The sequence below is a fragment of the Papio anubis genome, chromosome 10, assembly GCF_008728515.1.
Source record: "Papio anubis isolate 15944 chromosome 10, Panubis1.0, whole genome shotgun sequence".
Taxonomy (NCBI): Eukaryota; Metazoa; Chordata; class Mammalia; order Primates; family Cercopithecidae; genus Papio; species Papio anubis.
In genome coordinates this window covers 98,419,328-99,572,760 of record NC_044985.1, presented here as the reverse complement: position 1 = coordinate 99,572,760, position 1,153,433 = coordinate 98,419,328, and the positions used below count along the sequence as shown (strand labels likewise).

At 38.6% G+C, this 1,153,433-nt stretch overlaps 4 protein-coding genes, 6 long non-coding RNA genes and 2 pseudogenes across 45 annotated transcripts; 5 read left to right on the top strand and 7 right to left on the bottom strand.

The window, feature by feature from the left end:
- The first annotated feature begins 21,133 nt into the window (after positions 1-21,133).
- Positions 21,134-73,984, top strand: LOC110740940. Its single transcript, XR_002516266.2, has 3 exons — positions 21,134-23,921; positions 26,576-26,666; positions 71,917-73,984. It is a non-coding gene; the product is annotated as an uncharacterized LOC110740940 (long non-coding RNA).
- Positions 73,985-154,520: 80,536 nt separating this feature from the next.
- On the top strand, positions 154,521-164,217 carry LOC110740939. The gene is made up of 3 exons (XR_002516265.2): positions 154,521-156,371; positions 157,728-157,803; positions 159,346-164,217. It is a non-coding gene; the product is annotated as an uncharacterized LOC110740939 (long non-coding RNA).
- Positions 164,218-290,030: 125,813 nt separating this feature from the next.
- On the bottom strand, positions 290,031-327,921 carry LOC103876502. Its single transcript, XR_001893771.2, has 3 exons — positions 326,316-327,921; positions 323,417-323,509; positions 290,031-292,285 (listed from the first exon to the last, which is right to left on the bottom strand). It is a non-coding gene; the product is annotated as an uncharacterized LOC103876502 (long non-coding RNA).
- A 16,125-nt stretch (positions 327,922-344,046) lies between these two features.
- Positions 344,047-419,686, top strand: FN1 (fibronectin 1). 30 transcript variants are annotated; one of them, XM_009183005.4, is made up of 47 exons: positions 344,047-344,563; positions 345,400-345,528; positions 346,776-346,913; positions 348,275-348,406; positions 349,374-349,511; positions 352,192-352,350; positions 354,609-354,800; positions 355,573-355,752; positions 356,372-356,548; positions 357,670-357,822; positions 359,358-359,486; positions 360,762-360,905; positions 364,972-365,093; positions 369,958-370,138; positions 370,333-370,509; positions 371,632-371,760; positions 371,861-371,950; positions 372,741-372,935; positions 373,567-373,839; positions 375,419-375,685; positions 381,016-381,110; positions 382,518-382,686; positions 383,142-383,228; positions 385,651-385,842; positions 387,233-387,505; positions 388,597-388,779; positions 392,215-392,304; positions 393,552-393,821; positions 395,524-395,640; positions 396,315-396,479; positions 397,017-397,172; positions 398,154-398,267; positions 399,405-399,674; positions 401,158-401,345; positions 402,213-402,300; positions 404,112-404,288; positions 405,085-405,174; positions 405,409-405,588; positions 407,009-407,098; positions 408,110-408,301; positions 408,395-408,501; positions 409,961-410,099; positions 412,400-412,564; positions 414,807-414,932; positions 415,453-415,559; positions 418,478-418,588; positions 418,921-419,686. In XM_009183005.4, exons 1-47 carry the CDS (start codon positions 344,416-344,418, stop codon positions 418,990-418,992), a joined length of 7,266 nt encoding a protein of 2,421 aa, XP_009181269.2. In that variant the 5' UTR covers positions 344,047-344,415; the 3' UTR covers positions 418,993-419,686. The 30 variants fall into 30 exon arrangements, with proteins under 30 accessions (XP_009181269.2, XP_017802399.1, XP_017802408.1 ...); XM_017946910.3 differs by having other exon boundaries at positions 408,035-408,301; XM_017946919.3 differs by lacking the exon at positions 387,233-387,505.
- Positions 419,687-430,162: 10,476 nt separating this feature from the next.
- ATIC (5-aminoimidazole-4-carboxamide ribonucleotide formyltransferase/IMP cyclohydrolase) lies at positions 430,163-468,361 on the bottom strand. Its single transcript, XM_021923962.2, has 16 exons — positions 468,024-468,361; positions 467,574-467,700; positions 461,974-462,050; positions 460,474-460,540; positions 455,832-455,920; positions 454,718-454,869; positions 453,884-454,040; positions 448,088-448,213; positions 447,145-447,252; positions 445,935-446,020; positions 444,825-444,914; positions 442,049-442,177; positions 436,120-436,212; positions 434,044-434,226; positions 431,706-431,861; positions 430,163-431,429 (listed from the first exon to the last, which is right to left on the bottom strand). The coding sequence occupies exons 1-16, from the start codon at positions 468,040-468,042 to the stop codon at positions 431,310-431,312; spliced, it is 1,779 nt and encodes a 592-aa protein (XP_021779654.2). The 5' UTR covers positions 468,043-468,361; the 3' UTR covers positions 430,163-431,309.
- Positions 468,362-475,610: 7,249 nt separating this feature from the next.
- Positions 475,611-475,740, bottom strand: LOC116269346 (annotated as a pseudogene).
- Positions 475,741-533,924: 58,184 nt separating this feature from the next.
- Positions 533,925-841,706, top strand: ABCA12 (ATP binding cassette subfamily A member 12). Its single transcript, XM_021923961.2, has 54 exons — positions 533,925-534,355; positions 629,659-630,071; positions 656,175-656,268; positions 708,361-708,514; positions 717,958-718,049; positions 720,032-720,129; positions 722,792-722,977; positions 726,997-727,175; positions 734,828-734,940; positions 739,450-739,525; positions 744,067-744,185; positions 745,231-745,337; positions 751,157-751,413; positions 751,505-751,617; positions 753,137-753,261; positions 756,677-756,850; positions 760,192-760,356; positions 760,674-760,884; positions 761,852-761,991; positions 764,478-764,597; positions 768,343-768,433; positions 770,886-771,065; positions 771,598-771,913; positions 774,869-774,983; positions 781,571-781,900; positions 782,985-783,054; positions 783,143-783,277; positions 785,107-785,253; positions 786,174-786,360; positions 789,191-789,409; positions 790,663-790,859; positions 792,320-792,480; positions 793,862-794,098; positions 794,442-794,592; positions 796,867-797,119; positions 798,034-798,120; positions 798,878-798,971; positions 802,507-802,634; positions 804,094-804,181; positions 806,295-806,400; positions 814,786-814,840; positions 815,414-815,591; positions 817,089-817,204; positions 818,516-818,675; positions 819,777-820,030; positions 822,797-823,001; positions 824,646-824,755; positions 825,058-825,199; positions 826,243-826,377; positions 828,693-828,796; positions 830,871-830,963; positions 836,288-836,393; positions 839,675-839,812; positions 841,201-841,706. Exons 2-54 carry the CDS (start codon positions 630,003-630,005, stop codon positions 841,306-841,308), a joined length of 7,788 nt encoding a protein of 2,595 aa, XP_021779653.2. The 5' UTR covers positions 533,925-534,355; positions 629,659-630,002; the 3' UTR covers positions 841,309-841,706.
- On the bottom strand, positions 698,277-736,407 carry LOC103876499. The gene is made up of 3 exons (XR_002516264.2): positions 736,143-736,407; positions 728,468-728,534; positions 698,277-698,501 (listed from the first exon to the last, which is right to left on the bottom strand). It is a non-coding gene; the product is annotated as an uncharacterized LOC103876499 (long non-coding RNA).
- On the bottom strand, positions 811,167-966,889 carry LOC103876500. Of its 3 annotated transcripts, XR_004176636.1 has the most exons (6): positions 824,985-825,063; positions 817,147-817,209; positions 816,420-816,505; positions 814,755-814,903; positions 813,642-813,707; positions 811,167-811,419 (listed from the first exon to the last, which is right to left on the bottom strand). It is a non-coding gene; the product is annotated as an uncharacterized LOC103876500 (long non-coding RNA). The 3 variants fall into 3 exon arrangements; XR_001893559.2 differs by lacking the exons at positions 816,420-816,505; positions 817,147-817,209; positions 824,985-825,063 and adding exons at positions 936,556-936,672; positions 966,655-966,889; XR_004176637.1 differs by lacking the exon at positions 816,420-816,505.
- LOC108581406 lies at positions 903,454-904,643 on the bottom strand. The gene is made up of 2 exons (XR_001893558.3): positions 903,880-904,643; positions 903,454-903,803 (listed from the first exon to the last, which is right to left on the bottom strand). It is a non-coding gene; the product is annotated as an uncharacterized LOC108581406 (long non-coding RNA).
- A 470-nt stretch (positions 966,890-967,359) lies between the features above and the next one.
- BARD1 (BRCA1 associated RING domain 1) lies at positions 967,360-1,051,787 on the top strand. 5 transcript variants are annotated; one of them, XM_003907914.5, is made up of 11 exons: positions 967,360-967,664; positions 979,230-979,286; positions 984,180-984,328; positions 999,120-1,000,069; positions 1,011,798-1,011,878; positions 1,013,463-1,013,635; positions 1,027,627-1,027,735; positions 1,032,803-1,032,935; positions 1,033,492-1,033,584; positions 1,047,913-1,048,010; positions 1,049,403-1,051,787. In XM_003907914.5, the coding sequence occupies exons 1-11, from the start codon at positions 967,507-967,509 to the stop codon at positions 1,049,733-1,049,735; spliced, it is 2,334 nt and encodes a 777-aa protein (XP_003907963.4). In that variant the 5' UTR covers positions 967,360-967,506; the 3' UTR covers positions 1,049,736-1,051,787. The 5 variants fall into 5 exon arrangements, with proteins under 5 accessions (XP_003907963.4, XP_017802391.2, XP_009181262.3 ...); XM_009182998.4 differs by lacking the exon at positions 967,360-967,664 and adding an exon at positions 977,437-977,983; XM_009183000.4 differs by lacking the exon at positions 967,360-967,664 and adding an exon at positions 977,437-977,993.
- A 26,538-nt stretch (positions 1,051,788-1,078,325) lies between these two features.
- Positions 1,078,326-1,126,987, bottom strand: LOC101002633 (annotated as a pseudogene).
- Positions 1,126,988-1,153,433: the final 26,446 nt, after the last annotated feature.

Sequence of the window (1,153,433 nt, the reverse complement as noted above, 5' to 3'; positions counted from 1 at the left end):
GTGTCTAGTTTTATAGCCCACACACATGTTTAAGCTGTATTGCTTTTAAAAGGAACTTAAACATTATTTTGATTTAAAAGTTATATTTTGGGGGAAAAGTCTAGGAATAAAGAGACCATAACAATATAATGCCATGAAGTTACAACCTTATGGTGGTGTTTCCTCTGGGCATGTGAAATAAAGTTTGATTTATTGAAATGATTTTTTTAAACCATACTCTTAATTCACTGCACATTTAGGCCTTATATTTTGCTTAATTCTTATACTTGAGATCTAGCCCAAATGCCATATGTGTGCTTGTATGTATATCTCACTTTATAGGGAGGGCTCTTCCATTTTAAACTCAGAGAGGGTAAAAAGCAGAAGATAACCTTTGAAGAAGAGACATAACATTACCCACCAAATGCCAGAATTTCTAAAGGAAGTTGGATCTGTTGAAAGGAGCCTCCATGTTCCTAAGATGGGTTGGTTGAGGCCATGGAGGTCTTTGGTTTTATATTCTTGGTCTCGCCTTTTAAAGAGGAAGTGCAGCTCCTATGAAGCAATGGCCTGACATTGGTAGGGTTGAGGTTCACGACTTGTTCAGCCTGTGGACCCTGAGATGACCTTGCATTAGTCATGTGTCTGTGGGCCAGCACCTCATCTCATGCCCCGTGGGAGGGTGGTGCCCTTTGTGAGGTTCATGTTTGGATGAATTACTAACCACAGTGAAGCAGCCTCTTGAATTAGGCTTCTGGATTATGGAGCAAAATAAAAAAATGTGTCCTTCTCTCACATGTTTTTGCATCAGCCCTGCTTGCCTGCGTGTGCTGCTTTTATTTCCTCAGCTGTGGGGCAAAGGATCTATAGCTCTTGTTTAGCATTTAAATACAGAAGGCATTGAGAGGGTAAGTCCTCAAGCATACAAAGCCCTAAAGAACATTGCCATTCTTGTGCTCTTAGATGTGCACGAATCTTTCAAGACACTTTTCATTTTCATATTCATTGTGAATGATGACGTTTGTAATTTATTTTGTTGAATTGTGAATATATTTTTTCATGTATTGGGCTGAAACACACAACATTGCTGATGTTTGACCACTTTCCACTTATAAAAATAGCAATTTCATTTGGTTCCCTCTAGGGGAAGTGAAGAGAAAAATCGGCCCAGTCTCCTTTCCCTTTAATGAATCTTTATTATCCTGCTGGTGCAGATTGCCTGACTCTCCAACTATAAATCGGGAGGGAGGAGGGCTAGCCTTGGAGTTGTTGACTGGGTTGTCATAGCTGGCCTGGGCTCTGGAGTGAGGATGGTCAGTGTTGGGCACAATTAATTCATCCATAGAAGGAAAAAGATGTTGAGCAAAATATCTCAATGAAGTAATGGATTCAAATGGTGTCAGGAACATCTAAACAGCACAGCAATTGCTTCTACATCAAATGTGACATTTGGCATTGAGGGTAAGTTTACAGAGCCAGAGCTAAACTCAGGTCAGGATTTAACACTGTGTTAAACCATTTTGACATGTGGCTTATATTTGTTGATGAGACCAACTGCATTTGACCTGCTAAACATTAGGAGAATGAAAATACGAGAAAAACATAGATCCTTATGGGAAAAGATGCAAGTAGAATTATTTTCACTGAGTGGAAGATGGAGATGGAGGTGGGGGTCTGAGGATAGAAAAGAAAGTGAAAATATGAAAGTAAGAGAAGAGTGAGGATAATTGCCAAGGAATTTAGCACCGCAAAAGGTCAGTGTGTTCTTGGGCAATGCTAGTGGCTATGGCAGGAGGTAAGCATGATTAGAGGTGCTGTGTCCTTTCCACAGCACGCTTCCAAGTTCAGTGAAGACTCTAATCAAATGCCTGGTCTACCAGAAGTAGGAAATTGGGTGACGTTAGGTAGAAAAATATTTTATAGGTTTGTGACAAATTGTCATACCTCTAAATCCAATTCATAGCTGATATATATATATATACACAATCTTACACAAACATCAACCTAACAAAGCATCGATCCACATATATCCACATTTCCTTTCATGTGGACTTAGTTTTTCTTAACCCTCAATCAGGTTTTAGTATTGCCTGTAAACAGATGTCTTGCTGAATGTGAGAGCGGTTTCTAAAAAGAAGATACAGCCCCATTTCTGGTCTGTACCTTTCCGCAGCTTATATATATTTTTAAATAAACCTAGGGTTACTGGTTTTGATTGGCCTATTTCCGCTGAATATTACTCAAGGAGGAATATTATTATTGGAAAGAACCTGACATGTACTGGTTGTGGAATGGAGGAATGAGCATTCTGAACAAATAGTTAACTTCTAATAGTTAACCGTTTTCGTTGTAAAAGTCAAGATAAGATACACTCAGCAAGCTTGTGAATTTTGAACGCTGGGAAGCCCTGGATTCCTGCAGAGTCATTGTGAGGTTTGCCTTTATTGGCTTCTGTTTCCCATGCAAGGGACAATTGTATAAACTCCCTCTCCCTGCACCCACCTCCCTCCCATGTTGGTTTAATCCTTGGGCTGTTTCCTGCCTGCCCCCCTGGGAAATGCTGGTAAGAATTTCTTGAGATAGAACTTCCAGGGTCTTTATCTAGTTCCTCTCCCAGGCCAACCATTGGAACTTTCCTTTTGGATATGTCTCATTTGTGCAGCAAGTTTAACAGAGTGTGATATGCAAGTTCTAACAGGCAATGAGGTATAATGGAGCATCCAAGACTGACACCAGTGTACTGGCTTTTTAAAACCTTAGGCACAAAACCTCAATTCAAAAGAGGAAAAATCTAAAGGTAGAAAGACTGCTTTTGGTCAGGGGGTTAAGTTAGATTCCTCAAGTCTCACTGTACAGGCAAGTTTTCATTGTTGTTTAGGGCTGTAGAATAAATCTTATTGTGCCCAATATGGAAAACCGAACAAAATGTTAAAGGGGAGTGCTGTGGCTTAGAGTCTCACCCACTCTGCTCTTTTCATTTCTTCTACTTTCCTGGGAAACCTTGAAAGATTTCACAGAGCCCTTGGGGTTGTACAGAGCACCAGGGTGGAAAATTGGTTGGGCCAATATTCTCAAATATAGTAAATCTGATGATTTTTATTAAGACCCACATGATGATGTAGATTTGCAGAGAGAGCAGATGATAAGATAAATAAGATAAGAGGCATGAGTAACGGGCCTGGTTCAATACACTCTCCGGTAGCCTAGAAAGCTTTCTGACTTCTAAATATGTTGAACACATGTACAAATGGTTTATGAATGTAGGTTTTCTGAGAAAGATAAGTAAATAAAAAGAAACAGTACCAGGCTTGGGTCATTTTTGCCTCAGGAGGAAGAGGCTATTTGTTCATCCATGGAAAAAAGGGCCAATGAGCTGCAATTTTCAGCCTAAACGCTCTTAAAGATGGCTGGTCAACTTTATGTCAGATGCAGAGTTCCTTCTCCTCCAAAAACTCATCATTGATTTAGGAGATAAGACATAGACAGATTAAGTAGTTGACTGTCAATACACGGCAATCCAAGGTAAACACTTACGGGAGTGACAGAGGTACCTGCTGCTGAAAAGGTACTTGAGTGTTGAAATAGTCAAGGAAGCTTTTCTGATGAAAACATCCTATGACCAGAAGTGGTTAGAGAGGGTTCGTGTGCTAACTATATTCTCTCTGTGAGGATTAGCCTAGGTGGTTAGAGGATACAAGTGGAGATAAGAAATCTTGGCCCTCTGGCGAGGACTTTTGTGCACAGGAGAAATAAAACAATCAGGCTTCATGTGTGGACTGGAAGCCATTGGAACAGTCACGTCGCATGGTAATCAGGAACCTCAAAGGACAGTTGTCTACGGTCTGCCAGCAGCAGTGGTTCATGGGTGATTCTTCTAGGGCTGATCATTAACGTGACTCAGCCTTGTTGTGAATGCTCATTTCCATCTGCAGCTCACTTTTTAGAGATTGGCTAGTCTTGGTGAGGAGCCCATTCTGGCCTAGTCAGTTGTGGACAAGTGGACAGATTCACAGAGTAAGGCATAGAAATATGGATGTCTGTGTTGCGGTGGCTCCATGTCTGTAATCCCAGCACTTTGGGAGCCCGAGGAGGGCAGATCACAAGGTCAGGAGTTAGAGACCAGCCTGACCAACATGGTGAAACCTCATCTCTACTAAAAATACAAAAATTAGCTGGGCGTGGTGGTGCACACCTGTAATCCCAGCTACTCAGGAGGCTGAGGCAGGAGAATCGCTTGAACCCAGGAGGTGGGATTTGCAGTGAGCCGAGATCATGCCACTGCACTCCAGCTTGGGTGACAGAGCTGAGCAAGACTCCATCTCAAAAAAAAAAAAAAAAAAAAAAAACCAAAGAAAGAAAGAAATTTGGATGTCTGCAACTCTTAAGGCTACTTCCTTCCTTGGGGGACTGTGGCAGGGACCCCTTTAACAGTGCCTGAGATTGTGGCACTGGCTTCCCATTCAGGCAGTATCCATTGCGGAAGACGTGTTGTACCCCAAAGATCTACCTTATACTGCACACATTTGGATCAGGAAGCACTCACTAATTAATTCTGTCTTACTTTTCATATTTGTTTTTTAGAGTCCTTTTTGTCAGAAATGCATATGCAAACACAATGCAAACATGTATCAATGCCATTTCTATATGATTGTCAGGATTTATTATATAAAAGGATTGACTTTACTGATATTCTAATAGAATAAATCGGCCTGTCTTGCATTCTTCAAAGATCTCCTAAAGGTAGCAACAAATGATGGGATCATTATTAAACTAAGATGAAGGTGTTGGAAGGGCCTTGGAGAAACATGAGCATAATACTACTAGGAGAACTGTAAGTTCTTAAAAATGATCAAGACCCTCAAAGTCATCTTGCCCCGAACTAGGGAGAGTCTGTAAAAATCATCCGCTGCTATCGTGAAGCTTGACAGGGAGGCTGAGACTGTGCAAGCTCTCTCGGACAGAAATTTATGGGACAAATCTGAGCTTTTATTGGGAAAAGAGAGTGAGAAGAGCCTTTTACTAAAGAGAATCTTGTCGCAGAAGATGGTCCATGGGACTTTGTGGCTAAGGAGAGGTTACTTTTAATATACAATAGTGACAAGGAAAATAAGAGGAGGTGGCAGACACAATTCCATGCTTTTGACCCTTCAGTATTAGCTATTCTGAACTTTGTTCCTTTAACATCTTAATTTCTTGTCAACATTGCCCCGCCACCCCCCGCCGCTCCTCTCAAATCGCTCCCTTCTTTAATTACCTTGTATTTTTAATTTCTTTCATATTGTCTTTGCCTCCTGCTATATTTCCTAATATAAGTGTTTTAATTGCTTTGAAATAATTCTAAGACTAAGGCATTTTAGGAATCAACGTATTCTTTTCGTGTGTGTGTGTGTCTTCAGTTCTTTTTTCTCCTCCTTCACATCCAATGCAATTGTTCCTAAATTGTGTTATTTTTACTCGAAGTGGCCTTTATTTGTGACACTGTGGGTTTAGCATAACACAATCTTCATCCTCTTTGTTTTGTAATTTTTCTTTTTCAAAGTATTTCCAGTTGTTATTTCAGTCTACTATTGTATAAACTGTCTTGTTTTATTTTCACAGATATCGTTTAGGGAAGTAGAAAGGTGTGGTAGAGAATTCGAGTTCTGTGCTTTTTATGCTTGCTCTCATTTAGTTTTCCCAATAACTGTATGAGGTAGGTATTCTTGTTCCTGTTGTACAGATGAGGAAACTGAGCCCGAGAAGGTTTAGTACCTTTTCCAGTTGCACACAGTTTGATAAGTGTCTTAGTCAGCTTAGGCTGCCGTAACAAAATACCAGAGACTAGGTCCTTAAACAACATACATTTATTTTGTTGCAGTTCTGGAGGCTGGAAGTCTGAGAACATGAAGGCAGCATGATGAAGTTCTGTGAGGGCTCCCTTCCTGCCTTGCAGACAGCTGCCTTCTTGCTGTGTCCTCATATAGCAGAGAGAGAGAGCAAGAGAGAGAAAAACAGAGAGAGAGAGAGAGAGAGCACAAAAGAGAGAGAAAGAGAGGTGAGGTGGGAGGTGTTGCTGAGATGCTGTGCTTATATGTGATAGAAAGTCTCCCTGCTGATAAAAAGGTGGAAGAGGTAAGCGCTCTTGGACATATTTCCAGGGGGTGAAAACACACATTAGGATTCCATGAGGGGTCTGCATTCAAGGAGGTAAGGAGGAGGCTATGGGGACTGGCTCTCAGGACACAGAGTGGAAAGACACTGGTTGCCGTATTGGTCTCTAGGAGTGAGGCATTGGGATGTGGATCTAAATTGCTACATCCAGAGATGAGCTCTGGGATTGCCTTCAGGGTCATTCTACCTTTGTCTTGAAGAGTAGTGTATGTTCACAGCCAAATTGCTCTGTAGTTCATAAAGGTCCAGTCCTTTAGGATCCAAGAATTCCAACAGCCTTCCTTCATTTCGTCTCATCTTGATCCCTTTCAGTTCAAACTGGCAGTGTTTCTGCTGGGGTGGCGATTAGGTTCATGGTTCACACCCAGCTTAATCTCCTTAACAAATGGTTGCTTGGTCACATCCTTAGTGTTCTTTTCAGAGCAAGCTTTCTTACTTTTTGCAATACAGATAGGCTGAGAAGTTCTTGTTCCTTTTTGCTTACAATTCCATCTTCAATTTATCTTGCTGTTCTCACATTTTACTATAAGCAGTTGGAAGAAAGTTGCACTTTCAACACTTTGCTTAGCAATCTCCTCAGCTAGATGTCCAATTGCATCATTGGCAAGTTTTGCTTTCCATAAAACACTAAAAAACAATTCAGCCAAATTCATTGCCACTTTGTAACAAGGATATTCTTTTATGCATTGTCCAATTATTTGCTCCTTATTTCTGTCTAAGACCTCACCAGAATGACCTTTACCTTCCATATTTCTATTAACATTCTATTCACAATTACTTACATATTCTCCAAGATGGAAGCTTTCTCTACAGCTTTCATCTTTTTTTTTCTTGTGCCATCACCAGAATTGCCTTTAACAGTCCCTTCATAGCAGTCTTGCTTCTAGTGTGTATCTCAAAACTCTTCCAACCTCCTCTACCCATTACTTAATTACAAAATCTCTTCCACATTTTTAGGTATTTGTTACAGTGGTACCCCACTTTTTGGTACCAAATCTGTATTAGTCTGAGTTTTCCAGAAAAACAGAGATATCTATAGATATCTCCTCCATTGGTTCTTTTTTGTGCATGTATATAAAATAAAGAATTGGCTCATATGATTAGGGGTCAGAGAACTTCATGATCTGCAGCTGGAAAACAGGTGACTCAAAAGAGCCAGTGGTATGGTTCCAGCTTGAGTCTGAGTCCAAAGACAGGAGAATACCTATGTCCCAGCTCAAAGACAGGTAGAGAGGCACTCTGATCCAATTGAGATAACACACAAAATCAGTCCTCACAATAAGTGATGGAGTCTGGATACAAAATTCAAAGCCTGTGATTTAATTATTGTGCTCTACTGGCTCCCCATAGAACTACTATTTATGGGCTACTTACTATGTACCAGACAATTTTAGATACATTTTCTTATAAGATTTCTAACAATCTATGAGATTTAAAGAGCCATATAACTTACTAGCTGTGTGACTGTCTAGTTAGTGTGCCTGAGCCATACTTACCTTGTGTGTAACATTAGAATAATAACACTTGTTTCACGTCTGACTAACAGTTATTGTGAAGAGTTCATGAGAGAATGCATATGAAAATAATTATTGAACCATGACGTGTGATGTAACGGTATGCATTGCAAATGTGGAAATGTTATTTACTCCATTAGTTAGACAACTTTCCAAATGAGAAATCCTGGAAACAAAGAGGTAGATGTAAATTTAGCCAATATTTATCAAATATCCACTGTGTGCCAGATACTCTCCTCAGCACTTGCTAGAGTGATCTGCTCAAGATCTCTTGCTTTATTAGAGCAGATCTGGAATTATAATTGGTGTGTTGGCTCCAGATTGATGAACGAGTACTTGTCCCAAAAGTGAGAACTGAGCTGAAGACTTGTTGCAGACAGAGTTGCTGCTGAGTTGACCAGTGAAATTTATTTCTTGCTGACTTTCCCTTCTTTATTTTTGTGTTTTGCTGAGCTTTTCCCCAGTCTTGCATTATAATAGGCTTTTCCAATATAATAGATCATATCCAGATTTTTTCAGCTCCTTTAGAAAATTCCTGTGATAGAGTCCTGTACCTGGAGCTTTTTGCTATTCATTTCTTGCTTTACTTTTTAAGCTAAGGGAAAACAGAAGCAAGGTGTTTGGTTTGAAAGCATTCATGGCTTGACCATGCTGGTTCTGCAGGTGCCCACATGCCACACATATGTTTTCTTGAGCACACAGCTTCACTCAAAGCAGGTTCAGGCCACCCGTTTTTCACCTGCTGGTGTGTTCTCTGTTGGAAGGAGGACTGTCTCTTGTCCTCTCTCTCAGATAATGAGGCAGGATGCCCCAGGACACTAGACAAGGACAGGGGGGCGTTGGATTATCCTCCCTCTTCTGCCCCTAGCTCCCACTGGGCCTTCAGATGGGGAAAGTTCATTACCTTGTGTCAGACTGAATGATGTTTCAAAGACTGCAGGCTGTAGTTTCTGAGTGGAGATGTATTTGAGATAATGAGGAACAGACTTCTATATGAGAAATGAAGCTTTTTGTAGCTGGCCTCTGAGGCTTCTGCCCAAAAAACTCAAGGCTGAGCTAATCGTAATGAGTTTTTAAAAGTTATATTCAGGTAACAATGTAAAAAAATGGAAATATTATTTTAGCAAAAAAGCAATGTTTAGAATAGAGGTAAATGATTTCATTGATTAACCCAAAGCTATTAACCAATAACACAAATATACATTTTTATTGTAGACATGTATTGCCAAGCTACAGAAAATCCATGACTTCCCTAGAGGGAAAATTAGCATTTGTTTTATTTATATTAAAAATAATCATATTTAAGATTATTTTGCAGGTGGTACATGCGTGTGTCATGTGGTTTAATCTATTTATTTATCTCAAGTTATGGAAAAGTCTATAGCTTAGGTGAAATGTGGTTTCAATCAGTCTTCATCTGTTTTTCAGATGCCTTATTCATTTGAATGAATAAGAGAAGAAAAGATGAAAATAATAATAAAAATAATGGAAATGATAATAGCAATAATAATATTTGTTTAGTGCTTTGCAAAGGTCACTCACAAAATTTATCTCTTTTAAACTCTAAAGCTCTTAAGAGGGAGTTTTTGACCTGTGAGTCAAGACAAGCATCATTATTGCTATTTCTTTGATAAATGAGCGCAGTACCACTATAACACAGTTAAGGGAAATATTTTTCTTCTTATAGCCATATTAAAAGCTCACGGTGAAACCTTTTAAAATTAATAAACTGAGTAGGATTTTATTCCTAGAACATAACGGTCTCTGGAAAACACTACCCTGGTTGGCATCACATAGAGTAGGAGAAAGGTATTTAGCGCTAAAGCTAAGTAAAATGTCTGACACATGGTTGTTGCTCAATACATGTCCATTCTTCTCCTTGCCTGGACATGACTATGTCATTACTGCTGAGCACTGTGCTGGATTATCTTGAGGATACAAGTGAGCTTAGGACATGCCTCCTGTCCTCATGTTGTGTATAATCTAACTGGGAAGGCAGAGCATGGCCATCTCTGAATCAATCACTGTGGCCAGTACTGCCTGAGTCATGGGTGTGTGTATGTGGGATAAGCCCAGCCTAACCACATACATTGGGTTACAGTGGGAGCAGTTCTCCGAAGTAAAATCAAAGTGTCATTTCCAGATGAAGGGTGAATGAATGATGGGCTACAGATGTCCAACTCAGGTGCATCTTCTGACATCCATGGAGTTAAGAAATCCCAGAAATCCCTGCTATCCAAAGCCCTGCCTCTTACTGTCAACTCTCCTCTTTCCCAGGCAATCCTGCCAGCTCTAGTTGCAAAATGGAATGCATTTCCCCATATAAACAGATTTATAAATGCTGGCTAAGCATAGCTAATATGGTACTATTGGTAGTACATATTTCAAATACATTAACTTTAAAGTGCCTTTTGTGGGAAGTTTTGAGGATTTAACCATAATTTATAATACAGTGAATATGAGAAAATGTGTGCTGAGAAACTAAACACTCAAACCAACAGACAAACTCTCTAAACATGAATTGGAGTTGTATGAGCACAATTGACTGCTAAGTTGTGCAGTAGAATTTGGAAGGGCTGAGACCATTCAGAGAAAGGAGCGTTCCATAGGAGCGCTCTGAGTCTGGGGAAGGGTTAGAGAGCCTTATACTATCCATCCATCTTGATGGCAGCAAAATCTGTCTTGGGTTCCCCAGATATTATCTCATGGGATGAGGGTGACCTGGGTCTTGTGTCTCAGGGCAGCTGGTCTGGGGCTCACCTTTGGGTTCCCTCGTTACCCGATATATGCTGCTCTCAACACTTCATTCTTGCTTGAAAACAAGAGAGGAGTATGTACATATTTTAATCAAGAGTATTTTAAATATTTGTTTAAAATGTTTTAAACATAAAAATACAAGAAAAAACAAAAATGTTTTGCAAAAAGCGTAAATGGGAAAGTCTTTCTGTCCCCTCCACTCCCTCCTATCGCATTCCCTTAAGTGAGGTGTTGGTATGGTTTGGCTGTGTCCCCACCCACATCTCACGTGGAATTGTACTACTCCCCACATGTCAAGGGCAGGACCAGGTGGAGAAAATTGAATCATGAACGTGGTTTCCCCAATACTGTTCTTGCGGTAGTGAATAAGTCTCACAAGATCTGATGATTTTATAAATGGGAGTTCCCCTGCACAAGGTCTCTTGCCTGCCGTCATGTAAGATGTCCCTTTGCTCTTCCTTCACCTTCTGCCATAATGTGAGGCCTCCCCAGCCATGTGGAACTCTTTCTTTTGACTGAGTGCAGTGACTCACGCCTGCAATCCCAGCACTTTGGGAGGCCGAGGGGGGTGGATCAGCTGAGGTTGGGAGTTCGAGACCAGCCTGACCAACATGGAGAAACCCCATCTCTACTAAAAATACAAAATTAGCCAGGTGTGGTGGTGCATGCCTGTAATCCCAGCTACTCAGGAGGCTAAGGCAGGAGAATTGCTTGAACCTGGGAGGTGGAGATTGCAGTGAGCCGAGATCGCACCATTGCACTCCATCCTGGGCAACAAGAGTAGAACTCCATCTCAAAAAAAAAAAAAAAAAAAAAAAAAAAAAAAAGGACCCCAGAGAACTCTCTCATTGTCTTTGCACCATGGAAGGATACAACAAGAAGACAGCAACCTGAATACTGGAGGCAGGACCTCACCAGAACCGAACCATCCCTGCATGCTGATCTCAGACCTCCAACCTTTAGAACTGTGAGAAATAAATTTTTGTCTTTTCTAAGCCACCAAGACTAGACTATGATACTTTGTTATAGCAGCTTGAACTGACAAAGATACCCTTTACTTTGAAGATCATTGTTTCTTATTTCAAAGCCTACATTAACTAAACCCGTTATGGTTTACAGCATGCATCTTTAACTTATTGTAGCCCATTTAAAATAATATTATACTACTTTAGCTAAGAAATTTGCAATAACATACTTTCATTTTCTCTCTTTCTAAATGTTTTGCTATTTTACTATACTTCTACATATATTATAAAACCCACTGTAAAAAAACCCACGATATATATTTGCTTTACATACCCATCTTTTGAATAACCTAAAAAGCTAATCATTTGAAGACACTAACAAATTAATACATGTTTTATATTTTTTCCATTTCCAGCCATCTTCATTCTTTTTTGTTGATTCCAGTTTCCATTTCAAATTGAGGGAGGTGCCTGAAGCCTTGGTGGGTCTCATGCATGCATAGGGGGATGTTTGCAGAAAAGCAACCAGAAGTTTCACATCCCTGGGTGGGAGCTGTTGCAGAAATGCTGAGAGAAGGTGGACTGGAAGAGGCCTGGAGTCTAGACTGGAAAGCCATAGAATGCAGAGACATTGAAATGGGAGATTATAGCTGTGACCTGAGCTTTAGTAGTGGGTGTCTATTTATTATATAATAAAGAATTTGTCTAGTCTTTTTCTCTGGTTCCCAGGGAGAACTTCTAAACCCTTGGCATTTCCTGAGTGAGAGTATCTTTTTTTCATTCATGATGGCCCCTGATAGTTTATGCTAATGAGGTGACTTGGGATAGGGGCAGGCCAGAAAGATCAACCATGTGGTTAGAAGGTTGAGCCACAGGATATCAGCCTACCTTCCCAACCTCTGCACAGGGAAGGAGGCTAGAGGTTGAGTTCAATCATGTGGCCATGATTCAATTAATCTTTTCTACATAATAAAATTCCAGGCCAGGCTTGGTAGCTCACGCCTGTAATCCCAGCACTTTGGGAGGCTGAGACAGGAGGATCACTTGAGCCCAGGAGTTTGAGACCAGCCTGGGCAACATAGCAAGACCCTGTCTCTACAAAATATATATATAGATATTTTAAATTAGCCAGGTGTGGTGGTACACACCTGTAGTCCCAACTACTCAGGAGGCTGAAGCAAGAGGATTGTTTGACCTTGAGAGGTTGAGGCTGCAGTGAGCTATGATCACACCACTGCACTCAAGCCTGAACAACAGAGCAAGACCCTGCCTCAAAAAAAAAAATTCCAATAAGAACTCTGGACACAAAAACTCAGTGGAGCTTCCTGATTGGTGAGCACATTGATTTTCTAGAAGGGTGACATGTAATTCTATGGGGAGAGTGCACAGAAGTTCTATGTTTGGGACCACCTCCTTTCCCTCGACCTCTCCTTATGAGTCTCTTCATTTGACAGGCCCTGATTTGTATCCTTTATAATCAAACTGTAATTGTAAGTAGAACACTTTCCCTGAGTTCTGCAAGTTGTTCTGTAAGTCATTCTAGTGAATTATCAAACCTAAGGGAGGTCATGGAGACCACCTGGATTTGTAGCCAGTTGAAGTGCTAGTGGCCTGAGGATCCCCAAACTTGTGACTGGCATCTGAAGTGGGGCAGTTTTGCTTTAGATTGTGCCCTAAAATCTGAGAAATCTGGCACTAACTGCAGTGATTAGCATCAGAATGAATTGTAGTGCAGAACCATCCCATAACCAAAAGGACTTGTGGGATTAGCCACACTGTAGGATGCAACGTAATACAGTATAGCTAGGACCATATCAGACCAGCCACCTTGTAAGAAGTCGTCAATATCATCCCCAGGTGATTCAGAGGAAGGCCCTGTGACCCGAGGCCCCTCTTACCTCTATCACATCCAGATGCCATATTGAGAGGGAGGAGGGGGAAGGAAGTCTGCTTGTAAAGGCAGAAATAGCTTCACTAAAGTGTTTGAACTTTGAAGGGACTGCAAACTTACGTGCTTTAAATTAGAGGAGACTGTGGTTTTAAAAAAATTCTTAAAAACATTTTTTAATCAACAAGTTTGTACCTCTGAATCATCAAGACTGGGAGCTTGAGAATAGTAGATTACTATAGAAATGAAAGAGCACTGCCTTTTCTCCACCCCTGCTGCCAACACTACCCCCCAAACATTTGTGTTGTAGTGACTAAAATTGGAATCTACTATATATAGCTTCTTTGAATGTTCTCTTACATTTCTCCTGGAGTTCTCTTTTTTGGTTCAGAAGTATCTTGCCCATATCAACAGACCCACATTTTCCTTTCCAGTTGTCAAATTATATATATCAGGTGGGCTGGAACAGATTCAGGTAGTTTCCACAAAGCAGATGGACTATATACCAGTGATTCATTGGTTTCCATGGGTGTCGGCCCAGCTTGTGTTTTGGGCCTCTGGTCCAGTGCTTGGTTACTGTGGGAGTCTCTATGGCTTACAAGATTTGCTTAATCACTTACTGGTTATAGTAGGTTCTGGGAAGGAAGGAAATAATGGATAAGATTCTAGTTGAGCTTTTTTTTTTTTTTTTTTTTTTTTTTTAAATAGCTCCCCTTTGCCACCCCAGTTGACTTCTGAATTTAATAGGAAGACAGAAAAATAACTAACTGTAACAGAATTTTAAAATTGCTGTAATAAAGTACTGCTAGTAAGGAATAAGTCATGGGTTCAGTCAGTTATTTTGTGCATTCTTAGGCCCCCTCTGTCTCTGATTAGGTGTCTTGAAAATGTCAGATGCTGGTGACAAGTGCAGAAGAGGAGGTCACAGACTGAAATGTCTGCAGGGTCAGGTAATAATAACAAATGAAATGGGCTGGTGTCGATTGGAGCAAACTGGGCAAATGATCCCTGTGTTGCCAGATTTTCTAATTTTTAAAGAGAAGCTAGAAATTTGTTATTTTTTAGAAAGCAAATGATGCCAATATTTAAATGTTGGCATAAGAACATAAACAAATACAAATCACTATGCAGGACAAATAATACCTCCTGGCTGGCCACATTGGGCTAACCATACACTGTTTGCAACTGTCTATATAAATGGAGTGGCTCAATGCAAATCCACATGTACAAACAATGAGAAAACCACACTGATTTACATTTGAAGTTTATCTCTGAGCAGAGCTCTTCCTTTTTATTTTCCAGCTTGGGATCTTGTCGCTTGATGATAATTATTGATTAATATTCTTTCAACATGTCCCATAGTTGCCATTCTCCATGCTTTCTGCAGACTTCCCTCTTTGTGGACTGTCCATCCCTCCTCACTTCCACCTGGTCCACAAGGATTAAACATTGTCCCATCTATTTCTGCTTTGTTTCTCTCTATGTCTCATATTCTACCTTGTGCTATGGCTCATATTTCTCTCCTCTGTTTTGGCATCACTCAATGTAACATCCTCTGTAAACATTCTTCTAAATTAGATGAGAGTCCAAATCTTGTATAGGGCTCACATCTTCCATTATCTTCTCTTTATTCCCCTTAATTAAACCCAAGGGATTGTATTCTAGAGAAATTGTGGTATTCTGTCCCATTCCTTCTCTCTGCCTCTTCTTTCCATACCTGTATATGTATACTTAAAAAAAAATACAGTCACATATATCCTGCCAATAATCACTAGCAAGTTCTGTTTTACTGTAGTTTTAATTAGCTTTTTGGCCTTTAAACCATACGTCCACTTGTCAGCAACAGATTGGATTATTAGTTTTATTCTCATGAAATTGTTTAGTTAAAACTCATTTTTTTATTATGTGCATTATGAGATATGCATCTAGAATATTCATAAATGATTTTACTTTTCATTATTGCTGGACTTTTTGTCCCTATGTCTACATTAGTGCTTAGGTTTGCCAATTTCCTTTGATTTGGAGGAGATAATTCATAATAAATGCTAAAAAATTGAATCTAGTTCTAACTACACCAGCCATATCTACTGTGATTCATTTTTTCTTACCTTTTCAGTAGCTTTTGAGAGTTTCCTATGGATTTTACAGTACAGCTCTGAAAATTAGTGTAGAGTGATGAAATCTAAAGGCACAGGCGATGGTGCAGAGATGTGAAGCCCTGAGAGGCCTGTCTGAGCCAATGGTCCCAGCCTGTGCCCACTAAGGACTGGCTCTCTCTTCTTCAGTTTTCTCTGGGCTCATCTGAGTGGGACCTCTAGAGATCCTTTGTGTGATTATATGGCTAAAAGGAGGTGGACTTGGCCAGTAGATCACATGAATGGGCCAACTCATTGTCTGAGAGGTAGTGTTCATTGTGCAAAACTCTAAAGTATTTCCTTTCACTTAGATGAGTTGGAACCAATCATTTCAGATGAAACTGGCCATGGCCATAAAAGTTATTGTCAAGCTGCAGAATAAAAACAAATTTGCATCTCAGAATATTGTTCCTACTAAGGATGGAGACAGCACCTAATATTTGACTTATCCTACTTAGTACCTGTTGGTTTTGCCATTTTGGTTAACCTTTCTATGAGGGATGTTGGCTTCTCAGAATAGACTATGACTTTTCATTGGTAGGAAAATGTGTAGATATCTCAGACAACAGAACTTGGTGTTGGCAGTATTAATGCTTACATTTATTTCTCCTGCTTCTCCTTCCAAAAAAGAATGGCAGTATATGTTTTTTAAAGGGGACGTGGTAAATCACAAGTAAATATGATCTTAAAAATATCTCAGCACCACCACACCTGACATACAGGCACATATCTCACATTTACTGCCTAACTTCAGTTTTTTCTTAGATTAAGTCCCAAATATCACTTCCTTCAACAAGAATTTATAGGTTCAAGTCTCTCTGCTCTATTTTCATATTGCATACCTAATTTTTCCTATTAAAACATTTATGACACTTTAATTATTTCTTTTATGGCCTATATCCCTAACTGAATTGAAATTTCTAAGAGTAGGCACTATGTGTGTTTTGTTTATTGTAGTATTCTTAGCACCTGGCACAACTGATCTATGCTTTATTAGTCTGTTTTCACTGCTATAGAGGAATACCTGAGACTGGGTAATTTATAAAGAAAAGATGTTTAATTGGCTCACAGTTCTCCAGGCTGTACAAGAAGCATGGCACCGACATCTGCAGAGCTTCTGGTGAGGCCTCATGGAGCTGTTATTCATGGTGGAAGGTGAAGGGGAGCAGGCATGTCACATATTGACAGGGAGCAAGAGAAAGAGATGGGGGAGATCCCAGACTCTTTTAAACAATGGGATCTTGTGTGAACTCATAGAGTGAGAACTAACTCATTACCTCAGAGTCGGCACCAAGTCATTCATGAATGATCCACCACCTGGTTACCATGATTCAAACACCTCTCACTAGGCCCACTTCCAACACTGGAGGTCAAATTTTAACATGAGATTTGGCAGAAACAAAATATCCAAACCATGTCGTATGCCTTCAACAAATATGTTCTGGAAAAATACTTGTCAAAGAAATAAATAGATATTCTCCATTTACAAATATATCCATGATTCTTGATACTAAATTATTAACCCATTTATGGTACTAATCTAAATGGCATTATGTCTACATTTTTATACATATGCACAAACTTAGGCTTGTGTGTGTTTGTATATATACCTAGTTTAGTACTGTAACTCATCAAATTTAAGATAGTATTAATTACGTAACACACTATTATCTTATCTACCATTAAGAGAAAACAATCCTACCAATTACAGTGTGACCCAATGTTTCTTTATTTTTATAAAAATAACCTCAGGTAAGTAATAACTCATTTTAAAATTTATTGAATTTAGTTTTTTTCAGTGACATTAGGAAATGCTCCAACTGAAGATTAAAACCAAATACAGGTACTGGTAAGCAATGAGGTAATTAAAAAAATTTAAGCCCAAATAATTTTAAACCTTGTTGTGTATACATTACTAATTAAGATATATAAGAAAATAATTTTTCCTACAATGAGTTTTTAAAAAATTGTAATGCATTTTTTGCCTTCTTCATGAATATACAAAAACAATATAGTTGCCATTTCAAATATAGTCATTTTCTTATTTCATGATGAAAACCTTGACCTTTTGTATTTCTGAGATCCAATCTAATTTTGTACTTTAATTGTATATTGTGAAGTGTTCTCTTCTGCTTCCTGGTTTTATTAATTCATTTGCATTGTTATAAAGAAATAGCTAACACTGGGTAATTTATGAAGAAAAGAGGTTTATTTTGGCTCATGGTTTTGCAGGCTGTACAGGAAGCATGGTGCTGGCAGCTGCTCCTGGTGGGGGCCTTAGGGAACTTTCAATCATGGCAGAAGGTGAAGGGGAGCCAGCATGTCACATGGTGAGGGAAGGAGCAAGAGAGAGGAGGAGGTGCCAGACTCCTTTAAACAACCAGCTCTCATGTGAACTGAATGAGAACTCACTTATTACTATGGGAAGTCACCATGCCACTTACGATCCACTCCCATGACCCAAACACCTCCACCTAGGCTCTACCTCCAGTGCTGAAGATCACATTTCAACATGTGGTTTGGAGGGGACAGATATCCTAACCATATCACTGGTATTCCCCAGAATAAATGCAAAGTGGTACTAAGTATTTTCCTCTAATTATTTTCACAAAACTCTTAAAGGAGGAATTTTGGTTTTGGGGGAGAGAATCAAATGCCTAGAATGCCTTGGGTGGCCGTTGGCAGGAGACATGAAAATATGAAAGTGGAGAGGAAGAGGGAGAAGGAGAGGGAGAATGAAGGGAGAGGGGCAAAAGAAAGACAAAGAAAAGGAACAGAAAATAAAGATCATTAAGTATTGGCTTCTTTTATCTTCCCTCACACAAAGATATTTCCAATGCAGCAGTGATGTAATATAATGAAGTCTAGGCATAGTTTAGAATTTTAAAATATTGTACAAAAATATATTGTTAAGAAATCCATGTTTTGGGTATTGCAACTGAATTGTTCTCTTAATGCTTCTTCTTGATCGATCATATGGTTTGCTGCAGTTACTCGTTCTAAGAAAAGTCTTTTCTTCATTTGAATCACAGGTTTCCTTCCTGTTTAGTGAGTAACTTAATATTTCCATTTTGGGTATCTATTTAGGCATCTCAAACTTATTATACCCAATTCCTTATTTCTACTCTCCCCCTCAGCAACCTGCTTGTCCTGCCATCTTACCTATCCAGTGAATGGCAACTCCACGCTTAGATGAAAATGCTGGGTAGTCCTTGACTCCTCTGGTTCATTTCACATCCAATCTATCTTGATGGTTCTATCTTAGAAATATATCCAGAACCTGTCCACTTTTTACCATACCAGTGACACCAGCCAAATCCAAGTTTACCTGGGCCACTGCAGTGGCCGCAGGAGGTCTCCTGATTTCCACACTTGCCTTCATCCCACCCGCTCTCTCTCTCTCTCTCTCTCTCTCTTTCTTTTTTTTCTCTGAGACAAGAGTCTCGCTCTGTCACCCAGGCTGGAGTGCAGTGGCATGATCTTGGCTCACTGCAACCTCTGCCTCCTGGGCTCAAGCAATTCTCCCACCTCAGCCTCCCAAGTAGCTGAGATTACAGGCGCCCAGCTATATACACCCGCTCTCAACACCTAAGTCAGGTTGTGTTACTCCTCTACTCAGAAAGAGCCTCCAATGGTTCCCTTCTCACTGACCATGACTTACAAGACTCCTCATGGTCTGGCCTTGTTACATCTGTGATCTCTTTTGCTATTCTCTCCCTCACTGACTGCTCATGTCCTACTGGTTCCCTTGCTGCTCTTTGAAGAAGCTCAGGACCCAGTGAGGCCTTCTCTGGCTACTCTTTTTAATTTTTGCAATACCACCTAGTATTCTCTATCCCTGTTTTCTGCAAAAGTATATAGCTAAATTATTTATTTTGTTTATGTCTGTCTTCCCCAACTAGAATATAAATTTCACAAGGGCAAGAATTTTGTCTGTTTTGTTCACATAGCAATACGGGGCACACAGTGCGTGTTCAATAAATGTGCTGTTATTGCTGCTTCCTCTGTGCTAGGCATTGCTCTAGCCACACAGAGCTGAGGGTGGCAAGATGAGAAAGGGAGGGGGGTCATATGAGCAGATGACAGTGTTTTACAGACAAGCTGACATTTGAGCCAAGTGCGAATTTGTTAGGAGGAAAGACAATGCACTCCACTTAGAGGAAGCCATGCCTGTAATAGCATGAAAGTATAAAAACAACTCCAATTCAGAATGCACTGTTCATTCATTCATTCATTTATAGCATCTACTATGTTTTACTCACTACCCTAGGCATTGGGGGAAAGGAATAAAGAAGAGCAACAAAAAGTCTCTGCCCTTAAGAAGCTTTTGAGCAGCAGTTAAACAAGGACGAAAATACATAATGCCATTTTGTGATAAGGTCTATGAAAGAAATAAGCAATGTGACATTAACAGCCACAAGCAGATGAAATGTGAGAGTTACATTAAATAGGTGGTCAAAGAAGGTGTCTTTGTGGCAGTGATCTCTGACTTAAGACCTGAAGGAGAAGGCACTAGCCACACAAAGATGCAGGGAGGGTGTGGTCTGGGTAAGAGGACAGTAAGTACAAAGTCCCTGAGGAATCCAGATGGAGGCCAAAGATACTCCAGTCCAGTGGGTCATGAGTGGGTAAGACCACGTTACATAGGTACACTGGGCCAGATCCTGGAGAATTTTACAGATCATGAGTAGTAGACCGTGTTTTGCTATCCGGTCCAACTCCCAGAGCACCACTTTTTGGAATGGAGCACTCCTTTTCCCAGCTGCCAAGAGCGTGGGCAATGCCAGTTTGAAGCTGAAGTCTCACTGGGAATTGCCCTTGGCTGAAGAGATCCTGGTGGTGGTCCAAGGTCACACTTGTTTTCCAGAGGGCAGCCCAGGAATGACTGGCAATGCTAAGATACAAAGACTGGGCTCCTTTTGATTCAATTAAGGATGACGCTGCATAGTCACGCAGGTTCCCAAGCTCTGTGGGACTGGTGGCGGCTTTTGCTGCAGCTGTTTCCTTCTCTGTCCAATCCTGCCTCCTTCATGCCCTCCACAGGAGTTGACCCTGAGAGCACTCCCTGATTAATCTCCTATATTCTGACCTTCATCTCAGGATCTGCTTCTTGGAAAAATTGAACTGCAACACCATGGTTTATGTTTTATATACAAACTGAATCCGAATAAAGCTTTATGCAGAAGGGTGACATCTGATTTGCAATTTAGGAAGAGGACCCTGGTTCCTGATTGAAGAATGGATTATAACTGGGCAAGGGTGGAGGCCCTCCTATAACTTTCAAAAGCTGTGATGGGTTCAAGGGGAGATATGTTTTTTCCACTTTGAGCTGTTTCTCAGGATATTACGTGCTATGTTGTTTATGCTGGCTGGAAGGATATGCAAGTCCAGCCCTAACACTGGAGAAAAGATTGTTCAAAAGCAGAAGACTATGATTTCACTCATCGGTCCGGGCAGGACTGTGAATGTCTTAGATGAACTGCTCTCTAAGACTAGATAAGTGGATGTTGAAGAATGTTCTAATATCGGGCCACTGTTTTTTTTTTGTTTTTGTTTTTAGATGGAGTTTCACTGTTTAGCCCAAGCTGGAGTGCAATGGTGCGATCTTGGCTCACTGCCATCTCCATCTCCCAGGTTCAAGTGATTCTCCTGCCTCAGCATCCCAAATAGCTGGGATTACAGACCTGTGCCACCATGCCTGGCTAGTTTTGTATTTTTTAAGTAGAGACAAGGTTTCTGACCATGTTGGCCAGGTTGGTCTTGAACTCCTTACCTCAGGTGATTTACCCACCCAGGCCTCCCAAAGTGCTGGGATGACAGGCATGAGCCACTCACCCAGTCTGTTTTAATGTTATTGTTCTATTGGGTCTGGGGGAAACCATAAAAGTGGTTGAGAAGGGTGGACATTCCCACTACTAATCATATGTGAAAGGAAGCGATTTCTGGATAAGGAAATGGGGCCCCCCATAGCAGGTCTAAGACCAAGGAAGCGAGTTGGGCTTCCTCAAGGCAGTTCACAACCCAGAGGGTTGCAGCCAGCCTGAGGGCAACTTAACCCAATTTTCCTCCTATCCGCTGAAGCCACAGGGAAAGAAGGCCCTGACCCATGCAGTCAAGACAGGTCAACATCCTAAGCAGAGAACAAAGGTAGAAAAGGGAGGAGAGTGAATGTGGAGAGGCCAATGATGCATGCAGATGAAAGTTTGTCTGTGTCAAAATTCACGTTTCTCATAGATGACGGGTTGATGGGTGCAGCAAACCACCATGACACGTGTATACCTATGTAACAAACCTGCATGTTCTGCATGTGTACCCCAGAACTTAAAGTATAATAAAAAATATTTTTGAAAAAGAAATTCATGTTTCTCGAACTTTAACGTGCATAAAAATTACCTGAATGTTTTGTTAAAATGCAGACTGTTTAGGAATACTGGGATGGGACCTGAGATTTCGAATTGCTCTCCAACTCCCAGGTGATGCTGAGGCTGCTGCTGCATGAACCACATTTGGAGCTGCAAGGTTACTATTCCCTCCTGTTATCTCAGGACCTTAAATGAAGTGTTGTCCCAAAAGTTACAGCCTGGCTTCATCTGTGTCAAGGAAATATCTCTTATACACTAGACACGCAAGGAAAAGGGAGGGAGTGCCTTCATTCCACTTTTCCCTTCCCTCCTCAACCAAGAGTGGCATGGAAATAGCAGCATTAGCCACAGACAGGTCGCAGTTCTAGAAGAGTAAATGGCAACTGGCATTTGGCCTAAGTGGCCAGTGGACAGAGTGGAGATTGATGGTCTGAGTCTGTGGAAGCAGAGATTAACTGACTCAGGAAAGCACATGAAATACCACCACCTTTGAGGATTCCTGGGGAAGGGGACTGTGGCCCAGCTAATTTGATAAATGGAGTCTTGAAGTTGTTGTAAATAATAGGAAAGTGACCTTCCTTATTTATGTTTGCAAGCTAGGGAAAACTGGACTTACAGGGAATGAATCAAGTTGGATAGTTGAAGCTCAAAAACCATTGCAAAATACCTTTGTGCTTAGCTTTATGGCTGCTTCACTGTGAATAGCTGCCTTTCACAGTTGTTTGTATTTAGTCCATGATATTGAGAACAGACAATCCTAAATGGGAGAGGACCTGTCCAACAGAATCCTATGGATCCATGAATCAAAAAAGCGCAAAAATACGTTTTTGACTGCAAGCAGGGTGCCTCAGCTTTTGCTACATGGTATTCTTACAAAAGTCATTGAAAGCAGAGGAATGGTAAGGAATGAATCATCTTTTCATCTCCTGCTGTGGTGTAACCAGTACTTACCTTCTTCCACCCACTGGCGTTCCTGAATTGGTAAGGCAAAATGTTAACAAGTTGACTTTGAGATGGATGAATCAGCGGGGAAACTGTTGAATGAGCGAATCAATGAAAAGTGAAATATAGGGGTTTGTCAGCACCATCCAGGCAGCAGATGGATGGAATTTAAGAGGGGATGGCAGTGAGGACCGCCTGCACATTTTTCTTTTTCTCAGTATTAATAATTGAGAGTAGCTTAATCTTCAAGTTCCCTCTCCAAGAGCTACATCAAGTGGGGAGTACTTTTTAACTTTCTCATCTGTAGAAACAATGATTTTAATCAAAGTATTCAGAGTTAAATTCTGTAGGCCCTAAGCCCTGGACAGTGATGAAGGCCATGGTCTATCAGGAAAGGTAGGAGTTGGCTGGATTAGGGGTAGGGAATTCTACACGAAAGGTACAAATGTGAATGCAAATGTTACTACTGATCGCAAATGCTTACACAGCATTTGTTATGTGCCAAGCACTCTTCTAAGGGCTGTACATGAGCAAGCCCAGGGTCAAAGCCACATCCTCCCAGGAGCTTTGAAGGTCCCCAAATGCAAAGGCGGCAGGGGTGAAGAATGGAGAAACTTGATTTACAGTATTTTTATTTTCTTTTCTGCGTATTCTGGCAACGTACCTCACTAATCACATAGAGGTTAAATTGAAAACAAATGAGTTTATGCAGTCCACATTCAGTAAAGGTAGACTGCAAAAGGAAGAAGGGAAAAGTTTTTATTTCTTTTGTGGAGCTTGGTGACAAATTCTTTTGAGCCTTACACTAACTCCATGATGTAGTCTGATATGATCCTCTCTATTCTACAATTGCTTCCACTCCCTCTCCCTTCCCCTCAACCAGTTTCTTCAAGCACAGCTGAAATCTAGGAATGAACATGCTGATACGCCTAATCCTGGGCCCTCGTGGGAATATTCATTAAGAATAACCTTACCCTTTGCCAACTGCTAGATAAATCAGTTTCATCAGTTGGTGCACACTGGAGCCAGATAACTTCTAAAGACCTTTGCAAATCTGTTTCAGAATGCGTGACCCATTCTATCCTTCCTCTCATAGAAACGCCAACTCATCCATGCCCTCTGTGCGGTCTCAGCCTGCTGAAATCACCTGCACCCCATGGGAACTGTAGCTGTATCTTCAGTCCTGGGAGCCTCCGCATGCCCTGTCACAGGAGTAAATGAGGAGTAAGGTGAGGGAGAGCACTAAAGAGAGGATAACTAATCAGTCAATCTATTATCAATTTTGACCAAGCCTCTCCGGTTGTGCTTAGCTCCTCTGAAGTTAGGAGACATGAAGAAGGTGAATTTTTAGTTTTCATTTTGATTATTTTAGAAAATACTGAGCAAAATGGCAAGCACATCCTGGTGACCTTTGGGAGCTCTTTCTACGTGGAGGGGCCCAGGGGCAGCAGTGTCTGAGGACTGTTAGGTGGAACCTACAATTCTGCCTACGTCCGCCTACATCTGATCTATATATTTAGTAATGATTCTGAGTCAGGAAGTTAGGAAAGTTTTCATGCACTTCATTTTTATCTGTAGTTGGCTAAGTTTGTGAGTTGCTATGAGGAAATAAACAAACAAAAGCAGCTCTCCCTCTCCTCTGCCGCCACGCACCACTCCATGCAGGACAAGGGCTCCAGGCTGATGACGGTGGCTCTGTCTCCCTGACTTACTTCATCCTCTCCTACAGCCCTTTCTGCTTGGAAGCTCAGGGGCTGAGCAGAGGCCCCAGGGTTGTGTCACTGTGGAGAAGAAGGCTGTGAGATTGCAGTGTTAGCACTGATTCCCTGTCCCCGCACCCTGGGCTGCCTTGTTCTTGACCCCTGCCTGCAGCCTTAGCCCTGTTCCAGACTCTGGGTCCAGACCTGACCTTTGTCAGAAAACTGAGGTGTCCAGCAGCATGGGCCACACACTGGTGAGCTGCCCTGCTCTGACCTCGTGCTCCAGTTCTGGTAACTGGGCTTCAGTTTTGACCTGTGATCCCACTGGGTAGTGTTTTGTCACCCTGAACTTGTGTCCCTGCCCTGAGTTTCAGTTTATCTAAGCCTGAGGTCATTCCTCTGAACTTTAGCTCCTTAGCTAAACTCTGCTCATACCTGTCCCCTATTTTGACCATCTGCTGGGCAGCCTGTTTAATGCTTTCTCCTTGGTGCTCAGCTGCTGGTCCGTCATGGCTCTGCTTCCCTGAGGTTAACTCTCCCCAAATTTTGACCTTTGGGATCTACTCTGATTATTTGGTAACTGTACCTCTATTTTACTGAGAATTCTCCAGGGTTACCCCTGAATGACCTTGCCTTTGGAGATTTCTTTAAAAAAAAAAAAAAAAAAGTTGACTGCCGCTGCTATGTGTTAATTGAGATTGAGATTCATTTGATTAAAGGGGGAGAAACAGACTTTGTCCAGTTTAAGTCAAAAGAAAAATTTATTGAGAAGACCTGAGTTTGAAAACCAAACCTCAGCAGGGTAAGAAGTAGGGAGGCTCCACAGACCTTAACTGTGGGAATATCTGGACTTTCCCTTTAGGATGCTCTGTGGCTCAGCTCCAGGACCCTCAGGGGCCGGTCCTCTGAACGCAGATGTCCACATTTCCAGGAGAGACAATATGATTAGCTCAGCTTCATTTAGGCATTCAGCCCTGAAGAAAGTAGCCCTGGCTCATGTCACCAAGTAAAGACATGACCTCTGGAACTCACCTCAGTGAATCAGGGCAAGTCCCTGGGAGGGGGCCAGGGATGTGAACTGAGAAGTTCACTCCAAGAGTCACACCAGACGTGCTCATGCTGGCCTCATATGACACGCCTCTCCTAGCATGCCAGCCCAGCATGACCTTAGTTCCCTCCAGCACAGCTGAAGCATTTTTAAAGGCCCTCACAGAAGGCTAGATTTTTTAACAAAAGCATCAAGTAAAAGAGGAACATAAAATGAGAAATACGCTTTGTGAAGTAAGATGTGTTAGTCTTCAGCTTGAGATATCTTGCCGGATGCTTTCTTAACCTTCTTTGGAGCTGGGTTTGTGTGTCCAAAGCCTTCTTTAAGCTTTGCTCCCAAGCCAGCTGAACCAACTCAAAGTTCAGAGGGAGATAGAAAGAAAGGCTAGGAGTTCTGTCCTATCTGGCTAAAACCTGCCTTCAGGGTGCCATTTTCCCTGCCTCCTCCACAGATAAGTGTGACACTGGAACTAGCCTCTCTTTTCAGGAGTAAACCTCTTCCCTTTCTACAGGAGTATGGTCTGGCCTGATGTTCTCAAAAAAATACTCTCTCAGGGCTGGGTGGGGCAGCTCACATCTGTAATCAAAGCACTCTGGGAGGATGAGGCGGGAAGATTGCTTGAGCCTAGGCGTTTGAGACCAGTCTGGGCAACATATGGAGATCCTGGCTCTACAAAAGTAAAAAAATATTAACTAGATGTAGTGGCATGTGCCTGTAGTCCCAGCCACTTGGGAGGCTAAGGTGGGAGGATTGTGTGAGCTCAGGAGTTCAAGGCTGCAGTGAGCTGTGATTGCACCATTTCATTCCAGTCTGGATGATAGAGCTAGACTCTGTCTCCGAAAATAAAAATAAAAACTAAAGCTCTATGCAGCCATTGAAAACATATTTTTTATATATGTGCTTTCAGTCCTGGTCATCTTAATGTGGCTTATTGCCATGACTACTTCGTTACAATCTGATTTAGAGTCAACACACACTGACTACATGTGGGCGATCTGCCAGGTTCCATAGGTAGGCATTTATACCTGTGTTACTTAATTCATTATTTAACACAAGTCACATAAAATTCTCTTGGGAAAAGTGTGGTCACCAAATCTGTTTGGTTAACACGGACTCATCTGCCTTTCTTTTGTAGGCCCAGAATACTCAGTACCTCTTAATGACCCTCAGACGATGTAGGAAGGAGATTGGTTCACCTTTTAACCCAGAATTTCTCACGTTTAATGGTTAGTGTAATCCTTTTCTGTCTAGTTATATTTTTGCTGAACTGGCTTTCAATGGAACACTTTTAAGGCAATGAGAATTTAATTTAATGTTCCCAGCATTTGTATGAAGAAGGTGCCGTTAGTCTCATTTCATGGATGGGAAGACAGAGCCCCCCGACCTCAGTGTCCTCGTACAGCTTGACCAAGTTCATTGGGTGGCTCTGTGGAGCTCTGATCTAGGTCCTCTGAGTCCAAATCTATGCCTTTTTCTGCTGTGTCTGGATCTCCACCAGCTTTGAGACTTGCCAAATTCTGCTATGTGCCAGATCTGCATGCTGATTATGGTTCATGCTTTTGTTTCACCATGAAACCCCAGGTTTGGGTTGTAAATCCCTAACCAGTCAGAGAGAAAGCACGAAAAGGTGACCTCCCTGGGTAACTTCCAAGGCCACATACAAACTCCTCTTCTGTTTCCTCTCCTGCTGCCAACTCCACACACCTCCAATTGTCTCCATTCTTCATTCTAACTTGGCAGGCGATGCACTACAGTAGGCCTGTTTCTAATATGGTACCTCACACCTCCTGGTACCCCACAACATGTGTCAGCTTCCTCTCCCCTTGAGTGTTGACTAGACCAAGTAACCCACTTCTAACAAATAGACTATGGCAAACGTGTTGGGCTGTCCCCTCCAAGGTTAGATTAGGTACTAGGCAGGAACTTCCAGAGAAACAGAATATGTAATATACGGCATTCAATTATAGAGGTTGGCAAGTCTCAAGATCCCCAAGCTCTGCAGGTGGAGTCTACAAGCTGGAGACCCAGAAGCTGATGGTGTAGCTTTCATCCAAATGCTAGCAGGCTCGAGACCCTGGAAGAGCCAGTGTTTCAGTGTGAGACCAAATGAAGGAAACAGCTGATATCCCATTACAAAGGCAGTCAGGCAGGAGGAGCTCCTTCTTGGTTGAGTGAGGGTCAGTCCTTTTCTTCTATTCAAGTTCTCAACTGATTGGGTAAGGTCCATCCATGTTGAGGAGGGCAATCTGCTCTACTCAGCCTACTAATTTCAATGTTCATTTCATCCTCACAGAGACACCCAGCATAATGCTTAACCAAATATCTGGGTGACCAAGTAAGCTGACACACAAAATTAGCCATCACAGGTTTCAAAAATCTTCTGTGACTTCTTCTGTCTTGCTCCCACTCTCTCTGGTCCTCTCTGCTTCCTTGCTCTGCTGAAGCAAGCTGCCAGGTTGTGGGCTGTCCTATAGAGAGCCCCACATAGCAAGGAACTGAGGTAGCTTCCAGGCAACAGCCAGCAAGGAGCAGAGACCCTGAGTCCAACAGCTGGTGAGGAACTTCGTCCTACTAATAGCCATGTGAGTGAGTTTGGAGGCAAGTTTCTTTCCTGTCTGTTGAGCCTTGAGATGACTGCGACCCTGGTTGACATCTTAATTATAACCTGTTGGATCCTAAAGCAGGGAACCCAGCTAAGCCATGTCCGGATTCCTGGTCTATAGAAACCATGAGATAATAAATGTTATTTTAACACATTTCATTTTGGGGTGATTTTTTTTCAGCCCTAGGTAACGAACACATCTCCAAACTTTTACTAGAAAGGATACCCTCATAGCTGAACAAATTCTACCTATGACATTTAGACAGTACAGTTTAGGGAAGAATACTTACTGAAAAAAGTGAGACAAGTTCACAGGAAACTGAAACACAACTTTTCGGAATATTCCGTATCGGCTATCTTGCAATGTGCCCTTTCTTTCTCCACCCACCACTTCCCCAGAGTCATGGTACCTTTTGCTTGTGCCCTGCCCAATCCCACACAGCATAAATCAGTCAGCATCAAACCAGCATATCTAGAGACACAGTCTATGATTCTTTGTTGGAAATGAGGTGATAATTGATTTGTTTCTGTCTTCAAGGACTATAATAGGTGAAGTGAATGTGGCTTTTTTGTTACCTTTGTGAATCTTGATTACAAAATTATACTTTTCTGCAATCACACAAAGGAGTAGAGCATAAGTTTGGCGCTATGGACACCCGTTTTTTCATGGACCCCTTACCCAAATGTCCTGGAGCCTCTGTTTCTTTGTTTCTTCATCTGTAAATTGAAGTAATGAGTCCTCATAGGATTTATGGGAGTATGAGATACTGTATCAAAAGGATTAAATGAGATTACATGTATAGCAAAGGGCTTGTGCATAGTAATTCGTTTAAAAAAGAAAGTTGTGGCCAGGTGCAGTGGCTCATGTCTATAATCCCAGCACTTTGAGGAGCCAAGGCAGGAGGATCCCTTGAGCTCAGGAGTTCTAGGTTACTGTGAGCTATGATCATGCCACTGCGCTGCAGCGTGGATGACAGAGCAAGACCTTATCTCTGAAAAAAATTAAAAAGTAGCACAATAGCAGAGAATGAGTCTACCTTAATCTTTAGATACAGAAATAAAAATGTTGTAGCTTAAAAATTTGCTGGTAAAAAAACATTGATGGCCAAAGTCAATGATTTGCTCTAAGTAATTAGAGTTAGAAAGATTGCATTACTTATAAAAGTGAAGTCAAAGATCAAGAGACAAATATAGTAGAGAACAGTGGGTCAGCAGCTGGGCTAAACCTCAGGTCCCAAGAACCTGGGTGGCTTAAGCAGTTCTCTAAAACTGTATTGTAGCATTGTAGTTTCTGCCTGGGGCACTGCTTGTTCAATGGGTGAAACATTGCTTTGCAAGCAAATTTCCTTTGCCAGTAAGTGTAAGCTCAGGCCCCAGTCTATATAATGCGAAAGGTTGAGGCCTGGGGGCACTCTCTGTGAATGAGTATTTTATTTAGGTCTGTTTACCCATTGGTATTGTAGCACATCAATATTGCTGGGCTGAGATACTGGGATGCCCCTTTAGGGAAAGAATGTGCACAAGATACAATAATATGGAGCGTCTGCCATGTGCCAGGCACTAGAGGACACACACAGCATATTGAGACTTCCTATGGTTGCAATGCAAAGTATCCAGGATCCCCACGGTTATTGCACACTGTAGGGTCCAGCATCTGAGTACCTCTGCTGTAAAAAGCAGATTTGTCATTTTTTGCACTCTCCACTTCCAGGTTGTTGTTGTTGCCATGTTAGGGGTCCCCTTCATCTGCTCACAAGTTCAAAGAAGCAGACAAAGCCTAAGGTGACTCCATTGGCAATAGCTCTGCAGACACTGAGGAGGGGAGGAGGTGCTTCCAGGGGAAGGAAGGCCAAATGGTTGACTATGAAAAGTCCTCACAAGGTTGTTTAAGGTTAATTCTTGCAAGCACAAAAATAAAATATGAGGATACATAGAAAAGATCAGACTTGCAGAGACATTTGCATAATTAAGTTTGCGTGCAGCTAATAGAAAAACAGGCTACTAGTTTATTAACCTATGGGACAGGATGCATTCCAAGAGACCAGAGTATTTGCATCTCAGTTCCTGATGGTTTCCACCACCACCATTACTTTCTCTATATCAAGACACCTGGGAAGCCAGGTGAGTATATCTAATATTCATTGGGTAATGAGACTATCTGGAGTAAGATTTCATCCAGACCATGGGGAGACCTTATGAAATACTCTTGCCTCTAAGCTGAGTATACCTCTCTAAGGGCAAGCACACCTCAGTGCCCTGATTCAGGATTTCTGGTTTTTGGGTGCACTGGCCTCCTGGTCAGTGAACAATATTGTATGCAGATCTTTGTATGAGTTTTGTACATATGTCTTCATATATATCTTTGTATGTCCAACTTAGTTGGACACACATTGCTAAGTTTGCTTCTTAGTACCTGGGTTTTCTTTTCTTTTTTTTTTTTGAGACAGAGTCTCGCTCTGCTGCCCAGGCTGGAGTGCAGTGGCCAGATCTCAGCTCACTGCAAGCTCCGCCTCCCAGGTTCACACCATTCTCCTGTCTCAGCCTCCCAAGTAGCTGGGACTACAGGCGCCCGCCACCTCGCCTGGCTAGTTTTTTTGTATTTTTTAGTAGAGAAGGGATTTCACCGTGTTAGCCAGGATGGTCTCGATCTCCTGACCTCGTGATCCGCCATCTCGGCCTCCCAGTACCTGGGTTTTCTATGTTGCCATTGCCTTTCTGTTTACTCATTCTTTCTTTGGAAGGATTAGCCATAGTGGTGTCTACTCATAATAGTAACTTAAATAGTTTAAGAAGGTGCTTGAAAGGAGTCAAGCCGAATCATTCCAGATTTCATGGTGATGTTGCGAAGAAGAGAAGAGGAGGTGCAGCCTTTTGGGGAAGTACTTATTGTTAGAAATAGAAAGATGAGACAGAGATTTTGCTATTACCTCAGGAAGCAGAACCCTTTTCTAAGGAAGTGCCCCAGAATTTGCAGGGCTTTTCTCCCTCAGTAGGGAGGCAAAGAGTAGCAGCCTGTTCTTTGCCACTGCCCTTCTGATGTCTCCTGGATCAATATGGAGTTGCAATTCTCCCTAGGGGAGAATGCCACACACCAGTGGCATTATGAATAAGCATCAAGATGACAGTGAATATGTGGGAGTGGTGGGCAAGAAGAAAAGGGGCCCTTGTTCTGTTTTCTTGAGCTACATAATCCTTGAGGTTTATGATATGTAGATATGGTTGAGGGAGTATAGGCAAAAGTAGAGAAGGGTTGAATGGGAAAATGATTGTAGCTGGATTCTCTACCAACTGGCAGGTATGGGGTGAGCCAATTACATATTGATTTAGAAAATGAAGGAACGTGATATTTCTTGTACCTGAGTGCCAAGGAGATTTCTTCTGAGGATCTTTGCTGTTAATGCCCAAGACCCACTTGGGTCGATGCAGGAGGTTTGTGTACAGCTGTGCCTATTTGCTAGACTACTAGTCTACTAGGACTGTACGTTAGCTCTTTAAGCCCTCTTCCTCCTCCCACTAGCTCATCTCCAATATGAGCCAGATCATGTCCCATTGCATTCCCCTACCTTTAAGGGAAAAGGAAAAAGCCGGTAGATACTACCTATGGAATGCCCATTGGTTTTTCTTTAAGGTGGTAGTTCTCAACTCTGGCTGCAAGTTAGAATCACTTGGGAAGATTTTGGAAAAAATGAATATGCTCAGGCCCAACCTGTAGCCAATGAATCAGAATCTCCAGAGGTGGAATCCAAGTGTGAAAGTTTTTTTTGAAAGTTCTCTATATAATTTTAACATATAGCCAGTGACAGTGGCTGATCTGGGACCCCAAAGTAGAGCATAGTAATGTAATTCAGAACTGGAGGCTTTGCTAGGATAGTTAAATATCACTAAGCTGAGAAACAGACTCTCTTTTAAAGTCTTGATATTATAATAACATTCTAAGAACATGATGCATGGATACAGTCACTTAACCCTTCAGAGGAAAGGCCAGCTGATGAGTGAAGGGCTTGAGTGTGACTTTCACCAGGGAAAGTGCTGGAAGTTTGGAGCCTTTTGGAATGTGCTTACTGCTTGAGATAATGTCTGAAGGCTGAGACCGATATGAATTATTTAGACCTTTAGGGAGATTCTTTACAATGGAATCCATTTTTCTTATCTTTTCTTTGCATAGTCAGACTGAAATGGTCAAACCTCTGGAGTGAAACTGACTTTACCAACAGCAGCAAAGAGAAAGTTCTGATGTTCACTACCGTGTTGCTGATGAAACCTAAAATTGATTGAGATGCGCCTTGGGAGGTCTCAAGGAAACTTAAATCCTGTTGCTATAAAGTGTTATAATAATTTCCTTTGTATGTTATATTCATGAGATGTGTGATATGCGTTTAATGAGAACTCAGACAAGAGAGTAGAAGCTTGGTCTCTTTAAAGCACTGTAGAGTAAAGATTCAGAGGTTGTATTGCAAGTTCACATTTTCTTTTTTTCTTGGGAGGTTTTGGCTTTCTGGCACAAAGAAGTGTCAGGTCTAAGAGGTTATCTGTTTTTGGTGTGACTGAAGTGACCATACGTCCTGATTTGCCCCAAAGGGTTTCAGTTTATACCTGTTGTCTTAATCATCGGTAGCCCACCTTTTCACTTTCTAAAGTGTCCTGGTTTAGATGATAAATCACATGGTCACCTTTGTCATCCTATAGTGTACCTCTGGACTGGGAAGAAGAGACCTGTGTTCTAGCACGATTTCTTCCACTAACTAGCTCAACAAAGGGGTATTTAACCCAGGGATCCAGGGACTACCCTCCTGGCCAGTGAACAACATTGCATGCTTTTGTATGAATTTTGTATATATGTCTTCATATATATCTTTGTATGTATATTTTTTTCTGGGGAGAGTTTTTGTAGCTGTCATCATATTTTCAAGGGGTTTTATGACCCCCAAATGGTAAGGAACCACATTGGATGAACTCTGCAGACTTATTAATCTCCAGAATTCTGTGCTTCTGTGGTTATGATGCTTCTAAAATAGAACTTGGGAGTCAGTTAAAATATTGTTTGAGAATATCTCCACAGTGAGAACTGTATCATAATTGATTTTCCTTGTACCAAACAAATAAATGGAATCTTATTTTTAGGGACAGGCAGCCCACACACTGCAGTGATGAAAGAACTCTCCAACGAGGCAGACAGGAACCCTGCAGTTGGGAATACAGAGCCTTCTCCTATGGGAAGACCACAGGAAAAGGAAATACCCAAGGGGGAGGAATGGGTCTTTGTGAAGTAAGGATGATTTACAAGTCAACCAAAGAAATGTCTTGGCTTTCTTATCTAAGACTGATAGAAAAGAGAATGGAAGATAAGTAAGGAAGTAATTATATTATAGACCAAAAGAAGGGACAGTGAGCTAGGAGTCTGCAGATGTTTTCAGTTCTGCCATTAAACTAGAGCATGACCTTGGGCAGATCAGTTTCCTCTACTGCAAAACCAGAATCAAACTCTGTGATCTTTAATTGTCATGACTCAGATCTCTGCACTTGCTTATTTCAGCTCATTTCTCCCCTTTTAGTGACCTTGATGAAATTTTTCTGTGCCTCTTTTTATTTTTTCAGAATCAATCCATTTGCCAAAGTCCTTGCTATACTGCATTTTTTTCATAAAGGATACCTCATTGAGAACATTTTATATTTTAAATACACCTATTTATTGTAGAGAGAAAATCTGCTTTGAAATTATGGCCAGAATTTTCCTAGTGCATTCTTTTGAAGAATGTAGCCCTTCAGCAAGAAAACCTAGAGGTTGTTTTTTGGTTTAGAGTGACCACTAAAACGATGAAATAGCTATAAACAGTAAAGTGATTTGAGTAAAACTGTTCAGAGGATCAGACTGGAGCCTGGGAAGTCCTAGAGGCCTAGCTCTGGTGGTAACAGGGAACATTTGGTACTAACACAAAATTCTGTTCGAATTTTTCATCAAGTAACTCATGGGTGATGATGAAGAATTTGCTATTTACCTTGTTTGCATTGTTGAACAACTCTCATTCACAATTTCTGCTATAATATTTAGATTCAGGGACAACTCAAGGCACAACAGTAATAACTCTTTGTCAGGCAGCATTATCCGGTAGACTGGCTCAGTGGTCTCTGGAGTGAGGTGTGAGCACCTCGGGGGAGGTGCAAGGTGATCCATTGGATCATGGGGAAAATGTTAAAGTCTTATTTAAACTTCTATTAGGTGTGCTATCAAGCATGTTTAGGGGATCCCCAGGCTAAGTCATTGTTTAATCTTTGTGAGGTGTTTGTCTTGGGAGATACATCTATACAATGTGCTGTTGCTATAGTGGGTGCTAAGATTTCAACCCTGTAAGAGCCATGGGCTCTGGAGAATGTGAACTGGGACATTTCTAATGTGATGAGGATTGACAGATTGTGTCTGATACCATGTGCTAACAGCCTGAAGATACTGAGAAAAAGGACTACACAAAATGAATGACCAATGGACAGTGGATTTGATACATCATCCCTTGATAGTGACTTTTGAGGTGAAAGTCACACAGTTCAGCCATCTGAGGATTCTGGCAGGCATCACTATAATCATCACCCCTTACCCCTAAAAGAACTCATGTTTTTCCTTCTCTGTTTTCTTTTATCAAGTGGCAGGTAAAACAAAATATCAAGTTGATTATAGCTCTAGTATCACTTATGTCAGTGTCATTCAAAATAATAAAGAATGAGGGGGAGAAATGAACAAACCCTTATGAGGAAAAAAAACTGAATCCAATAAAAAGATAGTATCCAAGCTAACTTTTAATCCTTGGCTGAGGCTAGTGGCTTCATTAGAATAATGTGGGAAAATTTTAAAAAATGCTAATGCCTGAGACCCACCCCCAGAGATTTCCACCAGAGATCCTAGTTTAATTGTCTGGAGTGGAGCCTGGCATCAACTTAACCTCCCATGTCTTGCTGGTTCAAAGACCTGCTGGGAATGTCCTGCCATCAGTTGATTTCTGTAATAAACATTAAACATGCTGGCTCTCTTTCTCTCAGACTCTTAGGAGTAACCATGCTTTTCCCAACCCATTAAATATTCATGCCCTCGAGAATTGACAAAAGTAGGAGCTGGTACCTATATAACATAAAAGCTACATTAGAGAAAGTAAGAAACTTGTCATTTGATAGAAGAAATATTGGTCATTCTATCATAAATTATTTACTCTTATGCTGTTCCTTTAAAGACATACTTCCTGATTTAAAACCCCCCTCTCTCTTTTTCATATTCAAGTGTGTACATTAATTTCTTCCTGGTCTATCTGGTGGTACAACTCTGTAAAGAAAAATGTTGAAAAATCATGTAATGTTAAAAGAACTCTAGGAAGGGAAAAAAAAAAAAAAAAAAGAATTGGTTACCTCAATTCATTCACCATTTTTTCAAGGGAAATGAATATTCAGATTTCCCTTTTAAGTTATTAGTTGTTTTGAGGCTGATGTATCTAAGGTTGCTCAGCCATTCTTCTCAAATTGGAATCTAACTCATCCATTGTTTGGGTGTAATTCCCCTTTGTGGTACAGACGCTTTCCTGTTGAATCCCTTCTGATGACATATGGAGCCACAGGAAATTTAGGGAACAAAAATGGTTTCTACATAAAACAAGAGTATACACTTTTGGGGAGATTCCTCTTTTTGGTTTATTCTTGGCACTTTGAAGTGTAAAAAAGAGGGAAGTTAAAAGTACGACAATTGGCATAAATACACATGGATGAAGGAAGAAATCTGATTACACTCCAACTCTTTCCACTCTTACGTATAACCTGTGTATCCCTGGGGTCAGTCAGGAAAAGAGAGTATGAGAATAGTAGTTAAATAAAGCAAATTTAATATGGGAAACTAGTAAAAAACAATGCATATTAGTCTGTTCTTGCATTGCTATAAAGAATCACCTGCGACTGGGTAATTTGCAAAGAAAAGAGGTTTGATTGGCTCATGGTTCTGCAGGCTGTAGAGATAGCATGACTGGAGAGGCCTCAAGAAAGTTACAACCATGGCGGAAGGCAAAGGGGAAGCTGGCACATCCTACATGCCTGGAGCAGGAGGAAGAGAGAGCAGGGAGAGGTGTTGCATACCTTTAAACACCAGATCTCATGAGAACTCACTCACTATCATGAGAGCAGCAAGGGGGAAATTCCCCCCTGCCCCCGCCCATGATCCAAACACCTCCCACTAGGCCCCTCGTCCAACACTAGGGATTATAATTCGACATGAAATTTGGGCAGGGACACAAATCCAAACCACATCACAATGGTATTGGAAGAGAGGAAGAAACCAAACAGGGAATGCACGGTCAAAACAGAGGTTAGTGGCAGCAGCAGATCAGTACCAAGGTATCTGGGGAGGAGATAGTGTGAGCAGAGGCAGGAAACCAGGGCTTCTGGATGCAGTCAGTAACCATGGCGAAAGCTGCCTTCGGGAGCCAGGTGGGATCAGGGAGGGAGGAGCTTCTTTGCTAGACCAGAACCAGAAAAGGGAGGGAGCAAATATCCTGACTTTCCTTTCCCCAAACCTCCAATACATCTCTAAGTGCTTACCATTGCCTGAATCTAACAGGAAGCCAGTTGTTTCTAACTGCAATACAATTTTAGCAAAACAATACTAATTGTGACATTAAATTAATCTTGTTAATTTGAACTGCATTGGTTTGGTAGTTTTGTTTCTAATTTGTAAATTTGTTTTGGTATTATAGTTGTTTAGCATAATGAGTTTATATCTAGTTTTACATTTGTATGTATTTTTAAGTAACATTCTAATGAAAGTAATTTGTCAACATTAGGGGCTCAGGAGAATATTTTTCCTCCAAAAAGAGGGTGTACGTTACTCAAGTTTGACAATAATGACATAAAATTCTGATAGCAGGAATCACCAGGACTTAATTGGGAGAACTGGGAAAGAGAATCTGAGGATTGCCTAAGACTTGAGTCACAGAGGATAGGGAGTTCTCAGTTTTGCTTAGGATGACTATTTTAAAGACATACTTCAAAAAGGGAGGATGTTTACTAAAACTCCAACTCATAGGCAGATTTTGCTTTTTTATCAGAAGTATGTAATAAAATATTTTAAGTGGGGTCAATATAAATGTTGTCAACCATGAGGCTTGCCCCCAAAGTTGATTTTCTACGTGGGTGATCTTTGCAATATGTTCTTTTTAAAAATGACCAGCTTTGCAGCCTTTCTGGTCACCAGCAGGAGGTATTTTTGACAGACTTGAAGGTGACCCTAGAGGCCGGACTGGGAACATCTGACCTTTAGCCTCTAGTACAATAGGACATAGAGATTAAGGAAAATCAGTTGCCCCATATTGGATGAAGCCATGTGTTCACTGATAGAAGCATTTTGTCTAAATTCCTGTCTATCCCATATGGAAATCAAATACAAAACAAATATTTACCATTCCTCCAATGATTGAGATACAAATAACATTTATATAAAGCAGAATAAGTAGCTTCATTTTTAAAGTTATAATAATTATAAACTGTTTAAAGTATACAGAAAATAATATAATAGCATTTTTATATATAGCATCCAGCTTTAAAAACTATGTTTTATGATATTCATTTCAGACCTCTCCCTCTCTTTCTTAAAAAAATATTTCAGATATAACCCAAGCTGTTTGTTATTGACCATTTCTTTAAAATTTAATTTTCCATTAGAATTATTCTTTGACTCATGATTTTGGAAATTAAAAATTTTTCGGATGCCTGGGATCTTTTGGGCTGTGTTTTGGTTTGATGTTGGTCAGAGAATACAGTTCATGTGATACTAGTTCTCTGATATTTCTTGAGATTTGATTTGTTGCCTTGGTAACTTTTGTACTTTTATTTGTGCTTGAAAATCAATATTTATAATCAAATTGTTGGGATAAGATTCCATATATTTCCATTAGCTTAATCATATTCATTGCATTGTTCAAATTATCTATATACTTATTAATTTTTTATTTCTTTGATATATCAATTTCTGAGAAAGAGACATTAAAATATTCCACTGTGGATATGTATTTGTCAATTTCTCCTTGTATTTAAATTTTTGTTTTGTATGTTTTGGAGCTGTAATGTTGTGGGGGAAAAAAGGCATAGGATTATGCTATTTTCCTGGAGAATTTTCTTTTTAATTTTAGGTAATAGCCTTTATTATTCCTCAAAATACTTGAAGTCTGTTTTGTCTACTATGTATGTCAATATACAAGCTTTCATTTGTTTATAATTTGCCTGGTATTCAGATGTTCCTTGACTTACAGTGGGGTTACATTCTGAGAAACCCATCGTAAGTTGAGAACATCATGTCAAAAATGTATTTAATATACCTAACATAATGAACATCATTGCTTAGCCTAGTCTACCTTAAACATGCTCAGAACACTTACCTTACTGTACAGTTTAGCAAAATTATCTAATGCAAAGCCTATTTTATGGTAAAGTATTGAATATCTCATGTAACTTATTACATACTATACTGAAAGTGAAAAACAAAATGGTTGCATGAGTACTTGAAGTACAGTTTCTACTAAATGGAGTGCCTAATGAATATGTATTGCTTTCACACCATAGTAAAGTCAAACAATCATAAGTTGAACCATTGTAACTCAGGGACCATCTATATATATATTTTCATTTTTTCTGCCTTTCAGTGTCATTGTGTTCTAGGTAGATCTCCTATAAGAAGCATTCACCTGGATTCTTATTTTGTCTGTTTATTTTTAATCTAATCAGAGAGGCTCTTTGGTTTAGTAGATAGTTAGTTGTATTGTTCCCCAATAACCTATGGGGAAAAAATATATATATATAAAATATATCTTATGTTTTTATTTCCTTTTCTCTCCTTTCTTTGAGTTGATCAAATTTTTATGTTTTTTAATACTGATTTAGAAGTTTTACATTCTTTTGCAGTCTATTTTTTTTAGTGATTACCTGTACACTTTTGACACACATACTTGACTTACACAGTGTAAAGTGAATCCTTCTGAACAAGAAAAAGACCTTAGTATGTTTTGACTGTAAGCAGTCATATTTTTCACACTGACATTTCAGCTCTACCTTAAACTCTTCAAATGAAATATTAGAAGTTTTTTACATTCAATGTATATTTTTATTTTTATTTACACATTTTTTTTTTTTTTTTTTTTAATGAGGTCTCACTCAGTTGCCCAGGCTGGAGTGCTGGAGTGCAGTGACTCAATTATAGCTCACTGCAGCCTTAAACTTCTGGGCTACAGTAGTCTTGCCTCAGCTTCCAAAGTAGCTGGGACTATAGGCGCACACCACCATGCCCGAACATACTTACCAACTTTTTTGTTTAATAGTCTTTTTGTTGCCATTCTTTCTTCAATTTAATTTCCTTTTATCTTATCAGGGCCTGTGTTTGGTATTTCTTATTCTTTGTTGATTTCAACATTTATTTTTACTTTGCTTTCATTCTTGAATGACAGCTTAGCTTGATAAAGGATTCTAGGTTGAAATTATTTTCCCTCAGCACTTGAAGATATGATTTCATTTTCCTCTGGCCTCTCTTGTTGCTTTTGAGAAGTCTGCTGTAAGTCCAATTATTCCATTTTTTATTTTCCACTGATCTTAAGATATTCTCTTTTTGATGCTACACAGTTTTGCTTTGATGCATTTAAGTGCAGATTTATTTCTATTTTTCTCTTTTTGGCCTCTTTGCACACCCTCTTCGATGTGAGGATTTGTGTCAATTCCAGACATCACCTCTTTGAATTTTCTTTATTTTCTATATGAACCTTTCTAGAAATCCTATTAAATAGATGTATCTTGGACCTTTCACTTGAAGGAAGCTAAAATATTTCACCCCCCAAATACAATTCTTTTATATATTTCACGATGGCTGTGCAGAAGGACTGGAACTATAAGACTAGCTGAAAAGCTGTCTTTTGTAGAGAGATTTGCTTCTGTAGAGAAAATCTGCATTGACAAAGCCAGGCTTTCTCTGAGGCTCTTCCTTGGCCAATTTAGGAAAAATTAACTGAGAGTTTGACACCTTTAAGGGCCTAAAAGAAACATTTACTACCTATTCTCTCTGAGGGCTGCCACCTGTGAGGTTTCCTCTATGTAAGAAGACCACCTTTACTACCAGCTTCCTCTCTATTCCTCCTGTAACCTGGTCTTGCCGTCATAACCTGATTTACCATCAAAACCTGTTTTGGGCCATTCTCTGAGCCCCTGTTATTTCTGTAACCTCAAGATGGTATAAAAGCATCAAGCATCTTGCTTTTCAGATCTCTGTACGTCTCCTGTGCATGCTAATACACTTGTATACCTTTCTCCGATTAACCTGCCTTTTGGCAGTGTTAGAGCGCTTTTAGAATTTATCTAGCAGGCAAATAAAATAAAATAAAATAAAATAAAATAAAAAATCTGCCTTTTTCTAGTTGATTTTTCAGCAAAACTTCTAAAGGGAAGTTTTCTCTTGGCTCCTATGCACACCATCTTTCATTTTGCTTACTTTCCACCTTTTATGTTTTTTACATTTAAAAAAGTCTCTGCATGCTACATTCAAAGTAATATGCTAGGATTTTTCTTCCAGTTAGCTAATTTTCTCTTCAGAGTCCAATCTGTTATTTAACCAATCCATTAATTTTTCAGATTCTATCTTTTATTTGCAGATTTCCATTTGGTTCTTTTAAAAATTGTGTGTGTTCTTTTGTCATAATGTCTTATTCTTTCATTATGAATTTTATTCCTTCTTTGATCTCTTTAATCATTTTAATATTTCTTTTATACTAGCTTGCAGATAATACAAAATTATTTGAAACTGGGCATGGTGGCAGGTACCTGTACTCTAAGCTACTTGGATGCTGAGGCGGGATGATCCCTTGGGCTCAGGAAGTCAAGGCTGCAGTGGGCTATGGTCGCACCACTGTACCTACAGCCTGGGCGACCAAGTGAGACTCCATCTCTAAAAATATAATACAAATAAAATAAATAAAATAATTTGGAAATGATATCTGCTTTTCTATGGCAGAGACCTTTGGATCCTGAGAGAGCTTTGGATCCTCACTCATATTGGATCTTTACCTTATATATTAAAAAAAAAATTATAACCTGATCTTTGGCAAATTTTTTTTCCTCTGTGGTAATCCCCGTGGCATTTCCTGTGGAATATCCTTCTAGAGATATTTTGGACTTTCTTCTTCAAGGAGCCCTGGGCAACCAGCCCAGGAGCAACGTCTATATCAGCCTCAAACTGGGGAAATCCCATATCACAAGGAAAGTGCAAATTCAGCCTCTGAGCCTAGGATTGGCGTGGGCTTGGGGCTTCATTTTCTCGTGGGAAACTTTCCTTTCCCACCCTGCTCTTAGGGCTGAGACAAGCCTCATTGCTGTTTCCCTGGTGGGTAGGTAGACTTTGTACAGTTCCTTTATACTGAGCTTGTAGCGCTGTAGGACTCCAGCTTGATGTAGAGGTCTTAGCCGCCACTGTCCTCTTTGCATGGCCCACCCTTGTATCTTGTCTTAGTATAGGTATTAGAGCCTATTTCCAAGCATCATCTGGGCCCCTCTGCTCCTCCCATCCCAGGGTCACTGCTGCATCCATTTGGACATCCTCTGCCTTTCTGGAACCTGGTCATTTCCATATTCTTGGAATTCGTCATTATTTCTCATGGGCATTTAAAAAAGAATTCTTTTTTAATCCTGTTTTACTCAGCATTTCTAGATATTTGTAGCTGAAGTCATTCTACATTAACTTGGTTGGACATGTTGACAGAACTCCTTTTTTTCTATGGAAAAATGCAACATATTTTATGTACTATAGGTTTTTTATTTAACAGCTACGTAAGTTTATATAGAGAGTTGAGATGTATTTACACAGTGCTCAACTGTGTAATTAAGTAACTTACACGAAAAATATCTGCTTAATAGAATGTTTGGTACCAAAGACCTAAAGTCTTTTTTTAATTAGCCTTTTTCCTTTTAAGCTTTTAAAAACTTATTTTAAAAATATTCTGTATTCTGTGGACATATTTAAATTATCTCACTAGCATGTGACTATAGACTTAAAGGAGAAAAATTCCTAATGGTTAGATAACACTCATATTGCTATGTATGGAGGGATAAGTAAATTGTTGAGTATGTAAAATGTATCACATGGAAACACCAACTAACCAACGGGTGTGTATTGTAAAATTCCCTCCACAAACAGATTTTAGAAGTTGCTACTGACCTCTTCAGAACAAAAAGGGTCAGGGAAAGGCTAGATCAGGAGAAAGACAAAACTCTCAACTGTATCACACTGGTATAGTGAGTTAGGACTAATCACAGGCAGAGCACCCTCAGGTTAGGGGTTAGAATGGCTATTCCTCATCTTCTGGCTACTCGGTATTCATTCTACCTTCTTACCCTTTTTTTTTTTTTTTTTTTCCCCCCGAGACAGGGTCCCGCTCTGTTGCTCAGAGCTCAAGTGATCCTTTTGTCTCAGTCTCCTGAGCAGCTAAGACTACGGGCATGTGTCACCATGTTCGGCTATTTTTTTTTTTTGTTTTTATTTATTCTAGAGATAGGGTCTTGTTATGTTGCCCCGGCTGGTCTGAAATTCCTGGCCTCAATGGATCCTTTCACCTTGGCTTCCCAAAGTGCTGAGATTACTGGCATGAACCACTATACCCAACCCATTCTACCCTCTTTGATAAAAGCACCAATTTCCTTTGAGGAAACCATTCTCCACGAACCTGTGTTGCTTTCATGGGACTATAATTGAAGGTGCGTGATTGTCTGTGGATACTTGTTCCAGATTGGTCCTTTTATCCTGGGAATTTGAAGCTTGAGCTGAGTGAAAAAGATCAGAAAAATGATCAAAGAGGCACTTTCTATCAGTTCTGTCTGGATTCCAAGAGCTGCCCTTTTTTTCTGCGTTGGGGGAGGCACAGAGTTTTTTGAACTCTATTTCCAGCTTTATCTTTTATTTAGTTGTCTAGAGGCCACTCCTTAATTTGGACTTTATGTTTTATGCACACACTATCTTTCTCTGATAATATTTGTACAAGAATTTCTGTTTCAGCTTAAGCCAGCCAGAATCAGTCTCTGTTCCTGGCCATCAAACAGCCCTTGGGGTACTTTTCTTTACACACAAAATATATTTCTGATGAAAATAGCTTTTGATAAATTGTCATTTTAAAACTCACTATTTAATGATTGCCGTTCTAACTGGTGTGAGATGGTATCTCATTGTGGTTTTGATTTGCATTTCTCTGATGCCCAGTGATGATGAGCATTTTTTCATGTGTCTGTTGGCTGCATAAATGTCTTCTTTTGAGAAGTGTCTGTTCATATCCTTTGCCCACTTTTTGATGGGGTTGTCGGGAAACAACAGGTGCTGGAGAGGATGTGGAGAAATAGGAACACTTTTACACTGTTGGTGGGACTGTAAACTAGTTCAACCATTGTGGAAGACAGTGTGGCGATTCCTCAAGGATCTAGAACTAGAAATACCATTTGACCCAGCCATCACATTACTGGATATACACCCAAAGGATTATAAATCATGCTGCTATAAAGACACATGCACATGTATGTTTATTGTGGCACTATTCACAATAGCAAAGACTTGGAACCAACACAAAGGGCCATCAATGACAGACTGGATTAAGAAAATGTGGCACATATACACCATGGAATACTATGCAGCCATAAAAAATACTATGCAGCCTTTGTAGGGACATGGATGAAGCTGGAAACCATCATTCTCAGCAAACTATTGCAAGAACAGAAAACCAAACACCACATGTTCTCACTCATAAGTGGGAACTGAACAATGTGAACACTTGGACTCAGGAAGGGGAACATCACACACCAGGGCCTGTCATGGGTTGGGGGGCGGGGGGAGGGATAGCATTAGGAGATATGCCTAATGTAAAAGACCAGTTAATGGGTACAGCACACCAACATGGCACATGTATACATATGTAACAAACCTGCATGTTGTGCACATGTACCCTAGAACTTAATGTATATATATATTTAAAAAACTCACTATTTAAGTGAAAACAATGGTGAAATAAGCATAAAACAATCGCCTTTGTCCATTTTGGAAATCAGTTATTTTTACATTTTAAGTTCTCTTCAAGTGAGTTTTACCTGAATTATGCTTTTATTTATTTATTTATTTACTGAGGTGGAGCCTCACTCTGTCACCCAGGCTGGAATGCAGGGGTGCAATCTCAGCTTACTGCAACCTTTGCCTCCCGGGTTCAAGCAATTTTCGTGCCTCAGCCTCTTGAGTAGCTGGGATTACAAGCAAGTTCCATTATGCCCCGCAAATTTTTGTATTTTTAGTAGAGAGGGTTTCACCAAGTTGGCCAGGCTGGTCTCCCACACCTGGCCTCAGGTTATCTACCCGCTTTGGCCCCCAAAGTTCTGGGATTATAGGTGTGAGCCTGGCCTGATTGTGCTTTAATGAATATAGTTAATTATGCCGTGGCTGTGACATAATTTGACTTGGGGTCTCTCTAACCCTGTATAGTCAATTATGGTATGCATATGAGGCTCCACTGTGTGTACAAAGCAAAGATATTATCTTATTATTAAGCTTGTACGGACAAGACTTAATAGGAGTTGTGTGCAGGCTGGTCAAGTACCTCTTGTGGCCACATATTTGCTGAGTGGAAATAGTAGATTTGGCTTAAGTTCCCCTTTTTTTGAACTTTCATAATTAAGAAAGGACTCTCAGTGTTTTATCATTTTGAAATTGCAATGTGTAATAGGAACTAATGAATCACTTTGCCATTATGAAAACCAAAGTAAAATTAGAATGTTGTTTTGCAAAAGCACATTGGCAGGTGTTCTGCTCAGAGTTGTGTAAGTTGTTCTATGTGTGGCAGTTCCATGAGCCTTCAAATATATCTACACCCTGACTTCAGGCCTCTGTAGTTTGGATCAGCGTGTTCTCCCTGTTGAAGTGCCTCCTCCACTGAGACTTTGTCTGCTCAAGTTCTGCTCATCTCCTAAGGCCAACCCAAACATTACCTTCCCCTGAAACCTTGCTGAATTTCACCCAGCAGAATTAGTCATTCCATCATTTGATCCTTTCTTCATCCCATTGGAGATCCTATTGCCTCATCTAATAGATTGTAAGCATGTCGGAGAAGTGGGAGAGAGCATTGGCTCAATGCTTTATGCAGACTCAATACCTGTACTTGAATTAGTTTATCTCCTTAGGTACTGAATACCCTCCTTCCTCACCGAACAGAAAACTCCTTTAATACATTTCTCAGATGCTCTAATACATGCAGTATTGTCAAGAGACCACAATTATCTGCAGAAGAACTTCAATAATGCACATGGTAGAAACCAACGTATCCCCGTTGCCTTATTTATTTGTTTCAATGTAAATGCTACTAAATTCTTCACACTTTGAATATGTGGAATTGGGGAGATTCAGCAATGCTTTTTAGGGACTAATCCCTTTTACTGAGGAAAAGGAATGTCAGTTTACCAATCAGATAGGAGAGAGATGTTTTGTTAGTTTTCTTTTTTCCTGACTTAAAACCACATCTGTGCTAATTTGGAGTTAGCCATGCTCCTGCTCATCCCTTGGTAAATAGGAGTTTGAACAGTGGCCTTCAGTGGCCCTGTGGCTCACATGATCCCATCTAGAGAACACTCCTTAATTTGGACTTTAAGTTTTATGCACACACTATCCTTCTCTGGCTACCACACTCTTTGTATTTCTGTCTGCTCAGGATGTTCTACCTTTAATTCTTTGCCCAGCCAAATTCTGCTCATCCTTTGAGACCCTACTACTACTCCACCACTAACTTTAAAAAATACTTTAAGTGCCTTTTAATAGTCAGGGAGACAAGGCAGATAAGAACCATGCCATTGAAGAGTTTACATCCCAGTAAGGGAGACAGATAAACAAGTAAAAATAAGTCAGTTAATCATCAACTGTGGCAGATTTTCTGAAATAAAGGCACAGTGCAGTATGACAGCGTCCCTGGGAGCAGGGTTTTTCAGGAAGGTTATATTGAAAGGCCTCTCAGAGGAGGTGACATTGGAGGTTAGTCCCAAAAGGGAAGGTTTCGTTGATCCTTCTAACTATGTTCAGCACCCCTTCTTGGTGCTTTTATTATCTCTTTTGTTTCTTAACACATCACATTGTAAAGCACATCTGTGTATTGCGGGGGTGCCTGGTAAATGTTTAACAAAAAGCCCAAATTTACAGTGTTTGCCAATTTCTATGGTATAAATACTCTTACTCTCACCATGGCTGATTTCAAGCTACTAACTTGATGTCAGTGAAGTGGAATTGAGAAGAGATGCAGAGAATTGGCTCTTGGGAGCCAATGAGAGTCAGCTTGAGCCAGCTCCAGCATGTCTCTGTGCCTGTCTCTCCCACCAGGCTCTTTACTCTCTTGGGGTAGTAGTAAATATTTAATGACTCAATGAATTGACCCATGTACAGGTACCTACTCAATCGAAATCCATTGTTTTTAGTGTTATTATTATTAACTATGGGCTCCAAAGATGACCCATGAAAGGGAATACGAGTTATGTAACTATTATATGTGCTTTTTGAAATTCAATGATAAAAATATTTGTGAAGACATCATTTGATACAATATTGATTCTTCTCATAAATCAAAGGTTTGAATGAATTAGGAAAGGAAAGAAAAAAGATTTATCTTTACAAGTATACCACATACATCAGTATCAAGGCAAATAATACGTAGGAAAATAAAAATAAATTTAGAAAGGTTATGCATTCTACTCCAACAAAGGAAATCAAAGCTGTATTTCAGACCTTGTGATGAGCAAAAAAATTTGGCTGTAACCTAACCATCATTGTTTCTAAACAAAATGTGGGGGACATGATTTTATTTTCTTATTTTAAGGCATACCTTAATATGCTTTATGTAGAACCTAAAACATATCCTTATACATAAAACACATGAAAACATAAGTTAGTGAGTTTTGATGATTCTTTATCTTAGTGGTTATTTCCACAGACTTTGACACAGAAAAATGGTAGAAGAAAGACTTTTAAAATACATATCTAAGAAAGATTAAAATGTTTACCATGTCCTTCCTTCCTTCCTTCCATCCATTTTCCATTCCATTCATTCTTCCATTTCATTCCTTTCCCTTCCCCTCCCTCCCTCCCTCCCTCCCTCCCTCCCTCCCTCCCCTCCCTCCCTCCCTCCCTCCCTCCCTCCCTCCCTCCCTCCCTCCTTCCTTCCTTCCTTCCTTCCTTCCTTCCTTCCCTTCCTTCCTTCCTTCCTTCCTTCCTTCCTTCCTTCTTTCTCCTTCCTCCCTCCCACCCTCTCCCCTCCTTTCTTTCTTTTTTTTTTTTTTTTTGCTTTTTTTTCTTCCTTCTTGTGGTAGAATGAATAAATGACCCTGAGGATGTTTATGTCCTAATGCCTGAAACCTGCAAATATGTTACCCTCCAAAGTAAAAAAAGAATTTTGTAGATGTGATTAAATAAAGGTCTTGAGATGTGGAGATTATCTTGCATTATCAGGTGGACTAATGTAATCATAGGATTCTCATAAGAGCAGGCAGGAGAGTCAGAAGATAGGGAGAAGATGTAAGAGCAGAGGCAGAGGTCAGAGAGGAGAAAAGATGCTACTCTGCTGGTTTTGAAGTTGGAGGAAGGGGCCAGGGGAATATGGGCAGCACCTTGTAACTTAACAAGGTGAAGGAATAGGTTCTCCCATGGAATCTCCAAGAAGAAGAAATGCAGCCTTATATATGGATTTTGGAATTCTGACCTCTAGGACTGTATATAATAAATGCATGTTCATTTGAGGCACTAATGTTGTGGAAATATGTTAAAGCGGCAATGGGAACAATCCCATGAAAAAGTGGGCTAAGTACATGAATAGACAATTCTCAAAATGTCCAACAAACATGAAAAAATGCTCAACATCACTAATGATCAGGGAAAAGCAAATTAAAACCACAATGAGATACCACTTATTCCTGCAAGAATGACCATAATCAAAAAATCAAAAAACAGTAGATGTTGGCATGGATGTGGCTATCAGGGAACATTTCAACACTGCTATGGGGAATGTAAACTAGTGCAGGTGTTACGGAAAACACTGTGGAGATTTTTTAAAGAACTAAAAGTAGAACTCCCGTTTGATCCAGCAACCCTACTACTGGGTGTCTACCCAGAGGAAAAGAAGTCATGATTTGAAAAACATACTTGCACACACATGTTTATAGCTGCACAATTCATAATTGCAAAATGGTTGCTAATCCAGATGCCCGTCAATCAACAAGTGGAGAAAGAAACTATGGCATATATATACAATGGAATATGACATAGCCATAACAAGGAATGAATTAACAGTATTTGCAATGACCTGGATGAGATTGGAAACTATTATTCTAAATAAAGTAACTCAGGAATGGAAAACCAAACATTGTATGTTCTCACTGACATGTGGAGCTAAGCCATGAGGACACAAAGGCATAAGAATTATATGATGGACTTTGGGAACTTGGGAGGAAGAGTGAGAGAGGGGCAAGGGATAAATGACAACATATATGGTGCAGTATATACTGCTTGGGTGATGGGCGCACCAGGATCTCACAAATTACCACTAAAGAACTCACTCATGTAACCAAATACCACCTGTACCCCAATAACTTATGGAAAAAAAATAAAGCAGCAATAAAAAACTAATGCACTTTCTTCCTTTCCTTTTTTTTTTTTTTGTTTTGTTTTCTATTTTTTTAAGAGGTAGTAGAGCACGGTTGTCCCGTCTTTAGGCTTTCCTGGTCTACACTGGAAGAAGAAGAATCGCTTTGGGCTGCACCTAAAATACACTTACACTAACGATAGCTAATAAGCTAAAATTGAAAAATCACACACACACAAATCTCATGTTTTAAGAAAGTGCTAATTTTAGCAAATTTTGGAAAGCTTTTCAAAGTATAAGAGAAAGGAAGAGGTGTTAATAATTCTACTACTCTTCTAGGCTCTATTACAGGTAATATTTGGACATATTTCTATCTAGATTATTCTATTTTTAAAGAAATGGCTGAGGTAATATTGTGTATATAGTTTCACATCCTGGTTTTTTTTTTTTTTCCACAAAAGTAAGTGTATATCACAAGAAATTTCCCAAAACACCATAATGTGGCAATGACTAATGTTGGGTATTCAGCAGTTTTAAATTCTGTTTTTTTTTTTTTGAGACAGAGTTTCACTCTTGTTGCCCAGGCTGGAGTGGTGCAATGGTGCAATCTCGGCTTATCACAACCTCTGCCTCCTGGGTTCAAGAGATTCTTCTGCCTCAGCCTCCCCAAGTAGCTTGGATTACAGGCATGCACCACCATGTCTGGCTAGTTTTGTATTTTTAGTAGAGACAGGGTTTCTCCATGTTGGTCAGGCTGGTCTCAAACTCCCGACCTCAGGTGATCTGCCCTCCTTGGCCTCCCAAAGTGCTGGGATTACAGGCCTGAGCCATAGCACCCTGCCAGTTTTAAATTCTTATCATAAATAATAATGAAATGCATATTTTTTGCATAATTCTTTGTGCATACTGTGGTAAAATAAACGACCTAAAATTTACCATTGTGACCATTTGAAACTGTTCAATTCCGTGGCGTTAAGTATATTCACAATGTTATGCAACTATCACCACTATCCAGTTCTGGAACCGTGCGTAAATCTGCCTGAATTTCACACCATTTCTGCATAATAAATTCACAGAGAGTAGAGTATTGCATTAAAGGAAAAAAATGCATATTTTAAAGTACATCCAGAAAGATGGTACTCATTTGCTTTTCTGAGCATAAGAACATCGGTTATAACATTCTAGTTGGTCCTCATTTACACTATCGTTCAAAATATCTTTGCTAATTTATGAGTAAAAAATAAGATTTTATATTTTATTTTGTTTGCATTGGATTATTATGAGGCTGAACATTTTCCAGCATGTTAATTAACTATTCTATTTTCCCATGTGAATTGTCCGTATGCCACCATGGGTTATGAGAAGGTGAAGTCACTACCCTGCTGTCTGCCCCACCTTCCCAATTCAACTAGAGGACTCTATTCTTATCTGCTTTTTATCTTAGTTTCTGTGAAGGATTTTATTGGAAGAAAGGATCCCTTGGCTAATAAATGTTTGAAAACGACAAATCTGGACTACTGGTTTTCAAATATGTGTGTGTAAGTAATACCTGAGAAGTGTGTTAAAAATACAGATTTCCTAAGACCTATCTCAGAAGTCTCAGAAGCCAGGGGATTTGCATGTTAATCTGGAGGTAGGTTATCTCTTGCAGACTGTTCAAAATCCACATTTTGAGAAACACTGCCGTATCTTGTTTCCCATAGACTAGGACTCACAAGATGATTCTAAATCCAAGAGGATCTTGAGTGGGTTAAATAAAACCAATGTGGTGTTAAATAAAATGGAATCACATAAAATGAGAGATTTTCCTTTGCCTTCTCTTTCAGTCCTTGTGAATAGATTAAGAGAAGTCTCAGTTTGATGTGAGTGCATCTTTAACAACTTTCTAGCACATATTAACCTCCCTTTCAACAAAAACAAAAACAAGCCTTAGGCTCAGAGCTTTTAGCAGGTAATAGTATCCGGTTAAATTTTAATGGCATTATTTTTTATTCGGTTTATTTGTACGGTTACTTTTTAATTATGAAAAGTTATATTACAATTTTAATTATGGTAGTGATATTAAGATATTAGGAAATAACAGTAGAAGTATTTTGGGTAAAAATAGTGAAGGTTGTAATCAAATGAATCAAGTCAATGAATCACTGGTTTGGAACATGAGCTGCTATACAGAAAGAGCCGATCTAAATCCAGAGCTGGGGTGAGGGTGGTTTGGAAGATCCTTTGAAAGGGGACAGAAGTGGAGGTGGCTAAGGAGCTTTGGAAACAGCATTGGACGCTGTGTTCTCGGTGAAGGGACAAAGAGGAACACTTCTTCATAATTTTCACCTTGTGGCTCATACTGCCAGCCGATTTAACAGGGGTGATGTACTTTGCTGTTTGTTTCTTTAGATGATTCAGGTTAAAACAGAAGAACTTATGTCTACCTTCAGCGACACATACGTGATTCTTTGCAGGACTAAAGAGTACTAGCCCTGGCCAGCTGGCAGCCCAGGATTTAGCAGAAGGTTACAGATGCTGCCGTGAGAAGTTACAGATAGTTTCCCTTAGCCTCTTTTCTAATGCCATGTAAGTTAAAAAAACAAAAAAAAAATCACTGACTCACTATGCCATGTAAGGCAAAAGGAAGACTCTAAGGGAGCGTGTAATGGATTCCCTTTTAAAGCATGGTAGAGACTGAATTATTATTGACTAAGAAAGTTTCAGGCAAAAAAAAAAAAAAAAAAAAGTATCCAAATATTATGAATTTGAAAAAGCTGATTCTGTTTTTTTTTTAAATTTTTATTTTTAAAAAAATGTTTGTTTTACTTTAAGTTCTGGGATACATGTGCAGAACGTGCAGGTTTGTTACATAGGTATACATGTGCCATGGTTGTTTCCTGCATCTATCAACCCGTCATCTAGGTTTTGAGCCCCGCATGCATTAGGTATTTGTCCTAATGCTCTCCCTCCCCTTGCCCCCCATCCCTGACAGGCCCCAGTGTGTGATGTTCCCCTCCCTGTGTCCATGTGTTCTCATTGTTCAGCTCCCACTTATGAGAGAACATGCAGTGTTTGGTTTTCTGTTCCTGTGTTAGTTTGCTGAGAAAAATGACTTCTGGCTTCATCCATGTCCCTGCAAAGGATATGAACTCATTCTTTTTCATGGCTGCATAGTATTCCATGGTGTATATGTGCCCCCCCCTTTTTTTTTTTTTAAGATGGAATCTTGCTCTGTTGCCCAGGCTGGAGTGCAGTGGCACAATCTCTGCTTGGCTCACTGCAAGCTCCGCCTCCCGGGTTCACACCATTCTCCTGCCTCAGCCTCCCGAGTAGCTGGGACTACAGGTGCTCCCACCATGCCCAGCTAATTTTTTGTATTTTTAGTAGAGATGGGGTTTCACCGTGTTAGCCAGGATGGCCTCAATCTCCTGACCTCGTGATCTGCCTGCCTCGGCCTCCCAAAGTGCTGGGATTACAGGTGTGAGCCACCGCACCTGGCCAATGTGCCACATTTTCTTTATCCAGTCATTCACTGATGGGCATTTGGGTTGGTTCCAAGTGTTAGCTAGTGTGTGTGTGTGTGTGTGTGTGTGTGTGTGTGTGTGTGTGTATGTGTGTGTATATATATATATATGTGTGTATATATATATATATATATATATGTAGTTTGTTGTTGTTTTTTTCAGATGGAGTATCACTCTTGTTGCCCAGGCTGGAGTGCAGTGGCGTGATCTCAGCTCACTGCAACCTCCACCTCCCAGGTTCAAGTGATTCTCCTGCCTCAGCCTTGCGAGTAGCTGGGATTAGAGGCATGCCCCACCAAGCCCGGTTAATTTTGTATTTTTAGTAGAGACAGGGTTTCACCATGTTGGTCAGGCTGGTCTCGAACCCCTGACCTCAGGTTATCCACCCCCCGCTTGGCCTCCCAAAGTGCTGGGATTACATATGTGAGTCACCATACCCAGCCAAAGAAACTGATTCTAAACCAACAACCATGGTGTTTTCTGATAGACTGTTTAGCATCCATATAAGAAGTGTTATTTGTAATGCTAACGGTTTTCCTTTCACAACAATCATTTATCTTACTGGCTGTAAGATAGGGTAAACTGTAATTTACCCTATTATCTAATTTACTGAACAGATCTTGTTTTTAAAAATGTTAAATCATGTTTTTGGAATAAAAATTGTAAATGAAGAATGCTTGTCACCACATGTTAATAATGGAAGTATTCTATTATTTTTAATTTTATGTATGTATAGACAAGAGCTATATGGGAAATAACTATTATAGACCCATTATAATTTCATCATTTATAACCAGGGTTGGTAGTAAAGCAACAGAAATATATCTTCAATGCAAACTTGCTCCCAGCATCTCTTTCCTTTCATCGTTGACCATATTGCGTCCTGGACAGGAAGAAGACATCCTCAACCCACCACCCCTTTCCCTCCAATGTGGGCTGAGTGTTGGGTCAACTGATAGGCAGTGCAGACCCTTCATTTTGCTTTGTTGGTGCCTTGGAGGCATGTGAGGGCACAGTCTCAAATTCCAGAGACCTTGCCTTCAGGATTTGAGGTGGGGGAAGATGTGAAAGAAGACCTTTAGCCACTCAGTGTTATCAAAAGTGATCACCAAAGAACTTTCTGTGTCTGGCATTGTGTTGGGACATCCATCAACAGTACTGAATGGTCTTTTTTAGTGGACAAATATTCACACCTTGGTAAAAGCAGTATACACCCGGTGGAAAACTCCTATTCGTGGCATGGCAGAATTGTAAACATTTCCTCTTTTGCCAAATTTGTATTAATCTGGTGCTACAGATGATTCAGGTTAAAACAGAAGAACTTATATCTACCTTCAGCGACACATACGTGATTCTTCGCAGGACTAAAGAGTATAGGCCTTGCCAGCTGGCAGCCCAGGATTTAGCAGAAGGTTAAAGATGCTGCCGTGAGAAGTTACAGACTTCTCACGGTCTTCCATCTGAGGGGCCCCAAAACTTTCAGAAGTAGGAATCCTGTGGCATCTGCTAATGGTGATTGGAAGAAAGAGTAGAGGTGACAGTATCCATGGGTGCAGTACCAGAACTATTATGAAATGCTTCCAGCTGCGATTTCAGAGGAATCTCCCCCTGAACCCCTGCACGTGGTTCTCCTATTTCAGTCACTGTTCTAGCTATGACTCTGCTTAGACAAGATGAAGTTGATGGATTCATTAGAAAGTTTCCACTGAACTTGTCTGGTGTAATTTCTCTTTCCTCAAGGGCATGGACACAGCTTTGGTTCTCCTTCCTGCACTCACTTGTCTGCTGCTCCCATTCTTCCCATGAGGGCATAGATTACCTAGCAGGTGAAGGCACCGTACACTATTTGATTTTTAATAGGAGAAACCCTCCAGTCAGAGATAAATCTTACTTGGAGTCTAGGTGGCTGTAAGTCTGAAGTGTCAGTATGGCATTTCAGCACTTTCAGTAGGAGTTACCAAGGGCCAAATAAATCACAGAACCAGCTTTTGAGGTACTGCATTTGGCTGGAAATAGAATGTGAGGAGATGATTCTGCTCTATTATACCAGAGGCCACGTTTATTCTGAAGTAGCCATAGCCGGGTGAGGGTGGCCTTCTGGAGGAGTAAGGTTTGAGAGAACTATGTTGGAAGTCATTAAGAGAAAGAGCTTATTTCCCAGCTGCTTCCTGCTCAGAAGCAAGGGCTCTGGTGGTTGGTACAAGATAAAGCCAAGCATGGAGTTTCTTCTCTTGATAATCTAGATTGACCCAAAACAACTGGGTCTATAAAGAACCCAGATTATGTCATGTGCCAATATGTCATACACCGGAATGTGTATCTCATGATTCAATAATTTCTGTGTTGTGTATGCAATTGTGATGTGCATGTCAATTCTCATCTTTCTTAGGTAATGTCTGGTAGTGCAGAGTCTTTACTGTCCTTGGAGGATAAGATGCATCATGTAAGGTGGCAGTCTGCTAAGATTGCTACTTTAAGGAAGAGGTGCTGTTGCAAAAGAAACGTTGAAGTTAAAAACAACTAATGATCAATTGATTGGGCTTGGACACAGACTCTAGCACTTGAGTACCTTACACTTTTTAACTTGCACTCCAGCTTTGATCAGGCTTTTCCTGTGATTGTACAACTAGGAAATAATAATTCTCTTGGCTTTGCTCTTGGTTGACATTTGGGAAATGGCTGCCCTTTAGAACTTGGCTCTGATCTCTTCGGTATTTGCCTGATGTCTTGAGACTCCATTCTTCTGAGCTCCTGGTGTCTTAGATTCTCCCTGAAGTTAAGAACGCTATCAATCCTCCAAACCTGCCTCTTATACTGTGACAACTGATAATATACTAAATTCAAATGAAAATCTTAGGCAAGACCCTTTGGGGTCTCCTAGTCTTCATATGAAACTGTATTTTTATCAGTATAATAAATATAATTTTCAAAAGTTACATAAATTCTACCAGTTTCAAAGTAAAAGGGGTAAAGATGCTTTGCATCATGTTTCTAAGGTTTCTTAGGATTTTCATATAAAAAGCACTTTTTACTTCCTGGTCAGCCAAGAACTCCAACTGATTTCAGCTGCTGTTATTTGGTGTGTGAAAAAAAAAAATTCCAAAGAATTTTGTTATCAGTAATGCTACGCAACCCGGCATAACACACTTGACAATATCAAAAGGGATGCTATCATATAAATGTAACAGGGAGCAGAATGCAGTTCTGTTTCATGATTTGGCCAGAAAAAACAAATTACCTTGAGTGACCCAAGGCAACCTGACTTCATTAGACCCCTGGCCCTTATACACATTATAATTCTGCCCCACTAAGGAGATTATAAAAGAAAGGTTTTCATGGCTCTCAGAAAGGAGATCCTCTCCTTTTCAATTACATCTGATTTATGAACTGTTTAAGCTCTTTCCCAAAGTCTTCTTTCACAGCCTCTCACTTGTCTGATAAACACTGCACAAAAATTCTGCTGGTTTGCAAAATCCGACTCTTACGTGTCTGAAGTCCCCTTTCGGATCCTGGGAGGAAGGAACATTGAAGTCTCCAAAGAGATGCTGGTGACAAATGTCTACTGCATTTCCTGATGGCAGAGAACAAAAGTGAGACGTGAAAGAGAAAATATACACGCAGTGGAATCCTCTCTCCTTCAGCTCCTTTGGAGCCAAGTGCTGAGCTGTCTGATTTTTATACCCCTACCCCCTCAGCCTTTCTCCCTCTCACGCTGTGGTCTGTTCTCCACAAATATCTCCTTTTTGGTTTCAAACCAGATGGAATTATCGAAAACAAACTGTAAGTTCCCAGGCACACAACTTTCTCACAGCCAGGAAGGGAGTGGGTGACAGGACGTGGATTACTCTCTCCATCCCCAGCCCCCTCCACCTTCTTTTCAAAAGCAAATTCTTTAAAAAATATAGAGAGAGCATAACTCAGCAGTCATTTGGCAATGGGTGAGCATGGTTATCTTTCAAAATAATAATGACGCCAAACTTTATAGAAAAAGGAAACTGTTCTCTTTGTTCCAAAAACCCTACAATGTAGATAAATATCTCTCAAGGCATAAATACAAAGACATTTTTAGAACTGGCCCATTTGCTAGTCTAGACTTATAGGAAAGCATCATAAAACTGTTATTTTTCAATGGGTCAAATTCTCTTCCAGTGCAACTCTATCTTCCCCAGAACTGAAAAGAATCCCAGTTTTAGAAAGAATTTGGCAGCCCTAGGCCAGTTCTTTTCTTATTTATCTACTATAGATCTTGATCCACATCATATGAACAAGAGTTTTGAAGGTTTTTTTGTGTGTGTGCTTTATTTTTTAACAAGGGAAGCATCTTCTACCTGAGCTCCTCAAGATGACTTCTCAGACTCTACTGAGTGTGAGATGGTTTGCGTGTCTGGCTGGAAGGCAGGTTTGCTCCTACTGGACCTAATGTCTTGGTCCTATGAGAGAGTTTTGTGGGCCTCTTTGCCTCCTGCTCAAGGCACCAGTGAATATCATTTGCAGAATTAGGGTGTTGGCTCGAAAAAGACATAGTGTATTATCCCATAGAAAGTATGAGAGCATCTGGGAATTATGAGGGCATTTATGAGTAACATCTCTGGTAGACACATGAGATCAGCCTTCTTCCCGCTCACCACCACTGAAGATCTGGGGGCGGATGGGCAGAGGTGAGGTGGTGTGGCATGGCAGCTGGAATACAAGTGGAAATAGCCAACTTGGCCATACTAAAGCCCTATTTGCCATCTATGTGTGAGGCCGTTCCAGCATTCGGTGTCCAAGGACACCTAGTCCTGGCCTCGCTTGCCTTCCAATTTTTAAGGGGGAAAGGCTTCATGTACTTATTTATGCAAAACGAAAAAAAAAAGAAAACCTTGAGTATCAAGTAATTGTTGAGCAAGCAACACAGTGATAAAATTTTAAAATATACAAATCAGGACTATATGGCATCAATTTTGCTAGAATGATCCATGAACTTTATATCAAGGAGCAAAATCTTGGATATTGTGCATTAGTTTTACTATGATATCTTTCAATTCAGAAGAGGACAAAGTTTTTATGTAGTTCCCTGCATCAGTGATGGAAGTGTTGAGTTTTCATGGTTTTTGAAGAAAGTAGAAGTTAAATCACTTCTTTTGACTGTCCAAGGTGGTGCATTTTATGGAAGAAGAAGAAGGCCCTATGCTGGGAGCCGTACATTTTGCTATGGCCTCTGTCAGTAACTGAGAGTGGTGATATGGAACCCCCCTGCCTGTCTGGGCCTCAGTCATTCTTTCTGCAAGGAAAGACTAATGGAGTTGACATTTACTGCCCTCACTGAGGTCCCTTAAAGTGTGATGACACTCTGGGCATGGAGTGGGTTTTAGTAAGAGTGATGTGATTCACCTGCCCTCTGAATTCACATGCAAGGTGTGAGCAGAAGTAGGGGCAATGGAGTGTGTGTGTGTGTGTGTGTGTGTGCGCGCGCGCTTAGAGCTAAAAGTTGTGGCCAAGGACAGTTGAGCTGCTGCAAGTTTCATTTTATTATCTTCAGTAGAAACCTCCTATTGCCAAACCTTTGAAGAGGTAGTTAAGGCTTTTTCTAAGACACAGACAAATGTTCCTCTTAGTTATCATGATAGATTTTTGACCAGGAGAGCCACTCTCAGAGACATGTGATGATTGCCCTTTGGTGATGTGTCTCCATTAAGGGATAAGAGGTGGTATTGATGCTGAAGTGATCTGGTGGAGAAATGGCCTGAGACAGAGATTGCAAACTACATAACAACCCAACATAATGACTCTGATCAACCCACAGGGGCTGTTGATGAGCATTCTGCAGGTAAACACAGACTAGCTCCAGAGAGAAGTGTCGTAATCAACTTGTAATGCCTGTCTCAGGTGTGACAGGGCAAGTGGTGCCCTTGTGCCATGCTGTTGTCAGTGGCACCATGGAACATACCAGACACAACACAATCAGATGGATCTTGCTTCTAATTAGATCCACCCTGGCAAAGTTGTGTGAGTTTGAGCAAATGACATAACCTCTCTAAGTTCAATGTCCTTCTCAAGAAATGGGGATGCCTTCCTTGTGGAATTATTGTGAGACTGAAGCAAGATAATGCATGCTTGCTCTTATTCTTATAATTGTGGCTAGTAAAAGGTAACTAGTGTCAAGTGAGAAAGCCTTGGATTAGAGATATGGTTCAGGCACATTTGTCATGAATGTGAGGAGACTTATTGGAGACATCAAGTCATGGAGGGCTTCAATTCAGACAATATAAGGCGAGATGATCATATCCCCCAAACAGGGTCAAAGTCATGTGAATAGGAGGCATACACATTCTTCAGATGGCGTTAATGACATAATCTTCATTAGGAAATGACTCCTTATGGTTATGAACTGTGCATAATTGTAGGTTTGGTGGGAGAAATCCAACCCCATCCTGGGGCATTGCCCCCTGTTACTGTCTCTTTCATCTGCAGAACCAGAGCTCACTCTTTTTTTTTTTTTGACAAAGTCTCACTCTGTTACCCAGGCTGGAGTGCAGTGGCACAATCTTGGCTCACTGCAACCTCCACCTCTTGGATTCAAGTGATTCTCCTGCCTCAGCCTTCTGAGTATCTGAGATTATAGACACCCACCACCACGCCCCGCTAATTTTTTGGTATTTTTAGTAGAGATGGTGTTTAACCATGTTGGCCAGGCTGGTCTTGAACTCCTGACCTCAGGTAATCTGCCCACCTCAGCTTCCCAAAGTGCTGGGATTACAGGTGTGAGCCACTGCACCTGTACCCACTCTCCTTTTGAGTCTAGATCCCATTCTTCTCTATGAGCAGACACAAAAGCTACTGACTTTCAGCCTGAGCCTCCAGAATTTGAAATATACAGGAAAGGAACCAGCAACTGGGCATCCAGGGAAAGGGTGATAGAATCAGAAAGACTAAATGAGGCAGAGCTGTAAAGGCAAAGAAGATGTAGAAAGAATGAAAGGGGAGAGTTAGGATGTTGGGAGAGGACCGGAGGGCTGTCTTCTTGGGATGTAGAGTGCTCCAGTTGCATCTCCCTATTCCTTGATAGCCTTGGAACAGTTTCCTGAAGGCTAGAAACCTCACCAGGGTTTAGTGCATCATCTGTTCAGGGAAGGTGGGGAAGTGCTAGTCAGAAATGGTGGTGGGGAAACCGGTTCCCTGTCCATCCAAAGGACTTTGAAAAGCACCATCACTGTGAACCACCAGGCAACCTGGAGCCTCAATTTCTGTTTACCTACCCAGCTGCAGAGAAGAGTACAAAACAGTAAGGCTGGTCCTCTATGAGGTCAGATATAAAACATTACATGGGATAGAGAAAAAGGACTTGTTTAGTTAGGTTTCTTTAACATTATTATCATCATTATTTCCAGACTAAGGTGACCTCTCTATGGCCAAAGGGACACACTGAATTGTGGATCATCTCTCTGGAGTTCCCTTGATACACAAATGATGCTCAGTGGGGACATCTGAATGTATGCTTGAGGACATCAGAATTTCTCATTATCCATTTTATGGTTTCACCCATAAAGATTCTCCCCTTAGGACTGAGTGAGGGCAGATGCTTTCTTGGTTTCCAGAAAAGGATAAAGGCTTCTCGTGGACCTTATAACCAGTAATAATAGTTATCTATATACTCAGGAAAATGACTAGGTGATGTCAAAGTGTACGTTAACTATGTAACTCCCCATGTCTGTTTTCCCCAGCCTATTTCTCTGTAGTTCTCAGTAAAACCCTAGAAAAGAATTTACAGAGGATGGGTAAGGGGTATGGATGGTACAGAAGAAAGTGGGGGAACCTGGAGACCTAGCCCAAATTAAGGCTATCTAGGATGAAGGAAAAATCATGACAGAAGGCTTATAAGATGGAAGGATGGTAAGGTCCTTGTGTCCCATGGAAAAAGAACAATGAGTGCCACCTTGGGCCAGAGAAGATGTCTAAACTGGGGACCCACAGTGATCACTCAGAAGTTTGACATCCCCCTCTCATATCTGCAAAGGACACCGTTTGTAAAAATTTCCCAGCGCAGACTCACCCCAGCGATCATACACAAGGAGTAGCCAGTCTTCTAAGTTTCCACTTTCTATTCCTGTCCTAACTGACCAATCTCTTTTGTAGCTGTTGTTTGAAAGGACTTTCAGTTGCACAACTGTCTGCACATGTTGTAATTTGAACATAAACAGTGAAAATCTTTGGAGTGCTTCCCTTTCAGATGTTCGTGGTTGACAAATATCTTTTCAACTAATGTTTTCCCAGCTAAAATATAGTGAACTATTTAGTTTAACACTAATCCAAAGTAAGAAGGGGCTTCTCCTCCTTTTGGTTTTCCTTTCCTCCATCTCCTCCTCCTCCTCCTCCTCCTCCTCTTCTTCTTCCTCCTCCTCCTTTTTCTTTCTCTGCCTCTCTCCTTTGATCTATGAGATGGTTGGTTGGCTTATCATGGCAGTGTGACATTAAATTTTTTTTCTCTTTGCAAATCCATTTTGAGCAAATCCTATGATAGGGATAGAGAGATCACATTTAGAAAAGCTTCCTAAAATCTTAAAGCCTTCATTTAGTAAATATGACAAGCACTGTAATTTATAGATGGGATTATAACATTCTAACCTCTATTTGGGCTCTGCTTTCCCAACTCTCAGGGGTAATGAGATGATGAATAAGTTAATATTTGTTCAAGGATTTGAAGCAAAGCAATGTCTTAAATGCTTATGTATTTTGACCTCAAATTGCACTCCTACAGAATTCCCTGTAAGTAAGAAAAAGGAAGGAGCCAGTCGCAGAAATGACACAAAGCAACTATTTGTGCTGCTCTCAAACCTCCAGAACTCAGTAGAGGAGCAGGAGAAGTGCTTACATTTCACAATCCTTGTTCCACTGATTCTTGCTGGACCTAAGTGAAGGGGCAGCATTGATAGATCTCTCCTCAGTGACTTCTAGTACTTTCTGAGTGAAAAAGTACTTCTAGTACTTTCTGAGTGAAAAAGTACTTCTAGTACTTTCTTTACCCCAACACCCAGAGCCTTCCTAATATCCAGTGGCTGTGACCCTTCACCAGCATTGTTCAGCGTGGTGTGCTTCCTCCCAGGTTTAGACCCTAGTGCCAAAAATTTCTGTCTTTTGTCTTTAGAGCCCAGACAGATGACTGAGCAGCTACTCTGCAAATGCAGTTTGACCCAGCGGGTTAATCACTGCTCCTATCTCAGGAAAGCTTTTTCAACAGTCATTACAGTAAGGAGAACAAATGCAAATACCAGAACAATAAAAACAGTAATAATGGTGTCAGTCATCAAGTCCTGACCATGGGTAAAGATCTGTGTAAAGTTCAGATATTATCTAATCAATCCTCACAGCAGTCCTGCGAGTGGGAATTATTATTATTCTCATATTACATGTCGGGAAGACAGGCTCAGGGAGGTTCACTCATTTGCCTAAAGTCACACAGCTAGGAAGCAGCTGAGTCAGGATACACACCACCAAGCCTCAGGCTTTCTAGGCTATGAGCTCAAGACTTGTAGGTGGCCCTCTCACCCCAAAAACCTTATACATGCCTTGCAAATAGAAGGGGATAAATAAATGTTTATTATCCAAATTGAATAGAATTATTTTCTATGTGATTTAGGGAAGTCTCAACCTTCCGAGGCAAACATTTTACGTTTAACAGACAAGAAAAGAGTGACTATTGTTTGTATTTTAAGTCTTATAGCTGGATGAAGGGGAAGGTAGGGAGCTGAGGAGTTTCTCACTCATCAACTGAGAATTACTGAACATCGTTTTTTTTCCCCCCTTCTGGCCTTTGAAGTCAGATCACATAAACAAGTACCTGACTGCATGAAAGGCTGTATCTGCTTGACAAATGTCTGAGAAAATCTTAACAGCACCAACTAAGTGATCAAGCATTTACTAAGCACACAGACTTAGGCAGAAACATGGATCTTGTCTTCTAGGAATTTGTAATCTGACAGAAACAAAGCAGGACCTCAGAGAACTTCCCGTGTCTGGTTTCATGTCAAGCACGCCCTTGGTCAGTACATGGGGAAACTCTGGAAGTGAATTCTAAGGGGACTTAGGGCTCCTTGATGATAGTTTTAGGAGATGTGAGTTTCTGCTTCACTAGGTGAATTTCCCATTTCCCACTATGTCAAGAATGTGAGGCAATTCCAAAGGAATGTGATATTGTAATACATCTAGCAGGAAACCCACACAGACAGTTCCTTTTCCTTCTGGAGTTAGAAGATGAAATGAAAAGCGGAAATAGCCACACTGCAAGGCCCATAGCTGTGCTTTTACAAGCAAAGTCTGATTCATAATATTGACTTGGTGTAATCTCACAGTATATGGACATGTCTCTAGGGTCTGTGTTTAACAAGCTCTCTCCCCACCAAGCCCACCTTAACTCTACTCTTTATCTCCCGGGGACCTCCTCAAAATCAGTTCAATGAAAATAACTTTTGGGCAACATGGCCAAGCCCTGTCTCTATAAAAAAAAAATAAAACAAACTAGCTGGGTGTGGTGATGTGCACCTGTAGTCTTAACAACTAGGGAGGCTGCGGTGGGAGGACGGCTTGAATCCCGGGAGGTCAGTCAAGGCTGCAGAGAGCCATGATCATGCCACTGCACTCCAGCCTGGGCAACAGAACAAGGCCTTGTCTAAAAAAAAAAAAAAAAAAAAAAAAAAAGGAAAGAAAAACTTTTCAGCTGTAGAGATCCTTTATTCCCACTGCTGCCAGGGAAAGCTCCCCACAGCAGGAAGCCCAGAAGACCTCTTGTTTGTGATTCTTTCTCTGTAGCACATGGATGCACTTCAAAATTCACAACAAGGTAGACCATGGGGCTGCTTAACTCAACTTTGCAGGCACTCTATATGTTGGTCAGAGACTGAGTACCATTCACTTCTTGTGTCCTTCCTCAGACCAGACACAAAGTGAACTAAAGGAAGATTCATAAAACTGTTTTGCTTAAAGATTGAGTAGACACCATGGAGCAATGCAGATCAGGGCTGGGAATTTTGATTGCATCTGATTAACTTGTCCCTTATACCACACTGAGGAGGGCCATGCAGCTTGAAGGGTTCTGAATGCATCTTATTTCTGACTTTTCCCTCTTCCCACCCTTCATCTTATAGTTCTGTGTCCCACCCCTCTCTCCCCCTCACCTCCCTCCCATTTTCCAATGTGAAGGAAATTATTTCTTTTGGTTTATAAAACTCTACACTTCAGATTTGGGGCAAAAGTTAGTTGGCTCTACCTTGGTTTTGCTAATTCCAAAGGGCTGGTGGATGAGCTGAGATCTCCTGGTGGGGTGAAGGAAGAAGGCAGCTCGATGTTTGCATCAGTGTGGTGGAAAATTTAGGATTCATCTGATTTCCTAATGAAATCATTGTAATTAGGGAAGACACTAATTGGATTAGACACAGAATAGGCAGGGGAGTATATTAAGCAGTGAGGTGAGAAAGATGGGCTGGAGCCATATCCCAGAATAACTTGTCCTCATAGATCCTGTACTTTTCTTCCTGTAAGAATCCATTGACTTTTTGTATTTTGGGTTTTGTTTTACTAACGAGGTAGTGATATGATTGACATATGATGGAGAATAATCACACTGGTTGCCATATGCAGGATGGTTCGGAGAGGAGAGAAATGAGTAAAAATGTCCAAATAGAAGGGCCAGAACGGAGTAAGCAGTAGAGAGAAGGAAAGAAAGGAAAGGAGATCAGAAATGTAACCCATTGTCCAACTCAGGTGTTGATTCAACACACACTTACTAAGAGATGATTATGCTAGGTGCTGCATACTGTGCAAAGTACCTGAAAATTAGATTATGAGGACTTGGCGTGGAGTAGAAGTTCAAATGAGAAGCTGAAGATGATTTAGTTTCGAGTCTCAAAGTATCAAAAGGAGGTGACAACATTATTCATGAGTGGAACATAAGAAAAATAAGAAACCTGAAAAATAGGATTTACACATCTTATTCTACTATGGCTTTTCTGTATACAATGCCTTAAATTTTTTTTTTTTTAAATCATGTTCCTCTCTTCACAAAAAAAAAAAAAAGAACAAAAAATGGGGCCAGAGAAGATTCCCTATTGTTTACTTTCGATTTGGCCTTGAAGATCCCATGTTCTGGCTCCAACCTACTTTTCCCATTCTACCTATTTTTCTCTACTGCCCTACCAGAATCCTTTATTCCAGCCAGGCAAATCTATTTATCCTTTCCTGACATAAACATCATGCTTTTGTATATAGTGATTCTTTACCTAAAAGTAATCCACCCTGAAATCCTACATTAGAGGATTAATAATATTAATATTTTGGAAAATTATTTAATATTTTGGAAAACCTGTTATAGTCTGAATATTGGTTCAAAATTTATATGTTGAAGCCTAACTTCCAGTGCAACAGTATTAAAGAGATGGAGTCTTTAGGAGGTGATTAGGTCATGAGCTCAAGAATGGGATGAGTGCACTTATCAAAGAAGCTCAGTGGAACTTGTTCACCCTTTCTGTTGTGTGAGGTCACAGCAAGAAGGCGCCATCTATAAAGTAGATAATGACTCCTCACCAGACACCAAATCTACTAGTGCCTTGATTTTAGACTTCCAAGCCTTCAGAACTGTGGGTAATAAATTTCTGTTTGTTTGTTTATTTATTTATTTATAGAGAGGTCTTGCTTTGTTGCCCAGGCGGGAGTGCAATGGCACAATCACAGCTCACTGCAGCCTCGAACTCCTGGGCTCAAGCGATCCTCCTGCCTTTATCTCCCAAACTGTTGGGATTACACGTGTGAGCCACCGTGTCAGGCCAAATTTATGTTCTTTGGGTTTGGAGTCTGAGTCTGGTCCTGCTACTATAATAAAATATTTGAGAACAGGAACAGACTAAAACAGACCCTAAAGCCTGTGCCTTGCCTGATCATTCCAACCTCAAAGGTGGCTCCCTCCTTTATAGGTGCCTTATTTCCTCCAATGGCCTTGTGTCTTATGGAAAGATCATGCCTGCTTAATATGTCTGTGGTTCTCAGGATCCCTAGCACAGTACCGAATGTTCCATAGTCCCTCAAGTGTTCATCGGTTTCCTAACTGGGGTGAGTTTGTAAGACTTTACATGCTCCACCATGTTGCAGCAGAGACAGCTGGGATGGAGTTCCCCTTCCTTTTGGAGTTTGACTCTTCAGATTCCTTTGGATGCAGTGATACTTTATGGGTGTATATAACTCTGACTTTGCAAATCACCTCCAGAAACAGCACTGTGTTTATCAGCAATCACGCAATACACGTTCCTCAGATAAGGACATAGCTCATTTCCTGCTTTAGTGTTTAAAGATACAGTTCATTGGTTGCTGGTATTAACTTTTAAAAGAAAGAGAATTAAGCACTTTTCTCCAAACACACTGGACAAACTTGAGAATATATGAATTTCGCATGTTTCCTGTCCTTCAGCCCCATATTCTAAATGTGATATCTGCTAATAAAAGTATTCAATGTTCACAAAGAAAAATGGTGTCTTAGATTACCTCAAACAATGAATAATCATGCTTATACAATTAATTGATACCTGAGAGATTTGAGAAAAACATGTCCTTCTAAACATAAATTTCAGAATTAATTGCAACTGAGCAGAAAACCCACAGTAACTTTTAATTTTAAATGTTGTAATTGGGTGCCTAGTGCTGAGAAGAAAATTGGTTTGTGGCTTTCAGGGAAATCAGAGTATATTACATATTTAAAATTTTTTAAGCTCCAAGAAGACTGTTTTTATAAAAACAGATAATGTATTGATTTGTGTTTAGTTGTTAAAATGAAATAGAATTGAATAAACCTCAGATAGCCTGAATACCTTGAAATAGTCAAGATATTTATGTATATTACATTTATAACTACAATGTTTTTATGTATAAATGCTTTACATAAAGGTATGTGTGTGTGTGTATGTGTGTGTGTAATTGTGTTGATGTGTATTTATTATCTGATTTGAACATATTATATACCAAGTAGCTGCCTGGCATCAGGGATGCACAAATTATGTATTCATAAACCACATGTCAGAATTGCCTTAGACATAGACAAGATTGAACTGAACTTTATTTTGCTATTTGTGGGACATCCAATGACTTTGGGGGTGACAAACATCAAATTGAAGATGGGGGTTATATCTAGAGTGGAGTGGGAGGGAAACAATATTGAAGAAACACAGGGAGCTTCAAATACATTGATAATGCATTTCTTAGGCTGGCTGGTGTGTCTACCTGGAAATTTATGGTATTTATCCTTTTTTCTTTTTTACATGACTTAAATGCTTTTTAATAAAACTTTTAAATGCCCAATTCCTTCTTCAGAATTTTTTGTGAATTCGTAGGTGACTTATGCTTTTGTGCTTACCTCTGATTCCAACATTCTGCTTCTACTGTATGTGTGCTATGTGAGAAAACTTTCCACCAAGCTGACTGATTGGTTGTCTTCCCTCCACAGTGGCTCAGTGGAGACATGAAATTCAGCCCTTTTCCTTGGTTTAAACACATGCTGATCCCACAAATGCAGTAGTCTTAAAATTTGCAGATACAGAAGCATTTATGTCTTAAGAATGAAAGCAACTTAAAATTCGCTGCTGCCGCTCAGAAAGAGCTTCTGGCCATTCTACCTCTGGGGATATTATCACCAGCACTCCCGGCCTAGGCAGCATCCTGAACTTTCCCACCCTATGTTGGCTCCATTTCATCTTCCTCACTCTTTCCCTTCCAAGCTGCCTTCAAGAACTCCAAATTCTTTTTGCTCTATTATTGAAGAACAATTTTGGTCTTTCCCCTCTCGATTCCCGACACCACATTATAGGCATAGAGTAAATATTTGTTGAAGATGAATACACCTCAGTTCCTGGCCCACTTGCTCATGTCCAAAACCCACCAATCTGCTCAAAGTTTCTGTTACATAAATAGCAAAGGCCTGGAAGAAGTCCTGATGTTTCTTTTTATAGGTGCTAAACCCTTCAGGAGGAATTGCAGTGTCGAGTAGTAATTTTTCATTTTTTCATAGGTTGAGGCCCCAACCTCCAGAACCTCAGGCTGTGACTATATTTGGAGATTGGGCCTTTGAAGAGGTGATTAAGTTAAAATGAAGACATGAGGGTGGGCCCTAATCCAATCTGACTGGTGTCCAAGAAGAGGAGATTAGGATATACAGAGAAATACCAGGAGTGTGCAGAGACACAGAGTAAAGACCATGTGAGGTCACAGCAAGAGAAAAGCCATCTGCAAGCCAAGGGGAGAAGCATCAGAGGAATCCAATACTATGGGTACCTAGGTCTTGGACTTCCAGATTCCAGAATTGTGAGACAGTAAATTTCTCTAGTGTAAGCCATTTAGTCTGCTGCATTTGTTATGGCAGCCTGAGCTAAGACACAAAGTCTTAGGTTAGGAGAACAGGATAGAGTTACAAAGAGAACAGTAGTCTTTGGTAAACCAAATGGCACATCATTCTTTGAGAAAGTGCAATTTTAAAGTTAAGATTTTAAAAAGAGGAAGTTAATCCTGGATGACTAAAATCCACTTAATCAGATTATTTGATGGGATAGGGCAGTGGAGCAAGATTTAAAACCAGAGTAGGTAACAATTTTGGTGAGAAAAAAAACAGGCTGCAATAAAATTTTTTAAAGTATGCATTCAAACTATTTGGTATGCATTTGTACATAACAATTTTAGAATTTTCTCTGACAATGCTTGGACGCTTGGCATAAAATATTGTAGAACTGGAATCGGGGAAATTGTTATCGATGGAAAATGGAGGGATATAAAAGATATCCCTACTGAAAAGACTGACTCTGGCTTCCATTTGGCAGAAGGCAATTTAAGTGAGAAGGAGGCCAATAGTGTGAGAGAGAGAATCAGAACTGAGACATTGAAGGTAAAGATGAGGCCAAAGAGGAATTTTGGTCAATGAGACAAAATTCACTGAAGAAGACAATAAGGTGATTACAGAGAAAATACATTGAACTTGAAATCTGGTTGAGGTTTTGGGTATTATCTTAGTTTTACTTCTATTTGTCATGTTAACTGAAAGGATTTGGATAGGTATAAATCCAAACAACAGACTTAAAATCGGGTTGAAGTTTTTGGGTATTATCTTAGTTTTACTTCTACTTGTCATGTTAAGTGAAAGGATTTGGATAGGTATAAACCCAGTCCAATCCTTCTCCACCCAACTGATTTAATAATCAGTTGGTAGCCATATGGTAATTAAATTGTGAACACTCAAAGTGGAAGGTAATCTGACATGATAGCTATTCTCCTTTTTGTCTTGGTTTGATCCAGAATTTGGTATCAGAATTTGCTTTATTTAAAAAATTGTGCTTTAATTATTATAGTCAGCTGCATTAATAAGACTTCCAAAGTTTTAAAAATAGGAGAAAAGTTATGAGATAATCTTAACTAATATGAAAATTTTGAAACATTATCCAGAGCATGTAAGTTTCCACTGATATAAGGGAAATGTCACCGGCAAAAGTAATTTTTCCATTCTAAAAATACTGATGGAGGGCCATGTGTAAGACATTGTGCTGGGTCCTGTGGGGACAAAATAGGAAAAGTCCTGCCCTCAAGTTCTCACATGCGGAAATATGAGGAACAGATACCTATGAGACAGGTGGCTCATGCCTGTAATCCCAGCACTTTGGGAGGCTGAGGTGGGTGGATCACCTGAGGTCAGGAGTTTGAGACCAGCCTGACTAACATGACGAAACCCCGTCTCTACTAAAAATAGAAAAATTAGCCGGGAGTGGTGGTGGGTGCCTGTAGTCTCAACTATTCAGGAGGCTGAGGCTGGAGAATTGCTTGAACTCGGGAGGCAGAGGTTACAGTGATCTGAGATCACTCCATTGCACTCCAGCCTGGGCGACAGAGCGAGAATCTGTCTCAAAAAAGAAAGAAAGGAAGGAAGGGGGGGAGGGAGGGAGGGAGGGAGGGAGGGAGGGAGGGAGGGAAAGAAAGAAAGAAAAGAAAGAAAAGAAAGAAAGAAGAAAGAAAGAAAGAGAAAGAAAGAAAGAGAAAGGAAGGAAGGGAAGGAAGGAAGGAAGGAAGGAAGGAAGGAAGGAAGGAAGGAAGGAATTTTAATAAGCTCCCAGCTACCACTCAACCATAGTTGATTGGTCCATGAATGATCACATGATCCAAACGAGACCAGATTCCTTTTCTTGAGAATTTTGGCTACATGATGTAAAACTGGGATGCAGGTTGTGTACCTTGGAGAGAAAGCTGTTCCGCACTGAGAAAATTATGTTAACAAAGAGAAAGAATCACAGATGAGATAGAGAGGATTTGGTAGTGTGTATATCCCCAGTTTCCAGGAATTTGAGAGCTGTCTGCTTCTTGCCATTCTAGTGGCTTAGTCAACTTTTTCTTTTCTTTTGTATCTTTTCTTTTTTTCCTCTTTCTTTCTTTCTTTCTTTCTTTCTTTCTTTCTTTCTTTCTTTCTTTCTTTCTTTCTTTCTTTCCTTTTCTTTCTTTCTTTCTCTTTCTTTCTTTCTTTGTTTCTTTCTTTCTTTCTTTCTTTGTTTTTGTTTTTTTTTTTTTGACACAGGGTCTTGTTCTGTCACCCAGGCTGGAGTGCAATGGTGTGATCTCAGCTCACTGCAGCCTTAACTTCACTGGCTGAACCTCCCACCTCAGACTCTTGAGTAGCTGGGACTACAGGTGTGTGCCACCATGCCCAGATAATTAAAAAAAATTATTTCCAGAGATGATGTCTCACTATGTTGCCCAGGTTGGTCTCCAGCTCCAGGGCTCAAGGAATCCTTCTGCCTCAGCTTCCCAAAGTGCTAGAATTATAGGCATGGGCCCCCCACCTGGCCTAGTCAACCCTTCATCAGATTATAACTCAGACTTCTTCCTTTAATTTTCATTTTAAGACTTAAGCTGATTTGAGTTGTATTCTATCACTTGCATGCAAGAAACTTCTAATAAATATAGTGAAATAAGATATATACTAAAAATGTTTATAGCCCAACATCTGCTATAAAATAGGCCCCTAATTCTGTAGAGCTTCAAAGGAGAGGTAGATGGTACCTGGGTTATTAAGGGTTATCAAGAAAGGATTTGACACAACAGCAACATGTAGTTTCCCCCCGCCCCCTTATTCAACATCAGAAACATCTGGCAGTGTCTGTCTTTCCTTTTTCCTTTGTTCAAGATGCCAAGAGTTTGACTTGTTTTCCACTTCTCATTAGAGCTGATGTCATCCTATCTTGTCCTTTGGAGTTGTCCTGTCTGGTTTCAGGATAGGACACAGTCTTGCTCCTGTCTCTCTGCCTTATTGCCCCCAAAGAATAAAGCACAGCAAACACCCTTTTGCTCTGTTTTCTTCTACGAGTTTATGAGCTACTAAAGAAAACAGAGAGTAGTAAACTGGCAACATGGAAAGTGCTGTGCCAGGTGTCTCCTGTTCTCCAGATGCTCTCTCTACCCTTCTCCACCCAGCTCTCTGCTTGGGAGGATAACCTATATGGAGCACGTTAATGGGTTTGCTTACTCTTTGGCTTCTGGTTGGATTTTTTAATGAGAAGAGAATGAGGTCAGCCTATTTATTCCTGTGGCTTCTCCCTTACAGTATCCCTAAGGGTGAATGCTTCCCTTGGCTGAGGTTCACAGCTCCTCTTGACAGGAGGGATGGATAAATCATGACCCATGAACCAAATCCAGCCCACCATGTTTTGCATGGCCTGTCAGCTACATACATTTTTAAGTGGTTAAAAAATTGTTTTATTTATTTTACTTATTTGTTTATTTTTATTTTTGAGACGGAGTCTCGCTCTGTCTCCCAGGCTGTAGTGCAGTGGCGCAATCTCGGCTCACTGCAACCTCCGCCTCACATGGTGCATGAAAATTGCATCAAATTCCAATTCCAATATCTGTAAATAAAGTTTACACTCACACATTTACGTATTGTCTATGGCTGCCTTTGTGTTACCATGGCAGAGCTGAGCAGTTGAGAGGGAAACAAAGCCTGCAAAGACTGAAATATTTACTCTCTTGCCCTTTACAGAAAAAGTTTGCTGACTCCTGCTCTATGACTCTCCTTCCAGTTCTAGTAATGTTGCCTCCATCCCTTTCTCTTCTCTTGAAGTGTGTGTGGGATTGGAGAGAATTGTGAAAGCCCTGGAGTATTGAACTGTATTCTGTGTTTTCCCCACTCTCTGCTCATATCTTTTTTTTTTTGTTTTTGAGATGGAGTCTTGCTCAGTTGCCAGACTGGAGTGCTGTGGCGTGATCTTGGCTCACTGTAACCTCTGCCTCCCGAGTTCAAGCGATTCTCCTGCCTCAGTCTCCTGAGTAGCTGGGACTAGAGGCACACGCCACCACACCCAGCAAATTTTTGTATTTTTAGTAGAGACAGGGTTTCACCATGCTGGTCAGGATGGTCTTGATCTCTTGACCTTGTGATCTGCCCACCTCAGCCTCCTAAAGTGCTGGGATTACAGGCGTGAGTCACCGCGCCCGGCCTCTGCTCGTATCTTTTAAAATACAGTTGTCCCTTTATGAAACTCTTTTCAGATTATCCTAATTTGAGTATGCCGTCTGTTTGTGGCTGAGACCCTGACTGATACACTTTACAAAGACAGGACCTTGAAAGGACAGGAGTTATGGTGTCTATTTAGTCGGTAGCTGGGCGCTTAGTTGGATTTCAGTTCTCATTTTTATTGCAAATGGTAGAAGTCATGGAACTTCTCCTTTAAAGTCATTTTTTTTTCTTTCCCAGAAAGGCCACATGGAAAGCAATGCTCCTTTTCTTCACTGGATGTGATCATTTTTGCACAAGAGATTACTGAATCATCTTGCAAGAACATAAGACTTGCCAGCCTGCCAAAATAAGACTTGCTCTACTGAGGATGGCAGAGCAAGGAAAGGAGGAAGCACCCAGGTCCTTGACAAGGTCAGCTAGTCGCTGATTCATCTTTGCCTTCTTGTTATAGGAAATAACAAATTGCCATTTCTTTAGCCATTTCTAGTGCAGTCTTCTGTTAACTTCGGTAGAAAGTATCCTAACAGACTCTAATCTATAATTCATCCTTGTCTTCTTTCCTGAGGTGTATAGGCATTTTTATACAGTAATTATGACACAGTTGAATGGTGGTTGAGAGATCTTTTCTCCTTCTCCTCCAGGAATACCTCTGCTCTATGTCATGAAGGAATGGCATGATCCCTTGCACTCTTATGCCTTTAAGATTTAGTTCATTGAACTTTGGAACTGAAAATGGTCTTACAGGGAATCTTGTCCTGGGCTTCGTAAGCTGAGCTCCTAAGAGTCATCACAGTGGCCCACTGCAGTGGGAGAGAGCAGGGCCCAGCAGATCTCCTCAGCCAGAGGAGTGTGTGTATTGTCCTTACTTTTTGGAGGATTTTATAGTAGCTGATTAAAGTCTTTTTCAAACAATTCCAACATCTGTGTCATTTTAGAATTGATGTCTGTTGACTGTCCTTTTCCCATGTAAATTGAGATTTTTTTTTGGTTTTTCATAGACCATGTAATTTTGAATTGTATCCTTGGAATTTTAAATATTATGTTCTTAGGCCCTGGGTCTTATTTGAATCCTATAAAGAATGTCAATATTTTTGTTTTAGCAGACAATCAGCCTGGTTAAATTCAGGCTGCAAGTTTCTGCCACCCTTTTGTTGGTATGGCTTCAATGTTAGTTCTATTTGCAAAGTATTTTGAAACTTCCCTAGTTAACGTAGTTTTAAAAATTCTTTTAAGCATATGGCTAAGCTGACAAGAAAATAAGGAAGTCTTTAAAAGTAAAAAAAGCAAGAAGTCATGAATCTAAAGAGATAAGCAATGGCAATCCTTGGTATTCTACAGATTTCAGTGGGCCAATTTTGGGGAGGAATGAGGCAACCAAGACCGATTGTTCACACTAGGGAGAAGTCAGATTGGAAAGTTTTCTCTTCTTACATAAGACCACTGATCCCCAAAGAACACCTTTAGTTAAAGGATGAACTAAAACACAAGAGAACAACAATGAAAAAAAGCAAAAACCAAAATATAGAAACTTGTACTAATGAAAACAGGAAGTCTCTTCTGAAAATTCCTAATAGTCTCTTAAATAGATTTGTGTGCAGAATTCACACTATATGCGTGGTCCTCAACCCCAGCTTTAAAGTGGTTTCATATTGGTACTGCCTTAAGGAGGAAGCAAATACAAATCTCTGGAAAAGTTTGCTTAAAACCCAATTCTTAAATCCTACAGACAAAGTTCTAATGAACACAAACTTATAAGGAAGATATTGATTTACTTCAGAATTGGAAGTTAAATATGCATGCTCAGTTGTATAGAGTAACCAGTAAGAGAATATAAATAGAATGTATAACTGCAAAATGAGCAGAGAGGAAATTTTTTAATGTAGGGAAAAATAATTTCAAAAGGTGGCAAGAAAGGAGAGAGAGAGAAAAAGGAATACAGGAAATATGAAGAAAATAAAACATATGAGAAAAAAGTGTTAAAAATTAATCCTAATTTATTACTACTCAACAAATAATATAAATGGGCTACATTTTCCAATTAAAAGATAAAAATTATTACATTGGAATAAAATTCCAGCTATATTCATTTACAAGAGGTGTACCTAAAACATAAGAACACAATAAGATGGAAAGTAAAAGAATATCAAAAGACCATTATGGTAGTTGTAAAATACATCTGCAAATTATTTGACACTTTCCCTTTCAAAGGTAGCATCTAGGGGCAGGCACCAGGGCTCATGCCTGTAATCCCAGCACTTTGGGAGCCTGGGGCAGGTGATCGCTTGAGCCCTGAAGTTTGAGATCAACCTGGGCAACATGGTGAAATCTCTTCTCTACAAAACATAAAAAAATTAGCCAGATGTGGTGGCACATGCCTGTAGTTACAGCTATTCAGGAGGCTGAGGTGGGAGGATCACTTGAGCCTGAGAGGTCGAGGCTGCAGTGAGCTGTGATTGCACCACTGTGCTTCAGCCTGGGCAACAGAACAAGACCCTGTCTTAAAGAAAAAAGAAAAAAAAGAGTAGCATCTAGTTTCTCTCCCCTTAAGTCTGACCATTCTAACAAAAAGTGGTAGAACTGGTAAAGTGATACTATGAAAAAGGTATTCCACTTGACTGTCTGTTTTGGATCACTTGCCTAAAGGAATCTAACTACCATGTCATGAGAACACTCAAGCAGCTTGTGGAAAGGCCACTGAAACCTCTTGCCAACAACTAGCACCAACTTGCCAGTCATGTGAGTGAGTCATGTTGAAAGCACATGCTCTGGCTCTAATCAGGCATTCAAATGACTATTCTCAGCCAACACCTTAACTCCAACCTCAAGGTGGAACTGCCCAGCTAAGTCTCTCCAGACTTGCTAACTCACAGTATCTGAGAGGATAATAAATGTGAATTATCGTTTTGAGCGACTACTTGTTAAGGACAATTTGTTATGTATCAATAAGTAATGAATATATTAGACAAATACTATAAATATGTAACAGGTATAACTATATAATTATCAGACAAAATAATATTACTGCAAATAAATAGTGTTACCATATAATGATAAGAGATTTTGGTTCACATGAAAGAAACTTATATGCACTGAATAATAATAACTTCAAGATATATAAAGCAAAAATTTACAGAACTATAAGGAGAAATTTTAAAATCTGTTGTGGTGGAAGATTTTACCATGCCTCCATCCACAATTCATATATCAAAGAACAAAAAGACCAAAAGATACAGAAGATTTGAAAACACAATTAATATACTTGATTTAATAAGCACTCCACCCAACAACTGGGAGAATACTCACTCTTTTTAAGCATGCATGAAATAGTTACACACATCTGACCATATAACAGAATCAAGCAAATCTGTACATTTTAGATAATTGTTATCATAAAATCTATATGGGAATACTGAAGAATATGTAGTAATACAATACCTTTGTATGGAAGGGGAGAAATATATATCACTGAAAAGAGAGAAATAGGGCAATAGAGCTATAGAGGCAGAGAGAGAGAGAGAGAGACAGAAAGAAAGGGACACAGAAAGAGAGAAATAGAGAGAGAGAGGGAGAGAGAGAGAGATGGAGGATGCACAAACTAGCTCTACAAATTAGGCAAAAATCTGCATGGCATCATTTGAGAAGTACACACATCTAATAAATGTTTTGATAAACAGCTATTCCATTCACCTGGCCCATGATTAAAAGCTTTCCCACGTATTTCCTCTTTAGCACTAAAAGCATTTGTTAAAATGTCAGTGTTATCTAGGAGAATTAACCCACAGGGATATCAGCCTTTAGACTCATTTCTTTTCTGGGTTTTTCTTTTCTTTCTTTCTTTTTTTTTTTAATCTTTCTAACTAGGCCTTTGGCAAGACCTTGAGGGACTGACTATATGGGGGAATAAAGAGAGAATGCCTTTGGGAGGCCGAGGTGGGGGGATCACGAGGTCAAGAGATCAAGACCATCCTGGCCAACATGGTGAAATTCTGTCTCCACTAAAAATACAAAAATTAGCTGAGTGTGGTGGTGTGCGCCTGTGATCCCAGCTACTTGGGAGGCTAAGGCAGGAGAATCACTTGAATCTGAGAGGCGGAGGTTGCAGTGAGCCGAGATCGTGTCACTGCACTCCAGCCTGGCAGCAGAGTGAGACTCCATCTAAAAAAAAAGAAAAGAGTGAGAGAATGCTTTAGATGAGACAAAGAAGAGACAATTGGCAAAGGTCCAAGACATGGGATATTACCAAAGCAGAATGCAGTTTTGCAAAAAGGGCAGTAGACATCATGTGGGTAGGAGGATACAGAGAGACAGAGAGAGACGCAGCACATTTTGGTGTCTGCATGTCCCCACCTCCCTGGCAACCCAATCCTAACTAAGTCTGAAGCTGTGTAAGTAGCCTCATCTATATGAAGAAGCAGAATGGCTGAATAGCAGGTTTCTCCTCTAATCACCAGCGAGCCTGCCCAGTCCCCATGGATGGATTTAACTGCGTCCCTTCTCCTGCTCCTGCTAAGATAAAGTCTTCCCTGAACTACGACTTTTTCGGTAGACTTTTCCCTTCTTCACTCTTGCCAGGTCCCTGGAGCTATAACTTGTTGCTTATTCTCCGTTCATTGACTTGGGGTTTAGTCCCAATTCGGAGGTTGTGTTCCAGATTGACGCTATCTTTTATTGGCCCCATGTTTTTCAGGACACCTTAGTGAGTTTAGTTTGGATTGCTGATCACCATACTTGGAAGGGAGTCCCAGAGTTCAGTAAATTCCCCCAGCCTTGGTCTATTTGTTCTAACTTTCCCAGTTTCCATCATGGCCATTGTTGAGACTTTATGAAACTTTGCAGCTTGTCCACCTGTATTTTTTTTTTTTTAAGAAAAGAAGGAAATGACGAATTTTCCTCTTTTAATTTTACCATGTAAAGGCCAAATAATCACAAGGCCCCATGTGGCTAACTCTCAAATCAATGTAACAATAAAAATAATATTGTCAAGTGAGCAAAAGGAAATAAAAATAATTTTAGTAGAATTCACACCTCTTTAAGGTCACTAAGAATTTGATTCACACTCCACAGCGACCCTTCTTTAAAAGACCTTTTTCATTTCCTCCGTTCTTTTTCTTTTACATTCCATACTACTTCTGAGCTTTCTGTTTTCCTTTGTGAATAAAATGACTTTCTACTTCACTGATAAAGGTAACTGTGGGGGCGTTTCCACTTCCACCACTATCACCACAGCCAGATATTCAGGACGTACAGAGCCCCCAGTCCTCCGGCACTCAGCAATCCCGTGTCTTCACAGAAAGAAGGCTGTGCTGCATCTGTGGAAGGAGAGTCCTCCCTCTGACGGATGTTCTCTTCAGAAATTCCTCCATGACCCTGTCAGCAAGCACTAGCATTTTTTTGTTCACATTTGTTGTAAACTAGTAACCCTAGGCAAACATTAATGTAAAACAACAATGTTTCAAGTTATGGGAAGCAGGCTGCCATGGAGGGCATCTGGGATTTGCAGTGACTTTGAGCAGGGAAAGTTCTGGAAGGAGGCAAAGCAATACATCCATCAAACCCATGAATGTCCTTAACAGAAACAGGCCACAAATATTCAACAAGAGTCGAAGAGAAGTACAAATAAGAAGACTGGAATTCATAGTCCAAAACAAGGATGAGTCTATGATAGAGATCCAAATGGATATATCCATGCTAAACCCATTTACCTCAAATATCCATATGGTATATCCATGCTAAACCCAGTTAGCTGAAAAATACAAAACTTTTTTTTACATTAGAAAGATATTATATAATTTAGGCCTGAAAAGTTGCAGTAAGAGAAGAAGTCAATGTGTTTAAAGCCAGCTCCTTGTCCTGCCTCCTCATCAGTCTTCTTTATCTGTAACCGCCTTTTTTTTTTTTTTTTTTTTAATGATGCATCCTTCTTCTCAGTTTATAAAAATGCCCAAGTCTCTTTCATCTTAAGAAAAATATCCTTTGGCTCTCTTCCTTCTATTAAAGTGATGCTTCTTTAAGAGTAGTTTATAATCTTTCTTTAAAAAATTAATATTACTCTTTTCTTTTGAGACAGATACTCAACTCAATGAGCGAACTCAGCTCACTACAACCTCAGCCTCTTGAGTTCAAGCGATTCTCATGCCTCAGCCTCCCAAGTAGCTGGGATTGCAGGTGTGCACCATCACACCTGGCTAATTTTTGTATTTTTACTAGAGATGGAGTTTCACCACGTTGGCCAGGCTGGTCTCAAACTCCTGACCTCATGTGATCCACCCGCCTTGGCCTCCCAAAGGGCTAGGATAAAAGGCATAAGCCACCGTGTCTGGCCTTAAAAATTAATATAATTTTAGGCCAGGCACGGTGGCTCACGCCTGTAATCCCAGCCCTTTGGGAGGCTGAGGCGGGTGGATCACAAGGTCAGGAGATAGAGACCGCAGTGAAACCCCGTCTCTACTAAAAATACAAAAAATTAGCCGGGCGCGGTGGTGGGTGCCTGTAGTCCCAGCTACTCGGGAGGCTGAGGCAGGAGAATGGCGTGAACCCGGGAGGTGGAGCTTGCAGTGAGCCGAGATCGCGCCACTGCACTCCAGCCTGGGCAACAGAGCGAGACTCCGTCTAAAAAAAAAAAAAAAAATATATATATATATAAATATAAGTTTAATTGAAAAATCACAATTGTATACATACATGGGGTACAATGTGATGTTTTGATACATGTAAGCAATGTGAAATGATTAGATCAGGCTAATTAAAATACCATCATCTCATCTTTTTTTTGTGGTGAAACATTTGAAATTTACTTAGTTATTAGTTATTCTGAAATATACTATACATTATTACTGACTCTACAATAAATCTCAAAATTATTTCTCCTATCGATCTGAAACTTTGTACCATTTGACTGACAACTCTCCATTCCCTCCCTCTTCCCCTGCCATCCCCAGCTCTGGTAATCACCATTCTACTCTCTACTTCCAAGGTCAACTTTTTTAGATGCCACATGTAAGTGAGAACATGTGGTATTTGTTTTTCTGTGCCTGACTTATTTTACTCAGCACAAATCCCCCCAGGTTCATCCATGTTGTCACAAATGAAAGGATTTTTTTTCAAGGCTGGGTAGTATTCTACTGTGTATGTATCCACTCATCAGTTGATGAACATCGAGGTTGAGTCCAAAACTTGGCTATTGTGAATAGTGTTGCAATGGACATAGAAGTGAAGATATCCCTTCAACATACCAATTTCAACTCTTTTGGATATATACCCAGAAATAGGATTGCTGAATCAATAGATTGCTGGATCTATTTTTAGTCTTTTGGGGAACCTATATACTATTTTTCACAATGGCTGTAACTAATTTATATTCCACCAACAGCATCCAACACTTTCCTTTTCTCCACATCCTCATCAATGCTAATAGTTCTTCTTTTTGATAAAAGTCATTCTAACAAGTGTGAGGTAATATCTCATTGTGGTTTTAATTTACATTTTTAGTGTTCACTATTCACTCCTCCATTCATTGCAGCTTTTTGCAGCTTTGCAAAATTCACCAGGGAAATCCTTATCATTTGGCACCATGGACCCAACTTACTATTCATCTTATAGGGCCCCTCACTTTGATTTATTTGACTTGTCAACTACTTTGTCCTTCGTGGTACCCTACTCCCTAGATGTCCATGATATTGCCACCTCTCTCAATCTTTCCAGCTTGGTCTCCTCTGTGGATTTTCCTTTCTTTGCCCATATCGATGATCTGAAGTTCCCCTCCTAGAGTTGCTGCTTATATTATGCTATTATTCTTTCCCTGGCTATCTTCTCTGGCCCAGGGAAAGATAGGCCACTTTCCCTGGCCTATCTTCTCCATACTTAGGTTAACTACTATCTCCCTATATTTGTCAGAGTGATCTCTTAAAAATATGAGTTTGAAATTATTTCCCTGCTGCTTAATCTCATCATTCATTTCTTGCTAAGTACAGGAAAGGTTGAAATTCCTTAACAGGACTTATAAGGTCCTCTTTGCTCTTGAAGCAAGCTGTTTTATTTTTTTTCTTTGAATGTTTGTTCAGTGAGTGAATGGATGACTCACAAATCTGTGGCTCTGGCCCTGAACTTTTCCTTGAATTTTAAATTTGCAGACCCAGAGGTTGCCAAACAGCTCCAGTTGAATGTTTCACAGCCCCTGCCGCTTCAAACCCACAATACTCCAAACTGAATTTATCTCAGCCCCACCTGCTCCTTTTTTTATATTATCCAAGTTACCACCATCAGAGAAACCTGACAATTATTCTTTACATTTGCTCATTCCCTCTATTCACTGTGTCATACTGATTCACCTTCCAAATGCTCCTTCAATTTGTTCCCACCTTTCAGCACCATCATTTATATCCTTGTCTTTTTTCTTTTTTTTTTTTTTTTTTTGTTTTTGTTTTTGAGACGGAGTCTCGCTCTGTCGCCCAGGCTGGAGTGCAGTGGCCGGATCTCAGCTCACTGCAAGCTCCGCCTCCCGGGTTCACGCCATTCTCCGGCCTCAGCCTCCCGAGTAGCTGGGACTACAGGCGCCCGCCACCTCGCCCGGCTAGTTTTTTGTATTTCTTAATAGAGACGGGGTTTCACCGTGTTAGCCAGGATGGTCTCGATCTCCTGACCTCGTGATCCGCCCGTCTCGGCCTCCCAAAGTGCTGGGATTACAGGCTTGAGCCACCGCGCCCGGCCTCCTTGTCTTTTTTCACCTAAACTATTGCAATAGTCCCCAGCTGACTGCCTTAATTCCAGTCTTGCCTTCCCCCAACTTCACATCCTCCGTGCTATCATCAAAGGAATTTATCTAAAAATCTTTAAATTTCCTCATTTAAAAATCTTTCAGCAGCCTCTTATACCTTGAATAAAATGCAAGCTTCATTGCACAACATAAAAGTCATCTACAATCTGACTCTTCTTTATAAATCCAAACTCATCTATTTTCTGCCTCAAAGCTCAATAACACACAATGGCTTGTGATTCTCTGGACATACCATACTGCTTCATAGGCTGGAATATTTGCTCATGTTATTCCCTGTTCTGGGCCTGACTTCTACCTCTTCTTCATCTATTGAACTAGATACAATCTTGTCCTGCAAGATTTGTATTGGGAGCTGCACCTTTATCAGGAAGCCGTCTCTGATCATCTAGGTATGGCTAGGTGTTCATATTTATTATGTTCCAGAAGGCAGAATGCCTAAGTGGTTGATGTTCAAACTGTTTAGGTGCTTGGCCCAGAATCACAGCTTGCCAGCTATACAACTTTGGGCAAGTTACATAATTAATCTCTCTCTGCCTCAGAAAGTACTCCATAAATGTTAGCTACCACAATTACAATATTATCACTAGTAGCCTTGCTTTCTAGTGTAAATGCACAGCCCACCTCATGTACCAGGAATATCTGAGAAGAGTTTAGGAGGACTTTACTCCTCTGGATTGATTACTGTCTTCAAAAGCAACAAAGAATTATTTGAATGAAGAAGCAATGTGAACTACTCTTCTCATTCTGGCAAATGCCTTCTTAGCTAAGTTTTCTGAGGGCTAGGGGGAGGTGGGTGCATGGATTCATTCTTCCTTCCTTTTTACATTATTTTCCTTCAGTGTGTTTATCCATGGGAAAGCTGGTGATGTCATATGTTTATGTGACCTGAAATGTTACTCACCCTATATAACATTATTTTTTGGGCTTTTAATTTAAAATGACCAGAAGAACAAGTTAAAACACAGAACTATTCTATGCCAAGACCAAAGACTTTAAAAATATCTATCCAATAGTGATATAAATTTGATTTGTTTTAGCAATTTAATTCTAGGTAATTCTTTTTTTTTTTTTTCCTGAAGTGTTTTTCCATCTTCCATGTTTCAAATTCTCCACAAAATAAATTCTTCAGTAGAAATGACTGAAACAAACCTGAGGCTTTATGTGCAAGCCATAAGAAAGCCAGAACCATTGGCAATAGGATCCAGAAACTAAAACACCCATTCTGTCCTTGTATCCTGCCCTTGCCAGTATAAAATTAGTGTGCAGAGAGTATTTTCCAGATCCTTTTTCTTTTTTTCAGATCCAGTTTAATGACCCAAATTACAAGATTTGGATAACTTTCTTTGGCTGCTCTTTTCAGAATATAGTTGACTTCACCATTAGGCAACATCTCCTGATATTTAAACTAATTGTTTTGTTTTGTCAGCTTCATCTCACTTTTCTGGGTCACATTGTACTGATTTAATTCTAACTAGATATTTGAGCTCTTAAGTTTGAAAACTCCTCAATCACAGTATATGCCCATGTATAAACTCTCTTGTTTTAAGTCTGATGGTACTATGTTAAATCATGACAATTTGACATGTTTGGGAATGGGCGGCTTTGGATAGCTGGCCCTTTTAGCATAAATCTTTCTGCATTTGTATGTTTATGTCACACATTTTGTGTAACAGTCATTCTACAGTGTGGTAGGTACATGCTACCCTAACTCATTTTTTTTAATTGCGATAAAATTCACATAACACAGAATTAACCATATTAAAATGTACAATTCAGTGGCATTCAATACGTTCATGATGTTGCACAATCATCACCTGTATCTAGTTCCAAAACATATTCATCACCCCCAAAGCCATTAGCCAGTCATGGTCATTCTCCTCTCCCCTCTGCCCCTGGCACCCTCTAATCTGCTTTCTGTTTGTTTGGGTTTATCTGTTCTGGATATTGCATGCTGCTCTATCATCATCATCTCAAACAGTACAAACACCTTATTTCTGGTTAGTGCTATGCAGATTTCTAGGATTTTCCTGTGGATCACCTCATTCTTCATGAGTATTTGAGATATTACTGTTAACTAGATAAATCCATTTTCTAATTCTCTATTAGAAAGGTGAGTTCAGGGCCGGGCACGGTGGCTCATGCCTGTAATCCCAGCACTTTGGGAGGCCAAGGCGGGCAGATTGCGAGGTCAGGAGACAAGGCCATCTTGGTCAACATGGTGAAACCGTTTATCTACTAAAATATAAAAAATTAGCCAGGCATGGTGGCACGTGCCTGTAATCCCAGCTACTTGGGAGGCTGAGGCAGGGGAATCAATTGAACCCAGGAGGCAGAGGTTGCAGTGAGCCAAGATTGCACCACTGCACTCCAGCCTGGGCAACAGAGCAAGATCCATCAAAAAATAAAAGGACAAGGTTGCAGTGAGCCAAGATTGCACCACTGCACTCTAGCCTGGGCGACAGAGCAAGACTCCATCTCAAAAAAAAAAAAAAGGCGAGTTCAGATTTTATTACCTTGGTTGTTAAAGATCTGATTTCTTAAAAAATATCATTTATGCATCTACAAAAACAGAGGTCCAGACATTTTGGTTAACTTATCAGGTTAATCTGTGCCTTTCTCTGCACGTCCCTGTGATCAATAGATGTTTGAGATTTTCAGTTGTTTGAAGAGGCAGGTGTGTCTATTGATTGTATCTATGCAGCTTGACTCAACATTCCATCAAAAGAATGCCAACCGCTGTGTATTGACTAGGTATGTTGACACTGATTCTTCATTCTACCAAGGCCAAGTGAATCTTGGAGTAAAGATTTTTTTTTTAAATTAATGGAAGAATGATATGCAGACACTTCTAGTTGTCATTCTGTGGTTCTCCTTTTCTATATATTATGTAACTCATGATTTTTTAGCTGATTACAGCGACCGCCTTAAATATTCTATTTGCCAGCCTTCTTTCCAGCTGATTGTGGCCAATTACTAAGTTCTAATCACTCTGTCCAATGAGATGCCTATGAAAGCATCCTATTCAACTTATGAAAGTATCTTTACAGGGAAGAACATGCCCCTTTTTGGTTCTTTGTTCTTCTAGCTGGAAGGTGGACCCTGTATCTAGAGCCCCAGCAGCCATTTTGAATATGAAGCCATCTTTGGAATGGGAAGCTGGGTTCCCAGTTAGAAGGAGTTTTGATCCCCGACACCCAGAGCTACATACCACCTCTAGACTTTCATATGACAAGGATATGTTTTAATCCTGTGTAAGTGACTATGTTGAGTTTTCTGTCATGTGTAGCCAAACCTAGTCTTAACTAATACAGTTCCCAATATAAGCATATTCCACTGAAACCTTGAAGTCTTTCTCACATTCCATCTGGATTTGCCCCATTCTCTAAGGAAAGGATCTTATTATACAAGAATGTTGTCATACAGTGCACTCAATGTCCATCCATCCTTTGAAGATATTCCTATTTCCATTAAAAAATCTTTGTGTCTTAGTAGTACTAGTATTAATCTTATTTTCCAGAAGTAGGATCCTAGAGAAAAGAGTGATACAATTTCAAAAAGACCCCAGAAGTTATCCAATCTCATTGCCAATCTGAGGATGTTAAACCTTGGTATCTTACATGAAAGCTGTGGAACTAGTATTGTTTCAAAAATTCTTCCATCTCTATTGTCACTGCCATTAAAATCATTCACAAAGTAATTAGATGTCAGGATAGTTTGTTTTTTAAAGTGGCATGGGTATCTCGACATGGAACAAAAACTCTGAAAAGAAGAAAATGACATTATTGTAATTAATGCAGTTTTTAAGACTAATTGTGTTTTAAGACAGATATTTCAAAGCACAAAGCATAATGGGAGAATGTGTTAAAAGTTAATAGGTTGTGAACACTGATCTTGAGTCCCTCTGGACTTTTAACCACTTATGTGATTTTTGAAAGCCATTAAAAGTACAGTATTAAATAGAAGTTATCATTTTCCTCATGCTTCCAAATAAAACAGAAGGCAGAACTAACTGAAATTGAATGTAATGGAAGAGTTGAATGAAACTGAATGAAAGATCAGCAGCTTGGGAGGACGAGGCAGGAGGATCCCTTGAACTCAGGAGTTTGGGACCAGCCTGGGCAACACAGAGAGGCCTTGTCTCTACAAAGAAATCAAAAAATTAGGCAGGTGACTCTTCACAATAGCAAAGACTTGGAACCAACCCAAACATCCATCAATGACAGACTGGATTAAGAAAGTGTGGTACATAAACACCACAGAATACTATGCAGCCATAAAAAAGGATGAGTTTGTGTCCTTTGTAGGGACATGGATGCAGCTAAAAACCATCATTCTCAGCAAACTATTGCAAGAACAGAAAACCAAACACCGCATGTTCTCACTCATAGGTAGGAACTGAACAATGAGAACACCTGGACACAGGAAGGGGAACATCACACCCTGGGGCCTGTCGTGGGGTGGGGATGGGGGGAGGGATAGCATTAGGAGATATACCTAATGCAAATGACGAGTTGATGGGTGCAGCACACCAACATGGCACATGTATACATATGTAACAAATCTGCACGTTGTGCACATGTACCCTAGAACTTAAAGTATAATAATAATAAAAATGATTTAAAAAAATTAGCCAGATGAAGTGGTGCATGTCTGTAGTCCCAGTTACTCAGGAAGCTGAGGCAGGAGGATCATTTGAACCTGGGAGGTCGAAGCTGCCACGATGGTCATGCCACTACACTCCAGCCTAGGTGATAGAGTGAGACCCTTTCTCAAAAAGAAAAAATAAGGAAAGAAAGAGCAGCTGAATTGATTCCCAACTTCATCTTCATCTTGGTACTAACAGTCATAAAAGCTTAGAAGAAACATACATAGCCAAGCCACTCATTAGAAAGGCAATGAAAATTGTCTTCCTTTCTGATAAAAGTTTCATGCAATTATTTCACTGTGAGAATAGTTTCATATTTCATTATTCTATAAACAAGCCAACTCCCTCAATTTGTTACGTACGAGGATGGGTTATGCACACATACACATACACACACATACTCACGCACACTCATACACACACATATTATGTTATATGTAATATAAATATATTTACATGAGTATTCATAGCTTCTGTCTTTTCTAAGTGATAGAGATTGTGTATTTCTTTACTTAATGGGCCCATGAGACTGTCTTATGAGTTTGGGAATCATAGCTGGATAGACATAGAAAGGACAACTACCATTGGCAGTGCGTGCCTGTAATCCCAACTAGTTGGGAGGCTGAGGCAAGAGAATCACTTGAACCTAGGAGGCAGAGGTTGCAGTGAGCCAAGATTGCACCACTGCACTCCAGCATGGATGGCAGAGCGAGACTCTGTTTCAAAGAAAAAAAAGAGAGAGAGAAGAAAACACCTTATGAGGTTGGGAATCATACCTGGATAGACATCAAAAGAACAGACAACTACTGTGAGAAGAAAACAAATACATTGGTAAGGTGGAAGGGATGAGAGAAATTGAAAATACAAGTACTGTGTTGGCGACTGAGTTCTAGGCGAGATTCAAAGGACAGGAACTGCTGGGGGACACAGCTACATATGGGTGGCAGTGCTAGTGGCAAATGGACAAAAGAGGTTTCTAGTCCACATTATAAACATAATTTTCCTCCTGGAATTTTTAAGGAAAGTGAAAGAAAAATTTACATTGTTTTTAGTTACTCTTGGAGGTTAGGCTGATGTTTTCTGAATGTAACACTGAGTTTGGACTGGACTATTTAATACATTTTAATGTATACATTTCTATTTGCCTCAAGTATGTATTGGTGATCTTTTGGGATCAGAGTTACATTTTGCTGGTTATAATTAAATCCGAGCTCTACTTCCTCCTCCTCAATTTTCAAAAACCAAACTGCCGAGTTAGCTTTATCGACACCAACCTGAGCACTAGGGAGATTGATTTAAACTATCTTGTAGTAATGAGAAGAAAATGTGAATTTTTGTCAAAAGGAATAAAAATAGATGAGTAAGATAATAATGGAGGTCCTGTCTAACAAAGACCTGGAGATAAATAAATACTAAAAGCAATTTTCATGAACAAAATGAATGGACATTTCTGGTTCCTTTTTATCTTTTCCTCTTTTTCTCCCTCCAACAAAATCCATTTCAGAAGTGAGCATTGAAAGGAGTGGTTGATCTTTAAGTTAGCCCACATGTTTTATGTAACAAAACACAGGCCATCAACCATCTAATGGGATTTTCGTTAATCTTTTAAAGCAAATGCTTTTTAGAGAAAGCTTCTAGATTTCAGTTACTGTGTGTTAGCTAAAAAAACTGGCAATTGCTGTAGCGTACAGGAAGAGAGGACCTGGTCTCCAGTTAAGTGATAGAGAATTCTTGTACAATTAAGTATCTTTCTCTCTTTTTTCTTCCCTCATTTTTCTTTCTCTTTTTCTTCCTTCCCTCCTGTTTTTTCTTCCTTTCTCTCTCCCTTCTTTTCCCTTTTGTTTTCTTGTTTCAACTTTTCCCCACAAATTGTAACTAAATTATCGTATCAGAAATTAGATTTTTTTAAAAAAGAAATAGATGCTGTTTGAATCTCTGGGCAATGTTTGGACAATGCCATTGATAGAGAAAATCTGCTTTAGACTTATGCTTTAAATTTTTGAATATTCTAGAGTCATTGTCAAGGGCAGTTTTGACTCTGTCCCCTCATTCTCCCAGAGGACATTTGACTATGTCTGAGGACATATTGGGTTGTCATGACTGAAATGGGGAGATGCTCCTGGCACCTGCTGAGTAGAGGCTGCTAAACATCTGCAATGCACAGAAAAGCACCCCCATAACAAAAAGTTATTCAGCCCAAAATGCCAGTGGTGCTCAGGTTACAAAACTGTTGGCTGGGTGTGGTGGCTCACGCCTGTAACCCCAGCACTTTGGGAGGCCGAGGCGGGCAGGTCACCTGAGGTTGGGAGTCTGAGACCAGTCTGACCAACATGGTTTGAAACCCTGTCTCTACTAAAAATACAAAAATTTCTGGGCGTGGTGGTGCATGCCTGTAATCCCAGCTACCCAGGAGGCTGAGGCAGGAGAATCGTTTGAATCTGGGAGGCGGAGGTTGCGGTGAGCCAAGATGGCGCCACTGCAACAAGAGTGAAACTCCGTCTAAAAACAAAAAACAAAAACAAGCAAAGAAAAAACGAAGAAGGAACTGTTTCAGAGATTTCTTTAAGTATTCCTGGATCTTCACTTTAGGCACAGAAGTTACAAAGTGCATTAGGAAGTTTAAATAAACATGATAGCTAACATCATGTTATATATGTTATATATATAACTGCAGGCATTGTTCTAATACTTGCTATACTGCAGGCATTGTTCTAATACTTGCAATTCTCATAATACTTCTATGCAGTAGAAACAAGTAGCTCCATTTTACGGATGAGAAAACTGAAAAAAGAAAACTTAAGTAACTGGCCAAAGAACATGTAGGTATTAAGAATTGTAGCCTTGATTCTTGATTCTTGAAGAAGCACAGAGAGATGGGTTTGGAGCGTAGAGTTTGTTTGAATTGCCACCTCTACTTCCGAAATTCATTGACTCATGTGAACAAAATTACCTTTTTATCCATTGTATTTGTGGAAATATTCAAAGTTATATACTTTGGTGTTAATGTTGAACACACAATTTAGTGATGCATAATACTTGTGGATAATTTAGGCTACAGAAAAATATCACTGCAAATGTTTTTTCCAAACCCTGAAATATTCGACGTGAAAGATGGAAATGATTATGAATTATGAATTCTTCTCTGTCGTTACAGTTAATAGTTTCTATATTTATACTAAAGCCACATGCATTCTTACTGCTCTCATTAACTTTAAGACTTATGGAGAAAAAAACCCTCAAGTTGGAGGGACGATTTCTTGTTTTCGTTATTTCCCTCTAAGAGGCCAACAGGATTATTGCTCAGTGGTTGTGTGGGCAGCTTAGGTCGTAGGGCAAGGTCCCACATAGGGAAAGACAGCCCATTATTTTTGGCCCAGTGTCTAAGACTATGGATCTTGAAGAGTTCAACATAAGAAAAACATCATTCAGGGTGTTTTCAGGGAAACAGACCAAGCAGAGGGATATAGGCCTTGTTCTCAGAAAGACTGCTTTGACTGTTTTGATGTTTCCAAGTTGAGTCTGTTATTTTCCTGTGTGATTTTCCTTGGAAAAAAGAAATGGAGATGGAGATGGAGAAGTTGGATAAGTGGATGAGCAATTGACAAATAGATGGGATGTTAATGCCACAAAAACAAATCTGGTTGTAATTAATTCCTGAGAATTCTAGAAAGCACTACAGCTATCATCCATATGAAACTCTGGACTAAAAGCTCTGACACCAGATGCTCCTCTGTTTCCTTTTAAAAAAGTCAACTCACATTTCTCTGAGTCTCTTTGATTCATTTCGGCTGAAGAAGACCCAGAATTTGATATAAAACAAAGACACTTGTCCCTGAATCAGCACTATGAAACCTGAATAAATACAAAAGACAGCTGATTCACTTTCTCTCAGTCACATTTTTTTAAAAGTAAAATCCAACTGATGTGTTCTTCCACCCAAAGGTGTCATATTCAATCCTTAAACTAAAAGGTGAAAAATGTAATTCACAACCCATCAGCTTTCTAAATCACAACCCCACCACTCCACATGGACATAAAAACTGATAAAAGCCTACAACTGTCTGCAGATGTTTAACTTCATTGTATTCAGGTTAGTCATTTGCCAACAAAGTCAGATTGTCCACATTGCTATCTGCTTCCAATTCCCTGCCCTGCCACAGTATCTCTTACGTTCTGTTAGGAAAAGCAGTAAAGATGTCTCCCTGACACTAGGAGGGTGAACATGATTGCCTGAGAGCCAACTATCACTAGCTTAACCTCAGCAAGGATTACAATGCACTTCACTCAGTTCATCTCTCTCTCTCCCTTTTAACTGAATTGTTAACACGTTCCTGTTTCTAGTGTTGGGCCTCAGAAACTGATACCCTAAAATATGGCCCTTTGACATGCTGAACTGAAGGAGCCTCAAGGTCTCCCTGACCTTCTCCCCTTCCTATCTCCCAAAGCACAGGATAAATTTGTTCTCTGAAGTTTCCTTATCTGCCGAAAGTCTGGACCCACCAAAGAAGAAAACAATTACCTTAGGTTTTCCCTGAGTTTCCATTAACTCATCTCCTATCACAGGAAGGAAGACTGAAATCTGTCAACACACCTGGACAGACTTTTGTCACAAACCATTGTCCACTCTGCAGGCCCAACAGACTTTGTCCCAGGCCATTGTATGTTCTTCAAGCCCAGTGAATTCCCCTAAAAATTGTTTTCTGTTCCCATAAAGTCACCTATACGTCTCCATTTCCCTTTCCCCTAAGATGTAGGGTATGTAAACACCTCTACCCCACGGGGTATGAGGCAATCACTCTGTGTTTCTCCCTCGTGGATGCTAGTAATTTGTATGCCATTTCTCCTACTAATCTGCCTTTTGCCAGCTGATTTTCAGTGAACCTTCAGAGAGTGGAAGGGAAGTTCTCCTTTGGCCCCTATGCTACGCATATTGAAAAATTGCAGTGAATTCGACGAGTCATTATTCCAGAGCACTAAACTCATCTAACCTGGAGGGCATGGAGTGGTAAATAAAGAACTTGAAAGAGGAAAAAGAAATCACACTAACATATCTGGTGTTCGTTAATTTAAGGAACCATTGAACAGCGTGAACAGTATCATTCTTATCATCACTTCTATTTGTAGGTGTCATAGGCAACTCTGTAGGTAAATCACACTAACATATCTGGTGTTCGAAGGAACCATTGAACAGCATGAACTGTATCATTCTTATCATCACCTCTTTTGTAGGTGTCATAGGCAACTCTGTAGGTAAGTTTCTCTAATCACGTAAAAAGGAAATTGAGCTATATTTGTGTTTTATGCATTAACCTTTTGTAAAGTTTATATATGACCCCACCCATTTCTTTTAAACAAGAGTTAACTCACCTCACAAATAAACTTTTTTCTTGTGCCTAAAATTTTCTTAAAAGTACACAAGATATTGAATAATATTGAGTGGTTAGAATAGTAACGCCATTGTGCTGAGAAAGAGAAGAATGGCAGAGGGTGGGGTGATGCTAAAGGAGAGTTTACTGATTTTTTAATATTTAGAGCTTTTAAACTAAAGACAGATTTTTAAAGTTTGCAAATCGATTTGAAATGCGTTTAATAAGAAGCCCTTTGAACATACGTGATGGTTTGGTTGTTCAGCTGGGATCTGGAAAAGCTTCTTCCCATTCCTGACAGTCCAGATAACAGGTTTGCCTGGATTCTGCACATCCCATTCTGCTCTCCCTGACAGGCCACAGAAAGGTCTAACTCAGAGCTGGGTTTACCTGATCAGTTCTGAGATTGTCAGGGTGTACCTGGCGAAGGCTAGGGGGTTTCCCACAAAGCTGGGACTTGTCTTCTACCCACGAATGATTTAACTGATTCCCACATGACCTTCTTCCCCTCTATAAAAAGGAAGACAGAGGAAGCAAAAGGGCAAGGTTTTAGATCACCTCATGGAGCAGCGACTTTTATATGTCTTGTTGATTATTGTTATATCCTCAGTAGCAAGGTCAGTGCCTAGTACACCACAGGCACGTCATACAAATTTGTTAAATAAAATCAATGTAATCCTTACAATAATACTGGGAGAAATGAATTAACCCCAACTTACTAAGGAAGTTCCAGTGAGTGGAAAAAATGGGATTTGAAAGTAGGCCTAGATCTTTCTACTACATTACATGTCTTATTGGAAACGCCTCCTCATCCCCCACTAAATTCAAATTATTTCAAGAGACCTATTGAATACAGAGTTTTCCTTTTCTTTTTTTGTTTTTTGTTTTGTTTTGTTTTGTTTTGAGACAGAGTCTTGCTCTGTTGCCCAGGCTAGAATGCAGTGGTGCAATCTCCACTCATTGCAACCTCCACCTCCCAGGTTCAAGTGATTCTCATGCCTCAACCTCCCAAGTACCTGGGATTATAGGCATCCACCACCGCACCCCACTAATTTTTGTATTTTTAGTAGAGATGGGGTTTCACCATGTTGGCCAGGCTGGTCTCAAACTCCTGACCTCGTGATCCACCCACCTCGGCCTCCCAAGGTGCTGGGATTACAGGCATAAGCCACCACACCCGGCCAATTGAATATAGTTTTTCTATGCCACAGATTAAGTGATCTTTGGGTAAAATGTGCAGATAATCCACCGCAGGCTAAAGTGGCCAACCAAATAACCTGGGTTTTAATAGACACTTTAGAAAGCCTCCTGCTTAACTTCCCACCCGATGAGGAAGCAAATGTATATTAGGACTTTACACAATGCCTGGCACACAGTTAAGTGCTTAAGAAATATTCATTCTTCACAATGCAAGGAGCTCATGGTAGACTGTGGTCTCAGCCTTGGCCAGAGCACTTTCACTTACTATGTTACAACTTTATATGGTGTTCTATCCTAAGAAGGAATAGTTCTCCCTTGAAATGTAAACACCATGAAATCAGGGACTTTGTTCTATTCAATAATGTATTCCTAGTGCTAGAGGAGGATCTTCAACATGGCAGATGCTGAAAAAAGTCTGTATTTTAAATGTATAAATAAATGAATAAACCATTGTTGGAAAGTTGTTAAAAATAGTACCTTATAAGAAACAATAGTTCTTAAGAAATGGATTGGGAATTCAGAGGAAGAGCTGGTACCCGAGCATGGCAGGTGGTCCCTAGAGGAGTCATTTGAAGTCATGTGGTAGATGAATGGTTCCCAATCTGTGGTCTGGATCCTCTGGGAGAGTAGCGTTGGTCTGGCCCAAATGACATGTGTAGGATAAGCTTATACCTACACAAAATTTATGGACAGTGTAAGGAAAGGTAAGCCAATGTTGGAAATACACCAATCACATTTTGAAAAGATAAGATGGTTTGTGGTGTCCCTCCTCTTCCTCTGTTTCTCACTCCCACTCTACAGAAATCCTTGATTTGTAGTCAATCAATCCTTATCTCTGCAGCATGAATTTGTACAAAATCAGGTCATCAAGGAATCCAGAACATGAAAATTAAGAAGAAAATTGTATGCCAACTAACCTTATGCCCAGATGGGGGATAATATTTTTGGCAGCTAATTCTTACATGAGAAAACAAAAATGGAGAAGTAGAAAAAAATGTAATACCTTTGATTTTTTAAAAAGAGATAAAATAGCTTTGTGTTATCTCCTATAACCTTTATAAATCCTTCACTGGGTGCAAGCTTCCTACCGAATCTCTGACAAACATGTCATATAACACAAAACCACCAGGTTTCATGACGAAAGAAGAAAAGCATCCAGTGCACTCCAAGCCCACCCCCACCTTGATACTACTTGTTCACAAAAGATGGGTTGTGGTTCTTGGGTATTTGTTGATCAAAGTTCCAGTCATGCTGACCGAAAGGGTGTTCTGTTTTCAAAGTGATTATTGAGCCACTTTAAAAACACTTTAACTTGTGGGTTTGCCTCATTCTATTTGAGTCCAGATTTCACAATAATGTAATGAAGCAAGCCCTGTGGTACTGCCTGTGTCATCTTAATTTATCAGGAAACCACAACCTTGCACATCTTTTCCAAGTGCCTTTTTTTTTTTTTTGGTTTGTTTGTCCACCATAGCCATGTTCAGAGCTGTTTGCACTCTTCCTGGTTTGGTGCTTGGCCTGGGTTCCAGGGTTGAAGAGCCACTGCATCAACTTGACAAGGTTCTGAGTCTCCCTTGGCACCTTTAGAACTGCCTGCTCTCTGTTTCTGCTGTCAGGTTTCAGGCACTCTTGTGCTCTTTGAGTAATCAAGGTTTTATTGTAAAAACCCATTCAGATCCCCAAAGAGCTGTGAAATATTTGTTTCACTTTTCTCTCAGCTTCAATGGGTATTTTATGTGAACTGTAAACTTGGGAAACATAAAAAGAAAAAATTAAAAAGAAATATGTAGACTCGGTAAGAATCAGAAAAAAAAACAAAAGCCCACGAACAATGTTACGGTGAGTACACTATGAATATAGAATGCATTTAGCGAATTTGATATGTTCTTTACATTTCTTTATGATTTGTTCCTGTTGGGATGACTGAACATTTATTTAAACTTTAGATATGATTTTCACATTATTTTAAGCACTTGACTGCTTTACTTTTAGAATTTTTTAACCAACTTGAAAAAGTACTTAGTTATACTAAAAGTGTATTTTAAAAGGTATCAGTTGTTTCTTTTAGGAACATCCATTTCTTTTTATCTCTACTTTTATTCTTTTTTTAATCAATTTTTATTTTAAGTTCTGGGGTACATGTGAGGGATGTGCAGGTTTGTTACACAGGTAAACGCATGCCATGGTGGTTTGCTGCACAGATCAACCCATCCCCTAGGTATTAAGCCCAGCATCCCTTAGCTGTTCTTCCTGATGCTCTCCCTCCCCTGCCCCCACCATCAGACCCCAGTGTGTGTTGTTCCCCTCCTAGGTGTCCATGTGTTCTCATCGAGGAACATCAACTTCTAAAATTTTTCAGAATATTTATAGCCCACAAAGTGTCAAGGACCTGAATTTCCATTCATGATTTTATAATAATTACATTTTAAAAATAATTTTAAAATGCTATAATTCTAGATATTTAATATTTCTGATGTACTTTATAAAATTGAATTCAGAAATTTACAGATTCTTCTTCTTATCTAATTTCTATTAATGATGAAATAATCAAATTACCCACATTGTAATTGGGAAACATAAAAACACTAAGGATGTAAATGATACCTACCATACACAACATTTTAAAGAACAATTGTTAAGCATGTATTGCGACAGAAGGAAACCCAGACTGAGTTACAGAAGATGGGAGTCTTCTGTGTGATCCCAGGAAAGTCACCTGACCTCTCTGAACTTGAATCATTCATATTATTTCAATTTTTGCCATACCTGCATAAACATATTTTTTTTTTTAAAATCAACTCTGGGAAACACCCAGCTAGATGACTTTGTTGTATTATTTTTCAAATAATTTCTTTAATTGACAAAAAATTGTATCTATATGTGGTATACAAATGATGTTTTGAGAGAGAGAGAGATAGTATAATGAATAAATCAAGTTAATTAACATATGCATCACCTCATATACTTATTTTTCTGAGGTAAGAACATTGAAAATATACTCTCTTAGCAACTTTTCAAGTATGCAAGTACTTTTCAAGTTCTAGAGGTCTGCTGTACAGACCTGCTGTTTACCCCTGGTAAACACGTTATACTTTCTGCTTTTATGTATCCTACTTTTTAGATTCCACATATAAATGATATCATTCAGCCCTTGTCTTTCTGTGCCCAGTTTATTTCACTTAGCACAGTGTCTTTCAAGTTTACATGTTGTCACAAATAACAGGTTTCCTTCTTTTTCAAGGCTGAGTAATATTCCATTATGTCTAAATACATTTTCTTTCTTTTTTTTAAAAAAAGGGCATATCATTTTCTTTTAATTTTTAATTTTTGTGAGTACATAGTAGGTGTATTTATTTATGGGGTATATGAGATATTTTGATACAGGCATGCAATGCGTAGTAATCACATCAGGGTAAATGGAGTATCCATTACCTCAAGCCTTTGTGTTATAAACAATCTAATTATACTCTTTTAGTTATTTTAAAATGTACAACTAAATTATTTTTTACTATAGTCACCCTGTTGTGCTATCAAATACTAGGTCTTATTCATTCTTATTTAAATACCACATTTTTCTTTATCCATTCATTTGTTGATGGACACTTAGGTTGATACCAAATCTTAGCTGTTGTGAATAGCTCTGCAATGAACATGGAAGAGCAGGTATCTCTTTGATATACTGATTTCATTTCCTTTGGATATATATAATCAGAAATGGAATTGATGGATCATATGGTAGTTCTAATTTTAATTTTTTGAGGAACCCTAATACAGGTTTTAATAATAGCTGTACTAATTTACATTCCCACCAGCAATATACAGCGTTTCCCTTTTTTTCATATTTTCACCAGCACTTGCTATCTTTCATCATTTTGATAATAGCCATTCTAACAGATGTGAGATAATAGCTCATTGTGTTTTAATTTGCATTTTTCTGATCACCAGTGATGTTGAGCATTTTTTCATATACCTGTTGGCCATTGTATGTCTTCTTTTGAGAAATGTCTATTCAGTTTTTTTGGGGGGCTGCTAGATGAACTTTAATGTTCATACTTATTTTATATATATCCAAAGAAAGTCAGCCATGAAGATGGGCACCCAACTCTATAAATCTTTGGTTTTCCTCTTTTTAAAATCATTTTCTATGAAGTTGTGGGGTAGATATAATGAAGCAGCAGTTCTTTTTTCCAGTTTTGATCTGACTAGGTAAACAATCCACTCTTGCATAATCAAAAAACATTTTTTTCACAACATTTATCTCACACTCAGAGGAGATATAAGTGACTAAATGAAACAAGTTATAGACCAAAGGGAAAATATTTCTTCTTTTGTCTATTCAGAAAAGCCATATATTTTTTAGCTAACCAATTTCTTTCTCAGAGTTCATATTAGTTCATATTAAATCCATGCTGGGTTTAATCTTACTTAGCTTGTAAGTGTGGTTCTTCATCCCTCTCTTTTCTTGACGTTACTTGTGGCTCACAGCACTTAAAGTTCCTTAGGATGTCTTAAATTCTTGAGATTTCTGGACACCTTTTTTGATGTTTGAAATCGAAATGTTGACTTATTTCTGTGAAGAGGGAAAGCAGTCACTGCAAGTCATCTATCTATCTATCTGTCTATCGATACATATCTATATATACACATATATTTAAAAAATAAATCTGGAAGTTGCCAAAGGAAGTTATGAGAATGTTGAAAAGCGAGAGAAACACCCTGCAGAAAACCTAAATTTCAAAAAGGCAGGGATAAGGAAACCTCAGACATTCCAGAAGTTTTACATGACACCCAACAGTTTTTTATATTTTTATTTTGACCAACCCATCTGCTATTTTGAGGTATTAATTTTTTTTTTTTTTTTTTTTTTTTGGGCAATGCTGTTGACATACTGTCTTTCATATACATTTACAGCTTTTACCCTTTTTGGAAACATGTTCCTTCTAATTTCCCTTAAAACTTGAGTCACTGGATGGAGGTAGAGCAGGATAGGAGAGGGGAGGAGATGGGAACGGAAAGGGTGCTATTGATGAAGTGCTGCGGCAGAGCCAACGAAAGTCAGCCATGGAGACGGGGGCCTGGTTTTGCTGATGATCCACTTCACCAGCAGGAAGGCTCTACTGCTTGGGGTTTTCTGATGGAAAGAAGTGAAGTTACCTGTTTTTCTAGTGATGGATTTATCATTAGTTATACACACTTTTTTTTTTTTTTTTTTCTGGGCCTTTTTGGGAGCAAAAGGGTTTGCTCCGAACATGCCCCTTGCTCAATTGTTAGTAAAATAATCTTTCTACAGTTGAGTTTAATGGCTGTTTTAGGAGTGGAAAAAGAAAGAAGTGGTACTATCAAGACATTGCATAAACAAAGGTTATTATACAGAGAGACAGAGAGAGAGAGAGAGAGAGAGAGAGAGAGAGAGAGCATCAGAGAATGGAGCCCACCTTAGGGCTAACAATTAAATTAGAGTGGGATCTTGACATGAATATTTTTTAAAACTCCTAAGATGATTTAATGTGTAACTAGGCTTGTGAACCATAGATAGAAAATTGAGACTGATACTTAGCTGTTTTTATTTTCATTTTAACCATAGTTATTATAGATTTTTAAATAAGTTGAGTGTTATGCCAATGTTCTTTTAAATATTTTTAACCTGTTCTGCCAATAGACAACAGGCTATAATGGCTTTATCTATTTAGAGCATTATTTTTTAAAAAGAGATATAAGGCCAGGTGTGGTGACTCACACCTGTGATGCCAGCACTTTGGGAGGCTGAGGCAGGAGGATCACTTGAGGCCAGGAGTTTGAAACTAGCCTGGGCAACATAGGGAGACTCTGACTCTGCAAAAAATAATATTAAAAAAAATTAGGCATGATGGTGCACACTAGTAGACCTAGCTATTTGGGAAGCTAAGGAGGATCATTTGAGGCCAGGAGTTTGAGGTTACTGTGAGCTCTAATTGTGCCACTATATTCTAGCCTGGGTAATGGAGTGAGACCTCGTCTTTACAGAGAGAGAGAAAGAGAGAGAGAGAGAGAGAGAGAGAGAGATCAATAAACAACCCTGAGCTACTCCATCTTCTAATTCTGTCATATCTTATGCACTATTTTCTTCTTCCAAATGAGGTTAGCATTCTGGGATCATAATATCTAAGAGAAATACAGACCTCTGGAGAGAGATGTATTATAAAGAAATTGAAAATTTTATTTTATATCCTGGGTAAAATTAATTAATTAACTTGAAGTATGGTTACATTCCTTACTTGAAGAAGGGTATCTCTCCTATGGAAAGGTAAAATTTAATAATAAAATATAGGAAAAGTAAATCTTGAAATTCAGAAATAAGACAAGGATGCCTGTTATCAAAGCTTCCATTACACATTGTTCAGAGGCCATAGTCATTAGAGGAAGGCAAGAAAAACTAGTTATAAGTAATCGAAAGAAAGAAATAAAACTACCAGTGCTCATATACCAAAAATCCACAAAGATCTACTGACAAATTATTAGAATTAATTGCAGAAGACAACATGATTGAAGGATATAATATCAAAATTTAAAAAAACCCACATTGCTATCCTTTGTACTAGTGGCAAAGAGTGAACATTTAGTTTTTTTAAATGGCATTTACTATAGCTTTAAAAATCCCAAAACCTTAGGAACAAACCTAACACAAGTTGGGCTAGAAATTTATAAATAAACTTACAAAACTCTATTTAAAAGCAATTACAAACACTTCAGTAAATAGAGATTTAAAAAACATTTATGGGAACACACCATATTATATACATGTTGTATTTTCCCAAATCAATCTACAAATTCAACCACTCCATTTAAAAATTCTGTAGAGAGTATGTGATAACCCAATTTAAAAATACATATAAAAATAACAAATGTATAAGTGAAGAAGAAGCATATTAGAGGGACTTGCAATAACATAACTGAAAATTTATTATACAATTCCAACAATTAAATAGAAGAGACAAATACATGAATAGAATAGAGTAGAATTAAATGACAGGGGTGGCATTGCTGACTAGTGGTAAAGAATATGCAATGCAATGTATGATACTAGAACAATTGGTTGTCTATGTGAAACAAAAGAGAATTGAATATTTTCTACGCATAGAATTCAATTGAAAGTAGATTAAATGCAATAAAACAAAGCTTTAAAATTTATATTAAATGCAAAAAACAAAGCTGTAAAATTTCTAGAGGGAAATATTAGAGAATATGTTTATAACTCAAGAATTTTTAAAGAAAACATAAAAAACTCAAAGAAAACAAAATGGATAATATAAAGAATTTAAATTTTTGTACATTGAAAGACTGTATAAATAAAAGATAAAGACAATCCACAGACTTTGAAGGTGTATTTGCAATGCATATAATTCACAAAAAATTAGTGTCCAGAATATATGAAGAACTTCTACCTTCAATAAGGAAAAAAAATTTAAAAGAACGTCAACAGGTAATTCACTGAAAAGGAAAGTCAAATAGACGATAAACGCACAAAAATATTCTCAGCTTACTAAAAATCAGAAAAATACAAATGAGATGCTACTTCACGCATCTGCCACATTCGATGATACAAAATGTGGCAGGTAGGTGAAGTAATGGACACTCCTTATCTGCTGGAAGGAACATAATTGGTTCATCCACTGAAAAGAAATGTGACGCTATCTACCAAAATAAAAGATGCGTATTTTTTATGGCCCAGCAATTTTATTCTGAAATTCTCATGTATTCACACTACACACGCATACACACACACACACACACGAAGATTTATATAGGGTTGTCTGCAATAGGAAAATTTTTTAACAACCCAAATTCCTTCCAGAGGAAAAAGAAAAGATATTTAGCAGTTACAATGAAAAAAATGACAGCAATAATTTTTATCCCAGGGGGTGGGGGATGATTTTACTTTCCCCAAAGGACAATTGGCAATGTCTAGAGACATTTTTGGTTGTTACTACTCGGGGGGATTGGGCAGGAAGTATTACTGCCACCTCGTGATCGTGCAGGTGGAGGCCAAGGTTGCTATTAAATTTCCTATGATACACAGGACTCTTCACAACAAAGAAGTATCTGATCCAAAATATCAATAATGCTAAGGTTGAGAACCCCTGAATTAGAGCTACAATCAACGTGCATTAATATGATAAAGTGAAGATTATTTATTAATTTTTTTCTGTGATAAATTATGCTTTTGGCATTGTACTTAAGGACATCTCACCTAACTCAAAGTCTCTTGTATTTCTTTTAAACATTTTAGTTTTATATTTTACCATTTCATTTTGTTCAAAATATTTACTAATTTCCATTGAGACTTCCATTTTGATGCATATGATATTCAGGAATTTTACAGATATCTTTCTGTTTTATTTCTAGTTTACTTTGGTTGTAGTCAGATAACATAATTTAAATGATTTAAAATTTTTCAAATTTTAAAGTTTTTTTTTTTTTTTTTACAGAGGTCCAGGATATGGTTTATCTTAAAGAGTAATTTATTTATAAAACATATATATATCTTATATGTCTTGCTATTGTTGGGTAGAGTGATTGGTTAAATGTGATTCAGGTCAAGTTGGTCAATAGTGTTGGGTCTTCCATAAATCTATATTTACTAATTTTATTTCTATAAAATGTTCTATTGACTACTGAGTTGAAGTCTCCAACTATAATTGTGGGTGTGCTGATTTCTCCTTACAATTCTATCCACTTTTGTTTTATGTATTTTGAAGCTCTATTTGTAGGTACATGCACATTTAGGGCCAATATCTTCTTAGTGAGTTAGCCATTTTGTCATTATTTTATATTCCTCCTTATCTCTAGAAATATTCCTTATTCTATAGTTTACTTTGATATTAACATAGCTCCTCCAGCTTTCTTTTGATTAACATTCACATTGTATATCCTTTTCTATCCTTTTACTTTTAACTTATATTTGTATCATTATGCTAAAAATGGGTTTCTGATAGACAGCATATAGCTTGGTCTTTTTTTTTTTTTTTTTTTCTTTTTGAGACAGAGTCTCACTCTGTCACCCAGGCTGGAGTGCAGTGGCACGATCTCTGCTCACTGCAAGCTCCACCTCCTGGGTTCACGCCATTCTCCTGCCTCAGCCTCCCAAGTAGCTGGGAGTACAGGCATCCACCACCATGCCTTGCTAATTTGTTGTATTTTTAGTAGAGACGGGGTTTCGCTGTGTTAGCCAGGATGGTCTTGATCTCCTGACCTCATGATCCACCTGCCTCGGCCTCCCAAAGTGCTGGGATTACAGGTGTGAGCCACCGCGCCCCGCTGGTCTTTTTTTTATCCAATAAGATAATTTGTGCCTTTTAACTGGTGTTTAAACCATTTACATTTAATGTATTTATTGATATGGTTGAATGGAAGTCTAATCTATGATTATTTGTGTTTTGCTTATCCTCTCTGTTTTCTTCTGTTTCCTCCTTCCTGACTTCTTTTGGATTACATGAATATTTTTCAGTACTCAATTCCAATTTATTAACTGGTCTTTTGACTATATCACTGTGTTACTTTTCAATGGTTCAGTGGTTGTTCAAAGAATTACAATATACAGACCTAACTTTTCAAAGTCTATTTAGAATTAATATTTTACCACTTCAAGTAAAATGTAGAAACCTTGCAAGCATATTGAGTTCTTTAATCTCCCTTCTTTATGTTATAGTTTTCATATATCTTACATATACATACATTGAGAACCCTGCAAAATAATGTTATAATTTTTGTTTTCAAAATCATATATGTTTAAATATGCAAAAGCAGAAAATTAGTCTATTTCTCAAGATATTTACCATTTATGATGCTTTTATTTCATTTGTGAAGTTTCAGGGTTCCCTCTGTTATCACTTTTCTCCAGCTTGAAAAGCTTCCTGAAGCATTTTTTAAAACATGCCTGCTGATAATGAAGTCTCCTAGTTTTCCTTCATCTGAGAAGGCTTTTATTTTGCCTTTATTCCTGAACGATAATTTCAGAATTTTCAGTCCTTTTTTTCTGACACTTTAAAAATGTTGTTATACTCTCCTCTGCCCTCTAAAATGTCTAATAAGAAATCAACCATCTCTCAAATTGTTTTTCTCCATATGTAATGCGTCATGTTCTCCCTTTCTGGTGGCTTTCACATTTTTTTCTTTATCTTCAGTTCCCAAAAGTTTAAATTTGATGTATCTGGATATGGTTTTCTATGAGTTTATCTTGTTTGGGGTTTGCTGGGCTTCTTGAATCTGTGAATGTATGGCTTTCACCATATTTGGGAAGTTTCTAGTAATTGTTTATGCAATATTTTTCTTCACTAATACATTTCTCTTTTCTAATTATGACTCTAGTGACACAAACATTAGATATTTTCCCCAATGGTTCCTGAGGCTGTATTTATTTTATAAAGCTTTTTGCTCTCTGTTCTTGGAAAATTTGGAGGAAGTGAATAATTTTTGTTGACTTACCTGCTAATCCACTGACTCCTCCATCATCCCCATTATGTTACTGAGCCTGTCCAGTGAATTATTTCAGATATTATTGTTTTCAAATTCTATACTTTTTATTTGTTTCCTTTTTTATGCATACAAATAAATGTTTGGAAAAATACAAAAAAGTTTCCATACATTTATTTAGTGTTCACTTTTACTTTTTGGAGATAGTTAAAATAGTTGCTTAAAGTCTTTGTTTAAAACTTCTGTTTCTGAGATCATGGATACTACTATATTTTGGAAATTTTTCTAAATCTCTCTGTTTTTTTAAAATTTTATTTTAGAGACAAGGTCTCTCTCTGTCACTCAGGCTGCAGTGCAGTAGTGCAATCATAGCTCACCGCAGCCTGGAAATCCTGTGCTCAAGCGATTGTCCCGCCTTAGCCTCCCACATAGCTGGGACTATAGGTGCATGCCACCATGCCCAGCTATTTTTAAAATTTTTTGTAGAGATAGGGTCTTGCTTTATTGCCTAGGCTGACCTGGAACTCCTAGCCTCAAGCAATTCTCCTGCCTTGGCTGCTCAAAACATGAGATTACGGGCGTGAGGCACCGTGTCTGGCTGGTTCACTTCTTTGTTAAACAGCTAGTGTCTGAAAAAATTATTTCATTATGACATTCTTGGACATTCTGGAGTCAGTGATGTCCAGTAAAAAGACAGAGTTATAGTCAGGACTTCTATACAGTTCCCAAGTTATGTAGTCAGTTGTTCATTTGTTTTTCCATACTGGGAAAACCACAGCAGAATATCAGCTGTGTAGTCCACTATACCAGGAAACCCCATGATAGAAATCTTTATCTTCACTTTTTTCTTGCTATTCATTTCTTGGCTCTGAATATTTACGACCCACCTGTAGTTATCTCCCCTTCTCTCAGTTCCTCTCAACCTTCTGCTCTCATTCCTCAGTAGTTTCATCAGTAGATTCTGTGTTTGGGCCAGCTGTACTCAAAATGACTATTGGCATCAGCATCGCCTGGAAGCTTGTTAGAAATGCAAATTCTCAGGTACTCCCCCATAGCTACTGAATCAGAAACTCTGGGGGTGGGGCTCTGGAATCATCTTCAACAAGATTTCTCCATTATCATTTTGTGCACTAAAGTTTGAGAATCACTAGTCTAGAAATTCATTAAGCTCATTTGACTGGTTGGGGGAAAACTGGGGAGGAGGTAAAATTTAGCAATTGAAGGAGGGGCCAGAGTTGATGTCAACTGACAGAGAGGAGGGTGATGAGACACGACAACTCTCAAACAACAAGGAATGGGTATGGCAGGCACTGAAAAGCCAATGCAGCTGGTGAAGTGTGGGCCTAACATTGGCTGTGAGATCTTTTAATGATGTCAGATGGTATGCACATAGGGCAAAGGAACATATTTGTGCAGATTATTTCAGGAAGTTACATAAGTATGTGCATGATCAATTTCACATTGTTTTTGTAGAGTAAGAAAGGAGTATTTTTTTCTGCATCTTATTGATAAATAGGAAAAATCTCTTAAGTGACCTGATCAAAGTGACACAGTAGCAGCGGAAGTTGAAACTCTAGTTAGAGTTGGAGCCTATCACACCGTTCTGTAACTTCAGTAACTGATAGGTGAGGCTAGACAACCCCTACTGTGAGTAATTTATCACCAACACTAATAACTCAAAAGACTGGGTAATATAATAGTGCTGTATTCATCTGGTAATACCTCCCTTGTCACCAAACTCAGAAACGATGACCCAGCAAATGGTAGTTGCAGAAACTGATTACTTGTTCAGATGATATGAGTCCTGGGGGAGGTGAGTCTTCAAAACCTCCCTTTATGCATTCAGCACTTTTAGAAGTGCCTATTTTTTAGGAACAAAAGTTTTACTGTTTTCAGATACTGGTTCACAGTAAAATTGAAAATGCCATTGTTAATCAATCCTAAATCCCTATAGAAATCTTGCCACAAACTTTGGAGTGATTTGTCATTCACATTTTCAACAGGCAGAACAGACTTTGGCCCAAGGTGCTTAGGTGTAGCCTTGTTTATATAATAATTAAGCCTAAGATTTGAGTGTCAGCGTTGATAGGTAGTGTTAAGGTGGAGATAACAGAGTTTCTAAAGCCAAATTTTGCTGTTGAATGCAGCCTAATTTATCTTATTTTAATAGCTCCATTCATTTTTCTTTGGGAACCTTTCCATTTGGTTTTCTAATCATGATTTGCTGTGATTTGCAAGCTTAAAAGGCCTAAAAGTGAAAAGACTAAAAGAGATGGATTTGGAGATCTTGAGGTAGAGTTTCCCTAAAGCTGTTTACATGGCTGCACAGTTATCATCCCAGATGTCAGAAATGAGAAAGCACCTCTTGCCATAGGAGATGGAAAAGGAGAAAAGGGACTGAAGAGAGGAGTTGAGGCAAGTTCCTTTGATAGGTCCCATGACTGATGTGGAGTGGATCAGGGAGTCTTTTTTCCAGAAGCGTAAGCAATAGGATATCCCATCATCTCCATGGTGGGATTATGGAAAGCCAGGCATATGGGCTGGCTATTCTGGAAGATGCTCTCTGTGTGCTCTAGACCATAGCCAATGCTTTGATTAAAACAGGAGAACAACATCCAGACCTGGAGAAAGAGCTGGTCCTGCTAGGGAGGCAAGCTGTCTCCAAAGCTCCAGGTAGGATGGATGGTCAGAACTGAGAAGGGAGACTTGGGTGAGAGCTCAAGGCTAATGGCAAGGCAGGGGGAGCTCTGCGTTTTGGTGACAATGACCAGGACTTGGGAGTAAAGTGCCATCCCAGGGAGGCCAACCTGAAGCCATCAGATTCTGACTGTATTCAGATAAGGATCTTAGATTCAGAACCTCCCTTTTGTGTCAAACAACTCACTTTTTTTCTTTCCTAGAGTCTGTCTCTCTCTCTCTCCCTCTCTCTCTCATGCCAGATTTACCTACTACTGAGTATGGAGAATAGAACCAGTCTGTGTTTCATTCCTTCAGGCAGACGATTTGCAAGCCCTTGCCATATTTCCACCCCCGCCAGCTTACTCAGGTCTTCTGTTACGCACTGGGCCTTGTATAATCCTCCAGTGTCTATGTACAGCCTGGACAACTCTTTTCTGTGCTGTGTGAGTGCAGCCCGCCCTTGCCACCCTCCCCAGTTTCCAGAAAAAAAGAACAGACAGATGAATGGAGGGTCAGGCACCCCAAAGCTGGCACTAGGAAGTCTCAATACCATGTCACTTTCTGCCTTTGAATTTACCTTGTGTGCATCTCTACCCGGGAAAATATGTCATTTTATGCTTTATGTTAACCAGGTGGTAGAAGATTGTGTGTATGTTGCGGGGAAATTCTTCCTAATTTTTCACTCCTGCTGCCTTCATGGCCAAACCCTATTATTCTGTTGTGGCTGACTAGTGCAGGATTCTGGAGTAATAAATAATTTGTTTCAGTCCCTCTTATATTTTCTGACAAATTCTCTATCAGGTTTTGCTACCCCTGTTAAGGCGTTAATCTGAAGTGTCGCCTGCTGACGCTAGCAACTGTTGGTATAACCTGTTACTGCTTACAGGAAAATCCAAGAGAAAAGACATTAGATTCAAAGGCTTCCCCTCCAATTTCTTTTTGTATCGCCAGTGCCAAAGCAGCTTATAGCATAACTTGGCTGCAAAGAAGAAGTGCAGAGACCAGATTTCATTATCATTAAATAAAAAGAGCCATCTGGGAAATCTTGGTGTCCTTAGCAAGCCGTCATTGACTCCTCTCCAACCTTCTCTTTCAAAGCCAAGGCTTCCTTGGTATTGTTATCATGTGTAAAAACAGCTGGTTTTCCTCCTATGAGGATGCTGTGTGTGCCAAGCACAGAGAGAGCTCAGAAGGCAGCCATGTACCAGGCTGCCTCGCAGTGGGGGTGTGCTGGACAGTTATCAGGTGTTTCATCACATTCCTATGCAGTCCTCAAAGAAGTTTTGGAAGCATTTTCATCCACTGGGGCATGATAATGAGGAAGGGAGTTCTCCTGGCCTGTAGCGCATATCTCCTCAAATTCATCATCACCATCAAAAGGTTTTCATTTACACCTTTATGCATCTAGTGCTTTGGAGTAACTGTGCAAGTGGAAAACACTGGGGGTAAAACACTTTTTGGGTGTGAGAACCAGAGAATTTCCTTGGTTTGCATTGTTTTCTGTATCCCTTTAATGCTGCAACTTGGATAGTTACATGCCTGAAAGGGGGTTACATAGTCCCAGAAATTAAGTTACCAGATGTGATTTTAAAGTATAATATAAAAATGACCTGACATCAGCATTACATCTATGGCAGGAATGCTGTCAGAGAACGCTATGTTAGAAACACTCTCCTTAAATGTGTTTCTCTGTAACTAGTCACTAAAATTGGCAGTGATTTCCTGTGCAATGTAGGATTTCTCTGTTTCGCCTTTAATCTCTAAAATCGGTTTCTAAAATAATGTCACTTGTGGGTGAATGTGGGCCGCCGCTGTAGAATTAAATACCCTTCTGTTTCCTTTCAGGGAATCGGCAAGACAATCACCTAGGAACACTGGACCAAATCTCCCTGGAGTTGAGATTTATTAGGGCAGCTCCCTGTGGAGCCAGCAAATCTCAGATCTCTGGCAAATGGACCATGTGCAGACTGAGAAATGTCACCATCGCATGTTCACACATTCACAGAAGCTCTGTCTGATTATCATTTAAGTCTTTTGGGATGAGCCTTTCTTTCCAATGCTAGTAGGTCAGATTGCCCTTATGAACTATGATATTGAGAGCCTTTAAAAATTAGTCTTTAGGAGTCCTGAAATGCTCCTTTCTCTTATAGCATGCCTCAGTTACTTCTTTTGTTTCCTTTTGTCCAGCGACTTACATTGAAACCCACAGTAATTTTTGTGGAAATTACAGTGTCTTCTAAGCCGATGGGAACAACTGTTTTTTCTCTGCTTCCCCACTGCTCAGAAATCAGAGAGAGCTCAGTTCTCCGTGTTTTTGTTTTCTTCTGGAAACTTATGTAATTGAATTAAGAAAGGTTTCAGAGGCAATAGATGATAGAAGCGACTTTACGCAGAGAGAAAATGAAAGGTTAAGGTGAGGAGGAAAACTCTATGAGAGTGAAAATAGAACTATCTGGAATTATATCACATGACGTGCCCCTTTCACTGAGTGATCTTTGGCACTTAAGTAAAAATAAAATGACAGGTTGAGCATTGTTGTCCACTATGTTAGGTTTTCCTAACCCTGACATATTTCCATTATCAGTTTTTCAAAGTGTCAGAAACTCTCCAGAATAGACTGCAGGATGCCTTTCTTTTTCTTCAAAGATACAGTGTGGAAAATGTGGGTTTAAGGTAATGAGAATTTCTGTTGGAATGCAAATATATCATCTATGAAGAATAATCTCTTAAACCATTGTTACCCTAGAAAACAATAGTGTATCAGATTGCATTACTTAGCTAACAGAATTCTAGGAGAATGGGATGAAGGAAAGGTCAACTTTGAAGAATGTTCAGTGTTCAGTTTATGATGGGTTGACTTGATAGACTGTTATTTTGGACAGGTGAAAGAGAATAAGGGTGATCCTTGGGAAGAGAAGCAAGAAGGGGAAAGGAGAATATACTGAAGATACTTATTTACTAAAAATTTTGCTGAGAGCTTTCTCTTGTCATTTTAGGTGAATGTACTAATGGAAGTCTTAAATCATTCAGCATAGGAAAAACCTGAAAATAGAGAACTAACAGTACAAATTTCATTTTGCTCAACTGGTTGTGCATTTATTCTAAATTAAAAATAGACAGACAGGGCCATCCTTGACTCCTGACCCAGTGAATTGTGTTAGACAATCAGCAGAGACATGAGGGCCTACTTTTCTATTCAAAACTAAGGAGGATTTTGGAAACAATCTCCTTCTTGTGAATAGAGCAAATAATTTAACTCCTAAGCATCCATCTAAAGCAACAGTAGCTTTCAGTGGTTAGTTGATAGACTTACACTTATGAGATAAAGCCAATGTGATGATGTCTGTGATTGTTTGTTGTTCTAATTTAAAGGTTACATGCTTTTGGCATTTCAGTATTTGTCCACAGTCTACAAAATTCTTTACAGGGAATCTTCAGAGAAAAGGACAGAGGAGAGGTGAAAACAAAAAAAAGATCAATTTTCGCATGTTATCATCAGGTTTGGTGGCAAAGAATTTTTTTGTTTGTTTGTTTTTTGTTTTTTTTTTTTAAGAATGTTAAAAAATCTCAGCAAAACTGTAATTTGGGATAAACAGCAGATTCAATTTAATCATGTTTTCTCTTTCCCCAATAGGAGAGATAATGAAGGGTTGGCTGTTGACATTAGTCAATAGACAACACTTATTATTTCTGTGCAGTGAAGTGTTTCATGAGGAAATGCTGAATAGGTAGACAAAGAAAATGAAATATCCTTTGATGAAGAGACTAAAACAATACAATCAACAGTAGAAACTGATAAGTTTAAGAACAATCTTCCCACCAAAATCAATAAAAAAGGACTGTGTAGTATTTTATTTTTTTAATAATTTGTCTAGATCATCTGGTTAAGTCTGAAGTTATGAAAACACTGTACCTAGAAAGTGATTCTTTTTTGTTATAAATGGTAGCTATACAGTGGTTGAGATACTATGGACGATGGGAATTTTGTAGTAGGCAAGAAAGATGAGAACACTATTAGTCCTAAGAATTGTAGAACTTGTTGCAAGCATGCAATCTTTCAACAAATTCATTGAAAATATTTCAATGAAATCCATACAAAACTCATAAGATGTGTCAACTTGAAAAGTTTCATTGTCAGATTGGTTTTAGATGTCTGACTTAACTGTAAATTGAAAGAGAATCTTGTTAATTGTACTGTATCTCACCAGACAGACAAAAGCAAAATATGTCATAATGTAATTGAGGCCTCATTTCTTTCATCCAGGAACTTTGGACTTCCATTTTTTTAATGTTGAAATTGAAATGACTTTCATTAATTTTGTGTGCCTTATAATAATACCATCCAACCCTCACTTAGAAACTGAGACACTTCCAACTTAAAAGCAACATTTAGGCAAATGGTGGAGCAACATTTTTGGGGACTCAAGTATTTAAAGGTACTCTCTTACAATTCTTCAGTGTCTCCTCATAGTAAACATGCAGCTAATTTCCTGTTCTCTCCCAAGTGTAAAATATTAGTCACTCACTTAGCTGTTCCCTTTGGACCAGAGGACCCGTCTCATTTAGATGAGTCATTCCGTGAGGCTCTGAAGCAAGTTGGTGGTGAAAGAAACTATTCTAAAAGGGATTTTGTCAGCATGGTTTGCACAGCTAATTGATGATGGCAAATCTTAGTACGTTAAGGAAGCAGATACTTGAGTAAAGTGAGCAAAATGGGGCTTTCAAATCTACTGTGTTCAAAATATTTTTCCAACACACTTCCTATCATTACTTTTTTTTTTTTTAAAGACATCATTAAAATTCTGTATAGAAATAAAACACTTTCTGATTTTTGACTTGACTCTCCGATATAATCTAAAACATCTAGAATATCATGGTACATTTAACATAAGTAAGTCTTGCCGGACCTATGGCTAAAGAGCCAGGCCCATCCATCCATGAATATTTTATGGCAAATTTTACTATAGAATTAAGATACTTAAAAGAAAAGCAATAATACAAATGTGTGGGCAGAAGATCCTCCTAACTCAGTGTAAAATAGTGATAACATGGAATATCCTAAAATAGGATAACATGAGAAAAGAGAGGGTTTGCTTCCAAGAATTCTCTCTCTCTCTCTCTCTCTCTCTCACACACATACACACACACACACACACACACACACAATGGATTAAATAGGACCAGAATAGGAGAACTTACTTTTTCCAAAGTATGAGAATCCTTCAATTTCCTCAAGTTCTTTCCCTCTATAACAGTCTCTTTCAGACTGTTTTCCTTCTGCAATAGTTCCCTTTAGTAGCCTCTCTACAGTACTGATGCAGACAATCTGATGGCTAAGTAAGGTTGGTCTTTGGTGTTCCCATTCCTATCCTCATTAGCACTGTATTTTCCAGTTTGGCACCATCTTTTCCAGGCTTTCTTGCTGTCTCCACTGATAAGACTTCTTTGTTTATTTGTTGCCTTCTTTCAACCCTGACATCTTCACCTCAAGCAGCATTTTGCCCTTCTAACTTCCACCAAAGATGATCTGTTCTGTGCATTGTCTCAAAGTCTTGATGGGTGACTGAGTCAAAGATATACACTTAATGAATTGTTGGTGCTAAGATTTTAAAAGACAGGTCACAGTGTGTTTCCATGCTTCTAATTGAAAAGGCCAGTTTGAGCCAATATTCTTTAATCCAAAGGATTGGCTCTAATTGTATTTGAAAGGCTCATGGTAGACAGATCTGTAGGTGAATGGGTCTTTGTTTCCTTAAAACATGTCTTCTAGGTGACTATCTACCTCACTTGTCTCAGGCAGGCTCTCCTCCTCTCACCTAGTCCCGTACCTCACATGAAACCCTGCTAGAATGTTTGGAATACATCTTCAATGCTGGGGGTGGACTCCCCTCTGGTTCTCTATGATAGGAACTCTATTCTGGGGTTTCTCAAGAAGCATGACTCAGTGCTAACTGTAACTTTTTTTTTTTTTTTTTTTGCCAGAGTTTCGCTCTGTTGCCCAGGCTGGGGTATAGTGGTGTGATCTTGGCTCACTCTCGCTGCAACCTTCACTTCCTGGGTTCAAGCAATTCTCCTGCCCGAGTCCCCCAAGTAGCTGGGATTACAGGCATAAGCCACCATGCCTGGCTAATTTTTGTAATTTTAATGGAGACAGGGTTTCGCCATGTTGGCCAGGCTGATCTCGAACTCCTGACCTCAGGTGATCCGCCCACCTCAGCCTCCCAAAGTGCTGGGATTACAGGCGTAAGCCCGGCTGATTCAGTGCTAACTCTAAGTAGAGGCCATTGTTGACTCTGTAAAATTGGTAGACACTTAAGGCAGTTGCTATTTTTTCCCCTTGACTCAAGTGTTTTACTCTTCCTTTTGTGTTGTTTCACAGTGAAAGCATCATCAGAAGCAGTTAAAGTGACAAATATTGGGTTAACCAGACAGTTTCACGATACATCTCTCCTTTTCCCTTTTTATAGTAGACACCTTTCAGAGTGTGAAGTTGCCATCCACAGAATAGATGGTCTTTTAAAATCTTGGAGAGAAACATCCTTCAACTGCTTTTGAGGGGAATAAACATGACACAGAAAAAGAAAATCTGGGAATGCCTTTTTCTAATGCATTTGACTGGCTGGCTGTCTGACTTCCAAAACAGTTGGAGCTATAAAATGTTAAATTTGGCTTAAGGAAGTCCTCAGTGAGAAATACTACCCCAAGTTTTGAAGAGGAAAAAAAAAGTTAAAACATGTATTAAAAGTTAATAGTGGCAAAATTTACAAGTCTGGGCATGTAGAGATTCAACACTTTCAATCTGCTAACTTGCCAAGGCATAATTTACCCACACAGTTCATAAACACATTTAGATTCTCAGAAAGAAACACGTGGTCTTCTTGAGATTGATAGAAGATGTACATATCAATTCCTTCCCTTCAGGGAGTTTGCAATCCAGGAGGGGGAAAAAACCATATACATAATTTGTAAGTGGATGTTAGTGAAAGAGAGTGGACAAATATTGAGGGGCTTAGTTAGGAAGGATGCCTTACATGTTGGGACTTCTTGTATTTAGAGGTGGGTATCCGAATTATTACTTTAACTCTGGGAAGGATTTGGCACCTATACTGAAAGAGCTGACAGCTGTTTCCATGGCTTGAGCTGTTTAGAAAGCTTTAGGCTCTTAGAGCCTATGGATTAATGTAGAAGAATAAGGCTGAAGTGGGTGTTATGAGCGTGGGTTGAAGGAGATGCAGAGAATGTACAGGTCAAGGACACAGCAGTTGGTAACTTACACCCAACTGGAGACAAAAGATCTGACTTTGTTCACGCGAGAGTTTAGAGGCATTTGAAGAGAATGAGGAACTTCTTCCCCTATTACTAAAACAATGTATATTTATTGTAAAAAGCTTGGGAACTCTAAAAAAAGCAAAAATTATAATAAAAATTGCTTCTAATCTCCCCACTCAACACAGCCACTGTTAATATGTTCATATAGATCTCATATCTTTTTTCTGCCTATAATTACCTCATTTGTCTTTAATAAGAATGGCATAATTCCTATTAAATATACTTTTTGAGCCTGCTCCTTTCATTTCATGATATATCCTCAATATCTGGAAAGAGACTTCTGGAAAAGAGCTATTTAAGATTGGCTGAAGTAGAGAAGGGACTGGAGAGAGGGACGTCAGTAACAAAGGAACAGAAAATCAAAGACTTATTAAAGGGTCCTCAGTCCATGGGGAATATAACTGTCATTGGTGAACCTCATTCATTTAAAAGCCTTTAATAGATCAAAGTTCTGGAGGCTGGTAAAAGAATTCAGAATCAAAGACCTGGTTTAGGTCCCAGGTCCTTCCCTTACAAGCTAAGTCCCCTCAACAAATTCCTAAACATCTCTGGGCCTTAGATTCAAGAAAATTAACTGGGCATTTGATCACAGGTCAGAATCCTCGATGCTTTCATACACATATTCGGATTATCCTAGCAATAACCTTGCTGGGGAGGGTCTGTTGACTGCATTCTGTAGGTTAGTAACTAGAAGCTCCTAAAGGTTAATTTTCTCAACAAATGGCAGAGCTGACACCCAAACCTGGTTACAGGTCTCTTCCCACAGCCTGCTGGCACTTGTGTCATCCCTTGTACAGAAAACAGGGCTAAGATTACATATCCTCCCCACCTCACAGTGTGTTGTAAGATACAAGGCCTATTGTATATAACACTTTTTGTAAACTGTTAAGCACAGAAGACAAACTTTAGCTATCTCAAACAAATCTCATTTCAAACCATCCACTGGAATGCATATTTTGATCTTGAATCGACCCTTCAGACATAGTGCCTTGTGTATTCCCAGAAAGGTGCATTTAGGTTATCTGAGTATGAGCTTCATCTGACACAATAGTTTCTCCTATTTCATTTCTCCTGTTTTTCGCAAAGGCACTACATTGCTACCCAGTAAAAGCCAGTGTCAGTCTGCATACTGATGGCAGACCTAAAATCTCAGCAAGTTATGACACAGAGCCTGCTGCCATGTGGACAGAATAAACCACATTCCACACCATGTCCAGACACTTTGAAGACATGATTTTTAAAAGATCATTTTAGATAAATAAAACTTGAGCTAGCAAGAGAGGCTCTTTCCAGATGTCCACCCACGAAACCCCAGGTGCAAGTGAATCAGCAGACGGTGTCCTCTCATCCGAGACAGTGCAGGATCCATGTGTCCACAGGCAGCCAGGCAGTGGCTGAGCTCGCAGCCATGCTTCCTTCAGATGTGGCCGCGTTGGGGCTGATTCAGGAAGAAACACTGCCTCTTACTGAGTCACGAGCCCATCCTGGAACTTCTCTGGGCTTTGCTTGGATGACTTGCCTGGCGTCCATGGTCCAGACCTTCCCCAGCAGGCAGCAGAGTCCAATGTGGCAGAACAGGTAGTCTGCCAGGGGTGATGGTGGGTGATAGTGGGAGGGTACATTACTTTTCAAAAGATTCAGTCAATTCAGAAGGTTTTGGAGAAAAATTTAAAATTCATCAGACTTGCTCCAAAGCAGATACAAATCTGAAGAAGATTTATTAAAGGCCCTTCATCTCTATTTGAACCTGATACCTTTCCTTGGGCAGGATAGTGACTTAGAAAGTGAGAGCCAGGCTCATTCATGCTGGGTGATTATTTTATTCTCATGAAATTTTTCTTGAAAATTTGATGTATACTTACTGACTCCCAATCTATTGAACCTGCCCACTAATTAAGGTCAATCAGTCTTTTGGTGAATATTTAGTGAGTTTTTCAATGTCAGATAATGTGGTAATCATTGGCACACAGTAAATAAGAGATATAGACCCTGCCTTCATGTAGAGGAGAAGTATTGTTTAAGTTTTCAATCGCTATGTCACAAATTACCTCAATCTTAGTGGCTTACACCAATCCACCTTTATGATCTCACAGTTCTGTAGGACAGAAATCTGGACATGGCCTAACTGGGTCCTCGGGCCAGGGCCTGGGGAGAATGAGAACAGGCAGTGACCAGGATTGCTGTCTCATTGGAGGCATTGAGTTTTCCTCCAAACTAGGGAGTTTGACGAACTTCCTTGAAGAGAACTTTGCTTGCTGGCAGAAATTCTCCTTACAGCTGTAAAACTCATGCCAACTTGCTTTTAAAGGCTAGCAGGAGAGTGTCTCTGACTTCAGGGAACATCTAGGCCCCCCTTTAAAGGATCACCTGATTAGGTCAGGTCCACCAAAGATAATATCCTTTTGGTTAACTCAAGGTAAACTGATTAGGAGCCTTAATTACATCTGCAAAATCCTTAATCACAGGAGTGACATTCCATCCTATTTACAGGTCTTACCCGTCAAAGGGAGGGCATTGATTATACAGCACTTGTATAGCAGGGGATGGGAATCTTACGAGCCATCTTAGAATTCTACCACAGATATTTAAAAAGTTATTACAAAAAAATTACTAAACAATTAGAACTGTGCAAAACTTTATGAAGGAGAATTATAGGATTCCACAGATACTATCTGAGAGGTTGAGGGAGACTTTCTGAGACCAATGAGCTTGCACTAGCAAGCTGCTAGGATGAGAATGGGGACGGGGAGAGGAGAGAAGCAGAGCAAGTGAGATAACATAAAGGGAGTTAACTGATGTAGCCCTAAAATGAATCAAAGTGAAATCATGCCCTGGCCTGCGCTATTGTACCCAAATATTTAATTTCTGAAAGTAAAGTTGTGCATTTTCCATGTGAAAGGAAGCAAGCAACAGTTCTAAAGGTCTCCCCTTTCGACTTCCTTTGCTGGAGACCTTAGGGGTATCTGTCTATTTATAGAAGAGTCTGAGCTTCTCCCATAACAGGGAAATGAGGGCAACAAAAGGCTAATTTTGTTAGCTCCTCATTGGATGAGAGCTACCCAGTTCCAAAAGGAGGTAGAATTGGGTGGCTCTCACCCATATTTTGCAAGCTGGCAAAAATATCCATAAGTGTGAGATGTTGGGTGGTTCCATTACTCACAACATCAAATTAGAAAATTTAAGCATCATTTTTCCATTTGTCTTTGAACACTAACACAGCCCTTTGGTCAGAGTAAATGGAGAAAAGACATTTTTTTAAAAAAGCATTCAAGCTGGAAATCGGAATGTTCTTGTCAGCACTTTGAGAAAACTAACAGATGGGGAACTTCATGCCCACCGCTTAATAAATATGTGCTGATTTTGGCAAAGACTTGTGACATCCCACAGGGTTTCTGATCTACCCCTTTCCCTCTCATCCCAGCAGCCAAATTCAACTCGGTTGCCAAAATGGGAAACAAAACACGTGAGTGTCTAAAATGTATGCCAAATTTAAAAATGGAGAGAGTTTTCATTTGATCAAATTATAGGTCTCTTTCTCACCAAATTCCCTTTTTGTACTTTAGCATAAGTTTTAATTAAATGTCTTCTATTGGAAATACTCCGGAATGATGAGTTGGAATGCAAATGTTTGAAATCTGAAATACAAAAAGTACAGCCACTAACCAGCTTTACCAGCAACTTCAATGGAATAGAAACATACTGTAGAGTTCATTAAATTCCCCTTCCTCTTGAATAAACATTACATTTTAAAGGCTGTAGTTTAAACCTATTATAGATACACATGTCACTATCTGGAAGAATACATTAAATAGATGAATCACCTTTACCAAGTGACTCCCATATAAAGAAAGACTTCTAGACTGGGAGAAAGATAAAACGAACCTGGAATAATAAAATATTTTTTTCTTTCTCCTTGTGTTTCATAATATTTCTTTTCTCTTTTGCTGTTTAGCCCAGAACTTTACTTCCCACTGTCTGCTTCTTAAACTCATGAGATGGAAACAAGCAGGATCTCAGGAACAGCTGAGGACGGCCTGCCTTCTTCTAGTTGTGTTCTCAATGACTAATTCATAAACACAAGGTTGTGAGTCACCCCCAAATTCCTTAAGACCCTGATGACCATGTTAGGTAGGCAAGAGGAAAGACTCTGAGACCCAGTTCAAATGCAGAAGGTGGTTCTGCCATTTAGCAGCTATTCTGACATTATTTTATTTATTCTTTATTTATTTGTTTATTTTTCTGACTTTTTTAAAACACAGTTTATAACAGGCGCTGTTTCCTCCTGTTGACATTTCAGGCACGCTGTTGTTCTTTCTTCTGTCAATGGATCCCAATTGTTTTTGTAACTCACCTGACTATAACAGTTTCATAACAGTTTCTTGGGTTTGTTGTCAGCATTTTCTCCCAGAGTTTCTGATTTAAGAATTAGGTCCACAAATCTGTATTTTTAACAAACTTACCTGAGAGATTCTAATCATGAGGCCAATATGAGAAACATTCTACAAGGGCACATTCAATTGAGCAAATTTCCATCCTTTTATTCCCCAACAACAGGGAAACTGTAAAGAGGAAAAGATTTCGAACAGGGAAACTTATGGCCCAACAGTAAATTTAGAAGTAGGGAGTACCACCTGCTTGCTTTGTCTGATGGGCATCCCTGAATCACAAACCTTTGAACCAGCTCATCTTCCAGTATAATTCACTTTCAAACTATGGAATAACCTTCTGAAAACATCTCTGTTCATTCATTCATCCATTCATTCATTTGACATTTATTGAACATCTGCTATGAGCCAGGCACTGTTCTTGGCACAAAGAATAGAGTGGTGAACACAGATCTGGTCCCTACCCTTAAGGGGGCTGAAATTTAGTCTTTTTTCAAATCATAGTCCTCATATATAGCCAACCAAAATATCATATGTCCTTTTGGATAATACCCTGCAAAGCATAATGTGAAATCACAAATGTACACAAGTCGCCTCTCTCAGACATTGGTTGAATGCTTACTATGCATCAGATTCTACTGTAGATATCTGGGATACATTGATGAGCACATCAGCCAAAGCTCTCTGCCCTCATGGATCTGACAGTCTAGATGGTGTGAGACACTAAGCAATAAACCTAACAAACTACATAATGCATTATAAGGTGTTGGTACTGCAAAAGAAACAAATTCAAGCAAGAAAACATCAGTTGAGCATGCGGGAAGGGTAGTCATGGCAAGGTTCATTGTTAAGGTGAGATTTCAACAGAAACTCAAGGAAGGTGAAATATTTTGCCCCCTGGGGTCTGAGAGAATAGCATGTGAGGCAGAGCAAACTGCTGGAAGAAAGGCCCTAAGCAGGGAGAATGCTTGGAGTATTTGAGGAGCAGAAAGAGGGGGGACATGGAAGTAACAAGGGCAGGGCTAGGGTGAGGTCAGTCAGGGCCTTGTAGCTGTTTTGAGTGAAATAGGGTGGGGAGGCATTTCAAGGTTTCAAGCAAAGGGTAACATGATGTGACATGTTGTAAGAGGGTCACTACGGTCACTGTGTTGAGCAGTCTGTAAAGGGGCAAGTATGAAGAATTCCAGATACACACTTTGGATGGCATTTGGCAGTATCTAGATCTAGGAAAGCTAAAGATGTACACACCCTAGAACCCAGCAATTTGAGGCACCAAGAGAGAACCTTCTCAATGTATGCAAGGATATATGTAAGGATGTTCACTGTGGCACTGTTAGCAGTAACAAAAATAAAAATCCACATAGCCTGAATGTCCATCAACAGGAGAATGATTCAAGAAATTGTGGCTCACTTATACCATGGAACACTACCCAGTAATTAAAAGGAATGAACTAGAGTTACATTATCAAGGTGAATACATTCACCAGATATAAAAACAGAGCAAAATCAAGTTGCAGAAGGATAAACACAATATGATGTCAAGTTTAAAATATCCCAAATAGGCTGTGTGGTGTTTTATAGCCAGTGGCTCACACCTGTAATCCAAGCTTTGGGAGGCCTAGGTGGGAGGATCACTTGAAGCCATGAGTTCAAGACCAGACTGGGCAACATGACAAGACCCTGTCTCTACAAAAAATAAAAATGATTAGTCTGGTGTGGTGTTGCGAGCTTTTAGTCCCAGCTACTGGAGAGGGTGAGTGAGGCAGGAGGATCCATTGAGCCCAGGATTTCAAGTCTGCAGTGAGTTATGACTGCACCATTGCATTCCAACCTGGGTGACAGAGAGAGAGATCTTGTCTCTAAAAAACTGACATAAAATACCATGATATTACTTTCTGTGTTATGGCTATGTATATATTTAGTTTAAAAACTTAAAATGTCAAATGAAGAATACCCATTTCATTATAATTATACCTGGAGGGGGAGAGAGGAAAAGAGTTTGGGGAAGGATATAAAAATAATTCCAATGCAGTGTGTTAATTTTCTCTCTCTCTCTCTCTCTCACATGCCATTAAAAATACCCAAATGAAACTCTGCAAAATATTAAAACATTGAAGTTTCCATGTTTTTATGGAAATAAAATCAATAAAATAAATAACATACAAAATTATTTCTTTAAAATAAATAACAGAAAAGAGAAGTAATTCTATATTGCAATATATCTGGCAATTTTTAAGTTGATTTCTATCTCCATTTCTGAAATAGCACACATAATACTTATATATTTCATGAAGTTTTGTTTGCTGGCATTTACAATCAAAACTGTAAACATCTTATGTTGGGGCTCAGGACATAATACCCCAAAGCATGGTGCTTTGACATGTTGAATACTGAACTGAAGGAGATTGGAAAGGCCTTAGACACAAGGCCTTTCTGTCCCTCATCCACCCTCCTGTTTCTTGCCCAAATTCTCCTCAAAGGGAGTCACAGAAGCGAGAATTCCTTTCCCCTAAGGCACATCACAGAAACTAGAAATCTTCCCCAAAGCAAGTCATAAAACCCAGCAAGGTCACTCTTTTCCTTCTCCCTTCTCCCTTAAAGACCCTCATTCCAGAGGGGTTCTGTCAGACCCAGGAGGAAGAAATGCTACACAGAGAGGCCAAGAAGAAGCTGAACAGGCAGGCCTTGCTGGGTTAGACCATATCCTCTGTCCAATCACATTTCTACGGGACTGTCCATCAAACCTAAGCATAAACATGAATAGTTTTCTCTGTATCTTTAGATCTTCATCCTGAAGCTCCCATGTTACATAAAACTTTTTAATTAAATAAATTTGTTATCCTTTTCTCTTGTTAAGCTGTTTTATGTTACAGGAGACTGACCACTACCCTTATGAAGGGTGAAGAAGGTGGCGCACCTTTCCACCCCTGCATTTGTAGATATTCTTTTTAAAATCTTTCTGCCTACTACTTTCTAACTTTTTTTTTTTTTAACATTTAACAACCTTTATATTGTTGATAGTGCATACTACACGTCTGAGTTAAAAACAATCCTTGCCGATGTTATTGTTTGACTGCGGCAGCAACTTCTTTCAACCAGGATCCCTAAGTTCATGAACTTGTGTTCACTCGTGGGGACTGGCACTTAATGGCACCAGTTCTACATGCCCAGGTGACTTTCTTCCTCTGCCGTTTGCAAAAGCTGGCTGTATGGTTTAGGAGCCTTGACTATTATTTGGATAGTTGTAATGTTATTCACAGAAGAGCAACCTGAGCAAATGGTATTTTATCAAGTGACAAGTATGTTTGCTATAATGTATTGAAGACAATTTTCCCTCCTCTCTGTCTCTCTTTTTATCCTGCTTTTGTGTAAGAGACTTCTTTTAAAGCAAGTGTTTTCCTATTGGAGCATGTTATGGCCAAGAGCCCAGAAGAGGTGGATTTAGTGCACTGAAGTTCTGTTTTCAATTATCTAGAATCCACGAAACCACAGGGTTAGGTTTTAGAGGGGCCAATTTAAACGTTTGCCTTTCCAATGTAAATGTATAAAATATAAACTATTCAGCAGTACTGGGGTCTTTCTCAGTGACATGGGTCCTCTCTCTCTAGCAGAGTGCCTACTACACAGGCTTATCACAAAAACAGGCTTATAGAGTCTTCATTAATCAGTCTGCAAACTGACTAGACACCAGGATGTGCAACTCATTTTTTTCTAAGCTATCATCCACCACACATATTCAATTTAATATATTTCATTATGCTAATTTTTTAAAGAAGATGATATTTTTATTAGTTCAGCACATTTTCCTAAGACAAGGAAAACCTCTTACTGTTACCAATGCTTTATTAGATTGTTATGTAAGAATTATATAACATTTTAATGTAGGAAAGTGACTTGAGATCATATGACACAGAAAAAAGGAGGGGTAGAGACAATGGAAAGCAGAGAGAGGAAAAGCAGAAAGAAAAAAAAAAGGAAAAACTCTATGGCTTGCAGAGCACTGATGAAAGCAGTAATGTGTGGATCTTATGTTGGGCCCCACCCATGTTGGAAGCTCATGAAGTTGGTTTTGACAGCATTAGAACATGCTTCTGAAAAGTTGACTTAGCTTTTTTATTTGCAAAAATGTCCAGTGTTGGCTTATAGTTTTATATTGTCTCTCTTCCTTCTACCCACCCCTCTCTCCCTGCCCAAATTTATGAACGTCTATTTCAGGCCAGCCTACTGGTAAGCTGCATGAAAGTCACAACATTCTTTCGCAGGTTTCTCTTGCATTAGAAAGAACAAGTAGTTTGAGTCACAGGTCATTTAAATCACCAGTATGTCTTAGAGCATCCATTTCCTCAAGTGTAATGGAGATGATGATAATACTTATCCTATTGACCTCAGAGTGTTTCTTAGAGAAGCCAGTGGTTATATGAAATTGTCTGTAAATGCTACTGTGATATTCACATTGTCAGTTATATTACTATATTACAACAATTAATAATGAAACAATGACTGAAACCTCATTTATTTCAATTAGCATTGCAATATGTGGTCCTGTGTTGCTCTGTCCAATATGGTAGCCACTAGCCAATGTGGCTATTGAAATTAAAATGATCTTAAATTAATATTAAATGATATAAAAGACAATACCACAGTCACACTAGCTACATTTTAAGTGTTAATAACTACATGTGTCTAGTGGCTACTTTATCAGACAACATAAATATTAGAACATTGCCATCAATGCAGAAAGTTCTACTGAACAGCACTGGTCTGAAGTTTTAAGGGATGGACTTTCAATCTGCTGAAATACAGTACTATATACAAATAACTTTCCTAACTAGTAGTCTGTACCTGTGCATTAAAGGGGATTCAAATTATTTTTACCAAGTTTGAAACTCAGCTGTGGTTCATGTAAGAGCAATCAAGAGCTCATATAATTATTTTTTTTAAAAGTCAGTTTTCCCTTAGCCCAATGCAACAAATACTGAAGTAATAAAATGTTTTATACACCATAAACTGTTATTCTCTAGCTTTGTTCAGTGGAAACTCATTTAAATCTAATTTACTGTGACTTGGAATTTAAAACTTAGGATGAGATTAATGAGTTACTTTTGGTTACGTCATCTTCATGAGTCGTCCAGTGGAGCCTACACTGAAGTCACTCAGGACAGGTCAGCTTTATTCCCTTGTTGGCATAATGGAATGCTTGCTCTTTCCAAGTAACTTACCATATAACATAACAGATAGATCACATGAGGCTTGCAGCTGGCATTTCTCACCCACTGCCTTGGCCAGCTAGCATGACTGTTTGGATGGAGTGTTTTATGTAGCACAGGATGCCTAAAGGAGAATTTAAGAAGAACCAATGGGAATCAGACTCAGGTCATAAGGCTGATATGCAGAGATAGTCTCCTTTGCCTCATACTTATGTGCTGTTTAATACTTCCTTATTATCTGTTTAGATTATAAGTATATGAGGCGTCAGACATTTGTGAACGTTGTTTCAGGTTACAAATTAGTGTCTTTGGTAACAACGCATGCTTTTATGTTTCCTACATTTATCTATCTATCTATCTATCTATCTATCTATCTATCTATCTATCTATCTATCTATCTATCTATCTATCTGTCTATCTATCTATCTATCTAAAATCCGTAAATACCAGTGCAAGATTTCCGACCTTTATGCTTTGACCCTATAACAGAAAACTGACTTTTACCAGAAGGGAGACTCGGATAATGTCTGTATGCATTTGTTGACCTCATGCTAGAGGTCCCGCTCCATTGAGTCTATGATCTGAGAGAGCAGTGAGGGTTGAGCAGAATACTGGGTTCAGAAGGTGGAATACAAAAGGGACTTGATGTTGACTTGGAACAGGAGGTCCTGCTCTTAAAGGGACCAGGGAACCGAAGAATTTAATCAGGTGGCTTCAGGAGACATTTGAGCTAAAGAGGATATGCTGGAGAAACACAAGTAAGTGGGTATTATTACAGAAGACTCTGCCTCATGAGCGAGGAAGAGGAAATGATGTGAGGAGATCGATGCAGCCTACGATGATGGTCTTGGCTATTACCTTTTGCAAAAGAAGAAAGAAGTATGAGAAAGATATGGACAAAGCAGAGGAATCTGGTAGAATTCCATAAAAACCCGAGATGATCATTTCACTGGTGGAAAGAGAAGCCAGCACCAGAGAAGGAAATTTGAGGTTGGCAAATCTTGAGGCCAAAGAAGAGAACTAGAAAGAAGTAATTTCGGAAAACTGACTAATACCAATGAGAGTTTGCACTCTGAATATTGATGAGAAAAGGCCAGAGGTTAAAATCAGGGATAATTTCAGTTCTCTCATTCTTTCTTTCCCTTCCCTTCCTTTTCCTTTCCCACCATCCTTTCCCTCCTTCGTTTGCTCCTCCCTCTCTCTCCCCCTCCCTTTCTTCCTTCCTTCTTTCCTCCCTCCCTCCCTCCCTCCCTCCCTGCCTTCCTTTCCTGCCTTCCTTCCTCCTTTCTTTCAGCTTTCCCTCTTTCCTTCCTTTCTTTATGTATTTAGATCTACTGAATATTATGCATCATGGAGACATAATGATGTGAAAGCCATGAGAAGGAATAATACAAACACTCCAACGTTCAGCTAGTAGAATAGCAGTTTTACTCCGCTAGCCGGTTAGACCTCAAAGATTGTTGACTAAGTCAACAAGGGAAGGAAAGAAAATGTCATGAGAAAAGAAACACAGATTCATATTTTTTGCAGTTCTGTTCATCAGCAAAGGACTAAAAATATATTCTAAGTTCTGTGTAAATAGTTAACAATTGATTTAGTTCCCAGGTTGACCAGATTTAAAGAAAGAATAAAAATCAACTTTCTAAAAAAAAAAAAATACACCAGACCTCCTAAGGGGTCACTTAAGTATTTTTGTTTTGAAGGAAAGGCTCAATAGAGATGAATTTCTCCTAGTTAATAAGACACCTTGACCCACAAAGAAAATTTTAATGAAGGCAAAATTAAAACCACTCTGTCATAAAGAATACTACAAACATTTAATGAAGTGTTATCTTGACAAATGTTATAAAGATTTGAGTATTCACTAAAAAAAGCTGGGTATATTCAATTATATATATACATTTCTTAAATAATTTTGGTTTTAAAGAAGCTGTGATGGTGATGTGAAATATCAAAAAATTATTAAGATTGTAGGATATATCTTGCTTGAAGGTAGAGTTTCTGAGATGCTCCTTTTAATAACAGAGCATGAAGTATTTTAAACACTGAGAAAAGTTCCAAGAATATTATAATGAACACTAAAGTAACCACAACCTAGATTATCCTTTTAAAAATAAAATGTGGCACAGTATGGAGATTTCTTAAAGAACTAAAAGTAGATCTACCATTGGATCCAGCAAAATCCACTACTGGGTACCTACCCAAAGGAAAAGAAGTCATTATATCAAAAAGACACCTGCACACATATGTTTATCACAGCACAATTTACAAATGCAAAGATACAGAACCAACAGCAACCTAAGTACCATCAACCCTTGAATGGATGAAGAAAATATAATGTCGTGTATAAAAAACTGCATGTGAAATAGTGCTCCTGGTACAATGCCTTTTGTATAAAGTTCAAAAGCACATAAAATGAAACTTAATATATGTGTATGTGTGTATATATAAGACAAAAAGCACATAAACCAAATATATATAATATATAACAAAAACATAAAACAAAACATATATACATTATATATGTATATATTAAGTTTTATGTATGTAATATATGTATACATAACATATACAATTTTATGTACATGTGCATACATTTATATATATATGTATATATACACACACAATGGAATACTACTCAGCCATTAAAAAGAATGAAATAATGTCTTTAGCAGCAATTTGGATGGAGCTGGAGGCCATTTTTCTAAGGGAAGTAACTCAGAAAGAGAAAACCAAAAATAATACGTTCTCACTTCTAAGTGAGAGCTAAGCTATGCGTATGCAAAGGCATACAGCATGGTATAATGGACATTGGAGACTCAGAAGGGGAAGGATGAGAGGTGAGTGAGGGATTTAAAAACTGCATGTTAGGTACAATGTATACTACTGGGGTAATGGGTGTACTAAAATCTCAGGCTTCCCCACTCTACAATTCATCCATGTAACTAAAAACCACTTTTATCCTAAAAACTATTGAAATAAAAAATACATAAAATAAAAATAAATAAAACATGGCAGATACAGTTGAAGCCCCTTCATCATCCTTACTGGTTCCATTTCTCTCTCTTCCTCCTTAGAGACAATTCTGTCCTGACATTGAATATCCTTCATTTGTATCTTTATATTTTTACCACACATTTTTTTAACCTATAAACAATATTAAGTTTTGTTTTATGTGCTTTTGAACTTTATACAAAAAGTATTGAACCAGGAGCACTATTAAACACGCAGTTTTTTTTTTCATACACAACATTTTATTTTCTTTAAGCTTGACATCTATGTATCATCTCTAGTTCATTTGTTTTAATTCTAAATCCTATCTCCTTTTGTGTAAATCGACAACTCCTTCAACAACAGATACTTACTGAGCATTGTTGTAGGTACTTAGGATACAGCAATAATCAAAACGAAGATCCCTCTCCTGGAGGAACTTACATTTCAGTGAGGGAATTTAAGACAATTTTTACAATTAACCTAATAAGCAAATTGTATAGCATGTTAGATGTTGTAAATTGCCATAAGAAAATACAGGGCTGATTACTATAGTTTGGGGTGTAGAGGGTGGGATGAGAAAAAGTTGCAATTCTCAACAAAGAAGTTCAACATGGGCCTTGTATGTTTTGTCTGGGACCATGTTTATTGGTAGAGGTGAGAGCAGGCATTGTTTTTGTTTTATTTCTGAGTTTTGTGAAATGCCCCTGAAGTTTCACCTTTATGTATGTTAGCTATAATTTTTAGATAACTCCATTTCTTAAATAAAGGACATGTTTCTTTGTTCTTTGTTTGCTGAGCATTTTTAATTTTTTTTTTTTTTTTTGAGACGGAGTCTTGCTCTGTCGCCCAGGCTGGAGTGCAGTGGCCGGATCTCAGCTCACTGCAAGCTCTGCCTCCCAGGTTCACGCCATTCTCCTGCCTCAGCCTCCCGAGTAGCTGGGACTACAGGCGCCCGCCACCTCGCCCGGCTAGTTTTTTGTATTTTTTAGTAGAGACGGGGTTTCACCGTGTTCGCCAGGATGGTCTCGATCTCCTGACCTCATGATCCGCCCGTCTCGGCCTCCCAAAGTGCTGGGATTACAGGCTTGAGCCACCGCGCCCGGCCTGCTGAGCATTTTTTAAAAAATTATAAACAAGTTCTTAATGTTACCAAATCATTTTTCCCCTCCAATTGAGATAATCACAAAATGTCTTTCCTTTCCTTCAATCTGTTACTATAGTTGATACATACCTAGAGTTTCAGATATTAAGCTATTTTATCACTTCTGGAATAAACTTCCCTTTGTCATAATGATATTTTAAAATACCCTGATGAATTTATTCTGCAAGTGCTGGGATTACAGGCTTGAGCCACCGCGCCCGGCCTAGATCTTTTTTTTTCTTTTGAGACAAAGTCTCGCTCTGTCGCCCAGGCTGGAGTGCAGTGGCATAATCTTGGCTCACTGCTACCTCCAGCCCCCGGCTCAAGTGCCTCAGCCTCCCAAGTAGCTGGGATTACAGACATGTGTCACCATGCCCGGCTAATTTTTGTGTTTTTAGTAGAGACGGGGTTTCACCATGTTCATCAGGCTGATCTCGAACTCCTGACCTCAAGTGATCTCCCTGCCTTGGCCTGGCAAAGTGCTAGGATTACAGGCATGAGCCCCCACGACCAGCCAACTTAAAAATCTATGCTTATGTGTGAGATTGTTCTATAGATTTTGTGTGTGTATGCTGTTTGTGGTCAGTTTTTTTGCTTTTGTTTTTGTTTTGTTTTGTTTGAGATGGAGTTTTGCTCTTGTTGCCCAGGCTGAAGTGCAATGGTGTGATCTCGGCTTACTGCAACCTCCGCCTCCTGGGTTCAAGCAATTCTCTTGCCTCAGCCTCCCAAGTAGCTGGGAGTGCACCACTACACCCAGCTATTTTTGTATTTTTTGTAAAGATGAGGTTTCACCATATTGGCCAGGCTGGTGTCAAACTCCTGACCTCATGATACACCCACCTCGGCTTCCCAAAGTGCTGGGATTACAGGCATGAGCCACCACGCCCGGCCTGTGGTCAGTTTTTACGTGAAAGTCATTAAAGACAAAATGAGTTGGGTAGTTTCTCGCAGGAATTATCTGTTTATTAAAGGTCTTGGAAAACTTCCCTCCAAAACAACCTGGGCCTTGTTTCTTTTGATATGGATGAAGGAAAAAATTTGGGTTATTGGTTTGACTTTTGTTCAATAGAGTATTAATTTCCTAGGGCTGCTGTGACAAAGCACCACAAATTAGGCAGTTCAGCACAACAGATGGTTCTTATCTTACAGTTCTAGAGACCGCAAGTCTGAAATCAAGGTGTGGGCAGGTCCATGTGTTCTCTGAAGTCTCTAGAGAGAATCCTGCCTTGCTCTTCTAGCTTCTGCATCTGCCAGCATCCTTCAGGATCCTTGGCCTGTAGCTGCATCACTCCAGCTGCACGGCTGTCTTCTCCCTGCATGTCTTCACACAGTTTTTGCTCTGTGCATGTCTGCCCTCTGTTTCCCCTTTTTATAAGGACACCAGTCATATAATTAGGGCCCACATTAATAATCTGATTACCTCGAAAAGACTTCATTTCCAAATAAGGTTACATCCTGGGGTACTGGGGATTCATATTTCAATATATCTTTTTGGGGGAACACAATTCAACCCATAGCAAATAGGGAAATAGTTACTTCTTTTTTATTTGTTTATTTTTTATTTTTTTGAGACTGAATCTAGCTCTGTCACCCAGGCTAGAGTGAAGTGGCATGATCTTGGCTCACTGCAACCTCTGCCTCCTGGTTTCAAGTGATTCTCTTGTCTCAGCCTCCTGTGTAGCAGGGATTACAGGTATGAAGCACCACACCCAATTAATTTTTGTGTTTTTAGTAGAGACGGGGTTTCACCCTGTTGGCCAGGCCGATCTCGAACTCCCGGCCTCAGGTGATCCACCTGCCTTGGCCTCCCAAAGTGCTGGGATTACAAGTGTAAGCCACCACGCCCAGCTAATTTTTGTATTTTTAATAGAGACGGGGGTTTCACTATATTGGCCAGGCTGGTCTTGAACTCCTGACCTCAGGCGATCCTCCCACCTTGGTGTCCCGAAGTGCTGGGATTACAGACATGAACAACTACACCCAGTCGCAAGTGGTTACTTTATTCTTATTTTCTACTTCCTCTTTACTCAATTTAATGGTTTATACTTCTCTGGAAATTGGTTCTTTTCATCTAAGTTTCCACATTATTGGCATAAAATTGTAATTTTTAAAATCTTGAATTCAAATATTAGACTTTATTTGTTTTTCCTTTGGTTTTTGTTGATTGATCTTGCCAGAAGTGTGTTTAATTTGTCTTCTCAAATAATCTTCTTTAGATATTCTTAATTTCCTTTAGTATTTCTTGATTCTCTTGTCTTTTTCTTTAGAAAAGAAATACTTATCAAAATGGCTTTATTTTGGTAGAAATGATTTACAATAAACTACACATGTTTAAGGTGTACAGTTGGATAAGTTTTGATATATGTATTTGTGAACCTATGAAATCATCACCACAATCAAGATAACAAACTTACTCATCACTCCCAAAAGTTGCTCCCTGATCTTTGGTAATTCTTTCCTGCTGTTCCCTGCTCCACCCTCCCAGGCAGCCACTGATCTGCCTTTGGTCATTTAGAATACTATAAATTGAATCGTATTAATGTTTACTGTTTTTGTCTAGCAGATTTCAAACAGTACAATAAATGTGAGATTAATCATGTTGAATCTCCATGTCTTTGACTTCTCTTTCATAATTTTAATCTACTTGTTCCTTCATGCTTTATTCCTGGTGAATTCCTCAAGACAACCTTCCATTTCACAAAATTGTCACGTGTGTAGACCTATTTGTCCATCTATTAGCTGTTTTAAATCTTAACTAGGTTTTTCATTTTAAAGATTTCTAGTTGGCTCTTTTCTCATCTACCTATTATTGTTTTATTTCTGCCTGTTTGGTTTCATTATTTCTTGTTATTTTTTATTTTTTACCCATAATTTATCACTCTGAAGAGTCTAAGCATATGCATTTTCAGATCTTTTAATCATTTCTCCACTATTTTAATTTTACCTGAATTGAATTAATCTCCTAATAGTTGATGTTGTTGGCTATCTTTCTCAGAATTTTATTTCTTTCCGTATATTAGCACTTTGGTTTGCAAACTCTTCTCATATTACCAATTCTTCCTCTTCTTTTCCCACTCCTAACATCCTCTTCCTGTTTAGGAGTTTAGTACCTGCTTTCAAATGGTCATTTAAGACCTTTTAATCCAGAACCAGTTAAAGGAACGTTGGCAAGTCAGTTACCCAGCCAGTGGGTGGCTCACTTCAATTTGTTTGTTAGGTTGCATTTGTGTGTATGCAAAAGGGAATTTGAAGGCATAATCTTAAAATGCTATATTGACTGAACTGATTTTTTTGTCAAATAAGTGGCCACTTTGAAGATAACTCTTTTGGAGAGATAATGATATAATTATTTTCAGAATCAAGTTAATATTAGAATTTCTAAAATAAATTATTTCTAGAATTCTATGAAAGTAATTTTCTTTTGCTCATGAAGTGTCTCCAGAGACTTTCATATTTTCATTTGCCTCTGTAAGAACAAGATTTCCAATTTCAGTCTTGGTAATTTTGTTTTATAAACCATGGACAAGAGGCCTTATCTATTTCAAGACAGACAATACTGAAACTCATGATATCCAGAAATGTGTAGGGCCTAGTGAGAAGGTCAATTACAAGCATGTCTATGTCCACCAGAAATCTATTCGCTGTGAGAATTTCCACTGGAGGATCGCCTGGGCAGGCAAAAGGTTGCTGGGTATTTCTTATTTCTCTAGAATTGTCCTGGAATTAAAGCCAACATGTGACAAACATCACAACGGAGCTCTGAAATGGGAGCAGTACGCACCCAGGGCTATCTGGGGGTGCGGAACAGGGTGGTGGAATTCTCTGTAAGAGAGGAGGGGCAGGCCTGTTTTAATCCAAGTGCTTCCTTGGAAAAGCAGGTTGCCTGGAATCTAGTACCGTGTCCCTGACTGGGGCATTTTTCATTGATTCCACAACTGGAAAACTCCCAGGTATGGGCTTGGGGCCACTGAAATGAACAATTGCACTTAAAGTTTGACTGAGCTTGCCCAGTGATAATTCCTTCCAGACAAGAAAAGTCATATGAAGACTGCTTGCTAAACCATCCCAAACTAGGTCCAAAGAAATATGGAAATTTAATTTTTGAACGTTTTCATCTGAATTAAAACCTCTTGGGTGATACATTGGAAAACAACATTTCTTTACAGTGAAAACGTGTTTGTGAGCCCCTCTATATACAAAGTTCAACTTTAGGGCAAAGAGAAAAAGACATGATATAATCGGGTCAAATTATTGGATACAGAGAAGAGTTCCTTGGTTTGGACCTCATCTGTTACATGAAATAGATATTAGATCTTTTATACTGCCAGTGCCATTTTAATCACAGCAATTCTTTATTCTAAGTGTTTTCACCTTGAAGATCTCTCCCTATGGTTTCTCATTTGTTTAGATATTGTTATGTAAGACACACAATAACATCAGTGAAGGCAAGGTTGACTCCAATTCAAAGGATTCAAAACTAAATAAATGAAACACTAAATATAGAGGTAGTTTTCTAAATTCCTGGGTAAAGAGAAGTAGGGGTGAGAGGGAAAGAGGTAGAGCCGGGATCCCTCCAAATTACAGTTTAGATGACAAAGAGATGAACATGGAGATTCTACGTTTCGTCTCTTTTCTTATTTTCTTTTCATTTAATTGAACCTTTGTAAATCTCAAAACTCACTCTTCAAAACTAACATTCATGTTTGCTGGGTATGACCTGCATACATTTTTGACAACTTTTGAACCACATGAAAAAATCAAAGCTTTCATTTAAAAATCAAGATTTTTTAACTTCTTATAAAAAAAATCAGATCTAGTAGGCCAGGCATGGTGGCTCACACCTGTAACCCCAGCACTTTGGGAGGCCGAGGCAGGTGGATCAACTGAGGTCAGCAGTTCGATACCAACCTGGCCAACATGGTGAAACCCCATCTCTACTAAAAATACAAAAATTAGCTGGGCATGGTGATGAGCACCTGTAATCCCAGCTACTCGAGAGGCTGAGGCACGAGAATCACTTGAACCTGGGAGGCAGAGGTTGCAGTGAGCCAAGACTTGCCATTACACTCCAGCCCAGGCAACAAGAGTGAAACTCTGCTTACAAAAAAAAAAAAAAGAAAAAGAAAAAGAAAAAGAAAAAAAAATTCAGATCTAGCTGTCTTGGGTCCATCATTCATCAAGTCAACAACTAGTGGCCTTTAGGTAATGGAAGAAGTGCTCCACTTAGCCACAGTTCTGACCTTGCTTGCTTCCCTTGCTATATTAACAGCTGGGTCCTTCAGGCATTTTGCACTGGTAATTCCTCGTGTAAAACATATTATTTTCTGTGTTCTTGTTTGTTAATTCAATAAATGTTAATTGAGAATCTCTGTTCTGAGAGCTGAGGGTACAGCAGCAAACAAATAGATAAGTTCCCTGCCCTCACAGTGCTTACATTCTAGTAAGGAGGGTCAAATAATAACAAATAAAATATATTAGATGATGTTAGATGAAAAGTGTCATGAAGACAAATAAAGCATGATGTGCCAGACATTCCTACATCCACTTGGACACGTAGGAGGATGACACTTCCCTGTCCACGTGTAGTTTAGTGTGACTTTGGCTAATGAAATGTAAGTGGAAGTGATCTGTGTCATCTTTGGGTGGAAATCTTTACTTCCTGGCCTTGACTGTCCACCACACTTTCACTTGCTGTGGAAAGTGTATTGGTTTATACTGATGAGGATTTATGAAGGAGGACTGCCTAGGAGAGTTGCTTAACTTTCAGCAGATTTTTCATAGTGATAAACTTTTTTTTTAAGCCACCAAGATTTGAGGATTAGCTATTATGGCACTATAACACAGATTATTCTGACTGGAAGCACAGTGAGGAGTCAGAAGTGATGGGAATGGGGTGCTGAAATTGTAGATAGAGAGGTCTAGGAATTCCTCTCTGAAGAGGCAATGTTTGAGAGGAAACTTGATTGAAGCAAATGGATGAGCTCATGGACTGTGTAGAGTAAGACCATTCCAGGTGGAGGAAACAGTACAGAGCTGTGTACATTCTTAGAATATCCACTTGGAAACTCAATGATTTTCAGGTTTTACTCTTCTCGCCAAGGTTTTATTAAAATGAACATACTATAGTAAATGGGATAGTCAGTAATTTGTATTGCTAGCATTTTGTTCTCCACCTAGAATTTTGTATTAGCTTTCACCTACTTTCTAACTGATTTCAGCCCATGATTGGAACTGTGGAATCCATCAACACATTCATGTCGATTCTCAGCAGCAGCAAAGGCCAGACGGCTTTCATTGGTGTGTTCAGATCTGAGCTTATTCCCAAAGAAAAAAAAAGGCAGAATAACACACTCTGTTTTATTTTGTTTCCATTGGCCTGTCATGACTCTGTTTTAGAGAAACATATAAAATATATCAACTCAAAGACAGACAACTTAATGTGTTCTTCAGCCATGAAAATTGTCTTGGCTGTACACAATTACTTTTCTCTCAGTGTGTCATACCAATATTACAATGATACTACGAATAGGCACTCTGTTTCCTTTTTTGTCAGTGCCATTCAGCTACTCAATTTATAATAATTCAAATTCTAGTTTTTTATTGAAACACATAAAAGCAAGTGTTTTTTATGTTCTATTATGCAACTCACTGTGATAAACTATGATTCCGCATCCTTTAGTCACCAAATTAAATATGAACTAATGATCATAATGATTAAGATAAAATGGGCAAATCCTTTTTAGCCTCCTCTTTCTATTATTTACTATTTTCTTCATTCCTGAAAACACCAGAATATAATCATTTCTTGATTTTACGTTTTTTAGTGTATAATTTGCATTCTTGGAGCCCAGAAACTGTCTTCTACAAACTTTTCTTCGTAGTACTATGTAAACGTACACAGGAAATGTTCAGAAAACATCAGCCAAATAGAATTTGGGAATTCCTTCACTGACTAGATATTGATGTTTGATTCTGTCCTGCTTTGTACTCAATGGATATTTCGGGGTTTCCATTTTGGAAAACTATTTGGAAAATTGCAAGCCATGAGAAAAGCCTCTAAGCTACTCCAGGAGCACTGAGGACTCTTCATGGGTTCTTACTGTTAAAGAGTTTAACCCCTCAAGTCACTCCATTTTTACTATATGCCTTGAACTACAAGATGTGTTAAGATTTATAGGATAAGGTTCTCATCTCTAAAAACTCATGGTCTTGGTGGAGAAGCAGTATTTACACACATGGAGCAAGTTGAGAGTGCTTGAATGTGGAGTATAAGGTGTGTGATACTGACAAGAATTTCTATTGAAGATCAGGAAGAGGAGGAGCAAATGAGGATGGAGACGGACTTTGCAGAATGGAAGAGAGGCAAAGACATGATTAGAAACAATCTACATAATGAGGAGTCACTTTTGGGGTAAGGAAATGACATGAAGTTACCTTTCTCTTAACGTTTGCTTAACTCTTACACAATTACATAGATTTAAATCTTAAACTGGACCAGAAAAGGGGCAAAGTTAAGAACCTTTTGAGTTGCTTTATTTCTTGTTAGTGGTCAAAAAATGAAAATAGCTCTAAATAGGGAAAAAGAGGGAGTGAAGCAGGCAAGATGTTAAAATAGCATAAACATGTGAAGGAGATGGAGAAAATGTGGACCTATACATGCTTATCAATAATGTTTCACCCAAGAGAGTAAAGCAGGGATTCAAGGGAATGATGAAGATAAGTAGATCTGCCTGGATAGCTTTTCCATATGTAAAATAAGAATACTATGATCTCATTGTCTTATATTTAGATTTCATCCTAGAATGTTAAACAATATTTTGTGAAGCAGAGTACACTAAAATGAATAGCATAAGTTAGCGCTAACTTATTTTAGTGTTATAATACTACAGACTAAAATAAAGGTTGCACTTTTTCTTCCCCCCTTGTCACATGGTCCGGAGGTTCACTTGACTATACGAGAGTTTAAAAATAAAGCAAATTCTCAGGCTGAGGCTAAGATTCCAATAAAGACAGTATTATTTAAATTAGGTCACTTAAACTAGTTTTCTTCTAACTTTTCACTGATATTGGAAATAGTAAGGAAGTTGAAGTTTTCAAAAGTGAGGGGATATACAGAGAGAGGGGGAAAAGAAGGAGAGTGAAGTATCTGGAGGGCACCAGAGTAGGACACTGGGCAGTGGGAGGGCACGGGTCACCTCTGGTAATTGGTCCCCAAATGTGGGAAAGTGTTTAAGAATGGGGCATGAAAATGAAAAAATATATATATCTTTATCTACGTCACAATTCTATTTATAATAGGACTGACTTCAGAACAGTTAGAAGAAGGGTTAATAAATGAAAACTTGAGTATGAGGTAGGCATAAGGCAAATCCCTCCAGTGGTATCTGTCACAGCTTAATGCATAAGTGGTCTCTCTATTGGATAACTGCCAGGGGAGGGAGAAAGGGAGAGAGGGACAGGTAAATTGGAAAGGCTGGTCCCTTGGTTCTTCCTACTAGTCTTATCATTTTTCTGGGTACATAGTGGTGGATTCAGAGCATCATAAAATCCAGGAACATAGAGAAGGAAGGGTAAGTGGTAATATGGGCAGCAACTAGGCAACAACTAAAGAATAGTCAGAAACCAGCCTGTCAGTCTGCAGAGCAAAGCAGGTAGGCTTTTGTCTGGCTTGAAGCTCAGAGGCTGCTGGCTTTTGGCCCTACTCCTTTGCTCAGAGATGGGAGGGTGGACCAAAAGACTTTGTGACAAACTATTTTACAAATCTCCTACTCTTCTATAGTTTACATATATTTCTCTTGATAACAGCGTGAATATATTAAATTTTTTTTCAATAAATCATGTAGCAAATGGTGAAAACAAGTCACACAAAAACCGTAAATTTTTGAGAACAGAGATTGGAATTTGTATAGGAGAGACCCATACTTTGAATTGCTTGCCATCCGTCTCCACCTATATGATCTCATCTACACTTCAGACCTGGTAATACCATAAGTAAACTCACCATTTTCTTCCCATGGTAGTCCTGTCTACAAAGTTCCCTGTTTCTTTAATGATAATACCAACTTTATCAGCCAACCCCCCCCAAAATGGAAGTGCTGTTTAACATCACTTTTATTTTCCCTGTACCACTTCCAATCAGTTTCCAAGTCCCATGGGATCTTCCTCAATACATCTAATATGCTGCTCCTTCTCATCTGTCCTGTGTCATGCTACTGTATGACTCTTCTAAAGGAATAGTTTAAATTGTGTCACTTTGCTGCCCACTTCTTTGTTCAAAAATTTGCCAAGATTCTCCATTGACCATTAGCTCATTTACACTTTCTTCCTTATTTTTACATGGTATTTAATGACAAACACAGGAATTATTTTTTCCACCAAACTAATATTATTGCCATATTTCCAAAAATATTGTAAACCTCAAAATATATTTTTATTTTCCTTTAAACATTTGACTCTTGACAAATTTAAGAAAAAAAGAAAAGTAGTCCTTTATATTTACCCATACTTCAAATATTTTCATCTCCTTATATCTTCCTGTAGATCCAATTCCAACCTAGTATTATCCTTCTTCAATCTTAATATCTTTCTTTAGCACTTCTTGTAGTGTTGGTTTGCTTATGAAAAATTTTCCAGGGTTTTGTTCATGAAAATATGTCTATTGCACCCTTATTTTTGAAAGATACTTTATTGATAATAGGCTTTAAAGATAACTTTTTATTGTCCTCTGTCTTCCATTATTTTCTGATGAAAAGTCAGCTGATTTTCTTGCCTTCATTCCCTTGTATATATGTCTCTTTTCCTTCCTCTAACTTCTTTGAATTTTTTTTTAACTTTGTTGTGCTTAGTTGCATGTCTTGCTGTAGTTCACTGAACTTCTTGGATTTATGGGTAGCTGTTTGTGATCAAACTTGGAAAAAATATTGTCCCACATTTCTTCAAATACTTGTTCTATCCTAGTCTTCTCTTTTCTTTCTTGTACAGCAAATACGCGCTTTTATACCATGCAATACTGTCCCACGAGTCGCTGAAGCTTTGTTATTTTGCAAATTTTTTTCATTTTATGCTTCAGATTGAATGATCGTATTGACCTGTCTGCAAGTTCAGTGATCTGTTTTGTCACGTCCAGTCTACTGTTAATCACATGCAATGAATTTTTAATGTATGATATTGTATTTTCTTTAGTTCTAGGATTTCTGTTTTGTCCTTTCTATGGTTTTTATACCTCTCCTGAAATTTTCATCTTTTCACCCATTATATTATTTTTTCATGTAGTTCCCTTAGCATATTTCTAACACTTTCAATTCTTTTTCATCTAATTTCAATGACTTCATCATCTGTGAGTGTATTTTGACTAATTATACTTTGATTCTAGATAATATTTTCTTGTTGACTATTATGCTTAGTAAGTTTTAATTATATACTGAACATTGTGGTTGAAACATTGTAGAGATATGAATTCTGTCATCTTCCTCTGCAAAGGAGTTTTGTTCCAGTAAGGAGTTAAATTAATGGCATATTATCTTGAACCAATGTTGGTTTGTCCTTCAGTCCTAGGGTGAATTTCTTAGTCCTAGAACATAGTTTTTACTCCTAAGACATGACTTTTCTGGTTTTTATTGAAAGTTTAAAATTTTTACCAAGTCCCTTTAACCTCAGACTCTGTCTCTCCTGCATTGGGCAGCTGCTAAAATATTTCTTAGATCTTCAGCATTTTAAGAGCTGTTTTTCCTGCTAAGTTTCCTGGAGTCTCACCTCTCATATGCATAGTTCAGCAGTCAGTCAAGGATTAAGTGAAGTTTAAATGCAGATTTTGGAGTTTCCTTTCTATGACTCTTTTTTCTCTGAGATTTTTTTCCCTTAATTTCCAGCCACTATAGCAGTCCCAACTATGTTCTGACTTCTATAATAAGGGTGTGGTTTTACTTCTAGCTCAGTGGGGCTAAGGACTGACCCCATAAGAAAGTCAAGGGTGGATCTTGCCCCTTATGGGTCCTTTTTTAAGGATCAAATCATCTCCATTTTGGCCTGCTTTTGACTACTTTTTAGCATCTTCAAACAATTGTTTTTAATATTTGCTTAGAGTTTATCATTGTTTTCTTTGGGAATGTTAGTCCAATATTAGATACTCTGCAATTATAGGACTCCAGAACCTCTCTATTGGCTATGAATGAATTCTAAAGCATTAGCCTGGCTTTCTGGATCTTTCAAGAATAGTCGTGATGGTTAATTTTATGTGTCAACTTGACTGAGCTAAGGGATGCCCAGATAGCTGGTAAAACATTATTTCTGAGTGCACCTGAGGGTGTTGCTGGAAGAGATCAGCATTTGAATCAGTAGGTAGAATAAAGATGACAGCTGTCATCAGCATAGGCAGTCCTCAACCAATCCACTGAGGGCCCGAATAGAACAAAAAGGTGAAGAAAGAGCAAACTTGCTCTGTCTGCTTGAGCTGAGACGTCCATCTCCTCCTGCCTTCAGAAATTAGTGCTCCTGGTTCTTGAGCCTTTGGAATTAAACTGAGACTTACACCATTGGCTTCCCTGGCTCTCAGGCCTTCAGCTTTGGACTGGAACTACAGTATCAGCTTTCCTGGGCCTTTCGCTTACAGACAGAAGATAGTGGGAGTCTTCAGCTTTCATAATAGCTTGAGCCAGTTCCTTATAATAAATCTCTTTTGGTATATCTCTCTGTTTTTCCTATTGATTCTGTTTCTCTGGTGAACCCTTACTAATACAGTCCCCAGTCTTTCTTTTTAACTTTATCTTCTATTTCTCTCTTCATTCATACTTAATTCCTGTTTATTTGATGTACTCAACGTTCCTCCAAACTTTGTATCCGTGTCTTTGCTTATCTTTTCCCCTCATCTCTTCTATCTCAGCATGTCTGAAGTCTATTATTAGATTGTTTATGAAATAACAACACCCTTCTTCCTCTTGTATGATAGACTCAGGAGACAAGCACAGGTTATATGCTCACTTTATTATTGATAAAGTTAACGAAGAAAGAGGCATTAAGGATTTTTTTTATTGCATAACAAAAGATAGATCAAATCAAAGGGTCATGCAGAAAGACTCGTACTCCAAAGGGTCAAGCAGGAGAAAATAGAATGGGCTAAGCCAAGCATGCTCAGTTTCTGCTCTTGAACTCATTATTTAACTCTCTGTGGAAAGTGAAATGAGTGGGGAGAGTGGTCAGAAGTGTTATTCCAGCTGAAGTTCTTCCACATGGCAACATGAAGAAAGGAGAATAAACATTCCACCCAACACTGCCAAATATTAACCAGGATCCGATTTTCAGTCATCTTTTTGCAAATTCTTCCCTGTCCCCTTCTACCTGGATGTAATCTCTCCTTGCTGCAAATGCTCATTTTACTTTACTTAAACTTTTCTTTATTCTATTTTGTAAGTATAATAATTTACTTTTCTCACTGTCCCCCTTCCTCTTTTCTAAGATCTCCTAAAAATTAGATACTATATATTATTATTCATACTTTAATATCCTCAACTATTAACATAGTAATGGAAAAATGGCAAACCCTCAAACAGTATTTGTAGAATGAGAAATGAGTAAATAAAATGACCCATGAGGAAAAAAAAATGGGGGCCAAGATAGTGGACTAGAAGCAGCTCATACATGCCACTTTCATGGAGAAGAAACAAATGGGCTAGTGAACACCGATCCTGCAAGCTGATCATCTAAGAAATTATGTTGGGATCTATCAAGGCAGCAGGCGGACACAGAGAGCAGAGATGAGAGAAGCTGGGCACTAGACTGTCTGGGTTCAGCAAGGAGCTAGGAGAATCTGTTAAAACTGGGAAAGACTGAGTAAGTGAGAGCCCCTTGGGAGATTCACACTTTCCACAGGGACCTGTGAAAGACTCAGAATGGAAGAAAACTCCTGAACCCCTCCGCCATGCTTCTAAGCTAAGACAGAGAGTTGCATGTGCAACTCAAGAGTTCAAGGGGACCTCTACAAGCCTTGAGCCCTGGAGCAGACCAGCACTGCTATCACAGCCCCAGTAGAGGCCATATAGTTGTGGTACCTGGGAGCAATAAAATTGCTCCGCCTCCTTCACCAGATGGTGCTTGGTGCCAGCTTCTGATTCAGTGACCCTGCTATGGCCTGAACTTGGCCAGCAGCTGCAGTCTCCTGTTGTCCCAGAAAGCACCCAGATGGCAGGGTCAGCAACTCCACCCACCCCCACCACTGGTAACCAGGTGGGCAATTCCTTCTAGAGCTTCCAGATCAACAGTCTCACATCTGTCTGAACTTAGCTGGTGGACACAGCCTTCTGCTGTTCCAAGTAATACCTGGATGGCAGGATGGGAGACTCCGCTCAACCCCACCTCTCATGAGAGGCAGGGTACATCTGCTAGAGCTTCCAGCCCAGCAGTTTTACTTATGTCTGAATTTGCCAAGGGGTGAGGCCTCCTGTTGTCCCAGAAACAAGCAGACAGCAAGGCAGGAAACTTCACTGACTCCTGTCTCTCATAGCCAGACTGGCCATACCCACTAGAGCTTTTAGTCCAGCAGTCCTGCTTCTACTTGAACTCTGCAGGCAGGTGCAACCTCACGTTTCCCACAGTAAGCACTCAAACAGCAAATTAGGGCCAATCTGGCAAGGATGCAACCTATCAATTGTGACCCCTGCCTGAGGGAACCCCATGGACCAGAAAACCCAACAAAAGAAATGCAGGCATGAAGAAAATAATTAGAAGGGTTCCTCCAAGATCCAGGAGCAGACTAGAACCAAATCCAGTCACTTGAACCTTATACCATAATCAAACCCCCAAAGGTATCAAAGATAAAGCAAAACGAAAACAACAAACAAAACAAACAAACAAACAAAAAAACCAAAAGGACAGGAACTTCAAAGATTGAAGGAGCATCAGCTCACATAGATGTGAAAGAACCAGTTCAGTAACTCTGGCAACCCAAAAAATCAGAGTGTCCTCTTACCTCCTTACAACCAAACAACCCCAGCAATGGCTCCTAATCAGGCTGAAATGGCTGAAATATCAGAAATAGAATTCAAAATATGGATAAGAATGAAGATCATTTACATTCAGAAGAAAGTTGAAACCCAATCCAAGGAATCTAAGGAATACAATAAAATGATACAGGAGATAAAAGATGAAATGACCATTTTAAAGAAGAACCAAACTGAAGTGATAGAGCTGAAAAACTCACCTCTAGAATTTCATAATAAAATCACAAATATTAACAGCAGAATCAACCAAGCTGAGGAAAGAATCTCAGAGCTGAAGATGAATTCTCTGAAAAAACTCAGGCAGACAAAAATAAAGAAAAATCAATAAAGAAGAATGAACAAAACCTCTTAAAAAAAAAATAAATAAAATAGAAATATGGGTTTATGTAGATACCAAATTTATGACTCATAAGCCTCCCTGAAAGAGAGGGAGAGAAAGGAAGCAACTTGGAGAACATATTTGAAGATATCATTCACAAGAATTTACCCAATCTTGCTAGAGAGGCCAACATTCAAATCCAGGAAATGCAGAGAATCCTTGTGAGATAATATACAAGATAACAATCCCCAAGACACAGGTATCAGATTATCTATGGTCAAAATGAAAGAAAAAAATGTTCAAGGCAGCTGGAAAGAAAGGTGCAGGGCACCTACAAAGAGAGCCCCCCCCCCCCGGGCTAACAGCAGACCATTCAGCAGAAACCCTACAAGCCAGAAGAGATTGGGGGCTTATCTTTGGCATTCCTAAAGAAAATACATTTTCACTAAGAATTTCATTTTTAGCCAAACTAATCTTCATAAATAAAGAAGAAATAAGATCCTTTCCAGAAAAACAAATGCTAAGGGAATTTGTTACTACCAGGCCTGTCTTACAACAGGTCCTTGAGGGAGTGCTAAATATGGAAAGAAAAGACTGTTACCAACCAACACAAAAACACACTGAAGTACATAGACCATTGATGCTATAAAACAACCACACAATCAAGTTTGCATAATAACCAGTTAACTACAAAATGACAGTACCAAACCTGCACATATCAATATTAACCTTGAATGTAAATGGGTTAAATGCCACAATTAAAAGGCACAGAGGGGCAAGTTCGATAAAGAAACAAGACCCAACTATATGTTGTCTACAAGAGATCCATCTCACATGCAGTGCACTCATAGGCTCAAAGTAAAGGGATGGAGAAAAATCCACCAAGCAAAGGGAAAACAGAACAAAGTAAGGATTGCTATTCTAATTTCAGACAAAACAGACTTTAAACCAACAACAATAAAAAGACAAAGAAGGACATTACATAATGGTAAGAGTTCAATTCAACAAGAAGATTTAACTATCTTAAAAATATGTACAAGGGCGGATCCAAGATGGCCGAATAGGAACAGCTCCAGGCTACAGCTCCCAGCATGAGCAATGCAGAAGACAGGTGATTTCTGCATTTCCAACTGAGGTACTGGGTTCATCTCACTGGGGCTTGTTGAACAATGGGTGCAGGCCAGTGGGTGCAGCCCACCAAGCATGAGCCGAAGCAGAGCGAGGCATCGCCTCACCCGGGAAGCACAAGGAGTCAGGGAATTCCTTTTCCTAGCCAAGGGAAGCTGTGACAGATGGTACCTGGAAAATTGGGTCACTCCCACCCTAATACTGTGCTTTTCCAACAGTCTTAGCAAATGGCATACCAGAAGATTACATCCTGCACCTGGTTCAGAGGGTCCCACACCCATGGAGCCTGGCTCATTGCTAGCACAGCAGTCTGAGATTGAGCTGCAAGGCAGCAACGAGGCTGAGGGAGGGGCACCTGCCATTGCTGAGGCTTGAGTAGGTAAACAAAGCAGCTGGGAAGCTCAAACTGGGTGGAGCCCACTGCAGCTCAAGGAGGCCTGCCTGCCTCTGTAGACTCCACCTCTGGGGGCAGGGCATAGCTGAACAAAAGGCAGGAGAAGCCTCTGCAGACTTAAATGTCCCTGTCTGACAGCTTTGAAGAGAGTAGTGGTTCTCCCAGCGTGGAGTTTGAGATCTGAAAATGGACAGACTGCCTCCTCAAGTGGGTCCTTGACCCCTGAGAAGCCTAACTGGGAGGCAAGCCCCAGCAGAGGGAGACTGACACCTCACACGGCCGGGTACCCCTCTGAGACGAAGCTTCCAGAGGAACAATCAGGCAGCAACATTTGCTGTTCAGGAATATTCGCTGTTTTGCAACCTCCGCTGCTGATACCCAGGCGAACAGGGTTTGGAGTGGACCTCCAGCAAACTCCAACAGACCTGCAGCTGAGGGTCCTGACTGGTAGAAGGAAAAGTGACAAACAGAAAGGACATCCACACCAAAACCCCATCTGTATGTCAGCATCACCAAAGACCAAAGGTAGATAAAACCACAAAGATGGGGAAAAAACAGAGCAGAAAAGCTGAAAATTCTAAAAATCAGAGCGCCTCTCCCCCTCCAAAGGAATGCAGCTCCTCGCCAGCAATGAAACAAAGCTGCATGGAGAATGACTTTGATGAATTGAGAGAAGAAGGCTTCAGACGATCAAACTTCTCCAACCTAAAGGAGGAAGTTTGAACCCATTGCAAAGAAGCTAAAAACCTTGAAAAAAGATTAGATGAATGGCTAACTAGAATAACCAGTGTCGAGAAGTCCTTAAATGACCTGATGGTGTTGAAAATCATGGCATGAGGATTATGTGATGAATGCACAAGCTTCAGTAGCCAGTTCAATCAACTAGAAGAAAGGGTATCACTGATTGAAGATTAAATGAATGAAATGAAGCGAGAAGAGAAGTTTAGAGAAAAAAGAGGAAAAAGAAACAAACAAAGCCTTCAAAAAATATGGGACTATGTGAAAAGACCAAATCTACGTCTGATTGGTGTGCCTGAAACTGACAGGAAGAATGGAACCGAGTTGGAAAACACTCTGCAGGATATTATCGAAGAGAACTTCCCCAACCTAGCAAGGCAGGCCAACATTCAAATTCAGGAATTACAGAGAATGCCACAAAGATGCTCCTCGAGAAGAGCAACTCTAAGTCACATAATTCTCAGATTCACCAAAGATGAAATGAAGGAAAAAATGTTAAGGGCAGCTAGAGAGAAAGGTCGGGTTACCCAGAAAGGGAAGCCCATCAGACTAACAGCAGATCTTGCAGCAGAAACTCTACAAGTCAGAAGAAAGTGGGGACCAATATTCAACATTCTTAAAGAAAAGAATTTTCAACCTAGAATTTTATATCCAGCCAAACTAAGCTTCATAAGTGAAGGAGAAATAAAATCCTTTACAGACAAGCAAATGCTGAGAGATTTTGTTACCACCAGGCCTGCCCTACTAGAGCTCCTGAAGGAAGCACTAAACATGGAAAGGAACAACTGGTACCAGCCACTGCAAAAACATGCCAAATTGTAAAGATCATCGGTGCCAGGAAGAAACTGCATCAACTAATGAGCAAAATAACCAGCTAACATCATAATGACAGGATCAAATTCACACATAACAATATTAACCTTAAGTGTAAACCGGCTAAATGCTGCAATTAAAAGACACAGACTGGCAAATTGGATAAAGAGTCAAGACCCATCAGTGTGCTGTATTCAGGAGACCCAACTCACATGCAGAGACACACATAGGCTCAAAATAAAGGGATGGAGGAAGATCTAACAAGCAAATGGAAAACAAGAAAAAGGCAGAGGTTAAAATCCTAGTCTCTGATAAAACAGATTTTTAACCAACAAGGATCAAAAGAGACAAGACCATTACAAAATGGTAAAGGGATCAATTCAACAAGAAGAGCTAACTCTCCTAGATATATGTGTACCCAATACAGGAGCACCCAGATTCATAAAGCATGTCCTTAGAGACTTACAAAGAGACTTAGACTCCCACACAATAATAATGGGAGACTTTAACATCCCACTGTCAACATTAGACAGATCAATGAAACAGAAAGTTAAAAAGGATATCCAGGAATTGAACTCAGCTCTGCACCAAGCAGACCTAGTAGACATCTACAGAACTCTCCACCCCAAATCAACGGAATGTACATTCTTCTCAGCACCACATCACTCTTATTCCAAAATTGACCACATAGTTGGAAGAAAAGCACTCCTCAGCAAATGTAAAAGAACAGAAATTATAATAAAGTGTCTCTCAGACCATAGTGCAATCAAACTAGAACTCAGGATTAAGAAACTCAGTCAAAACCGCTCAACTACATGGAAACTGAACAACCTGCTACTGAATGACATGAAGGTAGAAATAAAGATATTCTTTGAAACCAATGAGAACCAAGATGCAACATACCAGAATCTCTGGGACACATTTAAAGCAGTGTGTAGAGGGAAATTTATAGCACTAAAATGCCCACAAGAGAAAGCAGGAAGGATCTAAAATCGACACCCTAACATCACAATTAAAAGAACTAGAGAAGCAAGAGCAAACACATTCAAAACCTAGCAGAAGGCAAGAAATAACTAAGATCAGAGCAGAACTGAAGGAGATAGAGACACAAAAAACCCTTCAAAAAAATCAATGAATCCAGGAGCTGGTTTTTTGAAAAGATCAACAAAATTGATAGACCACTAGCAAGACTAATAAAGAAGAAAAGAGAAAATACTCAAACAGATGCAATAAAAAATGATAAAGGGCATATCACCACCGATCCCAATTTGGTGGTGGAAATACAAACTACCGTCAGAGAATACTGTAAACACCTCTACACAAATAAACCAGAAAATCTAGAAGAAATTGATAAATTCCTGGACACATACACCCTCCCAAGACTAAACCAGGAAGAAGTTGAATCCCTGAATAGACGAATAACAGGCTCTGAAATTGAGGCAAGAATTAGTAGCCTACCAACCAAAAAAAGTCCAGGACCAGATGGATTCACAGCCAAATTCTACCAGAGGTACAAGGAGGAGCTGGTACCATGCCTTCTGAAACTATTCCAATCAATAGAAAAAGAGGGAATCCTCCCTAACTCATTTTGTGAGGCCAGCATTATCCAGATACTAAAGCCTGGCAGAGACACAACAAAGAAAGAGAATTTTAGACCAATATCCCTGATGAACATCGTTGCAAAAATCCTCAATAAAATACTGGCAAACCAAATCCAGCAGCACATCAAAAGGCTTATCCACCAATATCAAGTGGGCTTCATCCCTGGGATGCAAGGCTGGTTCAACATACGCAAATCAATAAACATAATCCAGCATACAAACAGAACCAAAGACAAAAACCACATGATTATCTCAATAGGTACAGAAGAGGCCTTTGATAACATTCAACAGCCTTCATGCTAAAAACTCTCAATAAATTAGGTATTGATGGGACTTATTTCAAAATAGTAAGAGCTATTTATGACAAAACCACAGCCAATATCACACTGAATGGGCAAAAACTGAAAGCATTCCCTTTGAAAACTGGCACAAGACAGGGATGACTTCTCTCACCATTCCTATTCAACATAGTGTTGGAAGTTCTGGCCAGGGCGATCAGGCAAGAGAAAGAAATAAAGGAAAAGAGGAAAATTAGGAAAAGAGGAAGTCAAATTGTCCCTGTTTGCAGATGACATGATTGTATATTTAGAAAACCCCATCGTCTCAGCCCAAAATCTCCTTAAACTGATAAGCAACTTCAGCAAAGTCTCAGGATACAAAATCTATGTGCAAAAATCACAAACATTCTTAGTACACCAATAACAGACAGAGAGTCAAATCATGACTGAATTCCCATTCACAATTGCTTCAAAGAGAATAAAATACCTAGGAATACAACTTACAAGGGATGTGAAGGATGTCTTCAAAGAGAACTACAAACCGCTGCTCAATGAAATAAAAGAGGACACAAACAAATGGAAGAATATTCCATGCTCATGGATAGGAAGAATCAATATTGTGAAAATGGCCATACTGCCCAAGGTCATTTATAGATTCAATGCCATCCCCATCAAGCTACCAATGAGTTTCTTCACAGAATTGGAAAAAACTACTTTAAAGTTCATATGGAACCAAAAAACAGCCCACATTGCCAAGACAATCCTAAGCCAAAAGAACAAAACTGGAGGCATCACGCTACCTGACTTCAAACTATACTACAAGGCCACAGTAACCAAAATAGCATGGTACTGGTACCAAAACAGAGATACAGACCAATGGAACAGAACAGAGCCCTCAGAAATAATACCACATGTCTACAACCATTTGATCTTTGACAAACCTGACAAAAACAAGAAATGGGGAAAGAATTCCCTATTTAATAAATGGTGCTGGGAAAACTGGCTAGCCATAAGTAGAAAGCTGAAACTGGATCCCTTCCTTACACCTTATACAAAAATTAATTCAAGATGGATTAAAGACTTAAAAGTTAGACCTAAAACCATTAAAACCCTAGAAGAAAACCTAGGCAATACCATTCAGGACATAGGCATGGACAAACACTTCATAACTAAAACACCAAAAGCAATGGCAACAAAAGCCAAAATTGACAAATGGGATCTAATTAAACTAAAGAGCTTCTGCACAGCAAAAGAAACTACCATCAGAGTGAACAGGTAACCTACAGAATGGGAGAAAATTTTTGCAATCTACTTATCTGACAAAGGGCAAATATCCAGAATCTACAAAGAACTCAAACAAATTTACAAGAAAAAAATAAACAGCCCCATCAAAAAGTGGGCAAAGAATATGAACAGACACTTCTCAAAAGAAGACATTTATGCAGCCAACAGACACATGAAAAAATGCTCATCGTCAATGGCCATCAGAGAAATGCAAATCAAAACCAATGAGATACCACCTCACACCAGTTAGAATGGTGATCATTAAAAAGTCAGGAAACAACAGGTGCTGGAGAGGATGTGGAGAAATAGGAACACTTTTACACTGTTGGTGGGACTGTAAAGTACAGTGGAAGACAGTGTGGCGATTCCTCAAGGATCTAGAACTGGAAATACCATTTGACCCAGCCATCCCATTACTAGGTATATACCCAAAAGATTATAAATCATGCTGCTGTAAAGACACATACACACATATGTTTATTGCAGCACTATTCACAATAGCAAAGACTTAGAACCAACCCAAATGTCCATCAATGATAGACTTGATTAAGAGAATGTGGCACATATACACCATGGAATACTATGCAGCCATAAAAAAGGATAAGTTCATGTCCTTTGTAGGGATATTGATGAAGCTGGAAACCATCATTTTCAGCAAACTATCGCAAGGACAAAAACCCAAACACTGCATGTTCTCACTCATAGGTGGGAATCAACAATGAGAACACTTGGACACAGGAAGGGGAACATCACACACTGGGGCCTGTCTTGGGGTGGGGGGAGCGGGGAGGGATAGCATTAGGAGATATACCTAATATAAATGACAAGTTAATGGGTGCAGCACACCAACATGGCACATGCATACATATGTAACAAACCTGCAATTGTGAACATGTACCCTAGAACTTAAAGTATATTTATGTAAAAAAAAATGTACACCCAACACAGGAGCATCCAGATTCATAAAGAAAGTTCCTTATACATATGCAAAAAGACTTAGACAGCCACACAATAACATGGGAGAAGACAACACCGCACTGATAGTCTTAGATCACTGAAGCAGAAAACTAACAAAGATATTTGGGACCTGAACTCTGCCTTTGACCAAATGGGCCTAATGGACATCTACAGAACTCTCCACTCAAAAACAACAGAATATACATTCTCATCTGCACATATCACATAATCTAAAATCAATCATACAATCAGCCATAAAAATTCTCAGCAAATTCAGAAAAACTGTAATCATATCAAACGCATTCTTGGACCACAGCACAGTAAAAATAGAAATCAAAACTAAGAAATTCACTCAAAACCATCCAATTACATGGAAATTAAACAACCTGGTCCTGAACGACATTTGGGTAAACAATGAAATTAAGGCAGAAATCAAGAAATTATTTGGAACTAATGAGAACAAGCAAACAACATACCAGAATCTCTGGGACACAGCTAAAGCAGTGTTAAGCAGGAAGTTTATAGTGCTAAACACCCACATATAAAAGTTAGAAAGATCTCAAATTAACAACCTAACATCATCCCCAGCAGAACTAGAGAAACAAGAGCAAAACAACCCCAAAGCTAGCAGAAGACAAGAAATAACAAAAATCACAGCTGAACTGAAGGAAACTGGGACACACACAGAAAACATATAAAAAATCAAGGAATCAAACAATTGGTTTTTTGAAAGAATAAATAGAATTGATAGACCATTAGCTAGACTAGTAAAGAAAAGAGGGAGATAATCCAAATAAACACAATTAGAAAGACAAAGAGCACTTTACCATCAACCCCATAGGAATACGAAAAACCCTCAGAGACTACTACAAACGCCTCTGTGCACACAAACTAGAAAATCTAGAAGAAATTGAAAAATTCCTGGAAACATACAACCTCCCAAGACTAAACCAGGAAGAAATTGAATCACTGAACAGATCAATCACAAGTTCTGAAGTTGAATCAGTAATAAAAATCTTACCAACCAGAAAAAGGAATTCACAGCTGAATTCTACTAGATGTATAAAGAAGAGTTGGTACCATTCCTACTAAGACTTTTCCAAAAAATTGAAGAGGAAGGACTCCTCTCCAACTATGAGGCCAGCATCATAATGATACCAAAACCTGCCAGAGACAACAACAACAACAATCTTCAGGCCAATATCTTTGATGAACATAGATGCAAAAGTCCTCGACAAATACTAACAAGTTGAATCCAGCAACACATCAAAAAGCTAACCCACCATGATCAAGTAGGCTTTATCCCTGAGATACAAGCTTGGTTCAACATAGGCAAATCAATAAATGTGATTCACCACATAAACAGAACTGAAAACAAAAACCACATGATCATGACCATGATTCAGAAAAGACTTTCAACAAAATTTAACATCACTTCATGTTAAAAACCCTCAACAAACTAGGCATTGAAGGCATCTTATTCCAAAATAATAAGAGCCATCTATGACAAACCCACAGGCAACATCATACTGGGCCTGTGATGTTGGCCCAGTGTGAATGGCAAATACTGGAAACACTGTCCTTGAGAACCAGAACAAGACAAGGATGCTCACTCTCACCACTCCTATTCAACATAGTACTGTAAGCCCTAGACAAAGCAAGCAGGCAAGAGAAAGAAAGAAAACACATCCAAACAAGAAGAGAGGAAGACAAACTATCTTTGTTTGCGTATAATATGATTCTATAGCTAGAAAATTTCATAGTCTCTTCCCTAAAGCTCCCAGGTCTGATTAAAAAAAAAAAAAAAAAAAAAACTTCAGCAAAATTTCAGAACACAAAATCAATGTATACAAATCAGTAGCATTTCTATACACAAACAACATCCAAGCTGAGAGCCAAATCAAGAATGCTATCCCATTCACAATAGTCACAAAAAGAATAAAATACCTAAGAATACAGCTAAGCAGGGAAGTGAAAAATCTCTACAGTGAGAATTATAAAACATTGTTCCAAGAAATCAGAAATGACACAAACAAATGGGAATACACTCCATGTTCACGGATAGGAAGAATCAATCATGTTAAAATGGCCACATTCCCCAAAGCAATTTACAGATTCAATGCTATTCCTATCAAACTATCAGTGACATTCTTCACAGAATTAGAAAAAACTATTTTAAAATTCATATAGAGAACCAAAAAGAGCTTGAAAAGCCAAGGTAATTCTAAGCAAAAAGAACGAAGCTGGAAGCATCAAGTTACCCAACTTTAAACTATGCTACAGAGCTATAGTAATCGAAACAGCATAGTACTGGTAGAAATATAGACACATAGACCAATGAAACAGAATAGAAATCCCAGAAATAAAGTCACACACCTACAACCAACTGATCTTTGACAAAGTTGACACAAACAAGCAATGGGGAAAGGACTCCCTAGTCAATAAATGGTGCTGTGATAACTGGCTAGCCATATGCAGAAGATGGAAACTGGATCCCTTCCTTACACCATATACAATAATCAATTCAAAGTGGATTAAAGACTTAAATGTAAAACCTAAAACTATAAAACCCTGGAAGATAACCTAGGAAATACCATTCAGGACATAGGCCATGACAAAGATTTCATAACAAAGACACTGAAAGCAATTGCAACAAAAACAAATACTGATGAATGGAAAGTAATTAAACTAAGAGCTCCTGCACAGCAAAAGAAACTATCAGCAGAGTAAACAGACAACGTATAGAATGGGAGAAAATATTTGCAAACTGCATCTGATAAAGGTCTAATATCCAGTATCTATAAGGAACTTAAAGAAATTAATTAGCAAAAAACAAACAACCCCATTAAAAAGTGGGCAAAGGATATGAATAAACACTTTTCAAAAGAAAACATACATGTGGACAAAAAGCTTATGAAAAAATGCCTCAATATCAATGATCATTAGAGAAATGCAAATCAACACCACAATGAGATACCATCTCATACCAGTCAAAATGGCCATTATTAAAAAGCCAAAAATAACTCTGCAAGATTGTAGAGTAAAGGGAATGCTTGTGCACTGCTGGTGAGAATGTAAATTAGTTCACCCATTGTGGAAAGCAGTGTAGTGATTTCTCAAAGAACTAATAACAGAAGTATTATTTGACCCAGCAATCCTATTATTGGGTATATAACCAAATGAATAGAAATTATTCTACCATAAAGATACACGCATGCATATGTTCATCACAGCACTTTTTGCAATAGCAAAGTCATGGAATAAACTCCCATCAACAATAGACTGGATAAATAAAATGTGATAAAGGTTGGTGCAAAAGTAATTTTGATTGTTGCCATTTGACAGTAATAGCAGAAACTGCATTTACTTTTGCACCAACCTAATACATATACTCCACAGAATACTACACAGCCATAAAAAAGAACAAGATTATATCCTTTGCAGCAACGTGTATGGAGCTGGAGTCCGTAATTCTAAGCAAACTAATGCAGAAACAGAAAACCAAATGCTGCATATTCTCACTTATAAATGAGAGCTAAACACTGAGTACACATGGACACAAAGAAGAGAACAACAGAGACCAAGGCTTATTTGAGGGTGGCGGGTGGGAGGAGAGAGAGGATTCAAAAACTACCTATTAGGTACTATGCTTATTACCTGGCTGATGAAATAATCTGTACACCAAACCCTCAAGACATGCAATTAACCTAAATAACAAACCTGTTCATATACTCCAGAACCTAAAATAAAACAAAATCTTCCATTCACTGAAATAAAACAGCGCATGTTTAATTGTTTAAAAAAAAAAAAATATATATATATATATATGGCCTATCTCAAATAAATTCAAGCACAGAATGATTGAATAGTTTTGACAAGAGTAAGCAAAGCCACCATGGGAATTACAGAATACATTTTTGTTGAAAATAGCTAATTGCTTCTCACTGGAGAAGGTGTTAACGACATTACCAGCATTCTGATGTTGTGCACAACCATCATCTTCTAATCTACAAGGCAAGAGTCTGCTCTAGGAGGTGTGCTTAGAACGGAATTCAAGGGACATCTGAGAGCACCTCCTTGGAGCCTCAGACCAGCCTCTCTAGAGGTTTTAAACATCTTAAATTACATAAGAAATTAGAATCAGGAAAGTGAATGAATTAAAAGGGGGAATTGGAATTCCTCTGGAAGATTAATTTGAGACTCTTTCTTGACTACGTTTTGTCAAACTCTTAGTTTAAGAAATAACTATTCTTTACATTTATCCTTAGGCACTATCAAAGAGCATACTGGGAGAAGACTTTTAAATTAAAAAGTAATTTTTATATTTTTCTCCCGACAGAATTATTCCATACTGCGTGCCTGTTAAATATTTTTAGAAATTTTAAATACTAGATATGATTCTTCTTTTTGTACTTAAATCAGGGAAGTATTCTGGTCCAAAGACTCACAACTTATTTTTCTTTTTGTATTATAAAATCACATATACAGATTAACAAAATAAGAAAATAATACTTTCTAATCACACCACCAACAATAGCCACTGTTAATATTTTGATATAGCTTTTTTCTTTTTTCTACATGGCCATATGTGTATCTATCTATCTATCTATCTATCTAAGTATCTATCTATCTACAAATTCAGAAAAATTATAGAACATGCTCTTTGTTTAATTAACTTTCTATTTTATATTAGTTTAAGATTTATACTTAAAACTTAAATTTTTTAAGTTGTAAAGATAGTGGAGACTTCCCATATAGACCACATTGTTATAGTATACGTTATTACTAACTGAAGTCAATGCTTTATTCATATTTCTTTACTTTTCACCCTATATTCCTTTTCTGTTCGAGAATCCAATCCCGCTACCACATTACATTGAATAATTGTGTGTCTTTAGGCTGCTTAGATTACAACAGTTTCTCAGACTTCCTTGTTGTTGATGACTTTGACAATTTTGAATAATAATGGTTGGTTGTTTTGTAGAATGTGCCTCATTTGGGATGTTTGTTTTTTTCTCACGATTATGCTGGGGTTATGAATAGTGGGGAGGAGAACCCCAGAAATGCCATTATCATCCCAACATATCAAGGATACGTACTATCAGCATGACTTATTACTGTAGATGTCAACCTCGATCATCTGGCTGAGGTAGCTTGTCAGTTCTCTCCGCAATGAAGTTACCTTTTCATACTGTGCTTTTTGGAAGGAAGTCACTGCATGGAGCCCACTGTTAAGAAATAGGAGTTACGTTCTACCCCTTAAAGTGGGGGAGTATCTACATAAATTATTTGGACTTCTTCTTGATAGATAATTTATCTATTTTTATTCTCTCTCACTTATATATTTAATCACTTATTTGTAACAATGTTAACTCATATTTATTCAATATGGTGGGTTATAATCCAACATTGTTATTTATCTTTTTGTTCAAATTGTCCCAGGTTTGTCCATTGGGAGCTCTTCAGTTGGCTGCTATATCCCTTTCCCATGCTCCATTGTTGTGGGTTTTCTTTAGCAAGTTTTGCTTTCTGGCACTTACAAGATGTTTTGGACTTACATTCTCTCTGCCTGACCTGAAATCAGCCATTTCTCCAAGGAGCTCTGGATTCTTTTATTGGAGAATGGTATTAGAAACCAATATCTGGGCACTGAGTGGGCTCATTGGTACTTGAATTTGTTGCTTTGAGACACTCTCAGCTAACAGAGCAAGAAAACATGTATATGGTGTACACTAACTGGTGTATGCAAACGTGTCTATGATTATTTCTTCCTATATATTCATTTGTATCTATATTAAACTAAATATGAGTTCATGCTGATATCTCCAACTCTTATCCAGTACATGAATCATTCTAGACTTATTTTCTTGGTTCTCTGTAAACTCCTACTCCATTAGTGAGAAACCTAGTTTCCACCATCTGCCATTTATTTACTTAATTGTTCAATTCTAGTATGCATGTATGGTGGTTTCAGAATTGTTAACTCCTACTCTCATGGGAAATAATTTTACCAATTAGAGTACAGTGCTTATGTACAGCTTTACTTTCCACTCATTCAAAAAAGTTATTTAGTTTGGCACTTTTACCCCCACTCTCTTCAGTGAGGTCATTTTATACATTTCTAATGGAAATTCCTTTGTCATAGTCTGCATTCCATCCTGGGATCCTCTGGTCTCCTAAATGACCTTTGAAAATTCACATGCTTTAAGTTTCACTCTTTGTGCTATCAAGTTCTATAGATTTTGACAAACGCAGTGTTAGGTATCTACCATTGCAATATGGTATGCAGAAGAGTTTCACCACCCAAAAAATAACTTCCCATGCTTCACCTATTCGACCATCTCTCTTCTAAACCCCTGGCAACCATAGATCTGTTTGACGTCTCTGTAGGTTTTTTTTGTTTGTATTTGTTTTTCCCCAGAATGTCATAAAAATTGGATCATACAGTATGCAAACTTTTCAGATTGGCTTATTTCACTTTTAAATATGCATTTAAGATTTATCCATATTTTTGCATGACTTGATAGCTCATTCCTTTTTATTGTTAAATATTATTCCATTATATGTATGTGTCACAATTTATTGATCCATTCACCTATTAAAAAGCATATTAGCTGCTTCTAGAAAATTATAAATAAAGCTGCCACAAATATTTTTGGATGTGGATTTTTCATGTGCATGCACATATTGTGCACAAGCACATATATCTTCAGATCAATTGGGTAAATAATTGAGAGCCTAACTGTTGGATCACATGGTAAGACTGTTTTGCTTTACTGCTAAGCTGTCTTCTAAAGTGCCTATATCATTCTGCACTCCCACCAGCAATGAATGAGAGTTCCTGTTGCTTAGCTTCCTTGCCAGCGATTTGTATTATCGGTGCTTTGGATTTTAGCTATTCGAATAGATGTGTACTGGCATCACATTGTTGTATTAATTTGCATCTCACTAGTCACAAATGATGTTAAGTATCTTGTCATATGTTTATTTTCCATCAGTATTTTTTTTGTGATGTATCTGTTTAAATCTTTTGCTCATTTTAAAATTGGATTTTAGTTTCTTAAGGAGTTTTAAGACATTTTTTGTATTTTGGATACAAGTTCTTTATCCAATATATGATTTACCATATTTTGTCTTTTTACCCTCTTTGTAGTGTCTTTCATGGCATGACTCTCAATTTGCTTTTTTTTTTTTTTCTGAGGAATGTTATTACATTTTTCATATTATTCTATAAAATCACTTTTTAAGGACTGCAAATTGTTCTATTATAGGACTGTACCATACAATATGTTACTGTTGGACAAATATTTATATGGCTTCCTGTTTTTCCTTTCAGGAAGAAAACAAAACAGTGATGGACATGCTTGTAACTAAATATTCTCTTAAGTGTTCACTGAAAATAAAATTCTTTAAGTGAAAATTCTGTATCCAAAGGTATCACCTTTTAAAGACTTTTGCTAGGACAAATTCTCTGTTTCCTTGATCTGCCATGCTTATGAATTATTCCATTCCCTCTTTAGGTCAGAGTCAGAGGTAGGCCACAAGTGCATTTTGAAGTATCAGATGCTTTGATACCTTACTGTGTTAAACACACATAAAGCTGAGACATCAGAAGTATTCGGCCTCAAGTGAAAGCTGGATTCTAACCTTTATAAGAGTGACACCTCCCCATTTGTTTCAGTTTGCACTCTAAACCTTAATTTAGGCCTCATGTCTTCTAGAAAACCTGTATACCAATCCTATACACAGTGAAGGTGTGTAATGAGGCAAACTGGATGCTGTATGTCCAGTTACTCAGATTGCAGAGTTATCTAGGGTTCTGGGGAAACTGGTAGCGGCCCCCTGGTGCCACCATTGCCTTCCTTCCTGTCTCAACCTGGGTTAATGTCCCTCCACTGCATTCCTGTGCCATTTGATCTTGGACTTATTTTTTTTTTAACTTTTTTTTTTTTTATTATACTTCAAGTTCTGAGGTACATGTGCACAACGTGCAGGTTTGTTACATAGGTATACATGTGCCATGTTGGTGTGCTGCACCCATCAACTGTCATTTACATTAGGTATTTCTCCTAATGCTATCCCTCCCCCAGCCCTTTTTAATGTTTCTGCCTCTATGAGATTTTGAATATCTTAAACTGAGCTACCTAAAAATGTCATTTTAAAAAATTTTAAATAGATAATCAATGAAAACAAATGTTTTTGAAAATTCTACCACATTGCCTGTTCCAAAACAGGGATGGGCATCTCTCTCCTGGAGTAAAAGAATCACCCAGGTTTCCTCTCTGTTTCTATGCACCCAGTGTAGTCTGTAAATTCCTACCCAGACCAAGCAATGGAGAGAGTGAGCGGTAGCAGGCACTGGACTCACTGGACTAGTGCTTACTTTAGCCTTGTAGACTTGGGTTTGTGCTGCCAGATGCTGCTGCTAACCTTTGGCTTACAGTAGTTTTGACGAATATGGAGGCTGTTAGTCAAAGCAACTCTGTCTCCCTAAGAATGTGTTGCGATACATTTAATTCAGAGCTGCATCAGTTGCAACAGATCTTGTGCTTTAACAAGTACCTTGGATCTTTGAGAGAATAAACTAGTCATGGCTTTACAGGCCTTTTAGGGAAAGCTACTGCTGCGCTCCGTGCTCTTTGGTTCTTGGGAATGCACAGCAGTGCTGGATGCCAAGAATATAAACAGCCAGAACAATATGTTCAGTATTTAGGAAATACAGCTGGATCTAGCAAATGTATATGACAGATTGACTCTGTGGCCAGAGAAATTTCCTCTGCACATTTTACCCACTTAAGTAACGTTAAACTGAAAGTCCTAGCATGACATGATTTTGAATATATGCTAATTAAAGGGCATGTCTATTCACTTTATTTGTGTCTCCTGTGTCTTTCTCTAGAGTTATTTTAAGGCAGAGTATCACATTGCATCAAAACAGCTCCGTCTCCTGCCACTCCACGTGCAATGCCATGAACTTAAATAAATTGCTGGTAAGAGGACGCAAATGCTGTGACCAGGCAAGTAAGTGTTGTCAAAGTGTTATAAAACTACCCTGAACTTTTGGATCCAGAGTACTTTCCTTCCTTTCCCTTCCCTTGTCCTCTCTTTTCTTTGAGTATAAGTGGTCACAGGAACACACTTCCAAAGCTTGAACTTAGAACTTTCATCTGGGAAGTTTGTTTGGACAGCATTCAAACATAAGTGATAAAAATATACAAAGGCTGGTCAGGCACAGTGGCTCACGCCTGTAATCCCAGCACTTTGGGAGGCCAGGGCAGGCAGATCATGAGGTCAGGAGTTTGAGATCAGCCTCGCCAATATGGTGAAACCCCGTCTCTGCTAAAAATACAAAAAATTAGTGGGGCATGGTGGCAGGCACCTGTAGTCCCAGCTGCTTGGGAGGCTGAGGCAGGAGAATCACTTGAACCTGGGAGGCGAAGGTTGCAGTGAGCTGAGATCACACCACTGCACTTCAGCCTGGGTGACAGAGCAAGACTCCATCTCCAAAAACAAACAAACAAACAAAAAGCAAAAAAAGAATACACAAAGGCTATTTATGAATTTTTTAAATTTGAATTCAAGGGAAGTATTGTAGCTACTCTTAAAAGTTTTCACTTAAGAAAATGTTCTCATCTTCATTTTCCCTCATTCATCCTGAGGCCTTCATCCCTCCCATAGCAAGAGAATATAAAAGAAGTGGGACAGAAAGAGTGAAGAGGGCATGCTAACAAAGATTGTTTTCCATTTTCCTCCGTATCTGGCAGCCTCTGTTACTACTGGGAGAGAGAGGAAGCGAATCAAAAGTGGAATGAATTTGTGCTGTTTTTAGAGCCTGCTCTTTCCCACACCCTTTATATACCTCACCTTACTTAATTCCATGACGACATAGTGAAGTCTATATTTTTATTCCGCTATTACAGGCACGTATATTAAAGGGCTCAGAGAGTCAGTAGCTTGCTCAGAGTCACAGAGCTATAGCTCGTATTGGAGCCCAGAGCTGTGTGATTGCACAGAGCCTATTACGTGGTCCCTACCTACATTATGCTGAGTCCTTTTGCCTGCAATTAGGTTGAACGGCTGTCAAGTCAGCTGAAAACTGTGGTTATGGCTATAGGCCATAATCACAGGCAAGCAATAAGGAGGCAGCATCTTTTGGGAGCTGAATTTGCAAAATCCTATGAAGTCATGGCAACTGTGGCCCTGAAGACAAGGCCCAGGTAGTACCCAGGCAGATTCAGAGAGAGCTGATGGAGAATAGGTGTGAGTCTCCTACCTGGCCATTACTGTTTGGGTAGAACTTCCCTTCTCCCTTCTTCTGAAAACAAAAAACAAACAAACAAAAAAACTTGAACTCCACTCAGGTTTTTTCTATTGCAGCTGCTGCAAACCAATGGGCTTTGGGGAACTGTGCTTCCCTTCAGAAAGGAAAGCGTATTTGAGGATGAAAAGGAAGGTAAGAAAGAGGGATTTAGGTGCAAGGAAATTTACATCATCTTTAGATGAAGGAGGGCTTGAAGGAAACGTCCCAGCATGTAAAAGAAAAATGATAAATTAAGACTAATTTTTAAAAAAGTATCTATGTACATTTTTTCACAGGCATTGCTAAATCCCGTGTTTTAAAAATTAATTTTTCCCTCATATTAGCAATGTCACAATAGTCACTATCACTGGAATGACACTGTATCATGCAAGGGGGTGGCAGAGGAAAGCACAGGCAGTGATGGATATACAGATCAACGTAATGTGATGTGGCATCCCTTCTCAACTGCAAATACAATTACCTTCAGGGTAACAGAACAGCCAAACTGCTTCAGTAAATTACTAGGATATTGCCTTGCTGCTCTAAATCCTGAGTCTGTTTTCTGGGTTTCTATATGTTTGTGGAGAAATGAATTTCCAGTTAAATCTTTGTTATTCTCTCCCTAGAGCCAAAAATTGTGGGTGGGGCAAAGACTTATATTCAAAACAAATTTTACTCCTCGATGCTATCGCTATCTTTCTTCCAAGGTCTCTTTGTCAAAGTACCATTAATCTATGCAGGCCACTGCATTGATCCTACATTATCGATTCATTAACCACCATTTATGGAATACCTCCAATGCATCAGTCACTGTGCTAGACATTAGGGATATAGAGACAAACAACACACTCCATGCCCTCCAGGAGCCCATGTTTAGTAGAGAAGAAGGACAACTGAACAAATAGTCACTATATAAAAGTTCAATGGTCAAGGGTTATACAAAGTATGATAAGCACATCTGGTTTGTATGAGTATCTTCCAGACGGGGAAAATTTCTTACATTTTCTGTTGCAAAACAAATTTCCCCTGTTTTTTTAAAAAAATAAGTTGGCACCATTCAACTCGTCAATCCAAAATTAACTGGTCTCTAAGTTATTGATGCCCTGCAGCTAGAAAGTCTTTAATTTTATTACTGAAATCTACTGCAACATAGCCAAGTCTAATATAATACAACCCAAAGGGGAAATATCACATTTATCTAGATATGCAATTGAAAAAATTCTGTATACTTAGAAACTATGATATTTTCACTGCATAACAATTTGGGGAAATCACATCAGGCCACATATTTAGAAGGTATCCTATGGCAACCATGAGAAGTTGCTTTGGTCTCACATAGCTGAACATAAAAATGACTCCTTGCTTATCAGATGCCTGGAAGAAGAAGGGGCAGCAAAAGTTATATCTCCTTTGGATTATTAAATTAAGCTCCTCTCTGGGCCTCCATGAGCTCTTGTGAAGCAAGAAAATGCATGTCCTACTCTTGGTCCCATGGATGTAGTAGATGTTCTTCATGCTTGATTTTTTTCTTTTTTATGGCATGTGTCTTGCTCATACTTAGGGGCTTGTGGTTCAGTGGAGACCACACTGGACTGGACTGAACAGACAACTGAAGAGCTCTCTCTACCTTTCAGCATCTCTGTCTGCCTTTCTGACTACCTAAAAAGTACTACAACCTTTGACTCTGTTTCTAAGGTGGATTTTTCCTACTCATGCTTCCTAGCGACTTGGTGAGGATTTGTTGAATCATGGGACATTTGAGCTTGCCAAGGTAAGGCTTCATTGTGGCTTTGTGTGGCCCTTCTGGGATCACTGATGTGCCTGGGCCAGGTTCATTTGTATTTGAAGGAGGGAGGAGTTGGTTTGGAGGCACAGTCTAAGAGGAGAGAAGAAGTGGAGGGTGAAGATGAGGGCACAGCAACTGGTCTCTTTATGGCATCTCATACAGAGTTGGCACCTTGGCAATTAGGATATTGGGGACCAAAAGCTGATGCACCACTTTAACAAGATTCTTTGTAAATGTAGGGCAGGTTGGAGGTCAGAAACACAGGCAGGACTTCCAAAGGCTGTGGGCACTGTTCCTGTGAGGCTCAAGTGACAAGGTGGGAGACAGGATTGGGTGGAGGGCACAGTTCTTCCATGTTGAAGAACTCTCTAACATCCTGAAGACTGCCTACCTTAAGACCAACCCAGCAATGCTGGGTGCTTTCTTGGTAGACTGCTTGGAGAGGCAGCCGTGAGGAGTCTTTGTGGTCCATGGACAACTGGGGACTGGAACATGAGGAAGTTGGGTGGTTACAACTGTAATTATTAGACCAATCTGTGGCCCCCATGATACCCACCTGAAAGAATTCTTGCCCAGCTCTGTGCCTCCTACCTCAGATGTGGCACCCAGAATGGCACCAAACACACCTAGTGAGGTTTGGAACAAGAGTAAGCTAGCTTCTCTGCTATGTTTTCAGTAGCCTTCCTGATAACACCCAGCATTTGTTGAGCTTCTTTAGCTTCAGCACATGTTTCCACCAGTGTCCCCCAACAGAGAGGATGACTATGTCACTGAAGAAGTGGAGCAGCTGAAAATAGACTCAGCTCTTGGCCCCTGTAGAGACTGCGAGACTCTGTGCACACCGTGACAGTCGGGGCTTCTGAGCACTGTGCTGTTCAGCTCTATTGCGCAACCTGCCACACCCTGTTACTGTAAATGGAACACCGGCTGTGAGTTGGTCAAAGCCTTGCCATGACAAGGCCACTTGCATGGGACTCTAAATTAAAAAAAAAAAAAAAAAAAAAAAAGGTCTCTCTTATTGACTGAAAAACTGGTTCTCTTTTTCATATTTCTCACTGTCTGGAGCTGAATTATTAACAGGCAAAAATTAGGTGGGGCTTCATTGATATTCTCATGAGCTTTTACAACAAGATCGGAAAGTGTGCCTCGGTGAATTGCCTTTTGTTAGCAGTGTGGAGATGCAGGCAAAAATGAGCAGTGTGGTTTGTGTTTGCAGCTGCCCCTCCCCTCTCTTCAGCGTCTCTCCTTCCCGGCTGCAAGGTGCGTCTTTAATGCGCCACACTGACAAGGCATTTCAGTCATGCAGTTAATTAATATCATTCCGAGGCTCAATGTGACAGTTCCTTCAGACTCATAAATCAGAAACCACTAACAAACGTCATTCCTTTTCTGATCTCTTTCTCTTTCTTTTTAATATGTTGATTTACTTTCAGTATGCGTAACCAAAAAAGAAAGAAACAAACCAATAAAAATACTGATGAAAATGCCGGGTGCCATGACTTGAATGCATTTTAGACTTTCCAAGCCAGCAATGCAACAGCCAGGAAAACAGCAAAGAAAAAAAAATCACCCTTGCCTTTCAGGGAATGAACATGGGAGGAAAACAAAACATCAGACAGTGTTCTATCTTTTAGAGACTATGAGTCAATCCCTGGGGGCTGTATCAAGACAGACCCAGTTACCTGGAGAATACAAAAAATGGCCTGGCCAAAGTTCAAACACTAGAGTGACCAAACAAAAGGATTCCCAGGGAGGAAGAGGCACTAATCAAAGCTCTGACAGCACCCAGCCCTGATGAAAAATGACTGTGGAGAATTCCCATTAAGGATATTTGAAACCACAGTTCTTATCTTTCCCTCCTTCCCCTTTTCTCAGCTGGGGACATGCAGTCTATCTTTTCCCTCCAATCTTATCCATGTCCCGGAGACAGACTGTTCACTTAGGTCAAATCTGGTCAGGGTGGAGGGGTCAGGTTACGGCTTCCAGCTGATGAAAAAACTGTAGCTTCAAAGTTGCCTGGTTTGCCAGTTCTCTCAAAAAGATCCACACCCAGTAAAAATAATTCTTAAATTTACCCTACTGATGGGAGCACCTGGAGAAAAGGATTTTTTTTAAGCCTGTATATCAAGTTTGATAAAAGCCAATTATTAGCAGCCTGGAAGAATGCTTTACAAGATCTTGAAGAAAGATTGATTTAAAGAAAATAGTGGAATATTTTTTCATTAATTCATAGCCACAATAGCCCTATTCTTAGAGAGTTTTCTTTTCACAGCCATACTGATTTTTCAAACACTAATTTCCTCTTCCTGGTTCTGCTCCTTGTGGAATTTATTAAAGAAAAGAAGAGTAGAGTCTTCTACTTATTGCATGGTTGCCAGATAAAGTATCTAAATATAAAAATTAAGAAATTGCTTAGATTACATAGACACAGGCACTTATATTTTAAAAGGTAATGGTTAAAAAGAGAAATTTATCAGTTACATTCGTGGGAATGAACATTAAGCATTCATCAAAAAGATTTTCAGAAATAACTGAGAGTAAGGGGAAATAAGAATATAAAATTAAAAAGTATTTCTCAGAAAAGCATAGCACAGCATGTCTCTACTAGAAGGAAGCAAAATAAAATGTTATATATTTTAAATCAAGAAAGTTATCAAAATGTCTAAATCCCTGCCCTAAATCACTGAAATGATCATGTGCATCCATTCATTCTCCCTCAATGGAGAACAGTTGCATATACATAGGTTCTTTAAAAGGCTTTGGTGAGGATGGATATGGTAACATTGTGTCAGAGGTGTGTGAACCAGAGCACCTCCATCTTGGATAGGGGCTGGGTGAAATAAGGCTGAAACCTGCTAGGCTGCATTCTCAGACGGTGAAGGCACTGTAAGTCACAGAATGAGATAGAAGGTCAGCACAAGATACAGGTCATAAAGACCTTGCTGATAACACAGCTTGCAGTAAAGAAGCTGGCCAAAACCCACCAAAGCCAGGATGGCGAGAACAGTGACCTCTGGTCGTCCTCTGCTATACTCCCACCAGCGCCATCACAGTTTACAGATGCCCTGGCATCATGAGGAAGTCACCCTATATGGTCTAAAAAGGGGAGGCAGTAATAATCCACCCCCCGTTTAGCATATCATCACAAAATAACCACAAAAATGGGCAACCAGCAGCCCTCAAGGGTTATTCTTTTATTTTTCTACTTTGTTAATAAACTTGCTTTCACTTTACTCTACAGACTTGTCCTGAATTCTTTCTTGGATGAGATCCAAGAACCCTCTCTTGGGGTCTGGATTGGGACCTTTTTCCTGTAACAATTGGGTGGACTAGGTTATGCTGCAATAACAAACAACCCCAAAGTCTTGGTGACTTAAACCACAAAGATTATTTTTTGCTCCTGTTACATGTCAATCAAGATTCAGCAGGGCTGTTTTGTTCATCATGCTTGAAGAATCCAGGCTGATGCCAATGCTGGCTCAAGAGAGACCTGGGGAGTCTCTTCCCAGACCTGGGAAGATCATGATCTTCTTCTCAGAAGCGGGAAGGGACACAGACCAGTTCCATTCACACTTCATGAACCAAGTCATGGCCAATCCTAAATATCAGAGTGTGGAAAGTGCAGTCCAACTTGAGGAATATCTTATGGAGCAGGCAATATTGATGTCTCTCTGGAATGTTTGCATTGGTTCTTTTTCATCCGTGATTTGACTTTCTTCTAGCAGGTGTTGGCCTGTTTACAGACGCCAATAAAATGCTCCTTTGAATGTAACTTCTTCCTTCTGGAATTCCAGGCATCTTGCTATCTGTGGAAATCTCTTGGACTAATAACAGGGTATTGACAATGGATTTCAATGCATAATGCCTAAAGGCAGGTGCAAATTTGAAATTCCCAAGTCCTTGTTTGTTCTGGAAGTCAAGCCTCTTGCAAAGTTAAATGATTTCAGTTTTTTCTCTTCCTGTTTTTTTCCTGTTTCTTTCCTCTAATCATCTTTATCTCCCAGACCTTGTTCCATGGCCCCTGTTTTACTGACTAAAACAGAACTTGGTCAGAACTTTTAAAACATATTCTCCAAGGCTTCCAGCATACCATTTCTGCCATATTTTCAAGATCAATTGTGGATGACCATAATAGAGCCAGACTCTGGTGCCAATGTGCAGAGGAAAGAGTTTATAAATATTTACATAGAAAAATGATTGACACTTTTTTTTTGTCAAAATGAAATTCAAGATGACAACTACACCCTTCCTTTTAAACAGAAGGTGCATGAGGTTTAGGAGAAAGCAATGAGGAATGAAATTCATAGAACTTGCTGGCTTTTACTCTTCCTTAAAAATAAGAGAATTAAAAAGAGAAATTTAGGCTTTTTATCAGGCCAATTCAGATATGTTTTTGAGACATGATATAATAGTAAATCACAGTATAACATTTACAATAACAGGCTCTTGAAAATAATTGCTATTGTAAAAGCGATACATTTATTGTTGATAATTAGGAAAATAATGAAAGGTGTAAAGGAAAAAAGAATCAGCCATAATCTTAGACTCTAGAAATAATAATTGCAAGCATTTGGTGTTATCCTCCCAGTATTTTCCTTGTGTCTGCAGTTTTTCTATGCAATTAAAAAATATACTGCAAAGGGTATAACTATCGGTCCACAAATTCAGACATACTTGAAACAATAATTTCCTTCATTTTTTTAAGGCTCAAGTTGGTTTCTTTCTTTCTTCTTTTTCTTCCCCCCTTTTTTAGAGGCAGGGTCTTTCTCTGTCGCCCAGGCTAGAGCACAGTGGCATGATCACAGCTCACTGCAGCCTCAAACTTCTGGGTTTAAACAATCCTCCTGTCCCAGCCTCCTGTGTAGCTAGGACTACAGGTCCATGCTGCCATGCCAGGCCAATTTTTTAATTTTTATTTTTGTAGGGATAGGGTCTCATTATGTTACCCAGACTGGTCTCAAACTCGTGGTCTCAACTGACCCTCCCTCTCTGGCCTCCCAAAGTGCTAGGATTACAGGCATGAGCCATCATGCCCCATACAGATTAGTTTCTATTTTAAGTCCTCACTTTGCCTGGGAACTGAAATTTAATGTTGGTCAATGTGAGACAACTTCCTTCTTTCTAGAGGTTTGTCTAAATTGACAGGGGGTGGGGTGATGGAGGCCCAAGACACAGGAAGGAATGTGCTACATCCTTGAACAATGATTTACAAATTTATCTGCAAAGTTTCTTCTTCCTGTTTGAATTTTTTTCTTTAGTTCGAAAGCCTCTGCCTAGGAAATAAGGTCACAGGACCAACCAAACTCTAGCTCTCTTATTAACAAACTCGCAATTTATTCTGTCCTAAATCCAGTGGTACCTTTTTTTTCAAGTACAAGAACATGCTAGTTATCTACCTATTACCTTTCTGCTTGAAATCCACCCTCCCCGTGCTGTGCTCTGAGATTCTGGAAACCTTATTTTCCAGGCTCCTTTGCTGGCTGACGTTCTGCTAATTCTGCAGCTGGTTGCAGCAGAGGAGGATGGACAGCAGAAGGAAGGGAAAAGTGGTTTCCTTCCCGATTATTGCCAGTCCTGTCAGGGTTACCCAAGACTGGCAATTTGTTCCACCAGCAGCAATGCCTTCGGACTTCTGCCTCAGTGTTTTCAAGAAGTCCCGGTGTTACAGGAAAGGGGTCCTGATTCAGACCCCAACAGAGGGTTTTTGGATTTTGCACAAGAAAGAATTCAGGGCAAGTCCATAGACTAAAGTGAAAGCAAGTTTGTTGGGAAAGTAAAGGAATAAAAGAATGACTACTCCAAAGAGCAGCCCTGAGAGGGCTGCTGGTTGCCTATTTTTATGGTTATTTCTTGATGATATGCTAAATAAGGGGTGGATTATTCATGCCTCCCCCTTTTAGACCATGTAGGGTAACTTCCTGACATTGCCATGGCATTTGTAAACTGTCATGGTGCTGGTGGGAGTGTAGCAGTGAGGATGAACTCTCGTGGCCATTTTGGTTTTGGTGGGTTTTAGCTGACTTCGTTACTGCAACCTGTTTTATCAGCAAGGCCTTTATGACCTGTATCTTTTGCTGACCTCCTATCTCATCTTGTGCTTTAGAATGCCTTAACTGTCGGGGAATGCCGCCCAGTAGGTCTCAGCTTCATTTTACCCAGCCCCTACTCAAGATGGAGTTGTTCCGCTTCAAATGCCTCCGACACTAGCACCCACCACATCAGGGACCCTCAGAAGAGAAGAGCCATCAATGGCTGGGCGAGGCCGCAGGAGCACCACCTCCAGGAGGTCCTCTGCTGTAGCTTCTAGCGTCTACTAAGCCCCTGCTTTCCCCCATTGCTATCCCTCCCCACGAGCCGTCTATTGGAAGCTTCATATTATTTCCTCCAGATTATTCCCTCAAAGCCTGCTTTTGCTCTTTTAGCCTTCCGACACCTACAGAGTTTCTAGGTGTTTAATTTCCATAATTAAACCCACTCTGTTGAAATACCTAGTGAGATTTAGAATTTCCTCAAGAGACCCGACTGACACTTGGAGGCGGGATTCTTCTTTCTCTTAATGTTGATGTTTTTCCTCAGAGGAAATCCCTCCATCAGTGATGTTTGCATCCCAGGCATCTGGCCTGAGCTCGTGAAAGGATTCACGCAGGTGAAAACACAAAAACTAGTGACTCATCCGCGATCTCTGTTTCCTGCCCAGTCTCATAATGCTCTTCTCCTGCCATTATAAACACAGAACTGGGCTACGTGCCTGAATGGAGGAGGGGAGGCGGTGATAGAAAAAGGGGGAAATAATTACTATCACAAAAGTGCAATATAATTACCGTACTTTATATAAATATTGCATTTTAGAATTTTTTCACAAGCATCCTTATATTCCCTTTCTCTGCTAAGCCCTGCCCAAATTGCAGATTGATGGACAACATAAATATTATTGTTGTTGTAAGTCAGTAAGTTTTGGAGTAACTTTTTCTTTTTTTTTTTTCGAGACAGGATCTTGCTCTTCTCTCAGGCTGGAGTGCAGGCGTGTGAATACGGCTCACTGCAGTCTCAACCTCCTGGTCTCAAGTGATTCTCCCTTTTTGGCCTCCCAAACAGCTGGGACCACAGGCATGTGCCACCACACCTGGCTAATTTTTTAATTTTTTGTAGAGATGGGGTCTTGCCACATCACCCAGGCTGGTGGTGAGCTCCTGGGCTCAAGCAATTCTCCCACCTTGGCCTTTCAAAGTGCTGGGACTATAGATATCAGCCACCACACTCAGCCTGGAGTAAATTTTTACACACCTACATTGTCTAGTACCGACCCTGTCATATGTGTGTGTGTGTGTCTGTGTGATATGTTTATAAAAATAAATAACTTGCATTATTCTGACATGTCTTGGTTTTCAAACGTTAGAAGAATCTTGGTCATCCAGAAAGCTTGCTGTAGCTGCCCAGCATTTGCCTCCTCCACGAAGAAGGACCAAAATAACAAGTAGACAATCACATGCCAAATAAAATGTCTAAGGGAGAGCACTGAAACTCAGCAAAAACGTTACGAAGACCCTCTGAGGTGCAGAAACTCAGGAAAGCAAAGCAGCCAGCCAGGATCAGCTCAGAGCCAAGAGGGCCCCTGCTTGAGGAGGAAAGGTAAGCAGGAGATGCCCCGCAGGCAACATTCCCACCACAAATGCCTGCAAGCCTAGCTGTAGGAGAGCAGTGTTGAGTCCAGTATAGGAGCTGCCTGGAGTCTCTGCGACCACATTGCTCCAGAGAGACCACTGGGTCCCTCCTTAGTCCCTGGGACCAAGCTGCTGCAGCACAGTGCCATTTTGAGTACAGAGCCACTGCCAGAATGCTTCCTGTCTTGGGGCCCAGGAACCCCTGCATGTCCTCATCACTGGAGCCCCAATATCATTCCATCACACCCACACACAAGGCTGCAGGGCCATGACTGCAGTTGGACCCAGTGGTGCAGCTGTGAACCTAGCGCCTGAGCCCGCATAGTGCATAGAACTCCAGGAACAGGTGGTCCAGCAAAGTGGGAAGGCTGCCTCTAAGGTAAAGAAAGCAAAGGGGCATGGTCCTCAGAGTCTGAGAGCTGACAGCCAGGGACCTGCTGCTGCCTGCAACCCTGCCCACTCCAGCAGCAGAGCCACAACACACCTGCATGTCACCGCATACCCTAGGGGGCAGAGGGCTGGCTCTCCTGAGGCTCACTGTAGCTAGCCTCCCCACCTACTGCAGCAGCAGAGCCACTGCATGCCCACCACCAAGGATCCTGAGGACCAGGCCACCCGAGGCTTGCTGATGATGGCTAATCCACCAACTCCAGTGATGAAGCTACCATGTGCCCCTACCCAAAGGCCCAAGGACTGGCCTGTTTGGGGCCCAACATCACCGCCAGCAACCTTGCCTCCTTCAGCAGCAAAGCCTTCATGCACCACCCCAAATGCCTGAGATCAGCTCTTCTGAGTCCCGCCACCACCAGTGACTCTAAAAACTGTGAGCTCAAAGAAGTAGAGAGAAGAATACAGTTACTAGAGGCTGGGAAGGATGAGGAAGACAGGACTGGGAGGATGAATAGGGAGAGGTTGGTTAACAAACACAAAATTACAACTAGATAAGAAGAAAAGTTCTAGTGTTCTAAAGCACTGTAGGATGACTACAGTTAACACTAACTTATTGTATGTTTCCAAATAGCTAGAAGAAACTATTTTGGATGTTCCCAGCACAAAGAAATGATAAAAGCTTGAGGTGATGGGTATGTTAATTACCCTGATTTGGTCATTACACATTCTATACATGTATGGAAATATCATTCTGTACCCCATAAATATGTATAATTTTTATGTGTCAATTAAAAATAACAAAAAAGGATCTACATTAACATGGCTTCAAATTAGACTTGAGAAACTTTTGAAAAACATTTATTATATTTAATACATACAGAGCTCCAAAATCTGCAGCTCATTTATCGGAGGGCACATAACTTTGTTGGATGTATTGTTAAATGCAAGTTACAAGTTTCTCTTCTTCTAGATTATCAAGCATTTGAACTCCCCACTCCTCATTAAAGTTGATTTAAACATAGAGACTTATACAGGTTATATGGGATTTAGTTCCATGGTTGCTTGAGCCAAAAGAAAGTCAAGATGGATGATCTGTGTTAACTCTGTGCATCCATTTGTGTATTTATGAAGCTGAGAAGCAACTCTGAAATTTTATGTGCCCTTTAAAAGATAGACTCTTCTGAGAGAAGCATATCCTGCCTCCATAAATACTGCACCAAAAGCTTATGCATCATCTAATAACAATAATAAATATTTCCAGGTCAAAAACAACCACAAGTTTGCAATTGATTTTGACCATTATTTCACACTGAATAACTGCAGGATGCAAGAAAGCCAGAATAATGATGTAGACCAACATGCAAAGACAATTTGCAGTCAATTTGAATAGCCTATTTTCCCTCCAAATGGCGGCAAAGACAGGATTTTAGGTACTCTAAGGCTGAAGTACTTAAAATAAAAGATAGGTTTGATGGGGAAGACAGGTTAGAATAAAATTAATTTAGAAATATTGCAAGTGATCCTAAATACAGTACCCAAATGAATAAACAGTATATTTTCAAAACATTTTAACAGTTGTATGAGGAGTAAAAATAACTATAAATAAAGATAACTCAAGAATTCTATAAGCAAGCACACACATGAAATTCATTTTATAAGAGGAAAGCTAACTCCATTTCTCTTGAAATATGGAATAGCTTCTTGAAGCAATTCTAAACGCTAATCTGCTGGAATGATGGCTTCACTGCACAAGAATTCTGCTCAGTTCCTTGGAAGTCTCCTTGAAGAAGTCAGTCTGAGAATGGGGAAATTCCATTATTGGTCAGAAGAATTCTTTGGTCACTATTGGAAGTGGGTTCAGTTTAGGGTGACTGTTGATCAACAGGGTTCATGGGTTTGCTAAAACTCATTTCAGGCAAGCTTTGGAAGTGCAGTTCGCTTGGTGCTTATGGGGTTAAAAACAGGATAGAGGGAATTTCACATTATTGGAGAGCCTGAAAGGGAACTGATTCCCACAAGATACTCATACAAGATCAACCCCAGCGCCTTTTCTGGTTTAGCATTTCTCTGGGCTATAAAGGTAGAAGAAAAGGCCCTGCATGGGCCCACTCTACCTGTGCTTTGAGGTTTTAGATAATCTTATTAAATTGTAGCAATCTTAAACAGAACTACAAGGTTGCTTTTAAAACCAGATCTCAGATTTCTTTGAGCTAACAAATGGTAAAATGTATCTTTGGTATTAGAGTGAGATAAAGGTAGTTATAACTTTTTTTCTTTTTTACTTATTTTATGTTAACGTATGCAACAAAGGGTACAAATTGTAGGTACACAGCTCATTGAATTTTTATGTCTGCACATGCCCATGAAACCAACACCCAGAGTAAGAATAGGGATAATTTTCTCCTCCCCTGAAAATTCCCTTGTGCCTTTTCCTCATCAGTACCTCCAAAGGTAACCACTATTTTGATTTCCATTACCATAAATGAGTTATACTTGTTTTTGAAAAGATTATTTGAAATGTGTAATGTAAGTATTGGCAGTTATTTATCTTACAGAAGTATCACTGAGAAGTCATTTCTTCTCTTCTTCATTTATTCATTTGTTCCAAACACTGTCTAGTACCAACATTGTCCACCTGGCATTGAGAATACAATATTGAAAAAAGAGTCACTGCCTGCCCTCAGGAAAAAATCATCATATTTGAAAGAATACACACAAGTAAACAGGCAGTTATGGCAAAGTGTGGTAAAAGCTGCAAAATAGGGAAGTGTCAGATGCCAAGAGAAAATGGTGTATGACATAGACTTGGGTGGTCAGTAGTGGTTTCTGGAATGAATGACATTTAGACTGAAACTGGAAGGATATGAGTAAGGGCTAATCGGACCAAGATGAAGAGATACAAAGCAGAAGGAACGGTAGGAACAAATGCTCAGAGGCAAAAGAAAGCTTTGAATATTTGAGGAACTGAAAAGCAAAACAACAAAATAGCCATCCCTTGACTACACAAGCGAAATGGGGTCAGATCCTGAAGGACTTTGCAGATCATTTTTCTGCTTGCAGACTTTGTACTTGACTTTAAGGGCCACGGAGAGCCACTGAAGCATTTTCAGCAAGGGACTGTCATCATCAGATTGGTATTTGTTTTGAAGTAGCACGTGTAAGAGAAAATGACAATATGGATGAATAAAGAGTTTGAAAAACAACTTTGCTTTGATACTTTTGTTTAGGATGAAATATCTGAGATAGCACCCCCCCATCAGCCATTTTTAATGGCACTACTATTTGAGCAGAAGTTGCAAGAACATTTGCAACAGATAAGCTTTTTCTGTAGAACATAAAGCAGGGATGCTTGAATGATGTGTTACTTGAATTCCATTTTAGTAGGAAGCCGTCCATAATAGGAGCAAGTTGAGGAATATGCCTAATGTTTACAGTGGCACATGTAGGGTTTGCATCTGCCTTCAATGTTCCTATAATATGAATCCTCCACTGCAGAAAATTCCTTCTGGAATTTTCTATTTTATGTGTTAAACTTTATCAAAATCTTTTCCTGATGTTTATATTTCTGTGATAATCATTATTAAACTGAAAAATGAAGATGAAAAGTCTCAAAACCGTCTTCACTGACTCTCTAGTTTCCATGTCCCCTTCTTTGAAACCTGTACTTTAATTAATGGTCTGGATAATTCTTTCAAACATCTGCCCTGTTTGTCTACTGCTTGAGTACCCAAATGGATGTCTAAGCTGATGCGATTAACTAGATAGTCAACGAATTCCCACTCTACCATGTCACGTAGACACAGTTTAAGTAAAGTGACTGCATGCTTTGCCTTCTTCATTGTGATAAATTGAAATTCAATGTTTTCATCAATATCACTTTTATTTCCCTCTTTCTTACTTGAATGGAATCCATTTTTAAGCTTTTTGATTTTTTTGTCTTATTAAAAAAAAGCACATAACATTCCTTCACAATAGTATTGTTATTCAACTTTTTGTCATGGTTGAAATATTAGTGCAATACTGAAGTGTCTATAAACCAGATTTATTTATTACCACACTGACAAAAGTACAACTAACAAACAGTTGGTAGGTAGATAACATTAGAAAAATCCATGCTATGAAAGGGAATTTTAGTATGAATTCATCAAAGTAACTAGTAATTTTTACCAGACTAGTGACATATACGCCTCTCTCTCTAACTTGATTATAAACCCTTGGAGGGCAAGTGTTATGGGGGAGTTGTGTTCCTCCAAAATTCATATGTTGAAGTCCTAACCTCTAGTACCTCAGAATATGACCTTATTTGGAAATAGGGTCTTTGCAGGCTGGGTGTCATGGCTCATGCCTGCAACCCCAGAGCACTTTGGGAGGCTGAGATGGGTAAATCACTTGAGGTCAGGAGTTCGAGACCAGCCTGGCCAACATGGTATAACCCCGTCTCTACTAAAAATACAAAAAATATTAGCCAGGCCTGGTGGCGTGCACCTGTAATCCCAGCTACTCAGAAGGCTGAGGCAGGAGAATCGCTTGAACCCAGGAAGTAGAGGTTGCAGTGAGCTAAGATCACACCATTGCACTCCAGCCCAGATGACAGAGTGAGACTCCATCTCAAAAAAAAAAAAAAAAGTGGAAATAGGCTCATTGCAGATATAATTAGTTGAGTTAAGATGAGGTCATACTGGAATAGGGTGGGCCCTAAATCTAATATGATTGGTGTCCTTAAAAAATAAAGGAGGGGAGTCTGAACATATGCAGGTACACAGGGAGAATGCTGCATGAAGCTTGGTGTTATGCTGCCACAAGCCAAGGGACTACCAGAAGCTAGGAGATGGGTCTGGAACAAATTCTTCCCTAGTGCCTTCAGAGGCAGCATGGCCATGTCAACACCTGGATTTTGGACTTCTGGTCCCCAGAACTGTTACACAATATATTTCTGTTGTTCTAAGCCACCCAGTTTGTGGTAGTTTGTTATGGCAGCCCTAGAAAATGAATACAGCAAAGATTACAGCTCACTCATTTTGTATGACCTACAGAGGCCCATGAATGTTGGCTGAATTCAAATTGCAACTATAGACCCCAGCTACTTGGGAATGTGCTAGGATTGATTTCCAACTGCTTGCACCTAGAGCAGACAGGCACATGATCACAGCATCCATCCACTCCCTACCCCACCTCCACCCTGAAAAAGGATGACAAAGAAGCTTCTTGATGTACCAGAAGGGACCCTCAGCCAGATGAGGCTGAAGCATCCACAGCAGCATGCTTCACAAGGATACTCAGGCCTAGAAATCTCACCACCCTCAAATCTGCTCCTCTTCTCCAGTTCTTGTAGACATGTGTGAGGGTCAGACAACTTCTTTACCTGCATTCAAGGAATTTCTCCTAAGTGTATCTTTCACTCAATCATACTGTAGCCCATCATGACTCATGAGCATAAGTTAATGAAGCTTGAGTAAGTGAACCTCCACTTTGATTGAAGGAGGAGTAGACTAGCAGCGAATGGCCTGGGAATATACTAGAGACAACTACATAGCACTAGCTTTCACCGTTTGTTTTTATTTCCACTGTATATGACACAGGCATGGCTTAGATTAGCTCTGACTCAGCTGTGCACCCCAAAGAATAAGTCATTGTCTTATCTATCCCTACATTGAAGTTGCCACTTGGTTAAAGTTTTAAAGTTGGTAGTTTGTTCAAATATCTATATATATATTTGAAGATATATATGTGTGTGTATATATATTCATATGTTCCTTGAACATATATGTTTATATATGTGCATGTATTTTGAGTGTGTGACATCAAGTGTGTGAAGCACACAAATCTTAAGTCTTCAGCTCAAAGACTTTTTATGTATAGATACACTTGTGTCATGACCCAGATCATCAAGATCTAGAACATTTCCAGCACTCCAGAAGATTCTCCTGTGTTCCTCCCTAGGCCTTTGCAAGTATAATATTTAATAAACTTCAAATTCCTTTCTCGTAACCCTGCTGACAAAAAAAAAGTTTTCTGTACTAAAGTTCTATGGCAGTTCACACAGAATGTAGAATCTGGCTCAAAGCTTACTCTGCTGCCTTTGTATTGTCTGCAAAGAGCAGAGCTTGCAAACTGGCTGCCTGTGGGTAAAATCTGCTCTACATATGGTTTGTTTGAACTGAAATATGTCTTTAAAAAATGAGCCAAAATTTTAGGTTTAAGGTATTTTACATGATAACCGAAATTCAGAGGGAGGAGAGGTCCTTCTCTTTAAAGATAGGAAAATGTCTTACATCCTCTCTCTCAGAAAAAAATCACCTGGAGCTGAGTAGTAATTGCCTGATTAAAATGGGTAGAGTCAAGGAGCTCTACCTCTCTCCACCATGTATGCAATGTCTGCATGAGCACGCCTGCCTGCTGCCCTCGTGTGTGTATATTACCTGCTTGGTCCTTGGGCCAGCCACAGCTAGACAAGATGGGAAATGTAAAGCAGACTTTTAACAGGAGACTGTTTATTCCCTGCAAAGGGAAAAGTTACCTTCAGTACTCCCAACATATTTGAAGGGAAAACAGAAAATAGAGCTGGATTTTAAATTAATACACCATTTTGTGTAACTTTGCAGTGATTTGCTTTCTGAACTTGCCTATTTTATTAGGGTTCTCTTAGAGGGACAGGACGAATAGGATGTGTGTGTGTGTGTTATATAACTCCCATATATAACATATGTAAACTCCTATTCATACATATGTACACACACACACATACATATATATATGGGAGTTTATTAAGTATTAACTTACACGATCACAAGGTCCCACAATAGGCTGTCTATAAGCTGAGGAGCAAGGAGAGCCAGTCTGAGTCCCAAAACTGAAGAACCTGGAGTTCGTTGTTTGAGGACAGGAAGCATTCAGCATGGGGGAAAGATGTAGCCTGGGAGGTTAAGCTCGTCTCTCCTTTTCATGTTTTTCTGCCTGCTTTATATTTGCTGGCAGCTGATGAGATTGTGCCCATTAGATTAAGGGTGGATCTGCCTTCCCCAGCCCACTGACTCAAATGTTAATCTCTTTTGGCAACACCCTCACAGACACAACCAGGATCAATATTTTGTATCCCTCAATCCACTCAAGTTAACACTAAATATTAACCATCACACCTATTACTTATTATATAGCATTTTAAGTAGCTTTACATGGACACTTTTGCATGCATGCATGCACAACACACACACACACACACCCCAATATTAATGTCTAACATCTGGATACTGGCTGATGTTTAATTTTTAATGTAACCATTATGCTGGAAGGCATTCATTTGTGGTATAACCACAGCTTCAATTCTGGTGTTATATCTTTTCTACTTAACTAGTTCCATTAGATGGAACTTTCTAACTGAAGAGTGAATTAACTCATCTTTCATGGCCCTTTATATTGCAAGGTGAACTTGAATCATCTTATTAGATTCATGTTAGACATATGCTTAGTGTTGAACATTCTCTCTACATATATATGAAAATCTTTATGAATGGCATTTGAAAGTAGGACATAACCATTGTCTCATAAAAACCTAGGCACTTCTAAGTCTCATTATAAAAGTTCCTCATCTAAAAACAGTATAAAAAAGAATTGCCATTTTAAAGGAAAGCTACATGAAATGTAGGTTTTGAATGAAGAGTTCCTTGACTTTGCTTTTCTTCTGAGCAACGCTTCTCCTTTTATGTTTTGCACAACCTCATAACAATTTTTCTTACAATCTTCTAGACTGTAATATCACTACTTTCCATTTTTCATACAAGGTAAGTACCCATACCATCAATATATCTTAACATCAAGGGCTTGTGAGCAGTTTCTTTCTGATATGTCAAATTATTTGTAACCCACTTCAGAGTGATCAGAGATGGTTAACTGGTAAAACTGATTAATAGAGATAAAATCATAGCAGCAGAAAAAAAAAACATCGAGGAAATATTTATTTAGGATTTATTTAACTGTATTTGGAATAGTCATTTCACACATACATATAAACACATGTGCACACCCCACAGCGGTTTTACTTTTAAAGTCTATATGAAAGGTCTTATGTTATTTTACTATATCCTGAAAAATACTTGCTAAGTCAATTTATAAGTACAACCATTGTTATTCAAACTCTTGAGTTACTACATGTTAAGATGACTTTATTTATTTATTTGCTTAGAGATGGAGTCTTGCTCTGTCACCCAGGCTGGAGAGCAGTGATCTTGGCTCACTGTAAGGTCCACCTCCCAGGTTCATGCTATTCTACTGCCTCAGCCTCCCATGTAGCTGGGATTACAGGAATGCAGCACCATGCCCAGCTAATTTTTATATTTTTAGTAGACATAGGGTTTCACCATGTTGGCTAGGCTAGTCATGAACTCCTGACCTCAAGTAATCTGCCTGCCTCAGCCTTCCAAAATGCTGGGATTATAGGTGTGAGCTACCACGCCTGGCCAAATGACATTTTTTTGAAAATGAAATTTTTAATAGTGCTATTAAATGTGATTTTGATCCTATTAATTATCTAGGTTTAGGGAGGGGAAGGTCCAGGTTTAGAGGAAGACAAGGCAATTAGTGGGATGCATGCAAGGCCTTTAAGCCATAGACCCTAGAGGTAGATTTATTTATTATGGCACAGTCAAGCCAATGGGTACATGCCCTTGAAATTATGTCAGAACTCTTGAACACATCAATCTGACCTCAATTTTTCTTTCCACCCTAGTATGAATTTCACAGTAAGAACATCCTTCCACCCCTCTAGCCTCCTTCCGTATTCTCCACTCCTCTTTACAGCAACCACCTCCAGTAAGTTGTCGACACCAGCTGTTGCAACTTCTCTTTCCCTCTTCAACCCACTTCTGTTGGACCATCATCCTGGCCCACTCAATGAAACAGTTCTCAAATTCTCTGATGCAAAAGCCAATGATGAGGTATTGCTGCCATTCCCTTGTGGAATTACTTTTCTTGACTTCCATCCACCACACTCTTCTAGTGTTTGTTCCTCCTACTGCAACGGCCTTTCCTTCTTAGTGTCTTTTGATGAATTCTCCTCCTGTTCTGAACCTCCAAACAGAACAAGGCTTAGTCTTCAGACTTTGAGTCAGATCCTTTGATACCCTGCCCCATGTCCCCAGATCCACTTCTCTGCTTCTCTGCCTAAAAGTTTCCTCCAGCTCCTTTGGAGCCTCAAAGTAGCAGGGACTTAAGACCCTCAGGACCATCCTTCAACTGTTGAATTTAGGAATAAGTGGATAAACACTGAGAGTTCTTATCTCTTGGCAGGACAATTCTCCAGGGTGCTCTACACAGTTCCTTAGAGGGTCCCCAGTGGAACTGAACTCAAGTTTCTCTAAGTAGTAACTGGTTTATCAATGCCCCCTGTATTCCTTTTATTGGTTTGCTTCCTTTCCTTGTTTTACTTTCCCTCTTCCTCACCTGTGTTTCCCACCACTCAGTTAAATTAAAGTCATTCAATACCTTGTCTTAGGATTGTTTTAGGAGAACTCAGAGAACTGAGATAGAACTTTTAGTGAACGGTGACTCCTTTGGTGATTGGAAGTTTCTAGTCCTGATTCTTTAAATTTTGATGTACTTTGACAACTCCCAACAAGCCAGGTCCTGTCTCATGAAACTGAGACTAGCATTTCTGACCTCCAGCCAGACATGTTTACTTGGATATCTGATAGGCAGCTCAAACTTAAACTCTTTTCTTCTTCTAAATGTGCCTCTCCCTTATCTTCCTAGTCCTAGTAAATAGTGCTCCGTCTTTCAAGTGGCTCAGGTCAAACTTGGGAGACACCCTTAACTTCTACGCCTCTCTGATATCACACATCCAATCTCTCAAAGCATCTCTACTTTCTCAATATATCATGAAACTGACTGTTTTTTTTTAAAAAAAATCTCTTTCACCACTATTGTCCTGGCCCCACCACCGTCATTTGTCACCTGTGTTATTCATTACAGCAGCCTCCTAACTGCTCTACTGGCTTCCATACTACATAGTCCCCTACAGTTTGCTCAGGACATAGCAGCCAGGATGATCCTGTTGAAACCGTGTCATACTGTGTGACTCTTCGCTAAAAACCCTGCAGAAACTGCCCATTCCACACCTGCAATAGTAGCTAAAAACCTTATGATGGCCTACAAGACCCTCCATCACCTGGGCTCCTCATGCCTCTGACTTCACCACCTACCATTTTCCCTCCTGCTGTTTCAACCACACTGACCCCTTGTTTTACCTTGAACTCAACAAGCACACTCACATTTCACATCCAGTGAGGGTATTATTTCACAAAACCTTCGTTTCAGCCATGATGTGTGTGCCTGGGTGTGTTGGGGTCTACATTACATGTATTTCTTCCTTTGAGTCATGCTTTTAAAAACATTTGAAAGATAGTAGCTTAAATATTCATCTGAATCATGTTGCCCTCGCTGATGAAGGATTGAAAGCTCCATTCATTTATGCATTCCATATTCTCTGTAGTAATCTTTGTAGTATGTGTAATACTGTTGCACACCAAAAACCAAAAGAACAAAACATAATGTAAGTTTTTCAACTCCCAAGACATGAGGTTGTAATTAGGCTGTTTAGACTAAGGGGCACAGCCAACTTCCTTTGGAGGTCTTTATTTATTGGGTAAAGGGACTTTACAGAGGATTTTCTCAAAATTGCGTAAAAATTTAAGTTAGCATCTTTTATCACTGAGAAAGTAGGTATGTACTGATATTGGCACATGGCCATTTAGAGAACCAGTAGCACAAATTAGTTGAAGACATTTAAGAGAAAATGACTTTCCTAATTAGAAAAAACATAAAAACTCAAGTAGTACTTAAAACTTTCCACTTTGATCATCATCCTGAGATAACTTTATTTTCTCCATGTACTTTCATCTAATCCACTCTCAGAATTTACTTGTGATTTTTATAATGGTATCCTTACAAATTGCACAATAAGAAAGTGATCAGAAAAATCCCGTCCAGAAAATGGAAAAGAAAGTAATGATTTGAACAGTGTTAGAAGGGAGCTTGAGCCTAGATGTTGGATGTGGGTTGAGTATAACAGGAAAAAAAAAATGCTGCAAGAAATCAGAATGAGAGCAGACATCAGAAGTTGAAGTAGGAAGAAAAGGAAGTGATTAAATATTCTGCAGGATAATTTTGGTACCATCTTGGAATTCAGTTGATATAAATAAATATGAGAGCCTTCAGTAATTATTATTATCATCATTACTGTACTCTTCCAGGAAATTATAGCTTATTTAGTTCTTTATTCTTCATATTAATGAAGTGAAGTTTCATGACAACCCACTAAGAAAATAAAAATGAAAATAATAAATCAGCCTGCGGTTCTTAAAAGCTTAATGAAATCCAAACACTTCCCAATGGAAGATGACTCAGTGACACAGAATTGGCAGTAGTTTGGAGTTAGATCATTGGTTTTTATTGGAATATTTCCGATTTGAAGGAGGCATCCGTAGAACCTTCCTTCCTCTCATAGTCTGCTTGGATTTATTTAAAGAGACCTGGATTTGAGTCATCAACTGGAAAAATACAGTAGAAATATCCCTTAATTGCTTAACTACATTTTTCCAATGGGTGTTAAATTATGGTAGTTTGAATGTAAAAATACAGACTAGCCCCATTCAAACAGCTTTTTTGGGCATTAATAAAAAGGGGGATGAACAGCCCACCTATCTCAAACCTCTGTAAGGGGTGCACAACAAGATTTGTAATTATGACTTTGCCATCCCCAGAGTTGGGTGAAGAAAATGTTACCTTTGAGTACAAGCTCATTTTATCCCCTTGTCCTGACTGTTCTTTAGGAAATGAAAGCTTTGAAAATGGGCTGCTAGTGCTTCTACATCTGGAAATATCTTCAAATGGGCAACACCTTGTCTGTTTGAGGGGATTTTTCTCTGTTAGCTGGCCCATTAGTGAGTCAGAAATAACTCTGGCTCTATGTAGGTGGTGGACCTACTATACTTTGCTTTTGCAACCCGAATACAGCTATTTTAGCATATTGAGCTAGATGTACCTTATACCAATTCTCCCCCTAAAAATAATGTTTAAAAAGACTTTCTTTTTCAAGAACTTAGAATATGTCATAAATGATCTTGTTTAAGCTGTACAACAACCTTGTGAATGCCAATTTATCCATTCAACACTTTCTATTAATACTAGACAGGCACTGTCTAAACACTCAGAATATGGTGATGAGCAAGACAGCTAGAGCCCCTCAAAGAACTCACGTTTCTGTAAGATGGATATGCAAATTGCAGTTAAACCTTATTTAATTGTTTAATAAATAAACAAATATTATAAACTGTGGCAAGTGTTATAAGACAGAAAATAATAGGGGAGGTTAGTAAGGTCCCCTCTCAAAAGATAATGGTTAAGTTGATCCAAAAGATAAGGAACTCCTCATGAAGCCCATGGGTGAGAGGGGAAGAGCCTTCCCAGCTTGATGGTGAAGCTTTGCAAATGTCCTGAGGTGGAAAAGAACTCAGTATATTTAAGGAGCCTAAAGAAGACCTGTTCAGTTTTAGTAAAAATAGCAAAGGGAGAAGTGTTACAAGATGAAACACTATTTTTATTTTTGGCAAGTAGTCTGGCACTTATTGATAGATTGGTATATTAGTCAGTGTTCTCCAGAGAAAGAGAACAAATAGGAGATGATAGATAGATAGATATAGATAGATAGATAGATAGATAGATAGATAGATAGATAGATAGATAGACAGACAGACAGACAGACAGACAGACAGACTAGAAGGGATATATTACGGAAATTGGCTCATGTAATTATGGAGACTGAGAAGTCCCATGACAGGCTATCTGCACACTGGCGAACCAGGAGAGCCAGTAGCAGAGCTCAGTCTAAGCCAGAAGACATAAGACCCAGGGGAGCTGATGTTATAACTCTTAGTCTGGGGCCAAAGACCTGACAATCTGGGTGAACTGCTGTTCCAGAGTCCAAAGGTCAGAGAACCTGGAGTCCTGATGTCCAAGGGCAAAAGAAGATGGGTGTTCCAGTTTCAGAAGAAAGAGAGAATTCACCTTTTCTCTGCCTTTTTGTTTTATCTGAGCCCTCAACGAATTGAATGGTACTTATTCACACTGGGTGAGGGCAGGTCTTTCTTACCCAATCCACTGACTCAAATGCCAATCTCTCCCAGAAACACCCTCACAGATACACCCAGAAATAATGCTTTACCAGCTCTCTGGGTATCCCTTAACCCAGTCAAGCTGACAAGTAAAATTAACCATCACAAGTAGGGAATGGAAGTTCAGATAAATTAAGCAGTATCCTCAAGACTGAGTAACTAGTAATACCTCAAGGCTCCTAAACCAGCTCTGTTTGATTCCAACATATTTTCTACAAAGCTATAACTAGTTATAGCTTTTTAGAGTATATGGCCTAGTTTGGCATTACTTAAAATCAAAACTCACCCAGCAGTGATCCCTGTCAGCAAAATGCAGCTTCCTCATTGCTACCCTGCAGAAGTGCCAACGGCCTCCTTTTTGAGTGAGCTGCCCGAAAAGACTGTCTACCACACGAAGCAGGATGTAAGCAATCTGTGTTTTCAGTGAGGCTGAAGATATTACGGTATAAAATTTTGCACTTCACAGTCCAAACTCATCAAGTGTGTGATGTGATCATTAGGGAATATTAAGTCATTCCTGGGTAGACCTTCAGTAATTATTGAGTGGTACTATTTTCCTATTTATTAATGAAAATTATGTGTGTGTATGATCATATGTGTATATCTGTAAATACACACAAAAACACCATCCAATATTATCTTTGTTTTGAATCACAAACACACAATGCATCTTTAAAAAGATACATTCAATCGTAAAAAAGTTTAAAAATAAGATATTAAATTCCAATTTATTTAATTTTTTAATCAAAGATCTATTTCTGTTTGCTAAAGGTAGGGAGTCTAAGTATTAAGCCAATCACTTTATAGATGTTAATTTATTAAATATTCTCAATAATTCTATGCTGTGACATTTAGAATGTCTGTTTTACAGGTGAAGAAACAGGCTCAGTGGGGTTCAGTCCCCTGTTCCACCTCACAGAGCTAGGCAGGATCAGAATTCAAGTCTCCTTTGCACCACCCTCTGCTGATTTCCCCAAGACTTTTACAAATTATTCTTTGGGAGGCCAAGGCAGGCAGATCACAAGGTCAGGAGATTTGAGACCATCCTGGCTAACATGGTGAAACCCTGTCTCTACTAAAAATACAAAAAATTAGGCGGGTGTGGTGGTGGGCGCCTGTAGTCCCAGCTACTGGGGAGGCTGAGGCAGGAGAATGGCGTGAACCCGGGAGGCGGAGCTTGCAGTGAGTTGAGATTGGGCCACTGCACTCCAGCCTGGGTGACAGAGTGAGACTCTGTCTCAAAAAAAAAAAAATTGTTTCCCTCTTTTAGGGGAACTATTACACTGATGATGCATATTTACACTCCCATATTTCAAAGTTATTTCGTCTCTGGCTCGTGTCTTATGAATTATAAATATTTCTGAGAACTATTTTCAGAATGAAGGAAGAAGTCATTTGGGTCTTTTATCTAAACTTTCACCCTCCCTTAGAAATTAATTGCCTGGGATGTGCCAACTTTCCTTCTTCTACCAGCTGCAAGACGTGAAAATGTCTCTTACTCAATGCTTTTTTAGTGGAAGAAGGGAGAACGGTGGCAAACTAGCATTCCCCTTTCAGTTGAATCATTTGAACCACATGTACCGATATGTGACTTTGATTCCTCCATCAGAAATACAACACATTTCATTATATTTCATGACGACAGCACTGAAAACAATAATAAGAGTTTCCTCTTTCTGGCTGTTTATCTGTAACTGGCATTTTGTATAGCGTGTTTAAGAAAGAAGAATGTTTAAGAAGGAAAAGACTAGAAAAGTTATTTTATAATTTATCAATATACAAAGCTGACATCTCAAATTTTACAACAATTACCAAAAAAAGGCATGCTGTTACTGAATTGTCAGAAGTATTTGTGTGTGTGTGTGTGTGTAGGCCACCACTTGAACTCTAAGATCAGAGGTTTCCTTGTAGATTAAAAGAAATCCAAGGATCAGAAAGAAGAGATGTAGTTTTTATACTCTGTTCACAGTCAAGATATGCATGAGATTGGTCATATTTGAATATTAGTGTTTTGAGTTAAGCAGTACTACTAGACTTGGCATTGTTGGCCTAGACTAATTGGGATATAATCTAAAAATAGATGTTCTATGGTGGCATTTTGCTCTCTTCCAGTAACATATTTTAGGAAGAAGTTCATATTTAGCTTACTCAACTTCTGTCCATCCACCAGGAGATAGATCCTCTCAGAGACCTATGTCCTTCCAGCTGTGCCATTGAAGTAAGAGCTGGGGTGGAGAATTTAGCAACATGACTTGGGCAAAACTAGTGTTTGTAACTGACCACCAGGCTTCCAACAAGTGGTCATGGGAAAGAACCTTATGAATGGAAAGAACAAGGGGGGCAAGTTTCACTAAAGGTGAACCCAAATACAGGCTGCTCGATATTTAAATAAAGAGGAGTGGACTTCTCCAATGAAAGTAATGCAAAACCAAAGACCAGATGTTTTAATTTTAAAAACAGGGCTGGGGAAAGATAAATAAGCTTTGGTACCATTGTGGAGAGAAGCCATATATAATATGGGCTGTGGCTGACTGAGAAAAGGGATACCCAGCTGAATATCCCAGGGTAGAGCAGAGTGTAATGGTGTCATTAGGTCCCTTGAGTTATTGGGAAGAAAACCTATGTTTAGAGCCAAATCCCCATAGCTTTATGGCAATAATGGATAGAGAGAATTACAGACATTTATATTTGAGAGGGGTCTTGCCCTGTCATCTCTTTTATCTCTTTTATAGTATCCCAATAGGTGAACACACAATTTTTCCTTCAGAGGGGTCAGAAATTATGTTCATCCCTCACAAGGCAGCCCTTTCTTGGCCATACAGTTGTAGTTGGTAGAATGCTTTTCACTAGTCTGAGTAAAAATATACATATCCATTGTTAATAGTATTGATGACTGAAATCAGAAAGCAAAAATTTATGTATACTTCTATAAAATATGATAGCTACTCTAATATTTGAATATGTTTATCACATCTTTAGTCTTTGCTTCTCCAAATGTTATTCAAACATTCCTCATCTGACATGCTTCCTATTTCACAGTCTCTTTTGCCATCCCTTGAATGTTCTCTAATTTGTTAGTATTGCCTTGATGCCTTCACACTCAGAATTGAACACTGTATTCTAGCTAAGCCAAAGGATAGAAGAGGCAGGGGATGCTCAAGGCTGTGTTTTCCTTTCGTATCTTATTAGAGGGAATGTCAGAGTTAACTACACCAAATCTGGACCTTATGTCTAAAAGTGTAGGTTGTTCAACAATTCAATTAGTTTTAGATCCCTGTGACTAGTGATAGGGCCACAACACAGAGGGCAACGCTCAAGACCTTGAAGGAAATAGAAATATTTCACCCCAAAATATACTTCTTTACATATTTCGAGATGGCTCTTCAGAGCACCTGCAAACAGAAGTAGCCCTGCAAAGCTGTCTTTTGTAGGGGTGTGGAGGGAGGGCAGAGGGGTCGGTTTGCATCTGTAGAGAATCTGTATTGATGCAGCCAGGCTATCTCTGAGAGCTTCCCTTGTCCAGATCTAGGAAAGATTAACAGAGTTTGACACCTTTAAAGGTCTGAAAAAAGCATTTACCATCTAGTCTCTCTAAAGGCTGCTGCCTGTGAGGTTTCATCTACATATGAAGAGACTTCAAAAAGTTCTTGGAAAAATGGACTTCAAAGATAAAAATTAAAAGTGTAAACTTTCTTACTCAACATAAGCTGCATCAAGGTTAAGACACTTGCAAGCAATGATACCAGCCATTTAGCCCATTCCTAAAGAACTGAAGATTCTGGGAATTTAACCATGTCAATGGAGTTCTTTTTATGTTATTAACTGAAGAAAAATTGACACCGTTTGCAGGTTTTTTAAAGATAAGGAAACAAAAAGATCTCAGAAGTAGCCAAACTGGGACTGTAAGGTGGATGCCTAATAATTTCTGATCAAAACTCTCATAAAAATGCACTTGTTTGATGAGAGGAATAAGCAGGAGCATCGTTGTGGAGAAGGACTCTCTGGTGAAGCTTTCCGAGGCATTTTTCTGCTAATGCTTTGCCTTATTTTCTCAAACACTCTCATAATAAGCAGATGTTATTGTTATTTGGCTCTCCAGAAAGTCAACAAACAAACTGCCTTGAGCATCCCAAAAGACCATTGCCATGGCCTTTGCCCTTGACCAGTCCAGTCGTGCTTTGACTGGGCCACTTCTACTTTAGTAGCCATTGCTTTGCTTCTGCTTTGTCTTCTAGATGGTCCTGGTAAAGCCATTTCCGTCTGCTGTTACAATTCTTCGAAGAAATGCTTCAGGTTCTTGATCCCACTTGTTTAAGATTTCCACTGAAGGCTGGGTGTGGTGACTCACGCCTGTAATCCTAGCACTTTGGGAGCCTGAGGTGGGTGGATCACTTGAGGTCAGGAGCTCGAGACCAGCCTGGCCAACATGGTGAAACCCCGTCTCTACTAAAATTACAGAAGTTAACCTGGCATGGTGTCGCACACCTGTAGTACCAGCTACTCGGGAGACAGAGGCAGGAGAATCCCTCGAACCGCAGAGGCAGAGGCCGCAATGAGCCAAGATCACACCACTGCACTCCAGCCTGGGCAACAAAGCAAGACTCAGTCTCAAAAATATAAATATATTTCCATCAAAATCTCTGCTCTTGTCTACAGTTAATCTGGGTGTAATGATTTTGGCACCCACTGAGAGGAAAGTTTGCTGAACTCTAAGTCAGAATTGTGTAAGCAGGATCAATTGAGATGCCTGTGGTGTTGGCTATTGTTTGTGTTGTGTTAACACAACACAAACTTAGAGCACAAACAACATTAATTTTCTTCGCTTAGGGCACAAACAAGATTAATTTTTTCCTTGTAAATTGATGTTGATCGTCTGCTTTTGGCTTCATCTTCAACATCATCTCATCCCTTTTTAAAATGAGTTATCCATTTGTAAACTGTTGATTTCTTAGGGGCATTATCTCTATAAACTTGTTGTACAGAATCAATGATTTCACTATTCTTCCACCAAAGCATCACCATGAATTTGTTGTTTGTTCTTTCTTCAATTTCAGCAGAATTCATGTTGCTCTAATAAAGGCTCCTTTCAAACTGATTCTTTATTCTTCTTAGTGCCTCAAACTAGAGCCTGTTCAGTCAGACATGTTATAACAAGTTAGCATGAGTTTACTTTGGCGCAAAAAAGATTAAAACCCATCTAAAGTGTTTTCATAATACACATTTTTCACGAACTTTTTGGAGACCGCTCATAACAAGACTACTTTGCTAGCCAGGCCTCCTCTTCTCTCCCTCCTATAACCTGTCTTGCCACTGTAACATGATAACCTGATTTTGGCCATGCTCTGAGCCCTCAATATTTCTGTAACCTCAAGATGATATATAAGCTTCTGTACCCCAATGAGGGACTGGGATAATCACTTTGTGGTTCTCCCCGTGCACATTAATATATGTACATATCTTTTCTCCTATCAATCTGCCTTTAGTCAGTTGATTTTCCAGCAAACCTTCAGAGGGTAAAGGGGGAGTTTTTTCCTTGGCCCTAGTACCTCACTCCTGGATTCTTAAAAAGTTACCAGGTAACTATGGTGGAATGATGGAGTTATTAGATAGAGATGAAAATAATGTTCTGGCTATTCTATAATCTTATTTAGAATACAAATTTTGTCCCCATAGTAATTTCTAATAACAGCCTTTTATATTACCTGTTTTGTAACTTTATGAATTAAAATAATTCTTCTTGATTTGTATATAGAAACACGTATGTGTGTGTGTATGTGTGTGTGATAGACAAATGTACACAGTCACTGTTTCTTAAAAATGGGGGTATGTTCTGAGGAATTGAGTACATGAGTGGATGCACAAAACAGAAGAACAAAGAAAATGCAGTAAAAGCTATATTCATGTTAAAAGAGAAAGCTGAGATTTTTATGCAATTTAAATATAATATAGTCCATGCATCATATATATATCAAAAGAATGAGAAAATGAAATATAGTGGGACTACTTTTCACACCAAAAACATTTAGATATATAATTATCAAACAAAAAATAAAATTTTGAAGAAAGCATCTTCAGAAACTCTATAATTAATCTATCCACCTGTCTATAGTCATCTCTTGCTATCCACAGAGGATTGCTTCCAAGATCCCATTTAGATACCAAAATTGCAGATGCTTAAGTCTCTTAGCCCTCCATATCCAAAGGTTCTGCGTTCTGAGATTCAGGCAACTATGGACTATATTTTCAATCTGCAGTTAGTTGAATCATTGGAAACAAAACCACAAATACAGAGGGCCAACTGTGCATGTATATAAATGCATGTGTTTGCATATGTATGTATAGTGTATATATGTGTATGTGTGTGTATGTGTGTGTCATACACATATATACACAGTCATATGTTTCTCAAAAATGGGGATACCTTCTGAGGAATTGAGTACACAAGTGGATGCACAAAACAGAAGAACAAAGAAAATGCAGTAAAAGCTATATTCATGTCAAAAGAGAAAGTTTAGATTTTATGCAATTTAAATATAATATAGTCCATGCATCATTTAACAATGATCATATGTCCTGAGAAATGCATTGTTAGGTAATTTTGTCCTTGTGCAAACATCATAGAGTGTACTTACATAAACCTAGATTGTACAGCCTACTACACACCTAGGTTATATGGTATAGCCTATTGCTCCTAGACTACAAACCCATTGCTCTTAGGTTACAAACTTGCAAAGAATATTACTGTGCTGAATGCTATAGGCAATTGCAACATAATTTGTATATCTAACATATCTAAACCTAGAAAAGGTACAGTATAAATATGGAATAAAACATAAAATATGTTATACCCATGTAAGGCATGTATCATGAATGGAGCTTCCAAAACTGGAAGTTGCTCTGGGTGAGTCAGTGAGTGAGTGGTGAGTGAATGTGAAGGCCTAGGACATTACTATACACTACTGTAGACTTTATGAATACTGTACACTTAGGCTACAGTAAATTTATTAAAAATATTTTTCTCTCTTCAGTAATAAATTAACCTTAGCTTACTACAACTTTTTTACTTTATAAACTTTTTAGATGTTTTTTAACTTTTTGCGTCTTTTGTGATAACATTTAGCTGAAAACACAAACACATTGTACAACTGTACAAAAATATTTTCTTTGTTTATATCCTTATTCTATATGCTTTTCCCTCTTTTTATTTTTTATTTTATTTTATTTTATTTATTTATTTTTTTGAGACGGAGTCTCGCTCTGTCGCCCAGACTGGAGTGCAGTGGCACGATTTTGGCTCACTGCAACCTCTGCCTCCTGAGTTCAAGTGATTCTCCTGCCTCAGCCTCTTGAGTAGCTGGGACTACAGGCATCTGCCACCATGCCCAACTAATTTTTGTCTTTTTAGTAGAGACTAACAGGGGTTTCACCTGTTAGCCAGGATGATCTCGATCTCTTGACCTCCTGATCCGCCCACCTTGGCCTCCCAAAGTTCTGGGATTACAGGCGTGAGCCACCACACCTGGCCGCTTTTTCCTCTTTTTAATTGTTAATTTAAAAATCTTTTTAGAGACAGGGTCTTGCTTTGTTGTCCAGGCTAGAGTGTGGTGGCATGATCATAGCTCACTGTAACCCTGAGCCCAAGTGATCCTCTCTCCTCAGCTCCTAAGAAGCTGGGACTACAGGTGTCCACCACCATGCCCAGCTAAGTTTTAAAATTTTTTGTAGAGGTGGAGTCTTGTGTTGCCCTGGCTGGTCATGAACTTCTGGCCTCAGGTGATCCTCCGGCCTTGGCCTCCCCAGGTGTTGAGATTATAAGCATGAGCCACCATGTCTGGTCTCTACAAGCTTTTTCTATTTAAAAAAGCTTTCATTTTTACTTTTTAAAACTTTTGTATTAAAAACTAAGGCACAAACACACACATTAGTCTAGGCCTACACAGGATCAGGATTATCAAAATCACTGTATTCCCCCTCCACATTTTGTCTTACCAGAAGGTCTTCAGGGGCAATAACATGTATGGAACTGTCATCTATTTTCCTCTTTTTTTTTTTTTTTTGATAGAGTTTCGCTCCTGTTGCTGAGGCTGGAGTGCAATGGCACAATCTTGCCTCACTGCAACCTCCGCCGCCTCCCAGCTTCAGGCGATTCTCCTGCCTCAGCCTCCCGAATAGCTGGGTTTACAGACACCAGCCACCATGCCTGGTTATTTTATTTTATTTTTTATTTTTTGTATTTTTAGTAGAGACAAGATTTCACCATGTCGGTCAGGCTGGTCTTGAACGCCTGACCTCAGGTTATCCACCCACCTCGCCTCCCAAAGTGCTGGGATTATAGGTGTGAGCCACTGCACCTGGCCAGAACTGTCATCTTCTGTGACAAAAATGCCTTCTTCTGGAAGAACCTGTCTGAGGCTGTTTTACAGTTAACTTAAAAAATATATGTATAACCAGAAGGGGTACACTTTAAAATAATAATAATAAGTATAGTATACTCTAGTAAATCTATAAACCGGTAATATAGTTATTTATTATCATTATCAAGTATTATGGACTGTACATAATTGTAGGTCCTTTTCTTTTTTTGGAACAAAATTTCACTCTGTCACCCAGATTGGAGTACAGTGGTGCCATCTTGGCTCACTGCAACCTCTGCCTTCCAGGTTCAAGCGATTCTCCTGCCTCAACCTTCTGAGTAGCTGGGACTACAGGCATCCGCCACCACACCTGGCTAATTTTTCTATTTTTAGTAGAGACAGGGTTTTGCCATGTTGGCCAGGCTGGTCTCGAACCCCTGACCTCAAGTCATCTGCCCGCCTCAGCCTCCCAAAGTGCTGGGATTACAGGCATGAAACACCACACCTGGCCCCCCTGTCCTCTACTTTTATGTGATTGGTAGCACTGTAGGTTTGCTTCCACCAGCATTACCACAATCACATAAGTAATATTTTTCACTACAACATTATGATGGCTACAGCATCACTAGGCAATAAGAATTTTTCAGCTCCATTATAATCTTATGGGACCACTGTCGTACATGTTGTCTGTCATTGACCAAAATGTTGTTATGCAACGCATGACTGTACATATATATATATTTTTTTTTTTCTGTTTCTTATTAGGAACACTTAGGCTTTGTTATATCTTGCCCAGGAATAATAGTAAAAAACCTATTAGTTACATAAGCTTCTTGCTAAATTATTACATGGTGTTATCAAGGGACTTCCAGGGGCTGTGTAAAGGTCACCCCCAACATATAGAGGAACTAATGCAGATTACCATGTGACTATCAACCACCAAATCTAGGCAAGCCTCCAATTCCCAATACTTGTGTAATTAATTTTTGAAACTAAGTGTTCCTATTTATCCCAGGCTGCCTTCGTTTTGTTTATTTCAATCTAGTTTTCTGGTCTCTGAAGAGTATTTTGAATTTTAACTCTATTACATTGATTGAGTATTGAATACCTGTCTTATGATTTGAATTCTCTGAACGTTTAATAAACGCTTGTCCTCATTCAAATGGAAACAGAATAGCGTCAAAGACAATGTCTTAGAGCTCTCTTTCAGGCTGATACAGGTGCACAGCTCCTCACTTCGTGTTGTGCAGGCTACAGTTAACCTCAATGATACTTGAAGATCTGGCAAGAAAGTTGCCTTGCTCCTAAGTCACCTGAGTGTTGACTTATAGTTCCTTAAGTCTCCCATTTACTTAGAACAAAATACGTTTCAATGGTCAACTAATTTTCAACAAGAGTGGCAAGATAATTCATGGAGAAAGAACTGTCTTTTCAATAAATGGTGCTGAGACAACTGGAGATTCACATGCAAAAGAACAGAGTTTTCACTCTCACACTGCCCACCCCCCCCAAAAAAAAATTAACCCAAAATAGATCAGAGACTTGAATATAAGGGTTAAATCTATAAAATTCTCAGAAGGAAACACAGGTGTCAGTCTTTGTGACTTTTGGTTAAACAATGAATACTTACACACACAAAAATACAAAAACAAGTGAACTGTTTTTTTTAAATTGAACTTTGTCAAAATTAAAAACTTTTGTGCCACAAAGGACCCTATCAAGCAGGTGAAAAGATGACACACAGAGGAAAGAAATTTTTTTCAAAGCATAATGCAAAAAAAAAAAAAAAAAAAAAAAAAAAAGTACTGATAGTGCTGATACATGCTACTACTTGGATGAACTTTGAAAATAGTATTCTGAGTAAAAAAAACCAGTCACAAAAGACCACATGTTAGGTTGGTGCAAGAGTAATTGTAGTTGTTGCAATTACTAATTGCACCTAATATTTTATAGTTCTATTTAATTTAAATGTCCAGAATAGCCAAATCTATACAGACAGAAGGTAGATTAGTAGTTTCCTGGGCTCATGGGGAAGGAAGAATGGGATATGACTATTAAATTGGTACAAAGTTTCTTTTATGAATGATAAAAATGTCCTAAAATGGACAGTGGTGATAACCACACAACTCCATGAATATATTAAACAACATGGAGTTGCATACTTTAACAAGTTAAATTATATGGTATAAGACTTGTATCTCAATATACAGTTATATTTTGCAATCTGGAACAGTGTTTGTTCAGTGAGGAAAAATATAGATTGATTGGGTTACTTAGCTATGTAATCCCTGAAAGTCTCAATTTTCAAAGAAGAGATTTAAAAGGTTGAATTCCAGAAGCCATTGATCAGCATCCTTTCTATAATTCCAGAATAGAGAGTTTACATACATTTCAGAAAAAAATGTGGTACACATTAAAAGCCAGTGTGGGTCCATGTTATATCAATGCCATTTCCCTTTTGACAGATTTGGGAGATTGGAAGAGTAATGTAGACATAATGCATTTTGACTTCAACACATAGGATTCTATAATGTTAAAAATATTTTAAAGATGAAATTTTTCTGCTTGAAGAACATCTCAGTCTAGATAATACATTCATAAATACTGAAAAAGAGTCATGGACTCTGCCTAATCTGGAGAAATTGTTATGGTTTCCCTAATTAACTAGAATATGTGTGGCCTACAAAAAGCTGATGCGAGACTTGGATTGACGTAGGTGTAAGACTTACATCTTTACCAGACGTCACCTTTGTTTCTGAAGTCATTTAGTAGGTGACATCACTAATAATGAACAACATTAAAACAGAACATAAATCTGCCTATAATAGGCCATATGCAGCTGTTATCAAAACCACAGTCCCAGAAATCAGCTTCAAGAGAAAGAGTATTATCAGAGTTTTTACCTGAATGTTTTCCTCTTACTCTCTTTCTGTCTCTGATACTGCAGTATGCATTGAGCGTGAACAACAAAAAAAAGCAAAAACAAAAGCCAAATGAACAAAATCCCAAGTATAGACTATTACAACTCTCAGCCATAGAGAACAGTGGGTCCTGTAGTGAGGTGCTGGAACTGGCTTATCCTGGCTCGCAAGAGCCACTTCTACTCATGTTTTCCCCACCCTGTGTTCAGTGAAATCATTTTGGTAGCTTGGAGGTATCTATGGTGGGAAGATTTACACCGCAAAAATCGGCAAATTCTACAAATTTGGTCTTTGTTGCCCCTGGAGAGTCAGTTGTTAAACATTTACCAGGACACCCCTGGCAAGTCTTTCAGAGGTGGCTGACTAAGGATACACAGAGCAACAGATGACATATGGTCTCTGAATGTAAACAGCATGCAAGTCATGGCACAAAGACACCAAATGAGAGCTGTAGTAATAATACATGCCACTTTAAGCAACACCCATATTCATGAGGAGAACACCGGCTTAGAGTCAAGATTAAAAGAAATGTACCCATATTTTTAATTAAACAATAACAACATCCAAGTTATATGCAAGCTATGTATTTGGGTGAAGTAGCTTGTCTTTTGATGTATAATTACAGCAACCATTGCATTTGTTAAATGTTTGAAATTCCTTAATTTCCTAGAAACAACTCTGCACGGTCATAAAATTCAAGAATTCGTTTGCCTTAATTCTTCAGGTTTTCTCCTTTGCCTCTGACTCACAGTGGCAGGCAGAACACTGTGTAGCTAATAAGAGAACTTTCCTTATAAATCCTAAGTACATAAATGAAACAATGTTTGGGTTAATAAAAATAATTAGAATAGACATGTAAAGTGTATGTTACTCAAAATAGATTCTTGAGAAGACTGAAAGTAGATTTAGCTGGGCACGTGCTTATACCTATGTACACTGTGACCAAGAATTCCAATGGAAAAGCCAACATCAGTAGAATTGGATTTTGTCTCCCCAAACCCAAAGTCAGAAACAGCATGATCTGCTCTCTCTGAACAAACAGCATCCGAAGCCTTCTCTCCTAGAAAGGCAACATCTGTTTTAAGAAATCCTTTGAAGGAAAAACATACAAACATGTGGGAATGGCATGGTATATACACTCCCTTGCTTAAAGAGTTGCCAGAGGAAGCAGGGAATCAAACCCCCAAGACAGAGGCTACTCAGTTATTTTGGCCAAGGCAGCACCAATTCCAGCCTCTCTGATGTTTAACACATCAAGAAAATGGAGGGAAATAAGGCTATGGCTGGAATCAATCTTGCCAGTTTCCTGGCATGATATCAAAGGTTGCTTAGTTGTACCTTTGCATATGAAAAATTAAAATTTGGGGGGAAAATTGAGGGAAAGGATTCAAAAGTTCACTTGAATCGTCCATGCAAAAATCTGTCCTCACAAGTGAACAAGAAGAAAGTTTATCAGGTCTAACATTGCATCAAATCTTCTAAGCCAGGGGTTCTCAACCTAGGGTCCTTGGATATAATTCAGAGAGTCTGTGAATTTGGAATTTAAAAAGAAACATCTTTATTTTCCCTAACCTCAGATGAAATTACCATTTCCTTCCATTATGAATGTAAGTGACAAACCACAGTGACTGTTACTGTGATTCATTGGGAATAGAAATCACAGATTTTTTTTTTCTTATTATTATACTTTAATAATAAAGGGTACATGTGCACAACGTGCAGGTTTGTTACATATGTATACATGTGCCATGTTGGTGTGCTGCACCCATTAAGTCATTATTCACATTAGGTATATCTCCTAATGCTATCCCTCCCCCATCTCCCCACACCAAGAGAGGCCACGATGTGTGATGTTCCCCTTCCTGTGTCCAAGTGTTCTCATTGTTCAATTCCCACCTATGAGTGAGAACATGTGGTGTTTGGTTGTCTGTCCTTGCGATAGATTTTTATATCACATTGCAATAGTTGCAGATATCTTCAAATACAATTTATCTTCATCACTACTTTGAAATTATCATAGTTTTTAAACTTCCCACCATGCCTTATTAGTTAAGTATTAATAAAGTACATACACTATGTAAAAAACATTGGTGCTTTGATGTTTTGAAAACTATATTTCAGTGTAATTGGCTTTCTTTATGGTTGTCATTCTGTGTGTTTTATTTTATATTTATTTGTTTATTTAAGACACGGTCTCTCACTCTGTCACCCAGACTGGAGTGCAGTGGCATAATCTTGGCTCACTGCAATCTCTGCCTCGTGGGCTCAAGTGATCCTCCCGCCTCAGCTCCCAAGTAGCCAGGATTACAGGTGTAAGCAACTATGCCCAGCTAATTTTTCTGTAGAGATGGGATTTCACCATGTTGCCCAGGCTGGTCTTTTTTTTTTTTTTTTTTTTTTTGAGACGGAGTCTTGCTCTGTCCCCCTGGCTGGAGTGCAGTGGCGCGATCTCGGCTCACTGCAAGCTCCGCCAGGCTGGTCTTAAACTTCTGAGTTCAAGCAATCCACCCGCCTCTGCCTCCCAAAATGCTAGGAGTACAGGCCTGAGCCACTGCTCCCAGCCTGTTTTATTTTAATCTTTAAAAAATATCTTTATGAAAAGAGGTTCATAGGCTCCTCTAGATGGTGCAGAAGTTAAGAACCACTGTAAACAGAAGTGAGGACCCCTGGGGCTATAAGTCTTTCCTGAAGGTAAGGTCGTCCTTCCCCATATTAAAAGGGAGAAAAAAGCAAGAGTCTTGCCATACCCAGTTTCAGTTATAATCTCATTTAAAGGCTGAAGATAAAGGTTATCTATACAATACTTTCACTCTTAAAAAGAAAGGAAAAATGAAATAAAAATAGCAACAATCTAAATCCTCAAGGAAGTGAATGGGTAAAGGAATAGAAAGACCATTTTAAAGTGTGACACCTTTCCTTTTAGGACTGATCAGATAATACCAGGTTATGGAGTGCATGCCGGAGGTGGAACCAGGGATATGAATTATCTGAGGCCAGAACTGTGAGTAGGAAGCCAGGACAGCCCTGTGGCTTGTTGACTTTACTATTACTGTACCTTCTTGTGTGATCCTGAACAACTGACACAACCTCACGTGATTTAGCTTTTCCATTTTCTTGGCCCTGTATTCTATTCAGCTGGCTGTGCAGAAGTCCCAAGATAAACAGCTTGCTGAAAGAGAGACAGCACAGATGATTTTATAAAGGAAAGACAATGCCAAGGATCTGCTTCCAGGCCATCAATGACGGCTCCACTCCTTGCTTCAGTCCCACCCTTAGTCCTACATTTATTCCTGGTTTCACTCCAGTTCAATTTTCCATTTGTTGTTGGTCCACTGTCTACAGCAGTCAGAGAACTTAGCTCTACCTCAAAAAGCCATCCCATGTGTCGCACTAAAGGAGGAATGTTTGTCTTCGCTGTCCTCATTGTCCTTACAACATTGCTTTCCTCACTGGGACCTTCATTTTCTTCCTAATAACCCATAACTGCCCGCCCCCTGCCCCCATGAAACCATCCATTTACACTGGCGTGCAGCTGTGTTTTGAAACCTGAAAAATGCCAGAACCTTCTTTAAAATAGTTCTCACTTCCCCCAAAACGGATGCCTTACAATTGCCAATTACCAGTGCAAAAGAGTTCTGAGTTTATAATTAATAAAAATATTGTATTATCACAGGGACAAAAATACAAAGTTATATGAAGAATATACAAGAGAATTCACGTGGGTCTGCAGACTTCTGTTTGAGAAACACCAGTATACAGCTTTAAGTGTTGTCTTTCAACGATTATTTGAATTTTGACAAAGATTAAAGTTGTAAGCAAACAGAATGAAGCTTAGATAATGGGATTTTGCCATTAGGAAGTGAGTAGGAAGAAGCAGTGATGAACTAAAGTTCTTCTAAACAATTCCAGAATTACATGTTAATTACCGATGTGTCTAAGGCTGGTCTTGCTGAACTTCCTGATTGAAGCAACGCAAGGTAACTTTTAAAGTAAGCCTACCATATTGAATTGAAAGAGACCAGAGGCCTCCTTAGCTACCCCAAGATCGTAACAATTACAGTATCTGTTCCCTCAAGAGCAAATTTAGGGTAGTCAGCAAGATTCCTGTTGTGCCAATCTGGCACTTACATTATTTTTAAAGATAATTTTCAGGTTATCTGTGAAATCTTTGGGAATAACTTCTGAAATTATTGACCAGAAACCAACCATCTTATCCACTGTTCACATTTTAAAAATTGGCTTGGAAATTCTTCCTGGAATAATCCTGGTCATCACATTTTCCGCCATGCATTTCAGCAGGAATAAAGTGGTTTTTCTATAAGCTTGCTTCCCATACATTTACATTTTTTTTCCATTTTCAGGCATAAAACCATTTTTCTCCGTGAAACTCTTTGTATTAACTGGATTTCCCCCTGTAGGCAGAGGAAAATGTAAGGCTAAGCACAAGCGGTAAAGCCTTCGATGGAGAGTAAAGAGAAGAAAGGAAGGCCACAATCAGAGAAACAGGAGTTGTGAAGATAACACTTCCGGGACCATCATACTCACTTCTGAACATGTTTCTGCCTGGCTGTCTGGGATCCACACTAATCTACCGACTATGTACGTGGGATTGGTGTACTTATTTACACCCAGCTATACTTCTCAAACCTTGCCCACCCTCCTATTTTATGATGAAAATAAAGCTTTTCGCATGGAGGTAACTAAAACTATCAGGCAGGCAGGCAGGCCAAAGCCAATTTATTTATCCCACTCAACAGATGGACATAAACCAACAGGTACTGGAAAGAGACCATTGCTTCTACAGCAGCCCTGCATGACTTTTAAGATCCTGAGTTGTACCTCCTATCACAAGCCAGGGCAAAGGAGGGGCTGGCTCCCAAGGTTCTGCTGGAAAGTAGCCAGCCAGGCCTCAGCCCTGCTGCCATCAAGCAGCTGGGGCTCCTGGGTGGTCAGCCAGCAGTGCCTGCCCACTGTGAAGCTAGGCAAGGCACAGGTAAATGTGGTCTCAAACAGTAATAAGTCATAGATGGGTGAGCTCTCATTGCTGAAAAATCCACTATCTCTCTTGGGATTAGAATGAAGTTGATATCAGAGTTTGGGCATCAACTGGCATATGATCACATTTTTGGAACTATTTATCCTTGCTTACCAGAATCACTTCACTTTTAAAATCCAGTGATTTTGGATCCCAAAGGAATGTATGTGTGTTCTGCACAAATTTGGGTTCTCAAATGTCTTGAATTCCATCAACTCCTTCCAAAATGTAATAACTTATATTCATACATTTTTTTTTCCTGCAAGTACCTGAAAGGTAAAACATTTTTTCTAACCACGAATTCTTTACTTGTAAATAGCATGTTTAATGGGCACTTAAATCTACCTATTTGGCCATCATTCAGATTCATTGCTTTTTACACATCAAAACAGAATCCGGTGAGAGTCATAACATCAAAGAAACCTTTACACTTGTAAGTGTTGTAGGCTTAAATTAAGTTGTGCCCAAAGGTAAACGAATTTGAACCCGTGAAGCTTTACTTGAGAAGAAAGTAAAATCTCATATTTTTTTTTCTTGGTTCAGTGAACTGTTTATTTTCTTCAATTAAAGTGCATTCTACCCCCCTTTACCCCTTTCTCAAGTATGTTGCCAAACACATCCTAATAGTAAATCTATTAATCTATAAATTATGTACAAATACAAATGTTGATATAAATATTCAAATAAATATAAATAATATAATAAATCTTCATTTACCTATCACCCAGCTTCAACAATTGACAATGCGCCGCCATTGTTTGGTCCATGCCCAGTAACTCCATTTTTTTTCTCAGTATTTAGAGCAAATCTCAGGCACCATCCTGTTTTTCCCATCAGGATAGATGTATCTCTCACTATTAAGAACTTCTTTTTTCAAAACATAATCACAATACTAGCAATATGTTCAACAAAAAGAACAATAATTCCTTAAAATCATTTAATGTTTAGTCTATGTTAATTTTTCTTTTATTGTTTCAAATATGTCTTCTATTGATTTATTTTCATAGGATCTAAACAAGGACCACATATCTCCTAGAGTCTTATCTATAATAATTTCCCCTTCTTTTATTTTACTTTGCCCATGCTGTTAAAAGGTAAACTAAGGCACAGAATAATTTTAAGGAGTATATTTGAACAAACAACAATTCATAAATAAGGCAGCTTCAAACTGTAAGTGCTTTGGGGTCTTCCATGAGGGGACACAAGAGAAAGGCTTTTATAGGGTGAACACAGAAATAAAGCAAATAAAATATTCGATTATAACAAATATGTGATTGGTTGCAGTTATACAGCTGCCTTATTTGGTCTGTCCTACTAGAAAGCCCCTAGTTATATGTTAGTGTATGGCTTCTGGTTGATTAGCCTTAAGTTTCATTTTTCTTTAATACTGGTATTTACAAGAAATAATCCAAGTTACATCTTGCTTATATTTGTAAATCAAGCAAGGTTAAGCTCACTTATGAGGCCTAACTGGCTTTGTCTGCTTGGAGATTCTTCAGGCCTGGACTCATTTTAATTTACTTTAGCAATGCCATTTATTTGTTTAAACGAAAGGGGGAGTGGGATGGAGAGAGCTGTTTGTCCTGTAGGATTTCCCCACATTCCGTAGGGTTCTATCTGATTGTGTCCTTATGGAGTCATTTAAAATGTTCCCATATCCCCTCTATTTTATGTAAACTGGTAATTAGATCTAGTGATTTAATAAAATGCACATTCAGTTTTAAAGGTTGTACTCTATACTTCCTATTGTATTACATCAGAAGGGGCAGAATGTCTGATTATCCCACTTACAATAATGTTAAGACTGATGAGTTAGTTCCAGTGTCATCCTGATCCATCCTTTATTAAATGTCCCATCAACCTTTCACCTAATGGTTTTAAGAACCCTGAATAATCATTGCCTCAATCCATTATTTCATTAGGAGTTGCAAAATGATGATTGTCTAATTTTATTACTTCTTCTGCATTTGTTGGCTGAAATTCTTCTGAAAAAATTTGTTTTTATCAACTATTTAGTTATCTTGAAATATAGTGTGTGTGTACAGGAGAGACAAGCTAAATACTTATTTTTTTACCTTTTATTTTGATATTTTCAGAATTAGTTGGTGTTCTAGCAACCTTCAATGGCTAATGTTTCATTTCGTTTTGTTTATATCATTAAAAACGAGATTTAAAAACATTTAAGAAATTGTAGTCATTATCTTTATAATGTTCAAATTGCCCCAACTTTGGCCAGTGGAAATGCTTCAGATTGCATCCTACATTGTTTCGGTACAACTCTGTCATCTTTAGTAGCTTTCCTGGCTTCTGTCACATGAAGCAGGATTGAGAATATATTTCCAGGCCCAGACTTAGAATTAGCCATATTTCTAAAAAGCTCTGAATTCTTTGAGTAGAAAAGAGTTTATAAAGAGCACAATATGAGTACAAGGCATTTATTGCTACTGAATTGTCACTCTTTTAGAACTTTTAAGTGTGCAGGGCAAGGAAATCGGAAATGTGTATTTTTAGAAAAAAATTAGTTCACAGTGATAATTCGGATTCAAATTGGACATTATAAGATTTATACTTAAAGCATTTATTTTCTATTTATATATTTTTCACCTGTGCTGAGTGACACTTTTTTGTTTATTTACTTTATCATACATACCAATGTTAGCATTCAAAATGACATACCAGTGTTATTGTTAGCAATAGGACTACATGACACACTCCTTTTGCCCTTAGATATATCCCACTGAGAAGGAAAAGCTGTATTTTCAAGTCACTTGAAATATTACATATCTGTATAGTTATCTCACCAACTTGACATAAAATTCAGTCTGTTTCTATTTGTTTTTTATTTATAAAAATTGTTCTTTTTCTTTGTTTAATTTCATAAAATATTTACATAATTTCAAATCCAAAGCTATGACATACTACAATATATCATATTACCATGAGACTCTATATCCAAAAACATCTAGATCCCCTATTTTTTCTTTTCCTAGCAGCAAGCATATTTGTTAGTTTTCAGCTTATCCTTACATTGCTTTTTTGAAATCATAAGAAAAGACACATTTTTATACCTCTTTTCTAATACAAAAGGTAGAACTGTGGTGTGAATGTTTGTATCCCCCCCCCAAATTCATAGGTTGAAACCTAATCTCCAATGTGATGGTATTAAGGGGTAGAGCCTTTGGGAGGTGATTAGGTCATGAAGGCTCCACTCTCATAATTAGGATTAACGTCTTTCTAAAATAGACCTGAGGTAACTTGTTTGCCACTTCTACCATGTGAGAGCACAGAGAGAAAATGCTATCCAATGGACCCTCACCAGACACCAAATCTACTGGCACCTTGACTTTGGACTTTGGACTTATCAGCCTACAGAACTGTGGCAAATACATTTTCTTTTGTTTATAAGCCACCCGTTTATGGTACTTTTGTTACAGCAGCCCAAATGGACTAAGACAGGTAGAACTCTATGCATTTATCTGCACCTTGCTTTCTTAACTTAAACATCCTGGAAAATGCGCTATGGAAGCATGTAGAGATCTTTCTCATTCCTTTTTACATCTGCAAAGGACTCTATTGTATAAACGTACAAAAGTTTATTCAACTAGTACCCTATGAACTGAACATTTGGATTGCTTCTAGGTTTTTGCTCTTATAAACTCTTCTCCTTATCCATACTTCATTTCATATTTTTGCAGTGTACCTTTGGGATACTTTCCTAGAAGTAAGAATGATGGATCAAATAATAGAAAAATATAATTTTTCTAGTTATTATTAAACTTCTGTCAATAAGGCTTGTGCCATTTTGCATTCTCCCCAGCAATGTATGGGAGTGTCTTTTTTCCTATAGCCATCAATGGAATATTTTGTCAAACTTTTGACTTTTTGCTCAATCCCTTATGTGAGAAATGATATATCTGTGTATTTTTATTTGTATTTCTCTTACTATGAACAAAGTTTACCATCCTTTATGTGTTTTGGGGTCATTTTCATTTCTTTATCTGTGGAGGGTGTGCTCATACATTTTCCTCACTTTCAATCAAGTAGTTGGTATTTTTTCCCTTTGAAACTTAAGTGTTATTAATATGTCAGGGGTATTAAACCTTGGTCTGATAGAAGTTGTAAACATTATTTTTACAATCTGTCATTTGTTTTCTTATTTTACCAGTGGTATTTTTAGCCAAATTTTTTTAATGCAGTCAAATTTACCAGTAATTTCTTATTATGTGTTTTTTAAGTCATCATTATAAAAAGTTACTAAAGGATTCATCCGTCTTCTGAGATTTGTAGGAATTTATTTTTTACATTTAGATTGCAATTTATTTGGAATTTATCATTAGTATGATGTGAGGAACGAGCCCAATTTTATCTTTTAGATTCAGTTATTCAGTAATCCGTCAAAATTTTGCTCTTTTTCCCATTTATTTGAAAGGTTACTTTTGTCATTTAGTCTTATATACCAAATACAATCAAATACTAAATTTCCATATGTAATCAGGTGTGTTTCTAGATTTCTATCCTGTTCCAATGGTATATCTGACTAATTTGAATTTTATTTCTCTGTTCTCAAACCTCCTTTTCTGTTTCAGTTGCTAAAGATTCACAATTTCTTTTAAGGTAGGAAGTATGAAAACAAAACAAAATGAAATAAAATAAGAGGCCATAACCATTCTCATGCTAAATAATTGCTCCATCAATACAAACCTTACTACTAAAAGCAACAGTGATTTTTTTTTTTCTTTTTTTTTAGATGGAGTCTCGCTCTGTTGCCCAGGCTGGAATGCAGTGGTACAATCTCAGCTCACTGCAACCTCTGCCTCCTGGGTTCAAACAATTCTTGTGCCTCATCCTGCCAAGTATCTGGGATTATAGGTGTGTACCACCATGCCCGCCTAATTTTTGTATTTTTAGTAGAGATGGCATTCACCATGTTGGCCAGGTTGGTCTTGAACTCCCGACCTCAGGTGATCCTCCCACCATGGCCTCCCAAAGTGCTGGGATTACAGGCATGAGCCACCATATCTGGCCAGCAATAGTGATTTTTCAGCATGGAATGATCCTAATTCAAAACCTCAGAACTATCACTAAACTATGCTAGTCATGGGATCGTCTCATACATAAATAAGGGCCCAGGAAAATAAATTAAGAGTCAATCAAAATTACTTTTCACAACACAATTATTTCAGATATAAAAGTATCCATTGATTTCTGCTTATTTTTATCAAATTTGACCTTCTATTAAGGCTGTTCACAAGCAATATCACCAAAGCTATTTTTAAAATTTTGTTTGCCACTTAAAATTCATCCAATAGCTCTAACTAATCCCTACTGGAAAAACTGTCTCAATTTTCCTCAAAAATCTTCATGCTTTATCCAGACAGTAAAAAACTTGCTCTGTAAAAATCAATACATCAAGGCAACACACTCACCTCATTTATTCTCTTTCTACTATAAGGATTTGTAAGTTCTGAGAATTTTAAGTTTATATGTTTTGGAGTTGCTATGTGATACGATTAGTGTTTTCAAGAGAAACACTAGTGTACTCAAAGAAACAGAGAGGCAGGATGGAGTCTGCGTGGTTTTTTTTAACATTATGTGAAACCAAGTTTAAGATAATGATTTTAAACAGTATTGTTAGAGTGCCCAGAGCTAGGCTTTTTTTTTTTTTCCATTTTGTTTTAATTAAAACAACTCACTCATTTAAAATGGACAAGAAGTTCTTAGATGAGCATTTATAGAGGATTTCTTTCTATAATTTTCAGATGTTTTTGGATGAACTGTCCTATAACTAGGCATATTACCCACATCGATAAGAACAGATCTTGACAATCTTGTATGTAACTGAGAGGCAAAAAGGAATACTTTCAGGCAGCAGTCATGATTTTTTCCTTGACTGCTAACATCTGCTTGCTAAATCCTACACACATCCCCAGAGTGTTGGGGTTTGTAAACATTACTTGATGATGACACCCTGAATATTACGAAAATGTGTCTCTCAATCCACACCCAAAACCCTCCAAAGAACGTTTCATATTTTCAGACTGTGGTCAGCAGGCTTTTGGGGGATGATGTGCAGTTTGTTAACTGAAAGTTAAATAGATTCTTTATTAAAAATGAATTCCTGGGCTAAGCTTGCAGGAAACACGATGGCCATAAGCCACTAGGTCAATGTTGAAATAAAATGCTATAGAAATAAAGGTTGCTTTATCTCCTGATAAGAATTCCTCCAAATTATAAGAATGTATTATTTATGGAAATAAGCATATAAATAGCCAGACAGGTTTTATGTGGCTCTTACAGACCTCAAGACTTCAAACCACTTTTAGAAGTCAAAAATAAAATTGTAACATTTCTGCCAATTCTCTACATTCAGGTAGCATTCCTTCTTCTTTTTAACAACACAGAATATACAGTTTGATATGAGAAAATACAACACTTCTAAAGAAGTAAAATTTAAATGCAGAATGAGCATCTGAAAAAAATTATTAGTTTGACAGATTCAGTACTTTTCTGCTAGCTGAAATTAATAGAATTGCAAGGAGCAGAGGATATTTGACAGGAAAAGAAATCCCACTCAACCCCAAAAGAGCCTTTCTCTGTAATCAAATACAAAGCCACTGGGATTCTTGAGAATGTGCTATGTGCATAGTGAGCATTCTGAACATAAATTTATGGGTGGACATACTCCCAAATCAAGTAACAAACAAAACTATGAGGCAAATTTCTATCGAAAGGAAGAAACAATGAAAAGAGAAGAGAGAAAAGAGGAGAAAAATGTGAAATTGTCATAAAAAGAAGTATTGGGCACAGTGACTCACGCCTGTAATCCCAGCACTTTGGGAGGCCAAGGCAGGTGGATCACCTGAGGTCGGAAGTTCGAGACCAGCCTGACCAACATGGAGAAATCTTGTCTCTACTAAAAATACAAAATTTGCCGGGCATGGTGGCATGTGCCTGTAATCCCAGCTATTCGGGAGGCTGAGGCAGGAGAATCACTTGAACCCGGGAGGCAGAGGTCGCGGTGAGCTGAGATCACGCCATTGAACTCCAGCCTGGGCAACAAGAGTGATACTCGGTGTCAAAAAAAAAAAAAAAAAAAAAGAGGAAAAAAGTATCATATATTTATCCCTTTGTTATCTGAGTCTCCTTACTTTGTATATGGTCACTAAGGAAGAAGGACATCATGAAAGACTTTGGGAAACTTAACCAACATTTGGATGCAGCCTTTGAGAAGAAAAGTACAGGAAATTTTGACACATTTAAATGAAAATGATAATAAATTTTCCTGATTCTTATGCATTCTCTAATTAACAATTTCCTGCTTTTCTGATAATTAAACTCATCAAATGATATAAATTAATCAGAGTACTAAGTCAAATTGCCTTAAATTATCACATATTCTCCAAAAAAAATTGTTTTTATTTTTGCCCAACCAAAATTAAGCTCATTGAAACTAAAAATGCAGTTATTTTAAGGAACAGCTCTTCCAGATACATACTTTAAAAAAAATACTTAGTGAGGTCTGCTGAAGTATAAAGCAGCCCTTTACAATATAAACTCCATATGAGCAAAGGCATTATTTTGTTTACTGCTGTATCACCGGCATCCAGAACAGTACTCAATAAATCCAAAACAGCCGGGCACATTGGCTCACGCCTGTAATTTCAGCACTTTGGGAGACTGAGGTGGGAGGATCACCTGAGGTCAGGAGTTAAAGACCAGCCTGGTCAACATGGTGAAAACCCATCTCTACTAAAACTACAAAAATTAGCCGGGCATGATGGCGGGTGCCTGTAATTCCAGCTACTCGGGAGGCTGAGATTAGAGAATCACTTGAACCCAGGAGCCAGAGGTTGCAGTGAGCCAAGATCCTGCCATTGCACTCCAGCCTGGGTGATAGAGTGAGATTCCATCTCAAACAAAAAATAAATAAAAATAAATAAGTAAATCCAAAACATTTGTGGCAATCCTCCTGTGCACAAAAGTAATAAAGAACAAAATAATACACTTTTTCCCCAATACGATTTAATTAATTCTTATAATTAGGAAAAAAAGTAGTTTTTATTGGCTGGAAGAAATTAAAATGAAATTTAAGAATTCAGGAGTGATGTTTGTTAAGTACTACCTGATAGCTTAATTAAACTACTGAATATTAGTTCTGAATACTGAATGAAACTACTTTGGCAGGTAGTGTGTGACATGGTAAGTCTGGGCCTTCTATTACTGCTGTTTGACTGCAGATCAGAGCCAGCTTTCTGGGCATGATGTAACCTGTGTAATTGTATAAGGCTTCATGCTTAGAAGGACCCCATGATTGGTTCAATACTCTATTGTCAACGTTTTGAATTTCTTCCTTATGAACATTTTTACTTAGCTATGTTGCATTTTTATATTGTATTGGGCCTGGAAATTATGTAGTCACTCCTTCTGCATTGTTTCTGTAATGGTTGAGTCAGCAGAAGAAGGATGCTGCATGCATGACTAGTAGTCCAACACATAGAAGACAGGTTATAAATGATTAAATGAGAGCTTGTATACTTCAAAAAGTTCAACAAAAGAAGTGCCAAATAATATCAACCTATTTCATTTCTTTCATTTATTTATTTATTTATTTATTTATTTATTTATTTATTTATTTTTTGAGACAGAGGTTTTGCTCTTGTTGCCCAAGCTAGAGTGCAATGGCGTGATCTCAGCTCAGTGCAACCTCTGCCTCCTGGGTTCAGGTGATTCTTCCTGCCCAGCCTCCCAAGTAGCTGGGATTACAGGTGCCCGCCACCATGCCCGGCTAATTTTGTATTTTTAGTAGAGATGGGGTTTCACCATATGGTCAGGCTGGTCTTGAACTCCTGACCTCAGGTGTTCCACCCACCTTGGCCTCCCAAATGGCTGGAATTGCAGGCCTGAGCCACCACGCCGGCCTGTCTCATTTCTTTAGATTTCCATCATTCCCTTCCCTCAAAAAATATATCTATGAACTTGAGCTATCACTCTGCATTCATCACCTTTGCCTTTTTAGCCGTCATAATCATTATTGAATTCCAAAGTGCCAGCATTCTCTTAAGGAGAGCAAGTTTTCTTTTTGCAGCTCTCAGAAATCATTCACCCACCCCTCTAAACTTTCTTAAAAGATCCTCATTTTACTTGGTAGGTCACTCTTTGTAATGCAGAAATCACAGTACTCAAGAGAACTGTAAAGTCAGCTTCTTTAAAAAAATGAAAGTCGCATACTGGGGATTTACAAGTCTCTGAAGTCTGAAGGTGTAGTGGGACTCTAATGTAATGTAGATATTTCAGACACACTGCCAACACTTGTATTATACTTCCTGCATGGTTCACGGAAAATGTTCTTTAATCCATTAAGACATGCCATTTGCCATGACTTGAGTTCTTTATAGTTTTACCAATGAAGGGATACTACTACTTCTTATATTTAAATCTTAGAGACATTTACAATGCAATAGTTTGGTGTTAAATACGCATCTTTACTCTTCTGTCACAAGGTGTAAGTTTGGACTAATCTATTTGCATTTGTAGCAAAAGAGCATATGGCATAGCTAAACTCACTATATTGGGTCATGAATATATTTTGAACAAATTATAAATAATGTTCAATATCATCATTTACATGATGTGTTTGCAAACACAAAACCATCTCAGAAAGAAGAAAAACCATAAGACTGTCCCAAAAAGTGTATTAATTTAAAACTAGAGCAAGATACGTTTGGAAAAAGTAGATTTCAGAAGCAATTTCATTGAATCCATAAACATGCCTTGAGTTTGGGTTTGGTTGCTTTGGAACAGACATTTTCTCTCTGCTCCAGTTGGAGATCTTCACTTTCATTAAGTGGTTTCCTTGATCACAAACTTGTCATAAATCTTTATTGCTTATTACAACTCCTGCAAATTGAGAGATTTTTATCAATCTGGGAATTTTATCAATGCCCAATACTGTGCTAGGGACTTTATATATATACCACTTTATCTAACTCTTATAACATTCTAGAGAACCCTGGTCAGTTCCAACCTCTGACTCATACTTCTGTGCAGCTTCTGTAATTAAACTTCAACCATGCTATTTCTCTATTCTTATTTTCCCATTTCTCTAGTTTGTGTTCTCCAACTCACCTCAACAAATCAGAAGGAGCTCTATCTTCAGCAACTACATTCCCACCTCTCTGTCTTTGTCCAAGTGTCACCCAGTCTGGAAGGCCCTCTTTCCTCGCTCTTACCCAATTTACCCAATGTCTCCTCTTTCTTCAACTCCTAGTTTAAGTCTTTCTTCTTTTATGAATATTATTCATACTCATCTTCTGACTATAAATTTCTGGTATAAAACTCTATAGGAGAGAGTGAGTGTGTGGTAGGCAGATTAATAACATGAATAGAGAAAAAAAGGTATAGGAGAGTTCAGCAGTTGAGGGAAGAATGAATGGTTTGATGAGGCTAGAATATAAAATACAGGTTGAGAAGTGGAGGAGAAGCAGGTCAGAAGAATAGTTTGAATCAGATTATTAAGCCTGTAAGCATATAATTCCAATTGTAAGCAGTGGAAGCACTGAAAGACTTTATAACGAATGGTTGAGGGGGATCCTATTAGATTTGTGCTTTAGACACTTCACTCTGTTTACCTAAACAGGTAGAGGATGGATTGAATGGCAAAGAGGCAGCAATGACAGTCTGGATGGAAAAGGGAAGGAAAAATATCAGGAAAGGGCATTGGCTAAGTCAAAGTTTAGCTAAGAGACAGCAGGGACAGTGGCCATGTGAGCTAGGCAGAAGGAACAGCAAGTGCAAATGCTTTGCAACAGGAATGTGCTCGACATATTGAAAGATCATTAAGGAATCCAGTGTGACGGAATCATTGAAAATGAATGGGCGACTGACAGGAGATGAGGACAGAGAGATCAGAGAGCTGGAGCCAAATACACAGACCAGATAAGCTTCTGTAAGGATTTTAGATTTTTCTCCTATGTGTTTGAGAAAGTCATTAGAGGGTTTTGAGCCATGGTTTGAGTTGTTCATATATAAGTTTCTAGAAACATCACTTGTACTACCATGCAGAGAAGTTGCTACAGGCAAGGTGAGTAGGGAGACCATTTGTGCTACGGTAGTATTCCAGAAGAAACATGACATTTGGTGGCTTGGACAAGGGTGGAGTGGTGGAGGTTGTAGGAAGCCCAAGCAGACAATACTTAATGAGATAGTAGATATGAAGTGTCAGAACAAAAGAGGAGGTGGCTGGGCGTGGTGGCTTGTGCCTGTAATCGCAGCACTTGGGGAGGCCAAGGTGGGCAGATCACCTGAGGTCAGGAGTTCAAGACCAGCCTGTCCAACATGGTGAAACCCTCTCTCTACTAAAAATATAAAAATTAGCCAGGCGCGGTGGCAGGCGCCTGTAATCCCAGCTACTCGGGAGGCTGAGGCAGGAGGATCACTTGAACCTGGGAGGTAGAGGTTGCAGTGAGCTGAGATTGCGCCATTGCACTCCAGCCTGGGGGACAAGAGCAAAATTTCATCTCAAAAAAAAAAAAAAAAAAAAAAAAAAGGAAAGAAAAGAGAAGAAAAAAGAGGAGGCAAGGATGGCCTTAGGAGTGAGCAATTTTCATTGACAGTGGAGGCTATGATGAAACACAGAAGTCAGTGTGAAGGCATGACATGAGATGTACCTTGAACTAGTGGTTGCTTAGTAACTGCTGGATTAAAAAAAAGTGAATGAATGAATGATTAAATGAATTAATAAGAGCTGTGAACCGGCTCTCAACTCTAATGCCTCATACTATTGAGTGAATGAATAAATGAATAAAAGCACCCAAATCTTTCTTCAGGTGGGGATCATAGTAATTTCTTTTCCCTGCCTGAAGTTTTCTGAGCATCCCATATGCCCTGCTCCTTGAAGCAGCAGCCAAAACCCCCTTCCCTCACTGACTTGTGCAGAACCTGTGATGATTTTCTCCAATTTGCCATACTCTACTCTAGAATTTGGCCTTGAAATATTAGTTCCTTCTGGAGAGCCCTATATTCTAACCAGAATAAGCTGTGTTGTCAAGCTGTTTTTATCTTAATTTTTTAAAAAAACTAAACGGGTACAAATGTATGAAATGAAAGGTCATATTTTAGCTTTGTATTTAAGGTTTACACATGAATTTCAGTGGAAAATAGTTTCTTAAAAGTTATAGAAAGAGGCTTTTGTTACAAGTTTAAACTGCACTGTTTTTTCAACAGAAGATGAGAGCTCTGTATTGTAGCTCTGTATTGTATCCAGCTGTGCAAGTTTTCAACAGCTGGAATTACAATAAGTTTCATTCTATGAAAATGAGCTCATTACTATTTTGTTTGTGCTGTTGCTCAATAAATCCATGAAGTGCTTCTCCAGGCTTGAGGAAAACTTCATGAAATTGTATAAAGGATTCTTAAAACAAAATTTTTGTTTGGCAATGTTAAAATCAGAATATCTACTCCCACCCCCCCTTATTTTGAAGTCAGTTCTCAAAGCTGAGCAAATTATACATGCTATTGTACATATATATGCTAAAGGAGTACTCAATCAAATTTAGTATATTACATACATAACATTAAAATGAACATTTAAATAAATATTATATTATAAATCAATATGTATTACAAAAGAAAAAACATAAAGCTTAATAATCATCATCATAATAGCTATATTTTTCATCACAGTAGTTGTATTTTTAAACTTGCCAGACACTGTTATACATATACATTACCTCATTCTTTAAAACATGCATTTTAAATCATGTAGAAAAGTGAAAAGTAATACAATTAGTTGTAGTTGTACTTGCTTTCACTTTCACTCTCATGGTAATAGTTCTATGATGAGATCAAATCCCACCCTTAGGATTTATCTCATTATGTCTTTAGAGTAAGTTTTCTTAGCACCAAAATTAAAATAAAGTAACTTAAAGATGTAAAGCTACTGAGAGGGGGAAGAGAAATCCTGGTATTAAAAATGTATCAGAATCGGGAACAAGGAATGAAAAAAATCAATTTTTGGTGTAAAGTTTAATACATTGCAATATTTTTAGTTGAACATTTGAGTCACTTTATGAAATATGAGGAAATAAAAGAATTTACTAAGTCTTACAATTGAAAACTTTTTAAATTTGACCACTTTTAGGTCAAAATATTTTCAATGTGCCATTTTTCTATTCCTTTTATCTGAATTTCCAAAAGACTGAAGGGAGAGACAGCTGATCCATAATTAAAACAATAATGGCTGTGAAATTAAGCTTCTAAACTATTTTTAGTGTGAACTTCCCTCTGTGAGAACCATAGAAAATCACGAACAACACAGTTTGATTCTGATCAGCTGGGATTGTTCCAATCAGTTCAAACTTCAGTGCCTTTGACCAAAGTCCAGAGATTCCATTCACTACTAAATCAGTGAATCCCTCTTTAGCAGATCTGTTCACCTGAGGATGTAACATTTAAATGAATGCCACTTTTGTAAATGCCACTTAAGAGGATCCTTCTAAAAGCCACGGTGAGATGCCACACTAGCCTTCTTGTTCGATTTTTCCCAAGGCTGATTTCCTTAGAGGGCAGGGAAGAGGGCTATCTGTCCTTAAAACCAAAGAGATTCCTGGGGTTTTATTCCCAACCTCTACCTCTGACCACATTCAACCTGTAAATTTCCTCTGTGCAAGATTTCACTACTCAGAAAAATGTCTTTACTTATGTGTGTCTTGAAGAGGATAAAGTCCCTCTGTGGTCGGACAGCACCTTAGGATGTGTGAAAGCATGAGATTCAAACAATTTTGAGCACTGTGACTGAGTGGCCAGCTCTGTCCCCGAAGAAAGGAATTATTAATGTTACATTTTAGTTCCATTTGTATGTTACAAGAGTGACTCCCATTCTGAAATTGTTTTTCTGATTCCAATACCTGGATGCTCTGTGATTCAAAGAAGAAATCTTACTATCATCTCATTTTACTCTTGGTTTATTAAAACATCTTCTCTGCTTTTGGTGAGAAGAAGTAAAATTTAGAGAAAGAAGGACATAAGAATGCTGAGTGGTAAGGACAGGACGTACTGTTGTTACATTGCCTCTGCTGATAATTCCAAATGCGTTAGAGGAGGTAGAAGAAATCCTGACCCTGAAAGCCCTTATTGTACAGCTGCACTAGTTTAGATTATGATAATATAGCAGAAGTTTCCTGCTAACCACCACCTGCTGAGATTACAGCTTGATAATCAAACAATATCTTTCATTTGGCCTGTATGCAGCCATTTAAAGAAAAAAAATACAGAAAAACCCGTTAGTCTTTAATTTAAAGGACATAATCTATTTGCAATTTGAAACACATTCACTTTTCAAAATAGTGCATGGTCTTCTTGGCAAACTTGGAATACTAAATCAGCTTCAAAAAATACGCAGAGACACCAGATTCTCAGCTAATGGTTTGCAGCTCTCATCTTTATTCCCTGAATTCGTTTTATAACTTGCTAGGAGACCTCTTAATGTATGAAATCTCCAAGATACGGGGAAGAAGCCCATAACACCATTCCAAAAACAAAACTCAATTTGTCACGAACAACTAGTAATTATTAATTAAACACATTTGTTGGGAATGTATCATGTGCCATGAACTCTGCTAAGCATTTGAAATATAGATGTAGTCAAACAAATGCAATCATAGCTGTCACAGAGTCTAAGGTCGAATGGGGGACAATACATAATAACCAATGAACTGTTAGTGTGTTTTGTGTAGTGATGAAGACATATAGGGACAATAGGAAAGCACAATGGGCTAGGAGACCTAACCTAGCAAAGGGTTGGGGAAAGTAACTGTCCCTAAGGACTTCGCTGAAGACAGAACTCTTAAGTAGGAGCTGAGATCCAAGTTAGTCAAGAAAAAGGGTTGAAAGATCAAGAGGGTTACAGGATGATGCTGGAAACAAAGAAAAATGCTCTGGGAAACTATGGAAGAGATTAAAGGGAGAATAGGATATTACATTATTGTATATATGCACACACATATACACACACATACATATGTACACACACATACATACATATATACACAATACATATGTGTGTGTAAATATGTACATATGTAAAGATCACATAGCAGGGGAAAATACTGGAGGAGAATGAAGTTGATTAGAAATGGAAAATTTAGTGAGGCAGCCATTGCAGGAGTTTCAATAAAATGATGGCCGGGTGCGGTGGCCCACACCTGTAATCCCAGCACTTTGGGAGGCTGAGGCGGGAGGATCATGAGGTCAGGAGTTCAAGACCAGCCTGGCTAAGATGGTGAAACCCCATCTCCACTAAAAATACAAAAAATTAGCCAGGCATGGTGGCGCATGCCTGTAGTCCCAGCTACTCGGGAGGCTGAGGCAGAGAATTGCTTGAACCTGGGAGGTGGAAGTTGCAGTGAGGCAACATCATATCACTGCATTCCACCCTGGGCGACAGAGCGAGACTCCATCTCAAAAAACAAAACAAACAAACAACAAAAGCAAAAGCACTCATGGCTTAGGCTAGATGCATAAAATTTCATTCCAAGACATATATAGGAAGGTCTAATTTTTTTTCTGAGATAAATTAGAGCTTGCGGTCATTGAAGACTGCAAGGAGACAAATACCAACCTGCAAGCAAAGTCATGCCTCTTGAAAGTTGGGGTGTTAGGAAAAACTTTGCCTGTTTTTTGGGTTGAGCTGAAGCTGACACTGTTGTTAACCACCCTAGCAAAAGAAGAGGAACTTGCTATCTTGACAGAAATTGCAACCAACATTTTTGATTAAAGAAAGCTGCATTTATTTTGATTGAACAAGTTTTTGTTTTATTTCAGTCTTGCCTTTGATCTGACTCCTGTCAGAACCTTTCTTTCACAAGAGGCTTTGAATGTTACAGGAGGCAACCTCTGTAATTTAAGACAAAGTGGTCTAGTTTGGGCTAGTAATTACTTCAGAGTGGGTTTCAAAAAGAGGGATAAGCCTATGGTAAATGCTCCACGGCCAGCTCCTTCCTTTCCTGCCTGGCTGTCCATTCCTACCCTATGTTTAAGTCAAAGCTATAGACGGTCAAAATTATTCATAGATATTAAACAAGCCCATTAAAATACCAGACCTGTGAGAGATTTTTAGCTGTTTTTTCTACTGTATATTCCAGAATCTAGCCACTCAATAAATAGTCATTGAAAATTTTTAAAACAAACACTGACTAAAAATATTGACAAAATCCCAAATACATTACCTTTTATTCAACATCTAGGGCTTACTAAACTAAGTACTTTCTCTTTGTCCTGGTATTCCAGTTCTCTGTAGGACAGTCTCACTATATGTTTCTTTCACTCTAGCCTATCTATATCATTCCTGACTTCTTCACAAAATAATTTTGGTTTTCTGTTTGCAGATCTTTTCTTTTTTTTTTTCTTTTTGAGATGGAGTCTCACTCTGACCCCCAGGCTGGGGTGCAGTGGAGCGATTTTGGCTCACTGCAACCTCCTTCTCGAGGATTCAAGCGATTCTCCTGCCTCAGCCTCTCAAGTAGCTGGGATTACAGGTGCCTGGCACCGCGCCTGGCTAATTTTTGTATTTTTGGTAGAGACGGGCTTTCACCATCTTGGCCAGACTGGTCTTGAACTCCTGACCTTGTGATCCACCCACCTTGGCCTCCCAAAGTGCTGGAATTACAGGCGTGAGCCACCGTGGCTGGCCAGATCTTTTCTTATTTTGTTCCCTCGGCATGGAATTGTGCTTTTCATCTCCTTGCCCATACTCCCCAGCTCTAGCTGTCAGTATGGTATCCACCCTTTTAGTACCATCTCAAAGACTAGCTCTTTCAGGAAGCATTTCCAACAAGCTTCTCACCAAATCTAGATATACTCACTCCTCCCTTAAAAGCCCAAGGACCTTTGTCTTTCATTGAGCCTCCTTTAACTTGCCTTTTATGAAATTATTTATGTGCTTTTTCTGTCCTGTGATATAATTCAGTATTTGCTAAGGAAAACCAAATCTCTGTAGGTACTTCAAATAGAGAGAAATGTAATAGAGGAAATGTTATTTATGTGATGAAAGAGATGACAAAACAAATAGGTTTATGAGACAAATAAGAGATTAGCAATAGTAGAAAGCCGTTCTTATACTTGGTGCTGGTGGGACAATGAAAGAAAGTGGCATTGCCAGAATCCAGAAAGTCACTGTCTATCATGAGCTATAGCAACAGAGGAGATGCAGCTGCAGCTAAAATTGCCACCCAATCGCACCCAGGTTTTTTCTGCTCCTCCAGGTCTCCAATGCTTTCCATTCCACCTGGAAGCATTCAACCTGGTAGCCAAATCTATCTGAAAACCAGTAGACAAGAGAGCCTAGGAAATGTAGCTCCCTGCATTACAGAGAAGAGTGGGGACAAGGTGGGAAGTGAATATGAGGACAAACAGGCAAATAACCAATTCACTATCTTTTCATGAAAATGAAAAAGCTGCTCGATCATAGAGACACCTGGCTAAGACGCTTCAACACCCAGCACAGTATCTTACACAAAATATTGGTTAAATTGTATTAATATATTCTGAGTCTTATAAGAAGACTATCACTCTGTACAAAGATGAAAATAAGAATTTACACATGAGGTGTCATTTAACCAGGACTTCTTCTTTCATGTCCACTAACCATCAAAATAATGTTTAAAGCACATGAAGCCTGTTTTTAAATTATTATTATTATATATTATGAGGTACATGTACAGAATGTGCAGGTTTGTTACATAGTTATACATGTGCCATGGTGGTTTGCTGCACCATCAACCCGTCATCTACATTAGGTATTTCTCCTAATGCTATCCCTCCTCTAGCCCCTAACTGCCTGATAGGCCCTGGTGTGTGATGCCCCCCGCCCCGTGTCCATGTGTTCTCATTGTTCAACTCCTACTTATGAGTGAGAACATGAGGTATTTGGTTTTCTGTTCTTGTGTTAGTTTGCTGAAAATGGCCTTTGCAGGGACATAGATGAAGCTGGAAGCCTGTGTTTTAGAAGCAAATGTCATTATAAATTTGGCACTTCACCTCTCCTAAGTTCTGCCTTTCTCTTTTTCTTCTGAGACATTCCTAGATTTTTTTATTCAACAAAGCAGAGGTCCTAGATCTTGTGTGGGTGTGAAAATCCCATGAGAATCTGATAAAACTGTCAATTATTTGCATGGGGGTAGGGGTGGGGGTGATATATATTTGCATATATGCTCAATGTTGCATACATGCTCAATGTTGCCTACGATTTCTTTCATCACTGAGGCTGGCGTGCAGTGACACGATCTCGGTTCACTGTATTACATACAATTTCTGAGTGTTCGCATAGCCCAAAGCCTGCCCATTAGTCTTCTACTAATCTGTTCACAGACAGTTGGAAGCCTTGATATTCAACTTTTTAATAAAATACAATTTATAAAATAGCATACAATATATAGCTGATGAGCTATCTCTTTCCTTAGTGGAGTGGCCTCGAGGTAAACCAAATGGATTAGTGCAGCCTGAAAAGGCATAGTCCAGAGCCGTGGTTCTCAGTTGAGGGTGAATTTTCCCTTCAAGAGACATTTCACAATGTCTGGAGACAATTTTTATTTTTGCAACTGGAGTGCAGGTGTGCTACCAGCTTCTACTGGGTAAAAGCCATGGATGTTGCTAAATATACCACAATGCATAGATATATGCCATAACATATAATTATCCAATCGCAAAGTGCTGATGTTAAATACCCTGTTCTAGAGCAGGAGCAATCCTATTTTAGCTTCCACTGGGTTCAAAGAGATTATGCTAATTTACAATACAAGATACACCTTTCATTCCTCTAAGAAGCTATGATGCTCCAAAAAACAGGCACTTAGATATTGCTGACATGTTTAGTTAATCAGATTTTATCTATATCTCTGAATTCTAAGAGTCTTAATCTTTTATGTGAACCCTACCACTATACTTTTATGTCTAGTTTATAGCCTATTAGATGGTGAAAAATAATCTCCTATTAAACTTAAATAAACCACTCCCTAGTCCAGGAAATCTGTCATTCAGGAAAAAAATATATTAAATAACATTAAAAGGTATATCAAATCTCAACAATACAAAGATTAAGAATATGAACTCAGAGCTGAGTGTGGTGATGCATGCTTATGTTCCAGCTTCTTGGGTGGCTGAGGCAGGAGGACCACTTGAGTTCAAGACCAGCCTGGGCAACAGAAACCCCCATCTCGAAAAAAAGAATGTGAACTCCAACTACAAGTCTGCATTATCCAGTTAAGTGTCATACAAACCCCAAAGTAAATACTCCCTGACCTCAGTCCACTCTACTGTAATTCCATAGAGATTTGGATGATTTTCCAAAGCTATGGCAAGGTAGGGTCCTTCTATGGGCTAGACCCAGGAAACCTATTCTGGCCTCCTATTTTGGAATAAGGTTTACACTTCAGTATGTAACTAGGATGATCGTTCTAGGGCAGTATTTTTCCACATTGATGGTGCATTCAATGCACAGCCTCTACCGCAGACCTACTGAATCAGAATCTCCAAGAGTGAGACCTGCATATCAAATGAAGAACCACCATTCTAGGGACAATAATCTTCCTAAATCCCATGGGAGATCTTGTCCAGCAAAGATCCTGGACTTCAACAGAGCTTCACTTCTAGGGAAAGCCAAGAGACAGGAATCCCTCCATACTCTATCAGAATTCTCAAACTTTGGAATATGCCTTGAAGATCTCAGAAACTCTAGAGCTGACCATGGACCTGCCGTCACATTCCAAGACCTATTCAGGGATCTAAGGTCATATTCCAAGGGAAGAAGCCAAACACTCAGTTGTGGCTAATAATGCCATCATCATCTCCTCAGTTGCCAGGCTTTGAACCTTGGCAGTGTAGTTCACTTCTGCTTCTCCTTTGTCTCTCAAATTTCTTTACTGGCCAAAGGTTGCCTACTCTTTCTCCAAAGTCTCTCTCAAATGTGCTCCTCTCTCTATTACCACTACCAAGCCTCAGGATTTCATTGCTTCCTTCTTGAAATATTGCAAAAGCCTCTGCCATATCTCCTTGCCTCCAGCCTAACTCTGCCTCAATCCATGGCCCATGAACACTGCTGCCAAAGTCATTGTCCTGACATGTGACTTTGATCGATGCTCTCCCTTGCCCAAAATTATTTCAATAATTCCCCTGGATTGTAGAAGAAAGCCCACATCTTTCAGCTTAGCACTGTCTAAAACATTGATATCTGGCCTGGTTATACCTTTTCTTTTTCTCACTATTTCTGTGCCAACACCTTGCATTCCCACCAGTTCTTACAAGTTTCTAGCTTTGTGTTTTACTAATGTGTCCTCCATATGAAATGCCCAACTTCAAATATCTTTAATGCCCTCATTTTCCAAATGTCCCCTTTTTCATGAAACCTGACTTCATCCTGCAGTCAAAAATACCCACTCTCCTTTGGAACATCCAGTGCACTTCGTGTGTCTCACCAACGGTGCTTTCACAATCTTTCCTGTGTTATAACAACCCATGCATCTTCTTTATGGCAGATTCATCTTGCTATCCTCTGCAGAGCTTACTCAGAATAGTGTGTTCTACAAAGTAGATGTTCCTTCCATTTGGTGGAATGAAGGCTGCAAGTAAAATTTTGCTGCAAGACATCAACAACATTTTCATACTTAATCTACTGAGCTCATTTATTTTGGGTCATGAGATTTGGAAGAATAAAGTTTTACGATAACTGGAAATCAATTTGAAAACAACCATGAAGAATGTAGCATGTTGCATGGACAGTAGAACATTTCTTTTACATTATCCATTCTGATGGTTAGTTTCATGTGTTAACTTGGCTAGGCCAAGTTCAATTAATTCAACCAATTTGATTATTCGATCCAACATTAACCTAGGTGTTGCAGTAAAGGTATTTTGTAGATGTGGTTAACATGCATAATCAGTTGGCTTTAAGAGATTACCCTCTATATCAATCTGAACCTGATTCAATCACTTGAAAAGTTTTAATTTTTAAAATTTTTATAGATTCAGGGTATACACGTGCATGTTTGTTACATAGACATATTGCATAATGGTGAGATTAGGGCTTCTAGTGTACTCATCACTTGAACAATGGATGTTGCACCCAATAGGTAATTGAAAAGATTTAAGAGCAGAGCTGAGGCTTGCTTCCCTGAAGAAAAAGAAATTTCACCTGCGGACTTCAGCCTCAACTCATGCCACAAAGTACCTTTTGCCCTTCCTGACAGTCTGCTCTATGGATTTTGGACTTGCTTGACCAGTCTTCACAGTTGTGTAAGTCAATTATTTGCAACAAATCTCTCTGTCTCCACACACACACAGACAGACACACACAAATATGATTTCCATTTCTATGTGAAACCCTGATACAACCATTGTGAAAATTCCCACCCCCAATTTTAGAAAGAACAGTTGCATGTATACATGTTTGTTTGTATGTATGTGTGTGTGTGTATTATATATTTCATATATATAATACACACATATATATACATATACACATACACATAGTGGAAATTAAAACAGTAACCTTTTTGCCTGAAAGAGATACAAGTTTAAAAAATTATAATAATGTTTAATACTATTGACAGTACTAAGTGATAGCCTGTATATAAATGCTAATGTAAATTGATGCACCCTTTCTGAAGATGAATTTGGCTAAGGGGTCTCAGGTTCTTTCATCTAAGAATCTCTTGTGGACACAAAGATTTGTGTACAAGTATCTGCAGTTCAATGTTATCTGCAATAAAAGTTGTAAGTCACTTAAATGTAAAATAATAAGAACATAGTTTCCTCCTTAAAACGTTATGCATGCTTATGCAGATATGAAAAGTCTCAGAAAATTAGGGATATGAGAAAATACTCAAAACATGTTCAGTTAATGCATTATAAAATTGTATATTGTATCTCAAGTTTCAACCAGAGAAGCAGATCTAATATATATACCAAGAAATTTATCTTAGAGAAATGGGTTACATGATTATAAGTCTGAAATCCACAGGACAAGCTCTCAGGAAAGGACAGTTACAAAGCCCTCTCAGTATTTTTTTTGGAAGCCTCAGCCCTACTTTTAAAGCTTTCTAATTGATTAAGTCAGGCCACCCAGATAATCCAGGGTAATCTCTCATACTTAAAATTAATTAGAGACTTTCATTTACATTTGCAAAATCCCTTCCCAGAAATACCAGGTAGTGTTTGCATAAGTGAAGCCTGTAGCCTAGCCAAGTTGACATATCCGAAAAGCCATCGTATATATACATGATCCCAGTTTTGTAAAAAATCAATATAAAAATTTAACAAATCTGTAAAAGAAGGCCAGGGAGAAATACCTGAATATGGTAAAAATGTTTATGTAAAAAGATTATGACAGATTTTGTCTATTGTATGATCCTCCATTTCTCAAAAATTTTAAACAAATACATACAACATTGTGATTTTAGTCTGAAAAATATAGATTTTTAAAAATGTCAACAAACTAAATAATACTCAAGGACATAAAAGCAAATAATAAATTGTCACTTATTGTGTTAACCAGTACCTCGGTATAAAACCTGCTATCAGCCAAATGAAGCATGAGATTAAAAAGCATCATTAATCAACTCATGAGCAATGAATCTCAAAACTTGCGAAGCCTCACCTGACTCAGGACATGTCTAATCATGGGTTTCTTGTTGGTTCTGACAAAAAGGGACACAGGAGGGCGCTGGGGCGAGGGGTCAGTTTGATTCCCTGGAAGGAGACATCTCTCACATGATTGATCCCTTACTGACTTGGCACATGAAAATTTCCAGATAATTTGGTCTTCAGGTGCCTAACTTTTGATATTTTCACAAATTTTAGTTTAGTACCCTGAAATTATCGTGTGTGGGGGGAGTGCAGTGAATAAGAGAAAAACAGATTTCTCTATAGTGTAAACAAGATGTTTTTCTCATAACATAATCTGCTTTCACACAAATTGACTTCAATTCCACTGTGAATTTAGATTATAAAAAGTGAGAACTGGAAGAGATTTTAGACCAACCCTCTTTTGACAGATGAAGAAGCTGAGGGCATGAGAGGTGAGGTGACTTGTTCAAGATCACCCTGATGGGCAGGGAAAATGACAGGACTGTCATCAGGCCCCCTTTCATACCAGTACTGTGTGAATTCTACTATGTCACCCTGCCTTTTTATCTGCAATCTGTTTGGATCAGGAAAAGTAATTGCCTCCTTAACATGTAATAGGAACTAGAGAAAACACTATTGAACTTAATCATTCTCTTTAGATGTATTTATTTCTCTGTGTTCACTCAATAATATTTGAAACTGCACTGTCAAACTCTGTAGCCACAAATGTTTACTCAAAATATGTCTAGTCTGAGTAACTACATTTTAAAAATTTAATTTAATTAAAAAATTTTTAAATGAATACTTGATTCAGTTATTAAACACTTTTAAGTTTGGAACAATGTGTACATGTGAACCTACTTTTCCATCTATTCATTTTATGAAATCTAAATAAGGGTCAAATATATCTAATGACAGTTGAGATGTACTGTAAACATAAAATATGCACAGGGATTTGGAGACATAGCACAGAAAAAAAAAGAACATAAGATACCTTAATATAAATTTTTATATGATTACATATTGAAATAATATTTTAGATATATTGCATTATACAAAATATGCTTAGTTAACCTTTTTCTTTTTACTGTTTTCCAATGTGACTATTAAAAAATTTGAAGTTATATACATTACGTTTTTACTGGATAGCATTGATATAAGACCAATTTTTTTTCAAATTTGTAATAAAGTTTCTATATTAGTTCATTCTCATGCTGCTAATAAAGATATAACTGAGATTGGGCAGTTTATAAAGAAAAAGAGGTTTAATGGACTAACACTTCCACATGGCTGGGGAGCCTCACAAACATTGAGGAAGGCAAAGGAGGAGCAAAGGCATGTCTTACATGGCAGCACGCAAGAGAAGAATGAGTGTCCAGCAAAGAGGGAAGCCCCTTACAAAACCATCAGGTCTCAGATCTCATGAGAACGAACTCACTATCACAAGAACAGGATGAGGGAAACCGCCCCCATGATTCAATTATCTCCACCTGGTCCCTCCCACAATAGGTGGGTATTATGGAAACTACAATTCAAGATGAGATTTGGGTAGGAACACAGCCAAACCATATCAATTTCTCTAAATATCTCTTTTGTGTTTTTAATTACATGGAGGCACATATGAACAAACTTCCACTCCTTGTTACTCTGGATCTTTCTATGTTATTCTCTGTGCAAGAGACACATCAATCAGAAATCAACACCTGGAATTTGGGATGCTGGCTTTGTAATTTACTCCTGGTAAAACAGACACTGATAGGATACTTTAGGGATTTGAAAGTAAAAAGGTATTGAAGGAAATCATTGGTATCCAGGGGATATATATAGATGCCCTTTATCACGCTCCATTGAAATCCCTGATGTAAACCCTAAAGGTGTATTTTAAATAACACTTGAGCCCCAGATATCATTTCATTAATGAAGATTTTGGAGCACTGAGGCTCAAAACGTGGCTCCCACACGACTTTCCCCTTGAATAGCATATACCTTAGCTCCGCCTTCCCATTTTAGCTCGATAACTGCATCAAACTTCAGACAGTGAACTGCTATGACATTCCTTAACATAATTTCATTCAGGTCTCATAATTGGAAACATTGTTTATGTTCTTTGTTCATGACATCTTAAATATATGGTGCGTCCCTCCCAATTGGCAGCCAAATGTTTCTTATAACGGGCTCCTAACATGTTATCCCATGGGTGTACCATAAACTTCATTTTAGATACTCTTGAGGAAGGTTTGAGTACGTCCTTTTCTTTTTTTGTGCTCAAATATCCTTTGGGCATCTTTTGTGAGTTAAACTGCAAATTTGTATTCCCTAAAATCCATATTCTGAAGTCCTAACATCTAGTATCTCAGAATGTGACTGCATTTGAAGATAGAGCCTTTAAAGAGGTAGTTCAGGTAAAATGAGGTCCTATGGCCCTACTCTAAAATGATGGTGCTCTTACAGAAAAGGAAATTAGGGCAGAGACATGTACATGCACAGAGGAAACACCATATAAGGATACAGCAAAGGACAGCCCAAGACTAAGGAGAAAGGCCTCAGAAGAAACAACCCTGCACACCTTGATCTTGGACTTTCAGCCTCTGGAATTGGGAAAAAATAAATGCCTGTTGTTTAAGCCACCTGATCCATGGTGTTTTGTTATGGCAGCCCTAGCAAACTAATACAGCATCCATCTCAGTGGGCCTTGACCAGTATCCCTTCCCTAGTCACTGCTGAATGACTTTCATGTTGGATGTCATTTTTCTCGTCCTTAAAAGGACTTGTTTCTCCCACTTGCCTTAAGGTATTACTCCCCTGCTGCTCTTCGGCGTCCTCCAATGTGCAGTTCCTATGTGCCTCATAGTCCATCTTTTAAAGTCAGATCATTCCATACCTTCTCTTCAAATTTGATGAAAATCTCTCTAGCCATTTTTTAGTGAGGTGTTAACAAACAAACAGAAAAACAATGAAATTTATAGAGATTATGCTTAGATTCTAACAATCAGTCCTAGGGCTGCTATAGACTGAATGTCCATAGACCTCCAAAATTTTTACTTTGGGACCTAATCCCAATTTGATGGTATTTGGAGGTGGGACTTATAAGAAGCGATTAAGGTCTTAAGGGTGGAGCCATCATGAATGAGATTTGTGCTCTTTTATAAAGAGACCCCAGGGAGCTCATCTGCCCCTTCCATACAGTGAGAAGACGCCCTTCTGTGAACCAGGCAGTAGCTCCTCACCGGACTCCAAATCTGCCTCGTTCTTGGACTTCCCAGCCTCCAAACTGTGAGAAATAAATTTCTGTAATTTATAAGCCACTCAATTTGTGGTATTTTATTAGAGTACCCTGCACAGACTAAGACAGAGCATTTGGGAAGCAGTGAATGAGGTAGAAAGAGCAAGGCCTACGCAGAATTGTTGATCCAGTTTGGAATTTGGCCGCGTACTCACACAGTGGCCTTGGGGAAGCTTGGTAACCCTCCTGAGCCTCTGTTGCCTCATCTTTAAATTAGGCTTGCTAGTTTCTTCCTCACTGGGTTACTTCAAGAATTAAATGAGGCCGGGCATGGTGGCTTACACATGTAATCCCAGCACTTTGGGAGGCTGAGGCAGGCGGATCACGAGATCAGGAGATCAAGACCATCCTGGCTAACACAGTGAAACCCCATCTCTACTAAAAATACAAAACCAAAATTAGCCAGGCGTGGTGGGACTTATACCTGTAGTCCCAGCTACTTGGGAAGCTGAGGCGGAAGAATTGCTTGAACCTGGGAGGCAGAGCTTGCAGTGAGCCAAGATTGTGCCACTGCGCTCCAGCCTGGGCAACAGAGAAAGACTCCGTCTCCAAAAAAAAAGAAGAATTAAATGAGATAGCACATGCAAGGTTCATGGCAGATAGTACTGCATAATAAATACTGACTCCCTTGCCTCTAAGGGGATGAAGGTTTCTTTGAAATATGCCTACAGATCTTTTTAAAAAACAATAACAACAACAAAAGTGTTTTATGGTTAAATAAGGAGGAGGAACAACATCTGTTTCTGGTGTCCTTTGGCGAAAGAACATTCATTTATATTCTAGGGCAGTAGTGATGTAGCCCTAATTCTGCAGACACTTGAATGCAGTTAGTAGAAATGCATCATCATTTAGCCTCTCTGGAAGGGAGGGGGTTCCTGGTGAGCTCTTTTAATAAGGGTCTCAGTGCAACCGTTCCTGAATTCTGATTTCACTTTACCACATGACTGAGCTCTGGAAGACTTTTTACTGCTTTTTTCTTTTTCCTGATGCAAAATAATAATGGCAATGCTTGTTTCACTAAGAAAATATTGTAACTAGAATACTCATTTATACATTTACACACACACACACACACTCATCTATCATGAAGTACCTATTGCAATGAGAAATTTGCCCCTTTTAGGTTAGGTTCAGCTCAACAGACACACGGGCACTAGCTGTATGCAAGATACTCGCATGACCCTGAGTGGATACGAGACAAGTAGATAAATTAGACCCAGTCTTTGCCCTCAAGCCCTGGCCACAATACTATTCTTAGAAATGAAATTTGAGGCCAGGCGTGGTGGCTCACACCTGTAGTCCCAGCACTTTGGGAGGCCAACGCGGGCAGATCATGAGGTCAGGAGATTGAGACCATCCTGGCTAACACGGTGAAACCCCATCTCTATTGAAAATACAAAAAAATTAGCTGGGTGTGGTGGCGCCTGTAGTCCCAACTACTTGGGAGGCTGAGGCAGGAGAATGGCGTGAACCTGGGAGGCGGAGCTTGCAGTGAGCTGAGATCGTGCCACAGAACTCCAGCCCGGGCAACAGAGCGAGACTCCGTCTCAAAAAAAAAAAAAAAAAAAGAAAAGAAAAGAAAAAAAGAAAAAGAAAAAGGAAATGAAATCTGAACACCCCATCTCCATGATTTTAAAGTTCTTAGAAAGATACTGGGTGAACGTTGAGTAGTGTAGAACAGCTGCTTGCCCTCCCATCTTTTCTCTAATTAACAGCTGCTGCCAAGATTGCTTAGTCCTCTCCATTTGGGAACCCACCCAGGTCATGGAAATGGTCCCTCATTCAATTGCATTATCCTCACTCAGCACTGGGCTCCCTGCTGGTGGGACAAAGCCCAAGTGTGAGGCCCCTGATGCTGTGCTGCTAAATTGAAGAGGTCTGTTTCTAATCCACACACTTCTCACGAAAGAAAATAAATGACTCTATCCAGATGTTTTCAACAGTAACACATCAGCCAGGTGATACTCCACCAACACAAGTGACAGGAACATCAACTTCATTTATGTATTTTTTCCAACAACTTTTCCAGAACTCAAAGGAAACACATGTCTCCTAACGGCACAATGCAATTAAAATATAATCTGTTAAATGTCAGTGTTTTACATTTCCTTCCGTAAGGCATCAGACTAGAAAAAAATATTTTATAAGGAACATTTATTGAGGGTGTAACTAGGCGCTGGGGGTGATCTAGAATGACATGAAAGGATTACTGTACTTGAATTGGTGAGAATTAATTTGGACACTTGTATTATTCAGCTCAGGCTGCCATTATGAAATGCCACAGACTAGGTGGTTTGAGCAACAAAAATTTATTTTTTCACAGTTCCAGAGGCTGAAAGTCTGAGATCGAGATCAAGGTGGTTGCAGGTTGGTTTTTTCTGACGCCTCTCTCCTGGCCTTACAGATGGCCACCTACTTGCTGTGTCCTCATATGGCCTCCTTCCAGTCTGTATTTGTATCCTAATCCCCTCTTCTTGTAAGTACACCAGTCATACTGGAATATGGCCAACTCATATGACCTCGTTTCACCTCAATTACCTCTTGAAAGACCCTTTCTTCAAATAAGTCCGCACCCTCAGGTACCAGGGCTTAAGACTTCAACATATGTATTTAGGGGTCAGGGGGACACAATTAAGCCAACAATAGACACCCATGGGCAGATCTTTGGATTCACCTAGTCAGTGGTATCATTGTTTTAATCTGACATTCTGTGCTGCTTTTACCCCTTGTTTCACGATCATTCAGGTTGACTGTAAGGAACTTCAGGGTGCCAATGATCACACTCTGCTGATTCTGGTAATATAGGTAGAACCACAATCAGACTGCAGTTCTGACTCCTTCCACACTCCCTCATATCCCTTTCTTAGACATAATAGATGTTTGAGAAGGCAGCAGAGATTCTCCATAAAGAAGGAACAGATGAAGGTGGAAGAACAAGGTTTTGCTTTGATAATATATATCAATGGCAGCTGCATTCTACAGAATAAAGACCAAAGAAGAAAATGTAAAATTTTTCTATGTACACTCCTGATCATTTCAATTTTAGAAACTTTGGAAGCATTTGGTTAAAATGTAGTCATTTTTGTTGTGTATCTCATAAGCACAACCTGGTATCACGTGGTAGGAAAACTCAGCACCTGGCAGGGGAAGGGCCTCTTCGCTTCTTGTGCGTATGCAAGGACCCTGAGACCCATCTCTCTTTGGAACCAGAAGGGACCTGAGAGCTCACCCTAGCCAACCTATTTAATTCTACAGGTAAGGAAGCTGAAGGCCCTGGAGGGGAAGCCTGCCCAAGGTCATAAGTGTTAACACAATGAAGACTGCAATTTGGACTCACAACTCCCACTTCAGTGCTCTTCTCACCACATCATATTGCCTCTTGATCTGTGATGTTCTGGTCTGGATGGCTCTGTTTCTGGAGGTGTTTGCTGTCAAATTACTAGCACACTGTTCTTGTTCTACGTACATATATAAAATAGCTCAATTACATGTATTATAAAATAACTCAATTACATATAGTATAAATAATATTAATATATACACACTATCCTCGTTATATTTTCTAAATATTAGAATATATACAGTATAATATATGTATTTATAATAACACAACAATATAATTATATTGTGTATATATGGTATTAAACATAGAGTCCCGCTATTTTGCCAGGCTCTGCCCATGTCAGGGGCAGCCAGTCTGTACAATGTCCTCTCTGGCTACCCATTAACTCTCCATCACTCACTCCCACCAACCCTTGTGCAGGATGATCACACAGTGTTTCCCTGGTAGCCCTAAGAAAACCACGCATGGCTCTATCATCAAGGTCTTTCCTTGACTACAGTGCATTGCATCTATTCTGTTTGTTTGCCTGTTTCTTCAGTTTCTAAGGATAATCTGGTCCCTAACTAATTGCCTGCACTTAAACCCCTTGAACACAGTGTGTTTCCCTGGTGTTTCTATATTTCTCTGGGCTTCTGAGCAGTGCTTTGTCCTGAGACTCTTTCTTCCAATATAGACTGTCCTGTGACCCTACTGTGACACGATAATCCAAAGGGAGGCAATCTTTAATCAACCAGTACAGTACATGGGAGGAAGCCAAGGCTTTCTGCCTGAAGACACGTCTTTACATTCTTTAATTCTGAATACATTTTTCAAGCAAAAATGAAAAATGATACACCTCAGTTTTAGGTTTTCATACTAGCTAATTTTATTTCTTCTTTTTTTCATTTGTAACATTATCCCAGTTCCTCCCAACCCTATGGCCCTAACCCAACAATTACCCTCTGGATTCTCTATCCTTTGGTTTCAGCCAATAACCAAGTACAGGAGAGGCAGCTGAGAACTGAACATAAAATCATCAGATCGCTACAACACACAGTCACTGCCAGATACAAATACCTTAATGAATTCATGGTTTATTGCTTAAAAACTCAGCTAGTTTCAATCTTGTGTTTGACATACACATTATTTCCTCATAGCCATACCAAAAGCTGAATTTGGCTTTAATTCAAGCTATGCTATACTGAAACATTAGAATCTTGAAGCTACCTTCCAGAAGATCTAAATGTGGGCATGGATTTGGGGCAGACTTACTTCAATGAGTCCTGGTATGGGAGTCAATCTAAATTTCTCATGAAAACCACGCAGACATTTGTTTGGGTCATTTATCAGGAAGTGAATCTTTGGCACAAAAAAGATATTCTGAGAATAAGAAATTCAAATGGCTAATAACAATATATCTCACCCTAAAGCTCTCCAGTAAGGCTTTCGTACTTTCCCACTGATGAAATATGGCAACGTTCGGGCTTGCACTTGGAGCTAGCAGGCTGAGCAGAGAATAAGTGCCACTTGCTGGGATACACTCAGTTTAGGTCATTTGCTTTGCTCTTCATCGCCTATCTGTAAAAGGCTGTGGATTATACCCCACTGATTTGAAGTTAAGTCTATGGACTTTATCTACCATGAAAAGCCTAAGTTTTAATACAAGGAGAGATATTTAGTACAGTAAAAACGCAATGCAAAGTAAACCTGATTCACCTATGAAAATGCATTCCTTTGGATATTTTTCTTAACATTATGCAACCCCAGTTATATTTGCCTACAAATTACCAAGTAACCATAGAGGTGATGTCTTATGGTGATTGAGAGAGTGCTGTTTATAGGCAGACTACCTGCAGGAAGTCCTGCCACTTATGTGCTTATCTAACTTCTCTGTGGTTCAGATTTCTCATCTGTAAAATGGAGATAATACCTTCTTTTTTGTGGGTGTGAGGATTGATGAAGTGAATACATGAATAGTGTTTAGAATATGGTATTAGAGCAGGTACCGTGGCTTACCTGGTACACAGTAAGCACTATACATACACAAACTTAACTGATATAATTAATCTACTGGATAGTCTACATCTGAGCTTTAATGAACCATATTAGTATCTTATTATTTTCTTATGCATTAATGTGAAATTATATATAGACTACACATGGGCTGAAATTAATTACAGATTTTTTTTTTTTTTTTGAGATGGAGTCTCACTCTGTTGCCCAGGCTGGAGTGCAGTGGTATGATCTCAGCTCACTGCAACATCCACCTCCTAGGGTTCAAGCAATTCTCCTGCCTCATCCTCTCAAGTAGCTAGGATTACAGGCACCTGCCACCACACCTAATTTTTGTATTTTTAATAGAGACGAGGTTTTACCATGTTGGTCAGGCTGGTCTCCAATTCCTGACCCCAGCTGATCCACCCGTCATGGCCTCCCAAAGTGCTGGGATTACAGGCATGAGCCACCGTGACCAGTCAATTTATAGATTAAAATAATGTATCATGTTCTAATATTCTACATCTGGCCTTCCCAATGATATACGACATATTTTTAAAGTTTCAGAAATGATGTGAGGTGGCATTATTGGGGTTCTAGCAGTTACAGAGTTGGGCAGAGGAAGGTAGAGTCAAGGGAAATAAAAGAAATTAAGGACAGCATTTGTCAGTAGCTACCAACTATCTCCAGGGGTCTATTTGTACAGTCACCTCACACTGCACCTCCACGGGTTCTAGGGTACAGCAACCTTCTCAAATACGGGCTTCATGAAGCCAGTCACTGCAAAGGAAGTTCCATGGGGAGACAGGGGCTAACAATATTGAATAAAATACCAACATTTTGAAAACTACATTTAGGAATGGCCTTGATTCATAAAATTAGAGAAACCGCATACTGCATATTTATTATTTTTAAGTCTATCCCAGAGGGGAATCAAATCAAAGAGGACTTGTTTTTATTAAATAAAATCCTAGAATTTGCTGCTAATCAAGGCCTTTAAAAACAGTCACAGGATTGAAGGTTCAACTTAAACAACTTCTTTCTTTTTCTGTTTTTGCATTTGCTTCACCAAGCACTTGCATTTCGAACCTCTCAAACAGATCAAATCAAAAAGAGGATTTTAAAAATTAGCTCTCCTGCTTCACAGTTTTTACAGAAAGCACAGTTATAATTACTTTTCCAAAGTGGATTTGGTGCTGAATATACTGAGGGTATAAGGACTATATCGCTGAAATTTTTATAAACAGAATGTTAAGTAGATACTGTGTAGTAATCAATTAAAAGCTAACTTTTCAGGTGGAAAGAAGATAATTGGCCTCTTCAAAATATTAAATCATTTCAATAAATAACTGTTTAAATTAAAGATCTGAGTTGTGAATTCAGAAAGCCAAATATCTGCATATTTAACATCATGTTGATTAAACACCTTAAAATTAACACACATTTCATTTTTCATTTAGAAGTATATCATCCTCTATGCAACACCCTCCTCAGATGCCTAACCAGTGTTCTATTCTTCTTCTTGGAGTTAGCTAATTACTAGAGTTTGAGCATTGGAATATTTCTGTGCTACAATCTTTTCATCCATAAAACAATTATCTCTGTTCCCTATTTTATATAATAAATAGTAAAGGTTACACATTGCTTTGAACTGTTCAAATGGAAACAATTTCCTAAATACATGATTGTTATCATAGAACATTAGAACCAAGAGGCACAATCAGTCAAGGTCCTGTTGGTGTTTGCAGATCATTTATCCAACTTCACCTTTGTGCTCTGGTTTTTTCTCTACAGGCATCCTCTGTATTCATGGGGGATTGGTTCTAGGATACCCATGGATACCAAAATCCATAGGTGCTCAATTTCCTTATATAAAATGGCAAAGTATTTGCATATAACCTACACACATCTTCTCATACACTTTAAATAATCTCTAGATTACTTAAAATACCTAATATGATATAAATGCTATGTATACTTGTTATACTGTATTGCTTAGGGAATAATGACAAAGAAAAAAGTCTATACATGTTCAGTACAGATACAACCATCCTTTTTTTCCTGAATATTTTCAGTCCAAGATTGGTTGAATCCATAGACATAGAACCTACATACACGAAAGGTGGACTGTATATTATTTCTAAACATTCTGGGACAAAAAATTATTGTTCTTTATATTTACATTTATATTTATATATTTATTTTCTAAGGATGCTAGAATATGATACTGGAAGGATGTGGGTGGGCAAGCTTGGAGGAGTTCAGACTAGGTTAAATAATTCTGCATTTAAAAGGAAGAGATCAGGAACTATGGTAAAAAGCTAAAAAGATTTCCAAAACCATACCTGGCAAAGGACAGAGAGGAGAAAGAAGATTTTGGGAAAATATGGCCAGTTTAGTAACAAAATACAGTGGAGAATGAAATGTAAGCACCTCCTATTATTTTCCATACAAATATTGAGTGAAATCATCCTGCTAAAATGGTAGGGTCAGAGTGGAGTCTTCATAGTGAATGTGAAGATGTGTTGAGTTGGTACCCTGGTCAAAACAGATGATGCACAGAGGGACTGCTACATATGGACTACAGTATAACACCTCTGAAGCCAAGTATTGACCTGGTATCATACAGGAAGGATCTGGTTCTCAGAAAGGCTAAGTGATGCTCTCAAGGTCAACTTTGATAAGGCAGTAGAGTTGGGATTTGAATCAAAGTCTCTCTAGCTTCAAGGTCCATGTACTTTTGCTGATTATTCCTCACACATTGAGAGGCACTGTCTTCTAGACTGAGCACTTAAGGCTAACTCATCTTCTGCTTCCCAAATCCTAATAGTACCCAGCACATGGGCAGTGTTGATTAAAGCATCTGTCACTGGTTGTAGGCGCACTGATTATGGCTGCACTAGACTGTGAACTCCCTGAGGGAAGGCTGCCTGCTCTTCTGCTTTTTAAAATTTTTAAATTTTTAATTATTATGGATACATAATAGTTGTACATATTTATGGGGTACTTGTGATGTTTTGATACAAGCACACAGTGTGTGATGATCAAATCAGTGTAATTGACGTATCCATCACCTCAAGCATGTACCATTCCTTTGCATTAGGTACAGTCTCATTCTACCCTTTTAGTTATTTTGAAATGCACAACAAATTATTGTTAACTATAGTTGCCCTATTGTGCTGCCACACAGTAGATCTTATTCCTTCTCTCTAGCTGCATTTTTGTATACCCATTAACCATCTCCTCTTTATCCCATTCTCCCCACTATCCTTTCCAGCCTCTGGTAACCATCATTCTACTCTCTATCTCCATGAGTTCAATTTTTGTTTTAGTTCCCACATATGAGTGATGATGTGTGATATTTGTCTTTGTGTGCCTGGCTTGTTTCATTTAACACACTGTCCTCCAGTTCCATTCATGTCGTCGCAAAGAACAAGAGTTCATTCTTTTCTGACTAATATTCCATTGTGTATATGTACCAAAATTTTCTTTATGCATTCATCTGTTGATGGACACTTAGGGTAATTCCAAATCTTGGTTATTGTGCAGAGTGCTGCAATAAACAGGGGAGTGCAGATATCTCTTCAATATGCTGATTTGCTTTCTTTTGGATACATGCCCAACAGTAGGATTGCTGGATCATATGATAGCTGTGTTTTCAGTGTTTTGAGGAACCTCTACACAGTTCTCTATAGTGGCTGTACTAATTAACATTTCCACCAAGAGTGTATAAGGGTTCCCCTTTCTCCTCAGGCCTCACCAGCATCTACTATTGCCTATCTTTTTGATAACAGTCATTTTAACTGGAGTGAGATGATATTTCATTGTAGTTTTGATTTGCGTTTCTTTAATGATTAGTGATATTGAGTATATTTTATATACCTGTTGACTATTTGTATGTCGTCTTTTGAGAAGTCTCTATTTAGATATTTTGCCCATTTTTAAATTGGATTATTTGGGTTTTTCCTATTGAGTTGTTTGAGCTCCTTATATATTCTTATCAGAGGTGTTTGAACCAGAGCGACTCCATTGTGAGTGGGGGCTGGGACAATGAGGCCGGGATTTGCTGGGCTGCATTTCCAGAAAGAAAGGTATTCCTGGCCTCTAGATGTTTATGGTTAAGGGTACAGATTGATAATGTTTACTAAACGGACCAAGTCTTGGGAATGTCCTAACATCCTGATATCTTGAGAACAAAGACATTCCTAATTTTGCTTTAAAGAGAATAATATTGATTCTTGCAAAATATAGTAATTTAAAAAATTAATCCTTTATCACAAACTCTTGTAGCAGAACACATCTCCCCATAATCTTTTTTTTATCCTGTATATAAACAAGCATTATACCTAGGGTGGACGCGTTTCTCCTCTAACTTTCAGGAATGCCCTACTCTGTCTATGGTGTAGCTGTGCTTTCACCACTTTACTTTCTTAATAAACTTGCTTTTGCTTCATTCTGTGGACTCACCCTGAATTCTTTCTTGCATGAGATCCAAGAACCCTCTCTTGGTGTCTGAATCAGGACACCTTTCCTGTAACATTCTGAATATTAGTATCTTGTCATGCAGGTAGTTTGCAAATATTTTCTCCCATGCTGTGGGTTGTCTCTTTGCTTTGTTGATCATTTCCTTTGCTGTGTAGAAGCTTTTTAGCTTGATGGAATCCCATTTTCCAGTGTTTGCTTTAGTTGCCTGTGCTTTGTGAGGTCTTACTCAAGAAATCTTTGCCCAGACCAGTGTTCTAGAATGTTTCCTCCATGTTTTCTTCTGGTAGTTTCATAGTTTCCAGGCTTACATTTAAGTCTAATCTTTCCACTGCATTCCCAGCACCTAGCCAGGACCTGAGATGCCAAGACAATGTTTAAAGAATGAGTTGTTGGATCATCAGTATCTAGCCTATAAAGTCTTCTAATTCTTAAATCACTTTTTGTAATCTTCATGAAAATTGCGCCTCTAGATCAAAATGTGAGCTTTTGCTGGAGGCCTTGCGGACTCTAATACTGGGCTCTTTCATTTGATTGCATGATTCATTTTAAAGAAAATGTTTCTGATTTCAGTCCGTGGTTTAGAGCCTTACATGTTATCTCATCACAGATGTGTAGAACACAGATACCATTTCCAGCATTGTGCAACACAGCAGGGCATGAGTAGCATACTGGCAATGGGCTTGCCTAGGAGGAAGGCATGTAATGTAACCCTGCAGAATTTAAATTTAAGAGCTAGTTTTGTTTACCCTTGCAGAGTTCATGAAATGCATGCTGTCATATTGATTCCTCCACTCTCATATTACCGTGTACACTTACCAAAGATTTAATTTCATAATTATTTGTGTGATGCAGGGATGAATGTCTATATCCCCCTACAAGACCATCAGCTGCCTGACTAAGCTGTTAGTGGTTGGCTGTTCTGTTCACCATTGCATCCCTATGGCCTAGCATGGGTTTAAGTGCTCAATAAATATTGTTGAACGAATGAAATGAATGTCTGCATTCCAAAGTAGGCAGGGTCTCTTTCAAAGAAGAGCATGAAGGCAGAAATTTTTAACTTTCCTCCACAAATAGTCCTACACCATCAGAATCAGAATCACTTGGGTTGCTTGATAAACAACAGTCTTGGGCTCTGAATCAGAGCCTTTAGGGAGTGTGGGCCAGCAATCTACCCTTTTAACACATACTCCAGGGGACTCTTAAGCACACTAGAATTTGAAAACCCACTGCTACCCAGTTCTTTTATTTAATAGCATTTATGCTTCAAGGGAAGTGTACATTTTAAATCTGCAACTTAGAGTCCCAAGTGTTATTTGGTGCCCACAATTCGAAGGCAAATGCCGTCAGAGAAAGACAAGACTTCGCTCAACGCTGAATGCATTGTAGACTTGGTTTCACAGCGTATTACTTCTATTCATCTATTCTACTTTAAGATAGCATGAGTTCTAACAAAAAGCTATGCTTGAGATTCTAGAATTCTCAGTCTTTGGGGAAAGACATGGAATTCTTCTCATCATTCACGCAGCACCTGGGACAAATTGTTCAGTGCCGAGTGTGTGTGTTTGATGTGAAAAGCACATCTCTAATTAATCATTGCGTTCCCAGCTGGAACACTTTCCCCAGAATTGCTGCAAGCATGACTGAAGGACCATTCTCACCTGTTTTCCAGGCATATCGGATTCATTTAAATGGCCTACTAATTTTGTCTATTAGCTTCTTTTTCTAATTTGGTGCATTTGTTTATTTTTGTCAGATTGTGAACTAGACACTTCACAATCAGGTAGCTGTAAAAGGCAAAATGTTGACTCATTTTGTTAGACATCTGGAGGGGGGAAAGTGTTTCATTTATTGAATTTGAATTATGAAAGATGGGTTTTTTAAAAAAATAACCATATTGCTTATAATTTGTGCTCCCGAAAATGCTGGTTATTAGCCAAACCAAGTCAAGTAACACCTTGTTCCCACTTGCTAGCAGTGAATTTCCAGCATGGACGGCTTTTTAGAAAGTAAACTCAATGAAGGATTCCATTCCCATTTACTTGTTTTGCTATATTTCAGCAGCATGTCTGTTTTTGTTTTTGTCTTTTTGAAAAGGTTGTTTTCATCCATCATACTTTCCCTCATTTAAAGGCTAAAATAATTTTTGTCCTTCTCAAATCCTAAAGGAAGCAATTGATTCCAATTGCGTAGGAGAACTCTACATTTTAATGAATTTTTTATCTTAGAGTAACATGTTGTGTTATGTATTTCAAAAGCAGTGGCAAAAAATGAACCTCAAAGCCACATTCATCCAAATGTCTATTGTACTTAGAGAAGGCTTAAATGTTACTATTTATCTCCACATTTAAAAAAATTACAGTATAACCTTCTGTAAAATTTATAGTTTTAAACTATGTCTTACCAATATCTGTCAAGCCCACTGGAATTTTCTAAAAGTCTCCCTTGAGGAAATGATTCTGAGGACTCTTACAAGAGCTTTCTTTGTAGGAGACACAGCCTTGATGGAACTGCATACTTTTCTAGCCCCACGAATGCTTGGCATGAGAAAATCTCCTTTTTTCCAGAAGTATATACACGGAATGAGTGCCAGTCTTAGCTAACACTTTTCTGAAAGTGTGGACAGAGTCTTAGTTATATTAGCACATCTCTGCCTCCCAATCAGGTGTCAAACTTGGCAAAAAGAGCTTTACAAGTATGAAGATAGCTGTTAGAGCTAAATTACCAAGTACCAGTTGGTAGTCATCATCTAAATCGAAGAAAATGCCTGTAGGTGGTTTGTTAATTCAGCTTAGAGAGAATGAAATGATTGGGTCAAATGTCACTTCTTTTCTAATACAACAAAGGAAAAGTACTTAGAATTTGTGTTACAGTATGAAAAAGGAAAGGCCCTTACAAATATCTAAATGCTTATTCAAAGGTAAGAACACGACCTTAACACGTTGAGATGATAACAGACTCAAACTAGCACTTCACTGCTGTATACAAACCCACAATGAATCAACCAGTTCATCATATTGTCATCTACAGGCAATACAATGTATATGCTATCACTTTACCCCCCCCCCAAAAAAAAACAAACAAACAAAAACAAACTCTTACCCTGTTCTCTGGCCCAATCTTCATTCTTGGTGGAAACTTGCTAGACCAGAGGTTCTCAAAATGTGAGCCCTGTACTAGCGGCATCAGCAGCTCCTGGAAACTTGTTAGAAATACAAAATCTCAGGTCCTACTCTAGACCTACTGAACCAGAAATTCTGGAGTAAAGCTTAGCAGCTTGTTTTAATCAAGACCACCAGGTGATTCTGATGTTTGCCAAAGTTGAAGAACGGCAGTGCTGGACAGTACTGCATGTATTGCTCTCACCTGGATAACAATTTGCTTCATTTGCTTTTAGGATTTTCTCATTCTGTAAGTAGCTTCAGGGGTGGGGCCCACTCCCCAGCCATCTAGAGGGTCTCACAGTCCAATCACTTTTGGATCTTAAAGGTTGCAAAATGTAAACGTTCTGCTATTTCTCTCTACTTCCTTGGTTTCTACGCAAGATTTTGATGACATGTAGGTGCTTTGCTGAGCTCAAAGACTCCACACATTCCATATTTTATAACTAGCTCTGATAATTGCCCTCCTTCAATTCAAAATAATGTTATTATCTTCTTTTCAGTAACATAGATTGACATTCCTATTATGGTCTCTAAACTTTCTCTTATTATCCCTCCCATTGATTTCATTAAATAATTATTTACAACAGTGTTTCTCAATTTGGGCATCATACTGTAATCACCTAGAGGAGTTTTGTTTTTTTTTTAAGTCCAGTGACTGAAAGGTATGCCAGAGTAACTAATTACGAATGTCTGGAGATGGAATCCAGGCATCAGTATTTTTTTTCTCATTTAGAGCTCCTAATTGATTGCAATGTGTAGCCAGGGTTCAGAATATTTATATTTGTGTGTGTGTGTGTGTGTGTGTGTACGTGTGTGTGGGTGTGTGTGTATGCATCCTATTTTAACATCTTTATTAAGCTTGGGAATTCAGTCAAGGGTCTGGTTACATAAACACCTGTGCATCAAATACTCTTTTTTAATCCACTAAACACATACAAAAATGTATATACTCACCCAGGCAAAGAAAATGACTAAACAAAATGTTTCTTTTCTTGGAATTCAACATTGACAAAAGTTGACGATGCCTTATCTTGATGATGGTGGTTTGCTGAACATACGATTTTTTTTTAGTAAAGGTCAGTATTAAAAGAAGAGAAATAAAAACATGTCCATAGAAACACAATTTTATAGTCTCATATATTTGCAACTTGTTTCTGATGCAGATTAGCTTCAAAGGAGGGTCTCCAAAAGCTGAGTGCTATCATGTAAAATTTCCTTCCGAAGAAGGTAAAAGAAAGCTTATATGAGAATAGATTCTCAAACTTGAAATAGAAAGCAACAGTTGTTCATCTGAGGTTGACATATCTACTTTCCAACACTTCTACTGAGGCTTCTGTCACCTTTAAGATGCATTTTTAAAATACATAATAAAAAAGAGCTTTCCTTCTTAATGCATTTACACTGCATAAAATCATGGGTAATCATGCCCAGAGGAACTGAAATATACAAAACACAGAAGCTCTTCAACCTTAATCACACCATGCAGAGAATAACAGGCAAACAGAAGCAAAGTTATGTTTTCCACAGAAAAGCAAATCTGACTCCTGTGGATTTGTATTAGGAAACTGATACATTCAAAAGAAATAAGGGAACACAAAGCATTTTTATAGAATTACAATATGTGTGCTTATCAAGCATATAGAATATACTTATGATTATACAACCTGTTTGTGGTACAAAGATGAAATATTAAGAATCCCAAAGTCACTCACTTTACACCTTAATTTAATTGTCTAGTTCAGGGGTCAGCGAGCATTTTCTGTAGAAAAGGCAGATAGTGAATATTTTCTGCTCTGTAGATCATACAATCTTTGTTAATACTACATAACTCTGCCATTGTGGCACAAAAGCAGCCACTAAACAGATGAGTGAGGTTGTGTTCTAATAAAAAAAACTATTTTTATTAGTACAGAAAATAGTAGCTGGCCAGAGTTGGCTCACATTGGAGTGTTTACTGACCCTTGGCCTAGAGCATCATTTCTATGAGTGACCAAGACAACTCACATGACTTAGAAGTGCTTGGCTCTACCCTCCCTTACACGATGGTGTGGTCTAGATCTCTGTCAGCAGCCCTCGAATCTCCACACACCATTCCCTCTTCCAGTAATCTCATCTATGTGAGAATGTATGCTGATGGCTCTAAATCATGTTCTCTACAAACAGTCTCTTGAGAGCTGGGCTATTTTCCTATAGGTGCACACATAGAGCCAAATGCCTCCTCTGTGCACCCACTGAGATGATCTATAGGCAACTTAAACTTGGCACTAAAACAAGCCACTCTCTTTCCCATAATGCCTACTCCTCCTTTTGGACTTTCTGTGTAAAGAATGACACTCCCATCCACCTAGTGATCCATACTGAAGATCCATTGGCATATGGCAACCCATATGCCAATCGCTAGGTTAAATATGGCACTACTATACTATGGACTACTACACAGCCTCAAAAGCCATGAATGACAGCTACATACAACAACATGCATAGATCTCAAAAACACTGTGTTGAGTGCAAAAACTAAGAAACTGAACACATTCTATGATGTTATACTATATGTGTAATTTAAAATGCATCATAAAAACAACACTGCATTTTTTTTCCAAAAACATTTAAGGATTTATAAACCAAACACACTAAAGTAGGGGCCTTTGGAGTAAGATAAGAACAATGGAGTAGAGATTAGGGAAAAAAGAAAAATGATAATACCAACAAAATAAGGGAAGAAACTTGACAGGTTGATGACAACAGTAAGCCATCATGATTAACTCAAATCTGCATGTAAAAAAAAAAAATCTTTAAGTAGAAAAGCTGTAGTATAGGCTGCAAATCATATGTGCCATCAAAATAGGTAAAGTGAATGACTACATTGCTGATGTTATAATGTTTAAAAAGTTTAATAAAGTTGAGCTTATATAATAACACAATTTTAACTACTTTGATCTTAATGATATTTTTCAGTTGCGTAGCATAAACCTGTTCATCACATTAATAACTAAATTATTTTACCACAAATAACGTTTTCTAGAGTTTACCAAAATGGCCTGGTGTCATCCAGCTTCAGGATGTGAATGTCTTTAAATCTACTACTGTAAGGAGCTGCCCAGATGCAGCAGGAAATGTCAAAAAGCAGCACCACATCTGACAACACGTTATTCAACCAGACAGACGCTATGACATCATTGTATAAGGTTTATAACAGATCTATCACATAGAAGTTTATAAGCAGAAATTAAAGAGGGTTGTCAACTTTAATTTAGAAAATTGCTGCATGAGCAAAATATAGATGTGTTGGACCAAAACATTGTTAGAAAAAAAAATGCAGATACATTGCTTTTATTTTGCACAAGGATAATTGAAAGTAAAAATACTGCCAGTCATTAAGGGGAGCATACGCTAACCGAGAAATGATTAAACTGGCCAATCTCTAATGTGTATCTTGGTGAAATTTTTGTACACTCTGTTAAGTAACACAAACCCTTGAAAACTACAGTTTGGTACTGAGGCTTTCTGATTAAAGCTGAATATACTGGATGCGAGAACAAGTCACAACTTTTATTGATTCAAACATGAAAAACAAGAATGGGTTTTGTTTTATTTTATTTGGCTTTAGAAATATGGTATGGGCCTTTTAATTGGTTACTCAACTTTTGACTTTTTTCCCATTGGTTCCAGTGGTATCATTTAGAGAGAGTTCTGAAGGTAGATTTTTCCCCTAGCCCTTCAAAATCACTTTAATTCTATTTCTGTCAAACCGATAAGCATATGCAAACCCAACATCAGGACCATTCTTGGGAAAAACTACATGTGAACAAAGGTCCCTTCAGGGCCTCTATACCCGCACTCCTTTCTTATTCTCTTCTTGACTCTCTGGTCCCACCCAACTGCCACACAAGGTCCTCATGTTCGGTGATATGATTTGGCTATGTCCCCACCCAAATCTCACTTTGAATTGTAATAATCCCCACGTGTCTAGGGCAGGGCCAGGTAGAGATAATTGAATCATGGGGGTGGTTCCCCCATACTGTTCTTGTGGTAGAAAATAAGTCACACAAGATCTGATGGTTTAAAAATGGGAGTTCTCCTGTGTAACCTCTGTTGCCAGCCTCCATGTAAGACATATCTTTGCTTCTCCTTTGCCTTCCACCATGATTGTGAGGCCTCCCCAGCCAGGTGGAACTGGTGAGTCCATTAAACCTCTTTCCTTTCTAAATTACCCAGTCTTAGGTATGTATTTATTTGCAGTGTGAGAACAGACATTATAATATATTCAGTTCCTCACCGCTGCCAGCTTTTTCTAAGCCTCTGTCCTTTCTTTCATTCAGAATACTCCTGTGTTCTGTATCAGGAGACAGTGTGTGCAAAAGTACTTTACGAACTACAAGTCACTTTACAAGGACCTTTGCAGTTTGTACAGCCTCAAGGAGGCCAAAACAGATGCTTATTTTAAAATAACCAACAATGTAATTTGAAGAGGTAAGTATGAATTAACATATTGATAATGGATAATGGTCTGGACTTGGCAGTGATGATAACACGTCTTTATTACTTACCTTTCCTAGCCATGTCTGAATTTTCATGGAAGTCAGGATGCTCTAATCCTAAGAAATTTAAAGATGTCAAATGGTAAAATTCCAGACCCTGTGCAGGTATAAAGGATACTTTTGGCTGGGAGGGATGGAGGAGGGTGGAGATCATCCAGGAAACACCATCCAAGGTAGCCACATGCCACACGATGCTGGCTGCCATTCGGCCTAGCCCAGGTTCTATAAATATTGGCCTGGCATTCGAGAAAAAGTCCAAAAATAAATGATGACTATATAAATTCTAATTTTGAGTGTGTTGACAAGTTTCTTTACTCTATATCCTATACTGAACAGTCAATACTTCCTTTTAAGTCCTTGTCTTGTCAAACTTATAATATGGGGTTTTGCTATTAGAAATAATCTCAGTAGATGTGAATGATATTACAATGGCTGTTTTAAGCAATCTGAGCATATATTTTACATCTTTTACTGAATTTGCTACTGTTATTTTAGATATTTTGATTGTTGTTATTTAATAATGATTCTAAAAGTATTCATGTTTTGAAATCTCATTGGAAATGGCAAGCTATGAATGACTGGCCTTCATCCAAACTTTTGGAGCAATCACATACTGACTCACTGGGGTCTTGTTACATCCAGTCTGGATTTCAAACTACACATTCAAGCCAGTTTCTTCAATCTACAGTGTTATGTTACCATATTTGGGCAAGGACTGGAGTGGTTCTAATATAAGCTTCTAGAAAAGTGAAAAGTTGAAGCAAAACTTTTTTTTCTTTATACAAAGTTAAATCACCATGTTTTGGATGCCACACATGAAATAAACAAGTTAATTTTAATGTCCTCATATATTAGAGTTAAGAGACTTAAAAAAAAAAAAAAAAACTGATGATGTTAAAATCTATATGTTGCCTTCCCCCAACCCCATCCCTCATTGTTGTTCTTAGGAGAAGTGACCCAAGATCTGCACTGGGTCTTAGGTGAAGATGGACATCCTTTTGCTTAAATTGAGTTAATGGTGGAAATAATTCTGTCTCTGTGTTGTATACCCTATTAATATCTGAGTCGTAACTCTTAGGATAGACATATAGGCTCAATGTTAATTTGGCTCTTTCAGGAAACACATGAGGCACAGAAGTTGAGTATCTTTTATGCCCATGGCTTAGGCATATACTCCTGGAACCTCCTCTGATATGATTTTAGTATCAGAATTTTCTTTGTCAATTATGTAACAAATATTTATTGAGTCCTTTCTATGTGCCAGGTATGTAAATGGCTGTTGGAGATACAGTGGAAAACAGATAAGTATCATCCCTACCCTCATGGAGCTTATAGTATAGAGACAGAGACTAACAGTAAACATTAAAGAAATAATTAAATAAATATCTACTTAACATTAAATAAACAAATAATTACATAAATATTTATTTAATTACAATTACAAAATGGTTATAAAAGTAGGGGAAATAAAATACTAGTAGAGTGCATAGAAGAGGAATGTAGTTTGGTTTGGGGGATCAGGAAAGAAATTAAGTTTAAACTGAAGGCCATTGGGTGGTAAGTGATGGAAAATGGGAAAGTGGGGCTGGCGATGTTGGCAAGTGTCAGATATTAAGGGCTTCACAGATGATGTTCACGATTTGGGTCTTTATCTCAAGACCAATTTAGAAACAATGAAGGGCTTTAAGGAGGAGGCATGACCAGATTGTTATTTTGTGATCACTCTGGCCACTATGTAAGATTATAAATTTGAAGAAGCCAAAGATGACGCAGGAGACCAGTGAATATGTTAATGCAATAGACCAGACAGAAGATAAAGGTGGCTGGGACTCGGGGATGATAAAGAGAAATGGGTGGTGTGAAGTGTATTTATTCATAGAACTTATTTGGGGGTGGAGAGGAGGTAAGTGAGAAGAAAGCACAAAGATGACTCTGGCTCCCAAGTTTATGAAATAAGCAACAGCATGAAAAGAGTTCTCTTTCTTGAGCTTTGATGGGAACTCGGTTGGAGGGGAATAGGGAAAGTTAATTCTGATGTTGAATGTTTGCATTTTGAAACGTATCTTAAACAGCGAGAAGAGAGGTAGGAAGCCTAGGCTTCAAAATAATGGATGAGGAATTCACAAAAAACTCTGGGCTAGGGAGTCCCATTTGGGAGTCACTCATTTGAGCACTTTGGACCTATGCCATGGAATTAAAGTGCTCATTTTGTCTTCCACTGTCCCAGCAAAATATATTCGGTGAGTGAAGTTCTCCATCTGTAGATGAAAATATGGATCACTACCACCATCGTAAGATATCTTTGTGCTTTTCTAGACATAAAAGATGTTTGAAACTGACTTCTCTGGGTACTGTCATGGATTCTTTCAAGAGCACTCATTACTGGGAACTTCCTATCCCTGAGTTGTCACTTCCTTCTTCTGCAACCCCTTTAGAGCCTAGCAGACCACCTCCATGTAGTCCTTTTGGCCTGGATCTAAAACATGTCCATGCTGATTCTCTCCTGTGAATTGCCATGGGTATCTTAGTCAGCTCAGGCTTCCTTGACACAAAAACCATAGACTGGGTGGTTTACTCAAGTGAAATTTATTTTCTCACAGTTCCAGAGACTGTGTGAGATCAGGTGTCAGCACAGTTGGGTTCTAGTGAGGACTTGTCTCCCTTGCTGGATGATTGGTTTCTCTCTGTGTCCTCACATGACAACATGACAGAGAAAGAGAGGGAGGGAGAGAGAGAGAGAGAGATTTCTCTTCTTTACAAGACCACAGTCCTATTGGATTAAGGGCCCACTCTTATGACTTCATTTAACCTTGCATCCTACAGATCCTATCTCCAGCCACACTAGGAATTAGGGCTTCAACATATTAATTTGGGGGGACTACCAATTCAGACCACAGCAATGGGAAACACTCATACAGCCATTTCCTAAACAAACTAATCACCGTCTCTCCTTTACTCCTGACAGCGGAGCAGCCACTGGCCCTTCATTACATTTCCAAGTGATTTCAGGCACCTGCCTATTGTGTTCCCCAATTCACATACACACAGCAAAAATTTATTAAATGCAAAACTATACAATGTTTTTCAGTCACAAAAATAATATTGTACAAGTAAATACAAATACGGTATCATTTTTACTAATCTATTAACAATAATTTAAAAAATTTAAAAATATCTGTTGTTGATGAGGTTATGCAGAATGAGGCATTTTTGGAACTTTTTGGGGACCTATAAATTGATAAAAATTTTTATTAAGCAATTAGGTGATATTTATGAAAATATTGAATTGACATACCTTCAGCCCAGTTCTCAGAATTTAACCTCTAGCAATACTTGTTCATATATGCAAAGGCATACACAGAAGAAAACTTGCACTTTACTGTTACTTGTAATAGGAAAGAAAGACAGACAGAGGAGGGAGGGAGGGATGGAGGGAAGGAGGAAGGAAGGAAGGAAGGAAGGAAGGAAGGAAGGAAGGAAGGAAGGAAGGAAGGAAGGGGAAAAGGAAATCATTTATAGCAGTCAGAATTCTGACAGGAAACAATCAACTCAGTTCAAGTTCATAAAGTGACTAATTTATGAGGTGTTAGCATGGATAAGGGTGGTGGTGTTCTGGTGCACAATTCTTCCCATCGTTATATTTGGTGACCTTAAGTTGGTATCTTGAAATCAGAAACTGCAAAAGTATTTATACCCACAGAAATTGCGAGATCCTAAACATTTACTGGTTATAGGACTTTGTAAGAGACAGTAAGTCATGCAGATTAGCAACAGCTGGAAGCCATCACCACCTCTAGGCAAAGAAAGGAACTATGTTAACAGAACCAGAGTGGAGGCATGGTGAAGGAATTATATTTAGAACAGCTCTGTCACTTCCAGAAAATGCAGCTCAGTGAGGAAGGAAATGGAAGAAATATCATGACCTCTTTCCCCAAACCCCAAATCCACCATGCTTTCTGTTGGCTAAACCCTACCGGAGGCCAAGGTTCAGCATCCTAGAGCATAAAGAACTATAGGTTAAAGCAGAGAATAAGCTGTGAAGCAGGCAAGCAGACAATAACCAGCATGCTATTCAATATCCATCAAGGAGGAATGAGTTATACACACTGTAGGACATTCATTAAAATGAATTATCATGCATACATGAAAATGAATGACACAGATCTGTGAAGGTTTCTTTGTATCATTATGAAGAGATAAAAAGTAAGTAAAAAGTAAGTTACAAAATGTATGAGTTTTTAATTCTATTTTTGTAAAAACTATATAAATACATACACTTTTTTTCAGAAGTCAGATAAAATATCTAGAAAAATATATATGCCAAACTCTTTTTTTTTTTTTTTTTTTTTAGATGGAGTTTCACCTTGTTGCACAGGCTGGAGTGCAGTGGTGCAATCTTGGCTCACCGCAACCCCCGCCTCCCAGGTTCAAGCTATTCTCCTGCCTCAGCCTCCCAAGTAGCTGGGTTTACAGGCATGCACCACCACACCTGGCTAATTTTGTATTTTTAGTAGAGATGGGGTTTCTCCATGTTGGTCAGGCTGGTCTCGAACTCCCAACCTCAGGTGATCCGCCTACCTCGGCCTCCCAAAGTGCTGGGATTACAAGCCTGAGCCACCACTCCCAGCCCTTGCCAAACTCTTAAAGTGATTAGTTTTAGAGCATGGGATTGATCAAAGAGGACTTGCACTTTCTACTTTCGATTTCTAATGTGTTTGATTTTATAAACATCTATTATCTTTATCACTTTTTAAAACAACAACGTTGTCTGTGTCTTTTTTTTCCTCTTAAAGCATAATGACACCAGGATTGGCAATGCTTTCATATGCGTCATCTAAAATGAAGAATTATTTTTCCCCTTCAGCTATGTCCCCTGAGGATTCTTCTAATCGTTCTGTGGAATGTGGAGATGTCTGTGCATTACGTGACTATCTGAAAATCAGTGATTTCAGGTAGTCATTGAGGGAATTATCAACTGAGGGGTGTGCATCAACTCACGTAAAGACATTCTATAGGACTCGAGAGCAAATTTTCGATGAAGTGGCAGAGGTATTTTTAGCACTGTACCTAAAATTAAAGCATCATGAACTGTAGGAATTGGTAAATTCTGAAGCTCCACTATAGGTTTTTACGTATTGTCTTTGCTTCCATTTAGCCAAAATAGAGAAATACAATGATAATTATTGATATTTCAATAACCCATCCCCAGTATTTTTGGGTAATGTGTTCAGAAAATAAAGCATTTTGAAAAATGAATCCCAAAACACAAAATTATTTTACTAGCTGAAACTAATAAAGCTTTTATTCCTGATATTGAGTGCATATAAATAATTCCAGTTAGGGCTCTTTTTTGGCAAGGTTTGATTTTTTTCTATAGGCAAGAAGGGCCATGTAATGTTTATTAGATATATGAACAAAAATAATCAGTGTTTTCAAAGCCAACAATGCTTCTGAACTTGAATATATTTAGATTTCTGGGATGGCTGAATTATAACCAACATGGAAAAGAAAACATCACTAAACATTCTTTTGACCAAAATACACACTCCACCCTTCAGCCACTTCCTCATGCAAGCTATTTGCCTGACTTTGTCTGCTTGTTAACTAGTCATCATAGCTAATTAGAGGACTCCAGATCTAGTTTGCCCACACTTATCAATGAAACATTGTTAATAGATTCTAGGAGCAGCTATGATAATTTTATCATCACCTCATCATATGTAAGCATCATGAAAATGAAATATTTTCTCTAGAGATTTATTACTGAAATGTTACATAATGCAAAGCAACCATCAAACACATTTACTGGATAAATCAGTTCAAATGAAAAATAACAGCTACTATTAACATTAACAGAAATTGAACAAAATGTGGCTTAAAAAGAGTATAAAATCCCTCATTTTTTCTAATTTAAAATTTAAAAGTTTAGTAAAATACATATAACATTTACTATCTTAACCATTTTTAAGTGTACAGTTCTGTAGCATTAAGTACATTCATATTGTGCAATCATCATCACCATCCATCTCCAGGATTCCTTTCCTCTTATAAGACTGCAGTAACTCTTCATTCCTCTCTCCATGTAGTCCCTGGCAGCCACATTCTACTTCCTATCTCTGTAATCTTTGTCTACTCTCGGTACCTCATATAAGTGGAAACACACAGTATTTTTCTTTTTAATGACTGGCTTATTTTACATACATTTTGCATGCCCTTTCATCTAGTCTATGGATACTTGGGTTGCTTCCATCTTTTAGCTATTTTGAATAATGTTTGTTCTCACACTGCTGTCAAGAACTACCTGAAACTGAGTGATTTATAAAGCAAAGAGGTTTATTTGACTCATAGTTCTGCAGGCTGCACAGGAAGCATAGTTGGAGAAGCCTCAGGAAACTTACAATCATGGTGGAAGAGTGAAGGGGAAGCAAGCACCTTCTTCACATGCAGAGCAGGAGGAAGAGACAGAGCAAAGGGGAAGAGCTACACACTTTAAAACAACCAGATCTCATGAGAACTCACTCACTATCACAAGAGCAGCAAGGGGGAAATCCACCCTCATGATCCAGTCACCTCCCATCAGATTCCTCCCCCAACACCGGGGATTACAATTCAACGTGAGATTTGAGTGGAAACACACAGCCAAACCATATCATTCCACCCTTGGCCTCTCCCAAATCTCAGGTCCTTCTCACATTTCAAAACCAATCATGCCTTTCCAATAGTCCCCCAAAGTCTTAACGTATTCCAGCATTAACTCAAAAGTCCAGGTCCAAAATCTCATCTGAAACAAGGTAAGTCCTTTCTGCCCATGAGTCTGTAACACCAAAAACAAGTTAGTTGTGTCCAAGATACAATGGGGGTACAAACAATGGGTAAATGCTCCCATTTCATAAGGGAGAAATTGGCCAAAACAAAGAGGCTACAGGTACCATGCCAGTCCAAAACCCAGCAGGAAAGTCATTAATCCTTAAAGCTCAAAAATAATCTCCTTTGACTCTATGTCTCACATCCAAGCCACACTGATGCAAGCAAGGGGTGGACTCCCAAGGCCTTGGGCAGCTTTGCCCCTGTGGCTCTGCAGGGTACAGCCCCCAAGGCTGCTTTCATAGGCTGATGTTGAGTGCCTGTAGCTTTTCCAGGTGCACGGTGCAAACTGTTGGTGGATCTACCATCCTCGGATCTGAAGGATGGTGGCCCTCTTCTCACAGCTACACTAGGCAGTGCCTCAGTTGGAACTGTGTGGGGGCTACAACCCCACATTTCCCCTCTGCATTGCCCTGGTAGAAGTTCTCCATGAGGCTTCAGCCCCTGCATCAGACTTCTGCCTGAACATCCAGGTGTTTCTATACATCCTCTGAAATCTAGGCAGAGGCTCCCAAACCTCAACTCTTGCCTTCTGGGCACCTGAGAGATCAACACCACATGGAAGCCACCAAGGCCTGGGGCTTGCACCCACTGAAGGAATGACCCAAGTTGTACCTTGGCCCCTTTTAGCCATGGCTGGAGCTGGTGTGACTGGGATGCAGGACACCATGTCCTGAGCTGCACAAAGTAGCAGGGCCCTGGCCCTGGCTCACAAAACCATTTTTCCCTCCTAGGCCTCCAGGCGTGTGATGGGAAGGGCTGCTGTGAAGGTCTCTGAAATGCCCTGGAGGGACTTTGTCTTGGCTATTAACATTCAGCTCCTCTTTACTTATGCAAATTTCTGCAACCAGCTTGAATTTCTCCTCAGAAAATGTTTTTTTCTTTTCTGCCACATAGTCAGGCTACAAATTTTTAAACATTTATGCTCTGCTTCTCTTTAAAACATTATCTTTGCTTATGCAAATGAGCATACGCTTTTAGAAGCAGCCAGGTCACTTCTTGAATGATTTTCTGCTTAGAAATTTCTTCCACCAGGTACCCTAAATCATCTCCCTCAAGTTCAAAGTTTCGAAGATCCTGAGCAGGGGTACAATGCTTCCAGTCTCTTTCCTAACACATAGCAAGAGTGACCTTGGTTCCAGTTCCCAATAAGTTTCTCATCTCTGTCTGAGACCACCTCAGCCTGGACTTCATTGTCCATATTACTATCAGCATTTTAGTGAAAACCATTCAAGTCTCTAGGAAGTTCCAAACCTTCCCTCATCTTTCTGTCTTCTTCTTAACCTCCCAAATTTTTCCAACCTCTGCCCATTACCCAGACCCAAAGTCACTTTCACATTCTCAGATATCTTTATAGCAATGCCCCATTTCTCTGGTACCAATTTTCTGTATCGGTTTAGTCTCACACTGCTATAAAAAACTACATGAGACTGGGTAGTATATGAAGAAAAGAGGTTTAATTGATTCACAGTTCCTCAGGTTGTACAGCAAGCATAGCTGGGGAGTCTTCAGGAAACTTTCAATCATGGCAAAAGAGAGAACGGGAAGTAAGCACCTTCTTCAAATGGTGGAGTGGGAGAAAGTGAGAGAGCAAAGGGGAAGTGTTACACATGTGTAAACAACCAGATCTTGCAACAGCTCACTCACCATCAGGAGAACAGCAAGCAGGAAATCTGCTCCATATCATCTAATCATCTCCCACCGGCTCCCTCCCGCAACACTGGGGATTACAATTCAACATGAGATTTGGGTGGGGACACAGAGCCAAACCTATCACAAAATCTCTTCCAGAGATATTTCAAGATCCTGCTTTCAATTCCATTTTGAGATATTTCAATTGAATTTCAAGATATTTCAAGGCTCTGCTTTCAATTATTTGGAGTATATACTTAGAAGTAGAATTGATGAATGATATAGTAATTTTACTTTAAAATTTTTGAGGGACAATGATACTTTTTTCCATAGTGGACATGCCATTTTACATTCTCAGCATCAGTGCAGAAGGGTTTCAGTTTCTCCACATCCTCACCAACACTTGTTATTTTTTGTTTTTGTTTTTACTTACAATAGCCATCCTAAATGTGAGGTGAGATGTCATTGTAGTTTTCATTTGCATTTTCCTAAAGATTACTGAGTCTGACCATTTTTCACAAGCTTATTGGCCATTTGTACAACTTCTTTGGAGAAGTGTCTTTTTAAGTCCTTTGCTGCTTTTGAATCAGGGTGTTTATTGTAATTGTTGAGAATTTTAGAATTCCCTATATATTCTGGATATTAATCTTTTATCAGATATATAATAAAATGTCCCCATTTCATGCTAGTGGCAATAAAAACATTAAGTCATAAAAAAAGAGTGAGAATGATTTCACCAGTCAAGTGACTCCTAAAAATTTCTAGTTTTAGCTTAAAGTCAAATAGAATGTCAATACAAACATCTCTTAAGGCCTGACATTAGTTAAGACAGGAAGATCTTAACTGCTTATTGGAAGGTAAGGGAAAGGGCAATGTGAATGGGGAAAGACGAGTGGCCACAGGAAGGCATATTTATGTAAAAATATTTTTTTTAAAAAAACTACCTGTCACATAGTTTAAAAATCTAGTAAGTGCTCAGGCTGATGGTTTTAATGTTCATAATAGATCCAAGAGATGCAATTGTGATATTCCATCCTTATACCTCCTGGTAGAATTGCGTGTTATCTACTTACTTAATATTTTAATGTTCTAATCTAGGCTTTTTTCATGAATCATTATATTAAATCAGTGCTCTTAATAAAATTATCAGGGCCTCTGTTTATAGAACCCAACTGGTGGAACTTATCAGAATCCACTAACCAAGAAAGGAAAACAGAAGTTCTTTTCTTTAAAATGAGGCAGTGGTATTTACAAAATGGCTTGAGAGCAGTGTTGTCAACCCCTGAAATTATTCTGGACTAGATTAAATGCTTTGCAAGATATTCTTCAGGTTAAGAAAGAGATAAGGGTCATTTCTTTGATTTCTTTGAGTGACAGGGAAGTTTGTCTAACAACATAACTTGTCAAGGAATAATTCTCACTCTAAATATTTTTCATGCAGAATGGTGACTCACAGATCTGGGATCGGGGAAAAGGAAAAAATTGTGAGAAACTAAACAGACGTCACCTTTTTCATATTTTTGAGCTTGACTGGTAAGCCTGACACATCTTCCTAGCGGGGTAGTTGATTCCATGAAAGATACTTTTGTTTTATGAATCTAAAGGGGAGAAGAATTAAATGCCTATCTTATCTCTTCATGAAGAGAATAATAATTACTATATCTAAAAATATGAATCACCATAGCATATCTCTATGACTTTCATAAGAAAATGCACGTTTAGAATTGTGATCATTTCTCTTAAAACTCAAGTTTCACACAATCATCTATGGAGGTTTGTACATATCCAAGTCATTTCTGTCTTTCCAGTTGCAAAGGCTGAAAAAGGTTATCTGGAGATTCTACTCCATTTCTCTTGGGACACAGTCCAAGACAGTAGTCCTTAGTTGGTGAAAACACACTGATTCCAAGTGACTTATAGGTAAGTGATGCTCTATTAGGCCCTAAAACTGATTTTTCCCAGTAAACTTAAGGTAGAAAAGCATTTCTCACGATGCTGCACTTTCCCTCCTTTTTTTCTGCAGTGCCGAGATAGGCATTCTGTCTTCACCCACTCCTGCAAATTCACATTCGCACACTCTGTTTATCTCAACTCACTCTATGCACCTCTAAGTCATCAATCAGATGGGCAACCACAGAATTAACCTCTTGATTTTTAAAAACAAAGTTTGTTGAACCTAAATGTCCAACAAAAAGGATTCGTTTTAAAATCCTGGTACATTCTAACAAGGCAATGCCTTTCAATCATTTAAAATAATGCTGAGTGGACTATTTAATGATGTGGAAATACGGAAAAAGGTCCATAAACTATTGTGAAGTAGGGGGAAAGGCAGTTATCAAATGGTGTGCATAGAAAGTAATTATAAATACACACACAGTTACAAATGTCTGGAATGTTGTAGCAAATTAATGGTGATTTTTCTCTTGCATAAATAGATTTTTAATTATTTCAGCTCTACTTGTACTTATTTTCTCATTTAGGAACCAAGATTTCACATGGCACTTCGAGGACAGGATTATTAATAGCCTTTGTATCTGCCTCATGGTAAAGCTTTCTCTTTGACTCCTTTGTATAGTTGCTTTTCCTTCAGAAAGACCATCCCATTTACTCATCATGCAGTGAGTAAGCATAAGCAATCAAAATACAAGTATTATAAATATTATAATTAGAGCCTCCTCCTCCCAGTTCGACCCTCCCTAGCAAACATACCTCTCGCTAGCAAACACATTGTTTATATATTACCCTGATATTCAGAAAGAATTGGAACTGTGTCTGTAACCAGAATCTCCAAGGAGAACTAAGATGTACTGGGCACCTAACATAATAACATAATATATTTCTAGTGTTTTATATGTAGGATAAGTGGTCACAGATTTTAAGTTATGTGCTCAAGGTCACCCAATTAAGTGACAAAATGCCAATTCAAATCCAAATCTGATTAATTGAAAAATTATTTGCCTTTCCTCCAGCACGGAGTAAAGTCCCTAAAATATTTCTTGAGCACCTACTTTATATCAGACACTATCTATATAGATGCACTTATTCCTTAAGATAACCTTGATAGATAGTTATTGTTATCACCAATTTACAAATGGGGAAACTGGTGTTCAGAGAGTTTTAACAACTTTTCCAAGATTACACTAGTGCTGCAAGCTGTACTCAGATTCATCTACAGTCAGGTTACACACAAGGGCATTTGAATCTATGGTGGACCACAAATATGATGGTGGTCTCGCTTGATTATAATGAAGGTGTCTTATATACCACTTGTTAATCTTTTATGCCATATTTTTACTTCAGCTTTTCTATGTTTAGATACACAAATACTTCCCATTATGTTACAATTGCCCACAGTATTCAATACAGTAACATACTATGCACGCTTGTAGCCTGGGAGTGATAGGCTATACCATACAGCCTAGGTGTGTAGTAGCCTATACCATCTAGGTTTATGTAAACACACATTACAATGTTTGCATAGTGATAAAATCGCCTAACAACAGCAATCACTTGGAACATAGCCCCATTGTTAAGCAACTCCTGACTGTATTTCAAAACTGAGCTTTTCCTACTACACCACTGTATTAGTTTGCTAGTGTTGCCGTAACAAAATACCACAGACAGGGTGTTTAAGCAACAGAAATTATTTTTATAGTTCTGGAGGCTGGCAGCCCAAGATCAAGGTGTGAGCAGGTTTAATTTCTCCCAAGCCCCGCTGCCTTAACTTGCAGGTGGCCACACTCTCATTGCATCCTCACCTGGCCTTTTCTCTGTGCCCATGCATCCCTGGTGTCTCTTCGTGTATCCAAATTCCCTCTTCTAATGAGGACAGCAGTTAGATCCGATTAGTGCCCACCATGTAACAACTACCCTACAAGGTCATGATACAGATCTTTTACAGACTTTCTTCAGTTCAGGTTTTTACCTGTTTCAAGGACTGTAAGCTTCTCAATCTATATGTGTGCATAATTCCAACATGTTTTCCACACTACATATAAAAGTTTAGAAATATCCACATTGCAGAAAAGGTAGGAGGACTAGAATATTAGCAGCAGAGTATACAACTGTGTACAAAAGGAATTAAATACACCCACCTTTCTTACAGTTTATGGTTTATTGTTCAGGCTTCTGAAAACAATGTAGAAACACAAGGGCTGAACCTGGCCCTGTATTTCAAAAAACTCAGTCAAGTCCCAGAATTAGGTTGGGATGATGCCTTAGGGAGGTTTATGGTCCCCAGACATACCACCTCCTCACATCCTGTGGAGGGAAATATGGCTGAATGAGTCAGCAGCTCAGCTGGGAATTGACACAGGACTTCTGAAATGGTATGTTCAACATGGAAAAATGAGGATAATCCCCCACGATCATTTTCACCCTGAATCAGTATTGATTCTAAAGATGATTCATTCAAGATAAAGCCAAATCCTCCACCTACATACTTTTTGAGCCATTAGGAAAAAAAAACTTATATATAAAAATATATATACTTTTAGGGCATTTCTCTTTTCATACTTTTGGCAAATATAGAAAGAATGCAAGAACTTTGACTCAAATGTTGTAGATAATAGAAATGGATAGATTAGATAGATAGACATGTACATACACAGACACACACAGATACCACAAAGCATGGTAAAAATCTAGTTGATAATCAAGGCTTTCAGATAGTATAGACACACATTTAAGAAATTTTCTTTGAAAGCTAAACTATCTACACTGGTAAACTTCATAAGACATTTTTCCATTCTGTTTTCCTTTTTGCTGTGTAGACTTGATCTAAGCTATCAATTACTAACAGTCTTCTAAAATCAAGAGGAATGTGAACAAAATTATGTAGCTAACAAAAAGATTAGCGTGTTTTTTGTTTGTTTTTGTCCTAATGGTCTAAATTGTTTTACTAAACTGGTTTATTGTAGAATGTTTGTTAATACAATAAAAATTAATCCAAAAGGATTTGGAAAAGATTTCAGGAAACAAGTCCAACTTGAAGCAATGTGGCTAGATAACCCAAATAGTTGATGTCATTCTTCACCCTTTACTTAAGAAAAACTTCCTTTGGTTAAGTATGTAACCTCATGCCAACACATCATTATTTTCAGTCATGCACTGATCTAGTTTCCAATGTAAACACGGCAGCCACTTTCTTTCTGTGGAACCAGGGACATAATGGGAGGGTTTTAGCTTTGGTTCATTCACACATTTCAGAGTCTCCACATTCTCCTGTGTATGTGTTTTGGAGTTTTGGGTTTTTTGTTGTTGTTGTTTTCATTTTTGTTTTTGAGATGGAGTCTCTCTCTGTACAGTGGCATGATCTCGGCTCACTGCAACCTCCACCTCCGGGGTTCAAGCAATTTCTCCTGCCTCACCCTTGCCAATTGCTGAGATTACAGGCACACATCACCACGCCCAGCTAATTTTTGTATTTTCAGTAGAGATGGGATTTCACCATGTTGACCAGGCTGGTCTCAAACTCCTGACCTCTCATGATCTGCCCGCCTTGGCCTTCCAAAGTGCTGGGACTGCAGGTGTAAGCCACCATGCCCGGCCAGTGTATATGTGTTTTTGATTCCTGTTTCAAGGAATAAGATTGATAAAGAACCCCATGGTAGCTTAATATTGCCAACAACCTACCAGCTAATAAGCTGGTTCATGAGAACACTCGAACAGGACACCCTAGCCAGCCAGAGCGTGGATTCTTTGTCCACTGCACAACCATAATTGTGGTTACAAAAACTTGGAGAGAAGAGGCTTCCAGCCAGGTCATCAGTATCAACAAATTACGTGATTAGCATGACTGCCTGGATTATAAACATCTAGCTGTAGTGATAAATCATATTTTTTCCCTGAATCAAGAATTCCATGACATAGTTTCTCAGGTTTCCTTGACTTTGGAAAATTTATGGGACAGGTTGTATGGGGGAGAAGTAAATATGTAGCAGGTGTTACCTCAAATTTGAAAATACCTACATACCTCTTTGGGACTAGAACAAAGGTAATGCACAAAACAGCAGCATATAAGAATTATGTTAAGACGGAAAATTTTGAAGTTTGTCATTTGCATCTTCAGCCTCCTCTGTCTGCTCCTCCATCCTCGTTCACCATTCTTTAGGCTCCAGGGCCTTACCTTTTTAGAACTCTTTTCCCACCATTTTTGAAGTCCAAAGCCTATTCCTTCTCACTGAGGAACTGATGAAACCCTTGGCAGGGTGAGGTCAAGGCAGGGCAGCGGTTTGACTCCAATTCAGCTCATCATCTTGCAAAGGTCATTCCAGGCCTGTGGCATCTTTTGATTTCTTCTGCATCCCATGCTAATCCATGGAAGAATAATCACTTTCCTGGCCAGCAGCAGACATGTTACAGACATGAATTCTCAGTCTGGAACCAGCTGTTCAAATTTCAGACATAAACATTCAACATTTCATCAAACGTGTTTCTATAAGTACCAGTTGCCTCCGCCCAACCCCCCATCCATTTGTTACTTCACATATCCTTGCAAAAGTGGAAGGTATCACAATCTTCTCATCTGTAAAAATGCTTTCTTTATCTTGTCTGATGTGCCTGAAGGAGTCTTACAAGCCTGTCTAACCCATGGTGGGGAGAGAATAACTTCTAGACCGAAATATTCCCTAAAATGGTCTCTCTCCAGCTGTTCCCTAGCAATGTTTGGGTGTGCTGTTTTTCTAAGGGGTTGCTGTTTAACTGATTCTTGTCCACAGTGTACTCTGCTCGATTACTAGGCTCTAGTTTTACTTGGTTCGAAAAGATAAACCCTGCTTTAAATATTTTTAGGAAACTCAGCCAGCCCCTTTCCTTCACTCATGTCTTTTCCCTCTCATCCCATTGTCCTAAAGAGCTTGAAATACAAAGCCCATCTGAGTTCTGTACCCTGTGTCCATTTTCTGTGCCACCAACCTTAGCCTCTTTCTTTTTGTTTTGGAGACAGAGTCTTGCTCTATCCCCCAGTGGTGCCATTTTGGCTCACACTGCAGCTTCCGCCTCCTGGGTTCAAGTAATTCTCATGCCTCAGCCTCCCGAGTAGCTGGGATTACAGGCACCCACTAACACGCCCAGATAATTTTTGTATTTTTAGTAGAGACAGGGGTTTGCCATGTTGGCCAGGCTGGTCTTGATCTCCTGACTGCGGATGATCTGCCCACCTCAGCCTCCCAAAGCTTACCCTGTGTCTTACCTTCCTACGTCTCTTCAGTCAGCAAAAATGGCCATGACATCTTTCCCCTCAAGCAATCTGCAACCACAGGGTTTAAGTTCTGAAAACTTGGAATCATGGTTGAAATAAGAAGTAGATTGGCTGGTAGGACACACAAATAGAGCACAGAACTAGTCATTTGTAGAAGATGAGTAAAGAGGAGGCAACAGAATCTTATCGTAGGGTCCAGAATCTATGTGAATGTGGGTAAGTGTGATGACAACACAGGTAACTTACTTGTCTATAAAAATAGGGAAAGCTATTAACATTAATATTAATTATAAATAATGAATAAGTGGGAATAAAAAGCTTAATTTTTTTATTTGGCCTAGTCAGTACTAATTGTATCTGTTACGTTAGAATTTTCAGCATGTTTAATATTAATTAAGTGAACACTCTCCTTCCTAAAACCTTCTTGGCAAATCCTACTGTTCTGTATTTCTTCTATCTCACCTGCTTGGTCTAATTTTGTAGCTCTTCCTCTCTCAGCCTATAAATGCTGGGATTTCTTAGGATTCCCTTCTGATCCCTCTTCCCTCTGTGTTATAAAACCCTAGATGATATTTTCTATTTACATGAATTTAAATAAAATTTATATGTTGACAATTCCTAAATTTTTAACTCCAGTCCAGACTTTGCTTTTGAGTTTCAAACTTGAATATCTAACTGCCTACTGTTATCTCCAGTTGGATAACTCATCCAAAGTGGAACTTTATTTTTTTGAGATGGAGTCTCACTCTGTCATCCAGTCTGGAGCGCAGTCACATGATATCAGCTCACTGCAACTTCCGCCTCCAAGGTTCAAGTGATTCTCCTGTCTCAGCCTCTGGAGTAGCTGGGATTACAGGTGCCTGCCACCACACCTGGCTAATTTTTGTATTTTTAGTAGAGACAGGGTTTCACCATATTGGCCAGGCTGGTGTCAAACTCCTGACCTTAAGTGACCCACCCACCTTAGCCTCCCAGAATGTTGGGATTACAGGTGTGAGGCACTGCGCCTGACCTCAAAATGAAACTCTTGATTACCCCCATGCCCACTCCCACAGGCCTGAACTTCACTCAGTAGTTTCTATCTTAGGAAATGACACTGTCATTTTCTGTTCAATTACTAAAGTCAGAAACCTGGGAGTCATCTGAGTAAGTACCAATGATTCTACCTACAAAATATATCTTTGTTCATCATTTTCCACCTGGATTACTACAATATTCACCTAATCTGCATACCTATTTATTCATTTGGAGGCTCCCTCGAATTCATTCTTTACATAGTCTCTAGGGTGATTGTCTTAGTATGTTTTGTGCTGCTATAACATAATACCTGAGACTGGATAATTTATAAAGAACAGAAATTTATTTTCTCACAGTTCCAGAGAATGGGGCGTCCAAGATCAAGGCACCAGTGTCTTGTTCGGGCCTTCTTGCTGCATCATCTTATGGTGGAAGGTGAAGGACAAAGAGAGAGCAAGAGGGGGCCAAACTCACACTTTCATGTGGAACCCACTCAAATGATAACAAACCCACTCCTGCAATTATGTCATTAATCCATTCCTGAGAGCAGTGCCCCCACGACTCAAACACCTTCCATTAGGCCCCACGTCCCAACACTGCCACATTGGGAATCAAGTTTCCGACACATAAAGTTTGAAGAACACATGCAAACCATAGCAATGATTGTTATTTTTTATTTTGTTTTTTAGACAAAGTCTCACTCTGTTGCCCAGGCTGGAGTGCAGTGGAGCAATCTCGCCTCACTGCAACTTTTGCCTTGCAGGTTCAAGTGATTCTCATGTCTCAGCCTCCCAAGTAGCTGGGATTACAGGTATGTGCCACCACGTCTGGTTAATTTCTGCATTTTTTGTAAAGATGGGGTTTCAGCATGTTGGCCAAGCTTGTCTCAAACTTCTGATTTCAAGCCATCCTCTCGCCTCAGCCTCCCAAAGTGTTGGGACTAGAGGCGTGAGCCATTGCGCCCAGCGCAATGATTATTTTTAAACAAAGATGATCTCACATTACTCTCTTGATTAAAAACCTTTTCATGACTTCCATTGCATCAGAATAAATTCCAAACATTTTCCCATATCATACAAATCCCCCATGGCCAGGCCCCTCCCACGTCCCTTGCTGCAGCTCCCTCCCTCACCTAACTCCAGTCACATCAACTCCTGTCATTACTGGTTGCCAGGAAGAAGTCATATGGCTGGCTCCTTCTTATCATTTGAGTCTCAGTTTTAATGTCATTTGTTTTAGTTCTTTGTTTACTGTTTGTTTCACCCACTGAGATGCAGCGGTTAGGGATCCTAAATGTCCTATTACTTGTATTCTCCTTGACTATCAGGGTGCACGACACACGGTAAGTATTCAATAAATGCTTATTAAATGGATCAATTAATAAATAAAATAATGAGTGTCAAAATTATTTACAATATATGGAAAAATAGAATATATGTATAGCAATAGTGAAAACCAAAAATGGTTAATGTTAACGTTAACAGGTAATTATGTCTACCTATATTTAGCCCAAGTATAACTACCTTTAATTTTCAGCATGCAAGAGAAACATCGTTAATTTTACCTAGTCACAATAGAACACTCTATATACATATGACATACATATGCTTAGTATTCATGTCTTTTTTGGGGAGTGAGGAGGGCAGGATTCCACCCTGTCGCCCAGGCTGGAGGGCAGTGGTGTGATCACAGCTCACTGCAGCCTCAGTCTCCCCAGGCTCAGGTGATCCTCTCACCTCAGGCTCCCAAGTAGCTGAGACTAAAGGTGTGTGCCATCACATCAGGTTAATTTTTGTATTTTTTGTAGAAACAGGGTTTTGCCATGTTGCCCAGGCTGGTATCGAACTCCTGGGCTCAAGAGATCCACCCACTTTGGCATCCCAGAGTGCTGAATTGATAGGCATGAGCCACTGCCCAGCCTGTATTCATGTATTATAGTCTAACTCTCACAGTTAGTCAATCATGTGTATAGCTCCCAATTCTTAAAAACACAAGGAAGACTAATTTTATTTGGGAGAGTTTTAGATGATTTCGGTAAATATGTGCATTTGAAAAAAAACTTACACTCTTATTGACCTAATATCTGTACAGATTAAATGCCTAAGCAGAAGTATTTATTAGTGTGTAAATATTACAGCTGGTTAGGCTGGGGATGGTTATAAGTGATCATATCATTCATTTCTTGATACCAATTATTTCCTCATACTTCCGTTTTTCATTCTTTGTTTTGCATAAACTGTATATTTGGGCCCAGTAGTCCTATGCCGAAAGTAACCATGTTGAATTTCGTCCTTGTTTCTGTGTACTGAAGGACCTCAGCATGAAACAAAGAATGGATTGTTTATAAATCTTTATTGGCTGGATGCTAAAATAGCAGCTGCAAGCAGTTAAGTGTTAGGAGAGTTTCTTCCCCACCCCTCCCTTTGGTCATTTAAAACCTCCTCTGATTAACCTACAAACAGTCCAGTTGATGGAGATTTGGAACATTCTCTAAATCTTATTTTGACTAATTTCAATTTCTACAAAAGTATGCAACACTTGTCTAAGTTTGCTTGAGTGGTATATTTTAGATTTTCTTTATGACTTTTTTTAACTTGATAGGTGCGTGTAGACCAAAAGATGATGCATTGATGCATGATTATAAAAGGCAAGACTTTTTACTGTTCTCTGTCTGGGAGAGTCTTTTAAAAAGCCAATCCAAAATGGCTTCTAATGTAAAGCTTCAGAGACATGAAAAGCTTCATATTACGCACTCCAGACAAGAATAAAAATGGACTCTACTCCTCCAAAATGAAATTTTCACTGGGGAATATTCTACCATAACCTCTACAAGCATGAATTAGCAGGCCTAGTCACTCATGGTATTAACCTTTTCCACTGGAATAGAATTTCTAACTAGCTTTTGAGTTAATATAATGTTTACTGGGTGTGCACATGATAAAAACCTGAACAGTAAAATTGGTTGCATTGAATTGAACTGAATAAAATTACGAGCCACAGTACGTTAGATTTGGGCCATCATAAAGACTTATTAAGAATGGTTAGGATAACCACAAGTCTTACTCTTTATCCTAGCTTGAGTCCTAAATGAAAATACTTCGTGCACAAAGATGCTTCCAAATATGTATCTGAAGAAATAATTGTGACTACCAAGAAAACCAGATAGAGTAATATTCAAAGGGTCCCAAATAAGACATACATACACACAGTAATGAGTTATGTATATTTCCCTTTTCAATGCTTTTTTGGGATGAAGAAGGGGAATTTGACAGCCGTGCTTAATTTCTTTTCATAAACAGTAGCATGCTGGAGCTGGACAGAATGGCCCTCGACATTCATTAATCCAGACCACATTTTCCCGGTAAAGAGAAAAAAACAGGAAATTAAAATGAATTATCAAGTGAGGCACATCTGCCTAGCAGAGGTGTTTGGTTTAAATCTCCTGAGCCCTGGCTCAGTGTCTTCTCAGTTACACCATGCTTTTGCTTGCCAAGTTTTCTGACCGAAGAAAGATATTCAAAGAGGAACTTGGAAAGAAAACAGCAAAGCAAATTGCCACATGGGTGAATAAGAAGAGTTTCTCATATGTCTTCTAGGTTTTCTTGATGGGGGTTCTGTGAGAGTGGTGAGCCCTGATGCCCAAGGCTTCCACTGCATGCAATGTATTAACTCCCACTACCACACAGCTATCCTGGCACTAGCTAAGTACCACCCATGGAAGAACTGGGAGAATCGTCGTTCAAATCATTTCCTGTGTTCTGTGGTTCAGGTGAAGGATGCCAGATGAGAAAGATGAAATCCTCTAACTTGGAAAACAGATTAGCAGTAGGCAGAGAATGGCAACCAGAGATAGAAGATTTTAAAAATTAAGGGAAAGGTTTGGTGTAGGGAGGCAAGGTGAGATCATGGGCTTTGTATCAACCCAGCTGTGCTACTTACTGTCTATGCCACATGAGAAAGTGACTTAGCTTCTATAAATCTAATCTTCTTCATCTGTGAAATAGAAGTAATGTAGCCTACTTCCTAATATCTGTGTAAAGATCAAATAGGATAACATACATGAAGCGCTCGGTCCAATTGAGATACTTCATACATATTTGAAGGTGAGAAAATTTGACTAGATGGAATGAACACATGGTCTTTCGACTTAGATCAATTTGGGTTCACACCCTGATTGAGTGATCAGGAAGTGCCCAGGACATTGTAGAAGTTCGGTAAATGGTCAATCTCTTCCCCTTCTTCTCCTGAGTTCACCTCTTTCTATCAACTTGTTAATATACACCCATGGTTCTCAAACCACAGTGTGCACCAGAATCACCCAGAGGGCTTGGTAAAATGGGTTGTTGGACCTCATTCCCAGAGTTTCTGATTCAGTGGATCTGGGGTGGAGCTCAAAACTTTGCATTTCTAACAAGTGCTCAGGTGGTACTGAAGTTGTCTGTGACCACACTTTGGTGTTAATACAGATATAGAACAATTACTTTGGTTGCCGGAGGAATATGGTCTTAAGCTCCTTGAGCCCCTTTCTGGTTTCTGATGGAAGGCCCTATTAAAATTCATAATCAGCTGGGGCATCTAAATTTACTGACACTAAGAGTGACAACGTGCCTGATTTCCATTTTCAATTCTACATTGTCTTTAGTTTTCTGTTCCTCTGCCTACTGCTTTAAACTACATAGCTCCGTGTGAAGTCAAAAAGAACCATTACATTACTAGGTCAATGCTTGTTGAACCAGACAATGCATCTCAAGTGAAAATCTCAGCAACATATTTTCTAGTTCTATAATTTTCTCAGATTTCTCATTATTCCCTTTTACAGGTGAAAACTCAGGGTAATCAATTAAAAACCATAAATCAAATACTGTGATCCAAATGCTGTCTAACTGATTCACAGTTCGGGACACATAAATATAGCACATTTATATAGGGTCAAACTTATACACAGGCAGGTAGTTGCTGCTTGTATCAGAGATCAAACACTGGTGTTTTAATGCCAGCCATGGGACATGTCTCCTTTGTTTAATCTAAGGCTTTTCTTGTTTGATGCCTGCAGGGGACGGGGTGTTTAAGTCCTCCCAGAATTCATATGTTGAAGCCCTTACCTTCATGTGACTGTATTTGGAGATGGGGCTTCTAAGGAAGTAATTAAGATGAAATGAGGTCATAATGGCGGGGCCCCGATCTGACAAGACTAGTATCCTTATAAGAAGAGACGCCAGGGAACTCTCTCTCCTCCCCATGTGCACACACCGAGCCAAGGAGGTGTGAGTATACAGCAATAAAGCAGCTGTCTGCAAGCCAGGAGAAGAGCTCTCGCCAAAAACAGACCGTGCTGGCACCCTGATCTTGGACTTCCCGCCCCTAGAACTGAGGAAAAATAAATCTCTGCTGTTTAAGCCCCCCAGTCTATGGTATTTTGTTATGGCAGCCCAAGAAGACTAATATAATGCCTGCACACTATTGGCCCAGAGTGTTTTTGAAAACTCTGAGTCAGTAATTGTGCTGGATATCTTCCATTTGCTCCTGCAGATCCACTCTCTACCATCCTCCCTCCTCCATCTATCCTAATTTGGGAATTTCATCTGTTTTCTATTTTTATAAACCTGATAATATAATTGTCAGTATTTTAAAAATTGAGAGAGTTTACATGAAAATAAATCTAGATGGTCAGAGTCTCATGAGAAATTGTGAGACCCGACAACATAGGCAATAATAAATTGGTACTTCCCTTTAGACTGGGCGTTAGCTCTCAAGCTGGCCATAGCTCCAACTTGGCAGGCTTTACTCAATTACTTTACCAGGCTGGCTTCTCTGGCCATCTGAGAATATTGTCCCTGTTCCTCCTGAGATATGAAGAACTAAATAGGCCAGATGCTTGGAAATCCCTTCTACTGAATGCTGTAGGTGTTCCGGGTAACAGTTCACACTGCAACTTTTTATGGAGCATTACCTTCAGTCCTTGGGCGATTGAAGTCACTTTGCTTGGAAGTGCCTAAGAATTTGCTAACTGCCCAAGGCAAGACCAGCAGCAATGCATTCTAAGATGGACCCCCACATCCTGGAAGGAGCAATCACTTATCCTGACCAGAAATGATGTGTTTTCTAGAGATGAGTTCACCTTTACTGCTTTTACAGTGCCTCAGCCAGCCCCACTGTCTGGTTCACCACTGACTTAGTACCCTGCATAACATTACTTTGGGTCAAGAGACCCACTTTTTGGCAAAAAAAGATGTAACTATGGGCACATGACCAAGCAATCTACTGGTTATACCAATACCACACCATCCAGAAGCTACTGGCACGACAAATAATTAGAATGACCTCTTAAAGACACAGCTTTGAAGATAAGGAGCAATTGTTTAGGATGCCACACTGAATTTTTACCAATGGCTATTTTATTGGTCTTATGTCCCCAGTAGTTAGACTTTGGATCTACTACCCAAGGGCTAGAACTAGAAATGACCCCACTCACCGTCACCTCCAGTAAAAGTCACACTCACCTAAAGCTTTGGCTGCCACCTGGTCACTTCTCACATTAGAAGATCAGTAGGCAAAGAAAGGAGTTCCCACACTGGCAGGAGAACTTGACCCTGACCATTATAAGGAGATAGGACTGCTGGTACATAATGGGGGCAAGCAGGAATTTGTACAGCATTTTGATGGACATGGGCCATCTTTTGTTACTCTCAGGGCTTAATTTTCTTTGGCTAGCCACCAGGACCATGACTACACAAAGGCGTAGTAGAAGCTCAAGACATGCAGGAAGGAGGTTCTGGGTCTTCTATAGATTTCTCCTGCATAAGGATCCTCATTTCAGGCTCTTTTTCTAGGTTGTACTAAGACAACCTTCTACCCCAAATTATTGTCCCTATCCCTGATATTATATTATTAATAAAACTTCTGCTCTCTAGGCAGGTCACCAGCAGACTGTGGGTTACATGAATCAAGAATGGGTGGTAAAGGAGGGTGATGATGAACATTCATTAGAGTCCACGAACCAGTTGTAGCATTGAGTACTCTAGCCCATTCCACACGCACCCTTCTTTCAAGTTTTCCCAGAGGTCAAAGCTGTAATAGGTTGGAGTGAGAAACAAATAGAATTGAACAACACAGAGAATGGACTGTCGTAGATTTTGCTAATGCCCCATTCACATCCCAGTATCCCTTTTACCGGTTGCGGTGATGCTGCCACTGATGGGTCACACTTGGAACCTTCCCTAAGATTTGCCCTTGGATTATGGGAGCAGCCTCCTGAGAAGTACCTGAAAGCGACATCCTCACATTTCTGGACATCCCAGAGCCAGCAACTGAATGGCATGGAGATAGAGACTGCGGAGTGCAGTCTAGAGCTCCTTTCTGGGTCAGGAGGAGGCTAAACCTGAAAGCACTTCTGTATTAGCATTCTCTAGAGGGATAGAACTCATATATATATATGAGTTCATTAAGTATTAACTCACATGACCACAGGGTCCCAAATAGGCTGTCTGCATGTCTGCAGGCTGAGGAGCAAGGAGAGCCAGTCCAAGTTCCAAAACTGAAGAACTTGGAGTCTGATGTTTGAGGGCAGGAAGCATCCATAACGGGAGAAAGATGCAGGCTGGGAGGTTAGGCTAGTCTCTTTTTTCACATTTTTCTGCCTGCTTATATTCTAGCCATGCAGGCAGCTGATTAGATGGTGCCCACCCATATTAAGGGTGGATCTGCCTTCCCCAGTCAAATGTTAATCTCCTTTGGCAACACCCTCACAGACACACCCAGGATCAATACTTTGTATCCTTCAATCTCATCAAGTTGACACTTAGTATTAATCATCACAACATCCTTGCTTAGTATTCCCCCTTCCTTGTCCTCCTTCCTTCACTCCCTTACAGATGTCTCCTGAGAGCATGGCCTTCGTAAATCCCTTGCTCAAGGATCCCCACCTCAGGCTCTACCCTAAATTATTGTCCCTTTAGGCCAGGTGCATGGCTCACACCTGTAAGCCTAGCATTTTGGGAGGCCAAGGAGGACCAATCACTTGAGGCCAGGAGTTCAAGACCAGCCTGGCCAACATGGTGAAACCCTGTCTCTACAAAAAATACAAAAATTAGCCAGGTATGGTGGTGCGTGCCTATAATCCCAGCTACTTAGGAGGCTGAGGCAGGAGAATGACTTGAACCTGGGAGGCGGAGGTTGCAGTGAGCCGAGATTGCACCACTACACTCCAGCCTGGGTGACAGAGCAAGACTTTGTCTCAAAAAAAAAAAATTATTATTCATTTCTCTGATACTAATTAAAACTTTCCATCTCTCAACTAATACTGTAAGGAGGTTCATGCCAGTTTTCTGAGAGTATGATCTTATAGACATCTGCTGGAAAGACTGACCCTTTAGTGCCAGTGAGGTTGCTGCCCTTGAGCCCTGAGACACCTGCATGTTCTGAAGGCCCCATGAGTTCTAGAAATCTGGAGGAACAGCGTTATTTCTAATGCTAGCAAAGTGAAGAAGACGGTGAGACTAATTATCAAGGGGCCTGAGCGTATTCTAAATAAATACCAAAGAACTGAGGCAGATGTGTTTTAAATTATTTAAATCACTTCTTACATTTGCCACTTCATGTTGCTTATGTGGATCTGAAATAAGAACCTTTTGAAATTTATGGTAATGTTATTTGTATAATGAGTGTTTTTTCAGAACCGAAAAGACCTGAAGACTATGAGTTTAATTATCAAAGAAGAGTTTTCCAAGTAATAACTATTCATATAACTTTTCTGTGTCAGCTGATAAATAACTTTCAAATTACGACTTTTTTCTCTTGTCTTCACTTTTATACCTTCACCATATCCCAAATCTTAATCATTTCATAGAATGAGAGAAAACTCTGGAATACAGGGAGAAGTTCTTTTCTTAAATTTATCCTGTTATGCTTGTGCTTGTGCTTGGAACTGTTGGGACAGATGGAGATGACTTCTTCTGCCATTACAAATGGCTTTGTACAAACACAGAGCACACAGCAAGGAAAACAGTGGGGCATATGATGAAAAGAGAGAGAAAAATTCTAATGCTGAACATGAAGTTTCATTTTATTGGTAATAAAAGTAATAGGTGTTGGTGTTTTTCTCCACAACAGTGCCCAAACTACTTAGTTTTTTATATTAGGCTGACTTATTTTCCTCTAACATTTCCTCCAGAAAAAATGCAAATATCCCAAAAGTGCTCCTACTTTTTCTTAAAACCATAACACATTACTTGGAAAATAAAGATGGTCAATGTCTAATATTCACTGTTTTGAAAAATTTTGTAAATGGTGTTTTAAAAACTATAAAATTCCTTTGAGACAGAGGGAGGAGGAGGGGAAATATTTCTTTAAAATTTAGTTGAAAGCAGTAGGTATGTTTTCTCTGAAAAATTTTGTTTTCATTTTAAGGATTTTTCTCAGTTAAATCATGGTACTCCTCAGTTTTGTAAGTTTTATTTTATTTTGTTGGCCTTGAAAGTATTGTTCAATTTGGTTGTTGTATAATATGATTTCTCAAACTGCCTTTCTCTGTGTGATTTTATCGAGCCTCAGATCTTTTATTAAGTTCCTTCTCTCTTTCTCTTCCTCTTCCTCTTCTTCTTCCCCTTCCCTTCCCTCTACTCCTCTACCCTTCATGAACATTTCTGACTGAATGCGATGTGAAGCTGAGCAAAGGATTCACATGTTCTGGGGGAAGAGTCAGCCACCGTGGCCCAGAGCAAAGTGCTGAAGCCCAAGATGATGAGGACAAAACACGCACAGCCACCCAGGGCGGGTGACGGACACGCACAGCCACCCATGGAGGGTGAGAGAAACGCACAGCCACCCAGGGCGGGTGACGGACATGCACAGCCACCCAGGGCGGGTGAGGGACACGCACTGCCGCCCACGGCGGGTGACGGAAATGCACAGCCACCCAGGGCTGGTGACTGACACGGACAGCCACCCACGGCCGGTGACAGACACGCACAGCCACTCATAGTAGGTAATGGACACCTACACCCATAGCAGGTGATGAACGTGTACAGTCACTCAAAGTGGATTTTGGACACACACAGCCACTCATTGTGGGTGATGAACCCTGGATGGGATGAGGACCACCTGTGCACATCAAGCAATATTAGTTAACTAATTTTGATGGTCACCCTGCAGTTATATAAGAGAATGCTTTTGTTGGTAAGAAATACATTGTAAGGGCTGGGTGCAATGGCTCATGCATGTAATCCCAGCACTTTGGGAAGCCAAGTCTGGCAGATCTCTTGAGGTCAGGAGTTCAAGACCAGCCTGGCAAACACGGTTAAACCCCATCTCTACTAAAAATTAAAAAATTAGCTGGGTGTGGTGGCGGGTGCCTATAATCTCAGCTACTTGGTAGGCCAAGGCAGGAGAATCACTTGAACTGGAGGCTGCAGTGAGCCGAGATCGGGCCACTGCACTACAGCCTGGGTGGCACAGCAAGACTCCATTTCAAAAAAAAAAAAAAAAAAAAAGAAGAAGTACACTATAAGGTTTAGGATGGGACAGAAAATCCTGCCACCAACTTATTCCAAAATGATGTTTAAAAAAAAAAAAAGTGTTCTTTGTAGTGTACTTACAATTTTTCCTTAAATTCAAGATGGCCCTAAAGCCAGAAAATTTTTAAAAATTTATCTCTCATGAATTTTCATACAAAAGAAAATTTAATTTTATAATTTAATTTATAATAATAACTAGAACACTCTGATTAAATTTCAAAAACAATTTTTTAGGATGCCTTTTGACATATCCTGAATTGACTCACTTCTCTCTCACCCCTTCTGTTACTGCTTCACTCCCAGCCAGAGCCTCTCACCAGTGTGTTTTGCGGACTCCTGCTATTGAATGTGGACCTATTACCTTCACCTGTGTCGGCCTGGGATCCAGTTTCCACACAGCAACCTGAGTGATCTCTGAAAAATACAAGCCATGGCCGGGCGCGGTGGCTCAAGCCTGTAATCCCAGCACTTTGGGAGGCCGAGACGGGCGGATCACGAGGTCGGGAGATCGAGACCATCCTGGCTAACACGGTGAAACCCCTTCTCTACTAAAAAAAAATACAAAAAACTAGCCGGGCGAGGTGGCGGGCGCCTGTAGTCCCAGCTACTGGGGAGGCTGAGGCAGGAGAATGGCGTAAACCCGGGAGGCGGAGCTTGCAGTGAGCTGAGATCCGGCCACTGCACTCCAGCCTGGGCGACAGAGCGAGACTCCATCTCAAAAAAAAAAAAAAAAAAGAAAAAAAGAAAAATACAAGCCAGATCTCACACTTCTCTGCTAGTAAAACTCCTCTGGTCTCCTACAATCTAGAACAAAATCTGAACTCCTTACTGCGGACTGAGGGTCCCTCTCTGGATGTCAGGATGGTCTCCCTGCTCTCATCCCCCGAGTACTCTGCCTCTCATTCACGGCCGGTTCCTGGGACCTGGCTCACTCTGCCAGCCAACTGACTCTCTTCTCTGTACCGAGGTCTCAGTTCAAGCCCCACCTCTAAAAGGCCATCTCAGATTTCCCAATCCAAAGTAGCTCTTTCTGCCCCCGTTTTTAGTCTTTAGCTTATTTAAGTTTTCTCCACAGAATTTATGAACCACTGAGATTACTGTCTTTATTTGCTTGTTTCCCTAAGGAGTCAGAGACTTCACTTTCCGGTTCACTGTTATATTTCAATGCCTAAAACTGAACCAGGTTCTCGTGGTGAATGAATGAATGAATGAATGAATGAATGAATGAATGAATGAAAAAAGTGTAGGTCGAGAATACAGGTTCTATGGGAAGGACCAAATAAATACATTTTCAGTTCAGAAAATAAAATTTAAAAATGAAGAAAAGGAATAGCCAAAATTAATAATAAGTCAGAAAAGGTAATTCAAATAACTTTATAATGCAGTACTCTGACAATATACTGTCAGTAAGATATAGTCTAAAAATAAAACAAATGCAAAGAAATCTTGACCTAAGTAGGTTTTCATTGGTAATGATATTGGTGTTAACAAACTATTTTGTGTATAATAAAGCAATTAATAAATAAATTTAAATTATAGGAAAAGGAAGTTACAAATATGAAATGAGAGGAAGTGAAAAAAGCCCTGTGATACCATATAAACTTTTAATTTAATGTGATAGAAATAATAACACTCATGAACTTATATTTCTGTTTCTATTCATATGTATTTTAGGCCCTTTCAAATGGCCTAAAAACAATAACAGCCCTAACTGTACACCCAAAAATGGTTAAGGTAGTAAATTCTATGTTGTATTTTTTCACCATAATAAATAAGTAGGAAAACAAAATAAATCAAAACAATGAAAATCCTTTTTCAGTGAATACACGAGTGCCCAGATCTTTAGTTTCTAAATGTCATTCCTGATTAAAAGGCACCAAAGCTTTTTGAGAAATGAATGATTCCAGGTCAAAGGCAGGAAATGTACAAAAAAAATATTGAGGAAAAAAAGTAAAGAAATGCTCAAACACTAAAGAATATGTTTCAAATGAACACACAGGCTGGCTTGGAAGTTTTCACTGGGTAAATTTGGTGCAATTTAAACATCAAAGAAAGAGCAAAAAGGTACCTTCATAATAGAGAGATCCTGTGGTTAGCCAGACAAGTTTAGATTGTTTTTTAACAGGAAATAATGGGAATTACCCTCACCACTCCCCCAACTGTGGCCACCATATCTACCTTGTCCAGGCTCTAACACTGAGTGCCGGTCATTCTTAGTCTCCAAACAGTGTAGATGCTCTCCTCACCTGGACCTCCATATTGGGCCAACTACTGCATGGACATCCTTTTGACTCAGCTCAAGCTTCAATACCTGACTCTAGGCCATCATTCCCCAAGAAAATGTCAGGCAGGAACACCCCATGGAGGACTCATACACACATATATATATACCTAAATAGAAAGATAACATGACAAAATATTAACATTCAGTGAATTTAGGCAAAAGATGAGCAGGTGCTCATTGTACTATTCTTTTCTTTTTTATTATCATTGTACTTAAGTTCTAGGATACATGTGCAGAACATGCAGGTTTGTTACATAGGTATACACGTGCCATGGTGGTTTGCTCACCCATCAACCCATTATCTACATTAGGTATTTCTCTTAATGCTATCCCTCCCCTTGCCTTCCACCCCCCCGACAGGCCCCAGTGTGTGATGTTCCCCTTGCTGTGCCCATATGTTCTCATTGCTCAACTCCCACTTATGAGTGAGAACATCTGGTGTTTGATTTTCTGTTCCTGTGATAGTTTGCTGAGAATGATGGTTTCCAGCTTCATCCATGTTCCTGCAAAGAACATGAACTCATTCTTTTTTATGGCTGCATAGTATTCCATGGTGTATATGTGCCACATTTTCTTTATCCAGTTTGTCATTGATGGGCACTTGGGTTGGTTCTGAGTCTTTGCTATTGTGAATAGTGCTGCAATAAACATGCATGTGCACATATATTTATTGCTTCACTCTTACACTGTACTATTCTTTCAACTTTTCTTTTTTCTTTTCTTTTTTTTTTTGAGGTGGAGTCTTGCTCTGCCACCCAGATTGGAGTGCAGTGGCATGATCTCGGCTCACTGCAACCTCCACCTCCCAGGATCAAGCAATTCTCCTGCCTTAGCCTCCCGAAGAGCTGGGATTACAGGTGCCCGCCACCACACACAGCTAATTCTATGGGTTTGAATTCTAAAAAAAAAAAAACAAAAAAACAAAAAAACAGATGCTCCTCAACTTATGATGAGGTTACATCCTGATAAATCCATTGGAAGTTGAAAAAAATCTTAAGTCAAAAATCCATTTAATACACCTAACCTACCAAAACATCATAGCTTAGCCTTAAACATACTCAGAACAACTATGTTATTAGCCTACAGTTGGGCAAAATCATCTAACACGAAGCCTATTTCATAATAAGATGTTGAATATCTTATGTAATTTATTGAATGCTATACTGAAAGTGAAAACTGAATGGTTGTATGGGTACTTGACCTACAGTTTCTACCAAATGCTTTCGTACCACTGTAAAGTCAAAAGAATCATTAAGTTGAACCATCATAGGTCGCGAACCACCTGTGGTTGGAGTAGAGACAAGTAACATCAACAAAAGACTACAGACTCTGGAGTCAGACCGCCTGGGTTCAATTTCAGGCTCTAAATTCCAGCTATGTGATCAACATTTCTTGATCTGCTTGCTTATCTGGGAAAAGAAGGTAATAACAAACCTGTCTCATAGAATTTTTCCTAAGGATTAAATGCAAAAATCCGTGTTAAACACACAGCATGTATAGTAAATACTCAATAAATGTTCTGCTGATTATTATTGTTACACTAGAACCTGTGTTAGCTCTTCACAGAATAAGGCTTCTAGCTGATCATTAGATGGTACACATTTATAAAAATATATATTTTAAATTTTCTGCTTCTTCTCTTTTATATCAGTTTAAGAAAATTTGCACCTGCCTGAAAAAAAGCAAATTAGAAATCCTTGTTTCAGAAACCCAAGTTTTGTTCTTTTTTGTAAATTGACTCTGCTTTTCCAAACCATGAAAATGACAGAGCTGCTAGCGCATTTACCCACATATGGCTGCCCCATAATAGTTGTACAAGAAATGTGAAAGAACGAAAGAATAAAATAATGAACAGATGAATAAACTGGTCCTGGAAGTCAGGCTGCCAGACTACACTCCCCAAATCTGCAGGAGTTATGAGCCTCTGCTTTGCTTTCTAGATATCTGTGTCAGCTGCCACTCCCATGTGATGGCCACATTTGGGGCTATTGTAGACTCTTTTGTATCCTCCATATGCCCGCCCTGTACCCTAATTTCAGAGTAGCTTCTCTACTTTTTCTGTGGGCTCTGAATGGTTCTTTTAATCTATATTCAAGCAGAGTAACAGGCATGAGGAATGTCTGATATAAAAGGTGCCAAAAACACACACCAGGCAAAAAAAAACTTCTCTTCCAGCAGCCTGGATGGGGGTTTCTAGCTGGAGAATACGCAGTTGTGTTAGGGCATCTTAGTAGACCACCAGTGGTATCTGGAAGAAGGAGCCTCCAAAGCCTCTATCACTCATTAGCAGGTTTACACAATTCATTGAACAGATTGAATAGTTTAACAGATTACTCTGTTAATTAGATTTTGGGAGAACGGGGCAGTTACGTGTTGGCAGAGCAAACAGAGAAAATCAAATTCTGGGGTATGGAACATTTACCCAAAAGAAATACAGCTCTGGCAGCCAAGCCAAAAGGTAGGGCTCTGAGCAATAAGAAGATCATGCGCTGAGTGGGATGAACTGATGGAATGAGAGATGTGGGTGCAAGACACAAGCCTCTCACCCTCTATCCTAGAGCGGGTCATGCATATTTCAGGAGAGCACACAGATCAAAGGCCTCTCACCTACTCTTGTTCTCATTTCACATGCCATATCAAAATGTTTTTTCAAGCACTCTGATGGGAAATTAATTTAAAAAAAAGAAAAAAGAGTAAAAAGTATGTAATGGAGATTTTCCTTCTTTCCTTCTCAAAGTGTCCGTAGTCTTTTGGAATTGCCTAAACCAAAATCTTTTGCCATTCACCAGATGGATGCAAGAAACTGACTTATGAAAAGGCTGACAGATGACCACTGAGTTTAAAGCACCCTGACACCAAAGTGATCAAAGTCAAGAAAATAGAAAGACATTTTCACTGAAAGGGAGAAAAATCCGCACCAAAAACACATGTGGCTGAATCACATCCAATGAACAGCCTCTGCAGATTGTATTCTTTGACTTTAAAAATATTCAGTGTTTGTGATTTTTTTAAAGTTTGCTTTATCATAGAATTCTTTAATATTCAATCTAGGAATCAGCAGAACTAGAGTGCTTAGTAATTTACTATAAGGAAAGACCAAATAATGTTTGACAGTAACAAAAAAAGAAAAAGAGGAACTTCCTATAACTGAATATTCCTGAAGACGGCTCACCTCCTGCAAACTCAATGAAAGGGCAGTATACCAATGCAATTGCTGCTATGATTTATACTCAACTTCATAACTTTTGCAAATCTAAGGAACTGGTGATATAGGCAATATAAAATAGCAGATAAGCTAAAAATTAGGCTGCAACACATTTTTTTGTTTTATACTTGATGTTGGTGAGGTAGACAATCAATAATACCCAATAATTCAAAACCGATCAAAATGTGAGCAGGAAGGGTGCATACCTGGAAAACACCTATTTTGGATCAGACAGAACTAAATACAAATTATTTATTTTTTTTGCCACAACTAGCTACACAGCAAGTTACTAAGTATCTCCAAGCCTCAGTTTCCACAACTCTAAATGGGAATTGCACTATTTCATTCTCAGATTAAAGAGATAACGTATATTAATCAGCAGATTGAGTCTGTGAGTAGCACATGGTCACTATTATTCCAAAAAGAGTCACCCTGGCCCTTTCCTTGGACCCTGTGCTTGAGGTTCAGCCCCTTAATGTACCTGTTCCATAAGGTGAGCAGCATCTGGCCTTGGATTTTCACAGACCCACAGCCTTACAACACTCTCTCTTTTTCATCCCACTTTCTATCATACTCACAATCTCTTTTCGTATATCAGTGACACATAAGAACTAAGGATGTAATAATTCTGAGGGGTTTGAAGTTTAAAATACTACAAAGATTTTATTTTCAGAAACAGAGTTTAAAGAAGAGGCAAACAATTCCTTGCTGCTTTCTTTTCTCTACCTGCATTCTCTCAGACTTGAGTTACATTAAAAATCCAGCTGTAGGCATCAGAAATCAAAAGCATTTTTACACAAAAGCACCCCCTTCAGGCTCCTAGTTCCTGCTACTGCCATTTCTTTTGGGTAAACATTCCACACTCCAGAATTTGATTTGCTCTCTTTGCCTTGCCAACACTCTGCACTGTTTTCTCAGAATCTAGTTAACGAAGTAATCTGCTAAACTATTCAATCTGTTCAGTGAATTGTGTAAACCTGCTAATGAGTGATAGAGGTTTTTGGGGGCTCCTTCGTCCAGATACCACCGGTAGTCTACTAAAATTCCTTAACACAACTGAATATTCTCTAGCTAGAAGCCCTACCCAGGCTGCTCGAAGAGAAGTTTTTGTTTGTTTGTTTGTTTTTTGCCTAGTTAGTGTTTCTGGCAATTTTTTTTTTTTTTTTTTTTTTTTTTTTTTTTTTAGACAGAGTCTCACTCTGTCTCCCAGGCTGCAGTGCAGTGGCGGGATCTCGGCTCACTGCAACCTCCACCTCCCGGGTTCACACCATTCTCCTGCCTCAGCCTCCTGAGTAGCTGGGACTACAGGCACCTGCCACCACGCCCAGCTAATTTTTTGTATTTTTAGTAGAGGCAGGGTTTCACCATGTTAGCCAGGATGGTCTCGATCTCCTGACTTCATGATCCACCCCCCTCAGCCTCCCAAAGTGTACCTTTTACATCATAAATTCCTCATGCCTGTTACTCTGCCTGAATACTGATTGAAAGAACCATTCAGAGCCCACAGAAAAAGTAAAAATAAAAAGAAGCAAGGTTTGCTGACTCAGTGAGAGTCTGAAAGGTACCTTGGACTTGGCCCTTCCCACCTCTTTGTCCTTATCTACTCCCCACCTCCTCCTGAAAGCTGCCAGATTGTGACTGTATTTTTGAACCTAGTTCTTCTGAAATTCTTGTGCAATGCTTTTATTACTTTATTCTGCTCTTGCAATTTCCTCTCATATTCTTTCAAAACCTTTTCTTATGAAATTGTCTTATTCACCCAATTGTAGCCAGACTACCCTCCTAGAACACAGAACTCCCATTCTTTCCTATTTTGTATTTTATCTAAAGCGAAGTCAAATTCAGAACCACTTCTATTTCTAAATTTTGATTATACATTAGTATGTCTTGTAACATTCCCTATTTGGCTCATCCAACCCATTTTTTCTTCCATTAATTGATACAGATCTGAATTGGGAAGTGGTCTTCTAGTGGACTTTCCCTAAGTACAAAATATTTATTCCAGCCACAGAGGTTTGCATTGCTTTACATCTTGCCTTCAGTATTTATGTCCTCTGTTGGTGAGAAAGTCTGAAAATTTCCTAATGTTCTTGTGAGTTAAGGACACCTCAAGAGCTATTTCAATAAGGTGATTTTCCTACTCCACATTTGCTTAACATCATGCATGCAATCTAGTATCCTATTTAAGAAGATATTGTCTGTAGATGAGATAGAAGGCAGGAAACAAATTGACTTACTAAATCTTCAGGCAGTAAACAAAGACTTCTTGTCTGAGCTCTTTACCACAAACACAAATAACCCTAAACCCTCATATCCATGTTAATAAATCCGAAGCACACCTTCTGTCCAACACAGACAATGCCTGTCTTTTCCTAGTCCTTGGAAACAACTATGTAATTACATGTGTAATTCTCACCAAGTTATTACCCTTTGCCTTATCAGAAAATGTTTTCTGCTGTGTCATCTGGTTTAGTCGGTGTGTTTTTCTTGGACGGTTTCTGTTTCTGTGTCTCCTGTACCCCCAGAAGACTCACTCTTGGAGTCAGCACATGATATTTTCTCCCAAGTGCAGAGGAAGGGCTCTGTGGCCCCCGCAGAAGAACCACAGCTGTGGCTCTGTGACTTACGGGTGGCGAAGAACTTGAAGGGAGAACACTCAGCTCCCACTGGCTATTCTGGGATGTTTGAACGACTCAATAACTATTATTCATTAAAAAGTAGGTTCCTGCTGCACTTCCATCCAGAGAAATCCACAAGGTGCCCATGTGAGAGGTAATTTGGTTACAAATCATACCTGCTTTGCAAAGCACCTACCCTTATGGCTTTCAATTTAAGGACCTATTGGAAACCAATGTTCCATTTTGTTCCATCTATGGGCATATTAGTGAATACGACAGGCCTCTCCTAAATGACCTTTATTCAGACCCCTTGTTCAAACCTACTTTCAGCTCCTGTATGGTGACAGCCTATTTCTTTGAGGCTTCCCAGGATCTCCTAAAGTGATTCTTATCGTATGCCACGTAATCCAAATTCTAAATCAGATCTTCCTAAACAATATCTTCCAAATTTTGTGGAAGTCTATCTAAGAATTTTCACATGATACCCACAAATAGGAAACTAATTTTATTTAAAAGCAAAAGTTTGTGGGCCTAAAAGTGTTTTTCTAGCGGCATGGCCTCCTCCACAGGAAGGGGAAGGGAACAGACCTTTAATCCACCAGATAGAGCACTACCTGCTTTCTATAATTATCCCTACATTTTCTCACAGTAGCCTTATGGATTCTACTGTTAGTCCCATTTTGCAAATAAGACATGAAGGCTCAGAGAAATTAACTAGATCAAGTGGCTGGGCTCAGATTTCACCTGGTTCTAATGCTGATGCCGCCTCTATGAGACATGCTCCTTTCAAGGAAGGTGCTTCCCCATCCTTTGGAACAACTCCATCTAGAACAGAAAAAGAAAAAGGCAAACAAATTCATCCTAAATTGAGAGGGAGGGCAAAGCTGTCATCCTCCCAAGCTCAAGAGAACTAATGTAGTAATAAATAGTTTTTAGTGCAATATAAAAAATAGATTGTAAAGTACAAATAAGTTAATGATTCTGTTTAAATAATAGAATAGAATGTGATCACCAAACACACAAACATTTATCACAGTCACTTTTTTATGAGAGCTCTACAAAGAAATTTTAAATGATCATTATGCACATCTGCTCCCCATCTGTAGCCTCTCTGTCTGCAACTTTATGGCTGGTGGCAACAGTGAAATTACACCATCCCTCTTCATTGTAAGGCAAATCTAAGAGGCCTCCCCACTGACCGTGATGTTAGGGAAAAGAATGAAGGGAAAATGAGTGTCTGGGCATGGCATGGGGGCCTAGGGCAGTCTGTAGAAGACAAAGTTGTGAAGCCAGAGAGAAAGTACCTATTATTTCAGTTGGCTGAGACATCCTAGGTAACAGAGCTACAGACATTTTCTAGGATAAATAAATGTATAGATTGTGATGTTAAGACTCCTGGTCAGAAGGCCCTTCCACCTGTGTAAACTATTCTATCTGTAATTGATCTGTTCCATGGTCATTTTTGTTTTGTTTTGTTTTGCTTTGCTTTTTTGAGACAGTCTCGCTTTGTCCCCCAGGCTAGAGTGCATTGACGCCATCTCAGCTCATTGCAACATCCACCTCCTGGGTTCAAGCAATTCTGCTGCCTCAGCCTCCTGAGTAGCTGGGATTACAGGTATGCACCACCACACCTGGCTAATTTTTGTATTTTTAGTAGAGACAGAGTTTCACCATGTTGGCCTGTCTGGTTTCAAACTTCTAGCCTCAGGTGATCCGCATGCCTCGGCCTCCCAAAGCGCTGGGATTACTGGTGTGAGCCACTGCACCTAGCCTATTTTTGTTATTGTTGCTGTTTTTTTACTTTACTCTCCCAAATATGAGATGATAATTACTACTGTGTTTATTCAGATTGAACAGTGAGTTAAAGAACAATCAGGCCACATAATTAGATATGGATCCAACCCAAAGAATATGGTAAAATACTTCTTTGCTATTTCCCTATGACTGTTAACTCTATATTATATGTTTCACATGAAAGACATAAATGTATATTTGCAAATCAATATAAAATATGCCCTATGTGGTAGGCAAAATAATGGCCCCCAAAGATGTCTGTATCCTAATGCTCAGAGCCTATGAATATGTTAGGTTACTTGGCAAAAGTAAATGATAGTTACAGATGGAATTAATGTTGCTCATTAGGTGACCTAAAGATGAGATTTTCCAGTTGGGCCCAATGTAATCAGAAGGGTCTTTATAAGAGAAAAAGAAAGGCAGAAAGGGAAGAGTTAAAGTAACGCCATGTGAGAAAGACTCAACTGACAATTGGTGGTTTTGAAGGTGGAGGAGACCATGAAATTCAGGCAGCCTCTAGAAGCCAGAAAAGGAAAGAAAACAGATTCTTTCTAGAGCCTCCAAAAGGTAACACATCCCTATTGACACCTTGATTTTAGACCAACGAGACTCATTTCAGATTTCTGACCTCCAGAACTATAAGATAATAGGTTGGTGGTGGTGTAAGCAACTAGGTTTGTGGTCATTTGTTGCAGCAGTCATAGCAAATCAATATACTCAATATTCTGAAGCAAAATGTTAGTATAAAATTATGAATAAATTGACAAATAAAAATGCTTACATTTTAGACATTGACAAAAATATCACTAATTCCCAAAGGAAGTTTAAGTGCCTTTAGGTTCCACTAAAGTTATTGTTTATTTGTGTGCTTGTTTTAAGGGAGAGAGGTAGGGGTAAGTAAAGCGGGAATGTAAAGTGTTGATAAATGTTGAATGATGGGTGATGAGAGTTCATTACACCATCCTATCTGCTTTTCTGAATGTTGGTAAATGTCCACAATAAAGTTTTAAAACATTTTTCATTCCCCCCAATTAAATAACTTTCAAAAGTGACCATCTAAGCAAAGCCACTATATTAAATAAACACTGTATGTCTTTTTCTTTTTTCTTTTGTGAGATGAAGTCTTCCTCTGTCACCAGGCTGGAGTGCAGCAGTGCAATCTCAGCTCACTGCAAGCTTTGCCTCCCAGGTTCAAGAGATTCTCCTGCTTCAGCCTCCCGAGTAGCTAGGACCACAGGTGCACACCACCACACCCAGCTAGTTATTGTATTTTTAGTAGAGACAGGGTTTCACCATGTTGGCCAGGATAGTCTCGATCTCCTGACCTTGTGATCTGCCTGCCTCAGCCTCCTGAAGTGCTGAGGTTACAGGCATGAGTCACCACATCCGGCCTGTATGTCTTTTTTCTAAAATAAAATGTGAAAGACAAAAATCGAAACCTTTCTTTTTATGACTTAATCTGAAGGCCTCTGGTATTAATATATTTCCACCAGAAATTATTAAACCATGTTTTCATAGTAGATGATTTGTTTGCTGCCTAAATTTGAAAAGCAAAGCTGTTTGTGCCTACTCATAGAGAATTATGTGTATATTTGTAGTTCCACTCAGCACAAAGAAATGCTTCTAGTGATTAGAGTGGAAGTGAAAACAGAATACAATGTATTTGTATGATAAAAAACAAAACACTAAAATGTTTACGCCTAAAGTCTCCGTGGAACCCACATCTCATGTCTTAGTTTCACTTATTTAATGGAAAGTAGATTATAGATCCCTATGAATTTTGCTAACATTAGGTGAAAATTGATTTTACCCCTAAAATCATGTGATGCATTCTATTAGAGTTTAAAATGCAGATGAATCATGAGACTATGTTTCTATGATGCTAGCACTACAAAAAGTAGAAATTTGCCAAAGAATTCAATGAGTTTTATTTCTTCAATGATGTAACCAAATAACCAATATCACCAGTTGATCTTTATAAGAGTACGACTACGACATTCAACAAGTTTTCCTTATATATGATGTATGCAGTGTGAGCATTTGACCTCTGATGTTCTTACATGGCTGAAGGAAAACACTTGAGGAATACTTAAAGTATATTTGTTCACTGCAAGGAGTTTTGCATAGCAGCATATCTACTTGGGGATGACCAGAAGAATTAAGCTCAGTCCAGTTTCTTCAATTCTTTCGTATAAGTTTCATTTTCCAACCCTCTCATCAACATTCACAGTCTCTTCTGAATCTTTCCCAAATGTTAAGAGTTCTCTTAAGATGTGGAACTCCAAGCTGGAAAGTACATTCTTGTAAAAATTTGACCAGTGATGAGTAAGATCAAGTACCATCTATTTATTCATCTGTCTATTTAAAGTTAAGTGATCACGGAGGGTCTCCCAGCATAGACCATAGATGTTAGGTGTATTTTGGTGCAGCATGAACATCAAAAGGGGAAAGCATGTCTGTTTTTGCTTTAAGCTCTTGGTTTCAGCAAGACCACACCTAAAGGAGTTCTTAAGGCATATCTACAATCAAATAACAGACAATGTCTTTTCTAAATCAAAGACAAATAAACACTCTGCCAACTCTGAATCATTACCTTTGAGATCTCTTGTTTTTACATGGTTAAATGTTAATTATCAAATTCCACCGGCATGTGTGGGTGACTCATTAGAGTCTTCTTATTCATGCATCTTTTGGCAGACTTAAAATCAGGAAAATTTCTTTATGAAAACATACCAGTTTTATATGTTTTGTTTCATGAAAGAAGCCAAGCTGTCTAACTACACCTAGTGAAATTTTTCATATTCTTTGGTAGAAATCCTGTTGCATTTCTTCTTAAAATTCTCTACCCATTGCTCAGATTCTCACCCCCTTTGAATTGTCCTTTCATTCACTTTATTCTTTCCTTTGTATCTCTTTATTTTCTCTATTATGTTTCTTTCCCTCTCGTACATTCTATGTAATTTGGACATACATCAACTATAAATAGAATAGAAAAGAACTTATTAGAAATGTAGAAGTGAGCTTGGGGAAGAGGAGATTTAATTAAGGATTGAAGCGTCACCCCTGTTCACATCTGAAAACATCAAATAGGAACAGTGGTATTAGGTACATGTAACTTCCAACTTGTGAATCAATCGAGAAGAAAGGAAATAAAGTTATTGAATGATCAAAAAGATGTCATAGCACCTCAGACTCAAACTTTCAACAGTTCAAAATTTGAAAAGCTTTTTTTTTCCCAACATGAGTTGTGAGTTGTATTTCATCAAAAATAAAGTTTGGAATAAAGCAGTCCATTTTTTTAAAGCCTGGGGGGAAAAATCTAGACTCTCTACTTCAAAAAGAAGCTATATTTATCAGTATGGCTACATCACGAATGAAGCCCAAGAGTTAGAGGAATGGAGCGAGTCAGCCTCACATCGACAAGCAGCCGCAGGCAGGCACATTCACAGCCAACCTGCTTGGCAAATTGGTGTTTGAAAATACGATGTTTCGAGCATAGGAAGTCTGCAGGCGGAGTGTTTGTGGTGTTATCAGACAAAAATCTCTGTGTACCTGGACTTGGCATCTGCATCTTCTCAAACCCCAGGCTTCACACTGAGTTACGTCAACATGTGACTCAGAAGAGGCGGAAAGGGAAAAACAGGGCACAAAGAAGGCAACATAGGGGAGAAAAGAGCAAATAAAAACACAGGCCAAAGTAAGCCAGCCTAGTTCTGAAGAGAACTGTGAATACTTTTTTTTTAACGAAAGGTAAAAAGGAAAGCTGAGTTTACATTTTCTAATGACTAGAGCTATCTTCTCAAGGGAATATGGAGAAAATAAGAAAATGCATACCTTTTTTTAGACAAAGTCTCACTCTGTCACCCAGACTGGAGTGCAATGGCACGATTTTGGCTCACTGCAACCTCTTACTCCCAGGCTCCAGCGATTCTCATGCCTCACCCTCCTGAGTAGCTAGGACTACAGGCGTGAGCCACCACACCTGGCTAATTTTTGTATTTTTAGTAGAGACGGGGTTTCATCATGTTGGCCAGGCTGGTCTTGAACTCCTGACCTCAAATGATCCACTTGATTCTAAAGGAGGATTAATACTGCCCTTTAACCTAAAACATGGCTAAAAAAAAAAAAAAAGGTGCCAGTTATTCCTATCCCAGTCTCTCAGCTCCAACAGGGACTCATGTTAGCTTTCCTGAACAGTTTATAAATCTATCTCCTGCATTGTTATTAGAAAATGGTGCTATGAGCAGATCAGAGACTTTTTTGGAGTAAATGATTGGATATTGGTCTCCCACACAACTTGCATCTCACTGAGAAGCAGTAGCCTCAAATAGTGGGCATTGATACTCACCTCAAATATCATGTGGTTAATTCTAGTCCCAAAAAGCACTTTCTCACTTAAAATGAACATACTTGTATTACTGAAAAATGCCTTTATAAAACAGGAATCTTTTATTTCTCTCACTGCATGGTCAAAATTATCAACCACCAAGCAATGTTGATAGAAAAGAAAAAAACTTAGTTTCCTTTCCATTATACAATAGCAATTATATTTCAGTAAAAGTGCAGTTAATTCTGTTTGCTTTTTAGTGCCACTGCTAAATAAAGGCTATGAGACTGCTGGTCAGGGACTAAATCTAAAGTAACTTTTTCACAGAGTGCATAACTTAACTTGTGTGCACTCAATAAAGTCATCAGCATAACTAGTGAGCAAATCCCGGAGTCTCCTAGATGAAGGAGGGAGTCGTCGAAATACCTAGAAAATTTTATCTATTTCATAACCAGACAGTTTAGAAAATCCAATGTTCTTGACTTTAATATAATGTGGAGTGGGTGATCCAATAATCCCAAACACATATAATATTATCCTATGTCCAGAATCTCCGGCTTCTGCAGACACAACCAACTACAGAAATATGTGAATGTAGATAGCAAATATGCAAGACTGGGCAGGGATGGAGAGCTGGCCAATTGCATTCGGTTAGGCAGGATTGACTTAAGCATCTAACCAAGAGTTTAGAATTCAAATAGGAAATTAACAAGACATTTTGAGAAGTCCTTTTCTCCTATTATCATTAAATGTTCATATTTTTCATGTTCTTTTATATATTTTATATAAGATTCCTAAATATTTCACGTTTCCAGTGACATTTTGTACTGAGAAGAAAAAAGGGTAATGAAATGTTAATGATTGTGAAATGCTAATAACCCATGGTTGGTATAGATTAGCAATCTGTATTTCTCAATCTGGTAAACTGAGAAGGGCAAAAAAAAAAAAAAAGAGACTTTCCTAATTTTAACTGGAGTAGTATAGAATAAATGAATTGTTAATCTAATATCCAATTTCTTCTTTAGGACTTTTGTTCTAGACATATTTTCCTTCAACAATCTGGGACTGAAGGATACTTGTGAACTACTGTGAAAGCAGGTTCTAATAAGTGTAGAAAGATCATGCTTCGGTCAGCAGGAGGCTTTTTATCCCCAAATACATTGAGGGTAATGGGCTGGCTATGGCTGTTAGAGTCTTTCTGAGACTTTCTGGTTGCAAGGTGTGTTGTTTTGAGAAGTTATTACCTTGTGTTAGACCTGCTAATTTTAGCTTGATTTTTTAAAAAATTGATATGCCACAGTTTTTTCAGCCCCTGAGAATAAGAGGTTTGAGGCGGATGTGTGCATACAAGGGAAAGCAACCATCTGTCAGCGTAGGTGTATCCTCAAATACTATGAAATACTAAGCAAAAGAATGTTACTTCCACTCAGCAGTCTGAGCAGGATCAGGATCTGGGGGCCAGTGGTTCAGGCACGGCGGGCTGCAGGTCCGGAGCCCTGCCCTGTAGGGAGGCAGTTGAGGCCCGGCGAGAACTCCAGCCCAGTGCCGGCGGGCCGGTACTGCTTGGGGACCCGGTTCACTCACTGCAGCTGCTGGCCCGGGTGCTAAGCCCCTCACTGCCCTGGGCCGGCAGCACCGGCCGTCCACTCCAAGTGCAGGGTCAGCTGAGCCCAAGCTGCCCGCTCCTGCCAGACCTCGTGCTGGTCTGTGGGCGCCCCGCGCAGCCCCGGTTCCTGCCCGCGCCTCTCCCTCCACACCTCCCCACAAGCAGAGGGAGCCGCCTCTGGCCTCGGCCAGCCCAGAGAGGGGCTCCCACAGTGCCGTGGCGAGCTGAGGGCTCCTCCAGCGCCACCAGAGTGGACGCCAAGGCAGAGGAGGCGCCGCAAGTGAGGGCTGCTAGCTTGTTGCCACCTCTCAATGTGACATATAATGTTGAGTATCTTGTCATATACTTATTTGTCATCTGTATATCTTCTCTTGTGAGGCATCTGGTCATATCTTTTACCCACTTTTTAACGGGACTGTTTGCTTTCTCACTGTTGAGTTTTAAGAATTATTTATATATTTTGTATATCAAACCATTATCAGATATGTGTTTTGCAAATATTTTCTCCCAGTCTGTGGCTCATCTTTTCATTCTTTTAACAGGCAAACTTTTTAGTGCAATCTTCCCCAATGTGGCTGTTCTAGAGCAAATAGGAAGAATTTTTGTCACTGTACTGACTCTCTGATATACATATCGAAAAAGACTTTCATTCATCATGTAGCAAATAAAAATAGAGAACAAACAATAGAGTTACACTGTGTAGTTCCTGGGTCACTGTAGATTTTTAATCAATGTTTCTCACATAGGAGATTGGGTTGAAGGAAGGAAGGAAGGAAGGAAGGGAAGGAGGGAGGGAGGGAAGGAGGGAGGAAGGGAGGGAAGAAGGAAGGAAGAAAAAAAGAAAAAGAAAGAAAGAAATATTGCCAGTACCCTGACAGTCTGGGCAACAAGATTTTTAATACTATCCAGAACATATGCTGGCCTTAAGACATTGAAGGAAAGGGCTGAAGAAAGTGGCTAATGTAGGTCTCCAGCATCCTCTCTCTCTACTTATTGTCTGTCCACAACCAGGAAGACTGCTGATGTGATCAACAATAAAGACAATTTGGGAGCAATAAACTATAGAAAGGGTGCCGACAGGAAAGAGTTTGAAGTCCACCAATCTGGATCTCAGACATCTCCACCTCTCGTCTCTTCCTACTAAAAATATAATTTAAAGTTAGATTTACAACACCTTATTTTATTAAAAACATTTGATGAATGTGGAGATAATCAATGTACTTCTCCATGTTATTTACATATTTTAATATCATTAACTGAATGAAAAGGCTGTTCAAACTGCATTGAATTTCTTTTTGTGGTGTTAATGATGAAATCTTACAACAGCAACTCTTGCTTGAACCAAATTTAACCTTTTGAATGTCCAAGGAAATACTTTCGACTGTGTAAACTTACATGGTGGAAATTAAAGGAGTGCCCTCTTTTAAAACTTTGAGGGCTTCTAGGTGTACATTTTTCTCTTGTAATACGTAGTTACTGAGGAAAAATTGGAAGATGCAGAAAAAAGAATTGGTAATTATTAGATTTCCTGTTAAAGATGAGGAAGACAATGCTAGTGCTGTCAATACTCAAGTTCCTTTTCTTTCTGTTGGAAATGTAGTTCCCAATATTTTGCAGTTAGTTGGGTTCATGTGACTGAGCTCTGCCCAGTGGTATGTGGATGGAAGTGATGTGTCTCAATTCCAGGCCATGCCACTGAAACCTCCTTCCTTCACTTGCCCAATGAATACATAAAGTAAGTCAGTCTTTAAAAGAAGGAAGGAGACCAGGTCCTCAGATAATTACATGAAGAGCCACCTTCCAACCTTGCATTGTACTGTGACATGAACAAGAAATTAAACCTTTAGTGTCAAGCCACAGAGACTCAGAGGTTGTTTATTAAGCAGGTATTCAACCCTGACTAATAGAATCACAAACATTTCAGTATATTTCTTTTCAGTCTCTTTTCTAGATACATATTGAATACAGTAATGGTCATATTGAAAGTATGTCTTTGTATTCAAATTTTTTATTTAATACTATATCATAAGGTTTGTCTCTCATTGAAAACTCTACATGTACATTTTAATCACTGTTTATTATTCTATGGTATGAATATAATTTAAAAAACTAAAAAACTGTTTGGATTATTAAATTCCATTCAAATTTTTTACTATACATGATAAACCATGTTTATATATAAATATATTTTCTTTAAGTTGATTTTCAAAAATAAAATCACTGGATCAAAAGGTGTAAGTATTTTAAGTATCAACTCAGATATATACTGACAGACTACACTCCCCAAAGATACTAAAATTTGCATTTCCATTGTAAGTGCTATGAAATGCTTGTCTTACCACGTCTTCACCAGTACAAAGAATTATCACAATAAGTTTTAACTGAAGTTTTTATTCTTAAAATGAAATATCATGCCTTTGAAAGCAGGCTTCACAGACCCTAAGGAAAGTGAGCTGGTCCTATAGTTTATCTACTTCTTGAGAAATGGAGCCACAGATTCACTGTGTTGGCAAATTCCAGGATGTGAAGGGCCAAATCTTCAAAGATAGGAAATCACTTCAATAGCATAAGTTGTTCAAAATCTATTAGAATGAGGGCAAAGGACTGGGAGGTAATATTAGAATAGGGCCCTGAAGAATAAATTGGAAGCCTGCCATTCAGACAGGAGGACAGAAGACATTACAGTTGGAGCACTATATACACACACATAGGCATAGCTGAGAGGCCATATGTGGAAGAAAACAAGCCCATCTGTGTTTTCAGAGCATGTATGATGGCATAGAAGCTAAGATGGACAAGAAGCAGTCACCTGTGCAGGACCAGGCATACCAGGCTGAGAAGTCTGGAATTTGTTGTATAACTAATGGAAGACAGATGTGCTCATAACTCGGTTCGTTCTTCAGAAATTGAAATGACTTTATACCACGTTCAGGCCACTTTATAGGTATTATAAATTACTACAGGTAAGAGATGTCATGTTGAACTTGAGAGTCAGCATTAAGTCACTTATGTGGCAGAGCTGAAATGTAAACCTAGGTCTTATTGGCTTCAAGGGCTGTGATCTTCTCATTGTACCATGTTGCCTTCTGTGCTGTGATGATGTGAAGGATATATTGGAAAAGAGAGAGGCAATGAAACAACTTAGGAGGCCATTACAAAGTTCAGAAAAAAAGATAATAAAATTCCTAACTACCTGTCTCTAGGATAAAGTAGTGTTGCAAAGGCCAAGATTATAGTAAAGAGATTTGCAAGAAAAAGGTATTGGAGTTAACCTTGCAGGTCACTGATTGGTTTCTCAAGACACTTCCAACAGAGAGGTTAAAGGGTGGGAGTAGAGGGCTGGGAGCCAGACTGCTTTACTGCTTACAGAGTAAATGGGAAGTGAACTGTAGAAATGGTCTAAAAGTATGATTGAGACCATTCAGTGATATTTTCTCCAAGCTCTTTCACTCCACCGCTATGACCACTAATCATAATTCTTCAAGATTATAATGATAACACAACTGATACTAGAAGTTACGTTGTGGGCTATAAAATACATTTCCATTGGTCATAAAAATACCTTGGAGGGGAGTTACTATCCCAAAACATGAGGAATTAATTTCCCAGGTATTCAAAACCATGGAAATATCCTAGCTTCAACAAGATGGCAATAAATTTCCAGAGACATTGGGAAAAATTGCACTAAAAAGTCTGCCTGTTAAGAGAATGAAAAGACGAGCCACAGACTGAGAGAAAATATTTGCAAAACACACATCTGATAATGGTTTGATATATAAAATATGTAAAGAACTCTTAACAGTAAGAAATCAAACAGTTCCATTAAAAAGTGGGTAAAAGATGACCAGACACCCCACAAGAGAAGATATACAGATGGCAAATAAGTAAATGACAAGATACTCAACATTATATGTCACATTAGGGAATCACAGATTAAAACAACAATGTGGTGCCACTGTACACCTATTAGAATGGCTAAAATCCAAGACATTGATAACACCAAAGGCTGGCCAGGATGTGGAACGACAGCAATCTCGTTCATTGCTGATGGGGATGCAAGATAATACAGTCACTTTTGAAGACACTTTAGCAATTTCTTACAAAATTAAACATTCTCTTACAATGTGGTATATACTCAAATGAGCCAAAGACTTATATCTACATAAAAACCTGCACACAAATGCTTATAACAGCTTTATTCATAATTGCCAAAACCTGGAAGCAAACAAGATGTCTTACAACAGGTTAATGGGTAAACAAACGTGATACATCCATGCAATGGTATTCCATATCACTGAATGGTATTCGGTGATAAAAAGAAGTAAATTATCAAAACCTGAAAATACATGGAGGAAACTTAAATGCATATTTCTAAGTGGAAGAAGCCAATCTAAAAACGTCACATACTGTGTGATTCTAACTATATGACATTCTGGAAAAGGAAAAAAATTGCAGACAGTAGAGCTATTATTGTCAGGGGTTCAACATAGCAGGATGAGGAGGTAGGGGATGGGATTTTGGGGGGCTGTGAAACTATTTTCTATAATACTGTAATAGTGAATACCTATCATCACATATTTGTCAAAACTCATAGAATGTACACACATAGAGTGAATCCCAATATAAACTATAGACTTTACTTGATAATAATGTATCAATATTGGCTCATCCATTCTAATAAATGTGCCACACTAATGCAAGATGTTAATACTAGGGGAAACTGAAGTGTGGGGAATGGGGTAGAGTGAGGGGGTATATGTAAGTTCTCTGTACTTTTGGTTTAATTTTTCTGTAAACCTAAAACTGCAGGAAAAAAAAAAAGCCTGTATCATTCTATCTACATCCAGCTATTGCAGCAATTTGCTCCAAGTCAGAAATAAGCTTTTTATTTTAAGGAAAAAATACATAGGAGATATTTGAGCTTCTAGTCAACTAAGGTACCATTGAATAAATTATGCATGCTAAGGACTAAGCTAATCATACTGTGACTGATGCTTTTGTTAAAACTCTGTAGAGACTATAGAAAGACTCTGAAGAAAGCCCTTGAGAAATCCCCAAATGTGGTATTTAGAGTTAATAAACTTCTCACTATCCTTACCTAGGATAAGGTCTTCACAAAGATTAGCTTGTCTATGCCTAAAAATATCTGATCATTAATGGCATGATTGTAGATAACCAAAGCATCATCCATGATCCTGAAACAGTTTTAGTGATATTATTTAGAATTTCTATTACCCCTACAATCCTAGAATTTTCTAGCATTCTAATGTTTTCTTTCAGAGATATTAATAAGGATTCTACAAGTGTGTATCAGGCAGAGTCCAGTCAGAAAACAGAAATAAGTCTATGTTTTCAATAGAAGGACCTTAATACAGAAAATGTATTAACTAGATGTTACAGAAGTTCTAAAGCCCGAGCCCAATGCGGAGTGGAACCATTTCCATCTGCCCAATGCGGGCTGGAGCCACAGAGGAGACACATCTGTTAGAGATACTGACCAAAGTGGAGACAGAGAGTTAGTGTATCTTCTCCCCTCCGTCTGCCCTCCAGTGTCTCACTTGTGCCTTCTATTGGTCAGAGTGATCCAGAAGTCAGCTTGCAAGGGAAACAGGGAAGTGTTGCTCTCCCATTACTGAGAAGGGCAGAGACTGGATCTGACACCAAAACTGAGAAGTGACTGACAAAAGGTGCTCATACTTCAACAATATGTTCATTATGGCATCCATAAAAACGCTGAATTCACAGAAAAACTCAGAAATAAAGAGAGAAGATAAATCATGTCTTCACAAAGTTTCTCATAACTGCTGACAATGGTAAAATACTAATGTCTTTTCAAGGAAGGAAAAAAAGTTGACAGTCTCATGAAAGTAGAATATAGTGGGCATCCAAATGATGAGGGAAGTTTTGGAATGAGAACTTCCACTGGCACCTTCTTGGGTTTCTCTATCTCTGCTATCAGCATTTAGCCAACTGAGATACATATGTGCAACACCGGATATGATCTAAAGTTAAGGAAAACTAAACTATCTTGGGGCTCTGCACTTCCTACTATTTTTCTGCCTCAAAAATCTGCCATTGTCAGGTTACTTCACATTTTACTGGAAAAACCATTCAATGGAGCTGATCTCAGCATAATGTTACTTTTTGGGATGTTATATGGTCATTCGTTTCTCAGTCAAAATGAATTCCTTATGTTGAGAATAAACCACATTTTTTTCTGAGTTTAGGGTTTTTATTTTTAAAAATCAGTTGTATTTCTATAAATTAGCAGCAAACAATTAAAATGGACTTTTGTTTTGTTTTGTTTTAACTTTTTATTTCAAGTGTACATGTGCAAGTTTGTTATATAGGTAAAACTGTGTCATGGGAGTTTGTTGTACAATTATTTTGTCCTCCAGGTATTAAGTCTAGTACTCATTAGTTATTTTTCCTGATTGTTTCCCTCCTTCCACCCTCCACCCTCCAACAGGCCCCAGTGTATGTCGCTCCCCTCTATGTGTCCACATGTTCTCACCATTTAACTCTCACTTATAAGTGAGAACATGTGGGTTTTTTTGGTTTTCTGGTCCTGCATTAGTTTGCTCAATATAATGGCCTCCAGCTCCTCCCATGTTCCTGCAAAGGACATGATCTCATCCCTTTTTATGGCTGCATAGTATTCCATGGTGTATACGTACCACATTTTCTTTATCCAGTCGATCTTTGATGGGCATTCAGGGAGAATAAACCACAATTTCTTACCATTTATTCTTAAACTTATGGGAAGGGAGCTATACATAGTTAGAAAAATAATGATGGCTAGCTCTGAAACATTAAGTGCTTCAAGAATATCATCTATAGCCTGAATTCCTTTTGAAGTCAGGAGTATCTCACCTACATTCTCAATTTTCACAACTACAATACAAGCCTTGTTTGAAACTGTTTTTGCAAGGCTTTCTCATTATCTCACTATGCAGCATTGAAGCCACACACTCACTGGTCATGATGTGCTCTCTACTTGCCGAGGGTGAAATTAAAAGAATAGTGTCTAATGTTGGTATTCAGAGCTATTACAGGAGATTCCTAGAGAGATCGAGCCACTTCTAGAGAAAATGTCAATATTACAGAATGTGCTTGGAGCATATCTTTTCCTGGCCGAAGAAGCTGAATAATTAACTTCCCAGAACCCTAAAATACTCCATAATGGCAAAAGAGGGGACAATTTTGAGTTATTCACAATACTCTATAGTTCACTTACAAAATAATAATAATAGGTAACAATTCTGAGCACTTATTGCAAAGCAAGCACTTTTGTATGCTCTGTGCATGTATCAATTTCTTTCTGCCTACAACTCTTATCATTTTCGTTTTGTAAATGAGTGAACTGAGGCAAAGAAAGACTACATACCTCCACCTAGAATCATGACACCAGTGTCAGAGACAGAATTTGAACCCAGACAGTCTGGCTCCAGAGTCTATACTATTAAACACTCTACTCTCTACCTTTTTTTCTTTTAAGAAGTATATTTTACATTGTCTGGGCCACTTTATCATGGTACTTTCAGAGAATATTTGCATAAAAGCTTTGATTCAAAGTTTTGTCTACTGAACTGCAATTGATTCAGATGTTACCATAGTATATTACATGGCTGCATATGAGCCTCCTGCTGGTCTATAAAGATTATGTTTGCCCAATAATCCATATGAATTTCTTGGGATCACATCCAGGGAAGAACTACGCTATTGACATGGAGTCCTTAAAACACCTGGAATTAACCCCAAATATAAACTTTTCAGCCACATCAGCTAGTCACACCATATAGATGCTGTAAACAACTTATGTTAATAAAGTTTAAGAGTTTTGTTGACAGGAATCTTTGAAAGGTGCCAACATTTTAAAAAGCCATGCTGAAATGGTGACACTGACCTCTAAGTTAACTGTAGTATTTCTCTGAGGAGTTGGCCGACATGCCTTGGCGGTTTTCTCCATCTCATCCTGTGATTCTTAGGTCAACGACAGGAGTCATCCTGCTGAGTTAAAAACGGGGAAATAACTCCACACTTGCCATAACCGTGTGCTTCCAGCCTACTTAAGAACTTGAGCAATACCTATGAACACAACTTAGTTACTGCTCTGCCCGTCCCTACCGCTTACTTACCCACATCTCAAAAGTCATTTTTGTTCCAATTATGGAGATAGATCATTCTTGTTTCATAATAAGTAAACAAGAGTGGCAATGTCTATCATGTCGCTAGCCGTAAAAGTGTTCCTCCAAGAACAGAACCAAGTTAAGCATTTTAATGCAAGCCAATTAATTTTTTTTCTAGCTCTGGAGACTCACAAAAACCATAGAGCAGTAATTCTCTGGTCTCTTTCTGTTCTGAAGTGATCTCTCTTGTTTCCATTCCCAAGGTGATCACAGAAGGGAACTCTACACTTAACAAATGGGGAAATGAGTTAAGTATGCCAGGAATTGCTATGATTCAGCATTGGTTTTTGAGATCCAGTGGAGCTCCTATTACACGAGCAAGGTAATTTTTACAGTGTTAAAGAACTATCTTGTTGAATGCCATTCCTGTTATCTATGGCTACATAATAAATGACTCCAAGATTTAGAGACTTAGAACAATGACATTTATTTTGCTCATGAATCGCAATTTAGATGGAGTTCGGTGAGGATAGCTCATCTTTGCTCTACTTGACATCAGCTGGGTTGACTCAAAGGCTGGGATTTGGAATCATCTGAAGACTCATTCATTTGCAAAAATGATAGTTGCTGCTGGCTGTCAGTCATGCAATTAGCTGGGGCTTTTAGATGTGTATGTGGCCTTTTCATGTGTCCCAGACTTCCTCATAACATGGTGGCTGACTCCAAAGGGGCAAGTGCACTGAGCGAAAAAGAAAGAGCCAGATAGAAATTATATGTCCCTTTATGTCCTAGTCTCATAAGTCATGCAATGTCACATTCATCACATTCGATTGCTTGAGGCAGTTAGAAAGCTCCACCCAGTTTCAAGGGGAGAAAAGAGACCCCACAGCTCAATGCAGGCATATTGATGCAACACTGTAACAAGAGCATGTGGAATGAGATATATATTGGTGCAACAAGCTTTAGAAAGTACAGCCACAGGCTGGGCTCGGTGGCTCACATCTGTAATGTCAGCATTTTGGGATGCTGAGGTGGGTGGATCACTTGAGGTCAGGAGTTCGAGACCAGCCTGGCCAACATGGTGAAACCCTGTCTCTACTAAAAATACAAAAATTAGCTGGGCGTGGTGGCATGTGCCTGTAGTCCCAGCTACTCAGGAGGTTGAGGCAGGAGAATCACTTGAACCCGGGAGGCGGAGATTGCAAGAACGTGCCACTACACTCCAGCCTGAGCAACAATGTGAGACTCTGTCTCAAAGAAAGAAAGAAAGAAAGAGAGAGAGAGAGAAAGAAAGGAAGGAAGGAAGGAAGGAAGGAAGGAAGGAAGGAAGGAAGGAAGGAAGGAAGGAAGGAAGGAAAAGAAAGAAAGGAAGGAAAGAAAGAAAGAAAAGAAAAGAAAAGAAAAGAAAAGAAAAGAAAAGAAAAGAAAAGAAAAGAAAAGACAGCCACAATGGCCTACTTGTTTCTTTGCACATTTTTTAGAGGGTTGAAACAGAGAAATATCACTCTTAGAGTGGGATGCCATAATTACCACCTCTGTTTCTTTGAGTATGCCCACGAAACTATTTTTTTTGCTCTTTTCTGGTTTTAAAGAGGTTTTTTTCTCTCGCTCTAACATTGGTAAAACTACATATAAGGCATATGAAAGACTTTAGGACATCTGAATGACAAAGTTATGTGTTTTATAGACAGTAACCTTTTTATGTTTACAGTCTTCAGATTAATTTTTGTTAATGAACAAATGAGGAAATGTAAACAGTATGTAAACTAAACTTTAATATTTATGATTAATACTTTAATTTATTAAATTACAATGATTATTAAATTAATAATTTAATACTATGATTATGTAATATTAGATTACAAATTTTATTACAAAACACTTGCTGAATACCTATGCTTTCTTGTTTAAAATACTGGTATTTGTATTTTTGACTCATATCTGTGGGATGTTGTAAACATTATCAAGGTATTAAGTGCAATATGTTTGCAATGCTAAAAACAGTAACTATGCAACTAGAGATAATTATTTTATTATCTTTCAATTTGTAATAACAAATCACAGATGTTATCATAGTCAGCATTCGTCTGCAATCCACACAACTGAGATGCTTTTGCAATATTCAGTGAATTGTCAGTATACTCCTGAAGAGGACAGGAGCCAGAACAATATTTCAAATCAATACTCTGTTCATTTGAAGACAGAATGATTATGAAACTTTCATGCCTTTTGTAAGCAATTTGCTTCAGTCTAGATTATGCTAATTGTACTATCATATTCTATCAAATATTCTGAATTAAGGGGAAAAATTATGGTCTGTCTTAGATCAGATCTCTGTGACTAAGACAATGGTAAAGATAGTTGAAGAAATCAATTGCTCAACCTTTAATTCAGAGATTACTTGTAAAAGAAAAAAGAATTGTGTCAAAGGAAGGGGGGTATTGATTCTAATACCTAATCAGAGTGTCCTAAAAAAAATAAGGAAAGATGAAACCATCTCGGATTTATGAGCAAAATTCTGTATAACTGCTGACAATGGTAAAATTTTTATAATATTTTTAAGTTGGCAGTTTTATTTTAAAAAGGGGGGGAACCAAGAAGGGAAAATTTGCTGTATTTTTTTTTAATTGGTGAAACTATCTTGTTTCAAAGGAGACATGCTCTGAACAGTGTTGGCAAGAACCAAAGGGATTTTGTTGTTATTGTTTTTGTGGAGGTTGTTTTGTTTTCTTTTTGCTTTGTGTGTCTGTACTTTCAGAAATTCCCTGGTAACTGAATTATAAAGACTATTTTTCAAACCTGATAGATTTGAGGCAAATTGTTTGTGAAAGTGTTGTAAAAAAAGGACTTGAATAAGGTCATATTTATAATTAATAGCTATGAATTAAAGTGGTTGGGAATAATACAAATTACTTTCAGCCAAACTAAATATGTTAGCAAGTCAAGAAAATTTTCTCAAATAAGTGCCTGATTTTGCAGGAAAAGGTGAAAACATGAACAACTGAAGGGCTCAATTACTACCGATTAACGCAAAACAAATAGCACAGCTGACATAACCATTATCCACTCACATACATGCACATATTAGTAATGAGACTTCTGTTAATAGACACATGTAAGTCACTTTTATTCTTTTACCATTGTATGTGGTATATGGAGGAAGAGAAAGAAGAGAAGGAGGAGAAGAAGGGAAATGGGAGGGCATAATATAATTTTAGGACTCCATGTTTTAAATATTATTTTAATTCCATCTATTTCTTCCTGAAAGTGAAGCTGTGTTTCCGGAAACCCCTCCACCTAAGATGACAGTGCTTAGGCAAATAGAAGAAAATGGCTATGGGGTTTGAAGAAAGAAGAAAAGAAGGATAAGGAAGAATGGGGAAGAAGGAAGATATAGGAGAATCAGCAGTGAGATGAAGGAAGGTCAAAAAGAAAGAAGGGAGAGAGAATTAGGTAACAAAGAGGCACAGGAAGAAAAGAAAGAAAAACGGCTCAGCAAAAAATGAGAATAATGGAAACCAGGCACTGGTACACAATAGCTCCCAGACCAAATCCAGCTCATTGCCTGTTTTCGCACAGCTGAGCTAACAGTGTTTTTTTACATTTTTAAACAATTGAAAAAAACAAAAGAGGAACAATATCTTGTAACATGTAAAAATTGTATGACATTTAAACTTGTATATATAAATAAAGGTTTATTGGCATGCATCCATGCCCATCAGTTATATATTGTCTACGCTTAATTTTGTGCTACAACAGCAAAACAGGGTAGTTGTGACAGAAAGAGTATGGTTCTCAAAGACTGAAATATTTATTATCTGGTCCTTACAGAAAAGGTTTGCCAACACCTGGAGTGATCTATAAATATTTATTAAATAGCAACTCAGCACCATTCTCTATGGAGGATACGAAAGAAAAGAGAAAGTCATGAATACATGGCTCCTATTTTTGTAGACTTATAGTCTAGTTGCGAAAGGAAAAACTAATAACAGTTGTTCTTCATAGTTGATTGCTAGGAACTACGAAAATGGCAATAATATATGGTTTGTTTCTTCCTCATTCTTGCTGAACTTGATACCTCATAAATGGTCATAATATTAGAACCCTGGCATCCACAGAACAATTGCATCCTTCATACCACTATTTTATACTCTTAACCTCTAGTTTAAGGCTATCGTCCCCATCTCCAAGAAACATACAAAATACCACAAATAAAGGCTTGATCTTGAATGGATAATCCGGCCAAACCAGTCTCTCAGTGAGACAATTCCTAAAGGAGAGGAAGGCTTTGGTGGAAGATGTAGACAAAGGCCTGAGAATTGAACATGACCCTTCATATCACACTGCTGATTCAAAGGGGATGATATGGGATAGTTACTCTTATTTATCTAAAATAGAAAGAAAATTCCCTAATGCTTTGTTTGCAGTAAATTTCTCCCTCCCTAAATTAAGCTTGCCACCTCTCCACTGCCCACAAGCACCCCCTGCCTAGCCTGGAGGGATGGGAGAGCAGAGAGACCACTCACTCCTTTTTAGTGTGTTCTTCAAAAGCGACACTTTTTCAACCCTCTTTAAGGCTGTACCACCCAATATGGTAGCCACTGACCATATGTGGCTACTGAGCATGTGATATGTGGCTAGTCCAAATTGATTAATCAGAAAATACACATCACGTGTCTAAGATTTAGTATGAAAAACAAAATGCAAAATATCTAATTTTTTTCTAGAATTTTGATTTCATGCTGAACTATTTTGAATATATTAGGTTAGATAAAATATTTTGTTAAAATAAATTTATTTCTTTTTACTTTTTAAAATGTGACTACTATGAAATCTTAAATGACCTATGCCATCTGCATTCTATTTCAACCGGACAGAACTGCTTTTTTTTTTTTTTTTTTTTTTGAGATGGAGTCTCATTCTGTCGCCCAGGCTGGAGTGCAGTGGCACAATCTCAGCTCACTGTAACCTCTGCCTCCTGGGTTCAAGCGATTCTCCTGCCTTAGCCTCCCAAGTAACTGGGACTACAGGAGTATGCTGCCACACCTGGCTAATTTTTTGTATTTTAGTAGAGTCGGAGTTCACCATGCTGCCCAGGCTGGTCACGAGCTCCTGAGCTCAGGCAATCTGCCCGCCTTGGCCTCCCAAAGTGCTGGGATTACAGGTGTGAGCCACCGTGCCCGTCCCAGAGCTGCTTTAACAGGCTGACTTAACGGTCAGTGTTAAAGAGGTAGCTGTGTGGCTCATTTCCTTACCTCCTTCAAGTCTTGGCTCAAATGTCACCTGCTCAATAAGGTCACTTGATAAATTGTAACTTCTCAAATTCCTGTCTCCCTTTCCCAGCTCTATTTCTTTTGAGCCAACACTTACCATCTTCTAGCCCACTATATAGTCTAATTATTTATTATATTTATTGCTTATGGTCTATTTCCCTGCCCCTCACTCCCTATAAGGTAGAAATAGTTTATCTATTTTTTTCTCACGGATGTATCCGCAGCACCCAGAGTGGCATCTGGTACTTGGTAGGCATCTTCTGGATGAATGGTGAAAGAAGCAGTGTAAAATACTCAATGGAAACCTCAATGGTCAGTATATGAGGCTTTTAGGGAAGTTTTAGGGAGAGTTTTCAAAGGATTGAACTTTCTAAAAGATTCTCTCCTGCAAACCTCCCTCTGGTTCACACTCTCCTATCCCCAGGCCTCTGTCGCTGATGTTGAAACCTAGCTGTACTCCAAGTGCTATTTCTCAGCCAACTGATAGACTTAGGGTTTGGGGTGCTAGAAATCATATGTAGATGCTGGAGGGATATTACTAGCCTCCCCCTTGAGAATGAATTGATGTGCAGTATTTTAATAAAATCCTGCTATGCAACATACATGCATGTCCTAATCAAACTGGATAAAGTGCATATGACAAAGTGAGATTTGTTCATTCATTTCTAGGTTACACTGGATGCCACTACCAACAGAAGCTCTTTTTTTTTTTTTTTTTTTTTTTTTTGAGACGGAGTCTCGCTGTGTCGCCCAGGCTGGAGTGCAGTGGCGCGATCTCGGCTCACTGCAAGCTCCGCCTCCTGGGTTCACACCATTCTCCCGCCTCAGCCTCCGAGTAGCTGGGACTACAGGCGCCCGCCACCTCGCCCGGCTATTTTTTTTGTATTTTTTTTTTTTTAGTAGAGACGGGGTTTCACCATGTTAGCCAGGATGGTCTCGATCTCCTGACCTCGTGATCCACCCGCCTCGGCCTCCCAAAGTGCTGGGATTACAGGCTTGAGCCACCGCGCCCGGCCAGAAGCTCTTAAAACATGGTATGTAAAACATATCTAAGTGCTGACGTTAATGGCATCAAATACTTAATAATGCAAACCATCATATAGGTATTAACAACACCCCAATATTTTTATTTCAGAGGAATAAAAATCAACATGGCTCTGAAAATGGTCCTTATCCTTCAGAAGTTCTTAACCTTATCCAAAGTATGTCCAATTCCTTACTCTTCAAATTTCTTCTTAAGTTTTAACACATTAAGTTGTACCCACCCCATATCTAAATGAAGATTGCTCACATCTAGACATAATTATTGTAGTAGGTGCTCATTTCTTGTATCAAGTTTTCCAATATCCATTCTACTTTTGTTCTTATTACTAGGAAGAGAAATGGTCTCATTTTGGCACAGTCTTGAACATTAAACTTACCACTGAGGTCTCAATACAAACCTTACTTTGAAGTAGAACTGACAGACTCCTATCATGTGACTTTAGGTTGCACTTGTTGCTTCGTAATGTCTTTCTAATAAAACTCCCTGTCTTTATGGGTGATATTTTCACCATTAGAGAGTCGTTCTTTTGTTTATGCTGTGTAATCTGGGATAAGTCATTTTTATCTTCAGAAGTCAGTACTCCGTGGTGTGCTACACATGATTAAGGCATTAGTAGACCTTTGTGCCTTAACATAGGTTAGTATGTCAAATTGCTTTCCTAGTTAACAATTAATTGACATCGGTGTTCAAAAGAATGAGGCATAGGAGACAAAAAGTTTATGAGAAGTTCAGGAGATGAGAGAGAGCATTATATCTAGACTACTGGACTTAATCTGAGGTAGAGATGATTCCATGGAGAAGGGAAATTACAGGTTTTAGTCAGACACGAGGAAACTGGGGACCAGAAGAAGGGAGAGTCAATTAGGATGATCAATGGAGTTGAAAGGGAAGGAATTGCCCAGGAATTTCAGGCAGGGCTCTGTGGCTCCCTATTCTCTCTCCCTTATCATAAACATTGCCCAAAATGCCTAATTTATTTAAATGACTGCCTTACCCAAGGATCTAAAAACAAAACAGAAGGCACACTTACACTGGAAAATTTGAGGTGAGTTTAATTAAAACCACTTTTTACAAAGGAATGTGTGGGGTTTAGAAGAAGCAAGAAGGCATGGTACAGTACCTTGAGGGTATCAACAGAAGGGAGCTGCTGGCCGGGCACGGTGGCTCAAGCCTGTAATCCCAGCACTTTGGGAGGCCGAGACGGGCGGATCACGAGGTCAGGAGATCAAGACCATCCTGGCTAACACGGTGAAACCCCGTCTGCACTAAAAAATACAAAAAAACTAGCCGGGCGTGGTGGCGGGCGCCTGTAGTCCCAGCTACTCGGGAGGCTGACGCAGGAGAATAGCGTGAACCCGGGAGGCGGAGCTTGCAGTGAGCCGAGATCGCGCCACTGCACTCCAGCCTGGGTGACAGAGCGAGACTCCATCTCAAACAAAAAACAAACAAACAACAAAAAAGGGAGCTGCTGCCAGTCCTAGGGCTGGAAACATACAGGTAGGAGAGAATAGGCCCAGACAGCAGGCTGGACGAGGGGTTCCCTGGCAGGGGCTGTGGCCTTTGGTAGAGGACCAAAGCCAATCCTCAGCGACTTGACAGACAGGCAGGTGGGATAGTAAACACCCGGACCTCGCACTCCTCTGAGCCTTCGACTTCCTGCAGGGAGAAACCTTTGCTGGAAAAACCCAACCATTGAACAGGAAACCCAATGGCAAGGGAGCCTCACCTATTTTCAACAAGAAAAGCGAGAGGATCTGTTTCTGCCACCTTTTTATAGAACATTATATTTTAATAAACTTTTTTTCAGTTCAAAGTGAGTAATACCGCATCCTCTTCATTATTCGTCAAAGCTTCAGACTAAGAGGGAATTTGTACAGGTGCTAAACTCTGGGCTTAACATAATGCATCATAGTGGAGACAAAAGAGTACAAATTTAAAGTGCCCCTAGCTTATAACAGATTTTAATTAGTTGCTGCAACTGTATTCAATCAACTGTACCCAAGCAACTGAACTAAACTATTCCTAAGCAAAAGCCAAAAGAATAAAAATTAAAATGACAGGCCCATGAAAAATTCATTTGTGGTGCTGGAAACATTTGCCTTGGTATCACAATCTTGAGTTACTAGAAATTTTGTACATGGGAACAGATAGGACACACACACACACACACATCTATAGCCAACAAATGAATTGAAACATCGTAGCAACAGTTCATAATTATGTAAAAAAAAAAAAAAAAAAAGAGGGGTGAACAATACTCCTGCCTTGTTCAGAGGGATGAACACTTGGAATGCCATCCCTATGACATAACCCACAAGTGATCAAGTATTGACCTGAGATTTCAGGTTAAGTGGAAGGTAGGATGTATCTCCAGAGTTGTGCTTTCTATAACCAGTAACAAAAAACAATTATATAGAACTTAAAATTCCTAAATATTAAAAATGTCCACCTTGCACATGAAAGAAAAAGAATCACTGTTTCAAAGTTCCAACTCCGAGTTTCACTACTTTTCCAATTATAATTTCAACATTTTCTGTATAACAAATACAGAAATTAGTTAACACTTCACAGAAAATTTATTGTTGTTTGGAGTTCGGGGGTTTTTATTTGCTTTTGATGGGGAAAGAGGGCCTTTGCCTATTTTAGCAAATACTTTTTTAAACCAATAAACCTGTAATGGGAAGAACAAAGTCAAGGCACTGATAGATGATGAATATGATATTTTCAAAAGGGCTTTGCTTTCATTTCTGGAGTGGAGAAAAGAAAGTGAGATCAGCCCTTCAAAAGTTCACAGACATTTACTGCAATTGCTGTCTTTGAAGCCAATGTTGAAGACACCAGAAGCTTTGGAACTGGTATGTTTTGACCACTGGTATTCTAACCATCTAGTATAGGAGCTAATGGGTCCCTGTATCTCTATTTGCCTTGGCTTAATGATGTCAAGGATAAGCTAGAAATATTTTGATGCACTCAATAGTTATTGTTTTCCCAAATCCAACATTCTCACTGGAGAATAATAACTAGATATTAATTGAAGATTTTAGAATTTACTTTTTAAAAAAAATTGAATGTTTTAGAATTGCAACTTTCTACCAGTGATTATTTACATCCAAGATAGTGTTTCTTCTGTATGCTCTGGGATGACTATGTGAGTTGTTCCAACCAGTGTCCATCCTGACTGTGAGTACCCATGATATACAAGTTATCACATGTAGAATATTATACCAATGTTAGGTTAAATGACAAAACCACATACCATCCTCAACAGACTCTAAATACAAAGCTTATGGGCCATGGGAAATATAGCCCTCTTCATATCTCCCCCAACTCCATACCACATTTTATAAAATGATCCAATATTTTTGATATCTAATAATTAATTTTTCTATTATTTTTCTCTTTCAAAAATTACTTTTTACACTTACACTAGATTTTATAACTATATTAACAATTATGTAGACATTAAAAATGTTTTCCAATCTTCATATCACCCAGAATCCCTTTAGTTCTTAATCTTCCCCTTTTCAACTTTTTATTTCCTTATGTTGATTTATTTCTTGGTAGGATAAAGAAATGCAGAAAGAGTGCCTGGCTTTTGTACAAGAGAGGGATCCTGGTTTTGGATGCCTGAAACTTATACAATTTTAGGGGTTACATTTAAGAAAAAAATAAACAACTATAATGACTTAGTTTACTGTATATAAATCATACTTTGATTTAAAAATTAGGTATGAATATGAATTTGCATTTAAAAGGAGAAAGAACAACAAATACAATCTTTTTAAATATTTATTTTAATTTCTTTTTTTCTAATTTTTAAAATACTTTCTTTCTTTTTTTTATTTTTTGTTTCTGAAACTTTCAAGTTCTAAGAGCACTAGGCCCTTGTGAGGGATATTCAATTGAGTCCTTGAACCTGAAAACCTCAAGAGTATCCCTCCCAAATACAAGATATGATGTGTCAATGGACTGTGGAGAAGGAGTATGAGCTTTGGATTTTATTTTTATTTTATTTTTGAAGAGATGAGGTTTCACCATGTTACCCAGTCTGGTCTCAAATTCCTGAGCTCAAGAGATCCACTTGCCTTGGCCTCCCAAGGTCCTGGGATTACATGCATGAGCCACCATACGTGGCCAACACAATCTTAAAATATGAGAAAATATGACAAAACTCAGAAAGTCCAGAAAAATAATATAGTATTTATCTTAATTAATTGTCTGGTATACTTCTGCAATATTATACATATTTTTCTACATTTTTTGTTGCATATTTTTAATCACCTCTCCAAATGACAAAAATTTTGTAATGCCTTTATCTATACAGAGATGTGTAAGAGAATTTCTATAGCTTAGTGATCAAAATGTGTTTTCTATTATTGACAGTACCAAAAACTACTTTTCATTTCACCCCTTGTTATTGATAATGAAACATAATTCTTTTGGATCCTTGTCATATTTTGGAAAAGCACTATATAGTTTCTTTCATAGAGGGTGGAATATTTGGAATATTTGAAATAGTTAGAGACTCACTTCAGCTTTGTACATGTCAAACTCTGCTTCTTCTCCATCACCTACTCACCTCTGGTGCTGGAGTTCTCCCCGTGGCAATACAGTGTCTGTCTCTGCAGCTGTATGTCAGGATACCTTTAACTTTCCATTTAAAGAATCTCCTTTTCTCTGAAATTCAGACATTTTATGTTTATGACTATGTGTGGAATGTGTTTGTTAATGTGCCTGGCATTTTCTTAGCCCTTCTGGTATGAAGACCACATCTTCAGTGACTCAGATCTGTTTCTGTTGTCTTCTAAAAGTCTTCATGCATAAACTGAACTACCCAGATCTCTCGTTCACGTCTGTTGTCTCTTCTCATCATATTGATTCCTTTATTTTTATTTTAATGCTGGGAGAATTCCAAGTTGTCTTCCAATTCGCTGATTTTATTTCTGCCTCTTAAATCTGCAATTTACTGCTTCCATCACATTTTTAAAATAACATATTTTCACCTCTAGGAAGCGTTTCCTGACCTCACACCTTGATCTAAATCAAATATCCTCACAATATTCAGTGATAAAATGAACTACCTATTTTTTAAGTTTTCTTCTGTTTCTTTGAATAGCTAATTCATTAATGAATTATATAAATAGGCAATTCATTTTATTACTGAAGAATAAAATGAATTGCCTATTTATATAATTACTGAAGAATAAAATGAATGACCTATTTTTTAAAGTTTTCTTCATTGTCTGTTTGATAGGGGATTTTGTCAGAGATGATTTAAATCCCTGCACAAGTCTTTCAGGGTGAAAAAGGGGAGGGTGGGGTAAAACTTAAGTTGCTGTGTAGTTGTTGTAGTTGCTTTGTTCCGTCGTTTTAGAGGACCAGACTTCTTCAACAGAGAGTGAGTATGACATTCTGAGCAATCAGTCTTCTCCTTGGTAGGTTGTGGCAACCTCTCAGCCTGCCACCTGTAACTGGCAAGGCTATCTTTGTTGGGGGTCAGCTGTGACGGGGCCCTCTTTCTCTGTTGAATGTACCATCCCAGCAAAGTGCCAGATTGAAATGAAAGCCATTTTCTCTTGCTTTGTGTGTCACAAATATAAGCATCTCTAGAGCCTTAGCTTATCTTTCTGAGTTGCTTAACAATTTTATTAATAAACTTGCTAGTATTAAAACATGTTTGCACTTTGAGATGAAACGCTACTTGGCCATAGCATTATTACTTAGCAAAATACTAAAAACAATTCTATTATCATTTTCAAAAATTTGCATCATATTCACAACTGAAATTGGCTCCTGCTTGATTTTTTTCCAACTCCCTTTGTTAGGCTTTGATATCCAGAGATATGACAGTTTCATAAAATGAATTGCTATACTTTCCATCTCTTCCTGCATTGAAGAATATTTTAAATAGAACAGAAATTACCCATTTCTTTGTTAAGCATTAAGAACGCATCCATAACATTGTTTCAGTCTAGTGTCTTTTTGGAAAGTAATCTTTCTGAGAAACAATATTTACTTTAAGAAAAACATATCCCTTTATGTTCATTTTGTGTGAAAAAATAAAAATACATCATCAAAAAGATTATAAAATCATTGAAATCAAATTCCAGGATGTATATTAACTTTTTGCCTTATTAACTATTTTGGTGTATAATTTTTTGGTATTGATCTTCCTATTATTGCCAACCCTCACTCCCACCTTCCTGCCATCCACACACACAATGTATTCATTTTGCTATTATTTCATTTGTTTTCTTGCTCTCTTTCTTTAAGCTTTGCAATGTATTGTGAAAATCCTTTCATGCAATACATGTTTCTAATCATATCATTTTAATGGCTGCCATTTTATGGTGATGAGGCACTTTATTTAATCAATTGTGGAAGATGAGCTTTTAGACCTTTTAATCCTCTTTTATAATCACTGTCTCACAAGAACACCTTTTCTCATAATGGTCCTCTCCTTTTGACAGCTGGGGCTTCTCACTTATCTATCCTGCCATTCACCTCTATTTACCCACCCCTGCAAAAGCAGATAGAGGTGTATCTATGTGGTTAAAATGCTTTCATCAGAAATTGCAAGTCTACCTCTTCAAATCTTTGATGAAAACAAAAACAAGAAAACAGACAAAGGAAAGCATTTTCACTGCTTTCTTAGGCTGGTGGCCCATGAACTTGGGGAGTAAGAAGGAACTCCAACTTCAAACCAAAGGCCATCACACCCAAGTGTACCTCTCTTTGGGGAATTCCTTGCCTCCTCTGTTGTGGCATCCAGCTAGCTGGGGCAGCACTTCCCTTTCCTACCTGGCATAACTGCCTCATTTAGGATTCAGCAAAGGAAGCCCTGGCTGTTTGCCTAGGAATGACCAACTACATAAAGTGTGAGCTCAAATAATTTAAGAGCCATGGCAGCAATCACGCTCTATGTGAGCCATGACCAGTGTCACAGAAATTTGCACCTCAAAGACCTCCCAAAGCCCAACCTTTCCTCCAGCTCCCTCTCTGGGGTAGAAGGTGCTTCTACCTACTTCTCTGACTAGCTTCTTCTTGTGCAGAAAACTATTGGTCGTCTTGTCTGTCACTCAACTTCTTCTATCTGCATATATCCTCCACGAATTCCACTCAGTTTGAACACGTGGATATCACTCTGTCGTGGTTTCAGCGATACTAAAAAGTGTCTCCTGCATTTTCATGGTTATTTGGGAAAGAGGAGGATTAAAACATATGTGCTCAAATTGTCACCTTGAACCAGAAGCATTGTTTTTTTTTTTTTTTCTGTAAAAAGGGCTAAAATGATATGCTTTACCTAAGAAGTTATTTTCTGAAAAATAAGGATTTTCTACTTAGAAAATGTTTCCTTTACATCTTAAATGTAGAAGAAAATGTAATTTATTCCTATATTTTCTCCATTGCCTCTTGGAATTCATCAAACAGCAACAAGCTCTGACACTTGGCACCCTAAAAGTAAGAAGGAAGATACTCACTAGACTAAAAGCTCAAGATAATTAGAGACTGTGGTCTTTGTATCCCTACCACCTTGCACAAAATAGTGGCTTGATAAATATCCTTAAGCTAATTTAAGAGATACCTGTGCAGACAACTGCTTATTTAGCACTGGGTAACATGCAGAGTTCATGACAAACCCACAAGCCTTGGAGCAGAATGACCACATAGCACATAGCGCTACTTACAAACTTTATGTATTAGTTCATTCTAACGCTGCTAATAAAAATATACCCAAGACAGTAATTTATACATGAAAGAGGTTTAATTGACTCACAGTTCCACATGGCTGGGAAGGCCTCACAATCATGGTGGAAGATGATGGGGGAGTAAAGTCACATCTTATATGGCATCAGGCAAGAGAACTTGTTCAGGGGAACTCCCACATATAAAACCGTCAGATCTTGTGAGACTTATTCACTACCACGAGAACAGTATGGGAAAAACCTGCCCCCATGATTCAACTACCTCCAGCTGGGTCCTTTCCAAAACACGTGGGGATTGTGGGAACTACAATTCAAGATGAGATTTGGGTGGGGACACAGCCAAACCGTATCACTTTCCAAAGAAGAGAGGAAACATAACACTCGTCAATTGCATAGGCAGAAAGTAGAATACCATAAACCCAGCCTGTGACTCAGGGTCATAATAATAAAATACATCATGGCAGATTTCATAAAAATTAGAACGTAGCACATTTGGTAATTTCCTCTATTTGCAATGGAGAAAAGACTATGTGGTACCAGGGAGACAGGGAGGAAGGGAGGGAGTTATTCTGAGATGATTTACTTCCTCTAATCTATCAGAAACATATTTGGAATTCTCACTAGAAGACTTGAGATCCTTAGATTTGGAGTTGTGTGACTTCAGGAAATTGATATTTGGCCAGAAATTTAAAGATTGCTTTTTTTTTGTATTAGGTAAGGACATAATTTCTGAATTTACTAATGCTTTTGAAACGCAAGTCTCTCCTTAAAAATCTTAAATGTAAACTATTTTTTCTATTTTAAAAAATTTCAAATGTGGGAGCGAGCTTTGTAAATGAAACTGCTATCATCATCTATATCAATTTTGTGTAAAGGAATTCCTTATCATAATGAAGAAAAGGTCATTTTTACCAAAAGAGTTTTTAAAAAACTGTTCAGAAAAAGGCTAGGTGTGGTGGCTCACACCGGTAATCCCAGCACTTTACAAGGCTGAGGTGGGTGGATCACTTGAGGTTAAGAGTTCAAGACCAGCCTGGCCAACATGGCAAAACCTCATCACTACTAAAAATACAAAAATTAGCCAAGCATGATGGTACACACCTGTAATCCTAGCTACTTGGGAGGCTGAGGAATGAGAATTGCTTGAACCCAGGAGACGGAGGTTGCGATGAGCAGAGATTGTGCCACTACACTCCAGCCTGGGTGATACAGCGAGACTCCATCTCAATAAATAAATTAATTAATTAAAAGTAAAAATTAAAAACAGTTCAAAAAAAACTAAGAATGATATAAGGTGGTAAAAATTTTAAAGACAAATACATGCTTCCATTGGCAAATACTTATTGAAGGTCTAGTATATGGTAGATTCTGTTATAGACATTGGGGGTTAGAAACAAACACAAAATCCCTTGCCTTCTTGGAGCTGACATTCTAGTGGGTAGAGACAGAAAACAAACATAAAACATAACACATGAGAAAATATTTAGTATGTGATACAGTGCTAAGTACTATGGAGAAAACTAAACAGATGAGGGGGATGGGGAGTACAGAGGTAGGGAGTTGTGTTAATTTCTATATTAGTTTATATTAGTTCTATATTAGTTTTTATTGGTACTATGACCAAGTACCCTAAACTTGGCTTAAAATAACACAGATTTATCTTCTTACAGTTCTGCAGGTCAGAAGTACTAAAAAGGTTTCACTGGACTAAACATCAAAGTGTCAGCAGGACTGCGTTCCTTCTGAAAGCTCTAGGGGAGAATCCGTTTCCTTGCCTTTTCCAGCTTCCAGAGGCTGCCCGTGTTCCTTGGCTCATGGTCCCCCTCCAATGATCACATCAGTCCCACATCTGCTTCTGATATCGCCTCTCCTCTGATCCTCACCCTTTGCCCTCCCTTTTATAAGAATCTTAGTGATGACATTGGACTCATCTGGACAATTCAGAATACTCACCAATCGCAAGACTCTTAACCTAATCACATCTGCCATGTCCCTTTTGCCATGTAACAAAACATATTCATCCACCACACCTAGCCTTTTTCTGAACAGTTTTGTAAAAACTCTTTTGGTCAAAACGACCTTTTCTTCCATATGATAAGGAATTCCTTTATACAAAGTTGATGTTGATGATGATAGCAGTTTCATTTATAAAGCTCACTCCCACATTTTAAATGATTTAAAATAGAAAAAATAGTTTTCATTTAAGATTTTTAAAATGAGACTTGCTTTTCAAAAGCATTAGTAAATTCAGAAATTATATCTTTACTTAAGATACATTATTCTGTCTATCATAGGCGAAGATTGCAATTTTACTTATGGTGACTATGAGTGAGTGTACTGAGAAGGTAACATTTGAATAAAGATGAAGGAAGTGAAGAAAAAGAGGGATCAAGAGGAAACAGCAATTAAGAGTTTTCCAGTATGAAAAGAAAAACAGGAATCTTAAACAAGACTTGCTGACTGGGGCTGTTGTTGCCACTCTGCAAACTGTGCAAGAAGACAGCAGTGTCTCAAATGCCACTCTCCGGGAATGGAGAGAGTGGGCAGAAATGGATGTTTCTCCCAAATTATGGTAAATACAAAGTGCCAACATGAACTTCTTACTTTCTGAGAATCTTCTTCTATTTGAATAGCAGTTTATAGGCCATGGAGTCCAGGCAACTAGCACTGGGGGAGGCCAGGCGCAGTGGCCCAAGCCTATAGTCCCAGCATTTTGGGAGGCTGAAGCAGGAGGATTGCTTGAGCCCAGGAGTTCACAACAAGCTTGGACAACACAGAAAGACCCCATTTTATTATTATTGTTTTTTTTTTTTTTTTTTGAGGAGCTTTGCTCTTGCCACCCAGGCTGGAGTGCAATGGCACAATCTCAGCTCACTTAATCTCCACCTCCCAGGTTCAAGCAATTCTTCTGCCTCAGCCTCCCATCACACCCTGCTAATTTTTGTGTTTTTAGTAGAGACCATGTTGGCCAGGCTGGTCTCAAACTCCTGACCTCAGGCAATCCACCCACCTCGGCCTCCCAAAGTGCTGGGATTACAGGTGTGAGCCACCGCACCAGGCTGTGAGACCCCATTTGTAAACAAAAGATTAGTAGATTAAAGAAACAAAAAGATTTTCATCTACTATCCTTTCTTCAAACACCTTCATATGTCTGTAATGCTTTTTGGCAGCATAAAATACTCAGTTCTTGATATATAATTTTGTTAAGGATGGCTGCTTTAGAAGGTTGGGTATTAACTTGTTTTCTCAAAATGATGAGTGTGACGCCAGTGCTATAGAAATCTGTGTGTCCTATTAACTCTCTGGGTTCTTTAGAAAGTGAGAGATTTGGTGTGGAACTAGTATAATTTCTGAGGTCCAGAAAGAACCAGCCCCTACCCTCTTTCAACATACCCACAGCCCCACGCACTGAGACTGAGCTACTGCATAGTACATTTTGGAGAATGGCTTCTGAACTTTAATTTTAACATCAGACATTTGGACTTTGACCTTTCCTTGCACAAGAATGGTGACATTTATTTATAGAATATAATATTCTCTAGACTTTAATATCTGTGGTTTATAATTTAAAAGGAAGCTTTTTTATGGGCTTTATAATTTCTTCCCAGGACTTTGATCATTAAAAAACTGTTATGGTTACATTTGGGGGATCTCTAAATTGTTGGAATGTACGACTGAAATTTCTATGCATTTCATTAGTGGAGTGTTTTATGATTTCATTTGACCTCTGAAAGACTATAATGGATGACCCAGGATATCAGGTGGGATGGAAAAGAGAATAGGAAGTGAATATTCAGTCTTTGATACAAACTGACTTTGAAGTTGGTTGAATTAATGTCCAGGCATAACTTGGTTTTTTTGGGGTTTTTTTGTTTGTTTGTTTGTTTTTGAGATGGCGTTTTGCTCTTATTGCCCAGGCTGGAGTGCAATGGCGTGATCTCAGCTCACCACAACCTCCGCCTCCTGGGTTCAAGCAGTTCTCCTGCCTCAACCTCCTGAGTAGCTGGAATTACAGGCACGTGCCACCAGGCCCAGCTAATTTTGTATTTTTAGTAGAGATGGGGTTTCTCCATGTTGGTCAGGCTGGTCTTGAACTCACAATCTCAGGTGATACAGCGGCCTTGGCCTCCCAAAGTGCTGGGATTACAGGCGTGACCCACTGCACCCAGCCCATAACTTGTTTTATTATGCATTGTTTTATTGTACTTCACAGATATCGCAATTTTTACAAATTGCAGGTTTGTGGCAACCCTGCATTGAACAAATCTATTGACACTATTTTTCAACAGTATGTGCTCACTTTTTGTCTTTGTGTCACATTTTGGCAATTCTCATAATATTTTAAACTTTATCACTATTGTTATGTCTCTTATGGTGATCTGTGATCAGTGATCTTGATGTTACTATTCACTATCCTAACTTTTTGGGAGCAACACAAACTGTGACCATATAAGATGGAGGAGAACTTCATCAATAAATGTTGTGTGTTCTGACTGCGCCACTGACCAGTTGTTTGTTTGTTTCTCTCTCTCTCTCTCCCCCCACCCTCTCTCACTCTCTCTCTCTCCCCCGCCCCCTCTCTCTCTTCTTTGGCCTTCCCATTCCCTGAGACACAACAATATTGAAATCAAGCCAAGTTATAATCCTACAATGGCCTCTAAGCATTCAAGTGAAGAAAGAGTTACACATCTCCCACTTCAAATCAAAAGCTACAAATGATTAAGCTTGGTGAGGAAGGAATGAAAAAAGCCAAGATAAGCTGAATGCTAGGCCTCCTATGTCAGTTATCCAGGTTGTAAAAGCAATGGAAAAGTTACTGAAGGACATGAAAAATGCTACTCCAGTGAACACACGAATTATAAGAAAGCAAAACTGCTTTCTTGCCGATATAAAGTTTTAGTCATCTAGATAGATCAAACTGGCTACAACATTCCCACAAGCCAAACCCTAATCCAGAGTAGGGCCTAATTCTCTTCAATTCTATGAAAGCTGAGAGAGGTGAAGCAGCTGCAGAAGAAAAACTTGGAAGCTAGCAGAGGTTGGTTCATGAGGTTTAAGGAAAGAAGCCATCTGCATTTCATAAAAGTGCAAGATGAAGCGGCAAGTGCTGATGTAGAAGCTGCAGCACATTATCCAGAAAAAAATCTATAGCTAAGATAATTGATAAAAGTTGCTGCAGTAGACCTGGTGCAGTGGCTCACACCTGTAACCCCAGCTCTTTGGGAGGCCGAGGTGGGCGGATCACCTGAGATCAGGAATTCGACACCAGCCTGGCCAACATAGCAAAACCCCATCTCTACTAAAAATACAAAAATTAGCTGGGCATGGCTGCATGCGCCTGTAGTCCCAGCTACTCAGGAGGCTGAGGCAAGAGAATCACTTGAACCCGGGAGGCAGAAGTTGCAGTGAGCCGAGATGGCGCCACTGCACTCTAGCCTGGGTCACAGAGTAAGACTCTGTCTCACAAAAAAAAAAAAAAAAAAAAAAGTTGCTGCAGTAAACCACAGATTTTCCATGTAGATGAAGTAGTCTTTTACTGGAAGAAGATGCCATTGAAGACCTTCATAGCTAGAAAGGAGAAATCAATGCCTGGCTTCAAAGCTATAAAGGGCAGGCTGACTCTCTTGTTAGGCGCTAATGCAACTGATTTCTTAAGTTGAAGCCAATGCTCATTTACTACTCTGAAAATCCTAGGGCCCTTAAGAATTATGTTAAATCTACTCTGCTTGTAGGACAACAAGGCCTGGGTGACAGCACATCTGTTTACAGCATGGCATGGTTTACTGATTATTTTAAGTGCACTGTTGAGAACTACTGCTCAAAGCAAAGGGTTTTTTTTTTTTTTTTCAAAATACTACTGCTCATTAACCATGCACCTCATCACCCAAGAGCTCTAGTGATGTACAAGGAGATGAATGTTATTGTCATGCTTGCTAACACAGCATTCATTCTACAGCAAATGGATCAAGGACTAAGTTTGACTTTCAAGGTTTTTTTGTTTGTTTGTTTTTGTTTGTTTGTTTTGTTTTTTGAGATGGAGTCTCACTCTGTTGCCCAGGCTGGAGTGCAGTGGCATGATCTCAGCTCACTGCAGCCTTCGCCTTACAGGCTCAAGCGATTGTCCTGCCTCAGCCTCCCAAGTAGCTGGGACTACAGGCACAGGCCACCACTCCTGGCTAATTTTTTGTATTTTTAGTAGAGACAGTGTTTCACCATGTTAGCCAGGATAGTCTTGATCTCCTGACCTCGTGATCCGCCTGCCTCAGCCTCCCAAAGTGCTGGGATTACAGGCATGAGCCACGGCACCCAGTCTCAAGTCTTATGGTTTAAGAAATACATTTGGTAAGGCTATAGTTGCCATGATAATGATTCCTCTGATGGATCTGGGCAAAGTACATTGAAAACCTGGAAAGTTTTTACCATTCCAGATGCCATTAAGAACATTCATGATTCATGGGAGGAGATCAAATTTTCAACATTAACAGAAGTTTGGAAGAAATTTATTCTAATTTTCATGGATGACTTTGAGGGGTCCAAAGCTTCAGTGAAGGAAGCCACTGCAGATATGGTAGAAATAGCTAGAGAACTAGAATTAGAAGTGGATCTTGAAGATGTAACTGGATTGCTGCAATCTCTTAATCAAACTTTAATAGATGAGGAGTTGCTTCTTATGGAAGAGCAAAGAAAGTGGTTTCTTGAAATGGAATCTACACCTTGTGAAGATGCTGTGAATATGCTGAAATGACAACTTAATTAGACTATTTCATAGACATAGCTTATAAAACAGTGGTAGAGTTTGAGAGGATTTATTCCAATTTTCAAAGAAGTTCTACTGTGGGTAAAATGCTTTCAAACAGCATCACATGCTACAGAGAAAACTTTTGTGAAAGGAAAAGTCAATTGATGTGGCAAACTTCATTGATGTCTTATTCTAAGAAACTTCAGCAACTACCGCCTTGATCAGTCGGCAGTCGTCAACACGGAGGCAAGACCCTCCATCAGCTAAAATGTTACAACTTGTTAAAGGCTCAGATGATCATTGTTGGCATTTATTAACAAGAAGATTTTTTTTTTTTTTGAGACGGAGTCTCCCTCTGTCGCCCAGGCTGGAGTGCAGTGGCGCCATCTCAGCTCACTGCAACCTCCACCTCCCGGTTTCAAGCGATTCTCCTGTGTCAGCCTCCTGAGTAGCTGGGATTACAGGCGCACAGCACCACACCTGGCTAATTTTTGTATTTTTAGTAGAGACGGGGTTTCACTGTGTTGGTCAGGCTGGTCTTGAACTCCTGACCTCGTGATCCGCCCACCTCGGCCTCCCAAAGTGCTGGGATCACAGGCGTAAGCCACTGCACTTGGCCGCAATAAGGCATTTTTAATTAAGGTATATACATTGTTTCTTTAGACAGAATGCTATTGCACACTTAATAGATTACAGTATAGTAGAAATATCGTTTTTGTATGCACTAATAAACCAGAAAGTTTGTGCAACTTGCTGTATTGCAATATTTGCTTTATTAGGGTCATCTAGAATTAAACCCACAATATCTCTGAATTGTGCCTGTTTTGCTCTGACCCACTTCAGAGCTCTGGGTGACCACTGAAGATTGAGAGGGATCCTCAATGAAGTGGATTTCACTATTGGGAGTGGCCCTATAAACGAGGGAATAGAACTGTCCTTGGAGGGAGGCAGCCACATTTCTGGCTGCTCATGGGTTTAATAGTTAATTCAGTGGGTTAAGAAACAAAAAGAGCCAGGAGATCCTAGGTCAGAACTTTCTCCACATTCATGACATCTCCAGCCTTGCTAGATGCAACAGCTCTGGCCTTTCTCAACCCCTCCTCCCAGTCCTCAAGGAAGAATGACTTATCTAATTGGTAAATTTGAAAAGAATAAATAGGGCATGTTCACTAGGCCAGCTTGCTCACAGAGGCCCCTTTGGGAGACCCAGCCCAGGACTGAGTAGAAAGTCTGCCTGGTTATATGGCTCATATTAGGAAGTCCATCTGAGGCCAATTGACATCTAATGCCAACTTTATCAGTAATTAGGGTGGTATTTGGGCTCCTTATTACTTTTCTTGTTTCTCAATGGTTCCAAATCTAGGCAGCAAAAACAGATGCTGTTTACTGAGTCTCTGAAAGAGTGCATCAGTGGAGAAAGAGGCATTCTTCCCTCTGCTGAATTAGTAGAATAAAAGCCTGGAACTGCTGCTAGACATCTTATCACTGTATATTTGTGCATGGGAGGAGTCCTGCCTGAAAACAAGCCAATGCAGAGAAGGCAGGGCCAGGAGTATTGAAAAGAGCCCAAGTTCTGATGACACATATTAAACATCTACATGCAGCTGTGTCTGATGCCTGTGAACTTTTCAATTATAGGAGCCAACATCTTCACTCATTTGCTCAGGCCAGTTAGATTTTGGATGCTTGCAATTGAAAGAGACTTGACCAGTATTGTTTAGGGATGGACTAATTTTTTGAACCTCAGCCACAGAAACATCTGGCTTTTTAATTTGTTTCTCAATTAGATAAAATGTAAGTTAAAAATGTTGTAAACCACTGGCATGAGCTTATAACTTTAGTTGCCTGGTTCAGAAAAAGTTAGTAGCTCCTCCCAGCCCCACTACCTTTAGAGATGCTCTTGTCAGACACCTGGAGGGGGCAGATGGATGGGTGTGACTGAGGAATAGAATGTTACTTTCCCAAATAAGAGAAGTGCTGCTTGGTAGATAACTACATCATGTTATCTCTTGTTTCTGAGCTTTCAATAGCGAGTTAATTTTCTTCGCACTTGAGTACATATTTGATTTAAAAATCTCTTATGACAGTAACTTCAGTAGCTCATATTTGAAATTTTAGAAAAAGTGGCACTTCTTTTGGGGAGGAGGTTAGTGAGAACTGAAAGAAATGTGAGAGAAGAATTAATTATGCTTCCTTGAAGGAGGCATCAGAAGAAAAGTTACATTAATGAAAAATTAACAGCATTAAGGTTTTCAAACTGATTTCATGTGTGTCTCATTAACATGGGTAGGAGTACAAACGTGCCTGTCAACATCAAAGAATTTCCTGAAGACTTCCTTATCAAGGTTCAATTGCACATTGAGACAATTGCTCTAGGGCCAAAGAAAATCATGTGGAACGGCAAAGGGTGGGAATTCTTCCAGGAATGAAGATGAGATGCCACTAAGATGAGAGCTAAGATGAGAGCCACTGGTCATCTCTCTGAAACAGGATACCCAGGATGTATATAATTTGATGATCACAAGGGATGAAGACAATAGGGTTTAAGAGGGCAACAGGAAATCTAAACACAGACAACTCACTTAACTGTGAAATTGGTTGCTTAATGGTTGGTATGTCTAGACCGAATCCACACGTAACCAAGCATAGGAACAGGAAGACGTTCCAAAAACTAGGGGTGAGAAATAGGTGACGCTTCTGCCTGAATTTATGAAAAGAAACCATATGTAAATTAGATAACTCCCAGAGTTCATAATTTTTATGCATCTTCGTAGGTTTGCTTTTCTCTTTTTCATTCTTATAGAAGTCCACTGAAGTCTTTAGGCTACTTACGCATTGATGAAACGACCTCTGAAACTTACTTTCAAAACAGAATGGCTTCACTTCATTCATTTTAGTAAAACCTTTTCATGATATTTTTCCAAGTGAATATGGGTAGTAACATTTTGTATAGGGATGCTACCATCTTTATCTCAACATGGACAAAATGGAAAATTAATCTGCTGAAGTAATACAAGTTGAGAAAAAATTTACCTTTAATTCTTTATTAAAGTAGCTGGAAAAAAACTGAGCTAAAACAGAAAAGAAGTCAAATAAAATGACATCATTTACCCTAGGAAGACAGTCTAGCTAATTTGTGTCCAATTCATACATATATCAACTGTTATCTGTTTTAAATATTAAATTTAAAAATTAGGTTTCCAATGTATACAGAAAAAAGCCTCTCACTGACTATACAAAGATGATAAAAAGTAAGGTACCATTTTAACCTTATGTCTCGTATATGTAACTCGATATATCATAATAAATATTTCTCCAATAAAGTTCACACATAATGCTTCCATTGTAATTTTTTCTATACAATCCATAATTATTATTATTATTATTCTTTGAGATGAAATCTCCCTCTGTCACCCAGACTGGAGTGCAGTGGTGCGATTTCGGCTCACTGCAACCTCTGCCTCCCAGGTTCAAGCAATTCTCCTGCCTCAGCCTCCCAAGTAGCTGGGATTACAGGTGCCCACCACCACGTCCAGCTAATTTTTGTATTTTTAGGAGAGACGGGGTTTCACCATGTTGGTCAGGCTGGTCTTGAACTCCTGACCTCAGGTGATCCACCTGCCTCGGCCTCCCAAAATGCTGGGATTGCAGGCGTGAGCCACCACACCCGGACACAATCCATAATTTTTACAAATTTCATTCTTAATTACAATGAATATGATCTATTTTTAAAGCAACACTTTATATTTCTTTCCCTCCTGAAGTAAATCCATGTATATTCTTTCAACAGGTCACAAAGGTCTTCCAGACCAGATAGCTCAACATACTCCCAGCAGGGATGCAGTATGGTAAATTCTGTTCCTTTTGCTTTGTTTATTTACTCATGTAACAGATTAAATCTTGTCTAAATCAGTGTTATCTTCAATGTTGCTTCTGCATTATTGCATTTGTTAGGGTTCTTTCATTGCAAGCAACAGAAACCAACCAGGGCTATGGACCAAAAAAAGGAACGTATTGAAAGAATATCAGGGTTTGCTAGAATCAATATGACTCTAGAGAACTGGGCTTGGGGTTATACTCTTCTCTGAGCCCCAGACCTTAGCAGCTACAGTTGGGTTTCTTTCTTTCTTTCTCTTTTTTTTTTGAGATGATGTCTCCCTCTGTGGCCCAGGCTGGAGTGCAGTGGCGCGATCTTGGCTCACTGCAAGCTCCGCCTCCCGGGTTCACACCATTCTTCTGCCTCAGCCTCCTGAGTAGCTGGGACTACAGGTGCCCACCACCAAGTCTGGTTAATTTTTTGTACTTTTAGTAGAGACGGGGTTTCACCGTTTTAGCCAGGATGGTCTCGATCTCCTGACCTAGTGATCCGCTGCCTCAGCCTCCCAAAGTGCTGAGATTATAGGCATGAGCCACCGCGCCTGGCCCCTACAAGTGGATTTCTTAAAGGCATCTCAAGATCTCGTCCTCCTCTTGTCAAACTTCTCTCCTGCTTAAAAATTTTCCATGGCTCTCCATTGCTCTTAATATAGTCAAGAACTTAGGCTCAGAAAGGCCTATCTGACTGTATTAATCTGTTCTCACACTTTCTTTAAAGAACTTTCCAAGACTGGGTAATTTATAAAGAAAAGAGGTTTAATTGACTCACAGTTCCACATGGCTGGGAGGCCTCAGGAAACTAACAATCATGACAGAAGGAGAAGTAGGCACAACTTATATAGCAGCAGGCGACAGAGAGAGACCATGTGAAGGAGGAACTGTCACACACTTATAAAATCATCAGATCTCATCTGAACTTATTCACTTTCACGAGAACTGCATGGGGGAAACCGGCCCCATGATCCAGTCACCACCCACCAACTTTCTCCCTCGATACGTGGGGTTTATGGGGATTATAATTTGAGATAAGATTTGCGTGAGAACACAGTCAGACCCCATCACTAACCTTCAATGATCTTGAATGTGTTGCCTGCACTAACTTCTCCTTTCCCAACTTATGCTCAGCACCCAACCCCTTCCAATCAGACCTCTGTCTAACTCGTCAGCATCCTCTCATGCCAAGTTCTCTCGACCAGTAAGCTAGAGCTTCCTAACTGCTTTGACAAAGCCCACAGCACTTCTGTAAGCTGATCACAAAGATGCCAAACTATTGAACTGTTTGATATGGCCAGAAGCAGAGGCAGGTTCATTGATGCTTATATGCAGTGAGGTGAAAAATACCAGGATGTGAGCTCCAGTCCAGTCATGCTGATCTCCTTCATGTCCACAGTGCATCAGCCTCTCCTCTGCATCCAGGCTTCTATCCATGATGTTCCCACTGCCAAGAATACTATGCTCAACTCCTCACCCAGCTTATCCTTTGAGATTCAAGTTTTGCACCAACTCTTCTAGGAGATCTTCATCAACTTCTCATATTTGGTTAGCACACCCTATCATTCAGACCCACAGAACTCTTTACTCCATCTTTTGAAATATCTGTGGCACTAGAAGTTATTTTCATGAATGTCTGACTCCCCCCACTATATACCCAGTGGAGCCGGGTCTCGGTCTGGTTCACTGCTACATTTCCAGCCACAAGAAGAATGTGGGCAGATAAACATTCAATAAATTGTTGGTGCTGAGTGATTGTTGGCAATCATGATTCTCTAGATATAAATAAGTAAAAATAATAGCAATCATTATCTTATATGTGTAGACTCTTTTAAAATTGTTTTTGTAATTAGAATCCTTTCTTATCTGGAAATACAGAAAGTGAAACACTGTAAACAGAAATTAACAATACACCTAAAGTGGCACATCCCATTAGTGGGAGATCAGTAATGAGAACTCAGGTTCTCTGCCTTGCTGCTCTGTTAATTAGAAGTTTGGGAAAGCTTTGGGCAGGTGTCTGACTTTCTAAGTCTGAAATCCTATAGAGAAGCTAGAATTCCTTTTCAGAAAATACGCATGACTGCCACAGTCATAGACAGGCTTTTAGTTAGCATGAGATATTGTCTGACCCATTACAGCAGCATAATCACACTCATAACACTTTCTGCTGATTCGCCTGAAATTTCAAGCATTAGGAGATTTGGTTATAAAAATTTTTTTATTATCTGTCATCTATCAATTTTGTGTTTTGATTTTAAAAATGCAACCAAAAAGATAACAGGAAAAGCACTGAAAATATCCCATTGTTATAGTTATTCAAAGAAATTTTTTACAATTTTATAAAATTGCTAGCTCTCTACTTGGGTTTTTCTCTAATGATTCCACACAATTCACAGAGCAGCTGAAAAGAAGGAAAAGGGCTTCTGGTAAGAAATATAAGAAGGCAAATGCAGCAACCATGTGCAATTCTGATTTCTTTTCAATACACCATGTGACATTTCTGATTATAAATTGATGGCAGACCCATACTGGTATGAAAAATTTACTATTGTGTAATGCAGACATGTTATTCATAACAATGTACCAGATGGAAAATGTGAGCATTTTTTTTTTTTTTTTTCTGAGACGGAGTCTTGCTCTGTTGCCCAGGCTGGAGTGCAGTGGCCGGATCTCAGCTCACTGCAAGCTCCGCCTCCCGGGTTTACGCCATTCTCCTGCCTCAGCCTCCCGAGTAGCTGGGACTACAGGCGCCCGCCACCTCGCCCGGCTAGTTTTTTGTATTTTTAGTAGAGACGGGGTTTCACCGTGTTAGCCAGGATGGTCTCGATCTCCTGACCTTGTGATCCGCCCGTCTCGGCCTCCCAAAGTGCTGGGATTACAGGCTTGAGCCACCGCGCCCGGCCTAAATATGAGCATTTTAAATGGAAAGCGAGTTATTTGCTCTTTTCTATCTTGTATAAATCTTCAAAGCATAAATTAAAAGCAGAAGAGCGCCTTGTACAGTTTCAAGATCTAAAAACCTCTAGCATTCTCCGTAAATTTCTCAGCAGTGTGAAGGACAGTGTGTTCAGCTAGCCAGACAGACACTCTTATCTGTTCTCTAGTGTTGTTGTTCCACTCTGGGATGACTGGGTTAAAGAAAAATGTACCCTGAAATGAGTATTTCCAACTCTAAATATGCAACACAAACCTTGAGGCCAGACAGGGTTTATTTTAGTTTCTGTTCACGGTGCTGTGTGTGCTGCTTCATGTTGAAAGTTTTCTCATTCAGAAAATATTTCAATCTTTCATGGTTTTGCAATGACTATATAAAAGAGGACTCAATGCACAGAGAAATAATCTCTTAGATAGTCACTTGAAATGTATTTATTTTCATTTTGTATTGCCTGAATAATTTATGTGTTATATTTTGCTACTTATACAGATGAGGAACTTAAAAGGCAATTTTTTAGAGCTAGGGAAGTTTTTTTTTTTCTTCCATAAACATCAAGCTAGTACCCAGAATGTCCCTCATAAGCAACATAATAAAATAAAAGATGAATATTTAATACATAAGGAGAAATAGAAAAATTCACACTTACATTATTGCCATACACCTCAATGAATAAAAGAACTACAAAGCGTGAAACCGAAATGTCAAAATGACAAAACCTCTAAAAGGGAAATATCTCCATTGGCCAAGAATCTATAAATTATTTCTACCCTTAAATACCAGCATGGGAAACCACAGAGCATACGTTAAACTCAGAAAATAGGAAACAACGCTTCTGTGACAAGGACAATGTGGCATATCAAGTGCTTACACTGCCCTGCCACTTCCTACTTCAATCCATCCCATATGGAACTGCCAGAAGAGCCTTCTGCAATTCTGGACATGTTGCTCCCTGGGTTGAAAATATTCAAAGGCTTCTTCTTATCTACAGAATACTTAAAAACCCTCTAAGTCTTTAGTTTGGGGCTTGAAATATTTATAAAGTTATATTATGACAAAGATTTTCTTCAAAATAATCTGGGAGACAGAAGAGAAGGAGGGAGGAAGTAGTGTCATAGTTGGAATATAATGGGTCATGAGTTGATCATTGTAGAAAATGGGTGGTAACCACATGGCGTTCATCATTCAACTTTCCCTACTTTTATGTGTTTATAAAGTTAAAAACAAAACAACAACCCTTCACCTTAACATTCAAAACCTTCTATAATTTGGACTTAATAATTTACCTTTCAAGTTTACAGTCAACCCCTCAAGCACCTAAAGTCACATCCAAATTCATTGTCAAAATTTTGTCCCTGAGCATATCTTTTCTTGACTCAGAGCCTTTGTTCCAGCCATTTTTCCTTCCTGGAATGTATGTGTCACCCAGCTTCGATTATTGGTCTACATTTTCAGAGTCTGAGTTTTCTCCTCTTTAAAATGATGGGTACGGGCCAGGTACGGTGGCTTATGCCTGTAATCCCAGCACTTTGGGGAGCCAAGGTGAGTGGATCGCTAGAGGTCAGGAGTCGAGACCAGCCTGACCAACACAGTGAAAACCCATCTCTACTAAAAATACAAAAATTAGTCAGGCATGGTGGCATGTGCCTGTAATCTTGGGAGGCTGAGTCAGGAGAATCCCTTGAATCCAGGAGGTGGAGGTTGCAGTGAGCCGAGATAGCACAACTGCACTCCCGCCTGGGCAACAGAGCACACTCAGTCTCAAAAAAATAAAAATAAAAATAAAATGACAGGTATGGACTAGAAAATTTCCAAGGTCTCTTCCAGCTTGAAATTACTGAACGAGGCTTGACACTCACTCCTAAAGACAAAGATCTACTTAGGAATAAAGTCTGTGGAACGCAGGACTCAACTAGCTACAGTCTGAGCTGGAACTGATGTCACCTGTAATATCAAGTTGTTTGGGGGATTTCAATAAAATTATATTCTCCTCCCCCACCTTTTAAAAAATATTTCACTATTACTAACTTCTTTGAAACTTTTCATCTCAAATGAAAGCTGGCCTAATAATCTGTAAGGTTCACTTAGCAATACATTTCTGTTGCTGTGGAGATGGGATGCCTTAGGGAGAGAGGTACTTTGAGACTGAGACTAGGTCATTAAGGACTGGTTGTAGGAATTTGGCAAAACAGTGTGAGATTGTGAAGTGTGAAAATGAAAAACGGGTTCTCCATGTACCATATGAGCACTAGTTCTCTTATTTCAAATGACTTAGAGTGAACATTTTTGTTGCTTAGATTTTCATTATTAATTGTTAATTAAAATTACTTGAGTGATTAAAAACTCTTGGCAGCCACTGAATGTAACAAAAGAGCAAAAATTGTTTAATAGATTATTTAAATCTATTTAAATTGTTTTAAGTTATTATTCAAAATAAATAAATATTCTTATTGTCTGATTATAAAAGTCACACACATTTGAACCAAATGGCTTTGGTTATGTATCTCTGTTCCTCTTCCATGATCACTATCCCCCCTCACCCACCCACCAAAGTACAACAGGTGTTTCTGTGCTCTGTGAGCCTGTCTGATTGGATCAAAGGGTAGAGATTCTATCAGGGTTCTATAGCTGGGATTCAAATTGATTAATCAATCTGAGTGTTTAAAGTGGGAATGTTAAATTGGAGGCTCTGTGAGCTGACTGTTAGAACTCTTGGTTGACAATGACAGAAATGCAAGCTCAAGTGTGCTTAAAGAAAATATAATAACTTGCTGGCTCAATAACTTAGAAGTCCAGAAGCATGATATGTACAATGCAGCACGGTATAGATGCTCAAATGACATCTTCAGGGCTGAGCCCCTCCACCTCAGATCTCACTTTTCTTTGGGGTGCCTTCATTCTCAGGAAGGCTCTTCCCACACAGAGGCAGAGTAATCACCAGTAGCATCACACCTATATTCTACCATTTTAGCAATTCCAAACGGAAGTGTGATTATTAATTAATTCTTTAAAAATTCTCAGGAAGGGTCTCCATTGGCCTAGTTTGGACTGCAAGCCCAGCCACGAACCAATAGTAAAGGCTGTTGGTAATCAGTCACTGCAATGCTCTGATTACTGGGACCTGAATCAAAATCCTACCCAGAGATCAGCTGGACCTGAAAAGCATGCACTGAAAGTGGAGAATGATGGGTCTTTAGAGGAAAATCGAGGTGTTTTCTCTTATCACAGGGTCACGTATTAGAAAAAGAGATCATAATATTAGGTTGGTGTGAAAGTGATCGCAATTGTTGTCATTATATTCAATGTAATATACTCAATGGCAAAACTGTGATTACTTTCACATCAACCTAATACTTAGTTAATTGACTATTAATTCACTGATCAACTGAGGGACTACCTAGGGCCAACTTTGGAACAGCCCCTTCTTGGAGAGAAGATATATAATCAGAAAGCTGCTAGCAGAATGGACTGACTGACTGGCTGCAGACTTGGGCTTTTTATGATCTAAGTGGCTATGGTGCTTTCCCATTCAATTGATTGACTGTCGAGCCTTATTCGTTGGTCATTGTTTATCTTTGCTTGGATTATGCTAGGAGAGAATGACCAAGGCACTTGGACCAATCAAATGATGAAGGAAAAGCATATTTAGGGCTCCTACCTGGTCTGCTGTATATTTAAACATGGCTTACCCAATTCCTGGCCAGGCGCGGTGGTTCATGACTGTAATTTCAGCACTTTGGGAAGCCGAGGTGGGAAGATCACTTGAGGTCAGGAGTTCAAGACCAGCCTGGCCAACATGGTGAAACACTGCCTCTACTAAAAATACAAAAATTAGCCAGGTGACGTAGCAGGCACCTGTAATCCCAGCTACTAGGGAGGCTGAAATAGTAGAATTACTTAAACTCGAAAGGCAGAAGCTGCAGTGAGTCCAGATCATGCCACTGCACTCCAGCCTGGGCGACAGAGCGAGACTCCATTAAAAAAAAAAAAAGTCCTGGAGTAAGTCTCAGGCATCAGGAATAAGCCTATTTATCAAATATAGCATAGTAACCTGTTGATCCAGCCTGCCTTGTCAGTTAATTTTCTCATTACTTACCTTTGAAGAAAATATATTATACATATTTGGTGTTTGCCAACAGGCAGAAAATGTGGTTCCATTTACTGTCCAAATAAGCAGAGGTAATCAGTTTCTCATTTCTACAAAATGCAAACCTTTTATTGGTAAATTTGTTACAATTTAGAAAGGATACATTGCCCCTCTTCATGCTTACAAAAATTCAGTTAACCTCAATCCAACTTAAGCCTCACCTCCTTTATAAATCCTTCCTTGATCACTCTGCCTACAACAATTTTCTTTCACTTCTTTTTTTATCTCACCTTTTCTTCTCTCATTTTCTTTTTCTGCAATAATAATACTAAATGTTACTCTTTGAGCAATTATTATGTGCCAGGCACTCTGTTAAATATTTGTTAAGAATGATCTCTTTAAAATCCAACAAACAAGGTAGGTTATTAAAGACGATGCTTGTTTTGCAGAAGCACGGAGAAGCTAAAAAGTTTTGTTCAGTGTCACCTAATTTAGTGATAGAGCATGACTTTGAACCCAGATAGTCTGATTCTCAAGCCCACGCCCTTAGCCACTTTGCTACACAACCTCTCACCGCACTTTTGATTATGTTATGTTATGTGGCAAAAGGGATTTTGCAGATGTAATTAAGGTTATTAATTAGTTGACTTTGTGTTAATTAAAAGCAGATTATCTGGTGGGGCTAATCAAATCACACAAACCTTTTAAAAGCAAAGAGCTTTCTCAGACTGGTGACACGAAATGTCAGAGAGATTCAAAGCACAAGGCCACTGCTACCTGAAGATGGAGGGGAACACGTGCAAGGACTGGAGAGCTGCTTCTAGTTTGTGAGAACAACCCCTGGCAACAACCACCAGGAACTGAATTCTGCCAACAATCCATCTGAGTTTGGAGGCAGACTCTTCTCCAGAGCTTTCAGGTAAGAGCTCAGCCTTGATTTCAGCCTCATGAGACCCTAAGCGAACCCAGTCAAGCCCACCCAGACTTCTGACCTACTGAACTATGAGATAATAAATGAGTGTTTTTTTAAGGGGCTAGATTTGTGGTCATAGATTTGTGCGTTAGTGGAGAACTAACACAAGGCCAGACACAGTGACTCACACCTATAATCCCAGCACTTTGGGAGGCTGAGGAGGGTGGATCACCTGAGGTCAGGAGTTTGAGACCAGCCTGGCCAACATGGTGAACCCTTATCTCTACCAAAACTACAAAAATTAACCGGACATGGTGGCAGAGGTCTAGCCAACATGGCAAAACCCCATCGCTACTAAAAGTACAAGAATTAGCTGGGCATGGTGGTGTGTGCCTGTAATCCCAGCTATTCAGGAGGCTGAAACAGGAGAATCACTTGAACCCGGGAAGCAGAGGTTGCAGTGAGTGCCACCGCACTCTAGCCTGGGTGACAGAGTGAGACTCTCTCTCAAAAAAAGAAAACTAACGTACACTTTTTTAAAATTAGGCGAACCATATGAACTTGTCAATATTGACTGTTGTGACCTACAGAAATAATTACTTCATTTGACTCAATCTAACATTATTTGAGGATGATCAAGCTAATATTATTTGCTGATGGGTTCTTAAAGACTTGACATTTCAGGAAGACAAAAACTAAAGGTTTATAATTTTACTCATCCCCATGTTCTTTACTTCCCAAAATGCACACACCAAAAAAAGTATACATGTTGACAATTTCTCAGTTCTATGACAGAGAAAATGTCCTCCACTGCCTACCAATTGTGAAGACATTACAGTTTGTGTCTTTTCTCCAATGTGATCTTAAAATGTTTGAGATCAGAAACCATATTTTTGTTTCCAGCACAATGTTTGTTACATTAATAAAGCTTCAGGTTTACCAATGTTGGCACTTTGAAATGCAGAGTTAGTGATTCAGTTATGCAGAGTAACATCGGAGAATTTGCATTAGCATAACCACTAGAGAGAAAAGACGTTTTTCATTTCAGACCCTAGATTGAGACTTTAAAACCCTTTATTTTCAAACTAAAAGAAGAAGTAAGGAGCACTGAAAGTTCCCGTGTGCAGAAACAGGACTCAGAGGTGATGACCGAGGTGAAAATTGAACAGGTCATCCTTCTAAAACAGCCCATGAGGGCATCCTGAGAACAAAGGACAATGCAATCTTCATTGTTATAAACTCTTAATTATCCAAAAGGCCAGCAATTGTGCTTTTTTTAACAGAGCTTAAAATACATATATTTTTATGTACCTTTTACGTATTGGTCAAAAGACACAAAAGATTAATTCAGTACAAGGTGCAATGTTTGATCCCATGGAAAGAGTTCTGAGACAAGAGTCAAGACCAAACAGCTCCTCCTAGTTGTCATTGAGGGCATGACATTTACTATCAAATATTAAGGAAATTTTCTGAAGTGTGACTCTGAGATGGAATAAGAAAACTAGTCATGTATCCTGATCATTGTTGCCTCAAGGTCTGTATATCAACTTTGCTCCATTCATAGAGATAATAAGCAGCTGTGGTTAACTGATGAATGATTGCCAGGTCACTAGAACCCATCCACTTGGGAACTCCTCAGGACTGTGCTTCCAAATTAATACGGTCCATTCTTTGGGAAACTTTTGTTCAGTGTTTTCCTTCTAAACTTTAGAATCAGTCAAATAAATTTACCAACAAAATTTTAGTAATATACAAGTACTATTTACAGAGTGATGTACAGAATCTATTTTCAGAACTAACAAAGGAATACTAGCAGTAAAAAAGATCCTGCAAGGATCTTTTTAAAAATCTGCTTAGAAAATAGATATGGTTCAACACCTTAATTTGTAAAAATTTATTTCAAATGGTCTCGTTCAATAGCCCATTTTAAATGTTCTTTGTTCTTTTCTATTATTGTAAGCAGAGGCATGCTGTGTACGCTTAGTGTAGTCTATTAACTAACATAAAAGAAAAAAATTATGAAAAGGTTTTCATCATTGCATGATTCTGTTGCTCTTATAGAATACAAGTATTAGAATTGGAAGACATCTTGGAAGACATGCAGTACAATACAAGCATGAGTGACTCCCCTTCAAGTATCATCCCCAAGTAATTTTATGTTTTTTGTTTAACTATGGCAGCCCATTTCCATCTTAGATAGCTCTTACCATTAGGAAGTTCATCTTTATGGTGAAATAAAATCCTACCTCCCTGTAATTTTTATCTTTAGTTACGAAAGTCAAACTGTACTTAAGATGTGGCTATTTTGTTCTTATCTTGCTAGTTATAATTTAATTACCAGTCTTTAAGCACTGTGAAAATTCTAACATTCTCCTTCTATCAAACTACATTCTGCATTGTTCAGCAATTTGTATCTCCATAGAAACAATTCCTACACATAGAATTGTAATTCCCAGTGGCATAATTGTAAACATTTTCTCAGATAACTTCAAAGCCATTTCTGAAATTTCTTCTAAAACATTCACATGAACTCAGATTGTGAAAATGAGTTATACCTCCTTTGAAGTCCAGTTGTTTTTTAATTCCTCCAAATATAAATATTAAAACTAACATGTCAAAGTAAGCAATAGTAGTATTAAGACAGTTAATACTGAAGGTAAATGTTAAACTCATGCTACTTTCTTTGCAAAGAGCATCTGCAAATTTAAAACCAAGAGTGGTTTAATTATAGATAAATCTACTTGAAAAGTTACATTAAATGGTTTTACATGACATATCTTGGCATTTTATACTTTTTTAATTTTCAAAAGTTTATTTATAGAGAACACAGCTATTAGTGATGATGATTCTAGGTTTAGAGGGAACACCTTTTCCCAGTTCCTGGTGATTTTCCATAAGCATAGTCTTGGTGCTTCTCTGGGCCAATTTTCCCAATTTGTTTCTCCTCTGGAGAAGTGAAGTGACTCACTGGCTTTGTAAATTTGGGGAAAATATCCAGACCAGACTGATCAACTCTGCTCTCCTTTTCTCTCCTGGGTAGAGAGGCTGCTCACTGCGATATTTGCTGCTCCTCTGTTTGTCCATGCAGTTGGCTTTACTGGAACAGCAACGTGCCCTGTGTGGGCCACTTCTGGCCAGCAGGGCCTGGAGAGGACGGATGAGACTCCCTAACTCTGGGTACACTACGCAGGCCTCCTTCACTCTCTTCCTGAGCCACTTCCTTCACCTTAGCCCCCATCAGTTCTCTATGTGGAATTCAGGCAGGAAAGAGATGAGCTGTTTAATGAGCGCTCCTCTCACCCCTAGGGACCCTCAAAATGGGAAATCATGAAGTACAGGAACAAAGATCTTTTAATTACTTAAACAGAGGAGAGAAACAAAGCTTTTATTCTTACTAGTGGTCAGGTATGAACTCTTCATTTCTTCTGTTAGAAACAAAAGCAAATTTAGGATATAAATCTATATTCCTTGCTAAGATGTGTGCTCCAATATTCTGAGTATATGCAAAATGTGCACATGAATGTTTAAGAAGTACGCATATATCATTATTTTGCATTTGGGCATTTTTAGGTGAAGTTGAAAAAATATAATGGACAAAAGCTTTTTTACAGTTATGTAATTTTTGAACCCAAGGAATAAGAATTAATCTAATCCAACACATTTGTTTTATAAATAGGGAAACTGAGGAACAAAGATTTCAGTATAATCAAGTTCACATAGATATATACTGACAGAACAGGAACTGGAATGTCAATTATATAAAAATTGTAACTGATAAATATCATACCACCCAAAGCCACCAATGCCACTCTATAGACAACTGTCAAGCATCTTTGCAATATACTAATGATGTGAATAGACCAGATATAATTTTATTTAGCTTTTAAAATGAGAGTAATTAAGTGACTAAATTATACAAATATGTACCTTTTCTATAATCATAAGGCAAATCCATAATAAATTAATAAATAACCTAATTTCTATTAGTGCTTACTATGCCACCAGATTTCACATATTCAACTTTTAACAGAATTTAACTTTTAACAGAATTTTAAAAGAATTTTTCTCCTTGAAATAACAAGGCAACTTAGACTAGGCTGTACTACTACAGATTCCTGATCATACTCCTGGGTAGCTAAAAATCAAAATAGTTAATGCAAGAATTATATATATTATGTGTAACAGTTAACTTTCTAAGACAGTTCCTTTTTGTTGTCAATATTAATGACATCTCAGAATGTGAGTTTTAGGCAGTCTTCAGCCAGCAATTTCATCTTACTAAAAACTGAGCAAGCTTTTCACAACATACTCATTTTTGTCTTGAACAATAAATAGTACTCCCCATATTCACTCACATTGTTTTATGCACTATGAGGTCATTTGAACCTCACGGGCTTCTTTCACATCAGCAATTCCAACAGAAGAGATTTCTTTGAATTTTGCTGCTTAGGCAGAAGTCCAATATTGAGGCAATAGACAAGAAAACATAAAAATGAATCATGAAAGCTGACGTGTCATTTGGGAGAATGGCAAAGAAGAATACAGCATCACAAATCAAAACAGATTGAGAGTCTAAAATCAGTGATTGAGAAAACCTTTCTAGGTGGCTGAAAGCTGACTTACCCCAAGAATTGTCACCTCTGGCATGTAGAAGTCTCATCATCTAACCTTTCAAGAGGGATTTATTGAACATTTGTCATGTGCCCAACTTGGTGTTCCATGCTCGAAAGAATACAAAAGAAATCAAAATATTATCCCTGCTCTTAGGAGGTTTATTCTTTAATTGGGATGAGAAAATCAGATACCTGAAATAACTAGACTAATTACAACAAAATCTCTTAAGCAACTTCCATTCAACCCACTTCCCAACTGTGCTCTGCTTTCCCTCCGTAAAATGTACTGATGACGTCCAAGGTATACTCAAACCTCATGATTCCACCCTACCAGGTCACTGCTCTTGTGCTGTTATAATTCGATTTATATGTTTAACAGAAGTCAGTTGTTGGGTACCTAACTGTTTATTGCCATTGTAATGGATTTGATAATTATGTAATTAAGTTAAGCTTTTTTTACCTTTTGTATTTTTCTGTTTTGCATTGCTATAAATAAATACTTGAGGCTGGGCAATTTGTTAAGAAAAGAGGTTTATTTGGCTCACAGTTCTGCAGGCTGTACAAGCATGGCAATATACAGCATCTGCTTGGCTTCTGGAGTGGCCTTAGGAAGCTTTTACTGATGGCAGAAGGTGAAGGGGGAGCAGGTATGTCACAGGGAGAGAGAAAGGGGGAAAGAGAGAGAAGGGAGGAAGTGCCAGACTCCTTTTAACAACCAGCTCTCCCAAGAGCTAATAAAGTGAGAACTCACTCGTGACCATGAGGAAAGCACCAGGCTACTGATGAGGGATCTGACCTATTACCCAAACAACTCCACTAGACCACACCTCCAACATTGGTGACATGGTTTGGCTGTGTCCCCACCCAAATCTCATCTTGAATTGTAGGTCCCATTATCCCTACATGTCATGGGAGGGACCAAGTGCGAGGTAATTGAATCATGGAGGTGGGTTTTCCTGTGCTGTTCTTGTGATAGTGAGTGAGTCTCATGAGATCTGGTGGTTTTATAAACAGCAGTTCCCCTGTACATGCTCTCTTGCCTGCCGCCATGTAAAATGTGCCTTTGCTCCTCCTTCCCTTCCTTCATGACTGTGAGGTCTTCCCAGCCATTAAATCTATTTTTCTTTATAAATTTTCCAGTCTCAGATATTTCTTCATAGCAGTATGATAATAGACTAATACAATTGGGGATCACATTTCAACATGAGATTTGGAGGAGGTAAATATCCAAACCATATTATCTTTAAAATCAAAATGTTAAAAGAGAGCAATTCCTAAGAAAACCAATTTGAATTACTTTGGAAAAACTCAATAAAATTGAGATATTTAAAATATTGCTATTAATTAAGTTTGGGCAAGACAACTATAAAAGATTGGAGAAAATAGTATAAGAATCTGGAAGGAAATTCCACTCAGATGGTCTACACCAGCAGTCAGCAAACATTTTCCTAAATGAACACAGTAAATATTTTCAGTTTTGTAGTCAATATGGTCCCTGTCACAACTGCTCAACTGTGCCACTGTAGCACAAAAGTAGCCAGGGACAATACATTTTTAAAAATAGATGTGGTTACATATTTTTTCACTTCATTTATGAACACTGAAGTTTGAATTTCATATAGCATTCTTATGTCATAAAGTATTATTTTTAATTTTTTCAACTGCATAAATTCTAAAAATCATTCTTAGCTTACAGGCTGCACAAAAACAAAGGATAGGCTGGATTTGGCCCCTAGGTTTGTTGACTCCTAGGTTAAGTTACATATCTTAAAGAACAGAGAAATTTGGAATTACTGCCTCAAAAGGCAAATGCATTCTGTTTTTAGTGTTCATTCAATTTTATTAAATGTGAGACATTATGCTAGTCTCCTTGGGCTGCCATAACAAATACCACAAACTAGGGGGCTTAAATAATGGAAATTTATTTTCTCACAGTTCTGGAGGCTGGAAGTCCAAGATCAAGGTCTGGCAGGGTTTGTTTCTGGTGCAGGCTCTTTTCCTGTTATATTCCTTTTCCTCTGTGCTTGCCTGGGGTCAGGAAGGCATACAGGGTTGGGGAGATGTCTCTGGTGCCTCTTCTAATAAGGATGCTAATCTTAAGGATCGGGGTCTTGATCTCTGAATACATGTATAGATCACTATTCTTGTTTCCTTCTCACAATATCTTCTCTTTCTACAGTCATGATTTTAGATTTTAGTTTGTTTTAATTTTCACTTTCTTCTATTTTTTTTTTTGCATTGCCTCTTATTCTTTTCTATAGTTTTGTATTCTATAAATTCACTTTAAACTTTTGTGTTGGAGGCTTTTCTCAAAGGTTTGGTGACTGATCCTTTGACATCCATTCATGTTTAGAATCGGGACACTAAAGATCTGATTGGAAACTGCGCAGAGAGGTGGAGCTTAGTGACTGATTGGCAACACCGTAAGTGATGGGGTTGGGATCTGGCTATTTCACTGCAGGAATCCCCAGTGTCAGATCTACAGATTATTGTCTCCAAAGAGACAAAGTCCAGAGAGCACATTTTCAATCCGCCACATGGAGAGTAAGCAAGTATACCTCCACTTAACTCGCCTTTTTTTTTTAGCCCTGTGCTTCACCACTATCACCCTCCCTGCCACTGAGTTTGGGGTTTTTCTGGTTCAATCTATCCACACAGCAAATTTCCTGAGTCCTACTTGGTTAAGGTGGGGGAGGGGTGGATCAGTCCATGGCTGGGTAGAATAGGGGCAGGAGTAAAGAGGGTGTCCAGTTATTCTTTCTTTTTTTTTTTTTTTTTTGAGACGGAGTCTCGCTCTGCCGCCCAGGCTGGAGTACAGTGGCCGGATCTCAGCTCACTGCAAGCTCCGCCTCCTGGGTTCACGCCATTCTCCTGCCTCAGCCTCCGAGTAGCTGGGACTACAGGCGCCCGCCACCGCGCCCGGCTAGTTTTTTGTATTTTTTAGTAGATACGGGGTTTCACCGTGTTAGCCAGGATGGTCTCGATCTCCTGACCTCGTGATCCACCCGTCTCGGCCTCCCAAAGTGCTGGGATTACAGGCTTGAGCCACCGCGCCCGGCCTTTGGGTGTCCAGTTATTCTTTCTGCAGAGACTTTCAAACACCTCTCAGTTCCACTTTCCTTCCCTCCATTTAGAGGTACCTGATGCCTCCCATGATTGAGGCTTTCTGGGTTTCTTGAATGCCAATCAGCTTCCTTTTTTTTGGCTTGCTGGCATTAATTCTGTGACCTTAGTTATTATTTCTCCACCTGTGTTCCTTTTTCCAAAATGTTGTTGTCTCTCATCTACTGTCTCCTTTCTTATTCTCTTTATTCTTGTGTGTTTAAATTGTTTTCATCTGTGAACTATAGGTGTGATTTCAGGAGGGTGTAGAGAAAATGCATGTGTTCAGTCTACCGTGTCTTAGGTTCATGCATTTTAAATATTGCCAAAATGTCCTTTTAAAAGATTATCTCAATTTTCACTCCTAAAATCTGTGCACATGTATACCTTTTTCCAACTGACACACTTACCAATAGTGTACAAAAATCAACCTTTTTATCTCTGTCAATTGGCTAGTACATTTTACATTCCGTAAAAGTAGAGCCTACATCTTATCTATCAAAGTCTCCTACACACAATGATTGACACAAAAACATCTGTAAGAAAGAGCAAGCATCAACAAATTCAGCCCTTCAGTTAACCAGGCATTTGCCTTTGGGCATATTATGTCATGCCTCTGGAGTTCTATCTATGAACCTAAATTTATCACTCATTCTCTTGTTATCATTAATATTCCAGGTGCTTGGATTCATTTGCTAAGGTTGTAATACAAAGTACCATAGAATGGAGGCCTTAAACCACAGAAATGTATTGTCTTACAGTTCTCGAAACTAGAAGTCCAAAATCAAGATGTCAGCAGGGTGGGCTCCTTCTGAAGGTTGTAAGAAAGAATCCATTCCATGCCTCTCCTCTAGCTTCTGGTGGTTTGTGGGAAATCTTTGTTTCCCCTTGGCTTGTAGATGCCTCACCCTGATCTTTATCTTCATCTTTCCTGGCATTCTCCCTGTCTGGGTGTCTGTTTCCCCTTGTTATACGACAGCAGTCACATTGGATTGGGATCCACCCTGATGTACGTGTTTTAACTTGATGACCTCTTTAAAGATCCTATTTCCAACTCGGGTTACATTCTGGAAGACTAGGGGTCCAGACTGAATTTGGGAGGGACATCATTCAAACCATAACAGTCCTCTTAGCAGGTGCTCAAGAATATTTAACGGAAGACTTGAATTTATTATTTACAAACAAATGGTAAAATATTATGGGAGTTTAGCATAGAAGCTAAAATTCTGCGTGGAGTTTATGGAAAGCTACGAAAGAGAGGAAACTTGAAAGTAGAATTGCAAATACCAGGGCAAAGCTAATAAACAAATCACACGCAGTCAGCAGGAACAGGGCAGCTAAACAACTAGGCATGTAAGGAAGGTAGTGCGTCATACTGGTTACTATGAAAGCTGGGCTGCTGTAACAAAGCTGCTTAGTAACACAGGGGTTTCTGCAATCAAGGAGGATGTCTATTTCTCATGCAACAGTCTCAAAGTGAACGGCTCATGTCAATAGTCAAGGTCTGCTCTTCACGGTAATTCAGGTTCCAAACTTTTCCAAGACATTTTGATCAGCTACATGGTTAGAAGCTGGGTGTCTTCTGTGTTGTGTATTTCAGCTAGTGGGAATGAACAAGGGAATCTGGAGGAGGGATGTTAATAAATTAAGGCCCAGAACCAGAGCTGGGATAGATCACCACTTCTCACATTCCACTGATGAAGAACTATTTCTATTGCCATGCGTAACTACAAGGGAGACTGTGAAATTTAGCCTAATTGTGTACGATGGGACTAACTGTGAAAGAAGAGAATGGATCTGTGTGGACAACTAGCAGTCTCCACCACACAACTTAAAAAACTTCAAATGGTAGAAAGAAAAAAAAAATCTTTCCAGAAGGAATTAATTTAGTGCCTACAATCAAAGACTTTACAGTACTGTTGGGGAAAAAAGAATCAATATAAAATTTTTGAAAGCGCTATAATAATATCCTGGTCTGTGTGGGAAAAAAAAAGTATAGGTAAAGTCAAAATGAGGAGAAGAAAAATACCAGATTGGGCCATAATAATTAGAAAAGGCTCATGATCATTAATGTTGCCACTAAACATCATCATCTTTCTGTTGGTTTTCTCACTTTTACACAGAGGTAACAATCATCACCAGTGACAACTTCTCACAGAACATAATTTATATCACCTTATTTACATACTAATTACATCAAATGATAATAGATCTCATAATTATCTACCAATTAAGTTAAGAACTATTTAATTCAACACGTTAAAAAGCCATGGTTTTAGCATTTATTTCCTGCGATGTCTTTTACCCCATGAGTTTGAGATTAAACTTTCCTTCAATTTTACTCTTTGATATCCTGTTCCAAAAAAATAAAATTTATTTCCAAAGCTCAGACTGATAGAAAAGGATTGAATGCTATATACCCTAAAAGGAAATATTAAAACAATAGTAAAAAAATATATGTAATAAGTGGAGAGAGGTGGTGTAAAAAAAAGAAAAGATAAAGTGATGTAATAGAAAATTGTCAAAATTATGTCAGTACTTATCAAATTGTATACAGGTATGTGGGGCGGATTATATGGCAATTAGATCTCAATAAACCTGTTTTAAAAATCTGAAGGGAACATTTCAGAGAAAATTGTATGGACATGTTATTCAATTTTTTAAATCTTGAGTAATTGCCCTCTTAATTACCTATATAATTACCTCCTATATAGGAGAACAACCAGAACCACAATTTGCTAAGATATTTTAACTGTTTGTCTAAGTTGTAACTTTAAGCAACATTAATTGGTCCGCCATTAAAACTCAAATTTGAAAGAGAACCATAGACAATTAAAAAACAAAAATGTTCGTTAGTGAAGGAAAATACCTTCTAATTTAATACGCTGTGTCCTTAAGTTGAAAAACTCAGTTCCCCAGAGAAGTTTTAAAAATATCAGTGCAAACTTGGTATTCTAATTGTAATTCCATAGTATATTTACTTTATATTGTTCCTCAAAACTGAAATGTGTTTACAATTTGGGTCTATAAATATTTATATTATTTTGCTTTAAAACTTAATTGGACAAAGAAAATGGGAAGATTAACTTAATGTGTAAGTTGGTAAAGTATCAGGAATCTTTCAAGAATTTATTGTCTGCCAGTTGTGGTGGCTCACGTCTGTAATCCCAGCACTTTGAGAGGCTGAGCTGGGTGGGTCACTTGAGGCCAGGAGTTCAACCCCAACTCTACCAAAAAAAAAAAAAAAGGATTTATTGTCAACTGACAAAAATGTGACCATTTTGCTGTAAAAACAGAGGATAAATTATCAAATATCTTTAAGATGAGCTGTAGTGAAATACTGCTCATATATAAGTAACAAAAACATTATAATCACTTTTAAATTCAAACAAGCCAAAATTAATGGATTCTCTAGGTTCTGAAAAATAAGTAATGTAAGTTGAGGCCAGGCACAGTGGCTCACGCCTGTAATCCCGGCACTTTTGGAGACCAAGGCGGGCAGATCACTTAGGTCAAGAGTTCGAGACCAGCCTGGCCAACATGGTGAAACCCATCTCTACTAAAAATACAAAAATTATCTGGGCATGGGGAGTGGGCACCTGTAATCCCAGCTACTGGGGAGGCTGAGACAGGAGAATTGCTTGAGCCCGGGAGGCGGAGGCTGCAGTGAGCTGAGATCATGCCACTGCACTCCAGCCTGGGTGATAGAGCAAGACTCAGTCTCAACAACAACAGTAATAAGAAGAAATGTAAGTAGAAAAACCTATAGAATACTATCAGTTTCAATGCATTTCAGAAACAGTTGTGTTCCCTAGTATCACACGGTATTCTATGAATAAAGATATGACAGATTTTTGTTTGGTTTTGATGGAAAGTCTCTATGAGGCATAAGTGATACTAGTCTACCAGGTCTGTCCAAGGTTTTGTTTCTAGAGAAGGAATTTGTCTACACTAATATTGTGAACACCTAGGAATTTACCACATGCTGAAGTAGAGCAGATCTGAATAAGCTTTCCTTGACTTTGCATGCTCTCAGCTAGATTATTTCAGTACCTAAAATGAATTTAAAGGCAAAACTTGCATTTTTACATGTGTGAAAAATATATAAAAACCTTTAGCTTTTACATTTATTGCATTTGTAGATTGAAGGAGCACTTTAAAAGATGAATCTCTTTCTGATGTGCCCCTGATCTCAACTTCTTTGCGTGAACAAAATTACTTGGACAAAATCAAATTATTTCCAAGACAGTTAAGAAGTCAAGACATGACCATGCGTGGTGGCTCACACATGTAATCCCAACACTTTGGGAGGCCAAGGCGGGAGGATCACTCAAGCCCAGGAGTTTGAGACCAGCCTGTGCAACATGGCGAAACCCCATCTCTACAAAAAATACCAAAATTTTGCCAGGCATGGTGGTGTACATGTCCCGCCTACTCAGGAGCCTGAGGTAGGAAGATTATAGTCCCACTTACTCAGGAGCCTGAGGTAGGAGGATTGCCTGAGCCTGAGAGGTGGACTTTGCAGTGAGCCAAGATCTTGCCACTGTACTACAATCTGGGCAACAAAGTGAGACCCTGTCTAAAATACCATAAATTTAAATATAAAATTCTGGTTTCTTTTCTCCATCATTGTATGATCACTATGTCATTTGCTCCTATCATCTGAGCATTTTACTTTGGGAAAGATACACTGTTAAAAGGGCAGGCATTCAGTAGAGAGAGAAAAAAATAAGACCATGCAAGTCATGGGAAATACAAAGAAATCACAGCATGATTAATACTAGTTGCTAAGGTTGTAAAAGAATTCATGTGTCCTAAGTCTATTCTGCTATAATTTAAGGCTTAAAACTATGGGGTAGGCTGCTCATGTCTTCATTGGATGGTTAGAATCTGGATCGTCGCTGGGCACGGTGACTCATGCTTGTAATCTCAGCACCTTGGGAGGCCGAGGCGGGTGGATCACCTGAGGTCAGGTGTTCAAGACCAGCCTGATCAATATGGTGAAACCTTGTCTCTATTAAAAATACAAAAATTAGCTGGGCTTGGTGGTGCATACCTGTAAGGCTGAGGCAGGAGAATTGCTTGAACCCAGGAGGTGGAAATTGCAGTGAGCCGAGATTGCACCATTGCACTCCAGCCTGGGCAACAAGAGTGAAACTTCATCTAAAAAAAAAAAAAAAGAAAGAGTCTGGATCACCAGGGTTTTAGCAGAAAATGGAATTAAAGTGATTTCCACTGGGAGAGTTTGGTGAAAGCACTGTTAGTTACCCCAGTGTGGGCATGACCAAGGGATAAAGAAGGGATGCTGAGGTTCCCAGGGACTAGCAATGTAGGCAGTTTGTCACTCCTAGGGCTGCCATCATAGGGAAGGAGCTGGTGACAGCTGGAGCCTCGGGGGACCACAGCCTGGGGGGGACTGCTGTTCTAGAGCAATATTTCTCCCTTTTTCTTTTTATGTGTTAATACCCTACCCTACACAACCCTCCAGGAAAGAAATGAAATTTAAAGTCTAAGTAATATGATAAATTCATGACCTGGCGTGGTGGCTCATGCCTGTAATCCCAGTTCTTTGGGAGGCTGAGGTGGGCGGATCACCTGAGGTCAGGAGTTCGAGACCAGCCTGGCCAACATGGTTAAACCCTGTCTCTACTAAAAATACAAAAATTAGCCCAGTGTGGTAGCTCATGTCTGTAGTCCCAGCAATTTGGGAGGCTGAGGCAGGTGAATCGCTTGAACCCGGGAGGCAGAGGTTGCAGTGAGCCAAAACCATGCCCCTGCACTCCAGCCTGGGTGACAGAGCAAGACTCTATCAAAAAAATAAATAAATAAAAATAAAAAATAAATTCACAACTAAGAAATAACATTTTTATTAGGTAGGATTGAAGTTTTTTTAACCATTCCCCTTCTACCCCAAGAACCCACTTTCACCCTCTTGGGGCAATGTTGCCCCATTGAGAATGCCAGTCCTGGGGAAAGGGAGCTGCCACCAGGACCCTGGCACTGAAGCTAGAAGCAAGGAGGAAGTGGGGAGGAACAACTCTCACCTTTCATCCTCTGTCCTCCAGCAAACAGAGGAACCAGCCCTGCAGTTCACAGGGTCAGGCCCAGGGCCCAGAAGCAAGGCAGAACAATCTGGAGGAAGATAAGAAGTAACCACCAGAGAATGTTTCTAACTTTCTTTTAACATATAGGGCAAAGTCTCTTTGGGGAAAGCCATGTATGTCTTGGGTAAGAGCAAGAATTTTGTGTCAGGAGGACCTTGGTTTCAATTTCAGCTCTGTCCCTGTCTTACAGCATAAGATCTAGGACCATCTTTCAGCTCTGAACTTCAGAGAGTAAAATGGCATTTTAATAACTACTTCTGGCAGTTGCTTTGAAGATAAAATAAAATAGCATATGAAGAGCACTTAGCACTGTGCCTGGCTGGACAGCCACTGAATGTGAATCTCAGAGTGTTTGTCATCTGCCCTTCTTTCCTTCCATTCATTCATTTGACATTTGCCAAGCACTTATCCAAGGGTGCCTGGTACCTAATGCTGGGCATAGAGAGGAAACAAGACAGAGCCTCTGCCCCCAGCAAACTTCCAGCCCAGTGGAGAGTCAATGGTAACAATCTTCCACACTTGATTTAAAATGCTAAAACACAGCCAGGCTGTTGGAAGGAAACTGGTTCCCAGAAGAATGGCCTTGGCTACAACAGAAGAAAATTGGTAGCATGTCAGTTAGCAGAGTCCTGGGTGACATCTTTTGATAAATCAATCTCATGTGAAAGAAGTCACCCACAAAATTGTTTAGCCAATTGTCTTGTCCATACATTTGTTTCTGAAGGAGACCATTATGTAATCACTTGACTAATTACCTGATATTGACAGTGACACAACCTGATGCCACAATTTCTACAAGGCTGGTGAGTCAGAAAACTTCATTCTTTGTCAATTATCAACAAACTTCTCAGACATTATACTCATAAGAGCTGCCTGCAGGGCACTTTATTTTTCCTTTTCACATCTGTACTTAACAAGTAACATTTTTGCACATTGCTTTTCTAAGCTTTATGTCCTCATCGGTAAGAATGAGAAGATGATAGTGCTTACCTTAAAAGTTTGTTGATGGTTAGATGAAAAAATGCATATGAAACACTTAGTACTGGATCTGGTTTAGAGTGTTTAATAAAATCCAGCTATTTAATTATTTCCATTTAGGTGCTGAAATCTTTGTGATTTCGTGACTACTTAAATGTGCATGCATGTAAGCAGTGCCTTAGTTTTTAATGTTTAAAATAGTAATGATTTTAAATGTCCATTTTATCTCAGTAAAATGGTCATACTTAATGAAAGAATATATCAAATTTATCTAGAAAATGGTTTAATATGAATTTACAATTACAAGTATATTGGCATTTTTACAATTCGGTTCAATATATTCTTAATTTATTTTAACTAATTAATTCACTAATTAGACAGGTAGGCATAAATACTGACTGCTTATGTCACAATAGTCTATTGTTGGCATAAATTGTTATTTATTAGATAATGTTTGTGGTTATTTTTAAGCATTTGACTCAACTAACTTTTGTGATTAGTTGCATATGAGATGTTTAAAATATGCTAATGTAAAAAGAATAGAAAATAATTTAAATATGGCAAATCTTCTAATTTTTTTTTAATTCAGCCTTTCAACGACAACAAAAACTCTTTAATGCCAGCAACATGAAATAACACACAAAATTAAAATTTTTCCAAGAGGCTGCTGCCTTGCTTGGAAAGATGAAATGTTCTCCAAGACAGTTTTGGTTCCATGTTCCAGCTACATAGTAGTCAGTTCCCATTTTACTGGATAAGTTAAACGCCTTTGCCATGCCCGTTGGGAGTTACATCACTCTAATGAGAAAAGAATATTCCTGTTAAGAAGAAAAAGCATAGATTAAAGCTTTTAAAAAGTGCTGATTAAAAAACAAAGTCACTTAAACTATAAACAAAATGCCTATTAAGCAAAAACTGGTTAGTTTTCATGGCATCATTTAAAGCCCTTATCCACTATTTTCTCCCTGGTTGCAGGCACCCTGTCAATTCTTGACAAACTTTTCAGACATTCTACTCATGAGGGCTGCCCGCAGGGAAGTTTATTTTTAACTTCTCACACCTGTGGTTAATGAGTAACATTTTTGTAAACTTTGCCATTTTCAAGGAAGAAGGGAAGCATTTTATGCCAAAAAAAAAAAAAAAAATTCAAAATAAGAAAAAAAACTACTCTAATCTCCCTCTTTCTCTAATTTTTATCTACCTCTAATCTACTTATAGAAGAAGATGAAATGAAAGTTCGAACTCTCCATAGTCAGTGGTCTCCTCTCGAGCAGAACTGAAAGAGATTAATAACAGGAGAAAAGTGAAAGGGTTTCAGGAAAAACAGCCCATCAATTAAATGTTACATCTAAATGTAACATTTTTAAATGTAACATATAAATGTGACATATTTAAATGTAACCTTTAACATTTAACATTTCAATGTTAAATGTTAAATTTTTGAGACAGGATCTTGCTCTGTCACCTAGGCTGGGTCTGGAGTGCAGTGGTGTGATCATGGCTCACTGCAGCTTTGACCATTCGATCTTCTGGGCTCAAGTCATCCCCCAAGACTCAAGTCAGACTCCTGAGTAGCTGGGACAAGAGGCGCCTGTCACCAAATCTGGTTATTATTATTATTATTGAGACTGTCTCACTATATTGCCGAGGCTGGACTTGAACTCCTGGGCTTAAGTGACCCTCCCACACTGGCCTCCCAAAGTGCTGGGATTACAGACATGAATCACCACACCTGGCCTGTTTTTAGTTCAGTCCTTCTAAATGACTGGATGTGATCAATTCTTTTGTGTGCTTAATCAAATGTTTCCATCGCTAATCTTCAAAATAAATGAAATCAATTTAATTCAGATTTCCATAATTGCTCATGCTTCTCCTTAACTTTCTCCTTAACTTTCTGGAATAATAAAATTTCCCAATACCATGGCCCCCCGCCACCCGCACCCTCCCCTTCCTGAAAATATATGTGCTTCTTTTTGTTACAAAAAGTTTAAGTTGTCTGAGGCTCTGGGAAAATTCTATCACTATGGCAAGTCCAAGAAGAAACAAGGCACAGTCCTAAATGAAGATCTGTTTTGTCTCTACCACATATATGCCCTCACACAAATAGCAGGTTTCAGAAGGAGTTACTGGTGTAGAAGAAATCCACTACTATATTCACGGCAAACTTCCTCTTAGAAAAATGAAGAAATGAGGACGCCTTGTGTATGTTGCTGCTACTTAAGAGCAAATCCTTGAAACCAAAATCAGGAGATGGTTAGGAGTAAAAAAGAGCAAATACTAACTTTTAAAATCAACTTTTGAAAAAAAAAACTTTATTGAAGCATAATTTACATACCGTAAAATTCACTCATTTTAAGTGTATAATCCCTAGAATTCTGAAACTTTTACTAAACTGTACAGTCATCACTGCAATGTAGTTTTAGAACACAAATTTCCATCACCTCAATTAGATTCCCTGTGCCCTTTTACAGTTCATTCCTGTTCCCAGCCCATGAACTTGGGTACCCGTGAATCTACTTTGTCTCTATTGATTTCCCTTTTGTCACATTTCCCTCTCTGAGTACAGTTTTAAAAAAGAAAGAGAGAGAGAGAGAGAGAGAGAGAGAGAGAGAAAGAAAGAAAGAAAGAAAGAGAAAGAAAGAAAGAGAAAGAAAGAAAGAAAGAAAGAAAAAGAAAGAAAGAAAGAAAGAAAGAAAGAAAGAAAGAAAGAAAGAAAGAAAGAAAGAAAGAAAGAAAGAAAAGAAAGAAATCCAAGAGCATTTCCTACCAATAGAAGAATACAACTTACTGAGGAAGAACCACCTTGATAAAATAGAATTCTTAAGGAAGTCCAAAGATCCTGGACACCACACACATTGGTTGAATTAGAGTCAGAATAGTCTTTAAGATTTAATTATCTCTCCAGTTAGAGATAACAGACTTAGAGTTGCAAGGGATCTTGATAATTAAAGAATACTGTAGTAAGCCCTGTTATCGTAACTAAGAAAAGCCTCTGTCTCTAAAGTTTAAAAAAAAAAAGGCAAAAAAAAAAAAAAAAAAAAACCTTTCAAGTAAAAGAGTAAACTCCGAAGCATTTCTATAAAAATCAGTCCGATGTTATTATTTTTTTCTTATGAGACAGATATATCCTGTTTCCTTAAATAAATTAGGTATCTATGGGATTGAAATACAAAAGTTTCTTCCAAAATGTAAGGTGAGCTTTCCACTTCAAGCTCCACTATGCATATTATTCTAGTGTATTTTCAGTACAGTAAATATATCAAACTATCATGGTTTTGGTTGAGAAAACACTTTTCTAATCACTTATTTCCTTTCCCCAGAATCAATGGATTTTAAGAAAGCTTTAGCTACAGGTTTATCTTGCTTACATCCGGATTTCCAGGTATCCCTCTGGAAGAAACACTCAGCTTCCCAGAAATTTACCAAGCATTTTACAAGGAGCTCTTTTATATTTGAAAGAGAAAACTGTTTTGTCAAGCGATGAGAAATTCAAAAAAAAAAAAAAAAAAATACTTTAACCCAGACAGAATTCTAAATTTGGGGAAATCCATGGCACTCTTTCAACTTGGAGTGTGGGTCACCAAGATTCCTCAAGAGGTTTTTTTACACTATTTGTAGGAACCTGATATTTGCTGGGTGTTTTGCTTTGTTTTGGTTTGGTTTTAAATCCTTGCATGAATAAAAACAAATGCTAATTTTGTGTCTTTAATGTGTCCGGCATTTTATAGAACACAGAGTTCTAATTACTCTTGTGGCAATTACTGAAGGTGAAACTTTTGGAGAAAACAGGTACCTAGCCGAAATAAATATATTTTATTAGTAGCTTCATGTCCTCTCAAAGTAAATGGAACCTCTGAAATCCTAAGGCAAGGAGAAGGTAAAGCATTCAGTTTGGGTCTCTCTGGATCTACTGTGGAAGCGGTGGACTCCTCCTTCTGAAGATCTTTAAAAGCAATTGTGCTTGCGTTTGTCTGAAAAAAAGGACTGATGTGATGAGTTGCTAAATGAGAGACTTTTTAGACTCCCTTTCCACTCTGGGTTTAGAGTTCGAGACGGGGGAATCTTAAAGCACTTTCCACACTCTTGGAGTAAATAACAATTGAAATGGGAAAAATCTGGCGGCGGGGGATGGAGGGGGCATTCTGTAATGGAACGTGTCAGCAAAAAGAAAATGGCAAATAAATGCGAGAAAGGGACCGAAGGAGGGCAAGACAGTACACAGGGTGCCCCCCACCCACCCGGCTTTTAATGATTCGAGCAAAAAAATCTCTGCTTTGTGTGTCACTGGCGCGGTGAACGTGGGAAAGGACACGAAGACCTTTCGCTCCCCACAGCTGGTCCAACTTTCCAATTTTCAGGTTGTTCACAGTGATTTCACTTTCAGTGGAAACGGGCGTCCCATCCCCAGGAAAGAAAGGCTTTCCTGCGTTTGTGAAAAAGCAAACTGTTACTTTGTCCTTGCAAAGGAAAACTTCATTCTCTGAACTTCTCCGGGATCTGCAAAGCGCCCCGCGGAACTCCCGGTACTTAGTAGAAGCTCATTCAAGGTCTCTGTTCCCCTTCGCTCCCCGTTCGTCCCCTGGCCCTTTCTCAGAGCCAGACAGGCGCAGAGCTGAGAAGGGAAGTCCGAACAGGGAGCTGTGAAGACAAAATAAGGGAGTCCCGAGTCAGTGCCCTCTAGTCCAAAGAAAGCGAGCAGGGTGGGGGGAAAGGCAGCCCCGCCCTGGGACTGAAAAGTCTGGATTCTTACAGCTGCAAGGTGGTGGATATTTTATGGGGTTTCTTCCCCACAAAATACACTCCTAAAAGCAGAGATTTCCACCCCCCACCCCGACCAGAGGTGACGCAATGTCCTCAAACACCACCACCACCCCCAATAAAAAAGAAAAGGGAAGGGGGAGCGTCTTGCAACCCCTTCGCTTCACACAAGTCCAGCCACTCCCTTTCCTCCCAGCCGCTTCCCATCCCTGCCCCCATCCCCTAAAAAGTTTGACGACCGCAAAGGAAACCGAAAAAAAAGTTGTCTTGCCCCAGTCCTGGCGGGCCATCAGCATCTCTTTTGTTCGCTGCGAACCCACAGTCCCCCGTGACGTCACCCGGAGCCCGGGCCAATCGGCGCGCGGTCGGCGGCCGCGGGCGGGGCGGGGACAGCCCAGCGGGTCTCTCCTCCCCCGCGCCCCAGGCCTCCAGCGGGGCGGGAGGGGACCGTCCCATATAAGCCCCGGCTCCCGGGGCTCGGACGCCCGCGCCGGCTGTGCTGCACAGGGGGAGGAGAGGGAAGGAACCCCAGGCGCGAGCGGGGAGAGGGGACCTGCAGCCACAACTTCTCTGGTCCTCTGCATCCCCTCTGTTCCTCCACCCGTCCCCTTCCCACCCTCTGGCCCCCACCTTATTGGAGGCGTCAACCCCCGGGAGGCATTGGAAGGGATTTTTCCCGCAGGTTGCGAAGGGAAGCAAACTTGGTGGCAACTTGCCTCCCGGTGAGGGCGTCTCTTCCCCACCGTCTCAACATGCTCAGGGGGCCGGGGCCCGGGCTGCTGCTGCTGGCCGTCCTGTGCCTGGGGACAGCGGTGCCCTCCACGGGAGCCTCGAAGAGCAAGAGGCAGGCTCAGCAAATGATTCAGCCCCAGTCTCCGGTGGCTGTCAGTCAAAGCAAGCGTGAGTACTGACCGCGGGCTGAAACAGGCTGCCTCAGGGATGGGACCCTAAAGCCGACCAAAGTTGGGGCTGAAGTTTTGTGCGCGCGCGTGTGTGCGAGTGTGTGCGCGCTTTACTGAGAGAAACCAGCTGTGCACACAAAAGGATCCGAGTTTTGAGCAGGCTGCTTCTGAGGGCCTGAGATGATAAGATCATGCATTGGAGGACGGGGACTCTGCGACCTACCCGTGTTCTAATAAATTCTGCACGTTCAGATAGATTGTCCTTCTAGGAATTAACCAAAACTTGCTTTTAAAGAGAAAAATGATGCATGTCTATAAATTTTCCGTCCAGGGTTAGTGTGGTCCTTACTGCTACTTATTTCCTTCTGTTAAATAATTGGTCAAATATTTTCAACATGGGGGTGGAAAGGGGGTATTGAAATAGCTGTCTTGTTTGTAACTGACTTGGAAGAGATGTAATTGGTTCCAACCTCTTTAGGGCCGCTCAGGATACTTCACCAAGAACAGAGGTTGGAATTCTTTCCATTTTTCAAAGACACACCCTCCTTTTGCTTGGAGAAACCTGCTTAAAGTTGTCCTTTTTTACTATTACTCCAAAAGAATAGTTAAGTTCCTTGCAAGTTTTAAAAATGTGATTTCAATTGTCTGCCTTCCAAAATGTTTCCAACTTTTTTATGTAGACCCCTGGCCAGATGCAAATGACATCATTGTATATAACTTTTAGCAAAGTTGAAAGGAAAAAAAAATACCTAAATATTCACATGAAGAAAATTCCATAATTTTGGGAAAAGGAGGAATGGAAATGTAGTAACGTTTTCCTTCAATTATTTGCAGCCGGTTGTTATGACAATGGAAAACACTATCAGATAAATCAACAGTGGGAGCGGACCTACCTGGGCAATGCCTTGATTTGTACTTGTTATGGAGGAAGCCGAGGTTTTAACTGCGAGAGTAAACCTGAAGGTAAGTGACCACAAGCCCCATAGTTAGTATCTTTTAATACATGAAGTGGTAATTGTTAAACTTTGCATTCGTAAGTAAAAATACATACACCATTTTTCTAATAGAATTACCTGTCATTTCCTCTGAATAAACGTTTAAAAACTGCTTGTGTTTGCTTTTCACATGCTTTTACCTTTAAAACAAAGAAACGAATCTTTCCCAAATTAGTTCCTAGAGTCTTGTTTTTGCTTTACTCTCCCAGTTTTTGATGAGAAAATCAAAGATTTTGTGTGTCCTCTGATCAAAAAAAAAAATTGCTTATAAAATTTTAATTTATTAGAAAGCAGTCTCAAATCTTAAACTGTTAGTTTATGAGCCAGAAAACACTTTGGGGACCTATATTATAAAATAATTTGTCAGCGGCAGTTAACACAAAACCACTAGCCACTTCAAAGTTCTCATTCCTTTGGGACCATTGACATATTTCTTATAAATTATAGCAACTCTGTCAGAGAAGCACTCATGAGGGGAAAATGGAAATCATAGGATTAATAAATGTTAAGGCCTGGTGGGAGGTGGGGATCTTCGAATTGTTTCTTTGTTTTTGTTTTTTGTTTTGTTTTGTTTTTGAGACAGAGTCTTGCTCTGTCACCAGGCTGGAGTGCAGTAGCATGATCTCAGCTCACTGCAACCTCTGCCTCCTGGGTTCAAGCAATTCTCCTGCCTCAGCCTCCTAAGTAGCTGGGATTACAGGCGCACACCACCACATCCAGCTAATTTTCGTATTTTTAGTAGGGACAGGGTTTCCCCATGTTGGTCAGGGTGGTCTCGAATTCCCGACCTCAGGTGATCTACCCGCCTTGGCCTCCCAAAGTACTAGGATAACAGGCTTGAGCCACTGTGCCCAGCCAGTTGTTTGCTTTTTATGTGAACCTTGGTTTGACTTCCTGAGTCAGAGATTGGGATCTGAAACCCTTCACAAATCTAGCTCTGTCATAAGTTAGTACTTCATATGGCCTTTTTCTAAGAGCCTGAGATTTCTTTACAATATGAATAATTTACAGAAAATTTGAGAATTTGTCAAGGTCAGAAACCATGGCCTTATTAGAGCCTAGGATAAAAATCTGTATCTCTCACTTCATTTTATTCTTTGAGTTGTACCATGTTACTTGTGGAACAGAAAAGTGGGTTTTCCTTTAGAGGGGATTAGTGAACTAGAAAAACTTGTACCTAAGTGAGGCTCACGTGGACTTTCCTTTTCCCCTCAGCTGAAGAGACTTGCTTTGACAAGTACACTGGGAACACTTACCGAGTGGGTGACACTTATGAGCGTCCTAAAGACTCCATGATCTGGGACTGTACCTGCATCGGGGCTGGGCGAGGGAGAATAAGCTGCACCATAGCAAGTAAGGAAGACATTGTGTAAAATGACGCCAAAATACCAAATATGAATGTCTCTGTTACCATCACTGTCATTTTCTGTTATCCATGACTGGATATTCCTAACTTTGGGATTTGGCCCTGGTGACCAGGTACTCTTAAGTGGTCACCCAACTGGTTCCCGTGTTTCTTAAAGACGGGTATGAGCACAGATGGAGTCAGTGTTTGATGTGTGTGCATTTATGAGTGTGTGTGCATTTATGAGTGTGTGTGTTTGTGTACATAGTAGAACCAAGAGACCTCTTGGGTTCCATTTCAATAAGACATGCTTAGGGGAGTTGCCCATTTTAAATCACCTGGACATCTTCAAGCTAGACAAATCATGAGACTTTTCTGCCGTGACTAGGAAGGTGTTCATGAAGAATGAACAAGCCATGTGTTGTGTGATCTTCTTGTTTGCAATGCAGAGACCTCTTACACCTCACAGAAACAGTCTGGTTTCTTGGTGACCAGTAGGTTGTACCCAGGAAGCAGATGTCCCTATTCCAAGGGATAATACTAAATTATTAACCCAATCGTGTTTGCTAAGGAACTTTGGGAACCGGGTTGATTCTCATCAACTCCAGTTTAGCTAAGGCACTCTTTCCAGTATGATTCACTGAGTTACCAATAGATTCTATTAACATAGTATTTAAGTTTTTAGATCCATTCTTTAAATATAAGTCATCTTAAAGGCTTCTATTCAAAAGTGTTCCGTGTGAATAGGCCCAGTCAAGTTACCCCATACTTCATGTTAGGCTTTATCCAACTTTATAGGCAAATCGCAAGAGGCAAGGGTCCATAGTGTTTAGTCTAGTTCAGCATTTGAATGTGCCATTGGACTTAACACCTTAGAAAACTACCAGGATTTCCACACTTTATGTGTATGTGTCTGTTTGCTTTCCCCCAAAATGACATTTCTATCCTAGGGTAAAATACAGGCTCTCCATGCTCCTAAAACCTGGAGTGCTATGCCTGCTGTGGCCTTTTCACTGAATTAGTCTCAGTCTTAGCCTGCTGTATGTGAGTGAAGACCAAGCCTCCCAGCCTTTCTTTTCTGCTTAGGACCCAATTTCCTGTGATCTCTCTGGGAAAGCAGGATTTTTGACCTCTTCCTTGCCATCCAGATTTCTCTGTAGTTTTCCATTGTGTTCTAAACAAGACACTTAATTGAATTGACTCCAAGTGACCAGACCTGTTAATGTTTCCCCTGTCTCTGATGGGAAAGCTGTTGTCTGTGTCTCTACTTTAGCCAACCTAAGTACCTACCATGGGTGGAACATGAGACCAAAAAAAAGAGAAAAATTGGTTCTGCCTTCTCCTAACATTTGTGTTGTATCTTCAACAGACCGCTGCCATGAAGGGGGTCAGTCCTACAAGATTGGTGACACCTGGAGGAGACCACATGAGACTGGTGGTTACATGTTAGAGTGTGTGTGTCTTGGTAATGGAAAAGGAGAATGGACCTGCAAGCCCATAGGTGTGTGAGTCTCAGGGCTGAGCCAGAGCTGGGATGCTTAGTTCTAATGTGGGGTTAGACCAGAATCACATCTATGTAGGTCATAGACCTGAATTCCAATGAAAACCAATAAAGAAATGGGAATTTTATTTGAAATAATGAATTATTATATAATCCACAGTCTTCTTACAGGAATCAGATCAAAAAGTACTGACTGCACATAGAAGTCTTAACTTTGCTTCAAAAGCATAGAGATTTAGAATGAAGTCATTTCTTTTACCTAAAAGCTGATCTCAGATTCCTCTTTGGTCAAGATATAATTTATTTAAAAGAAAAAAATGACACTTTGGACACATTTCTGTATGGAATGTCCTGAACTGAAACATGAAATAGTGTGTGCTTGTCACACTCTGGTCATTTCTTTTCAAATTAAAACTTGTTGAGTTTCTTTGGGTCTCAGTCCTCAGTTGAATTCTGTAAGTATAAGCCTGAAAGTTTCTGGCTATAAATTTTACTCTGTTTATTTATCTTGTAATTTAGAGATTCTTGTCTTGTTTTGTATTGTTGTGCTTTCCAACATTTTAAAATAGCTTTTTTTTTTGTCATTGTATTTAGGCCACTCAAAATTCATAATTGGTCATTTATCATTGGAATTTTGCATATGTAGTCTCCCACAGACTAGTTATACACATAGATCCTTGCTACTGGAAATGCTGGTGGGAAGTTTGGGGCTCTCTGAAAATATGTAGTCCATGTACTTATTAGGAGAATGGAATTTCTGCCTGCCAACTCAGCTGGAGCTTTCTTTTGCCTTGGCTACTTACTGTGTGCTTAGATGCTGGGTGTGTCATTCTTTCTGAACAGAGTGCCACTTAAAAAAAATGTGGCTGAATTTTTGCTTACACACTACACTTTAAATTATAGGGAGCTTGCACAATTCAAAATAACCATTTTTTTTTTCCTGTTTTTCTTCCAAATTTCCCTACAGCTGAGAAATGTTTTGATCATGCTGCTGGGACTTCCTATGTGGTTGGAGAAACCTGGGAGAAGCCCTACCAAGGCTGGATGATGGTAGATTGTACTTGCCTGGGAGAAGGCAGTGGACGCATCACTTGCACCTCTAGAAGTATGTTTTACATCCTTATGTTAAAGTCCAGGTATTGTTTTCTGGACTCCTAGAGAGACGGGTAATACTATGTCACTTAGAACCTATCCAGTATACCAGCATGCTTTGGTAACTTCTGGATGTCAAGAAAACTTTCATAACCAACTTACTCTGCATCTTCAGAGAAGACTACATAAATAGAAAAACATACCACTTCAATAAGGTTCAATCTCAGCTCACTGCCACTGACAAAGAGTTGAACAAAAGGTTTAGGTTTCCTTCTATGTTTGAAATTTAAATAAGGCACATTCATAGGCTAAATTGATAAAATTAAAAAGAATTTATCCCATACATTAAATGATCTACTCTGGAGTTAAGGATAGTATCTCTGACCCAATGCATTTTATTAGCGCTATAAAGAAACTGGGCCCTGGCATCTTTACTGCTCCTTCTAAGATTGTCTTGGGGTCTTAATTGTTGCCTTTCAGTTTCAAGGCTCCTTTTTTGATATTTTACACTAATAACAACTAGAGAGTTTGTTGAAGTAAAACAGCCATTAACTGCTGGTGGTGTAAATAAGTTTAAAATCAAATCCAAATAATTTGAACCTATTTTATTTATCTGGCTGAAAACATTTAACTATCTTAACATAGCCATCATCCAAATTCAAATTCTTTGCTAACAAAAAATAGGTCTCTCATGAAAAATGGTAACAATTTTGACCAAAACTTTCCCAGAAACTTGCTGGTTTATTAGCTATTTTGCATTTAAAATGTTACTGTGATCATCAGACTTCCGGGATCTTTGTGGCAATATTTTAGCTTAAGACAAATTAGATGTCTGACTCAAACCTTATCTATTATTTAGAACTCTTTAAATAGCAAGTTGGGAAAAGTTTCGGAAAGAGAAGTCATTTATTCCAGAAAATTTTATAAGCACTTACTTTGTTCAAGGTGTTATAGGGGTGCAGATATGAACTGAACATTAGCTCAGCCTTCGAAGAGCACTTAGGGGGTCAGGGAGATGAGAAAGTCTTACACATATTTATCATCTGCAAAACACAATATTAAAAGTTTCAACAGAACTACTGAAAGTAGCACTATGGAGGTTCAGGGGATGATAATATTTTCAGCGGGGGAGTTGGGAAAAAGCTCTAATCAGTAATTATACCTTCACGCAAACTTCTGTTCTTGTGGGAGATGAATGTGAGTGTGTATTTGTTTGAACCTACATCCACTGTTAATTTTTTGTGTCTAACCCAGTAGTTGCAACAATATCTGATTCACAAAGAAATCAGATCCTCTATACTCACATCATGGTACAGAGCAAATCTGGATTATAATTTAAATAATCTATTTACCAGATAAATGAACACATAGACTAATGGTCATTTAGTTACAAATTATCATTTTATGTTGATCCCACTCTTCCATTGGAGGGCTAACACTGAATAATTTGGGGCTATTTTGCTAGTGATTTTTAAATACTGTAGGTGTTGGAGTATAGGGGAGGGGAAAATAACATTTTAGTAAAAGAAATTGTGCATCCTCTAAATTTTTTACATAACAAATGAAGAAAGAGATACTACCATCTTTTTATAGCTTCTTTGTAGCCATTGGTGAAGACCCTTTAAGACCTGCTTGCCTCCCCATTGTTTTAAGTTTTTTTTGTTTGCTTATTTGTTTGTTTGTTTGTTTGTTTTGAGACAGAGTCTCGCCCTGTCGCCCAGGCTGGAGGGCAGTGGCGTGATCTCGGCTCATTGCAACCTCCACCTCCTGGGTTCAAGCGATTCTCCTGCCTCAGCTTCCCGCATAGTTGGGATTACAGGGGCCCGCCACTATACCCGGCTAATTTTTTTTGTATTTTTAGTAGAGACGGGGGTTTCACCATGTTGCCCAGGCTGGTCTCCAACTCCTAACTGCAAATGATCCACCCTCCTAAAGTACTAGGATTGCAGGCATGAGCCACGGCACTCAGCCTGTTTATAGTTTTCTAAAGCAAGTTCCCTATTGAAAGGCAGGCCATCCCAGCACTTTGGGAGGCCGAGACAGGCGGATCACGAGGTCAGGAGATCGAGACCATCCTGGCTAACACGGTGAAACGCCGTCTCTTTTAAAAAACACAAAAAACTAGCCGGGCGAGGTGGTGGGCGCCTGTAGTCCCAGCTACTCAGGAGGCTGAAGCAGGAGAATGGCCTAAACCCAGGAGGCGAAGCTTGCAGTGAGCTGAGATCCGGCCACTGCAACCCAGCCTGGGTGACAGAGCAAGACTCCGTCTCAAAAAAAAAAAAAAAAAAAAAAAAAGAAAGGCAGGCCATAGACAGTGATGACTAGGAAAAGTCCTGGAAAAGCCTGAGAAGGAAAAAGATGAAATATAATGCCAGAGAATGAAGTTAGCCAAAGGAATGGTGTGAAAACAATGAATGAATGAATGAATGAATGAATGAATGAACGAATGAATGAATGAATATGTTATTTGACAGAGAGATGAAACTAGACTAAACCATTCAGCTCCCTTTCCATTGTAACAAATATAATTTCATCTTTCAGAAGTGTAATACCTTGCAGCACTAGAGCTGAATATGAACCTATTAGCAAAAATAGATTACCAGGCATAGATAGCATTCCTTTTTTAAGTTTGAACTGACCACTTGCCACTCTTGACCTGATATATGTATTTATGTGCTTCCTTTGTGACACAGATAGATGCAACGATCAGGACACAAGGACGTCCTATAGAATTGGAGACACCTGGAGCAAGAAGGATAATCGAGGAAACCTGCTCCAGTGCATCTGCACAGGCAACGGCCGAGGAGAGTGGAAGTGTGAGAGGCACACCACTGTGCAGACCACATCGAGCGGTGAGGCACAGGACGAGCAGGGGCGGGAAATGGGGAAGCAGGTCAAGAAATATTTCCACAAATCCGTCTTTCCTTTGACATGCCATTTGAGGATAATTTGCAGGGTTTCCGTGAATAACCTAAGATCATTTAACACATTATGGGTTGTTAAAACTTTTTTTAATGTCAGGTTTTAACTTTTTGAGAAATAAATGAAAATGATGCAAATAAATCTTAGGGGGAAAAAAGCCAGATTTATCTCCAAAAGATAAAACTGAGTTTTAAAGAATCCTATCATCATAAAATCTACCATGGATAGATCACACACACACACACACACACACGCACGCACACGTATTTTGAATATCCAAAGTTCATTTGAAAGGAAATGAGAGTTATAATTAATTATATGACTAGTTGGTTCTTCCCTAGGAAAGAACAAAAAAAGTACATTTGGGTTTTCTGTTGTTTTTTGTTTGTTTGTTTGTTTGTTTTTGAATGAAATATACTTCCCTGTTCTGACATTGAGCTCTTTTTGTAGTGGAAACCATCCTTCATATGTGGTTTCTATGCTCTGGCAAACTTTGTTACATTTTATAAAGTAATGCACAATCATTTTCTTCATGTATTGGCATTTGAAATTTTAGAAATTCAGAGAGGACCTGGAGATGGCCATGAAAGACATGATATCCAAGCACTCTTTTTAAAAAAACAAGTTTTAATCATTTTTGGCATAAGAACAAGATTTTTACATCATAAATGTTTCATAAAAATCTGAAGAGAGAAATATAGCCAACATGAATGTGCACTCCTCTCATTATTTTTAATACGTTTTGATCAACTTTTTACTATATGATGTGCCAGTATCGTTATATAGTGTCTCAGCCATCCTTCAGTTAAAAATATTAATTGTTCTAATTTTTCTTCTTTTGATGAGTTTTTGTCTTGCTTTGGGCACTTACGAAGGTGAACAAGATTAGATTTGATATCTTTGAGTTATTTGATTATCATTAATAAAATTGCTACTGACCAAAAAAAGTTATAAATGTCAATCTACCAAAATAGATTAAAAGAGTAGGTGGGAATTAAATGGGGATAAATACTCAGTAAATGTTAGCTATTTTTATGAATATTGCCAATACTGAAAAGACTCCATTGTTCAAAAAAGTTTGAAAAGCACTGGGTTAAACAAAATGGAACCTGCTCTGCAGAATTTGTATGTTCCTTTACATCATACTCTCTATGGTGGCGTGTAGGGGATGGGCGCCATGTCTCCCTAGTACGTTTGACCTTGGGATTCTTTGCCTGTGAACATCTTTGGGTTCTAGTGTTCAGCAGCACTTAGGGAGGCACTGAATTCAGTGTACCTTTGGTCTAGCATCAACCCTGATTCTGTTCTGCGGTGGGCCCTGGCCTCCAAGAGAACAGATATCTAAAAGTTGAAAGAAAAGATCGACACATCCTGTTGTATTGTTCTGAAAGGAAAGCTGTCTTAAGAGGATCGATTGGTTTTAGAAAAAGCACAACAGAATCGCAATAATACTGAGGAGAAATAAAATGTGGAAGGTGGAGGTGACCTCCAGAGACTCCAGGACAGCTGCCGAAGGCACCCTCTAATGAGCTCAGTTGCACAGAAAAGCGAGGAGATGTTCAAGGTATCTGCTGTATGGAGTGGCAGGATGATGTCTGTGATTTAGAAATATAATCCTGGCCAGGTGTGGTGGCTCATGCCTATAATCCCAGCACTTTGGAAGGCCGAGGCGGGTGGATCACCTGAGGTCAGGAGTTCAAGACCAACCTGGCCAACATGGCAAAACCCCATCTCTACTAAAAATACAAAAAAAGGTCAGCCGGGCATGATGGAATGTGCCTGTAATTCCAGCTACTCAGGAGGCTGAGGCAGGAGAATCGCTTAAACCCAGGAGGCAGAGGTTGCAGTGAGCCGAGATCACACCACTGCACTCCAGCCTAGGCAACAGAGTGAGACTCCATCTCAAAAATAACCCCACAAAACAAAAAACAAACAAACAGAAATATAATCCCAGTAGCCCCAATTGAGCTGGAGGATGGAGACCATTTGGTAGACACTTGTGGATTATTTCCTAGACTAAATACAAAAGCAACTGCTGAATAAGGGACATTTTTTTTTTCCAGTCCCAGGCCAGTAACGACATGGATTTCAGAGTGATCTCTGTGAGATCCTAAAGATCCTGACTGTAGAAAGTAGTGAATTGTCTTCTCTCACCCAGTTTCATGACCTTCCCTTCTCATGCTGTTAGGATCTGGCCCCTTCACCGATGTTCGTGAAGCTGTTTACCAACCGCAGCCTCACCCCCAGCCTGCCCCCTATGGCCACTGTGTCACAGACAGTGGTGTGGTCTACTCTGTGGGGATGCAGTGGCTGAAGACACAAGGAAATAAGCAAATGCTTTGCATGTGCCTGGGCAATGGAGTCAGCTGCCAAGAGACAGGTATGCATTATCTTTTTGAAGAATAGGACTGATGACTTTATTATTTAGTTTTTGAAGGACAATACATTCATTCAATGTGAAACAATAAAACAAACAAGAGAAGCTTATAATCTTTACCACCCTGTGATAACAATCAGGGTTGGCATTTGAAACATTTTCTTCCAACCTTTTTAATTTATGTATTTTCTTTCTGGCGATGGGCATCATGGGTAAAGATTGTATTATCTTTATTTGTCTAAAGTGTTGTTACAAGAGAGCTGCTTTCTGAATGACCATCAAAATTTTATATTCTAAATCTCAATTTTCAGCAACTTTGTGATGTAAACATCTTCCAATAACCTAATATATGTATTCTGGGCTACAAATGTGGTAGTAACTATGGCAATAAAAATTGGTACACAATTCTCCCCCAGAATAGCCTTATATATTAATTTTTATGGCATAGATATAGCCATAAATATTATCCCAACATCCTTAAGAAGCATCCTTAATTGACCTGTATAAATATAGCTTTACAAATAGAGAAACTGAGGCATGGCAGCAGAAGTGGTCATGAAGGATATCAGCAGAAGAACTCAGGTGTCATTCTATCCACAGTAGACGTGGATTCCTGAGTAATGCATTTAGACTGAAATTAACGATGATCATCTGTACTCATACCTTCTTCCTTTGAGGGCACAAGCTCAGTATCTCATTGAAGCCATAAATAAGCAGCTGCTAGTGGGAGATAAAGCATCTCTGTTTACTGACACTCCTTTGATTATGATTGTAGCTGTAACCCAGACTTATGGTGGCAACTCAAATGGAGAGCCATGTGTCTTACCATTCACCTACAATGGCAGGACATTCTACTCCTGCACCACAGAAGGGCGACAGGACGGACATCTTTGGTGCAGCACAACTTCGAATTATGAGCAGGACCAGAAATATTCTTTCTGCACAGACCATACTGGTGAGTGTCCCAAGGGGGAGCCACAGAAGTGAAAAAAAAAAACTCACTTGCATGCCCTATTTTTATTTGCCAGCATTCTAGCCATTTATTTTGAGGCTGCCCAAGGAGCATCGCTTGTGTTAAGTTTGGACTCAAGAGATAACGGAGCTCACATAACAGCTGAGGATTCTTCTGTCTTCCCCAGTACTGTTGGGAAATGACACCAAGGGAATAGCCTTCCAGTTCATTTGATTTAACACATTGGGATTATGATGTGATTAAAGATACTTGTATTTTGGAATCAGTAGATGATCCCACAGAGCTGAGGAATACACAGGATGAATATTTTAATGCCTTAGCTTATTTTCCAGTTAAAACAATGTTTTATTCAAACCTATCATTTAATCTTTTGTGGGGGGTGCTGGGGAAATGACAGTGAAAATGGGATTTAAATCTGTTTTGAAGGTGAAGGTAAACATTATAAGAAGCTTAGAACTATATTATCAGATATTTTTTATTCTGAAATAGACTCTCTGAGAATTAGCTGCAGAAACTTGGTTCTCTCAGACCAGTAATTCTGTGTACATTGGAAAGCTCAGCGGTAATCTTTTCCTTCCTTGTTGTGTATTGTTCCTGGCAGTTTTGGTTCAGACTCGAGGAGGAAATTCCAATGGTGCCTTGTGCCACTTCCCCTTCCTATACAACAACCACAATTACACTGATTGCACTTCTGAGGGCAGAAGGGACAACATGAAGTGGTGTGGGACCACACAGAACTATGATGCTGACCAGAAGTTTGGATTCTGCCCCATGGCTGGTAAGATGAAGCCCTTGTGGGTTGTCTTGTTTGACAACTATTTAGGGAATAGAGACTAAAGACTAGTGTCCAGTTTACTCCTATTTCATTCATTAAGACAATTTTGAGAAAACAGAAAACTTTCTGTGAAATGTGTGTGTGTGTGTGTGTGTGTATGTGTGTGATGTTACATCATATACATAAGGATTGGGAAGAATAATTAGATAATTATTTATATAATTTTTAAACCTCATTGACATGATTTAATGTCAAAATATAATTACTTATTTCTAAGTCTGGAAATATGAATTTACACAGGTTTGTCTTTGTAAAGAGCACACAACTGAGTAGCTTACAACATTTAATATATATATGATGGCTTTAGTCACAGAGCTACAACATTGACACATGGTTGTGGTTTGATGGCATAAGCTCTAGCACTTATTAAAGAGTGCCAAAGTGACTAAAACTCAGTGTTTTCTAACAGGTAGGGAATCTCGCTTTTTTTTTTTTTTTTTTTTTTTAAGGTTTCCAGTTTGTATAGATGGCGAACAAATGGAAACCAATATCTTTTACTTGTTTTCAGATTTCAAGAACCCCATAGATACCCCTTGATTTTCCAGTTGTAGAACCAAGAGCTTGTGCAGTAGGCACTGTCAAGAGTGACTATGAGACAAAGAAACTGCTTACACTTTTATTTCTTTATTTCAACAAAAGAAAATGTTGAGTTTAGAAGAAAAAACCACTTTTGCTTGAAATTCTATATCCAAACACATAGTTTTTATTTGATCCAGAATAAATTGGAACTGGGAAAAGTTATGAAGCAGTAGTTAAATCCAGGCTTCTAGAACAGCATGAACCCTTTGTGTGAATGTGTAGGTATTATCTTAGTTTAACATCCCCTAACCCTTCCTGTAACTATTTTCTATGACATACTTCATGTTTGGACTATGTTTTCTGCCTCCAGGGCTCAAAAATTCTACCCCTTCACCTGACAGCACTTAGATTTCTTGGATGCACACAAAGCTTCTTCCCCAGTGAGAATTCTTGGGATGACCAAACTGAACGGATCCTATTGCACACATACCTGTTTAGACCTTGTGATCATTTATCAAGTGCCTTTCTCATCCATTTCCAAACAGCCCATGAGGAAATCTGCACAACCAATGAAGGGGTCATGTACCGCATTGGAGATCAGTGGGATAAGCAGCATGACATGGGCCACATGATGAGGTGCACGTGTGTTGGGAACGGTCGTGGGGAATGGACATGCATTGCCTACTCGCAGCTTCGAGGTACGCTGGCTGATTAATGAAAACATTTGAGATGGCAAAAGGTACAGAGAGGGAGACATTTTTTTAATGAAAACTTGCACTTTGCCACAAGCAGGGGAAGAAATACTCAATGCCACTTCATTCATTAGTCTACCATGCTTGGTAAGATAAGCCTTTCAGGCAGCCTGCTAAGACAAGCTGGCATAGCAATGCTAATGTTCTGAAACATTCCTAGGATGTAAGTACTTAGGCTGAGCCAAAAAGATGACTTCAAAAGTAAGAATGAAACATTTGATCCATTCAGCTTTAGGCTATGCCACTGGATTCATGTCTAGAAAAGATAGGATAATTTCTGTAAAGAAATGAAGACCTTGTTATTCTAAAATCAGATCCTTGCAGATCTAAATTTCAGGAAACAAATACATAGGGGACTAACTTTCCTTGTTCAGATTAGTTTTTCTCGTTTGCACCCAGCTGTATAATATGAGGAAGTATTGACTTATTTAAAGTGTTTTAGTTTTCCATTTCTTTGATTTGAAAAGTAATAGTTAGGGAGAACTCTGAGCTATTAACAATCTGTATGGCTAGTGTGTAGATATTGGTCTGAATTTGTTCTCCTTTTGTGGTGTCCAGTGGGTAACACCATCCAGGAGTAATAATTACATGTGGTGTTGCAGAGCTGAAAGAGACCTTAATAACACATACAGACCTCGCTCTATAGATCAAGAAGCTGAGACCCAAAAAGGAAAAAGTAATTTTCTCAGGATCTCTCAAAGAGTGAGCAACAGAGTTGGCCTAATTTATTTTAGCAATATGAATACTGTGGACATTTTATTTCCCAAATATATATATCTCCACCCCTTTCCCCTATTCCATAGACCAGACCACTACATCATGCTGGGTGTTAGATAAATATGTTTAATCTTCTTCTTATTTATCCTAACAAGCAGATATTTAAAGGAAATTACCAACTAAGCAAGAAATTTTCAGAAAGTAAGATGTATATTTGTTCAAATATTGGCTTTTCACAGGAAAGTGTATTTTACTACTTTTTTTTTTTTTTGAGACGGAGTCTCGCTCTGTCGCCCAGGCTGGAATGCAGTGGCGTGATCTTACTCCCAGCTCCGTCTCCCAGGTTCATGCCATTCTCTGTAGTAGCTGGGACTATGGGTGCCCGCCACCACGCCCGGCTAGTATTTTTAGTAGAGAAGGGTTTCACCGTGTTAGCCAGGATGGTCTCCATCTCCTGACCTCATGATCCGCCCACCTCGGCCTCCCAAAGTGCTGGGATTACAGGCGTGAGCCACTGTGCCCGGCCATATCCTTTACTTGAGCATGCTGTAACCTCTGCAACAGTTACAGATTTTGGAGAGAAAAAAAAATTTTTTGGCAAAAATTGTATTAAAAAGGTTATTCTATGCTTGTAGAAAAGTTATTTTAGTGGAAGGTGTTGATAATTAAGCAGAAGTAGCTGTGTGCTTTGAGAAGCATACCTTTTTTCTTTCATCAATGGAACTTTAAAAAGTTTCTCACTCACCCACCTATTTCCTCAACAGATCAGTGCATTGTTGATGACATCACTTACAATGTGAATGACACATTCCACAAGCGTCATGAAGAGGGACACATGCTGAACTGTACATGCTTCGGTCAGGGTCGGGGCAGATGGAAGTGTGATCCCGTCGGTGAGTAGCCCCATTTCCCTAGATGAGTTTGCACAGGGAGAATGGTGAGCAAGTTTCAGATGAGAAAAGCTATGTGAAATCACGTGACTGAAGTTGGCTCCAGACTTTAATCAGTTGCTTGCAAAGAGCTTTGTAAAGTCTTCTCTCTAATATTGAACCAAAATATCTTGATATTGGTAGTCATCTGGTTTTTGCTGAATTTGATGACAAATTTAGGCTTATTTTAATTGAATGGAATTTATTCTTTGGTTTAGAATCATAAAGATAATTCATGCTATGAAAAGTATTGTTTCCTTTTTTTTTTTTTTTTTTTTTTTTTTTGAGAGAGAGAGTTTTGCTCTTGTTGCCCAGGCTGGAGTGCAATGGCAGTCTTGGCTGACTGCAACCTCCGCTTCCTGGATTCAAGCAATTCTCCTGCCTCAGCCTCCCGAGTAGCTGGGATTACAGGCATGCGCCACCAGGCCCAGCTAATTTTGTATTTTTAGTAGAGATGGGGTTTCTCCATGTTGGTCAGGCTGCTCTCAAACTCTCTTCCTTACCAGCTGTGCAACAGCATGAGCAAAGGGTTGTACCAGTAAATATCGCCCACCAAAATACTCTAGGATTTTTTTGGCTGCCCTTCAAAATAGAACTAAGCAAAGAGTGAAGGCTGAGCCTTAAAAGAGCTGTGTTACCAGCACGACAAAGTTTAAGGTAATCCATTACTATTTTTTTTACCAAAAGAGACTGGTTGCTAACTAAGAAAACAAACTGATATCATCAGTTCGTTTAGCGTGAGATTGCGAGAACTGAGAGAGAAGCCTGAGAGGTTTTCTTAGAAGCTGCTCAGCAAGTACTCATAGTTAAAGTCTAGCTCTGTCATTTAAATGTCAAATTAGTTTCTTTAAATTTTGAAGAAGGAAAATGAAATTATTGCAGATTTTTTTCTTGCCGTTCAAATGTTAAGCCAGTTACATTAATATGGGTAAAATAATATCTAATATTTAATATTAATATGTAGATTATCAATATACACTGAAATCCAAATCTTTACATTTTTATTTAGAAATATTACCCTTTAGAAAACTATTCCTCCTAATAGGTACTTTTTAAAATTATTATTACAAATTGTCCTGTAAGGTAAAGAATGTGAACAAAATACTTTTTTGACTGCATATATGTGTAAGGACAGTTGCAAATTTCTATTCAAACTAAATGTATGCTCTAGCACCCTGAAATTAAATTCATAGTTTTAAGTCTTCAAGGCTGTTTATCTTTTCTTTGCGTGTATTTTAGACCAATGCCAGGATTCAGAGACTGGGACATTTTATCAAATTGGAGATTCATGGGAGAAGTATGTGCATGGTGTCAGATACCAGTGCTACTGCTATGGCCGTGGCATTGGGGAGTGGCATTGCCAACCTTTACAGACCTATCCAAGTAAGTAGCTCTATTACTGCAAGTTGAGAACTGCCAATTGGGTTATAACAACAGGGCAGTGATTATTAATGATCTCATGCCTAAGTTGGGGGTCTCCCCTCTTTCCCACCCTTTTCTCCTATTATTATCTAATAATTGAATTTTTCATTAAAATAACTTTTCTCTCTTCCTCTGTCAAGTAAAAGGTAGAGAAGGCTATGAAGATGTGCCTGTCTATAATTTTACTTCTTAACACTGTAAAATATGCCATTAGGTTAAGACACTCTGGCTGATTTCATCTTATATCCATACATGGAAATAAAAACCACCAAGTGAGTTATGCTGGGAGTAAAGGTTTGGGGTTTTATATTATGATTCTTAACAGAGAAGCTGTGTAGAGAGATGGCATGAAATGCAACCTAGGGTACGTGTTCATTCAACATGTCATCTAAGCTCCCTTTGTATCAAACTTCTCATTTATTTGATCAATTGCAGCCAGGAACACAGTATGTTGGGCCAAGGGTTGAGTAACTTGGTCAACTCTCTGCCCACACAGTTCAAACACCCTCAAATGTTTATTGCTGAGTTTTTCCAGGTCACAAAGACATCATACCTAGCTGTAGGTGTAATTAATTCATTTGGGGGAAAAATTGCATTTAAATATTCACTGAGTGATTACAATAAAACATGTTACTAAATGATGAAAGGCTAATTAACAGACATCAGTTATTTGAGCAACTGCTGAGGTACAAAATCTCCAAAGTCTTCACTAATGTTTGACTTAAAATATGGCCTACATTCAGAAATAAAAAAGAGTTTCAGGGTGTCAGAATCTGCATGCGACAGAAATTAAGATTAAATTAACTCTGTAATAAGAGATTCACTGTGACAGAGAACAAGCTATGGGAACAACTTGGCCAAAGGTAGTGTTAGCCAAGCCTCACTCCTCCATTTCCTCATCTGTAATATGGGGAGATTGTAGCTGATTACCTTTAAAGTTCCATCCTAAGTACTAAACACCCAGATGGACCTTTTCTGGGAACTTGGAAGATTCTGCTTTTCCCAACCCTCAGACACTGTCAGTGCTGGGGAAGGTGACTTTGCTTTTGAAGGCTTATAGCACAGATTGATCAACCTCCTAAGTTGTATTTCTTGGAGGATTTGGGTGTAGGAATCACTTAATGTTTTGTAACTTAATATATGCTTGCTGGAAGCATTTAGGTGGACATGTTAGAGATAAAATCCGTAAAGGAAGGAATCCTTGAGTTATTGGAGTTTTACATGTTGACCTTACTCCTACTCTTTAAAAAGGAGAACAGCAAGAGCCCACTGAGCACAGAGGCGATTTTGGAGGGAAGAGATTGGCATTTGACCTCAGATACGCTCTTTGGTGCTTATCTGTATCTCTGGTTTGCTCAGTGGCCTAGCATGTAGGGCTTTAAGAGTGTGGTGAGAATAAAGGAACAACAGATTACCAATAGATTGTCTCTGAGTTCTGCCCTGTTTGTTCCTCCTACAGAGAACTTGGTAGAGTTGTTCAAACTAGCAAAAGATAAGAGACATTTGGTTTGTCAATAAGCAACTAGAAAAGCACAGATCTCAGCAAAATAAATAGAGAAAAAAAGGACTGAGTCGAAAAATCATAAATGTTTAACTTCTCCAAGGACACTACTATTGGAAATTACTCAGTTAGACTTTATTTTAAACTAATTTTAAAAGTGTAGACATTATACTATCTCCTTTTTTTGGTATCATCTCAACCATTTTATTGTTAGTTTATTCATATTGAATAAGAGAGGGAGTAAAGATTTCACAATGGCAATAGCTAGTATATGCCAATTAAGTTAACTTAAAAAGTTATACCAACTACCAGTAGCAAAAGGATTGTCAAAAATTTAAATCTAATAATGTAAAAGATGTCATAATTTTTACCTTTTCTGTCTTCAAAGGTACGTAATATAAGCTAGAGTAATTATATGTAGTATAAGCTAGTATAGAGGAATTTAATTGATCTAAGAAATAACTGTCACAGTCTCTTTACTTCCTGAACAAAAACATGCTAAATTCCATTGCTGTTCAGTCCATTTCCTTTAAAGGTGGGCTATGGCACAAGGCTAAATTTTAAAACATAGAATTTCAGACCAGTGCTTGAAATCTTATGAAAGCAAAAGGGACCCGTAGTTTTGTTCCACTTTGGTTGGGGTAAAAACCATTGCAGTACCCTTTTTCCTTCCTTTCCCTGCCCGTTTTTATCCTCCTCCTTGTGTCCTTGTGGATGTAGAAATATGATTAGGCTTAGAGGTGAACAGTAAAGGTCATTTATGTTGCTTTTTTAAAACTTAGTAGACATTTAACCATTATAAGCTTTTCCCCCCTCAAAATCGTGATTGACAAAACTAAATAAACTGTGTATCAGATGTCTCTTTATAGAGGAAATTGTAGACGGATTTCTTTAAAGGATCAATATTTAAATAACCCTATGCCAATTATCATAAATAATTAAGGACATGATATTCCTAGCTTTCCTGATCTACATGGAAGTACGTTAAATAGTCACATCTCCAAAATTTTTCTTGAATAGTTGTCTTTAAAAATGTGTTTCCCTTTGTAGGGATCTTCATAAACAGAAGGGGCAATTCAAACAGGGACATGGAATTGACTTAGGCCAATTGATTAAAACAAACATCCTATGTGTTCTGTGAAATGCATACAACTTTAAAATGAAAAACTGATAATTTTATGCATTCTGGTATTTTGGTATTCATGTGGCTTGGAAATATGTGCATTAAATGGAATTACGATTCAAAGTATTTGTTAATCTTCAACCAACCTGGAATTGTTACTGGTGTGGAAGTGAGCATATTGTTCTAGAATTTCTGAATCTACATGGATATCCAAGTTATATGTTTTTTTCTGCTACAGAAAGCTTTGTTTTCAAAGAGAATTTAACAGCTTAGATAATAAAGCTTGAAAATCAATGTAGTTTTTCCTAGAAGCTTTCAGAAAACTTAAATCTGTTAATAATCTGGTGAAGTGCTTTATTACACATGCAAAATTTTGCTCTGTTTGACAGAGTGTCAGTTAAAAATTCTTGAAAGGGTTATTATAAGACATGATTTTTATTTCTAGTAATTTAAACATTGACTGACATCATAAAGATAATGTTTTAAGAAAAGATAGTTTTCTGTTCTGCAAGCATAAATTTTCTAGCTATTTCATTATTATCTTAAATGGAGTTAACACTATTTAGAAATTGATGCTACTTCCCTTATTTTCCTGTTTTTTTTAGACAAAAGAACCAAAAACATACTTTAAATTTTGTTAGCAGTGATATACATCAAGATGTAGAAATACGGAATTTAGTATATACTTCATAAAGTCATTTATGTTGATAACTGATTTTGGAAAAAAATAAGTTTAATCACTTAATAATTTTATGGATCAATGGTGTGATTTGGGAATACACTTCTTGAATAAAAATAAAACGAGATGTTTTTTCCAAACTGATAGATTGCTTAGACTGATGAGAAATAAAACTAGGTCTTTAATTATTACCTTTGCCTATTTGTCTAAGATTCTACCCCCATTTAGAAATGTGTTTGTTTTACATCATCTCATATGGCCTTTGGAATGTTGTTTCCTTCTTAGGTAGTAGATTCATTCTTGATGAAAACCTTCCAAAATTAGAATTTGCTTTAAAAGAGGCTCAATACAATAAGTAAATGAAGTTTGCATTCTGTATTACATTATTTTTATAGGATCGTTTCACAATTTTCTCACAATTCTTACTTTGATAATAGAGAAAATAAAAGCAAGCCAAGAGACATTTTTTTAAAAATGTATTTTATTTGCTATAAACAACTACGATTTGCATTTCTCATATGAAGAACAGTAATTATCAGCTAAAAATGGATTTGCTGCATTGATTTTCAACGTAAATATTTAAAAGATTAACTAATCCCAAATAATTTTACTATACTCACATTTAACGACAAGCAAAGCTGTTTTTAATGATGACTGTCCATGTACACAGTTTTAAGTTGGAGTGAATATCTAAGATAATTAAATGTTACATTTTCATTTCCAGGCTCAAGTGGTCCTGTCGAAGTATTTATCACTGAGACTCCGAGTCAGCCCAACTCTCACCCCATCCAGTGGAATGCACCACAGCCATCTCACATTTCCAAGTACATTCTCAGGTGGAGGCCTGTGAGTATCCCACCCAGAAACCTTGGATACTGAGTCTCCTGACCTTATCAAATTCTGATGGTTTCTTTTTTTCCCAGCTTTTGAGTCAATAAGTCTGATTAACTATGCCTATAGCCTTTATTATATTTGCTTAGTGAACAAACAATATGTGCTCAATTAAATTGACTTGTAGACTGAGGGGATTTTGGTTTTGGTTTTGGGTTTTATTTTTTATTTTTTTTGCAGTGGGACGGGGGTGGCTGGTATTTGGAAGAATTTAGCTCTTTATGTTAGAGAAATCTTTTTTGTAAGGACTTAGAACTGATAATGCTTAAAATTGTTCTTGGCCAATGTGGGAAGAGAATCTAAGGTTTTTATATGTCTTGCAACCTCATCAAAGGAAAATTACTGGTGTCATTTTCATAATTTGAAAAAAAAATAGCCAAATTAATATATTTCTTTTTTGATTCACTTTTAAAGTGATCATTTTTAAAATTTTACTTTTGATCTACTGAATTTATTTAGATAGAAGGAAAAGAGATGATGGGAGGGAAGTTTAGATGAAGGATGACAGTTGGTTTATTTAAACAGTAGCCCTGTGATTTCCTAATGAGAAGTGACTAGAAATTGAAGAAACCAAATAAGGAGAATATTGGTCTATTTAGTTTTAGTTTCTCTTACTCTCTAAACCCTGCCCTGTTTAACTCCAAAGTTCATGGCTCATAATTTGAGAAACACTGTTTTAAACATAGAAGAAAAAAATGTCCATTTTAAATCATAGCTATTGAATTCCACAATTAAAAACAAACAAAATTTGACCAACCCAGGCAGTTAAATTTAAACTCTTCGGGAAAAATTTAAACTGTTAAAATTATTCTTTTTCTAAATTCCTAAAGCAGAGGGACAGAATTTTTCAGATTTAAAAGAGCCTCCTAGGTGCCCAGAAAAATTAGCAGAAAGAACCACGTTTAGACACATCTTTGATGTGTCAGAGTTCCAAGGATAAAAAGAAACTTTTAAAGTCTTCCATACTCAGCTAGGTTATCAATCAAATATGAGGGCACATTAATATTTTCAGACAGATTTTTGGTAGTTTATTTTCCATACATCCTTTTCCTTAAGAGTATTTGTAGATACACTCCAGAAAAACAAGAGTGAAATAAGAAGAAAGTTGTGGGGTCCAGCAAACAGTGCTTCCAAATCAGACCCCTGATAGTGGTGGAAAACTTTGCAATGTAATAACTGCATAGCTGGCTTAGAGGGCAACCAATACAGATGGAACAGAAAGATGAGGATGGGATTGAGGGATGAGGGATTGAGGTCTCCAAGAATAAAGAGAGATTTCACAGAAAAAGTAGGCTTGGGGATAATTAATCACAGGGGCAAATAATGCAGTTAAATAATAACATGACAATCAGGTGGAGGAATGTATAATAAACCCAAATGTGGCCGGGTGCAGTGGCTCACACCTGTAATCCTAGCACTTTGGGAGGCCAAGGAAGGCAGATTACCTGAGGTCAGGAGGTTGAGACCAGCTTGGCCAACATGGCGAAACGCCATCTCTACTAAAAATACAAAAATTAGCCAGGCATGGGGGCACATGCCTATAGTCCCAGCTCCTTAGGAGCTGAGGCAGGAGAATCGCATGAACCCAGGAGGCAAAGGTCGCAGGGAGTTGAGCTGAGATCACGCCATTGCACTCTAGCCTGGGCAACAGAGCGAGAGAGTCTTTCTCAAAAAAACCCCAAATGTGGCCAGGCGCGGTGGCTCACGCCTGTAATCCCAGCACTTTGGGAGGCCGAGGCGGGCGGATCACGAGGTCAGGAGATGGAGATCATCCTGGCTAACATGGTGAAACCCCGTCTCTACTAACAATACAAAAAATTGTGGCGGGAGCCTGTAGTCCCAGCTACTCTGGAGGCTGAGGCAGGAGAATGGCGTGAACCCGGGAGGCGGAGGTTGCAGCGAGCCGAGATAGCGCCAATGCACTCCAGCCTGGGCGACAGAGCAAGACTCTGCCTCAAAAAAAAAAAACCCCGAATGTATTATAAGGCAATAATTCCTATATAAAGCAAACTAAAATGCAGCAATATTAAGGTATAAAAACAAAGAGAGGAAAAATTCCATTGAACCTTGATTCTGGAAACTTTGATCCACCCAGCAGTCATGATGTTAGACTCATTAAAAAGAATATATTTCTAATGCTTGATACGATCAGTCTATAGATGCATCATGGAAACTTGGTTGCACAAAAACAAAATAAAAAGTAAACATTTACATGAAAAAATGGTAGATATGGAAGGTGGAGAAGAGAGGAGGTGATAGCTTTATCTTTCAAAATAGAGAATCAAGAGAGATGGTACCAAAAGCTGATGAAGTCAAAAAAAAAAAAAAAAGGTACTTAATACTTTAAATTACAAATATAAACACAAGAAGAACAAATATAATGATACAAATGTCAGACCCTGCGAATGTCCACGATTCTGGAAGGAAAAGGGTGGTATTATTGAGCTAAATCCTCAACTTTGTCTGGGCACGGTGGCTCACATGTATAATCCCAGCACTTTAGGAGGCTGAAGCCAGTGGATTACTTGAGCCCAGGAGCTTGAGACTAGCCTGAGCAACATGCCCATACCCCAGCTCTACAAAAATATATAAAAATTAGCAGGGGAAGGTGGCATGCACCTGTAGTCCCAGCTACTTGGGAGGCTGAGGCGGGAGGCTCGTTTGAGCTTGAGAGGCGGAAGTTGCAGTGTGCCAAGATGGCACCACTGCACTCCAGCTTGGGAGACAGAGCAAGACCCTGTGTCCACATAAATAAATATATAAATAAATCCTCAAGTCTCATAGTAAAGAGTCTGTAAATATGACTTCTTGTTGACAAATGAAAAAAATAGAGGTGTAAGCATGTTGTCTACATGGCGGCAAGACCAGAAGAATAGAAAATGGAAACAGATTCTGTTAGAGAGGGGAATCGTGTCTTTCTCATTAGCTCAGTATAGTCTCCCTAGAGTCTAGAATGGTTCAGCACCTGGCACACTGCTTAACAAATGGTGAATGAAAAAAAAAAAAAGTCATCCTTTTTCTTCTTTCACCCTATGTCCATAATCTGGCCATTTGCAGAAGTTGATATCCAGTGATCTAAGTCAACAGCGTCAGTGCATCTAACACGTTCTAGTCTCTCGTCTTCTTATTACATCACTAATTTTATTTACTTTAAAATTAAGGATATCCAAAGTATTATGTGAGACCATTGCAGTGGGAGACACTTAAAAGGAGATATAAAATGTATGTTGAATTGAAAAGTCTTCAAAGAGCAGCAGTGACACATTTTTTGAGATTTTTAACAACTACATAAATTCAGGGATTTTTTTAATGGATGCCGCCTGAGACTTTATTTTCTGTTATTTTCTTCTAATAACTAACCAAACAAGCTCACATTGAAAAATGATTTATTACTAAATTTGAGCTAATTGCAGTGACTGATTTCAAATTTTTTCCACAGTGTATTTGAGTTAAAATTTCACTGTGAAGAGTACTACGATCACTCTCGCTTATTCCAGAAATATAAATGGACACTTGAGTATTTGAATTATTGAGGAACTGGTTGACTGGGTAATTTTAAAAAATCACTGGGCATAAAAAACATATTTTGACTTATATTAGTTTAGAATATTTACACTTGAAAGTGTCTCATCTTGTCTGAAGTAAGGGTGTTTCTTTCATACACATTTTATTGCACTGAGTTTTGTGACCCATGGCATATTAATGAAGCTGAACAGGATGTGAAATATAAACTGGGAGCAAAAGATTAAATAAACCAAAATTGCATTTTTTCTGCAGTCTTGTCCAAAATTGGGTAACCACTTCTGATGGGGTAGCTCCAATCCAAGAATGAGTCACAAAACCAGACTTTTTGAATCTGGTATGTGATGGCCCCAGGAACTGAGTCACAAAGCAACATTCTGCCTTTGTTTTTTCAGGGCAAGAAACTTGAATCGTATCCCACTGAGTTAAAAGATAGAATATATGGCATTGGCATTTCTGTACTTCAGAGAGTAATGTTATCTGTTACAAGAACAAAAAATAAATAGGAGAGGCAAAGCTTAGGTTAATCATATTATGTTACTGATATAACATAATTAACTTGGTAAAAGTGAAGGTGTGGGCCGGGTGTGGTGGCTCACACCTGTAATCCCAGCGCTTTGGGAGTCCGAGGTGGGCGGATCACCTGAGGTCAGGAGTTCGAGACCAGTCTGACCAACATGGAGAAACCCCATCTCTACTAAAAATATAAAATTAGCCGGGTGTGGTGGCACACACCTGTAATCCCAGCTACTTGGGAGGCTGAGGCAGGAGAATCGCTTGAACCCGGGAGGTAGAGGTTGCGTTGAGCTGAGATTGCACCATTGCACTGTAGCCTGGGCAACAAGAGTGAAACCCTGTCTCAAAAAAAAAAAAAAAAAGGGAAGGTGCCCAGTGTCTGCAACTATGTCACCCCGGACATATCACATATCACTCTGTTTCTCCATCTGTAAAATGGGAGCAACAATGCCATTGCCTCACCATCAGAAGGATATGGAGACTAAATGGGAGAATGTAGGTAAATAGCACAGAGAATGGGTATTAGTAAGTAAACTGCAGCAGTTTGTTGATGTTAACAGTAGTTAGCATTATATGTTAACTATGTTAACAATAGTTAGCATTATATCTAACTATACCTAACTATATAACCATTGGGAATCCAGTTTTCCATGATGTTCCTCTGGAATGGAGCTGCCTAAGTCCTGCCTATGTCATTCTTCTCTGAAGATTACTGAACATCATCTTCAAATGTTCATCCTTGTAAACACTTGTGTGTGTGTGTGTTTATTTAAATTTTCAGAAAAATTCTGTAGGCCGTTGGAAGGAAGCTACCATACCAGGCCACTTAAACTCCTACACCATCAAAGGCCTGAAGCCTGGTGTGGTATACGAGGGCCAGCTCATCAGCATCCAGCAGTACGGCCACCGAGAAGTGACTCGCTTTGACTTCACCACCACCAGCACCAGCACACCTGTGACCAGTACGTACACAACCACCCTCACGCCTCCTGTGCCCAAGGTTCCTGGAGCTGGGCTCTCCTGAGGAAGTGCTTTCCTTCTCAATTCATATTCTTCCATGAGGGGCACCAACATTTTTAAAAATGATGTTGGCAGCAAGGACGATACATTTTCTAGAAGGCTGAAGGCTGACTTTCCCCTTTCTGTGACTCTCTAGGCAACACCGTGACAGGAGAGACAACTCCCCTTTCTCCCCTTGTGGCCACTTCTGAATCTGTCACTGAAATCACAGCCAGCAGCTTTGTGGTCTCCTGGGTCTCAGCTTCCGACACCGTGTCGGGATTCCGGGTGGAATATGAGCTGAGTGAGGAGGGAGATGAGCCACAGTATCTGGGTAAGCTCAATATGTCGCTCAAGACAGGTTTGGGGCAGCTGCTGGAAACCTCTCACTGGGAGGGGCCTCTAGGCAGGTGGTATCTGTGGTCTGGAACTGGCTGACAGCTCAGACTGAACAAACCAGCCTCCGGCATGAGGAAGGAAAGGACTGAGTCTTTCTAGGAAGTGGCCGGGTTTTTCCCAAGCCACCCTCACATGTTCCTGGTCCCTGATGCCAGCTGCATCATGTGCCTACCTGGGCACAAGTGTCTACAGCAAAAGCTGTTTTCTTGGTGGAATTAACTACCAGGACTGCAGCTGACAATGTTAGCATAGTATCGTCACTCATACTTTTCAAATAGTTATGGTGAGGGGCCTTTAAAAAACTTTATCGGCACACTGAAGTGTGTGCCAATCGTAAGCACTGAGTTCAGTGAATTTGAATTCTTATAAAGTGAACACACCACAAGACCAGCCCCCGGATCAAGAAAAAGAATATCTGTCTATCCCGACCACATCATCTTCCACCAATAATCACTACCCTGACTTCTTACTGCAGAGAGCTATTTTTAAAAATTTGGCATTAGATTACAAAAATTACACATCTTTAGAGAAAAAGTTGGAAAAATGAAAGGAAGGAGGAAGAGGAGAAAGGAGAAAGACAAGGAGTGGGGTTTTCCCATAGTACATTAATAATCACTGATTACGCGGGGTGCAGTGGCTCACTCCTATAATCCCAGCACTTTGGGAAGCCGAGGCTGGTGGATCACTTGAGGCCAGGAGTTTGAGATCAGCCTGGTCAACATGGTGAAACTCCGTCTCTAATAAAAATACAAAAAAAATTAGCCAGGTGTTGTGGTGTGCACCTGTAATCCCAGCTACTCAGGAGGCTGAGGCAGAAGAATTGCTTGAACCCGAAAGGTGGAGGATGCAGTGAGCCGAGATTGCACCACTGCACTCCAGCCTGGGCAATGCAGCAAGACTCTGTAAAAATAATAATCACTGATTATCTATTAGCACATTACCTTCAGTCATTTTTCCCTATGAATATATAGTTCTTAAAATATCCTTCTTATAAGCTGTAGAGTCATTTGAGGGACTAGTTTGCTCCGATTAGTTACCTTGTCTTTTCGTTTCAAAGATCTTCCAAGCACAGCCACTTCCGTGAACATCCCTGACCTGCTTCCTGGCCGAAAATACATTGTAAATGTCTATGAGATATCTGAGGATGGGGAGCAGAGTTTGATCCTGTCTACTTCACAAACAACAGGTACCTGTGTGCTACATAGTGTTAAAAGAATCTTTTTCTGTAAAACACAGGCCTGTAGGAGCACTTCCTGACTGTTTGCCCCACTTTCTTTCTTTCTTAGCGCCCGATGCCCCTCCTGACCCAACTGTGGACCAAGTTGATGACACCTCAATTGTTGTTCGCTGGAGCAGACCCCAGGCTCCCATCACAGGTCAGCTGAGCCTCCCGCTCTTTGGCTGCTATGTTAATCTTAATGACATCAACAGGGAGGGCGCAGATTCTGACTGTGGATCTGCATATCACTTTAAATCTCTAATATAATTTATGGGAGAGAGGTGTGTGTGTGTGTGTGTGTTTGTGTGTGTGTGTGTGTCGGGGGGAGTTATTTTCTATGGCACATTTCCCCTCGAAACCATTTTACCAACTCCCTTATACACATACACCACAACATACACACAACCTGTAAAGCCAGCTCATTGGCTTATTAAAGCAAGTGTTCCCAGGGTTGAAGAGGTGTAATTTTCCTGAAAACCTTGCTCTAAGACTTATCCTTAAGGAGAAAGCTGAGCTGCCTTCTTAGCTCATTAGGTGATTCAACTGCCTCATCACTGAAGTTCCAAAAAGACACACACAGTGCTAGACAACTCTGCTCAGGCTGGTTCATTAATTGCTTCCCTCATCTGGAGCTCAAAGAGGAAAAATCAGCTTAACATGAATATTTTCACCTAATGGCATCTCTAATTGACATTTATTAAGGATCTCAGGTCTTCAAGGATGACATTTATTATTAACAAGGTTTGCATGACTGTTCTTATTTTATCTTCGTGCTGAGTAGTCATTATTATAAGAAGTGGCAATATTAAAAGAGTCAAAAAGAATCACTGGCTCTTCACTAATCAAGCAAGATGCTAAGGAATATTCGAAAAGGGAGGATTTATGGTGTTTCTAAGCCTCGGTCTCAAAGAAAACAGTGCATCTTACTTTTGCTGATCCATCTGCAGGGTACAGAATAGTCTATTCACCGTCAGTAGAAGGCAGCAGCACAGAACTCAACCTTCCTGAAACTGCAAACTCCGTCACCCTCAGTGACTTGCAACCTGGCGTTCAGTATAACATCACTATCTTTGCTGTGGAAGAAAATCAAGAAAGTACACCTGTTTTCATTCAACAAGAAACCACTGGCACCCCACGTTCAGGTAACTTTTTTAAGAAGACACTTCCTATGTTATGTTATCAAGATTTTTCCTGAGGGGGGGTGGTTTTGTCTCTGTCAATAGTTCCCACATTCAAATAATCTTATGTAATAGTTTTTCCCTAAACTTCTGATGTTTAGCTGAAATGTCATAAGTAACTTACCAAAGCTGGCTACTGGCCTTTCTTATTAAAAACCAATATCATAACGTCCGTCTACAAATTTTCTCCCAGAAGCTCAAGGGTCATTTCATCTTTGATTCTTAAGTATTATAAAATGATTCAGTAAAACAAAAACCATTACATTATTTTCTGCAGTTATTTCAAAGGTTTTTGTTTGTTTTGTTTTGTTTTGTTTTTTAGTATCTTTTCTTATAACCCTCTCCCCTCACCATCATATGACACTTCATATGCTGGTAACTCATTTATTACCTAACTATTTTAGACAAAAGGTTCAAATGTCATAATTTAAGCACTATGACTGGGCCATGAAAATATGATCTGATTAAGAGACAAAACTTAGCAAAACTCTCGAATGAGAGGCTCAGTGAACTGCCTATCATATCCGAGAAACTGGCTTCTTAAAAATAATCTTCAGCAGAAAATGTGAATGACTGGTTGACTCTTGTCTGTTAGATACAGTGCCCTCTCCCAGGGACCTGCAGTTTGTGGAAGTGACAGACGTGAAGGTCACCATCATGTGGACACCGCCTGAGAGTGCAGTGACCGGCTACCGCGTGGATGTGATCCCCGTCAACCTGCCTGGGGAGCACGGGCAGAGGCTGCCCATCAGCAGGAACACCTTCGCAGAAGTCACCGGGCTGTCCCCTGGGGTCACCTATTACTTCAAAGTCTTTGCCGTGAACCACGGGAGGGAGAGCAAGCCTCTGACTGCCGAACAGACAACCAGTATGTCTTTTCCTATCTTTACCTCCCCTCCAAATTCTCCACCCTCACTTCCAGCCCATGAGGAAGTGCAGCAAACCATTGACTCAGAGGTGTATGGCTTAGAGAGAGGGAAATACCCAGCCGGCAAGGGAATGCACAGTGAACACAAAGCACATTACACTTGAAAACAAAACTCAAACAAGCTCCATGAGGCTAAGTGGTAACCCATTTCTAAAATACATGTATCAGCTGAAGGGTACTAAGAGGGAGAACTGAAGAGAATCTAATTTGAGTGCATTTTTCCTGTAACTAAATATATCTAGATCAAAGTTAAAATGCAGGATCGTAACACAGCAGAATTCATTTAAGAATAGCAATTGCCAAGTATCTAGTATTACTAGCCACCAGCTTATCTGCTCAGTTTTTACAAGCATTATTCTCATATTTACTCTCTGTTTTGACCTTAGGAAGGAAGGTCTTATTATTATTATTATTATTTATTTTTTATTTTTTTGAGATGGAGTCTCACTCTGTCGCCAGGGCTGGACTGTAGTGGCGCAGTCTCAGCTCACTGCAACCTCCACCTCCTAGGTTCAAGCAATTCTCTTGCCTCAGCCTCCCAAGTAGCTGGGACTACAGGCATGCGCTACCATGCCCTGCTAATTTTTGTATTTTTAGTAGAAACAGGTTTCACTATGTTGGCCAGGCTGGTCTCAAACTCCTGACCTCAAGTGATCCACCCACCTTGGCCTCCCAAAGTGCTAGGATTACAGGCATGAGCCATCGTGCCCAGCTGGAAGGTCTTACTAGTATCCATATTGACTACATAAAGAAACTGAGGCTTTAAAAAAATTCTGGAACTTGTAGGGTCACAGAGATAGGAATGGATAGAGCTGGCTCTATAACGTATGTCCAAAGCCCATGCTCTGAATTATTATACTTGACTGCCTCTTAAATATTTCCTCTATTTGAAATGTAATTTAAATTTCGGTGGGAAAACTGCTGGTTATTATTCTTAAGAATAAACTCCACAACTTATGTGATTCTGATAGTGCAAACTCACCAGTATCCTACCATGAATCTGAGGATATGTTATCATTACTGTAATTACTGTCTAATCTGAACCATGTGAAAATAACTTTTATTTCTCTAGCAGGGACTCTTCACAGAATATTGCTTCTGACCCATAGAGAGCTTCTTCTTGCTGTCATTTTAGGAGGCATATCCCTTTTTCCTTAATCTGTTTGGCTCAGAGCAACCTGTGAAGTTCAGAAGTGTTTGTTTTGCCTTTTTAAAAATACCATTGCTTTAATGTAACTATAATTTCTGAGAGTGATGGGAAGGTCATGCTGGAACATTAGACTTCCCGAAGGATCACAGTCAAGCAAAATGGTTCCACAATTTCTCATGACTGGCAGAGTTTTGGCAAAGTTCTATGTAGCACTCAATCTCTTACTGGCTCAGTTTTTCCAGGGTTCTGACTTTCACATAGTTGCAACCTTGAGGAGAGAAAACTTAGACATTCAATCAAGCTTCAGGACTTGAGTTATGATCATTACTGATCTAAATATTTCTTGGCATGTTTCATCTTTTTTCCTAGAACTGGACGCTCCCACTAACCTCCAGTTTGTCAATGAAACGGATTCTACTGTCCTGGTGAGATGGACTCCACCTCGGGCCCGGATAACAGGATACCGACTGACTGTGGGCCTGACCCGAAGAGGCCAGCCCAGGCAGTACAATGTGGGTCCCTCTGTCTCGAAGTACCCACTGAGGAATCTGCAGCCTGGATCTGAGTACACCGTATCCCTTGTGGCCATAAAGGGCAACCAAGAGAGCCCCAAAGCCACTGGAGTCTTTACCACACGTAAGCCGAAAATTAAATGCCTTTTCTTAACTATATTTACATTCTCTATTCTTCATGCTTTACAAAAAAACAAAACAACCCCCCCCCCAAAAAAAAAACATTAAAAAGTTAGTATATAATTTAAATCAGTGATACTAAAAATGTGCTCCGTAGACTGGCTGCTGGCCCGTTAATTGTTTGCTGCTAGTCTGCAACAAGAAGAAGAGTTGTGCCAGAATGTAAATCACAAAGCACACTGCTTAGCAGAGCTGAGAATTTTTCTGAAGCCAGATTTTCTTGAAGGAAGCAGTGCGTTAATTCGCATACATTGCCAAGCTCTTTTTCCTCTAGAGCCAGCACTTTGAGTAACATGGGTTTAAAGCACTCTGTTACTACAAAAATTAAATTCTATTACATTAAATGAATTTACCAAATACTAGTTAAGGCAAGAAAAAATTAGCACCTATGTCTATATTCTATTACTTTGGGCACTGAATAGTAACTATGAATGCAGAATAAAAATATCTACAGGTTGAATGGGAACCAACTAATTGAACATGAAGCCAGGGAAATGATTTCTTTATGAGTGTTGGCTGCAGAAGATTAAAGTACTTTTGCAGACATAATCGCTTTTTTCTTAAATTACTCTTGAAATTCCTCAGAGGAGGAAAATACTAACAATAATTTTTGGCCACGTCTGTCCTTTTGCTCAACATTTTAAAGGAAGTGGTCTTAAATCTCCCACATATCTACATCACAATAAAGACCTCTATTCACAAACTGATTTCTATTAAATACATTTCCATTTACATTACAGAGAATTATGAGACTCCTTATTTCTGGCTGAACATTATTTGTTATTTTCTTTTTTTTTTTTTTTGAGACGGAGTCTCGCTCTGTCGCCCAGGCTAGAGTGCAGTGGCCGGATCTCAGCTCACTGCAAGCTCCGCCTCCCGGGTTTACGCCATTCTCCTGCCTCAGCCTCCGAAGTAGCTGGGATTACAGGCGCCCACCACCTCGCCCGGCTAGTTTTTTGTATTTTTTAGTAGAGACGGGGTTTCACCGGGTTAGCCAGGATGGTCTCGATCTCCTGACCTTGTGATCCGCCCGTCTCGGCCTCCCAAAGTGCTGGGATTACAGGCTTGAGCCACTGCGCCCGGTCTTATTTGTTATTTTCAACTTGACGTTTTGAATTATAGAAGCACCTAACATAAGCACTTTTTTTAGCATATATTGTAACCATGGACTAGTTTGCAATTTTCTAAGAGCCTTCAACAAATGTTACTCTTCGACTAATTTAAAAGTATGGATGTTAAAAAGCATTCAAAAAGTCAATAGAAGCCTAGTTTGTAAATAACTACGGAATTGATTTCCCAAAGAAAATATAAACTTTTCCCCATAAAAATACATACTTTAAGGAAAACTTACTTCCATTTAAATTTACTGTATGAAATTTGGCCCATGAAGGCTTTTTCCTAAATAATAGTTAATCGTAAGCAAGTAAAATTCACTTTTAATTTGCAAATAAGCTTACCTGAAAATTTGGCTAAAATTTTACACGGTTCTAAGATAGTCTAAGATCTACTCTCATGAAATTAATGTCTTTATATTTCTTGTAAATATTCATTTCTTATAAATGTCCTTCAGTGAATTAGAATGGAGATTTCAGTGAAGGTGCCCTTTCAGTAGATGTTGTCTTTTACTAAAATGTAGAATTCTATAGTTGTCTTGTTCATTCCTTAACATAAGGCATATTTTATGTAGTTTCTTTGGTTGAACACAGTGCTGAAGAAAGAAAAAGCATTTTTAATGATGCTAACAATAATTAAGGGAAGGTGGTGGGTCAAGATATTTCAAGTACTTCTGAAGACTTTGATATATTGGATATATTATTTTATGCTTTGCATAATAGATTCATATAAAATATAATTATTTTAATTGAAGTACTAATAGCCAAAAGTAATTTTATTAGATAAAGGTTAACATAGTGTCTGGAACATTGTATGCTTTCAAAAAATACTTGGTGAATAGATGATTGAGAAAGGAATAATAACAAAAACAGTTCAACGAAGCTTATATTTAAATAAACTAATGTAAGCAGGGTATTCTACAACTCCATTCGAACTTTAAGTACTCCTTAAGGTTGTAAACATCCTCAAGGCTTGCATGGTTTTGAAATTACTAAGTTTCTGTAACTTTTTTACTGTCTTACTAAGCTGAATTCTGGGAGTAACTTTTCTGAGTTTTATAACTTGTGCTAAATTCTTAAGAGCGAATGTGAGAAAAGTTACGGGAAAAAGCTGTTTCTGGGGAAAATTCAGCTTACTCCTGTATTGATAGGGCAAATTTTATTTCTTTAACAGCTGGGCTTTCTTCCCTAACAAGACCTGCCAGAACCCATAGCTCACACTCAGAATCACATCCTTTGTTTGACATCGTTTGTGGGTTTGTGGTTTGGTGATTTTCCCATAATGGCCTTCCCAGGCAGAGAGCATCATCTTAAACTTGGGAAGACTCTAGCTGGCTGGCTCAAGCAATAGAAAATACCTAGTCTTAAAGCCCAGGACAGTTGAGGCAAATATAATTTGTAAAAAAGTTGTGGTTTTCACAGATGTTCAGTGAAAGAAACTGACTGTTCTCTGAATTGCTTTTCGTGGGCCATTAAAAAATGGTCACATAGGGCTGTCATGGCATTTTGGCAGAGTCAGCAGCAGCCAAGTGGTGTATAATTTCAGAAGTACTAAAAGGCATCGGGGTCACCCATCCCAGTCATGTTCCCCCAACCCCCACCAAACACCATCAAAATAATAACATACATAGATGAAACAGCCCACTAAACCAGTAGTACCTCAATTCAGCCATTAGAGCTATCATTACGAAGTGGTCCACACATATATTTGGCTTTTTCTCACACAATATTTTTAAAATAAAAAAATGGCTCCTTAGAATCCAGACTGAAAAAGAAATGCGAGAATTGCGATGTTGATTCTAAATTCCCACATGGCAAAGAAAAAAAAATTGACTGGAGTTGAGTTGAGACTGGAGTCTGAACACTTTTTAATCCCTGTTTGTATAACTCTGGAGACTAATTCTTTGTCTTGCCAGCCATTCATAATTTAGTATAAATACATTCGGAGGTTTTTTTCCCAATGGGAACAAAATTTGATTGAGATGCAAAGAGAGGAAGAATTGTGGAGATATCAAACATGTGACCAGGGCTACTCACACACTTGATACCCTTGAACTTAACTTACCCAACTCAAAATATCTGGCCTTCTGTGACTTTACCTTTCTAAATTTATAATAAGATTTGTGAGGTTGTTAGAAAGCTCTATCTTAACTTCATATATACATTCTTTCCTTCCTTCCTTCCTTCCTTCCTTCCTTCCTTCCTTCCTTCCTTCCTTTCCTTCCTTCCGTCCTTTCTTCCTTCTTTCTTTTCTTTCTCTTTCTTTCTCTCTCTCTCTCTCTTTCTTTCATTTTTGGTGCTAAAACCCAAAACAAATCTTTTATTTAAAAAGAAGATTTTTTTTTTTTAAATTTTTTTTTTATTTTTGGCCAGGTGCGATGGCTCATGCCTGTAATTCCAGCACTTTGGGAGGCCGAGGTGGGCAGATCACCTGAGGTCAGGAGTTTGAGACTGGCCTGGCCAACATAGTGAAACCCCGTCTCTACTAAAAATACAAAAATTAGCTGGGTGTGGTGGCAGGCACCTATAGTCCCAGCTATGGGAGTCTGAGGCAGGAGAATCACTTGAACCCAGGAGACCGAGGTCACAGTGAGATGAGATTGTGCCACTGTACTCTAGCCTGGGTGACAGAGCAAGAGTCCATCTCAAAAAATAAAAATAAAAATTTGTTTAAGTAATATTTTATTTTATTTTATTTTATTTTATTTATTTATTTATTTATTTATTTATTTATTTATTTATTTATTTTGAGATGGAGTCTTGCTCTCTCGCCCTGGCTGGAGTGCAGTGGTGTGATCTTGGCTCACTGCAACCTCTGTCTCCCAGGTTCAAGTGATTCTCCTGCCTCAGCCTCCCAAGCAGCTAGGATTACAGGCATCTACCACCATACCTGGCTACTTTTTATATTTTTAGTACAGATGAGGTTTCGCCATGTTGGCCAGGCTGGTCTTGAGCTCCTGGCCTCAAGTGATCCACCCACATCAGCCTCCCAAAGTGCTGGGATAACAGGCATGAGCCACTGTACCCAGCCAAAGTAATATTTTCGATAAGAAAAAGAACAGTGATGTCAAGATGCTAGAAAATGCAAAACAAACTTGTTATAATTCCTGATTCTGGTGATAAAATACTAAATTTTTACAGTGTTATTATTCTGAATAAATAATCACATATTTAAAGTACAAATCTTTAGACTTCAAAGTGCATCCATGGTGGCAGATTTTATTTAACTTTTATATAGCATGTTTTATTGCAACCAAAAATAGTTGACCATTATTGTGGAATAATTCAGCATAAAGCTTTTTTTCCTTTTTTTTTTTTCTTTTTTTGAGACGGAATCTCATTCTGTCACCCAGGCTGGAGTGCAATGGCATGATCTCGGCTCACTGCAACCTCTACCTCCAGGGTTCAAGCGATTCTTGTGTCTCAGCCTCCCCAGCAGCTGGGACTACAGGCACGAGCCACCATGACCGGCTAATTTTTCATATTTTTAGTAGAGACAGGGTTTCACCATGTTGGCGAGGCTGGTCTCGAACTCCTGACCTCAAATGATCCGCCCACCTCAGCCTCCCAGAGTGCTGGGATTACAGGCATGAGCCACCAATCCCTGCCCAGCATAAAACTGTTTTTAGATCACCATCTATAATTTACCATTGTTCTTAAATTAATGATTAAGAAACAATACGATAATCAGTTTGTGGTAGCCAGTTGTACATTTTATAAGGGATTTTACACTGACGATATAGGGAAATTTATTGTTATAAAACTCAAATCCCAACAATGATGGAAAGACATGAATTAGATTATATAATTTCATTGAAAAGACTGCCTTAGCGAATATTTAACCCCTTGTTACTCAGGTATAATTCACGGGCCAACAGAATCGGTATTATCTGTGTTTGTCAGAAATGCGAACTCCCTAGTTCTTTGTTAGACCTCCAGAAACAGAATCTGCATTTTAGCCAGACCCAGATGATGTGTGTGGCACATTAAAGATTGAGAAGCCTGATCCTCTCCCAATTCTCACCCAATGAAAAAATATGTTACATTCTTTATCCACTGCTTGGTTAAACTGAGGTTCTCTATAAAGATACTTGTTATCTCTATTCTATGAAATCATCTGTGATTTTGAGTTTTGAAAATGTGCATTGATTCTCTCTCACAGTGCAGCCTGGGAGCTCCATTCCACCTTACAACACCGAGGTGACCGAGACCACCATTGTGATCACATGGACACCTGCTCCAAGAATTGGTTTTAAGGTAAACTGCCCATGTTCCTAATCTCTGTGATACAGCCCTGAGCTGTCCTTGTGTTTCCCATGTAGTGGAAACAGGGTGCTCAGGAGTCAGGAGACCTGGGTTTTGTCACCTGCTTCTGTTCATACATCTTTGACTACATTGTCAGGGCCTAACAATCCTTCCCTGCCTACCTCACTGAATTGTTCCAAGAATGGATGGAGGCTATGAAAGTGCTTTTCTAAGGATAAAACATTAGCACGAACTGCTGCTTGTTGTTATCTTATTTTCTCTATCCTTTCCCGCAGGGAACTACATTTCAAAAAAACATAGGAAAACTTTATTTGATGTGTCATTCTAAATGGGTGTGAACAAGTTCACAAAAGCCAATTTAGGGAGATCAATTAAACTCAGAGTCACTTAAAAATCGCATTTTCATCCAATCAGTTTCATCTCCAACTGTTCAAAGCACTGCGGGTAAATCTCTTAATAGAAGTTAAGATTAAGGTTTCCCTGTGGATATCTGGATTCATCTTCTTTAAAGTAATGATATTAGGGAAGTGATGAATACAAATGAATATGTTTAAAAGAATTCCATTCTTTGGCATTTAGTGTGAAGACAGAAATATTTGTTATCGCTGGAAATCATGACTCAATCCCCTTGATTGTTTAAAAAAATACACCAAAGATAAAGTATATGAATGGCCATACTTATGATTATGCTACTCAAATATAGAGGAACTTTTTGAAGATTGCCAGTATACCTTTTGAATTCCCTGAATGTCATGCTGACTTTCAGAAGCCTTATGGTGTGTGAAGGATCTCTTTAGAGTTGGACACTATTTGATAGCACAGTGTTACCTGAGTTTTTGAAAAAGGATCTTAAAAGGATTTTAAATTATGGGCATAGTTATTCTAATTCTTCTCTTGTAATGTATCATCCTGCAGTTGAAGCTATGAACATAGCTCTTCAAAAGGTGTGTTTTTGCAATACAGTTGCTACAGGGGCTAGTGCCTTTATATGGCAACTAAAAGGTGAATTGAATGTGAATAACTCGTTAAAGGGAGAGCTCAAACATTCCTTCCAGCACACACCCAGAAAAATAGAAACAAAATACCATGTGGCCCACAGTCCCTGGGTATGTCTGGTTTGTAACAAGAGATTCTTTATCAAGCAAAACAGTATGTAATGACATTTCTCTGGAACCTTCCATAACAATCCACCTTAATGCAGTTTGGAAGATACCTTCCCCACCTTGGGGAATTTCCAGCTAAAGTATATAAAAGAGTCCCCAAATCATTTCCTAATAAAAGTACATTGTGCAGTTTCTGAAGAGTTTACGCCATTTAAAGCATAATCACAACCTCACAGCAGTAACAGGCCTCTGGAAATATTCGTCCTTGGTGTTTATTTTGCTTTCCTTCCTCTAGCTGGGTGTACGACCAAGCCAGGGAGGAGAGGCACCACGAGAAGTGACTTCAGACTCAGGAAGCATCGTTGTGTCTGGCTTGACTCCAGGAGTGGAATATGTCTACACCATCCAAGTCCTGAGAGATGGACAGGAAAGAGATGCGCCAATTGTAAACAAAGTGGTGACACGTAAGAAGAACTCTTTTTCCCTTTTCTATTAGTTTTTAAAACTGTTCCACTTTTTGAAAAAATCTAGTGTCAATATCACTTTTTACTTATGAGAATGGCACAGGGGAGATATCTTATCCTTACTTAAATTATTAATGCTATTCCTGAATTTGGAGTAGCAGGTTCAATTCATGCTTTATATTTTATGGCATCAGAAATGTTCCTTCCATGTCAAGAATATTTATGAACAGGCGAGATGAAAATAATTTCAATAGTATTGCAAAATCATTAACCATAAAAAAAGTCTTTGTCAGATAACTGCTGCTGTCCATCATGTTTTCATAACGTAACCTATATTTATATGGGAGGGAGGGAGGCAAGAAGCGTGGAAGAGAGGGAGGTAGGGAAGGAGGAAAGATTACACAGGTCAAGAGCTTTGTGTCAGCTTTAACTTTTAAAATTTTCTTTCTCCATAGCATTGTCTCCACCAACAAACTTGCATCTGGAGACAAACCCTGACACTGGAGTGCTCACAGTCTCCTGGGAGAGGAGTACCACCCCAGGTAAGTTTGGGATGGATCACAGGGCAAGTATACACCATACCTTCCCAAGACAAAGATTTTAGAAACTGTTTCTTTCAGACAAAGAAAGGATTCAAATTACAAATGCTCAGCTCTCCATACAGACTATAGCAGTACATGACGTACATCATGGGGCAGCCTGCAGGATGCTTTAATCCACGTTGACTTCAATCACAGGAAACAGAACAATCTTACACTAGTCTAGGGGGACAAGGCAGATCCTCACACAGCTGTAGGGCTGAAGAAAAGCGCTGTGGAAGGTGCCTTTTGCTGAGTGCATTAAAAATTGCCAAACAAATGGCTGAAGTCATATTACGTAATTTCCCTTTTGTGAGTTGTTACAGAGCCTAAGTTTATTATTCCCTGAAGTTTTATGAATGTTTTGTCATGAGTTGCACCACAAATATTTAAGGGTGATGAAAGGCAGAAATACCTTCGTTTTACAGAATAAGAAAACTGAGACTTAGAAAAAATTGGCCTACTCATAGTCACACATTTTAAATGTTACAAAACTGGGATTGTAACTTAAGTTTGTAGACTCCTTCTCACACCCAACATCACATATTTGGAATGTAATTTTTTAAAATTATATTCTATGCAAACTGAAAAATTTGATTAAGGGGTTTCTTGACCATTTTTAAAGCTTTAAATGAAGCATTTGTCTAAATTCCTTATTCATATATATTTGAAAATTATTTACAAAATGCTAAAATGTATAAAGATAGCTGTAATAATAGTCAAATAGCACGATGTACTATGGCAATAACAGGAAATTTTAGATATTCATTACTTTGGCCAAAACCACATGGAAGTCTCACAAAACTTATGGAGAAAAATCTTAAACAAAAATAGAAGTTCCAATTAATGTTGATTGCATTCTAACCTCCTATATTTGTTAATTTAAGGGATATGTTTAGTTTATTCCTTAGCTATTTCTAATTTCACTGTTAAATTATTGTGAAATTTTTGTTAGAAAAAAAAGTACTGTATAGTTCTTATCTTTGCCAGGGCACAGAGCTAAGGCTATCATCTCTAAGTCTGATTAATGTATGCAACCACACAGAAAAAAACTAGCTCAGAATATCTCTTTTAATCTCTCTCTGAAGTAGAATGATTTTGGTAAAGTTTTCATTATCTGCGGAAACATCGTTTAAGCCAAAGCTATACAATTTCCAGCTGAGTTGCTCACAATCTGAAACTTTCAGTTGGCAAGCTTCACGCTTGTTAGCAGCAGGATCATTCATACCTTGTCTCAATGACCCAGCCCACACATTTGGATGATCACTAGCAAGTGTAATGATCTCAATATTTATTTCTCATTCAGTTGGGTTTCCTTGTATTTGCCACATTAGTGTTTACCCTGTTCCTAATGGCAAATGAAATTCTGTCATCTCCTTGCCTTTTATAAAGTTTAATATACTTTCTCATTTTATTTTTAATCTGGCCCTACAGCTCTCTAGTCCTCACTGTTTTTATTTGAATATCTCTCATCCCCCTCAACTCTTTTACTGCCCAATTTCTATGATTCCTGAAGACTTCAACAATCAATACTCTTTTTTTTTTTTTTTTTTTTTTTTTGAGACAGAGTCTCGCTCTGTCACCCAGGCTTGGAGTGCAGTGGTGCCATCTCGACTCACTGCAACCTATGCCTCCTGGGCTCAAGCGACTGTTGTGACTCAGCCTTCCGAGTAGCTGGGACCACAGACATGCCCCACCACGTCCAGCTAATTTTTGTATTTTTAGTAGAGATGGGGTTTTACCATGTTGACCAGGCTGGTGTTGAACTCCCAACCTTAGGTGATCTGCCTGCCTCAACCTCCCAATCAATACTCTTTATAGAATAAGTATCACTACTTTTGTTTTTCGCCTTTTCTCCTTTCTTGGTTCTCTTCCTATAAATCCCATAGTCTCAGACCTTTTAAATTAGGAGAGCTCTCTGAGGAATGTGCTTAAGGTTGAGAGCGATTCCATACTAGGCAGGTAGAAAGGAATATTCCTCAGCTGTCTTCAAATGATTCATTAAGGAAAAGCAGGGTACAGTGGTAGGACCATGGGATTTGGAAATGAAAGCTTTTGGGAATCACTCCCCTGGTTCAAAATTTCCTTTAAAGTGAGGATCTTGGCGGAGGTTGAAGTGAGCCAAGATCGTGCCGCTGCACTCCAGCCTGGGTGATAGAGGGAGACTGTGTCTCAAAAAATAAAAACAAAAAATAAAATAAAGTGAGGATCTTAGTACTGCCTGAAAGGATTGTTGCAAGCATTGAAAGACAGTGACAGTGGAGTCCTCAGCAAATGCCAAGTCCTTCTGCATTCCGCTCTGTGAGTCCGTCATTGGAGTCTAGTTAAATATGCTCTGGCTCACAGATGCTCTGTGCAATAACTTCCTCTTTTCTTTTTCCTCCAGACATTACTGGTTATAGAATTACCACAACCCCTACAAACGGCCAGCAGGGATATTCTTTGGAAGAAGTGGTCCATGCTGATCAGAGCTCCTGCACTTTTGATAACCTGAGTCCCGGCCTGGAGTACAATGTCAGTGTTTACACTGTCAAGGATGACAAGGAAAGTGTCCCTATCTCTGATACCATCATCCCAGGTAATAGAAAAATAAGCTGCTATCCTGAGAGTGGCACTTCCAATAAGAGTGGGGATTAGCACCTTAATCCCTAGACGGTTAAGGGTGTCAAATATAGTTGGGATTTAATTCCGATCTCCCAGCTGCACTCTCCAAAACCAAGAAGTCAAAGCAGCGATTTGGACAAATGCTTGCTGTTAACACCGCTTTACTGTCTGTGCTTCACTGGGATGCTGTGTGTTGCAGCGAGTATGTAATGGAGTGGCAGCCACGGCTTTAACTCTGTAATGTCCGCTCACATGGAAGTATGACTAAAACACTGTCACGTGTCTGTACTCAGTACTGACAGGCTCAAAGTAATATGGTAAATGCATCCCATCAGTACATTTCTGCCTGATTTTACAGTCCGTATCAATTTCCAACAGCTGCCTATAAAATAGTTTTGTCCTCATATGTGAGCACGGAAACAGCATTTGGTTGACACGTCCAGTTTTTCATCTTGCAGTTTCAAATCCTTCTTTTTAAAAATTGGATTAAAAAAAAAAGAAGTAAAAGCCACACCTTCAGGGTGTTCTTTGTTGTGGCTTGAAAGACAACATTGTAAAGGCCTGTCTAAGGATAGGCTTGTTTGTCCATTGGGTTATAACAGAATGAAAGCATTGGACAGTTGTGTCCCCCTTTGGACTCTTCAGAAGAATGCTTTTACTAACGCTAATTACATATGTTGATTATAAATGAACTAAAATAGTGGCAATGGCCTTGACCTTAAGCCTCTTTCCTAAGCCTCAATGTGCTTTTGAATGGCACATTTCACACCATACATTCATAATGCATTAGCATTATGGCCATGATATTGTCATGAGTTTTGTATGGGAGAAAAAATATCAATTTATCACCTAATTATTATTATTTTTTAACCTTCTTCATGCAAGCTTATTTTCTACTAAAACAGTTTTGGAATTATTAAATAATACTGATACTTACTTCATACACTTATTTCAGATACTTATTAAACATTGCTGATGCTTACTTCAGATACTATGTCTAGGCTCTAAGAATGGTTTTGACATCCTAAACAGGCATATGATTTTTAGGAATCTGAACAGTTCAAATTGTACCCTTTAAGGACATTTTCAAAATGCAAAAACAAAAACAAAAACAAAACAAAACAAACAAAAAAAATCCCTAAAAGAATATTGTAACCTGTTTTATTCTTCCAGGGAAGCAAACTGTTCATGATGCTTAGGAAGTCTTTTCAGAGAATTTAAAACAGATTGCATATTACCATCATTGCTTTAACATTCCATCAATGTTACTACTGGTAACCTGATATACACTGCTTTATTTTTTCCTCTTTTTTTGCCTCTATTTTCCTTTTGCCCCCCACCCCCTTTGCTTTGTAACTCAATAGAGGTGCCCCAACTCACTGACCTAAGCTTTGTTGATATAACCGATTCAAGCATCGGCCTGAGGTGGACCCCGCTAAACTCTTCCACCATTATTGGGTACCGCATCACAGTAGTTGCGGCAGGAGAAGGTATCCCTATTTTTGAAGATTTTGTGGACTCCTCAGTAGGATACTACACAGTCACAGGGCTGGAGCCGGGCATTGACTATGATATCAGCGTTATCACTCTCATTAATGGCGGCGAGAGTGCCCCTACTACACTGACACAACAAACGGGTGAATTTCGAAAACTTCTGTGTTTGAGACATAGATGGTGTTGCATGCTGCCACCAGTTACTCTGGTTAAATATGGATGTTTTAAGGGGGAAGTCAGCAATTGGCCAAAGATTAAGACAGGGTGGACTATGGGGATAAGGAATCAAATGCATCTGCTAAACATATGCAAGTATTTTTCAGTACACTCTCATTTAAACCACAAGTAGATATAGAGCTAGAAAAATTCAGATGTCTGTTCTGTTAAATATAAAATAGCAAATGTTCATTCAATTTGGAGACCTAGAATTTTTCTTCTTAAATACCAAACACGAATACCAAATTGTATAAGCACCGATTAATTATAAGAAATATATCTCCAAAATGTACCATCATGCTCTTCCTTCTACCCTTTGATAAACTCTACCATGTTCCTTCTTTGTAGCTAAAAACCCATCAAAATTTAAGGTAGAGTGTTTTGAGGTAGGAGAAAAGTAAATTTGGGAGCATTCTAGGTTTCGTTGCTGTCACTAGGTAAAGAAACACCTCTTTAACCACAGTCTGGGGACATGCATGCAACATTTTAAAGGTTCTCTGCTGTGCATGGGAAAAGAAACATGCTGAGAACCAATTTGCATGAACACTTTTCACTTGTAAGTAGAATTCACTGAATGGACTTGTAGCTCTAGACATCTCACATGGGGGGAAGTTTAGGACCCTCTTGTCTTTTTGTCTGTGTGCATGTATCTTTGTAAAGTACCGCTATGTTTCTCTTTGCTGTGTGGCGACTTAAGCCTCTTCAGCCTGGGATAAAATAATCTGCAGTGGTATTAATAATGTACATAAAGTCAACATATTTGAAAGTAGATTAAAATTATTTTTTAAAATATATCGATGATGGCAAAAAGGTTAAAGGGGGCCTAACAGTACTGTGTGTAGTGTTTTATTTTTAACAGTAGTACACTATGACTTAAAATAGATTTAGATTAGACTGTTTGCATGATTATGATTCTGTTTCCTTTATGCATGAAATATTGGTTTTACCTTTCCAGCTACTTCGTTAGCTTTAATTTAAAAATTATATTAAATGAGTCTTCCTTCTTGTTCGAAACCAGCTGTTCCTCCTCCCACTGACCTGCGATTCACCAACATTGGTCCAGACACCATGCGTGTCACCTGGGCTCCACCCCCATCCATTGATTTGACCAACTTCCTGGTGCGTTACTCACCTGTGAAAAATGAGGAAGATGTTGCAGAGTTGTCAATTTCTCCTTCAGACAATGCAGTGGTCTTAACAAGTAAGCAGTCGAATGTATCTGTTCCATAAATATTAACCCAGAGCATAGCAAATGAATTCTGAGTTCTCAAGTAGGAGCAGCTAAAAGCAAGACAGCTGCAACCAAGCTACAAACTAAACTCCAAATTCAATGTACAGCTCCATAAATTTGAAAGCTGTAATGTTTGTTGCTATCTTAATATACTTTTGATATCTACAGCTTTTAAAAAAATCATAGTGGAAAAACACCAGCAGGAAAGTTCCATGACTTTAAACAAACTCCGCTTCCAAATAAGCAGATAAAAATAAGTGAATATCAAGAGAAATTACATGACTAAATGTAAATCTTTAGAGAAAAAAATGAGAACTGAAAATAGTGTCATTATGCGTGCTTTATTCTCATTTTTATAAAAAAAGTGTCAGTAGTTGATTTAGGATTTGAATACTTAGAAAAGTGACTGATTGCTTGGGCTAGATTAGGATGTTGTTTTGAAGAGAGTCAGAAGTTTAATTTGTACTTCAAAAAGAATCTGTTAGAAGGATTTCTCAGAAGGCTGAGAGCTCAGGAAAAAAAAAAAACCTAACATTAAATAAACAACAACAATTTATGGAAATTGTCTCTTTCTAGTCCCAACCATTATAGAATAGACATCTTTTGTTAAAGAATCAAACAGTAGGCTGCAAGATGGTGCTGTGTTTCACATAAACAGTGCTTTTTATTATTTTCACTGTAATAGTCAAATATATAACAACAGCAAAAGATTCTACATAAGGGAAAAATAGCTTACATTTAGGTACATTAACAAATATTAGTCTGAAAACATCTTCTACCTTTCAAACATAATTTAGACAATGAAACACAAAGAAGAGCAGCTTGACGTGACCATAATCTTGGTTTCTTACTTTGTGGCTGAGGGCAAGAATATCTTTATTTGGCATATCCACCACCCCAGGGCTATTGCTTCTGTTCTAGAGCAGCCTGGAATCACTAATTACAGCATCACCCAGTATACAAGCCCCTGTATCACAATGTCTGCCCCTTAGCCATAGACCTGTCACATGTTAATCATGTGTTCTAAGACCTTATTATAATCCTAATGCTACAAATGACCTCAAGGTAGCCTCTCTCCCTCCTGGCAAAGTCATTATTATCCTCTTTTAAAGATGAAGCAAGCCAGGTGCAGTGGCTCTTGCCTGTATAATCCCAGCACTTTGGGAGGCTGAGGTGGGCCAATTGCTTGAACCCAGGAGTTCGAGACCAGCCTGGGCAACACAGTGAGACCACGTCTCTAAAAAAAATACAAAAATTAGCCGGGCATGGTCATGCACACCTGTGGTCTCAGCTACGTCGGAAGTTGAGATAGGAAGGTCACCTGAGCCTGGGGAGGTTGAGGTTGCAGCAAGCCATGATCATGCCACTGCACTCCAACCTGGGTGACAAAGTGAGACCCTGTCTCAAAAAGAAAAAATAAACAAACACGAAGCAGTTGAGGTCCCCAGTGGTTAAGTAAATTGCCACTGGCCAGCTAGTAAGGTGGAAATGGAATCCAAGCATCTGGTCCTCCAGTCTGGCACTTTTCCAAACTTTGCAGGAGGCTTTACAGAAACGCTGAAGGGCAAATGGTGTGCAGGGGAATGAGGGTTTAGTGAGTAGGAGTTCCAAGTTTAGAAGCCTCACTCTCTGTACCTTTTAGATATACAAATACTTACCATATGTTACAATTCCTCTAGTATTCAGTACAGTAACATGCTGCACAGGCTAGTAGCCTAGGAGCAGTAGGCTAGACCATATAGCTTATAGCTTAGGTGTGTCATAGGCTCTACCATCTAGACCATATAGCTTATAGCTTAGGTGTGTTGTAGGCTCTGCCATCTAGACCATATAGCTTATAGCTTAGGTGTGTCATAGGCTCTACCATCTAGACCATATAGCTTATAGCTTAGGTGTGTCGTAGGCTCTGCCATCTAGACCATATAGCTTATAGCTTAGGTGTGTCGTAGGCTCTACCATCTAGGTGTTTTTTGTTTTTTTTTTTTTTGAGACGGAGTCTCCCTCTGTTGCCCAGTACAATGGCACGATTTTGGCTCACTGCAACCTCCAACTCCCAGGCTCAAGGGATTTGCCTCAGCCTCCCGAGTAACTGGGATTACAGGCATGAGCCACCAGGTCCGGCTAATTTTTTTGTATTTTTAGTAGAGGTGGGGTTTCACCATGTTGGCCAGGCTGGTTTTGAACTCCTGACCTCAAGTGATCCACCCTCCTTGGCCTCCCAAAGTGCTGGGATTACAAGCCCATCTAGGTTTGTATAGGTACACTCTATGATGCTTACACAATAAAATCACCAAATCACACACTTATCAAAATGTATCTCTATCATTAAGCTATGCATGATTGTGTATCAAAATGGAAGAAGAGGCCGGGCACAGTGGCTCACGCCTGTAATCCCAGCACTTGGAGAGGCCAAGGCGGGCAGATCACGAGGTCAAGATTTCTAGTCCAAGCCTCGCCAACACAGTGAAGGCCTGTCTCTATTACAAATACAAAACTTAGCCAGGCATGGTGGCAGGCACCTGTAATCCCAGCTACTCCGGAGTCTGAGGCAGGAGAATCACTTGAACCCACGAGGCAGAGGTTTCAGTGAGCCAAGATCACACCACTGCACTCCAGCCTGGGCAACACAGTGAAAGTCTGTCTCAAAAAAAAAAAAAAAAAAAGGAAGAAGAGACTCACGGATGTATATTTAATTTTTAAAAAACTATTCTGCTCTCATTTTAATATGGCAGAACCGATTGCTTTCTCTTGAAGTGTGGCTTTTTTCCAGTAAAGGTTAATTGCTAAGACCACCAGTGCTGGCCTGGGTCAATCCCTGTATGATCCTGGGCAAGTAAATTAAAGAAGATAACTTCTCTGTGCCTCAGTATTTTTTGTTGTTATTGTTTTTTGGTTTTTTGTCATTTACAAAATGGAGATAATTGTAAATCAAATTTTTAGAGGTGATAGGTTTGCTCATTTCTTGAATGCGGTGATGGTCTCCCAAGTCACACATATGTAAAAACCCATCAAATCACTTTAAACATATGCAGTACATTGTATGGCAAGAAAATTGCTTTTAAAAGTAGCAAACTACCTCTCAGGGTTGTTGTGAGGCATCAATGGCAATCCATAGCACCACAGCCAGGATTATCATGCGCCCTCCAGAGACATACCCTCAGGTGGATGCGAGAAATATCCAGTTGTTGCAGCAACTTTGTCCCACTTGAAATCCAGCTGAGTCATCTAATTACAGACCTTCGCCAGGTCTGTTCAGTGAACACTTTGCCTTAGTGTTCACTTAAGTGTAAGTAGGATTTAGGACTGGACATTTGGACATTTCATCAGTTGAAACAGTCCTGGGCGCGCTTTGGTTTCTCACGCTTTCAAGCACAGTTTTAAAATAAGCCCCACTTGCCCTTTCAGATCTCCTGCCTGGTACAGAATATGTAGTGAGTGTCTCCAGTGTCTACGAACAACACGAGAGCACACCTCTTAGAGGAAGACAGAAAACAGGTGAGTGGTGTTGGCAGTATGACTATCCAGTCATACTGGATAAAGTCAAAAGTATGACTTTTGCCTACCAATGCTGTATAACAAATGAAATACATCTCCATTTTTTGTGGTCGTGGTGTGTGCACTTTTGTCATCACAGTATGACTTTACCACTGGTCTGAAAAACTAAAAGATACCTTACTCAACAATCACCTAGACTTTCAGTCACTAACAAATTAATCCAGAAATTTGTTGTCTGTCCTTTTAAAAAACATTTCCTAAGAAGATCTTTGTTATTTAGATTTAGTGGACATTCCTTTTCATTAGGTGGCTCTGTCTAATGGCTGACCCAACACTCATTGTCATCTATTTTTCTTCCTTTACTAATCCAGCAAGTTTACTTTTTACTTAATAAAATATGAATTTACTAGAAGGAAGTTGAACTGAACCTCATAAATATTATGTACTTAAATATGAATGCTTCTTTTAATTTTTTCTTTAAAAAGATACAGTTTAGTGTATTAATTAATTTATTTATAGTCTACTTGCTTCCAAAAAGGACTTACGATATCTTAGTTTGGTTTCTTATTGAATAGAACTAGTAAATGCTGTAACTAAAACAGAAATTTGCTGGAAGTCCCAGAGACTAAGTGGTTTAAATTTACAACAAACTCTGAATTTTTGTGCATTTTTCAAAAATGTCAATTCATGAGGAATTATCAGCATTGTAATTTGTCTGGGATAATGTCTTTAGTTTCAGAAAGTTTTGTGTTTGGCATCATTACCACTCTGTTGACATATAAATTCCCTCTTGAGCTTAGGAGGCTTCTCTGAGAGTCAAACATTTACCTTGAGAGTGGGCAGATCTTGCTTTACTTGGAAGGATACACTTACAGGATAGAAACATAGAATACTTAAACACTGAAGAATTTGAAAATGTCAATTCTCAGAAGATCTTGAACACTTATCTCCAAATGTAACACAGAAACCTACTGTAATAACCCCTAAAAATTGCTTGAATTACTTAGCAAAAGAAAAAAATGAGTGCTTGAGCTGGCTATTTTGAAGTGAGTCAATTTAAGATTTTAAAATTCATATATAGCTTAGAATCAGTACATCTTGCTCTGAGGTTTATGGCAACTCACGGTATTGATGAGACAGGAATGAAATGTTGGATGTACGTTAATTTCCCCTACACCTTTTTCACTTCCTAAACTGGTGGTATCTTTTCTTCTTTTTTCTCTTCCTCCCCTGGGTGGGAACAACAGGTCTTGATTCCCCAACTGGCATTGACTTTTCTGATATTACCGCCAACTCTTTTACTGTGCACTGGATTGCTCCTCGAGCCACCATCACTGGCTACAGGATCCGCCATCACCCTGAGCACGTTAGCGGGAGACCTCGAGAAGATCGGGTGCCCCCCTCTCGGAATTCCATCACCCTCACCAACCTCACTCCAGGCACAGAGTATGTGGTCAGCATCGTTGCTCTTAATGGCAGAGAGGAAAGTCCCTTATTGATTGGCCAACAATCAACAGGTAACTTGTTTTCTGGTCTGCAAAGAAACTCAGAAGACTTTCCTACCCAGTTGGTAGATTCTGTAAAGTAGCTTGCTGTTTTCTGTCATCAGCTCTTTAAAAAAAAAAAAAAAAAAAAGATCACTGTCATGGGACACGGAGAGGAAAGGGAGAGAATGTGTGGAGAAACACCTCTCTTAGAATATGGTAAAGAAGTCCGGGCATGGTAGCAGTAAAGAAGATCATTTTTTTCCTCTCAAGAAATTTCTCACTTGATTTGGGCATTTATGCATTTCTAATAACACAAGTTTTATTGAAAATGTAGAAAATTGGCCAGATGTGGTGGCTCACGCCTGTAATCTCAGCACTTTGGGAGGCCGAGGTGGGCAGATCACTTGAGGTCAGAAGTTCAAGACCAGCCTGGCCAACACAGTGAAACCCCATCTGTACTAAATATACAAAAATTAGCAAGGTGTGGTGGCATGTACCTGTAATTCCCGCTACTCGGGAGGCTGAGGCAGGAGAATCTTTGAACCCGGGAGGCAAAGGTTGCAGTGAGCTGAGATCAAGCCATTGCACTCCAGCCTGGGTGACAGAGCAAGACCTTGTCTCAAAAAAAAAAAAAAAAAAAGGGGGGGGGGGGCCAGGTGCAATGGCTCACGCTTCTGATCCTAGCACTGTGGGAGGCCAAGGCGGGTGGATCACGAGGTCATGAGATCGGGACCATCCTGGCCAACATGGTGAAACCCTGTCTCTACTAAAAATACAAAAATTAACTGGGCGTGGTCGCATGCGCCTGTAGTCCCAGCTGCTTCGGAGGCTGAGGCAGGAGAATCACTTGAACCCAGGAGGCGAAGGTTGCAGTAAGCCAAGATTGTTCCACTGCTCTCCATCTTGGCAACAGAGCAAGAATCTGTCTCAAAAAAAAAAAAAAAAAATGTAGAAAACTGAACACTTTTTCAAAGTACCTTTAAAAATATAATTTTAGGGTAACAGTGTCATTGTTCTTAGCAGATAGAGGCTGAAGTACTTAGGGGAATAGTAGCATCATACCTGTATTTTAGTCTCAAGTTGTCAAGCCAGAGACAAATACTTAAGGGAAGGGTATATAGGTGTTCATTGTATTACTTTTTTTTTTCTTCTTTTCCTGAGATGGAGTCTTGCTCTGTCACCCAAGCTGGAGTGCAATGGCGGGATCTCGGCTCACTGCAACCTCTGCCTCCTGGGCTCAAGCAATTCTCCTGCCTCAGTCTCCCAAGTAGCTGGGATTACAGGCGCCCACCACCACGTCCGGCTAATTTTTTTATTTTTAGTAGAGGTGGGATTCCACCATGTTGGCCAGACTGGTTTTGAACTCCTGACCTCAAATGATCTGCCCGCCTCGGCCTCCCAAAGTGCTGGGATTACAGGTGTGAGCCACCACACCCGGCCTTGTATTACATTTTTTTTAACTTTTCTGTAGTTTTGAAATTTTTCCAAACACAATGTTGAGGGAAAAAAATTCTTCCCTAAATTTGAAATAATCATTTTATCACAATTTGAATGGGCTCTGTAACCCCTTATCTTGAATTCGTCATAATATTAAATTCTGCTAATTACACATATTATTTACATTACTGTATGAAGGAATCATTAAGACAATTATTTGGAAAATAAACAAAGAATAAATCTGAGTATTGTTTGAAAATTACGGATGTGAAAAGTTTCCCGTTTTTTTTTCTAGTTTCTGATGTTCCAAGGGACCTGGAAGTTGTTGCTGCGACCCCTACCAGCTTGCTGATCAGCTGGGATGCTCCTGCTGTCACTGTGAGATATTACAGGATCACTTATGGAGAAACAGGTACGGCAGTAAAATGCTATTTTACACTCTGATTAAATCAGACTGTTGTGGATAACCTGAAAGCCCAACAGTGAACAAAGAATTAAAGAAATGTTGGCAAGTCCATTCAATGGAGCCCTGGTTTTTTCCAAGAAAATATGGAAGATATAGATGATATAATTTGTTCTAAAAGCCAAATAAAAAGTTGTTTATATAATACAACTAGAGGGGGAACAGCAGAGTGGAGGAAATAAAAGGATTGTAAATTCACAGACATATTATCGGTGGTGGAAATAAGTGATTTTTATTTTTTCTTCTCTTTACTTTTCTATATTTTCCAAATTTTATTTAACAGGAATTTATTCCGTTAAAATTTTTAAAAAGGACACAGTGCGTGCTATCCTCGGTTGAGGGCTTACCTTCTTCCCACTTTTAATGCTACTCTACTAGTCAGTGGCATTTTAAAGCTGAAATGTTAAAATAGCGCTAACTGTAATTTTCTCTCAATGTTTATACACTTACCAAGGTTTGCTACGTGCATAAGTACCTCTTTCTGTTCAAGAGAGTGCTCTTTAAAAGGGAATAAGCAAGAAGATGTGATTTACGTGCTGCTATAAATGTGGTAATTCAATTAATCAGTAATACCCAAGTAGCTCTAAGCCCCTCACACTCTGAACTAACCCCTTTTCATACAGGAGGAAATAGCCCTGTCCAGGAGTTCACTGTGCCTGGGAGCAAGTCTACAGCTACCATCAGTGGCCTTAAACCTGGAGTCGATTATACCATCACTGTGTATGCTGTCACTGGCCGTGGAGACAGCCCCGCAAGCAGCAAGCCAATTTCCATTAATTACCGAACAGGTACAAACTTCTACTCTGGGGTGACACCAGCTTATTTATTCAGATAGTTTTTTACAATGTTCTCCCAAGGTATTTTTCTCATTGTGGAATAGATTTTCCTTTTTAATGAGACAACAAACTGCAGCTAACACCTGCAGCTAACAGAGTTTTGAGCCAGATAAAGAAGGAAGCACCCCAAGGGCAGGAAGTTTTGTCAGTTTTGTTGATATATTCCACATGTCTGCAATAAGACGGGCATGGAGAGTGTTCAACAAATATTTGTTGGAAAAGAATGGATGAGTTGATAAAGTAGGATGACAGGTATCTGCTTGTGGAATGTAGCTTCTTTGTGGATGAAGCAGCCATCTCAAAAATAGGAAATGGTATTGAGATGCCTGCCCCATCCCTCTAAAAGCTCTCTCTGTGTTCTTTCAAGAAGAAATACCTTTCTCATGTAAGAGATCATTCGAACATATAGCAGACCTAGAGAGGAGGGCTTGCCCAATCTTTTCTCCAAGGACTGGGGCTTCACCGGTTTCTCCCTGCTTTTATATGTAGAAATTGACAAACCATCACAGATGCAAGTGACCGATGTTCAGGACAACAGCATTAGTGTCAAGTGGCTGCCTTCAAGTTCCCCTGTTACTGGTTACAGAGTAACCACCACTCCCAAAAATGGACCAGGACCAACAAAAACTAAAACTGCAGGTCCAGGTAAGAATCATCTGCATCTTGGCCGAGCGTGGTGGCTCATGCCTGTAATCCCAACACTTTGGGAGGCTGATGCGGGCAGATCACTTGAGGTCAGGAGTTCAAGACCAGCCTGGCCAACATGGCGAAACCCCATCTCTACTAAAAATACAAAAAATTAGCTGGGCATGGTGGCTCCTGCCTGTAATCCCCGCTACTCAGGAGGCTGAGGCAGAATGGCTTGAACCCTGGAGGCAGAGGTTGCAGTGAACCGAGATAGCACCACTGCACTCCAGCCTGGGAAACAGAGTGAGAGACTCCATCTCAGGAAAAAAAAGAATAATCTGCATCTCATATACAACAGGATAGATGGGGTAGCATCTAATATTCTTTTTTATGTAAATGGCTACCTTGTTGTGAGTACTATGTAATTCTTGTCCTATGTCATCATTTTCCCCATTCATGAATTCAGGGCTCAAGATCGTTATCAACCCTCTTCACAGTAGAAGTCTTAAGTGCATTTCTGTTTTAACATGGATAGTTCTATTTAGTGATATGGGCATCTTAAATTATTAGATTCACCCTTCTGGTTTTATCATTCACATTAAAAAGAGAAATGGCCTAACTGACTTTTTCAGATCCTTTTAGCTATGTTGTCTTTGTTTTTAAATAGAATACTTGTGAAATTAGGATCTTAAGGCAATTTATTAAAGTCAAGTTAATTTTCATTTTTTCTGAGAGCAGTATCACTAATTGTTGGGGGCATCATATTAAGTTTTAGAACTTATCCTTGAGTGTGACTTCACTCCCATATGGTAATTTGTATTAGCAATGAACAGGTTTGTCCAAGAGGAAATCAAAGTCTGACTCCTCCATATTTTTGTTACAATTCTGCAAAAAAAAATTCTAGACCACCATATGTTCACTACCAAACTCTAGAAGCCACCTGGAGGACTTTATAGTGGATGACGTGGGTATCGTATTTGCTTTTCACTCCCTTTGCAGATCAAACAGAAATGACTATTGAAGGCTTGCAGCCCACAGTGGAGTATGTGGTTAGTGTCTTTGCTCAGAATCCAAGTGGAGAGAGTCAGCCTCTGGTTCAGACTGCAGTAACCAGTACGTAACCACTGCTTGGTTTCCATTTTCAAAGTCGAATTTTGTTCTTGGGTGTCTGAATGCCCGCCACATGTCTTTTGCAATTACATATAGGGAAAGTCAACTTGTTGGTTAGTTTATGTCTTGAGCTGAGCCCTTTACGAACATCTTTTTTCCTTCTCAGTGCCAAGCAAGGAATTTATAGAGAAAGAAGTTGTGAAACTACCATAGTTAGTTGCTGTGCTTTGAATTTCTTTTGCTCAAATGGCCTCAGCGAAATCTTATTTGCCTATAGCAAATCTACAAAAAATTTTCCTAGACCGTCTTTTCTACAACTGGATGGTAAAGCTGATTGAAGTGTGCCTCATGTAGCTGTTATGTTTGGGGCATTTGAAGGACTACGGCTGGACCAGAGTGTACTATAAATGCTTAATAGAGACGAGAAAAGAAGAGTGTAAGAACAATTATAGGGCCAGGCGCAGTGGCTCATGCCTGTAATCCCAGCATTTTGGGAGGCCGAGGCAGGAGGATCACGAGGTCAGGAGTTCAAGACCAGCCTGACCAACATGGTGAAACCCCGTCTCTACTAAAAATACAAAAATTAGCCAGGCGTGGTGGCACGTGCTTGTAATCCCAGCTACTAGGAGGCTGAGGCAGGATAATTGCTTGGACCTGGGAGGCAGAAGTTGCAGTGAGCTGAGATCATGCCACTACACCCCAGCCTGGATGATAGAGGGAGACTCCATCTCAAAAAAAAAAAAAAAAGAACAATTATAACAATTTGAATCTGACGTTGCAAATCAGCTTTACTACTTCCAAGGTATAGAAAATCCAGGTCTATGAGACTAACATCACATTGTAAAATCAAATGGTAGTAGAATATCTTTAAATTAATATAAATACATTGCCATTGTGGGGACGTTTTGCAGGGTATCTGCTTATCTCACATACACCTATGTTTTAATAAGTGATGCAACATTGCATATTTTCTAAACCAAGAAAGATTAAGCAAGTGTTTAAGTGATTTTCCATTTGACAGTGGGTTAATTGGACTTCGTCAAAGAAAATGGTATCTGCAAAACTGCTTTGCATGTTATAAAAATGCTTATTTCACAACTTGCTTTTCACATAACCTCTTACCATTAATTTGCCTAACAGACATTGATCGCCCTAAAGGACTGGCATTCACTGATGTGGATGTCGATTCCATCAAAATTGCTTGGGAAAGCCCACAGGGGCAAGTTTCCAGGTACAGGGTGACCTACTCGAGCCCTGAGGATGGAATCCATGAGCTATTCCCTGCACCTGATGGTGAAGAAGACACTGCAGAGCTGCAAGGCCTCAGACCGGGTTCTGAGTACACAGTCAGTGTGGTTGCCTTGCACGATGATATGGAGAGCCAGCCCCTGATTGGAACCCAGTCCACAGGTATATGGTTAATTGCACCACCAGGTGCCCATGGGAGCAGCGGCTTTATGCCCTGCTGAATGAATTATACTTCACTGGGCTATTGATTCCCGTGTAAGGGTGAAAAAAATTATTAGGAAAGATCCTCTTTAAAGAGGAATGGTAAGAAACAATAAAACCGAGGTGATATTTAAGTAAACAAGTCTGATAAAAAGAAATTTTGGAGTATCTTGGCTTATAAACAAGACCATAAAACGAGACGTTTGAAGAGGATACTAAAATTGTGGATTATTTCCTAAGCTCTGACTCCCTGTGATTACCCTCACTATGTATAAAGGAAAGAAGTTTGGCATCATACAGCTTACTTATAAAAAGGAACCCAAACTGGGGCATTTCATAGCAGCATGATTCTGAGCACACATGGGTAAGACCTTTCTTCTCTGGTTAGATGTCATGCGCTGGTGTATAATTAGCTTAAATGATTGTGATTCAGACACATAGGAAACAATCAATAGGGCAATTGCTTTCCATAATACTTTAGCTCTTGTGCTTTATTTCTGAAGCAGAGTAGAATGCTAAAGATGTATCCTAGTGACAGCATAAACCCTAGAGGTGACAGTCTGTATTATTGCTTTTCGCTTCTCTTTTCTGCTTCTGTTGGGAGCCAATTTTCTTCTTATGCCGCATTACAGAGAGAACATCAAATTTAGCAGCCATATCTGTCATAGGGTCCAAATAAAGAGACAATAAAAACATTATTCTCTCTTTTTTGGATGGAATACTGTGTGAAATGGTTATCCATACAAAGATACTTTATGTAGAAAAAGGAGGCCGGGTGCAGTGGCTCACACATGTAATCCCAGTGCTTTGGGAGGCCAAGGTGGGAGCATTGCTTGAGGCCAGGAGTTCGTGATCAGCCTGGGCAATGAAGTGAGACCCATCTCTACAAAAAATATGAAAAAATTAGCCAGGTGTGGTGACACATGCCTGTAGTCCCAGCTAGTCAAGAGGGTGAGGTACAGGATCGCTTGAGCCTATGAGTTCAAGGCTGCGATGAGCTATGACAGCTCCACTGCACTGCAGCCTGGATGACAGAGCAAGACCCTGTTTCTAAATTAATTAAAAATTTTAAGAAAGAAAAAGGGCTACTGCTTATTTTTCCATACAAAGGGAAAATAAATCATAATGGTCAATAAGGCAATATAACTTTTTTTTTTAAGGGAAAGCAAAAAAACTTCTAAAACCTAAAATCTCTTAGAGTTCTGGCATTTATCCAAATGTTTTCAGTGATTCTGAGAATTGGTGGATATAAAACACATTTCTCAGCAAACACTTTCTTCATTTTACATCCCTTATTGTACTTTCTCGTACTGAATCTTTGCTTGACCAGGGAACCCACACCTAACCCAACAAGAACAATCCATTCTACTTCTTGGAACCCACTTTATTTTCCTTTTTCCCCATTTCCTATAAGATAACCTCTAACCAATGACAATCCCGACAGCTATTCCTGCACCAACTGACCTGAAGTTCACTCAGGTCACACCAACGAGCCTGAGCGCCCAGTGGACACCACCCAATGTTCAGCTCACTGGATATCGAGTACGGGTGACCCCCAAGGAGAAGACCGGACCAATGAAAGAAATCAACCTTGCTCCTGACAGCTCATCCGTGGTTGTATCAGGACTTATGGTAAGACGTGACCTTTGTTCATTGGAATACAGATGGAGACCATGTCTAATACAGTTTCTAAGGTGGTGAAAATATAATGTAATAATAAATCTAACTATTCTTTTCCTGTGCATCAAATACTCTTATTGTAACTTCATATCAACAGAATTCCTTTATGTTGACCTAAGTTTTCCAGGTAACCATTGGGACAGAATTTTATAAACAGCTTTGGATTTTGTTTAGCTCTTTTAGATGTATTGTGCTTATTTTAAAAGGTTGTGGGGGACAATTTACATATCCGTTGCTTGAATGCATAAATCGACTTAGTTATGCATTTTCTGAGCTCTGTTATCTTGGTAAAGAATATTTTACAGTTTGTACCAGTTTACCTTGACCCTACCCTCATTAAAACATTTTAAAAACCTTCCAGACATACATGCAGAAAACTGCTAGGAACCTAGGGGGTTGATGTAGCTCTTAACGTAAGGTCAATTTCAGGGGAAACTACAGAAAGGTTGTTCAGAGACAAAATGGAACATTCTTTTTGCCTCTCTATGATAAGGAAAAAATTATGATTTGCACCTGTCAGATCATAAAAAAGAAAAATATGCTAATACCCACTTTCCTCATTTTTTTACCAGCTTAGTTTAAGTATGTAATCTATGGCTTACTTAAGCTTAACCGCTAAGGGCATTTTAAAATTGATAAATTAAATACGTTGATCACCTGCACTGTAGGAATGAAATCAAGGAATTTACAAGGTTGTGAGTTTTGCTAGTTTGTTTATTTTTTATTTTCTAATCATTGTATTTACCTAATGCTGTAGTGAAACTCCCTGGGTTTCAGTTCATGACACTGCTAACGCTCACCATGCCCTTATTTCTCTAGGTGGCCACCAAATATGAAGTGAGTGTCTATGCTCTTAAGGACACTTTGACAAGCAGACCAGCTCAGGGAGTTGTCACCACTCTAGAGAGTAAGCAATAAAATCTCTTCATATCGACAAACCTTCTGTATAGACCAAAATTAAAGAATGGTAAATCAGCAGGGTTCAGTGGCTCATGCCTAAAATCCTAGCACTTTGGGAAGCTGAGGTGGGAGCATCACTTGAGGCCAGGAGTTTCAGACCAACCTGGGCAATATAGTAAGGCCCTGTCTCTTAAAATAAATAAATAAATAAATTAAAAAAAATGCTTTTTAAGCTATATATGTTAACAGTGGAATGAGTCCTAATTTGAAAATCAATTTGATTGTCTTTTTGACGCATGACTGTCATCTTTTATACTCCTTCAGAAAGGGGTCTACTGACCCATAAAATGGAATCACTTCATCAGCTTACAATGTTGATGTTATGGACTAGGACTGACATCTAGTTTATGCTCTACTTGTTAGAATTTGTTTTCATAGAGCTAAGCTTGGGGAGACCCCACTGGCTTCTGCTATATCTTAACAATGCACATTAGGCCATTCTTGCATTACTATAAAGAAATACCTGAGACTGGGTAATTTCTTTTTTTATTTTCTTTTTTTTTTGAGACAGAGTCTCGCTCTGTCGCCCAGGCTGGAGTGCAGTGGCCGGATCTCAGCTCACTGCAAGCTCTGCCTCCCATGTTCACGCCATTCTCCTGCCTCAGCCTCCCAAGTAGCTGGGACTACAGGCACCCGCCACCTTGCCCGGCTAGCTTTTTGTATTTTTTAGTAGAGACGGGGTTTCACCGGGTTAGCCAGGATGGTCTCGATCTCCTGACCTTGTGATCCGCCCGTCTTGGCCTCCCAAAGTGCTGAGATTACAGGTTTGAGCCACCACGCCCGGCCGAGACTGGGTAATTTCTAAAGAAAAGAGGCTTAACTGGCTCACAGGTCTGCAGGCTTTACAGGAAGCATGGTGCTGGTATCTTGGTTTCTAGGGAGGCCTTGGGAAGCTTGCAATCATCATGGAAGGCCAAGGGGGAGCAGGCACATCACATGGTTGTGGCAAAAGCAAAATCGAGAGAGGGAGAGAGAGTTGTAGGGGACAACTCCACAGATTTAAATGACCCAATCTCTTGATAACTCACTGTCATAAAGAGAGCACCAAGCCACAAGAGATGTGCCCCCATGATCCAAACACCTCTCACCAGGCCCCACCTCCAGCATTGGGGATTACAACTCAACAGAGATTTGGACAGGAGCAAATATCCAAATTATATCACAGCACAGTAACCATTAGACCAAAATCAGGCTTAGATTCTAGTCTTCTGTTATATAAATAACTTGATATATGCCTTTTCAAAAGTCAGGTAAAGTGTCAAAGTTTCATCGTTTATCAAAGAAGGATGGCATTTTACCTGTTGAGAGAAAAGACAAAATACTTGCAGTAATATTAGACACACACGGACATACACACACTCTCTCTCTCACACACACATACACACACACACACACACACAATTGTTAGCTGGCCATGTTATAACTCCTACCACACATTTTTACATTATAATGCATTAATGATTTTAATATTTATTGAAATATTGGTAGATACTAAAAAGCCAGCCCCAGGAACCACTGGTAGTATCCATAAAGCTTTTCAGTTCTTCAAAATAAAGTGTATGAGAGGTAGATTTTTCATATTTTCTAATTGCAGTTGACCTTTCTCTCTGAATGCCAAAGGAGATAATCTACACATTACTAGTTATATATTTCTTGAAATGGATGAATTTGATATATACCAAGGAAACATTTTAAAATACCAAAACTTTACAAGGATGAGCCAAGTAGATACTAATCTCTAGTTATGCTCCTGTGCAGATGTCAGCCCACCAAGAAGGGCTCGTGTGACAGATGCTACTGAGACCACCATCACCATTAGCTGGAGAACCAAGACCGAGACGATCACTGGCTTCCAAGTTGATGCTGTTCCAGCCAATGGCCAGACTCCAATCCAGAGAACCATCAAGCCAGATGTCAGAAGCTACACCATCACAGGTCAGGGAACTCATTGTGCTAACCACATTTGTTAAAAAATATCCACAATGTAAACTGACTTATTAATTGCTCTAAGACTGACACTGATAAATTTTATTTTCAGTGTTATCATAACCCAGTTTTAGAACGTTATTTTCATGCTATGATCAGAAATTGTTTTGTCTTTTGAATGCCTGATTTTGTGTAATATTTGTCATGGAAATGACATAAGTTTCATTCAACAAGTTTGATCTTTCATCATTGTGCCCTTTCTTATTTAAAAAATTATAACACAAAGTTTAAAACTAAAAGAAATAAAAAACAGTGATGTATAGATCTTAGCATTAGTATAGATTAAAAAGCATAGTTAATATAAAAGTAAATGATACTACTTAATAAAGGTCAAAGTGGTAACCAAAGAATATTCAATATCTGAGGTCTTTTTCAGTTTTTTAAAATTGTGATTCCAAGGCTCAGCTATTGATCATCTGATTACTATAAAGAGAAAACCTCAATAAATGGCCGCCCCTCATTCTGCAATGAATGTTGCCTCTTGCAATATAGCAATATAGCATTTTTGCATTCCAGAATTTACTTTAGCCAGTGTCCTTATCTGCATCAGTGATTCACTTTCAAGATACATTTCTTGTTAACAGTTACATCCATACCATGCTCTACTTTACTGTTCAAATGTGGACCACTTTGATAGTCTATATAAATATGGGATGATAGAGAAACCCAGAAAAACTGCAGGCGAGCTTGAGAATTCTCCTAGTAAAGCAAGAACTGGTAAAAATCATCTCTTCTCAAATCCCAGGTTTACAACCAGGCACTGACTACAAGATCTACCTGTACACCCTGAACGACAATGCCCGGAGCTCCCCTGTGGTCATCGACGCCTCCACTGGTAACTATACCTTCTACTGAGGAAATGCCACTGACTTGTATGCAGTCAGTCTCATGAACTCAAAAAACAAAAGTGAGGCGGATATTTTTGTATTATAGATTCCCGAGAATCCTCTTTCTGGTTTACAGTATTCTCGGATTCTTTTAAGTGTGTTAGAAGGGCTAGGGAGAAAAGTGTGGGAGTAATTTTCTTGGTTATTTGCCTTCTTAGAGACTTAATTTTCTTTTCTTTCAGCCATTGATGCACCATCCAACCTGCGTTTCCTGGCCACCACACCCAATTCCTTGCTGGTATCGTGGCAGCCGCCACGTGCCAGGATCACCGGCTACATCATCAAGTATGAGAAGCCTGGGTCTTCTCCCAGAGAAGTGGTCCCTCGGCCCCGCCCTGGTGTCACAGAGGCTACTATTACTGGTATTGCTGCTTCCATGCTGTCATTTTCCTTCTTACTACCTAGGGCACATGAAGTCCTTAGCAAACGCCCGCTGCGTCTTTGATACTGTGTCATGAGAATGCAAAACCCTGTTCCTGATAACCTCAAAAAGCATTCTCAGAAGGCATGAGTGAAGGAAAATGCAATTTCAAGACTGTCCTAAATGGCATGACTAGACTCATGTTTTCCTTTTGTTGCAAGTTTGCCAGATACCTGTCAATTCAGTCCTGGAGAAAGATATTTTTCAAAGCAAACTAGCTGATAGTGATTCTGTCATTACACTCAGATCTCTATAGATATGGCATTCTTGCAGGACTTGCCAGAGTACCACCTGCCATTGACCACTATCAGAGGATAGGTCTTGAGGCACAGCAATCCCAACCACCCACATCAGAAAGAATGCCTGGAATGGCGAATAAAAGTTGATTACCTTGGTGGGAAAGACTATAAGTCTCTAGTATTATTTTTGCCCAAGAGATGAAATTTTTAAACTATGTGTATTAGTCTGTTTTCACACTGCTATAAAGGGGTTTAATTGACTCACATTTCTGCATGGCTGAGGAGGCCTCAGAAAATGTACAATCATGGTGGAAGGGAAAGCAGGTATGTCTTACATGGCAGCAGGAGAGAGAAGCACAAAGGAGGAACTTCCAGATACTTACAAAACTATCAGATCTTGTGAGAACTCACTATCATGAGAACAGCCTGGGGGAACCACCCCCATGATCCAATCACCTCCTCTCCTCAATACATGGGGATTACAATTCCAGATGAGATCTGGATGCAGATACAGAGCCAAACCATATCAGTCTGTATAGAGTATCACCTAGACTTTAAAATTCCCATAGAACATACAGACATTAGAAGGACACACTGCCTTTTTAAAACTCGGGAGAACAGGAAAATAGAAGCAGATATGAGAGGAATTGAACTAGACACTTCCCACAGAGGCTGTACAAAGATTGGCCAATCTCTCTTACCCTTCACTTGCCTTGAGTTTTGCTTTTCATTGATCTGCCACTGAGGACCACCTGGTTATTAGGTCTAAGTAGATTCATGTATATAATCTGCAGGACTGGTGGTATATGATGCTGATAGATTTTCTTAAATTCAAAAAGGCAAATAAGACCACATGGTAAAAGAATACCCTGGAAAAGGTACCCAAAAAGTGTCTATTCAGGTGTCAGATATGACAGTCAGACAAGTACTTTGCGATGTGCACTTTATATGCAGGATATTTAGGTGTTTATGGAGGAAAAGTGAAGTTGATTTTACCTTCAAGAGGCCAACAGCCAGCTGGAGAGGAAGTGCCTCCTCCCAGTAGCATCTGCTGGTGAGACCGACTTCCACTTGACTAGCTGAGCCCATTGACATAATGTGATGGTTCTATTCTCCCTTCAGGCCTGGAACCGGGAACCGAATATACAATTTATGTCATTGCCCTGAAGAATAATCAGAAGAGCGAGCCCCTGATTGGAAGGAAAAAGACAGGTAAGAGTACCTTGCAGGTAACAAGGAGAAAGTTAGGACAAAACTAATAACAGATGAGCAATCTTGCAATATGAAAAGGTTCTCCGTGTTTTGATGCATTTCTTGTGATTTTTTTTCTAACAGCATAGTGTATATATTGTATTCTGTAATAGTAGGAATAATTTAACATGCACTGCAGAGTTTGGTTTTATTTTTTTTCTTTACTACAGCCACTCAATATAAAGCCTTGTTATTCGCCTTTTAAAAATTCAAACAAGATGCTAAAATGTAAAACCAAGTTGCTATCATTGCTCTTCTTTTGTACCTTCTGTTGAATTTTAAAATGTTTCCTTTTTTAAAGGAGGAAGAGAAACCTCTCACATTTATCTTTATTTATTGTTTGGTTTCTACAACTTCGAGCTAAATAATGTCTTGCTTTTGCACCCAGTTTTAATTTCAAGAAAATGCTGTCATGATAGGAAAATTTAAAAAATGAATGTGTGTTTTATCTATTTTTACCATTTCAAACCATGAAAAACTGTTGAGCCAAACCTCTGTAATTCTCATACTGAAGACACTGATATGATTAGTCTGGATTCTACTTCCTACAACTTGCTTCTCAAATTTAAAAAAGAAAGAAAGAGAATGCGCATTTCGGTTCCATCAGGTTTAATTTGAGCAGAGGCAGCTTCTAAGGGGCCCAGCGGTTTAAAGCTATGTGTATGATAAATTCATACTAACACTTTTTTCTTTCTAAACTATAAAGAAACCTTTGAGAAAAATCCTAAAGATTTCTTTCTGGAAAAAGTGTTTCGTGATCTCAGAACTGCTCATTTTCGGAGGGCTTTTTATCACATTGGTGAACATTCATTGTTGCCTGAATAGATGATTATTATTGCTGCTGCTTCTTGGAGCTTAATGCGCTTTGCTTTTTTGGCTCTAACCTCTCTTGGCTAGACGAGCTTCCCCAACTGGTAACCCTTCCACACCCCAATCTTCATGGACCAGAGATCTTGGATGTTCCTTCCACAGTTCAAAAGACCCCTTTCATCACCCACCCTGGGTATGACACTGGAAATGGTATTCAGCTTCCTGGCACTTCTGGTCAGCAACCCACTGTTGGGCAACAAATGATCTTTGAGGAACATGGTTTTAGGCGGACCACACCTCCCACAACAGCCACCCCCATAAGGCATAGGCCAAGACCATACCCGCCGAATGTAGGTGAGGAGATTCAAATTGGTCACATCCCCAGGGAAGACGTAGACTATCACCTCTACCCACATGGGCTGGGACTCAATCCAAATGCCTCTACAGGACAAGAAGCTCTCTCTCAGACAACCATCTCATGGGCCCCATTCCAGGACACTTCTGAGTACATCATTTCATGTCATCCTGTTGGCACTGACGAAGAGCCCTTACAGGTAATTAATTTTTCTCTTCACTTCTCATGGAGCAGCACAGAAAGGAGTAAGTTAGGTAACTGAAGTGACCAGCCCTCAGATAAAAAGTGGCTTCATGGCTGGGTGCAGTGGCTCACCCAGCATTTGGGGAGGCCAAGGCAGGTGGATCACTTGAGGTCAGGAGTTCAAGACCAGCCTGGCCAACGTGGTGAAACCCCGTCTTTTGAAGGGGAAAAAAAAAAAAAAGTGGCTTTCCTTCTAGAACCTCTTAGAAGATGGCACATTTAAGCCTTTTTTTTTTTTTTTTTTTTTTTTAAATCCCGACATGGCTCTACTTTGGAGGATATACCAGAGAGACACTAGCTTTTATTTCATAGAGAAAATGAAACTATTTCTATTATTCTCACACATTTGAGGTTCCTTTTTGCGTAAGGACAAAGAGATGATTCTAGAAAAGAAAGAAAAACATTCTACCTGAATCTCCATTTGTGTGCATCAGTCTACAACACTACCTTTGTGATTTGTCCTTGAAGAACCCCACTATCTACAATATGTCTATAGAAAAAAAACAGGCTAAGCTGTGCATAGCAGCTGATAAGTGATTGATTCTCTAAAACGTACATTCTTTGTGTTGACAGTATCAATTTTTTTTTTTCCCCGAGACAGAGTCTTGCTCTGTTGCCCAGGCTGAAGTGCAGTGGCGTGATCTTGGCTCACTGCAACCTCTACCTCCCTGGTTCAAGCGATTCTCCTCCTTCAGCCTCCCAAATAGCTGAGATTCAGGCACGTGCCACCACACACAGCTCATTTTTCTATTTTTAGTAGAGACGGGGTTTCACGATGTTGGCCAGGATGGTGTCAATCTCCTGACCTCGTAATCCACCCACCTTGGCCTCCCAAAGTACTGGGACTACAAGCATGAGCCACCCACTGTACCCGGCCCACTGACAGTATCAATTTTTATTATGTTGTTATTTTTCGAAAGTGGTAGAATTTAAAAACTGACAACACTGGAGGAAATTTATGAGCTTAGAAACACAGGTTTGAGGATTTGCCCAACTGTTTTAAGGACCCCACACTGGGGTCAGGTATCTCCTGGAGTAGCATGACTGTGTCTCCCATATAGTGCAGTGTCCAGGTTTTATGTCAAGCAAACATGGCCAGAGCTTCCAGAGGGCTTATGCAGACCGGCAACTGAAGCAAGATCAAGGGCAGGCCGTCTCTAGTATTGTCGAGGGCTCCTGCTAACTACGGACCACATAGGTAGATTGTTGGCAGGAAAATCTGGCAGGAATGTTAGCCCCTATCCTTGTTCCATTTCTCTCCTCCGCTGGTTAGGACCACTATACCCTCCTTTTTTTTTTTGTTTATTGTCTTCCTTTGCTTTGTTTAAACAGTGAGGGTTATTGGTAAGAGGAGAGCCCATGTCATTCCTCACTATAATGCTTTTTCTCTGCTTTGGATGTACCGATAATTGCAGTTCAGGGTTCCTGGAACTTCTACCAGTGCCACTCTGACAGGCCTCACCAGAGGTGCCACCTACAACATCATAGTGGAGGCACTGAAAGACCAGCAGAGGCATAAGGTTCGGGAAGAGGTTGTTACCGTGGGCAACTCTGGTATGTAAACACGTATTATTAAGACACAGGCTCCCCTCTGCTCTACACCAGAGATGGGCTTTTCTGTTGACTGTACCTTTGCTGCCATTGTCTTTTTATCTTTGGGAAATAATGCAACACATCAACATGAAATAAATGAGCAACTTTGTATTAAATTAATCTCTCCCTCACCTCCTGCCATATCCTGTTGTCTTCACAAAATGCATACGTAATTGACAGACTGTCAAATGGTGATATGATTATAGATCTGGAAGGGACTTCAAATATTATTTAGTACAACACTCTGAGTCCTTACTTGTGAGTATCTGAGTTGATATAGGGCACAGGTTTCCTGATGTCTTTCCCCAGACCCTCTCCATCTCACCATGCTGCTGTCCTCTTGAGTGATTCTTAAATACTGAAATGATTACCTATAAAGAAAATACCCCTTCTGCAGACATGGGGACAGTTGGCTTTTGCTCCTGATATAAAATGCTACCACCATTGTGCATTTCTGTCTGCAGAGAATGTTATTCCAATGTTAATTCATTTTTCCAATGTTATTTCCATTTTTCCCAACGTTATTTCCATTTTTTTCCTGACTATATAGGTCAAAAGCTTCTATAGAGGTTAAAAGATCATTGACTCTTCTCTGTAGCACCTGGGAAATCCTTTTAAATCAATAGTGTGCCACCTGGCTTCTCAATTTGAAGCAGCTGAAGATCCACCAAGGCACATGAGATAGGAGATAATCAAAACCGTGAATCCCGAATCTTCCAACAGGAGGGTTCTCTACTCCACACCAACAGAGAGTGCTAAGTCCTGTTTTTGCCAAGTGACAGATTTTATTCCTAAGGCCAGTTGCTTAATTTTAGTCTCTTCCCTCATCTAATAGAAGACTGTGCTGTTTTACATGTATAAATTCCTGTGAATTAAGCAGTTGAGCATTTGGCTGGAGAGAAGTTGGGAGGAGATTAATTTGTGTTTGTTGTATTACATAGCCACAGTAATGCTTATCTTTGCCTTTTGTGATTTTACTAGCAGAATGCCACGTGAACAGAATTTTCAAGAGGAAAAAGGTCTTCGTACTTTTCTAAGTCATTTAAAAAAAAAAAAAAAGATTCCATCTCTTTAACTTTAGTTAGGATGGAATTTTAACTCCTGGCTCTTTTGAGTATAGAAACCCCTAGGAACAATTTAAGTTCCTTCCATTTTTCTTTTAAACTCCTTATTCCCAGCAGCAGAATGGGAGAACATTCTAACCAGGTTCTCCCAGCTTTGAGACGTCTCAGACTTACTAGCTCTCCAAAACACTATTTTCTTCAAGGGTGATGCCTTTTAAAAATTAGGCACTTCAAATATCTACTGCTTTTGAGCTGTTGAGTTTTGCACTGTAAAAAGAAAAATACACGGTGGGACTTTAAGTCAAAGTAAATTAGTTTATTTAATTTTTAGGGAATAATTTGAAGCATGCTTTGTTTGCATAGATTTTTTTTAAAATAAGCTTTTCCAAATCATGAAGAGATAAGATCTTAGGTAACATGAAGACACTCCCTTACTCATTCCTAAATCATCTGTATTCCAAGGGCTTTTTCTTGTTTGGAACCGTTGACCTCACTGATAAAGCGGTCTCACCACTATAATAACAGTGTCCAAAATCTAGGTATTCTGCACTATTATGCAAAAATTACAATAATAAAATTGAAAATTACATTATAATGGTATATTAAAATGCTAAGACTTTTGCATTATAAGCAAAAGACAACTTTAATAATTATTCTTTATTTAGTGAACACTTTCTCAGTCTTGGAAAAGGGTCAATGTTTTGAATTCATGACCTTATATCATCTTCGCAAGATTCCCCAGGAGGTATAGATATTTTTATTATTCTCCTAGTATTGCAGATGAGGGAAGCAAGGCAGAGCAATGTTAAATAGCTAGCCCAAGGTCACTCAGGTACCAGTGGAGAGGCATCACTAGTCTTTGCATCCCACTAAAGTTCTCAACTAGCTTAAACTGCCTCAAGATCTGTTCCACGTTCTATAAAGTAGTTTTAGCAGAAATGGCAATTATTTTAGAAACAAAGGGAAAAATAAAAGATGGGCTTCTTGTCAGATGCCTGTGACAGGTGTCCACTGACTACATGTAAGCATGGTTTTTTAGAGCAGTTAATGCCTTGACAGAACAGATGAATGCCTCTTAATCCTCCTAAAATTTTTGTTTTAGATTAAGTCATTGTATACAATCATTCAGTTTTCTTCTTATGGTCCAAATCGATTAATAAGATGTCTCTTTTTGCTTTTTCCTCCTTTTCTTCATAGTCAATGAAGGCTTGAACCAACCTACGGATGACTCATGCTTTGACCCCTACACGGTTTCCCATTACGCCGTTGGAGATGAGTGGGAACGAATGTCTGAATCAGGCTTTAAACTGTTGTGCCACTGCTTAGGCTTTGGAAGTGGTCATTTCAGATGTGATTCATCTAGTGAGTAGTTGCTTTGTCCATCCACTTGCGTGTTCGTCTCCTCAGTTCCATGCATGCACTCATGTGCCAAGGAAGCATGTTTGGAAGACACAGGTTCTTCCAAACATGAAGCAAACAAGGGAATACTGTTTGACTTGAAGTAATATTTTGCATCATAGAAAAATGATGGGAAATTTTACTTGGTGGACATTGCTTCATTTCAAGGGTTGTATGCCAACACAACCATTAATTAAACATAAGGTTATGGTGCTAATTTGATTTTTGAAATTTTCTGTGAAAACAAATCGATAAAGTTAAAGGCTTTTGGAACCAGGTCTAATTAAGAGTATTAGAAACACAGAAAAACTTCAAATCTCTTTTAATCTTTAGTGTTGAGTGAAATCAGAGGTGGACATTTAGACTCAAAAACACTGTCTCCTTCAGCATAAACCAAACATGCACATATCATAGTACACATGCACACACTTTTGCCTCACACACATAGCCCAGGTAGCTTGAATGTTGCTAGAAATATAAAAGAAAAAACAGATAATCTGCTTTTAGATCATTAAAAATCAACTTGAATTGATAAATGTTTGATTTTTAAATTCTAATAGGTTTTAATTTTTCAAACTTTTTAAGTTAAAATGTGCCTAGGAAATATCTATTATGCTTTGAGATTTAGGATTAGAATTTATAAACCTTTCATTTATTCTTTATGTTTACGAGATGTGATTATTATTGGCAATTGGTTCATTTTTATAGATGTTGACCATTACGCCTATAAATAAGCCACCTATAGACATACAGAAATCATGTCCCATGGGATTGGAATATAGGACTTGGTAAAAAAAGGATTTTCAAAGTATTTTACTTAGCTTGTATACTTGAAATCATTTAATACAGACTGAAATTTTAGAGCCAGCTGTTTTCAATATAGACTTCCATATTTGACCATCTGAAAATGAAAAACAGTAAAAACATCATATGCTGTTTAGGAGTTGGAAATTTTAATATTTGACTTCAAGTAGGTAGTTTTTAACTCCTGAAATCGAACTACATTTAAGTTTGTACGTTTATTACCTGTTTAAGCACTTAGGTGCAATTGTGGGAGCAGAGCTGTCAAGTTCATTTATGTGACTCTTTGGCTAAACTTACATAATCTTTGTTTTGATGTCATAGTTGTCTAATTATTTTACTTTGTAACTTAAGGCAGGCTGAAGTGTTGATAAAATGGAAGAAGTAGTATATTGTTATATAAGCTTCTGAGGTGTGTTTTGTTGTATAAGCCCTGGAGGTTAAAAAGTTATCTCTTATGTATAGTAGTTAAAGACATATAACTGTGACTTTTAGATATTCCACAGAACCAGTCTTATTTGATGTGGATAATAACCAATAATTTAGCATTTTGTTTGTTTTTGTTTTGTTTTATCCAGGTTCTTTTTTTTTTACTCTTCCCACGTACCTGAAACAGGTGGTGGCATGTAGAGATCAGCTGATCCTTGTTTTATGGTTAATTGAACTATTTCGTATCCAGGGTTTCTGCAAATCCAAAAGTGATTTTTCATCTAGGATCTATTCCTAACAGTCTACTCCAATCCCACTTTAGTTTTCCACAATTTTAAATCTTAATAGTGAGAATTCAAATGACAGTCATTTCATTTGACTATTCTTATGTCATGATTGTGGCAGAATAAATTGGATCTTAAAAATGTCCTAGAAAATGGTAAATGATAAAGAAATAATATTTTAAAAGTCAACCAAAGAAATGGCCCATTGGACAGGCATGGTGGCTCACACCTGTAATCGCAGCACTTTGGGAGGCTAAGGTGGGCGGATCACCTGAGCTCAGGAGTTTGAGACCAGCCTACCCAACATGGTGAAACCCCATCTCTACTAAAAATACAAAAAAAAAAAAAAAATAGCATGGTGGGGAGTGCCTGTAATCCTAGCTATTCGGGAGGCTGAGGCAGGAGAATTGCATGAACCCAGGAGATGGAGGTTGCAGAGAGCCGAGATTGCACCACTTCATTACAGCCTGGGTGACAGAGCAAGACTTTGTCTCAAAAATATATATATATATAAATTAAATAAATAAAAATAATCAAATAAAATGGCCCATTATAGGGGTTTTTATCTTTAACTTGCTGTTTCTTCCAGATCGTGCTTCTGAAGACCCTGTGACATGTCCCAGTTCACCCACTGTCTTGTGAGTCAGAATATACAAATAACTTTTTGGTCCTGACTTTCCCCACCCCTACAGGATGGTGCCATGACAATGGTGTGAACTACAAGATTGGAGAGAAGTGGGACCGTCAGGGAGAAAATGGCCAGATGATGAGCTGCACGTGTCTTGGGAATGGAAAAGGAGAATTCAAGTGTGACCCTCGTACGTCATCACAGATCATTTTTAGTTGCCTTATTAAGCGTTCCCACTTTCATTATCAGGCTGTAACTCTCATTCACAGAAATGATCGGAGACTTTAGGTCTCCTTCAAGAGTGAACAGTGGGTTTCTTAGTCTTTTGATTTGGGAAAGTGAAGACAAGCTTCAAAAATGAGTCATGATTTAATGTTATTACAGGACACTTTAGCACTTTTCCAACATGAGTATTTTGACCATTATCTGCAGTAAAATGCTAGAAAGCAGCTTTATTAGTCTGTAGATTCAACTTGTAAAATATGATTTCCATCTTCCCATTGGAGCCTTTCCAGTATATTAAGTCTAATTTTTGGAAATGCCACCCTAAGATCTGTATAGCAGTACTTCTCTTATGGATGATTCACATAAATATATGGAATTTGCACTGTGATGATACAAATTTAGGACAGAAATAGAACCCACCCCTAGATCAAGTCTGCAGTATTATTCTCAGCTTACACGTGCATCTGTCTTGTGTCTACATGCAGATGAGGCAACGTGTTATGATGATGGGAAGACGTACCACGTAGGAGAACAGTGGCAGAAGGAATATCTCGGTGCCATTTGCTCCTGCACATGCTTTGGAGGCCAGCGGGTAAGACCACATGTGCCAGGCTCCCTACAAGCTAGCTAAGATAAAGGGTGGGCTCCTGCGAGGATGTGTCGTACACACAGGAGGGGCAGAGACCCTTCGGAAGTATTAAAATACCATGTTTCTTGCTGGCATACAGCTGCTGACACAGCGCTCTAGAGTAGCTCTATGTCTACCTTACATGCCATTCATTCTTTCTAATAATAGTAATTTCTACTATTACTATTTCTAGTAATAGTAATTTCTAGTACTAGAAAGAATGAATGGCATGAATTACTATTTCTAGTAATAGAAAGAATGAATGGCATGTAGAGTACCAAAAACATGAGTCCTGAGTCATTCTTAATAGCAATACCTGTCATTTATACTATGCTAGAATCATTTTCCTAAGCTCCCTGGCATCTCAGAGATATCATTTACACTGAAAAAAAGTGAAGCAGAGATACTAGTCAAATTAATTAGTGGTGAGCAGAATGTGTTTCATTTCAGCCAGTTCTCCCCATCCTGGGCAGCCTGAGACCATCCCCTCCCCCGCTACTCTCAGGCTGCTTCTATTTTTCAGCAACTAAAGTGTTAAGTGCAGTGTAGCTCTAGGCCTCCAGCTCCATTCTGATGGACTGGTGTCCCCATGGCAACGTTGTTAAATATTTTGAATAATATCTCAGATGTAAGAAAATGCCACTCTTTCACCCTCTCTCTTGATTCAGAACAGATCCGTGTTACAGGTCTAGCACTGTGCTAAGTAATACAGGAAAAACAGAGGAAATGGGAAATGGTCTTGGCTCTTAATGATATAGTTGAAGATGTTAAATTAGCATACATTTCGAAGTCAAGCTAATTAAGTTCTAAGTGGGTCTGACAAATACAGTTCTGGGTAGGCTGAAATTAGCAAGAAAGAGAAGCATGAACTGACTGAGGTTTACGATGCCTAAGGTTTAGTTGAGAGGGTAGAAAGCAGAGAGACAGAAAGCACACCCCCTGGGATTGAAAGGAGCTGGCCCAGGTGGGCTTTGCTGAGCCAACCCTCTGCCTGCTGTCTTCTGGTAAGAAATTAGATGGGAAGAAGTGGCTTATGGAGGGCCTTGGCAGCCCATTGTTTAAACCAGTACTTCTCAACCATTTCTAAAATATGCCCAGTATAACAAAAAATAATATGCCTTTCTCTAATATGATTTGAAATTTCAAAACAAAATGACGCGTAACTCAAATAAAAGCAATGGAACGTGACAGCTCTTTGTTTTCAGTGAAGACGTGCCCTCCCAGCAACTCCCCAAATCCTGGTAGGTGAGGGGCGTGCTTCACACTCGAGGGTGAGACTCACTGGTGAATGCATTTGGCATTAACCAATTACAGGTATCCAAGATGCAAAGAAACATGATGGAAAATAGTCTTTGGGAAAATTAATCTTTAGGAAAATTAATCTGGCAGCAAGGGCGTTCAGGGGCCTGTCTTGACCCCACCAGGGGCAGCCCATGGAAACTACTCTGATCTTGTTTCACCCCCAGTGATTACATGGGGAGGGAGGTGCTCCCAATTCTGGAGGAGAATTGGAGATTGGAATTTAGATTGAATTCAGTATCTCTCTCTGTCTCTCTCTCTCTCTCCCATTAACACTTATAACGACTGTGATCGTATGATCTTAGAATTCAGTCACTCTGGTTTTAAAAATGTGTGATGGAGAGTGAATTTGCTGGGAAGTTGATTTTGGTCTCACTTCAGCATCTTCTCATTATTTATGCACATGAAACCTTTCATGTGTGAGGCTTATTCCATTCTCAAGTAAAGTGCTAAATGAAACATAACACAGGAGTGGAAACGGTTACTTTCTCATATGAAAGGAAGATTCAATGACTCTGTAAGGAGGCAGTCACTGGTATTGTGTTAGGTATTAAGGGGCATATGCGCTTACACAGAGAAATATGTCCAAAATATTTAAATTCTAATATAAAAAAGAAAGTGATTGTATTATTTAGGGCTGCATTTTAGTTGTAAGAAAAAAAGTTCAACTCAAGTTAAGCAAAAATGGTCCACAGAATGGAAAAGTCCCAGGACCCACCGGCTTCAGGGGCTGCTCCAGCAATGGCGCCCGGAGTCCCTCTTGCTCCTCGTGCCTTCCCATGCACTGGCGCCATGCTTCAGAGGGGTCTCTGCAGATGGTGTCATTGATGACTGACCTCCGTGAGCTCCAGTCTTACCCCCTCCCAGCTTAAGAACAGTAGTAAAAGAGAACATGTATGTCCTCCCATTTCCAACAAAAACCTCAGGGAGGAGCCTCACTGGCTCAGCTTGGTCCCGTTTCCATCTCCCATGCCATCTCTGGCCGGACGAAAGGCTACCATGTCTCTGCCTAGGCAAGTTTAAGAAGGGAGTGGCAAAGTGGTGCATTAGAAAGAACATGGCCGGGGTCACCCCACCTCCTAGGCAGCAGCCCCAACTCCACCAGTGGTCCACTGTATGACTGCCCTGCTCCCTCTAAGCAAAGTCACTCCTCTTCTCTGGGTCTTTGTTTCCTTACCTATAAAATGACAATGTTTGTTCATGTGATCTCAAGTCCCTTTTAAAATCGCTACGATTCTATGAAAACCTTTTCTATCATCTAGTGCAGAGAACTTGTTGAGGAAGTTGGGATTGGAATGAGCCTCAGCAGATGGGTAAGGTTTGAATAGGAGGAGAAGAGAGGACATTTCAGGGGAAAAGAAACAACACAGAGAGACAGATACAGGTATAAGATATGGTAATAAGCCAAAATGTATTCTAAGAATTATAAATGCATGAAATCATCATCAAAGTTTCCTTAGTGATTAACTGCTTATATTTGGCCAGTGCATAAGCTGTGAAATTTTTCTTTAACTCAAACACTAAATTACGATGTCCTCAGGTTATCATAAACCCCATTTGACTTCATGCCTCTACTCTCTCAGGGCTGGCGCTGTGACAACTGCCGCAGACCTGGGGGTGAACCCAGTCCCGAAGGCACTACTGGTCAGTCCTACAACCAGTATTCTCAGAGATACCATCAAAGAACAAACACTGTAAGTGCATTGGCGCCACGAGTGTGTTCCCTCATACTAGACAGTCCTTTCTACAGGTATCTTCCTTCAGAATGAACCAAATATTTTAATTTTTAAAAAAAACTCATAAATGACTTAAGTGAAACACTGTATTCCATAATACAGTTTAAGTTATCATTTATTTAACTCTTGAACGTCTCCTATTGCCCAGTATGCTGCTAGGTTCTTGAAACTAGGAAGAAATATTATCCTATTTATAAGCAGCTGTCATGAGTCCCCACCTCCCCGCATTTTTTTTTTCTGTACACTTTACAGTATTTGCCACTAATTTTTTTTCCCTTCTTTTTTAACAGAATGTTAATTGCCCAATTGAGTGCTTCATGCCTTTAGATGTACAGGCTGACAGAGAAGATTCCCGAGAGTAAATCTTTCCAACCCAGAGGAACAAGCGTGTCTCTCTGCCAAGATCCATCTAAACTGGAGTGATGTTAGCAGACCCATCTTAGAGTTCTTGTTTCTTTCTTAAGCCCTTTGCTCTGGAGGAAGTGCTCCAGCTTCAGCTCAACTCACAGCTTCTCCAAGCATCACCCTGGGAGTGTCCTGAGAGTTTTCTCGTAAATGAGGGCTGCACATTGCCTGTTCTGCTTCAAAGTATTCAATACCGCTCAGTATTTTAAATGAAGTGATTCTAACTTGTGATTTGGTGTGGGATCAATAGGAAAGCATATGCAGCCAACCAAGATGCAACATGTATTGAAATGATATGACCAAAATTTTAAGTAGGAAAGTCACCCAAACACTTCTGCTTTCACCTAAGTGTCTGGCCCGCGATACTGTAGGAACAAGCATGACCTTGTTACTGTGATATTTTAAATATCCACAGTACTCACTTTTTCCAAATGATCCTAGTAATTGCCTAGAAATCTTTCTCTTACCTGTTATTTATCAATTTTTCCCAGTATTTTTATACGGAAAAAATTGTATTGAAAACACTTAGTATGCAGTTGATAAGAGGAATTTGGTATAACTATGGTTGGTGATTATTTTTTATACTGTATGTGCCAAAGCTTTACTACTGTGGAAAGACAACTGTTTTAATAAAAGATTTACATTCCACAACGTGAAGTTCATCTATTTGACATAAGACACTTTGCGGGGAAATAATTATTGTCAATGTTCTTTTTCAATTCAGCAAACATTTGAAAATCTATGATGTGCAAGTCTCTCTAATTGTTGATTTCAGTACAAGATTTTCTAAGTCAGTTGCTACAAAAACGGATTCGTTTTTGTCACTTCCATCTCTGCACTAATGGAGACAGCCTTATACTTTCTGCTTTAATAAGTTTAAGTGAACCCAAATATTTATTAAAATTGCTAGTTTGGGCCGGGCACGGTGGCTCAAGCCTGTAATCCCAGCACTTTGGGAGGCCAAGACGGGCGGATCATGAGGTCAGGAGATCGAGACCATCCTGGCTAACACGGTGAAACCCCGTCTCTAGTAAAAAAATACAAAAAAATAGCCGGGCAAGGTGGCAAGCGTCTGTAGTCCCAGCTACTCGGAGGCTGAGGCAAGAGAATGGCGTAAACCCGGAAGGCGGAGCTTGCAGTGAGCCGAGATCCGGCCACTGCACTCCAGGCTGGGCGACAGAGCGAGACTCCGTCTCAAAAAAAAAAAAAAAAAAAAAAAAAAATTGCTAGTTTGCTCTTCAGAAGTATAATCGAAATAATCTTTAGTTACTCTTTTCTAACCATTATAATTCTTTCCTTCCTCCACCTTTCCTTCCTTTACTGAATAAACCTCTGTTCAAAGAGATTGCCTGCAAGGAAAATAAAAATGACTAAGATATTAAAAGTATTTGAATAGTATAATATAGAGTTTTATCTTAGGGAAACCCCATAGTATGATAACCTCAATCTAACATATCTTACTTTGGATCAGCTGACACTTTTGCATGGCTTGATAAACTCCCAGCCAAACAGTTTGTTTACTCCTGATCTGTAAAGGTCATTTCTTTTTCAATTTAACATTGAGGAAACAAACTTTGGGATTAAATTTAACATTCAGGCCAGGCGCAGTGGCTCACACCTGTAATCCCAGCACTTTGGGAGGCTGAGGCAGGTGCATCACCTGAGGTCAGGAGTTTGAGAACAGCCTGGCCAACATGGTGAAACTCAGTCTCTATTTAAAATACAAATATTGCCAGGCGTGGTGGTGGGTGCCTTTGGTCCCAGCTACTCGGGAGGCTGAGGTAGGAGAATGGCTTGAACCCAGGAGGCGGAAGTTGCAGTGAGCCGAGATTGTGCCATTGAACTCCAGCATGGGGGACAGAGGAAGACTCCATGTCAAAAAACACAAATAAATAAATAAATAAATAAATAAATAAATAAATAAATGTGACATTCAGAATAGTAAATAGTGCCACTGCAAATAGTTAATTGTTAATTAGTAAAAAATTAGTAGTTCATAATAAACAAGACATGCAAAGCACTTTTTAAATACACTATTGTACAATGAAAGAAGGTATTTCAATAAATACCTGGCAAAGAATATTAAAACTAAATACAGAAAGATACTTCCTCATGTTCATTTGAAAAAAAAAAAAAACTAACTCACATTTGAACTGATTTACAGTTTACAAAATGCTTTGACATTTAGCCATCTCATTTAGGAGAGGTTTTAGAGCTTAATTTTACAGGGAATGAAGCTCAGATGAGGGTTCCTTAGCAAAATACAGACCCAGACCCCGGACTTCTGTTTAACATTACTGATCTTTCAGCTTTATCAGCCCAGTAGTCACCAAGAGAGCTACTCTGTATGTTTTTTAGAAACCACAGAAAGTACAAAATAAAGGTGACAGTAAATGACTGTCTCACATATGTGGGTCATCACTGCACCCTGGAGAGAGAATGTTGTCTCAATACCAATCTATACACTGTGGGAAGGGACAACCCCCTGAGATACATGTGCTGCAGAAAGTAAGCTGGTGCCTCCATATTCATAGGTGAGCTGGTAAAGCAGGCCCTTCATCTGAATCTTGCTTAAAGGCCTTGGTATCTAAAAATATAAGGAAAGAGCAGCTATGGTTTGAGACTGATGATGCTTCAAACCACTTGCCTAACTACAAACCTAAAAATATTTACCTTAAAATGCAGTGTAAGGGCCAGGAATGGTGGTTCACACCTGTAATCCCAGTACTCTGAGAGGCCGAGGTGGGAGGATTGCTTGAGCTCAGGAGTTCGAGGCCAGCCTAAGCAACATAGTGAGACCCCTGTCTCTACAAAAAAAATAAAAAATTAGCCAGGCATGGTGGCAACATGTCTGTGGTCCCCATAAGTTGGGAGGCTGAGACAGGAGAATCATTTGAACCCAGGAGGCGGAGGTTGCAGTGAGCCAAGATTGTGCTATTGCACTCCAGCGAGACTTCATCTCAAAATTAAAAATTAAAAAAAATGCAGTTTAAGTTGGACTGTATTAACTAAATGGATAGCAAGCCCCTTTACTTTTATGTTGAAATGTAAAAAACCTCAAGTTTCACACTTAAGGTCAGGAAAAATGCCACCCTTTCCAAAATGTCTGTTGGATTCTCCTTACATTCAATTTATGAATTAAACGAATAGCAAATTAAACACATTTACATGGCCTTTTCTTTTAGCATCACAGTACAAGAATGGTAAAACTTTCGTACTATTTCTCAGCAAATAGTATAGTATAGAGTTTTGTCTTAGGGAAACCCCATGGTATGATAACCCCAATCTAACGCGTCTTACTTTGTGTCAGCTGACACTTTTAGCATGGCTTGATAAGTTCCCAGCTAAACAGTTTGTTTACTCCTGATCTCAAACAGGAGAATCAACTATTTCCAAAGATGTTTTGCCGTTTTTATTGATTCAGGTTATTGCTTCCCCTGAGCATTATTTTAAGCAGGCAACACTGAAAAGGCATTGCTAAAAGAAAAATCTATTTTTAGGCAAGAAATTGACAATTCAAGAAAAATTAGGTAAAACTAGTAAATATTAATCAGACTTTAAAAAAGAAATATCGTTTTAAAGTTTTACATTGCCTTGCTACACTTGATTTGTAATAAAATGTATTATGTTTTATATTGTTTTCAGCTCTAATAACCTAAGTGAATTATGCAAATAAGTCTGTATAATAATATCGCTATACACCTGTAGGGCACCCTTTCTATGGAGGTGAATAAAGAAATGATCAGGGGGAAATTACAAGTATCGGAACTGACTTTTCTATTTAATTATATTTCCATTGAAACTTCTATTCCATTTCTAGTGGTATGAAACTCATTAAAGTGATTAAGAAACATCACATCAGCACATTTAAGTGCTGAAATTGCTTCCTATTTAGTAAGTTCCCATTTCTGTGGTAGGGAATGTGGCAGGTTACAATTAAAAAATCCCATTTTCGAAGGAGACAATTCAACTATTAAGAAAAGAAAAAAAAAAAGACCACTGTTGGGACTTCCCATGTTTGGAAACATTTAAAGATTACCATTAAGGCTGATAAAGCAGAAGAAACACAAAGATGACCTTGCAGAAACTAAAAGTTTTTTCAAGAATATATGGCACTTATACTTGAAATGCACATTGTTTTCATTATCACATCGTTTTACTCCATATCCTCATTAAAGATTCCATTTGAATTGCAAATAGAAACCTATATAAATTACAAATGAAGAAAATATGTAATAAAAAAGCAAGAGAAACGGGGCTTCAGCTGAAAGTCCCAAATGGGAAATTCCTTTTTTAACATTCCTCAGTAGAGTCAGGTATGAGATATTAAAGCGTGTTTTACATTTCCTTGAATTCCTTTTTACTTACTCTTTAGAGACATACAGGTTTTAACAATCTCAGGAGCCAAATTTACCTCTAAAATAGCTCATGTGGGGCCCCCAAAGGACTGAAATTAGCATTGGTTGAAGCCGTACAAGGCAGTCAGCCCCGAGTGATGGACTGGGGCTGGCGTCAACTGCCCTGAAGCTACCCACCACAGCAGGCTCCCTTAGGCAAAAATTCGTCAAAGGCCAAGGAGTCTCCCACTGAGCCCTTTGCAACTTGGTACTTTGTAAATGGCCATTTCATTCTAGAATGAAGCACTGCCTTTGCCAGAATGCTGGACAGGACTTTACAATGAAACCTGTCTATCTCTGTAATGCAGCTTCAGATGTAAGATGCTGAGCCAAGTGCTGGAAAGCTATTTTTGACTCAAAAATATATGGCAATGGTGGAGGAACTGGAACCCTCATTCATTGTTGGTGGAAATGTAAAACGGTGTGGCTGCTGTGGGAAACAGCCTGGCAGCTCTTCAAAATGTTAAACAGTCACCATACGACTTCACAGTTCCATTCCTAGACATATACTCAAGAGAACAGAAAACATATGTTCACACAAAAATTTGCACACAGATGTTCATAGCAGCATCACTCATAATAGCCAAAACATGGAAACAATCCAATGTCCATCGATCAACAAAATGTGGTATATCCATATAATGAAATAATTGACCATAAAAGGAATGTACATGCTACAACATAAACCTTCAAAATATTATGCTAAGTTGAAGCCAGACACAAAAGAGCACATACTGTGTGATCCCATTTATGCAAAATGTCCAGAATAGGCAAATCTATAGAAATAAAAGGTAGATTTCTGAATGCCAGGGGCTGGGGCGAAGGGGAAATGGACAGTGATGGCTAAGACTTACCTTTTGGAGTGATGAAAACTTTATGGAACAGATAATGGTGATTGTTGCACAATTGTGTGAATATACTGAAAACCGCTGAACAATAAACTTTGAAATGGTTAAGATGGTGAATTTTACATTATGTAAATCTTAAGAAATGCCACTTTAGTTGCAGAAAATCTAATTTTGCTCCTTCATGAGGAAGAGATGTGGGGTAAGAGTAGATGAAGGTTGAAAGAACTCAGAAACTTTGTGGCTACCAATTTGGAAACTGAAACAAACTTATCCATAAATAGACTTATTATTTTTCATAGTAATTTCCATAGGTTATCTTCCACTAGTTCCTATGCTTCCATATACACAAAAGCATTATGAGAAGAATAATTAGCATCTTTTTGAAACAGTATTTATCATGACTCAGGTGGTATTTTAAGTGCCCGCAATATTTTATCTCATTTGCTCTTCAGAGCAACTCTAAGAGGTCAGTATTGTTCTCATTTCATTCTACAAATAGAAATTGAGGGAAAGGCAAAGTGAATCACTAAATATCACATAGTTTGTAAGTAGCAGAAGTGGGACTTGAACCTGATAGACTATGTGCTTTTAGCCAGAAGCTACTCAGCCTTTTGGAGGAGTGAATCCATCCCCATTTTACAGAAGAATCGAACTCCAAGATGGTTAAGCTATGTGCCCAAGATTGCCCACCTACTGACTGGCAAAACAAAGTAGTCATTGTCCTAAGAGGCACAAAGACAATTTCCTTGAGGGAAAGATGGAGTCGTGATCAAGGACAGGAATGTGGGGGCCTTCTAGCAAAATCTCCTTCTTGACCTGGTTGGTGGTGACACAGGTGTTTGCTTAAAAATTATACTTTAAATGGTACAAATTTCATGCACTTTTCTATATGCATACTTCATTACAATTTTTTTTTAAAGATAAATTTGTGCCTGGCACAGTGTTTGGCAAAAATAAGGTATAAAAATGTCCAAGAATGGAAGGCACTGCGAGCTTAAAGGCCTGCAGGGTTCTGTGCTCTGAGGAAGGGACATAGGCTGGGCTTTATTTAGAAAGGTGGCCTGGAGAAAAGCAGGTGTCAAAGGGCAAGGCAATGGGAGGAAGAGTAGAGGATCCCTTTCATGGACTGTTTTTTCCCTATGCCCAGGGAATCCCCCAATAGAAATAGAAATACACTTGGTATTGGTCAGGGCATTGTTACATCATGGATCTTCTGTCCTTCAGTACCATGGAAACAACAGACATAAGATCATTATGCATACCAGTGAAACTCCAGTCTTGGAGTAGATACATATGTTAATGGGGTTCCAGCTCCAGACCCTCCCAAAGTGCTCAACTTCTTTGGTTACTGGTTACGTCCACCAACATTAACTTGAGTACATATAAAGGAAAACACCACCTCACAGAGCAAAATATGAGGAACCCAGGAGTGAGCTTGTGTGTGAGGGGTGGCACTTTCGCTTAAGGCAGGACACCGCTTTTTTTCGCAAAACGCAGGGAAGTGAGACAGTAAAATGAGAAAGAAGCTGTTGACAGCCCTAAACTGAGTCGTTTTCTAGAGTGAAGAATGGTTGTTTTTGCTGCTTGGGTGCTCCTCCCCAGGGTTCTTTCAAACCTGTCCTTCCTGAACCCCTTGGGGCTGGCGAGGAGTGCATCAGTTGATCTGTCTCAAGCACGTGCTGCTGGGTAGCCGGTGTTAGGGAAAATGAGCTCACAGGCCAACATATCACAACACTTGAGTAAACAGATTTTAAAAGAACAGTAACATACTAGATTACAGATTCTAACAGAAGTAGAAATAGTCAAAGCTAGAAAGATGATACCAACAATTGGAAAAGAAAACCAGAAATATTTGAAGTGAAAAATATAACTCCTGAAATAAAGAGATCAATAGACAGGACACACAGCAGAATGGATACACTGTAAGAATTCATGAGTAAATTAGAAGACCAGACTAAAGAAATCTGGAGAGACGAATAAAAGAAAATGAAATATAAAATATAAAAGAAAGGCTAAGAGATACAGAATTGCTTAGAAATACTAACATTTGGATAAAACACCACAGAGAGAAGAAATGGGAGAGGAAATATTAGCACAAATAACAGGAATAAGTTTCCTAGAATGAAAAACCCAGAGTGCCAACAAAGGGAAATACGAGTAACACCCACACCTAGACACATTATAGAAGCTTGAAAATACCCAGGAAAAAATTAAAGTTTCCTGAGAAAGCATGGTGGCTCACACCTGTAATCCCAGCACTTTGGGAGGCTGAGGCGGGTAAATCACCTGAAGTCAGGAGTTCAAGACCGGTATGGGCAACATGGTGAAACCCCCATCTCCACTAAAAACACAAAAATTGGCCGGTGTGGTGGTGCACACCCGTGGTCCCAGCTATTCGAGAGGCTGAGGCATGAAAATTGCTTCAACCACGGAGGCAGAGGCTGTGGTGAGCGGAGATCACACCACTGCACTCCAGCCTGCCATGGTCAACAGCGAACGACTCTGTCTCAAAAAAAAAAGTTTCCTGAGAAGGAACAAGAACCAGATTGACATCAGATTTTAAATACAACAATGAATACAAGAAAAAAACGAACAGTGTTTTTAAAGTATTACAGAATTTAAAACCGAGAATTTTAAGCATAGCCAAAATGAATTCAAATATACAAGCATGATAAAAATATCCTTAGTTGGCCGGGTGCAGTGGCTCATGCCTATAATCCCAGCACTCTGGAAGGCCAAGGCAGGCAGATCACCTGAGGTCAGGAGTTCGAGACCAGCCTGGCTAACATTGTGAAACCCCATCTCTACTAAAAGTACAAAAATTAGCTGGGTGTGGTGGCGTGCACCTATAATCCCAGCTTCTTGAGAGGCTGGTGCAGGAGAATCGATTGAACCTGGGAGGTGGAGGTTGCACTGAGCCGAGAGCACACCATTGTACTCCACCCTGGGCCACATGAGTGAAAATCTGTCTCAAAAAAAAAAAAAAAAAAACCTTACACATATAAGGTCTCAGAAGCTTCACCACACAGACACTGCACACAGTTAACACAAGAGGAGAAACTGTAGGCACTGCAATAGATACACGTAGTGAAGGTAAATAGAAACCTTAGTCTGGTCTTAAAAAAAAAGGCTAAGTGAAAATGTAACCTCAAGTCCAGGAATCAACAGGAGTTTGGAATGGGGTGGGGAAGGGGTGATGGGGGAGAAGAAAGGAATTAAAAGGGGGTCAAACTTTATAGGATAGTAAAAATAGACCTCAAATATTATCAGTAATTGAATACAAATGGGCTGAGTGCAAAGGGAAAGGTTGACAAAATGCATTAAAGAAAACTCAGAACCAAAATCAATAATAACCTTAAACATGTGTCCATGTTTTTAGCCTCAAATATGTATGAAGTGAATACATATAAATCTGCAGGAAGAAATTGGAAAACTCATCCTCATGGAGGGAAGTTTCAAAACCTTTTTCTAAATTCTCAATAAATCAGACTAAAAAAATTTACATTAACTACAGCTATCAATGTGTAACAAAGGAGCAGAGGCACAAACTAAACGACATCACAGGAATGCAATGGCACAGTACAGTATGTGGGAAACTATGGGATCAAAAATCTTCAGTCAATCGACTGCAAGAAAAAAATCTAAAAAGGAGAAACCAGTTGTTGAAGACACTTGAGATATGCCAATCAAATGCAATGGATGTACCAGGCTTGGGTAGCACAATCAAAAAACTGAAAAAAAAAAAAAAAAAAAAAAAAAAAAATTAGCCATTGGGTGAGATCTAAAGGTGATTGGGTATTTAATATTCAAAACTACTTATCCTTTTAGTACGATACTTGAATGTGGTTATATACTTTTTAAAATAGGCTTTTTATTTTGTAAGAGTTTAATTTATTTTTTAATTTTTCTTGAGACGGAGTCTTGCTCTGTCGCCCAGGCTGAAGTGCAGTGGAGCGATCTCATCTCACTGCAAGCTCCGCCTCCCGGGTTCACAATTCTCCTGCCTCAGCCTCGCAAGTAGGTGGGACTACAGGCGCGTGCCACCACACCTGGCTAATTTTTGTATTTCTTTTTTTCTTTTTCTTTGAGACGAAGTCTCGCTCTGTCATCCAGGCTGGAGTGCAGTGGCGCCATCTCAGCTCACTACTGCAAGCTCCGCCTGCCGGGTTCACGCCATTCTCCTGCCTCAGCCTCCCGAGTAGCTGGGACTACAGGCGCCCGCCACCATGCCTGGCTAATTTTTTTTGTATTTTTTAGTAGAGATAGGGTGTCACCATGTTAGCCAGGATGGTCTCGATCTCCTGACCTCGTGATCCGCCCACCTCGGCCTCCCAAAGTGCTGGGACCACAGGCGTGAGCCACCCCGCCTGGCCAATTTTTGTATCCTTAGTAGAGACGGGGTTTCACTATGTTGGCCAGGATGGTCTTGAACTCCTGACCTCAGGTGATCCGCCCACCTTGGCGTCCCAAAGTGCTGGGATTACAGGCGTGAGCCACCACGCCCAGCCTATTTTCTAAGTTTTATGTTTACAGAAAAAATTGTGAGGATACATCACACCTAATTTCCCCTTTTATTAGTATTTCACATTAGCATGGTACATTTATTACAATGAGTGAACCAATATTGATACATATTAACTAACCACTTTAGGTTTTCTTAGTTTTTACCTAATGTCCTTTTTCTGTTCCAGGATGCTATCCAGGACACCACACTGTATTTAGTCATCACGTCTCCTTAGGCCCTTCTAAGCATGACAATTTCTCATGCTTCTCTTCTTTTTGATGATCTTGACAGTAGGAAGGTATTTTGTAAAGTCCTTCAGCTAGGTTATATCTGATGTTTTTCTCATGATTAAGCTGAGAGTACAGGGTCTTGGAAAGAAGACCAAAAAGGTAAAGTGCCATTCTCCCATTTTGAGGTATTTCCTAGCAACATGACATTATCGATGTTGACCTTGATCATCTGGCTGAGAAAGTGTCAGTTTTCTCCACTGTAGTTACTATTTTATTCCCATTTCTATACTCTCCTCTTTGCAAGCAAGTCACTGTGTACAGGCCACACTTAAGGACTGGGAGTTATGCCCATCTTAAAGGTGGAGTGTTGATGTAAATTACTTAGAATTCTTCTGCATGGGAGTTGTATTTTCTCCATTTATTTATTCTTCATTTATGTGAAGAATACTACAAACACGAGCCACCACGTCCAGCTAATTAAAATTTTCTTTTTTAGAGATGAGGATGTTGCTGTGTTGCCCAGGCTGGTCTTGAATTCCTGGCCTCAAGCGATCCTCTCAAAGTGCTAGGATTATAGACGGCAGACACAGTGCCCAGCCTGTTCCCATTATCATACCCTTAATGTTAACCTTTGGTCAAGCCAAAGAACCATCAAAAAGACAATGCACACTTAATTTATAAGCCAAAATCTGTATTAGCTATTCACTGCTACATAATTATCCCAGAACTTTGTGGCTTACGATAGCATGCATCTCTCTGTATCTCTGGGTCAGGAATTCAAGAGCTCTTTTTGGCAGTTCTGGCTCAGGTCTCTGAAGAGGTTGAAGCCAGATGTTGCCTGGGAGTGGAGCTGGAGGATCCACCTCTGAGGTGGCTCACTCATATGGCTGGCAGCAAGTGTAAGCAAGATGGCTTCTCTCCTTGTGGAGGGCTGCTTAAATCTTACAACGTGGCCTTGGCTTATCCCAGAGGAAGTAATCCAAAAAACCAAGGTTAAAAGTTGCAATGCATTAGGACCTAGCCTCAAAAGTCATATTTTTTCTGCAGTGTTTTACTGATCACACAAGTCAGCCTTGTTTCAATGTGGGCAGGTACTATGCAGGGGCTGGAAGACTAGCTGATGCAGAAATAAATTAGAAACATGACCATTAAGAAAAAAACTTCAGAAATTTTTATTTAGCAAGCGGGGGTAGGTTAAAGACTTGGGAAGAGGGTAGGACTCATCAGTCAAGGTGAACAATGGCAAAGGGTTTTAGTTGAACACAGGTGCAATGCACAGGAATGGTCAGAAGCACACAGGCAGGACACACAGATGCACAGGGCTGTCCTGACGAAGGAAGGCACTGCCCTCCCACTGTGCCCACTGCAGTGATAAGCCTGTAACTGGAATATTGGGTACAATTTCTGAGCACTGAACACTGACGACATTTTTATGTAGCTCCAGAGAGTGAATCTACGGCTGCCGAAATTCTGGGAAACATTTCACTTAGCACCAAGAAAAAGATGCATTCGATTATCCATACAGGGTGTCAGCAAGACTTACTAATCCCCTCTAAGGTTCCAGTTCACAGGTGCCAATCTGCTGTGTTTGAAAAGTAGACAACCAAGCTTCTCAGAAGTGTGATTAAAAATCAATGGCATGAGGGCCGGGCGCAGTGGCTCACCCCTGTAATCCCAGCACTTTGGGAGGCCGAGGCAGGTGGATCACGAGGTCAGGAGTTCAAGACCAGCCTAACCAACATGGTGAAACCCTGTCTCTACTAAAAATACAAAAATTAGCCAGGCATGGCGGTGCATGCCTGTAATCCTAGCTACTTGGGAGGCTAAGGCAGAAGAATCACTTAAATCTGGGAGGCGGAGGTTACAGTGAGCTGAGATCACGTCACTGACTAGCCTGGGCAACAGAGCGAGACTCCATCTCAAAAAAATACATTAAAAAAAAAAAAAACAGCATGAGAAGACTCCCCTAGGAGGAAACATGGAGCTTTAAGACACTTGTGCCATGTCCTCTGGCTGCTCAGTTCGTCTGGTTCCCGTGAATGTTTATGTTTCACACAGGCAGTGCTGTGGGACGGGCTGAGCTCCGGCAGGCGGGGGTGCTCTGGAATTCCTCATTTACGTGTCATGTGTCAGTTGAAAGAGCCTGTATCTTTCACATAAAACACAACTACCAAAAACTATGGATCCAGTGATTAAGAGGTGCTGTTTTATTTTTTTAAAAAGTTATTCTCATAAAGTTTCAGGCGCGACTGTTCACCTACACATAAGCAAGCCAAAAAGCAGCGTGTGGTAAAATCAGTGGTGGAAGAGCCGAAGGTTCGTGTGAGCGAGGATGATTCCCAGTTCGTCGCAGGCTTCAATCACAACTTTGTCAGCAGCAGAACCGGCGGGAGCCGCAATGTACGCCACACCACTCTGGGGGAATTGATTTTCAAAACGCAACTTTATGCAAAAACCTGCAAAACTCAAAATCCCCCTCTAAAAAGCATATGCTAACAAAGATCCACTCAAACAGGCAGAATAACAACAGATTTGGGCTCTCCATCCACCCAATGGGTAAGCCAAATGGTTCTCTGAATATTACCGATCTGTATCACTTTACCACACCTTTAAAAAATCAAAAGCAGGATTTCTGAAACAGTTTCTACATAATGCTCAACTCTAGGCAAACGCACCCAATTCCATACTTACCCTTTTAGCTCTGTCTACATTATCTCTGAAAGGGAAGAAGGCATCAGAGCTGATAGAAACTTCAGTCAGTTTCTCAACCCATTCCTTCTTCTCTGCCTCAGTGAGTAACTCAGGGACTTCCTCAAACAATGCCTTCCACTTGATCAAATCTTCATCCTATGTGGGGAGAGAGAAAGGAAGAAGCTTAGTCTGACATTGTCTTTAGTCCCATCTGGTGCAAAGCACCAATGCCAGAAAGCACCTGGGCATTTTTCCTAGACTTCTTTTCATTATTATTATTTATTTATTTATTTATTTTAGACGGAGTCTTGCACTGTCACCAGGCTGGAGTGCAATGGCACGATCTCGGCTACCTGCAACCTCTACCTCCCAGGTTCAAGCAATTCTCCTGCCTCAGCCTCCCAAATACCTGGCACTACAAGAGCATACCACCACACCCAGCTAATTTTTGTATTTTTGTAGACAGAGTTTCACCACGTTGGCCAGGAGGGTCTCAAACTCTTGACCTTGTGACCCGCCCACCTCGGCCTCCCCAAGTGCTGGGATTACAGGCATGAGCCACCGCGCCTGGCCAGAACTTCTTAACTGTAAATAATGACCATTATTTACATGGAAGTTCACATATCTAGAATCTCTCTGATGCTTTTAGAAACATTTTCATTAAGGAAAAAAAGTGATTCTAAGTTTACCAAATAAAGATAATACCATTTTACTTTCTAAATCAGTTTATCCCAAGTATATATATATTTTTTCCATTTTTGGCTAAGCTACTTACATAAAAATACACTGTTTTAAAAATCTCTAATTTAAATTTACTTCGTATCTACTACTTTATGTCTATTAATTAGACTACTGTCTAATTTAGATCTACTGCTTTGATAGTACTATAGCAAAGAAGGCAAATAAAAAATTGTATTCCAAAGGTTTTCAGTTTTCAAATAAAACCCCTCCATATCCAATCTAGGAAAGAGATGAGGATGAATGTTCTATAACTACGTTTATACAAAAATTATTTTAAATCTAAAATCAGTTGTAGACAAAACACAATTCATATTTGCTATGGTTTGAGTGTGTGTATCTCCTCCAAAATTCATGTTGAAACTTAATCCTCAATGCAACAGTATTAAAAAGTAAGGCCTTTAGAAGGTTATTAGGCGATGAGAGTGGGGCCCTCATGAATGGATTATGGACTTATAAAAGGGCTTCAGAGGAAGTTTGCCCCTTCTGTGAAGTAAGGACACGGTGTCTGTCCTCTCCAGAGAGGGCTGTGCCATCTTGGAAGCAGAGGGTAGGCCTCCCCAGACTCTCAGCCCACTAGTACCTTGATCTGGGACTTCACAGCCTCCAGAACTATGAAAAATAAATATCTATGGTTTATAAGTTACCCAGCCTGCAGTATTGTGTCATAGCAGCACAAACAGACTAAGACAGTTAATCATATTTTACAAGGTGCTTCTATCTTGGGTGATGTTTTAGCTTTGATGTACTTTTACTCTTGTTCACTTCCAGGACTCTTCCAGGACTAGTAGCAGGGGTTGACTGATAATATCAAACAGAAAAATCCAAGTATCAAAGTTAAAAAAAAAAAAAAGATATTTTAAGTACTTCAGTTATATTCTGCAGCCTCATTCTTCAATGACACTTATGTTGATTCCTGCTCCTGAATAAAAAACTGAGGGTAGTCAATTGGCTCTTCAGAAGACCATCTACTATTTGATTAGCAGGCTTCTGTTTTCCATCTAGCATTTTGTTAGGCACGCAGTATGTCCAGAAACTGGGCTAGATCTTTTCTTCTGGCAGGCTACCTACCTAACGTTTGTGATTGTCATGTTCCCACATACCTTCTTCAAACAGAAGAACATGAAATGTAACAAAATATATCACGTTATTAATGGCGCATGTAGAAAATGTGGTGGGAGAAGACTCTACAGTTACCTGCCGTCAAGCAATTTGTATTTAATGTTGAATATAGACCCGTCAGACAGCAAGTACCATGCCTGACACGATGGCAGACACCTCGACGTAGGTGAAAAGCAGTCCTTGTCATCAAAAGCTTATAAACAACAGGGAAAGTACAATATACAAACCTACACCAAGGCTGCAACTTAAATAGACAGAGGTCTGTGGCTTCAGAAAGGGGTCAAAAACAATGAAGAAAGTTACATGAGACAGAAGAAAATGAGAAATGTGTAAGAAGTTTCAATGCTCAATTTTAGACAACATAGAATTTCAAGGAAAGTATCTTTTTCTCTGTGTAGTGATGAAGCTAAAATCTGTTACACATAAAGGGGTGAACTGAATATTAATACAGCCCAGAACCCAATGACAAGTCTTTCACCTCGCCAATGGTTCCAGTCACATATTGATCGATGGCATTGGAGATTTCTGCTCTCTTCACTCCTGTTTTAAACTTCATCAAAAGCACTTGTGGATGGTGTCTAAGCCACCAATAGTTTGCCTTATCTCCTGCAAGTCGAGTGCAGTGTATACGAGACTGCTGTCCTGCTCCAATGCCGATAACCTGAGGAACACAGACATTAAAGTGAACACCTCTTCCAACAACACTTTCTTCTCAAAAGGATCTTTTGTGCACATTCTCTAAAACCTATTTATTAGTTTTGTGGAGGAACGTATCAGGCCAAGAGAAATATAAATAATTTTTAAGTCATTAAAAGGGGGGGTAATAAGAGGTTTATAACTACTATTTATAGCTCTTCAGTGATATGTGACATGACTATTAATATTCTACAATTCAATAAAATTGATGGCTTGAGGCCAAAAAAAAAAAAAAAAAAAAAAAAGAGTTAAAATTAATGACCAATGCTGGGCACACTGGCTCATGCCCGTAATCCCAGCACTTTGGGAGGCCAGGACAGAAGGATCGCTTGAGCCCAGGAGACCAGCCTGGGCAAGATGGCAACATCTCATCTCTATAAAAAATAAAAATAAAAAAATAGCTGGGGGTGGTGGCGCACACCTGTAGTCCCAGCTACTCAGGAGGCTGAAGTGGGAGGATCGTTTGAGCCCAGGAGTCCAAGGCTACAGTGAGCTATGATCATGTCACTGTACTTTGGCCTGGGCAACGGAGCAAGACCTTATCTCTATAATTAACTAATAAATAAAACCAATGACCACAAAAATAACTATGGTTATTTGAAAGTCTTTGCCCCAGTGTATAAATTACAGTTAAAATATCAACTCTCAGAAATTGAGATAAGGATCTGACGCGGGTAGCTAAAAGTAGAAACAATTCCACCAGGTACAAATGTTCTTCCTTCCTTCCTCTATTTCTATGGGTTGAATTCTAAGCACCAAGGACTTAAATGCACAGGTGTGTTTTCTGGTTTTAGTTCCTACAATGAACAGCCCCTCAGCTGTCTGCCCAACAGTCCATCTCTCTCTGAGCACAGCTGCTGGCAACCCTGCCCACAGCTACAAGAGAACAAAAGAGACCGCAAACACCTGTGCAGCCGCCTCCACCTGGACATCAGGAAAGAAGGACTCACTCTACATGGACTTACAGAACTTCCTAGAACCTGACGTCAGTAGACACAATGTCCCAGGAGTTTGTTACTACAGAGATTGGCAATCTTGGGTCTTCCAGGCCATAGGCTAATTCATATCCATCTGCCTCCCCATCACGTGTGGGCCAAATAATTTAACAAATGCCAAAGAGATAAGCTCAGGACACCATGTGAAGAAAAGGCTAGCAGAGACCTCAGAGATGAATCAGTTCGATCTTGTATTTTGAGGCTTGGGACACTAGGAAAGAAGTTCAATATCTTGCTTAACATTACACAGTGAGAAATGTTCAGTATTTTATTGCAGCAGCGGTCACATACTGTGAAATTTGTGAAAACTGGTCAAACTGTACATTTAAAAAGGTGAATTCTACTGTATACAAATTATGCCTCAATAAACGTGATTTCTTAAAGAACAGGTTAACTCCTAGTCTAGCAGTCTTTCTACTCAGCAGATTCTTGATAAGACAATGTAAAAAATAATGTGAAAATACCCTGCAGGCTGCAAAAATATAGGCCGGCAGGTGGCAGTACCATAACTTACCTCCTCTTCCCTGGAAATACTACCAATGGGGGAAAAGAAGAGTAAATAATCCAGTTTTGTAACAGCTATTAGAGTCTCACTAATCCAAAACGTGCCAACCTACTCCAGGCAAGAAGCGGCACAACTAATTTGAGTACCTGGTTCCAAGTACCTGGTGCCAAAGATATTTTCTGATCATCATTAGTTTTAACAGCCCACCAGGGTACTGAGGAAAACACTAACAAACCCAAAAGAGAAACACTTGGCAAGTATTCCCTTTTAGGCTGTCCAATATCTAAGGCAGACGGATGCTTAAATATAATTTCGTAAAACAACAGTCCCCTGAAGGCAAGTCCAACAGCCCATTTACCTGCCCATTCTTGGCGTAGCACACGGAGTTAGACTGAGTGTACTTGACAGCAATGGTGGCTACGATGAGGTCTCGGACGGCTGACTCTGGCAACTGAAACACATACACAATGGTAAATCGCATGGGGCCTTTTAAACTCATTTAATTTTAAGCTTCTTTTTTTAAATGTTATTTTTTGTGTTTTTTTGGAATCAGAATCTCACTCTGTCTCCCAGACACAATGGGACATCTCCAACGGCACTATCTTGGCTCACTGCAACCTCCACCTCCCGGGTTCAGGAGATTCTCACACTTCAATTACAGATGCACACTACCATGCCTGGCTAATTTTTGTATTTTTAGTAGAGATGGGGTTTCACCATGTTGGCCAGGCTGGTCTCGAACTCCTGAGCTCAAGTCATCTACTTGTCTCAGCCTCCCAGAGAGCCAGGATTACAACAGGTGTGAGCCACCACGCCCGGCCAACTTTAAGCTTCTTAGTTCTATTTAATGTAAAAGACCTACGACATAGTTATACCTCTCAAATGACAGAGGGAAATTCACTGTTCCTGCTACACACTACCACAATTTACTTAAATATTTAACACATTTGTGGTGGAACTTAGCACAATGCATCCATAGAAACAAACTAATGTTATTTTGCAGCAATTGTGGATTCAATCTTTTTATATCACACAAGGTAAGAACTACCATACCCATTCCAAAACTGACAAACAATATTTTCTTGACCAGAGTACTTTTAACGATCTGGAGACATGGTAAAATTTATGTTCAGAACCAATGCAGAGAACTGTTTCATAGACATCACAAATCATTATGATGCACACGGACAGCCAAGACTGTTTGGAAAAATCAAATTAGGATCATTTTCTCTTTTGTTGAGAATAACTTAAGTAGAAACCGTTCAAAAACCATTAGGAGTTACCGGACCAAACAGAACAACAAGAGTAACACCGAAAAATATCACTATCTTTAGTATAAAGCATGAATACAAATGGAAAAGAAGGATGACAGTCCACCTCTGTATGCTAAGGGGACAGAGAATATTCACTGCAGCCAATGGATAAGTTGATAAATTTGACTTCAGTAAAATTAAGAACTTTTACTCTGTAAAAGATTCCTCGTTAAAGCGGATGAAAAGACAAGCTACAGACTAGGAGAAAATTATTAACAAACCTCATATCCAACAACAAACTAGCCCCTAAAACACAAAAACACTTTAAAAACTTAGTAACAGGCCAGGCACAGTGGCTCACGCCTGTAATCCTAGCACCTCGGGAGGCCAAGGCAGGTGGACCACCTGAGGTCAGGAGTTCCAGGCCAGCCTGGCCAACATGGTGAAACCCCGTCTCTACTAAAAATATAAAAATTAGCCAGGTGTGGTGGCGCATTCCTGTAATCCCAGCTACTCAGGAGGCTGAGGTAGGAGAATCACTTGAACCTGGGAGGTGGAGGCTGCAGTGAAACAAGATCGTGCCACTGTACTCCAGTCTAGGTGACTGAGCGAGACTTCATCTCAAAACAAAACAAAACAACTCAGTTAAGTCAAAAACTTAATTAGAAAATGAGCAAAAGACATAGAGACATTTCACCAAAAAGGATACACAGGTAGCAAATAAGTACACAAAAAAATGTTCAACATCATGAGCCATTACGCAAATTAAAATCAGTGAGATATTGATACACACGTATCAGAATGTCTTTAAAAAACAAAACAAAACAAAAGGTGGCAATACCAAAAGCTAGCAAGGATGCAGAGACACTGGATCACTCATCCACTGCTGGGGGGAATACAAAATGGTACAAGCCACTCTAGCAAACAATTCAGCAGTTTCTTAGTAAACATGCAACTACCATACCACAAAGCAATTAACAACCCTGGGCATTTATCAAAGAGAAATAAAAACTTACGTTTAGGCTGGGCACAGTGGCTCACGCCTGTAATCCCAACACTTTGGGAGGCCAAGGCAGGTGGATCACCTGAGTTAGGAGTTCAAGATCAGCCTGAACAACATGGTGAAACCCCGTCTTTACTGAAAATACAAAGATTAGCCAGGTGTGGTGGTGCATGCCTGTAATCCCAGCTACTTGGGAGGCTGAGGCAGGAGAATCACTTGAACCAGGGAGGCAGAGATTGCAGTGAGCCAAGATCATGCCATTGCACTCCAGCCTGGGCAACAGAGTTAGAACCTGTTTCCCCAAAAAACAAAAACAAAAACAAAACCTTATGTTCACAAACAAAAAAAACTGTGTATGAATGCACGATGAATGAAAATTATAAAAAGGAAAAACAGATTTGTGGTTGCCCAAGGGTAAGGAGGGGGTGGAAGCAGTATCAAGTGAGCCTGGCTACAGAAGAACATGAGGGATCACTGCAGTGTTGGAAATGTCCTGTATCTTTATGTTTTTTAATTTTTTTTTATGTTTTGAGACGGAGTCTCGCTCTATCGCCCAGGTTGGAGTACAGTGGTGTGATCTGGGCTCACTGCAAGCTCCGCCTCCAGGGCTCACACCATTCTCCCGCCTCAGCCTTCCAAGTAGCTGGGACTATAGGTGCCCACCACCAGGCCGGCTAATTTTTTGTATTTTTAGTAGAGACGGGGTTTCCCCATCCACGTTAGCCAGGATGGTCTCCATCATCTGACCTCGTGATCCACCCATCTCGGCCTCCCAAAGTGCTGGGATTACAGACGTAAGCCACCGCACCCGGCCAGAAAGTGTCCTGTATCTTCAACTGTTATCAATGTCAATGGCATGGTTGTGGAATTGTACTGTAGTGTGACAAATGCTAGCATTAGGAGAAATAGGGTAACGGTTACATGGGAACTCTTACAACTGCATGTGAACCTACAACTTTCACCTCAAAATTAAAAGTTGAATTTAAAAAAGCTATTAGGATTTCTTAAGAATTTACTCTAAGGTATTATTATTGTTACATATCTTTTATCTTTATCTGCTATTTGAGTCACTAACTATAAATCTGATTCCTTTGGTTCCCAGAAAACTTATCAGCAAAAGCCAGCTTCATAGATGTCTAGACCTCCAAAGATAATCTTGGTGATGTAGTTTGGCTGTGTCCCCACCTAAATGTCACCCTGAATTATAATATCCCCACGTGTCCACAGGTGGGACTAGGTGGAGGTAACTGGATCATGGAGGCAGTTTCCCCCGTGCAGTTCTCGTGATAATGAGTGAGTCTCATGAGATCTGACAGTAAGCGTATGGCATTTCTCTTGCTTCCACTCATTCCCTCTCCTGCCGCCCTGTGAAGAGGTGCCTTCTGCCACGATTGTACAATTCCTGAGGCCTCCCCAACCGTGTGGAACTGTGAGTCAATTAAACCTCTTTTCTTTATAAATTACCCAGTCTCAGGAATTTCTTCACAGCAGCATGATAAAAACTAATATACTTGACCACCTGGGTTGGGATCAAGGAATACGAGAAATGCCAGTGGACTGCGAGTAAGGGAATCCAGTCTTAGAAACATGCTACAAATAGTTAAAACAATTAAAGCACTATTCAAGAAAAATGGGAGAAGAGGAAACAATTCAAACATGTTCAGTATTAATAAATATTCTGTCCACCTGTCTGGTTCTCTCAGGACTGAAATGGTTCCAGACTAATAATTCTGAGGCTGGAATGTTAACAAAAATCCACTTAAAAAGACAGGGGTAAAATAGAAAGGAGAATAAAGCTATCATTCTCTCATCCTTAAGTTTCCAAATTTCTACTAAGAATTCACATGAAGCAAGGAGAGAGTTTAGATAAACGATTAAGATCACACCCACCACCCTTGTAAAAAAATATCCAGAGGCACAAAACCTATCAAGATCGCTAAATTATTAATGAATCCAATATCTACAAACCTTAGGAAAAAAGACTTTCAATAGGCAGGCACAATTCTCAACATGGTACCATGGAATCTAGGTCAATATCCATTCGGTATTTTTCAAAGTACATGAACCAACCAGAGTGGATTCCAAAGGGCTGAAAGATATTTCTATGTATGCCTACATGTTTCTTTACGTCAGGACACCATTAATTGTCAAAGACAGAAATAAAAGAATAGACACTAAATCAACAAACAAAAAAAGATGTGTTAATCATCGTATGCTTATCAACAGACAGAACTCTCTGGATAAAGATTTTAAGGTTCATTTCCAGCAATTCTACTGAAAAGGCCTCAGGAGTCCGACCTGGGAGCAAGCCCCCCATCTTCTTCTGTTACAGCAAATAGCTTGCTAAGAGACCAATCCTCTTTTAGTAACAAACAAAAAAGCTGGGCAGAGAGGATAGACAGCAAGTACTAACAGGCAAAGATCACAGAGAAAATGGAAGCAGGAAGAAATGGGCCTGACAGTCTGCTTTTCTCCTCAAGGTATTTTCCAAGTGGCATGCAATAAACTGAAAGGTAAACTGGCTGAGCACAACTTTTGGCAGTCTTAGAGGACTAAGGGACAAAAGCCGAGTTCAGCGTACAGCAGTAGATATTTAGAGAGCAGGAGTGAACCATAAACAGACCAGTCCTCACAAAGACTGAAGGCTAAACTCCTATCAGCTCAACAATTCCTCACAGAATGAAGATATCTCCTACACCTTATCTGCCTAACCGAAGCACAAGTCAACACCGGAGAAAAAAATAACACCATCCAGCCCTCCAAATATCGCTACAGTTTTTTCATACCCAGTGCCTAGCACTCAATAAAAAAATTCCAGGCTATCAGCCAGACAGACCAGAGAGCAATGGAATGATTCCTTCAAAGTACTGAAAAACAAGCACAGCCTACTTTAGACCTAGGAAAAACATCCTTTGAACTTAAGGCCCAGTTAAGATACTCCAGAAAATAAATGTCAGCTTGTCCATTCTTTATTGTACAACTCTGGGCAAATTTCTTAACTGTCCTCTATGGTACAATTTTGTGATCTTCATAACAGACACAATGGTAGTCAGCCCTAAAGAGTGATCTAAGTGTTAAATGAGATAATATATCCAAAACACAAAAATCACCATTATTATCCTAGGAACATGTACCTACTACAAGATAACAAAGGGCACAAGTCCAAAAACTTGTCTATATAAAAACACTGATCATAGCACTGAAAATGTAAGCAATCTAATTATCCATCGTAAGATCCACGTTGCAGTGAGCTATGATCGCACCACTGCACTCCAGCCTGGGCAACAGAGCGAGACCCAGTCTCTTAAAACAAAAATAATAAAAGTAAAAATAAGAAAAACATCCATCATAGTACATCTACACATGGACTGATTGCCATATGGACTTTCAGATAAAGATATGAATACTTACGCATTTATTTTTGAGACAGGGTATTGTTCTGTCACCCAGACTGGAGTGCAGTGGCACAAACACGGCTCACTGCAGCCTCAATCTCCCAGGCTCATTCAATCCTCCCACCTCAGCCTCTCGAGTAGCTGGGCCTATGGGTGCAGATACCACGCCAGGCTAATTTTTGTACTTTTTCTAGAGACAGGGTTTCACCACATTGGCTAGGCTGGTCTTGAACTCCTGAGCTCAAGAGATCTGCCCCTTGGCCTACAAAAGTGTTGGGATTACAGATGTCAGCTACCGCACCCAGCATCTGTATTTATTGATACAAAAACACATTTGTAGCCTAATCTAGTACATGGAAAAAAGGCAAGTTACAGGAGACAGATTATGGAACACATGATCCCATTTATGTACGATTGAAGCTACATAGCTCTCTATGTACATATGCACAGAAGCATCTAACATGGCCTTTGATTCATTTCTTAAACTCCAAAGCTTATTTGATGACTCAAAGATGAGACAGCTGTGTGCATATAAAGCAGTTCTAAATCCAGATCTTAATAAATGTAAAGCTCATAAGTATTGAAAATAGACCAACTGAAGTTACTAGCAGTCAGTTCAGATACTTCCCAACTTACATCTTTATTCTTGGTAACAACATTGCTAAATAATGACTTGTCGACGACACCATTATTTCTCTTCTGGCTTAAATGAAGACCGAAGAGAGTTCGAACTTCATTTTCATCTGGTTTGTAAGACTGGTCCATCTAAAATACAAATTGTAACAGTTAAAGGTGAACTATCTACTTCCCTGAAATTTTCATTTACTTTATGTACAAAAGATTTCATTATAAGTAAAGTTACATGCATGTTTCTAATTCTGTTACACATTTTTCTAATTTTCTAATTTTTCTCACACACCAAATGATGTGTTAAATTGTTCTGACATGATACAATACAATAGCCAGGCACTAATATTTTTTCCAAAGTCTTTTATAGGTTTTACTACCCAATAGCATTTTATAGATTTTACAACCTATATACAACATGTTAAAAACCAATGATTCCAGTGAGTGTGTTTTTGGCTAAGTTACTATGTGTATGGTTCTTTTGGAAGGTCGGCAGATAAAACAGATGTGCTAATTAAATAAGCCGTGACACAAACATTAAATTCTAATTTTCCTTTCTAAAAATCTGTTACAAAATACCCAGCTAACCCATGAATTAAAAGCTAAAAGTGAGAAAACAGGATTTGTAACCCGGGTCTTTGTTATTTGGAAGGAATCCGTATGAGTTACTGTCATCTTCCTCTCCCAAATTTTGAACCAAAAAAACATTGAGGTATGTGGAACAATGTGTAACACTACTCTCTCCCTGGATTTTTTTTTAAACTTGACACTATTTCTTCTTTATGCTTTGGATGATCTTTGATTTAGAAAGCACTGACATCTATAATTTATAAGCAAGACCCCATACATACTAGTTCTGCTTAATCTACATTTTCTTGAATTCTAAAATGTTCCTTTGTATTACGCATGACAAAATTTCTAAAGTTGATATGCTCTCCTATTAACTGATGCTAGGAGAAACTTATCATAAGTCAGGTAGAGGGATAAGTTGTCTCATGCTTATCATCATGTATCCAATGTGCAAACTAAGCCAAATACTCAAATAAGTAAAATAGCAATGAAGTCCTCATATTCCTTTGACACTCTCCAACATGGTACTATCAGGTGTTAAAGAGATCAAGACAATGATTCAGGTTTTGGAAAATATTTTCCATGATGCTACAAGAAAATGCTAATAGTTGTTAAGTACATAATACTCTTAGTAACAACAACAACAAAAAAACTTGATTAAGAAACTGGAGGCCAGGCGTGATGGCTCACGCCTGTAATCCCAACACTTTGGGAGACCAAGGCGGGTGGATCCCTTGAGGTCAGGAGCTCGGGACCAGCCTGACCAACATGGTGAAACCCGGTCTCTACTAAAAATACAAAAATCAGCCAGGCCTGGTAGTGCATGCCTGTAGTCCCAGGTACTCAGGAGGCTGAGGCAGGAGAATTGCTTGAACCCAGGAGGCAGAGGTTGCAGTGAGCTAAGATAGCGCCACTGTACTCTAGCCTGGGCAACAGACTGTCAAGTGGCTAAAAAAAAAATATGTGTCTTGAATGTGGTATTTTCTTCTTTCCTTGAATAGCTGACATGGAATCTATTGTGAACTATAAAATTATTGGTATCTTACAATCAAAGGAATATACTTAATAACTTTCCTTATATGGAATTAGGATTCCACAGAGTTCTGATATCAAATACTATGTGAAAAGCAGCATTAGGAATTTTTACTTTAAATTGAAATAACTCTTCGCTTTATCAATGCATAATCTTAGACCATGAGTTAGTTTCCCAATACAGAAGAGCTCATAGAAATCAGTTAAAAAAAAAAAAAAAACACACACAACACCTCAACAGCTTGGTAGAAAAATCAAAGAATATGGAAAGACAGTTCATAAAAAGAATAAAAACATTCAAACATGAAAAGATGCTTATACCACACACAATGTTAAAACTACATTGAGATGCCATTTTCTAATTGCAGAGACTTTTTAAAAGTATAAAACCACAATGCTGGCAAAAGTGTTGGGAAACAGGCATCCTTATATATTTCAGTTAGGACAATGAATTTGCCTACAACATCTGAAAGGGGCAGTATCAATCAGACTTATCAATACACATATAGCTTGTTTTAAAGCCTTAATTTCACCCTTAGGACTTTTCTAGGTCATTCACTGAGGGGGTATTTGTAGCAGCTAAAGATTGGTGACTGTCTAGGTAAGTTAAAATACAGAGATACAGGACAAACTTCCAAGAAGGTGAAGCAGGGTGCACTTGTGTCAATGGGAAAATAGAAAAAGAAATGCACATGCAAACATTTGCTGAATATACAGACTATTTCAGGAAAGATAAGCCAGAAATTTAAAATATTAGTTATTTTTCCAAAAGGTAACAGAAGGATGGACAGACTTTCCATTAAATATTGTTATTATTATATGTTAGAGACATGGTCTTACTACACTACCAAGGCTGGAGTGCAGTCGTTATTCACAGGCATCACGGTACCACAATACAGCCTCCAATTCCTGGCCTCAAGCCATCCTCCCACATCAGCCTCTCAAGTGGCTGAAACTACAGGCATGAGCCCTTTCAACGAGCAAAAAGTTAAAATTGAGGGTAAGAAAGCTACCCTCATCTCAAATCCCCAAGTTAATAGTATTTTTTTTTAATGCAGGATTAGGGGAAAAGGATGATAAGGATAAACTAGAAGGGTATGCGTATAAAGGAAAGATTAAACAAGGGGGGAAGAGACACAGAATAAAAGTGCAAATTATTGCTTCAAACATGAATTGCACTCACCTGAAGGACACAGTAATTTCCATTTTTCTTTTTGGAAAGTATTGTCAAAGCTTCTTCTTCATATCCTGGGGCAATTATACCATCAGATACCTGCAAAAATATTAAATTTTAATTTCTATTTTTAAAAATCAGAGAACACCTCTTAAAAAAATCTAGCAGCAATTATCAGTCTTAAATAATGTGGCAGCATATTCTGGTTTCTGCCTCCAACAGACAATGCTAATGCTATACTTGAAAAAGAGAAATCTATGTCAGAATACGGCTTTCTGTGTCGCAGATTCTAACTTTCTGTCCTTTCCAAGTTTTTGTTCGTTTCAGTTTAAACTAAGAAAATATGAGTGATGTGCTCTAACGCACGTACCTCAGGAGGAAATATTTCTTCAGGGAGTGTTTTGAATGAACAAGAGCACATTCTAGTCCTGACTCTGCTAATACATGGTTAAATGACCTCTTCCGGCAGGCGTTTTCCTTAACAGCAAGACCAGATTAAATCAGAGATTCAACATGACGAAAGGTACAAACGCCATAGCCGTCCTGTAACCTGTAACTCAGGGATGGCAGTAGCCATGGAAAGAATCCTAAAGCAACAAAATACTGCCAAGCCACATGCTCCTTCAGCCTTCACTTCTATTTTTTTCCCTTTCTGAGCTATTCAACCTTTTTTCCTTTTCTTCCTGTCTTCCTACTACCATCAGTACCCCCACCTGTCTGGAATACTTGTTTGGTATTTAACTGATGGAGTAAGTTTATTAATGTAGTTTCTATTTTTTTCCCATTGTACAATAAGATTCATTATCGCATCACCACCTAAGATTACAACTTCTGCTCTTCAGAAACAATAACTTTGGCATAAAGACAACAAAAGAATTTAAAATAAATATATAAGTTAAAAACCTTATTGTAACAGCCAAATGTCCATTTGAAACAACAATTCACTACATTTCAAAATTAACAATTTAAGATTCATGTTCTATTTAAAATATGAACATTAAATGATAAACTTAACTAATTTAAAGATATAAATATTATAGTATGGTTTCAGTGAACAATATGAACAAATAAAGCGTTATTCAATTACACACAGATTAAGATACATGAATATCCACTAACTTCTCTGGAAATAATTTTTGCAGTTGGTACATCACAAACATCGGACAATGCAACAAAATCACCAAATGAGGACATCCTATCAGCCCCTGTAAATAAAATTAAAATGAGGTATTTATCACAAAGTATCCTGACATAGAAAAATAAAATTCTCCACTGTCATAGAAAATTCATTTCTCTAAAGCTAACTTTACTGTTTACATAAGATTTTAACAGATCGATAAGTCATTTAACTGAAGTAACCAGTAAGAAAGTGTTGTTTAATTTTACCCTCTAGAGTGACACTCAGAAAACTTTTTCTGTGAAGGACCAGTTAATATATATACCATATTCACAAAAACAGGTAGCAGGCTGGATTCAGCTGAAGTTGCTGACCGCTGCTGTAGATGATAAACTATGATAATAGTTTCTCAAGAACTTTCACAAATATTAAATATTCACAGGTTATTAAATTCAACAAGTAAATGTCTCTGATAAAACATGACTCTAACCAAATTTAGTAAAGTTAGAAGAGCCATACATCACGCCTGTAACCCCAGCACTTTGGGAGGCTGAGGCAGGTAAATCACCTGAGGTCAGGAGGCTCGAGACCAGCCTGGCCAACATGGTGAAATCACGTCTCTACTAAAAATACAAAAAAATTAGCCAGGCGTGGTGGCATGCACCTGTAATCCCAGCTACTCGGGATGCTGAGGCAGGAGAATTGCTTGAACCCAGGAGGCGGAGGTTGCAGTGAGCCAAGATCGTGCCACTGCACTCCAGCCTGGGAAACAGAGCAAGAATCGGTCTCAAAAAAAAAAAAAAAAAATAGCTTTTTATAATTTCAATTTTGGTCACATAGTAAACAATAACAAACACATTCGATAGCCTAAATTAGCAAAATTACATTCACCAAATTCCAATTGTGTTTCCATTTATTATATTAAAATACTAACATACTTTTATAAACAAATGTCTTTTGAGACACTCATATAATCACTCTTAAATATTAGTAAAACATTGGAAATCCTATAATGAAAGGGTATTTTACTTTAATCAAACTATATTACATAAAATAACTACATATTTATATAGAGATAGAAGTCCTTAATTTCATCTATATATTACATAGAATATCTATATATTTTTTCTTTATTCTATCCTTTTTATTCTATTCGGGATAAAACATTGCTTTTTCTTTCTCCTCCAAATCAAAAAGCCCTATGAGTCTGACCTCTTGCTCTTGCATATGCTGTTGAAATGGGTGTGAGGGTTTTATAGAGATCATAGACCATGCAGACTTTGGCCTCATCTTCACTGAGTGGAATTCCAACAGCAGCACCTGGTTAGAAAATAGTAAAATCATAAACCCAGAAAGCTAAAGTTACTACCTGTCAACACCTAAATCAGGACATTTTTCTTAACATCCAGTCTATATAGCATATTTTCTAGTGCCTATGCTAAACTAAACAGAAATCTATTTAGCCAGATAATTAAACACTAAAAATATGGTTGTGGGAGCACTGTGAGGGAAATCTCCTCTCTGCCCTCTGAAACCACAGAGCCACTGAAGCCTGACAGTACCCAGCGTGTAGGTGAAGCTGGTTTACTTCATTACTGTCTCTTTCTCTGTTCTGCTTGATATCACTTTGATATCACACATCATTTATTTCTTCCCCACTCACATCGCTTTAACATCCAATAAACATCTGAGAACAAATCATGTGCTGGACTGTCAGCAAGATGTGGTGTACAGACAGCTCGATTGCAGAAATAATGATTTAAACACAGAAGCAAAGTATCTCATACAATGACTACAAGAAGTTTCAGATAAACAGTCCTAAGAACTTCTTCTTTATGTTTACTCCATTACATTTTCAAAGATGTGGGAAAAGACTTAGTCTACTGCATTAGGATATTTCACTTTTATTTTCTAAACTTTTATGGTTCCACCCCGCAAATTCCTGCCTCATTTTCCTATCTGACAATATTACACAATTTTCTGTGTGTGTGTGTTTATCAGATTTTAGATTGTTACATTGATGCTGTTATCAACAGATGACTTTCAGATTTCATAGAATGTCTATATTCACATTAGAACTTGTTAATATTCAAAAAAATTTAAGAAGAAATGCCTTTTGAACAATTCTGGAACGTTCCAGAGCGCAGAGCTTTACCTGCTGGACTGACATGTTTGAAAGAGGCAGCGGCTGGAATACCTAACGCCTCCTTGAGTTCCTTCACCAGTTGCCAGGCGTTCAAAGCGTCGCACAAGTTTATAAATCCAGGGGCTCCATTTAGAACTGAATGTAAAAATATACATGCACATTACTAAGCAGGATCAGTGAGGTCAGATGTATGCACACTTCTCAAAAAATAACATGACTAAACAAATGTTTTAAGTATAATTAAAAGCCAAAGAGATATACACAAGCATAAAATCTTGATGATAAAGAACAAAGCAACTGAGCCTGAGCCCATCTGTAAAAAAAAAAAAAAAAATGCACATGTACATGAACACACACACACACACACACACACACACACACACGACTGGAGGACCAGAACCATCCCTAAATAAAGATTTAGGGATGGGAGAAACTATGACAAGACTAGTGATCAGTCAGGAATTCATGTAAATACAGAACTAAGACTAAACAATTGAGGTAATTACAGAGACGGTACAAAATTTAAGTCATAAACCCTATAGATTTAAGAAATTATATTACAAGCTAAAGCAACAGCTGTGGGTGGAAGAAGAAGAGAAGAAATAATGTGGTTTTTTTCCTTCTTTGATGGCAAACTCAGCAGACTCTGCCTAAAGCGGAACTGTAGTTAAAAGGAGACTGCAACTTCAGAGTTTTCCATTACCTAGTGTCTTACCATTGGCAGATTTTTTTTAGGAGCTAGTATCTCCTGTGAATAAACATAAGAAGTTCAGCACACAGAAAGAAATGGTGGGCCAGTACTAATTAAAAACAAAATGAACCGGGTACAATGGCTCATGCCTATAACCCCAGCACTTTGGGAGGCCGAGATGGGCAGATTACGAGGTCAGGAGTTCAAGACCAGCCTGGCCAACACGGTGAAACCCCGTCTCTACTAAAAATACAAAAATTAGCTGGGTTTGGTGGCAGGCGCCTGTAATCCTAGCAACTCAGGAGGCTGAGGCAGGAGAATCGCTTGAACCTGGGAGGCAGAGGTTGTAGTGAGCCAAAATGACGCCATTGCACTCCAGCATGGGCAACAAGAGCAAGACTCCGTCTCAAAAAAAAAAAAAAAGTATACTTTCATGTCCTTCATGGGTTAAGATAGTTTTTAAAGACCTTCCCAAGTATTTACTAGTTTTTAAAGACCCTGCCAAATGTTTACTGAATGCCTACTACGATGTTAAGCACTGTTCTAGGTATTCAGGATACATCAGTGAAAAAAACCGTCCCTGCAACCCTCTTAAAAAAAAAGTCACTGTCCCTACGGAGCTTACTGGGAGGCAAATAAAAAATAGGCAATAAATAGTATACAGTAAAAGAAAATATTAGGTATTTATCAAAATGAGTTGAAAACTTGCACACAAACAATTATAGCAATTTTGTTCATAAACTACCAAAACTGTCCTTTTTAGTAGTTTTGGAAGTGTTGATGCCCTTCAATATGTCCATGGATAAAATGTGGTGCATTCACACACAATGAAATATTACTCAGCATTAAGCTACCAAGCCACAAAAAGACATGGAAGAAACTTAATGCATGTTGTTCAGTGAAAGTGTCTAAAGGGCTCCATACTGTATGATCCCAACTATTTGACATTCTGGAAATGGGTACAGAGTCAGTAAAAATAGCTGGGCATGGTGGCGCATGCCTGTAATCCCAGCACCTTAAGAGGCCAAGGCAGGAGGATTGCTTGAGTCCCAGGAGATCAAGACCAGCTCAGACAACATAGCAAGACTCCATTCAAAAAACAAAAAAAAGAAAAGAGAAAAAGATGACAGTGGTTGCAAAGGGTTGGGGAGAAGGGAAAGAGGGGATGAGGAGGAGCACAAGGGAGTTTTAGGGCATTGAAACGATTGTGCGTGATACTGTAATGGGGGATACATACCACTACGCATTTTTCCAAATACAGAGAATGTACAACACAAAGAACGAATGTTAAACTATGAACCTTCCTTAATAATGATGAAATCAAAATCAGTTCATCAAATGTAACAAATGAACCACACTAATGCATGATGTCAATAGGAGAAACTACGGGGAAGAGGGGGTATATGGAAATTCCCTATAATCACTGTGTATTTTCTGTAAACCTGTTAACTACTCTAAAAAAATAAAGCCCATTTTAAAAAGAACTTGAAAAAATAATTCCCCCAACCAAAAATCAAGTCAAATAAAATCACTGTCCTCATGAAATTTACGGGAGAGGCACAGAAGAAACAAACTAGGCAATAAATAGTAAACAATAAAAGTAAAATATCCCCTAAGGCATACAACACGCATAATAAAACAAAACACCATATGTATGACTACCCCATCGCCCTCCCACTCATCATAGATGGTTTAGGCTAAGGTTGGTAAGTGGGAGAAAACTTTTGGTTTCTGAAACATCTCATAGTTAAGAGTATCTGGATGGGTGTGGTGGCTCATGCCTGTAATCCCAACACTTTGGGAGGCCAAGGCGGGTGGATCACCTGAGGTTGGGAGTTTTAGACTGGCCTGGCCAACATGGTGAAACTCCGTCTCTACTAAAAATACACAAATTAGCTAGGCGTGGTGGTACATGCCTGTAATCCTAACTACTCAGGAGGCTGAGGCAGGAGAATCGCTTGAACCTGGGAGGCAGAGTTTGTGGTGAGCCGAGATCACGCCACCGCACTCCAGCCTGGGCAACAGAGCAAGACTCTGCCTCAAAATAAACAAGAGTATCTGGTTCCCCTTCAAATATCAAATTTTCAAAGACATTAATAACTGAAATAGAAAGTGCAACAGAGAAATGATGAAAGTTGCTTAATCTAGTAAATAGCTGAAATAAATAGGAATCTTCGTGTTTCCAAACATAAGCAAACCAGTCATTAAAATCTCAGACACATACACACACTCATACAACCCCATCTTTGTTCTTGCTTCAATTTTGTTTTAGATACAAACACAACTGTACACTTTGTAATAACATCGCTGCCAAATACTCAAACCATATGAAAAGGCAAACTGCCTTTTCTGTTGTGGAAATAAGTCCATGATGGGGAGAAACCCTGGGAATCTCACACAAGAAACGCTTATTTATGTGTCCAGGGCCACCTCTGCCATGTTTACCACAAATAATACTTTAAACTTCAAAAGAAACACACACACAGTCTAAGGAACAATGAAGGCTTTTATATAGTCCAGTGAAAACGCTTTGGAAAATGAAAAGTGTAAGAACTGACAGTACATAGGGATTTTTTTTTTGCCTTAGAATCTTAATGGAGAATATAAACTATAAGCAGGAAATAGCTCAGATATAACAGCAGACAAATCAGTTTCAAGAAGTCCTAGAAGGAAAAATTTGTGCAAAATGTCAGGTTTCTAATTGTTCATTCCATAAACATTTAGGGAATGTGCCAAGCAGTCTTCTAAACCCTGGGAATTCAGCAACAAACAAAAACAGATGCAGCTTCTGCTCTCAGAAGCTGACATCCTGGCCGGGTGCTGTGGCTCATGCCTGTAATCCCAGCATTTTGGGAGGCCGAGGCAGGCAGATCACCTGAGGTCAGGAGCTCAGGACCAGCCGGCCAACATGGTGAAACCCTATCTCTACTAAAATACAAAAATAGCCGGTTGTGGTGGCAGGCGCCTGTATTCCCAGCTATTCGGGAGGCTAAGGCAGGAGAATCATTTGAACCTGGGAGGCGGAGTTTGCGGTAAGCCAAGACAGCACCACTGAGCTCCAGTCTGGGCAAAAAGAGTGAAACTTCATCTCAAAAAAAAAAGAAGCTGCCATCCTAATGGGGAACGACAACTTGAACGGAATAAACAGAAACACGTGCAGCAAAACAGGGTGACGGGATGAAAGCATCATGGGCGGCTACTTTGGTCTGAGTGGTCAGGGAAGGCTTCTCTGAGGAGGTGAGGACTGAATAACAAGAAACCAGGATCATGAAGGGCAGAGGGAAGAATTCTGGGTGAAGGGGACAAGGAGCCAGAGGCACTGGAGTGGAAGGAGCTGGGCCCACTGGAGGCACAGGGCAGAGGGGCTAGGAGCCAGGGCAGGGAGAGCTGCAGAGGGGGCAGACAGGTGGCAGGCAGGCAGCACAGGGTTTGTGAGGCAGGGCAAGGTGCTTAAGAAAAGCCAAGGAATGGTTTTCAGTAGGGTCTCACATCATCCGATTTCCATTTTTAAAAGATTACTGTGCTGTGAGGACTTGGGAAGTGTTAGTGTCAAAATGTATCTGAGGCCAGGTGTGGTGGCTCACACCTGTAATATCCCAGCACTCTGGGAGGCTGAGGCGGGCAGATTACTTGAGGTCAGGAGTCTGAGACCAGCCTGGCCAACATGGTGAAATCCCGTCTGTACTAAAAATAGAAAAACTAGCCAGGCATGGTGGTGCGCACCTGTAATCCCAGCTACTCAGGAGGCTGAGGCAGGAGTATCGCTTGAACCAGAGATTGCACCACTGCACTCCAGCCTGGGTGATAGAGCGAGACTCCATCATCTTAATTTAAAAAAGAAAAAAAATCTATCTGAGGCAGAACAATAGAATGCAGCAAACATGAAGACTATTTCAGATTCTCCTCCCACCTGGCATGCTGCTCCCCTCCCCATTGCTCTCTCAGCTGGTGACAGAGAAAGGAAGCCCAGGCTGCATCCCCCCAGCAAATGCTGACCGCCCCAGGCAGGAAGGAGGCTGCCCTTGCTCTCAGCCAAGGCCAGCTACCCCAGCAGTGCTTGGGATTCCAAGGCCTCCATGCCTGGGACTCTCACCTCTGTCCCTGCCCCCACTCTCCCTTGTACCAGAGCAGGACAGGCTCTCACAGCCTACCTTTGGAACAGAACAGGCCACAAATTTAAAAACTCTTTCTAAACTCTACAAACCCATGGGAAGTCCTACTTTCTCTGTTCAAAGAAACCTCTTTAACATTGTTAGTTCTTAACATCACATTTCTCCTTTGGCCTACTTCAATTGGGCTTCTAGCTTCAACATTCCAAGGAAACTGCTTCTTACAACATTTGCAAAACAAACAGTCCCTTTTCTGTTCTCAAATGCACAACTGCTCTGTGCCAGACCATCAACACATTTAGGTCTCCAAAACAATTCAAATTCCTGAGAACTTGATGGTTTATGTTACTTCATCAAATACTGGGTCCTTCCTGGAGGAGAGGCTACATCCTAATGCCAGAGCAGAAGCCAGCATCCAGTATTGCAGCTATCCCTCTCCGCAAATGGCTCCTTGGAAGCCAACCTGCCAGTGGTCATCAGGCTCCTTACATACCCAGCACCAACCCCCAGGACTGGCTCACCACAAAGCAGACCTTGGAGAATAGTCAGACTTCTTCCAGAGGCTGCAATTTCTTCAGTAATGTCTGGGGAAACCCAAAGGGCTTAGAAAACTTGCTCCTCAAGAGTCAGCAACAGGAATTTCACAAGTTTTCTTCTGCTGGTTCCTCCACAGTATACCTACCAAGCCTTTACCCCAAAGCTCATTCTTGACCCTCTTCTCTATAAAATCCAGGCCATCCCATCCTGTCTCCTGTCTTCAAAAACATCTACCCGGCGGAGACATTCCAATCTCCATCTCCACATGACACCTTTTCAGAACTCCGGACTACTCAACTTCTGTGCTCTCCAGTCCAAATGGCATCTCCAACCAGATGGTTATCACATGGCTACAAGAGGCATTATGGAATGTATCATCTTCTGAATGTGAACCACATCAGATGCAATACAGAGAAACACACACTCTCCAGACACAGCAAACCATGCCACAGAACGCTCAGGCTTTACCTGTGATGGGAAGCTTGGGCTTCAGTGTGTACAGCTGGGCAGGGGTCTGATGAGGGTTCATTCCATAGCGCAAGGGCATCTGAGATATGCCTTTGCTGTACTGTCTCCTGAAATAATCTGAAATTGCTTCATCATATTGTGCCGTATGAGTGAATGCCTACAAAAAGCGTAAGTTTTGTGAGACGCTAGCAGCACTTTCCAAAGCGGGGACAAGATGGTTTTCTAGGTCCACGGCAAACAAGATCTCCTCACCATTCAGTGCTATGTGGTGGCTGCATGATATGATGACACCATGAATGACACCAAAGCAATGAATGGCCCAACAAATTACCCCTTTCCAAATCTCTTTCAATCTTTTTTTTTTTTTTTGAGACAAAGTCTCACTCTGCCACCCAGGCTAGAGTGCAGTGGTGTGATCTCGGCTCACTGCAACTTCTGCCTCCTGGGTTCAAGCGATTCTCCTGCCTCAGTCTCCCGAGTAGTTGGGATTACAAGCATACACCACCACACTCAGCTGATTTTTGTATTTTTAGTAGAGACGGGGTTTCACCACGTTGGCCAGGCTGGTCTCAAACACCTGATCTCAGGTGATCCGCCAGCCTTGGCCTCCCAAAGTGCTGGGATTACAGGTGTGAACCACCGTGCCGGCCCTCTTTCAATCTTTGTGACAGAATACCTCTGTAATAGCTGGTCTCTCAATTTTTAACAAAAGGACAGCAACCCCACGCAGAGCTTTGGTAGGCGATGCAATCTACCAAGAATTGAATACTGACTGGTCTGGCAAACGCTGCACTCCATGGATATAACTCACAATATCATGAAAGTGCATCCTACCTTCAAAGCTAACTGGCGTCTAGTCTCCAAGGAGGTGTCCTTACTCTCGGAGCTCTGCATCTCCGTGGACACCGCCACATAGTCCTCTGGTTCACACACTACTGTCACTCGAGCATGGTTTTTGGCTGCAGCTCTCAGTAAGGTTACTCCACCTTTGAAGAACAAAAGACATATTGATTTTTGTATGTCCCTATCAGCTTATGAACCTCTTTGAAATAAAGTCATTGTGCATGTACTTCCATTTTAATTCTTGACTTAAAAATCAGGAAAATAAGCTGGGCACGGTGGCTCACACCTGGAATCCTAGCACTTTGGGAGGCTGAGGCAGATGGATCACCTGAGGTCAGGAGTTCGAGACCAGCCTGGCCAACATGGCAAAACCCTGTCTCTACTAAAAATAAAAAAAAAATTAGCTGGGTTTGGTGGTGTGCGCTTGTAATTCCAGCTACTCAGGAGGCTGAGGCAGGATAATCACTTGAGCCTGGGAGGCAGAGGTTGCAGTGAGCCGAAATTGCACCACTGCACTCCAGCCTGGGGGGCAAAGCAAGACTCCGTCTCAAAAAAGAGAAAAAAAATCAGGAAAATTACCCAGATGAATCTCTGCACACAAAAAATAGCTTAGAAAATACAAATGAGGCCGGGTGCAGTGGCTCATGCCTGTAATCCCAGCACTTTGGGAGGCCAAGGCAGGCGGATCACAAGGTCAGGAGATAGAGACCATCCTGGCTAACACGGTGAAACCCCATCTCTACTAAACAAACTACAAAAAATTAGCCGGGCATGCTGGCGGACGCCTATAGTTCCAGCTACTCGGGGGACTGAGGCAGGAGAATGGCGTGAACCCGGGAGGCGGAGCTTGCAGTGAGCCGAAATCGTGCCACTGCACTCCAGCCTGGGCAACAGAGCCAGACTCCGTCTCAAAAAAAAAAAAAAAAAAAAAAGAAAATATAAATGAAAAAAGAAAATATAAATGAATTATAGTAATCCCAAAACACAATCCAGAAGCAGTTATTTTCTTTCTATTTCCTCAGTAATGAAAGTCAAAATGAAATCTCACTAAAATTTAAATAATTCTCTCCTCTCTCAGTCTTCTAAAATGGTTTTTCTGACTTACCAATGTCAATTTGCTCCACAGCCTCCTCAACAGTTACACCTGGAGAAGCCACTGTCTTCACAAAGGGATAGAGATTGCAGGCAACAACTCTAAAACAAAGACGAATCTGGCGTCATTAAAAACTCCACTCATGTGGTTTACAGCTATCTAGGAAAAAAACAAGTCAGTACCATTAACGTTACCAAAAGCCATACAGAACTAAAATATAAACTGTGAGCCTGACATTTTGGAGTTCTAACGAGTGTGTTAAAAAGTCAGGGTGTCCTGCTGGGGTCGAGCAGAGGGAATTTAGTCAGCAGGTGCTGTCCGGATCTGGATACACAGTACTCCCTCCACGTCACACTGCAACGCTGCTGCTTGCGTAACCTTAGCTACCCGGAACCACCAAGCCATCAAACATTTATAAAACATTTTAATAAAAGGATAAAGTACAAAATTACAGACAACATCCGCATTTTGGAATGCGATCACTATTATTCAGAACATTAGAATTTAGATTCTTTTTCCAATGGATTGGTACAATGATGAAAAATATCAGAGCATTCTAAGGGTGAAACATTTGTTTTGCCTTCAGAGAGGTCATAAAAATGATGGTAACAGGAATGCCAAAAGAATAATTTAAAATACAGAAGTAATCTAAAATTAACAATCAGTGAAGTACAGCTTCACTCCTAGGCCTGTAGTGCGAGGAGCTCTGGGGGCAGGCTCCCTAGCGAAACGAGCCTAACTTGAAAACTAATTAAAAACAAAAAACAAAACACAGAAGAACAGAAGAGAAAGGGAAACACTTTGCAGCTCATCTTTATTAAGTCTACTGCCCTCCTACTAAAACCAGACAAATGGCACAAGAAAACTAGAGACCAGTATCTCTTAGGTACGTACCTTCACACAAAAACCCTCAACAAAACACTAACAAACTGCATCTAGAAAAATCAAAAAACCACCTGATCATCTCAATAGATGTACAAAAAGGATTTGACAAAATTCAACAGCTATTCATATAAAAATACTCAACTAATTAAAAATAGAAGGGAACTTACTGAACATGACAAAGTGTAAGAAAAATCCACAGCTAACATCATACTTGATGGTGAATGACTAAATACTTTTCCCCTAAACTCAGAAATAAGGTAAGAGGCCGAGCCAGTGGCTCACACATGTAATCCCAGCACTTTGGGAGGCCAAGCCAGGCGGATCACCCGAGGTCAGAAGTCTGAGACCAGCCTAGTCAATATGGTAAAACCCCGTCTCTACTAAAAATACAAAAATTAGTCGGGCAAGGTGGCACACACTTGTAATCCCAGCACTTTGAGAGGCTGAGGAGAGCAGATCACCTGAGGTTGGGAGTTCAAGACCAGCCTGACCAACATGGAGAAACCCAGTCTCTACTAACAATACAAAATTAGCTGGGCAAGGTGGCACATGCCTGTAATCCCAGTTACTTGGGAGGCTGAAGCAGGAGAATCACTTGAACCCGGGAGGCGGAGGTCAGTGAGCCAAGATCACACAATTGTACTCCAACTCGGGTGACAAGAGCAAAACTCCGTCTTAAAGAAAAGGAACAAAACAATAACGTCCATTCTTACCACTTCTACTGAACACTGTACTAGAAGTTCTAGCCAGGGCAATTAGCAAAGAAAAGAAAATAAAAGGCATCAGGACTGGAAAGAAAGCAGTGAAGTTATCTCTATTTGCAGATGATATCATCTAGTATACCGAAAATCCCAAATTCACAAAAATAACCTCTTAGCACTAATAAATGAGTTCAGCAAAGCCGCAGGATATATGAACAATATACAAAATTCGATTGTATTAAAATATACATTGGCAATGAATGAGAAAAAAATTAACAAAAAATTCTACTTCACAAGACAATGTTAAAAGAAATTAAAGACAATCTAAATGAATAGAAAGACACCCCAGGTTCACGGACTGGAAAATTTAATATTCTTAGGATGGCAACATTTCCCAAATTGATCTACAGATTCAACACAATCCCTATGAAAATTCCAACTGCGTTGTTTTGCAGAAATGGACAAGCTGATTCTAAAAATCATGTGGAAATACAAGGGACCCCGAAGAGTCAAAGCCATTCTTGAATAAGAAAAAGGAAGTTGGAGGACTCACACTTGCTGATTTCAAAATTTATTACCAACCTGTAGTAATAGTGTAGTACTGGCATAACAATAGGCACGCAGACCAAGGGTGCCAAGACCATTCGATTGGGCAAAGAACAGTCTTTTCAACAAACGATGCTGAGACAACTGGACAGCCACAAACAAAGTAAGACTTCTATTTCATGTCTGTATATAAAAATTAACTTAAAATGAAACAAAGACTAACACTATAATAACTAACACTAAAATAACTCTTAAAAGAAATGTACATAGGCTGGGTGCAGTGGCTCATGCTTGTAATTCCAGCACTTTGGGAGGCCGAGGCGGGTAGATCACCTGAGGTCAGGAGTTCGAGACCAGCCTGGTCAACATGGAGAAACCCCGTCTCTACTAAAAACACAAAACAATTAGCTGGGCGTTGTAGCAGGCACCTGTAATCCCAGCTACTTGAGAGGCTGAGGCATAAGAATCGCTTGAACTTAGGAGGCAGAAGTTGCAGTGAGCCAAGATCACACCATTGTACTCCAGCCTGGGCAACAAGAGCGAAACTCCATCTCAAAAAAAAAAAAAAAAAAAAGGAAGAAAGAAAAAAAGAAAATATACACAAAAATCTTCATCACTGAGGATTAGACAATAGTTTCTTAGATATGACACCATTAACGCAAGCAACAAAAAAATAAATTCAACATCATCAAAATTAAAAACGTCTGTGGGCTGGGCATGGTGGCTCACACCTGTAATCCCAGCACTTTGGGAGGCCAAGATGGGTGGATCACCTGAGGTCAGGAGTTCAAGACCAGCCTGGGATGTGGCAATTAATATGGTTTGGGATGTGTGTCGTCTCCAAATCTCATTTTGAAATGTGATCCCCAATGTTGGAGGTGTGGCCTGGTGGGAGGTGACTGGGTCACAAGGGCAGATCCCTTATGAATGGCTTGGTGCCCTCCCCATAATGCGTCCTCACTCTGAGTTCATGTAGAGCTGGTTGTTTAAAAGAGCCGGGAAGGTCAGGCGTGGTGGCTCACACCTAATTCCAGCACTTCGGGAGGCCGAGGTGGGTGGATCATTTGAGGTCAGGAGTTCTGAGACCAGCCTGACCAACATGGTGAAACCCCATCTCTACTAAAAATAGTAAAAATGAACTGGGCGTGGTGACAAATGCCTATAATCTCAGCTACTCAGGAGGCTGAGGCAGGAGAATCACTTGAATGCGAGAGGCAGAGGTTGCAGTGAGCCAAGGTCGTGCCACTGAACTCCAACCTGAGCAACAGAGCGAGACCCTGTCTCAAAATAAAATTAAATTAAATTAAGAATAAAATTTAAAAAGTAAGAGAGCCAGGCAATTCCTCCTCTCCCTCTCTCTTGCTTCTCCTCTCATGTGATATGCCAGCTCCCCCTCTGCCTTCCACTGTGACTGTAAGCTTCCTGAAGCCCTTATCAGAAGCTGACGCTGGCAACATGCTTCTTGTACCGTCTGTAGAACCATGAGGCAAAATAAACCTATTTTTATAAATTACCCAGCTTGGCCGGGCGCGGTGGCTCAAGCCTGTAATCCCAGCACTTTGGGAGGCCGAGATGGGCGGATCATGAGGTCAGGAGATCGAGACCATCCTGGCTAACACGGTGAAACCCCGTCTCTACTAAAAAAATACAAAAAACTAGCCGGGCGAGGTGGCGGGCGCCTGTAGTCCCAGCTACTCGGGAGGCTGAGGCAGGAGAATGGCGGGAACCTGGGAGGCGGAGCTTGCAGTGAGCTGAGATCTGGCCACTGTACTCCAGCCTGGGCGACAGAGCGAGACTCTGTCTCAAAAAAAATAAAAAAATAAAAAATAAAATAAAATAAAATAAAATAAAATAAAATAAAATAAATTACCCAGCTTCTAGTATTCCTTTATAGCAATGCAGAATAGACTAACACAGTAATGGTTGCACAACTTCTGTGAACCACTGATTTGTACATTTTAAATTGGTGAGTTGTATGGTATGTGGATTAGATCTCAATAAAGCTGTTATGTATATTTAAGAGAAACAGCCAGTATCTTTATGCAAATAACTCAGTTAGTTGTGCAAGTTGATAATCCCTAATAGGAAAACCTGAAATCTGAAACGCTCCAAAATCTGAAATGCTCCAGAACCTGAAACTTTTTGCATGTCAACACGACACTCGGAGGAAATACTCACTGGGGCATTTCGGATTTCTGAGGGATGCTCAACTGATATGTTATCGCAAATATTCCAAAATCTGAAGAAATCTGAAATCCAAGACACTTCTGGGTCCCAAGCATTTCAGATAGGGGATACTCAACCTATACATACTAAGATTTAGATTCTAACTTCCTAAAAACTTTAAGTATGTATTTTGGTTATATAAATCCAGCCAAACCAAAATGCTTACACACATACAAAGTCACACAGAAGGCAGGCAGTAAAGATTTATAGTGAGTAAGAAAAACCAGGGATACCAGGTTTGGCACAGTCTTTGTCATCGGTCATAATGTGTTAAAAGTTCAATTTCAGGTTTTTACCTTATAAGATTGAAATCAAGTCTGGTCATGTCAGCATTATCTTCTGGGATATTACGAGCCAGGATTCCTAATTTAACAAAGTTAAACGAAGTATCAGGTTCAAAAAACAAGTAAGATTAAGGACTTTCTTTCAACATAGTGTCTTCAAATTAAATCCTCTTGATTGAAAACAAAATTTTTTTTTTTTTTTGAGATGGTCTCGCTCTATCACCCAGGCTGGATTGCAGTGGCGTAATCACAACTCACTATAGCCCTAACCTCCAGGGCTCAAGCAATCCTCCTACCTCAGCCTCCCAAGTAGCTGGGACTACAGGCATGCACCATCACACCCAGCTGGTCTTTTTAATTTTTTAAAGAGAAGGGGGGTGTTGCCGTGTTGCCCAGGGTGATCTTACAAACTCCTGGGCTCAAGCAATTCTCCTGTCTCAGCTCTCAAAGTGCTAGGACTACAGGCAAGAGCCACCATGCCCAGTATAATATTCTTAAAGAATATCAAACATATAGTTGAGGAGTTATCAAACAAAAAAATCAGGATTAACAGATATATTTGGCTGGCCACAGTGGCTCATGCCTGTAATACCAGCACTTTGGGAGGCTAAGGTGGGGGATTGCTTGAGCCCAGGAGTTCAAGATCAGCCTGGGCAACAAGGTGAGACCCCTTCTCTATAAAAAATACAAGAATTAGTTGGTCGTGGTGGCATATGCCTCTAGTCCCAGCTACTTGGGAGACTGAGGTGGGAGAACTGCTTGAGCCTGGGAGGCAGGCAGAGGCTATAGCGAGCCGTGATCGCACCACTGCACTCCAGCCTGGGCAAGAGCGGGACCCTGTCTCAGAAAAAAAAAAAAAAAGAAAAAAAAAAAGGATACATTTAAAAATCTTTTCTTCAGTTCTTGATCCCCTTTTCTTGAGCAATAAAATATAAAAAAGGTAAACGGAATTTTACAAAACTGTTGCTAGTTCCAGAATAGTCTATGCGTTCCTGTAAGTCAATGGATGTCTGATGATTTGTAGCCATCCAGCTTTATTCACCAAATTGTACCACAACTGACAAACTAGGATATCGGTTTCTTGTCACTTTGGTTTATATATAGTTCATTCTCAGGTGAATGAACAAATGTAAAGCACTTTGAAAAAACATTCTTTTGCAAGTCGGTTACATTGTGATGCTTCATTCTAAGTTTGAACTATTTTAAAAGTCTTTTCATACTATGAAATCTAAATATCTTCAGCCACTCGAGCAGGAAATACCAGCCTCTAAATTAGGCATCAGGTGAGGACTAATAGCAAGCAGAGGAAAACAATCTGAATTCATCAAGTAGTAAGACAAGCCGTTTTTAAACCAGTTCTAACATATTATGAAATTTGCCAGCAACTTCGTAACATTAACTTTATATGTAAATTTCTCTTGAGCCTTTTTCCTCCTTTATTTTAGGACGTTATCAACTAAAATATTCCTGGAAACCACTGACTGTTATACACTAAAGATACCAACCACTTACCAGCATGGACTGCAGGATGCAAAGTTTTCACACGTCCCCCCAACATTTCGGGAAATCCCGTCAACTCGGAGACATCTCTGAAAAACAGATAAACAGAATAGTACTACTAGTGTGGCTGAACTGTTATTTTACAGTATTCAAAGCATCTACTGTTTTCATTTCAAGAGATTTTGAGCGTGAATTCAACAAGAAAATTCTGATTTTTTAAGTCTTTCACTATACTTGATTTCTTAAGTAAAATTCTATTTACTTTTTTAAAAAAAAGGTTATTTAATATATTTCCTAACTGTTGTGTATGTTCAGGGATAATTGGTAACTATTACAGCATTGGTTTTATAATTTTCAGAGAATTTAGAAACTGAATCATAAGCCACACTCATTAAATATTACTAAGAAATACAACTGAGAAGTTGGCAGTATGTAACAAAAAGCATTAAAAATATCCTTGGCCGGGCACAGTGGCTCATGTCTGTAAACCCAGTATTTTGGAAGGCCGAGGCAGATGGATCACCTGAGTTGGGGAGTTCAAGGCCAGCCTGGCCAACATGATGAAACCCCATCTCTACTAAAAAAATACAAAAAATTAGCCAAGCGTGGTGGCTGGAACCTATAATCCCAGCTACTCTGGAGGCTGAGGCAGGAGAATCACTTTAACCCAGGAGATGCAGGTTGCAGTGAACCGAGATCATGCCACTGCACTCCGGCCTAGGCGACAGAGCAAGGCTCCAATCTCAAAAAACAACAACAACAACACATGAAGATAGCATATCAAGTGAGTGAAGAATAAAAGACTGTTTAATAAAGTGGTGTTGGTATTGGAATAACTGGTTAAAACCACACAAAAATACATTCCTTATGAATCAAAGGTTTAAGCATTTAAAAAATCATGTATGTAGCAAAATTAAATATGTATAATATTCTTTGCAATTATTAAACAAAAGATTGAGAGGTCTGATTACAGAAATGTCAAATAAAAAGTTTCACATGGGGAAAAACAGTAAACTAGAAAAAATAATCACACAATGTGACAAAGGGTCAAGTGAAGGACTGTATTTAAATATTAATTTATATCACCAAGCTGACCCCTAGAAAGTTGTAACCATGAACACTCTGGCAGACTTTATAAGTTGTAATGGTGTGTAGAAATGTCCACAATATATAAGAAAAAATAAAGCAGGGGCTGGATGGAGTGGCTCACACCTGTAATCCCAGCACTTTGGGAGGCCAAGGCAGATGGATCACCTGAGGTCAGGAGTTCGAGACCAGCCTGGCCAACATGGTGAAACCCAACCTCTACTAAAAATACAAAATTAGGCAGGCATGGTGGTGCACGCCTGTAATCCCATCTACTCGGGAGGCTGAGGCAGGAAAATCGCTTGAACCCAGGAGGCGGAGGTTGCAGTGAGCCAAGATCACGCCACTGCATTTCAACCTGGGCAACAACAGCGAAACTCCATCTCAAAAAATAAATAAATAAACAAACATAAATAAAGCAGTAAGCAAAACTGCATCTATCTTCTGTGTAAGCTATGAAATAAAGTGCATGCTTATAAAAATGCTAGAAGAAAAATATATTAACACGTTAAGAATTACAATCCATTTTTACTACCTTCTTTATAGTTTTCCACACTTTTGAATTTTCTACAACCAACATACATAGCTTTTTTTGAGATGGGATCTCACTATGTTGCCCAGACTGGAGTACAGTGGTTATTCACAGGTACAACTATAGTGCATGGCCACCTAGAACTCCTGGGCTTAAGTAATCCTCCAAGTAGCTGAGACTATAATAAACACTTTAAAGCAGCAAGTTCTGCCAGTAAGATATGGAATTTCCTGGGTAGATACTCCTATTAAGGGGAGCCATTTGCAAAAGACTGGTGTTTGACCAATGACACACACAGTTCCAACATCCACAAACTGGTGACATAAATGTTTTCAAATTCAAAATTTCTTTTCCTGGGGTTCAGGAAATAAAATCCATTTCCTCCAAACGAAGACAGTCACTTAAAACTTAGAGAAGGTGGATTTATTTCTAGAATTAAACATTTGGGGTAATTAAAAAGCTTGCTACTCCTTTGAACTGAAGAATTTACACATAATGGCTGTAGTCTTGGGAAATAATTCTATGTATGCTCACTGCTGTATACTCACTAATTAAAATCCAATTAAAATCCATCAGTTTGCCTCATGGCGAGGTAATGGTTAACTTCCTGGGATAAAATGATTGTAGATAACAATACCCAAAAATATGCTCAGAAGCAGCCTCAGAACCAAGATCTTTTTTTTTTTTTTTTTTTTTGAGACAGTGTTTATTTCTGTCACCCAGGCTGGAGTGTAGTGATGGAATCTCAGCTCACTGCAACCTCCACCTCCCGGGTTCAAGCAATTCTCCTGCCTCAGCCTCCTGAGTAGCTGGGATTACAGGTGTGCACCACCACACCTGACTGATTTTTTTTCTGTATTTTTAGCAGAGATGGGGTTTCACCATGTTGGCCAGGCTGGGCTCAAACTCCTGACCTCAGATGATCCGCCAGCCTCAGCCTCCCAAAGTGCTGGGATTACAGGCATGAGCCACTGCGCCCAGCCAGAACCAAGATCTTGTCCAGGCATCATGGCTCACACCTGTAATCCCAGCACTTAGGGAGGCCAAGGCAGGCATAATTGCTTAAGCCCAGAAGTTCAAGGCCCGGGGGACAACATGGTGAAACCATCTCTATTAAAAATACAAAAATTAGTCAGGCATGCTGGTGTGCACCTGTAGTCCCAGCTACTCAGGAGGCTGAAGTAGAAGGATTGCCTGAGCCTGGGAGTTCGAGGCTACAATGAGCCATGATTGTGCCACTGCACTCCAGCCTGGGCAACAGAGCAAGACTCTCTCAAAAACAAACAAACAAACAAAATCTAACTTTCTCCTGTCCTCTTGCCTCTCACCCTTCATTCTTCCCTGAAGTCACAGAAACCAGAACTTCTCTTCCCCAGGGCAGGTTACAGAAACTAGAACCCCTTTTCCTAAAGCCAGTCATAAGAATTAAACTTATGACTCTAACTTACCCCTGGCTTTCTGTCTAGGAGCTGGCCATAAAGAAATCCTCTTATCTCCTTGCCCAGTAGTAGGACAGGAGACCCTGTTGGAGGGCAGGGTGGAGAAGGAATTTTAGAAATGCCAAGAAGAATCTGGACAAACAGTCTTTCCTGGCTTTCTCCACCTCAGTCTACTAGCATACAGCATATCCTTGCTGTCCAATCATACTTCTACCTTTCTGTGCATTCGCTGTTGAACCTAAACATAAAAATGGATGGTTTTCCCTCTATCTCTGGGTCTTCATTCTGAAGGCTCTCATGTCATGTAAAACTTTGTTAAATAAATTTGTTATGCTTTTCTCTTATAACCTATCTTCTCTTATAGAAATATTGGTCATGACACCTTTCCACCCCTACAAAATCTTGGCCTCGGGTGTGGTGGCTCACACCTGTAATCCCAGCAGGCCAAGGCAGGCGGATCACTTGAGGTCAGGAGTTCGATATCAACCTGGCCAACATGGTGAAACCCCGTCTCTATCAAAAATACAAAAAAATTAGCCAGGCATGGTGGCGGGCACCTGTAATCCCAGCTACTTGCGAGGCTGAGGCAGGAGAACTGCTTGAACCCGGGAGGCAGGGGTTGCAGTGAGCTGAGACAGTGCCATTGCACTCCAGCCTGAGCAACAAGAGCGAAACTCCATCTCAAAAAAAAAAAAAAACTTGGCCTCTTACTAGCTGTGTAATCTCAAGCAAAGTTACTTCTACGTTGTGCTTAGTTTCCTTACCTATAAAATGGGGATAACAGTACCTACACTAAAAAGTTGTTACAAGGACTATAAGAGTTTATATATGTAAAATACCACTGCAACTGAATAAAATACCACTGCAACTGAATGTGGCCTTTGTTGCAGAAAAAAACAAATGCTCCAAGTTGTTTACACTTCATTCAATGAACTTCGCTGTGCTAGGTTCTAAATAAATCACTCATGGTGAACTTCTTATCCTTTCATAGAAGAGAAACACATTTACATTTCCAGTTTTGAAAAAAGATATGACCATAATGAAGATAAGCGAGAAGTGGGTAGAGGTACAGAAATAAGAAATCAGTTGATAGGTACCTGAAGTGGGTGACAGATACAGGACACAAGGGATCATTATACTTTTCTACTTTTGTGTCTGAAATGTTTCCATAATACGAAGTTTGGTGGGAAAAAAAAAGAGACTACAGATGAGGATTTTGCTTAAAGAAGGTTCCATTACCATAGGAGGACCCAGTTTGGCCCAACGGAAAGAACGCAGGTCTGGACTTCGAATTCTCATTCGGTTCCTGATGAGCAAAGAGCCAACTTGCCTGCCATGATTCTCACAGGTTTCCCATGAAAACCACAGCGACAAGACACAAAAAGACATCGGATAATATAAAGTATGTGTTTGTTAACAAAGTAAGGCATGCTTACCATCTTGTTAAATTTAGGGAAGCTGTGTACTGCTCACATAGCTGAGAACTGCACAAAGAAAAGGTAGTAACCTACCTCTACATGGATCTAGAAACCAAGAAGCAAATTTTCCACATGACAACAAAAAGCAGACAGGCATCTTTCACCTCTTTCATTCTAAAATATGTTTCAGGGGTGGGCATCTCGTTCCTCCGAACTCTCACTGTCGTTTATTAAATAGCTATCCTACAGTCTTTTCCATTTTCTACCTTTCAGTAGACTTACTCCCTCTCCTGCCAGAATGCCAGTCCTTGACGTCAGGAACGGCATCCTGCTTAATCATTTTTAAGTCCCTTCTTTCCACGGCCTAGTCAGCTAATGAAGGGCTTGTGAACGTGGGAATGAATGGTTTGCACCTTCATATGGTTACCGGAGATTCTCAGGGAAGGGAGGTAGATTGGAATCTTCATGATGTCAAGTTTTACTAACTCACCGAAGTAACTGAAGTTTTCCTGGAATAACAAGTGGCCCACCTAAGTTAATCTGTTTAAGGAAGTGGCTAAGACTAGGGTCCTAAAATCAGGAACAGCACGGGTTCCAATCCTAGTTCTCCCTTACTCAACTCTTTAAACTTGTGCAGAAGTTGTTAAATCTCTCCAGTGTGTTGTCCAGGGTCTTTCTCTGTCACCCAGGATGGAGTGCAATGGTGCAATCTCGGCTCACCACAACCTCTGCCTCCCAGGTTCAAGCGATTCTCCTGCCTCAGCCTCCCTAGTAGCTGCGATTACAGGCGTGTCCCACCACACCGGCTAATTTCTGTATTTCAAATAGAGAAGGGGTTTCACCATGTTGGCCAGGCTGATTTCGAACTCCTGACCCTAAGTGATCCGCCCACCTCGGCCTCCCAAAGTGCTGGGATTACAAGCCTCAGCCAACGCGCCCGCTGTCCAAGGTCTTAAAAGTTAGTAAATCTCTCTGAGCCTCATTTTTGTCTTCCATAAAGTGGGGAAGTATTGCACCAACCTCACAGCGCTACTGGGAGGAGTAAGTAAGGCATTTATTTAGCACCTGGTGCCTAGAATACAATACTTCCTGGTTAATGTGATCACACTCCTTTCTGATGAACTAGCTGTGCCTTACCTGACTGCCAGACCAGCATCCCTGAGAGCTTTTGCAGTCCCTCCGGAAGCGACCAGATTCAAACCAAGAGAGGTCAGGTTTCTTGCAAATTCCACAAGGCCGGTTTTGTCAGAGACACTAAATAAGGCTGAAAGAGAAGGCATTTTTTTCTCATGACTCGCAGCACTTTGCACTGTGGTCTGCAAGGCCTTGAGAGGGTCTGGGGGAGGAGACTCTCGAATCGCAAGGCCAGCACCTGGACCCAGCGTTCGCAGGCCTGGCCCAGGCCTCCTCAGGTCCTACACCCGCGACCTGCTCTAAGGCGCGCCACACGCAGGCTGGGGCCCAGCTGGGGAGCCGGGACGCTGGCTTTCGGGCCGCAGCGCCGCCCCTGCGTGCCGGGTCCCGCCGCCGCCGCCGATGGCGGGAGCTTGGGGGGCCACGAACCGCGCCGCTCCGCTAGGTCCTCACCGAGCTGGCCAGGGGCCATGGCTGCAGGAAGTGGGTTCGGGGCGAGCTGGAGGCAACAGCGGCGGCACCACGTGCGAAGGGAGGAGGGAGAACTGGAGGTGCGGCTCAGGAAGCGGGTGGGCGGAGCTGTCTCCGGGCTTGTCACGTGGCCCGTCGGCCAGGTTCCGCGCTCTGCTCTGCTCAGTTTCAAACGCAAGATCCGCGCCCCGGGGCGGAAGGGAACGGCCGGGTGGGGCGGGGCTCTGCCTGGCGCGCCTGGGCGCGGTGCTTGGGCTGGAAGGGGTCCTGCCTGCGAGCCCAAAGTCCAGGCTTGGGAGCCGCGATCTACCCACGCCCCCAAAGTGAGGCCACCCCACGGCCTCTGGGGCAAACGCCTGTTATTCTAGGAAGCCTGTCCCCAGAGGCTGGAATGTACATAAAAGTGCCAAAGCACCCATGCTGAAAACAAACTAAACAAAAGGAATAGTTCATATAGCGGCAAAGCTGGAAAGTATCTGGACAGTTATTTACCATCCTCCGTTTTGTTTGTTGCTGTTTGTTGGTTTTTGTTTGTTTGTTTTGTTTTGTTTTGAGATGGAGTTTCGCTCTTGTTGCCCTGGCTGGAGTGCGATGGCGCGATCTCGGCTATGTCACATGCAACCTGCAACCTCAGCCTCCCGGATTTAAGAGCTTCTCCTGCCTTAGCCTCTCGAGTAGTTGGAATTATAGGTAGGCGCCACGGTGCCTGGCTAATTTTTGTATTTTTAGTAGACATGGGGTTTCGCCATGTTGGCCAAGCTGGTCTCAAACTCCTGACCTCAGGTGATCCGCCTGCCTCAGCCTCCCAAAGTGCTGGAATTACAGGCGTGAGCCACCACGCCTAGCCTGTTTTTTGTTTGTTTGTTTGCTTGCTTGCTTGTTTCTTTGTTTTGAGACAGTGTCTGGCTCTGTCTCCCAGACTGGAGTGCAGTGGCACGATCTTGGCTCACTGCAACCTCTACCTCCTGGGTTCAAGCGATTCTCCTGCCTCAGCCTCCCAAGTATCTGGCCCTACAGGCACTCACCACCACGCCTGGCTAATTTTTGTATTTTTAGTAGAGATGGGGTTTTGCCATTTTGGCTAGACTGGTCTCGAACTCCTGACCTTAGGTGATCCACCCGCCTTGGCCTCTCAAAGTGCTGGGATTGCAGGCGGAAGCCACCACGCCCAGCCTAGAATCAATTTTTTGACCTCCAAATATGGTTTTAACCCTTAGCTCTGAACACTTCTCACATTCCTACGAGGAATATATTAAGATTATCACAGTGTCTTCAGTGTGTGTGCCAACTTTGAATTTAAAAAGGAAATTTCCTTGGCCAGTCACCATTAGGTTTTTACAGGAAATTGAAAGCAGGGAAAGGAGAAAACAATGCTGACATTTATTGATAAGGGGAAATAAACAGTTGCTTAGGCATCAGGCATTTGTCTGTTATGTGAATTACAAATACTTATTCGATTCAATACCTTTTTATTGAGCCTTTTCTGCCTGGATGGCAGAAATACGGTGTCAGAAGACAGAGATAAATATCACCTAAGCACTGTCCTCGAGGAGCTCATGATGGAATGAAAATGTAGACACATGATGTATAACTAAAAAATATTAATAGAAGCCGGGCGCGGTGGCTCAGCTTGTAATCCCAGCACTTTGGGAGGTGGAGGCGGGCGGATCATGAGGTCAGGAGATCGAAACCATCCTGGCTAACACAGTGAAACCCCGTTTCTACTAAAAACACAAAAAATTAGCCGGACGTGGTGGCAGGCGCCTGTAGTTCCAGCTACTCAGGAGGCTGAGGCAGGAGAATGGCAGGAACCCGGGAGGCAGAGTTTGCAGTGAGCCGAGATCGCGCCACTGCACTCCAGCCTGGGTGACAGAGCCAGACTCTGTCTCAAAAAAAAAAAAAAAAAAAATTAGCCAGTCGTGATGGTGGGCGCCTGTGGTCCCAGCTACTCTGGAGGCTGAGGCAGGAGAATGGGGTGAACACAGGAGTCGGAGTTTGCAGTGAGTCGAGATCGCGCCACTGCACTCCCGTCTGGGCAACAGAACGAGACTTTGTCTCAAAAAAAAAAAAAATTAATTAATAGAGAAAACATGGCACTAAACTGATTTTGTAGAGCTTCTTTCATTACAGACTCTTTCATTTACAGATGTTTATTCTGGGGCCTGATGCGGTGTCTCATGCCTGTAATCCCAGTGCTTTGGGAGGCAGAGATAGGAGAATCACTTGAGGGCAGGAGTTTGAGGCCAGCCTGGGCAACATAGTGCATGCCTGCAGTCCTAACTGCTTGAGAGGCTGAGGTGGGAGTTTGAGGTTACAGTGAGCTATGATTGCAGGGCTGCATTTCAGCCTGGGCTACAGAGTAAGACTCTGTCTCTTAAAATTTTTTTAAAAACAATAGGCTGGGAGTGGTGGCTCATGTCTGTAATCCCAGCACTTTGGCAGGCTGAAGCAGGTGGATCACTTAAGGTTAGGAGTTCAAGACCAGCCTGGCCAACAGGTGAAACTCCGTCTCTAATAAAATACAAAAAGTAGGTCGGGCACAGTGGCTCACACCTGTAATCCTAACACTTTGGGAGGCCAAGGCAGTTGGATTGCCTGAGCTCAGGAGTTCAAGACCATCCTAGGCAACATAGTGAAACACCGTCTCTACTAAAAACATACAAAAAATTAGCTGGGCATGGTGGCGGTGCCTGTAAACCCAGCTACTCAAGAGGCTGAGGTGGGAGAATCGCTTGAACTGGGAGGCAGAGGTTGCCATGAGCCGAGATAGTGCCTCTGCACTCAAGCCTGCACCTACAGAACGAGACTCTGTCTCAAAAAATAAAAATAAAGATATTTACTTTGATTAATTCTCTCATAGTTTTAGAATCCCGACTTGATAGGACTTAATATGTTAATGACAAAAAGAGTAAATGAGTTTTTTACTAGCTTTGTGATCCTGGCCAAGTCCCTCCATCTTTTGGGGACCTTTGTTGCTTTACCTGTAATATGGACATAGTATTTTTTCTGCAATCTTCATCATATTTTAAGAAGCAAATTTAAGTACAGGTAGTCTACTGAAAGTACAAACTGCAAAGAGACTAATAAGAGTAAAATAGAGGTGTAATCTCCTTCTCGGTTCCCTTGCTAATCAGGTATCTTCCGGGGGACCAAAGTATGTCTTCAAAGATCTAGTCACCAACAAGCTAGTGTTTTAGAAAAGGGAGATGTTCTCATAAAGATGAGAATGCATCTTTCACCAATGGTTTATTGCAGAATTATTGTTTCAGAAAGACAGAAAGTGTGTGTATACACTATAATTATTACATTTTCATTTCTTTTCTTCTTACTTCACATACCTCCCAAAGGAAACTTGAAGACCCTGAAATCATATTAATATACCTTAAAATATTTAATGTACATGAATTGTTTCAGTTCTTTGGAGGTGTTATAATCTGGTTTTGCCCCTATGTTGTTTGTTTCTTGTGTAAACTCATCACTTTCTCTGAAAAACCTCCATCTCCCTTCCAAATCTTGGATCTCCTATTGGACTCTAAGGATTAATAAAGCTGCGCCATCTTGGGCTGACTTGCTCCAAGGGTTTGTCCACTCAAGTGGATGTAGTTTGTCATATAAAGTGATTCCCAGGAGCTTGGTACAAAATTCCTCTCTATTGTGGTTCAGAAGATTAAACTAATTTATGACCTATTATGAAATTCTAACATTTTTCTTGAAGGTCCTGGAAGTGTTTGGAAATATAAAGCTGACAATAATACAGAGAATGAATTGGAATAGCAGGAAGTAGAGAAACTGGTTAGGAAGGTTTTGCATCCACTCATACATAAGAAGGTGGAAAAGAGGTGATCTATGTGAGACAACTCAAAATAGATACAATTAGCAGGATGTAGGGATCAATTAGACATAGGAAATATTAGAAAAAAATAAGGATGACTCCATCATTTCTTGCTTTGTCATACGAGTAGCTGCTGAGGCAATACCCAAAATATAAAAATGTATGTAAGAGAAAGAACAGTTGTGGCATGTGTTTATTTTAATTTAAGGTCAGTGTCAGCGGTTCGGTAAATATGTTTGCGTTTCTAAACATTGATTTTAAAGTCTAGATAATTGGTGGACACGGTTAAAATCATACAGCAAATTGTTGGCAATACAAATGAAATTCAGGAATAAAAGTGAGGTTAGAGATAAATAAATGTGGAAAGTTAATGAAATTCAAGTAGTAGTTGAAGCCTAGAAGAAGATAAGCTTACTTAATTAGGTCTAACAGATAACCTGAGCGAGAAAAAATGCAAAAGAAAGAAAATTCATTCAGGAAGGCATTTAATGTTTTTCGGTTTTTCGAGACCAAGTCTTGCTCTATCACCCAGGCTAGCGTGCAGTGACGCGATCTTGGCTCACTGCAACCTCTGCCTCCTGGGTTCAAGCATTTCTCCTGCCAAGTAGCTGGGATTACAAGTACATGCCACCACGCCTGGCTAATTTTTATAGTTTTAGTAGAGACAGGGTTTCACCATGTTGGCAAGGCTGGTCTTGAACTCCTGACCTCAAGCAATCTGCCCATCTCGGCCTCCCAAAGTACGAGTATTACAGGCATAAGACACTGCAGCCGGCAGATGAGGAGACACTTTATCCTTTTGGATAAAATAGAGCAGAGAAGAGAGACAGGGCAGAGGTAGCTGTACCTTTAAGAAGGCTTGTCAGAGAATTTCGTACTGACAAGGTACATTTGAGTGAGGACTGGAGGGCTGGGTGGGGAATAACAAGCCACAGGGTATTTGAAGGAGAAAGTTCCAGGCAGTGGGAACAGCAAGTGCAAAGGCCGTGCATAGGGAGTGTGGCTGTAGTGTCTAAGGAATGTCAGGAAGGGCAGTATGGTAGCAACAGAGGGAACTTCACTAGGAGAAGGAGGACACAGTGTCAGCCATCAGGTTGGATAAGGCTGTATGGGCACATCGTAAAGACTTTGGCTTTTATTCTGAATGAGAAAGGAAGCCCTTGGAGAGTTTTGAGAAGGAGTGACATCTAATTTACCTCTTTCACACACTCACTCTGGTTGTATGAGAGCAAGGGTGGAAGGAGGGGGATCCCTACGAAAGCTCTTGCAGTAATCCAGGACCTTGAAACTAGGTGAAACATGAGGGTGGCATGGCCCAGAGTGGCAGCAGTGGACGTTGGAGGAAGTAAGTAAATGCCAGATATATTTTGAAGGAAGACCAATAAGATCTGTTGACAAATTGGATGCCAAGTGTGAGAGGAAGAGAAGGAGCATTGACGACCACTTGTACAACCGGAAGAATAAAGTTGACATCAGCTGAAAATGGGAAGGATACAAATGTAGTAGCCCTGGGGGGAAGACAGAGTTAAGTATAGGACACTGGATACCTATGATACTGTGTGTCAAATACTGCCAGTAGGTCAAGTCTAATGAGGACTGAGCGTGACCATTAGATGTTGGATTATCCTGACAAGGACACATTTGGGGAAGTGGTACAGACGAGGATCTGGCTGGAGTAGGTTCAAGAGAGAATGAGGGGGCTAAGCATGGTGGCTCACACCTGTAATCCCAGCACTTTGGGAGGCTGAGGTGGGCGGATCATTGAGGTCAGGAGTTTGAGATCATCCTGGCCAATATGGTGAAACCCGTCTCTACTAAAAATGCAAAAATTAGCTGGGTGTGGTGGGGTGTGCCTGTAATCCCAGCTACTTGGGAGACTGAGGAATGAGAATCACTTGCATCTGGGAGACTGAGGTTGCAGTGAGCCGTTGCACTCCAGCCTGGGCAACAGAGTAAGACTCCATCTCAGAAAAAAAAAAAAAAGAGAGACAGAATGAGGGAAGGAATTGGAGATTTGAAATAGAGATGACACTTTTAAGGAGTTTTGCTCTTAAACAGGGTTTGTCAACCTCAGCAGTATAGACATTTTGGAGCAGATAATGCTTTGTTGTGTGTGGCGGGGGATGGGGGGGTGCATCGTGCACATTTGAGTATGTTTAGCAGCATCCAAGGCTTCTACCACTAGATACCAGTAGCACCCCACTCCAGTTGTGACAACCGGAAATGTCTTCCGACGTTACCAAATGTCTCCTGTGGGAAAAACTGCCCCCAGATGAGAACCGCTACTCTAAAAGGAGAGTAGAGGAGTAGCATGGTAGCTGGTGGTGCAAGTGGGTCCAGGGAGCTTATTGATATTTTGGTTTTGTTTTTTTGACATAGGGTCTCACTCTGTTGCCCAGGCTGGAGTACAGTGGTGCTATCACAGCTCACTGCAGCTTTGACCCCTCGGACTCAAGATCCTCCTGCCTCAGCTTAGCAAGTAGTTGGAACTACAGATGCAGGCCATCACATCTGGCTAATTTTTGTAAAGACTAGGTCTCACTGTGTTACTCTGGGCTTAAGTGAGCCTCCTGCTTCTGGCCTCCCAAAATGTTTGGAAAACAGGTGTAAGCCACCACACTCAGCCTTGTTTTTTCTTAATCTGAAAGAATAAATACTCACATTTGTATGTCTATAACACTGACTGATTCAGTAGGGAAGAGGGAAATGTGATAATGCAAGAGAAATGCAAGTCTTATTGTAGAGGGATCTACCTAGGGACTGTCAGCGGGGAGGGAAAAACTTCTTCAAGGAAATAATTTTTTCTTTTTTTTAGACAAAGTTTCACTCTGTTGCCCAGGCTGGATGCGGTGGCGCGATCTCAGCTCACTGCAACCTCTGCCTGCCGGGTTCAAGCGATTCTCCCACAGACGTACACCATCACACCCAGCTAATTTTTGTACTTTTAGTAGAGACAGGGTTTATCCATGTTGGCCAGGCTGGTCTTGAACTCCTGGCCTCAAGTGATCCACCCACCTCAGCCTCCCAAAGTGCTGGGATTACAGGCATGAGCCACAGCCCCCAGCCTCTGCCTCTTATTCTAGATTACTTATGTCAACCACTTAACTCCAGTCTCTATCATATCTCACACTTGGCTGAATAGCCACCATCAGCATTAATAGTTGTTATAGCTTTCTCAGCATCTGGACTCCTACTACCAATGTTTCTACAAATAAAATGTCAGAATGAATCCAAGAACAAATAGATCTTATGTTACCTCTCTCTCTAAAGGCTTTCTTGATTGCTGTATCCTCCATGTGGTGGATTGATTCTTTCCCCTTTTTTGATCCAGGAGCTTATTTAATTGTAACACCTGTATCATTGAATTTCACTCATTTGTCTGTTTCCTTTCTTCCTTTCTTTATTTTTTAAATGTTAGACAGGTAATGTGCTGATGTCCTGATGTTGTAACAAGGTTGTTTTTTGTTTGTTTGTTGTTGTTTTTGAGATAGAGACTTGCTATGTTGGCCAGGCTGGAGTGCAGTGACACAATCTCGGCCCACTGCAACCTCAGTCTCCTGGGTTCAAGAGATTCTTGTGCCTCAGCCTCCCAAATAGCTGGGATTGTGGGTGCAGGCCACCATGGCTAGCTAATGTTTGTATTTTTAGTAGAGACGGGTTTTGCCATGTTGGCCAGGCTGGTCTTGAACTGTTGGCCTCAAGAAATCCACCCATCTTGGCCTCCCAAAGTGCTGGGATTACAGATGTGAGCCACCATTGTAACAGGGTTTGAGGAAGGTACTTCTCACAGAAGCATCTGAAAACCCAAAGCAAAGTTTTCAAAGCATTTGAAAACCCAAACATCATGCTTATGAACTGCAAAAGGATCACACTTATTTCTTTACAAGCTGTCTGCCCCTTCATGCTGAACCCCTCTAGTGGGCAGGGACTACATTTTATTTCTCTGTGCTTATCTGAGTGCCTAATACAATAACTAGTAGATAACACACTAACTATAGACACTTAAAAGATCTATCTCTACTACTCTCTACTCTTAGTCTCCATCACCTCCAATTTATGGACACAGATATTCATTCACAGAGATCTGGGGACCTGGTTCACAGTCTTTGTGTTCTACCTCAACTCTTACGTTATTTTGGTAAGGTCAATATCCCCATCAATGGCTCATTGAATATCCTTGCGTTTCAATTTTCTGATTCCAAGAATGTGTGGGTGTTAATTCCTTAGAACTATCCTTGAGAAAGTCCTACAATTATGTTATTATAATTAGAGTTTCAATATGAGTTTTTACCTATTAATGACATTAAAACCAAATAAAAATATATTGTTTTAGGTGAACCATAATTTATTGTCCAAACCAGAACAAATTTTACAATCTCTGCCTCTTAGTTTGATTGTTTAGTCCATTTACATTTAATGGTTTTTGTTGGTGGTGGTGGTGTTCTGAGACAGGATCTTACTCTGTCACTCAGGCTAGACTGCAGTGGCACAGTCATAACTTACTGCACACTTGAATTCCTAGGCTTAAGCAATCCTCCCACCTCAACCTAGCTAATTTTTAAATTTTTTATTCTTTGTAGAGACAAGGTCTTGGTATGTTGACCAGGCTAATTCTCAAACTCCTGAGCTCAAGCAGTCCTCCCACCTCAGCCTTCCAAAGGGCTGGAATTACAGGCAGGAGCCACTGTACCTGGCCCACATTTAATGTTATTATTGTTATATTTAATTATGCCATTTTGCTATTTGTTTTCTATATGTCTAACTTGTTTTGTTCCTCTGTTTCTTCTTTACTGTCTTTTTTTGTATTAGGTGGATATTTTGGGAAAACTTTTCCTATCTCTTAGAAAGAAGCTTAAGCAATGCCTTTTCCTCTATGGATATGTTTATAGTAACCGTCACAGCCATCCTTTGACTATTTTTGTATTTTTAGTAGAGACGGGTTTAGTAGAGACCTCAAGAGAGAGAATCTTGAGGTTTAAGAAAGAAGAGAAGAGCCTGGGGTTTTTTATCCCATTATGAAGGCTTTGAATTAACCAAATATCGGGCCATCCTACTTTCAAACATTATTATTTGAGTAAGCAATGTCATTTTTGTGGAAGGCAGTTGATTTGAAATCTATAGAAGTAACTTAAAACACCCTAAAAGATTTTTAAAAGTAGATGAATATACTTGTTTCAGAAACACACTAGCAAAGGATAGCATGGACCTGCACCTAATACAATGTGTTGCTGACCATTGAACTAACTAACTATCTAGACCTGCACTGTAGTATAGTATCCATGAGCCACGTGTGATTATTGAGCACTTTGAAACGTGGCTAACCTGAATTGAGAAGTTCTGTAAGTATAAAACAAATACCACATTCTGAAGACTTAGAAAAGAACAGTAATAATATAAAATATTTCTAATAATTTAATTGATTACATGTTAAAGTGACAATATTTAGCATATATGGGGTTAAAAGTAATATATTAATAAAAGTAATTAATTTTTTTCTCTTTAGTTTTTAAATGTGGCTACTAGAACATTTAATATTACATGTGTTGCCTGGGTGTGGTGGCTCATGCCTGTAATCCCAGTACTTTGGGAAGCAGAGCGGGGTGGATCACCTGAGGTCAGGAGTTCAAGACCAGCCTGGTCAACGTGGTAAAACCCCCATCTATATTAAAAATACAAAAATTATCCGGGCATGGTGGCACATGCCTGTAATCCCAGCTACTCGGGAGGCTGAGACAGGAGAATCACTTGAACCCAGAAGGTGGAGGTTGCAGTGAGCTGAGATGGTGCCACTGCACTCCAGCCTGGGCGACAGAGTAGATTCTGTCTCAAATAAATAAATAATAAAATGAAATTACATATGTCATCCCCATTATATTTCTAGTGGACACCACTGGTCTAGATGAAATCTAAGAATTGTCTGTCAGTTGCTAACTGAGATAACGCATAGAATTTCTTGAAAAGGTTTACATTAACACTTTTTAAATATTATTTATACAGCACGATTCAACTATAAGTTACAAATTTGGGAATTATCTGAAATTAGAAAAGTGGTAACCAATATATACTTGGTTTTGCCAGAATTCATTAAAAAAATCCAGAGACTTAGAACTGATTATGTAGAATCTAGCTTGCATAAATTCAGGATTTTGGTACCAGACCCTTATAGATGTATTCTTCATGTCTTACTCCAGTGTCTAAATTATTAAGTAATGTAAAGCGATCTTTAGATCAGAAGTGTAAGTTCCTTTGATTCTAAAATCCTAGATTTTGAGTTCTCTGATTGGCTATGTTTCTAATAACAAGAAAAGCTAAATTAAAACTTTATTTTAAAAGTGTAATTTGGCTGGGCACAGTGGCTCACGCCTGTAATCCCAGCACTTTGGGAGGGTGAGGTGGGTGGATTACCTAAGGTCAAGAGTTCGAGACCAGCCTGCCCAACATGGTGAAACCCCATCCCTACTAAAAATAAAAATTAGCCGGACATGGTGACAGGCACCTGTAATCCCAGCTACTTGGGAGGCTGAGGCAGGAGAATCGCTTGAACCTGGGAGGTGGAGGTTGCAGTGAACCGAGATTGTGCCACTGCACTCCAGCTTGGGCAACAGAGGGAGACTCCGTCTCAAAAAAAAAAAAGAAAAAAAGTGTCATTTAAAAAACCCCCAAAGAATAAAAGTATAATTAACATTAGAAAAAAGTAGAACAGGGCCTGTGTTATGGGCTACATTGTGTCCCTCCAAATTCACATGCTGAATACTAACCCCCAGTACTATGTGGAGAGATAATGTGACAATATTTAGAGATAGGAACTTTAAAGAGATACTTAAGTTTAAATGAGGTCATGAGGGTGGGCCCTAATTCAAAATGACTGGTGTCCTTATGAGAAAAGGGAGAGCCATTGGGGATGTGCCCCCACAGGGGAAAGGTTATGTGAGGACACAGCAGGGAAGGCAGCCATCTGCTAGCCAAGGAGAGAGAAGCCAGAAGACACTAAAGCTTCCTTCATTTTGAAATTCTAGCCTCCAGAACTGTGAGAAAATCACTTCTCTGGTTTAAGCCATTCAGTATATAGTATTATATTATGGCAGCCCTAGTAAACTATGGCGGCCCCAGTAAAGCCTTAGTAACCTCCAACCTGATACAGACTATCATGCTTGAGGGCTGAAAAGTGATCGCCACATGAAAGTGTTGTTTTATCTTGGGGTTGCTTGCCAATATGTCGATTTTGTAATTTTCAAAGTAAAATAATTGAATATATACACAGATTTTAAAAGTATATATCATGGCTGAATACCAGGGAAAGTAAATTTTCATATTTTAAGGATTTTCAAAAAACCTCATTTGCATTAAGTTTTAAGGAAAATAATTTGTATGGATTTATTTATACAACTTTACTCAATAAAATATACTGATGTCTAGCAATGTATATATGCCCATTACAAATGTATAGCTATGACAATGTTCATTATAAATACATAGCTAACAGTTACATATCACTACTACATGCCACGCACTGTTCTCTACACTTTACACAAATGAATTCATTTAATCAGATGTACTTCCTTAGAATTTATTTATAAAAAATAAAACCTTTAATAATGCATCATATTTTCAGAACTTGGAACCACTATCCTAAGCATTTCAAAAGAAAAGTTCAGTCTACAAGGTTAAACTAAAATCTTCAATCTAATATCTGGAAAAGCTCCATATAAAAATCAATAGCAAAAGAAAAATATTTTGGATCACTTGGAACAATAAGAGCATGATAAAATACTTGGATGTTTTCTTGGGGCAGGAAATGTGTCACCCTTCAGGAGTAAGAAGGAAGACTCCATATGCTCAATTATAAGATGAAACACAGTTGTCATCTGTCATATGTCTTCTTTCCTTTAAACAGTCTAGTTTAGGATTAAGATTAAATATCAGACTGAAGAGACCACACATTGCATCTATTTGTTATCAAACCTGGATGTCAGAAGACCTTTCAAGCAGAAGCAAAACTTGGGAATAACATCAGTATAATTTATTATCACATTTTTTATCGTTAAATGTTAAAGGATGTCAACCATAAATAAATACAAATTTTAAGTTCAAGTATTGTGAAACCCCTAACATAATTTTATGCTTTTAAAAAATATATATATTTTTCTTTTATTTCCCCTCATTAAATAAAACATAATTTACTTTGGCTCTTTAATGCTAGGTTTTCTTTTCTTTCTTTTTTTTTTTTTTTTTTTTTTGAGACAGAGTTTCGCTCTCGTTGCCCAGGCTGAAGTGCAAAGGTGCGATCTTGGCTCACCAAAACCTCCGCCTCCTGGGTTCAAGTGATTCTCCTGCCTCAGCCTCCCGAGTAGCTGGGATTACAGGCATGCACCACCACACCTGGATAGTTTTGTATTTTTAATAGAGACGGAGTTTCTCCATGTTGGTCAGGCTGCTCGCAAACTCCCAAACTCAGTTGATCCACCCACCTCAGCCTCCCAAAGCGCTGGGATTACAGGCCTGAGCCACTGCGCACGGCCAATGCCAGGTTTTCAATCAGCATTTAAGAATGTGTTCATTTGCTTTTGGAGTTGATTCAGCATGAATATGAATAGCAGATGGATATGAATAGCAGGAGAGTACAGGGGCAAGGACTGGGTTCTTAAATCAACATAATAAAGAATAAACAGGAGGGGTGCCATGGCTCAGGCCTATAATCCTAGTACTTTGAGAAGCTGAGGTGGGAGGATCCCTTGAGCCCAAGAGTTCAAGACCAGCCTGGGCAACATGGTGAGACCCTGTCCGTTAGGAAAAAAAAATTACCTGGGCTTGGTGGGTACACGCCTGTAATCCCAGTTTCTCAGGTGGCTGAGGTGGGGACATTGCTTGAACCCAGGTTGAGGTTGCAGTAAGCCACTGCACTTCAGCCTGGACTACAGAGCAAGACCCTATCTAAAAAAAAAAGAGAGAGAGAGAAAGAGAGTAAACATGATTCTTGCCCTCAGGAAAAACTTTTGTGTTGACTAAAGGGAAAGGAATCTACAAATAGCTACATTTAAATAAACATTTTTTATTTAAAAAATGTTTATTTAAATGTAGCTATTTGTAGATTCCTTTCCCTTTAGTCAACACAAAAGTTTTTCCTGAGGGCAAGAATCATGTTTACTCTCTTTCTCTCTCTCTCTTTTTTTTTTTGAGACGGAGTCTCGCTCTGTCGCCCAGGCTGGATTGCAGTGGCCCGATCTCGGCTCACTGCAAGCTCCGCCTCCCGGGTTCACGCCATTCTCCTGCCTCAGCCTCCGGAGTAGCTGGGACTACAGGCGCCCGCCACCACGCCCGGCTAGTTTTTTGTATCTTTTAGTAGAGACGGGGTTTCATCGTGTTAGCCAGGATGGTCTCGATCGCCTGACCTCGTGATCCGCCCGTCTCGGCCTCCCAAAGTGCTGGGATTACAGGCTTGAGCCACCGCGCCCGGCCTCAAAGTGTCCATAGCACAAATTCATTTATAGATTTGCTCCTTCTCACAAAAACTTTATGTTTGCAAAGATGTTAAAGACAAGGCAATGAAATGCAGGCAAGGAGGGCATTGAGGACGTATAGGCTTAACAAGGGTGGAGAAATGGAGAAGGTTAAGAAAGTGCAAACACAGAAGAACACTTCAACCTTTCCCTGCTTAGATTATTCTCCACGTATTCTTCTTTTTTTTTTTTTTTTTTTTTTTTTGAGGCGGAGTCTTCACTCTGTCGCCCAGGCTGGAGTGTGCAATGGCACCATCTCAGCTCACTGCAAGCTCCGCCTCCCGGGTTCGCGCCATTCTCCTGCCTCAGCCTCCCCAGTAGCTGGGACTACAGGCGCCCACCACCGCGCCCAGCTAATTTTTTGTATTTTAGTAGAGACGGGGTTTCACCGTGTTAGCCAGGATGGTCTCGATCTCCTGACCTCGTGATCCGCCCACCTCGGCCTCCCAAAGTGCAGGGATTACAGGCGTGAGCCACCGCGCCCGGCCTTCTCCACGTATTCTTTATGCAATGTGTACATGCAGTTGTTCCACACAAAATATTAAGCATATCCACAGAGAAGCATCTCCAAAAAGGGTAATGAAGGAGGTTGATTTATTTCTAGGAGCTGTGCTCCCAGAAGAACACACCACCACTAGGGAGTGGCAAAGGTTGTTCCCTGGGGCATCAGTAGCAACTCAGAATTTCAAAGACAAGGACAACCAACTACATTTGCACAATGACTTCCAGTTAATGAAGTGCTCTTATCAATCATTTTCATTACAACTCAAAGATGGACATTCTCTTCCTACTCCTATTTTTGAGATGCAGAAAATGAAGACCTGAAGAAGCTCTAAGGTCATAGTACCACGAAATGGTAGAGTTGAAACTGCCTTTTCTTACTCTGAAGTCTGATGCTTGGGCTAATTAGGTACAGAGAACTAATGATTAAAAGACACCCTCCTGGGCTGGGCACGGTGGCTCATGCCCATAATCTCAGCATTTTGGGAGACCAAGGCAGGAGGATCACTTCAGTTCAGGAGATCAAGACCAGCCTGGCAAATGTGGCGAAACCCCACGTCTACTAAAAATATAAAAATTGGCTGGAAGTGGTGGCACATGCCTGTAATCTCAGCTATTTGGGAGGCTGAGGCATGAGAATACTTTAACCCGGAAGGTGGAGGTTGCAGTGAGCCCAGGTCGCACCACTGCACTCCAGCCTGCGTAACAGAGCCACACTGTGTTACTAAATAAACAAATAAATAAAAGACACCCTCCTGGAGCATAAATTTCAGCCTGGAAAGGAGCAACCACTGAATTTTGGAATTCTAATGTGTGCCATTGCTTTTCTATCTTTGTTGTTGCTGAGAATAGGTATTCTGTTCTTATTTTTGAGGAGACGTATAACATTCCACATTAAGGTGCATTCTAATTTTAGAAAATTGAAATATAAAAAATAAAAAATGTGCTAAAACTTCAGAATAGAGTATCTATAAACCATTCAAATATCCTTTTTTAGCGTGTGTTGACAATCTTTTGGAGAAAGCAGCACAGCGGGACAGTGGGTCTATGCTCTTGTCATTCTTGGCCTCGTGTCTTCCTAATGCTCCCTCTTTTTGGTTCTTACCGAAATGTGTTCATTTTGATCTCATTGCCCTAAGGCCAATACTCATTCGAAATTTCTTTTTTTTTTTTTTTTTTGAGACGGAGTCTTGCTCTGTGCCCCAGGCTGGAGTGCAGTGGCGCGATCTCGGCTCACTGCAAGCTCCGCCCCCCCCGGGTTCACGCCATTCTCCTGCCTCAGCCTCCCAAGTAGCTGGGACTACAGGCACCCGCCACCTCGCCCGGCTAATTTTTTGTATTTTTTAGTAGAGACGGGGTTTCACCGTGTTAGCCAGGATGGTCTCGATCTCCTGACCTCGTGATCCGCCCGTCTCGGCCTCCCAAAGTGCTGGGATTACAGGCTTGAGCCACCGCGCCCGGCCATTCATTCGAAATTTCAAAGTGATGCTTGTCAGATCAGTCCTGATTCATTAGCAAAGCTAGGGTAGAATCCTTTCATTTCCTTCCCTTCTCAAAAGTACTTATTCCTTTTAAAAAGGCAATGCCCATTTTTAGATCAGGTCATAGTGCTAGTTGGTATCAAAAGAGAAGATATTTTGGTGGAGGTGGACTTTGCAACACCTTTCAACGATGCTATGGGGGTGGATATGTTCTCCACCCTTATTGTGTTGCATCCTTACGCCTACCTCTTTTTTGCCTTACATATTTTTCCCTCTGCCAGTGATGATCAGGAAATTCTAGTAAGTAGGAATTATGATTGATTTGATAGCCAGGGTTTTTGAAGGGCTGAGAAACCATGGGCTAATATTGAAATGAAATTAGATTAGATCATCTGAAAAGTTCATTCATTCAGCAAATATTTATACAATACCTACCATGTGTCTTGCACATAGATTGGTTCTGGGAACATTAAGGTAAATAAGTAGTTTTCACAAAAAAAAAAAAAAAAAAAAAAGCTTTCCAATGATACCTGCCAAGATCCAGACAGTGCCAACATTGAACGCAAAATGGCTGTCAGTAGCTTAGCAGAAGTCCTTTCTCCCAGCTTCCTTATTGAAGGAAGTATTAGTGAAACAACCTTTTAGCAAATATTGCATTGTCAGTTCTCTCTCTCTCTTTTTCCCCCCCCCCAATATGGAGACTTGCTCTGTCGCCCAGGCTAAAGTGCAGTGGCATGATCTCTGCTCACTGCAACCTCTGTCTCCCGGATTCAAGCAATTCTCCTGTCTCAGCCTCCTGAGTAGCTGGGATTACAGGTGCGTGCCACCATGCCCAGCTAATTTTTTTTTTTTAGTAGAGATGGGGTTTCACCATGTTGGCCAGGCTGGTCTCGAGCTCCTGACCTCATGATCTACCCACCTCGGCCTCCCAAAGTGCTGGGATTACAGGTATGAGCTACCGCGCCCCACCATATTATCAATTATCTTCATGGTACACTGGGAGTTATTGTGCAGTGAAACATGGAAATTGAAAAAACTAAATTTGTGGGAGCTAGCCTCCAAAATAGTCCCCAATAATACTCGTCTTCCATCTTCTCACCTTTGGGTGGTTCTATCTCATATTGTAGCAGGGTTGGTTGGTGGGCCCCGTAACATTCTGTGAAAATGACAGGGCAGCTTCCATCTCAGGCTGTCACTTGCTTTCCCTCTCTCTTGGATCACTGGCTCAGGAGAAGCCAGTTGTCATTTTATGAACAGCCCTCTGAAGAAGCCCGAGTAGCCAGCAACTGGTTTCCAGCCAATAGCCAGCAAGGACGTGAGGCTGGCCAACAGCCATGTGGATGAGCTGGGAAGGAAATTCCCCAGCCCTGTTCAATCCTGCAGAAGACTGCACCCTCAGCTAACAGTGAGACGCAACCTCATGAGAGGCCCCCAGCCAGAACCAGCCAGGTAAACCACTCCTGGACTTGGAACCCACAGAAATAGATAATCAACGTTTGTGGTTTTAAGCTTCTGAACTTGAGAGTACTTTGTTATAAAGCTAATATAGGTTTGAAATGAAATGTGTTCAGAGGAGTTGGACTCTGAATACACGGAAGTTGCAGGGCCCATAGGCATTCATACAATTATACATGCTTTATTTACAGCCCAAACTGACTAAAGTTAGTCTATGTAGTTTTAATGGTGGATCTAAAATAGGTGTTAGACTTAAACATAATTTGGTAGCAGGAGAGGCAAAACCTATTTTCTATTTTCTCTCCTTAATTTCTGGCCTATTTTCTACTTTCTATTTTCTATTTTGTCTAATCCATGTTTCTTATAATTTATTGATGAAATTGATGAACTTAATACTAATTAGGGGCATAGTGTTCTAACTCTAGTTGCATAAGTGAGGACTTTATAACATTGAATAAAATGTAATTAATAACCTAATAAAGGAAAACATTTTAGAAATACTTTAATTTACTTTGCTTATATTTTTCTTTTTACATATGCATAAGAGTATATGAATTTTTAAAAATCTATGTCCAAATAAGTCATAGATAAATAAGAAAATATCAATCATATTTCAAATGGCTGCTTTTTCTTTCTTAGCAATGCAAAAAATAATGGTGCATATTACAATCAATGGCATCTTTGATTGGATGTGGAAATTCAATTTTGTGTGGTAAGTACCATGCTAGAATGATTTATGAAGGGTCATTTAGCTCTAAATATCTATTACTGCTGGAGGTCCTCAATGTTATCAGTCTAGGGAAACAAGCACATAGAAAAAAGTGGAGAAATGCTGTTGCCAAGCAGCCTGAGTTGAAAGGATGGCTAAACATTGGGGTCTAGAATTTAATCCTTACCTTTGTAGCTTCACTTGTCAACAGAGGTGATGTGGATGTGTGTGTGTGTGTGATGGGGGAATTTGGAAGAGATGTGTTGATTCCCAACACTTAGTTCTATTCCCTCAAGAATGCCTCCCACAGCCATTACATCTAGTTGATGGGACCTATATTCAACCACTGCTTCTGTGAAATACCTTAAAGTCACCCTAAACATCTTTCTGTCATACCCCATGTCTAATCTGTCAGCAAATCTCATCAACTCTACCTTTAGCAGGTATATAGACTCTGGCCACTATGTACTGCCATCAACCTGGCCAAGTAATTGGCATCTCCCTCCTGGGTTATTGCAAGGCCTCTTAAATGGCTTTTTCCCTTCCCTTCCCTTCCCTTCCCTTCCCTTCCCTTCCCTTCCCTTCCCTTCCCTTCCCTCCCCTCCCCTCCCCTCCCCTCCCCTCCCCTTCCTTCCCTTTCCTTCCCTTCCTTCCCTCCTTCCTTCTTTCTTTCTTTCTTTTTCTTTCTTTTCTTTTTTTTTCAAGATGGAGTTTTGCTCTTGTTGCCCAGGCTGGAGTGCAATGGTGCGTTCTAGGCTCATCACAACCTCCGCCTCTTGGGTTCAAGCGATTCTCCTGCCTCAGCCTCCCTAGTAGCTGGGATTATAGGCATGCACCACCATGCCCGGCTAATTTTCTATTTCCAGTAGAGACGGGATTTCTCCATGTTGGTCAGGCTAGTGTCTAACTCCCCACCTCAGGTGGTCCGCCTGCCTCGGGCTCCCAAAGTGCTGGGATTACAGGCGTGAGCCACTGTGCCCAGCCTGGCTTTTCTATTTCTATCCTTACTCACTATAGTCTTTTTGAAGCAGAGAAGCCAGTGTGATCCTTTTAAAAACATATTCCATCATAATACACTCTGCTCTAAAACTTTCCAGTGGCTTCCCCTCTCATTCTCAGTAAAGCCAAAGTACTTGTATTGATAATAACCTACAGAACTGATGCCCTCTGGTCCCTCGCTGCCCTCTTCTATGATTCACCATCTTGTTGGCCCCACTGCCACCATAGTAGACTCTCTGCTGCCTGCACAGCCTGGCCATGCTTTCTCCTTCAGGGCTGACTCCCTCACCAACTTCACATGTTTCCTCGCTGTCAACTTTTCAGAGAGGCTGTCCTCTACTACACTTTTCACTCATTCCGTATATATTTATTGAGTTATTGAGTACTCTGTGCTGTGCAATATTCTAGAAACTTAGGGATAAACAAATATTCCTGTCCTCGTGGAGCAAGTGGAGACAGATAATAGGCATCATCATAAGGAGAAAAGAAAAAGTAGAGCACATTATGGAGGACCAGAAGTAATGCTTTTATTATTATTAAGACGGATGAAGTCTCTCTTAATTGCCCAGGCTGGAGTGCAGTGGCGTGATCTTGGCTCACTGCAACCCCGCCTCCCAGGTTCAAGCGATTCTTCCACCTCAGCCTCCCAAGTTGCTGGGATTGCAGGCACTCGCCACTATGCCTAGCTAATTTTTGTATTTTTAGGAGAGACGGGGTTTCACCATGTTGGCCAGGCTGGTCTCGAACCCCTGACCTCAAATGATTCACCCACCTTGGCCTCCCAAAGTGCTGGTATTACAGGCGTGAGACACCGCACAAGTAAAGGTTTTTGATATGAATCTGGTTGGCTGGGCGCGGTGGCTCACGCCTGTAATCCCAGCACTTTGGGAGGCTGAGGAGGGTGGATCACGAAGTCAGGAGATTGAGATCATCCTGGCTAACACGGTGAAACCCCAACTGTACTAAAAATACAAACAATTAGCTGGGCCTGGTGGCGGGCGCCTGTAGTCCCAGCTACTCAGGAGGCTGAGGCAGGAGAATGGCGTGAACCCAAGAGGCGGAGCTTGCAGTGAGCGGAGATCGCGCCACCGCACTCCAGCCTGAGAGCGAGACTCCATCTCAAAAAAAAAAAAAAAAAAAAATCTGGTTATCAGGGGACCTCATTAAGATGATATTTAAAGAAAGACTTGAAGGAGAAGAGAGTTAGTTATTAAAGTATTTGCAAAACCGCTTCACATTCTCCTGCATTTTCTTTCCCTTCCTTGCACAATTTCCTCTATATAAAGCCTTATCACCATCTAATATACTCTAAATTTTATATGTGAGGTGATTTTAACTTATTATATCTTCTCCAATAAAATAACAGAGTTGAACATTCTGTTACATGTTGAATCTGCTTTGATGATATTGAAGGAAGAACTAGGAAGAGAATTACTGGACTGGAATTTCAATCCTCTTCTAGTACCCAAGCAGCTAAATACAAAAGGATTCCCAACATGCTGTAGTGGAGAGGATGCAGAACTAGGTTCCTGGGTTCTAGATTGTATCTAGAGATGAAAAAAGGGCATAATGTTAATAATCACTGGGGAAGTGGCTCAAGCCAGAAAGATTCCAGTACATAAACTGTTCGCAGCAATCCTTCAGACTTCCCACTTGAAATTAACAGCAGCAGACCTGGCAATGGCTTTTGACCAGTGGGTTCCACTGTAGGGAGTATGATGATAATTTCCATTTTACAAAGAGATGAAAAGATGGAAATGAAACCCAGAGGTGACCTTATCTGAGACAACCCAGCCAGTAACCCAGCAACCCAGCCAGATCCAGGATATGACCTGAGGCCTGTCCATTGCTAGAGTTTGTGCTCTTTCTGCTACAACATATGCTTTTCCAGGATGGGAGCAATGGAAGGTTCCCTAAGCTCCTATTAAAGCTGCTTCTGCTGAGCTGTTGTGCATTTTTCTGGCCGGGTTTGGATTTCATGTTTCTCTGACTGAACACAAAGCGACTGGGAAGCCCAGTGTTTGGCAATAAGCACAATGGGGGAGGGTGCTGTGTGTCTACAGGAGCGCAATGTGTTTTCGTAACCTCATGGAGGGAATGCCCTGGTAGGTTGCCTGTCCTGTGGAAACCAATGAGCATGGTAACTTGGGAAAATTACTTATTGCACGATAGTTGTAATGTACACATTTGGAGTGTAGGTTTTCAAGGGGCATTGTTCAATTCACACAGAGTGTGTTTATCCTGTGGGTGTATTTTTGGTGAAGTTTGGCAACACATGTTTTAAAATGCAGTATTCCTATTGTTTTCGAAAACAAATTACTGAAATTATCCCTTGACAAAATCTTCTTGGGGATATGCAAATATCTACCATGAAAGCATGTAGCAAGCATGAATTTAAAAATAGACATTCTGGAATCTGAGTCTAGTTATAGAAAGAAGAAATAAAAAAATAAAAATCATGGAAGCACTGCAAAAAAAATAGAATAAAAGAAAAACATTAGTATTTTGCTTCGTGTATCACACAGAAGCACATATCATGAGTGAGAAAATTGCCTGATACATGCACAAAGCCTCCGAGAGAAGCTTCTCTCATTCGAATGTGTATAAAATGTTGCTTGAAAAAATATGATCTCTTTAAGACAGAATAGACTTTGACAAAAAACAAGTACCAAGTACACTTTAGGGAAGCTACTGCTTTTGGTATAAAATCCTGTTGTACGTAGTGTAGGAAATTAAACAATAAAAATACTTGATAAGAGATAGGAATATTTCTGTTTCAAGAAAGAATTCAGTCTCTCCCTCATGTCTCCCTTTTGTCAGATAAAACAGAAAAACCAGTTTTTTCCTTACGTAAAGATACTAAGGAAGGTAGTCCTTAGATAGTGAGAGGACAGTACATTTTTTTTAGTCACCTAAAGCCTATGGCAAAGAAATAAGGGCTATAGGAGTTTTAATACCCTTTAGACTGATTTGATGACAGGGAATCCACAATCTCTGGATAAGACAAATAAGTCAGAGTGAGTTAAAAAGAAGCCTGAGGGTAGGTCAGTGTCAGATAAAGCTACAATTTATAACAAGTGACAGAGCACAATTTTTCTATACAAGAGAAGATCTAGCTTAACTGATATTAATAATATTTTGGTGAATTGTTTTTCAAATTTTATTTACTTATTTTATACCACAAGTATATACAATGTTTATTTGTCAATTATACTTTCCTAAAGATGAGTAAAAACAAAAAGCACAATTTAAGATTTATAGGCCAGGCACAGTGGCTCACACCTGTAATCCCAGCACTTTGAGAGGCTGAGGTGGGCGGACAACCTGAGGTTAGGAGTAAGGTCAGTGAGCCGAGATCATGCCAGTGCAGTCTAGCGTGGGCAACAGAGCAAGACTTCATCAGAAAGAGAAAGAAGGAAAGAAAGAAAGAAAAGAAGAAAGAAAATAAAGAGAGAAAGAGTGAAAAAAAGAAAGGAAAGAAAGAAAGAAAGAGAGAGAGAGAGAGAAAGAAAGAAAGAAAGAAAGAAAGAAAGAAAGAAAGAAAGAAAGAGAAAGCAAAGTTGAAGAACAAAGGAAGGAAAGAAAGATGGACTCTGTGCTCACACCCACCTAAAAACTACACAGTGACTGCCCATTCTGGTCACTTCTGGTCTGGTGCTTTCTCCAGACACTTGTATGGCTAATTCACTTGCTTTCTTTAAATGGCACTTTCTTGGCAATGTCTGCTCTGACCATCCTATTTCTGGTTTTTTTTGTTTGTTTCTTTGTTTGTTTTGAGATGGAGTCTTGTTCTGTCTTCCAGGCTGGAGTGCAGTAGCATGATCTCAGCTCACTGCAACCTCCGCCTCTCAGGTTCAAGCAGTTCTCTTGCCTCAGCCTCCCAAGTAGCTGGAATTACAGGCATTCGCCACCATGCCCGGCTAATTTTGTGTTTTTAGTAGAGGCAGGGTTTCGCCATGTTGGCCAGGCTGGGCTCTAACTCCTGACCTCAGGTGATCCACCCCCACCCTTTTGGCCTCCCAAAGTGCTGGGATTACTGCCGTGAGCCACTGCGCCAGGCCTGATCATCTGATTTTAAATTTTCCCACACCTCTGATTCCTTGTATCCTGATGAATGGATTATTAACACTAAAGCATTATATGAAATTTGATGATGAACATTCTTATCTTTCATTCATTTTTTTAAAAAGGATAAAAAGCACAAGAAAGGAATCATTGGTTATCATCAGCTCCAGGTTTAACATTTTTCCGTAGCTGCCATACTATGATAAAGAATGTGATCAACCTCTGAACTTTGGGATATACAACTGCAGTTCCTTTGGGGCCAGTGGATTTGTGCTACTTCATCGAGATTCTCTGACTTCATCAGGTTGCTCTTATGACTAATGACACAGCATGAATTTGCAAGACTGGCTTGATCATTTGGGGATCAGATCCAAGGCTTTGGCCTCATTAGCACAGTAACTAACAAGCTGAGTTAATTGGTCACACACCACAGTAACTACAAAATTCTTATTTACAGTACACCAAAAGATAAAGTCTTGAAGTATATTTGTGACAAGCACAATATTTTGTTTAATTTACATTTAAAAAATAAAGCAAATATAAACAGAACATTGCATCATGCTTTCAGGTTTACAATACTGAACAATTTCCTAAAGGAATGTTTTGCATTGTTTTTGAATCCAAAACTGCTTTTTTGATAAACATAAAATTCTCCTGCTCCTACTGAAAATCATTGCTATCACCTACATATTCCCACCAGCTACAGTAAATTTATGAAGCTTATTCATGGCAGTCAAATTTAAAATATTATAATATTAAGTTTGCTTCTTCAAACTACAAATATACTTCCTGAAACGTTTTCTTCTTGCCTTTCTCCTTTTTCCCACTCAATCTGTAACCAACCAGGCTAAAAATGGAAAGCATATGTCCTTTGATATGATTTTCTACAAGTTATGCAGGCATTAATGTATGATTTCAAAATATAAGTGTAATTTGTATACAAGATGTTAGCATGAATCGAACTTTTATTTAACCAGGAGATTAACAAAACCAGTGCAAGTGAGAATATCAGACTGATATATATGGTAAGTAAAATAAATAAAAACAGAAATTAGATTGTTAAATTATTTGCAAATCTAATTAATGTTTCTACATGGCAATAAACCATAACCTTCAGAGTTAGTTTCTCTTTTGGACAGACATTCTAAGTATATGTCTGTCTCTCCTTCTTTGAGAAGTGAAAAGTTGAAGAATAAAGAAAGGAAAGAAAGATGGACTCTTCTTTCTTTCAAATAATTTGCAATTATCAGTTTCTCCAAGTAAAACATCCAACTTTACGGACTTCAGACCCTAATTGGTAGTGAATAGAGATAGTTCCGAGGTGAATTTATTTTCATAATATTTAAAAATAACAGAATCATTTTTTTGCCTTTTCTAAAAATTTCTGGTAATTTTTCTTTCTTTTTTTTTTTTGAGATGGAGTCTCGCTCTGTTGCCCAGGCTGAAGTGCAATGGCACAATCTCAGCTCACTACAACCTCTGCCTCCTGGGTTCAAGCAATTCTTCAGCCTCAGGCTCCCAAGTAGCTGAGATTACGGGCACCCGCCACCACGCCCAGCTAATTTTATATTTTTAGTAGAGATGAGGTTTCTCCATGTTGGTCAGGCTGGTCTCAAACTCCTGACCTCAGGTGATCCACCTGCCCCAGCCTCCCAAAGTGCTGGGATTACAGGCATGACCCACTGTGCCCGGCCTGGTAATTTTTCTTTTTTTTTTTTCTTTTTTTTTTTTTTTTGAGACGGAGTCTGGCTCTGTCGCCCAGGCTGGAGTGCGGTGGCCGGATCTCAGCTCACTGCAAGCTCCGCCTCCCGGGTTCACGCCATTCTCCTGCCTCAGCCTCCCGAGTAGCTGGGACCACAGGCGCCCGCCACTTCGCCCGGCTAGTTTTTTGTATTTTTTAGTAGAGACGGGGTTTCACCGTGTTAGCCAGGATGGTCTCGATCTCCTGACCTCGTGATCCGCCCGTCTCGGCCTCCCAAAGTGCTGGGATTACAGGCTTGAGCCACCGCGCCCGGCCGGTAATTTTTCTTAATACAAGTTATAAAAATGTGAATATATACTGTGAAGTGGTAAATGGTGAAGTGGTGGGGTTTTCTTCGCTAAGCTTTTACACTTGTTTATGTCATCAAACTCCCTTTCCCTATACATGGATCTCCTAAGATTACTTTTTCATAGAATATTAAGGAAATGGGTTTATTCTACACCATCTCCTAGGTAATCCCCATGAGCGTTGGCTTTCTTGGCTTTGTGCTCTTCCCTATCTCGTGTTGTTCTGCTTTGGGACTGATCACTGCTTTTTTGGATGCTAACAATACTTACCTATTCTGGAAAGGAGGCTTCTCACGATTGGATGCAGAGGAAGCAACATCCAACCACATTTCCCTTTGTTACTCCATCCTTTAATTCCATGTCCTTCCCACACTAGACTGTACAGATGTATCTGATTCACCTATTATGCTGCGAGTAAATAGAATTATGACATGCAAAAACTAATAAGCTGCATGCTACATGTCATTATTCCCATTGCGCAAAGGGAGAGCTCCCAAAAGTTAGAACCTTTGAGAAGAATTCCCTTTGTGGATAAAACTCAGTTTCTTTCCTTGATCTCCTGCTCTCAATCTTGCATTTCTCAGTAATTGCTTTCTTACTCATACCCACACTGAGCCTCGAATTCCCTTTTGGGAAAATCACTTCCCTATTCACAGGGATATGTCTGATCTTCCTCTAGACATAATAATTCACAGCATGACATTTCTGAAAATCTGAGTTACTGAAGATAGAATATCATCCCTGAGGGCTTCCACATGGTGGTGTAAGATGAACACTAGACTCCAAGTCAAATCTCCTTGATTCTGTCTTTCCCACCCCTGCTCCAATGTTAAATGGCAATATACTCTCTCATTAGAAACTTCCAACTCTCAAATCCAATACTTACATAGACATTTATATTCCCCCCCAAGCAAAGGTACTTTTCAGAGAGGAAGAGAAACTTTTACCTAGATACAACATAATTTTCCCAGGTCCCCTGCTCACGTGTATGTGATACTTTACATTTATTACCCTGAGTGGTCATTGATAACCCTTCGTTATTCCTCTAACCCGGGCCTTTTTCAAGCACTGTTGAGCCATCTGCCCTTGGTCAGTACCCTTTAACACTGAAGGATCGGGTTGAACTTTGAAATCTCCACGTTTCTGAGAACAAAATGCAGCATCTCCATTTCCCCATCTTTAAGCAGAGGGAGGAGCCATGAAGGGATTTCTTTTTTCTTTTCTTTTCTTTTTTTTTCCATGTCCAAGTTTCATCTCCTCTCTTCCCAGGGGGAGTCCTTCCAGTTAAACTTACTCTATTTGGCAAGAAAAGGGCAGAAAGTTCTTAAGCATAGTTTCTGGTTGAATTGTGTTCCCCCCAAAGATTCTTGAGGTCCTAATCCCCAGTACCCATGAATGTGACTTTATTTAAAAATAAGGTGTTTGCAGATGTAATCAAATTAAGACGAAGTCATACTGAATTACAGAGGGCCAGAATCCAGTATGACTGGTGTCCTTATAAGAAGGGGAGAAGAGACACTAAGACACACACACACACACACACACACACACACACACACACACACACACACACAAACAAAGCCACGTGAAGGCAGAGGTGCAGAATGGAATTATGTTGCCATCAAGCCAAGGCACATCTGAGACTACAATAGGGTGTAGGAGGCAAGGAAAGATCCTTCTCAAGGTGCATCAAAGGCTGGATACTGTGGCCAGCACCTTGATTTTGTGCTTCTGCCCTGCAGACTATGAAGGAATAAAATACTGTTGTTTTAAGCCAGCCCCAGTTTGTGATACTTTTTCACAGCAACCCTGGGAAACTAATACAAGCATTGTCATCATTCTAGGTACCACTAATGACCTGCTATGTGACAATCACTTGATTGATTTGTTCATTATATGAGAGTGTAGGTTTTGGAGTCAGAATTCCTGGGTTTAAATCCTGGCTCATAAAAGCTAGCTCTGTGGGCCAGGCACAGTGACTCATGCCTGTAATCCCAGCACGTTAGGAGGCCAAGGCGGGTGAATCACCTGGGGTCAGGAGTTCGAGACCAGCCTGGCCAACATGGCAAAACCCCGTCTCTACTAAAAATACAAAAATTAGCTGGGCGTGGTGGTGTATGCCTGTAGTCCCAGCAACTCAAGAGGGTGAGGCAGGAGAGTCACTTGACTGGTAAAGGGGAAGTTGCAGTGAGCTGAGATCACACCACTGCACTCTAGCTTGGGTGACACAGCGAGACTCTGTTTCAAAACAAAAACGAAAACAAAAACAAAAACTAACTAACATAAAAAACTACGTGTGTGACCTAGGGCAAGTTATATAACTGTTACCTATTATTTCTATTATTTTGTCAAATCATTAGAATAGTCCTGAAAGTTGATATTAATATCCCCACTCTTTTTTTTTTTTTTTTTTTTTTTTTTTTTGAGACAAGATCTTGCTCTGTCACTGAGGTTGGAGTGCAGTGGTGCACCCATAGCTCATTGGAACCTCAAACTCCTGGGCTCAAGTGATCCTCCCACCTTGGCCTCCCAAAGTGCTGGGATTATAGGTGTGAGCCAGCGTTCCTGGCCTAATATCCCCACTTGAGAGAAGAGTCTTCTGAGACATAGAGAAGTTCACCATTTGCCCATGGAAATACAATTAGTAAGTGGAACAGTTGGATTTTTTTTTTTTAAACCCTCCAACTTCTGGACTCAAGTAATCGTCATGCCTCAGCCTCCTGAGTAGCTAAGACCACAGTTGTGGGCCACCACACCCAGCTAACAGCTGTTTTAAAAATATGTTTTAATTATTTTGAAAGAGTTTCAAATTTTCAGAAGAAATACAAGAAAAACACAATAAACTCTCACATACCCTTCACTCAAACTCCCCAGTTGTTTCGGCATGATCAAATTGGCATGATCTTGGCTCACTGCAACCTTTGCCTCCTGGATTCAAGCGATTCTCGTGCCTCAGCCTCACAAGTAGCTGGACTACAGGCACACACCACCATGCCTGGCTAATTTTTGTATTTTTAGTAGAGACAGCATTTCCCTACATTGGCCAGGCTGGTCTCGAACTCCTGACCTCTGGTGGTCCACCTACCTTGGCCTCCCAAAGTGCTGGGATTACAGGCGTCACAGGCATGAGCCACTGTACCCAACCTGTTTGGGTTTTGTTTGTGTGTGTGTCACAGGGTCTCACTGTGTTGCTCAGGCTGGTCTCAAACTCCTGGACTCAAGTGATCCTCCTGCCTTAGCCTCCCAAGTAGCTGAGATTACAGGTGCATGCCACTGCATCTGGCAATTGTGTTTTTTTAAAAAACCATATTTGCTTCATCATTGGAGCTCTCTCTCTCTATATATATATACACACACACATACACACACACATATATACAAATACATACATATATATTCATTCCATATATGTATCATATACACTATATATTCATATATAACACATATTTTATATTTTTACCTCTAAGCCATTTAAGAATTACAAACTTGTGCCCTATTACCTTTTGATAATTCAGTATGTAACTTCTAACAACAAGAGCACTCTCCCACCTAATGAGAGTTCAACCATGTCAATGAGAAAATTGGGGTTTATACCTTACCATGTTGGATGTTTTTTTTTAGTAAACTTTTTATCTGAGAATAACATACATACAGACAAGTGTACAAATCATAAGTATACATCTGGAGGAATATCCAGCAAGTGAACACACTTGCATAACCAGCAGACAAATGAGGAAATAGATTATTATCAACACCCCAAAGCTCCCCACCCTATGTCCCATCTTAGTTGCTTCCTCCTCCTCTTCAAAGGTAACCATTATCCTGATTTCCATCACCATAAATTAGTGTGGCCTGCTTTTGAACTTTATATGAATGGAATTACGTACTATGTACCCACCCCCCTTTTTGTTTTCTAGACAGCGTTTTGCTCTTGTTGCCCAGGCTGGAGTGCAATGGCACCATCTCAGCTCACTGCAACCTTGCCTCCTGGGTTCAAGCCATTCTCTTGCCTCAGCCTCCCGAGTAGCTGGAATTACAGGCATGCACCACCACGCCTGGCTAATTTTGTATTTTTAGTAGAGATGGGGTTTCTCCATGTTGGTCAGGCTGGTCTCAAACTCCCGAACTCAGGTGATCCACCCACCTCAGCCTCCTAAAGTGCTGGGATTACAGGCATGAGCCATCAGGCCCAGCCTAGTTGTTGTTTTAATTTGAATTACCCTATGGCTAATGAGGTTGAGTATCCTTTTATATACTTAAATACTACTTGAATATCCTCTTTTGGGATGTGCTTGTGAAGTACTAGATTTTAAATATCCTTACCTGACCCCAAAGTTGATTTTTTAAATTTATTACTCTAAATTCTTCATATACATCATGAAATAAATAGAGATATGGACTAGTTGAGTACTCTAATAACAATGCGGTAATTGTACCAGCATAGGTTTAGTTATCTATCGCTGCACAGAACAAATTACTCCAAAACTTACTGGCCTCAAACAATAATAAATATGTATGATGGCATAAATTTCCTGAAGGTGAAGAATTTGGAGGCACCTTAGTTAGGTCATTCTGGCTCAGGATCACTCATGAGGTTAACAGTCACGATGCCAGCTGGGACACTTGAGAGGGGCTAGAAGACTTGCGTCAAGATGAGTGATTCACATGGCTGCTAAGTTGATGCTGACTATTGGCAGGGGGCCTCAGCTTCTTACCACATGGCCCTCTCCACAGAGCTGCTTGATTGTCCTCACAACACGGTGGTTGGCATCCACCAGAGTCAGTGACTCAAGAGAGAGCAAGGTAGCAGCTGCAACGCATTTTATGACCTAGCCTTGGAGGACACACCACATCATTTTCCCAGTATCCCATTGGCTACACAGGTTAGCCTTACTGAATATGGGAAGGAAACTACACAAGGGCCATCTTGGGGATTAGCTGCTACAATTGTCATTATAAACTTTACCGCCCAAGCTCTTTTAAAAATGTAAATAGAGGGAAAATTACACTTTTTAAAAATTCTGTTTTTTGAGACAGTCTCAATCAGTCTGTCGCCCAGGCTAGAGTGCAGTGGCACAATCCCAGCTCACTGAAACCTCCACTTTGCGGGTTCGAGCAATTCACCTGCCTCAGCCTCCCAATTAGCTGGGATTACAGGCGCATGCCACCGTGCCTGGCTAATTTTTGGATTTTTAGTAGAGATAAGGTTTAACCATGTTGGCCAGGCTGGTCTTGAACTCCTAACCTCAAGTGATCTGCCTGCCTCAGCCTCCCAAAGTGCTGAGATTATAGGTGTGAGCCACTGCGCCCAGCTTAAAAATTCTTTACCAAAAAGAATGAGCTTGAAGAAAGATTATCATTTAATACATGTGTATTCCATTGAAATACATTCTCTGGTTTTGGCTATCAATATTTTTGTACATTTTTTGGGTGCACATATGTATACAGTTCTGTTGGGTTTATTACTAGGAATAATAAATTCCTAGTTTATTCCTAGGAATATTTATTAGTTTATTCCTACTTTATTCCTATAAATTCCCAGTTTATTACTAGGAATAATGGAAAATGTAATTAATTGATTTTAGGATCAACAACTTGTATTGCTTACCAGGGTTCAGATGTTTTTGAAAGTAAATGGATTTGGATAATTATCATAGTTTGTTTTACCCCTTTCTGTATATAAGGAGTGACTTCTCATATATACTTATAAGACTATTGATTAGAACTTCAGAAGTCATGTATTTCAGATTGTAAAAATGGTTGCATATGTTGTTTTAGTCTGCTTGGGCTGCCATAACAAAATACTGTAGACTAGGTGCCTAAAACAACAGAAATTTGTTTTCTCACAGTTCTGAAAGCTGGAAGTCTGAGAACAGGATGCCAACTTTATTGAGTTTTGGTAAGGGCTCTCTTCCTGGCTTGCAGACAGCCACCTCCTTGCTGTGCCCCACATTGGCCTTTCCTTGGTGTACATATATGAAGAGAGTAAGAACTCTTTCCTCTCTCTTTCTTTCTTTCTTTTATTTTTAAATTATACTTTAAGTTCTAGGGTACATGTGCACAACATGCAGGTTTGTTACATAGGTATACATGTGCCATGTTGGTTTACTGCACCCATCAACTCGTCATTTACATTAGGTATTTCTCCTAATACTATCTCTTCCCCAGCCCCCCACCTCGTGACAGGCCTCAGTGTGTGATGTTCCCTGCCCTGTGTCCAAGAGTTCTCATTGTTCAATTCCCACCTATGAGTGAGAACATGCGGTGTTTGGTTTTCAGTCTTCGTGATAGTTTGCTGAGAATAATGGTTTCCAGCTTCATCTGTGTCCCTGCAAAGAACATGAATTCATCCTTTTTTATGGCTGCATGGTATTCCATGGTGTATATGTGCCACATTTTCCTAATCCAGTCTATCACTGATGGACATTTGGGTTGCTTCCAAGTCTTTGCTATTGTGAATAGTGCTGCAGTAAGCATACGTATGTATGTGTCTTTATAGTAGCATGATTTATAATCCTTTGGGTATATACCCAGTAATGGGATTGCTGGGTCAAATATTTCTAGATCTAGATTCTTGAGGAATCGCCACACTGTCTTCCACAATGGTCGAACTAATTTACTCTCCCACCACCAGTGTAAAAGCGTTCCTGTTTCTCCACATCCTCTCCAGAATCTGTTGTTTCCTGACTTTTTAATGATCGCCATTCTAACTGATGTGTGATGTAGCTCATTGTGGTTTGGTTTGCATTTCTCTGATGACAGTGATGATGAGCATTTTTTCATGTGTCTGTTGGCAGCATACAGGTCTTCTTTTGAGAAGTGTCTGTTCATAGCCTTTACCCACTTTTTGATGGGGTTGTTTGTTTTTTTTCTTGTAAATTTGTTTAAGTTCTTTGTATTCTGGATATTAGCCCTTTGTCAGATGGGTAGATTGCAAAATTTTTCTCCCATTCTGTAGGTTGCATGATGGTAGTTTCTTTTGCTGTGCGGAAGCTCTTTGGTTTAATTAGATTCCATTTGTCTATTTTGGCTTTTGTTGCCATTGTTTTTGGTGTTTTAGTCATGAAGTCCTTGCCCATGCCTATGTCCTGCATGGTATTGCCTAGGTTTTCTTCTAGGTTTTTATGGTTTTGGGTCTAACATTTAAGTCTTTAATCCATCTTGAATTAAGATGTAAGGAAGGGATCCAGTTTCAGTTTTCTATTTATGGCTAGCCAGTTTTCCCAGCACCATTTATTAAATAGGGAATCCTTTCCCCATTTCTTGTTTTTGTCAGGTTTGTCAAAGATCAGATGGTTGTAGGTGTGCGGTGTTATTTCTGAGGCCTCTGTTCTGTCCATTGGTCTATCTCTCTGTTTTGGTACTAGTACTGTGCTGTTTTGGTTATTGTAGTCTTGTAGTATAGTTTGAAGTCAGGTAACGTGATGCCTCCAGCTTTGTTCTTTTTGCTTAGGATTGTCTTGGCAATGTGGGCTCTTTTTTGGTTCCAGATGAAATTTAAAGTAGTTTTTTCCAATTCTGTGAAGAAAGTCATTGGTAGCTTGATGGGGATTGCATTGAATCTGTAAATTACCTTGGGCAGTATGGCCATTTTCACGATATTGATTCTTCCTATCCATGAGCATGGAATGTTCTTCCATTTGTTTGTGTCCTCTTTTATTTCATTGAGCAGTGGTTTGTAGTTCTTGTTGAAGAGGTCTTTGCATCCCTTGTAAGTTGGATTCCTGGATATTTTATTCTCTTTGTAGCAATTGTGAATGGGAATTCACTCATGATTTGGCTCTCTGTTTGTCTGTTATTGATGTATAGGAATGCTTGTGATTTTTGCCTGTTAATTTTGTATCCTGAGACTTTGCTGAAGTTGCTTTTCAGCTTGAGGAGATTTTGGGCTGAGATGACGGGGATTTCTAAGCATACAATCATGTCATCTGTAAACAGGGACAATTTGACTTCCTCTTTTACTAATTGAATACCCTTTATTTCTTTCTCTTGCCTGATTGCCCTGGTCAGAACTTCCAACACTATGTTGAATAGGAGTGGTGAGAGAGGGCATCCTTGTCTTGTGCCGGAAAGGTAATGCTTCCAGTTTTTGCCCGTTCAGTATGATATTGGCTGTGGGTTTGTCATAAACAGCTCTTATTATTTTGAGATACGTTCCATCAATACCTAGTATATTGAGAATTTTTAGCAGGAAGGGCTACTGATTTTTGTCAAAGGCCTTTTCTGCATCTATTGAGATAATCCTGTGTTTTTTGTTGTTGGTTCTGTTTATGTGATGGATTATGTTTATTGATTTGTGTATGTTGAACCAGACTTGCATCCCAGGGATAAAACCAACTTGATCGTGGTGGATAAGCTTTTTGATGTGCTGCTGGATTTGGTTTGCCAGTGTTTTATTGAGGATTTTTGCACTGATGTTCATCAGGGATATTGGTCTAAAATTCTCTTTTTTTGTTGTGTCTCTGCCAGGCTTTGGTATCAGGATGATGCTGGCCTCATAAAATGAGTTAGGGAGGATTCCCTCTTTTTCTATTGATTGGAATAGTTTCAGAAGGAATGGTACCATCTCCTCTTTGTACCTCTGGTAGAATTTGGCTGTGAATCCATCTGGTCCTGGACTTCTTTTGGTTGGTAGGTTATTAATCATTGCCTCAATATTACAGCCTGTTATTGGTCTATTCAGAGATTCAACTTCTTCCTGGTTTAGTCTTGTGAGGGTGTCTGTGTCCAGGAATTTATCCATTTCTTCCGAATTTTCTAGTTTATTTCTGTAGAGGTGTTTATAGTATTCTCTGATGGTAGTTTGTATTTCTGTGGGATTTGTGGTGATATCCCCTTTATCATTTTTTAATTGCATCTATTTGATTCTTCTCTCTTTTCTTCTTTATTTAGTCTTGCTAGCGGTCTATCAATTTTGTTGATCTTTTAAAAAAACCAGCTCCTGGATTCATTGATTTTTTTGAAGGGTTTTTTATGTCCCTATCTCCTTCAGTTCTGCTCTGATCTTAGTTATTTCTTGCCTTCTGCTAGCTTTTGAATGTGTTTGCTCTTGCTTCTCTAGTTCTTTTAATTGTGATGTTAGGGTGTTGATTTTAGATCTTTCCTGCTTTCTCTTGTAAGCAGTTAGTGCTATAAATTACTCTCTAAACACTGCTTCCAATATGTCCCAGAGAGTCTGGTACATTGTATCTTTGTTCTCATTGGTTTCAAAGAACATCTTTATTTCTGCCTTCATTTTGTTATTTACCCAGTAGCCATTCAGTGGCAGTTGTTCAGTTTCCATGTAGTTGTGCAGTTTGAGTGAGTTTCTTAATCCTGAGTTCTAATTTGATTGCACTGTGGTCTGAGAGACAGTTAGTTGTGATTTCTGTTCTTTTACATTTGCCGAGGAGTGCTTTACTTCCAACTCTGTGGCCAATTTTAAAATAAGTGCGATGTGGTGCTGAGAAGAATGTATATTCTGTTGATTTCAGATGAAGAGTTCTGTAGATGTCTATTAGATCAGCTTGGTGCAGAGCTGAGTTCAAGTCCTGGATATCCTTGTTAACCTTCTGTCTCGTTGATCTGTCCAGTGTTGACAGTGGGGTGTTAAGTCTCTCATTATTATTGTGTGGGAGTCTAAGTCTCTTTGTAAGTCTCTAAGGACTTGCTTTATGAATCTGGGTGTTCCTGTATTGTGTGCATATATATTTAGGATAGTTAGCTCTTCTTGTTGAATTGATCTCTTTACCATTATGTAATGCCCTTGTCTCTTTTGATCTTTGTTGGTTTAAAGTCTGTTTTATCAGAGACTAGAATTGCAACCCCTGCTTTGTTTTGCTTTCCATTTGCTTGGTAGATATTCCTCCATCCCTTTATTTTGAGCCTATGTGTGTCTCTGCATGTGAGATGGGTCTCCTGAATACAGCACACCGATGGGTCTTGATTCTTTATCCAATTTACCAGTCTATGCCTTTTAATTGGGGGATTTAGCCTGTTTACATTTAAGTTTAATATTGTTATGTGTGAATTTGATCCTGTCATATGATGTTAGCTGGTTATTTTGCCCATTAATTGATACAGTTTTCTTCATAGCATCGATGGTGTTTACAGTTTGGCATGTTTTTGCAGTGGATGGTACCAGCTGTTCCTTTCCATGTTTAGTGCTTCCTTCAGGAGCTCTTGTAAGGCAGGCCTGGTGGTGACAAAATCTCTCAGCATTTGCTTGCCTGTAAAGGATTTTATTTCTCCTTCATTTATGAAGCTTAGTTTGGCTGGATATGAAATTCTGGGTTGAAAATTCTTTTCTTTAAGAATGTTGAATATTGGCCCCAACTCTCTTCTGGCTTGTAAGGTTTCTGCTGAGAGATCTGCTGTTAGTCTGATGGGCTTCCCTTTGTGGGTAAGCCAAGCTTTCTCTCTGGCTGCCCTTAACATTTTTTCCTTCATTTCAACCTTGGTGAATCTGACAATTATGGGTCTTCAGGCTGCTCTTCTCAAGAATTATCTTTGTGGTGTTCTCTGTAATTCCTGAATTTGAATGTTGGCCTGCCTTGCTAGGTTGGGGAAGTTCTCCTGGATAATATTCTGACAAGTGGTCTCCAACTTGGTTCCATTCTCCCCATCACTTTCAGGTACACCAATCAAATGTAGATTTGGTCTTTTCACATAGTGCCATATTTCTTTTCTTTCTTTTTTTTTTTTTTTTTTTTTTTTTTTTGTTGAGACGGAGTCTCACTCTGTCACCCAGGCTGGAATGCAGTGGCACGATCTCGGCTCACTGCAAGCTCTGACTCCCAGGTTCATGCTATTCTCCTGCTGGAGCCTCTGAGTAGCTGGGACTACAGGTGCCCGCCACCATGCCTAGCTAATTTTTTGTATATTTTTTAGTAGAGACGGGCTTTCACTGTGTTGGCCAAGATGGTCTCGATCTGCTGACCTCATGATCCACCTGTCTTGGCCTCCCAAAGTGGTGGGATTACAGGTGTGAGCCACTGTGCCTGGCCTCATAGTCCCATATTTCTTGGAGGCTTTGTTTGCTTCTTTTTACTCTTTTTTCTCTTGTCTTGTCTTCTTGCTTTATTAATTTGATATTCAATCACTGATATCCTTTCTTCCACTTGATCAAATCAGCTATTGAAGCTTGTGCATGCATCACAAAGTTCTCATGCCATGGTTTGCAGCTCCATCAGGTCATTTAAGGTCTTCTCTACACTTTTTATTCTAGTTAGCCGTTTGTCTAACCTTTTTTCAAGGTTTTTAGCTTCCTTGCAATGGGTTAGAACATCCTCCTTTAGCTGGGAGAAATTTGTTATTACCGACCTTCTGAAACCTACTTCTGTCAACTCGTCGAAGTCATTCTCTGTCCAGCTTTGTTCTGTTGCTGGTGAGGAGCTGCAATCCTTTAGAGGAGAAGAGGTGCTCTGGTTTTTAGAATATTCAGCTTTTCTCCTCTGGTTTCTCCCCATCTTTGTGGTTTTCTCTACCTTTGGTCTTTGATGTTGGTGACCTACAGATGGGGTTTTGGTGTGGTTGTCCTTTTTGTTGATGTTGATGCTATTCCTTTCTGTTTGTTAGTTTTCCTTCTAACAGTCAGGTCCCTCAGCTGCAGGTCTGTTGCAGTTTCCTGGAATTCCACTCCAGACCCTGTTTGCCTGGGTATCACCAGCAGAGGCTGCAGAACAGCAAATATTGCAGAACAGCAAATATTGCTGCCTTATCCTTCCTCAGGAAGCTTCATCCCAGAGGGGCACCCACCTATATGAGCTGTCTGTCAGCCCCTACTGGGAGGTTTCTCCCAGTTAGGCTTCACAGGGTTCAGGGACCCACTTGAGGACACAGTCTGTCCATTCTCAGAGCTCAAACACCATGCTGGGAGAACCACTGCTCTCTTCAGGGCTGTCAGACAGGGACATTTAAGTCTGCAGAAGTTTCTGCTGCCTTTTGCTCAGCTATGCCCTGCCCACAGAGATGCAGTCTATAGAGGCAGTAGGCCTTGCTGAGCTGGGATAGGCTCCACCCAGTTCGAGCTTCCTGGCCACTTTGTTTACCTACTCAAGTCTCAGCAATGGCGGACACCCTTCCCTCCACCAGGCTGCAGTCTCACAGGTCGATCTCAGACTGCTGTGCTAGCATTGAGCAAGGATCCATGGGCATGGGACCCACTGAGCCGGGCATGGGACCCGCTGAACCAGGCATAGGAGGAAATCTCCTGGTCTGCCGGTTGCTAAGACCATGGGAAAAGCACAGTATTTGGGCAGGAGTATATCATTTTTCCAGGTACAGTCTGTCATGGCTTCCCTTGGCTAGCAAAGGGAAATCCCCTGACTCCTTGCACCTCCCGGGTTAGGTGACGCCCTGCCCTGCTTTGACTCACCCTCCATGGGCCGCACCCACTGTCCAACCAGTCCCAATGAGATGAACCAGGTACCTCAGCTGCAAATGCAGAAATCTCCCATCTTCTGCATCAATCACGCTAGGAGCTGCAGACTGGAGCTGTTCCCATTTGGCCATCTCGGAATGGACCTCCACTCTCTTTCTCTTCTTACAAAGCTATCAGTTCTATGGGATTAGAAGCCTACCCTTATGACCTCATTTAGCCTTAATTACCATCTAAAAACTCTGTCTCTAAATACAGTCATATAAGGGGTTAGGGCTTTGACATAGGGATTTTGAAGGGACATGATTCAGTCCACAGCACACATAAGTATGTCTCAGGTTCTCCTCTCCTCTCTTTTCCTCTCTGTCATCTTTGATGATATAACAAACAAACAGATTTGTGAATATGAAAGTATTTTTCAGTATAGTTATCACCTCTACAGAAGACTGGCCATCAGCAGCTACTTTTCTAGGTTAGTTGTGGGGTAACAGATGAACAAAGGGGAAAAGGTCAAAATTGATGGTGAACCTGGGCAGGTCAGAGCAATGCATACTAAAGGTTTAATATCTTGGAAGACATGTGCAAAGTGTTTTCTTCTTTCCTTCCATCCCTCCCTCCCTCCTTCCTTCCTTCCCTTTCCTTCCTCCTTTTCTCCCTCCCTTTTTCCCTCCTTCCTTTCCTCCCTCCCTCCTTCCTTCCTTCCTTTCTATCTTTTACCAAGTGAACCAGTCATCTTTCAAATTTTAACACATCTGAGGAATATGAATAATTCCAAGTCAAGTAGACAGTCACAAAATGTTTTTGCACTGTGGTCTGAGAGATAGTTGTGATTTCTGTTCTTTTACATTTGCTGAGGAGTGCTTTACTTCCAATTATGTGCAATTTTAAAATAAGTGTGATGTGGTGCTGAGAATGTATATTCTGTTGATTTCAGGTGGAGAGTTCTGTAGATGTCTATCAGATCAGCTTGGTGCAGAGCTGAGTTCAAGTCCTGGATATCCTTGCTAAGCTTCTGTCTCATTGATCTGTCTAATATGGACAGTGGGGTATTAAAGTCTCTCATTATTATTGTGTGGGAGTCTAAGTCTTTTTGTGGGTCTCTAAGAACTTGCTTTATGAATCTGGGTGCTCCTGTATTGGGTGCATATATATTTAGGATAGTTAGCTCCATTATTTAAATCCAGTAACTTTTCCATGTTGTCTTATTATGTTGGTGCAAAAGTAATTGTGGGTTTTGCCATAACTTTCAATGTCAAAAACCGCAATTACTTTTGCACCAACCTAATTGTTTACTTACAGAAATCTAACAGAGTCATTATTCAATAGTTTCTCTTGGTCAAACTGAAAGCTGAAAAATAGAACTCTATGTCTATTTCAAGTCTTCTTGGCATTTGTTTAAATTAATAATTTTATAAAACTAGACCAAAGCTGTATGATCTAAGATATTCATCGTAGTATTGAAATAATTAACATTTACTGAGAAAAGTCAGACACTGTGATGCACTCTTTTATACGCATAATCTTTATTTACTATAACAACAACCCTATAAAGTAACTTGTATTATAATCCCAATTTTTATAGATGAGAAAATTGCACTTTATAGAGAATACGTAACTTGACTAAAGTCACATAGCTAATAAGTGGTAGAACCAGCCGGGACTTTTGTTTGCTTGTTTGTTTTTGGGACAGGGTCTTGCTCTGTGGCCCAGGCTGAAGTACAGTGGCACAATCTCTGCTCACTGCAAATCCACCTCCTAGGTTCAAGCGATTCTCCTGCCTCAACCTCCTGAGTAGCTGCGGTTATAGGCACATGCCACCACGCCCGGCTAATTTTTTTGTATTTTTAGTAGCGACAAGATTTCACCTTGTTGATCAGGCTGGTCTCAAACCCCTGAACTCAAGTGATCCACCTGCCTCAGCGTCCCAAAGTACTGGCATTACAGGCGTGAGTCACTACACCTGGCCCAGGACTTTATATACATATATATGTATATATGTATGTATATATATACACATATGTACAGTCAAGCAATAGTAGTACTATATATTTTTCTTGGTGACTATATATACACATATATACATATAAATATATATACATATATATATGCATATATACATACACACACACACACACACACATATATATATTTTTTTGAGACAAAGACTCTCTCTGTCTCCTAGGCTGGAGTGTGGTGGTGCGATCTCAGCTCACTGCAACCTCCGCATCCCGGGTTCAAACAGTTCTCATGCCTCAGCTTCCCGAGTAGCTAGGACTACAGGCGCGCACTACCACACCCAGAGTTTTTGTATTTTTAACAGAGACGGGGTTTCGCCATGTTGACCAGGCTGGTCTCAAACTCCGGTCCTCAAGTGACCCACCCACCTTGGCCTCCCAAAGTGTTGGGATTATAGGTGTGAGCCACTGTGCCCAGCCCCAGCCAGGACTTTAGAGTCAACAAGCCAAGCCTTTCTGACTGTAAAGCTCTTCCTAACCTCTAGAAAAAGTAAATATTCAACAGCAGAAAACTCATCCCATCTATTATAACTTCAATATAACAGAATATTATGCAGTCATTGCAAATTATGTTCTTGGTTAATTTTTATTGACTGGAAAATGCTTATAATTTAATAATAAATAAAAGAGTAATCAGGGTGCTGTGGCTCATGCCTGTCATCCCAGCACTTTGGGAGGCCAAGGTGACAGATAACTTGAGTCCAGGAGTTCAAGACCAGCCTGGGCAACATGGTGAAGCTCCATCTCTACAAAAGATAAACAAAATTAGCCGGGCATGGTGGCACATGCCTGAAGTCCCAGCTATTCTGGAAGGTGAGGTGGAAGGATCACCTGAGTCTGGGAGATGGAGGGTGCAGTGAGCCATGATCATGCCACTGAACTCCAGCCTGGGCGACAGAGCGAGACCCTGTCTCAAAAGCAAACAAACAAAAAAATAAGATTCACATTAATGCATACATTATTATTCTCAGCTATGTAGAAATATAAACATATATGGGCCAGGTGAGGTGGCTCATGCCTGTAATCCCAACACTTTGGGAGGCTGAGGCAGGTGGATCACGGGGTCAGGAGATCGAGACCATCCTGGCTAACATGGTGAAACCTCGCCTCTACTAAAAATACAAACAATTAGCCAGGCATGATGGTGGGTGCCTGTAGTCCCAGCTACTCAGGAGACTGAAGAAGGAGAATGGCATGAACCCGGGAGGCAGAGCTTGCAGTGAGCTGAGATTGTGCCACTGCACCTCAGCCTGGGCAACGGAGCGAGACTCCATCTCAAAAAAAAAAAAAAGAAATATAAACATATATGAATACCCATAGAAAAAATGGGAAATGGTATATACAAATATTAGGAATGCTTATCTTTAAATGTGATATGACTATGAATGATTTTGCTTTCCTATTACATATTTCTGTATTGAACATGTATTACTTTTATAATCAGGGAAAAGGTAACAGAAATAATACTTATAATATGAGGGAGGAAATATGAAGACTTGGTTTTTATGATTAGAGGAATAAGTCCATTTAATAACTTCTGTATCCACGAACAAGGTGCAAAACATTCAATTTGCGATCCGTTTCTGACATGATGGCTATCAGATACTCAGATACAAAGTAGTATTCTCTTGCTTGCTGAATTCTCTTATTCTTTCTGCCTTAGATAAAGTAGAAAGTGTTTGTTTCTCATTGGGAAGTTGGCATTTGAATGAGACTGCCGCTTTTCTCAGCTTAAAAAAGATAAAAGGAGTTATCAAGCAATGTTTTCTTTCACCTAAGGATGTTGGTCCCACTCCAACAATTGGAATTGATTGAACTCCTGTGCTTGCAAATTTAAAAGCCTTTTACACAGGGGATCTACTCACTCGGAATTTTACAAATCAATGGATGGACTCAAAACAAAAACCCATTACAGGGCACCTCAATGTTTATCTGTTTGGCGAGGTAAACACTTGTAAACAAGCACTTTCAACTGCGAGAGCTTCGGTAATAACACTATGAGATCTGTATTGGATGTTAAAAATTTACATAGAACTATAAAGATAGGACAAACCTAAAGGAGAAAATTGCTTTTTTAAAATTAGCTTTTCTGATCCATATTCTTAATTACATTGTATTTCATTTATCTAGACCACAGCCACTTCTCTTGACTTTTGCCTTGATAGCATTTTTATTATTGCTTATGGAATGTAGTATCGCTTGAAACAAGTATGCCATTGGTATTTGATTAAATAGTACTGCTTCCTGAAAGCCTGGAAACCTTGAATCAGGCAAAAGAAATGATATTAAATAGCCTTATGTCTGATGAACATAATAACTGCTAATTAATTTGTTATTTAGCCCTGAAATTGTCAAATCTAAATCTGGTGTGTTTTTTTTGTTTTTTGTTTTTTTTTGAGACAGGGTAGCGCTCTGTCACCCATGCTGAAGGGTAGTAGCTCAATCATAGCTTACTGCGGCTTCAAACTTCCAGTATCAAGCAATCCTCTCACGTCAACCTTCTGAGTAGCTGGGACTACGTGTGTGTGTGTATGACAGGGGACAGAGTCTCTGTCTCCCAGGCTGGAATACAGTGGTGTGATCTTGGCTCACTGGAACCTCCGTCTCCCGGGTTCGAGCAATTCTCCTGCCTCAGCCTCCTGAGTAGCTGGGATTACAGGTGTGCGCCACCATGCTCGGTTACTATTTTGTATTTTTGGTAGATGATGGGATTTCACCGTGTTGGCTAGGCTGGACTCAAACTCCTGACCTCAAATGATCTACCCGCCTCAGCCTCCCAAAGTGCTGGGATTACAGGTGTGAGCCACCACTCCCGGCCCAAATCTAAATCTTGACATTAAATTTAGACTTCAATGTTTCATTGAGATTAGTCAGACTCGAAATAAACTTTTAAACTGATCATATCCAGGTAAAATCAGTTCTTTTGTCTAAAAAAATCAGTTTTTACATTTCAACCAATAGACCAAAGGGTCTTAACCTCTAGATCAGTGCTTGACAAATTACTGATGGATCAGTCCCCCACAACACACACACACAATTTGTTGCAGATCAATACTTTGATAAAACTGAAGAAGCAGAACAGCAGAAAATGAAAAAGTCATGCAAAACAGAAACACATTTATGAATTACTAGTTTCAACAGATATACAACTATTGTCAAACTTTTCTAAATGTTTTAAATCCTTACTCTCATTTTCTGTGCTTTACATGCCATGAACCAATAACAAACAATTCTCAGACCCACACAGATCACAGGCCACATTGTGAGTAGCGCTACTGTCGGCTCCTCTGCTCACCTTGATGTCCCATATGTTGCTGTTTGTCTTTGGCTGAGAATCTAATTAGGGAATGGAATGAGGCTGACTTCATCATCTTCACCTGCGACTCCCCTTGAGTAGGTTTGCAGATTGTAATTATACCCGTGTGGCCTCAAGATGCCTCACCTGAAGGGTCCTGAGGCAACTGCCATATTTATAAACACCGAGGCGAGTTCTCAGGGTTCAGCTGCCCGTGGTTTTGGGTGATGACTCCTCTGGGCAAATGTCAAGGGCCTCCGTGATATCCAGCTGAACCAGAGGGAAATGTCCCCAAATGTTTTACTCATATAAAGTGAAATAGCTAGTAGTTCCTGCACCGCGTGTGATGACTAGAATCATAACAATGGAGTTTTAAAAATATGTTAGAACCAACTATAACTGCTGACACTGAGTTTTGTTCGAACTCTATTTCTAAGTCTTTTCTCCCCTCCTCATTGGTTGATTCCAACACCACAGGGAATGGAGGCTGCCCACAGCCAGAGTCTTTAGGGAAAGGATAGAGTCTGACTGCTTGGTCTTTCCTATCAGCAGAAGGCAACACTGGCTGCTGTGCTGTTCTGGGCATAGTTAGCATGGTGATTGCTTTGAGAGATGGAGAACTGGCATTTCTGTAGCTGTTGCGTCTTCTCTCACACCAGCTGAACAACAGTTCTTAAAATGTGGCCCAGAGAGACTCCTACAAGCATTTCAGGAGATCTGCAAGGTAAAAAATCTTTTCGTAGTGGTGCTAATGTTATTTGCTTTTTTCACTCCCATTCTTTCATGAATGGGGTTTTCAGTGGCTCCATCAAGTGTAATATCATTGTTCCGATGCTTAATGGAATGTGTGCTTCTGTACTCTTCGTGTACTCTTGTAATACCAATCTTAATTTCAAATGTGATAAATATTGACAGATATAGCCTGCGTAAAAACAGCTGTTCAGAGTCTTTAATACTTTTTAAGAGTATAAAGGGGTTTCGAGACCAAAAAGTATGAAAATCACTGCTGGAGAAGAGTAAATGTAGTTAATTGTGTTTACAGTGAAATGTAGAGGCAATTTGGCCTAGGAGATTTTTCTTTTTATAGCGTCCAATATGCTATAGTAGTTGGGGCCAGGCTGTGGCAAGGAAACAGATTCTCCTCTGTAGTGCCCAGAGGAAACAGCCTTGCCCAAGATGCTGAAGGACTTCTGACCTTCAGAAATAGAATAAATCTGTGTTGTTTCAAGCCTTGAAGACTTGGTAATTTGTTACAGCCACAGTAGGATATGAATACAGGCCACACGCTCACACCTGTAATCCCAGCACTTTGGGAGGCCAAGGCAGGCAGATCACCTGAGGGTCAGGAGTTCGAGACCAGCCTGGCCAACATGGTGAAACCCTGTCTCTACTAAAAGTAAAATTTTTAAAAAGCCAGGTGTGGTGGCAGACACCTGTAATCCCAGCTACTTGGGAGGCTGAGGCAGGAGAATCTCTTGAACCAGGGAGGCGGAGTTGGCAGTGAGCCACGACCATGTCATTGCCCTCCAGCCTGGGCAACAGAGTGAGACACAATCTCAAAAAAAAAAAAAAAAGTAGGATACCAATACAGATCTGTTTCAGAGAAAACTCTGAGCACCTGCTAGGCGCCAGGCCATGAGCAAGATTACATAGTCAGGGCTTACAAACACTAGGATTCAAATTCAGGTTCACCTGCATTCAGAGACCAAAATCCTTATCATGAATCTGTTTTTTTTTTTTTTTTATTCCAAAAAAAAAAGTTCTACTATGGTAAAAGTGGTGCTACAAACTTTTGATTTTCTCTAAGGACAATTCTAGAAGTTCAGTGCATGATCCATATTGTCATAGATCATGAATATTGCTTAGGTCCTGATGGCACCTTGATCGTATGCCCTTACTTGACTACGAACAATCTGGTTGATATGGATAGCACTGTGGGTACTTTACAGCCACTGAGTGTATTCACCTGAGCTAAAGAAAGGAGGTATTTCCCCCATGTTACTCCATGTATTCCTAACTAGGAATCAACTCTCAGGTTAGCTGCAGTGTATTCATTTACCTCTGAAAATGAAACGTGTGAATAGTTAAATATCAAGCTCTACCTTATAAGAAGGAAATTCTAAAGCGAATTCTTATTCAATATGGGTAAGAGAAGATTATTTGCTTTTTAAAAATTTGGTGATGAAACATGCTGGTTTTCTAATCTAAAGGTGAGTAGTAGTATATCAATATTCAACACCAGTTGATTTGTAGGAGTATTTTTAAGGCAACATTGGCTTGAAAGCAATTAGGATGGATGGAATTTGCTTTGGAAGGTAGCTTAAATGTAAGCAAGGCATAAAAATCGCTTAAATATCCAAATATTCAGAGATGTAATTCAGAGGTTTCGGAAACATCATGTATTTGGAGAAACCATGTTGATAGTTCTGCGCCGTGAGATGGTGATTCATACGAGATGTCTCTACATTTCACCTTAATCCTTCCACCCGTTCTACGCTGTTCCAAGAGTATATGCCAGTCATTTCTGAACTGATATTAGGCCAGGACTCAGGATCACCAAATCCCTAAAAAACCACTTATAGTCACAACCATGTCTACTAGGTTCCCCATAAGAGACACAATACATGCCTTGATGATGAGGCCTGGCCTGTGCACACTATTTGGGTTTGGTGCCAAAATCCTATTTGGAATTCCCAGACCTGGTGAATTGTGCTGGACTACACAGGGCTTAAAACATTCCTATGTGTCTTTTGTCAAAGGCCTAAATGAAGTTCCTCCAGATCTCACTCTAGTGGAAAAAAAAAAAAAAAAAAAAAAAGGAGAGAGAGAGACATCCAAAGAAAAAAAGAATATGGGTAGGATGGTTCCCCAGCCCCAAAACCTAGACACTCTATGCCAGGCCAGGCCTTCCTGTGGCAATAGGAAGTGGGGTGTGGGTGGTTGGTGAGAAAAGGCCGTTGGAGGAGTTCATTACTAGGTGGAAAGCAGGCCTGTCTTAATTGCTAGAGCCGCAGATGGTGGAGACATCATTTTAATAAGACAAGTCCAAAACGACAGGGTCTCTAAAATCCCTAATCCAACTGGAGAGCATAGCCAGAGAATAAGCTTTTGCCTCCTTTTCTTACCATGACATTGAAAGTTCTGCCTTCTGCCCCGACTCTGTGGCCCAGTAAAGATCCTCAGAAATTAATGTTGCTCCTCCTTAGGTGTCGAGGACAGGGAGGACTGGAGCTTTGATCTGACCCCATAGGCCAGCAGTGTATATTACCCCATAGTTAGCTAATGTTATGGTCATAATTTACCTCCTCAGGCCTGTCTGGGATCTGTCAGTTTTATCAATGGGGAGGTGAAACAGAAGCTGATCCTCTTCCCTACCAGCCTTCCAGATTGCCTGGGCTGCCTCATTCCTCCAGCATTCCATTTCAATCAAGGCAGGCACAAGACCTGCCGCTTTGCATTCTGATGGGACGAGCCTGACCAGTAGCATCTGAGCACTCCGGGATGCTATGCAGCAGAGTGCAGCTACAAGCTTGAATCAATTAAGCGGCGATTAGGTTCAGACTCTCAAACAATGACATAGCCGGCTTCACACTGACTTTGCTATACATAAAATCCCCCGAAAGAATAATACCTTATCCAAACTTTCATTATATCTGCTAGTAGAATGAATATGGATCGATAATAAATTTTGTTCCAATATAACATTAGTTTCAGAAGAATTTTCTCCTTTTCTTCTTTCCCTATCAAGAAATCAAATTATGGCCATAAAAATAAAGGGTTTTCTGCTTGAGGACTCTGAAGAGAGCAATGGTTTGCTTTTTAATATTAATATTTTAGCTTGTATTTGAAAAGAAGCTTGGGTGATTTTATACAAGAGAGAATTAAATATGTTTCTGAGAACATGAACTTACATTTGGATGTTTTGGAAAAATAACCTTTTTAAAATGACAATGGAATTAGATCATATAATAATTTCAGGTTTTTGAATGAAACCTTTTAAAATTGGGGTATATACCGACTTTATAGATAAGAATGGAAAATAAAATAATGAAAATTCATTATTTATCTGCCACCAAGGTTTATTAAAATAATATGCCATATATGCTTGAATAGTTTCTGAATAAATGATGCAGTATAAGCATAACTGAGGCCACCTTCATTTTTCCCCATCTCATTACCCTTTCTTACTCTGAGGGGTGGTAACTATCATGAATTCAATATGCATCATTTCATAGTTTGCATATTTTTAGTATATATACATAGAAACGATACAGTATTTTTTGCATACAGTCATTCTGTACATATCCTTCTCCAATGTGATTTTTAAACTCACCATTTCAGACAGGATTTTTAACGTATGGAACCTGGGATGTGTAGAGGTATATAAAACCCCCAGCCTTTAATTTGGGATGCAAGGCCTTCAGGTGCTACATGAACCTCTGAAATTATAGGTACATGCACTTTTTTTTGAGATGGAGTCTCACTCTGTCGCCCAGGCTGGAGTGCAGTGGTATGATCTCAGCTCACTGCAACCTCTGCCTCCTGGGTTCAAGGGATTCTGCTGCCTCAGCCTCCCGAGTAGGTGGGACTACAGGCATGCACCACCATGCCCGGGTAATTTTTGTATTTTTAGTAGAGACAGGGTTTCACCATGTTGGTCAGGCTGGTCTCGAACTCCTGACCTCATGATCTGCCTGCCCCATCCTCCCAAAGTGCTGGGATTACAGGTGGCACATTTTTTTTTTTTCTGAGAAGAAAATCCACAGCTTTTATAAAATTCTCAAGTCCATCTTTGACCCTAAAAGAAAAGAACCACGAGATGGAATCTTTCTTCAAAATGTTGAGATTTCATTAATGTACAAAGTTGTATTTCTAACCATGATGTATGCTTTTTCTTTATTGTATTCTGTGTTTTTTTTTAAGTCTCTAGCATTATAAAAAATTGATTATTCTGTTGATTGGCCGATTTTTTTTCCCCCTCTCTTTTCTTCAAACGTGCTGGCTGGTAGAATGGGAGGTGGCCAGCACGTTTTCAAGGCCGGGAATGACTTAATAAAACTGTAGACACCACACTGACCGCTAGAGGGCACTGGCACAACTGCAAAGAATGTCTTTTTTTTGGAGTGTAGAATTATAAATGCCAGAGGAGCCGCTTACAAGATCTTCACATATTTATTTATCTCTGTTTACAGATTTCTTCATCGAGCTTTTAATATGTCTTAAAACGTTCATGTTCAAGTTATTTTAATGTTATCAGACTCATAAAACAAATTTAAAGCAAGCCTAAAATAAATGAAATACACTACAGCAGATTCTTGCTCCTTATCTAGTTATTGTTAAATGTTTAAGACATCAACTGCTGGTCAATTGATATCTTTATTAATAAAAATAGTTAACATGATTTAAGAGTTAACATAGAAAAAGGCTTTTCATTTAAGACTTCACTAAAAAATGCTTTGTCATCGTTTATGCAACGGTTGTACATATTCACTCTTTGGGACTGTTTCATGCTTTTCTTTTCCCAATTAAGAAAAAGGCTGCAGGCATTTTGCTATGCTGCTGGGACTCTGGCAGAAAGCAGTTGTTTCACGGGAGACCCCTCCCACCCCCAACTTGCTTTTCTGTGTCTACTGAGAGAGCTAAAGTAGAAAGGGATCAATTTTCTTTCTCCTAAATGAAAACTACTTAAGGGCTTTTTATATGCTAACTGCCAATTGCCAATTAAGTACCAAAAAAAAAAAAAAAAAAACAAGGCAACCTAAGCCAGTGTTTTAATACCAGCACATTAAAATAACTCATATTTATAAAGCACTTTACAATTTACAAGGAGTGTTTACCTACAAGTCTGACAATAATTCCTTGATAGAAGAAAGTTAGTAAATGGTTATTTCCAATTTATGGACTAAAAAACCAATGCTTCTAAAGTATTTCATGATGTGGACTCCTTATGACTTTGGCTGCCACTGGGTTATGTTAAGAAGTGGCAGAGTAGAGACTTCTCTGGTGCTTTTCTGATTTCTAGTCTCCTATGAGTCTTTTCTACTCCTTTTTCCATTTTCTTCTTTACTCGTTTTGAATAAATTTCTTTTGGGGGCTTAATCTATAGTGTGGGTCTTTTAAAATATTATTTAATCAATTTTCTTTATTTTGTTCTATATTTTATTCCCCTAAATTTTAGTTGTCTTTTTCTTTTCTTTTCTTTTTTTTTTTTGAGATGGAGTCTCGCTCTGTCAGGCTGGAGTGCAGTGGCGTAATAACCTCTGCCACCTGGGCTCAAGCAATTCTCCCGCCTCAGCCTCCCAAGTAGCTGGGATTACAGGCAGACGCCACCATGCCTGGCTAATTTTTGCGCTGTTAATAGAGACGGGGTTTCACCATATTGGTCAGGCTCGTCTCAAACTCCTGACCCTCAGGTGATCGGCTCACCTCGGCCTCCCAAAGCGCTGGGATTACAGTCATGAGCCACCACACCTGGCCTAGTTCTGTCTTAACCATGATTTTGATACAGTCTCAGGATTGCCAAGTGAGTATGTAGCTATTTGTTAATTTATTTGTTCTATTGAACAAAATAAGGATTCCCCATCTACACGGAGCTTACATTCTAGAGAAGGGAGGAGGACACATAATAAACAATAAAGAAGGAAATTATATTATGTGGTAGAAGGTAAGTACCAGCAGAAAGAAAGAGGAAAAGAAAGGCAGAAAGGAAAAGAAAGAAAGAGAAGGAAAGAAAGAAAGGAAATATAGAAAAGAAAGAGAAAAAGAGGAAAAAAAAAGAGAAAGAAAGAAAAAGGAAAGAAAAAAGCAGAAAAGAAAAGAGAGAGAGAAAAACAGAGCAGGATAAGGAATGGGGTGGGGGTTGCAGTTTTAACTAGGCGGGCCTTCTACCAGGAGGAGGCAGGGGAGCAGTTAGAACACTGGTCCTCAGGTCAGAGGGAAGCTAGAGTGGAGAGGACCAGGGAGGAGGAGGCCAGGATGACTGGGGTGGAGGCCATGGAGGGGGAAAATACCAGGACAGGCAGTCAGAGAGGTGCCATGTGAGGGCAGCCCATGAAGAGACCTCATGGGCTTCTGTGAGGACTTTGGTTTTTACTGAGCTAAAGGGATGGCCAGAGTGGAAGGACACTATTAGAGCAAATATTTTATCAGGATCACTGTGGTTGCTTTGCAGAGAATGGACTGTGTATGTGAGTAGGGGGAGAGGTAAGTGTCAAGGAAGACAAGTAGTTAGTAATTACAGCAATCCAGAGGAAGAGGGATGGCACTCAGGCCAGGGTACTGGAGAGGTGGGAAGCCGGCTGCTTCTCAATACACTTGTCAGGTGGAGCCAGCTCAATTGCTTGATGGATTGAACGTGTGGTGTGAGAGAAAGACAAGGGGTAATTATGGCTTCCAAGCTTTGGGCCTGAGCAACTGAAATGATGGCATTGCTCGAAACTGAGAAGGAGAAGGCTGTGAGTGGAGTGGCTAGGGGGAGTGGGGGGCAGACCAGGAGTTTGGATTTTTTTTTTTTTTTGAGATGGAATCTTGCTCTGTTGCCCAGGCTGGAGTGCAGTGGCACAATCTCGGCTAGTCACTGCAACTTCCGCCTTCTGGGTTCAAGAGATTCTCCTGCCTCATCTTCCCGAGTAACTGGGATTACAGGTGCCTGCCACCATGCCCGACTTTTTGTAGTTTTAGTAGAGATGGGGTTTCACCATCCTGGCCAGGCTGGTCTTGAACTCACGACCTCAGGCAATTTTTTCTGACTTTTTCTCACACAGGGCACTTTATAAAAACATATTTTAAAATACTTATTCTTGACATTTTGGAAGAAACTTGGGGAATTTTCACCCAGAAAATACAATCCTTTTACATTTAAAATTCATAGGAAGACAGTTGTAATATATACAAGAAAATCCTTGTAGGGCAGCTTTGCAAAACTTACCAAAATCTTAACTTTTGTATGTCAACTTTGATCCAACAATTCTACAACTAGAAATTTACCCTAAAAAAATCAATTACAGAGAAAAGAATTAAAGTATATTTGTTACCTAAAAAAATTGGAAACAACCTAAATAAATGTTGTTATATCAAGAAAATGGGCCAGGCACAGTGGCTCAGGCCTGTAATCCCAGCACTATGGGAGGCTGAAGCAGGTGGATCACATGAGGTCAGGAGTTTGAGACCAGCCTGGCCAACATGGTGAAACCCTGTCTCTACTAAAAAAATACAAAAAATTAGCCAGGCTTGGTGGCAGGTGCCTGTAATCCCAGCTGCTTGGGAGGCCAAGGCAGCAAAATTGCTTGAACCTGGAAGGCGGAGGTTGCAGTGAGCTGAGATCATGCCATTGTACTCCAGCCTGGGCAACAAGAGTGAAACTCTGTCTCAAAAAAAAAAAAAAAAAAAGGACGGTTGCACAACTGAAAAGTGATGCAACACAACATTTAATGACATGGAAGGGTATCAACTGCATAGCTAAGTGGGAGAGGAAAGCAGGTTGATAAGCAGTATGTATGATGTCACCCCATTTTTATTATAAATTATATCTATAAATCGAGGAATAACTGGGGGTCCACATGCTTTTTCTGTGAAGAGCCAGATAGTAAATATTTTAGACTTTATATAGTTTCTATTACAACTACTCAGCTTAGTTGTAGTGCAAAAATAATCGCCCACAGTATGGGCATAGCTGAATTTAGCCCCTGGGGTACATAGTAGTTTGTAGACCCCTGCTCTATCACTGCAAACATTGATTATCTCTGGGAGTTATAATTCTAGATTTAACATGCTCTGTTTTTGCTTCTCCACAAGGTCGTAGATCATTTAAAAATTTCTTATAAAAGTACAAGGTTTGATGAAATTATAATAAAGCATTTTATTATATTTTTTATATTATTAAGATAGAGCTATTGTTAGTAATTCAATCAGAATAGGATTAGGTCACATAAATATTATAAAATGTTTATCAGAAGAATATATTAAAATAAAGGCAACTCTTGATTCCTTGGATACCGAGCATATTCTTTTATAGCCTAGTTATGATGTTTTATTTTCTATGCAATATGTGCTCAAAAATATTATTTTAATAGTAGCTTCAGAAAAATATAATTAGAAATTAAGAAGTTTGGTAGGACAAATAGACCTTGCATTTAAAATAATTTTCTAAAGACTTCTAGATTTTGAAGTGTCTGCAGCATTCTTTGTCTCACTGGAAGAGAGAACAGGTCAATTAATTGTATAACTCAAATATCTGCTGGAGATCTTAGGCCTTCCAGCCTGTCAGTGGTGTACTGGTAAATGTTTAACAACCAGCACTGGTGGGGGATGGCGAGGAGGGAAAACTCAGATTTATAGCATTTGCCAATTTCTGTGGTGTAAATATTCCCAACCCTGGGTGACTTCAGGTTGCCAATGGGACTTGCAAAATTTCTGAACATTTATCCATCTCCTCTTGTGAGCCAATGTGAGGTAGCTCCAGCTCACCACTGGGTCTAGTTAAAATGAGTTGAGCCCTCACTCCACCTACTGTAAAAACTCTAGGTCCTACTCATCCACCATCAACCCTCTCCTCCCTCAATCTTTCTAGGAAGTCCTGAGTTCTTCCATTCTCCTGGCAGGTCTATGCTGCTACCTGCCTTTTGAGGGTTTATCAGCTCTTAACAATCCCGCATGGCTGCTGTCCACTGCTCTGTGGGCCTCATCTCCTACTCCTGCCTTACAGGAGCTATTGTGGGTAACTGAATTTTCCTCACTCTCACTTCTATACCATCAACACAACTCCACTTGAAAATACTATCTAAACCATGGGTAACACTGTTCTATCCATCTCCATCTATAAGCCTCCCTCAAGTCACTGTCATCTCTTTTCTGGGTGGTTGCAGTGGACTCCTAACTGACTTTCTGCATCCACTCCTGCTCATTCCCACACAGCAACCAGAGTCATATATATATATATATATATATTTTATTATTATACTTTAAGTTCTAGGGTACATGTGCACAACGTGCAAATTTGTTACATATATATACATGTGCCATGTTGGTGTGCTGTACCTATTAACTCGTCATTTACATTAGGTATATCTCCTAATGCTATCCCTCCCTCTCCCCGCCTCCCCACAATAGGTCCCAGTGTGTGATGCTCCCCTTCCTGTGTCCAAGTGATCTCGTTGTTCAATTCCCACCTGTGAGTGAGAACATGCGGTGTTTGGTTTCTGTTCTTGTGATAGTTTGCTGAGAATGACGGTTTCCAGTTGCGTCCATGTCCCTACAAAGGACACAAACTCATCCTTTTTTATGGCTGCATAGTATTCCATGGTGTATATGTGCCACATTTTCTTAATCCAGTCTGTCACTGATGGACATTTGGGTTGATTCCAAGTCTTTGCTATTGTGAATAGTGCCGCAATAAACATACATGTGCATGTGTCTTTGTAGCAGCATGATTTATAATCCTTTGGGTAAATACCCAGTAATGGGATGGCTGGGGCGAATGGTATTTCTAGTTCTAGATCCTTGAGGAATCACCACACTGTTTTCCACAATAGTTGAACTAGTTTACAGTCCCACCAACAGTGTAAAAGTGTTCCTGTTTTTCCACATCCTCTCCAGCACCTGTTGTTTCCTGACTTTTTAATGACTGCCATTCTAACTGGTGTGAGATGTTATCTCATTGTGGTTTTGATTTGCATTTCTCTGATGGAGAGTGATGATGAGCATTTTTTCATATGTATGTTGGCCATATGAATGTCTTGTTTTGAGAAGTGTCTGTTCATATCCTTTACCTACTTTTTGATGGGGTTGTTTGTTTTTTTCTTGTGAATTTGTTTAAGTTCTTTGTAGGTTCTGGATATTAGCCCTTTGTCAGATGAGTAGATTGTAAAAATTTTCTCCCATTCTGTAGGTTGCCTATTCACTCTGATGGTAGTTTCTTTTGCTGTGCAGAAGCTCTTTAGTTTAATTAGATCCCATTTGTCAATTTTGGCTTTTGTTGCTGTTGCTTTTGGTGTTTTAGACATGAAGCCCATGCCTCTGTCCTGAATGGTATTACCTAGGTTTTCTTCTAGGGTTTTTATGGTTTTAGGTCTAACATTTAAGTCCCTAATCCATCTTGAATTAATTTTCATATAAAGAGTAAGGAAAGGATCCAGTTTCAGCTTTCTACTTATGGCTAGCCAATTTTCCCAGCACCATTTATTAAATAGGGAATCCTTTCCCATTTCTTGTTTTTGTCAGGTTTGTCAAAGATCAAATGGCTGTAGATTGTGGTATTATTTCTGAGGGCTCTGTTTTGTTCCATTGGTCTATATCTCTGTTTTGGTACCAGTACCATGCTGTTTTGGTTACTGTAGCCTTGTAGTATAGTTTGAAGTCAGGTAGCATGATGCCTCTAGCTTTGTTCTTTTGGCTTAGGATTGTCTTGGCAATGTGGGCTCTTTTTTGGTTCCATATGAACTTTAAAGCAGTATTTTCCAATTCTGTGAAGAAAGTCATTGGTAACTTAATGGATATGTCAATGAATCTATAAATTACCTTGGGCAGTATGGCCATTTTCACAATATTGATTCTTGCTATCCATGAGCATGGTATGTTCTTCCATTTGTTTGTGTCCTCTTTTATTTCACTGAGCAGTGGTTTGTAGTTCTCCTTGAAGAGGTCCTTTACATCCCTTGTAAGTTGCATTTCTAGGTATTTTATTCTCTTTGAAGCAATTGTGAATGGGAGTTCATTCATGATTTGGCTTTCTGTTTGTCTGTTAATGGTGTATAAGAATGTTTGTGATTTTTGCACATTGATTTTGTATCCTGAGACTTTGCTGAAGTTGCTAACCAGCTTAAGGAGATTTTGGGCTGAGAAGATGGGGTTTTCTAAATATATAATCATGTGATCTGCAAACAGGGACAATTTGACTTCTTCTCTTCCTAACCGAATACCCTTTATTTCTTTCTCTTGCCTGATTGCCCTAGCCGGAACTTCCAACACTATGTTGAATAGAGGTGGTGAGAGAGGGCATCCCTGTCTTGTGCCAGTTTTCAAAGGGAATGCTTCCAGTTTTTGCCCATTCAGTATGATATTGGCTGTGAGTTTGTCATAAATAGCTCTTATTATTTTGAGATACGTTCCATCAATACCGAATTTATTGAGAGTTTTTAGCATGAAGGGCTGTTGAATTTTGTCAAAGGCCTTTTCTGTATCTATTGAGATAATCATGTGGTTTTTGTCTTTGGTTCTGTTTATATGCTGGATTACGTTTATTGATTTGCGTATATTGAACCAGCCTTGCATCCCAGGGATGAAGCCCACTTGATCATAGTGGATAAGCTTTTTGATGTGCTGCTGGATTCAGTTTGCCAGTATTTTATTGAGGATTTTTGCACTGATGTTCATCAGGGATATTGGTCTAAAATTCTCTCTTTTTGTTGTGTCTCTGCCAGGCTTTGGTATCAGGGTGATGTTGCCCTCGTAAAATGAGTTAGAGAAGATTCCCTCTTTTTCTATTGATTGGAATAGTTTCAGAAGGAATGGTACCAGCTCCTCCTTGTACCTCTGGTAGAATTCAGCTGTGAATCCGTCTGGTCCTGGACTTTTTTTGGTTGGTAGGCTATTAATTATTGCCTCAATTTCAGAGCCTGCTATGGGTCTATTCAGGGATTCAACTTCTTCCTGGTTTGGTCTTGGGAGAGTGTAAGTGTCCAGGAAATTATCCATTTCTTCTAGGTTTTCCAGTTTATTTGCATAGAGGTGTTTATAGTATTCTTGATGGTAGTTTGTATTTCTGTGGTGTTAGTGGTGATATCCCCTTTATCATTTTTTATTGCGTCTATTTGATTCTTCTCTCTTTTCTTCTTTATTAGTCTTGCTAGTGGTCTATCAATTTTGTTGATCTTTTAAAAAAACCAGCTCCTGGATTCATTGATTTTTTGGAGGGTTTTTTGTGTGTCTATCTCCTTCACTTCTGCTTTGATCTTAGTTATTTGTTGCCTTCTGCTAGCTTTTGAATGTGTTTGCTCTTGCTTCTCTAGTTCTTTTAATTGTGATGTTAGGGTGTCAATTTTAGATCATTCCTGCTTTCTCTTGTGGGCATTTAGTGCTATAAATTTCCCTCTACACACTGCTTTAAATGTGTCCCAGAGATTCTGGTATGTTGTATCTTTGTTCTCATTGGTTTCAAAGAACATCTTTATTTCTGCCTTCATTTCGTTATGTACCCAGTAGTCATTCAGGAGCAGGTTGTTCAGTTTCCATGTAGTTAAGTGGTTTTGATTGAGTTTCTTATTGTCCTGAGTTCTAGTTTGATTGCACTGTGGTCTGAGAGACAGTTTGTTATAATTTCTGTTCTTTTACATTTGCTGAGGAGTGCTTTACTTCCAACTATGTGGTCAATTTTGGAATAAGTGTGATGTGGTGCTGAGAAGAATGTATATTCTGTTGATTTGGGGTGGAGAGTTCTGTAGATGTCTATTAGGTCTGCTTGGTGCAGAGTTGAGTTCAATTCCTGGATATCCTTGTTAACTTTCTGTCTCATTGACAGTAGGGTGTTAAAGTCTCCCATTATTATTGAATGGGAGTCTAAGTCTCTTTGTAAGTCTCTAAGGACTTGCTTTATGAATCTGGGTGCTCCTGTATTGACTGCATATATATTTAGAATAGCTCTTCCTGATGAATTGATCCCTTTACCATTATGTGATGGCCTTCTTTGTCTCTTGATCTTTGATGATTTAAAGTTTGTTTTATCAGAGACTGGGATTGCAACCCCTGCTTTTTTAGTTTTCCATTTGCTTGGTAGATCTTCCTCCATCCCTTTATTTTGAGCCTCTGTGTGTCTCTGCATGTGAGATGGGTCTCCTGAATACAGCAAACTGATGGGTCTTGACTCTTTTTTTTTTTTTTTTTTTTGAGACAGAGTCTCGCTCTGTCGCCCAGGCTGGAGTGCAGTGGCTGGATCTCAGTTCACTGCAAGCTCCGCCTCCCAGGTTTACACTATTCTCCTGCCTCACCCTCCCGAGTAGCTGGGACTACAGGTGCCCGCCACCTCACCCGGCTAGTTTTTTGTATTTTTAGTAGAGACAGGGTTTCACCGTGTTAGCCAGGATGGTCTCGATCTCCTGACCTTGTGATCCGCCCGTCTTGGCCTCCCAAAGTGCTGGGATTACAGGCTTGAGCCACCGCGCCCGGCAGGTCTTGACTCTTTATCCAATTTTTCAGTCTGTGTCTTTTAATTGGACCATTTAGTCCATTTACATTTGAGGTTAATAATCGTTATGTGTGAACTTGATCCTGTCATTATGATATTAGCTGGTTATTTTGCTCGCTAGTTGATGCAGTTTCTTCCTAGCATCAATGGACTTTACATTTTGACATGTTTTTGCAGTGGCTGGTACTGGTTGTTCCTTTCCATGTTTAGTGCTTCCTTCAGGATCTCTTGTAGGGCAGGCCTGGTGGTGACAAAATCTCTAAGCATTTGCTTGTCTGTAAAGGATTTTATTTCTTCTTCACTTATGAAACTTAGTTTGGCTGGATATGAAATTCTGGGTTTAAAATTCTTTAAGAGTGTTGAATATTGGCCCCCACTGTCCTCTGGCTTGTAGAGTTTCTGCTGAGAGATCTGCTGTTAGTCTGATGGGCTTCCCTTTGTGGGTAAGCCAAGCTTTCTCTCTGGCTGCCCTTAACATTTTTTCCTTCATTTCAACTTTGGTGAATCTGACAATTATGTGTCTTGGAGTTGCTCTTCTCGAGGAGTATCTTTGTGGCGTTCTCTGTATTTCCTGAATTTGAATGTTGGCCTGCCTTACTAGGTTGGGGAAGTTCTCCTGGATGATATCCTGCAGAGTGTTTTCCAACTTGGTTCCAGTTTCCCCGTCACTTTCAGGCACACCAATCAGACGTAGATTTGGTCTTTTCACATAATCCCATATTTCTTGGAGGCTTTGTTCATTTTTTACTCTTTTTTCTCTACACATCTCTTGTCGCTTCATTTCATTCATTTGATCTTCAATCACTGATACTCTTTCTTCCAGTTGATCGAGTCGGTTACTGAAGTTTGCACATTTGTCACGTAGTTCTTGTGTCATGGTTTTCATCTCTATCAGTTCTTTTAAGGTCTTCTCTGCATTGATTATTCTAGTTATCCATTCATCCATTCTTTTTTCAAGGTTTTTTGTTTCTTTGCGCTGGGTACATAGTTCCTCCTTTAGCTCTGAGAAGTTTTATCAGCTGAAGCCTTCTTCTCTCAACTCATCAAAGTCATTCTCTGTCCAGCTTTGTTCCATTGCTGGCAATGAGCTGCATTCCTTTGGAGGGGGAGATGTGCTCTGATTTTTTGAATTTCCAGCTTTTCTGCACTGCTTTTTCGCCATCTTTGTGGTTTTCTCTGCCTTTGGGTCTTTGTTGATAGTGACGTACTGATGGGATTTTGGTGTGGGTGTCCTTTCTGTTTGTTAGTTTTCCTTCTAACAGTCAGGACCCTCAGCTGCAGGTCTGTTGGAGTTTGCTTGAAGTCTACTCCAGACCCTGTTTGCCTGGGTATCAGCAGCAGAGGCTGCAGAAGATTGAATATTGCTGAATAGCAAGTGTTGCTGTCTGATTCTTGCTCTGGAAGCTTCGTCTCAGAGGTGTACCCCGCTGTGTGAGGTGTGAGGTGTCAGTCTGTGCCTAGTGGGGGATGTCTCTCAGTTAGGCTACTCAGGGGTCAGGGACCCACTTGAGCAGGCAGTCTGTCCGTTCTCAGATCTCAGCCTCCATGCTGGGAGAACCACTGTTCTCTTCAAAGCTGTCAGACAGGAACTTTTACATCTGCACAGGTTTCTGCTGCTTTTTGTTTAGCTATGCCTTGTCCCCAGAGGTGGAGTCTACAGAGGCAGGCAGGTCTCCTTGAGCTGTGGTGGGCTCCACCCAATTCAAGCTTCCCAGCGGCTTTGTTTACCTACTTAAGCCTCAGCAATGGTGGGCGCCCCTTCCCCAGCCTCACTGCCACCTTGCAGTTAGATCTCAGACTGCTGTGTTAGCAATGAGGGAGGCTCCGTGGGCATGGTACCCTCCGGGCCAGGTGTGGGATATAATCTCCTGGTATGCCATTTGCTAAGACCCTTGGTAAAGCGCAGTATTAGGGTGGGAGTTACCCGATTTTCCAGGTGCTGTGTGTCTCAATTTCCCTTGGCTAGGAAAAGGAATTCCCTTCCCCCTTGCACTTCCCAGGTGAGGTGATGCCTCGCCCTGCTTCAGCTCTCACTGGTTGTGCTGCACTAGCAGACCAGCATCGACTGACTGATACGCCCCAATGAAATGAACCTGATACCTCAGTTGAAAATGCAGAAATAACCTGTCTTCTGTGTCGCTCACGCTGGGAGCTGGAGGCTGGAGCTGTTCCTATTCAGCCATCTTGGGCGCCCCCTCCTAGAGTCATATTTTAAAAATTAAAGTATAATGTCTATATGTGCCAAGCACCAAAAAGGAGAAAGTATTTGAATCAAGGCAAAAATCTCTTCCTATCAAGTTGTTCAACTGTCAGTACTTAGTTATGAGATGTGTATCAAAATACCTCATGTTAAAATTTTTACATGAATGTGTGTCCCTTGGTTTAATTGAAATTCTATTCTGTATGCAATTATCAGTGTTAAGAGGCAGAGGTGGGGTTTGAATTTACATCTTTGTGAGCAAAGAATCTATGCTCTTGACTATCAGGACTCTGAGTTAGAGTAGTGGCCCAAGCAACAAGAAGGTATTGGAATCTCGTTGACCTGATCTAGTGCTAGTCATCAAGGAGTTCAGGATGGCTTTGGTGGGATGAAGCACAGGAAGTGGGATGAGTCACACTTTCAGGCCAACGATGGCTGTCTTTGGGACCATCTGAGTGCCTATTGGGGTTGGGGTGTGATAAGTGGCTTCCAGAAACCCATGCTATAACTCAGCAGTAGAAATGTGGTTCTCCTCCCAACCTCCGATTACCCTTCACTGTTTCAACTAGCCCATTAAGGGCTGACCTTATCCACCTGGGGATGGCACTGGAGAAGTTGAGAGGATAGTGACAAGCCCCCATTGGTAGGACACAACCTTGGGAGGGTTTGCCTGGCTACAGGGCTGTGACCAGCTTCTGCCTGAGACTGGTTAGGTCTCTGACCACATAGTTCAGGAGATTTTCATCAGCATCAGCCTCTCCCGCTCCAGGCTGCTGCCCTGTCTATGTTTCCATTTGCATACACTGTAGGGCGGGGTATGGAATCATGCGCATTATTAAAATGGAATGTTCATAGTAAGACTACAGGGCATTGAGCTGTGCTATCTTAGTATTTCAATTTTATTATTAAGGAAGGAATAACTCATTGACAATATTGTTTCCTGTCTATAACTCATTAGGTCTGTCAACAGCAAAATTCTTAATGGACTTGAGCTATGTGAACCATATGTGTTATTCTTTGCTTTCTTACCCTTGGGGCCATTTGGAATGAAAGATTCTCAGGAAATGGACAACATATTGTCAAGTTTGAAAGCATATGGAGCTAAACAGGATTCTAGTGAAGGCTCATGGTCTTATAATCCAATATTTATAAGCAATTAAAGTTCACCAAAGTCTGTAAACACATACTGCAGCTGTGAATCAAATTAGTGCCTTGACCTACCCAATTAGACAAAGAAAACGTCAATATAATAATTAGGCAGCCAATTTCCATCTTAGAATTAATGTAAATAGGGATTATGCCTTAAAAACAAACACCATATTTTTCAAACTAGGAGAAAATTCCTGTGCTAAAAGATACAACATCCCAGGTTAGAGAGAATACCTTCATGTTTGATTAGTGAACTGACAAGGAGAATTGTTTTTTGGTCACTCAGCAAAATTTTCCTTTTGATTTCAATTAGTCTCTCTCTCCTTTTACATGGATTGACTGTCCATAGAGTGAAAAGTCATTGCAGCCGGGTGCGGTGGCCCACACCTGTAATTCCAGAATTTTGAGAGGCCGAGGCAGGCGGATCATGAAGTCAGAAGTTCAAGACCAGCCTGGCCAGCATGGTGAAACCCCGTCTCTACTAAACATACAGAAAATTAGCCGGGCATGGTGGCACATACCTGTAGCCCTAGCTACTTGGGAGGCTGAGGCAGGAGAATTGCTTGAACCTGGCAGGTGAAGGTTGCAGTGAGCCAAGATTTCGCCACTGCACTCCAGCCTGGGTGACAGAGCAAGACTCCGTCTCAGAAGAAAGAAAAAAAAAAAGTCATTGCTTTGTCAGTTCAGGTTTAAAGAGCAAAGAGTTTCAAGTCTTCCAATAGGCCATTGCTGAATTCTTTAGTAATTTCAAACCATATCCAAATTTCAAACTGGTATAAGTAACAGCCAGTCATCTGTTAGTAAGAGAATGATATTTCAGAGCTAGGGAGAGATCTTCTATTGTGATGGGTTGAATAAAATTATACAAATACTCAATTCTTGTCTTTGATTTCCTATTCTCATTATTTCCTCTCTGCTTCCCCTATTCACTGGTCAGAGTTTCTGATTGCTGAAACCATACATTTAAGAAATTGAAGGCAAAGGAGTACAGAGTAAGGAAGAATTATCATAAGTTGTCCATTTTCAATTACAAGGATATTTTGGGGGTCTTCTCTAGATGGAAAGAGGGCTCCTATTAAAATTCTTTTCTTTAAGTAGCAACTAAAACATGTTAAAAACAGGTGAATTTTTGAAAATGTTCTGCTATGAAAGCAGGGCAACAGAAGTGTTTTGGTCAATTTTCATAATAGTATTTTATGTCTGTATATCCAAAATCTCACACGGACTGTGAAATAAGTTGGTCTGATTATTTTGATTCTCTTCAGTCGGGTCATTAATAGATTTGTGGGATATTTTACTAGCAGCCTGTGGCATAGTCCTGACATCTTCATTATTTATCCTTGGGATTTAAGGATCACTTTATATTATATTATTTTTTTCCCCAGAGTGTACCTGGTGTTCTACAGATAACTTGAAAGACAAAATTTTTTTTTCAGATATTCATATAGCAAGTGTTAAATATGCTATCAACATCTTAGATAAATCTCTACCAGAGAGGGGCTCAGAATATAATACATCTTGTAGTGTGGAGACTTTATAAATGTTTGAAGATGATTCCAGAAGTAAGCTCTTAAATTCAAAATGTTGTAATTTATCCTTTCAGACTTGATGTATTTCCTTAAGCATTCAGGAAAGGTAAAGGCAAATTATTTGCATCCTCACCTTGCTTTTCATAGAGAACTTACTTGTTTCAGGAAGTCAGTCTTGAGTATTACACTTTTGTAACTTGAATTTTTTGTACTGAAGGCATCTGTTTATATCTCTCATTCATCAAAAGATCACTGAGATTATTAGCTACAGCTTGTTTATAGTTTTTGATTACAGGTCAATTCATATATTGAATAAAAATATATGTCTTATATTGACAGAGAGGGTAAAACACCCGTTCTGTCATTAGCTTTAAACCATTGGATTTCTGCAAATTATATTTTCTAGGAGTTTGCAGTTTCTGTTTGAAACAGAAGAATGAACCAATAACAATTCTTTTCTTTTTTTCTGGTTGTTAATTGAACATTGAATAACAGTAAATTTATTCAATATCATATGCTAGTTATAGTTGGTCAACGTTATGCTTTATTTATATTTTCCGTTTAAGTAAAATTTGTAGAAATTCAAAGGGCATTGAATTTAATGTTTCGTATAAGTCAAAATGTAGTGCATTAGGCTGGGCGCAGTGGCTCACACCTGTAATCCCAGCGCTTTGGGAGGCTGAAGTGGTTAGATCATTTGAGGTCAGGAGTTCGAGACCATCCTGGCCAACATGGTGAAACCCTGTCTCTACTAAAAATACAAAAATTAGTCAGGTGTGGTGGTACACTCCTGTAATCCCAGCTACTCAAGAGGCTGAGGCAGGAGAATCGCCTGTACCTGGGAGGCAGAGATTGCAGTGAGCTGAGATTGCAGCACTGCACTCCAGCCTGGGCAATAGAGTGAGACTCAGTCTCAAAAAACAACAAAAAAAGTAGTGCATTAATGTTCAGTTAATATATTCAATTTCCCCCACTAATCCATTCTCTTTTTTCCTTTTCTTCTTCACGCTCATATATTTGCTTAATATCTAAAGTATTTTATTCAAAGTTGAGTACAACATCCCTTTGTTCCCAAGGAGCTCACAGCTCAGTGTGGGAGCTGAAAATATAATCATTTAATGACGTCTGAACTTTCCTTGGTAGAGACATGTTACCTATTATTCATTTGTACACAGTTTTCTTCCATTGTTTTTGCTGTTTTGAAAGCTATTTTTGTGATTTATTTGATGTTAATTGCCTCAATCACCTCTTTAAAAGATACAATTACTTTTGTTTTCTTTCAGTCTCCTAGCAACTTCTCAGTTCTTGAAGACCTTACAAAGATAATTCAGGCTGTGGTGAATTCATTAACAAATTCCCTTTATAATTTAGGATTCTTGTCAGACCTGCCAATGTGTACAGAGCATATTCAAATGAGCATTTCCTCTAACCTGCTTGTAAGACAAAAACAAACAATGAACTCCTATTCTTTAATATTCTTTATTTACCTTGGAAAGATTCATGCTTGTTTTCTTTAAAATGAGAGTTTTGTATTTTTCTCAGCCATCTGAGACTATAATTGCTTCAGAATTCTCATATATTAATAAGCATGTAGTATTCTAAAGGAATGTAATCCTTGAAAAGCTCATTTATTTCCCTAAAACTTATTGAACTGACATCAATTTTTAGTGGTAATTCTCTGTGAAAATAATTGATACTCAAAAGTATCATTGAGGTTATCTTTTTGCTATTGATTTTTCCAGAAGTTAAATTTCTTGCAAAAGTTTGCTTGTCAACCACCATATACTTGTGCTTTCAGGACACAACTGAAATAGTAATCATTTGAATGTTTAAACCTCCTTTTATACCTATGAATATAAATGCTCAATATTACTGAACATTTATCACTAGATTTAAAAAATATTTTTTCTTTTTATTATACGTCATAAGAAATTATTATTTCAATTTCTTTAGCTGTCTTGGTCACTAATATCCAACTTTGTTTTTTTTTATTTGAATTTTTATTTTGAAACAACTTCAATCTTACTGAAAATTTTTGAGAGTAGTACAATGAACTCTATACTTTTTACCTAGATTCACTCTTTTTTTTTTTTTTCATTTACTTTATTTCCTAATTTATGCCCTTCCCCCTCCCCTCCCCCCTCCCTTCCTTCTTTCCTTTTTTTCTTCCTTTCCTTTTCTTTTTCTTTTCTTTTTTCTTTCTTTCCTCTCTCTGTGTATTCATACACATAAATGTATTAATATGGATATTTTCATAGAGGTATACATTTTTTTCCTGAGTCATTTGAGAGTAGGTCACAGACAATATGCTCTTTTGCCCTTTTATACCTTAGTGTGCATTTCCTAGAAATAAGCTTTCTCTTACATAATCACAGCATAATGACCAAAATCAGGAAATTTAACAATATTATTATCTAATCCACAAATATTTTCAAATGTTGCAGTTTCACTAATTGCCTCAATAATGGTCTTTATAGAGTTTTCTCCCTGTGAAGGATCTGATCCGGGAACACATGTTATGTTTAGTCGTTGTAGCTCTTTATTCTCCTTCAGTGTGGAACAGCATCTTCACCTTTCCCTGTCTAAATGACGTTAATGGTTTTGAAGAATACTGGCTAGTGATTTTGTAGGTTGTCCCTCAGTTTGGATTAGTTTGAAATTTCCTTGTGCGTAGATGTAGGTTACGCATTTTCGGGAGAACACCACAGAGGTTTTGTCCTCCGTGCATCGTATCAGAATGTCCCTTTGTAATTTATATCACATTGTGGTTTATAACTGATATATGGGGAGATCCTTTGAGACTATTGTAAATATCCTCTTTCTCATGAAAGATTCTTCATCCACTGGTTTTAACATCCATTGATGACTCTTGCCTGAATCAATTGTTACTACAATGATTGTTTAAAAGGTGACTCTTTGTATCCTTTATTCTTTCTACATTACAATGTGAGGAAGAGCTTTCTCTTCTCCTCCATTTATTCATTCACTCATTTACTTATATTACCAAGATTCTTATTTTAATTATTTGAGTCAGATGCTATTACTTTCATTATTTAAATTGACGCTCAAATTGTCTTAGATTTGATTAGTGGGAGCTCCTCTCTGACTTTGTTTTGGTATCCTCATTTTTTTTCTTTAAATGATGCATAGATAAATGAGTTTTCTTTGTTTATATGAATTTACTACCTGAATCACCAAGGTGCTATCTTAATAAACTCATAAGACAGTAGTGTTATATAAAAGTCTAATTTCCAAAAAGTTAAACATGACTCATCTAGAACCATGGTGAGTGTATGTTAAGTAATTATTTAATTAATGAGGGAACTATTAGAATGGTCAATTTGATTAAAAGGAGAATTTTAGAGTCTGAATATTTATGGATAATAAAAGACAGACTGCTTAAATAAGATTGCACAGTTAGATATAAAACTGGTTAATGTGCTACATAGCAGTAAATCTATTACCATTTGTATTATCCTTGAATCGAAATCTGTAATTTCCATGATTCTGGGCATTGTCCATTATAAAACAGTAAAACAAAGTTACATTCTCCTAGAGCTTTAAATGATTCTTGGGTGGGTCTGTTACACAGTGCTTCATATTACATTGCCAGGATATATAGTATCCTTTGCCTTACTTCCACAATTTGGATAATTTTTCTTATTACTGCAAAGTTATATTTCTCTTAATATGCAGACTTTTTGAATTCTATTCTTCAATTTTAATAGAAAATCTAAAACTTCATTGGTGTCTTTTGTGCTTCCTCCAAAATCTGCCTCCCAAGTAGCTGGGACTACAGGCGCCCGACACCACGCCTGGCTAATTTTTGTATTTTTAGTATAGACGGGGTTTCACCGTGTTAACCGGGATGGTCTCGATCTCCCGACCTGGTGATCCGCCTGCCTCGGCCTCCCAAAGTGCTGGGATTACAGGCGTGAGCCACCGCATCGGGCCAGAAATTGCCAGGTTTTCTATTTTCCTTATGTTTCTCATTATTAATTCATTTATGTAGCCCTGCATTCATTTAACCATTTATTCATTTATTTAAAACACTTATTGTAAAAAATATATCATGTAAAATTTACCATCTTAACCATTTATAAGTGTATAGTTCAGTAATATTAAGCATGTTCACATTGTTGTACAATCAATCTCCTGACCTTTTTCATCTTATGAAACTGAAATTCTATATGCATTGAAAAGTAACTACCCATTTTCTCATCAACCAGTCTCTGGAAACCTCCATTCTACTTTCTGTTTCTGTGAATTTGACTACTCTAGATTCCTTAGATAGGTAGAATCATACAGTATTTGGCTTTTTGTGACTGACATTTCACTTTGCATAATGTTCTTAAGGCTCATCCATGTAGTAACGTGTTAGAACAGCCTTCTATTTTATGGCTAAATAATATTCCATTGTTTGTATATACTATATTTTGTTTAGCCATTCAACTGTTGATGGACACGTGGGTTGTTTTCACCTCTTGGCTATTGTGAATAGTGCTGCTGTAAATGTGGGTGTACAAATATCTTTTCAAGGCCCTACTTTCAATTCTTTTGTATATATGCCTAGAAGTGAAATTGCTGGATCATATGGTAATTCTATTTTTAATTTTGGGGGACCTGCTATACAGTTTTCCATAGCAGCTGTACCATTTTACGTTCTCACTAATGGTGTACAAGATTTCTAATTTTTCCACATCACCATCAATACTTTGTTGTTTTTTTTTTTTATAGTAGCCATCCTAATGGGTATGAGGTAATACCTCATTGTAGTTTTGATTTTCCTAATAATCAGTGATGTTGAACATCTTTTCATATGCTTGTTGGCTCTTGTGTATCATCTCTGGTTATTCACCCATTTTTTAATCATTCATTGTGTACCTGTTAAAGCCCTAGACCTTGAACTAATTGCTAGAGAAGCAAAGAATAAGTTTCCTGACTTCAAGAAGTTTATCACCACCTTGGGACACCAACCTGTAAACACGTGTTTGAAACAAAGTGGTAAGTGCCCTGAGAAAGGTGAGAACAAAATGCTTTCTGGTCATTCATCTTAACTTGTATCTGTAGTGTTTTTTTCTTTGAGGTTTCTTAGTATGGTTGGTCACGTACACCTTATTCCTTCAGAGATAATTTAGAAGTCTACTCCTTCAGCCACTGATACCTACTTTTTATTATTCACTCGCTATTGCCATTTAATTGAATTGCCTTAGGTTCCTGATTGACCATAGTAAAGTGGATAGACTCTGAAACTTATTTCAGTCATTACACAACAGTTTGTGGCTTGTCATGATGCTCAGGACCTGACATACTGCCTAATTACCAAGTTGTTTTCTCTATAGGAGTTTCTTATCTTTTAAATAATTTAGAAGGCCCGCTGGACAGTGGCTCAAGCCTGTAATCCCAGCACTTTGGGAAGCCTGAGGTGGGTGAATCACCTGAGGTCAGGAGTTCAAGACCAGCCTGGCCAACATGGTGAAACCCCGTCTCTACTAAAAACACAAAAAAATTAGCCAGGTGGTAGGAGCCTGTAATTCTAGGTACTTGGAAGGCTGAGGCAGGCAAATCGCTTGAACCCAGGAGGCGGAGGCTACAGTGAGCCGAGATCACACCATTGCACTCCAGCGTGGGCAAAAAGAGCAAAACTCCATCTAAAAAAAAAAAAAAAATTTAGAAGGCCAATATTCTGTCTCTCAATAATTGCTCTGTACTTCCTGCAGTGAAATTACGGCTTCCACACCACACTGCATTGTTTTCTCTGGTTCTTCTTTTAGTTGTGGAGTCAGAAAGAGTCTGGAGAAGGAGAAAGATAGAGGGATATGAGAGGAGTCTGTTACAAGACCCAAGTTCCTATACTTACTAATGGTCACTGGTTTTTTGTTTGTTTTGTTTTTTGTTTGTTTGGTTTTTGTTGTTGTTGTTTGTTTGTTTTTTAGGCAGAGTCTTGCTCTGTCACCCAGGCTGGAAGGCTGGAGTTCAGTGGTGCAATCTGGACTCACTGCAATCTCTGCCTCTGGGGTTCAAGCAATTCTCCTGCCTCAGCTTCCCGAGTAGCTGGGATTACCAACGTGAGCCATCTCACCTGGCTAATTTTTGTATTTTTAGTAGAGACAGGGTTTCACCATGTTGGCCAGGCTGGTCTTGAACTCCTGGCCTCAAGTGATCCACTGGCCTTGGCCTCCCAAAGTGCTGGGATTACAGGTGTGAGCCACAATGCCCGACCCTTGATTTATTTTTTTAAAAGTTTCCTTAAAATTTCAGGTTTACGTGGAGCCAGACATTGTTCTTAAAAGTGTTAGCAATCAAACTACTTGGTCCAAACACAAACCTGATACGTTTATGCTATGATAATAGAAATCCATTAATGTTTTCTCCGGAAATTGCTAAAATAGTGGTAGAATCAGACTTATGTAAAATATTGACTAACAAGGATGCAGAACATATCTTGCCCTGAATATGATAAATGAATCAATGCAAACTCATATTTAGCCACCAATCATTCATTTACTATTGACTTAATTCCTCAAGTTCCTTAGCTTTATGTATGTCAGTCTGTAGTAATTTGGTATTTCTTACAAAAAAAAAAAAATCAATTTGTTGCTCCAGTCTTCTGGAATAGGTAAAAATGGCACATTTACTCAAATATATAAAAATAGTTCCAGTTATGGCCTGTTGTTTTACTTTCATCCTGAGACAACACCTTCTGAGGAGAATAATACAATCTTATTTAAATATTCTTTTAAAGCTGGACAAGAATAGATATCAAAAGTCACTCCTGGTTATTACTGACAGTTGAATATGACTTCCACTCTAAAACTTGAACAAATTGTGACTTAAAATGTCTATTTGGGATATTTAGGGATTTGCTGTTCACTCTGTTTCCTGAGATATATATGCTGAGGTTTTCTCTGTATACTACAGCAAATAAAACAGAATGTACTTAATAGAATTTTGTTATGCTCCTGGCAGTCTGTAGCATTATAGCACAATATTATCAAAGTTTGTTCTTTGTCTTGTAGCATCTCAATACCTTGGAGCTTTTAATAAGTCAAATTTTCTTTAAAATAGGCAAATGCCTTAAAAAGATAGAAATTTCCAAAACGAACCCAAGAAGAAACAAAATGTAAATAGCCCTATAATTATAGACAACTGATATGTAAAACTCTATACTAAAGCTATGAAACTTTGCTAAAGAAATTTTTAATAATCTAAAAAAAGAAAAATATTTGCCATCATAATTTGGAAGTCTCAATATTATTAAGATGGCAGTTCTCCCCATGTTGATTTAATGTAACACCAATAAAAATCCTGGCAGGATATTTTTAAAAGAAATTGATAAAATTTATTCTAAAACCTATATGAAAATGTAAGGAGCTCAGAATAGTCAAAACAATTTTGAAACTGAAGGTCTTAGAGTACTTGATTTCAAGCCTTGCTGTAAAGCTAGTCTCAACCCAGTTTGGAACAGATAGAGAAATTCAGAAATCATTGGACATATGTGGTTCAACTGATTTTCAACAGAGATTCTAGAGTACTTCAATGGTGGTAAAACAATTTGATATGTGTGTGGAAAAAACTAAACCTCAATTCTTACTTGATATCATACCAAAAACTAACTTAAAATAGACCTAAAAGTAAGAGCTAAACTATAAAATTTGTAGAAGAAAACAGGGAAAAATAAATATAAGATAAATAATTCTAACATTCATTGGGTTAGGCAAAGATTTTTCAAAAGGACAGAAAATACAAACCATAAAAGAAATGCAAATTTGGCCAGGCACAGTGGCTCATGCCTGTAATCCCAGCACTTTGGGAGTCCAAGGTGGGCAGATTACGAGGTCAGGAGTTCAACACCAGCCTGGCCGACACAGTGAAACCAGGTCTCTACTAAAAATACAAATATTAGCTGGGCATGGTGGTATGCACCTGTAGTCCCAGCTACTTGGGAGGTTGAGGCAGGAGAATCACTTGAACCTGGGAGACAGATGTTGCATTGAGCCGAGATTGCACAACTGCATACCAGCTTGGGTGACAGAATGAGACTTCGTCTCAAAAAAAAAAAATAAAGAAAAAAAGAAATGCAAGTTCACAAGCCTGATTCCATACCTACTTAATCATAACCACTGCTTGGTGAAACTCAGGAATTTGTGTTAACAGGCTTTCCAAGTGATTTTTTTGCATGCTACAGTTTGAGATGTACCAGAATAAGTGTAAAAACATATTAACATGTGAGTGTTCTAATCTTGCCTCCTTCCACCCAAAATAATTGTGATTCTTTTGAGAAAATAGTGAAATGATGGGAGTTGAGACAAACTATAGCATCCAGCATGGTACATATCCCAGAAGGCCAGAGGACACGGCATGGAGAGTTGAGAGTAGGAAAGGATAAGTATGTCATTGCGTTTGGGGGATAAAAGTCTTCAGGAAGTTGTCTGAGTCTTGAGATTTTTTTTTTTGAAAGGGTTGGGAATATAGTGGATTAACTTTAGCATTCTTAAAGAAACTCAAGTTAATGATTTTAGAACATTTCCCAAATTTCTTTTGGTGGATGAACTGTGACTTTTGTCTTTTCATTGTTCTTTTGCTTGTTTGTTTGTTTGTTTGTTTTAGAGACAGGGTCTTGTTCTGCTCTGTCATCTATGCTGTAGTGCAGAGGCAAGATCATAGCTCTCCTGGACTCAAGCGATCCTCCTGCCTCCCAAATTTAATTATTTTTATTTTTAATTTATTTGTTTGTTTGTTTGTAGGGATAGGGTCTTGCTATGTTTCCCATACTGATCTGGAACTCCTGGCCTCGTGTTCTTCCCGCCTCAGGACTTTCCAAAGTGTTGGGATTGCAGGTGTGAGCCACTGCGCCTGTCCTGAACCATTTTGTTGATCTCAATACTGCTGTAACATTTACCACTTGAGTCTCTGGGATCATAAGAACTACGGGGTCGGGCGTGGTGGCTCGCACCTGTAATCCCAGCACTGGGAGACCAAGGTGGGCGGATCATGAGGTCAGGAGATCGAGACCATCCTGGCTAACACGGTGAAACCCCGTCTCTACTAAAAATATAAAAAATGAGCCGGGGATGGTGGCAGGCGCCTGTAGTCCCAGCTACTCGGGAGGCTGAGGCAGGAGAATCACCTGAACCTAGGAGGCAGAGGTTGCAATGAGCCACGATCCTGCCACTGCACTCCAGCCTGGGTGACAAAGCGAGACACCATCTAAAAAAAAAAAAAAAAAATACTTAGAATGGTGCCTAGCACAGAGTAAACACTATACACGCATGTGATGAGAAAACAAATTCAATAAAATGTATACATTTATTAGACCAAAGTGAAAGGATCACTTGATGCCAGGAGTTTGAGACCAGCCTGGACAATATAGCAAGACCCCATCTCTACAAAAAAATAACTAAAAATTAGCCAGGCATGGTGGTGACACCTGTAATCTCAGTTACTCAAGAGGCTGAGTTGGGAGGATCACTTGACTCCAGGAGTTTCAGGCTGCAGTGAGCTAAGATTGTGCCACTGCATTCCAGCCTGGGCAACAGAGCAAGATGCTATCTCCAAAAGAAATGACAACAACAACAACAACAAAACCCCCCCACATATTAGTTTATTATTGAATACCTGCTACATAACAGACAATAAGTAAAGTCCTGGGGGTAGAAGCTCTCTGCCTTCATGGACCTTAGGGTCTAATGAAAATATTAGGTACTCAAATATTCACATAAACAAGGTACAGTTAATTTTAAGTGGGGAAGAAAAGATGCATGATGCAGTGAACACATACAGTTTAGTGAGTGTAGTGATATTATAGTCTAGTGAGGCTTTCTAGAGGAACTGACATTTCAACTAAGTTCTGAGTTATGAATGGGAATTAATTACGCCAAGGAAAGAGCCTGTGTTCATTCTCTGAGTAAGGAATAAAAATGACATCTTTCTGAAAATGCAAGCAGATTTATTTGGCTGATGGAAAGAGAATGCTAGTTAGAGAGGCTTACAGTGAGATTGCAGAAAGTAGGTAGGTGCCACTTCATGCAAGTCTTTGTAAGTCATGCTAAGATAAGGATGTGGGTCTTCATTTTAAAATCAGTTCAAGGACATCAGAAGTTTTAAGTACAGTGAGTGTGTGTGTGTGCGTGTGTGTGTGTGTGTGTGTGTATGTGGAAAGAGAGAGAGAGATTGAAAAGAGAAAAAGACAAATCCCCAAGTCCAGCCACAATTTGGAGAATGGGGTACAGGAAGCAAGAGTGAATGCAGGGAGATAGGAGATAGGCAGCTATTGCAGTCATCTGGAAAAGAAATAATGCTGGCTTGGACTAAGGAACTGAGGTGATGACTGTGGGTTTAGGGAGAAGTAGATAGATTTTCCTGGTTAAATCAATAGAATTTGTTACAGGATTGGATTTGTGGGAAGGGTGATGAACAAAGCAACGTCAAGAATAACTCATGGATTTTCACTGAATATGTCCTTCACTGATACAAGGAAGAGTGGGAGAAGGGGCAGGTTTTGTGGAGGAGATTGGAATTTTGTTTAGATATTTCCAGTTTGAGATCGCTTTGTCATTTTTGAGTAGAGCTGTGAATAGATGATTGCTATTTGGGATTTGAGCTCAGGGGAGGGGTGTAAATATGAGAGTGAACTATTAATGTATATAGATGGTAATGAAAGCCATATGCATGAATGAGTTTGTATAGAGATTATAGAATAAGAAGGATACAGAAATGCAGACTTTATAGTGAGTCCTCAGAAATTTTAACACGTAATAACCAAGTAAAGGGAGCAACACCTGAAGAGAGTAAGTAGCAGAAAAGCAGGAGGCTATCAAGGGAAGAGGTCTTTCTAGAAGAAAGGAATTGTCTACAGTATTGAATGCTGCTGAGGACTGGCAAAAAAGGACTAAAAACTAGAGAGCAATGGGACAATCAGTGCTGATGTTGGGCAGAGCAGTTGTGGGGTAGTGATGGGGGTAGATGGCAGACTGAAGTGGATTGAAGGGTATGTTCTGGAAATTAGCAGATTTGATCAAACAGACTAATCTCTGTTTAGGAACGGAGGAGGCTTATTCTGAAATTCTACGTACAGATTCCAAAATGTGAATGAAACAATATCAGGTACTGGCAGGCACCGTTGTAACGAAGTGATTCCAGTTAGCACATTCAGTAATAGGATCAATGGACACCCTGTGCCCCCCAATGTGATTAACTGAGAGGATCCAATGTAATTTCTGTAGAATTTCTGCCAACAGTGCATAATCTGAATTAAGTCATGAGTAAACAACCAGACAAACCCAAATCCTGTACTCTTAAAAAAAAAAAAAAAAATCCATGTTGTGAAAGGAAAAGGAAGGCTGAGGAACTGCTTCCAATTAAAGCATATAAACGGACACATGACTAAATGCAAAGCACGATATTGAATTGGATTCTGAATCCAAAAGGGCGAAAATGCTATAAAACATACTCTTGGGAAAATTGATGAAATTTGAATTTATTCAAATTTTGGGTTTAGATAATAGTCTTGTTACAATGTTAAAATTTCCTGAATTTGATATTTCTACTCTGGTTCTGTAGGAGAACACCTGTCCTCAGGAGATACATGTTGAAGTACTTAGGTGTAAAGAGTCATAAAGTTGCAACTTACTTTTAAATGATTTAGCTAAAGTAATATGTATATACACTTTTTTTTTGTCTGTTTGTTTTTGTTTTTTGTTTTTTGTTTTTTTTGAGATGGACTCTCAGTCTTTTGCCCAGACTGGAATGCAGTGGCTCAGTCTTGGTTCACTGCAACCTCTGCCTCCTAGGTTCAAGCAATTCTCCTGCCTCAGCCTCTTGAGTAGCTGAGACTACACGCATGCACCAACATGCCTGGCTAATTTTTGTATTTTTAGTAGAGATGGGGTTTCACTATGTTGGCCAGGCTGGTCTCAAACTCCTGACCTCTGGTGATCCACCCACCTCGGCCTCTCAAAGTGCTGGGGTTACAGGTGTGAGCCACTGCACACGGCCAAAAGTAATATGTATGTACACATATAGTAAACAAACACACACAGAGACAAATGTGGTAAAATGTTAGCAATTAGTGACTATTCTTACAACTTTTCTGCAAATTAAATTTTTTTCATTCAAAAAATTCAGAAACTCAAGAGTTCTGTATCAGCTACTAATCTTTATTATTCACAAAATGTATCATATACAGATTAGATAAAATGATTTTGGAGATTCTGAATATTAGGAACAGCATTCGTCTATGGCTGTCAATATAATCTGAAGTCTAATCTCATTGGTTAACAGAGGAACCAGGAAAGGTACCTTTCATGACCTTTCCTTTACAAGACATTTTGCTAAAATTGCCAAGATGACTTTTTCTGTCATAACTCATCACAGTAATCTTACGTGAGAACTTAACTAGATTCAAGTAACATACACAGAGGTAGTTGTAAGTGTGGCGCTGGTTGCTAGACATTGTAGGGGATGTGGAATTGAGTATGGCCATCCAGGATATGTGACTGTCAGGCTCTGACAAAAATCACACAATCATGGAAATTGTCTACAATGCAATAAAAGAACATCAGAGAATGAGAAAAGAGCTATGTTTCCCAGACTCTGGACTGACCTGAATGGTAAAATTTCAGCACTGACAAAAATGTTGGGGTAATTTACATACAAGAAAAATGTGAGGAAACAATCACCACCATCCATTCTTACTATCATTTTATAGAGAAAGGACACTTTAATACCAAAAAACTATGAGGGCCAATATCAAAGTAAGATTCTTAAAAATGAAATTAATTTTACCTTATTGAGAAAAGAAAGACCAATGAAAGCTTAATGAATGCTGTCAACCAAAGAACTTAAAGAGCTTAGAGCAAGTCAAACCTTTAAAAATATATATATTGAGAGGAAATAAGACTCATCTGAGTCCTTAAGCAGATATGCTTGTTGCAGGTAATAGAAATAAGCTTTGGAAAATTCACATTTGGAAAATCCAAATCTAGGAAAATGACCTGTATGATTTTCTACAGCACATCATTGGCATTCAGTAAGTTACAAATGCATGAGTGGGGTAAATTTAGTAAATTACCTAATTAAGTCAGTATCTTTTTTTTTTTTTTTTTTTTTAAGACAGAGTCTCTCTGTCATCTAGGCTGGAGTACAGTGGCGTGATCTTGGCTCACTGCCATCTCTACCTCCCAGGTACTATCAGTTCTCCTGCCTCAGCCTCCTAAGTAGCTGGGATTACCGGCATGCACCACCATACCCAGCTAATTTTTGTATTAGTGGAGACGGGATTTCACCACGTTGGCCAGGCTGGGCTTGAACTCCTGACTGCAGGTGATCTGCCTGCCTTGGCCTCCCAAAGTGCTGGGATGACAGGCGCGAGCCACTGCACCTGGTCTAAGCAGTGTCTTAGAGTCTTAAAAGCTTATACCTAACTTCAAAAGCATTTAAGAAAATGTGAAGAAAGTTGCTTATTTAAGAAAAAAAAATATGAAAAAGTGTTTATCTGTATACATAAAACACATGTACACATATACATATATATTAACAAATTTTAACTGATGCTTATAATTGATTGAGAGAAATACTGAAACAGTATTTTTGAAATGGAGTCTCACTCTGTCACCCAGGCTGGAATGCAGTGGCAGGATCGTAGCTCACTGCAACCTCTCCCTCCTAGGTTCAAGTGATTCTCCTGCCTCAGCCTCCCGAGTAGCTGGGACTGCAGGTATGCACCACCACACCCAAGGAATTTTTGTAGTTTTAGTAGAGACGGGAATTCACCATGTCAGCCAGGCTGGTCTCGAACTCTTGGCCTCAAGTGATCTGCCCACCTTGGCCTCTCAAAGTGCTGGGATTACAGGCATTGCAGCCTGTTTTGAACTACTGATCATTGTTCCAGTGGATATATTTTAAACTCAGACTTTTCAACTCAATACAACAGTAAAATTCATTCAGCTAGACAATTCAATGAACTCATTTAATTAAAAAGGAATTTTAATGCATGATAGTAATGCAAATTTGTAGCAAAACAAAAAAAAAAGCTTTTTACCCCTTATTTTCATTAGTAATAAGTTCAAAGCACTTAATTTATGTATAATTTAAACAAACTTGTAGATATTGAATATTTATCCATTTTATATTGTATTCTTGTTATTTTCTGCGAAGTCTGAGTACAAACAAGCTGTGTAGTAAACTATGTTACATTTCAAACTTTTCTAGTCAAAAAGTTAAGTTCAACATGAATGGCTCTTTCACTCTGTAACATTCTGCCAAAGCTTCCAGCAAGTTTACTAATGATGAAAGTTGTCTTCTGGCTTTCTGACTGCTGTGTCCTGGAGAGCTTGGAAACACTGTGCCGTAAGCAGTAAGGTGCATATTTAACAGTCAGGAGGAGATCCTGAACCAAGGATGCCTGTCAATCAAGCCAGCCCTCCTTCTCTTTTTATTATCAGAAAAATGCAGATAAAAATAAATGCAGTGGACAAAATAAACAGGGAATATAAAACTGGCAAAACTTGAGATCTCCTTGCTGTAGCCTTAGGTCAGTTTGAAATATAGTTCAATCATGACATCATTAGGATCAGAAATGTATCTTATTATTGGACTTGTAGATGGAAATAAATATTGCTTAATATTCTCAGAGTACATTGACTTTTCACTACTTGTCTGTTCTAGCATGTGGAATTGAGTAAGGGACTTTGCTGATCTTAACTACTCAGTTTTAAATGTGTCTATTATCAGTTCTCAGCTACTGTTACAAAGATCTGGGTTTTATCTATGCTACGACAGCTATTAGAGAAGAGGGGACTATGAAAGAGTGATGCCTCTATGTTACTATCTTACCTACAGTGTTGATAAATCATCAATACTCTGTTTCAATTTCGTCATCCTTCTTCAGATTGTGTCCCAGTCCCAAAGCCACAGGGTGTGAGCTATAATAGCACCATGAACATTACGTGTGGTAAATTGTTACCTTCCCTAATATATGCCTAATTTACAAAAGGTAGCTTACTGGACTGCATGGTGTGAATGGAATGCAGGAGAATTGTAGGTAGAGTTTATTTGGCATAGTGACACTGGGAGAGTGACATGTAATCTTTCTTGCCCATGAGGCAAAGCTGTGGTAGAGATACTAGTACTACAAGAAGCGGATTTCAATAGGTGGGATAAATTACTCAGATATGTCTGAGCTTTGTTTACCCAAATTGGAGAACAAACACTATTGGATAATAGGGAATTAAACAAGGAAAAATACTGCTATTAGAGAAGTAGATATCTCCAATAGTGCTTTTTATGGCAACTACAGTTCATGCCCCTGTTTTCTTTCTCATCTTCCCTAAAGTTAGAGAATGTACTTTTTAAAAGATGGCTTTTTAAATTATTATTATTTTTTCTTTATTTGAGACGGAGTCTCGCTCTGTCGCCCAGCCTGGAGTGCAGTGGTGCAATCTCAGCTAACTGCAACCTCCGCCTCCCGGGTTCAAGCAATTCTCCCTTCCTCAGCCTCCTGAGTAGCTGGGACTACAGGCGCCCATCACCACGCCTGGCAAATTTTTGGATTTTTAGCAGAAACAGGGTTTCATCATGTTGGCCAGGCTGGTCTTGAACTTCTAACCTCAGGTGATCCTCCTGCTTCAGCCTCCCAAAGTGCTGGGAGATTACAGGCGTGAGCCACAGCACCTGGCCAGCTTTTTTTCCCAGAGTGGGGGGGCGGCGGGGAGGGAGCGGGGCCGGGGGGCAATCATTTTAATGTAACCTTTTTAGATTTAGAAGTAAGTCATCAGGCTTTGAAACTGTTTAAACTTCCTGTTCTCAGTTGTAAGGGGGTGGATGAGGGGTGTGATGATGTAGAAAGCCTAGGTCTGTAAATGTGTGAAATGTTTGGCTTATTGGGCCAGCCACCAGAAAATTTACTTGCAGAAATTTTATTTTTTTCTTGTGCTGCAACTTGATTACATCATATTCATAGAATTGAGACAATTAGTAACTTTTAATTTTTAGAGCTAACTATAGAAAGAAGGAAAAGAAAAGGTCTTAATAATTTCACATTGCTATATTTTATATTCAAGTAAGTTACAGCAGACATGTACTAAATGGAAAGTACAAATGGGGGCAGATAAAACTTTAAACTTTATGTCCTCAGGGCTGTATACTCACCTAGAGGCATTTGTGAGCAAACCAGTCAAAAGAGAGTTTATTCAAGCATCAACTCAATAATATAAAAAGAGCATTTGCTGTGTGCGTGGGAGAGAGGAAGGGACAATGCATTATCCACCAATAAGGAATGCCAATATGGTAAATAGTGTGGCTGTGGTATTTCTGAAAAATATTTGGGTCAGTGTTTTACAAACATGGCAAAATAAAGCAATATTTCCTCACAGACTAGAACAAGGTCTTTCATATTCAGAAAGAAGATAGATAGCTGCAATTTTAGTGTCCTAATTATTATTAAACTGAAGTCTTCTACCACCATTTCATTTTCTGTTTATTTCATAGCAAGATATTGATTATTCCATATCATCTTTATCTAATGGTTAACATATATATCTTAAACATGTAATTTGTATGTAATATAATTTGTATATTATATATATATTACAAAATAGTACAGACTCATTACAAAATAATATTCAGACAATTCAGAAATGTATAAAGTAGAAAACAAAAGTCTCCATTTCAACCAGTATTAGTAGTTTAGCTTAAATTTTTTTTCCCACATATTTGCTTGTGTATCTCCCAATATATAATATTAAGGAAACCCTGAAGTAGTATTTATTTTATTTTATTTTATTTTTTAAAATTTAAATTAAATTAAATTAAATTTAATTTTATTTTTTAGACAGAGTCTCACTCTGTCTCCCAGACTGCAACCTCCGCCTCCCACGTTCAAGCGATTCTCCTGCCCCAGCTGCCCAAGTAGCTGGGATCACAGGTGTGCGCCACCATGCCCAGCTAATTTTTTTTCTTTTTTTTGGTATTTTTAGTAGAGACAAGGTTTCACCCTGTTGGTCAGGCCTGTCTTGAGCTTCTGACCTCAGGTGATCCACCCACCTCAGCCTCCCAGAGTGCTCGGATTACAGGTGTGAGCTACTGCGCCCAGCCTAAAGTAGTATTAAAACATTAAACTTTTTTTTTTTTCTCTGAGAGTGGTCTAACTCTGTTGCCGAGGCTGGAGTGAAGTGGCACAATCTTGGCTCACTGCATCCTCTGCCCCACAAGTTCAAGGGAGTATCCTGCCTCAGCCTTCCAAGTAGCTGGGATCACAGGCGTGCACCATCACACCCAGCTACGTTTGTGTGTGTGTGTGTTTAGTAGAGATGGGGTTTCACCATGTTGGTCAGGCTGGTCTCAAACTCCGGACCTCAGGTGATCTGCCCACCTTGGCCTCCCAAAGTGCTGGGATTACAGGTGTGAGACACCGTGCCTGGCCTAAAACATTAAACTTTTCTGAAACTTACTCACTTTGACATAGTATCAGGGGCATCTTTTCATGTCAGCACACATTACCTGGTTGATTTTAGTGACTGCAGAGTGTGATGCATTCTGGATGCTATCATTTATATAGATAATTCTGTACTGAGGTTATTCCCTAACTCTGTTTTCCCCAATTGTAAAATTATTCATCCAATTAATTGTTTTAAGTTTCTGAGTATCTTTCTAGAGAAAAAAATTTAGTGTGTTTAGTGTGATGGTGAGCCGGGATGCCAATGACTTGGCATTAATTAGATTTTGAGGTAAACCTTGTATCCTCTCCTTACAGAGTTCTTTGAACCACTGTTTGAGCTGCTAAAGGTCACAAAGTGGTTTGCTAGCTTTAGGATGACTGATTATCTCCAACTGTGCTAAGTTTTGAAATATTTTTAAAGAAATTATATATTCATTTAAGCCTTCTATGCATTGACCATAGTAGTAAATTTTCTTCTTAGACTTAGACTTCTGTTGAGACACAGTTAAATAAAAAGCAGGAAGTAACATTTTATTCTAAATTTTAATCGTGACATGTATCATGCATGTATAGTTGTACACAGCATGTGTGTACAAAGTAAAGTGTCATAATAAAATGAACACATGTGTACTCACCACTCAAGTTAGGACATAGAACTTGGTAAGTTCCCTAGAAGACTCTAGTGTTCTGCCTTGACTGCCTCTTCTCCTGCTCCAGCCCCCACTACAGGTCACCTCTATACTAGATTGTGTTAATAATTCTCATGGTTTTCTTTGTAGTTTTGTTACTTAGGTATGTGCTCCTAAGTAGCACATTTACTTTTCTTATTTTTGAATTATATATAAATGGAATCGTACAGTAGGCATGCTTCTGGGGTTACTCCTTTTGCCCATCATTCCATGTTTGAGATTCAACCATGTTGATGTTTGCAGTAGATTGCTCATTGTATTGCATAAATATACCACAGTGTATATATCCCAGTTTATTTTGTTGTTTGCAGGTTTTTGTCATCTTGACGTAACATTATAGTGCTGCAATAAATACTTTTCTACTTGTCGCTTGGTGTACATATGTAAGACTTCCTGTAGACAGTAATATTCAAAGATTTTTGCCTGAGATACACAGTAAAAATATATCTTTTTTGATATGGAGTCTCGCTTTGTCACCCAGGCTGGAGTGCAGTGGTGCAATCTCGGCTCACCACAACCTCCACCTCCTGAGTTCAAGTGATTCTCCTGCTTTAGCCTCCCGAGTAGCTAGGATTACAGGTGTGCACCACCACACCTGGCTAATTTTTGTATTTTTAGTAGAGACGGGGTCTTGTGTGTAGGCCAGGCTCATCTCAAACTCCTGACCTCAGGTGATCTGCCTGCCTTGGCTTCCCAAAGTGCTGGGATTACAGGCGTGAGCCACCGCGCCTGGCCTAAGATACATCTTTATTATCATAATTCAGTCAGTATATATATGTACACACCTACATAACGTGTGAAGGAAACAATACATATCCTTCCTAATTGCAATACATTCTGATATTTCTATTCAATTCTTATATTTCTATTCTTTCTATTGACTGTGTTAAGTGACTGTGCTACAAGTCACAGTCTGAAATGTACAACCCTTGGATATGTACACACGAGTGGAAGTAGTGTGTTGCTATATATGCACATGTCCAATTTTATTAGATGATGCCAAACTGCTTTCCACATTTATTCTCTAAACAGCAGTGAATGGGAGATTTCAGTTGTTTTACTGTTTGTCAGTGCTTGATTTGACCAACCTTTAATTTTTGCCAGTTTTCCATGTGTGAGATTATATTTCATTCTATAAAGTTGAGCATCTTTTCATATGTTCCTGGGCCTTTTGTGCTTGTTTCTGTGATCTTTTGTTCCTTTGACTATTTTTCAATTGGTCTGTCATTTTCTTGTTGATTCATAGCTATACTTTACATATCCTGGATGCCAAGCTTTCATATCTTGTTCAGTTTGTGGCTCATTTTCTTACTTTTATAGTGGTGTCATTTGTTGAATAAAAGTCCTGAATTTTAATTTTTCAATCTTCTTTAAGGTTGGTGATTTTTAGGTCTACTTAGGAAATCTCTTTCTATCCTGAGTTCATGAAGATGTTCTCATATACAATTGACCCTTGGACAATGCAGAGGTTAGACATACTGACCTCCACACAGTTAAAAATCCATGTAAAACTTTTGACGCCTCCAAAACTTAGTTACTAGTAGCTACTGTTGACTGGAAGCTTTACTGATAGCATAAACAGTCAATTAACACATATTTTGTATGTTAAATGTATTATATACTCAATTATTTTATTTTTTATTTTTTATTTTTGAGATGGAGTCTCGCTCTGTCACCCAGGTTGGATTGCAGTGGCGTGATCTTGGCTCACTGCAAGCTCCGCCTCCCGGGTTCACGCCATTCTCCTGCCTCAGCCTCCTGAGTAACTGGGACTACAGGCTCCCGCCACCACACCTGGCTAATTTTTTTTTTGTATTTTTAGTAGAGACGGGGTTTCACTGTGTTAGCCAGGATGGCCTCGATCTCCTGACCTTGTGATCCGCCTGCCTCGGCTTCCCAAAGTGCTGGGATTACAGGCGTGAGCCACCGCTCCTGGCCTATATTCTTACAATAAAGTAAGCTAGAGAAAAGAAAATGCTATTAAGAAAATAATAAGTGAAAAATATATTTGCTGTTCATTAGATGGAACTGGATCATCATAAATGTCTTCTTTTTCGTCTTCACATTGAGTAGGCTAGTGAGGAGGAGGAAGAAGGGGGGCTGGCCTTGTGGTCTCAGGGGTATCAGAGGTAGAAGAAAATCCACGTGCGACTGGACTCATGCAGTTCAAACCTATGTTGTTCAAAGGTCAACTATAATCTCTTACCAGTTGTATATTTTGCCTTACAAATCTTTAATCAATCTGAAATTGATTTTTTAATATAGTGTGAAGTAGGAACCCACTTTCACTTTTTTCCCTATGGATATACGTAATTGTTTCAGAACTATATCCCGCAGTGCCTTCCTTTTCTCTACGTCTGTGGTGCCAGTTTTATTACATTTCCTGCATTGGGCTGTCTCTGGGCTTTCTGTTCTGTTCTTTTTGTCTATTTGTCTATCCCTGTGCCAATATCATGGCATGTCTTAATTATCTAGCTTTATAATAAGGATCTGCTAGGGCAAGTTTCTTCCACTTACTTTTCTTCTTCAGTAATGTCTGCATCATGGTCCAAAGCTCTTCTATATAAATTTTGAGAATGAGTTCGACAATTTCTCCAAAATAACCCTTGGAGATTCTAATCTGAATTGCATTGAATCTCTAGGTCAATTTAGGAAGAAGCGATTCCTTTAGTATAGAAATTTTTCTTATCCAGGAAATGGTCTACCTTTCCATTTTATTTAGGTCTAACTTTGGCATCTCTTAATATGTTTTATAATTTTCTCCACAGAGATCTTTCCATCTTGTTTATGTATGGGTACAATATATGTGTTGCTATTGTAAATTTGTTATGTAAAAATGCAATATATATATATATATATATATATATATATATTTTTTTTTTTTTTTTTTTTTGAGACGGAGTCTCGCTCTGCCGCCCAGGCTGGAGTGCAGTGGCCGGATCTCAGCTCACTGCAAGCTCCGCCTCCCGGGTTCACGCCATTCTCCTGCCTCAGCCTCCGAGTAGCTGGGACTACAGGCGCCCGCCACCGCGCCCGGCTAGTTTTTTGTATTTTTTAGTAGATACGGGGTTTCACCGTGTTAGCCAGGATGGTCTCGATCTCCTGACCTCGTGATCCGCCCGTCTCAGCCTCCCAAAGTGCTGGGATTACAGGCTTGAGCCACCGCGCCCGGCGTAAAAATGCAATATATTTTTAAAATATTTATTTTATATATACAACTTCTGTAGACCTCCTGTTCGATTCTAATATTTAATCTGCATATCATGTGAGTTTTACACTGAGACTATCATATCATCTATAAATAATGACATTGTTTCTCCTCCTTTCTGATTGTTACACTTTTTTTTCCTATTTATTTATTTATGTGAGGCGGAATCTCACTCTGTCGCCCAGGCTAGGGTGCAGTGGTGTGATCTCGGCTCACTGCAACCTCTGCCTCCCGGGTCTGAGCGATTCCCCTGCCTTACTCAGCCTCCTAAGTACAGGCGCCCACCATCATGCCCAGCTAATTACTGTATTTTTAGTAGAGACAGGGTTTTGCCATGTTGGCCAGGCTGGCCTTGAACTTCTGGCCTCAGATGATCCGCCTGCCTTGGCCTCCCAAAGTGCTGGGATTACAGGTGTGAGCCACTACACCCAGCCCATTTTATTACTTTATATCCTGGCAAAGATCTCAAACACAATTTCAAGTAGGAGCAATGGCAGCCCATACCCTGTTTTGATGCTGATTCAGAAAGAATGTGCTCAGCTGTTTATCAGTAAGTACTTAGTGTGCTTGCTTACATTTCGCTGTTGTTCTATATACACCATTTCGTGCTGCATAGTTTTCATGATCACTGCAGATATCGCTCCACTTTTCCCACCGGTTGGTGCCCTGAGGGTCTCACACTTACAGACCGCTTTGGATATTTTTCTTGGCTTCCGTGGGCTCCTACTGCGTTCAGCCAGTGAGGATCAATGGCGGGAGAAGGAGGAGAGCAGACAAAGGGAGGAGAAAGGTAGGACCTTTATTTCCCTTGCCGTTTCACTGTGCATCCCTGCACGGGCCAGCTGCGCCACTAGGAAGAAAGTTAGGCTTCTTTTTCTTTTTTTTCCTGACGGAGTCTCCCTCTGTTCCCCAGGCTGGAGTGCAATGGCATGATCTCAGCTAACTGCAACCTCCACCTTCTGGGTTCAAGGCAATTCTGCTGCCTCAGCTTCCCCAGTAGCTGGGATTACAGGCAAGTGCCACCACGCCCAGCTAATTTCTGTATTTTTAGTAGAGATGGGGTTTCACCATGTTGGCCCGTCTGGTCTCGAACTCCTGACATCAAGTGATCCACCTGCCTCGGCCTCCCAAAGTGCTGGGATTACAGGCATGAGCCACTGGCCTGGCCAGAAAGTCAGGCTCCTTATGTTGCTGTGTGTGTGTGTGCGCGCATGCGTGTGTGTGGGTGTGTGCGCGCGTGCGTGTGTGTGTGTGTGTGTGTGTGTGTGTTTCCCCTAGTTAACTTTTGGTAATTCTAACTTAATTCCACTGTGGTCAGAAATCATGATGTGTTTATTATCTTTGAAATTCCTTGAGGCCCCTTTATGGCCTAGCTCATGGTCAATTTTTTTGTAAGTCTGTTTAAAAAATCGAATTCTGCTATTGCGAGATATAATGATTATTCTGTTGACAAAAATTTCCTGAGGATCTACTGTGTGCTAGGCATTGTTTTAACTGATGTGAATAAGCAGTCAACAAACAGAAAAATTCCTCCTTTTTGGGAGAGCATATTCTAGGGGAGGAAATAGAATACAAAATAAAAAAAGAAGCATATTGTACATGTGATAACAATGAAGGAAAAGGTGGAAAAATAAAGTAGGAAAAGTGCTGGAGGTAACTTTCCATACTGTTGGTCAAAGGCGGCCTCAATAAAGACTGAAGAGAACAAGCCATATAAATATTTCTGAAATTGAACAAACATATCTTAGCTATTATCATTACCTTTTAATTCTAGTTACCATTATACATTCCAGATATTTCATTTATTTCTTAGAGCTTTTGAAAATTTATAGAAGTTTCTTTCAAAGGCACTACAACTGTTCATATTTTCCCCATCAACCTGAAAAATTTTCCTAAAGAATCATTTAAGACAAATTTTGGACGGGGTGTGGTGGCTCACACCTGTAATTCTGGCACTTTGGGAGGCCAAGGCAGGCGGATCACTTGAGGTCAGGAGTTCAAGACCAGCCTCAGCAATGTGGCTAAACCCTGTCTCTACCAAAAACACAAAAATTAGCCTATACTAAAAATATAAAAATGAGCTGGGCATGGTGGCAGGCGCCTATAATCCCAACTACTTGGAAGGCTGAGGCAGGAGAATCGCTTGAACCTGGGAGGTATAGGTTACAGTGAGCCAAGATTGCACCACTGCAGTCCAGCCTGGGCAACACAGCAAGACTCCGTCACAAAAAACAAACAAAAAAAAAGACAAATTTTGGAAAGTTTCTCCCCATTTAGATATCTTTTCCCCATAAAAATATGAGGCCAGGTGGGGTGGCTCACGACTGTAATCCCAGCACTTTGGGAGGCCGAGGCCGGTGGATCACTTGAGGTTTGGAGTTTGTGACCAGCCTGGTCAACATGGCAAAACCCAGTCTCTACTAAAAATACAAAAATTAGGTGTGGTGGTGGGCACCTGTAATCCCAGCTACTCAGGCAGCTGAGGGATGAGAATCGCTTGAACCCTGGAAGTGGAGGTTGTGGTGAGCTGAGATCACGCCCCTGCACTCCAGCCTGGGTGACAGAGCAAGTCTCTGTCTTAATAATAATAATAATATAACAATAGTGTTTTACATAATTGTTTATGGTAAATTCTTGGTGTTTAAATAATACATCTAATCTACTAATGTGAGCATCTATAACACTTTCCCTCCAAAGGAAAATACCTCCTCAGTTCTAAAGTCCCAATTTAAAAATTGGATCACAAATTACTATGTACATAGTATTTAATTTGTGCTTTATTTGATTAAAACTCTTCCACCATCCTACTACTAAAGTTTTAATGAGACTGAAATAGCTCAATTTTAATACTTAATTTGAATTCCCTCTAAAATAATGTTTTATATTGGAGAAAAAGCCTATTTTCTCTAATAATAAGTTAGGTAGTTGGATATATGTGAACAAATTATTTCTGGTACTCAGATTTTTCATTCATATAAAGCAAGTTGGTACCTGGATTTATTTTCCTTCTCAATCTTTGCTAGGCTTGTTTACTTTGGTATCTTTCAAGATAAACAAAATTGGAAGTACCATTCTTCTCAGGGAGAAAAGATCTTTATTTTGGAAAATAATAATTTTTGCTAATGGGGACATGGGGAGGCGATATGTGGAAAAGTGCTTTGCATAAGGGTGGGAGAGAGCAGAGACAACAGAAGAATGGGGAGCCTAACAACCCAGCTGGAAGTTGGAGCCTGAATTGATGAAAACACAGAACATGTTTTCTAAAGAGGATGCTTAATGTTTCATTTAAAATCTTTCATGTTTCTTCAGTATAAATATCCTCCATTTTCCAAATCTTCAGAATGTTACTGTGTACGTTTTGAAAGTTAGCAATATGGCTTTTGTGCAAATATAAAATGAACATGTAAAAAATGTATTCAATTCATTAATGCAGGAAGTTGTATGCTATTAAGACTAGTTCAGATGAGAATTGAAGAATAGGTATAAATAGAAACTCAAGATGCTTAAATTTGGTAATAGATGAAAAACTGGGTAATTTCTTATCAAACAGGAATATTTTCTAATTTACTTGCATTGCTTTGGACGAGAATCTTTCACATTACTTTCTGCCTTCTACAATCCCTAGAGAGTTAAAAAATGGCCTTGTTAATGGAAAGAAAATCAAAGGTGCACACTCGTATAAAATGACATAATTCCCAGAGGATCTACTAGGCCATACCTAGACCTGTAAAAGGACATACAGTAATGTCTTTTGCCCATTTCCAAGTCATGCACAATTTTTCTTGGCAGAAAAGACATGTAGACACACACTAAATTGTGACAGTTGCGGAAGAGGATTGAAATACCTGTCTGAGTTGATGTGTTAAAGGAAAACGTAGCATGGGCAGAATGCTGTGACAACCCATACAGTGATCTAATTCTGTGGAAGCTGGAACTCACCACTTAGGTGAATATAAGGACAGAAACCGACTGGGAGGTCTTAGGGGAGGACATTGGACTGCTTATGAGATGTGAACAGGGACCTATAAATGTCATCTAGATTTTAATGGACAAGGTGACCATAACCACAGTTGACACCTTGGCCACACTTTTTATAAAATAATAAAAATTTTCAATTTTCAATTGTGAGAGTTAAGAGTTCTATTTCCTGCAACTTCTGAGCAGAAGTCTTGGAAAAGAAAAAACTCTCCAACCTATTCAGTAATGATGACATTTTCCAACATAACAGTGGTTTCACTGCTTTTCCAAAGGCTAGTCTGACACTTCAACATCCCTGAAGACTCTGGCTTCTCCCAGTTCGATGGCTAATATTAAAGAAAACCGTGACTAGCAAAAGGAGATGTGTCTAGATGTGCAATGACTTTTGAAGTGCTTTTGTTCATAGAGCCTAAGGGTTCTTTTCACTTACATTGGTTGCCCCTGTCCCTATCAGAGATTGTGGACCCCTGTTTGATGAATTTGGGACTAACTAGAGTGATCAGAGATTTAGCCAGATCTGGTTCCAGCAATCAAATCTAAAACTCAGGCTTGTATCAGTTGGCCATTCTAAACTTCTTAATGCTCTAGTGCTGTTTTACACTCTTTGGGTTCCAAGAGGCACTATAGGTAAGTGGTTAAGGGTTCTGCTTCTGTAGCCATATTCCCTGGGTTTGTGAATCTTGATTTTTTTTTTTTTTTTTTTGAGACGGAGTCTCGCTCTGTCGCCCAGGCTGGAGTGCAGTGGCGCAATCTTGGCTCACTGCAAGCTCCGCCTCCCAGGTTCACACCATTCTCCTGCCTCAGCCTCCCGAGTAGCTGGGACTACAGGCGCCTGGCACCACACCTGGCTAATTTTTTGTATTTTTAGTAGAGATGGGGTTTCGCTGTATTAACCAGGATGGTCTCGATTTCCTGATCTCATGATCCACCCGCCTCAGCCTCCCAAAGTGCTGGGATTACAGGCGTGAGCCACTGCACTCGGCCGATTTTATCTTTTATTGGTCACATGGCCTTAGGCAAGTTGCTCAAATTCTTTCTGCCTTAGGTTCCCTAATCATAAAATGGGGACAATAGTTGTAGCTTTCTCATAAAGTTGAAGTGAAGATTAAATAAATCTGTATGTTTGAAACATCCCTGACATATGTTAAGCATTATATACATTAGCTTTAATTTTATTTATTTTATTTTTGAGATGGAGTTTCGGTCTTGTTGTCCAGGCTGGAGTGTAATGGCGCAATCTTGGCTCACCGAAATCTCTACCTCCTGGGTTCAAGTGATTCTCCTCCCTCACCCTCCCAAGTAGCTGGGATTACAGGTGCCTACCACCATGCCTGGCTAAATTTTTTGTAGTTTTTTAGTAGAGACAGGGTTCCATCATTTTGTCCAGGCTGGTCTTGAACTCCTGACCTCAGGTGATCCACCTGCCTCGGCCTCCCAAAGTGCTGGGATTATAGGCATGAGCCACCATGCCCAGTCACGTCAGCTTTAATTCTAAATTGACAGTTTTAATTCACAAGATCAGGACTAAAAAAAGTTTCCATCAATAATAGATGTTCTGATATATTCAATACAGAAACATAAAAATCTATGTAATATATATGCACACATATATATGTCATAGGTAGATATCAAAAAAATATATATATATATGTTTATCAGCGTAATATATGTCAGACTTCTACCAGAAAAACAGAACCAGTAGGACACACACACACACACACACACACTCTTACATAAAGAGAGAACTAGAGGCTGGGCACCGTGGCTCATACCTGTAATCCCAGCACTTTGGGAGGCTGAGTCAGGTGGATCACCTGAGGTCAGGAGTTTTAGACCAGCCTAGCCAACATGGAGAAACCCCATCTCTACTAAAAATACAAAAAATTAGCTTGACATGCTGGGGCGTGCCTGTAATCCCAGCTTCTTGGGAGGCGGAGGCAGGAGAATTGCTTGAACCCAGGAGGTGGAGTTTGTAGCGAGCCAAGATCGCGACACTGCACTCTAACCTGAGAAACAAAGTGAGACTGCATCTCAAAAAAAAAAAAAAAAAAAAAAAAAGAGAGAGAGGGAAAACTAGAGAGAGGGAGGGAGAGACAGGGAGAAAGAGAGAGAGGTGGGGAGGGAATTTAATTTATTTTAAATAATTGGTTTACAGGACTATGGGGTAGGTGTGTCTGGAATCCGTAGGTCAGGTCAGCCAGCTGGAAAACTCTTGGGCCACAACTAGTGGAAATTTCCTTTTCTCAGGGAAACCTCGGTTTTGCTTTTAAGGCTTCAACTGATTAGCTAAGGCCCACCCAGATTATCAATGATAATCTTCTTTAGTCAAAACCAACTGATTGTAGATGTTCACCACGTATTCCAAATACCTTCACAGCAACACCTAGATCAATAGGTGATTTAATAATTGAATACTATAGTCTAGACAGGTTGACACATAAAACTAACCATCACAAGAAGCTTGTTATTCTAGATCATATTTCTTGATGCCTAGGCATTTAAATAAAGTTTTGCGAGAGACTGGTTCATATTCTACTACTACTGCTACTAGTTTTCTGGCATCATTTGTTTTGGATTCTGAGAGATATAATTAGGCAATTATTTCTTGACAATATCCAGCTAGCAATAGCCAGAAGCTAATTTTCCTTTATTTTTTCCCACTTGAGAAGCACTTCAAGAAAATCATCAGGAAGAAGTCAGTTGTTCTAGGCACAAGGGTTTGTCAAGTCACCTACTTGGGGGACGACTTTCTCATAGTAATGGAAGAGAGCCTTGGAGTTGAAGGAAGATTTATTTATTTATTTTCTATTGAGAATCCTAGAATTGTAGAATTTCAGCTGAAGAGCCACTCTCTTTCCTAGTTTTACAACAGCATCACTGAAGCTTGAAGCTTCAAAGCTTCAACATTACAAAGCAAATCCATGCCTGAAACAGGAATATAACCAAGTTTTCTACACATTTCCCTTGGCTATTCAAATCATCCTAACAGAAGGCATAGCTTTAAATCTACTGATGCCGTAAAACTTCTTCAGACTTTTTCGGAAAAGTTAATGTTAATTCCAGGTAGCTATAATTTTATTATTTTTGATGGCTTTCTTACATTAAGTAGGTTGAATGGTGGAATACTTGAAAACATGATGCCATAGATAAGCATAAGAAAATCTGAAAAGAGAGGCTGGGCGCCGTGGCTCATGCCTGTAATCCCAGCACTTTGGGAGGCCAAGGCGGGCAGATCGCAAGGTCAGGAGATGGAGACCATCCTGGCTAACACAGTGAAACCCCATCTCTACTAAACATACAAAAATAGTCCCAGCTACTCGGGAGGCTGAGGCAGGAGAATGGCATGAACCCAAGAGGCGGAGCTTGCAGTGAGCTGAGATCGTGCCACTGCACTCCAGCCTGGGCAACAGAGTGAGACTCCGTCTCAAAAAAAAAAAAAAAAGACAAAGGAAAATCTGAAAAGAGAATAGATTGTCTCACCTAAAATCTAAGTGAATCTTCATTTCTAAAATGTGTAGAAATGGGTAGAAAGCTTTGTTCCATTAAGTGCACAGAACCAGTGAGAGTTACAAAAGGTGTCATGGAGGGACCTGTAAGATTCATTTTTTTTTTTTTTTTTTTTTTTGAGACGGAGTCTCGCTCTGTCGCCCGGGCTGGAGTGCAGTGGCCGGATCTCAGCTCACTGCAAGCTCCGCCTCCCGGGTTCCCGCCATTCTCCTGCCTCAGCCTCCCGAGTAGCTGGGACTACAGGCGCCCGCCACCTCGCCTGGCTAATTTTTTATTTTTTTTATTTTTTAGTAGAGACGGGGTTTCACCGTGTTAGCCAGGATGGTCTCGATCTCCTGACCTCGTGATCCGCCCGTCTCGGCCTCCCAAAGTGCTGGGATTACAGGCTTGAGCCACCGCGCCCGGCCTAAGATTCATTTTAAGTCGACATTCATCTATGTGGATAGAGGGCACACAGTCAATCTTCTATTATAATGGCCAGTAGGTCTGTTTCCTTCCTCAACCATATAAGGGCCCTTAGATAATCAAGTATCATTCATCTTTTTAAACCTGAAGTGCCTTAGCCGTTAATATATGAAGTGAATTAAGTGCACTGCTAGAATTAAGGTTTCTAATTGCCTTAACATAGGTGCTTATGATGGCAAAACACTTTCCATTTCTTCTGAGATCGAGCACATAGTCGTTGTGTGTATTAATGCTTATTATTTACTTGTAAGATACACTCTTCAGAAATAGGATCAGCCTATTATACTGTAGTTATCTTCACATGTTAACAAAGAATGACAAGGCATGAAGATAATGTGATTTTAAAAATAACAGTGAATTACACCTTGACTTTCTTATGTGCAGTGAGAATGGGAAATATGATATAGATTGTTGTGAATATTTTCCTTTTGTCTATTAAAAAGCATTTTAATGATAAGAAATATGAATATTTATATGGTACTTTTGTACATCTAATTAAATGTTGGGCTTGTAATGTATAACAAAACAATTATAAGCACTGCTTCAGAACTTTTATAGCTCTTTTGTATATAAGATTTATAAAGTTACATTTACTATACTACAGGGTCAAATTTGTAAAAAGGACAACTGGAATGGCTAAAACACAGTTAGAAAGGTTTCTTTTGGAACCGAGATCGGGTTGTCGTGACCTATCAGTAAACACCATAATATAAGCAGACTCTCTCCTTGTCCAAGCCACGGGCAAATGTCATCTGTCAACAGAGTCTTAGCTAACAGGTCCTTTATTGGTGGTATTTGTCAAAGGTTAAAACTATTTCCAATCTGATACCTAGAAATCACTCAGATAGAACTGCATCTCATTAATTTTGGATTGTAGGACAAGTTCAGTCTCAGGAAGTTTATATATTTTAGAACAAAATCTGTGAAATATGCTTTACCTGAATTTCTTAATTTGCAAAATTTTGGACCCACCTTACAGGACATTATGCATTTCTCCACAAGAATGGGAGTCACGCATTAACAGGGACATTTGTCCCTTGTGGGCAGTGTATTTGTCTCTTGCATACTATAGTACTTAGTATGTATAATAAAAATAAGGGTAGCAGTAATTTCTATTTATTGAACATTTATTTAATCATCAGCCATTACATTAATAATGTTAATTGAATAAATTCTGCTTTTTTAAATGTAAGCATGGCTCTAGACATTTTAAACACATTACAGTATTTGATGCTTGCAACATCTTTGCAAGTTGGATTCGTTATCTCCGTTTTAAAGGGAAGAATTAGACTCAGAGAGGCATAGGGGTCTAACCAGAAGATATTAGAGCCAAATTTCAAGGGGGAGACCTGTCAGATTCTTCTAGGTCTGCTACCTTTCTTCAATAGGGTCTGTACTCAATACATGTTGAATAAATAAATGTTCTTGAAATATAGTGTTTATAAATTATATGATAATTGCCTGGTTGGCATTTAATTTTAAGGAACTAATGGGCATTCACACTTAAGCTATTGGCATGTTCTGAAATGGACATTTTGATTCTAATATGAGTAAACATCCAGGTGCTACATTCATTTACAAGCTTTGGATATGTTCCAGTGATTCTGATACACCTTGTTTGCTCACACACCCCTCCTCCACAGCACACTGATTTGCCACATTACACTTCCCAGGGAGGGGACTCCTTCTTGCTTACATAAGGTACCTTCTTTTTAGATTAACACTGTGATAAACACATGTTCAACTGCAGTTATCTTGGGCAAGACTTTGGATTTAAAGGTATGATGAATTGACATGATTCTCATTATAATTACAAAGTGCAAACTACACAAAATCCTCTTAATCTCTCTAGGCAAACACTTTTGCTAAACACTCTACTGGTGGTCTCATTACCATAGGAAAGACTGCCTGGGACAGTTTGCAAACTGTCATTGACCACCAGCCTTGAATGAAGTGTGAAGGCAAACAAAGAGGAAGTGATCCTGTGTTATGTAAAAATAATTTAGAATATTTTTAACAGGTCTTTATCTTAAGAAGTGTTGAGTAAAGCAATGATCAAAGAGGAACAATTCATAACTTTTACACATTGTTCTGTATGCCAGGAAATGTTCAAAGTGGCTTACTTGAGTTTTCTCATTTAATCTTCTCATTTAAATCTTCTGTGAGATAGGCACTATTAATTTCATCTTACAGATGAAAACACTGAGCAGACAGTGCCTTGCCAAGAGTCACACCCTTAGCAAGGAGTGAAGGCAGAACTCAAACGAACATCTATCAAACTACAAGGTCCACATCTGCAACTTCTCAAACTGCTTCTGAGAAATCTTCATTGCCTCAAGGATTGAGAAACTTTGACACAGCATAGGATGTCTGTGAACACCTAAACTTCACATGTTCACAACAGACCCTTTTCTCTCCCACCCCACATTCACCCAGATTTTCCCTCTTCTTCCCTTCTTATTTCTGCTACCAGGACCACCATTCACAGGGTCATCAAGCTGGAAATGTTGACATCTCTCAATTTCTCTTAGTATTTAATTAGTTGCACAGCTCTGTGGCTTCTCCTGTGCATTGTGCCTTGAATCTATCTCTGACTTTTCCTATCTATTCCTGACTTGAGCTCAGTGCTCATTGCTTCTCAGCTGGAAAATTGAAGTCATTTTCTGACTAGTTCTACCTCCTTTATTATTATTTTGGTCCATCCTAGCATTATGCCAAGATTCATCCTAAAGCTAAACTATGATAGTTGCTCTCCTCTGACTTTTAAAAACAAGTCTTTTATGTCTTCTGTATATGGAATTATGTCCAAATTTCTCACTTGAGGTTGTAGGGAGATGAATTGAGACCATATTCCCTACTGCTATCAGGAAAGATGTGAGGATTTTTTCAACCAGAGAGAGCCATTATCCACTAAGGTTGTGGCCCACACATTCAAGCAGCCACAGGAAGTAGTCACATGCTTGTTATCATAATGAGTCCCAGGTTGCTATTTCACAAGCAGGGCAATCAAAGCCATGTTTCAAAGAGAAATATGACTTCCCCATAGGAGACTAATCGTGTTGTTTGGAAAAGAAAATTAATGTTTGCTCTAGTGAGATTTGTTTGCTTTTAGGTAACCTGAGAGGATGACAGCAGTAGCCTTTGCTGATTCAGCTTCTTCCTCACCTCCAGAGACCAGAACCCACCTATCCCAGTTGACAGCCTGAAACTCCTAAGCAAAGGAAAGGCTGCATTACCCTATTTGATTGAAGATTGAGGCTTCCATGACAAATACAAGATGCAGCTGTTTCCCTACAGGGGAAGGGGTGGAGTTTTAAGATTGAAGGGGACCGAGATTCTAGATGTTGAAAATGAGATTGAAAAGGGATTATGGGATGATTGTGAGAGGGATTTAAAAGATTAACCATAGTTGGGAAGGAGAGGAACACCTCCTTCTCTATTACTCTCTGTAAGTATAAGCTCTTACTTTGATTTTCTTTTCTTTCCTTTTCCTCCCCTTTCTTCCTATCTGCCGTCTCCTCCTCCCCCTCTTATTTTTCATGGAATTCCATGAATTGTATGGAATCAATATAATCTATGGAATCCATATATTTCAACCACACTATAAAGTATTCTCCTCCTCTTCTCCTCCTTCTCTCATCCTCCTCCCCCCATCCTCCTCCTCCCTTCCTCCTCCTCCCTTCCTCCTCCTCCCTTCCTCGTCCTCCACATGTCTCCATAAATCGGTTTGATTATTGTCTGTCTCCCTCTATTAAAATGTAAGTTCCACAAGGACAAAGAACTTTACATTATTCACTGCCTCTTCCTAAAATCTAGAATAGAGCCTGGAATAAATTGAGTGCTCCATAAATATATGTAGAATGAATGAAGGTTGGTCATGTGAAGCTCAGATATCTAAGACAGGTCTCAGTTAATTTAGAAAGTTTATTTTGCCAAGGTTGAGGACGCACACCCATGAAACAGCCTCAGGAGGTCTTGACGACATGTGCCAAAGGTAGTCAGAGCACAGCTTGGTTTCATACATTTTAGGGAGACATGAGACATCAATCAATGCATATATGATGAACATTGGTTTGGTCCAGAAAAGCATGACTACTCGAAGTGGGGAGGGGGTTTCCAGGTTATAGGTAGGTGAGAGACCAATGACTGCATTCTTTTGAGTTTCTTATTAGCTTTCCAAAAGGGGAATCAGATATGCATTTATCTCAGTGAGCAGAGGGGTGACTTTGAATAGAATGAGAGGCAGGTTTGCCCTAAGCAGTTCCCAGCTTGACTTTTGCCTTTAGCTTATTGATTTGGGGGTCCAAAGATTTATTTGCCTTTCACAATTCCTCCCTTTTCTTTTAAAAAATCTTTTGGAGAAAGCATTTTAGAAGAAAATCAGTCTCTGGTCTCAGGTTTCATCTCATCTCTTATTACTAAGATGGTTTATTCCTTAGATGGGTAAGTCCCAAGTTATTAGAAAGCTCATTTTTAGCCAGTTGTGAAATCGCATGTCCTATGAAGAGAAAATACTGGAAGGAAGGGAGAAAAACAACAACAAACAAAAGAACAATCCTGGAAAATTAATATAGGCCACATTACTCTGAAGTCCATTACATCAGTAGGCAGGTATGAAAGTGGCTTATGTATGTAAATACTGTTATTTTCTGCTGAAGTTTGTAGGGCTTCAGTTTGCAGGGCTTTAAGAAAGCACAGCTTAGTTTTCAGTGATTTCAAGTTAGGAAAAAAATGAGAGAAAAAGGAAAAGAAAAAAATAGAAAACATTATTTTGGAGACTTGTAGACAGGAAAAAATTAGAATTTGGTCCAAACTGTACAAAATAATAAAAATTAAAAAACATTAGGCAAAACTAGAATCTAACAACTGGTGTACTGTAGTTTTTGAAACACAATTTTTCTCTCTGCAGTTTCCCATTTTTACTAAAGACAAATCGTGATAGAATTGATTTGCTTTGTTATACTTGGCCATATTATTTGTATAAAGTGCAGCAAGAATAATTATTTTCACATAGGCTTTTTAAATTTGCTTTAATGGAACTTTGTTTCATACAAGGAATCTCAGATAAGACTTTCTAAAAACTGAGCCCAGCCATGGATTTGTACCATCAAACATCTATGAGTTGGGTGAATTCCTCTCCTCTTGAGGTCCCAAGATAAACTTGGGGCTCCTAGGCCTGTCAGAAAGTGACATTCTTTGCTTACCACAGGTCACGAACCCTGTGCAGGGACTGTGCAGACAAGGTATAAGGTCAGTTTTTCTAAGGGGCTTTTATTGGTTCTGTAAGTCAAGTTTGACTCCTTAAAGGAAAGCATACCATTTCAGCTGGTCAAAGCCTTGGTAAAATAACCAGTTTCTCCAATTGTGTCCTGTTATAAATGAAAACAGATTCTTATTGGACTTATGCAAATAACTATATCGCCATAAGTTAAGAAAGCTCAAAAATAGTTTCCAAATTCTGGAGAAATCAGGCAGAGATAAATATGCTCCAATATTTGTTCACAGGAGTATCTAAATTGTTAAAAGCTGTCAATAGCTCGAAAGAAAAGTTTTCTTGACTCTGAAAAACAAAACAAAGGATCAGCAAAGTTATAAGCAAAAAGTCAAAGAGATTAATTCCATCTTCATCTTCTGTTAGTTCAATCCATACAGTTAATTCCTGTTCTGCTTGATATTCATGAACATTCCAGCTCTCCATGAGTCCTGAATGTTTTTTCCTCTATTCTGACATAATCTCCAAAGTTATCAGAAATCTGCATTCAAGAGAGTCTGTTAGAGTTTTATAGCTGATTATAAAACCACCTTCTAAGGAGGATCAAAACAAGATAGCAATTGTCTGTGAATGATGAAAGGTTTTAGGGCAGCCATAGTCAAAGACACAATTGACAAGGAAATTTGTTACCTCTGTGGCACACAATAATTTAACATAACAATTGTAATTATTACTGATAATGTACACTAAGTCATATCAGAATTATAGGAGTTTCCCATGATTTTGGAACACATACCCATAACATATTTATAAAAATACAGCCCAAAGAAAACCAAACACCATTTCATATTTGACAATGCTTCCTGTAATTTTTATACCAAATAAGCCAAATTATGTCATTTTTGGACTTTAGGGAACCTAATATCTTAAAGGATTGCTTAGGTCAGAAAAAGATATAATTTATAATTTGATTTTGGAAAGTTATTAAATATTAAGTGCTTAAAATACTTCATATCACAAAACAGAGTTATAGGTCACTATAAAATAAGTCATTCATTTATCCAAAGTGATAACTCAAGGATTTCAAAAAAAGGAGAAAACCTTTATTCTTTCAGAGAGACTTAATTTTCCAAACAGCATGATGCCAACAAAATTTGTTTTTAAAAATTTTATAAAAAATCTATAAAATTTTAATCTTGACCACAAGATGTAACTTCCATAAGCCTTTTATAATCTTTTTAATGTTTATTAAGGAGTTGGTTAATGCTTCAAGGAAACCTTGTCAATCAGACACAGGGGCCCATATGCTGGTTTTGCATCAGTGTCCCTTTGACATTAATGATTAATTTATAGAGAAACTGAACTTATTTTATCTCTCAAAATCAGCCATAACAATCTCACATGGCCACCTCTTCCATGGTAGTCCCTGGGCCATGAAGAGTCGAATAGCTTTAATTTCTGGCCTTGTGTCTCAGGAATGCAGTTTATTTTGATTGGCATCTTCTACCAGGCCTGAAGATGAGGCTTTAATTGCTGTCAGTGTTTAAGATTTAGCAGGAATTGGTGTCTGTTTTAGATGCAGGAATGAAAGCCCAGTAACTCAATGTCACAAGGACTTTAAAAGCACATACCAAAAGATACATGGATGTAATAACCTTAATTAAAATTTTTTTAATCTCAGTTTTTTTCTAAGCAAACCAAAACTTCATAATAATGGTATAGGAATTGTTTTGATAAAACACAAAATCTGTTAGGCCAGTTACCAAAAGGCAAAAGAAAAGACCTTCTTCAATCCACAGAATATTACGTTGGAAGAAAATAGTTCCTTTAGACCTTTAAGAAAACATTGTTAGCATCAGGCCCCAACATACAGAATTCATGGAAAAAAACTTATATGAGCTGACAATGAGTTGAAGGAGAGCATTACTATTTAGCACCCTTTAAAAGAGGAGAGAAAGCAAAAAATGGTGAGCTGCAATAAAAGTTGAACTTTGGGTTAAAAAAATGAAAATCTCTTATAATTTATTAAATCAATCCCTTAAGAAAATTTCATTGTTCTAACCAATTATTTAGTGTATAAGTGTTTTTTTACATCAAGCCCAATCTTTAGAAAGACCATTATAATTTCTTTTTAATTATAGGCAACTTTGTCACATAAAAGTTTTTTTTTTCAATAAATCCCATTATTGTGACTTACACAGACCATTCATGACATGCTTGGACTTTCTCGTTTGTCCCGAACATCCCTCTTTCTTAAACAACCAGTCATTTTATTCTAGGACAAAATTTACCATACAAGATTCTTTCTCATATAAAATCATTTCTCTTTAAGCTTTCTTATCAAAAAACCTCTTTATTTCTTTTTCGTTTCTTTTTTTTTTTTTTTTTTTTGATACGGAGTTTCACTCTGTCACCCAGGCTGGAGTGCAGTGACGTGAGCTTGGCTCACTGCAAGCTCCGCTTCCCAGGTTCACACCATTCTCCTGCCTCAGTCTCCCAAGTAGCTGGGACTACAGGCACCCACCACCACACCTGGCTAATGTTTTGTATTTTCAGTAGAGATGGCATTTCACTGTGTTAGCCAGGATGGTCTCAATCTGACCTCGTGATCTGCCCGCTTATGCCTCCCAAAGTGCTGGGAATCCAGGCATGAGCCACCACACCCAGCCACCTCTTTATTTCTAACTATTTATATCTCTCTTACTTCTTGATTCTTTTTACCTTGTTTTATACATAATCTTTAAATAACTCTGAATTGGACAAAAATTACTCACCTTTTTAAAAAGGACACTTTTTTAAAAATTTATTTATTTATTAATTATTATTATTATACTTTAAGTTCTAGGGTACATGTGCATAACGTACAGGTTTGTTACATATGTATACTTGTGCCATGTTGGTGTGCTGCACCCATCAACTCGTCAGCACCCATCAACTCGTCAGCACCCATCAACTCGTCATTTACATCAGGTATAACTCCCAATGCAATCCCTCCCTCCTCCCCGCTCCCCGTGATAGGCCCCAATGTGTGATGTTCCCCTTCCCAAGTCCAAGTGATCTCATTGTTCAGTTCCCACCTATGAGTGAGAACATGCGGTGTTTGGTTTTCTGTTCTTGCGATAGTTTGCTGAGAATGATGGTTTCCAGCTTCATCCATGTCCCTACAAAGGACACAAACTCATCCTTTTTTATGGCTGCATAGTATTCCATGGTGTATATGTGCCACATTTTCTTAATCCAGTCTGTCACTGATGGACATTTGGGTTGATTCCAAGTCTTTGCTATTGTGAATAGTGCCGCAATAAACATATGTGTGCATGTGTCTTTATAGCAGCATGATTTATAATCCTTTGGGTATATACCCAGTAATGGGATGGCTGGGTCATATGGTACATCTAGTTCTAGATCTTTGAGGAATCGCCATACTGTTTTCCATAATGGTTGAACTAGTTTACACTCCCATCAACAGTGTAAAAGTGTTCCTATTTCTCCACATCCTCTCCAGCACCTGTTGTTTCCTGACTTTTTAATGATCGCCATTCTAACTGGTGTGAGATGGTATCTCATAGTGGTTTTGATGTGCATTTCTCTGATGGCCAGTGATGATGAGCATTTTTTCATGTGTCTGTTGGCTGTATGAATGTCTTCTTTTGAGAAGTGTCTGTTCATATCCTTTGCCCACTTTTTGATGGGGTTGTTTGTTTTTTTCTCGTAAATTTGTTTGCGTTCTTTGTAGGTTCTGGATATTAGCCCTTTGTCAGATGAGTAGATTGCAAAAATTTTCTCCCATTCTGTAGGTTGCCTGTTCACTCTGATGGTAGTTTCTTTTGCTGTGCAGAAGCTCTTTAGTTTAATTAGATCCCATTTGTCAATTTTGGCTTTTGCTGCCGTTGCTTTTGGTGTTTTAGACATGAAGTCTTTGCTCATGCCTATGAAGGACATGCTTTTTTAAAGAATGTTTTCCAACAATAGATTTTTATTGGAAAATACCCAAATAATGAAATATCTGTTATGTAGTTTAATATAACTTTTGATTCTAAATTATGACAGGTTGGTCTATAAGTATTCCATTACACTTACCTAATTATTTTAATCATTTACTGAGATTATTTATGAAAACTGCAATAGTCATCATTTAAAGTTATGAAACTGCCACTGCAAAATTGTAACTGTAGACCATGAAAAAGATCTGACCTAACAGATTCTATCTTGCTTCTAACCCTCCAGTTCCTTGTTCATTCCCAGGCATAGGCCAAACTAACTTTGGGAGGAACTTTGTTTATAGTTTAGCTTTGGAACAAATGTTAAGAGTCGTTTTTCAAAACAAACTCCCTTCCTGCATGTGCCTAAAGCCACAAGATTAGAAGTTATGGTAGTCTTACTAAATTCAAGATGTAGCTATTTTTATTAAACCAACATCAATTTCTTGTTTATTAAAACATTGCACAAATAAAAATCATTCTGTTTTAGCCTGGGTTTATAGTTTTGTAACCCTTATGCCAAATTTTGACACCTTATGGTATTTGGCAGGGATAAATATGAAGTTACTTGATCAATAAATGCAAACAAAAATGCATGCTGGCAGTTCTTAAGATATTTCTAATATTACTTTACCAATACCTTTAAACTTAGCTTATTTATTAAAGATTTTACTTAAGTCACATAGACTTGAAAAAACATTTGATTAGTCTTTTCTTTTTTCCTGATAAAGTATGTGATTCAAATGCTTTTATTTTTCTCAAGCCAATTAATTAGAGCTCTTTTATATATTTTCAGTAGTGAAACATTGTGTACACAACACATAAATACATAGTTGTATTAGTCATACTGATAAAAGTACATCTGGGCCAGGCACAGTGACTCACACCTGTACTCCCAGCACTTTGGGAGGCCAAGGCGGGTGGATCATGAGGTCAGGAGATCAAGACCATCCTGGCTAATATGGTGAAACCCCATCTCTACTAAAAATATAAAAAATTAGCCATGTGTGATGGCGGGCCCCTGTAGTCCCAGCTACTCAAGAGGCTGAGGTAGGAGAATGGCATGAAGCCGGGAGGAGGAGGTTGCAGTGAGCCGAGATTGTGTCACTGCACTCCAGCCTGGGTGACAGAGTGAGACTCCATCTCAAAAAAAAAAAAAAAAAAAAAAAAAAAAGGGTACATCTTATAGATTCCTAAGACCTCCTTTTTTTTTCCTATCTTAGATTTGCAAATTCTTGATAACCTGTTTTATTATCCTGTCAGTTGTTGGTTAAATAGTCCTAAATCTGTATATTGAAGGAAACAACTCTTAGATGAGAAATCAGATAGCAAAATTTACATCTCAAGATACAGAGATAAATAATCTGGTGGTGTAGAGGGAGATTAAAGATGGATGCCAAATCAAACATAAAATTACAGAAATCTATCACAGGATTGTATAAGGAGGCCAGTTTTATTTAGATAAGGACTAGTTATCTTTTAACTGGATCTGTGAGCTCTGGGCATAGCCCACACTGAACCTTGGGTCTCCAAAAATGGAGAATTCTTATGAGGCTAGATCATGTGATAATTTTACAGTGCACTTAATTTTTTTTTCTTAACAAAGACATTTGTAAGTGTCTAAATGACATTCTTCCTTAAAAAAACCAAGGGTGGGCTGGGTCCAGTTTTTCTGGCTGGGCACAGTGGCTCACACCTGTAATCCCAGCAATCTGGGCGGCCAAGGTGGGTGGATCATCTGCGGTCAGGAGTTGGGGACCAGCCTGGCCAACATGATGAAACCCCATCTCTACTAAAAGTACAAAAGTTGAGCCAGGCGTGGTGGCGGCCACCTGCAATCCCAGCTGCTCAGGAGGCTGAGGCAGGAGAATCTCTTGAACCCAGGAGGTGGAGGTTGCAGTGAGCCAAAATCATGCCACTGCACTCCAGCCTGGGCAACAAGAGTGAAATTCCGTATCAGAAACAAAACAAAAAAAACCAAGAGTATCCTCTGTTGTAATAACTATTTTAGTCAAAAAATCAGGTAACACAATACAAAATCAAGCAGTTTAAGAGCTGAGACAAACTTGTCTGTTTACACTCTTGTGGTTCCATAAGGAAAAACAGAGGTTTCTCTCCCAAGGGGAGTCTGGTGCCTTCATCATTTTCTTTAAGGAATTCCAGGCTATTATAAACTATTTTAGGTCCCTCATGCAGCAGGGGGTGCAAGAGAAAGGAGAGACAGCAGAAGTAAATGAAGAAAACAGAATTCAGTCAACTGAGAAGAAAAAAAAAACTTTCGTTCAAAAAAAAAGACAAGGTCCTAGGAGACAAAGAAAACAAAAATATGAAAGCCTTTTTAAATACAAACACACACACATACACATCTTGATGTTAGCTTTTAATTAAGCTGACTTTTAACCATTGAGCACCTTTAAAAAAAGTCCTTTAAAATCTCATTACCGGCCGGGCGCGGTGGCTCAAGCCTGTAATCCCAGCACTTTGGGAGGCCGAGACGGGTGGATCACGAGGTCAGGAGATCGAGACCATCCTGGCCGACATGGTGAAACCCCGTCTCTACTAAAAAATACAGAAAACTAGCCGGGCAAGATGGCGGGTGCCTGTAGTCCCAGCTACTCGGGAGGCTGAGGCAGGAGAATGGCGTGAACCCGGGAGGCGGAGCTTGCAGTGAGCTGAGATCCGGCCACTGCACTCCAGCCTGGGCGGCAGAGCGAGACTCCGTCTCAAAAAAAAAAAAAAAAAAAAAAATCTCATTACCATGTTTCAGCTAGGACAAACAGCTGCTATTTCAGAACTACAAAGTATCAAACTAGAAAGGGCTTGATTTAGGAACCAAACCCAGACTACGGTGGTGGAAACAAAGCAGAACCTTAGCTATCTAACTGTAGTGTGGGGTGATAGCCAATTTGGCCTGGCTAGCAAAAAGGTGGGCTTATTTTATAAATAAAGCCCTGTAAGTAGTCAAAATAAAAAAACTTTCCTTTTTATTTTTTTCCTTTTGCTAGCGGTTTTTCTCCTCCCCCACCATACTACCTTTTGTGAGTGGTGTGTGTGGGGGGGGGGGGGGGGACGAAATTAAGCCACTTCAGAGGACTTGTTCCCCATAATTTGGAACTTTCCTTTGGATTTGATCAAGTGAGATACAGTTGTTCAAACCCAATGGAAAAAAGACTGAAACAACAACAAAAACAGAAACAAACAACAACAACAAAAAAAAAATTAAGGAAAATAAATGATCACACAACTTAGTGCTTTAATGATAAGGAGAAATTAAGAACAGCTCGTTGTTAATTTTAACTTTAGCTGAGACAAACCCCAATTCATCTACTTACCTAGTAATGGGTCTCAGGCTGAAGACTGCTCTCTACCATCCTAGAGGCAGGAAAAAACTCAAACTTCTCTTTCCTGTTGGAAGCAAGCCCAAACTCAATAAAGGGGTTGCCTGCCTTCCGTCATCATGGAAGCAGGAAAACTTGCCTTCCTTGTATTAGAAGCAAGTAATGTCCAAAAAAATGAGTTGTATGGCAAAATTAACTTTATATCTCAATCAAATTTTGGGAGATCAGAAATTCTCTGGAGGTGATGCTTCCAAGTCTCAGCAAATTTTCCTATTGGTTTGAGTCATAGAGATAGCTCAAAGCCCAGGCACGGTGGCTCACACCTGTAATTCCAGCGTGTTGGGGTGGGCAGATCATGAGCTCAGGAGTTCGAGACCAGCCTGACCAACATGGTGAAATCCTGCCTCTACTGAAAATACAAAAACTAGTTGGGCGTTGTGGCACGTGCCTGTAGTCCCAGCCACTCGGGAGGCTGAGGTAAGAGAATTGCTTGAACCCAGGAGGTGGAGGCTGCAGTGAGCCAAGCTCATGCCACTGCACTCCAGCCTGGGCAACAGAGCAAGACTCTATCTCAAAATAAATAAGTAAATAAATAAAAGATAGCTCCAGCTGGCACCAAGCACTCATGGATTTATGAAAGGTCAGGAGCACGTCCACTTAGTATCCCTTTGTGGTTACCAAAATGTGAATCCCGAGTATCTGAGACAGGTCTCAGTTAATTTAGAAAGTTTATTTTGCCAAGATTGAGTGTGCACACCTGTGACACAGCCTCAGGAGGTCCTGATGACATGCGGCTAAGGCGGTCAGCACAGCTTGATTTTATACATTTTAGGGAGATATGAGACATCAATCAACATATGTAAGATGAACATTGGTTCGGTCTGCAAAGGCAGGACAACTCTAGGCGAGGAGGCGGTTTCCGGGTTACAGGTAGGTGAGAGACAAACAGTTGCATTCTTTTGAGTTTCTGATTAGCCTCTCCAAAGGAAGCAGTCAGATATGCATTTATCTCAGTTAGCAGAAGGGTGACTTTGAATAGAATGAGAGGCAGGTTTGACCTAAGCAGTTCCCAGCTTGACTTTTCCCTTTAGCTTAGTGATTTTGCGGCCCCAAGATTTATTTTCCTTTCACAGTCAGAAGGAAGGAAGGCATAGCAAAACTTTGGAAGGCACAATCCATGATGTCTTCCCCATCTTGTGCACTATAAGGGGCCAAGGACTTTGTCCTTCTATAATATTCTGCTTTGAGAAGTTACCTAATCTTGTAGAAAGTGAACTGCTTTCACATGGATGGATCTCACAAACTTAATGTAGAGCAAAAGAAGTAAGACAGAAGGGAATTCATGTAATATAGTTTCATTTAGATGAAGTTAAGACAAAACTCTGTTGTCAAAAGATGTCACTATGGTTGGTAAGACTATTTTCTTAAAACAGCAAAGAAATGATTACCACAAATTTCAGAACAATGAGAATAGAAAAGAAAGTGTGATTGGCTGGACTATTTCTCAGCCAGTATATACCCACCCAGCTCTAGAGGTTGCTCTCAGATGGTGCTATCCTGACCTTTCCAGGAACTTGAAACTATCTTGAATAGTTCCCCTAGTAATTTGGAAGGTTCTTATTATTACATAACAAACCAATCTAAAACTTAGTCATGTAAAAACAAACATTATCTTATGCTCACAGACTCTGAGTTGAGAATCCAGGCAGGGTACGGTAGGGACAGCTGGCCTGTGCTCCACAATGTCTGGGATCTCAGCGGAAAGGCGTGAAGGCCAAGAGTGCCTGGAGGCATCTTCATTCACAACTGTAGCTGGGATCTCAGCTATGCTTTTGGCTGGAACACCTACATGTGGCCTTCCTATTTGCCCTGGTGATAGGGACAGGAGGCAGAGAAATTCTAGGCAGGAACAGGGCAGGGGCCCTGGTGAAGTCCCACTCTCAAGCCTGGAAACTGCAGCCCAATGTGAGAACATCTTGTTTTCCCACTTGAATGTTGCCTTTTCCAAAACCACCCCGGCCCACCCCACTTCCCATCCTGTACCCGCAAAAACCCCAGGCTCCACTGGTGGAGAGTAGATAAGGGGAGAAGAGAAGAAGCAGCTGTAGGTCAGAGAGAAGTAGGATGACTTCACAGGGATGGTTTAATGGTGGGACTTTGGAGAAACATCCAGCAGGATATGGCCAGACTTCAGGGGAAGAATACCTTCCTGCTCCATCCCCTTTCCAGCTGAGAGCCACTTAAAAGCCTCTGTATTCACCACCCTTCAATTCATTTATGAAACCTGATTTTTCCTGGATGCCGGACAAGAGCTTGGGATATAGAAAGCTGTCACACCAACTCTCTGCCCTCATGAAAAGATAGAGCGTCTGACCTGTTCAACACTTAAGCGATCCATGAATGGCAAAGTCAAAAGAGGACACTGTAACACACACCCCTCTGGGGCTTTGGGGGTTGCAGGTAATTCCCCCCTAGATGCTGCTGTGGGGCTGCACAGAGTTTTTCTCCTGCCAGCACTCAAAAGCACTTGCGCTGGCTCCTGCACCTGCTCACCTGCATGCTCCCCCTCCCGCAAAGGCATGAGAATTGTGGGCTGAGTAAGCCAGGCACCCCTGTTAGGAGGCCCATGGGGGGGTCCAAGGAAATTTCCTGTTTCACTGGGACTTTTTTTTTTTTTTGAGTTGGAGTTCTGCTCTTGTCCAGGCCGGAGTGCAGTGGCATTGTGTCCGGAATTGGTGGGTTCTTGGTCTCACTGACTTCAAGAATGAAGTCAAGAACCCTCGCGGTGAGTGTTACAGTTCTTAAAGATAGTGTGTCCGGAGTTTGTTCCTTCAGACGTTCAGATGTGTCTGGAGCTTCTTCCTTCTGGTGGGTTCGTGGTCTCGCTGTTAGGAGTAAAGCTGCAGACCTTCGTGGTGAGTGTTACAGCTCTTAAAGGCAGCATGTCTGGAGTTGTTCGTTCTTCCCAGTGGGTTCATGGTCTCGCTGGCTTCAGGAGTGAAGCTGCAGACTTTCGCGGTGAGTGGTATAGCTCATAAAGGCAGCATGGACCCAAAGAGTGAGCAGCAGCAAAATTTATTGCAAACAGCAAAACAACAAAGCTTCCACAGTGTGGAGGGAGACAGGAGCAGGTTGCCGCTGGGTGGCTTGGGCAGCCTGCTTTTATTCCCTTATCTGACACCACCCACATCCTGCTGATTGGTCCATTTTACAGAGAGCTGATTGGTCCGTTTTGACAGAGTGCTGATTGGTGCGTTTACAATCCTTGAGCTAGACACAGAGTCAGGGAGTGCTAGTTAGCTAGATACAGAGTTTGCTAGATACAGAGTACCAATTGGTGTATTTACAAACCTTGAGCTAGACACAGAGTACTGATTGGTGTATTTACAAACCCTGAGCTAGACACAGAGTGCTGATTGGTGCATTTACAATCCTTGAGCTAGACACAGCATGCTAGATGGAAAAGTTCTTCAAGTCCCCCACTAGGTTAGCTACCTACAGAGTACTGATTAGTGCACATAGGATCCTCCAGCTAGATATGAAAGTTCTCCAAGTCCCCATCCAGTTCAAGAGCCCAGCTGGCTTCACCCAGTGGATCCTGCACCAGGCTGTAGGAGGAGCTGCCCGCCAGTCCCAAGCTGCCGCCTGCACTCCTCAGCCCTTGGGCTGTCCATGGGACCAGGCGCCAGGGAGCAGGGGGCAGCGCCCGTGGGGGAGGCTCAGGCCAAGCGGGAGCCCACTGCACGCGGGGAGCTCAGTCATGGCGGGCAGCAGGTCCCGAGCCCTGCCCCACAGGGAGGCACCTAAACCCAGCGAGAATTTGAGTGCAGCCCGGGCAGGCTGGCATTGCTGGGGGATCCGGCGCAAACCTCCACAGCTGCTGGCCCGGGTGCTAAGCCCCTCACTTCCCTGGGCCGGCGGTGCCAGCCAGCCACTCCATGTGCGGTTCCCGCAGAACCCACGCCTGCGCCCTCCGGAACTCGCACTGGCCCGCCAGTGCAGCCCCGGTTCCAGCCCGTGCCTCTCCCTCCACACCCCCAGCTAGCAGAGGGAGGAGGCTCCGGCCTCAGCCAGCCCAGAGAGGGGCTTCCACGGTGCTGTGGTGGGCTGAAGGGCTCCTCAAGTGCCACCAGAGTGGACACCGAGGCCAGAGGCCGAGGAGGTGCTGAGAGTGAGGGCTGCTAGCACATTGTCACCTCTCAGTGTGATCTCAGCTCACTGCAGCCTCCACCTCCCAGGTTCAGGTGATTCTCCTGCCTCAGCCTCCCGAGTAACTGGGATTACAGGCGCCCGGCACCACACCTGGCTAATTTTTTGTATTTTTAGTAGAGATAGGGTTTTACCATGTCAGCCAGGCTGGTCTCAAACTCCTGACCGCAGGTGATCATTGGCCTTCCAAAGTGCTGGGATTACAGGCATGAGCCACCACACCCAGCCTCACTGGGATTATTCACAGCATGATGCCTGCGTTCTGAGATCAAATGGCCCAACAAGCAGGAAGTGGAAGCTTCAGGCCTGGACCTAGAAACTCACAAAGCACAGCTTTACCATATTCTATTGATCAAGCAGTCACAGACCTCAGGTACAAGAGAAGAGGGTATAGATTCCACCTCTTTTTGGAGTTAGAGAAGTAGAGATATATCCCCTGGAGGAAAGGAACTTTAGAATTAAAATAACATGTCATTTTTCTACTCCCTTATTATTCCTCAAAACTCCTATTTTTTTCTGGCTAGGCATAGTGGCTCATGCTTATAATCCTCTCAGGAGGATCGCTTGAGGTCAGGAGTTTCAGAGCAGCCTGGCAACATAGTGAGACCTCATTTTTACAAAACAAAACAAAAAAAACCTTTGACTTTTTCTGTATTCTCTATTATGATTATTGCTACACCCAACTAATTTCCCAAGATGGAAGCTGGAAGTTACTTTTGACTCTTCCTCTGTTCATTCCCCAGATTCTATCAATTTCTAAGACTTGTCAAATCCATCTCCTACATGTATGTGTATTTCCACCACCTAGCATAGTGTCACCATCCTAGTACAATATGGTAGCAATCTATGGAATCTGTCAGACAGAAAGAGAGAGGGGTGTGTGTGTGTGTTGGTGGTGGAGGGGGGGGAGAGAGAGAGAGGAAATTGAGAGCCTTGGATATCAAGCTCTTAGCCAACGACCATAGGGCTAATTAATGACTGAGCTAGGTCTTGAATCAAGGTCTCCTAAATTCCAATCTAGTTCATTGATTCCCTCTTGTTGCATTTTATCCTCTTCATCTACAAGTATTTTGGTTTTCAGGTAGGCAGGAACAAAACAGGATGCATTATTATATCTCACATCGTTCTTTTTCTAGTTAAAATTCAAAGCTGGGGAGGGCATTTGATCTGTCTTCATTTGCCTAAGAACTTCCACTACCCACTAGCCTCTGTCTGAGGCAACACTTAATCAAGGTGAGGAAAAAGAACAGATGCACCAAAAATACGTTAAAGAAAACACGTCAGCTGAAACATTAAGAAATGATAATTTTAATAGGCAGGAGGAATGATTTCTCCTAAATAAACTGCTCAAAGAAAAGTAGTAGGTGAGGTTAGACAGTGACACCCACGTCCTGGAATTTCAGACCTTCAAACAAGGCAGTTTGTTGTTTTGATTATGTAAAGCATCACTGTAATTCTTTATGAAACAAAGTCTAGGGCTGATCAGTCTTTACACTGGAGCGATGTTGACAGGCTTGTTGGCAGACCTGGCTCTCCCTTCAGTGTAGAGCACAGACACATTCTCAAAGTGGTATCTGCAGTAAAGACCACAGTGGTAGAAAAAGAGTCAGAAGAATCAAATGGCATAGACTGACTATGTACACTCCAGGTATTAGTTGCTGGTTAACTTTCTTAAACACCCACGAAACACTGCTGGCTCTCCTATTCTCATGCTCGTTATTGGTTTCATTTCAAAATTTTCTCATACTTACATTTGTCTACCCATAGGACAAAAAGGCATTGCCATAGAGCATGTGGTGAAATGTTTGCATTTTTAAAAATCTGTGACAAGAGAGCAAAGATATCCTATATTTTGGGAAATGCTGCTGAGGTGAAATAAAGTATAATGGGAATGTGTCCAGACCATCTACTCAGGTTACTTTACATTTACCATCAAAACAAAATCCCAGTGTTTAGAAGTTTGGAGAAAATATGAAATACATCTTAAAATTGTGTGTGTGTGTGTTTTTTTTTTTTTGGTGGGACTTCTTATGTACCAACCCCAGCTATGTGTACCCATCACTGTTTGAACATCACTGCTTAATTTTTCAGTGATGACTTCTTAAAAAATTGTATATTTAAGGTGTACAGCTTGATGATTTGATACAGGCATACAATGGGAAATAATCAACACGATTGAGATAATTAACTAATCTGGCACCTCACATTGTTGCCGTTGTTTCTGTATGTGGTGAAAACAGTGTTTACCCTCTTAGCAAGTTTCATGTATACAGCACAGTAGTGATACCTCTAGTCACCATGCTGTACATTAGATCTCCAGAACTCATTCCTCTTGCATAATTAAAACTTTGCATCTCTTGAGAACATCACCCATCGCCATGCCCTGGTAACCATCATTCTACTCTCTGCTTTTCTGTTAGATCCTACATATAAGTGAGATCATGCAGTATTTGTCTTTCTGTATCTGGCTTATTTCATTTAGCATAATGTCCCCCAGAGCTATACAGTGATAACTTCTGAGCCCTTTTCCTTGAAATAGTGCATGAATGGCCTTCATAGTTTACACACAAAGGGACCTGCTTTACATGCCTATCCATCACACAACATCTTTCTCTGCCTCATTTCTGAGTGACCAACTCTTCTGTGTCCACTCCTGTGCTTTCCTGTACCTCCTTGTTGTCTCCAAGTTACCCTACATACCACTGAACTCTTGACTTCCACGGAGGCAGAGGCATCTGCTTGGCGAAGGTCCTAGCTCACATTCATCATGCTCTTCTTTCTGGCTGTTCTCCAATGATGCAGATTTTAATAATTTTCAGTGGAAGGTAGCAAATAGCCAAATATCAGTAAGACAGGTAGTAGGCTAAAGAGAGAAGAAAAGCAAAAGAAGCCTGGACAATCTATAAACTACATACTGTTGTTAATCACCTTTTAAGAGTTGGTGGAAGAGGCCGGGCGCGGTGGCTCAAGCCTGTAATCCCAGCACTTTGGGAGGCCGAGACGGGCGGATCACGAGGTCAGGAGATCGAGACCATCCTGGCTAACACGGTGAAACCCCGTCTCTACTAAAAATACAAAAAAACTAGCCGGGTGAGGTGGCGGGCGCCTGTAGTCCCAGCTACTTGGGAGGCTGAGGCAGGAGAATGGCATAAACCTGGGAGACAGAGCTTGCAGTGAGCTGAGATCCGGCCACTGTACTCCAGCCTGGGTGACAGAGCGAGACTCCGTCTCAAAAAAAAAAAAAAAAAAAAAAAAGAGTTGGTGGAAGAAGAATTTTAGAAGTGAGGATATAAAGAATATTTCACTGGGTCTACCAAATTGATTCTCTATGAAATCTTTCAGAACCATTTTCTCTCTTTCTCTCTCTTTCTGACTTTTTGTTATATTTTGGCTCTTGTTATTTTGAAGTGATATACTAATTACATTTAAAATATAATAATTGAGCTCAATAGCCCCTGTTCCAGAAATTTCTAACCACCTTATTATTTGCCAGAGGATTAAATATAATTGTTTTAACTCTTTCCTTGAAGAAATAGAAGGTAAAATGATTTGCACACAAGGTCACTTTTTTCCAATATGTGACTTGATAACCATTCCTACAGTATCTGAAATTAAAGAAACAATTCTCACAAAAATTGAGCATCCTGCTATGTATAATAAACTGTGCATTGAAATATGTTCTCCAGGCTAATTGCAGATTCTGTCATACTTTTAGACTATCCAGCAATTTTTCCATTCTGGCAGTTTGTTACATATAGATTCTATCTGAACCTTCAAAATAACTTTTAAAGCATGAGTGTGACTAGCCAACCAACCACTACCTATACATATATATATAATGTATAATATACATAATATAATATATAATATATAACATGTATCATATATAACATGTAATATATATCATATAATATATAATATGTTATATATATTTTATATTATATATCATATATAATATATATGTTTTATATTATATATCATATATGATATATTATATATGTTTAATATATATTATATATTATATAGTATATATATAATCAGTTTGTAAATGTGAAAGACTGTAGGGAAAAATGGCAAGGAAGGATGAGAGCATCAGAAAGGATCGAGAGAGTGCAGATATTTTGTAGTTTAGAACTTTAGAATAAAGCAGCAATCTACATTTCACTGCAAGCTAAGTACTATTTACAGAATTGTTCTATTAAAATTGAAATAATATTGTAGTTAATCCTCTACATTTAGGAGCTTTATTATGGAATAAATTTAAAATCAATACAAGTGAAGTTCAAGAGAGGGTCATTACATGAATATGTTCATAATCGTAAAAAGTTCTGCAACAAATCCCTAAAACACGGAAGTTTTCACTATTTACAAATGAAGCTGGGATAAAAGCTAATATAGGAAGTGAATCTGTATATAGAATTTTTGAAACCTAGCTTTTGAAGCAAATTTGGTATCTTTCAAGAAAAATCTATCTTTCCTTTTACATAACCCTCACCCTCTACTCATTTAACCCACAGGCCAAGTTCCTCTTTGCTGTTTCTTATTGTTAAATTTCTTTTCTTTCCTTTTTCTTTTTTTTGAGACGGAGTTTTGCTCTTTTTGCCCAGGCTGGAGTGCAATGGCAGCATCTCGGCTCACTGTAACCTCCGCCTCCTGGGTTCAAGCCATTCTCCTACCTCAGCCTCCCAAGTAGCTGGGATTACAGGCATGCGCCACCACACCCAGCTAATTTTGTATTTTCAGTAGAGATGGGGTTTCTCCATGTTGGTCAGGCTGGTCTCAAACTCCCAACCTCAGGTGACACACCTGCCTCAGCCTCCCAAAGTGCTGGGATTACAGGCGTGAGCCACCGTGCCCGGCTTATAATTGTTCTCTTACTAGATCAAGTGCATGTGTTTTTATCATATGAGGGTTATACAGTCTGGACTACACAGAAAGCCTGAGAAAGCCGGTTCCAGCTGCTGATATTCCTTTTCCCCTAACCTGTCACAGGGCGGCTTATGAGGTCTTTGCTACTGATATTAGTGTTGTCTTTTTTTTTTTTTTTTCATGAACATATAGCTTGATGAGTTGTTTTTTTCTCTTGATTATGAAGATTCCTTACAGTGCTCCTTTGGTTGCTGTGCTTTTTTGTTTGCTCTCTCTAAGATCAAAGCTGAGATTTTTCTAACATTGGAAAAGCAGGGTTTTCTCTTTTGCAAGTACCACTGACCCAGCCACTCTGCCATTTTATTCTGTTTTGGGGAAATCTTGGATTAGTCCTTCTCCCATTAATGGGAACATAGTGTTTGTTTGGACCGATTTCCTGAGCTGAATTGCCTTTTGGTCACTGAAGGATACACAGATCTGCTTCTGCTCTTCCACCAGGAGGATGAACAATTAGCACAGAGCCCACCAAACGATCAGACCTAGGTTCATCGAATTCACTATTTGTAGATCATTTGAGAGGAGTCACTCCTAATTGTCTAATGAGTTAGTTTGGAATTAAATACAAACGAATGATTTTTCGAGTGGTCCTTTGTTAGCTTCATTTGCTTTTGTTTTGATTCAATTTTGGGATTCATTTTTTCATATTCTTTTCATTTTATATCATTTTGTATATGGTTCAAAACAAATGTGTATTCAACAGAAGTTATCACTCCTATTGGCCCATTTCCATCCATCTATATAGATAACTATTGCCATTAGCTTCTGGCTTACTTTTCCTATGTCTCTTTCTGCAAAATTAGCAAATATTTGTGTATGTGTGTGTTTTTATATATATTAGTTTTCATTTTTTTTACATAAAAGGCAGCATACTATATACATCCTATATATATATAGCTATATACTACACATGCTATATATATCACAATATGTATTCATTAACAATACTAATCTCAGAGATCTTTCTTATACTTTTTGCTTGTTTCTGCATAGTACTCCATTATGCAGATATTATAGTAAAGATTTTTGGTCAACATATCCCCAAAGAAAACTGACAATCATGGAACTTGCACTTCATAAAATTTGTTAAATATTAAAAACTTATGGAAGAAGCACGTTGGAAAAATTAGTCAAAGTTAGAGTTGGTAGAAATAAGCCATAAAAAAACTAAAAGCTAAAACTTCACATGGTAAGGTTTGTTATTGACTAAAAACTAATATCAGAATCAAATCTTAACAAAGTTTAGATATGTCAAATTTGATGTGGGGAAATTGAGCTTGTTAGAAAGAAGAGCTGCCAGAGAAAAACCACATGGTGGAAGCTATAATTGGAAAAATATTATGTTTTCAAGAAATCCAACAGAATAATCATAGTCTCAGAGTAATATTTAAGTTTGAAAGAATCAATGTCAATAAAAGTAATTTCAGTTACATTAAAGATAAAAATGAAAAAAATGAACTGCACTGTATAGAAAATTGAACAAAGAATCAAATTGGCTTAATGGAATGAGCTCGAGAAAATACATTCTTGATGAAAATTAAAATCGATCATGTTTGTATAATTCTGCTTAAAATATTTTACACAGGATCAAAATATCTACTGGGTCCTGAGGTAGAATCAAAACAATGTATACAGATGTGTCCTGGGCTACTTTTCCACAGTTCTCCCCTTGATTTTTTTTCTTCTTCTCTTCTTTCTTTCAGTCTCTGGTAGTCATCGATGTGCCATTTTGGAGCTGCTTAACTATGCATCAATTAGGCTTTTCTTTGTAGTATTATTTTTCTACTTCCCATTTCCTACTGACTCAGCGTCCTCCTTCTTCAGATTATGGGTGACCCTCTCTCCTCCCTCTCTCCTCCCATCCTGAGTCACCCATAATCTTTACTGACATCTGTATACGTCACATATTCATTGGCATGCTGAAGGGAGCACCCAGTTGTCCTTGTGAGTGCTCTCACCACCTTCCTTTGAAACCTATCTTGACCTTTCTGACTCCCTGCTGCTTCTCCTCTCTCTGCCCTAATTTAAACTCTTAATTCCCTGAAATTTAGCACAACTGTGGCTGGGACCAGTCGCATGCCTGGTTGAGAAATTCCAAGAGCTCTCAGTGAAGGGCTCCAATGACTAAGCATCTCATCAATTCTGCTGCCAGTTCCATGCTGGTATTGTGTCTTGGTATGACAACTGTGTTTAGGCTTGTGCCTTGATAAATGTTCCATAATGTGTCCTCATTCCAGATTCTGTATTCTTTTTTTGCCTGAGTTTCTGTTTTGAGAGCATGTTTGGTACTTGTGTTTCACTAAGACTGCTTTGCCAGCCTTCTCAAAGGACTGAGTGCTGCCCTTGAACTCTACCCTCAGATCTAGGACCCTGTTTCCTGTGTCCAGAGTTTCCTGATGTCTATCAGCCACCTGTCTGGCTAGACCTCTGAGTATTACCTACCCCAGATCACAGATCTCCAGGTTCTCCATGTCCACCAGAACCACCATTTATCTCAGTGAACCTCCCAGGCATTGAGCATTTGACTAGACTCCTTCCTCATGCACCTACACTTTTCTCCAAGTAGGCCATAGTTCAGGTTCTGCTTCTTTCCATTTCTTGACAATGGCGCCACCCTTCAGCACCTGCTAAATTCTGGGAAGTGATTTCCATGTCCAAGTCTCAAATTAAGCCTTAACTTCAAATTTCAATTTTGGCAAAACCTTTATTTAATTATTATTAATAAATTATTATTAAACTATTATTACTAGTATATAACTAATACATAATTATTAAACTAATTATTAAACTATTAATTACCTAATTATTCGACCATTCTTCATTTTTCTACGTTTTCTTCTTTTTTTTTTTTTTTTTTTTGGTCTGAGACATGTTCCTGCCATCATACTGCCCAGGCTGGTCTCGAAATCCTGGGCTCAGGTGATCTCCCACCTTGGTCTCCCAAAGTGCAGGGATTACCTACCGGTGAGCCACTGCAGCTAGTCTCCACTCTTTTTTGAGTTTATTTCTCAATATTTAATCTATTTTGGGAGAGTTTTTGTTGTTTCATTTACTCTATATTGCTCTTAAGTGTCCTTAAAGTAACAAATAATTCACCTACTACCTGCCTCTGTCAAAAAATGTCATCATCATTGTTCCTCAAATGGAAAGGTTATACAGTATTAATTTACTAAAATCTTGCTATTTGCCTGGGCACCTGGGGTACAAAGATAAATAAAACATACTCCTTGTCCTTAAGGAACTCACTCACTACACAATTATAATACAATATGATATAAGTTCTACCAGGTGTGATATGTAAGGAACTTTGGGAGAACAGAGGTGAATTTGACTTACCTGCCTTGCAGTGAAACCATCAGCAAGATCGTTAATGACAAATAAGATGTAGTCCTTGTCCTTAAGGAACTTACTCACTACACAATTACAATACAGTATGATAAAAAGTTCTACCAGGTGTGATGTGCAAGAAACTCTGGGAGGACAGAGGTGAGTTTGACTTACCTCCCTGGCAGTGAAATGATCAGTGGTTGCCTAATAGCCAATTTGAGCTAGTTCCTAAAGAATGAGTAAGAGTTTGCCATAGGGGGCAACTATATGCCTAACAGAAGAAACAGGAAGTGGAAAGGTACCCAGGCATGTCAGAGCATGGCCCATTCCACTGGAGGAAGCATGAATAACTTGGATGGCTCCATTATAAGCAGCACTGAAATAGGAGGGGCAGGAAATATGGCTGGAGAGACAGGTTGAGGACCTCTGATGAAAGACCTTGTATGCTATGCTAAAAAGTTGGGACCTGATTCTACAGGTGATAAGACTGCTCCCTGACAGTTGAGCAATTCCTCAACTGCCTTATGGAATAATCTAGTCCTTGACTGCCAAAAATTTATTCGCAGTGTTTTAAGAAAACAGTAGGAGTCCAGTGCTCTGAAAGTTACATAAGGCTGGAGTGATTCTACCGGAAGGCAGGTGCCATGGTAAATAGCTCTACAATTATATTTTCCCACATTTTACACACAAATATTTTTCCTTGTTCTGTGGACACCTTGTAGAAAAATACACTTAAAAGTATAGCTTAGATCTCCCTGCTCTTCTATTGATTTACTTGTATTTGAATTTTATGGTGAGTATAAATTTTTTTATGGCAAAAGTCACCTTTTTGTGTGTGTATGTGAGTGTGTGTGTGTGTATGTGTGTGTGTGTGAGAGAGAGAGATATATATATTGCTATATATATATATATATATTGCTATATATATATATATATATAGAGAGAGAGAGAGAGAGAGAGAGAGAGAGATTAGAAGAGCTTTCTGATTTAGGCCAGGCATGGTGGTTCACGCCTGTAATCCCAGCACTTTGGGAGGCCATGGTGGCCAGATCACTTGTGGTAAGGAGTTTGAGACCAGCCTGGCCAACATGATGAAACCCTGTTTCTACTAAAAATACGAAAAACAATTAGCCGGGCGTGGTGGTGAGCACCTGTAATCCCAGCTACTCGGGAAGCTAAGGCAGGAGAATCTCTTGAACCTGGAAGGCAGAGGTTGCAGTGAGCTGAGATAGTGCCACTGCGCTCCAGCCTGAGTGACAGAGTGAGACTTCGTCTCAAAAAAAAAAAAAAAAAAAAAGCTTCCTGATTTGTCAATGTCCATTTTGTTGTTCTCAAAGCTGTTTTGATTATGCATGGCTTCTTCCCTGACTTACTGTTAGGATAAGCTCTCAACATTTCCTGGCAAAAGACTAACAACTTTAATTATATCATTTGGTTCTGGAAAAGGAATTGTCTGTCAAGTAACCATGAAAATATTTTCAAAATTCTTTCTTTTCACAAATATTTTTCAACAGCTGTGCTCTAGAGAAGCATCAAAAAAAGTACTTCTGAGAATGGTTGATTTTCTGCTTTGTTTGTCCTGTGCATCTTAGTGAAATGCAGCAGGACAGGTCACTTCCTTTTTTAACATTTATTCAACATGTACTATACACAGGCACTGGTGAGCTCCTCGAGCAGGATGGGAGGTTTACAAAGAAAACGGGTGAGTCCTCCTTCTGGTGCCATTGTGATATCTATTAGTCACTTCCTCCTCTGGCCTATCAACTTGTGGCTGCTTCACTCCTGTGGTCTTGGCCTTGCATTCTCCCTCAGAGGACAATGCTTGGGCCACGGAAGCCTGTTGCCAGGACTAACCCAGAGCAGAAAGTGCATGGGGCACTAATGTCCCCCAAGGGAGGCTGTAGCCAATGACAGATGGAGGGGACTTGATCTGAAATTACTTCTGTGTCTGGCTTCTCATTCTCTCACTTACCTCCTCCACTCCCTTTCCAGTTTCTCTTGGGAGCACTGGGGGCAGTTTACAACTTGAGACAGTAGCTATGTGTGTCACTCAGTTTCTCCAGAGAAACAGAATCAGTGGGATAGATAGATAGATACATAGATAGACATAGATACATGTATGCATGTATATGGATACACAGTCAATTCTTGTTATTCACAATTCATAGTAATTATGTTCTATTATGTTACTGCAAATACTGAATTAGCAAATATTGAGTGGTTGCTTGTATGAATAATAAGAAATATAATGGGAAATACAGGGTTGAATTCATGGAGTCTCTCTGTCCACAAAATTTTCATCCAATGATCAAGACATAACCTTGCTTTATGTGTGTTTCTGCTTAAAGACACCTTACTTAATATAGTCATGCACTGATCAATGATCCTTCAGTCAACAACAGACTGTATATATGATGGTGGTACCATAAGATTATAATGGACCATATATAGAAAACTGATACATGGCACTTGATACTGGCATTGCACGTCAAGTAGAGGAAATTATTAATACTCAGTAATGGTGCTGGGATGTTTGGTGTTCCATATGAAAAATTATATAAATAAAAATGTACATATGCCATCTAGGTTTGTGTAAGTACACCCTACGATGTTTGTAAAATGACAAAGTATGATGCATTTATTAGAACATAGCTTTTTCATTAAACAATGCATGACTCTCTATATATTTGTGATTTATTAACATTGAGTTCAAGACTAAGAGCACTAAAATCCATGCCTGAATGAAGCTTATCTAGCATATATATTTTCTCTAGAAGGCGCGTCACAGCCTTCTTGCACTTAGAAACACTAGACAGCACTTCAGCACTGTGCCCGGGGAGGGGCATTTTAAACAGCAAAATCAACAGAAAGCACAACGATGTGAAAAGCATGGCATTAAATATACCACAGAAAGGAGACTTGTTTACAATATAAGAGTTGAAACAAGGCTGGACGTGGTGGCTCACTCCTGTAATCCAGCACTTTGGGAGGCCAACACAGGCAGATCACCTGAGGTCAGCAGTTCGAGACCAGCCTGGCCAACGTGGTGAAACCCCGTCTCCACTAAAAATGCAAAAATTAACCAGGTGTGGTGGTGCATGCCTGTAATCCCAGCTACTCGGGAGACTGAGACAGGAGAATCACTTGAACCCAGGAGGCAGAGGTTGCAGTGAGCCCAGATCACACCACTGCACTTCAACCTGGGCAACAAGAGCGAGACTCCCTCTCAAAAAAAGAGTTGAAACAAGAAGGCAGAGCGTTGCCTGTTTGTTTGGCTTTGAGTGGGAACATACCTGAGGAGCAACTCAGCATTTTCACTATTTTGCATGTCCACAAATGACTGCAAAAATATCGTATTGATTTTGGGGTTACAAATGAATTTGAGGAAGTAGGCAAAACAGCAAATATGGAATTCATGAATAATGAGGATTGACTGTATGTGAATATACATGTTATATATATGTATATATGTGTTATATATGTATATATTGCACACATAAACATCTATTATATGTATATATTGCAGAACATATACATACATTATAATGCATACATATATTACATATGAGCATACACATATATAAACGTATTTATTATATATAATATATATACATATACATTGCAATATACATATCTGTAGATATAGATACATTAGATACATATATACAGCCTGAAAGCTCAGGCAGGAGTTAATGCTGCAGTCTCAAGGCTGAATTTCTTCTCCAGAAAACCCACAACTCTGGGATGGCCTTCAACTGATTAGATGGGGCCCACCTACATTATTGAAAGTAATCTCCTATACTCAAAGGAGTATCTAACTGATTGTAGGTGTTATCCAAATTTGTAAAATGCCTCCACAGCAACACTTAAATTAGTACTCTATTAAATCACTGAGGCCTAGCCAAGTTGACACAAAAATTCCTATTCCATACAAACAATTTTAATCTGAAGTTGGTTTCTCCATTCTTCAAGTATCTTTTGACTGCTCAGCCACCAGAGATCTCTGCTGGCTGTTTCCCTGCAGGGTCTCTATTTCACCTCCTCTTTGTGACCTTTCTCTTTCTTTTCTTGTGAGAGCAGAATAGGTTTCATTTTGTTTTTTGGGCTTATGCCTCTGGACACCACTTTCCATCTCAAGGAGGTTAGCCAAGTGTTTCCCCATGTAGCTATAAAAATTAATTCCGTTTTCATCTTGTTTTATTTAGGTGGGGGTCAGAAATAAAAGGCTAGTGGTGATTTGAGCTAGCTCTGGGAGAATGAGTAGGATTAGAGTGAGCTGAGATAGACTGGATATAATTCAGGGGGCAGGATTAACATGAACCAAAGCACAGGGATGAGATTAGTGCAGAGCACAATCTTAGAAGGCAGATTGCTCTAGAATGGCTGAACATTAAAATTAATGTTAGTAAGCTATAGAACATTGAGACAGAAAGATGGGCACGAGTCATATTACAGATCCTTGAATGTAATGATGGCTGATGAGGAACTGATTGTATGAACACAGCAACTTATGCATTGTATTTTTATTTTCATTTCCACCTATCCACCACATCACTCAGCCTCCTTTCTCCTCCCCCAAGAACTGTGCTGAGTCTGAGCTGCAGTTAAAGCTTTGAATGCAGGTTCTGGCTCTGAGTTCGGAGCTGAAGGTCCAGGAACCCTGAGTATGAATGAAAGGAGAAAAAATACAACTAAAGAAAGGATTTTGGGCTCAACGTCTAATAAGTAATTACAGAGTGTAATATTTACCATACTTTTCACTTGCCATTTGAGTGCAACACCGGGAGAAACTCCTATGAGGCAGTGCCATGCACGAACACGGCTGTCAGAGGAAGTTGCAGCAAACTGAGAGGAGAGCATTTGAAAATGTGGAAAACAGCCTCTTTCTCTCTATTCCAGACAGTGACCCCAAAAAGAGTCGAGTGCCTCCTCTATTCTATTCTCAAGTCTATGGAATACAGAAATCACAAAGCACTGACTGAATATGGCTGTTTCCTTTGTTCTCCCTCTGTAGAGCTAAGGGGCTTTGGGATGTATTTACAGGCAGTTCAAGTGCAAATGGATGTCCAATAGTTCTCACTTTCCAAAAACAAACAAAACAAAAAAAAAACCTTAAGGAGCCTCCAGGTGCATCCCAAATGGCATGTTGATTGACTCAGCTCAAAAAGAAATTAGGGATGTAAATGTGTTTGAGAAAATTATTACCCAAATCACAACATCCTCTTCAGACAGTTGCATGATTGAATACTGAAAAGAACATTAAAAGTCTTCTAGCAAAAGCCTTTGCCAAAGTATTAAATGATAAACTGATATGAATTCTCTTCTTGCCCTCTGAGAAAAAGATCTTCTTCGCCTTTGATATTCATTCAGGTTTGTTTGCATGTATAATTCAGACACATTTGTAGGTAGCCTTCTGTCAAAATGTCATGAGATTTCATATTTAGAATTACTAATACTTGGAGTGATGTAGTGAGTATTAAAATTGTTGGCATAGACAACTGTCATACTGTCTTAGAGCAAATGTGGTGCAGACGATGTATACCAAAGGTGAATATGCTCAACCTGAAATTATATTGACAATATCTTTCATTTGTATATTAACCTCTTCAAAACTTTTATTGAAGTCATAAAAAAGACACTTCATTTTTTAAATGAAGACCTAATAAACACCTGAAGTTTCTCTTGATCAAAGATTTTCATCCTATTAATTCATCCATTTGTTCATTCTATAAATAAACGTCTATTAGTGTTAGACCTTCAAGACATGGCAGTGAACAAAAGAAGCAAGGACAGTTTCTGGCAAGCTTATATTTGAATGTGAATAGAATTAGAATTTATGAGACAAACAAGATAAATTTTTTTTTTTTTTTTTTGAGACGGGGTCTCGCTCTGTCACCCAGGCTGGAGTGCAGTGGCCGGATCTCAGCTCACTGCAAGCTCCGCCTCCCGGGTTCACGCCATTCTCCTGCCTCAGCCTCTCGAGTAGCTGGGACTACAGGCGCCCGCCACCTCGCCCGGCTAGTTTTTTGTATTTTTTTAGTAGAGACGGGGTTTCACCGGGTTCGCCAGGATGGTCTCGATCTCCTGACCTGGTGATCCGCCCGTCTCTGCCTCCCAAAGTGCTGGGATTACAGGCTTGAGCCACCGCGCCCGGCCAAACAAGATAAATTAAACAAAAATACAAAAAATCTCAGAGCTTGAGTTTCAGCTTCCCTTTCCTACCACTTAATCCACCACTGGTGATTGATCAACATCATCTATCATTTTAAATTATTTTTCATTGATGGAGTTTCAGCAGTAATTTTCTTTTCTTTCTTTTCTTTTCTTTTCTTTTTTTTTTTTTTTGAGACAGAGTCTCACTCTGTCACCAGGCTGGAGTGCAGTGGCATGATCTCAGCTCACTGCAAACTCGGACTCCCTGGTTCAAGTGATTCTCCTGCCTCAGCCTCCTGAGTAGCTGGGATTGCCACCACTGAGTACTGAGTACTGAGATTACTCAGCCTCCAGAGTAGCTGGAATTACTAGCCACCACACCCAGCTAATTTTTGTATTTTTAGTGGAGACAGGGTTTCACCATGTTGGCCTGGCCAGGATGGTCTCAATCTCCTGAATCTTCTGACCTCGTGATCCACCTGCCTCGGTCTCCCAAAGTACTGGGATTGCAGGCATGAGCCACCATGCCCAGCCTTCAGCAGTAATTTTCTAACCGACATATGTGGATTTAGGAGGAAAGAGAAAATTAAAAAGGACATGGAGAAATTTTTACTGGTGTTATCTTTATAATTACTTGACTGGTTGGACTTGCTTGAGCTTGATCAAGAATGGTTAACAGATAATTCTGGAAAGATTATGCTGCTATTCTGCTATTATGTGTCTGGTCCTTTTATGATGCTTTGCTCTTGCAAATTTCCAGGGATGTAGGAGCATGTATAAAAGCCTATAAAAAATATTTTATTGATCAGTGATGCATTTATTTGGTCAATGAATAAAAATTACCTATTGCAAACTTTCTAAACAATGTCCTGTAATCAATAACTATAGTTATTAGTACTCAAGTGAAAAATTCATGATCAGTTCTTGGTTGGATTGAGTCTATCTCTCTGCCTCTCCCTCTCTCCCTCATATTCATTAGCACAATAGTCTCTCAAAAATGGCAAATTGTGTGGAGGAGATTAAAGATGACTGACTAGAGGCATCTAACAGTCACCTCCTCCTTAAAGAAGAATCAAAATAGCAAGTAAATATTGGAATTCAAAAGTGAAGTGACAAGAAACATCTAAAAGGAAAGAGAAGGAAGTGAGACAGCCTGCTTGGCAGGATCAGCTGGGAGCCCAGAGAAGCTCCCCAATGTGAGAAAAGGGTGGCTGCCTGGAGATTGCACGACAGCATTGCTCCAGAAAGGGATCTCACGTGGGGTCCCACACACCTCAAGATCCCAAGCAGCTACAGCATGGTGACATTTTGAGAGCTCAGTCTCTACCAGGCTGAATCCTTTCCTAGGACCCAACAGTCCCTTCATCTCTATATCCCTGGTACCCCATTGACATCCCCTGCCTACAGCTGTCACTGCTCTTCGCTGCCACTTCTTTGGCTGAAGCAGGAGCCACTGGCAGCAAACCTACTCCCAAGAAGTGGGGCTGTTGTACATTTTCATGTGCCTTGAAGCCAGGAAACCCTACCCGCAGCCACCACCTGGTCTTGAAGCTTGTGATCCCCAGCCACCAACCTATAGCAACCCTGACCTCCCCAGCAGCAGGGCTGCAGCACACCTGCTGCCTTCACCACCTGAGCACTCTGACAGTACATTTAATAAATTAATAGTGGAAAAACTTCCCAAATCTGCCAGGATATTTACACATCTGGATACAGGAAGCTTAGAGATTCTCAAATATTTATAATGCAAAAAGATATTCTCCACAGCACATTATAGCCAAGCTGTCAAAAGTCAAAGATAAAGAGAGAATTGTAAAAACAGCAAGAGAAAAGCATCTGGTCACTTATAAGAGGATCTCATCAGACTAACAGTGGATTTTTCAGAGGAAACCTTACAGGCAAGGAGAGAATGGGATGATGTATTCAGAGTGCTCAAAGAAAAAACTGCCAGCCAAGAACACTATACCAAACTAAGTTATCTTTCATAAATAAATGAGAAATAAAATATTGTCCAAATAAGCAAAAACCAAAAGAATTCATCACCACTAGAATGGGCCTACAAGAAATGCTTAAGAGAGTCCTAAACCTGGAAGCAAAAGGACAATATCTACCGTAACGAAACACACAAAATTATAAAACACACTAGGCAGGCAAACACACAAATGAGGAAGAGAAATGACTGAAATGTTACCACTACAAAATGTGTCTTTTATACAGAAAACCACCAAACTAGAATGATAAACAATAAGAGGAAAAGAAAGGAACAAATGTTATATAAAACATTCAGAAAACAATCTAAAATATGATAGGAACAAAACTTGATATGTCAATAATAACCTTGAATTAAGTGGATTAAGTTTTCCACTTAAATTGTATAGGCTGGCTGAATGGATTTTGAAAACATGATCCAATTATAGGCTACCTACAAGAAGCTAACTTTACCTTTTAGTCTATATGTAAATATATACGAAAAATATATACATACAAAAAATTATATTACTAGATGTAAAAGAAGAAGTAGACTCCAACGCATTGTACAATAATAGTAGGGAACTTCAGCCCATGCTCAGCATTAGATGGGTCATGTGGACAGAAAAAAAAGAATACACATATAGACTAAATATACATATAGACTAAAAGGTAAAGTCAGTTTCTTGTAGGTATATGTAAATATCTTGTATACTTTCATATACATATACATATCTTGTATATAAAAATATACATATAGAGTAAAAGAAGTAAAGAGATGGATAAAAGATAATTTATACAAATGGCAACCAAAAGCAAGCAGGAATAGTTGTATTTATAAAACAGGCTTTAATTCAAAAACATTTAAAAAGACAAAGAGGGTCATTACACAATGATAAAGAGATCAATTCAGCAAGAGGATGTAACAATTATAAATTTATATCCACTCAACACCAGAGAACTCTGATATATAAATATTATATTACTAGATGTAGGCTGGGTGTGGTGGCTCATGCCTGTAATCCTAGCACTTTGGGAGGTTGAGGCGGGTGGATCACAAGGTCAGGAGTTCAAGATCAGCCTGGCCAACATAGTGAAACCCTGTCTCTACTAAAAATATAAAAATTAGCCGGGCATGGTGACACATGCCTCTAGTCCCAGCTACTCGGGATGCTGAGGCAGGAGAATTGCTTGAACCCAGAAGGCAGAGGTTGTGGTGAGCCGAGATCGCACCACTGCACTCCAGCCTGGGCAATAGAATGAGACTCCGTCTCAAAAAAAAAAAAAAAAGCATCATATTACTAGATGTAAAGCAAGAAGTAGACTCCAATACAATGTACAATAATAGTGGGGAACTTCACCGATTCGCAGCGTTACACAGATCATGTGAACAGAAAATCAGAAACACTGAACTTAAACTGGACTTTAGACCAATGGACTTAACAACCTTTACTGTTTCCAATGGCTACAAAATGCACATTCTTCTCATTAGCACATGAAACATTCTCCAGGATAAATCACATTAGTTCACAAAAGAAGTCTCAGCAAATTTTAAAAAAATCGAAATCACATCAAGTATGTACTCAGATCAAGTATCTTCACTGTTAATATGATGAGATTCCCTTATAGGTGACCAGATACTTTTACTGTTTTTACAATTCTCTCTTTATCTTTGACTTTTGACAGCTTGACTTAATGTGCTGTGGAGAATGTCTTTTTGATTATAAATATTTGAGAATCTCTGAGTTTCTTGTATCCAGATGTGTAAACATCCTGCTAGACTTGGGAAGGTTTCCACTATTAATAAAACTGGAATAAAAGTGGAATAAAACTAGCAATCAGTAAGAGTAACTTTGGAAATGATACAAATACATGGAAATGAAACAACATGCTCCTGAACAACCATTGTGTCAATGAAGAAATTAAGATGGAAAATTTAAAAAATATATTGAAACAAAAGGAAATTGAAATACAACATACCCAAAACTATGGGATACAGCAAAAGCAGTGCGAAGGTGGACATTTGTAACAGTAATGCCTACATCAGAAAAATGGAAGATTTCAAATAAACAGTCTAATGATGCACCTCGAGGAACTTGAAAAGCAAGAACAAACCACATCCAAGATTAGTGGAAGGAAAGAAACTATAAAGATCAGAGCAGAACTAAATAAAATAGAGACTTAAAAAATAATACAAAGGATTAATGAAATGAATAGTCTCATCAGAGACTATTATGAACAACTATACACTAACAGACTGGAAAACCTAGAGGAAAAGGATAAATTCCTGAACACATACCATCTTCTAAGGTTGAATCAGAAAAAAAAATGGAAAACCTGAATAGACCAATAGTGAGTAACAAGATTAAACCAGTAATAAAAAGTCTCTGAAGAAAGAAAAGCTGAAGACCAGATGGGCTTCACTGTCAAATTCTACCAAATGTATAAAGAATTAATGCTAATTTTCCTGAAACTATTCCAAAAAGTTAAAGAGGAGGGAATTATCCCTAACTCATTCTATGAGACCAGATGCTGTCTCTCCTGCTCTGCCATGTGAAGATTATGCCTGCTTCCCCTTCGACTTCCACCATGATTATAAGTTTCCTCAGGCCTCCCTAGCCATGCCTCCTGCACAGCCTGTGAAACTGTGAGCCAATGAAACCTCTTTTTTTATGAGTTATCCAGTCTCAGGTAGTTGTTTATAGCAGTGTGAGAAAAGACTAATAATACAATAATGAAGGACAAAAACCATATGATCATCTCAAAAGATGAAAAAAAAAAAAAGAATTTGATAAAAATCAACTTTTCTTCGTTATAAAAACTCTTAACCAAAAGCTCCACCAAAAAACTCTTAGAACTAAGAAATTTAGTAAAGTCTCAGGATACAAAATCAATACTTAAAATTAGTAATATTTCTATACACCAATAATGAACTAGTTGAAAAAAAATCAAGAAGGCAATCCCATTTACAATAGCTACAAAAAAATACCTAGGAATACATTTACCCAAGTGGATGAATGACTACAAGGAAAACTACAAAACACTGATAAAATAAACTGAAGAGGACACAAACCAATGGAAAGACATCCCATGCTCATGGATCAGAAAAATTAGCATTGTTGAAATGCCCATACTACCCAAAGCAATCTATAGATTCAATGCAATTGCTATTAAAATATCAATGTTATTTTTTATAGAAATAGAAAAGAAATCCTGAAATTTGTATAGAACCAAAAAAGAGCCTGTATTAGTCTGTTTTCACACTGCTGTAAAGAAACACCCAAAATGGGGTAATTTATAAGCAAAAGAGGTTTACTTGGGTCACAGTTCCACAGGCTCAACAGGAAGCATGGCTGGGGAGGCCTCAGGAAACTTACAATCATGGCAGAAGGCGAAGGGGAAGAAGGCACATCTTATGTGACCTGAGCAGAAGGAAGAGAGACAAGGAAGAGGTGCTACACACTTTTAAACAACCAGATGTCATGAGAACTCACTCACTATCAAAAGAACAGTAAGGGGAAAACTGCCCCTAGGATCCAGTCACCTCCCACCAGGCCTCTCCTCAAACACTAGGAGTTAAAATTCAACATGAGATTTGGGTGGGGACACAAATCCAAACCGTATCAGATCCCAAATAGCCAAAGCAATTCTAAGCAAAAAGAACAAAGTTGGAGGCATCACACTACTTGACTTCAAAATATTTTATGAGGTGATAGTAACCAAAACAGATAGTATTGGTATAAAAGCGTACACATAGATACATAGAACAGAATAGTGGAAACATAAATTATATATTTATAGCTAACTGATTTGGAAAAAGGCACCAAGAACATACACTGGGGAAAGCATATCTTCATCAATAAATGGTGCTGGCAAAACTGGATTCATATTCAAAGGAATGAAACTGATTTTCTATCTCTCACCATATACAAAAATCAACTCGAAGTAGATTAATGACTTAAATGTAAGACCCCAAACTATAAAACTACTAGAGGAAAAAATAGGGGAAACATTTCAAGACATTAGGCAAACATTTCATGGCTAGAACCTCAAAAGCATGGGCAACAAAAACAAAAGTAGGCAAAAAGGACTATATTAAACTAAAATGCTTCTGCACAGGAGAGAAAATAATGAACACAGTGAAGAGGCAACCTGTTGAGTGGGAAAACATATTTGCAAACTGTTTATCCCACAAGGGACTAATTTCCATAATACACAAGGAACACAAACAATAGTAAGAAACAAAGAATCCCATTAAAAAGTGAACATGAATGGACATTTCTCAAAAGAAGACATACAGGTATATAAAAAATGATCAACACCACTGATCATCAGGAAATACAAATCAAAACCACAATAAGATATTATTTTACCTTAGTTAGATTGAGTATTATGAACAACAAAAGATGCTTCTGAAAATGTGGAGAAAAGGGAACTCTTATACACGGTTGATGGGAACGTACGTTAGTATAGCCATGGTGGAACACAGTATGGAGATTTACCAAAAAACTAAAAATAGAACTACCATACAATTTAGCAATCCCAATATTTGAGTGGAGTGCAGGTATCCCTTCAAAATACTGATATCGATATACCGATATCCTTTCTTTCGGATATCAGTATATCAAAGGGATACCTGCACTGCAGCACTATTCACAGCAGCAAAAATATGGAATCAATCCAAATATCTGTCACTGAATGAATAAAGAAAATGTGGTATATATATGCAATGGACTACTATTTGGCTATGAAAAAGATTGAAATCATGTCATTTGCAGCAATATAGATGGAAATGGAGGCTATGATGTTAAGTGAAATAAGCGAGGCAGACAAAAAGAAATATCATATGTTCTTACACATATGTGGCAGCTAAAGAAAGTGAATTTCATAGTAGAAAGTAGAATGATAGAGGCCAGAGATAAGGAAAGGTGTGTGGATAGGAGAGAGGGCATGAAGAGAGGTTGGTTAATGGGTGCAAACATATAATTAGATATAAGTAATTGGTTAAAATGTTCAACAGCAGAGTGGCATGACAGTAGTTGACGATGATGTACCGTATGTTTAAAAATAGCTAGTAGAGAGCACTTGAAATGTTCCCAACACAGAGCAATGATGACTACTTGAGGTGACGGATACCGTTAATACCTTTAATGACTTTATCGTTACACATTCTCTGCATGTAAGAAAATATCACATGTACTCCACAAATATGTACAAATATTATGTATCAATAAAAAATAATGACAAGTTGAAGGTGAGGGTCAGTATTCACAGGAGGAGGGCCATTTCTGGCCTTAACCCCTTACCCATCTGTTAGGACCTTGTCTGCCCTCTTTCTAGGGGCAATACTGTTTGTTTCTGTTAAAGGAATGAATAAATGCATACCAAGTATTGAGCTTTGGTTACACAATTAATTGAACAGATGGTGGTCAGAGGGCAAACCTTCCAGAAGCAAACCGAGTACCTGCTATACATTCCTATATGCAACTGTGACACTGGGCTTATGTCTCTCTCTTTGGTGTTGATATGACTTTCTTGTTACTAGAGGTGGGGAGAAGAGACTCATCCTTTCTGAGAACTAATAATGAATTTTTTCCACTTGGTTGAGTTCTGAAAATTACAGAATTATAGTTATTAGTAACAGGACATTGTTTAGAAAGAATTGTATTTTACCACTTCAATAAAATTCCCAAACATACACCATTTTGCCCATTGTGTCACATCGGGTTTAAATTGTACATTTCAGTCTATATTCTCCGCTTTTGGAAAGAACAGCAAATCACAATTTTGCTGGGGGGAAAAAAAGCAACAACAAAACTCTTGACTTGGAAGCAGAAGACTAAGACCTACATATCCCTAAGCCACAGCTTTCCTCATCCATAAAATAAGAGGGATTCTTAGATGAGCTTTAAGTTGTCTTTCCAGCTTCTTAATTCCTCACCCACTTGAGTAGTCAGTCAGCATTATTCACCTTAGGCTGTATTGGCCTCTCAGATTTTGCCCCCATCTGAAATCGACTTCCTTCTAGTTCTCTTACCAGCTCTCCTCCAGTAACTTATAGAAATGTCCATAGAAGTGAGAAGGAGAACTTTTACAAATTAATTAGGTTGCCTATTTCTGTTAATATTATGTTTCTATATTTTTACTAAAAATTATTTTTCTATCAAATTGTTGTGTGGAATGCTGGAGAAAATGCAAGGTTCTTTTAAAATAAATTCCGCACACAATTTTGTTGTGCTCACTGGCTCTACAGATTTGTTACATGAAAAATTATTTGCATGCCCGCATTCCAGAGAGAAAGAGCAATGTACAATTCTGAAATGATTTTCTATTTTTATTTTTTATAAATTGGAGTTGATTCTTAAATACAGAAATACTTCCCTTTTTTCCAGCCATTCTGTGTCCTGCAGTGATGTGTAGACCATCTCACAGAGGACTCACTTCTGATGATCCTTTCCTTGGGCCGGGCCTGGCACCATAGTTCTTAGACATGTTCTTTTTTGTCTCATAACCACTTCTCTTATCTTTTTATCTAAATTCACACTGCTAGGGGAATTAGCTAATCTCTGCATTTTAAACAAGTCTTCTTGTGGATCTGTATATATTTTTTTTAATTTGATTTTAATTAGTCTTCTTTTATTGTATGGTTATATAAGTTTTGACAAATGCATAGTCCTGAGCACCACACTCAGGACATAGAATAGTGCTCTTACACTAAAAATTTCCTTGAGCTTCCCCTTTGGAGTCAAATCCTGCCCTCAGTCCTAATCCTTGTCAATTACTGATTTGTTTTCTGACCCTAACGTGTTTTGTATTTTTAGACTGTCATGTAAGTGAAATAATATAGTATTGATTTTTTGAGTCTGGTTTCTTTCACTTTGTGTGATGTATTGAGGATTCATTTATGTTGGTGCATGTATCAATAGTTTGTTCCTTCTTATCGATGAGTAGTATTCTACCATATGGATGTACAATAGTTCATTTATTCACCTGCTGAAGGACTTTTGAGTTGTTTCTAGTTTGGGGCAATTATGAATAATGCTCTAAATATTCATGTGCAGATTTTTGTGTGGATACATGTTTTCATTTTTCTTCGGAAAATACCTAGGAGCAAAATTGCTGGGTCATGTGATAATCATATGTTTCATTTTCTTAGAAACTGCCAAACTGTTTTACAGGGTGGCTGTACCAGTTTGCATCTTCACTAGTGTTGAATGAGAGTTGCAGAAATTTCTGTCAGTACTTGATATAGCGAGGGTTTTATTATTTTAGTCATACTAATAGGTGTATAGTGAAATGTACTCTTTTTTAAACCACAAGAACATCTTTTACATTATGAAATAAAATACTTAACATTGCAGGCTAGTATATTTACATTTGTATTAAATTACCAATATCTGAAGCAATCCCAAGGATCAAAGGACCATGAGTAGGCATTTGATTTACATCTGCTTGGCCAAAAAGACGTATGAGAGATCTATCCCCAAACAAAGATAGGACCCCACAGTGATACACTAGACATCTTGAACTGTAGAAAGCGAACACATAGCTTTAAACTAGCTTCCCTGTCCTGGTAGAGCCCACTATCAAGAGTTCAAAAATAATGAAGACCTCTGATATTACACTACTATACAACTAGGGAATACATAAAAAAACTAAGAAGGAAATCTTTGCTTTATAGAACAAGTTAAAATACAGAACTACCCACACCATTAGTACCATTATATTTTCAAGAATTAGACCTGAGTCTTCTTGGAATTGTTTTCTCTCCTGCTACCTGGTGATTACATGGAACTCCTGGTCTTTGAAGTGGACTGAGCCTCAGACTTGCAGTGTCTTAGCCATGCATAAGAATAGCTAGTGTCTTCACTATAACTTTTGTCCTCATGGCATCTCAAAAATCTTACTGACTTCCTCAAGTACTAGATTAGCCTGGCACTCTTGGTTTGTCCTATCTTGAAGCTGCTTAGAGCCTACTGTGGCTGGGTTGCATCGTAAGTGGGAGTTAAGGAACAACTATAGTCAAAGTTACTCCTGAACTCCTTTTAGAATAATGCCATGTTGGAGGCCACACCACGCTGTCTCACAGCTGAATCCACTTCTGCCAGTTTTTCCTCCAGCTTTGGAACGAGTGACGTTTTTCTTCAGTTGGGTACCAGATGAAGGAATTGGCTTGTGTGTGTGTAGGGAGCATGTGGTAAGAAAACCATCCTTGGCACCTGACTACCACAATTCTATTAAGTGCATCTGATTCTCATGCTATGAGTGGCTCAGAGAAAGTGAGATAAACTGAGAGAACAGACTTATGTCTCCCGCTCGTACTCATCTTGGGCACCTACTCAGCATATTGAGAGGGATGGCAGGTGGAATTTCTGGCACCATCTTAAATGTTATTTTTCTGTCTTTCCTGCAATGCGTTCCCTATCTTCCCAAGGTATATAGTTGGATTTCTTCAAGAAAAATGTCATAAAATCTGTAATGTTACTTTTCTGTAGTGGCAATGCAGTAGCTGGCTACTGTCTTCTTTTCCATTTCTTTGCAATGGGATGGAGAAATATTGATATATTTTACATACCCTCTTAATGTCTAATGGCAAACTTGGCCAGCCTTACTCCTTCCCTGAACAATGCTCCTGCCATGAGTAGCACAGTTGGTGAGCCTGCACACAGAACAGCCATACTCAACGCTGCTCTTGCACGAGCGAGAGACATTCTTTACAGCTGCTTCTAGCCCAAAGCCATACAGTGCTCCTCCTGAGGTCTATAAATGCTCAGGCAGATTACAGAGCTGGGCTCATTAAAATCTGGCTGTAGAGCAATGGTGGTAACAAAATATGATATGTTATTACTTCCATTTTCATTTTCTGAAATGACTGTGGCATTACTCATTGGAGATGCATTAGACATTTTAGACATGTTTTTACCCAATCAAATTCACAGAAGTAAAAATACCAGTAAAGTTTCCAAAATATGACAACACAAATTTTCAAGTCTGGTTTAATAATACAAAATAACTGCTACTTATTTGTAATAAATAATAGTGTGTAAAAATAAGTAGAAACCCATAAATGTACTTAATAAATTATGTAAAAAGAAGTAGATAAGAATTGAAAATTTGCTAGTGCAGAGCCTTACATAGTAGGAATTAATTAACTATTAATTGCCCTTGTTTTCTTTCATTTTTAACCCTTTGTATTTAGAAGATAGGTTTATTAATGACCTAGTCATGGCAAAAAGCATAAAAAATGCTTAATAAGAAAAGTTATTCCTTGGATCCCCCCTTTTCTTATTTGTTTTGGAAAGGCAATGTGGTGCAACAGAAATATTATCTATCAGGCAAACCTATATTCAAATCCCAGCTAGTAGTGTGACCTTGAGCAAACTATTTAATTTCCTGAGCATCAGTTTCTTATTCTTAGACGAAGATAATGTTCCAAATATCCAGGGCAGGAGATAATAACACTGTCTTGTGGAATCATTTTAAGAGTTTAGGATGAAGCCATTAAACATTCAATTTATTGAATTTCTTTTGATTCCAAGAAAACTTCTAACTATGTATAGTTTCCCTGATAGGTATCTCCAGATTTTGTGGTGACCAAATGGGCTTCTAGATCTTATGGGTCATTTCCTTGTATAAACCAGTGATTCTCATTTACCTAGCCATGTTGCTTTACTAAACATAGAAAAAGAATGCACCATTTATCCAGAATGGGCGTGCTGTCTACTGGTGCAATAAGGTCTCATCTTAAATTAATATACCTAATTTCATAAGTGTAATTAAAGTGAGTTTCACTGCTTCTCCCAGAGACAGACCTGCTTTTTATGTAAAGGTGAAATTAAGCTTTTGAGCCTGCAAGGTGAAGGACTAGCAGTTGAAGGTTATACATTTAGCGAGGTAAGGAATGTCACCTAAGGAATAGTTCTTTCTAGACTATTCTACTTCTGCATACCCAATTAAAGTTTATGTTTAATCATTATTACAGTAATGACTGGACATAATTTAAAAATAAAAAGTATTTGACTTAAGTATTTGACTTATAATGGAAAACTCTCAATTCCTGTTACTTGGAGGCAACCACTTTGAATTCTTTAAGCTATTTCTTCCGATATTTACCTCCATATTTCTAAATTGCATAGCTCTGGTGTTGATTTCTTGATTTTTTTTAAAGTTTTAGATATTTTCTACTTATCTCTTAGGATGAAAGAGGAAGATGTTGCTAGCTTTCACACACTGATACACATCCATGCAGCTAGCACACACATACATGCATGCACATACACATACAACTCTTCTGTATAGTTATACCATATTTTTAGAACAATTGAATCATTAAGTGTTATGAAAACATTGTTCACAGCTGATGCATTATTAGTATTATAGTTGTGCACATGAGCATTTTCTTGCATAATTTTTGCTTTTTCTAGAATTTATACTGATAAAGGGACCTGCTACCCCATAAGATTACTCTGTATAGTAGACAGTTAAAGAGTTTTTGTTGTCTACACTGCTTTCAAATGCCCATTTTGAAATTTAGCTCAGCACCTACAAGGCCTGCATTCCAAGCTCTTGCTTCTAGAGATCCTATTGACTACAATTCTTGGAAGAGATCTCAGCTTGTATCCAAGCATAAAAGAAAATCAAACTTTGATGTGTCTAGGAGCCGTGATTCCATCGTCCCTGGCCTCTGGCTGGTGAGCCAGCCCTTCCTCTCTTTCTGCAGAGTTTTCTTACTGACAAAGGTTTGTTGCTAAATTCTGAGTTTGTAGTCTAAGTTTCCTTAGCAGGTGCCGCTCTTCATCTTTATGTTTTCACAACCTCCTCTGAAATGTTAAACATACTGCAATTTTGTCATCTGCATGTTCTTCTTGGAGATGGGCCTCCTTAAGACTTTGTCCTGCTGTAATGGGGACAAGCTGCTCCAGAGCTGACAACACACATACCGCCCAGAGACTGCGCCTCTTCCCTATCCACGGGTGGCTCTCCATCTCCCTCCTCTTTGGGGCTCTCTGTTCTTTGTATCTTTATCTTACCTGATTTACTCCTCGATTTTAAAGAAGTACATCCTTCCGGTAGTTTCCTGGGAAAGAGTTTGTGGTAAGTACTTTTAATTTTTTTTTGACTGAAAATATCTTTATTCTATTTTCACACTTGCTAATTTTGCTGGGTACGAATTCTAGGATAAAAATTACCTTTTCAAACGCGTTCTTCACTTGCTTCCAGCTTTCAGTGTTGCAGTTGGGAAGTTTGGTGCTATAATGATTCTTTTTATACATTAATAACTTCATTGAGTGATAATTTTATACTGATTGTTGATCCACTGTAAAATATATATATTTTTTACATTCTAAAGACTTATTTATTTCTTTTAATTTAATTTTATTTTACTTTAAGTTCTGGGATGCATGTGCAGAATGTGCAGGTTTGTTACATAGGTATGCATGTGCCATGGTGGTTTGCTGCACGCATCAACTCATCACTAGGTTTTAAGCCCCGCATGCATTAGGTGTTTGTCCTAATGCTCTCCCCTCCCCTTGCAGCCCACCTGCAGCAGGCCCCAATGTGTGACATTCCCCTCCCTGTGTTTAAGATCTATCCTCAGTCTCTGTTATTCATGAATTCTATACATTGTGGCTTGAAGTGAGATTTATCAATAGGTCTCTTTAAAGATAAAAATGTATGCCTTTTAGTTCTAGAAAATACTTATATTTTATCCTATGATAATCTCTTCTGTTTTCTGTGCTGTCTGTATCAGCAACTATTATTATTTAGATGCTAGGCTTTCTGGATTGGTTAAATAAATAAATGTTTCCCTCGATTGCAGTATCTCCATATTTTATTTCTATTCTTTATTTTACTTTTCAGTGCTTCTGTTGAAATGCTTATTTCTGGTCTGGCATGGTGGCTCACACCTGTAATCCCAGCAATTTGGGAGGCCAAAGCTTGAACTCAGTAGTTCGCCTGGGCAACAAGGCGAAACCCCATCTTTACAAAAATTACAAAAAAACTAGCCAAGCATGGTGGTGTGTGACTGTAGTCCCAGCTACTCAGGAGGCTGAGGTGGGAGGATTGCTTGAGCCCGGGAAGAGGAGAAGAGGAGGTTGCAGTGAGCCATGATCACACCACTCTACTCCTACTTTGGTGACAGAGTGAGACTCTGTCTCAAAAAAAAAAACAAAAACAAAAAAAAAACAACAACAAAAAAAGCAGGGCTTATTTCTATATCATACTGTTAATTTTCAAGAGTACTTTGTTTTTGTTTGTTGGTTTTTTTCGAAGTAGTATAGCATCTAGCATCCTTTTTTTGGATACCGTATCTTTTAAATTTAAATTTAAATTTAATTTAATTTTTTAACTTTTCCACAAGTTATTGGGGTATAGATGGTATTTGGTTACATGAGTAAGTTATTTAGTGGTGATTTGTGAGATTTTGGTGCACGCATTACCCAAGCAGGATACACTGCACTGTATTTGTAGCCTTCTATCCCTCACCCCCCTTCCATTATTCCCCCCACATACCCAAAGTCCATTGCATCATTCTTATGCCTTCGGATCCTCATAGCTTGGCTCCCACATATCAGTGAGAACATACAATATTTGGTTTTCCATTCCTCAGTTACTTCACTTAGAATAATAGTCTCTAGTCTCATCCAGGTCACTGCAAATGCTGTTAATTCATTCCTTATTATGGCTGCATAGTTTTCCATTATATATGTATAATGGAATATATATATGTGTGTGTGTGTGTATATACACACACACACCATTGGGTTGGTTTCATGATTTTGCAATTGTAAATTGTGCTGCTGTAAACATGCGTGAGCAGGTATCTTTTTTGAATAATGACTTCTTTTCCTCTGGGTAGATACTCAGTAATGGGATTGCTAGATCAAATGGTAGTTCTACTTTTAGTTCTTTAAGGAATCTCCACTCTGTTTTCCATGGTGGCTGTACTAGTTTACATTCCCACCAGCAGTGTAGAAGTGTTCCCTGATCACCGCATCCATGCCAGCATCTATTCTTTATTGATTTTTTGATTATGGCCATTCTTGCAGGAGTAAGGTGGTATCGTGTTATGGTTTTGATTTGCATTTCCCTGATCATTAGTGATGCTGAGTATTTTTTCATAGGTTTGTTGGTCATTTGTATATCTTCTTTTGAGAATTGTCCGTTCATGTCCTTAGCCTACTTTTTGATGGGATTGTTATTTTCTTAATGATTTGTTTTGGTTTGTTGTAGATTCTGGATATTAGTGTTTTGTCAGATGTATAGATTGTGAAGACAACAAGAAGTTGTCTGTTTGCTGACTGTTCCTTGTGCTGTGCAAAAACTCTTTAGTTTAATTAGATGACAGCTACTTATCTTTGTTTTTATTGTATTTACTTTTTCGTTTTTGGTCATGAGATCTTTGCCTAAGCCAATGTCCAGAAGGGTTTTTCCAACGTTATCTTCTAGAATTTTTATAGTTTCAGGTCTCAGGTTTAAGTCCTTAATCCATCTCGAGTTGACTTTTGTATAAGGTGAGAGACGAGGAACCAGTTTCATTATCCTACATGTGGCTAGCCAATTATCCCAGCACCATTTGTTGAAAAGGGTGTCCTGTCCCCAACTTTATGGTTTTTGTTTGCTTTGTCGAAGATCAGTTGGCTGTAAGTATTTGAGTTTATTTCTGGGTTTTCTATTCTGTTCCATTGGTCTATGCACCTGTTTTGATACCAGTACCATGCTGTTTTGGTGACTATGGCCTTACAGCACAGTTTGAAATCAGGTAGTGTTATGCCTCCAGAATTTGTTCTTTTTGCTTGGTTTTGCTTTGGCTATGCGGACTCTTTTTTTGGTTCCATATGAATTTTAGAATTGTTTTTTCTGTCTCTGTGAGGAATGATGGTGGTATTTTGATGCAGACTGCATTGAATGTGTAGATTGCTTTTGGCAGTATGGTCATTTTCACAATATTGATTCTACCCATCCATAAGCATGGAATGTATTTCCATTTGTTTGCATTGTCTATGATTTCTTTCAGCAGTATTTCATAGTTTTCCTTGCGGAGGGCTTTTGACTCCTTTGTTAGGTATATTCCCAAGTTGTCTTTTTTTTTTTTTTTTTTGCAGCTATTGTAAAAGAAGTTGAGTTCTTGATTTGATTCTCTGTTTTGTCACTGTTGGTGTAGAGAAGAGCTACTGATTTGTGTACATTGAGCTTGTATCCGGAAATTTGCTGAATTATTTTATCAGTTCTAGGAGCTTTCTGGAGGAGTCTTTAGGGTTTTTCAATGTAAAAAATCATATCGTCAGCAAACAGTGACAGTTTGAATTCCTCTGTACTGATTTGGATGGTGTTTATTTCTTACTCTTGTCTGATTGCTCTGGCTAGGACTTCCAGTTCTACGTTGAAGAGAAGTGATGAGAGTGGGCATCCTTGTCTTGTTCCAGTTCTCAGAGGGAATGCTTTCAGCTTTTCCCCATTCAGTATTATGTTGGCTGTGGGTTTGTCATAAATGGCTTTTATTACATTAAGAAGTGTCCCTTGTATGCTGATTTTCCTGAGGGCTTTAATCATAAAGGAAAGTTGGATTTTGTCAAATGCTTTTTCTGCATCTATTGAGCTGATCATATGATTTTTGTTTTTAATTCTGTTTATGTGGTATAGCACATTTATTGACTTGCATATGTTAAACCATCCCTGGTATGAAACCCACTTGGTATATTCATCAAGGATATTGGTCTGTAGTTTTCTTTTTTGGTTGTGTCCTTTCCTGATTTTGGTGTTAGGGTGATGCTAGTTTCATAGAATGAATTTGGGAGGGTTCCTTCTTTCTCTGTCTTGTGGAATAGTGTCAAAAGGACTGGTACCATTCTTCTTTGAATGTCTGGTAGAAGTCTGCTGTGAATCCATCTGATCCTTGACTTTTTTTCTGTTGGTAATTTTTAAATTGTCATTTCAGTCTCACTGCTTGTTATTGGCCTGTTCAGGGTATCTAATTCTTCCTGATTTAAGCTAGGAGGGTTGTACTTTTCCAGGAATTTCTCCATCTCTTCTAGATTTTCTAGTTTGTGTGTGTAAACGTGTTCATAGTAGCCTTGTATGATCTTATGTATTTCAGTGATGTCAGTTGCAATATCTCCTGTTTTGTTTCATAGTGAGGTTATTTGGATTTTCTCTCTTCTTTTCTTGGTTAATCTTTGCCAATGGTCTATCAATTTTCTTTATTTTTTCAAAGAACCAGCTTTTGTTTCATTTATCTTTTGTATTTTTTGGTTTCAATTTCATTTAGTTTTGCTATGATCTTGGTTATTTCCTCTCATCTACTGGGTTTAGGGTTGGTTTGTTCTTGTTTCTATAGTTCCATGAGGTGTCATCTTAGATTATCTGTTTGTGTTATTTCAGTTTTTTTGATGTAGGCATTTAGGGCTATGAAATTTCCTCTTAGCACCACCTTGGTTATATCCCAGAGGTTTTGATAGGTTGTGTGATTGTGTCATTGTTGTTGAGTTCGAATACTTTTTAAATTTCCATATTGATTTTGTTTTTGACCCAATGCTCATTCAGGAGCAGGTTATTTAATTTCCATGTATTTGTATGGTTTTAAAGGTTCCTTTTGGAATTGATTTCCAGTTTTACTCCACTGTGGTCTGAGAAAGTGCTTGATATAGTTTCAATTTTCTTAAATTTATTGAAGCTTGTTTTATGGCCTATCATGTGGTCTATCTTGGAGAAAGTTCCATGCACTGTTGAATAGAATGTGTAGTTTGTGGTTGTTGGATAAAATGTTCTTTATATATCTGTTAAGTCCATTTGTCTTTGTTGGGATGGGTTAATTCTAAGACTTTGTCTTAGATCTCTGAATTTCTTTCTTCTGGTTGTTCAATTTTACTGCAGAGACTTTCCAGAGCATTTTGCATTTCTAAAAGTTTGTCCAAAGTTTCCTGAGTTTTTTAATTGTTTTTTTCTTTATCTGTTTCCTTGAATATTTCTCCCTTCACTTCCTGTATCATGTTTTGGATTTCCTTGCATTAGATTTCACTTTTCTCTGGTCCCTCCCTGATTAACTTAACAACTAATCTCCTGGATTCTTTTTCAGGTAAATCAGGGATTTCTTCTTTTGGATCCATTGCTGGTGAAGTTGTGTGATTTTTTCGGAGGTATTGAAGAGCCTTGTTTTTTCATATTACCAGGTTTGGTTTTCTGTTTCCTTCTCATTTGGGTAGGCTCTGTCAGAGGGAAGGTCTATGTCTGAAGGCTGTTGTTCAGATTTTTTTGTCCCAAGGGGTGTTCACTTGATGTAGTACTCTCCCCTTTTCCCTGTGGATGTGGCTTCCTGTGAGCCAAGAGTAGTGATTGTTGTCTCCTGTCTGGGTCTAGCAACCCAGCGAGTCTACCCAGCTCTGGGATGGTGCTGGGGGTTGTCTGCACAGAGTCCTGTGATGTGAGCCATCTATGGGTTTCTTAGCTGTGAATATCAGTGCCTGTTCTGCTGAAGATGGTGGAGGGTGCAGTGGACTACGTGACGGTCCTTAGCTCTGATGGTTTAATGCACTGTTTTTGTGCTGGTTGGCATCCTGCCAGGAGGTGGCCCTTTCCAGAAAGCATCAGCTGTAGTAGTGTGGAGAGGGACTGGCAGTAGATGGGGACCTAGAACTCCCAATATTAAATGCCCTTTGTGTTTGGCTACTAGGGTGAACTTTGGAAGAACCATTCGATAAGGGTGGTGCCAGGTGTGTCTGAGCTCAGACTCTCCTTAGCCGGGTTTTGCTGCAGCTACTGTGGGGAATGGGAGTGAGATTCCCAGGTCGTTGGAGTTGTGTACCTAGGAGGATTATGGCTGCCTCTGCTGAGTTATGCAGATTGTCAGGAAAGCGGGGAAAGCTGGCAGTTACAGGCCTCACCCAGCTCCCAGGCAAATTAAAGGGCCAGTCTCACTCCCACCATGCCTCCTCCAACAGCCCAGAGTCTGTTTCCAGGTGGAGGGCAAGACGGGCTTGAAAACTTGCGCCATGCGTTCCGCCTCCTATCTGCAAAGAAAAGGGCTTTAGTTCCTCCCCCTGCCTGTGGAGTCTGCATGCCTGTGAGTTCTGGCCAGGGGTTTCTCTTCTGCCTGTGAGTTCTGGCCAGGAGCTTCTCGCCCAGTTCAAATTGTCATAAAGTTAAGCTAAAGAAGTCCTTCTCCCTGTGCAGTTTTACCCCCTGCTCCTCTGGCCACCCTCCCGATGGATCCTTGTGGTGTCAGGCAGGAATGGGCTGCTAAGGGACCCAGTGAATTCCCAGGGCCGTTCTGCTGCTTCCTCTACTCTTGTATTTCACTTGGCTTGGCTCTCTAACTTCACTCAGCCCCAGGTACAGCCGGAAACTTCTCCTGCAATCAGACCTTCAGCTTCTCCAGTGGAAGTGTGTGTTCAGGAGAGGAGGGTCCCCCTTTCCCACTTCTGCAGTTGGAGCACTCACAGTATCTGAGGTGTCTCCTGGGTCCTGTAGGAGCAGCCCGCTTCCTTCAGAGTTTCGGTGGGTCCTCTCAGAATTGCTGGTTTGTTTTTGCAGTCGATCTGGAGCTAAAATTCACAATGCAAACCTCTGCTCGCTGCTCTGTCTGGAGCTGAAATTCTAGTCCTGCCTCCCATTTGCCATGATCCCTCAGTAATCTGTATCTTTTTTTTTAGATGGTTTCTGTATCTGTTCTTACATTTTAAGTAAAATCATGTAAGTGTTTTAAAGTTTCCATTTGTTTTCTCTCTTATCATTGTTTTCTCTGTTCTGTTTGTTCAGTTTCCATCTCTGAGTTTAAATTTCCCTTAGTTGCCTGGTGGTCTCAGGCTGTTCATTTTTAAAGAAAATATTATTGAGAGCTCTGTTTCTCGGCACAGTTTGCCAATTTGTGGACCTTGCCACAGAGTGATCAGATGGAAGGTCTGGCTATCTCACCGGGATGCTCCCCAAATAAGATTTGAAGTATGTTCTTTTGGTTAAATCAATTTTCTCAAAAATAAAGTCTACAATCTCCCACCTAATGATATATACTTTGCTGTAAGCATTTTGGGAGTCCAGCAGGAAAAAAGTTGTTGGTGAAGGGAGTGGGAGTGGAAGAAGCAGCCAATTTTATCAGCCCTCAAAAGTTAAGTGCTCTTTGGAGAATGAGCCAGATCTTACTCATTGTAGCATTTCTCATGGGAATGAGTTAGACAGCTTACATATTGTGACATAAAGATGTTGGCAGTTTGGCTGGGATATTTGTCACACTATTATTTGTCATTGTTTATTTAAGTGATTGTTTCATGCTTCATGGGTGTCCCTTTAGAAACTATGAAAGGGGATAAAAGGCTTCAACAACAGAGAGGCCTACTCTGTTTTTTGTTTTGTTTTATTTTATTTATTTTATTTTTTTGAGACGGAGACTCACTCTGTTGCCCAGGCTGGAGTGCAGTGGCACAACGTCAGCTCACTGTAAGCTTCACTTCCCAGGTTCACACCATTCTCCTACCTCAGCCTCCCGAGTAGTTAGGATTACAGGCACCTGCCACAATGCCTGGCTAAATTTTTTTTTTTTTTTTTGTATTTTTAGTAGAGACAGGGTTTTGTGTGTTAGCCAGGATGGTCTCTATCTCCTGACCTCATGATCTGCCCACCTCGGCTTCCCAAAGTGTTGGGATTACAGGCATGAGCCACCGCGCCTGGCCTTGTTTTTATTTTTCAGACAGGGTCTTGCTCTGTTGCCCAGGCTGGAGTGCAGTGGCACAATCTCAGCTCACTGCAACCTCTGCCTCCTGGGTTCAAATGATTCTTGTGCCTCAGCCTCCCAAGTAGCTGAGATTACAGGCGTGTGCCACCACACCTGGCTAAATTTTGTATTTTTAGTAGAGACCGGGTTTTACCATGTTGGCCAGGCTAGAAAGGCCTACTCTTTCATCACAGTAACTACATTGCCGAGCCTCCAGCTACAACATAGAAGATATGAGATGGGACTTAACATGTGTGTAAGGCACTTAAAGTAGTTCTTGGTACAGGAACTATTATTAGATACATAATTATCAATTATTTAAGATCAATGTATTAATTAAATACTGCTTTTTTAACTACAGTTTTGCTAAAAAGGGTCCTTACTTTGAATAAAATCCTACTCTCAAGTAGCTTATATCCTAGAAAAGACACTTGATAAATTGATTTCAATAATTTATAAAAAAAAAAAAAAAAAGATAGATGAAATAAGATGAAATCCATGTTATTGAAGAGAGTAACAGCGATCCGAAGAAGTCACCTTGCTCTAGGGCAGAAAGAATCTTTTCTGCACTCAAAGAGAATTCAGGACTCCTTCATCCCGAGTGTCTGGGCTTTAACCAGTATACATCTGCTTTTGTTTTTATTCTACTCCAGAAATCTGCTGTGAAGCCCTTTAATTCACAGAACCCAAATATTTTCCCTGAGAGGTGATGTCACTCAAATGTTTGCTTCCTCTTTAATATATTTGTATTTTCCAAAGATGTACTAATGTTTATGGACAGGCTTTATTTTCTTAGAAACAGGAAGCATATACCATCCCATATACTTCCAATAAGTATTTCAGTTAGGCCGGGCACAGAGGCTCATGCCTGTAATCCCAGCACTTTGGGAAGCTAAGGCGGATGGATCACGAGGTCAGGAGATCAAGACCATCCTGGCTAACATGGTGAAACTCCGTCTCTACTAAAAATACAAAAAATTAGCCAGGTGTGGTGGCGGGCACCTGTAGTCTCAGCTACTCGGGAGGCTGAGGCAGGAGAATGTCATGAACCCGGGAGGCGGAGCTTGCAGTGAGCCGAGATCGCACCACTGTACTCCAGCCTGGGCGACAGAGCGAGACTCCGTCTCAACAAACAAACAAAGTATTTCAGCTGTTTTCTGTTGTCCTTAAAGAAACAAGATACCCAGAGGACTTTCTGTTGTCCTTAAAGAAACAAGATACCCAGAGGACTTTAGCAATAGGAAGCTAAAATGATTAGTAGTATCCCGCAAGAGAATTAAAGAGTGTGGAGAAAGGCATTATCACATGATATCAAATGGCAGAAAACTAGGTTAGACCTTTTAGCAGGCTGGGCTGTTGTCCTTTGAGGGGCAACTCGGAGACCTACTAATGCATTTCAACAATGGGTGTGATCATCACTGCATTTCTATTCCTTGCTGTGATGAGAGAAGCTTGTATTCTCAGTAGAGGTCCCAGGCTTGGAAATAAGCTGGTTTTCTTAAAATAGCTTATTGAAAGGAAGCTCTTGCATAAGCGATCAGCGTCATTACCAATAAACTGTTTTGTTTATCTTCAATATGAAGAAACGTCATCCAGAAATGGAGCTTCTTCCTGCCCAGTGTTATTGATCACCACTGGCTGCATTGGGAAATGTTGATTTAAGGAAATACTGTTTATTCAACAAAAATTTACTGAGTCGAGCACTATGTGGGCCCTAGAGATACACCGTGATGTCAATATGTGAAGGATTTTAATGTTTACAATCCAGTGAGGGAGACAAAGAGCAATGAAATAATCACACACAAAAAATGTAAATGCCAACTCTATAAGGGCTACCAAGGAGATAAGCACAGTGCTGTGGATGTTAGGTTAGACATTTGTAAGAATATGACTGCCAAAGAGAGTGAGTGGGTATGAAACTCAGAGAGGGCAGGAGGGAAGTGTGTGACCCTAGGAAGGGAAAGAGTGAGAGGAAGAGACAGTGAAAGAGTGAGATGAAGAGACAGTGAAAGAAGACGGGTGGGGAGAGTTTTAGAGGATGGGGGACTGTAAAGTATTAGACCATAGACAGTCTTGTGGACCATTAAGCAGTTTTGTCTTTGTCCTAAACACAAAGGGAAGCCATTCAAGGGCTTTAAGAAAGGGAGTGACATCTTTAGACCTGTGCTTTGAAAAGATCATTTTGGCTGGAGAATAATTTGAAAGGCAAGAGTGGATGTGTAGATGTGTGTAGATCATGTATCACTGGTCAAGCCTTATTGAGAACTGTTACATGAAAGCAGCATTTAATTTATAAAAGAATAAAATTGTAATGGATGTCAAAAAATTTAATCCGATGTTCTCCTGGATTAGTGGCTGCTGAAAACTTTCAGGACAAATGACTTAAAAAATCTCTCAGAAGAGAAAATCTACTGTATTTCTTGGGAACAGATACTGACATTTGACTATTTTTTTTTTCTTCTTTTTTTGAGACGGAGTCTTGCTCTGTTGCCCAGGCTGGAGTGCAGTGGCGCAATCTTGGCTCACTGCAAGCTCCACCTCCCGGGTTCACGCCATTCTTCTGCCTCAGCCTCCCGAGTAGCTGAGACTACAGGTGCCTGCCACCACGCCTGGCTAATTTTTTTGTACTTTTAGTAGAGATGGAGTTTCACTGTGTTATCCAGGATGGTCTCAATCTCCCGATCTCCCAATCTCGTGATCCACGTGCCTCAGCCTCCCAAAGTGCTGGGATTACAGGTGTGAGCCAGCGCGCCCGGCCGACATTTGACTATTACAGGGGAACCCATTCAGTATTTTAAAATGCCATACCTCTTATTGGATAACGTTCACAACAATACTGAGAAGAAATTTGGGATCATAATTTCAATTTTACAGATGTGGAGTTTAAGAACCTAGGTACAGAGAGACCTAGTGACTTGTTCTGGGGCATGAAAAAATTGAATAGCAGTGCGAACTGTTGACTTTCTTCTCAAGCTTTCAATTCCTTGAGTTGTCTAGATGATTTGGCATTCACCAGAAATGTCTCAGAGCACTTAAAGTTAGACCACGATTAAGCATAATATTGTAGACTTGGCACACATCTCCGTAAGGTTATTCTAAGCATTAAGATACACTGTTGACCTCAATTTTTACGCTTTATATACACATTTTGTTCATTTTTTCACTTAATTTCACTAATCCCTTTATGTTACTTATTTATCCTTTAGGTTTATACACAGTAGTTTTATGAACTTATAAGGATGCCACTAAGTTCTCAACTCTGCCCCATATAGATTTGCCAAAGGCTGTGTGTTTACTGCAATGAACATGAGGGAGCTTTGAGAGTTGATGCATGTTAGCCCCATAGAAAATGATGTATATGAACTGTGGCCTTCTAATAAAAATCTTTCTCCATTCTTTTTGTTAGGTGATAAAAGGTAAAATCTATAGATTGTTTTAGAAATTAAGTTAATGGTAACAGTAATATTCTTCCCTAAATGATTAACGTCTCTTGTTTAACCTGTATTTGTAATATTGGCTGCCTATTATCTAGAGTTTCCAAGAAGCTTTAAAAGTATACTATCTTCTAAAATTCCTGGAGAATGACAATGAATGACCTTCCAACCTTTTTTTTCCCCCCCCACTACAGGCAGACTTCTGGCCTAGAATCAAAACTCAGAATTTTTATTAGTTTTTTTTTTAAATTGCTTTAGAGAAAGTAGTTTGAATGGTTTGATTATTCACAGCAGTAGGGCATTAGCAGAAAAGAAAATATTTCATATCATAAAGATGATATAATAGATATTGAAATTCATCTTTGAAATGCTGACAAAGCATTTAACCTTCCATCTTAGTCATTCAACTGTAACTATCTGGGTAAATTCAGGCAAAAGCCCTTCATGTGTTTTTAACTAAAACACCCTACTAACAGAGAGAAGTCTTGGGCTTGATTGAAATTATATCTATATTTCTACTTCAACCTTTATATTCTGTTAGGCCAGTACATTTTTTTTTTTTTTTGGCGAAGTTTTCTAATGTTACCATTATTTAGTCAAAGTATTTTGAACTCTTTGGATCCAGTAATCAAGTAAATAAAAGTCTGGTAGATTGACTTAGTGGGTAAAATTGTGGGAAAAAGTTTAATGAGGAACAGGATTTTTGCATAGTCTCAACGTACCTCACTGAAAATGGTCATTCTACAGTGAAGCAACTTGGCATACATTACTTCAACCAAGGCTCGTGACTAACATTTGGCAAATGATATAATGGTGATGTTAACACTGTGTCCTAGAGAAAAAATTAATGTTCTTTGATCATGTATACTCATGATGAAATAAAAGCCTGGTAAAATGTAAACTCCATAATGTTCATTGTCAGGGGCATAAACTTTTTTTTTTTTTTTTCCCCGAGACAGAGTCTCACTCTGTCGCTCAGGCTGGAGTGCAGTAGTATGATCTCAGCTCACTGCAACCTCTGCCTCCTGGGTTCAAGTGATTCTCCTGTCTCAGCCTCCAGAGTAGCTGAGATTACAGGTGCCCGCCACCACGCCCATCTAATTCTTTTGTATTTTTACTAGAGATGGGGTTTTGCCATATTGGCCAGGCTGGTCTCAAACTCCTGACCTCAGGTGATCTGCCCACCTCAGCCTCCCAAAGTGCTGGGGTGACAGGCGTGAGCCACCACGTCCGACCTGTCAGGGGCATAATCTTTATGTGACATAGGTACTTGTTATGCCTTGAGCACTTAGTACGTGTTCAGTGATAAGAAATTACTTACTCATTTGAAAAGCAAACATTTATTAAACATTTGTAGAAAGTCTAGTATGGAATACATACATACACATGCACACGCACATTTAAGGAAGTACTTTTTTTTTTTTTTGAGACAGAGTTCTGCTCTTGTCACCCAAGTTGGAGTGCAATCGCATTATCCCTGCTCACTGCAACCTCCGCCTTCTGGGTTCGAGCGATTCTCCTGCCTCAGGTTCCCGAGTAGCCGGGATTACAGGTGCCTATCACCACACCCAGCTAATTTTTGTATTTGTAGTAGAGACGGGGTTCCCCCATGTTGGCCAAGCTGGTCTCGAACTCCTGACCTCAGGTCATCTGCCTGCCTTGGGCTCCCAAAGTGCTAGGATTATGGGCATGAGCCACTGCTCCCGGCCAAGAAATAACTCTTTAAAGAATTCTGTTACGTGATTGAGACTACACTGGGTTTCAGAATATTGACTTAAGCATTCACATTGGATTCTACTAGTTTAGCTATCTCTAACTCTGGATTTATAAAACCAACATAAATTAGTTAAACATAATTGAAGTTAACCCAAAGAATAAAATAAATTATCAATGAGTCCATATTGATATAGATAAGTAACTGAATAAATAGACAAATGGTAGACAAGAGTTAACATGTATTTACAGAAGAGTTCCAATTAGTAACTGTAGAAGGAAGGTGGTAATATAAATTCACTATTATAATACTACAATACAGACAAAGGAGCAAAGGCAATACATTGGGGAAATATCACCTTTTCAACAAATAGTGCTAGAACACTGGACATCCACATCCAAAAAAAAAAAAAAAAAAGAAGAATCTAGATACAGACAGACCTCACACTCTTCATAAAAATTGACTCAAAATGGATCAGAGACCATTTTGTGGTCTCAAATTGCAGGGCAAAATTATAAATGTCCTAAAAGATAACATCAAAGTAAATCTAGATGACATTGGGCTTGGCAATGGCCTTTTAGATAAGACACCAAAGGCACAACTGATTAAAGAAAGAATTGATAACTTCATTAAAATTAAAAATTCTGCTCTGCATAAAAGATTGTCAAGAGAAGCCACATATTGGGAGAAACTATATTTCTGATAAAGGACTGTTATCAAAATTATACAAAGAGAAACTCTTAAAACTCAACAATAAGAAAATAAACAACTAATTAAAAAATGGGCCAAAGACCTTAACAGACACTTCACCAAAGAAGATATAGATGGCAAGTAAGCATATGAAAAGATATTCCACATGGTATCATATGTCATCAAGAGGAGAATGCAAATTACAACAAACAAAATGAGATAGCACTGTACACTTATTAGAACATCCAAAATCCAAAACACTGGCAACACCAAGTACTGGCAAGAATGTGGAGCAACAGAAACTCTCATGCATTGCTGGTAGAAATGCTAAATAGTACAGCCACTTTGGAAGACAGTTTGGCAATTTCTTACAGAACTAAACACATTCTTACCATATGATCCAGCAATTATCCTTCTTGGTATTTACTCAAAGGAGTTAAAAGCTATGTCTACACAAACCTGCCCACAGATGTTTACAGCAAGTTGATTTATAATTATGAAACCTTGGAAGCAAACAAGATGTCTTTCAATAGGTGAATGAATAAACTGTGGTCCAGCTCAACAATGGAATATTATTTAGTGCCATAAAGACATGAGCTCTCAAGCCATGAACAGATGATAAGGAAATGTAAGTATAGATTACTAAGAGAAAGAGACCAATCTGAGAAGGCTACATACTATATGATTTCAACAATATGACTTTCTGAAAAAGGCAAAACTATGGAGATAGTAAAAACATCAGTGGCTGTCAGGAGCTTGGGAGGAGGGAGGGATGACTAGGCAGAGCACAGAGGATATTTAGGGCAATAAAACTATTCTGTATGATATTATAATGGTAGATTCATACCTTTATACATTTGTCCGAGTCCACAGAATGCACAGCTCCAAGAAGGAACCCTAACATAAACTATTGACTTATGGTAATAATGATATGTCAGTATAGGTTCACAATTTTTAAAAATATGCCCCTCTGTGGGTGAATATGTATGTGTGGGAGTGGAGGATGGATGAGAGTTCTCTGTATCTTACTCTCAATTTTGCTGTGAAGCTAAAACTGCTTTAAAAAATACAGTCTTAAAAAATTACCTGCTACCATCATGTAGGAAGACAAAAAAAGAAATATCTTGACATAAATAAATAACTGAATAAATATACAAATGGTAGACAAGAGATAACACTTCTTTACAGAAGAATAATTCAATTAGTAATTCTAGAAGAAAGGTGGTAAATATAAAATTACCATTACAACACTACAGTTGTAATTGTTTCAGGCAAGATTCACCTATGGATGCTGAAATTTTGGGCAAAATTTTAAGGAGAAAAAGGATATCTGCACCCCAAATTATGTCTTCCAAATAGTAACATCACAGGGGAGAAATCTGACAGACACCACCTTAATCAAGGGCTTAAAGCTAATATCACAGGTAATAAGATATAGTGACAGGTGGCATCATGCACCCTCCTGATACGGCGCCCTGAGAAGTGTAGATCGTCTCTGTACTATCCTTCCCAATAATAATGCAAAGCTCACTCCAATCATGAGCAAGCATGAGACAAACCAAAACTGAGATATACTCTACAAATTAACTAAATTAGATAGTAACTTAGTACTACATAAAAGTTTTGAAGTCCTGAAAGGCAGGCAAGGAAAGACTGAGAAACAACAGATTGGAGGAGAGTGTGGAGACATGTCAACGAAATGCAACATAGGATTCCAAATTGGATCCTGGAACAGAAAAAAAGACTATTGTAGGAAGATGAGGAAAATCTGAATAAAGCTTATATTTTAGTTAACAGTATTGTACCCATGTTAATTTCCTGGTTTCAATCATTGAACTATGGTTATGCTACACTGGGGAAACTGATGAAGGGGATATAGGAACTCACTGTACAGTGTTCTTAATTCTTCTGTAAGCCTAAAATTATTTCAAACTGAAAAAGTCTTAAAAGACAGTAAAAATTGAAGTTGACACTATGAATTGAGCACTATATTCACTGTAGTACAAATATCACAATTGGGGAAAGGTACGTCTCTGAAACATTTTAGTGTTCTATTCCATTTCTACCACTTGAAACACATTTTTTCCTTAAACACTGGGTTTTAGAAATATGTGGATGGCACAATGTAACAACTGTCTTTAAAGATAACAGAATTTTCTATTAATTTCTACTTGTCTGTCTGCATTCATTGCCTACAAACCAATTTCAGCATTTTCCCTGAAGCAGAATGATGAGAGAGTCTTGAGAGCTGGCAGCATGTGAGAAGTCTTTATAATTTCAAGACCCATCAGGATGCTTACTTCTTCAGCAAGTCCCAGCCACACAATGTTTTTTGCAAACAGTCACTCCTTACTAATAAGACTTGCTACATGGGTGTTGCTATCAACAAAGTACAGTAGTAAGAATTTTTTTGTTATTGTTGAAACTGACTTGTGTAATATATACCACCTAGTTCCATCTTAGAATTAATGTAAATAGTGATTATACCTTATAAACAAAAGTCTCAGGATACAAAACCAATGTGCAAAAATCACAAGCATTCCTATACACCAATAATAGACAGAGAGCCAAATCATGAGTGAACACCCATTCACAATTGCTACAAAGAGAATTTAATACCTAGGAATACAACTTACAAGGGATGTGAAGGACCTCTTCAAGGAGAACTACAAACCACTGCTCAAGGATATAAATGAGGACAGAAACAAATGGAAAAACATTCCATGCTCATGGAAAGGAAGAATCAGTATCATGAAAATGGCCATACTGCCCAAGGTAATTTATAGATTCAGTGCTATCCCCATCAAGCTACCATTGCCTTTCTTCACAGAATTAGAAAAAACTACTATAAATTTCATCTGGAACCAAAAAAGAACCCGTATAGTCAAGACAATCCTAAGCAAAAAGAACAAAGCTGGAGGCATCATGCTACCTGACTTCAAAATACACTACAAGGCTACAGTAACCAAAACAGCATGGTACTGGTACCAAAACGGATATATAGACCAATGGAATGGAACAGAGACCTCAGAAATAACATCACACATCTACAACTATCTGATCTTTGACAAACCTGACAAAGACAAGCAATGGGGAAAGGATTCCCTATTTAATAAATGATGTTATGAAAAACTGGCTAGATATATGCAGAAAACTGCAACTGGACCCCTTCCTTACACATTATACAAAAAAAAAAAAAAAAAAAAAAATCTCAGGATGGATTAAAGACTTGAATGTAAGACCTAAAACCATAAAAACCCTAGAAGAAAACCTAGGCAGTATCAATCAGGACATAGGCATGGGCAAAGACTTCGTGACTAAAACACCAAAAGCAATGGCAACAAAAGCCAAAATTGACAAATGGGATCTAATTAAACAAGAGTGTACACACAGCAAAAGGAACTCAAAATGTCTTATCCCACAGTTTGGGCTTGGAGTGGGGGTGGGGTCTCTCGAGATTGCAGTCCAGATGTTGGTTAGGGCTTTAGTTGCCTGAAACCTTTACTGGGGCTGAAAGATCTGCTTCTGAGTTGGCATACATGAATAACTTAGCAAGCTGGTGTTGGTTGTTGACTGGAGGCCTACTTTCCTCCTTACCCAAGCTTCTCCATAGCCTGCCTGAGTGTGCTTACAAGAGGATAGCTGACTTTCTCTAGAAAAGGTAATTAAAGAGAGAGAAGTTGAAAGCCTCAATGTCTATTTCAACATAGCCCTGGAAATCTTAATGCAATTATTATTTATGGAAGTCAGTCCTATTCAGTATGGGAAGATACTACCCCAGGAGGTAAGGATCACTAGGCACCATCTTGGAGGTGTTACTACTATAGTGTTCCTAAAGGTAACAAGCTTGTATATTTTCTCTTAGTATTCATATTAACTGTCAATAATATTTTATTTACCTACTTCAAAGTTCCTAATAATTGTTCTTGTACATTAAATTAACAGCTTTCAAAACATACCATTGTAGTGTAAAAACAAAATCCTAAGTTCCTTCATGGATTGAACACCCTCTTGACCAAGGTGAACCCTGGAGAGAGAAACCTTAAAAACTGAGTTCCTAGCCATGACAGCATGGGAGGTTGGACACACTTCATGATATCCTCTTTGTTTTGCAGTGTAGACAGAACAGCTGACCAGCATTAATGTTAAAAATGAGATCATAATACTGACAAAACGGACTCTTTGTGGCAATAATGTACCAAGACCTAAGGCAATGCCAGATAAAGGTTAAGTCACACACCACTACACTTAAAGAATAGACTATGTTCTAACTGCCGTAGGTTTTCCTTTTTCTCTAGGAGCTAACCAAGTACTGGCCTCAAGATAAGCAATATTAAAACAATTGTAGCTCACCACCAGACACTGACTAACTGACTCTCCCTGTTTCACAAGCCATAACTACAGTTTTGATTGGACAAGAGACTGATCTTAATAAGTTTCTTCTGACAAGAAGATCACCAACCAGGACTGGTTCTGATGGGTTTGCAAAGGATGCGCACTTGAGTGCCTTTATATCCTGAAAAGATCTTTGGGTGTTTAGGGCCTGACTGTAAAATACTTAAATGTTAAGTTGCCACCCCGGAATGAACATGGCTCATATGTTATATGCATGTTTGTTCAATACACATGTCAGGACCACCTTTATGCATGATCATAACTCCTCTTGTAAGCTGTTGAATGTATGTTTGGCCAATAAGCTCAGCATAAAGCTCCTCTCCCAGCTCCTCCTCCTTCAAAGTGTCTGTTTCTGGTCATTGCGGGAGGCTGTGCTTCCCAGCCTGTGGGGATGGCCACCTTGTAGGCTGTAACCCTTTACAAGTAAAGTCTCCTTTTCTAGATTTGTAGATCTTGTGATGTTTCAGTTGACAATAGTAAAACTTTACCCTTGCTATGATAAACATACCTTTATATATTTCAGTTGACATAGAATTTTTTTTTTTTTTTGAGACAGAGTCTTGCTCTGTCACCCAGGCTGGAGTGCAGTGGCGCGATCTCGGCTCACTGCAAGCTTCGCCTCCCGGGTTCACGCCATTCTCCTGCCTCAGTCTCCCGAATAGCTGGGAGTACAGGTGCCCACCACCACAACTGGCTAATTTTTTGTATTTTTAGTAGAGACAGGGTTTCACCGTGTTAGCCAGGATGGTCTCAATCTCCTGACCTCATGATCCACCCGCCTCAGCCTCCCAAAATGCTGGGATTACAGGTGTGAGCCACCGTGCCCTGCCCCTAGATCAGATCTTCTTTACAAGATTTTCCTTCACTGGATAATGTGGAATAAAAACAATTGTAGAAACTTGGTAATTTAGAGTTTAACAGTCTTTTCCAGTTTACATAACCTCTATATTATGGCTCAGTGTCTTTGATATAAATGCTTAGTGTCTTATATTTCTCTCACCCACTATGATTCTCTTTAAAATGGTAATGGGTATAATTGGATTGTTAACACTATGAATAAATGCTTGAGGTGATGGATACTCTATTTATCCTAATGTGATTACACATTGTATGCCTGTATCAAAATATCGAAGATACCTCATAAATATATACACCTAATATGTATGCACAAAAATTATAAAATAAAAAAATTTAACAGAGTGGAATTTATGGAGGGTTGGTTTTATAATCTTGGACTATCAGGGTCCATGATGCTGGTGAGATTTGGGAAAAGGGAGGATCATGGATCCACATTTATTCTGAATCTTCCTTGGTTTCTCCTAGAGTGACAAATTCTGTTTCTTCTCTGGATGTGTAACCCCTGAGTCAGTTCTATCTGACGCTTTGAGACATCATGCTGGTACCTACGATTAATGGCTGTTTGCCAAGACCATTTGTCTTGCATTAAAGTTTTCCTACATTGCAGGCTCTTTATTGTTCAGTAAAGTTTACCGCAATTGCTTGAAAAAGCTTTCCCAGTTTTATAATCAATAACATTACTTCATAAGAAGTAGATGCTATTTTAAAAAATTAATGCAAGTGCCTTTTTTCCCTTCAAGTATTGGGATACGGACAAAACTGTCTCTGAAACTTTTTAAAAAGTAAAAAATGTTTTTAAATGAAGTGTTAGTTTTTAAATACCTACAAAGTTCCGCTGGATTAAAATATGTATTGGGTATCAGTACCTTATGAGTGCTGAACATCTGCATGTCATCAGGTCACTGGGGCCAGTCAAGATTCAACCAAGGAAAATAAACCAGTAGGAGATATATATTATGAGATTTCTTGCAAGGAACTGGCTTATGTAATTGTGGGAGATAGATAGGCAAGTCTGAAATCTGTAGGGCTGGATATCAGGAAAGGCAGGCTGGAACTTCGGGGCCGAATCTTCTAGCCACAGGCAGAATGTCTTCTTTATCAGGGAAGCCTCAGTTCCACTCTTAAAGCCTTTCAACTGACTGGATCAGGCCCACTCAGATAATCTAGGATGATCCTCTCTTACTTAAAGGTAACTGATTATGAACTTTAGTCACACCTACAAAATACTTTTACGGCAACACTAAGATTAGCCTTCGGTTGAATAACTGGAGACTTAACCTAGCCAAGTTGACACATCAAAAGGTCATCACAGGTCTCAAAATGTTTGCCCCCAGAGTTTTTCCAATGTTGCTCATGATCTAATTTTCTGTTCTTTATCCCTTTAATCATAGCGATTAACTGTGAATATTTACCTCATATCTTTGGATATTTAAATGGTTGACTCTAACCTACAAGGAAGAGTTAGTATAGTCAGTATATTCTAAATGTGGGAAATGCATGTGTATATAAGTTGTACGTAATGCCATTAATACTCTTAGGCTTTGTTTGCTAGTTCAGACTTTATGTTTAATAAGAGCCTTCCAAAGAGAAATCTCCTCTTGATTTAAACTATAACTAAGAAACTTCCATTTATGTTCAAACAATTTTTAGAATATCATGAATAAGTTATTTATTGCTGACTTTTTCAGCAGTCTGCAGGCCAGCTCTGTGCTGACACATAATTTTAAAAAACATTTGTATGTGCTTGTTCCATGCTGTGCATGTATAATTTTTGTATTAAGTTCACCTCCTTCTTTTCTCACTGACCCACTGCAATTAAAGTAGTATTTACTTTGCTTTGCCATATCATGATTCAAAATCAAAGACTTCATTTAAAAAAAAGAGAAAAATTTTAGTTAGGAAACATCATTGCTAAAGAGACATATTACTTTTATAACTTTAAAGGAATTGAGCAAGTTTGTACCTTCACTTTCAATGTGATTTGACATTTCTCACATGGCCCCTAGTTTAGAGAATGAAGTTGCTATATCAAAGTGGCATCTTGCCAACGACCTTCTGAGGCTGCAGAGCCATGATGTCAACAGAATTCTGTTTCATGGGCTCCTTGTGCTACACAAAATGGTTGTTGGCTCTAAGCAGTGAACTTTCATTATTGGAGGAAGGCTGATGATTTGAGGGTCAAGCTGTAGGTGAGAATGAGATTATGTTTCCTATAAAAGTCTCCGTGGTAGGGAAGTTTGTGCAAGTCTCTCAGAGTGTTTTGGACAATTTTCTTCTTTTATTATTGTCTATATACAGGTCACAACTAGCTTTCAAAACAAGTTCATGGTCCAGAAAAAAAATCACAGGTAGTAACAAAAGGGCAAGGTTAACGTCATTCCTGCCACTTAAATGATTATTTTAGATTGAGATATATTTATTGTGTGTTATATGGGAGTACTTCCTCCTTGCAAAAGGGTTAAAATACAAACTTGATGCTCACAATCATAATACAAATTAACGAATGCACAGTTAGTTAATTTAGAAGTTGATGTGTTTAGAAAAATACCGTGGGTGAAACTATATGCTGCAAAGTTTGATTCAAAATCTCTGTCCAGTTATCTGTAGCAAGACTTCACTGATATAATGGCCATATGTTCTGCTTGTCACATGCTATCATTAAAACACTCATTAAAATGCATATCTGGAGAGCCAGATGTTTCATTTTTATTATATACCATTTTCTTTCCATTTACAATCCATATGTGCTTATCTAATGGTTAAAATTTTGTGATTTTTTTTTACATACTTTTGCATATGCCTTTTATCTTTAGCTACATATTTGTAAAGAAGCATATATGGGTATATGCTTACATCCATATAAACACAGCATATATTTACATCCATATAAACACATACAAAAATGGATATATTTGAGTGTGGACTTGTGAATTTATCCTACTCTATTTGTACATTCTCTTGTTCAAGAGTCAAGCTATCAGCTACCACTATACATGCCAATCAATTGTTCTCTTTCATTTCCCCCTGTACCTTTCCTTCTCTGCTTCCAAAATATTACTGATCAGGCTAGGCGTGGTGGCTCACGTCTGTAATTCCAGTACTTTGGGAAGCCGAGTCGGGTGGATCACCTGAGGTCAGGAGTTTGAAACAAGCCTGGCCAATATGGCAAAACCCCGTCTCTACCAAAAATACTAAAAATTAGCCAGGTGCATGCCTATAATCCCAGCTACCAAGGAGACTGAGGCAGGAGAATCACTTGAACCTGAGAGGCAGAGGTTGCAGTGAGTTGAGATTATGCCCCTGCACTCCAGCCTGGGTGACAGAGCAAGACTGTCTCAAAAACAAAAACAAAATATTGCTGATCAGTTAGTGCTTGAATGAGACTTTTCAACTAAAATGTTTGATTATTTATTTGAATTGAAATTATTGACCAGTTCCTTTACCCACCAGCCTTATGCTTTCAAAGTAATATAGTAGTAGTTGCACATACGAAATGGGAGGCGGATCACAAGGTCAGGAGTTCGAGACCAGCCTGACCAACATGGTGAAACCCCATCTCTACTAAAAATACACAAATCAGCTGGGCATGGTGGCGCACGCCTGCAGTCTCAGCTACTCGGGAGGCTGAGGCAGGAGAATCGCTTGAACCCCAGAGGCGAGGTTGCAGTGATCAGAGATTGCACCTCTGCACTCCAGCCTGGGTGACAGAACAAGACTCCACCTCAAAAAAAAAAAAAAAGAAAGAAAGAAAGAAAGAAAACCTGTGTGTTGCTCAAGATTGAGGGGACAGATAACTGGGTGATTTATTTTTCCTATAAGTTGGAATTTGAAAATGCTAGAAATGATAATTTTCTAGCTTATTTAATAACATTAATCTTTCCTTTTTTTTCTTTTCTTTGAGACAGAGTCTCACTCTGTCGCCCAGGCTGGAGTGCAGTGGCCAGATCTCAGCTCACTGCAAGCTCCGCCTCCCGGGTTCACGCCATTCTCCTGCCTCAGCCTCCCGAGTAGCTGGGACTACAGGTGCCCGCCACCTCACCCGGCTAGTTTTTTGTATTTTTTAGTAGAGACGGGGTTTCGCCATGTTAGCCAGGATGGTCTCAATCTCCTGACCTCGTGATCCGCCCACCTCGGCCTCCCAAAGTGCTGGGATTACAGGCTTGAGCCACCGTGCCCTGCCAAAATTAATCTTTTCTAAGACAGTTTCTGTTGTGCCCAAGAAAATGCATGCTATAGAAACCTTTACTATTGGGATATTCTTTTTTAAAATTTCTCTGGGAACAGGTCAGTCATCAAAGACTAAAACACATGCAAAAATTGGTTTGTTGTATTTTTTCCATGAAGAAACAAGTGATAGTAGATAAATATACAGATTTGTCTTTTAAGCTGTTTAAGGTTTTATGAGGGGAAAAACATAAATTGAGAAGACAGAATACTATTTTTCATTTTCATTTTTCCTTTAAAATGGAGAATTGATTATTAAAACTTATACTGCAAAGAGGAGGAGATGATCTTTCTGAATACTCTACCCCGTATCTTTCCATCAGTTTGAATAGGCTGGCCAAAAAATTCCAAATTTTAGGGGTGTCAGTTTTTTCTTAGCCTCACAAGATTACACTACACATGTAGTAAAATTAATTAATTCAACATCACCAGTTTAAGAAAATGATTACTCACCCTGAGTGAGTGGATGAGTAATTCTTTGCAAGATGGGAAATCACCCTGAAATTGCCATACTCACATGGCTCAATGTAAGATAATCGATTGATTTATCAAACTTGGTCTCTGACATGACTGTGTTATTTGTGATGAGGAATTCTGGGCCATTGAAATCACCTTGGAGGGACAAGGTGCTCTGTAACAGCTTGGAGTGAGCAAGACTTTTTAAAACTGCCTTGAAATATGTCTTGCTTTCGGGTTTTGTGGATCAGATTTTTACCAGTTGCTTCTTGACACAATTCTTTTGTCTACATTATCATTGGAGTGTCTCAGTGCTGATAAAGCACTTGAAAATCCTGAATCTGATACCTTCCTCACACCCACCTGCTTCATAGCCCCAGTTATCAACGTCTTACATCGCAGGTGGATCTTAGGTAATGAGGTATTAGCAACTGGTGCCTCATTATTATAATCCTTGGGTGGAGTCTCATCCTTCTTGTAAAAGTAGGATGCTGTTATTTTTACCATGAGTTAGCTTCGATTTCCCAACTTGTTGCACATTTCCACCTAGGTTAAATGCGTGCACTTGCTGTGTTTTCTTACCCATGCTTGCTTTATGAGGGCCTGTTGGAGAACAGGCTTTGCAGACACAGAAACCTGGGTTCAAATTACTGTTCTGACACTCATTATCTGTGTGACCTCAGGAAGTTACTTGTCCTATGCATCTTCATCTATACAGTAGGTATAATAATGTTGACCTCACAGGTTTATTATAAAGATCAGGTCCTGTAGGTGATGAGTATCCATTGCACCTTAATGTAAAAGTAAGTTAATGGTAAAAAAAATAAATAAATAAATAAAAAGGGTTGTCACTGATACTATACACAAAAACCAGTGTTGAGGTGAAGGAGTAAAATTATAATCTGGTTGCTGTTAAAATTTCTGAACTGCTTTACATCATCACTAACTCAATTCACTTGTTTTTTCTATTCAAAAAAAAAAAAAAAGGATTTCAAGTCTCAACTTCAATCAACGTCTCATTCTACTAACATTTTCATCATCCCACAGCATCGGCTTTATCATACTCTCTCTCTTAAGAAGAGTTTCCAGGAACGTTTCATTCTAAATCCACAATATGACATCTTCTCCTCCTTAGTTTTAGGTCCCTAACTCTCCAACTTTATCTTCTACTTTATCTTCAGACCAGCTCTTAGATTTAGCTGGGTCAGAATTCTCACCATTCAGGAATATAGAATTTATCTCGAAATCGTGGTGTTCCATGAGACATGGTCCCTGTACTCAAGGGGCTCAGAGTATGGACAGAGAGACAGACTGACTATAATAGAAGGTAATAAGGGAGTTGACTATCTGTGCCAACAAAGCTTTATGGGAAAACAGATGAAGGGGTGATTAATTCAGCCAGGAGTGGGGGTGTGGTGGGTGGAAGTGCTGGAAAAGGCTTCAGAGGGGAAGCAACACTTGAGTCAGTCGTTTGAGAATGAGCACAATTTCATTTTGGGCAGAGGGAACAGCATGACCAAAGCCTGAAAGTGAACAGTCCTCATCTAAAGTATTCTAGCAGATGGCAGGAGGGATGGCTGAAGGTGGAGAGACAACTGATGAAGCTGGCAAGAGCCAGGCTGGGAAGTGCCGTGAGGCTCTATCAAGAAGCCTAAAAGAGCATCCTTCCTTTTCCTGAATTCCTGGAGCAACTACTCTTTGTGCACTCATTTTGGCAATAATTTTTCATGCGTGTACTTCCAAAAAAATCTCTACAAGTGATTTATAGGCCCCCCTAGAGAAACAGGGAAAATCCCTGATGTTCATTTGTTTCTCAGCTCTTTCTGTGAAGTGTAATACATGGGACTGGAGACAACAGAGCATAGAGACTAAAAGTACAGAAACGAGGTTCGAGTTCCTTCTATGCTGTTCCCACTGTCCTCACTGCTAACTAGGTGAACTCCGGCAAGTTATGGCACTTCTAAATATCACTTTCCTCCACTGAAAAGGGGAATAATGGCAGTTTCTATATAATAGGTCTCCTAGGATGATTCAATAAGTCCTTAGGAAACATTGCTACCCAATTATTTAATAAGAATTAATTGACCACTTACTATGAGGCAGGACCTGTGTTAGATTCCTTTTTTTTTTTTTTTTTTTTTTTTCGGATGGTGTCTCGCTCTTTTGCCCAGGCTGGAGTGCAGTGACACCATCTCAGCTCACTGCAACCTCTGCCTCCCGGTTTCAAGTGATTCTCCCTCCTCAGCCTCCCAAGTAGCTGGGATAACAGGTGCCCACCACCACGCCTGGCTAATTTTTGTGTTTTTAGTAGAGACAGGGTTTCACCATGTTCGTGAGGCTGGCCTTGAACTCCTGACCTCAACTGATCAGCCCGTCTCGACCTCCCAAAGTGCTGGGATTACAGGCGTGAGCCACCGCACCTGCTGAAGGGCCAACTCTTAATGCTTTAACGGATTTTGCAAGTAGAGTCTGGATTAGTCAGGATAGGTGTGAGGATCAAAGGGGAGCTTCACCCTACTAGCCTTGGCTCCAGTATTTTAGTCAATTACATTCAGTAGCAAGTATTGAACACTAATGATATATAAAGTACTGTGATATAGTCCGTGTCCTCAAATAACTTATCTTGTAGGAAAAATAAGACATACACAAATAAAAATAATGCAAAAAGTTTAAGTTCCTTGAGAGAGTGCAACAAAGAATGATGCTAGACTCAAAGGCAAGAGAATCTATTCTATGGGGTATATCCAAAAAGGTTTCATTGAAGATGTCAACTTGGGGATAACTTTGAAAGGCAGGGTCTTAGAGAGGGAGGAATGTATCATGGAAAGAGGACATAGAAATATCTTGGATCACCCTGCGTCCCCTTTCACTATAAGAGCCTGAAACAATGTGGCTTGCCTGTAATAGACATATGAATCTCCACTCGCGAATTGAGGGACTCCAGTTTGTCATTTATGTCCCCTACAGCCTACCTTTCCTTTTCTGCACTGTGCTTAACTGAGTACACTGTGATGAAAGGTGGGACCTGGTCAACATAGTCATTCCCCCAAAATCGAAACATTCAACTTTAGGTTAAAGACGGATACTTTCCCTAGTATATCTAATGATGGGCTGAGGCTCAGAGCTTTGCAGCTAAGCTATGGCCTTATTGATTTAAATCATTTTAATGACACTTTAATATTAAGGAGCCACTGGGCCCATTGTCTCTGAAATGCTCTCTGTGCCCTGCCTCGGCTAGAGCAGACACTGTGTGCAGGAAAGAAGACAAGAGAATGTAGGACAAGTCCTACTGGCCTGGCAAGGGTCCCACCCCCTAATTCCTGTGACGCATCCAGTGCAGGTGACATGCTCTTTAAGGTGTGGATAGGCAATTAATTTCATGGAGAGTAGGAGGTGTGGGTTCAGCTGCCGCTTTTTTTTTTTTTTCTCTTAGGCATTATCTGAATGATCCTCATTCTCTCTTGAGTCTGGACTTCGTGCAACAAGCAGCACCTGGATATTATTTTAAAATAAGCATAAGCCACCCAAAGATACTGATCTGGGTCCTTCTTTTGGAAGAAGCGTTGATTGAGAAGTGCCTCTTGGTTAAGGATTAACCACAGGGAAAAATCCAGCAGAAACAGAAGAACCGTGGGTTTCTTACCCCAGCCCTCAAGGAAGCTATGCCGTGAAAGGGGTACTGATATACTGATATACAGCAAGTTGGACGGGGCATCAATTCTTCATTTGTGGAGTGGAGAAAAGAAGAGGAGATCTCTCATTTGGGGTGTTTGAAGGATGGCTTCCCAGTTTCATCAGCTTCGGATCCTTGTCTGGAAAAATTGGCTAGGTGTAAAAAGGCAGCCGGTGAGTTAAAAAAAAAAGTGTGGAAGTGTGGGTCATGGGGCAATACGCCAGGTAATCCTAAAAGGTGATGTTAATGAGAAGTAAAAACAGACGAGTTTAAAGGCATTTTCCAAAGCAGGAAGTAATATATTTAGAATTCATCCCCCTATCTGTCTTATAGCTAATGGAGCTAGTCTTAACATGTCCCAAAAAGCAGGCTTTTGATTTCAGTAAATTAAAAGAGTAAATCAGGACATGCCCTGGGTGAAAAAAAGAACATGACTTGTTACTGGCTGAACTGGAACACTGAATTCTGGGTTCAAGCCAAAAGGCTTCCAGAATTTTTCTTAACAAATTTAGTTAAAAATGGGATAGAGGAAAGAAGAGTATTATTTGAAATGTACAATAAATGGGAAGAAATATATTGGAAAACCAAAAACCATAGAAAGTTTGATTGAAAGGTAAAATACAGAACAGAAATAGTTTGAAGGCTATTCGTATAGAAAAGCTACTGAGAAATTTTAGTATCTAAAAATCATTTACTGGGAATGCCAAACAAAAGTATGTGTATGTGCCATGTTTTAAGAATATCGTTGCATCACTTAGCTTTACTACTACAATCTGTCTTCTCTTGCTCATTGCAACGTCTTTTTTGTACTCTTACATTAATGTTTGCATTCTAATTACAAAGTTAGCTATTAGATCCTCATCAGATGGCTCCCAGGATGATTGAGAATGGAATTGGTTTCTGGGAATTGTTATATATTCAGAAGAATGTTTGAAAATCAGGGAAATCCAAAAAGGTATTCAATATACTTTATTTTAAAGTGGTAATTCCCAGTCTTGAATGAGTAATGTACATATTATGCAAATAATATGCATCACAGAAACCAGCATTTTATCTATGCACCTTATCTCACTCTAGGCTTGCTTGGTGTGCCTGACACTTTACTTTAGTGTTTTGATGTGTTTAGTAAGAGGAGGACGTAGGTGTTCACTTACCCTTCTGAATTTTGTGGGTAGGGTTTTAAAATCCTAAGGCATGTGATTGCATGGGTGTGGGGTTTGAATATAAAATTATAAACTCATTCAATTTTTTATTTGTTTTTTAACTGGAAAAAAAACACAGAAGAAAAACTCCCCATAATTATCACGTGGTTGATTCTGTGTGGCATTAGCAGGGAAAGGATCCTGGGTGTGTAGATGAGGTCAGAGGATGTGAGTTGGGGCCTCTGCCACTGCTCCTCATGTAACTTAAGTAGCTGAAGACAGTTTCTCTAAGCACTGGTTTTCCCACCATGATGTGGTATGATGAGTTAGATGTGACATGATTAGTTACATGTGCCAGGAAGCCTACCACATCTAACTCATATTGGGGGAAGTACCAAATGTGCTAATGTATTTCAAAGTGCTTTATAATGGTGACACGCTTAGCAAATAGATTAGTGAGGGATTTGAAGCAATGTGTGTCAGATTTTATGCAGATTAATAATGAAAGGAAATTCAGGAGAAGATATTGTGGGTAAAAGGAAGAAATCCACATACAGTAAAGTTTGTAAGTGATAAAAATTCAATAGCTAAAAACAAAAACACGGAGGAACTAAAATCTGTATGTGTTATTGTCAGTAACCTGAATGCTGAGGTCTGTTTCTTTTACAACTCTATTTTGTGTAAAAAAAGTTATAGGAAAAAAAATCCACCCAAATCTCAGGTGAATATGTTTGTTTTTCGTTGAGAAATTTTATCTTTAGAAATTTTAACGACAAGTCTTTTTCCTCATTTTGAAAGTAGTAGGTATATCAATTTTCTCCTTTAGGGTTTCTCTTCATTCTAGTCAGTGTTTGCTGGACATAGTGAAATATTTAGGGGAGATGCAAGTCAGATATATTAAAAGTTTTTCAAGCATGACACCTTGCATTATTCCCATCTAGTCAAAACCCCTAAATAAACTCTGGTAACTATATTTTTCCTAGGGAGGGAGAATACATGAGCCGTTAGTTCATTTTGGGACAGGCAATGATTCAGATCTTAAGTGCACCTTAAACAAATGTAAACCAGGACGGATAAGTCTTCACGGTAGAACGAGGTCAGAAAAAGTCCAAAATTTGGGACAATACAGAAGGCCAACCTGAATCCATTATAACCAACCAGAGGGAAAAGAGAGACCTGTAGAAGATGGTGATGCAAAAGGAAAAGGAAGGACAATTGCAAGTGGAGGGTGAAAGGGCAAGGAAAGATAAATTTCCTTCACAGTTTCGCCTAGCGTCAGCTCTGTCTCTCCATATTGGGAAAAATACTTGAAGACACATGTGGGAAGGAGATATGTGTGATAGCATTACGCTTAAAAAGGAAGAGAGGAATAAGAGGTTGGAAAGTTGGAATTACAGATCTAAAGGGGGATAAAATGAAAAAAATTATATAACGGCAAATTAGAAGACAGACAAAATGTGAAATGAAGGTACATATGAATTTGAGGAGAAGCGTGTTTTTGTAGGAACTAGACTTGGTTATCCATCAAATAATAATTTAAAACGCAAGCATTTATATTTCTATACTCATAATCATTCTAAAAATTATACTTTCAAAATATACTTTTACTCACAGAAAAACAGAAATTAAGCTATGGACACAGGAAATGTATAGTCCTTACTTAACGGTAAAAAAAATGGAAGCATCACCACCATGACAACTGTGCCTAATTTTTGTTAGAAATTCCATCACAAAGCAAGGTGGTGGGAAGAACAATTCAAAAGGGAAGAAGTTAAGGATCTATTAATAGAGAAACAAATGACACATGAAAAAAGAAAAGAAAAACAAAGATATAGTAAAAATATTAAGGTAGATTGGAGATTATTGAGGAAATGTGTTGATTATAAAAGTATATGCTGGGGCTGGGCACAGCGTCTCATGCCTGTAATCCCAGCACTTTGGGAGGCCGAAGCAGCTGGATTACTTAAGGTTAGGAGTTCAAGACCAGCCTGGCCAATATGGCAAAACTCTACTAAAAAGATACAAAAATTAGCTGGGCATGATGGCACACACCTGTAATCCCAGCTACTTGGGAGGCTGAGGCAGGAGAATCACTTGAACCTGGGAGGTGGAGGTTGCAGTGAACCAAGGTCATGCCACTGCACTCCAGCCTGGGTAACAGAGTGAGACTCTGTCTCAAAAAAGAAAAATAAATAAATTTTTTTTAAAAAGTATATGCTGGCCAGGTGCAGTGGCTTATGCCTATAATCCTTTGAGAGGCCAAGGTAGGTGGATGTCTTGAGCCTAGGAGTTCGAGACCAGCTTGGGCAATATGGTGAACCCTGTTTCTATTTAAAAATACAAAAAATTAGCTGGGCATGGTGGTGCATGCCTGTATTCCAAGCTACTTGGGAGGCTGAGGTGGGAGGATTACCTGAGCCTGGGAGCTGGGAGGTCAAGGCTACAGTGAGCCTAGATTGAGCCACTGTACTCCAGCCTGGGCAAAAAAGTTTGATTCTCTCTCTCTCTCTCTCTCTCTCTCTCTATATATATATATATATATATATATATATATATATGTGTGTGTGTGTGTGTGTGTGTGTATGTGTATATATATATGCTAAAATAGAAAATGAGAAGATAATTACAAACAGCTATACAATCTGAGAAACAAGATGAGAATAGCATAAGCTAAATATTTAGTTTGGCTATAAAAAAAGGGAATCTTTAATTTTGGTGGTGACTTCTCTCAAAATTATTCTTGGAGTAAATGTCTCTCTCTTTTCCTTGTAAAGTAAGATATCAGAATTCTGGAATATTGGGACATATATAACTGACTTAATTTTACAGGGTCCTAGAATGCTCAAGGGACTTGTCCAAGGTCACACAGCAGTTTAAGGCTCAAAGGCAGATTTATCCAAGCATGAATTTATTCTTTCCATTACTTCCTGATGCTTCTCTGTTGCTCCCAAGTTGAGGTTTTTCCCTAACATTCTCTGATCCCTACTTAACAATTAGCCCACCAAAGAACAGATCATATCTGGTAAGGAGGCCTTAGAAATTGATGATATTTAATATTTGTGGTAATATAAATTCTCAATTGTATTGCCAAAAAATGAATATTAAAGGAAAATAAAGAAAAATACACTAAGTACTAACAGAAATATTAGGTAATAGAGAAAGCCAACCAGGTGTAGTTGCTAACCTGCTGGGCTTGTAATTTAACTTTAAAAATAATGAAATAATGAAGAAATACTCCAGCAGAGATGGTTAGCAATAGGAAGGCTTACCTAATGAGATGCTAGTTAATGACAGGAAAGAGCCCTGGGACAGCAAAGAGATTGCAGGCTGAAAGATTAGATAATATTAGACTTTGTCTTCCATTAAGATGACAAAGTCTATGAGAAATATGAGATTATGTAAAGTGACCAAACCTACACATTATTGGAATTCTTGATAGAGAAGGAGAAAAAGTAAACAACTTGAAAAACATATTTTAGAGAATAATTTAAGAAAATTTCCCTAATCTTGCTTGAGTGGTAGACATCCAGATATTACCAGACATTCAGATAAATTTAGAGAATACTTGTGAGAGTTTATGCAAGCCAAACATTGCCAACTCATATAGTCACCAGACCATCCAAAGTCCATACTAAAAAAAAAAAAAAAAAAAAAAAATTTAAAGCCAGTTACAGAGAAGAGTCAAAGCACCTACAAAGGACAACTGATTAGACTAACAGTGGACTTCTCAGCAGAAGACCTATAACAGAAAAGATGAGGATCTATTTTTAGCCTCCTTAAAGAAGAAAAAATGCCAGCTGAAATTTTATATCCTGCCAAACTGAGTTTCATAAATGAAGGAGAAAGTCTTTCCCAGACAAGAAAACACTAAGAGCATTTGTCATCATTAGCCTGGTCCTACAAGAAATTTTCAAAGGATTTCTAAATATAGAAACAAAAGGACAACACAGAAAAAGATACATAAGTACAAAGTTCACAGATCTTGTAAAGCAACTGCACAATAGAAACCTCAAAAGAACTAGCTAACAACATTACATCAAGAACAAAATCTCATGTATCAACATTAACTTTTAACATAAATGCCTCAATGCCCTGCTTAAAAGATATAGAGTGGCAAATAGGATTTCAAAAAAGACACAGCCATCTTCTGTCTACAAGAGACTCACCTACTGACTAAAGATGCATTCAGACTCAAAGTAAAAAGGTAGAAAAAGATATATCACACAAATGGAAAAGAAAAGCAAACAGGAATAGCCATTCTCATATCAGATAAACAGACATTAAACCAACAACAGTTAAAAAAAAGACAAATACATTGTGTAATGATAAAAGGTTCAATACAACAAGAAGATTTAACTATCCCGAGTATATATGAACCTAATACTGAAGCACCCAGCTTTGTAAAATAAATACTACTAGACCTAGGAAAACAGATTAGTAGCAATACACTAATAGTGGTGGACTTCAACACCCCACTGATATTACTAGACAGATAATCAAGGCAGAAAATCAACAAGAAAACTCTGGACTTACATTGGATTATAGAGCAAAAGGACTTAACAGACATTTATAGAACATTATACCCAACAATTGCAGAATATACATTCTTCTCATCTGTGCATGAAACATTCCCCAAAATTAACTGTATGCTTGTCTGTAAGGGATGTCTCAATAAATTAAAAAACAAATTGAAATCATATCAAGTATCTTCTTGGACCACAGTGGAATAAGATTGGAAATCAATACTAAGGAGAAATTTTCAAAACTATACAAGTACATGGAAACTAAACAACTTTCTCCTGAACAACTTTTGTGTAAATAATAAAATAATGGCAGAAATTTAAAAAAAATCTCTCAAATAAAAATAAAGACACAGCATACCAAAACTCCAAGGATATAGCAAAAGCAGTGCTAAGAGGAAAGTTTATAGCATTAAATGCTTACATCAAAAAGATAGAAAGATCCCAAATTAACAATTTAACATCATACTTGAAGGTACCAGAAAAACAAGAGCAAAATAAAATAAAAGCTATCAGAAGAAAAGAATAACACAGATCACAGCAAAAATAAATGAGATTGAGGCCAAAAAAAAAAAAAAAAAAAAAGATAGAAAGGATCAATGAATGAAAAGCTGATCTTTTGAAAGGCTAAACAAAATGGACAGACCACCAGCTAGACTAAGGAAAACAGAAAGATTCAAATAAGTACTAGAAATGATAAGATGACATCACAACCATTACCAGAGAAATAGAAAAGATCATCAAAGACTACTATGAATACCTCTATTCACACAAACTAGAAAACCTAAAGAAGATGAATACATTCCTGGAAACATACAACCCCCAAGATTGAACCAGGAAGAAATAGAAACCCTGAACAGACCAATAACAAGTAATGAAATTAAATCAATAACAATAAAAAAAAATCTCCCAATAAAAAAAGCCCAGGACAAGATGGATTCATGGCCAAATTTTACCAGATGTACAAAGAAGAGGTGGTACCAGTGTTGGTGAAACTATTCCAAAAGAAATCAAAGAGGAGGGCTCCCTTCCCATCTCATTCTATGAATCCAGTGTCACCATGATTATCAAAATCAGGCAAGAACACAACAACAACAAAAAAGAAAAATACAGGCCAATATTTCTGCTGAACATAGATGCAAAAATCCTCAACAAAATACTAGTAAACTACAACAGCACATGAAAAAATAATTCACCATGATCAGGGAAGCAAGGATGGCTCAACATACACAAATCAATAAACATGATCCACCACGTAATCAAAACCAAGCACAAAGACCATATGATCATCTCAATAGATGCAGAAAAAGCATTCCATAAAAATCCAACATCCTTTCATGATTAAAAAAAAAAACCCTCAGCAGACTAGGCATAAATGAAATGTACCTCAAAATAATAAGAGCCATATATGATAAACCCACAGCCAAAATCACGCTGAATGGGGAAAAGTTGAAACATTTCCCCTAAGAACTGGAACAAGACAAGGACGTTCAGTATCACTACTCCTATTCAACATAGCACTGAAAGTCCTAGCTAGAGCTATCGGGCAAGAGAAAGAAATAAAAGGCATCCAAATTGGAAAAGAGGAGGTCAACTTATCTCTGTTCACTGAGATGCACAGGTATATGCCATGATCATATACCTAAAAAAACCTAAAGACTCCTCCAGAAGATTTCTAGGCCTGATTAGTGACTTTAGTAAAGTCTCAGAATACAAAATCAACATACACAAATCAGTAGCATTTTTAATACACCAACACTGATATATCTGAGAACCAAATCAGGAACTTAATGCCATTTAAAATAGCTGCACAAAAAATACCTAGACATATATTTAACCAAGGAGGTGAAAGATCTCTACAAGGAGAGCTAAAAAACAGTGATGCTTTAATTTCTTTAAATTGTAGATAACACCAATAAATGAAAAAACATTCCATGCTCATGAATTGGAAGAATCAATATTGTTAAAATGACCACATTCCCAAAGCAATCTATAGACTCAATGTAATTCCTAACAAATTACTAACATTTTTCACAGAATTAAAAAAAAAAAATCCTAAAGTGTACATAGAACCAAGAGAAAACCTGAATAGCCAAAGTACTCCTAAGGAAGAGGACAAATCTGGAGACATCACGTCACCTGACTTCAAATTATACTACAAGGCTGTGGTAACTAAAACAGCATGATACTGATACAAAAATAGATACAGATCAATAGAACAGAATAGAGAACCCCAAAATAAAGCCACATACCTACATCCGACTGATCTTCAATAAGGCTAACAAAAATAACAATGCAGAAAGGACACCCTATTCAATAAATGGTGCTTGGTAACTAGCTAGCCATATGCAGAAGAATGAAACTGGATCCCTATTTCTCATCACATAAAAAAATTAAGATGGATTAAAGACCTAAACATAGGACTTAAACTATAAGAATCTTAAAAGAAAGCCTGGAAAAACTTTTCTGGACATTAGCCTAGGCAAAGGATTTATAATGAAGACCCCAAAAGCAAATGCAACAAAGCAAAATTAGACAAATGTGACTTAATCAAACCAAAATGTTTCTGCAGAATAATCAACAAGATAAACAGGTAATCAACAAGATAAACAGACAACCTACAGAACGGGCGAAATTATTTACCAATTATGCCTCTGAAATGAATAATATCTAGAATCTATAAAGAACCCAAACAAATCAACAGAAAGAAAATGAACAACCCCATTAAAAACTGGGCAAAGGATATGAGCAGATATTTCTCAAAAGAAGAAATACAAGTGGTCAACCAACACATGAAAAAATTCTCAATATCATGAATCATAAGAGAAATGTAAATTTAAACACACTGAGATGCCACCTTACACCAGTCAGAATGGCTATTACTTAAAAGTCAGTGTGGAGCCCGCGGCAACTCCTGCTGTCACTGGACACAGATCAGGCAGCACCAGGGACATGACCTTGAGACCTGAGATCAGACACAGACCTTCTGAAGGAAGTGGACTGCACCTAAAGGATCCAAGAGACCCCTCCAAAACTGTGAGTGCCCTAATTGCGGAAGTGGAAAGGGAGACTCTCCTCTCCCGATTACATACCCCCACAGGAGAAGCTGAAGGCACTGGTATCCACAGCAGAGAGACCATAGACAGTTCACATCCCAGGACTCTGTGCAGACAACCCACAGTACTAGTCCAGAGCCAGGTAGACTAGCTGGGTTGCTAGACCCAGAAGAGAGACAACAATCACTGCTCTTGGCTCACAGGAAGCCACATCCACAGGAAAAGGGGGGAGAGTACTGCATCAAGGGAACACCCCATGGGACAAAAAATCTGAACAACAGCCTTCAGACAGAGACCTTCCCTCTGACCGAGCCTACCCAAATGAGAAGGAAACAGAAAACCAGTGCTGATAATATGACCAAAGAAGGCTCTTCAGCACCCACAGAAAATCACACTAGTTCACCAGCAATGGATCCAAAAAAAGAAGAAATCTCTGATTTACCTGAAAAAGAATTCAGGAGGTTAGTTATTAAGCTAATCAGGGAGGGACCAGAGAAAGGCGAAGCCCAGTGCAAGGGAATCCAAAACCTGATACAAGAAGTGAAGGGAGAAATATTCAAGGACATAGATAGCTTAAAGAAAAAAAAAAAACAATAAAAAATTATGAAATTTTGGACAAACTTTTAGAAATGCAAAATGCTCTGGAAAGCCTCAGCAATAGAATTGAATAAGTAGAAGAAAGAAATTCAGAGCTCAAAGACAAGGTCTTAGAATTAATTCAGTCCAACAAAGACAAAGAAAAAGAAGAAGAAAACATCAACAAAACTTCCACGAAGTCTAAAATTATGTTAAATGATCAAACCTAAGAATAACTGGTGTTCCTAAGGAAGAAGAGAATTCTAAAAGCTTGGAAAACACATTTGCGGGAATAATCGAGGAACACTTCCCCGGCCTTGCTAGAGACCTAGACATCCAAATACAAGAAGCACAAAGAATACCCAGGAAATTCATTGCAAAAAGATCTTTGCCTAGGCACACTGTCCTCAGGTTATCCAAAGTTAAGATGAAGGAAAGAATCTTAAGAGCTGTGAGGCAGAAGCACCAGGTAACCTATAAAGGAAAATTTATCAGATTAACAGCAGATTTCTCCGCAGAAACCCTATAAGCTAGAAGGGATTGGGGCCCTATCTTTAGCCTCCTCAAATAAAGCAATTATCATTCAAGAATTTTGTATCCAGCAAAACTAAGCCTTGTATATGGAGAAAAGATACAGTCCTTTTCAGACAAATGCTGAGATAATTCGGCATTACCAAACCACCACTACAAGAACTGCCAAAAGGAGCTCTAAATCTTAAAACAAATCCTGGAACCACATCAAAACAGAACCTCTTTAAAGAATAAATCACACAGGACCTATAAAACAAAAATACAAGTTAAAAAGCAAAAGCAAAATAAGGTACACAGGAAACAAAGAGCATGGTGAATTTAATGTTACCTCACATTTCAATACCAACACTGAATGTAAATGGGCTAAATGATCCACTTAAAATATACAGAACCACAGAATGGATAACATCTCACTAACCATCTGCTGCCTTCAGGAGACTCATCTAGCACAAAAGGACTCACATAAACTTAAAGGGGGGAAAAAGGCATTTCATGCAAATAGACCCCAAAAGCAAGCAGGGGTAGCTATTCTTGCATCACACAAAACAAAGTTTAAAGCAACAGCAGTTAGAAGAGACAAAGAGGGACATTATATAATGGTAAAAGGCTTTGTCCAAGAGGAAAGCCTCACATTCCTAAACATATAGCACCTAACACTGGAGCTCCCAAATTTATAAAACAATTACTAATAGACCTAAGAAATGAGATAGACAGCAACCTAGTAATAGTGGGGGGGCTTCAATACTCCACTGACAGCATTAGAAACATCATCAAGACAGAAAGTCAACAAAGAAACATTGGATTAAACTATACCTTGGAACAAATAGACTTGACAGATCTATACAGAACATTTCATCCAACAACCACTGAATACACATTCTGTTCAACAGTGCATGGAACTATCTTCAAGATAGTCCATGTGATAGGCCATAAAACAAGCATCAGTAAATTTAAGAAAATTGAAACTATATCAAGCACTTTCTCAGACCACAGTGGAATTAAACTGGAAATGAACTCCAAAAGGAACCTTCACAACCATGCAAACACATGGAACTTAAATAACTTGCTCCTGAATGAACATTGGGTCAAAAACAAAATCAATATGGAAATTTCAAAATTCTTCGAACTCAACAACAGTAATGACACAAGCTATGAAAACCTCTGGGATACAGCAAAGGCAGTGCTAACAGGAAAGTTCATAGCCCTAAATGCCTGCATCAATAAGCCCCAAGGGCACAAACTGACACTCTAAGGTCACACCTCAAGGAACTAGAGAAAGAAGAACAAACCAAACCCAAACCCAACAGAAGAAAGGAAATAACCAAGATCAGAGCAGAACTAAATGATATTGAAACAAAAAAAGTTACAAAAGATAAATGAGACAAAAAGCTGGTTCTTTGAAAAGATAAATAAAATAGACCACTGGCAAGACTGACCAAGAAAAGAAGAGAGAAAATTCAAGTAGCTTCACTAAGAAACAAAACAAGAGATAATACAGCTGACACCATGGAAATGCACAAGATCATTCAAGGCTACTATGAACACCTTTCTGCACATAAACTAGAAAACCTAGAAGAGATGGAGAAATTCCTAGAAAAATACAACCCTCCTAGCTTAAATCAGGAAGAATTAGATAGCCTGAACAGACCAATAACAAGCAGGGAGATTGAAATGGTATTTAAAACATTACCAACAGAAAAAAAGCCCAGGACCAAACAGATTCACAGCAGAATTCTACCACAAATTCAAAGAAGAATTGGTACCAATCCTTTTGACACTATTCCACAAGATAGAGAAAGAAGGAACCCCCACCCCCTAATTCATTCTATGAAGTCAGCATCACCCTAATACCAAAACCAGGAAAGGACATAAGCAAAAAACAAAACTACAGACCAATATCCTTGATGAACATAGATGCTAAAATCCTTAACAAAATACTTACTAACCGAATCCAACAACATATCAAAAAGATAATCCACCATGATCAGGTGGGTTTCATACCAGGGATGCAGGGATGGTTTAACATATGCAAGTCAATAAATGTGATATACCACATAAACAATTAAAAACAAAAATCACATGATCATCTTAATAGATGCAGAAAAAACATTTGACAAAATCCAGTGTTCCTTTTTGATGAAAACTCTTGGCAAAATCGGTGTACAAAGGACATAGCTTAATGTAATAAAAGCCACCTATGACAAACCCACAGCCAACATAATACTGAATGGGGAAAAGCTGAAAGCATTCCCTCTGAGAACTGTAACAAGACAAGGATGCCCACTCTCACCACTTCTCTTCAACGTAGTACTGGAAGTCCTAGCCAGAGCAATCAGACAAGAGTAAGAAATAAACACCATCCAAATCAGTACAGAGGAATTCAAACTGTCACTGATTGCTGACAATATGATTGTTTACCTTGAAAACCCTAAGGACTCCTCCAGAAAGCTCCCAGAACTGATAAAAGAATTCAGCAAAATTTCCGGATAGAAGATTAACGAACACAAATTGTAGCTCTTCTCTACACCAACAGTGACCAAACAGAGAACCAAATCAAGAACTCAGCCCCTTTTACAATAGCTGTAAAAAAATAAAATACGTAGGAATATACCTAACAAAGGACTCAAAAGCCCTCTGCAAGGAAAACTAGGAAACACTGCTGAAAGAAATCACAGACAATGCAAACAAATGGAAACACATCCCATGCTCATGGATGGGTAGAATCAATATTGTGAAAATGACCATACTGCCAAAAGCAATCTACACATTCAATGCAGTCCCCATCAAAATACCACCATCATTCCTCACAGAGTTAGAAAAAAATGTTTCTAAAATTCATATGGAACCAAAAAGCCCACATAGCCAAAGCAAGACTAAGCAAAAAGAACAAATTCTGGAGGCATCACACTACCTGATTTCAAACTCTACTATAAGGCCATAGTCACCAAAACAGCATGGTACTGGTATAAAAATATGCACATAGACCAATGGAACAGAATACAGAACCCAGAAATAAGCCCAAATACTTACAGCCAACTGATTTTCCACAAAGCAAACAAAATCATAAAGTGGGGAAAGGACACCCTTTTCAACAAATGGTGCTGGGATAATTGGCTAGCCACATGTAGGAGAATGAAACTGGATCCTCATCTCACTTTATACAAAAATCAACTCAAGATAGATTAAGGACTTAAACCTAAGAACTGAAAGTATAAAAATTCTAGAAGATAACATTGGAAAAATCCTTCTAGATGTTGGCTTAGGCAAGGATTTCATGACCAAGAACCTAAAAGCAAATGCAATAAAAACAAAGATAAATAGCTGAAACCTATTAAACTAAAGAGCTTTTGCATGGCACAAGGAACAGTCAGCAGAATAAATAGACAACCCAGAGTGGCATAAAATCTTCACAATCTATACGTCTGACAAAGGACTAATATCCAGAATCTACAAAAAACTCAAATAGATCAGTAAGAAAAAAACAATCCCATCAAAAAGTGGGCTAAGGACATGAACAGACAATTCTCAAAAGAAGATATACAAATGGCCAACAAACATATGAAAAAATGCTCAGCATCACTAATGGTCAGGGAAACGAAAATCAAAACCACAATGTGATACCGCTTCACTCCTGCAAGAATGGCCATAATCAAAAAGTCAAAAAAGAATAGACATTGGCATGGATGAAGTGAACAGGGAACACTTCTACACTGCTGGTAGGAATGTAAACTAGTACAGCCACTATTGAAAACAGTGTGGAAATTCCTTAAAGAACTAAAAGTAGAACTACCATTTGATCCAGCAATCCCACTACTGGATATCTACCCAGAGGAAAATAAGTCATTATTTGAAAAGGTACTTGCACACACATGTTTATAGAAGCACAATTCACAATTGCAAAATTGTGGAAGCAACCCAAATGCCCATCAATCGACAAGTGGATAAAGAAACTGTGGTGTATATACGTGTGTGTGTGTGTGTGTGTGTGTGTGTGTGTGTGTGTGTATATGATGGAATACTACACAGCCATAAAAAGGAATGAATGAACAGCATTTGCAGTGACTTGGATAAGATTGGAGACTATTATTCTAAGTGAAGTAACTCAGGAATGGAAAACCAAACATTGTTTGTTCTCACTAATATGTGGGAGCTAAGTTATGAGGACACAAAGGCATAAGAATGATACAATGGACTTTTGAGGCTTGGGGGGAAGAATGAGAGGGGGACGAGGGATAGAAAAGTACGAATGTGGTGCATTGTATACTGCTTCGGTGCTAGGTGCCCTAAAATCACACAAATTACCACTAAAGAACTTATGTCACCAAATAATACCTGTACCCCAATAACTTATGGAAAAAAAGAAGAAAAAAAGGGAAAACCAGAAAAGCCAAAAAGTAACAGATGTTGGCATGGATGCAGAGAAAAGAAAACATTCATACACTGTTGATGAAAATGTAAATTAGTTCAGACTACGGAAAACAGTATAGAAATATCTCAAGGAATTGAAAATAAAGCTACCATTTGAATCAGCAATCTCACTACTGGGTATCTACCCAAAGGACACATGCACTTGTATGTTTATTGCAATGCTACTTATAATAGTAAAGTCATGGAAACAATCTAAGCGTCCACCAACAGTTGATTGGATAAAGAAAATGTGGCAGGCCAGGTGCAGTGGCTCACACCTGTAATCCCAGCACTTTGGGAGGCTGAGGCGGGCAGATCACTTGAGGTCAGGAGTTTGAGACCAGCCTGACCAACATGGTGAAACCCCATATCTACTCAAAATACAAAGTTAGCTGGGTGTGGTGGCAGACACCTATAACCCCAGCTACTCGTGAGGCTGAGGCAGTGAATCACTGGACCCAGGAGGTGGAGGTTACAGTGAACTGAGATTGCATCACTGCACCCGAGCCTGGGCAACAGAGCAAAATTCCATCTTAAAAAAGAGAAAAAGAAAAGAAAAGAAAATGTGGTATATAAGCACCGTCGAATACTACACAGCCATAAAAAAGAATGAAATCATGTCCTTTGCAACAGCATGGATGGAGCTGGAGGCCATTATCCTAAGTGAACTAACATAGAAGCAGAAAATCACATATCATGTGTTCTCACTTATAAGTAGAAACTAAACAAATGCTACACATGGGCATAAAGTCAGAGAAAATAGACTCTGGGAATGTCATAGTGGGGAAGGGATGATGGGTGAGAAATTACCTACTGGATACAATGTACAATATTTTGGTGATGGGCACACTAGAAGCCTAGTCCTCACCATTACATATGTAATACCCATGTAACCAACAAGCACATGTAGCCCCAAATCTCAATTTTTTAAAAAAGAAGATAGGTCCTAAATAGGCATATCAAGGAGTGACTTCAGATTTCAACAGAGGTGGGATCTAATTCCAGCCTTCTGACCTAAACACGGGAAATTAACTTTAGTTGTTTATTTTCTGTGGTAACTGTTTCGGTAGTGGATCACACTGTAGCTCAGTTGGTGACAGAACTAGCTTTTCCACTCAGACGTTGTCACAACTTGCTAAAGGCTTACATTTTGGATCAAGCTTGACATACCCTCCTGCAATCCCCACCTTGCTCATATTACTACCTTTCACAGTGACTGCAGAAAGAAGAAAACTTTGCTTCAAAATTTAAGAGCAAGTTTGTCTATGCATTAAAATATTTTTTAGAATAAAACAAATTAGGATTAAACTATAATTTCAAAATAATCCTAAATCAGATTGAAATAAACTAGGTCCTGCACAACTTACTCAACTATGTGGTCAGTGTTCCAGTTCCTTTTATCTCTTCTGAATTGGTATCATTTACTCCCTTAATCCCTTTTAATTGCTCGAAAATTTTAGTTCTACCTATTGATTATGGTGTCTGGCACATAGTAGAATGCAAATTTTATGAATGTAGTCAATCATTAAAAAGTAACTGAGGTGAAGAGGTTTCAGAAATGGGAGCAATAGAAGAGTTGATTGAGTTAATGTCTGATAAAAATCCATTGCTTCTGTAAACACCATAAAAAATTTACCAATCTTTAAAGTTCAAATCTATAAGTATGGATTTCACAAAACTTTCTTGATTCTAGTCTTCAGATGAGTCATTTCTTTAGATGGCAGTGAGGTACACCAGTGTATTAGTGTGTTCTCATGCTGCTAATAAAGACATACCTTAAACTGGGTAATTTATAAAGAAAGAGGTTTAATGGACTCACAGTTTCACATGGCTGAGGAGGCCTCACACTCATGGTGGAAGGCAAAGAAGGAGCAAAGATACATTTTACTTGGCAGCAGGCAAGAGCTTGTGCAGGGGAACTCCCATTTATAAAACCATCAGATCTCATGAGACTTGTTCACTATCATGAGAACAGCGCAGGAAAGACCCGCCCCCATGATTCAATTACCTCCCACTGGCTTCCTCCCACAACATGTGGGGATTATGGGAGCTACAGTTCAACATGAGATTTGGGTGGGGACACAGTCAAATCATATCACCCAGAAAGACCAATTAATTGAGAACTCTGAGCCATTTTTATTTCCTCACTGGGAAACTAAGTTTGTTCATGGGAACTAAGGTTTATTTTGGGTCTTAGGTAGCAAGCTCTTACTTTGCAATGTAAACCTTGGAATCCTCTTGTTACCATCAAATAACAGTCATTCTTGTCTTATAGGACAATGCTAAAAGAAAGAAATGAAAAAGGAAAAAAGAGATAGTGTACTTTATATATGTAAGTTTGAGCAATTTTTATTTTCAAGTTTGCAATAAAAAGTTCTAATTCTAGGTTACAAGGAGTCCTTTAAATGACTTTCCGTGCTCTCCTAGAATAATAAAAGTATAGTATTCAAATCAAAGACAGCCAGTAATCCATTTTGTAGTGGGTTAACTCTATAATTTAGTGATTAACTCTGCTAGTGTAGCCAGACTCCCTGGGTTCAAACACCAGCTGTACTGCTTAGTGGCTTCTAGAAGAAAAGCTCATTTAGTCATTTTAAGATCCTGTCTTCCCATCAGCAAGAGGAAAGGAGGTTATTATGTTAAAAGTGATAATACATGTTGTGTTTAGCAGAGCATGTTGCACAATCTAAGCAGTCAATATATATTAGCTATTATAATTTGGAGTATTGTATTGAATGCTAACGTTAATTATAACAAGACCACTTGACAACAAGAATTCATCCTGGGGAACATATTTTGTAACAGTACTTAACAGAATTGTTAACATTGCCAAGGGAAAGAGGGGATTTTGTCTTTCTTCAAATACTCATAGAATTCTCATGTGGAAGAGGAGGCCAAACTTAGACAAATAGGCAGTAGTTACGGGAAGAAATATTTCACCTTAATATAAGCAAAAATATCAGACAACATGAGTTGTCCAATGATGAAGCAGTCTCATAGTAAACTTCTAATCACTAGAAGCATTCACATAGAGGTTGGATAACCATATGGCAGATATATTTTCCCTAAGTCTTAACGTACCAGTCATTCTGGACTTATTTCTGTTCCTGGAATATCCCCCTCTCTTCCCCATCTGTGGATCTTCACACATATGCTTCTTCTGCTCAAAAGACTCCCACTTCTTTCTCACGCTCCATCCGACACATATTTATTTCTTGTGTTTGACCCTTTTTCATCCTTCATGTTTTAGACTCAGCTGTCTTTGATTTATCTTTCTCTTGCATTCTTTACTTCCTATGTCATATTATGCATTCCAGCTAGCTGTAATTATTTTTTTCAATTTCTATTTTAGATATGGGGAGTATGTGTGCAGGATTGTTAGATGAGTATATTGCATCCAAGTGGTGAGCATAGTACCAAATAGGTGGTTTTTCAACCCATGCCTCCATCCCTCTCTCCTCTAGTACTCTGCAGTGTCTGTTGTTCCCATGTATATGTCCATAAGTGCTCAATGTTTAACTCCCACTTATAAGTGAGAATACAGAGTATTTAGTTTTCTGTTCTTACATTAACTTGCTAAGGATCATGGCTTCAGCTCCATCCATGTTTTTGCAAACGACATGATTACATGATTTCATTCTTTTTCATGGCTATGTAATATTCCATGGTGTATATGTACCACATTTTCTTTATCCAATTCACCATTGATGGACAGGTAGGTTGATTTCGTGTCTTTGCTATTGTTAGTAGCAAGGTGATGAACATATGAGTGTATGTATCTTTTTGGTATAATGATCTTTTTTCCTCTGGTTATATGCCCAGTAAAGGGATTGCAAGGTTAAATGGTAGCTTTGTTTTAGGTTCTTTTGAGAAATCTCCAAACTGCTTTCCACAGTGGCTGAACTGATTTATACTCCCATCAACAGTAGATAAGTGTTCCCTATTCTCTGAAGCCTCGCCAGCATCTGTTTTTTTTTTTTTGTCATCATTGTTTTGATTTTTTTTTTTTTTTTTTACTTTTTAATGATGGCCATTCTGACTTATGTGAGGCCAAAACAGCATGACACTGGTCCAGAAACAGGTGCATATAACAACTGAACAGAATTGGAAACTGAGAAAGAAAGCACCATACTCACAACCACCTGATCTTTGACAAGGCTCGCAAAACCAAGCAATGGGGGAAAGGACTCCCTATTCAATAAGAGGTGCTGGGATAACTGACCAGCCATATGCAGGTTAATAAAACTGGGCCCCTACCTTTCCCCATATATAAAAATTAACTCAAGATGGATTAGGGAGTTAAATGTAAGACCTCAAACTCTAAAAATCCTAAAAGAAAATGTAGGAAATACCCTTCTTGATATTGGCCTTGGCAAATCATTTTTGGCTAAGTCCCCAAAAGCAATTGTAACAAAACCACAAATTGATAAATGGGACCTAATTAAGCTAAAGAGCTTCTGCCCAGCCAAAGAAATCATCAGCCGGGAGTGGTGGCTCATGCCTGTAATCCCAGCATTTTGGGAGGCCAAGGCTGGCAGATCACCTGAGGTCAAGAGTTCAAGAGTAGCCTGGTCAACATGGTAAAACCCCGTCTCTACTAAAAATACAAAAATGAGCCGGGCGTGGTGGCACATGCCTGTAATCACAGCTACTTGGGAGGCTGAGGCAGGAGACTTGCTTGAACCTGGGAGGTGGAGGTTGCAGTGAGCTGAGATCATGCCACTCTACCCTGGGCAACAGAGCAAGAATTGGTCTCAAAAAAAAAAAAAAATTATATATATATATCTCAATTGAGGAAACAGATAACCTAAAGAATGGGAGAAAATACTCTCAAACTCTGCATGCAACAGAAGTCTAATATCCAGAATCTATACAAACTTAAATCAGCAAGCAAAAAGCAAATAATCCCATTTAAAAAATTGGCAAAAGACATGAACAGATGCTTCTCAAAAGATCACATACAAGTGGCCAACAAACATATAAGAATGCTCATCCTCACTAATCATAGAGAAATGCAAATTAGTTGTAATTATTTTTTTGTTTCCCTTTCTCAAAAGACTGAAAACTTACATTGCTATATCTCCAGTGTCTGGTCCATAGTAGATGCTCAATAATTTTTTGTTGTATTTATGTGTACATCTTAAATAAATGGTTACTGTTTTACATATATTTATATGTATACTCTAAATTTCCTTAAAACTCTCCAAAACTATGATGATATGAAGAGGAATGAAAACTCTTCATCTTAGCCTTTTGTTTTTGTTTTTGGATCGAGGCAAAAGAAATCCTATTCAAATATAGAAATTGTACTGATATTCAGTATCATATCATTCTTTTTTTTATTAATTTTTTTTTTTTTTTGAGACGGCGTCTCACTGTGTCATCCAGACTGGAGTGCAGTAGTGAGATCTTGGCTCACTGCAACCTCCACCTCTTGGGTTCAAATGATTCTTCTGCCTCAGCCTCCTGAGTAGCTGAGACTACAAGCACATGCCACCATGCTCGGCTAATTTTTGTATTTTCAGTAGAGACGGATTTTCACCATGTTGACCAGGCTGGTCTCAAATTCCTGACCTCAAGCAATCCCCCCGCCTCGGCCTCCCAAAGTGCTGGGATTACAGGCGTTGGCCACCATGCCCTGCTGAGTATCATTTATTTTTGACATAACCAGCCTCAGGTTACTCTAGTATAAAGGCACAAACTCAAATGTCTGTAGGGACAAAATATGTAATGTATAGGTAAAGTGCACCAAGCACTTCATTAAAAAGTGGGGAATGGTGACATCTAAGATGAACTAGAGAGTACTTTCCCCATTTAAAGGCATTCACATTTCATTGAAAACAATAACAAAACCATGTGCAAGAAACAAAACCGCTCTGTGAGTCTGATGTGATCTTTCTACCGCCAGTCTGTTACTTCTGCTCTAGGATAATAAGATGTAGTAATTAAATTCACAGAGTCTCCAAACAGTAGTTTAGTTTCATATAATTTAAAAAATATATAGTTAGACTTGTTTACTTAAATTTCACCTGTATCTTATTTTCTTTACTGTTTAGCGAAAATGGTAAGATAATAACAATGGTAGACAAAAATAGAATCAGATAGACTAGCATTCATTAGAATAAAGGGTTCCGACAACGTAATAAAGTAGTGATATTCTGAAGTTGAAATTATATGCTTTGCCCAAATTTTTTTGAACATCGGGTTTTTGAAATTTGTAAATACTTGAAATAATAGTTCTTAGCAGGTGCAGAGGAAAATATTACTAGATAATTTGATTTCGTTAATAGATACTGCAGATTAGCTTTAAATGAAAAAATTGCAATGAATTTACATTTGATTAATTCCAGGAATTGCTTAAGATTTAAACTTGTAATTTTGAGTTCATGACTTAGTGACTGCAAGGTCACTGAAATGTGCCCTGACATTATCATTAATTCTCCAAACCTCAATACTTGCAGGCAACGGGATAGAGTTTCTAGATGTGAAGCTTGTGTTTATCTCTTTTTCTGTTGCTTCATCTTTTGCATTCTTTTAAAAATTAGTCTGGATTTTCAAAAAGAAATGCAGAAATCTTTTAAATAATTTCTAAACTTTTTATTTTGAAACAAATTTAAAGAAATGTTGCAAGAACAGTGCAAATAACTTTTTTTTTGTTTTTTAGAACAATTTGAGATGGGTGCTCCATTACCCCCAGATACTTTAATGTAAATTTTCTACAAAATAAGCATAGCTAAATACCACCATCAAATCCTTAGACTCAAGGTTCACCAGTTGTTGGAACTGTGGCCTTTGTACAGCAAAAGGATCCAGTTTAGAATTACGTGCTGCATCTAGTTTTCATGACTCTCATCTCCTTTAGTCTGTAACAGTTTCTCAGTTTTTCCTTGACCTTCACGACCCTGACACTTTCGAACCTTCATGACCAATTGTCTTGTAAAGTATCGGTTGTTTCTTTATTTTTTGAGTCAGGTTATTATTCATCTTTGGCAGAATGTCAGAGAAATGATCCTCTTTTTTCCATTTCATCACATTAGGTTGTGCGTGATGACAATTTGTCCCATTTTGTAGGGAAATATTTTGTAGGTACGTGCTGCATTCCTCATTAAGCTTTCAATTTGTTTATGTTTACCTATGTGTTTGTTTCCATCAGCAGAGATTCATGGATTCCTAGTTTGCTTAATTAAATATATTTTATTTTCAAATATATTTTAACGTTTAAATGCAGCCACAGGCTGGTATCTGTATTCTTGGATGTGTCCTCATCATTCATTGCCAATCCCTTTGTAGTAAATCCATCATGCTTCTATCAATCTACCTACCTACCTGTCTACATCAATCAATCAAGCAAGCTATATAACTATCTATCCTTTTGTATCATCTCTCTCTATCTTCTACATATCATCTTTAGCTATGTCGAGTATTGAAAATAGTGAGACCCCACTAGCAATGATCACACCTAGCACTCAGTTGTCTACTAAAAGAAGCTAGGATTTTTTTGAAAAATAGGTGTTTTCAGGAATTGGACAAAGAAGGTATACAATGAGGCAGAAATAAATTGTGGAACCAGAAAGTAAAAAATAAATCATACACACACGCATTTTAATCTACATTTTATGTCTCTTTATACACTTGGGAATTAGGAGTTTATGCCCACTTTGCTCATTCTAACCCAACACTACCAAGTTCATTCTAGTTTCCTTCTTTTCCAATTGTTATAACTCCCCTGATGGATAGTGGGAAGCCTGACTCCCCTAATGGGGGATATATCTACTTTTATCATCAACCTGCTCTTATGAAATCAATCACCTGCCACTGCCTCTGTCCTGTCTTCTTGCACTGACACCTTCTTCACCCCACTTGGGCTCTGACACCCCACATCTCACTGCTTCAGTGCCCATGTCCTCTTCACCCTTCTAAGTCCCCACTTCCCTCACTGGGTCGCTGTGGCTCCCCAAGTACTAGTATGTACACTTACCTTGCTAGACCTACCTATGGACTTTTGGATTGAATTTTTCAGGAAAAGAAGAAGAAAAAGAGAACAGAATGGTACATGTGAGTAGAAAATAAATCCTGGAGAAATAAAAGGATACCAATGCCCTGGCCCACTAAGGAATTATACACTATTTAGTGTGCACATACCCTTTGATGCCAACAGTATAGGGGGGTGGAATGCCAAGGAGATTTATAGACAGTGTAAAATAATTACACTCTAAGCAAAAATATGAAACCTTTAAACATTGCTTTCCTCAAGCATCTCAAGTAGCTCCGATGTCTATGTGTGTCAAATTAATATATTATCCCTTTCTCTAAACAAACAGAAAAAAGTCATGGCTCATTGGTTTAGAGTTTGAATCCTTGGCACCGCATTTGCTTCTAGGTTGCTTATAATCATATTTAAAATGGTGTTGTGAACAACACTGCTGCTATGAAAATTTAAATTTTATTTATTTCTTGCTTTTGTGATTAACCTGTCAAGCTTAACATTTGTGAGACCGTAGTATAGAGGGCTTTGTATTTATTATCCCTCTAAAATGCAGTATGCAGAAATGTTCTCTAAACCTTTCCCTGACCTGAAATCCCAGGGAAATCTTGTAATAATAGATTTGTTTATAGGCTGGCTGTGGTTTTTGCCTTCAACAGAGTCTAAAATGCCGTAAACGTCTCTGGTATATATTACATTTTTGTCTGGATTCAAAACATGTTTAAAATTAATTTTAAGACTCACCAAAACATCCTCATGAAATCAACAAATTAGATCAAGCAAAAGACAACTTAAACATACCATACAATATATGCCCCTTATCTGAATGTGGATATGTTGGTATAGTTGATCTCAGTCACTGAATTCTCATGAAGTTGCCATAGAAAATGAATAGATGTTCCTTAAAGTAGCTATGGGGCATCAAGGCTACTCAGATGAATACTTTCCTTAAAGAATAACTATGGCCTCAAATACAAAACTGATAAATCCACAAACATTAATTTTTTAACCTTAATTCTTTCTACTCTACATTTCAAATGAGAAACATAAAATAAAGATGATACCTTGTATCCAGGATCTTTAAAGAACAATCTCTAATTTCAAAATAAATCAGAGATGAGGCTAGAATAATAACACATCTTACATTTCTGTAGCACTCATATTTTTGCAATATAATTTCTGTAATGCTTTCTTATTTGCTGCTCAGAACAGTACGATAATTATATATAAAAAAAAATTCTGGCCTCCTATATATCTTGGGATTCAGATCCTTGTTCCCTGCTCTGCCTCACAATTGGATATATGACTTTGGACAAGTTATGCTAACTTTCTGCACCTGGAAATACAAAATAAGAGTTGGATCAGATTACAGGACCTTAGGATGGCTTTGGCAGTCTGGTCAAACCTACAGCCTCTTTAAGAATAATGTTTTAAAATTCATCATGTAAAACAAAATAAAAAGGATTATAAATAAAACCAATTATACTGAAATTCAGTTATCAGAGTATTAAAAAAACAAATTTGGCTGGGCACGGTGGCTAACGCTTGTAATCCCAGCACTTTGGGAGGCCAAGGCGGGCAGATCACGAGATTAAGAGATTGAGACCATCCTGGGCTACATTGTGAAACCCTGTCTCTACTAAAAATACAAAAATTAGCTGGGCATGGTGGCACACGCCTGTAGTCCCAGCTACTCTTGAGACTGAGGCAGGAGAATTGCTTGAACCTAGGAGGCAGAGGTTGCAGTGAGCTGAGATCGCACCATTGCACTCCAGCCTGGCGACAGAGCAAGACTCCGTCTCAAAGAAAAAAAAGCAAATTTGTGATATGGTAATATGTGTGTCTCCTTATTATGCATTAAATCAAAGGTCTAGTGGTGAATTCATAACTAATTTTAATGTAGTAATGAGTATAAATAGCACTTTAAGGTATCTGCAACAACTCTAATGTGATTTTTAAATATCCATAATTTCTATTAGTGACAAAGTCACAGGTACTTCTAACAACACTGTGGTTCATTCCCTACATTCGTCATTAATGGAAATACTAAATGTTAATAACAAGCTAGATAAAATAAATATATAACCTCTTTTTCTCCCATTCAAATTTACAAACGTCCTGAATTCTCTTCATTAGGTGATCCCAAAGAAACTTTCCAACAAAAATATTCCAGGACTTTGTGAACACTCCTGTTAGATAGGCAGGGTGGCATACATCTACATCCACTCTCCTCAAGGTGCAGTCCACGGATCAGCTGTGTCAGCATCACCTACCCGGGAGCCTCTTAGAAATGTAGAATCTCAGCCCCCACCTCAGATCTTCTGAACCATAATCTGTATGTTTACAAGATCCCAAGTTGATTTGGAGTCCACCCAAATGTTTGAGAAGCACTGTTTTAGATTAAGTTGTTCAGTCTGTATGGGTGCTTTTCAAGCTCTGATCAAACCCAGTGCCTCTGGATTCCTTGGATCTATAGTGAACTTCCATTTTTGAAAACTTACCCTTATACCCAAAGTCTAAGAAGCTGATGAGACAGGCCTACCAGCGAGGACAGCAGCACTCTTGGATGTGCAATGGAGATTTTAGTAGCAAATGTACATTAGGAGCTATTTAAGGATGAGTAATTTATGGGGTTTGGATTGCTTTGGTGAATGGAAGAGCTCCAGGTAGATTGTTTGAGATTTGGCTGAAGCAAATTGTCTCTGAAAAGTAGGAGAGGAAAGGTAAGTCTGACCACAAAACTATACAGAAACGCAGTTCCAAGTTTCACTTTATTAAGTATATGCAAAATTTGTCCCTGTGGTGTGGTTTGAACACCATAACTATTTGCATATCACAGTTAATGTTCTTGTGAATATGTGTTTTTCATGGCTCTGGAGCCAATTATATAGATCTATAAAATATTAAGCAGTTAGTGTTTTTCAAACTGAATCATATCTACATGGGGAGGAAAACCAGCTCATAAACTACTTAAAGTGAAATTCTCTAATAGAAATTTCAGGCCGGGTGCGGTGGCTCACACCGGTAATCCCAGCACTTTGGGAGGCCAAGGCAGGTGGATCACAAGGTCAGGAGTTCAAGACCAGCCTGGCCAAGATAGCAAAACCTCATATCTAATAAAGATACAAAAATTAGCCAAGCATGGTGGCGGGTGCCTGTAACCCCAGCTACTCAGGAGGCTGAGGCAGAGAATTGCTTGAACCTGGGAGGCAGAGGTTGCAGCGAGCCAAGATCGTGCCACTGCACTCCAAGCCTGGGCGACAGAGCAAGACTCCATCTCAAAAAAAAAAAAAAAAAAAGCAATTTCAATGCAGTATGTGTTTTTGAGCATCTAGTTTTCATCTAGTGGTAGAAATTTAGGTATCAATAAGACACTGCCCCTACCATAAATGAACGGCCAGTTTATTTGGGAAGTGGGCAAAAAAAATCATTATAACAGTGTAAATTCTATGATAGAAGCAGACACGCAAGACATTAAGGAGTACGTGGAACTACATGGGACTTGAAGTTCCTTTTTACTCCCTCACTCATTGACTCAATTATTTCTCCGTTGGTCCATTCTTAGGTTCATTTATTCAACATTATTTATGGGTCATGACCCATGTCACACACCAGTCTTTATGACAGAGCGTAGAATGCTGACATTGAAAAGGCTAAAATAGGCATAGGTTGAAATTACTTTGGGTTCCGTATGCCCTGTTTAGAACATTGTGTCTTATCCAAGGGAAGTGGGAAATTCTAAAGGATTTTTAAGGAATGAAGTAACCAATCAGGTTTAATTTTAATATAATCATGATTGGGGCAGTCAAGAGAGGTGATCCAAAAGAAGTCTTCAGAAGATTATTTCGTGGTTTTAAGCCTGGAAAAATCATTCTTCTGTGCATTTACAGGTCTTTTACATATTTAAAAAATCATTCATTTTTTATTAATAATATCTACAGTTGGTCAAATATTCAGCTTGTGTTGAAATATTATAGTATGACACATTTTTTGTAGTCAGGTCTTAAAAATCTTTGGTTCAACAATAAAACTAACCGTTTTTTCTACCATTATGTTGCAGCTTTGGACACTTGTCTTGATCTTCTGGCCAGTTATTATTTTCATAATTTTGGCTATCACCCGGACCAAATTTCCTCCAACTGCAAAACCAACTTGTAAGTAAATGAAATTTGTTTCTTTCCCTAATTTTCAGATTCTAGTTAAAATTTATTTTGGTACCACTTTAGTGTTTCATTTCAGTTTTTTTTGTGTGTGTGTGTGTGTATAGTGTTTTCACTTGGAAGGATCAATACGAACAATTTGTGTGTTTTTTACCCTAGATTTTCAAGTTGGTCAGCAAGTTGAGTTTGTAATATTATGTAGAAAAATACGAAGCTTGTAGAAGCCAGAAAATATTTTAGGCTTTTTAAAATTTTGACCCATTGATTATTCATTTCATGCATTTTGCCATGATATGCACAACACAAACAAGCAGCAACCTAGCGCTACATCATTCTTTACTTTTGTAATGGAAACCATAGTCTTGTATTTGATCAACTGAACAAATGAAAATCCAGAGTAGTATACACATCTCTTCTCTCTCTTTAGGGCTGATATTTGAGGGGTGTAAGTGTGTCAACACATTTAGTTCAAGAGAAGATTGTTCTCTAATTAGTGCTCTTTCAGTTACATTTAGTAACTGTCAAGTTGTAAAATGGGCAGAATGCCTGACACTCCGTTATTTTCTTTTGGATCCAGAATGAAAAAGTAGAAAGGACTAAGAAAAGTCCTCAAAACTGAGGGGAATGAGGGTTTTAACCCCAGCGGTTTGACGAATGCTGTTTTTGTTTTTGTTTTTTCCCTGTGAAGCCAGTTTTCTTAAAAGAGGAGGAAAAGTCAAACCAGATGCTTCTTGCTTCACAAAGCAGCCATCTCCTAAAAAGCTTCTTGTAAATCAAATTTCTATAAATCAGATTGTATTTCACAAAAATTGCGGTAATTTGCTATGTAAAAGAAGACAATGCTGAGTTATTTTGTAAAGAGAGTAAAAAGTTAGTGACTTTTAAAAATAATTACAGTGTTTTTGAATCACCCAGTTCTAAGAAATCAGATGAGAACCAAAGCAGAATTTACATGAATCATGCACAATAGGCTAATTCAAAAGAAAATGTTAATTCAGTTAGTGGAAAGCATTTGAACTCTTGGTGCTAGACTAAATAATTCCTTACATTTAAATAGTAATTTATTTCTGTTTTGTTTTGTTTTGTTGAGACGGAGTCTCGTTCTGTCACCCAGGCTGGAGTATAGTGGCATGATCTCAAGTCACTGCAAGCTCTGCCTCCCGGGTTCACACCATTCTCCTGAGTCAGCCTCCCGAGTAGCTGGGACTACAGGTGCCCGCCACCACGCCCAGCTAATTTTTTTTTTGTATTTTTAGTAAAGACGGGATTTCACCGTGTTAGCCAGGATGGTCTCGATCTCCTGACCTCGTGATTCGCCCACCTTGGCCTCCCAAAATGCTGGGATTACAGGCGTGAGTCACCACACCCGGCCAATAGTACTTTATTTCTAAATGATTTTTTCTCAAGTCATTTGAGTTATTGATGAGATTTTATTAGATTGTTCATAAAAATAGCATAATTTTGCTCTCTTCATATTATGTGTATATTAGCTATTTATAACAGATTGGCTCCATCGTATACTGTTGGAGTTTATATGTTCGTTCATATCTTAAGTAGCATGGGCCTCAGAAATAATCCATTTATATATTTGTACGTATCTTAAGTAGCATGGGCTTCAGGAATATCATATAAGTAGGACAAATACTCTTAAATAGTTAATATGCTAACTAGCAATTTTCCCAGGTTCAAGCAATACTCTGCCTCAGCCACCCAAGTAGCTGGGATTACAGGCAACCTGCCACCACACCGGCTAATTTTTGTATTTTTAGTAGAGACGGTGTTTCACCATCTTGGTCGGGCTGGTCTTGAACTCCCAACCTCGTGATCCATCGCCTCGGCCTCCCAAAGTGCTGGCATTACAGGCGTGAGCCACCAAACCTGGCCTTTTCCCCCGCTTTTGTAGTAGAAAGAGAATAACTTTGAGATGTCAGTTTAGATTTAGATGCTTTTATCCTGTTTTTTTAAATTGCTCTTGTTTTTCTTTGTTTCTCATATATGTCTTTTATGCTGAAAGATTACAATTGGCCAATAATTCATCATAATAAAAATATTTCTTGATCTCATACTGTATACCAGACACTTAGTAAGGTGGTGACTGTATTATTCATCTCAGTTAAGAAAACTAATGCACAGAGAAATTAAGTAACTTGACCAAGATGGTACAGTTAATAAGTAGTGGTGTCAGGATTTGAAACCAAGCAGTCTGGCTCCAGAATCTGGTTTTAAGCTCATGAACTCACATTTCTTACATCTGTTAGTCAGTACTAATTTTTCACATTGCATCATTTACATTTTGTAAAAGTGAACTAAAATTAGAAACTAGGAATAGAAGCACCCCTGCTTTGTCTCAATTATGAAATCAAGAAATATGGGGAGTAGGTGCATTCCAATGTATGTATTAAGAGTTATCCTAACTATTAATATTCAATGCTACCTGTGTCCAACTAATTCTTCATGAATCATTGTAGCTGAAGTATCATAGAAATTAGGTCCTCTTTAATAGAGTTAAAATCACTTGTGGGCTATCGTGCTAGTGGGGCAATAGAGAAGCGAAGATGGAACTCTAGAATCCACCTCTAGATGAAACTCAGCCGTGGTGGGTCCCTTAGTTTTCATCATTAGATCATGGGTGTGCAGGAGAGCAGGGTGCAGTCTGAAATCCTACACTCACGCCCTCGCCCTCACTTCCCTGAAAACATACCACAGGAAAAGTCAGCAGCAAGAGCGACGCCAGAACACACCTCACTCCTCTGACTTTCACAACTCTCATCAGTGAGATGCCCCGCAGGTTCTTTCAACATGAAGACTGTACAATAGCTCCTCTTACCAATTCAGGCACTGGAGTCATGACAACATGCATGGATCCCACAACAACTTCTGTTCTGTAATACTGTGGGTACATTCTGTTCCCAGAGGAGCCAGGCAGGTCTGTAGGACTTGATAACTCATTTAGAACAATTATAATTAGCAAGTTAAAGGATTCCCTTCATAGTCTTTTTGATTGTGGGGCATCTGGAGAAGTCTGCATTTTTGATGAGAGGGAACCAGCTGCAATCCCTGACACCAGGGGTGCTGGTCCAGATAACATACATATTCCCAACATCACCTGACTTCACTCACTCCCTTTTGTGTTGCAACAAACGGCTTAGGTAACTAGCCTCTGCAAATAATAAATCCCAGGTAAAGAAAACCTTTTAAGCCTGGCAGGCAGGCCCTAATTCTTCTCATTCAAACAGGGAAGAAATGAGCTGAGGTGCCAAGTTTGAAGTAGTTTCAATCTCTTACAATCTCCACATGCAGCAGCTTGTCAAGAGGCAAATGTTAAAGCCGAAAAACCCTGTTTAGGAACAAGGGCCAACAAAACAGCACAAATCTCCACAAGACACACTTAGACTAAGCCAAGCTGTAACATGCAGCAAGCTTATTTTGTCTCCCTTTAATACATACATACCCATGAATGTTCAGGCAAGCCGTCCCTAATTACTATGCAACTATTTTTCAAGTACAGTAAAACCCTGACAGAATGAGATAAGTAGACTCCAAACAAAAGTAGTCATGTCAAATAAGAAGTCACACTTTTGTGAAGTTACTGAAAAACAATGTTTTTCTATTGTTCCCTAAATACCTCTAAAAGTGCAATGGAAATCATACTGTGCAAATATGACCATACATTGCATTAAGCCCCAACTATCTCAAGGCTGTCACTTTCTAACATTCCTGGGCTCTCTGCGGATAAGAAATTCAGCCCATCTCACATTTGAAAATCAGGACTGGTGGAAGGCAGGAGCCATCCACAAACTGAATTATATCCAGATTTATATTATCACAGAGTTATACTAAATAGCACCCATCCAGATGTTACTCAACAGCTTTGGTAAATGCAAGGATGTCCAACATTTTTGGCATGACTTTTTTTTGCCTCCAAAGTATACCCTTTATCTTCAGGGATGCATAAAAGTAATAACAGGGATGAACATTTATTGAAGGCTTTACTATGTGTCAGACACTGGGCTGAGTACTTTGCATGCCTTAGTTAATACTCACATCATTTCTTTGGGCCATGCAATAGGATTGTCCCTATTTTAAAGATGAGAAAATTGAGACAGAAAAATGCGTTAAGTAATTTACCGATGTTCACATGGTTATTATGTGCTGGAGCCTGGATTTTTGAACAAGATACCTGCAGACAGGTGGTTTTATTTAGGTCATGGGTGCCACCGATGGCAGTCCTGAGGTCTGGTTCATTACAGTAACTCATTTTTCTTCCTCATACCACTTATTAGCACTATCATATATTGAGCATTGCTGTAAACATGAACTCAAGTTGTTTTTCTACTTGTTAGTAGCTCTGGGGAAAAAAATCTGAGAAGGAAGATTGAAATTGTTGATCAGCAAGTGGTTTTGTGGGATCCATGCATGTTATCAGCGACTCCGAATTATACACAAGATTGGTAGAGGAGCTATTGTACAGTCTTCGCGTTGAAAGAGCCTGCGGGGGCGTCACTGATGAGGGCTGTGAAAGTCAAAAGAGGTGAGGTGTGTTCTGGCGTTGCTCTTGCTCTTTTGACTTTTCCTGTGGTATGTTTTTCAGGAAGTGAGGACTAAGGAGGCGCACACGGAGTGCGGGATTCAGGCTGCACCCTGCTCTCCAGCCTGTAATGATAGCTGAGACCACAGAAACTCAGGCCACTGTTTGCTATCTTGATTGGCTCAGAATCTCCATAGGTTTTTTGTTGTTGTTGTTGTTCTGAGAAGCTCAGGATTCATCATCATTTGTCTTTTGCCATGGATTGCCCAATCCAGTTTCTGCATTCTCATGAGTACCAGCAACACTAGTTAGTCTTTCAGGTTGGAAACATCTGAATCATCCTTGACTACTCCCTTCCTTTACCTCCCATAACCGCTGGCATGCAAGTCAGAATCCATCTGTGCAATGTGTCGCAGAGTTACTCTGCCCTTCCACCCTTCCTGCCACCCCTTGGTTCAAGATCCCATTGTCTCATGCTTGGATTGCTTCATAGCTTTGTGACTGTAAAAGTGCGTGTGTGTGTGTGTGTGTGCGCGCGCGTGTGTGTGCGCACCTACCTCCAACTCTTTCCATGTTTCATCATCAAATAATCTTCCTAAAATACTGTTTGAGCCCATTAGGTTTCACCTTCTCATTGTCTGACTTTCAAGACCTTCAAATTCAGGATTCTTCCAACTTTGTGTTCATGCTGTTCTGCAGTAGAATGCCTGTGCTTAAGGAGGAAGTGTCTGAATGTCCTCCACATCTCTCATTCTCACTCCCACGTTGAGGCATGTCCTTATATTTCTGCCTGAATGCCAGTTAAAAGCCAAGCTCACATCCAAGGCGTTCCCATTTAGCCTTGTCTGATCACTCAAACCCCAATCAATTTTCCTTTATATCTCTCTTGTTGAAGTATTGGCTTATAAAGGTCTTTGAGCGTTTGATGCTTCAATCTTGACTCACTCATTGGATGGATAGTACATTAATAGCAGAAATCACATCATACCACCGTACTCACAAGGTACTGCATGATTCCTAACAGGGAACAAAGTCGCAATGCAACAGGTCAGAATCTGATACAATTTGGAAGACGGATATGGGGGACTGGATTACAAAATTCACCCAATGATAGTAAGAAAAACTCGATGTGAGTCTGAGATGGGTAAGGGACAAGGAGCTAGTTTGTTTTGGTTTGCTATTTACTTTTCAGATACAGGTAAATCTGACTATGGGATCAAAATAATGTCTATAATGCCCATATAGGGGGAAAGAAAATGAATGTAAAGCTCCATCACTCCTTCCCAGCAAGATCCACCTGGGAATTTCCATCACAAATATGAAAGAGTTCCAAATATGTAGGAGAGATTTTTGTGTAGGAGATTTAACCGCCTACTTCTTGCTTAAGAACTTTCAGAAAATTTTGGAACAGCTTTTGAATTTCACGGCCAAAGACCCATCTTGTACTTCCTCCATCAGCAGATTGTAGTCAGTGACTTTTTGGGAAACATTACTGACCCTTCAAATACCAACCTGGAGATAAATTCTGTGGAAGCCGTAGAAACTGAGATTGGGATTTGATTGGGACCCTGTTTCCTCCAGTGTCCCGTGCAGAGCTGCCTGAAGCACACAGAGGGGAGGCAGATGTGGACACGGCTGCAATCACTCACTCACAGGGATGACTACAGCTCCTGCTGCCAGTGGTCCATCTCCCCCAGATCCTGGCCTGATTCTCATGCAATGTGGATGGCCACGCCCTAATTCCAGCTAACACGATGACAAGATTTCTCAACTAATACCCTCTTAGGCTCAGTATACAGAATTGCATCAGAGAATAGGAAATATCTGAAGTACAATAAAACTTAATTTTAACAAGTAGAAAAATTAAGAGTAAGGAAGGGTATTTTCTCTCCATCCTGTATCATCCCTACATTGTGTGATCTACCTGGCAAGCTTCCCAAAGGTGATTGTCTCAGTGAAATTGGCCGTACAAATGTCTCTTGGCTTTTTACTCCTTTTCTCTTTCCTTCATAAGAGCAGAGGGCCTTTTCTCAGACAGGGCCTCCTGTCAGATAGGGAGCACTAATGTCCAAGTCTATCCGATAAGTAAAGATGAATGGTTGAATATTTATAATATCTTTATAACATATATATTTTTTTGAGATGGAGTCTCTCTCTGTCACCCAGGCTGGAGTGCAGTGGCACGATTTCGGCTCACTGCAACCTCTGCCACCCGGGTTCAAGTGATTCTCCTGCCTCAGCCTCCTGAGTAGCTGGGGTTACAGGTACTACAGGTTACATTAGCCAACATGCCTGGCTAATGTCAGATTTACCTGGATCTGAAAAGTAAATAGCAAAAATGAAACAAAACTAAGCTAAACAAAAACTTGGTATACTTAGATTAGTGCCTGCTATATGGTAAGAGCTATAAAAGTGTTGGACATTATTTTCTATACTGTATTATTTATGATACTATATATGTTTAGAGTATAGCACCTATCCTTGAGTATCATGAAGATAATCTAGCATCTTGTCATCATTTGTCAGATGAGGAAGCTGAGGCTCAGAAATTTTAAGATACTTTATGGGGCCAGGTGCCATGACTCATGCCTATAATCCCAGCAGTTTGGGAGGCTGAGCTGGGTGGATCACCTGAGGTCAGGAGTTCGAGACCAGCCTGACCAACATGGTGAAACCCCAACTCTACTAAAAATACAAAAAATTAGCTGGGCCTGGGGGTGGGCACCTGTAATCCCAGCTACTTGGTAGGCTGAGGCAGGAGAACTGCTTGAACCCAGGAGGCAGAGGTTGCAGTGAGCTGAGATCATACCATTGCACTCTAGCCTAGGCAACAAGAGTGAAACTCCATCTCAAAAATGGCAACAAAAATAAGAAATTTTAAGAGACATTATTAAAGTTTCACATTTATTCTTGCCATCATCACATATTTAAAGGGCGCCTGTTGCATCTATTAAGCACTAATTAAGAAAGCCATGAGCCCTCACAGCAATCAAGCCTATAGGAGAGCAATAAGTATATCAGAAACTATTGCAATGTGAAAAATTCCACAGTGGAGGTAGGTCCAAGACAGAAGCAAAGAAGTTGGAGTCAGCAACTTTGCCTGGGACCAAGGCAAGTGCATTACAAAATTAGAGGGTTTGAAAAAACTCAGTGATCAAGATCAATGATAGTTCAAGAGAGTATTTTACAAAATAAAAATTAATACAAAACCTTATGATGAACAAAATATCAATATTTAAAGTAAAAACAGGATCAGGGTTACCAACTTTTCTTTTTTCTTAGCTCCAATGTGGAGTTCAGTGCTAAGACTTAGCATGAGTCTTGAAGAATGAGTAGGAGTTTGTCAGTTAGATAACCAGTGTCGTTCCATTTCTTCCAGAAAGCAGCTTACGTGAGTGAGGACACAGAATGTGAAAGAGTTAGATGTGCCAGGAATTTGGAATCTCTTTTGCCTGAAAGAGGAAGATGCTTGCTGAGTACTGAGAGATAAGGCTGTTTGGTCCAAACCAAAAGTATTAGACTTTGTTTCTATTTTTTGAGATAGTCTTGCACTGTCGCCCAGACTGGAGCACAGTGGTGTGATCTCGGCTCACTACAACTTCTGCCTCCCGGGTTCAAGCAATTCTCCTGTCTCAGCCTCCCAAGGAGCTGGGACTACAGGTGCACACTATCATGCCCAGCTAATTTTTGTATTTTTAGTAGAGACAGGGTTTCACCATGTTGGCCAGGCTGTTCTCAAACTCCTGACCTCAAGTGATCCACTCCCCTCAGCCTCCCAAAGTGTTGGGGCGGATTACAGGTGTGAGCCATCGCATCAGGCCTAGATTTTATTTTAAAGGTGATGAGAAGCCATTGGATTTTTTTTAACTAAATTAGTTTTATTTAAAAATGTTTAGAGATTTTTCTGACTCTAGATATACATGCTCATTATTAAAAATTAAATAATGAGATATGAGTGGTATATTGTAAAAAATGGAAGTCCTGCATAATCTCACCCTCTAAAGAGAACCTTTGTTAACATTTCAGTGTACATTTGCTAGGACTTTTTTCTATGTATATACCAAATACTTGCAAATACACACACATAGGCACACACGCACACACATGTGTACAAACAAATACAACAGGACCATTGGGACTAGACAATAGTTTAGAAGGTGTTCCTGCAGCTGTGTGAGAGATGGTTTTAATGAGTAGGAGCTGGTGGCTGGATAGGGAATTCTGGTGTTAAGACTTCCACTTCAGTCTTCTTTTTCATGATCTCTTGATTGCCCAAGAGAAATAGTAACTGAGGCTAAAAGAAATCTGTGTACTTCTCTATCAGAGCTAGCTATTTCCTTAGGCTTTTTAAACACCCCATTCTTCAATCCTCCATTTTATTTTCAGATTTTTAAAATCCATATTTCTTTTAAAAATAGAGAATTACTCTTTATACTATGAAGGTTTTCAATGCAAGGTTAGCCATAACCCTCTAATTTCATACTGTCCAAAATAAGATTTACATAGTTTAGGAAAATTTGGGAAGTGAAAATGGAGCAAACTAAGGAGAAAATAATACAGAAATCACATGCTATTACCAATATTTTTCTTTTGTCTTTTCTCTATTTTGGAGATTGACAAACATATGTACCCAGCTACTCTACCTCAATCAAAATGATCTAAGTACGTCTGCTGAAATAGAGATGGCAGAGTATTACCCTAGGCTTTCTGATTTGGCATCTGGAGGTGGAGGTGGAGTTGGAGGTGGTGGTGAGTGGGATGGTGTTGAGGACCAGAGAGTTTAAATTTTGAAGAACTCGCCAGGTGATTCTTATGCTACTTCAAGTTTGTGAGCTACTTTTTCCTTTCTTTTCAACTTAAAAATAATTTTAGATCAGTGTGCATTTTTGACTTGCTCATCACTGTGAAAACAAACCAGAGAATGGATTTAATTCTTTGAATAATCACAGAGAAGAACTTGCTTTCACCTGAGTTAGCTTGCAGGCTTTCAGTGCCTGCCAGCATCCTATCCTTCTTTTCAGCATTCAGTCTTTCACTGTGATCCTCAGGATATCAGAAGTCTCACACCATTCTTCATGTCTTATATTGAAGACACATTTTTAGGACAGCTGAGAAGAGGAGCAAACCTCCTCTCAGAGAGTCCTGTTGGAGCAGTGTCTAAGGAAGGATGTGTTCACAATTTCCTGAATTGGTGTTTTTCCAAGATGACTTCATTGATGAGTTACATGCCCAGGGAACCCAGGTCCATGCAAACAAGCGTTTCCCAATCCAGTTTTATAACACTACACTTCTGCTTCATAACTATCAAAAGATCTTTTCACTATTTTGAAATTGCTGCCCTATGTGGAGATGGTAAAAAAAGATGCTTCTGGAGATTTATATTCTATAAGGATGTGCCTAGGGCGTAAAGAGCAGGACTGTGTTCTGACCTCAGGTTGCTTACAATCGAATTGTAAAGTGAAGAAACACACAAGATAGATTACGGGCCATAATATATTTTTAAAAACAAAAAGTTAAATGTAATTAAAGTAAAAATGTTAAGTATAGATCTTGGCACAGTACTTTGCACATAATGGGAACTCAAATATTTATTAATAGTGACATGTCACAATTGTGCAAATAGGAAAATAAGGGCCGGGCGCGGTGGCTCAAGCCTGTAATCCCAGCACTTTGGGAGGCCGAGACGGGCGGATCACGAGGTCAGGAGATCGAGACCATCCTGGCTAACACGGTGAAACCCCGTCTCTACTAAAAAATACAAAAAACTAGCCGGGCGAGGTGGCGGGCGCCTGTAGTCCCAGCTACTCGGGAGGCTGAGGCAGGAGAATGGTGTAAACCTGGGAGGCGGAGCTTGCAGTGAGCTGAGATCCGGCCACTGCACTCCAGCCTGGGCGACAGCACCAGACTCCGTCTCAAAAAAAAAAAAAAAAAAATAGGAAAATAAATATTAAGTAGGCAGCATTGGCAATGAAAACTACTGGATGTTTAGAAAGGAAAAGATTGCTGTGAATTAGGGTAATCAAGAATTACTGCAGGATTAAATTCAGCTTGGAAGAAAAAATGTCAATATGCAAAAAGAAGAAGTGGCTTTCAAGAGGCGGAAGTGGCATGATCAAGATCTTGGAGGCAGAGCTTCTCAGGCATAACTGGCTAAAAATAGGTAGATTCATCTAGACAAAGTAGAGTGTTTTGCTTGAGAGTAGACTGGGAAACAGAGGGAGGCAAGATCTCTACAAAAAATAAAAATAAAAATAAAAAATTAGTCATATGTGGTGGTATGTGCCTGTGGTGCCAGCTACTTGGGAGGCTGAGTTGGGAAGATCACTTGAACCTGGGAGGTCGAGGCTGCGGTGAGCCATGATTGTATCACTGCATTCCAGGCCTGGGCAAGAGAGAGTAAGACCCTGTTTCTAAAAAAAAAAGAAAACAAAAAAAAATCAATTTGAGTGGGGTTTCATCATATAGGGTTTTTATACTAGACTAGGAGTCTAGATTTTATCCTGTAGTAATGGAAACATTGGAAGTCTGTGAAGAGTTATTTAATTTTGTGTTTTCCAGTGTAGGAGGTAAACTAAGGGAAGTTTGTGAAGTTTTCCACCATAATTGTTTATATCCATCCAGATGTTTACATCACAGGCTGTATTAGTTATCTATTGCTCTATAACAACTTGCCCCTCAAAATTTAGTGGCAACAACAATAAACAAACATTTATCATCCTCCATTTTCTAGGGGTCAGAATTTTTTTTTTTTGAGACAAAGTCTCGCTCTGTCGCCAGGCTGGAGTACAGTGGTGTGATCTCGGCTCACTGCAACCTCCACTTCCTGTGTTCAAGCAATTCTCCTGCCTCAGCCTCCCAAGTAGCTGGGATTATAGGCACGCGCCATCATGCCCAGCTAATTTTTGTATTTTTAGTAAAGATGGGTTTTCACCATGATGGCCAGGATGGTCTCGATCTCTTGACCTTGTGATCCGCCCGCCTTGGCCTCCCAAAGCGCTAGGATTACAGGCGTGAGCCACCGTGCCCAGCCAGGGTCAGAAATTAAAGAGTGACTTAGCCACATGGATTTGCCTTGGTGTGTCTCATGAGTTTGCAGTCAGGATTTGGGCTAGGACGTCAGTCATCCAACAACTGAAGTAGGGCTGGAAGATCTGTTTCCAAGGTGGATAGCTCACGTGGCTGGTGCATTGGCACTGACAGTTGGTGGGAGGCCTCAGCTTCTCCCCTACTGGGCCTTGAGGCTACTTGAGTGTCCTCAAGAGAGGGTGACTGGCTTTCCCCAGAGCAAGCAATCCAAGATAGGCAGAAACTATCCTTTTTCTGTCCTGTCCTTAAATGCCTTAGAGCATCACACTGCCATATTCTATTCATGAGAATAAGCGCTTCAGCCTGATTCATATTTAAGGGAATTAGGCTCCACCTTTTGAAAGGAAAAGTGCCAAAGATTCTGTGGACACATTTTAAAACCACCACACAGTCTAATAAGATTCAATGGTGCAATAACAAAGGGCATAAACATGCTTGCAATATTCAGCCCCATCATGGCAGTGTCCTTATCTGCTTTGGGCCACACTGAATTCCTAGTACCCAGCAGGGCCTCCACGTTGAGGCACTCATTAAATGCTTTTGAGCTATTACTATTTTACAGATGGAGACATTTACTTTCAAAGATTTTAGTGACAGGCCTCACTAAGTGTTGAAGCAAGATTTAATTTGTTCTTACTTCCCGTATCCTCTTTCTACTCTATGCTATCTGTCAAACAGAGTCACTCATGTCTGTAGAGATGCTCACCTTGCTGTTGGCACAGCTAACAGAATTACTCTCTGGAATATTGCCTGGCACTTAGTCACCCAACAAATATTTGTTGAACAAATGAATGAATTTGGTGCAACAATAATTGAAGGCTGGAAGTTTAAATAAATCTGTTCAAATTTACTTACGAGTCAGTGGAAAAAAGGAATACAATCCAGAGTGGTTGCCTTTTGTGCAGGTTATTATTTTGTCATGTTTGCTGAAAGGGCACCATGTTCAAAGGGCAGAAGTTAGATATTCTGAATATAGAAGAGATGGAACTCCTGGAGTTTGAGAAGCTTTTTGATAACCACATAGAAGGATTCTATGGCAAATGAACTTCCTATTGTTGAATCATTGTTTGGAACATAGTCTTTTCAAGAGTGGTAATATTGTAGGGGGTGTAGGGGCTGGGATAAGTGTGGATCAGCTGGAATTCCTCCCATTTGAGTAGTGTTGTACTTTGACATTTAACCCACAAAGAGAAACAAATGAATTATGACGCCACATGGCATACCTAAACTTTCATACACCTCTCTACACAGCTGTAACATGGTTTATTCTGGAAAAATTTTGGACCAAAATTGAACCTAACTCCTGTGAAAACTTCACTTACCTCCACTGGATCCTGTTAGCTTTGATTAGCTGTTTTTAGGTTTTATGATAAGCAGAGCTCTGAAAATCAGAAAAAAAAATTACAGAACTTTATTAAGCACATTACATTCCTTTCAGAGACATATCCAAGAACTGAAATTTAAGGTCTTTATTTTGTTGATTTATCTTTGGTTTTATGTGGAAATTTGGCATTAAATATATAATCCAGAAGGTATATAACAGGGACCAGTGTATTTCATAGGCAGGTTTAGCTTTAGGGATTTTATGGAATTTAACATTAGTTAGTATTAACGTAGCCAGACTTCCAGAACAATAAGCAATCAGTTTTTCTGCAATGTTAGTGCAAAGAGTATTAAATTTTAGCTCAAATAAAACTGAAAGCAAATGAACAAGAGTGGAATTAGGTTAATCATAAGCTTTAGGAAGGTTGCTCAATGTATTACAGCCATGATTGCAGTCCTTGCTTTTGTTACATATATTTCTAGCACCTAGATGTGCACACCCCAAAACACTCAGCTATTTGTTAAGCAAATATTTATTTATTATAGTATCATATGGAATCTAAAGGAAAAGAACGCAGGATTCTTAGGTTAAAAACATGGATAATCAAGTTATAGTAACTGTAAAGTCCATAATCTATTACTTTCAAGTGTGATAATAATCAAGTGCGATAGCAGGAACAAAGAACCATCAATGCACTAAGATTTTTAGAAAAAAAAAAAAAGCAAGATTTTTGGAGGCTAGAGAAGTCAGGTAAAGCTTAATAGCATAAATAGGACTTAAGCTGTGTCCTTAAAAAAAACTAATAGGATACTTGGATTTGCATGGATAAGAGTGGGGAGTTTTGTAAGGAAAGGAAGAGAATGAACAATTCTGTGAAGGTGAGAACAAAGGGTTTTATGTTGCTTCAGGGAACTTTCTCTGAACCTCTATACTAGGTTAGTTTTCGCTCCTACACCAGCCCTCCTTTATAACTGTAATTGACTAAGTATGCATTTATTTGATGTTTGTGCCTCTGGTCTTCCCTTCATAGGATCTATACCTACGTCTGTTTTTCCCACCAAATACAAGCAGTGCTTAGCATATCAGATACTTAACAGATAAGGAAATGCCCTCTTTTTCCTAAATTCCATTAGATTCTGCTGGGAAATGAGTTTGAATCTGTAAAACTGGACCAAGAGACCCAAAGTCGTAAATACCAGGGTGAAGATACAGGAATGTCTTTATCCCATAAGCAATGAAGAATGACCCATGGCAATAAAAATATGGAGCTTTGTGCATATTAATCAGATAGTGTCAGAAGGCTAGATCAGGGCAAGGAAAGTCTGGAGCAAGAAAAAGAATGACGCAGTTATTGAAATTATAATATAAAAAGTAGCGGGTACTCTCACTAATAAAATTGGAGAAACAAAAATGGAGAAGAATGAGTAAGTCTTAAAGATATTGGGAAGAGAGAGTAGTAGAATATGGCGGAGACTGGATCTGGGGGACAAAGGAATGGTTTGAAATAAAAGCACTCTCTTGGCTTTTGATTTGGGAGTGTGAGAAAACAGCATAGTGACAATAATGATTTCTTTTATGTAACTTGTCTTTCAATTCTTGTACCAAACCTGAGAGATTAATTACTGTGATTTCCATTTCCAGATGAGAAAAATCAAAACTCAGAGAAGCAAGTAAAACCTAATGATCAAACCCCTGGGCCTTTGATCAGGGTACTCAATTCGAGTCTCACCTTGACCTTTGTGTCACTGGGAAGTTAATTCTTCTGTGCCTCAGTTGGGGATAATCAAAGAATCTACTTCATAGCATCGTTGGGGTGTAAAATAAGAGAATAAAACTAATAAAACAGCATGTAATAAGATAATTTGTGGTATCACACAAAAGGATGCCTGCAGTCTATAGATGCACATAGCAAGGGCTCAATAAAAGATTACTATGAGTAGCTAACTTGCCCGAGATTAAACAGCTAGTAAATGGCAGAGCTTCCTATTTGAACCCAGGTCTTCTGGTGTATTTGTTATACACATTGTTATGCGTGTCCGTGTTAAGAGACCACCAAACAGGCTTTGTGAGAGCAATAAAGCTTTTTAATCACCTGGGTGCAGGCAGATTGAGTTCAAAAAAGGAGTCAGCAAAGGGAGATAGGGGTGGGGCAGTTTTATAGGATTGGGTAGGTAGTGGAAAATTATAGTCAAAATTACAGTCTCTTGCAGGCAGGGGCAGGGGTCACAAGGTGCTCATTGGGTCAGCTTTTGAGCCAGGAGAAGGAATTTCACAAGGTAATGTCATCAGTTAAGGCAGGAACTGACCATTTTCACTTCTTCTGTGGTTCTTCAGTTGCCTCAGGCCATCTGGATGTATATATATGTCCAGGCTTGGGCTCAGAGGCCTGACATTCCTGTCTTCTTATATTAACAAGAAAAACAAAACAAAATAGTGGTGAAGTGTTGGGGCAGTGAAACTTTTGGGGGGTAGTATGGAGAGATAATGGGTGAGGTCTCTCAGGGCTGCTTCGAGTGTGATTAGGGGAGGCATGGGAACCTAGAATGGGAGTGATTAAACTGAAGAAACATTTTGGGGTAAGGGGTGATATTGTGGGGTTGTTAGAGGGAGCATTTGTCATATAGAATGATTGGTGATGGCCTGGATGCGGTTTTGTATGAATTGAGAAACTAAACGGAAGACACAAGGTCGGAATAAGAGAAGGAGAAAAACAGGTATTAAAGGACTAAGAATTGGGAGGACCCAGGACATCCAATTAAAGAGTGCCTAAGGGGGTTCAGTGTGATTATTTGCTCGGTTGGTGAGTTTTGGGGTTCTATCCTTGAGTTTTTTTTATGTTGTTATATGCCAGGCCAGATTGATTTAGGTAAAAACAACATTCTTCATTTAAAAATGTACAGAGTCTTCCTTTTTCAGCAGTAAGTTGAGGCCTATTCCTGTCTTCTTATATTAATAATAAACAGAAAAAAACAAAATAGTCGTAAAGTGTTGGTGTCATGAGGGGACAGGAAGCTGTTCAGTCCTATTTGCAAATTGATTTTGGGGAATAAGGAAAACTAGTGTACATGTACCTGTCCAACTGATAGGTAGACACATGTAGGTGGAGGAGCCACAGAGGAAGAAGAGAACTTTGTAAGGCAGAACTGGAAATGTAAAGTGAAAAGATGAGAGGGAGCACCAAAAGAGATGTCTTGCACCCAGACTCTTAGGGATTTAGTGAGAGCAGCAGCTGTTAGAGGTTGTAATGGGGATTGATGGGGCAACTGGGTAGAGGGGGTGGTTCGATTTTTTATGGTATATTAGAAAGCGCATAGTGTCTATAAGTAACCTTTCACTGCTATTCATGGGACTGAGTATAAGCAAGCAAGAGGAGGGGTTAGGAGGAGAGTCTGAAGAACAAGGGGAAAGTAGCCAAGGATGGAGTGAAGTGCAGGGCAAATGTCTTAAAGGAAATGAGAGGTTCTAAGAGGCAGGCTAGTGGCTTGTGACCTACATGGAAGAGATTATGAAAGGATGATAGAATGGCATGAGCTTGTGAGGTTGGAAGGAGGTATTTTCCTTGGTCTAAGAACCATTTGCCTTGAGTGGGAAGGGATCGATAGGTGGAAAACTTCAATGGGAGAGAAAGTAGGAGTGACTGATGAGAAGGAGAAAAACTGGCCATGACCGACAGAAGTTCGAACGCTAGCTGCTTCTTTAGCTACCTTAGCATAAGTGTTGCCCTGAGCAATGGGGTCTGAGGCCTTTTGATGGCCTTTGCAGTGAAGGACTCCAGCTTCCTTTGGAAGTAAAGCAGCCTTGAGAAGGGTTTTTAATTAAAGAGGCATTAATGATGGAGGACCCTTGCATAGTGAGGAAACTTCTTTCAGCCCATATAACAGCATGGTGGTGCAGGATATGGAAGGCATATTTCGAGTCAGTGTAAATATTGACATGCAATCCTTCTGCAAGAGTGAGGGCCTGAGTTAAGGCAGTGAGTTCGGCTTGCTGAGAGGTAATGGAGGGGGGCAGAGTGTTAGCCTCAATGATAGATGTGGAAGATACTATAGCAGAAAGTATATGCATCAGGTGTGAGGAAGACAATAGATTTTGAAAGTTATGAGAACTATAGAAAGTGATTTTGAGGGCCTCTAAAAATATTAAAGCAGTGGCAGCTGCTGCACGCAGACATGAGGGCCAGCCTAAAACAGTAAGGTCAAGTTGTTTGGATAAAAAGACTATAGGGCACAGTCCTGGTTCTTGTATAAGAGTTCTGACCACATAGCTCTGCACTTTGGCTGTGTGTAATGAAAAAGGGTTGGGATGAGTTAGGGAGAGCTAGTGTGAGAGCAGCTTCTCAGACTGTTTTAAGGAACAGAAAGGGAAGTGGGGAAAGGATTTAGGATTTATGTAGGTTTCCTTTTGTGAGTTTATATAATGATTTAGTTGGGATGGCAAAACCAGGTATTGAGAGATGAAAGTACCTAACCATGCCTAGAAAGGAAAGGAGTTGTTGCTTTGTAGAAGGGGTTGGGGTTTGGGAGATTAGCCGGAGATGATCAGCAAGGAGAGCATGTGTGTTTTCATGAAGAATTATGTCGAGATAGGTAACAGATGAGGAAGAAATTTGGGCTTTGGAGGGGGATACATGATATCCCTTTGAGAATAGATGTTGGAGGAGCAGGAGGGTGTCCTGTTGGGAAGATTTGTATGAGGGGCTATAAAGTAGAAGATCATCAAAATATTGAATAAGGTGAGAAGTAGATGGATGGAAAGAAAGTAAATTATGAGAAAGGGCTTGACTGAAGTAATGGGGGCTGTCCCTGGAGCCTTGTGGAAGTACAGCCCAGGTAATTTGCTAAGCCTGATGGGTGTCAGGGTCAGTCCAAGTGAAAACAAAGAGAGGCTGGGATAAAGGGTGCAAAGGAATAGTAAAGGAAGCATGTTTGAGATCCAGAACAGAATAATGGGTTGTGGAGGGAGGTATTGAGGATAGGAGAGTATATGGGTTTGGCACCATGGTGTGGATAGGCAAGACAATTGGGTTAATAAGGTGAAAATCCTGGACCAGCCTGTAAGACTTGTCCGGTTTTTGGACAGGTAGGATAGGAGGGCTGTAAGGAGAATTTGTAGGCTTTAAGAGGCCATGTTGTAACAAGTGGGTGATAATAGGCTTTAACCCTTTTAAAGCCTGCTGTGGGATGGGGTATTAGCGTTGAGCAGGGTAAGGGTGATTAGGTTTTAATGGGATGGTAATGGGCATGTGATCAGTTACCAGGGAGGGAGTAGAGGTGTCCAATACTTGTGAGTTAAGGTGGGGGGATACAAGAGGAAGACATGAAGGAGGCTTTGGGTTGGGGAGAAGGGCGGCAATTAGATGTGGTTATAGTCCAGGAATAGTCAGAGTCGCAGATAATTTTGTTAAAACATTTCCATCTAATAAGGGAACTGGGCAGGTGGAGATAACTAAAAAGGAGTGCATACAAGAATATTGTCCAAGTTGGCACCAGAGTTGGGGAGTTTTAAGGGGTCTAGCAGCCTGACTATCAATACCCACAACAGTTATGGAGGCAAGGGAAACAGGCCCTTGAAAGGAAGGTAATATGGAGTTGGTAGCCTCTGTATTGATTAAGAAGGGGATAGACTTACCCTCCACTGTAAAAGTTGCTGAAAGCATCTGTGATGGTCCAGGAGCCTTCTGAGGCCATCAGGCAGCATCAGTCTTCAGCCACTAAGCTGAGAAGATCTGTGAAGGAGTCAGTCAGAGAGCTTTGGGCCAGCATTCCAGGGGCTCTGGAAGTGGCTGCCAGGCGAGCTGGACAGTCTGATTTCCGGTGGAGTCCCACACAGATGGGACACGGCTTAGGAGGAATCCTGGGCTGCAGGCATTCCTTGGCCCAGTGGCCAGATTTCCGGCACTTGAAGCCAGATCCTGGGGGAGGAGGTCCTAGAGGAACACCTGGCCGCTGCAGTTTAGGCATTTTGAAGTTCTTGTGTGCTAGAAATGTGGCTGGAGTTTCTCTCACAGTGGAGGCAAGTAATTGCAACTCAGAAATACGTTGCTACTTGGCTGCCTGTTCACTATTATTGTACACCTTGAAGGCGAAGTTAATTAAGTCCTGTTGTGGGGTTTGAGGGCTGGAATGTAATTTTTGGAGCTTTTTCTAATGTCGGGAGTGGATTGGGTAATAAAATGCACATTGAGAATAAGACGGCCTTCTGGCCCCTCTGGGTCTAGGGCAGTAAAGCATCTAAGGGTTGTTGCCAAATGAGCCATAAACTGGGCTGGGTTTTTATATTTGATGAAAAAGAGCCTAAACACTAACTGATTTGGGAAAGGTCGGCTAAAGAAAAAGGAGCATTAACCTTGACTATGCCTTCAGCTCCAGCCACCTCTGTAAGAGGAAATTGTTGGGCAGGTTGGGGAGGGCTAGTTCCAGAATGAAACTGTAAGCCAGACCAGGTGTGAGGAGGGGAGGTGATAGAAGGATTATAGGGTTGGGAGCTGAGGAAGAACTGGGACCTGGCTCAGCCTGGCAAGGAACAGCCTGGGGAGGAGGGGACAGGTCAGATGGGCCCACAGGAAAGGAAGATTCAGATGACTCAGAGCTTAGGGTGGAGACTGAAGGAACAGACAGGAGAGAAAGAAGAAAGATTTGGGACGAGTTGCATCGGGAGCAGAGACTAGGGGAGGGACCAATGTGTAAAAGAATGCCTGGACGTTAGGCACCTCAAACCATTTGCCCATTTTTCGACAAAATTATCTAGATCTTGTAGGATAGAGAATTCAAAAGTGCCATTTTCTGGCCATTTAGAACCACTGTTGATTTGTACTGGGGCCAAGCGGTGTTGCAGAAGAAAAGACGCTTAGGTTTTAGGTCAGGCAAGAGTTAAAGAGGTTTTAAGTTTTTTAGAACACAGGCTAAGGGAGAAGAAGGAGGAATGGAGGGTGGAAGATTGCCCATAGTAAAAAGGTAAGTCTAGAGAAAAGAGAGGGTAGAGACATGGAGAGTGGGGGGTGGTACTTGCCACTAAGGTGAAGGATCAAGGCAGGCATCCCTGCGATGATCGGACATCTCTGAAATGTGGGTGAATAATCAGGCAGGCGTCCCCTCAATGATTAGACACCAAGGGAAGACTGTCTTCTCAAGTCCATGACCGGCACTGGAGTTTTGAGTTCATGGATAAAACGCATCTCCTCCATCTCTACCAGAAAGGGAAAGGAACCAAAATTAAGGAAGGGAGAGATTGAAGGGTGGAGGGATAGTGAGAGAGGTTGAAGAAGAGAATAAAAAGAGGCCACTTACCCTATTTAAAATTGGTGAGATGTTCCTTGGGCTGGTCTGAGGACCCGAGATCATAGGTGATTCTCCTCACGGACTCCCAAAGGAGTCCTCCTGTCTCGGGTCTTTGGCAGCAAATGTCACGCGCGTCCATGTGAAGAGACCACGAAACAGGCTTTGTGTGAGCAATAAAGCTTTTTAAATTACCTGGTTACAGGTGGGCTGAGTCTGAAAAGAAAGTCAGCAAAGGGAGTTAGGGGTGGGGCAGTTTTATGGGATTTTGGTAGGTAGTGGAAAATTACAGTCAAAGGGGGTTGTTCTCTTGTGGGCAGGGGCGGGGGTCACAAGGTGCTCAGTGGGAGAGCTTCTGATCCAGGAGAGGGAATTTCACAAGGTAATGTCATCAGTTAAGGCACGGGCTGGCCATTTTCACTTCTTTTGTGGTTCTTCAGTTGCCTCAGGCCATCTGGATGTATAAGTGCAGGCTTGGGCTCAGACGCCTGACACATATCATGTTGCTACTAGAGGTAAAAAGTCACAGGAGTAGAACTGAACTATTAGTTGCTTATTAGCCAAAGAACACCACTTGTTTATTGCAGTTCATGCTTTAAAAAACTGGTCTGATGTTTGGAGGAAAAAGGGAAATCAATGGTTCTTATATTAGTTCTGCTAATCTAAATTATCCTAAGATTTGAGAAGGGAAACATTGTTCTTTGGTTGCTATACTTATGTACTGAATCATATATGTGAAATTGTGCTAAGAGAAACAATGGATAAAAGTCCTCTGAATGCTAAGTTAGTCCTAAAATCTTTAGCGACCCCCACTGCTAATGACTTTGTTTCTTTTTGAACTTTAAAAGAGAGGGCACTAAAGATGTTTCATCGAACCAACATTTGAAAGAATTCTGCTCCCTGCAGTGGGAACCAGATAGCAATCACACGGAAGTAAATTGATGAGAAAATGGTTTCTGAGAGCAGAAATATTCAGAGGCTTTTGGGCCTGTGCACTAATTAGTAAAATGTAGCTCTTGTTTTATTATTATATCCTTGCTAGTAAAGGTCTAGATTTTTTGTGAATGTAGCAGTTCCTAGTAGTTTTAGCCTAGTAATGCTTTTCCTTTTGACATGTTTTTTTTTTTTTCCCCCATTCTTAGAAGAAGGAATATGAATCTCATGAAACCGTAAGCAAGGAAAGATTATATAGTTTATGAAAAACAGCATAAATAAGGCCTGGGGAAAAGAATAAAGCAAAACTTGAGCCATAGCTAAAACTAATTCAGCAAAAAGTAGGTGTTAATCTACTTTAGTTATTGCTATCTTGTTTCCTAGATCCCATATTATCTCCAGGAGAATGTTCTGACCACAATTTTATCCTTTCTATTTAAAAATTTCCTAAACTCTCCCTGCTCTTTCAATGTGCCTGGCATTTAGCAGATGTTCAATAAATATTTATTAAATGGAGGGAGGGAGGGAGGGAGGGGTGGATGGATGAACATATATGAATGATATATATGAATGATTAATGGAATAGTTAAATCAAGGAATCAATAAAGTTTCCAAAAAAAATTAACCCTTTTGTGCTACTAAAACTCATTCCATGAGCCACTGTGTCACATCACTAACATAATTCAGCATTACTTATGACAACTACACGATCATAACCAGGAATTCGCAGTCTTTTTTCCAAGAACAGGTGTCTCCATTCTCGTTTCCTCTTCCTTAATGAAATCAATTTTTCCTCTTCCCATTTATTACAATTCTAGTTTGAGCTGATGACAAATAATGTCAAACTAAGCCTCTGACAGCTTTGTTTCCAATCTCCCCATCAACTCTTGAAAAATGAATCAAATCCAGCTCACTTCCACCTATTGCAATCTAATAGCTTTTCATTACATTAGACTAACCCAATTGTAATACCTAAAGAAAAATAATCAAGGAAGTGTGGGTATATTACACATTTTCAACACATTTAATACTAAATCCTTTATCTTCCCTTTTTCTCCAAACTGGCCATTGCCTAATGTGTGGGAAATGAATTCGTCTTCTACCAAGTTGTTCAAAACAGTAAGATGGCAGCCATTTTTCCCTTCATGTCCACATCCTTTAGTCACTAAGTTCTGTCGATTTGTCCTTCCAAATGTCTCTTGAAACCCTCTGTCTCCATTTCTGCTACAATTGCCTTAGTTCAGATCTTCATTATATTATCCCATTTCCATGCATATGTTCTAGATCCTTCGGTTGATCTTATATATTAATGCTGGTTATTTTCCTAAACATAAATCCATACATGCCATTTTCTCTGCTTAATATTCTTCTGACTCAACATTACATTCAGGATAAAATCTAGACTCTATTGTGTGGCACCTAAGATTTTTCATGACCTCACTCTTCAGAGCCATCTCTTACACAGCCCCCTCTCCATCACTCATTGCCACAAACTTCACACTCCAGCCACTTTCAATGAACTGAAGGAAATGCTGCCATAGCAGTATAAGTGGGATCTAGAACATTCAATCATGTAAAATGCAGAGGGCTGTCTTGCAAGGATAATGAAATGATCAGGTGAGCCAATTGCTTTATATCCGAATTCAAGTTATTGCATTATCATGGGGCTTTTATGGTACTTCAGGCTCCTCAAGGGTTTTCTTACATTTATACCTTTGAATATATTATTCTCTCCCTTCTCTGTCATTCTCTCAGTTAGCTCCAACTTATCCTTCAAAACCCATAGCATGTACCACTTTCTCTAGCCCTCACTTGCTCACTCTGCTGTCTGCCACCAAGTTGTATTAGGAGCCCAAATTTCATACTTTAATATCATACCCTGTGCATGACTCTATTAGCGTAAGAAGAATCATGCCAATTGAAATTGTTTTGTACATGTACTTGTCTTTTTTTATCTTACCTTTCTGAATTCCCCCCACCACAAAACACACACACACACACACACACGAAGACTGTATGCACATTTAGGTAAGAATTTTATTTTTCATATCTATATTTGCTCTTAAGACTCAGTCCAGTGACAAACACACAGAAAAAATTTGTGTGTTAATCGAAGCTAAAATTTGTATTTGCAGTAAACCATTTTAATAAATATTTGACAGTGCTTTCCAATCCTTGAAGAATATCCTGATCCAATTTGGACATTCATGATTGTCAGGTTCATCTTAATAGACAATATTAATAATTGACTGGGTCAGGCATGGTGGCTCATGCATGAAATCCCAGCACTTTGGGAGGCAGAGGTGGGTGGATCACCTGAAGTCGGGAGTTTGAGACAGGCCTGACCAACATGGAGAAATCCTGTCTCTACTAAAAATACAAAATTAGCTGGGCATGGTGGTACATGCCTGTAATCCCAGCTACCTGGGAGGCTGAGGCAGGAGAATAGCTTGAATCCGCCAGGCGGAGGTTGTGGTGAGCCAAGATTGCGCCATTGCACTCCAGCCTGGGCAATGAGAGCCACACTGTGTCACAAAATAATAATAATAATAATAATAATAATAACAATAATAAATAATACTTAACTGGTAGTTAGAGAAAGGTGAGTTCTGTGGGTCTTTGTCCCCTACAATCTTGTTGGCAGTTGGTATGTTTACAGTGAAAATAAGCCTCACAGTTTGCCACACATGAAAATATTTATTGCAAGCATGCACACAAGCAGTCACACAAACCTGCTCAAGAAGCTCTGCAACGGCCACTGCACTCCAGCCTGGGCGACAGAGCGAGACTCCGTCTCAAAAAAAAAAAAAAAAAAGAGGCTCTGCAAATACCCAGTTGTTTGTCCTTGTAGGCACTCTGATAAGGACCTTGCTGGAAAAATGTTTTAGAGGCACATGCACCAATCCATTAGCAGCAGTGGGCATTAGCTCCAGAATCACCTGGTGAGTGATGGGACACAAGGCTGAATGGCACTTCTAGGCTACAGGTGAACTCTGGGATGGTATTAGGAGCCTGGGTTTGCTGATTCTTAGCTCTGTTCATGTAAAGATGGAGGTACATTTACAGTATTTCTAGTCAAGCCACATAAACTGACCACTTTTCATTTCACAGATAAAACTTTACTTCCATCACCCCTCATGCTACCTAACACATCTCAGGACTGACTGAAGGTACAGACAGGAGAAGCATTTCCATGCAAAGGGCTTCGCTGGCTTGAATTCTCCTAGAGGCTCTCATTTAGACTTAAGTATCCCTGGTCTGTGTATTCCTGATTTGGTAACTTCAAAAGTTAATTCACAGCCTCTGGATTGTAGATTAGAAGTAACTACAAAAGTTAATTGATAGTTGCTAGGTTATAGGTTCAAATTGACTAATGTCCTTAACCCATCGTATCTGGATGTATTTTAAAATGAAGTATAGACAATCTTGGATCCTTTGGCCAGTCATGATGGTGGTTTGCCATCCCCACTCCAATAGTTGGTGCACAATAAATACAGTTGACAGCAATGGATGCTAGCCAGAATGACTGATTAGCTGAGCAAACAGTATCTTGCCATGTCTTAAAATACTTCCCATTATTTATTTCCCCTCTGTCATTGTCTGGCCTTCAATCCAGAGATCCTGACTTCTTCCACCACTGTTACTTTTTATTCATTATGTAAAAACTACATAATGATCTTTTCATTTATATTAGGAATCTGTGATTACATAACATTATTTGACTCTTGAAGTGCCTATGTAATTGATGTTCTTGTGGAAGCAGATAGACGCTTTATTGAACATTTCTGCTCTCCTTCCTCCCTTCTTCATTCCCCATCCTGCCCCAATAATTCTACTGCATTTACTTACAAATATAAAGTGCTAAAATGTCTATAGAATAAATGAATGAATAAATGACATTCCGTGTTATGGAAGGAAGAATCTTATCCTTGTGTACCTAAAGCTAAAATGGAGGAGGCAGAATTGTTACATATAAAAGCAAATTACTTTAGGCCAGGGCTTGTTGAAATAAATCACATTATAAAATTGAGATTTTTGCATGATGAAGTAGTACTCATTGTACCCAGGACAATGGTAAATCTTTTACCTACACTTTTCAGTTAATCTCTAAAATATTACTCTGAGGTACATGCTGTTGTCTCTGGTTTGCCCCTAAGAAAAAGAGAAAGTAAAGTCAGTGGACCAAGGTCTTAGGGTGGTCGAGTTGGAACCAGGCTTTGAGTCCAGGCCTGGGCTACGCCACACAAATCTTCACTGTAACCTATCACCAAATCTTTTGAAATCTTGATTCAGTTCACTTAATTTCAGTTAATATTTAAAACAGCGAAAGTCTTGTGCATCAAAAGTATAGGAAGCTCATTGTTACTGGGAATTGGGCTTTATAGCACAAGCTTCTTACACAGGCATGAAGAACTGTATCATTCACTGACTTTAGTCAAGAGTGTGTGTGTGTGTGTGTGTGTGTTTGAGATGGGATCTGTCGCCCAGTCTGGAGTGCAGTGGCATGATCTCAGCTCGCTGCAACCTCTACCTCCTGGGTTCGAGCCACTGTTCTACCTCAGCGTCCCAAGTAGCTGGGATTATAGGTGCGTGCCACCACGCCCAGCTAAGTTTTGTATTTTTAGTAGAGACGGGGTTTCACCATGTTGGCCAGGCTGGTCTCGAACTCCTGACCTCAAGTGACCTGCCCAACTCGGCCTCCTAAAGTGCTGGGATTACCAGCATGAACCACTGCGACTGGCCCTTCAACAGTGGTTTTTCTGAGTTCCTTCTCCAATCATATTGTGACAGGTCTATGTATGGCATGGTATACATGTAAAACTTTGCCAGTAAGGTAAATTGACCCTCAGGGAGAATTGTAACCATTACTTGGTTCCTAAGTTCAAATGAGCACATCAACTTTTGTGCAGTTTTGAGATAATAGTTATGAGAAGCTTCTGGCTAAGTTCCCCCCTTTTGATGGTTAAGGATCTCCATTCAGCCTTGGGAGTCGAAAAGTTTTAGTGTTAAGGCCATTGAGGTCAGTAGGAGAGTGTCTTTGACCTTAGCATTTGTAGTTCCTTCTCCCATTTGATACCTTTGGATTTAAAGAATTACTGGAAAACAAGTTCATATATTTTGTTTAATTTGAGTAATAAGAAAATCAACTGTTGTGACTCAGATTGCCACTTGATAAATAAAGGGTTATTTGCACTTTTGCGGGGGAGGGTTCTGAAATAATGCAGTCTATAAGCTGAAATGGTGAACACATGTAAACATTTGCTGGCCAGGGGTGGTAGCTTATGCCTGTAATCCCAGCACTTTGGGAGGCTAAGGTGGAGCACTACCTGAGCCCAGGAGTTTGGGAACAGCCTGGGCAACATAAAGAGATGTGGTTTATACACAAAACAAAACAAACAAAAAAAATTGGCCAGGTGTGGTGGTACATGCCTGTAGTCTCAGGTATTCAGGAGGCTGAGACAAGAGGATTACTTGATCCCAGGAGGTCAGGGCTGCAGTGAGCTATGATCATGTCACTGTACTCCAGCCTGGGCAACATAGTAAGACCCTGTCTCAAAAACTATTGCTATCTTTGGTATAGGTCAAAAATATTCTTTATATAAAAGATAAAAGGAAGAAAGAGAAACTTCATGATAATAAATTTGAAAATCACGAAGACCAAGCCATACCAAATGATATTTTGATGGATTAATGGTAGTTTAAGGGGAAAATATGCACATGGGTTAAAGCTAGGGCACCCAGCATGACATGCCACGTACCTTTTAAATGAATTGAATACCCATGATAAAGCTGCTTGGTATGTCATGTGAGTACTCCGCCTTGGTATACGCATCTGAACGGTGGTTTTCAACCTCATTGTCCCCAAGAGAGCACCAAGATGGTAAAGCATATAAGACTTCTATTAATAGTTAGTATACTCTAGATAAACAATGAAAATCAGTATTACATTCATCCAAAAGAAACTGAGTGTGGTTAATTTTTTTCTTTTGTTTTTGTAGATTCTGTCCTGATTGTTTGGTGTATAAAGACTTTCACATAAAATTGCTTATGATATCCAAGTGCAATCAATGCTCTAAAACCATCAGATACTCTGGCTTTTCTCCTTGTCTCCCATGAGGAGTCCAAACCCTCTCTAATACCTTTGTACTGAACCCTGATGTCTCAACCTGTCACTGTGATGTCATATTCAGGAATGACCTTATGCTCAGGATAGTACGTAGCCTCCTTTCCTTATAAACTTTTATATTCCACTATCTGTTACCACAGATACCTGTTGTCTGCTGGGTGACTCTAGGTGTTACTGACTAACAGGCAGTAATTTCTATAGATATGTCAGGTATCCAATGTCTTACACATTTCAGTAACATAGTCTATTATTCTGGTTTAAATGTACTCATCTCCAGAGAACCATTACTGTATGGAAATGCCTGTTACATAGCCAAGTTAGGGAAGAGGTTTTCATCAGAGGAGACTTCCATCAGCTTTCAGCTCACACGATATATACCAAATGATTTCGTGGAAAGAGTGTGGGGCTTGAAATTACAACTCCTATTTCAAGTTCCAACTTTGTTTACTTACAAATATCATTGAGCTTTTATTCCCTAATCCATAAGAAGGGAAATGATGTTTATCTTCCATGGTTATATGAATGAAGCTCAAAAGGATGTTATTTGTGGAAGTACTTTTAAAGCTAAAAAGCATTAAAACACATTCTGTTACATATGTTATTATTACAGTAATTGAAAAGGAGATCCCTTGAGCAAACTCTTTAAGAGAAATAACAGGTTATATGGATTCCAGAAAACCACGAAAGGACTGGCAGTCAGCAGGGGGCTTGTGTGTGGTGGAATGATGGGTCACGGGCTTGCATATTTATGCATCAGCCTCCTTAATGACTCTTCACAGGCCACTGATCCTCCTTCCTGTCCACCTAGCCTTAAGACCATCAGGCTGCAAATGGTGAAGAGAAAGAAGGCAATTGCTTGAACAAAGAATATTCATTGCTCTGGGACTATCTTCCTTTGAACCCTGTAGCACAATTATAAAAGTATTATTGCAAAATATAAACAATGCGGTTCACTTTAGTAGGCAGGAGAGACAACCTATGGTTGAAAGTTAGTACTGGGTGAGGGCTGGTGGGAGTCCTGCTGAGAGCTAAGGGTTGGGTTTTATCCTGAGGGTGGGAAGGCTGTTCAGAAAAAAGAGCATTAAAATGCCAGGAAGAATTAACAATTTTAGCACTTTGGGAGGCCGAGGCAGGTGGATCACAAGGTCAGGAGTTCGAGACCAGCCTGGCCAAGATGGTGAAACCCTGTCTCTACTAAAAATACAAAAACTAGCTGGGCATGGTGGCAGGCACCTATAATTTTGTACTCGGGAGGCTGAGGCAGGGGAATGGCGTGAACCCAGGAGGCGGAGATTGCAGTGAGCCGAGATCATGCCACTGCACTCTAGCCTGGCCAACAGAACAAGACTCTGTCTCAAAAAAAGAAAAAAAAAAAGAATTAACAATTTCAGTAAATAACATCTAACTGCATATGGACTTGTGAAGTGGGCCTCATACTTTCATCTGAGGTCAATACAATGTGTGTAACACTATTAATAAGAATAATTCCAGTCCTCTAGTAACAAAACATAATCCCCAATGCTCCTTTAATATCAGTTTTGTATTTGAAAATTCAAGATCCTCTAATTGTTTTATATGGGAATAAAACTTCATTGTCAATCTTTTCTTCCAGGTCTCTTTCTGTTCCCTGTCCTGACATTCTCCCTTGGGCTTCCTAAAACATATGCATTGTGCGTGTATATATTTAAGATATTTATATACACATACTTTTAAATGTATAATTTCATGTGTTAGTTTAGTAATGTACTACAAAGTAGTATGTATCAGAGTATTCCAATGTTAAAAAGTAATCCAAGGAGCAGTGTAATAATTTGGTCACCTTTATTTAGGGAGGAAACTAAATCCCTTCCCCCATTTTTTTGTTTGCTTTTTTTGTTTGTTTCTTTTCTGTTTCTTTTCCTTTCTTTCCTTTTTTTTTTTTTTTTTTTTTTTTTTTTTTTTTTGAGATAGAGTCTTGCTCTGTTGCCCAGGCTGGAGTGTAGTGGTGCAATCTCAGCTCACTGTACCTCTGCCTCCCCCAAGTTCAAGCAATTCTCCTGCCTCAGCCCCCAGAGTACCTGGGACTACAGGCGTAGTTTTTTTAAAAATTTTTTTTGTATTTTTAGTAGAGACAGGGTTTCACCATGTTGGCCAGTCTGGTCTTGAACTTCTGACCTCAGGCGATCTGCCTGCCTAGGCCTCCCAAAGTGCTGGGATTACAGGCGTGAGCCTCTGCACCCGGCCTGTTTACTTGTTTTGTTAAGAAATGAAAGCAAACAGGCTAAAGAGAGTCAATTAACATAAGCTTTTGAATACAAATATGTGCAACATGAAACTGAGGGTAATTGATATCTGTCTTTCCTGGCCAGAAACTGGCATCATAAAACTATTAATATAGGAAGCAAAAATGAATAATAAACCGAGTGATTTTCAACTTCCTGGTCAACTAACAGGAGAATCTTCCAGCACTGGCCGAGAAAAGATATAAAATAATATGGTTCCGAGGGGGAGGAAAGAGGGACTTAGAACATTTTTCAAGGATTACCTGGTAGTTCTAGTACTCTCTGTATGAAACCACAGTTACTGCAACAAGCAGGAAAATGGAGTATTGAGTGGAATACAGCACTTAAGATACAGTCTTGACTTCCCAATGGAGCAGCCCACAGGATGTGACAAGAAGTGGGTGTTATTTATGGCTACTGACTGGGCTGCCTCTGGCATATCATTTACTCTTACAGTGTCTTCCTTTTCTAGCCTATAAAGTGTAAATAAGTGATTTTTCTCTCTTAAATAGCCGAGGGTGATTGTTTCTTAGATTTATAAATATATATATATATTTAAAGCATTTTGAAATTTAAGTAAGAATATGTCTTAGTTCTATGACAAATCCTATGACAAATTTCTGACTCAGTTGCATCTTTTTTTTTTTTTTTTTTTTTTTGAGACCAAGTCTTGCTCTGTTGCCCAGGTTGGAGTGCAGTGGCACGATCTCGGCTCACTGCAACCTCCACCTCCCGTGTTCAAGCAATTGTCATGCTTCAGTCTCCTGAGTAGCTGCTAATTTTTTGTGTTTTTGGTAGAGATGACATCTCACTATGTTGCCCAGGCTGGTCTCAAAGTCATGGCATCAAGTGATCCACCTGCCTTGGCCTTCCAAAGTCCTGGGATTACAGGCATGAGCCACTGCACCTGGCCTTTAGTTCAGGGAATTCATCACTGTATATTTTTAAAGGAATTGTAAGTAACTACATTAAAATTACTAATAAAATACCTTATTTTCCTGTAAGCAAGCAGGAAAAATGATTTAGGAATAAAGATGCAAAGTTTTTTCAATTACATGTGGGATTCCTCTAATTACCACTGTATATAGCAGAAAGAAAATCCCCAACTAGCCGAGTCGTTATAAGAATTAGAGACAATATATGTCACATATAGGGAAACATACTAGGAATACAATAAATGGTAGCCATTAGCCTATCTATCCCCAACCAGTATTTTGGTATTAATCCTACTGATATATCTAAACTTATTCTTTTCAGCTTTCTATATTGTGTCTGATTTCATCAGCCTATCTTAATGTGGAAAGTCACTTGCCTGGAATTTAACACTTCTGTTCATTTATTTCCCTAAACATTTTATTAAGTAACACAAGATTAAAAACTGTACGACCTCACCAAAAGGAAAAATTAAAAGGGTCTGGTGCTCAGGGGGAATCTGCGAATGTCTAGGAGCAAGAAGCAAAAGCTGGCAGCTCATTTTGTTGACCCGAGTGAAACAAAACAAGAGGGGCAATAGCAAGGGAAAGAAATAATTAGACTGGGAGACATTAATGACATTTGCTCTGACTTAACTGTTCCTTTACACATACTAAGCAGTCAATGATAAACTTATACCAATTCTGATATTTGAAAATTGGAGGTAAGTTCAAGCTTTCAGATATCTTCCATGTTTCATTTCTATTATTTATCTATCAATATTTTCCACAGCAGGCACCGAGGGGTTGATATTAAATACTGGCTACTTAGTAAGTTTCCCTCACTTACATTTTATTGATTTAGAGCCAGGAAAGAGGCGTTATGACTTCTGAGTTCTCATCCTTCTGTTTCACATAGTCACATTTTTCCAAAAAGAAAGCCACCACTGTCTACAGGAAGATTTTTCTTGTGTCTTATAGTCCAGCTTCATGCATCTTTCACCTTTTCTATATATTGAACCGGGAAGAAAAGATGGTATGAGGGTTGCAATTTTAGTATCTGTTATCTCTGCAGATGAAGCACTTGAGGACTTTTTCCCATCCTTCTGTTTTTCTTCATATCATTAGGCTAAAAGAATAAAAGCCATCTGTCTGCCTGAGACACAGAAGGGGCTACTGAAGGTTCACTAAATATGCATAAAAAAGGACAAGAGGGAAGAGGCAAAATATACCATGTTACCTAGATCACGTGCTGGTTCACATCCCACTTTCTTTTAATTTTTGGACCTGTGGGTAGGATTTAATTTTATTGTTGCCTTAGAGAAGTCCAATCTTGGGAGTTTCAAACTAGGAAAAGAGGAGTAATTGCCTGAAAGGTACTAAGTTAATTTAGATCTAATTCTTAGGTATAATGGCCCAAAATAAAGATGGAGTGACTACGATTTGTTTTGCTCCACTATGAACCTTGTGTTTTTTTCCTATTTCTCATTATTCTCGCTAAGGGTAGAAACGGTTATAGTTTTCTTGTCCACCAACAGCATCTCCACATTATGGACACAGAAGATGTTCAATAGCCATGTTTGGATTGAATGAATGAATGAATGAATGAGTAATGATTCTCCATTGTGGGTGTAGACACACAGATTGGATCAATATCTACATAGGAATAAACAACAAAGGGGATACTTATCAACTGCATAAGAACTGGGACTTTCAAGATTCAAAATGAATTTGAAGGCAACATTACCAAAATGTGAAAGAGTAACAAGAATTCGATGATAGCATCCATACAGTAAAATCATATGAAACTATTCATCAGTGTTCTCTCAAGGAAGACAGAGGCTAAACACAATGCTACATGACCTCAAGTTACTTTGCTCTACCAAGTGGCAGACTGCTGGTCTGAGTTTGCCAGTGAAAGCTGTAGGAGTCAAGGGGAATGAATGGGATTGTTCTCCCTGGCTATCGTTTTTAAAAATCTTAAGAAACTGCAGAATAAGACTGAACCACTAATAAAGCGGTATCATTTACTATTAATGGTGAGAATATCTTTCAAGAGCTGCCATCTGGCTAATGGTTAACCTATTTTTTAAAAATGTGAGAAGAGAGATCTTGGGAATTCACATTAGGAGTTGAGCAAATTTTACCTTTCATGGGAAAAAGCAATGACTGCACAGCCAGCAATCGTGGTATCATTTTAATAAATGAGGTTGTGTCTTTCTAATCTGTGGAAATTCCTTGAAAGGATTGACTGAGTATCTGTGGTTAGGAACATCTAGTGCTTTACATTTTTGTGTGTGTGATCTTCCCACAAGGCTATGAATAACTGTTGTATTAAGTAATTTGAGGTATAATTTAATAATAGATAAAAAGTCTGATCTTGGATTCCAAAAACCAGCTGAGATGGGCAAATATGTAAAATGAGAGACAGCATTCATTGAACAGTGAGTTGACTTTTAGAAACCGAGAGACAATTTAAAAACATATTTGTTAATAATTCAGAAGCAATACAAATAAGTGGTACATGTTTGCCAACAACCAGAAGTTTGAAGGATTATGAGAAAATCTTGAAGGACTTAATTAAGCTTGGTAATGGAGTAAACACAATAGCAGATGATGCTCAGTGGAGAGAAGACAGAGGTAGTACATAATGGAACAGTTTGGAGTTATGCATTTAATGAGCTCTGAATTAGCTCTACCCCTCAGAAAGAGAAATCCCGGCTAGTATCATAATAAACAGGGCAAGGAGGACAGTGCGTAAAAAAATAAAACCTAGGTCAATGAGTTACCCACAAAATTGACAAAACCAAAGAACGGAATTTATCAACTCGGAAAGCATTGCTATAAAGCTATTCTTGAACTGGCTTGTAGGTAAGCTTACATTGTAATGAGCCTTCTCTGGTACTTTGTAACTGAAACCTAGTTATGGTCGAATGCAATTCCAATACATCATTAAGAAAACTGTGAAATATTTAAAACACACTGGCAAGCATACAAATAACAGACCTTTATGTATCTGCTACCCAACTTTATCAGACTCTAATATTTTGATGTCATGTTTGCTTCAGCATCTATTTGTGTTATCATTTAAAAGAAATCAAACATTAAAGGTACCTTGGAGGCCCCTGTGTAAACCTAGTAGGTTCCATTTTCTCCCTCCCTTCCTGCCTCCTTCCTTCTGTTCCTGAAGGAAACCATTATCATTAATTCAGTGTGTAACATTCTTATGCTTGTTTTATATTTTTTACTATATGTTTATATACCTGACTACATCACATAGTATTATTTTGCAAGTGTCTAAATGTTATGTAAATGGCATGCCACTCACACATCCTTTTGCATTATGCTTTTTGGGCTCAACATTATGTTTTGCTCGGCACTGTGTTGTGTAGTTTATCTCCATTGATTTAGGTAGCTTGAGTTCATTCACTCTGACCCATAGACTCCATGCATAAATATATCACAATCTATTTGTCCATGGTCTTTTGACGAACACTTTCAATTTATTACCAGTGACATCGTAATGGATATTATCTTATATGTCTCCTTTTGCACATGTGTGTGTTTTTCTAGAGTACCTCTCTAGACTTAGGCACATTTTAAACTTTGTCCAGTGTGGCTAAATGCTTTCCACACTAGCTTTACCAATTTACTTTTCCCCACCGTGGAATGAGAATTCACATTCCTCCATATCCTCTCAACACTTGTGTTTTAAACTTTTGGCAATCTGATAGATGTAAAATGGAATCTCTTGGTTTTCCTGTGTATTTTTCTGAAGTGTTTTCTTTTCAGAAAAAAAGAACTTTTTCTTAAAAAAAAAAAACAGAAATGCTAATTGCTATGTTAAAATATTTTTAATGATAAATTTTAACTGTACAACTTGGGAACATACCACCAGGGAATTTTTCTCTGCTGTTTTTCCCCTTAATGAGACAGTAGCTTTGATGAAAAATGGATCTGCACAGAGGGAGGGAGAAGGCCAGTAACATGTTGCGGGTTACAAAGCAAGCCATGGGTCACATAAATTGTCTCTTTGCGATTGGCAGAGGTCTTGGTAAGGAAATCTTTGGTTGAGGAAAAAAGTCAAGTCTGACGAGAAGACGGGGTTGCTACCTGTCAGCAGTGCTGCTGGAAAGAAAAGGTTGTGACACTCATTTTCCACTGGTGGGCTGTCACCAGTATCATTTGTAAATAGATGGAATATGAATACTAAAGACCTAAATATCACACAAACTGTTGAGGAGTGATAGGATCTGGAACCAGACTTCAAGCCTCCCGAGTGAATAGACCATCTGTTGAATCAAAGAAGTGACTAAGCTTCTGCCTTGATGGGGTCAATTTTTTTTTTTTTTTTCCTATACAATGATCCCAGCAATAAATTTCATTGGCTTTTAGTTTTATACCATAGCATACAAAATTCACTGTGATAATAACTGAGTCAGATCTCCAAGTGAAAAGACAGTTGTTAGTAACATACCTCTATTGGGATAATTACTAAAAATTTTTTTCTTCATTTCATTACTTTTAATGGGTTATCAAAATTACATTTTGATTTCCAAACATAATCTTCATTTTAAGTGCTTAATACTCCAACATGGTCATCTCCTTTTATAGGGGATTCTTCTACTTGGAACAGTTGTGATGGATGGATGACTCAGATTTTTTTTCCTGCATAAGTGAGGAAATTGACTCAAGGTACAGGGTTATGGTTGCACAATAAATCATTTGTAAGGCTAGGATTAAGAGAATGCTTTTTGACTCTTGCTCCTGTCTGATATTTCACTCACTAGAGTACTTCCTGAAAATTTTGCCAGTATGTAGTTCCAGGCAATAACTCTTAAGTTAGCTCAGGTTACTAGAAGGGCAAAGATTTGGGGAAGAAGTTGAAGAGGGCATTTTCTCTGATTAACCCCTAACGACTTTACGCTGTTTTCATTATCTTTCTTGGTATTCCATACACTGGTATTGTTACCAGGGGATCCTTGCTCCCAGAGCTCCCAAGATGGTGGCGGGCCACTTCCAAAATGGTGGTGGGCCACTTCCAAGATGGTGGCAAGCCTCGTGTTCTTTGACCTGGGGTTCTTGGCCTTACAGATTCCAAGGAATGTATTCTTCGGTCATGCGGTGAGTGTTATAGCTCTATTAGAAGCCATGGGTCACAGAAGAGAACCATGGAACCCAGTGACTAATGTTCAGCTCCATTAGGATGAACCCGGGCACTTAGCCATGCAGGAACAATGGCAAGCCTTTAGCCCAATCAGGAGCAGCAGTGGGCGCCTTGCTGGATTAGGAGCACAACAGGCACCCTGCCAGATCTGGAGGGATGGAAGTCAGCAGTGAGTCTGCAATGGTGGCAAACAGCAGTGGTGGACGGCGAGCAAAAGCTCAGTTCAAGCCGTAACAAACACGGACCAGAAGAGAGTGCAGTTGCAAGATTTAATAGAGTGAAAACAGAGCTCCCATACAAAGGGAAGAACCCATAGAGGGTAGCCATTGCTGGCTTAAATGCCTGGGTTTATATGCCGATCATTGTCCCTCCCGCTGTTCTCTCAGGCGATAGATGATTGGCTATTTCTTTACCTCCTGTTTTTGCCTAATTAGCATTTTAGTGAGCTCTCTTTACTATCTGATTGGTCGGGTGTGAGCCAAGTTGCAAGCCCTATGTTTAAAGGTGGATGCGGTCACCTTCCTAGCTAGGCTTAGGCATTCTTAGTCGGCCTAGGAAATCCAGCTAGTCCTGTCTCTCAGTCCCCCTCTCAACAGGAAAACCCAAGTGCTGTTGGGGAGGTTGACCGACGACCACTCTGCTTCCTGCTGAATTGGGGCATAGCAGGGGTCGTGCAGTTAAGATTTCCTCAGAAGGGGTGCCTTCAATGTCATTAACATCAGAGCATGAGCTAGCAGGTTGGTCCAGGGGTCCGCAGTAGATCTTAGTCAGGGACTGCATCTGGGGCTCCATTTGAAGAACCATTTTTAGTTTTACAGCTTTGATTCTTGAAGAGACAAACTTAATAAGGAGGTTAAAGATATAGGGATTGAAATGTATGGCCTGCAGTGCAGAGGATTATTTTTTTGGCACACTTCACAGGCCCTGACTATCTGCTTGATAGTTTTAAAAAGGCCTGGTCTAGTAAATAATAATTTGGCCATCTGATGGGTGCTATGAATGCCTAAGTGAAAGGTTTGGTGAAGGGTTTTAAGTAATTTCTATTGGTTAGCTGCAGGCAAAAGTATTTTTCCTTCTTCGGTGGCTAGCCATCCTAAGGGGAGGAAAGTATGTCCTCGTGAGGTTCCCCATTCTATTTCTCCTGCTGAGTACTGGGGCTTGGTTTCCCGGAGGGGATTACCCCATACTAGGGGTCCTTCTATAAGCATTTCTAATAGAGGGCCCTGCCTTGTGGCTCTTTTGGCTTCAATATCCACTTGGTGGCTCCCTTCTATTTCCCTTTCCTTTCCTTTCTGATGACCCTGGCAGTGTAAGACTGCCACCTCTTTAGGTTTCTGTGCAGTCAATAATAAGTTCCTAATGGCTTCCTGATGTTTGATAGGTGTTCCCTCGGAAGTTAGGAATTCCCTTTCTCTCCATACTACTGCATGGGCATGGAGGACTAGGTAAGCATACTTAAGAGTCTATATGTATATTTACCCTTTTTCCTTCTCCTAATTCTAGTGCTTGAGTGAGGGCTATTAGTTCTGCCAGCTGAGCACTAGTTCCTGGAATGAGGGGTTACTTTCAAGTATTCCATTACACTGAACACTGCATACTCTGCTTTTTGAAGTTCTTTTTCTAAAAAGGAAATTCATCAGTATACAAGTTGAGGTCAGGATCAGTCAAGGGAACCTCTACAAGGTCCCCTCGAACGGCATAAGTTTGAGCAATTACTTGTTGACAGTTATGTTCTATCTTTTCTTCATTGTCTGGAAGAAATGTGGCTGGGTTAAGAGTTGCACAAGTGCACAGTCGCAGCACTGGCCCTTCAAGTAATAGAGCCTAATATTTAAGTACATGGTTATCTGACAGCCACAAGTGTCCTTTAGCAGTGAGTATGCCATTCACATCATGAGATGTCCACACAGTAAAATCTCTTCCCTCTATCATTTTAACTGCTTCAGATACTAAGACTGCTACTGCCACCACTACCCACAAACAATGAGGCCAACGCTTTGCCACTATATCCATTCCCTTATTCAGATATGCCACAGGTTGCAAGCTCATCCCTCAGACCTGTGTAAGGACTCCTAGAGCTATTCCTGTTTCTTCTGTGACATATAAAGAAAAGTCTTGCCCCGTTGGCAAGCTTAACACTGGGGCTTGGGTTAGGGCCTTCTTTAGGGCCTGGAAAGCTGCTTCTGCTTCAAGTGACCATCTTACTAAATGGGTATTGGCTTTCTGAGTTTCCTTAATTAGTGTTTATAATGGTCTGGCTATTTCACTGTACCTGGGAATCCATATTTGGCAGAAACCTGTTATGCCAAGGAACGTTCTTAGTTGCTTTAGGGTTTTGGGATGAGGATAAACTAGTATAGGCTGGATACATTCCTCACTGAGGGCCCTGGTGCCTTTGGATAATTTTAGCCCTAAGTATTTAATCTGCTGTGAGCAGAGCTGAGCCTTTGGTTTGGAAATCTTGTAGCCACAGGTGGCGAGGAAGTTTAAGAGTGCTTGGGTGGCTTGACGGAACAAGGTTTCTGAATGGGCAGCTAAAAGTAAATCGTCCATGTACTGAAGGACAAGAGTGTCCAGGTATGAGAACTGGCTCAAGTCTTGGGCTAATGCCTGGCCAAATAGATGGGGGCTATCCCTGTATCCTTGGGGTAAAACAGTCCAGGTCAGTTGAGACATTGGGTTCGAAGGATCTTCAAAGGCAAACAAGAATTGAGAGTCGGGATGTACAGGGATGCAGAAAAAGGTATCCTTAAGGTCCAGGACTGTAAACCACTCTGCTTCCTCTGGCATTTGGGAAAGCAGAGTATAATCGTTAAGTACAGCTGGGCATAGAGGGACAACGGCCTCGTTGACAATCCTGAGATCTTGCACTAACCTCCACTGTCCATTGGGTTTCTGTACTCCTAAAATTGGAGTATTGCATGGTTTGACTAGGCCTTGGGCTTTTCGGTCCTTAACAATCTTTTGGATTCCTTGTTGGGCCTCGGGTCTAAGGGGGTACTGCCTTTGGTAGGTAAAGGAGGTGGAATCCTTTAGTTTAACTTGAACAGGATGGGCATTCTTTGTAGTCTATATTGTCCTTCTGTTGCCCAGACTTCAGGATTAATTCCTTCCTCAAGCAGGGGACAACAAATGGGTGTTCCTTCTCCTGTGTTCAGGTGTATAATGGCCCCTGCTTTTGCTAGAATATCTCTCCCTAACAAGGGAGTGGGGCTTTCAGGCATAATTAGAAAAGCATGTGAAAAGAATAAAGTTCCTCAGTCACAACTTAGTGGCTGGGAGAAGTATCTAGTGACTGCTGTCCTAGGACCCCTTGGATAGTGACGGATCTGGAGGACAGTTGTCTGGGACAGAAGAGTAAGACTGAAAAGGCCGCCCCAGTGTCCAGGAGACAGTTAACCTCCTGACCCTCAATGGTCAAGCATACCCGGGGCTCTGTGAGGGTGATGGCATGGGCTGGCGCTTGCCCCGGGCACCCTCAGTCCTGCTGCTGGATCATCTGGTTAGTGGCTTCTGACTCAGAGGACCTTCATCCCCTGGGGCAGTGGTCCATCCAGTGATTCCCTTGACATAAGGGGCATGGATGAGGGGGCAGCTTATTTCTGCTTGGACAATCTTTTTTAAAGTGTCCTTGTAGACTGCGCTGGAAACAAGCCCTATTAGGCATTCAATCTGCCCAGCTTTTCCCTTTTCCAGAGCCTCCAAAGTCTGCTTGCCTGAGGGCCATGACTAAAGCGGTGGCCCGTTTTTTTTTTTTTTTTTTTTAAGCCCGTTTGTCCCATTCCACCTGCTCCTCCTGATCTCTATTATAAAAAAACTGAGGTTGCCAAGTTCAAAAGGGTTTCTAAGTTTTGCTCTGGGCCTAAGGCAGACTTTTGAAGTTTTTTCTAATGTCTACAGCCGAATGAGTGATAAACGTATGCTTTAAGATTAGTTGGCCTTCAACAGAGTCAGGTGAACAGGAGGTATGCTTCCTCAATGCCTCCCTTAGTCTCTCCAGAAAGACAGTAGGATTTTCTTCCTTTCCCTGTGTTATAGTGGACATCATTGAATAATTCATAGCCTTCTTCCTAGTTTTCCTTAGACCTTCTAGCACGAAGTTAGCAAATGTCTGTGGCACCAATATCCATGTTCTGATTGTGTCTCAATGAGGGTCTACACTCACTGGGAACTGCCTGCCCGCCTGTGGGGAATCGTTCTCTTTCCTCTGTTGTCATCCTATCATTGACCTGACAGCTACCAGAGATCGCCAAACTCTCGGGCTGCAGTTATGGTGGCACTTCTCTCATTTGCGATTAGTGTCTGATTTAGCAGTAACATATCTCTCCATGTCAGATCAAAGGATTGTCCTAACCCTTGTAAAACATCAATATAGCCATTAGAGTTATCTGAGAATTTACCCAGGTCTATTTTAATTTGCTTTAAGTCTGAGAGAGAAAAAGGTACATGAACTCTGGCTGGGCCGAATTCTCCCACTGCTTGGAGGGGGCATAATCGGGAATATTGGCAGTCTTTGGTTCATTGTTTACCCCTTTGTCTATCTCCTTTTGGATGATTTGGGTTGAAGGGGGGTCCTTATTAGTTGGGGAAGGAGTCAGGGGCATGCTGGGGTAGGGAGGTAGATTCCGGAGGCTTCCTGTAGGGCATAAATCACACTTTTTACATAATTGCGAATTGTCTCTTAATGAAAAGAAAGTTTGTACATATGGCACTTCACTCCATTTGCCTTCTTTTCTACAAAAGGGGTCTACTGTAAGATGGTGTTATAATTTATACTTCTCTCAGGAGGCCAGGTTTCTCTGCCTTGAAGAGGATATGCCAGGCGGTACTGCAGAAGAATATAAATCATTTCTTTCTTAGCGTCGGAGGGTTAATTTGGTCCCAATTCTCTAGAATACTTATTAGGGTCAGCACCCCTAGTCATTTGCTGATGAGCATTAGTCCTAGAGTGTCCTCTATGGTCCTAATGCTTATTCCTTTCCAGGGTATGTAACCACTCATGGACCTCTGCTTTTTGGATTAGTTATGCTCACCAATGTAGCAGTCCTGTATCCCTTTTCCTGCCTTTCTTGACACAAAGAAAGGGGTCCGGGCTGCTGGATTCTAGTGGTCCTTTACCAGCACGCCCAACATTGCTTTTTTGCTCAGGGGTGAGTCCTAGAGCTGGACTGGGTTCTTGAGTATTTCGTAACAACCCAGCTGCCCCATCAAGATGCATTCCCATAAATAGTTCTTATACAAATTCGTTTCAGAGAGGGTGTAGGTAACCTTTTGAGTCAGGATTGAGATCGTCTTTTTGATTTTGTAAGTACTTTACAAAATCAAAGAGTTTCGCTCTGAGTGCAAACAGCTCCTGTGTTTGAGCAGACCAATTATTAGGCAATTTTTCTACCTCTGCTTCCACAAGAGTCTCCCTATCAAAACCATTGTGGTTTTTTCCTCAGTCACCTGGGAGGAACCATGTATAGTCCTGTGCTGAAGGGAGTTCCTCCTAGGTTTGGTCAGACCTTTGTATGGTAATTAAGATTTAAATCCCCTGTTAGGAAATCTGCTGGGTTAAGGGAATTGTCAGTGGTTGGTGTTAAATTAACTTTTTCTAACAGAATAGCCCCTCTCACATTTAATAATACACTCTCACATTTGACTCACTAAAGTGAAGCCCATAGTCCCTAACAAGTATGATTTCTCTCTGTATAGTAAAAGTTGTATCTATCCCAGTACAAATTTTTTTTATTTATTTTTATTTTCATTTTTTGAGATGGGGTCTCGCCCTGTCGCCCAGGCTGGAGTATAGTGGCATGATCTTGGTTCACTGCAACCCCTGCCTCCTGGGTTCAAGTGATTCTCCTGCCTCAGCCTCTTGAGTAGCTGCGACTACAGGCGCGTGCCACCACACCCAGCTAATTTTTGTATTTTTAGTAGATATGGGGTTTTACCATGTTGACCAGGATGATCTCGATCTCCTGATCTCATAATCTGCTCATCTCAGACTCCCAAAGTGTTGGGATTACAGGCGTGAGCCCCCACACCTGGCCTATTTATTTTTATTTTATTTTATGGAAACTGTGAAATGGGTAAATGATCACATTTCTGTATTTCCTTGAGTTGCTTAGGACACCCAGATCCAAATTTGTGGCCAACCTCTATCAACACACAGACCTCTGGCCCATATTATTGTATTGGCTTTATTTTTTCCTATCCTTGGTTGCTCTCATTCTGAGTCCCTCATTATTTTTCCACATTATAGAGTGTGTACTTTAATAAGCCTCCTCAAATCCTTCTAGAATGAAATTCCTTTCTCCAGGCAATGTCTGAGATAGGTTGTACTGAGGGACTCCAACAAATAGTAATGCACAAACACTAAGGTGCTTGCTGAATTACCATCTGAAAGCCACATTAGTAAGGTGACAGTTTACAAATAACTTTTAGAACATCAAGACTCGAAACCAAAATATTTTCTTATGTAAGAAGTTTCTTCCTGAGGGGGGAAAAAACAACAACTTTTCAATTCCAGGCATCTTTTCATCTGGGAATATGTGAGATCATCGATTAAGGCTCTGTTTTCCAAAGTGTGCCCCATGGAATATTCATTCCCAGCATATTATCCAATGCTACCCTAAAAAACAGGAAGAAAAATTTAAAGAAGGAAAGGAAAACATGTTCTGTAATCAGATCGTGGAAATCTGGAATTAACCAAAGTTATTCAGGTTTTTTACTGAAAAACTTTTCAGAATCTTTAATATGCAAATATATTCTGGCTTTCCCAGAAGGGGAGATAGAGTTTAGTTTCCTAAACTCATTTGGCTCCAGAGTCTGGTTTAGAGAAATCCCTGATGCTTCCCCACTCTACTCCTCCAAACCCCAGCATCACATTGGAGATCACAGTAACAGGAGAGGAATTAAATCCTCAACTCGTTCTCTCAGTGCAGGCTCTGTGAGTTAACTCCTAGATGCCTAGTGCAACACAGTTAAGTATCAGCACAGCACTTCCCTCCTCAATCAGAACAGATGCAGTGGTGCTGCAGGAAGTACCACTCCCCCAGTGAACCATTCCTCCAGGGTACCCCTCCTTTCCTGGGTGCTAAGTGGTGTTGCTGGATCTGTGGAAAGGGAGACTATCTCAGGGGAGGGGCTGCAACCGATGGGGCTCAGCACAGTGGCTCTTAACCCACCAGCACCAGGCCTTTCTGATATGACCAATCAACACCAGTGTATGCGTACCCAGCTTAATTCAGACCTGCCCAGAGGCTAAAAACCATTTTCCTGGTTAGCCTCATCTAAGGAGAATTAGGAGGCTAAATTTTAGAGGGAGAATGTCCTACAAGGAAATGAGATTCTAGGGGTCTATTTTAAAAAACTTTAATTTATATTTAGAGGGGAAAAATAGTTGCCAGGATTCTATTTGCAAAAGGCCATAGCAGGGAGATTTTTTAAAATGCCATTGTGAATCTTTGCTACTAAAAGACAAGTTTCAGAAAAGCAAAATGCCAGTTTTACCAAAATGCTAAAAAGACTAATAAACCCTACTCACCCCAGACGAGCCATAGAACTCAACATTCCTTGTTTCTTTTCTTTCCTTTTTCCTTCCTTCCTTCCTTCCTTCCTTCCTTCCTTCCTTCCTTCCTTCCTTCCTTCCTTCTTTCCTTCCTTCCTTCTTTGTTTCTTTCTTTGAGACCGAGTCTCGCTCTGTCGCCCAGGCTGGAGTGCAATGGCGCGATCTCAGCTCACCGCAACCTCCACCTCCCGGGTTCAAGCAATTCTCCTGCCTCAGCTTCCCAGGTAGCTGGGATTACAGGTGCTCCCTACTATGCCCAGCTAATTTTTGTATTTTTAGTAGAGACGGGGTTTCACCATGTTGGCCAGGCTGGTTTCAAGCTCCTGACCTCATGATCCGCCCGCCTTGGCCTCCCAAAGTGCTAGGATTATAGGCGTGAGCCACTGTGCCTGGTGAAGAACTCAACGTTCCTTGTTAAGTGGAAATGTTTTGAAAGTATGAGTGAGATTTTTATTTTTAAACTTCCCCCAGATTCAGTCCACAACGGAGTTTATTATCTGTCATGTATTTGTTACTGTTATATCTCCCAGCCTTGAATCAAAACATTTTGTCTAAAATTTAAATAGACCAGGCCATGATCTTTGGAACCCGTCACCCAGCGGGGTCTCTTTAATATTCAGAAGAGAAGGAGCTACATTTTGATCTGGACATGGAGGAAGGTGGGATTATGGAGTCTTCTGGGCTGACCATCAATTCAGGTGTACACTTAGGAGTCAAAGAGATAACATCCAAAGAGACAGCAAGGTCCTGAGTCCAGACTGCCTTCTAAGAACTCTGCTTCCCTTAAAAAATAATAATAGCAATAATCCAAAGATATAAAGAAGGCAGAGATCTTTCCCCAATGCCTCTTGCCTAGAGTTTCATAGCCAGAGTCTCAAGATACAAAAAGTGTCCATAGGGACACTGGGACACTTTTTGAACCTTTCAAAATCTGTCTGGCTGTGGTACTTAGCAGCAGCTATGAGGGATGCACGGGATGTGGGAAAGATCCTGACATTGTAGGACACCCACCCAAATGACCCAAGGGTTTTTTCTTGTTTTTTTGTGGCTGTAGCCATTGAGCATATTCAGGTGCCAACCTTTTGAGTACAGGACCTCCTTAATCACTGCTTTCAGGATTAGGCGTCTTGCCTCAGCCCTCTTTGCCACCTACAGTCTACCTTTTTGCCAATGGATTTGAACTTGGAAAAGAATCTGTGCTATGAAGCAAGACTTGCCTGGGGAGAAGGAGGGAAAATGTATCATGGCACCACACCCACTGAGCACACAGTAATTTAAACACTACACTGGTTGATACAGGTACATATTATGAATTACTAGGAAGAGAAGTACATCGTGCAACACTCCAAACCATTCACTGGCTCAAGGCACAAGCTGGGAGACCAGTTCGAGCAGAGAAGCCACAGTCAGCAAGTGGAAAATAAGACCAATGATGCAAGAGGAGCCCGATGAGCAATGGTAACTCATGGTTCCATGGGGCCTTGTGTCTTCAATGCTCATAGTACCTTACACAAGCATTGCCTAATTGATCTTCCCTGTGCCCTGTGAGATGGCAAGATCCATTATCTTCAATTTGGGACATGTGGAAATAGAGTCCTAGGTTAATTTTTTTTTTTTTTTTTTTGAGACGGAGTCTCGCTGTGTCTCCCAGGCTGGAGTGCAGTGGCGTGATCTCGGCTCACTGCAAGCTCCGCCTCCCAGGTTCACGCCATTCTCCCGCCTCAGCCTCTCAAGTAGCTGAGACTACAGGCGCCCGCCACCACGCCCGGCTAGTTTTTTGTATTTTTAGTAGAGACGGGGTTTCACCATGTTAGCCAGGATAGTCTCGATCTCCTGACCTCGTGATCCACCCGCCTCGGCCTCCCAAAGTGCTGGGATTACAGGCTTGAGCCACCGCGCCCGGCCCAGTCCTAGGTTAATTTACCCCCTGGTGATTCACTGATTCAACAGCAAAACTAGAAGTGTATCTGTTTTTCAAATCCTGAGTCTGTTTCCTCCTCCAAGATTCTGAAGCTTAGCTGAACATGTTTTCATTACTGTCATCTAGCATATCGTTCTAGATCCATCTCTGGCATTTTATTATTTATGTTTATGTATTATTGATTATTTATTTGGACTTTGACCAAATTGCTTGATTTCTCTGAGGTTATCTACAAAATGGGCATGAACACTCACCCTGCCTATCTTACAGAATTGTCATGGAGCTTGTATGAAATGATGTATGTTAAATTCCTTCAAAACCTTGAAGGTTTATATTTTATTTATTTTATTTTATTTTATTTATTTTATTTTATTTTATTTGAGATAGGATCTCACTCTGTTGCCCAGGCTGGAGTGTTGTGATACAATCACGGCTCACTGCAGCCTTGAACTCCTGAGCTCAAGTGATCCTCCTATCTCAGCCTCTGGAGTAGGTGGGACTGCAGGCATATACCACCATGCCGAGACAGTTTGTGGGTTTTTTTGAGTGTGCATTTTTTGTAGAAAACAGGGTTTCGCTACGTTGCCCAGGCTTTGTCTTGAACTGCTGGGCTTAAGCAATCCATCCGTCTTGGCAGCCCATGGTGCGACAGTATAGGTGTGAGCCCCTGCTCCCAGCTGAAGGTTTCTTTTTTAACGAATGTTTTTTGTTTGTTTTCAAATACACACTTTTTAGCACACAATACTTCTGGCAGTTTGGAAAACAAATGATTTCTATATGCATTTTACTTAATAAAACTGGGATGACCTTATAAACCAGATTCACATACTCTCTTTTTCTCTCTTTCCATCATAACCCAGAGTAATATTTTTCAGCTGTTAAGATGAACAATTTTTTAAAAAATAGAAGGATGAACCCTACTTAACACCTTTCTTGGTGCCAAGTACACAATACCTGCTCAGTAAATATTATTGAATAGATGGTGAACGGATTCAGTTTGTGGATAATAAATCCAGAGGTTGACATTTATGGATGTCAATGTGTATTAATTAGATTTTCAGAAAAACCAACACCTAAAGGGCCTACAACAATAAATATTATTGATTTTATTAATCAATTAAATCTGTTTTACAAGGCATGTGAAGATAATGCAATATTATCCATTGAACTTACTATAACATTGGGATACAATTTGAACCTTTGTCCTACAAACAATAAACATAAAGATGTGTATCAGGTTAGAGTATTGAGTCATGCAGTCTTCCTGGGACTCCCCCAGGGGTTCCTACAGCCATGCATTTATTCACATATTTAATAATTGTTTACAATGTGGGAAGCATTGTGCTAAGAACTATGTAAGGTTTGTTCTTTCTTTTAAATAGCTTATTTTTTTTTATCCAGTCTCTTAAAAAGATTCAGTTTTACTAGGTTAGAGTCTCTATTTGCAGGTTCGAAGTCATATTGGTTTTTAGCCCTAGGCTGAAGTCACTCTAGGCCACATAGGTGTAGAAGCCCTCATTCCGAGGGACCAGAATCAGGAAGAGCTGGTGTATTTGATTTTATCTGAAGGTGGGTGTTGGACAGGACACCTCCTCTCAGTAAGTAGACTCATCCTTCAAATGAAAGGTGCATGTGAAGAATAGGAACAGATCTACAGGCTCCTGATACAATGTTTTGAACTACTTTGAAAGGCCAAGTTTATATTATTTACAATTTAAATCGTCTTTTCAAATGTAACTGAGAACAAAATGTGCTTGAAAACTATAAGAAGATTTAAAAAACTTTAATAAATTATTACAAATATATGTCTAAGATTCATTTCCTTTCCTATATTTTTAAAATTCACATTTAGGTATTTGATTGTTTGCAGGTGATGTTTAGGATATGCTTGTCTTATTCTGTACTCTTGTTATGGTGTTAAATCCCTGTTGTGGTGCTTGACAAGGAGACATTATTTGTATGCTCAGAAGGCCTGACACTTATTCTGCCCCTGTGACCCTGTATCCAAAAAAACTGAGAAAAGTATAATGCTCTCAAATGAGTAACTCCATATTTTTTTTGAGTCAGAATTTTCCTTCCAAAATGTATCATTCTATTCTTCACTGGGGTAAAGACTAAATGCTTTTCACCTGGAAATATAAAAATACCAACTAGGTTGTCTTCTGACCTGTTTTGAGAAAAACAGAATGAAACAGTGGAAAGTCTCCGATTCCACCATTCCTATAATATGTACAAATATCACCAAGGCAGCCTACAGAATATTTCCAGAGCCTAATGATTTCAAATGGAAGTAGCTTCATTCCTGAAAAGACTGTGACATAACTTTCTGCAATAATAAAATAAATAGAAAATAGTACTTCTCTAGACAGTGCCAATGAGCATCGTGCTCCTGAATTTATTATGGAAGTGAGTCAAAATTCTTCTATGGTGGTGAAAAAGACAAAGTAAAGGAAGATATTGAGAGACAATTGCATTCCTGGCTGCATCAATGAATACAGAGAGGGGAGGAGGGAGGAAAGGCAGCAGCAGGAGGAAAAGGGAAAAGAGGAGTTGGAAATTGAATGAAAAGAGGAAGTAGTGAGTGAAAACGAAAGAAGAAAACATTAAGAAATAGAGGAAAAAGAATTAAGTCGATTAGATGCAATGAGGGAAGAGGAAAAGAAGGATGGGGGGAGAAAGTGAAAACAGAAAGTGAACAAGGCAGGAGAAGGAGGGAGAGGCCTGTAAGAAAGCCTATCCTCCCAGGAGTCAGCAAACTACAGCCCGAGGGCCAATTCCAGCCTATTGCCTGTTTTTGTAAGTTTTATTGGAATACAACCAGGCTCATTGAGGCACCCATTGTCTATGGCTGCTTTCACACTATAATTGCAAAATTTAGTAATTGTGATGGAGACAGCATGGCCCACAAGCTTCAAATTTACTGATTCTCATGGAAAGCTTTGTAGTCTAACCCAGTGGTTCCCAAACTTCACTGTCCATCAGAATTACCTGGAGAGCTTATTAAAACACAGATTGATGAACCCCACCCCCACAGTTTCTGATTAAGGAGATCTGGGGTGGGATCTGAAATTTTTATTTCTAATAAGTTCCCAGGTGACACTGATGTTGTTGGTCCAAGGATCAAAGTTGGAGAACCATCACGCTAATCTTTACGTTCTGTCACACTAACAGTGTTTGGAATAGAGTCTTTTGTGAGGAAAGGAAAAGGAAAATCAAAATTGATCTACCTTTGAGGTAAACATTACATGTATCCATTGATATCACAATTGTTTACAAAGCATGCATTTAAAACAATTCTTAGAACTGTTTTTATAATTCTAGTTTCATTCTTACAGCAATGAAAAATGAATCTGATTTACTTTAAAGCTGAGTTCATTGGTGGCTTGTTCCCAAAATTGTTTATAGTTTGGTTTGATTCAACTCCTTGAAATAACGTGGACTGTGTCAATGTTATGACTGGACAGTGTCAATGAGGTAGACTGTATCCATTCAGTGAGAATGACCTCTCCCCACCTATGGGTGGCTGGCTGCTCACTGCCTTTGCCTGGAGCCCCTGAGAAGCTAAGCCATAACCAGCTTAGGATTTTGCCAACCAACACATACCTCACCCTACTCCCAGATGATGCTGACATCTTCCGAATTTGACCCTATGAAACTGGCAAATTCTTCAATAGCTTTTCTCCTGGAGATGGGCATGAATGTTATCCTGGGGTGAGACTTTTGGGAATCATGGTACCAAGGACTTTATCCTGCTTAAACAAACTCTATCTCAAAACCCTGCCTGAGATTTTTTTTTTTTTTTTTTTTTTTTTGCCTGTATGGGGCTGCCATGGTTTGCACAGTCATGATCTTCCTTTACTTGTGTCCTTAAATTTGTGCTTTGGCTGAGAACATAGACATTCAATTATTAGCCTTAATTTTGCAATTCCTATGCTTGCTGCATGGAAGTTTTGTGAAAGAAAGAAGCTTCTCTTTTTTCTTTATCCTAGCACTGGGGAACTTAAGGGAATGTAATTTCAGGACCTGAAAGTGCCAGAAACACCTTCAAGGATAGAATGGGCTCAAGTTAAAATTAGCAGCTCTTTAAAATGTGTAACGTTTTGATTCCACCATTGCTCTTTTTATTTGTATACATAACTGAGATGGGAAGAGAATGGAAAAAATATTTTTTACAAGAAAGCTACAGGAAATTTAATTCTATTTAATTCAGATATTACTTCTAGAGGATTTCCAGAATTTATGAAAAGTTGATGTATATGAGAAAGTATATTGTAGATGTCAAGGAAGGATGAATAACATAAGTAAATGTTACATGCCTAGCACAGTACATGGGATACAGTAGATACTTAAGAAATCACTGTTGTCATTGTTGTTGCAACAGGCACCCTTACATTGATGAGGGTACAGGCCTTGATTAAAAGATTATGGTAAAATAAATAGTGCAAGTCATCCATGTTCTGCATGGCACTCTGTTAAATGAAACTTGTGCATGCCTGAATCAATTCCTCATTTGCACGATCCCATGTAACACGTTAAATATCCATTATCAAAAAACTGTGCAAAGAATAGACTGTCCGTACTTTCAACACCATGGGAGTTTATTTTTAAAGAAACTCTGTGATGAATTTTCCTATAAATTAGGTTTTGTCCTCTGTAGATATCATACCAAAGAATGTGGTGGGTTAAATTCCTTCAAATTCCTCTCAAATCATTTGCAATTTGTAATGAATGCCAGGAAAGATAATTTGGATGTCACTGAAAGCTCTTTCCATGACATCTTTTTCCTTCTTTCCCTCTCTTTGTATTACAATATGGCTTTTCTTGAGTGTCTCATTTTTTCAGTACTGCCTGACTCAGTCACACCATCACGCTGATAAGTGGTATAGAGCAGAGGGGTCATCTGGTCATCTCTTTCTGTTGCCCTTCCATCTATCTTCCATTCAAATCAGCCACTGCATGTATTTGAGAGAGAGTAGGAATAAGCTCATCTGCAGTCCCACACCCTGAGTGAGAGGCTACAGCGGAGATCTGTGTGACAGAGTGGATTACCATGCACGGTGAACCTCCACTGCAGACTTTTAAAGGTCTTGCCATATGTAGTTCACTGTGGTAAAATTTTGTTGCAGAGGGATGACATGAAAAGCTAACAGGCAGTGTAGCAGCTACTCTCTATTTTATTCAGGGAATTGCATATGATGAAAACATTGGTGGGCAATCATTATTGGTTCACTGTGATTTTCACTTAGGTTTAACATTAGGAAAGGCACCAATCTCTCTGGTGTCAAAGAGAGTCCACATGGAAGGAAGTGGTGAATAGTTTGACGGGCTTCAGTTCTCTCCAATTTCTTCTGAGTTTTCGAATCTTTCATTCATACTGGCATTAATTTCTAAACTATTTTTTCTATAGTTACTGTGATAAATTACACCAAAACGAGTGTCTTAAAACAACGCAAACTTATTATTTTACAGTTCTGGAGGTCAGAAGTCCAGAATTTGGTCTCAGCAAGCTAAAATCCAAGGTGTCGGCAGGGCTGCATTCCTTCTGGACCCTCTATAGGAAAAGTTGTCTTCTAGATTGTTCTGGTTAGAAGTTCTAGAGGCTCCCCACATTCCTTGACTTTCAGCTTTTTCTACCATCTTTAAGGTCAACAGTATAGCATTATCCAATCTCTCTTTTTCCCTCTTTGCTTTTCTTCTGGCCAGGTTTCATATTTTACCCTCTTTATTTTTTTCCCCCAGCTCTTTCTTTATACAGACCTGTATTTAAGTTACTGGAATCAAATACCTATTTATTCTTTCTACTGGTAGATTAATGCATGGCCATGTTGCTCTTACCATTCTCTTTCTCTCTCTCTCTTTTTTCCCCACTTTTCTCCTTTCTCTTTCAAATGAAAACAGACCTGTACTGGCACTCTTTTTTTTTTTTTTTTTAACACATTCATGAGGAGATTAAAGTTTTGCTTTTTAGTCTTAATTTTCCTAAACTTGCCTTTTTTGAAAGTTCATTGTCTGTGCAGTCCCCCAAAGGAAGAAATCTAGTGTTTCCATAGCAAACCTAATTGTGAAAAGATGTGTATTTCCCAGCTTGCCTATTGTCATGACTCATGTGTATGCCATCATCGTATTTTATAAAGCAAATGTTAAAGTTTACAAAACCCCTTACTATTAAAATTACTGTTTTGTATGACTTTAATTTTGGAGAAAATTTGCATTTTCATTCATAGCATTCACTATTGGCTTTTAAATCGGAAAAAGAAGTTGTGTATATAGGATAATTAAAATGTTAAATTTTAAAGAGACCAAAAATAGCTCCTGGTTTTTGGAAGAATGGCTGCATTTATACCTACTTTGATCACAAAAGAAGACATGTAAATTGTGATAAAACATAGTTATATACAGTCAAAAGGAAGAAAATAAAATGAAATACACTACCCAGGAAAAAAGCCATGAATCAAATTTTGGTGATACAATCTTTTCGATTTTTTAATACACGTGTGTGTGTGTGTGTGTGTGTGTGTATTTTAAAAGATTAGGACTCTTCTGTTCATACTGTTTTCTGATCTGTTCTTTTAAACTAACAGAGTGTTATAAATACTTTTTGTATTAATTGACAACATTTGTATTGGCTGCATTGTGTTTTATCATGTGGATACACTGTGATTTATTTTTAAAACATTCTGGCAAATATTCTTGCAACTACTCATAAATATTTCCTTAGAATAAATCCCAGGAAGGGAATTCATGGGGTAACCAGGCGTTTTTAAGTGTTTTTATACATATTAGCAAATCTAGAAAAGGGAAGTTAAACATAACACCCTCCAAGACTGCTCCTACTTAGTGGTGAATGTTAGTTGCAGAGTTGGGGCTCGGCTGGGGGACGTGGATAGTGGTAATCCAGGAGGTAACTTCACAAAGCAGAGTTGCTGCATTTATGTTCTTTCCCAGGCAAATGTGCCATCGTGATGTAATGACTGCTTTTTTTTTTTTTTTAAATTTTAGGTTACCTCGCACCTCGAAACCTTCCTAGTACTGGATTCTTCCCGTTCCTGCAGACCCTACTATGTGACACAGACTCTAAATGCAAAGACACCCCCTATGGCCCACAGGACCTGCTTCGTAGGAAAGGGATTGATGCTGCACTATTTAAAGACAGGTGGGGGCACTTCTCAAGTGTGTTCAATTACTCTGAGAGCTCAAACCTTGTTTCCTTATGAGATAAGCCAGGAAGCCATGCAAGCTTAGATATACAAGTTTGTTTTCTATGTCTATAAATGTGATGATCTAAATATGAAATAACGAAGTAGGTACAAACTGGAATAACTGTTTATGTGAGATTGAGTACAATCTACTTTGGGTGAATGTCTCAAATTTGCTTTATAAGATGGGTGACTAAGGTAGTCCTCCTTTACATCCCTCAAAGATTCTCTATCCAACCTTAAATTTTCAGTGACACATTGCCTGAGACTCGTCACAAGCATAAGATGTCATAAGTGTAGGATAAGTGTCATGGCCATCATCCTGGAAGAATGACATACTGGTACTACCCTGCGTGATACTTTCAGATACAATAAAACCCAGGAAGTGCAAAAAAAGAAATTAAGGGTGCTGAAATTCAAAGTAATAAAGTTAAAAGTATACGTAATTGAATGACAACCTTTAAATGAGGTTATTACGTGTTCTACTGTAGGGTGTAAGGAGCAGTTGAAGAATGAATAGGGAATCTGAACTATTAAAAACCTGACTTTACAACTTCAATTTTCCTTCCTGGGATTCTAAACCTAAAGAGACTCCCAGAAGCCTATCTGTCTTCAGAACTGAAAACAATATTGTAATCTTGAATCAACCAAGAACTAATTCTCTGTTAGAGATATTTTTTGAGTGTCTCTCAAGAAAATATTATATTTATCTATAATCGTAGGTATTTAGTTGCCAAACTTTAATACTAAATTCCTTAGCATGTAGCACAATTTGTCTTTTAATACCATTCTCGTGATTTTGGTCATCAAATAATATAGGTGATACTTTAAGAGCGCAACTGCAACCTGTTTAGCAAAAAATATAAACATGTTAAGAATTGTCATGAGACACAACTTGGAATCCCTAATTGTTGGGTTGCTGATTCACACTGATTTTGTTGTTTCAATAATTAGGCTTGATGCTTAAAACAATCTGATGTCCATTCATTCATTCATTAATCTATTTAAAAAATAGATTAATAGACTGAGAGGCTTCTATGTGCCAGGCACCATTCTAGGCACTGGGATACAGAGGTGAATAAAACAATTTCTCTATCCTTTTGTTACCTGCATTCTAAAGGAAGAGAAAGCAACAGCATGATCAAATAAATAAATAGCATAATTAATAATAATGAGTGTGCTAGTGAGAAAATAAAATAGGTTAACAGGTAGAAATTGTAAAGTAGGGATTTAATAGAGTGTCAAAAGAAGGCCTCTGATAGAAGTGACATCTTGGTAGAGACCAACAAGGACAAGGAAAAACCAGCAGCAGCATATGAATATCTGGAAGAGAGTGTTGCATGCAGAGAAACAGCAAATGATCCTGAGGTGGGGACAAACCCAACCATTTAGATGAGCAAAATGTCAGCTAACATGGTTGCAACACAGCAAGGGATGAGGAAAGGGATTGGGATATGTAGAAAAGGAACCTCAGAGACCAGAGCATGCAGAACTGATCATGAAAGAAAAGGTAAGGGAATTCGCATTGTGTGTTTAGTATAAGGAGAAACCATCCGAAAGTTTTTAGCAGGGAAATGACATGACATGACACATTGTCTATGAGAACGGCACAGTTCTAGGCATAAGCAAGTATGACCTCAATGAGCACCAGTGTGTAATTAATTCTGTAAGAAGACCACAGCCAGCTAGGGTCTATTCCCTCTTGTATAATCAGTTCAAAGGTGGGATGCAAAGAAAAATGGCATTCCTTCTTGTTCCAGTGTTGATGGTCTCTATGCTTGTCACTAAGTGAGTGATGAATTAGGAATAATATATGCTGATGTTCTAGCAGGGGAGGGAAAACATTAAATCAGTAACAATAATAGGAGATAGTACAATGAAGAGTGCCAGAGGGAAGCTGAAGGAAGGCACCCTCTATACTTAAAGCAGAAAGAGAGCTTTCAGCTGAGGTAATCAGGTAAATCTTCACAAAGAGGTTTACTTGAGATGGACATTGTGTGAACCAGGCATTAGAGGAGCTTTGAGAAAAATTAATATCCATCATTTACAAACTGGATTACCATTTTACAAAGAACTATAAGGGACATAATTAACAGTATCTAAGAAGTAGACAGCTACAGTTCCCTCTAAAGAAGTATTTGTCTATCTAATTTTATAGAGAACCAAACTCATGGGGTTGCATGAGATGAGACACTGAGTTGGTTTTGGAAGGAGGATTAAAGTCCACGTTTATTTTATCATCTGTTGATTATTCTCTAGATGGCTGATCATGTCTGCTTTACCTAGTTTTAGTCTAATCTCCAGGTAGTTTGTCTAGCTCAAGTTGTATATTGCTGTATATTCACTATTTTCTCTAAACTACTAAGTAATTGGAGTTTAATTTAGAAAATTATGTACAATAATAAAATTGCATTAATTTCCCATCATGCTATTAACTTTTATGCTTTATATAGCTGTGCAATGAAACTGGCATATATTTTACCAGATAAACAATTCCACTAAAATTTCTTCCCTTTAGTGAAGGAAGATTCACCAGCGTAGCCTCATTAGGAATCAAAACTGTCTTCCTTTTCTGTTCTGTAAGTGAGGGGAAAAAATGCCACCTTTGGTCTCATCAAAAGAGGCCTGCCATGTTTCTTTTAATAGAATGCTCTTCTGAAAGACGTGATCACACTGCAGTCACTACTTGTTGGCCAGTCGCCAAGTGTTTTGATGTGATTTTGCGTCTGGCACCAGCCTTCTGTTATTAAATTCATACTTCTCTAAGCATTAGCTTCAGGATGAGATGTTTAAAAAAAATCCAACACTGTACTCGGCATTGACTCTAACTAGCTGTCTGAAAAAAGAAACAATTACATTTACGGTTTTCTTGCTCATTTGCACAACAGATGATCCAATATCACAGATCTTACCCTTTTCTTTCCTCCTTACACTGCCTCTCAGAATCTATCAGCACCGTGGGAGACCCTGGCCATGTGCCATTGCTCACACAGTTGGCGAATGGCAAAGATCGTTCCCCAGAGCGTACAGGGTCATTATTTGGAGACGGGATTCAGCTTTCCTGCAGATCCTGGGGGCAATTGCCTCTGTGGATTTGCTCCTTATTTCTGTTGACACTCGTTCGTGACCTGCGGCTTCTAAATTCGTACCTCTGCTCCTATTGTATGGCTCCTGCAGAACTTGAAAAAATATTTAATCAGAGTTTAGTCAGGTCAAATTTTAAAGTGTCAAGCTTTGGTTTAATATTGAAAAACATGGATGAGCTTAGAAACTAACCAAAAGATATTATTAGGAGTGTAAGATAACTGGAAGTAAAATAGATGTTTGCCTTCGTTTGGTTATATAGATGAGAAAGGATGTAGAGGTCTCTTCTTGTATTAATTTTAGATTAATTTATAACCATTTGGTAACCATGTTAGCTAAAATCAGCATAAAACGAAAAGGCAAAAAGAATTTAAGAGTTTTAAAACTTTCCTCTAGCTTGTGTTAGTATTACATTTTTGTTATTACATAGTTAAAACCACAAAGAGATACATGAATTAAAACATAATTACATGTAATTTAAACAGAGATATTGATAATTATGAAATCAAATTGATAAAAGTAAAAAAAAGAATGGTTAAAATTTTATTTATCAAAAACAAAGTAGAAGAATGTCTTAATTATTATGTAAGCCCAACCATTCACTCAATAAGAACATACTGAATTCATACAGCATGCTGGAGGCTATGCAAGTCACTACAGATACAGAAATGAATGAGGCATATGTCTTGCCCTATATAAACTTACAGTTCAAGTGGGAAAGAGAGAAGTAGAGACAAGATAACAGGTAAACTGCTATATAACATGGTAAATGTAATGAATGTCTGTTTAAGTCTCACTGTGCCCAGAATATTACACAACAAATGGTGAATAGTTTCACAGGTACCATAACACATTGTTTCTGCCTGAGGAATATGGATCTTACTGGAGAGTATCTTAGTGAAGTGGAGATAGGTGTGGGTGGGCAGATGCCAGGAGAGTTCTTTCAGAGGCTTTTAAGAGTGTGGTCGTGGAGAACAGACGGGGTGGTGGTTACCAGAATAGCAGAATGTATATTTGAGATAGGTCATGGAGAAAGAATGCCAGAATTCAGCGAAAGGGAAAAATAGAGTCACTTGCATAGTTGTCTTACAGGAATAGGCCGATAGCTTTGCTACTGTGATGGAGAGATTACACATTTCCTTGCAGTGTTGCCAAATTAGTCTGCTTGTTTCATGGTTAGGTAGAACATAATCTGCACAGTGTCATCTGAGAGATACAGTGGTGTTATCTCCTTCTCCCAATATTCTGTGTGTTGCTGGCACATGTAGGATACCCCCTAATCTGCCCATAGTAATAGCCCAACAAATTTTGGGAATGTATTAGTTGGCCTCTACTCACTATATACTATAACTAACTCCAAAGTTTTTCCTAAGAATGTAGAAAACCCTGGGACACAGTAACATATTAAGACATTTCTAAATCTTAATGTTTTAACTGACACAGATTGTTGGATTATAACTGGGCCACCTATGAGAGACATATGTTTTGAATGTGGACAGATATCCATAGCTGAAGTATGGATGATCCTTAGGGAATGAGAGTCAGGATGAAATATGAATAATTAAAACAATTAAAATTTTCCTGTGGGTGACTTCTGTTTGGGATATCCAGGAAGGACAACTGCGTCAAATCACTGAGGGGGCCTCAAACCACTACAGTGTCCTTAGTCCTTATTTGCAGTTAAAAGTTAGTGATAAATGCCATCTGGAAGTGGAATCAGAACTAGACTTACAGCAAATCTCGTATGTTTCCAGGTGCCACTACATACCCATGTAATTCTAATTCTGGGGAAATGAGAAAAAATACATATGTAAATTTAACTAACCCTTAGAGACAAAAAAGAATGTCAGAATTTTCTTCCCAGGATTTACCATATGTCCCTTTCCTGATAGGAATTCCTCTTATAGATTATGCCATGGCACACAGTACCACTTACACAGGTACTGATGTTTCCTACTCATAGGAAAAAAACACCCAGTAGAAGTACATGCATTTTACCATTAAGATGATATATATATAAATGTGACATTTCCTGAAAGTAACTATTGGTAGACATGTCTGAGAACAAGTAAAATCTATTCAGTGCTTAGTTTTTTTTTCCCCTCAGAATGATGGAATTCTTAAATCCAAAATGTTTCCCGTATTGAGTTCCACTCCAAAATAGAGCCCTACAAATGTCACTGAGGCAGAATCTACATCTTCACCATCTTAGAGGAGAGGCCCTGAGCCATGCCCATGGTACCGTGCATGTGGCTGGGTCCAGTAAAAGTTGGTAAACTGATGCCATGGGCCACTTGTGATTTGACTCAGGTTTTGTTGGTTCACCCAAAGGGTTGAATTTTCTGGAATCACATGGGCCTATGTCCCAAATTCAGGGGACAGCTAAGTTTTGTGTAATACTTTCATATACTTCCCAGAGATATCCAGTATGAGACAGAGTCTCTGAGACTTCCTTGGAGCTATTTAGAGCTCCTGAGTAGGACTTTTATCTCTCCTGATTTGATGTGGTCATGGAGACTGGAAATGGGGATGAGTTCAGTAATTCCGTTAGCTGTCATAGTCTAGTACAGGGTTTCTCAACCTTGATTCTCAACTACTGATAACTGGGACCAGATAATTCTTTGTTGTATTGTACATTGTAGGATGTTTCAGCATCACCCCAGCCTCTACTCACGAGATGTCAGTGACACTCCTCGCACAGTTGTGACAATCAGATATGTTTCCAGATATTGTCAAGTTCAAATATGTTTCCAGACATTGTCAAGTGTCCCCTGGGGTAGGGGGAATTATCCACACTTGAGAACTACTGGGCTATTAGAAGGCTGAAGGAAAAATTTTTCTGGTTGCAAGAGGCTTGCATTAAGGATGTGAGTAAGAATCTTGCTCTATAAGAAATACAAATGGTACTAACTCAGATTTAGGGGCCCTGTCATGTGTTCCAGTCCTCCTTTGTGCTTGTCCTTACTTAGCTATTCTCATTAATGTACCATAATCCCTGTAAAATCTTGTTTTACTTGCCCATTATTTTACATAAATAAGAACGTAGTCAATGTCGGTGAGTTAAATGAATATGGTAGGTACAATGTAAGATGATAACTTTGGGACTATGGCTGGGTGTTTCCTTCTTTAAGAATCCTTGCAGAATCAGATATGCAACAATGGAGAGCAGGCCACAGCCATTTAAAAAAAGATGCTTTAGTGGTAAGTTGTTCCAAGTAACGTTCTTCATTATCAAGTATCCAGTGCTTGTCATGTGCTAAACATCCTACTATCTGCCAACACAGTACACTGTAGGCTTTTCTTAAGAACCTTACAGTCTAAAAAGGGGGAAATTGGTACACACTACTGGTGGAATATTTATCTCATAAATAGATAAAGAAGTTACATAAATCCATAAAATGAGGAAGGGGTTATACAACTCTGGGTGAGGGCCTGTGCCTCATTCCATATCACTAGTCAATACTTGTAGGTTCCAGATCTATAAAATAATGGGGTACATCCATTTGGCATCCGGAGCTTTTGAAGTTTCTAGGATTCTGAAGGGATTACATCTAAAGTATGGGCCTCCAGTTCCATACTGATGGTGAAGGTTGCATCTTTGCAACATCTTTTATGGGTACTCTGACCAAGAGCTAATATTGATGAGTACCTATGATGACAGGGCCAAGAGAGACTCTTGGTACACGCACCTCATGTCATACAACAACCTTGCAAGGTAGGTGTTATCATTGCTAATTTGCTGATGAAGGAGACAATAGCTGGAATCTTTTAGAAAGAGAGAGCTGAAATTCCAAAGATATCTTCTAACTCTAAAGTACTTTCTGCCATACCCCAACAATATGGTCTCTTTTTATTTAATCAGCCATCAGATCTTATGGTCCTATACTATGTTAGATATCGGGAATATAAAGATAAATAAGACATGGCAGCTTTTCCCAAAGATGTCACAGCGGAAATAGAAAAAGTGGTGGGAATAGGTGCAGATAGATATGACATAAGTGTGCACTAAGTGCTTGTGTGAAATAACGGGAAGGGTGCTATTTCTCAACCACTGTTCTAAGAAGCATGTAGTGCTTTGTCTATAAGCATGATCCTGCTCATTAGAAACTTCAGGGAATGCCATTAACTCAGTAAGACCAGCTACTTTCTTGCCCTCTTTAAGTAGGTTAATAGGAAGTTAATAGAATTAATTGCCTTTGTTTGGGGGGGGAAGTAAGCTGTGTTTCAACTGACAGCATTAATTCATCTTTTTACGCACATATACTGTTGTACATTTATTTTGTGGTTTCAATTTTAAGAGTTTAAAGAAAACAGTTTTGATGTGTAATGGGAATAGACACATGCTGTCACACCGCACCTTGTCAATGCAAAATGAAACTGGAGAACATTTTCAGGAAGGGGAACAGCAAAGCACAAGTGATATCCAACTCTCACTTCCAAAAAAAAAGGACACATTAAGGCTATATAAAAGGATGTGGGCAACCACGTCATACTGGGCAATTCCTGGTGAGAGAAAAGCGCTGTTAGAATGGGAGCTGCTGTGGGTCCTTGTCTAGGAGCAGTCATTTTACTGGTGAGCAAGCTCAGAGCTGCAGAGCCAGCTGCTTGCTGGGAAGGGAATGAGTTTGTCTTTCCATGGTGTTTAAATGCTATTTGTGGGAGTAATTTTAGGTTTCTTATCTGAATGTGGGAAGATGAGTGAAGCATCCTCTGTGGGGCAGATGCAGCTTTTGCTTCTCCAAGAGCACACTTTCTCAGTTTCCTATTGCCTCTTCTTACTTTTTTTTCCCACTTCCTCACCACCATTCATTATTCAGTCTATTTTCTCTTGCTCTTTCATTGCTCATTTTGATCTTTGTCATCCTCCCTTTCATTTTTGTTGCTGTCCCTAGTCCTTAAAATTTTTATGAAGGCAGTTTTTGCTTTTGTTTTCAAAATGTGTTGATATTCAATAGTCCTCGTAGAATTTCAAGCCAAACTAAAAAAAGGTTGAGAAAAAGAAAAGTAAACTCGACTTTCTCAAACTTTCTAAAACTTCTTTTTGAGAAAAGGGAAAATGTTCAGGTCAGTTCTTATTTTTTACCTGAACAGTTTTCCCATCCACATAGTCAGCATAAGGAATGTAAAAAGATTTAGGGGCATACAGTCAGGGTCATGAATAATTCAAATATATATTAAGAATGCAGAACTTTTGGAGCGAAAAGTACATTTTATGGAGAATATTGGAAAAACACTAGGGAATGAAAACAAATATCACTTCTTTTTCTTTTTCCAATTATAAATCACAAAGTACCCTGGAACCAGGATTCAGATCTTCTTTCTAAAACCGAAGTCAAATTGAACCACGGTAGTAAGCAGAATTTCTTGCTTTTCCATTATCTTTTTATAGCCATTGTTATGTACCTCAAGGTTTTTATAAATAACTCCATAAAATTCACCAACTTTTTGGAATTCTAAAAATTATTTGCATCCTGGCATTTAGACTGATTTTATTTTTGAAACATACATACTTATTTTAGGCACACGCTTTTTGATACATCCAGTTTTCAAGAAAATGTGATCATCTCCATTTTAATAATAAACTAAGCAAAAAGTGAATTTTTAGAAAAGAGGGGGTTACTAATTGTGGGAAGGCCCAGCAATGTTTTCTTCCAAAACCTAGTGTGATCGTGTTGTACAGGGATTCCTGGCACCATAATGTAATTATTACTGCCTTGACACATTCAGTGCAATGGAAAATTTATTTTAATGTTATTCTTTTTATACCTGGTGCCATCTGTGATGACATCAACCATAATTCCTGGCACATACTGGGTATTCAATAAATATTTGACCTTTTTCTTCTTCCTTGCATCTGTGTTGAAAATCTTTAAAAGGCCATCTATAATTTAACATAGAAAACTTATTTTTCTTTTAATGTTGACAAATAAGCAGACCTTTCTTTCAGTCCCCAAAGCACTCTTGGATTCTCATTTATTTGAGACTTATCAACTTTTTAAAAGAAAAATATATATCATACATATTTTAAGTATTGATCTCTAATGTCTTTTTAAATGTCCTTTCTACAAGATTAAAGTAAAAATAACTATTTTAAACATCATCTAGGCCATTTTCTCTGAATAAAAGTATACTTCGTAAGAGACCTTATATATTCATTGGTGTGTGGTTAGGTGAATTCTTCCATTAAAATCCTGGAAACTATATTAAATATTTGAAAGTCCTCAGACAGCCCTGGAATCTGCCACATAATACATTGCTGTAACTAACTAAAATTAATGTGGGAGAAGTTATAGAGTTCTTGCTTTTTCTTCTCTAGTGAGATTCTGAGAAAGTCATCCAACCTGGATAAGGACAGCAATTTATCATTCCAGAGCACCCAAGTTCCAGAAAGAAGGCATGCATCACTAGGTAAGCTATTTTCTTCTGTAGAGTTTAGAACAAGCCTTATGGAACAGTAAAGGTCTAATCTTTGAAAGGTTTATACTTTAAACTTTTCAAACAAAGATGGAATGCTTAGAATATCCCTGAGAGATCTAAATGTTCCTCATGGTTGCCTGAGTATGGCAATGCAATTACGCAAAGGTGTCGAGAATAACTAGAAATTAAGTTCTTACTGAAATACCCTACAGGAGCAAAAGCCTATATGTTGAGAATTGCACCACTTCCCAGAACTGACTCTAGACTCTTACGTTGTCTGCAATGAGATGATGCAGGGATGGGTTAGAAAGCCCATTAATAAAAATTATTGGAAACAATCTCAGAGGTTTGTCTAGATTTTCCATTTTACAGATGAAAAATATGAGGCTCAGCAAAGTTAGGCGCTGTGTCTATAGCCATACAGCAGAGCTGGCATTAGAAGGACTTGCAGGCCAGTACTCTTTCAGCTGTACACTTCTTCCTCACACTTAATGCTCAGTATCACAGTCTTCAGTGTGACTGTGGACTTGCTTCACATCTGGGCCAGTGGCTCTCAAATTACATGTGCAGAGAATCTTCCTGAGTTACTCCCTCAAAAGCTGCATTCCTGAGCCTTAGGCACAACTGATTCAATTCCAAGTGGACTTGAGAAACACTGATTAGAAGCCACATGTTAAAAAAATAAATGCTTTAAACAGCACGACTGGCTCACATTCATCTGACAAATATTTATTAAGTCCCTAATACTAAGCAGCCACTGTCTTAGGGGATGGGGATATATTAGTGAACAAAACAAGATTCCTGTATGTTGAAATATGGCTGGTGCTCTGGATAAAAAGGGAGTTTCTTTAAAAAGGTCATGGGATATTTAAGACTTTATGATATTAAATAACATTCCAATGCAAGTTGATGGAGCAAGTAAAAAAAAAAAAAGTCCCGTGTTAATATAGTAGGAACATGGTGGTGAATGGTTTTGAGGAGTTAATGTTCTGTTATGAATGATCTATGGGTGTTTGGCTGAGTAGGTTAAAGCACCATAGAAATAAGGTTATACTGTTATGGTCTAGTAAGTTTTGCTTTGCTTGGTAGCCACAGATTATGTTTCTCACTCTGACCAGTTATCTAACAAATACATTCCATAGTCTAAAGGAATCAGATGGCAAATTCTTCAGTCCCATGGGCACTAAAATAAAGCCTAGGCCCTACTGCTGATGAGTCACTGGTACCATTGAATATTAAGATTCTTTGCTCTGAGGATGACAACAGACTTCTGTATTAAATTTATAAAAGTCAATATACTGGCTTAATGAACATCCATGTTATAGATACGAATGTAGTCTTCTAGCTAATGCTCCAAACCCAGAAAACTCTGCTACATCATAAATAAACAATACTAGATGAAGATGCATTGGGAATTACTTAATTAGAGTATACTGTAGTCCAGGCTAATTGCTTTATCCCATTTATTTGATCTAAAATATTGTTCAGAAACCACTTGGAGAAAGGAATTTATGATTCTAAGCAGATTTCAGTGTCCCAATTGGATAATTAAAAGAAAAGACCATTATCGCCAGATGTGCATTGGCAGATCCTTTGAACAGATGTTGGATATGATGGATCTGTGGAGCTAGTGTAGGTACCTCAAATCCTCCAGGCCTGCACAGAAATGATTCGGTTTATTGGGCAATAATATTGGTGATGAAGTTTAATGTCACAGACTGGAATGAAAGTAAATGACATCTAAATGATTGGAAAAAAAATAAGAACAGACCAAAGCCATCACAATTTTATAGGAAAAGAAAAACTCATGGAATTTGCCATTTTTCCAGTATAAAATGTTCATGGAAGAGGCACATTTGAGCACATCCTTGCTGTAGGGTATATGAGGTCACAAATGATGTTTATGGATTCTCATGCTGTCCTGTGCATTTGTGTGTGTTTGGAATGCCAATCTGTTCCTTCTTTGATTACAGCCACAGTATTTCCCAGTCCAAGTTCTGATTTGGAAAGTCCCGGAACATATACTTTCAATGGCAGTCAAGTGCTCGCACGAATTCTTGGCTTGGAAAAGGTAACTTGATTCAGTTTTGTAATGAGTAGAGTGATTCAACATAGGCCTTTTAGGTTAATAGAAGGATCTCTCAAATAGCAAGATGTTTGGAGCACCTTTCCTATTTACAGTAGTATCTTAGGCAACTTCTTTTCTTAGGAACTATTCAATAAACAGCTTAATTGTAAGACATTCTGAATTCCTTAAGATCTCGAGTATTTATTTACTTCCCTGTTAAGTCCCTTAATTGAACTTAAAGTTTTCATTTAATAAGAAATTAGGGTGGCATTATATGTCATGTTTTAATTTTCTGAAACAGGAAAGAAAAAAAGACCAAATGAAGTTATAATGCTCTTTGAATTTGCTGCCTCATCCATACTAATCAAGTTTTAGGAAAAATTAGAGCTAAGGAAAATATTGCCCCGAAGTAGGAAAATCCTTTTTCTTAGCATATTTTAGAGAGCTTACCTATGGATTTCTCTGTGTCCTAGAGACCATCCACTTCAAGATTTCCCAGATTGCAAGATAATGAACATAATTTCTATCAGAGGTGTGAACTGGCAGCCTCTGAGCTAAATGTGTGTGTGAGTGTGTGTACGGAGATTTTAAGACATTGAATGTGCATGCCTTTAAGCAGAACACGTGCTCTTTGTAACTACAATCACCACTTCTCCTTATTGTCTTTCATCTGGCCAGATTCATATATTTAAGTTATTTGGCTGGTCCCATAGGTATTTAAGTCTTGTTTTATGTGCTCTTTAGAAATGAAAAGACATCATTTTCAACATTTGGCATTAGAGATACTATTCTCGCTATCTCTCTCCCACTCACCTTTCTTTTCTCCTTCCTCATGTCATCTACACACACACACACACACACAGAAGCATTTTTAATAATATATCTATGTGTTGTATAGCAACCATTTCTTTCATCTGATCATGAGACATGTCTTTAAAGTTTATTAACATTCCAATAACCATAACCACTGCTACTGAATATGTCTTCGTTAGTTATACTTAAATTAACACTCTGTACAACTGAGGGATCTCAATAAACTGAGTTATATAAATGAGTCAAAGGCCAGCACGAAAGTGGACTCCAGGAAATGGCATCACACTCATCAACTCTGCCCATGCTGGCCAAAATAGAGGACTTTTCAATCTGTCCAAAATAGACATTGAAAGTCTAGTTTACGTAATATTTGAGGTTTCTAATGTTTTTTGTCTGGCATAGAAGTCTCTCAATATGCCCAGTTAATCCCAGTCTAAAGCTTCCCCCAATCAAGTACAGTGTATAAATTAGAGAACGTTATTCTATTCCATTCTAATTCTTCCATATTGGTTCCTAGAAGTAGACAGTCTTGCATTGGATCAGATAAATTCTTTAATATCTAGAAGAGCAATGCTATTCTCCAAAATGCTACTTTATCGTATTGAAACTCCCAAGTTCTCTTTCTCATATGGAATAAAATTTCAGAATTTTGTGAGGCAGCACAGAGCTATATATCCAGGGGAGATAAGCCAAAAATGAAATTTCTATGTATGGATACATATTTTTAGAGTAGTTGGAGCAGGGAAGAGATGTAAAAATTAGGATGATATATTGATGCCTGTGTCAGCAATCTCTCTGATTCCTCTTTCTTTCTCTTTACTGCTTTCTGCAACACTTGCAAGAATGAGTAGAGAAATCATTTTGGGGTGAGTTTATGTGGACTGTTAGAAGAGAGATATGGATGAATGACTAGAAGGCCTAACACTTATAGTACATCCTAGATAAATAGATTCTGCCTTGTTCCATTACTTGTAGAATTTGAGTCACTAGAAGGTAGCATGTATATTTTGTAATATACACTTAAGAGGAGGATGAAATTGGCCTCACCTCATGGAGTAATAAGAATTAATTATTAAGATGGACCCCTTAAGTCTGACAACAAACTATCATTAGCTCTGTAAATATCTAAACAACTTAATAATGGTAAATATGATCAATATTATTGGTAAAATACTGCTACATCATGACTGGCTTAAATTATGAATATGTAGGGAGATTATGATGATTCCATTATGAAAATGATTTCCAGTGACTACTTTTAGTAGTTATGCCTGCTATTATATATTTTCATATATGTTTTCCTTTTTCTTTCTATATATAAGACTTAGATGGAAGAATTGCTTTGCAAATGAAGCAATCTATATTTGTACACTTCTGTAAATAAACACTGTTCATCCTAGGAATAGACCTCGAAGCTCCTTCTGTTGGAAGTCTTCCAAAGATCACAACCAGTTTCCCATGAGTGTCATGAAGAGTTAGGACACCTGAGTTAGGACACCGCTGCTCAATGTCCAGAAAAAATGAATAAGATTTTTATGCATGAAGATTTTTATAAGCAAAGACTCTGTATGCTGAGGTTTTCTAGTCAGAGACAAGAAATGAGTTCAGTCAAATAAATCATATATAAATCATTTAAATAATAACAATGACAAGAATTTACCACATTCATACATTCACTCTACAAGTTCTCATGGGTAAATTATATGTTCTTTATTGTTATTTTAATAGCTGCTATAATGGAGGACCTTAAAATGGCTATTTTGAAGAACGCTTAGATTCCTTGAAGACTAGAATATTTGAACATCTACAATTATTAACATTCATATTTTACTCTTTTCACACATGCTTTTAGCTGTTAAAGCAAAATTCAACTTCAGAAGATATACGAAAAGAACTGTGTGATAGCTATCCAGGATACATTGTGGATGATGCCTTCTCTTGGACCTTTCTAGGAAGAAATATTTTTAACAAATTTTGCCTTTCTAACATGACCCTTTTAGAGTCTTCTCTCCAAGAACTAAACAAACAGTTCTCCCAGGTGAGTGTAGACCTTTGATGTACAAAGTGACTCAACATGAATTAAAGAGCAATTCTATAGCCCATGTAGACTGGGAAATGCTGACTGGGATGTTTGTTTACCTTAGGGATGCTTTCCTCGCATAGACATCTGCACACAAAGTTTCATCTTAAGTAGTATTACATATTTAATGTGAAAGGTTGAAATGATTTCAATGCTAAACCAAAAATATTACATTATGGTTAATGTGGACACACCTTTTAAATAAAATATGGCTTTGCTCTACAGTAAATGAAGTTTGATTGTTTTCTCTGAGACCTTTAGGTGAGATTACTCAGGCTGTGATACAAGTTTAATAATTAAATTATCACAGTCATATAACTGTCAGAATTTAGAATAATGGGTAAAATCTTTTTATTTTTCTCACTGGCTTCAAACCTAGTTTGAAAAGCTAGTTTTTCTTTAATTGTGAATTTTCAAAAACTTTTATTTAGGTTCAGGGGCACATATTGCAGGTTTGTTATATAAGTAAACTCATGTCACAGTGGTTTGTTGTCTAGATTATTTTGTCACCCAGGTACTAAGCCTAGTACTCAGTAGTTATTTTTTTCTGATCCTCACCCTCATCCCACTCTTCACCCTCAAGTAAGTCCTAGTGTCTGTTGTTCCCCTCTTTGTGTCCATGTGTTCTCGTCATGTAGCTCCCACTTATAAGTGAGAAAACGCAGTATTTTGTTTTCTGTTCCTGCGTAGTTTGCTAAGGATAATGGCCTCCAGCTCCATCCATTTTCCTGCAAAGGACATCATCTTGTTGTTTGTTATGGTTGCATAGCATTCCGTGGTGTATGTGTACCACATTTTCTTTATCCAATCTGCCACTGATGGGCATTGAGGTTGATTCCATGTCTTTGTTTTCGTTTTGTTTTGCTTTTTGTTTTTTCTGAGACACAGCTTCACTCTGTCACCCAGGCTGGAGGGCAATGGTGCTATCTCAGCTCACTGAAACCTCCGCCTCCCAGGTTCAAGTGATTCTCGTGCCTCAGCCTCCCACGTAGATGGGACTACAGGCCCAGGCCACCACGTCCAGCTAATTTTTTTTTTTTTTTGTATTATTAGTAGAGATAAGGTTTTGTCATGTTGGCCAGGCTCGTCTCGAAATCCTGACCTCAAGTGACCCACCTGCCTCGGCCTCCCAAAGTGCGGGGATTACAGATGTGAGCCACTGCACCTGGCCAAGTCTATGTCTTTGTTATTGTGTGACTAGTGCTGCAGTGAACATACATGTGCATGTCTTTATAGTAGAATAGTTTATATTCTGCTGGGTATATACCCAGTAATGGGATTTCTGGATTGAATGTTTTTAGGTCTTTGAGGAATCACCACACTGTTTTCCACAATGTTGAAACTAATTTATACTCCCAGTAACAGTGTTTAAGTGTTTCCTTTCTCTGCAACCTCACCAGCATCTGTTATTTTTTGACTTTTTTTTTTTTTTTTTTTTTTTTGAGACCGAGTCTTACTCTGTGCCCCAGGCTGGAGTGCAGTAGCGCGATCTCGGCTCACTGCAAGCTCCGCCCCCCTGGGTTCACGCCATTCTCCTGCCTCAGCCTCCAGAGTAGGTGGGACTACAGGGGCCCGCCACCTCGCCCGGCTAATTTTCTTGTATTTTTAGTAGAGACGGGGTTTCACCGTGTTAGCCAGGATGGTCTCGATCTCCTGACCTCATGATCCGCCCGTCTCGGCCTCCCAAAGTGCTGGGATTACAGGCTTGAGCCACCGCGCCCGGCCATTTTTTGACTTTTTAATAGCCGTTCTGACTGGTGTGAGATGGCATTTCATTGTGGTTTTGATTTGCATTTCTCTAATGATCAGTGATATTGAGCTTTTTTTCATATGCTTGTTGGCTGTAGGTATGTCTTGTTTTGAAAAGCATCTGTTCATGTCCTTTGCCTACTTTTTAGTGGAGTTGTTCTTTTTTTTTCTTGGAAATTTGTTTAACTTCCTTATAGATGGTGGATATTAGACTTTTCTCAGATGCATAGTTTGCAAAAATGTTCTCCCATTTCGTAGGTTGTCTGTTTATTCTGTTGATGGTTTCTTTGCCGTGCAGAAGCTCTTAAGTTTAATTAGATCTCATTTGTCAATTTTTGCTTTTGTTTTGATTGCTTTTGGCATCTTTGTCATAAAATATTTACCATTTCCTGCGTCTAGAATTGTGTTGCCTAAGTTATCTTCCAGGGTTTTTATAATTTGGGGTTTTACATTTAAGTCTTTAATCAAACTTCAGTTGAATTTTGTATATGGTTGTAAGCAAGGGGTCTGGTTTCATTCTTCCACATATGGCTAGCCAGTTATTCCAATGTCATTTATTGAGTAGGGAGTTCTTTCCCAATGGCTTGTTTTTGTCACCTTTGTTGAAGATCAGATGGTTGTAGGTGTGTAGCCCTATTTCTGGGTTTGTTATTCTGTTCCATTGGTCTATGTGTCTGTTTTTGTACCAGTACCATGCTGTTTTGGTTACTGTAGCCCTGTAGTATAGTTTGAAGTTAGGTAACGTGATTCCTCCAGCAAGAAGTTAAATTTTGATAAAACAATATATCCCTCTCACCAAAATATCATACATTAGAACCAAGAACACTCTACTATGGAGTGTTTGCATACATTAGTCTTTAAAAAACTTAATGTTAAGTTCCAGGATACATGTGTAGGATGTGCAGGTTTGTTACATGGATAAATGTGTGTCATGGTGGTTTGCTGCACCTGTCAACCCATCATCTAGGTATTAAGCCAAGCATGCATTAGCTATTTATCTGGATGTTTTCCTTTCCCCTACCCACTTCTGACAAACCCCAGTGTGTGTTATTCCCCTCTGTGTGTCCATGTATTCTCATTGTTCAGCTCCCACTTACAACTGAGAACATGTGGCGTTTGGTTTTTTTTTCCTGTGTTAGTTTGCTGAGGATAATGGCTTCCAGCTACATACATGTCCCTGCAAAAGACATGATCTCATTCCTTTTTTCTGGCTGCATAGTATTCCATGGTGTATAGTATTCTTTATCCAATCTATCATTGATGGGCATTTGGGTTGATTTCATGTCTTTGCTATTATGAATAGTGCATACACTGGCCTTAAACAACAATGGTAAAAATGAGACACCAATAATCTAGATTTAATGAAACCCCATATACAATGAGAGATCACAAAAAAAGTTCAAAATTCTCTTGAAATTTTATAGATAAAAATAAATGAAATATGTCCATATCTAGTATTTTCTCCTTGATTTTTAAAATTTTTATTGTAATTTCTTTTAAGTACAGAATGCTTAAATAACGCTTTAGTAATCTGAGTTTTCCAAAGTAATCCAATTAGAGGTATGGTTATAATAATCCCCAATCCAATGTAAAGCACTTATGATATATTTTTTAACAAAATTGGCGGTCATGTAGAATAGAATATGTGGTAAAAAAAAAAAAAGACATTATTCAAAATCACATAGCACTAAGTATGTGTAATTGTAATAGTAAACACTTTCCTGAATTTTATATATATATATATATATACATACACACACACACACACACACAATTTATAAATCCAACTATATCTCTACTAATCTGTATATTATTTTTAGGAGTACTCCATGCAAACAATATAATATCTAGAAATAAGTATAGGGAAGATATATCTGCAACTCCTAAACCAAGTCCTAAGAAAAAAAAACATTACTCAAAGCTAATTTTATGTTAGGAACTTAATTTTAATTTTGAAATATATAATTTGAAATATTTTATATAAATACAGCTTTGTTAACCAAATTTTATGCCAATTTCTGGAGCTACAGGGAAAAGATCCAATTATGTTTAAGAACATTAGAAATAGTTGCTGGTTTTCCAAATAAAAGATTGGCTTCAAACTGAGTGAAGATCTAAAAGAATTGCTTATGTGAAAATCAGATTTTTGATGCTTTTAAAAACAGCAAACCACGTGATTACGAATGTTAAAGTCTCATTTTACTCTGTTTGTGGTTTTATATTTTAAGCTATCCAGTGACCCCAACAATCAGAAGATAGTGTTTCAGGAAATAGTCAGAGTGCTGTCTTTCTTCTCACAAGTGCAAGAGCAGAAAGCTGTGTGGCAGCTTCTCTCTAGTTTTCCAAATGTGTTTCAGAATGACACATCACTAAGCAATCTATTTGATGTTCTTCGAAAGGCAAACAGGTAAGAAAATATAAGAATTAAATGTAATATTAGTGTTCACAAAGAAGTCTTTAAAAAATGTTACCTATGATGATTACTGTTAGGTAATCCTTCAGCCCCTTATTGCAGATTTTAGCAACAAAGGTGAGTGTATTAGTTAAACAAAGAAGAAACACACACTGTGCCATCAAGGTTATGGAAGCATCCATGAGGAACTGATCCTAACTGTTGTATCGTTACTGGGTATCACAGAGCTTCTAAGAATGAGGTGTACAGCAGGACCAACGATATATTGCAGCACTGACTCCAGCTCATCCAGGGACAACCTGAGCTCTAAGCATCGAGCATTTAAACTATCCAGGAATAAAATATCTCAGTGAGTTTTGTTTGGTACCATCCAATATAAAACAACTATTTTGGTAGGAGTTTTGTTCCTAGTCACCTCAAAGAGGTTGGTCTCCCTCATGTGTAGTCAGCTTAGAAATGACCTTTCCAAGCCTGCATATCAGTTAGCCTTGGTATATATGTTATAAAGATTTTAAAATCTTTGCAGGAGAAACCCCTTTAAAGGTTACTTTATTCGGAAAAGAGATCTCGGCATGGCCAGTATTTAGAGTTTAATGGACAGTACTTAGGTTTTGATTGCCCTGTATAGCTAATTTGAAAATATGCCTTAAAAATCCAACTACTGCATCAATGATGTTCGATTATTAAGTGCCTATTACATGCTAGACATGTTACCAAGCCGTTTGTACACATTATCACATTGAATCTTACAACAAACAGTATTTATTTTATAAATTAGGTAACAGTCATAAAAATTAAATATTTGCAGATCATGCATCTTGAAGGGTTTGCAACTAGGTTTTCTAACTCCAGAACCCAGGCTGCCTCTCTTATATGTCACTAATAGCATGATGTAGTCTATTTTATGTGTCTAAAGCATCAGACAAGATGGTTTTTTACTTTCGGAATGCTTTTAAGAGCTTATATCTGTTCAAAGACCTTATAATAAGTCCTTGTATTGATACAATAATCTCATTTGATTCTCAGAATAGTGCTTTGAGCTGGAGATGACAGGTTCCCATTTTACAGAAGAGCAGACAAATCCTTATGGAGGTCAAATGGCTTCCCCAAGGTTCTACAGTTAGTATGTGGCAAAGCCAGGACCTAAACTCAAAGAATTAGAATCCCAGTCCTATACTGTTTCCATGGTAACATACCCTAACTGGAATACAGAAGGAGCAAGATATTAGGAAGTTTGATTCTCTATGTTAACCCTCATTTTATCTCTTAGGGAAATTTTCACTCACTCAGAATTTTGACATTTGATCCTTTTCCTCCTATTTATCTTCTCTCTTAGGAAGCAAACAGGTGAATCTGTAAAAGGAGAAAAGGAGAAGGGGAATTGTACGACTTGTATAGTGTAGCAGTGAAAAGAGTCAAAATAATATTCAGACCACAAATAAGACATCACTACACACTCACTGGAATGGGTAAAAAGTTAAAAGATGTATAATTCCAAGTGTCGGCAAGAACATAGAGCAACTGAAGTGGTCATATATTACCAGTTAGCGTGGAAAACAACACAATCATTTGGAAAATAGTGTGACAGCTTCTAATGAAGTTAAACAGTAGATCTATATGAGGCTGCATTCTACTCTTGGGTATTTATCCAAGAAAATGAAAATATACGCCCATACGAAGACTTGTATGCTAATGTTTATTTCTTGATAATAGCTAAAAGTTGAGCTGGGTAATCAAATATCTATAAACAAAATGGCAAAACAAATGTGGTTTGTTCATATAATTCATATATTAAAATGCAACACAGCAATAAAAATAAGCAGATTATTGAGTCACACAAGGTAAATAAGTTTGATTAATAGTATGCTGGCAAAAACATCAAAACAAAAAATATATACTGTGTATGTAGATAGTGTATCATCCTACTTATAGAAGGTTCTAGAATTGACACAATTAATCTATAGTGTTAGAAATCAGATCAGTGAATTCGTGAGCAACTTCATGAGAAAAATTTTCTGGGGTGATTGAAATGTTTGTATCTTAATTGACATGGTGGTTACATGTATGTGTATTTGTCAAAACTTATAATTTCACTTTGTACCTCGTAAGTTTATACAATTAAAAATTATCACTTTACAACTTTAAAAAACTCATTGAATTGTACACCTCATATAGGTGCATCTTATTGTATTTAAATTATACTTCAATGAAATTTGATTAAAAAATCAACAACAACAAAACAACAAAAATTCCACAAAATAATATTTAGCAAAAGGCAGAAGATCTAAAAATACTCTAGGCATTATTTTTTTTAAATTTATTTTTTATTATACTTTAAGTTCTAGGGTACATGTGCACAACATGCAGGTTTGTTACATATGTATACATATGCCATGTTGGTGTGCTGTACCTATTCACTCGTCATTTACATTAGGTATATCTCCTAATGCTATTTCTCCCCTCTCCCCCCACCCCATGACAGGCCCCAGTGTGTGATGTTCCCCTTCCTGTGTCCAAGTGTCCTCATTGTTCAATTCCCACCCATGAGTGAGAGCATGCAGTGTTTGGTTTTCTGTTCTTGCAATAGTTTGCTGAGAATGATGGTTTCCAGCTACATCCATGTCCCTACAAAGGACTTGAACTCATCCTTTTTTATGGCTGCATAGTATTCCATGGTGTATATGTGCCACATTTTCTTAATCCAGTCTGTCATTGATGGACATTTGGATTGGTTCCAAGTCTTTGCTATTGAGAATAGTCTAGGCGTTGTTTTGGTGGAGCAAATTACACTGGTAAAAACATTGTGCTGTGGCTATTTTATTTTAACAAGCTCTAATCCAAGTGCTGCAGCTATTTTAATTCCCTTTAAATTTTAAAATATAATTATTGCATATTTTGGCACTATGCAATAGAGTATGTTGTCAAGTAATGATTATAAATGTAAAAGAGTCTGCATAATAATGAAAATAGCTTATTAATAAATAACTTCAACTCAAGCACCTTAGCAAAACAAACAAACAAATAATGTAATTTAAAATGGACAAAAGATCTGAATAGATACTTCTTAAAATAACACATATAAACAGCCAACGTGTATTTTTAAAATGCTCAACATCACTCATCATCAGGGAAATGAAAATCAAAATCAAAACTATAATGAGATATCGTCTAACTGCAGTTAGAATGGCTAGTATCAAAAAGACAAAAACAATAACAGATGCTGGCAGCATACAGAGAAAGGTAAACTCTTACACACTCTTGGTGGGAATGTAAAGTGGAATAGCCATTGCGGAAAATAATATGGAGGTTCCTCAACAAATTAAACATGCACAGAAAGACAAATACTACATAATCTCATTTTTATGTGGAGCCTAAAAATGTTGATCTCATAGAAGTAGAATGTAGAATAATGGTTACCAGAGGCTGGGTGAAAGGGGAGGATGAGGGAAGGCTGATCAAGGGGTAGAAAGTTACAATTAGATAGGAGTAGCTGGGACTACAGGCATGTGCCACCATGCCCGGCTAATTTTAGTATTTTTAGTAGAGATGGGATTTCATCATATTGGCCAGGCTGGTCTCAAACTCCTGACCTTGTGATCTGCCTGCCTTGGCCTCCCAAAGTGTTGGGATTACAGGTGTGAATCACAGCACCTAGCCTATTTTGTATTCTTTTCTTACATTTTTTATCTTAAATTTTCTTTAATTCAGCAGTATTTCTTTTTATTTTTAACTGACAAAAATTTTATATATTTATGGCATACGACATGTTGTAATATATATGTACATTGTGGAACGGCTAAGTCAAGCTATTTAACATATACATTTCTTTCATATACTTATTTTTTTGTGAGAACACTTGAAATCTACTAGCTTAACAATTCTTTTTGTATGTAATATACTTTTATTTACATAAACAGGCCTTAGGGCTGGATTTGGCCTGCAGGTTGCATGGGTTAGTAGGTGCAGCAAACCATTATGGTACACGTATACCTATGTAACAAACCTGCATGTTCTGCACATGTATTCATGCCCCCTCCCCTCTTTTTTTTTTAGAAGAAATAAAAAAAAGATTTGGGACACATAACATTTTGTTTGTTTGTTTGTTTTTTGAGATGGTGTCTCCTTCTGTTGCCCAGTATGGAGTGCAGTGGCATGATCTCAGCTCACTGTAACCTCCACCTCCTGGATTCAAGCAATTGTCCTGCCTCAGCCTCCCAAGTAGCTGGGATTACAGGCACGCGCCACCACACCCAGCTAATTTTTTCATTTTTTTGGTAGAGACGGGGTTTCACCATGTTGGCCAGGCTGGTCTTGAACTCCTGACCTCAGGTGATCCGTCCATCTTGGCCTCCCAAAGTGCTGGGATTACAGGTGTGAGCCACCGTGCCCAGCCAACGTTTTGTGTTCTTACCAATAGCATGGAAGGTTTGGATTTCTTCATATCTTTGCCAATACTTTTTGTCTCTTTTAAAATTTAATAATATGCATCCTGAGAGCTATGCAATGATATTGAGATTTTGATTTGCATTTCTCTGATGATTGAACATTTTTTCATATGTCTATTGGCTATTTATATGTTTTCTTTGGAGAAATATTTATTCAAGTCCTTAGTCTATTTTTAAATTGGGTTTATTTATTTATTTATGTATTTATGTATTTACTATTGAGCTGTAGAAGGTCTTTATATATTCTGGAAATTAACTCTTTATCAGATAAATGGTTTCCAAATATTTTCTACCATTGTATAGGTTGCCTTTTTGATAGAATAGCATCTGACTTTTATTTAGTCAGAACTTTTCGGGGTGGTCCAGTAATTTATATACTTGATCTTTGTAACATGATAGCCCCTAGTTAATGTGGTTTTTGAGCGCGTGAAATGTGCTAGTGTATCTAAGCAACTGAATGTGTAATGTTACTAACTTTGATTAATTTAAATTTTAAAAACTGATACTTGATTCAATTATTGTAATACTTTTTAGTATGTTTAGAATGGCTTAGGTATGTGAATCTACTTTTTCACCTGTAAATTTAATGAAATATAAATACAGATTAAGACTTTTCAATTAAAATTTGGCATCTGCATTGAGATGCCCCATTAGTTTGGAGATGTAGTACAGTAAAGGACCTAAATTCTTTCATTAGAAATTTTTATATTCATTAAATATTGAAATGCTAATATTTTGGATGTATGGAGTTAAAATATATTATTAAAGTTAATTTCATCTGCTTCTTTTAACTTTTTAAATGTGACTACTAGAAAATTCTCAATTAAATACATGGGTTGGATTATATTTCAGTATAAACCATTTTTTAAAGTCAGCTGTTTATTATTATGATTAAGCTGACAGTGTCACTAAAAGCCATAATTTTCTCACAAATGACTGTGTTTTATCACAACATTATGGTCTCATTGGTTTATCTTAATCTTTGTTGAACAAGTAATAGAGACAAATGGACCCCACAGGAATTTTTATTATTTTTCTAGCATTTGTTTTACATTGTAAATTGTATATAAACCAACCACCAAAATCAGGTTATATAATGTTAAAGTTAAGACAGTAATTAGCAGAAATGAGCAACCTCAAAAGTCGAGAAAAGCGTATGATAGGATACACAGGATTGTTGCCTTACTGAGATGAAGGTTATGCTGAGGCATAAATCACAAAAACTCTTTTTAAAAATTACCTTTACTCAGAAGGCAACTTGTTTTTGATGATGTTTTGTTTTGATGATTTCCATTTTTATATGATAAAGAGAAGAAAAATAATCTATAAAGTAAAATAAATATCAAGTATCAATGGTTTAAAGGATTTCAGAGAAGATGGGAGTCCAGGTGTCATTATTTATTAAGTTACATTTTGTTAGATAAAGATTAATGAAGTCTACTGACATTTAATTAATAATGTTAATGATAATAATGCTGAAAGGTTTAATGAGATTGTCAAATGTTCAGTCTTTGAAGATGTTACTTTGGGACATTAGGTCAGGTGAGTCAAGCAGAGGGTCAGGCTTGAAGGCCGGCCAAGACTTACGCCCTGAGATAGGCTAACTGGTCTCCGTGGTTGCTAGGGTTTGGAAGTAACCCAACACCTGAGCACCAGGAGATTCTTGGGGCAAACATAAAAATGCCTGAGGTATCACCAGTCATGTATATAGAGCAGAGATGAGAAAAATACAGCCATGTCTCTGTGGCCAACTGTTTGGAACACAGCTGGGTGATAAGTTAACAATGCCTGTGGGCTCTGTGCAGAAATGTTCTGCCCTCCTTCTCCCCACCATGTTGAAGCAAAGCTTTTGTGCCAGAGGCAACATATAGAGGAGATAGAACATCAACTTTGAAATAGACAGACCCCAGCTGTACTTGTTATTAACTAAATAACCTGGTGTAAATTACTTAACTTTTTTAACTTTCATTTTCCCATCTGCAAAACTGGACAAATAAATTGAATTTATAGAATTATTAGAAAACTAAACGTTAGAAAATATATATGCATACATTTTTGTGTATGTTTATAAACATACACACATATCCACATGTATATCCTTATGTTATACTAGATACTACCCAGATGGCACCCTAGACATAGGTCTCTAAACAGCTATCATTCATATCTAGGGGACTAAAATTAACATAATCTTAATCTAAATCTCAAAAACTCTAAAAACATTATAGAATGCCATGAACATGTACACAAATACTATCTATTGCTGAAATACGCATTCAGTTTACTAAGAAACTTGATAGGGAAAAATTACTGTTGGCTAATTTGTACTACATTTAACTTCACAATGTCAAATTTTTAACAAAAGCCTTTTGTTTTCACTACTACTTAACTAAAGCATTGACTCAACTGTTGATATAAGTCACAGTATTTGTATAATGTAGAAATACATGTGTAATAACAATATTTCTTTAAAATGCACTAATGGCTATAAAGGAACTAAAAGACATGTTTTAAGTAACTAATCGTGTTTGCGAAATACAGGATGAACTCAAGCATAACTGAATTTTCTGATTGTCTATCCCCAGTGTAGACTGCCCATATTATTGGTAACATAAAAGCTATAGAAACAGAGTGTGGATATTAATTTTGAACTACCTCTGGAATAGTGCCTATAGACCACTTAGAGGACAGAATATAGTCGTTAATTAGGGCAACGTCCATTTTCTTTTTCGAAAACATTACTATCTGTTTAGCAAAAGATAAATATTATAAATGCTTAAATAATAATTATTCCAGAAACTAGATCCTTTATTTGGGTTTGGTTTTTAATGAAAATACTTTCTAATATTTAATTTTTCTTTTTAGTTAAAAAAAGATGTATTCTTTAATTGAAAGTTGGTTTTCCTAACTACTTATTTCTAAGTCTTAGAAAAAAATCAGTGGGAACCTTGCTGCATTACTTTAAGGCTGGTGATTCCTGATGTTTTAGAAACCTGGAAACGTAAACTGCTCTGTCCAGTTAAGAATATTTTGTTGGGATTTTGTGCATGAAAAGACAAATAATTACATTACAAAGAGTAGCATCTTGTCTTTTATAAGAATAATTTTCTATACTGTAGCCATTTTCTCCTTGAATAATCTTTTGTTTCTGTCTGCAAACCTTGAAACAGAATCTGGTTTAATTGTTTTTTGACTCCTTAGTGTGCTACTGGTTGTGCAGAAGGTTTATCCACGTTTTGCAACTAACGAAGGTTTCAGAACCCTCCAGAAGTCTGTTAAACATCTGCTGTACACTCTGGATTCCCCAGCTCAAGGTATTATATTTCCATTTCACTGTGTTAAATTCAGTGTCACAAAGCCCACTGGAAATATAAAGCAGAGTGCAATGAAAGTAATCATGTAGAGATGATATTATTCTTAGGTGGGGACATATGCTATGAATAAATCTGGATCTCAAGTTAATCGAAGTGTGGAGAAAGGGAGAAATGGCCAAGAAGAGGGAACTGTGACTTTCTAGGGTTTTTATTTAGGTGAAGATGATCTCTGTTAGCTTATAAAACTATGTTTATACTTGGTATAGACAAAAAATCAGGGAATATGCCTCAACAAATAAATTTCTACCTTACTATTTGAAACAAATGCCTAAAGTGAATTGCAGTGTTTTTAACTTCATTTTCAAATTTTGATTTTTTAATTAGAGTTCTTTCATTGCAAAAATATGCCCCTCAACCATCTTGATATTAGAACACAAATAGATTAGTATAAATATACTGCTGTGTCCAGTAAGACAAGGTATAACATGTTGGTAGTCAGTCACAGAATGTCCCTTTGGCACATCTAGAATAGTACTGTCTACACTCGCATGGAGACATACAGCTACATACACACAGACACATACAGACAAAGGTTTGGAGATATAAGGAATAAATCCCTACTTGCCAAGTTTTGTTAACAATTTATCTCTGGTGAATAAATTTAGAATTATGTTTTCTCAGTGAGTTTGTCAGCTTTTACGTATGTCGACTTTTACCTTTAGAGTACAAAATAAGCATCCTGAGATCATCAGGTCAAAAGCTGATTGTTCATTATATAGTCTTGAAATATCAATTTTCATATAAAAAGAAAGCATGCCTGTGAAGGCTTTGAAGAATTTTCACTGGAGGGTCCAACAATACTCTTGGATGTCATTTTCTGTTAGTCTAGAGCATTTTTTATATCTACAATTGCAGAATTGATGGTTAGCTTGCAGGATTGACCGTTATTAAATTTGATGGTCTTGACGTCCATTAGAAAAACAGGATTACTCTAAAAAAAAAGTTTAGGCTAGAAAACCAGAGAATGTGCTAACAAACAATTATTTCCTCTGTATTCTTTTCATATTTGCATTTTAAAGGCTTAAGAACTTAATGTTTCTCCTTACTACCTTTTCCTTTTTATCTTCAGACTCACACTTTATAATTAATATAAAGTAAAGTAATAAAGTTACATTTTTTAATATTTTAAGAACAAAGCTCACCTGTGCTTCAAAAGCTGGAGAAGTAAGCAGCATTTCTTATTAAGCAGGGAGCAGAACACGTTTCCTGGTGAAAGATGTAATTCAGTTTTCAATATTTAACAGTGACCATGTTTTTTGTCTATGACTGTGCTAATCATCTTGGCAAGTCTTAAAACACGTCATTGGATGGTCAAGAAGACAAGAAAATACACCAAGGAAATGTATTTTTATTCATAAAATTTGATGTACTTACCTTTTGTTTGTTTTTAAATTTCCTGCACTGTGAGTTTATCAAGCCAAGAATACCAATGCAGATGTATTAATGTCAATTCCTAAAAGTTATTAACTTCAAATCCCTACCCGTTTGAGCAGAAATTGTGTAGACTTTGAAAACCCTCCTAAGTATTTCTAGGAATCTTTCAGGGAACTTAAACTTGTCATTGAAGGCAGAACTAATGATTACAGTTCAACAGCACTGGGGTTTCTGGTCCATGTACAAATACCTGCCCCATAACCCAGGCCACCTCAATCTTAATCTTCACAGTGTTCAGCAGTATTTTTGAAAATGAACATCCTTTTTCCCTTGGTTTTTTACTCTGTTATGCTGGAGTGGGGTGGTATCTCATAGCAGAGTTGCTTGGATTCTCTCTAATATAATGGTTAAGATAGCTTTGTAGGCTTCATATCACTCTTTCAAGTAAAGAACATAATAGGTAATATTTATTGTATCAATGCTCAGTACTTTAGTATCTGAAATTTGTTTTATCATCTAAATAACTCTGTGAGATACAGTTATTATCCCATTTTATAGACAAAGAAACAGGCTTAAGGAGGCTGGGTGCTTGTCATACGTTACTCATCCAGCAAACGACCAAACTGAGATTAGAACTTGGATCTGTATATCTCCAAAGCTAGGCCCCAGGAGCTCTTTTATGAACAGCCTCACTTAAACATTTGCCTTCTGGGACATACTTGCTTCTGAGGTATCTCACTGGGACATGCAAGTACCAGCTTAACCTCAGAAGGGCCCGCACTTTCAGCCACTGATAGAGCTTGGCTCTCCGTTCACACTTATCATTCTGTGGGAAGCCATATGCTACATTTTTTCCCCTGCCTTCCCCCATTCCTCTCCACACTCTGATTTCTACCCACTTTCCTCACACCATGTTTATCTCTGATCCACCCTGAAGTATGAGCACACTTCAAGATTTCTTCAGGAGCCTCCTTGGCAACCATGAAAATAGAGAGTTGCTAATAAACACCTGGCAAGAAGGTTGCCTCCTAACTTCCTATCTCAAGATATCTAATTCTCAGCTCGGCTCCAGCGAGGATCCTTGCTACACAGTTAATACACTCTATAGTATGTCTATTTATAAATACTGAGTTTTGGGAGCAGAGATTATCTTTGTGACTCATTGGAATTTGTTCTTTTGCAAAATAGTACATTATACAAAATTACATTTTTAGGATGTAATTTAGGATAGAAAGCAATCCTTACTGATAAAAAGAGGTTCCTTACTGATAAAAAGAGGTCATCTATGCACCATATTTCTGTGTCTGTGAATATAATTTTAAGTATTCCTAATCTTCCAAATATAAAAGAAGTAAAATCTCAGTTTTTAAGGGTCTGTAACATTTTCTATTTCATTAAGACCTGTTTAGTATAGCATTTCTTCCAATATACTTTATAGTCCTTAGTGACCAGAGGGAAAAGTCTTTATTTAACTTCAGGGTCAAGTCTATCATTGATAATATAAAGTTACTTTTCTATTAGTTACTTATTTTATTTGACTTGATGAAAAAGAGAAACTATAACCACGTAGTATTACAAATACCACTTAGCTTGCTCAGCATGACATAGGAGTTCAAAGTGAGCAAAATTTGATCATAGAAAAAGTTTTATATACCTGTCCATTGCAAAAGCATAAATCTCAACAGGTGTTTAAATCTATAGTTATTCTCTATATAGATGCCAACGCATAATAGGTATTACTATTGTTAATTAGGTTTATTATTCTGGGCATCCCATTCATTCTTAGCCCTTTAACTCACTGATGCATTACTATAATTAGAGCAATAATATTCAGCTGCATCGTGAGCAGAGCACAGGAAAACTCCACTCTGCTGAACAGGAAAAACTGAGACAGCTGCTCTGCCAGATAGTAGGGGCCATACAAACATGACTTAACATGACTGATACAGGTGACAGACAAGGAGATTTTTAATTCTGGGATAGTCTTTTTTACATACATGCTAATTCAAATAAAATTAATAATCGGGACCAGAAAAAATTGGGTGATTGCATAGTTTTGTGCTAGTACCTTTTTAGAAGGCTTTAGGTTGCACTAACTAGAAATAATATAAGAACTATTGAAGCTGGTAATAAAATATCCCATTGAAAGTGATTAAGCCAATGCTAAAAATGACAGCATTGAAACATACTGGATTATTTATGAGGAATGAGTAGAGTCTGAAGACAAGGCTGAAATAAGTGATACCATTTCCCTAAAGGAGCTGAATTAAAGTATTGGATTTATGATGTTTTTATTTATGCAGGGGCCATTTAAAACATTTTCATTTTCAATTTTTATGTGAATGCTGTGGCACACTTACTCTTTTATGATACAACCTTATGCAGCAGGCTAAATCAGGGACCTATTTAACTTCTGGGGGTAACTCATGGTGTTAAATTAGATCTTTCTATGTGGTTTCCATTAGACCAAACTTAGTGACTGCCTTCCACACTATGCACCTTCATATTATTTGAGAACTCTCAGAACAGTTCTGTTAACATCAGTCAATTTGCATTCACAGCTGCATTCAATTGAGATTAGTGGCTGCTTTTTGAAAGATAGAAAATACAGATTAGTGATGGCAGATGTTTCCTGAGGCTACATTCTAGACAACTGAAGGCAAAAAAAAAAAAAAAAAAAAAAAAAAATCCAGTGACCCATAAGACTAAAATTGGCTTCATTTGATTAACAAATCACGTGGTAGTCAATCTTCATTATAGTACTCAGCAGTCATCTGCATATGCAGGTCCTGGGATAAAATAATGTAGTGGCTTGATGCACAGACAAAGAACTTGTTAGAAATGCATATGCTTGACCATTGGGATTATTTTGATCAGTAGGCATCTATTTCCTATAAATATCACAAATATTTCTAACAAAAGAGCATAGATGTCTTTTATACAATTCTTTGGAGAATGATTCTGCAGATTTCTGCATTTTCTCCTCATTGATTTGACCTGGGATGGTTTTCACTGAGGAAAAAATCTTTAAGCAAACATGTTAAATGTTTACCTATATCAAAATTATTACTTTAGGTGACTCCGATAATATAACACATATGTGGAGTGAGGATGATGGACAGACATTATCTCCAAGCAGTCTGGCTGCGCAGTAAGTCTTTGTTTATTTCTAAATAGGTAGATAACTTGGCTGAATAAACAATCAAAACAATTTCTAAACATGATTCTCTTATCAGTGTACATAAGCATGGAATAGAAAAACCAACTATTGACTAAGCAAAGGGAAGGGCATAGTCCAAATAAAGTTGAAACTTATTTTTTGATATTATTTAATGATACTTTAGCATTGCACACAAAAAATCTCGTTTTCAGTTCCAAGCTTGCATAACTAGATCTAATGTGTCATGTCTGGATTGGTTACCTTATGCCTATGAGGATGATCTAGCTGGAGGGCTGCCAACACTTTTCTTTCACTACAAACAGTGTATAAGTATCTGTCTTGCTGTGTGCAGGCTGCTATAGCGAAGTACCATAAACTGAGCAGCTTATAATCAAGCCTCCTAGTACCGTCATCTTGGGGGTTAGGAGTTCAACATATGAATTTCAAGAGAACATACTCATTCATACCATAGCAGCCTTCGATTTTTTTATTACTATTTTTTGGGTTTCTAGAGAGTAAAAATGTTTTTTATGCTTAAACAAGATAATGCAAAATTTGTTTGCTTTCAGTGGTATTCAGTTAGGCAAAACTGTTTGTAGGTTATTTAATTTGGGGCTTTTATTGGCATAAAAGTCTCAGGAATAGGCAGTGGAAATAACAGCAGCAACTATGCTGTCTAAAGACCATTAATGTAAGCAGATCCTGAAGTAACTGTGATAATTATGGTAAGAAATGCAGTTGCTTATGGTAGTTAATTGAGGCAAATTCCTGTAGTTTAAGGCAAATGTAGAGACTAGATGGCCTGCCTGTTAGGTAAAGATTGCTTTAGCCTATAAATTATACTATTGAAATTCTTTGATTTTAGTCCCAAAGGATACGTTTTTGTGCTATCGGAAATTTATACAAATAAAAACAACCAGGAGTACTTAGGTTTAACCAATGTTTTGTTTTTCTAAAATAGAATGTACCTAGTTGTTTGCAAACTTTCTATTATTTAACGAGAAGTTCTCCAACTCTGAGAGTAGATTCTGGCCAAAATCCTTGTGTAAACAACTACCTCCTGTTTCTTTTTTTTTTTTTTTTGAGACTGAGTCTGGCTCTGTCGCCCAGGCTGGAGTGCGGTGGCCGGATCTCAGCTCACTGCAAGCTCCGCCTCCCGGGTTCACGCCATTCTCCTGCCTCAGCCTCCCGAGTAGCTGGGACCACAGGCGCCCGCCACTTCGCCCGGCTAGTTTTTTGTATTTTTTAGTAGAGACGGGGTTTCACCGTGTTAGCCAGGATGGTCTCGATCTCCTGACCTCGTGATCCGCCCGTCTCGGCCTCCCAAAGTGCTGGGATTACAGGCTTGAGCCACCGCGCCCGGCCAACTGCTGCCATCTCTCTCATCCTCTAAGGTGGCTGACCCAGGTGCTTCTCCCAGAGCAACCAAGCCCTTAGGCAATTTCATCCTAGCCAGGCTGCCATGTTTCAAATGGTCATGTCTTTTAAACACATTCCCTCTATAGCCATCAAAAATAATAATAGCAAAATACCTTTAAACTGAGATAACTGCATGCTTATTGCTGAAGCCAGGTATTTTTATCAGAGCCTCGAGGCATCCATAGCAGTGATAATGTCAGTGCCACAGACCTGCAAATTCCACAGCAAATGTAGTTAGTTGCTGACAGCTAGCTGACAGTTTATTAGGAAGAATTCAATACTTCTAAGATGGCCCTTGTTGTGATTGATGAAATTAAGGGATTTCTTATCTTCAGACTTCCTTTCCATTCCAGCTTTAAAATAATTACAGAGTGGCAACACTGGTATAAGATAAAAGTTATTTTGGTTCAGAATTTTCTAAAGCAAATTTTCAAAAATACTTTTCCCTCATAGTTCTACTTTCTCCTAATTATTTTTGTTCTAAAGTCATTATCTTTGTTTTGCATTTGTACTTATGAACATGAATGTGCACATCCAGACACTTACCTTTTATTGTAAGCACTCTTGGGAATTAGGTAGGATTTTGTATAAAGGATTACTCCAGTGTTTTAAGGGAATAATTGGGTATTTATGTCAAAACTGTGACACACAGATATGAGGTCTTATTTTGGAGTATACTAAGTCTATTCTCAAAAGTTTTTGTAATCAAATGTTCTTTATGAAACTAAGAGGATGGCTTAGATGATATTTCAAGGTCAATTCTAGCCCAACTGTCCTCTATTTTAAGCTTGACAATATACCATGAAAATCCCTTGTTCCGGTCCATCTAGTAGATAAGGCCAATATTTTGCTGTTGAGCAGTGCGCCAAGTGGAAATAGCTCTATGTTGTAACAATGACAACAGAGAGAAAGACAAACACAAAAGAAGGAAGGGCAATATTGGGAAGTGTGGGGAAAGGTGAGGAGAGGAAGGGAGAACCACCTTACTGAAGCAGGAGAACGACCTGACATGTGCTTATCCAGCGATGCCCCATTGGGCACTTCTCAGATAAATGGCCAGTATCTCTGCAGCTTCCGGCATTTCTTTTCCTCATGTATTTGTCCTTTCCACAGATATTAACTCAAGTGTATGATGTACGAAATACAAATGCTAGATATTCTGTGATGAGGATGGGGTCGGGGTGAACAGGGAGTGGGATACAAAACTAAATGGATCATTCTTTCAAGTTGTTCAGAGAAGAAATGTTTATCTTGAAACCTCTACTTATCACTATAGCCAAATAAAATAGATGGATTATTCTACCCTCCTCTTCCCAAAATAGATGCAGTCAATTTGCAATTATTCTCATAATTTCATTTGTCTCTTCTTTGATGTCTTGGATTCTCAAATCCCATCTTCCAGCTTATCTTTAGAATATTCTTTCTGACACTGCTTCCCACTTCCCTCAACATTCTGAAACTGTCATTCCAAAATACCTGCTGAGGGTTTTTTGAGCAAGTGCTATGACTATATTGGTTATTATTAGACCTTGGCTTGATTTGATTTGACTTGACTCACTGATATCATAGGTGGACTACAGTCCATGAAACTTGACTGTAGGCGTGACTTCATATTATATGGGTAACCTATACAACAGGGTTAGTTTTGTCACCTGTCACACTCCTGTTGCATTTTTAACAGTAATAATGTAATTTAGAAATTTCCCTAATAGATAGTTTCTTTTACTTAGGACAGAAAACTTACTCTAAGAATATACTCTCCTGTCCTTCATTTGTGTATTGATCAATGGCATTGACTATCTATAAGGAGGCTTTGATAAATAATGAAGCTCACTGTCTGAAATCTCTAAGGTCTGAGACCACCAAATAAAGTATTACCAAGAGTCTCTAGTCAAGTAAATGCCTATGTACAAGCATGAGCTCTTGGAAAATGGACACTTTTAAAAAAATACATAAAGACTATGAATAGTATTTAAATGAGTCAGCCCTCTGACCACTTTGCTGTGCTCTGATTGCCAAGTTAGAGAGTTTTCTTGCCATTCATTTTTTTTTTCTTTTAAAGTTCCTAAGGATCCAGTGTTGTTAACCCACATTTAAACACCCTGAGTCTTCTTTAATATTGATGAAAACATTTTCCTGCATTTACTAGTTATGCCAAGATTAACTGCTCCCACTCGTATTTTAATAAAATCTAAGTTGAACATCCAGTAGGACTAGTTAATTTGTGTTTTGTACAGTTTGATTCTAAACAGATGATCCCCAAATCAGCCATTGACATTTATTCCATCTTTACATAAAATTCAATAGTAGACACTAAGGGAAGAAGTTACAAAATAAATAGAGATGCAGCCTCACAGTTGAAGTGACAGAACACACATAGTATGCACATACTAATTCACATAGCCTTACTCACTCATGTAGCCTTAAAAATCTTAGGCCCTATCCTCACATGCCAATCACTTTGAAAGGAAACCAGAAAGTGGTTAATTTGGAAACACTAAATTGGTTGATTGGAGAAAAAAGGAACTTATATTGGTCATTGGGATCCCATTAGTTCATAATTAAATGAATTCAAATCTAGTTATTCAATTTTATAGGTGGAAAGGACCTAGCAGATCATCTAGTCCCCTGGCTTTCAATTGACAAGAGAAGAATCGGAGAGTCAGAAGTGGGTGGCCAGATTTAGAAAATAAAAAGAAAAGTGAAAAAAATTCCAGGACTAATGGGATGTACTTATACACAAAAAGATTATTCATTGTTTATCTATGATTCAACTTTAACTGGGAGTCCAGTATTTTACCTGGCAACCCTCACCCAGTGACCTTTTTCTTTCATGTAAGTGTGCCTAGAAATCACCTTAAGATGACCTATGATGGAATATTAAAATAATTAAATATAAAGATAGTACACATAGAAAAGGCAAGTGCTCAGAGGATGCAGAGTAGTACTGCCCTTGTACAGTTAAACTGGATTGGGGAAGACATCCAACTGCCTAGTATGTCAATGTCCGAGTCAACCAATGCCAAACAACCAGGGACCAAAATGATCTCAACAAAACATCTTTGCTTCATTTTCATATGACTTAATTTCTATATTCTTTTCTAATTCTGCAGGCTCCTAATTCTGGAAAACTTTGAAGATGCCCTCTTAAATATATCAGCAAATAGTCCTTATATTCCTTACTTGGCATGTGTGAGAAATGTGACTGACAGTTTGGCCAGGGGTTCACCAGGTAATACTGTTCTTAGTAGTCAAAATGCTGCTCATGGTTTCTACCTCTGTTCTAAAGTAGTGAGTTTTTGAGGCATTTGCTTACACAGGAAAGAAAATTTGTAAAATCTTAGTTTCCATATGCATCGGTTTCAGTCTGGTGATTTGATATACAAAGGGAATGTGTAGTCATATTATCATATTATTCTGTTGCTGCTGCTAGCACTAGCTGGCCACCTGGACAAATTTTAGTATATAATGGCCATATAATGGATAATATGATAATGGCCACTGGGACAAATTTTCCAAGTGTCCAGAGTCATTCGAGGTTCAAATGACCCTTCATGACATTTTTATGCTCTTAATAATCTTAGTTGTTAAAAAATGTTAAGGGATGATAACACAGAGTCCTAAAAGCAGGTATAAATTACATAAACAAAGGCATTTTTGTGGCAGACTATTTTTATTTTCTACCCTTACATACTTTATTTGCAATTTTCTGCCTACATGGGCAACCACAAAGATTATGTTTAATCAAATGTTTCTCTTTTTTTCAGAGAAAAGACCTATTTTCTCACATTTTCTAGGACACATACATTCTTTTTTCCTACACCAAAAATAGTTTTCTGAGAGTTAATGGCAAGCAAAATAGCACAACAAATGTTTAAGTCCGGTTTTTGTTTGCAAGGTATGAATTAGTCAAGGTTGGAAAGGCATATTTATATCACAGTGATTCTACAACCTATTCTCTCCAAGATACTTCAATTATATAGTATATCCAAAAGTCAGGAATAAAAGCATAGTCAGTTCACAAAGAGCCAAAACTATGTAGCACCTTTGCTAGAAGTATTTTTATCTCTAAGCAGAGAATATTTTTAAAATAATGAATTCTATTGTCCCCATGGTTCAAATAAAGGTTAAAATTTCACTCATCTTATATTTATATTGAAGTAGGCTATTATCTTAGGAAAAATTTAGTAATAAATCAGGATAGAGGTGTCTTTCAAATTGGTTTCCTAAATGACCTTGCAATTCGCATAAAGTAACTCTTCTCCCTTCCTTTGCAGAAAATCTAAGACTCCTGCAGTCCACAATACGACTTAAAAAATCTTTTCTTCGAAATGGTTCCTATGAGGATTACATCCCTCCAGTTCCTGAAGTCCTAAAATCAAAAGTAAGCCATGAAAGAAGAAAAATAAACCTTAACACTTCCCATAATATTTGATAAGATACACTTTTACTTTAAGTTTTAAATCTGATCTTTGTAAATAATGATCCTATTTTAACTCTAGATTTATAATGGCCCTTCTTAGGACTCTAGAAAAATGGTGACAAAAGAGTTTATGGCTGGATGCAGTGGCTCATGCCTGTAATTCCAGCTACTCAGGAGGCTGAGGTGGGAAGAATCACTTAAGACCAGGAGTTTGAGGCTGCAATCAGCTGTTGTCACCACTGCACTCCAGCCTAAGTGACAGTGTGAGACCCTGTCTATAAAAAAAATAATAAAAAAAAGTTCTTAAAGAGTTTGACATTATATAATGGTGTTTTGTTTTAATCCGTGGAGATCTCTGCATGAAATGACCCCAAAGAGCCTAATTACAGTATGTGCATTCATAAGGGAATGGCTAATAACAGTTATCATATTAAACTTCATAATTTGAAAGAGATTTGAAAAAGGATTCATAATATGATTTCTAATTTGAGATGTCCTAAGTTTTAAAATCTGTAAAAGTAGATTTTGAAAGCTGATGTTTTAGATTTCACAGCATACAAAAATCTCAAAATGTGGTTCACCCTACTTTTATTGTTGTCATCAGAAACTAAAATGAGTAAGTCATATTAAAATTTATGATACTAGAGAATGTGGGAAAAGGCAACCAAAAAATTGATAACTCTAACGTGGGAATCACTTTATGCTTATTTGTCTATTATTCTTCATCTCATGCATATAGTATACAGGTTATCATGAAATTTAGTTTATTTTTTAAATAACCCTATTAAAATTTGAAAGCTGTTTTCCTAGAAAGAATAGCTATTTAATTCGATTTACGTAGTCAGGAATAAAGTGAAATTAGAACTGGTTTATTCAGGGCAAGCAAGATGACTTATATAGTGAACATGGTATAATTAAGCAGGCATGCAGAACATTATGTCCATGTATATTACAAATAAATGTGCTAGTTACCATTACCTACATTTTAGCCCTAGTCTTCCACATGCATCAAAATTTCTAATATACTTTATTTGCATTATCTTAATTTGTTTGTGCAAATGAGAAGGAAGTTGTACATTCATCTGGAAAATTCCTACTCACCCCTCAAGGACAAGTTTAAACATCACTTCTATATTAGAGTATCACCTTTCTTGTTATTTTTCTGCCAGGATAATGACTTTTTCTTCTGTGCTCCTATAATATTTATTCATTGACTTTTTTATCAATTATATGTACTCCCATAATACTAATCTATTTATTTGTAAGACATACCCTCTAACCCCAAAGTGCTTATAGTCAATCCAGTGGAGGAGATGGAAAAGCAGATCAACAATTGTAATACAGTGAGGTAAGGGCTGTGATAGGTGGATAGAGGCTTCTGTGCATGGAGGAGGGATATCTAACATGGATTGTAAGGGACAGAGGTGGAGAGAAGAAATTCTGTAGAGAAAATAATGCTTTCTCTGAGTTTTGAAGGCAGTGTAGAATTAGGTTAGTTGTGCATTCTAGACACAGTGTCCTGAGTTTAAGAAGATAGAGGTGTGAAGTTGAAAGACAGGTATAGGGTATCTGCAGTCATGTGTTCAGCTGGAACAGAAGATGCCCATGTGATAGGCAGAAAAGAGGGCTGCAAGGTGAGGGTGAGCCTAGATCCTGATTTCCTTGTCAAGGAGTTTGAATTTGATCATGAAAGTTGTGTATTTGAAGAAGGTGAAATTTGCATTTTAGAGAGACATCTCTAATGAGATGACATCTCCAATGACAGTGAAATTTCTGGCATTTGGAACTCATTACTTGGCATTACCATTTGTTGCACGTCAGGTCTGTTTTCCTCACTAGAGTTTAAGCTGATGAAATTATGCTTTCAACACCCCTAAAGCCCCACATAATAGGAACTTAAGGCTTGATTCATGCATGTATGAAAAAGTGAGGGTGTTAGAGTACTGACAATGCAGTCATGTTCCCTGGGCAATTACTTACTGTAGTTCTTGACTTAGAAAGTCACCAGGAAGCACATAATATACACTAGGGGAATGGAAACACCAGTCTCAACCATTTATACTAACGGGATGGGACTGGGGCTAAAAATAATTGAAAACATCATCCCCAATTTGAATATAATGCTCTCCTTGAGGGTTACATTATGGAAACAGTTATAGAAGCCACAGAAGTGGAAATAAACTACATTCTTTTCCTTGGAGTAGAAAATCTATTGTCATTTATGACAAGCATGGCTGTTATTTGAAATTGATGGGACCCATTCAATCCTAGACCACAAGCTCCATGAAGAATATTGCCAGGTCTCTTCCTTTACCATTGCATCCCCAGCACCTGGCATAGAGTATGACACATTGGAAACACTCAGTACCTATCACTGAAAGAATGAAGACAAACTCCTAGAGTTTCAGAGTTTCACAGTTACTGATGCTCTTACTCCCCTGCTTCGTTCACTCTGATAACTAGTATCATGATTGTGACCATCAGTTAGGCCACACCCAATCTAATGCTTTATTCATGATATTCCTAAGATGGGGGTGAATGCTGTCATTCATTGATGACTTTTCCTAGCTTTTTCTCCTTGTCTATTCTGCTCCTCTTGAACTTTTGTGTTTTCTCCTCCCTTCATTGTTTTATCTTTTTTCTTTCCAGTTGCTTTGTGGGGAAGAATAACTTCCTGATTAGGGAGCTATGCATAAAGTGGCTGTTCCTGTATTGGGCAGAAATACAAATAACACAATATTTTTTATGTAAAACCTGTAAAATTTAAAATAGACTCATTTTTCTCTCTATTTACCCACCAAGAGCCCAGGAATATTGCTGTTTTATCATTTTATGCACATGCTATTGTGAGGTCAATACCATCATGTCACTTACGATTCTGATTCAGATACATTTGAAAAGCATCAGGCAGTGGAGAATTCAGTCACAGCTGGAAATGGCGTTAGTCATCTGTTGTTCTATTTTAAGCCTGAACTTTTACTCGTGATAAAAGAGAGAAGGGCTCTACATGAAGCTTTGGCCAATCTGCAATCTGAAGTTGACACATGTTTTTGAAGAAAGAATTCTAATTCACTGAATTTATGTTGATTATTAATGACCTGTGAAGCTTCTAGAACTTTAATGCCTGTATTGTTCTCAGAATAAAGTAGTAAGTAATGTAGTAAGTAATGACAAAGACGAAAAGACAGTAATGTTTCTCCTTGGTGGATATGCTTCTCAATGCATTCCATATTATTGGCCCTGAATTATATTTTTATTTCAGAGAACCAAGTCTATTAGCCACAGTGTGGCTAGATTTCCAATTTCCTCTTCTGTAACTTTTATCTCACTAAGCCATGACTATACTATATGGACTTTTGCTGGTTTCCCACATATGTACACCAAACTTACAATTAAAAAACACATTTCAGTCTCTACTGGGTAAAAGCCATTCAAATGTACAACACCCTCAAAGCTCAATTTAAACAAATATATTAGCCCAACAGAATTTATCTTTTTATTTAATAAATTACCAAAAACAAGTCACTGGAGAATGTAGTATAGAAGCTTCACTCCATTTATTACAGGTTTAATCATATCTAGTAATTGGAAAATCAAAAGAAAGACTAGAGGGGCAAATGCAGTTATAGGTGGTACAGTGATTGGGTCTATTCCAGAATGGAAAATTTCTCATAGCAATAGCACTAGTAAATAGAATTTTTGTACATATAATCCCATTTTTGAATAGTTCGAACTCAGAGGTCAATTATAATATTAAGTACAATGGAAAATAGACCAATGATATTTACTATCTAAGATGACCAACATTTAATTGCTATAACCTACGTGTAGTTATAAACTGCTCATTACTGCTCATTGTGCCTTTCTTATTTGATAATATAGAAATAAATATTCCCAAACATTTGCCGGTACCATAAAATACTTCATTTCGGTCAAACTGTAACTTCTGATTGGAAACTGAGCTGCAATGAATGACACATATATTTGCTTCTTAGGATTTTGTTCCAATTTATTTCCCTACTTAAAAGAAACAGCTCTAGGGTAGCTTCTAAGCACAAAAGAATTTGCTTTCCCAGAGGCATACATTATTTTTTCCCCAGGTTGTAGGGCATGGAATATATCCTCAGAACACATGGAACATAGTGAACTGATAGTAAGAGGAATATCATTGACAGGATAGGAAATCATTTGATTTTCATTTTCCTTTTTTTCCTCTGGGTGTGGGATTTTTAAGCCCTTTTAAAGACACAAGCACCCAGTATCCTACAATACCTAAGAGGGAAGAAGATAAGGTCGATAGCGGTGCAGAGTCTTCCAAAAAATCAGGTGTCTCTTGTCCTTAGTTTAAATACAAACTTATTAGAATGAATGTGATCTTCATACTGCAGTTCAAGAAAGACTTTTAAAATGTTTTGTTAACCTTTAAAAATTGTTGACTGGCCACAGTGGCTCACATCTGTAATTCCAGCACTCAGGGAGGCTGAGGCCAGCAGATGGCTTCAGCATGGGGAGAGAATAGCCAGGGCAATGTGGTGAAACCCCATTTCTACCAAAAATTAGCCAGGAGTGCAGGTATATGCCTGTAGTCCCAGCTACTTACTTGAGAGGCTAAGGTGAGAGGATCACCTGAGCACGGAGGTTGAGGTTGCAGGGAGCCGTGATCATGCCAATGTACTTCATTGTTTCCACAAAAAAAATACAAGAAATTAGCCAGGAGTGCAGGTATATGCCTGTAGTCTTAGCTACTTATTCGAGAGGCTAAGGTGGGAGGATCACCTGAGCCTGGAGGTCAACGTTGCAGTGAGCTGTGATCGTGCCAGTGTACTCCAGCCTGGGTGACAGAGTGAGACCGTGTCTCAAAAAATAAAAATAAAAATAAGAATTGTGGTAAAATAAACATAACATTTACTATCTTAGCCATTTTTAACTATACAGTGCAGTTGTGTTAAGTACATTCACATTGTTGTGCAATTAATCTCCAGAACTCATTTCATTTTGTAAACTGAAACTCCATATTCACTAAACAACTCCTCATCCTCTAGTTCCCCAGCCCTTAACAACCCACATTTTGCTTCTACCCCTGTGTATTTGACTACTCTAGGTACTTTGTCATACAAGTGGAATCATACATTATTAGACCATTCACCTTTCATTGCTTGAGACTGGCTTATTTTACTTAGCATAGTATACTCAAGGTTCATTCATGCTGTAGTCTGTGTCAGAATTTGTTTCCTTTTTAAGGTTTAATAATATACCACTCTGTGTGTGTGTGTGTGTGTGTGTGTACATTATCACCAACAGTGCACAAGGGTTATAATTTCTCCACATCTTCTCTAACACTTGTTATTTTCTGTTTTTTTTTTTAATAGTAGCCATCTTAATGGGTGTGACAAAGAAATGCTTTTTAGAAGTTCCAAAACAAACCTGCTTTTTATCTGCCCTTACATATGATTTAAAATATAAGTCAAAATATAAAATTAGTCAAAGTATTTGTGAGTGAAGCTGGATAAAACTAAACTACATTTTTTTAAACCTGTGACTCCACAGAGAAAGACAGTTCTAATAGGCCCAAAAGTTTTATAAAGTTCTTACAGGAATAGTAAACTCAAATGACAGAGAGTAGTACTTCATAATAAAACTAACGCCAAATGCCAACTAACCAAATACATATGCAGAATGTTTTTCTTAAAGGAAATCGATTGTGGTTACTTATTATCCACTACTATATATGTAGAAAAATGTAACTAATCTATTTCCCACTCTTTTCCCTTTCTGGAAAGCTGTCTCAACTTCGAAACTTGACCGAACTTCTTTGTGAATCTGAAACTTTCAGTTTGATAGAGAAGTCATGCCAGCTCTCTGATATGAGCTTTGGGAGCCTGTGTGAAGACAGTGAGTTTGATCTGCAACTCCTCGAAGCAGCAGAGCTGGGCACCGAAATAGCAGCCAGCTTACTGTACCATGACAATCTCATATCTGAAAAAGTGAGAGATTTGCTGACTGGGGATCCAAGCAAAATTAATTTAAATATGGATCAGTAAGTTTTTCCATTGTCTTCTTCCGTGGTGAAATCTCTTTCAAAATATTGATATACCTAGTTGAATTTCTTCTTTTCTGTTTTGTTTCAGGTTTCTAGAACAGGCACTGCAAATGAATTACATGGAAAATATCACTCAGTTAATACCAATCGTAGAAGTCATGCTGCATGTCAATAACAGTGCAGATGCTTCTGAAAAGCCAGGTGTTTCCCCATCCACATTTTAAATCTTGTCTTATTAGAATGCATGTGATTCTCACGCTGCAGTTTAAGAAAGGTTTTTTTTGAAGTTCCCAACCAAACTCGCTTTGCTATCTGCCCTTACACATGAGAAACCTGAAGCGTTCAAATGTGGTTACTTGTCTAAAGTAAACACACAGAAAGCTAGCAGAGAATGAAACAGGGAAATTTGATTTCACAGCAAAAAGATCTTCAAAAGTTTAACTAGTTAGACCATTCACCTTTTGTTTCTCTGATATATTAACGTGCATCTGATAGTCAGCTGCAAGGGCAATGATGAAATTTACTTTCTTCTGTGAAAATAATCTGATGGAAAAAAACCAAAAGGATGTACTGCTGTCTACAGAAATCTCAATTCAGAACTTTCTATTAGTATTCCAAACATGATGTATCATGCAATATGTTTCTTCTTTGCATAATTCCTCAATACTGAAAGGAAAGGCATTCAGAATTTTGGACAATGGGCAGCCACAAAATTGGAATGGCACTAGGTTCAAAAAGGTATATTTGCATGAAGGATTCTTTTTTTTTTTTTTTTTTGAGATAGAGTCTCACTCTGTCACCCAGGCTGGGGAGCAGTGGCCAGATCTCAGCTCACTGCAAGCTCCGCCTCCCGGGTTCACGCCATTCTCCTGCCTCAGCCTCCCAAGTAGCTGGGACTACAGGCGCCCACCAACTCGCCCGGCTAGTTTCTTTTTGTATTTTTTTAGTAGAGACGGGGTTTCACCGTGTTCGCCAGGATGGTCTCGATCTCCTGACCTCGTGATCCGCCTGTCTCGGCCTCCCAAAGTGCTGGTATTACAGGCTTGAGCCACCGCGCCCGGCCTGCATGAAGGATTCTTAAAAGAAATGGAAAGGCATTTGCAGGATGATTATTACAATCTGCTAAAAGCAAAATATTGTTTATTGTGCCATAAATGACCCAGAAATGAAAGAATTATAATCACTCCCCTAAAAGAGTTTGAAGTTAAACACATTCTATTTAAAAGTGAGATAATGATTGTAAAAACCCTTTATAATTGTAGTGTGACTGTAGTTAAAGAAAAATGCTCTGTGGCATTATGTGTGGATTTATCAAACTTTGTCCAAATTGACAATATTACGTGATCCCAGATTAAAAAACATATTGAACCTGTGTGATATTTTAAATCAAATGGAGAGATATTTACTTAGTGCATTATGTGATCAAAATCTGTGAGGAAAGCATATTTTCCTTAAATCAACCTTGAGTTGTAGATACCTAAGGAAAATTTATAACGCAGAGCAATCTGTTACCTTGGGTTTATGATATCATAATAAGAACAAATCTAAATCAGATAGAAATAGATCCTAAATATGCAAAAAGTCTGCAAAAACTGGGAGACATCTGCCCCTGAGAAGGCATGTATGTTTTAGTCTAGAAGGTTTCTCTGTGTTAGTCATACTAAAAAGAGTGACCTGACAAACCAACACGTGTTTTCTTTTTACATTTTTCTTCTTGCAGGTCAGTTAATAGAAATGTTTAAAAATGTCGAAGAGCTGAAAGAAGATCTAAGGAGAACAACAGGAATGTCCAACAGGAGTATTGACAAGTTGCTGGCCATTCCCATCCCCGATAACAGAGCTGAGGTGAGGTGGCATGTGTTTGTACTTACATGCAGTTCCTAGAAATTTAAATAGCATTTAGCATTTGTTGAGCGCTTACCAGTTAAACACTGAGAAGTTGCATGCTAAGCTGGGGAATTTTCTATGTAAGTGATAAACCTGGAGGCCTAATTCTTTTTTTTTTCTTCATACATTAAGTTCTAGGGTACATGTGCACAACGTGCAGGTTTGTTACCTATGTATACATGTGCCATGTTGGTGTGCTGCACCCATTAACTTGTCATTTACATTAGGTATATCTCCTAATGCTATCCCTCCCCCATCCCCTGACCCCACGACAGGCCCAGGTGTGTGACGTTCCCCTTCCTGTGTCCAGGTGTTCTCATTGTTCAATTCTCACCTATGAGTGAGAACATGCAGTGTTTGGTTTTTTGCCCTTGCAATAGTTTGCTGAGAATGATGGTTTCCAGCTTCATCCATGTCCCTACAAAGGACACGAACTCATCCTTTTTTATGGCTATATAGTATTCCATGGTGCATATGTGCCACATTTTCTTAATCCAGTCTATCATTGATGGACATTTGGGTTGGTTCCAAGTCTTTGCTATTGTGAATAGTGCCACAATAAACATACGTGTGCATATGTCTTTATAGCAGCATATAGCAGCATAATTTATAATCCTTTGGGCATATACCCAGTAATGGGATGGCTGGGTCAAATGGTATTTGTAGTTCTAGATCCTTGAGGAATTGCCACACTGTCTTCCACAATGGTTGAACTAGTTTACAGTCCCATCAACAGTGTAAAAGTGTTCCTATTTCTCCACATCCTCTCCAGCACCTGTTATTTCCTGACTTTTTAATGATCACCATTCTAACTGGTGTGAGATGGTATGTCATTGTGGTTTTGATTTGCATTTCTCTGATGGCGAGTGATGATGAGCATTTTTTCATGTGTCTGTTGGCTGCATAAATGTCTACTTTTGAGAAGTGTCTGTTCATATGGTTCACCCACTTTTTGATGGGGTTGTTTGTTTTTTTTTTCTTGTAAATTTGTTTAAGTTCTTTGTAGATTCTGGATATTAGCCCTTTGTCAGATGAGTAGATGGCAAAAATTTTCTCCCATTCTGTAGGTTGCCTGTTCACTCTGATGGTAGTTTCTTTTGCTGTGCAGAAGCTCTTTAGTATAATTAGATCCCATTTGTCAATTTTGGCTTTTGTTGCCATTGCTTTTGGTGTTTTAGACATGAAGTCCTTGCCCATGCCTATGTCCTGAATGGTATTGCCTAGGTTTTCTTCTAGGGTTTTTATGGTTTTAGGTCTAACATTTAAGTCTCTAGTCCATCTTGAATTAATTTTTGTATAAGGTGTAAGGAAGGGATCCAGTTTCAGCTTTCTAAGTATGGCTAGCCAGTTTTCCCAGCACCATTTATTAAATAGGGAATCCTTTCCCCATTTCCTGTTTTTGCCATGTTTGTCAAAGATCAGATGGTTGTAGATGTGTGGTATTATTTCTGAGGGCTCTGTTCTGTTCCATTGGTCTATATCTCTGTTTTGGTACCAGTACCATGCTGTTTTGGTTACCGTAGCCTTGTAGTATAGTTTAAGTCAGGTAGCGTGATGCTGGAGGCCTAATTTTTAAGATAGAAGAAAAATTCTGAAGCAAGAATATTATCACTATGTGTCCCTTTTTTCTTTATTTTTCCTTCTCCTTTCCCATGTCCCCTTTGTTCTTTCCTTTTCCTTACCCCAGATGGCTTCCTTAATCAATGGATGCCATCACTAAAGAATTATATTCACTGTTGCAATCACATTGTCTGAGGTGAATTTGTACCTACTCAAATGCTATCAAAGTCAAACTTCAGTAACCTAATTGGGGAAAAATATGTGGAGAGTACTTACTATTGCTTGCAACTAAAATAAAAAGGATACTCATTTTTACTTTTTAAAAGTCCCACAGCAAGACATAGCATATACAATAGATGTGGTCAAAGGAACTAAGGCTAAGTTTGTGGTTGTAGTAAACATTTTTTGATGTGAAAATGAATAATGTCATTTCTTCATATTTCAGTAATAGGGTTTTCCCCTCAAAATGTCTTATCTTTTATTCTTTTTCCAAGTCAATTGTCTGGAAGTGTCATGGAAATTTTTCAAAAGAGCTGAAGAGCTTAAGGCCTCATCCATTCAAACCTTACGTGTGACAGAGTGTGTCATTTCTAAGCACAGCCCAGTTATTTTCCAATATTGGATAAAGTTTCTAAAAAGCCTTTAAGGTTCCTCTTAAAAAATGTTGCAGCTATCTCTTGTCATTTTAATTGGTTCCCCCATACAAAAATTAAAACAGCTTTGCCTTTACTGTACTAGTAAATAATATTCATTGATCTTTTCCCTTTAATCTTACCTTTTGATTATTTGATCCTAAGATATAATTTCAGCAATCACATTTTTGGCTTCCATAGAGCAGGTTCATTTTAGTAAATAAAACATGTAAATGGAGAGTGTACATTCTTATTACTTTCAAGAGGAAAGAGTGAAAAGTTCCTGTGGCCTTGAATGTTATATGCTTTTCTCTTTTTTTCAACTTGGTGGCAATGAAGATGACATCTTATTTTGTGCAGTCATACCTCACTATCTACGGAAGCATTACTGTTCAAGATGGGTGATTCACATGATTATATGGTCTGGAGCTCTTTTTCTTTGCTTTACATCTCTGGACCCACAAAGTGTATTGCCTAAGATTATAACTTTGAATGATTACAAAAATTAAATGCAATTTCAATTTATTAAGAGTAAGATTTTATAGGGAGCAAAATCTTAAACTAATGTTTTCCCCAAACTTACTCCAAATCACTTACCTTTCTTGGTACCATCATTCACCCAGCTGTTCAGGCAAGAAATCTGGGAGTCATCCTGAATGTCTCCCTGTCTCTTTTTTCCCATCTTCTTTCTTTTATTTTTGAGGCAGAGTCTCACCCTGTCTCCCAGGCTGGAGTGCAATGGCGCAATCTTAGCTCATTGCAACCTCCACCTCCAGGATTCAAGCGATTCTCCTGCCTCAGCCTCCTGAGTAGCTGGGATTACAGGTGCCTGCCACCACGCCCGGCTAATTTATTCTATCTTTAGTAGAGATGGGGTTTCACCATGTTGGCCATGCTGGTCTCGAATTCCTGACCTCGTGATCCACCCACCTCAGCTTCCCAAAGTGCTGGGATTACAGGTGTGAGCCACCGCGCCCGGCCTCCCATCTTATTTCTTAAGTGAACCATTAATTATCTATCGTTTTATTAATAGTAATAATTGCTTTAGATTAAAAGTTGTTTGATCCTTGAGGACTTCTTTTTATAGTTTAAAATTTAGAGTATACAAAAAAACCTCATAAAATGAACAGTTGACTCTCGAATGATTCACAGCTGAAATGTTTTTCTTCCTCCACTTGCAGATTATTTCTCAGGTGTTCTGGCTGCATTCCTGTGATACTAATATTACCAATCTCAAACTGGAAGATGCAATGAAGGAATTTTGCAACCTGTCTCTTTCAGAGAGATCCTGGCAGTCTTACCTCATCGGACTCACTCTTCTGCACTACTTAAACGTTTACAACTTCACATACAAGGCAAGTTGCTATTGGTTAAATATGTTTATATTCATGGTTTATATAAAATTATTTAATTACACATGTATGTTCTCTGATAGTATGAAGGATGAGATCTATTTTTTCAGCTTTTGGAATTACTGCATTATTTTAAAGCTAAATGCAATCTTAGAGATCATTTATTGCAATTCTGCATGTTTTATAGATGTGGAAACTAATATTATTGCCTTACTAATTCTCAGTTTGTGTATCAGAGACCAATAATTAAATTTAATACATACTGTTACTGTGAAATACAAATGTTGTATTTCAAAAATGTAAAATGCAAATGTTGCAATTTTTTTTTTTAACAATGAACAGACATGAAGTTGGTAGGGTTAAAAAAGATTAGTAAAAAGTGTTTTCTTGATTAAAAATGGCATTCTAAAAAAATTTCATGTTTCCTTTATCAACTTAGATAGAGGCTACCATTATATACCCTGAAGGAAAAACAAATGGTCATTATTAGAGCTTAGTAAAATCAGCATTGACTTCATCTTGCAATATGCAGATGCTCTATGAGTACTTATTTACTAAATAACTGAAAGAAAAATATAAACATAGAAAAATTAAGCACCTATGTTCACCCAAATTTAACCTGGGTCAAAAATATTTACAAGTTTTTAAAAACACTGAAGAATTGTCCTTCTCTGTAGTAAACACAACCGAATGGAAATAGCTGACATATTTTTGAGACATAGCCAAAGGGATAAAAAATATTTTGGACTAGTTATAAGTAATCCTGTTCAGAGTTACTATCGTCTCACACCTATATTTCTGCAGTGGTCTCCTAACCATATCCCTTGCTTCCACACCTACCCTCTACCCCCATCCCTACCACCTTGCAAGCAGCCTGAGTGATCCTTTTTAAAACTTAAAGTCTCATTATATCGCCCTTCTGCTCAAAACTTTCCAGTGGATCTCCATTTGATTCAAGTAAACCCCCAAATTTTACAAGGGTCTCATGATCTGCACTATGATTCCTCATCACTAAAATCTCATTTCCTACTTGGCTACTTTCTGGACCCTGGCTCCAGGGTTGCTGTGTGGCACAACCCCAGAGACAACCCTTCACATGATTTGCAAGGCTATTTTTTTTTTTTTTTTTTTTTGCCTTTGCTTAACATGGATGTTCTCAGTAAGGTCTACCCTGACCACCCTATTTAAAATGCAACCAATGCTACCTACAGCACTCTCAAATCCCCTTTTCCTATTCTGGTTTCTGTTTTACTTCCAGCCAACTATATCTTTTATTACATTTTCATTTTTAAACTTTTTTTTATTTTTGAGACAGAGTCTCTCTGTCACCCAGACTAGAGTGCAGTGGTGCCATCTTGGCTCACTGCAGCCTCCGCCTCCTGGGTTCAGGCGATTCTTGTGCCTCAGTCTCCTGAGTAGCTGGGATTACAGATGTGTTCTACCACACCTGGCTAATTTTTGCATTTTTAGTAGGGACGGGATTGTACCATGTTGGCCAGGCTGGTCTTGATCTCCTGACCTCAAGTGATCCTCCCACCTTGGCCTCTCAAAGTGCTGGGATTACAGGCATGAGTCACCGTGCTCGGCCCATTTTTAAAATGTGTGTGCTGTCTTCCCCCACTAGTATGTTCATTCCACAGGGGCCTGTTTGTTCACTGAAATATTTTAAATGCAAAGAACAGTGCCTGGCCCGTAGGGAAATGCAGCAAATACTCATTAACTCAACCAATGGTTATTTTACATAAACCATAACCTACAATACATATGACATGAAATTATTATTATTACTCCACCTAAAATTTTAACTGTAATTTTATCATGCCTCCACAGAGCGGATATCAAACTAAATATTTGCTGTTGGGTCTAGCCATTAAACATGGGCATGCCAATTTGTTTCACATTAGTGTGGGAAAGCCTAGAATTTTGGCAGAACTGCAGTAGAAAATAGAAACCAAGGTTGGTTCTAATTTTTAAAATATGTTTGGAATTAGGAGCTCTGCTACTGAGGTAACCATATCTTCATGACTGAGAGCTGTGCAGTGTGGGAGATATGGACACAAAGCTACTTCTCCAGCTGAATCTTGTGCTCATAATCTTAGTCTTTGACTTTCTTGGAAATATCAAGAGTTTTCTCTCCTCATGGATCTCAGACAGCTTTGCCCCTCTGCCTATGCCCTTCCTCTTCTTGTTCTTTCAATGGTATGTTCTTTCTCATTCTTTGAGATTTTGCTTGGGAAGGTCTCCTTTGATTTCCTAGCTAAACACTCCCTACCTTCTCATGTGCCCCAGCCTTTGGTTCATTGGCTTGTTTGATATCTGTTCCTCCTAATAGATCAAAGTTCCCTGAGTACCGAGATGGTGCCAGCTTGACCACCACTGCATAGCCATTACCTCACCCAGTGCTGGGAACACAGCAGGCACTCAATTCATGTTCCTGAATAAATGAAATAAGAGGATACAAAAATTACATTAAAATTTTAAAACATTTTCAGTGTTTCTTCCTGTAGCACATAAGCATTATGGGATTAAAATGACTTAGCCTGATAAATCATATAAGCCTTTTGACAGTTTTATTTTAATTTTAGGTGCATATTATATTATTTTTGAGCAATACTATACATGAAGAAATATGTAATTGCCATTTGCCTTTATGACTTATAAAATCATCTATTTTTGCAACTTTATTGAGGTATTATTTATATACCATAAAATCACTGATTTTAAGTGATTAACTCAATGATTTTTTTTTTAGTAAATATACAGAATTGTGCAACTATTGCCAAAATCTACTTTTAGGACATTTCCATTACCTCCAAAAGAAACCTCATGTCTATTTGCAGTTACCTCTCATTTCAATCACTAGCCCAGGCAACTTCTAATCTATGTTTCTGTAGATTTGCCTTTTTAAAAAGATATTACATAAAAATTGAATCATGAAATATGTATTCTTTTTGCCTGGATTCATTCGCTTAATATAATTTGTTTTTAGTTTCATACATGTTGTGTATGTATCAGTATTTCATTTCCTTTCATTGCCAAATAGTATTCCATCTTAAGAATATATACTTTGTCCACTCACCTGGATTGTTTTCCCTTTTTGGCTATCGTAAATAATGCTGCTATAAACATTCACATACAAATCTTTCTGTGGACATGTTTTCACTTCTCTTAGATAAATGCCCAGGAATGGAATTGTCAGGTTGAGTGGTAAATTTACATTTAACTATTTAGTAAACTTCAAAAATGTTTTCCAAAGTGGCTGTACCTTCTTACAACCTTACCAACAATGCATGAGGGTTCCATTTTTCCACATAAAGCAATTCTTTTTGTTCTGTTTATGTTAGGTGTTTTTCCCGAGGAAAGATCAAAAGCCAGTAGAAAAGATGATGGAGCTCTTCATAAGACTAAGAGAGATTCTCAATCAGATGGCCTCTGGCACACATCCGCTGCTAGACAAAATGAGATCCCTGAAACAAATGCATCTGCCCAGAAGTGTTCCATTAACACAGGTAGAAAAGTCACCCAGTAATGTTCTTGTTGAAAAATGCCTTCTGTCATATTGAGTAGTTATAATACATTCAGCTTCAATCGTAGTACATTGAAAAAAAAAAACCACCTACAAGAAAACTCTTCTACCTAGCAAAAATTTTTGCCACTTTTATTAGTGAAGTTTATTGTTCTTCATTTACATTTGGGATACACGTATAAAAGGAATTATGGAAACTGTAAGGATACTCTAAGTATTATCAGGTTCTCTTTCTCTGTTGTTTCAAATAGCATCTAAAGCTTACATAGTGTCAATAAATCGTGGATTTTTGTCTCACAGGCGATGTACAGAAGCAACCGAATGAACACACCCCAAGGATCATTTAGCACCATCTCCCAAGCACTATGTTCCCAAGGAATTACCACTGAATATTTAACTGCCATGCTGCCCTCTTCCCAGAGGCCAAAAGGCAACCACACCAAGGATTTTTTGACTTATAAATTAAGTAAAGAACAAATTGCTTCAAAATATGGAATTCCCATAAAAACGAGTGAGTATACTTTAAAATAAGCATGGCAATTGTTCTTTGACAATAAGAATATTGTCTATTCTGTCTTAGTTTTGTATGATAAATGAAGTATTAATTTTCCCCAAGAATAAAAATAGAAAATAATTATACAGCACTTACCACATGTCAAGAATGTTATATACATTAACTAATCTTAGTACAGGGAAATGAAGTACAAGGAGGGTAAGTAAAATGGCCAGTTTCGCTCAACTTGGAAGTGCCTGAGCTGTCATTTGAACCCAGGTACTCTGCTACAAAGACTGTCATCTTAACTACAATACTACACTTAGATTTTGTCAGTCAACATTGAGCCTTCTAGACAATATAAAAACTTGCCTTAAATCTGTTAGGGTTGATATTTTTTTCCTAACTTTCTAGAATTAGAATTTTTATCACACATGGTAGAGTTGCATGACTGCAGCAGAACCATAAATGTTTAGTGGCACATCAAAACCATTTACTTGATCTATAAACTTGGAGATGCAAAATGTGATGAGTGAGCTCATTCAAATAATATATGAGTGTCTAGTATAGCAATTGGATTCATTTATTCATCTTTTTATTCATTCACCAAACATTTATTGAACAGCTCTTATGTATCTGGTACTATCCCAGTGCTTGGTTTTGTGTATTTTTTTTAAAAAGTAAATGTTGGTGAAATGGATCTGTTAGGCATTCTGAAACGTGGCTTTCACGTTTTCTATCTCCTCTTGGCAAAATGCCATCACTTATTCAGGGCTTGCTTATTGGGTTAAACTTTCTCACCTAAAAAAGTTTTGTTACTATGCTCTCTTACTTTGACACCAGATGCCTCACATCTGTTAATAATATAGGAAGTACTAGGGCGTGTATTTTTGTGTGTGTTAAGAATAATCTGTGTCAATTTGCTGTGAGGAAATAGATTTGAAGTACATCTATGAAATGGTTTTATTTCACTTTTTCCTTCCAGCGCCATTTTGCTTCTCCCTTTATAAAGACATCATTAACATGCCCGCTGGACCTGTGATTTGGGCATTCTTGAAACCTATGTTGTTGGGAAGAATTTTGTATGCACCATATAACCCAGTCACAAAGGCAATAATGGAAAAGGTTTGACCATTATAACTCAGTTTCTATTTTGAGTATTAAGATTTTTTAAAGTAGTCAACTTCCAAATTTGCTTTAGCTGACTCATTTCTTTATATCTTACCCACTATTACTATTATCCTTGGCTTTCTGAAACTGTTAGTAAAATTCTCAACTTCTGCCCTGGATATGTGCAAGCAGTATAGATTGGGTGGGAGCACTTTGAAGAGAAATGAACCATGTTAACATTTGAGAATGAGGTTAGTTGAAGCAAGACCTGAGATTTTTCCATTTATCTCAAAAAGCAGAAAAGTTCTCTACAACTGGTGTCTAACTTTCAAAGTATGTAAAAATTATCGTACTAGAAAAAGTAATATTGAGCATTATATAACTAGTTGGAACAAAAACAAACCCTGAAGTATAGATTCTTGGCCTCATATTTAGTTGTACAATTTAGTTGTACAATTTAACGTCTCATTTATATAGAAGATAGATGTCAAATAAGACAACATTATTAACTATACTTACCATTTACTTCATTTAACCATAATAGTATTTCCCTCTCACTCTAAAGTTGGCTTTAATTATTTGAATTATAAACTTAGTACTTTTAAAATGACAGAGCTAAAGTAAAAGAAAAATCTCTGTTTCACCATTACTTGGCCATTAAACTATAATTGTATGAACATAACATTATGTTTATATTCTACAGAATAGTGGACAGAGATCATTATTATCAAAGAACATTCAATTTGATCTCTGTCCATTTTCGTAAAAATTGTGATTTAATACCTTATTTGCTCTACGGATTATATATTCCTATATAGTTTTGCATAAATTAAGTTACATATGAATTTTGTTTTTCAATTTAAATGAACATTTATTTGTTGATTTTGTTTTTAACTTTTAAGTTCAGGGGTACAAGTGCAGGTTTGTTACACAGGTAAACTTCTGTCATGGGGATTTGCTGTACAGATTATTTTATCACCCAGGTATTAAGCCTAGTACCCATTAGTTATTTTTCCTGATCCTTTTCCTCCTCCCACCCTCCCCGCTTCTGTTCCCTGCTCTGTGTCCATGTGTTCTCATCATTTAACTCCCGCTTATAAGTGAGAACATGTGGTTTTTGGTTTTCTATTCCTGTGTTGGTTTGCTAAGGATGATGGCCTCCAGCTCCATCCCTGTCTCTGCAAACGGCATGCTCTCATTCGTTTTTATGGCTGTGTGGTATTCCATGGTGTACATGTACCACATTTTCTTTATCTAGTCTATCATTGATAAGGATATAGGTTGATTCAGTGTCTTTGCTATTGTGAATAGTGTTGCAATGAACATATGCATGCATGTATCTTTATAATAGAATGACCAATATTCCCTTGAATATATACTCGGTAAAGGGATTGCTGAGTCAAATGATATTTCTGTCTTTAGGTCTTTGAGAAATTGCTACACTGTCTTCCACAATGGCTGAACTAATTTACACTCCCACCAACAGTGTATAAGTGTTCCTTTTTCTCCACAACCTCACCAGCATATGAGCTTATGTTTTAAGCGTGGTCTTTTTTTCCCCCTTTTGTACTTGGTTCTCACCTCCCTTTTCCTCTTATCTTGATCTTATTCTTCCTTTCATATAAACTAGTATATGTTAGCATTCATATATGCATCTTCCTATAATTTATTCTATTACTCCAATCCTTTATAGATTATTATACCATGTATATTCATATGCGGAGTTCTTTGAGTTCATTGCATTATTAAAATGATACTACATTTTAATCCTTTTCTATATATAGTTTTTCTCATACAAGAATACATTGTGGAAATTTTTCCAACTCAATAGGTATAATTTAATGCATTCTTTTTAAAGATTGCAATTTTTTTTATAACACTGAATTTACTAATCCAATCATCAGGTGTTGGGCATTAATTTTGTTTCCAATGTTGTGTGCGTGTGTGTGTTTTTCTTGCTAAACAATGTGGCAACAAATATTTTTGTGTATATGGTTTTATGTAGCAGTATTTTTATTTCAATAAGATGAATGTTCAGAATTGAGGGGTTGAAGGATATTATATTTTATTTTAATAGCCATTGTCAAATTGCTTTCCAAAAACCTCTAACATATCTATTCTCAGCAGCAATACATGAGAATATCCTTCTGCTATCCTTAAACTAGGATGTTCTTTAGTAGTAAAGTTAAGTGTATCGTTGGTAAAAAGGAAAAACTGGTAAGAACTCCAGAAGTCATGCTTTCATTTTGGCTGTAAACTCACTCTGGACATGAATCAAACCTTAAATTATGGAGAATTTTTATAAATGAACTTGACCCTATAAAAGCTGTCACTTGAAACTTTTGACCATGTGGGAAATTTCTGGCAAATTTTTGTACTAACTTCATGTTTTAGAACTGTCTTTTGAAGTTATGTAACAAAACAACCTTAATATTTCAACCTTGTTGAAATATAGACAAAATACTAATGGATCTCACTTCTTTTATTTCTTTGTCATTAAGTCCAACGTAACTCTGAGACAGCTGGCGGAATTAAGAGAAAAATCTCAGGAGTGGATGGATAAGTCGCCACTTTTCATGAATTCCTTCCATCTGTTAAACCAGGCAATTCCAATGCTCCAGGTATGAGATGGTTCTGTCATTCAATTTAGTAGGAATTTGAATTCTTTGAGATTTTAATTGCCTTCATTCTGTGAATGGGAAGAGAGTAACTTCCCATATTCAACAGATTAAATTGCCTCTCTTCCAGAGAGAAGGTCTGAGACAGGGTACCTGATCTATCACTCACATTCATAACTGGCTAACTTCACCTCTGGTACTGCAGCTCCTCTGTAATTCAGAGAAGACATCTTACAAGTTGATCTAGAGACATAACTACAGATGTAAATCAGGTTTTCAAAAGTCAAATGCCATAAAAAATGCTTGGTATTGATTTCTCTGCTTTAAATTACTCTCCTTTGGCCAGGCGCGGTGGCTCAAGCCTGTAATCCCAGCACTTTGGGAGGCCGAGACGGGCGGATCACGAGGTCAGGAGATCGAGATCATCCTGGCGAACACGGTGAAACCCCAGCTCTACTAAAAAATACAAAAAACTAGCCGGGCGAGGTGGCGGGCGCCTGTAGTCCCAGCTACTCGGGAGGCTGAGGCAGGAGAATGGCGTGAACCCGGGAGGCGGAGCTTGCAGTGAGCCGAGATCCGGCCACTGCACTCCAGCCTGGGCAGCAGAGCGAGACTCCGTCTCAAAAAAAAAAAAAAAAAATTACTCTCCTTTGCTATCTTAACCAGAATTCCTAAAATACCAATAGGCTAGAGAAAATTAAACTTGGGGAATTCCATGGTAGAAATTTATGACACATGTGTTAATAAATTCCAAATTCAGTTTAACATGTTATATACAAGGTGTTCTCATTAAAGTATTTATCTGAATTTACGTTTAAGGCCACATAAGGAAGCAAAAGTTATCACTGGAAAAAGTGCTCTAGGCCAGGTGCGGTGGCTCACGCCTGTAATCCCAGCACTTTGGGAGGCTGAGAAGGGCGGATCACCTGAGGTTGGGAGTTCAAGACCAGCCTGACCAACATGGAGAAACCCCATCTCTACTAAAAATACAAAATTAGTCGGACGTGGTGGTGGGCACCTGTAATCCAAATTACTCGGGAGGCTGAGGCAGAAGAATCTCTTGAACCTTGGAGGTGGAGGTTGCAATGAGCTGAGATTGCGCCACTGCATTCCAGCCTGGGGAACAAGAGTGAAACTGTTTCAAAACAAACAAACAACAACAACAACAACAAAAAGGCAGGAATTTCTGAAGATGATGTAAATAATGTGGGGAAATGTTCCAATCACAGAGCTATTGACAACTGAAGATGGAGCAGCGGAATTAGCCCAGTAATCAGTTGTAGAAAAGAAAATTGGCAGGAATGGTGACAACCTAGGAGCTTCAAGAGAATGGTTTGCATATCAAAGAGAGGCCTTTGGAAGATTAATGGAGCCCTAAAATATTTTTGGGAAAATAATGCCCTTTTTTATGATCATGCTTAGGAAGTTAAACTTAGAATGAAGGATACTATATGATATGAGATGGTCAGAAAAATTACACCCCAAAGGTGCTTTTATTCAGTCTTTGTTTTGACTAACAATTAATGCACAGTTATAATGACAACCCAAATTTTATCATAAAGGATTAAATAAATTTCTACAGCATTTAATGTATTTAATAAATATAAACTTTTCATCAAATGTCTTCCCCACAACTTCCTATTAATTTTTGATTCGAATTCTAAGCATGCTCATTTTAAGTGGTCTTTTCTAGTGAGTCTCAGATAACGAAGGCTACTTAGATAGTACTTCATGACAAATATATTTTCCTAAACAATACATTGCTATTTTCTCTTAAGACTTTTTTTCCATGAGGAGAAAAAAAAGCCACAAATTATTTTGTTAAGAAAAGTTTTGTCAGCTAAAGTGGTGAATTAACACTACATGTTCTATACATAATGGTTTTAAAGTACAGTGATTTGCTAGAATCTCTGGGATTGTGTTCATAAAGGGATCATCATTTAATGGAAGGATCTTGATTCTGTCCAGAACAAAATAAATTATTTTCAATTATTGAGGAAAAATGTAATATTGTAAATATGCACAGAATTTGAAATTTTAAACTTCTGGCACAAGAACTGGCTTTGCCACTCTGAACCCTTAGGTGAATGACTTAAAGTACGTGAACTGCAGTTTATGGATCTCTAAAATTAGTATATTGGTAATGACAGACTTGTGAAGATCACATATGTGGAGGCATTTGGTGTTTTGGTATTTTTCAAATTTTTATACATTTATGTGATACAAGTGCATTTTGCTACATGCATGGATTAGTATTGATCAAATCAGGGTTTTTAGCATATCCATCACCCAAATAATATACATTGTACCTATTATTAGATGTCACATGATTGATTGTTAAAGGAGTGATGGGAGAATTGAAATAGGGTTTAATGGATTGTCTCCAGATTGCAACTAACACAGTACTTTATTTGTTAGTAATGCTCTGATACAGATTTTCCAAGATGCAGAAGCTAATTTCTGATAAACAGACCTTAAAGGACTGTTATCACAGCATGTAGCTGCATGGTAGCTAGCCATCAGTCAACATGCCACCAACTGTTCTTAGAACCCTCAGTAGCTATGGATTTAGCAAACTAATTCTATTACATATGTGCTTGACTAATATGTTATTCTTAATCATTCATCCCCATGACAATAAAACAAAAGACACTAGTAAGAAGGACATGAGAATATGTTTTACCAAACTGGGCTCTAAAAAGACAATCAAGCCTCGCTTACATAAAAACCAGGCCATGAATTTACACAACTCAATTAAAGAAAAACATTTCTTTAATTGAGTTGAATTCTCTCCTTCATTTTTTCCCTTAGCCCTTATTAATTGTGTGTCCTTATGAGAATTTACATAGCTTCTTTAGCCCTAGCTTTGTCATCTATTACTTAGAGGTAATAATAGCACTTACCTCAAAATGTTGTTGTAAACAAAGTGAGAAAGTCAAGTTAAACTCTATAAGATGGTGCCCAGCACATGGTATTATAAGAGCTCAACAAATTTTAGCTAATAGCACTCCTGGAGTGCTAGAAGTTATGTCTTCTAATTTGGCAAATAGCTATAAAGGCCTTTATATTTTAAAGCAATTAGGTTTTTCTTTTAATTTTTCAGTCTTTCCATTGATAGAATTTAAAGTTTTATCATCAATTTATTCTTTCATATTCACATAGTTGCACCTATGACAGTTCAAAAATAATATAATAATCGAAATGGACTATTCTGATGTGATGAGCCATTCTTACCTACTTCACTGAAAGGTTACCTGAAACTGGAAAAGGTACCTGCTGAAAGCTTTGGGCTAGGAAGTAGTAGAACCTGAATACAAATCAGTTGTGATGTCAGATTTCAAGGAGACATCATGATTTTTAAGAGTTGTTTGTGTTTCAAGTGAACAAAGTTCAACCATGAATCACAACATTGTATACAGTATACGGTAAAAAGGAATAATATAGCTACGAGGAAAAATTCTGTTAAATTGAATATAATTTTCTAATGTTGATAATTGTAGTCACATCTGGCCACTGTGCATGCTGACCAATTTGTATCTATGGACAAGCAACAGCCCAGCCTGTCAAGTCATTACCAACCCCCAATCTTCTCTTTTCTTCTCAAGGATTTCTCTGTGAGCCTTTGCAAGACAGTGCATTGATCATGCCCAGTTCTGGTTACTGCATTTCACTGTGGTGGTTATTAGAGAGACAATGTCAAACATGATTTTTCTTGTATTGAAACTGATTTTTAATTATTATTTGTTAGAATACTCTAAGGAACCCTTTTGTGCAAGTTTTTGTAAAATTCTCCGTGGGACTTGATGCTGTTGAACTATTGAAACAGATAGATGAACTCGGTGAGTCCAAATTCACAAAGCTTTTGTTCATGAGTCATGTCGGAAATATAAACAACATTGTTCCATATGATAACATTTTCCCCCTTTTCTTCTGTATTTAGTATCTAGCTAGTTATTCAAAGAAAAATGAGACACTGGATATATCCCCCCATCTTCTTCCCAGTTAGTTGTACAATTACAAGTAGTCATGATTATTTACAATCTCAGTGTCTGTAGTTAGTTTCAATAATTATAATGCAGGTCAGGCGTGGTGGCTCACACCTGTAATCCCAGTACTTTGGGAGGCAGACATGGGCAGATCACTTGAAGTCAGGAGTTACGAGACCAGCCTGGCCAACATGGTGAAGCCCTATCTCTACTAAAAATACAAAAATTAGCTGGGCATGGTGGCACATGCTTGTAATCCCAGCTGCTTGGGAGGCTGAGGAAGGAGAATTGCTTGAACCTGGGGGGTGGAGGTTGCAGTGAGCCGAGATCATGCCACTGCACTTCCGCCTGGGTGACAGGAGTAAAACCCTGTCTCAAAAAAAATAATATTGTTATTATGTAATATAAATGCAGTTTTTTTCCTTCAATCATGGGTAGGTTATTAGAAGTCAGGGAACACTGTTATTTTAGTGACTTGATGAAAGGCAAGTCCTTAAGGACAAGGGAAACTTAAATTATTTGTTTCTGGCTACATTTAACATTTTTATCTCCATTGTCCTCAGTATCACTTGACTAATCCAGAATGTAATTGGAAGAGACATAGAGTTAGCAAAAGCAAAAAAAACACAATGGGGAGACTCAAAAGAAAATAATCTGAAATCAGTATTCAAGGTTGGGTCCTCCTCACATGGTCATTTAAAAGGAAGAGACTGCAGAAGATCAAAGGAAGTTGTCTAAACTTATGCATTCCCTCCGCCACTTCCCCACCTTCAACCTAAGGGATGCAAGACATTTAATTCAGGCTGTGTCTGATTCACTGTTGCTATGCAACCATGGGTATGAGAAACGGATTGAGAGCATCAGAATTTGGCAGTAGCAGAGCAAGTGCCCCTCCTCCTCCCTGGCAATGCTGGGACGTATATGATTTAGGTTCTAAACCAGTGGGGAAGAATTATGCCTATATTTGTATTGTATATGAATGTACATATTATGATAGTCAACCCAGCTTGATTAAATAAAGGTGCTAGTGGATTTATTCTCTAAAAGTATCATTTGGCCAAGGAACTATTTGATTAACATATCAGGGCTAAACTAAAAAGTTCTTATATAAATTTTGTCATTTCTAACTTCTGAACTAGGAAGTGAGGCTTAGAATTTAAAATAAGATTAAAATGAATGTAGCATTGAGACTCTATGCTTGTATAATTACATATGTAACTTAGTATTGAAGAGATTATATAGTTTGAATTCGGGGACACTGACCTTTTGAAGTGTTTTTGTGATTCTATCTACCAGAATTTCTAAATAATTCTTTGGTGTTGTGTTGATTTCCAATGGCCGCTGGAGGCCACTGTTCAACCACAATTTACCCCTCCCCCACCAACATCTACATCAAGTAAAACATTTCACTTTAAATTCTCATGAGAAGTGCATTTAAGAAGTTGTCTTCTGTGAGAAATGTAGTCCTATTTTGGACGATGTAAGAGGCATGTCTGGGTTCTGTGAGGAGGGATTTTTGATATTCACAGCCTTCTCAGTATTCATGATGATCAAGTCAGTAAAAATTTAATTGGCCAAATGATTTGTTAACTTGCAATTTCATATTTACCCTTTGTCCCAGTTGATTTCCTCACAAAGAATCATAAAATTGAAGAGAAATTAAGTCCCTTTTATTCCAGAGTAATTACCTAAAATGGAATCTTGATCATTTTGTCAGATTAATACAGATCTCAAAAGTAGTAACTCACATAAGATTTTAAGTCAAACAGTATTAGAAATTCACAACTATGTGGTATATATTTTCAGGTATCTTAAATGTTTCTATATCACAGCTTATGTAATAATATAGTTTATTTGTCCTATGTACTCTACATAGACTTTCCTTTGTTTCAATTTGTGCATTCACATTCCATGGACAAAGCAGGCATTTCTGTTTAGCTTATTCTAAACTCGCATCTCTGATTTATAGTTTTTTATCCTAACTACATGTAGATAGATTTTTAAAAATTTATTCGTCTTAGTTCTTTGTTAATTAAATTGTAACAAAATATATTTTTAAATTATCTTGTATCTTTCCTAGAACGTAGGTTTACTGTATTTGTAACTAGCTCAGCTCCTCAATGAATATTTGCATAACGACCCATTTTCTTTGGTGTAGAATACTAGATATTTTTAGAGTAAATTCTGCAGCCTTTCGTTATTTATAATCTAGTTTAGTGTTTACAAAAAAATCAGTGTTTCATCTAATTACTACCAGAATCAAGACCATAATTTTTTTTTTGTCTCTTTTGCTTTGCCTCTTTAGACATTCTAAGGCTGAAATTAGAGAACAACATTGACATCATTGATCAGCTTAACACGCTATCTTCCCTGACAGTAAATATTTCCTCTTGTGTATTATATGACCGTATTCAGGCAGCAAAAACCATAGAGGAAATGGAGAGAGAGGCTAAAAGGCTCTACAAAAGCAATGAACTCTTTGGAAGTAAGTGCTATTCTCTTAGCGTTTGAGCTTCTCTTTGTACTAAAATTGGCCAAATTCTTTCCTCACGTCTTTCATCCAGAACTCAGAAAACTAGTGTGGGGGTCATTAGGTCCTTTGATGTCCTTAGAAAAGAGAACCTTTCATGTAGGCAACCAACTATAATTTCTAAGTATGTCTAATTTTGTTGGTGTACTTAAGATTGAAAAGGATTACATAGTTAGAGTGAAGTTGAGTCCATCCTCATAATCAGTCAAGATAATTTATCTAAAAGTGTTTTTATTGTAATAAGTGGCTTAGAGTGATGCATTTATTCTGTCTACTTAGTTGGTGATTATATTCTTAAACTCCAGCTTTGAATCTCTGAGGTTGACACCTCCAATTAACCATGTTTTCTATAAATTAAGAGCCTGAACCTACTGTCACATTACTAACTCAATTGACTGTTTGGCTGTCCCCTCTGTGTACTCTCCAAACAATGAATAACGTCAACTATAAAATAACCTTTCTGCTGTTGTTGCCATTTTATTTTTAGGTGTTATTTTTAAGCTTCCTTCTAACAGAAGCTGGCACAGAGGCTATGACTCTGAAAATGTCTTTCTTCCTCCTGTCATAAAATATACCATCCGCATGAGTCTCAAGACCGCACAGACCACAAGAAGCCTAAGAACCAAGATTTGGGCCCCAGGGCCACACAATTCTCCATCACACAACCAGATCTATGGCAGGGCTTTTATTTATTTACAGGATAGTATTGAAAGAGCAATCATTGAATTGCAAACTGGAAGGAACTCCCAGGAAATAGCAGTCCAGGTTCAAGCAATTCCTTATCCCTGCTTCATGAAAGACAAGTAAGTGTGCACTTTCAGCCTTTTTAATGATCAACAACTTTTCTAAGAACTCACTTCAGCCCGTTCATTCAGATGAATGGAATTCTAGATGAAAGGAATAACATTCACCAAACCTTTGTAATATGCTTGTTTTGAAAAAGGGTTCACACTATACGGCATAGCTGCATCATAACTGCTCATCATTACCAAAATGATGGTAAAGTGTTTACCAAATGATCTATAATAACCCTTAGCTCTCCAAAAATTCTGGCCCTAAAATTGGAAGAATTGGACTTCAGACCTGAGTACATTGCTGCATGATTTTGATGTTACCCACTGTCTACTGGGCTTACCTCTCTCTAGTCAAATGAAAGGGAAGAACAAGAGCATATTACAATCCCTTCCGACTCCCAAATTGGATTTTAAAATATCTGAGCACATGATCAATTTTAAGAAAACAAATTGAAAAAAGAAATCTTGAACACATTTTTTATCAACTATTTGAGATAAATATTGTGCTGCCTGAGACTTTCATGTACTATCAGTTCATTTGCTAGGAATCCTCCATATCTAAAGTGGTTTTCCTCGATGAATAAAGAAGTAACAATAATGCTTTTAGACAATTCAATTTGAATGTTCAAGAAATCTGCCAGTTGGGTAGCACTGAGTGCTTCTTTCACTCTGTAGATGGTTAAAAAAATAAGTGGATTACGTTTTTCAAGTTCACCTTCCTATATAAAAGCTTGAGGCCGATTATTACTTTAAAGGAATTGAACATGCTATGCAACCCAGTTACTGCAGTTTATATACAATTCAAATGGTATTGGCTTTTTCTCTTCTCTTCCTTTTTCTTTCTTTCAATGCTTCTGTCTCCCTTGACTACTTCAAGAGTTATAAATGAGATGAGGTAATGTGACCTAGTGCAACAGTAGCATGAGGAAGCAGGTAAGGAGTCCATCAAGTGGACTGTCAAGGTTAGCTGGCTGTTGAGGAGGCTGTCGTGGAGGGGACTTTGCTGCCTGAACTATGTGTGAATTGCAATGGGCTTGCACAGATTATAAAGATCTATGGGGTCAATTAAGTTAAAATTCTTATCTAGTTACCTGCTCATTTGTTCCCCTTATAAATTTTGGTACCTAGGATGGTGGGTACCTGGATGTTTCTTTAAAGAATAAGTGCAGTCTGTATTCTTTATGGGAATATGTTCATAATGCCTTACACACATATAAACTGTTGCATATAAAATGATTTCACATATATTATTCCATTTGTCTCACCCAACAACCTCATAAGGTAAGTAGGAGCAGGCATTATTGTCCATACTTTCCAGATGAGAAAACTGAAATCCAGAAAGGCTAATTAACTTGCCCAAGATAATATAACTAGTACTACACTGATCCTTCTGTTTATAAGAGCAGCATTTCTGCTTTATACTAGACCAAACCTAAAATACACTATCACTTGGAAGAAACATTACAGGGGATTTGTTGCTAATGAATGAAGGCCTTTGCCTAGTTCTAAATCCAGAAATCACTTCAAGGCTGCACCTGAACCCAAACAAAATTCATTCAAGAAGTAGTCTTTAAATGCCTACCCCATGCCATACAGTTTTCCAGGAAACAGACCAAAAAAAAAAAAAAAAAAAGGAATATGGCCTCAACTCCCACTGCTCCCTCACCAAAAAAACACCTCATCTCTCTGATAATGACACACTTCTGCATGCTAAAGTGATACTGAATTATAGTGATCTCATGCTTCATTAATATTTGCATTTTTCTTGGAGTACTTGGAGGTAAATTTTTAGCATTGTAGATTAAAAAAGGAAATGGCCTTGGGACCTTTCTCCAAGTGAAAGCTTTAGTGGAGCCCAGCATATAAACAGAGCAACTTAGAATCTGTCATCGACATCTACTGCCTTTGCCTCAGCGCAAATAAGGGTATCAATTGTCAGAACCATGACTACTAAGGTGTGGTCCCTGGACCAGCAGTATTAGTATCATTTGGGAAGCTGTTTAAAATGCAAATACATGGCCCCACCCGGATATAATAAATCAGAAGCTGGGGCCCAGAAACTTGTGTTTTAGTAACCTCTTTGGGTGCTTTGAGAACCACTCCAATTTAACTTTCAGGCATCATGAGCAGGACATTGAGGAACACATCTGGGGCTTGAGGATGTCTTCCAGTGATTCTCTAGTTTAGCACATCATCAAAATAGACATTTCTGTACTATGTATAAAGCATCTTCCAGAGCATTACTTTGAAGAATCCAAGTTCTTTGTCTGCATTTTAAATCAAATGCTTTGGGCCGGGCACGGTGACTCATGCCTGTAATCCCAGCACTTTGGGAGGCCAAGGCAGGTGGATCACTTGAGGCCAGTAGTTTGAGACCAGCCTGGCCAGCATGGTGAAACCCTATCTCTACTAAAAAATAAACAAACAAATAAACAAAAAGAAGTGAATGCTTTAGATTTTATTTCATTTTGGGAAATTTAGTTTCATAATAACTATGATCCTCTAAGAGTAGATATAAATACAGTAATTTTAGAAGATATAGCTTTTAGTTAGGTAAACCAATCATCTCATTTTAAATCTGCCTTTTAGATAAGAATTTAGTTTACACATAAAGGTTTTGAGCCTTGCAATTATATCTGTATAGTAATTATTTTCCCAGACAGGACATACTCAAACATAATTTAAACAATATGTCAATTTTATCTAATAATCTAGAGCTGTCTTTTTTTCTTACTCTTGAAACATTACACTAAAAAAAAAAAAAAAAAAAAAAAAAACCACAGACCCATGGTTAAATCAGCTTCATGCTTCATAAATAATGGGGTAATACTGTACTTTCAATTTCAAAACAGGATCATAACTTCAATGTAAGAGAGAGTGAGTTCTTTATATATTATAATCTCTGCAAGTGTGGCATTATTTTGGTCACTGAATTTTTCTTTTGTTTTTGTTTTTGTTTTACAGCTTCCTAACCAGTGTCTCTTACTCTCTTCCAATCGTGCTTATGGTTGCCTGGGTTGTATTTATAGCTGCCTTTGTGAAAAAGCTTGTCTATGAGAAAGACCTCCGGCTTCATGAGGTATGTTGAAAATCACTTCTTGTTATGAGTAAGTCCTGTTCATAGAACAATTACTATGATTTTCATCATGCCTATATAAACTCAGAAAGCCTAACTCATCCCTTGTGAATTAAACAGAAAGAGAAACCTTTTACAAATCACAAAAGCAGCTGATAAGGCAATATTTTATTTTCTCAAAAAGTGACATAAAAGTCACTTACTAAGTGCTTTTAAAAAACAAAATCTGAATAAAATATGAGTACAATGATAATTCTTAGAGTAATTTTTTGCCCAAGAAATTACCTATAGGACTTATGATCTAACAGAGGAAGTTTAAATAACAACAATAACAACTGTTCAGGCAGAGAGATTGTTGGCATGGTAACTAAAATAACCCAAATGTAGATCTAGATAGAGCTATAAACATAGACATAGACGTATGGCTTATTTTGGCTCTCACAAAGAAAATTCTCTTTCCAGTATATCTTGTCTCCTTCAATTACCTTCCCCATTTTCCACTGACTCCTGACTTATAGAAACTAAGAATTTCATGTTATGCTACTGATTGGGTTAATAACCATATCACAATGGAAGACAGAACCAAGAGTGTGAAGCATGACCTCTTTCTGGGCACGTTCTTCATCATTAACCCCAAATCCAAAATATCTTACTTCTTTTTAGAATTTATGATAAAGCATTATGTGGTTTTTAGATTGTATTTGAGTAGAAATTATTTTATCTACTGATCCCATAATGAGTCCGTTCTTATACTCACTCATGGAGTGGAAACAAAGATGAAACATTTCAAAACTGGGGCACAATAATTATTGCAAGGGCTGGCTGAATTCTGAAATAATGAGGTTAGAGGAACCTGTTCATCCACTTGTCCTTTTCAGACTTACCTTGACAATGCTTTTAGACAATTGATCATTTCTCCCTGTAAGATACAAGTTGCTGCTTCATATTTCTGTTAGTTCAGCATCAGGCTTTCAGTGTTGTCCCAACATTTAAACGTACATTTTTTACCTTTTCTATTTGAATTTTGATTGATCCACACAGCTGTATTTTTATATTTCAGTTATAATTTGTTAAATTTCTCATCAACTAGTTTGAGTCCTGTTGTATTCAGGACTGTATGCAATGGTTTTCTAATTCCAATTTAGAAAGCTGAATCCATGCCTTCAACCATAATCATGATTGCAAGCCCCTACCTTCTAGTTTTCTTTCAGGTTCCTAGTATTCAGAAGCAAATCATCACAGAGTAAAGAAAACCTGTGAGATAGAAACTGTGACAGAAACGGAGTCTATTTCTACTTCAAAATTAATACCTACCTTAAAAATATTACTTGTGATAGAAACAGTAAATAGAAGCATGTATGCATACAGTATATATACAAATATATATGCATATAATAAAACTGTGTGTATACAATACACACACATTGTATTATTTCATGTTTGAAGATGATGCTCTCCGAAGGCATCTATGTGTGTCACCAAAAAATATCCAAGCATAACAAAAAGTCATTTCTCAACTGAAAATGCGAAAGACATGTTTTTAGCTATGAACCAGTTTCTGTTTGGTAGCTCTGTGTCTCCATTTGGCCTGCATCTACCTTTAAAATTTAACCACCCTTGTCTTGGGGTCAAAGTGACATGGTGGAAGATCACTGAACCTGGAATCAGAATATCAGGTTTTGTATTCCAGTTCTGCCAGCCATATACACTCGAGCTCAATCTCTTAAATTCTCTGAGTCTGATCATCTAGACTTCATTCAACATTTATTTCCAGAATGTAGCTCCCTCTGTCTGCCAGAACAGAGGAGGAGCTCAATTATTCATATTTTATCAATTCTAAGACATTGATTTCCCCCCCGCCTTTTAAAGCCTCTGAAATTGGGATACATTTGATAGGGTGTCATGATTTATTTGGCAGTAATCTTTCTTTCTTGGTGGCATGTAAAATAATGGCACATCCTCAACGGTGTCCTAAATTTGAAGAAATACGGTGTGTTTATGAAATGAATTGATGGAGGCGGGCGTGGAAGGAGTGGGATGTCCCTAGTGCCTCCTGCTCAGCCTCGCTCCACTGCCCACAGTTCTCATCTAAACTCCTTTTTAAAGATATAAGGTTCAGCTCAGAAATTGAGAAGTGACTTGCTGAAGACCTTGGAGCTAGTTAATGGTAGATCTGGCAGTAGAACTGAAGTATTTTGACTTCCAACCAATCCTCTTCCAGATCATAGCTATCTTCACCCTTACAGTCTTACTTTAGTAACACAGACTTCTAAGGACATTTGCAGATGATGATGGATAATCTCTTAAGCAACCAGAAACTCAAAGTCACTTTTTACTTTTTTTTTTTTTTTTTTTTTGAGACGGAGTCTCGCTCTGTCGCCCAGGCTGGAGTGCAGTGGCCGAATCTCAGCTCACTGCAAGCTCCGCCTCCCGGGTTTACGCCATTCTCCTGCCTCAGCCTCCCGAGTAGCTGGGACTACAGGCGCCCGCCACCTCGCCTGGGTAGTTTTTTTGTACTTTTTTAGTAGAGACGGGGTTTCAGCGTGTTTGCCAGGATGGTCTCGATCTCCTGATCTTGTGATCCGCCCGTCTCGGCCTCCCAAAGTGCTGGGATTACAGGCTTGAGCCACCGCGCCTGGCCTCAAAGTCACTTTTTAATACCATCTTTTTATATTCCGATAACGTCTAAAGCTGCCCAAGTCCTACTTTTTTTTCATTCAAATTAAACAAAAAAGGTAAATAAAATCAATATTCTTCCCTTTTCCTTCTGTAATTATTCTCAATCCTGGCAAGAAAACCAAGTTAATTGGTATCTCAATGAAGCCACTTATCTTTGACTTTGTTATGGTATGATTCCATGAATCCCTTTACCTTGTTAAATAAATTAGCACAAATTCAATAAGTTTACTTATTAAAGTAAGCCCATAGTATTAAAAAAGTACTTTAAAAATGCCTTTCGATTGGGTTTTGTTCTGCACTTTGCTTTTAAAAATTAAAATAATAAAGCTATACAAATCTGATTTCATAACACATACAGAAGAGTATTTTTTCTCATTATTTTCATGGTTTATGAGTTCAATTCATCTGTTTGATCTAACGTAAGTCATCTATGGGACTTTCAGTGCTTATATTTTGTTGGAGACAGAATTTTGGAGTCATTCTCTCAGTTCAGCCAGGTAACCTAAAATATATGTGGGCCGCAGAGATGTTACCAATAATTACACAAAGATTTTTTAGTCCCCTAGTGCTTCACATTAAACAATTTTTTGTGCTTTCCTGACATACACTAATCCACCCCACCACTGATATAAATGTCTATTGTTAATAGAATGATAGAAATTGAGGTAGAAAATGTTATTATTCCTTATGAGTTAGTACTTGACATTCTTGCGGAATTGAATGAAGATATTGCTATCAAGTAAATATATAAGTATTTCTGATTTCTTTTCTTGACAGTATTTACGTCAATCCCTGTGCGTAAGCTTCTCATGAATGTGGCAACGCATTTATCCAAACTCTTTTAGAATCTCTTTCTTATTCTTTCCTGTAAACTGGGCAGACTTTGGCCACTATGCAGAGGGGTTTTCTTTGAGCAACAGGTTATCAGATATTGATGAATTGCTCTGGCAGGTTTGGGAGGCTTGAGACAAGTGACTCTCTGATTACAAAGCTGGTACCTGACATCTGTCACTTTGAGGAGGAACTAATGGCATCCAAGAAAGCACAGCCGGCCGCTCTTGGTGGGCCCCCTTCCATCAGCAAGTTTGGTCTTGTTTATTACAACAAAGTTGGCAGTGAATCTGGATAATTTATGCTCTCACTGCTCTTTCTCTTTATGAATAGCAGCTATTTTCCTCGTGGCGTAAAATCCTGAAGTTTAACACTGAAGTTTCATGCTACAATGTTAAACAGTGAATGCTTTTGGAAGCACCTAACTCACCCTGTTTCAGGAAAAAGCAAAATGATCAGTATCTAACTTTTATAAATTCCTGGGACTGGAATCTGATCTTGAGTATCAAAAATTTCAAAATTACATTGATTAAATACCATTAGTCCTGGTATTCAAGCCTGCCAAATTGCCAAATTATCTTTTAACAAGTCTAGGAATGAAGAATATTCTCAATATATAAGTGATTTATAGAACGCTATCAATTGTCAGGGAAGAAAATCATGTTTATACACGTGACATCAGCTTTATTTTGTGGCCTTGATACAGTCTAGATATTTTATAAACCACCTTGGGAAATACATTGACATTGTCCCCTACGTACATACGTTGCCACTGGGGGAAAATATGTTTGTATAGGCTACATAAAATTGTGGCAAATATCAGCTTGGGAAATAGTAATATAGGTTCCATAACTCCCCCACTTAATTATATTCAAATAGGCATAAAAATATGAAAATACAAATAGTAGGAAAGGGAAATAAAAAGGACTAACACATCATATTGGAACAGGTGAATACTTCTGAAATAGTCACCAAACATGACACAGTATTTTTTTCAAATGGGGTAGGGTACACGCAAAGAATTGCTGGAATAAGATATCTGAGGTCTTTTTCACACTAAAATGTAATTTTTTTTTTCAGTGATAGCATGTGTAGCAATTGGGGAAACTTTCCATAGTGACCTGTGCTCCATGCTACTTTGATCCATACTTTCCATTCCCACGGAAGCATAGGCTGAGTACTACAAATGGTGACAGGGTCTCGGAGGAGAAACACATTAGGGAGAGAATAAGGGGAGAAAAAGGGCAAAGTTAAGAGAGAAAGTCACAGGCTCTTTCTCAGTGGTGATTAGCTTAAAGCCCACAGCTTCGACTGTTGGCAGCCAGGTAGCTGTTTCCCTGGTAACAACTGGAGCAGCAGAGTTATCGAAATGTGATGTTACAAAAGCAAAAAGTAAAATTCACTATTTTGCTTGTAGAGCAAAAGATCCAGTGCATTCACTATTCTTTTTTTTTTCCTGGAAAAGTTAGGTTTAATGGGGTGGGGCATTGACTATCCTTGATTTTGAAAAAAGAAAAAATTGGGTTATAAAGCTGTTAGTGGAAATTTCTTTTTTTTTTTTTTTTTTTTTTTTTGGGAGACAGAGATTCATTTTCTCTCAGGCTGGAGTGCAATGGCATGATCTCGGCTCACTGCAACCTCTGCCTCCTGGGTTCAAGCTATTCTCCTGTCTCAGCCTCCTGAGTAGCTGGGATTACAGATTATATACCACCACGCCTGGCCTAATTTTGTATTTTATTAGAGATGAGGTTTTGCCATTTTGGCCTGGCTGGTCTCGAACTCCTGACCTCAGGTGATTCGTTGGCCTCGGCCTCCCAAACAGCTGGGATTACAGGTGTGAGCCACTGCGCCTGGCCTGTTAGTGGAGATTTCTTTTGTTCCTTTTTTTTTTTTTTTTTTTTTTTTAAAAGATAAATTCATAGGCTTAACATTAATCATGAATTGTTAAAACTGGAAACCAGGATATCCAGATTACACCAAAGTACATGTCACAAAATTCAACCAAACCAAGGTCCACAGGGCTTTACATCTTTTTTTTCAATTTTAATTTTTATTACTTTTCTGTTACACTTTAAGTTCTGGGATGTGCACCCGTTGGAGTTTATTACATAGGTGGCATTCTGCGTGCCATGTGGTGGTTTTATACGCTCACATCAACCTGTCATCTACATTAGGTATTTCTCCTAAAGATATCCCTTCCCTAGCCCCCCACCCCCCGACAGGCCCAGTTGTGTGATGTTCCCAGGGGACTTTAAATCTTTCAGAATCCTTTTGAGTTAATGCACAAATAGATTGTGCTGGTTTATTTTTCTACCTTGTGGAATGCCTTGGCCTCTGGGGATATCACTGAGGTATCAAAGAATATCAATTGAGAGAGAGGTATAGAGGATCTCAGATACATGAGTTTATTATGAATGTATAAATGGCTTTTTGGAAAACAAGGATGACAAATATTGACCCAGACTGCCACTAAGTGTTAAGGATGGGAAGGCTGTAGCTAAAGGCGGAAGGTCTCCCTTAAGTTTCTGTGTTTTAAATTCTTAGGAATCAGGTATACTGTTTCTCTCAGGAACATAAATACTGATTGTGTTGTTCATTAGTGTTTAGTAAAAAAAAAAAAAAAAATTACGGATTTTTATGAGCTCAGTCTCTACACTGAACTCTAGTAGTTAAGCCATGGTTTTTCACCAGCTTGAAATGCTCATGCCTGCACAAATGTCAAAATCATGTAAAATTATTTAGAGGATACCATAAATTTGATAATCTATTCTAAATTGGTTTAATCTAGAGATGTCAGCTGGATAACAATTATCAAGTGGAACTGTAATTAAACAAACCCTCACCATCCAAATTGTTTATTATATTATGCCATTCTATGAACAAATAATCTAAGATGTTCTGGTTTATATAGGCATATTTCACATAGCAAGCATAGATAAATTCTTGATTTATGTAAATGATTAAAATGCCTAGTTCCATATATAGAGAGACTATAATGACATTTCTACATAATGCAGGGAATAATTTTTATTTGGGAGAATATCAGCATAACAAGCGCCTCACACTTTTTCTTCTTACAGTACATGAAGATGATGGGTGTGAACTCCTGCAGCCATTTTTTTGCCTGGCTTATAGAGAGTGTCGGATTTTTACTCGTTACCATTGTGATCCTCATCATTATACTCAAGCTTGGCAATATTCTTCCTAAAACAAATGGGTTCATTTTGTTCCTGTATTTTTCGGACTACAGCTTCTCTGTTATTGCCATGAGCTATCTTATCAGTGTCTTCTTCAACAACACCAACATCGCAGCTCTGATTGGAAGTCTCATCTACATCATTGCCTTCTTTCCATTTATTGTTCTGGTTACAGTAGAGAATGAGTTGAGCTATGTAGTCAAAGTGTTCATGGTAAGTCAACTGTTGGAATGGCAGAGTGAGAAATGACCGTTTTTTGTTTGTTTGTTTGTTTATTTTTGGATTCTCAAACTGGAAGTTCACTTATCTAAATTTGAAATTCAGTGAAAGCAAAGTAAGCTCAATGTCCTAATGATAGCTTTTCCTACATCATTGTATACCATACAAGACAATGAAGAGCTTACAAAACCATGATATGTGATACTGTTAAGAAATAGTTCCTAAAGAAAGAACAGTTAAACTGTCATACATCATGTTTTAGAGGTCGTCAAGAATTCTGACTTCTCTCTGGTCCAGTTCCTGAAACATCTTGGAGCCTCTGGTATTGGAATTATTCTCATATGTGAACAATTCTCATGGTTCTCATGACATACAATATAGCTTAAATGTGTAAAGACAAATGCACCGACAGCATATAATCAACCTTAAATTCTTTTCTGCCTTTTCAATTCAGAAGCACTACATTAATTTAAGAATTTTAATTAAAGCATTAAGATTACTGACTGAAATTTAGAAAGCAGAAGCAAATTTCATCATACTAAAACTTTGCTATTTATGGAAATAAAAAGTAATGAATAACTTTATCTAGCATTGAACAACTTTGGGTTCAAACAATATTTAAATTTCAAATTTGTTGCAATGATCAGTATTCAATCAACTGATATTTTAGTATATCTTTATTCATAACACTTCTATACCTGAAATAAATGTATGGAGTGAAAACACCTTCTGGCCCTTAATGTTTTCAGTAAATTTTAGTCTTAATACTGAATTACTCCATAATTACCTATTTTATTACTTGTCAAGCAACATTTAATGAGTTCAAATGTATATTTTGATTTTTTAACAAATGGTTACAAGTTGTAATTTTCCTGTTTTTGTTTTCTGCTGTTCCCTCTGCTCTTCCTTCACAGTTGTAGCGTGGTTGGTAAGGGATTGCTGTATTTCTAAATTTGCTTAGAGAAGGAGCATCAATTTTATCTATACAAATGTCCAAACTTTTAAGTATTTTAGGATCCCTCTGGGTGAAATACATGAAATCTACAAGAACTATCATTGCTGTTTCCTTTCTTCACAGAGCCTGCTGTCCCCAACAGCATTCAGTTATGCAAGCCAATACATTGCACGATATGAAGAACAGGGCATTGGTGGGTCCCCTTTCTTTAAAACTGGATTTTATCTTTCACAACTGTGCTGTGTGTCACAGAAGAATAAACACTCATGTTCACTTTTTAGGTCTTCAGTGGGAAAATATGTACAGCTCCCCGGTTCAGGATGACACCACCTCGTTTGGCTGGCTGTGCTGTCTAATCCTAGCTGACTCTTTCATTTATTTCCTTATTGCTTGGTATGTCAGGAATGTCTTCCCAGGTATGAATATGCTTCCTACAGATATATGCTTTTTATGTGTAACTTCAACATAAATCAACTAATAATATGTTCTAATATTTTATTTGCACAAATTTTTTAAATTAAAAAAAATATATATATATTTTTTTTGAGATGGAGTCTCCCTCTGTTGCCCAGGCTGGAGTGCAGTGACGTGATCTCAGCTCACTGCAACCTCCACATCCTGGATTCAAGTGATTCTCCTGCCTCAGCCTCCCAAGTAGCTGGGATTATAGGCATGTGCCACCACGCCCAGCTAATTTTTGTATTTTTAATAGAGCTGGGGTTTCACCATGTTAGCCAGGCTGTTCTTGAGCTCCTGATCTCAAGTGATCTGCCCACCTTGGCCTCCCAAAGTGCTGGGATTACAGGCATGAGCCACCATGCCTGGCCTTTAATTTTTTTTTAATTAAAAAAAATCTTATTTGCCATATATAATCTCCAAAAAGAAATACTCAAATCCCAAAGCTAACAAAAAATTTTCAGGATGAGATAATATACTGCTAAATTTCCTCTCAGATATTCCTTTAAAGGATGGAGTGAATTAAGAAGCTTAGAATAGTGTCAAATCAATCCAGTCTCTCTAAATAGGAGTGTGAGATATTATAAGGGAAAAACCAAAACTCCTAATTCTAAGGAGAATTGACCAGATTCTAAAGGAAGAAGACAAGTTGGGTTACCCTTCTAGGTCTCAGTCATCCTTTCTAACATGCTTAGATAGTTTTCCATTTAGCCCTACTTATATTTATGTATTTTTTGATGTTATAAACGAATAAAAGAACATGATTTCATTTATGTAAGATCTTTGTGAAAGACAAATAGATAGAGACAGAAGGCAGATCAATGATTGCCTGGGATGTGGGGTGGGAGCAGGGATTATCTGCAAATGGGCATGAGACACATTTTATTGAGTTATAGAAATGTTCTGATATTGAATTGCACAACTTCATACATTAACTAAAACTTATCTACCTGTACACTTATAATAGGAAGACAAGTAGGCCAACAGCATGCATTTTTATGAGAGAAATGATATGAAATTATATGACTAATAGTTTTAATTATGTTTTTCTAAATGGCAAAATTATCCTTTCAGTCATGGATGAATATGTCTATACATGTCTGTTTAGACCCTTATGGGGATTAAATTGTGGCATTTTCTGGGCTGGAAACCCAGAATCTGGATCTGAACTAGTCTTATCACTGTAAAATCACAACTTGTAGCATTTATTTCATAGATAAATAGTGGCTTTTTCCATTACAATAAGTGTACAGTTAAATAAGTTTTAGTAAATGTAAATGAAGCTGCTTAAAAACTAATCAGCAAAAAAGTCATCTTTTTTTGCTTTACTTTGGAAACTGAGACCACCTTTTAGTTTTATATAGTGTCAAAAAATAAGGCCGGGCGCGGTGGCTCACGCCTGTAATCCCAGCACTTTGCGAGGAGGGTGGATCACGAGGTAAGGAGCTCAAGACTAGCCTGGCCAAGATGGTGAAACCCTGTCTCTACTAAAAAAAAAAAAAAAAAAAAATTAGCTGGGCGTGGTGGCACGCATCTGTAATCCCAGCTACTCCAGAGGCTGAGGCAGAGAACTGCGTAAACCTGGAGGGGTGTATGTTGCAGTGAGCCGAGATTGCGCCACTGCACTCCAGCCTGGTTGACAGAGTAAGACTCCGTCTCAAATAAATAAATAAATAAATATATAAATAAACTACTTCCTAAACCATACATGGGATCTACTGTTTTGTTTCTGATGTTTAATGTTAACAGTCAACTAAAACTCACTTTTCCTGATACATTTTTATTCCAGGGACATATGGTATGGCAGCTCCCTGGTATTTTCCAATCCTTCCTTCTTATTGGAAGGAGCGATTTGGGTGTGCAGAGGTGAAGCCTGAGAAGAGCAATGGCCTCATGTTTACTAACATCATGATGCAGAACACCAACCCATCTGCCAGTAAGACAAGTCTGTCAACAGCATGCCTTGTTACGAGAGAAATGATAAGAAATTACATGACTAGTAGTTTCAATTATTTTTTTCTAAATGGCAAAATTATCATCCTTTTAGTCATGATGAAAATGTCTACACATGAGTCTTTGGACTCCTATGGGGATTAAATTGTGGCTTTTCTGGGCTCATTAGCTCAGTTGGTTAGCATATGGCGCTAATTAGGCCAAGATTGCAGATCCTTTTGTGGTCCAGTTAGACTCACATAGAGAAAAATTTTGTTTCTTGGCCACAATCTGCACCCCTAACTCCAGCCGTCTGTCACCAGTCATAAGGAGTAACCAGGTAACAAGCATCAGTAATTTAGCATAACCCATCCCAAATACTGGAAAAATAGTTCAAAGCTGATGTCTTCCTGATGCCAGGTGAGTCATGTCATCTTTATAAAGTGAGTACGGGCCACGTAAGTGGTCCTTTTGTGATGCCTGAAGCAGGTGTAGTTAGTTATTAATGATCTGGACTCTATAAACGGCAGATCTGAACTAGTCTTATCACTCTAAAATCACAACTTGTAGGCATTTATTCCATAATTTGGTATCATCCTGCCCAACCAGGGGACCAAGCCTTAGACATATCTTTTGACTATTTGATATTTGTTGAATAAAGGAGAATTTGTAATTATAATACCATATTCTCGGACTGCTTTTTCCAACAAAGAAGGATGAAATAAACCTTGGTTCTCCACTCTTATTCATTCTGTAACCAAGTGAGGAGGCTGAAGACTATAATAAATCATTTGTTTCTGGATTTTGTATTTTACTTAGAGGGTTATACTTTTATAGTCTTCAATTTTTAATAAAGATAAAGTCTAACTCTAGCTGCATTACCTTACTTGTGAGTTTACAACTCTTCCCTTGATTTCTCTCCAGGTCCTGAATACATGTTTTCCTCCAACATCGAGCCTGAACCTAAAGATCTCACAGTTGGGGTTGCCCTGCATGGGGTCACAAAGATCTATGGCTCAAAAGTTGCTGTTGATAACCTCAATCTGAACTTTTATGAAGGGCATATTACTTCATTGCTGGGGCCCAATGGAGCTGGGAAAACTACTACCATGTATGCTAACGTTTTGACACTTATTGCCATAGAAGCATATTACAAAAAAATACAGGTTTTTAAAAAATAAACTAACCTATGTTTATAAAAAACAAAATTATTACATTTCCCAGATGGAAGAAGATGGCTCAACTTATATGCTATAGAATGGAGTCAAAATCAAATAAATATTCTTGGCACCTCTTAGACAATAGGAAATTCTACAACATTGAGTTCATATTCTTAGGTAGAGACTATTGGTTGGGGCTCATTAGTAACTGATCTCTTTTTTTTTTTTTTTGAGACGGAGTCTCGCTCTGTCACCCAGGCTGGAGTACAGTGGCGTGATCTTGGCTCTCTGCAAGCTCTGCCTCCCAGGTTCACGCCATTCTCCTGCTCAGCCTCCCCAGTAGCTGGGACTGCAGGTGCCTGCCACCATGCCCGGCTAATTTTTTGTATTTTTAGTAGAGACAGGGTTTCACTGTGTCAGCCAGGATGGTCTTGATCTCCTGACCTCGTGATCTGCCCATCTTGGCCTCCCAAAATGCAGTAACTGATCTCTTAAAGGGAGTATCTGCTTTCTGGTTCATCCCTGGTCTCTACCAAGCTTCACTGCTTCATACACCCACCCTGTTTCATTTATTTGCGTTTCTAGCCTGGTGTATATAAAAGTATGAAATTGCACATCCTGATATAGACACATTTAGCCTCAGCTGCTTCTTCACAGGAAACCTTTGCCTTGACTCATAAAGAAACAAAGGAACCACCAGCTATCAGAGAGAAATCAAAAAGGCCAGGAGCAGAACATAAACTGTTCTTTCTCACTCCTCACCTATGTAGCATTTTCCTGTGTCAGAATGGAGAAGAGATTCAACTGTTTTTAAAGTGACATTCTTTTGAATTGTTTTTTATGTGATTTGCTCCAATGCTCCACATTCACTTAGTTGCTGAGTCAGCTCTAAGATGCTGTTGGTGCTCTAGCCCTTGTTTGAGAAAAAGGATCAGTTGCTGCATATCCTACTTAGTATCATCATGAATCAGCTCAGTGACTGTGAAAACACTGGAATTAATTTTTTTTTTTTGTAAATAAAAGGGGACAAAGGAAGGTCATGAAATGAGTGAGCATATAGCCTCTGCTATTTGCATGGCCTGTTTAAAGTCAAAGTTGGCTTTCTAGGGAGAATACAATGACAAAAAGGCCATTTTTTTTTAACTTTTATTTTAAGTTCAGGGGCACAAGTGCAGGTTTGTTACACAGGTAAACTTATATAATGAGGGTTTATTTTACATATTATTTGATCACTCAGGTATTAAGCCTAGTACCCATTACTTATTTTTCCTGATCCTCTCCTTCCTTCCACCCTGCACCCTCTGAAAGCCCCACTGTGTGGTGTTACCTTCTATGTGTCCATGTAGTCTCATCATTTAGTTCCCACTTATACGTAAGAACATATTTGTATTTGGTTTTCTGTTCCTGTGTTAATTTGCTAAAGATAATGGCCTCCAGCTCCATTCGTGTATCAAATAGGCAATAAGAGGCTAATGAAGAAAAGGAACAGAGAAGGCTCTGGAAGAGGCTATAATTTTAGCTGAGAATGCCCCCATTTTATTGTTCTAAATAGAAATCTTTAATATAAAGTATGTTATTTGTATTTCAATGTTCATATGGGAAAACTGCATATTCCGTTGTTCATAATTTAATCCAGAAGTCTGCAATGCAAGGCACTGATTAGGTCACTGAGACAAAGTACTTAGAAAACAGGACCTTTCTCTGACCTCATGGAGCTCACATTGTAGTGGAGGAGATGGGTATTAAATAATTGCCCAGTTTACTAACTATCTGAAAGATGATGGGGAATTATCCAGGTGAGAATATTCTAATCACAGTGTAGAGAAAAGGACTGGAGATGAACTAAGAGCATGTGGGAAGTAGAGTTAGGAGCTTAGAGTGATGGGTTAGGCAGGTGGTGATGATGATGGTCCCATGAGGATAGCTGTGAAAACGGTGAGATGGGCATGTAGCTAGGAGATTAAAATAGGAGGAGAGTGCAAAAATCACTTACGGATTCCAGTCTCATGCAACCAGTATATGAATTTATCACATGGTGAAAGAGGCAAGATCAATGAGGGTGTGGCTTTTAGGGTAAAGATCATGAGCTCAGTTTTAAACATACTGAGTTGAAGGACCCTGTAAGAAATCTTACAGAGAAGTGGTATTGTCTGATAGATATATAGAGCAATCGTGGAGCTGAATAATGAGGTCTGGGCTACAGATGTAAATTTGAGACATGCCAACCTGTAGATGCTAAGGGATGTCAGGAAAGTGCATGGGTTTGCTCAAGGAGTGAGAATGTACTTGGAATTTAAAAGCCCAGTTGTGGCCAGGCGCAGTAATCCCAGCACTTTGGGAGGCCAAGGCGGGCAGGGCACGAAGTCAGGAGATCGAGGCCCTCCTGGCTAACACAGTGAAACCTCGTCTCTACTAAAAATACAAAAAATTAGCCGGGCGTGGTGGTACACGCCTGTAGTCCCAGCTACTTGGGAGGCTGAGGCTGGAGAATGGTGTGAACCCAGGAGGCAGAGGTTGCAGTGAGCTGAGATCGCCTGATCGTTTTTGTCATTGTTACCACTACCACCACCACCATTATGTAGCATTTATGTGATACTCTGAATTATTAAAAACTTAAAAGTAATTTTTCTTATTCCCATTAAATACCATTTTATTTCATAGTTTGCCCTTGCCTGAGAAAATACACTATATTTTTTCTTTTTAACAACTGAGATATAGTTAGTCCTCATATCTAGCTTAAATGCTTGGCTTATACCTAATTTATCATTTCTTCATTTCCAGTTCCATGTTAACCGGGCTGTTTGGGGCCTCAGCAGGCACCATTTTTGTATATGGAAAAGATATCAAAACAGACCTACACACGGTACGGAAGAACATGGGAGTCTGTATGCAGCACGACGTCTTGTTCAGTTACCTCACTACTAAGGAGCACCTTCTCCTATATGGTTCCATCAAAGTTCCTCACTGGACTAAAAAGCAGCTCCATGAGGAAGTAAAAAGGCAAGTTAAGACAGGAATGAGAACCTAAGTTGCTAACTCCTCTCAAAGACCCATAGCTTGGTTGGTAAAGCTCTGGAAATGATACTGATAGGAAATGTTTTCTCACAAAATAATTACTTTTTAGTTTTTCTACTTCTTTAATATTGAAAACATTTAAAGTCATTATCCTTACCGGCCAATTATTACACCGAAATTGTTTAACTCTCTTCATCTCTGGGTCCCATATTGCCCTGAATCCTTTGCTTCTAATCTCCATGGCTACTACACTGGTCCAAGCCTCCTAAGTGGATTCTTGGATTTCACTCATCTCTTGTGAAATCTGTTCTTCAAAGAGCAGCCAGGGTGATCTTTTTCAACTGCAGATCAGACTATGTCACTCCTGGATTTAAATCGTCCAATGGCTTCCTTCCATGCTCAGTATAATACTCAATAACATCCCTATCAAGGCTTACGAGCCTTATCAAACCTTACAAGCCTTATCAAGCCTTATCAAGGCTTACGAGGTCCTAAGTGACTTGCCTCCATTCTCACTTCTGATTTCATGTCCTTCCACTCACCTCCACATTTACTCTGCTCTAGGCACACTGGCCTAGCTACACACGTGACTATCCTAGGCCTGCTCCAGCCTCAGGGCTTTTTACTTTCTCTTCCCTCTACTTACAGCATCCCCCACCCAGGTGGCCATTTGACTTATTCTTGGTCAAATGACCACTTTCCTGGTCTCTGCCGAAATGTCACCGTTTCTGAGATGACTGCCGTATATAAAACTGATGCCTAAAATAGCATGTCCCAGCCACTCCTTATCTTATATTCTCTGTTTTATTTTTTTAGTTGCACTTATCACCACCAAAACTTACTTGAGAATATATTTATTGACTGGATTTCCCTATATCCCTCCCAATACACACACTTACTAGAATATAATCTCCTTATGAGTAGAAATTTTATCTGTTCACTGCTTTTCCCAAGTTTGTAAAACACAGCCTGGCACAAAATAGGCAGGCACTCTCTAGATATCTGTCAAAGGAATGAATTATGTATTCCTTTGGTTTTTTTTTTCTGAGTATTAATTTTGTACCTCCAATCAGGTGATAAATAATAGAAAACTATATCATGAGTCCTCAAGAGTTTATTGTACCTTACTGAGCACATAATAGTTATTTAGTGAATACATATTGATTAGGGTTATTGTATGTTTCCAGTACTCAAATAATATATCTGTAAAAAATAACCATCATACATTATTTTTGAAGGACTTTAAAAGATACTGGACTATATAGCCATCGTCATAAGAGAGTTGGAACGCTGTCAGGAGGAATGAAGAGGAAGTTATCTATATCCATAGCTCTCATTGGTGGATCAAGGGTAGTAATTTTGGATGAACCATCTACTGGAGTTGACCCATGTTCTCGCCGAAGTATATGGGATGTTATATCCAAGAACAAAACAGGTATGAGTAGTTTCTCAGAACTTCTCCACCCAGCAGTCATACTTCTGCCCTCTGGCATATACAAAAGCAAACTGAGGCTGGGTGCAGTGGCTCACGCCTGTAATCCCAGCACTTTGGGAGGCCAAGACAGGAGGATTGCTTTGAGACCAGCCTGGGTAACACAGTGAGACCCTGTCTGTACAAATAATAATAATAATAAAACAGCTGGCTGTGGTGGCTGGCATGTGGAGTCCTAGCCAGTCAGGAGGCTGAGGTTGGAGAATCACTACTTGAACCCAGCAGGTCAAGGCTGCAGTAAGCTATGATCAAGTCACTGCATTCCAGCCTGGATGACAGAGTGAGATACTGTCTCAAAACAAACAAACAAAAACCAGCAAATTGATGACTTTTCTGTTTATGATATCTTTTAAAAATTTTTACAATTAATTTGTATAGATACATAATGCTTGTACATATTTATCAGGTATAATATCTTTTAAAAGTCTAAGATTGGCTCTTTCTTTTCTGAAGATTTTTCCCCCAGATAACTTTCTGGGTCAATTGGTTAGTATCTATGTACTGCCCGCTGTGGGTTGAGCATTTGAGCATTTAACTGGCCTTTTTGAGAGCATGTAAATCCAACAGAAGTTTCAAAGTTTAATGCTTAGAGGAGCTAAGAATCTAATTAGAGATACCAAACATACACAAATGAAAATAAACTGAAAACAGACTAAGTGCTAACAGGATGTGAAGTAATGGAGTAATCAGAGTAGAGTGGAATAATCAGAGAGGAATATTCAAAAAGTCTTAAATTACTGCTTTTTCATAACAAAGAAAAGGGAAAAGAGGGAGAGAAACAATGCGAAATGAACCCACGGGAGCAAAATTCTAATAGACTGTGAAGAATTGCCAATGCCCACATGACAAATGGTGAACATTTAGTCATTCAGCATAATAAAGGATTATTTGCTGTTAATCTGTATTAAAAAATGCCTCCAAATACTTAAGAACACCCTTCTGAGTTTTTCTTTTTTTTTTGCGATGGACTCTCATCTGTTGTCCAGGCTGGAGTGCAGTGGTGTGATCTCAGCTCACTGCAACCTCCACCTCCTGGGTTCAAGAGATTCTCCTGCCTCAGCCTCCCAAGTAGCTGGGATTATAGGTGTCTGCCACCACACCTGGCTAATTGTAGATGGGGTTTCACCCTGTTGGCCAGGCTGGTTTCGAACTCCTGACCTCAAGTGATCTGCCCGCCTCAACCTCCCAGAGTGCTGGGATTAGAGGCATGACCCAGTGAGCCTGGCCCTGAATTCTTCTTGCATCATTTTGGAAGCTCTTTGAGGTCAGTCAGTTTTTCAGTTAGCTCATAAAATGTGACTCTTCTCCTCAGATGTCACAGGATTTACTCTGGCCAACTCTATGTATCTTGGGAACTGTACTTTCATGTTTCATTCTTTGTTGTTCTTGTCTGTGTTTTCAAGCCAGAACAATCATTCTGTCGACGCACCACCTGGATGAGGCTGAAGTGCTGAGTGACCGCATCGCCTTCCTGGAGCAGGGTGGGCTTCGGTGCTGTGGGTCCCCATTTTACCTCAAGGAAGCCTTTGGCGATGGGTATCACCTCACACTCACCAAGAAGAAGGTGGGAATGGGAGAAAATATACCTTATTATGGCGTCATAAATTAAGTTTTATATGAAATAGAAGCAGAGTCTCTCCAACTTTATTCATTGCTAAAATTCATTAGTATACTAGCTTAGTGCTTCTCAAATTTGAGTGGGCATCAAAATCCTGAAGGTCTTGGCTAAAACCCAGAGTTCTGGCCGCACCCCAAGAGTGTTTGATCCTGTAGGTCTGGGATGGGAGTCCAGAATGTACTATATTTCTATTGAGTTCCCAGGTGACGCTGATGTCGCTGGTCTGGGGACTGCACGTTGAGAACCAATGTGCTAGATAAAAAAATGATTGACATCTTAAGGTTACTGATGGAGAATCAGTCTTTTAGTTCTCCTAACATTTCAACCTAGAAAGCCAAAAATTCAATTTTCTGCTTTATCAAAAGCAAAAAGAATATGAAGTCCTGGGTTCACTTTCTGATTAGCACTCAAGTGGCAGTGCAGGGACTGTAACTTACACAGGTCAACGGTACCTTTACATCTTTTGGAGAACAAAAATGCTCACCACCTAACAGAACATATGATTTAAAAATACTGTGCAAGATGTATATGCTATTAGGAAGTTTTCAACTACCTCCATTTATTTTATATCTAATCCTCCTGATGTGACTTAAAAGATATAATAAAATGTTATACTATTAATAGTTATACTGTTAATTATTATACTCATTAATTCAGAAATTTATGTATTAGGTACATTATGCCTTATGATATCCAAGCACTGTCCCAGGCACTGGTGACACAGCGGTGAACTGGCACTATGAAAAATCTCTGGCCTCTTAGAGTTTATATTCTGATGGAGTGTGAGGAATTCAGATGATACAATCAATAAGTAAATTATTTCATATATTAGCAATTAGTACATCACGTAGTATCTTTATTTCTAGGCTATGGATAGAAATAAAGCAGGGAATGCTGAGTGGGGCAATATTTAAGTAGGGTAATAAGAGAAGAGGTTCTTTGATAAAGTGACAGTTGAGCCGAGAGTTGGAGGTGGTGAGAGAATGGGACATATCGCTATCTGGAGGCACAGGACCACCAGTTGCAAGGACCCTGAGGAGGGGATGTGCCTGAACCCGAAGCCCTCTAGCAACAGAAAAGAAGCCGTTGTTGCTAGAGTAGAGCAAATGAGAGGGAGGGGGTTAGAGAAGGGACAGGGTGACATGAAAGAATGGGGCCAGCAGAATAGGGACCCAAGTGGCAAAGGGGTCTCTAGAGCAGTGATGTATGATCTGACTCACGTGTGGAGTGGCCTAAAGGAGCTCATCACCTCACCCTCTGATTAGGGCCCTGGGGCACTATAGTGTAAAGAGAGGAGAGTGTTTTAATTCCTACTTTTCTCTCTTAGAGTCCAAATTTAAATGCAAATGCAGTATGTGACACCATGGCCGTGACAGCAATGATCCAATCACATCTCCCCGAAGCCTACCTCAAGGAGGATATTGGGGGAGAGCTTGTTTATGTGCTGCCTCCGTTCAGCACCAAAGTCTCAGGGGCCTACCTGTCACTCCTACGAGCACTTGACAACGGCATGGGTGACCTCAACATCGGGTGCTACGGCATTTCAGATACCACCGTGGAGGAGGTATACCTCAACATTTGTTTTTTTTCTTCAAGCTGATATAACTTGCTGTTCCCTTCGAATAAATATGTGCCATTTTTTCTAAAAAAATATTTTAAAATAAATATTCCACAAAATTAGAAAAGCTTAACATTTTTTCAATACTATTCTTATGTAAGACCGAGAATACAATGTTGCCCCAGCTAGACAGCATGTATCTTTTACATATAGAAATATTCACTTGAAGTCAGATGGGAAAAATTTGTCTCAATAAATGTGATAAAAGTTCAAAATCAAGGGTAAGCTTAGAAATGAGAAAAGATATGCACTTTTCATGTTAATGAAGTGATCTGGCTTCTCTTTCTAGGTCTTTCTGAACTTGACCAAAGACTCACAAAAAAGTAGTGCTATGAGTCTTGAGCACTTAACGCAAAAGAAAATTGGGAATTCCAGTGCCAATGGCATCTCAACTCCTGATGATTTATCTGTGAGCAGCAGCAATTTCACGGACAGAGATGGTATGAATCTAATGTGGATATTTTGTCTAATTCCAATAGATGACATAAATGAGAAAAATCAGAGACAGACTTTGATTTTTAAAAATTCAACTCTGAAGTTTCATTCTAAATTCAAAAAAAACACTAAGGAAATTTAAGCCTCCTTTTTTAAGATATAAAATATTCATTAAACCAAATCGAATCCTCTATTTCAAAAGTACTTTGAAGAATGTGAAAGAACTCCCTTGATAGTGTGGTGATGAGTATTCCACCTACCCACCAGAAATTGTTTTCAAGATGTAACTTCTACAATTTCAATTCATGCTCAGCAAGTTAAAATTCTTCTTGTAATTGGGGCTAACAATGGACAAGATTACCATGTAAAGTAGTTCACTCCTTGTTATTAGACATGTTGAAGTAGAGACAATAGTCATAAAAAAAAAGTAAAAAAAAAAAAAAAAAGGAGTTGCCACTCTTTATGGTACCCTCAATGGAAAACATGTCTAACCTACCTGAATCTGAGTCTTTCAGGTGCTGAGAAACTGCTTTTGGGGAGAGTTTCTGAGTTAATTAATTTGGACTTGATGGCTACGAGTCTATAATAGTAGATTTCCTCCCCCAATCCTTAACATAGGATATACTTAAAAAATCATGTTGCTTGACACGACTTTGAGGGATTGGGCTCTTTTGAAAATAACTTTTATTGTCTCTTCTCTTTCTGACAGTTAATTTATACCTCTGGAAACACCATTTACTTAAGGAATCATAGAGTAAAATGATATATAAATCATGGAGTAGTCATTTCAACAGTTTTTGCTTACAGAAAAAAAATCTCTAGGAACAGAACTTTTAATTAAACATTTGCCTGGCTCTCAAAGTCAGGAAAGATAATCTCTGATGTTTGTATAATTCTGGAACTAGAGGCTAATTTGCCCTCTGTCATATTTCTCATTTCTTTTCTTTTATAATTGTGTCCTCCATGGCATTGAGGACTTTGATTAGAAAGTGGTCATCTGCTGCAGGAAGCAAAGGCTAAGTATGTGCCTCTGCATGTGTCTTATAATTTGAAACTATTCTTCAGTCCAAATGTTCCCTTCATTGACATTATCTTTTAGAAAGCACATTTATTCCATTTGATACACCTGTAAGTCATCCACATGTAATTTCTCAAGAAACAGAAAAGCATACTAATTAACTGAAAATATTCAGCTCCTTCTACAATTCCCTTTTGCAGAGATATGAGTTTGCATTTAAACTTGTTCACTCTGTTTAATTGGAATTCATTTTAAATTAAGCAGCTTTGTATTTTTTTCTTATCAGCTAAATGAAGATCATGATTTTTGTGCTCCATAATTTCTGATGGAAAACTTAAAATATACACAGAGTTGATGAATACCATCATCTTATCACCTATGAAGGCGTGCGTGGTGCAGGCTTTCGGAGAGAATGCTATATTTGAACCTGTTTTTAGAGGGAGCCGCTGAAATTATTAGCCATAGAGCTCTATTGAGGAAGCAATGGTTTCTGGCCTCTACAGCTGCTCTGCCGTGGAATTTTTCTCAGCACCAGAAAAGCATTTTGAAGTATGGGGAGGGCAGATATTTTTTCTAATGAGTTCTTTTTTTTAATAACTCTAGTGGCAAAAATGGAGTTTTGAAAGGCTGTATAATCATTCCAAATTTCTAAAGAGAATGTAATAAATATGTGGTTGAACTAGAATTGTACTCTGGAAGAGAGGATTTCCCTTTTCCTACTCTTAGTGTGAATTAATTGGACCTCATGTTAGAATCAGAGCCAATTAGACTTACAGTCACTAAGTTACTCACAGTAGGAACAAATTGTTAGATTAGGTTGGTGTTTGAGTTTGTATTTGTATTTGTCTCACATGAATTTAGTCTCTTCCTAGAGACCATCTCTTGGGTATTAGTAATATATACTGAGTCTGTGTTGAGACTTTAGGGTTTGAGGACAATAATCCTTTATGAAATTCTAGATATCTAACTTTGACATGTAAAATTACTATGCCTGTGACTAATAATATTTTGTGTATAGTGAATTAGAATTTTCAAATCACTTTTCACATAGTTCTGTATGAGATGGACATTATAGTTTTCCGTTTTCCCAATGGAAGGTCCAACGCTAAGGCTGATGAATGAAATTGCTGAACCTCAAATCCAAATCTTTAAAAGCTTTTCCCACCACATTATATTATACCATTTATCTATAGTTTCTGAACTTACTTTATTCCTTATCAAGATTTCCCAGAACCAAATCCAATCTCTTTTTCTTAATCAGACAAAATCCTGACAAGAGGAGAGAGGCTGGATGGCTTTGGACTGTTGCTGAAGAAGATCATGGCTATACTCATCAAGAGGTTCCACCACACCCGCAGGAATTGGAAAGGTCTCATTGCTCAGGTTATCCTCCCCATCGTCTTTGTGACCACTGCCATGGGCCTTGGCACACTGAGAAATTCCAGCAACAGTTATCCAGAGATTCAGATCTCCCCCTCTCTTTATGGTACCTCTGAACAGACAGCCTTCTATGGGTAAGTTTCTTCCTGTTAACTAAAAGAACGTTTCCAAAACGCTGCCAGGAGTGTGGTTGTACCTGAATGAATGCCATGAGATGCTGGAGAATAAAGTACTTAGAAGCCACGGTACCTGATTCTGCGAAAGGAATGAACAGTTGGATTGATTGCAGTATGTTACTTCTATTGTCAACAAATAGTTTTTTCAGTTTTTGCATTCATCTGAAACTAAAGTTATAGTAGATATTTATTATTAATGACTAGACTTTAATCAAGAAAGCCAGGTTAGGTATGGCTTCCCAATCTGTTGTAATATACAGCAAATAACTTTTTATTGGTCTCACAAATATTAAATAGCAATGTCAGAATCCTGTATGTTACATATACAATAGGTGATCACTGATGCATGTGACAATTAGGTGAATAAGAAGGCAGCCAAATAGAGACATGTGCATTTTCTTGTGATACCTTTCTTTCTTTTCCTGAGACTGTGTCTTTTTTTAGATTTCTTAGATTAAGAAAACAGTCCTAGGCTGAGCGCAGTGGCTCACGCCTGTAATCCTAGCACTTTGGGAGGCCAAGGTGGGCAGATTACTTGAGCTGCAGAATTTGAGACTAGCCTGCCAACGTGGCAAAACCCCGTCTCTACTACAAATACAAAAATTAGCCAGGCCTGGTGTCGCTTACCTGCAATATCAGCAATTCGGGTGTTTGAGGTACAAGCATCACTTGAATCTGGGAGGCTGAGGTTGCACTGAGTCGTGTGATAGCACCACCGCACTCCAGCCTGGGAAACACAGCCAAGACTCTGTCTCAAAAAAAGAAAAAGAAAACCATTCTATATATACCACATTTCATTTCTTCAAGCATGATTTTAATATGGGAGACTAGTAGAAAAATCATGAATTTTTTTCTGTCCTTTCATATTGCAGGAATTATCACCCGAGCACAGAAGCACTTGTCTCGGCAATGTGGGACTTCCCTGGAGTTGACAACATGTGTCTGAACACCAGTGATCTGTAAGTGGTTCTTGCTCTTCTATTTTGTGCTGTTTTCAACATTCCAGTTTGAGTGTGTTCATGTGTACGTGGGTGTGTGTGTGTGTCTGTTATTTGCCTGGAAGAAAGCTGTACCCTGATAGAAATCCCTGTTTAACAGATTTTTGTCTATCTCCTTTAGTTCATTTCTTAGTTATCCTATGCTATACCAATAAATATTAGATATCTCATGATTTGTACAACTCTCTTGTATTTTCATTTAATAGTCACAACCTTGTGGATTATTAGTCTCATTTTACAGATAAAGAACTGAGGTTCACAGAGACTAAGATACTTATCTAGCTGAGATTCCAGCTCTCATTTGCACTATACAGTGTTGCTTATTCTAATGTCTAAGATAGTATTAATACATAACTCATGTAAACTTGACCTTGGTGTATTATTATGCTAAAGTATCCTCTTCCTGTCAGAAGAGAGGATGAAAAGAGCAAAGAGAATAAAGGAGAGAAAAAGCCCCATCCTGACACATTAAGACAATTCAATAAGCACTGGTCTCAATACTATATAATCAATAAATGATTTCCCTTGTCCCCCATCACAAAATGTCAAATCCTTTGGAAATGGTAGGGCAATGTACATTGAAGTTATGAAAAATCAGGAAATTGTATCTGTGACTACACACATGAACTTTATACCAAATACTTGTTTACATACTCGTATGTAAATGTGAGAACACATATACATACACATCTCACAGCAAAATCATTTAAACTTGCAGACGGTGTTTAAAGAAAGACAGTCTGGAAAAATGGAACACCAGTGGAGAACCCATCACTAATTTTGGTGTTTGCTCCTGCTCAGAAAATGTCCAGGTAAGATGGAATTCAGTTTCAGTGAAATGGGACAAATACGGGAATAAATATCGAAGCTCGAAAGCTCTATCTAGGTTACCAAAGAATCAGTAAAAGTTCATTTTATGAAAGCTAGCAGCTCAGAAATAGGGATCTGGGCAACTCAAAAATATTGACTTTGAACATCAGCTTACTGTTTTAAAGCCATCACAGGACCAATTTCCAAAGGTAGGTAATTCTATGATGGTCTTTGTGGAAACCAACCGAAAATGAATTTTTGGTCTCAATTTAGAACTAAGTAGAAGGCTCTATGTTTCACATGAAAAAAAAAAACAATGCGACCATAACTGTCATATTTGAAATATAGCAAGACTGCCACTATAGTGGTCAGCTTGGAAGTCAATAATGTATAAGTCTAGAACAGAACTCCATATGTCTCTAAGCAACACCTCCAGGCTCCAGGAAAAAAATATCATTTCCTGAAAAAAACAGGAAAAAATTATTCATCACTTACTCCGTCTGTATTCTATAGATGCAGACCTTAGTTTTCTAAGCCTATCAGTTCACCACACTTTCACGAGAACCAGATTCTCTAGAGAAGTTCAAAATTGTCGAAGAAAAAAGTCACTATTAGTTTCTACTAGTTACTATATTGCCAACTAAATTTCTTGCAATATTTTCTTCAGAGTGACATACGGTTGTACACTGAAGTGTCTTGGTATAATATTTTATAATGAAAATATCTTCAGTGAATGCAACCCATTTTGGTGTTCTTATGCAAAATAGTTACTAACAGTAGGAGTTGGGACCCAATAAGAATCTTTTGGAATCCCTGCATATTTAAAAATTAGTCTTGGCCAGGTGTGATGGCTCAAGCCTGTAATCCCAGCACATTGGGAGGCTGAGGCTAGTGGATTGCTTGAGCTCAGGAGTTCAAGATCAGCCTGGGCAACATGGTGAAACCCCATCTCTACCAAAAATACAAAAAGTAAAATAAAATTTGCTGGGCATGGTGGCACGCATCTGTGGTCCCAGCTACTCAGGAGGCTGAGGTGAGAGGATGGCGTGAGCCTTAGGAGTTCAAGGCTGTACCACTGCACTCCAGCCTGGGTGGAAAAAAAAATTAGTCTTAACCCAGTATTAAAAGTTTTAAAATCCTTTATCTCATTTAGCTCACTTCAGAAGTGCTTTATATATTTCTTTAGTTCACAATAAAAGTTACCTAACTTAATATGTAAAATTGAAATCTGTATAGTTTTTATTAATCTAAAAAATCTAGGCCAGGTGCAGTGGCTCATGCCTGTAATCCTAGTACTTTGGGAGGTAGGAGAATTGCTTGAGCCCAGGAGTTCGAGACCAGCCTGGGCAACATAGTGAGACCTCATCTCTACAAAGAATTTAAAAATTAGCTGGGTGTAGTGGTGTGCACCTGTAGCCCCAGCTACTTGGTGGGGCTGAAGTGGGAGGATGGCTTGAGCCCATGAGGTCAAGGTTGCAGTGCTGTGATTGCACCATAGCACTCTAGCCTGGATGACAGAGAGAGTCCCTGTCTCAAAATAAATAAATTAAATTAAAAATTCAGCAGATCTTCAATTTTTTCCAACCAATTTTGTCATTTGATTAACATCCCTAAATCTATTTCCAACTATTTAATAACAATGAGGTCACTTTGCATAATTGATGCTCTGTATACCAGATGTACAATATGAATAAAGTACTAAGTTTTTTGAGAGAGAAAAAAATTATACTGCATATACATCAAAAGATTAAGAGAGTAAAAAGGAAATCTGCAGAGTAGAGAATGATATTCACAATATACAACAAAGGACTCGTATCCTGAATAAATGTGTATATAAAGAACTGCAAATCAATGAGAAAAAGATAAATAAGACAACAGAAAACTTAGCAACAAACATGAGACACTGTACAAAGAGCATATCCAAATGGCCAATAAATATATGAAAAGGTAGTCATCAGGGAAATACAAATTTAAGCCACAATGCAATACCACTCCACACTCACCAGAATGGCTAAAATGAAGAAGAGGAAAACTTCTAAGTGTTAACAAAAATATGCAGCAGCCAGAACTCTCATACTGTGCTCTGGGAATTTAATTTTGTGCAAACAGTTTTTAAAACTACTTGGCAATATATCCTAATGCTAAAAATTTGCACACCTGTGGGACCTGCAATTCCACTCTTACTGTATACCCATCAGAAATGGGAATAATGCCCACTAACAGAATAGGTAATGTCAAATATATTTCCACAGTAGTATATGTACAAAATGAGAATGATTGATCTACCACTATACATATGGAAGATTCTCATAATAATGAGTGAAAACAGACACAAGAAAACACATTTATACTATTCCATTAATATAAAATATAAAAATAGGCAAAACTAATCTGTGTCTGTTACGTTGGGAGGGATAGTGATTTGCAGGGAGTGTGATGAGGGGGCTTCTGCGGTATTGGTCCTGTTCTGTATCTTGTTTGTTGGTGACTGGTTCCACAGGTGTGTCAGTTTGTCAAAATTTATCAGGCAGTACAGATAATACATGTGCATTTCTCTATGTATAGTATAATTTAAAAATTATACTGAATACATAAGAATATTCTCTTTTAATTATTTGTGAAAGCAGTGTCATTCTGGAATGCGATCTTCATGTTAATATAACTTGATATAAGATAAAATCCAGCACCGATTTTTTAGAGCAAGCTGGAACTTTATGTTCTTGACATATACATACAGGTGGCACTATAAAAAAAGTGCTAGACTTTCCCCAAACTAAACTTCATTGCAAGGAAGCATGAGAAGCTACACTGAAAATTAAGTTATCAGGAAGTGCAGAAAGTTACAAGCATAAATATAAATGGTTAAACTAAGCTCTAAACAAATAAACTTGGTAATATAAGTACCCACAAGGGAAAGTAACCAGGGTACACAGGAACCCTCCACTAGCTTTGTGACTTTTCTGTAAATCTAAAATAATTCCAAACTAAAAGTTTATATACATAAAATTAATATATATATACACACACATATACATATATAATATTAACTAATATACATATAACTAAGCTCTGACTCTTACGTTACATACCTAAAACTAATGTATCATACACTTTTCATCCACTGCTATCAATCCTTGAAAAGTGTTATGTTTTCAATTTGTGGCCAACTTTTTTTTCCATCCCCAAGAATTATTGAGGAAATTTTATCATCTTAATGTTTAACATTATTGTCCAAACATATTAAGCCTCAGCACAGTGAAGGAAATATCACACATTCGTTAAGTTGTGTTCTTTCAGGCCTTTAAGTGAGTCCTAAACATAGGGATTTGCTCTACATGACTAATAACTATTTGTTCTAATTTCTTGCGTAGGTGAGATGACTTCTTTTTCAAAGCTCTTTAGAGTCAAAGGACAGTCTTATCACATTCTACCAGTTGCAGTAATAGACAAATCATGAGGCTGAAGCTCCTTGACATTGTCTGTTTAACTTGCACAGCATTGGCCAGAAAAAAATTCATTTTTAACTTCATTTTCCAGGAATGTCCTAAATTTAACTATTCCCCACCTCACAGAAGAACTTACTCATCCCAAGTAATTTATAACCTCACTGGGCAACGGATGGAAAATTATCTTATATCAACTGCAAACGAGTTTGTCCAAAAAAGGTAAAATACTCTGTTTATAACCTATTTAATTGCTTTCTAATTTTAATGGTAGCTGCCTTCTAAACTAGAGACAATAGATATAAATTTCTATTGTTTACATTTTACATGGTTAAATTCTGTTTTATTTAAACAACCTTATATATTGAAATGTAAATAATGACTCTAAGATTTATTTGAGCAAACTGAAAACCATTGGTTATTTTAGGCCTCAAAAATGTAATGTTAAATTTGTACATTTGTTTTTCCTTGAAGTCAAAGAGAAGTTATTGACTGGCTTATACCAACTTGGAGAGGTTTAAGGCATGACTTTTGATGACAACTGGCCTCAGTTCCAATATGAATATCTCAAAACTTAAAGAGTGTGATATCTGCATGTGGACAAAATGTGTTGTTCATGTGCAGCAACGAAATGGGCTTGTACTTAAGCCACCTAAGCATTTATCATAGACACAAAGTTGGTAGGCCTTCAATTGCTGCCATTTTCTTCTTTCTTTCATCTCTTCCCTCCTTTGTTTCTCAATATATATCCATGATTAATATTCATTGTAAAAAATAATTAGAAACTACAGATAAGCAAAAAGAAGAAAAAAATATTATTTCTCCACACAGATATAAGCACTATTGATATTTTGGTGTATATCCTTCCAGAAGTTTCCTTGTCACAGATATACATGTAAATATTTTTAAGAAAGTGGGTTTTATTATAAACCAACTATCTTAAAATCTGCCTTTAAAAAAAGTGAATGACGTACTATGATGTTATTTGCATGTCAAAAATATATAGCTCTATAGCATTACATTTAGGATGATAGTCACAAGATTAGTGACTATCTAGTGTGATTGCACCATTATTTATTTAATCTGACCTTAATTTGGTAGGCAGTTAAATTAACCTATTCTTAAAATCACTACTTGCATTTTAAAAATCAACTTTTCATTTTTATACCATGAATTGACAAGCAGTTAAATAGACCCAACTTGCCCTCAAATATTCAGGAAAAAAAATGTATAATATCTGGGGACAATATAGGGGAAAATTTGTTATATAGAAGAAATTGAGCCATTTGAAAAAAGATATGAACTGATATTATATCACTTCAGTATTAACTATCTAAAAGGAATATTTGAGTACTAAAATATTAAGATATTTGAGACGGTGCATGGGTCAGTTAAGATGGAGAACTTGATTACATTATATGTCACTCATTTTCAGGATGACTACTACACATATGCAATTGTTTAGAAGAACTTATTGCCTCTAGTTATAATGTACACTTGAGACTGAAACATGATAAAAAGAATTGATAAAAATGTAAAATATTTGTCAGGTAGTATTCATTTTATACTGTAAATGTGTTCCTAACAGAAAAAAATGTTGAGCTCCTTGTTAAGTATTTTAGATCTATTTAAGAAGATTTTCTCCACTAAACCAAAGATACATTTTTATTACTCTCTGTAGATATGGAGGTTGGAGTTTTGGGCTGCCTTTGACAAAAGACCTTCGTTTTGATATAACAGGAGTCCCTGCCAATAGAACACTTGCCAAGGTAAATTTTGATCTTTTTTCTGGAATGTCATACAAATGAGAAAGTGAAATTGATATGTTTAAGCATTTTCATGAAGTGAAAACAAAACATGGGTACAATCGATTTGGCATTGTGCATAACCCAGGGCACAGTGGTTCCAATTCTGTGTATGTGCCATAGGGAAACATGTACACATTAGCATCAGGACACATGTACACATGTGTATACGTAGTAGCATTTCTCATAATAGCCAAAAACGCAACCCAAAATACCCACATGCAGAATATAGAAATAAACTGTTTCATATTCATTCAATAAAACTTTCAGCAATGGACATGAAAGAACTCAGCTCCATATAACAAGGAAGTTAAATCTCCCAAACATTATCAATAAGGAAAAGAAAAGACAAAAAGGAATACATTGACTATGATTACATTTACTGTAAACTTTGAGAGTTTATAGGCAAAACTCAACCATTTGTTTAGGGGAAAGGGAGGGTATTAGGATTTGGAAGGACATGGAGGGTCAGGGAAAAGGCGTTCTGGAGGCTGGCAATTCTTATTTCTCAATCTGTGTGATGGTTTAAGGGATGTACTTCCTTCAGAGGTAACACTATGTATTTATGACCTGCACTTTTCAATAGTATATATGTCATAACTGTTTAGAGAATGAAAATGCATGTTGTTTACCTTTGCTTCTTAAAGAACCTGGAAACTTAACCGAATTTAATGGAGATAAATAATTCTGCTCACGTATTTTTCCTTTTAGATTATACCTAAAATGAGATAGAGTCACGGGATAAAACGCATATTCTTACCTGTGTGATCAATGGTACTCATAGGGATTTAAAGTTGTCTTCACATATTTCTCATCTGGTAGTAAGAGACATACACAGTCTTTGGGAAAGTGCGGAAACTAATGTCCATTTCGTGACTATTATGTGCCAGCCACTAGTATCATCTTTTACACAAACTACCTAATTTTCTCCTCACAGCATCCCTGTGTGATAAATATTACTGAGCCTATTTTAGCTGATTTTTACAGTAAATCATATAGAAAGTAAATAGTGGTGTTGGGGATTTCAGTGCCTTCCGTTTCTTCCTCTCTTCTGTCTCCACACACAGAGTAAATATTTTTGCATAAACATGGGAATTTCTAATATAAAATCATTTCTCTCCAAATTAACTGTGCCATTTTGAATTATTAATTCGGTTTCTTGAATTGAGGTTCATCAGTATATTAAATCTATTTTTGACATAGTATGTAAAATCACACCCCGTTTTGTAGGTTATAATTCGGAATCAAAAATTAGTGGAGGAAGCCTGGTGCGGTGGCTCACGCCTGTAATCCCAGCACCTTGGGAGGCCGAGGTGGGCGGATCATGAGGTCAGGAGATCGAGACCATCCTGGCTAACATGGCGAAACCCCGTCTCTACTAAAAATACAAATACCAAAAAAAAAAAAAAAAAAAAAAAAAAAAGCCGGACGCAGTGGTGGGCGCCTGTAGCCCCAGCTACTTGGAGGCTGTGCAGGAGAATGGCGTGAACCCGGGAGGCGGAGCTTGCAGTGAGCCGAGATCGCGCCACTTCACTCAAGCCTGGGCGACAAAGCGAGACGCCGTCTCCAAATAAATAAATAAATAAATAAATAAGTAAAAAATAAAAAATAAATTAGTGGAGGAATTTCAAGGTTTTCAATCTTATGCTAAGGACACAATGTATGTGTATTTTATTTATTTCTCCAGCTTGGTCTATTCTATTAGTTTTTATTCTCATTATTGACAGTCAGGTTACTTTAGTTCTAGTCTCAGAATCCCATGGATCTGCCACAGGGATGTAGATAATGATTTCTCCAGTTTATTTCAAGCTTTGCCTAGAAGAGATCCTGAATAACTAATAACTTAGTGCTGTCCACAGAACAACTCTCTTCCCAATTTCTGCCTGTTTCCAAATTGGAAATTTATAGGCCTATGGTCAATACTCTAGAGAACAGTGCATAATCTTCCAAGATAAAATAAATTATTGGAAAATTGATGCTTTTATTTTAAATATAAATAAGATAGCCTGTCAGATGTTAAGACAGCCTCATTTATTTGAATGCAATATTGATCTTGCCTTCTTTTGGAATTTAATAGGTATGGTATGATCCAGAAGGCTATCACTCCCTTCCAGCTTACCTCAACAGCCTGAATAATTTCCTTCTGCGAGTTAACATGTCAAAATACGATGCTGCCCGACATGGTAAAGTTACTAACGCAAAAGTGTCTTGTATTGCAACTTTTGTTACTCTCCGTATAAAAATGCACTTTATATCCTGTTTCTTCACAGTGGCAGGTATTTTATGGTATCTAAATCACAGGTCTTTAAAAGGAGTTTAGAAGTAGTAACTACCGCCAGATGGAACATTCTGAATAATCCTCTTAACTTGGGGTTAATTTAGTTTTCTCATTTATCAAATCAGGATAATAATGCTGACTTCATGTGCATGTCTGCTGTGAACCAAGTAGATATAGCTCATAGAAAAATATTTTTAAACGATGTGCTTGTCTACAGGCTAAACAATTTTTAAAAACAATTAATGTTTACAAATATTGTTCACAAATCTAAACATGATGACAAAACTTTCTTTCTTTTTTGACATATGTTAGTGGTTACTTGTTTATTTTATTGTTATTTTTCTTCAACTTTTATCTTAAGTTCAGGGGTACATGTACCAGATGTGTAGGTTTGTTACATAGGTAAATACGTGCCATGGTGGTTTTCTGCACAGATCAACCCATCACCTAGGTATTAAGCCCAGCATCCATTAGCTATTCTTCCTGATGCTCTCCCTCCTTCCATCCTCTGCACTCTGACAGGCCCCAGTATGTATTGTTCCCCACCGTGTGTCCATGTGTTCTCACCATTCAGCTCCCAGTTATCCGTGAGAATGTGCAGTGTTTGGTTTTCTGTTCCTACATTAGTTTCTTGAGGATAATGGCTTCCAGCTCCATCCATCTCTCTGCAAAGGACATGATCTCATTCCTTTTTATGGCTGCATAGTATTCCATGATGTATATGTATCACATTTTATTTATCCAGTCTATCATTGATGGACATTTAGGTTGATTCCATGTCTTTGCTATTGTGAATAGTGCTACAGTGAACATACATGTGCATGTATCTTTATAACAAAATTATTTATATTCCTTTTGGTATATATGTAGTAATAAGACTGTTGGGTGAAATGGTATTTCTGCCTCTTGATCTCTGAGGAATCACCATACTGTCTTCCACAATGGTTGAACTAATTTACATTCTTACCAACAGTGTAAAAGCTCTCCTTTTTCTCTGCAACCTCGCCAGCATCTATTGTTTTTTGACTTTTTACTAATAGCCATTCTGACTATTTTGAGATGGTATCTCATTGTGGTTTTGATTTATATTTCCCTAATGATCAGTGATGTTGAACTTTTTTTCATGTTTGTTGGTTGCATGTATGTCTTCTTTTTAGAAGTGTCTGTTCACGTCCTTTGCCCACTTTCTAATGTTTTTTTTTTTTCTCCCCAGTAAATTTAAATTCTTTATAGACTCTGGATATTAGACGTTTGTCAGACAGATAGATGGCAAAATTTTTCTCCCATTTGGTAGGTTGTCTGTTCACTCTGATGATAGTTTCCTTTTCTGTGCAGAAGCTCTTTGGTTTAATTAGATCCCATTTGACAAATTTTGCTTTTGTTGCAATTGCTTTGTTTTTGGCATTTTCATCATGAAATTTTTGCCTGTGCCTATGTCCTGAATGGTATTGCCTAGATGATCTTCTAGGGTTTTTATAGTTTTGGGTTTTACATTTAAGTATTTAATCCATCTCGAGTTAATTTTTGAATATGGTGTAAGAAATAGGTCCGGTTTCAATTTTCTGCATATGGCTAGCCAGTTCTCCCAGCATCATTTATTAAATAGGGAATCTTTTTCCCCATTGTTGGTTTTTGTCAGGTTTGTCAGAGATCAGATGGTTGTAGGTATGTTGGTCTTATTTCTGAGTTCTCTATTCTGTTCTATTGGTCTGTGTGTTTGTTCTTGTATCAGTACCATGCTTTTTTGATTACTATAGCCTTGTAGTATAGTTTGAAGTTGGATAGTGTGATGCCTCCAGCTTTGTTCTTTTTGCTTAGGATTGTCTTAGCTATTCTGTCTCTTTTTTGGTTCCATATGAATTTTAAAATTTTTTCCTAATTCTGTGAAGAATGTCAATGGTAGTTTAATGGGAATAGCATTGAATCTGTAAATTACTTTGGGCAGTATGGCCATTTTCATGATATTGATTCTTCCTATCCATGAGCATGGAATGTTTTTCCATTTGTTTGTGTTCTCTCTGATTGCTTTGAGCAGTGGTTTGTTGTTCTCTTGAAGAGGTCCTTCACTTCCTTTGTTAGCTGTATTCCTAGGTATTTTATTCTTTTTGTAGCAATTGTGAATGAGAGTTCATTCATGATTTGGCTCTCTGCTTGCCTATTGTTGGTATATAGGAATGCTAGCAATTTTTGCACATTGATTTTGTCTCCTGAGATTTTGCTGAAGCTGCTTATCCTAGCTTAAGAAGCTTTTGGGCTGGGACAATGGGGTTTTCTAGATATAGGATCATGTCATCTGCAAACAAAGATAATTTGACTTTCTCTCTTCCTATTTGAATACCTTTATTTCTTTCTCTTGCCTGATTGCTCTGGCCAAAACTTCCAATACTATGTTGAATAGGAGTGGTGAGAGAGCATATCCTTGTCTTGTGCCAGTTTTCAGGGGGAATGCTTCCAGCTTTTGCCCATTCAGTATATTATTGTCTGTGGGTTTGCCTTATATGTCTCTTATTATTTTAAGGTATGTTCCTTTAATACCTAGTTTGAATTTTTAACAAAAGGGATGTTGAATTTTATCAAATGCCTTCTCTGTGTCTATTGAGATAGTCTTGTAGTTTTTGTCTTTAGTTCTGTTTATGTGATAAATCATATTTATTGATTTGTATATGTTGAACCAACCTTGCATCCTCGGGATGAAAGCGAATTTGATTGTAGTGGATAAACTTTTTGATGTGCTACTGGATTCAGTTTACCAGTGTTTTATTGAGAATTTTTGCATTGATGTTCATCAAGGATGTTCGCCTGAAGCTTTTGTTTTTTTTTTTTTTTTGAGGCAGAGTCTCGCTCTGTTGCCCAGGCTGGAGTGCAGTGGCACAATCTCAGCTCACTGCAGTCTCTGCCTCTGTGGTTAAGCAATTCTCCTGCCCCAGCCTCCCAAGTAGCTGGGATTACAGGTGCCTGCCACATGCCTGGCTAATTTTTTGTATTTTTATTAGAGACAGGGTTTCACCATGTTGGGCAGGCTGGTCTCAAACTCCTGACTTCAGGTGATCTACCCACCTTGAGCTCCCAAAGTGCTGGGATTACAGGTGTGAGCCATCACACCCAGCCTCTTTTTCTTTTTTTTTTTTTTTGTATTTCTGCCAGGTTTTGGTATCAAGATGATGCTGGCCTCATAGAATTAGTTAGGGAGGAGTCTCTCCTTTTCAATTGTTTGGAATAATTTCAGTAGAAATTGTATCAGCTCTTCTTTATACTCTGGTAGAATTCAGCTGTGAATCCATCTGGTCCTGGGCTCTTTTTGGTTGGTAGGTTTTTTATTACTCCCTCAATTTCAAAACTTGTTATTGGTCTATTTAGGGATTCGATTTCTTCCTGGTTCAGTCTTGGGAGGGTATGTGTGTCCAGAAATTTATCCGTTTCTTCTACATTTTCTAGTTTATTTGCATAGAGGTGTTCATAGTATTCTCTGATGGTTGTTTGTATTTCTGTGGGGTCAGTGGTAATATCCCCCTTATCATTTCTGATTGTGTTTATTTGATTCTTCTCTCTTTTCTTATTTGTTAGTCTAGCTAGTTGTCTATTTAATTAATGTTTCCAAAAAACAGCTCCTGGATTTGTTGATTTTTTAAAGGACTTTTTGTGTGTCTGTCTCCTTCAGTTCAGCTCTGATCTTGGTTATTTCTTGTCTTCTGCTAGGTTTGGGGTTTATTTGCTCTTGGTTCTCTAAGTTATTTTAGTTAAGATGTTAGGTTGTTAACTTGAGACCTAGATGTTTAGCTGTTTGATATGGGCATTTAATGCTATAAATTTTCCTCTTAACACTATTTTAGCTGCGTCCCAGAGATTCTGGTACATTCTCTCTTTTTCTCATTAGTTTCAAAGAACTTCTTGATTTCTGCCTTAATTTCATTATTTACCCAAGAGTCATTCTGGAGAAGGTTGTTCAATTTCCATGTAGTTGTGTGGTTTTGACTGAATTTCCTAATCTTGAGTTCTAATCTAATTGCATTGTAGTCTGAGAGACTGTTATGATTTCAGTTCTTTTTAATTTACTGAGGAGTGTTTTACTTATGATTATGTGATCAATTTTAGAGTAAGTGCCATGTGGCGATGAGAAAAATGTACATTCTGTTGTTTCTGGGTGGAAAGTTCTGTAGATATCAGGTCTATTTGATGCAGAGCTGAATTCCGGTCCTCAATATCTTTGTTAATTTTCTGAAAGACAAAACTTTTATACTAAAAAATTCTATAACTGGACAAAAGCATTGCCATTCATTGAGCATTGACCATATGACATGCTTTATATGAAATATTGATGATCCCTACAGCAGTCTTCAGGGTGAATATTATTATCCCCTACTATTATATCATTTCTCTAAGGCCTAGAAGTGGGATTTGAATCCAGGGCTGTCTCACTCCTGCCTGTTTATTTTTCTAATCCTCTACACTGCTCCTCTGAACTCAGCCATGCCTACTTCAGTTGGGTTTCACAAGAGGCTTTCACATGGTTTTTAAAATAAGGCTTGAAATTTGAAACAGACTTTAAAAACATATACATATTTCAATTACTGTTTATCAGATCATGTCATCTTCTTGAGCCTTGCTCAAATTATTTTTCCATGCTGATCCTACAATTTTTTTTTAAAGAATAAAGAAAAGCTGGCAAACACATTTGCTGGCCAAGATTGAGATTTATAGCCTAATAGTCTATTAAGTAAGATAAAAGATACAACATCTCTTTTAGAAATGCCAACATCTACATTTCTTTCATCTCTCTACTGTTGGGCATCATAGTGTGTGCCAGATGTACTGGTGACTGTAGAAGTAGACCAAAGAGTCCAATACTCATTCCAGCATCAGGATCTTGAAGAGTCTTCATTTCAGAGAAAACAGTATTTTTTTTCTCAATTGCTTTGGCATTTTCCTAGTAGGAGAAACCAAGAAGAATAGTCTTTAGATCTAGATAGTCCTTAGATCTAGAGTATCAATAAAGAGCAAAGTTAAAAGTGGTAAATTAAATTAGATGATGACTAAAGTGAATTGGGTCTAGTGTAACCTGGTGTGAAATACTATTGGATACTGTACTTTCAGTAGAGTGTTTTATTCAGAGCAAAAGACATTCATTGTTGAGACAGACAATGAAAGTATAAGAACTATAGAAATAACTAGGGGAAAATGTAGCAAAGATAAAGAGAACAAGAGACCAATGCTGCTTTTGAAGGGTCAGCTTTTTAAAAACTGTATTCTGGCTTCCTTTGTAATTAGTGCTCTTTATTTAGACCAAGGCAATCTGAGTCACTCTAGACTCCGGCAGGCTTGTTGTAGCTCCTAACATTATATTTTAAATTACAGAGTATAAAGAATTAAGAATTCTAAAACATAAAGTTTATTTTGACCCTAAACTGGTTTAATTAAAACTAATATAAGATGTAGCTTGAGTTATATAGATATTAGTAACAGTATGTCTTCTAGCCTCTAATAATTTTTCTTAAATAAACTTACAGAAGTGGTAAGTTTCCACCCTCTCTGGAAGGAACCCGATCTCTTTCAAAGAAGAAATGCTGCATCACCCTAACTTACTTTTATTGTTTCTTAATGCATATATGAGGTCTACCATTGTAATAGTATTACTGGTTTTAACAATCAACCCAATTATTCTCCCACTGCCTCCCTCAACACACTAGTTGTTTGAAGGCATCTTTGTTAGATTTTGCATGAATTGGGATTTTACTTTAACTAAAATTGATTTTCTTTGAATTCTAACATGCTAATAAGTCTTTTAATTAGCTTTCCTTTGCAATGTCAATATCTATTCTATTCATGTGGTTCCCTCTAGTGGTTAATATAACATTAAAATTCTGTTCTTTCTTCTCAGAAAATACAGGTTTGCTTGTTTTCCTTAACAAGTGTTATACAACAGGGCTCTTTTTCAAGAATACTAACACATTGCCCCTTCCACTCCAGTGTTTATTCTTACTTTGTTGCATTAGAAGCAATGGTCCATGGGAAGCATCTAATTTAAGGTTTATAACTGTAGAGACATCAGAAGATGTCTTATTTTTAATATATATTATATGTGAGAAAAATATTAATTGAAATTTTAAGATTTGAGTTCATTTAAAAGCATTTATTGACCAGTCTCTCTACTTTGGACATCATGCTGGATGCTGTAGAACCTACAGAGATAATTATGATATAGGTCCCCAACTGTGACACATTTCCTTGATCTTTCAGCTAAAAATACGTATAAAAAACTGGTTCCACAGGATTTTGCATAGTGGAGTAAAATGTATTTGCAAGGATTTCTCTGGTGAAATAGAGTATTTCTTGATTCTGAAATACAAAGCAGAAATAAAAGTTCTCCCTTGCCTATATAATAATTTAGCATTAGGGTTTAAGTAGGGCCCCTAGGAAAACTGAATCTCAGTTAAAAAGGGCCCCGTAGGCTGGGCGCTGTGGCTCATGGCTGAAATCCCAACACTTTGGGAGGCTGAGGCGGGCGGATCACGAGGTCAGGAGATCCAGACCATCCTGGCTAACACGGTGAAACCCCGCCTCTACTAAAAATACAAAAAATTAGCCGGGCATGGTGGCGGGCACCTGTAGTCCCAGCTACTCAGGAGGCTGAGGCAGGAGAATGGCATGAACCCAGGAGGCAGAGCTTGCAGTGAACTGAGATCACACCACTGCATTCCAGCCTGGGCGACAGAGCGAGACTCCGTCTCAAAAAATAAATAAATAAATAAAAAGGCCCCTTAATTTATACAAAAGATAAGAAAAATATATGCCTCCAATGATGTGATTAACACTATAAATCAACTTGGTTTTTGTTGTTGTTGTTAGTTTAACTATATATTTTTTCTTTAATATACAACAGTTGCAGAACACAACTTTAAAAGATGTTACATTCTACTTAATAAAAATTATAAACAAAACTTGAGAGAATCTGCCTTTAGAATCATCTATAATATTCAGTGCTGCACAAGGGCCTTAACATCCTAGTACAATGAGCTAATACTATATGAACAGTAAGTGAGAAAGCTCCCACTTAGTTTATGACACTATAGGAACAAGTATTTAGGAGCCATCTTCAATGGCATCCTCTACCATTCTTTTCCACAGTCACTCAGGCAGTACATACTTTACCTTCACATTTTTTTCCTTTGGGAAACTGTTGACAGCTCATTTTTGACTTTGGCTAACCAAGGTCCCCTAAGGAAGGGAAAAAAAGAGCCTTGCTTTTTACTCAAGCATAAGCAATACTGGGAGATCCCCACAATTTGGGACTGTATTGGAAGTAAGTGACCACTTTTCTGAAGCCAGCTAGTATCTCTGAATCCTCTTAGACATTTATGTCTCAGTGAAAAGGCCTCGGGTATGGCTGAAGTTCCCAAGCCCTACTGTGGTAGAGCTCTAGAAAAATAAGCATCTTAGAAGCAATAAAGGGGAAGGAGGAGTCTGCTCAGGCTATACTATTTCCCCACCACAGACACAGCACTAAAGAGGGATGGAGGAAGTAACTATCTGCTCTTTAAGGGATCTTCATATAAATAATTGGTCCCTCTTTGAATTGCTTATTTAAATGTACGTTTTTGAAGTGCTGTTGAAATACAAACATATATATGACCAGATAGAAGGAAAAGATGGAACATAATTATTTAAATATAACACACTAGAGGGAAATGCAATATAAGAAATATAAATTCTTGGGGTGGGGCACGGTGGCTCACGCCTGTAATCCCAGCACTTTGGGAGGCCAAGGCGAGCACATCATGAGGTCAGGAAATTGAGACCATCCTGGCTAACACAGTGAAATCCCGTCTCTACTAAAAATACAATAAATAAATAAATAAATAAATAAATAAATAAATAAAACATTAGCCGGGTGAGGTGCCAGGCACCTGTAGTCCCAGCTACTCAGGAGGCTGAGGCAGGAGAATCGCTTGAACCCAGGAGGCAGAGCTTGCAGTGAACCGAGATCACACCACTGCACTCCAGCCTGGGTGACAGAGCAAGACTCCGTCTCAAAAAAAAAGAAGAAATATAAATTCTCGTTCCCTTCCGAAAGGTTCTAAACACAATGTGAAAAACCTCTTTTTATGTGAGTGCCACCAATCGTATGGCATTAATGGGATTAGGGGAAAAATAATTTTCCTTTATAAAAAGGTCCCCCAAATAAAATTGTTTAGATGATACTATAAGGAGGAAAGTGTTGAATATTATTCATCTAAAAATTGGTATTTCTGATTAACTGAATACCTGTTAATAGAAGAACTGTTTCTTCTTTAAGGCATCATCATGTATAGCCATCCTTATCCGGGAGTGCAAGACCAAGAACAAGCCACGTAAGCAGATGTCTCTAGCATGACTACTTTCTCCTTGACATGGCTGAGCCTCTGTATAAAGTGCTGTAATTGGAAATCACAGTTGTGTCTGAATGAATGTCAATCTAGAAGGGCTGGTAATATGTCACTGACAGGGATAAAAGGAAGTTTCTGCAAGGGTGTAGAGTGGGCTTGCCAAGTAGAGCTTGTTGACTGCAGACTCACAGCGTTTGCTGCTTTTAGAAATCAAGTGATAAGTGCTACATCACTTCAACTTCCCTGCATAGCAAATAAGTATGGTTTCTGTGCTCAAGAAGGATACATCCCTTGCACAGACTCTGTAACCGCTGGAGACCGAGGTTTTTCTATCAAATATCCCTAGTCAATTCCGATGCACTAGAACTACATCTATTCTGGGGTCACGGCGGAGTCACGTTGGAGATATTATCCGGCTGCCTTGCAGGATGCCTTATTTGTTGGTGTCACAGCCAACTCTTGTACTGTTTTGTTGATGGTTTTGGTTATGAATCTTTCTGAGAGGAAAGGAGTTCCAAAAACTTATGTGTGTTTTCCTCTCCCTATTGCTCACTCTAGAATCAGCAGTTTAATCGATATTTTAGTGGCACTGTCTATCTTGATGGGCTACTCTGTCACCACCGCCAGCTTTGTCACCTATGTTGTAAGGGAACATCAAACCAAAGCCAAACAGTTGCAGCACATTTCAGGCATTGGTGTGACATGCTACTGGGTAACAAACTTCATTTATGACATGGTGAGTAACGTATGTCATTCGTTGCAGGAAATAAAAGATTAATTTGGATAGAAGACATCAGTTTTCTATTCAAGAGTTACTTACTCTAGTTTGTTCAAATTGTTGTGACAACGACAGGAAATAAAGAAAATGACTTGAGTCAGGCTTATCTTTATCCAGTGGTTGGAGGAAAGATAACCTACCTGCCCTCATCTCTGTGGACTAGATCAGATTCCCTAGGGCACTTAAAATGTGTATTTCTGGGCCCCACCCCAGATCTGTTAAATCCATATCTTAGGAGGGGAGTGTGGAGAATATGCATTTTTAAAAAGATCCGCCAGGTGATTTTAAGCATGCTGAAGTCTTACTGTCAGTACTGTGGAGAAATAGAAGCTTAGCAGCAACATATCCTTACCTAATTGTGCCAAACAATCAAGCTTATAAAAATTTAATCAACTAATAGTGAAAAATGTGAAGTAGTAGCCCCTGCTAATGACACATTAAAGAAGATTAGTAGGAAAAAGAAGGAATGTATTTCATTGATAGCTCTCTCATTTGCATAAAATGGTCCCAAGTTCAGATGGTTGTTCGTGACTCCAAACATACCAATGTTGGCCAAAAGCCCAGGATGGGTATGCATTTGCCTGGTGATTATGGTGAAAGTGTCTGAGTTGCTGTCAAGATCATTGGCTTAAAGGGTTGGAGAGTAATTAACTGCATTATCCATTTTGTTAATGTATCCAGTGAGGTCTAAAATGTGTTTGTTGTAGAAGTCAAATCTAAAAGAATAGTAATGACTGTTCAGGACTTAACAAGAGCTTTAATGTTAAGAAAATTTCAAGTATATACTTCTGTGAAGGTCTAGTTAGTACTTTAGGATTCTGTTGTCTTATATCTGGAGCTCATTCCAATTTAGGAGATTCCTCCTCCCCGACCTGCAAATTAAATTACCACCACCTTCATTGTGTCCATCTTCCTGCAAACTCCTCAGCATTTAATATTTCTACTTGCCAACAAAATAATAAGTTCTTTGTTCATATGCCTGTGATTATGAGGATATGTGGGACCTGATGCCCTGCTGCTTTGCACAGAGTGGTTCACACTGATAACCAAGCTTTAGAAATCAACCATCTGAGAGTTCCAGGACTCAAAACGAAATCAATACTTTGAGGACTGAATGTAATACCAAGATACCTGGCTGTCTTATCTTTCTCACTGAACCTCTGTCACTGAACCATCCCAAGTCTCAAAGCCTAAGGCAGGAACACCAGGGACTCCTTATATATCTGTTAAAGATGGAGATTGGCTTAACCTCATATTGCAGGAGACAAATTCTAAAGTGAAATCAATGTAAAATAAGTTGAATGTTACAAGCAATGGGAACATAAATAAGAATTCATTTCTTCAAATTTTTCTAGGTCAACTTGTTGGAGTTTTAAACTAGATGGATTATTGATTTTTTTTTTTTTTTGAAAAATGCTTGTCACATATTAAACATTGTTTTAAATATTTCCATAGGTTTTCTACTTGGTGCCTGTAGCATTTTCAATTGGTATCATTGCGATTTTCAAGTTACCTGCATTCTACAGTGAAAACAACCTAGGCGCCGTATCTCTTCTACTTCTCCTGTTTGGGTAAGCTGCTGATTAAGCAACGAAAGAAGAATTAATAGAATTAAATGCCCCTAGATACAAATAGGACTAAATCTCATTAGCTAAATTACAACTGTCTTGGGGTTTCATTTGACATGAGTGAGACTAACAATACATTGCACTTGCTAGTCCATAGACTGTAAAGTATAATACTTTTGAAAATTAATGTTATTAATAGTAATACCTAAAACTAATAAGCATTTATTGGGTGCCAAGTGTCATGCTTTCTAATTTACATATGTGATCTCATTTACATAAAACGAAAGCTTTAGAATGACTAGAAAATATGTATACATGTATAAATTTATGTATTGACTATATGAGTATACATAGCATTATAAAATGCATATATATTCATGTATATTTATTTATATTTATCTTTTTATAGATGTCTAAGGACACACATAATATTGTTTCTATAGTAAGCTAATATAGGTAATACAGGCTGATATAATCAATGCTTAGCATAACAAATCTTTCTGCCCTGAATACATGGTAGTAACCCTTAATTAGCAATTGTAGCTGATGCAGAAACTCTGTCTCTAGATCTATTTAATTGCCCCCCAAATTGCTCAAGGTTTTGCTCAAAACAGGCTAGCCAGCTTCTAAGCATGCTCTTTCTGCTCAGCTAGACTTGAACCGTGTCATTACTTTTCCTCAACTTTGAATTATAAGATTTATACTGATTAAACTCATATTTCTGAGCAACCAAAAAGGCTTGCCTAGGCGGGATAATATCATATTCAGGAGATATTAATTTGTAGTTTTAATGATGTAGAACTACTCAAGGTTTCTTAAAAGAGGCTTTTTTCTGTTTTTTAAAAACACTCTTTGGATTTTTTTGTCAAAAAGGAATGAAAGAGAGATCTAGTTACAAGGCTTGACAACTCATCCCTAATGGTTATTTTTACTTTGGAAGCCCATTTAAATTGTTATTTTTTGTAAAATAGAATAACTAAGGCATTTCTTTTTTGAGACGGGATCTCACTCTGTCACCCAGACTGGAGTGCAATGGCATGATCACAGCTCACCACAGTTTGACCTCCCGGACTTAGGTGATCCTCCCACCTCAGCCTCCCAAATAACCAGGACTACAGGTGCATGCCACGATGCCCGGCTGATTTTCGTATTTTTCTGTAGAGACAGGGTTTTGCCAAGTTGCTCACGCTGGTCTCAAACTCCTGGGCTCAAGTGATCCACCTGCCTCAGCCTCCTAAAGCGTTAGTATTACAGGTGTGAGCCACCATGCCTGGCCAAGGCATAATTTTATTTCATCATGTTTTTAACCTGCAGGTATGCAACATTTTCTTGGATGTACTTGCTGGCTGGACTCTTCCATGAAACAGGAATGGCCTTCATCACTTATGTCTGTGTCAACTTATTTTTTGGCATTAATTCCATTGTTTCCCTGTCAGTGGTATACTTTCTTTCCAAGGAAAAGCCTAATGATCCGGTAAGGTCCCTTATTAGTCTGCTAAATTTCAGTGAATTTATCAAAAGCTTCAACATGTTCCAGATAGAAAGATTTTATTTATTCTGCATAAAAAAGAAGAATATCATTTGATTCTATTAAATTTGGGAGAGGAGAAACTACAGCTTTTAAAATCCTTTTTGGGCCTCATCTAAGTTAATGCCTATCATTGTATGTACTGAGTGTCAAAACTATTGACACCTGATAGGGCTTGAATGGGGTGATGGAGGTGAAATCAGATGTATTGTGCGGCCCTACAGAAATCGCAACCATTGGTCAGCTAAACATCTTCCTCATTAACAAATTCTTATGGTATGGTGGTGACAAGGACAATGACTTAGTTATATGACTATGAGCTTCGATTCATTTGAACATTCATAGAGAAAAAACCTAATTCATCCCCTTTCAATCATGTATTGGAGACTACTTCATTGTAAGCATCACTTTCCATTCAGAGCTGACAATTACGATTAGTGAGAAGAGAAGCACTAACAGTGCCAGGCAATTGAACAGAAAAGAATAGAGAGGAAATGAAGTGAACTGAGGACTAGACAAGCATACTCTGGGAGAAGGAAGAAAATTCATGAAGTGGAAGTTGTTGGCCCACGTGTGAATAATGTGAAAAGGAGCTATTTGCCCCTCTTGGAGACATGTTGGCTCTTCTTCTACCTCATTTCACCATTTTAGTCACTCTCCAAGTAGGGATTATCTTGGGTTCCAAAACTTTACTGTACCAAGTACCTCCCTCCCTCAGGCACATAACGATACCCTGTGTCAGACCCCAACACGCTGGCTAGCCCTACATTCCTGGGATTAAAGGCAGGTCTAGAAATAATTTTGCCTCCAGGATTAGGTCCAACATTAGAGGTGGCCTCACATAATGATTTTCTGCTTGTATTTCAGTGATAAACATCCACCATTTAGTATACTAAATAGTTCTACGCAAATTCAGCCTACATGGGCAATAATTGTCAATCTAGATAAGCTTTTTAGGTTTCATTATTTGTCTACATCTATTTTTAAATTTTTGTCAGCTTTTTGGAAGCTTAACACTGAGTTTTATTTTTATTTCTCTTATTTCAGACTTTAGAACTTATTTCTGAAACCCTCAAGCGCATTTTCCTGATTTTCCCACAATTCTGTTTTGGCTACGGTTTGATTGAACTTTCTCAACAACAGTCGGTCCTAGACTTCTTAAAAGCATATGGAGTGGAATACCCAAATGAAACCTTTGAGATGGATAAACTAGGTGCAATGTTTGTGGCTCTGGTTTCTCAGGGCACCATGTTTTTTTTCTTGAGACTCTTAATCAATGAATCCCTGATAAAGAAACTCAGGTAAATGTAATGAAAGCATATGTTTGACATCTAAAACAGAACTCAATTCAAGCTATTGAGAAAAAAGTCAATAGTCTAAGCTTCTCCACTGGTAATATGGAAATGTTTGGCTCAAAAACTTTAAAAAAATTCTAGCATAATTCACTATTTTATTCTAGTAAATAGGTATCAAATCTTAATATGTGACTGCAACTATTGCTGTTGAGTGAGGGAATAAAATTAAATAAGCACAGTTGTTAACCTTAAAAAGATTAAGATACAGTGGTGAAGTGAAAATATGTACATAAACAAAAGATGTAGTCTTTGTGTTGAGTTTGGGAAAATGGAAAACACTTTCTAGGCAGAAATGGGGAAAGAGGATTGAGTGTGGAGCATGTTGGCAATGAGTTTGGGAAAAGAAGACTAAGAAAAAGTGAAGACAGCATCATAAATGAGAAGAAATACACATGCAATTGACCCAGCAATTCCATTTCTGGAATGCTTACATATATGCTCACAGATATACAGACTTATGTATGTTTAAAGTTATTCATCATAGTAACCATTTCCAACAGCAAAAGAATAGAAACAGCATAAACGTCCTTCATTTAGGGACTAATAGAACATTAAGCAGCCATTAGAAAGAATGATATAGTCCTCTATGTAACATTTGGAAGTGTCTTTAATATTTACTAATTTAAAAATGCAAGGTTCAGAACTATGTGTAAAGTATATTGCCATTCAAGTTAAACAGAAAAGAATTATTTATGCAGACATATCCATAGACTATCTCTAATTGTGAGTGACTCTCCTGATGAGAGAGATACATGGTTGAAGATGACCAGTTTTCACTATATATTCTTCGGTACCATTTAAGTTTTAATGACATGTACATGTATCATCTATTGAAAAATAAAATTTTAAGTAAATAATGAGAGGAAATAAAAGAGCAGAGATAGAGAAATATATTAGAGCATATTTAAGACAGAAGTATTATAATTTAATTAGAACATAGAATAAATGTAAGGTAAAAGTAGGAGTTACAGTTTAAGATGCAGTTGGGAGATTATGGAATCTCTTAAATGCTTGATAAAGAGATATGGTTTGGGCTTTATTCAGCAAACAAATGGACATTCATTAAGAGTTTTTGAACGAGAAAAACATGATGAAGTTGTGCTTGAAGAAGTGTAATTTTGTAGATGCAGTGCAGACTGGAATGGAAGAGTTAGAGACCCTGGAGCAGTTTTAGCTCCTGGAGAAATCTAGCTGAGAAGGATAAAAGCCTATAGGACTAGGCAGAAAATAATCCATGATAGGGTGTTATAAGGCGCGGTGGCTCATGCCTGTAATCCCAGCACTTTGGGAGGCCAAGGCGGGTAGATCACCTGAGGCCAGGAGTTTGAGACCAGCCTGACGAACATGGTGAAACCCCATCTCTACTAAAAATACAAGAACTAGCTGGACGTGATGGTGCGTGCCTGTAATCCTAGCTACTGGGGAGGTTCAGGCACGAGAATCGCTTGAACCCAGGAGGCGGAGGTTGCAGTGAGCCGAGATGGTGCCACTGCACTCCAGCCTGGGCGGCAGAGCAAGACTCCATCTCAAAAACAAACAAACAAACAAACAAAAACAACAAAAAAGGCATTTCCAGTATTTGGAGACTGACTACATGATTTTGGAATAAGGAAGATTAGAAGAAACATTACGGTTGGGGTCTTTGGGGATCTCTTCAGAAGAAACTGGGACATTGGGAAGAAAACCTGGATTGATTTCTTTAATTAATTAATTAATTAATTTTTTCTGGTATTTGTTAGCCAAGATATCAAGGTGGGTTTGGGACTTAATGAGTTTGGAGGGCTGATAACCTTAAAATATTGGCTAAATCCTAGGTGATACATTAATAGTAAAACAAGTACAGAATAACGATAGCATTCATATTATTGATGATTATAAAAGTAGATATATCTGCTGTACAATATTGTGCCTATAGTTAACAATACTGTATTGTGCACTTAAAATTTTGTTAAAAGGGCAGATCTTATGCTCTTTCTAAAATTAAAAAAAAAAGTAGAGAGGCTTTTTAAATTTAATTGAAAAAAAAATTTTTTTTGAGACGGACTCTTGCTCTGCTGCCCAGGCTAGAGTGCAGTAGTGTGATCTTGGCTCACTGCAACCTCTGCCTCCTGTGTTCAAGCAATTCTCCTGCCTCAGCCTTCCAAGCAGCTGGGACTACAGGCGTGCACCACCATGCCTGTGTAATTTTTGTATTTTTAGTAGAGACAGAGTTTTGACAGGTTGGCCAGGCTGGTCTTGAACTTCTGACCTCAGGTGATCCGCCTGCCTCAGCCTCTCAAAGTGCTGCGATTATAGGGGTGAGCCACTGCACCTGGCTGAAAGGATTTTTTTTTTTTAAAGGTGATCATTGGTCTTAGATTTGTAGATGATGAGTTTTCCTAACGATTCTGGAGTTCCTTAGTCCCTCTCTTAGGAACTAACCTTCAAACACTTCCTTATTACTGAAATTAGAATTATAAATCTTAACAGTGGATCTGTAAACATTTAAGGCATGGAGAACAAAAGCTGTTTCACAAATATCATAGTGAATACAGTGAAGAGGGTATATACAGATTTCTTAAGTTATCTGAGTAGCATAATTCATTACAAATGTAAAAGAAGTCTAATGATGACTAGTACACTGTTAGTGACATGAAAACCCATCAAAACATGTCAAAATTGAATAATGTCATTTCAAAATCACTGATGTAAAATCACTGGGTCCATTTTTAGGCTTTTCTTCAGAAAATTTAATTCTTCACATGTAAGGGAGACAATAGATGAGGATGAAGATGTGCGGGCTGAGAGATTAAGAGTTGAGAGCGGTGCGGCTGAATTTGACCTGGTCCAACTTTATCGTCTCACGAAGACCTACCAACTTATCCACAAAAAGATTATAGCTGTAAACAACATCAGCATTGGGATACCTGCTGGAGAGGTAAGAGACTGTGTTTTGTTTCTAACTGTCCGTTTCATTGGCATACTGTGTGACAAATTAAAATCTTAATTATTGGCCAGGCACAGTGGCTCATGTAATCTTAGCACTTTGGGAGGCCAAGGTGGGCGGATCACTTGAGGTCAGGAGTTTGAGATCAGCCTGGCCAACGTGGTGAAACCACATCTCTACTAAAAATATAAAAATTAGCTAGGCATGGTGGTGCATGTCTGTAGTTCCAGCTACTTGGGGGGCTGAGGTACGAGAATCACTTGAACCTGGGAAGTGGAGGCTGCAGTGAGCTGAGATTGTACCACTGCACTCCAGCTTGGGTGACAGAGTGATTCTGCCTCAAAAGAAGAAAGAAAAAAATCTTAATTATTTTTCCATAATTTTTTTCTAGAAATATAAAAGTTAATCTGAATATTTCCCTGGGAAAAAATACACACATGCATATAGATACACATATATATGTATATGTATACACATATAGAGTCATCCCTCCATATCCATGGGAGATTGGTTCCAGGACCCCCAAGGATATCAAAATCCACAGAAATCCACAGATGTTCAAGTCCCTGATATAAAATAATGTAGTACTGCATATAATCTATGCACATCCCACTGTATACTTTAAGTAATCTCTAGATTACTTACAATACCCAATGCAATGTAAATGCTATGTAAATAGTAGTTATAGTGTATTGTTTAGGGAATAAGAACATAGGAACTCTGTACACGTTCAGTACAGATGCTTTGTTCCCCACTGAATATTTTCAATCCCTAGTTGGTTGGATCTAAAGGTTAGAAACCCAGGGATAAGGAGGGCTGACTGTGTATATAATTTACATATGTCCAGGTATTAGGTTGGTGCCAAAGTTAATATTATTTACCCTATGAGTCTTCCCACTTGGCAGAGGGAATTCAACAAGTCCTACCACACAGCAAGTCCTGAGCCCCTTCCTAAACTACTGTCTACTTGCTCTGGGGTAGACTTTGGTCAGGAAGCCTGTTCAAGGTGCTGTCTTCACCCTTTCATTTCCAGTCCTCCTCAAAAAACATCATAAAGACATACGTTTTCGGAATTGAGGTCCTAGGACTGCATCTATTTATTTATATTCTTGCCCTTCTCACAGAAGCAATATTAAAGCAGCATTGAAAAGAGAAAGCAAATATGGCTGTGCCACTTAGTTTTCCAAGCAGAGCTGCAAACTACACGCATCAAATTTATTTGACAGTACAAAGAAACTATTGCCTCAATAGCGTATTCAGTAAAGTTGTGATTTTGTGTGAATAATGTGAAATCTATAAATATAATTACTTTGTTGGGTTAGCAGATCTTATTTGTGGGGTATTTTATTATGTCACATAGAGGGATGATATAACATAATATGTAAAATAGGTCCTCTGTGTGTGTGTGTGTGTATATACACACATGTTCAGATGGTTAAAGGAAAAAGAATACATAGTATCCATTTGTTTTAAAAGAGGAAGTTTTATCAAGAGCACTACACTACCCATGAATAATTCCAGTGATTTATTTATCTTGGTAATTTATTTCACCCAGGGAGAAGAGGGAGAGATACAAAAGCAGTATGTCATTGGTTTGGATTAAGGTTTACATCTTCTTTTTCTCCCTGAAACCAGTGTTTTGGCCTTCTTGGAGTGAATGGAGCAGGAAAGACCACTATATTCAAGATGCTGACCGGAGACATCATTCCTTCAAGTGGAAACATTCTGATCAGAAATAAGACTGGGTATGAAAAACTAATGCTTCAATTTACCGAGTACAAAGTGCTTCAATGAGAAAAATAATTGAAATGAACATTTAATGTTATTTGGTGGTTATAGTATTCAATCCTTAGGGGAGAACAAAGCTATTAAGGTGGGTGGAAATGTTTAAACCTTTAAATGTGAATCTGATAGTGGGATTATTTTATCCCTTTTTATCAAAGTCATTGACCACCATGACCAAAATACAGCTACCTTCCCAGCATTTGGGAACCAGGAGGGATAAATCCTTTGAAATTCATCTGTGTTCTTGATTCTCTCAATTCAGATCTCTGGGTCACGTTGATTCTCACAGCTCATTAGTTGGCTACTGTCCTCAGGAAGATGCGTTAGATGACCTGGTAACTGTGGAAGAACATTTGTATTTCTATGCCAGGGTACATGGAATTCCAGAAAAGGATATTAAAGAAGTGAGTACAAGTGTGAAAAACTACTTAATTTGAAACCATTATTGTTTCTGCTTCTGTCCCCTGCCCCACCTCACCCCACTATCCCCCTGCCCCACCATTTCCCCACAAAACCACCTGGAAAACTATGTCATTTTCCTTCTGGCAGTGGCAATGGCAGCGAGTCCCTCTTAGTTTGGTCATGTGTATTATATATGCACCTATGAAATTAGGTTTAGAAGCTCCTTGGCCCGTGTTTGTTCAGTTACCCTTTTAAGAACTATTAAACAGAGGATCACACTTGCGTTAGGCTCTGGGCTGAGCATTGGCTGGTGATGCCTGTACATCTTGTAGTGTTTGCATGAGCACTGACACAAAGAGTTAACGGCAAAACGCCCAAGTAAAATAGATTAGTTTCCACTTTGGTTTTTAATCTATGGCTTTATATCTCACTGCAACTATTTGCCATTTTAATGAGATGGCTAACCCTTAGGGCAGTTTCTTCTACTTTTGCAACCCTGAGGATCTGTTGTTTAAGTTCAACCAGGATTTCATTATTTGCCAGGACTATTTAACTACAGAAATAACTACAAGAACCCATGATTCCTAATGTGCTAACGTTTTGATACTAGGTCAGTTTTAAATAGACTGAAAGCCTTTATGACAACTCACCCCTCAGTAAGAAGAAAGAGGAAGCAGCAATAACAGTCAGTGAGAACCCTGCCTTGTGAATTCTGTTTTAGCTCTATTAAGCCTTACTAGAGAATCTTGTGGTAATGCAGCAAAAAGTTCAATCTGCAATTGTAAACACACACACACATTTGATGGGGGAGGGAATCCCATCTGAAAATGAACCTCCAAAGAATCTCTTCAAATAAACTATTAATCTTAAAGTGATTCTTTGAAAATAAAAATAAAATCTAGTTGAATTTAAGTGTTTTCATTTTTTTTCCCAGATATATTCTGCATGATGAAATTTTCTTTTCATGAGCATCTTTTTTTCTATTTAGTGCTTTAAGGGTTTTGGCACAGGAAGGTCAACCTAACTCCTCTTTTATTGCCCACAGACTGTTCATAAACTCCTTAGGAGACTTCACCTGATACCCTTCAAGGACAGAGCTACCTCCACGTGCAGTTATGGCACAAAAAGAAAATTATCCACTGCACTAGCTTTGATAGGGAAACCTTCCATTCTACTGCTGGTAAGAGAATCATTATTTTAAAAGGCCACTCCATAATTAGAACAGCATATCTGATTGTATGTGTTAACATTTCATCATCATGATTGCAGTCAACATTTATGGAGGTCTCACTATGTGTTAGCTATTGTACAAAGCACTTTATGTACACTATCTCAATAAAGGAGTTTATATCAGCAAATAATTTGTTACCACAACAATATGCCCTCGAAAATGTTTTATCTGAAAGCAATGGCTTAGTGCATTTCAGAGGAAACACTGGCATGGAAATGGGAAGTGAAACAAATTCAAGGTGCTCAAGTAAGTTATGGAATATGGTAGAATTTGATTCCCATCTATTGAAGAAATCATCTCTCTTTTTCTGTTAGGAACTGAGTAGGTAAACTCATATTTTCCGGCTTCTACTATGGAGGACAGGCACATTTTAGGACAATGTGTTGTACTAAATTTTATTTCCTTGTTGCTTAAAAATGAGTTATCTAGCTTAGGATGTGATGCATACCATCCTATTTCATCTGAATGGGGGGTGGTGTAGGATGGGGAAGAAATGCATTCCACATTTACATTTTTCTTAAGAGACGGAGAATTTAATTGATCACCTGGAAATAGAAATTACACATAGTAGTAATGTTAATATTTTGCACCTCAAGTCTAACTTTGTAAAAGGGTGTTTATTTCAGAGAAATATACTTGCCCTTATTTTGGAAAATCCTCTTCATTCAAGGACCTCCAAACTCTGAAAGAGCCTTAACTATAAGGAATCATAATACAGTTATAAGTCACCACATTATTCCAGGGATTAAGTCATACAGTGGATCAAATCATTTAAACTGCCAGATAGAATGATGCACAGCCCATCTTTCTATAATACCAGAAGCTTATAATGCATTATATCTCTGCCAATCGATGCTTATAATGGAATTCTATTGTGTAAATGTTCCTTAAATTGAACAAAACAATCCTTAGGCACCTCTGTGAAATAACAAATGTAAAGTACTTTAAAATGTTAAATGTTTAATGTAAACATTATGTATTAATGAACCAAAATGAAATATTGACTATGAAAGATACCAAGTTTTCTTCTACATGTATTTACTAAATATGCTATCTTCTTCAAAAATAGGAGCAGTGACAATGTATCCTTTGTTTCCCCAAATTAACACTCATTTCTTTATTTTTTAAAAAATTATTTAACTACTATTTTGACACATAATATTTTATACATATTTATGGAGTATAGTGTGATATTTTGATTCCTGTATACAATATGTAATGATCAAATCAGAGTAATTGGCTTATCACCTCAAATATGTATCATTTCCTTGTGCTGGGAACATTCAAAATCCTTTCTTCTAACTATTTGAAAATATACAATAAATTGTTGTTAACTATAGTAACCCTACAGTGCTATAGACCACTAGAACTTATTCCTCTTGTCTAGCTGTAATTTTGTATTCATTAACCAATCTCTCTCTATCCTCCTCTCCCTGCTATGCCTCCAGCCTCTAGTAACCATTATTCTCCTCTCTACTTCTATGAACTCAACTGTATTAGCTTCCACATAACCCATTCCTTTCTTTAGATTTAACACCATGCTGTAAATACAAGCCTCTAGTTATGTACATATGTACATATTTTTTGTTACAAGTATATTTTTTAAATTTTTACCTAATCTTGACCTATAATGTGTCAAAATCTGTTATTGTGTGTTTAGATGATCTACTGCTACATATTCTAATTTTATGTCTGAATGATTTTTCATAACATCATTTACTTTGAAAAACAATGTATATCTTTCTACTTGGCAATTTCTACAAATCTTGTTTTTATTTCCTAAGGAGTGTTAAATTTCAATTAATAACCGAAAACTAAAAATATACCTCAAACAAATTTACTGAAATATCAAATTATGTTCTTTCTGCTTCACATAGCATATTATCACTCATAGCCACAATTCTGCTATCGGGACCAAGGTGGTAATCTTGTTGATGTGGCTTATATATGTGGCAAGGTAGAATTAAATATAAGAACTCTACTTTGCCAGTAATGGAAGTGGAATTTTTTTCCAAAGAAACATAAGAGACGGATGTAAAGTAACAGGGTGTCAACTGAGACACTTTTTAAAACAGATTGACAATTTTAAATGATTAATTTTGAGCTTTTTGACAGCAGCAGAAAGAAGCCTATTAAGTATAAAACGAGTTAGTCACAGGACCTCGAAAAGTGTTTCTGTTCTAGGGAAGTGAAATGCAGTAATTCATGAAAAGAACTTCATCAAAAATTAATTTGATAAATTTTTCTTGTAACTTTCTATTAAGGATGAGCCAAGCTCTGGGATGGATCCGAAGTCGAAACGGCACCTCTGGAAGATCATTTCGGAAGAAGTACAGAACAAATGTTCCGTCATCCTCACATCTCACAGGTAAACTGAGTGAAATCTTTAAAGTGAATCCACACAATCTTAGGATGATAGATGGGCAAAGGTAATCCTGTATAACATATATATATATATATTTTTTATATATAATTATTTATATATGTGTTATATATAACATATATGTATAATATATGTACATATGTTATATATACATATATGTATATATGTGTTATACAAGATTACCTATATATATGTTATATATACACACACACATATATATATACACACACACACACACACACACACACACACATATATATAGACGACAAATGCCCACAGTTGAATCAAACTATTTTATGTTTATAGTAGTAGGAGCAAGTCAGGCAGGTTTCATGGTGAGAATATAGTTCCTGTGGTGGGACAGAGTCTAAGGTCTAAGCAATCTTTTCAACATCGAATTTCTCATAACTTATGGTCCTCTTAACTCATCTGTGGCTCTCTATTGCCTGTCAAATAAAGTTCAGAATCCTTAGGCTCAACATGCAAGACTCTCCATTCTATGGCCTTATCTAAATGCTCAGTCTTCTTACCCTGCAACACCGTCTTCTATTAGTCAATCTGAATGACTCCTGGTTCTACATTCTTCCCATCTCCATACCCTTTCCCATCTCCAAGCCCCTTCTTTGGCTGTGCTTTCAACTTGAATTTTTTTTTTTTTTTTGAGAGGGTCTCACTCTGTCACCCAGGCTGGAGTGCAGTGGCACAACAACTGCTCACTGCAACCTCCACCCCCGGGTTCAAGCAATTCTCCTGCCTCAGCCTCTCAAGTAGCTGGGACTACAGGTGCCCACCACCACGCCCAGCTAATTTTTGTATTTTTAGTAAAGGCAGGGTTTCAGCATGTTGGCCAGGCTGGTCTCAAACTCCTGACCTCAAATGATCCACCCACCTTGGCCTCCCAAAATGCTGGGATTACAGGCGTAAGCCACTACACCTGGCCTGAAATGGTCTTTTCACAAAATCTCTCCAAGTTCTAATCTTACCAGTCCTTCCAGAACCAGCTCACATGCCTCTCCTCCACGAAGCAGACACTTCCAATCAGCGAAGTATGAGACACTAAATCATTTTATCCGTGCCTCTCTTATGAGGATGGCCTTGTCTTACAATTTGTATTAAGTTTATGTTTGCATTATAATTGTCATATAGGAGAAAAAGTATTAGATTTGCTTATTATCAAGAGACTTGTTTATATCATAGTTTGCCCCAGCACAGTGGAGCCAATCATTTAATTTCCATTGGCAATTAAATGAGGTCGACAGGGTAATACCTAAAATCACCTCCAATTATCACAGACCATGAAATTAGAGACTGTATAATCAAGTACAGGCTAACTAGTTATAAATCCAAAAATAGGAAAGCCAACAGAATATGGGGTACGTGGCATAATGGAAAAAAGTGTTATTTTGAAAACATTTCTGAGGAAGTGTAGGTCTTGAATCAAAGCTTGAAAGAAATCGTAGGTTTGATTTGGGGGGTATTCCAGGTGAGAGAGAGATGGTCTCGAGTTTTAGAAGAAACAGTAATAAACCCTATCTGAAGACATTTAATTTATATTTTAAAAGGTTGGTTTTTGTTCTCCTTTAAAAGAACTAAAAACTAAAAGAGAATCAAGAAACTAGGCCAGGTACGGTGGCTCATGCCTGTAATCCCTGGACTTTGTGGGGGGCCGAGGCAGGAGGATCACTTGAGCCCAGGAGTTCAAGACCCAGCCTGAGCAACATGGCAAGACCCCCATGTCTACAAAAAAAAATTAAAATTAAAATATTAGCCAGACATGGTGGTGCACGTCTGTTGTCCCAGCTACTCAGGAAGCTGAGACAGGAGGATTACTGGAGTAAAGGAGGTCAAGGCTACAGTGAGCCATGTTCAAGTCACTGTACTCTAGCCTGGGCAACAGAGTGACACCCTATCTCAAAAAAAAAAAAGAAAAGAAAAGAAAAGAAAAAAACTAAAATAATATTTCGAAGTGCCATAATGAAACAATTATGCTTATGCTCATGAACTTCAACCCAAGTTTTCTGTGTCCTGAACGCTAATATGATCCTGCTTTGTCTTTTAGCATGGAAGAATGTGAAGCTCTCTGTACCAGGTTGGCCATTATGGTGAATGGAAAGTTCCAATGTATTGGATCTTTGCAGCACATAAAGAGCAGGTGAAGAACAAATGCATTGTCTAACAGAGAGTGTTGGGTCATCAGTCTAATGGTGCTCACTCAGATTCAAGGATTATCTCAGCAGCCTGAGTAGTAAAACTAGAATGGACAATATAATCTTTGGAAGCTAGTCATTGACTCACCTTAAATTTAAATTATTTTATTGGGAATTTGATGAATTTTTCCTTAAATATTTTAGTTAACTTATAAATTTAACTCATAAATGTATTTTAGTTAATGCATAAATTTAGAAGGCCAAAACTGAAAAAAAAAATAATAAATAATTCACAACCAAAATACTCTCAGGTGGAAGTTCTAGAGTTTACCCAATAATAAATTAGAACTTGACAAGTAAATGAAGGCATAGATTGTATCTAGCATGTTCATTTGCCATTTGCACAGTCTTTCAGTAAGCTACCTAACATTCATACCACATTCAAAACCTTTTAATCAAGAGTACATTGGAGAAATGTGCATAAATATCATACTACTATCAAATTTAATAGTTCATATACACCAGAGTGTATATACATATCCATGTTAATCTCCAAAATTCAGAATATTTTATGCTTTTCTCTATAACAAGTTGACTTTCTTGCAAGATAGTATTAACCAAGATAAGGAAAAAAGGATGAAAGAGGCATTATGTTGCTCCTAGAGAGTCTGTTGTGACTTCCTTATAAATTCGATTCTTGGTGCAAACAGTTAGCTAGCACATTGATTTAATATTTATTTTTAAAACCCCAATAACATTAATTTTTATTGATGACACCAAATCTCCAATGACCTGCTTATCAAGACCTCACTTACTTTAAATTAGAATGCATTTAACTTTACAAGTGTATTGTAAAGACCATCGCCACTATGAAGAAACTGCATCAACTGATGGGCAAAATAACCAGCTAGCATCATAATGACAGGATGAAATTCACACATAACAATATTAACCTTAAATTTAAACGGGCTAAATGCCCCAATTAAAAGACTGTCAATAAAACAGACTGCCAAATTGGATAAAGAGTTAAGACCCATCGGTGTGCTATACTCAGGAGACCCATCTCATGTTCAGAGACACACATAGGCTCAAAATAAAGCGATGGAGGAATAGTTACCAAGCAAATGAAAAGCAAAAAAAAAAAAAAAAAAAAAAAAAAAAATGGCAGGGGTTGCAATCCTAGTCTCTGACAAAATAGACTTTAAACCAACAAAGACCAAAAGAGACAAAGAAGGGCCTTACCTAATAGTAAAGGGATCAATGCAACAAGAAGAGCTAACTATCCTAAATATATATGCACCCAATACAGGAGCACCTAGATTCATAAAGCAAGTTCTTAGAGATCTACAAAGAGACTTAGACTCCCACACAATCACAGTGGAAGATTTTAACACCCCACTGTCAATATTAGACAGATCAATGAGACAGAAAATTAACAAGGATATTCAGGACATGAAGTCAGCTCTCGACCAAGTGGACCTAATAGACATCTATAGAACTCTCCCCCCGAAATCAACAGAATATACATTCTTCTCAGCACCACATCACTATTCTAAAATGGACCACATAATTGGAAGTAAAACACTTCTCAACAAATGCATAAGAACAGAAATCATAACAAACAGCCCCTCAGACCACAATGCAATCAAATTTAAGAAACTCACTCAAAACCACACAATGACATGGAAACTGAACAACCTGCTCCTGAATGACTACTGGCTAAATAATGAAATTAAGGCAAAACTAAATAAGTTATTTGAAACCAATGAGAACAAAGATACAACATACCAGAATCCCTGGGACACAGCTAAAGCAGTGTTTAGAGGGAAATTTATAGCACTAAATGACCACAGGAGAAAGTGGGAAAGATCTAAAATCAACACCCTAACATATCAATTAAAATAACTAGAGAAGCAAAAGAAAACAAGTTCAAAAGCTACCAGAATATAAGACATAACTAAGATCAGTGCAGAACTGAAGGAGAGAGAGACTCGAAAAACCTTTCAAAAAATCAATGAATTGAGGAGCTGGTTTTTTGAAGATTACCAAAATGGATGGCTAGCCAGACTAATAAAGAAGAAAAGAGAAGAATCAAACAGACACAATAAAAAATGATAAAGGGGAGATCACCACTGATCCCACAGAAATACAAACTACCATCAGAGAATACTATAAACACCTCTACAAAAATAAACTAGAAAATCTAGAAAAGATGGATAAATTCCTGAACACATACACCCTCCCAAGACTAAACCAGGAAGAAGTCAAATACCTGAATAGACCAATAAAAAGTTCTGAAATTGAGGTAGTAATTAATAGCTTACCAACCAAAAAAAGCCCAGGACCAGACAGATTTCACAGCTTAATTCTACCAGAGGTACAAAGAGGAGCTGGTACCATTCCTTCTGAAACTATTCCAATCAATAGAAAAAGAGGGACTCCTCCCTAAATTGTTTTACAAGTCCAGCATCATCCTAATACCAAAACCTGGCAGAGACACAACAAAAAAAGAAAATTTCAGGCCAGTATCCCTGATGAACATCAATGGAAAAATCCTCAATAAAATACTGGCAAACCGAATCCAGCATAACATCAAAAAGCTTATCCACCATGATCAAGTGGGCTTCATCTCTGAGATGCAAGGCTGGTTCAACATATGCAAATCAATAAATGTAATCCATCACATAAACAGAACCAATGACAAAAACCACATGATTATCTCAATAGATGCAGAATAAGCCTTCAATAAAATTCAACACCCTTTCTTGCTAAAAACTCTCAATAAACCAGGTATTGATGGAATGTATCTCAAAATAATGAGAGCTATTTATAACAAACCCACAGCCAATATCATGCCAAATGGGCAAAATCTGGAAGCATTCCCTTTGAAAACCAGCACAAGACAAGGATGCCCTCTCTCACCACTCCTATTCAACATAGTATTGGAAGTTCTGGTCAGAGCAATCAGGCAAGAGAAAGAAATAAAGGGTATTCAAATAGGAAGAGAGGAAGTCAAATTGTCTCTGTTTGCAGGTGACATGATTGTATATTTAGAAAACCCCATTGTCTCAGTCCAAGATCCCCTTAAGCTGATAAGCAACTTCAGCAAAGTCTCAAGATACAAAACCAATGTGCCAAAATCACAAGCACTTCTATACACCAATAATAGACAAACAGAGAACCAAATCATGAATGAACTCCCATTCACAATTGCTATAAAGAGAATAAAATACCCAGGAATCCAACTTACAAGGGATGTGAAGGACCTCGTCAAAAGGAACTACAAACCGCTGCTCAACGAAATAAGAGAGGACACAAACAAATGGAAAAACATTTTATGCTCAGGGATATGAAGAATCAATATCATGAAAATGACCATACTGCCCAAAGTAATTTATAGATTGAGTGCTATCCTCATCAAGCTACCATTGCCTTTCTTCACAGAATTAGAAAAAAACTACTTTAAATTTCATCTGGAACCAAAAAAAGAGCCTGTATAGCCAAGACAATCCTGAGCAAAAAGAATGAAACTGGAGGCATCACGCTACCTGACTTCAAACTATACTACAAGACTACAGTAACCAAAACAGCATGGTACTGGCACCAAAACAGATATAGGCCAATGGAACAGAACGGAGGCCTCAGCAATAATGCCACACATCTACAACCATATGATCTTTGACAACCCTGACCAAAACAAGCAATGGGGAAAAGATTCCCTATTTAATAAACGGTGTTGGGAAAACTGGCTAGCCATATGCAGAAAACTGAAATTGGACCCCTTCCTTACACCTTATACAAAAATTAACTTGACATGGATTAAAGACTTAAACATAAGACATAAAACCATAAAAACCCTAGAAGAAAATCTAGGCAATACCATTCAGGACATAGGCAAGGGCAAAGTCTTCATGACTAAAACACCAAAAGCAATGGCAACAAAAGCCAAAATAGACAAATGGGATACAATTAAACTAAAGAACTTCTGCACAGCAAAAGAAACTATCATCAGAGTGAACAGGCAACCTATATAATGGGAGAAAATTTTTGCAATCTATCCATCTGACAAAGGGCTAATATCCAGAATCTACAAAGAACTTAAATTTACAAGAAAAAACCAAACCCCATCAAAAAGTGGGTGAAGGAGATGAACAGACACTTCTCAAAAGAAGACATTTATGCGCCAACAAACACGAAAAACAGCTCATCATCACTGGCCATTAGAGAAATGCAAATCAAAGCCACCATGACATACCATTTCATGCCAGTTAGAATGGTGATCATTAAAAAGTCAGGAAACAACAGATTCTGGAGAGGATGTGGAGAAACAGGAACACTTTTACACTGTTGGTGGGAGTATAAATTAGTTCAACCATTGTGGAAGACAGTGTGGTGATTCCTCAAAGATGTAGAACCAGAAATACCATTTGACCCAGCAATCCCATTACTGGGTATATACCCAAAAGATTATAAATCATTCTATTATAGACACAGGCACATGTGTATTTACTGCAGCATTGTTCACAATAGCAAAGACTTGGAACCAACCCAAATACCCATCAATTATAGATTAAATAAAGAAAATGTGGCACATAAACAACATGGAATACTATGGAATACTATGGTGTATATGTGCCACATAAAAAGGATGAGTTCATGTCCTTTGCAGGGATATGGATAAAGCTGGAAACCATCATTCTCAGCAAACTAACACAGGAACAGAAAACCAAATATCACATGTTCTCACTCATAAGTGGGAGCTGAACAATGAGAACACATGGACACAGGCAGGGGAACATCATACACCGGGGCCTGTTGGGGGGGGGGGGGCTAGGGGAGGGATAGCATTGGAGAAATACCTAATTGGTATTAGGAGAAATTGGTATTAGGAGAAATACTTAATTGGGTACAGCAAACCACCTTGGCAGATGTATACCTATGAAACAAACCTGCACATTCTTCTTTTTTTGTGTTTATTATTATTACTATACTCTAAGAAGAAAAAAAGGAAAGTATTTAACTGCAGAAATTGACATCCATTGCAAATTCATGAATGTCATAGAAAGCCAAGATTTTATGTTTTCTTTTCAACTCAATTTTTGTCCAAAAACTCTGATTTTATATAGAGGTAGAAATAAATAAAAAATCATAGCAGTGCACTATTTCCAGTTTGCAACATGTCCTGAACTTTTATGGCAAAATGACAGTCTTTATATAAAGAAAAGGGGCTATAATGGTTGGCTTGGGTCCTGTTTCATTATCTAGAATTCCAGAGGAGCTATTTCAGCAAAATGTAACTCATACCATATTTTGCACTTTTTCTTTCTAGGTTTGGACGAGGATTTACTGTCAAAGTTCACTTGAAGAATAACAAAGTGACCATGGAGAGCCTCACGAAGTTCATGCAGCTGCACTTTCCAAAAACATACTTAAAAGTAAGTGATTGATGGCTGGGTGCAGTGGCTCATGCCTGTAATCCCAGCACTTTGGGAGGCCGAGGCGGGTGATCACTTGAGGTCAGGAGGTCAAGACCAGCCTGGCCAACAAGGTGAAACCCCGTCTCTACAAACAATACAAAAATTAGCTGGGTGTGGTGGCACACACCTGTAATCCCAGCTGCTCGGGAGGCTGAGGCAGCAGACTTGCTTGAAACTGGGAGGCGGAGGTTGCAGTGAGTCAAGATCATGCCACTGCACTCCAGCCTGGGTGACAGAGCGAGACTCTATCTAAAAACAGAAAACAAAAACCAACCATATAAGTGATTATCTTGCCTGATGATCTTGACTAGTTTTGATGGTAATGTCATAGCAATATTTGTGATTTCCAAGTTGACTACAGCTTTATTATTAATCTTAATATATAGATTAGTTCAAGATGCGTAAGATATGCCAAAGCATACTGAGTATGAACAAATAGCATCTTCAATTAATTATATATTTTTGTATTTATTTAAAGTTAACACAGTCCTTTCACATACATGTACTTTTGTTTCTTCTTCACAAAGGATTTATGATCATATTGTATTCATTTTCAAGTTGTATACCTTGCTAATCTACTCATTATATATATTACGGAACTGAGCGATGACAGGTATTATATGACCAAGGTCATTTCTTCTTAGGAAAAAAACCCAAAAAGCTACAGAGTTCCAGAATGATTATCTGGTTTGTCCCCCTCATTTGAAAGATAAGCCCACAAAAGTTGGAGCAGGACTGAGTAGAAATCAAGTCCTCAAGTTCTACACTAGATGAAATATTGTACAGTTGATGTCATCTCACATATGCATAGGCATGGGATGGACACACATAGATATATGCATATTACCTAACATAGCCCATACTTAATTAAAATAAATGTACTTGACAGGAAAAGTTATTATTACATCTTTGATATACAGGCAATTTGTAGAAGATGATGATTTCAAATGATTGTTTTTGAAAGGAAATCAGATGTGAAAGGTAATCGGATGTGGAATGATAAAAAGAAATTGGAAAGACTAGGGCTGAGGCCCAACTGTGCCCACGTGAGCAAGACATTAATTTCAGGGCCTCTTTTTTCTCATTTGTAAATAGGAATACAGGAGTGTCCCACTATTCACGGGTGATACATTTCAAGACTTCCAGTGGAAGACTAAAACTATAGATAGTACCAAATCTGGTATACACTATGCTTTTTCTTATATAGAAACAGGCAGGTAGCTTACACAACATAGATATGCTGGACAAAGGAATGACTCACATGCCAGATGGGGTGGTGCAAAATTAGATCACACTACTCAGAAAGGCATGCAATTTAAAACTTATAAATTGTTTATTTTTATATTTTTCCATTTCATAGTTTTAGGACTTGGTTGATCACAGGTAACAAACCATAGAAAGCAAAACCACAAATAAGGGAGTACTACTATAATAACATCTACTTCACAAAACTGATGTGAGAATTAAATGATAAAGTGTCCATAAATTATAAGACACAATGTTAATTTGAAGTGATTTTAGAGAAAATAAACTGCATTTAAAAAACAATTATTTTATCTTCATAAAATACCTTTGCCTCAGCCTCCCCAAGTTTGGCTAACATCTCTAGGAAATAATAGCTTTCCTAATTCTTTAAAAAAAAAAAAAAAAAAAAAAAGACACAGGGTCTCGCTATGTTGCCCAGGCTGGAGTGCAGTGGTGTGATCATAGCTCACGGCGGCCTTGAACTCCTGGGCTCAAGGACTCCTTCCGCCTCTGCCTCTCAAGTAGCTAAGCATATAGGCATGTGCCACCATGCCCCGCTAAGTTTTGTATTTTTTGTAGAGACAGAATCTCACGATGTTGCCCAGGCTGGTCTTGAACTCCTGGCCTCAAGCAATCTCTCTGCCTTGGTCTCCCAAAGCACTGGGATTACAGCTGTGAGCCACCACACTGGGCCTAGCTTTCAGGATTCTTATCAAAGCTCATTTTCTATCATCTAAATTTAAATCAAATTTAAAAGTAAAAGGACATCTTTCTTGCACAAATTGTGTTGGTAGTAATGCTTTCTCTTTTAGTGGATTCCTGGGTTGAAATCTGTGTTGTTTCACTGAGTGATGAAATTACATTCTCCCCCGTCTGTTCCTCACGGGACCAGGGCTATACAAGGCAAATGCAGTGATAAATAAAAAGTCTGATTTCTCCCTAGCAGACCATTCTCTACAAATCTGTGGTGGTTTCTAGATGTCTAGAAGGAAAATAGCCAAAACAACAACCTGAGAGCAAAAGTAGGCAAGATGGCCTGATTGTAAGAACAGATATAATGCAACTACATGTCGATGGGAGACGCTAAGCAATGCACAAAGCGGGAGGAGAAGGGTCTGAAATACACGGTCATGATCTGATTCATTGAGGTCACAGGGGTAGATTCTGGAATAAGAAAACATCCTGATGAAACAAGTATCAGCAAAGATTGTCCCAGCTGCTTTGTGCAAGAAAGTAAGTGTACAGTGTTTCTGGGGTTCTGAAGAGGTTGTTGCAGTAACTAAGATGTGGAGTAATAAGCATCAAGTTAAGCCTATTGGTGGTGCAAATAGAGAGGAAAGGTTAAGTTTGAGAGGTATTTTAAAGGAAAGAATAAATAAGAGCTGGTAACTGATTAAATATCCAGAAATGCAAATTGTTAAAGATACTCCAAGGCAACAAGAATGGATTAAACTAAGTAGATGGTGATACTGGTGACCAAAATAAAGAAACTGAAAAGAAGTTTAGGGTGATTTGGGAAAAGGATGAACTGTCATTTGAAGGAGGTTCAGTGCTTTTGAAGTCTACTGTCTTTAGCCAGTATCAATGGAACCGCTAATTTTTTAGCGTTTTAGAACAATTCTAACACAAAAATGAAATTTCTTAAGATTGAGCACGGAGAAAGCTTATGCGAGCTGAGCATAATGCGACATGTGAAATACCATTCCACAGATTCTTTTCCAGGCAAGATTATAATGACTGTATAACTTCACATGAATATAGAATGCTTTGGAGTTTTCATGAACTTTTAACTTTGTTTTCTCTTTGACATTCACAAAACTTTCACCTCATCTTTGCAAGCTGTTAATTTCAAAATATACTCGTTATTTATACTGTAGCATCATTTTCAGTGGAATGAACTTCAGCATTTTCCTGAACTCTTGGTAAAGTTATGTCTAGTCATGTCAATATTGCCAGACATTGCAAAATAATTTTTTTTCCTTTGGTTCCCACAGGATCAGCACCTCAGCATGCTAGAGTATCATGTACCAGTCACAGCAGGAGGAGTCGCAAACATTTTTGATCTGCTGGAAACCAACAAGACTGCTTTAAATATTACAAATTTCTTAGTGAGTCAGACCACTCTGGAAGAGGTAAGATATATACCATGATCCATGTGTGCAACGTCACATATTAATATTATTATGCATTCTGTTTCTTTTTAATGACATTCAATTTGTTTTTAATTGAATTAATATCTAATCTTGCACCTGAAAAACTTAGCAAAGAGCCTAATCAATTTCTAACTTAACTTGGGGATATTCTAAAAAAGATGTGAAAGACATTAACTTTTCCATTTGATAAAACATCTGTATCCATAAAGTTATATGTATACATAAAGAAAAAATACCCACTATTTTCACATACATAACAAACAGCTGTTGACACTTTCCTTCCTTCTTCCATGGTAGGTTTCTTCAAGAACATTTCTATTGATTGACTTCCTGGATTAGGGTTGGATAGGGTAATTAGAATTTGGTGCCAGACCTTTAGATCTGTTAAATTCAGGCAATTAAAGTGGTAAATGCAGAATCCTTTCCATTCACTTACATCATCTGTCTTAATTACATTTGCATTCAATAACTAGAGACTTATTAAGTCATCCTTTATCACTTCTGTACTGTCTTAATTTTACACAGCTCAACCAACATGACATATAGAAAGTTTGATTATATCTGTCATTGGAGTAGGTCTGAAAGTAAGGCCTTTAAAGGTCAGTATATGGTGCTGGATTTGACGGACAACTTTTCTTGTGGGCCTTTAGGCATTTTAATGGGGGCTTTAGACAATCATGACTTTGCCAAAAATGAAGACTTAGTCTTCGACTTATAACCAACTACAAGCACCATGGCAAAAAACAGACTCTTGATAGTTTTTGGGTGAAACTATGGCTAATAGATTTAACGACTTTAAACAAAGATCTGCCTGTTAAGTAATTGGCTTACTGAACACAGTGTTAACATGGGCTTTCTATACAAATTTTATCTTAATGCATTAACTCTTGAAACTAGTGAAATTTCTCTCAACATTTCTACACAATCATTCAATAAGGGCATAGGGCTGGGCTCCTTGTTTATACCTGATAGAGATATTGATGTAGGTCATATGAATGCAGAAATGTGGCTACAGATAGTCAACTATGGCTTAAGATTGACATGATTATAAATAAAATCATAGTCATAAATATGGTCATAGATATAGGTGCTATTTTCAAGCCCCAGTTAAATTTGATTATCTGAAAGGACTCCTGGTGCAAGCGTGTATATACGTGTAGGCAGGCCCCTATAAAATCTAGTTTTGTAAAACTAGGATTTGGATTTTATAGGGGCCTGCCCACACGTATATACACGCTTGCACTAGGAGCAAGGAAGGAGAGAGAGAGAGAGAAAGAGAGAGAGAGAGAGAGAATGAGAATGAATTAACTTTCTTTCTTCCTTTGGCTTACCAGGCACTAATGGCTTTATTTTCCCTGAAAAATCAGGTTTTCATCAACTTTGCCAAAGACCAGAAGTCCTATGAAACTGCTGATACCAGCAGCCAAGGTTCCACTATAAGTGTTGACTCACAAGATGACCAGATGGAGTCTTAACACTTCCAGCAAACTCAATCTCAGCATAGGACCAATGGCTTCATTTTGAAGAAAAGCCGCAGAAGATACACTTCCACAAGATATCTTCATTTTAAAGTATTATACTGTATGGAAAGTTACAACTGTGTTAGACTAACAAGTAAATATAAAAGGAAATTTTTCCTTCTAAGGTCAGTGAGTATTGTTGCTACTGAAATGAATTCCTGTATACTCAACACTGTGAGCATGCTAATGTATATGCTGACGATTCTTATGCAAAGGTGAAGCCACCTCAAGATGAATATCTTAATTTATTACTTTCAATAAAAAGGCAGCTTAAAAGGCATGGATATTGGTAGTTGAAAAATAAGAGTGGAGAAGAAAAGTCAGATGGTTTGTGGCAGGTGCCACCGGGCAAGTAAACAACATAATTTATTTCCAGAAAACAACAGAATGAACATCATCATGAATACATGAATCTGCTGTGATGTGTAAACTGCTAAGGGCCAAATGAACATTTGCAGAGCAGTGGGCACAATGTTTACAATGTATGTGTATGTCACTTTCGGTACCTGTGAATGCATGGGGACGTGCTGAACCCGAAAAAGTGCCTTTCCATAAGGATGCGATAGAGAGGGCAATTTACCCTGGTGGTAAACGGAACCTAGATTCACTCCTGCCATGCCTTGCCAATAGTAAGCTGCAGGGTGGAACAAGAAGTCACTTGCTCTGGGAGGAAGGGAGGGGGGAATGGGTGTGTCAGCTGGGTAGATACAAACCCTGAAAAGAGAATCCATGTGCTGCTGGCAGGCAACATTTTTTAAAGCTCTTTCAGAAACCCTCATATTTGGGGTTTCTCTTCAGGAAACATTCCTGTGGAGGGAAAATGAATATGAAGATAATTTCCAGCTAATTATCTGGGTGATCTAGAATCGTGTATATGGCTATAGGATAGACTTCTTAATAATGGCAAGTGACATGGCCCTGGGGAAAGGTGCTTTATGTACCGTGTGTGTGTGTGTGTGTGTGTGTGTGTGTGTGTGTGTATGTGTATGGGTGGGTGTGTATCTATACAAGTTTGTCAGCTTTGGCATGACTGTGTTTCAAAAACCAATAAACTCAAAGTTTAGAAAAACTCATTCATGCTCTCATTTCATTTGTTAGGGAAGAGACAGGAACCTAAAAATGGGAGTCATGTGACCTGCAAAGTTTCACTTGATCTGGCCCCTGTTGACCTCTCCAGCCTCATCCTCATCTTTCTCTTGGGCCCTTTGGGATCTAGCCATGCTGGCCCCTTCCCACTCTTTCCAGTGCTCTACAGTCTTCCCCATGTCCACACCTTTGCACATGCTGTTCTCCTCCTGGGAGCGCTCTTCCCCCTACACTTTTTACCTGGCTAACAGGCTTCAGAAATGTCATACTTTCTCAGAGAAGTCAGACTGCCCGGCTTTCTCATTTTAAATCTGGTCCGCTGTTCTAATACTATATACTTTGTTGTTCCTCCCAACCTCCTACTTTTCTGTCAGAGCATGCATCATCATTTGTAATATATCCAGACTAACTAACTAACTATATATATATATATATATATATATGTATGTACATTAACAGATGGTAACACAGTTTCTTTCAGGATGCAAAATGTCTTTGCTGAATATAATGTATAGACACGCCTTTTGGAGTAGAAGGTATAACTCTGAGAGCGTGGGTGTCTCCAGAGTCCCAAGTGACAAAATAGATAGCCGAGCTCCATGAAAGAATACAAGGAATTTGTTTGCTGTTCATTGTCTTTGCTGTGGTTGGCTGGTTGTCTGCTTGTTTCTGAGCAATTGGTAGGAAAGGAAGCAAAAGAAAAGGAGAGAAGGGACATGGAGAAAGGTGGAACCAGTGAGATGGCAGAAGGCTAAGTACTGAAACAGATGGAAGCCCAGTGAGCAACAGAAGTGGTTGAACAGACATTTAAAACTATGAGTATTCAAATACTTTTTGCATATTCACTCACTGTGTAGCCATGCTGTGGACGGTCCCCGACCACTGAATCTTCATTGAAGTCAGACACACTTACAAATGCTCTATGTGACTGAGTGTCGTGTGGAGACTGGAATGAAGATATGTTAATTCCTTTTTTGAAAGAGGCGCAGTACAGTGACAGCTTCATACCAGAAGCTGTCAGACCATGAGACAGGGAGATGCCAGGACATGTGTGGAGCAGAGCTTCCGACTCCAGCCAATCTTATCTACCTCTCAGTGGGGCAGGGAAGCCCCAGCTGGGCTCTGGACCATGATAGTAGCACCATTATTTGAGTGATTAGTATTTTTCTCCCTCACTAGGCTTGAAACTCCATGAGGACAAAGATCTATTTTGATTTTCCTGGCTCTCCAACTGGTACCTATATATACAACAAATATTCATGGCACTCAATAAATATTTGTTGGTTAAATGAATCAATAAATGAAGGAGAAACAAAAGAGAGGCTGGCATGGTTGATATGAAAACCAAGCAACCTGATTCTGTTTAAATTTCTGAAATACGGTGAGGTTTCCCATGAGGTAGTTTATTCTAGGAGAAGAAAAGAGGATGAAAGATGATACATGGTCCCATAGTACAGATATTACAGTGAATCTGCAGTGGAAGGATTTAGAATGCTACGTTTTGTTTTTGTACATTTTTGCACGTTTTTTCTTTCTCTTTTTTTTTCTGTTTGTTAGGATGTACTATTTAAGAGTGTCATGGCACATTTTTATATGTAATTAAGGAACATATATGAACATATATTTGAACCCATATCCCTTTGGGCTTCTCTGCAGTAGAGGAAATGTTTAGAGAATTTGCAGTTCCCAGAACACTACTTCCACTCTGGATAATACCTACAGAATGTGCTTGCTTTTTTTTTTTTTTAAGACAAGGTCTTGCTCTGTTACCCAGGCTGGAGTGCAGTGGAGAGATCCCAGCTCACTGCAGCCTCGATCTCCCAGGCTCAAGTGATCCTCCCACCTCATCCTCCTGAGTAGCTGGGACTACAGGTGTGCACCTCCAAGGCTGGCTAATTATTTTTTATTTTTAGTAGAGATGAGGTCTTGCTATGTTGCCCAGGCTGGTCTTGAACTCCTGAGTTCAAGCAGTCCTCCATCCGTGGTCTCCCAAAGTGCTAGGGTTACAGGTAGTAGCCACCATGCCTGGCCCAGAATCTACTTTTTTAATGTGAGTTACCTGAGTTACCTCTGAGGATAGTGGCAATTTTCATTTCATGCATAAAACCGAATTTTTATAATATTTATACAGTGGGTACAAAAATCACAAGAATGGAAATATGATCAACGAGGTAAAATGGCTCATACCTATAATCCCAACACTTTGAAAGGCTGAGTTGGGTGGATTGCTTTAGTCCACGAGTTTCACACCAGCCTGGGCAACATGGCAAAACCCTGACTCTTAAAAAACAAAAATACAAAAAATTAGCTGGGATTGTGGTACACGTCTGTAGTCCTAGCTTCTCAAGAGGTTGCAATGGGAAGATCACCTGAGCCCAGGACGTTGAGACTGCAGTGAGCCTTGATCACGCCATTGTACTCCAGCCTGGATGACACAGTGAGACCCTGTCTCAAAAGATAGAAAAATGATCCGTACAGCCTTCTGCAACAGTATGCTCTCTTCCTTACTGGTCGACTTCTAGACAAACAGCAAATGCTGACCTAGTTAAAGATGGGAAGGACGAACTAGGCTTCCATTCTCTTACCCTCACCTGACCCCAGAAGTCTGCTTGTTTCATTAACCTAAGCTTCTCAACATAAGAAGACAACAAGCTACAAGGAAATGAATACTATTTCCTTTGGCGTAATTTGTTTCAAAGTTAATCTTATCACTCCGTTGCTTATAAATCCAGATTGGTTTTCCATAATCTGCAGGATAAAATGCAAACTCCTTAACTGATCTTCAAAGTATTTAGTAATCCGGCTCCAACACTTCAATCTCTCTTCCCCATGTAGTTCATGCTCTTACTGTAATAAATTTCTCGCTATTTCCTATTTACTTCAGAGCCTTTCTCAGTTCTGTGCAACTTTGCTCACACTGCTCTTTTCTCTTGGAAGACCTCCTCTCCCTCCCTACTCAGCTTTTATCCAGAATCTATTCAGCTTCATTACCCTTCTCTTAGGCCTTCTCTTTAAGGAAGACTTCCAAGAGAGCCTCAGGCAGAGTTAATTGTTCCATCCTTTGTTATAAAAGCATTTTTGTGCATGACTCTGCAGAAGTATTTTCATCTGACATTATAAATCATCTCTGTACATATCTCTTTCTTCCCTGATTCTAAGTTCCTTAAGCGCAGTGACCTATTTTTCTTCATCATTGTACCTCCCATATCCAGCAAAATATCAACATATTGTTGCTGCTCAATAAATTTTTGAAGAACCAAAGAGATCTATTTCAGCTTAGAAATGCTTTTAGGATTTTTGCTTTAACTTTTTTGTAATCATGCTTGTTTTAGTTTTAAAGTTTGAAGTTAATTGCTGGGGGAAAATGTGCAGATGACCAACATTTTAAGTTAAAATGTTGATTGTGCATAAAGTGCATTTCACTAAAATGCCAAGCATTGGACATACAATTATTTTAGTAATACTATTGTCTAATATGGCATTTGCCCGAGGATTTTTTTTTTTTTGAGACAGAGTTTCACTATGATGCCCAGGCTGGAGTGCAATGGCATGATCTCGGCTCACTGCAACCTCCGCCTCCTGGGTTTAAGCGATTCTCCTGTCTCAGCCTCCTGAGTAGCTGGAACTCCAGGTGTGAGCCACCACACCTGGCTAATTTTTGTATTTTTAGTAGAGATGGGGTTTCACCATATTGGCCAGGCTGGTCTCACACTCCTGACCTCATGATCGGCCTGCCTTGACCTCCAAAAGTGCTGGGATTACAGACATGAGCCACTGTACCTGGCCTGCCCAAGGATATTGAAAATAAAGATGCTATTTAAATCAAATACTTTCACTAAGATAGAGTTATACTTACTCATTCTCATTGCATGAGTGGAAAAACTAGCTACGAAAGCTGTAGTTAGGTTGTAGTTAGGTTGGCTGCATGTGGTGTCTCACACCTGTAATCCCAGCACTTTGGGAGGCCGAGGCAGGAGAATCCCTTGAGGCCAGGAGTTCAAGACCAGCTTGAGTACATAGCAAGACCCTGTCACTACATAAAATTTTAAAATTAGCTAGGGACAGTGGTGTGCATCTGTAGTCCTGGCTTCTTTGGAGGCTGAGGGGGGAGGACTGGTTGAGCTCATAAGGTTGAGGCTGCAGTATACCATGATTGTACCAGTGCACTGCAGCCTGCATAACAGAGTGAGTCCTGTCTGGAAGGAAGGAAGGAAGGAAGGAAGGAAGGAAGGAAGGAAGGAAGGAAGAAAGGAAGGGAGGAAGGAAGGGAGGAAGGGAGGGAGAAAGGGAGGGAGGGATTGTAATTAAAATAGCAGGACCTACCACTTATTCATAATTTTTTATCTGTGAGGTACAGGTCAAGTTTGCCACATTTCTTATTCTCACACCAAACTTTCAGTTGGTTACTGAAGGTTGGAAAAAGGCAACTATCTGGCCCAGAATCATACAGCCAAAGAATGAATTTGATGCCACAGACTGTATTCTGACATAGTCCCCTCCCTCACAAAAAGACTTGACTATGTCAACTTACATACTTAAAATCCATTCATAATTTATGATGAGCTGTATTTATGTCTGTGCTGACTTGGCAAGAGAATCACTGGTCCTGTGGGCCCTGAAAACTGCTCCCTTGTCTACTGCAGCTATCTCCAGTACTGTTTCTAGCATGAACGAGAAGACTCTGTTCCTGGCTATCCTCTTCCCTTAGAAATCCTTAGGAATGATCCTGTTCTTTCACCTTCCTACCTCCTGCCCCTCACCCCAACCACTGAACTAGCTCACAGATAAAACCAACAATGTCATTAAGTATGCAAAGATTTACTATTAATTTCCATTTATTTTAACTCAAAAGAGTTGTGGTTTGTACTTACTGAGATTTTGTTGTTCTCAATATAGCTGATAATTTTGTTATTCTGTTTATTTGATTTCTTTCCTCAGTTTATATCTATTTTCATTTTTATGCTTTATTATTGCATTCAAATGGGAGCTATAATTCCCAGTGTAAGGAAGCCCACACTGTGAAATGGTCTATACCCTAAACAGGTTATGGCCAAGATGGCTCTTTCAACACCTCAAAACAGATTTTTAGTTCTTATTTCATGGGATCCATTGAAAGTTTCTAGTGGAAGAGGAAAACCCCGCACTTAAGTTAATGCTCTTAGGAACTCAATAGAATTGCAATCCAAATTCTTCTCAAAGACAAAAGTTTCACTAATCAGCCCAAAAGAAATATTTAGTATTACCAGAGAAGTTTTAGTTTCTTTTATTTAAAGCAGTTCAGTCATTAAATGAAGATATTCATTAAATATTTTGAGCTAAAAAATTGTAGGCAAGATGCTCCAACCAATGCATATATCATTTAAGAATGAAATAAATGTAAAGTTCCACCAAAGGCAAACCAGATAAAACTCCAGAAAAATCCTTAAACTTTCTGTCATATTCTTTGGTGAAATGCATAAGCACACATTAACTAAGCTAGGAAATTTTCTTTATATACTAATCTGTTTTAAAAATGTAAGATACATTTAAAAAAGGAAAACTACAGGTCAATACCCCTAATTAAAAATGATGCAAAAATCCTCAACAAAATACTGGCAAACTGCTCAAAGAAAAACTTCAGCCAAATTAAATATAAAGGAGTTTAAGCAATGAACAATTCACGAATTGAGCAGCCCCCAGAATCATAGCAGATTTATAGAGACTCCAGGGGTGCCTCATGGTCAGAAAAAATTTATAGACAAAAAAAGTAGTGACACACAGAAATTGGAAGTGAGGTACAGAAACAGCTGGATTGGTTACAGCTCCATGTTTGCCTTATTTAAACACAGTTTGAACACTCAGCAGTGTATGAGTGGTTGAAGTACAGCTGCTGGGATTGGCCAAGACTCATTATAGGAGTATACTGCTATTTAGGTTTTCAATCCTGTCTACCTATTAAGTTAGGTTGCAGTTTATCCACAAGGACTGTATGGAAATATGGAGTCCTTCTCAGGACATATTTAGTTTGCATTAACAAAACCAAATTAAACAACACATTTAAAAGATCATTCATCATAACCAAGTGGGATTTATCTCAGGGATGCAAGGATGGTTTAACATATGCAAATCAATCAATATCATGCATCATATCAACAGAATGAAGGACAAAAACCATATGATCATTTCTACTGATGCTGAAAAGCATCTGATAAACTTCAACATCCCTTCATGATAAAAAAAAAAAAAACCCTCAAAAACTGGGTATAGAAGGAATACACTGCAACAAAATAAAAGCCATATAGGACAGACCCACAGCTAGTATCATACTGAATAGGGAAAAACTGAAAACCTTTCCTCTAAGCTCTGGAACAAAAAAGGATTCCCACTGTCACCACTGTTATTCAACATAGTACTGGAAGTCCTAGCTAGAGCAATCAGACAAGAGAAAGAAAGAAAAGTCATCCAAGTCAGAAAGAAGTCAAATTATTCTTGTTTGCAGATGATTTATCTTATATTTGGAAAAAACTAAAGATGCCACACACACACACACACACAAACTGTTAGAACTGATAAACAATCCAGTAAAGTAGCAGGATACACAATCAACATACAAAAGTCAGTAGCATTTCCATATGCCAATAGCAAACAATAGGAAAAGGAAATCCAGAAAACAATTCAATAGCTACAAACAATAGCTACAAGTAAACAAACAATAGCTACAAGTAAAATAAAATACCTAGGAATTAACTTTAACCAAAGAAGTGAAAGATCTCTATACTGAAAACTATAAAACACTGATGAAGAAAATTGAACAGGGCACAAAATTTGGAAAGATATTCCGTATTTGTGGATTGGAAGAATCAATATTGTTAAAATGTTCATACTATCCAAAGCAATCTACAGATTCAATGCAATCCCTATCAAAATATCAATGACATCCTTCACAGAAATAGAAAAAGCAATCCTTAAATTTCTGTGGACCCACAAAAGACCCAGAATAGCCAAAGCTATTCTGAACAAAAAGAACAAAACAGAAGGAATCATATTACCTGATTTCAAATTATACTACAGAGCTATAGTAATCAAAACAGCATGGTACTGGCATAAAAACAGACATAGCTCAATGGAACAGAATAAAAAAGGACTCAGAAATAATTCATACATCTACAGTGAACTCACTTTCAACAAAGGTGCCATGAACATACATTGAGGAAAGAACTATCTCTTTGATAAATGGTGCTAGGAAAACTGGATATCCACATGCAGAAAATGAAACTAGACCTCTATGTCTTTACATAGGCAAAAATCACATCAAATGGATTAAAGACTTCAATCTAAGTCCTCAAATTATGAAACTATTAAAATAACACATTGGAAAACTCTCCAGGACATTGGACTGGGCCAAGATTTCTTGTGTAATACCCCACAAGCACAGGCACCAAAGCAAAAATGGACAAATGGAATCTCATCAAGTTAAAAAGCTTCTGCACAGTAAAGGAAACAATTAACAAAAGTGAAGAGACAACCCATGGAATAGGAGAAAATATTTGCAAAGTACACATCTGACAAGGGATTAATAACCATAATATATAAGGGGCTCAAACAACTCAATAAGAAAAAACCTACTAATCCAATAAAAAAAAAAGTCTATTTGAACAACTAAATGTCTGAATATACAATTCTCAAAAGAAGACATACAAATGGCAAACAGGTGTATGAAAAAGTGCTCAACATCATTGATCATTAGAGAAATGTTCATCAAAACTACAATGAGACACCATATCACCCCACTTAAAATGGCTTTTATTCAAAAGACAGATAATTACAAATGCTGGCAAGGATGTGGAGAAAAAAGAACACTCATAAAATGTTGGTGGGAATGTAAACTAGTACAACCACTATGGAGAACAGTTTAGAGGTTCCTTAAACACAAAAACTAGAGGTATGATATGATCCAGCAATCTCACTGCTAGGTATATACCCAAAAGAAAGGAGATCAGTCTATTGAAGAAACATCTACACTCCCAAGTTTACTGCAGCACTTTTCACAATAGCCAAGATTAGAAGCAACCTAAGTGTTGATTAGCAGATGAATGGATCAAGACAATGTTGTACTTACACACAGTGGAGTACTGTTCAGCCATAAAAAAAGAACAAGATCCTGTCACTTGCAAGGATGGAGCTAAAGATCATTAAGTAAAATAAACTGGGCACAGAAAGACAAATTTTGCATGTTTTCTCTTATTTGTGGGAACTAAAAATGAAAACAATCGAACTCATGAAGACAGAGAACAGAAGGATGGTTACCAGCAGCTAGGAATAGTAGTGGGGGAGGGGGACTGGGGGGAAATGGGGATGGTTAATTGGTGCAAAAATATAGTTAGATAGAATGAGTAAGATCTAGTATTTGATAGCAAAACAGGGTGACTACAACCAACAATAATTTATCATACATTTTAAAATAATTGAAAGAATGTAATAGAATTATGTGTAACACAAAGGAAGGATAAATGTCTGAGGTGATGGATACCTCATGTACCCTGATGTGATTACCACACATTGTATGCCTGTATCAAAATATCTCACATACCCATAAATATGCACATCTATGAACCCATAAAAATAAAAAAATGAAGTTATTAATTTAAAAATTTATCTGATAGGATTTGACAGACAATAATAGATTTAAAAGATACACAGGAAGATCAAACATATAAATATAAGCTCCTTTTCTTTTTGAAAACCAGTCGATGGAAGAGAGCACATGTTAAAAACTATGACTGAAAAAAAAACTTATCTTAAAAAATAAATATCAAAGCTAAATATTGAAACGATATATTGTGTATCTGGGTGAACTTCACTGAGATATATTCTTGTAAAATTATTGGAATGTAAAGGAAATACCCTTTGGATAGTCAGAAAAAAGAACCAAGACCCTTTTTAGAGAAAGAAAATTAAGTAATCATAATATTATTTGACAGTAATGATTTATACCAGGAGAGAAAACATGAACAAAAGGCTTTGTATCTAATCAAAATGACATTGAATTATAAAGGTTTCAGGCAGATTATTTTGAAGATATGAGAATTCGGGAAAATTCAAAGCCCTTTCCTGAGGAACCTACCAAAAAACAGTTTTCAGACAACAAAATGACGGTAGTGACATTGACATAAAGACTAGTTTTGAGCATTAAACATCTATTTGTCTGCAGAACTAAATCTAAATGAAGATTATAAAAGTACGTATGTGATAAAAAAGAAAAAGGAACATATCTGATCTCTTCCTAGGTAGAGCTTCTAAAGTACTCCTCTATTATAAAGGTCTTCCTAAAACTGTTCCTTGATAATGAAATTAAACTATAAATTGTCTTATTAAATAATTTATCTTTATTAAAGAGACAGCTTATATCCTTACTTGACCAGTGTGACCTGTCTAGCATTTTGAGATCCCTCCAAGAACACTGAATCTGTAACATAACTTATATGTATAAAGCATATCAATTATTGAGCACAGAGAGTTGAGCAAATTGAGGGTTTTTTTTTTCAATTATTCTTTTACGAATGTACTAAGGAGAGAAAACAGGTGGTTAAAGTGTAATGCGCACTCTACAATGGCCCCCAATTGTTTCTACCTCCTGTACTGATATTCTTTAGTGAAAAATTCTCTCTCTTTTCCTGTGACTTGCTTCAGACCAACAGAATACAGCAAAAGTGATTATGTCACACAAGATTGTACCATCTGTCTTGCTAATAGCCTCTCTCCCTTCCTGGCTTTAATGAAGTAAGAGGCCATGTTGAAAGTCCTCCTTGGCAAGGAATGGCAAGCAGCCTCTGGTCAACAACTGTCAAAAAACTAAAGACGGCCTCCAGCTGAGAGCCAGCAAGAAACTGAGACCCTTAGTCTCACAACCTGCAAATAACTAAATGTTGCCAACAATCACCTGGCAACAGGTTCTTCCACAGTCTGGCATGCAGATAAGAACTCAGCCCTAGCCAATACCTTAATTACAGCCTTACAGAGAATCCTGCTAAGATGCACCCAGACCCCTGACCCATAGAAATGGTAGAAAATAAACATGTGTTGTATTAAGCCACCAAGTCTGTGGCAATAGTATTATGTGGCAATAGATAGCTAAAACTCATAGGTAGACTCAAATCTAACTGCCTATGCAGCCTTAACTTCCATTTTTTCCTTTGATAACATTTTTCCTTCAAAGAACCCTTCCCAAAAGATTCTAGTCTGTATTTGCTTAAATGTGTAATTAATAATCCTATCTACCCTGATCTTTGAGATAATTTTTATTCCTCTCTGTTTAAGGCACTAGCTCTTTGGTTGACTTTCTGCTAATTATTTCATTGTGATAAAATATACATAAGATTTATGATCTTAATCATTTTTAAGTGCACAATTAAGTGGTATTAAATACATTTATAACGTTGTACAACCATCACCATCTGTCTCTAGAACTACTTTCATCCTGTAAAACTGAAACTGTACTCATTCAACATTAATTTCCTTTCTCTCCTCTCCGACAATCACCATTATACTTTCTTTGTTTATGATTTTGACTGCTCTACTCTATGTACTTAATATGAGTGGAATCATACAGTATTTGTCTTTCTGTGGCTGGCTTATTTCACTAAGTGTAGTATCCTCAAAGTTAATCCATGTTGTGTTATATGTCAGAATTTCCTTCCTCTTTAAAGCTAAATAGTATTCCATTGTATGTATATACTACATTTTACTTATCTGTTCATTGGTCAATGAATACCTGAGTTGCTTCCACCTCTTGGCTATTGTTAATAATGAACATGGATGTACAAATATCTCTTCAAGATCCTTCTTTCAATTCTTTGTAGTATATACCCAGAAATGGAATTGCTGAATCATATGAATTATCACGATAATTCTATTTTTAATTTACAATACTGTTTCCAAACACAACAGTACCATTTTTCACTCCCATCAACCCTGCACCAGGGTTCTATTTACTCCACATCTTTGCCAACAATTATTACAATTATTATGTTCTGTTTTCTTTGGTAGTAGCCATCCTAATGGGTGTAAGGTGGTATCTCACTGCAACTTTGATTTGCATTTCCTTAATGATTAGTGATGTTGAGCATCTTTTCATGTTTTTATTAGCTATTTTTATATCTTCTTTGGATAAATGTTTAAAGTCTTTTGCTCATTTTTGAATCGGGTTGTTTGTTGTTGTTGAGCTGTAGAAGTTCTCTGTAGGGTCTGGATACTAATCCCTTATAAAATATATTATTTACAAATATTTTCCCTATTGTGTGGGTTGCCTTTTTACTCTGTTGATAGTGCCTTTTGATGCATGATTTTTAAAAATGTTCACGAAGTTCAAATTTGTCTGTTTTATCTTTTGTTCCATTGCCAAATTGGATGTTATGAAGCTTTTACTCTATTTTTTTTTTCCCTAGGGACTTTATAGTTTTGGGACTGACATTTAGGCTCCTGATTCATTTTGAACTAATTTTGTATTTGGTGTTAGGTAAGGGTCCAACTTCTTTCATTTGCATATGGATATCTAGTTTTTCCCACACCATTTGTTGAAAAGACTGTTCTTTCCCCACTGAGTGGACTTGGCACCCTTGTCAAAAATCATTTGATCATATATGTGAGGGTTTACTTCTAGGTTCCCTATTCTGTTCCATTGGTCTATATATCTATCGTTATGCTAATTCCACATTGTTTGATTACTGTGGCTTTGTAGTAAGTTTTGAAACTAGGAAGTGTGAGTCCTCCAGTTTGGTTTGTCTTTTTCAAGGCTGTTTCGACTATTTGGGACCCCTTGAGATTCTGTAAGAATTTTAGGTTGGCATTTTTTATTTCTGCAAACAATGCCATTGGGATTTTTGATAGGAATTGCGTTGAATCTATAGATAGATTTGGGTAGTGTTGACATCTTAACAATGGTAAGTTTTCCAATCTATGAACATGAGATATGCTTCCAATTACCTGTATCTTTACTTTTTCAGCACTGTTTTATAGTTTTCATTGCACAAGTCTTTCTCCTTCTTGGTTAAGTTGGTTTCTAAGTATTCTATTCTTTTTGATGCTATCTTAGTTCATTTGGGCTTCCCTAACAAAATATTTTAGACTAAATAATTTATAAACAATAGAAATGTATTGCTCACAGTTCTAGAAACCGAGAAGTCAAAGATCAAGATGCCAGCAGATTCATAGGTATCTGTTGCCAGCCTACCCTTCATAGATGACACTTTCTTGCTAGTCCTCACATGGCAGAGAAGACAAATAAGCTCCCCTAGGCCTCTTTTACAAAGACATTAATCCAATTTATGAGGGCTTTACCCTTATGACTTAATCACCTTCCAGATGTCCCACCTCTCAGCTCCACTGCACTGATCAGTAAGTTTCAACACATGAATTTTGGAGACATAAACATTCAGATCATAGTAGATGCTATTGTAAACAGAATTGTTCCCTCCCCACCCCTTTTTTTTGAGATGGAGTGTCGCTCTTGTCATCCAGGCTGGAGTGCAAGTGACACAATCTTGGCTCAATACAACCTCCGCCTCCTGGGTTCAAGCAATTCTCCTGCCTCAGCCTCCTGAGTAGCTGGGATTACAGGCACCTGCCACTATGCCCAGCTAATTTTTTTATTTTTAACAGAGACAGAATTTAGCCATGTTGGCCAGGCTGGTCTCGAACTCCTGATCTCAAGTGATCCTCCCACTTCGGCCACCTAACGTGCTGGGATTATAGACATGAACCAATGTGCCAGGCCTAAAATTGTTTTCTTAATTTCCAAATTGTTAATTACTGGTGTATTGAAATGTAACTTATTTTTGTGTTTACTTTGCATCCTGCTACTTCACTGAACTCACTTATTAGTTCTAACAGGATTTTTTTAAATGTGAAACCTTTAGGGTTTTCTACATATAATATCATCTGCAAGCAAAGATAATTTTACTACTTCTTTTCTAATTTGCATGCCTTTTCTTCCCCTTGCCTAATTGCTCCGGCTAGAATTTCCAGTACTATGTTGAGTAGAAGTGGTAAAAGCCTGTGTGATCGACTCTTGTCGACATCTATGCTATTGTTGCAAATCACAGGAGGTCAATTTCTGTATCGGTTCACATTTTGCCAGCCACTGATGAACTCATCTAAATTTAATAATAGCTAACAATTACATAAATAAAATTTCACTTTTTATGAAAAAAACTTTACATGTATAAAATCATTTGAACCTCATAGCAACCCTGTGCAGTATTATTGCCCCTAGATGGGAACAAGAATCAAAGGGATTAAATAATTGATTTATAGCAAAAAAGATGATATATTAAATTATGGTATTAAGCTATCTTTTTTATCTGCCCTAAATTCTATCTTTTCCTTTTTTTTTTTTTTTTTTTTGAGATAGGGTCTCACTCTGTCACCCAGGCTGGAGTGCAATGGTGTAATCGCAGCTAACTGCAACTTCTGCCTCCCAGGCTCAAGTGATTCTCATGCTTCAGCCTCCCAAGTAGCTGAGATGACAGACGCGCACCACCATGCTCATCTAATTTTTGTATTTTTAGTAGAGATGGGGTTTTATCACCTTGGCTAGGCTGGTCTCCAACTCCTGACCTCAAATGATCCATCTGCCTCAGCCTCCCAAAGTGCTGGGATTACAGGTGTGAGTCATCATCCCCGGCCCCTAGTCTCTTATTTCTGTGGTTCCCTTATTCCCATTCCAGGTTGTCTCAATGAAGCTGGTGACTATGGTGGCTCCTCTTCATCCCAGCAATTAGGTGTACATGTGACCCTGGATGGCCAGGGTATCTTAATTCCCTTTACCACTTTGATTAGTTTAGAGATTGATGCATGACTCTAGCAAAGTTAGTCAATCATTACTGAATTAATATTTAAATTTTGGAAGAGATATTTCCTTCTCATGGGATTGCTGAACTGAGAGGAGACAAGTCTAGAGCTCCCAGTTGCTGCCTTGTTCATAACAATGGAAAGAGCTTGTGTATTTAATAAAGTCTAGCAGAGACAAGCAGAACCAACCAATAAAATACAATTACATAAAAAAGTCCTGCTGACCTTTTTTTTTTTTTTAAAACCATGGAATCCAGCGAAACCCAAAGGAACATTCTGGCAGCTGTGGAGGACATGCAGTAGGGATCTAAAGCAGAAGTCAGGGCAATCTAGAAAACTAGTACAGCAGAATAACTTGGTAGCTATGGAGATGGCTTAAAAAAAAAAAAAAAAAAAAAAGGCCAAATTCTGGGTATATTTTTGAGGAAAAGCTCATATAAATTGCTGCCAGATTAATGATGAATACATAAGATAAAGAGAGTCAAGAATGAATCCAAGGGTTTTAGCCTGAGCAACTGGATAAATTGAATTGTCATTTATTGGAGAATGAGAAAATTGGAGACACAAAGACAGTTTAAGGTGATGAAATCAAGAGCTGGGTTTAAGATACATGATGTTTGAGATGTCAGACATTCTAGAGGAAATTTTGACTAAACTGTAGATCTCTGTGTCTGGAGTTTGGAAAAGATCTCTGCTGGACTAAAAAATAATGTGGAAGGCACCGGCATACAGATGGAAATTCAAGCCACAAGTCTGAATGAGATTATGTAGGGGATGAGTGTGGCTAGATCAGTGAAGCGATTTAAAGACAGCATCCCAAGGCAGCATAGTATTTTTGAGGTAGAGAAGGAGCATCCAGAAATAATGTGTAACATGCAAGCCAAGAAAAGAAATTGTTTCTAAAAAGGAGCGAGTGGCTGACCTTGCCCAGGCAGCTGCTAGTTAGATTAAAATAAAGACTGAAAATTGACAGTTGGATTTGACATATTCAGGGATGACCTTGACAAAAAAAGTTTCTGGGGAATGACAGAAAGAAAACCTCATGAATGAGCTGAATAAAAAATAAGAGAGAAAGTAGGGAGGATGGGAAAGGGGAGCAGAGAAATAGGTGATAGCTGGAGGAGAATTCCTAGTTATATCACAAGAGGGATCTCACATATTCTAGTGGGGGCAGAAAAGGGTCAAGTTTGCCAAGGGTAGCGCCCTGTACCTTTGATAGTCTCTGGGGTGGACAGTGTCCCCTCTTCCCTGGGTAATATTTTCTGTTAGGATTAGGGGCTGACATAACTTGTGATCTGGTCTCTTTCTTAGTCACAATATGGTAGTGCTTCCGGGTCAACTCACTTTCACCCTCGAGTGTCTGTTCCATCTTCCATTTCTCCCACAGGCACAGAAGTCCACACTTAGCTCAGAGGTCACCCAGTTCACCAGAGTGGGATCCAGGACAGAACACTGTTGTCAAGTCAGTGACCAGGCCACACTCAACTGAAGGTGACCAATCCGGAACCCAGTGTCTCCTTTCCTGTACCATCTTGTGCAGGATCGTTTACTTTGATGTGGCAGGTACCAGAGAGATCTACAGCAGCTTGCTTTCCATGTTAAACTCATTTAATGAATGCTTAAAATATCTTGCCTTCCACATTAAGCTCATTTAATGGATACACATGCTTCCAGGTCAAAGCCCTGAGGTAGAAAATTAGCACTGTGTTCACCCCTCTCTCCTCTTACCTTCACTCCTTTCTTTTTCCCCTAAATCCTAAGGCTAGAAAGCAGGTATGCTTTCTTTACATCTGATCTTCCTTCTACAAATGAACAACAAATCTTAAGACAAAGAGTGTCTTTTCTTTATAAGAGAACTCTGTGATCTTAAACTGATTCTCTAGTTTTCCAGGCTAGACTGTTAATCCACTACAAGGGGTGGAGGGAGGAAAGTCAGAGAAATTCAGCAAATCCATTCTTAAAACAATACCGTGGCTTTCAGAGTTACTGTCCTGCTCTGTACTCCTATTTTGTTTGTCATAAACGGAATGCTACCTTGGCCTTTCCTCCACATTCTTTCTGGAACTTTTCCAATTCCCTAACGCCTCCTGCCTCCCTCTCCACCAACGTGCCCCCACTCCTACCCTCCAGCAGATAAACACCTTGAACTACAGGGCACAGGCATAGAAATCAGAGAGGCAAATGAGAAAAAGCTTCAAAGGAGAGAAGTGATAATGGCAGGTCTATCCAGGCAAGTCTTTCTCATACAGAATAGCAAGGCTTTCACCAGACCTCATCTCTGCAGCCTCAGAATCATAACTTAATAGCACAAAGGGGATATAGCTCTTATGGATGGACTTGCATTAAAGTTCAAAACACTGATGGCTAAAATCTGAGTGTCAGATTATTGATTTACATTGAGAACTTTAAGGGAACACTCCTATCCCCCAGCCAACAAATTTTCTCTCCCCTCAAGCACACTACATAGGAAGTCATGCTTTAATCAGAGGGTCACTTGCTGAGCAGAGAGACTCAGGGCAAGTTGAGATAATTATGTGATTTCAATGTTTAATGTCATCAGGTTTCTCGAGCCTGAAGCATCCATCTCCATAGTAAGATACACCTTCAAAAGATACATCCTTGACTCTGGAAACCTTCCTCCCTCATCAGAGCTGAGTGGGCCTTGAGATCTACCATCCTCTGTCCTTCAGAAGCTCTTTTCCAATGCTTCTTTGGCCAACCAACTCCCTTTTAATGGATTTTTATTTCTTTAGACATGATAATCTAGCACTTTACACCTGAAAAAAATATCAAGGTATTTTTTCAGGTATAAAGATTTTATGCCTTCATCATTTACTGATTATAATGCTTAACCCAGAGAAATGTTTCCAAATTTCCCTTATAATAGGAATGACGTAGGCCTTGTTGTTGGAAAAAATACAGCTTCCCAGGCTCTTCCCTTGGAGATTCTAATTCAGGCAGTCAGTGACTAGGGAATAAGTGACAGTGTTAACAGGTACCCAGGGGATTTTCATATTCAGAGAAATTTGAAGAACAATCTAATACACCTTATTTCTATGCTCTTCACTAAGGTTCCACCATGGACAATATATACTCACAACATTTACACTAATTATGTGTATAATTATATAAGCCCTCATAAAATCAGGCTGGGCGCAGTGGCTCACGCCTGTAATCCCAGCACTTTGGGTGGCAGAGGCGGGTGGATCGCTTGAGGTCAGGAGTTTGAGACCAGCCTGGCCAACATGGTAAAACCCCGTCTCTACTAAAAATACAAAAAGTTAGCTGGGCGTGGTGGCGGGCATCTGTAATCCCAGCTACTCGGGAGGCTGAGGCAGGAGAATGGCTTGAACCCAGGAGACGGAGGTTGCAGTGAGCTAAAATCGTACCACTGCACTCCAGCCTGGGTGACAGAGTGAGACTCTGTCTCAATTAAAAATAATAATAATAATAATAATAAATAAAATCAATCACATCAGGTCTGAGAGGGAGCATAACACAGGGATTTAAATAATTGCTTCTTAAACTTAAGCACCAACTGCTTTTGAAGTTCACCCCCTAGTTTTGAGGTTCACACCCAGCTGCCCTCATGAAGTGACTGAAGCAGTTTGGCCGTGTCCCCACTCAAATCTCCTCTTGAATTGTAGCTCCCACAATTCCCACACGTAATGGGAGGGACCTGGCAGGGGATTACTGACTCATAGGGGCTGTTTCCCCCATTCTGTTCTCATGGTAGTGAGTAAGTGTCACGAGATCTGATGGTTCTATGTACGGGGAAACTGCTTTCACTTGATTCTCATTTCTCTCATCTGCTGACATGGTAAGATGTGCCTTTCGCCCTCCGCCATGATTGTGAGGCATCCCCAGCCAATTGGAACTGTGAGTCCATTAAACCACTTTTTCTTTATAAATTTACCCAGTCTCGGGTGTGTCTTTTTCAGCAGCGGGAAAATGGACAATATAGAGTGACCCTGTATGTTTTACTTAATCTCTCTGCAAACTCACTTTCCTTGTTTTTAAAATGAGGATAATGCTAATATCTTCCTCAAAGGATTGTTATGAAGATTTTATGGATGTTGAAGGTACTTAACAGAGTACCCATGGTAAATTCTGCATAAATGATAGCTCTCATTAACATTTTAGTGCCACGGCTTGGTTTCAGCTCTCAGAACCAGTAATGAATGCAGATTTAAAGATGTTGTTGCTCATAGATATATCTTCTAAAACAAAAATTCTCAAAGCAAAAATTTTTATAAATAATAAGATGACTATTTTCACCTAACATAACAGTGGGAAGATGAAGTTTCTGCATTTTGTTGATTCCAGGAATCACCTTAACTGGGTTTTATAAGCACATTCCCCTAATGTATCTACTCAAACAGAAAAGAGTCCTATGTTAACAAGCTCTCCAGTTGACAAAATTATTTTCACTGTAGCCTGAACCCTGATTGTTACAAAACTGTTCCTTTGCTTTATCTCTTAAGGTTAAATTCTCACAAGAAATGATCAACTTGTCTTCAAAAATATTTTTTCCATAACTTAAGATTATAAACTCAGCCCAATTTGGCACATATTGGAAATAAGGGCTACTAAATGTATAAATAGATGGATGGATAAATGAAGAAATAAATGTAATAATTCCTAAAAATCCTTTTTCAACTTTCCTCTGTCAACAAAATCTAAGTCTGAGCTTTACAATACAGCATTTTATCAGAAGAAGAAAATGATTTTAGACATACTTCTCCATTATGGTACTTTCTAATTCAGTGATTCTCAATTTGGGCTGCATATTGAAATTACCTGGGGAAATTATACTGCTTCCAGGGTTTTACCCTTCCCTGGGAAATCTAAAATAATTGGTTTAGGGTGTGGTGTGGCCACTGGGAGTCTTAGAAGTTCCCTGGTGTTTTTAATGTGCAGCCAAGGTTGGGATCCACAGTTCTATCTGCTATGGATAATTGATATCTCACTGAAGAAGTAAATTCAAAAACAATATATAACTCCTGAAAGTCTTACTGAATTTATATTATACTTCAGCTGCATAGATAGAGTTATAAATTGTATTGCTTCAATATAGATCGTAGGTACTAATGCCCCTTGAAAACTTGTATTATAATCATGCTGGTGTAATTAGAATTGGAAAGAAGAGTCTTTTGAGAGATCTAATAATGCTTTTAAATGATGTGAAAATCAAGTTATGCTCTAGCCTTTTTTTCTTTTAAACTCATATTTAAAAACTAATGTAGCTATAAAAAAGTAAGATATGTGCCCAATTGCCATATACAAGAGGAAGAAACAGCTGAGCCTGTTTGGGGTCATTATTTTCAGAAAGAAGTTCTCAACAACTATGCTATATAAAACTATTATGATGAACATCCTTTTGCTTTTTAGCCAGGTGGTTCTACAATACTTATAGGTACTGAAACAGCTTCTAACATATTTGTCCCATCTGCTTTTGTAGTTGTTGCTCTATTCTTTCTGTTCTCTTAAAATATAGCACAGAATATGAATCATGTTCAGCATCATATATGAATCATTTAAATCCCACCTAACAACCCAATTAAGGCATGAAGGCATTATGTTATGTATCAGTGAGTAAAAAACTACCACAGAGAAATGAGTTTTCTTAGTAAATTGATTACTTAAGAAAAATGGCAACACAGAAGTAGACTTCTATTTCTGTAGATTTTAGCAGTGGAAAACTATATGCCTCCTTACAATATTTCAGCAAATTATACTTTGAATGCTTTCCCAACTTTTAAAATGTAAACCTCTTTTAAACAAAGCAAGAAGTGCAACAATATATATTTTATATTAAAACTCCATTAAAGAAATATCACATAAATAGATGGATTAAGATTTAACAGACATAGAAATCATGCTTCTAAGTAAAAAGCTAAAAAGAACAAACCAGTGGGTATTTATAAAATGCTCCCCTCATTTTCATTATGTTTTGTTTCATTCACAGGTACATACCAATAGAAAACAGAGAAGCTGGCTCTAAATCCAAGCTCTGCTGGCCCTATATTTACTGTAAAAACTGAACAAGGCAGACTAAAATGTAGAAGTAAAAACAAAACCATAACTGGACTTTAAAACAAGATAAACCGGCCCATGGACCAGAGACAGAGCTGAAATAAGAGCCACAGGTTGCTAAAACTCTGAAACCAAAAGCAGGCAGTGGTGGTGGGGAATTCAGCCACAAAAGGGATGAGGGGACTAAAACCTCACCCAAATGAGATACAGGGGGTCAGAGTTCATTTCCTCAAGCATCCTCAGTGAATCTTCTCTCCTCCAATAAAAACAAGGATTTACTTTAGCACATGTAGGAAATCTGATTCAGAGGGCAAAACATAAGACAATGTACAAATATCTCTCATGCAATTGGGGCAGGGAGGTGTATGGGATGGGTTATGTGAGTGCATGGGACAAAACACACTCTTCCTCGATCTGTGTTTTTCCCTCTGCAACTCCTTTCCTGTAGTATCTCAAGGTGGGGGGGGGGGGGCGGTGAGTGAAGGGATCTGTCCACCCCAGTGCAGACAAAATTGTGGTACAATGTCTGTAGAGAATTTAAAAATAATAACAGCCTCAACTTATTTTCACCAAGCTCCAGCAAAGGCACTTCTAAACAAAGTGATTGATATGGTTTGGCTGTGTCCCCACCCAAATCTCATCTTGAATTCTCATGTGTTGTGGGAGGGACCCAGTGGGAGGTAATTGAATCATGTGGGCAGGTCTTTCCAGTGCTGTTCTCGTAATAGTGAATAAGTCTCATGAGATCTGATAGTTTTAAAAAGTGGAGTTTCCCTGCACAAGTTCTTCTCGTCTGCCACCATGTGAGACATGCCTTTCACCTTCAGCCCTGATTGTGAAGCCTCCCCAGCCACGCGGATCTGTGAGTCCAATAAAACTCTTTCATTTATAAATTGCCCAGTCTCAAGTATGTCTTTATCAGCAGCGTGAAAATGGACTAATACAGTGATCAAATAAATACTCCTATCAAAAAAAAAAAAATTTCATCAGGGTAAATTCTAAAGAAGTGATGTGGTTGCTACTAAATTTTAGTAACATATTGGTAAATTGCAAATTTGAGCTTTTAAAAAATTATTTATCCTTTGACAAACATTGTATTCTTCATAAAGGAAAACTAGGAGAACTCCCAGTTATACACTTCAACTGGAAACCAGGGAACTTATCACAGAATTTCAAGTTGAAGACAGTTGGGAATCTCTTTCTAGCTAGCTTGAGGGGCAATTTCTACCTCCAACACCTCTGAAGCTATATATTTCTGCTTTTAACTGGTAGATTTGTTTCATTTGGTTTTGTTTGTCTGTTTTGTTTTGTAGAGACAGGGTCTTAGTCTTGCTCTGTCTCCCAGGCTGGAATGCAGGGGCACAATCATAGTTCACTGTAGCCTCAACCTCCTGGACTCAAAGCGATCCTCCTGCCTTAGCCTCCATAGTAACTGGGATTACAAGCTCGAGTCACTGCACCAGGCTATTTTTATCTTTATGTTTTTATGAAGACGGGCCCTCACTTTGTTGCCCAGGCAGGTCTCAAATTCTTGGCCTCAAGAGATCCTCCCGCCTCAGCCTTCCAAAGTGCTGAGATTACAGGTGTGAGCCACCATGCCACCTAACTAGTAGGTTTTAAATAAGCAATGACATCATTGTGATTGCAAAGATGAAGAAACAGAACTTGTTACTTCAATTCTGTCATTCTATGTAGCCACTTGGAATTTTTATGTTTAAAACATTTTGACTGTAGGGACATTTGAAAGCTGCTAGAATCAATCCCAAAGAAAGACATGGAATGCAATGAAATTTATTGTGAAATAAGATTTTTATAAAAATCTCTGCCAAACTATCCTTAAAGACTTTTCTAACTATCTGTATAACTGTTGCTTTGTGTCAGAGAAATATATCAAAGTGAAAACAAAAAGTAATCTTTGATCAACTAAGAGTGAAGATAGATTAAGCAATCTGTCTATACTTGCTAATAAACTTAAATATGCAAAGATCTATTTTCCTGAAGCTGTTGACAGACGGCTTGAACACAGAAACTATATTATTCATTTAGTGACAAATAATTATGTAGATTTTATATTTTCCTTTTTAAAAATGCATTAATTAAATATCAATTTATTATGTTTTCCTTTGTTGAAGGTATTTTAGTCTCTAAATTTATTAATTTTTAAATTTTTAACTGACATGACTATATATTAAATTCAACAAAAGATAAATCTTCACTGTTTTCATCACTTTCCTGGCTACTATTACTTTTATTTCATAATTATTAAAAATAATTTTGTCATATACAGGGGGAGGTGTCAAAGAAAAAGATACAGGCCATTCACTGTGGCATGCATGTAGTACTTGTATTTGGGAGGCTGAGGAAAGAGGATTGCTTGAGCCTAGAAGTCTGAGGCTGTAGTGCTCAATGACTGTGCTTGTGAATAGCCACTGTACTTTGGCCTGGAAAATATAGTAAGATTCCATCTCTAAAAAACAAAAGGAAAAGATCCACTCTTAAAGTCAGATATGTTAAGTGAGTCCCTGCTCATCCCACCATCAAACCTCCCAGTTTGTGAAGCTGATAGGGTGCAAAGTTATTGCAGTAAAACCCGTTATTTCTAAATTGAGAATGAAAGAGAAGGTTAATACTCCTAGCATTATTTATCTGAAAAGAACTGATTACCCTAATAAATTTTTAAGTAATGAAATTAGAATGAGTCCAGAAGTCACAAATGTGTAGTCCAAAACCCAGATTCTACACAAAGATATATTTTACATAATTTATACATTTTATGGAAAAGAATAGAAAGCTAATATATTGCATTCTAGATATTTGACTCAAAATTCAAATATTTGACTCTGAAAATGGCAAGATCTGATATCACTGATCTCCCACTGATATCACCCTGGAAGGTAATTGAATCATGAGGGCGGTTTCCCCCATGCTGTTCTCAGTGAGTTCTCACGAGATTTGGTGGTTTTATAAGCATGTAGCATTTCCCCTGCTGTCACTCATTCTTTCTCCTGCTGCCCTGTGAAAAAGTGTCTTCCACCATGATTTTGAGTTCCTGAGGCCTTCCCAGCCATGCGTAACTGTGAGTCCACTAAACCTCTTTTCTTTATAAATTACCCAGTCTCATGTATTTCCTTATTGCAATTTGAGAATGGACTAACATACCTTGTAGTTTGAATATTGGGATTTGAGGGTGGCTTTCAGAGAACTTATAGGACTGTACACAGGAAGTCTGGGAGCTAAGAAAGAGGTTACCTAAGCTATTGGCTTATTTTCTGTAAGTGACTTGAGAAAAACAAAGCTATGTTCTCAGCAGCTAAACTGGAAAGAGGATAGTTACTCCAATATCTGCTTCTACAGCCGATATCTAAACTCACCTGGCAACTCCATCCTGCAATGAAATCCACAACTATGGCTTGCCCTCCAGAGTCCTCGCTTCTTGAAATAGCCTGCACAAGATCTCTCTTTGAACTATGATCTAACTTCAAAACAAGCTCATTTTGCAGAAAGAACAGCTTGTAGTCTATTATATTTCCAAATAGACAATATAACAGAAAGGCCAAATGGCATTCTTCAAGAACAAACAGTTTCCTTCAGTTTCTTGGAAAGGAAAGTCTACGCAGAAAGTACTTTTCTCCCTGGATCAATAGTTTTAGGTTTTAACCTCTTCAAAGTACATAACATTCACTAAGATTTTCAAAAGAAAAAAAGGAACATACTGCAGGTAATTTATTTTTTATTTGTTTGTTTTTTGTTTTTTACCATGGAGACATTCTTTGTGACTGCAGGTAATTTCTAAGCGGTTGCATTCCGGGTATGAATATGCTAACTAAAACAGCGTGCACCTGTTCTGGCCATAAGGTTGAAAATACAGGAAAGTGAAAGAAAGACCATGAACTAGAATAAAGATACTAAAAGCAATTAATGCCATTGAGTTGGTGTGATTTTCCTGTTTTAAGTCTCATAGTAGATGGTTCTAATTTTTATTTTTATTTATTTATTTTTTTGAGAGGGACTCTTGCTCTGTTGCTCAGGCTGGAGTGCAGTGGCGCAGTCTCGGCACACCGCAAACTCCGCCTCCTGGGTTCACGCCATTCTCCTGCCTCAGTCTCCCAAGTGGCTGGGACTACAGGCGCCTGCTACCACGCCTGGCTAATTTTTTTGTATTTTTAGGATGGTCTCGATCTCCTGACCTCCTGATCTGCCCATCTCGGCCTTCCAAAGTGCTGGGACTATAGGCATTAGCCACCGTGCCCGGCCGGTTCTAATTTTTAATTCAAAATGAGTTGGTTCATATCTTAGCTTCCTAACCACATGAAGGATTTTCATCCCTATCCCCATCACCACCCTTATTGCTGTCATCAGAATTACAGACGATCCCATTACCCTTTCCCAATGTCATCTGTCCTTCCTGAGTAGATTTCCCAGTAAAGAAAGATTTCCTTTAAAAGGTTTAACACTCTTCTCTTCTACTTTTTTTTTTTTTTTGGTAAGTTATAAAACCTAAATAGTGCAGTTATTTTAGTTTTTAAATATATTTTTAATGTAAATAATTTGTTTTCCAAAAATTAAGTAATTCTTAAACAGTCCATCATTTAGTATGTTGTAAAATCTAATTTATTTTCATCAGTTTTTATGGATCTGATATGTTTCAGAATTAAAAGAAGGATAAAACTTGGTCAAGTGTCTAAGAAATCATCATCTGATTATATAAAATACATGATGGAAAAAATCTGAACCTAATTATATGAATACATGGGAGACTGCTAATTTTTTTCATTAAAAAACAAATCGAGAATTACTTATATTCTTTATGCTTCATGGCTGGTAAAATAAATGCTCTAGTTAGAAATGATGTGGCATTAACACTATGTGGCATAATTTTTGCATGAATCATAGCCAAGTTCTGACATTTATGCTGAGATGTGAAGAAGGAGTTAGACAGATAAAGAGGCAACGGGAAATGATTCCAAGTAAACCTAAAAAAGGAGAATAACTGAAAATGCTAGTTCTAAATATCATTTGCTTCTTGTCACAGGGGATGTGCTTTAATTTTATGAAACATTAATGATAATATCTACATATAATTCCCTTATTTAATCAAAGAACCTATGTATCCAGTTTTCATTTTCTTTCTTTCCACTTATTTTCATTTAAACCAGTGGAAAGACTATGACTGGGAAATTAATACATTTGGAAATATACCTATAGTGGCCCATAATAAAATATCTGAATAATTTAAATTATCATGCTCATTGCCATCAGTTTAGTTCCCATTGTTTTTACTTGTCTACTCATAGGAGGAACATTACAAGGGAAAAAATATGCCGAGGTCCCTAGTTGTGATCCAAAGGCAGTGTGAGCCAGACCACTCTTAGCAGTCTCTCCTTCCAGCATGCCTGGTTGTTCACAATTGGTGGAAAGTCCTGGTTAATTTGTCAGTTATCGTCTCTGGGAGTTACATACATTAAGCTATAATCTGCATTAATATCTTAGGCCACATTATTTTATTAGATTAGCCTTAAATAATCTAGACTAGAAGGAAGTTCTAGAGCAGAGGTTCAAGGCACTGGTGTCCCTCCACCCTGATCTAGACCTCCCTTGTATTTCGTTCCCAGTGATATAGTGTTGGTTGGCAAATGTCCTATATCATAGGTACCAACATATAAAAAGGCAATTTCTTTTTGAAATCTAAATTTGGGTTTCTCTTTAAAGGTCAGATCTGGCAACATTGCCTGTCTCTCCCCAGTGCCAAGTGAAAATAGTCTGCAGGAATCTAATGGCACTGCTTGTTTCAAATGAAACACAGACTCCACAGTTGGTCACGGTTGCCTCCATCTCTGAGTTTCTCCCAACCCTGATGCTAAATGTCTGATACCATTAAGAGGCCTTTTCTGACCATTGAAACTCCTCCATCTCTAAATCTGGTGACTCTACCCCATTTTGTAACTGAAAAGTATAGCAGCTTAGCCTCAGACTGCATTTTAGACTTTTTTTTTTTCTTTTCCCTTTTCTCTTCCCCCTCCCAATCTAAAGATGTAACTTTAAGACAAACAGCATATGTGTTACCTTTCATCTCAAAATACAGCCTTGGAATGTGCTGTGAACCTCAACTCCCTTTCCTTTTCCATACTATACTCCCATGCCTTGTGCACGTTTGTTTATCTAGATGCTTGTTAACCACACACCATGCTCTCTTATCTGGTCACATATTTCCAGAGAAGTATCAGGGGTCAGATCCTGATAGGGACGAGACACCTCCAGAATTCTCTCTCCAACAAAAGATTACCTCAAGGCCAGAAGTCATTCCCGACTGAAGAGTGACTACAGAATTGACCGATTATGACCTGACAGGACCCACGATGGCGCCAGCTCCTTTACCAAATGGGACAATAATTCAAGGTGACCCACGGGAGCAAGTCAGGCCACCTGGTACCTCCTAGTTCCCTCCTTACCTCTTCTGCATTCCAAACCCTTTCTTTAAAAACCTGTGTTCCCTCCACAAGTTGAAGAGTGGAATTCCTTTCTACTCTTCCCATTGCTAGCACGAATAATAAAGAAATATCACTCTTTATTATGATACTTCATTATTATTTTGACTTCTTTCCACAAGCTGCAGGCAGCTGGATCCTTTTGCCAGTTACAGTTTTACCCTTTTCTCTTTTCCTGACAATACTTTTCATTCTCTGAAAGAACCTTACTTGTCGCCTTGTTTACTTGTTTATTCTCTGATTCCACCTATACTCTAGAATTGAAGTTCCAAGCAGCAGAGAGCTTCCCTGTCTTACTGACCACAGTATTCTCAGTGCCTAGAATACCACTTGGCACATAACAGTATCTATTTGTTAGATGACAATAACTACTTGTTATCATTGTGACTGCATTATAGTTTTTCACAGGGCAGAGAAATACTTCTCTGTGTGCCCATGCCCTTATGTAAAGGACTTGAGGCAAGAAGTTACATTCTAAGAAATAAGAATCCAGCAGAGCTTCTGGTCTATTTGTATCTGGTCACTTCACTGCCTGCAATATAAAAACAATGGGATCTAAATTGATAGTAATTAACATGACTTTTAAGATCATTCAGAGAGTTTAGTATGGACCACTAGAGGCATATTTAAAACTATTAATTTCCCAGTCGTGAGTTTCCTCTGGTGTAAGTAAAAGGAAGAAAATATTTTTGTTTCATTGATAAGTCTTAATTGTATATATTTGTGGAATACAGTGGGTTATTTTGATATATGTACAAAATGTGAAATGATTAAATCAATATAATTGACATATTTATTACCTCACATACTTATTTTTTCTGGCAAAAATATTTGAAATTTACTCTTAGCAATCTTGAAATATGGTATATTATTATTAGTCATAGTCACCATGCTATGCAATAGACCTCAAAAATGTATTCTTCCTAAGTGAAACTGTACTTTTTGACCAGCATCTCTCCATTGCTCCCCACCCCTACTCCCAGCCTCTGGTAACCACTATTCTACTCTCTACTTCTATGAGTTTGACCTTTTTAGATTCCATATATAAGTCAGATCTTGTGGTATTTGTCTTTCTATGCCTGACTTTTTTCACTTACCATAATGTCCTCCAGGTTCATCCATGTTGTCACATATGACAGAATTTCCTTCTGTTTTAAGGCTAAGTAATATTTCATTGCATATATATATACACACACACACACACACACACACACACACACACACACACAATATTTTCTTTATCCATTCATCTGCTGATGGACACTTGGTTGATTCCATGTCTTGACTACTGTGCTGCAATGAACGTGGGAAGGCAGCTATCTCTTTGACATACTGATTTCAAATCCTTTGGATATTGACCTCGAAGTGGGATTGCTGGATCATATGATAATTCTATTTTTAGTTTTTTGAGGAACCTCCATGCAATTTTCCAGAATAGTTGTACTAATTTACATTCCCACCAACAGTGTAGAAGAGTTCCCTTTTCTCCACATCCTTGCCAAACCTTATCTTTTATGTTTTTGATACTAGCTGCCTTAACAGGTATAAAGTGATAGCTCATTGTGGTTTTAATTTGTATTTTCCTAATGATTAATGATGCTGAGCATTGTTTCATATACCTGCTGGCCATTTGTATGTCTTCTTTTTAAGGAATGTCTATTCAGGTTCTTTGCCCATATTTAAATCAGGTTTCTTGTTTTCTTGCTATTGAGTTGTTTGAATTCTTTATATATTTTGTATATTGACCCCTTACCCAATATATGGTTTTCAAATATTTTCTCCCAATCAGTAGATTGTCTCTTCACTCTATTAATCATTTCCACTGCTGTGCAGAAGCTTGTACTTTGATGCAACCTTATTTGTCTATTTTTGCTTTTGTTTCCTATGCTTTTGGGGTTAAACTTTAAAAGTCATTGCCCAGGCCAATGTTGTGAAGCTTTCTCCCCTATGTTTTCTTGTAACAGTTTTATAGTTTTGAGTCTTTGAAAAACCTAAAATACTTAGGAATAAACTTAACCAATAGGGTAAAGAAACATGTATACTGAAAAGATATAACACTGATGAAAGAAGTTAAAGAAGAAAATAGAAAGAAATTCCATATTTATAGATTAGGAGGATTAATATTGTTAAAATCCATACCACTGAAAGTAACTTAAAGATTCAATTTCTATAAAAATTCTGGTCATTTTTTACAGAAATAGAAAAACAATCTTAAAATCCATATGGAACCACAAAAGACCCCAAATAGCCTAGACAATATTGAGCAAAAAAGAAAAAAGCTGGAGGTTATCACACTACCTGATTTTAAAATATACTACAAAACTATAGTAATCAAAAGAGCATGGTACAGAGAATAAAAACAGACACGTCAACCAATGGAACACAATAAAGAGCCCAGAAATGAACCCACATGTATGCGGTCTATCAATTTTCAACAGAAGTGCCAAGAACACACAATGAGGAAAAGATGATCTCTTCAATAAATGATGTGGGGAAAACGTGGATATCCACAAGCAAAAGAATAAAAAGTAGACCAGTGTCTCAAAGTTTATACAAAAATCAGCTCAACAATTAAAAAGAAATACATGCTAAAATAATATTAAAATCCATGACAGTATGACTTAATTTGATTAAGGTGAGTGTTTTTAGGGGTCTAGAAAGGTTTTGTGTATGAAGTTATGCTTAATCTGAAACCCGAAGGGTGTATATATATAAATATATATAAATATAAAGGGTGTGTGCGTGCGTGTGTGTGTGTGTGTGTGTGTGTGTGTGTATATAGATATAGTCTCCATGGGTGTTTATCTTTTTCTGGGTTCAATAACATCATTGGAGAATCTCTCAAAAAACAGGTTTCAGAATTCTCCACTGAACCCTAAAGAAAAATACAAAAGAGAGAAAGAAGACTGGAAGTTGAGGGCTAAACCTATGATTTGTTCACTGCTATATCCCTAATATCGATCACAGGATACATTAGATGTTTAATTTGCTGACTTACTGACAGAACAGATAATCAGATAATAGATTCTTAACTCATTTATGCCTGAGGTTGCAATTTTTTGAATTTTTGCAATCAGACCTTGGCGATGACCTTGAGCAGGATATAAACAACTACCACATGCTTAGTGTTCCAATAATGGAACACTAGGCATAAATTTAATGGCTGCTGCTGACTCAACTACCTCATAGGCTTAAACCTAACACCTTCAGCTCAATTAGGCTGCAATGAGATGACTACTAATGCAACCTCATTGATTTTGTTGTGTTGTGTTTTGGAGGAAAAGCCATTTGTTCCTGTGGAAAATAATGATTTTAAGACCCTTGAAGTGTCTTGCTGGGGTACATTGAACTTTAGCAATTTGATTGTCATGCCAGTCTTGTTTTTCACATTGGGCTCCATATAATTTTTTTTTTTTTTTTTGAGATGGAGTCTCGCCCTGTCTCACAGGCTGGAGTGCAGTGGCACAATCTCGGCTCACTGCAACCTCTGCCTCCAGGTTCAAGCAATTCTCCTACCTCAGCCTCCTAAGTAGCTGGGACTACAGGCACCTGCCACGACGCTTGGCTAATTTTTTGTATTTTTAGTAGAGACAAGGCTTCACTATGCTAACCAGGCTGGTGGTCTCGAACTCCTGACCTCATGATCTGCCCGCCTCGGCCTCCCAAAGTGCTGGGATTATAGGCATGAGCCACTGCGCTCAGCCTCATATACATTTTTAAAAGCACATTAAAAGGCTCTATGTCCCATCACCAAGTAAATCTGGGTGTATTTCAGCATAAATATTCATTAGAACCTCCCTCCACCTCCTCTTAAAAACGCTCTATTGAAATGGAGATTTTGACTTTTAGAATAATGAAGAATATAAAAGCCTTTATTCTGAAAAATTAATAGATGAATAAAATAGCATTCCTCTTTTTATTAGGATGAGTTGTCTTACTTTTTTTTAAGTAAATTTCAATGTACTATGCTTGTTCTTGTAAGAAAAGCATGTTATCTTTCAGAGGGTGGAATAACTCCTTAATAATGTGTTATAATTTCTGCATTCTCTGTTAATCCCCAATTAAATGCAGTCAGAATTATTTTCATTTTGGTACTTAGTATAAACTTTGAAGTTCTCCTTTGTCTTTGGTAAAAATATAAGAGGCCTTAGGTTCTGCTCCTTTAGTTAGGGACTTACTACGCAAGCCATCTTACTACACAACCCAGCTCTCAGTTGTTTTCTGTCAAAAGAGGGAAACAATAAACGAATCATCGTGAGAATTAATAAATCCCTGTTGATGCAGTGCGCTTCAGTTAATATTTTGCAAAGTCTGTTTTGAAAAGAAGGCCTGTATTCTTTCTAGATAAAACTAACAACCTGGGAAAAGAGAAATACGCTTTCAGAATATTTCAGAATAGGAACATTCAAAATAAGGTAAAATTTTTGTTTGTTGTTGTTTTTATTGTGTCTTTATCACTGCTACTTTTTTTCTGAATGGAACCCCACTCTTGGAAACTCCAGTTGCCTCCCAAGTGAATCAAGACAAATGAAGAGTGATGATTTGCTGTTGCCCTCTGCCTCTCAGTGTCTATAAAATCTAGCTTCAGTTTGAACAAAACAGGTGCCCTGGTGTTTTCAGTTCTACATCTGCTACAGAATCTAATTATAGCATTGACACCCGTTTAATCTGATTGGTTTCCATTGTCTTTGTCTATGCTCAGGGCCTTGTTTCTGAGTCATTTCACTAGTCAGTTGGTCTTTGCCACATTCCATTGAAAGAGCGTGATTTGGTTTCTCAATTCATCACATCTTATTGTTTCTTATGACTTGGAACTGTAATGTCACAGTAAGATTTCTTTTCTTTGTCTAAGAATGTTTTTAAAAAGACTTCTAAAATTTATATGACAGAAAGTAAAGAGGTTTAGTTAGAATTAATCTATGAATCTCCCATAAAAAGTATCTGTAATTTATTGATACAAATTCCTTCACAAAAGCAAAAGTTTACTTTAAATAAATTACACTTAATTATTATTAACTTTGTTTTACCAAAAGAGTAATAAAATGTGGTATAAATTATTGATAGACAACTGTTTTCTTTCCAACTGTCATATTCCTTCTTCCCACTTCTTCCTTCCTGGCCAAGATGTCATTCAATGACAGAATCTTAAAATGTCATACATCATTTTCTTTAAATTTCTTTGCAGCTAGGTTATGGGCTTGTGAACCACTCCTGTAGAAGAGACCCAAAGGAAAGTCTGCCAGGGAGCTTCTGAGAAAAGTTTTCCTTCCTATTAAAAAGATAATATGGGAAGAAACTGTCCATCTTTTATGACAGATGATGTTATCTCTACATGTGATACCTAAACTACAGCTACACTCTTACATTCAAGAGGTTTAAATAAACCTGAGGTCCAAGACAATATTCTGAGGATGGAGAGCTGAAATACAGAAAGATATGAATCCTTCATAATATTACTAAGCTGTCAAACCAATCCTGAAAGCACTTTGCCACTTACTTTTGTTAAGCTTTTTAAATTGGGTATTCTATTATGTATAGCCAAAAGAACACAGAAGAAAATCACCACATTAACTGATAGGAAATTTGATTATTTTTATGCAATGCAGAGCTATATCTGTACCAAATAATATGTAACAAAAAACCTAAATTACATTTATTGAAATGGTGTCTACTTATTCTCTTACTAAATTAAAGCAAACTTCTTGAATAACAATTATTTTTCTAATTTTGTACTAAAAATCACTTTTAAATGAATTCTAGTCCTAATGACATTTCTCCCCCTCAAACATGGTATTGACAATTCAGCTGAGGCTCTTTTTAGAGTGGTTTTAGTTTATTTATTTATTTGCTTATTTTTTGTTTTTACTTTGGGATGAAGTTAAGGGAGAGTTTCCACAAAGTCAAATAGAACTCAGAATTGAAATATATTGACATGTTTTTGAAGATATTATATAATTGTATAAGCATATATCCAACAATGAAAACTACAAATTCCCCATGATAACCAGTTTTTTAAATGTGTCCTAACACTCTGATTCATTTTGAGTATATAAACAAGTCTTACCTTATTTTTCTCGCAACTCTTTTTTTCTTTTCCTTTTTTTTTTTTTCTTTTTGAGATGGAGGAGTTTCGCTCTTTTTGTCCAGGCTGGATTGCAATGGTACACTGCAACCTCCGCCTCCCGGATTCAAGTGACTCTCCTGCCTCAGCCTCCCGAATAGCTTGGATTACAAGTGTGTGCCACCATGCCCAGCTAACTTTGTATTTTTAGTAGAGATGGAGTTTTACCATATTGGCCAGGTTGGTCTCGGACTCCTGACCTCAGGTGATCCGCCCACCTCAGCCTCCCAAAGTGCTGGGATTACAGGGCTGAGCCAGTGCCCTTATTTTTCTCACAACTCTTAACACACGTTTCTTAAAAGAAAAGCTACTTTTTAAAAGTTAATACCAACAAAACAAGTGGATCATTTATAAACCTATCACCTACCCATCATCCACAATAACTGAGTTACCTGTTTCCTTGCGGCAAGGTCAAAATAGAGTTCTAATCTACCGTGGGTAATCTGGATGAAGAGACTGGCTTTAGGAAGAAGGTAAACAAGCACTTCACTTTGGCTGATAGCCTAGATAAATTTAATGTGTGAGTGGAGTCACAGCAATGGGATAGGGATTAATGGAGAAAAAGAAACATGAATTTCACATTAAAAAGATTAGGGAAATCCCAACCTTCATTATAAAATATCTGTGAGCCTACAAAGATGATTTATAATACTGGAAAAGCTTTAGATATGCTTTGGCTAATGCTCCTGGGAGGCTCAGAAAACATAATCCAATTTCCTAGTGGCGTACAAAAGAGACATACTTTAAAATAATTGCTATTTTAAACTGTAGCCTTCATGGAGCTATTGGCATCTAAGCACAACATAAGGATTAACAGAAATTGTTACACTGCCACTTTAAAAATGTGATATTTTTGTGTCACATATTTCACAGCCCATGGCATGAAAAGCCAACTATGTAAAAGGATTGTGTCAACTGATGCGCACACCTTACCTTGGCTGCTTCACCTTAGACACGAGAAAACAGAAACTAACTGGAAGTCACGAAGCAATATGACCTGATGATTAAGCTTTTGGAGTGATCCAATTGCTATTCTCTGGGAAAACAAAGCTGTGGCTATCACACATAATTTATGTTTTTTGAAAGCATGTCCTTCCTTTCAGGCATTTTGTTTTCAAAACTTTCTAGAAGATTCAGAAGTATTTTGTTCCAGGGTTAATTGTAGGAGCACACCAGAGCAATATGAAAGATATATTTATCTGTCTGCCATCTCAGGCAGTCTTATTTACCTCTTAACCAGCAGAAGAGCAGGTTTCTTAGAGAATTTTTACATTGTGAATTATGCCTCAGAAAAAAACCTGACCTCCAGAAACGTGACTTACATCTGCTTTACTTTAGCCCAATCATCAAGCTATGAATGGTTTTCTGCTGCAGGCTACTCTGATTGTTTATTCCATGCTGACAGCCGGTTTTACAACTTAGTGTATTAAAGTAGCATCGAACCAGAGTCAAGCAATTTTGTTCTAGCCCCATTATTGGTGTGATGAACTATTCAGTATTCAGCCTAACACAGAGTTTCATAAACAGCTTCTACGGGCTAGAAATCTGCCATAGCTGAAGCTTGTTTTCATGGCTGATTTATCCAAAGACACTGCTTCACAACCAAAAAATCTTGGCAAGTAATCAAGCTGTTGATCAGCTCAAACAAAACTTTATTATTTCTCAGCTTTTAGCATCCCTCTGACAACAGTCAGAGACCAGATGCCAATTTGGTAGTTTTGGAAAGAATCTTATGACATTTGTCTTTAAATTTACTGAAAAAGCTCAATGCAATTAATTAGCTGCCTCAAAGTAATGGTCTGTCTTTAAGAGCATAAGATAAAGTTGGGTGAACATAAATAGAATATTTAGTCATTCAATAAATACTGAGTGTCTCCCTCTTTTGGGGTATTGTTCTAAACACTAGAGATATACAAGAAAGATATCATCCAGATTTTCTTTAAAATAATTCAGTGTGTGGGTGGATAGGGGAGGGGTGAATTTGAAAGGTGTTAATGGATGAAACATGAGGGGCTTGTTTTGATGATTCTTACACATGAGTGGTGAGTACATGAAGGTTTGTTATTCGCTAGTTTTACTTATCTTTAAAATATCCCATTAAAACATTTTTAATGAATAAAGACCACAGAGGTCTAGAAATGAAAAAAAGATAAAAGAAATACACAGTCTCTGCTGTCATGGGGTTGACAGTCTGTCAGGGAAGGAAGATAGACACTCTGAAAGTACTGAAAGGCATTAAGAAACAATTCAACTCAATATCAGAGAAATGTAAATTAAAACTACAGTGAATATCACTAGTCACTAGAAATTAATAACGGAAAATACCATGTGTAGGTGAGGACATGGAATAATTATTAACCCTCAAACACCTCAGGTGGAAATGTGAACTAGCACAACACTTTGGAAAACCACTTGGAGGTTTATTTAAAAGTTAAAAATACACCTACCAAATGACTCAACCATTTCACTGCTAGTTAATTAACCAAGAAAAGGAAAACATGTCTGCAAATACTCATATTCAAATATTCATAGTAGCTATTTATAATAGTTAACAACTGGAAACAAGGTAAATGCTCAACTCTCGAATGGATTAAACAAACTGTGGCATATTCATACAATGGAATTCCACTCATCAATAAAAAGGAATGAACTATTGATGTTAAACTATGTGTGAATCTCAAAAGCATTATTATAAGGAAAAGGAAATGGTCATAAAAGACTACAGACTATGTGTCTGCTGTTTCTTGCTGTCCCATTCACATTTAGCATACATGATGCCCCATGAACACAGAATTCAGGTAGACCCACAGTGCATGGGAATACGACATGACTGAAAGGATGAAAAAGGTAAGCGCATAATATGTACAGCTAAGTATGTGGGGCACTGACTGCCCTGAGAAGCCAGGTTTTCTGTTCAAACCACAGCTGTTTCAATAAAAGCAGGACCGACTGAGGAGCCCAATCATATCCTGTCTTACATTACTTCCCTGTATTATGTAGAAAATGACGACATAGAAAGGAAAAGTGGGGTAACCACTAGAGAGTGTTAGTGGGATGTGCACATACCAAGAAGTGATGTTTGGCTTCACAAAGACCACCAATTTTAGGAAAACTTAAAGATAAGTTTTTTGATGATAAAATATACTCTTTTAAAATTTAAAGTAATGAAAGTGTATTTCATCATCGTGAGGAATGATGTTACTTGCTGCTTTTCAACTAAAGTAATAACATCTGTCTGGCACAAAGGTCAGCCTTCCACACTGAGGTTTGTTTTTTCTCTTTCTTTTTATCCTATATTTTAAGATGCTCATTCAAATAGTAGATCAAAACTGGAATGACTATTATCTCAGCTTCCCAGATTTTACCTGTTGTCCAAGTATAACTATTAACAGCACCCCTTTTGCTCTCAACTGTCTACCTTGTACATAGTAAATGACATGTTCATCCCAGGGAGCAATATGGCAGCAAACGTTCGGTGACTCTGTTCAATTAGTTCTGGATATCTGGATCAAACACACCTGATATAGAGAGATTTCTCACTGAAAAATGTTTTCTGTGCTGCATCAGAGGCTAATCAGTGAGCATATCTCCCCAAAAAGTTGAGGGATCAAACATTTTAACACAAGAGATAACAGCAAATGGAGTCTTAACCTGTTCGTTAGTTGTTTTTCCATTCAGGGCATGTTTTTTCCTGTTCCTGTTGCAGCACTTTGGGTGTGGTATTTAAATATGAAACAGACCAATGTGAAAGAGACTTCTTTTAGTCACCCAATATTTGTGTTCTCCTTTTCCCTTAGTATAATAATAGATCTTTGAATTTTAACTGGGCACATGGCCATTAGAATAAAGACTACTTTTCCTAGTCTGGCTGGCTGCTAGATAGGGCTGTGTGACTCAGTTTCAACCAATGAGATATAAGCAGAGATAGTGTGTTCAACTTTCTGGAAGAATAACTAAGGAAGGAAAACATCTAATTCTTCAATTCTTCACATAATTCTTTCCTCCGTTCTTTTGAGCAAATTTAACACATCTGAATACTACCACCCAAATGCAATATTATCAATACATTAGCCTATAGCAGAGGTTGACAAACTTTTTCTTTTTCTTTTCTTTTGTTGGTTTTTTTTTTTTTTTTGGAGACAGAGTTTCACTCTTGTTGCCCAGGCTGGAGTGCAATGGTGCGATCTTGACTCACTGCAACCTCTACCTCCTGGGTTCAAGTGATTCTCCTGCCTCAGCTTCCTGAGTAGCTGGGATTACAGGCATGTGCCACTACGCCCGGCTAATTTTGTATGTTTAGTTAGAGACGGGGGTTTTTTCCATGTTGGTCAGGCTGGTCTCGAACTCCCAGCCTCAGGTGATCCACCGGCCTCCCAAAGTGTTGGGATAACAAGTGTGAGCCACTGCGCCTGGTCGACAAACTTTTTCTTAAATGGTCAGATAGTATCATAGGTTTTTAGGGCTACCTGGTTTCTGTCACAGCTACTCAAACCTGCCCTTGTAGCCCAAAAGTAGCCATAGATAATACAATATGAATGGATGTGGCTGTTTCAATAAAACTTTATTTACATAGTGGCCAGGTCATCAGTCATAGTTTGATGGCCCCTGGCTTAGATTGGTGTTTTCCAGCTTTTTGCACATCAGAATTCACTAGCGAAAATTTAAATATACAATGTCCAGGCCCTACACCCTGAGATTCTGATTTAATCAGCTGACATAGAGCCCAAATATTTATTAAAAGGTCTCACAATAATTCTTCCGTGACACCATCAACCATTGCCAATCTTGGGAATTTCTTAAGAAAAAATGGTTAAATGTCCTGGATGGTTTCTTTTCTATTTGTATGTGTTTTTAATACCCCTAACTGCCCTTTCTCAGACAAAAATTTATGACACTATGTTTTGTTTAGTTAGACTTTCAGTGGCCTAAAGGCTCTCAATGCTAATGAGATAATTTGGCTCTAAACTCCAGATTGAGGCAATTAAGTTGTGACCTGTGACAAACTAACTGTGCCTTAATTTTGAGGTAATTGAAATTCCTTTTTTTGAAAAATATAGTAAAACAAACCAAAGTTTATTTTAATCACCTGGCCAACCCTTCCGAAAAATTATCATGTTAATTCTACGGATGTGTTACAGGGGGAAAATGTTGATAATTCATTTTCAGTTTGAGGCCATAAATGTGGATCTAATGTATACCACTTTGCTTATTCTTGATCAAAAACTTTAAAAGGCTACAAAAATTACATAGCATCAAAATGTGCTAAGCCATACATAAAACTGTTGCTGGCATAATCCAGAAATAGAATGGAGGTCTGCAAAAAATTCATGGAAAATGCAAATTATAAAAAAAACTGGCTGGACGTGGTAGCTCATGCTTGTAATCACAGCACTTTGGGAGGTCAAGGCAGGCAGATCACCTGAAGTCAGGAGTTCAAAACCAGCCTGGCACACATGGTGAAATCCCATCTCTACTATAAAACAAAAATTAGCCAGGCATGGTGGTATGCACCTGTAGTCCCAGCTACTCTGGAGGCTGAAGCAGGAGAATTGCTTGAACCCAGCAGGCAAAAGTTGCAGTGAGCCAAGATCATGCCATTGCACTCCAGCCTGGGTGACAGAGCAAGAGTCTGTCTCAAAAAAAACAAAACAAAACAAAACAAAACAAAAAACAGAGAAGACATTGAAGATGAAGCCCACAGCAACAGACCATCACATCATTTCATGAAGAAGGATTAATCATTTGTTCCCTAATTGAAGAGGACTGACGATTAACAGCAGAAACAATAACCAACCCCATAGACATCTCTATTGCTTCAGCTCACACAATTCTGACTGAAAAATTAAACTTGAGCAAACTTTCCACTCAATGAGTGCCAAAAGCATTGTGCCCAAATCAGCTGCAGAAAGAACTTTCAATGGAAATATTAAACAAGCGGGATCAAGATCCTGAAGCATTCTTTTACCTTGGCAGACAAACATATATATGTATACCCTGAAGCATTTCTTTGAAGAATTGGAACAAGTGATGAAATATGGCTTTACCAGGATGATCCTGAAGACAAAGCACAATCAACACAAGGCTACCAAGAGGTGGAAGTGGTCCAGTCAAAGTAGAAATAGCCTGGTCAAGAGCAAACGTCATTCCAAGGGTTTTTTGGGATGCTTAAGTTATTTGACTTGTTGACTTTCTGGAGGGCCAATGGATGAAAACATCTGCTTATGATGAGATTGTTTTGAGAAAGTTAGCTAAAGATTTAGCAAAAAACACCCAGGAAAGCTTCACCAAAGAGCCCTTGTCCACCACAACAATACCCCTGCTTGTTCCCCTCATCAAATGAGGGCAATTTTGTTAGAGTTTACATAGCAAATCATCAGACATTACCGACATAAACTTATGGTATTGATTTGGCTCCTTCTGACTTGTTTTTTTTTTCCCCTTCATCTTAGAAAATCTTTAGAGGGCACCTTTTTTTTTAGTAATGTAAAAAAGACTGCACTGAAATGGTTAAATTCCCAAGACCCTCAGTTCTTTAGGGATGGACTAAATGGCTAGTATTGTTTACAAAGGTGTCTTGAACTTGATTAAGCCCATGTTGAGAAATAGTCTATGTTTTTGTTTTTATCTTTTAATTCCATTTTCCACGAACTTTTAATTCCATTTTCCCATGAACAAGTCTCCTCATATATTAGTGTATGCACCCATGGCTTATAAAAATTTAGGTCTAAATTAAAGATGTGGTATGACTCGGGTATTCAGTAAACCTCATGCAAAAGTGAATGGCCATAAGACAGCAACAACACTGTTAGAGTGCTCCATATAAGTTAATTTTCCAGTTGATAATGGCTGGCCCCTTAAAGTGCCATTATTTTTAATAATTTATTTTTCTTCAGCTTTTATTCTATGTTTGGGGTACATGTGCAGGATGTGCAAGTTTGTTGCATAAGTGTAAGTGTGCCATGGTGGTTTGCTGCACAGATCAACCCATCACCTAGTTATGAAGCCCAGCATCCCTTAGCTATTCTTCCTGATGCTCCCCGCAACCACCCCCATTAGGTTCTGAGAGACTTCTTTCTGCCCTCTGGAACAGAATTGTATATTCTTGGTGACTCAGGACCATCATTGTAGGCTTGGGTTATTATACTGGGCTAGGATGCACTAACATCTATAGAGGCCTCAGAAAAAATTGGGTAAGAGTATGAATTCTGGGGCAAGATGGCCAGGTTTAAAATTTAGCCACCACCACCCCAACTCTAGTAAGTGTATTTAGACTCATTACTTGTACTCTGCTGTCCTAATCCACAAAATGAGAATAATAATTGTACTGCCTCACCAAGCTTTTGTGAGGATGAAATGAGTTCATACATGCAAAAGGTTTAGAGGAGTGCCTGATAAATGTGCATTACCATTACCATTATTCTCGAGTTGTTTACTTGTTCACAAAATAGTCCCACACTTTCTTTTGATGTTGTGTTTGTTCAATGGCCATTCTTCTTTTTTTTCTGCTCTTTTAATTTAAGGATGCTGAGGTCATATCTAGGGCATCAAGAAGGCATGGCCATTAGCCAACCAGGATGGGGGAGACAGGGCGAGGAACAGTATCTACATCATCAGCATTCAACCTGCTCAGCCAGTGGACAGTGCCAACACCTGATGTGAAGATGGTGACAAATGTAGGGTCAACACTTGGCCATTCCCTCAGTTCTTCAGCTGTGGCGTGGACAGTCAGCCACTGGGTTTCATGATGAAGGGTCAGGAATTCCTAACGTGAGTAAAAACTGACAAAGGGGGCTTGGATTAGGGACACTTATTATTCTAGTAGTTTCCAGGAAGCTGGCACTAGAAATGTCCTTCACCAAGTGAAACAGCTCTACTGACTAAACAGGGGATTCATTCATGTGCTGTGGCTAACCGCTGAATGGGAAGGACCACAATCTAGGAGGAATTAAGACATCAGATATCAAATAACACCCTGAAAACAGGAATCTAGGATGAAGCCCAGTTAGGAGAATTGAGGGACGGGGGCTCAGGGATAAGGGGATTCCCAGTTATTACAACAGAGACAAGACTTCAGGGTCAGATCCACACCAGAAATAACTAAATGCTGAGCCTCAGGAAGTAGTTCTTTAAGTATTTAAGTTTCCATTGTTCTTGGAATTGAGAATGAAGATGAGCCCATACAGGAAGACTAGCTGATCCTAGAGTTTTGTATGATAGGGTATAGAGTATGGAAAAGAAGGGAAAGATGCTGGGATTTGGAAGCTATTTAGGCTTAACAGCTGAGTAATTTCTTGTTGCCGTCAGTGAACTTACCTCTGACAGTATTACTCATCTCTCTCTACCAATCTACTAAGGTACTTCAAATATATTATCCACTAATGTACCAAAAACTGTATTTATTTATTTATTTATTCTAATTGTGTGTAAAGTAAGAGTGAATAAGCTCTCTAAATGAGACCTCGAACAATCCTCTTACAAATAAGTAATACACATTCCCATCTAGAACTTGTACTACTGCTTTGACTGCTCTGAAATCTTTTTAGTTTTCTTTAACATTGTATCATTATTTGAAATAATCAGCTGTGGGCTGGGCACAGTGGCTCATGCCTGTAATCCCAGCACTTTGGGAGGCCAAGGCAGGTGAATCACCTGAGGTCAGGAGTTCGAGACCAGCCTGGCCAACATGGCAAAACCCCATCTCTACTAAAAGTACAAAAATTAGCCGGGCATGGTGGCGGGTGCCTGTAATCTCAGCTATTCAGGAGGCTGAGGCAGAAGAATCGCTTGAGCCTGGGAGATGGAGGTTGCTGTGAGCCGAGATAGTGCCACTGCACTCCAGCCTGAGCGATAAGAGTGAGACTCTGTCTCAAAAAACAAACAAACAAACGAACAAACAAAAAACTAGTTGTGATGGCAAAATAAGTGAGCTGTTGACAACAATTCCACAGAAATGATTCTGCGTGACTCCATTTACCTTTCTAATGGTAGCACTCTTTCCCTCTTAGGAGTAATGCGAAGGTTTGATCCTACTGTCTTGGTCGGGTGGGTTCGCCAACAGAGTTCTCCTGTAGTCCCCTATTTCCCAACTCTCTGCCCTGGATTACCCATGTGTAATGCCAGTAACTGCCAGAAACCTACATTATAGTGCACTCAGTAAGCTTAGAAGGCCATAGTGGTAGATCGAATACGTCCACGAATTTTTTTGCCGCTTCTCTCATTGAGAGGCATTGTTTAATTCCTCTGATCTTAACTCCATCAGACTTACTTGAGCAACGGAGTGTAGCATTTTAGAATTTCTAAGGTGAGGGTATAAAAAGTTTTGCACTCGCTTTTGGAGTCCTCAGCTGCTATACACCCTGATCTCCCTGAGGCCGCCTTCCTGGAAAGACTACATGAGAAGACCATGTGGAGCGGCCCTGAGACCACATGAGAGAGACATACTTGGTCGGCTGCTCTACCCCTCAGCCATTTGAGCATCCCTGCAGAGGCCCTGCCCAATTAGCAGAGTTGCGAGCATAATAATATGGTTGTTATTTTACGGCTTTAAGTTTGGGAGGTGGTTGGTATGTAGCAAGACATAGACAGAACTGCCACTCTTCACTGGTGCCAGAGATTCACAGAATAGAAAAGCCTGCTTTGCTTTTATTAACTCATCATTTTAGTCTTGAGGCTACTACACTAGATACAGAGCCAAGTGCAAACTTGCCTACTAAAAGGTTAGGGCAATTTCAGGAGACACATATAATATAGATGGCGAAAGGTTGTACTTAAGTACTGAAAGAAAAGGCACCTAAGAATTGGGTCCTGCAAAAGAGGTCCCCTCCAGCGTTTCTTTGCATCTCATGCCCCTCAGGTACAGGCACTCCGGCAAGCATCTCTATCATCTAGTCATCTGCCTAAATTCCCACCCACCTACACAGAATGCCCCACCTCTCCTGAATCCATTCCCTCTCCTTCTTTAACATAAATACCCAAGTCTGATGCTTGAAAAGAAATAGCAGCCCCAGGGTTTGACAGGATGTCAGTGAAGCAGGTGGATATCAAGTCTCATACATAGAACAAGTGAGGAGTAACAGCTCTGAGCCATTGTTAATGAAGAAGGAAGCTCCTTGTTGGATTTTTTTTTTTTTGAGACACAGTCTTGTTCTGTCACCAAGGCTGGAGTGCAGTGGCATGATCAGCGCTCACTGCAGCCTCAACTGTTCAAGCTCAAGTGATCCTCCTGCCTCAACACCTCTGAGTAGCTGGGATTAAAGGCATGCACTACTATGCCCAGCTAATATTTTTGAATTTTAGTAGAGATGAGGTCTCGCCATGTTGCCAGGCTGGTATCGAACTCCTTAGCTCAAGCAATCTACCTGCCTTGGCCTCCCAAAGTGCTGGGATTACAGGCATGAGCCACTGGGCCCAGCTGGATTTTTTTTTTTTTTCAATATTTGCATCAGTATGTGATACAGCTGAGCAGATCCCTGTAATTAAGTAACTTTTAAGTGAAACACATATCCAAGAAAATTCATTACTTTGGGGGGAATAGGGCATTCCGAACTAAGAATCATAATTGAGGCATTCAGACTTCAAGCAGGTAATGTAAATGAGTGAAATGGACTTGGTGTTATTAATAGGGAGAGATGGGAATCAGGGCAAAGCAGAATGAGCTTGCATGCTTTTGCAAAGGGCACAGTTGTTACATGCCTCCCAACAAATGCTGTTTTGCAGGAATGCAGATAGTATTGCTACATTTTGCTCCCTCTCTCTTCAGAAATCTACATTTACATATGAAATGTTCAATTTTTAGAATGCTGAGGAGGTCAAAGAAAATACACCTATCCACTGAATTGGGGGCACCAGATGAAAAAAGAATTAGAGAAAGTAATGTTCTTAATTATCAAGACACCCCTAACTTCTTTTTCTCTGAGCCCTATAATTATATTGAGTAGCATTTAGTTTCCTTCTTCTTCAGCCTGAAGGTTCTACTTGAATAAATTAATTACATTAGCCTTTAATATTGACTCCTATTTTTTTCTTAGAGTGACACCCAGATACGATTAATTCCTAAACTTTAACCATCTCCCTCTAGGGTGGAGAGTAGAATGTTTGCCAATTATTGTCCTTTTTCTTTCTTTCTTTTTTTTTTGAAACAGAGTTTCACTCTTGTTGCCCAGGCTAGAGTGCAATGGCCTATCTTGGCTCATTGCAACCTCCACCTCCCGGGTTCAAGCAATTCTCCTGCCTCAGCCTCTTGAATAGCTGGGATTATAGGTGCCACCACCACGCCCGGCTAATTTTTTGTATTTTTAGTACAGACAGGGTTTCACCATGTTGGCCAGGCCAGTCTTGAACTCCTGACGTCGGGTGATCCACCTGTCTCTGTCTCCCAAAGGGCTGGGATTACAGGTGTGAGCTGCTGTGCCCGGCCCAATTATTTTCTTCACAAAAGTTTAAAAGTCTTAGAGATGTAACCTTCACTACTGTGTTAACTCTGAAACTCTACCTCCTTTCATCCTTTCTTAAGCAATACTGTATTAATCAGGTGTTCACTGGTCCCTGTGCTAGGTGTATCTCCTATAAGCAATGCCTGGTGAGATTTTAATAGAAAATAATTTAACTTGGGATTTTAAACAGAAAATAATTTAATAAGCATCTGGTGGGAAATTACAACTAATTAAAATAACTAAACAAAATTATTCTTATTCTATAAGAAGTTAATAAATACTGCATTGAATTTCTACCACCTCTTCCCCTTCCCCAACTCCCAATCCCTTCTGACAGTAATTCCTTACATTTGAATCACATAAAGTTCCAAGATCTGCCAATATTTGAGAAGACTCCATGTTCTAGTCTAGACAGTATAGTACTTTAAATCTTTTCATTATAACAATATAGAAAGGATGGGTCTGCAATAATTCATCACTCTTTATTCTCTATCAGTTGCAATGTCAATGTATGTCCAGATGATAACCAAAATACTTTCAGCCACCTGGCTGAAGGTAGGCTCTGAAATCATTTGAACTGTTCTGATTCCTCAAGGTAGCACTGCTTAACTCTTTAAGAGTGGGCAATGAGAGGTTGGAATCTGAGCTGGGAGCTGATGTACGCCTTGGGTACTGAAACTTTTAAAACTTGAGGGTTCTCCTTAAGAAAAAGAATACACATTTACAGAGCAAACTTATGTCCAAAGTGTTCTAAAAAGAGTAGACTGACTTCTTTTTTGAGATGGAATCTCTCTCTGTTGCCCAGGCTGGAGTGCAGTGGTGCGATCTCCGCTCACTGCAAGCTCTGCCTCCCGGGTTCACGCCATTCTCCTGCCCCAGCCTCCCGAGTAGCTGGGACTACAGGCGCCCGCCACCACGCCCAGCTAATTTTTTTTTTGTATTTTTAGTAGAGACGGGGTTTCACCATGTTAGCCAGGATGGCCTTGATCTCCTGACCTTGTGATCTGCCTGCCTCAGCCTCCCAAACTGCTGGGATTACAAGCGTGAACCACTGCGCCCGGCCGAGTTTTTTTCCTTTAATGAGAATATGTTAAGAGGCACAATCTCTCTTGTGATCGTTAACGTTAGGTGTCAACTTGACTGGACTGAGGGATGCCTAGATGTCTGGTTTTGTCTTTCTGGAGAACCCTGACTAATATACCTCTCAGGCGGTGAAACCAGAAAATATGAGCCAGGGAGTTATTGGTAGCTGGGTTCTCAGAGGTATTGAATGAATTCTTTAGAACCCAATAAAGTCTACACATATAACCTGTTACAAGACAGAAAGAAATGGCCTGTTGTGGATGTTCAGACACCCATTCCATAACCATTTCTTAAATGTTTCAGTAAAAAAAAAAGAGAAAGTATACACACTGACTTAGACTGTATAAATGGTACCTTCTTTGTCTTGTATAATTTATTTATTAAAGAACTAAGAAAGTTCAGATAAAAAAAATACTGGCACATGAAGCAAAAAGGATGAAGAATGATAAAGATTATTCTAACATCAAAAAGAACATTCAAATAAGAGCAAAAAAACCAGATCATACCCAAAGTATGAACTTCTGTTTTGAGGTCATACAAGCGAGGTGGCCCTAAAGCTCTCTCATCATTAGCTTTAGGATAAATCTCCTTCTACTTAGAAGCTCCATCCAATCCCCAACACAAGGTAACCTAAAATCATTCCAACACAGAGGATTTTGGGCTTTTTTTTTTTTTTTTAAACTGGTTTCCTCTAGGTAGAATATGTGAGTTTGGCAAAATCTAATTACAACTTCCTTGTGCTTTATTTGAGAATAGAAAGATTATTTCTCATCTATCAGACATAGAGATACAGAGAGTAATCGAAGAGACTCCCTAACAAAGGCACTTTTTAAGACGTTATAGATGTTACTCAGACTTAGAGCCAATATTCAGCAGATATTTGATAAAGGAGATTCTTTGCATTGAATATCTGTTACTTCAATCTGTTCTCTTAAGGAAAAATTGTGTTAAATGTCAGTGAACAGGTTCTTAGATTTCCGCTGGAAGATTTTTTTTTGCAAGGATCTTGGGTAAGACTTTTCTTCTGTCTCCTAGATCAGTTTTTCTTTTTTACTTCTCTGACAATATCTCATTCATCCTAGTATTTGAGCTGCCCATCTACCATCTTTAGGAGAGTTTCTATCTCTATCCATATTCCTGCTGTGGTAATAGAGAATATGCCTTCTGCAACTATTTCAATGCCTAGATGGAACCATTTTTTTACTAGACCTCAGCTGCCTTTATTGCAAATCCATGTGAGTTTGCCCCACTTTTCAGTTTTTGTTCCTTAAATTTTTTTTTTTTTTGCCATTTATTGCCTTAATGCTTTCAGTTCTATGACTCAAGGATGTTTTTATTTATTATTTCCTATAGTCTATCCCCTCCGTGCTGTTTTTGATTCTCCCTGCAGGCTTTCCCTCTTTTTGCTGACATCTGCCCTCAAGCTGCACCTTTTATGTTTGTTTTTCATTGGTTCTTTCTTCCAGTAGCCTTAATTCTTGGTAATAATGGGAAGAGATGTGGCCATTTAGCAATAGACCAACCTGCTCAAAGAGACCCTGCTTTCTAGCCCCCTTACTCTCTTTTTTCAGAGCTGTTTTTTTCCATTCACTTTAAAGCATCCTTTTGGTCACCGATGTTCTATTTTGAGACAGATATAAATGCCACTTTGAAAGATTTTTGAAAGCTTTTCCTGATCATGCAACTTCTTTTAAATGTGCGTTAATTGAGACTAGCCAAAAACAAAATAGCTGTTGAACAAGGGAGCAGAGCATTTCCAATGGAGCTAGGTAGCCCTTAGGCCACCTCAGGACTCTACTCTTGCTGGGAGGGTAGACATGCGTGGCTATCAATTTGCCGCTCTGTAGCTAGCATCACTCCTATAATTAGGAGATGAAGATTATCTTTCAATGTTATATGAATAAACTGTTTATAGTGTATCTTTCTCTTCCATTCTCCACTGAGATAATTCACAGCCTATCTTCTGAGATCCATAATGGACACTAGAAACAAGATTATTACATAAAATTAAGAGTAAACTCTGTATTTGGTAAGGATTCCAAGAAAGACGGTGATAGTCTGTGGTGTTTCTCATTGGCAGGGGCAGGTGGTAGTCACGGTGCAAAGTAGTGTTAGTAGTGTCAGATCACTAATCTGTTAAGCATAATTGAATTGTCACTGATACTCAATTATATACTTATATTACATAATCAGAAATAAAAAGTTGTAATTATTTTTTCCTACCTCACTTTGGCAAAATGAGATTTGCCAAAGTGGTGAATTTTTAAGAAGTTTTGAGAATTTACCAGTAGTGAATTAGTTACACTTTTAGATGAGTCAATTAGTATGCTTCCAATGACTGGTTTGAATTGTAATTCATCTTATGCTCACATCCAATTACTTCTCATAGAAAGGGTTCAGAAAAGTTCCCAATACACCAAAGCAAAGCCTTGACTTCAGAAAATATGTATACTTTGTTAATTTTCATTTGTTTCTCAATTGAATGAGGAAAAGTGCAAAGTTCAGTCATTCTGTTAAAAAGTATCATGTTTCTTCAACCTAGAATGACATTAGAATGAAGGTATTTTAAAAATCCTTTGTCCACAGTTAATATTTCCTCCAAAATTTTGAAATATCATCCCAAACTTTAAGAAAAAAAAAACTAGGGTAACTCTCCTCCTAGAGAGGCATACTGAGTTACCATAAAAGTGAGCTAGAGTCTAGACCAGGTTACGTTTCTGGGATATAGTAAAGATTTAGTACGAACCAGTCAGAGGTTATGTCAGGAAGCTGTGAGGAATGAATTGCAATTTATTGGTAGCTGAGAAAATGGGACTCAGGACACAGCAATATACTATAGATTGGTTCAGAGGTCGACACTCTATTTAGTTCTGAATGACTACAGAAAAGTGAGGTAGAAAAATAAGAAAAAGAAAGGAGTATCAATAGGAGGTTTAGCTAGAGACCATTGAGAGGAGAAAGAAAAGGAGAAAGTAGGAAAGAAGTTATACAGGTATACTAGGATAAACCTAGAGTATCATGGACTGATTCAGGTTCTTAGGAGCCAAGTTTATCTGTTAGTTGTCCTCAACTGTTCTGATTGCTTACTGTCTTGTACTCAGTTATTACTATAGACAGGGAAAGGAATTTTGATTTATCAAATTCACAATCTCTGAAACCCAGGCATAGGTGAAAGAACAATGGAAACCAAACACAGGGCATTGACTGTCCATTCAACACTGGACATTGACCATAGATGTGAGTGGAATAGAGGACTATAGGATTACTTCCTGTATTCACTATCCAGGAACACCACAAAATACTTCCCCCCAGGGTTTCTGACATGTGCTAGGACCACAGTAAATTCTGCCGTTCCTCCAGGCAAATCATAGCTTGGAAAATCAACTGTCTCAGCACAATGGAGCTGAGATTAAATCAGTGACCTGAGAATACAGTGATAATATGAATATTCCAGGTTTCTGCAGTATTCCTAAATGGTGAGAAGAGACAGTTATATCAAATTGAAGAAACACTTAAAGGTATTTAGGGCTGAACCAAGATAAAACTGTGAAGTATGGATCTTTAGACCACCTTTGCAACAATTCTGTTTCATTTTCCCTCGTGATGAAATCCCCCATTTCTAATACAGACCAGCTGAATATGCTCTCTCCTTCTACATCATGGAACTTTTATTACCCCTAAGGTATAATTGGATGACAATCCAGTAAACATTATCTACTCTTGAGGTATTTTTATTGCAATAAGGGCCAAGACAGTTATCCTAAGAAGGATCATCAAATATATATGCGGTTACCCTTCGTCTTTGATAATGGCACACATAAGAAAACATGGACTTATTTCCCACTGATACCAGATCAAGCTACAGAATCTTCCTCAATAATGGTGTTCCAGATTGCCACAAACAACTGAACAAAGTAAGCCACTTAAAACTTATTTGCAATTCAGAATCTATGTCATGAAACTCTAATAGTAACATTTTAAATATCAATCAAGATGCACACACAGAGAGAAAGTATGAAATATATGGAGTGATGAAAGGGACTGAGGGAAGATAGTTCACATAACTGTAAATCTAGTTCTGCTATCAGATATGATATTGAAGGAAAATATTAAATAATTAAATAGTTAATGACAATTCCTGGTAAGAGTGTTATAGACCCAAATTGTCAATAACTACAAAATGCAAAGAGGTCACATTCAAGATCACAGGTGCAGATGGCTGAGCAAAGACTAAAGCACTGTTTGAAAGCTTTTATTTAAATTTTTGTTGCTATAGTTATTGTGGAATGGATGGCCATCATTTTCTGCACACTAATTATATAATGTGTTTCTACTCTTTAAGAAACAATGCAGAAATTACAGATCCAAATTACTATATCCCTTTCAAAGTAGCTGCCCTGACAGGATATACATTTATTCCAGCAGTACTGCCATTTCTTAAAACAGTTTTAGAACTCTTGAAATTGCTTTCAGAGCCTGAAGCTAATTTCTTTGACTATCCTCAATAGTGGCAAATCTTCATCCCTTGACAGGGGATTTGATTTTTTAGAGCTTGCCAAAAGTCAAGACTAGTGAATAAAGTAGTTGATTAAATTGGATTGTAATGTTTGGGTTTCAAAAATAAGGTGAGCTACAAAGTTATAAGCCTGGTTTTCTCACATAGCTCATAAACCAGTTTAGAAGGCAATCACAAAAGGAAATTTTTAAAAGTATATTTTAGTTTCTTCCTCTATAAAATAAGTGGATACTACCAACTGATCTCTAAATTCCATCCAGCTTTATGATTAAGTAATTTATTTTTTAAAAACTCCATATGATTGAATTTTTTAAATCTTTTTAAAAAAGCCATTCATCATACTAACATAATACTGGCATATTTTATGTTCTTAATTATCACTGGGATTCATTTTCCTCTGCTGTCAAATGAGGAAGGGTCTTGAATTGATAACCCTTCTGTTGTACAATGCTGTGCTATATATTAGTAACCTACGATTTCATAACAAATTATTCCAAAATTAAGAGGCTTAAACAACATTTATTATTGCAGTTACTCTGAGTCAGGAATCTGGACCCTGCTTATCTGTGTTGTCTGCTTCAGGTTTCTCACAAGCTACCATCAAGGTGTCATCTGAGTTGCAGTAATTCCAATGAACAGCTGTGGAAGAATTTGCTTCTAAGTTCACTACATGACTGTTGGCACAGTTCCATTCTTTATTGGCCTCAGTCACTGTTGGCTATTGGCTGAAGGCTGCACTTAGTTCCTTTTTCACATGGGCTATTTGTAAGTCATCTTAAGAGCAAGCAAGCAAAGAAGGAGGACCAGGGAAAGAGAGAGTGTAAGTGAGGCAGGATAGGTAGTCAAGGAAGTGACCATGTTCTCGAGGCACAGCAACCATGGTGACTGCACAATCAACACAATAAACAACATTCGCATTGTAGTTGAACTCATTCAAGCAAAGCTATCTTCAGTAGGGACTTTTCTTTCTAAAGAGCATGGACATTTTTATTTTACCTATCCTCAAACTGACCAGTTGCTCATTTTAATAGTAAAAAGCATACCTCTGGGTGGAGATTTAAGATGTTAATGAGACTTGCAATGTATGAACAAGCATGTATAGATATTGTGAATGTGCACCCAGAGGACCACCCAGAACATGCTTACAAGTACCACCTCTTTCCACCTCTTTATGAATAATCATGTAGGTCTCCATAAAGGGAGCCTCCCTAGTGCCAGTCTTTGCTGTCTCATCCTGCTCTGAATCCCCTCTCTCTCTCAGGGTATACTGTCTATTCTGCACCTAACCTTCAAAATACTCCTTTTCTTTTTGAAATAAATTACTCTATACTATACTCCCTTTGCTGGGTGTCTCTTGTTTAAATTATTTTAAGAAGACAAGAACTGAGGTATCACATCAGCTGTCAACATAAGCAAGATGGAAGTCATAGGTTTTGTAACCTTTTTTCAGAATTGACATCCATCACTTTTGCCATGTTCTGTTATTTGGAAGAGAGTAATGAAGTCCAGTCCATACTCAAGGGGAAGCAGTTACACATAAGACTGAATACAAGAAGGTAGGGATGACAGGAATTCAATTTATAAGCAGCCTACCATTATCTTCCCTCTGGCCCCCAGTGATTCTCATTTCTTCCACATGAAAAATATGTGTACCATCTCTCATGTCTCTGTAAAACTCATGCCATTATGGCATCAGATGAAAGTCCAGTATCTCCTCATCTAAATCATGTCCAAGTATATGAAGGAGTTTCCTTGAGTACAGTTCTTTAAGTACAGCTCCAGGAGTACAGCGCCTCTATATCTGTGAACTTGTGAAACCAGAAAGACAAGTTATCTGATACCTGACAAACAATGGTGAGGCAGACATAAAATAACACTTACAGACATTACTGTTCAAGACAACAGAAAATTGGGAGATGTGATGCATTTTGTACTGCCTCTGTTCATTTCAGCCCATGCTGGCAATGTTTTTGCATATATACTTTTCTCAAAAACGTTGTGGGTTTTCTGTGAATGTCACTGGCGTTTTGCCTGTTAGACAAAAGTCACACCCATACATCTTCTGGGGTGAGGTTGGGGAGCCTTTGGGCTTCTGTTGAGATTCCTGAAGAGCAAAGTTCTGAATCTTCCTGGAGGCCCTATTGTTCAATAAAAAATCTGTGAGGTATGCCCATAATCTCTAGAGTCTTTTGTGTGACTGAATAAAACTCTTATCCTTTTATCTTCTTAAATCTTTTTTAAAAGGTAGTATAGTCAAATCATTAATATATCTATTTTTAGGTATCCACAGCTAGGCACTCCGTATCTACCAGTTGCACGCCAGAAGATAAATATTTTAGAAACTGTATACTTCTCTACTGTATTTGACCTGGTCTTACTCTATAACTCTAGGAGTTCTGAGATTATGATTTTCATATTATCACAAATTTCATGGCTACCCTAACACAAGCGCCTCTGTACCACTGGACTTGCTGCCTCTGGACCTACTGCACAGACTTTATCTGCTCTGGTTCCACTCACAGCTGGCATAGCAGTATTCCCAAGTATGCAACAAGCTGCCTCAGAGCCCAAAGAAGAAACCAGGTATCATGTTTTCTTGCATGATGAAAGATGTGAGGATGTGATAATTTATCCTTTACTTTGAAGGGGATGTTCTAAGATGCCCCAGACCAATGAATCCCTAACATTTAACTGATGAATCAGGTCCTTGAACCTTCAAAGTGTTTATCTCCTACCCTTTTACCTAGTCTTCCAATGTACTTACACTTTTTGATGATCTGATCCAAACAATATGATGCCATCAATATAATGGACCAATGGGATGTTCTGTACACAGCTGATCTGTCTAGATCCCTCCAGAAAATATCATGATAGAGGGTATAAGAGTTAACCCAGTTAACCTAGGTAACAGTTAATGTAGGCAAGATTAGGCCTATTCCACATGAATACAAACTGTTCCTGATCCTCCTTTCCAATAGAGATTTTTAGAAAGGGTAAAACTGCTACATTAATAACTGCATACCATGTACCTGAAGTTGTGGTAATCTGCTCTAACAAAGATGCTTCTTCTGGAAGAGCAACTGCAATTAATGCAATATTTGGTTGAGTTTGCAGCAATCTACTTTCATCTTCCAGATCCATCTGGGTTTTCTAAGAGCTAAAATAGTGAATTACATGGAGATATAATGGGGCCATGATCCCTGCATCTTTTAGGTCCTCTGCTGTTTCCCCTGGGATGCAATATTGTGTGTGAGGAAGGGGCATATTAGAAATTTCCACTTGCTCTTCCCACGAGAATAACTCTTATTCTACAATTTAATAAATCATTAACTACCAAGCATTTCCATTCCAATTACATATCTTGGGACCAAGGAAACTATCCCTTTGTGAGTCTGTGAACCCACTACCATGAGCTGGGCCAGTGCCAGCATTCCATTTATCATCTGGCTTCCACATACTCTCACTTTAACATGGGGATTATGATGCTTTATGTCTCCAGTTATCAATGTCAACTCAGGCCTGACATCAAACAGCTCTCGAAATGTTTGGGTATTCCCTTTCCCCACAGTTTAGTTATACACGTAAATGGCTGTAATTCCTGTTGGAGAATGACTTGTCTCTGTGTTACAGGGTCCCTCTTTCAATTGATAAGTTTAGGATATGAAACTGACACAGGTATGGAAATGGAATGTGATTTTGTAATATTTTATGTAGTTTATTTCAGTCTTCTGATCATCTATTTTTTACTTATATTAATTTATAGTTTGAACAACACCCTGATTGGCTGCTCATTTCCCTTGCCTCCAGGGATGCTGCGTATCCACTGTGATAACTGAACTTTGGGGGATATACACCAATGAGTTATAAGCTTATATAAGGCCTTTCAGTTGACTGCAGGTGGAAACTGACTTGCTTTTGACTCCCAGAATATGGTAAAGATGATGGGATGTCACTCCCTTGATTCAGTTATGTTTTATGGCAAAGGTAATGGATGTTACTGCCATGATTCTGTGACCTTACATGACTGTCTTAGCCAACCAAAAAACAGATACTCTTTTGCTGGCCTTGAAGAAGTAACCTGCTCTGATGTGAACAGCCATGGAGAGGGCCACATGGCAGGAAAGTGAGGTGACCTCTAAGAACTGAAATCTTTAGTACTACAACCACAAAGAATTTGGAACAAATAAAAAAGACACAACTCATGTCTAGATATAGATAGAAATAGTGATTATATAGATATAAATGTAGATAGATGGATAGATAGATAATGTACTGAAGTGAATTATAAAGAAAGGCATAATTTACTCTGGTGTGAACCATAAATCTTTTCTCAGGAAGGGTTTTTGGAAGCACATTTATATCTATAATTCATCTGTAATAAATTATTGTGAATGGACTGTGCTAGAAACTTCAGTTAATTTTTTCACATATGGATATGAAAATTTATAGGCCTAAATGTAAAATTCTGACCACACCAAGTACTAGCAAGAACATGTAGCAAGTGGAACTCTAGTATACTACTAAAGGGAGTGAAAATTGATATAACCACTCAGGAAAAGTTTTGGCAGTACTGACTAAAGCCAAAGTCATACTTCATGTTCTACAAGTTCAATGCTAGGTATATATCCTATAGAAATGTATACATATATGCACCAAAGTACATGTACATGAATATCTATAGCAGTACTAGTCTTAAAGGCAAAAAGGAAATATTTAAATGCCTATTAACAATATAATCAATAAATAACTTGTATATTTCTAAAATTAGTTATTATATTGGAATAAAAAAGAGAAAAATTTCACCAACAATATGGATAAAGCTCACAGACACATAAGTGAAAGAAACCAGACAAAGAATATATGCTGTGCAATTTTGTTTGTAGAAAGTTACAACTCAAACTATTTAATGGCGAGCAGAATAGTGATTCATTTTAGAAGGGCAAATGGAGGGAGCATGAGGAAGTCTTCAGAGATACAATGTTTATAATTTGATCCTGTTGGTTGTTACATGAGAATATTTACTTTGTAAAAAAGATTTATTGAGTTATATATTTACATATGTACTGCACTTTACAGTATATTGTACTCCAATGAAAAAAAAAACTATATATCCTCCATAAACAAATAGTAGTTTAGAGAAGAAATGAAAAGGTCCCTTGCATATTCAAAAAGTTGTTCAATTTTATTAATAATAAGAGATGCAAATTAAGCCATATATTGTGATACCACTTCTTACCTACCAGAGAGGCAAAAAGCCTATATGTATTGGATATATTCTGTTGGATAGGCTGTGGGGAAACAGGACCACTCCTATGTTGCCAGTGACAATGTCAAATGGTATAACACCTATGAAGGCGAGCTTGTGGATATCTAGGAAATTTACACAGCCATTTACCTTTGATCTAGCAATCACACTTCTAGCAGTCTATTTCTAATACACACTGTCATAACGTGAAATTACTTCTTATGCTGAATAGCCTTTGTTCGCCACTCCAGGTCTCTTCTCCACCCCTTCCCACTCTGCTCTGAGCCTGAGAGACTGAACTTTTTGACCTATATCAATGGTCAGCAAACATTTTCCATAAAGGGCCAGAGGGAATATACTTTAGTAACTGAGGGCCATATAATCCCTAACTACTAAACTTCTGTTACAGTGTGAAGGGTGAAAGCATGCACAGATAATACACACACAAATGAACATGACTGTGTTGCCATAAATCTCTGTTTACAAAAGCAGGCCATAGTTCATTAACCCTTGAACCATATTAACTAGATTCCTCTGGCTTCCACTTAGGTTTGGCCCATAGGAAGCATCAGCCAGAGACTGGAAGGTGGGAGGAAAGTTAAGTTTGGGGTATTTATTTCTCACCTCCTTCTGGGCCAAGTCAATATTCCTCTACCTACAGCCCAGCTTCTATCAGGCAGCCCTGTCCAACAGCTACAGCTACCACTTCAATGATAGTAGTTTTCCAGATTTCAGTAACTACTAACTTCAGGCCAAATGGAGGGGAAATGACTCTCAAATGTTACTAGCATTTGTCTTAGCACTTTTTCTGTTTTCCTGGACCCTTCTTTACATCTCTTTGAATGACACTTTTATTAGCCTCTCCTCAATAACCCAGTTTGAGTGTGCCATCTCTTTCCTGCCCGTACTCTGACTTACTGATAGGTTATTATTATGACATTTTTTAAAGCACAATTTGGAAACAAACAAATATTTATCACCAAGGAACTCAATGAATAAAGTATGATTGATTCGTGTGTGTGTGTGTGTGTATGTGTGTGTGTGTCTGTGCATGTATCAAATATCTGTGTTTTTTCCCTTTCTTTTCTCCTTATTATATAACATAAAATTTACAGACTTTTATATTATTTAAGTATTGTTAACTTTACATCAAGTAATATAACATTATAAAAATAGTTCACTTCTTCTCCTTGATATCTTATAACTAAATATAACAAATAAAATATATTTTTATTTGGAGAGTAAGTATAGTTTAAGGAGATGTGTATCAGTGTCAAACTGACATGGGCTTGTGTTGGTTAGTTTGATGTGTCAACATGGCTAGGCCTAGACATTGCTGTGAAGGTATTTTTAGGTGAGATTAACATTTAAATCACCAGACATTCACTAAAGCTGATAACTCTCCGTAATGTGCATAGGCCTCATTCAATCAGTTGAAGACCTTAAGAGCAAAAGGACTAATGTCCCCTGGGGAAGAAGGAATTCTGCCAGCAGATTGCTTTTGGACTCAGGTGCAACAACTCTTCCCTGTGTCTCCAATTGACCAGCCCATCCTGCAGATTTTGGACTTCTTAGCCTCCACTGCCTCATGAGCCAATGTTTTTGAAATAAATAAATCTCTCAGATAGACAGATGGGATTGGCAAGGGGAGGGGGCGTGATGGCAGATAGGCAACAGGCGGGAATGTAAACTAGCATAACTGCTAAGGAAAACAGTATGAAGATTCCTTAAAGAACTAAAAGTAGAATGACCATTTGATCCAGCAATCCCACTACTGGGTATCTACCCAGAAGAAAAGAAGTCATTATATGAAAAAGACACTTGCACATGAATGTTTTTAGCAGCATAATTCGCAACCATGAAAACACAGAACCAGCCTAAATGCCCATTGACCATGAAAAAGTGGATAAATAAAATGTGGTATATATACACCATGGAATACTACTCAGCCATAAAAAGGAATGAAATCATGGCATTTGCAGCAACCTAGATGGAAGTGGAGACCATTATTCTAAGTGAAGTAACTCAGGAATGGAAAGCCAAATATCGCATGTTCTCACTTATAAGTGGGAACTAAAGCTATGAGGACACAAAGGCATAAGAATGATATAAGGGACTTTGGTGACTTGGAGGGAACGGGGTGAAGGATAAAAGACTACATGAGTGTATACCGCTCGGGTGATGGGTGCACCAAAATCTCAGAGATTAACACTAAAGAATTTACCCATGTAACCAAAACTACCTGCTCTGCAAAAAACTATTGAAATTTTTAAAAAGACAGATAGATAGAAAAAAAAATAGCATTTAGAATACATTCTTAAAAAGTCAACATGTAGGCTGGGTGAAGTGGCTCACACCTGTAATCCTAGCACTTTAGGAGGCCAAGGAGGGAGGAACGTTTGAGCTCAGGAGTTCAAGATCAGCCAGGGCAACCAGCCACGACAAAATCCCATCTCTACAAAAAATAGTCAGGTGTGGTGATGCATGCCTGTAGTCCCAGCTACTCAGGAGGCTGAGGTGGGATGGTCACTTGAGCCCAGGAGGGCAAAGCTGCAGTGAGCCACGATCGCATCACTGTACTCAAACCTGGGTGACAGAGCAAGATCCTGTCTCAAACAAACACACAAACAAACAAAACAAACAAACAAACAAACATGTAAAACAAAAAGTTAACTATCCACTAGAACAAACACAATCCTCAGAAAACGACAAATTTCAGAGTTGCTGGAATGTCCAGTTTTCAATCAAAATTTTCTAGGCTGGCAAAGAAATAGAAGAGTTTATCCATTCGCAGAAAAAACAAAAGCAAACAGTAGAAACAGATTCTGAGTTGGCCTACATGTCGTATTTCGCAAAATCTTCAACATAGCTATTATCAACGTACTTAAAGAATTAAAGAAAAATATGTTTACGTAATTAACAGATATGCTGTTAATGAGTTAAAATAAAGGTAGCATTAACACAGAAATATAAATCACAAAAACAGAAATTTTAGAGATAAAAATACAAAACCTAAAGTGAAAAATTCACTAGATAAACTTGATAGCAGATTTGAGATGGCAAAAGAAAGAACAAGTGATCTTGAACTATAAATTACTAAATGTTGCTTAAAAAGCAGAGAAATGGATTCCATAAGTCTTTTAGGACACCACTTTCCTTTTAAACCTTTACTTTTCCTATACTGGCTTCTCTTCACTTTTTTGATGACGACAAAATCTAGGAAGTTATGCACCTATACAAGAAAAATAGTTGCTCTCGCATCTGCAGAAAAGGTTGGTTGTGTATCTGAAACTTAAAAGCCTTATCTAAGGCCCTGTGCAGTGGCTCACATCTGTAATCCCAGCACTTTGGGAGGTTGAGGTGGGCTGATCACTTGAGCTCAAGAGCTTGAGACCAACCTGATCAACATGGTGAAACCCCACCTCTACAAAAAATACAAATACTACCTCGACGTGGTAGCTTGTGCCTGTACTCCATCCCAGCTACTCAGGGGGCTGAAGCTCAAATATCACTTGAGTCTGGGAGGTCGAGGCTGCAGTTGAACTGAGATCAAGCCACAGTCCCCCAACCTGGGCAACAGCGTGAGACCCTATCTCAAAAAAGAAAAAAACAAAAAACAAAAAACTGAAACTAACTCAAAGCCTTATCTATATTCTAGCTGCATGGCTCTTTCATTACTCTATATTTGTCATCACCCTGTTCAAGATTTCTCACGTCTGCCTCTCCCCCAACACTGCTGTTCTTTGATCTCAACTAACTACAGATTAGAAAGTGGCAATCCACTTTCTAATCTGTAGGCGGGTGGATCACAAGGTCAGGAGTTCGAGACCAGCCTGACCAACATGGTGAAACCCCATCTCTACTAAAAATACAAAAATTAGCCTGGCATGGTGGTGCATGCCTGTAATCCCAGCTACTGGGGAGGCTGAGACAGGAGAATTGTTTGAACCCGGGAGGCGGAGGTTGCAGTGGGCCAAGATCGTGTCACTGTACTCCAGCCTGGGTGACAGAGTGAGACTCTGTCTTGATAAAAAAAAAAAAGAAAGTGGCAATAGTAGTCATTAGTACTGCTCACCAAATATTTGTATTTGTAGTAGTATGCTTTCTCATGTCTCTTGAAGCTATCTGTGACCTTGAACTTACTTTAGACAACAAAGTGTGAGTGGAAGGTGAACAAAAGGGATGTGTGTTACTCTGGACACAAGCATTAAATGCCAGTATGTAACGCATCACATTTTCTGTTCACTTTGGATGACTTACAGTGTCACAGGCAGTGGCATCTTATTCAATGCTGATCCTGTAGTAAAATCCATGGGGAATTGGTACCACTTCCTGGTTGGAAAACCAACCAAACAAAACAATGGGGAGTGGAAGGCACATCCAACTTGCAATGGATATATAATGTGAGCAAGAAATAAACTTGGTGGTTTTAAGCCAAGTTTTAAGATTTTCAAGGTTTCTGTTACTTCAGAATAACCTAGGCTATTCTGATTGGTACATGTATTAATATTTTTCTGCACTTTTCTCACTTACATTATCTAACCTACCCAGAGAAATGATGTCACTGCCTCTGTCCTTGAACCCATACCTTATCTTTTAAAAGATGGTGGTGGTGGTTTTTCATTCTGCATGTACCTATTCTAATTTTTTAAAAAATCTCTCCAGGTCTACTGACCTGAAGTTTCAACATAGTATTAGCCATGATTACCCGTACTTTAAAAATCCTATTAATATATATCTAGTGGGTTACTTCTCTAAATAAAGGAATAGAAACAATATTTTGAGGCTTGGAATAGTAAAAAGCACCACGGAGCCTATTTCTAAGTCTAGTCCCTCAAATACCACCACAATCAGTTATATCAGTAATATTTGGATGCCCATATTCAACCAATGCTACATGTTACAACCTCAGAAGAACTTGTATATTGAGTGTACTTTTCAGCCCATATAGGTGAAGCCACAGTATGATTTAGTTTTGGTCTGAACTAAAAACTGCATGAAGGCTTTCTGTGTTCTGCCAATGAGCCTGTTGAAAGACAACAAATGCCATGGGATTCCAAACGTGTCCTAGTTTTTTTTGTTTTTTTAAAGACAGATGATAGCATGCTATAGAAAGCTTTGGCATAGAAATTAAGTTATCTGTGACCTTTCCTAGCTCTACTTATGGCAATTATGTCTCAACTTCTAGAAGAAAATGGATGTAAATCAAAGTTCCCAATTTCATCAAGATCCCCTAATGTGCCTTAAAGCAACAATATGTGACTTATATTCTTGTTTCAGAAGCTTAAATGTAAATGATATATTATCCAAAAGATTATCTTTTGACTCTGACACACATTGCCTTTCTAAAATCTTATATGACCTACATAAGGTTTAATAAAAATAGTAAATTTTCCCATGTAGAAGCTAATATATAATTATTAGTTTCATCCATTTGAAATTGCCAATATTTAACAAATTTGACATATAAAAGTGGCACTTTATAGTCTAATCTAATAACTTTCCATATATTATGTTGTTGCATTTTCCTTTATATACATGATGAAAATGTACAAGAAGAAATTGGTCATTTTCTCCCCCAAACTCTGCTCCTACTTTTATATTCCTTATCTTGATGAATGCACCATTGACTACCCAGTTGTCCAAGTAAATGTGGAAGTTATAATTAAGTCTTCCATCTTCCTTTCCTTTTACATCCAATTGGTAGTGAACGCTACTGTTCCTTAAAATATCTTAAAAAGTCTACACTAGCTCCATTGCTACTGCCTTGGCTCAATTTGTAATCTGCCACAGATGGGGTTCCCAAGGAAGCAGACTGAGACAGGGATTATAGCCAGAAGGAAGGTTCTTACGGCTACAACATGCTGAAGGGAAGGGAATCAAGCAGGACTGAACAGAGGGAAAAGTTGGGCTGTGTTGCACTCTCAAGAAAAGCTTCAGTAGATTCCATAAGGAGTTTGTTGGGGTTCTTTGGTTTTGTTTTAAGAGATAGGGTCTTACTTGGTCACCCAGGCTGGAGAACAGTGGTGCAATCATGGCTTACTGCAGCTTAGAACTCCCAGGCTCAAGTGATCCTCCCACCTCATCCTCCTAAATAGCTAGGACAACAGGTACATGCCTGTAATTTGCGTCTGGCTATTTTTTTCTATTTTTTTCAGAAACGGTTACCCAGGCTGGTCTTGAACTCCTGGCTTCAAGCAATCCTCCTGCCTCAGCCTCCAAGTAGTTAGAATTACAGGCATGAGCCACCACACCCAGCCCACAAGGAATTTTATAGTTGAGATGGCCATTCCAAATTATATTAAATTGGAGCAAAGGGATGAGGCCTTTATACCTCTACATCAACAAGTCATTGAACATGGTCTGAGAAAGTAGTACAGCCTTAAGAGAGGTCACACTCTTCAGCCTAGGCAGTTTCTAAGAAGTCTGGAAGCTAAAGGCTGTCTGCTGGCAGCATTCCCAGAGGGGAGAGGAAACTCTTCAGTTCTTGAGGGCCATCTGGGTAGCACATCACAACATCCACTAAATTTCATCCTCTGTAATGCTCATATCCACTTCTTCACCATAAGTTCCAGAAGCAGTTCCTCCAGGATTCCATGGGCATCTTTTCCTAAAGAAACTTGTAGGAGGAATGTCAGTAGAACAAAACAACCTTTATCTCTGAAGCTTGTCTCCAGACCACAATTGATACTCACATCTCTCTTTTCTATTATGCATTCTAGATTCCTTTTGCCTTCAGGTAGCATTCTGCTAGCCTCGATGTTTTTCCTGGTGGTGTGACTGAGACCCTTATCCTCAAAGGTCTAAGCCTACAGTAACTGTGCCTTTCCCAGGCCCCAAGTGCTGTCCTTGTCCTTTTAACATCACAATTGGGGAAGTTGTTACCAAGAGACGATGCTCATGTAGATATCTGGAAGCCAAGTGTAGTTTTCTTGCCCCATGAAGTAAAAACAGCTCTAAGTCCTTGTAGAAGTCAAGTGTATTTTTCCTACCCCACTAAGTAAAAACAGTTCTAAGTCCTCGTGATGATTAGGGTCAATTACCCCTGCCAAGAGAGTCACTCCTCCTCTTGCCTGCTTCTCCCTTGGTAAGATGAGCCTGAAGTGCCCAGGAAACAGCTGTAGCTTTTAGTCCAATAAGACTCGTGTGTATTTGGAAACCAAACTTCTAAACTCATCAAGCCCAGAGTTGTAGAAATGGGAAACACTCCCCGAGAAGGTCAATGGTGGTGATGGTAAGTGGTGCTCCTTGGCTTTTAACTCATGGGTCCCAGATCAATGAATTTCAACTACAGGGAAACAGCATCATGTAAAGGTCATTGGTTTAAAGCAGGGTTTTTTCACCTTGGCATTATTAATATTTTGAGTGGAATAATTTTTTGTTGGGGAGGGCTGTTCTATGGAGTGTAAGATGTTTAGTGTACTTCTGCCCTCTATCCACTAGATACCAGTACAACACAACCCACCCCAGTTCACCTCCCCAAGACCCCCTACTCCACTACATTATGACAACAAAAAGGTATCTCCAGACATTGTCAAATATTCCTCCAGGGGCAAAACTGCCTCTGGTTGAGAACCACTGATTGAAGTACATACTGGAGGAATATACTGGAGGATGGTGTCCCACCATTGCTACGCATTGACATTTGACATTTCAGCTGAGTTGAAACGTCTGAGTTGACATTTCAGCTATGCCTTCAATAGGCCATTTTATTGCCCTATACAGTGGTCGGCTTTCTAGGGGGTGCAGTATGTAATGTGCCCAGTGGGTCCAGTGGTTATACACCCACTCCCACACTTTGTTTGCCATCAGAATGGTTCTTCAGTCTAACACAATCTAGGTTAGAATGCCACATAAATGGAGAAAATGCTGTAAACCCTCAGATGAGAATGCCAGTTCAGGCTCCGTAGCTAAGAAAGGGAAATCAGTACCTGAATATCTATGTCTTTCTGTCAAAATAAATAGCTGCTCCTTGCGGTGTGAAGGGGGACTAACATAATCAACTTATTACCAAGTAACTGAATCGTCTCCTCGAGGGATGGTGTGTATTGCCACACTCAGTATTAGGTTCTGCTGCTGGAAGATTGGACATCTGATAGCAACAGTGGCTTTATAAGTCTTGGTAAGTGAGAGTCCACACTGTTTGGTCCATGCATGGCCTCCAGCTTTGCCATCATGGTCACCCATTCATATGCCCATTGTAATAGCACTAGTGTAGGATGAAGAAGAGATCAGTTGATATCAACTATGTGAGTTTTTGGTCTACCTGATTGTTTAATGCCTCCTCCATGGTGAATGCTTTGTAAGTGCACTATATGTCATACAAATATTTTCATATTTGGTGCCCACTTGCATATATCTCTACCCCAGAACACCACAGAGCATCTCTTCCCATCCCTGACACCTCTAATACAATAGGGAATCCAAGACTGAATGGCCAAAGAGGGAGGGCTACTATCACCACAGCACGGACTTGCTACAAAGCCACTTTCTTCCCTAAACTGGTGGCTTTTCCTGTCACCTGGTATATGGGTTGGAGCAGTATTCTCAGCTGTGAAAATTTTCTGTCAAAAAAGGGGGCCTAATAAGCCTTGTGTTGTCCCTCTTTAAGGTGGGAAGTTCAAAATGCAATAATCTGTCATGTTACTGGTGTCTTACAAAGGCCTCTTGATGTTATGTATCACTGTTAAGTGAAAGAGTGTGATGTTCTGCAAGATGTCCAGCTGGTCCAGGTTTGTTCTGACTATATTATAACAGAGGAAAGAAGAGATGACATAGCCCTGGGGCAAGATTGTGAATGTACATACTTGTCTGTTAGTGGTGAATGAAAAGTTTTCTGATTCCCCCCATCATGCTTGCTTGTTTGTTAGGAGAAAAGGCATATACATTTATTTAACATGTATACACAGGAAGAACGACAGTGATTATCCCCGATTCTGTTTTTGATAGGGGTAGGAAAAATACATTTACCGGCTTGTTAGCTACACATATCATTTACCTGAAGCCACGTCAATACTTAGTAAGCATTCCACATTGATGCAGAAGCCGTAATTGGGAATTTATTTATTTATTTATTTGAGATGGAGTCTCTCTCTGTTGCCCAGGCTGGAGTGCAGTGGCACGATCTCCACTCACTGCAACCTCCACCTCCCTGGTTCAAGCAATTCTCCTGCCTCAGCCTCCCAAGTAGCTGGGACTACAGGCACCCGCCCCCATGCCCATCTAATTTTTTTTTTGTATTTTAGTGGAGACGGGGTTTCACCGTGTTGTCCAGCCTGGTCTCAAACTCCTGACCTCAGGCAATCCACCTGCCTCGGCCTCCCAAAGTGCTAGGATTACAGGTGTTAGCCACCGTGCCTGGCTGGGAATACTATTTAGAGGAGTTTGTGGTAGACAACTGTCTTCCTCCAAAATCTGTCTAGTTTCTGCAGGGGTCAGACTGGCAAATTCAGTGGAAATATGAAGGGGGACAGCACCTTTGCATTCTTTAGGTGTTAAAGGGTTACACTAGTCTGTGCCATCTCTTTGGGATGCAGTATTGCTTTTGATTTACTATATTGCCTGGGAAGGGGAGCAGTTTCAGAGCATGTCCAATTCTCTGAGCCTCTTAAATCCTTTCTTCCATTGCCTACTATGGCAATTCAGGTATTTAACACTTCATTTACTGTGGGTCATCACTTTTCCATGCTTCTAGGAAAAACCACCATACTCTGGAGTCTTTTCCAAGTATTAAATCCTGTATATTGGAGAGACCTGTCAAATCAATAAACAACTTTATGTTTTGTCCCTTTAATCCAGCACTCTCACAATCCAGTCCCATATATACTCCCCAACTCCTGTCGATATATTTTGGCTAAGTCCTACAGCAGTTTAAGGGTTATTTTAGTTTTCTGTTTGCTGTAAAACAAATTTCTACCAACTTAGTGGCTTAAAACATGACCCATTTTTTAACTCACAGTTGTGTAGGTCAGAAGTCCAGCACTGAGTGACTGGGTTCTCTGCTTAGGGTATAACAAGTCTGAAATCTAGGTGTGAGCCAGATTAGGTTCTCTTCTAGGGGCTTTGGGGGAAAATCAGCTTCCAAGCTTAGTCTTACAATGCGTAAAATTTAGTTTCTTGAAGTTGTAGCACTTAGGTCTTCATTTTCTTGCGGCTGCAAACCTGGAGCCTCTCTCAGCAACTAAAAGCCTACTACATTGTTTGACATGTGGACTCCTCCACCTTTCAAGACAGCAATCTTGCTGTGTCAAAGCCTTCTCTTTCTTTTAATAACTGACTTCCCCTTCATCAACCAGCTGAAGAAAGCTTTTTTTTTAAAAAAAATTATACTTTAAGTTCTAGGGTACATGTGCACAACGTGCAGGTTTGTTACATATGTATACATGTGCCATGTTGGTGTGTTGTACTCATTAACTCGTCATTTACATTAGGTATATCTCCTAATGCTATCCCTCCAAGCTTTCTTTTAAAAGGTTGATCTGAATAGGTCAGATGCACCTAAATAACCCATCTTAAGGTCAGCTGATTTAAGACCCTAATTATACCGGCAAAATTCCTTCCCAGCAATACTTACATTAGTATCTGAGTGAATAACTGGGAGAACGTGTGTATATACCAGGGGTCTGGAATCTTGGGAACCATCTTGGAATTCTGCCTACTACAGGAGCAAAGGGGAAGGGTTTTTATTCATTTGCATTAACCAGTTATTGGATATGGGCTGTCATGAGAGGCAAAATGACCTTAGGAGAGAAAGATCTGTTTAGCTAAGGCAATTATGTAGAGCTGAGAACTGCCTGTCAGCAGCACTCCCAGGAAGCAGGGGGACAAATTCTTCTATCCAGTAGGAGGGAATGGGTGGTTTATCTCATCTATTGCATCATCCTTCTTGTCTAGATTACCATACCACTTCCGGTTTTGCCCTCTTCCAATACACACTTCGCACAAGTGACTGACTACATTTTCTACAACACAATTCTGATGATGTAATTCCCTGCATTAAAGTAACTGCCTAGTTATGTACAGTATTCATACCTTTACCCTTATTACTATGTAATACAAATTCTTCATGATCTCATGCTTTTTTTGCCATCCAATAGAAGACTACAGATCTTCCATTACTTGTTCTTTCTTCTTGGAAAGCCTAGATCATCCAAATACTGTCCTTTTACCCCGAGTTAACTCTCCTATGCAAAACTGGCAATATCACCTCCTCCACATTGTCACCAGAGAGCCTTTACTTGTGGCTCTGCCATCATCTCGGCTAAGTCCGTGTCCTCTGTGCTTTTCAGAGAAGTCCATGCTTACCTCTATGACAGCATGTGTCATTCTATTTAGTAACTATATATATTCCTTTAATTTTTATTTTCAGTTTTTATGGGTAAATAGTAGGTATATATATTTATGGGCGACAAGAGATATTTTGATACAGGCAAACAAAGCATACTAATCACATTAAATAGGATATCCATCACCTCAAGCATTTATCCTTTGTGTTTCCAACAATATAATCATACTCTTTTAGTTATTTTAAAATGAACAATTAAATTATTTTTTACTATGGTCACACTGTTGTGCTAGCAAATACTAGATCCTATGTATTCTAATTATATTTTTGTACCCATTAACCATCGTCCCTTCCTTCTCCCCACCCTCCAACTACCCTTCTTAGCCTCCGTTAACTGTCCTTCTACTCCCTATCTCCATGAGTTCAATTGTTTTAATTTTTAGCTCCCACAGATAAGTGAAAACATGTGATGTTTGTCTTTCTGTGCTTGGCTTATTATACTTAATGACCTCCTGTTCCATCCATGTTGTTGCAAATGACCGGATCTCATTCTTAGTTATGGCTGAATAGTACTCCACTGTGTATATGTACCACATTTTCGTTACCTATTCATCTGTTGATGAACACTTAGGTTGCTTCCAAATCTTAGCTATTGTGAATAGTGCTGCAATAAACCTGGAAGTGCAGATACCTCTTCAATAGACTGACTTCCTTTCTTTTGGGTATATACCTAGAAGTGGGATTGCTGGATCATTAGGTAGTTCTAATTTTTAGTTTTTTTGGGGAACCTCTAAACCGTTCTACATAGTGGTTGTACTAATTTACATTCCCACCAACAGTGTATGAGAATTCCCGTTTCTCCATATCTTTGCCAGAATTTGTTACTACCTGACTTTTGGACAAAAGCCATTTCAATGGGGTGAGATGATATCTCATTGTACTTTTGATTGCATTTCTCTGATGACCAATGATGTTGAGTACCTTTTCATACACGTTTGCCATTTGTATGTCTTCTTTTAAAAATATCTGTTCAGATCTTTTGCCCATTTTTAATCAGATTCTTAGGTTTTCCCCTACAGAGTTGTTTGAACTCTTTATTTCTTGATTTCTTTCTCACATTGTTCACTATTGGCATACACAAATGCTACTGATTTTTGTATGTTGATACATACACAAATGCTACTGATTTTTGTATGCTGATTGTCCATCCTGCAACTTTACTGGATGTATTAATCAGTTTTAATGTTTTTTGATGGAGACATGAGGTTTTTCCAAATACAAGTTTATGTCATCTGCAAATAAAGATAACTTGAATTCTTCCTTTACAATTTGGATGCTTTTTATTTCTCTTGTCTGACTTGTCTAGCTAGGTCTTCCAGTGCTATGTTGAATAACAGTGGAGACAGTGGGCATCCTCGATATGTTACAGATCTTAGAGGAAAGACTTTCAGTTTTTCCCCATTCAGTCTGATACTAGCTGTGGGTCTGTCCTATATGGCTTTTATTATGTTGAGGTGGGTTCCTTCTACACACAGTTTTTTGAGGGTTTTTATTATGAAGGGATGTTGAATTTCATCAAATGCTTTTCAGCATCAGTAGAAATGCTCATATGGCCTTTATCCTTCAATCTGTTGATATGATGTATCACATTGATTGATTTGCATACATTGAACCATCATTGCATTCCAGGGATAAATCCCTCTTGGTTATCATGAGTTATCTTTTTAATGTGTTGTTGAATCCATTAGCTAGCATTTTGTTGAAGATTCTTGCATCACTATTCCTTAGTTGATATTGGTCTGTAGTTTCCTTTTTTAATGTGTCTTTGGTTCTGGTATCAGAGAAACACTGGCCTTGTAGAATAAATTTGGAAGTATTCACTCCTCCTCTGTTTCTCAGAATAGTTTCAGTAGGATTGGTATAAGTTCTTCCTTAAATATTTGGTAGAACTCAGCAGTGAAGCCATCAGGTTCTAGTCTTTTCTTTGCTGGAAGCTTTTTTATTATCCAAATCGATAAACAGAAAGTCAAACTGTCGCTGTTTGCTGATGATACGATTGTATACCTAGAAAACCCTAAAGACTCCTCCAAAAAGCTCCTAGAACTGCTAAATGACTTCAGCAAAGTTTCAGGATACAAATTTAATATACACAAATCAGTAGCACTGCTATACACCAATAGTGACCAAACACAGAATCAAATCAGGAACTCAACCTATTTTACAACAGCTGAAAAAAGTAATAAAATACTTAGCAATATACCCAACCAAGGGGGTGAAAGACCTCTCCAAGGAAAACTACAAAACACTGCTGAAAGAAATCACAGACAACACAAACAAATGGAAACACATCCCATGCTCATGGATGAGTAGAATCAATGTTGTGAAAATGACCATAGTGCCAAAAGCAACCTACAGATTCAATATAATTCCCATCAAAGTGCCATAATCATTCTTCATAGAGCTAGAAAAAACAATCCTAAAATTCATATGGAACCAAAAAAGAGCCTGCATAGTCAAAGCAAGACTGAGCAAAAAGAAAAAATCTGGAGGCATCACACTACCTGCTCTCAAACTATACTATAATGCCATAGTCACCAAAACAGTACGGTACTGGTATAAAAACAGGCACATAAACCAATGGAACAGAATAAAGAACCCAGAAATAAATATTTACAGACAACTCATCTTCAACAAAGCAAACAAAATCATAAAGTGGGGAAAGGACACCCATTCAACAAATGGTGCTGGGATAACTGGCAAGTCGCATGTAGGAGAATGAACACTGGATCCTCATCTCTTGCCTTATATAAAAATCAATTCAAGATGGATCAATAATTTAAACATAAGACCTGAAACTACAAAAACTCTAGGAAATAATATTGGAAATACCCTTCTAGACAATGGCTTAGACAAAGACTTCATGACCAAGAACCCAAAAGCTAATGCAATAAAAACAAAGATAAATAGGTAGAATTTAATCTGACTGAGATTTTGTATGGCAAAAGAAAAATCAGCAAAGTAAGCTGACAACCCACATAGTGGGAGAAAATCTTCACAATCTATACATCTGATAAAGAACTAATATCCAGAATCTACAACTAACTGAAACAAATTAGCAAGATGAAAACAATCCCATCAAAATGTGGGCAAGGACATGAATAGACAATTCTCAAAAGAAGATATACAAACATATGACCAACAGACATATGAAAAAATGCTCAACATCACTAATGATCAGGGAAATGCAAATCCAAATCACAATGTGATACCACTTTTCTCCCACAAGAATGGCCATAATTTAAAAAAGAAAATACACGTAGGTGTGGATTCAGTGAAAAGGGAACACTTGACACTGCTTGTGGGAATGTAAACTAGAACAACCACTATGGAAAACAGAACTACCATTTCATCCAGCAATCCCACTACTGGGTATCTACCCAGAGGAAAAGAAGTCATTATACAAAAAAGATACTTGTGCACACATCTTTATATCAGCACAATTTGCAATTGTAAAAATGTGGTAGCAACCCAAATGCCCATCAATCAACAAGTAAATAAAGGAACTGTGGTATATATGATGGAATACTACTCAGCCATATAAAGGAATGAATGAATGGCATTCGCAGCAACCTGGATGGGACTGGAGACTGTTATTCTAAGTGAAGTAACTCAGGAATGGAAAACCAAACATCACATGTTCTCACTTATAAGTATGAGCTACACTATGAGGATGCAAAGGCATAAGAATGATACAATGGACTTTGCGGACTTAGGGGGAAATGGAAGAAAGGCAGTAAGGAAAAAAAGACTACAAATTGGGTTCCGAGTATACTTCTTGGGTGATGGGTTCACAAAAATCTCACAAGTCACCACTAAAGAACTTACTTATGTAACCAAATACCACCTTTCCCCAAATACCTATGGAAATAAATAAAGTAAAATAAAATAAAATAGTCATGGACACACACATGCATACACAAAAGTTAAAATTAGGTACTGTGAATGTTCACCTGATTTCTGGTTCTTATGGAGGTACTTTTTCTGTGTAATTAGTTGTTAAGTTGGTGTCCTTGCAGGGGGACAATAAATAGAACCATCCATTCTGCCATCTTGCTCTGCCCCTCCAATGGTTTACTTTTTTTGTATCCATTGAACTAAGAGCTACTTGAAAACAGATAATTTTTTTTTGTCTGCATCCTCATCATATCTCTAAATTTCCTTCATCCAACCCTGCCCTTGCTACTTACTAGATGTTCATTACACATAAATAGGTTTTCAATTACTCTGTTTTTGTTTTAAACAAATATCAACAGAATATTCTAAAAGATACATATTAATATGTTAATATTGGTTGTCTCTGGGTAGTGGGATTACGTAATTTTTCTTTTTGGCTAAGTTGCATTTTCAAATTTGTAATTAATTACCAGAAAATATTAGTAAAAGATTACTAAAGACTACTAAAATCAAGACTAATCACAGCATCCAGTTACCTCCCTGTCCAGAATTCTTCTAGATAATAGAAAATGCATCTTAAAAAAAGTTTCGGCTGGGTGTGGTGGCTCATGCCTATAATCCCAGTACTTTGGGAGGCCAAGGTGGGCAGATAACTTGGGCCCAGGAGTTCAAGACCAGCCTGGGCAAAATGATGAAATCCTGTCTCTACAAAAACTACAAAAATTAGCCACGAATTGGTGCATGCCTGTAGTCCCAGCTACTTAGGAGGCTGGGATGGGAATATCACATCCAGGAGATGGATGTTGCAGTGAGCTTAGATCACACCACTGGACTCCGGACTGGGCAACAGAGTGAGAACCTATCTACGCCCCCAAATAATAATAATTTATAAAAAATGTATTTCCATCACAGTGCTAGAAAACAAGGGTGCCATCAGTGGAACAGAAAGTCCTGGGTAATAGAAAACAGACAGAATCATGATGACAGAGAAATAAGACTGAAAAAAACATGTTCAAGAGGAAATATCTGCAGAGATAAGAGAAAGTCACAGATGTTCCAAGCTTAAAGTGAGCAAACACAAAGAGCATGGGACGGCATAGAAATATCATCAGGGTATTAATTAACTGTGTTTGGAACAGCAGTGGAAAGAATGTATATTGCTCTCCAGGCAATACTCTGATAACTGCTTTCTAAACCTTGCAAACTATATGCTCAGACATTTTCCTGGTATGAGTGCTAAGGGTAAAGAAAGACACAGAGGTAACTCTTTGTTACCTATAGTCCTCTATAAGAACAGCAGGACTAAAGAAAAAGTGAGAGAGAATTTGACTTCTCCCTAGTCCAAACTCAACCATTAGTGTTATTTTCTAAAGTAGAAATGTTCAAATAGGAGGTGCACAGAGTGGTTACGATGTAGGACGAAGTGGTTACGATGGAGGACGAAGCCAATGTCCTGGTAACTGAGGATCTCTGCGGGGAAGGCACACTCAAAGCTCTGATGCCAAACCATCCCCAGGTGCCCAGCCTGGCTTCAGGTACTGCCCCTCCCCTAAAATCACCACAGGCAAGCTTCTGTAAATGGAACCTACAGTCACCAAAAATGAAAATAAGAATTGTCAAATATTAGCATAAAGAATAAAAACAGAATTATAAAACACTTAAGGGAAAAAAACATGAATTAGAGGTGCAAGACTCAACAGAAAACTCATATTCAAAGATACAGTTCATAGAGAAAACCAGACTAAGTGACTAAGGAAAGAATAAGTAGAGATCATAGAAATGAAAAATATGATCCCTTAAATAAAACATTCATTAGAGAGGCAGTCTAGCAGAGGAGGATGGAAACAAATAAAGATTGATTTAGTGAGGGGGCCAACAGAGCTATGTGACTCTCATGAAGTTCAGGAGAATGAAGCAGCAGAGGTACAATAGAAACGTTAAGAACGGAGAATACATTCAGATGTTCCCACAGCATTCCAGAAAGAGAAGGAAGAGGAAATAAATGGGAGAAAATTATATTGAAAAGGAGAGGGGAGAAGGTAGAAAAAGAGAAAAGTAAGGAGAATAAAGGTAAGGAAACGGAGGAGATAGGGTGGAGGAAAAGGTAACTTTCCACAGGTAAAAGGTCCACCATGTGTCTGAGTACTGATGTTAAAAAAAAAAAAAAAAAAACCAAAACCAAAACCAAAACCAAACCAAACCAAACAAAACAAAACAAAACAAAACAAAACATATGGTCAGGCACAGTGGCTCATGCCTGTAATCCCAACACTTTGGGAGGCCAAGGTGAGTGGACGACTTGAGGTCAGGTGTTCGAGACCAGCCTGGCCAACATGCTGAGACCCCGTCTCTACTAAAAATACAAAAATTAGCTGGGCATGGTGGCGCATGCCTGTAATCCCAGCTACTTGGGTGGCTGAGGCATGAGAACTGCCTCTGTCTACCCTCCCCCCCTCCAAAAAAAACCCACATACAGACACATTTTAAAAATATGTCAAAGCCCTAAGTATAAAAGAAAGCATTCAATGATTTTCAGAAAGAAAGCAAACATGTATCTATGGAGGAATAAAAATTAAGTTAGTGTCAGACTCAGGGTCCCCACAATTTTACAACCCCTATCATGCACAATTCATACTGTGCTGCCACGGGGCCAAACAAGGCACCAAAGTAGATGGCCCCTCCTGTAGCTGCAGAATATGGCGCTCCAGCCAGATTTGTCATTGCTAACAATAAAAGCTAGAGAATGGAGCAATGACTTCAGAGTTCTGAAAGTTATTTCAAATCTAGAATTCTATACTCAGTGGATTTAATGTGAGAGCAAAATAAAGACACTTTATTTTTCAGACATACAAGGCTCAAAAAAGTTACTATCTACAGGTTCTTTCTGAAAGAATTCCTAAAGGGAAATTCCAGCAAGAGAAAATAAACACATAATTCCATTTAACAGAGGTAAGAAAAGACACCTGAACAGTTATTGTATATTATTTTAAAAAGCCAATTTGACCATGGGAAATGATGAGAAAGGAATGTAGGGTGTAACTGACAGCAAACTATTGTTGTCTTGTTCAAGGAGAGGCTGTATAATTAAGAAACACATTTGGCTTCAAATACTAGAGAAATCCAACTCACAGAGGGATTTTTTTTTTTTTCATAACAATTCTGAAGGAAAGAAGTTACTGGATATTGATCCAGAAACTTGATGATATGTCAGAACAAGTGTCTCTACAATTCTCTTGGCCTTTCTTTCAGGCTTAGCATTTCATGGTTGTGAGGATGCCTGTTGCTGCCTCTGATGATATAACCATTTTGACTATAACAAGAAGAGATGGCAAGTCATTTCTGTCTCTCATAGTACGAAAGCCAGAGAAGATTTCTAATATGCCTTATTGACCCCAATTCATGTCATGTTGTTAGCAGCAGCAAATCCATATGAGTCTGCAGCAACCTCAGTTCTTGCCTCCTGAGAAGAAAGAATTTGAGGGGCAAAAGGCAGAGAGAGACCGAGGCAAATATTGGAGCAGGAGTGAAAGTTTATTAAAATGCTTTAGAGCAGGAATGAAAGGAAGTAAAGTATACCTGGAAGAACACCAAGTGGGCGTCTTAAGAGATTCAAGTGAGCTCTTTGACCTTTGACTTGGGGTCTTATACACCGGCATAGTTTTGAGGGGTTGCACTTCTTCTTCCTTGATTCTTCCCTTGGGGTGGGCTGTCCACATGCACAGTGGTCTGCCAGCACTTGAGAGGAGCTGCATGCGCAGTGTGTTTACTGAAGTTGTGCACATGCTCACTTGAGGCGTTTTTTCCGTTCAGTGTTCCCAGAGAAAGGTCATCTACCAGTTAAACTCTGCCATTTTGCCTCTTGGTGCACATGCTTGAGCCCACTCACCCAGCTCCTGAGATTTTATCAGGAAGCTGCTGATCACCAGATTCAGGTGTTTCTATCTGTTGGGAGACTGCCTTTCCCTGGCACTGGCTGTGACCAATTATTAGTATTATTTTAGAGAGACAGTGTAACAACCACCTGACCATCACCCGATGGGCACCAGACATTTCTGGTGGGAGAGGTCCTCTCCTGCCCTGCACATATCTGACTATCTACTATAAAAAATATGCTCCAGCTTTAAGGGATCCTGGGAAAAGAGTATAGCTTTCACCACCCTGTATGGAAGAAGACTAGGGAGAGGGGTTGGGGAAATGTTGGCGGATCACTTGACCAGAGTGTCTGCCTGGAAGTTCAATGTGCTGATCCACTGTAGATATTGATAGTGAAGAGGATCAAGACATGCCACTCCAAAATATGCCTCTTTGGCCTAAGGACTATTTGGAGTTAGAGGTAATTAAGCATAAACAAATACAGGAAGGGTTCTGTGCTCTCCTCTTAACTGCCTAAAAGTAGGGCATACATTTCCATTTATGAAAATGGCATATTAGTCAGGTGTGGTGGTAGGCGCCTGTAGTCCCAGCTACTCGAGAGGCTGAGGCAGGAGAATGGTGTGAATCCGGAAGGCAGAGCTTGCAGTGAGCCGAGATTGCACCACCGCACACTCCAGCCTAGGCTACAGAGCAAGACTCCATCTCAAAATAAATAAATAAATAAATAAATAAATAAATAAATAAATAAAATAAAAAGAATGAGATGGTCCCTGAAATATTTCCTCAAGAGGATAGAGTAAGTTAACTACAGGCCTTTTGTTTTGCTGAATGTCACATACAAAGCTGAAATGCTCAGAATTTTGAGAACCTGGATGACGGGGACGGGAAAGGGAAAGGGGGAGAAATTAGAAGTGTAGGTTTCTATGTACTCTCACCACTCATCAAGTAAGTTTCCTAGTGCTCTGAACAAGTGAACTCCAAACATGCCGGCAGCATGGCCCTATCGATTCATATAAAAATATATGAGCACTCGCCCTTTGTTGTATGTGTGTTTTTACGTCAGAAATATATGAAATGCTGCACTGGTTATTATGTGGGGACACCAGCGTCAAAAGGTGTTTTGTTACTAATAAAGCTTAATTTCATTTTTTAAGACATAAAATAACTATAAACATATTAAATTTTCTTATTCACTTCATTCTTCCACCAAATTTGGAAACAACTGTATATATCACTTGGAAAAACAGACTGTTTCCATTACGTGCCTGATAGAAAAACTCTGGCATAGCACAATGTCCCCACTGCTCTGAGGAGGTGTTCTGATCCCAGTGATACAAGGCATTAAGATGGGAAGGCTGCCTGAAAACAAGATTGTTTGGGGATTTGTTTATACTGTGATTGTTCACCCTGGTGATTGTGAATGGAATTCAAATCATTTTAAGCAAGCAGAGAAGTTGCTGAATCACCTTGACTGCAGGCTTGCAAACTTGCGGCAACAACCAGGAAGGGGGAAAGGTTAAAAATTCAGTTGAAATGTGTACTTATAAAAATGCAAAACTGAATTAAAAATTATCTAATCGTAATGAATTCTAAGTGTAAAAACTATTACTTGATGTTCTTGTAACTTGTAACAGACCACAGGCAAATTTATTAAGATCTTTTAACAGTACTAATATTTTTTAAGAGAGGTTCCCCTTCTTAGATTTTGCTTATATGATGTTATCATTTGAGTTTATCATTTCTGTAGCATGAAACAAACATAATCCTTTTTGAAGCACATTTAAATGACGTCAAAATCTAATAAAATTAATGGCCCTGTTCTTTGCAATTGCTGCAATATATTCTCTTTCTTACACTAAAATTATGAGTAAAGATGCTGTTGCTTTTTAAGTGATTTCAGATAATAAAAATATGAACTCTAGATTAAATTGATCTTTCTACTACTGTTCATTCTGCTATATTCCCTCTATGAAATTGATGTTTCATCTTCAATTGTACAATTTCAACTAAAATTGGAAGACCAAAGCAACTTAGGCTATAAAATAATAGAATTACCTTACTCTGGTTCAGTTTTATATTTTTCAAAGCACTTTCCCCTTATTGAATTTTGTCTCACAACAAATCTAGTTATTATTATTTTTCTTTTGATATATGAGGAAAATGAGGCACAAAATGTTAAATGGTTTGTTTTTAGTTACACCATTTAATTAGTAATAAAGCTAAGGCTGGAACAGAATGTTTCTGTTTCTGAGTTCTTTTCTTCTCTGACTCTTCCATGAGACCTGATACTTTCATGGAAATGAGTCAGAAGTGTACCCTCTCCAGATAAACTCTAAACTCCTCACAATGAAGAGTTCAAGGAGACTGTCAATTTTAGAACACCCTTCCAAATTCCACAATTTGGAAACTATAATGATCATGGAAACTATAATGAGATTGGTAATCTAATATTTTCTGTTCTTCAGCAGCTAAAATAGGACTATACAGCAATTATCTATTAAGCCAAAGCTACATGTTACTGAAAATGTAAGCATATTCAAGGCACCCAGGACAGGGACTGAAGGAACAGTTTTTTTTATTAAAATAAGAATTTCAAGGCCTGGCATTCAGAATTGTTAAAGGTCTCAAGGCCTGAAATGCCTCCTACTACTTCAAATAGGTATCTGGGGATACAGATATCCAGGAATACAGGAATTTCCCAGGACTGGTATGCCAATTCTGACTATGCAATTAGAGGAAGGAAACAAGACCTCAGCCCATGTACCAAAACTAGAGAGACTGTCAATATGGATTCAAACCCAGATGCTATGAGACAAAGTCAGAAAGATAATCCCAACTGCTGTGCAGAGTTGCTATGGCTTTAATGTGTTTACCAAAAAGCCTGAGGTGGAAATTCAATCCCTAATGCAACAGTTCTGGGAGGTGGGACCTAATGGCAGGTGATTAGGTCTTGAAGCCTCCACCTGTATGACTGGATTAATGCTGATTATTAAAGGGCTTGAAGCTGTGAGTTTGATTTCCTGCTCTCTCTCACCTTCTCTTGGCCCTTCCACCATGGGATGACATGGCAAGAAGGCCCTCACCAGACACCAGCCCCTTGATTTTGGCCTTCCCAGCCTTCAGAACCCAAAACCAATTTCTGTTTATTATGATAGCAGCACAAAATGGACTAAAATAGTAGTTGCAGAAGCACAGTGAAATTTTTCTGAGGAAGCTCAGATTCCCTAAGAGGCAGAAGCAATGTGGGAAAGAAGTCTGCCAAAATTTCACTATTAATGAAAGTAATTTAGAAGGACAAAGAGAAAGGGAGAGTTCTGGCTGCTTTTCCATTATAAAACCAAAAAAGCAGTTTGCATAGAGAACTACTAGTCCAGACCTGGGGAACAAGGGTTGCATGTTATGATTCATTCTCTTAGCTCCAGTCCAATTCCCCACAAGATTTCTGAAAGATAGGAAAACAAGCCCCAGAAGGATGCACAGAAAAAGTTTCATATCTGGTTTGCTTTACCCACTCATGTTCAAGTAGTATAGTCCTGGCTATTCACTGACAGGATAGGTAACCACTGAGAACAAATTTCCTGGTATCTTAGCTTGTGTTGCTATAACAAATTATCATAGACTGAGTAGCTTAAACAATGAACATTTATTCCCCACAGTTTTGAAGGCTGAAAAGACTAAGGTCAAGGTGCTGACATCCGGTTCCAGTGAGGGTTTGCTTCCTGGTTTGCAAATGGCCATCTTCCTGCTGTGTCCTCACATGTTAGAGAGCAGAGAATAAGCTCTCATACCTCTTCTCTTAAAAGCACTAGTCCCATTCATGACTAATTATCTCCCAAAGGCTCTACGTCCTAATATCATCGAATAAGAGGTTAGGGTATCAAATTATGAATTTTAGGGAGACACAAATACCTGGTTTTCCAAGAAAAACAATCCCAGCACTTTGGGAGGCCAAGATGGGCAGATCACGAGGTCAGGACATCGAGACCATCCTGGCTAATACGATGAAACCCCATCTCTACTAAAAAATACAAAAAATTAGCCAGGCGTGGCGGCAGGCACCTATAGTCCCAGCTACTCGGGAGGCTGAGGCAGGAGAATGATGTGAACCTGGGAGGAGGAGCTTGCAGCGAGCGGAGATTTTGCCACTACACTCCAGCCTGGGTGACACAGCGAGACTGTATCTCAAAAAAAGAAAAAAAAAAAAAAAAAAAAGAAAAATGAAGGAGTACTGGGGACTCTGTTGAAAGTAACATCAGGATTTGTGTCTACTGTGGGAAGGATAGGCATCTCAAAGTAGAGTACATCTGTAAGGCAAACTCTAGTCTTCCAGAAATTGAGGGAAGGGCTGGTATAAGAAGACCATGACCCTCAGAGACAACGGAAATGGGGATTAAGGAGGGGATCATGGAGACAAGAGTCCTGGGTGTGAGGTAATTGAAGATCCAGCCTAGGCTTTGCATCTACTCTCCCAGACAACTTTGTATCCCAGGATACCTGTGATGAACCAATTAAAACTTATTATGCATTACATATTCTCCAGACTGGGGTGGATCGTGGTGGGAAAGATGCCCAACAAAAAGAGGTGAAAGTATTTCCTGTATCTACATATTTGCCCATCTTAGGAGGAGTGGCTGAGCCCTGAGTTGAATGAGACTTGAGAACCACATATAAGCCTTGTGTTTTTCTTCCATTCCTTTGATCTAAAGGGACAGAGTTCGTACAATTGATTTGTTAGGATGGCCAATATTTTTTCAAGGGAACACATAGTAACTAGAGAACATGTTTTTCAGTAGCTGTTAGGAGAATCCCATCACAAGAAAAGACATAGATTTGTTAGAGAGATGTCAGTAGTAAAGTCCAAAGAAGCTTCCTGTTGGCCTCCAAGTTTTATTGGTAAGAAGCTAATTTGAATAATATGAAGGGAAGGGAAGAGCTTAGGAGCTGAGAGAGGCAAATTTCCATAAAGACGAGCCCAATCTAACAGGCTTTGGGGAAAAGACAAATTTCTAAGACGGCATTATTGAATTGTTGGCTAAGTGACATATAAAGTAAAACTCCTCCAGCTCTGTTATAAAATCAATGTTAAATCTTACATTTCCAATTAATGCCTTCATGGCAGTTGTTCTGTTTTTTTTTTTCTGTTTGTGGGAGGAACTCAGAACAAGTTGTCTGCCAGGTGAGTTACCCCATGCGATGGGTAATTTTATGTGTCAACTTGACTTCTCTAAGGGATGTCCAGAGAGCTGGTAAAACATTTTTCTGGGGTATCTGTAAGGGTGTTTCTGGAAGAGATGAGCATTTGAATCAGTCGAGTAAAGAAAATTGCCCTTACCAATGCCAGTAGGCATCATCCAATCCCTTGACAGAACAACTAGAACAAATAAGTGGAGGAAGAAAGAATTCACTCTGTGCTTGAGCTGGAATATCTGTTTCCTCCTGCCCTTAGACATCAGCATTCCTTCTTTTCTAGCCTTTCAAACTTGAACTGAGACTAACACCATTAGGTCCCCTGGTCTCAGACCCCACGGCTTAGACTGGAACTATACCACCAGCTTTCCTGGGCCTCCAGCTTACAAGATGGCAGATTATAGGACCTCTCAGATTCCATAACCACATGAGCCAATTTTTCATAATAAATATACATATATATGTATATATATATCCTATTAGTTCTGTTTCTCTAAAGAGCCTGGCTAATATACCCCATGAGAAATACAATGCTTCAGAAATACAGTCGTCAATCCTTGTTTCATCAGATGTTACAGGGTGCCCTATAGCTTTGAATATTCTCATAAAATTATTATATTCAGAGTTTTTCACAATAAAATAATGTAGATGAGTAAATAGAGTGGTATCATCCTTTCTCTTTTGCAGATGAGGAAATGGGCTTTGCAGAGAATAAGTAACTTGGCCAAGTGATAAGTAACTAGAACTCTGATTCTTGTAAGTTTTTTGGTTTCAAGGGACCAAAACCACTCATACTTGGTAAATAATGGGTCTCAGTGGTGTGCTAGTAAATGTCTAAGAACTGGAAAAAAAGGTCAGAGTTTGTAACATCTGCTAGATCTCCATGGCATAAATACTTCTTACTTATGGCTAATTTCAAGCTACTAATTTTGATGTCACCAAATGAAGAGCTGGGAAGAGATGCATGTGATAGAAGGGCAGGTAAGAACTGGCTCCAACACACCACTTCCTGAGAGGCCACCCAAGGCCAAGAAACAAATTATAGCTAGGACTTCTTTTAAAGCAACTAATGAGCCATCTTCCACCCTTTTCCGATTTGCTTTGGACATATTCATTTATCTTAACTATGTCTTTAGTAAGTTACTTCGCTAAAGTTTGACTTTCAGGGTCCAAGAAGGAAAAGTGAAATAGTGTGTAGTCTCTTTCCATGGTATCTTTTCCCTCATGGAGTCTGTGAAGGGGCAAGTTTTTGCAGCTAATGGAGAACAGAGGTAGAAAATATCAATGCTCTCCTGTATAATTCAGTGGTGTGCCATGAGGGACAACCATCTGGTAAAATACAATTTATGAACATGTAACAACAAAAACTAAAACTCTCAGTAGGCTATTTTTCTTTCATAATTTCTGGAACTTCTATCACAGATACGGGGACATTTCTCTACAAAAATCCTGGTGCAAATCTCTTGAGAATGGACCATTTCCCTATTAGAATGATGCTATGAAGGGGAAAAAAAAAGAAACAGAATTGATTGCCTCGGAAACTTCCACTGACATAGATTGTAAGAATTAATATTTTGTGTCTAACACATTTTGGGACAAATAGCAGATCATCAATAAATATTTTTGAATTGATAATTTTTCAAATACTAGTACATAAAACATGTATTTTATTTATAATAGAATTTTAATGTGGTCAATTAAAATATTTTAAAATTCCACATATAACTTGAAAGAAATGATCTTGCCTTTCTAACATCTACCTTCCCATATCTTGTTCCTCAAACCAACAGTGAACCAGGTTAAGGGCTAGCTGTTGCACAGACAAGGATTCGTAGAACCCCAGCCCTTTAAGAGATTATAGACTAGCTTAAATCTTCAAATTAAAAGTAAAAACAAGATTATGAAACACTATTTTCAAAAATAAATGTAAATAAATCCAAAGCCACTTTGAAAATCATCTTCAGGCCAGGCATGGTGGCTCACGCCTGTAATCCCAGCACTTTGGGAGGCCGAGGCATGTGGATCACAAGGTCAGGAGATCAAGACCATCCTGGCTAACACGGTGAAACCCCATCTCTACTAAAAATACAAAAAAAATTAGCCAGACGTGGTGGCAGGCACCCGTAGTCCCAGCTACTCAGGAGGCTGAGGTAGAATGGCGTGAAACCGGGAGGCGGAGCTTGCAGTGAGCCGAGATCAATGCCACTGCATTCTAGTCTCTGTCTCAAAAAAAAAAAAAAAAATCATCTTCATTTTCTGTGTTTAGGAGCAAATATCTGGTGGTAATATACTTTTTATTGACTTTCCTTCCTTTCTTGGGAGAACAAAAGGAGTGATTCTTAGAAAATGCTTAGCACAGGTGCCCAGAATGCCATGCATATGTATGTATATCGCTTATTCAGCACCATTATCAGCTGGTAACCATTTTCAGAAAACAGAGCTCAGTGTTGCTGTGGCCTTTCTGAGAGAATGTGTACAACACACCTCAGAATTGTGCCATTAAGAGGTGAGTCCCAAGCAACCCCTTCCCTTATTTGTTGAGAATTGTATTAATACTACTGGCATTAACTCTTCAGCATCTCTGGCTGGCATAGGCAACCCTCTCCCTGTTGTATCCCAATGCCTGAGGACCACTGAAAAATCTCTCCTGAGGACCACTGAAAAATCTCTCCTGAGGACCACTGAAAAATCTCTCCTGAGGCTCCACAAAACAATGTTTGCGCTCCTCAAGATCTCCTTTCACCTCCTCTCATTGCTTTTAGACAAATGACTGGGGTCAAGTCTCAGCATGATTCAAGTGGGGGAATTACTGTGCCTGTTATTTAAGCAAATAGATAATTTATCCCCAAAGTCTCAGAACCTGGCTAGTGTTAGCAAGAACCAGCAGAGTATATGTGATATATATATGCTGAGAGCGTTGAATGGGGAATGAGGGTTGAGGTGGGACAGAATATAGGGAATTCATTGATATCGGACAGTCTCCTGAGACTCAGATGATAATACCTTGACAGGGTTGCCTGGAGTCGGTTCTAATATGCTGCTGGCTGGCTCCTTGAAGCTTGGAAATAAGAATGGTCTATAGTGGAGATGCCAGCACCACCTTGGCAGAATATTGAGGAAGGGGTCTTAAAGACATGGGCTCAGTTCCTAAGTCCCGAGAACACACTAGCTGATTCTTACCTGGAAGGGCCTGGGTAGGCACTCCCCTAAAACTACAAGGAATGCACTAACTAGGGAGTACTAGCATCATTTAAAAATGAATGATGATAGATGGCATCTCTAGACCAGGGTTGATAGGAGAGGAGATGGCTGTAAAATTGAGCTTCCTAGTGATAATGGGGATGTTATAGGATTCTGAAATAACAGAGGCCAGGTGGCACCACTTAAGTATCAGAGGTAAAGCTGACATAATTACTATAACAGACACAGTCCATAATGTCACCAAGGAAACTTGACCCACAGGGGTCTGTGGTAATGGCAAATTGACCAGGTGTTCCTTGGGGTTAAATAAATTAGCAACTGATGAAGGTTATTACTTGATTTGTATAAACATAAATAATCAAGGCTGGAAAGCAAACGGTTGGTGTCGGCCACTGCAATGGCCACTGCAATGGAAAATCATGCTCCCTTATCTGCTGTCTAGATCTGACCCAATTCTTAGTCATAGGGCTCATCAATTGAGAAAGAAGAGGTCAGGTTCCCTTCCAAAAGGTCTTTGCAATGCTATAGCAAGTAAATGAAATAAAGATTTCACTAATCCTTAATCAAAAGAACCTTGGGCCTTTCATCTTATTAACTGTATACTGAAGAAAGGATAATACAGATCTTTCAAGGGCTTCTGAAAATAGAGAAAAAGATGACACTGATATTAGGGGCACACATAAGGTCATGATGGTCCCTGTTAGAGTGTGGCTCTATGGAGGCAAGGTGATAAATGGGTGTCCTATCTCAAGTCTATCTCACAGTGGATCTAATGAGTCTAAGGCCTTCCAGATGAATATTTTCCCAGTTATAAGTGTAAAATTGGATATTCCTAGTAGCTGGCAGAAGCCTCACATTAGTTCTTTGACTGGTTAGATAAGTGCCACGGTGATAGAAAAAGCCAAGTGGAGGTTTCTGAAATCACCATTGCAACCTGGCCAAAATAATAAATCAAAAGCAATCTACAGGTCAGTTGGAATGGCAGAGATTTGTGCCATCTTCAAAGTCTAAAATATTGGTGAATGATGGACCCCATCATATTCTCATTTAATTCACTGGTATGGCCCCTACAAAAATCAGGGTGATCACAGTAAACAACAGTGGATTACCATAAAATTGACCAAGTGGTAGCGTTAATCATAGCTGCTATGCTGTATGTAGTACTGCTAATAGAACAAATCAACAAAGCTGCTATTAAACTGGAAAATGAATTTTTAAAAGTTGTTATCAGGAGAAAGGACTGAAAGCACTTAGCATTTACCTGGCTGGACAGCAATGCAAGTTCAGAGAGTTGCCCCAGGTCTACGTTAACTCTGCTGCTTTCTGTTGCTATAGAGTCTAAAGGGACACTCCACAGAATCTGCTGGTCCACGAGTTAAATGACATTATGCTAATCAGACTAGTGAGCATGAAGTAGCAAATGCTCCAGATGTTCTGTCAAGCCATATGTGAACTGGAAAGTGGATAAACTATAGAAAATTTAGTGTCTACTAAAAATATAAAAATTAGCCAGGCATGGTGGTGGGCACCTGTAATCCCAGCTACTCAGGAGGCTGAGGCAGGAGAATCATAGAGTGAACCTGGAGGGGTAGAGGTTGCAGTAAGCCGAGATCGTGCTATTTCACTCCAGCCTGGGCAAAAGAGCGAGACACTGTCTCAAAAAAAAGAAAAAGAAAAAGAAAATGTAGGGTACATTAGTGACATTTTTATAGTCCATGTTTTGAGGCAAGCCAGGACATTCCTTCAATGTAAAGGACAAGTTATTACACCATGCACCTCCTATACTAAAGAAAAAGGCACAGTGCTTCTCTTTCGATATGGGAGATATTCTATTAGTTGGGTTCCTTATCTCAAGTTTCTTGCCCGTTGGTGTCACAATTCAGAGACATGTTCTACTCAGTCTCTCAGAGGTTCCCTAGCAAGATCAAGCCTGGCTGTCTACAATAGTAACCTCCTCATTAACACTAAATCTTTAATGGGTTTTTCTCCTTACTCCTGTCTCTGCACTACTCTCTACAATGCTTTCTGAGATCACCTCCTAAATAAGTTACACTCAAATCCTTGTTCAGGATCTGCTATTGGAGGAACCTAAACCAAGAAGAGTGGATAAAGGTAAAAACAAGGAAATATTTACCAAGTTATTGTAATAATCCAGGCAGAAGATGATGATGTATCAATGAAGGTAGCAGCACCAATAAGAAATTGGGAGGCCATTAGACTGAGGCAGTTCCAGCACCATGGGTTCCCACTTAAGCAAACCAAAACCTACTTCAGTGTAAACACTCTTAGTCAATCAGAAACTGTCAACTAACATCTAACAAGCAACATTCTATTACTTATGCATAACCAACTGAAACCACCATCTAACTAACTTCTAACTAGATCACTTTAACCAATTAATTTTTTTTACCCTGCTTCCTCATTTACCTTTTTTTTTTTTTTTTTTTTTTTTTGAGAGGGAGTCTCGCTCTGTCACCAGATTGGAGTGTAGTGGTGCTATCTGGGCTCACTGCAACCTCCGCCTCCCAGGTTCAAGTGACTGTCCTACCTCAGCCTCCAGAGAAGCTGGGACTACTGGCGTGTTCCACCACACCCGGCTAAATTTTGTATTTTTAGTAGAGACAGGGTTTCACCATGTTGGCCAAGATGGTCTCGATCTCTTGACCTCGTGATCCGCCCACGTCGGCCTCTCAAAGTGCTGGGATTACAGGTGTGAGCCACCGCACCCAGCCTCATTTACCCTTTAAAAGCTTTTCCCTTATGCCCATTTGTTGGAGCCCTGAATTGCTTGCAGTCTTGAGCGGCCCCAATCATGAACTGCCGTCTGTTCAAATAAACTCTTAAAAATTTTCACGTGTCAAGATTTGTCTTTTAACACACTGGAGGTAATTGGATGTGGTCAAGTGTGATTGAATTTTGGATGTATTTTGAAGTTAGAGGTGTGAAGTTCGATGTGTGAGAGAAAGATGGAGTCCAGGATGTCTCCAAGGCCTTTGCCTGAATTAACTGGAATGATCAAATTTCTTTCAAGTGAGATGGAAAAAGACTTCAGGAAGAACAGATTTTCTGGGGAAGATATGGAGTTCAATTTTGGTCAGCTTAAGTTTGAGGTACCTAGTAAATATTCAAGACAAGCTTTCAAGTAGGCAATCTGGGTGCATGAGTCTACTGCTCAGGAGGAAGGCCTACACAGGAGATATAAATTTGGGACTCATTGGCATATGATGATATTTCAAGCAATGAGACCAAATGAGATCATCCAAAAAGTAAATGTAGAGAGAAAGAGAAGAGGACCAGTGCCTGAGCACTGGACCCCTCTAATGTTAAAAGCTGGAAAGAAGGGGAGGAATAGACAAAGGAGATTTTTAAAATTCGATCAGTGAATCCCAGAAAATGGGATATCCAGGAGGCTAATGGGACCAAAAAATACAGTATATAAAAAAGGATGTGATCACACGTATCAAATGTTTGCTGATATATGTCAGATCAAATAAGGACTGGGAATTTATGAGTGGATTTAGCGATGGGAAGATCAGCTGAAGCCTGAGGACACATTTTTTGGTGTTCAAGGATATTATGAAGTACACTTCATTAATTCCAATGAGGTTCAATGAATATCTGAGCATTCCTGAGGCTGAATACAATGCAGCCTTTCTCAAACAGATGGGGGAAGGTATGCATGAAAAGAACTCTTCCAATGAACTTTGGATACTTTGCAATTTTGCCAAAGGTCAGCCATGACACTGGCAATAAAACATCAGAAATAATATGAGTATAATAATAATATTACAGATGAGCAAACTCCCCTGGGTGCCCTGGTGGGAAAAATACAATAACACTAGAATCTCCTGTCAGTCAAACCAGTTACTTTACTGGATGCTTTTTGTGATAATTTTGCTGTAAAATAGATAGATTATATTGAACAATGGTACCTAAAATTTCCAACTGCACAGTGTTTTGGCTTGTTATAATCAACGGGAGGCCCAAGTGATGGCTGAATCAGCCACCTGACAGTAATGCTGAAAGTCATCTGTCAGTAAGCCCTAAGTGTTCAATGACAGCCCAAGAGAGATAATGCCAAAAAAGCCTTATACACCAAAAGCAACTTCCAGAAAGGTAGGAGGCAAAAATAAGTCCATTTCATCTGTTCTCTATCTGGCAAAAAGTTGTTCTGTGGCTAGTTTTAACTCTGGTACAAATAATATCTTTTTTTCTTCTCTTATGACAGCATTTGATTTTGGTCTAGGAATTACCTTTAGCTTACTTCATCAGTGCTCGGTGTCATTTTCTCTCCTGATGCAAAATGTTGCCTTATCAGTGTTTGCATTTCTTCGTCCACCATCCTCTGGCCAACAGTCATACTTGTTATAAAAATAGTATCTACCTATAGGGTTGTTAAAAAAATCATGGAACTTAATCTAGCTAAATCATTTAGGATGGTACTTGGAAAAGAGCTTGTGCTCTGCATATGAATGTTACCTCTTGTTTTTATTTTACATGATAAATATTTAGGGGGAGAAAAGATTTCCTTTCCTCATCCATTGCTAGGTTCATGGCTGAGGGTCCTATAACATAAGACACATTAACAAGAGAAAAATACACAAATGATTTAATATAAGTTTTATGTGACACAGGAAACTCCGTAAGGAAATGAAGACCCAAAGAAACAGTAAACATGTGTATTTTTATGCTTAGATTTGATGATGAGTGTACGGTCATAGGCAAATATGACTGGAATAAAAAGGAGTATGATCTAATGCTAATAAACTGGGGAGAACTTAGCAAGGGCTGTTTGTACAGATTCTTTTCTGAATGTCTGTGTCTTCAGAGGTAAATGTGTTCCTTTGCTCAAGGTATAGAAAGAGTACCTCAGAAAGGAAGGTCTTATAATCTGCTTCAGGGGAGAAGAGTGAAAAAAAGGTCAGAGAGTGACTTTTTCAGGTTTTATGACCTGCTTCAGCAAAGAAGGGTGAGTGGAAGGTAAAGGTGATTTTCCTGCTGCTGATATCTCAAATGCTAAGGTGTCACGTTTAGGGGTAGTATTTCCTGAACTCCATCAGGTTTTACCTTTGTATGGCCTGTCTTTACATGAGTCTCTGTTACTTGTGACTATAAAAAATATGGAACTTACCAAATCATTGTGAGTATGGATTTTTCTAATTCTTTTTTTTTTCTTCTCCTTTTTTTTTTTTTTTTTTTTTGGCAGGATCTTGCTCTTTTTCCCAGGTCGAAGTGCAGTGATGTGATCATAGATCACTGCAGTCTCAAACTCCCGGGCTCACGGGATCCTCCTGCCTCAGTCTGGTAGCTGGGTCTATAGGTACGCACCACCAGGCCTGGCTCATTTTTTAAACAGAGACAAGTTCTTGCTATGCTGCCTAGTGTATGAGTCCATTTTCATACTGCTATAAAGAACTGCCTGAGACTCGGTAATTTATGAATAAATGAGGTTTAACTGACTTACAGTTCTGCAGGCTTAACAGGAAGCATGACTGGGAGGCCTCAGGAAACTTATGATCCTGGTGGAAGGCAAAGGAAAAGCAAAGCACATCTTCCCATGGTGGAGCAGGAGAGAGAGAGAATAAATGAGCAAGTGCCACACACTTTCAAACAATCAGATATCATGAGAACTCACTATTATGAGAACAGCAAGGGGAAGGCCCACTCCTATGATTCAAATACCTCCCACCAGGACCCTTCCCCAACACAAGGGGATTACGATTAGAGATGAGATTTAGTTGGGGACACAGAGCCAAACCATATCACCCAGACTGCTCTCAAACTCCTGGGTTAAAGTGATCCCCCCACCTCAGCCTTCCAAAGTGCTGGGATTAAAGGTATGAGCCACCACACCTGTCCTATGCTTCTAATTCCAAATGTATGAATGCACAGGAAATAATAATCCTGAAACCTTCAGAAATCCCACAAATTCTGGAGAGGAGAGTAAGTATGAGCCATTCACATTCTAAAGAACTGGATCGGACCTCAGAGTCTTAGGATCTCTGAGTCTAAGCTAAGCAACTGACATCTCCCAAGTAAGCTGCTATGGTCTGGATATGCTTTGCTTGGCTCTGCCAAGTCTAATGTTAAAATTTGATCCTTAATGTTGGAGCTGGGGCCTGATAGGAGGTGTTTGGATTGTAGGGGGAGATCCCTCATGAATGGCTTAGTGCCATTCTTAGGGGAATAAGTAAGTTCTCATTCTTAGTTCCCACAAGAATAGGATGTTGAAAAGAGCCTGGTACCTCCTCCTATCTCTTGCTTCCTCCCTTGCCATACAATCCCTACATACCATGAGCAGGAGCAGCCTGAAGCCCACACCAGAAGCAGATACTGGAACCATACTTCTCGTACAGCCTTAAGAATCACAAGCCAAATAAACTTTTTTTTATTTATAATGTAGCCAGCCTTAGATATTCCTTTATAGCAAAACAGATGTACTGAGATATAAATTTGGTCCCAGGAGTTGGGTGTTGCTATAAAGATACCTGAAAATGTGGAAGAGGCTTTGGAACTGGGTAATGAGCGGAGGTTGGAAAAAGTTGGAGGGCTCAGAAGTAGAAAGATGAGAAAAAGTTTGGAACTTCTTAGACATTGGTTAAGTGGTCGTGACCAAAATGCTGAAAGACATATAAACAGTAAAGGCTGTGCTGATGAGGTCTCAGGTGGAAATGTAGAAACTGTTAGGAACTGGAACAAAGGTCACCTTTGTTACATTATAGCAAATAATTTGGCTGCATTCCATGCATGCCCTAGAGTGGCAATCTACAGTATCCAGCAGAAGAGATTTCTAAGCAGCAAGGTGTTTAGGAAGTGATGTGGCTGCTTTCAACAGCTTATAATCAGATGTTGGAGAAAAGGAATGACATAGAATTTGAATTTATAATTAAAAGAGAAGCAGAACATAAAAATTTGAAAAATTTGCAGGCTTGCCATGTGGTAGAGAAAAAAGGAGCACTTGCTAGAGAGATCAGCACAGATAAAAGGTAGCCAGGTGCTTACAGTCAAATCAATGGGAAAAAGGCCCAAAAGCCACTTCAGAAATCTTTGAGGCAGCCCCTCCCATCACAGGCCCAGAGGCCTAGGAGGACATAATTGTTTGGGGTACACACCTGGGGCGCCACTGCCAGGTGCCACCTTAGGTTGCTGCTTCCTGCATCCCAGCTACTCTGACTCTAGCCATGGTTGAAAGGGCCCCAGATACTGCTCTAGCTGCCACTCCAGAGGGTGCAAGCCATAAGCCTTGGGAAGCTTACATGTGGAATTAAGTCTCCAAGTGCGCAAAATTTAAGAGTGGTGGAGGTTTGGCAGCTTCCACCTCAATTTCACAGGACCTATTAGATAGCCTCGGTGCCCAGGCAGAAGTCTGCCACAGGGGCAGAGCCACTGCAGAGGGCCTCTACTAGGGCAGTGTGGGACCAGTACTGCTGTCCTCCAGGTTCCAGAATGGTAGAATCACCAACAGCCTGCAATCTTAGCCCGGAAAAGCTACAGGCATTGGATTCCAACCAGTGAGAGTGGCCACATGGACTATGCCCAGCAAAGCCATTGGGACAGGGCTGCCCAAGGTCTTGGGAGCCCACCCACTGAACTAGTGTGGCTATGGGACATGAAGTCAAAGGAGACTATTTTGGGTCTTTAAGATTTAAAGTCTGCCCTGCTCGGTTTCAGACTTGCCTGGGGCCTGTTACCCCTTTCTTTTGGTCAAATTATCCCTTTGGGAAAGGGAATGCTTACCCAATGTCTGTCGTACTATTGTGTCTTGAGATTAAGTAACTTGATTTTGATTTTACAAACTCAGTTTGCTTTGAGTCTCAGACGAGATTTTGGACTTTTGGGTTGGTAATGGAACATGTTAATACTTGTGGGAACCATTGGGACAGAATGATTGCAATGTGGGAAGCACATAAGATTTAGGGGCCCAGGGGAGAAATGCTAGAGTTTGGATAAGGTTTGTTAAAAGTGTCATGTTGAAATTTGATCCCCAGTGCTGGAGTTGGGGCCTGATGGAAAGTGTCTGGACCGTGGGTGCAGATTTCTCATGAATGGCTTGGTGCTATTCTTGAGTGAGTAAGTGAGTTCTTACTCTCAGTTCTCGCCAGAACTGATTGTTGATAAGAGCCTGGCACCTCCTCTTCTCTATTTCACTTCCTCTCTTGACATGTGATCTCTGCACACCATAAGCAGAAGCGGCCAGAAGCCCTCACCAGAAGAAAATGCTGGTGCCATGCTTTTTGTACAGCCTGAAGAACCATGAGTCAAATAAACCTCCTTTCTTTATAAAGTACCAGCTTCAGGTATTCTTTTATAGCAACACAAATGGATGAAGACATGAGTATTTACACCAATTGCACGCCTCTAAGAAAAACAAAACATATATCCCCCCTCCCAATCCCATCTCCATCTTCCTTAGATTCACTGGATCTTACCTTTGGCCCACCCAAGAACCAGCTTATTGTTCAAGTCTTAATTTCCTTTGGAAGGAGGCTTTGCTGGTGAAGGAAACCAGAATATGTCACCCCAAAATATGCCTAATTTACATAAAAATTATTTCGAGCTGAAGGTAATTAAGCAGCAGCAAATGCAGGAAAAGCTCTCTCTACCCTCCTCCTTTCCTGCTTAAAGGCAGGATATAAATTTTCCTTTACTAGAGACAGCTCTAGACACTTAAACAGCCTAGAGATAACACCAGAGAAATCTGCAAACAAACGTTACTCCATTCATTTCCTTACCTATTTTACCTTTCTACTGTCTGCCACTCTTAGAAGCCTAAAATCACTTTTCTTTGTCCTGTCATTTCTTGACAAATTTGTTGTTCTTTGTTTGAAGATGCTATATCAGCTAGAGTTCTAAGTCACTGATTTGAGTTACTCTGTTGAGGTTTCTCCTGTGTGATGTGCATTGCATGCATTATAATAAACTGATTTTCTCTTCTTAATCTGTCTTTTTGGTTAATGAGTCCCAGCTAAAAACGCAAGATGGGTGGTCCGGTGCGGTGGCTCACGCCTGTAATCCCAGCACTTTGGGAGGCCGAGGCGGGTGGATCACCAAAGGTCAGGAGTTGGACACTGTCTCTACTAAAACAAATACAAAAATTAGCCAGGTGTGGTGGCTAATAGCTGTAGTCCCAGCTACTCCGGGAGGCTGAAACAGGAGAATTGTTTGAACCTGGGAGGTAGAGGTTGCAATGAGCTGAGATTGCCCCACTGCACTCCAGCCTGGGTGACAGAGAGAGACACTGTCTCAAAAAAAAAAAAAAAAAAAAAAAGACAACCTCCAGATGGGTAGAAGTAAGTTTGCTTCCCCTGTGCTGGTAACATGCTCATGCACTGACTTCCTTTTGGAGGATGGCAGCTTTGGTAGTTGGGTCCAGTCATTCTTCTTGGAGCCCCTGACACCTCCCTGGGATGCCACGAGGAGATGGAGTACAAATTTGCTACTTTCAGAGCCTCTAATCAACAACCCTTCAAGGTCTGGAGCCTTTTTCAGTTTTTGTCATGTCTAGTTCCTGATCTTAGAGTCCCAAAGCCCACCTCCTTTGCTGGACTGTATTTTTTTTTTTTTTTTTTTTTTTGAGATGGAGTCTCGCTCTGTCACCCAGGCTGGAGTGCAGTGGCCGGATCTCAGCTCACTGCAAGCTCTGCCTCCCAGGTTTACACCATTCTCCTGCCTCAGCCTCCCAAGTAGCTGGGACTACAGGCTCCCGCCACCTCGCCCGGCTAGTTTTTTGTATTTTTAGTAGAGACGGGGTTTCACCGTGTTAGCCAGGATGGTCTCGATCTCCTGACCTCGTGATCCGCCCGTCTCGGCCTCCCAAAGTGCTGGGATTACAGGCTTGAGCCACCGTGCCCAGCCTAGACTGTATTCTTTTACAAACTTTTCTTAACTCTGTAAGACAAGCCCCAGATCTCCATTCACCCTAAAGCTGAACTGAGACAAAGAGGTATGAGAGAGAAAAATAAATACCTCTTGTGTTTCTCATATGCCTAAGCTGTGCAAACAAAACACAAATTCATATTTCAGTGGATTACTCTGGAACATAGAAATAAAATGGACCATACCATCTCTTGCCTCTGGCCATGGCATGTACTGCTGTTTCTTCCTGGAATGTGCTGCTTCCCCCTCCTCTTTAACTGGTTACCTCCTACTCTTCACATCTCAGGTTAAACATCACTTACCAAATTTAAACTATGCCTTAATTCATTATTTCAAAGAATCAACACAGATTAAAGATTTCAAGAACATAAATACACCTTCATATATGATATTCACTACCATAGCTTAAATTAAGGAGAGAGTGGCCTCCCAGGACCTGCAAATAAGGAGACATTTCCCTTCAGGGGTTCCTACTTCCTTCCTGCAACCTCCTCTTCTTAAAGGCATCTGCATTTTCAAGGGTTATGGGCTCCTGACCCTTTCCGTCACCCTTTCCCAAAGTCTTCCCACAGAAAAGGATCATTAATTGCTCATTTCCATCTTAGTGCAAATGTAAATCGATGTGTTAAGTCTCCTGCGGTATTCAGGCTAAGCCAATATTCTCTGATGGAATGATAGACTTTGTTCCCAAAGAAAATGATGTTAAGCTGCAGGAAGAAAGATTTTACTTATTGCAGTTTAATATTAAGTGACTTTGGACCTGCTCCAACCTCTCTCTATCAGTAAAATAATGCTGCATGTATTCTGATTTTCCCAATAATTACTTTGGAAACTAAATGAGATAATGTATCTGAAAATGTCTGTAATCTATAAAGTATTACATAAATGCTAGTGCTATTATTAGTAAGTTTTACCAACTTAACATCCATTGGCATTCAAAGCAAATCTGGAGATCCTTTATTCATAATGCCTAGATTTCTCTAAGTTGCTGCATTCAGTATACTTCCATGTAGATTTACAGACAGTTTCAGACTAGTTTCATAAAGTAAGAAAGCATATTTCTTTAAGAATAAAACAGTACCTATGTCTTGCAATAATTTTTCTTGTAATCTTTTTCAAAATCTTTTGTCTCAGTGGGAATCTTCTATGTTTTTCTTACTTTTGCACTAGAGAGCATTTTATGTTTCTATATAACTTAAAATATTGTTTTCTCTCTGCCCCAAGAGCTAAAATGTGGTATTTATTAAAGTAACTCATTTCTTCATTTTCAATGAAAATGAATTAAATCCACCATTATCTTTTAATTAATTAGGGGAAAAGGTTTTACTTATTATTTCTTAGAGTTGAATTACACTGATCTCTAGAGTCTGTGAAATTAAGAAATTTGAACTTAAGGTTGCTGGAACTTTAAATTATTCTGAGCTTTGAGAGAGATGTGACTATGCCGTCGGAGTCACACGACATGCAGCTGCAACTTCTGACTTTTTTTCCTGGAAATAATTATGACCAAAGAGTGCCAGAGATTAGAGTCCCTCAGATCACTGTCCACCCATCCTTAGGAAGTAATAAAGTCATCTTCCTCAGAATGTAGCAATCTATAACCAATCAAATCACTGTAACATATGCACTGGTCTCATATGAAACACACAATCCGCTAAAATTTCTCTTTCTGCCTATATAAGTGAAACTTTACCTTCCTCACTTTAAAACACTGATCTCATTTGTTTGGAGTTGTGTCTCCTGGATGGCTATCCTTAACCGTTGCACTGGAATAAATGCTATTCTTAATAATCTCTTCTGACTCTCATTATTTAAGATTGACAAACCCTAAGTCAAAAACAAAACAAATAAAACTACATTTTTCTGCCATATCAAAGATGTACTGTTCAATCATTAGTAGCATGCATTTCATACTTCCTGCATATCACCAAGGCACTATATTTTTCCTTTGATCAAATCTTACGAATTTGGATGATTAAAAATGATCACTGCTTACCCATATTGAAAGTTTAAAGATTTCCAAGCTTATTTAAGCTTCCCTGTTACTGGTTCTTGTGAATCTCTTTTCCCCTGAAGTCATCACATAATTTTGAAATGTAGGCAGTTAATTACGCTAGGAAAAAAAGAAATAAAAGAATCTGTAAATTTATTTTCTACTACATTGATAGACACTGGGAAAGAGTATGGTTGCTTACATGGCTAGGCAATACCCTGTGAACCCAAATCAAATAAGCCACTGAGTTCTTCTCACAATGATACCCTGAAGCATAATCAATCACTCTTCTTCCTTTTTAAAATTTATAATTATTTACTTATTTGTTTACTTTTGAGGCAAAGTCTCACTCTGTCACCCAGGCTAGAGTGTAGTGGTGCAATTTCGGCTCACTGCAAGCTCCACCTCCAGGGTTCAAGTGATTCTCCTGCCTCAGCCTCCCGAGTGGCTGGAATTACAGGTGCACACCACCAAGCCCAGCTAATTTTTGTATTTTTAGTAAAAATGGGGTTTTGCCATGTTGGCCAGGCTGGTCTCGAACTCCTGACCTCAAGTGATCTGCCTGCCTGAGCCTCCCAAAGTACTGGGATTACAGGCATGAGCCACTACGCCCGGTCAATCAATCATTTTTCAAATTCAACCAACTGACCTCATGGACCCTTTATGTACTAAGTAGCTCAGATTGTCAGAAAGTAAACTATAGGTCATGAGTCAGCACGCTTAGATCCTGAAAATGTTGGCCATTTTTCTCAGTCATTCATTCACTCATTCATTCAACAAATATTTTTGGCCATCCATGTGTCAGGCACCCATTTGGATGAACAAGTGCCTGAGCTAAGCATTCAGGTGAATAAAGAAATAGGATTCCCTACTTTCATGGAAATTACAATCAAGTGGAAAGAGAATAAACAATATATAAAACAAGATAATCATGAAGCATGCTCATGAGGGAGACTGAATGGCACAGGAAGAGAGAGCGACTCATTTAGATTGGATGGTCATGAAGTGCCTGAGTACGTGAAATTTGTTTGAAGATCTGAAAGGGAGAGCCTACCAAACAAAGAACCAAAAGAGGAATGTTCCTGACTCATGGAACAGAAATGTAACCCTCAAAGTAGGAACAGACTTGGCCTTCTCAGTATTTCTGCAAGAAGCCAGTAAAATCACCTTTGCAAAGATTATGACAGTAAGAGAAATCTAGTCCAGCATGGCTGACTCCATTCTTGCTTCTAGTCTCACAGGCTGGCTGTCCTCGCTCATTCCTGGGGTGAGACCAAGCTAACCATGGGAGGAATTCAGTTTTTAGTTTAACTTTGAAGAAAGAATAACAATAGTCCCTCCCTAAAACTGACACTCTCTTTGTCTGGGGACTGACACCACCTTTGTAAGTCTAATGAAAAGCCATAAGATTAGGATTATGGGAAAGGCCTGATTTCTGCTAAGATGTAGGCATAGCTTGCCTTTCTGTAATCATTTTACTGTGCTGGAGACCACAATATTTGTAACTTCCCCAAATGCTTCTAAGATAACATCACTATTGTAGAAATTAAGATTGTAGAAATTAAGATTGGTCTTTTGAGATATTTTTCAGACTTCTGCATTCTGCTGACTGACTCCACTCAGACCTGTGACTCATGACTCAACTGGTCCTGTGGCTCCCACACAGAGGCTGGATCAGTGCATGAGAATCATTTTCCACACCCCTATGATTTCATTCCCAACCAATCAGCAGCACCCCTTCCCCAGCTCCATGCCTGTAAAATTATCCATAAAAACCCTAGTATCTGAGTTCTCAGGGAGGCTGATTTAAGTAACAAACTCCCATCCTTCTGCTTGGTTAGCTCTGTATTTATTAAACTCTTTCTCTACTATAATACTGCTGTTTCAGTAAATTGGCTCTATCTGCACATTAGGCAAGAATAACCCACTGGGCAATTACACCATGTGTGCTGCTTAGTGATCGCAGGTGAAAGTGGTAGGACATAAAACAGACAGAAGTAGGGTTACGTGGCCGGGCATGGTGGTTCACGCTTGTAATCCCAGCACTTTGGGAGGCTGAGGCAGGTGGATCACAAGGTCAGGAGTTTGAGACCAGCCTGGCCGACACAGTGAAACCGTGTCTCTACTAAAAAATACAAAAATTAGCTGGGAGTGGTGGCAGGTGCCTGTAATCCCAGCTACTCGGGAGGCTGAGGCAGGAGAATCACTTAAACCCAGGAGGTGGAGGTTGCAGTGTGCCAAGATCATGCCACTGCACTCCAGCCTGGGTGACAGAGCGAGACCTTGTCTCAAAAACAAAAAAAGTAAGGCTACATAATGAGCTCATAAAGATCAAAGTAAGGGGTTTAGCTTTTCCTTTAAGTAGGAGAAGCAGCCATAGGAGTCCTAAACTGTGTAGTTATAGGGTCTGTTTACATTTACAACATCACTTTGGCTGCTCTGTGTGGAATGAATTATAAAACTGCAAGACTGGAAATAGAAAACTAATAGTGAAGTTACTGCAATGGCCTAGAAGAGAGATGTTAGTGCCTTGGACCAGGGTAAGAGCAAGGTAGAGAGAGAAAAGTTAATGAATTTGTGATACATTTGAAGATAAAGCCAATAGTAATCAAAATATTAAATATTGAGGAGAGAATGAGGGAGAGAAATCAAAGATATTTCCTAAATTTTTAAACCGAGGCACTGTGTTGATAGCATGTCATTTACTGAGATAAGGCTAAGGGTGGGTAAGTTTTTGATGGAAAATCAAAAATTTTATGAAAAGTAGGAACCCCAGGAAAGAGAAAGTAATATTCCAGAATAATATAGCTATCAGATTACAGAATGAAATACATCAATCAGTGTTAGCTGAGCTACAATTAAGCAGGAAAGAAATGTGATTCTTCCAGAGATTATCTTACTTTAATGCACAGAAGGCTAACAAATAGAACAAATAGGCACAAGTTATTTAATGGGCCGGAGCTTGCAGAGTACAGTGATTGCATTTATGCGACAATGTACGTGGACTGCTGGCTCTTTTTACTGAATATTATAAAACATTGATACATTTAATTTTATCAAATAAATCAGAAATCACTTTGCTAGAATAAATATTTATATGTTATATATAATATATGTAAAATTAGCATATATATATATAAAATCTAAAAAGTGCCTGGCACTTTCAATATACAGTAGTATAGTATATTGTCAAGAAACACTTGCTGAATGAATGCAAAGATGTATAAAATACAAAATTTTGAGTACATACGCTCATGAAAGAGGCATGAAAAAGGCAACTACACATCATAAACTATTTAGAGATGTGTTAACAACACTTGACTGTTAGACAAATGGTAGCAACAAGCAATGGTGAACCTGTAACAGCAGGCTTCTGGAAGATAAATAGTCTGAGAATCACTCAGACAAAATAATTCATTCTGAATTGGAGCTAAAAACTAGATCCAGTTATCAGTTCTATACAAATTACTTAATTTGGGTCTCTCAAACACAAATGTCTAAAGCAGCCAGTCAGGAAATAGCTGAGCAAAGGCACGGAACCACTGGGAGTGGTGAGCATGGAATAAACTAGAGGACACTTGCTTGGTTCAGAAGCACGTATTTCTCGGCTCTTTTAGTCATTATCATGTTGGATTGAGAGTGCCATATTGCCAGATGCTTCCATTTTTCAAGACTTTTATACAGTGGCAATTCCATTATTCGGAAAACGCCACCTGGCCAAATTTGGCTCTTGGATTCTTAATTCTGACCTTGGACTTAATCTTCCCGGGCCTCAGATGATATAATTATGTGACAGTGCTAAGTAAACTAAACACCATTTTTTCGGTGGTTCATAACATTTTAGGTCACACACTTTTCCAAGAATCTGATGAAATTATGGATACTTTTCTCAAAACAACTTGATACAAATGACATTTTGGATAAAATTTCAGGATATTCATGGGCCCCTTGAGGGGTGTTCATGAACTGTTAAGGATTACATGGACCCAGCTTTAGAATCCCTGGGTTAAACAAATAAAATGTTACAATATTATAATGATGTCTCATTTTTTCTTTAACTGCCAGGAAGCTCAGACCCAGATCTATGGCTCTAACATAATAATAATGTAAAATCTTAAAATGTCTACTTTTCAGTTTGATTTTGTTCCTAGTTCTTGACCTTCTAAAATTCCTTTTATTTAAACTGTAACAGGAGTAATACTAATGGACATATATTTGTTCCAAATGAAGAGTATCCGTGAAGTAAAGACAGTTCTCTAGTATCCTCTTAGCTTTTTCTTCTTCTTTCATTTTCTCCTTGTAAGTTATTCTTCACCCTTTTCTGATTGTGCTCATGCTACCTTAGTTGCTCAGAGTTCCCCAAGGCTGCCCCCTACCCAAGTCCATTGTCTCTGGGTAACAATCTGTGTCTTGCATCTGCCTTGGGCTAACTCCCTTAGAGCTCTGCTGACATCTTCCTCTTTCAGCAGAACTTCAGAACTGTCTATGTGTCTCATTTGGACAATCACAGTCTGCTTTACAATGTTATTAAATGTTTTGCAACACGATTGTGCCATAGGGCTATATAAAGTTTGGTGTCTTGTCCCTCTTTTATAGGCTCCATGGCTTAGCAAAGTGGTGAGTATAGATGACAGCTTAATAGACACCGATTAAGTTTGACTGTACTACTTGTTATTCAATGCCTGCTGTTTTTTCTATTTTTTCAAACAGGCAAATCTCTCAACAAAAATGTCACTTTTTCAATAAGTTTCCACCAGGTGATATAATGAAACCTGGATCCACAAGTGATCATCAGGATTTGGGCAGATGAATAATATTTCTGTTTGGAAGCCATAAGAACTAGTGCTATAATTAATTTGACTGAATTCTAGGGATGATGAAGTGAACATAGATCACTGGGAAGTGGAAGATTAACAAGATAATATGTTCCTTGCTATATAGTTATAATCTGGGAGTTTACGGTTTCTGATAATTTCTCAATCCATTTTATACTTTTATTAAACCTGTGTTATTAGGTTACAAGTTACTAGACTTAGATGTAGCCTGTTCATCGCAAAACATGGCCTTCAAGTAAATGCTAATATGGCTTCTAAAGGTTAATGTCACCAGAGTCAGATTTTTCTAAGCAGCAGTTTAAAAGATTTGACATTTTCTGAGTTGCCCCTGAGAAAGTGCCTCTTTAAAAGTACACCTCCTGTCAGAACGTAGCACTTTCAGAAGCTAGACTCCATTCAACAAACACTGAGTGCCTACTATATACTAGGCATGCTGGTATGGGAGGAAAAGGAGTGCTTGCCTTCGAGACAATAGAGATAGTGATTAGATTTAAAAGAACAAACACTAACCCCATCCTCTCCCCACTGTTTGGTAGTGAAATAGCACAGCAAGGACAGGTAACCTGAGAGTATAAAGGAAGAGCCCATTAGGGCAACTTGGGAGCACAGAAAGACTTCCTGTTTTCAGACATGAGTCAGAATTATGGAGTTTATATTTCTGACATCTATCAATACCACATATTAATAGTCCATCGTCTCATATTTCTTGAATTTATATTGTGTCATCTTGGAACAACCAAAAAAAAGTAAATATAATCATCCATTAATGGATCCCTGTGGACACCAAAATCCTCAGGTGCTCATGTCTCTTATATAAAATGACATGGTATTTGCTAATAACCTACACACATTCTCCCATATACTTTGAATCACCTCTAGAGTACTTATATTATCTAATACAATGTAAATGCTATGTAAATAGTTATTATACTGTATATTTTTAGTTTGTATTATTAGTATTCTTGCAGTGTTTTTTGGAATATTTTCAATCCATGGTTGTGTGAATCAATCCATGGTTCAGACATGGAACCCACAGGCACACAGGACCTACGGTATAGACCCAGCATGAAATTGTGTGATGGCGCTCAGCTATAAGGTAGCCATCCCAGAGATCCATAACATGTTTGTATCAGTTAATTTTTCAGACTATCATATTATTAGCAGGCACCCAGGACTGGTCTAACAGTTACAGAATGAGAATCAGAAGGTCTAGTTATGCATAACGAACTTCCTACAGAAGTACCTTCTAAAAAGAGGCTCTGGGCCTGGTAGGCAGTGTCTCAGCAGTGGGCAGTCTAATTGCAAGTTTAATTGCATATAATTTCTTCAGTGAAAGGAGAATGGATTCTATTATTCTATGAGCCTATAGAATAATAAGGGTACAAATAATTACAATTGAGGAAATACAATAAATCCAAGGGAGAATACCCAAATTCATTAAATCTTATTCATTATCAGTTACAGTTGTATACAGCAAGTCTAAGAGGATTGCAAAGTGCTTAGGATAAGGTAGGTTGACTTTAGGAAAACTATCAATGAGTTGTTATCGCTATTGATTTTCTTGCAGAAGTTAAGGTTCTTCCCCTTTGGAAGAAAGGAGGGGGAAAGGGCTGGGGGTAGGAATAAATGCAGAATCAAGTAAAAGTGAGAGAATCACATAACAAAGACCAAGTTGCAATTTGTCCAATTTATGCAAACAAATTAAGTTGGAGCAAAGCAGATGCGAAGATTCAGTAGAAATTTATGAGTATGGTGACTTCTCTGAGTGGAAGCCCAATTTGAAACCCCAGAATCCACATTCACAATTCAAGGTTCTTTCCATCATAATCTGATGCCTGTTATTTTTATGATCATGAATTTGAAAGCTTCGGAGAGGCAGAGTAAAATGTCAAGGGGGTATTTTCCGCTCAGAGACCCTTTTCCTCCACAGAGGAAGCTGTTTCTCTTTCTCTTCTCTTCTACCTATTAAACCTCCACTCCTAAAAGAAAGAAAACAAAAACCCAGCAGTTGTTTGCAATCCACAGAGATTGTGTATAGGAAAGACATGGCAGTTACTTTGGTCCAGAATTTTCATAATCTTTTTTTTTTTATGCATCTCTCACAGGGATATACAATTTTTCAATCCCCCTTGGGAACTTTTAAATCATTTGGTAATTTTTATGTACTAAGTTTACGTGTGTGTGTGTTACATAATTCATACGTATATGAATTATAAAGTTGTCTTCAGTGATCAACTTTAATCATTCCTGGTTAAGAAAAGAAGAGGATCCCTCTGTCTTTATAAATTTATGTCTTGCTTTTAGGCAAAAAAAGGAAGGGCAGAGATCTTTTCTTATATCTGCTTCTTCTCCAATGCCGTCAGCTCAAAATAATCCTTATGCCAAAGGAGTATATTTTGAGGTGACATATTCTGGTCTCCTATAAGACCATAATTACATTTTAAACTGTCTTAATTTATAGTTATGTTTTCCCTATATATACATACAACGAAGTTAAGGAAGGTCAAACCTCTAAGGGTAAAATCAAAACATACTTCTAATGTTTTAAAAATTTAGTCATTTATAGGATGTTTGGAAAGACAGGCCATTCTTGACTATTCAGAGATCAGAGTGAGTTTTCATAATCAAACTCCTGGACTTCATAATACATAATACAAAACTGGCCACTTACAAAATTAGTCATCAATCAATATGGAGTCCTGTCTGCCTCTCATTAGCCTCTATACTTCTCATTGCCTAAAGCATCAATACCTGCACAATATGATATAAAACACAAAGCAAATCAAATTCAAAGTGAAAATGCAAATATTGCACTGCATGGAAGCTTTCTTCAAGTCATTGAAAGTGATAATGGAGAATTATCAGAATCATAAGCAAATAAGAATTAAACCACTCAACAACTAAAGAGAAATGTAAGAGCCATGATGACAAGTTAGGAGCTTCAAAAGATAATAATTTGGTCCTTACGAAAATGGGGATTAAGAACATCATGTCTTACTATCAAAAACATTGTTTTGGCAGGACGTGGTGGCTCCCACCTGTAATCCCAGGACTTTGGGAGGCCGAGGCAGGTGGATCACAAGGTCAGGAGTTCAAGACAAGCCTAGCCAAGAGAGTGAAACCTCGTCTCTACTAAAAATACAAAAAAATTAACTGGGTGTGGTGGCGGGTACCTGTAGTCCCAGCTATTCGGGAGGCTGAGGCAGAGAATTTCTTTTTTTTTTTTTTTGAGACGGAGTCTCGCTCTGTCGCCCAGGCTGGAGAGCAGTGGTGCGATCTCGGCTCACTGCAAGCTCCGCCTCTGGGTTCACGCCATTCTCCTGCCTCAGCCTTCCCAGTAACCGGGACTATAGGCGCCCACCACCACGCCCGGCTAATTTTTTGTATTTTTAGTAGAGACAGGGTTTCACCGTGTTAGCCAGGATGGTCTCGATCTCCTGACCTCGTGATCCACCCACCTCGGCCTCCCAAAGTGCTAGGATTACAGGCACGAGCCACCGCGCCCGGCCAGAGAATTTCTTAAACCCGGGAGGTGGAGGTTGCAGTGAGCCAAGATCGCACCACTGCACTCCAGCCTGGGCGACAGAGCAAGACTCTGTTTCAAAAAAAAAAAAAAATTAATAATAATAATAACAATAAAAACATTGTTATGCAATGTTACACTCTCAAATTAGGGAATTTTACTTGTCATTCATTCTACAGAGCCAGACTCTGTTTCAAAAAATAATAATAATAAAAAATAAAAAAACATTGTTTTGCAATGTTACACTCTCAAACTATGGGATTTTTTCATTCATTCTAAAAATCAACACATAATTGCAGTTACAAACTAAATATTAAATGTAATTCATTTATTTATTTTAAATTATACTTTAAGTTCTAGGGTGCATGTGCACAATGTGCAGGTTTGTTACATATGTATACATGTGCCATGTTGGTGTGCCGCACCCATTAACTTGTCATTTACATTAGGTATATCGCCTAATGCTATCCCTCGCGCCTCTCCCCACCCCAACAGGCCCCGATGTGGGATGTTCACCACCCTGTGTCCAAATGTTCTCATTGTTCAATTCTCACAATTGAACATGCGGTATTTGGTTTCCTGTCCTTGCGATAGTTTGCTTAGAATGACGGTTTCCAGCTTCATCCATGTACCTACAAAGGACATGAACTCATCCTTTTTTATGGCGGCATTCTATTCAATAGAGTATATGTGCCACATTTTCTTAGTCCAGTCTATCATTGATGGACATTTGGGTTGGTTCCAAGCCTTTGCTATTGTGAATAGTGCTGCAATAAACATACATGTGCATGTGTCTTTACAGCAGCATAATTTATAATCCTTTGGGTATATACCCAGTAATGGGATGGCTGGGTCAAATGGTATTTCCAGTTTTAGATCCTTGAAGAATCACCACACTGTCTTCCACAATGGTTGAACTAGTTTACAGTCCCACCAACAGTGTAAAAGTGTTCCTAATTCTCCATATCCTCTCCAGCACCTGTTGTTTCCTGACTTTTTAATGATCACCATTCTAACTGGTGTGAGATGGTATGTCATTGTGGTTTTGATTTGCATTTCTCTGATGGCTAGTGATGATGAGCATTTTTCTATGTGTCTGTTGGCTGCACAAATGTCTTCTTTTGAGAAGTGTCTGTTCATATCCTTTGCCCACTTTTTGATGGGGTTGTTTGATTTTTTTCTTGTAATTTGTTTCTTTGTAGATTCTGGATATTAGCCCTTTGTCAGATGAGTAGATTGTAAAAATTTTCTCCCATTCTGTAGGTTGCCTGTTCACTCTGATGGTAGTTTCTTTTGCTGTGCAGAAGCTCTTTAGTTTAATTAAATCCCATTTGTCAATTTTGGCTTTTGTTGCCATTGCTTTTGGTGTTTTAGACATGAAGTCCTTACCCATGCCTATGTCCTGAATGGTATTGCCTAGGTTTTCTTCTAGAGTTTTTGTGGTTTAAGTCTAACATTAAGTCTAACATTCTAGGTCTAACATTTAAGTCTCCAATCCATCTTGAATTAGTTTTTGTATAAGGTGTAAGAAGGGATCCAGTTTCAGCTTTCTATGTATGGCTAGCCAGTTTTCCCAGCACCATTTATTAAATAGGGAATCCTTTCCCCATTTCTTGTTTTTGTCAGGTTTGTCAAGGATCAGATGGTTGTAGATGTGTGGTATCATTTCTGAGGCCTCTGTTCTGTTCCATTGGTCTATATCTCTGCTTTGGTATCAGTACCATGCTGTTTTGGTTAATGTAACCTTGTAGTATAGTTTGAAGTCAGGTTGTGTGATGCCTCCAGCTTTATTCTTTTGGCTTAGGATTGTCTTGGCAATGCGGGCTCTTTTTTGGTTCCATATGAACTTTAAAGCAGTTTTATCCAATTCTGTGAAGAAAGTCATCGGTAACTTAATGGGAATGGCATTGAATCTACAAATTACCTTGGGCAGTATGGCCATTTTCACAATATTGATTCTTCCTATCCATGAGCATGGAATGTTTTTCCATTTGTTTGTGTCCTCTCTTATTTTGTTGAGCAGTGGTTTGTAGTTCTCCTTGAAGAGGTCCCTCACATCCCTTGTAAGTTGGATTCCTAGGTGTTTTATTCTCTTTGAAGCAATTGAGAATGGGAGTTCACTCATGATTTGGCTGTTTGTCTGTTATTGCTGCACAGGAATGCTTGTGATTTTTGCACATTGATTTTTATCCTGAGACTTTGCTGAAGTTGCTTACCAGCTTAAGGAGATTTTGGGCTGAGATGGGGTTTTCTAAATACACAATCATGTTATCTGTAAACAGGGACAATTTTACTTCCTCTTTTCCTAATTGAATACCCTTTATTTGTTTCTCCTGCCTGATTGCCCTGGCCAGAACTTCCAACACTGTGTTGAATACGAGTGGTGAGAGAGGGCATCCCTGTCTTGTGCCAGTTTTCAAAGGGTATGCTTCCAGTTTTTGCCCATTCAGTATGATATTGGCTGTGGGTTTGTCATAAATAGCTCTTATTATTTTGAGATACATCCCATCAATACCTAGTTTATTGAGAGTTTTTAGCATGAAGGGCTGTTGAATTTTGTTGAAGGCCTTTTCTGCATCTACTGAAATAATTATGTGGTTTTTGTCTTTGGTTCTGTTTATATGATGGATTACATTTATTGATTTGTGTATGTTGTACCAGCCTTGGATCCCAGGGATGAAGCCAACTTGATTGTGGTGGATAAGCTTTTTGATGTTCTGCTGGATTCAGTTTGCCAGTATTTTATTGAGGATTTTTGCATCAATGTTTATCACGGATATTGGTCTAAAATTCTCTTTTTTTGTTGTGTCTCTGCCAGGCTTTGGTATCAGGATGATGCAGGCCTCATAAAAAGAGTTAGGGAGGATTTCCCTCTTTTTCTGTTGATTGGAATAATTTCAGAAGGAATGGTAATGGTGCCAGCTCTACCTTGTACCTCTGGTAGAATTCAGCTGTGAATCCATCTGGTCCTGTACTTTTTTTGGTTGGTAAGTTATTAATTATTGCCTCAATTCCAGAGCCTGTTATTGGTCTATTCAGGGATTCAACTTCTTCCTGGTTTAGTCTTGGGAGGGTGTATGTGTCCAGGAATTGATCCATTTCTTCTAGATTTTCAAGTTTATTTGCTTAGAGGTGTTTATAGTATTCTCTGATGGTAGCTTCTATTTCTATGGGAATCGGTGGTAATATCCCCTTTATCATTTTTTATTGCATCTATTTGATTCTTCTCTCTTTTCTTCTGTATTAGTCTTGCTAGTGGTCTATGAATTTTGTTGATCTTTTCAAAAAACCAGCTCCTGGATTCATTGATTGTTTTGAAGGGTTTTTTTGTGTCTCTATCTCCTCCAGTTCCGCTCTGATCTTAGTTATATCTTGTCTTCTGCTAGCTTTTCAATGTGTTTGCTCTTGCTTCTCTAGTTCTTTTAATTGTGATGTTAAGGTGTCAATTTTAGATCTTTCCTGCTTTCTCTTATGGGCATTTAGTGCTATAAATTTCCTTCTACACACTGCTTTAAATGTGTCCCAGAGATCCTGGTATGTTGTATCTTTGTTTTCTCATTTGCTTAAAAGAACATCTTTATTTCTGCCTTCATTTCGTTATGTACCCAGTAGTCATTCAGGAGCAGGTTGTTCAGTTTCCATGTGGTTCTGCGGTTTTAAGTGAGTTTCTTAATCATGAGTTCTAGTTTGATTGCACTGTGGTCTGAGACACAGTTTGTTATAATTTCTGTTCTTTTACATTTGCTGAGGAGTGCTTTACTTCCAACTATGTGGTCAATTTTGGAATAAGTGCGACGTGGTGCTGAGAAGAATGTATGTTCTGTTGATTTGGGGTGGAGAGTTCTGTAGATGTCTATTAGGTCTGCTTGGTGCAGAGTTGAGTTCAAGTCCTGGATATCCTTGTTAAGTTTCTGTCTCGTTGATCTGTCTAATGTTGACAGTGGGGTGTTAAAGTCTCCCATTATTATTGTGTGGGAGTCTAAGTCTCTTTGTAAATCTCTAAGGACTTGCTTTATGAATCTCGGTGCTCCTGTATTGGGTGCATATATATTTAGGATAGTTAGCTCTTCCTGATGAATTGATCCCTTTATCATTATGTAATGGCTTTCTTTGTCTCTTTTGATCTTTGATGGTTTAAATTCTGTTTTATCAGAGACTAGGATTGCAACCCCTGCTTTTTTTTGTTTTCCATTTGCTTGGTAGATCTTCCTCCATCCCTTTATTTTGAGCCTATGTGTGTCTCTGCATGTGAGATGGGTTTCCTGAACACAGCAAACTGATGGTCTTGATTCTTTATCCAATTTGCCAGTCTGTGTCTTTTAATTGGAGCATTTAGTCCATTTACATTTAAGGTAAATATTGTTATGTGTGAACTTGATCCTGTCATTATGATGTTAGCTGGTTATTTTGCTCGTTAGTTGATGCAGTTTCTTCCTAGCATCGATGGTCTTTACATTTTGACATGTTTTTGCAATGGCTGGTACCGGTTGTTCCTTTCCATGTTTAGTGCTTCCTTCAGGATCTCTTGTAGGGCAGGCCTGGTGGTGACAAAATCTCTAACATACCATGCTCATGGAGAGGAAGAATCAATATTGTGAAAATGGCCATACTGCCCAAGGTAATTTATACATTCAATGCCATCCCCATTAAGCTACCAATGACTTTCTTCACAGAATTGGAAAAAACTGCTTTAAAGTTCATATGGAACCAAAAAAGAGCCCGCATTGCCAAGACAATCCTAAGCCAAAAGAATAAAGCTGGAGGCATCATGCTACCCGACTTCAAACTATACTACAAGGCTATAGTAACCAAAACAGCATGGTACTGGTACCAAAACAGAGATGTAGACAAATGGAACAGAACAGAGCCCTCAGAAATAATACCACACACCTACAGCCATCTGATCTTTGACAAGCCTGACAAAAATAAGAAATGGGGAAAGGATTTCCTATTTAATAAATGGTGCTGGAAAAATTGGCTAGCCATAAGTAGAAACCTGAAACTGGATCCTTTCCTTACTCCTTATACAAAAATTAATTCAAGATGGATTAGAGACTTAAATGTTAGACTGAAATCCATAAAAACCCTAGAAGAAAACCTAGGTAATACCATTCAGGACATAGGCATAGGCAAGGATTTCATGTCTAGAACCCCAAAATCAATGGCAACAAAAGTCAAAATTGACAAATGGGACCTAATTAAACTAAAGAGCTTCTGTACAGCAAAAGAAACTACCATCAGAGTGAACAGGTAACCTACAGAATGGGAGAAAATTTTTGCAATCTACTCATCTGACAAAGGGCTAATATGCAGAACCTATAAAGAACTCAATCAAATTTACAAGAAAAAAACAAACAACCCCATCAAAAAGGGGGCAAAGGATATGAACAGACACTTCTCAAAAGAAGACATTCATACAGCCAACAGACACATGAAAAAATGCTCATCATCACTAGCCATCAGAGAAATGCAAATCAAAACCACAATGAGATACCATCTCACACCAGTTAGAATGGCAATCATTAAAAAATCAGGAAACAACAGGTACTGGGGAGGATGTGGAGAAATAGGAATACTTTTACACTATTGGTGGGACTGTAAACTACTTCAGCCATTGTGGAAAATAGTGTGGCGACTCCTCAAGGATCTAGAACTAGAAATACCATTTGACCCAGCCATCCCATTACTGGGGATATACCCAAAGGATTATAAATCATGCTGCTATAAAGACACATGCACGTGTGTGTTTATTGCAACACTATTCACAATAGCAAAGACTTGGAATCAACCCAAATGTCCATCAGTGACAGACTGGATTAAGAAAATATGGCACATATACACCATGGAATACTATGCAGCCATAAAAAAGGATGAGTTTGTGTCCTTTGTAGGGACATGGATGCAGCTGGAAACCATCATTCTCAGCAAACTATCGCAAGAACAGAAAATCAAGTACTGCATGTTCTCACTCATAGGTGGGAATTGAACAATGAGAACACTTGGACTCAGGAAGGGGAACATCACACACCGGGGCCTATTGTGGGGAGCGGGGAGTGGGGAGGGATAGCATTAGGAGATATACCTAATGTAAGTGACGAGTTAATGGGTGCAGCACACCAACATGGCACATGTATACATATGTAACAAATCTGCGCATTGTGCACATGTACCTTAGAACTTAAAGTATAATAATAAAAAAAACTTTTGTGATATTCTTCATTTCACTTATGCAGAATATGAATAATGTATTATGGAAAAGGAACTGTTAACCTCTCTAAAGTCATGTCAGAAAGCAGTTTAAAAATGGTTTATTATTTTATTTTTTTTAGATAGTGTCTTGCTCTGTTGCCCAGGCTAAAGTGCAATGGTGCAATCATGGCTCACTGCAGCCTTGACCTCCGGAGCTCCCATGATCTTCCCACCTTACCCTCCCAGTGGCTGGGACTACAGGTACATGCCACAATGCCCCTCTAATTTTCAAAATTTTCTTTCATAGAGACAGGATGTTACTACGTTGACCAGGCTAGCCTCAAACTGGCCTCAAGCAATCCCCCTCCCTTGGCTTCCCGAAGTGTTGGGATTACAGGTGTGAGCCACCACATCCGGCCCAGGTTTATCATTTTAAAAACAAATTCACAATTTTAAAGTTATTCTTTTTGTACTTAATTTCTGTGAGCTAAAGTACTGATTTTCAGATTTTCAACTTTTATTATATTAAAAAAATGCCAAAACTTATAAAATAATGAATACTATATTTTTGTTTGAAGTTTGTTGTAGGCATTTTAATAAACCATTTGTAGTAACTATCACGTGAAAAACATAACCTGTGGAGTTATTTTAAAACATAGAGGCTGCTGTGCAAGTACTGGGAATATCGTTGTACTTCCCTTCTTTTTCATAAAGCGTGGTGGCATTTTTCACCTTAAGTCTTTCCTTTAGGAAGTGCATTGTTTGGTCTTTATTGGGACTTTGTAGTCAGGGAAAGAAAAAAAAGTGTATTGTTTGGAATTCATATTTCTTTCTTAGCAAGGCGAGGTTGTTTGTTGCTCTGACAGAATATGAAGGTCTTGATTCACGTTTGCATACAAGTAAGCTATCAAAGTATATCATATCACTACCAAAACTATTTTACTAGCTTTGTCACATTACAAATTGATTTTAAAATACACTTGTCTTATAACAGAAAAAACTGCATTACTTGTGTTTAAACACCACATAAACCAAATTTAGTGATCTGTTTATTTTTCATGCTTGCATAGACCAAGTTGTTTGCACTTCAGAATGTTGTGATCTGCAATTATTTACTGCAGAAAAACTCCTATATTTCTACAACCTGTGACTCTTTAATCTTATAAATTTAAGAATGAATCAGTTTAACCTTATATCCTAGTATAATAATATATTTGTATGTATGCCCTACTATATTTATATACATTTGATTTTAGTTGTAATGTATAGTGGTTTTGTTCTAGGCTTACTTATAAATTTAGGTAAAGTACAACAGAGAAATGCATCTACAAACTGACTTATGGACAAAAACTAGAAGCATTTCAGCTTGTGTAAAAGAAGATGATGTATTTATCTATTTCATTGTCTTGCGAGGTCTATATTGCTATCCTTTATTTTCAAAAGTTAATGATAACTTTATTTAGAAGATTAATGAATCAAATACCCTTTAAGCTGGTATCACCAGTACTTCAAAACTGGTGTGGCTTGTCAACAAGTAAAACTTGATATTCAAGAAATACTCAAGTAATACTTAACAGTTTTTGAATAATTACAAAACACTTAGCAGAGCTAAGCTTGTCAAAATTGTTTCATCTATGAACATATTACTGCTATAATTTGATTTAAAGACACATAGTATATAAATGAGACTAGAAGGGAACACAGAGCTACGATTCTGTTAGATCCAATATTAAAATTATCCACTGAATGAGCAGATAAAATGGTTATTTTAATTCCACATTTTAAGAAATTATCCTTAGATACAGATTTTTTACTATCTTGTACTGATGTTGTATGATTTAAAAAATTACCTTAAATCTTAGGATACTTTATTTAAATTATAGGTTTTTTTTTTTTTTTTTTTTGTCTGCAGTTCACCTATTGCGACAGAATAAGCTAGATTTTGTGATTCTCGCCCAATGCTTCAACCATTTATTCTGGCACCCTATAATTCAAGAAAGGAAATGTAATTCTTACTTGGAAATGAAATATAGAGGAGACATTTCAAAGCAAACCACATTATCTATTGATCATAATGGGAATTACACAAAACCTTGTTGGTTTTTTAAAGAAGGTATTTTTTTCTACAGAGGCAATTGTGCACTGACAATTGAAGTTAATAATTTTGTTTTAATTTTAACAAATGTGGGGTTGGCTGAGTACCTCTTATTTTGAGTTTGGACAAAGAAGTATAATAACCTCTCACATGTACACTTTACAGACTGCTTTTACATAGGTATTCTCATTTGATCCTCACAGCAATACTACGAGAAGGCAATTATTATTTTTTCCATTTTAGAGTTAATAAAAGGGAAGCACAGGTTGTGAACTCTATGAGGACAGGGTCAGGTGAGTCTTATTCGCCCCTGTAATTCCAGCACCTAATATAGCAACTGGCATATGATAAGCTCTGAGGAACCATTTGATGCACGAGATTAATTGGAAAGATTTTAGCATTAAATGGCTTTTTAATGCTAAGACTTTTTCTTCTTCCCAAGGTCGTTCCACCTGGTAAAACTTTTAATGGTTTTAAAAAAAAAAAGTAAATGGGAGGGCCAGGGCTTGAATAAACACGTTACAGACCCAAGAACACTGCTGCCCTAGTTTTCCTTTTTTTCCTATTCATTAGTAGTTATCTCATCCCTTTTGTTTATCTTTTGTCCCCCCCAAAATGCTTATACATTCTTTTAAAAACATACACATTTTAAAACGTATTTTTTCTTTTATTTTTAAATACTCCTAACCATTAAAAATAGTCGGAAAACAAAGAATATTTTTCCTTTTTCTGTTCTTGGTTCTTATAATTACTGTTATCACAGCATCCTCCTTCACCTAAAGCAATAAGCTTGAAACATGTGAAAATCTTCGACATCAAGTCACTGAGTGTGAAAACAGAAGTCTATTGAGAAGATAATATGATCAGAAAAAAATTCAGGTAATACGTTACCCATAAGGACTGTCATGTCTTGCCTCTGGAATGATAAGCATGCATTTCATAGGCTGGCTGGACAGTTTGGCGAGTGAGGTAAATAGAAACCTGAAACACCTAGTACCATATCCATCTTGCCCATCTTGTTTGGGAGCAAAACGTTTCCCCTTGGGAGCAGGATGTATTGTTTTTCTGATATTAAAAAACGTAACAAAAAAATAGAAGCCTTCACCCAGCCTTACTGAGATGAAACAATAGATTTTAAACCTGACTCTCACAAATCTGAGCTTTCAGCAGGCACCTGCCTCCTTCCTTTTTCTTTTCTTTTTTTTCTCCTTCCCTTCCTCCTTTCTTTCATCACATCATGATGATCTATATATAATGTGTACAGCTACTTCACTTGTACAAAAGAGGCCTGGTGAGGCAAGAAATATCTTCACCTTTATACTCAGGTACATGGCTAACATGGCATTTTCCAGGGGCCAGCCCTCATAAATCCATAGACTTCAGATTTGTTTCCATAGCAATCCTATATTCTGCTAAAAACACTCCATAATTCTTAAAGTTCTCAGCCACCCCAATCCTGGGATTTTCCCTGGCTGCTTTTAATCGATTCAAGTCCAGTCTATGATTATGACATATTGATTCCTCTCTTTGCCCCACCACCCTCTTTCCTCTCTTCCTCCTTCCCATGCCTTAAACTTAATTTCTCTCTCTTTGCCTCATGGAAAGTCACTTTGGATTCTGCTAATTCCCCTCTTAGCCAAGCATCTTTTTTTTTTTTTTGAGATGGAGTTTTGCTCTTGTTGGCCAAGGTGGAATGTAGTGGCATGATCTTGGCTCACTGCAAACTCCGCCTTCCAGTTCAAGTGATTCTCCTGCCTCAGCCTCCCGAGTAGCTGGGATTACAGGCACCAGCCACCACACCCAGCTAATTTTTGTATTTTCAGTAGAGACGGGGTTTCACCATGTTGGCCAGGCTGGTCTCGAACTCCCGACCTCGTGATCTGCCCACCTCGGCCTCCCAAAGTGCTGGGATTACAGGTATGAGCCATCATGCCCGGCCTTAGCCAAGCATCTAATCAAGAATTTTCCCAAACCATCCCACAAAAGAAATCTGATCTGTCATGTTAAGAAAATGAATTTTTTTTTAACTTTTGATTTTATACACTCCTAGGTTTTATTTTTCTTCAGACAACGGGAAGAGAAGAAGTAGAGTGAATGTATTGGGGTGCAGAAAACAATATCCTAAAATATGCCACATTGACAAGCTGGTGCTTTGAATTAAACAAAACTGAAAGGCCTCAGAAATGAGCGTCAGAACTAAGGTCTCTCTCTGACCTTCCTCAACCACCCTGTCTCTCTGACCCATTTCCTTGCTCAAAGCACCAGGAGAGATTCTAAGATTTCCTTATCCGACTAGGGAAGCTTCTTTCCAAAAGAAATGCAATTGTCTTAAGACCCGCTTCCTACAAATCTCATCAAATGACCAGGAAAGATCAACCACTGGAGAAGAAACAGACTGGGATGAGCACCATGCCCAGGCTTTTAATCTGTTCTCTGACGGCAGCTTCGAGAGATTACTTACCTACAAGACTATTTGCATATTTTCCCAGTGAAGCTCAGCCACTCGTCATCCTGCCACCTCCCCCAGAACTCTGAGAAACTTCATCCCAGGCCATTGTTCTTGGGGTTCATCCATTTCCCCTGAAAATCCTTTACTACTCCTCATGATTGACTGTATCTCATATTTCCTTGTCTATTAATGAAGAGGGTAGCATCAACCATCTGGCTCTTCCTTGAATCTCATATTCTAAATGGTTCCTATGTTTATGCATGTTAAATAAATTTGCATGCCTTTTTCTCCTATAAATCTGTCTATTGTAGTGAAACTTCAGCAAGTGGAGAGGAAGCTTTCTCTCCACCTGTACAAACCTAAGCAGTACTCACCAAGAGCCAGAAAAATTCAATCATTTTAGAGAATTTAAAGGGCACAAATATCTGGAAATCTCTAGGGGTAGTGGGGAAGCCTTCTCCTAAGAGAAAAGAGCAATTTTGGTCTGGAAATAATACCTTAGCATCTAAGGGCCAAGCTGATTTTGACTGCAGCATGTGTCTTCACTCTGCCCTCATTCATTCATTCCTATATCTATTCCATCCCTGGTGCTGTCCTGGGTACTGGGGATATAGCAATGTACAGACAAAAATTTATGCTTTCTTGAAGCAGGTGTTGCATAAAGAAATATAGACAATAAATTACACAAGTTAAATATATAATGTGTGAGTTGGTGAAACACATAAAGAAGGAAAAGTGGGGTAGAAAGTGTTCCTCCAAACCAGCCCCTCGTGTATTTGTGATATGAATGGAAAATGCACAAAACCACATGAGCCAATTTTGCACACTTCTGAGAAATAATGAAGGCTCTGGCAGCACTAAATTATTTGAAAAGAAACAAAAATGGGAAAAGCCATACTCCCTATTTTAGCAGAGCTGGGTGGAAATGGAGTACCTTATAAAGGCAGCACCTAGAGACAATTTTGAGGGGTTGAGGGGCTTGAAGGAGCGAGGAGCTCATGACCTCAGAGCATGCCAAGCTTCAAGCTTCTTTAATTAATTAATTTATTTATTAATTTATTGAGAAGGAGTTTCACTTTTTGCACAGGCTGGAGTGCAAAATGACATGATCTCGGTTCACTGCAACCTTCACCTCCCGGGTTCAAATGATTTCTCCTGTCTCAGTCTCCTGAGTAGCTGGGATTATAGGTACGCACCACCATGCTTGGCTAATTTTGTATTTTTAGTAGAGATGGTGTTTCACCATGTTGGCCAGGCTAGTCTCGAACTCCTGATCTCAGGTGATCTGCCTGCCTCAGCCTATCAAAGTGCTGCAATTACAGGCGTGAGTCACTGTGCCCAGCCAGCATGCCAAGCTTCTGAGTCTAGGCAATAAACATCGCTATGGAGCTCAGAGACAGATCCTGAGAGGAGGGAAAGTCTGGATCCTATGTTGTGCCAACAGCACTGTGATTGCGACTAAATGTCAAACACAGCCTGAGATTTCCACATGGTGGTAGGCAGGGTAGACACTACTGGACATAATAGGTAGATGCACTGATATGCTGGTAAATATTGAACAATGAGGATTCTGAGTGTAGTTGCAACATATATGTTGGTTATTATTTGTATTAGAGTCAGACAGAAGTGAAACTTGTTCACCAATGATGTGACTTGCTTGCAAGTTGAATACTGAAAGAATATGTCACCAATTTTAGGCTGTGTGTAGTGGTTCATGCCTGTAATCCCAGCATTTTGGGAGTCCTAGGTGGGCGGATCATTTGAGGTCAGGAGTGCGAGACCAGCCTGGCCAACATGGTGAAAACCCGTGTCTACTAAAATACAAAAATTAGCTGGGTGTGGTGGCAGGTGCCTGTAATCCCAGTTACTTGAGAGGTGGAGGCAGGAAAATCACTTGAACCCAGGAGGCAGAGGTTGCAGTGAGCCAAGATGGTGCCACTGCACTCCAGCCTGGGTGACAGAGTGAGACTCCCTCTCAAAAAACAGATATAGATATCGATCTAGATATAGATATACATCACCAATTTTGTGTCTATTTACAATACAACATCTATAGACATAAAAAAATCTATATATCTATCTATATATAGATAGATATCACCAATTTTTGTGCCTATTCACGATACAACATCTATAGACATGACATACTTTTTAAACATTTATAAAAGGTATTTTATTTCAATAGTTTTGGGGAAGCAGGTGGTTTTGATTACATGAATACGTTCTTTGGTGGTGATTTCTGAGATTTTGGTGCACCCATCACCCAACCAGTATACACTGTACCCAACGTATAGTCTTTACTCTCTCACCCCACTCCCACCTTCCTCCTGAGTCCCCAACGTCCATAATATATTTATTTTGCCATGGCAGACATGATATACATTTAAGAGTAATCTGTATGATTACATTTTTTTCATCTACGTTTAGACTAAACAATCAATGAAAGAATATATTGGCCGGGCGCGGTGGCTCACGCCTGTAATCCCAGCACTTTGGAAGGCGGAGGTGGGCAGATCACGAGGTCAGGAGATTGAGAGCATCCTGGCTAACATGGTGAAACCCTGTCTCTACTAAAAAAATACAAAAAATTAACCGGGCGTGGTGGCGGGCGCCTGTATTCCCAGCTACGTGGGAGGCTGAGGCAGGAGAATGGTGTGAACCTGGGAGACAGAGCTTGCAGTGAGCCCAAATCGGGCCACTACACTCCAGCCTGGGCCACAGAACGAGACTCCATCTCAAAAAAAAAAAAGAAAAAAAGAAAGAATATATTAAGCACTCATTAAGCCTTACACCAATATTCCTGGTGTAAATACTCTCACCGTGGCTGATTTCAAGATACTAAAGTAAATGTATTCTGCATTATTACATTTTATTCATCTATGTCTAGAATAAACAATCAACGAAGGAATATATTAAGCCGTAATTAAGCCCTACATGGATATTCCTGTTGTAAATACTCTCACCGTGGCTGATTTCAAGGTACCAAAGTGATGTCACTGAATGTGAAGCTGATAAGATGTGCAAGAGCACACCATCATATACTATAGCATTCCTACTATAGGGATAGAAAAAAATGTAAATAACTTTAAGAGCATAGACAACAAGTAAATGTAGTAAAATATTTAGGAAGTGAGTTTTCAATATTTATTACCTTTGCTTTAAAAAATTATTAATTCTAAGTTCACATAATATAATTTTAAATAATGGTAACATTTAACAAACAGCTGGCAAAACTCCTAAAAATTCCTGAAAATTTAATAAATGGTTCTTGTGAACCTAAATATGCCAGCTAGCACACACCACTGGTGGATGGCAAAGCTATATAAATGTGGGTTGTTATTAATAATGTGACTTAATATTTACTCCCTGGCTCAAGTTGCTCTGAAAGGCAAGCTTTTAAAAAAAAATATTTCCGGGCTTTAATTTTACTCTATTTGCTTTGATTGCAATGGGGCTTTTCTTTGAATAGCTAAGCACCGTATTTCCAAATCTCTTAGGGTGACATATATGAGCAGATAAAAATCTCAGCCATTATTTATTGATAGCTGTTAGCTTCCCTCTCAGAAAGTGATTTTTCACTGATCCTTCCCCAAATTCTAGGAGTTCCTTATTACATTTAGCTATGTACTAACTATAGTCACTACTATATAATAGGTATTAGGTTGAGCCAGATGAAATTGCTGTTGTCTGACCATTTTTGATCTACAAAACCAGTAATTTTATATGCTTCAATCAACACTTTTGCTCTAGTTAAACTGGTAGTGATGTTCCCCTATCATTTGTGTGCCTGCATTCCTACGATTTTGCCCATCTAAAATTATTTTCCTCCTCCCTTCTACTATTCAAACCTATGACTTAACTCCCACTTTCACCTCTCCCACACTCAAAGATATCCATGATCTTTCCAATCTTCATTAAGCAATTGTAAGGATTCTCTCCCATGACCTTTTGTGATACTTTATGTGGATCACAGAATTGAACACTTAATTATAATGTCTTATTTGTATTGTGTCTTGCATAGTCTTGTTAATAACTAGGCACTAAATTCTCTGAGAGAGACTATAATAAACTTTGTAATTAACAATGTATAATTGTGCTGAAAATGGGTATGAACTCATATTTCAACTGACTGGGATTTAAATAACATCCTTTTCTGAAGTTGAACGTAATTAAAACTAGGTTATGTACTACTTACGTGCTTGGGTTTTGAGGTCAGGCAAACCTAGGTCTATTTCCTTGCTCTGCTATCTGTAAGCTGTATGTTTTTGGGAAGTCACTAAATAGCTTGAAGTCCCTTTTCCTCTTCTGTCAAACCGGGTAATGGTGTCTATACTACTGGGTGATTGTTAGGATTATATGATGAATCTGGATTATACAGACTTTTTTTCTAGAAAATATAACCAAAGCAATATATTTTTCTCAGTGATTTGTGTAAAATCAGGGAAGGAAAGATGATCATGGTGTTTGGTTTAAGAATAAAGAGAACACAACGTTATAGTTATTTTTATGATAGTATTTTTTGGTTTGACCCAGCTTCCAAATTTCCCAAATTAATACCTAAAAATGGTATGTGTGTATTGTGTGTGTATATACCTATATTGTATTAGTCTGTTCTCAAGTTGTTAATAAAGACATACCCAAGACTGGGTAATTTATAAAGGAAAGAGGTCTAATTGACTCACAGTTCCACATGGCTGGGGAGGACTCATAATCATGGTGGAAGGTGAAGGAGGAGCAAGGTCACTTCTTACATGGCAGCAGGTAAGAGAGCTTGTGTGGAGGAATGCCCGTTTATAAAACCATCAGATCTCATGAGACTTATTCACTACCACAAGAACAGTATGGGGGAAACCACCCCCATGATTCAATTATCTCCACCTGTCCCCACCTTTGGCACATGGGTATTACTACAATTCAAGGTGAGGTTTGGGTGGGGACACAGCCAAACCATATCATATATACACACACATATATATACACACACATAAATACACACATATACACATATATACACACATGCTCTTATTACCTGAAAAAAATTCTGATCAATTTATTCTTCTTGAACCTAGAGTTTTTTGTACAGTGGTAAATGCTAGCATTTATTAGGAACTTAATATGTTCCAAGCACTTTTCTAAGTGTATTAGCTTATTTTATCCATATAATAGCAATAAAGTATTTTCTGTTATCCCTACTTTGCAGATGAAAAAATACATAGGCTATATTTTGAGATAGTGAGAAAAGTAACTAAAGGCATGAGCAAAATTTAATAGACTATGTCTCATAGAAAGTGACTTTATAATTGTAATTAAATTTTAAGTCAGTGTTCTAAATTCTAAATATATTGCTGAAGAGCTGTTAAGGATTATTACCAATATGAGTAAAATGAGTCCAATACGAACAAGGCATAATTTCTAAAAGAATATATATGGATGAAGAAAAATTAACGTGAAATGCAAGTTGTAATTGATCATTGCTTTTACAGATAATGGTATATAGTCATTCTTTTTTTTTAATTCCCATATTTATTGAACACAAATTGAATATCAGGCATATTTAAATATATTGGTTACTTCTTGCTTGTGCTTTGAAAGAAATTTAAATTATTGCATGAATTTTGATTAAACTGATTACAGAATTTTGAAACACAATGGAACCCAAACTAGGGCCAATGCTCATTTCCTAAATGAACATTTTATGTGCAAACAAACAGCTGCTAGAATCCAACAGAATTTAAAACAAGCTGTTTGTAAATTTTACTGACAGCTGTTTTTGGTGATTTTTGTCAACAGAATTTTCCTGCTTTGCATCACAGCATCCTTTTATTATAGTATCCCCTCAAAGTATAACTTGCTTGCTTTAATCACGTTTACAGAGATTTATGACTTGATGCTTATTCAGTGGTAGAGCTTCTCAACACAAAATGTCAGTGAGCCTGTTATAAATTGCTCCTGGCATTCCTACTCTATCTTTTATTTGGCTGGGAGTATTTCCACCTGAAAGTGATAAATTCCTGTTATAACCACTTTATGTGCTTCAGTAATTACACTGTACAGAAAAACGGGATTTCTACTGAGGTGTCTCCTTAAAAATAGCAAGCAATAAAAGGCAGTGGAATGGGCTGAACTCTGAAGTCTATTGAACAAAAAACAATGACCAGTGAAATACCTGTGTCAGATTGAATTTGATAAATGATCAGGAAGTACAGAAGATACCAAAACCTTTAAAACAACTACTGTAGGGTCATAGTAATGTAAGTATGTCCTTAGACTTGTTACTTTTAAGCCTGCGACAGAAATTTGGCAGGTGTCCACAAGAATGGAGTTAACATCCTTTCAAAAACAATCTTAAAACATCTAGATGCTTCTAGAGACTTGGGTAATTCTAAACCAAATGCCAAGGTGTACATGACATAGGGACTGAGTTTGTATATACTAGTCAAAGAGACTGTGGCATGCTAAAACGGTTCAGTACAGTACACTGCAGCCAATAAGTTGATCAATACATATACACACAATCAAACTGATTGAAATACGCATTAATCGTGATGCTATTCATGGATGGTTTGTTTGCTTCATATACGCTGTCTCTAGTATATAGGACAAAATTACTGTTTTTAATTGCTTAGGCTTTTTTTGTTCTTAAATGAGCAACAAAATGATGTAAATAAAAGATCTTTAAGTTAATGAAACAAAATTATAAACATTTTCATTGTCACATCCTAATATTACACCAACGATGGTGTTAGGAATCAGGTGGATACTTTATCTGAGATGATACTAAAACAGATTATAATCAGTAAATATGATTTAAGCTTCCTTTCAAGGTTATTGCATTATATTTGCATAGGAATTGCTACTGTAAGTATCTCTTTTCCAATAGCCACAGAATAAGTGGTTCCTGGCTTAGAATATGTACTCTTTCAGAGGATAAATCATAAGCAAGTGTAGCTGGCTTCATGCAACTCAACAATGCCAGTCCTAAAAATGGAAAAATATGTTGTGCACTTACTGTGTTTTAAGCTTTAATATATATATTAAAGTTTAGGACAGTACATTGCAAAGGGATGTCCATTGGTTGTGCTGTACTTCTGGTTTAGGACAGTTTCATAAACTGTAATTCCTTTCTCACCACAACCCTTTGAGTATGAGATTGATATACATTAATCCTAAATTTACAAAAGAAGAAACTAAGTTCCAAGATGGGTTACATAATGGATGAAATTTTAGGAAATGGCAAGGCTAGGATTATAATTTAGTTCCACTTGACTCCAAATCACTGTATACTTAATTACTACGTCATGGAAATAAAACGGAGAAACAAGACTAAACTTTTATGTACACAGGAGGTCCTTGCAGGGAAAACTCTGAAAAAGAAAGGATACCATTTAGTACTTTTCAAAGTGACAAGAGGTCATCGTTCATGTCCTAAACCACGGCTTTACTGAGACCCTGCTGATGGCTGGAGTTACCTGCAGAACTTTTTCTCTGGGACAAGAATTCCAGGATGTTACACATTGTTGGTGTACCCCATGGGAGAAGGAATTTGCCCTTGAAACTCAGGATCCAGGGTTAAGAGGAAGAGTTGGTTCAAAACAAACATCTCATCTCCACTAAAAGCAAAGCACCAGCAAGCTAAGCTGTAGAAGAGCAAGGCTAGAAGGAAGAAAATGGAAGGGGAAGTTGCACATGGGAGAGTAAACCTGCTTATTCTCTGTATGAGTTTCATTATGGCCACTATTAAACAGCTGCCACGAATGTCATGACCCTTTGGGAGAGGGAACAGGACAATGGCAGAAGAAAGGAAGAAAGGAAACTGACAGTAGAAAGAACTCATTGTATCTGCATCATAATTCATTTAATAGCATGGTATGAATACACCAATTATAAATGTCTGGTCCCAAAGCATTTTACCAAAATGTGAAATTTTCATTTACTCTCATCACAGTTAAATTATGCCCTAAGTGTAGTGGCGCACGCCTGTAGCCCCAGCCACTCGGGAGGGTGAGGCGTTAGAATTGCTTGAACCCCTTGAACCCAGGAGGCAGAGGTTGCACTGAGCTGAGATTGTGCCACTGCACTCCTGCCTGGGTGACAGAGAAAGACTCGTTGATTATAATGTTCAGTGTTATTCTGTAGTAGATGAAACATTAACAGTACTGATTATAAATAATCATCCTCAATCAGTTACCATTTATTGAGTACTTATGGTGTATCTGATTTTACATTTTATTTAATAATCCTCTTACATCTTATTTAATAGTCCTCCAAATCTATCTGATAAATATTATCCCCATTTTGCAGACAAGGAAACTAATGCTCAGACAGCTTAAGGCTTGGTTTAAATCACTCAATTATTTTAGTGAAAGTGGGATTACAAGTGGAACAATCTGTCTCCTGAAATCCTCAGTTTACTCCATTAACACCATAGTATAGCTCCAGGTTTTAACATTTTAAGTTCTCTTTCTTTCTTTGTTTCTTTTTCTTTCTTTCTTTCTTTTTTTTTCTTTAAGACAGTCTTGCTCTGTTGCCCAGGGTGGAGTGCAGTGACACAATCTCGCCTCACTGCAACCTTCACCTCCTGGGTTCAAGCTATCTTTCTGCCTCAGTCTCCCAAGTAACTGGGATTACAGGCACATGCCACCACACCTGGCTAATTTTTATATTTTTAGTAGAGACGGGGTTTCACTATGTTAGCCAGGCTGGCCTTGAACTCCTGACCTCAAGTGATCCACCTGTCTTGGCCTCCCAAAGTGCTGGGATTATAGGTGTGAGCCACCGCGCCCGACCCATTTTAAGTTTTCTAGAATTGGATTTCTCCCACACTCAACAAAGAATAAGCAATGGCTTAACAGGACTAATAAGGACTAACCTCTTAGGTGCCTCTGAGTTTTTTTTTTTTTTTTTTTTTTTAAATATTGGTTCATTTGTGTGCTATCATTGTTTTCGTTAAAACACTTAATAAAACCTTATTTAGCTGTGCTTACTCTAACCAAGTGTGTGATTTTGGCCAAGTCATTTAAACTCCTTGAGCTTTCATAATTCAGTGGAGCTACAAGGCACAGTGGCTCACACCTGTAATCCCAGCATTTTGGGAGGCTGAGGCGGAAGAATTGCTTGAGGCCAGGAATTCTAGAGCAGCCTGGCCAACATAGAGAGACCCTGTCTCTACAAATAATTTAAAAAAATTAGCCAGGCATGGTGGGGTGCGCCTGCACAGTGCCCAGCTACTCGGGAGGCTGAGGTGGGAGGGACACTTGAGCCCAGGAGTTCGAAGCTGTAGTGAGCTGAGATCGTACCACTGTACTGCAGCCTGGGCAACAGAGTGAGACCTTGTCTCAAAAAATCCCCCAAAAGACCAAAAACATAATTTACTGGGTCCATTACTAATCAAAAAGATCTGGGTTAATATTCTGCCACTGTTCTTATCTGTGCCTCCATCCTGGGCAAGTATGCTTTTCTTTTTACAAATCTTATTTTTCTTTAAAGATGGGGGTCTTGCTATGTTGCCTAGGCTGGCCTTGAACTCCAGGGCTGAAGTGATTCTCCTGCCTCAGCCTCCCAAGTAGCTAGGACTACAGGCATGTGCTGAGCCCCTTGGGCAAGTAAATTAAGATCTCTGAGCCACACCTGCCTCCTCTTACTAGAAAGCACTTAGTTGTTACAACAAAATACTATAATCTAGATGGCTTAAGCAACAGAGATTTGTCGTATTTCTGGAGGCTAGAAGTCTGAGATTAGGGTGCCAGTATGACTGGGTTTTGGGGAGGGCCCTCTTCTTTTGCATTCTCCCTGTGTCCTCACGTGGGGGAGAGAGAGAGAACTCTCTCTTCTTACAAGGTCATTAATTCCATCATAGGGCCTCTGCCCTCATAACCCCACCTAAATCTAATTACCTCCCAAAGGCCTCCTCCAAATACCATCACGCTGGGGTTACAGCTTTTGACATATGAATTTGGGGGTGACACAACAGATACTAATGCCCATTTCATAGAGTCCCGAAAGCACTTAAAGCCGGGGTCTGGCTTGGGTAGAGGTAGTCCAATTATTCAACAAACACCGAGCACCTGCTTGGAGCCAAGCACTGCATGTGCCACATGAAGCTATATTGGGAAATGAGTCACATGCAGCCAGTCTCTGGCCTTTTGGAGGTTTTGAACTAGAAGGGGACACGCACATAATGGTGTGTGTGTATATCTACATACACAGGTGATATGATGCACCTGAGAGAATCTAGTCTAGGAACTACGGAAAGCTTTAAGGAGTGATATTTGAACTGTATTCTGAAGGATGAAGAATGGAGAGGAGGACAATTCCAGGTTCCAAAGTGAATCTTTGTGCAAAAGCCATAGGCAACAAGGTGCAGGGGCTTTTAATGACCTAAGGGAACGCACTGTGGTGTTGGGACCATGATGGCCAGAGGAGGTTTTGACAAGAGGCTAGTCAAAGAGCAGCGAAAAACTTTAAAGAGCTTTAAGGAAGGGAAGTGCCACGATGAGTTTTGTGTTTGGAAATGTTTTAGGCGGCCACACCGCAGTCTTGGAACTGGCTGGGACCTGGATAGACACTTGGATACCAGATAGAAAGCTACGACAGGAAACCAGGCGAGGATGAGGCAACTGAGGATGCTGTGGAGCAGAGACGGAGAGAAAATGGGTGCATTCGAGACAAGATAGGGGGAAAAATGCTAGGACTTGGAAATAAAGTCGGGGGGCGGCAGGGAGGCATGACGAGTTGCTCTGTAGGTCTTACTGTAATCAGTGAAAGATCCGGAGGAGGAAGGTGAACACACTCTCTAACAAAACAAAACAACAAAAAAATTTTTTTTTGAAATTTTATACCAGTCATATTTTAAAAGTAAACCAGATCTTTTCAAACATGCCTTTGAGCTGATATTTGTAACCAGTTAGAATTAGATACAAACTTTTCTTATTTTTACTCAGTTACAATATACGCCACAGGTGGGGTGAGAGGAAACAAAAGGTTGCCTTCTTAGGAACAAAGAGAGTGGTACCTTCAGTATCGTGGGCAAAGCTCTTCCAAGTTCAACAGTAGTCAAAACAGCGCTTTTTATAAATAACACTCAACTAAGTTTCTGGGTTGGTCACTGTTCCAACGATTAAGTTCGGATGAGGGTCCCTGGAGTCATAACCCCGGGCAACGGCGAATAACTTTCCACCTGGACTTCATCCCTCCCGGCAGCCCAGAGCGGCTTCAGGTCCCGCCAGCTCTCCCGCCAACATCATCCTAGCGACTGCGGCCCCGCCCTCAGGCCCCGCCCCTTCGGTCAAGCGGCGTGCGCTGGCGGCCTCGCCCCGGGGCCCGCGCGCCGGGATCACGGTTTCAGCCTTCCTGTCCTGACCCCAGGCCCCCAGGCCCCGCCCCTGGGCCCGGCGCGCCGGGACTTCGGTTTCCCCATCTTGTCCCGCCCCCAGGCCCCGCCCCCTCTGTCCCGCGGCGTGTTCTCGCCGCTCCGCCCCTAGGACCCGCGCGCCGGGACTTTGGCAAGTTTCAGTCCTACGGCCCCGCCCCCTCGGTCCCACGGCTCTCGTGGCCCCGCCCCTGAGCCCCACGCGCCGGGACTTTGGCAAATTTCAGCCTCCAGCCCCAACCCTAGGCCCCGCCCACTCGGCCAGCGGCTGGCTCTCGTGGCCCCGCCCTTGTGCCCCGAGCGTCCCTAGTTTGGGAGCATTTCGGCCTCCGTGCCCCGCCCCGCCCCGCGCGCCCCGCCCCTCTGGCGGCCCGCCGTCCCAGACGCGGGAAGATCTCGGCCGGGTTCGAGTTGCTGGCCGGCAACTTCCCTGTGGTTTCCCGAGACTTGCTTGCCTCCCGTTCCCCGAGGAGCCTTTCGCCCGAAGGCGGGGCGATGCCGGATAATCAGCAGCGGAGGAACCGGCAGCCGAGGGTCCGCTCCGGGAACGAGCCTCCTTCCGCGCCCGCCATGGAGCCGGATGGTCGCGGGGCCTGGGCCCACAGTCGCGCCGCCCTCGACCGTCTGGAGAAGCTGCTGCGCTGCTCGCGTTGGTAAAGACGGAGCCTCGAGGGGGTGGTCGCGAGGGCACGGGTCGCCCAGTTTCTAGAGGCGGGGGAATCTTTTCAAATCTCCCGTTTCCTCCTTCCATTCCCGCGCTACAGTCGGGTCGGCGTGCAGTTGGCACCTGCCCAGGTATATGGTATTAACAACTTCTGCCTCTCATTCACTTTCTTTTTGGGCGACTTTCCAGCCTCCCCTTGCCCTAAATGCAGCTGAAACGGTAGTTTTTGAACTTGAGCGGGCTGAAGCACCGTCTGGAGGTGTGGCTAAAAACATGTTCATCCTGGCCCCGCCTCCAGAGTTTGAATCTGGGGCTGGGGTGGTGCTAAGGCTTCTGCTTTACCTGGCCCTGGATTACCCCGCTGCTTTCCGGGAGCTATAGCGCATTGGGCTGCCGGGCCGCCCCGGAGACCCTCTCAATTAGAAGCAGCTGCCACTCTAAATTAAACTGGCCTTTTTGACATTTTCTCCGTGCTAGCTTTTTCGGGTGGGATGGGATGGAGCATCGGATATCTACCATAGGTGTAGATTGAAGATGGCAGGAAATTTCTCATTTCCTTAGTTTGCTGAAAAGACTATGTCTGGTGTTCCAGCTGTTTATTGTTTTCCTTCCTGCTGTCACACTATGGGAGCCCTCTCAGGGTTTTCATTCCGTCCAGAGGCATTTTCATGAGAGTTACTTCTTGCTTTTTTTCGTGTAGCACTTTCTAGTATACAAACCAAGAAGGTTTGTAAAACCCAAGAAAGGCTTTGTCTCATTTTCATTTCTTCTGAAAAGCATTTTTATTGAGCACTTGCTGTGTGTACAGGTAAGTATTTCTGTATGAAGATCACTGGCAGGTTTTTTGTTATTTGTAGCTGTCAAAAGCATATATTCTTTTTGGACTTTTTTTCCCCCTTTGACTTCTAATTTGCAGAACTTAAGTCACTTAGTTGCATAAAGTTTTTTTTTTTTTTTTTTTTTTTTTTTTTTGAGACAGAGTCTCGCTCTGTCGCTCAGGCTGGAGTGCAGTGGCAGGATCTTGGCTCACTGCAAACTCCGCCTCCCAGATTCATGCCGTCCTCCTGCCTCACCCTCACGAGTAGCTGGGACTACAGGCGCCCGCCACCACGCCCGGCTATTTTTTTTTATTTTTAGTACAGATGGGGTGTCACCGTGTTAGCCAGGCTGGTCTCCATCTCCTGACCTCGTGATCCGCCCACCTCGGCCTGCCAGGTGCTGGGATTACAGGCGTGAGCCACCGTGCCTGACCGAAATTTTTCTTTAAAAATGAAAAAGACTTAACTGTCAGAGTTTTGCACTTATATTTTCTTTTACGAAAACTTTTAATATCTGTGACAAAATGACATTGCACTTCTTAGAAGAGTGACACTTTTGCTAGAGTGAGTACATGAAGACATTGAGTTGTGTGTTTTCCTGTAGCACATGGGTCATCTGAGAATAGGAAATTTAAAACTGGCACTGCTAGTTGCAATAACAGAAGCATTATAGTTCACATTTTAATAGTCCAACGAAAGTTAGACATTCCATTGGCACATATCTGTATGGAAGCATAGGGCTTCACTTAGACTGTAAAGTCAGAATGCCTGAGTTCAAGTTCTAGCTTTTACACTATTGAGTAGGCCAAGTTATTTATCTCTCTGAGCCTCATTTTCTGCATATGAGTAATACTAATTAGCTTTTCTTGTGAGGGTTCATTAATAATCATAAATTTATTGAGCACCCATAAAGTGCCAGACCCTATTCTGGGTATTGGGGATTTGATAGTGAACAAAGCAGACAATAAATTCCAGCCCTTAGGGAGCTTGTATGGAAGACACTAAATGAAATTTTACATGTGTGTAAAGTGTTGAGTTTGGTGGTTGTGATAGAATAAATGATAAATAATGGGTGTCTTCATCTAAAAGAATGTGATGTTTGCTAGCTACATGATTTGGGAGAGTCAAAATAGATAATATATATCAATATATGTTGTCCTGAAAAATAACAAAGCCAGTTTCACTTTTTATCCCCTACCAAATATTTTTCTAGTTTCTAACTGAAGTGGGTGGACAGTAAGAGCCAAAGGAGTGTAAGTAGACATCAGTAACTAGGCCCAGACTTGTAGCATGGCTCACCCATTTGTCTGGAGAATGCTATTGAATGCCATTGATTTTTTTTTTTTTTTAAATTTATATCCAAACCTCTATGGATGAATTAAATCTTAACTCTTCGAATGCATGTTTCATAGGGATCTGCAAATTTTTTCAGTAAAGGGTCAGATAATTAATATTTTAGGCCTTGCTGCCCACAAATAGTTTTTGTTCTTATTTATTTTTACTTCCCTTTAAAATGTAAAAACCATTCTTTCCTTAAGGGGTGTACAAAAACAGGCTGCTGGCTTGGTTTGGCCCACAGGTAATAGTTGCTAAACTGTCAATAAAGTTTTAATAAACTTAACATCTTAAGTTTAAAAATCCTTTTTGGTGTACAATTTTATATCACATGGGCTGCCTTATTTTTTTTTTTGGACAAAGTTTCACTCTGTCACCCAGGCCAGAGTGCAGTGGCATTATTTCAGCTCACTGCAACCTCTGTCCCCTGGGTTCAAGCAATTCTCTTGCCTTAGCCTCCTGAGTAGCTGGGACTACAGGTGCATGCCACCATGCCCAGCTAATTTTTGTGTTTTTACTGGAGATGGGATTTCACCACATTGGCCAGGCTGGTCTCAAACTCCTGACCTCAAGTGATCTGCCTACTTCAGCCTCCCAAAGTGCTGGGATTACAGGCTTGGGCCACCATGCCTGGCCTTTACATGGGCTTTAATATTTAGAAATGATTTTGCTTTCCTCTGTAGATGTCTCTGCAACTTTGGCACTATCTTTAGTAAAAAAAAACATGGCCAGCTGCACCTTACTCAAGGAGGAAAAACATTCTTCCTACCTCTGCCTTTGCCCTGGTAGCCACCTGACAGTGCCAGCAAGGAGCAACTGAGAATGGTCTGCTTCTTACATTTGCTACCCTCCATTCAAAGCAGTGTCATATTATTTGAAATTGTGTCAGTATGTCCTTTTACAGAGTTTCAGAGTTCTACCCAGTGGGCTAGTGATTACCCCGATTACCCTCACATTCAGCTTGCAGCTGTCATCTGTCTTGTGTTGCACATGGATCTGTTTTGCAGCCGGCATTACTTGCTGGTGAGGGTGGATTTGTACATAACCGGGCATCCTTTCTTGACCTTTAGCATGAATATGGCTTCAAGGTGAAGCTGACGAAAGTGTTCAAGAGGCCAGATGTGACATTTGTATTAGGACCAAGCCTCACAACCAGATAGAAGCTATTTAAGGATTTGGAAAAATGAGACAGGAAGACCATATTATTTGAGAGGCTGGCAGAAAGCACAATAATAATGTGTTCCTAAAGGAAGCAGGAAATGATAATAGGAGCTACAGTGTAGAAGCCCCAGGTGTCATTTAACACTGTTTTGTGAATTAATAGGTACCTCTTGGCATATTTTTTAGGGTGAGAGTGGGATTAGACATCTTTGACAATCGTAACTTGGGCCATTTTAATCAACTTTTAATGAAAAGTTAGAATCTTTTAACCTTTATGATAGGTGTATATATATATATATATTTTTTTTTTTTCTGAATTCATATTTGAGAGGTGATCAAGCTTAATTTTGTATTCTCTTATACTTTAAGGCAGCATGATGTACATGTTAAGAGCGTGGATCTGGAGTCATATTCCCTGGGTTCAAATCCTGGCTCCGTTATTTAGGCTATTTTATCTTTTTATGCTTCCTTTTCTTCATCTGCAAAAAATGAGTTGATATTCATAAGATACCTTGAGCAGTGTCTGTTATTACTAAATGCTGTATGAATATTTGTAAAATAAAGGATAGGTTTTCTGACTCCAGGTTCAGCTTTTGCCTTTCATCATGAGTTTTGAATGTTCAGAGGCATTCTCACAGCGCAGTGATCCCCAAATGGAATGACTTCTCCGTGGCACTGGTTATTCATTAGAATAACAGGAAATCACTGAGACACTGCATAAGGGGTGGTAAGGTGATGCATTTTCTACTTGAGTGTATGCTTAATTATAAAATATATACAAGTTTAGGGAAAATTGTGCAGATCGACATGGTGCTGAGAAGAGTACTTGGGTGGGGCCAGTGGAAGGAAGCTTTGTAGGCTTTTAAATTGAGATATGAATAGGTTTTCTTTTTTCTGAGACAGAGTTTCCCTCTGTCACCCAGGCTGGAGTGCAGTGGCGTGATCTCGACTCACTGCAACCTCCGTCTCCCGGGTTCAAGTGATTCTCCTGCCTCAGCCTTTGAGAAGCTGGGATTACAGGTGAGCGCCACCACACCTGGCTAATTTTTGTATTTTTAGTAGACACGGGGTTTCACCATGTTGGTTAGGCTGCTCTCGAACTCATGACCTTGTGATCCGCCCTCCCTGGCCTCCCACAGTGCTAGGATTACAGGCGTAAGCCACCACACACAGCTGAGATATGAATAGATTTTAAAAATGGAGCCAGGTTGCGATGGTGGGTGTTATTAGCAAATAACTAGCTATAAAGAATTGTAGGATAAAGGGGGCCTGGGTCAGGTAAGCAGAGAGTTAAGACAGGGTCAAATCAGTGATTAATAGCCTAACAACAGAAAACTCAGTTGGTTTACATGGTTAACTTCCTAAAGAGAGCAATTTGTGTAGCTTTCCTGGACTCTGGTTCCTCATCTATAAAATGAGGAAAATGAACTCGTTGATTTGTAAAGTTCTCTCCAGTTTGCAGATTTCATAGTTATTTGTGTCCACTGGATGAAGTTTAACATACATACAGAAAAGGCACAAGTCATTGGTGTTCAGCTTGTATCATATCTTCCAAATTAGAATTTATTTGTGATATTTATTTATGGAATATTTTGAATGATGTCTGTCTCCTTCAATTATATATTTAGTAAAGCTAGGTTCATGTTTGTAGCCACAGTGCCAGACACATGGTTTCTTAGTGTATGTTAATATATGAAAGAACTTAGGTTAAGGTAGGATCACATTTGAAGGGCCTTTGCAAGTGGTTTCCAGAAGGACCTAGTTAATTTACATGAATTGCTAAGAATCCCCTATGGGTTCCATGTCATTATCCATATACTTTACTTGTTAAACACTTTATTCTTCTAAAGATAAACACAAGAAAAATTGTTTAATTGGCTTGGTGAGCCTGCACATTTAGATGTTCAACATGTTGGTCCACACTTTAAAATTACCTTGAGGATTCTTTCAAATGTAAGAGCATTGTGGGAGCTGTTTTGCCTCATATTAAATAGCAGTTGATATCTCATGGAAACATAGGCGAGCCATTCTATTAAGAATAACAAGATTCTATAATACCGATCTGCCTCGGTATTATAATCTCAGATGAATTTACTTTTCTTTTTTTCTTTTCAAAGAAAATTTTATATCAGTAAGAACTTCTTTTAAAAAGAAATGTTCTCACTATTTAATTCTTCCCTAAGTTATCCTCTGACAGCACTGATCTTTCTAAATCAACTACATGTAAAGTTACAGAAGTATGACTGTAGATGGGGAAAATAGAGTAGCTGAATTTTCAAGGTACAGAAATCCTGTTACCATGCAAATGTCTTTTCTTATTTGTGTGGACTTTTTCTATCTAATATATATGTATATCAAACAGAAAATAGGTTAAGGATAAAATGGAATTGTTAATACAAATGCATTTTTGTATATAGGCTTCCATTTGGTTCATTCTCTAAGAACTTATTGAAATCCTGCAGTTAATCTAGCACCATGCTAGTTACATAATGGTGGGTTGGGGAGCTCAGAAAAAATGAAAGTAAGATCTCTTGTCTGTAGGACTGGAGTCTATTTCAAGAAAAGAAAAATAGAAAATCAGTAAGTTAAAATACAGCTGCTCCTGAACTTGAGATTGGGTTATGTCTGGATCAACCCATTGTAAGTTAAAAATATTGTATGTCAAAAATATATTTAATATACCTAACCTGCCAAACATCACAGCATAGCCCAGCCTACCTTAAACGTGCCTAGAACACTAACATTAGCTCAGTTGGGTTAAATCATCTAACACAAAGCCTATTTTATAATAGAGTGTTTAATAGCTCATGTAATTTATTTGAATACCATACTGAAAGTGAAAAACAGAATGACTTCCTGCTGTGGCCCAGCATTGTACTGCATATTGCTAGTCTGGGAAAAGATAAAAATTCAAAGTGTGGTTTCTACTGAATGTGTATTACGTTTGCAGGATAATAAAGCTGAAAACTTGTGAGTCAAACCATTGAAAGTCAGGGATCATCTGTACAAAATATTTTGTTTTCAAGCCTGGGCAACATGATGAAACCCCACCTCTACAAAAAATTAGTCAGTTGTGGTGGTGTGCACCTGTAGTCTCAGCTACTTGGGAGGCTGAGATGGGAGGATTTCTTCAGCTCAGGAGTTCAAAGCTTAGTGAGCTGTGATCGTGCCACTGTACTCCAGCCTAGGCGACAGAGCAATATCTTGTCTCAAAAAAACAAAAACAACCCCACCCCCGCCAAATATTTGGTTTTCAACATTGAATCCCAGAGCCCCAACTAGATGCTGTCTCTCTTCTTTGTAACTTTAGAGCATTTTGTACATCTTTTAAGTCATATTAATTTGGTTTATATGATTAATCAGCCAGATTATAAGTCCTTCAGAAAAGAGTGGAACATAGTCAAATTTGTTCTTCAAATGTTTACATGGCATGAATTTTGCAGAAGTGATGGCTAGAGACTAAAATCCAAGAATTCCTGTGCTAACTGGTTTAGTGTCATGTTTATTATATCATCCTGAACCGTGTTTGGGTAATGTCTTGGCTTGAGTAGTTGCTGGGGAGAAGGAACTGTATTTGAAGCTGGGGAGCATGACCTGAGTGAAATCATGGGGTTGGAGTCGGACACAGGCAAATTAAAGTTGTAAGAGACACTGGCCTGACCACAGCAGAGTTTTTGTTGAGGAGCAATGACAGAAAAGGTTGCATGGCTTAGGTGATACAGATCGTGAAGAACTTTTTAATAGTAAATTTTTTAAAATGGTAAACAGTATGTGAAAAGAATTAAAATAACACAGTATGTGGCCATTCAGTATTTGTTAAATGAACGACAGATAAGTGTGAATCTTCTTCAGTAACTCATAATTATCAATTTCTTGTGTATCCTCCAATAAGTTCTGTGTTCATATAAGCATTGTACTGCCCCAGATAAGCGGACACTAAACACCGTGTAGTTGTTGCATGAGTCATTTAACCATTTCCTTATTGGAAAAATTTAGGTTGTTTGTGGTCTTTTGCTGTAACAAGCGGTCCTGGAGTGATATTGATATCATGTGCCTTTACATTTAAAATGTTTTTAAATAAAGTTATACATGTACATAGTTGACAGAGTCAACAGGACAGACTATTAATGAAAACATTGTTTGATTCATCCTTCATCACCTCTGAGTTCTATGCATCAGAAACATCTTTTGTCTTTTTTTTAGTTTTACAAACATATACCTCTACATTTCCAAATATGTTTATATTGCTATTTCTTGTTTTTTTTTTCTCTTCCCATTTTAGACGTTATTAACTTCTTAACTACTCTCAAAGATGAATTTTCTTACTCCTGTTAATTTTGACAGTGAAAGTTGAGTGGATATAGAATTCAAAGTAAAAATAATTTTCAATAATTATTTTGAAGGCGTCATTCCACAGTTCTGTAGCATCTCTTATTACCCTTGAGAAGTCTTATGGTATCCTGTTTCCTTGTTAAAATATATATATGACATTTAATTTTGTTATTTCTTAATCTCTGGAAGCTTTTAGAATCTTGTCTAGATATCTTTGGTGTTTGAAAGTTTCATTTTTGTGAGGATCTAGTGTTGCTGAAGAATAAATTCGTGGCAGTGGAATAGCTGAGTTAACGTTGGATGCATTTATATTCTTGATAGGTATCTCCTAGTTGTAATAATTTAAAAAAATTTTTTTTCTAAAGATACGTGTTCCTGCTACGTTGTCCAGGCTGGAGCCCAGTGGCTATTCACAGGCACGATCATGACACGGTATACCTTGAACTCCTGGGCTCAAGCGATCCTCCTGCCTCAGCCTCGTGAGTAGCTGGGATTGCAGGCCTGCACTCGACTGAAAATGTTTTTATTCCAGTATATCTTAGCTGAGCACTAGCCATCCTCACAAAGTCTGACTTTGGCACAGATGAGTTCACCTTTTGAGCTTTTCCATTGAAATTCTTCTGAATTTGGCACTCCCTTCTCTCTCAGCTTGGCTCACACACTTTCTTCCTTGTTCCCATCCCCAGTACACACAAGTGCACATACTTCTCATTCACATTTCTGTTATCTTTCCTTATCTATTAACAGCAACACAAATATATATTCTAGCTCACTAGTTAGAATAATTAGTACTACTGATCAGTTATTCCCACATATTAAATCATTACTAATAGGTGATAACATCTTATTGCTAGAGTGAAGGTTACAAACTATAGCTAAAGAGTTCAGTCATCTTAGGAAGGAAATTTAAAGTTGAAAACCAGAATCAAGGCATTGAGTCAAGTATTGCCAGAGAAAGCCAGAAGGCTACGGACTGCATCCTGGGGGTATGCCTACATGGAGAGGTAGGAGAAGCAGCTAAGGAAATGCTGAAATAGGCAGATAAATGTGTATTAAAATATGAAAATTCGGTGGAAGGAAAGGTTTCGGGAAAGAAGATGAGATCAGTGTTATTTCCCAGAGTGGTCAGAGAGAAAGGGACCAAAAATGCTTTGGAGAACAGTTTCAGCAGAGTGGAGGGAGTTAAAGCTAGGCAGGTGAGGAGATGGGAGTAACTGGTATAGAGCACTCATTTGAGAACTTTTATCTGTTCAAGAAAGGGAAGAGATGGAGCAGCAGGTAGAATGGGAGGTATGATCAAAACTGTTTTTTTCCTGCATTGAAGGAGAGATTACCTGTTCCTGTGTAAATGCAAATGAGAGAAGAAAGGCAACTATTATGAATATATAGTGCTTTGGGAGGCAGGAAAGATATGGGAACTAGAGAGAGCAGCACATTTTAGGAAGAGTGACTAAAGGAGATTGAAATTTCCTCTGAGACTCTTGGAAGGGGTATGATGACTGGTGAAAAGATAAAAATGTATTTAGGTGGTAAAAAACCTACACCATTAAGTTCCAGTAAAGTTAATGAGATGAGGAAGCATAGAGATTGTTTTGAATAGCCATCTATTCATTTGTTTGTTTATTTATGGAATATCTAACACATGACTTTGGTAGAGATAGAAAAATGAAGAGGCTGCCGAATGTTATGTTATGTTATGTTATGTTATGTTATGTTATGTTATGTTATTGTTTTGAGACAGAGTCTGGCTCTGTCACCCAGGCTGGAGTGCAGGGGTGTAATCTCGGCTCACCTCAACCTGTGACTACTGGGTTCAAGTGATTCTTGTGCCTCCAGCCTCCAAGTTATGCTAGGACCTGGCGTGCACTACCATGCCTGGCTAATTTTTGCAATACTAGCATTTTGTCTTTATTTATTTTTTTGAGACTGGGGTCACCAGCTGTGTCACTCAGGCGCAGGTGCAGTGGCTCAGTCTTGGCTCAGTGCATCCTCCAACTTCCAGGTTCAAGTGATTCTTATGCCTCAGCCTCCCAAGTTGCTGGGATTACAAGCATGCGCCACCACATCTGGCTAATTTTTGTATTTTTAGTAGAGACAGGGTTTCAGCACATTGCCCAGGCCGGTCGAGTTCCTGGCCTCAAGTGATCCTCTCGCCTCGGCCTCCCAAAGTGTTGGGATTACAGGCATGAGCCACAGTACCCAGTTGCTACCAAATGAATTTATAGAGAGAAGTTTATACATCTTTCTTTCTCTTTCTCTCTCCTTCCTTCCCTCCTTCCGTCTGTCTGTCTTTCTGTCTTTCTTTCTTTCTTTCCTTCTTTCTTTTCTTTTCTTTTTATAGTGGTTATTCACAGCCTGAGTAGGCAAGGAAGAAGTAGGCTCTGGGGCCTATCTAGCATTATAGATTGGCATCCATGAGTGTCTAAGAGGTCAGCACAATTAGGTAGTGGAGAAGGCGGCTTGGAAATAGTTAACTCTGGCCTGGGCTGGGTACGGAATCGGAATCCAAGGTGCTCAGAAACTGAATGGAATTTTTTCAAGGTAGAGAGCAACCTGAAGGTGGAGGTTTGGCCAGGGCGATGCAATAAAAGAAAGGAAGGATATTGTGATAGGAGGAGCTTGCCACGAAATAGAATTCCGTACACTTGATGGAGAAAAGGAGGTTAGGTTTGGTAGGTCAAATAACAAAAATTATAGGCGCCGTATGAGTGTTAAAAGAGATCATGTTAATTGGCAGAGTCACAAGTCGTATTTTTATCAGTACTTTGTACATACTGTGATACAAAAATCAGGCATGGTGAGTTTTTAAAAAGTAATAGGTTTTGTAATGTCAGTGAGCACCATTTTCAGTATCTTGAGAATAACATTGTGGGTGTGTACTCTGTTTTTAGCAATCTTTCTGAAAAGCTCAGTTTCACTTGAATGTTCATATCTATTAAGATGTACAGTGTGATACTTTCAATCTTGCAAGAAATGTGGAGAATTGTTTTTCTTGATATGTGCTATGTGTACAGAGGTAATTTGATAATAATGGTGTAAATACCTAAAGGTTTTAGAGTTAGTATAATAAACCAAGCACAAAAAGTGCTCATCATTTAAAAGGCTTTACTTCTCTGGGTACATTACATCCACTGAGTAAAATGTCTTGGTGTATACTTATTAGTATCATTACCTTCTTAGGATTAACAAATGTAGCAGGTATTTTGATGGACAGTAGTAGGAATATTTTGTTTCTGTGCCTCTTTGCTGACTGCAGGGAACTTCATTCTGTCTGCAGACAGACTGCCAATCTGATGATTTCTGTTTACATTTGCTTAAAGAACAATTAACTTTCTGTGAACTGAAAGAATGGCTGCATTTTTCACAATAGAGCTGAAAAATGGGTGGCTACTTTACCATAGTAAGAAGCACATGTTTTTTTAAATGGGAAACCGTGGTTTCTTACGGTCAAAATGACCAGATGTCCTGGTTTATTCTTATTGTCCCAGTATCCTATTCAATGATCACTCCTCTTCACTCTCAGTTTTCTCATTTGGACAATACATTATATGGTCATTCTATGTGTGGGTGACATTTTGAGGTATATGATCTACACTTCAGGGGAAGATACACCTTAGTAGTTGAAAAGAAGCAGCTAGTAGTTGGTTTTGCCTCAAGAGGTTTAGGGACACTTGAACAAAATTGTTCCTTTCTCCAACTTTCTTTGGCAGTTACTATTTAAAATCAGCAGGTATGTTATGGCATAATATTTAACCAAGGAGTAACAGCCTTTCAAATATTCATCCTTAATACCTTCTGCTTTGAGAAAGTGAGAAATATGGTAGTGTTGGGCCTTGGATGAAATATTGGGTATGAAATGTTTATTTAACAATGACTCAAGTCTTGATTGTTTTAATTTCTTCAAACAGCACTAACATTCTGAGAGAGCCTGTGTGCTTAGGAGGATGTGAGCACATCTTCTGTAGGTAAGTAATTATGGCTTGATGTATATAGTACAACTGTATTTTTTACTAGATAACAGTCATGTAATTTTGTTGATAATAATGGTACTTGATATTTGTGTAACTTTGAAAGTCTGCAGAGTCACCTACTGTATGTTATCTTAGTTTGGTCTTTAAAACTGTGTCTTAATTTACAAATAAGAAAACCAAAGCTCGAAGAGGATGACTTGTCCAAAGTTACAAAGCTTAGCAGACAGCTTCGCCAAATTTGAGGAAAGAAAATAATACTGTTTATATGATTCAAATAGGTGTTTTAAAATTTTCTAGTTAAGTTTTGAATCTAGACTCAAAATTACGGAAGTATAGTTCTTATGGTTATTATATTAGTTTCCTAAGTCTGCCATAGCAACTGAACCAAAAACTGGGTGGCTTAGAAGAACAGAAGCGTATTGTCTCTCTGGTTCTGTAGGCTGGGAGTCCAAGATCAAGATGATGATAGGGTTGGTTCCTTCTGTGGGCTATGAGGGAGAATCTGCTCTATGCCTTTCCCTTAGCAATCTTTGCTGTTCCTTGACTTGGAGATGCATCACTCCGGTCTTTGCTTTCGTGTACACCTGGCATTCTTCCTTGAGTGCATGCTTCTCTCTGTGTCAAATTTCCCCTTTTTATAAGAATACCAATTATATTGGATAAAGGCTCACCCTAATGATCTCATCTTAACTTGATCATCTAGATCCCCTGTTTCCAAATTAGGTCACATTCACAGTTACTGAGGGGTGAAGACTCAAACATCTTTTGGGGGACACAATTCAATGCATAACAGTTATTGTGAAATTATATCCATGTGACAGCCCTGGCTTATCGGTGAGAAGATTAGATTTTTATCTCTTATTTCTTGTTCAGGAGAAATCAGTTGAGAGATTAAGTGTCTTAGTTTAATTGCCTATGAGACAGGGAAAATATAGTCTCCTTTGAATTAATCTTTTAATTATTTCCAGTTATGAGTATGTTACTGTCTTGCATGAATAAACTGCATCCGGAAATTTGAACATATATGAAAATAACCTTGTGTATTACTTCATGGGCTAAGGTCGTCTGGGAGGCAGCTATGTTTTGGGTCGCAATTTTGTTTCTGGAAAAACAGATCTGTTATATGAGGGATATCCAGCAGGAGGATGGAGTAGGAGATGGTACCTGTTGCCTACCAGATACGTCTGTTTGGATGATGAAAGAAAAGGCATTTTAAAGTTGCTATGTTCAGAGCTGATCTCTTGATCATCCTCCTTTTCAGCCTTTTCCTGCCTGGGTAATCTTCATCACAATAAATGGTACCAGTTACTGCTAGGTTGTTTATCCCATGTCACTAAGTTCTGTCAGTTCTGCCTCAAATTGTGTCCTGAATCTTGAATTTTTCCACCTTTTTTTCTGAATTTGCTACAGTTTATAGTTTGTTCCGAGCCATCATTGTATTACCTCTGCTCATACTATTGTGATAGGTTCATAACTGGTCTTCCCTTTTTGGCATCATCACTCCTTCCTCATTTTCTATGTTCTTGACAGTGATCTTTGAAAAATCTCAATAATATCCGTATCATTACCCTGCTTAAACTCTTTAGTGGCTTCCTATTGCAGTTAGAAAAAAATCCAAACTCTCCTCTCTGGTCTGCAAAACCCTGTATGGGACCTAGACCCAGTCTGCCTCTTGGACATCATTTACCTCTGGCTCACACTATTCCAGCACTTCTCCTTTTAGTTTAGGAAATACACCAAATTCACTCCCACCCCAGGACTTTGACACTTGCTATTTCTTCCACGTGAAATGTACTTAGGCCAGAGTTCTGTGAGGCTTACTTTTTATCAGTTATATATCAGCTGAAATGTCACCACCTCCAAAACGGATGCCCACTCCCTGTCCCCACTCTGTAGCAAGCAGATGTATTTTGTTTCAGCTGATGGATGATGGGTTTTCTCACTGTATACAATAGGTCAGTCACAAAGCTGCTAGAGCATGATGAACTCCATGACATTTTATGCAAAGTTGTTTTGTGTGTCTGGTAGGGTGTGAGATCCATACATTTAATGAGATTCTAAAGGACTCTGTGACTTAAAACAGCCAATAAAAGGTTGAGATATGAGAACATCTTTTTGTTTTGTTTTTTTTTTTGAGACAGAGTCTTGCTCGGTCCTCAAGGTTGGAGTGCAGTGGTGCGATCTTGGCTCACTGCAAGCTCCGCCTCCCGGGTTCAGGCCATTCTCCTGCCTTGGCTTCCCGAGTAACTGGGACTACAGGTGCCTGCCACCACGCCCGGCAAATTTTTCTATTTGTAGTAGAGACAGGGTTTCACCGTGTTAGTCAGGATGGTCTCGATCTCCTGACCTTGTGATCTGCCCGCCTCAGCCTCCCAAAGTGCTGGGATTACAGGCATGAGCCACCACACGCCTGGCCAAGAACATCTTAAAAGAGAAGATGATTATGTGTATATGACATGAACATAGAAAAGAATTCATTCAGTGCAGTTTTGATTTACGATTATATAATGCCAAAAATTATGGTAGCTGTTTTTACTCTTGCAGATTTTGAGTTAAAACTGCTCAGCAATGAGGTTTTAAAATGATTTTGACGTAGCTCAGTTCAACTGATAAAAGTAGTTCATCTACTCTCTCAGATACAATTTACGTGGCAGGGGTGCTCAAACATTTTGGTCTCAGACTACTTTGCATTCTTCAAAATTGAGAACCATAGAGAGCTTTTGTGTGTGCATGCATTTACCATACAAAACTGAGACGTTAAAAAGAATTCATTTAAAAATAATAAACCCATTACATACAAACACAAATAACACTTTTTAAGGAAAAATAACAATTTTACAAGTCAAAGAAAAAAATAGGAGTGGCACTGTTTTACATTTGTGCAAATCTCTGTCTTGCTGAATAGAACAGCTACATTCTCAGCTTATATATTCAGTCTATTGTTATATGTTTTTTTGATTGAAGAAAATCTGGCCTTATACATAATTGTAGTTGGAAGAAGTATTGAAGTATTTTCAGTAGCTTTTTTAGATAATTGTGGCTATTCTTCTTTAATACTACACCAAAACTTGACAAGGTTTTTTTTTTTTTAATTTGTGAAGACACTCTGTCACCCAGGCTGGAGCGCAGTAGCGCAATCTTGGCTCACTGCAGCCTCAACTCCCTGGGCTCAGGTGATCATCCAGTCTCACTTTCTGAGTAACTGAGACTGCAGTTGTGCCTCACCAAACCTGGCTAATTTTTGTAGTTTTTTTGTAGAGGCAAGGTTTTCCCATGTTGCCCAGGATGCTCTTGATCTCCTGGGCTCAAGCGATTCTCCTATCTCGGCCTCCCAAAGTGCTGAGATTACAGGCATGAATCACCATGCTTGGCCAAAAAGTGCTGTTTTCTTTAGGTTCATCACAGTGTGGAATCTGAAACTATATCAATAAATTTTTATACTCTGTTACATGAAATTTCATTGGTTTATCTAGTACTTTGAATTTATCTTTTACTCAGCATGGTTTTATGACATCACACATGGGTCATTTGGGAAATATTCACTCACTGAACTATACAGATCCATGGAAAAATGACATTTTTTTCAGAATTCTGAATTAATGTATATAAAATAATTTGGGAATAGTTTATAAAATGTTACAGAATATATAAATACTAGTCTGATCTGAGTACCAATGCAGTGCTGGACTAGTAACTTGAATAACTGGATCTCATTTTCTTCATCCAAAAATCAGGTGGTAGTTCTTGATGAGTTGATTTCAGATTGTATTTTACTGATAATTAAGTATTGCACAAATGATTTAAATTGTGTGAGTAGTCAGTTTTACATTTTTTTGTGTGTTGGGGTTCCAAGTTAGAGTTCTTCACTGCTAGCGAACAAATGTACAGAAGATCCTTTGCTAAAGAAAGTTGACATTTATTGACCTCAGTGACATTTTTTGAATTAGGTGGTCCCAAAAGTCTCTGCCAGCTCTGGTATGGGTTACAGATTCATTTTACAATTATTTTGAGTTAGATTCTGTCAGGAATCATGCTAGAAGCCAAGGATACAAAAGTTAGAAATGGCATAGGTTTTGTCTGAAGATAGTTCATGTTGTAAGAATCCTGTCTGCCTACAGAGGATTGAGTCCTGTGACAAGGAATGTCCTGTGGTGCTTGGGGAAGATGTGGCTTTTCAACTGTTACCTTACCCAGTCTTACTGGAACCCATCTCGTGAGGCCAATGAAGGAAGAGATTTATAGAATTCTTATTCTGGAATTCACAGATGGGCTTGGGCGGGGGGATCGTGAATCCCTCTTTTTACATGAGTGTGTATATATATTCATCAGATTTACAAAAGGTTTAAAAACCCCAAAATTAGAAAAACTCTTCTAACTCTGAAACTTTAGTGCTTTGATAACCCACGTTAATTGAGTCTACAGTTGTTAAAATTATCTGAAAGAGTCAAAGATCTTTTCCCAAAAGCTGCTTTAAAGCCTTGAGATACTAGTCCAAAAACAAAACAAAAGGTCTTTCCCGGTCTCTGCAGTAGTTTTAGGTATTTTCATAGAAGGTTAAGATAGAAAAAGTTAGGATGCACGACTACCATACATTAGGCGTTCTATCTTTCTGTTACATCTCTGTAACCTTTAGAAGCTACAGATTTATTTGTAGGAAAAGTTATGCAGACTAATGTCAGGCTAAGTAAAGTCTCTTCATAGCAAATTACATGAGCAACTTTAGATTTGATGTGCGTATTTTACTCTTTAAAACAGTATTTAACTAGTATATTACAATTGACTAATGTATGTTAGAATAACCTCTGCTCCGTTTATTTCTGTTCAAACTGTTTAATTTTTGGAACTTAGATTTTGCTGAATGGTTTTTTTTTTTAAATTCTTTTAAAGTAATTGTGTAAGTGACTGCATTGGAACTGGATGTCCAGTGTGTTACACCCCAGCCTGGATACAAGACGTGAAGATAAATAGACAACTGGACAGCATGATTCAACTTTGTAGTAAGCTTCGAAATTTGCTACATGACAATAAGCTCTCAGGTAAGAACTATCCCTGTCTCTTAGTTAAAAACTGATGAATTCATATTCTTCACATAAAGTATATGAAACATCTGTCTGGAATTCTGAAATACATGTTTCAGATTTTAAAATCTGTAGCTTTTTTTTTTTAAGTAGCCGTTGAGTCTCTCTATGTTGTCCAAACCAGACTTGAACTCCTGAACTCAAGGGATCCTCCAACCTCAGCCTCCTGGGTACATGCATGTGACACCACACCTGGTGGTTTTTTGGAGCATCATTTTGAGAAATGACAGGAACTGTAGAGATAATTAAAGTCTAACCCCCTTATTTTATAGTTGAGAAATCAAGGTCCAGAGAGGTGAAATAATCTTGCCTACAGCCACATGTGTAGTTAGTACTAGAAGCTGGAAAAATAAAATCCGTTTCTGACTGTAAATCTAGGAACTTTTTTGCTGCTTCACACTGCCTGCTTTTTACATTTATGATAAGTTCTGTAGAATATATATGGAATAGTGATTTTGGCCTTAGTAGCACTTAACTCACTTAAATACACTTTCCCAAGATAGAATACAACATTTTTCCATGGATCACTTTTCTAGACTGATTTAATTAGATGAGCACATTTTGAAAGAGCAGAAATCTAATATTCATTTTCTTTTATATTTAAGTGGGGGTTAACGTTTTTCAAATTGTCCTTAGACTCTGTGTATTAACTATATATCTTTCCATTGTGCTTTCTGCTAAGAACTAATTAACTATGGAAAGAAAGTAAAATGTTTTGAGTCTTCATAATTGGATATTGTAGTTGTCTTTTTATTGACCAGATCATGCTATTTTAGTGTGTGTTTGTAGAAGAACCTGTTCTTGACTGGCAGGATGCCATGGATGATTGATAATGCTCATATAAAATTGTTAGATTTCTATTTTTAAATCTTTTATTCTTAGAATCCTGCCATGGTGTCTTAAAGAACAATTATACTTATTATACTTATATACTTTAGCTACTAAAGATGAAGTTGATTGTACAAAATAAAGAAATGTGACAAAAACTTTTGAGTGTTACCGCAAGTCCATATTTTTAAGAATTAGAACTTACATCACTCTATACCTATGAAAATTTTCCTTCAGCTGGTTATCTGCATCATTGTATTCAACTCCATTCTTTTATAATAAAATGTGCTATAGTGCAGAAGTTTTTCTTACTTTCAGATGTAACTATACACACACATTTTTGAAAGTTACCCTTTTTTAAAAATGATACTGTAATTGTAAACCTTTTTAAGAACACACTGAAGAAAAATTATGTCATTAGTTCATCTGAACTCTTCTTATTCAAAGACAGTTCTGACAATGTTTATTTTCTAGTTAAAAAAGATTGATGTGTGATCTAGCTTTCTCTCCCCAGATAGATACCAAGGGTCAGTGCAGGGGTTCTTAAGGGCCTCTGCACCTTTGGCAGTGTTCAGAGTGGAAGTGGGTAAGGTGCCAAGACCAGCTCGGTCAGGGAGACCCTAACCCAGTGGTGCTAGAGGAATTAAAGACACACACATAGAAGTATAGAGGTGTGAAGTGGGAAATCGGGGGTCTCACAGCCTTCAGAGCCGAGAACCCAGAACAGAGATCTTCCTACGTATTTATTAACAGCAAGCCAGTCATTAGCATTGTTTCTGTAGATATTCGATTAACTAAAAGTATCCCTTATGGGAAATGAAGGGATGGACCAAAATAAAGGGATGGTTTTGGCTAGTTATCTGCAACAGGAGCATGTCGTTAAGGCACACATCACTCATGCTGTTGTTTGTGGTTCAAGAACGCCTTTAAGCGGTTTTCTGCTCTGGGTGGGCCAGGCATTCCTTGCCTTCATTCTGGTAAACCCCCAACCTTCCCGCGTGGGCATCGTGGCCATCATGAACATGTCACAGTGCTGCAGAGGTTTTGTTTATGGTCAGTTTTGGGGTCAGTTTATGGCCAGATTTTGGGGGGCCTTTTCCCAACATGTCCCCTTTATTTGATTTGCAAAGTGATAAAAGCAAGGGCAGCTCTGTCAAGCTGAGCTACTTCTCGCAGGAGTCAGGATCCACATCTGTCGACTATCCAAAGACAACACAGATTAAAAGCACAATCATCATAGAAATGACAGAGCTTCCAAGTGTTTTTATCCATTTTAATGGGTTACTAGCTGCTAATCTATCTGCAGCTCCTTCAAACCCTCCAGTTCTTGGCATGAAGGTCAGGTGTGCCTGGGATGCTTTAAATATTTGTTCTTTTAATTTTGCAATATTCAAAGACAAGTTTGTAGAGTGTCTTTCTAGTTGCTTTTTTATTCTTTCCTAAATTTTGATCTCGTTATTAATAGTTTCCACAAATCCTTATGGCTCCTACAGTGGGCCATATCATTTGAGGTTGAGGTGCCACTATACCGCCATGGTTCCAGATAATAGGAACTCTTGCCGTACTTCTTTTCATTTCTACCATCTGACCCTTTTGTTCAGATCAGCGGAACATAGTGTTGCTGTGGCATGCAGACTGAGAGGTGCAATTTAAGCTAAACATCCCATTAGGGGACCAATTAATAGTGATACCATAGGAATCATTGTGCAGCACCTCTGCCTGTTCTGCAGTGCAATCTTCCTAAACAAGTACGTTCATTTTTTCTGGTCAGGTTCAATTTTGTTTACAAATAGATTTTTGAGGGCAATACTCCTCTATTATAGGTGCAGATTTTTTTATAGTAAATACTGAGATCAGAAAGCATGCGTAACTGCATCATAGAGTGATTACATCTAGGCATTATTGCCAGCCAAGATTGATAAATATGCCCAATAAGTGTAATTGTTCTCTGTGTCAGGCCTTGTTGAAGGAATACTCACGGCAATGGTGATCTTCGCTATCATAGCTGCCATTAAATTATTCATTGTGACTAGCTGTCCTACTTTCCTTAGGTTTTCTTCTGCCATCTGTGACAGCTTCTTGATCTGTCCCCAGGTGGGTGACTTTGTTCAATGGGTGTTGCTTGTGACAGTTGGGGTCCTCCTCAGCATCATCCTCAACATGGCTGCAACCAGGGGGTCCTCGGGATGCTCCCAGAAACTTTTCCTTGTCATCTGGCTCATGATGAGGTTTCAGGTGTCTTGATGATATCCAAATCGGCTGTTGATTTTGACCTGGAGAAACACAAATATAACCTCTACCCCAAGTTACAATTTTACCTATTTCCCAATTTTTTGTTATTGGATCTCTCCACCAAATCAGTTGTTCTGCTTCTGTCTTTACAGCTGGTTTCTGTAGATGCTGTTCAGCTGCTGATAACATCTGGCCTTTGGGCAGGCTCAAAAAATTTAAAGTTAATAATGCTAAATTCAATTGTGTATGGGCTGTGCTATAATCCGTTTCTCCCCCTTTTTTGTTTTTGTTATCAGTTGTTCATCTGTATGAAATCATAACTGAGCATTCTCAATTAACTGTGTGGACTGAACCATGTATGAAGAATCAGAAATCGCATTAATAGGCATATCAAAAACAGTCAATACCTTAATTACAGCTACAAGCTTTGCTTTTTATAGGGAGACTGGAAAACTTTTCAAGCCAGAATAAGAAGCTTTACCATTACTAGACCTATCTGTAAAACAATGAAAATGCTTAGCAGGCTGTAGGTTGTTTACCGCAGGAATTGTAAATGCAAACCGTTCACAGTCTTGCTCAGCTAAAGGGATAGTAAAGAAACAGTCTTTTAAATCTATGACTATTAAAGGCCAGTTTTTTGGAATTATAGCAGGAGGAGGCAATCCTGCCTGTAATGCTCCCATAGGTTGTGTAACTGAATTGATGACAGTTAAGTCAGTTAACATTCTCCGTTTACCTGATTTTTTCTTAATTACGAAAACTGGAGAATTCCAGGGGAAGAATGTTTGTGCTGTGTGCCCATTTTCTAATTGTTCAGTAACTAATTTCTCTAAAGCCTCCAGTTTGTCTTTACTTAGCGGCCATTGTTCTATCCAAATTGGCGTCTCTGTTAACCATTTTAAAGGTATAGGTTCTGGAGGCTTAACAATGGCCGCCATCAAAAATGATATCCTAATCTTTGGCGGGAACTTTATCTTTCCACTTGAAGCGGTTCTTTCAAACCTTGCAATTTTTTTTTCTAGTCTTATACGAGGGACATACCTCATTTCATGCATTATATGTTGACTTTGAGGGCTATATAATTGTTCTGGAATTAGAACTTGTGCTCCCCATTGTTGTAATAAATCTCTTTCCTATACATTTATCGGTACAGAAGTTATAATTGGTTGAATAGTCCTAGGTTGTCTGTCGGGCCCTTCACAATGCAAAAATATAACTACTTTGATATACTTCAGGGGCTTTACCAACTCCAACTATGTTAAATTGAGCGGGTTGAATTGGCCATGTGAATGGCTAGTGCTGTAGAGAAATGATTGAAATGTCTACTTCTGTATCTACCAAACCTTTAAATTTCTTTCCTTGAATAGTTATTTCATAGGTAGGACATTTATCAGTAATTTGATTTACCCAATAAGCTGCTTTGCCTTGTTTATTTGTGCTTCCAAATCCTCCTGTTCATTTAATTTCACTTTTTCCCATTCCTACATATGGCACAATCAGGAGCTGTGCTATATGCTCTCCTCAGTCTGCTTTCCAGGGAACAGAAGTAGATATCGTAATTTGAATTTCCCTATTGTAATCTGAATCAATGACTCCTGTATGTATTTGTACCCCTTTTAAACTTAAACTAGACCTTCCTAAAAGTAATCCTATTGTCCCTGCTGGCAAGGGTCCACAGACTCCTGCTGGGACCTTTTGCGGAGGTTCCCCAGGTAGAAGGCTCACAGCTTTTGTGCAGCGTAAATCTACTGTGGCACTACTGGCTGTGGTGGGGGACAGACATTGTACAGGGGTGAAGGAATGGCCTGAGCTGGAAATGCCCCAGTTTAGAATGGGGCCTGGCACGGACCCCTCATGGCATTTCCCGAAATCGGGTTCCCTTCTTTATCAAACTTAGAGTGACACTGATTAGCCCAGTGTTTTTCTTTTTTACATTTTGGACATATTTCAGGATCAGTAGTTTTCTTTTTTCCTCTATCTGGCAACCTGACTTGCATATTTTTTCTACATTCTTTTTTAGTGTGACCATGCTTCCCACAGTTAAAACAAGCTCCAGGAAACAGAGTATTTCCTTTATCCACTCTCAGTCCTGCTGTTGCCTGTGCTAGCAGAGTAGCTTTATGCAGATTACCTCTGATACCATCACAGGCCTTGAAATAATCAACTAAATGTGCTTTCCCTCTGATACTATGCAGAGCAGCCTGGCAATCGGGATTAACAGTGTTGAAAGCTAACAACTGCAACACTATATTCTGAGCAGCCAAATCTGCAATCATCTTTTTAAGAGACTCCTGTAACCAAGCTATAAAGTCAACATATGGTTCTTTGGGTCTCTGTTTTATAACACTAAAGGAAGGGTATTGTTCTCCACCTGAAGTGATTTTTTCCCAAGCTCTAATGCACACTCCTCTAAACTGTTCTATGGCCTCATCCTGCATGAACACTTGTGCATCTAAACCAGTCCAGCTGCCAACCCCCAGAAGTTGGTCTGCAGTTATATTAATTCGAGGTTGGGCCTGGGCATTGTGAGCAGCCTGAATGGAAGCTTCATCTGCCCACCAAGTTTTAAATTGTAAGAACTGAGCAGAAGTTAAACAAGCTTAAGTAAGAGTGTCCCAGTCAGTAGGAATCATCCAACTGGAAACAGCAACATTCTTTAACAGTCCCATTACAAAAGGAGAACCTGGTCCATAGTGATTTATAGCTTGTTTAAGTTCTTTGAGTAATTTAAAAGGAAAAGGCTCAAATGTAGCTATTATATTTCCCTGTTGATCTGGTGAGTGTCTTCTAACAGGAAACTGCCAAGCCTCTAAGTCACCCTCTCATCTAGCTTGCTGAATTACTGCCTGAATAGAACTAAGAGCAGTCGCTCAAGGCACTGCTCGAACAGTCACTGGGGCAACTACTTTTCACCCACTGTCCTCTGGAAAAGCAAGATCTGGAGGGTCAGGCCACTATTCTTCTTGAAAATAATAATGAGGGAGTGCAGAAGGGTAGGGAAGAACCTCTCCCTCCTTTGCCGCTTTAGCTTTACCTGGCCAAAAAACATGCTCTGTAACCTCTTTTGTTACTTCGTTATACTCTCCTTCCTCCCTCTCATCAGTGTGAAAAAGTTCTAAGGTGGAACGAACCACAGCCCATACTTGTCCCATTGTTATCCCAACGCTTCCAAGCTCCCCTTCTTACTACGGGGATTGCTTTAAGAGTACTCAGGTGTCCTCCAGCTAGTTCCACGTTCTCCAAGTGTTGCTCCGGCGACCCTTCAACCTGGATTCGAGCCCCAGATTGGGCGCCACTTGCCAAGACTAGCTTGGTCAGGGAGACCCTAACCCAGCGGTGCTAGAGGAATTAAAGACACACACAGAAATATAGAGGTGTGAAGTGGGAAATCAGGGGTCTTACAGCTTTCAGAACTGAGAGCCGCGAACGAGATTTGCCCACGTATTTATTAACAGCAAGCCAGTCATTAGCATTGTTTCTACAGATGTTTGATTAACTATAAGTATCCCTTATAGGAAACGAAGGGATGGGCTAAAATAAAGGGATGGGCTTGGCTAGTTATCTGCAGCAGGAGCGTGTCCTTAAGGCGCAGATGGCTCATGCTGTTGTTTGTGGTTCAAGAACGCCTTTAAGTGGTTTTTCGCCCTTGATGGGCCCGGTGTTCCTTACCTTCATTTCGGTAAACCCACAACCTTCCAGCATGGGCATCATGGCCATCATGAACATGTTACAGTGCTGCAGAGATTTTGTTTAGGGTCAGTTTATGGTCAGATTTTGGGGGGATCTCTTCCCAACAGTAAGGGATCAGTGAGTTTCTTGAGTTAATTGTGCAGTATGAAAACTGTTCATGTTTGTGTGAAAGTGACTTTTGTTAGATTCTTAGGAGTGTGTGGTCTGTTAGGATTATTGGCTCTGCATTGAAATTTGAAGTGCTACTTTGGGGTTTGTGGCTATGATGATATTTTGATTTGGTTCTTCACCAGTTGCTGTATGGTAACGTATTCATTTGCTAGAACTGCTGTAACGAAGTATCACAGACTGAGTGGCTTAAACAACAGAAATTTTTTGTCTCACAATTCCAGGCACTAGAAGTCTGAGATCAAAGTGTATGCAAGGTTGGTTCTTTGTTGAGGTCTGTGAGAGAGAACCTGTTTTAGGCCAGTCTCCTTGTCTTGTAGATGTCCATCTTTATGTTTATATGGTGTTCTCCTTGTTTGTATGAAATCTCCCCCTTTTAAAAGGACAGGAGTGATATTGCAGTGGGGGTCCACCCTACTCCAGTATTGCTTCATTTTAGCTAGTTACATCTGCAATGACCTTATTTCCAAGTAAAGTCACATTCTGAGTTATTGGGGGGTTAGGACCTCAACATATGTGAATTTTGTTGGGGGAAGAACACAATTTATAACACTATAACATTTTTAATGGTGATAAATGGAGAACAGGGTAACCCTTGATGGATTTACTGCTGTCAGTTATGTTATACCATAGGGATGCAAAGAAGAGTAAGATAGACTCCTTTCCAGAAATTTTACTCTAGCTAGTGATGTTTGAATCATTTATATTTTGAGGACTATGGAATATGAAATGCTTTCTTCATATTTCATCATTAAAGATACTTAGGAAAATTGTGTTTAGAACAAGTTTCTGAGGCCTTTAAGAATGTAGTCTTTCTCATCTAAGTAGAGTTGGAGATTGGAGAGAGAATTCTAGTGATTAATTTCCCAAAGACCATTTTGTGTTTGTTTTCTTTATTATAATTAGGAATAATTACTCTAGTCCTTACTGGACTTAAGCACTGCTGCCCTCAACGTTACTTATATTAAGCTGAATTGAATTTCACTCTTTAGATAACACATAATCCAGAATTTAGGAACGTGAAGGTCATCTTTGATCCCGTTATTCTGTAGGTAAGGAAACAAGACCCAGGCTACACAGGGCGGTTGTGTTGTACATTTCTTACTGTTTTTCTATTTTGCACAACTTTTTGGTTAGAAGTGTAGGTATTCATTATGTTTGTTGAATTGAGTTGCATAAAAATTGGCAGTGCTAATTCATGTCCTAGAGACTAAACTTAAAATTATTTGTTTACTTATTTTGAGACAGACAGTGTCCTGCTCTGTTGCCCAGGATGGAGTGCAGTGGGACCATCATGGCTCACTGCAGCCTTGAACTGGGTTCAAGAGATCCTCCCACTTCAGCCTCCCAAATAGCTAGGACTACAGGCACTCACCACCACACACCCAGCCAGTTAATTATTTTTTTTTTCTTTTAGAAGAGATAGGGTTTGCTGTGTTGCCCAGGCTGGTCTTCAACTCCTGGCCTCAAATGATTCTCCCACCTTGACCTCCCAAAGTGCTGGGATTAGAGGCATGAGCTAATTGTGCCTGACCTAATTAAAATAATTTTAAAATACATTCTTAGAATATGGTTTAAATAATTCATGTTATAGTGATAACATCTATGCATTCATAGGCCTTCTTAAAAAGTTATAATAGTAGTATCTTTCTTTGCTACTTTGATAGAAAATGACAATAAATTTAGAGTATAAACATTGAATTGTAACCTTCTGTTGAGATCTCTAAATTCCATGGTGCAGAGTTAAAGTTGTGTAGTCCCCAGCTTTTCATCCCAAATTCTTCCGAAAACAAATTAGCCTTAAGGGCATTTGAGATTTTTTTTCTGGAACATTTCCCTTTGTTTCTTTACAGTTTGTCTATTCTATGTATTTTATGCAGTACCTTTGTGGTAGTTGATTATCTAGTAGGTACTTCTAGAACTAAAAGGTTAGAAGGTAAACGATATACCAGGAACTGATAGTTGGGGACAAAAGACAGTCTTCTTTATAATAATGAGGACGTTGGAAAATGATCTCACTAGGATAAGGGTATTAGATTAAGTGATTCCTAAGCTGTCATTCCAAAATTGTATGATTCTGTTAAATGGTCATGTGTAGAAGATGATGAATTAAGTGGAATGGTGAACATCTCTCACATTTTCTCTTTTAGAAACCCTGTAGTTCACAATTTATCTTTCAAATGAACCTTGTTACTTGCATTTACTATAATATATATAATTACTGTAATTAAGATGGGCAATTAGGAAGAACTTGTCAAATCCTGAACATAGTGTATGGTATACCGGAGATAAAGAAGCCTGATTTATAGTAATACTTTCTAAAATGAGCTTCTAAATACTTGAACAGATTTTTCTTGGTTCAGTGTACTTTAAAGAGGAGATTGTCAAATTTTGCTGACAACCATTTATGGATAACTTTACCTTATCCTTTATAACACTTTATAACATGATCTTCTTTTTACTAATGGAGTTAAATTTAAAAGTTTTTATTTTCTCTTGAACCATATCATATTAAGTCAGACCTTGCAGGTGCTGGTCAGGTTCTGTGAAACATGTTGGTGTTGGTGTCATTTAAAAAAAAAAAACTTTGATTATGCTTTTACAGTATTACAATTTCCCTTTCTATTTTCTGCTTTAGAGAGAGATGCTGGTCTTTCTGTAACGATTACACAGTGTTTCATATATGCTCTGACGTTTTTATAATAGAGGAAGATGAATGTTTGAATAGCTGTGTTGCCGTTGTTTTTTTTAAATAGAGCTAAATGCTTCCTAAGTTATAAAATAATCATTCTTTAGTGAAGGCGTTAATGTTGCACAGATGGTAGCAAAGGACTTTCCTTTGATTTTTAATAAGGAACTGGTTTGTCAAAGAGATTTCTCAACTTCTGTTGTGAAACCTATAATAGAGAATAATTTGAAAGGCACACAATGTACATCATAATAATCCTTTGATGTAGATTAATGATAGCTAAATCACATTTTCTAATTGCCTCTTTTTTCTATAGTTGATTATTAAATTTTAAGAAAAAACTTGGCTAAGCAGCTCTTTAGTAACACGTGCATCTCTGTTCCTCAGTATTTTGTGATGTACTCTGAAATTCAGAGAATAGAATTTTCTTTTAAATATTATTATTAAGGAATTTACTGTGCAGAGGAAGGACCAATGTTTTTCTTCATGAAATGAATATTATGATTTATCGTGCTGAGAAGCATTCACCCATAAAAATTGTTGGTAGTTGTTAATAATGTGATTTATGTTCCAGCAGTAGTGTTTTGCTTTTTACAGTTTTATCTTAGATATTATCTTAGATATTCAGAATATCTAATAAAATTCAGAATATACAGTTATCTTTGTTGTTGTGCTCCTTGCTTAGTTATGCAAGACACATAATTAAAATCTTCTTGAGTAACGTTATTACCAGATGAATAGTAAAATTGTGTTCATATCAATTACGTTGAATATGTTATCTTCATTTACTCATTTATAAGGTAGGAAATATGTACATCTGAGTATGAAATTTCTGGTCTTTTTAGATTTAGGTTTTTAGTCAGTTGAGTATGTTGCTGCTATATATAAGGCTTAATTTTCCTTTAAAAGCTCAATTCTACATTTTTAAAGTTTTTCAAACATTGAGAACCTCAGGGTTTGATGTGGTTTTAATTGAAAATGTCATCTATGTTTAAAATAATTTAAAACAAAATCAAATGCAAGTTATTATAGACTATCAGAGGATTAACCTTTATGTCTTTGTAATCCTGAGTCTTTCTTGAAAAGTAATCCTGGTAACATTTCATTTTGACCTTTCCTATAGACTTGAGATTGTATCAGAAGTGACTTGGTTTTGAAATCTACTTATCACTGCAAAGAAAAGACCTTGTTGAATCTAGACATAAAGTCTCTATGTGAATGGATACCTCTTTCTGATACTTTCCAAGATCCTGTCTTAATAACACTTTGTGGACCAGGTCATGTTCACCTATGACATTTAAAGGGTTTACGTAGGAGAATCTGCCCTTATTCAGATATGTACTCCTGCCTCCAGCAGGTTTATCATTTTACTGCCTTTTCAATGTCGTGCTTCCATTCCTTCTGCAGGAAGCAATGGCTACACTTCGGAGTAGAAAATCTTTACTCTTTTGCTAGGCAGGGATCATGTCTGAAATTTCTAGAGTTAAGTAATAATTATTTTATTTTTCAAAGCCTGTTTCCCATTTTTTCTTACCTGTTTTAAGGTTCTTTTACCAGTTGAATGTATTTTTAAAGATAGGACTTTTGTACTCAGGAAATATGAGGTGAAAGAATAGGCAGAAGAAGCTATTTTGAACTTGAAAGAGTTGAGATTATCATTAACAATCTTCTGGTGCGTTAATAATTTTAAGCTGGTAAAACAATAAAACAAGCTGTTCTGTGTGAATAAAAAATGACTAAAAAAATAAAAAGTAATTGATGATGTACTTTTCTTTTGCTAATAAAGACATGAGAATGTTGAGAAGAAATTTATTCCACAAAACAGTAAGAAAATGAAAATAATGTATCTCTTAAGTATTAAAAGTTTGCAAGAATAATCACCATTTGAAAATGTTATTGAATATCTTAGTAACATCAGATGTTTATTTCCTGTATGGTGGATGTTTTAGCCCTTAGGAATAAGACTAGTGGCCACTGATTTTCTTCTTAAGGTACCTTATGTTTAGAACTCCATTCCATTAAAATTTTTCTTTGGTTCTGTAATGCAAGTAGAGTTTTATGCAGCATTCTTTTCGATTTGAATGAAGAGCAACTTTAAAGAGGAAAACAAAATTTGAGTAGCTTCTTTTTCTCTCTGTCTTTTTCTCTGTCTCTCTCTTTTCTCCTCTTTCTTCTTTTAATAGGAATCACAAAACATATTGTAAGAAGCCTGATTGGTCAAAGGAGATTGTCTGTGTTAATTAGGAGAATGTTTGTCAGGCAGCATGAAATCATTTGTTAATTATTTTTTAATCTCATCAGGTTATTATTATTTTTCCAACTTTCTTCCCTTTCTTAGGTTCTTTTTTTCTTTCTCTCTTTCTTTTTTTTTTCTAGACCTGAAATTACCTTTTGCTAATCCAGTTTGTGTGGAGAGATAAAGCACCAGATTGGGAGTTAGGGGACTACTTCCTTCTTTTTGTTTTGACTTTAGTCCTTCATTGTTAAAATGAAAGAATTAGACTAAATTATTTTCAAGTTTTCTTTTAGCTCTTAAAATTAATTCTAACATCTCTTACATAAACATTTGGAAAGATTTAAGAGACTATCAAATAATGTATTCACTAGTACTTATTGAGTACTATCTATTCATGTGCTTACCACTGTGCTAGGCTGACCTGGGTTGATTTTTACCTATGTTTACATGGAGTGGGAGAGAATTTTAAGGCAATTTTTTTTTCTTGGAGAAAATGAATATCCCTAAGACAAAAACAATGTAAGACAACTTGAAGGGAGTTGTCAAAATCAGAAAAGTGGATGATTTGTATGATTTGTCAATGAAAAAAAACTTTTCCTCTACACTCTTAGGTTCATTATATGGAGGCCTGTGAATTAAACTGTAAAAAAGATTAATAAGAGAAAAGACAGATTTTTATTTGTGAATATACATGTAAGTTCACAGAAAAATGTGACTCTCCAAACTGGCAAAAATGGGGGTTTATAAACCTAAATTAATGGGAAGAGGTAGTGGGAAGAAAAGGCTTCTATGGGAAGAACAAACGGCTTTATTTCTTTTTTTTAAATTATACTTTAATTTCTGGGATGCATGTGCAGAACGTGCAGATTTGTTACATAGGTATACATGTGTTGTGGTGGTTTGCTGCACCCATCAACCCGTCATCTACATTAGGTATTTCTCCTAATGCTATCCCTCCCATGACCCCCCACCCTCCGACAGGCCCTGGTGTGTGATGTTCCCCTCCCTGTGTCCATGTGTTGTCATTGTTCACCTCCCACTTATGAGTGAGAACATGCAGTGTTTGGTTTTCTGTTCCTGTGTTAGTTTGCTGAGAATGATGGTTTCGAGCTTCATCCATGTCCCTGCAAAGGACATGAACTCATCCTTTTTATGGGTGCGTAGTATTCCATGGTGTATATGTGCCACATTTTCTTAGTCCAGTCTATCATTGATGAACATTTGGGTTGGTTCCAAGTCTTTGCTATTGTGAACAATGCTGCAATAAACATACATGTGCATGTGTCTTTATAGTAGAATGATTTATAATCCTTTGGATATATACCCAGTAATGGGATTGCTGGGTCAAATGGTATTTCTGCTTCTAGATCCTTGAGGAATGCCCACACTGTCTTCTACAATGGTTGAACTAATTTACACTCCCACCAACAGTGTAAATGCATTTCTGTTTCTCCACATCCTATCCAGCATCTGTTGTTTCCTGGCTTTTTAATGATAGCCATTCTAACTGGCCTGAGATTGTATCTCATTGTGGTTTTAATTTGCATTTCTCTAATAATGATGATGAGCTTTATTTCATGTGTGTTGGTCACATAAATGTCTCCTTTTGAGAAGTATCTCTTTATATCCTTTGCCTACTTTTTGATGGGTTTTTTTTTTTTTCTTGTAAATTTGTTTAAGTTCTTTGTAGATTCTGGATATTAGTCCTTTGTCAGATGGATAGATTGCAAAATTTTTTCTCCCATTCTGTAAGTTGCCTGTTCACTCTGATGATAGTTTCTTTTGCTGTGCAGAAAAATTTTTTAATTTTTCTTCTTAAAAACTCTACTGAATCTTTGTATATTCTGTCTACCCTCCATGGAATCTTTGTGTTTTAATTCTTAATTATAAATCTATATTTTTAAAAAACTTTAAAAAAGTTATTTTATATATATATGTAGAAAATATACATATTTTCTAACTGTATAGTTTAATGAATTTGCACAAACTGAACTTGCCCAGAACAAAAACAATACCATGGAAGTCCCTCTTGTGCTCCCTTTCAGTCACTGCTTTTCGCTATAGGGATAACCAACTACTATTCTGACTTAACACATTAAATTAGTTTTGGCTGTTTTATATTTGATGTAAGTGAAAACATACAATGTGTATGTAGCTTCTTTGGCTTAAGAGATTATGTTTGAGTATGTAGTTATTGTTTATTCATTCTTACTAATCTTTGGTTATACAGCTTGAAGTTAATATTGGATGATACCTAAAGGGTCATGACTATTGTCTTTAATCCCCTGTATTCATTTTGTCAGAGATAAGTCTCGAAATCATATAGTATGGGTCCTCCAACTTTGTTCTTCAGTATTATGTTGGTCGTTCTAAGTCTTTTGCCTTTCAAATTGTACCTTTCTTTTCCATGTAAATTTTATAATTGCTTGTTGAGTTTTACAAATAAGCCTACTGGAATTTACATTGGGATTTGTTATATCTGTAAATCTGTTTGGAACAATTGGCATCTTAACAATATTGTTATAGTTCATGAACATGGTATATCTCTCCGTTTGTGTAGAATTCTTTAATAAGTATTTTGTAATTCCTAGCAAACAGAACTTACACATTCTGTTAGATTTGTATTTTATGGGGTTTTTTGGTACTATATTTGGAATATAAGTTTTATGGTTTGTTCTCTGCTATATCTTCAGTCTCTAAGATATGGCACAAAGTTGGATTCAGTAAGTATTTATTGAATGAGTGAATATCTGCTGTCAAAGAGTTCATACTCTAGGAGCTGAGAAAGAAGTACATAATTAAAAGATGATACACTTTAGGGGAACTATAAACAGAATTCTTTGGGAGCTCCTTGTGGGAGCAATAAAGTTCATGTAACAGATTTCTTTTTCTTTTTTTCCTGTCAGATTTGAAAGGAGATGACCCTAGGAGAAGTTTGTTTAATGATGCAGAAAACAAGAAGAATTCAATTAAAATGTGGTTTAGCCCTCGAAGTAAGAAAGTCAGATATGTTGTGAGTAAAGTTTCAGTGCGAACCCAGCCTGAAATAAAAAAAGATGCAAATGCTCAGCAAGACTCCTATGAATTTGTTTCCACAAGTCCTCCTGCAGATGTTTCTGAGAGGGCTAAAAAGACTTCTGCAAGATCCAGAAAAAAGCAAAAAAAGAAAACTTTAGCTGAAATCAACCAAAAGTGGAATTTAGAGGCAGAAAAAGAAGATGGTCAATTTGACTCCAAAGAGGAATCAAAGCAAAAGCTGGTATCTTTCTGTAGCCAACCATCCGTTATCTCCAGTCCTCAGATAAATGGTGAAATAGACTTACTAGCAAGTGGCTCCTTGACAGAATCTGAATGTTTTGGAAGTTTAACTGAAGTCTCTTTACCATTGGCTGAGCAAATAGAGTCTCCGGACACTAAGAGCAGGAATGAAGTAGTGACTCCTGAGAAGGTCTGCAAAAATTATCTTACATCTAAGAAATCTTGGCCATTAGAAAATAATGGAAAACGTGGCCATCACAATAGACTTTCCAGTCCCATTTCTAAGAGATGTAGAACCAGCATTCTGAGCACCAGTGGAGATTTTGTTAAGCAAACGATGCCCCCAGAAAATACACCATTGCCTGAATGTTCTTCACCACCTTCATGCAAACGTAAAGTTGCTGGTACATCAGGGAGGAAAAACAGTAACTTGTCAGATGAATTCATCAGTCTTTCTCCGGGTACACCACCTTCTACATTAAATAGTTCAAGTTACAGACGAGTGATGTCTAGCCCCTCAGCAATGAAGCTGTTGCCCAATATGGCTGTGAAAAGAAATCATAGAGGAGAGACTTTGCTCCACATTGCTTCTATTAAGGTAGGATGCTTACTCTGAAATACCATCTCAGAATGAGGCCAACTATAAAGCAATTTCTTTGGAGTTGGTGAAAAATGGCATAGGATTACTAGGATAATTAACCTTTCACAGACATGATACTTCCTGTGAACCAGAGAAGCCAAATTCACAGGGACAGCATCTCTACTTCAGTTGGAGCAGTGGCCCCTGAGTCTGGGCAGCAGGATCTTGTAGGAGAAAACCAATATTTGAATATTTCCGCTTTTATTTTGCCAAGTGCTTCTGCTTTTGTCTATTTTACCTTCAGTTTTTATCATTTTGTTTACCTATCCTCATGCTTTATGAATGTAGACAATTGCTAAGTTATTACAGGCAACAATGTTTACCTAGTAAAAGAGCCCACCAGAATTTGGAAGGTTGAAAGATGTGGTCTGTACATTTCTCCAATGACCAGGACATTTGACTATCAGAAATGGCTCCTCTGGTTCACCACAAAGATGTCAGCCATTCCTTTTACTGACCTGTTCAATGAACGTTAATTGTCTTTAATTATTCTCAGCACCTGGGATGTGGCAGCATTTTTTGGAACCTGGCCTGTTTTCTAAATCTTTGAAATTGACACAGACAGTACATGTGAAACAGGGCAGTAGGCACCACAGCTTTATAGGCTTTGCTCTGTGATTTCATGCAAGTGTTAGGAAAGTATGATATGGTAGACCTTAGTACTAAATTAGGATAGCTTATATGCTCTCTTAGCGACTGTACGTAGTCAGTTCACCCAGGAAACCCTTTGGTCTTCTGGATGGGTAGAGAACTTTGGGGCATCTGGGAGGAACCACTTGGAGGCCCACAAACATGAGGCACCAGGGCAACATAAATCATTTGGGAAGAACATGGAGTAGACATTGAGCGTGGTCCAAAGATTCCTGTATTTCTGTGTGGAGAAAGGGAATAGCACAAACAGAGCTTATCCCAACTGCTGCTGGTTTGTTTTCCTTGCTTTTCTTCCAGATTAATAAGAAATACAGTCAGCTCTGTGTATCTGTGCGTTCTATGTTTATGGGTTCAACCAACTGCGGATCAAAAATATTTGGGAGAAAAGCCAATAACAATATACAATAAAAAGTAATGCAAATTTAAAAATATTGTATAACAACTATCTACATAGCATTTATATTACGTATTATAAGTAATTTAAAGATGATTTAAAGTATACTGGAGGATCTGTGTAGGTTATTTGCAAATACATCATTTTGTATAAGGGATCTGTGGATTTTGTTATCTGCTGGGACTCTGGAACCAGTCTCCCGCAGATACTGAGGGATGACTGTACTCTATTTCTGATACCAGTGAGGCAGGGACCTTACAGCATGACCTCATATCCTTTGGACATCTTGAATTTTTGGACTTGGCTCTGGTTGTGTTTTAGTTTTATTTCTGCAAATCCTGACTTACAAAATCAGACTTTTCTGTCATCTTTGTTATATATATGTATATTATATGTATATATAAGCTATTGTAAACATAAAGTTATAGACATAAGTAACTAGTGTAATTATTATTTTTGTTCATTTTTCTGACTAATACATAGTAATTTATGTATTTTGCTTTCTGGGAATTTTTTGGACTGTCAGGCAAGCATTTGCTTATATTGGAGACTTTTTCTTCTAACCATAAGAATAATTTATTAATGAGGATCCCTAGGGTCTAGGCCAGAGTTTCGTAAATTCTTTCTTAAAGGGGCAGTTAGAGTAAACGTTTTCAGTTTGCAGGCCATGAAGTCTCTATAACTGTTCAGCTCTGCTGTCTTGGGGTAAAAATTGCCATAGATTGCTTCATACGAGTTTTGTCAGTTTACTTAGAGTTCTGCAAGAATTAGAATCCATTTTTATTTCCTTGGACTTAATTATTAAATGTGATTATTGTCACCAGTTATCAGATTATGTGATGGCACATTTTTTAAAAGTTAATTTTTATTGTTTTTAAAATCAATTAATAGTGTCCTTTTAAAATTTTTTTATGAGTTGAATGTATGCCTCTCACCTTAGCTTTATTTTAATAGACATATCCTTAAAATCAGTAGATTTGCTTATATATATATTTTATTTATTTATTTATTTATGTATATATATATATATTTTGTGACAGAGTCTCGCTCTGTCACCCAGGCTGGAGTGCAGTGGCACAATGTCAGCTCACTGCAACCTCTGCCTCCTGGGTTCAAGCATTCTTCTGCCTCAGCCTCCCGAGTTGCTGGGATTACAGGCACCTGCCATCATGCCAGGCTACTTTTTGTATTTTTGGTAGAGACGGAGTTTCACCATGTTGGCCAGACTGGTCTTGAACTCCTCACCTTAGTTGATCTGTCCGCCTCAGCCTCCCAAAGTCCTGGGATTACAGGCATGAGCCACCACACCCGGCCAATCTTTTTAGAAACAGTTTTCATTTCATTCCTATCCTAATTTTCTCATTTGCAGCCAAGAATAAATAATCTATGTGTACACATATTGCAGTTCTGCCTTCTTATTTATATTTTGTACCCACCTACTTCAGAAGAGGGTTTGAAGTGGCTCTAAAGTTAAAACTACTATAAAATGGAACAAGGAGTTCGTTAAGAGGAAAGAGTTACTACAACTGGAGTGAATTTAGTTTTGGTGACCTTAAAGGCAGCCAAAGCAAATAAGGGGAAGGACCAGGTTTTGTGCTGTCAAAAGGTATGTGTCTTTTTTGGTGGTGATTATATTTTGTACCCACCTACTTCAGAAAAGGATTTGAAGTGGCTCTAAAGTTATTTATACTTGCATTGTATTGTTTCTTAAGCATGTTGGTAAACTTGCAGTTTCTACATTTTGAGCACATGGTTGCACTGAGCATGCTTGGTGTATGCACTGAGGGCAGAGAACCCAGCAGGAGTTTGTTCTCCTCCACTAGTTACCTTCCCCTACTGCAGGTAGGGCTTTACTGATTGATTTCTGAACTTGGAAACATTAGTAATAAACATTCTATAATACCTGGCCCCAAACTACCTCTGGGCATCATCGTTGGCCATAACCTTTTCATAGCTACCACCCTACTAGCAGCTACTTCTCTTTTCTTGTCCCGACCACTTGCATTAGTTTTCTATTGCTGCCAAAACAAATTACCACAAAGTTAGCGATTCAAAGCAATGCAAATTAATTTTCTTACAATTCTGTACACCTGAAGTCTGGTATGGGTCTCATCACACTAAAATCATGCTGTCAGCTGTTTTCAGGAGGTTCTAGGAAAGATCCATTTTATTTTTATTTGGATGGTTGGCAGGGACTTCATCGTTCTTGTGGTAAGACTGAGATCCAGATTTCTTGCTGGTTTTCAGCTGAGAGTTGTTTCCAGGTTCTAGAGACTGTCACACTCCTTTAGTTTGTGGTCCTCTTCTTCATCTTCAAATCTAGCAGCAGCAGATTGAGTCCTTCTCACATCTCATCTTTCTGACATAGCCGGGAAAGATCCTCTGCTTCTAAGAATTCATGTGATTAAATTGAGCTACCTGAGAAATGCAGAATAATCTCCCCATCTCAAGGTGTGTCCACTTAATTATATTGCAGTGTCCCTTTCACCACGTAAGGTAATACAGTCACAGGTTCTGGGGATTATTTGTGAACATTCTGGGGGGTCATTAATTTTTTGACCACACCACTGAAGTGGCTTCCTAATTTCCCTTTGTATTTCCTGCAGTCAGTTCTCTATGTAACAGCCAGAGTAATCTGACCGAAGTCAAAATTGTCATTTCTCTACTGTCCTATCAATAAGTCTTTTTTATACCCCTCTTCCTATTTGAATATCTTCATAACTCATGTTCCTTTTTGAATGTCCGCATCACCTTTGTTAAACCTTTGTTACGAATGGGAGATTTTATGAGAAAGTATTGTACCTAAGTAGAAACAAAGATACTCATTATTTGTTCTTCTGATTTATTACCACAATTACTTTTGCACCAACCCAGTAGAAAACAAAATACTAAGGATATAGAGAAAATTTTTTATTTTCTATTATGTCAGTTTTGCTTGAGAATTTGTATCATACTCACCTTCCTCTTTTCTTACCCCACACTCCCCTACCAAGTTCTCTAGCACAAATTCTTAAAATGGCAGTGATTACTCATAATTTATGCCACAGCAATGACTTACTGTGGAATAGAAGAATGGCTTGAAGCTGGCATGACATGATGTATTAGTGATGTAGACATAATAGATAATGTTTTGAATGCAACTTACAGGGCATGGTATGCTTAGAACATAACAAAGGTGGTGCAGATCCCCTGGATAGAGAGAAGATCCCTTGTGAGGAGACTCATTAAGAGTTTAACTCTGTAGTTTATTATGCTTGAACACAGTCATGTTATATTGTGTGTGAAATTATGTATCCTTCATAGCAGCTTCATGAGAAGGTAACAAAGGAAACAAAAGCAGCCTTGGCATATGTGATATTTTCTCAAGAGTTTAATTTCTAAAATACCTCTTGGAGTCAATATCTATTTTCCTCCTCCGTTGCTTACCACATATGTATAAGTCTGCTTCTATATTACCAGTAACTTATTGTGCCATTGACTGGGTTATCAGAATTATCTGTTAAATTACAGGCATACCTCATTTAATTGCACTTCACTTTTTTTGTGCTTCGCAGAGAGTTTTGTTTTTGTGTTTTTTGACAATCCTGCATTGAGCAAGTCTGTCAGTGCTGTTTTTCCAACAGCATATGCTCGGTGTGTCTCTGTGTCACATTTTGGTAATTCTCACAATATTTCAGATATTTTCACTACTGTTGTATCTGTTAGGGTGATTTGTGATCAGTAATCTTCAGTGTTACTATTGTAATTGCTTTGGGGCACCACAAACCCTGCCCATGTAACATGGCAAACTTAATTGATAAACGTTGTCTTTTCTGACTATTCCACTTACCGATAATTCTTCCATCTCTCCCCCTTTGAATCCCTGTTTCCTGGGACACAAGAATATTGAATTTAGGTCAGCTAACAACACTACAGTGGCCTTTAAGTTTTCAAGTAGAAGGAAGAGTCGCTCATCTCTTACTTTATATAAAAGAAGCTAGAAATGATGAGTGAGGAAGGCACATTGAAAGTTGAGATAGGCCAAAAGCCAGGTCTCTTGCCAAACAGCCAATTTGTGAATGCGAAGAAAAAGTTCTTTAAGGAAATTAAAAGTGCTACACTGTTGAATACACAAATGAGAAGAAAGCATAACCGCCTTGTTGCCGATATGAGGAGAGTTGAAATGGTCTAGATAGATGATCAAACCAACCACATTTCCTAAGCCAAACCTTACTCCAGAGGAAGATCGTAAATCTCTTCACTTCTGTGAAGGCTGAGAGAGGTAAGGAAGCTGCAGAAGAAAAGTTGGAAGCTAGCAGAGGTTGGTTCATGAAGTTGAGGGAAAAAAGCTATCTCCATAACATAACAATGCATGTTGAAACAACAGGTGCTGATGGAGACACTGCAGCAGGTTATCCAGAAGATCTAGCCAAGATAATTATGAGAGTGGCGCACTAAACAACAGATTTCAGTGAAGTTGAAACAGCCTTCTGTTGGAAGAATACGCCATCTGGGTTTTTCATAACTAGGAAGGAGAAGTCAGTGCCTGGCTTCAAAGCTTCAAAGGACAGGCTTTCTTGTTAGTAGCTAATGCAGTCAGTGACTTGAAGTGAAAGCCAATGCTCATTTACCATTTGGAACAACAAAGCCTGGATGAGAGCACATCTTGACAGCATGGTTTACTAAATTTTTTAAGCTCGCTGTTGAGACCTACTGCTCAGGAAAGATACTCAAAATATTACTAATTGACAGTGCCACCTAGTTACCCAACTGTTCTGATGAGGATGTTATAAGGAGATTAATGCTGTTTTCATGCCTCCCAACAAAACATCAATTCTGTGGCCCATGGATCAAGGAGTAACTTTTACTTTCAAGTCTTACTACTTAAAAAAATGCATGTTGTGGCTGGGCGGGGTGGTTCACACCTGTAATCCCAGCACTTTGGGAGGCCAAGGTGGGCAGATCACAAGGTCAGGAGATCGAGCCATCCTGACTAACACGGTGAAACCCCATCTCTACTAAAAATATAAAAAAAATTAGCTGGGTGTGGTGGCAGGTGCCTGTAGTCCCAGCTACTCGGGAGGCTGAGGCAGGAGAATGGCGGGAACCCAGGAGGCAGAGCTTGCAGTGAGCTGAGATTGCACCACTGCCCTCCAGCATAGGCGACAGTGAGACTCCATCTCAAAAAACAAACAAAAAGAAAACATTTTGTAAGGCTATACCTGCTATAGATGGGATTACACTGATGGTTCTGGAAATGACTCACCATTTTAGATGCCATTAATATCATTGGTGATTCATAGGAAGATGTCCAAATGTTAACATTAACAGTGGTTTGGAAAACAGTTGATTATAATTTTCATGGATGACTTGGAGGGGTTCAGGACTTCAGTGGAGAAAGTAACTATAGGTACAGTAGAAATAGCAAGATAACTAGAATTAGAAGTGGGGCCTGAAGGTGCAACTGATTGCTAGAGTCTCATGATCAGACTTTAATGGATGAGGCATTGTTTGTTATGGATGAGAAAGAAAGTGGTTTCTTCAGATGGAATCTACTTCTGGTAAAGGTGCTGTGAACATTGTTGAAATGACACCAAAGGATTTAGGAAATTACATCATCTTAGTTGATAAAACAGCATCAGGGTTTGAGAGGATTGGCTCCAATCTTGAGAGAAGTTCTGCATGGATAAAATACTACCAAACAGTATCACATGCTACAGAGAAATCTTTCATGAAATGAAGCTAGTTGATGTGGCATACTTTATTGTTGTCTTGTTTTAAGAAACTCATAAACACCCAAACCTTCAGCAACTACCTGCTTGCTCAGTCAGCAGCCACAGCATCAAGGCAAGACCATCTAGCAAAAAGATTGTCACCATTTTTTAGCAATAAAGTTATTTTCAATTAAGGTCTGTTCATTTTTTAAAAAACATAATGCTATTGCACACTTAGTAGATTACAGTATAGTGTAGATATAACTTTTATATGCGCTGGGAAACCAGAAGATTTGTGTGACCTGCTTTATTTACTTTAATCACAGTGTATTTGCTTTAATCACAGTGATCTGGAACTGAACCGACAGTATCTCCGAGGTATGCCTGTATTTTATTCAGTAAATTCTAACTAAGAAGCCAGAGAAATATTTAACATATTTTAGAGTTTCATTCCAGATGGTTAATTTTTGTTTGTTTGTTTTAATGGCATCTAATTGCCAAGAAGGGAATTTTTTGGTTCCTGGTCAGTTCATTTACATGGAAAAGGAAAAGCTTAACCATGCTAGGCAAGTCATTTGTCTTATACGTAATTGTAATGTTCTGTATTGTTTCTATGAATATGTTTATTATTAGTGGTATTTTAGAAGAGCTAAGCTTTATAATAAGGAAAAGTTTTGTTTGTGTGTGTATGTTTTTGGAAAGTTTATATTGCTGGAATATGTGTGGATCTGCTATATGTACAGATGTGTGAAGGATCTTTCCTTTGATTGAAAGATTAACAATAAAAGATTCAGTGGGATACACACACACTCTTATTTTCAGCCTTCAATATATTACTTGAAAATACCAAATTCATTGAAAATTTTTAATAAGCCTTGGCAAATACTTTCCTTAGATAAATTATTTTTGCTATGGTTTAAGAAAAGTTCAGTTATTCTTTCAAGTTGTGAGAAGCTCAAAAGTGAGTATTTGAAAGTAATTTAAAGAAGCCAGAATCAAAACTTAATTTATTTCCTGGCTACTTCATATCAGTTCAAGCTTATCCAGTTACTGTAGACTCTATCTAATTATCATAATTTTATTTATGCGCATGACATTACATTTACATGAAGTAGAAAGATGAAAATATGACAAACTTTCAAGTACTAGGGAGGAGAAAGCAGATTGGTTATAAAAAGCAAGCCGTTTGCTAATCAGCTATGCAGTTCAGGGGTGGGGAGAATGTTAACAGAAGACACTTTGATAATATGAAGAGGTGACATGAAAGAAAAATAGCAACTGTCTAGCAACCTTAAAAGAGAGTCTACCTTTAATCTTTAAATTGTCACTCTGTTTCTGTTTGACTATTCCCATGAGACTCTTCCATTTCACAATTGTGTTTATATTATTTTTTAAGCTTCTTTAAGTTAATGTTTTTTTTGCATTATCATATAGAATTAGAATGGGGAAATTTTTGAGAAGGTTTTCTTGTGTGAGTACTTTCATGTTGAAGATAGGGAATGTGTGTGGTTCTGACAGTTTATCTGCTCACTTATTACAGGATTGTTTTGGGAAAAATATCAAATTTGTATCTTGGCAGATATTCCTGCATTCATTTGTAACTGATATGAATATAAAGCAAAAGTTGCAGGGGCTCACACCTGTAATCCCAATCGTTTTGGAAGCTAAGGCAGGAGATTGCTTGAGTCCATTAGTTTGGGCAACATAGTGAGACCCCCATCTCTACAAAAAAATTAAAAAAAAATTAGCCAGGCCTGGTGATGTATGCCTGTAGTCCTAGCTACTACTCAGGAGGCTGGGGCAGAAGAATTGCTTGGGCCTAGGAGCTTGAAGTTACAGTGAGCTATGATCGTGCCATTGCACTCCAGTTGCTAAATACATGGTAACTTGCTCTAGAAATGGAATTTGCACTGTTAAGAAATCTGGGAAAATGTTGCCTTTTTTTTTTTCTTTCTTTCTTTCTTTCTTGAAACTGGGGTAATTAATTTGAAACCTATAATCCTTTTAGGCCCATTGAGCATTTAAGGTCATTTTGTTAATTTAGGAATATAAAATATGTGTTGCATGCGGATTTACTGTTTTAGAAAACGGAAGATTTGAGCAACAGCCCAGAGCACAGAAACAGAGACAATTAGAAATAAAAAGCTTTTTTTTTTTTTTTTTTTACTGAGATGGAGTCTCGCTCTGTTGCCCAGGCTGCAGTGCGGTGGTGTGATTTCAGCTCACTGCAACCTCCGCCTCCTGGGTTCAAGCAATTCTCCTGTCTCAGCCTCCTGAGTAGCTAGGATTAAAGGCGTGCGTCACCAAGCCTGGCTACTTTTTGTGTTTTTAGTAGAGACGGGATTTCACCATGTTGGCTAGGCTGATGTCAAACTCCTGACTTTGTGATTTGCCCACCTCAGCCTCCCAAAGTGCTGGGATTACAGGTGTGAGCCACTGGATCCAGCCAGCAATATTTTTTAAAAAGCAAAAAAAAAAAAAAAAAAATCAAATATTGTATTTAGGAGAATTAGTGATTTCTACATTATCAAACCAACAGAGGAAAAAAAATTCATTTCAGGAAAGAGTATTGGGAGAGGGGGTGGGTGGGGAGAGATTTATTCACTAAAGAAGCACAAAGCTCATTGAACACAATATTATGCATGTAACTTCTGTCTATAGCTTTTTATTCAGTCTTTTTTGAGAGTATGCTCTGCTGGTTATTTTTGCTTTAGATTCATGGACTTAGGTACCGCACCCTGCCCTGTTATCCTAAAAGAACTGATTTAGTTATATTTGCAGTAACTGGTGATAATAGTGTAATTTCAAGAAAATTTTTACCTTCATCCCACTGCATAAATGCCTCCTTCCTAAAGCCTGACATTGTTTTACAAAGGGACAGTATCTTTTATATTACAGCTAGAGATTTTTTAAAAGGCTTTAAGCGTTAACACATACTTAAAATGTAATATATAATTAAATATAAACGATAGATGTCAGATCTTTACACATTACACGAAGGGACAAATTTAAGAGACCCTGGTATTAGATAGCTTGAGGATTATTATCTCTCATTTCTAGGAAAATGAACTAAAAAGAAGAGTGGGGGGGGCAGACTACCTGAGACCAGTTCCCGTGACTTAATTCCTTTGCCACAGTCTACTTGTGCTGGAGGCTGGCAGCAGAGGGAAGCTTTTTTTTTTTTTTCCTCCTCCTTATTTCAAAAGACAGCTTTAAAGTGACCTTAAAAGTCCACTCACTTATAGTAAGATTTAGTTGGATCATGACACACAAGACAGGGTTCAAAACTGGAAGGGGGTCTTCAATTTTAATGCCATTTAATAATTGACACTGCCTTAATATGAAAGCCGAATTAATATTGTCTGCCTTTAGAGTATTTTCCTTGCCTTGTGCCTCATTTTAATTCACTTATTCCCCAGATCTTGTTCATCTCATTTAAAAAGAGGCTTTGAATTCTAAAGTAAAGTTACTGTATTTCTTACTTTTCCTCATCTGCCTCCTCTGCACTGCATCAGTGTGCTACTGTTGCTACTGTTCCAACATTGTTGCGTAGCTCTCCAGAGTACTGGAATAGAGAAATAGAGTGAGAAATTGAAAACCGTTTGTTAGAAAAGACTTGTAAGGCTGGCCGGGCGCGGTGGCTCAAGCCTGTAATCCCAGCACTTTGGGAGGCCGAGACGGGCGGATCACAAGGTCAGGAGATCTAGACCATCCTGGCTAACACGGTGAAACCCCGTCTCTAGTAAAAAAATACAAAAAAAAAAAAATTAGCCGGGCGAGGTGGCGGGCACCTGTAGTCCCGGCTACTCGGGAGGCTGAGGCAGAGCGGAGATCACACCACTGCACTCCAGCCTGGGCGACTGAGCGAGACTCCATCTCAAAAAAAAAAAAAAAGAAAGAAAAGAAAAGAAAAGACTTGTAAGGCTACATCACAGAAGCTCTATTTCCTATAGTTGAGTTAGTTGATAATGGGTGGTGATTTTAGTCCTGAACTGGACGGGGAGCAGGGGAATAAAAATGTAATGTTGATTCTGTGGGCTGATTTGAATAGGTTTGTACTGATCTTTTTTGCCATTTTACACAGAGCAGTTGTTGCTTCCTAGAAAATGTTGTTGAACAAATAAGGTGAATATAAACTAGATTAATGTATTAGGATGGAGTAACTGCCAATAAAATGGCAGTTTTTTAACTTTGGTTTCACTGAGTAGTCTTCTGGGCTAAACAGTTTTGTTTGTTTTAAATAATACTAAGAAGCCATTTACATATATGCTTAAAATTGGTTTTTTTCCTATTTCAAATACAAAAAAATTATATTTTTCTTAAAACAAATGAAATTATGGCTTTTACAACTTCATTATGAGCAGATGATCTTTGACCAGTGTCCTTTATTTGGTACCTTGAAATGAATTTTGAATATGACTTTCTAATAGGTTTTGTAGTCTGTATTCAAGCATGGCTGTATTTCTTGATATCTCAGAATAATTTATACATAGATAATTTCTTTTTTGTTTCATTTTTTTTTGAGACAAAGTCTCACTCTGTGGCCCAGGCTGGAGTGCAGTGACATGATCTTGGCTCACTGCAACCTCTGCCTCCCGGGCTCAAGTGATTCTCCTGCCTCAGCCTCCCAAGTAGCTGGGATTCCAGGCTGACACCACTTTGCCCAAGTAGTTTTCTATTTTTAGTAGAGACGGGGTTTCACCATGTTGATCAGGCTGGTCTCAAACTCCTGACCTCAGGTGATCCACCCACCTTGGCCTCTCAAAGTGCTGGGATTATAGGCGTGAGCCACCACACCTAGCCTAATAATTTATTAACTCATGAATAGTAGCCTTAAGAGAAAACGATTTAAGTTTTACTTTATATTGAAGAAGACAGCATTTTAAAAAATCTCAATATTTTCCTTTCTTTCCTTAATGCTTTTTAATTTCCATTTTCATTTTTCTAGGGTGACATACCTTCTGTTGAGTACCTTTTACAAAATGGAAGTGATCCAAATGTTAAAGACCATGCTGGATGGACACCATTGGTAGTTGTCTGGTTTTTATTCTCATTCTTTTTATGTTTTACAGTTATTATAGTTTATAGTTACGTAGTTGTCTATATATCATCCTCTGCCACATACCCTCTTTTTAGTGTGAAGAATTTATGTTTTCATCAAGTATGAGGACATGATTATTTTCCTTCTAGCTTTTCATTTGTGACAGGCAAGAAATTGGTTACCTTTTGACATACTACCTTTAGATTTAGGAATCCACTTGTAATATATTGCAGAATTTAGCTAATGTCTGGAGGTAACAGCTACAGCTGACATCAGGCTCCATTCTGTAGCACTGCATGTTACTGGAACCAAATTTCTTGGAACAAAAAGAGGTCAGAGGAACTGAGTATAGGAAAGTGATCACAAGGAAGTGATTCTTACTGAGGGTCCTTCTTAGCCTCAGTTATACCCTATCCAATTGTAGATATATAAGGCAGTAGAAATCTTTGCTTATACTAAACATTTTTAAAAAGTCTTTACTTATTATTACTAAAAATAAAAATGTGAAGCATAATCTGGAAACAGAATGACACAAATACTTGGAAACAATTGCTATGTAGGCCAATTACATTAGGGCAATAAACATGAGCTTTGAATGCAGCCACAGAAGTGTCAGCAAATGAAGTAGATGCCTTCATCCTGTAAACTAGAGATTCAGCCCAGAAATTAGGAGACTCAATAGGCTAGGTGCAAAAAAGCCGGGAGGGTTTAGTCTGGATCAGTCACTTTGCTGGCTGGACTCTACTGGCTGGCTAACCTTTTCAAAGAAAGGTTAATTTTATTTTTTCTTCAAAGCCACTAAGGCAAGTTGTAGTCAAGATTGGTTAGTGATTTAGAGGGTTTAGTGCCTAATTTGGATTCCTTTCTCCTAAAAATAGACCTACAGATGTTGAGTGTGTTATCGCTTATTATGAATTGAAATAGATGTACTTAAAAAGTATAGAATACCAGAGATTTGTTAGAATATAGCATTGTTTGTAGTTCATTAGACATAAGGAAAGATTTAGATCTAAGGCGTCTTTGAACACTCCATTGTTGCCACTTCTGTCATTCAGCAAGCTCTTTTTGTATTCCTACTCGTGTTGTTTCTCTTATCAATAACAGCAGCCATACAGCAATCTGTAGGTTCAGCAAATAGCTTGTCTTAAAACCCTCCTTCACGGATACTTACTTTGTTGCACGATATGTGTATGTACTGGTACAAATTTTATATATCATCTTGTTATTAAATATGTAGTCTTTATTTCTTAATGTTTTACATTTATTGTAGAACATTTAAGGAGCTACCATTGGTTTAAAACTACATTTTCTTCTTAAAAAAAAAAAAAAGTGCTTGACCTAAGGCTCAAATGAGAATAGCCTTTTCTTTTTTCATGAATTACACAGATCTTGATCAAAAGATTATTAATAGTAACTTTCACTCTGTCAACAACTTAGTCTTTCTGAGTATTTAGGTAACAATAAATTTGCTGCCTGACGTTTACATTTATTTTTCTAAAGTGTGGTATTATAATATCATCCATTGCTCTTTCTTATCACTTCTTTCACTTCTTTTTCAAAAAATTTAATTAGCATGAAGCTTGCAGTCATGGGCACCTGAAGGTAGTGGAATTATTGCTCCAGCATAAGGCATTGGTAAACACCACTGGGTATCAAAATGACTCACCACTTCACGATGCAGCCAAGAATGGGCACATGGATATAGTCAAGCTGTTACTTTCCTATGGAGCCTCCAGAAATGCTGTGTAAGTAGTTCAACTTAAAAATTATTTTTAAAATCGATCTATATTCTTGAATCAAGGTATGTGATAAAGCAGAGACTTTAATACTCAAGTTGATGGCTTTCTTCACTTTCACAACTAAAATTAGATGTGATCATCAAATTCTGCATTTGTAATCGGCATTCATGCCCTTCCTCTTTATGATACAGTTGGTCCTTCATATTCTTGGGTTCCACACTTGAGGATTCAGCCAACCGCAGATCAAAAATAATTGGGAAATATCAATGACAGATCGGATAAAGAAAATGTGGTACATATATACCATGGAATACTATGCAGCCACAAAAAAGAATGAGATCATGTCTTTTGTGGGCACATGGATGGAGCTGGAGGCCATTATCCTTAGTAAACTAACGCATGAACAGAAAACCAAGTACTGCGAAATGATGAGAATTCATGAACACAAAGAAGGGAACAACAGACACCAGGGTCTACTTGAGTGTGGAGGGTGGGAGGAGGGAGAGGAGCAGAAAAAATAACTATTAGGTACTAGGCTGAATACATAGGTGGTGAAATAATCTGTACAACACACACCTGTTACACAAGTTTACCTATATAACAAATCTTCACAACTTAAATAGACCTAAAATAAAAGTTAAAAAAAAAGGGGGGGGAAGACAATAAAGAATAACAATACAATGATAAGTAATATAGTAAAACAATATAGTATAAATATTTATACAGCATTTCATACTATTAGGTATTACAAGTAATCTGGAGATGATTTAAAGTATACAGGAGGATGTGTGTAGTTTACAAGTAAATACTGTGCCATTTTTTGCAAGAGACTTGAGCAGCTGCACATTCTGACATCATCGGGATCGAGGAACCAATTCCCCATAGATACCAACGGGGATAACTGGCATATTTAGGGGAGATTTATTTTCTTAATTCAGAAACAATTGTCCATTTTGGAAGCCTTCACTTAATGGAAAAATTTACTTAGTGTTTATATTCTGATTGATTTACACTTGATTTACACTTTCATAAGCAATTGTTGTAGAAATAATTATTTTGTATGCTTCCTAATAGTTTGGAATTATTTTAAATATTTCATTCCCATTTTATTTTTTCTGCATATTTACTATAACGACAGGTAAAGCATGTAAGAATTTAAATATTGGGCCAGTGCAGTTGAATTATTTCTTAGATTTTTCACATCATTCACATGAGGTTCTAGGTAAACTTTTTGCAATATCAGGACACAGAGATGCATTAGTGAATGCCAGCAGCTGGATTTTAAAATTGGTATTGTCAAGTGTGTCACAAGTAAATGCTGTATGTAGATTTTGTATCTTTAATCTGTAACTTGGTTCATGTCTCCCTATGTATTATTTTATTCTTTTCAGTTAATTAAGTAGTCGAAATGAAAATGCAGGTATTGCCTCTCTGCCCTTGTTGCTTCTATAGGTTTGAAAAGAGCACACAAAAATTAAGTTTCCAATGGTAACAGATGCAAATAAGAATTATAAAATGCAGAGCCTCTAGGTTGTAATTTTTTATTGGTAACTATTTAACATAATTGAAAACCAAATTAATAATGCAATAATGCAAACCATACCTTGGTGCTGTTTCAGTAAATGTGTCTAGTCTCTTTTATCTCTCATAACAGGTTATAAGATAATTGGGGCAAATTCAGGGGATGTATATGTGTGTGTGTATGTATATATATGTATATACATATATATACATACACACACACATATACATCCCCTGAATTTGAATTCATATTTGAACATACATATATATATATTTTTTTCTTCTGGTTGGGGTGTGTGTGTGTGTCTGTGTGTCTGTGTCTCCATATACATAGACCTAACAGAGATAACTATTTCTTTGTAAGGACCTAACCGATATGACTCTCCCATATGTGTTGCAAGCTATTTGGTAAAGCAAATTATTGCTTGGGTCAGGTGAAACTGACTAGTTTTCATTCTAGGGTGCTTAAATCAGCCATGACTACTTTAATGAATAGAGCACTGGTCAGGGCGTTAGGGAATCTAGCTTTTATTTGTGACTCCATTATTGACTTTATAGCTTCAGGCAGGTTAATTTCTGTGCCTTGGTGTCCTCACCTATAAAACATGGGTGATGCCTGCTGCGTTTCTATTTCTTCAGAGCATAGTGAGGATTAATGAGCCAAAACACAGAGCCTCTCTTGTGGTTTATACACCATGATTCGTCACTGCACTGTGAGGGCTTATTAATATACAAGGAGTGGCAGACAGTGAGTCTGCCTTCACAGGTGCCTTCAGTGTTGTTTTAAGTAGGACTACCTAGTAAAGTGGCAACTTTAGGTATATCTATACCTCAGCACTGTCCAATAGGCCTTTCTGTGGTGATGGAAATGTTTATATCTATGCTAGACATTCAATAGCGACTAGCCACCTCTACTGTTGAACACTTGAAAATTAGCTGTTGCTACTGAGGAATACTTTTTAAAATGGATTTTATTTTAACCACATGTGCCAGGGACTACTGCGTTGGACAGCTGGTTGATACAGCTGGATAGTTGGGAAGTAGGGTTTATTTCACACAAGATGTTGGGACTGATATTGGATAAAGGATAGTAGGGCAGATGAAAGCATAGATTTAATCCTAGGGTACAAGAGTGTGGTAGCTGTTTCTGAAAATTTCCTTTCCAGACTATTGGTCTTCATACTTAAGTATTTTCCTGTGTTTTTTGCCTTTTAAAAAAGGTTGTAGTCATTGTTCATCTGATTGGCTTTACAAATTTCTTAACTGTTCTCCTCCTTTTCATATTACTTTTCTTTAATTCTCTTTCCATACTGCAACCAGAGTGCCTTCAGAAAAACATGAGTCTGGCCAGATCATTTATTTGCTTAAAACCCTTCCATGGCTTCCTCTTAATGTTTTTTAAAATAAAGGTTAAACCCCAAAATATGGTTTATAAGACCCTGGATGGTCTGGTCGCATCATTCTTTCCACAGCTTCTCCTTTCCCCTTTTCATATCTAGCATTTTCTTTAATTCATCTTTCCATACTGCAACCAGAGTTGCCTTCAGAAAAACATGAGTCTGGCCAGATCATTTATCTCCTAGCCTTAAAACCCTTCCATGGCATTCCTCTATAATGTTTGTTTTTGGTAGCCAGTTTCTCATTTGAGTTTCACTTGGGTTATCCTGTCCTTTTGGCTGCCTTTTCCTGATGTGGTGCTTCTCCCCAGTCACAGGACTTACTGTTTCCTACCTTCTCATGAGGCTGTAAACTGTATGGGCCAGGGATCACATCTGCCCTCCCTAGCTCTGCCAAGTGCCTAATGTAGTCTATGTCCACATTTGTTTGTAGAGTGAATTCGTGTTTGAATGAATGAAGATTTTAGTATACTTTTTCCTGTTTTTTGATAAAAGGTCAGATGACATGAAAATGGGAATTGCGTCCTTCTGCCACTACCTTTACTGTATGACAAGATGTCTAAAACCAAATTTCCCTTATCTGTGCCTTTTCTAAGGTGGTCGAACTGGTTCCTGGTAGCTTTTACCCAACTGGCATCCATGGAATGTTACTTTGTGTGGGATTGTGGCTACCCAAAGTAATTCCTATAGCCTTGACTTTTAAGTGCATGCTTTCTCAGTGTTCTAGATACTGTCTTCTAGAATTAGGTAGTAACAGATGAGAATAGATGAAATTTATTCCTGCCCTTTCCTCCATTTCTTAAGAAGATCATGGGAAGGGGATCCGGAGCATGGAGACTATGGGATTCTTACTACTATTTTTTCTTCCTGAAGCTCTTATTCTTCATAAGCCATTAACAGCTCAGTTTCTGAATCTGAGTTGGCAAACAAACTTTTTCTTTCTCTGCTTACTATATCTCTTTTACTCTTGGTGGAACTCCTTTCTCAATAAGTAGGCCTAAACTCTTCCCATGGAAGAAGGCTAAGAACCAGCAAGGGCAAACACCATTCTGTCTGACCCTCTTTAGGGTTTGCTACTTTGACTGATTGAAGAAGTAAAGTCCTTTTTGCTTATTGTAAATTTCTAAATGGCCTCCTTTAGCTCTAGGACAGACATTTTGGCTGTCTTCTTTATGACCTCAAGGTTGAAGTTTTCTCTTAGATGCCTTCCTCTCCTCTTAAGTCTTCTCATAGTCCCTCCATTGCTCCTTTGTCTCATCACCTCCTCAGTGGTCTGGCTGCTTCTGTTCTAGTAGGAGTGAACAGGCTGTTAAAGCACTGATTATAGAATGGTGTGAGACATGCCTGCATAGCACGGTGCTCACAGTAGTATGCAAGTCTCGACTAGGGCTGCAAGTAAGACCAGAGGAAGTCACAGAAGGCTTTCTGGAAGAAGAAGAACTCCGAGTTTTGAAAACGTAGAACAGGAGGATGGGCTTTTCAGAAAGACAAGATATGGGTGCTAAGGTCCTCGAGGCCAGACTGCTGCTTCATTCGTTCTAGGAACTTCTGTTAGTGATGTAAGTGGAATAAAAGGATGGAGGAGGATGAGAGGCCAGAGAAGGTGGGCAGGGACTTTGAAAGGCTGTGTGCTAAACAGAGTGCTGATTTTAAGTTGAAAATCTCCTCCTCCACACTGGGGAGGGAACTCAGTTAAGAGGTTTGTCCAGTAATCCAGGAAAGGAGTGATGAGAGTCAAATCAAAGTAGTGACAGTAGTGGTGGGAGGGGTGTGGGATGGGGAATAGCCATATTTATTAATTTATTCTTTCAAATGATGTTTGATTTACTTTGTACTGTTTCAAAAATACCATATTAGGATGTTTTGAAGTTGGGTAAGTACATAGATTCTAGTGGAGTACCGATTAGGATGTTGATTGAAATTGGGTAAGTGTATAGATTACAGTGGATTAGTAAAGTTGGTTTTTATCAAGTGGATTGATAAACTTGATGTCGTGTGTTATTCTTTAAATGGATACATCAATTTGCTAGGTTTTTATTTAGGAATTTTGCATTTTAAAAGTTAGAGTGATTTGTGATTTTATCTTTCATTTTTTACCCTTAGATTTTGGTACCAAAACTACACTCATAACTTCTAAAAGGTAATCAGGACCAAGATACATGTCTCCATTTGTTTAAGCGTTCTGTTATATATATCCTAGTAAAGTTTTTAGTCTGTTTCATATGTATGTATGTATATACATGCATATAACTATTAATTTAGGTTATTCTAGGTATAAGCTGAGTATTCCTTGCCCAAAATGCTTGGGATGAGAAGTATTTTGGATTTCTTTCCCGTTTTGGAATATTTGCGTATACATAGTGAGATGTCTTAGGGATGCTTCCCAAGACTAAATGTGAAATTTATCTATGTTTCATAAATGTTTTATACACATAGCCTGAAGGTAATTTTATACAATATTTTAAACAATTTTATGCATTAAAAAGGTTTTGTAAGTACTATGTTTGGAATTTTCCACTTGCGTCATGTTGGTGCTTAAAAAGTTTCCAATTTCGGAGCATTTCAAATTTCAGATTTTTGGGTTAGCGATGCTCAACCTGTATAGTATTTGATTATTTGTTGCTAGTAAACTGGATATTGTGTTAATAAACATAATTTGTTATTCTTGATATATAGGAGAGCTGTTAATTTAGTACGTTTCTATCCAGTCAGCACCTAATTCTAAAGATCTAATTTATTAACTTCTGTTTATTATTGCATTTGTCAGTGCTTCCAGAATGATACAATAATGATAGTTGGCTTGCTTGTTTCGTTCTTCCTTTTTTAAAAAAGTACTGACCCGTAGAGTTATATTCAATTTTAATATCCATATTAAATACAAAGGTTAATGTTCTTTATTGCCATGTGGAAACTTTCTTCCCTTTATTATTTTCTGATAAGATTGTATTTTATTTTATTGAATGATTTTCAGCTTCTGCGGAGATGATCTTAAACTTGTTTGTTTGTTTTTGTTTTGGAAATAGGGTCTCACTGTGTTGCCCAAGCTAGTCTTGAACTCCTGGGCTCAAGCGATCCTCCCACCTCAGCCTCCCAAAGCTTATGTTTTTTTGACTATTGATGTTATTAATACATGTTTAAATATTAAATCATGCTTGTATTCCTGGGATAAACTTGACGTAGTGTAGTATGTTTAAACACAAATTTTACATAAATTTGCTAGGGTTTTAGGAATTTTGTGTTTCTGATTATAAGTTAGAGTGATTTGTGATTTTATCCTTCTTTTTTTACCTCAGATTTTGGTACCAAAATTATAGTCATAGTTTCTAAAAAGTAACCAGGATGCTTTTTTTTTTTTTTCTTTTTACCTTTTGTGTTCTCTGGAACATGAATAGAATATCTTCTGGAAATATCCTGCCCCCTGCTAAGTTGGCATAACATTATCTATTTTAATAACTCACATATTATATAATTTTTGGAGATCTCTCCAATTTTGTTATTAGTAGTAATCTGATATACTAATGTATTAATAATAAAATACAGACACTAAAGAGAAAATGGACTTTTCTTTTTATCCCATGAAGTTCATCCTTAAAAAGTCCCCGTGGACTGTAAAAATTTTACTTATTTTGCCATTTTGTCTGAGGCTGCAATTTTGATTAACTGTATAACTTTCCTGTTACTGTAAGAATATTAGTTTGAATTAGAAGAGTAAATATTTTTGTAATGCAGCCCTAGGAGAGAGAAGAAAAACTAAGACAAAGTCCAGCCTTAGAGTTAGTCTCGGATGTCACTGGGAGTGAGGAAAGCTTGTATAAGAGGGCTAAGTAATCCAGGTTTTATCCTGATACATGTTCTGGTATTATTAATAAGTTATGGGTCGGGTGTGGTGGCTCATGCCTGTAATCCCAACACTTTGGGAGACCGAGGAGGGTGGATCACTTGAGGTCAGGAGTTCGATACCAGCCTGGCCAACATGGTGAAACCCCATCTCTACTAAAAATACAAAAATTAGCCAGGTGTGGCCGTGTGTGCCTGTAGTCCAACTACTCGGGAGGCTGAGGCACAAGAATTGCTTGAACCTAGGAGGCGGAGGTTGCAGTAAACCAAGATGGTGCCACAGAACTCCAACCTGGGTGACAGAGTGAGACTCAGTCTCAAAAAATAATAATAAGCTACCATGAATGGTGCTAAGTAAGATGTGACTTTAAATATTGGAGACCAGGCTTAAGAACTGTCTTTTCAGTAGTGGCTTATAAAATACAAAGATAACTGAGAGCTTTTTTTGTAGCCCAGGAAGTGGGTACAGTTAACACCTTAGTCATACAAGTCAGGCATTAAATGTGTGTGGAAAACTAGACATAGGAAAAAGAATGGAGTATTTTCTGCTGCAAAGCCAAGTGAATTTAAAAGCATCCTATTGAATATTGGTGGAGGGAAATCTTGAAACCTTATAAGGCCACACAATAACTAAGAATTAACCATATTGTGGTATGAATTTAAAGTCAATGATACTCTTTATTTGCCATCTTCACTGTTTAATTTTAAAATAAACAAGCTTTTATAGTTCACCAGTGAAGTCTCCCAACCCTATTTTTTTCCCATAGAGGCTATGTTTTTATTAATTTTCCTACTGCAATGTTTTTGGGCCCTAAATCTTTATAATTATGGAGGATTCGAATATACAGGGCAAAGTCATATATCTACTTCAGACTTTCTCTTTTGTTTTGATTTAACTTTACTATTCTGGCAACTTACTTTTTTTTATGTGTTTTGCATTTAAATAACAGTATTAATTCATTTAACCCCCTCTTTTTTTTTTTTTTTTTTTTTTTGCATAAAAATGTACCTTTTGTGAACTAAAACAATAAGAAAGAAAATCAGTTCTGTTTTAACCCTAGATCATGAGAAAAAGGTTTATATAATCTTTGTTGTCTGGGAATATTTATAATTGTTCAAAACATCATTGGTAATCTGTCTTCCCCACTGCCTTCTGTACATCCCAGTGTGAAGCTAGAACCACAGCTCTTACGGTCACATCAGAACCATTTTGAGTGTGTGGAGAGTAACATATGCTTTTTTTTTTTTTTTTTTTTAATGGATATGTAGGATTTTAGAATGTGGTACTTGATCTACCATTAACAGAGTTTTCCTTGGAAGGATGTTGAATTCTGAAGTAGAAAATATTATATGGACCATTGGACCTATTAATTGTCCCACTGCCCTAGGTTAATTTTAAAAAATTAATTGCCTACAACAGAGATAATTTATGTTTTATAGCTTAAAAAACCCATGTCACTATTTTGAATTACTCTGCTTTATCCTGCTCCATAGCAGGCAAAGTGACTTGAAAAATTAAATCTATGTGTTTGCAATTTTGTGGTTGTTCATGAAGGATTTCATTCATGAACTCTCTTGGTATCCTGTCATGGTGATAGATTTAGCATTAGTAAAAGTGCGTTTTTTCATATGTTTTTGCAGTTTGGATGATCTGTACATGGAAGGACAAGTTTAAATTTGCCCATCTCTCCTTTCTTTCATTAGTGGTGTAATGAATTCAGATCACCATTGTCTACCGTATTATTACTGAGGGGAAAAGGATATTAAAAGGATTTACTGCATCCTGAATATAGCCTTTGGGACAAAACTGAAACATTAAACAACACAGTTTAACCCTTTCATAAGTACTTCCTTTTCCTCATTTTCAGAATCAGAAAGATTCCTAGTTAGGAAAAGGATTTTCAAAGTTTTATTCTTATTCTGTTTATGTACCCGCTTTTCTTCCTTACCCTTTCAGGTCTGGGGAGCTTTACCAGACTGCAAAACCTTTTCTGTGTGCTTCTCTGCTTTCCTCCTCTGAGTTCTGGGAGGCCAGAAACTACCTTTTATCTCATTGTTTCTTTAGTGCCAAAAGTTGTTGGTACGTTTTCTTCAAAGTACTTGTTGAATGATGAGTATTTTCCAAACTAATTACAAAACAGTGTTTGTGACTTTTCCCCTACATGGTTATACAAATATCCTCATTCCATGTGTGTTAAATAAATAAATGATTAATGCTACTTCTGATATATGCAGTGTGTATATCACACATTATGCATATTAATATATATATATTTTCACATCGAATCTATCAACATCAGTAACAAATCATCCAATATTTCGTACTACATTTTAGATAGCAAAAAGCAATGACACATGAACACCTGGATTGTCTGTTTAAGATTTTAAAACTTACAATCTCCAGTCATATCTTTAAAGATTTTATATGAAGCCTGTTTTCCACATTATGATTTAAAATCATAGGTAAAGGAATAGCGCTAGAGTATATTAGAGAGAAAAAACTGGTGAAATCTGCCAGTGTACTGTGTTGTCAAGGAACAGAAAAAAAATTAGAACCTTTGAATTTTTAGGGTTCATTATATGTATTAGTCCGTTCTCATACTGCTATGAAACACCTGAGACTGGTATTTATAAGGAAAAGAGGTTTAATTGACTCATGGCTCCCCAGGCTGTACAGGAAGGGCCTCAGGAAACTTAAACAGTCATGGTGGAAGGTGAAAGGGAAGCAGGCACGTCTTCCATGGCCGGAGCAGAAGGAAGAGGCAAGGAGGTGCTACACCCTTTTTATTTATTTATTTATAATTTTTTTATTTCTATAGATTTTTGGGGAACAAGTGGTATTTGGTTACACAAGTAAGTTTTTTAGTGGTGATTTGTGAGATTTTGGTGTACCCATCACCCGAGCAGTACACACTGAACCCAATTTGTAGTCTTTTATCCTTCACCACCTTCACACCTTTTCCCCCTGAGTCCCTCAAGTCTGTTGTGTCATTCTTATGCCTTTGCATCCTCATAGCATAGCTCCCACTTAGGAGTGAGAAAATACAATGTTCGGTTTTCCCCCCTGAGTTACTTCACTTACAGTAATATTCTCCAATCCCATCCAGGTGGCTGCAAATGCCATTAGTTCATTCCTTTTTATGCCAGAGTGGTATTCTATTGTATAATACACCACAGTTTCTCTATCCACTGGTTGATTGATGGGCATTTGGGTTGGTTCCACATTTTTGCAGTTGCAAATTGTGCTGCTATAAACATGTGTGTGCAAGTATCTTTTTCATATCATGACTTCTTTTCTTCTGGGTAGATACCCAGTAGTGGGATTGCTGGATCAAATGATAGTTCTAGTTCTTTAAGGAATCTCCAGTTTTCCATAGTGGTTGTACTAGTTTACATTTCCACCAACAGTGTAGAAGTGTTCCCTGTTTACCACATCTATGCCAATATCTGTTATTTTTAAATTTTTTAATTATGCCCATTCTTGCAGGAGTAAGGTGGTATCAGTGTGGTTTTGATTTGCATTTCCCTGGTCATTAGTGCTACACCCTTTTAAACAACCAGATCTGGTGAGAACTCAAACGCTATCACAAGAACAGCAAGGGGGAAATCCGCACCCATGATCCAGTCACTTCCTACCAGGCCCCTCCTCCAGCATTGGGAATTCTAATTTGACATGAGATTTGGGTGGGGACACAAATCGAAACCATATCAGTATAAGTAAAGTATATCATCTACATGTACTCATTTGCAATTCACTGAATTCGAGAGTGTCTTTAATAAGGCATTAAAAGAACTGACTGTCGAAAGTGGTACATGTAAAAGATACTAATATACTGTCATGTACTAGATGTAAATTCAGCAGTTAAGATCTCGACATTTTCATATATTCCAAAATAGTTTTAAATACTTTGGTGTTGCGTTGACCCATACCGTTTAACTAGTAGATACATGTGCCTTTCCATTTTCACAGCGACATACACTTTTTGTCTCTAATGTTTGTTGCTTTATGCCTGATTTTTTCATTGGTTTTTCATGCTGTGTTTGGTTTCTACACATGAGCACACAGTGCCTAGAAGGTTTGATAGAAGGCTTTCTTCCATCAGTTCCGTACATTTCAGTAATCATGTTGCTTATTCCCTACACGGGCCCTTAATGGCTAACCACCATATTCCAGTTTCTAGTCCTGGGCTCAAGGCCATTTAAATCCATCTTTTATTTCACCTTATTACTTGTTTTGATTTGTACTTTATCAGTTTGATACCTGCTTGTTGAAGGAATGTTTATCCTCAGTAGGATTATAGGCAAGGACAGTGTTTCCTAAGTCTTATATATCCCTCCGAAACACCTAGTTTGAGTGGTAAAGCTTTAGGTTAAATCATGCTAGAAAAGAGAGAATTTACTATATTTAAGTGTATTTAGAAAAAGCCATTTTATAAGCTTCCCTGGTCACCCATTCTAATAAATAGCACATCAAGTTATTGATATCTATTTTGAGTCCATGATGTAGTAAATCTTAAAAAGTCTTCTTCCCCTGTATAATGATGAAGAATAATGTATTTATCACTGACTTCTCTCTATAGTAATGAGTTATATTAACAGTGCCTGAGATATGTTGCAACATAACTTTTCCTCTATGTAGTACCTATTTGTTTTATAATGGGAATGAAATCCACCTCTGTGCATTTTAAATTGATTTTTCACACTAATTCTCTAACGAAAGTGTTAGTCTCTTCAAATATATCAATGGGAAGAAAGCACGCATTATTGTGCCCAAATAATAAGAAATCTTACCCACGCCTCATCTTTCCTTGCTGTGGTCTTTGAAGGTTTCACATGTAAACTCACATCTACTTCCAAATGTTAATGGTTCATGACAAAGCAGAAGCAACATGACTGGATTTAATAGGCTGTGTTTCCCATTATGCAGGACTGAGGTTAACCAATTATCTTTCCATCTGTAGCACCTGTAATGTGCCATTCAGTTCATTAGCATTACAGGAGGGCTAAGAGTTTAGTGAATTGTGTGTGAGCAGAAGCCATCCATAATCCAAGCAGAGAAACCACATGTTTTAAGACCATATGAGATAGTAAGCTTTGTATAGTAAGGATCCTAAATATAAATTGGAACTCTGGTAGTCACTTTGTAAAATCATCTTACTGGCTTAGACCATGTTTTACTGGTTGATTTTTGGTTTAAATTCCTCCCTAGCTGATGGTGGTACTTTGAGAAGCACTTAACAGTTTTTTGTGTTGTCATCATGGACTTTTTTTCATATATGTGTAAAATAACTACGCTAATGGATTAAGTTGCTGTGTATTAAAATGCACTTGATTGGGCTCTTATATTTTATTTTTTTGAGGTGTAAGATCTACGTTTGTCTCTGTCAAAAAGTCCTAGTGTGTGCATGGATTTTTTTTTTTTTCCCTCATTTTTTCTTTTTTCATTGAAACAGTGTCTCTTGCTCAGGCTGGAGTACTGTGGCACAATCATGGCTACAGAGTTATTTATTTATTTATTTTGGATGGCATATAATGTGACATTTTTATTGTTGTTTTGTTTATTCATATTTGCACTTGGTGGTTTAAGACCTAGAACATTGGTTCTTCAACTCAGATTTCTATTTTTTTATTGTCATATGTTTAGCATATATGTGTGAGGAGATTGTGTATTTGGTATATGAACATAATAATTTAGAGAATGAATTAGGAAGTATCAAAAATAGTGGATGAGTTTCTTTTAAAATACCCTGAGATTGTCTGCTCTAAATGTAAGCTGTGATGTGTGTCGCTTTGTTTTAAATTATAAAGCTGAAATGCAATCCACTGTGTTATATCTTGGCTGGAGAAAGACTGTTGCCAGAGGAAGGTTGTTGGACTTGGACATAAAGAAGAGTCAGAATACAAACTTGTCAGTGTTTACCCAGGACTGTCCAAAGAAGAAAGCAACTGGACCTGATAGTCACGAATTGCAGTCATTAGAGAAACATTTGCTGTGGTTCATTTCTTACTCTAACACACTAGCTTTCTTTTCTCACTCTGCCATCAAAACAATTTTCACCAAGGTCATTAATGACCTTGTCTGTGAACTCAGTAGATGCTTATATCCTTCATCTACATGACCTCTATGCAGCATCAAACAGAATTGGCATTTTCTACCTTCCACTTCCCTTGATGTTTCTCTCTGTTTCCTTCCAGATCTTTTTCTATACATTTGATACAATTTACAGAGTTAGTATTATACCATGTTTATAACTTTATATCCTATTTACCACATTGCATTTTCACATGAACTTCAGTGGCCATTATATGAATATAGCATAATCTTTAATAAAAACCATAAAAGACTATAAAAGAATTGCTCATTTTGAAAACTTTTTGCCATAGTATAGTGTATTTAAATCATATTCTGAAACCGTATGTAAGGAAACAGAATAGTAGACAGAAGTCCTTTAGTTTTAACAAGTTACTTATAATTGAAATACTTTAGGCTGGGCAATATTTAATTTCAGTGAAATTGAACAAGGAGAATATGACCTTAGTTAAGCCATTGGAACTTGTTCTTCTCTCTTTGTTTTCTTGTCTTGAACAGGATCAAACTGGGATCTCTAAAATCTCTTCCAGCATAACATTCTGTGACTCGTGAATTAGTACATGCTGAGACTTTTGTATCTCTCTGAGCCATAATAGTTTGTTCTGCAATGGTTGTGATTATTACAAGTTATTGTATGCATACATGTTTAAATTAATTTTGAAAGTACTCTTTTCACTACGTTATTAAACTGTTTGTTATGTGGCATAATTTTCCTTCTAATAGAACAAAATCCCTGTCCTGTGAATTTGTCTAATTTTGTATTGGTTTATAAAGACTATAGGGCCTATAACAGCTGTAGTAAATGATTTTTATTGGCATTTGAAAGTCTGTCACTCATAGTGATTGGTGATTATGAAGCCATATTTTAATATGAATAAGAATGCAGAATACAGTTGTGAAAAAATTCATAATACTATATTCAATAAAAACAATCCCTATAATCTGATGTCAGACTGAAATTTTACATCATTTCTCCTTTGAGTTCAGCAGCTTTTGATTCTAGATTCTTCTACCTCATGTGAGTTCTGAGTAATTTATTTTAGTTAAAATTGTATATTATTAAGGATGTTGGAAAATTGTTCTACTGGTGCATTCATGCAGTTAAGAGACTCATTTGACTTACTTAAACACATCTGCACTTACTTTACCAGTAACATATTTGGTCTGCGGCCTGTGGATTATACAGACGATGAAAATATGAAATCACTATTGCTGCTACCAGAGAAGAATGAATCATCCACAACTAGCCATTGCTCGGTAGTAAGTATGGATTCAGCTTTGGGACATTTATATATTTTATTGAAATTGGTTATGAAAAAACATAATAGAAAAATTTCCATTTGGCAAATTGCTTACATTCACCAAACAGTTATTGAGCACTTCCTGAGTGTTAACTACTGTGGATTCAAAGACATAATCAGAGTATAACCATCTAGAAATACTTATTGAGCCTGCTGTGTATTTTAGGCAGCATTCATGAAACAATGACTATGACTGATAGAACGCTTATTCTCAGGGAGGCGCTTACCATCTGGTGAGAGGTAGGAAAGAGACAAACTGGAAATATGTGAACGAATAGAAATAAAATAATTTCAGAAACTTAGACATGAGTGCTTTGAAGATGTTGTAGAGTGTTGTTGGATGGAGGTAGTGGGCTTCCGCAAGGCCACTGCTTTAGCTAGGGTCACAGAGGGAAGCCTTAAAGCACTGATTTAAATTGAAACCTGAATGTTGAAGTGAGGAGGCTGCCAGGTGACTGTCCAGAGGACACAGTGTATAGGCCCTTCAGTGAATTAGACTGGTATGTTAGAAGGTTAGAAAGAAGTTTGTTATTGCTGGAGACTAGCAAGCATCTAAGCAGGACTTTCGGATGGATTACATATGAAGTGTGGGGAAAGAATGGAATAAGTATGACCTTAGCAGTGAAGTAGATGGTAATGCCATTTGTTGCCATGGAGAAGGAAATCAATTGTTTTATTTGCCAATTTGATGTCTGTAAAACATCAAATGGAGATATCGAATAGATCATTGGATATGAAACTATGGAGCTTAGCTAGAGATAAAGTGGAAAGAGTGCCTGTTTCTTAGGAACCCATAGCTTAGCAGGGATTGCAGATGTAAAAACTTTTACTGTACATTGTAATAAATTTGTAAAATAAGCTATAAAAATATACAATAGAATCAAAGTAAGTAGAAACTACAGGAGACGTCAGGAAAAATTTCACAGAAAGGCCAGACGCAGTGGATCGCACCTGTAATCCCAGCACTTTGGGAGGCTGGGGTGGGCGGATCACTTGAGGTCAGGAGTTCGAGACCTGCCTGGTCAACATGGTGAAACCCCGTCTCTATGAAAAATACAAAAAGTAGCCAAGTGTGGTGGCGCACACCTATAGTCCCAGCTACTAGGGAGACTTGAGGCGTGATAATTAATTGAACCCAGGAAGTAAAGATTGCAGTGAGCTAGATCACACCACTGCACTCCATCCTGGGTAACAGAGCAAGACTGTTTCAAAAACTATATATATGCATATATATATATATATATAGAGAGAGAGAGAGAGAGAGACAGAATTTCACAGAGAAGGCTGTCCTGAAGTACTTTTAGGGCTAAACTATTAGTGTGGAGCAAAGTATCTAATAGAATGCTGTTGGTTGCCAGTAACAGAAAACCTTTACTCAAATGCTTGAAAACAGTTTATTACTTTATATAGAATTAATCCCAATGCAGGATAGCTCTGCATTTGCTTAATTTAGCACTTAGTGGTTACATCAAGGAACCCAATTCTTTGTATCTAGCATTTACCTGTGAGACCAGTCCTGACGAGTTTAAGGGGGATTCTGTCCTCACTAAGAAGTTTCCTTTAGTGGTTGTAGAATGATTGCCACAATTCTAGATACGACAGTGGCCAACTGAAAAGAGACACTTTCCGTGGGCTTTCCCTCAAGGAACCCAATTCTTTGTATCTCTTTACCTTGCCATCCTCAGTTTGGGGGATTTGTCCTCACTAAGAAGTTTCCTTTAGTGGTTGTAGAATGATTGCCACAATTCTAGATACGACAGTGGCCAACTGGAATTATAGATGGTAGTTATGTGGGGATGGAGAGAAGGAATTTTAGAGAGAGTTGGTAGACTCACCATATCTAGTACTGCTCAGATGGGGAAAAATAACAGAAAGGGAGGAGCTGAGGTCAAGGATCATTCACAAGAGTAGTAGTAGACGCCATTGTTTAAGATAAGAGGTAGCCTAAGGTAGCTACAGTTTGATGCTCTCATAGGTGCTTTCATGAGCTAGTTACTTTCGTATCTTGAATACTCTGTGTCTTCTGCTTTAGACTTCAGCCTTATAAATGTGTTCCAAACTATAGTTTTGGTAATGAATTGGAAGAGAAGCTAGAAATCAGCAGTTTAATTTTCCCCGTTTACAAATGAGAAAAGGGAGACCTAAAGAGGCTATGATTCGCCCCAGGGTTAACCAGCCATTTTAAAAAAAAAGGTTGTTTTTTTCTTCTTAATGGACCAGTTAGAACTTACATTTCTGAAACCTTAGGTCAGTACTCCATTCAGTCCCACCATACTCAGCAACTATAAATTGACTTGTTTTCTTCATTTGTACTTGCAGTCTGACAGAGCGTAGAATAACAAAGTTGTCCTTTGCTGGTGTTCCTTTTATGTAAAAGCTGGAAAATGATTATTTTAAATGTGTCAAGAATAAAGATATCTTGATGATATTCTTGGAGTCTGAGGGTGGCAATGCCTTTCAGAAAAGGAGGGTTTTTATTATGTAGAAGAGACCTCTACTTCACGCATGTCATGTAGACATGGCCTTTTGAGTATTCTTATTTACTGTCTTAATGGTTGGTACTTGGCTAAGGAAAAGATAATATCAAGTCCTTCAAGTTTAAAGGGTAGTTTCTTAATGTGCAGTCCTGAAGATGGAACCTCTGGAGTGTACCTTCCGTCAGCCACTACCAGTTTCTTCTTCACTCACTCTTTTTCAGTCACATGGGCTGCCTTGCTGTGTCTTGAGTCCACCAAACATACTCTCATTTCAGGTGTGCAGCACCACCTGTTTTTTTTGTTTTTTTTTTTTTTCTTCCGGGAACTAGATGTTCCCATGGCCAGCTTCCTCACACCCTTCAGACCCAGCTCTAGCATAGTCTTAGCAGAGAGGACTCTGTGCCGCTGCATATTAAATAGCAACCTCCCAATGCTGCCTAGCCCCCTTCCCCTGCTGTGTTGTACCATACTATTTCTCATTTGATGTAATGTATTTTTATTTTATTGTGTTGTTTTCCCCTCTCAACTAGAATATAAACTGTGTGAGGGCAGGGGCTGGCTTTTTTGTTTACTATAATAGCCCTAGCATTGAAAACAGTGTTTGGCACATACTGAGTGTTCAGTAAGTGTCTGCTGAATGCATGAATGAGCATTAGAGTATTCTTTATGATACATACTTGCCTCTGAAACAAGCACAAGTGCTTGGTAGCTTAGTCTGGAACCCTTTAAATAGTGATGTCCAGTGAGCTGCTTTAGGGAACATCACGCAGATGGGAAGGGGTTTGAATTTCCCTACTTCCCCTTTAGGATTTTTGTGTTTCAAGTAAAATTTAGTGGCTGTTGGAAAACGGCTTTAAGTTTGAGAAGCAACCTCTAATCTTTTAAAAATTTAAAAAGCTCCTTATCATTCGCTTTGAGACTTCTGTGTTCGTGATTCATTTTGAGCAGCATATTTATCTAAGAAGATTTTTTTCTAGATTTTTTAACCCCATTTTTGATGAACTTAAGAAAAACTAATGATTTTATCTAAGAAAAAGTACCCTATTTAATTATTCCTTTGAATTTAATGCTAATAAACATAGTATCTGATCTCTATAAAATCAGGGTATTCAACCTTCGGGGTGTTTTTTTGCACCTCTTTTGAGCCTCATGGGTCAGAGACCTATGCTTATTCAAGTCACATCCCCAGCCCCCATGCCACCTCACCCCAAATCAGACATGTGGCTTTGGCAGCTGTTTGCTTTATGTTTTATTATAGCATTCTTTAACTGTGAGAAATGAGTGCCAGTTTCTATTTTTTATGCAAATTTTTAAAAGTACGATAGGAAAATACTTGACCCACTTTGGTGCTTTCCTTAGGTTGCTAGAAATAGTATCATATGCTATATTTAGAAATGATATCTTTTTCACTCTTGTATTTTGTGCAGAGAACTAATGTAGCTGAAGTAGTGTTATATATTGAGAAGTAATGTGTTCTATTTAGATGTATTTAGTAATGTGTTCTATTTTTATGGTATTTGTGTAACTTAATAAGAAATTTTGAAATACTGTAGTATTTTTAAATATTATCAAAGAGTAATTGAATAATCCATAAAGTACGCTGAATTATTTATTTTCATGTGAGGAGTATTTATAACATTTAGGTTAGATGTGGTTACATCATTTTACAATTTAGTGACTAGGAAAGATGAGCTGAACTTTTAAGTGCTGAATTCTGTCATTTTTACATCATCTTACAATTTAGTGACTAGGAAAGAAGAGCTGAATTCTGTCATTTACAAACACTTTTATGTAAATATATATATATATGAGATATATATGGACATATATTATTTCCTTGAGTCTTTCACTTCTCAGCCTTAATGCTATCCACTGTTACCTTCTCTTTATTTTTGTCTTTTTTAACTCTGTGAATTCTAAGTCTACATTTTAAAGTGAAACTATTAGTCTTTGTTAGAGCACTTTTTTCTTAGTCATGAGCTGCATGGACTATTTATGGATCTGATCTCCTAAGTTTTGAATTAACTTGTCTGTTTTTCTCTTTTCTTAGTTTCGAGGGGTTACTATTTTGATAATTTGTTTTCTATTTTTTAGGTCAGCACTGTTCTAGAAGCCTTGGCATTCTTTGATTTTTCAGATAATCTCAGTTTAATAACAGACCAAGTTTGAGTTACTCTATTGGGACAAGTTAGTGGAGGTGGAATAGGGAACTGCTGATTTTAAGTGGATATTTTGGGTTACTTGGGGAAAGAAAAAGACTTACTGGTGACAGAATGAAGTAAAACCCTGGAGAGACGCAATTTAAAATTGAAGAAACAAGATGCCCTGGGTATGGAGAGCTATCTCAGTTGACATTTTCTTGAGGGAAAAATAAAGAGAAAAATAATTAAAAGGTTCTGGGTGTAGATTCAATGGAAATTACTGAAAATTATTAGACAGAGTAAACTAAGTAATGAAATTCAAGCTTATATCAAGTAACAGTCTGTTTAATGTCTTCGTCTAGTCTTCTAATGTTTTTAACACTGTGGCATCTCCTTTTATATTAACAGATGAACACTGGGCAGCGTAGGGATGGACCTCTTGTACTTATAGGCAGTGGGCTCTCTTCAGAACAACAGAAGATGCTCAGTGAACTTGCAGCAATTCTTAAGGCTAAAAAATGTACTGAGTTTGACAGTACAGGTGAGGATTTTGAATTTTGGGGGGGGTAGAAAAAAATGTTAGATAATCCTTTTGGAGAACTGCCTTTGACAATTTACATATATTTTAACCATTGGGTGATGGCTGTATACTTCGCATCTTGTAATAAATCTAAGTTTTTTTTCAGTAATAAACTACTTATAGACAATGTAGTTAGGAAATGTAAAGTTTAAAGGTTTGCATATATTTTAGGACAAGACAGTATTTCAGAAGAGCAAATTTGTGACTTTGCTAATGACAAATAAATTGTACTGCAGTGTAATTCCTAATCCCTTAGGTGTAATTTGAAAATAAAATAAAAATTTGTGTTTGCCAATGTGACTTTAAGATACATGGTTTATGATCTGATTTTTCATATTGATGGCCAGGTTAGAGAATGAGGTACTAAATAGAAGTAGTCTTACACTTAAGTATAAAAATTGTTGCCTTTGAAGATTCAGATACAAGTTTATAAAATATAGATTAGTTATACAAAGCAGGCCAAAGAAATACTTTGGCTTATATCTTTCTTTCTCTTACTACCTTTTTTGTGTTTTAGTAACTCATGTTGTTGTTCCTGGTGATGCAGTTCAAAGTACTTTGAAGTGTATGCTTGGGATTCTCAATGGATGCTGGATTCTAAAATTTGAATGTAAGTGTTGGATTTGAGAGAATTAAGAAATGAATTAGACTAGTTTCATTTTTCATGGTTATTAATGCCCGTGATTAAGGAACTTGATGTTAATGTTCTTACCTCTGGTTAGTCACTGCATTTTGTAAAAGCTTCTCATATTTATGGTGTCATTTAGATGTCCTTAGTAAATGTATACACATATGTTCTGGTTTTAAAGTCTTTTTTTCCTTCAATACCAACTATTTCAATGAAAAGTAAATGGAGTACATAGTGCACTTTTAAGCCTAAGCAATTCATGTTACTGTTAAATGATATATTGAATTTATTAATACATGTTTTAAATATATGGCATGACATGTCTGTGAAATGAAAGCAGTTTATTGCTTTTCCTTTATGATTACCTGCATAACACCCTTTTGGTCTTAGTTAATTTAATCCAGTATTTTTAGGAAGCTGTTGGGAAATGACTGCCTTGTACTACTTTAGTTGGAGTCACTACACGAGCTTTCTCGACCTCCACTGAAAATGTGTTCCTGTTCCCCTCTTCTTGCTGATAGTCAACCCACCACCACCTTCAGAGCTGCCTCTCACCTTCCCCACTGTCACTCGCTTACATTTCTACTCGGATTCCCTTGGGACTTGAAAAGAAAGCTCATATACAATTATTTTCTACTCCTTAATAGTCAACACATCTCCTTTTGATACTATGGCTAACATAGAACAGTGGATTCACTTTTTTCTGTTTATTAATTGTTTACAAAAGATTAGTGGTTACAAAGGGGGAACATGGGGAACAATACAGTTGAGTATTTTGATGTTAGTGGTGGTCATGTAACACAAGACTACCTGAGATAAAATTAAATGAGTGCATTTATAGCTAGTGAAATCAGGCTGGGCACGGTAGCTCATGCCTGTAATCCTATCACTTTGAGAGGCCAAGACAGGCAGATCACCTGAGATCAGGAGTTTGAGACCAGCCAGGCCAACATGGTGAACCCCCTTCTCTACTAAAAATAGAAAAATCAGCCGGGCATGGTGGCACATACCTGTAATTCCAGCCACTCAGGAGGCTGAGGCAGGAGAATTGCTTGAACCTGGGAGGTAGAGGTGAGCTGAGATGGTGCCACTGCACTGCAGCCTGGGCAATAGAATGAAACTCCATCTCAAAAAAATAAATGACTATTGAAATCTGAGTAAGCTCTATGGATCGTATTGAAGTCAATTAGTTAGTATTATGTTATAGCGGTGTGAGATGTTAACACTGGACACTGAAGGAAAGGTACGTGGGACGTCTGTACATTCCTTTGAAACTTCCTGTAACTATAATTATTTTTAAATAAGATGTTAAAAAAGAACAGTGGGTATATTTAATGAAACCCTTTATGAAACAACTGATGGATTAAAATTAGTTTATAAAAATCGTTATGGCTTTGTGCTTTGAAGGTTTTATGGTAGAATGCTTGATTTATCAAGATCTTAATTATATTATTAATTTAATCAGTAGTTTGAAGTTGATTTGGTTTGTAAAACAGTTTCCTTTCATTAATTAGTATTCATGTCATTTTCAAATACAGCTACCGCTTCTTTCCTTGTGATGCTTGTCTCAACCGATGCAGTCTCATCCAGCTAAGAGGCTGTGACTAGCAATGCCACTCCATCTGTTCTCATCAATCCCTATTAATTAGTCCCTCCTAGTTATGACAAGTTTGAGAAGTATAAGTAATTGGACTAATGTGTCTCACTTATTTTTGAACTTTCTTTTTCCTTTTAAATCTGTGAAAGTCTTATTGAGCCTCAGTGTTTTAAAAATTCATTTAAAATGGTTTCATGATCAGGGATGCTTTTGTATCAAACCTGTGCCAGAGACCTTTCCAGTGACTATAGGAAGAAATAGATTTTCTTCATAATAAGGTTGCAGTAATAAAGAAGCCATATGTAATTTTGAATGTTAAGACATTTACCACTTAACTTTTGAGTCCAGTTCTTATGAATATGCTGAACTGGCATTTGGTTACATATACAGGCTACATGATTCATTTCCATAAAATCTGCGTTTTTTGGGAAATGTAGGTTTTGTCACTTTAATATCTTGGCCGTGTCATTTTTATAGAATCACTGATGGACTCAGACTGACTTAATAGTGTGCTATTTGGTGATTCTCACAGTAGTGAATAACATCCTCTAATATCAGTGGTTCTTTTAGGATAAAGGATGGATGGAATCCCTTATTGAAGTTCATATCCTCATATTTTCTAATATAGAGTCCAAAGAGAGACAAGTTCAAAGTTTGAGACAATTCCTTTAAATAGTCACTGGGTTTACAAAAAGAAGGCAAGAACCTTCAAATACTTCTTTCCTAATATATATTTCTCATGGTTTCTATACCGTGTTTCTATACATAGTTTCTATACTATAAAGTTTCTATACTTTCTATTTCTATCAAGCATCTCAGTTTGATTCTTTGTTTTTTAAGAGACGAGGTGTCACTCAAGCAATCCTCCAGCTTCAGCCTTCTGAGTAGCTGGTACTACGGATGCACATCACTGCACCTGGCTCAGTTTGATTTTTTTTAAATGTTTCAGAGCTATTTAAAACTATTTGAAAACCATTCTTATTAAAAGATAATAGGTGGACCAAAGCTTTCAAAATTAATTTTAAAGATTTATGACTTTTTAAAACTAGGTCTCATGTTTGAGTCTGTCCATTAACTTGCTGGTAGATAAAACTTCAGGATTAACTATTAAGAAACTTTCATATTAACTTTTCATGGGATTTTTCATAAACCAAATAGATTCAAGAGGAATTTTATTTGTAATTTTTTCTGTAGATAATCGACTCATTTTACAAACTAAACAATTTAACAAAAAGAATTATACAAAAGATTTGGATCCATTGGGTCCAAATTTAACTATGAGAAGTTTTCTGTTGAAGTATTCTGTCTTAATTGGTTAATATCTTATTTTCCTACATTGTTTATGCAGAATATCTTACAGTGCCACAATTAATGAACTTAGCATGAAGATTCTGAGACTAAGCCATAATTTTACAGACCATCCAGTCTATCTTATATTTCTTTTACAGATATTTTACAGAATGATGTTTATTTTATATTTTACAGAAATAGGAGCTATAGATAAGAAAAGTCCCTTCTTCAACATCAAATTGGTGAGGGAGACTCTACTTTAGTCCTCGTTTGGGTGCTAATTTCTCACAGGCCATTAGTAACCACCCTTATACAAGGGTGATTTTCGTATTAAAGAGGTGATAAGAATAAAAGAATGTAAGGTATATAAATAAATCATCTTACTAATCTCATAGAGTATGAATAAGATGAAACTGTATCCTAAAGATGCAAACTAGGCCAAGATAAAATGTTTTCTACTGACCTGTTCTTTTGGTACACTGCTTTCAAATTTTTTTTGTCTTAGCCTTTTTTCTAAAAGAAATTGAATTCTGCATCTTCTTTTCTTATCTCATTTTGAAGGGGAGAACAGATTGCTGTCATCTTTTCTTTAATAATCTTTCTCTCTTCTCCACTCTCATCTAAGTTTAAATAAAATTGCAGCTATAGAAGTTGTAAAATTCCCCAGTACCTAAGGGAATTACTGAAGGAATGTGCCAGACATTTTACGCTGGATTTATGTCTGTGAGATGGCAAAGGGCTAAATTGAGTGTTTTTTCATTTTTGTTTTAGCTGAGGAGAGATGGACCCTAGAAGACAATCATTACATCATCATTTAAGTAATAACCTCATAATCAGGCTAACACATTAATTCTTTTCAAACAAATTCTAACAAGTTTTCTTCTTTAAATGGATACCAAGAGTACTATGGAATTTTAAAATTAAATACAATTTTTATTCTATACAAACTTCGCTAATTATAAAAAAAAGTACCAAAACATTCCTATAAATTACGATTGATTAGGCAACTTTATGCTGACAGAAGGCCTCCACCACCAAAGATTGTCTAAGAATAAAAAAAAATTAACATCCTTTGATCTAATAGTCCCAGTTCTGAGAATTTACCCTATGCAAGAAATACAGAAGAAAGAAAGAGTATTTGCAGTGTTACTTCTAATAGCAAGAAGTAGGCAATATAACCTACATATGAAAGATTAGGAAAATTCTGAAATGCTTGAAGATATTCTCTGGAAAAAAATTCATATTTTATATGATAAATATTAAGACTAAAATATTATGAAAAATGGAATTGTTTAGATTTTAAACACATCAAATAATTATATCTTCACTTTCAACAATATATAAATGTGTGCATGCATGTGGGTAAAAAAAAAATCAAAGAGAAACAACAGTAAATTGGTGGGTTACTGAAGAGGAGTATTTGTTTATAACAGTTTTAAAAATAATGTGTGCCTGTTAGATTAAATTTAAGGTCTCTAGGAATAAATTAATGCATTCAAATTTTCAAGTTGTAATAATTGGAAGTATTTTCACTTTTCTAAAGATTAATTGAATAGGGAAGAGCTTTGGTCTTAATTAGGGAAATTCAAACCTACATGTGTTTATTCCTCCTGTCTGATACACCAGGTCTTATACCTGTTTAATGCATACCCAGCAAATACATTTGAATATGGTGATTGCCCTAATCAGAACAGACATCTTTATATAAAAATTTGAACTTTTAATGTATGACTTCAAAAGAACACTGAGCATGAGTTTACTAATAGGACAATTTTGGGACATTAGACGGGTTTTTAACCATACCTATATAGAGACAGATAATTTTGATATTATTCATCCTAAAAGAGGCAGACTATTTTGGTATTTTGATATTATTCATAATATAAGGTCTTAGAATTGATACCAAGTTTTGCCTAAGAAAAATTTATGAAATAATAATACATTTTTGCAATAGAATTTGACCTGCTTCTCAATGCATTAAGTAAAATAGCAAATTACACATATTGTCATGTGCAGAAATATATTTCTACATATAAATATGCTGATAGCTAGAATTTTTACTAAAATGTCAAAAAATAAATAATTGCTAAATGATATTTATATGGAGCCAGGATTTAATGACCCACAACAGTATTTAATGAGATATCTCAAATCTTAAATGGGAACATTTAGCTTTTATTTTATATTTTCAGCCTTTATTTCATTGTCCTTTCACTTTTGGCCATGGAAGTTTCAAATTTCAAACTCGCTTTTGGCCATGGAAGTTTCAAATTTCAAACTCATTTCTCTGTTCTTAAGTTTTTCAGAAATTGCAGTAATAGTATGCTACTGTTTTTTCATTTCTGTCATTGTTGTAGGCTGCCTATTGTGATTTCCCTTTTTACTAAAGTTTAGTGCTGTTATAGTCTGCTTGACTAAAAAGTCTAAAATAGAGTCATTTGCAAAACAGTTGTTTTGCTTCTACAGTCTGGGTGTCGATTTTTAATAGAATCAGAAGGAAATTCTGTAATGTTTATTTTACTTATATACTATTATCTTGAGTGAAACACATCCCTAGTTTAAACATCCCTAGTTTAGATCTAATGACACTATTTTATTAGAACATTTGTTTTCATATGGAGTAGTGATGTTTGATTCTGTATTTTAATTTTTTTTTTAGGATATTTTGTATTGACTAAGAGTGGTTAATTCTGATTCCCATAGCTATTTCAGTTACAAATAGCCATTAATTCCAGAAGAATAACAATCGTGTAACTCTGTCACACAGGCTGGAGTACAGTGGTGCAGTCGTAGCTCTCTGCAGCCATGAACTCCTGGGTTCAAGTGATCCTCCTGCTTCAGCCCCCTGAGTAGCTGAAACTACAGGCACTCACCACCATACCTGGCTAATTTTTTTTTTTCTTTTTAGTTGAGGCAGAGATCTCACTTTCTTGCCCAGGCTGTTCTTGAACTCCTGGTTTCAAACAATCTTCCTGCCTTGCCCTCCTAAAGTGCTAGGATTACAAGTGCGAGCCACCAGGTCTGGCCTAAAAATTCTTTAAAATGTAGATCTGTTTACTACTCTGGGATTTGAAGAATGAGAAAATTCTACGTAGGGCTTTCCATGCATAGTTAATAATCGTCTCCTCCTTTGGGCATTTAACAGATCTCCATTTTGAAGTTTTCTTCCACCTTCATTATATTCTCTCATCATTTTTGTTTAACTGTGGATTCAGGAACACCCCTCCTTTTTTAAATTTCCTTTTATTTGTATTATCTTTTCTTATTATAGGAAAAGTAAGCTTAATATAAATCCATGACCATCATCAGTGGTCCATGCAGCTAAAATAGAAACATACATCTACTGATGTATATGCTTTTATGAGGTAGGAGGAGAGAGTGGTTATTAGCAATTTAGAATAAAAGAATACCTTCTGTACAGTAGAATTTTCTTTATAGAAAAGTGTTATAGCCCTGGAATTCATAAGCTTCATTATTATGCAAAAATTCCAGGCTTTGCTAAGGTAGACAGAGCTACCTTAATGACTCTGAGTTAATTACTTTGGGTTAATCAGTTCTTTAGGAATGGGGCTGCTTACCTCTGTTAAAAAAGTATTAAGATTTCAGGGAAAAGGAAAGCTTACATGAAATGGAGAACATGATCAGGAATACATCTGGGCTAAAAGGATCTCTTAGTTTTAATAGAAAAGTAGCTCATCCTTTGTTTCTGCAAAGTGATAGCTTCAGTCCAAACCTTCAACTATAAAGGAACATATGAAAAGTAACAAAGATGAAATAAAGCATACATTTTATAAGGATAGTGGCTTGACACATTTTCAAGTATGTATCATTCTGGCCTATGCAAAAGTTATGTTTACATAAATAACAACTGATCCATGCAAGGTAATTTTAGTAAGGAAATTATTAGCCAAGAAAACTAACTAAAATGTGGTCTTGTATTTGTATTTTTTGCTTTTTTTTTTTCTTCAAAAGGAAGTATAAGAGTTTACTTTCTACTAAACTGATGGAATAATTATGGACTTTATTAACTTTATTACAAATATAAAATAGTTTAAATCTTAAGATGTAAGTGTGTTTTAAATGGAAAATAGGTTAAAAATTCTTGCTGCAGATTGCTTAACTTTTATTCTATAAATAAAATCTTAAAATGTTAGTCATTATTTAGGCTTGGGTTAATTAAGTAATGTTTGGCTGGTAGATTCTTCCATTGCATTGATAATGTATCACCATTTGAATTGCTGAAAGTTTATTTTAAAGCATTTCATTCTTATTTTACTTTTTAGTAAATCAACTCAATTGATTTGTCTTAAAAAAGGTTCAGTAGGAAGTTGATATGAACTTGTAACTATGGTAATGTCTATGGAGTATGTCATCATTCTGAAACTCACAAGGTACAAGTTAGAGAGTAGCAACCTTAGCATGTCAGATTGAGTAAACACATTGATCCAACTAAGAATAAAGATTAACGAAAAAAACTTGATCTGTGACATGTAGGATATTTCAGTTCTCATCTCAGTTATGTCACTGAGAAAGCCACTTAAATCTCTTGGGACTTAAGTTTCCTTATCTATAAAAGAGGTTGATTAGACAAAGCATCAGAAGTTTCAAATCGGTAGACTGAGGACTCTGAGGGCTGAAGGAAATACAATGTCTGTGGTTTTTTCTAACATAATTAAATTTTATATATTTAGGTATGATGTTTGTTATAGTCTCCATAGCTTCCTACCACTTCACACCAGGTTCTTCACACATTTATGTAATCTACTTGGCTTTTGTAGGCACTTGAGTCATAATCCTTGGAGTAGATGTCACTCCCAGCTTTGAAAAAATTCTTGAGATTTTCTATGCTATGACAGCAACTCTAACAAAGCACTTTGCCACCATTCAAATGTAGTTATAGACCTGGAAACTTCCTTTGTTTTCAGGAAAAGAAAAAGAGCTACTTTCATTCTTCCTTAGTTAGTCTTAGATGACATAAGAATTTTGCAAACTGTTGCTTGGAGTAAAAGCATATTAGAGGAGTGTATTTGTTTAACTCAATCATTATAATTAGAGCATTGGATTTGCCTTACTTGACAGAAACTTACTACACAACTCTCATGATACTGAATACTTAATGAATTAAGACTTACACTGGCTCCTTCCCATTGAAGTACCATGCTGCCCTGTTGGTATCTGCCATCTCATTTTTCTTGATGGCATGCTTATTGGATTCTAGTATCTATTAAGGTTAAATTCTGTTGATTGACTAATGCCAGCACGTTGTCAGGAGCAATAGATGTCATTTTAATGTATTTTTTGTAAATAGTCAAATAAACCCATAAAATGGAGAAGCAGCTGGCGTAAGCACAGCCTACTTAATTCTGCAATTAGACATTAGCCATTCATTTGATACAGGAGATATCATAGAAGTGTTCAGTCCTTGGCTTTCTGTGCCACCATATTCAGTTAAAGATACAGTTATGAACGCTCTGCAGGTATCATTGGGAAGGAGATTTGGGAAGGGGAATAGATTTGGGAAGCGGAATTCCTGCTTATGTAATGAGGAAAATTAAAAAATTTACATATAGTGAATTTGAGTTAACCATTTCACTGGATTCCTGATGGTTTTTGGTTTGATCTTTAATATAGAAACAATATATGACATAATTCCAGCACACTGGCAGGGCTTCTAGTATGGTATTTTTGACCCAGTCAAGAATTTTGAGTCTCATTTTCAATGTATAATAAAGTTAATATTTTATATTAGCTTTATTAGAAAGGTAGTTTTTAATTCAGTGAGTGCTTATTAAAATTTATGCCCTTTTTAGAGTATAATTTTTATTATATGTAAAAAACAATTTTCAAAGCACATTTATGATAATTTAAAATTAAAAGATTCAGAAACTCAGCTGAGCAAACTTGGGTGAATATGATTTTTATATTAAAAACAATGGGGGAGAGAGAGATGAGTGCCAAATAAAGCACAGATAAAACTAACAAATTAAGATTGACATGATGGGTAATTATAGATGTCCTGAGTGTGAAGGTTGAATTTGAATATGCATTAACGACCCAATTCACGAAAGACTCGGTCTCTTGACAAACCTCTGCTTTTGGAGAGATGGAGTACTCAGTTGTTAGTCTTCTGCTTCTGACCTTTTTTATAATAAACAACACCTTGGAACACTCAATTCAAGCAGCTTTTAAGCGTTTGACATATTCACATCAAGCTAAGATAATACCCAAGGTTTATCTTGTGTACCACCAGTTATATTCCAGTGTGAAATACACAGCCTTTAGAAAACTAAGCAGATTTAGGTTCAGATTCACATTCTGCTACTTAATGGCTGAATGGCTTTAAGCAAGTTAACTTCTTAGCGTTTCAGTTCCCTCCCCTGAATTGGAAGTAATATACAGTAAATCCTCATTGTTCGTGGATTCTGTGTTTGTGAGTTTTCTTACTTGCTAAAATTTTTCTTGTAATCCCCAAATCAATACTCACAGTGCTTTTGTAGACATGTACAGAGTAGTGAAGAATTTTAGTTGCCAAACAAGTGTGTCCCCAGCTGAGGTCAAACGAGGTGATACTTGCCTCCTTTTTCCAGCTCTCACACTGTAAACAAGTGGCCCTTTCACAGTCTATTGATGCCATGTTTTTTGCATTTTTGTATTTTTGTTGATGATTTTATTATTTAAAATGGCCTCATAATGTAGTGCTGAAGTGCTGTTTTATGTGTCTAAGCTCAAGAAGATTGTGATGTGCCTTTCAGGGAAAATATTAAATACTGTGTTAGATAAGCTTTGTTAAGGTGTTAATTGTAGTACTGCTGGTGCTAAGTTTAATGTTAATGAGTCAACAGTATACAATAAATAATGTGTATAAACAGAAACATACATAAAACAAAGTATTGATCAGTTGATGAAAATGCTGGAACCACAGGCTCACAGAAACATAAACCTGTATTTCCTTTAACAGCAGTGGTTCATTATTCACTAATTCGGTGTTCATAGCGTCTTTATAGAACATAACTACTGCAGATAATGAGCATTGGCTACACTACTCTTGCTGTATTTGGGGAAGGGTACAAGTACTTTTAGTAGCTGTTACCATCACAGTAATTTTGATCAGGATCTTTTCTTAGAACAAACAGTTGTGTCCTTGGTCATTTAAAGTTAGAAAAGTAAAAAGCAAACAGAATAGAATAAATTGGTATTTTAAGAATTTTTTTTTTCTCCTTTGACCAGAAAATATTGGTGTGTGATTTTTAGCATTGGATTGGTTAGGCCTTATGATTTATGAGTGTTTTATTCTACATTATGGAAAAATTAAAGTTTTCAGAGCACTGCACAATGTACACATTCAATTATAGTAAAGTATTTTACTCATTGGATGAACATTAGGTAACATAGCATTCATAGTTTTTATAAAATGATGCTGCTCTCATGCTTCTCTATTAATAACAATTTATAAGAAGAGAGTTCTGTCTGTTAGTATCTACAGGTGTAAAATAAACTTATATACAATCAAATAAATTCTCAGGTTCTACTCAGTTTAAACCCAGGGAAGTAACAATGGAACAACTTATTCCATATTTTATTAATGATATTCTACTTTTTCTTTTCATATTTAATATTGCCATTTCATTTTTGTTTAACAAGAGCTATAAATGACTAAAACTCTGGCTGTGTATTATTTCCTGCTTTATTAGTATTTTTGAATACCACTTCACTAATACATGTAAATCATTAATACTTCCAGAATATTTTATTTTTTTAATATTTAAGATATATTGGTCCTCCATTATTTTCAGAAACAACTGTGCATTCAAACATTTTTTTCAAAAAGCCTATTATCTTTGCTTTTAACATTTGAAATAAATGCAAAATATAAAAGAATATTTTATTATTTTTCTGACAATCAAATCTGCTCCCAAATTTGTTATTCTTTGAAAGGTAAGCCATTTTAAATAGAAAAAGAGGGAAAAGCTGAATCTGAAAAATGAATCTTCTCATGTTTGTCTATGTATAAACTATTAACCTTTGTTCTTTAATTAACTTTGTAACAGAAATTTACATAATATGAAGTTCTTAGAATTTCTGGACAAGAGTAGGGAGTGTTCTTTGTTATTATATATACCATGACTTGAGATTATCTCAGTGGCATCCTTAATATCTTTAAAACATGGACGTAATTTTAAATGTGCTTGAAAAATTAAATTTGGTAATGGATTGCTTGTTGATAGAGGAAAATAAAGCAATAAAATTTCATTTAAAATTAGGCAGTCTGAGATAGAGCATTCTAATATTAATGAAAGTTCAGGATTAGATTATTGAAATAAAGTGACACGAAACAGCAGGATTTTCTTCTTACGGAAGAGATTATGACTTCTCTTGTACATAATAGGTGTTTAACACAGTTTGAGCATTCCTAATCTGAAAATCCAAAATGCTGTAAAATACTAAACTATTTGAGTGCCAGCATGACACACTTGACCTCACATGATGGCTCACAGTCTAAACGCAGACACAACTTTGTTTTATGCACAAAACTATTGAAGATAGTATATAAAATTATCTTCATACATGTTTTATCTGTATAAAGTGTATATGAAACATAGATGAATTTCTTTTTTAGACGTGGGTCTTGTTGCCAAGATATACCTAATTATGTATGTGCAAATATTCCAATATCCAAAACAAAACTGAATTTTAAAACACTTCTGGTTTCAAGCATTTCAGATAAGGGATACTTGGCCTGTAAATGTGATATAGGAAGAGCACCGATGTGGAAGTCTGTTGCTTTAGGAAGTGGTTCACTTTATCTTTGCTATTAGTGATCTTAGCAAGTCACTCTGTTTCTGCACTTGACTGTGCGAATCTATAAAACAACAAAGTAGGACTAGCTCTTCAGGGTCTTTTCTACCTCGTAAGTAATTTGATTCTGGGTATTTTCAAAATTCAAGTTACAAGATTAGAATAAATAAAACATTTATAAACAGGACTCAAACACATTTTTTTCCCCAGAAAGTACCAGTTTTTTCAGTTCTGTCGCGTACTCCAAATTCTGCTGATTGACTCCTATAATCCGGTGAAGTTCTGTTATTGTGTCAGTGTGGGGTAATAAAGAAGAAAGTTTAAAACTGATTGTACCATCAAGTTTGAGTCAGTCTAAAGTGAACCATTACTTACTCTCGGAAAACACTGCGTTTCTTTATCTTCTCCAGTATAAGTTTTTGCTCTCAAGATAATCATTATAGGTGTGGTGGCTCATGCCTGTAATCCCAGCACTTTGGGAGGCCGAGGCGGGCGGATCACGAGGTCAGGAGATTGAGACCATCCTGGCTAACACGATGAAAGCCTGTCTCTACTAAAAGTACAAAAAATTAGCTGGGCATGGTGAGCGCCTGTAGTCCCAGCTACTCCCGAGGCTGAGGCAGGAGAATGGTGTGAACGCAGGAAGCGGAGCTTGCGGTGAGCCGAGATGATGCCACTGCACTCCAGCCTGGGTGACAGTACAAGACTCTGTCTCAAAAAAAAAAAAAAAAAAAAATCATTGTAGGTCAAGAGACATTTCACTCATACACAAGTGAATCTAAATTTATAGTAGATGCAATCCCAGGACAGTTCTGGGTAGCAGATTAACTGTTGGTTCTTGGCCACCCTTCAGTCAAGAAAGGAGCCCTTTTACAGGCAAATGCAGAGTTTACATGCCGAGTAGTGGTTCAGCTCCTGTGTTGGAATCAATTTACTGTTGAAGTAAGTAGGGATCAGCTGGACAGAACTTTATCACTAGCATTTTTCAAGAGGTTTCCAAAACACTGTAGTATATCCAACATACATGTCTAATCCTCGATCTAAAGTATATGTTTATGCAGCCATAGATTTTTTTCTGGTCGTTTTAAGCCATTAGATATCAAGTGATAACAGGATATAATAGTTTGATATTCAAAACTATGTGTAACTCTGAACTCTTACAGGTGCTATACAATTACTTATTTTTATTGGTGTGGATACAATCTTATCAATGCTGTGTCCATAGTGAATTTTAAAAAACTTTTGTTCCTTTGTGTTAACAACACTAGACAGTGAACGGGATACCTGAGTTATTGTTTCAACTTTCCCGATACCCTCTGCTGTTAAACTCCTGTTCTATGGGAGAGTGTATGAAATTCTGAAGAATGCATAAATGAATAATACATGGTTTCTACCCTCAGTGATAAAATGAGATACTGAGCAAAACAACCTCAAAGACAAATAGGAAATTGTATGGAGGGTTTGTTTTTATAATGAAGATAATTCATTATAGTATCTAGTTTATAGAATGCTTCTTGCATTTTATCCACAGAAGCCCGGTGAAAAACACTGTTTTCATTTTTTATTTCCGTAGGCAAGGAAACTTCCAGAACAAGTAATTGGGATAGCCAAGTCCTTCAACTCCAAATCTCAAATTTAGTAGTTATATGCTATCAGAACAGAAGCATAATAAATATATATATACATGCCATCAGTTCCCTTGCCTGTTGGTGAACAGGCATTATCCAAGACGTTGTCTCTAGCTGAAGCTGACCATGTCCTTCATGATTGGTCCTGGGCATCCTAAGGGTTCCTTTCATTTCTAGAGCCTAGCGAGACAATTGGTACTGGCTGTCAGCCAGTGGCCCTACTTAGGGTTTCCCCACCCAGGTGCCAGGCAGTGGAATGACTCTAAACAGTGCCAGGCTGAGCTGTCTCTATTGCATCTTGCTTTTTAACCTGAAGCTGTGAACAGACTTACTCAAGCCATCAAAAGAATGCTTTTTTTTCCTGCAAAGCCCAACCAAATCATCTCTACACTGGTGACCTCAGTTGTGTTCCTGTCACGTTCCAAACCTATCCCAAGCTCTGCCTGTTTATTTTAGCAAGCACTGTTGAGCCCCTGTTGTGTGGCTAGCTGAGCTAGGTGCTGTAGACTAAAGCTCATTCCGTCATGTCAGATCACTTACAGTTTAACAGACGATTAGACATATAGCTGCCAAAATGAGCAGTGTAGATGGTAAGTGCTCAGTTTAGGTTATTGTGGGCAGGACTGCATCATGGACTTTTTATTCACCTTAAATTTGGGTAATTGCTATGAGTGAAAATGTAGACTTTTGTGTGTGTGTTTGAAATAGTATCCTGGCTTAGGTTTTTCAGAAAGGAGATTAAAATTACAGTTAGTGTTCAGTACTAACTTATGGCTTAATCCTCCAAAGAAAGAATATTTTAAATCTTTTCTTTATATGGAAAACCAATTGTGTTATGTTTTGTTTTGGCATAAGTAAGATTTCTGTTTGCATTTTAGAATAATACTTAAAAACTGCCATGAAGAAGAAAAACCACTTAGGTAAATTGCTTAATTTTAATGAAAGAGAAGTAATGCTCACTTGATATTTATTTTGCTTTAATTTTTGTGTTTTTGTCAGGGGTAAAAGCATGTCTACGAAGAAAAGTATGTGAACAGGAAGAAAAGTATGAAATTCCTGAAGGTCCACACAGAAGCAGGCTCAACAGAGAACAGCTGGTATTTTTCTTTTACTACAACTTTCATTGTTCTTATTATGACATACTATTATTATCACCATCAGGGAAAACTTCTGCCCTTTCAACAACTACAGGTGACTGATTAAAATTTTAATTGTGCTTATTTCAAGCACTTGATTCTGAAAGATGATCACGATGAGCAGTAAAATCCAGAAGGTAATAATTTCATACTGTTAATGGATTTTTGGCATCTTGAACATTCCCATAAACCTTTCAGAATCGGAGGTAAATCTCAGATACAGGAAGTAGCTTGGAAAAAGACTTACAGCTGCTGCTCGGATTTAGTTACCATATGTCTTTATGGCCACATATTGTAGTTTTAATGGATAATATTGCATTATCCTGTTGATATATATATGTATATTAGAGGTGACAAAGAAAATTTCCGTAGAAGGGAATTATGAAACTTTTTAAAATTTCCAACGAGCATACAGAAGTGTGTTTCATAGCTAATTGGATCCCTAGCCTCAGCACAATAATCTGTTGTGCCCGTGAATACATTTCTGGAACCGTGGAGGGCACACCCCCCACGGTGGCTGCCCTGGAGACCTTAGGTTGGTAATGTGTAGGGACCTGAATGTGGATGGGCAGAACTGGATAAAAGTCCATGGAAAAGATGTTACTCTTGTAATTACATTTGCCTTGTGTCTCTGAAGCCTATTTTATAAAAGCTAGGAATTGTGGGGTTTTTAAGTCCCACCACATAAGCATAAACATCCTGATTAAAAAAGTTTGATGAACATTTTTTTGTTTTCTTTATACCAAACACATCTAAAATTTTAGAAGAGTGAAAAGGAACCAAAATGGTGACTGAATCTTAGGGAAAAAATTGTAAATAGGAAGCCCCTATTTGCCTAAGTATTTTTCTTGATCCAATTAGTATGCTTGAAATTTAACTTGTCCCAGCACCTCATTAAGTAGCTTCTTAGCTGCTCATAATTATTACAGATTGAGCATCCCTAATCCAATATCCAAAATGCTCCAAAATCCAAAACTTTTTGAACTTTGACATGATGCCGCAAGTGGAAAATTCCACACCTGACCTCATGTGACAGGTCACAGAACATGGTCAAAATTTTGTTACATGCACAAAATTACTAAAAATATTGTGTAAAATTACCTCAGGCTGTGTGCATAAAGTGTACAAGAAACAAATGAATTTTGTGTTTAGGCTTGAGTCTCATCCTTAAGATATCTCATATATATGCAAATTTTCCAAAACCCAAAAAATTTCTGAATCTGAAATGCTTCTGGTCCAAATGTTTCAGGTAAGGGATACTCAACGTGTATTTTTATTTTCCTCATTCATATGCAGTGTTTTTGAATACAGTATTTTGATCTGCCTTTAACAAATGTTTTCTCATTATTTCAGTTGCCAAAGCTATTTGATGGATGCTACTTCTATTTGGGGGGATCTTTCAAACACCATCCAAAGGACAACCTTATTAAGCTCGTCACTGCAGGTGGGGGCCAGATCCTCAGTAGAAAGCCCAAGCCAGACAGTGACGTGACTCAGACCATCAATACAGTCGCATACCATGCAAGGCCCGATTCTGATCAGCGCTTCTGCACGCAGTATATCATCTATGAGGATTTGTCTAATTCTCACCCAGAGAGGGTTCGGCAGGGCAAAGTCTGGAAGGCTCCTTCAAGCTGGTTTATAGACTGTGTGATGTCCTTTGAGTTGCTTCCTCTTGACAGCTGAATATTGTACCAGATGAACATTTCAAATTGAACTTGCACGGTTTGTGAGAGCCCAGTCATTGTACTGTTTTTAATTTTTCACATTTTTACAAATAGGTAGAGTCATTCATATTTGTCTTTGAATCAAAAAAAAAAAAAAAAAAAGGTCTAATGCCAGATTAGGAATTCATGTTGTGTTTACCGTTTAGATGCTGGGATTGCTTTTAAAGGTTTTTCTTTTTAAAATTGGCATGTTTTTTGATTCATCATGTCTTTCTATTCAGATTATTGAGTATCAAAGATTAATGAGAGGACACCAGAATCCTGGTTAAATAGACAAGTGGTATCATTACTGTTTGAGTCTTTGAATATTCTTTAATAAAATCCATACCTGCCACCAGTGAAAAAACTTGCCATTTTTTTTTTTTAAGTAAACAGAGAATATTATCAAATATTTTGGCTTTATTGCAAAGAGAGTATTTGGTCTAAATATACCAACCACCTTAGGTGTTTAATTCTCCTATCTGCAATTGTCTTTATCCTATATTGTGTTTATTTCTTTTCTTGTAATTTACTTTGTTGTCTGTTTCTACACTTTTATCTCGGTTTTTTATGTTGTATATTCATCAGGAAATCGTGATTTAATCTTTAACATTTTTTTTTTGTGGTAAAAATCAACACTAGGCTCATAGTACATATTTGTATTCTGTACATTTGCTTATAACTATCAATATATAACTGTTTATCTACTACATATGTATATATACTTAGAACATTTTCTCTAACACATTTTAATATCAGGTTTTTTTTTAAGAAGTCTGACCAATCTAGCACATTATCAGTCCAACGTCATTACTTTAAATTAAAAAGCAGTCTTCTTCTGGTAAACCTTGTTGGTATTTGCAAAATAATTTTGAAGGTCTTAATTTCTTCCTTTGTAAAGTTTTTAAAAGTTTTTAGGTTGGCATGGAGGCAGAAGTTGGTGATTACTTGATTTACAACAGATTTTTTCCAGATCATACAAAAGGCCATACAGTAAGTGTAGAAGTAGGCATGGGGAGACCTTACTAGTATCAAACAGGCAAGGCCTCAGTGAGTGGGCGGGATACCACGTGAGAGTGGCCAGACCTGGGAGGTTACTCTGCTCTGTGTGCTCTCATTCCCGAATCGACAAGGATGCATTCGATTATTTTGAAACATTTTTTTAAGAAGCAGAATTCTTTAATAATTCCTTCCTAGACATTGAATATACTTATAAAATTAAAGACTTGGCGAAGGAGACACTGAGAGACCTGCCAGTTTGGTTCCTCATGAACAAAAGAGGACAGTTTGATAACAACTGGAATAGACTATCCCTAGTTTTAAAATACTGCGAATCTCTGAAGTTCATCAACATCTTAAGATGCACTTACTTGAAAGTTTGAGATTCTGTTTATCATTTGAAAATACATTTTGCTTTAATTCTTTCTTTGACGTGTTGTTTTTTTCGTATCAAGAAATATATTGTATGAACAACATAACCTTTTGACCCTGACCTTGCTGGGTGAATTAGCTCTGAAACACTCTCTGCAACCAGTAATGCATTTGTCCCACATTTCATTCTGATGGAAAATGACGAACACCATAGCACCAAACAAAAATCCGAGGGGTTAGATAATGTCTGGATTAAATAATTTAAGACTCTCTGGGATTTTGGGTGTCATTTTTTATTTATAACTGACTTCAGGTCACTTTGTATTGCCTCATAGGTCACATTTTAGACAGGTTTGTGTCTGTTCCTTGCATCTGAATTCCTGTTTGTAAAGATACCTTTGAGGGCTCTTGCTCAGTTTTTGTCATTCATTTTCTTGGTTTATCACCCCTCCCTTCTTTTTGTTGTTTTTCCCTGACTGTTAAGCAGTTTCATCTTTGTTTTGTTAAATACTTATTTTGACAGCAGTTAGTTTGTGTTAAGCTCTTGAAACTTGTGATTGTACACTCTGTATAGATATGTATGTAATTTTTATTTTTCAATCATAGATTCAAGCTTCCTTCTTATTTACCATAAATCATTAAAATTATTTGTGTTTCCATATATCTGTGTCTTGTATAAAATTGGCTTATTCTGTGTTGTTGAATGAGGCCCAACATGACTTGGTGAGGAAATCTATTAACTAACAAAATCTTACCATTTTGAACATAACACTTTTTAATTAATTTTGAATAAAAGTATTTCTAAAATGTACTAGATACTTTATTACCTTAGATTATTCCGAATATAGTATAACTTTGATAGTTCGGAATCGTCATTAAGAAACAATTACACACTGATTCCTTTGTGTCTCTATAAAAGTGAGAGGTTGGTAGCTTTTCCACATTCTCATGGCTGTTTTCTAGTTCTACTTGAATTTGTAACTGTTCTTCTTTTTCCTTGACAGCTGCCACTTTGTAGCTATTTTTCTGTCTCTGCTAATACTTCACCATATCTAACTTAATTTTTTTTTTCTTTTGACCTGCTGAAAAATAGAAACCAGATGGGAAGTATATTAGAATTATGATTGAAATAAGGGTAAATGAGCAATGTGTGAGGGTTTTCACTGACTTCACCTAAGAGGTAATTTAGCTACTTGAATTTCAGTAAATAGAATTTTTCCTTTATTTCATTGGTCCTTTTTTTCTTTTCTTTTCTTTTCTTTCTTTTTTTTTTTTTTTTTTTGCACCTGCTTTGTGAATTTAATAGTTAAGTGACCTCTGCCTAGAGGATGATATTTGGGGAGGTTTGATGTTTTCTGTGGGAATAAGATGATTCACGGGTGGGAATGGGGCTGCATTAGCTGTTATTGTTTCCATGAGTCAATGTGGAAAAAACATTAATTGTGTTCTAAACGTTCACGGACCTCATTGCAGTCACAATTGTCTATTCTGTTTCCTACTCTGAACACATTAAAATGGCAGGAACTAATGAATAGCTACTGAGAAGTTGTCTTCGGTTAAGAGCTGTAGTTTTTTTTTAGTCAACTAATGTGGCTTATGCCTGGCTAATTAAGCTGCAGACATTCTTATAAATTAGGGATTGTTGATTATTTGTGTAGCTTTCTAAGGCACAAGGTGCACTTTCTGATACCTGTAAGTTTCTATTAGAATGGTGATGTGAGAGAAGTGGGAAAAGCGTGTTCTTTGACTTAAAGGGTTAATGACATACTCCAGCCCTAGGGAGGATTCTGCGTTGGCTTTGAAGTTAGACATGGGTTTGTTAACAATCTAACCTGTATCATCAGTGATAAAGGGGGGGAAATACTGTTGATTTCACCCAGGTGTAAAGATGTGTGAAAGTGCTCAGCACACTGTAGGCATTCACAACTCGCCTTCCAGTAACCCTGTGAGCAAGCTCACAAAAAAGTGGCTATTGGTGGCACAGCTTGTGTCAGTCCTGAGTATCCTGGCTTTTGTGTCCCATGCACATCTACTACTGGGCGTCTTCCTGTCTTCACTTTACTGGTTGTAGCCTGAACAACAACCAGAGCCAGGCCCTTGTTTCCTGTTTCTGACTTCTCGCCATCCCATCTGCACTGGTAAAGTTTGCCCATCTATATAGCCACCCCTGCTCATTTAACTAAAATGTTTAGCTTTCATCCCTTCTGTGTATTTACCATGGATACCAAGATTGCTTAGGCCTCTACACAGAAGTGGTGTACCTTGGACAGTACTGGCAAAGCTTCTACTGTTACCATAATATCATAAACCCTTCCGCCACCTCCACTTGAGGCCTAAGACAAGAATGTTTATCTTTCCTGCCTTAGTTTATAGTTTGTGAGACTCATATTTTCATTAAGACCACTAGTTTGTCAAAACCACACCCCATTTGCCTACTGTGTAAGATAATGTAACCTAAAAATAAAGGTCTTTTTCTGAATCTTTCTCATGTAAATGTCTGAGTTTTTAAACAAATCTGTTTACAAAAGTATTACATAGTTGAGAAATATGAAAAGAATTTTCTGCAGAAGACAAATGCACAAGGAAGAAAACAGGCACAAAATCCAGGGGCCATTAAACCGAAACTATTTTGTGTGGCCTTCATAGTGTTAAAAGTACATCGAATGCTAATAACAGGGGACCTGAGCTTCCGTTCACCACATCCTCACCACTTCTCTCTCACTCCTTAACGTTTATTCTTTTAGTTGGGCCTTGGAAACATTGACTTAATCCACAACTATTAACATTCTTGTCTCTTTTTCTTTCCCCATAAGTTATTTGGGTACAGGTGGTATTTGGTTACATACGTTCTTTAGTTGTGATTTGTGAGATTTTGGTGCACCCATCACCTGAGCAGTGTACACTGCACCATATTTGTAGTCTTTATCCCTCGCCCCCACTCCCAGTCTTCCTCCCAAGTCCCCAAAGTCCATTGTATTATTATTATGCCTTCACATTGTCATAGTTTACCTTCCACATATCAATGAGAACATACGATGTTTGGTTTTCCATTCCTGGGTTACTTAGAATAATAGTCTCCAATCTCATACAGGTCATTGCAAATGCTCTTAATTCATCCCTTTTTATGGCTGCATAGTATTACATCATGTGTATATATACACATACACCACAGTTTATCCACTTGTTGATTGATGAGCATTTGGGTTGGTTCCACGATTTTGCAATTGTGAATTGTGCTGCTATAAACGCGTGTGCAAGTATCTTTTTTGAATAATGACTTCTTTTCCTCTGGGTAGATACCTAGTAGTGGGATTTCTGGATCAAATGGTAGTTCTATTTTTAGTTCTTTAAGGAATCTTCACTGTTTTCCATAGCGGCTGTACTAGTTTGCATTCCCACCAGCAGTGTGGAAGTGTTCCCTGTTCACTGCATCAATGCCAAGATCTACTGTTTTTTGATTGATTGTTTGATTATGGCCATTCTTGCAGGAGTACGGTGATATCACATTGTAGTTTTGATTTGCTGATCATTTCTGATGTTGAGCATTTTTTCATATGTTTATTGGCCATTTGCGTATCTTCTTTTGAGAACTGTCTATTCATGTCCTTAGTTCACTTTTTGATAGGACTGTTTGTTTTTTTCTTACTGATTTGAGTTTGTTGTAAATTCTGGATATTAGTCCTTGTCAAATGTACAGATTATGACAATTTTCTCCCACTCTTGGTTGTCCATTTACTCTGCTGACTGTTCCTTTTGCCATGTAAAAGCTCTTTAGGTCCCAGCTATTTATCTTTGGTTTTATTGCATTTGCTTTTGCGTTCTTGATCATGAAATCCTTGCCTAAGCCAATGTCTAGAAGGGTTTTTCCAATGTTATCTTCTAGAATTTGTACAGTTTCAGGTCTTAGGTTTAAGTCCTTAATCCATCTTGAGTTGATTTTTGTATAAAGTGAGAGATGAGGATCCAGTTTCAGTCTCCTACATGTGGCTAGCCAATTATCCCAGCACCGTGTGTTGAAAAGGATGCCCTTTCCCCACTTTATGTTTTTGTCTGCTTTGTCTAAGATCAGTTGGCCGTAAGTATTTGGGTTTATTTCTGGGTTCTCTATTCTGTTCCATTGGTCTATGTGTCTCTTTTTATACCAGTACCATGCATTTTTGGTGACTATGGCTTTATAGTATAGTTTGATAGTGTGATGCCTCCAGATTTGTTCCTTTTGCTTAGCCTTGCTTTGGCTATGCGGGCTCTTTTTTGGTTCCATATGGATTTTGGGATTGTTTTTTCTAACTCTGTGAAGAATGATGGTGGTATTTTGATGGGGATTGTATTGAATTTGTAGATTGCTTTTGGCAGTATGGTCATTTTCACAATGATTCTACGCATCCATGAGCATGGGCTGCATTTCCGTTTGTTCATGCTGTCTGATTTCTTTCAGTGGTGTTTTGTAGTTTTCCTTGTAGAAGTCTTTTGACTCCTTGGTTAGGTATATTCTTAAGTATTTTTTTTTTTTCAGCTATTGTAAAAGGGGTTGAGTTCTTGATGTGCTTCTCCGTTTGGTCGCAGTTGGTATATAGAAGAGCTACTTATTTGTGTGCATTAATCTTGTATCCAGAAACTTTGCTAAATTATTTTATCAGTTCTAGGAGCTTTCTGGAGGAGTCTTTAGGGTTTTCAAAATAAATGATCATATCGTCAGCAAACAGTGACAGTTTAACTTTCTCTTTACTGATTTGGATGCACTTTATTTCTTTCTCTTGTCTGATTGCTCAGGCTAGGACTTCCAGTACTCTGTTGAAGAGGAGTGGTGACAGTAGGCACCCTTGTCTTGTTCCAGTTCTCAGAGGGAGTGCTTTCAACTTTTCCCCATTCAGTATTATGTTGGCTGTTACATTAAGCTATGTCCCTTGTAGGCCAATTTTGCTGAGAGTTTTAATCATAAAGGGATGTTGAATTTTCTTTAATGCTTTTTCTGCACCCATTGAGATGATCATGTGTTTTTTGTTTTTAATTCTGTTTATGTGGTGTATCACATTTATCATGACTTGCATATGTTAAACCATCCCTGCATCCCTGGTATGAAACCCACTTGATCATGGTGGATTATCTTTTTGATAAGTTGTTGGATTTGGTTGGCTAGTATTTTGTTAAGGATTTTAGCATCTGTATTCATCAAGGATACCCGTCTGTAGTTTTCTTTTTTGGTTATGTCCTTTCCTGGTTTTGGTATTAGGGTGATGTTGGCTTCATGGAATGAATTAGGGAGGGTTCCTTCTTTCTCTATCTTGTGGAATAGTTTCAAAAGGATTGGTACCAATTCTTTGAATGTCTGGTAGAATTCTGCTGAAAATCCGTCTTATCCTGGACTTTTTTGTTGTTGTTGGTAATTTTTAAATTACCATTTCAATCTCACCGCTTGTTGTTGGTCTGTTCAAGGTATCTAATTGTTCCTGATTTAAGCTAGGAGGGTTGTATTTTTCCAGGAACTTCTCCATCTCTTCTAGGTTTTCTGGTTTATGTGTGTAAAGGTGTTGACAGTAGCCTTATATGATCTTTTGTGTTTCAGTGGTGTCAGTTGTAATATCTCCTGTTTCATTTCTAGTGAGGTTATTTGGATTTTCTCTCTTCTTTTCTTGGTTAATCTTGCTAATGGTCTATCAATTTTATTTATCTTTTCAGAGAATCAGCTTTTTGTTTCATCTGTCTTTTGTATTTTTTGTTTTGTTTTGTTTCAATTTCATTTAGTTCTTCTCTGATCTTGCTCATTTCCTTTCTTCTGCTGGGTTTGGGTTTGGTTTGTTCCTATTTCTCTAATTCCTTGAGCTATGACCTTAGAATGTCAGTTTGTGCTCTCTCAGTTTTTTTGATGTAGGCATTTAGGGCTATGAACTTTCCTCTTAGCACTGTCTTTGCTGTATTCCAGAGGTTTTGGTATGTTGTGTCATTACTGTAATTCAGCTTCAAGAATTTTTAAATTTCCATCTTGATTTTGTTTTTGACCCAGTACTCTTTCAGAAGCAGGTTATTTGCATGATTTTAAAGGTTCCTTTTGGAGTTCATTTCCAGTTTTATTCCACTGTGGTCTGAGAGAGTGCTTGATACAATTTCAATTTTCTTAAATTTATTGAGGCTCGTTTTATGGCCTGTCATATGATCTAACTTGGAGAAAGTTCCATGCACTGTTTAACGGAATATGTATTCTGCAGTTGTCAGATGAAATGTTCTGTATATATCTGTTAAGTCCATTTGTTCCAAGGTATAGTTTAAATCCGTTGTTTCTTTGTTGACTTTCTGTCTTGATGACCTGTCTAGTGCTGTCAGTGGAGTATTGAAGTCCCCCACTATTATTGTATTGCTGTCTATCTAATTTCTTAGGTCTGTTAATAATTGTTTTATAAATTTGGGAGCTCCAATGTTAGGTGCTTATATGTTTAGGACTGTGATATTTTCCTGTTGGGCAAGGCCTTTTACCATTATATAATATCCCTCTTTGTCTCTTTTAGCTGCTGTTGCTTTAATGTTTGTTTTGTCTGATATAAGAATAACTACCCCTGCTCACTTTTGTTGTCCATTTGCATGAAGTGCCTTTTTCCACCCCTTTACTTTAAGTTTCTGTGAATCGTTATGTGTTAAGTGAGTCTCAGCAGCAGATAGTTGGTTGGTGAGTTCTTATCCATTCTGTGGTTCTGTATCTTTTAAGTGGAGCATTTAGGTCATTTACAGTCATTGTTAGTATTGAAATGTGAGGTACCGTTGCATTCATCATGCTCTTTGTTGCCAATACACATTAGTTTTTTTTGTTTGTTTGTTTCTTGTATTTGCTTTTTAATTTGTATTTTATTTTATACGTCCTATGTGATTTATGCTTTAAAGAGGTTCTTTTTTGCTGTGTTTCCAGGATTTGTTTCAAGATTTAGAGCTCCTTTTAGCAGTTCTTATAGTGGTAGCTTGGTAATGGCGAATTCTCTCAGTATTTGTCTGTCTAAAAAGACTGTATCTTTCCTTCATAAGTGATGCTTAGTTCCGCTGAATAAAAAATCTTTGGCTGATAATTGTTTTGTTTGAGGAGTCTGAAGATAGCACCTCAATCCCTTCTAGCTTGTAGTGTTTCTGCTGAGAAATCTGCTGTTAATCTGATAGGTTTTCCTTTATAAGTTACCTAGTGCTTCTGTCTCACAGCTCTTAAGATTCTTTCTTTGTGTTACCTTTGGATAACCTGATGACAGTGTGCCTAGGCGAAGATCTTTTTGCAATGATTTTCCCAGGTGTTCTTTGTGCTTCTTGTATTTGTATCTCTAGGTCTCTCACAAGGCCAGGGAAGGTTTCCTCGATTATTCCCCCACATATGTTTTCCAAGCTTTTAGAATTCTCTTCTTCTTCAGAAACACTGATTATTCTTAGGTTTGGTCATTTGACATAATCCCAGACTTCTTGGAGACTTTGTTCATATTTTTTTATTCTTTTTCCTTCGTCTTTGTTGGATTGGGTTAATTAGAAGAGCTTGTCTTTGAGCTCTGAATTAATTTCTTCTACTTGTTCAGTCTTATTGCTGACACTTTCCAGAGCATTTCGCATTTCTAAAAGTGTCCAATGTTTCCTGGATTTTTTATTTTCTCTTAAGCTATTTCCTTGAATATTTCTCCCTCCACTTACTGTATAATTTTTTTTATTTCCTTGCATTGGGCTTCGCCTTTCTCTTGTCCTTCCCTGATTAGCATAATAACTAACCTCCTAAATTCTTTTTCAGGTAAATCAGGGATTTCTTCTTGGTTTGGATCCCTTCCTGGTGAACTAGTGTGATTTTTTGGGGGTGTGTTGAAGAGCTTGTTTTGTCATATTGCCAGGGTTGCTTTCCTGTTTCCTTCTCATTTGGGTAGGCTCTGTCAGAGGGAAAGTCTAGGGCTGAAGGCTGCTGTTCAGATTTTTTTGTCCCACAGAGTGTTCCCTTGCTGTAGAACTCTCCACCTTTTCCTGTGGATACGGCTTCCTGCTGAGAGGTGAAGCCAGCTGGACTTCCTGGGTCAAGTGGGGACTTGGAGAACTTTTCTGTCTAGCTAGAGGATTGTAAACGCACCAATCTGCGCTCTGTGTCTAGCTAAAGGATTGTAAATGCACCAATCAGCAGTCTGTAAAAAACGCACCAATCAGCACTCTGTGTCTAGCTAAAGGATTATAAATGCACCAATCAGCACTCTGTGTCTAGCTAAAGGATTGTAAATGCACCAGTCAGCTCTCTGTAGGAACGCACCAATCAGCGCTCTGTGTCAGCTAAAGGGTTGTAAACGCACGAATCAGCACTCTGTAAAATGGACCAATCAGTAGGATGTGGGCAGGGACAAATAAGGGAATAAAAGCTGGCCACTCCAGCTAGCAGCAGCAACCCACTGGGGTCCCCTTCCACACTGTGGAAGCTTTGTTCTTTCGCTCTTCACAATAAATCTTGCTGCTGCTCTCTGGGTCCGTGCCAACTTTAAGAACTGTAACACTCACCGTGAAGGTCCGCGGCTTCATTCTTGAAGTCAGTGAGACCAAGAACCCACTGGAAGGAACCAACTCTGGATACACTGAGCCAAACTGCGGTGATTGTTGTCTCTCTTCTGGGTCTAGCCACCCAGCGAGTCTACCTGGCTCCAGGTTGGTACTGGGGACTGTGTGCACAGAGACCTGTGATATAAACCATCTATGGGTTTCTCTACCTTGGATACCAGTGCCTGTTCCTGTGGAGGTGGTGGGTGGGAGGAGAGCGCTGTGTGCAGTGGACTCCATGAGCGTTCTTAGCATTGGTGGTTTAATGCTCTATTTTTGAGCTGGTTGGCCTCCTGCCGGGAGGTGGCACTTTCCAGAGAGCATCAGCTGTGGTAGTATGTGGGTGAAATAGCAGTGGGCGGAGCCCTAAAACTCCCAAGATTATATGCCTTTTGTCTTCTGCTACCAGGGTGGGTAGGACCATCTGGTGGGGGTGGGGCTAGTCATGTTTGAGCTCAGACTCTCCTTGGGCGAGTCTTGCTGCAGCTGGGGATGGAAGTGAGATTCCCAGGTCACTGGGAATGGTATACCCAGGGGTTGTGTACCTAGGAGGATTATGGCTGCATCTCCTGAGTCATGCAGGTTGTCAGGGAAGTGGGGGAAAGCTGGCAGTCACAGGCCTCACCCAGCTCCCACACAAATCGAAGGGCCGGTCTCACTCCCACTGTGTTCCCCCGACCACCGGCCCTGAGTCTGTTTCCTGGTGGAGGGCTAGACAGGCTTGAAACTCTGCCCCAGGCTACCCGCCTCCCAGCTGGGAATGAAAAGGACTTGGTTCTATCCCCACCTGTGGCATCTGCACACCAGATTTGCGCCTGCCCCCAACTTCTGGCCAGGAGGTTTCTCACCCTGTTCAAATTGTTACAATGTTCCGCTAGAGATTTCCCTCTCCCTGTGGAGTTTTAGCCCCTGCTTCTCTGGCTGCCCTCCATATGGATCCCTGTTTTAAACCAGGCAGGAATGGGCTGCTTGGGGACCCAGTGAGCTCCCAGGGTCTTTCTGCTGCTTCCTCTACCCCTGTGTTTCACTTGGCTCTCCAGACTGACTCAGCTCCAAGTAAAGTCCGTAACTTCTCCCACACACAGACTTTCAGCCTCTCCAGTGGGGCTGTGTGTTCAGGAAACGAGGGTCTCCCTTTCCCACTTGTGCAGTTGGATCACTCACAGTATTTGGGGTGTCTCCTGGGTCCTGCAAGAGCAGTTCGCTTCCTTCTGAGGGTCTGTGGGTCTTCTCGGGATTGCTGGTTTGTTCTTGAAGTCAATCTGGAGTTAAAACTCATGATGTGAGCCTCTGCACGCTGCTCTGTCCAAAACTGCAATCTAATCCTGCCTCCCACCGCCATGATGATCCGAGAATTTGTTTTCCTTTTTAGGGAAATAGGATTCTGAATCTGTTTTTCCCCCCGTTTAAGCACACCTACATAGCTTTTATAACTAAGGCATTAAACCTTGTGTATGCTTTTACTTTCCTTGTTTTTCCATGTAATTAAGTATCTTATACATAATTTCAAAAAGTGTAGTAGCCAACAAGATATATCATGATTTATGAAACTGAATCCCTGGTGTTGAATATTTGGATTGTTCTATTATAGAAACAATGACTACATTATTATTATTACTTCTTTTTTTTTTTTTTTGAGAAGGAGTCTCACTCTTGCCCAGGCTGGAGTGCAGTTTTTCGATGGCTCACTGCATGCAGCCTCCACCTTCCGGGTTCAAGCAATTCTCCTGCCTCAGCCTCCCAAGTAGTTGGGACTACAGGCACGTGCCACCACGCCCAGCTAATTTTTGTATTTTTAGTAGAGACAGGGTTTCACCATGTTGGCCAGGATGGGTCTTGAATATTATTATCTTTATAATACATTTGGAGTGGGAGGGGTCTGTTTCTTTAAAAGGTCATGCTAAGTCAGTATCCATGGCTACCATCTCTGTAGAATGCACTGCATAGACTACACATTTAAATTATAGCCTGTAGTTGCATCTAAAATACAAAAATTACAAAAGGAGCCTTAACTGATTGCTGTGATTTTCATGAGTTGGTGAAACTTAACCTGTGTTACTAAAAACACCTTATGCATTAAAAACTAACCATAAAAAGAAAAAGGAGAAACAATCTGCCTTTTGGTAGAGACCTTAAGAGATTATATTGATTGTGAGAAGTTCTTTTGTTAAGATGAGGAAACTGGTCCAGAGAACTCTAGTGACTCGCCCAAGATCATTCTACTCACTAATGGCAGGACCTACATCAAATGCCTGTGTTCTTTCTCTATCCCATACTACCCCCTGGGGCACCTGTGTCCTTAAGGCTATTAAAGCATTTGCTATTATGCTTTAATAGAGCCTTTGATCTGATATCTACTTGAATGAATTTACTGGACTGTTCTAGGACAACCAGAAGGAAGACTGTCAGTCCCACACTTGGGGCAACCTCAGCTCTACCTCAGCAGACTTACTAATCACTATACTTTGGTTTGGAGACTGCAAAGGATCTGGAGATCTTTCTCAATTTTTGTTTCAGACAACCACATCTAGTTGGTCAAGTTGGTTTATCAGCTGGAATACATTTACCATTTCTAAAGTAAGCCATGCTTAAAAACACAAGTAATTTTTAAGTGTGTGTGTGTGTTGCTTTCCCCTGCAGCAGACTAGAAGTACGTAATATTCCAGTTAATGATATTCCAGTCCATAATTGTGGCTCAGTACAAGTGATTTTCAACTGAGGGCCGTGCCCTCCTAGTTGAAGGTAGAAGGGGTAAAAACAAACAAAAAAAACACCAAAGGGTAAGAGAAAGAGAGTAGAAAGAAGGAATATGGTTCAAAAAAATTCTCTAGGTGATTTTTATGCCTGCATTTCCCAGTTTCAAGTTACTACTGCTTTAGCACCATTTATTGCTGGAATTTACTTGTGACATCATCACACCATTCAGAAATTTATTTTTTATTTAAGCATCTATTGTGATGCGAGAAGTATGTATGTATGTGTATGTGTGTTTGCCTATAACTGTATATTATGTATGCAATGTGTCTGATTACTCATCACACACATTTCTAAAGCTAAGGTATGTGGAATTTGCTGTAGAATATGATGATGTGCCTTAAAGTCATTACCATCCTCTTTGTAATAATTCTTTCCTTTTTTCTATAAGTGCTGAAATTTTGGCATCGTGGTAAATTCAGATTAATTTTCTGGGCTGTAGAACTAAGGATTAACACTTATGGCATTTATATTAAAAGAAAATTAGTACATTCTGAAAAATAAATGAAGTCAGTTGAGGTTTTTTTGGTTTTTGTTTTTTGTTTTTTGTTTTTTTGTTTTTTGTTTTAGACAGGGTCTTGCTGTCACCCAGGCTAGGGTGCAGTGGCACGATCGCAGCTCACTACAGCCTCGAACTCCTAGTCTCAAGCAATCCTCCTGCCTCAGCTTCCCAAGTACCTGGGACTACAGGTGAATGCCACCATACCCAGCTCATTTTTGTATTTTTTGTAGAGATGGGATCTCATGTGTTGCTCAGACTAGTCTCAAACTCTTGGCCTCAAGCAATCCTTCCATCTCAGCCTCACAGTGTTGGGATTACAGGTGTGAGCCACTGGGCCTGGCCGAGATATTATTTTTCTATTGACCTTTCTTTTGCAGATATGTGCCAGAAAGTATAAAGATTAGGCATTTAACTTTTTCAGTAAGTATCCTCTTACTTAAAGTGCCATGCAAAGATTCACTTGCAGTGATACATATGCATTTTATCCTTTTCCTTCCTAAATATTTGGTTTTACATTTTTTTTTTTTTTTTTTTTTTTTTTACGGAGTCTCGCTCTGTCGCCCAGGCTGGAGTGCAGTGGCCGGATCTCGGCTCACTGCAAGCTCCGCCTCCCGGGTTTACGCCATTCTCATGCCTCAGCCTCCCGAGTAGCTGGGACTACAGGCGCCCGCCAAGGATTTGGCTTTACATTTTAAGAGGGTGAGGAAGAATCTGTTACTAATTAACCCAGTAGTTTGTACTATGTTGATTCATTGACTATGAGGACCTACTGGGTATCAGACAGTGTTGCTCACCTGGAAGAACAAAGGTGAGTAAGATATAGCCCCAGTCCTCAATGGGCTTACTACACTCTAGTAGAAGAGCCAAACGAATAAACAGATGGTTGCACAGGTATTGTTTTTGGCAAGGCAGACCCCTATTTTCCTGTCCAAGAGAAACATCATGTTGGAGACCTCCTTGCTAGTGGGTATTGCTGTGTTTCAACAAAGTCTACCTTGCTACACATGACTCACTTGTTAAAAGAACCAAATCAGTGTTTGCTCTGGACACAGTCAGGTATTTTTTGGCAAGGTATCTAGGATTTACCTTACTATCAGATGAGTTAATATTCACCGTATGTACTAAACATTGTTTGATTACTCTTGAGTGGTACTTCTAGTCTTTTGCAGAAGAGAAAGGCATTTTATCAATATTTAATAGCGGTTTTTGGGTTTTTTTTCAAATTATGAATTCAAGTCAGAAATAGGAAATGCAGTTTGCTGAAACCATGAATGGGAAATGAGTTTTTTTGCCATCCGTATTTAATTTGCTAAGTTAGCAAATTTAATCTGAAGGGATTAAACAGTAGTTAAATCTATCCAGATTTATTTCATCTACCTTTCTAAAACAATGCATCTTTTTAATATTCATGCTGGTTTTCTATGAAGTCAGATGTAGTCATTAGAAAGGGTTTTTTTTTTTTTTTTTTGGCTGGGCAGTGGCTCACGCCTGTAATCCCAGCACTTTGGGAGGCTGAGGTGGGCAGATCATGAGGTCAGGAGATGAGGACCATCCTGGCTAACACGATTAAATCCTGTCTCTACTGAAAATACAAAAAATTAGCCAGATGTGGTGGCACATGCCTGTAGTCCCAGCTACTCAGGAGGCTGAGGCAGGACAATCCCTTGAACCTGGGAGGCGGAGGTTGCAGGGAGCCGAGATCACGCCACTGCACTCCAGCCTGGGTGACAGAGGGAGACTCCATCTCAAAGAAAAAGGAAAAAAAAAAAAAAAAACAGAAAAAAAGGGGGAGGGTGGTTGTTTATGTCAGAGAGGTTTTGAAAACAGATTATTGGCATTTAAAATCTTTTTATTTTGTAGCAATTTGTGCATGTAGTTTAAAAATGCAAATATTGCTAAAAGATTTAGACTAAAATATATGCCTTCTCTACCTCTCTCAAATTCTGCCTAGAAACACTTAGTACTCCTGTAGCAGTTTATTTTGGTATTTCACCTTCTACTTAGTACGTATGTCTGTACTGCATTTTCTTGACTCCTTCATTTTAGGTATCTATTGATTCCCTGTTGGATTGGATGATGATTTGGGCACTCAGATTCCTTCTGTCTCCGTCTCCCCACCTTCCTAGTGGGTAATTTAAATCTCTTTCAGGGGTTTTCACCACAATGCCTATGGAAATATTCATTGCTCTTCCAACTCATTTGCAATAATTGCATTTTTGTAAACCTTGTTTTTCTTCATTTTATTAGTTCTTAAAATTTGTCTAAATTTTTGAACTCATATCTAAATCTTCCGTGACTTTGATATTTCTAAAAGGTCTCACAGTCTTACAATACAATTTTTTCTCCAAGACAAACCTATGCAGGCAGTAGATGAATAGTTTCATTTTTTTTCCTGGAAATACTTCCCCTGGCACCCCCAATGTCTTCCCACTCCCATCTGGACTGGCTGCCAGTGAGACCTGCCACCTCACCTTCATCCTGGGACTCCCCTTCTTTCCCAGTTGCTGGGAACCCTGTTGCTTTTCTTCTCTATTGGATTCCCTGTTTTCTACTTTATGTTTATATTTCGATGGAGTGTATCAGTTGGTTTGTAAGAAAGAATACAATCAATAAATATTTTGTCTGGAAAAGATTTTCATTTGGCCATCACTCCTGACTGTTTGGCTTGGCAATTATAAGGTGGCAGTTGTTTTCCCTTAGTGGGGTTTTGAGGGGTGAATCAGCTTCTTCCTTATTGTCTATGTTCCCAATGCCGGCACTTGGATTTGAAAGTACCTCCACCTAAGTCATTTTCGCTCATCATATGTTGTATTGAGAGGTACATCAGGTTGTTCATTGTGTTATTTTACTGTGGTTTTCAGGCAGATAAAGGGACAGTCAATGGGAACAACACCTTTAGGGTTCACACGCATTCTTCTGAAAACCAGAAACTCAATATATATAAAATGGTGCATTGGATTACATTTGCTGTTTGGAAATAATTGGCATAGACTTGTTTAAAATGATGTAACCTGGCCATTTGAAAGGAATATTTGATAAGGCAACTTGGTCATTTGAGGCTTGGGACAACTTGCAGACAAAACTTAGTAAGCATTTTCCTTTCCAAATGAGACGTGGGCTCTTGAATGATCACTGTAAATGACCAGTCATCCCCTGCCCAAATGGCTACTGAGTTATCCACAGTATTCTATACCAAAAAAACTGTACATTCATAGTTAATCTTTTTAGCAGCAAGTCTTTGTAATGTTTCCTGGCCAGACACTCTCCTTTTGGTAATGCTGTAGAGATGTATAAAAATCTTGTTATTATAACCCAAAAGTAAAGGCAGTATTCATAGGAGATCTGCTAAAATGCAAATGTAAGCCATGTAGGTGTAGAGGGGGTGATGGGGAGTTTTAAAAGGGCATAAGAAGAATATACTCTTAAAAGCCATGTTAATTATGATACAAAAATATAAGGCTATCAATTGATAATCAATTAGACATTTGGGGCAAGCGGATATCAAGTAGAAACCCAACCAATTTCCTATGACCATAGTTGAAAGAGGAAGAAAGAACAAACTAATGGAAGTATATATAATAATTGCTTTATGTCTTTTTATGCTATTCTATAATTTCTTAAGAATTGACAGGTAAGCTATTTTGCTTCACTGGAAGATAAGCTTGTGGTTTTGTGGTTGTTTTCATCTGTAAGAAAATACAGCTATTCAATTTTCATTATATCTGTATATTGTGGGAATTAAGGTAAATAAACCATTTATCCTTCTTTGAGTAGTAAATATTCTATAGAAATACTATACTCAGGTGGTTACATCTGGGGAATATTTTCAATATTATATTATAATATTTGAAGGAAAATAATTCATGTAACAAAAAAGAGGAATTTAAGAGTTTGCCATCCTCAATGGGATCATGCCTACTGAAATCTTCAGCATGTGCTTAGTGTCAGGAAACAGTGAATTAAAATATTGATCCTGAGCCATTTCCTCCTCTTGTTTTGAAGCTTTTCCAAAATTTTGTTTCTTTACAAATCTTTTGCATTTGTAGGTGGTCATCAGGATTACTAAAGATAACAGCCTGCTTCAGTTGTCTTATTTTATTTTATTTTATTTTATTTTATTTTTGAGACGCAGTCTCGCTCTGTCGCCCGGGCTGGAGTACAGTGGCCGGGTCTCAGCTCACTGCAAGCTCCACCTCCTGGGTTTACGTCATTCTCCTGCCTCAGCCTCCCGAGTAGCTGGGACTACAGGCGCCCGCCACCTCGCCCAGCTAGTTTTTTGTATTTTTTTAGTAGAGACGGGGTTTCACTGTGTTAGCCAGGATGGTCTCGATCTCCTGGCCTCGTGATCCGCCCGTCTCGGCCTCCCAAAGTGCTGGGATTACAGGCTTGAGCCACCGCGCCCGGCCAGTTGTCTTATTTTAAATATTATGTCACATGTATGATGAAAGGCTACAGAATTGGAGCTCAAAGTATTGTTCTCCCTTAATTATTCGATTTTCTTTTTTCTGCATCTTAAATTTGGGTGTTTTCTTCTTGCTTTTAGTAGGATCTTCCCTCATAGAAGCGTTTCTGCCTTCATCCCTGTCTTAACGTCTTGAACAGAAGGCTAATCGCATTGTCTTTGGCTTACCGTTATTATTTTTCTGCTGCTGCTGGACTTCCATTCACCCCATACCACCACTCTCCTGCCTTGCTATGTATTTTTACCCCTTATTGACCTTTCAATGGCATTCAGTCTTAAAAACTCTGAGCTTAGATGCTCTCTGGTTATTTTCTACCTTTGTCATCTCAGAGGGAAAAAAAATGTTCTGCAGAATACTTGGAATTGCCTATTTTATAAGCCATCAGAAGTTCACCCACTTCAATGAATGCAACACGAGTTTTTATTTTCCATTTGCCCTTTACATTATTAGCTTTCTTTCTTTCTTTCTCCTCCCCTCCTTGCCCCCAAAATTTGGCTTTTACCCCAACATTCACTCACTGTAACTATCAAAAAGTTAGGGAAATTGTTGTCTCCAGTTTCTGTTGAAAGTCAACGGCCCTTTGGCTTTTATTAGTAAAGCAAAAGTGCTCTAATTTGTATAAACTCCTTAAAGCTAGTACCATATAGTAATCATAGATAGCAACGAATGCTTTCTTGTTGCCTGCCTAGTATGATCAGACACTGTTTTCATTCTTTTATGTGTATTAAATAATTCTCACAACAGCCTTCATTGTCTCAGTAGTGTTGTTGTCGTCCCATTTTAAAGATGAGAGTTTAAGTAACTAAGCTCTCAGGGTTATGCAGGTAGTCCTCGTCTTGCTGAGAGTTGAGCCCAGATTGTCTGACTCAAGAGCCCAAACTATCGACTGCCACTTTATCCTTCCACAACAATTTTGAACCTAGATGTGGTTAGGAAAGAGTCTGGCACAAAGAATCAGCCCCTGATTTCCCTGAAGCAACATCTAACAAGAACTGTGAAAGGCAATGTCAGAGACCACACACCATAGTGTTTAATACTGGGCTGACTTTGTTAGAAAAATTAACTTTCATGATTGTGACAAGCACCTTCACATCTGATACTCAGTCTCCTCATCTGTAAAATGGGGAAAGTGATATTTTGAAGGGCTATGAAGATGAAATGGGAACCTATAAAGTGCGTGGCGTAAGGAGGGCAATAAATACTTGGTCTATCTCAGATCAGTCACATGCATCTGAAAGTCAGCAGCCTAAAGCAGGTAGGGGTTTGTTTTTCTCTTCTGTAACATGAAGTCTGGAGGCTAGGGCAGTGGCTCCCATTTTCTACCTTGTATCATTGTTACATGGTGTCCACTAAAACTCTGACCACTACGTCATTTGAGACTGAGAGGCAGACAAAAGAGCTCACTAGTTCTGTCAGCCACACCCAAAAGCTACTTCCTATACCTTATTGGCTAGAAAGGCACATGATCACTGACAATGAAGTGTTGATTCTAACAACAAGAAATGTAACTATGAGTGAGGAAGAAGGTGTGTGTGTGTGTGTGTGTTTATATGGTGATTATATGTGTGTAATTTATACCAAAGAAGAAGCAGAAACAAACACAAAATGGGGGGAAAAGAGAACGGCCTACCACCAGTAGCAATCCTAAGCAGCTAATAAAGGCTGGAGGGAGAATGAGACGTTCCTGCTACATACATTAAAATATGTTTAAGACAGGAAAATATGAGCTAGGCCCTTTCAAAATAATGGCATGCAAATATATAAAAGGAGGTCACATTCAGGTCTTAAGAAGTTGCCTTAATTGGTTAGACAGAGTGATAACAAAGCCTCTGTATTGGGCTTGGACTTTGCAGGGAATACTTACCTGGCCCCTTACCCTGTGAGGGTAAGTCCAGACAATAATTTGAATTTTTAAAAATTCTTTCTCAACCTCAACAGTGCTTTTCCATTCCCAGGGGAAAAAGCAAACCAAAACTACAGAATGCTCATTTAATAGAAAATGACTGATCGCATCATTTCCGCTTAAAAGACAAGAGTTAGTATATGGTGATGGGCTGACATAGTTGGCTTGTAGTGTGGGAGCCATCATAGGGGGCCCATTTGTCATCAGCCCGCTGCACACTGGAGTGACCCTTTCACTTCACAGGTCTCCTTAACCCTGAGTCGATCCGATGCATTACCTGGCATTTGACCTGCAAATGGTTGATTTCATTAGCTTTATTGATCTGCAGTGGAAAATAAAGACGTTCAATGCTCCGACTCCATTGTTCAGACCAAGTATATAATCTAAGGTTAATTTAAACTTGAATGCATGATCGGAGCACATTTAGATAGATAGCATTTTGGTATCATTTTGTTTGATAAAATTCAATTCATGTGAAGATAAATGCAGATACAGTTATTCCAAGCACATTTCTGAGGTTGAGATAAACAAGAAAATGGCAACTCTAAGAACAAGGTAATTTTTTAATGATACTGAGTTTCATTTGAAAAATCCAGTTGTCAATATTCAATATGTAAGATGATAAACAACATATAAATGGAGTTTTTAATAACTGTGTAATTATAAAATTAATGGATTAAAAAAAGAATCTTCAAGAGTTCTGATGAAAGACAAATGAAAGAGAAATATAGCCATGAAGAATAGTGTCCAGGTTCACTGCTAAGAGTAGATATCTTATAATGTTGGTGAATGGACTGGATGAAAAATATAACTATGATTTCCCCCCATCTGCTTTAAAATATGAAGGTAATGTGATTTTAATGTGCCCGAATTTAAGAGAGGAGAGTGACCTGGATTCAACAGGGTTTTTTGTGAGTTTTTTTTTTTTTTTTGCCTCTGTGCCTCTGGTCTGATAAAGTTCATTTCTGCCGTTTCACAAGATAGGCCATTTCAGAGAAGATTCTTGCTTTTTAAGTTAAATATACTAGTGACAAAAGAATGTAGAAAGGAGGCAAAAATTTCTATCTGGTGCAAAAGGAACATTCAAAAATTTGGAGAACTATTTAAATGCTGGATTGCCTTTCAATTGTACCCAAAGTTGTCTACATCTGTACCACCCTGAATGTGCCTGATCTTGTCTGAATTGTACCAAAAGTTCCTAACTAAGCCTTTAATGTTGCAGGTTGAAGAGTCATTATTGCCCTTGGAGGCAGATAGTCATTTGTGTCCTGCAGTTAACAGTGGAACAAGTTTCACTGTGGCATTGATTGAGTTTGCTGGCTTCGGCTGCTGGATCTTTGCCATTATAAAGATAAGATCTGATGCAATCATACAGACACTCCTGATATTTATGTAGATGTACTTTCTGTGGCTGAAGAATTCTACTTTAGCTAATTTCAAATCACTATTAGGCATGATTGGACCAGTACAATGTTTCTCAATTTCTTGGAGACTTGCTGCTATTACTATCACATAAAAATCAAGGATTTATTAAATTAAATCTCTATCTCCTGATAATGAGATCTGTGACTGCCACTCATATCAGAGCACACTCCCACATTCATGACTTGAGATATCAAGCATTTTTGTCTCTATCAGGATAAATTCAAGTATTTCTAAAACAAGGTTCAAATATAACATTTTGCCAAATATTTATGTGTATTCTATACATTAAGAATATAGCATTGGAAACATTAAAAAAAAAAAAAAAAAGCGTTTCTCTTGCCATGTATTTCATTGCCAACAGTGGTGACTCTGCAATCAGAATTTAGTCAGCGATATTTTTGATTCATGAAGCAGAATGGCATGTATTTTGCTCTTCTGTAGTAATATTGGTTCTGCAGGGCAGACGGTAGTATAATATTTATTTTTCTGAGTAAACTAAGCAGACATGAATCAGAAGACACATGGGAAGGAAATAAATGTTCTTCTGAGACACTGTTTTGCAAAGCCTCTTTTTGACAATAACCACACTTTATATCTCTGTCCTTTACAATATTCTATAATTTCTAATATACCGTAAAATAAATTTATGCTTTCCTTTTAAAGACAGCAGTTGTAGGTTCTGCTATCAATCCCTCAAGTTAAAGTATATTGTGTGATCGGAAGCAGAGTGATACAGCAGCAAGGGCATTAGCTGCAGGTTTTGGAAGTTCTGGATTGAGTCCCCACTGGGTCATTTACTGTCAACTTGAACAAGGCTTTTTAGAGTCTCATTTTCTTGACTTGTATTACAAAAATAATAATCTTTAACCATCTTGTGGGGTTACTTTGAGCATCAAATAAGATAATGCCTGTATAAATTGTTAGGTTCTCCATGGATATGCAGGACTATAATTTAAGACATTTTTGACACCAAACTATCCATTATTCAGAGCTTTTCTACCTAAGGACAAAAAAGCTCATGGATGTACTTGACCAAAGCAAACAGTTTTTGGCTGTCATGAGAAACAGGAAGAATTTTTGACATAAAATAAATCTGACATCTTGGAGGTGAGTAGCATCTTCAGGAACTCCCTAGTTCTGAGATGTAGACTTGCAATAATTATAATATTACTGTCAGAATATTTACAACCTATCTAAATTTTAAAATATTTTAACACATTTTAATGGATACATAATAAATATACATAATTATGGGGTTCATGTGATATTTTGATAAATGCACACAATGTATGATTAAATCAGAGCATTTGGGATATTCAGTCCTCAAATATTTATCATTTCTTTGTGTTGGAAATATTTACAATCTTATTTTCTAGCTATTTTGAAATATATAATACATTATTGTTAACTATATATCACCCTATCATGCTATCAAACACTAGAATTTATTTCTTCTATTTAATTGTATGTTTATACCCATTAACCAACCTCTCTTTACACCCTTATCCCACTTCCCAGCCTCTGGTAATCATCATTCTAATCTCTGCATCTGTGATTTTCACTTTTTTAGCTCTCACATGTAAGAGCATGTGATATTTGTCTCTCTGTGCCTGGATTATTTCACTTAACATAATGACCTCCAGTTTCATCTGTGCTGCTGAAAATGACAGTATTTCATTCTTGTTTATGGCTGAATAGTATTCCATTTTCTATACATACCACATGTTCTTTATCCATTCATCCACTGATAGACACTTTGGTTGATTCCATATCTTGGCTATTATATGAATAGTGCTGCAATATACATGGAGGTTCAGGTATCCTTTGATATCCTGATTTCCTTTCGTTCAGATAAATATACAGTAGTGGGATTGCTGGATCATATGATAGTACCATTTTTAGTTTATAGAAAAAAATCCATACTGTTTTCCATAATGGCAATAATAATTTACATCCCCACCAACAGTATATAAGAGTTCCTTTTTCTCCACAACTTCACCAGAATTTACTTTTTGTCTTTTTGATAATAGGCATTTTAACTGGGGTGAGATGATATCTCACTGTGGTTTTGATTTGTATTTCCCTGATAAGTGATGTTGAGCATTTTTCCACCTATCTATTGGCCATTACTATGCCTTCTTTTGGAAAATGTCTATTTAGATCCTTTGCCTAGTTTTTAATGGAATTAGTTGAGTTTTTGCTGTTGAGTTGTTTGAGTTCCTGGTATATTCTGGATACTAGCTCCTTGTCAGATGAATAGTTTGCAGTTTTTTCTCCCATTCTACAGGTTCACTTTCTTGATTGCTTCCTTTGCTGTGCAGAAGCTTTTTAGTTTAATATAGTCTCATTTGTCTATTTCTGTTTTTGTTGTCTGTGCTTTTGAAGTCCTAGCCATAAAATCTTTGATGAGAAAAATGTCCTGGAGTGTTTTCTTCTACTAATTTTGTGGTTTCAGATCATACTCTTAAGGCTGTAATACTTTCTGATATGGTGGGAGATAGGAGTCTAGTTTTGTTGTCCTGCAGATTGATACCCAGTTTTCTCATCACCATTTTCTGAAGAGGAGGTGTTTTCCACATTGTATGTTCTTGGTGCCTTTGTTGAAAATCAGTGGGCTGTATATATGTTGATTTTCTTCTAGGTTCTCTATTCCATTCCATTGGTCTATATGTCTGTTTTTATACCAATACGATGCTACTTTGATTACTATAGTTTTGTGATATATTTTGAAGTCAGGTAGTGTGATGCCTCCAGCTTTTTAATTTTTGCTCAGTATTTCTTTGGCCAGTTAGGGTTCTCTGTGGTTGCATAAAAAAATTTAGTTTTTTTTTTCTATTTTTTTTGTTTTTGAAGAATGCCATTGGTATTTTGATAGGGTTTGCACTGAATCTGTAGATTGCTTTGGGTAGTACTGTCATTTCAATAATATTAATTATTCTAATCCAGGAGCATAGGGTGTCATTGTGTTCTCTTCAATTTCTTTCATCAATGGTTTATAGTTTTCATTGTACAGGTCTTTCACATCCTTAGTAAAATTTATTCCTAGGTATTTTGTGGGGGGTTTTTGTAGCTATTATCATTGGGATTACTTTCTTGATTTCTTTTTTATGCTAGTTTGTTATTGGTGTATAGGGATGTACTGATTTGTGTATGTTGATTTTGTATCCTACAACTGTACTGAATTCATTTATCAGTTCTAAAAGTTTTCTGGCAGAGTCTTTAGTTTTTTTAATATATAAAATCATGTTGTCTGCAAAGAGGAACAGTTACTCTTCCTATTTTCCAATTTTGATGTCTCTTTTTTGATTTGTTTGTCTTGATGTCTATTTCTTTTTCTTGCCTGATTTTTCTGGCTAAGACTTCCAGTAGTATTGTGAATAAGTGTTGTGAAAGTGGGCATCCTTGTCTCATTCCAGTTCTTAGAAGAAAGGCTTTTCAACTTGTGCCCATTCAGTATAATGTTAACTATGAGTTTTTCATATATGGCCTTTATTATGTTGAGGTATGTTTCTTCTATGCCTAATTTGTTGAGTGTTTTTATCATAAAGGGATGTTGAATTTTACCAAATGCTTTTTCTACATCTATTGAGATGATCATATGGTTTTTCTCCTTCAATCTGTTGATATGATGTATCACATTTATTGATTTGTGTATGTTGAACCATCCTTGTGTCCTTGGGATAAATTCCATTTGATCATCATGTATTATCTTTCTGATGTATTGTTGAATTTAGCTTGCTTTAGTATTATTTTGTTGAGGATTTTTGTGTCTATGTTTATCAGGGATATTAGCCTGTAGTTTTCTTTTTTTATTGTGTTCTTATCTGGTTTTGGTATCAGAGTAATGCTGACCTCAAAAAATACATTAGGATTTCCTCCTCCTTAATTTTTAAAGAAATAGTTTGAGAAGAATTGGTGATAGGTCTTCTTTATAGGTTTGGTAGAATTCAGTAGTAAAACCATCCTGTCCTGAGCTTTTCTTGATGATAGACTTCATTACTGATTCAATCTCTTTACCCCTTATTGGTCTGTTCAGATGTTCTTTCTTCCTGATTTCATCTTGGTATATTGTATGTCTCTAGGAATTTATTCATTTTTTTAGGTTCTCCAATTCGTTAGCAGATAGTTGTTCACAATAATCTCTAATGATCCTTTGTATTTTTGTGTTATAAGTTGTAATATCTCCTTCTTTGTTTCTGAATTTATTTAGATCTTCTTTTCTTGGTTAGTCTAGCTAGCAGTTTGTCAGTTTTATCTTTTCAAAAACAAACTTTTTGTTTCACTGATCGTTTGTATCTTTTTTAGACTCTATTTTGCTTATTTCTGTTTTAATCTTCATTATTTCTTTCCCACTACTAACTCAGGGTTTGGTTTGTTCTTACTTTCTTAGCTCTTTGAGACGTATTGTTACATTGTTAATTTGAAATTTTTCTACTTCTTTGGTGTAGGTGTTTATTGCTATAAACTCTCTTAGCACTGATTTTGCTGTATCCTATTAATTTTGGTATGTTGTGTTTCTGTTGTCATTGTTTCCTTAATTTCTTCATTGACCTAGGGGTCATTCAGGAGCTTTTTGTTTAAATTCCATGTATTCGTATAGTTTCCAAAGTTTTCTTGTTACTGATTTCTAGTTTTATTCCACTGAGGTCTGAGAAGATACTTGATATGATTTAGATTTTAAACATTTTTTGATACTTGTTTTGTGGGCTAACATGTAGTTTATCCTGGAGAATGTTCCATGTGCTGATAAGATGGATGAAATGTCCTATAAATGTCTGTTAGGTCCATTTGGTCTATAGTGCAGATTAAATTTGATTTTTTTTTAATTTATTTTCTGCTAGGTGATCTGTTCAGTGCTGAAAGTGGGGTGTTAAAGTCCTCACCTATTATTATGTTATGCTTTATCTCTCTAACTCTAATAATATTTGCTTTATACATCTGAGTACTTCAGTGTTGGGTGCATATATATTTACATTTGTAATATCCTGTTGCTAAATTGATCCTTTGTCATTATATAATGACCTTCTTTGTCTCTTTTTATGTTTTTTGACTTAAAGTCTATTTTGTCTGATATAAGTATAGCCATTTCTACACAATTTTGGTTTCCCTTTGTGTGTAATATCTTTTTCCATCCCTTTACTTTTAGTTTATGTCTTAAGAGGCGAAATGAGTTTCTTGTAGGCAGCATATAGTTGGGTCTTGTTGTTGCTTTTAATCCATTCAGCCAATCTATATCTTTTAGTTGGGGAATTTAAACCATTTACATTGAAGGTTGTTAGTGACATGTGAGGACTTACTCCTGTTATTTTGTTGAATTTTTTTCTGATTTTTAAAATATCCTTTGTTTCTTTCTTCCTCTTTTACTTCCAGTTTTTGTTGTTGTTGTTGTTGTTGTCGTTGTTTCCTGCCATTGGAGGAAGCAGCCTGAGTCCCTTACCTGATACAGATGCCAGTGTCATGTTTCTTGAACAGCTTGCTGAACCAAGAGCCAAATAAACCTCTTTTCTTTATAAATTATTCAGCCTCAAGTATTTCTTTATAGCTGCACAAATGGACTAAGACAGGCTCTCTTAAGCATTTATTTTAACACTGGTCTAATGATGATGAATTCCCTCAGTTTTTGCTTGTCTGGGAAAGACTTTATTTCTTCTTCAGTTTTGAAGGATACGTTTGTTGCATGTAGTATTCTTGGCTGACAGGTTTGTTTTTTTTTTTCCCTGCACTTTGAATATATCATTCCAGTTTCTACTGGATTTATGTAAGGTTTTTGTTGAGAAATCTGTTGTTAGTCTGATAAGGATACTTTTATGTGAGACTTGACACTTTTCTCTTGTTTTTAGAAATCTTTGTCTTTTTCTGACAGTTTGATGATAATGTGCCTTGGGAAGAGATTTTTGAGTTGAATCTATTTAAGAATTTTTGAGCTTCCTGTATCCAGATGTCTATATCTATTACAGATATTTTCAGATATTATTTCATTATATAGGTTCTCTGTATTTTGCTCATCTTTTCTCCTCCAAATCATGCCACATTTGAATAGTCACTTTACAGTATCCCATATCTTATATAGACTTTCTTCTTCTTTTTTAAAAGTTCTTTTTCTTTGTCTGGTTTATTTCTATAAACCTGTTTTCAACGTCAAAAATTCTTTCTTCTGCTTGACTTCATCTATTGTTGAGCTCTCAGGTGCATTTTAAAAATTTCATTGATTAAATTATTCAGTTCCAGGATTTCTGTTTAGCTTTTTTATAACTTTTTTTGAATTTCTCATCTAGATCATGACTTTTTAAAGTTTACATACGTAATAATATGACATATCTATGTGTAACATTGCTAGGACCATTGAAGAAACTATACAATGATGTTCAACATTTTCCCCTTCCCATATAGACTTTAAATTAAGGGTGATAGCATGAGGAAATGGAGCCAGAAACACAGAAATTATATACAAGTAACAGCCAAGGAGTCTAGGGGCCAGAGACTCCAGGGATACTGCTCTCTTCATTCCTTCCTCACCAACTTTCTCCTGTCCAATCTGAATGACAGCCTGACAATTGAATGGCCAGTCAGAAGAGAAGTACATACATACCTTATCCCCCTATATGCACATCAGCAAGTTCATCAGTCATTCTCATTGGGCCAAATGTTTAGCATATTGGAATTTGTGATATAAGAGGGCAAGGGAGGATTACAGAATCTTGCTCTCTTGAATAGTTAGTTCTCACCCTGGCCTTCTCTGTTATAACTAGCAGGTTGTATTCAGTAAGATTCAGTCCAAGCTGGTGAACTAGACTGTAGATGCTGGTCACTTTCAAGTCCTTTCCTCCTCCTGTTCATGAATCACCAGCATTGCTGCTTCTCCACATCACACAAGAGCTGGGTTGCTGAGTTCTGGGAAGGCAGAGATTTCTCAGTCTTCCTCATCTCCCTAAACACTTTCCCCAGCTTCCTCCAAGGTGAATCATCTCCTAAGTACCTCCTCATCCAGCTCCGCTGTAGTACTAAGCCCCAAAGGCTAGTTCAGTTTATCCCTTTTCTTCCTCTTTCCCCAAAATACACCTGGTGTCATATTATATCTGACTGCATATGCATACGTGATTGAGCATGTCTTCCCAGGTGCACAGTTCTGCTGCCAGAGCAGCTTTTAAGAACCTAAGGCCCCAATGTAGACTGGAAAAGTGGGCTGCGTCAGAGGCAAGAAGCTTCCATGGCTAGCTTCTTCTTCTTCTTCTTCTTTTTTTTTTTTTTTGACCCTCAAGACCATGCCCTACATGAGGTTCAGGTTCACTTGCCTGAATTTGTAATTCCCAAATCTCAACTTCCTCTCTCATCATATAGCCCTCAAATGGTTCCCCTGTGTAATACTTTTGCAGTATTTCATAGCACCACAGTATTACTTCATCACCTGTTGCCTTCCTCACTTTTAATTTTACAATGAGCAATACAGAGTTTTTCTGCTGGAAGTTATAGGGCTTTAGAATCAGAATCAATCTTGTATATATTTAACTATATTTTAGCGATGAGAAAATCAAAATCCAGAGAGGCTAAATGACTTAAAGGTTATACATGAGCTCTGCTAAGACAAAGTAGAACTAGAACCCAGATGCCTTGACTCCTAAACCAATGCTTTTCCCGTTATCCCACAATACTTTCAAAAGCAACATGCTGGAAGAGAGTGAGAGAAAAAGTGCCCATTTTCTGTGAGTAATGTTCATCAATCTTTAAATTATTTAAGAGCCAGGGCAAACTGCAAGAGATACTAAGTAAAGGGGACTAAGTGGGCATTGTAGTTTTAGGCAAGCAAGTCTGTCTTTCTTTTTAAGGATTTTCTAAACCTGCCATAATGGAAACATGAAGCAATAGCAGCATAAAGGACAAAACACTTAGAAGCACAAAAACATGTCTCATTTAATCTACCTTTCTCAGCTACATCAGGTTAGCTTTTGGATGTAAAACCTGCCATATTATTCCGAAGGCTCAGCTTAATCAATTTTGGGATATTCTCCTCCAAAAGGAGAAATCACATCTCTCCAGTTTCTCACAAAAGAGAAAGCATTTGCAGCATTATCCAATCTTAGTCTTTCCTATTTCTGGGCCCTACCTGTACTATAGGGAGGATGTAGGAGTCTCAATTTAACCAAAGAAATGGACTCAGAGCCCCCCCTTAACTTACATTACCTTCTCAGCAGCCACTAGGAGAATCAATCATTTCTGCCTAGAAACTGAGATCTGACTAGGTGCCCATTTCATCCCTGCCTATAATACATAAACATCCAGTGGGGTGAGGAGTAGGAGGAGAGGGCAGCCTGGGTTACCCTGTAAGCTTGCTGGTGATAACCAAGGACTTTCTCTGGGGCAGAATGTGGTCACTAGTCACCCGGTTCTTTTTTGGTTCTGCACTTGGCAGCTGCTTATTCTTCATCTTGGCTTTGGCCATGTTGTAGTCTCCTGAGACAAAGTACCTTTTCCCTTTCTGTGATCTCTTCATGAGGAAGTCGGAGCCTCTGGGCTCTTGTCCTAGGCTTGGGTATTTGGACTTTAGCTTTGGCTCCTCAACTCTCTCAGAGAGAATATCTTCTTTATCCTGCATCTTCGTTTCTCCTTGCTGGTCTTCTCCACAGGGTTCTGTCTTTCTTGTTACTGGGATGTGGTGGGACTGAGTCTGTGGAGTGTAGGAGGGCCCAGTAAGTCAACCTGACAAGGGAAAGGGGAAGGGAAACGGGGACAACCTATGCTGCTGCTTTGGCTCCTGTCACTAAGGTTGCTCAGTCAAAATAGCCATAAATTGTTTTTCTGATTTATTTGTATTGTTTATCTGTATTCTCTTGCATCTCACTTAGTTTCTTTAATAAATTATTTTGAATAATTTTCCAGGAATTTCATAGATTTCTTTGGGATCTTTTACTGGAGAAGTGTTGCTTTTCATTTGAGGCATCATGTTTCCTTGCTTTTATATATTTCTTGTGTCCTTATGTTGATATCTGTGCATTTGGTATGACTTACTCCTTTGAATTTTATGGATTGGCTTTTGTACAGAAAGACTTTCTTCTATAGATGTAACTATAGCATTGGTTGGGTAGGATGACTTGGCTTTGATTCTGAGTGGCTGCAGTATCTATAGATGTAACTATAGCATTGGTTGGGTAGGATGACTTGGCTTTGATTCTGAGTGGCTGCAGTAGTATAGTGTCTGTATAATTTTTTCTGCTATAATCAGTGTATGTGAGTTCCTCAGTGGCTTAGGTTGCAGTTGTTAGCAGAGTCTATGGTGAGGTTTTGCACAGGACAGGGATGACAGGAGGGCCAGTCCTTGGATATCAGTGGTGGCAGCAGCGAGCTGGGTGTGCAGGTCTTCAGGTCCCTGAGTAGTGTGTGTGCCAGCAATGGTGGGCCTAGGCAGGCCAGTCCTTGGGCGTCCAAGTAGCTTGCTTGGGTGCTGGCAGTGGTGGGCCAGGTGGGCCTTTTGTTCCTGGATGGCATGCATGGCATTGGTGGTGGTAATTGTGGCAGCAGGCCAACCTGAGTGGCATGCACAGGTGCCAGCAGTGGTGGTTGTAGGCTGGCTGAGCTGGTCACAAGGCCCCAGGGAGGTTCATGCAGGTGCTGGTAGTGTGGGCAGAGTGGCCTCATTTCTTATGTCCCTAGACAGTGCATGTGTGCACTGGTAGCAGCAGGCAGGGCAGGCCTACTCCCAGGCCCCAAGGCAGCACGCACAGACAGCAGTGGTGATGGATTGGGACTGTCCTCAGGACCCCCAGTAGTGTGCAGGTACTGAAGGCCACAAGTGGGGCAGATTGATCCCTGGGCACCTGGATGACATGCTCATTCATGCCAGTACCCAGGCCCCCTGAAGACGTGAGCAGTGGCCTTGCTGCTAGAGGAAGGGAGGTTGCTTTCAGTGATAGCAGCAGCCCTGGGCATGCAGCTCTCAGACTCTGGGAGGTGTATGCTTTAGCTCCCCTTGTCCCAGTGACAGCCTCCTTGTTGCATTTCACCTCCTCTTCTTTGGGGTCTAGAATATTGTGTGGCTAGAGTGCTAGGCAACGTGCTGTACTGCTGGGTCCAGTTGACATCATAACACTACAACCCTCTGAGGGTTGGCAGTGGGGCTCCAGGGTTGTGAAGATGCAGGTAGAGCAAGATGTAGTTAGGTGGAAGGTGAGGTCTCATAATGGTGCTGTGCTGCAGTTGCTTGGGTCTCGAGAGTGTGTGGGACCCAATGGAAAGTACATCTCTGGAACCAAGCCCTTGCATGGACTCCAGGCAACTCCCTATATTAGTCTTGGGACCCATGTGGGCTGAGAGGCTCTCCCTTGGCTGGATTGCAGGAGGTTGCATGGGAATGTGGCTTACTGGGGATATTTTGTTTACGTTTTCCCCTCAATGAGGAGTTCCTCCTGGCTCCAAGCCAATACTGACTGGGCTGACTGCTTTGATTCTCTATCCTTTGGTGCTTCAGAGGTTTCCTTGCTGAATTCCTGTGTTCTGTCTTAGAAGCTCCATTCAACATGGGGCTATCTACTTGCTCTTTTGTCCTTCTTTGTGGAGGAGGTGAGTGCTGGGTACCTTTAGTCAGCCATTTCGAAGCTATCTAAATTGAAATGTTTCATAGATGCCATGCAATCAGTGATATCTTTAATAAATGCCTGAAATTCTATTAAAATCATGGAATACATTTGTTGTATACAAAGGTACAATGATTATGTAATTCTGATCATAGTTCATATTGTTTATTATATTTTCTTTATATGGTTTTAAGGTATGAGTAATTTCTTGATTACTCATACTCTTTCTAGATTACTCTTTCTAGATTACTCAAGAAATTAATTTCTTGAAATAAATTATTTACATTCTTAAATAAGGAGATATTCTTAGATGAAATGTCTTTCTTTCTAAGCCACATAATTTTTGTAACTTTAAGAATATAAAGAATATTTTCTTGAGCTATTTTTCATAATTACTTACTCTCAGTAGTATAGAAAAATTATAAATTATAATTAAAATTTATCTTTACATTGAATTCTTAGTCATGCATAGACTCTGTATCACCTTTTAGAATTAGAAAGGGGAGATTTAAATAGTATAGACTATTAAATTCACAAAGTAATCACATGAGGGCGATCTAAAAAATGTCTGTAGTCTAAAGTCTTGTTCTTTACAATGTAGTAAAAATATATGAAATACAAATTTGGCTCTGAACTTTAAACTTGAAGAACTCTACAAACAGTACAGGAAATGTGTTTTGAAAAATAGCCAGAAATCAAAGGTCAATTTAATATGCCTAACAAAATGAGAGATTACCAAAAGTGGTTTTCTTTTTTATTCCTTCCTTTTTTTTTTGAAGGAAAGCATTCTATCTGTAAATGTCATTCTCCTTAAAATGCTCAAAATAATTTCCAAAAGAATAAATCTTTTATTGAGATTTTTACACTGCTTATCAAAAAGTTTTCATTCTCTATACCTCACTTACTTTTGACATTATAAATGTGTATCTCTTGAAAAGCATCTTTTATTAAATAAATATTTACATGTGACTCAGTCTACTACTAGTCCAGGCAGTATGGATTTAAAGGTGAGAAGACATAGTCTTGATTCATAAGGAGCAATGGGCATTTCCTAATGATTTAACAAGTTTAAGAATCATTATTTTAGAAAGACAACAAATATTTTCAGTCTAATGCCATGTGAAAACAAATTGTATTTTATCGCTGATTTAACATGGGAGGGTGTGTGTGTCAGTTACATATTATTATATAACAAATTTTAGTGGCCCAAAAAATGTACCATATTTCATAAGGCTTGACAGGTTCATCTGGATTGTTTTAGTCTATTTACTCTTTGTCTCAGCTGAGGCTGCAGACATCTGCAGATCTGACTGGGTTCCACCATCCAATATAATTCATACACATGACTGGCAGTTAGCATTGGCTTGTAGTTTGTTTCTTCTTCTCATGACTTCTGGACTTGGCTTAGACTTCTAAGAATGTGGCAACTGGGTTCCAAAATAAAGTATTTCAAGCAATGAAGGCAAACACTGTAAATCCCTTGAGACTTAGTGCCAGAAGTTACATAGTATTTCTTGTACTGCATTCTATTAATGGAAACATATTACAGGGATAGCCAGGTTACTGAGAGGAGAAGTAGAATCCAGCCTTAATAGAAGGAGGAATCAAATAATTTACAACCATCTTCAAATAACTACAGGGGAAAAGTCTCCATGTTTGGTGAGAAATTGACGCGGTACCCTATAAACTGTTTCAGATTCTGCCATTACTTAAATGATTATTTGCTTTTTCTAAACGTTGCTCCTTTTTGCACAGTGATTGAAAACAGAGTTCATTGTATTGAACATTATAACTTTTTGATCTGGCACACAGCTTTTCAAAAATATATATAGGTAACATGGCTGCAGGATAATTACCACTGGCACGTAAAAGTAGAAGAAAAACTTAAAAGTTTACATTTCATTTATGGAAGCTCACTGAAAATTTCTAAGTGCAGTTTATAAATACAACTTGTTTATGTTCATTGCTTGGTTAGACTCGAAATGACAAATTTTGATGATTGTTACACCACTCTTATGGCAGAGATTTCTAGGTATTGCCTCCTTTTCACTTTCTCCTCCTTCCTTAGTGTAGATCTGTATACTTCTAGCTTAACTAAAGCATTATACTTCCAAGGGTCTGTTGCAGTTAGTTGTATGACTAAGTGTCAGTGATCGGCCATAAGAAATGTTGGGTGAGCCCTTTTTGTCTTCTTTCATTTTACTGTTCAAAGTAGATGATACTGCTGAACAAGGATCGCATCCAGATATGGAGTGGGAAGCTGAAAAGAGTCTGGTTTCCTGATGACATTGTGGAACACTTATGCCAGCCCTTGACTGCCAACCTCAGGGTTGCTTTTATGTGAGAAAAATAAACTTCTGCTTGTATAGCTACTTTTATTTGGGATTTTTGTTGTCGCTGTTGTTATAAGGAGCCAAGCCTAATCCAAACTGATTCACCTGCTAGGCAAGTTCTCTATCCTGAACTTAAACTTAATGAAAATATAGTCAATTTTGAGAGTTATCTTTTCTATGGGTGTTTTAAACATGATTTTGCCTTTTTTTCTTTTCTTTTTGACCTGCCGCTTACTTGGTGGCTTCAATGAAAGAAATATTGTATGTGTGCACATGTACTCATTTACATGCAAGGAAAATTAAAGAATTGTTAAAGCTGACCTCAGATAATATTCTGGTTGTTGTTTGCCAAGTACTAATCGGCCAAAAGCTACACCAAAATAACTGAGTTCTTTTATGTCTATTGTTTCAATTATCAGAGCTCTATTGAGAATCTCAAGCAAGAAATGAGTAAGTCTAATTAAAATCAAGTACAAAGTTAAATACTTTAACATTACTATGACTAACATGTAATCAATGGTTGATACAAGTAAAACTTTACAACATTTTATATAAATAGAAATATTTAACAATGGCTCTGAAGAGTTGTATACAAATCTTTATGTGGACATATGTTTGTATTTCTCTTGGGTATATCCCTAGGAGTAAAATTCTGGGTCATACAGTAACTCTATGTTTAATAATTTTAGAAACTACTAGACTGGTTTCCAAAGTGGTTGTACCATTTTACATTGCCACCAGAAGAGTATGAGGATTCTGATTCCTCTACATCCTTGACAACAATTACTGCTGGACTTTTTGATTCAAGACATCCTAATAGATGTGAAGTAGAATCTCAAATGTAGGTTTTTGTTTTGTTTTGTTTTGTTTTGTTTGAGGCACAATCTCCACTTACTGCAACCTCTGCCTCCAAGGCTCAAGCAATTCTCATGCCTCAGCCTCTCAAGTAGTTAGGATTACAGGCATGTGCCACCACACCAAGCTAATTTTTGTATTTTTAGTAGAGACAGGGTTTCACCATGTTGGCCATACTGGTCTCAAACTCCTGGCCTCAAGTGATCCACCTAACTCGGCTTCCCAAAGTGCTGGGATTACAGGCATGAGCCATGGTACCCAGCCTCTCATTGTGGTTTTGATTTACATTTCCCTGATAACTAATGATGTCAAATATCTTTTCATGTGCCTATTGGCCATTTGTTTATCTTCATTGGAGAGATAGGTCTATTCACCTCTTTGCCCATGATTTGATTGAGTAGTTTGCCTTTTTATTATTGAGTTGTAAATGTTCTTTGTATATGCTAGATACAAGTGCCTTGTCAGATATACAATTTGCAAATATTTTCTCCCATGCTGTGAGCTATATTTCTACTTTCTTGATGGTATTCTTTGAAATAATACCTGTTAAATTTTGATGTCTTATTTATCTTTTTTTTTTTTTTCCTGCTTTTGCCACTTGTGCTTTTGGTGTCATATCTGAGAAACTGTTGCCTAATCTGAGGACATGAAGATTTACTCCTATATTACCTTCTAAAAGTTTCATAGTTTTAATCCTTATGGTTAGATCTATTATCTACTTTGAGTTAGTTTTTGTATTTAGTTTCAGATAGGAATTCTGCTGAATTATTTTGCATATGGTTATCTGGTTGTCCCAGCACTATTTGTTGAAAAGATGATTCCTTCCCCACTGGAGGACCTTAGCATCCTTGTCAAAAATCAATTGACCTTCAATGTAAAGGTTTATTCTTGGACTCTCAAATTCTATTCCTTAATTTATATGACTAATTTTATGCCAGTATCACACTATCTCGATTACTGAAGTTTGTAGTAAGTTTTGAAATTGAGAGATGTTAATTTCCCAACTTAGTTCTTCTTTTATTAGATTGTTTTAGCAATTCTGTCTTTTGAATTTCTATATGAATTTTAGAACCAGCTTGTACATTTTTGCCAAAAAAAAAAGGCATGTGGAATTTTTTTGGGAATCACATTGAGTCTGTAAATCAATTTGGGGAGTATTGCTATCTTAACAATATTAAGTATTCCAATATATGAACATAGAATAGGTTTTTTATTTAGTTTTTATTTTTTAATTTATTATTTATTAATTATTAATTATTTTTATTTTTATTCAGTTAGTTATTTTTGAGATGGAGTCTGACTGTGTTGTCCAGGCTGGAGTGCAATGGCATGATCATGGCTCACTGCAACTCAGCCTCCCAGGTTCAAGCAATTCTCCGGCTTCAGCTTCTCAAGTAGCTGGGATTACAGGATCCTGCCACCAGGCCTGGCTAATTTTTGTATTTTTATAGCAATGGGGTTTCGCCATGTTGGCCAGGCTCGTCTTGAACACCTGAGCTCAAGTGATCTGCCCACCTCAGCCTCCCAAAGTGCTGGGATTCTAGGGGTGAGCCACGGCACCTGGCCTAGTTACTTTTTAAATACTTATTTCAATGATGTTTTATAGCTTTTTCAGTGTATAACTCTTACACATCTTTTGTTAAATTTGTTCCTCAATATTTTTGATGCTACTGTAAATAGAATTGTTTTATTAACCTCATTTTCTAATTTTTTATTATTAGCATATAGAAATACAGTTGACTTTTGTGTATTGATCTTATATCCTGCATCCTTGATGAATTCATTTATTAGTTTTAACAGTTTTCCTGTGGGTTTCTTATTATTTTCTATATACAAGATAATGTTGGGTATGAATAGAGTCAGTTTTATTTCTTATACTCAGATGCCTTTTATTTATTTTTATTTCATAATTGACCATAATAGAACCTCCAGTACAATGCTGAATTAAGTGGCAAGAGTGGACATTCTTGTCCTGTTCCTTATCTTAGGGTGAAAGCATTCAATCTTTCAGCACTAAGTCTGATGTTAGCTGTGGGTTTTCAAAAATACATGCTCTTTATCAAGTTAAAGAAGTTCTGTTCTAATCTGTACCTGGTTTGCTGAATATTTTTGTAATGAAAAGGTTTTGGGTTTTGTTTTGTTAAATGCTTTTTCTCCATCTATTGAAATGATTATGAGGGTTTTGTCCTTTATTCCATTAACATAATGTATTACAGTGACAGATTTTTATATATTAGAACAACTTGTCATTCCTGGGACAAATGCCACTTGGTCATGATATATAATCCTTTTTATATGTTGCTGGATTCAGTTTACTAGTATTGTGTTAATGATTTTTCTGACTATATTCACAGGAGATGTTGGTCTGTTGTTTTCTTTTCTTCTGATGTCTTTGTCTGGTTTTTGTATCTAGACTCATAAAATAAGTTGGAAAATTTTTCCTCCTCTTCTATTTTTTATGGAAGAGTTGGTGAACGATTGGTGTTAGTCTATTAAATGTTTGGTAGAATTTACCAGGAAAGCCATCTGGACCCAGGCTTTTTCTTTGTGGGAAGTTTTTTTGATTACTAGTTCAAATTATTTTCTCTTAAAAGTCTACTAAGATTTTAAAATTTCATCTTGAGTTAGTTTCAGAGATGTGTTTTTTTTTTTTTTTTTTTTTTTTTTCCCGGAAATTTGTCCATTTCATTTAGGTTAATCTACTTCTTTGTTATACAATTGTTCCTAGTATTTCCTTATAATCATTTTTAATTTTATAAACTCATTAGCAATGTCCCCTCTTTTATTCCTGATTTTAATATATTTTTCTCTCTTTTTTTCTTGGTCAAGCTAAGCAAAAGTTTTGCCAATTTTCTTAGTCCTTTCAAAGAACTAATTTTGGTTATATCGATTTTCTCTCTTGTTTTTCTAGTCTCTCTTTCAGTTATATACACTCTCATCTTTATTATTTCCTTCCTTCTGCTTGCTTGTGACTTAGTTTGCTCATCATTTTTTAGTTTCTTAAGGTATGAGGTTAACTTATTGATTTGAGATCTTTCTTTTCTTCATATAGGAATTTACAGGTATAAATTTCTCCCTAAGTATTGATTTAGTTGCATCCTATAAGTTTTGGTACATTGTGTTTTTATTTTCATTAGTATCAAATTATTTTCTAATTTCCCTTGCAATTTCTTCTTTGATCCATTGTTTAGTCAGGAGGGTGCCTACCGTTGATGTCAAATTATAGTATACAGGGGAAAATACTGAAAGGAAATATTTTAATAATTTATAGTGTGAAGTACGTCCTACTCTGAAAACAAATTACTTGCATTTAATAGAACATACCATTGCTCATTTTCACCGCATGACTGTGTTTATTATCACATATTCCAAGATGGTGTGGGTAGATCTCAAGGTTTTCATTACGTTTTCACCACCTACAATATCCTTTCTTTTGTCTGATTCAGTTTCAGTTTCTCTGATTGTTCAGCAATCACTGCAGCACGGTGGTTTTTCTCCTTCATCTTCAGGAGGCCGTGTGGTTAGCAAAGAAAGTCAAACATTTATTATATTTTCAATTTTCAGCATAACAAGAGTTCCAGCAGAAGAGGACTGACATTTAGTGGACCTGTAATGTATTTCATGTGTTATTTTAAATTAATTATTTCAAAAGAATATGGTAAGGAAAATTGTTCCCATTTTCCAGTTGAGACTCAGGAAATGTCAGTAGTTTTTCAAAAAGTCAAAACGATAAATAATAGACATGGGATTTAAACCCAGTTTTGTGCTATGTTAGTGCTCATACTCTTTCCACTGCATCTGCTTCCTGAGGAGCAAAGAAGGAGGCCCATCACTACTAGATTTGGGGAGTTTTATAATTAGCACTAGAAACATGGTAGCTATGTCAGGTTCCACAATCTTTCTTTACTTTTTCAAAGCTTTTACTTTTTAATTATCTGTTAATTCTCAACTAAATATTCTCTACCAGATGATCCACTTTAGAATGTGTTGGTTTCCAGAGTGTTTGATACTATAATTCTTCTTCTTTCTATTAGATCTGTTTATTGCATTATCCACATTCTAGCCATGATTTACATGCCACCAAATCTTGGGGGTACCTAAGATAGCATCTGCAATTTTGCTGCAAAATCCTTTGCCTGTTATTTTTCATGTTGTATCCCAGTAGATTTGAAGTTAATAGTACTATTCCTATCATTTTACTCTATCCTTCGCCTGTTCCTATTCTTTTTGTCCTAGCTGTTGGCCTTCCCCATCTTGTCATACTTTTATGGTGTTTTCTTCATTTCCATGGTCAGCTTAAAGCTTATAAGTTTAGTGGTTAAGATGGATTCTGGTGTGCATAGAAGTAATTAAGATACACTATTATTGTAGTTTAAAGGTTGTATATGATAAGACATTTTGTTTTTACTGTATGTTTTTACTGAATGGTGTATTCCCCATCCCAAGGCAAGCATGAATAAAAATAGGTTAAACGTGAAAAAAGAAAAAGATGTATTCTGAAACTAGACTGTTAGATTCAAATTCTTTCTCTGACAACTGACCCGAAATGTAAGAACTTGGGTATGTTACTTTACCACTTAAACCTACCTTACAGGGTTATTGTGAACTTAAATAAGTAGACACATGTAAAATGCTTCATCAGAGTTCAGCACACAGTGTTCAACAGCTTTAACTCTTATTTCTCTTATTAGTATTATTCATTAAGTCAGTCACTATGATTCACATATAATTTTCTTTCAGTAAGAGCATAAGCTGGAACCTAGAATTGTAATATTTTTTAAAGAATTTCTACATGATTAGCCACTAGCATCCTACAATCCTCTCACTTTTTTACTATCACATTCATAGCTTTTCTTAAATAAGTTTTTATAAATTCTGGGCATCTGGCAGCATGCCATAGTAGAAGAATTTAGAGTATTGGGCTAGAAAAGAGATTTGTAAACTTAATAGGGTCTGATTTCTCCTTGTTTGATCAAGCACAGGACAATCAACATCCTTCCAAAGGTTTGGGCTGCCTTTAATGAATGGGATGCATCCTTATATGATTCCAGGAGGTCACACTTCCTCCTCTCTTCCACTAACTAACCTCTCCACCATATTTTGATTTTCCTGGAACTCTGCGTCTTCTATAACAAAACGCATTTCTCAAGACTTGTCCTTTTGCAGAGAGATCTTTCTTAGAAAAACAAAGCATAAACTCTGCACGATATTGGATCACCTCTCTTTAGCCTTGAGGTGACATATAAGCTTTTTTGTTTCCCTATGGATACAACTTTTACAGGATATATGGGTAGAGGATTAGAAGAGAAATGCTTTTGAGATGAGGACTCAGCTTTTCTGGTTCACCAATTTCCTTCTGTTCTCTATGCCTTCTCCTATCCAACCTTCTAACTGAAGGTAATTTCAAGTAACAACAGCTTTCTTCAGCAACTGCCATGGAATGAAAATCATATGAGACATTTGTAAAATTATAGTTTTCAGGGTCTGACCTTGAACTCTTCAATCAGAATCTCTGAGTGTGAGGTTATACAAAACTGTATTTTTAAAAATTCCATCCAGAATATACACATTTTCTCTATTTTTTTCCTTTATATACCTGATAGTAAATACATGTGTACATATATATTTAAATAAATATTTTATATATATGTGTATATATATATTTAATGTTAATACAAGATGAGCATCTTACTATATTGCCCAGGCTGGTCTCAAACTCCTGGCCTCAAAAACCTCAGCCTCCAAAGTAGCTGGGATTACAGGTTCAAGCCACTGCACAAGGCATGATAGTAAAATTTGAACTACTGGGTTTATTTTTTTACTTTTTAAAAATAATTTTTCTTAAATTATTCAAACTTCTCTCTGTTAGTTTACCTTCTGGGAGATTTCGTTGCTGTATTTCTATCTTTTTTATTTAAAAGCTTATTTCAAAAACTGATTTCTAGGTACACTTCTTGTTTTCTAAATGTTATAAATTTCTTGTTTTATGCAGGCGGGCAATATCCTCTCCCTATCTGCAAAGATACAAAGTAGCTTCAGTTTCATCTGGGGTCAGTTTTCCTATTTGTTTATTTTGGTTTTCATCTTTAATGTTATATATTATTCTCATCTTCTGGTGACTATCGGGGGAACCTGCCCCCGATAGTTAACATGGGTTCTTTTCTATTTCCCTAAGTGTCTTGGCTGGTCTGAGAAACAAAGGGAAGGAGTACGAAAGTGAGAAATTTTAAAGCTGGGTGTCCACGGGGGATATCACATGTCGGCAGGTTCCGTGATGCTTCCTGAGCCATAAACCCAGCAAGTTTTTATTAGCAATTTTCAAAAGGGAAGGGAGTGCACGAATAGGGTGTGGTTCACAGAGATCACATGCTTCACAAGGTATTAGAATATCACAAAGCAAGCAGAGGCAGGGAGAGATCACAGGACCACAGGATGGGGCAAAATTAAAATTGCTAATGAAGTTTTGGACACACATTGTCATTGATAACATCTTATCAGGAGACAGGGTTTGAGAGCAGACAACATGTCTGACCAAAATTTATTAGGCGGGAATTTCCTCATCCTAATAAGCCTGGGAGCCCTACAGGAGACCAGGGCTTATTTCGTCCCTTTGACTTCAACCGTAAAAGACAGCGGCCTCCAAGGGGGCCGTTCATAGACCTACCCTCAGGGGCGCATTCTCTTTCTCAGGGATGTTCCTGGCTGAGAAAAAGAATTCAGTGATATTTCTCCTATTTGATTTTGAAAGAAGAGAAATATGGCTCTGTTCCGTCCAACTCATTGGCAGTCAGAGTTTAAAGTCTTATCTCCCTTGTTCCCTGACATTGCTGTTATCCTGTTCTTTTTTCAAGGTGCCCAGATTTCATATTGTTAAAACACACATGCTCTACAAACAATTTGTGCAGTTAACGGAATCATCATAGGGTCCTGAGGCGACATACATCCTCCTCAGTTTACAAAGATGATGGGATTAAGAGATTAAAGTAAAAACAGGCATAGGAAATCACAAGGGTGTTGATTGGGGAAGTGATAAGTATCCATGAAATCTTCACAATTTATGTTCAGAGATTGCAGCAAAGACAGGCGTAAGAAATTATAAAAGTATTAATTTGGGGAACTAATAAATGTCCATGACATCTTCACAATTTATGTTCTTCTGCCATGACTTCAGCCTGTCCCTCCGTTTGGGGTCCCTGAATTCCCGCAACAGGTGACCTTGGATATTGAGTCAAATTTAATATCTAAGAGGGATTATTGGGTAGGAACTCTGTTTATGGATAGAGTTAGTAATACCAGGCTTCTTTCAGAGCGAGTGTTAAGGGAGCTACCTATTTTTGTCAAGTGTCAGAAATAGGAGAACTGTACCGAAAGGCACTAACACACTCAGTAGCTATCCTAGTTATCTCTAGATTTTTTTAAACCATCTAACAATTATATCTTCATTTTTCCTTTTTCACCTTGGAAGGAGATACAAGCTATATAAAATATTCTGTATAAAAGGGTGGGGAAATGGGGTAAGGTAAGTTGGAATCAACTTTTTTGGTGGTACACACAAACCTCTAATCAATTCCCCTATTTTCTGCCTCCGTTTTCACTCCTGTCCTTTGTCTTACCTGCTTGTTGTCTCAGGTCTAGAGCCTTGATTGATTTTCTACTGCACTGAATCCCATTTTGTTTCAACTCTAGGCTATGGCTTCCACAAATTTGTCTCATTTATCAATACTATTTTCACGTGCTTTTCTCTTGCAGAAATATGTTGAAATAATTCATTTGCTGAAGCCTCTATGTCGTGTTAATAGGCCTTAGTTATCTGTTACTGTCATTTGAATGGGGATCAATAGAGAGGAGAGACAAAGCATATGCACAGCTGACCCACTATCTTGAACAGCTGATATGAGGTTGCTCGGCAGTGACAGTTATTCCAAGTGGATGTTCACATCTTTTGCAAGGCTCAACCTTGAATTCAGCTCTGATTTCGCTAAATTAGCTTGATCATGTGATTCTCCAAGATTCTTTTTACTGAGATGCTCTCCCACTGATAAGAAGTGTCTTCTTATCAAGGAGCATTTTGGTGTCTTCTTTTGTTCTGGCCCATGTGTACTGTATCTGCCAAAGATTTCCTAATTTCTAATGTAGCTACATTTTTTTCCCCCATATAGACCATTTAAATAGAAATCTGTCCAGACTGGAGATAAATGCCCATCTCAGTTGCCATTTGACTAGAAATCCTCTCCAAGCTGTTGTGGGGTGAGTTGTCTTCCACTCACACCCAATTCTATATATTAAAATCCTAATACCTAGTACCTCAGCATGTAACTATCTGGGAGATAGGATTTTAAAGAGGTAATTAAGTAAAACTGAGGTCATGAGGGTAAGTCCTAATCCAATATGACTATTGTCCTTCTAAGAAGCGATCAGGACACAGACGGGCATGCAGAGGGAAGATCATGTAAATACATAGAAGGTGGCCATCTGCAAGTCAACAGGAGATGCCTCAGAAGAAACCAACCTTGCTGATACCTTTTTCTCAGACTTCCAGCCTCCAGAACTGTGAAACAATTAATTTCTGTTGTGTAAGCCTCCCAGCCTGTGGTACTTGGTTATGGAAGTCCTAGCAAATGAATAGACAAACTATTAATTGAGACAAGCTCTTGTCTTAAGACAAGGACATTAAGATACAGCAAGGAAGACAGCTAATGAGTGGGGATGGTAGACTTACACTCAGGGCTTCTGACTCCCTCCTAATTCTCTTTGGTATTACACTACCCCTGTCTTTCTACTAGCTGGTTCCTAGAACATATAATATCCAAGGGTCACTAATAGCATGGACCACAGGTCCTGTATCAATAGTTCATTCCATATATCTTTCAGTTTTACATTCTGACTGTTGAATTTCTCTTATTTATGTTGAGCTGAAATTTGTAGCCCAGTAGCTAACACTGGTTGGTGCTGGATTTTCCTTGAAGAAACAAGAATAAAGATAATTATTTTCCATGTAGTAAGTCTTCATTAGCATACTTTCCCCTTTATCTTCCACCCCATAATTGCTTGTCTTTTCTGACTGAGCAGGTTCCTTCAGCATCTTCTTTTTAAAATCTTTTAAATTACAGTAAAATACATATAACATAAAATTTACCATTTTAGCCATTTTAAAGTGCACAGTTCAGTTGTACTACATACATTCACATTGCTGTGCAACCATCACCAATATCCAATTTCAGAAATCATTTTATCTTGCAAAACTGAAACTCTATACCTGTTAAACAACAACTCATTCCCCCTACCTCCTGCTCTTGCCAACCACCATTGTACTTTCTGTCTCTATGTTTTGATTTCTCTAAATACCTCATATAAATTGAATCATGAAGAATTTCTCTTTTTTGTGTGTGTGATTGGCTCATTTTACTTCACATGATGTCCTCTACCAGTTTCTTCTATAACAGGATTTGTAGCTCCCTCCCAATTTCAGTCATTCTTCTCCGAAAACTCTTTGTTCATATCCCATTCAAGAAAGTGGAGTTCAGACAGCACATATTAATCCAAGCATAGTCTGAGAGGCAGAGAAGAGAATTCATTCTGGATACTATGTTTCTAATAAAGAACATGTGAGATCTTTTTGATTGCCTCCTGCCACTGTTGACTCATTGAGCTTTACTATCAACTAAGTCCATTAAGGCACTTCTTCCCACTGTCCAGCCCCCTACCATTATGTATCACTAGGCACAAGGAACATTAGCAATTGCATATCAAGGTCATAATGAGACTGAAAAAAGGATCTGCATAAAAAAATGAATTTTCTTATGCAGTTTCTTCTACAATAGCATTTCACATTTCCATTAAATTCTAGTCCATAGGTAGAATCAATGCAGTGACTTTGGGAGATAGAAAGTAATAAAAATTATTAATATACACTGACCCTGCTTTCCAAACGCACATTCTATAATGACCCAGAATTACTATGCTGAGCACATTTTTTTTTCACCGAAAGCACAAACATATCAAATTGAACATTTTTTCTTTTACAAATACACACTTGTTTGCATTTAATAGGCAGTTCTCAAAAATGATGCCAAGCCACAATTATATGTATGTGATAAAATAGGTTGTGAACCCAGGTATGGTCATTTGTTATTAATGAGAATACTAAAGTTTTATAAATGAGGTACTTTTTGTTAAAACTTAAGGTGGATCGAAGGATATCTCTCTCATTTGTTTTCTGGTATGGAAGGAAAACGGCTGAGTTATAATTAGTTAGCGAGGCGGAAATTGTTCATAATTCAGTCTTCTTGGAATGCAACTGTTATTAATGTACTGATAATACCTGAGGGATTATGAATCACTTAAATAATTTTAAGTTGCAATTTTAATTATTTTTTATTTTACCAAGTGGATAAATTTATTATAAGGAAGAAAATTATAAAGAAAGTGTAAATAGGAATGTGAATCTTATGTCTACATTACATCCATAGGACTATTTAGAAATGCTTTAGTTCCTAGCTGTTTCTTTGTTTCATCAAAATCTGTGTAACCATGGGAATGTGAACATGTGAATATCACCCATCCCATATATTAAAACCATATATATGTATGTGTGTGTGTGTGTGTGTATGTATAGAGAAAGAGAGAGAGAATCACTAATGAAGGCAATTTGGATAATATATATAGCTGGGAATACAAATATAATATTTTACATTGTAAAAACCTTATAATGTATAAGATTATATTTTACAAGACACTTGAAGTATTGATATTTAGGCAAGTGACTATCTCATGCTAGTCAAATTCCCTAAGTATATAATTCACTGACTCCTGCTAGGACAGCATTTTGGTAAAGTAGTCATCAAGATAGATGGCATTTTGACCTGTGAAATGGACAGACTATATAGTATTAAGTTTAACTTTGAAGTTGGAAAATTGTTTAGTGGTGTCATAGTTTGCTAACAGTTTCCCCCCTAAATATCTATAGCTTCTTAAAGCTATAGGAGACTTTCAGACAATATCAGCACCTTCAGAAAATACATATTACTCAGGAAATGATACATTTGTTAATAAAAATAATTTATATATTCATTTATCAATAAATAGGTTCAGAGAATCATCCTATACTTTTTGTTGGGAATCATGTACAAAATATGTAGTCAAGGTACTCAAATTGTCTTTCTAATAGACCGTTTCTTATCAGCTTTACTTGGTTCATAATTTTCAGTGTGACTAGCTTTCTTTCTGATCTGTAGGTCATACTTCCATTAAGTAGTATTTTATTGAAAAAAGATTTTTCTAATTAAATTGCAGTCATGTGCTGCATAGCGGGTTTCAGTCAACAACAGACTGCATAGATGATGGAGTCACCTAGTAAGCTAAGGTTAATTTATTATTGAAGAAATAAAAATATTTTAAAATAAATTTAGTGTAGCCTAGGTATGCAGTGTTTAGAAAGACTAGAATAGTGTATGGTAAAGTTTTAGACTTTCACATTCACTCACTACTCGGTCACTAACTCACTCAGAGCAACTTCTAGTTCTGCAAGTTCCATTTATAGTCCATTTATAGTCCATTTATAGTAAGTGCCCTATACAAGTGTACCATTTCTTATCATTTATATAGTATTTTACAGTCCCTTCCCTATGTTTAGGTATCTTTAGATATGCGTACTTTCCACTGTGTTACCACTGCCTGCAGTATTCAGTACAGTAACATGCTGTGCAGGTGTGTAACCTGGGAGCAACAGGTTATACTGTATAGCCCAGGTGTGTAGTAGGCTATACCATTTAGGTTTGTGTAAATACACTCTGATGTTTGCGCAATGACAAAATCACCTAAAGATGCATTTCTCAGAATGTATGTCATTGTTAAGTGACATGACCATATTCTACTTAAATTGCATAAAAATCTCAACTTTCTCTTTTAGGATGAATATAGATTTTACTGCTTCTTGTCTTTGTTCTTTATCTTTGTGCATCCACTTGTGTATTGTTTTACCCTACTGTATTTTATCACTTATTGTTTATTATTATTATTTTTTGAGACAAGCTCTCCCTGTGTTATCTAGGCTGGAGGGCAATGGTGTGATCTTGGCTCACTCCAGCCTCAACCTCCTGAACTCAAGCAATCCTCCCACATCAGCCTCCTGAATAGCGAGTAGCTGGGACTATAGGCACATGCCACCACTCCTGGCTAATTTTGTTTATTTTTTGTAGAGACAAGGTCTCACTATATTGTTCAGGCTGGCTTCAAACTCCTGGGCTCAAGCAATCCTCCCGCCTTGGCCTCCCAAAGTGTTGGGATTATGGGCATGATCCACTGTGTCCAGCCCCCACTATATTTTAATTTATTACTGCCTGTACCCCTCTTCAGCAGCTATAATCTTAATTATTTCCAAGTTTGAATTGACAGAATTTAGCTTTCTACTAAATAACTGGAAATTAACTTTCTCATATACCAAATGTCCCCAGGTTTTGCGAATAGGTAGCAAGGTTTCAGTGTGACACTATTTGAGGTTCTGTAGGCAGTTAATGAAGTTTTTCTTTTAAAGAAATCTTTTCCTTTTCACTAAATGGCCTCCAGATTGCTGGGCTGGCTGGACTGGTGTGCTCTTAGCAATACCCTCAGGGCCTGACATAGGTGGAGCTTGCCTCTTTCCTGTGCTGCTGTGGTTGGTATCCTCCTGCTGTTGCTGGACCTGCTCCCATTATTACTGCCTCAAGCCTCTGCAGTCAGTTCTCTTAGTTGCTCCCTTGACACTTTGCTGTACTCATCTTTCCCAGTCTTCCAACTAATCTGCCTTTGGTGTTGAAAGGCCTTTTTTTTTTTTTTTTTTAAGATTTTATTTTCTTTATCCGGATAGGAAATTAGACATTTTACCAAGGTCTAACAATGACTGATTCTTCAAAGTGAGCACAGTCTTTTAAACTCAGGCGATGTATGCAATAACCTTGTGGAACCGGTTCAGCCAGATCTTCACTTGCATGAAGGCACAGGGTCTGTCCTTTTCTTTCCAGAGGCCCCCTGTCATATTCCACTGCCAGTTTCTGTTAGGCCTGACTTTTATAACAATGGTATTGCCTTCCTTATGGTTATGAAACCAATCAACTGCACACCAGGTGTGTAGCATTTCCATACTAACTTTCAGCAGCTGACATCACCGCTGATGCAGGTTCATGCCGTCTTTGGGCTATGCCACCTTTAGCATGTTGATTCTTCTCATATTGGCCCCAGCATGGACACAAGATGACTGTAACAGCTCCAGGCATCACACAGTAAGTTTCAGTGTCTGAAAGAGTGTCTATCCTTTTATAAGAGCCGAGAACACTCCTCTATAAGTCACCCAGCAGATTTGCCTTCACATTTCAATGGTTAAAACAGCATTGTTGGACCCACTCTGAAACTGGGAAGGGAAATGGAGTGGCCTTGATTGACTTATGCTACACAAGATTTATCCCCAGAGTTGAGGAGGGGCCTAGGTTCTCCTGAAACACATGGATTCTTATACAGAATCCAAGTTCTATTACTAAGAAAAGTCCAGGGATAGGATTGGCTATAGAATAGGCCCCAGTCATGTCTGCTGCTGGAATGAAAAACTTTGCTTGAGCAGATAAGAACTGTGCCCAAAAAAACTGAGACGAACCTTTGGGAAATAAACTGTCCAAAAGGCCTTCTGCCAGACTGCTCTAGCAAAGTGTTCTTTTGATTCCTGTTGCATTTGTTAATGTAACACTTACTGACACTTAGCACACCTGACCTTTTGGGGTCAATTATCCTATGTTCTGTTTCCCCAACTAGACGGCAGATGAATATTTTAGCAGGTTGAGACTCATGAAAGGGCAGTGCAGCAATTAGGTATCTCACCATGTTTCTAATCTCAGTTGCCTTCCATGTGCAGAGCAGGGACTGGCCCTGAGCACTGGGTGAAGTCAGCTGACTGGTCTTGCCTTCCTCAGTGCAGAGCCTGCAAACTGCCAGTTGTGGGCTGTGTCAGGCTAACAGACATGCTGTTTTAACATTACAATGTTTTTTAATTTTTTTTAAAGAAAACTGAGTAGTTTTTAACATTTAAAAATTGGAAGATGTTCTATGAAATCTTGATTTCTCTTTTTTTTTTTTTTTTAAATCTGATACTATGACACCACTGAGTCCATATCCTTTTAGAGCAGCAGCTGGCTTGGGCTGCCCAGTGCTGGCCTTTTTACAGTGGAGCCTGGGCTCTCCTGTCTTCCAAGGTGCTGCCCGGATCTTGTTCTCCTCACAATAAGAGCATTTAAGGTACCTGTTGGGCTTCTGTAACATTTATGTTTGAGATTGCTATTGTACATCATCCTGTATATTGACGCCATGTTAATTTTTAAAAATCTGCTGCTGCACACTTTTGATTACTTTCAGTTGTCTTTTTTTTTTTTTTTTTTGAGACAGAGTTTCACTCTTGCCCTGGCTGGAGTGCAGTGGCGGTGATCTCTGCTCACTGCAACTTCCACCCCCCGGGTTCAAGCGATTCTCCTGCCTCAGCCTCCTGAGTAGCTGGGATTACAAAGGCTACCACCGCTTCTGGCTAATTTTTGTGTTTTTAGTGGAGACGGGGTTTTACCATGTTGGCTGGGCTGGTCTCAAACTCCTGACCTTAAGTGATCCACCCACCTCGGTCTCCCAAAGTGCTGCAATTATAGGTGTGAGCCACCGCACCCAGCCTCAGTTGTCTTTAAATAAAGTTTTCAGCCTCTTTAGTAGTGTTTCGCCCATCACATACATGGAGATTCCCTATCTCCACTGCACATTGTCATTCCTCAAACAATGGTATCCCTACTTACTTCCATGACTTTGGTAGAAAATGCCTTGGGTCTGGAACACCTCTGTGGTAAACTAAATAATGCAACTCCTGTTCACCAAAGATGTCCATCTCCTAATCCCTGGAACCTGTGAACATGTTACCTTTCATGGCGAAAGGAGATTTTTGCAGATGCGATTTAGTTAAGCATTTTAGGATGGGAAGATTATTTTGTATTACCTTGGTGAGCCTGATATGATCACAAGGGTCTCCTTATAAGAGGGGACCAGATTGGAAGAAGGTAATGTGAAGCCAGAAGGGGAGTTTTTAAAGTGATGCAATTACAAATTACGAAATGCCAGCGGGCGCAGTGGCTCACTCCTGTAATCCCATCACTTTGGGAGGCCAACGTGGGTGGATCACAAAGTCAGGAGTTCAAGACCAGCCTGGCCAAGATGGTGAAACCCCGTCTCTACTAAAAATACAAAAATTAGGCAGGCATGGTGGCAGGCGCCTATAATCCTAGCTACTCAGGAGACTGAGGCAGACAATTACTTGAACCCAGGAGGTGGAGGTTGCAGTGAGCCGAGATCCTGCCGCTGCACTCCAGCCTGGGTGATAGAGCGAGACTCCATCTCAAAACAAAAGCAAAACGAACAAACAAAAAAGAAATGCCAGAGCAGCCATTAGATGGTGTAGGAAGCGTGGGTTGGCCTCCAGAAGTAAGCAGACCTGCTGACATTTTTAACTCCCTAAATGAAGTTTAGACTTCTGCCCTCCAGGACTACAAGAGTAAATTTGTGTGTTTTTTTTTTGAGACGGAGTTCCCGCTCTGTCGCCCAGGCTGGAGTGCAGTGGCCGGATCTCAGCTCACTGCAAGCTCCGGCCCCCGGCTTACTTATTCTTCTCGGGCTCAGCCTCCCGAGTAGCTGGGACTACAGGCTCTCGCCACCTCGGGCATAGTTTTTTTGTACCATTTAGTAGAGACGGGGTTTCACCGGCCAGGATGGTCTCTCGACTCTTGACCTCGTGATCCGCCTGTCTCGGCCTCCCAAAGTGCTGGGATTACAGGCTTGAGCCACCGCGCCCAGCCCTTGTGTTGTTTTTAAGCCACCAAGTTTGTGGTAATTTGTTATAGTTACAAGAAAATCACTATAACTTCCTTCCTCTATCTTTCTTCATAAATGTTACCTTCTCATTGAGATCCTTGGGAATCATCAAAACATGCACAGTCTCACTGATTTTATGTGCATACATATCTTAATTCCCCTACTAGTTTGCAAGCCCATTGAGAATAGGCCCTTTGTGATTCAATATGGTGCTTTTCCCAGAACTTATTGTTATTATTTTTGAGATGGAGTTTCGCTCTTTTTGCTCAGGCTGGGGTGCAATGGCATGATCTCTGCTCACTGCAACCTCCGCCTCCCGGTTTCAAGCGATTCTCCTGCCTCAGCCTCCTGAGTAGTTGGGATTACAGGTGACTGCCACCATGCCCGGCTAATTTTTTTTTTTTTTTGTATTTTTAGTAGAAACAGGGTTTCACCATGTTGGCCAGGTTGGTCTCCAACTCCTGATCTCAGGTGATACATCAGCCTCGGCCTCCCAAAGTGCTGGGATTACAGGTGTGAGCCAATGTGCCCAGCCTTCCCAGAACATATTTAAGTGCTTGATCATGGCTAATAGTTAATAAATATTTGTTGAGCAAAAGAAAGGGAAGACTAGGAATATTAGTGGCCAAAATGGCCATGAGGTGCAATTATAGGTAAGTTTAATAGTATGCTTAAATAACAATAGTTTATATGGCTTGGTATCTTGGAATTTTAGTACCTCTAGATTAGTTGAATTCGCCTAATGAACTTTCAGGAAAGGATAAAAGAAGAGAGGAAAAGAGAGGAGAGGAGAGGAGAGGAAAACTTGACAAAAACCCAAAGAATAGACTTTCTCTGCTTTGTCTTTATTTTGGGTGTGGTGTGAATCACAGAAAGACATTTCCTGTTGGAGCACTAGGATAAGCAACTTTTCTCATTAAGCTTTCAATTCCACTTCTATTGATGGCTTGTCCTAGATGGTATAGATTATAGAATTCTAAAGGCATGTTTGTCTTATGAGAACTTTGGTCAAGAATGGCATTCTACTCTAAATGTTGTAGATTCCCGTAGCAAATGAGGTCAGGAAAATTTTTCTTTGTTTTTGTGACACGTATTAGGTCACAGCTGTCTAAGTGAACAATGTACTATTTCAGTGCTACTTACACATTGGCATCCAAGCAGTTCATCTCCAGGCAAAGTTACACATTTGCATAATGTCACTGAAGGTTTGTGTTCCTGTTTTAACTGACAGAGATGGGCAATGACAGGCTACCAGGCAGCTGGGTTTATGGCAGAGCCTCTGAAAATAGAGAGTGCACATTCTTTCAAGATGACATCGGCCTTCAATTAAGGGAAGGTAGGAAGATACCCAAAGGAAGGAGAATGGGGAAAGGAGAAAGAGCGAGCTACTAAAGAGCTGGAATGATAGACGGTAGCTTTGATTACTGAAGGAAGGAGGGAAGCAAATGTTTTCATTATGTTGGACTTTGGATGACAGAATGTGATACTTGGTACACATGGATTAAACATATTATTTAACTCAGGGATTAATGAAAGTGGAGAACAAACAGATTAAGATTAGGCTAATGTTATTACTGTTGTTTTTCCTTGTGGATTACAACTTAAAATCTTGTCTTTCTTACGCGGAACCGCAGTGAAATGTGACCTTACCATCTGTCCCTGTGTAGGTTCATGAGAACAAACTTTGTTTATACATCTTGCCCATTCTGATGGAGAACCCAGCACTTGATCTAATTCTTCAAAAAATCCACTTTACATGTGAACAGCTTAAAAATGAGACATGAACATTACTTATTTTATAGAAAATATGATTTATATGTGTGTATGGGGCATTGGTGGTGGTGGTGGTCATATCACACAAATCACCAGCTCTGTCTCAGCAACTGCTATGAAATGTATGTTCTGAAACTCACTGAAAAAAAAGGCCTCCAATTAATAGGGCCCACCAATTATAAAAGGCAGATAGCAATTACGTTTTGTTACTTATGCATTCCTTTGGGGTTGCAGCCAACACCTCATTGGCTCAGTGTCTTAGGTTGTGTTCCCTAGAAGCAAATGCTGAAATGAAGATTTGAGCACAAGTGATTTATTGAAGGTGTTTCCAAGAGAAACTGGAAAAAGAGTGAGGGATGCAGAATGCAGAAGAGGAAGAAGCCAAGCAAAGGTACAGCCTTAGGTGAAGTCCTAGACTTGCCCCTATCCAGTGGTATAGAAATTACACCTCACAGTTGGTGACTGGAGGCAAGAAAGCTGGACTTCCATTCTCTGGTACCATTAATCATTGACCAAGAGCCAACTCAATGGGCTATAAACCCTCATGTATTTGAGGCTTTCCCTGTGTACAGTTTCCTGAGGGCCATCCCTCAAAGAAGAAGCACTGCTGTGGACCCTGACAGGCAATCACACATTGAAGCTGGGGAAAAGGGGGGACAAAGAAACAGGAAGAGGGATCCAAGAGAATCTTAGCTAAATACTGACACTGACTGCTACACTTATCAAAGTACTCTTTTCAAATATCAAGTGCCTCTTCAAGGGGAATTCTTGATAACAACATTTCTCTCTCTCACTTTATTTTTATTGCCCTTCACTAAAAGATTTTCCTGCCCCTGATTACTATAACAGTATTAATTAAGGCAAATTGCCCTGTAAAAATGGTATAGAAAATGAAATGGGCTATACAGGTCAAAATTTGCTATCAACATGAGCTCTTTATTCCCTTGACTCCGTTTGAATACTTTGCCCAAACTGACTTCTTGGATTCTGGTCCTGTGCCCTAAGGACTTAGTTATGGTATTTCTGGATTTTTTTCTGGTAACTCTGTAGCCTTACTGGTTTTGAAGTGAATATGTCAACAAACTGCTTTCCTTTCCTTCCGTGACCTCCCTAGGTTTTAACTTTGTTGTGCATTACTAAGATTTATTCCTCGCTTGTTAATGATAATGGCCATAATAGTAAAAGTGATGACTATCATTTATTGAGTTCTTTTGTGTATCAAGCAATTTAGAAATTCTCACATTGTCCTTGATAATTGGGTATTATTATTTTCTTTTTATGAATGAAGAAACTGAAGAAAAGTGGGAGAAAAATAAAACTTTCCCAAGGACCTCTCCTTTTTTTCAACATGCTACATTGGGGTTAGCCTGTCTAAAAACCCATACCCCTTCTCCCCTCATATCACCACTCACTGCTATCTCTGAGCAACTTGAATTTTACAAAATTGGGGCAAATTAAAGGCAAATACATATTTTCTTTTTTAAGGTCAGTAGCAAGTTGTCTTCTTCAGTGAGGCATGCTGGTAAATGGCAATTCATTCTTCAACTCCTATGTGTAGACTGTCAACTAACAGCAAAAGAGAGAGTAGTTCTTTTGTAGCTTAATATCTTTTGAATTAATTTTTTCTGTCCTCATTAAAGGCTCTTAGCATATCAAAAAGGTGTTTTAAAAATCACCCTGAGAATCCAAAGAGCAAACCCAAGCACATTTTGATATATTCATAATGAGGCCAGCTACCTCAGTTAATAAACAGGCCACAGCACTATGAACAGAAGTGTCCCCCAAATAGTCCACAGGGATGAGACTAGTGATGTCAAAGGCCTCTGGCAGTTTGGCAATTCTCCAATGTTCTGAATCCTGTGATGCCATTGAGAGATAAGAGGGAGGAGATTTTCTGCACTGGGACCTGTCTAGGCTGCTTTTAAGTCTAGGTTAAATGTTTTAGGTTATTTTTATTTTCTTTTTAAAATCCAGATTGGACTTATTTTATCTGTCTCTCAATGTAGGAACTTCATTTTCTACTATCTTGGGAAGATCTGGTTGGTTATCTATTGCTGTGTAACAAAGCATGTCAAATTTAGTGGCATTTTAAAGAAAAATATTTATTAAGTAGGGAATCCTTTCCCCATTGCTTGTGTCTGTCAGGTTTGCCAAAGATCAGATGATTGTAAATGTGTGGCATTATTTCTGAGGCCTCTGTTCTGTTCCATTGGTTTATATATCTGTTTTGGTACCAGTACCATGCTGTTTTGATTACTGTAGCCTTGTAGTATAGTTTGAAGCCTGGTAGTGTGATGCTTCCAGCTTTGTTCTTTTTGTTTAGGATTGTCTTAGCTATCTGGGCTCTTTTTTGATTCCGTATGGAATTTAAAGTAGTTTTTTCTGATTCTGTGAAGAAAGTCAGTGGTAGCTTGATGGGAATAGCATTGAATCTATAAATTACTTTGGGAAGTATGGCCATTTTCGTGATATTGATTCTTCCTGTCCATGAGCATGAAAGGTTTTTCCATTTGTTTGTGTTCTCTCTGATTTCCTTGAGCAGTGGTTTGTAGTTGTCCTTGAGGAGGTCCTTCACATCCCTTGTCAGTTGTATTCCAGGAACAGAAAACCAAACACCTCATATTCTCACTCATAAGTGGGAGTTGAACAATGAGAACACATGGACACAGGGAGGGGAACATCACACACCAGGGCCTGTTAGGGAGTCTGGGGGAAGGGGAGGGATAGCATTGGGAGAAATACCTAATGTAGATGACAGGTTGATGGGTGCAGCAAACCACCATGGCACATGTATACCTATTCAACAAACCTGCACGTTCTGCACATGTATCCCAGAACTTAAAGTATAATTAAAAAAAAGAAAACAATTTATTATATCAAATTTTTTTTGTGTGTGTGAGGGGTACTGTTTTATACTATGTGATGTCTATTAGGATCACTCTGTGATCTTCAGTTAGTGTCTGAACTATTAGAATAATAACTCAATGGATGAGTTGAAGTGTAGAATGAATGCAATTGAGGTAAGAATTAGTGAATCAGAGGATCAAGTGGAGGAACTCCCTCTGAAAACATAAAAAAAGGTAAAAAAAATAGAAGGAATGAAAGAAAAGTTAAGAGATATGACGGGTAGAGGTAAGAAATGCCAATGCCCCTTTAATATGAATTCCAGAAAGATAAAAGAATTAATGGAAGAAAGAAAAAATTAAATAAACAATGATGATTACAAGTTCAATGTACAAAAATCAACAGCATTCTTCTACAAAAGATGATATAGCTAAGTAAGAAATACAGTAAAATAAGATACTTTTGGCAACAGAAACTATGAGATATTCAGGAATAAACCTAACAGAATGCCCAAGATCTTAAGCAGAAGAATTTTTTTAAATTACTGAAGTTAATAAAAAGAAGAATTAAATAAGTCAAGAGATACGGTATCTCCAAAGATGAGATTACATAACATAAGAAAGATGTAATTTTCTCCTCCAAATTAATCTTAAATGTAATGCCATTCCAGTTAGAATTCCTGGAGGATTCTTTCATGAAATTTGAGAAACTGGCTTTCTAAAATTAATATGGGAAAATAAAAGCTCATAAATAAATGTAAACTTTTTTAAATAAAAAAAGGGGAAACGTGTCATATCAACACTTGGGATCTAGTACAAAGAAGTAAAAACAGCATGACACTGGTGCAGGAAAAGAGAACTGACTAAAGGAACAGTACGAAAGTTCCAGAAGTATCATGTATTAGGTTGGCGGAAAAGTAATTGCAATTTCGTACCATGAATTTTAAATCATTATAACTAGGTTAAAACACATTTTTATTAATCAAAATAGGAACCATTACTATCAACACATTTTTGCCATTGAGAAGAATGTTACTTAAAAATTTGTACTTCGGGATTCCATGAACTCTTGGAAAGCATTTTCTGCATCCTGCTGGTTATGGGAGCATTTTCTCTGCAAAAAGCGTCCAGATGCTTAAAGAAGTAGTAGTCGGTTGGCAAGAGGTCAGGTGAATGTGGCGGATGAGACAAAACTTCAAAGCCCAATCCGTCCAACTTTTGAAGCGTTGGTTGTGCCACGTAGAGTTGGGCATCGTTGTGGAGGAGAATTGGGCCCCCTCTGTTGACCAATGCCAGCTACAGGCATTGCAGTTTTCCGTGCATCGCATCGATTTGCTGAGCATAGTTCTTGGATGTAATGGTTTTGCTGAAATTCAGAAAGCTGTAGTATATCAGACTGGCTGGTGGCAGACCACCAAACAGTGACCATGACCTTTTTTTGCTGCAAGTTTTGTTTTGGGAAGTGCTTTGAAGCTTCCTCTGAGTCCAACCAGTGAGCTGGTCATTGCCAGTTGTTGTATAAAATCCACTTTTCGTTGCATGTCACAATCCGATCGAGAAATGGTTTGTTGTTGTGTAGAATAAGAGAAGACGAAATCTCCAAACGACAATTTTTAAAAAATTTTTGCTCAGTTCATGAGGCACCCTTTTATCGAGTTTTTTCACCTTTCCTATTGGCTTCAAATGCCAAACGGCCATAGAATGGTCAACGTTGACTTCTTCAGCAACTTCTCGTGCAGTTGTAAGAGTATCAGCTTCGATGCCTGCTCTCAATTGGTTGTTGTCAATTTCCAATGGCCAGCCACTATGCTCCTCATCTTCAAGACTCTGGTCTCTTTTGCAAAACTTCTTGAACAACCACTGCCCTGTAAGTTTGTTAGTGGTTCCTGGGCCAAATGCATTGTTGATGTTGTGAGTTGTCTCTGCTGCTTTATGACCCATTTTCAACTCAAATAAGAAAATCACTTAAATTTGCTTTCTGTCTAATATCACTTCCATAGTCAAAAGTAAATGTAAAATACACAGCAAGTAAGAAGTCATTAGCAAAAATCATAAAGCAAGAAATGTGCATTAAAATGATGTATCACATAACCACATTTATTTAAGAATGGATCTCAGTATCAAACGGCAAATTTTAAACAGTGCAAAAACTGCAATTACATTTGCACCAATCGAATACATATGGAGTTCAGTGTATGATGGCCATTACAAATCAGTAGGTATACGGCAGATGATTAATGGATAATGTTAAAGGAATTATCCCGCTATGAAGAGAAAACATAAAATAGACTTGCTACTTAACACCATATGGCCTTCAGATGGGTTAAAGACTTAAATAATAAAGGTAAAGTTACAAAATTAAGTAACATAAAACATATGAGAATATCTTTATTATCTTGAACTGTGGAAGAATTAAAAAAATTAGATTCTCTAAAGTAAAAACCTTTAGGTAAAGCTTCATGCTTTTTACTTTTACCACAAATTTTTTCTGTTTAATGAAGTTTACCATCACCAAGTTAAGATATGCTGCTAGACTGGAAGAAGATATTTGCAATATCTAAAATATAAAAAGGGATTAAATGTCTAGAACATAGAGTAAATGTCCAAATTAGCAAGAAAAACGACAGCCAATAGATATCTGGGCAAAGATGATGAGGTAATTCAGAGAAGGGAAAACCAAATGGCTAATAAGTGTAAAACAAAAAGATGTTCAAGTGAAATGCAAGTTAAATTTATGACTAATCACTAATTTGCCAAATGTCAAACTTGAGAAAGTCATGTTGAGGTTAAGGAGATCAATGAGGAGGGAATCCTCATATTCAGTCATTTGGGAGAATATCTTGGCAGTGCTTAGTGATATTAGATATGGATGTACCATTAAACCCCACAAGTCCGTTCCAGCGTGTATACCTGATAGAAACTCAAGCACAGACCCGTGTTTGAGGACACTCGCAGCAGCATTTCTACCAGGCAAAATTTTGTCTGAGATAGATGACTGCCCTTAGGGAAACTGGCATTTAAGCTGTGTTATAGGCCCGGTGTGGTGGCTCATGCCTGGAACCCCAGCACTTTTGGAGGTCAAGGCAGGCGGATCACTTAAGGTCAGGGGTTCAAGACCAGCCTGGCCAACATGGCAAGACCCCATCTCTACTAAAAATACAAAAAACCTAGAAAGCAAGAAAGCAAGAAGGCAAGAAGGAAGGAAGGAAGGAAGGAAATAAATAAATAAATAAATAAATAAATAAATTAGCTGGACATGGTGGTGCACACACCTGTAATCCCGGCCACTTGGGAGGCTGAGACAGTGAGCCGAGATTGTGCCACTGCACTCCAGCCTGGGCAATAGAGCAAGACTCTGTCTCAAAATAATAATAATAATAAACTTTGTTATCATTCCATGGTATAATACTATACTGTTATCAAAATGAATCTACTGCATTAACAGATAGTGTGGCTAGAACTTAAGAATAGTATAAATTAAAAAAGAAAATATTTAAATCCAATATCATTTATAAGACTTTATAAAATTCTTAAAATTTATTTTGAGAATATGTATTTATTGGAATACAAATAAGAATGATGTATGAGGGCACATATTTTAAATATAATAAAGTAGAAGGCTAGAGATAGGGGAGGGGGGACAGAGAGAGAAAAATAAGGAACTAAAACACAACCAAGTCTATTAACCAGTGCTGACGGTGTGCCATGAGCAGAGCAGCATTAGCTTCTTTAGCTTCTTTCTGTGCACCAGAGGGAAAGTAAATCAAGATGGAGAAACAAGAAGAAAGAAAGAAAAGAAAGGGAAGGAAGGAAGGAAGGAGGGTAGGAAGGAAGGGAAAGAGAGAACAAAGAGAGAGTGAAACAGCATAAAGAGACTTTTTTTCTTTTTTTTTTTTTTGAGACGGAGTCTCACTCTGTCGCCCAGGCTGGAGTGCAGTGGTGTGATCTCGGCATACTGCAGCCTCCGCCTCCCGGGTTCAAGCAATTCTCCTGCCTCAGCCTCCTAAGTACAGGTGCAGACCAACACTCCTGGCTAATTTTTTGTATTTTTAGTAGAGACGGGGTTTCACCGTGTTAGCCAGGATGGTCTCGATCTCCTGACCTCATGATCCACTGTCACGGCATCCCAAGATGCTGTGGCATCTTGAGGGGGAAACATGAGCCACAGTCCAGGTACTGTGCTGTCCCGCAGAGCAAATCACCAATTTAGAATTCCCTAAACTTTGATAGTTCTTTTCATTCACTTATTCGACCTATAGATAATTTCCCTTCAGAATAGTTGTTGGTGATAATGATAATGGTGATGTGACAATGACTATACTTGGTAGAAATAGCATTGACAAAACATGAAATAAATGCAATACTCTTTTAACTAAAGCCTCCAAAAAACAAACAAACAAAAAACCCACAGAATTCCGTTGACTGAATTTCAACTCCTATTAAAACTGAACTGTTTTTGAATAATTATTTTCTCATTACAGTCATAGGCAGAAGAATCTATTTAAAAATTGTTTGTAACATAAATGTTCATTTAATCATGGACACTAAAAGATTGAACACTGTCAGACAAGAAACCAAAAAGTCATTTGAGTGTGAAGTCACATCTTTTGTATATTTTCTGGTAAAGACTCTGCTGTCACCATGAATTTGGAAACTTGGATCTTGATTGACATAGGTGCCCAGAACCTCTTCTGATGAAAACGCATTGGCAACCGTTTTGGGAAATGTAAGACACTAGATTTCTTTCCAAATAGGAAACAGACTCAGAGAATTGATTAGTAATATTTGAGATTTTTCAAAAACTTATGAACTACATGCCAAAATTCTGATGATTTTTACAGCAATTCTTGGCTTCAAATTCTAGAGTAAATATAATTGTAATGCTCACTTCCTTCTATTTTGGTATAATCGCTTGGTGAGTGTTACAGTCATATTCACCCATTTCATGGGATTATAATGAAGGCTATTACACATTGTTTCTGAAACATACTCCTTTTGGGGATTGCTCCATATAAAGAGGGAGGTCTGGGGATTGGATATGTAGAGAGCAGAGACCTGGATACATTTACTGTGGCTCCAGCTTTCAGGGCACTCTTATTGCCTACTCTCACCTCTGACCTGACAGAGTTTTGAGAAAACCTAGAGGTTTGCAGTTTTCATGCTGTATCAAATAATGAACTAGATTCCGCAAGGAAGACAAATAATACAGGTAATAGAATTATTCTGCCTTTAGAAAGTCCCTCATTTTGTTCTTCAGTCCTTGTGTTTTTTGAGTATGAAGTGACACTAGAAATGCATCTTCAGCCATTCCCAGTGAAGACTACATATCTGAAGTGTTTATCAAATTGTTTTTTTACAAACCCTCAGCAGCAGATTTTATTTTGATTTTTTTTAAAAAAATAGGATATATACATGCAACACACATATGTATACTTACATGCATTAAAAAGTTTGCAACAGTTTGCATTTATATACATATTGAGGGAGTTAGAATATGCTATCATAGCATATCAACTATTTAAATAGACTCTTGAAAAGCAGCAGGTGCAAGAAGATCACTTTGACCTTCATGCTGTTTCATAAGAGCAAAAGATGAAATTCCCATGTGAAAGACACTCTCTCTGTTCTAGAAGAAAAGGCAACATCCTTATCTTCAAGGTCAAGAAGTTGAGATTGAGGGAACACTGTACAGACCTTGTTGTAATAACTCTTATCTTTTAAGCCTCCCCACATAATTTAGTCACATTTTCACAGTTTACTATTCGTTGTCCAATTCAGTATAAAGCAACTGACGCTAGATGCTTTTTTTGTCTTCATTTCTTTATGAGGGTACCTGTGCTATGTAAAATGTGTATTAAATACATGTGTATGCTTTTCTCTTGTGAATCTATTTTATCTCAATTTAATTCTTGCACCTAGCCAGGACCCTAAGAGGATGGAAGTAGAATTTTTCTGCACCTACAGTTTATACATACAAACATATATATACACACAGACATATACAGAGTTTGTAACAGAATTTGCATATATATACGAATATATGTATACATGCATGTATACACATACACACACGTATATGCATATACACACGTGTATACGTGTATACACATATACATAGGCACATACACGTGTATACATATGTATGTACATAAACATATAAATTCCAACTGTTGCAAACTGATGTAAGCCCATTTGGTCTGTCAGAAATTATTTCCTGGATACTATCTGCAGTATCCAGTATTTGGAAGTAGGTGAGGGGCTATTGGTTCAGTTTGCTTGAACCAGACTTTGTGCCTATTATGCTGGTGTGCCCTTCAGTTTAGTAGTTTAGCACTCTTAAAAGTGTCCTCGTTTGGCTGATAAATTATATGGCTACCTTGCTTTGGTTCCTCCTCTACAAGCTGTTTACCAGGTAGTGTATCACATTGAAAACAAATCTTAGACCCAATTTTGTCATATATACAAACTTTTGTTAGCAAGCACGTTCAAAGGCAGTCATACAACCCATTTGAAAAGCTTGATGAGGGGCCATCTCTGTGTTTTCACAGGTCCTCGAGCAGCACCTTGTCTAAAGGTCTTATGTGGCATAAAGCTTAAATAATTCTGAGGGGGCCGGGCGTGGTGGCTCACGCCTGTAATACCAGCACTTTGGGAGGCTGAGGTGAGTGGATCACCCGAGGTCGGGGATTCAAGACCAGCCTGACTAACATGGAGAAACCCCGTCTCTACTGAAAATACAAAATTAGCCAGGCATGGTGGCACATGCCTGTAATCCCAGCTACTCGGGAGACTGAGGCAGGAGAATCGCTTGAACCCGGGAGGCGGAGGTTGCAGTGAGCCGAGATCGTGCCATTGCACTCCAGCCTGGGCAAAAAGAGCGAAACTCCATCTCAAAAATAAATAAATAAATAAATAAATAATTCTGAGGGCTCTCTTTAAGAAAAAAATGATACAAAATTTCAAATACAAAACTGAAGATAAAAATGAATATTTACTTAGAGAAAAGAAAACACAACAAAATCACACATTTTGTGGAACTGACAGATACCATAAACATCAAACAATTCAGACAAATACCCCAATATCCTGCTGGGCTCGTCACTATAAGAGTTTTTTTCTACTTTTGTTGTTGTTTTTACAATGACTTTGGTTATTTCCTCCTATATTGGCAAATTAAAAATGATTTGTTATTGTTTCTTTTACTGACCAATATTTAACTTATTATATTTACCGCTTTAAAAATTTTTATTGGCTATTCTAGAATTTACAATACATATTTTTGCTTTATCAGAATCTACTTTAAAATATTATACCACTTTGGCCGGGCACAGTGGCTCACGCCTGTAATCCCGCACTTTCGGAGGCCGAGGCGGGTGTATCACCCGAGGTCAGGAGTTTGAGACTAGCCTGGCCTACATGGCGAAACCCCATTTCTACTAAAAATACAAAAATTAGCCGGGCGTGGTGGTGCACACCTGTAATTCCAGCTACTCAGGAGCCTGAGGCAGGAGAACCACTTGAACCTGGGAGACAGAGGTTGCAGTGAGCCGAGATCATGCCACAGCACTCTAGCCTGGGCGACAGGGTGAGACTCTGTCTCAAAATAAATAAATAAATAAATAATATTATACCACTTTAAGCAGTGTACTTTAAAAGTACCAGTGACACTATAAAACAACCACACAAACAAGTCTGCATAATAACCAGTTAACATCGTGAGGACAGGATCAAATCAACACATATCAATACTAACCTTAAATGTAAACCAGCTAAATGCCTCAATTAAAAGGCACAGAGTGGCAAGCTGGATAAAGAGCCAAGACCCAGTGGTACGCTCTCTTCAAGAGACCTATCTCATAGGCAGTGACACACATAGGCTCAAAATAAAGGGATAGAGAAAAATCTGCCAAGCAAATGGAAAACAGAAAAAAAGCAGGGGTGTGAGTCCTAATTTAGGACAAAACAGACTTTAAACCAACATAGATCAACAAAGGCAAAGAAGGACATTACATGATGATAAAGGGTACAACTTAGTAAGAAGACTAACTATCCTAAATATATATACGCTCAAATAGGAGCATCCAGATTCATAAAGCAAGTTCTTAGAGACCTTCAAAGAGACATAGACTCCCACACAATAATGGTGGGAGACTTCAACACCTCACTGACAATATTAGACAGATTACTGAGACAGAAAATTAACAAAGATATTCAGGACCTGAACTTAGCACTGGAACAAATGTATCTGATAGATATCTACAGAACTCTCCACACAAAAACAACAGAAATACATTTTTCTCATTGCCACATGGCACATACTCTAAAATCGACCACACAATCAGACATCAAATACTCCTCAGCAAATGCAAAAGAACTAAAATCATAACAACCACTCTCTCAGATCACAGTGCAATAAAATTAGCACTCAAGACTAAGAAATTTGCTCAAAACCATACAATTACATGGACATTAAATAACCTGCTCCTGAATGACTTTTGGGTAAATAATGAAATTAAGACAGAAAACAAGAAGTTCTTTGGAACAACCAGAACAAAAATACAACATACCAGAATCTCTGGGACACAGCTAGAGCAGTGTTAAAAGAAAAACTTATAATACTAAATATTGACATCAAAAAGTTAGAAAACTCTTAATTTAGCAACCTAACACTGCAACTAAAAGAACTAGAGAACCAAGAGCAAACCAACCCCAAAGCTAGCAGAAGACAAGAAATAACCAAAATCAGAGTTGAACCAAAAGAGATTGAGATACAAAAAACCATTCAAAAGATCAAAGAATCCAGGAGTTGATTCTCTGAAAAACAACAACAACAAAAAATTAATAAAATACACTGCTAGCTGAACTTATAAAGAAGAAAAGAGAGAGGATCCAAATAAACACAATTAGAAATGACAAAGGGAGTGTTACCACTGACCCCACAGAAATACAGATAACCACCAGAGACTATTATGAGTACCTTTATGCACACAAACTAGATAATCTAGAAGAAATGGATAAATTTCTGGACACATTTACCATCCCAAAACGGAACCAGGAAGAAAATGAATCCCTGAACAGACCAATAAGGAGTTTCAAAATTGAATTAGTAATAAATAGCCTACCAACCAAATAAAGCTCAGGACCAGACAGATTCACAGCTGAATTCTACCAGATGCACAAATAAGAACTAGTACCATTCCTACTGAAACTATTCCATAAAATCAAGGAGGAGGTACTCCTCCTTAACTCATTCTATAAAGCAAACATCATCCTGATACCAAAACCTGGCAGACATATGACACAAAAAGAAACTTCAGGCCAATATCCTTGATGAACATTGGTGCAAAAATCCTCAACAAACTACCAGCAAATGAAATCCAGTAACACAGGAAGAAGCTTATCTACCACTATCAAGTGGGCTTTATCCCTGGGTTGCAAGGTTGGTTTAACATACACAAATCAATAGATGTGATTCATTACATAAACAGAACTAAACACAAAAACCACATGATCATCTCAATAAAGAAAAGGCTTTCAACAAAATTCAATACTCCTCCATGTTAAAAACTCACAATAAACTAGGTATTGAAGGAACATACCTCAAAATAACAAGAGTCATTTATGACAAACCCATAACCAACGTCATACTAAATGCACAAAAGCTGGAAGTATTCCCATTGAAAACTGGCGCAAAAAAAAGGATACCCTCTCTCATCACTACTATTCAACATAGTAGTGGAAGTCCTGGCCAGAGCAATCTGGCAAGAGAAAGAAAGAAAGGGTATCCAAAAGTCAAACTATTCCTGTTTGCAGATGACATGATTGCATATCTAGAAAACCCCATAGTCTTGGCCCAAAAGCTCCTTAAGCTGGTAAACAACTTCAGCAAAGTCTCAGGACACAATATCAATGTATACAAATCACCAGCATTTCTATACACCAACAATCATCAAGCCAAGAGCCAAATCAGAAATGCAATCCCATTCACAACTGATACAAAAAGAATAAAACACTTAGGAATACAGATAACCAGGGACGTGAAAGATCTCTACAGTGAGAACTACAAAACACTACTCAAAGAAATCAGAGATGAGACAAACAAGTGGAAAAACATTCAATGGTCATGGGTGGGAAGAATAAATATCATTAAAATGGCCATACTACCCAAAGCAATTTATAGATTCAGTGCTATTCCTACCAGACTACCAATGAAATTCTTCAAAGGACTAGAAAAAACTATTTTATAATTCATATGAAACAATAACAACAAAAAAACACAAATAGTTAAGGCAATCCTAAGCAAAAAGAACAAAACTGGAGACATCACATTACCTGACTTCAAACTATACTACAGAGCTACAATAACTCAAACAGCATGGTACTGGTACAAGAACAGACATGTAGACCAGTGGAACAGAATGGAGACCCAAAAATAAGTCCGCAGACCTAAAACTATCTTATCTTCAACAAAATTGACAAAAACAAGCAATGAGGAAATGACTACCTATTCAATAAATGGTGCTGGGATAACTGGCTAGCCATATGCAAAAGATTGAAACTGGACCCCTTCCTTACACTGTATACAAAAATAAACTCAAGATAGGTCAAAGACTTAAACATAAAATCCAAAACTATAAAAACTCTGGAAGACAATCTAGGCAATACCATTCTGAAAATAGGAACAGGCAAGGACCTCATGACCAATATGCCAAAAACAATTGCAACAAAAGCAAAAATTGACACATGGGATCAAATTAAACTAAAGAGCTTCTACACAGAAAAAACACTATCAACAGAGTGAACAGATCACCTACAAAATGGGAGAAAATATTTTCAAGCTATGCATCTGACAAAAATCTAATATCTAGTATCTATAAGGAACTTAAACAAAGCTACAAGAAAAAAACAAACAACCCCATTAAAAAGTGTGCAACGTACATGAACAGACACTTTTCAATAGAATACATACCTGCAGCCAACAATCATATGAGAAAAAGCTCAACATCACTGATCATTAGAGAAATGCAAATTAAAACCACAATGAGTTACCATCTCACACCATCTCACAGTTCGAATGACTACTATTAAAAAGTCAAAAAATAACAGGTGCTGGAAAGGTTGCAGGAAAAAAATGCTTAAATACTGTTGGTGGGAGTGTAAATTAGTTTGATCATTGTGGAAAACAGTGTGGCAATTCCTCAGAGACCTAAAACCAGAAATACCATTTGACCCAGCAACCCCATTACTGGGTATTTACCCAAAAGAATATAAATTGTTCCATCACAAAGACATGTGCACACATATACTCACTGCAGTGCTACTCACAATAGCAAAGACATGAATCAACCTAAATGCCAATCAATGGCAGATTGGATAAAGAAAGTGTGGTACATATACACCATGGAATACTATGGAGTCATAAAAAGAATGCTATCATGTCCTTCTCTGGAACTTAGATGGAGCTGGAGGGTATAATTCTTAGCTAACTAATGCAGGAACAGAAACCCAAATACTGCATGTTCTCACATAAAAGTGGGAGCTAAATGATGAGAGCGTAACTAATAGGTTCTAGGCTGAATACCTAGGTGATGAAATAATCTGTACAAGAAACCCCATGACATGAGTTTACGTATATAACAAATTGCACATGTAACCCTGAAATTAAAAGTTTAAAAAAGGGTACCTTCATTTCTCCCTCCTGCCCTTTTTGCTATTGTTTTTATCATTATATTTCTTCATGTCTTATGAATCCCACAATGTATTATCTTATAATTATTTTTTAACAAATTAGAAAATTCAAAAATATAAGTAATATATTATCCACGTATTAGCCTTATCCAACTGTCTTTATTCCTTTGTGGAGATTTAAGTATTCATGGGGTACCCTTTTACTGGAATCAGAAAAAACCTTATATAACATTTATTGTGTACAAGTCTGCTAATGACAAGTCTGTTTTTGTTTATCTGAAAAAGCCTTTACTTTCACTTCTTTTTAAAGTATATTTTCACTGGATAACAAATTGATAGTTTTTCTTCATCACTTTATATATGTCATCCTATTTTTTGTTTGTTCGTTTTTACTTGAATTAGTTCTAACTAGAAAACAGTGTAATTCTCCTTTTGCTTTTCTTTAAGTAATGTCTTTTTACTCTGGTTGCTTTTAAGGTTATCTTCTTATCACTGGTTTTCAGCAATTTGACTATGATGTTTGTGCTTGGGATTGGTTGAGCATATTGAGCCTCTGTGGGCTTACAGTTCTCACTAAATTTAAAAATATTAGGTTATTCAATTCCTCTTCCTCCACCCTTTTTGATTCTTGAATTTAAGTATTTTTATCTCATAGATCTCGGAATTCTTAAAATTGTCCTATAAGTAAATGCTTGCCCATTTTGTTCAGGATTTTTTTTTCCTTTCTGTGATTCAGTTTGCAAGGTTTCTTTCACTGTATCTTTAAGTTATTATAGTGTCTAATTTGATGTTAAATACATATAGTAAGTTTGTCATTTCTGACATATAATATTCATTTCAATAAGTTTCATGTCTTTTTAAAAATAGTTTTCATGTCTTTCTTCGTTTTGTTCATGTTTTCCTTGCTATAGTTGACCCTTGAACAACATAGGGTTTAGGGGTATTGATGTCTCTGTACAGTTGAAAATATGTGTATAACTTTTGACTCGATAAACACTTAACTACTAATAGCCCACTGCTGACTGGAAGCCTTACCAATTGATTAACACATATTTTGTATGTTATATGTATTATACTGTATTCTTACAATTAAGTAAAGTAGAGAAAAAATTTTACTAAGAAAATCATAAGGAAAATAAAAATATTTATTCCTCATTACGTGGAAGTGGATCATCATAGAAGTTTTCATCTTCATTATCTTCACATCAAGTAGGCTGAGAAGGAGGAAGAAGAGGAAGCATTGGTCTTGCTGTCTCAGGGCTGGCAAAAGCAGAAGAAAATCCATTTATAAGTGGACTTGTGTAGTTTGGATTCATGTTATTCAAGGGTCAACTGTATTCTACCGTGACTTTTTCCTTTTATTTAGTTTTTGTTGGTTACAAACCACATTTTGCTACTTCTTTACACGTCTTTATAATTTTCGATTGGATGCTAGACATTTTCAAGAATCAATATTTTGCTGTCTTTTTTTTTAAATGTGGAATTTTATTTTATCAGTCAGTTGAGATAAGGCTGTAGTTTTGAGGCTTGTTCTGAATCTTTTTTAGTGTGGATCTTGAGTAATCCTTACTGTAGCTCTAGTTAGTCCTATTGCTAGGGCAAGACCCTTTTGGGGTCTCTATTCAATGGCCTAGTGCTTCAATAAAGTCTTCACTTTGGTTAATTGGAACTTGGATATCTCCCAGTCCCATGTGAGCATTGAAAATTACTCAGCTGGGTGGTGGGTGAGGGGAGGGAGAGCATTAGAACAAATAGCTGATGCATAAGGGGCTTGAAACCTAGATGACAGGTTAATTGGTGCAGCAAACCACCATGGCACACATATATCTGTGTAACAAACCTGCACGTTCTGCACTTGTATCCTGGAATTTAAAGTACAATTTTAAAAAACTTACTCAGCTTACAGTTGCCCTGTAGTTTTCCTACTCAAGAGAATACCTTTGTTTAGCATGTCCTCTCCAGTATTCTACTCTTTCAGCTTCCTCCATGTACTCTGAACATCCTCTCTTCCTGTCAGCAAGCCCACTGTGGTTTGCTTAGGTTTTCTCCATTTCTGTGCTACAGCCCAGAAATTACTTCTATGAAGCAGACCAGGGCAATGGTAGGACTCACCTTGTTTGTTTACTTTTTCATAGGGTTTACTGTCCTGGACTTCCTGTGTTTTAGTCTCTGTAAACTCTTATTTAATATTATGTTAAATTTTCCAATTGGTTTTGTTTGGGTGGAAGTCACTAATTCATCATGGCTAGAAATAAAACTCATACCTTCTAATTTCATCCATATAGAAAAACCTTTAAAAATTATATTAGAGCACTACAAGAGTAAGAATTTGTATTCTGTTCACCAATATAGGCCAAGTGCTAAAATGCCTGTGCTAAACTACTAATTATATAGTTTCTCAATAAATATTTGTTAAATACTTGAATAGATTAATAAAATCTATTTTTAACCAATTTGACCTCTGTTAGAGCTCAGAAAGCAAGATTGATGATGTGATTATGTTAGCCCATTTCTGGAATGTATACTTTTTATCACCACTTTTAAATGTTAATTATTATTAATAATTATTTAGTGGCATATTCCTAATTACAGCACTTCAAACATTAACTAATGTTTGAAGAGTACAGAAATAAGTTAAAAATATTGAATGTGTACATATATACCACCCTACCTATGTTGAAGTATTATTTTATTTTATTTTATTATTTTTTTTGAGACAGAGTCTCCTTCTGCTGTCTAGGCTGGAGTGCAGTGGTGTGATCTCACTCGCTGCAATCTCTGCCTCCCAGGCTCAAGCGATCCTCCCACCTCAGCCTCCCAAGTAGATGGGACTACAGGTGCACACCACCATGCCCAGTTATTATTATTATTATTATTATTATTATTATTTTTGTATTTTTGTTAGATATGAGTTTTCACTATGTTGCCCAGGCTATGTTGAAGTATTTTAGACAAAACTACAGATGACATATAACATAACACAAAAAGGCAATAAGTAAAAATTCTCCTTCCCGTGCCCGATTCTTACTCTCTCAATTCTGTTTTCACAGTTGCTCCTTTTTAAAATCAGTCTATGCATATACAACTTACAAATACCTGTCCTTTTGTCTGACAAATGATCATATATTAAATATACTAAACTGCATCTTTCTACTTTAATATAACTATATCTGTGAAGAAGAGTTTCATAAACCACCTCACTGTTTTAATAGTTGCCTAATATTTCATTGAATAGTTATAATTTATTTAAAACATGTTTTTTTATGAACATCTAGTGTTTCTGCAGTTAATTGCAGTTATAAGCATTTTTGCAATGAGCAGCTTTGCATATGTCATGGTGCTTTTTACGTGCCACAGTTCTATACAATTGTATAAAGTAGCAATAAAAACTACCCCAAACCGGGTAATGAACAAATAATCCTTCTATAAAACAGTTCTTTATTAGTGAACAATAATTGCATAGCCCCAGTTAAAATTATTATAATAAGAAATCTCAAGCACACAAAACGACCCAAAAATATTAACACTGCTTTGTAATACACCGTTGCCTCTTCTCAACTGGCTCTGTGTAACAATATGTGGTATTACTATGGTGAAAGTTGTTTTTATTAAGGAAAGAAATTACATCCTTGCACTTCCTTGATCTTGGGATTAGAGAAAAGAAATTGCAAACCTTGAGCCTTTTTGTATGTGTGTGCAAAAAAAAAAAAAACCCAAAATCCAAAACAAAAAACACGTAAATGAAGAACCAGAATCTTGTTTGCATTTTCTGCATTTAAAAAAATCTGCTGTGTAATTTGTTAAATTAGCTGTTTGCATTCATAGGAGAATTGCATTTGTCTTGCCTTTATTTTCTCATTAAGTTGTCTTGGGACACCCCCTCCAACAGAGAGAACTATTGTTCACAGTTCTAAAATGCACGATAGTCTTGTGCTGATAAAATTGTGGCTACAATGAGTTATCTCTGAGAAGATGAGGCACAAATATTCTTTCATATGTTAGAAAAATTCAACTTTCCCAAAGAATAATTGTGGGTCAGGAAGTCCTTCAAATACTTTTCTTGTTCTCCTATTAACATCTTTGAGTATTGAAGAAATTCCCCATGGAAGCCTAAAGACATTATTAAAACAAAGCAGGAGCTTGGATTTTGTAATGTAAAGATTCTTGATAGACACATGAGAGCCTGGACGTGGAATAATTCTTAACTCCTCACAATTAAAGGTCATTTTGTATGACATTGAAAATGTAATTTTCTTAAGGCTTTGATTCTTAATTGTTTTTTTCCTTATCAATACCTGGAGGATTTCCCAGATCTTCCATACTTCACAGTGTTCCTTTTATAACAGCTACCCAAAACATTCAGAACAGGTGATCTCTGAAATGTCTTGTTAAGAGCGAGAAAAGCCAGAGGACCAGTTCTCTGGGAGACAGTCGGCTAGATTTGGGGTTCAGGCCACAGCATATCTCAGCAATAGGATGGGTGCAAGATGAGGGAAGAGAGAGAACCAGGTTTTTTGGAAAGCTAGTGGATTCTCATGGCTATGAGAAGAATAATAGAGTGGGTAGCCCTCCAGGAACTGCTTCTGATGACACCCCATTTATTCTATCACTGTCTTAGAGTCTGGGGTAAACTCTGATTTGACCAGCAACTGTGACATGCAAATAATTGGAACTTACGGAACAAAACCTCTCCCCTGATAGCTAGCTCTACAGTAATGACAGCTCTAAGGAAGTAACTGACAGCACACCATTGTTATTATTTAACATTTATAGTCAACAGCAGGCTGGGTGGTGTGAAAAATGAGGAATACAATACTGAGATAGTTTGATGAGTTTATGTTGTCAAGTAAACAGTGGCAGCTAGAACAGTACGCTATCCTCATGAAAGGGACAGGACAAATTTGCCGAATTCAATGGTTTGTTTCTTTTCTCCTCCCCCTCTTACTGTTCTTCTTCGGTGACTCATATCTCACAGCTCAGGGGTTTGACAACTTGGTTATGCATTGGAACCATCCAGAGAATTTTTAAAAACACTGCTGCCTGCTTCTCACCCTAAAGATGTTGTTCACCAATATAGGCCAAGTGCTAAAATATCTGTGCTAAACTACTAATTGTGTAGTAGTTTAAAACCTGAGGCTCTATCATTCTTCTTTCATCTTGTAGCCATTTTACTGCTGAGATATGCTATGACCTGAACCCCAGCTCCAGCAGGCTGTGTCCCAGAGAACTGGTCCCCTGGCTTTTCTCCTTCTGAAGAAGACATTTCGAAGCTCACCTGTTCTGAGTGTTTGGGTAGCTATTATAAAATGTCAAGCTATATAATAAATCAAGGGCATTTTCTAGGCATCAGGATTTTGAAAACCTCTCTATATAATACCCACTGGTCTCCTGCTCCTCTCCTAAGTGGATTTCAAGGGGGGTCTTTTGGAGACAATGCCTTATCCCTTATCTACAGCAAAGGATCTAATGGTATAGATTTTTGGCAAATTGTTTGATAACAAGTGTCTAATTAACGTGTGAATCACATTTTAGCCATTAGTCTGTTCGCTTGGGATAGATATGTAAGAAAGACCCCTGTTAAGGTTTCCATGTCATGCTTCCAACCAGCTTCAGCTAATTTATTCTGGATCAAAGGTATATTCTTCCATTACCTAGTTCCTTTATAGAGACCTAGAGAGTCCAGATTGAGTTTATAACTGCTCCTGTGGCCACCCCACGTCCTTCCTGCTTTTCTCCCATCATCTAAAAAGCATATTGGATATTTTGCAGACTCTGAGATGCCACCCTAGAAGTAGCCATTAGGTCAAAGTGAGGCTCCCCCAAGGCCACAGACATATCAGATGTAGGCTATGTCTAACTCTCAATGTTCTGCAGTAAGTTGATGTATTACTTATTTATTGCTTTATAACAAATTACCCCACAACTTAGCATGTTTAAAACAACAAACATTTATTATCTCAGTCAGTCTCTGAGACTTGGGAATCCAGGAATGGCTTTGCTGGGTGGTTCTGGCTCAAGGTCTCTCAACAGGTTCTAGTCAAGCTGTCTTCTGAAGTTTTAACTGGGGTGAGAGGATCGACTCCCAACCTCACTCACGTGGTTGTTGAGAGGTCTCAGTTTCTTGCTAGCTGTTGGTCAGCAACCTCAGTTCCTTACTAGTTGGTTTCCCCATAAGGCTGGTTATGAAATGACACTGGTTTACTCCAGAATGAGTGTTAGAAAAAGAAAGACAGAGAAAGAGAGAGACAAGAAGATATAAACTGCAGTGCCTTTTATAACTTATCTTGGAGGTGACAAACCATCATTTATGCTGTATTTTCTTGGTCACTCAGACGAACGTTGATACAACGTGGAAGGAGATATCACCCCTGTAACACTCCACTAGAGTGTCAGTACCAGGATTTTGGATCACTGGGGGCTAGCTTGGAGACTGCTTACCACAATTGGGCCAGACCAAGCACAGCAAACTCATTAGCAAGATTAAATATGCTCTTCTTAGTTGGCTTCTGTTTATTGCTCATCTTCCATCACTTGGATCTCTCATTTCATGCTTTCACAATACTAAGCTACTTGTAGTTCCCCAAATACACCATGCTATTTTATTGCTGTGCTTGGTCTGGCCCAGCTGTGGTAGCCAGCCTCCAAGATGGTTAGGGATGGGGGGCTCAGGAGGGATGGGAGAAAAGGATTTCAAAAGACCACTAGGAAACTTTCAGGAGTGATGGATATATTCATTATCTTGATTTCAGTGATGATTTTATGTGTGTATACACACACCAAACTAATCAATTTATACAGTTAAATATGTGCAGTTTATTATTTGTCCATCATGCCTCAATAAAGCTGCTTTACTAAAAGTAAAAGTCCTAGAACAACAACCACAAAAAAGAAATCCCTAGGGTATGAGTCAGAGGTCTGAACAATCCTCTCTTACTCAAAATACCACATGTATTAGAGGGGTTACAACGTAGCTTCAGAAGGTCATCATGATGATTTGGATAATCAACAAGTTTCCTTTCCCAGCATAATTCATGGCAAGGAGTGATCTCTTGCCACTTCTGATGGTGGATTACCGTTGAACATAATATAGTATAATTATAAGGAAGATTCAGAAGCCAAAGTGTGGGTGATGGTTAGATACAAAGCACAACATATTTATATTTCAAATAAGCCAAAGCAGAACAGGGATGATGAACATTTAACATTGTTCATCTGTCAATCACTGGGAGAAAAAGTCTGCTATTCAAACTAAGTGCCTTGTAGTTGTCCAGTAGAGTAGATGGGTTTTGTGGATTCTATAGAGCCACCTCTAAGAAATGCCCAATTGTGAGAATATTGACTTTTACATGCCCCCTTCAGTTGGCCAGGATGATGACAATCAGACACTGAGCAGAGTATTAAATGGGAGGAGGCGGTAAATATCACTAAAAGTCACTAGTGAAGTGTTTTAAGCAAGAAATACAAACTGGTTAGTGTTTTGGAAAGATTGCTTTGGTGCCAGAGTAGAGAATTGATTTAAATGCCTGTTCTCATTACTGAAGTCAAGGGATTTTTATTTCATCAATATTTTATTGTTTAATTGTCATAAATTAGCATTGATTTGTACAATTATATTTCATTACTAAAGGACGAAAAATGACTCTTAAAACAGAAAAGTAATTCCTTAACATAATTTCAATTTAAACAGCCAGATAAATATACAGAAAGTTTTTTTTCCTTTAATGTGGCCTTAATTCAGTAATGACAGTTTGAAACTACTCCCTGCTCACATTAAAACATTAAAAGTCTCTTGTGGCTGAAGAATGTGTGAGTGGGAGGGTGAGCCATGATAAACAGCTCCAAATGTAGTGAGCAGAAGAAGCCGTCTCCTCTAGAGAGAGGTGAAGGGACAAGTTGCCCTTTAGAAATGAGACTCATAGCCTATTCTCTACTAAAGAAGGAAGCAGGCTTCACAGGCCACAAAATGTCATGCCACATTTTCAGAAAAATAACAATCCCAACTAACAGAGATCTTTAATATTTTATTCTCCTGGACAGACATTGAGATCTCTTTACAGATCCGGAATATCTTCTTGTCCTAAACAAACACTGCAACCCTTTATAGATCCTAAATGTCTTCTTGCATCAATCATGAGATCTCTCTTCAATGTATGTTATCATTATCATTTCATGTAGCCTTTGTGTAGTTAGCTAAATTGTAAAAACACATTCTATCTCTTCCTTCCCTCTTGAATGTCTTGAGATCTCATTTTCCTTAAATTAGTATCATGTCATTGCCCTTCCCAGTTGACCACGTGGCAAATCATGAAGAGTTTTGAATTATACTCATGTATCAACCAAAGCTTGCCATACTGATGTTATAGAGGTAGAGTAGTGTGGTCCCTTCCTTCAGTGCTCCTTTCTGACTATACGGTAGCTCTTATACATCGCGAAGTCTTCTTTTCATATTTTGAATCTGGATTGATTTTTCCTCAACAGTGCTTGACTTAGCCTATGGTGTTTTAGGCCCTTCATTATCCTGGAATGGAAAATTGGGTACTGGAAAAATGAAGCAAGACTAGAAGAAATAAATTATCATGTCAGAAAAATTGCAAAAAATATCTGAGTATGTAGAAATGAAAGAGCCTAGCCTGAATTCTAGGCTTGCTGTGGGATACACCTGGAAACTCAACTTTTTCCTTAGTCAGTTTCACATAAATACTTAGGGCCATGTAGTGTACTTTCTTTAGAACTGTTGAGTACATAATCAGAGACTTTAGGCAGGTAGGAGAGGAGGCCATGAGGGTATAAAAGTTGCCCCAAGACAATCCAAAAGCAAACTTACGTGCCTGGTTGAACCTCTAGGGAGAGGGGTAGGTGATATTTCATCTGTTATTCTCATGGCAAACTTTGAAGACCTGGGAAGCACCCATGAGGGTGCCCATAGTTTCGTCTTTAGGACTTTCTCTCTCTGTGCTGTTAAAGGACTTCTCCAGCCACTATTCATGACCATAGTTACATTCTATTAATCAAATCATCATCCTGTTGAAACACACATGTACCTGTCATATGAAATGAATAGAAATAGTCAGTGTGCTAGGAAAATCGTACTCCTAAAATGGGGACAAGAAAACATAATAAATGCCTTCAAATGTTTCATGGACCACCAGGAGCTAGAAGGATTAGGTCATTTTATGTGGTTTCCAGTAGTAGAATCAGGAACAGAAAGAAGAAATAGGTCAAGATAGGGAAGACTTTTTGTACAGTAAACAATTTAAGTTGGTCATAAGCAGTTTTTCACCACTGAATGTGTTTGCATGGAAGCCTACTGCTGTCCTGTTAGATCACAAAGGATGCTTTCAAAATTCGGTCAAGCTAGATATTTCCTATGTTTCTTTAAACAGTAATATTCTAGAATTCAAACAGTAGGATAAGCTCAGTATCTATATTGTGAACTACAATTTTCATAAAACTTTTGTTTTCTATCATTGGAGATAATTAAGACTGTACTCATTTTTGTTCTGCATTGTGAGATGTTCTTGCTCCTCTCTGTGATTGTTGCCATTTTGTGTCTGGCATCATTTTAATTTGTTATTTCGTGTGTTTATTTGTTTATTCAATCAACCGTTTATACAACAGATATTGTTGAACTATTCCATGCTAAATATTATGCTAAGGACCCCAAAATGGGACTTAGTATCTCCCTTGTCCTCATAAAAACGTGAGTCTCTGCTCAGCTGCTACCAAAGTTGGAGCTTTACCCTTAAATGTATGTGATACTTCTAGTTTTTAACGGATTGTTTAGGCCCTTAAAAGGTACTATTATTCATTCAACCTGCTGTTTCCAAGTATGGATGAACTTAAATATCCCAAGAGTCAGGTGAGAAGACATTTGAGATACATCATTTGGCGCCATATTTAAATACTGTTTTTTGACCATGACTGAGTGATTGAACTTGTTTATGATCAGTGCTTACAGGCATGGGATACAGGTTCAAAGAGCAAGTTTCAAATCCTGCTTCCTCTGGTTACCAGCTATGAAACCAAGTTACTTAACCTTTCTGTGTCTTGATCTTCTCATCTGGAAAAGGGAACTGTGGCAGAACCTACCTGTGAGGATTCTTATGCACAATAGAAATACTGTTTGTACAACTGCTTGCCACAGGACTTCATGTGTAGTAATTACTGAACAATGAGAAACAATTATTACGGTGCTTTCGATGAGGCTCTCCTCTGTGCTTACTTATATTTTAGCACTTATTGGATTGAATTTTGGTAACTATAGTTCTTTACATCTCTGTCACCCTCACTAAACTGTGAGGTTTCTAATTCCCTGACCTTACCTTAGTCTTCACTAGATCAGTGTTACAGGGCTTTCCAATCTTGTTCATGCCAGGAAAATACTGAAAATCTTAATGTTTAAGTGACACATCAGGGAAATGAAAAAGACTGATCTGGGTGAAGGTGAACAACCTGTGGACTCTAATAACCCTGAACTGCCCAGCCTCCCTGAGGGCTGAGAGCATCTATCTCTCAGGACACCAGGAACTATGGCGCGGTGGCTGGAAAGCTCTGGCCTCATCCAGTGGCTGATGGAGTGATAATCAGGGAATGGTTGGTAACTGTTCTGTTGACTTTTTTTCTTGGATTAGAAAGACTTCCACCTCCCGGCTCCATTCTGGTGCTTTAGAAATGAAACATTCTATTTATGTTTTTCTGCTTTTTCAGTGTAAATCCTATATCCTGAAATATTGAGCTTTTTCACCAAAATTTCCTTCACAGGGATCTATGGGCCCTTACTGAAAGGTATGTGGTTCATCTGGTAAGCTGTCCAGAAGACTTGGAGTTTCCAAGGTGGTTTAGGCCTCAGTGTGTTGTTTTATTATGAATTACTTGCATGTACATGGGAATTTTATAATGGATCTCCAGGAATAAGATATAGGGATATACACAATATCTAGGTACAAACTTCTATCTATTTTAATTAAATATTCATAATTGTTACGGGGAAATGCTTCTTTCCCTAACTCTCTGTAGTCCATGAAGAGGGATTTTTTTCTTAAATGTTTTAAGCCTCTTGCCTCAACTGTTCTTGTCATGGAGGTTGAATAAGCTTGTTGGTTGGTGGGTGAAAATTATTTATTCACAAATCTCTATTGGGTAAAGCCAGATACTGATAGTTCTTAGGCATGGAGAATCCTGTCTCTTGTTGCTATCCTCCATTCTCCTGAACCATGTGCAGCACTTATCCTCAGGAGGTGTGTGTGTGTTCAGACTCAAGCTTTTTTGGGGGGTCGACTGTTCCAAGGTATAAACCAGGAGGGGACAAGATTAGGGTGTTTTAACAATTCCATTTGGCTGTTCACTCAGCCATTTCCTTCAGTATGACTTTATCAGAAATGGCTTCTACCTCTCTGATACCAGCATCTGATCTCAGTTGGTTCTGAGTTCAGGCAGAAAAAAGTGTTATCATTTATCAGACTCCCTAGAATGCCAACAGCAGTCAGTTACTATTTATTGGTACTCAATCTGGATTTAAAAACAAATCCTTAAAAGAGAAGTGAGACATGTATGTGGTAAAATAATTCAAACCATATACAAGAACAAAGTGAAAAGTAAAATTCTCTTTCTTTTCCCTTTGTCTCTCCTCACAAAGTTACCAACTATTAACATTTCTGTGAGCGTTTAGAGAAAAAGCATTTATGCTTATATATGTATTTATGTGCTTTAGAAAATGTGCACAAAAATGTTGGGTTAGGCAACAGTTTCTTAGACACAACACCAAAAGTACAAGTTATAAAAAAAGATTGATACGTTGTATTTCAAAATTAAAAACTTCCGTGCTTCAAAGGACATCATCAAATAGTGAAAAGACAACCTATAGAATGGGAGAGAATATTTGCAAATTATATATCTGATTAGGGATTTGTATCAAAATATATGAATAACTCTTAAAACTCAATAATAAAAGACAAACAACTCAATTGAAAAATGGGCAAAGGATCTGAATAATTTCTCCAAAAAAGATATAAAAATGACTAATATGCACATGAAAAGATACTCAACATAATTAGCCATTAGGAAACTGCAAATGAAAACCAAAATGAGATGCCACATCACATCACTAGGAAGGCTATAATAAAGAAGATGGAAAAATAACAAGCACTGTCAAGGATGTGGAGAAAGTGGAATCTTCATGCATTGCTGGTAGTCATGTAAAAGGCAGCCCCTTTGGAAAAGAGTCTGATGATTTCTCTAAATGGTAAACACAGAGTTACCATTTGATTTGCAAATCCTAGATAAATACTCAAGAAAAATAAAAATATATGTTTAGGCTGGGTGCAGTGGCTCATGCCTGTAACCCTAGCACTTTGGGAGGTTGAAGTGAGAAGATCATTTGAGGTCAGGAGTTCAAGCCAGCCTGGGCAATATAGTGATATCCCATCTCTACAAAACATAAAAATTTAGCCAGGCATGGTGGTGTGCACCTGTAGCCTTAGCTACTCAGAAGGCTGAAGAGGGAGTATCGCTTGAGCCCAGGAGTTTGAGGCTGCTCTGAGTTGTAATTGCGCCGCTGCACTCTAGCCTGGGTGACAGAGTGAGATCCAGTTTCTAAAATAATTTTTAAAAGTGACTACACAAAAGTTGTACATAGACTATAACATGGTTGAACTTTGAAAACATGCTAAGTGAAAGAAGTCAATCACAAAAGACCACATATTGTATGATTCCGTTAAGATCAGATGTTCAGAATGGGCAAATCTAGAAACAGAAAGTAGTTTAGTGGTTACCAGGAGCTGGTGGTAGCGAGAATGGTGCATGACTGCTAATGGGTACAGGACTTCTTTTTGGGAAAATGAAACATTCTATAATGAGATTATAGTGATGTGTGTACAACTTTATAAATATACTTAAAATTAGGGAATTATACACTTTAAATGGGTAAACTTATGACATATGTAAATTATATTTCAATAAAGTCAGAAAGATAAAAAGGTACATATATATGACCCTTTTCCACTAAACACATTTTAGGGTGTTCCCCCCCATATAAGCACATATAAAGCTGGTATGTTTTTACATGGTTATGAAATATCCTAAATTATGGGACAATTGATTGTTTTCTGTTATTTGACTTTCTATCAGATAATTTCCTGAAGTGGAAAAGAGGCTTGTTCTTGGCCTGTTCATATCCTACAAATGGCCACAGTTAGGGCATGAGAAGCATTTAGAATGGATACAGCAGAAGATCGGGGAAAGAGGTGAATAGGCTTTGATTCTGTAGATGAGGCTTGGAGTTCTGGAGAAGAAGTAGAACAGCTGTAGCCCAGTCGTTGGTGCCTGAGAGCCTTTCCTTGTCTGAACCAGTAGTTTTCCGGATATTAAAATTGGACCACCAGGCCTGCCCCAAATATGATGAACTTATTCAGAGTTAACTCAATGCACCTCTGTGGCTGATGATTTTGCTTTTTGATTAGGCCTGCTTTGCATTTCTTTGTGGGAGTCAATAGGTCATTTAATATTTCATACCTTACTTTAATATTTTTGCCTTCTCTCCTATCTCAGGCTTGTGAGTTTATTTTTATTCATAACTGAGACCTTGGAAGTTGTACCTTTTATGAATATTTATAAATATTAATATTTGTAAATGGATAGAAAAAGAAAAACTCATTCTTTTATGAATATTTGCAAATATGTTTTGCTGTTGGTTTCTGATAAGTTCTTTTTATCAGGTTAATGTTATTTCTTCTATTTCTTGATGAATAGATTTTCTTAAAAATCAGAAATAGATGTGGAGTTTTACCTGATTGGTGGGGACATTCATCACGATGGTTGTATGTGTATTTATTGTTTCTTCTTTAATCCATTCACGTGGTTAATTGCATTAATGCATCTCCTAGTCTGTTTTTGATCATTCATTTGGAATTCACTTCACACATATTTATTTAGTGCCTTCTACATAGCAGATGATGTTTTGAGCACTGATGAAACAGTAATAAGCAAAACCGACATTATTCTTTAAAAACTGTTAAATATGATTGGCTAGCTTTTAGGGTTTTTTTTTGTATTAGATGTTAGAATCTATCTCAAGAAATATTTAAAGCTATGAACAAGGATATATTGATAAAGAATGACTATTGCAACATTGTTTATAAACATTAACGTGCTCATCCATGGGAGAATGTTGAAGCAAATTTTAGTTCTTCCACCTATTGAATAATATGTAGTAGTTTGTTTATAAACATTAACATGCTCATCAATGGGGGAATGTTGAAATATATTTTAGTTCTTGACCCTATTGAATAATATATAGTAGTTAAAAAGAACCAGGTAGCTCAGCATATACAAATATGGAAAAAAATCAGTTTGCAAGATTTATGTTTCCATAACATCATGTCATTTTTGTAAAAATGAAGAAAATCTCTGTGTGTTTGTACTTTCTATAGGCATAAAAATATCTGGAAAGATATGAAACAACAAACTATTAACCGTGGATTCCTCTGGGGTCTAGGATGAGGGGTAGGGAGCATGAGGATGTATTTTTACTTATTAATGTGCCACTATTGTACTTCTTGTTTTTTAAAAAAACAACAGGCAGGCATTATTGGGATTACAAAAGGAGAAAAATGAAATGTAGAGCTTGAGCACTAGAAGGAAAGCATAGAAAAACACTTTGAACACAACTCCATGGGTTAGTGCTCAATTGCAAGCAACGGAACTGTCATAGCTAGTTTTAAGCAGAATTTACTTATTACTATGTATCAGATGATTTGTAGTATCATTGGAAACACCAGAGAAGCAGGTGGTAGATGGAATTTCCAGAAACAACTTCCAGCCACAGAATCATATGGTCTCTGCTGTGATCAGGGTAGTTGTCACCACTGCCACAAGCAGTCACAGACTCAGGAGGCTGATGACTCCAGAACCACCCCATTTCTGCTGTGATCTGCCACCATCTGTGACACATACCCTGCCTCCCTCCCCATTCAACTCACTTCCAAATTCTATAGCCTCACAGGAATGTGTCTAACGGGCAAAACCAAAGTCTCATCTTGAACCCTAGCTGCAAAGGAGTCTAAAACTGTAATTTTGTGTTTTCCAAACACCACAGTAAAGGAAGATGTGCTAGAAGAAGTCTTGAATAAATATTAAATATGCAAGCCAAACACAGCATCTACCTCAATAAGCAAATAGCACATTGCTTTTCAAATACAATAAATAGTTATTTTCCCACAAAGACTGAGAAAATCATCAATTCATTGGCAAAATATTTTTTGATATGTAAGAAATATATGCTTATTGTTAAAAAGTGGCCAAGTAAGAAGCACATAACAAAAAGGTAGATAAAAATAATCTGAAAGCCCATCCTCCAATGTTAATATTTTAATTATTAACGTTGTTAGTATTTTTACCTTTCAAACACCTACACACACAATTCCTGGCCCCACACACTTAAAAAAAAAGAATCATATTAAACATCGACAGAATCTGTTTTAAATGTGTAGCAAAGCTGGATGCAATGTTTAAAAAGTAAAGTTAATTAAAAACCATAAAACATGTATTGACTTAATAACTTAGTTTAAAGACTTATTGAATTAATAGACCCCGAGTTTATAAAATGAAATTCAGTTTTAAATCACTTTCATCGGGTCAAAAATAGGCTATCTTTTCTTCATTTTTAATGAACTCTAATTTTTGATTCCAAAGGTTTTGTTTTTAATTAACTTTTTAAACAAATTTTGAAAATATCTCCCTTAATACTGCCACTGACCCTCAGTATTCAGAAAATTCTGTATACTGTTTAGTTTTAAAACAATGGAAAGATCAGTCATTAAGCATCCCTATGACCCATAAAAGTCATGAAACCTGTCAGTACCTTTGTTTCTATGTTTGCAAAGCCAAGATGTTGAACTAAATTATCTCTAAGGATTCAGAACTATGAGATTGAACATTCCGTGAAGAGATTTCCATCCTTAGGGAAAAGTTTCAGGTTGCAAAATCCTGGCTTTGATTTTCAGGACTGCTTTTCAGGTACCGGGTGACCTTGGGCTCATTATGAACTGCTGGATGCCTCCACGTATGAATTTGAGCACTGAGATGAAAAGTAGCTCCTATTTACTTCCTGGAGTTTGATGAGGACTGCCAGCTCCCTTGCAGCAAATGTCCTATATACATATGATACCTAATTAAAGTAAGGACAGTAATGTGGTCCAAGAGATAGCTAAACAGAGTTCTTTAATTTCAGTGTAGATTTTAATCTTGAGATGACTTTGAGAGATGTGAAAACAACAGTGACAGCATTTTAAGACAACGAAAGAGCACAGGAATTTATTTCAGGTAATGAATGGATTGTATGATCACTTCAAATAAAAAGTTTACCTAGCAATATAGATTACTCAGTCTATAAATCTACCAGTGTAGAAACATATATTTCATATATCCTCCTATATCTGAAAAAGCTTATACAAATTAAATGTGATTATCTCTGGGGATAGAATTACAAATGATATTCAGAGTTTTCCAAGTTATTAATTGAATTACTTTTAGTAAGCCCATAACATTTTCTATGTCTAGAAAAAAACACAATTCAGTGCCTTAACAAATGTAAATGAAAGTTGTGCTTTGTTGCATATATTCTGAGGCTGGAGCAGGTAGGTGGGATAGCAAGGAAAGAAAGAGTACCTGTTAAATTATTCTGCCTGTTTTAGAGAGAGAGAGAGAGGGATTGAAAACGCTAGTGAGTAGAAAGTTCCAAGACCCTTTCAATCATTCATGACCCTAACTTCTCACCTGTCAGATGACCTTAACTTTTGCTTCCAGTTTAAGATTTACCTTTAGGAATCAATGTTGTCCTTTCTGGACAATCACTTAACCTCATCTTGTTTAGCACTTGCAGTGGTGGATGCCAGGAACATTAAAGGCGAAGGGTGACATATTCCCAGGCCAGACTGTCTGCAGATGTCACTAGGACTATTTCAGTAGGCTTGTTTCTCACTGTCTCCATTTCCTCCCCTAATCCATTTTACAGTCTTCTTGCCATTGTTTTCTAAAGCACAGCTCTGATATTTGCATTCCTTTGCTCAATAATCACAAGTACTCCCCTAGTACAGAAAAGTAAGAAAAACAGAGACAAAATATCCTCCAAATAACTTCGGTGGATTTTCAAGACCCTCTTTGTGCCCCAACTTACCTTTCCAACCTTATTTTTCCTTCAGGCCGCAATCCCTTCCTTTACTGCTCTTTGCCTTTGCTTATGCCAGTCCCTTGGATCAGCCTTCTTTACTTGTATGCCTCCATATCCCTGTCATTTAGGTTTTAGCTCAAACCTCTAGAAGGCCATCCCAAATTCCCTTCTCTGAAACACTCTATACCTGCCTCTCAGCTCCCATAACACTCCATATTTTCTTCTCTTGGGCACTTACTACCGTCCACCCTGTGGCTATTTATGCTCTCTGGGAGCTCAGCCATCAACACACTCAGTCTCGGCTCTGAGTTGGTATTTTCTATTGTAGGATCGTAATAAATATGTGCTATTGAAGAATTGGGTCCAACATTGTTCTGGGCCAGATCCCATCAGAGTAGCTATACAACGAATACCTATTAAGCTTTTGGAAAAAAAAAAAAAAATTAACTTCTGCAGGCCACAGAAGCACCATTTAGTGCACAGGGCTATGATTTATTAAATAATCCTCTACCAGACCCAGGTTTTTTTAAAGATGAGTTGCTCATAGCTAACACTACACTGTCTTTTTGGGGGATTGTGAGCTCTTTCTTGGTACTAGCCCCTAAATCCACATCGATGTCTCTGAGGCTGTAAAATGGCAAAGTAGTTAATCAATGGCATTTGAAATTGTAGGCAATGGAACAAATTTTCAACTTTTTGTCACACTCAGCCTGCTTTTTCTTCTCTGCCTTCTTGCCCCTTCGATTTATTTGTTTATATTTTTCTTTCTTAAATAGATTGGATGTAGGCTATTTTTCAGAGTGATTCAGTTGGAGTAGCTGCCAATCTCTATTGATGACAATGTGTGAGTGTTTGGGGAGGTGAGTGGGAGTTTGGGGAGGAAGAGGTAAGAAAGGCTTCCCCCTCCCAAGGGAGTGGGGGGAGTGAGTGTTTCATCAAGGAAAGCAGAAGACCAGATTGTCTTTCCCCAGAATTATGTAAACTATCTCACCTTCACCTGTGACTCGATTAAGAAAACCTAAAATCAACAGATTACCATGAAATGAACAATATTAAATTTCTCCACTTAGCAGTGTGAAGTCATAAAATCGAAGCTAAATTCAAATAGGAAGCATAACAAGTAATATTTCTTGAACAACTAGGTTTGTGATCTAAGATTTGTATCCACTACATATATATCTTATATATCACTCTTAGGTAATTTTGTTTGGCTACCCTGAGTCTGATACATTCTGGCTGCCCTCATCAAGTTGAATTTCTAGAGTGAAGAGCTGTGGTTAAGCTTGTAGATAATGGTGATTTCCCCAACGATGTGTTATTCTTGAAAACCTTTTCTGGGTAGCCTTGTAGCCTTCCCTTAGTTAAGTCTGTGATCTTATCACCACAACTCTTTAAATTATTAATACAAGAGATATAAGGGAGAGAGGAGAGAAGTGGCATGATGTGGGCATAAAGACATGTGAATAGGGTTGCTTTGTTCTGTTTATACATGTGGCAAAATTCTAAGAAAGGCTTGTACATATTTTTATAACTACAAATTTCAAGGAACTTTTCCTGTGATTGACTTAGTTAAGAAATAATGTTTAAACATTTTGTTGAACTAATAATCTACATACAACTGTTGCCAATTTCTTTCCACAATATTAGCACTGAATACTCATAGAAAAAAACCACTCATTTTTCCTTTAATAATCAAATAATTCATGTGAATGTAGAAAAATGAGAAAAAAGAGAAAAACCTACAGGAGTGAATAATGCAGGAGCATGTTAAAACGGTACTCTTTTTATTATATCTTTGAGTTTCAGCAGAAACGGCAAAGGCTACAAATAATACAGTAGGTTTCATGTACCTCATATTCTAAAGTACCATGTGGACCCTGTATGCAGGATGCACTAAGAAATGAAGGAGTTATTTGACACAAATAACCTTGGGTGGTCTTCCATGTTGAGAGTATACAAGAATTGCTTCTTTCTCACCTCAGCCAAATGAGATAAGGGGTTTGAGAACATCTACTCGGAGGGATTCACATTTGTTCCCTGGTGTTTGGTGAACTCAGAACTGGGGTCTGTTTTTTTTCCAGGAGAAACCCTAAAATGAGAAACGGACTTGAGTTTCTGAGAGCGAGCTGTGCTTTCTTTGAAGGTGGAACAAAGGTGTATGTTTCTTGTGGAACAGATGTAGGTCCCATTGAAAGGAATGGTCTGGAATTATATTAAAATAGACCCTGTCCAGAATACTATGTGAAAAAGCAATGTGACCCCAACGCGAATGTGGAATGCTGCAAGTTCAGGTGTTGAGAGGATATCCGATGTGTGTCAGAGGAGACGCTGCCAAGATGTGAAAGGAAATTATCATTAGAGGTGCGCAGAGATGACTCTCAAAGGATTTTGCAGAAGATCTCTATAAAGCCAACAGTCAGTTCTGGACTGCCATTTCTAAAGAATGTAAACACCAGATCACAGATGACTCATTCAAAGAAAACTGTCCTGACTGGGCATGGTGGGTCACGCCTGTAACCCTAACACTTTGGGAGGCCAAGGTGGGCAGATCACTTGAGGTCAGGAGTTCGAAACCATCTTGGCCAACATGATGAAACCCCGCCACTACTAAAAATACAACAACTACAACAACAACAACAACAACAACAAAATGGCCGGGTGCAGTGGCTCACACCTGTAATCCCACCCCTTTGGGAAGCCGAGACAGGCAGTTCATGAGGTCAGGAGTTTGAAAGCAGCCTGGCCAACATGGTGAAACCCCATCTCTACTAAAAATACAAACATTAGCTGGGCGTGGTGGTGGGTGCCTGAAATCCCAGTTACTCAGGAGGCTGAGGCAGGAGAATCGCTTGAACCCGGGAGGCAGAGTTTGCAATGAGCTGAGAACACGCCATTGCACTCCAGCCTGCGCAATAGACATGTCAAAAACTAAACAAAACAAAAAAACCCAAAACCAACCAACCAACCAACCAACAAACAAAAACAACGAACATTGTCCCTACACCTTTACATCTGTTCACCTTTTTACCCTCATCCAACTCTGGAGAGGCCATACCTTTCAGCTAGCAAATGGTGGAGGATGCAAAGTGAGAAAGAGAGAAGCCAAGATGTTATCTTTTTTCCACTGTAGCATCTTCAGTCTAAAGTGGGCTCAAGCATTATTCCTCATTACAGGAAAAGTGACACAAATTGGATAAGAATTTGGAGTTTTAATATTACACCTGACAGTGGTGTGATCCTTAGATTAGACTGCACTTTTTATTATTTGGAAAAAGAGACCATTTCTTTGTTATTTAAGATAAACCAGAAAAAATTACAGGAACTCTTTGAAATTTGAACTAAAGGGCAGGGCACAATAAAGTCACAGAGGGATTTGTGGGAGCATTACTGAGAAAATATGGTTAGTTTCTGCTTGCTGTTATAATAACAATCACCTGAGATGCTGTTATAATAACAATCACCTGAGATTACCCAGAGCTAGCCAGTGCGTGTTGGTTTATTTCTTCCCAGTCTTTTTTTCTTTGCCTCCATACATTTTGTAAAATCAAAAATTGGGATCATACGATATTATTTATGGTACATATTTCCCATCGATTATCCCTAGCCCTTTATAAAGTCTTTAAAAAGTCAGACAACAATAGCAAAATTATTTAGAAAATAAATTTGGGTGTACCTGGAAGACATAAAGCAATTTAATGCTATTAATTTTCTGTAAAGGTCAAGGCAACTGTGTAATTGTCCAAGGACTAACATTAAGGACTATTACAGTGCTTTGCAAATCAGTTAGTTTTACTTGCTGCATTTTGTTGACAGAAGTGAGACACTGCAGCATATGAGAGCTTTACACTCCATTTCCATCCTATGCAGAATGCAGGGGGTGTGAGTCCCTGGTCTATCCCCTTCATCACAAGTCATCAGTCTCTTTTGAAGTATCAGAAACACATGGTAATTGCAGCGAGACAATAATCTTGGCGCTATTTCATTAATTATGCCTCCTTCCCAGCTGGTGTTTTTATTTCAGGAATGTTTTGTCTTCCTTGTGTAGGCTTCATGCCCCTTGGGCAGGGACTGAATTTTCCATTTTGTCTTGTCTTGTGCTGTTGCCTAACAAACACTGAAATATAATTTAGAAAATGGATTTGGTTCACTTACAATTCATCTACAAAGATTGGCAATGCCACAGGTATTTTTCAGCCTTGTGTCTTGCAAAAATAATATATTTCAGTTTTAGTTTCTCCAGTGTCTCCTCCTGGCAGGGGCATGTGGGCAAAGGTGGTTCCTTTGGAAATGAGAACGTCAGACATTAAAGATATTCATGGCAGAAGGGATCACTTCTTTCAGCTAAGATGTGACTGAGAAATATTGGCAAACTTGCTTTTTTTTCCTATCACTATTGCACATTGACAGCCTATGATAGACTTTTTTAATTTGGTTTACACATTCTTTAAAAGTTGACTTAATTAATAACATGTACAAATCAGAAGACTCACATACAATTGAAGATAAAGTGAAAACAGCTGACAACTTAAGTCGCATATTCCTTTATGGTCATAATCAGCTGAGCAGCTATTTTGCTTTCGGATAGGATGTGCCTACTCCATAATACTACAGTCTCTGTGACTGCCTAATGTGTTACCAACTATGAGCCAGTGTGTTATTCACCATTTAACATTGTGCTTGTATTGCTTCTCTCCTCTATATTTAGCCTACTTTAGTCATCATATAGCTTGCCTTACCCTGTAAGCATTTTAATTTTGCAAACTCTGCCTTTTCCACATGGTCTTCCTGATCTGCCTGTTCAGTAGTTATAAGGTTCCAATCTAAGTATCCAATCAATCATTGGAGAACCCTTCAGACAATGGTATCATAAAATAGTCTATTTAGAAAGAATTTGATATGGTTACACTTTGTGACCCCATCCAAATCTTGTCTTGAATTGTAATCCCCATAATCCCTATAATCCCCAGGTGTCAAGGGAGAGACCAGGTGGAGGTAATGGAATCATGGGGGCTGTTTCCCCCATGCTGGTCTAGTGATAGTGAGTTCTCACGAGATCTGATGGTTTTATAAGGGGCTCTTGGCCCTTTGCTTAGTACTTCTCTTTCTGGCCACCTTGTGCAGAAGATGTCTTGCTTCCTCTTCACTTTAAGCCGTGATTGTAAGTTTCCTGAGGCCTCCCCAGCCATGCTGAACTGTGAGTCAATTAAATCTCTTTCCTTTGTAAACTACCCAGTCTTGGGGAGTTCTTTACAGCAGTGTGAAAATAGGCTAATACAGTAAATATTATAAAAATATTTGAAAAAAAAATATATTTAAAACTCCTTACTAACAAGATAAAAACTAACTCCAGCTTGGAGAATAACACTGTTGGCAAGTTCTGAGAAGCAAGTGGCTTACTGTGCTACCATAACTGAGCTAAGGTGTGTAGCTCTGGATTCTAGTTAGAACTGATGCAGAAAGAGGCAGCTGCTATATGTCTGGACAACACTCTAGTTGGTAACATGATGGTAAGCTTTGCTTATCTCATTGTTTATTTAAATGGTTGGAATTATGTATTTCTTTTCAAATTCCAGCTGTCAAGAGATCATTTATCTTATAAGGAATTCTGAAAGCCACTCACTCGCTCTCAGGACTTATTCTGCCAATTCTGCCAGCTTAACTTTGCATTAGGAAGCATAGACATCAGAATTTTGTCAAACTAGTTTAGACTTCAGGGGTGAAGGTTCTGTTTCAGTCTTTGCTAGTCTCTTCCACCCCCAGCACCTTCTAGTTGAGTAAATTGCAACCATTCTATCCAGTGGAAGTCAGATGTTAGGGCGTCATCTTTGGCAGTTTTCTGACAACCACATCCAATTAAGTCCTGTTCTAATTCTTAAACACTCCTGACACATCTGCTTCTCTCCTATTGCCACTCTCCTTCTCCAAGCCACCATCCTTTCAAGAAAAGCCTTCTAACTCATCCCTCTTGCCCTACTCCAGACCTCCCCAGTACAACAGCAGTTTTCCATTACCTTCAAGATGAAGTCCGCAGTAATGAACATCTCTCCAAAACCCTCCATCTTCCACACTGCCTTCATCTCCAATGTCTTCCCAGAATCGTTATGTCTTTTTGTCCCACCTCCAGACTCCCTAAGGACGGCATGCATGCTCTTTGTCTTTCTGGAATATTCTTATCTCACACTTTATTTCATGTCTACTTTTCACCTTGAACTTCTTTCCTCAGCCAGTCCTTCTCTGTACTCTTAGTACTCTCATAGCATCCTATAATTTTCTTTTTGAAATAACTATTACATTTTAATTTATTCTCCACTGGGTAGTAAGGTTCAGATTCTATTTGTCTTATTCACAGTTATAAATCTGATGCTTAGCACAGGGTCTGGAACCTGCTTGGTGCTCAAATATATTAAACTAAACATGAAGCCGCGAGGCTCTGAATACATAAGACATATGTATGAGAGGTAAAAACCTGAGCAAATTGGTTATTTAGCATTTGCAAATTATGCAGTTTTATTGCAGAAGTTAAGTAGAAAAATCATACAGGCAGAAAAATAAAGATAATAAAAATCTCTTTAAATTCTTCAAGATAGGAACAACTGTAAATATTTTTGTATAAATTATTGCTGTGTTTATCCTCTATACATGTAGGTATAGTTTATCTAATTTTTTCACTTAACACATTATGAAACTATTCCTGTGCTGCTATTCTATGAAACACCATTTTTAATGTCCATGGAATGGATGTTTCAAAATTAATGTCTGCATTCTTGCTTATAGGATTTTTAGATTGTTCACATTTTAATTTTTACTGTCTGTCTTAAATTTTTAAAAATTAAATGTCATGTCATTACTATATACCTTTAGCTTTTGGAATGGCTTGCAAGAAGAGTTATATTACTGAAAAGTCTTAATACTGAGACACCATATAGCAGAGTGGTTAAGAGCATGGACTCTGGAGCTGCATATCCCAGGACTTGGGTCATGGCTCTGTTGCTAACCAGTCATGTGACTTTTAACATGTTATTTTCTTTTCCATTTTTTCCTTTTTCTTTATTTTCTTTTATGATAAGAACACAGCATGAGATTTGCCTTCTTAACAATGTTTTCAGTGTAAAATGGAGAATATGTTAACTATAGGCACGAGATTGTACAGAAGATAACCAGAACTTATCTTGCATAACGGAAACTTTGTCAGTTGATTAGCAATTTCCCATTCCCCCCGCCGACCCCAGTTTCTGGTAACCACCATTTTACTCTGATTCCATGAGTGTTAACTATTTTAGATAACTCATAAAAGTGGAATCTTACAGTATTCTTTCCTGGCCCATTTTGCTTAGCATAACATCCTTCAGGTTTAACCATGTTATCAGTATGGCAAGACTTCCTCCTTTTTTTTAAGTCAAGGCTGAACAAGATCCTATTTGTATTTTACACGTTTTTGTTACTTATCCATCGATAGACATTTAGATTGTTGATGTGGTATGGCTGTGTCCCCACCCAAATCTCCACTTGAATTTTATCTTCCAGAATTCCCACGTGTTGTGGGAGGGACCCAGGTGGAGGTAATTGAATCGTGGGGGCCAGTCTTCCCATGCTTTTCTTGGGATAGTGAATAAGTCGCATGAGATCTGATGAGTTTATCAGGGGTTTCTGCTTTTGCTTCTTCCTCATTTTTCTCTTGCTGCTGCCATGTAAGAAGTGCCTTTCACCTGTTGCCATGATTCTGAGGCTTCCCCAGCCATGTGGAACTGTAAGTCCAATTAAACCTCTTTTTCTTCCCAGTCTCAGGTATGTATCAGCAGCATGAAAACAAACTAATACAGTTGTTATTGCATCTTGGCTGTTGTGAGTAGGGCTACAGTGAACTTTGAGGTGTTACCTAACTTCTGTGTGTTTTAGTTCCTCATCTGTAAAATGTAACATGATCACAAATCAGGCTTTCCTTGATGAATTGGGCTACTTCAATAAACTTTTTCCCTGCTTTCCTTCAATCCCCCTTCCAATCCAATTTACAGTCTGCTTTTAATTGACCCTGAATGCCCAGCTTTGATATTTTCAGTCTATTGTTCAAGAATCGTCAGTGCCTTTCTAAGTGGAAAAAATATCTCCGGACTCCTTCATTGAGTATTCAAGGCCTTCTATGTCTGTGCACCAACCTTCCCTCTACAATTGTATTCTCTGTTCCTTTCCTGCTCTTTATCTTGGCTGTTGTCAATGTTTTAGCTCCTCTTCTTCACCTCCACTTATTCCTAGCCTTGTAATTAAGGACTCAGCTCAAACTCCTAGGAAGCTGTTTTCAATTCTCTTCCCTTGAAGTGCCCTCTTCCTTTCTGTGAATGCTTGTGACACTTTCTCTCTACTTCTCTCTGGTCACTTAAATTGTTTTAAATGGCAGTTTGGTTATTTGTGATTTTAGGGGAGGTCGTCAGCATGTAGTGACATGCACACTGTCAGTCTCTGATCTGGCTTGGTATTTGCTACAGGACCATGCCTTCATAGGCATGCAATAAATAAGGGCTAAATGATTGAATGATTGAATAAGGGCTAAAAGCATTTGGGGGCTAGATCCCCCTACACTTTATTCGTTTTATTTTTTTGAGGCAGAGTCTTGCTCTGTCGCCCAGGCTGGAATGCAGTGGTGCGATCTCAGCTCATTGCAACCTCTATTTCCTGGGTTCAAGTGATTCTTATGCCTCAGCCTCCTCAATAGCTGGGACTATGGGTGTGCACCACCATGTCCGGGTAATTTTTGTATTTTTAGTGGAGATGGGGTTTGCTCCATGTTGGCCAGGCTGGTCTTGAACTCTCAAACTCCTGACCTCAAGCAATCAGCCTGCCTCGGCCTCCCAAAGTGCTGAGATTACAGATGTGAGACACCATGCCTGGCCCCCACTATACTTGTGAAGATAAATTAACTTTCCCAGCCCACAGTGCTTAAGCCATATGGTTGTGATGCAAATTAATGAATAACATATGCAATTCACTTTTATCTAATTTGATTCTGCTTTATGAAATGCCATCTTTTCTTACACCCACTGTTTTCTTGCTGAAATAATCTACATCATGGATTAATTCCAGGATTTCTAGCAGGCTTTTTTCTTTCTCCACCTCCATGTAGAGCTCTTTTCTTGTAAACAGGTGCAGTTTGTTGTGTCCATTTCCATGTCTCTTTCTACTGCTCTTGCACGGTGACATGTGCTGCCACCTGTTGCATTCTAGAATATGCTAGCTGTCAATGTACAGCAAAAAGATGAGGGTAGGGTCAGGGTCATGAGCGTGCTGCTTCATCTGTCTCACAGAACAGTAGTCTCATGCAGTTGAAGGATGATTGCCCGGGTTTTGATTGTCATCAACTTTAGAATGCTTGAGTCAGGGAGCAGGCAGCAAGGAAAATCGACATGTCTTTTTACCTTAATTCATGCTGCCTGTGTTTCATAAAGCGCCTCAACTCAGCATGAGAGTCAGCATCTCATTCCACCTGCCTTAGAGTTAGGGCAGAGACCACGTGGATTTTGGTATTGGGCTATCCAGTAGACTTAATTGTAAATGTTAACTATCAACACTGAGTTTAAGTGGGAAGTGAGAAAATCGTGTTTCAGGTGCTGTTAGGCAGATGTCTTTGTCGGTTGGAAGCCATCAGGGACAATATTTAAAAAGTTTTCAATCAAAGAAGTTTTTATAACTGCAAGTTTGTATATCTAGCTGGTATAGCCCAATATGCCACAACAGCAGCTTGTGGCACTGTTTATAACGTCAGAGCAACAGGCTGTGAAACCCCCTGTGCAGATGGCATCCCACTTACTTCATGGCACTTGGATAAATATCCAAATAATTTCCACATGGTGTAGTTTTGATTGGGATAACAATAAGCCTCATTAGTTGCATTTGGGAAGGGGAGTACTCCTTTAGACTGGCATCAGAAATCAAAAGCCAGAAGGAGATGGAGGGAAAGAGAAAGGTTTAGGCTCAGAAGGCGGAAACGTAGATCAAGTTCAGCATGTTTTCGGTGGCTGTGTTGTCAGAAGACAAGATACTGATTCAGAAACCAGGATTTTTCTGAACATAAAGAACTCCAGGTATTTGTGCTTCGTTTTATTAGGATCCCATTTTCCCGCAGAGAGAATGAAAAGAGAATGTACATTCGTTTTAGAATACAGGAATCTGGATTTATTTTCTCTTAATCATCACAAGCCCTGAAGCTTGCTTCCTGATGTGCTTAGTGGAATCATAAAACATACATAAATTTCTCATGGCATAAATATTTCTCAAATATTAGCATATGGACTAACTAATGGTACTGAGTTTAAAAATGTAAAATCAAGTAATCAAGAGAAACAAGGATGTTGACATTGCTTTATAATGAGGGTTTGAAACTAGTAATTATTAACTGATTCATGATTGCAAAACAATTGAAAAATAAAAAGCACAAGGAAAAGGCTTTAGAAGAAATGCAGTGAGGTCAGATAGTGTCTTTTAAGCACATCCGTAAAGGAAGACAATGTATGAATGTGATTAGGAACTTTCCTTTTTATAAAGAAGGACTTTGGGAATTCTTTTCATTTGCCCCTTCAGTATAGATCTTCATCTTTTTTCATCACCTACCCATCTAGCCTTGACTTCACTGAAACTAATGAATAGCTGTGGGTGTCAGCTGGCACAATAACAGCAGTGCTGGTCCTCCTGAGATGTGATAGGCGTCTACCCAGTGCGATGTAATGATGATCAGGAGGTCTTTTCTACCACACAGATGCAGGGCAAAAGCATCCAGCTTCTCCTGTTGCCTGTTCCTTGGGCTTCAGATTGCTATTTGCAAATCCAGTTTGGCATGACTTAGGATTCTCTGCAGTACCTCTGGTTTGCATCTGGGTTTCCCTGGACTTGCTCAACATTCACCCAAGTTTAGTTTTGTACCATCTTCCCCACAATCCTCTGGGGCAGTCAGTGAAAATGAAAATTCCTAGTCTCCACCCAAGACCCACCGAACCAGCACCTCTGGCAGTAGAGCCCAGGAGTCATCATTATCAACAACCCAGGTGATTCCTTTGGAAAGATTTTTGTAAAGCTCAAGAAAGTAAAATGATCAAGCATACGTCTAAACTTAACCAGAGAAGACATAATTTTTGTTTTGAGTTTTTCATAAAAGATAGCAAATTGCAGATACAATTTAAGCTTCTTTTATACTCATCCTTCTACCCCTTCTTAGTAGTAATCACAGGAGTATGGTTTCTCTTTAGTCCATATTTCATACTGTGGGAATTTCCATGTGGGAATTCCCTTCCAGTGTTTTTTTTTTTTTTTAAATCATTTTTGCAAATCCCAAATCTCAAGAAAAATTTGAGAAATTGGGAAAATGGGAAGAAGTATTGTAATTTCTCCTACAGGAATTAAAACTTGATCAACACAGAGGTATTGCTGGTTGGAAAGAATTCACTAAGGTCAAGTAGAAGGCAGAAAACACTGACAAGCAGAGCTGCTGGTCCCTTCAGGAACCAGGATAAGAGTATGTATGAAAGAAGTGGTCACAGGCCAAATACAGTGTCTTATGCTTTTAGGAGCCCAAGGTGGGAGGATAGCTTGAGAGCAGGAGTTCGAGACCAGCCTGGGCAATAGAGCTAGACTCCATCCCCACAAAAAAAATAAAAAATAAATAAAAATAAATAGCTGGGAATGGTGGCATATCCTGTAATCCTTCCTTGCTACTTAGGAAGCTGATAAGGGAAAATTCCTTGAACCCAGAAGCTCAAAACTACAGTGAGCTATGATTGTTCTACTGCACTTCAGCCTGGGCAACAGAGCAAGACCCTGTCTCAAAACCAAAACAAACAAAAGCAACAAAACACCCCTAGTCCCAAGCTCATAAGACAGTCTTGCTTGCAACTGTGGCCATATTAAAAGTGTGTGTTCATGGTTCTATCTGCTGTAGCAGCGAGTTAGTCCTGTGAATAAAATAAATATCTAGAAATTTATATGCATAGTGTACTTTAGATAAATCTTACAAGATTTATACTTCAGATAAATCTTTAGATTAATCTTATAAATCTTGCATTCTAAGGAATAGCAAATTTTGGAAGCAAAAGTCCTTAAATTGTCAATTTTGGTATATAATTCTGTGTAATGCTGTTTACTTTGCTAGGAGATTTAAATGTAATTTGAATACTGTCCAACAATGTTTGGTGATGTTTTCTACTATATGAATCCTGGAAAAATATTTATGAAATACTCTCCTTGTTAACAAAGGAAATTAGTTCACATTTAGCAATTTGTACCCTAAAGTCCAATTTGAAGGTGCCGTTTCTTCCACAAACACGCTCTTAAAATTTAACCAGTGTCAACACAAAATGAAAGCATTTTATTTTGCATGTGGAATATTTATCTTTTATTTGATATTTATCTTTTATTTTAAATAAATATTTATCTTTTATTTTAAATGTGTAAAAAAAATTTAATAAAACACAGAATAGATCATGATTTTAGGAATTCCTGAGAATTTCTTGTTCCAAAACTCTGAAAATTAATACATGTCCAGAATATAGAAAGACTAGATAATACTTGTGACGCCTCTGCTACTTTTTTTTTTTTTTATTTTTTGAGAGGGAGTCTTGTTCGGTCTCCCAGGGTGGAGTGCAGTGGCACAATCTCAGCTCACTGCAACCTCTGCCTCCTGAGTAGCTGGAATTACAGGCACCTGCCACTGCACCCAGATCATTTTTGTATTTTTTAGTAGAGATGGGGTTTTCCCATGTTGGCCAGGCTGGTCTCGAACTCCTGACCTCAGGTGATCCACCCGCTTTGGCCTCCCAATGTGCTGGGATTACAGGCATGAACCACCACGCCTGGCTACTACTTTCATTTTTAACGTAACATTTTTCAAGTGTATAGTATCAAGAACAAACATGTTAAAAGAGCTTTATGTAAGTGCTCTGTGTATTAATTCCTTTAATCTCCATAACAATTCTACGAGATAATTTACCATTATTGCCACCATTTTCTAATGAAGAACCAAAAGGATTAAATGACTTGCATATCATGGTCACTCTGCTATATATATATTGATAAAAATAGCTCTAGTTCATTTATTTTAGCTACTATATAATATTTTATCATATGAATACACCATGAGTTTTCTGTTGCCCTGTGAGTAGGCATTTATTTTGAATTTTCTACTTTAAGACATAATGAATATCCTCCTATATATGTATTTATAGGATATGTAGGTACATATAACTATTATCTGTATCTCTGGCTTAATGAGACACATAGGTTTTCAATTCTGCCAGTTTTTACCAAACTGTTTTACAAAGGTTAGATCAAGTTATCCTTCCATGAGCTGTGCTGGGGTATTCTTATCTTCCTGTCTTCTCAGCAACACCTGACATGGTCAGTTTTCAGACTTGATGTGGTCTGATGAAATGGTATTTTATTGTCTTAATTCGTTCATATCATATTATTGTCGTTTAAAAAATGAAGACATTAAAGCTTGATAATTTGCTCAAGGTCATAGACCTAGCCAAGATCCCTGGAGCACAGAAAAGGGTAGTTGGATCATTGAAATAAAATTTTTCCCTGCTGGTAATTCCCTCCAAGCTTGACTTTGCAGTTGCATCTAGCAATTTATAAAAGAAAAGTTGTCCCCAAATCTAACTTCTGGAAATTTCCAATCCCAAGTAGGCTCCCAAAAGTGTATAAGTGGTTTTAAAAATGGGCTAGGTTAGGTAAGAGTTGAGCACTACATCTGATCATAGCAACAGAATTGTAGAGGTGGATAAACAATCTGTCTGGTACTTAATTTTCTCATCTGAAAAAGGAAGATGTTGGATGAGATAATTTTCTTTTTCAAATACAATTTTAATTTTTTTCTCAACTTATAAGACAAGTAAAAGCTGAGCAACTTTGTTTGCAAGGTGGTGAAGGCCTGTCTAGTCTTTTCTTTCCCCATGTCATCCACAACACTTCATGAAAGTTCCCCAGGGCTCCAGGAAATACATTCAAAAACCACTGAACATAATGATCTCTGAGGCCTATACCTAGTACTAATAGCAAAAGTGCATGAACGTGATCAAAAACCGGACCTATGTTGTCAAATACAAATGCTCCCTCAGCTTGTGATTGCTTTTATACATGATCTTGATATGCCACGAACCAAATCGCATCCTTTAAACACCAGACAGCATTTAACAAAACTGATAATCTTGCTGTTTGTCCCCATTGCAAGTTTCATACATACAATGGTAGAAGTCTTGGGGTAAATGTTCTGAATTAACTGACCCATGAGTGATAGGTTTTCATACATGAGGAGTCAAACTCAATGTTTATTGGTTACTACTGGTTTACCCAAATAGTTATAGCAGTAATGGCTAACTCCAAAATGTAGTCTGAGGAATTCCAGAAGCATTTTCAGTATCATGTGATTGTTTGTTTCTGGTCTTTCTGCACATACTACTTTAAATGTCTTTTCCTCCAACTCTTTATTGAGAAGGCAAACCAAAGCAGATTCAAGGAAGCCAATTAGAATATATTTCCTTTCTTTGGCCAATTTTCTTTCAGCTTATACTCTCTTTTCTTATGAGAATAAATCAGTTTACATTTTGCATAGAGAGATCTTTTGCATTTTTAATATTCAATTCCCAGCAAAATACTCCTCAATGCACTAGAAAGCTTATAGTAATTAGTCCCTTGGATTTGATAAACATATTCATACATTTAAACCCAGCAATCAGCGTGCCAGCACACACATTTAATAACTGGTATCTGAAGTATTATGGAGCAGGAAAAAGTATACATGGAAATTATAGGAAAAATTAACCAGGGATTTAAGATTAAGCAACATGATGAATAATTTATTGCCTTTGGATACTTTTATTATTTATTTTTGAATCCATGAAAGCATGAAAAATTAAGCCACTGAACTATTTCCCTCTGCTAAGGGAAAGAAAACAACCAAAGCCGTTAGGATCACATCAGTTTAAAAGAAATTGACCTCAGCTGGAAGTGCTTGAATTTTCTAAACTAAAGCTTGAAAATTTATTCAGCAATGATGGTTAAACTCTCAGACTGGACAACTGGATATAGACGGATGCTGTATGAATCTTCCTGTATTGATTGGATAACAACCAAGGCATAGAATAATGGGAAAAGGGCCAGGTGGGGTGGCTCATGCCTGAAATCCCAGCACTTTGGGAGGCCAAGGTGGACGGATCACCTGAGGTCAGGAGTTTGAGACCAGCCTGGCCAACAAAAAAATACAAAAATTAGCCAGGCATAATGACAGGTGCCTGTAATCCCAGCTACTGGGGAGGCTGAGACAGGAGAATCACTTGAACCCGAGAGGCGGAGGTTACAGTGAGCCAAGGTCGTGCCTCTGCACTCCAGCCTGGGCAATAGAGTGAGACTCTGTCTCAAAAAAATAAAAACTTTTTTCCCCCTAGAACTTTAGAAAATCTCTAATTGGCTATTTACAATGTCAAAGCAAAGGTGACTTTCACATAAGATAAACAAGCAAACACGCTAACAGAAAAAGTTAAAATATAGGAAAGATTTTAAAGAAGCAAATGAAATTTTCACTTCATACAAGTATGAACGTGGAGAGGACACTAGCTAAGCTTGAAAGTCATATTTTGGAGATGAGTTTGGGATTCTAAGTATCAGCCTCTTTGCTTGAATATATTTTCCTCCTCTTTTCTCGAATAATTGAAAAAGTTGAATTATTTTTGCCCTAGGACTTTCCTACAATTTATTAAAGATACTGTTTTATAATAGAAAGGTAAAGTATAAACATTAAACAATTGGGAGTAATAAAAATATTTTGTGGCTCAACTGTATGCTAGAATGTACCCATTAAAATTACCTCCAAAGAGCTAAGAATTATTTTTTAAGATTATGTTTAATGACATGGGAAATGCAAATCTGTAATGTTATATGAAAAAGAAGCAGGCTACAGAATGGAATAGCAACTCTGTTCTCAGTTTTATAAAAAAGATGCATATTTACACATGTGTAGGAAAAAAGGACAGGCAAGAAATAAACCACATTTTCTAATCAGTAAATATAAACATTGCAGAAATATACGAGCAGCTTTCTATGGTTATTACTTTGTTCTTTCATAAGATCCCTTCCACAAACATTTCTTTGCTTTTCCTTTTTAAAAAATTTGTCAGTGCCTCATAGCTACTAGATTCTTAGTAATTATTTACTGAATTTGCCAGGATATTGTGAATTTAAGACCCTTTAAATAAGAAAAAAATATTAATTGCTTGGTCCTGTAAGTGGGTTATTTTAATGAGAGGATTATGAATTTTGTAGTGCTTAAGACTCCAAATGCCTGGGTGTAGATCCAGTCTGAACTGTGTGGTCTGGAACACATGGCTTAACCTTTCTGTTAGGACTAAAGTTTTATGGTTGTATTAGAAACACTGAATGAGATGATCATTTTAAAAGTGGTGAATGTGATGCCTGACATATTGTAAATGCTTAATATGTTATGGCTTTATTATAAAAATTTACACAAATCAGATTGTTTAAAATTAAACTGGAAGAAGCTCACAGGTCATAAGCACAATGATTTTAATGAGAAATGAAGTGACTAGATTATTGTCACAAATATTTTACAAATTTGATATATAATCATTACTCTGTTGTAAAAATAAGTGATTCTGTAAAGCAGTACATGAACATAATTCTACTTATATATTTTTCTATTATCTCTTTCTCGCTCATTCTCTCTCTCCATCTACCTATGCATCTGTACAGAGAGATAATGTAGAGTGATGTTAACACCAGTTACGTCTGAATGGTTCTCTTTGATGTAATTGATTGTCTTATTCTTTATACTTTCCTGTAATTGTTGAAAATTTTATGAATGTGTATTTTTATAAAACTACAAAGGTGTTCTAAAAATTATAGAATAAAAATGAATGTCAACTCATCTGTTATAATAATTATAAATCCAATTTAGTAGAAACAGAATTAATAGAATCATACTGTATTTATAGCCTATAGGCAAAAAGTTGTGGAATTAAATATAACTTACTATTTTATGATAGAGTAGAAGTAGAATAAATTTAACAGAATTTGTAATTAGGAGAGATGACTCACACATTTCAGAAGGTTCATTTTGCATAAGAAGAGAAATATGCCTTATGTTTTGGGAGAGTTTGAGCAGATATGTCCTAGTTGCTTATGGTTTTACAGTCTATTGCAAAAAGATATTAATGCTAGAAAGAATGATTTGAAAACATTTCTGTGCTATTTCTAACAGCAATATTTTTAAATGAGAAACACCTCATAGCTACCAAATAACATAGAAAATCTACGTACAACAAACCCCAATGATTGAATTCCCTTTCTATGAAGTCGGAGGTATTACCAATCCAGCCACTCCTTGTAGTGGAGGCTGGGATCCATCACACAGAGCCCCACCCCGGGACTGCAGTGTTCTAGCCTCCAGCTGCTCAGCCAGAAGGGCTTGCCTCCCATTCAAGAGAGCTGCCTCAAAAGACCTCATGCCCCTTCCTGGGAGCAATTGGCATCTCTTGGGCTCCCTTCTCACTCCCACCTCCTCAAAAAAGTTGGTTACCTCAATAATGCTACATTTATACCCCTATTTCTTGATTTAATGACTGTAAGTAACATTTATATACTAATCACTGAAAAAAAGAGGAATTTAGTGTATATAGGCTACGTTCCACTCCTTTGTGAATTTTATTTGTAGGGTTCTTTCTGGTTTTGTTTCCTTAAAACTACAAATTAAATACCTAAACTTCTGGAGTTTGAACCATTAATCATAAACAGGGTCTAGTTATATAAAACTAGGAAATTAGTATACCTATACATTCTGAAGTCTCTCACTCCTTCTGCCCAGTCATTCCATTGACTTTTTTTTCTATTAGAAAAAAATTGTGTGTATATATATAATATATATATAAAATATATACAAACAAAAATATACAAATATATATATATTTTTTGCTCTGTTGCCCAGGCTGGAGGGCAGTGGCACTGTCATGGCTCACTGTAGCCTCAACCTCCCAGGCTCAAGTGATCCTCCCACCTCAGCCTCCCAAGTAGCTGGGACTACACATGTGCACCATCACAACTGGCTAATTTTTAAATTTTTTGATGGAGATGGGGTTTCACCATGTTGCCCAGCCTGGTCTTGAACTCCTGGCCTCAAGCAATCTGCCAGCCTTGGCCTCCTAAAGTGTTGGGATTATAAGTGTGAGCCACTGTGCCCAGTCTAGTAGACTGATTTTCCAGAGGTGATTTACATGTGTGTGTCATTCACATGTACATAGAATATAAATGTTTATTTTTCTATACTGATAGAGAAAATACATGTATTTGAGAGCAAAAGAGTGAAACGAGAAGACTCATTCCAGGCTTTTAAGATTTGTCCATAGGTTGATTATAAAAATTAAAATGGTAAACAGTACATAATGATGCTATGATTATCTAGGTTTTCTTCATTACAGAACTGAGCCAGGATGTTTATGGTTAACTCCAAAGAGAAGGAAATATAATGCTATGTCATTAAACCTGTGCCATTTGAAGGAGAAATTATCAGTATTACAATCAGATGGATTCTTCTTTCTTTTCCTCAATAGTCGACTTTGTATTTGGATGACTTCATTATAGAGCTTGTCTCAAATTTCTGAACTATTTTCTAAATGCATTTTTTTCATGAAACCCTCAAGATTTTTCCACATTCTTTCAGCAAAGTAATTGAATTATTCTTCTAGAGCCTTCTAACTTACTATAATCTGGCCTGTTTTGCTAACATAATCCTAGGATATCATCTCATTGCCCTTTTAAGTTGGTTTACTGTTTTATAAGATCTCATTTATTTTTCTTGAATTTCTTTTTCCTTTTTGCTAGAAGATAACTTTAAGTGCTATTTTCAGAAAGGGTCTTGGAGTATAAGTTTTCTGAGTCGTCTAAAAATGTAATTATTTACATTGGCTTGATAGTTTGGCTAGACATAAAATTACACGTTCATATCGTTTTTCCTCAGACATTTGAAGGCATTCATTCCCTTTTAGAATTCAGCATTAGTAATGTTAATGTTGATTTTAATCTGATTCTTCTAGTTTTCTTCCTCTGGAGTCCAAAGCTTTCTTTTCAAACTTAAAATTCAGAAATTTCATCAGATTATGGCTGTGTGAGCCTTTTGTCATTTCCTCTTGACATCGGCAACTTTTCCATCTGAAAATCTATGCACTTATTTTAGGGAAATTTTTTTCTTATCTTGCTCATGACTTGCCTTTAATTCTCTCTCTATCCTCCTTATGGAATGCCTCGTAGACAGATGTTGTGCCTTCTGGATATAACTTCTGTGTGCTTTAATTTTTCTCTGCTTCGTCATTTTGTCTTTTGGCCTTACATTCAGTGTGATTTATTTTTGTGTTATCTTTCAGATGTCTAACTTGGTCTTCAGTCATATTCATTCTAAGTCAATTTTATATTTTAGTAATCAAATATATAATTCCAGGAATCAAATATAGATTCCAGGAATCCTTTTTTGTTCTTAGATCTCCACTTTTTTTTGTAATAGCAACCTATGCTTATTTCATGGATTTAATATCCTCTCTAGTATATTTGGGGATGATTACAGGTTAATTAGAATTTAATTCAAATTAGAGTAGAAAAGATATTTTTGACAA

Excerpts from the sequence above, each read along its gene's own strand:
- FN1 (XM_017946907.3), top strand. The coding sequence starts at position 344,416 with ATGCTCAGGGGGCCGGGGCCCGGGCTGCTGCTGCTGGCCGTCCTGTGC. Across the intron at positions 371,761-371,860 it reads GTCTACTTCACAAACAACAG|CGCCCGATGCCCCTCCTGAC; the intron begins GTACCTGTGTGC and ends TTTCTTTCTTAG. Across the intron at positions 382,687-383,141 it reads TGTAAACAAAGTGGTGACAC|CATTGTCTCCACCAACAAAC; the intron begins GTAAGAAGAACT and ends CTTTCTCCATAG.
- ATIC (XM_021923962.2), bottom strand. Across the intron at positions 462,051-467,573 it reads GATGCTGGTCTGGCAGTCAG|AGATGTCTCCGAGTTGACGG; the intron begins GTAAGGCACAGC and ends TCTGTTTTTCAG. Across the intron at positions 431,862-434,043 it reads TGACTGGAACCATTGGCGAG|GATGAAGATTTGATCAAGTG; the intron begins GTGAAAGACTTG and ends CTCCCCACATAG.
- ABCA12 (XM_021923961.2), top strand. The coding sequence starts at position 630,003 with ATGGCTTCCCAGTTTCATCAGCTTCGGATCCTTGTCTGGAAAAATTGG. Across the intron at positions 720,130-722,791 it reads GAATTCTTGGCTTGGAAAAG|CTGTTAAAGCAAAATTCAAC; the intron begins GTAACTTGATTC and ends ACATGCTTTTAG. Across the intron at positions 823,002-824,645 it reads TTGGGATACCTGCTGGAGAG|TGTTTTGGCCTTCTTGGAGT; the intron begins GTAAGAGACTGT and ends CCCTGAAACCAG.
- BARD1 (XM_003907914.5), top strand. The coding sequence starts at position 967,507 with ATGCCGGATAATCAGCAGCGGAGGAACCGGCAGCCGAGGGTCCGCTCC. Across the intron at positions 1,013,636-1,027,626 it reads GGAGCCTCCAGAAATGCTGT|TAACATATTTGGTCTGCGGC; the intron begins GTAAGTAGTTCA and ends TTACTTTACCAG. Across the intron at positions 1,027,736-1,032,802 it reads CAACTAGCCATTGCTCGGTA|ATGAACACTGGGCAGCGTAG; the intron begins GTAAGTATGGAT and ends TTATATTAACAG.